This window comes from Aedes albopictus, chromosome 3, assembly GCF_035046485.1.
Source record: "Aedes albopictus strain Foshan chromosome 3, AalbF5, whole genome shotgun sequence".
NCBI lineage: Eukaryota > Metazoa > Arthropoda > Insecta > Diptera > Culicidae > Aedes > Aedes albopictus.
In genome coordinates, this window is record NC_085138.1 from 383,986,789 (window position 1) to 385,068,848 (window position 1,082,060).

The 1,082,060-nt window shown below is 40.0% G+C and overlaps 13 protein-coding genes and 2 long non-coding RNA genes across 23 annotated transcripts in view; 9 read left to right on the top strand and 6 right to left on the bottom strand.

The window, feature by feature from the left end:
* Positions 1 to 347,632: 347,632 nt before the first annotated feature.
* LOC109399616 (uncharacterized) lies at positions 347,633 to 925,944 on the top strand. Its single transcript, XM_062855872.1, has 8 exons — positions 347,633 to 349,505; positions 622,284 to 623,105; positions 665,714 to 666,167; positions 754,383 to 754,485; positions 756,979 to 757,198; positions 859,560 to 859,737; positions 874,320 to 874,456; positions 925,247 to 925,944. Exons 2-8 carry the CDS (start codon positions 622,691 to 622,693, stop codon positions 925,372 to 925,374), a joined length of 1,635 nt encoding a protein of 544 aa, XP_062711856.1. The 5' UTR covers positions 347,633 to 349,505; positions 622,284 to 622,690; the 3' UTR covers positions 925,375 to 925,944.
* On the top strand, positions 449,885 to 452,470 carry LOC134291848 (uncharacterized). 2 transcript variants are annotated; one of them, XM_062860179.1, is made up of 3 exons: positions 449,885 to 452,155; positions 452,213 to 452,293; positions 452,366 to 452,470. In XM_062860179.1, the coding sequence occupies exon 1, from the start codon at positions 450,263 to 450,265 to the stop codon at positions 452,051 to 452,053; it is 1,791 nt and encodes a 596-aa protein (XP_062716163.1). In that variant the 5' UTR covers positions 449,885 to 450,262; the 3' UTR covers positions 452,054 to 452,155; positions 452,213 to 452,293; positions 452,366 to 452,470. The 2 variants fall into 2 exon arrangements, with proteins under 2 accessions (XP_062716163.1, XP_062716162.1); XM_062860178.1 differs by having other exon boundaries at positions 449,885 to 452,293.
* On the top strand, positions 462,133 to 463,140 carry LOC134290964 (uncharacterized). Its single transcript, XM_062858199.1, has one exon. It carries the CDS (start codon positions 462,133 to 462,135, stop codon positions 463,138 to 463,140), a length of 1,008 nt encoding a protein of 335 aa, XP_062714183.1.
* LOC109414016 (uncharacterized protein K02A2.6-like) lies at positions 490,697 to 493,068 on the bottom strand. The gene is made up of 3 exons (XM_019687740.3): positions 492,045 to 493,068; positions 491,121 to 491,611; positions 490,697 to 491,058 (listed from the first exon to the last, which is right to left on the bottom strand). Exons 1-3 carry the CDS (start codon positions 493,066 to 493,068, stop codon positions 490,879 to 490,881), a joined length of 1,695 nt encoding a protein of 564 aa, XP_019543285.3. The 3' UTR covers positions 490,697 to 490,878.
* On the bottom strand, positions 493,119 to 495,637 carry LOC134289663 (uncharacterized protein K02A2.6-like). The gene is made up of 2 exons (XM_062855871.1): positions 493,680 to 495,637; positions 493,119 to 493,621 (listed from the first exon to the last, which is right to left on the bottom strand). Exons 1-2 carry the CDS (start codon positions 495,420 to 495,422, stop codon positions 493,124 to 493,126), a joined length of 2,241 nt encoding a protein of 746 aa, XP_062711855.1. The 5' UTR covers positions 495,423 to 495,637; the 3' UTR covers positions 493,119 to 493,123.
* Positions 591,318 to 591,995, top strand: LOC109414967 (uncharacterized). Of its 2 annotated transcripts, XR_009999312.1 has the most exons (4): positions 591,318 to 591,613; positions 591,667 to 591,741; positions 591,794 to 591,868; positions 591,924 to 591,995. It is a non-coding gene; the product is annotated as an uncharacterized LOC109414967 (long non-coding RNA). The 2 variants fall into 2 exon arrangements; XR_009999313.1 differs by having other exon boundaries at positions 591,318 to 591,741.
* Positions 598,708 to 601,608, bottom strand: LOC134290965 (uncharacterized). The gene has a single exon (XM_062858200.1). It carries the CDS (start codon positions 601,606 to 601,608, stop codon positions 598,708 to 598,710), a length of 2,901 nt encoding a protein of 966 aa, XP_062714184.1.
* On the top strand, positions 630,349 to 631,211 carry LOC134291849 (uncharacterized). Its single transcript, XR_009999314.1, has 2 exons — positions 630,349 to 630,529; positions 630,589 to 631,211. It is a non-coding gene; the product is annotated as an uncharacterized LOC134291849 (long non-coding RNA).
* A 7,937-nt stretch (positions 925,945 to 933,881) lies between the features above and the next one.
* LOC109396976 (pancreatic lipase-related protein 2-like) lies at positions 933,882 to 947,718 on the top strand. Its single transcript, XM_062855873.1, has 4 exons — positions 933,882 to 934,403; positions 934,844 to 935,226; positions 946,816 to 947,155; positions 947,215 to 947,718. The coding sequence occupies exons 1-4, from the start codon at positions 934,333 to 934,335 to the stop codon at positions 947,285 to 947,287; spliced, it is 867 nt and encodes a 288-aa protein (XP_062711857.1). The 5' UTR covers positions 933,882 to 934,332; the 3' UTR covers positions 947,288 to 947,718.
* Positions 947,719 to 954,492: 6,774 nt separating this feature from the next.
* Positions 954,493 to 974,259, bottom strand: LOC109399590 (sorting nexin lst-4). The gene is made up of 2 exons (XM_062855874.1): positions 973,971 to 974,259; positions 954,493 to 956,260 (listed from the first exon to the last, which is right to left on the bottom strand). Exon 2 carries the CDS (start codon positions 956,257 to 956,259, stop codon positions 954,514 to 954,516), a length of 1,746 nt encoding a protein of 581 aa, XP_062711858.1. The 5' UTR covers position 956,260; positions 973,971 to 974,259; the 3' UTR covers positions 954,493 to 954,513.
* A 9,804-nt stretch (positions 974,260 to 984,063) lies between these two features.
* On the top strand, positions 984,064 to 1,001,991 carry LOC115268126 (uncharacterized). The gene is made up of 4 exons (XM_062855885.1): positions 984,064 to 984,332; positions 1,001,405 to 1,001,532; positions 1,001,598 to 1,001,764; positions 1,001,826 to 1,001,991. Exons 1-4 carry the CDS (start codon positions 984,173 to 984,175, stop codon positions 1,001,878 to 1,001,880), a joined length of 510 nt encoding a protein of 169 aa, XP_062711869.1. The 5' UTR covers positions 984,064 to 984,172; the 3' UTR covers positions 1,001,881 to 1,001,991.
* LOC134289666 (uncharacterized protein K02A2.6-like) lies at positions 996,336 to 1,001,116 on the bottom strand. Its single transcript, XM_062855876.1, has one exon. It carries the CDS (start codon positions 1,000,858 to 1,000,860, stop codon positions 996,532 to 996,534), a length of 4,329 nt encoding a protein of 1,442 aa, XP_062711860.1. The 5' UTR covers positions 1,000,861 to 1,001,116; the 3' UTR covers positions 996,336 to 996,531.
* A 119-nt stretch (positions 1,001,992 to 1,002,110) lies between the features above and the next one.
* LOC115267840 (copper-transporting ATPase 1) lies at positions 1,002,111 to 1,061,098 on the bottom strand. Of its 7 annotated transcripts, none has more exons than XM_029875331.2 (6): positions 1,060,592 to 1,061,098; positions 1,060,445 to 1,060,532; positions 1,008,180 to 1,011,384; positions 1,007,968 to 1,008,117; positions 1,003,413 to 1,003,642; positions 1,002,111 to 1,002,733 (listed from the first exon to the last, which is right to left on the bottom strand). In XM_029875331.2, the coding sequence occupies exons 1-6, from the start codon at positions 1,060,647 to 1,060,649 to the stop codon at positions 1,002,586 to 1,002,588; spliced, it is 3,879 nt and encodes a 1,292-aa protein (XP_029731191.2). In that variant the 5' UTR covers positions 1,060,650 to 1,061,098; the 3' UTR covers positions 1,002,111 to 1,002,585. The 7 variants fall into 7 exon arrangements, with proteins under 7 accessions (XP_029731191.2, XP_062711866.1, XP_062711861.1 ...); XM_062855879.1 differs by lacking the exon at positions 1,002,111 to 1,002,733 and adding an exon at positions 1,002,966 to 1,003,250 and having other exon boundaries at positions 1,060,592 to 1,061,097; XM_062855882.1 differs by lacking the exon at positions 1,060,445 to 1,060,532 and having other exon boundaries at positions 1,060,592 to 1,061,097.
* A 369-nt stretch (positions 1,061,099 to 1,061,467) lies between these two features.
* LOC115267841 (NADH dehydrogenase [ubiquinone] 1 beta subcomplex subunit 1) lies at positions 1,061,468 to 1,062,044 on the top strand. The gene is made up of 2 exons (XM_062855886.1): positions 1,061,468 to 1,061,585; positions 1,061,728 to 1,062,044. Exon 2 carries the CDS (start codon positions 1,061,808 to 1,061,810, stop codon positions 1,061,973 to 1,061,975), a length of 168 nt encoding a protein of 55 aa, XP_062711870.1. The 5' UTR covers positions 1,061,468 to 1,061,585; positions 1,061,728 to 1,061,807; the 3' UTR covers positions 1,061,976 to 1,062,044.
* A 10,508-nt stretch (positions 1,062,045 to 1,072,552) lies between these two features.
* Positions 1,072,553 to 1,082,060, top strand: part of LOC109397727 (spondin-1) — an 11,109-nt gene continuing 1,601 nt past the window's right edge. The window contains exons 1-3 of the mRNA XM_019670073.3: positions 1,072,553 to 1,072,733; positions 1,081,262 to 1,081,665; positions 1,081,726 to 1,082,060. The exon at positions 1,081,726 to 1,082,060 is cut by the window's right edge and continues 731 nt beyond it. Of these exons, the coding sequence (XP_019525618.3) occupies positions 1,072,553 to 1,072,733; positions 1,081,262 to 1,081,665; positions 1,081,726 to 1,082,060 (920 nt within the window). The remainder of the gene's footprint in view (positions 1,072,734 to 1,081,261; positions 1,081,666 to 1,081,725) is intronic.

A 1,082,060-nucleotide genomic window follows, 5' to 3' on the forward strand; every position in this document is an offset into this window, starting at 1 on the left:
AACCAGTTCAATCCAGTGCGATCTTCCGAACTGACCCTTTCAAAAAACTGTCAAGAAGACGATTTTAAGTTGGGCGCCAAAGTGTAACTGCCGTCTAGCTCAATAGGGGAGCCTTCCTGAGACTCCCTGAAACAACACCTCAGGGTCGGCATGCTTCTCGACCAGTTATTCGCGGGCAGGGAATCTTCGCACTGTCGTACATAAAAACTCACGTCACGTTACATTTACACATTTATTCCCGGACTTGACTTTCCGGCCTCTTCTTCTCCCTGCACTTTCCCACATTCTTAATCTACTCTAACCTGTTCTTTCTTGTATTTCGGGGTCCCTTCTTCTACCTTCCACCACGCACCACACCAGATCCTAAACGATGGCGGCCTTACGTACTCGGTTCCCCAGTAGCCTTCGGGGTAGCGATGGCGGCATTTCGTAGGCCCTTCTTGACTTCGGGCTGCCACCGAGTGTGTTGACGGACTCGATGGACGACGGAACTCTTCGGATCGTCCCAACGTAGGGGGGGGACCTTAAACTCCTACAGAACCGTAGTTCTGTCCAAAAACAGCGGGGTTCTATGAATCCGGATTGAAATATTAGAACCATGTATGTTGCCGGAGGAAGACCCAAATTACCTGCTGTCCTTCGCTTCACTTCTTTCTGTCTTCCACTTCTCTATCTTTGCTTCAGAGGTACAGCACTTAAAAACTGTTTTCTCAACCATTTTGGTTGGTGGTTCTTTTGCGACTCTTTAAAAATTATGGAGTCGAGTGTAGATGGTTCACTGGCCTCCAGTATTCGGACAGTGACCCAAGGCATTCTATTGTCGTTTGTCGTGCCCGTTAGCCCGTTCGTGTGCATATCTCCTTCCATCTTGGTTCAGCATCTGCCACCCCTTTTAGGCTACCAAAAAGGACTTCGTTTTCCCTCTGGTGGTGGGTTTCGGAAGTAGCGTGTATGGTGGCGTAGTACGGTAGTCTACTAAACTATGGACTAGACTAACAGTAACTGACGGAGAAAACTGCACAACACATACGAACACTACCTGCACTATTTTATATTAAACACGATATACAATCAACACAAAATCTCAAAAACACTCCACACTGAACTGCGAACACTTACAATATCAAAGCCACTTCAGTGCTACAACGGTGAAACTGCGTTTAGAATGCACCAATCACATCTTATTAATAATGACGAAAACAGTGCACATCTCTAAACCTTATAGAGATAAGTGACATTTCAACACACGAACACTAGCGCAAATTTTTCCTCACACAAAAGTGCACGCCGATTGAAAGGCTATTCAGATTGCATATGCAAATATTACCCAATCGAATTGGTTAAAACGGGTAAATAATGATAAAACTAACGTCCGGGGTAAGAGTGCAAATATTTTCCTCGCAGTTTCACAACTACATCTACAAAAAAGGCACGCATACATTTGAACGTGATTACCACTATTGACAGATGATGATTGCCTGTCATGTTGTTTGTAGTGGTGTCAATTTTTAACTCACTCAAAGGTTTGGTGTGCTTGAGCAAACAAATAAATAGAGCTACGTAAACCATTATTTCAGTCATTTCAAGTCAGCGTCGGTGTTTGATCTAGAGATGGGCAAAACAGTTCTTTTAAAAGAGTCGTTCTCATTTGAAGAACTTTCTTTAGAAAGAACTAGTTCTCGTGAAGCGTTCTACCGTTCAGTAGATTTTTTCGTTGTTTGCTTAATCCAACGTTAATCTAAAGATCTACTAACCAAGTCATTATTTATTATTATTTTATTTTATTATTACTTTATTATAGAGATTTTCAGCCCTAGGCTGGTTCATCTCTTTGCCAAGTCATTATTTTACGTGTTAAAATAATTATAATTACGTAATCACAGGAATCAATTTATGTTTTGTAAACCCAACTCCGCCCATATAGCCGAGGCGGTAAACGCACGGGTATTCAGCATGACCATGCTGAGGGTGACGGGTTCGATTACCGGTCGGTCCAGGATCTTTTCGTAAAGGAAATTTCCTTGACTTCCTTGGGCATAGAGTATCTTCGTGCCTGCCACACGATATACACATGCAAAAATGGTCATTGGCAGAGGAAGCTCTCAGTTAATAACTGTGGAAGTGGTCATAGAACACTAAGCTGAAAAGCAGGCTTTGTCCCAGTGAGGACGTTACGCCAAGAAGAGGAGAGGAGAGGAAACCCAACTCCGCAAACATATCAGATTTGTGATCTTGTGCATTTAGGGCCGTACACAAAATACGTCACGCTTTAAGGGGGGAGGGGGGGTTTTGCAAAACGTGACAGCCCTTACAAAAAGGGAGGCGGGGTTGAAAAAGGTCGATTTTTACGTGACATAATTTGTGTATCACCAGTTACCAGTCATTTCTCAAATGTTTGGAAAAGAAGAATAAACAGTTCTAAGGGACATTCAATTTTCTCGATTTTGAGGGAACGGAGAACTACCCAAGTAACAATTCTATTGCTGATTGGTTTTGTTTGATTTTTATTAGGGTTTTATTACAGCAGTAATCAAAATTTACAGTTTTATGACTACATTTATGAAAACCATTAATGAAATGTTTTATAGTATACTTGAAGATATCCATAAATCCTGATTTTGAGAGTAAACAAAACTCTCCGATACATAAACCTTCTGGCATTCATTATTACCACAATAAAACTAACTCTCAACAGATGGCGATCCGTTCGATTAGTAACGACATCTGTTGGTAAAAAAGCAAAAACTACGACACTGCTAGGTTTATTGCGGTCATCATAAAAGTAAACTTGCTTTCGTTTCATTTTCGCTAATTTTGGTTGTCGCCATATTAAAGAATCAACTGACCTGAGATGAACCAGCCTCGGGCTGAAAATCTCATAAATAAAGACATAAAAAAAAAAAAAATCAACTGACGCGAATAGAAAATAGTTAATTTTGCTCAAATAAGCAATGAATTGATAGTTTGCCACCATTTCCATAACATGCTCACATAAATAAATTGTTTCAGCTGATTTTTCTTGTGATTCGAAATAGTTTTACTCAATTAAAAAATTGATTTATTTCATTCCGAGATAATAACATTCACCATTTCCGAAGCGCATTAATTTTATGTTTCTGCAACCCCAATATTCACGGTAAAATTGAATGCGCATAAGCCTACCACCTCAATAAATACTAATATATTACTTTGAAATGATCGCTTCCTACTTACGAATGATGTAAACTCCGGGAACTTTACGTGCCCTCAAATAAGCTCCTCTGCATCTTGAGCTGTCATAGTTTTTGTTGAAAAAAAAACATCAACAATCATCATAACCTCTTTTCGGTTTTAAAACAGTTTCATTGCTACTCTTATTGTGTCTTGCAAAACCTCTCCGAGAGTGGTCCACTTAGCCAGAAGATGCTCTTAAAGAGGCTATCAAGAGGTTTTGATGTATAAATCAGTTTTATTGCAAGTTTTATAAAATCGGTCATGAAGATCTCTTATAGAGCCGAACAAAACTTAAAATGTTACTTGGGTACCGTTCTTTTCAAACGAACGACAGTGCAGTCGCGAACGGTTCGCCCATCTCTAGTTTAATCGTTCCTTACGACTTGCAGCGGCAAACGTTAAAAACCGCTTTTAAAAGGTGCGATTATTACGAGTTTTCAAAAGAAACAGTCCAGAAATTGTCATCGCCTGTTCAAGGTAGGTAGGTTTTCCGAAGCACAATGTTATTATATTTTAACGAAATGAATGATTTAAAGGCTGAACAACAATCATGTCGGAAAAGTGTCGAGAGTATCCCTTTCTTAAAAAGGTGAAAATTGTAGGGAACGTCTCCGGCCAAACGTGCAGTAGTGAGTTTTTCACGAGATCTGGAGATAAATCACACATCAAACGGCATTTGATGACGGAGAAACACAAGCATGCGTTAGGAGCGGCTGAAACGTCATCAAAGATGAGTGATATCTTTCGAAGAGCTGATTTTGGTGTAAAAGAGTAGCAATTGGCTCATGCTGAAGTTGTGTTCACACTTCAATTCAAATTTCAGAAAGAAAATCACCTTTATTAAACGTCATGTGCCATAAGAGAATCCACGTTTATGAAATTGGAAATTACTCTTTCGCATTTAAAAAATTGATTGTGTTTCCCCAGATTGTACATTTTTCCGCCTCCCCTGAATATAATAAAATCTCCAAAGGTATCTTTAGAAAATCTTCCGCAGACTCCTTCAGATTTTTTTTTCCAAAATTTTTCCTAAGATTCTCAAAAAAATCCCTGGAGATTCCTTCAGAAATTCGTTGTAACATTCCTCCATGATTTTGTCCAAGGATTCTTTTAAGAAGTATTGTATGGATTTTTTTGCACCATGTCCCTCCATGGATAACTGTAAAAAGCGGTCCCTAATCTACCAAGGCTTCCTTTACCGTATGCGTGATAATGTTTGCACCATCGTTAAATAACGTTCCAGTTTTAATTGTGAATACAATATATTGGTTTTATTTGCAGGCATTTAAGCTATAACTCATAGCATAGTAGGTTGTGAATAAAAAATGTTGATTTTCTTAGTTTAACACTTGCATAATGACAAAGTGGCAGCCTAGCTCGTGATTTGTGCACGCGCAAATGTCAAAAAGCGTCCGTGGTAGTGTCACAGTCAAGATTAAACATTTTCGAGTTTTTTATTTTATTTTGATATTGCCTAATGGTGTTGTAGACATTGACACATAAACAAAATTTAATATTACTATCACAGACAAACAGACGTAACACTTCGAACATTTTTCGATTCAAATCATAGTCACGGAAACATACTCGCCCAATGCTAAAAGGGCTAAGTTTGGCCGACCACCAACTAGGTGGCGGTAGTGAGCAAACGTCAAACTCGAACAAAAACTATGCGAGCGCCACGGTTGGGCAGTTGGCCAACTATCCAATTTTGAAAAAGACCGTTAAATCGGTGTACGATGAGAATTATCAGAGTGTTACGTCTGTTTGTCTGTGTTACTATTGATTCTGGCCCTTGCTTTTTTTTTCGGTCTAAGACCGTTTTACGGTTCACCTGAACACTCCTGAAATGTCTTTTTTAACATTTGCGCGTGGACAAATTCCAACTACCGCTGCCACCTCTTCATGCTGCAAATTTTAAATTTAAGAAATCGGATTTTTTTACCCGCAACCTACTGTGATATGAGTTAGAGCTTACGTGCATGCAAAGAAAACCAAGACATTGTGTGTGCAGGTGATATGGAAACCTCATTTTGTACGATGGTGCAAACATTATCACGCATACGGTAGACACTCCTCCAGCGGTTTCTTCAGACATTTCTCCAGGGCTTCTGAGTTCTATCAAGAATTTTCCCAGAAATTTCTTCTATTATTCTTTTAGTTGGATTTCCATGGGTTCATTCTGAACCCCCGCCATGAAATACATAATAAATTCTTTTAGAGATTGGCTTAGAAAATCCTTCTGAAATTTCTCCAGCAATTTCTTCAGAATTTAATACAAGGATTACATCAGAAATTCTTTCATACATTTTTCCAGTATTTTCTTTGGAAAATATTCCGGAGATTCATTTAGAAATTCATACAGGTGTTTCTTCAATAAGTCCACTAGAGATTCAAGAATTCCTCTTGGAATTCCATTGAAGATTCCCGCTGGAATGTTTTAGGGAATCCTTCAGAGTTTCTTGTATTAAATATTACTATTAGCAGGGGTTCTCCCAAAGATTTATATATTTCCCCAGAAAATACCCGGGTTTTCTTCTAAGCATAATTTTAAGAATTCCTCCATGGATTGTTTGTGGATTTAATTCAAAAATGTATTTTTTTAAGTCAATGTCAATAAATTTTAATGTTGATGTCCAAAGATTTTCCACTTTTGTTCTGAAGTTATCTTTAATCTGATATATTGGAGCCTATTTAGATTAAAGGAAGAACACATTTAGTAATTGTTGTGTGGTATTGTAAATTTAACTTATTTTCCCCTATATGGGTAAAAATTTCAACCCGGTATAACTTAATTCGCCGTGAGAAAATATTACATTTTATAACGATGTATTAAGTAAATATATATTGTTGATGAACGTTAAAAAAATCATTCAATTCGGTTCACTGGTTTCCGAGATATGACAGCTCAAAAATGAGATGTCTAAAAAATAGTGTTTTACTCGAACGGTTCTAACTTCGCGAAAAATTATTCAATGGAGCCCAAATTTGTACCAATGATGCACATCTAGCAGGTTGATAAACAGTCAAAATTTGAGATTTTTTGATGCACTCTATAAAAAGTTACAGCATGTTGAATTTTTTTGTGGGAGAAAAAAAGTTGCCTATCCCAAACATTTTGGCCACCCCCTGTACCTCTGGAGAAATTTTTAGAACAATAATATTAGTACATTAAAATACTCTAAGTACTACCTGGCAAAATTTCTGAAGTAAAACCTGCGGAAACAAAAAAAAACGCGGAGGATTTTTTTGGAGAATTATTCAATTTACAAAAAAAAAAGATTTCTGAACCTTTGAATCCTGGAAGAACTGGAAAATAATCTACATAATCTTTTGAGAATTGTCCAAAGCTAAATTCAAATAAATTCCTGAAAGAAGCCTTGAATATATCCATTGATATCTGGAAAAACCCTCTGAAGAAACTTCAACAATAATGCCCGAAAACATGTTTGTATATTTTTTCCGACGAAAAAAAAACCGCAGGAATTTCTGAAGAATCCACGAATTCCTGTCACTTATGTTTAACAAAATACATAAAGGAATGCACTAACTTCTGTAGCAATTCTTAAAGAATTTTTCTAAAGAATCCTTATGGAAATTCTAGGAGGTATATCTGAAGGAATTTCTGAAAGAAAACCCCGTAGACTAATTTCAAGATGATTCTTTTGTGAAATTTCTTGACAAGCTTCTGAAGAAGACCCAAGCCAAATTACTAAACGAATTCCTGAAAAAGTCTCTGTAGCAGTCCCTGTAGAAAAACATGGATTCTCAATGCGTTCTAAAGAGATACCTGAAGGAATCTTTGGAGGAATTCTTGCTGAAATTCTTCCACGGATATTCTTTCCAGGAACTTCTGTTGGAATCTTCTTTCGTTAAATATTCTAGAAAAATTGAAGCATCTCGAAAAAAAAAACAAAAAAGATGTTCTGGCGGTAATCTTCGATAAAATTTTAAAGATGTCATAGGATGGAATAGATTCTGGAGTAACACATGTAGGAACCTTTTGAAAAAACCGAGCAGAATCCATAAAAGGATTTTTTTTGAAAAGGCCTTCAAATATTCTTAAACATTTTTGAATACATTATTTCTTTCTATCCAACCAACTGTTTTCGAGTTATAATTTGTGGAAGAAGAAAATTAGGTTTTTTTCATACCCCCTTTGTAAGGAAAATGGTAATGTGTTGTTGATGTTAAATTTTGTTTCACGAAATTCAGCGCATGGACAAAATCTTATTCAATTTGAAGAATATGGAGTCAAAAATTTACATATTTTTTCGTGTTTTGGGCTGAAAATGCTCAATATTGATAATATAGGACGATATTCTGACAAATAATAAGGAGAATATTGCGCCAGTTCCCCCGGCTCTCTTCACATTTGTTGTATCAGTCACAAAACAGCCCAGCCGGAAACTCGCCACCAGCATCATGTTCGCAATAGCCGCATTTGAAATTTATAATTACAATCTTATGAAACCAGCCAGCGATAATGTTCGTGGCGCTGACTGCTGCTGTAACAACCGTGTGTGTATTGATTCAAATACAGAATGTTGTGCCGCCAGCCAGCAGCGGGACCTGAGCATGTAAACAGATTCGTCCAACAGGTTCAACGGAGCATACAGCATCGGTCGGGGTTGGTGGATGAACCATAGCATCAGTGTCGAAGAGTCGGGACGCAAAACCGTCGGCTGGTGCTTCTCAATGGTAATGACTCGCTGATGCGATGAAAATGATTTGAAATAAATTTAAATGATATTATTTATTCGACTGTTTATCGGCAAACTGCAGCTTCGAGTGACAGATGTTGGCAACTATTAGTAAATATGTACGCAAGGGTTAAATTCGATCGGTTGACTCTAGCTAGACAACATATGTACAGCCGTAGGGACCACAGCTGTAAAATCGTAGTAAGTATTCAGCAATACCATGCTGAGGATGATGGGTTCGATTCCCAGTCGGTTCGGGAACTTTTCGTTACAATTTTTCTATCTTTTGGTCTTCTCTGTCTTCTCTGTCTTCTCTGTCTTCTCTGACTTCTTTGTCTTCTCTGTCTTCTCTGTCTTCTCTGTCTTCTCTGTCTTCTCTGTCTTCTCTGTCTTCTCTGTCTTCTCTGTCTTCTCTGTCTTCTCTGTCTTCTCTGTCTTCTCTGTCTTCTCTGTCTTCTCTGTCTTCTCTGTCTTCTCTGTCTTCTCTGTCTTCTCTGTCTTCTCTGTCTTCTCTGTCTTCTCTGTCTTCTCTGTCTTCTCTGTCTTCTCTGTCTTCTCTGTCTTCTCTGTCTTCTCTGTCTTCTCTGTCTTCTCTGTCTTCTCTGTCTTCTCTGTCTTCTCTGTCTTCTCTGTCTTCTCTGTCTTCTCTGTCTTCTCTGTCTTCTCTGTCTTCTCTGTCTTCTCTGTCTTCTCTGTCTTCTCTGTCTTCTCTGTCTTCTCTGTCTTCTCTGTCTTCTCTGTCTTCTCTGTCTTCTCTGACTTCTCTGTCTTCTCTGTCTTCTCTGTCTTCTCTGTCTTCTCTGTCTTCTCTGTCTTCTCTGTCTTCTCTGTCTTCTCTGTCTTCTCTGTCTTCTCTGTCTTCTCTGTCTTCTCTGTCTTCTCTGTCTTCTCTGTCTTCTCTGTCTTCTCTGTCTTCTCTGTCTTCTCTGTCTTCTCTGTCTTCTCTGTCTTCTCTGTCTTCTCTGTCTTCTCTGTCTTCTCTGTCTTCTCTGTCTTCTCTGTCTTCTCTGTCTTCTCTGTCTTCTCTGTCTTCTCTGTCTTCTCTGTCTTCTCTGTCTTCTCTGTCTTCTCTGTCTTCTCTGTCTTCTCTGTCTTCTCTGTCTTCTCTGTCTTCTCTGTCTTCTCTGTCTTCTCTGTCTTCTCTGTCTTCTCTGTCTTCTCTGTCTTCTCTGTCTTCTCTGTCTTCTCTGTCTTCTCTGTCTTCTCTGTCTTCTCTGTCTTCTCTGTCTTCTCTGTCTTCTCTGTCTTCTCTGTCTTCTCTGTCTTCTCTGTCTTCTCTGTCTTCTCTGTCTTCTCTGTCTTCTCTGTCTTCTCTATCTTCTCTGTCTTCTCTGTCTTCTCTGTCTTCTCTGTCTTCTCTGTCGTCTCTGTCGTCTCTGTCGTCTCTGTCGTCTCTGTCGTCTCTGTCTTCTCTGTCTTCTCTGTCTTCTCTGTCTTCTCTGTCTTCTCTGTCTTCTCTGTCTTCTCTGTCTTCTCTGTCTTCTCTGTCTTCTCTGTCTTCTCTGTCTTCTCTGTCTTCTCTGTCTTCTCTGTCTTCTCTGTCTTCTCTGTCTTCTCTGTCTTCTCTGTCTTCTCCATCTTCTCTGTCTTCTCTGTCTTCTCTGTCTTCTCTGTCTTCTCTGTCTTCTCTGTCTTCTCTGTCTTCTCTGTCTTCTCTGTCTTCTCTGTCTTCTCTGTCTTCTCTGTCTTCTCTGTCTTCTCTGTCTTCTCTGTCTTCTCTGTCTTCTCTGTCTTCTCTGTCTTCTCTGTCTTCTCTGTCTTCTCTGTCTTCTCTGTCTTCTCTGTCTTCTCTGTCTTCTCTGTCTTCTCTGTCTTCTCTGTCTTCTCTGTCTTCTCTGTCTTCTCTGTTTCCTCTGTCTTCTCTGTCTTTTCTGTTTATTCCGATTAGTTTTATGAGGACAAAGAACTAAATTGTGCTGACGAAAAAGATGGGCTCCATTAGTAAATCAATTCTTGAAAATCATTTTTGAACATGTTTATTTCACTAACTTGAAAGTCTATTGTACATCCCTCCATCATGATTCTGCTCGCGTGCCGCGAAACAATCTGCCAAAACCAAACTTAAGTTTGAGCTGAAAAACCACCACATATCCGGCTTTAAGCGGTTAGGGGTCGCTCCTTCAAACAGTTTTCGTCCTGTAAAGACTCCCCAACCAGCCGGTAGAATACTAACAGTATTGGCAGCAACAGTTGCCACCATCGTCGGTGGAACTACATGAACCTAGAACAGAGAAAGCGGTGGCACCCGATTGAAACACGCTCCGCCACCGGAACAAGCTAGGCAAATTAAGCAATCAGCGTCAAATGTTCATGTTTAATTATTATTATCATCGAGGAGGGCTTCCGCCCCGTGCCGAGGCGCTTCCAAGATAGCGATCAACCGGGGGTACTTTAGTGTAATGGATATGAGTTTTTTCCCCGAAGGCAGCAATTTGGAATCTGGAAGCGTGTCGACATCAGCGTAGAAGCAGGATGAAGTGGAAAGACACTTGGGAGGAGATTTCGTGACAGATAAGGTTGACCGCACTAATTGAGTATAATTTCCATGATTGATAGCTCCGGTCCTACACTGATTGGTGGGGTTTTATTTCCCAAGCTATTATTGGATTGTGTTTTCATTACAAAAGTCTACGGGAAAGTATTAGAACGTGTTCGAAATATCAATCAAGCGAACAATGGCTCAGATCGTAGAATACAAGGTACAAAACTGATAATACTCATTCGCATCAAGTCATTTAGTTTGAAATTGACTAAGTTATAGCGGAAAACTACCAAAAACCAGTCACTGCTCATGTGGCTAGGCGATCTGTCATAAATGTAGTAATGGTTATATTTACAAAAAAATAAAAGTAAAATCACCCATTGGACCATTGTGCAGCAGAGCAAAGTTTGAAATTAGTCGCATTCACTGCTGGCACGTACTTGGAAATCCACCATACCGTGCCTGGAAGCAGCAATGGTTTCAGTAAAGGATAAAGTTTTTCCCGCTGGAAAAATTGCCAGCGGCATTGAATTGCTCTGTATTGGCTGGGATCTTTCCAGTCCTGCATTAACCTGGCGAAGATTCGCATTCAACACGTATCCCTGTTCAAAGTGATGATAAAGTTGATGGAATTCAATTAAGACCGTCCCGAGAACAATTTTCCCTGCACCAGTTTTCGGTTTAACGAAGCCGATAATATATTCGAGTCGGCTACTGGTCCTCCTTCCGAATCAACTATGTCTATCTAACCACTCTCGAGGAAATGACCCACACCTTCCGCAACGATGAACCATATCAATCAGGCACCCTGTTTGTGCAAAAGTTGAATCTTTCACTTGCTGCCGCACGACTCTCTCCAACGACGAGTAAACTTTAAATTGAATTTGATCGAAACTCGTTCCCATTTCCGGCATATCTTTGTGTTAGTGTTGGCCATATCCTTCTGTGTATATGCTTCTGCATACACATTGGGTTCCGTTTTCCGGTTCTTTTGTCGCAGGGACAATGAAGAAAAACACCTCAGTGAACGAACAAGTTTGCCAACATATCATCATACAGCGGAGGTTCGACCCTAGTAGGGAGTATAGCATAGGACCTGGTAAAAGTTGAGCAAAGTGATCGTTCATCAACAATAACGGTATAGAAAATATGGCAAAGGTCCCTCCTGTAGAGCCCATTCAATGTTATTGACATTATTATTGAGCATGATTATGATTGACCATCCTCAGATGCTTTCCTGTTATTGCAAAAATGACAGGATAGCTCAGTTTTCTGGCCAGAAAAATGTGTGTTTCATGCTTAGGAGCAATAGAAACAGCACGAATCTCATCACCCACAAGAGGTTTCTCTTTTTGTGTCATTTGAATCCAAAAAAAGTTTACGAATTCCAGGTTTCAACAACTTTTGAAAAATAAGCCGCAGCCTATTGTATATGGAGGTTACGAGAGAGATCCCACCTCAAATCAGGATTCGACACTTTCAAGCCAGGATTTATCATGACGGAATGGTCAACAAATGCTTCCTCTGCAAAAGCACGGAGCATGTTAAGGCAAACTGTCCTAAAAGGAACGTCGCGCAATCTTCAGTGCAAGGGGGCTGTTCATAAACCACGTAGACTTTTTGGGGGGAGGGGGGTGGTGGGTGTCTGGTCAAAGTCTACGCTCCATACAAATTTCAAAATTTTTGTGTGGACAAAAGTCTACGAGGGGGGCGGGGGGGTTTGGTCTGAGATGACCAAATTTTGGTCTACGTGGTTTATGAACAGCCACAAGGTAGGTTGTACAGCGATATTGTTGAGGCCCGTGATCTTCGTCCGGATTTCGCCAAGCGCATGGAAGAAAGTCAACTAGAATGTCAAATGACAGTACTCAGAAAGCAATCGGAGCCGGTGCAGTCGGAGCAATGTGCCTCCGGACCGGATCGAACATGAACGGAACTGAAGAAAACGTTGTCGCTGAGAGCAGTATTACTGAACAAAGAGAAGCCGGAGCAGAGAAGCAGACACCAGCAGTCACATCGGAAGAACCATCACCATTGTTACAAGGCCACGGTGTACCGATTGATGGCTATAGTCAGCAATCGGATTAGCAGGATCAGTCATCAAATCAGTAACCCTTCGTAGAACCGAAGACGAAGAAACGAGGAAGGAAGAAGAACCGCAGCGACAAAGACGAATCTTCGAATGATTCGGATCCCGAAACCATCAGTCCCTGGAAGCGTATCTCTGCTGGAGGCTCAGCAGAGAAGAACAAGACGCAGTAGTAAGCAACCCAGAATTGATCAGGCTGACACGAGCACCGATGATCAACTCGGAGCGGTAAGTATCACAGCGTAAGTAAAAACGAACTAAAATGACCCATTCCAAGAAAATTGCAACGATCAACTTGAACAGTATTAGAACAGACGTTAACAAGTCATTGTTTTGGGATTTTATAATCAATAAGAATCTAGATTTCATTTTTCTTCAGGAAGTCTTGTTCGAAGACTTTTCTTTCATTAACACACACATAGCATTTGTTAACATCAGTGATCAGGACAAAGGGACAGCAGTTCTTATACGAAGAAATCAAGGGTTTAGAAGTGTAAATTATGATCCTAGTGGGAGAATTCTGTCAATCGTTTGTGATGACATCAACTTGATTTATGTGTATGCGCATTCAGGGACTAAAAAAAAGCGGGAAAGAGATGAGTTGTTCGGGAATCAAACGACGGAAACAATTTGCACACCATAATTGGTGGAGATTTTAACTGCATTCTTAACAAGCGGGATAGTCGTAGTGCAATTGCCAATATGAGTAATGAACTAAGAGATTTGACTAAGAACCTGCAACTTAAAGATGTTGAAAGTGAGTTAAAAGACAACACTGAATTCGCCTTTCTCAGAGCTGATGCAGCATCCCGACTAGACAGGTTTTATGCCTCTCCAAGTTTTTTAGCAAATGTGCGTAGTATACAAACTGTTCCTGTAGCGTTTTCGGATCATATGGCAGTAATCAAGTCCTTTGAGATTGAATCTATATGTCTTTACTGTCATGGTCGCGGTTTTTGAAAATTGAATGGGAGCCTTTTGAAAGATCCTCAGATCTCTCAAAGGTTCGAAGTTGAGTTGAAAAATTTAAAAACTCGACAAATTTATAATGAAAACCGTAGAAGGTAGTTGGTGGAATAATGCTTTAAAGCCTAAATTGCAATATGTTTATAAACAGGAAAGCCGAATGCTGAATTACAGAATAAATGCGGAAAAAGTTCACTATAAAGACGAATGAACGAGGTCTGCGCTGATAGATCTAGAGGAGTTGATACCAAAATCGAATTGCAATTTGTTAAATCTAAACTCATGAACATTGAATTACAGAGGCTTGAATACTATGGTTCCCACATCTCAGGAGGTTCTATGCTAGAAAACGAAAAACTAAGTTTGTATCACTTTTCGAATCAGCTACAAAAGTTTGGACAATCGAGTACATTTCAATTGAAAATTGGAGATGAACTCGTGAAAGAAACATGTAAACTAAGAGAAGTTATTCAGGATCTCTTGGTGGATCCACTGAGAAATTTACTGCAGGAATTAAACGGCTACGCAGTCTTCATTACGGAAAACGAAGTTTATTGTTTTCCCGACGTTTTAGTTACCCCTGAAGATGACACAAAACCCCAGTGTCGAAACGTCGGGCAAACAATAAACTTCGTTTTCCGTATTGAAAACTGCGTAGCCGTTTAACTCCTGCAGTTATTCACGATTATTATTTAGAGACATTTCGACGTCAAGCTGATCCTCTGAATGTACAGAATGCAGAGTTGTTTTTGAGTTTTGTCGCCAAATCGCTTGAGCCACAACAAGCTGAATACTTGATGAGCAGGGATGCCATATATACAGATTGATCTGTATTATACAGATTTTTGAGCATCCGTACAGATTAAGATTTATATGAAATACAGATTTTTGAGCTAGAGGGGCTCTTTTATTTTTGTATGAGATACAGATTTTTCATTTAAATTTTATATGGGATACAGATTTTTGAAAATAGTGTTACAGATTTTTCAAAAAATCATCTGGTATCCCTGTTGATGAGGCCAATTTCCGAAGAAGAATTAAAAAAATGTAATTCGAAATGCTGCTAGGAAGAAAAGTCCGGGGCCTGATGGATTCACTTATGAATTTTACGAAACAAATTTTGAGAAATTAAAAGTTGTACAACGCTTATTTAGATGGTTCGCTGAGGCCACAAAAGGAATTCTTCGAAGGTAATTCCAAAAACTAAAGATGCAATTCAATTGGATCAGTTCCGTCCGATATCCATGTTTAATAAGGATTACAAAATTTTCACGAAGATCCTAGCCTGTCGCTTACAATCTGTTGTTGAGCCGCTGTTAGAATCAGGGCAGATTGCTTGTACTGAACAACAGTCTTGTGTTTAAAATTTGAAGCTAAGTCGCAGGGCTCTAAACATTTTAAGGGATTTATTCTAAGTACAGACTTAGAAAAGGCATTTGACAAAGTAAATCACATTTTTTTTTGTGGATGATTTGTAAGAAGTTTGGCATTCCACAAAAAAATATCAATTACATACAGAATTTGTACGCCAACGCTACATCCCGTGTTATGTTCAATGGTTACTTGACCCCTGAAATAAAGATAGAAAGCTCTGTTAGACAGGGCTGTCCGCTCAGCATGGTACTTTTCGTACTAGACATTGAACCTTTAATCAGGAAAATCACGCAAGGTATTCGTGGGGTGTTAATATCTGGAAATTTTTTCCGAGTATTGGCCTACGCGGATGATCTGGTGATGTTTCTTAGGGATGACGTTGAGTTTGATTTGGTCCTTCAAATTATTATCTCCTACGCTGAAATATCCTGTATCAAGCTAAATATGAAAAAATCAGCATTCATCAGGATAAACAATGCAAAAGGTGGGCCACAACAGTTCAAAGAAGTTACAGAAATAAAAGTTCTTGGTGTTATTTTATCAGGATAGTGGTCATGGATTACACAAGTTTACAAAATAAAACGAAAGTCGTGAACTTCTGTCAACGACCAAAATTTCTGAAGCACAATTTAGTGCTGATTTCGAAATCGACCTTCAAAAAAATTAAAGTAGAACAGTTTTTTAGTTTTACCTCAATATCGAGTTTTGTAACTTTTCAAAATATGTAATTTACTAAAATTCAAATATATTGCGTTTTGTTCAACCAATTTTAAATCTTTTTCCATAAATTAAAAGCTGAATACAATACCATTCGATCATCTGAATACAGGTTTTGCGTCAGATTGATGAAATTCAAGATATTGGCGAGTTTTGGGAACGATCTTCTTAAATTTTAGCAAAATTCCCAAAATTTTTTGAAGAAATGTATTTTTTTCAATAAGAAAAAAACAACTTGAAAATTCTTTCTCGACGTTTATTTGACATATCATATGTAGGCGAGTTACAGTAAAAATTTCAGCTCAATCGGAGCATTGATTACGGAGAATGAGATGTTTGAAGTGAGCGACTTTGCTTAAAAATAGAACAAAAATCGATTTCAAATCATCAATGTTGTATGGAAAGTCGAAAAATTTTCCGCTCTACTGTATTTTTTTTCCTTCGCGTTTTCGAATTCAGGGCATGATTCTACACCAAAAATGATCATCAGCTTACCGAGTTCAAAAATGCTGTAAACTAGTGTTATCAAGCACAATTTTGATAAGCTTATCAAAGATATTCAATTCTGGTCAAACTTGCATAAATCAAGGAATCTTAATTTGATCCAAAGAACATGGTTAGTTAACATATTTGTGCTTTCAAAATTGTGGTACATATGTAAAGTTTTCCCTCCGAACAACCAACATCACAGCAAAAAAAATCTTGTAATATCACATCATTTCCGATGCACACCAGTCGCGTCGTAAAATTGATGTAGGGTATTTGTACCTATCTTAGGCTCATTAAGGATGTGCAACATGAAAAATCACTCACAGCGCAATGTAGGGTAACCAATATAATTTGGACCCCCATATATTTTGGACCCCCTGGGTCGTTTTATCACAACCTACACTGTTTTAATGAAGAGATGACGTAAATTTTTGGAATCATTCGCTAAATAAGATTGCTCTGCACGAGTAACAATCATTTCCTCACTGGAAATATCCTCATTTGCCTTGAAATTGATTTTTGCCAATCTCGTCATCCGTACGAGTGTCGCATCATGTTTACAAAAAGAGATTGTGGTGCTGAAGAAACTTGCAGATGTAAACAAAAACGTTTATCATTATAGCGCATTAAATTCGCAAAGTTCGTCCAATCAGCCTTTGTCAATCTAGTAATTAGGATGTGATCCAGCATATTCAAGCTGCAAATTCCAACATAGTTTCAAACGAGTTTAAACACCGGGTGTCCAAAATATATACTGAAGAGGGTCCAAAACATATTGGGGTGTCCAAAACAGTGAAAACTGATGCTTCTAAAATCAGTTAATTTCATCAAATTTTCAGCCAGAAATAACCTTGTTTGTATTTTTAACGGACAGTGGAGGCTTTTACGAACATACTAACATCATCATTTTGTGTAAATACCCTCTGAATCTGTTTGATTTTGGCTTAAATTCGAACTAATGTCCTCTAGGGGTCCAAAATTCAACCGTTACCCTATACGCTTCAAATTTAATGATACAAACCTTTAACACACGTGCTCACTTCCATTGTTGATCCTACGATGCACTAGAGTGGGATTTATCTTCAATATTTGATTTAATTGCGATCGCAAATCGCGAGCCATTCGCACCTATCTTCAGCACAGCATAAAATTTCATCTCACTGGCGGGTCCATATATTCATCCCAACCGTATGTACAGCAAATCACCAACCACATTCTCATTTTCTCAGCGTAGACCATTCTGCATGCACTCACCAACACACTTCCTTTCCCTAGCAGGTGACAGTTTCATTGTGATCACGCAAAAACGGCTACGCTCAAAAATGTATTTGACCTGCACATTTTTAGTAAACATCCATGCCGCACATGACTGTGTTGGAAACACACATTTTTTTTTTAAATTGCTCGTACGCTCACATGAGCATGTATTTTGCAATAATTTCGACATGGCAGCTCACTGGGTTTATAAACCACCTTCAAATACCGAAAAATATTGATGTTTTGCAAAAATGTGAGCGTACGAGCAATTTAAAAAAATGTGTGTTTCCAACACAGTCCCTGTGCGGCATGGGCGCTACTCAAAAATGAGCGTTTTTATTTTAGAGAGATTGTTTTTCTTTCTCGCAAAGGAGAAGTCACAACAATGTGCGGCGCGACGAATTGTCTATGCTCGCTCCCCACGTTTTGCACTCGCATACATTCACAGCTGATTGGCAGTGCTGCCGAACTGGATGATAGTTCGTAAAGCTTGAGCGGTAGCAGCATGTTAAAATGAAATTATTGATCGATTTGCGTAGAAGTTCGATTATAAAGATGTTAAACCAAGAAACGACCATATTCTGATTGAAAAAAAATCGTATTTGTAGTGACCAAATCTCATTCAATTAACTACTTGTTTCTTGATGTCTGGCACCGCTGTGATGCTTGCTTTGGTGCTTCGGCAGAGATGTGCGCCGCGGTTAAAACAGCACTTTTGGTCGTCGGCGGCGGCGGCGTTAAAAATGAGATTTCAATATTTCGCTCTTTTACATCTCATATGTATAGCGAAACATTTTAACAAATTATACTTTGCATATGAGAATGTAAATACACTAAAACCTCAATTTATGCTTGATATTTTTATGCACATTTTAATTTATGCACCTTTTTTTATGACCTGCATAAATTGAGGGAAAGCTACTCAGAACCAATAGTAGAATAACTAGCCACAGAAGTCCAATGTCGCGACTTTTCGTGTGACTAACATCTAGTTTGCCACGCCCTTACAGCGTCAGCAGCGGTACTAGAAGTGTCAAGTTAATTTTGTTTATCATAGCAAAAGGTCCTCTACCAGATGGACACTTTAAAATAGTAAATTATTGCAATTAAAGTTATTAAAACAATTAAATAAGAAAAGTGACTACAGCGCCATTGGAGTTCTAGCGTATTTCTATTGAACCAATATTGTGCATAAGGATATTTAATAATGACGGTAACTATTGCAACGGCGGCTAAAGGGTGTTTATAAGGATGAGCAAATGGAAGTCACAGGGGAGTTTCAGGGGGTTCCAAGGGGTTTCCGCGGGGTACCAGGAGATCTCCGGGGGGTTTTCGGGGGTCTGAGGGGGTTTTCGAAAGCATTGCAGAGAGTTTCAGAGGATTTTCGACTATCCGGTAACTAGATTCCCGACCGGTAACTAGATTCCCTCATTAAAGCCCAAACTTAATTTATGCACAAATTTCCCTCATTTTATGCCTTTTTTAATTTATGCACCCCCAGCCATGTGCATAAATTGAGGTTTTAGTGTAGTAACTTGTAATTGCGCATTCGTATATAGTGCGGCAGACAATTAAACGTTCCATAATAAATAAAAAAAATTGAATTATTAGGACCTGAATTAAGGGGCCCAGATGCAAAGGGGTGTAAGTTCCATTTTGTCGATTTTGAGCTGAGCATATAAAAAAATTCTTCAGATTTCAAGCTTTCAGGAACTTTTTTAAGATTATTTTTACGATGAATAAAAAAACTTATAATAAATCGGAGGAAATTGGTTTGATTTTGAAATTCCTCACATTTTGTATGGAATGAAAAATTGGCGAAAAATTTTAAGCCTCATTTACTCGAAAGTGGGTTTTTGTCACTTACACCCCTTTGCTTCTAACCCCCTCAATTATAAACGAACGTCGTTATGATGTCACGCGGAGAAAAGCATGCATGCTGCCATTGCATGCTTTATACACCTTGTGTGAAGAATATGATGTTTGCTAGGATTTTTTTTATGATGATATATAAGTGACTAAAAGTAACTAAAATCTCAACAGGATCATTGAACGAAATATTTTGTTTATTTGGCAATGAATTACATGCATTCATTTTGGGAGCGTTCAAACTTAAATCGATTATTTTCTGAAGAATATTGAGGAAATTCTAAGTTCGGCGGCGTGATGAGTTTTAAGCTGGCGGCATGCTGGAAAATCGAAACATCCGGCGGCGTGAAGTAATAAATCTCGACGGCGCACATCTCTAGTCTTTGAGACAAAATGAGATGAATATAGGTACTAGGCCGAAGAAGGGGGCTTTAACCCTACACGCTCGTTGAAAACTACTCAAAAGTGAGTAGTTTTCGACTCACTTCAATACTTTGGCAAAAACTGTCAAAAGAGAGTAACATTATTTTGACCAACTGAGTTGTTTTCTACTCACTCGCCAAGAAATTAGCGCTTTACTCTCTTTTGAGTATTGGCTGTTTAAGTTCACTCACCTGTAACGGTCAAAATCCAGTGAAAATCGTTCTAAGTCGCTGCGGTGAAAATGCTTTCAATTAAAGATTAAGTATTTATATAGACGAAACACTAGTCCTGCGAAGTTTGTTTTAGGAAAGCCAAGAGGAAGGCATGGTAAGTGTATATACATACAGTACAGTTAAGTTATTGTATAATAATTCTCAAAAACTGTTTTCCAGAAATTGCCAAGAGCCCCGTGGTGCTTAGCGAACCATAGCGAACTTGGAAAATATTCATATTAAAATGACTTTATAAAAGGATTACCGATGGTTTCTTTCGGAAGACCCGGAAGACCTCTTAAGAGATGCAGGATCGCCTTCAGAATTGCATTCGCCTATGATGTACTGGCCGCCGGAAATCATCGGAGCTCTGACATCCGGGGAGAACAAGTTCCAGCTTGTGATCCAGTTGCAAGCATTTATTTTCAATTTCATTTAAAAATTATTTTGTTACACAGCTAGTTTAGATTACCGACTTCGGTAAAATTTTACTGGGTTTTTGAACTGCTGACTTTTCGGTATACCATTCCATTACCGAAGTGTCTGTTAATTGAAATTTTGTCATCCATCAAAGAATAACTGAGCTAGCCAGTATTTTTTGTCGATGAAATTTACTGACTTTCAGTTATTCGTTTGTTTACAGCTTATTACCGAGTTTCTCAGTTTCAAAATGCTTGCCCATACCTTGCACTCCCTTGCATTTTGTATTATTTGGTCATTTCTGCATACATTGCAGATAGTCATGAATGCCGGCAAAAGACTCGTCTTTTTAAATCTTCTTTAAAGCTCTTGGATAAATAGTACATAATCTGCAACGAATTTGTGAAAGCGTTAGACAAAATTAGATCCGCGAAGGTGCTGGTGCTAAACATCTTTGAATCAGACGGGAGAAGCCTCGCATTGCAGCATTTTCGCTGATCTACTCCTGCACAATAACTTTTTCCACCAATTCGTCTCAGAATTTGTATTCCTTACCTGGGAGTTCATGAAGTGTTAAAAAGATCGAGTTTTCTGCTACTGTGGAAGGCGAAACCGAGTTCGATAACAATTCTACTGCTACAGCTCCTGTAAAATGATGGTGAATGCATGTCTGACAGCTGCCCGTGAGAGCGACTGTTTGTTTTCGTTTTGCATTGGCGAAAACTCGGTAAAGGAGGATGATAACTGAAAATCGGTAGTTGTTTTCACTGACTTTTTACCCTTTTCCAGTACAATGTGAAAATTACCGGGTAACAAGTGACTCAAATTACCGAACTCAGTAAAATGTAACACACATTACTGAAGTTCGTTATATCTTTGAACAAAAATACTGATTTGTCGCAAAATCTTCGATTAACAGTTCCACCCCAGTAAAAATAATTACCGAACTCGTAATTCTCGAATAAGTGTGTAGATAGTTTGTAATTAAGTAATAAAATGTGTGTGTGTTTGTTTTATTATGAACTCGGCATTTTTTATTCAATCCAAATAAAAAAAAACAAAACAAATTTGTGAGACTGAGTAAAAATCTACTCACTTTGATAATTTCAAATTTAATAAAAGTGAGTTAGAGTTACTCTAATTTTGATAAAATTCAGCTTTACTCTAAAGTGAGTAACGCTCGATTGCTCTCTTTTGAGCTGTTCCACTTTGTACCAAAGTGAGTCGAATTCTACTCACTTTTGAGTAGATTTCAACGAGCGTGTACAAATTACATCCATTCTACGCAGCAAATCAGCCGCCGCAGCTTGAAAGTGGGTCTAGCAATCGCTAGAACCGGAACGATTGATGAATCATATATAAGTAAAATATTGGCATGCATTCGTACACAGATCCGCTGATTGTGAGGCATATCTCTTACCTCTCGGCTATTTCACCAAGTTGGAAGGTGGGTGACAAATATGATACTGTTTATAGGTATCTGCTGGAATGGGTTTGTTGACACTTTCCGGTGCCAGCCAGGGTGTGTACATGGTGAGTGTGATAATTGTTGCAAAACGATGTATCTTAGTGGAGATTACGTTCGAAAATGGATACATCACCAGACATTAAGCGCCTGGAAATTACAAAATTATTTGCTGTGTATAGCAAAGCTTTGAAAGTTGTCGGAAAATTTATTTTGGGACCAAAACAAATTTTCAAAGTCGAAAGGAACCAGTTGTACTTGGATTTTGAAAAAGGTGGCATAAAACTTATTGATATTGAATCAAAAGCTAAAGCTTTGTTTATTAAAAACGTTTTAAACTTAGATGGAGATCCAAATAGCGAAGATTTGGTGCTGCTGAACCATCCAAAGGTTCAATGTTTGGGCAGATATACTGAGGAATGGGTAGAGCTTGCTCTACGTGTAAAAAATAACCCTGTTTCAAAATCTGTGAAATTTCTATATTCGTATTTTGAGGATGAAAGGAAAATTTGTCCAAAAATTGTCATTTTTTTTCCGAACGTTATGTGGGAAAACATTTGGGAAAACTTGTCTCATGGGTTTATTCCAAGTGATTGTAAGTCTCAAATGTTTTTACTGTACAGCGATTTGATAATTTCAAAAGATAAATTAATGAAGTACAACATTGGAAGGCTGTCTACTAATATATGTGAATATTGTTGAATTGTTGAAAGCAATAAACACATTCTGACGCAATGTGTGCGTACACTTAGTATAAGAACTTGGCTAGCCAATACTTTAAAAGAACGCGTGCGAATAAAAGAAGACGACCCAGAATATATTCTTAGTTGGAAAATTGATACGAAAAACAAAAGACAAAGGCAGTTATGTGCTTAACAATGTTCACGTATACATATATTTTAAGTAGTTACCCAAACTGTAGTTTGTTTGTGCTGAAAAAGAATATAAGAGAAACCAGATGGAATTCCAGGATTTTTTTTTCAAAACTGTTTTGGAAATTGGTTGAACATAGAGTAATCAATGTTATACGATAATTAAATTATAAGAGAAATGTAAGTGTTATAACGTTTAAATAAAAACCTTTAAATAATAAAAAAAACAACCCATACGAAAAAAAAATATCAAAACAATTCCAATGCTTTCGTCAAATCATCAGTCCTAAACAATCAAACCGTCGCCGCTAAATTGCATAATAAAACATTAATCCCATCGTGCCGCCGCTTGTTGGAAAGCAGAAAAAAAACTTTTCCCTCGTCCCGATCGAAATCAAACACAATTTGATTTATCAATCATCGAGTAGAAGCGTGCCAGTGCGCCAGCCCAGTCCCTTCGGGGGCATGGACGAAACCATCGAAATCAAAAGACGGAAAAGTCCCCAACCATCGCCATTGCCGGCGCTGAAAGTAAGAAATCAAATAAAATTCTTCGGCCAAGTGAAATTATGCGGTAATTTATTTGACTTTTCCCACCCGTTTTTTTTTTTTCTTTTTTTTTCGTCCGCCCTCTTCCAGCCAAAGATGCATCGATTTGAGGACCAAATATTTTCTTGTTCCACCGTCGAACCATTTTTTTTTCTTACTTTCCCCTTTTCTAAAACGCAGAAGCCAGAGGAAAATTGTTTGATAACAAAATTTTCCAACTTTGCGTAATTTGCTCAATTCCACCACGTCCGATCGACTAACCGTCAAGAGAACCCAGCTCCGTCCGTGAGAGGACGCCACTAGGCGGACGGGACCTTGTTGGGATGCAACCATCTTGGATGATGGTCGTATCTACGGAACTCGTAGAGCCCAGGACAAAAGCCAGCTAAAATATGCTGAATTGATTTCTTTTTTCTTTGCGTCATTCACCGTGTCGCGCCGTCTTTTCGTGGACTCTGACTCTGGCGGTAATGTCGTTTCGAAAAGAAAGTGAACCGAAGGAAAAGTTTACCCAGACTGATAGGAATGTTTCGGCGGGGCTTTTGGGTGCGAGAAAGGGGTTCGGTTAGTGTGGTCGAACGTCTGACCGTAAGTTGGCGCGGAGAAAAAAGTTTGTCCTTTTAGCATTCGTTAGAGGCGAATGGGAGGTGCTCTTATTTGATCTTGTTTGCGGGAATGGGTTTTTGCTGGAGGTTTGATTTTAAGAAGATACTTTTCTTCACCACATTGCTGATCTCTTGATTTCTTTCCAAAATTGGATTTAGGAGCATTATACCATTTCAATTGGATAGACTTAAATGAAGTTCTTCAAGCCAAAAAAATAGACGATATGAGATGATCGTAAAAATAATATAAACGTAAAGTAGATCACAATTGTAAAGCAGTATCATCAAATTAAAAGCATCCGAATGTTCATCAGTACTGCTCGAAGTATTGCCTTCCGATACTTACCTTACCGATCAGGCTAAGGCCGGGGTGGCCTCTGCTGTTCATAGTAGCCGGGTCCATTCCACTCGGTCCAAGGCTGATTGTCTCCAGTTCCGTACTCTGCGTAGGGTCCGCAGATCGTCCTCCACTTGGTCGACCCACCTAGCTCGCTGCGCACCACGTCTTCTTGTACCGGTCGGATGACTCTTGAGAACCATTTTAGTTGGGTTGCTATCCGACTTCCTGATGACGAGAGCCGCCTCACCGTAGCCACCCGATTTTCGCGGTATGGACGATGGTTGGTTCTCTCAGCAGCTGATGCAGCTCGTGGTTCATTCGCCTTCTCCAAGTTCAGTCTTCCATCTGCACTCCGCCGTAGATGGTACGCAACACCTTCCGTTCGAAAACTCCAAGGGCGCGTTGGTCCTCTGCACGTAGGGTCCATGTTTCGTGTCCATAGAGGACGACCGGTCTAATCAGCGTTTTGTAGATAGTTAACTTCGTGTTACGGCGAACTTTATTCGATCGTAGAGTTCTGTGCAAAGTAAGCACGATTTCCTGCTACAATGCGCCTCTGAATTGTCGGCGGTCACCAGTGAGCCTAAGTACATGAATTCTTCAACCGCCTCGATTTCACCACCGTCGATATAAATTCGGGGTGGCGTGCGCGGTGATTTCTCCCTTCCCGCTCTCCTAATTACACCCTCTAAATAAATGTTAAACAGCAAGCACGAAAGACCACCACCTTGCCGTAACCCTCTGCGAGATTCGAAGGGACTCGAGAGTGTCCCTGATACTCGAACTACGCACATCACTCGATCCATCGTCGCCTTTATTAATCGTATCAGTTTATCCGGGAATCCGTATTCGTGCATAATCTGCCATAGCTGTTCTCGATCGATTGTATCATACGCCGATTTGAAATTGATGAACAAGTGATGTGTGGGCACGTTGTATTCGCGGCATTTCTGCAACACCTGGCGGATGGCGAACATCTGGTCCGTTGTAGCGCGTTCACCCATAAATCCAGCCTGATATTGCCCCACGAACTCTCTTGCAATCAGTGATAGATGGCGGCATAAAACTTGAGAGAGTACTTTGTAGGCAGCGCTCAGTAGTGTGATCGCGCGATAGTTTCCGCAATCCAATTTGTCGCCCTTTTTGTAGATGGGACACACGTTACCTTCCATCCATTCCTCCGGTAAAACTTCTTCCACCCAAATCTTGGTAATGATCCAGTGTAGTGCTCTGATCAGTGCTTCTCCATCGTATTTTAGAAGTTCGCTTAGTAGTTGATCTGCTCGAGCGGCTTTGTTGTTTTTCAACCGGCCAACCTCCTCCTCAATTTCTTGGAGGTCGAGGGCTGGAAGTCTTTCATCCTGTGCACATTCTCCTAGATCTGTTACCACGCCACCTTCGGTACTTGCAACGTCGCAATTGAGGTGCTCTTCGTAATGCTGCCGCCACCTCTCGACCACCTCACGCTCGCTCGTGAGAATATTTCCGTAATTATCTCGGCACATGTCGGTAGCGCGGTACAGTTCTTCCATTGCTTCGCGATCTCGTTCTTCATCCGGAAGACCGAGTTCTGCCTGTGCAGCGCCTGTCTGTAACGTGCCTTATTCGCTCTCGTACGGTGTTGCAGCATTCTCGCCCATGCTGCATTCTTCTCGTTTTTCAACTGTTCACATTCGCCGTCGTACCAGTCGTTTCTGTGATTCGGAGTCACGATGCCTGGTGCTGTAGCCAAGGTTCTACCTATGGTGGATCGGATGTGTCTCCAGCCATCATCAAGTGTAGCTGCGCCAAGCTGCTCTTCCGTTGGTAGGGCCACTGCTAACTGCTGCGCGTAGTCTTGAGCCATTTCTACGTTACGCAGCTGCTCGATGTTGAGCCCTGGCGTTCAACTTCGACGCGTGATGATAACTGTCGAAAGTTTCGAGCGCATGCATACAACGACTAAGTAGTGATCCGAATCTATATTCGCACTGCGGTATGTGTGGACATTGGTTAGATCTCCAGGTGGCTTTGTGGATATCTTAGTGGGGAAAGAAGGTGATTCGGACTACCATACCACGGGAGGCTGCAAAGTTTACGCATCGCTGGTCGTTATCAATCGATGCGGCGTGCAGGCTGTTTCGCCCGATTATCGGTCTGTATATTTCCTCCCTTCCTACCTGCGCGTTCATGTCGCCGACAACGATTTTCGCGTCACGCGGCGAGCAACCATCGCAGGTTTGCTCTAACTGCGCGTAGAACGCTTCTTTCTCGTCATCAGGTCTCCCTTCGTGTAGGCAGTTGACGTTAACGATGCTGTAGTTGAAGAAACGGCCCTTAACTTTTAACATGCACATCCTTGCGTTGATCGGCTGCCACCCGATCACACGTTGGCGCATCTTGCCCAACACTATAAATGCTGTTCTCAGTTCATTGGTGGTGCCACAGCTTTGGTAGAAGGTAGCCGCTCGATGCCCGCTTTTCCACACTTTCTGTCCAGTCCAACGAAGTTCCTGCAACGTCACGATGTCGAAGTTGCGGGGATGTAGCTCGTCGTAGATTATCCTGTCACATCCTGCGAAACCAAGTGACTTGCAATGGGGATTTTTACGGGTGGCTTATTGGGCCTACGCCAACACTCCTGGGGCTGTCAATAAACCACGTGGTCTTGAGGGGGGGGGGGGGGGTTCGGCCAATGATTATTTTGTATGGACAAATAAAAAAATTTGTATGGACAAATGACCACGCGGGGGGGGGGGGGGGGTGATTTGAAAAGTCCCAAAAAAATGACTACGCGGTTTATGGACAGCCCCTCCTGTCTCGCCGGAGGGCCATCGTGCCAGTTCTGTTTAACGTCCCAACCAGTCCCAACCAGAAATTCTTCCAGCAATTCCATGCATTTATCCAAAGATTTCTCTAGAAATTTATCGGAGGAATACTCCAGGAATTCGCCAGGAATTGCTCTACAGATGCCTCCAGGAAATCCTCCTATTATTACTTCAGACATTCCTTCAGGGATTTGTTCAAGAATTGCTCTTGCGGTTTATCTAGGAATTCCTACAGGTATACCTTCAGAAATTTCTCGATGAATTTCTTCAGGAATTTCTCTAGGGATTTGACCTCTAGGAATTGCCTCAGGGATTTTTCCAGAAATTCCTCCAGGTATTTCTTTAACAATTCCTATAGAAATTCCTCCAGGAATCCAAGAAATTCATGTGAATTTTTCAGAAATTTCTCCAAGGATTCCTTCCATTTTTGCTTCAAGGATTCATGCAGTGATTACTTCAGAAATTTCTCTCTGGTTCTTTTCAAAATGTGTCCAGTTGCTCGGTTAGAACTTTCACAAATCCGTTTATCACCTTTTTCAGGGATTCACCCAAGAATAATTCCAGAATTTGCTGAATACTTTTTTAATTAACCCTCTAATACCCAATCCCGCCTTTAGACGGGATAGTTTGAGCATTTTTGTAATTTTTGTTTCGTGAGAAATCATTTTTTTTTTAATTTTTGGCTGATATTTAGGACTGTTCTGTATATCTCAAAATGGTTTTTGGTATATTTTAAAGCGTATTTACATTTTTAAAAAATATTGAAAAATTGATGTTCTTGTCACCTTTTGGAAGTCATTGTTTATTTTGTATTGAATCGCTACAATTAATATATTTTAATTTTTTCCCAAATCATTCTATCCTTGTGTAATAGTTTAAGGGAATCGAATGCACTCTAAAGTTATTTTCCTTAAATTTACACGGAAAATAAAATTTTCTGTGAAAAAAATTTAAAATAATGATATTTCAGCAATAATCATAAAATCTCAAAATATTTCATCTCAAAAAATCCGTTTCCCAAATTGGCTTCCAGGAAAAAAATAAAAGTATGGGGATGTTCAGAAATAAAAATTAGAAAAATCAAAAACTGAAATTCACGAAATCGAGAATTAAAAAGAATCATCTTCCAAAACATGTTTAAATCGATTTTAGATGACGAAAAATGATATTTAGATCAAAATAAAAAATGTGGGTATATAAGGGTTAAAAGAGGGATTTCTAGTGGGAATTTTCCAGCGATTTGTATTGGAATATTTTGACATTATTTTTGGAAGGATACAGGAGTCAGGAAATTCTCCAAGAAATCTGTAAGGAGTTTATCCACAAATTTATTTAGCAATCCATCCATGACTTTCTTCAAGAATATCCCCTACAACTTGTGCAAAGGGGGTTCTTCAGAAATTCGTCCTACAGTCACTGTGACTTACTTTGAATATATATGTACTTACGGCGAAACTGGATCCATTTCCTCACTTTTTGATTTTTGATTTTTAATGAAATATTGAAGCAATATTTTCAAAATCGGTTTTCGTACACATGTAGAGTATGGATCAAGGTATCTCCTGATTTTTTCCAGGTGGAACATATTTTTCGTTTTTGCAGAAACCATTTTTGAACAAAACTTCACAAAAAAATGGTTCCTGCAAAAACGAAAAAAAAAAAATTCCCTGGAAAAAAAAATCAGGATATACCTTGATCCATACTCTACATGTGTACGAAAACCGATTTTGAAAATATTGCTTCGTTATTTTATAAAAAATCAAAAACCAAAAAAAAAAAAGAGGAAATGTTTCCAGTTTCGCCTTATATGCTAAAAGCGCTTTCAGACATTTCTGTCTTTTTCTGGAATTCACCCAGGGAATACTCTTTCGGAATTCTTCCTGTGTTTCCTCCCGAAATTTCTCTAGAAAATGCACCACAAATTCTTCTAAGAACTGCTTTTAAAGTTTCTCCAGGCTTTTAATTTTATTACATTTCAGCTAATTCTCCAGAAATTGCTTTAGGTGATTTACAGGATTTTGCCAAGAGTTCCTAAATTTGAGAAAGCTCCGAAAATACTCCGAAAACAATTCTTCAAGAATTTCTGCAGGAATTCTCTTCAGAAACATTGCCAACAATAATTGGGGCAAATTTTGAGAAAAAAAAACAACTTAAACTAAGCTGGATATTTAATAATTGAACTGACACGCACATCGTCTTCACTCATCTGCCATACAGACTGAATATCACGCGAATTCAATGAATCTGTCTTCTTAATTTCATTACATTTGCTTCTTTCGTTCTCCGAGGCTTTCTTTTTGCCTAAAGCACAACGTAGGGGAACGGAACCGAACCTTAACTTACTATCTAAAAGGAAGCAGCTAAGCTCTTCAAATAAGTGTGCCCAAGCGTCCAAAAGTTCCGCTTCCCATGACGAAAAGCACTTCCATGTTTCACGAAGTTCAGATAAAGTTCTGAATGGATAGTTCTGGCCGCTTAAGAGGCTAACAATGAGCCTTGCCGAAACTTCGCACACAAGTTCGAGTAAGGCTCCTAAGCAGCTTGAAAGCTGTTTAAGATGCTACTTGGAACTTTGTCGGAACTTTCAAGTTCATAGAAGTTTATTCCAGTAACCTTTTGTGCTAAGGATTTTTTTTTCAACAACAAATTTTCATGGGCATTAAAATTGAACCAAATCAATTATTTAAAAGTGCACATGAAAAAAATGTTTCGGAAGCCAGTGCGTGAGAGCCCTACACTCTACCTCAGCACCACAATTGTGTTACTTGCTGAGGGTACCCGCTTGTCCACAATAATTCCAAGCTCCACAAGTCAATTAGAATGGTCTATTTATTAGCTTGATATCGATAAAAGTAGTTGCTTCAACATTCTCACATTCCCGCAAACAAAATTTGCTTAATTTTGTAAACATGGAATGACTACTCATTGCTTTACTGTTTTTTCCGCTCAAAAGAGCAGAAATATTAATTTTATTTAAATGTAATCGCTTCACCATGCAAAGTATACATTGTTGCAGTTGCACAGCATCCAATACGGTCGATCAACTGTTGCTGCCACGCATCATGCCATATAGCTTTAAAAAAACTGCCAACCATTTGAGCTTAATAACTGTTTGCACTGCGGCACATATTGCAATTTCAGTGCCCCACTCCAAACGGCAACGTAAGCGTTAATGTGTGAAAAATGCTCCAACGCTCAACTCCGCTGCTGATGGTAACTGGACTAATTAACAGAAAATCTCTTTATGCGTTTCGTGGGACGAAATACTTTACTCCCCCTCAGTCCGGTACCAGTATCATCCAGCCAGCCAGCTGAACACGGGCACTTACACGAACCAACGACACGCGTAATCGCAAAATGATTGGATTTGGGTTTGCAATCTGATTTTATGTTTGAGAAAAAGAATGCGAAAATGAAGATGTTAAAAATATGCAGAATAACAAATTTTGGGACATTTTTTTCTAATTGAAATAAATGTTTACCTTTGCAAAAAATAACATTAGTTTTTGACTATCCTTTGTTTATTAATTTGTTTTGTTTATGTTTTATTTTGAAATTTGCATTAATTCGGACGAGTGCATATGATGATACTACATTTTAAAATTTAAGAAGACTGTCATTCTTCAATTTACACTTCTACAAGTCATGTAATTTATGGGTACATTTGATAGCCTACTGAATGCGATCGTTTTCACTCCATGCAGTTTATGGTCTCACGATGATATGCATTTTATGGAATTGATTATTCATTAGCTTTTTGTGGTCAGGATTTGGTTTAATTTTCTCATTTTTTTCTACATCATTCAACATGATTGCTCTGTATGAATATGATTTTCAAATTGGGAACTTTTAAAGCTCAATATTTATTTTTCCTATGCATAATTATTCCATCTCATACCGTAGAATCATTGAATGGATACTCATGCAAATAATGAGCAGTAGTTTATTCTACAAAACAGCTTTCACTTGTGGTAACGATGACTCAATTTGCATGCCAATAGCTACAAAACAACGAACGAACGTGAGAACTGCATTCCAGAGCAAATGGAAATAAAAGTGCATGAAATGACTACTCAAATGATCCTTCGAAGCGGAAAATTGACCAAGCAAAGCTCCTTGGAATGGAAAACGGAACATAATTTATACATTGACAGCGATTTGAAAAGACAACTGCATTTTCTTCGGGTGGAAACTTGGTTTGGTAGTTCAACACTAACTCCCACTAAGAACTAAGAATGACTGTGCAAACGAGTTGTGTTACGACTCACTCTCAGACACAAAGCAAGTTGAGGAAAACTGAATCCATTTTGTTTTTCCCGGTCCATCAACAGCTATTATTGCACTTTTGCGCAAAGTTCATACTTTTGTTCTCGGTTAGCTATCAGATCCTGGAGTGAAGCAGTCGAAAGTGCCATATTGTAACAGCTTGTGTGGGTTATTACGAGAGAGAAGTAACATAAAAATAATACTCGTTCTTCAACAACTTGAAAAAAAAAATTAACAGAATAATTTTCTAGACAACAGGTTTCTAGAAACACTTTACCGCATTTTCTTTATTCGGCTTGAAAATTCACTTCTGGTACCTTCTTTAGTTAATTGAGTAAGAAAAAATGTTATTATTCACAGAAAAATGTCAAAAAGACAAGTAGGAAGAAGACAGAGTAGACAGAAAAGACGGAGAAGACAGAGAAGACAGAGAAGACAGAGAAGACAGAGAAGACAGAGAAGACAGAGAAGACAGAGAAGACAGAGAAGACAGAGAAGACAGAGAAGACAGAGAAGACAGAGAAGACAGAGAAGACAGAGAAGACAGAGAAGACAGAGAAGACAGAGAAGACAGAGAAGACAGAGAAGACAGAGAAGACAGAGAAGACAGAGAAGACAGAGAAGACAGAGAAGACAGAGAAGACAGAGAAGACAGAGAAGACAGAGAAGACAGAGAAGACAGAGAAGACAGAGAAGACAGAGAAGACAGAGAAGACAGAGAAGACAGAGAAGACAGAGAAGACAGAGAAGACAGAGAAAATAGAACAGAAGATAAACAATTAAATGAGAGAAGAAGGAAAAGGGCCTGGCGCCAAATTAGCGATTCAAAATGAAACGAAGACAAAGAGACATTAAAAGAGAATGAAGACAATGCATGTCATCCAATCCTAATTCGATTGTTATTCCTGAATTTTCTCACACCCAAGCATTTACTTAGTCGACATTATTCAAGTTATTCAAACAATTTAAATCATATATATAAATCCCAGGCACACAATGGCGTACGTCCTTTCAGTCATACATGTCTCTTAAATCCCTCCCGCCACATCCCAAGTCAAACACGTTACAATATGAGCTCCACCCATTTGGAATAACGGATGTCGTTCATCCTCGTGCTGTGCAAATGCAATTTTTATTGTGACACCCTGGACTGTTTCGAAAGTAGGTAGGTAGGTAGGTAGGTATCTACGTCTCGTATCTGCTCCTGCTCCCTGAGATGATATGGGCGTGAACGTTGCTCGGGGCTCAAAACCATTGTACCTACAGAGCAACTGAAGCTGCTGGCCGAGTTAAGCTGATCTGGGGATTTAAATAAAATATTAAACGATATGAATATTGCATTGCCGTCACGCTAAGAAGACGAAGAAAAAAAAAACGCGAAGAGACAACCAGTAGCAGCAGTAACAGCAGAACCAGGGCTTTGGTTCGTTTAGCCTAGGCGTGAGGGAGTTACAGTTACGGCTGGAGTGATCCATTGTAGATCCATGGTAGCGTCGACTTGGAAAAAAATCATGACACGGCTTACGGCTTTGGTGGTAGATTTAAAGCACATACCCACTATTGTTCGTTTTGGTTCTAACTATGCTGGTGGGATTTCCTCCACCGTGACGCTATACGTGATCCAATTCAGATTTGCTTGGAAATGTGACAAACTTGGACTTGCATTCGGTGAAAGGTTGATGAAATCCTTCCTGTTTAAAAATTAAGTATATTTCTCATAATCGAAGAATGTTTAGCAAGAAATTGTGAAATTCATTATTTTCCGCAGGCATTTCTCTGATCTTGAACTGTTAAAGACCGTTAATATTTCCCGGAACAGAAAACGAAATTGATTCGTCTACTGTTTTCTTCCATACCTACCTCAGGTCCTCTGGAAATCTAACGTCCATGGAACTTTTCATGCCATCCCCAATCCGTAGAACCTAATTAATCAATCAGAAAACTTTCTCTTTCGATGCTACCGGAAAAGTTCGTCACTGTTTGTGAGCTGTTTGGGGCTAGGGCCAGACGATTGGTGAACGAGGAAACAGCTGTAAACATTTCCGTGATGATATTCTTCGGTGGTGTTGATTTTAATTAAAGCTTTCGTGGATCGATAAGATGTTTAAGAAGCTGTCCTAATAAACGTCTTTATTTTGAAAGTGCTGTTCCTGTAGAACCAAATAAGGGAATGGCCGATAAAAGCAGCATTAAAGGAACATGATTTTACCTAGTACCTTATACCGAATATGAGAAAGAAACAATTCGCTTGCGCAATTTACATAGATTGTAGCTAATTTTAATGATTCGTACGACCTTCATCCAGTAATGAGCAATAGCAATTAAAAGCATCACAACGTTTATTGCCGGTATACACCTTGTTATACACACAATTCTGTGACGGTAGGTAGCCTAGTGAACCATTTAATGCGGCACATAATAATCACAGCATCATATTTCATTTTGACTGCACTTGTGGTTAACCACAAAACCAGTTCAGCTGTTTGACCACAAATTCGCTACTTCAAATCTCCTGGGTTTATCCGCTGCTGGTTGGACCGGCCAGTTGGGAATCCAGTGGCGTTAATTTAAAGCCTCTGCAATCGAATGGGATGTATGCACGTTATCCGACTTCCTGCTGTTAGATTTAAATGCCTTTTAGGAGTCCACGGACTGAATGTTTGGACGAAATGCATATCCTACTTAAAACAAATGAGTTAGTGGCTAGTTATCAAACCGGCTTCGTCGATGGTCTATTGGCAACAGATCATATCTTCACCGTACGGAAAGTTCTCCAAAAATGCCGTATATATAACGGGAATTTACGGAAGCTTGAAATATTGATTAAAGCAACAATGAACGTCTGCAAAATGGCGTGAAGATTTCCGGTGTACATTCTACACTAGAACCCCTATCCCAATGCAACTTGATTGTGTTCTAAACAATTGAAGTACTGTATTATAATTTCTGAGAAATCTCTTGAGTAATGGTCATCGGATCTAGTAGTATGGACTGTTTGGAAGCGTTTCTGAAACGTTCTCATTTGACAGCTAATGCTGAAGACCGTCTCAGTTTTTACTAAAGATGTGAGTGTACTTACCTTACCGATCAGGCTAAGGCCGGGGTGGCCTCTGCTGTACATAGTAGCCGTCTCCATTCCACTCGGTCCATGGCTGTTTGTCTCCAGTTCCGCATTCTGCGTAGGGTCTGCAGATCGTCCTCCACTTGGTCGACCCACCTATCTCGCAGCGCTCCACGTCCTCTTGTACCGGTCGGATGACTCTCGAGAACCATTTTAGTCGGGTTGCTATCCGACCTCCTGATGACGTGACCCGCCCAGCGTAGCCTCCCGATTTTCGCGGTATGAACGATGGTTGATTCTCTCAGCAGCTGATGCAGTTCGTGGTTCATTCGCCTCCACCAAGTCCCGTCTTCCATCTGCACTCCGCCGTAGATGGTACGCAACACCTTCCGTTCGAAAACTCCAAGGGCGCGTTGGTCCTCTGCATGTAGGGTCCATGTTTCGTGCCCATAGAGGACGACCGGTCTAATCAGCGTTTTGTAGATGGTTAACTTCGTGTTACGGCGAACTTTATTCGATCGTAGAGTTCTGCGGAGTCCAAAGTAGGCACGATTTCCTGCCACAATGCGCCTCTGAATTTCTTTGCTGGTGTCGTTGTCGGCGGTCACCAGTGAGCCCAAGTACACGAATTCTTCAACCACCTCGATTTCATCACCGTCGATATGAATTCGGGATGGTGGGCACGGTGATTCCTCCCTGGAGCCGTTTGCCATCATGTACTTTGTCTTCGACACATTAATGACTAATCCGATTCGCTTGACTTCACTCTTTAGTCGGATGTACGTTTCCGCCATCGTCTCAAATTTACGAGCAAAAATATCAATATCATCGGCGAAACCAAGCAGCTGAACGGACTTCGTGAAAATCGTCCCACTCGTGTTTATCCTCGCTCTCCTTATTACACCCTCTAACGCAATGTTAAACAGCAAGCACGAAAGCCCATCACCTTGCCGTAACCCTCTGCGAGATTCGAAGGGACTCGAGAGTGTCCCTGATACTCGAACTACGCACATCACTCGATCCATCGTTGCCTTGATCAATCGTATCAGTTTATCCGGGAATCCGTATTCGTGCATAATCTGCCATAGCTGTTCTCGATCGATTGTATCATACGCCGATTTGAAATCGATGAACAAGTGATGTGTGGGCACGTTGTATTCGCGGCATTTCTGCAACACCTGGCGAATGACGAACATCTGGTCCGTTGTAGCGCGTTCACCCATAAATCCAGCCTACATGATATTTCCCCATGAGCTCTCTTGCAATCGGTGACAGACGGCGGCATAAAATTTGAGAGAGTATCTTGTAGGCAGCGCTCGGTAGTGTGATCGCGCGGTAGTTTCCGCAATCCAACTTGTCGCCCTTTTTGTAGATGGGACACACGATACCTTCCATCCATTCCTCCGGTAATACTTCCTCCTCCCAAATCTTGGTAATGACCCAGTGTAGTGCTCTCACCAGTGCTTCTCCACCGTGTTTTAGTAACTCGTTTGGTAGTTCATCTGCTCCAGCGGCTTTGTTGTTTTCAACCGGCTTACTACCTCTTCAATCTCTTGAAGGTTAGGGGCTGGAAATCTTTCGTCCTGCGCACGTACTCGTAGATCTGTTACCACGCCACCTTCGGTACTTGCAACGTCGCCATTGAGGTGCTCATCGTAATGCTGCCGCCACCTCTCAACCACCTCACGCTCGCTCGTGAGAATATTCCCGTGATTGTCTCGGCACATGTCGGCTTGTGGCACAAAGCCTCTGCGCGAGCGGTTCAGCTTCTCGTAGAACTTTCGTGTGCCCTTAGCGCTTCCTGCTGGCGCTCCTTCATCCGGAAGACTGAGTTCTGCCTGTTCCGCGCCTGTTTGTAACGTGCCTCATTCGCTCTCGTACGGTGTTGCAGCATTCTCGCCCATGCTGCATTCTTCTCGTTTTTCAACTGTTCACATTCGCCGTCGTACCAGTCGTTTCTGTGATTCGGAGTCGCGATGCCTAGTGCTGTAGCCGAGGTACTACCTATGGCGGATCGGATGTCCCTCCAGCCATCTTCAAGTATAGCTGCGCCAAACTGCTCTTCCGTTGGTAGGGCCACTGCTAACTGCTGCGCGTAGTCTTGAGCCACTTCTACGTTACGCAGCTACTCGATGCTGAGCTCGGCGTTCGATTTCGACGCGTGGTGATAACTGTCGAAATTTTTGAGCGCATGCATACAGCTACCAAGTAATTTTTTTATTCCTGTTCGGGTTTGTCACTGTGACCAGTTTTTAGATCTATTGTGACATTACCCGTATCCTTAGTGTAGTGCATGTCGCATTACTCAATTGCCATTGAGCGGCAATAAAGTATCGATTTTGATGCAGTTTTTGTTATAGATACGACTGTGATATGTTAATTCGGGGTAATGGCTTTCAGTCTGTGGCAATTCAAAACGGATTCGTTTTGAACTGCCACAGTCTGAAATCCATTACCCCGAATCGATACAGTTTTTGTTTTGTTTTCTTAGAAAACAGAACAAGAGTACTGATATTGGCCATGCATCGGAAACCTAGCAACACCCTTGTGTTACTGCTAAATTCTCCCCAGAAGGAACCGGGTTTTAACATTGGCAGCAATATCATTTCAATAATGGAACATGTGTTCAGTAATAAGGATTCTAGTATGTTCCTTGCGTACACGCAACCTGAAATTGGCAGATTCTAATACATTTGGGTATGAAACATAAACAAATATTGTATTAGGGCCTTGCAAATACAAAAATTGGTAGGTGGCAGTATACCAAAAAATGTATTGGCTTCCTAGAATCTGGAAAAGGAAAATTTCGCATGTGTGCGTGTGCTCTGTCGCACTGGTTTCTCATTATTTGTTCTATTTTTAGACTGATCATGGCAGCAGGGGCGGCATCAAATACCAATACATGTTTAAAAAGAAATACGGGCGGCGGCGGGAATCGAACCGAGACACTATCATGGTGATACACGGTATCCTGCGCTCTAACCAGCACGGCTATAACTGCACATGAATAGACAAGAGGCTGAAAGCCATCATCATCAACACAAACGTGGCTTGGTGATGGAAGTGACACAGCCGCCACACTGCACAATGGGTCCAGAGCCGTATTTGCGAAGACAAAACTGTTTAAGCTTCAGCTTTAAGTTTTTAGACACATATTGTGTTTTAGAAAGTTTATTTTCAATTGTTGACCCTATTCCCTATTATTGTTATGTTAGGGTGGTTCGTCTGCTTGAACTGATTCAAAAATCTGCTTTCTAATAATTTTATTTGCGATGCCATGATGGATCGTTTAATTAGAAATTCCACCAATAAACGGCAAATTTTAAATTTCATATATCTCAGGACTCTCACCACTTAGAAAGTTGGTGTCTTCGACAACGTTGTTAAGTGAGTCAAGGGCTTACAGTTAATGGTCCACTAGGCGGCGCTAGTTACACATTTGCAAAATCATTCAAATGATTGATATTTTTTCGTGAAGTAATCAACAAGCTGTAAGTTTGTTTTCTTTGAACGTGTCTAAGTGAAGTCAAAGGTTTTTGAAAGAGCTATGTATTAGTCATAATTGTGCAATGTCGCATTTCATTCGGTCCCCTTGATCCAGAGATATAGCAATTAAACGTAGAACACTCAAATATGAACTACTTTGTTAGAGTTGCTCCAATTTTATGTAAAGTTATCCAATCGAGCCCAAATTTGTACCGTTTATAGCTTACTAGTTGTGCAACTGGCAGGAAAAATTTGAGAATATTTGGTGCATTATTGAAAAAGTTACAGCTTGCTGAATATATTTGAAATAATAAATTAAAGTTGCATGTTTCAATTAATTCGTAACTAGTGCCGCCTACTGACAGAACCTTGAACCAATCAGCTAATCAACTGAGCGGCCGTAACCAACCTAGCAACATCGCCGAAGACATCAACTTTCTAAGTGATCTGAGTCCTGAGATATATGGAATATAATATTTGTTTGCTCACTAGCGCTGCCTTGTGGTGGAATTTTGAATCAAACGGCTCATCATTTGTTAGTTCTTGACCAGCCAAATAATATTGCCGAAGACACCAACTCTCTAAGTAATCAGGATGGTGAGATATTTGGTATAAACATTTCATCAGTGTTACGTCTGTTTGTCTCTGGTATGACAGATATCACAGACAGCAAGACGTAGCACTGGCGAAATTTCCATACCGTACATCTTAGCACCATGATTACTTAAATATTCGATACACTTGGCAAAGTTTTAGGCCAGCCAAGGTTTTACTGGTGATGGGCCGTTTGATTTAAAATTCCACCACTAGGTAGCGCTGACGATAAATTAATTATTATATTCCATATATCTCAGAACTCTGATTACTTAGATAGTTGGTTTCTTCGGCAATGTTGTTTGGTTTATTAAGGCGTTTCAGTTGATTAGCTGATTGGTTCAGAATTCTGCCAGTGAACGGCGCTAATTTCAAATTAGTAGAAGCATGTATCTTTTACTTATTATCTCGAATATATTCAGCAACCTGTAACTTCCTATAATGTGTAGGGAATATTCTCAAATTTTATCTGCTAGTTGCACAACTAATTAGCTATAAATGGTATAAATTTGAGCTCGATTGGATAGTTTTACATGAAGTTGGAGCGACTCTAGTGAAATGTTTCATATTTGAGTGTTCTTCGTTAAACTGCTATATCTCTGGATTAAGTGTACCGAATGAAATGAAATTTTGCACATTTATGACTAATATATAGCTCTTTGAAAAACCTTTGACTTGACTAAAATATGTTCAAAGAAAACTAAATTACAGCTTTTTGTTTGCTTTACGAAAAAAAAACATTCATTTCCATAATTTTGCAAATGTGTAACTTGCGCTTCCTTGTGGCAAAATTTCGAAACAAGTGGACCATTAACTGTAAGCCCTTGACCTACCAAACAACATTGTCAAAGACACCAACTTTGTAAGTGACCAGAATTCTGAGATATATTAAATTTAAAATTTGCTTGATCTCTAGCACCGCCTAGTGGTATATACAAAAGCATGCTAACTTTTAAAAATTGCCTAAAACATTTTTAGCAAGTTGTATCCTTTTATAAAGTCCACCAAAACTATTCAAATTTTGATTACTTGTTCCTCAACGAGTTTGATTTAATTGGAGCAAATTTGGGCTTGATTGAATATTCAACTTTACACGAAATTAGAGCCCTTCTATCTATATCTAGTTTTTGACTTCCGTTTATCAAATTACTGTACCTTAGGACAAGCGAACCGAATTAAATTAAATTTTGAAAGTTTGTGACTAATGTATTGGTCTTCATGTATCGTTGGACTCGACTAAAATATGACCAAAGGCAAAAAAGATGCAATTTATTGAAAACTTTTCGAAAAGTTCTAATGATTCGAATGTTTTATCCAAGGGCTGAAAGTCTCTTTAATAAAGACAAATCAATCAAATCAATAGAATGTTTTATTTTTGTAAATTTGCTATGACTTTGTAAAACATTCTGATATTGTATAGAGAATAATAAATCAGCAGATTTTTGGATAAGCCACACTTGATTGACCGTAATCATTTCACAATAATGAAAAAAAAAAAGAAATGACAGAACTTGGCAGAAACATTTTTGTCTTCGTAAATACGACTCTAGACCCATTGTGCACTGAAAAGCCCGCATCCAGCAGGTTGCTGTTTGCAAGTGGAAAATTCCATGTAGACAATAGGACGCGAAACTCAGCAGCGAAGCGAAAGTTATTTTTAGACGCAACCCGGTTCAACTTCTCGGGTTTGAATGGAGGTGTTTGTGTGTAGTGGTATGGAAGCTATGGAACCGTGTAGCGCATCTTAATACAACGAATGGATTATGATTTATCACATTTTCTGTACGTTTTTAATACATAAATTGGTATGCTGATTTATCGACCGTATTCTATTAATAACTTGATGATTTTGTGGCTATATCGGTCTCTTTCTACTCATAGAATAAGGGAGTAGAGATCAAAGTGGATAATGAAATGATAGATATGATAGAATTCGCTAGGTAGCGAACAAGTGTGAAAATTTTTATAGAAGGTGAAATTAGGCAAGTAGGCCATGTATTGAACGAATACATCGAATGCGTGAAACTTCTGCCGTGCGACCTGTGCTTTTAAACAGATCGGCTTGGTTGGTAGTTTTCATACCACCTTACCAAGACTGGCAAAAGTTTCAGGCACCCGACTGCCTAATGTATTGTTCTGTTTTCATCACAAATTCTTTCGATCGGTAGCTTTTTCGGAATTCGCACTCCGTTCATAGGGGTAGGAAGAACACGCCGCGATATAGGCATACCCCTATGAACGGAGTGCGAATTCCGAAAAAGCTACCGACCCGGGTAGACGAGAATATCTAAATCATATCTCAAATCGAACACTTTTTGCTGTCATAGCACGAAGTGATTTTGATGAGTTATTCAAAAATCTAATGAATATCGCACGAATAGCTCAAAGTGATATGATATCAGTTTTTGTTCTTGTCGAAATAGCTGAAAATTTCTACATAAGAACAAGTTTAGCTCTTCTGCACGAAATGGAACACATACACCCATAGAGATGGCACAATGTTAGTGAAATACCATGTGCCTTTTTCTGAGCTGTGGAAACGAAGAACCGCATGCTCTTATTCCCATGTTATTTACAACAGTGAGCCACAGTTGAGTGGTAAGCATCGCCGCCTGTGAATCCTAAGGTCTTAGGTTCGATGCTGCATGCTGACATTTTTTTATTTTTTTTTTTCAAGAAAAAAGTGTCAAACCTTGTCTGCTATTATTTTGATCTTGTAATATCTTAACGAGCTATTATTCAGTAGTTCACCATATTAGATTTTGCTATTATTTCTGTTCTTTTACCTCTTATATCAATCAAACCAATATCAGTTTTTGCTCTTCAGTAATTCAATCAATCATAACTGAATATGCTATTCATCAGATTTTTCCACCTACTCGGGGATCGAAAGAATTTGTGATGAAAACAGAACAATACATTAGGCAGTCGGGTGCCTGAAACTTTTGCCAGTCTTGGTAAGGTGGTATGAAAACTACCAACCAAGCCGATCTGTTTAAAAGCACAGGTCGCACGGCAGAAGTTTCACGCATTCGATGTATTCGTTCAATACATGGCCTACTTGCCTAATTTCACCTTCTATAAAAATTTTCACACTTGTTCGCTACCTAGCGAATTCTATCATATCTATCATTTCATTATCCACTTTGATCTCTACTCCCTTATACTATGAGTAGAAAGAGACCGATATAGCCACAAAATCATCAAGTTATTAATAGAATACGGTCGATAAATCAGCATATGATATGAAAAGTTTGGCTCAAAAAGAAAAGTGTTCTATCCTATAAGATCGAAAAAGCTAATAGGAAGAACACGCCGCGATATAGGCATACCCCTATAAACGGAGTGCGAATTCCGAAAAAGCTACCGATCGATAGAATTTGTGATGAAAACAGAACAATACATTAGGCAGTCGGGTGCCTGAAACTTTTGCCAGTCTTGGTAAGGTGGTATGAAAACTACCAACCAAGCCGATCTGTTTAAAAGCACAGGTCGCACGGCAGAAGTTTCACGCATTCGATGTATTCGTTCAATACATGGCCTACTTGCCTAATTTCACCTTCTATCAAAATTTTCACACTTGTTCGCTACCTAGCGAATTCTATCATATCTATCATTTCATTATCCACTTTGATCTCTACTCCCTTATACTATGAGTAGAAAGAGACCGATATAGCCACAAAATCATCAAGTTAAAAAAAAAAAAAAAAAAAAAAAAAGAAAAAATACATAAATTGGTAGAAATGGCATATCGCAATTTTTGGTAGCTTTTCTTGTTTTGCGTGTACTAGCACTTTCCAGTCTTCGAAGAGGTAGTACATACATGGGTCCCTAACAAAATTTGATTTCCTTTGCATTATGTTTAGCCTCAGATGGTGAGGTTTTTACCTACAGTATGTGGAGCGGACCTGGTGTGGTGGTTAGAACACAAGACCATCACGCCGAGGACCTGGGATCGAATCCCACTCCCGACATACTCACAAAATGTGGGTTCTTCCTTCGGAAGGGAAGTAAAGCGTGGGTCCCGAGATGAACTAGCCTAGGGTTAAAAATCTCGTTAATACAGACAAAAAAAAAAAAAAAAAAAAAAAAAAAAAAAAAAAAAAAAAAAAAAAAAAAAAAAAAAAAAAAAAAGGGTGACGGGTTCGATTCCCGCTCGGTCCAGGATCTTTTCGTAAAGGAAATTTCCTTGACTTCCTTGGGCATAGAGTATCTTCGTGCCTGCCACACGATATACGCATGCAAAATGGTCATTGGCAGAGGAAGCTCTCAGTTAATAACTGTGGAAGTGCTCATAGAACACTAAGCTGAGAAGCAGGCTTTATCCCAATGAGGACGTAACGCCAAGAAGAAGGACCCGATTTTGTCAGCCCCATTTTGCGACAAACTTTTTGCTCTCGTTATCTTACGGTCAAATTTGAACCAATTCATTCATGTTTATCATCAAACTACAGCCAAAGAGCAGAACATAGAGAGATAAAAAGTTTGAAAAACTGTTTAGGTTTTCGAGGGGAGCAAAAAATGTGTTCCGAAAAGGGGCTGACAAAATCGGGTCACTTATGTATATGCAAAGTAAAGCTGGTAAACTCAGTTTTATTCAAAAACTGGACACGGGTCGCCTGACACCTTGGATTGGGGTTACCTGTTTGGTGGACTTTTACCCCCGGAACAGGTGGTCCGTAGTGCTATTCTAAGCCGGCAGCTACACGGGCCTAAGTAAATAGTGATCCAAATCTATATTCGCACTGCGGTATGTGCGGACATTGGTTATATTCGAGAAGAATTTACCATCGATTAGAACGTGGTCTATTCGGTTTTCTGTTTGATGGTCGAGTGATCTCCAGGTGGCTTTGTGGATATCTTTGCGGTGGAAGAAGGTGCTTCGGACTACCATCTTCTTTTACAAAGAAGCTACTTGACGCTATGATCAAACTGACAGCTCTAAAGAACACAAGTACCAAGTTGTGAGCGAATTGTGAAATAAACGTCCAATGTGGAAGCTTCTTTTTTTTCTAGGAAGCTTTAACAATCATAGTAACAAATGGATACACAACTGTTATATCAAGCTTTCAGCTTCTAAGAACAATATACCCTAAATATTTTTTTGCTGACATTTGCCGAGTTGATAGTTTTAGCAATAAAATTGTTTAAATTTAGCAAGGTTTGCTGATTTGTTCAGTCAAATCTATTGATCACCATCAACGTTTTGCTGTAACTCAGCAAATTTTGGCGAAAGTTCAGCAAAAAAAAGCTAAATCTTCCAGCTCAGCAAAATTTGGCTGAAAGCATCTTGGTGTGTAGCATCACATCACGAAAGCTCTCAGTCTTCTGAGTAACTTTGCAGTAGACAGAATTCTTCTAAGTGGTCCAGAGCACGAGATATACGATGTTTTAACTGAAGTGGAAGCTCCTAACAAAACTAGCGCCACGTAGTGAGTGATTTTTGAACAAAATTGTATCCTATGTGAAAGCTCTTAATCGTCCGAGTAACTTTGCAGAAGACAATATCCTTCTAAGTGATCTAGAACACGAGATATATGATGTTTGGACTGAACTGGAAGCTCCTTAGGACACTAGCGCCACACAGTGAGTGATTCTTGAACTAAATTGTTTTCTATGTAAAAGCTCTAATTTATCTGAGCAACTTTGCTGAAGACAGTATCCCTCAAAGTAGTCTAAAACGCGAGATATTCCACAATTTCTGGCAAAATGTCCGACATGGTGCCCTGTGTAGCAGATTCCCGGTGGCCAATGCTCTCGGAACCATTGTTTCAACATATCAACACATTCTTGACGAAAATATCTTTCAAATTATACATTGGTCATTTGAATTGGTGAAAAAAAAACATCATTCTAAAAGAGTTTGAATTTCTGGGTCATAATGACCCCAATGCATTATTCGTAACTTTTTTGTGGCGCCATTTTGGTTTCACCTTAAGATTTTTTTTAAATGCTTCGTTTCCACAAAATATTAAAAGTCAAGAAGTTTCATTACGATAAGTAAATTCACAAAAGAGATATTGATGCTTGAAATCGCGTTTTGGGTCACAATGACCCTAATGCACGACGAAGGTCAACAACTCCAACAAGAAAAAAACAAAAACGTTTTTTATTCAAAGTTTGGGCACTTTTTAACATTTTAAAATCAGTGTGCACTATTTCAACTGTATAACTGGCAACACTGTTCCGATTTTTAAAAAATGTTGACAGTGTAAAATTGTTTTGTTAAACTGTTTTCAGTGAACATTTCAGTTGAATACTTTCAAAGTTAGAGCAGTTTGAATTTTACTGTACCAAAAATCACATCTGTTTATTATGACATAGTACTACATAAATGGCTATAACTTTTTAACGGTTAGATCAAATTGAATGAAATTTTGACGCAATACATATTTTACTAACAGAAAATTTTTGATTGAAATCGGGAAGATCGTAGTGTGCTGCGTCCGAGATAGGACGTCAAAAATCTTCGCTCCCGTGTTTTCTCGCGTTATCCGTAAATTTCGTATCGATTTTCTGGTGAAAATTTATTTAAGTAAAATTTAGTTGTGCCGTACGTTTTGGAGCTTTGATTTCCGGTAAAGTACTAGACCAATACCAATGGGATAGTTTCACTTAAATTTTTTCCTCGATAACGGAATCCGCCGAAAGTGTATCGTGTCACCGCGCGTCCGAGAGTCAGAAAAGTGTCTCGCAGTGATTCAACCGTCTTGTGAGAAGATCCGCGACAAAAGGAAGAATGCGGTTGATTCTGAACTCCTGCTGCCTGTTTTCCTATGGTCTTGACGGAAAAGTACTGTTCTCCACATCCTCCTCCCGAATGAGAGAAACGAGGCACATACGAAGAGTGCGCAAGTTTCGCCCAGTTCTGATTCCGGAACCTGATATTTTGGAAGACTCGTTGTTTTTATTTTCAAGTTGTCATTCAAATGGATTCTGTAATCAACGTCAGGATCTTGGACGTCCAAAGAATCTCTTCTCAAGCAGATCTATTGATGGAATATTCAAATTCGGTGAGAACGTTTCATGCTTCTTATTTTACTCTTATGTGTTTTTTCGCAACAGTATTATTACTTTTCTTTGATTTTGGATTTTTTTTAATCAAGTTGAGTATAATTGTAATTGATTGTTGTCAATAGTTCTGCTATTGAAGCAAGTAGTGAGCATTAAAGTTTGCCAAATTAGTTAACATTAATGTTTTAAAACTATGGTATCATGTTCATCTAATTTGGGTTTTTTCGAGTTCGAAGAAACTCAATGATGCTTAGATCAAAAATAAAAAGTAGGGATTTGAAGGGCATTTTATCACAAATGAACATTTACGTTATAAAAAGGGCATTATTTATTTAAGTTTTGAAAAAATATTTCTGATACTTTCTGTTTTTAGCTATAAAAAGGTAACTTATTTTATTGACGTATTAAAAACTTTGTTTTTCTCCCATTACATCTCATCCAAATGCTAGCATAATTTAATCATACTAAATTCCAGACCATTCCAGTCCCAAAATCCCATTCGTTTCTATTTACGAGAGCGTCGGTGAGTCGCTGGCATCTCGATAAATAGATATCATCCCTTCCCTATTATCCCTTCCCATACACCCATAAATGAAACAACACAGCGCACGAGTAACTTTCACGCAGCGAGCAAAAAGAAAAAAGAATTTTCACGCAGGTTTGTGTAACACCGGATCAGCACATTTTTTGTGTTGATCCGGTGTTACACAAATCTGCGTGAAAATTCTTTTGTCTTTTCGGTCGCTGCGTGAAAGTTACTCGTTGCGCTGTGTACATCGAGTTCTGCGTGTACACATAACGTGTTTCTTCTCGTTTCAGAGAGCGATCAATGGCGCTTAAGCCTAGGCTTGTTAGCCAGGACACATGGTCCAAATGCCTGTGCCCCATCCCGGAAGCAAAAAGGCCCATGGAGTGACAAAATTTCTTAGCTATGTCACTCCCAACGTTGGTGTTAAAAAATCACTTACACTCACATCAACACAGCTACATGATTAACTCAAATACACTAACACAATCTGAATCTTGCCGCATCACTCGCTTATAGTGAATCCCCAATCAACCCGTTCCCAATATCCAACTCCTTGACACGTATGGGGGTGTCGGTGAGTCGCTGACCTCTTGTAAAGTAGGTGTCATATCATCACATCCTTTCCTATCCTCGTAACGGAGAAGATGGGCGTGGCCGGCAATGGAAGTTCTCATGTCTTTATTACTTCAACCTCTGATTGGATAGCTGTTCCTTCCCAAATAGCATTCCATAAGCAATTAGAATAGAAGTATTAAAGTTTGAACATGACAACTTTCAGTATGCAATCTACGAATTACTACGTTACAACGCAACGCAAGAAAATTTTTGATTGAAATCGGTTCAGTATTTTTGGCTCTACAGTATAAGTATTAGCCACAAATAAAGTGGTTTTCCTCAAAAAATCATCTATTTTTGAGAATATGTGTATAGTGTTTATTATCAGAAATAATCTCTTGAGGAATGTTTGAAGGAAACCTTAGAGGAGTTCGTGATGGATTTGTTGGAGGAGATGTCTGAAAGTTCTTCAAGAAACCCTTGAGGAATTCTGAAGGGGGAAGTTTCCGTTCTGCTTGTTCTTTGGAGGAATTCCCGAAGAAATCCTTGAAGGGTTCTCTAAGGAATACTTGGAATAGTTTTCTGACAAACTCTTGGGAGCATTCATAAAATAACACTAGTTTACAGCATTTTTGAACTCGGTAAGCTGATGATCATTTTTGGTGTAGAATCATGCCCTGAGTTAGAAAACACGAAAGAAAAAAAAAATACAGTAGAGCGGAATTTTTTTCGACTCTCAATACAAGGTTGATGATTTGAAATCGATTTTTGTTCTTATTTTTAAGCAAAGTCGCTCACTTCAAACATCTCATTCTCTGTAATCAATGCTCCGATTGAGCTGATTTTTTTACTGTAACTTGCCTACATATGATATGTCAAATAAAAGTTGTGAAAGAATTTTTAAGTCGTTTTTTTCTTATTGAAAAAAAATACATTTCTTCAAAAAAATTTTTAGAAATTTGCTAAAATTTAAGAAGATCGTCCCTAAAACTCCCTAAAACTCGCCAATATCTTGAATTTCATCAATCTGACGCAAAACCTGTATTCAGATGATCGAATGGTATTGTATTCAGCTTTTAATTTATGGAAAAAGATTTAAAATTGGTTGAACAAAACGCAATAAATATATTAGAATTTTAGTAAATTACATATTTTGAAAAGTTGCAAAACTCGATATTGAGCTGAAACTCAAAAACTGTTCTACATAATTTTTTTTGAAGGTCGGTTTCGAAATCAGCACTAAATTGTGCTTCAAAAATTTTGGTCGTTGACAGAAGTTCACGACTTTCGTTTTATTTTGTAAACTTGTGTAATCAGTAAGGTAATTTTTTTAATGACATTCTAGAGAAATTCCTAGAAGTTTTAAGAGCACATTTTTGCAGAAATTCCTGAAAGGGTCATTGGAAAACACATTTCAACACATTTCTGTACGAATCGTTGAAGAAATTACTGAAGGAACTCTGAAGGGATTGCAACAGAAGGCTTTGGAGCATTTTCTCTAGGAATTGTCGAAAGCCTTTCCGAAGATGTTCTTGGAAAAAATTGATTTTCTTCAGCACTGTTGGAAAAATATGAGAATATACCTGTAGGATTATTAGTGAGAATTCAATTATGAATCGTTGAAAAACTCCTCGGGGAGATTTCTGTGGAGACCCTGGTTAAATCCATAGAAGCACTACAAAACATATACTTTGGAAATCTCCAGAAGCAATCCCTGAAAGTACTTGCATAAGAAAAGGATGATTTTTAATGCAAATACTCCACTAACTTATGTTAAAACTTAATTGCTTGACATATTTTCTGCGTCTGAAAATATTTTGAGCTCTCATGGTTTCTAGTTAAATGGTCAAATGAGCTAAAAAGGATGTATTTCTTAAAAAAATATTTTATCATTGGAATAACTTATTTTGACGTCTATAGAAGACTTGTTTTTGCCTTTCTCCACATCTGAACCGGTAGTATTCCGGGAGCGGTTCCGGATGTCCCGCCGGAAGTTTGCCAAATATAAAAGTGTACCAAATTCATGCACGCTACATATCAAAGTGCGACTTCTCTGATAACCTAATGCACGGTTGGCATATAAAAAAAACTCTGGCCATATCTGAACCGGTAGTGTTTCAGAACCGGTTCCGGATGTCTCGCTAAAAGTGGCCCAACATAATAGTGATTGAACCCATGCATGCGGCACATCAAACTGCGACATTGTCGATAACCTGATGAACAGTTAGCATGAAAATAGCCTCAGACCGTATCTGAATCGGTAGTGTTCCGGAACCGGAACTGGATGTCTCGCCGGAAGTGGCTGAATATTAAAGTGAACAAAATCCATACATATCAAAGCGCGGCTTTTTTGATAATGAAAGGTTGGCATAAATAAACAAAGACTCAGGCCATATCTGAAGCGGTAGTGTTTCGGAACCGGTTTCGAATGTCTCGCTGGAAGTTGCCGTATATAAAAGTGAACCAGTTCGCAAAATGATGTTGTACAATCACATGCAAAAATCTAAAATTATGGTATCGCGCCTTGGGAAAATTCATGAAATATTTTTATGGAAAAAATATAATTCAATCGCATCAACACCGAAAAAAGTTTTTTCAGTCTTCAATCTCCTTTTGCTTCTAAAATTACTGCTCACAATTTGGGTGCGGCTGGTTGAACCCTCACTCTTCATATTGCGATTAAAAATTGAATGGAAAATTTCCATTTTCTGATTTTTTCTCGTAAGAAGGTCAAATATTACATGAGCCGTGTAAAAGGGCGAACACGATAAAATTGCCACACAGAAAATATTGTATAACTTTTAATTGCGTTCGCCAAAATAGCTATTTTTTTACCATGAATAGTATATTATGTGTAGCTAATACCATAAAATTTTCATTAAAATCGGTTGAGTATTGGCGGAGATATCGTTGAAACAAGGAAATTGCCTCTTGAGAATCTTGTACAAACAAACATTCAGGAAAATATCACTTTTTTGCCGTTTCAACGCTGGCGCCAAAAATACTGAACCGATTTCAATGAAAATTTTTATGTACGTAAAGTATGTATGAAATAGTAGTTTGTTAAAATTTTATTCAATTTGATCATACCGTTAAAAAGTTATATCCATATATGTCGCACTATGTCACAATAAGCAGATGTGGTTTTTGGTATAGTGAAAATCGAACTGCTCTTACTTTGAAAGTACTCAACAAAAATGGCTGAAATTTCCACTGTAAATAGTTTATCACAACAATTTTACACTGTCAAAGTTAAAAATCGGGACAGTGTTACCAGTTCTACAGTCAAAATAGTGCACGCGGAACTAAAAATGGTCAAAAAGTACCTAAAATTTACCTTGAAGCGATTTGAGCTTTGGGTATTTACTAGAAAAAGTACTGAACCGATTTCGATCAAATTTTAACCACTTAATTGATACTATGTTAAGAATATCGAGTGAAATTTTCAAACGTTTTGATGAGGTAACAAAAAAGTTATAGCCTAAGTAATTTTTTGAAATGGGTGCACAAATTTTCTAAAATCTCATTTTATGATATCGACAATATATGCGCCAATACTCAACCGATTTTAATGAAAATTTTATGGTATTAGCTACACATAATATACTATTCATGGTCAAAAAATTAGCTATTTTGACGAACGCAATCAAAAGTTATACAATATTTTCTGTGTGGCAATTTCATCGTGTTCGCCCTTTACCAATAATAATAAATTATAGCCTGAAGTTTGCTGAAAAAAAAACATTGTTGAAGATCACAAAGTGATCTGTGATTGTGAATAAAGTTAACCTTCTTCATACATTAGCTGACGCTCACCCCGCTGCCGTAGCGTATGGAATGGGATCATAATTACCTGAATGCACGACTAGGGCTAAGGTGGTCAAGCAGTCATCTGAGAGGTATGATATTTTTCAGCTCTGTTTTGCTGTTGAATATATGTAACATAGGCAATATGTACCATCAATAAGTTTCCCAAATCGAAGATGGCTCTGTTAAAATTGTGGCTATATCATTCCTTACCGATCGCTTTCAGCAGCCGGTTGTGTTTACCGTGTCTCATCGCAGGCAAACAATTTCGTAGCCGGTGGAGTTTTTTCTCCACAAAGTGGTTTTTATATCGTGCGCTATTCCCACCGAGGACGAAAGTGATTTGCCTAAGGCGATTAACGCGATCGTCGTGAAGGAAGTCGACACTATACGTGTACGATTCCACCGGTAATTAAAAACCCACGCCACCGTTTGTGGGCAACAGTTTTCATCGAGGGCGGCGCGGCGGCGAGTACCACGAGAGGGACAATCATCAGCAACGCCAGCTTGTGTGTATCCGAGTCGTCATCACCGTGCTACCTACAGTACTGTATCAATAGATAAGTATTTTCGATATACGCTCTCGCCTCATTGTTCCCATTCCACAGTCTATCACGTGAACACGAGATAGTTGTCTGACTGCTATTCTATAGCAGTGGTTCCCAACCCACGTTCTGTGGAACAGTATAAAAACTTGTAAAAAGTTTTCAAAGTTATTTTTTTTTTGGTTTATTTATTTTTCATTTTGTTCTCTCGTTTTTTAATTACTTTTGACACTGCATAGCGTGTGCGTCAAAGTAAACATAAATTGAATTTTATTTGAACTATCACATGGACGATCCGAATGGAGGCGGATCGCCTCCTAAAGATATTATTGCTCGGACGCGGTTTTACCAGCCATCTTCGCCTGGGCCTTGGGTTGTCTATTTCCGGCGCAAATGCAAACCTTTGAATGTGCTCTCAATCTCTCGAGAGCTGACGCGTAAGTATCCCGGGACTGTTATTCACCAAGTGAAACAGTCCAAGCTGCGTGTAACCGCACCTAGTTACAAAGCAGCAAATGAAATTGTCCAGCACGAGTTGTTCTCATGTGAATATGCCCTATACATAAATGCACGAGAAGTGGAGGTGGAGGGGAAGATCCTCGACGAAACGCTGACCTGCGACGACATCAAGACCGGTGTAGGCCGGTTCAATAATAGGTCGATCGCTGATGTGAGTATTCTTGATTGCAAACCTCTTCAAAAGGCATCCATGGAAGGTGACAAGAAAGTTTACTCACCGTCAGGGGCTTTTCGAGTGACATTCCCAGGCTCCGTCCTCCCAGAATTTGTGGTAATTGATAATGCTTTTTACACAGTACGTCTTTTTAGGCCGAAGGTTTTTAATTGTACCAAATGCAAGCAGTTTGGTCACAGTGCTAGCTTTTGCGACAACAAGCCCCGTTGTGGCAAATGCAACCAAGCTCATCTCGACGAGTCTTGCTCACAGGAAGCTGAAAAATGTAGCTACTGTGGTAGAGAACTTCACGACTTGCAAAAATGCCCGGCCTATAAAAAGCGTATTCAAAATGAGAGTCGCTCCATAATCAAGCGCTCCAAGAAGACATACGCGGAAATGGTGAAATCATCGAATCCGCCCGCTATAATGTCTGAGTCAGCTGTCCCAGTTGAAAATCCCTATCAGGAGTTGTCTTCCGATGATCAGGACGATGGCGAAACTGATGAGGGTGGATCCTTTTCGGAGGTACACGCATCCGGAAAAAGGAAGTCACCATCTTCCCCGGGATTGCGCCGAAAGGTTTTCTTAAAGTCTACCCTCAAAAGTTTGACAACTACCAAAGGAGGCGGAGGGAATTTAAAAACTCCGAAGAAGCAGGTCTCTGATGGTGCAGTTCCTTGCTGCAGCAAGGACCTAGAACCTCCGCCTCCAACTGTTAAGTATACTTCAAAAAGAAATACTCGACAAGGTGGCAAGAAAAAAGCCACAAAAGCTCCTCGAATTTCAGCAAAATCTATCAAGCCCAAACGAGGACTGTTCACTTTTAGGGCCCTTGTGGATCGCTTATATGATGCTCTCGGACTTTCCGACTCCTTCAGAGGCATACTAGACATTTTTCTCCAAGCAGTAGAAGAGTATCTTCGGAAATTGACACAATCATGGCCCCTCCTTGCTTCGATCATATCTTTTGATGGATAATTCATCAACCGAGGTTCAAGATATGATCACTGTGCTACAGTGGAACTGTCATAGTTTAAAACCTAAATTGGACCTGTTTAAATTTTTGGTTCACAACTCTGATTGTGATATATTTGCACTTTGTGAAACATGGCTTTCTTCTGAAGACGAACTCAACTTCCACGACTTCAACATTATTCGCCAGGACCGAGATGACCATTACGGAGGAGTACTTTTGGGGATCAAAAAAAGTTACTCATTTTATAAAATTCCAATCCCAACTCATCCTGGCGTAGAAATCGTCGCTTGCCAAATAAACGTAAAGGGTAAAGATCTTTGCGTAGCTTCCGTTTACATTCCTCCAAGAATTTCAATTAACCGCCGTCATCTTTGGAATGCGGTTTCTGCACTTTCACATCCAGTTTTAATTCTGGGTGATATGAACGCACATGGTACAGGGTGGGGCGAACCATATGACGATAATAGAGCGGTCATTTTCTATGATTTGTGCGACGATTTCAATTTGAACATTTTAAATACAGGTGAAGTGACACGTATTGCATCTGACGGCAAAGAAAGCCGTCTCGACCTATCACTGGGATCAAGTTCACTATCATTCGATTGCTTGTGGAAGGTAATCGAGGATCCTCATGGTAGTGATCACTTGCCCATAATAACCACCATAAAGCATAATAGTGAAAGGTCAGACCAACCAATTCAGGTTCCTTTTGACCTCACAAGGAATATCGATTGGCAAAAATATGCAGAAGCGGTATCTTTTGGCATCGAATCATTCAATCCCCTCCCACCTTTGGATGAATATCGATTCCTGTCAGAACTGATATACAAGAGTGCATTAGAATCACAAAAACGACGTGTTCCAAGTGCAACCTTCAAAAGAAGACCAGCCACACTAGGCTGGGATGATGATTGCACCCAGTTGTATCTTAAAAAATCTGATGCTTTCAAAGCTTTTCGTAGGCATGGTACTTCAGATCTTTATCAAGAGTATGCTAAGCTCGAAAAACAGCTGAAGAACCTGCTGAAAGCGAAAAAGCGTAGTTATTGGCGACACTTCATTGAGGGCCTCTCTAGAGAAACTTCAATGGCAACGCTTTGGAGAGTGGCTCGCAACATGCGAAACCACTCTTCTTCTAATGAGAGTGACGAATACTCCAACCGTTGGATATTTAGCTTCGCGAAAAAGGTCTGCCCAGACTCAGTCCCAGCACAACCGATATCTTGGGAAACATCCTCAAGAGACAGTTCTCTGGACAGACCCTTCACTATGCTGGAATTTTCTATGGCTCTTCTTTCATCAAACAATTCCGCTCCGGGACGCGATATGATCAAGTTCAATCTTCTTAAAAATCTTCCAGATATCGCGAAAAGACGATTACTGGACCTGTTCAACTCATTCATGGAGAACAACATCGTTCCGCCAGAATGGAGACAGGTCAAAGTAATAGCTATTCAAAAGCCTGGTAAACCAGCGTCTGATCATAATTCATACCGCCCAATTGCTATGTTATCATGTTTAAGGAAATTGTTAGAAAAAATGATCCTATCGCGACTCGACCATTGGGTTGAATCGAATAATTTGCTTTCAAATACACAGTTCGGGTTTCGCAAGGGCAAAGGAACAAACGATTGTCTAGCGTTGCTTTCAACAGATATTCAACTGGCCTTTGCGGAAAAGGAGCAACTGGCTTCAGTTTTCTTGGATATTAAGGGCGCCTTTGATTCAGTTTCCATAGGAATATTGTCAGAAAAACTGCACAATAGTGGACTTCCAGGAATTTTAAATAATTTCTTGTATAATTTGTTGTCAGAAAAACATATGAGCTTCAATCTCGGACAACTGACAACTTCCAGAATTAGCTACATGGGCCTGCCCCAAGGCTCATGTTTAAGTCCCTTGCTTTATAATTTTTATGTGAAAGACATTGATAGCTGTCTGGAAGGACAATGCACGCTAAGACAACTTGCAGATGATGCTGTGGTTTCTCTAAAAGGCCCACATGCAGAAATGTTGCAAAGACCATTGCAAAGTTCCTTAAACAATCTATCCATTTGGGCAAGAGATTTGGGGATCGAGTTTGCTCCGCAAAAAACTCAATTGGTTGTGTTTTCCAGAAAGCGGAACCCAGCCCAACTGAAACTTAATCTTTTGGGAATAGAAATCGACCAATCTTTGACTTCGAAATACCTTGGGGTCTGGTTTGATTCAAAAGGCACTTGGGGTACCCAAACTAAGTATTTGGTGCAAAAATGTCAACAAAGGATCAATTTTCTACGCACAATTACCGGAACATGGTGGGGTGCTCACCCGGAAGACCTCATAAAACTTTACAAAACGACCATTCTTTCTGTTATTGAGTATGGCTCTTTCTGCTTCCACTCAGCAGCAAACTGTCACCTAATAAAGCTGGAACGAATTCAATACCGTTGTTTGCGTATTGCCCTCGGCTGTATGCACTCAACGCATAATGCGAGCCTGGAGGTCCTGGCAGGGGTGAAACCTCTCCAGAACCGCTTCTGGGAGCTCTCGCTAAGGTTACTTATCAAGTGTGGAGTGAGCAACACACGCGTTATTGAAAACTTCGAAGAAATGCTCAGTCTGAACACTCAGTCAAAATTCATGAGAATCTATCTTTTCTACATGTCATCTGATATAAGCCTCCCAGGTTATAATCCTCCTCGTGTACACTTCACCAATGACAGTTCCTCTGTTAAATACGATCTGTCCATGAAACAAGCTGTTCAGGGAATACCAGATCAACTTCGATGTATATCTATTCCTCGCATTTTTAACGAAAAGTACCAAAATGTCAATTCCTGGAAGAGATTTTTCACTGATGGGTCTCGCATAAATGGATCCACTGGTTTCGGTGTCTTCAATGAAAATTTCACCGCCTTCCGCAAACTTCAGGAACCTTGTTCGGTTTATGTTGCTGAGCTGGCAGCAATCGACTTCGCCTTGGGGATGATCTCAAACATGCCCGCAGACCATTTCTTCATCTTCTCGGATAGTCTTAGTTCTATTGAGGCACTCCGGTCGATGAAACCTGTAAAGCATTCATCTTACTTTCTTACAAAAATAAGGGAGCAGATGGGTGCACTGGTCGAAAGATCATACAAGATTACCTTTGTATGGGTCCCCTCACATTGCTCAATTTATGGCAATGAGAAGGCGGACTCTCTCGCAAAGGTGGGCGCACAGGAAGGTGAGATCTATGAAAGAAGAATTTCACACGATGAATTTTTCCATTTAGTTCGTCAGAGTTCTCTTCAAAGTTGGCAACGTGATTGGCGAGATGGCCAACTGGGACGGTGGTTACATTCTATTATTCCTAATGTTTCTTTGCGAGCGTGGCATTACGGTTTGGACGTAGGTCGAGACTTCATACGCGTGATGTCAAGACTCATGTCCAACCATTACTCGCTAGGCGCGCATTTGCATAGAATAAACCTCGCACTCGACAAGCTTTGTACTAAATGCGGTTCCGGTTATGATGACATCGACCACGTAGTTTGGCAATGCCCGGATAATGACGCCTCCAGAGCGCTACTATTGGATACCCTTGAGGCCCGAGGTAGACAACCCTTTGTTCCAGTAAGAGATGTGTTGGGAACCCGCGATCTAATCTATATGCGGTCCATTTATGAGTTTCTTCGCATGTGTTGTATAAAGGTATAATCTTCTGTTTTTTTTTTCGCTTCAGTTTTTTCTTTGTGTGTGTCTTTTTTTGTGTTATATGTTCCTGGCCATCCGGCAGACGAAAACCCGTGACAAGCCCATGCCAACACCAGAGGCGACGCCAAAAGCCAAGATACCTCCCGGATGTGCTACAGAGAACCCTGAAACCTTATCCTCACCATGCCTTTCCTTGAAATTTTGTGACCCACTAACCTCGAGCAGCCACGAGTACCCTGGCCTCCTCCCAGTACTAACCTTGAGTACCTAAGAAAGTCAGAAAATTGTATGTAACTGAATACAAATAATGAATTGCGGCTCCGTAAAGCGTTACACGCGATTGAGCCATAAATAAATGAACTAGACAAAAAAAAAAAAAAATTGTGGCTATTCTACAGTATGACCCATAAAAAATGTGACTTTCCATTTTTTTTGCGGTATTTGATGATTTTTAATGTTATAGTTCTAATGAATTGAACTTTCTTGGATTAGGATACAATAGGGAGGTCATTGCATACAGGATCTCTAAAATTTTTGTCAAAATATTCATTGGTTACGTATATGGGATACCTTACATTTTTTAACAATTTCTTAAACAACATCAAGTTTCGCTCTAATTTTCAGTGCAAAAGGAATTAAGATAAAAACCTTTAAACACATGGAAACCATGAAGAAATACGCCCACGTTTGAAAAATATGCTGAAAAGAATTTCCAATGTTTAGGAATCAAAAACTAAAAAAGTGCTACATATTAAAAACCGTATTTAGGATAAATTAATGAAAAACTTAACACTGTTTGAACATTTTTCAAAACAATTTTTTGTCTATGAAGGCCTTTAAACCTACCTTTATATTAGATACAATGACCAAGTACTTAAACAATTGCATGCTTGAAACATAATATTTTCTTAAAACGATCATTTGTCAAGTAATTCAATTTTCAGAAAGTGTCTCTTAATTTATAAGTCAATATTTTTTTCGTTCTTGTCCGACGAAACAACGATCTCCTGAAGACCTTGTCCAGCTATGGAAACACTATTTTGAAAATAAAATTTGATTGAATGTGACTGAAAGCAATTTAAAGAAAATTAAATCCTTAAAAAACGGCCTCTGGCGCGTGAACGATTTCGACATCCATATGTTCATCGTTATATTTCCAAAGGTATGTGAATGAAATCAGTCTATGTTCCTTTGCCATTATCAGATTAGTGATTCTACTATACTATCCAATAGATACATGCAAGGTGAATCAGTTTGAAGTAAGGGAACGACGACTTTGGAAACTGTCGTGTTTTTTATGGGTCATACTTATCGGTATTCAGGAACATTTTGGCTAACATCGACAGAATGATTATGAGTACATAATCGACGAGAAAGGCACTATCACCACTAGGTGGATTAATATGTTTTTTTTCTGTCAAAATGGGTCACAACTTTCACCTAGAAATCAAAAAGAAACGATTCAAAAATCAGTTCGTGATACACATTGAAAATGTTGGTTGTTGATGGAAGTTCATGTCTTTCGTTTTATTTTGTAAACAACTGTTGTTCTAAAAATGAAATAGCAAACTATTTAACCCTCCTAAGATGCTAGGATTTTCGCACCACGATAGCATGAGCATGAGCATGAGCATGATTGACCGCCCGCGGTTGCTCCTCTGTTATTGCAAGGACAACTGCATTTACACAAAGAACCAACAGATGATGCTTGGGATTAGCTTTCTCTTCATTGTGTAAATGCTGCAATCCCAATACTTTTCAATAAGCAATACCAGCGCCGGCCGCGTCCGAATGCAGGTCAATTGAGGATAGGGAAGGAAATGATGACGTGATTCTCGCTTAGGCCAATAACCGAGGAATTCTCTGCGTTACTACGAGAAATCACTAGGAGTTTGGACAAGGGAAATGGAGATGTGTTGAGGATTTCGACGTGGTAAACGAATGTAATGTTTTGATTCGCGATTAATAATATGCTCGCGAAGAAATACCCTTCTAAACCTTGGACGACGAACGCGATCTATTGTGCCTCAAAACTCACCCTACATAAGTTATTCATTCGCAACTAAGGAGAACACAATGCTAAACTCCGACGCATCTGTAGTTTGCGTTTCCGCGCGAGACAATGCTGAACGCGATCGATTCACAAGTATTAACAAAATAACACGGGATAAATAAATCAGAAAGATCTTACCGCATGGTTCGCCGTCTATCTTTTACCGACCCTCTCTTTTTTCCAGAAATTCATGCAACGTTTATTTGAGTCAAAACATTTATTCATTTGGGCTAAAATATTACAAATGTCGACACCGAAGATGACGAACCATTCAAATTTTTGTGTACATGCAAAAAATGAAAGAAAAATATTTATTACCAACTAAATGTGCATTTGGAACTAGCGCCGACACTGCACATGACGTGACGAACTTTTCAATATTTGTTAGATAAATACACAAAACCCAGTGCAGAATTTTATACATCCTATAGCATTAATTATTGTGATAAAATGGAACGAGCTCACCAATAAACATCCTTCGAAGTGTCCAGTGCGTATGTGCTGCAGCATCTTCCACAAACTGGCCTCAAAATCACACTGAACCGCTACAACAACACACGGGTACGACGATGTGCACATTCAAATTGTCGACGACGACGCGGCCGATCCGAATGAAAAAAGCGGCACTTCCACTTTGCCTCCAAAAACACACTTAACCGCCCCGTACGAAGACGAGCACGCACGCAGGACGACGACGCGATGCAACGACGAACCAAGACAGACTGAAATGTCATCCGCTGCTGGCATCACACGACCGACTCGCACGAAAACTAGTTTTTTCCTCTAAAAGCACACACACAGGACGATGACGCGATGCAACGACGAACCAAGACAGACTCGCTAGGATTTTCGCACCACGATAGCGTACTGAAAGTGCAATCCAAATAAATCGAAACTTCAGTTTTTTACTAAGACAGCTAAGTCATTCTCGAAATCTTTCCGAGTCCTGAACAAACCAGTACTATAAATCTTCATGTTCCTTTGCCACTGCTCAATGGATTTAAGGCTACTTTATTACACGTGATATTTATAGAACTAAGTGTAGAATTAGCTATAAGTTAAAATACACATTAATAAAAACAAAAAAAAAAATATAGAACTATAAGATATACTATACTCTTAGCTCCACTTAGTAATACTCGTCTACTCTGATTCAGAACAGTTCCACTTTCACGCCCATGTCAAAGAATCAGCCAGATTGGGGAGTCCTACTTGCTGGTATAGCTGCCGGTAGCGAACGCGGAGTCGGGTATCCTGCATTGTTGTTGATGGTGGAAAAAACATGTAGCAAAATCAATCCCGTTCCAAAACTCGGAACGAACGCGAACAAGGTTGGCTGATGGCTAAAATTACACCAAAGTAGCATGTAATCCGAAGCCGCATCCCATGTGTTCCGGCTGCACATATTTGCCGAATGCCGAAAACCGAAAACCACACAACCGGAATGACAAAAGCGCTTGAGGATTTTTTTTATCGTATGCTGACTGACTCTATGGATGCAAACTCCACGGCGACTGTTGCAAACTGCAAGGGGGCTGTTTGCTCTGCGGCGTCGTTGCTACACTGACTGGCTGGTTGCAGTGCCATTTGAATGGAAGGATTACCGGGGATGAAACAAACCAAGAGGAATGTTTTTCGTTAATCTGATCGATGGAATCCGGTGGATGACGGAGTATCAACAATCTCTTCCGTTCAAAAGGAAATCGTTGCCTCAAATATTGAACAATGACATAAAAAGAAGTTCACGGAAAGTGGAGCATGCCACCGACTGACACATGTCAGGTCCAATTTTAGCTGGAAGATAACTTTATGTTTTGGATTTTGTTCAATGGTTGGGAAACATCTTCAGTCTTCACACCAAAAATAGCTTTCGGAAATCATTTGGGTCATCCAATTCGGTACCTTTCCAATTGTGTCAGGTCTTGGGATGAAGTGGGGTTAACTTATCAGAAAATTGCCTTTTCTTCCCCTAGATCCATCAAAGGATGTCCTTTCTTTTATTTCACCCTTGGAATTCCCATAGGGTTCGCAAGCGCTAGAACAGGTTCGACCAAAACCTGAGTGTGACAGGTGAGTGTCAATTTTGATTGAAGGATTCAATAGAAACACCAGAAAATCCACCAAATGGATGAAGAATAAAAGCTTCGTTTTGAGATGTGACAATCGTCATATCACAAACTGAAAGAAGTCGGCTGTGTGAAAGCAGTGTCTGAAACCAGTCACATGCAATCCAATACCTCTGACAACGCCACCAAGAGAATAAAACTCGTCCATATTTACGGCAATTAGAATCCAGACAATCTTGACCCCTCGGGCAGTAATTAGCGGGACCGGACCGGCGGAGCGACATTCCGCACTGGGACCGAAATGATTCTCTCCAAGATTTACTCTTTATTTAACCAATGTTGGCTAGACGACAGATAGCCTTCAGGGAGCTTAATTTACATTTAGCGACAGCAATTATCATTAGCATAATGGCGACCCGGTGGAAGTTGAGTTTGCTCCCATTTTTCGGACAGACAATGTTAAACCGTAATAATAGTCACTACTTTGGTTTCAGCATGAATATTTATGCATTGTGACGATGTTGCTTGTTTTATTCGAAAAAAAAAATGATTCAAGCTTAAAAGTCGAAACATGCGCTAGCTATACGTAATGCGTATCTCTAAGTGGTCAAAAATTATCAAATGTCAATTATATTGAATTGATGACCTAATTTTATCATTTTTATCATCAACCAGCATGCTTGGTGCTATTTTTGTACCGGAGTAAACAACGAAATCCATCTCATTGTTCACCTTAAACCAAGCCCCTTATTTTGAAAAACAAACATCCATCCCATCCCATCGCAAGAGTATCGGAGCATGGCTTCAGCCTCTAGTCAGTAGTCTGAATGATGAAGCACGCTGTCGATTTAGCTAGGAAAATGCTTTCCAAATATTTTGACAGCTAATCCCAATCGAGATGCGACACTCTTCTTCGATTTCTTTGGGAGGATTCAAATATTACGTCCATCGTTTTTCGGGATTTCTAGGCCCCCCTTCCCCCCTCTGTCACGCAATTTTCCTATACTCAATACACGTGCTGTCACACTTTTCTGGACCCCCCCCCCCCTCCCCCAAATGTTGGACGTAATTTTTGAACGTTCCCTTTCGGCTTCCGGTACCCACATGATGAAAGGCTTGCCTTGCACATACACACTTCCTACGCCTTAAGGGTGGCATTTTTCATCCTTGTTTATTCAAGTGAGAGGAGAAGCTAGCGAGCTAAAGCAGTTCATTGCCGAGCAAACATCTGGTGGAAAACCGCGAAGAGCGCAACAACAACAACAACCATCGCATCAAATTCCGTCGATAAGTGTAGGTTGTTGGTATGTTATGCCGAAAGTGATAAGGCTGAAACAGTTCTTGAAAAAAGCTCATTTCAACGATAAAACTCAGAAAAACATTCAGATACACAGTGGGGCTCCGTTTGTCTCGTGACATTAAATGTAAACATAAATGCTTGCCCCACTTTACTTCATTTTGGTCCCATATTAACCATACCTTCTTGCCCTCGTTCTTGTCCCTTTGCAGGCATGTCCCAGCGAAGTTCAGCTTGTCATCGATCATCGACCCACAGTTGCTTTAGTGAGCACTTGGAGCTGATTGTGCAATACGCCACACCGTCATACGCCGCGTTCCATAGTACCAGGCCCAGGAGTGACCCTTGAGGTACCCTCGTGGTGATGTTGTAACACCTTCCTCGACCTCGGTATCGTAGAGGAGCATCCTGTCCTGGAAGCATCTCTTTAGTATCCGGGGCTCTTTGGTGATATGTATGTCGCTGTCAATGCTCACCTCCCCCTCCCTCGTAGACTTCTGTCCATATCAGTTTTTTTAAATGTGTATGGATCAAAGACTTTGGTCAAAAAGCGCTATCCCCCTTTAAGAGTTTACGTGATATTTCAGCCATTTTGTTCACTTACCCAATAGCGTCAACCATGCGATCATCCCTTTCGGAAGCCAAATTGGTTTTTGCCTTTCTCGCACACCAAGTGTACTGGAAAGGCTATATGTTCCCTCCACTATCACTGATTTTTTGATAGGAGGCGCGGAAGGTTGAGATCAACTCAGCTCGACGAATTGAGATGATGTCTTTTTTTTTCCTTCTAGACCATAGGAGGGTAATCTGCAAACAGACACCCTAACATCAAGGATAGGGTAGTGTGGGGCTGAGGCCGTCTTCTACAACAATAGTATAAGCTAGGACTACTCTCTCCTCGTACCCACTAAACACATTCCTATGGTCGCCAAACCCTACGTCTCTCCGGAACCACCAAGAAGGCATTGTTTCAGAGAGGGGCTAGTGCACATCGCACCCTCAAGGTTAGCTGCATATGATGCAGCAACGAACATCGATGACTCGCTCTGAAGAGTCCATCACGGCAACATGCTGGCGCATAGCCAGTTTTCCGAGTAGTCCTCGCCACTCCCTTTCTTCTCTGAAGGCGGGCAGGGTCAACCCCGCCCGCGCCCAACTGCTTGACAGACATCAAGAACTGATTCCCACGTACAACCCGATCTGACCTGCCCGTAAGAAAGGGTATCACTACCCTTCAGGCCCTATCAGATGCACCCGTAGGTTGCAGACAGCAGGGTCTCACCTACCCCGACCCTTGCCGGGGACCCCTTACCAACCACGGGTTCGGATCCAACCCAGTAGACCGACGCCACGACAGCACCGCTACCGGGACTTCCTCTCCGCGGCCACTTAATTGCTGTAAGGGTCGATATCGACCGCAGGGCACCACCGGTGTGACCTACGAAGCCGACTCTGAACCCCTGGACCACCTCTTGTACTGCATCTGGATTAGCCATTCTCCGAGTCCAAGATATGGGTGATAGCCGTTGAAACGGCGTTCCAGCTAAACTCATCCCTACACATTCGCTGAACCAAATTGTCCGGAGTTGTGTCCTCCCCGCATGTGGCAAGCATGCGGTCACGCATTGTGCGAAAACGCGGGCACACGAACAAAACGTGTTCCGCCGTTTCCTCTAAACCATTACACACTGGGCATCCGGGAGAATCCGCATGCCCGAAACGGTGTTGATACTGTCGGAAGCAACCATGAGGGGCTGTCCATAAACCACGTGGTCATGAGGGGGGGGTTCGGCCAGTGACCATTTTGTATGGACAAATAAAAAAATTTGTATGGACTAATGACCACGTGGTTTATGGACAGCCCCTGACCTGAAAGGACCTGTGGCAGGTGGAATGTAACTTCCCCATGGCGCCTATTAATCCAACTATCTACCCTCGGTATCAACCTATGGGTCCACCTTCCTTTGGTGGAACTGTCCCACGCGCGCTGCCATTTGACCATAGAGGCCATCCTGGCAGTCCTGCGTATGCCTTTTGTGCCGCCCATTTCGAAGCACTCCATGTCCTCACTGATAAGAATGCCGATAGGCACCATACCAGTAATGAGCGTCGTGTGACACGGTACGGTACGCGCTCACAACCCTCAGGCACAAAAGCCTGTGAGTACTTTCCAGCTTCCGTCGGTAGCATTCAGTACTTAGCGCGGTGCCACACGCCGGACCGCCATACCTAAGTATGGACGTAGCAACACTAGCCAGAAGCTTGCGCTTACTGGCGTACACCGCAGAGCTATTGGACATCATCCGGGACAGTGCCGTGCAGCTGTGGAGGCTCTTTTACAGGCATAATCGACGTGGCTACCGAAGGTAAGCTAATCGTCGATCATCACGCCCTACACTGATCTCCGTCTGCTGCGCCGACTGCATGTTGTTAACAACCGTCACCTCTGTCTTGTGGTGAGCCAGCTCCAGTTGCCTGGACCGCATCCACGCCTCCACAACCTTGATCGAGTGGTCGGTAGTCAACTTCATGTCGTCGGCAAATCCGACAATCTCCACTCCCACTGGGTACTCTAACCTCAACACCTCGTCGTGCATGACATTCCATAACACCGGACCCAGGATGGAACCTTGCTGGACTCCTGAGGTTATGTGAAAGCACTTCCGACCCACCTCCATGTCGTAAACTAGTACATACTCGATTCTGAAAGTAGCTTTCGAGAATCTTGTACAGGTACCCTGATATCCCCAGACGCAAGAGCGCATCGGCAATAGCAGACCAGCTGGCGCTATTTAATGCATTCCTTACATCCAGAGTCACTACCGCGCAAAAGCGAATTCCCCTCCTCTTAGGCTCGAGTGCTTTCTCGGCGTTTTTGTAACCGACAAGATAGCGTCTACGGTAGACCTCCCCTTCCGGAAGCCGTACTGGTTGCTCGAAAGACCATTATCGCCCTCGGTGAACCTCAACATTCTATTGAGGATGATCGTCCCCGCCGTGTCAATCAAGCATATTGGTCTATATGCCGACGGGTCTCCTGGTGGTTTCCCCGCCTTTGGCAATAGTACCAGGCTCTGCCTCTTCCTAGCTTCTGGGAAAACTCCCTCGCCCAGGCATTTCTGCATAGCAGACCTGAACATCTTGGGAGCCTCTGCAATAGCTACTTTTAAGGCCAGGTTCGGAACTCCGTCCGGACCTGGGGCCTTACCTACGCTAAGGGACTTAGCTATCCCCGCAAGTTCCACATCGGTGACCATTTCCTCATCGCCAGCCCCAGTCCCCAGCTGTCCTACGAAAGGAGGCCAAAGACTAGGATCATGACGCGAAAAAAGCCCTACGATGATCCCCTCCATATAGCCGAGGCGGTAAACGCACGGGTATTCAGCATGACCATGCTGAGGGTGACGGTTTCGATTCCCGGTCGGTCCAGGATCTTTTCGTTAAGGAAATTTCCTTGACTTCCTTGGGCATAGAGTATCTTCGTGCCTGCCACACGATATACACATGCATAATGGTCATTGGCAGAGGAAGCTCTCAGTTAATAACTTGGAAGTGCTCATAGAACACTAAGCTGAGAAGCAGGCTTTGTCCCAGTGAGGACGTTACGCCAAGAAGAGGAGAGAGAGGAGAGAGAGGATGATCCCCTCCAACATCTCTAGAGATTGCTCTGTAGGATCCAACACACCTCTCGTCTTGTCCATAACGAACCTGTAGGCGTCACCCCACGGGTTCACATTGGCACTCTGACAGAGACCCTAAAAGCAGGCCTTTTTGCTTGTTCTTATCTCGGTCTTAAGCGCGGCTTTTGCAGCGGTGAACACCACCCGCCGTTCGTTTCGCTCTTCCTCTGATCGTGCTCGCTGCATCCGCCGCCTAGCCCGTAGGCAGGCGCGGCGCAGGTCCGCAATCGCGTCGGTCCACCAGTAAGCCGGTGGCCTCCCATTTCTAGGGTGGACTCGCCTAGGCATGGTTGCATCACACGCACGTGAGAGCACCGCTACCAGCTCTTCGCCGTCTAAACCAAGTAAGTTTCGCTCACGGCGGAGCGCCTCCCTAAATACCCCTTCGTCGAAGTATGATGTCTTCCAACTGCGAGGGCTTGGACTTGGCCTCTTCTTCTATCCGCTGTCTGCTGTTATTGTAGTCGATACTGTAGCGAACCGCCAGGTGGTCGCTGTGAGTGTAGCCATCATCTACTCTCCAGTTCGAACTACTTGTTAGGCCAGGACTACAAAAAGTCACGTCAATAGTTGACTCCGCTCCGTTTCGACTAAAGGTACTCTTGGTACCGACATTAACCAAGTCGACATCTAAGATGGCCAGTGTTTCTAGCAGGATCTGACCCCGCTGGTTCGTGAAACGGCTTCTCCATTCCACGGCCCAAGCATTGAAGTCACCTGCTATTACAACCGGCCTTCACCCAATCAGCACGGTCGTCATTCCGTACGGGGTTAACATCTGCATGAACTGTTCGATCACCGTGGAGGCGCATATAAGCTACAGAAGAAGTGGTATTTACGCGTCGACCATATCGCAGCCATTTTTCCGTGACCCAATTGCCGTTGCGGTAGGTACTCGGTATGGGATCGCTATGATGGCGATATCCGGCCCCCACTCAGAAACTGCCTGACAAAACCTGACAAGCGTCATAGTGATTCAGGTTCAGCTACGTTATCTGCACTGTGATGGCTTTTTTGAAGGCCGGGCACCTTGGACCACCCGTTGGGTGCTTGTTGTTCACGGATTTCCCGTAACAAATCTAACACGTTGATGAGCACGTACTGCCTTATGCCTTATGGCATTCGACGGCACATTGCCTACACACTTTGCTTCTTTCAGGGCCTTTACAGTCCCACGACTTGGTCCTGGTTCCAGATACCTGAAGTAAACTTCCGGTGGCTCATGCAAGGTCAGCTGTCATTCTGATTAGCCCACCCTTAGCTGCCCTTCTTTAACGGATTTATTTGCGTCCGACATAGGAAGCTGTACCAAGGCTACCTGTGTCCCTGCTAGGCCCTTCCGTATCCGAACGCCTGTGTCGCCTCCGCTGTAAGAGCCCTCATCTTGACCCTTGCGCTCCTTGTCGCGCTTGTGTTCGAGGATCATTTCACCCGTACGAGCACGTCTAATACTGCGCACGTTGGCTTCCAGATCCGCGAGCATGGCGTCACTTCGCTTCGGCTTCAAGACGTTGGAGTACTTTGATTGATGGGCCTTGATGACGAGCGCGTCGCTTTTCTCACGCTTGCAATCTACCCTCCTATGTCTGCTGAGTTTGGTGTCCCTACGCTCCTAGCCATCAAGCGGATTTTTTATGCTTCCTCTTTTGCGCAGCATCAAACTGGCCTTTTTAGGCCCACCCTTCCCAGCTTTCCGCGACGCCTGATTGGGGTCCGACTTACCGGCATTAATGACGGCCTTCGGGGTTAGTAACCCCCTAGGCTTGAGGGCACCGCCAGGCAGCTGCTCAGTGCTCACCTGACGGTTGCCTCACTCGCTTCTGCGAGTGCTTATCAAAAGCAGTCGCGTCCGCCGCACCCTTAGCTATAGCCTTCGCGAAGGCCTCCACGATCTCCCCCGACAGGCTAGCCAGGGAAGGAACCGGGCTTCCGACGCATGCACTGTTTGCACAGCTCCCTGCTCCTACTTCTTCACCTCTCCTTAATGGAGCCCTAGACAACTCGCTTCTTGCGAAGGGGTTAGTCTTGCCACCAGGGATGCCAATATACATTATCTATATTATACAGATTTTTGAGCATCCGTACAGATTTCGTTTTATATGAAGTATTTTTGAGCTGAAGCTGCTATTTTTTGTATAGGATACAGATTTTTCATCCAAATTTTATATGAGATACAGATTTTTGGAAGAAGCGATACAGATTTTTCAAACAATCATCTGGCATCTCTGCTTGCCACTACCAACACCACTAGATTTTTTATCTGTTTTACTTGAACTCACGAGTAGCACGGAAAAGAAGGTCCCCCACGCCAGAGCCCTGCATAACGGAGTAGGTAAGTATGTTACATGTTGTAATTTTGATGGGAAAGTGGAATAGGTGAATAAGAATTAGGCCTATGGTTAACATCAAAATTGTAAAACAAAACAAATGTTATAGTTAAGATAGTTGTAAACAGAGAGCAGCCAAATCACTCGAAGGATGAATATCCCTCGTTTAGTACTTCGAATGTGCGAAAAGTACAATAGTCCGTCCACACGTACACAGTCACCCAACCGAAGGCCGTGGATCGGAAACAGTCTCAGCACAAAAGCAGCAGCCATTCATTCTCCAGTCTCCACACTGCACAAGCGCCAGTATCGTGAGGCTCGGGTCTGCGAGAAAAAACGTGGCCGGACAACGGTATCAACCAAAAACCCTGTGGAAACCCCACCGAAATCAGGCTTCTTCGAATCTGGTTGCCTCCGCTAAACCGTGATATAGCAGAAGATATCCTGAACGGGAAAGGCATTCCCGCGACCCACCTCACATCTGAATCTGGATTCTGGATCTGGCCTATTGTCCATCCACCTACGCGTCCAAGGCGCGCGCACTCGTACGTGCAGTGCGAGTAGCCAAATCAATCCACGAACTTGGCCAAAGCAACGGTTATAACGACGCCACTGCGCGAGAATTGTGGCAAGGCTAGACAATCGAGGAGCCATCGAAGCCGGAGAAGACCAGGCCTTTAATCCACGAACAAAAGGAGCCCCGACAACGGGGCTCTTTGTTCACGCTCGCGGGCGCTCAGCAGCGGTTGTGATCACCATCGGCCTTGACCTTCGAAGCAACGTGAAGTGCTAGACCGGAATAGACGCGATAAGCACGGCTCGGTAGAGAAGCACCTGGGAGCTGGGACGAGAAGTGAGACGTAGTGAGTGAGATAGCTGATTGAGCGGTGGTTAGAGACGCCGAGACGGACTGTTGGTTCGGAGAAGAATCGCTCATAGGCCGATGAAAGTGCATTTAGTGTGGTGCGTGCGGACGCGACTAGACAGTTCGATCTCTCATCGATATTAAGCGAGCGAGGAGCAACAACAGTGCGCCAGAGGCGACGAAGATCGGCATGCATGCTAGCGTTATGACTTCACGGGCCCGTGAGTAATAGCTGTTAAGTTACAATTAGTTTAAGAACAAACCCACAAATGTATCTTAAGCAGAAACTCGTAATACAGTTATGAATGAAAGTTTGTTTGTATTATTAAGAGACACTCATCCATTATCGCTCAATAGACGGGAAAGTGTCTGCCTAGCTGTTTTAGCCAGCTAGAGGGAATTTCGTTATAAGTATTTGGGGTGCCCTTTTAAATAGGAGCGCTTTGAGGGGTCTCAGGGGGTTCCAAGAGAGTTCCAGAGCGTTGCACGGCCATTCCAGGAGCGTTTCGAGGGTGCTCCAGGGGTACTAAGTGATTTAAAATTTCAGAGGGTATCATGAGATCTCACAGGTCTCAGGCTCGTCTCAGGGGCATTTCAGGAGGTCTTAGTGGCGTTTCAGGGAATTCTATGGGGCACCAGAAGATTTGAGGGGCGTTTCAAGGGGAACCCATGGGGTTTTAGAAAGATACCATATAGTCTCAGGGGTTTTCTAAGGTGTCTCAGGTTCGTCTCAGGGGCATTTCAGGAGGTCTTAGTGGCGTTTCAGGGAGTTTTAGGAGGCACCAGAAGATTTCAGGGGCGTTTCAAGGGGGACGCAAGGGGTTCCAGAAAGATACCAGATAGTCTTAGGGGCTTTCCAGGAGGTCTCAGGGGAATTTCAGGAGGTCTCAGGGAGTTTCAGGGAGTTTGAGGGGGGGGCACCAGAAGATTTCAGAGGCATTTCAAGAACGACCCAAGGGGTTTCAGGGAGATACCGGTGGTCTTAGGGGCGTTCTAAGGGGTACCAGGTTCGTCTCAAGGGTGTTTCAGGGAGTCTCAGGGGCATTTCATGGGCTACAAACACACCTCAAAAAAATTTTCTTCCCTGATTGATGCATTTGCATTTCAACTGGCATTGTTTTGGGACTCTAGTAATCGGACTCTAGTAATTTGGCTTTTCGTTCGTTGGCGCATAGATACCAGGTTGTATTTGGCGAATTTGTTCTTATTTTTTAAAACACATCAATTTTCTTCTCCTGTTTCCAACTGATACCAACTCAACGTTCTTCCCACATGCCATCATTGCAGTCAATTATGAATTTAAATCAAGTGTTAGATGGTCTCATTGGCTCCTTTACGAGAAAGTGCATCGACTGGAGTGCGCGAATTACAAAGGAATAACACTTCTCATTTCAGCGTACAAAATTTGGTCCGGAATTCTATTTCATAGGTAAGTGTTGAATGAACAATAAGTTATTGTTCGTGCAGTTGAAAATCGGAATTTTTGACACACGAAAATCGATTTTTCTCCTAAGCCGAGTGTCGGACGTACGTCGGGCACAGTGCGCTGGATAGAGGGCCAGGTCCGCTGTCCAGCGCACTATGTCCGACGTTAGATTTCACGTACGGATTTTGAGAAAATTCGATAGTCGGGTGTGGGGAAACTTCGGGTTTCAACCGCGACGACAATAAAATACACAAAAATGAAATAAAAAAAAATGTTTCACAGACTGAGGCCGATTGAGGATTCCTTCGTCGGTGAGTATCAGGCGCCGAGGGCCGATCAACGACGGATCTAATATTCACCTTGTGACAAATTCTCGATAAATTTCGGGAGTACAACTTGCAGGTTCATCATCTGTTTATAGATTTCAAGGCAGCGTACGATTCAGTGAAGAGAAACGAGTTATGGCAGTTTATAATCAAACCCGGTTTTCTGGCGAAGCTGATTAGTCTGCTTCGTGCGTCCCTTGAAGGATCGAAATCATGTGTACAGGTTGCGGATGAAGTTTCGTCATCGTTCGTAACCTTAGATGCACTAAAGCAGGACGCTGCTCTTTCAAACTTACTGTTCAACATAGCACTGGGAGGAGCCAAGGGCGTAGCCAGAGGGGGGCAGGGGGGGGGGGGGGTCTCTAGACTATTCTAATAATTGAGGTTTTTATCCACAATTATTCAACCTTATTTTTCTTGAGAATCACAGGAAATTTCGCCAAGTATTTCTCAAGAGATCTACTTCAATGTTATCATAGAATTTAACCAAATAACAAGCTTGGATGAAAGGTTAAATTTTGTGATGTTTATTCATGGAACACAAAAACAGCATGGCAAGTTTCCGGTAGGGAAAAACAAGGACTTTTTAGAACTAGAGTGCAGTTATATGCTATTGCTACACGAATTTCCACTTGTATGCAATTCAAACAAACGTCATGCTAAGATAATAATACCTGGGATTTCTTTACAAATTCTTTCAAGGACATCTCGAGAAATTCCTTTAGGCAGTTATTCAGGAACTTCTCCAATGATTCTTTCAGAAATTCCTCAAGGAACATATCCAGGAGTTTCTCTTTCGTGAATTTTTCCATGGATATCTTGCAGGGTTCAGATAGTTTTTTTAGGGTTTGTTCCAAGAAATGCTTTAAGAATTCCCCCCACGATTCCTTCAGTTTTTTTACAAATACTTCTGCAAGGATATATCGATGAATTCCTTCAGGAATTTTCCATAGCTTCTTTCAGTGATTCTAGCATGGATTGCTCCAGAGAGTTTTCCAAGAATTCCTGTATGGGTTTCACCAGGCATTCCTCCGGGAATTTCTCCTGGGATATCTTTAGAAGTTCCTTCAGTGATTGTTCCAGTGCTTTTTTCGATAATTCCTCCAGAAATTTCTAGGAGTTCCTTAAATCATTGAAATAGAAAAATAATAGAATAAAATAGAAATTTCCCAGAATTCCTCTAGAAATTCATCCAGTAATTCTTCCAAAAATTCTTCTAGAGATTCCTCCTGAAATTCCCAAAGGAATACCTCTAGGAATTTCTCCAGGATTTTATCCAGGAATTTCTCCAGGAACTTATCTAGGAATTACCACAGAAATTTCTACATGAATTCCCCCAGGAATTTCTCCAGGAGTTTCTCTAGGAATTGCTCCTGGACATCTTGCAGAAATTATGTCAACAATTCCTCTAGGTATTTCTCCGGGAATTTCTCATGAGATTCTATCAGGAATTGCTTAAGGGATTCCTCCAGAGATTTCTCCATGGAATCTCTTCAGGAAATTCTTTGAAGATTCCTCCAGGAAATCCTGCAGAAGTTTCTCCAAGGATTCTTCCAGGAAATCCACTAGGGATTCTTCAGAAATTCTTCAAGAATATTCTACAGGAATACCTTCAAGAATTTTTCAGGGATTCCTCCAAGAATAACACCAGGAATTAATAAAGGAACACCATCATAAATTAGGGATTGCTTCAGAAATTCTTCCAGGGTTTTTTCTAGGAATACCTTCTGGAATTTTTCCAGAAATTCCACCAAGAAATCTACCAGTTTTCCCTCCAGGAATGGCTACAGATATTTCTCTAGGAATTCCGCTACAACTCGTCCAGGAACTTTTTCAGGGATTTTTCCAGAGATTTCTCCAGGAATTCCTTCAAAGATGTCTCTTGAAATCCTTCCGTGAATTTCTCAGGGGATTTTTTTCGGAAATTTCTCCCAGAGCTTCTCCATAGATTCCCCCAGAAATACATCCAGATGTTGTTGAAGGAATTCCTCCAGAGATTCCCTCACGGATTCCGCCAGCAATTCCCAAAGGAGAACCTCCAGCTCCTCCAAGATTGTATCCAGGAATATCTCCAAGAACTATTCCAGGAAATTTTTCAGGAATTACCCCAAGAATTTCATCAGGAATTCCTCCAGAAATTTCTCTAGGAATTGATCCAGGAATTGCTCCTGGACATCCTTCAGAAATTATGTCAACAATTTCTCCAGGATTTTTTCATAAATGCTTCTGGAGATTTTCTCAGAAATTCTTCCAGAAAATTCTCCAGGAATACCCTCAGGAATATTTCAGGGATTCATCCAGGAAATCCTCCAGAGGATTCTGCCTGGAAATCCTCTAGGGATTTCTTCATAAATTCTTCCAGGAAATTCCTGGAGGAATACCATCAGTAATTTTTCGGGGATTCCCCCAAGGACTTCTTCACAAACTGCTTCTAGGATTCCTCAGAGATTCCTTCAGGCATTCTTTCAAGGATTTATCCAAGAATTCCTCCAGAAATTCCGCTAGAAGTTCCTCCAGGATTTCAGAAACAGAAAAATGATAGAATAGAAATAGAATTCTCCCTGAATTTCTCTAGAAATTCATCCAGTAATTCTTCCGAGAATTTCTCTTAAAGATTCCTCCAGAAAATCCCAAAGAAATACCTCCAGTAATTCCTCCAGGTATTCCTCCAGGATTTTATCCAGGAATTTCTTCAGGAATAACCCCAGTAATTTCATCAGGAACTACACCAGGAATTGCTCCTGGACATCTTTCAGAAATTATGTCAGCAATTCCTCTAGGTATTTCTCCAGGAATTTCTCCCGAGATTCCATCAGGAATTGTTTCCTGATTCCTCCAGATATTCCTCCAGGGGATTTCCCTCCTGAAGGGATTCCTCCAGAGATTTCTCCATGAAAAATCTCTTCAGGAAATTCTTTGAAGATTAATTCAGGAAATCCTCCAGGAGTTTCTCCAAAGATTCTTCCAGGAAATCCTCTAGAGATTTCTTCAGAAATTCTTTAAGAATATTCTCCAGGAATTCCTGCAGGAATTTTTCAGAGATTCCTCCAGGTATTCCACCAGGGATTCCTCCAGATATTCTTCCAGGGATTTTTTTTTCAGAAATTTCTCCAGCAATTCCTCCCAGAGTTTCTCTGGAGATTTCATCAGAAATTTCTCCCAGAATTCTCCTAGGGATTCCAAGAATTCACCCAAAAAATTGCTCAAGGAAAATCTCCAGGAATTCTTCCAGGAATTACGCCGGGAATTTGCTCAGAAGTTTCTACAGGCATTCCTCCAAGGATTCCTTCACAAATTTCTCTAAGATTTCATATATGAATTTTTAAAGACATTTCTTATGAAATTTTACTAGGGATTCCGTCCAGAATTCCTCCAGGAATTTCTCCAGAATTTCCTCCAGGGAATTCTCCAGAAATTTATCTAGGATTTCTTCATGAGATCTCTTCAGAAATTTCACTAGGTATCCCTCCCATAATTTATCCAGGAATTCGTACAGGTTTATTTTTTGAAATTTTTACAGGAGTTCCTTCTGGAATTCAAAAATTCAAAAAATTCTGGAGGAATTTCTCCAGCAAATAGTATTGGAAGATAAATAGAAGCATACAGGAACCAGGAAATTCTAGGTTTATCCTCAAAAGAGTTCGTAATTTCCAAAAGAGTTCAGCTATAATTTCTGGTGAATGTTTTGTAGACATTGACAAAAAAAATCAGAGCAAAATATTGCACGAGTAAATAAAAATCCTTAATCTTCCAGAAATTGGCCATCACTACCAGCACCACGTTGATTTGTATAGATCAGGCGAGTTTTTGTTAACGTATTGTACAAAATACAACAGGGTTAAGGGTTAAATACAGTTTTTAGAATATAATGTTATTATATTAAAGCTAGTAGGTACATTTTTACTAAGGGTGCTTGCACCCCCCCCCTGACCGAAAAGCTGGCTACGCCCTTGAGAGGAGCGATAAGGAGAACTGGCGTTTGATGTTGCGGACGAATTTGTTTATCTTGGTACTCTAGTGACGTGCGATAATGATGTTACCCGCAAGATGAGAAGACGGATTGCGGCTGCAAATCGGACCTTTTTCGGTCTGCGAAACCAGCTGAACTCACATTGTACAAGACTCCGATTCTTCCGGTTGGTTTATATGGTCATGATACGTGGACGTTAAAAGAAGTTGATTGGAGAGCCTTTGGGGTCTTCGAAACGTACAGTGCTTCGAACAATACTCGGCGGTAAACTGGAGAATGGCATTTGGCAGCGTCGCATGAACTACGAATTGTACCAAGCATATAAAGAGTTGGATATAGTGAAGTGAATAAAACACGGCAGCCTGCGGTTAGCTGGGCACGTAGCTCGTATGCCGGAGGAACGACAAACTAGAACCATATTCAGCAGGGAACCAGGAAGGGGTCGTCGGCTTCGTGGAAGGCCGTGCATACGTTGGTTTTTTGCAGGAGGACCTAAGAACTCTAAACTTTCAAGAAGACTGGAAGCGATTGAGCCAGGACCGAGACCAGTGAAGGAGGATACTTCATTCGGCGTAGACTCACCACTAAGAGTTGTAACCCATCAAGTATAAAGTATTAAGTAGTTGGCCATAAGATCCATCACTAGGAATTGTGCGTCATTTTATTCTGATTACAAAGCTAGGGGGCTTGGTATCGCTCATCCTAACATCATTCTGCTTCATCGACATTCAACTCAACCAGCATTAAATCCGTTTCCGACGACAATTATTCTTAGCTCTCACTGCCGCCGCCACCGTCGCGTCGTCAACGAGGCCAGAAGACACTTCTCCCAACCTCGAGCACTTTAACGCTCGGCAAACAGAGAATTAATTGAATTTGAAAAATTAATTGCTCCACGCGGATCATCTATACGGATTCGCTTCGAGAAGGGCCGCGTTACGCGGGCGGTGATGGAAAATGAATTGCTCTGTAATGAATGATTAATCCAGTACCAGTACCTACCTTACCGACCTATCGCGCGGAGCGGAACAGAGGTTGATGGCTCTCGTCATCTACGGTGTGTGTAGGTGGGTGAGCGGAAATTGTTTCAGTAAGGAAGGCAGAAAGGAAACTCCGGTGAAAATTGTCTCACGTCTGGTGCTTCATTTTCACGGATCAAGGTCAAGCAAACTTTTTCAATTAATTTGAGTTGTGCTAATCCGATGAAGGGGTGGGTCACTGATGATAGACCGAACGTTTGGGGGGCTAATGGATGCACCCATAGAATCAATTCTATGCACATAACTGAATGAGAAAGCCGCTGCCGAAAAAATCATGTAATCTGTTATAAAAAAATATCTTTAATTGTAAAATATTGATAAATTGTAAGTTAATTTGGTGTGAAATGTCTCATAAACCTTTCATCCGAACGTGGAACGCTTAAGGTGTTAGATTGAACTTTCCAGCTTTCAAAAGAAGAAATTTCCGAACCTTCCATTCAGAGCTCTCGTTTGGTGCATTTTAAAAAGCTTGCAGGAAAAAGTTGCTTATTGAATCATCGTCTGCTTCCAGTTATCCATTGCGGATGAGGGGGATTCAACTATGACCAGACCAGCATTGACTGAGCTGCTCTGGCTTACTCCAGCCAGCCGGGCAAGGACTGTCTGTAAGTCTGCCGAGAAAAGAGAGAGGCAAAATAACTTATACCCTGTGGGAGTTTCCGTCTGCTTCCGAGTCGGGGGCTTTTGTTCGATGATCTGCCCCCGAATAAAGAAAAGAACATTCCACCACTCACATGGGAAAAAGGTCAATATGAACGTCGGAGATGGTGCATGGCTTCTTCCAGCTTGCCAACCAGCGCCATCACCCCATTAAGGAATGCTTTAAGCAGAAGGAATCCTTAGGATGTAGCAAACTGTGGGAGATCAACTGGAAACATTGTATTTCCAGAAACGATGTGATGAAAATGCTTTTAAACAGAAGCTGTTTAGCTTTTACAACAAACTGGGAGGGTGTTCAATTGCATTGAATTTGATAAATGAAATCCGTTCATGGGAGGGATTTGACCGTCGAGTAATGGAACTTGACTTTTATTTGCGATGTTATTAATCATCCGTGCATAGCGATGAATGTCCATTTACAATGAGCAGAATAAAAATAATTGTGATTTATGAAGTATTCCGATAGTGTGCCATTCTATGTTCATCAGGTCACCAGTATAACCGTTTAGTAGTTAACCAGTTCTTTGTATGTCTAGTCCGTCAAAAACCCAAATTATCAGTGAAGTAAAGTGTTCAATAAATCCAGTTGTTATTACAGAAGAATAAGTGAACAAGTTTTACCGTAGAATAAATGTTGTTATCGTTCAGAACATTATGTATCCATTGCCATATCAGTGTTCATTATCACCGCGATTATGATCGTTCAGTGTTCGACAGATTCCGACTACCACAGACGCTGTTATGTGCGAACACAGATTCCTTTAGAAAAATCCTCCAAAAAATCATTTCAGAAAATCTTCCACAGAGTCGTTTTGAAATTTCTTGAGGAATTATTCCATAAAATCTTTCAAAGATTATTTCAGAAATTCGACCAGTAATTCCGTAATAAAATCTTCCATGAAAAATTTTGAAAACTATGCTACGGATTCTACCAGAGAATTCTTTCAGGAACTCTTCCGTACATCCGGATATTCCATAGTTTCTGATTGTGTGTTTTTTTTTCAAAATTCCCTAGAGTTTACTCGAGCATCTAAGAAGCCTTAGATGAATGCTTATATAGATTCCTTTCAAAATCGCTCCATGTTCAAAAATTTCACCAGCGGTTTCATCAGAAATTCCACAAGGTATTACTCTAAAAAATATCCTGACCTTTCTTCAGGAATTTCATTAAAAGTTTCTCCAAAACTTTCTGAAAGAATTCCTTTCCAAGAGTACCTGCGAAAATCCTTGAAATATGGGGATTTCTTCAGCAATTCTTCAACAAATTTCTCAATAAACTCTTCTAGGAGTTCCATAAAAAGTTTTCCTACAGGAATTCTTTCAGATATTTCTTCAGGAATAGATTTTTCAAGTAATCTTTGGAGGAATGCCTGCACAAAATCAATAGGGGAGCTCCTAAACAAGCTTCTTAAGATACGTCTGGTGAAATTCCCCTAAGAATTTCACATGATTCTTCTGGAGGCATTCTCATTGTAGTGACAGGGGAAAATTCCTGGATAAATTGCTGATGAAAACCCAGGTGAAATTCTTGAAGGAATTCTTAAAAAAGACAAAGGTACTGGAGGAAATCTTGCAAAATTTCATATAAAATTTTTGGAGACATCCGTGCACATAAATACCTGAAAAAGTTTTCGTAGTTATGCGTGGAATAACTCCTTAAGGAAATCCTGCAAAAATTGAAAACAACATTGAGGAATTATTTTCATTAGCACAGTATAAATTTCTTATGAAATTTATTTTCAAAGGAATTTCTGATAGAATAGGAGAACCCTCTGCAGATTTTAAAAAAAATATTATGCATGAATGCCAAGGAATGTATTCCGGAGGAATTTTTTAAATAAATTCTGAGAAGATTACTGGAGAAATTTCAGATGTATCAATGAAAAAACATATTCCAAGAATTCCAGGGGAGAAATTAAAAAAAAAATAAGGAAGTTGTGAAGCAATCTATGGAGAAATTCCTGGTGAAACTACTGGACGAATATCTTGAGGAATTGTTTGAAGAATCTCTAAAGACTTTTTTAGAGCAAGTTATGGAGATATGATACTACAAGGAATAATTCTTTGATGAATTTCTGAAGAAATCGACAATGATTTCTCATAAGGGCTTTGATCGATTTCTCTTCGTAGGCTCTCTCTTTCGCTAATAACTTGATCTAAACAAACAAAATCATTATTATTTTTGTTTCTATAGCAACATGTAGTCGTCTTCTTCGCATTTCAACCAAAAAATCTTTGGAAAACTCAATACATATTCTGTGATAACACAAAGAGAGGATCGATGAAGAGAACTCGAAAATGTCAGTTAGGCCCAAATGATAAATCAGTGTCGAAATGTATGAAAGAATCTCCGGAAGAACTTCTGGGGGTATGCCTTGGTGAATATTTGGACTAATATCTAAGAAAATCCTCTGGATGAATTTCAGCCATAATTTCCGAAAGAGGTATTGAAAAAAAAAATCGGAAATGCTGAAGGAATCCTTTGAGAAATTCCTGCAACAATCTTTGAAGGAATTCCTGCATAACTTGAGGAATTCTCGCTAGAAACTATTGGAAGAAATTGAAAAAAATAAGAGCTTTTTCGTATGGGAGCGTCCATAAATTACGTCACGCAAAAATTGCCAATTTTCAACCCCCCCTCCCCCCTATGTCACAATTTTTGTATGAGACCTCTCAAATTTTTGTATGGGTTGTCACACTTTACTGAACCCCCCCCCTCCCCCCTAAAAGCGTGACGTAATTTATGGACGTTCCCTATTCTGCATTTTAGGCAGCATTCGTTATATTATAGATGCGGTCAGTCCACTTTTTCAAAAATGTTTCCTGATTCTCATGTCCACCCCCATACTTTCATTGGCAACCTAAAAGAAATAACTGGTCTTTCAGCCAAATTTATTGTAAAAAAGAGGTGCATCAAATCAATTTTGTGTTTTTCGACTATTTTCGAACTTAAAAAAATCATAACTACACTAAAACATGCCAAAAATAAATTCTTTTAGCACAAACTGAAAGATATACTTGTTTGCTACAAGGTCTCTGAACAACGTTTGTAAATAAAATTAAAGAAAGCATATGTAATCACATTTGTAATCAGAAAAACTCTGGGGACCTCTGAGGTTTGCAACACCACTATGCTATGAGAGCTCCTTACGACGCAGAATTTGACAAACATTGTCATTTTATTCTCACTTTCGGTTCTTCGGAAATTATCATGGCTCGTGGCCTCAGCTTGTGATCCACTGAGCTTTGAAACATCAATTTATTGTAATAAGTGAACTTCGAGATACAGCATCTGAAAAACATTTACACTTTCAACACAAATGTTGTTGTTTTTCGGATAAACATACGTAATGCCTGAAGTTCATGGGACGGCGTTGGAATCAGGTTGGCTTTCTACTTCACAGAATTGTTACTTGTTCTGTGGCGGAGTTGGTTAACGCGCCCTGTCTAGCGAACTTGGGGAGACGTGGGTTCAAATCCCACCAGAACTACGTGGAGTTTTTCGCAATTTTCCCACTCAATTTGTCCATTTTTCAACACATATTGTGCCTATGAACTTCAGGCATTACGTATGTCTAACATACCATTTCGGTTGGTTATCCGAAAAACATCAACATTCGTGTTGAAATTTCCTTAATTTTATTTGTTGAATAAATGGAAAGATTGTTGAAAATGCTGACTCAAGTTTGTTCCATAATCGTAGCGCAGGTATATTACTGGTTTCCTGAAAAAAAAAAAAAACTAACGTTTCAATCGTTGACGCAGTTTTGAAAATTCCACATAGTTTTTGTCAAGGACGGATTAAAAAAATGGGTTCGTGCAGGATTTTTTACTAAAAATGTTTCCAGGAATATCCTTGGAATGGAGATGAACTTTTCTGGAGTGAGCACCAGGAACTCCATGTGGTGATTACTCCTGTCATTAATTTTCTAGATTCATATGGATAATTCTTCCGATAAATTCTTGTGGAAACTGCATCTCGAGACTTCTCCAATAAGAAACTTCTGAGATATTGTAAGAAGGATTCTTAAAAAAAAACTCCTGAAATACTCTCATTATTTCCTGGGTAAATCCCAAAAACAACTCCAGAACTAACTCCGAGAGGGCTGCCAGAACGATTTTCTGGAAAATTTTCTGAAGAAACTACTGGAAACTCAGACAACCCCGAAAGAACTACTGGAGAAACCCAAGAAGAAACTCTTGCAAGACTCACTGAAGGAACTTCAGAAGAATTATTAGGAAGGTTTTCTGGAGGATTTCCAGAAGGAATTCCTGGAGATTTTATGAGTATTCCTGGAGTAATATCAGAATGAACTTAATGGAGGATTTCCAGAATAAAAAAAATCTTGAAGATATCAGTAGGAAATCCTGAAGAAAGTCCTGAGACGATTGCTGAAGGGAATCCAGCAGAAGCTCTTTGTAGTAGTCGAAAACGAATTCATGGATAAATCCCCTGATGAAATCCCAGAAAAAGCTCTTGGGAAAATTCTCGGATAAATCCAAAAAATAATTTAAGAAAGAATACTACAGAGTACGCTTTGAAGTATCCGGAAGAAGCTACTGATGGAATGCATGAAAAAAAAAACAACCTTTGGGATGAATCCCATTTCCTTCGAGTGTTGCTCTATGAAATCCACAAATAACAGAAAAGCGCAAATAAAAAATTGGGAGCCAAATGCTTCAAAATAATTATTTTGGCTAACACTAGAAAACTACTATGGTTTGACAATTTTTGCTATCCATGATTTTTTTTAAATCGTCCATAAAATTCGGAAAATGGTCCATAAAAATATGGACCATGGGCGACTTTTTCGTAAAATTTACACGCAAGGTTCATGGAATATTTCCTAAATTTGATGGATCGTTTCCAAAAATGTATAGATTATTTTATATATTTTCTATACATCGTTTTCATATTTCTTATGGATCATGTTCTTGTTATTGATGATTGATCGTTTATTATTTCATATGGATCATTTTAGGGATCGTTCCTACTTTTTTATGGAGCTTTTTTTGAAATTCTGAATTTTTTTATTGCTAAATTTGACGACAATTTTTCATGGATCCAAATAGCTGCTTATCTTGATGGTTTTTTGGTACGCTTTCACAGAATATTAAAAGTTTTTAATGGATTATATGGCAATTTTTAATAGGTTGTTTTATAGTTTAACAGCGCAAACAATGGGCTGCCAAAATAAACTTTGAATATAATTTTCGGCGTATGGGTTGACAATATGTCAGAGGGTCGAGATTGGGTCAAAACATTATCTGAAATATCTCATCAAATATTGCGAATATCGAATAAAAAACTTTACGGTGGCATCCTCGTAGTTGCCAACAGTTCCTGTCAAAAAAAATAGTTTTCTAGAGCAACTAGATAGTTTTTAATATACAGAGGATTGCCAAAATAATTGGGATAGGCAAATTTTTTTCTCCCACAAAAAAGTTCAACATGCTGTAACTTTTCATAGAGTGCATCAAAAAATCTCAAATTTTGACTGTTTGTCAACCTATTATATGTGCATCATTGGTACAAATTTGGGCTCGATTGATTAATATTTTGCGACAACTAATTTTTGAACTGTCATATCTCGGAAACCAGTGAGCCGAATTGAATGAATGTTTTAACGTTTATCAACAATATATTGATACTTAATACGACATTATAATTTGTATTTTTTTCTCACGGCGAATTAAGTTATACCGGGTTGAAATTTTTACTCATATAGAGGAATATAAGTCAAATTTACAATACCACACAAAAATTATTAAATATGTTCTTCCTTCAATCTAAAAAAAGTTGCCTATCCCAAACATTTTGGCCATCCCCTGTATCATCGAAAAATTGGCATTTTAGGGCTCTTAAGGATCAATGAAACATCGCACTTTTACAGGGTGCGGCAGGAAAAAAATGTGAAAATTTGTGCTATCACAGGTTAAATATAGGATATATATAACTATTTTTTCATGATAGTGTATCATTCAATGTCTATATGTACTGTAACACAGGCCCGTGCACAGAAAAGGCGACAAAGGTGGATTTTTTTTTCTTAATTTTGGCAAAGGGCGAAGGGGCGACTGGGTATGGACCATCGGCAATGGGCTAATATAGTAAATATTTTAACTGTAATGTGATGCAAACCCAAGTCATATATATAGAGCCATGTAGTATCTCATACTAGATAAAGTCAGAAAACATGTATGATGATAATATAGAGAAAATTGAATTATTCATTTCATCAGTGGTTTAAAAATTCGGATCGTCTTCAGTTTCAGGTGCCGTTTTGCAAAAGTTTGTAAACAACATGGGATTTTTTTTAAATTTTCTCAGATTTTTTTCAGATAATTAGCCTGTTTGAGATCAAGGAACGTTTAAACATATATTTGTTAACGTAAAATGGACGAAATAGTTGAAAAACACTTTCTCAAACTCAAATGCATCATATAACACAGCGCAACATTTTTTTTTGTCTCAAGAGCAAACTTATGTGCCTCCAAAGGGTTTTGGACCGCTGAATCCGAATCCGGGCTCAGATTTGCTCTAACACGTCACAGTTTTGAGCTATACCTCAATTTATAATGCAAAATATGCGATTTTGGGCTTTTTTACAGCAAGCCATTAAGCAAGAACTATTTTTTTAAGTAATCAAAAGGTTAATTGGTCAATTAACATCTAAATTAACGACTCATGCAAAATGTTTCGATTTACCTAATCAAATTTGATAGATTTTAGCATTTTATGTTAGTATGAAAACTTGCATGCAACTTTTGGAGGGTGACTTGTATGGGAAATATCGTACCTAATATAAATCGCTTAAAACTATGAAATTTGATTAGGTAAAACGAAATATTTTGCATGAGTCATTAATATAGATGTTAATTGACCAATCAACCTTTTGATTGCTTGAAAAAATATTTCCTTGCCTAATGGCTTGCTGTTAAAAATGCCCAAAATCGCATATTTTGCCCTATAAATTGAGGTATAGCTCAAAATTGTGACGTGTAAATGCAAATCTGAGCCTGAATTCGGATTCAGCGGCCCAAAATCCTTCGGAGACACATAAGTTTGATCTTGAGACAGACAAAAAGTATTTTTTTTTTACGCTGTGTAATATACTATTGGTAAATAGTATCGACCTTGAACGGAACTTCATCAACTTGCTTTGTTTTCAATGCGGAACAAATTCGGTTCCCTTAACCCAATCTCACCCCGTCGAAGGGGTGAGAATTGGTCAATTTTCATACACATGTAGTGTTGAGGAATTGACGAAATTCAAATATGTTATCATCATTTGTGCATGCATTAAACCAAAGATCACATTCCAGTAATTAAAAGAATTTTTCATGCAAAGAAGCAAAAGTTATTGAACAATGAATGTGGAGGTATATCTTTTTGACCCATTCTCACCCCCAACGACGGTATTTAAAGAAAAGATTAACAAATAACAAACGCTTAAAACATTGAAAAGGGTTGTGATGTAACCATTTTGTATCAAACATTACTCCTCCTTTTCTTTTCCACCAACGAATTTGGTGTAAATCACTGTAAATAATTTAAAATTGTTGTGCCTTTAAGCAATTCACATACAAAGGCTTGGCTCCCCTAAGGCTTCAAATTGGAACACAATTTCCTCAATACAAAACTATAATTTCTAGCAAAATAGCTTCCGATTATTTGCTAATTGCAGCCTGATAGAACAATAAACACGACCATACAGCAAACGTACATTTTGTGAAATCACAACCAGAAGATCCCTTGTGTCAATTGCCCGACTGCGCAATGGTCATTGAGGAAGCTTAAATGGATCGGAAAAGCCGAAATTAATTACAAAACAAAGGAAGCACAATAAATTATTTCCGTCGATTCGATTGCTATACTGATCATAACGTACATAACGAACACTAGATGCGATGTTGAGAAAATTGGGGGGGGAAGTATGGCCATAATGGGTAATAGTAACAGACACGTATATTTGAAAAAATCATTCCAAAGAATGGTTTTCCGAATTCTATTTTCGTTTTGATTACAACCGTCCATCATAACTCCATTTGTGATACCTACAGGCATTCTTTTAGTTCTAATGATTCATATCAATCCGGATCTGCACATGACTGGTTCGCTTCCACTTATTTCTCTCCCACGTAACGAAAAAAGAACTCATCCGCACACTCATATCAAAATCTGCAACAGGAACGTGTCCAAGCAAGGTGTGCCTCGCCGCTGGCCACGTGCGCAGACGGGTGAATTATTCGGTCGTAAACGGAACGACACCTGCCGGGGCACATGGTTCTCTAAATCACACGCTTTCCGGTGGTCGTCGGTGGTTCTTGGACCGAAGATAACTACTGAGAGCGGACGTTTACAGCCCACACCCCACCGCCGACAGGAAGGACGAACGCGAGCGTGACGACCACACGTTTCCCGAATGCTAAGCGGCGTTCTTTTTTTTTTTTTGGTTTTCAATGGCCAGATTAGTACCGATGCCCGGAGGCCGTCAACGAGACTCACACAGACCCCGAACGTTTTCTGTGGCGTTTAAATGGATTACAGGAATAATGAAAAAGATTATCTTTTTCCGTGTGGAACGTGCTCTCGGCAGGTTGCTCCCTCTCGTCCGGTGGCAGTGGTTGATAAACTGTGGCCAGCGGGACACATACTATTTCGATCGAATAGTACTAAGAAACGTAATGAATCCAAAATGTGAACGACATCTAGATGTGATCTTAGCGTTACAATTGAGTCTGTACATTTAAAAACTACAAATAATGTGTGTTCCTAATAACGGTGCTCTAGGTGATGAAAATTTTGCAAAGCGATCGGACGGCGGCATGCAAGTAAATTACAGGGATACCGTTGCCTGATCACTTTTGCACCAACTTCAACACCTCTAGATTGAGTTTAAATAAGGGCGACAGTAACATGACCGAGTTCACTTCATCGACTCTCTCTTCTTCAAATTAAAGTGACAAGATGCAAGTATGGTTGGCTCTTTTGGTCATAAATCGCTAGGTTGCGATGCAATCTAGCGTCTAAGTGTAAAAAAGTTCGATTGAATTTGCATCTTGTCACTTTAATTTGCGGAAGAGAGAGTCGATGAAGGGAACTCGCTCATGTTACTTTCGCCCTTATTTAAATTCAATCTAGACCTTGCCACACCCAGACCTGTGAACGAAAACATGTTGTATTTCTAGACGTAAAATTCAGCAAATTTGAAGTTACTTGTCAAACATAGAGCTATATCCACCAAAGAAAACCTTAGCTACAGCATCTCAAACGTGGCCATTCTGTATAAAAATTGACGTTTGTCCGATCAATTATGCACCACAATGTATGAAGATTTCATTCCTCAGCAACCAAGAGTCACATAAAGATGTATGCATTGCAAACAACAAAGTTATTATATTAACCCTTGTGGGTCCGGCACGGTACCCAGGTATCTCTTTCGATCAGCGATGCCATATATACAGATTTATCTGTATCATACAGATTTTAAAGCACCTGTACAGATTTTGTTTTACATGAAATGCAGATTTTTTAACAAGAGCGGTTATTTTATTTTTGTATGAGATACAGATTTTTCTCCCAAATTTTGTATGAGATACAGATTTTTGAAAAGAGTGATACAGATTTTTCAATAAATCATCTGGCATCCCTGCTCCTAAAACCCCTGAAATGCCGCTGAAATCTTCTGTAACGCTCTGGAACACCCGTTAAAAATCTCTGACACGCTCCTTAAATTTCTTGAGAAACCGTAAAACCCCTGAATCCCTCTGAAACTCCTTGTTACATCCTTACAACTGCTGAAATGCCACTGAAATCCACTGTAATTTATTTATTGTTCACTATCTTTGTCATAGACACACAGTTTGATAAAACTACCCAGACAACCAGAAATCGCATAAGGATGTACGCTGTACATCGTATAAAGTACTATTTTAACTCACTATCGCATATATATACGGCTAAATGACAATTTTCATCGCATATGATTTTATTTTTTGAACTTATTGCGATGTATCCGATAAAATCATATAAGAGTGCAAATTAACTTTTATCATGTATGACTACATCGTAGTACACGATATTCTGATGTTTTATTGCGACGAACTTTGCCTATTCGCAAAAGCATTCGAGCGAACTCGCAAAGTATCAATTGAATTCGCATTATTGCGTACTGCGATGGTTATACGACTTCGCTTGGTACTTTTCTTACTATGTCACTTTATCTCGCATTGGTGTTCAAGCTAAATCGCATAAAAGTAAAAATAAACTCGTTAAAATGTGCATACAGACTCGCATAAGCTAGAATCGTTAACGTTGGTATATTGCGATGTGATATGTGATAACAATGAAAGAGGTGCTGTTGGAGTGCCAAAAAGCTACAAGAAAGTTAACAGTCTTAATTATGGTTACAACATAAGTTATAAAGTCATCATTTTTGTTTTAATGACCTGATAATTTATAATGGGTGGTGCTAGCAAGAGAGAGGTAGTGAAAACTGTGCGGGAAATCGCGTTTCGTCATTTTGAGCTCTAGATAGCGCACGGAAACCAAGTGCATTCAAACACTGAGGTGAGTTAGAAGGTCATGACATTTAATCAGAGTGATTCATAAGTAGTGTTTGGTGTTCAGTGTGAAGTGTGGCTCGAAAATCCAGAGGTTCTTAGTTCGATATTGAGGTGACAAGATTTTTTTTTTTTTCGAATATTATTAAGTCGCATAAGATGATATATAGCGTCGCAATAGTGCACACCGTGCATCGCATAAGATATCGCCTGAAGTCATATAGCGTTATTATTTTTCCGTCAATGCACGTATAGTGCATCCACTTTTGTACGCGTAAGGCGATGTAACTTTACCGCATAAAAGTACGTATAACATGAACATAAACTTCATTATACGTGCAAATTGGTTGTCTGGGTAGGTTCCTATTTCTATTCTTAAATGCCCCTGTAATGCCCTGGAATATCCCTGAAACTCTTGAAAACCCCTGGAATGCCTATGGAACTCCCTGGAACGTCCCTGAGACCACTTAAAAACCTTTGTAACCATCTCAAACCCCCTGAAAAGTCCATGAAACTCTCTGGAAAAACCCTGAAAATCCTTGGAGCATCCTGGTTCGCTCCTGAACCTGGTCCTCTCTGGAACGTCCCTAAAATCCTCCAGAACAACCCTGGAGCGCCCTCAAAATCCTTTAAAAACCCCTAGACCCCTGGAGATTCCCTGTAATACTGCTGTTACGCCCTCGAAATTGAATCCCTGCAACCCCTGTAAATCCCCTATAACCCTTTGAAAATACATGGAACGCTTCTGTAACACCCCTGAAACACTCCTAAAACCCCTGAAATGCCCCTGAAACACATTTAAATACTCCTGGAACGCCTATTAAACTCCCTGAAACCAAATATACTATATTAATAATATAAGTCACTTCCAGCTATTTCTGGCGACCCTTTATTCTGTGCTTGTGGCGCCGCTTGTGAGGAACGTGGCAACTATTATACTCTAAAAACGTATGCCCTTCAGAATTGCACACGCTGTCAAAATTAACGAACTAGGGATGTCCATAATCTCATCAGTTATCGATCGATAATATCAAAATATTTAGGGTTTAAATAAACAAATCATATTCTTTGCGTAATAGTTGTTGTACGCAACATACTTTTAGTCAAAATGAACCTACTAGTATCCCCATCAGCTATAGCAATTCGACCAGAATATTTTACTTCTAAGTACTTCCAAAACAAATATGCTTCTAAAAAAAGATGATTATTGCGAAACGTCAAATTGTGTATGTTCCATCACTGATGTACAACAGCTAAAAAAATTGAATGATATGTCTTTATTTAAGAGACTTTCAGTCCTTAAAAATATATAAACTTAATATTTGCTTTGTCTTCAGTATCGTAAACACAGACTGACCTTTCCAGTAAATAGAATATGTGAATTATATCCCTTTCGTGACGAACCACCACAATTGTGCTGCTGAGCGGTAACAGGATTGCATATTTTTTTTCATCTGTTTAGACTTCGTTTTAAGTGATGTTAACTGTTTCCATAATTCAGCCATTACTTATACTTGTATGTGTGTAAACAAACTTTTGTTTACGTTGCCTGTAGGATTTTCTACAACAAGGTAAACAAAAAGTGGACAAAACCCGTAAAACATAAAAAAGTTTTATCTGTCGCATATTTTTTATTTCCGATTTATCTAGGTAGTCAAAGCTAGAAATCAAAAGATAAAGAGTAGTTCTTTCTAATGAGGAAAATAATTGTTGTTTTGTTGGGAAATCTAAAAGTACTGGAAAGCCAAAGTTGAGCCATTTGTATGGAGATTTCACTTTTTTGTGCTCCGTCTCGAAAGGGATATCTAAACTAAACATTTTTCGCTCGAGATCTAAGTTATTACGCAATGAGTAGGGACAATGGAAATTCGCGGCAAAATTTCTCAAATTTTGCGGGCTGCTATTGTGAATTTCGCGATAATTTCGCGGACTCATATTTTTGACCGTATTGTTGAGGAAAGTTTCAATTTTGAAGACCAAATGAAAAATTCAGTTGAGTTCTGTGAAGAGCAATCATAAATTCATCGAAAAAGTAACAAATTTGATGAAAATCTGATAAGAAAAGTTTTTATCATGCAGATGAGGAATCGTAAATTACTCTACACTGTCAAAAGCTAATAGCCAATTTTTGCTTAAAAGTTCAAAATAAATGTAAATTTGTAGGGTGTTTTCTCAAATCTGCCAGATTTCGCAGCATTTCGCGGGATATTTCAAATTTCGCGATCAATGCCCAATTTCGCGGATTTCGCGGCTTCCGCGAAATCGCGAATTTCCATTGTCCTTAGCAATGAGATATACGGATCTTATTTATCATGCAGATACTTTCAGATGATTTTGATTGTGCAAATTGAATCTTGTACATCCCTAAATATGATTGACGACCATAACAAAAGGAAATGTCATGGAAACACGGTAAAACATATTTAGCAAATATGTGGTTTAATTTAATGTTAATTGCCACGTTTGACGCTAGATGGTGCTGTGAACAGTTCGCCAATTCAATGTATGGGGAACACGAAAGTGAATCATATTGTTTATATAATATATTTGCTGAAACCCCCTGAGACACCCTGGAGCACACCTAGAACACTCTTGAAACCCTTTGAATCCCTCTGAGACCATCGGTAATATCCCTTGAACTGAAACGCCCCTAAAATCTAGAGAAGAAAACAAATAAAAAAACTCTTTTTGAAGGAGAGATGAAATTGTGAAAATCCGATAATTCATGGTATAGGCTTGGAGTCAGTTTGGCTTTCCATTCCACAAAATCACAACTTGTTCTGTGGCTGAGCTGGTTAAAGCACCGGTCTAGCGAATACGCACGGAGTCGTAGGTTTAAATCCCACCAGAACGCGCTTTTTATTTCATGATTTCATCTCTCAATTTGCCAATTAATCATCATTCTGTGTCTTCCAAATGTTTAAGCTTTTCCCAGTATTGAGAGTTATTTTTGAAGATTTGGCTCTCTTGGACTATTCAAAACGGTGTGTTTTGCTTTGCTCGACGTTTCGGCTCTTTTATAGGGCCTTTTTCAAGGGGATAGCTGTCAACCGTTCCTCGTTACATTGGTTTTTGCCTGATTTTTTGAGGGGGAGCTTCTTGTATACAATTTTGAACATTAACTTGGTAATTTTGGGACACTGGGACACTATAGAAATATAGATTTCCAGTCGCACTTATCCAGCACAAATTGACAGTTATGCTAACAGTTTAGATAATGTCTGTGTTTAATAACTGAATCATGGATAATGAATGTGAGATGATTTTTTTTTAAATAAAATCCCAATGAGAAGGACAATTTAAACAATTCAAAAGTGTAGAGGACATCCTACGAGAACTTTAGGACAAAAATTCGAAGGACAAATGGTCGAAGAACTAAAGGTCGAAGGATGAAAGGTCGAATGGACAAAACGTTGAAGGACAAAAGGTCGAATGGGACAAAAAGTCAAATGAAAAAAGGTCGAACGGGACAAAAGGTCGAATGGGACAGAATTTTAGTAGACCAAGTAACCAGCTGGTGTCTCACTTATGAGGAAAAAATATTTGAGCCTTTGTTGTCACTCACTGGGAGAAACATTATACTGGTGTTGCAGAAATCAAATGCATTTCAGCCACTGACATTTTTTTAGGTTTTTCTTCTTCTTTTGTAGGCTGTTCTTTTAAGTCGTAAATTTATTTTTTAATGGAAATTTAGTTAGATTTTTTGTTATGCAATTTTTACCTTCTTAGGTTATTTTTTCAACTTTTGTTACTGAAATAATCATTGACTCTCCAGGTACTTATTTTTAAATCAGAAATTTTTCCTTCTTTATTCAATAGCTGTTCTTCCTTACTATACAGCAGAAATATTCATTAAAGACTTGTGTTCAGTGATCATCCCATCTTGTACTAATAGGTAGTTCATACAAATTGTACTATATAAGTGAATAATTTCGTTTTGTTTGATCATATAACACTCAAGTATTTGTCCTTCTCCAACTCATAAGACTGTTTGGCCACAGACAAACAGACGAAACTCTCAGAGGAAATTCCTCAACAACTTTTGCCCGGTGTCTTTTTTATGAGCACACTGCCACCTATTGGTAGAACCGCGCGAGACACTGTCGGCCATGGTGGATTTCGATTTGACGTTTGTCTAACGCGCACACTACTAAACAAAGCACCTGTAATTTTCGTTTGCATCATTCAGCAACGTGTACACTGCCTTCGGAAAAGCACAAAAATAGTATTTTTTTTTTGTTTTTCGATGGATTTTGATGAAATTTTCGCAACTTCTCGAAAAATTCTTCTAGCTTATGATGCCGGGAACATGGGTGCCTGGTCCACATGGTTCCGGAGTTATTCCGGATTGTCTTGGGGTACCAAAATTGGCCACATACTTTGCGCAACGTATATCTCAAGATCCCGATGAGGTAGAAGTATAGTCAGTGTAAAAAATGTTCAAACCCTCATATCTCAGAAACCTGATAAGATAGAATGATGCTGTCTTCGGCAAAATCCTTCAACAAGCTCAGAACTATATGATAGTGAAGTCTTTGGTTTGGAAATTATCCGCTAAGTGGCGCATTGTGTCCAAATAATTCAAACACGTATATCTCGATACCCCAATGAGGTACAAGCATGCCGTTTTTAGCAGTTGTTCAGCAGGCTAATATCTATCTGGCAATGGTCTTTGGTTCAAGAATCGTCCGCTAGGTGGCGCCAGGGTCAAAATTTTCAAACTACTATATCTTAGAATCCTGATGAGATAGAATGATGCCGTCTTCATCAGAGTTTTTTAGCAATCTAAAAGATGTCTAGGGTAATTTTCCAATTGTTGCACGGCTAAAAATTCGCCAATTGTTGCACACCTCATAAGAATAACATGGAGTGTGCAACAATAGGCGAGTTTTTAGCCGTGCAACAATTGGAAAATTACCCTAATAGTTGAATCTTTGATTCGCGATTTATTCGATAGGTGGCACCTTGTGTATAATATCTCGTAACTGTAATAAGGTAAAAGCATGCCGTTTTCTGTAAAGTTGTTCGGCTGGTTGAGATCATCTGGCAAAGGCGCGTCTAGGTGACACCAGCAATCAAAACATTCAAACAATTTTATCTCAAACATCGGAAAACGTCTAGCAAATTGTTCAGAAAGTTAAGAGGAAATAAGACATATCTGGTTTCCTTGGTTCTGATATTATTCGATAGGTTCCGTCTAGTATTAAGAAAATATTTGTATGAACACCCTAATGAACAAGAAGTATTCCATTTTCAGCATAGTTGTTCAGCAAGCTATGAGCCACCTAAGAGATGAACCAGCCTAGGGCTGAAAATCTCTATAATAAAGAAATAATAATAATAATAATAATAATAATAATAATAATATGAGCCACCTAGAGGATAGTAGACGGTCGAGTACAGTGGTACAAGAGGCAATACTTTAACACCGTCTTTGACCCCCTGCAGGCAAACTTTGTCGCCCTACAATTTTGCTTCTTTTGCTCCGTTTTTTCTTCCGGGAATTTCTACAGGAACTCTTCCGGGAATTTTTCCATGAATTTTCCGGGAATTTCACCGGGAATTTATCCAAGAATTACACGGGGAATTCCTCAAGAATTTCCTCCGGGAATTTCTTCAGGCAATCTTCCGGGAATTCTTCTAGAACATCCTTCAGAAGTTCCCCCGGAAAATCCTCTAGAAAATCCTCCAGGAACTCCTCCGGGGATTCCTCGGAAATTTCCCCAGGATTTTATCTAGGACTCCCATCAGAACATCCTTCAGGAATTCCTTCGACAATTTCTGCAGGAATTCTTCTCGGAATTTTTCCAAGAATTACTTCGAACGTTTTTTCCAATATTTTTCCCAGGAATTTGTCCATGAGTGCTTCCAGGAATTCCTCCATGAACTCCTCCGGGAATTTCTTCAAGAATTCCTCCGGGATGTTCTATAGCAATTCCTCCAAGAATTTCTCTAGGAATTTCTCCGGGAATTTTTCCAGGAGTTTCTCCAGGAATATATCCGAGAATTTTCTAAAGAAAACTGTGGTTTTTTTTTTCGAGAAAATCCTCTGGGAATTTCTCCAGGAATCCCTTGAGGAAGTCTTCTGTGTTTTTTTCCTCCGAGAATTTATCCTGTAATTCCTCCGGGAATTTCTCCAGAAATTCCTCCAAAGATGTCTCCGGGAATTTCTCCAGGAAATCCTTTAAGAATTGTTTTGGGAATTTCTTCTGGAAATCCTCCCGAAAATCCTCCAGGAATTCTTTCAGGAATCCTTCCGGGGACTCTTCTGAAATTCCTCCGGAATTTTTTAAAGGAAATTTTCGGGATTTTCACAGGATACCCTCTGGGAATTTCACCAAGTGAGACAGTTTTTACCTTGCTGGAGAACTTTGTTGAAGACGGCATCATTCTATCTTATCAGGATTTTGAGATATAGAAGTTTGAAGATTTTTGACCCTGGCGCCACCTAGCGGACGATTCTCGACCAAAGACGCCATTGCCAGATAGATCTTAGCCTGCTGAACAACTTTGCTGAAAACGTATCGAGATATACGTGTTTGAATTTTTTAGACACAATGCTCCACCTAGCGGATAAATCCCAAACCAAAGCCTTTACTATCAGATAGGGTAGAAGCTTCAGTTTTGGCCAGTCCGGAGTTTTGGCCATAGTGCGGTATTGAGCCTGTTGCGATCTAAACCGGCGTATATTTATTTTTTACTAGTAGATTCTAATACAATATGATGATTACAGCCGTGAAAACCACACATTTCGATTAAAAACTGGAAGAAAAAAATATATTTCCTTAAAAAATCAGCTCCCATATATCTATTTTGGCCAGGGTGCTTCTAATTTGACCACTCCCATAAGAATAGCACGTGATTGGCCAAAATAGAAACCAAACTTAAGAATATGGCCAAAACTGCGGCAGTGCGTCTATTTTGGCCAGTGCCACTTTTAATACAAAAATCAAGTATTGGCTTGATTTCTGCATTTTTCCTTCAAAATATAGATTGAAACCTTTCATTTGACACATTGGTTGTTTTCATAGGATTATTGGTTATTTTTATATAAATGATTTCCCTTAGACTGACCAAAACCGGTGCCCGCACCCTAGTTCTTAGCTTGCTGAAGAATTTTGCCGAAGACAGCATCATTCTATCTTATCAAGTTTTTGAGGTATGAGGGTGAACATTTTTGACACTGGCGCCACCTAGCGGCCGAATCTCGAACCAAAGTCACCGTTGCCAGTTAGCTCTTAACCTGCTGAACAAATTCGCCGAAGACACTATGCTTCTACCTCATCGGGATCTTGAGATATACGTTGCGCAAAGAATGTGGCCAATTTTGGTACTTCAAGACAATCCGGAATAACTCCGGAACCATGTGGACCAGGCACCCATGTCCCTGGCATCATGAACTAGAAGAGTTTTCCGGGAAGTTGTGAAAATTTCATCGAAAACAAAAAAGTTATGACCATTTTTGTGCTTTTCCGAAGGCGGAAAATGTACGTTGCCTGGATGAAGGTTAAACTGGTTAAGATAACATATTCCAGAACCTCTTGGTTCTTGATCGTTTTATTCAGACTGAATGTGTTCTGCGTTATTTCATGTAATTGCTGAGTCTGCCATCACGTGACCAATAATTACTGGAATAATTTAAATATAGTTATAACTCCATCGTCAATCCTTTTTCAAACAAAATTTTCAATTTAAAGCTATGACAAAAAAAAAAATGGAAAACGAAATTCTAAAACATTTTTTAATAAGCGATTCGTGGGGATGGTTTGAAAGAACCACTGTTCTGCGTCATTGAAGAGTAGGTAGGAACGTATCCAGGTTGGTCCGATTGTTTCAAGTACCTGCAGTCGATTTGTCGATGCAAACTGAAGGAGGAATGCGGTTAGCGAGCGAACATTCCTGTGTATATCATTAGGCAGTGCGGTGCGGTACGGTACGGAGCGGAGGTGTGGGTAATGTACGTTTTCGTTTGGTGTGGTTTTCCCGCCGACAGGTATGAAAACGTTAATTATTAAAATATGCAAATTGATCGCCTCGCGCGCGAGCGCACATTTCGGTTGGCCCAGATGTAATGCCGAAAGTGAAATTATGGAAACGAAACCGAAATGGAACGTTTGCGAGGACGTTATGGCAATTACGGGAAATTACCATTTTTGGAATTACAAAAGGTGCTCCCGGGGGAAATGGGAAATCGAGTGGAGAGGTTTGTATACATTGTGTTTAAGTGAAATTCGTTGGAAAAGCTCGTTAGGTGGATTTGGCGCAAGTCTCTCATGTGGGGAGTTCGATGAAATTGATTGAAGTATTGCGATGAATTTGGGTCAAGCGATAACAAGTTTACTAATGGAAGTTCAGTGTGGAACAAAGCAAGATTTAAGGATGTATGCTGAACATCATCTTCGTTTTTATTTCACACGGTTTCTGTTAACTAACATTATCGGACTGTAAATCATTGCACACATTGCCCACCATAAACGGAAACCCTCGTTATCACCACCTCATGGTAGGTGATGAACTGTAAACTGACTGATTCACCAAGAATTTTGCAATAACGTTTTAACTTTACAACCAATCAACATGCAACCGCACCATTGATGTAGGCCATCGAACCACGCTGTGCTGCCTCAATCACTACTGTTGAACAGCTTAACCAGCTCACCCCAAATCGAGCAATCTCGAACGAAAGATAACATCCAAATTTTACCGCAAATAACATCATTTTGAGAACGGTTTCACGCTGACCCAGCACGATTGCGTTCAACCAGGATCCCGTCCTGCCTGAACCACCCCTCGTAAGGCAAGGCGTTTCCTTTCCATTGATCCAAAGCAAAGGGGCAATGGCACCGAAACTTGTGGAAATTGAAAGGGAAATTGCTTCATATGCTTTAGGGGGTCTTCTCTATCCACTACCATGGGCGAGGAATCTCGCTCGCTCTATGAGAAGTCAAGCAGGGTTCAGTTGGGTAGGGTCATCACATCGAGGCGAATGGAAAAATAAGATTGATTTATGCACTTTGCAGCGTGTAATGGAGTCTCTTTCTCTCTGAGTGGAAGCCATCAGTCATGCTGTCATTGCTGCTGGCTGATGTGGCATTATATTGGTTTTTGCACGGTCCGATGCACAGGTAAGTAATATTGTTTTGCAATTTTACTCTCGAAACTGTGATGCGATTTCTGGAAATGTGAACCAGTGATACCGATGGCTAGAAGAATGCATCGCAAATAGGTTGAAAATTTCCTAGAAGTCTTGTTTTCCTCTTGATATCACTTGATTTTCTATACATATATGTCAAGTATCAGAATGTGGTCCCAAAGGCATGCCCTCCTCCATTTGACAGATGTGACCCGGCTCCTTCTTCTTGGCGTTAAGTTCCCACTGACACAAATCTTGCTTCTCAGGTTATTGTTCTATGAGCAATTCCATAGTTAACCCTCTAATACCCAATCCCGCCTTTAGACGGGGTACAGTTTCAGCATTTTTGTAATTTTTGTTTCGTGGAAAATCAAAATTTTTATACAGGGTGTTAGATTCCTGAGTGCAAACTTTTTAAAGGGTGTTAGAGGACCATAAATGGAGAAAAAAATGTTCTACACATATGGTCAAATCTTAACCGTTACGTAGTTATTGAACTTCCCATGTTTTAGACTCTCGTTGCCTTAACTGGCTATAACATGAAACTGGTTAAACTTATCGAAGTTTTTTGACCCTTATTCGAAAGATTATTGAATTTTCTATCAAATAGCATCTTTTAACCCGTAAAGGACCAGGACGAACCAAAAATTTTGAAACTGCTCGTTCTCAGCAGTGCATTGACCGATTCTCAAAAACTTGGACTTTTATTCAAGGGGAATAGTTGTACTAACTTTTACTTTCGGTGCCGCCCCGCGGAACCCCTCCCCCCTTTCGGGGGAGGCAAATATGTCTGTGTTTTGCCTTTCTCGTACACTAAGTGTACTGGAAAGGCTATATGTTCACTCCAAAAATGACTTTTTGATAGAAGGCCCGGAGGGTCGAGCCACATATACCAATCATCTCAGCTCGACGAATTGAGGTGATGTCTGTGTGTGTGTATGTGTGTATGTGTGTGTGTATGTGTGTGTACAAATAAACTCACATCACTTTTTGGCAGTAAACCTCAACCGATTTTAATGACCGACGGTTCATTCGACGCGGAATCTGGTCCCATTGTTTCCTATTGAAAATGGTTCGGATCGGTTCAGCCGTTCCGGAGTTATGGCCATTCAGGTGTTCTGGACTGGTACCCCTGGAAGGAGCCAGACATGAAAATGCAACAAATCCATGCATGCGACCCATAAAACCGCGGCATTTTCGATAATCTGATGAACAGTAAGCAGGAAAATATTCGCAGACCATATCTGAACCGATAGTGTTCCGGAACCGGTTCTGGGTGTCCCGCCGGAAGTGGCCAAATATAAAAGTGATCTGAACCCATGCATGCGACATATCAAATCGCAGCTTTTCTATAACCTGATTACCGGTAAACAGGAAAATAGTCTCAGACCATATATGATCCGGTAGTATTCCGGAACCGGTTCCGGGTATCCCGCCGGGAGTGGTCAAATATAGAAGTGACCTAACCCATGCATGCGACACATCAAAGCGCCGCGTATTATATAACCTGATGAATGGTAAACAGGAAAATAGTCTCAGACCATATAAGATCCGGTAGTATTCCGGAACCGGTTCCGGGTATCCCGCCGGAAGTGGTCAAATATAAGAAACAAACCCATGCATGCGACATATCAAATCGCAGCTTTTTCTATAACCTGATGAACAGTAAACATGAAAATAATCTCAGATCATATCTGAATCGGTGGCATACCGGAACCGGTTCCGGGTGTCCCGCCGGAAATAGCAAAAAATAAAAGTGAACCAAACACATGCGACACATCAAATCGTGGCCTTTTCGATAACCTTATTGTGCGGTTAGCAAGAAAATAAGCTAAGCCCACATTAGAAACTATTGGTAGTGTTCCGGAATCAGTTCCAGTTGTCTCGCCGAAAGTGGCCGGATGTAAAAGAGAGCTCTAGCGTAACATGTGATAAGGGCCTACTTCCAAAATGTAAGCATTGAGGAATCTGCTTGAGATGGTTTCCATGTATATTCAAAAACACTATTTAGAAATCAAACACTCTATTAGTATCACTTATGCAACAAATGACGCACATGACTGCTCCCTACATGCTGTCTAGCGTAAAAAATAGTATACTACATTGAAGTTAGTAGAAAAATGGAGTTTTCGAACAGCAATGGACATTGGCCCTTTTGAAAATTTTCATCAACTTGGGCCCCAGTACTTTGGTCCTTTGACAATAAGCAAATCACTTAGACGTTAGTACATTGGCCCTTTGAACAACTACGAATCGAGCCCTTTTGAATTGAGCTTATTTCGAGCAAAAAGAAGTTAGTCCGCAGAAGTTTTCTTATATTTTACGTGATTATACAAAAAAGAATCAGATTCAAAGCAAAACCACAGAAAGTCCATGTAACATGCCAAAGGGTCTAAGTAAATTTGAGATCTAGTCCAACTTGGGCCCTTTTACGTCGACTTAGGCCCAAACGGAACTATGAATTTACTAAGGCGCTTTAAAAAATCATCTAAAAAGTCATGTTAAATTGGGTTTTTGCGTGGGTGATTAAGTGTACCGATAGATTACGTAACACTTGATAGGAATAATAGAAAATCTCGTTTGTTTACATTTTCGACTTAAACCCTTATCACTTGTTACGCTAGAACTAAACCAATTTTCGCGACACATCTAATGACTTTTTAGGCATCCTGATGAACGATTAACAAGAAAAAATAGTGATGCTTAACTTGGGCTTGTTAGGAGAATATCTGTAAGTAAAAAGAAAATCGCGTTAAGTACTGTTCCTTTGAATTCCACTAAGAATTTGCATCCTTTGACAGATACGTATTTCGACCTCAACTGTAAGGTCGTCTTCAGGAGAAACTTCAAAGAATACAAACATGGCTGCCACAATGGCCGACTTGGCCCACTACTCGCGTTTTCAAGAGCACCAATCCTGAAAATTCGTAAACAAATGCTCTCGATTTGGAAAAGCAGCCTCTTTTTGCAAGTGAGCAAAGCCAGGAAAAACAAGTGCGGCTTGGTTCGATGAATAGAAATACACTAGAACTCCAATGGCGCTGTAGTCACTTTTCCAATTTAATTGAATTAATATCTTTAATTAAAATAATAGATTGTTTTTAGGTGTCCAGCTTATAGACGATCTTTTGTTTTGGTAAACAAAATTGATTTGACACTTCTGGTACCGCTTCTGACGCTGTAAGGGCGCGGCAAACTAGATGTTAGTCACACAAACAGTCGCGACATTGGACTTCTGTGACTAGTTATTCTAATGTTCGATGCTTCGTTCGTCTGATTTGTGCCTCTAAACTTTGTATGCAAAATTTCAAAGGGATTTCTTGACGTTTCAGTTGAGGTCGAAATACGTATCTGTCAAAGGATGCAAATTCTTAGTGGAATTCAAAGGAACAGTACTTAACGCGATTTTCTTTTTACTTAAGAAAAAATATCTCAGATCATATTAGGGAAAACTAGTAGTGTTCCGGAATCGGTTCCGAGTGTCCCTCCGGATGTGGTCAAATGTAGAGGGGAACCCCATAAGGTTTTTTTTTCGATAACCTGATGAACGGTTTTTAAGTAAATCGCCTCAGATTACGTTAGAGACCACCGGTAGTGTCCCACACAAGGTAAGTTTAAGGAAGGTACAAGCATATCATCAATCAGTGGATGAGGTAAGAGGTGTGTAGCGGGGTAGCGGCAGTTGGCAGCTGGCGAGTTTGTGTACGCTGCGCTCTATCGTTGTCGACGGGGTTGCTAGGGTTGCTAGGTATTGTTTGTTTATCTCTGGTCAATTGAATAAAAAAATCAAGGACAAGCCAGCAGAGAATAGCAACCGTGCGCTCCCACCGATGGTGCGGTAGCTATTATTGTTCTGGCTTGAGGTGTCCATCAAATTTTTGGCTTCAAAAATGCACGTCCAGGACCCCCAGTAGAGTACACTGAACGATGGATTAAATGCTCTCCGGGCCGGGCCACGATCATCGATTTCTTTCTAACGATATCTATGGCGCTCTCACTAGCCCGGCCGGGCCCGATCGAGCCCCGTCACGGTGTGATGTGACACAAGCCATTGTTAATCGAATGCTAGAAATCGGTGAACGGGGCACGGCCGAAGTCTACACGGTTTCGGCTCGGCGTAATGGGAATAGCCCTGTAGAATCTGTCCTCGAATTGCTGCCCAGTGAGAGCATTTTTTTTTGGTCCAGCGGAATACACACACTACCAGACATATTAGTTGCATCCTTAATCGATTATGTTCTGGGTGATAGAAATAGGTAGAAACTATGGCTCATTAATCAGATGATTCCATTATATTAAGAAATTTACTTTACAAAAACTTCTAGAAAAGCGGACCAATAGATATTTCATTCATCCACCTTTTCAGAAGTTTTCGTACCACAATCCCCGATGAAATACCTACTGTTAGATTTCCAATTATGGCTTGCTACATCTCAAATAGCCCAAAACCAAAACAAACTTGCCAGCTGTCGGTCACTTTTCCAATATGGCGGATTGTGTAATCTGGCATATTGGATTACCTTCCTTATACTTACCTTGGTCCCACACATTTTACATGAACCCTATAACCAATGATAATAAATTATAGCCTAAAGTGTGCAGAAAAAACTTTGTCAAAGTGATCTGTGCAAATAGTTATTTATGTAACAAGTTGCAAAATGATGATTTTTACAGCACGAGTCGTACATTTATTCAACGAGGCTTGCCGAGTTGGATAAATACGACGAGTACTGTAAAAATCAAGTTTTGTAACGAGTTGCATACAATTTTTTATGCAATTCAGTATCATAATTTATATATTATCTAACTCATTTTGGTATCATAATGGTCTATTTTTCCGAACTGGTTCGTTATGCAACTGAAATGAGTTGCATAATGAAAAATAGTTGTATAATGTTCATTATGCAACACTCTTAGAAAAAATCATGTAAATTTAAGTTCACTTGGATGCACATAAAAGGAGCGGCCCGTTTGACACAAATTTACATCTTCTATCACAAATAAAGTCGAGCTAGCAATCGCTGGAGCCGAAACGAAAGATAAAACATATGTAAGTAAAATAATGAACGGGATTCGAACACTGGTCCGCTAATTGAGAGGCACGTGCTATACCTCTCGACTGTATCACCGAGCTGTGAGACAAATGATAAATGTAAAACTGTTTCTACCTATCTGGTCAGATAGGTTTATTGACATCTTGTGCAACCAACTCGAATTTACATGATGGATGTAAAATTATATCAAATTTGCCATTCAGTCATGAAATGTTTACGTACGTTGATGGTGTACGTCACGTGTAAATTCCTATTTTTTTAAGAGTGAACTCATTTGAGTTGCATTATGAACATTATGCAACTCAAATGAGTTGCATTATGAAAAAATCATTGCATAATAGTTATTTATGTAACGAGTTGCAAAAAGTTGATTTTTTCAGCACGAGTCGGCTGGATTACCACTGCTATTTCAAATTGGGACCAGGGGGAGCTAAAGTATACGTTCAAACGTGTCTTATAACTCCTTACTGCATAGGCATATCATTATACAAAAGAAAAGTGTTGCATAATGTTCTACATTATGCAACACTTTCCTGTTGCATAATGAAATGAGGAAAAGTAGGCCGTTATGACACACTACCACGTGGTGTAAATTAGGCTATTACGATCGAGTAATGCAAAAAAGTTTATTCCTAGCTTGTAATTGTAATCTTGGTATGGATCAGCCTTCAGTGAAGGTGGTCAAGCAGTCAACTGAAAGAACTGATACTTTCAGCTCGGCCTATGCGTTGAACATAACATCTGAATAAGTGCCCTAATTCAATGATGATCTTGATAAATTTCTTGATTTTCTAAATAATGTATTCTCAGGATTCAGAAATTCGTAGGTGGTACAGTCCCAGATCGCTGTTATGAGAATTTCCTTCTTCTCGTCCGTTACCAAAGCACAGAGATTTGGGGCTGATCACTGACTCTAAAACAAGATTGATTGCGTCGACGGAAAGATCATGAGTACTTATTCGACGAGAAAGGCACTATCACCACTAGGTGAATTAATCTGGGTTTTTTTTCCTATTTTTCTGCTAGTTTGAGCAAATGATTCAGGTTTTTCAGTAATTTCGATAACCAGCATCCAAAATCCCACCGGAGAAGTATAATTTAGTTGCATGACAGTGTTCAACATTGTTGGGGACCATTTGGTTTCGATGTAAGAGTACCAGGCCCACCGGAACATCCGGAACATCCGTAAAAATGGCCATTTGATGAAAATTCCTCTAGAGCTATGCGATTGTTTCCAATACAATCAAAATTCTTGGTCTAAAACCATAGTCAATGATTCGGTCCTCTTATGGATCACAGTAACCACTTATTGGCCCACCGGAAGATCCGGAACATCCGTAAAAATGGCCATTTGATGAAAATCCCTCTAGAGCTATGCGATTTTTTCCAATACAATCAAAATTCTTGGTCTAAGACCATAGTCAATGATTCGGTCCTCTTATGGATCACAGTGGCCACTTATTGGCCCATCGGAAGATCCGGAACATCCATAAAAATGGCTATCTGATGAAACTTCCTCTAGAGCTATGCGATTTTTTCCAATACAATCGAAATTCTTGGTCTAAGATCATAGTCAATGATTCGGTCCTCTTATGGACCAAAACGGCCACTTATTGACGCACCGGAAGATCCGCAACATCCGTAAAAATGGTTATTTTATGAAAATTCATAAGTGGATCAATGTGGTCACTTATTGGCCACTGGAAGATCCGGAATATCTGTAAAAATTTTCATATCATGAAAATTCATCTAGAACTATGCAATTTTTTTTCAATACAATCAAAATTCTTGGACTAAGACCGTAGTCAATAATTGGTTTATAGACCGAAGTGGCTTCTTATTGGCCCACTGGAAGATCCGGAACATCCGTAAAAATGTTTATTTCATGAAAATTTCTCTAGAGCTATGCGATTTTTTTCCAATACAATAAAAATTCTTGTTGTGATACCATAGTCAATGGGTATGATCCAAAGTGCATGCACTGTGCAGCTAGTATTTTGCCAACAGGAAGAGCAGAGGAACCCGCGTAAGCTCATGCATTGGCCGTGCGTGCAACACATTTCCTCGAGAAGCTCTTTCCCAGATATTTTTTCATTGCTTCGGCAGATCATGTTCCGGGGGGCTTGTATTAGTTTTCTATATATTCCTGCCTGAAATCTCTACATGAAATTCGTTCCGAAATTCGTTCCGAAATTCCTCGTTATTCTACCAGGGATCCCAAATTTGTTGTGAATTATTCTTGTGAAATTCCTTGAGAAGTGCCTCCAGGAATTGCTCCAGGAGTTGCTTGGAAAGTAGCTCGAAGCGCTCTTCCAGAATTATTTTCATTGATTAGTTCAGAGATTCCTCTAAATCGAAATTTGTGTAAGCTTAGAGAAAGCTTACTCATTCTGTGGAACGAAGTTCCCATAGAAATTCCTCCAGATAATCCTTACTGCATTCCTACGGAAAATGCTCCTGAAATTCATTCACGAATTCCTCCTGAAATTCATAAAGGAATTCTTCAAGAAAACCACCAATAATCCTTCCAGAAATCAATCCACAATTTCTTCCGGAAATTTGTCTATCAATTCGGACAGGAATTCGTACAGAGATTTTTCCAGAAATTCCTCCAGATATTCTTCGAAAAATCCTCCATAAACTCTTCCGGGAATTAATCCTGGAATTCCTTCGGGAATTCTTCTAGAAATTCCCCCAAAAAATCCTCTGAGAATTCCACCAGAATTTGTTCTGGAAACTCCTCCAGAAACTCCGGAACTCCTCCAGAAACTCCTCCGGTAATTTTTCCAGAAATTTCACGATGGTTTCTTCCCGAAATTGTTCCTGCAATTAATTCAGAAATTTTTCCAGAAAATCTTCAGGGAATCGAGAAAGTTCTTTAGGAATTCCTCCAAAAATTTCTCCAGATATTTTTTCCAAAAATTCTTCGTAAATTTCTTCTGGAATTCCTCAAGAAATTCCTGTGGGAATAATTCCAGAAATTACTTCGGGAATTCCTCCAGGAGTTCCTCTGGAAATTTCTTCAGAAGTATCTCTGTAAATTCCTCCAGAAATTCCTTAAGAATTTTTTTCTCTGATATTCCTCCTGAATTTTTTTCGTGAATTCCTCCAGACGTTTCTTCGGAAATTCCTCCAGAACTCCTTCAAAAATTTCTCCAGCAATTCTTTTAAAAAATTCGTCAGAAATTCTTCAAGAAATTACTCCAGCCATTCCTTCAGAAATTAGTCTGGGTATTTTAGAAATTCATTTGGAGATCCATTTAGAAATAGCTTCGGAAATTCATCACATAATTACTCTGGAAATTCTTCAAGAAATATCTCTATGAGGTCCTCCAGAAACTCCTCCAGGAATTCCTTTAAAATTCCTCCGGGGATTTTGCAAAAATTCCTTTTATGATTTTTCAGCAGTTTCTCCAAAAATTCCTCGGATATTCCTCCTAGAGTTCCTGCACAAATTCCTCCGGTTATCCTTCCATAAATTACTCAGGAATTCTTTCAGAAGTTCTTCTGGAAGTTTGTCTGTAAATTGCACTGGAAATTTATTTAGAAATAGAGTAGAGAATTCCTCAATAAATTCCTCTGGAAATTACTCCGAGAAATTTTCCAAGAAATTACTCTAGGGATTTCTCCAAAAATTTGGCTTTTATATCGACCGTATTTAAATTCAAGTTATTGCTATGGCTTTATCATTTTCTACTCAGAATGTAAAGGAGTTGAGATCAAAGTGTATAATGAAATGATAGATATGATAGTATTTGCTAGGTTGCGAACAATTGTGAAAGATTATAGAAGGTGAAATTAGGTATGAAGGCAATGTATTGAACGAATACAGAAATTTTGCTGGGAATATCTCCATAAAAAACATTATTGAATTCCTCCAGGAATATCTCCAGAAATATCACCAGAAATGCCATCGTGAATTCCCCCCAGAAATTTATTCCGGAAATTCCTCCGGACATTTCCCCAGGAATTCCTTCGAAATTTTCTATAAATTCCGCAGGGTATTCTTCGAGAAATTCCTCTGAAAATTCTTTAAAAAATTTCTCTAGATATTCCTCCGGAAATACCCCCAGAAGTGACTCTGGAAATTCTAGTAATTCATTTGGGAATTAATCCAGAAATTTCTTTAAAAATTCATAAAAGAATTATTCCAGGAATTTCTCTAGAAATTTCTCCGGGAATTCCTCAAGAAATACTTCCACAAGGTCCACCAGAAACTCCTTCGGGTATTCTTCCAAAAATTTCTCCGGGGAATCCTCCAAACATTTTTCCGAGATTCCTCCAGAATTTTCTCCGGAAACTCTTTTAGAAATTCTTCCAGAAGTTACACATGAATTCCTCCATGAGTTCTTCTGGAAATTTCTCCGGAACTTCCTTTGGGAGTTCCTCCAGATATTCTTTCTCAAATTTCTTCAGTTACTCATCCAAAAATTCCTTGGGGAATTCCTCCAGAATTTTTTTCAAGAATTTCTCTAGAAAAATTTCCTCGAGAATTCCTTTAGAAATTCCTCTAGAAATTCCTCCGGGAGTTCCTCCAAAAACTTCTCTAGAAATTTCTCCAGAATTTTTTTCAAACATTTCTCTAGAAAAATTTCCTTGAGAATTCCTTTAGAAATTCCTCCGGGAATTTCTCCAAAAAATTATCTAGAAATTCCTCCTGGAATTCCTCCAGAAACGGCAGAATATTTCTTATTCATTCTTCCGTCATGAACTTTGATAAAAAAATATGGTGTTCTAAATTTTGATTAGACGGAAATTGCTTACGAATGTTCCAACATTTACAAAGGTATAACACTGGTTACTAAGATTCAGAAATATGACCACCATCGGGTCTTACTTTTGTTTTGTTCGTAGATAATGAATTCTTCATTACACCAACGAACCTAACCTCAAAATGACTGGCAATTCTCAGGTCATTTTGACAGATGCAACATGAGCATGGAAAGTACAGCAACAAGATCGATAAAGTAGAATATATGATCCGTCTTTTTCGTGCATGTGGTCTGTCAAAATGACCTGAGAAGTGTCAAACATTTTCATGACTAGCTTTGTTGGTGTAATGAAGAATTCTGGCGGTCTTTGGAGAAACAAAATCACAGCATTCCAGATCAGTTTTCATAAGATGACTATTTTACGGATTTTGCTGGTCCTACGATAGGTCTATCGCACTTTGCCCTTGGTTCAGAAAACATTCCAACCACTTTATTCGTTTTTGGATCTTGAATGAAAATAAACGAAGTATTCTAAGGAATCATTCATACAGTTCATTCACACAAGTGTAAATAAAATTGCATCGATTTAGACTCATTTCTGAGATGATCTTTTTACACATGTACAGGATCAACCGTAGAGTCTTCCATTACTTATTCCCTATAAGAATCGAACCATTGATTTCGTTGCTCGAACATGGATTAGAATAATCTTTGTAAAACCGGTTTGATGCAGTTTTCGTTAGATGACCATTTCCACGGATGTCCAGGTCTTCAGATAGGCCTATATGTGTCCACATTGGTACAGAGGAGAATAGATCGGATATTCCCGAGAACCAATATGTGGCCACTTTGGTCCATAACACGATCAAACCATTGAGTACGAATTAAGTACAAGAATTTTGATGATTTTGGAAAAAATCGCAGCGTTTTAGACGAATTTTCATGAAATGACCGTATTTACGGATACATATTTTAGATTTTCGGTGAGCCAAAAAATAGCAATTTTGGTTCATAACAGGATTGAACCATTGACTAAGATTTTAGATCATGAAATTTGATGTTATTGGAAAAAATTACAGCTTTCTAGGCGAATTTTCATCTAATGATCAGTTTTACGGATGTTCCGGATCTTCCGGTGGGGCATTATGCAGCTACTTTGGTGCATAACAGGACCGAGCCATTGACTGCGGTCTTAGATCAATAATTTTGATAGTATTGGAAAAAATCGCACCGTTGCAGAGAAATTTTCATCAAATGACCATTTTACGTATGTTGCAGATTTTCTGGTAGGCCAATAAGTGACCACTTTGGTCCATAAGAGTATTCAATCATTGACTACGGTCTTAGACCAAGAATTTTGATTGTATTGAAAAAAAAAATCGCATAGCTCTAGAGAAATTGTCATGATATAACCATTTTTACGCATGTTTCGGATCTTCCTGTGGGTAAATAAGTGGCCATTTTGGTCCATAATAGTATCCAATCATCGACTACGGCTTTAGGCCAAGAATTTTTGATGTATTGGAAAAATCGAATACATAGTTCTATATTATTTTTTTATGAAATGGCCATTTTTTTACGGATGTTCCGGATCTTCCAGTGGACCAATAAGTAGCCACTGAATAGGAATTATAATTGTATAGAAAAAAATCGCATAGCTCTAGAGGAAGTTTCGTCAAATGACCATTTTTATGGATATTCCGGATTTTCCGGTGGGTCAATAAGTGGCCACTTTGGTCCATAAGAATATCCAATCATTGACTACGGTTTTAGAGCAAGAATTTTTATTGTATTGGAAAAAAACGCATAGCTCTAGAGGAAAGTTCGTTAAATGGCCATTTTTACGGATGTTCCGGATCTTCCGGTGGGCCAATAAGTGGCCACTGTGGTCCATAAGAGGATCAAATCAGTGACTATGGTCTTAGACCAAGAATTTTGATTGTATTGGAAAAAATCGCATAGCTCTAGAGGAAGTTTCGTCAAATGGTCATTTTTACGGATGTGCCGGATTTTCCGATGGGCCAATAAGTGGCCACTGTGATCCATAAGAGGACCGAATCATTGACTATGGTCTTAGACCAAGAATTTTGATTGTATTGGAAAAAATCGCATAGCTCTAGAGGTAGTTTCATCAAATGGCCATTTTTACGGATGTTCCGGATCTTCCGGTGGGCCAATAAATGGCCACTGTGATCCATAAGAGGACCGAATCATTGACTATGATCTTAGACCAAGAATTTTGATTGTATTGGAAAAAAACGCATAGCTCTAGATGAAAGTTCGTCAAATGGCCATTTTTACGGATGTTCCGGATCTTCCGGTGGGCCAATAAGTGGCCACTGTGGTCCATAAGAGGATCAAATTAGTGGCTATGGTCTTAGACCAAGAATTTTGATTGTGTTGGAAAAAATCGCATAGCTCTAGCGGAAGTTTCATCAAATGGCCATTTTTACGGATGTTCCGGATCTTCCGGTGGGCCAATAAATGGCCACTGTGATCCATAAGAGGACCGAATCATTGACTATGGTCTTAGACCAAGAATTTTGATTGTATTGGAAAAAAATCGCATAGCTCTAGAGGAATTTTCATCAAATGACCATTTTTACGGATGTTCCGGATTGTCCAGTGGGCCAATAAGTGGCCATTTAGGTCCATAAGAGGACCGAATCATGGACTATGTTCTTAGACCAGGAATTTTTTATAATATTGGAAACAATCGCATAGCTCTAGCGGAAGTTTCATCAAATGGCCATTTTTACGGATGTTCCGGATCTTCCGGTGGGCCAATAAATGGCCACTGTGGTCCATAAGAGAACCGAATCATTGACTATGGTCTTAGACCAAGAATTTTGATTGTATTAGAAAAAATCGCATAGCTCTAGAGGAATTTTCATCAAATGACCATTTTTACGGATGTTCCGGATTGTCCGGTGGGCCAATAAGTGGCCATTTAGGTCCATAAGAGGACCGAATCATGGACTATGTTCTTAGACCAAGAATTTTTTATAATATTGGAAACAATCGCATAGCTCTAGCGGAAGTTTCATCAAATGGCCATTTTTACGGATGTTCCGGATCTTCCGGTGGGCCAATAAATGGCCACTGTGATCCATAAGAGGACCGAATCATTGACTATGGTCTTAGACCAAGAATTTTGATTGTATTAGAAAAAATCGCATAGCTCTAGAGGAATTTTCATCAAATGACCATTTTTACGGATGTTCCGGATTGTCCGGTGGGCCAATAAGTGGCCATTTAGGTCCATAAGAGGACCGAATTATGGACTATGTTCTTAGACCAAGAATTTTTTATAATATTGGAAACAATCGCATAGCTCTAGCGGAAGTTTCATCAAATGGCCATTTTTACGGATGTTCCGGATCTTCCGGTGGGCCAATAAATGGCCACTGTGATCCATAAGAGGACCGAATCATTGACTATGGTCTTAGACCAAGAATTTTGATTGTATTGGAAAAAATCGCATAGCTCTAGAGGAATTTTCATCAAATGACCATTTTTACGGATGTTCCGGATTGTCCGGTGGGCCAATAAGTGGCCATTTAGGTCCATAAGAGGACCGAATCATGGACTATGTTCTTAGACCAAGAATTTTTTATAATATTGGAAACAATCGCATAGCTCTAGCGGAAGTTTCATCAAATGGCCATTTTTACGGATGTTCCGGATCTTCCGGTGGGCCAATAAATGGCCACTGTGGTCCATAAGAGAACCGAATCATTGACTATGGTCTTAGACCAAGAATTTTGATTGTATTGGAAAAAAACGCATAGCTCTAGAGGGATTTTCATCAAATGGCCATTTTTACGGATGTTCCGGATGTTCCGGTGGGCCTGGTACTCTTACATCGAAACCAAATGGTCCCCAACAATGTTGGACACTGTCATGCAACTAAATTATACTTCTCCGGTGGGATTTTGGATGCTGGATATCGAAATTACTGAAAACCCATGAATCATTTGTTCAAACTAGCAGAAAAATAGGAAAAAAACACAGACTTATTTGCCTCCCCCGAAAGGGGGGAGGGGTTCCGCGGGGCGGCACCGAAAGTAAAAGTTAGTACAACTATTCCCCTTGAATAAAAGTCCAAGTTTTTGAGAATCGGTCAATGCACTGCTGAGAACGAGCAGTTTCAAAATTTTTGGTTCGTCCTGGTCCTTTACGGGTTAATCGATTGGTTTCGTTAAATAACTAAGTTATCTAGAGCAAATAGCTCAAAAGTAGTGTGTTTTAATTTATTTTTGTCAATTATCTTTGAAAAATGCGTAATAATTTAAAATTCTTTCTTATACAAAGTTGTGGTCCCTACAATTCGTTCTTTGACATCAAACTTTTATCTCTTATCGTTTTGTTGCAATTTCGATTTTAACATCGCATTTCAGATCATAAATTTGCAACTGTCATGGAAAGCACTTTTTTGCGCATTGTGCCGCACAATTAAATCAAAGCAATCACAATTTTGCCAAAACAAGAATTTTAATTTATAACGCATGTTTCAAAGATAATTGACAAAAACCAATAAAATACATTATTTTTGGCTATTTTGCTCTACAAAACTTAGTTATTTAACTAAACCAATCGATTCAAAGATACTATATGATAGAAAATTCAATAATCTTTCGAATAAGGGTTAAAAAACTTCGATAAGTTTGACCATTTTCAAGTTATTGCCTGTTAAGGCAATAACAGTCATAAACATGGGAAGTTCAATAACTACGTAACGGTTGAGATTTGACCATATGCGTAGAACATTTTTTTCATCATTTATTATCCTCTATCACCCTTTTAAAAGTTTGCACTCAGGAACCTAACACCCTGTATTTTTGGCTGATATTTAGGACTGTTCTGTATATCTCAAAATAGTTTTTGGTATATTTTAAAACGTATTTACATTTTTTTTAAATAATTGAAAAAAATATGTTTTAGTCACCTTTTTGAAGTCATTGTTTTTTTTTTTGTATTGAATCGCCACAATTAACATATTTTGTTTTTTTTGCCAAATCATTCTATCTTAGTTTAATAGCTTAAGGAAGTCGAATACACTCTAGAATTATTTTCCTTAAAATTACACGGACAATAAAATTTTCAATGAAAAAAAAATTAAAATTAAAATATTTCAACTATAATCATAGAATCTCAAAATGTTTTCATCTCAAAAAGTCCGTACCCCAAATAGGCTTCCAGGAAAAATATAAAAGTGTGGGGATGTTCAAAAATAAAAATTAGAAAAATCAAAAACCAAAATTCACGAAATCGAGAATTAAAAAGAAAAATCTTCCAAAACATTGTAGCATGGTCACTTTTGTGTAAATATTATTTTAAGATTTATTCAATAAATTATATAAAATGTTTATAAAATGTTCATAAATTGTATATTAAATTAAATATTTTGCATGTTCTTCAATGTTAATTTATTATCCGTGTTAATTTATTTTTTAATTCAATTCATTGTTTTCATTGTCAAATGTACTATATTCCAAAGTTCACTATAAATGTTTTGCGATATTCAATGTCACCATTCGAAATGACATGCACTTCAAAACCGCATACAACTTGCATGCAAGTCGCCTTCCCAAGTCTAATACATGTAAATAAAATTCCTGCCGTTCTATCCACTACACCACGAAACCCGAACAATCTCGAGGTTCAATGTTCAAGCCCGAACTCTCTCGATAAAATTGGATCGGGTACTTAAAAATAGACGGAGCGATACAGATCATTCAGATGGGTATGAAAGTGAAAGAGATAGCAATTTATTCGGTTCTCATTCGTGGTTGATGAGAATTGTCGTTTGAAAAGATCGTAAAATTACTTCGGTAATTTTACGTATTTCCGGCCACGAAGTCTTGGGATCCGACCTTATCTGAGGACTTACAGAACTTCTACTCGTCCATTTTGACCTGGACCGTGGAAGAGGCGGGAGTGCGTGTTCTAAGTTTAGTGTCGCGGTGTGTTATATTTGGTAATACTTATAAATGTGAGAAGTCTTTTAGATTAAATTACAAGTTACTTTCGTTCCTTTCCGTTAGATAGCAAAGTTCAACAACCTATGTTAAAAGGTTAAGTGCGGTCAAACTAGATTGTGTGTGCGTGTTAGTGAATAGAAAAAGGTAATTGATATTTTGTTGTGTGGAGTAAACTTTTTCGTTAAACGTGTCGAACAGCCGTTCGACGGCTTTTTATTCAGGATTTGATCCACGGCCGAAAGCTCGGCACACCGCACCTTTTTCGTCAAACGCGCTCTCGACCCCACGTCGCAGCGTCAAAAGTCCCGGTTTGAGGGGAAAGCCGGAAGGGAACAACCGTTCCGACAGAGCGGCCAAACCACGTTTTTGTTCGGTGTTCATGAGGTAGACACCGTACCCACCAAGCCACCGACGACCCCCATCGTCAAGTACACCATCAAGCAACTTTTTCGGTGATCGCAACATTCACCCACCGGAGACGGCCGAGAATCCCACGTTTTCCTACGTCGGCCATGTGGTAGCCACCACACCAACCAAGCCATCGACGACCCCCATCGTCATCAACACCAGCAAGCAACTGCGCCGGTGATCCGGTCCGTTTAGCGACCGGCAGCGAGAAAGGCGCACTTTCCAAACCGCCGCGCACCGCACGCATTTGGTGCAATCGTCGCAGTACTACCAGCGAGGATACGCTAAGAATAGCATTCTGCTTTGCCAAGCCGTCCGTCGACCGCCACACCGTCGCTTCTTCTTTGCCGGCGGCATTCATGAGCAGCTAAAAAGGTACCGTGAGTAGAACAAAAGCCCAATCTAATTAACCATGCGCATGCGTTAAACTCCACACAACTAACCGAGCTCGGAGAAGATTCTTGTTCGATAAATGTCGACAGAACTAAATTAGGATAGTAACAAATTTAAACCGCACACACATTAGGGAAAGCTAGAAGAAGCATGGAAAGGAACATGTTCGAATAAAACCTAGGTTATCAAATTTAGAATAAATGTTTCGTTGAGTTTATTGTTACCTTCAAATGCTGTTTTGTAAAATGTTAGTGCTTTCCCAGATGTAACAGTTTTTTGGTCTTCGAGATTTCTCACGTTCGCGTCGTTCTACCTGTTTTTAGTTATTTTTGTACGCCAGGATAGACTGCCTGGGAAATCAGTCTCTCCACTCACGTGTCCGAAGCTAACAGGGAAATTTGAATTGGTGAGTTCTTCCAATGATGATACTCGTGAGTGGTGTCTTTGTGAGTCGGTAGAACGACGGTTAGCATCAACCATATTTTGAGAATCGCTTAAGGCGACCTCTATAAGTGAGACATCTCGATTAGCCGTACTCTTGAGTTTTCCGTATCGTCCCTAAATCGCTATTTGGTCTCTTATAAAACAAACCCGCCCTGAGGTTGGGTTTCTTGCCGGGCAAACATAACTCGACAGACGGTCCTCTTCGGAGGTGGCGCTTAAGCCGTCTGTTTTCGGAGCCAGGGAACGAAGCAGAAGACGGGAAAACTCTTAGCCGCAATTTGCGTGCTACAACATGTTTAAATCAATTTTAGATGACGAAAAATGATACTTAGATCAAAATCAAAAATTTGGGTATTAGAGGGTTAAGAACTTAGAGCTACAGTAAATAGATAAAATGATCGGAACAGGCAAAATTTTCACTGTAAAAAAAACTAGTAGTAACTTTCCGAAAAGTCCGTCAAATACCTATTCTCATTTACAGTGAGAGTTGATCAACTAGCCGTGTATCAGTGGTCCACATTTGAAAGAGAACGGGCTATTCTACCTACACGTAGTTGGAAATATTCTAGATTTGATGCACCTTTGACAAAATTCATGCAGAAACAAAAATGTATTTTTCAGAATCACATCCCCACCCTGCACTATGGGGAAAGTGGTGGCCAAAAATCGAAAAATTTACTTGCTTTGAATGACGTGTCTTATACACCATTTGAGAGCCAGATAGTTCAAACCTAGATTCCCAAAATTTCAGCCCTCTGTGATGGAAACTCATTGCGCCACACACTTAGAAAAATAGTGAAAATTGTAGAAAAAATGCATTTAAAACAAATGCAATTTTCTCAGTGAAAAAACGGTTTAATTTTAGAATTTAATACACCGTTGGAAATGTTATTGATTGAACTATATAATGGGTGTGTTGTTGGGGTTACACGGTTAATTGAAATGTAAAAAATGGGTAATTATTGACAAAAACAACATTTTTTGCCTAAGTTGGTCTATATCTAACAAGCAGGGTCGAGCAGTCTCAAGGGACCGCCTCCACAGTTTAGGTTGGGGTCTATACTATCTGCGGAACGCGAATCCAGCTGCCGATAGCTGCGGATGAGCGTGATACTGACACAAGCCCGAAAATTGGATTTTTTATATATTTTTTTTTGTTAATTACGATCAGTGATTATGTGAGCACATACAAAAAAAAATCGTATAATTTAATCAGTGCTTCAAAGATGGAACTGTTAATTGTCAAATTAAGTCTTAAAAGTCGTACACACTTAATTATTTTTATGTTTAAAATGGGTAAAAACTGACCGAAAATTATCGTTTCATACATAAACTGTATATTATAACTGTATAACTGTTATATTAACTGTATAATCTTGTTTATATTATCAATGCATATTTACTATCAGGGAAAGAAACACCACATCTTATACATCAATTTTACTAAAAACTACCTACTTTTATTTAAAAGACGAGGACAATATTTTCAAATCATAAGTTTGTTTTCAACTTAAACGCAACGTGAATATCGCACAGTAGTTAATTTAACGAAAATAAATCTGAAAATATTTTTTTGTGGTAATATGGAACATAGGAGCATCAAGTTACCACAGATAAACAGACGTACCACTTGGAACATAATGCGATAAAAATCATCGTCAAATATGGTGAATTTGATTGGCCATGTTCTCAAAAATCGTGAAAGTGCATCTAAAATATTGACAATTGAACAGAAAAATAAGCAGGTAGGGTATGTGTGCCATCAGTAATCTCACGCTCCCATATTCATCCTATTCGAAAACAAGTGATTACGGCACCGATTGATTCCGTTCTTTTTGGTTTCATGCGTGCTCATTTCTAACAAAAAATACAAAAATAAGAAACAAAACAAACAGCGCTTCAATCCTTTGTTTTTCGTAGGATGAAAATGGGAGCCACATGCTTAACAAGGGAACCAATACCCTATTGCTTATGAAATTGAAGTTTCAAGAGACAGTTAATTAACAAAATTTATGATGGAAATTTATCTATGAAAATTATGTTCTATATTCAGTCCTGCAGTATAAAAAATGGAGACAAATCATCAACTTGGTTAATGATGTTGAAATGTGTTCAGTAAAATAATAGAAGCATATTAACCCGCAAACACCCGGGACGATCTGCTTTTGGCAGAAATGCTATATCTTTTTTTTTTTTTTTTAAAGATTTTATCTCGGATTTTTTTTTATAGTCAAGGGGAATAGTTGTGCTATGAAATGAATGGTACCTCCCCCCTTTGCACCCTCCCCCCTTTTGCGGGGAGGCGAAAATACGTGGCTTTTTTTTGTATTTTTCATAAATTCTACATGTTTTTGCTAAAATTTCATCGTTTTGCTTATCAGCAATAGTTTTCACTGATCTTAGACATGCAATGTATTACTACCCATCATAGTCTGTTGAAGTTTTGATCCCAGAGCTATTCTAAGGCCTCCAAAGTACTCCGAAGTTTGTGACTCAAATCTAGCATTCTCAACCAAATTTTATACACTATGAATGATTACAGAATATTGTCTACGGTAGTCAAAAAGCCTCAAAGCACCCCTAGATAATTCATGGTACATGAATTGGGTGATCTAGGTCATACAAACTACTCTGGAATTCATTTTCTTAAGATCTAAAACATCTACCATCTTTTGTGTTCACTCTGTCCAAGAAATTCAGTCACGTTAATGTCCATTACACCTCACAATGCTATGAGCAACTTGATATTGTGGTAGTTGGACATTCCGTGAAATACAAATGGCCTCCAAAACACTTTAAAGTTTGGCTTACGATATCTACATACTGTCTCATGCTTTAGTTGTGAAAATTTTTCGTGGAATGTAGTATATAGTGCTGATGGAATCTCAGTGCACATCTATAAAGCTTTTGGTACATTCATGGGATATTCCAGGCTTTCCAAACTATTCTAAAATTAGGAACTTCAAGGTCTACAGGCTCTACTCTTGTTTTTCTTCACTCTATTGGCTTAATTCTTTCACGATTATGTCTGTTGCATCTCATTATATTACGAGTATCTGTATTTGTTGCTATTTGGGTGTCCACTGGCATACAAATGAACCCAATGTATTTTGAAGTATGAGTCGTAATACAGATAATCTTAGGGTATTTCTATTGTAGCGAATGTTTCCGGAATATAATCTACGCTACTCTTAGAACCTCAGGGTGCAATTCTGATAACTTAGCAACATTAACTTGGTGATCTAGGTCATCCAAACTATTCTGAAATTAAGACCTTCATGCTCTACAAGCTCCACTCTTGTATATCTTTATTTTATCGATATACTTCTTCCACGATTTCCTCTGTTGTATCTCATAATTTGTTGAGTATTTGTGTTACTTTGTGCATCCACTAACATACAAATGTTCTTTATGGTATTTGGAAGTGTCGGAAATTACCCAAGAATTCCTCTAGGCGTTCTTCGGAAATTCCTCCAGGAAGCCCTCAGAAATTCATCGTGATATTCTCCGAGAATATCTCTACGAGTTCCTAGGGAATGTCTCAAGACTTCCCGTGAAATTCTTCGGGAGTTTCCCAGCAGTTTCTCGAAAGTTTATTCAGGAGCTATTCTGGAACTCCTTCAGGAGTTCCTCAGGAATTACTTCAAAAACTTTTCGAAAAATCCTGCAGGAGTTCCTCGGGAATTCCTCCAGAAATTCCCCGAGGAATCCACGGAAGTCCCTAAGGATTTCTTCTTCCATTCCCTAAAAACTCATCAAGGAACGAGTTCCTCCAGAAATTTCTCCTGGCATTCCTCCAGGAAATTTTTCAGGGATTCCTCCAATAATTTTCCTAAGAATTTCTCCAGGGATTCCTCCAGCGGTGTCTCTAGAAGTTCATCCAGGAATTCATTCAGGTATTCCTCCAGGAATTCTTCCAGAGCTCCCTCAGAAGTTCTTCCAAGATTTCCTCCAGAAACTATCCCAGAGATTTTCAGGATTCAAGGGATTCTTCCAGAAATTTCTCCAGCGATTCTCTTGAAGGAATTTCCAGAAACAACTCTGGAAATTCCTTCAGGATTCATCTAGAAATTCCTCCAAGACATCCGTCTTGAATTCTTCCAAGAATCCCTCCAGGAATTCCAAAAATTCCTACTGTAGCTTCCCCAAGAATTTTACCAGAGAACCCTGTAAGATATCTGCCAATAATCCCTTCAGGAATTTCGCTAGAAATTCCGCCAGGGATTTTTCAAGAAATTCTTTTGAAAATTCATTTAAATAATTCTCCAGAAATTCCTTTATGAATACCTCCTAGATTCTTCAAGAAATTCTTTCAAGAAGTCCAACATGAACTCTAATAAGAATCTCTCCAAGACCTGCTCTAATATTTATGTCAAAATTCCTCCAAGAATCCGTCCTGGAATTTGGCCAGGAGTTCCTTTATAAATTTCTCGAGGAAAACCTCCAGGGTTTTTTAATTAATACCTTCAGAAATTCCTCCAGAAATGTCTACTGAAATATCCCCGAGAATTCCTCCAAGAATTCCTTCAGGTAATCCTCCAAGAATCTCCAGGAATTTCTCCAGGAATTCCTCCAAGAATTCCTACAAGAATACTTCCGAGAATTCCTTCAAGAATTTCTTGAAAGAATTTCTGGAGAATACCCTGGAGGAATCCCAACAAACATTTTTGCTGTATAAGAGCGGAAAAAAACACTCTTAAGCTAACTTTAGCTTAAGAAACTACTATTCAGCTAGTTTTGTTACTTGGGATTCCTGTAGTACTTTCTGCAAGAATTCATGTAGTAATTTGTAAAGGAATTTTAAAGAATTTCCCAGGGAGATTCTTAGAGGAATTTCTTAAGAATTTCCTTGAACTGCGAGGAAATTTAGAATTAATTTTTTCAATTTTTATTTTCTGGAGGAGTTTCTGGAGTTTTTCATGAATTATTTCCTGTAAGAATTCATGGAGTAATTCATGCGTGTAAATCCGAATTCACGTGAGGTATTTCCCGCAAGAACTGGAATTGAAGGAATTTCTGGAGAAATTCCTGTAGTAATTCTTGCAGCAATTCCTGTTGAAATTCCTGCAGTTATTCCTAGAGGAATTCCTAGAATTTTTCTTGAAGGAATTCCTGGGGTGTTTCCCGGAACAATTCCTAAACGATTTCCTGTAGTAATTCCAGAAGGAATTCGTGGAGTCATTCCTGGAGAAATTCCTGGAGTAATTCCTGAAAGAACTCCTGGAATATTTGCTGAAGGAATTTATGGAATATATCCTGGACTATATCCAGGAAGAATTTATGGAGGAATCCCTGGAGGAATGACTGATGGAATCCTTGAAATAATTTAAGGAGGAATCCCTGTGAGGAATTATGGGAAGAACCCCTGTTGGAATTGCTGGAGGAATTCCTGGAGGTATTCTTGGAAGAACTCCTGGAAGAATTTCTGGAGGACACCGTGGAGGAATTTCTGAAAGAATCCTTTGATGAATTCATACATAAATTATCAGTTATTCATGAAGAAATTCCTGGAGGAATTTCTGGAGAAATTACCCGGGAAGATTAGCCGGGGAAATTCTCAGGAGAAATTTCTGGAGTATTCCCTGGAAGAATTCCTGGAGGAAACTCTGGAGGAATCCATGGAATAATTTCTGGAAGAATCCTTTGAATCCTGAAGGAATCCCTGGATTAGTTGTTGGAGGAAATCTTGGATAAATTCATGAAGGATCTCTGGAGAAATTCCTGCAGGAATACCTGACTGAATTCCTTGATGAGTCCATGGAGGAATTCGCGAAGGAATCCCTGGGGGTATTCCTGAAGGCATTCCTCCTGAAGGAATCCCTGGAAGAATTTCTAGAGAAATCGCTGGAGGAATCCCTGGAGAAATTCCTAAGAAAATTCCTGGAGGAATCCCTGGAAAACTTCTTGGAGGAATCCCAGGAGAAATTTCTGGATGAACTCTTGAGAAAATTTCCTTGAGGAGTTTTAAGGGAATGTCTGAAGAAATCTTTGGAGGACTCCCGTGGAATCCTCGGGGAATTTCTGGAGGAATTCCCGAGGAACTCTTGCAGGATTTTTTGAAAAGTTCTTGAAGTAATTCCTGAGGAACTCCTGAAGGAATTCCAGAATAGCTCCTGAATAAACTTTCGAGAAACTGCTGGGAAACTCCTGAAGAATTTAACGGGAAGTCCTGAGGCATTCCCTAGGAACTCATAGATGTTCTCGGAGAATATCAGGATGAATTTCTGACTCCTGGAGGAATTTCCGAAGAACGGCTAGAGGAATGCTTGGGTAATTTACGACACTTGCAAATACCATAAAGATCATTTGTATGTCAGTGGATGCACAAGCAACACAAAGAAATACTCAAAACATTACGAGATACAACAGAGGTAATCGTGGAAGAATAAAGTAAAGAGATACAAAAGTGTAAAGCTTGAAGGTCTTAATTCCAGAATAGTTTGGATGACCTAGATGACCCAAGTGAATGTTGCTAAGTTATCAGAATTGCACCCTGATGTTCTAAGAGTAGCGTAGATTATATTCCGTGAACATTCGCTGCAATAAAAAAAAAGTCCTAAGATTTACAGATATTGCGACCCATACTTCAAAATACATTGGGTTCATTTGTATGCCAGTGGACACCCAAATAGCAACAAATACAGATACTCGTAATATAATGAGGTGCAACAGACACAATCGTGAAAGAATTATGCCAATAGAGTGAAGAAAAACAAGAGTAGAGCCTGTAGATCTTGAAGTTCCTAATTCCACAATAGTTTGGAAAGCCTGGAATATCCCATGAATGTACCAAAAGCTTTATAGATGTGCACTGAGGTTCCATCAGCACTACATTCCACGAAAAATTTTCACAAATAAAGCATGAGACAGTATGTAGATATCGTAAGCCAAACTTCAAAGTGTTTTGGAGGCCATTTGTATTTCACGGAATGTCCAACTACCACAATATCAAGTTGCTCATAGCATTGTGAGGTGTAATGGGCATTAACGTGACTGAATTTCTTGGACAGAGTGAACACAAACGATGGTAGATGTTTTTTTTTTTTTTTAGGGTTGGCATTGGTCGTGAAGTTCACTAGACTGCTTAGTTTTTGCTCTAATGACGCATCACCTTCGGGCGTGATGTTAGCAACGATAGATCATATACGCAAGGCTAAACATCACGACCAAGCAGCCATGGGCAACCGTAACGACTCTGTCATTATTTTGAACGTCACTCCCAACGACTGTCAGGCGTTTGACCCTCAGTCGGCAGCTAGATCGGCAGTTAATTTCAGTTTAGGTTGTTTCAAAACATTGTTCAGATACTTCCCGATGCGTGGAATATTAACAGGTAATTAATCAATTATGCTCTGGCTAATTCATCATCGCGTGATTTTTGTCCTATAATTTCTTCCAGTCAATCCAGTCTACCCCTCCGCTCGGCGTCCCAGTATGTTGCGGAGTACAGAATCAACTGCAGTCAATTCCAACCCATCAGCAACGCATTTGGAGTGCCACCAGGTCATGTCAGTAAAACGTGTCGTAACGGCGCGGAGTCGAAAGAGTGGCACAAGAGCTTGGCTCGAGTATGAGGTCCTCCCCGGTTTCCTGCGAGTATGATTTCCAGCATCATCACTGCAAATCAAGCTGACGGACGAAGGCGAACAGTCGTGATAAATTATTATTTTTGTTGTATGTAGTTATTTTAAATGAAATTTGAGTGGACGTAAAAACTCTTGTAATATGTATACAATTCCTTTGAAAACACAAAAACAAATCAGCCATTTTCTATTATTGTGATTTATACTCACAATCTGTGAAGTAAATACCAGACAGAGAAGAATGGATGAGTGCGAGATGTATATGAACGAATAGATTTTGGTAAAATCCCTCGATCCATCCTATCCGCTCCTTCTGAACAGTCTACGAAATGTATGGACGGTCCCAAGTAACATTACAGCACCTGGTGAAAAAATACACTATGCTATCATTATAAATATTCGATACAGAGACAAATACCCTAGAGGGAAAATCCCTTTAAAAAAATCGATATCCCAAATCCGGCCTGGGCTTTGTGGTTTTATTCAGTTTTTTAGGACTAAGTAACTTGTAAAATGTATTCTACTAAGTAATAAAATTAGCTGCGTAATGCAAGTGCCGGGTTTTGTCTTCTGCTGAACAGACCTCGCGACCGTCACTTCAGTACGAGGCGAGGGTCAATGTTTGGAAAACTTCGTTGAGGTTTTCTAATGGTCACAGCGCGTAACGCGAAGTAAGCATTCAACTGACGTTCGGAAACCTACGAGCTCCCGAGCAACGCTATAAATGATTTGATTAGCCTATTGCGATTGGGTGACTCTGATTACGAAACACTGTCAAAGGTTATTTGAAAATTACTGCCAACGGTGACCAATGCCAAGCCGTTATCTACACACACACTAAGATCTGCTCGGTATTTTTCCCATCTTTTTACCACTGTGCTATTTGTCTATATCCCTATCCTTATCTTGATTTCCTTCGTTTTCCCTCAGCTAGATAATGAAATAGGCATTTATTATGGCGATTGCACAAATGTCCCAAATGGAGGATAACGTGCCTCTGGAGCTAGCCTTCTGATGCCTGATACGGTAAATGTACACTGAAGTTTTTTTACGCGGTACCGCGTAAAAAAACGCGTTATTTAAAAAAAAACGTAAAAAAACTGCGTTATTTCAAAACCCGTCGTAAAAAACCGAGTTTTTTTTTCAAAAACACGCGCAAAATAGTCAGGATCACATCTAACGTGGCTTGAATTTTTGTACGTTTTTTTTTAAATAACGCGGTTTTTTACGCGGTACTATTACCGTCGTAAACAAAAAACTTCAGTATATAGTAAAAAATCTGTACTATATATTGGACACCACTTTTTTTAAGCGTTCTAGTAGAATATTAGGCTGCCTAATAGTGCCGGATTTGGGCATCGGGGGGCCCAGGGCAAACCCTATAAAATGGGCCCCCAAAAGCAAGATTTTGAAGATTTTTCAACTTTTTTCAGGAAAAAAAGTCACACAACTATTTTTTCATATAATTTATTTTGCATTATTTTATTTTATTATTATTAGTATTATTGTAAGAAACATTCAGACCGAATATTGCTTACTACCGATGTCCTATAAAATGTGTACTTTTAACAATGCAGTTCTCAAAAATGACGACATATTATTCGAAAAAAATAAGAACATTTATTTCAATATGTTTGCTAAAACATGAATTTACTGCATTCAAATTTGCAACGTAAATGTCATCTTATTCAGATAGATATTACATATATTTTAGACAATCATTCGAATTCATAAGATATATGCAAATTCTATAACTTTGCGTGCATTTTAACACCTAGGAATGTGGAGAAAATTTTATTAGAAATTCAACGAGTATTTTAAGTTACAGATTGAACAAAGTTAGTACGCCAGGGAGCAACTTTGACAATAAATTATAAAAAAATGACAGTGAAATAGATGTGTAAAACCACTGTTCTGAGATGTTTCTGGAAACTAGATTTTCAAAACTAACCCGAATTTTCCAGGAACATTTCCAGAAATCATTATCTTCTATTTCCCAAGATAACATCTGTCCTCAATGAACTTGTGCAGATGGATATTAAGTAGTTCCCAGCTAACACAAAGTCACATGATGTTGAATAGGGTGCTAAAGTGGAGGTCATATGCGTGCATGCTTCCATTTAACCGCGTGTAAAGTGTGTGTATATTGCCTCCGCTTTTGCATGCTATTTAACATCATATGCGATCTGGTGTTTTTTTTTTAGAATATGATCGTTATATCAACAGACTGATGTAGAAGTATTATTTAAGTTACACCGAAAAAATAATCTTTTAACGCACTCTGTTTAGAGATGCTTTTGGGCAGTAATTTTAACATAAATAAGTTTTCTTCTAATCTCAATAAGAACTTTCAATGAGTTTTGGAAAAACTCGCGTATATCAAAATAAAACGAAAATTTCGTTTTATTAAATTGTTTAATACTGTAATATCTCTCTAGAGCTGAATTTGTTGCAATCAAGCAGCCTCAAAATAGTAATTCTGGGACAGTGTATTTCTAAGCAATTGAATTGTTAAGCAATTAAAATATTGTTTTTCAGTTTAATCGAAAGATAAAAAATTCTTTGCTTCAAAACATAAATTGACACAGTTTTATGAGTTTAGAATTGCAGCTCATACAAAAAAAAAAAAAAAAGAAATCCCACAAAAACTTTGAATCCAATCTGCAAACAGTTCAAAATTATGAAATTATGGATTTCGATTTCAGATTATAAACAATCTAGATAGGGTATATGTACCATTCCTTGGCCTAATTTGCAAGCCGCCTTGACAATTTTGACCATAACTCATGAATTAATAGCACTAGAAATAATATGTCGACCCTATTACACACTCTAGGCAATGCATGGTTCACCAATTGGAAGTAAACTTACGTAAATATTGAAGATTTTACTTAATTAAGTTGAAAAGATTCGATGCTATGGTATGCAACGTTGGTCTATGGTACAAAAATTGGCCTATTAGTGGATACAACGTTGGCCTATTGCTATCCATGCACTAGAACCACTAATTATCTCATTTTTTCAATATTTCTGCTGAAGTATTATCTCTGTTTGTTTACCAATCTTACTTTTAAATTATATTTTCGGAGCCAAATTTTCAAAAAACTGCAAATAAATCACTTTAATTAAAGTTCCTTTTTAATTTAGTAACTAAAACAAAGTAACCCTATTATTATGTTATATTTTTACAGTCACCGCACACAAAATCTTTCTTCCTGTTCGTTCTTTCTGGTTCTTACGTAAGAAATGCTGTTGACGTCTTTTTATCGCTGTTTTTGACGTCACTTTACTGATGGGCCAAGATTTGAGTACATAGTGAAAAAAATGTCCCCAATATTCGGCCCACATTTAATTTGTAGAATAGTTATTATTCGTTGAAAACAAATACACAAGTTCAAAATAGCGTCTTTGACCGTCGCATCAAATATTCAGTTATTGAAAAGTCAATTCGAACTGTTTCAGAATCATGCCATTTATGATCATGTGTATAGACTACCCACTAAGCCGAAGAATCATGGCGTCTACAAAAGCTAAACAGTGTGACATTTTCATTCAATTTTAATGTTCCAAAGTGCTAAAATTGAAATGAAATGTTACAGTTGTTTGGCGCATAGCTTTTCCGATATCCAGTTATGCGAGTTTGTTTGAGCTTTTGGTTTACATTGAGATAGGCCGAACGAGGGGACTATGCCAACGAAGCATCCCGATACCCTACCCTTCAAGAACCCAATTATAACAACTCTAGGACATACAATAAATATAATCGTCTTTGATGTGTATTTTGATGAATTCGTTGAACAAAATATATAGTGCTTATGAATTCTTGGGGGCCCCCCTAATCGGGGGGCCCGGGGCACTTGCCCCCTTTGCCCCCCCCCCCCATTAAATCCGGGCCTGTGCGGAACAAATCTTATATTTTGACATTTTTCGTTGAGAAAATGTGAACTACTCAAAAGGTGACCCATCTTGCCCCGCACTTTATTCACGGCGCAAAATCGATCACTTTTTAAAACTGCTTGCTTAACATCATATTTTGTATTTAATGAACTTTTTATCGACCTTCAGCATAGCTAAGCAGTGTATTAAAAAGTAGCGGACGAATACAAACCAATACGATTACGAAGTTATGGTGATCCATCCTTAGGTGACCCATCTTGCCCCGCCCCACCCTACCTTTAGTGGTTTTAGTGACACAATTTACATTTTTGATAATTTTGAAGTAGATTCTGAATTGCTAAGCTGTTTTTCAACGCAAGTCAATATTGCTGTATAGTATATCAGTAAGTCGGCTCCGGGGCACGTTCTCCTGAGTTAATAGTATAGGGTCTGATTGTTCCAATAATCGATATCTTAAGAAAATGAATTCCAGAGTAGTTTGGATGACCTAGATCACCCAATTCATGTACCATGAATTTTCTAGGGGTGCTTTGAGGCTTTTTGAGTACCGCAGACAATATGCTGTAATCATTCATCGTGTATAAAATTTGGTTGAGAATGTTAGATTTGAGTCACAAACTTCGGAGTACTTTGGAGGCCTTAGAATAGCTCTGGGATCAAAACTTCAACAGACTATGATGGGTAGTAATACATTGCATGTCGAGGATAAGTGAAAACTATTGATGATAAGCAAAACGATGAAATTTTAGCAAAAACATGTAGAATTTATGAAAAATACAAAATAGCCACGTATTTTCGCCTCCCCGCAAAAGGGGGGAGGGTGCAAAGGGGGGAGGTACCATGCATTTCTTAGCACAACTATTCCCCTTGACTATAAAAAAAAATCCGTGGTAAAATCTTCTAAAACAAAGAAGATATTGCATTTCTGCCAAAAGTAGATCGTCCCGGGTGTTTGCGGGTTAAAAAAATATCATTTCGACGAGTTTGAAGAAATATTACAGTATGGGGGGGGAGGGGGCTGAAGTGGCAGATAAGTTGGAGGGGGGGGGGCTCTTGATAGATAAACAATCCTTTATCAAAATACCTGATTGATAAAACAACACTCTTATATAACATAAAAAAATGGGGGGGGGGGGGGGGTTTAAATTTGCCTAGAAGGGGGGGGGGGCTTCCACTTCTACCTCTCCTATTTTATCTTATGCATGGCAATCTTATTCTAGTTTTGATTTGCATTTGAACTGTCTCAAAAAGCCATTTAAGCCATTTAAGTTTATTGTTGAGGAATAAGTAGTTCCTAACTGGGTTAAATTTAGTTACATCTTCCAGATGTGATGAAAATACATAAATTGGACTAATGTTATGCTAATCTTACAAGAATACTTTCAAAAAATGCGGAAAACCCAAAAAAATATTTTTGGCCACCACTTTTGTATGGAGCCGCCCCATAGTGCCCTGTTTGGTGGCTTTGTGACTCATGTCTGAAAACTGCTTCTGATAATTCGGCACCAACATTTCAAAAGGGCGTAACTGCATTTGGAAGTAATACCTTCTTTCAAAGCTGTAGGTCGTACTGCCTCCCTTACACTCAAACCGCCGTGGTTGTCGGAAAGAGGAGAGTTTTTCCCATCTGGTACTTGTTGTGAAAAACATGGAAATCATAACACATGATCCACAGCTTTAAAAGAAGGTGATGATTCCAAAAGCAGTTACGCCCTTTTGAAATGTTGGTGTCGAATTATATTTTCACACATGTCGCTGCGATGTAGAATTGAACTGGATCCTCATGCGTGATAGCCTGCCGATTTACCGCTGCGCTGCTGAAGACACCTTACAAAGTCAAGCTAACTTTACTACTATACAAATGTGCAAAACTAGCTGCCGAAAGAAAATCGATTCAAGTCAGACTTTACCTGCTGTTCACGTAATCACAAGTGTAGTGCTGTGGTATAGCGTAGGGTTCTCACGCAGCGACTATCGGTTCGAATCCGATGGGCGGCAATATTTTTTTTTGCTCAAGCCTAGTATTCATTGATCTGATAAATTCATATTTGTCTTGTATTCGTGTAGTTTATAAGTTTTTCCGGGTGTTCTTCCACGTATTCCACCAGTAATTCCTCCTGTAATTCTTCCAAGCATAACATTAGGAATTTTTCTTAGGATTCTTTAAGAAATTTAGATATATCTTCAGTAATAATTCCTAGAAAGTTTTACATATATTCCTTTGGAAATTTCTAGGAACCTTTACAGAAGTTAGACTATTTCTCCAGACATTCTTTCAGGGATTCTTTTAAAACAATGTTTATAAATTCCATCGGGATTTTTTTTCCGAACATCCTTCATGAATTTTGTGAACAAATTTGCTTAGGAATTTTTCAAAGTATTCATTTATGAATCCTCTTAGGAATTCCAAAAAGAGTTACTGAGAAAGAGTTTCCAGAATTTTTTTTAGCATTTCTTAAATTATTTTAGAAAATTCCTTGGGATTCTTTCACATAATCTTCAGGAATTAGATAAACAATTTATTCAAAAATTCCTCCAAGGATTGTTTCATAAATTTCTCCAAGAATTCCATCTGAAGCCTAATAAAGAATTCCATCTGAAATATCACTTAAAACTCCTTCAGTAGTTTAAGGATTTTTATGAATGTCAGTAAGAGATTACCTCAAACATTTTTCCATGATTTTCTTCCAAGGAACCCTTGGAAAATATCGTCTGGAGTTATCGAAGAAATGCCTCTTTGAAATGCCTCCTGAAGTTCTTTCGGAAATATTTTCTGGGATTCCTTTGGAAATTACTCCGGGAATTCTTTGAGATTTTACTCCATAGATATTTACAGAAGTATTAAATGAATTTACATAAAACATGTAGAAGTTATTCTTCAAGGGTTATCTGAAAGATTTTTTATAGAAATGTCAAAAAAAAATTCATGATGAGATTTAATTTCATTGAAACAATTTCAGAAACAATCGTTGGAGGAGCTCCTGAAATTCACCATGCAGGGGTTTAATTTCCCCAACAGAGTAAGAGAAAAAAAAACTCCTGATATGGTTTTGGAGGAATTTCTAGAAGAATTTTATGAGACTTTTTGGAAAAAATTGAGGAAAAAATTCTGGATTTGTTTCTGATAAAATCTTAAAGAACATCCTTGAGGAATTTCTGAATTAAGTAAATCATGAAGAAGTTTCTAAAAAAATCTTTGAAAACAATTCACCTGGAATTCGTGCAGAAACTGCTGACAGAGGTACTAAACGAATTCTTGAATAAATGCCCTAATGAGTTATTGAACGATGATTTGGAACAAACCCTGGAAGAACTCCTGGACATACTTCTGGATTCTTGAAAGAATTTCTTGCACAATGTCGGCATTGTATTAGTGGATAAACTCCCTGATACAATTTCGCTAGAAGAACTAGTGAATTATTCATGAAAGAATTGAAAAAAGAAATATCCTGGAGAACTGGAGAATGCTGTGCAGTAATACCAAGAATAAATATTCATAAGATATTCCAGAAGAAATGTAAAAAAAAATCATATTTTACCATGACAGCACTGGTCTAAAATGAGGTTTAGAAAAGAATATCCTAAGAAGAGACGTGCGACGTTGTGAGTTTCTATCGAGAGGAATCCTTTATAAATTTTCTAGTAAACGTCCTCAAGGATTTACTTTAAAACTTATAGCATGATTCTTGTAATTCTTGTTATTCTTCTAGTGTTTATCAAAATCTCTGCTTTACAAACGTTTACACCTTTCACACAAAATAGATGAAAATTGTACTTGAGTACAGGAAACAAATTATTCTGTATTAACGTTTTTAGCATTACACTGAAAAAAAAAAAATAAGTTCACGCCGATTACGCCACCGCCGCCGAATAGGGTGAACGGCGTGGCGCCGGCGTCGGCCCGCCGCTGCCTTAAATTACTATAAACGCCGCCGCCGATGAGAACTGCTTCGGCGCACAAGTCTATCAATCGGAGCACCTATCAAATGAGAAGCGAATCCTTGTCAATTGAATACATTATCACTCGAATGAGTTGCTGGGCACGAAACACGAAAAACCCTGCAAAATTCAGCCAGACTGAAAAAATGTCGAATGTCGAGTCAAAGTCGGGTCGATTTTTATCGAATGTTGCGGGATGTTGGACCAACATCGAACAAGTATTGGGTCCATGTTGGGTTTGGTGGCCAAAATAAAAATAAGTGAATGATAGGTTGATGTCGGGTTTGAGCTTTAAACCTAACACCACACATTTTGCTTCCTAGCTAGAGCTCAATTGAATGATATGTGCCTTGACTGAGACTGGAAATGATGTCAATTGAATGATCAGAGGCTATTCAGGACAACATCTTAACCCTCTTCGTGCATTAGCTTGCGCTTACCTCGCTCACCTAGTGAAAGTTTAGGGGTCATAATGACCCCAATGCACGACTAGGGTTAAAATGTTGTCTTAAAATAATTTGTTGTGTTCATTTTTTAATATAATATCAATAAGGAAATTATTGTGTTGAAAGTTATAAATCATGGTTTACATTTACGAGGATTTTTAATTACCGCGATTTATTTTTACGCGGATTTTTTAATTAGCGTGGTTTATTTCTACTCTACGGGTTTTTTTACACGGTTTTTTTTACGCGGTATGTATCCCCCGCGTGAAAAAAACCTGACTGTATAATAAACGAAGATTTTTTTTAGAGAAATTACGACATTTAAAAAACACTTGATAGAATTCCAAAATGCATTATCAGAGGATTGAAAAAAAAATGTTGATTTTGTTTTTCATGGGTACCTATTGCAAAAGCAATTTCCAAAATAATTGCCGAAACATTTTTGTCGATGGAAAAAAAATCTGCAAGAACTTTCCGAAGGGCCTCCGGGAGGTATCACCAAAGAAGTTTCATTAAACTGAAGTAAAGAACTCTGAGCCTGTTTAGGGTCTGTCCATTCATTACGTAAGGCAATTTTCATGAATTTTCGATAGACACCCCCCCCCCCTCGTAAGAGTTTTTTTTATGAAAACCCATATCTGTGTATGACTCGTCAGCTTTTCATAAGTTCCTTTCATACGAAATTTGCTGTTTGAATTTCAAAGGCGTAATCAACGTCACCACACCACGAAACGATGCAGTGACTTGCAGCATTGGTAATAAACACGAATTTTTCATCAATAAAAAAAAAATATTTTTCAAAGTGTTTAAGCAACGGGGAATTCACTTGCGGGTGTCTTCTGATAAATGAAGTATTAAATAACATACATATAATTAACACATACCTTTTAACTGGCTTTCTCAGTCTGGGGAAATTCAAAACGACTAGTTTTGTATTGCCCGACGTTTCGGCCTTGTCGTTTTGACTTTTCCCAGACTGAGAAAGCCAGTTAAAATATTCAACAAATTTTCAGTCGAAACTCTCGTCACGATTAACGTTGAACTTTTCGTCATTGAAATCATCGTCATCATCAAACATTTGAAAGCAGTTTTTTCGTTCAAAACAAAAGTTTTTGCTATGAAAATATATTCACTGTACTGCACATGAGGAATATAATGCAGTGAATATATTTTCACGATCCTTGTTTTGATTTGCAGCAAGAAAACTGTTTTTATTTTCCGAAAAATGATGACGAATGCTTGAGCCTTAACACATACCTTCACTTTTCCGACATATATTGCTCAGTTCAAAGAATGTCTGTCCCACCAACAAGCTCTCGTTGAAAAATCGATTACCAACATTGTTATCAGCTGTTCACACCAAAGTAAAAAAAATCCTAACGATTTACAACGTGCTCTTTTCTCCTCGGCGTCTAATTGGAAAAACTTTTAATAAGATGGAAAATTATGACGCGGAATCTTGGCGCGGTGGCTCGGATAAGTCGTCTGTCAACAAGCTGCTGGAAAAAAAGTGCTAATAATAAGGAACGGAAATACATGGCAACAAGGATGTTTATCGATAATGCTTCGGAATCATTGAGCCAAAACAGGGGGACCTTAAAACAAATTTAATGAGCAGCAATTTGAAGGAAATGGGAACAATGAACCGTGAAGAAAAATGTGGTTGTTTTACAAGGGGATGAATGTCTGAGGAGTTCCTCACTGAGAATATCCTGGATTCGATTCCTGCTAGGTCCAATGTCGTTTTGTGATGGAATTGCTTTGATATCTGTGGGCATGTTAAATCTTCCTACCTGCCACACGATATATGAATAATAGCCATTTGGCAATGAAAGCTCGCAGTTTGTGATTATGGACGTGCTTTTGGAATTATGGGCTCAGAGGCAATCTTTGTTTCAACATGGACGTAATGCCTGAAATGTATAGAACTCTTGTGGTAACAAAGGTTCAGTTCATCAGTATAAGTAAACTGTGAATCTTCAACAATGCCCTCATTCAGAAGACTTCTTCTTTTTGTTTTTTTTTTTTTGGCATAGCGTCCCAACTGGGACAAAGTGCTTCTCAGTTACTCAGCAGTGTTTTATGAGCAATTCCACAGTTATTAGGTAAAGGTTTCCTCTGTCAATGACCATTTTGCATCTCTATACCCAAGGTAGACAAGTAAATTTCCCTTACACAATTTTTTTGGACTAACCGGGAATCGAGCCCATCACTCTCAGCAACGCCATGCTAAATACCAGTCGACCATATGGGCCACTTCTGAGGACTTATTTTTATAAATTGTTACAATTTAATTCAACGAAGCTTGAAACGAGCTCCGAACAGTTTCCTCTCTCCATTTTTCCGTTATCGCATGGTAGGTGTATCGAACTGTTCCTATCAGCAAAGCAGCTTGAGGTGAATTCATCTATAAACTGTGAAAAAAGCCGTCAGGCGTGTCAAAGCACGATGAGTTTGATTTATTGTAAAAATATACCGTCGACACATTGAAGGATGGCTATGGCTGCTTTCCGCTTGTCTGCCCATGGTTCAATGCCCACACCAACGCAACGCCAGTTACCGGAAACAGTGTCGCCATGGCGAGTGGTTCGTGGAAAATCAAATTAACGCGTACAACCAAAGTTCACTGTAACGTACCATCACCCCATCTCCCGCATCAACCCCATAGTCGAATCATCAAGTTCCCAACCAAATCTGGCGGTTGTCTGGTGGTATGGTGGATGAATCCCGTCTGTCCGTGTCCGTCTATCCGGTTCACTACCTTGACATCGCAAATTTATATCTGACAGGTGCCGTTACAAAACACCGGAAAATTTACTTCCCCAATCCGTAGCATCAATCCTCTTGTCCTCTACCATCCCCACCCAAACATTTGAGGTTTTACGGCAATTCCAGAGGAAAACATGGCCACCGTAAATTGGTTTAAAAGCTTTCCCCCCCTCCAAGGATCCTCATGAGACCACTTCATCTGCAGCAGTTGTTCCCGGGAACGAACAGCCCAGGAAGACAGAAGACAAACATCATCGGTAATGTCCAGAATCTCCCGATTGGTGGCGATAATTTTCCGCAAAACGATCAAACCGTCACAAGTTGGAAGTTGGAAATTGATTCGTATACCTACATCGCAAAGGTTGTTCAAGATTGATTTATATGACAGATGATGGTCTTTTATTTAATGGCAACAGAAATTGGTCGTATCCAGCTGTCAATTTGGAACAAATTTGTGTAGGTAGATGAATGTCTTCGAAAGTAAAACATCGAAAGATTGGTGCATTCTCAATAACAACCGGTAATTCGAAATAGGGGAACTTACGTATTTTCGGTAGCTTTGTTCTCTTCGCCATGGAGGGTTTTTCTAAAACCTGTTGAACTCAGAGTTGGCCTCAAATCTTTCCCACCCAAGCTGAGTTATTTGCCCGAAATTCAGGCAATTTGGCCCACAACCCTATTAACGAACACAACAAACCTGCCGACAATACCCTTCTTCACCCTGTATGATTTTCTTTTCTTGAATTCTCACGCATTCTCACGATTTCGGCTGTTCGGGTCCATATGAAGTTGATTATCAATATTAACTTCTTTTCTCGATCAGCCTAGAAAGCTGTGTAGTGTCGGTAGAGATTGTCTCAATTGGCTAAGAATAACACTACGGTCCGCCTGTTCCGATGGTAAGAGTCCACCAACAGGTGTCCCCTAATTCATGGTGTGATGCGGCTTCATGCTTACCGTGCCTAGGAATGAATGGCTAGGGGGGTCTAATAAAAACCTAACCGCAAACGGAGCCTGTTGAGTACCAGGGCGCCCTCAACAGTATAGTGGTTTCTGCTTTTAGTGGTGTTGCGTGTACATACACGCTGCATATTACATGAACACCACTTGAGTTACTGGTTGAAAATAGTAAACAAAGATCAGCTGTTCCCAGCAAAATCAAATGGGCATATTTTCAACCAGTAGATTTGCATTAGTGTTCGTGACACCGCGCTGCGAAACCACTATGTTTTCCTTACTGCGCTAACCGGAGCAATGGTGCAGTGGACCTTGTGTTTCTCCGAGACAATCGGCTGCCCTTCTTTATTTAGTCTCATTTGAGGCCAAATAGGGCGGGATTATGAAAGATGTTGTTAATTAGTTTAAATTTTCACCTATATGGTTTCGCATTATGCGATTTACACAGTGTACTCTGTGTATCCTCGCCTTTGGCGTTTTCCAATCGATACCGATCTGCTCATTGCTTATTTATTTATTGCTGGTGTTCTTTGTTGTGCTGTTATTGCGAAAAGTTCAATGATACCTAGTTTGGGTAGTGGCTACGGTTAGGAAAGCTCAGATCAATCTTCAGCATAAAAGAACAGCAACAATCAATCTTTGCAGCAATGATGGGAATACTCACTTGCAAAGAGTTACACTCACTTGCAGTTTTCTCAGCTCAGAAGCGTACAGTCAAAAAACGATGTATGGACGACTTTTGCATTGTGATTTTGTCTAAAAGTTTGCCGGATAGAGTAGGGGTCGCACACGCATACCAAAGTCGTGAGAGAGCTGCGTAGGCAACTCTCCACGAGGTGAATGTAAATAACACTCACCTCGTGGAGAGTCGCTTTCACAGCTCCCTCACGACTTTGGGATTCATATGCGAACATGCGACTCTATTCGGCAAAGTTTTAGACAAAACTACAATGCAAAAGTAATCCATACATCGTTTCTTGATTGCACGCTTCTGAGCCAAGAAAACAGCAAGTGAATTTAAATCTTTGCAAGTGAGTGTTCTCATCCCTGGTTCCATCAAGGTTTCTTACAGGAATTCCTTATAGCATCCCTCTAGGAATTTCTTCAAGGATTCCTCCTGAAATTCCTTCGGGGATTGTTCTTGGATTTTCTTCGAGATGCCCCATTCAAAATTTTCAGAGATTCCTTCAGGAATTCTTTTGGGGATTTCTGTAGGAATTCCGTCACACATTCCCACAGAAGTTCCTCCAGGGATTAATACATGAGTTTCTTCGAGGATTCATGCAGTATAGTAATTCTTTCAAGGATTGCCCCAGAAATTCCTTCGATGATCTCTTCAAGTTTTCCTTCAGGGATCTTCCCAATGCCTCCAGATACTAGTTAGGAATTTGTTCAGAAGTTCCGTAAGCTATTTCAACAGGAGTTCGCTCAAGAATCCTTCCAGAAGTCCCTTCAGAGATTCATTCAGGAGGATTCATAGATGCCTCCAGGAGATCCAACTCAAGAATCCCGTCAAAAGTTCCTTCGGGTGTTCTTAAAGAAGTTAGTCCAGGAGTTCCTTTAGAAAATCCTCCAGGAGTTTCAGGGATTCTTGCAGAAAATTCTTCAAAGATTCCTCCTGATTTTTTTCAGGAATTGCTACAGAAGTTCCTTGACAAATCTCTCCATGAGTTCCTTCAAAGAATCTTACAGGAAGATCCAAGGATACTTCCAGGAGAATTTAGGGATTCCTATGTTAGAGTTTCTCTAAAATTCCTTCAGGATGTCCTAAGGGGATTTCTTGATAAGTTCCTTCAGGGGCTCTTCCAAGAGTTCTTCCTGGGATCGCTCCTTGGATTATTTTAGAGATTTTTCTCCAGGAGGACTCACGGATGCTTCCAGGAGTTGCATTAGAGATTTATCCTGAAGCTCATTCAGGAATTCCTATAGGAGTCCCTTCAGGGAATTTTGTAGAAGTTCCTTCGATAATTTCCTTAGGAATATAAATAGGCATATCTCTAGGATAAACTTGAGGGATCTTCAATGGGCTTTCTACAACAACTCCTTCAGAATTTCCTTTAGACATTCCTCCTGGAATGCATTCGAGGAAATTTCCTTAGGGGAAACCTCCTGCAAATCCTTCCCCTTACCCGGAAGGATTCCCTTTGGTAGATTTTGCTGAAAATCCTTCGAGGATTCCGCCTGGAAATCCTGCGTAGATTTCTACTGGAATTCCTACAGGGATTTATCCTGTATGTTTTCCGGGGATTCCTCCTGACTTCCTTCAGGGGTTCCCGAGGACTTTCTTCGAGGGTTCCTCCAGGAATTCCTTCAGGAAATTTCAATTAATATTTTTACGGGGATTCCTCTTGGAATTCCTTCGGGTATTCCTAATAAATTGTCTTTCTACGTTTCCTCCTAAACTTCCTTCGAGAATTCGTCTTGAAAATCTTTCGGGAATTTCTCCTGATATTCCGTCGTGGATTCCTCCTCGAATTCCTTCGCGGTTTCCTTATGGGCATCCTTTGGTGATTCCTCTAAGAATTCCTTCAGAGATTACTCCTGGAATTATTTCGGGGATTCGTTCTGGAATTCCTTCGATGATTCCTCCTAGAATTTCTTCTGCGTTTCTCTTGGAATTCTTTCGGGGATTTCTCCCGATATTCTGTCGTGGATTTCTCCTGAAATTCCTTTGAGGTTTCCTCCTGAAATTTCCTTGATGATATTTTTTAGAATTCCTTCGGTGGTTCCTCCTGAAATGTCTTCGAAGTTTCCTTCTGGAATTCCTCCGGTGATTTCCCCTAGATATCCTTCGAGGATTTCTCCTGGAATCTCTTCAGAGAATTCTCCTGGACTTTCAATGGGGGTTCCTCTTGAAAATCCTTCGAGTATTCTGCTTGGAAATTCTTTGGAGATTTCTCCCAGAATTCTTTCAGGGGTTCTACCTATAATTTCTTTGGGGATTTCTCCTGGAATTCCTTCCGAAATCCGTCCTGGATTTCTTTCCGAAATCCGTCCTGGATTTCCGTCGGGTATTTCTCCTTTACTTCCTTCAGGGATTCTTCCTGGACTTGCTTCGAAGATTCCTTCCAGAATTCCTTCAAAGGTTCCTTCTGGAATTCCTTCGAGGATTTCTTCTGGAATTCCTTGGGAGATTCCTCTCCTCTTAAACCTCCTGCGAGGATTCCTTCTTCAATTTTTCGGGGATTTCTCCTGATATTCCGCCGGGGATTTCTCCTGGACTTTCTACGGGAATTCATCCTGGAATTCCTTCTGAGTTTCCTATCGGAATTCTTTCGGTGATTGCTTTTAGATTTTTCTTTCAGAGCATCTGCTGGAACTCCTTCGGGAATCCCTGATGGATTTCCTCCGGTAATTCTTCATGGAATTCTTCCCAGGGATTCCTTATGGGATTCCTTCGAGATTTCCTTCTTGAGTTCCTTAGATGATTTTTTCTAGAATTCCTTTGGAAATTCCTACTGGAATTCACTCGGGGATTCCTCTTGGAATTGCGTTGTTGACAAGCACACATGATCGAGGCATGACACGCTGAAAGTAGCAAACACCAGGCTCACAAGGTTTAATGGATAGAAATAGAAGATTATAATCACAGCACAAAAAGAACATCTACAACAAACAAAAAAAAATGGATCAATATTGTTTGAAAACGTCAAATGTGAGGATACACAGAATACACTGTGTAAATCGTATAATTTTATCTAATAGGTAAAAATTTAAACTAATAAATGTCATTTTCATAGTCCCGCTCCTACTCAGCTTCAAGTTTGAGTCTCAAGAAGAACAGCTGATTGTCGAAAAAACACAAGGAGTTTTGAAGCATGAGACATTTATTAACACTCGGCACCATTTTCACGATTAAAATTTGCCATGTTTGTCTATTCAAATTTGCGTTTCAAACGAACATGTACTTTATCGAAAAAGACAGCAAGCCCATTTTTTACGACGCTCAGATGCTATATTTAATGTTCGATAAAAAACGAAAATAAGAAACGACGTTAAGTGCTCAATGCTTTCACAGGAAATTGACGCATCAAGCAAACCAACCAACCAACCAACCTGTTCGAGAATCCTTATCTGCGGTGAAGCTTCTTATAGCATTCCTCCCTCCCTTTCATTGGCTTTGTTCGAGAAGCTTAGCGTCATCACCTCATTCAAAGATGGCAAACCATCCGGCAGCATCAGCATCAGCAGCAGCAAGCAGTTTGAACCCGCACCGAAGCATAACTTTCCCATTCCAGTTCCAGTGCATCCGGTTTTTGTGGGTGTGTGGTGTGGGAAGCAAAACCGTATGTTCACCTTCCCATCATGCAGCGCCATGCATGTATAGAGCATATAACAACAAAAGCGATCTCGCGACTTGTCTTATTTGCTTACCCAAGAAAATTCCGATAGAATCTCGTTGTCGACGATAGGATGTCTTCGTCGTTTTCTCATGGTCTCTTTGCAAAAGACGTCTGGATCTTGTTGGGGAAGTGCAGGGTAAAATAAAGCTAGTGCTGGCTTGTGAATTATCGTCGAATGCCCGTGTTCACTCGTTTGACTTTTGAGCGGTACCGTCCCAAGTAACGTTTTGATGAAAGTCAATTAGTCTTGTAAAGGTTTTGGCATGTTTGGAAAACCTCATACCTTTGTTTTGGTTTTATGATGGTTTTAAACTTTTAAGAAGTTCTTGTAGCCTATTTATCTAAATAATGCTTGTTGGGGTGTTATCTAGGAGGCTATGGAAACGAGTGGAGCTGTTATCGTGCACGTACAAAGAAAAGTTTCTACGCAGTCACTGAGGTGGTTTTACTCAGAAACGATAAGTCCCTTTGTTTTTCTACTTAGTTTTCGTTTAAAAGCGGGACAACTTTGTGGCAATATGCTGTCTCACTTTCAGCTGAAACTGAGTAGGACAACAAAAGCCTTATCGATTGCTGAGTAAGAGCAATTTGAAGTCTGAGAAGATTTTTTTCTCCGTACATATGCTCTTACTGCTTCTCTGCTTCTCTCTTTTCTAGAAATACCGAACCTTTTTATAGGGTTCCCAAGTAAGGCGCATTTCATACCAGTTCCCCTAAGTGCACTGCATGGTACGCGATAGAGTATCCTGATTGATGAGGAAGATGATACCAGTCGCGGTATGGTGAGTGTGGTGGGTGAATAACAGAAGTAGAGTGAATTCATTCCTTTTCGTCGAAATCTCTTGAACAACGAAATCAGCTTGGAGCTATTTTATACCAGCTCGGAACGACATGGCAAGATACCCGTACCTACCTGCCGTGTTATCTACAAAGGAATATTTTGACTTGGAAGGTATCATAGGGAACACAGCAGCTGAGGGCGAAACTGCATTCACCAGCAGATTATTCAAAGTGAGGTTGAGCAATTTTCCTCCTGATCGAATGATGTGCTTGCGGTAATTCGACGAACAATGTTTGTTATTTTCTTTCAACTGCGGGTGCTTTCTTCTGCGATTAGTCAATTGGCTTATTGGCATGTGCGACTGATTCACTGAAAGCCAAAAGCTAAAACCTGTCGTCATCCGAAAACGCCTAATACTAATGGAACCATAATGTACGCACCATTGCGGTGTTGATTGGATTTTCGCACCTGCATTTTTTTTTTTCGTTGGATTTTCATTCAATAAACCAATTTGCTCGTACTGGCAGCCTTTTTACAAATGGTGAATCACCTTCCTACACTCCTTTCGGGACTATATGAAAGGACATAAAAAAACACCGACACCAAATGTGGCTACAGTGACTCATAAATTTGTGCAGACTATTTATTGTTTTACACACTAAAACCTAACTATTTTTATGTGGAGCGGACCTGGTGTGATGGTTAGAACACTTGACTATCACGCCGAGGACCTGGGATCGAATCCCACTTCTGACAAAACTCACAAAATGTGAGTTCTTCCTTCGGAAGGGAAGTAAAGCGTGGGTCCCGAGATGAACTAGCCTAGGGCTAAAAATCTCGATAATACAGATAAAAAAATGCTTTTATTTTTTTTGTGACATTTGTTAACGAATTTTTTAATGTAGTAAAAAAAAAGAGAGCAGTATTAACTGAAACTTTTCAGTAGAATGGGGTGTCAACGACGGGCCTCTAGAGGATAGGGTCTCAGGGAGGATGGAGGCGTTAAAAATGGTGGCCTCGGAGCAAAAGCGGGTTTAAGAGGTTTTTAAAGTGTAGTAAAAGGCAAGAGGTTATTGCAACCATAACAAATTGCAAATGCGAATTAATGTTTCCACTAGATTACGATTCTGGCCCGAGTGCGCGAGGGAGATTCAAGACAGCAGGAACTAGTATTCGGTACGCGTTCGTTTGTGTTTTTCATTTTCGGCCCAGAATAAACGATGACGCAGGCGACGATTCCGCTGGTGGATTGGTCGGTACTACGCCACCCGGAAAGTTTTGTCATGTGTGAACGCGTTGATTTTGCCTAGATTTGTTTGCTGAATTGTGAATAAATGTTGAAGCAAAGTGAATTTTGACAAATCAGTGAGAAAAAAAACGTGGGTGGCGAAGTTAGCGTTGCCGCGAACGGGTGTATACTTTAATCGCTTGTCATTTTTTGCACGTTCTCAAAACGAATTTTATGTGACGATTTCGCTGATGGTTTGACCGGTATTACGCCACCCAGTCAGTTTTCCGCGTATGAAAGTGTATATTCAGCGTAGTATCATTCAGGAGTTTCGGTGTGATGCCAGTAATCGCTGACTCGGTTGATCGCTGAACGCGGCAATGAAATCAATACTATTTGGGTCGTTGCTGCACCGCTGGAGAAATAAGAACACAACTACATCACGGCAGACTATGAAGAACTTGGTGAGATCTTTCTAATTAAAAAACGTCATTATATTCATACATGTGATATTTACCTTACCAAATACGCGCCAGAAACAAAAATGCAAATTTTTGATTCAGGAAGTGTTAATGCATTTCAGATATCCAATTGATATCCGGATGCATCAATGCGGGGCTTACTGTTTCAGAAAACGACCTCAAGATGTACGTGGAAGCCCTGTCATACTTGAAATGGGTCGTTGGACGTGCAGTAGAGCTATCACCTTCCATCTCCAGGACTAAAAGTGTTTTCGTCTATGGATAAAAGTTAAAAATAGGCGCAGACATTTTTCTTCCATAAAAGCACTGCCGGTCAGTGGGAGATGGATTGTACATACATACATACATACATAACAAATTGCAAATGCTCCATTGAAAACCAAAAAGCTCTCCATAAAGAATGAACATATGTTCCATGAAAATGTGCAATGTTACCCTTAAATAATTGAAAACGTTCCATACTTTATAAAAAAATGTACCGGTAAAACATAAAATTTTCTCATTAAAAGTGAAATTTTGCACCAATAAATAATACTGAAATGCTCCATAATAAAATACAAATACTCCATATAAAAATGCAAATGCTCCATAAATAATTAAAATAGTACCCATAGAAAATTGAATATTGCTCCATAGAAAAATTAAATTGCACCATAAAAAATTTAAATTGCACCATAGAAAATAGACAAGTGCTCCATAAGTATTATCAAACTGCACCACATAAAATACACTTTATTCCATAAAAAATTGAAAATTCTCCATAACTTTAAACATTTGCACCACTAAAGCAGTGCAATGTAAAGCAATTCAGCCCTGTCAAATTAAGTTATGAGAATATACTATTTATGGAAGATTTTCAATTTTTAATTTATGTTTTACCGGTACATTTTTTATAAAGTATGGAATGTTTTTAATAATTTATTGGCTACATTGCACATTTTCATGGAACATATGTTCATTCTTTATGGAGCGCTTTTTGATTTTCGATAGAGCGTTTCTATTTATTTATGAGTGCAATAAACAGGCTGCCGTAGTAAAAAGCTGGTCTCAACCGCATAATGAGATCTCGTGAGGAATTCAGCAAAGAACAGCAAAAAGAAAACACAGGATGGCTGTAGGATGTCAAAATTAGATGTAATAGTTGCTCATTCGATCGTCTTGATGTGAACGAATAAAATAAGGGAAATTGTATGCGAACTTTGGAAAACTTAGGGTTGAGGAGTTACTTTGGGACCATTCATAAATCACGTAGACTTTTTGAGGGGAGGGGGGGTCTAGCCAAAGTCTACGCTCCATACAAATTTCAAAATTTTTGTATGGACGAAAGTCTACGAGGGGAAGCTAATTTACAGCTCTTTTTGTCCACCAGGCCACTGCGTGAGCGATTCCAATTGGAGGCTGTACTTGCACTTTGTACAGCACCTAAATGTATTCTATTCTAATTCTACTATATCGAACTGGTTGCCGTTGGGCTGCTTTCACTTTCTACCCTATCATGGTAGAATGATGAGCTCGAGGGTGGTGATGTGTGGCTGTTGGTTATTCCTTGTTCTTTTTTTCAGTCCGATTGGGGATCTATAAAAATGAATCAATAATCAAAGGTTTTTTGAGAGATTCATAATTTTTAATTTAGTAATTGTTGATCAAAGCCTAATTAAATGCTTAGAGTTTGTTCCCAGACAGTTTTTCCCACCACATATCATTATTAATGAAACTAGTTATTAAAAGACAACGTTAACGGACAACGTCTTCAGCTTTTGACTGTAAATTTAACATTAGATAACGGACAACGGAGCATCCACCAGTGGAAACGGGGAAGAAACTATGCTCACGAAAAGTTTCAACGCCCGAAGCGGGAATCGAACCCTCACCCCATAGCATGGTGCGATTATAAGCTTGGTGACCCTAACCGCACGGCTACGAGGCTCCACTTATTGGGCTGGATTTCCAGGAAACGTGATGATCGCCAGCTTTAATCGAGGTTCAGAAGAAAAAAAATAGCATTTAGTAAATCAGAATGTTTATTTATGGCGAAATCGTTTACTGGAACTACACTGAAAAACAAAAATAAATAATGGTAGTGCCAGTAAATAATTTTGCGGCTGTTCGAGTCCGTATGAAGTTGATCATCAATATTAACTTCTTTTCTCGATCAGCCTAGATAGCTGTGTAGTGTCGGTAGCGATTGTCTCAATTGGCTAAGAATAACACTACGGACCGCCTGTTCCGGTGGTAAGAATCCACCAACAGGTGACCCCTAATTCATGGTGTGATGCGGCTTTATGCTTACCGTGCCTAGGAATGAATGGCTAGGGGGGTCTAATAAAAACCTAACCGCTAACGGAGCCTGTGGAGTACCAGGGCGCCCTCCACAGTTTGTAGCCCTTACTGCGCTAACCGGAGCAATGGTGCAGTGGACCTTGTGTTTCTCCGAGACAATCAGCTGCCCTTCTTTAGTTTCACTTGAGGCTAAATAAGGGCGGGATTATGAAGATGTTGTTAATTAGTTTAAATTTTCACCTATATGGTTTCGCATTATGCGATTTACACAGTGTATTCTGTGTATCCTCGCCTTTGGCGTTTTCCAATCGATACCGATTTGGTTTTATTGTTGCTGTTCTTTGTTGTGCTGTTGTTGCGAAGAGTTTAATCTTACCTAGTTTGGGTAGTGGCTACGGTTAAGATAGCTCAGATCAATCTTCAGCATAAAAGAACAGCAACGATCAATCTTTGCAGACTTATGCAAAATGGTACAGCCCAAGTGGCCTTGGTACAAGAACCTTACTTTCGTAAGGGAAATTTTTATCTAGGAAACCTTGTGAACCCGGTGTTTGCCACTTTCAGTAAACATGAAATGGCAAACTCGCGTGTCATGCCTCGAGCCTGTGTGCTTGTCAACAACGCAATAGTTGCTACACTCATATCTGAACTAACCACCAGAGATGTATGTGCTATCACAATTGATGTATCCGTTGGAAACCTCAACAGGAAATACGTCTATTGTTCTGTGTATTTACCGCATGATGAACCATCCCCTACGGATGCTTTCAAACAAGTCATCGCATACTGCACTTCAAAAGGCCTTCCGCTAATTGTTGGCAGTGATGCTAATGCTCACCATATCATCTGGGGCAGCTCAGACATTAACTTGAGAGGCTCCAGTTTGATGGAGTACTTAAGTAGTACAGATCTTGCATTACTTAACATAGGCAATCGCCCAACCTTCATGGTATCTGCTAGAGAGGAAGTGTTAGATATAACGCTTTGCTCTAGCACAATTAGTCACGAGCTGACCAATTGGCATGTGTCAGATGAAGAATCTTTATCTGACCATCGCTACATCTTTTTTGAACATTTAAATGTTACTTCGCAAACATTGCGTTTCAGGAATCCTCGGTCAACAAACTGGGATCTCTATACTGATTTGGTTGCAGCCAAATTTCATGGATATTCGCCATCCATTGACACTCCAAGTGATTTAGATGATGCCGTTGATACTACAACGACCTTCATCATGGAAGCTTTTGAAGAAGCATGCCCTCTACGGTCTGTGAAGATCACAAGAGGAACCCCTTGGTGGAACTCTGATCTGGCGAAACTCAGAAAACAATGTAGAAAGAGTTGGAACAGACGACGTTCGGCTGGTTCGGAGGCTTTCAGGTCGGCTCGCAATGTCTACAGGAAAGCTCTCCGGTCTGCTGAACGATCCGGCTGGAAAAACCTTTGTACAAATGTTTCCAGCTTGAGTGAAGTCAGTCGGTTAAACAAAATCCTTGCGAAATCTAAGGATTTCCGGGTGAACGAACTTCGTTTGCCAAATGGCTATCTGACTTCTTCTGATGAGGAAGTTCTGGAATGCTTATTCAGCACACACTTCCCTGGATGTGTGGATATTACATCTTCTGATGATCCTGATGTCTTTTCTTGTAGTTATGATTCTTTAGCTTCGGCTCGGAGTATTGTAACTATAGAATCGATTGAGTGGGCTCTTAATAGCTTTGCTCCTTTCAAATCTCCTGGGGCAGATGGGATTTATCCTATTTTGCTTCAGAAGGGATTTGATTATTTCAAACATGTTTTGAAAAAACTACTTGTTTGCAGTTTTGCTACAGGGTATATTCCCAAATCCTGGAGGGATATTACTGTAAAGTTTATTCCGAAAGTGGGTCGTGCGTCGTATGAAGAAGCAAAGAGTTTCAGACCTATCAGTTTGACCTCTTTTCTTCTGAAATGCTTAGAACGCATTGTGGATCATCACATCCGTGATGTTCATCTGGCCAACGTGCCTCTTCATGTGAACCAACATGCCTACCAATCTGGTAAGTCCACTGTGACTCTTTTACACAAGGTTGTTTACGATATCGAGAAAGCATTCGCTCAAAAACAAACTTGTTTGGGTGTTTTCATAGATATCGAGGGTGCCTTTGACAACGTGCCTTTCGATGCCATATTGGAAGCCACACGGAGTCATGGTATATCTCCAATGATTTCCAATTGGATTCACCAAATGCTCAAAAACCGATATCTCTTCTCGACATTGCGTCTAGCAGGAATTAGGAAATTGAGTGTTTGTGGATGCCCCCAAGGGGGAGTCTTATCACCGCTTTTGTGGAATCTCGTAGCAGATACGCTATTGAGGCAACTCAATAATAGCGGTTTTCCTACTTATGGTTTTGCCGACGACTACCTAACATTGTTAGTTGGTATGTGCATCAGCACCCTTTTCGACCTGATGCAAAACGCCCTTCAGGTAGTTGAGGGTTGGTGTCGCCAATATGGCCTTTCGGTTAATCCGAGTAAAACATCTATTGTTCTTTTCACGGAAAGGCGAAACCGTAATGGCGTTCGACCTTTGCGTCTCTTTGATTCTGAAATCGATGTGACTGAACAGGTAAGGTACGTTGGAGTCATTCTTGATTCCAAGCTTTCCTGGATACCTCACATTGAGTTCAGAATCAAGAAAGCTTGTATGGCCTTCGGGCAATGCCGGCGTACTTTTGGTACAACTTGGGGTCTAAAACCCAAGTATATCAAATGGATTTACACAACTGTGGTTCGGCCAATATTGGCTTATGGGTGTCTTGTGTGGTGGCAAAACGGTGAAGTGAGAACGGTCCAATCAAAATTAGGTCATCTCCAAAGGATGTGCTTAATGGCGATGTCTAGAGCGTTCTCTTCAACTCCTACGGCAGCGCTAGAAGTTCTCTTTGACGTTGCCCCACTACACATTCATCTCAAACAAGAAGCCCTTTCTTGCACTTACCGGTTACGGGTACTCGGTCTACTAGAGGAAACTCCTGTGAACCGCACATCAATACACACCTCGTTGTTTCCACTTTTAGTGAATTGGGACAAAATTGTCCTTGCTCCAAGTGATCTTACAATTGCTTGTAATTTTCCATATAGGACATTTTCCACGAAATTTCCTTCCCGGGAAGAGTGGACATCTGGTTATCTGGAAAGAAGTATTTCAGACGGCATCGTATGTTACACTGATGGCTCCCTTCTCGAAGGTCGAGCAGGTGCTGGTGTTTATTCTCGTGAGCTAAGGCTGTATCAGTCTTACTCACTTGGTAGACACTGCACCGTTTTTCAGGCCGAAATCTTTGCTCTTATGTGCGGAGTGCAATCAGCACTTCAGCAGCACGTAATGGGCAAAGTAATATACTTCTGTTCAGATAGCCAGGCTGCTATTAAAGCACTTGCTTCGGCCAACTCCAGGTCGAAGGTAGTTATCGCTTGTCGAACTCAAATCGAGGAGCTGAATTCAGCAAACGCTGTTCACCTTCTATGGGTACCTGGTCATTCTTCCATCGCTGGAAATAAATTGGCTGATGAGTTAGCTCGCTCTGGAGCATCACATGACTTCATTGGCCCTGAGCCAGCTATTCCGATATCGAAGTGTTGGATTAAGCTTCAGATTCACACCTGGGCTGTCATTCAACACAGACAATATTGGAATAGTTTGGAGTCATGTCGTCAAACCAAATTGTATAGTGCTGAGCCATCTCTACGGGTGGCGAAGTATCTAACTAATCTGTCTAAGCAGTATTGCAGCATGCTGGTCAAAGCATTGACTGGCCACTGCCGACTCAGCTATCACATGGCAAATATTCAGCAAGCTGATTCATTTGCCTGTGATAGCTGTGAATCCGATTATGGAACTTCGTATCATTTGATATGTAACTGTACAGTTTTCGCGCAACTGCGTTTCCGAGTATTCGGTAAACACTTATTAAGTGAAACTGACTTCAGAAACCTGAATCTTCAGGATATTCTGTTGTTCTTAACCCGCTGTGGTAAAGAGCTATAGGCTCTCTTTCGCTTTATGCGTTATTACAGTGCCCTTTTCAGGGCGCTGTTTGAACCCATTGTGGTACGCTCGTGCGTTAGTACCCTCTTCCAGGGTATTTTTCCTATCTCCCTACCTGTCCCTATCCCCATCCAAATCCGGTTGTCCCAATTATGGTCTGAGAATATTTTATTGCTATTTATTCACCTTTACCTAATCACCGCGATTTGATATATCGCATGAATGGGTTTGCTTCACTTTTACTTCTAACCACTTTCGAAGCCACAGCTGAACCCGCAACACTACCGGAAATCTAATGTGGTCTGACCCTATTTTTCCATCAGGTTGTCGATAAGACGTGATCAGTCTTGTTAGAGATCACAGTCATTTGAACCTTTTCATCGATATTCGGCCTCCTTTGTCTCCGACATTCGCAACACAAGCAATCAAACTACTGTTCGAAACAAAAATGTCAAACGAATGCACTTCACCACGATAGCGGCTTCGGGAGACGGTTCGGCTTTTGTTATTCCTGTCTTCTTCCATAATAAGAGATATGTTGCCCATCTGTGTGTCGTATTCAATGCAACATGCAATAATAAACTAATATTAACATTCATAATCGGAATTGGTTGAAAATCTATGCGTAAAGCTAGAATTAGACACATGTCATCGTGTCAGATGACATTGATTTGACCCTTTCTTATGTTTATTGATCTTTGATCTACTGCTACCTACTGTGTTGTGTGTAGGTAAGGCAGAGTTTCAACGTGAATTTTGAAAATTCTCAACTGAGGGATCAAAATAAAATTCATTTTGGTGAATGAATTATCTCACTTATTCATTCATTTTTCTGTCACTGACAATTTTCACTGATGAATATAACTAGACCGTAACTCCCGATTATACTTTCAATTACCTCAAAACTTGTGTACAGTGATTAATTGTAATCCTAGCTATCTGTTCTATTTGTCCATTAAGTCGGATTATGCGTCTGGTAAAAGAAATTGGACATTATATGACGTGCGAAAAAATATTCATGACAGAGTTCATTCAATTCTGAGACGCATTCAGCTGACAATGAATGTGGCCAAACACGAATGAAAAAATGAGAATGTCATTCTTCGAATTTTTTACTCTCTGGGTAAGAGGTAACGATAGCGCAAGAATGTAACAAAGCCGACTGACACCCGACTGCGGCAACGAAATGAAGGTAGTAAAAAGTGTCGAATGTTTACAAGACTGGTCGTGATTTGATGTACCGCATCCACGGGTTAGGTTAAATTTTACATTTTACTACCCGGATCTGATTCCGGGTAACTACCGGCTGAACCAAATATGGTCTAACATTATTGTCTTGTTAACTGCTCATCGGTTAACCAAAAACGTTGCAAATTGAAGGTGTCACATGCAGGGTTTGACAATTTCGATGGGACTCTCGGAACCAATTCCAGAACACTACCAGTTGTCTTTAGTGTGACGTAAGACTATTTTCTAGCTAACTGTTCATCAGGTTATCGCAAAAGCCACGATTTGATGTGTCACATGCCTGGATTTGGTTAACTTTTACATTTGGCCTCTTCCGGCCACTCAAAAGTGATTCCGAAACACTTGCTGGCCGTTCATTAGGTAATCTAAAAAGCCGCTATTTGATGTGACGCATGTACGGGTTTGTTTCTCTTTCAGATTTAACCACTTCGGCGAGAACCCCGGAACGGGTTCCGGAACACTACTGGTTCAGATATGGTCTGAGATGGTTTTCCTGCTCATTGTCGATCAGGTCATCGAAAATGCCGTGGTTTGATGTGTCGCATGTATGGGTTTGGTTCAATTGTATATTTGGCCACTTCCAGCGGGACGCCTAGAACCGTTTCCGGAACACTACCGGTTCAGATATGGTCTGAGATAATTTTCCTGCTCATTATCCATCAGGTCATCGAAAATGCCGTGATTTGATGTGCCGCATGCATGGGTTTGGTTCAATTGTATATTTGGCCATTTCCAGCGGGACGCCTAGAACCGGTTTCGGAACACTACCGGTTCAGATATGATCTGAGACTATTTTCCTGCTTACCGCTCATCAGGTTATCGAAAATGCCGTGGTTTGATGTGTCGCATGCATGGGTTTGGTTCACTTGTATATTTGGCCACTTCCAGCGGGACGACTAGAACCGGTTCCGGAACACTACCGGTTCAGATATGGTCTGAGATGATTTTCCTGCTCATTATCCATCAGGTCATCGAAAATGCCGTGGTTTGATGTGCCGCATGCATGGGTTTGGTTCAATTGTATATTTGGCCACTTCCAGCGGGACGCCTAGAACCGGTTCCGGAACACTACCGGTTCAGATATGGTTTTCCTGCTGATTGTCCATCAGGTCATCGAAAATGCAGTGATTTGATGTGTCTCATGCATGGGTTTGGTTCACTTTGATATTTGCCACTTCCGGCGGGACACCCGGAACCGGTTCCGGAACACTACCGATTCAGATATGGTCTGAGACTATTTTTCTGCTTACCGCTCATCTGGTTATCGAAAATGCCGTGGTTTGATGTGTCGCATGCATAGGTTTGATGCATTTTCATATCTGGTCCCTTCCTGGGGTACCGTTCCGGATCACCTAAATGGCCATAACTCCGGAACGGCTGAACCGATCCGAACCATTTTCAATAGGAAACAATGGGACCAGATTCCGCGTCGAATGAACCATCGGTCATTAAAATCGGTTGAGCTTTACTGCCAAAAAGTGATGTGAGTTTTTTTGTACACATACACACACACATACACACACACATACACACACATACACACACATACACACACACATACACACACACATACACACACACATACACACACACATACATACACACAGACAGCGGTCGCGTTGCTGGCTGCTACAGCGGCGGAACCCGCAAAGGAGAATGTGTCGAAGTTTACACAAACAGAGGCCTTCTCCTTCGCAGGTAGTCCGAGGAGTGTGGAAGCGAATGCTCGTGACAAACGTGACAAGCATTCGCAGAAGCGGGCGAGGCAGCCGTCAGGTGAGGAGCTGTCTGGCGGCGCCCGCAAGGCCAGGCGTATAATAACCCCGAAAGCCGGTGGTAACGCTGGAAAGTCGGACCCCAGCCAGGGTTCCCGGAAAACTGGGAAGGGTGGGCCTGAAAAGGCTGGCCCGTCCCGGAATGATGGGAACAAGGGGTTGCGACCAATGGTGGGCCCTCAGCAGCCACAGAGCAGGGCGATCCAAGGAGAAGACCCTCCTTGGACAAAGGTAGAGCGGAAGAAGAAGAAGAAGGTGAATCCGCAGGTAGAAGTGCAGGACGCCAAGCCAAGGCGTAGGAAGGCAGGTGCCAGGCGTGAGAAAGGCGACGCTATCGTCATCAAGACGGAACAGTCCAAGTACTCGGAAGTCTTGAAGACGATGCGAAGCGACGCCAAGCTTGAGGGTCTTGGAGCCGACGTACGCAGTATTAGACGTACTCGTACGGGCGAGATGATCCTGGAGCTGAAGCGCCAGAAGGAGCACAAGGGCGCCGCCTACAAAAGGCTGGCAGAAGAGGTCCTTGGCGAAGGTGTGCAGGTGAGGGCTCTGACACATGAGGCGACTCTGAAGGTCAAAGACATTGACGAGATCACTGAAGTGGAAGAGCTCGTCACGGCACTGCGGCAACAGTGCGATGTGCAGGTGGCCGCCGCAGCCGTTAAGCTACGGAGAGGGCCAGCAGGGACACAGATAGCTTTGGTTCAGCTACCTGTGGCGGATGTTAAAAAGTCCGTTAAAGTAGGGAGTATTAAGGTGGGCTGGTGTGTATGTCACCTGACATTCCACGAGCCACCTGAGGTTTGCTTCAGGTGTCTGGAACCAGGACACAAGTCGTGGGACTGCAAAGGCCCCGACAGGCGCAAACTGTGTAGGCGATGCGGTGCTGAAGGTCATAAGGCCCAAAGCTGCACGAGTCCGCCCATCTGCATGATCTGTACCGGGAAAACCTCGAAAAACAGACATCCGATGGGTGGTCCAGGGTGCCCGGCCTTTAAGAAAGCCGCAGCGAACAACAAATCACAGTGCAGGTAACGCAGCTGAACCTGAACCACTGTGATGCGGCTCAGCAACTGCTTTGTCAGGCGGTTTCTGAGTGGGAGACGGATATCGCCATCATTTCTGACCCATACCGAGTACCCGCCGGCAACGGCAACTGGGCCTCGGATGGGACCAGGAAAATGGCGGCGATATGGACGACGGGCAAATACCCCGTGCAGGAGTTGGTGTCTACTACCTACGAGGGCTTCGTGGTCGCCAAAGTAAACGGGGTCTTCTTCTGTAGCTGTTATGCGCCTCCGCGGTGGCCGATCGAGCGGTTCACGCAAATGCTGGACCGCTTAACGACCGTGCTAACAGGGCGAAGGCCGGTGGTAATAGCGGGTGACTTTAATGCCTGGGCTGTGGAATGGGGAAGCCGTTTCACGAACCAGCGGGGTCAGATCCTGCTAGAAACACTGGCCATCTTAGATGTCGACTTGGCTAACGTCGGTACCAAGAGTACCTATAGTCGAAATGGAGCGGAGTCAATTATTGACGTGACCTTTTGTAGTCCTGGCCTAACAAGTAGTCCGAACTGGAGAGTAGATGATGGCTACACTCACAGCGACCACCTGGCGGTTCGCTACAGTATCGACTACAACAACAGCAGACAGCGGATAGAAGAAGAGGCGGCTAGGCCAAGGCCAAGCCCTCGTAGGTGGAAGACATCATACTTCGACGAAGAGGTATTTAGGGAAGCGCTCCGCCGTGAGCGAAACTTAATCGGTTTAGACGGCGACGAGCTGGTAGCGGTGCTCTCACGTGCGTGTGATGCGACCATGCCTAGGCGAGTCCACCCTAGAAATGGGAGGCCACCGGCTTACTGGTGGACCGACGCGATTGCGGACCTGCGCCGCGCCTGCCTACGGGCTAGGCGGCGGATGCAGCGAGCACGATCAGAGGAAGAGCGAAACGAACGGCGGGTGGTGTTCGCCGCTGCAAAAGCCGCGCTCAAGACCGAGATAAGAGCAAGCAAAAAGGCCTGCTTTGAGGGTCTCTGTAAGAGTGCCAATACGAACCCGTGGGGTGATGCCTACAGGATCGTTATGGCCAAGACGAGAGGTGTGGTGGCTCCTACAGAGCAATCTCCAGAGATGTTGGAGGGGATCATTGGAGGACTTTTTCCGCGTCATGATCCTAGTCCTTGGCCTCCTTTCGTAGGACAGCCGGGGACTGGGGCTGGCGATGAGGAAAGGGTCACCGATGTGTAACTTGCGGGGATAGCTAAGTCCCTTAGCGTAGGTAAGGCCCCAGGTCCGGACGGAGTTCCGAACCTGGCCTTAAAAGTAGCTATTGCAGAGGCTCCCGAGATGTTCAGGTCTGCTATGCAGAAATGCCTGGACGAGGGAGTTTTCCCAGAAGCTTGGAAGAGGCAGAGCCTGGTACTATTGCCAAAGGCGGGGAAACCACCCGGAGACCCGTCGGCATATAGACCAATATGCTTGATTGACACGGCGGGGAAGGTGCTCGAAAAGATCATCCTCAATAGAATGTTGCGGTTCACTGAGGGCGTAAATGGTCTTTCGAGCAACCAGTATGGCTTCCGGAAGGGGAGGTCCACCGTAGACGCTATCTTGTTGGTTACAAAAACCGCCGAGAAAGCACTCGAGCCTAAGAGGAGGGGAATTCGCTTCTGCGGGGTAGTGACTCTGGATGTAAGGAATGCATTTAATAGCGCCAGTTGGGCTGCTATTGCCGATGCGCTCTTGCGTCTGGGGATACCGGAGTACTTGTACAAGATTCTCGGAAGCTACTTCCAGAATCGCGTACTAGTATACGACACGGAGGTGGGTCGGAAGTGCTTTCACATAACCTCAGGAGTCCCGCAAGGTTCCATCCTGGGTCCGGTGTTATGGAATGTCATGTACGACGAGGTGTTGAGGTTAGAGTACCCAGTGGGAGTGGTGATTGTCGGATTTGCCGACGATATTACGCTCGAAGTCTACGGTGAAACGATCGAGGAGGTGAAGTTGACTACCGACCACTCGATCAAGGTTGTGGAGGCGTGGATGCGGTCCAGAAAACTGGAGCTGGCTCACCACAAGACAGAGGTGACGGTTGTTAACAACATGCAGTCGGCGCAGCAGACGGAGATCAGTGTAGGAGAATGCACTATCCTGTCGAAGCGCTCTGTCAAGCACTTGGGCGTGATGATCGACGATAAGCTTACCTTCGGTAGCCACGTCGATTATGCCTGTAAAAGAGCCTCCACAGCTATTGCGGCACTGTCCCGGATGATGTCCAATAGCTCAGCGGTGTACGCCAGTAAGCGCAAGCTTCTGGCTAGTGTTGCTACGTCCATACTTAGGTATGGCGGCCCGGCGTGGGGTACCGCGCTAAGTACTGAATGCTACCGACGGAAGCTGGAAAGTACTTACAGGCTTATGTGTCTGAGGAGCGCGTACCGTACCGTGTCACACGACGCTCTCTGTGTCATTACTGGTATGGTGCCTATCAGCATTCTTATCAGTGAGGACATGGAGTGCTTCGAAATGCGCGGCACAAGAGGCATACGCAAGACTGTCAGGATGGCCTCTATGGTCAAATGGCAGCGCGCGTGGGACAGTTCCACCAAAGGAAGGTGGACCCATAGGTTGATACCGAGGGTAGATAGTTGGATTAATAGGCGCCATGGGGAAGTTTCATTCCACCTGACACAGGTCCTTACAGGTCATGGTTGCTTCCGACAGTATCTACACCGTTTCGGGCATGCGGATTCTCCCGAATGCCCAGTGTGCAATGGTTTAGAGGAAACGGCGGAACACGTGTTGTTCGTGTGCCCGCGTTTTCGCACAATGCGTGACCGCATGCTTGCCACATGCGGGGAGGACACAACTCCGGACAACTTGGTCCAGAGAATGTGTAGGGATGAGATTAGCTGGAATGCCGTTTCAACGGCTATCACCCATATCGTCTGGGAGCTACAGAGGAGGTGGCGCGTGGACTCGGAGAATGGCTAGTCCAGATGCAGTACAAGAGGTGGTCCAGGGGTTCGAAGTCGGCTTCGTAGGTCATACCGGTGCCCTGCGGTCGAGATCGACCCTTACAGCGATTAAGTGGCCGCGGAGAGGAAGTCCCGGTAGCGGTGCTGTCGTGGCGTCGGTCTACTGGGTTGGATCTGAGCCCGCGGTTGGAAAGGGGTCCCCGGCAAGGGTCGGGGTAGGTGAGATCCTGCTGTCTGCAACCTACGGGTGCATCTGATAGGGCCTGAAGGGTAGTGATACCCTTCCTTTGCGGGCAGGTCAGATCGGGTTGCACGTGGGCATCAGTTCTTGATGTCCGCTCAGCAGTAGGGCGCGGGCGGGGTTGACCCTGCCCGCCTTCCGAGGACAAAGGGAGTGGCGAGGACCACTCGGGAAACTGGCTAAGCGCCAGCATGCTATCGTGATGGACTCTCCAGAGCGAGTCATCGATGTTCGTTGCTGCTAGGCTACGGCAGCTAACCTTGAGGGTGCGATATGCACTAGCCCCTCTCTGAAGCAATACCTTCTTGGTGGTTCCGGAGAGACGTAGGGTTTGGCGACCATAGGAATGTGTTTTAGTGGGTCGAGGAGAGAGTAGTCCTGGCTTCTACCGGCATTGTAGAAGACGGCCTCATCCCCACACTACCCTAACCTTCCTGTTAGGGTGTCTGATGAGCAGATTTATCCCCCTATGGTTTAAAAAAAAAAAAAAAAAAAAAAAAAAAAAAAAAAAAAAAAAAAAAAAAAAAACACAGACATCACCTCAATTCGTCGAGCTGAGTCGATTGGTATATGTGACTCAACCCTCCGGGCCTTCTATCAAAAAGTCATTTTTGCAGTGAACATATAGCCTTTCCAGTACACTTAGTGTACGAGAAAGGCAAAAACGTGACCTGAAACCCAGTGCAGATAACAGAGTTAACCAGATGATTTATCACGAAATAATGGTTTAGAATCTAGGAGGAAAGTCCAGAAGTCATGACTTTGCTGATTGGAGCGTGCAAATCAAGGTTGACGAAAAACTCCGTATTTTACGAAACCGTAAATTGCCTACAATGCGAGTTATTTGCACGCGGTAAACAGCAGTTAGCTTCAGATACCAATACTACACCAAACAGGAGTAAGTAAACTCCTCGACTAGATTCCTTAGTACCCGGGATGGCCTGGTTGAAGTCAGGCCTTGAGTTGATTGAGCTGTAGATAAACCGTAATCACATGTTTTACCTATGTGGAAGCGCTGTGCACGACATTAACTCATATTTTATCATGTGTCAATAAAAAGGTCTCGCGAAACAATTCCTAGGAAAATTTGATGATCTAAATGAAGTCATGCCTTGACTTCGAAGAACCATAGATGGACAACAGTGGGAGTTATTTGCATGCGTAAAACAACGGTTCGCTCCAGAAACTTATACAAGGCCTGTCTTCAGCCAGGTCATTCCGGGTACTCAGGAATCTCTCTCTCTCTCTTATTGGCGTAACGTCCTCATTGGGACAAAGCCTGCTTCTCAGCTTAGAGTTCTATGAGCACTTCCACAGTTATTAACTGAGAGCTTCCTCTGCCAATGACCATTTTGCATGCGTATATCGTGTGGCAGGCACGAAGATACTCCATGCCCTAGGAAGTAAAGGAAATTTCCTTTACGAAAAGATCCTGGACCGACCGGGAATCGAACCCGTCACCCTCAGCATGGTCATGCTGAATATCCGTGCGTTTACCGCCTCGGCTATATGGGCCCTCAGGAATCTCGTCAAGGAATTGACTTACTCCTGTTAAATGTAGTACTAGTTTCTGGAGCTAACCGTTGTTTTACGCGTGCAAATAACTCTCATTGTTATCCATCAATGGTTCTTTGAAGTTAAGGCATGACTTCGCTTAGATCATCAAATTTTCCTAGGAATAGTTTCTGTTATTATTGTTATTATTGTACAGAGGCAGTGATTCCAGATTATTTTATCAACAAATCTGTATCAATACAGATTTTCTGTATCGTCATATTTGAGGGTATAGCAGACATTGAGAGTCCTAGATTTCAATAGAAATTTACAAAAATGTACAACTTCTTGACGATTTTCAATTTTTACTGCTATTTATTTTTTCTAAAAAAATGTGTAAAAATGTACAAAATTTCATAAATTTAGTGAAGTTTAAGCAGCAAAGTTTTGATTAAATTTATTGAAAATGATTTAAAATTGTATGCTTTCTAGAGAAATCTGTAGTACCTATCACATTTTAAAAATCTGTATTTTTCTGTACTTTGTATCTTGTCTGTATAGAAGGTGAAAAATCTGTATAATACAGAAAAATCTGTATGTCTGGCATCTCTGCACAGAGGTTCCACATAAGTAAAACAAGTGATTACAGCTCAATAAACTCAAGGCCTGACTTCAACTAGGCCTTCCCGGGTACCCAGGAATCTATTCAATGAATTTACTTACTCCTGTTCGGTGGAGTATTGGTATCTAGTCCATCTACAGTTCTTTGAAGTCAAGGCATGACTTCGCTTAGGTCATCAATTTTTTCTAGGAATAGTTGTGAGAGACCTTCTCATTGACACATGATAAAATATGAGTTTATGCAGTGCACAGAGGTTCCACGTACGTAAAATATGTGGTTATGGTTTATCACCTGTTCCATGAATTCAAGGCCTGATTTCAACCAAGCCATCCCCGGTACTCATCAATCTATTCAAGGAATTAACTTACTCCTGTTCAGTGTAATATTGGTTTCTGGAGCTAGCCGTTATTTTCCGCGTGCAAATGACTCTCACTGTTGTCAATCTATGGTTCACTGAAGTCAAGTCAAGTCCGATCGTCCAAATTGTCTGCAGTACCTACGTTGACATAACAAACGTTTTACAGATTATTAAGTATCGGCTTTACTCCGTCCAGAAGTCCAAGAAAATTTTGATCCCGTATATTTACAAAACTTGTGCGAGTTTGTATTCAAAATGTGGTCAAATTCTGTTGAAAAATGGGCTGTTGCCGATTTTTTTTAACTTTTATTTTGCAGCTGGGGACAAACGGGTTAACGTCAAATGGACGAAAATGAGGTTTGTGGTTGAAAAACACTTGCATTTTTCCTGCCGTATGTTGTTTAAACTAAACTGTTAATTTATCAAATCAAACATGTGCATTTAGGTTTCTGATTTATTTTTTATTTTTGAACATTTTGAACAATTTATTTGAAAACAATTTTATATTTTTTGGAAAAGGCCTATTTGGCATACCGATTCCTAAAATCGAAGCATATTGAAATTTTCCGATTATTCTTAAAATATTTTTATTTTCTTTGTTTTTTATGGAAAATTTTATTTTCCTTGGTAATTCAAGGAACAGTGTACAGTGTATTCAACTCCTCTACACTCTTTTACAATAGTAGAATGATTGAGGAAAAAAATAAAATCGGGTATTTCTTACGATTCAATACAAACGAAGCATTGACTTTTAGTGTAGAATTAGCATAAAAAGGGTCAAAGCAAAAAAATCTCAGATAATTTTCAAAAAAAAAAAAAAAATATATCTCAGAAACGGTTTGTTCTTCTGCAATATTTAAGATAATTCATGGGACTATATGGAGCATCGCCAGCGCGTAGACGTGACCCCTTTTTCAATCCATATGAAATTTTGCTCATGTATGAACTTCAACTTGAAAATGTGCTTCATGTTATTTGTTCTGTAATTTTCTTCACCTAACTTTGGTAAGGGTTTTCATACGATTTAATATTCTTTTTTTTAAGTCTAACTCGAAAACAATTTGTTGAATTAGAATGATGTTTTCGAAGATGTTTCAAGATATTTGAAAGATTTTGAGAAAAAATACACTTACAGCAATATTCACGGTTAGATTTATTTAAGATAATTTTTTTTCCAAACACAGAAATGAATGATGCCGTTCTCCAGTTAGCCTAGTGGTTAAGGCTATGATGGATCGCCAATCCGGAGACGGAGAAAAATTTCTTGACTCGCTGGGCATAGAGTATCATTGTACTTGCCACACATTAGGGGCTGTCCATAAACCACGTGGTCATGAGGGGGGGTTCGGCCAATGACCATTTTGTATGGACGAATAAAAAATTTTGTATGGACTAATGACCACGCGGGGGGGGAAGGGTCTTTAAGAAGTCCCAAAAAATGACCACGTGGTTTATGGACAGCCCCATATACAAATTCATGCAATGGCAGGCAAAGAAAGCCCTTCAATTAGTAACTGTGGAAGTGCTCAAAGAACACTAAGGTGAAGCGAGGCAGGCCAAGTCCCAGTGTGGACGTCGAACCATAAAGAAGAAGAAGAAGAAGAAGGAGAAGAAGAAGAAGAAGAAGAAGAAGAAGAAGAAGAAACATAGAAATGTAAGCTATTTTTTATTATTTTTCCGTATAGAGCTGAATTCAAGTCTCCAAACTTGCCAAGTACCGTAAACCGGGGTCAAATTGATCAGCCGCTTTTCAAGTAGATAAAGCATATTTCAAATAATTTCCTTACAAATTGCATTAAGTATCAGATTCCAACAGCACGATACTTAAAAGAAAACTATTAAACATATGCATTTTCTAACGGAAAAACGTCTGATCAATTTCGACCCGAAGATCAATTTGACCCCGGTTTACGGAAACCCAGAATGATCAAATGCTTCTATTTTTTCTTGAATTTTTATTTTTCATCGATTTTCAAAACAAGCAAAAGGTAATCATTTTTGATTTTTTTGATATTAAAAACAGGTTATAGGACAGGAGTGCATTGTCCTGTACCACGGTGTCAAAATTTGATTATTATCGAACTTTCATGTACATCGGTTTTTTCTTCATAGAATGTTGGAATTTTGGCTATAATGTATAAATGCAAAATTTGAAAATTTTCTATCGGGAAAAATTTGAGCTAGCTGAGTTTTTAGCTATTTCCCATACTAAAAATCAATAATTACTATTTTAGCCCAAAAAACGACCCATTTTTTTTCCTTGTTGGGGACATAATGCCACTGCGACCATTGATTTGATCTATTGTGGCGTCATCCTCTTCATTTTTTTATTGCCGTACTGAAAAGAACCGACACTATCAGGAGTGACAGCAAATGGCGTTTGTCCCAATCAGGTACCGCGTTCCGTATGAAACTTAGTACATGTTTGGGATGAAAAGCCCAAATTTCCTGAGGCCCCATTAGGCCCCTTTCCAGAAATCTACAGCGCTTGTGATAAAGTGCAACACACTCGCACAATAAATGCTCAGACGTTTCAGTCTCTAATTTACAAAAACGTCCCATACAAAATGTATGGAAAAATTTTCTCCGATGAAATATTTTCTAGTTTTTCGATTAGAAATATTAAGCCCAAATACTAATCATTTTCGAAGAAAAATCCGAGGTACCGTAATCCGGGGTATCATTGATCAGCGAGGTAACATTGATCGGCTTGACCCACCTCATGAAATGTTCAAACAAGCATTTTACATTGAATCAGTTTCTGCTATGGAATGGTATATCGTAATCTGCTATCATTCAGCTATTAAATGACATACAATTTATGAAAATTGAATTTCATAAACATTGAATTAAATCGATTTTTCCATAACTGTGTTTCGTAACGCAATGAGATACATTGTCAAACATTCATGCTTGGCGTGAATACTAGGTACAAAATGAGGTTCGAAATCACTGTATTACTTCAATATGATATCCTAGAGTTGGATTTAACAAACGAAACTTTTATGAAAATGCTATTTTTCAGTAAAATATACGATTTATTAAAAATCTACTATCAATTCATTAAGCCATTGCCTACCTTTAGGCGTTATTCGAGGGTTAGAGGATTTTAATCCTAAAATAACTTAAAAAGTACATAATTTGTAAGAATTTGAACAACATATTCGAAATCAGCGACCTCGAATTTAGTAAGTAAGTGTATTTTCAACACAAATGAACATTGATCACTGACATGATCAATGTTACCCCATATCAACACAATCAAAAATTAGATTAAAAAACTTATTTAAACATGTTTTAGAGTTTTACAATACTTTTTCGAGTAGCTTTACACATACTCAAAGGGCCAGTACTTGTTTTAAAAATATAAAACATGTAACGTTTGCTTTAACATGAGAATTATTCAAGAAAGATTGAAAATTCTGATCAATGTTACCCCGGATTACGGTACATGAATGTTCGACAATAATCGAAATTTTGACACCGTGTGTACCAACAAGAAAGTGTGTCTCTGTACTCATTTTCCCATCTCTGAAATCACCTTTACTCAGAAAAAAAGCAAAAAAAATCGTAGACGGAACCCCCGATAATGGAAAACTCCACACCACGCAAGAGCCAAGCTCAAATCGTTTATCATTCATCACCGAGGAAAGCTTTACAACGACGAGGACTACGTTGTCGTTGTTGAAGGGGGGTGGGTCTTTCGCTGAGCTTTCGGGTTGTCTTCCCTCTTCAATGCAAATGTTTAACCGATTCGGTGGAATTACAACGCACAAATGCGAATCAGAACCTGGTATTTTCTCACGACATGGTGGTGGTGGGTACGATGGCGTCGGTAATGATATTTTAATAAATACAATAAATAACTCTGCAAAAGGGGGTAGAGCTGAAAGCATATGTAAATTTGCGTGTAACAATATTTCGCTGGAAGCCAAGAAAAACCAACTGATGACACATTTCCCATAATGCTATTGGATTGGGGCTCCCACTTTTCTCAGTCGCCAATACGAAGAATTCGCTCTTAAAGCCACCGAAAAATGTTCAACATCGCGCTAGGTTATCGATCGATCGGGTTGGACTTAAAGCACACCGACAACTAGTAGACCAGGTGGCTGACCGGCGAACCTCCACCACACCGGAATGCAATCATTCCCGAAGCAGAGAAGGAAGCACAAATTAGAAAATATATATTTTCCCATTAATTTACGCGGTTGTAAGCCTTCTTCGGCAGCATCGTTTGAGTTTGCGGTTTCTTGCGAAGGATATCTGTGAATGAATGAGTGTTGTTGGGGAAGTTTCGGAATGCTTGGGTAAAGATGGGGAGCAGGTGAACAGTATCGGACGGTGTTTTGGATTGGAAAGGGTAATGGAAAATACAGAAACTAAGTGATATTCGTTGGCTGACCATTCGGGGAGGAACAGTGGGGGAATTGGATGGATTCAGATTTTATAGATTACTTGTGCTCTTTTCACCATAAAGTTTGAACCATGATGAGAATTTCTAAATGGCTTTGATACAACCACCAAATTATGTCCAAATTTCGGAGCATTAGACCACTGTTCTTAAAACTATTTTCTGTATCCAGAGAACCACTTTTGGTACGTCTACAGCCGACCCGTTCTGCAAGAATAAATGAAAATATCGCCTTGCTGTTTGCTTCATTGGTTCCCGGTTTCACACTAACGAGTTTTTTTTTTGTAGTTTCTGTATGTTCTATCACTGGTACTGAAGCCCACCAGCATGCCAACTGACCGGAGTTGTAAAAGTAGATTCCGACCGAGGTTAGGATTCAGTTGGTTCCCCTCAATTGACCCTGGACCGCAGTCGACTATGTCGATGGTGATGCTGCAGCTGCATGTGCTGATTGGGAATAATTGAGCTTGGTGCTGTTAGCACCCAGAAGAAATCCAAAAGCAAGCTAAGCTAGGTAAATGGTAGCTATAGATATTTTATGTAGTTCCTAGTTTTGGTTGCAGATCGGAAGACATTGCCGTGTCTTCAAATGCTATTTTATATGGCTTTCTGAAGTGGATTAGAGCCTTGTATCTAGATTCTAAGACAATGACAAAGTTAAATGGGTTGTTTAATTAGTGCATCCGTATGAATGATGATCTTTGTTCTGCGAGCCGTAGCTGGCAGATTCAATTGAAACGTTTTAGCATTACATAAAAGAAACACTTGTTCGATGAACATGTAGAACTATCAATTGCTAACAAAAAAATCCACGTGTACCGGTAGGAATCGAACCTATGACATCTAATTCGCCTGACGGGTGCATCTATTCCTCAAAGCTACGGAGACACTTGATTGTATCCGTCCTCTAAAGGTGTAGAACTAAACTCGATTCCACTGTCGCACATGTTTTGCATCTTTTCTCAATCCAAATCTTTTTTGGATGGGATAAGTTGAACATCTCAGACACATTGCTGTTGTATATATGTTTGTGCATAATAACACTGATGGGGAGTCATGGATCCGGTTTTCTCCGGAGCAAGTGGATTTCTTTACAATTCCTACTTAAAAAATTGTGAACGTGGCTGTTTAAGTGCTTCAAACATTGAAATTTCCACTTAGCTTATTAAGCCAAAGGTAAACTTAAGAAATTAACAGAATAAATTTATTGAATCAATTGCTTGTTCCGAAAATTTCAGAGCTAATTTAATAAACATTTGTTGGTAATTGTTTTCTGTGGTTTTCAAAAAACGAGCACAAATGATATTGAAAGAATTTGATTTGACTTCGATTGGATTAAATAGTTTAACCTCTAAAGTGAACAAATCTTTTAATATGGATTACATCACATATATTCGCACATCAAATTGAACCAAGCATCCAAACTAACCCAATGCCATTCACGTTTTTTTTTAATACGTGGCACGTTTGAAAATGTATTCAAGTTCAAGCAGATAACTGACAACCCCGCGAAAACTAGACAGCGTTGTTTGTTTTCGATGATTGCTCACACCGCCAAAATCGTTCGGAATGCTGATCGACGTAAACGCACCCTACAGATATTAAACGCCACTTCAGTTTAGGGGGAAAAAATAGAATGGTCATTCCATATGAAATTCCTAAAAAGCTTGTAAAATTACAAAATTATTTTTTTTAGCGGAGAGGATGTGATTTGAATAAAATTCTTGAACACGGAGATATTTTGAATGACCAAGAATATCCCAGACGAAAGAATTTTCAGAGCTTCCACAAGTAATTCTTATATGGATTCCTCCAGGTGTTCTTGCAGGGATTCATTCAAGGAATATTCCAGCGTTTTATTTAGGGTCCTTCAAGAACTCCTAGAGAGGTTCATCCAGGGATTCCTTCAAGGATTCTTCTATTGCCTCCTTCAGGGATTGCTCCAGAGATTCCATCACAAATTCCTCCAGGCATTCTTAGGAATCTATCAAGAAATCTTCCAAGGATTCCCCTAGAGATTCCTTCAGTTGGTCCTCCAGGAATTCTTTCAAAAATTACTCCACAATTCCTCCGGAAATTCCTCCAGAAATTCCTCTGAAAATCCATCCATAAACTCCTCCAGAAATTCCTCCGGAGATTCCTCCACGAATTCCTACAGGAATACCTATGGAATTCCTCCGCAGATTCCTCCAGGAATTTCACCGAAGATTCCTCCAGGAATACCTCCGCACATTCATCCTGGAATTCCTCCCGAGATTCCTCCGGGAGTTCCTCCCGAGATTCCTCCAGAAATCCCTCCGCAGAGTCCTCCAGGAATTTTTCCGGAGAATCATCCAGGAATTCCTGCGAAGATTCCTCCAGAGATTCCTCCGAAGATTTCTCCAGGGATTCCTCCGAAGATTCCCTCAATAATTCCTCCGGAGATTCCTTCAGGAATTCCTCCGGATATTCCTCCAGGAATTCGTCCGGAGATTCGTTCAGGAATTCCTCCAGGGATTCCTCCAGGGATTCCTCCAGGGATTCCTCCAGAGATTCCTCCAGGGATTGCTCCAGGGATTCTTCCAGGGATTCCTCCAGGGATTCCTCCAGGGATTCCTCCAGGGATTCCTCCAGGGATTCCTCCAGGGATTCCTCCAGGGATTCCTCCAGGGATTCCTCCAGGGATTCCTCCAGGGATTCCTCCAGGGATTCCTCCAGGGATTCCTCCAGGGATTCCTCCAGGGATTCCTCCAGGGATTCCTCCAGGGATTCCTCCAGGGATTCCTCCAGGGATTCCTCCAGGGATTCCTCCAGGGATTCCTCCAGGGATTCCTCCAGGGATTCCTCCAGGGATTCCTCCAGGGATTCCTCCAGGGATTCCTCCAGGGATTCCTCCAGGGATTCCTCCAGGGATTCCTCCAGGGATTCCTCCAGGGATTCCTCCAGGGATTCCTCCAGGGATTCCTCCAGGGATTCCTCCAGGGATTCCTCCAGGGATTCCTCCAGGGATTCCTCCAGGGATTCCTCCAGGGATTCCTCCAGGGATTCCTCCTGAAATTCTTCCGGGGATTTCTCCAGAAATTTCTCTGAAAACTCCTCCAGTAATTCCTTCGTGGATTCCCCCGAGAACTCCTCCCGGGATTCCTTCGGGGAATCCTCCAGGATTTCCTTTTGGGGTTTCTCTAGAAATTCATCTGGGGATTTCTCCGGAAATTATTCCAGGATTTCCTCCGGGGATTCCTCCAGGAATCCTTCAGGAATTTCTCTGGGGATTCCTTCAGGAATTTGCTTGGGATCCCTCCAGGAATTCCTCTGAGGATTCCTTCAGGAATTCCTCAGAGCATTCCTCCAGGAATACCTTCAAAAATGCCTGTGGGTATTCCTCTAGTGATTCTTTTACAGATTCCTCGGGGGATTCTTCCAGGGATTCCTCAAGGAGTTCCTTCAGAGTTTCCTCCAGGGATTCCTCCAGGAAATCCTCCGCGGATTACTTCAGGAATTATTCCGCGGATTTCTCCAGAAACTCATTCAGGATTTCCTTCAGAAATTCGTCCAGGAATTCTTTCAAGAATTTCTCCAAGAATTAATCTAGGGATTCCTTCAGGTATTCCTCTGGGGATGCCATCAAGAATTCCTCCAGAAATTCCTCCGGGAATTTCTTCAAGATATCCTTCAGGATTTTTTCCAGGGAATCATCCCGAAGTTCCTCTGAGGGTTCCTTCAGAAATTTCTCTGGGTGTTCGTCCAGCAATTTCTCGAAGGATTCCTCCACGAACTCCTCTGAGGATGCCTCCAGGAATTCCTCTAGGGATTTCTTCAAGAATGTCTCTGGGGATTCCATCAGGAATTTCTCTGGGAATTCTTCCTGAAATTCCGCAGCGGATTCCTCCAGGAATTCCTCAGCAGATTCCTCCAAGAATTCCTCAGCGGAATCCCCCAGGAATTCCTTCGGAGATTTTTCCAGAAACTCTTCCTGGAATTCCTCCAGAAATTCTTCCAGTAATTTCTCCAGAAATTCCTCCAGGAATTCCTCAAGGAATTCCTCTAGGGATTCTTCCAGGTATACTTCCAGGGATTTCTCCAAGAATTGCTCCGGTGATTCCTCCAGGGATTTTTCCACGAATTCCAGAAACACCTCTTGGGATTCGTCCAGAAATTCCTCGAGGAATTGCTCTTGGGTTCCTCCAGGAATTGCTCTGGGGATTTCTCCAGATGTTACTCTATGGATTCCTCCAGGAATTCCGCTAGGGATTCCTCCAGAAATTCCTCGGGGGACTCCCCCAGGAATTATTCTGGGGATTACTCCAGGAAATCCTCCGAAGATTCCTCCAGGAATTCACGCGAAGATTCCTTGAATTTCCCCGGAGATTCCCCCAGGAATTTCCCCGGAGATTCCTCCAGGAATTTCTCCAGGGATTCCTTCAGGATTTCCTCTGGGGATTTCTCCAGGTTTTCCTCCGGGGTTTTCCCCCAGGAATTATTCCAGGGATGTCTCCAGAAATTCTACCGGGGATACATCTAAGAATTCCTCCGTGGTTTTATTTGATGCAATGAGAGGTTTCTTAAAAGATTCTTTAAGCGAAAGATAAAATTCTGTGCAAACTCCTTAATTGCGTTCGACAACCTATTCGATTCGGCATGGAATGACCTAGACACGAAAGCTTCACGGCACGTTACTAGGGAAAAAACCTCCAACGAACTTTACCTACAACCCATATCAGCGATCGAAGGGGTACCGGTCGTCGGGTCGGTACCCATCACAATTTGTTGATTGAAATTCATGGGGGCGCTCGACAGCCCGCTCCGCTGGCTGTGCTGTGATGTGTGTTGTTGTTTGAGTTGGCACACAAGGTGGAACGCAGTCAATTTTGTACCTAGTTGCACGAACCGGTACCGTGTGGGTTGCCTTCTAGGGTAAACACATTTCACTGATTGAGTGGGCTTTTATTCGGTTTCGAAGCCAATCAGTCAGTTAGCATATTTTTTCGAAGGGTATTTGAGGAGTTGACTTTCGACGAAGGGGGTGTTAGAGTTGTACTAGAAGCTTTTCAGGTTTTTGTGGTTGTTTGAAGATTGTATTTTGCTCTACGCGTACCACGTTCGTGATAATATTCCGACTTTTCTGTTTTATTTAATGTGAACGTGAGAATTGCTCTCATGTCTTTTCAGTTCTATTTATCGCTTCCTTCTGATCACTATACTTCCGCAACTTTCTTGTGTTTATATTCACTTCCTGAAAATTTTATGTCCATTTTCCTTCACAGAAAAAAATATGTAATTAAAATTCAGCGAGAAATCATGCACATAAAGGGAATGCTAGAACTAGTGCACTTTTACATGAGATATAATGTAAAATTACATGACCATCGTGTAAATTTCCGCTAACCATCGCGTAAACCATCATGGACTCCAACCAGTTACGTGACTATTAGCGGAAATTTACACGATTGGAACGTAATTTTACATGATATCTCATGTAAATCTGCACTAACTCTAGCATTCCCTTTATGTGCATGATTTCTCGCTGAATTTTACATGAATATTTTTTTCTGTGTTATTTTCTTGCATTGTGTTAAACATAATGCCACACAAGGCCTGTACACCTGAAGAATCACATTGTCTTCAAGAGTTTATGATCATAAACACCCAATGAGTTTTGAAGCTCAAATCAGTAATTGACAATAAATCACTTATTAGTCCAACCACGAAATTGGTCGAAGAAATGGCTCAGGAATCTTATTTTACGACCACGAACTCGAAACCGCACTCTGTGAAAAGTCGTAAAATTTTCAGATTTCGAATCGCATTAGCCGCTGATCCCAACTTCCATCAACAGGCGATTTCTTTCGTCATTTTAGCTCTTCTTCCGATCCCAAAGCCGTTAGTTTCAGCATCAAGGATGAAATCTGATTAGTTTGAGATACGAGCCTTGAAGTGGCTCACGATTTCCATCATGGGCCCCGATTCCCAAATCTCTGTCCAGAGCAAATAAATGCTAGCATATTTGCGAAAATTCCAAAATCAAAAACCATCAAAATGAACTCTCAACAACCGCCGTCGCCGCCACCATCCCATTGGTTTCGGTTTATCGTAGGATCAAATCTCAACGGCGGTCTCGGGAAATGAGGTTTTCTGCATTCAAATTCCCCGACCAGAATGGCTGCCGGTGGGTAGAAACAGGGCTTTTGGAAATGAAATTGGTTTCTTGGATCTTTGGCTCACGAGGAAGACAGTTGATAAACGTGAGCACATCAACCGATGAGCACCGAAAATAAAACTGCGATGCAATATCCTTGTTCTGATATATTGCTTGGGTGTTTTGGGGAATTGGCTATAATTTGGAATTCGATTTCCGAAAATAAACTCCAGGACTTATCGGAATGGAGCTCTGAAATTATGTTATGTTGACCAGTACATTGGCATAGTTAGACAAACGACGAATTTCACACCAGCTCATCTTTGGGATTGGCAGCACCCTCTCAGAATCAAATGAAACTATGTATGTATAAAGAATCTGTATTTTGAAGCAGCATTGCATACATTATTTTTCCAAATTTATCGAGACTAATATTTGAAAAGGCACGGGTCGCCATAATTTTTCTTAGAATTTGAGCCAACACAAGGTTATCAATATTTCATAATTCCAGAAATAACGTCTCAAAATATAAACTCTTCTAATTATTATTTGGGATTTTATCCATGATCATCGACCTTTTTGTTCTCGAAAACCACAAGAAATTTCTTTAAGTATTTCTGGAAGAGAAACTTCAATCTAACCATAAAGGTTTAGCAAATAACACGCTTGATTGGATGGCTAACCTTCGTGATGTTTGATCATGGAACAACATTGAACAACATGCCAAATTTTCGGGATATGCCGGAACCGGTCCGGAAGGGAAAGAGGAAGACTTTCTAGATCAATACGCCACTATAGAGTGTAGTAGCTTAGAATTCAATAATTTTTACTAGTTTTTAATTCAAACAAACGACCTACTGATGAGAAAAAACCTGGGATTTCTTTATAAATATATCTTCAGGGACACCTTCAGAAATTCATCCAGTTATTACTTAATTAACTTTTCTTGGTATTCCTTCAGAACAGGAATTACTCAAAGGACTTCTCCAAAAATGTCTTTCTCGTGAATTCCTTCAGACGTCCAAGTGATTGTTTCTGGGCTTGTGAAATGATTTATGAATTCCTTTCACGATTTCATCAGATTTTTGCACAGAAACTTCTGCAAATCAATGCATACGAATTTCTCCAGGAATGTTCGCACAGTTTCGTTCAATGATTATATCGTGGATTCCTCTAGAGATTACTTCAGGGAATTCATCATACATTCCTCCGAAATTTCCCTGCATGTATTCCTTCGGAAATTCCTCAAGATATTCCTCTAGGAATTCATCCAGATTTTTTTTTCCAGAGATACCTCCAGTAATTCCTTCAGGAATTTTCCGGACGTTGTACTGAGGTATTCTGCCAGGCATTCCTCGAGGGATTCCTCCAGAAAATATTTCTCTAGAAATTCCTCCAAGGATTCCTCCGGGAATTTATACAGGGATTCCTCCAGGAGTTCTAACTGGCATGCCTCCAGTAATTCCTCCAGGAATTGATCTAACAATTTCTCTCTAACCTGGAACTCCTCCTGAAATTTATCCAGGGATTCTTCCTGAAATTCCCACAGGGATCCCTCCAAGAATTCCTCCAAAGATTCCTATACATTATTATTATTATTGTCTTTATTAATGAGGTTTTCAACCCTTGGTTGGTTCGCCTCAAATTCCTATACACATTTCTCCAGTCATTCCTCAAAGAATTCCTCCAGGTATCACCCCTGAAATACCTTCAGGAGTTCCTGCAGAAATTTATCCAGGAATTGATCCAGAAAAGCCTCCAAAGATTTCTTCAGAAATTCTTCCAGCTTTTTTTTTAGAAAATCCTCCAGAAATTTCTCCTATAGGGATTTTCTCAGGGATTTCGCCCGGGATTTTCCACGATTTATTCTAGGGATTGCTGTAGGAGGCTTTTTTCCGCAAAACTCTTCCAGGCATTCCTCCAGGATTTTCCCCAGAGTTTCTTCCTTGAATTGCTAAAGGGTTTCTTCCAGAAATTCCTCCAGGAATTTTTCCAAATACCTCTCCAAGGCATCCTCTAGAAATTTCACCAGAAAGTCCTCCAAAAATGCCTCCAGGTACTTTAAGAAATTCCTCCAGGAATTTATCCAGCTCCGGTAATTCTTTCAGGAATTTCTCCAGGTATTTTTCCATGAATTGATCAAAAACTTGCTTCGGAAATTATTTCTGAGATTCTCCCAGAATTCTTATAGAGATTAATCCTGGAATACCATTACTATTCTTTGGATCGATTGGCTTTTATCGATGAATTGAAATACAAGTTGCATGTTTTTAATTTGCGCAACGCGTTTCGGTTTACTACGCTTCAACCATTATCAGACGTCTAAAATACACATTTATTTAAGATTTTCATATTTTTCAAACAAAAAAAACAATTACGATTTACACTTACTATGAATAAACATTTGGTTGTATTGTTCCGAGTAATTTTTTACCGGAATTTTCCTAAAAACAGTTTGTTACCCTCTCGAAGAAGTAAGCACACTGCTCGACAAAATTTTACTAAATTTGGTGTTATGGGATGAGAAAGAAAAAAAGGACAGGAGTTTGGGACCCTAGAAGTCATAGTGAATTTTTTTTTTAATATTGGACCGGGCCTTCACAGTTTAAGAACGAAGTTTGTATGGAGAACTTGGGGTGTTCAATTGATATGCACATTAGAATGTGTCGTACATATATTTAGGCGTTTTCGGTATTTGGGTTTGTTTCGTTAATATCTAACGCCTAATCTCTGTAAGAATTCCTGGAGAAAATCTCTGGGAAAACTTCTGAAGAAGTTCCTAGAGGTATTTACGGAAAACTCTCAAATAATGGAAAACTTGAAAAAAAATCCTGGAATTCACCTGAAGGAGATTTGTACGTTTGTGGGAAAAAATGTCTGGGAGTACTTAAGATGGAATCTCTGAGTAAACTTCTGAAGAAATTGCTGTAGGGGGTTTTGAAGAAAATTCTGAAAAATGTTTAGGTAACATATATGAGAAATTCCAAGAGGAATTTCTGGAGAAAACTCTACACAAAATTTGGAAGAAGATCCATGGTGAAATTCCTAAAGGAATCCAAGGATATGTCCTAAAACAATCAGCTTCAGGTTATTCTGGAGAAATTCTTGGGTGCATCTTTGGAAAAGATGATGGATATCTGAAATTTCTGGAGGGATCACTGAGTAAAATTTTGAAGAGATCCGGGAGGAGTTTCTGAAGAATTCCCAGAGCAATATCTGAAGGATTTCCTGGAGAAGTCCATGGAGGAATGCCTGGAAGAAACCCTGGAGGAATTCTCGAAGTTTTTTCTGGAGAAAATTTTAGAAACTTCTGCAGAAATTTCTGAAGAAATATCCTGAAGAATTCTTGAAAGAGTTCCTAAAAAATATTCTTGAGAAATTTTTGGGGGAATTTCTGAAGGAATTCCTGAAGAAATCCCTGGAGGAGTTTTTGGAGAAATCCCTGAAAGAATCCTTGAAGTCATTTCTGGTGGAATCTCTACAAGAACAATCCTGGAAGAATGTCAGAAAGAGTCATACGAACAAATTCCTGGCGGATTCCCGGTTGGAATTGCTGGAGGAAACTCTGAAGGAATTCCAGGATGAATCTCTAGAAGAATTCTGGGAGAATCCCTGGAATAATTTCCGGAGCAATTTTTGGATTAATTCATGGAGAAATTGTTTGTTACTTGGGTCACTTAACGCGAACTAGTGTTGAACGATGTAATGCTCCTTTATATCACTGATTAGTCTTATACATAATCCCATGGAGTTCCCGGATGCTCTAAGACATTCATTGAATTCATGGCTATAGATGTGATGTGAGTAATCCATTTATTCATGTGGGTCCCAATCAACGATTTCATCTTAAACAACTTTTCCGTGTAAATACAAAACAGTGCTTTTGAAGCATTACGAGAGAACTACATGGGTTTTCAGGGGGTTTGCGATTTTTTACTTCAGTACTGTGGAAGCAGATCGAGCGGTTTAAAGGGCGTATCGGGTGGATTGAGACAGCTCCAGCACTGTACTTGAAGCCCCATTACAGCCCTTTAAATCCCTGAAACGCTACCGAATCCTCATAAGACCCCCTGAAACGCACCTGAGGCTTCATGGAACCCCCCAGGGATCCCTTCAAACGCCTCTGATATCTCCCTGAAACCCATGTAAAAAACTAGGGCTAAGGCGCTGTCTATTCCAGACCCCCATCCCCCTCCGTGGGCTTTTGTTCATACAAAATTTTCGAAATGTGTATGGAGCGTTGACTTTTGCCAGACCCCCCGTCTCTCCCTTAGAGTCTACGTAGTTCATGGACAGGCCGTAAGTTAAAGGGTCGCCCATTTACACCTCCCTCACTTGGATCCCCCTGACTCCTGAGACCTCCTTTTGCTCTCCTCTATAACGACCTCTGGCCGCCGTTGCCATGGCTTCTGTAAGTATCACAATTTCTTATGCACAATATTTGTACTGAATTGCTCTCCCTCTTTAAATGCAGGGCATAAATAAGGTGCATAAAAATTTACAAAAACATACCCAGGTATGTTGAAATCAGTTAAAATTGGCATTAATTCGGCACTATATGCGCCTATACAGCAGGTCATTAAATGCTAATTCAATTCAGGGTTTGGCCTGATTAAATACATAAATTTCCTATCCCCCAGATTGTCAAAAACAAAAACAAAAATATTTTCCCTTCCCCATTTTACGGCTTTTCTTTCTCTTCTATTTTTATCCTCTCTCTCCTGTGCATCTTTTAGGCTTGGGGCACGTTTTGAAATGTTATTGATGTTTTTGCCTTTCTAGTACACTAAGTGTACTGGAAAGGCTATAAGTTCACTCCAAAAATGACTTTTTGATAGAAGGCCCGGAGGCTTGAATGACATATACCAATCAACTCAGCTCGACGAATTGAGGTGATGTATGTGTGTATGTGATGTATGTGAGTGTACACAACAAACTCACGTCACTTTTTGGTAATAAACCTCAACTGATTTTATTGACCAATGGTTCGACGCGGAATCTGGTCCCAATGTTTCCTATTGAAAATGGTTGGGATCGGTCCAGTCGTTCCGGAGTTATTGTCTTTTAGGTATGCCGGACCGGTACCCCAGGAAGGGGCCAGATATGAAAAGGCCACAAACTCATGCATGCGACACATCAAACCACGGCATTTTCAATAACCTGATGAATGGTTAGCAGGAAAGTAGCCTCAGTCTATATCTGAGCCGGTAGTGTTCCGAAGCCGGTTCCGGGTGTCCCACCGGAAGTGGCCAAATATAAAAGTGAACCAAACCTATGCATGCGGCCCATCAATTCGCGGCATTTTCGGTAGCCCCTTGAACGGTAGGCAGGAAAACAGTCTCAGATCATATTCGAACCGATAGTGTTATGGAACCGGTTCCGGGTGTCCCGAAGGAAGTGGCGTATGCATTCGACACATCAAATAGCGTTTTTTTCCAATAACCTGCTGAATGGTTTGTAAGAAAATAGCCTTAGATCACATTAGAAATAACCGGTAGTGATCCGGAACTGGTTCCGAATGTCACGACTCATCTTTTCGCGGCTTTTTGAGTAGCCTGATTGTCTCAGACCATATTTAGGATAACCGGTAGTTTCATGGAATCGTTTCCGGGTGTCCCACCCGAAGTGCGTCTGATAACGGTTAGCGAAAGAAAATTATTTTAGACCACATTTAAGACTACCAATAGTGTTCCAGAATCGGTTCTGGGTATCCCGCTGGAAGCAGAGTTGATGTACACGTGCTGTAGTCCCATGTACGGGAGCCACATTGCAGGTAAGCTCCCAGGAGCACAGTACATTTTGAGACTGAAAGTTGTGCGCCTCATTTTTCTCAAGATGTGTCTCATGAGCTACGTCTCATGCGCTGGTTAAATTAGAAAATTTCACGACAAAAACTTCCTAAACGAACGAGAATTGAAACCTTAACCTTTGCATTGATAGTCCCTAGTCGTGTCGCATAGACCAACCAGACACTTGTGTTGTGTACGGAAAAAAGTTGTTGAGGTTCTTCGTTACCAAGAAGTTGTTTTTCACCTTAGATACCAACAGCTCACGCTGCGCATGAGACGAGCTCCCCGGGAGCTATGTGCCTAGCTCGCACCCACCAGATTTTCGTGAGCCTCCTAGCAGCGCAGCACACTGCGATTTTGAAGAGCTAGGAGACAATTTGGTGGGAGGCTCGCTGTCACATTTATGTACACATGAGCAATGGGAAACTCTGGCTGGAAGTGCTAAAAAGTGAACCAAATAAATGGATGCGACACATAAAATTTTCGCATTTTGATAGCCTGATGAACGATTAGGGAGAAAATAGTCTCAGGCCACATTATTGTAGACAAAATGAAAAAATTCCCTTTTTGCATTTTTCTCATAAGGATGTCCAATTTTACATGAATCGTGTGACCAAAGAATATAAAATATAGCCTTAAGTGTGCAGAAAAAAACATTGTCGAAAACCGCTATGTGATCTGTGATTGTGAATAAAGTTATATCCTAGCATGTAATGACCACCTCAATGATATCTTGCCAGCTCTTTCTTGACGTGAACATAACGTCCTAGTATGGGCTATCAATAAGGTTCCCAATTCGATGATGGCTTTGTTGAATTTGTTGTTTTTATAAATTAAATATTCTCAGGAACACTTCGGCTAACGTCGACGGAAAGATCATGAGTAGGTACATACATATACGACGAGAAAAGCACTATCACCACTAAGTGGACTAATCAGGTATTTTTCAATACTTTTTTAGCTGATTTCGGCGAAATTGGGATTTGTTCCCTCGATCCTCGGGTTGACGATGGTGCAGAACCGCGCTACAGGGTAAGCTAAAAATTATTTGATAATGTGCGTTGATTTTTTGTTTTATTTGAGGCTTGAACGATACACCGGCAGTTGCTTCGTGAGATATGCTATAGGCTCGGCATCTGCTGATAATTAACTCTCTTGAGATGTTAGGTTTCTCGCTCCACGATGGCGCAGTGCACGTTCAGCATGCCTGTCTACTAGTGCATAGACCTAAATATTCCCACGCACTCCGATATTCAAAGTCAATTCAACTGAAACAAAAATGCATTTTCACCCCACATTCCCAACAGCTGCCCGGGGGATTTTAGATTCAATTTTCATAGTAGGGTCTACCTACCTCACGCGCGGCATATTGGAAGCAACGAAAATCGCACCATTCGTTATTGACCTAGTTTTTATAACCCATCATCGTCCGGTGGTGGCCGGGTGCGATCGTGTTGCAACGCGTTAGGTCCGGTCGGTGTGATGCAATTTCAATTACGCTTGGGACAACGATGGGTAATAAACCCGAAAGAATAATATGGAACCGCGACATCATATTGATCGCGCTGGAACAAAGATTGTTTATTTTTGTTTCGAAATCAAGGCGCCGAATTGGCCGGGTAAGGTTCTGAACTCAGGTGAACCTTAGCTGGAATGTTCTGAAATTGAGACACCGTATTGGCGGCATACGGCGCCGGACTTGTTTTGCACTCGATTTGTTTTGACTTCGAGTAAACTGAAAGAAAAGAATGTGGGGGTATAATTTCAACCAACATCCGCGACCGGGGCTCGGCTGTGGGTAGGAGCAGAATTTTTGAAACAGCACACATTATATATTAGCCACAACTTTGATTATATAGCCCTACGCAAGCCAGATAATGTAGAATATAATATTAACAATATTTCAACAAAAAACGTAATGGCATCAGAAAAATCTTGCCAGACTGATCTACAAGATAATAGTAATTGTATACAATATGATAACAATGACAAAAGCTGTCAAGTAAATTTTGATATTGATGAAGTCATAAATGATGAAATAGTTACACAGCCAATCGTACCGAAAAAAGATTATTCATGCAATATGTGCCTTTATGAGAAGTATTATGAGGACGAGGAATGTATAAATCAACATTTTGAAGAAGAATATGATAATAATGGATGTTGGAATAAGAATGTAGAGGCCGGGAATCAATATACGCCGGAGGATTTAGATTCAAACCAAGATCTAAGTTTGACAGATAATTTGAATTATGAACAAATACAAGGTAAAAATCGTATCGAAAAATTGCTAGATACAATTGATTTGAAGCATTTGAAAAGCGCCAATTACGACGCAGTGGAAAATATAATGGCAAGGTATAGTGATGTATTTTATTTGAAAGGGGATCACCTGACGATAACAGATGCAGCAGTACACGAAATTGAAACATCATCTAATGTGCCAATAAATAAAAGGCAGTTTAGGTTCCCTGAATCAACAAAGAAACAAATTAATGAGGAAATTGAAGAAATGCGTCGGCAAGGGATTATTAGGCCCAGTAAAAGTCCTTGGAATGCACCTGTTTTATGCATACCAAAGAAAGATTTAGACGAAGAAGGAAACAAAAAGCATAGAATTGTGGTAGATTTTAGGGCATTGAATTTGATAACTAAACCATTTGTATATCCGATTCCACAAATAAATGAAATATTGGATAGCCTAGGCGATAGCAAATACTTTTCAACAATTGATCTGAAATCTGGATTTTATCAAGTTCCTATAGACCCAAGAGATGCTGCAAAAACTGCATTTTCTACACCCAAAGGTCATTTTGAATTCACGAGAATGCCTATGGGGCTTAGAAACAGTCCCTCGACTTTTCAAAGACTGATGAACACAGTTTTATTTGAAATTGAAGATGTTAAAGCAATCGTTTATTTGGATGATATCATTGTTTTTGGAAGAACAATTCAAGAGCATAACGAGAATCTGATTAAAGTTTTGAAAGCTCTTCGTAAACATAACTTAAAAATTGAACCAACAAAATGCCAAATTTTGAAAACCGAATTGAAATTTTTAGGACATACAGTTGATAAAAATGGTATTCGTCCGCTTGATGGTAATATTAAGGCTATACGAGAAATGGCAATACCAAAAACTGTAAAAGGAGTGCGATCATTCCTAGGAACAGTAAACTTTTATGGTAAGTTTATACCGGGAATTGCAGAAAAACGAAAACCTCTGAATGATCTATTGAAGAAAAATGTAAAATTTAACTGGACCTCAGAGTGCCAGAAAGCATTTGAAGAATTGAAAAACTTTTTAACGTCTGACTCTTTGCTAGTGAGACCAAATTACAAGGACACATTTGTTTTAACGACAGATGCCAGTGAATACGCTATTGGCGCAGTTTTATCGAATGAAAAATCAATTGACAGACCCATAGCTTACGCTAGTAGGGGACTTATTGGAGCCGAACGAAAATATCATACAATTGAGAAAGAATTACTAGCCATAGTATGGGCAGTGAACTATTTCCGTCATTATATCTACAATCAGAGATTTATTGTTTACACAGATCATAGACCATTGATCTCAATATGGCATCTAAAAGAAACTTCATCAGTCCTCACACGTTTGCGTTTGAAATTGCAAGGATTGGAATGCGATATTCGATACAAACAAGGAAAGGATAACGTTGTAGCGGATTTTCTCTCTAGGCTAAATCCAGACAATGAATCAGAAGAGCAGAGTCATCCAGCCGATAAAATTAAAACCGCAAGGTCGAAATTAATTGCTGTGGTCACACGACAGCAAAAGAAATTGGCAGAACAAGAAAACGTATCCAATCAAAAGCACCACGACCGCGATCATCCAAACAAACAGGTGATGAAAAAAGACACCGTTCCGTGCCGCAGTAACGGGGGCGCGATCGCTGACCGGGACCATGAAAGCGAGGGAACCAAAACAAAAACGCAAAAGATGACCTATATGAATGATAGCGTAAATAATAATTGCACGGGTTCTGACCTACGAGCATGCCTACGCGGCATAAACGAGGTGTCAAATTTACCTCCAGCAAGTACGAGTGCGATATCGGACGAGGCTGAAGTTGAAGAAACCATTATGGCCGACGTTTTCGATTTATGCAATAACACGCACACTAATGACACATTTGCGGCAAGCGCATATGATGAATTTTTAGAGATGTCCAAGAATAATCCAATTGATGTAAATCGATTGAAAATTTCTAGGAATTTGAAAAATGCAGATGCTGATTGTAACATTGTAATTTTGAATAGCAGATCAGCATTTACTGAAATTTCAAAAATTATTGATTTACCCCATGGACTGAAAGATTTTTGCGAAGATGGAGTTGTTTCTATTCCAGATAGTAATTTATTCGGAATTATTGTGGAAGGCAAAAGTAATTCAATGATTAATACCAAAACACTCTTTTACAAACTTAGCAACTGCTTCAATCAAAATAAAGCGCCGATAACAGCATCCAAAAATATTCATTTGATTTCGTTCAGAAAGATTAAACAATTTAAAGTACTTGAGATGATTCAATTTTTAGCTTTGAAAAATCAAATTACGTTAAGCCTTTATAACGCAGATTCGGAACGCACTGAAGTACGTAATGAAGATATAGAAACAATTCTTCGAGAGTTTCATGATGCTCCCTTAGGCGGACATGTTGGAGCAAGGCGAATGCGGAAACGCATTGGTCTCATTTTTAATTGGAAAAACATGAGAAGGGATATCGAAAATTACGTAAAACAATGTGATTCATGCCAGAAAAATAAAATTTGTAAATCCAATAGAATTCCTTTAAAAGTAACCACAACGTCATCCGAACCATTTGAAAAATTATATATGGATATTGTAGTTCTCCCAGAATCCGAATGGGGCAACAAATACGCGCTGGTCATGCAGGACGACCTTACGAGATTTTTGGTAGTAGCTCCAATGGACAATCAAGAAGCGGAGACTGTATCCAAAACTTTTGTCGAAAAATTCATTTGTAAATTCGGTACTCCGTTGGAACTGGTGACAGACCAAGGAGCAAATTTCATGAGCAAGTTTTTTAAACACGCATGCAAAATTTTGAAAATCAAAAAAATCAATACAAGTGCTTATCACCCACAAGCAAATTTAGTAGAACGATCAAACAGAGAATTAAAAACATATCTGCGACAATTTGTCGGAGGAAACCCGCAAAAATGGGACCAACATCTTGATTACTTTACTTTTGAATACAATACTACAAATAACACCTCATCCAACTACAGTCCATTCGAACTTTTATATGGAAGGAAGGCAAGGATTCCTACCTCCATATATACTCCAACAAATTCAGATCTAACATATAATGACTATTTTTGCGAAATGAAACAAATTCTTAAAAGTTTGCATGAAAACGCCAAAAGAAATTTGATTATTTCCAAAGAGAAACGTAAAATTATTTATGACAAGAAAACCGAAGAATGGCAACCTATGTGGGGCGAATTGGTTTTAGTACAAGCAATCCCAACAGGAACAGGTCAAAAACTTCAAAGTAAATGGAGAGGCCCATACGCAGTAGCTGACCTACCCAGCGAACAAACCACAATTATTAAAAATGGGAACAAATTTGAAAAAGTCCACAATAATAGGTTAAAAAAGTATAATGATTGATTAGCTATGCGTAGTCGGCAATGTATAAATTGATGTAAATATTGAAAAAACAATTATTTCCTAATTACGAATGATTTTTGTAAATATTAGTTACTAAATATGTTGTTAAAAAAAATACCTTAGGAATAATATGTTAGGATAGAGGCTTGCGTAGGATAGCTAGGAATATTAATTGAATTATTATATTAAATAAACAATTAACATATATAATTGTTGTAAGGTTCACAACAAAGCGGTTAACGATTGGAGAGCATACGAATTAACTTAATTGAAATTATATCGTAACAACTCAAAAGGAATTGATAAAAAAATAGAATAAAAAAAAAAATATGATAATAGCCGTAAATAAATAAATTTTATGAGAATATGGAGAGACATAAAGAAATGATGATGATAAATGAATCAGGATAATGAAAATAAGTTTTCGGGAAATTTTGTACAGCTGAATTATAACAAAAATGCGTCCATCAATTCGGCATGAGTTTGAATGCAAGAACGATTTGAATGTACCGAAGAGCTGAAAAGGGGTAATTTGGGATGAGTAAACATAACTAAGCAAAATAATTAATTGAAAAGGGTATATAAAAATTGGGGGATCAAGAATTGGGCATTTGATATATTGGGAAAAATATGATGGGAAATACAAAGCAATCGTATAAGATATGAAAGGGGAAAAACCACTGGGTTATATAGAGTATATCGGGTAACAATAGCGGGGAATGTATAAGAAGAAAAATAATAACTAGAGAGATTCTTGAATAAAGAAGCAGATTTAATTAAAGGAAAAAAGACATAAATTGGTGATTGAGAATTTTAATAATAAAAAGAATCAATGACAACAAACAGAAACAAAAAAAAACAATTTAAAAACAATTTAGACCCAAATGAAACTACGGAGGACGCTCCTATATAGAAATGACCATGTTACATAACATTTTTGAAAGTATATACGAGATCGGATGAAAATTGAATGATGAGGACAAGGGAGGGCCCCCCAGAATGCTTGTGAATGTTGAGTGTGAATGATGAATGAATAACTAATTTGAAAAAAAAATAATAATAATATGTGAATGAAAAATGAAGTAATATTTATAGATTCGGAATCATTAGGTGGCGTCAAGAAACAAAAACTAGAAATTAACATAAATATATTTATATTTTATCAAATCATGAATTAAACACAAGATCTAAGTCTCGTTACAGGTATCCATCCAAAAACCTTATTCGGTAAGGGGGAGAAGTCGTAGCAATAAGGCGATCAAGCCGAGCCTGCGAAAGGAAACGGAGCAAACAGGAATTGAAAGAAAACGCACTGGAGAGAATTCTGCAGTGAGATTTTTTTGGAATTGGTAATACAGATATTTATAGTGATCCTGCAGAAGCTTTCCATTGCTACAACTCACATTTTAATATTTTACGGTTTTTGAAAAAAAAAACAGTTTATGACTATTAAGAAAAGTAACGGTAACAGAGCATGATTAATGTAATGGTGCAGTTTTTTTTAATACTATTGTAAAGGTTATATTTTGCACATACAAGAAAAACAAATAATAATAACATGAAGACTAAAAGTTCAGTTTGCCATGGTAGATCAATATTTTATAAATCGATGGTTTCGACAGAATTCAAAATACAACTTCCTCGAGAGATGACGCGGGAGGACAAGACAAGAAGGCAACACCTGGCGAGAGCAATCAGAGGGGCAGTTCAACAGTACCTCTATGAAAACGTACCACAGCCAATTGGTACGATGACGAGAAATAACAGATCGGATGGAAAGTTGAAGGTCAAAGGTGCTGGTATGGCGGAGGAGAGAATTCAGCGAACATAATTTTTCACCGGAGACGATTCAAGGTCAACTCAGGTGGCACATCGAGACAAATATTATTGTACATCTGCGAATCTGCTAATATGAACCAACACAATGCAGAGCATCGGGAAAAACTACAAAAAACACCGACAACAACAACAAAACAACAACAACAAAAACAACAACAACAACAACAATTCATACAGACATATGATGAGAGAAGGACGTCTTCAAAGTTTCCCAAATTAACCGACATAATGTAATGTTCACCAACCGCATTACATTCACCATTGAAAAAGCACTTACTCCGTGCTTCTTACAACAACAATTAACAGTCACCATAACCAGGAATGCAACATTTCGACCTCATCAAAAGGTTTGGAATTTAAGCCAACTAATTACAAACTCTTTAAAGAATGTGCAACAGTTCCACAATTTGCACCAGGTCAAAGACAACAATATTCGCATCACTATTGAGATTGATCCAATACCAACAAAATTCAGAAGGCGGGCGATAAGTAATTAACCACAACACCGTAAACGACAATGATAAACAATCCAGTTCGGAAGGCAACTTATGACACTTTTTCGAGAAACAACAGAAAGCAACAGTAAAACTAATTCTTCTGTCTGCAAACGACAGCGCGGGAATTACCAGCAGGGAAATACGATTCAACCGAGGTAATATCCGGATACCAAAGCTTCATGGTCACGTTCCCACAGGAGACGACATCAACTGAATCAACTACATCATCTTCAAGACAAACCAGTACAACAGAGAAGCAACGATACCATTCATTTGAGACCTGAAACTAACCAATTGATCTGGACATTTAACAAGAAGAGGTAAATATCAATGGCAGCCGAACCCCTACGACGAACCAAGAGGAGCAGCAGCGAGTACCAATGAAGTCAATCTCTTGAGGAAGAATGTAAGTTAATGCGGTAAATTTACGATTCTTTTGGAAGTTGAAAAAAACTGTAATGTAAAACATTTTGAGACACTTACAGGGAAGATGAAGATTAGTATAGCAATTTCAGATTATATATTAACAATCATCGTTAGCATCATCATTTAAATGCTGAGTTTTTTTTTTACGGGGGATACATTTTACCCACATACTAACATTTGAACGTGAAATTTTATACACGTTCAAACTCCGCTAAGTGGGAGGGCATGCATAGACCTAAATATTCCCACGCACTCCGATATTCAAAGTCAATTCAACTGAAACAAAAATGCATTTTCACCCCACATTCCCAACAGCTGCCCGGGGGATTTTAGATTCAATTTTCATAGTAGGGTCTACCTACCTCACGCGCGGCATATTGGAAGCAACGAAAATCGCACCATTCGTTATTGACCTAGTTTTTATAACCCATCATCGTCCGGTGGTGGCCGGGTGCGATCGTGTTGCAACGCGTTAGGTCCGGTCGGTGTGATGCAATTTCAATTACGCTTGGGACAACGATGGGTAATAAACCCGAAAGAATAATATGGAACCGCGACATCATATTGATCGCGCTGGAACAAAGATTGTTTATTTTTGTTTCGAAATCAAGGCGCCGAATTGGCCGGGTAAGGTTCTGAACTCAGGTGAACCTTAGCTGGAATGTTCTGAAATTGAGACACCGTATTGGCGGCATACGGCGCCGGACTTGTTTTGCACTCGATTTGTTTTGACTTCGAGTAAACTGAAAGAAAAGAATGTGGGGGTATAATTTCAACCAACATCCGCGACCGGGGCTCGGCTGTGGGTTCACTGCGCCCAAGTAAGGTGCCAAATTCCAAAGACGATGAGGATGATGATGGTGACGATGATGATGATGATGGGGAGAATGATAATGACGTGGGGATCAATTCTTTCACACACCCAAGCCTTGTATACGCTCAAGTGAGGCGGGGCTAGAAGATGTAGGCCTTGGTGTAAAGATTCTCAGTAGGTTTTGTGCGAACACGCCCAAGTCAGGCGTGGTTAGGAGATTTAAGTTTTTCGTTGGCATTAATATTCTTGGTAGGGCTTGGGATACGCCCAAGATAGAAGAGTCGTGATGTTTTCAAGAAGAGAAGGATTTTAATCACGATGAGGACAAGTAGGATAGGTAGAGGTCTAGGTTTTGGACTTATTAGTATTTTCATTTGGTAGGGTTTTTGGATACGCCCAAGTTGGTTCGGGCATTGTTAGGAATTATCATGACATCTTCGGCAAGACGAGAATGATCGTAGGAATTTTAGACACGCCCAAGCTGGTTCGGGTATTGCTAGGAAATTTAGGCTATAAATACGGAGGCTTTGGCTTCAGTCGGGGCCAGTTGTCGAGAGTTCGGTGACAACGTTAACGCAGGCAGCACATCGGATAAGTCTTGAGCTCCCATGTGGGACACCTCTAGATACTGTCCTAAGGCTGCAGGTAGGACTTAGCAGTTGTTGAAGAACAGAGTAATCGAGGAGAGTTCGACGTTAGAGTTGTTGAAGAACGGAGTTGTTGAGTTCAAAGACAGTCAGTGAGACAGTGGGTCAGTTTCAACGCTAGAGGGTTCAATCTTGGTTCAGAAAAGACAGTAGTTGTAAAAGTTCAGTTTTTCAACGTAAGATTAAAAGTCCAGTTCGGTTCAGTTTTTTCAACTTTGGTGAAGAAATACAGAAAGGTGATATAAGAAAAAGTGAATCGTTGTAATATAAGTTAAGTGATGGTTTGTGATACCTCAATATAGTTTATTAAAAAGATATCGTCGGACTGTTATGAATTAAAAGATATCACATTCCGTGTAGTGTTTAGTTGAGCCCCTGGACGGTACAGGGCGCTTCACTAGTAAACTAGTCAATTAGACTGGGTCAACAAAGTCGATTTTTTGGAACAAAGCTTTTCCAATCTATATTAGCGCCCAAACCAACTGTGCAAAATTTGGGAGCGATTGGTTGCTTCCCCATATTCCGCATTGCGATTGAAATTTTTATGAAATTTAGTATGGAAAAACGTGCTTTTTGCATTTTTCTCATAAATTAAAATTTTTCGTCTAAAACAATCTAACTAATGACGTTGAAGTATAGCCTAGGATATGCCAAACAACTTTGCCGAAGACTGCAAAGTGATCCGACACTTGTGAAAAAAGTTATAACGTACATATTGCCCGGTGGTGCTTAACGTTTAACATGTAAAGGAATAACATCAATAATAAAATCTCAATTTTTGGCCTAAGTTACCAGGCGAATAACTTTTTTCACAAGCGTCGGATCACTTCGCGGTCTTCGGTAAAGTTTTTTGGCATATCCTAGGCTATACTTTAACGTCATTAGTTATATGGTATTAGACAAAAAAATACAACTTATGAGTAAACTGCAAAAAAGCACGTTTTCCCATACTAACTTCCATACAAATTTCAATCGCAATGCGGAATACGGCGACGCAACCAATCGCTCCCAAATTTTGCACAGTTGGTTTGGGCGCTAATATAGATTGAAAAAGCTTTGTTCCGGGTTGATACGATCAAATTTAAAGTTTCTTTATACAACGTTGACCCACTCTACTAGTCATGGCATTTATTTGCCAAAGCATGTTGTTTTCGTTCGTGACTACCTATAATCACAGAATGATAATGGCTTCTACAGCCGGGGCATTATTCAACATCGCCCTGGAAGGTGTTATGCGACAAGCCGGAATCAACAGCCGAGGTACGATCTTCACGAAATCCGGCCAATTTATCTGTTTTGTGGATGACATGGATATTATTGCTAGAACACGGAACGGTGGCAGAACTGTACACCCGTCTGAAACGTGAAGCAGCAAAGGTCGGACAGGTGGTGAATGCTGCTAAGACAAAGTACATCAGCCAAGAGCTGAAAGTCTCTTAAATAAAGACAAATCAATCAATCAACAAAATACTTGCTGGTAGGTGCACAGATCAAAAAACAGTGTGAAATTCAGTGACATATAATGCACATGATTGGAGCGTGGGATATCACAGAAGTTTACATGACATATCATGTAAAAGTCACAAAATATCATGTAAACTTCCATTATATGTCATGTAATTCAGCATGACTCTGTGTGTTTACATGTCATATAACACAAATTTACATAATATACCATGTAAATCATCATTACACTAAGTTTACATGACTAAACTGAAGTTTACATGACGTGTAAATCTCATTATTTTTACCTGTGTGGGACTGAGCGAGACAGGACAAGCCTTGGAAGCGATGTTTCGATAGACGGGGATGCTTTCGAGGTGGTAGAAGAATTCGTCTACCTCGGCTCCTTGCTAACGGCTGGCAATAACGTGAGCCGTGAATTACGAAGGTGCATCATCAGTGGAAGTGTTGAGAGTAGAATTAGCATTTAAGTTAAAATACACATTAATAAAAACAAAAAAAAAACAAAATTCAGTGGAAGTCGCGCCTACTACGGGCTCCAGAAGAAACTGCGGTCAAAAAAGATTCAACCCCGAACCAAATGTGCCATGTACTAGACGCTAATAAGACCGGTGGTTCTCTACGGACACGAGACATGGGCCATGCTCGAGGAGGACCTGCAAGTACTCGGAGTTTTCGAGCGACGCGTGCTAAGGACGATCTTCGGCGGTGGGCATGAGAACGGTGTGTGGCGGAGAAGGATGAACTACGAGCTCGCTGCACTCTACGGTGAACCCAACATCCTGAAAGTGGCGAAAGCCGGAAGGATACGATGGGCAGGGCATGTTGCAAGAATACCGGACAACAACCCTGCAAAGTAGGTGTTTGCTAACCATCCGGTTGGTACAAGAATGCGTGGAGCGCAGAATGCACGATGGGCGGACCAGGTGGAGCGTGATCTGGCGAGCGTTGGGCGTGACCGACGTTGGAGAGCTGCAACTGCAAATCGAGTATTATGACGGCAAATTGTAGATTCAGTGTTATCATGAATTTGATGTTGAACTAAATAAATGAATGAATGTGATCAAAGAGAGTGATCGAATTTATGCATAGTATCACCAGAATCTAAGGACTTTACTCTACATTAGCACGTACGAGGCACATAAGTACATAACAATATACCCACATCAGAGAACGTCCTGTAATTCTTATCGCACAAACAAATTACATTCGTAGAGTGACTCGAAAGAAATTACGCAGTCCATAAAAGTGTTCGGAAATTTCCATGTTTCCGTCCATTTGTAAACGGCAGTTAAGTAAATGTGTCCAGGAAAGAACATATTTCCTCAAAAGCCCATTCATCACACCGTCGTTCCTCATTAGGACAACGCAACGTGGTGATGGTGGCGTGGTGCAAGAGAAAGAGTGTAATTTCTTGAGTGCTTTTTAGGAAAACTGCTTTCATCCTCATTTCAGTAAGCAGCTTGTGATTCTCATTTAGAAAACTCCTCCAGTTTATGTGTCGTCCATCTACCTATAGAATAGAAGACACGACCAGTAAGCGTTGGTGTTTGTATACACCGTATCTTGGATGGATCCTTTGCTTAGTGGTGCACATGATAAATTGAGAGTGATGTTCATTGGATGAATAGTGGGGTTGAAGATCTTCAAAAGGTTTCGTTTGAGCAATCAGAGTATGTTTGTATAATTGACCTCATCACGCTATTTTTTTCTCGCTCATCGGCTGTGTTGGCAACGCACAGAGCGCTGCAACACATGCACAAATGACCGAATGTGTTTAAAATGTGTGCGCGCCACACACATTCCATGTGTTCCCGGCCTTATACTCATTTTTGTGCGGCTCGGTGGAAACGGAACAGTCAATCGTCTCCCGAGCCGCAGTCAAACAGTTTGACAAGTGTAAACATGAGGAGGATTTTCGAGATTTTTTCCATCGAAGAGCTGGAAAGCAGATGGAAATGGAAATGTTTTGACGCATTTCCAACTGCTTCAGCTATTCGATGCGAAAAATCTCTGAAAATCATGAAAATTGCATGTTTTTTTTCAGCTTCCCAAAACAAAACCTAATATGGGAGCGGATTCCATATTCCAGGCGTTCCACAGAATGTGTGTTTTCCACACATGGTGAAACCTTCACCCCCCCCAGCACATGAATGAGTAAGGCCCATGCAACACACAAAATGTGCGGCATGTAAAGAGGGTCGATTTGAGAGCGACCAACACAGCCGCTGTGTCGGTGTGAGTTAGCGTGATGTTGGCAAATACTACATGAACGACTTTTTTGCTTTTATGTTCATGATTCATTTGTCATTTAAGACCTAACGCTTGTCTATCGTTCCTCTGCTTGACCCTAGTAGGATGTTGGGGTCAATATGACCTAGTTAGGCTTGCTGAGCGTGTACTACGCCTTCGTGGTGCGCCTCGTGTAACATCTTAGGAGGGTTAATAGCATACTTGAGTACTAGGGTATGTGTGCCATCAGCAATCTCACGCTCCCATATTCATCTTATTCGAAAACAAGCGATTACGGCACCGATTAATTCCGTTCTTTGTGTTTACATGGGTGTGTACTTCTAACAAAAAATACAAAAATAAGAAATAAAACAAACAGCGCTTCAATCCTTTGTTTTTCGTAGGATGAAAATGGCAGCCACATGCTTAATAAGGGAACCAATACCCTATTTTAGATTCTATGACTATCAACGGAGATTTTTTAATATATCCTAATACAAGTTCACTAATGTTCCAGGCCACTATTTGCTTCGAAAAATCGTTATATATCATCCAAACCTTTTTGACGAAAGCTTCATCAAATTTCGTAGAAGACTTTTCTCGATCACATTGAAACCTCCAAACTTTTAAAACGCTCCCCATTCTCCACCATCATTATTTCCAGAATAAGCTTATTACAACAGTTACCGATTCAACAGAAAATTGAACTTCTCACCGTGCACGCTTTTACAAGAAGCCATCCTACCAATCAAGACCAGGGTGAGAAGAAAAAAAAAATCTCATAAAAACCATTTTGCAACACGGTTAACAATGCCCGGAAGATTTTCATTTCCACTACCCTCCACTGGCCCCTCACAGCTTTAGAGCATCGAAAAAAAAAAATCCTCTCAAAACGATCCCGTTCGAACTCGAACGGCGATAAGCGCTCCTCAGCAGCAGCAGCAGCAGCACAACCAGTTCGAGTTCGAGATAAGAAAGGCACACTCCTCATCGGCTAAGCGGGAGGTAATTGAGTTTCTCAAGTAGGTATGCTGATGCTGCTTGGGGGCGGTGTGGAAGGAGGGCCAACTTTTCCTCCACCCAATACGAAAGGTGGGGAGAATCGGGGTACGTTGGGAGTATATAGAAAGCAGAAATTGACCAAAAGAGGCATGAAACGGAAGAGTCCAATACATATGGACAAAGATTTGTCATAGAATTCCAACATCGAAACTAATATCCAGAAGATAGTCACAGTAAAAATGGAGTTTATCCATCTCACCCCCACCTCCCTTCTTTTATACAGGTTTTTGTTCGGTGAATCGGTGAGAGATTTCTATGCCGGCAGGGTTATTCCTTCCAGCACAGCCTTGCCGGCCATACATTGCATTGTGTAAAGCTTCCTTCAGGCTCTGGTCTGGGTTAGGCAGTGCGAGAAAACTCGCCGATGAAGACTTTTTCCGAAAAGGCACGTCCGTAATGGGAGGTTTTCCTTGAAACCAGCTCCTGTACCTGCTGGGGGTTCCACGTCTAGGTAGACCGACGATGACGGCAGGCTGACTGCATGGTTTCGTAGGTAGACTGCAAAAGGGCAAAGGTACAACCGAAGGACCCAGACCTGATTGAAAAATTAATTTATCATTTTCTCAACTGCAACCCGCCATAAGCTTGGTAGATGCGAAGAACTTGGGTTTAGTTTTTCGATGAGGTGATTCGATTACCAACAACAGTGTATCTGAATGTATACGAAAGTGTGTGTTTTCGTAATGATTGGTTCATTGAAGAAGCACGTTTCAACGTGACTCGAACCTGTTGGCGTCTGGCAGTCAGTTACACAACTTTTTCCTAGAAAATGGTCACAACGAAAACCGATGCGATGTCTGCACAGGAGTGAAATGTGACATGCAATCAGGAAAGGGTGCTGAATGTGATTCGAACATTGATTGAATTATTAGCTGACTTGGAATTTAGTGGCAATTTGGAAGCGCAGACATGAACACAAGCACGGAGTGTAAACTTATATTGAACTTATTTGGAAAATTCTGATCATTACTGCGTAGTTTTAAGGTATCCGGCACTGAGCGTATTATACTCCGTCTTTGTCGGCTTTTGTTAAGGAGATACTTGTTAGAATCCCAAAATGGCCGCCACAATGGCCAACTTTGGCACCTACTCACGATTGGAAGCGCACAAATCTTATTGTAAACAAAACCAGCACACCTGATCTTCTTATTTTAAGCTTATTACAAGTGAGCAAGTACAGGCAAATAAAATGCACTGTTGTTTGAAGCTTGTTTCTTGAGATTTGTGCGTCTGAAGTATTGATGCACTGTTGAAGCGGGATTTCAAGACATTTGTTTTTAATATGCTGCAACATTCCCCAAATGAAACCCCGGGAGAATTTCTGACGAAATCCCTAGGAGATTTTCTGAAGTAATCTTTTGATAAATTCTTTCAAGTTGTTTTTATTCATTTAATTTTTCCTTGTGATATATAATTCTTTAGCAATCCATGGCATATTTTTCTTGAAGAAATTTTTAGAGGAATCCTTAAACTGGTTTCTTTACCCATTTACGTCCAGTGATCTATTTATAGATCAGTAACTTTTGCGATAACTACGGAGAAATGAAGCATTTTGGAAGACTGGTGTCTTCAGCAAAGTTGTTCAGGAGATCAAGGCTCTCCGATAGTACGTAATTTAGTACGTATTCGCTCCAGTAGGTGGCGCTAGTGATCATGAAACATTGTGCTTTGATATATGTTTCGTCAACAGCCATTGCCAATATCGTCGCGTTCGTACATAAGAATTCAACTACATAGAAAAATTTCGTTTTCGGCAAGGTTGATCAGGATATCAGAAGCTATCCGATAGTGAACTAGTTGGTTCTGAGTTTATCCGTTAGGTGGCGCAAGTGAGTCCTAAAAAAGTTAAATCTCTGTGTACGGTGACTACATAGAATAATTTCGTCTTCGGCAAGGTTGATCAGGACATCAATAGCTATCCGATACTGAACTATTTAATTCTGGGTTTATCCGTTAGGTGGCGCTAGTGAGTCCTAAAAAGTTTAAATCTCTGTATTTCGAGAATCCGACTACATAGAAGAATTTCGTCTTCGGCAAGATTGATCAGGACAGCAAAAGCTATCCGATAGTGAACTTGTTTGTTCTGGGTTTATCCGTTAGGTGGCACTAGTTAGTCATAAATAATTTAAACCGCTGTATCTCGAGAATCCGACTACATAGAAGAATTTCGTCTTCGGTAAAGTCGATCAGGACATCACAAGCTATCTGATAGTGAGCTAGTTGGTTAAAGGCTTATCCGCTAGGTAGCGTTAGTGAGGTTAAGAAATTATTAGCTACTGAATCTCGTTCCAGGTTTATCCGCTAGGTGACGCTAGTAAGCCCTATAAATTTAGAAATTCTGTATCTCGAGAATCAGACTACATAGAAGAATTTCATCACAGACAAACAGACGTAACACTCGCGAAATTTCCATCGACCACGCTTTTAACGATCATTTTAAATGTTCATGGTTGTGGCTTTCACAACCAGAGGCGCGCGAATCGTTTTTCAATGCGTTCGACGTTTCACACTAGCGCCTTCTGTTGACGATATTGCACAACACAGTGATTCGTGCAGCTTTTCCACCAGGTGATGGTAGTGTGAACTGGGCGATGGATTTCCATGAAAATCGTTCAAGGTGTTACGTCTGTTTGTGTGTGATTTCGTCGTCGGCAAAGTTGATCACTACATCAGGGGCTAACGGATAGTGAACTAGTTGGTTCTGGGTTTATCTGGTAGGTGGCGCTAGTGAGCTCTAAAAATTCTGAACTTCTGTATCTCGAGAATCCGACTACATAGAAGAATTTTGACTTTGACAGGGTCGATCAGGACATCAAGAGCTCGCTGATAGTGAACTAGTTGGTTGTAGGTTTATCCGCTAGGTAGTGCAAGTGGGCTCTAACATTTTTGAACTAATATTGGTAAAGTAGTTTTTACGATAAAATAGAACTGCATGGCTACTGATTGATAACAAAACCAGGTAGGTATCAAACAGCCGTCTTATTTCATATTGATAACTAAATAATTGAATAAAATATAGTATACTATAATTAGTTATAATTTGAACTCAATGATTACGTAATTTTCGATAACGCGCTAGCTATCAATTTGTTATCTGTACTCGGGTTCATTGTGACTCTCATCTCAAAGACATTCCTTTGGGTCGAACGTGCCTCTGGAGCCGACCTAATGATTGGTCGGCTTCATGCAAAATAGCTGCAGATGGATAAATTGGATGTAATTTGATCAGACCATAATAAATTGGATGTAATTTTAAAGACCAGAAGACTTGCCCAATGGTCTATTCACAGATTAGTAAGTTTTGCTAATACCGTGGAAAATGAAGCATGTTGCACCGTCTTCCACTCTCCTCTCTTTTTCGTGCTCGTTCAGGAGAGTTGTTATCCTATGATGAATTGGTTGGTTTTAGGTTAGCCCGTTAGGCGGTTTTAATGGATTGATTGCTGTGTACATTTTTATTGATTGCTATCAGTTGGCGCCAGCAGCGAAAATTGCATGCAAGAACTTTTATAGCATCTAGGTTCCAGCGCTGACAGCCCGGCGGCGACACAATCGCTTGTATTCAATGCATCGTCTGTGCTACTCTCGGTTGTCAATTTTCTAAAATTTTCACCTCAAGCTCACGGAAGCATGGTAGTCAAGAACTGTCAAATCGTATGGAAAAATCGCGAAAAACGTTAATTGTTAGAAAACGGGATAGTTTTGTAAAAAGTTAGTGAATAGAAATCAAGAATGGTTTGAAAAGACAACGTTTTGTGTTTACTTCATGTTCCGGAACAGTTTCTTCACCGAGAAAATTTGATTTTACTACCACACAAAAAAGAGCCATCTGTGATATTTTTAGCTTGGAATGTCGATCTATTATTCATAGTATTGCAAAGGGAGAATTTTACTGGAGCTCTTTGTACAGATGGAACACACTACTGGTTGCTTGAATCAGCAAAAACTAGTTTGTTTCATATATTGTTCATTTTTTCATATTAAAACACATACAATTCTTTAGCCACTTGACAACAATAATTATCGGTTTCGTTTCAACCTGAATCTAGTTTCCTGTTATTACAAATTCTAACAAACTTACTGTGATCGACTAGTAATCAATGCACTTGATACTATCGCTACTTCCTACTCGTGTTAGGGTAAACAGGTATAATATGCCCCCCTAAGCAGAAATGGCAGTATATCTCAAACTAGCGCCTTACTCCATCTACCGTCTTACCCCTCTGGTTCGACACGTTTTAATACGACACTTTTTAATTCGTACCCCGCTTATACGACACATGTCGAATTAAAAAGTGTTCAAATGTCACAGCGATGTACACTGTGTAGTAAGGTGGCCCACACTTATATGAAAAACAAAAATTTCGAAAAATGCCAAGTCTTACCTCCTCAATCAGTTGTTTTTGACTCCCAGAAGCTACGTTCAAAATTTGAGCAAAATCAATTGAGCCTAAGGGGGCGCTCAAAACGCTTGAAGTTTGTATGGGAAAACTTGGCCAAATGTATGCAGAAATTTTCAGTTTTCAAATTTTGCCGCTAGGTGGCGCTGTAAGCATTCAATAATCGAACCCTTTGGTATTATTGTAGGTAACTATATGCCAAACAACTTTGTCGAAGACCGCAAAGTGATCCAACGTCTGTGAAAAAAGTTATACCCTAGGAAAAGTGAGGATAAACTTTTTTATTATTTTTCTAATACATGTAAAGGAATAATATCAATAATGAAATCTCAATACTTTGCCTCACTTTGCCTAGGGTATAACTTTTTTCACAGTCGTCGGATCACTTTGCGGTCTTCGACAAAGTTGTTTGGCATATAGTTACCTACAATAATACTAAAGGGTTTGATTATTGAATGCTTACAGCGCCACCTAGCGGCAAAATTCGAAAACTTAAAATTTCTGCATACATTTGACCAAGTTTTCCCATACAAACTTCAAGCGTTTTGAGCGCCCCCTTAGGCTCAACCGATTTTGCTGAAATTTTGAACGTAGCTTCTGGGAGTCCAAAACAACTGATTTAGGAGGTAAGACTTGGAATTTTTCGAATTTTTTGTTTTTCATATAAGTGTGGGCCACCCCACTGTGTAGTGTCTACAGTGGTTGTGTGCATTGGATATCTACCTACATGAAATTCTATTCATGACAGTACCTAAATGTCTAGGTATGATTCAATATGTCTACCTAAGGTAGTATAAATACGGGTGGTCATTGGGCTACACAGCAGAGACTGCACTAGCCTTGGACTGTCAACATCTTTATAATTCCACTACATGCTTATCCTAGGAGGGTCTTTTAACAAGTGTTTAACTGCATAAAAGTTGCAAAATAATATAAGCGAACAGAACTAGCTTCGTTTACAATGAAGTCAGCTCACAAGAGGTAAAATATTACGTCAAAAGTCTCGATTTCAGACTTTTTGATATTTTTATTGCTTTTCTGTACCAATCCACTAACGGACCAGCTTGATGGCAATATTTCGCCAATATTTAAGATTTCTAATCGATCACGCATGCGAAAAGCGCTTGAATCGCTAGAAAATGAAGAGGGGCGTTTTGCCCCGGTGGGGCGCATTATACCCGTTTACCCTATTTGTATCACCTACAGTGAAGCTAATAGCATATGACTACTACATATGAATACATATGAAACATAAATCATACTCAAAGAACACTTGCAAACATTTGGAGTTTTCGAATGACGAGTGCTAAGGATAATCTTTGGCGCTGTACAAAATAACGGTGTGTGGCGGCCAGAGATGCCAGATATACAGATTTTTCTGTTTTATACAGATTGTTGACCTTCGATACAGACAGAGTACAGGAAAAATACAGATTTTTCAAATGTTATACAGATTTCTCCTGAATGCATAAAATGTTCGAAAATTGAAGCTATTTTCAATAAATTCAATGAAAACATTACAAATTGCTGCTTAAACTTAGAAGATTTTATGAAAATGTTCGCATTTTCCCACATGTTTCAGAGAAATAAATACCAGTGAAAATCAAAAACCGTCAAAAAGTAGTACATTTTTATTAGTTTCTATTGAAATCTAGGACTTTCGGTTTTTACGGTATGCTCAAATACGGCGATACAGAAAATTCAGTGTTGATACAGATTTTTTTTTCTAAAATAATCTGGCATCTCTGGTGGCGGCAGATGGTGAACCACGTGCTCGCTACGCTCTGCGGTTGCCAAAGTCAGAAGGATACGGTGGGCAGGATATACTACTAGAATGCCGTATATCAACTTATTATGACATTGTATATAAATTATTAGAATGATGCATATTGGAATGCCTCAAAACTGTTGAAAACCATCCATTGATGAAATAATAGTTTTCATTTAGAAATTTTTTCTAAATTAGTTTTCATTTAGAAATTTCTTCATGGATTCCTTCCGAAATTCTTCCAAAAAAAAAATGCCGTAGCATTTTTTGCTGATTTTTGCCTTTCTCGTATACTAAGTGTACTGGAAAGGCTATATGTACACTCAAAAACGATTTTTCGAAAAAAGGCTCATAGGATCATGCCGCATATACCAATCAACTCAGTTCGACGAATTGAGTTGATGTGTGTATGTTTTTTTTTATTTTATTTATGTGTATTTTAACTTAGAGCTAATTCTACACTATGTGTGTATGTGTGTATGTATGTATGTCTGTGCGTTCACTCATTTTTAAGGCACTTCCCATTGGCCGATTTTACGGATTATAACTCGAATCGAACCGGAATTTTACCGCATTGTTTGCTATAGAAATTGGTCCGTATCGGTCAAGGCGTTCCGGAGCTATGACCGATTTAGTGATCCGGACCAGCACCGGTAGAACTGGCCGTATATATGTAAAACTAAACCAAGCCCCATCATGCGACACATCAAACTACGGGGATTTTTGTAACCTTTATCATGGTTGACAAATTTTGTGCGGAAATTCCACGATTTCGGCCCAAAACTCAAGATGGCAGCCTAAAATTCAAGATGGAGGCTCAAAATTAATTATGGAGGCTTAAAATTGAAGATGGCGAATGTTTGGTGAAGTTTTATACTCCAAAACCATGCGATATGGGTGTATTTGGTATAGGGAAGATGTACGGAGTCCAAAAATGGCGACTAGAATATCCAAGATGGCGGCCTTAAACCCAACATTCAAGATGGCGGCTGTTTAATTGTGATTTAGGCTTTAAAACCGTAATATGGGTAAATTTGCTACGGGATAGAAGTCTGGACTCAAAAAATGGCAACCAAAATATCCAAGTTGGCGGTCTAAAATGCATAATGGTGGTCTTACATCCAAGATGGCGGCCCCAAATTCAATATGGCAGCTGTTTAATGTTTATTTAGACTTTAAAACCAAGCAATAAGGGTATATTTGGTATAGAATTTCGGCTGATTTATTGAATTTTAGGCCCTAAATCCACGCAATATGGGTATATTTGGAACGGGTAAGAAGGCCGGACTCCAAAAACGGCGACCAAAATATACAAGATAGGGTTACCGGGACCCGTGGCGTAGTGGTCACCCGTTCACTTCATAAGTGGATGGTCAAGGGTTCGGTCCCAGCCCCGGCACATGCAATTTTTCGTCATTTGCTCTTCCCCCGAGAGCGGCTGACACCTGACCTTGTTCTGAGCATACTTTTATCTCTAAGTGCTTGTCCATAACCTACCAAATCTGGCCAAAGTCTAGGCTCCATATAAATTTCGAAATATTCGTATGATCGAGAGTCAACGAGGGGAAGAGGGGTTCTGAGTTGTCCAAAGCAAACAGTAACCAGTTCGATATAATGAATATAATAGAATAATAGAATACATTTAGGCGTTGCCCAAAAAGTGTAGTGCTCAAGTGAACAAAAGGGCTGTAAATAAGGTTATAAGTGGTTAAGAGTGAAAAACAAATTTACAAGATGTCGGTCTAAAATCCAGGATGGCGGCTATTTATTGGTGTTTAAGCTCTATAACCATGCAATATGGGTATATTTGGTATGGAGAAAATGTCTGGAATCCAAAAATGACGACCAAAATATCCAATATGGTGGCTGCAAATTCAAGATGGCAGTTGTTCAATGTAGTTTTAGGCCTTAAAATATGTAATATGGGTATTGGGTATATACAATATGAAGAATATGTCCGGAGTCCAAAAATGGCGTCCCAAAACTCAAGATGGTCGCTATTCAATGGTGTTTTGGGTTAATAAATCATTCAATGAGGGTATATTTGGTATAGGGAGGATTTCCGGAGCCCAAATATAGCAACCATGATAACCAAAATGGCGGTCCAATATTAAAGATGGCGGCTGTTTAATGGAGTTTCAGGCTCTAAAACCATCCCAGCTAACACAAAGTCATATATGATGTTGAATAGGATGCTAAAGTGGAGGCCATATGAGTACATGCTTCCATTTAACCGCGTGTAAACCCAGGCAGAAGGGAATACCTTGCAAATATCATGCAAAGAAGAACAAGTTCTCTAGTACCCCAAATTGTTATCATAATATTGATCTACAAAATGTTATGAGATCAACACAATAACAATTTGAGGTATTTTAGCAGAGTTTGGTATTGTTGTGATATTTGTTGATTAAGCAGTGATATAACTAAAGAACATGCTTTGCTATTTCATCGAACAAATACACAATTTAATAACAAAACATGTTATTGCTTTGTTATTCAATACCTTTTGGATAACAAATATAGCACTCTAAACTTTAGGTATGCATCCATTATTGAACTAACTTTACTTGTTATTTTCTAGGCGTTATTTATACAAAAATATGGTATTCGTTTTTGTTATTTTGCCTCTTATGTCCACCTAATGAAGGACATATCGAGATATGATAGGGCAGCCTATTTATTGCACCCATAAACAAATAGAAACGCTCCATAGAAAATCAAAAAGCGCTACATAAAGAATGAACATATGTTCCATGAAAATGTGCAATGTTATCCATAAATAATTGAAAACGTTCCATACTGTTTAAAAAATGTACCGGTAAAACATAAAATTTTCTCATTAAAAGTGAAATTTTGCATCAATAAATAATACCGAAATGCTCCATAATAAAATACAAATGCTCCATAGAAAAATGCAAATGCTCCATAAAAAAATAAAATTGTACCCATAAAAAAATCAATATTGCTCCATAGAAAAATTAAATTGAACCATAAAAAATTGAAATTGCACCATAGAAAATAGATGATTTCTCCATAAGTATTAACAAACTGCGCCATAGAAAATATGAATTGCTCCATGAAAAATTGAAAATCTTCTATAGATAGCATATTCTCATAATTGAATTCGACAGGGCTGAATTGTTTTACATTGCACTGCTTTAGTGGTGCAAATGTTTAAAGTTATGGAGAATTTTCATTTTTTATGGGGCAAGTTGTTTTTTATGTGGTGCAGTTTGATAATACTTATGGAGCATTTGTCTATTTTCTATGGTGCAATTTGAATTTTTTATGGTGCAATTTAATTTTTCTATGGAGCAATATTCAATTTTCTATGGATACAATTTTAATATTTTATGGAGCATTTGCATTTTTCTATGGGGCATTTGTACTTTATTATGGAGCATTTCAGTATTATTAATTGGTGCAAAATTCCACTTTTAATGAGAAAATTTTATGTTTTACCGGTACATTTTTTATAAAATATGGAACGTTCATAATTATTTATAGGTAACATTGCACATTTTTATGGAACATATGTTCATTCTTTATGGGGCGCTTTTTGATTTTCTATGGAGCATTTGCAATTTGTTATGGTTGCAATAAACTTTTGCCATATGATAGTATTTCAGATTAATACCTTGCTATGTTATTCAGTTGCTATTCTTTTCTGCTCGGGAAGTGTGCGTATATCGCCTCTACTTTTGCATCCTATTCTACATCATATGCGATCGTGTGTTGACTGGGATTGAATATGGGTACATATATCTGATATGAGGTTCAAAATGTTCAAAATGGCAACCGTTTCCAAGATAACGGACTTTAGTCCAAAATGGCGGCTCAAAATTCAAGATTGCGGCTTTATTTTTAAAGTTAAAGGCTCTAACATCAAAAGCCAGATAAACGATACGATTTCTGGTGCCATGAAATGGATATTTGTGGAACGTATGAAAGTAGAATATTCATCAACATATCACTTGAGATTTGTTGAAATGGGTTATTCAAAGCCACGAGAAAGGCGCCATCACCGCTAGGTGGATTAATTTGGTTTTCAAGAAATTTTCAAAAAATCTTCACAAAGGTTTATCCAGGATTATTAGATATTTTACTAAGGTTTTCTTCAGGAATTCGTCCACGGATTCCTCCAGAAATTCCTTAAGAATATCATAATTTTCATTTCATTTCTCAAAAGAATTTTCTTGGAATACCACCGGAAGTGTTTCTTCGGGAATTACTTCAGAAATACAAAAAGGATTAGTGGAAGAAAATGGTTATTATTTTTTACCACGCTACTATTCTTCTCGTGGCCAGTGAAATAAAAATAAATAAATTAAACAAACTTGGAAACAAATATTGGTGCAGATTTACGTACAAACACTTGTTAAATGCAACAAGTATTTCCTAAAATAATTCAACCGATTAAGAAAATGTGTTTCTATGATTTGTTTGTTCAATTCATCCTGTGAAGGTGAAGTAATTGGTTATTTACTTCTTCTGCCTAACGCTCGATGATAACCTTTTGTGCGCGTTTGCCAAAAACATCCTCTTTCATTTTTACGACCGGAACCATAAATCGATGTCCCATTTTAGTGCATTCAAAATTGGCACCATATATCTTCAGATACTTTTCCCACATGAACCGTCATCATCCACGGTAATTCTTAGTGAATGATGTGACTCAAAATAAGAATGAAATTCTTCGCCTATCCAAAAGCTTCAGCTTTGTTATTCATTGCAATGTATCCCATCATGGACCGAGCTTGTTTCTCAGCTTTGCTTTCTTTGAACACTTACACAGTTCTACCCATCTGGAATTGCACCTAGCTTGATATTGTTTTGTAAGTGCATACGGCACCATTTGTTCAAGGCAGGCTCCATCCCGCACATTCAAATCACGTGTGGGCGCTAGTAGGTGGATTCGGTTCACCAACCCGAAGACCTCATAGATCAGCTACTCCGAATGTTCTCAAACCTCCAAGGAAAGAATCGAAAGGACACACTCCATCTATCATGCAAGGTCCGGGAGGCACACACAAGGGAAGATATCAATCTAGTAGGTCTTTCTGGTGCCAGCCACTCAGCCGGGCGGCGCAATGCAGAGCCAGAAATAGCATTGCCACCATCGTCGTCGTCGTCGCTGTGGTGGTGAGACTGCCATCGTCATGCTAATGTGCTCAGCAATATAGCACCAAAGAAGCCATCAGCTGTGCGGAGCTTCTTTCAATATCTCGGCACTATCTTGCTTCCGACCAGGATGCCAACGTGCCGGGCAATAAAGTCTAGTTCTATGACGCGACGGTGGCGGGTCAAATGGCTTTGAGGGGGGACAGGCAATCGCCCGATATTGATCATCGCGGACACAATGGACGGTTATAAAATGATGTGCCTGTGCTGCCACGCTGGTTTGTCTCTTTTTTTTTTTCGTTTTTGCAACGGAACACGTTACATTTAGGTCCAACAAGGAAAATTATGTTCGTTCTATGCGAAGGCGGTCGTTAGAATGAAAAGTTGCCTAACGATGTAGTGAGTTATGGGCTAGATGATGTAAGTAATGCATACATGGTTGTTTGACCCGAAGGCTGTCACATGGCATTCGATGCAGCTCTAAAGAACACTGATATCCCTAATCTGATAACCAAAGTAAAGCAAATGGAACTCCAAGAGGAATTTCAGGAGCAATTCCAGGGAAATACCAGAAGGAATTATCAGAGAAATTCCGGGAGGAATTCGCAAAGGAATTCCCAGAGGAATTCACAGAGGAATTTTAGAAGGTAATCTTCGACGCCTTTCAGGAGGAATTACAAGAAGAATTCCTGGAAGATTTTACATGCGATTTCCGGAAGAGAAATTCCACGAGGTATTCTCAGAAGAATTTTCAGAGATATTCCTAAGATAATTTTCAAGGGGAATTTTCAGAAGAACTATCAGAGAAATTCTTGAGGAAATTTCCAAAGAAATTCATGAGGGAACTTTCAGAAAAAATCCCGAAGGAATTCCCGAAGGAATTCCCAGAGAAATTTCTGAAGGAATTTCCAAAGAAATTCAGGGAAATTCCCAGAGAAAAGCCTGGAGGAATTCCCAGAAAAAATCCGTTAAAAATCTTTGAGGAATTTCTAGAGGAATTCCAGAAGGAATTTATAGAGGAACTCCTGGAGTTTCCAATTACCAAGTACCAATCAAACAAATGTTAGGGGATGAACGACACGAAATACAACGATAAACAATGCAAGAATGAATTGGAATTAAAGCAAAGCAAAGCAAAGCAAAGCAAAGCAAAGCAAAGCAAAGCAAAGCAAAGCAAAGCAAAGCAAAGCAAAGCAAAGCAAAGCAAAGCAAAGCAAAGCAAAGCAAAGCAAAGCAAAGCAAAGCAAAGCAAAGCAAAGCAAAGCAAAGCAAAGCAAAGCAAAGCAAAGCAAAGCAAAGCAAAGCAAAGCAAAGCAAAGCAAAGCAAAGCAAAGCAAAGCAAAGCAAAGCAAAGCAAAGCAAAGCAAAGCAAAGCAAAGCAAAGCAAAGCAAAGCAAAGCAAAGCAAAGCAAAGCAAAGCAAAGCAAAGCAAAGCAAAGCAAAGCAAAGCAAAGCAAAGCAAAGCAAAGCAAAGCAAAGCAAAGCAAAGCAAAGCAAAGCAAAGCAAAGCAAAGCAAAGCAAAGCAAAGCAAAGCAAAGCAAAGCAAAGCAAAGCAAAGCAAAGCAAAGCAAAGCAAAGCAAAGCAAAGCAAAGCAAAGCAAAGCAAAGCAAAGCAAAGCAAAGCAAAGCAAAGCAAAGCAAAGCAAAGCAAAGCAAAGCAAAGCAAAGCAAAGCAAAGCAAAGCAAAGCAAAGCAAAGCAAAGCAAAGCAAAGCAAAGCAAAGCAAAGCAAAGCAAAGCAAAGCAAAGCAAAGCAAAGCAAAGCAAAGCAAAGCAAAGCAAAGCAAAGCAAAGCAAAGCAAAGCAAAGCAAAGCAAAGCAAAGCAAAGCAAAGCAAAGCAAAGCAAAGCAAAGCAAAGCAAAGCAAAGCAAAGCAAAGCAAAGCAAAGCAAAGCAAAGCAAAGCAAAGCAAAGCAAAGCAAAGCAAAGCAAAGCAAAGCAAAGCAAAGCAAAGCAAAGCAAAGCAAAGCAAAGCAAAGCAAAGCAAAGCAAAGCAAAGCAAAGCAAAGCAAAGCAAAGCAAAGCAAAGCAAAGCAAAGCAAAGCAAAGCAAAGCAAAGCAAAGCAAAGCAAAGCAAAGCAAAGCAAAGCAAAGCAAAGCAAAGCAAAGCAAAGCAAAGCAAAGCAAAGCAAAGCAAAGCAAAGCAAAGCAAAGCAAAGCAAAGCAAAGCAAAGCAAAGCAAAGCAAAGCAAAGCAAAGCAAAGCAAAGCAAAGCAAAGCAAAGCAAAGCAAAGCAAAGCAAAGCAAAGCAAAGCAAAGCAAAGCAAAGCAAAGCAAAGCAAAGCAAAGCAAAGCAAAGCAAAGCAAAGCAAAGCAAAGCAAAGCAAAGCAAAGCAAAGCAAAGCAAAGCAAAGCAAAGCAAAGCAAAGCAAAGCAAAGCAAAGCAAAGCAAAGCAAAGCAAAGCAAAGCAAAGCAAAGCAAAGCAAAGCAAAGCAAAGCAAAGCAAAGCAAAGCAAAGCAAAGCAAAGCAAAGCAAAGCAAAGCAAAGCAAAGCAAAGCAAAGCAAAGCAAAGCAAAGCAAAGCAAAGCAAAGCAAAGCAAAGCAAAGCAAAGCAAAGCAAAGCAAAGCAAAGCAAAGCAAAGCAAAGCAAAGCAAAGCAAAGCAAAGCAAAGCAAAGCAAAGCAAAGCAAAGCAAAGCAAAGCAAAGCAAAGCAAAGCAAAGCAAAGCAAAGCAAAGCAAAGCAAAGCAAAGCAAAGCAAAGCAAAGCAAAGCAAAGCAAAGCAAAGCAAAGCAAAGCAAAGCAAAGCAAAGCAAAGCAAAGCAAAGCAAAGCAAAGCAAAGCAAAGCAAAGCAAAGCAAAGCAAAGCAAAGCAAAGCAAAGCAAAGCAAAGCAAAGCAAAGCAAAGCAAAGCAAAGCAAAGCAAAGCAAAGCAAAGCAAAGCAAAGCAAAGCAAAGCAAAGCAAAGCAAAGCAAAGCAAAGCAAAGCAAAGCAAAGCAAAGCAAAGCAAAGCAAAGCAAAGCAAAGCAAAGCAAAGCAAAGCAAAGCAAAGCAAAGCAAAGCAAAGCAAAGCAAAGCAAAGCAAAGCAAAGCAAAGCAAAGCAAAGCAAAGCAAAGCAAAGCAAAGCAAAGCAAAGCAAAGCAAAGCAAAGCAAAGCAAAGCAAAGCAAAGCAAAGCAAAGCAAAGCAAAGCAAAGCAAAGCAAAGCAAAGCAAAGCAAAGCAAAGCAAAGCAAAGCAAAGCAAAGCAAAGCAAAGCAAAGCAAAGCAAAGCAAAGCAAAGCAAAGCAAAGCAAAGCAAAGCAAAGCAAAGCAAAGCAAAGCAAAGCAAAGCAAAGCAAAGCAAAGCAAAGCAAAGCAAAGCAAAGCAAAGCAAAGCAAAGCAAAGCAAAGCAAAGCAAAGCAAAGCAAAGCAAAGCAAAGCAAAGCAAAGCAAAGCAAAGCAAAGCAAAGCAAAGCAAAGCAAAGCAAAGCAAAGCAAAGCAAAGCAAAGCAAAGCAAAGCAAAGCAAAGCAAAGCAAAGCAAAGCAAAGCAAAGCAAAGCAAAGCAAAGCAAAGCAAAGCAAAGCAAAGCAAAGCAAAGCAAAGCAAAGCAAAGCAAAGCGAAGCAAAGCAAAGCAAAGCAAAGCAAAGCAAAGCAAAGCAAAGCAAATCAAAGCAAATCAAAGCAAAGCAAGGATCTGGATCCGGAATTGAAAGAAATTACGTACAAGGAAATGAAAGAAAATTAAAGGAAATGAAAGAAATTGGAAGGAATTGAAACGAAAGGATATGAAAAGAAATGGAAAGAAATAAAAGGAAATGAAAGGAAGGGAAAGAAAATTCTATTAAATTCAGGAAAAAAGGAAATAAATGGAAATGGAAGCAAATGTAATTAAATGAATGTTAGAGGAAGCTGAAGACATTAATTGGTAATAGAAGGAAATGAAAAGAAATTAATGAAATGAAACGGAGCTGGAAGGAATGAAAGGAAGTGATAGGAAATGAAAAAAAATCAAAGAAATAAACCGGAAATGAAAGGAAACGATAGGATGTGCAAAGAAGTGAAATGATTTGAAAGGAAATGAAAGAAAATTAATGGTAATTAAAGAAAATGAAAGGCAATGGAAGGAAATTAAAGGAAAAGAAAAAAATGATAGGAATTTAAAGGAAATTTAAGAATTTAGAAGAAATTAAAATGAAAGTTAAATGAATGGAAATGGAAGGAATGAAAAGAAATAAATTACAAGAAAAAAAAAAAGATAAGAATGGAAACGAAAGGAAATAGAAGGAAATAAAAGGAAATTAAGGGATTTGAAAGGAAATTAAAGATAATGAAAGGGAGTTTAGAATTAGCAAACCTTAAAATACACAAAAATAAAGATTAAAAAGAGATAATGGAAATAAATTATTACTTACGCCGTAGACGAAGCTGCGCACTTTTCTATCCGACTATATCAGCTTACCTACACTACCTTAGACAGGTATAGTTAGCCTCTTCTTTCCGAGAACGTTGGCCAAACGTCATAGAGCCGAATAATATTGTAAGTACAATAGAACAGCATAGAAGACCTCTCACGTGAATTCAGATCACGCTAACTAGCAAATAGTTTACACCAAATTATAATCCTTTCGTTATAAATTCTCCCGTATTTGAAGTGTTGAAAGTGTTGGCTTATACCTTAGTGAATTACCTCTAAGCTATCCTAATTTTACATGCAAGCTCGGATATACGCTAGAATTATCGATCCGCGAAAAGCATCAACCTCGACTCTCAATCAAAGTGCCCATTAATCTGCCCGTACACCTTGCATAGTGGGACTAAACATGAGTACAAAAATGGTTAAAATATAAAGAAGTGAATATTATTATATGTAGAGCGGTATCGAGCCGCCATAGTATCTGCCCAAAATGTTATATAATTTTGGATTACGACATACTATTTCAGGAATATAATAATGCCTCGATAACGAAAGTAAAACCTTTGTTTCCGGTTGTTCCTACCGGTATTATTATCTCGGAAATTATCCCGTGCAATTAGTACAGGCCAAACATATCTAAAGGTCCTATCTGCACAAGAGAGGCTCTCTTTGGCTTCCCTCTCTTTTGTTAATAACTCAGCAGTTTATTTGAATTATGATTGTCTCCTTGCATAGACAGATGGTAAAAACAATCGTCTTTTGATTTGTAATGCAAAAGTAGTTGAAAAGTGTACCATTACATTGCAATAATTGAAAGAGAAAGTGAACAAAGACAGCCTCTCAAATGCAGATAGGACATATTGAAATGTTTGGCCTGAGTTGACAACTTCCAATAGAAGTTAAGGTAAATTGAAAGAAAATGGAAGATAATAAAAGGAAATTAAATAAAATGAAAGGAAACTAAAGGAAATGGATGTTAATGGAGAGGATTTCACAGGAATTGAAAAGAAATGAAAAAAAATATAGGAAATTAAAGGAAGCTTATGAAATTAAAAGGAATTGAAAGAAAATGAAAATATATTAAAGAAAATAAAAGGAGTTGTAAGGAATTGAAATGCAATAAACGAAAATGATACGAAATGAAAAAAAAAATTATCGAAGTAAAAGGAAATTATAGGAAATGAAAAGATGTAAATGGAAATGAAAGGAATTGGAAATTAAAGAAAATTAAAGGAAATAAGAGAAAATGGAAAGAAATGGAAGTAAATTAAATAAATTGAAATAATTTGGTAGAAATAAAAAAGAATTTAAAGGAATTGTATTGGAATGAAGGAAATGAAAGTTAACAAAAAAAAATCAAAGACAATAAATGGAAATGAAAGAAAATGAAAGGAATTGAAATAAAATTGAAAAAAAAAATATATGAAAATGAATGAAATGTAAAGAAATGTTAGGAAATGAAATAAAAGGAAACGAAAGTAAATGAAATCTGCTTGAAAATTTTCTAAAAAAATGAAATATCTTTTTTGTACCAGAGATAAAAATTTTATAGTGTAGAGCAGATCGATCTAGAGAAAAATACATTAGCAATGCCATAAGCTTAGGGTTTACGAGGGTTGATAATCAAAAGTATTCATATCTAATGAAATCAGTACACCTGTAGAAGGTAATGCACCTTCTACTGAAATGGGACACCTTTTCGGGAACATACTGGGTGAGTAACAACCAGTGAGTTGGGTCGAAGCCATCCAAGAACCAATCACAGAAGATAAAAATAAAACAAAATTACCAACAAAGAAAGTAAACCTAACCTAGTCCCTGGCCAATAATCTCGCGGTAATCCACTGAACAATGTTTTACAACTTGTTCTGGTTCCATTTCGCCCGGGTGTTTGCGATTTTTATGCGACTTTTGCTTTGCTCGATTACGGGGCATTACGGTCCGGGATGGAATGGGATACATGGATTACCTATAACAACAACAACAACAGCACATACTTCTTCTGCAACGAGCGGAGGATAAAACAGACAACTTGTTACTGGTTTGCATTTTTATACCGGACCGGCTGCCTCTCTAGGTGCCTGCCAGCCAGCAGCAGCTCATCCACATGTACCAACATAACCTAAAACTGGAGCATGAAACCGGAACGTTAAAATTTAAACACGGACCATCATAATAAAACAAAAGCATTTTGGAGCCGGATTTAGTGCGAGATCGTTTGCATTTCTTTCGGAAGAGCGATGTAATGGTTCATATACAGTATAAGGTATGGGGGACTTATTTATGACTCAATGTTGCTGTGTGAGATTTGTTCGAAAATTTTCGGGTTCTGATTGATGGCTCAATGGGAAATGGGCCGTTAGCATGTTTTAGGATGAACTGAGATTGGGGTAAGTTGTCAAATATTTGTTGGAGTTTTTCATGCAAGATTGCTTTATTGCTATTTTACAGATTGAAGTTCACATATACCGAAATAGTAACAGTGATGAAATCTTTGCACAAAAATAAGTTTTTTACACCCGTAAACGTAATGCATGGTGATGAACCCCTTACCAACGCGTAATTTTAAACGATTCTGTCAGTGTTATACCTGAATATGCTCGGGTACCGTAAACTCCAAGAAGTGCTACTTCAAGAAGCACCATCATCCATACTCTACCTCCTCCATCAAGACAGACCAAGGAATTAGATCGCTCCGACGCATCGGCAAACATTTCATGGATGGAAGACCTCAGCCACCTTTGTTGTCTGCGTCGGAAATGCTTTGACCATGCATCGTTAGCGACTGTGTCTGGACGAACAATATAGCTAGTCCTTAACCTTCTCCCACCTTACCAGATAAACAGTGCAAGTTAAATTATGCGTGCGTCTGAACCTCAGGAAATGAAATTACGCACTTACGCTAAAACGACGACGACCGAAGCGAGGAGGCCTCTGCAACCGATTTGATTGATGAGGTGTTCCTGCCAATAATGCTTGCTGGGCCTGGTCCGCCGCAAATGTCCACCGAACGAAACCCAACAGCAATGATGTCGTCGTTGTCTTGTCGTTGGCAGACGGGCTTCAGGGAAGAGGCTTGTAAACTCATGTGAACTGGCGGAGCACTCTATACCAAAGCCGTTAAAACAAATGAGCCAAGAGTAATTTATCTGCATGGGCAGGAGGATGAGGTCCTTGAACGATTCTTCACAGGGTACCCGAACGATGCTGAGTCAGCTCGAATGGGCAACAAAAAATTTCTGGAACAATGCTGGATCAGACCTTTTCTGTTTCTACTTATTCTTTTTTGCGTTACGTCTAGCTGGGACAGAGCCCGATTCTCAATTCAATGAACGTTCTGTGAGCTCTTTCACAGTTTGAAAGCTTCGTTAGCCAATAACAACTTTGCATGAGTATATCGAAGGCACGAAGATGCTCTTTGCCCTTGGAAGTAAGCTTTCATTACGAAATGTTTCTGGTCAGAACAGGAATCGAACCATCAGCACGATGTTGCCAAATTCCTGCGCGTTTACCATTTTGGCTGTACGGGTCGTATCCCAACTACCATTTGGAGCTTGAAATCTACTAAATTGTTGATATAATAAAACAGTAAAACAAACTTTCTAAGGAGAAGACATGTTGCCATTATTTCTCACCCTTTAGGGATCATCCTCGATGAAATCACGCCATGAGAGATGATGACACCAAACGACATACATTTTCGTCTATGCACGAACATGATTAATTCACTATTGATTCGATGGTTCATTTGAAATGCAAATTGAAATGAGCTGTGTTGGCTGGCAAAATTTGGTGCTTTAATCTTTTGCAATGTGAAGCGGGACGGTGGTTAGTCATCGGAACCTGTTGAACGCCGAAAATCAGAACAAATTTTTACTCAGTTCTAGAGTTTGTATTTGGAAAAAGTAGGAAAATGCTTTTTATTTAAAAAACCCTAATTAATACACCTAGCGGTGATGGCGCCTTTCTCGTGCCTTCGAAACCCCATTTCAATAAAACTGAAAACTTGAAAGCAAACAATTCCGGCTCGATTCAAGCTATAATCTGAAAAATCGGCCAATATGAAGTGCCTTAAAAGTGAGTGAACTTATTTTACGCACATACATACATACAGACATAATCTCAATTCGTTGAACTGAGTTGATTGGTATATGCGACTTGATCCACCGAGCCTTTTTGGAAAAATCGTTTTTGAGTGAACATATAGTTTTTTAGTTCACTAAGTGTGCGAGAAAGGCAAAACGCAACTTTCGAGCTTTTTTGCTTTAGTTATCTAACTAAACCAATAGATTCCAAAATCTGTTTGGTAGCAAATTTAATAATCTTTCAAATGCGATAAGTTTGACGATTTTCAATTTATAGCTAGTTTGAGACAAGCAAAGTCAAAAACATGTAAAGTTCAATTACTACGTAACAGTTGAGATATGACCATATGCGTAAAACATTTTTTTCACCGGTCTGAACCTGTTTGCTTGCTATCGTTCATAAGGTTATCAAAAAATCCTAGCTTTGCTGTGTAGCATACATAGGTTCAGTTCAGATTTATATTTAGCCGCTTTCGGAGGGACATCCTGGGGGAACTGCTTACGGCACTACCGGCTGTCCCTAATGTGGTCCTAACCTATTTCTTTGATAACCAGGCATCAGGTTATCAGAAAAGCTGTTATTTGTTGTATCGCATGCATGGGTTGTGTACTCTTTTATATTTGGCCACATCCTTCGGGACCACCGGAACCGGTCTCGGACAACTACCGGTTCACATATGGTCTGATACGGTTTTCCCGCTAACCGTTCATCAGGTTATCCAAAATGCCGCTGTTTGATGTGTCGCATGCATGGGTTTAGTTCACTTTTATATTTGGCCATTTCCGGTGGGACACCCGGAACTGGTTCCGGAATTCAACCGGCTGTCTCTAATGTGGTCCTAACCTATATATTCGATAACCAGGCATCAGGTTATCAGAAAAGCCGTTATTTGTTGTATCGCATACATGGGTTTGGTACTCTTTTATATTTGGCCACATCCGTCGGGATCCCCAGGTCCGGTTCCGGAACACTACTGGTTCAGATATGGTCTGATATTGTTTTCCTGCTAATCGTTCATCAGGTTATCGAAAATGCCACTGTTTGATGTGTCGCATGCATGGGTTTGGTACTCTTCTATATTTGGCCACTTCCGGTGGGACATCCGGAACCGGTTCCGGAACACTACTGGTTCAGATGTGGTCTGATACTGTTTTTCTGCTAATCGTTCATCGGATTATCGAAAAAGCCGCTGTTTGATGTGTCGCATGCATGAGTTATGTTCAATTTGATATTTGGCCACTTCCGGCGGGACACCCAGAACCTCTGAGACTATTTTCCTGCTTACCGTTCATCAGATAATCGTTAATGCCGTGGTTTGATGGGTCGCATGCATGGGTTTGGTGCATTTTCATGTCAGGCCCCTTACAGGGGTACCGGTTCCGGAACACCTAAATGGCCATATCTCCGGAACGGCTGGACAGATCCGAACCATTTTCTATAGGAAACAATGCGACCACATTCCGCGTCGAATGAGCCATCGATCGTTAAAATCGATTGATATTTACTATCTAAAAGTGAGGTGACCTTTTTTTGTACACATACACACACACATACATACACACACATACACACACACATACACACACACATACATCATCACAACTCGTCGAGCTGAGTCGATTGGTATATGAAACTTTCCCCTCCGGGGGCTCTATCTAATTTCCTTTTTGGAGTGAACATATAGCCTTTCGGTACATCTTGGTGTACGAGAAAGGCAAAAAATAAAATTTGGACAATCTCCACAAGATTAAGACAACTTTAAGAAATTCAAAATTTACCTAAAGAATTCCTTGTGGGCTTCGTTGTCGAGCGGTTAGCGGCGTCAGTCGTTCAGGTGTCTCGTAAGCCTCGGAGTATGGGTTCGATTCCCGTTCCATTCGGGGAAAACTTTTCGTCAAATGAAAAATTCTCCACTGGGCCACTGGGGTCCGTTGTCAAATGTTAGTTCAGTTCAGCCTGTAGAGGCGGTGCTTCGTACGTATTCCGCAATCGCGTTGATGCCTGTCATTGTCCGTGCTGCCAGAACACCCTGAATTTCTCAAATTTTCGTGGAGATCAGTAAGAGTTCCTCTAAAGATTGTACCATGAACATCTTCATTATTTTTCCTTCGATAATCTCCTGGAAAATCGTTAGAGATTCCTTAAGAAATTCTTCCAGGGTTTTTCAAAATTTTGCCAGATTTTTTATGGAAAGAAGATTCTTGGAGGATTTCCTAGAATGATTTCAGTGAGAACTGTTTCCGAAATTCCTCCAGTTTATCGAAAAGAAACCCTCCTGGGGTTCTTTCAGCGGTTCTTCAGGAAATTCTTTCAAGGATTGCTATAAAAGTTCGTGCGTGTATTTCTTGAAACATTTCTGAGGGCATTTCTCCCGAAATATTATAAGAATCTCATCAAGCGTTTTTTCTTTTGGGCGATTCTCCAAAAGTTCTTCTAGATATTTCAAAAGCCCTTCTATTTTTTTTTTTTACTTATTCGTTTATTTGGAAGACTCGGGCGCCACATGGGCATAACTGAGCCGAAATCTTTTGTTTTTACAATGATTTTAAATTTTACAATTTATTACTGCCTTAAAACTATGTTAGTTTGGGAAGCCGAAGTACTCGCGGCTGTTTCGAGGTTAAGGATTGAAGACAAAAAAATGGGAAGGACGGATTAATGGGTTTAAAACTAAATTATTTGCTAACTTATACTAAAACTTTGATGGGACAAATTGTCCATATCTGTAACGGAACCAAAAAGAAACGACTTTATCGGTGGAAAACGACAAGAAGATGACAAACGGAAGGGGGTGACGACAGACAGGGGCGAACAACAAAACCAAAAGGCGGACAACGAAAACAAGGAACGTACTGCATCAAACTCTGACATCAACACGTTTCAAAAACTGGTAAATCAGGTTCATGTATTCCAAATCAAGTCCTGCCAACACTTCTCTAACGGGTTTCTGTTGTTTTCCTCGGACCCGGAGAATTTCATGCAGCTCAGATCTGACCTCACGATACTCATTGCATCCCCACACAACATGTTCGATATCCTGGTAAGCCACGCCACAGACACAGAGATTGCTTTCTGAGAGCCCAATACGGAAGGTGTGTGCGTTCAACAAATAGTGGTTGGACATCAGCCGACACATCACACGAATGAAATCGCGGCCTAAATCCAACCCTTTGAACCATGGCTTCTTCGACACCTGTGGGATGATGGAATGCAACCATCTACCCTTCTCTCCATCTCTCCATTTGTGTTGCCAGCTGATCAAGGTCTCCTGACGGGCCAATGCAAAAAATTCGTCGAAGGCGATTTGACGCTCGTAAATATCGCCTTCGCTAGCGCCCACCTTAGCCAGAGAGTCCGCTTTCTCATTGCCCGGGATTGAGCAATGTGAAGGGACCCAAGCTATGGTGATGATGTATGAGCGTTTGGACAAAGCACTCAAGACTTGGCGTATTCCTTTCAGGAAGTACGCTGAGTGCTTCATCGGTTTCATTGCCCGAACAGCCTCCAGAGAGCTTAGACTGTCGGTAAAAATGAAGTAGTGCTCAGGTGGAAGAGTGCGAATGTACTCTAAGGTGTAGTATATAGCCGCTAGCTCAGCAATGTATACCGAACATGGCTTTTGAAGCATGAAGGTGGCGCTATGAAATTCGTTGTAGACACCGAATCCAGTCGAATCATTGGTTTTGGAACCATCTGTGAAGAACTGTCTGGCCCCGCTAACATGCCCGAACTTACTTGCAAAAATTTGTGGAATACATATGGAACGAAAAGATTCCGGTATACCGGTGATCTCATCCTTCATAGAGAGATCAAAATCCACAGAGGAGCTGTCGAAGTCTGAGAAGTTGTCACGATTGGTGTTAACCGGATTTGGGCTTACCTCCAGTGTCATGTACCAGTAGTACACACTCATAAAACGAGTTTGGGGATTCTGTTCGAGCAGCTTTTCGAAGTTTTCTATGACTAACGGATTCACAACCTCGCATCGGATGAGGAACCGGAACGACAACTCCGCAAAGCGGTCTGTCAGAGGCTGTACACCAGCAAGTACCTCTAAATTCATTGTGTGAGTCGAGTTCATGCAACCTAACGCGATCCGAAGGCAACGGTACTGAACCCGTTGAAGCTTCAGCAAGTGTGTTTTCGCCGCGGATTGAAAACAGAAGCTACCGTATTCTAAAACCGATAGAATTGTTGTTTGGTACAGCCTGATCAGATCTTCCGGGTGTGCTCCCCACCATGTTCCGGTAATAGTTCGCATAAAGTTGATTCGTTTTTGGCATTTCTGTATCAGATACACAATATGCTTCCCCCAGGTGCATTTGGAATCGAACCAGACGCCGAGGTATTGTGAAGACATGCTATGAGTAATTGTCTTACCCATCAGAACGAGCGGAAACTTAGCCGGTTTGTGTTTTTTAGAAAAGACAACCATCTCAGTTTTCTCCGGAGAGAACTCGATACCCAGCTTGAGAGCCCAAGTAGACAAAATGTCCAAAGTATCCTGTAGTGGTCCTTGCAGATCGACTGCTATTGATCCCGTTACAGAGACAACACAGTCATCCGCAAGCTGCCTTAACGTGCAGTTTTCCATGAGACAATCATCTATGTCTCTGACATAAAAGTTGTAAAGAAGGGGGCTTAGACATGAACCCTGGGGGAGGCCCATGTAGCTAATTCGTGAAACTGTCAAGTCGCCATGAGCGAAACTCATCTGCTTCTCAAACAGCAAATTATACAAAAAGTTGTTCAGAATTGGTGAAAGGCCACTGTCGTGTAGTTTGTCAGAAAGAACATCGACACAAACTGAATCAAAAGCCCCCTTAATATCCAAAAACACTGAGCCCATTTGCTGCTTTTGAGCAAAGGCAAGCTGAATTTCTGAAGAAAGCAACGCAAGACAGTCGTTCGTACCTTTGCCTCTGCGGAAACCAAACTGTGTATCTGACAACATGCCATTCGATTCAACCCATTTGTCCAGTCGAAAGAGAATCATCTTCTCCAACAGCTTCCGTAGACAAGACAACATCGCGATTGGACGGTACGAATTATGATCCGACGCGGGTTTCCCGGGTTTTTGAACAGCTATCACCCTCACTTGTCTCCAGTCATCCGAAACGATGTTGTTATCCAGGAACTGATTGAACAAGTTCAACAAGCGCCTCTTAGCGACGTCGGGGAGGTTTTTAAGCAAGTTGAACTTGATTCGATCCATTCCTGGAGCGGAATTGTTACATGAAAGAAGAGCAAGTGAGAATTCAATCATTGAAAACGGCCTATCCATGTCGTCCCTATCGTCGGAAACATCACGAATTATTCGCTCCACGGGCACGAAATCTGGACAAACTTTTTTTGCGAACTTGAGGATCCATCGAGGAGAGCTTTCTCGATCCTCGTTGACCGACGACGCGTTACGCATTCTTCTACCGACGTTCCAAAGAGTTCTCATCGAAGTCTCGCGCGACAAACCCTCGACGAACCGACGCCAGTAACCGCTTTTCTTCGCCTTGATCAAGTTCTTGAACTTGCTTTCAAGGGAAGCGAACCGCTTGAAGTTTTCGACCGAACCGCGTTTCCGAAACTCTTTGAACGCCGCGGATTTCTCGCGATAGATTTCTGTACACTCACTATCCCACCACGGATTGGGGGGTTTCCTTCGAACCGACGGACCTGGCACTGGTCGACGTTGTGCCTGAAGCGCGCTACTGATAATCAGTTCTGATAGAAACTGATACTCTTCCCGCGGTGGAAGGACTTCTACCGATTGCTCACCGTCGATAATTGCTTCTGCGTACTTCTCCCAGTCAATGTGCTTGGTGAGATCGTAGGCGATGTCGATAGATGGAGGTTGATGTGACCCATTGGAAATAGAAACAACAATCGGCAGATGATCACTACCATGGGGATCCTGGATAACCTTCCATGTACACTCCAGCGATAGTGAGCTCGAACAGATTGAGAGGTCTTATCGGCTGTTTCTAGGGCTGCCATCTTGAGCTGGAGGTGCCACTCGTGTAACTTCTCCGGTATTCAAAATTGTCATGTTGAAGTCGTCGCAGAGGTCATATATCAACGTTGAACGGCTGTCATCGTACAGTTCCCCCCAGCCTGTACCATGGGAGTTGAAATCTCCCATGAGCAGCCGAGGCTCGGGCATAACCGAGCAGATGTGGGCGAAATCCCTGCGAAATATTGCAGTTCTCGGTGGAAGATATATGGAGGCAACACTGAGGGTTTTACCTCGGATAGTCACCTCACATGCGACGGCTTCAATGCCTGTCATCGGATGAAAATCGACTCTGTAAAATGAGTGCTGCTTCTTGATCCCTAGAAGCACCCCTCCGTACGAGTCGGATCGATCAAGGCGAATGATATTATAATCGGGAAAAGGTAAGGTTACATCAGGTGTCAGCCATGTTTCGGATAGTGCAAAAACATCGCATTGTAAATTGTTAACTAAAAATTTAAAAACGTCTAATTTCGGTGTAATACTACGACAGTTCCAGTGTAGAACCGAAATCGTATCTTCGACCTCGGTGGTTAAATTAAATTTTAGAAGCCAACTGCTTCAAAAGAGGGGTCACACAAGGAAGAAGTCCTTTTACAATGTTCTTCACGGAATCTGAAGCATTGAAGAAGCTGAGGATGATGTCTACGATGCCAGAGAGCGTAAACAATGGCGCACCATGAGGTTGCTCCTGGTGCTCCGAATGCTGTCTTTCCGGTTGAGAATTCGAAAAATGTGGGACATCTGGGATTTTAGATGTTCCCGGGAGTGATGGAAAGTCTCGTTCGTCCTGGATTTTGAATCCCGGAGGGGAACGTTTTGTAACTTTCTTACCACTCTTGAAATTTGTCATGGTGGGTTGGGGGTCGCTGCTAGGCAGATTCCGAGGTTTTTTGGTGGGTCTCTGGAGCCTCATCCGTTTCCTCGTTTCACCCTTGAAAACAAAGGGAACCCCGTCCCCGACCTCAGAGTCAGAGCCCTGATCATCGAGAGATGTTACGGGATTCAACGGTCGGGGCAGCTTTTTTCAGCATTTCGGCGTAGCTTCGCCGTGATCGCTGCTGCAACGATCGTTTTTGATGTTTTTTCTGCTGTATGTACCTTGGGCAATCAATCAGATCATGTGGACGGTCGCTGCCACAATAAACACACTTGGGCGGCGTTTTACACGCACCGTCCACATGTCTCTCCCCGCATGTTGCACAGCGAGGTTTATTGCTGCAGTACTGAGCGGTGTGGCCCAGCTGCTTCCAATTGATGCGATTCATTACCTTCGGTACATACAGCCTCACAGGTAGCCGAAGTTTGCCAATCACCAGCAGATCTGGTAATGCAGATCCGGAGAAGGTCACAGAAAATTCTTCAGATGGTGTGTAAACCTTCTTCTCGCCCTCCTGGGATACCGAATGCAGTTGCCGGCAATCCAGTATCTGGACAGGAGGTAGAGAAGGATTATGGAAACGACCACAGCCTTGCATGATCGTTTCGCAGGTCAAAGATGCGTCGGCGACCTTCCCCGAAATTTCTATCGACGCGCTTGGAAGGTAAACGAAGTACTCAAGTGTAAACAACTCGCAGGCCACAATCTCATTAGCGTGTTTTCGGTCGCCTACTGTCACCCGAAGCTTAGCTGTACCGACCATGTCAATGGAGACAACGGAAGAATACCGCTTAGTCAGATCCTTGCTGATTTGAACGGTGTTCAAACGTTTGCCTTTGGGTCGGAAGAAAACAACATATGGCCCGCCAAAGTCGGGAGGGTAGGCCTTGAGGCGGGGGGACGTCGAAACAAATTTACTGTTGGTGTCCACACGGTTACAGAAGTTACACAGATTTGTGTACTACTAGATCAGCCTCACCGCTGTGTCAAATGTATTCAGATACTTTTCCGGCTCCAGCGCTGGCATGAAAACAAAATTAACAATTATTTTTGCATTGATCGATTCCTGATAATGCATGTCATCGTTCAGAGAAAATTAGTTATGAACTTTGCTCCCATACCCGCGCTAGAGCCAGAAAAGTGACTGTGTACATTTGACACAGGGGTGGAGGCTGATCTAGTAGTACACAAATCTGTGTACATTGTACACAAGCCTGTGTACATTGTACACAAGCCTGTGTTGTTTCGTTTTAGGGTGCATTGCAGAAGCACCAGGGTGAAGGGAGACAAAGGGATTAGCATTTACATCGCCTTGTTGGCTCGAGCAGTCCGATGCCAATTCGCCTTGACGGAACTCTTTGAGAGAATTGCGCTGTGCGTGAAAACATTTTTTTTTAACATGGGAAAGGATAGGAGCTGCATTTTCAAATGCTTCTAAAATATTTTAGGGACTTCAGATTGAAGAAAGAGTTAATGTTTTGCAATATACTTTCAATTAGCTACACTATAACTGGTTTTAGACAAAAAGTTTTTAAATCACAATGTTATGTCTATAATATAGCGTATCAAAATCTCATTCGATAACATTAAGAACGTTTTGCTTAAAAAAATGTCTATAAAGAATTAGAAGCATTTGAAAATGCAGCTCCTATCCTTTCCCATGTTAAAAAAATTTGTTTTCACGCACAGCGCAATTCTCTCAGAGAGCCTCCGTCAAGGCGAATAACGAAGCTTCGTTGATGCGGTACGACGTACCCCCGCCATCGTCATCATCGCCCATTGTGGTAGTTGACTACCACCACGGGGCACTCAAAAACCTTAAACTAACACTATCACGGGGACGAGAAATAATCAAAAAACAAGGGACAAAATTAACGCTACAGGAAAAGTGAGAAAAAACTGCTTATGTACCAAATTAAATCTAATCAAAGAGTCAGTGGAGAGGGGGGAACAACGAGAGGTAACTTTATGTACTTATCTTTGTGCACTCTGTTTAGCCACAGGCTCGACGACGACAGGTCCAAGCGATCGGGACAGGGAGGAAGCGAGCTGCTGCTGAGCGCCCGACGCTGCACTGGTGTGCGCCGGTTGAACGCTCTCTGCTCTTCTCTCGGTGGGCTGCTGCTGTCGACGACGATGAGCTTGGGTACTCACTGGAAGAAGCCGATCACGGCCGCGCAAGCGGCGCGGAGTGCGGGGGGTGCTGCACTGCTGTGCTCGATAATTGGACAATGCGCCACGTGATATAATGAAAACGTGAACTTTACTCAAACCAAACGAACTTTTGCGGCAAAAATTGTGGCCTAGCCAACCGCACTCGTCCCACTAGGGATAATCACTTCAACACTTGATCACTCGGAAAACTAGCACTTTGGAAAAAGCCACCGAACTGGATAGAATCGGGAGACAAACCGGACGAACGAAAAGTTGCGACTGTCTCGCGCGAACGCTCGCCAAAAAGTGAAAAAAAAAAAAAAAAAAAAAAAGCCCTTCTAGGAATTTCTATTAAGATTTCTTCAAATGGTGCAATTTTTAGAGAAATAGTTTATAGAGATTTGGAGTTTTCTTAAGAAATTCCTTTTAGGTTTTCCATTAGAACTTCACAAATTTTTCAAGGATTTCTTTCAGAAATCATTATTGGAATTTCTTCCGATTCGTTCCAGTATTACTACATACAGGGAATGACCAAAATGTTTGGGATAGGCAACTTTTTTTCTCTCACAAAAAAAAAATCAACAAGCTGTAACTTTTCATAGAGTGCATCAAAAAATCTCAAATTTTGACTGTTTGTCATCCTATTATATGTGCATCATTGGTGCAAATTTGGACCCGTTGGATTATTTTTCGCGAAGTTAGAACCGATCGGGTAAAACACTAATATTTAGACAACTAATTTTTGAACTGTCATATCTCAGAAACCAGTGAACCGAATTGAATGAATTTTTTAACGTTTATCAACAATATATTGATACTCAATACGACGTTATAAAATGTAATATTTTCTCACGGCGAATTAATTTATACCGGATGGAAATTTTTACCCATATAGAGGAAAATAAGTCAAATTTACAATAACACACAAACATTACTAAATGCGTTCTTCCTTCAATCTAAATAGGCTCTAATATATCTGATTAGAGATAACTTGAGACTAGAAGTGGAAAATCTTTGGATATCAACACTAAAATTTATTGACATTGATGTAAAAAAAAATGCATTTTTTCGAGAAAAATCCAAAAAGTGTCAATCCATGATAACTTTTTTCAACGTTTGAAAAGTACCTATGTTTTAATAGTTTGTGAAGCATTTGCATATTGTTAGTGTACGTTCAAAATTTCATTCAATTCGGTTCACTGGTTTCCAAGATGTGACACCTCAAAAATGAGTTGTCTGAAAAATAGTGTTTTACGCGAACGGTACTAACTTTGCGAAATATTAATCAATCGAGCCCAAATTTGTACCAATGATGCACACATAATAGGTTGACAAACAGTCAAAATTTGAGATTTTTTTATGCGCTCTATGAAAAGTTATAGCTTGTTGAACTTTTTTGTGAGAGAAAAAAAAGTTGCCTATCCCAAACATTTTGGCCATCCCCTGTATAATCAGAGGTTTCCTCAGGCATTCATTTGACTATTCTGAAAGTCTTTAAAAGGTTTCATCAGTTCCTCCAGGTATTCATCCAGCAGGGATTGCTTACATTTATTTAAACGTTTCTTCAGGGATCTTTTAATGTTATTTTTACAGCAACTCTGGAGGGATTTTTCCACATATTCTTCCAGAAATTCCTTCAGAAGTAAGCATCCATTCCTTGGCATTTTCAAAAGAAATTGTCAAAAATTCTTCTACGAATATTTGCAGAGTTCTTCAGCTGTTCATTTTTCATAAATTTATTCAGTGGTTCTATGAAGAATTCCTCCAGGATTACTTTGTTGTTTCTGCTGAATTTCCAACAGAAATATCTTCAGGTAGTACTGCGGAGTTTTTTGTGTACTAATCCCGTCAGAAATTGTATTATAAATTCTTTTTAAAAACCCTCCATAGTTATCTTCACAAGATTAAAAAAAAATCAAAAATGAATTGAGGAATTTCTTCGAGAATTTCGCAAGTGCCTTTGCCTGCAATATTAGTAGACATTTTTGAAATAATAGCTACAGAAATTCATCTACGGATATCTTCAGAAATTTCTCAAGCATTTTTCCTTGGCATTCATTCTGAAATTCATCCAGAGTTAACTTCAATTTTTTTTTTAGAATTGTTTGTCCAAGAATCTCTTCAGAAATTTTCCAAAAACAGTTTATAGAAAGGTCCAAAGGCATAGCATTGAATGGATTCCTTCAGAGATGCTTTCGAGTAATGTTTTGGAAAAATTTCTGAAAAAAATCCTGGAGAATATCTGAAGCAATTCCTGCAGAAACCCCTGATGAAATCCCAGAAGACATTTCTGGTGGAACCGCAGGAGCAGTCTAATAAAAATTCTTTGGAATTCCTGTAAAAATCTGCGAAGGACCCACTGTAGATTTGTTTTAAGTTTAAAGATATTTCTAAAAAAAAACTCTAAAACTTTTTGAAAAAGACTGAACAGATTCCAAAATTCTGAAAAAGTCTCTGGAAGTATTTTATGAGAAACTTCATGAGAAACTGTAGGTGGAATTCCTAGAAAGGTTATTGAGGAATTTTAAGAAAAAATCGTAAATAAATCCTAATAATTCAGTAGGATTTCCTGAAAGTATAACTGGAGAAATCTAAAAGACTACCTGCAGAAATTTCTGAAGAAACACCCAGATTTGCTTCTGCAAAAATCACTCAAAAACACTCTTGAGGTGCTCCTGAAAGAATTTCTGACGGAATTGGGAGTACTTCTAAAGTATCCGCTGAAAGAGTTTCGGAAAGTAACCTTGGTGGATTTTAAGACCGAATTCCTGGAGTAAGTGATTTCTAAAGGAACCCATGGAGCATACTTGAGAAAAAAAATCATAGAAGATGTATTGAAGAAGTACTTTGGAAAATTTACTGAGGTTTTTCATAAATAATTTGCCAGGGATTCTTAAAGAAATTCATTCAGGGATTCCTTTGGAAACTTCTCGTAAATTTACTTTCAAAAATCATTCAAGAAATCCTAAAGAAATTCCTTTCAAAAAAATCTTACATAAAATATATCACAAATTCATCAACGAATTTCTTCGGATTTTTTTTTTCATTGAGGAATCCGAATTTTTTTAAAGCAATCTTCTAGAAAACCTTTCATGAACTTTCACAATAAAACTCCAAGGTTTTTTTTTTTGAAAATAATTCACGGATACATTTAAAATCAGAGATTTAGAGTTCCTTCAAAAGTTTATCTCAGAATCTTTCTAAAGGATGTTCTCCAAGGATAGCTTTAGTAATTTTATAAGAGATTATTGAGGCAATTCTCAACATTTCTTTCCATTTCTTTAGATATTCCTTCAAGACATATCTCTTCCAGAAATTGTTCCTAAGATTTGTTAAGGAAGTCCTAGAAAATTCTGCAAGGATTCCTTCAGAAAGAGTCTTTCCGATTCTTATAAGGATTCTTACGGAAAGGCTGGAAGACATTCTTGTGGAGATTCCAGCAGAAATTCACACAGATGTCGTCAGATATTCGTCGGGTACTCTATGTATTTTCTCAGAAATTCCTCCAGGATTTCTTTCAAGCGTACCTCTAGGAATTTCTCTATGGATTCCTCCAGGAATTCATAAAAAAATGTTCGGATTTTTAAAAGGGGATTACTCCAGGACTTTTTTTCAAAAATATCTCAAAAATATCTCAATATCTGGTGTTAGATATTCCACCAGGGGTTTCCTGGTGTTTCTTCAGGAAATGGATTCTTAAAATACTTATTTTTTCAGAAATTTAGAATTTTCTTTCTAGAAAATTTAGAATCCTCCTGAAATTTCTTCAGCGATATTTTCGAAAATATAGTTAGAGACTTCTTCAATATTCCTAGAATTACTTCAGAGATTGAAAAGATGTTCCATGGATTCTTTCATAAGTTGATGCAGCAATTCCTTCAGAAACTGTTCAAGCGGTTCCTTCACAGATTTCTCCTGGAATTCATCCATGGTAATATTTCAGTGAAGGGGCACTGAAATCGGAAAACCTTGACTAACTTGCTCTGATTTTACCATGACAGCACTCGAAATAATTTATTACACATTTTGTCAGTAATCTGCTGAAGCATTACAGCATTACCTTTTTATGGGAATTGCTATAAATTTTGGAAATCAAATAAGCGGAATACACGTCCAGATAATATAAGACATATACCAAAAATATAACGAATATATTACGATTCTCGGTGAAGAAGCCATAAGATAACTTTAGATAAAGGGTGGCACACAGAAAATATTGTATAACTTTTGATTGCGTTTGCCGAAACAGCTAATTTTTTGACCATGAATAGAACATTATGTGTAGCTAATACCATAAAATTTTCAATTAAATCGGTTGAGTATTGGTGCAGATATTGTCGATATCATAAAATGAGATTTTAGAAAATTTGGGCACCCATTTCAGAAAATTGCTTAGGCTATAACTTTTTTGTTACCTCATCAAAACGTTTGAAAATTTCAGTCGATATTCTTAACATAGAATCAATTAAGTGGTAACAATTTGATCGAAATCGGTTCAGTACTTTTTCTAGTAAATATCCAAAGCTCAAATCGCTTCAAGGTAAATTAGGTACTTTTTGACCATTTTAGTTCCGCGTGCACTATTTTGACTGTAGAACTGGTAACACTGTCCCGATTTTTATAAAACTTTGAGAGTGTAAAATTGATGTGTTAAACTGTTTACAGTGAAAATTTCAGCCATTTTTGTTGAGTAAGAGATGTTTGAATTTCACTATACCAAAAACCACATCTGCTTATTGTGACACGGTGCGACATATATGGCTATAACTTTTTAACGGTATGATCAAATTGAATGAAATTTTACCAAATTAACTTCTACATACATAGTTTACGTACATAAAAAATTTCATTGAAATCGGTTCAGTATTTTTGACGCCAGAGTTGAAACGGCAAAAAAAGTGATATTTTCCAAAATGTTTGTTTGCACAACATTCTCAAGTGGCAATTCCCTTGTTTCAACGATATCGCCACCAATACTCAACCGATTTTAATGAAAATTTTATGGCATTAGCTACACATACTACTCATGGTAAAACAATTAGCTATTTTGGCGAACGCAATCAAAAGTTATACAATATTTTCTGTGTGCCAATTTCATCCCGGACACCCTTTAAGTTTGTTAAAAGGAGTGGACCTTGTGTGATGGTTAAAGCACGTAACTACCATGCAGAGGATCTGGGAAAGAATCCCACTGCCAACCACAAAACGTTAGTTCTTCCTCCGGAGAGTAAGTAAAACGTGGGTCCCGAGATGAACTAGCCTAGGTCAGGTCAGGTCAGCCCAGGTCAGCCTTTGTCAGAAAGCTCGGAGGATAAATCTGGCGAATGGACAGTTTGCATGCATGCATCAAAAATGTTGTCAGTGCTAAAGGATCTTAAAAAAAAATATTGCCAGAGAATCACCCCATATACTCCGCTCATTCTGATCATTGACAAAGCAAGAGATATTTATAAAACATGAAGGCAGAAAGGGAAGGATGAGATTAAGGTAAATATATAAAAGTAAGTATGTCATGAGGTATGGTTTAGCGCTACTACGGGTGCCCCACAAAACAATTTATTGATACGTATTGCTCCGCGTGTCAAAAGGTAGATTACCCTTCATTATAAGTCATCATAATACATACTGCTAGTTTTAAACTCACTGCATATTCAAAATTTTGCCATTGAAAAATGTACATAAATTTGAAGTAGCAGTAATTTCTTTCTGGCTTGCAATCTTATATGTTGGCTCGCGAAACAATTATGTTTGCTCCAACGTTTCGATGCCGGTTTGAATCTTCATCAGAAGATCTGAATATGTACTTAAAAAGGGGGAGGGTACATTGAACATAAAAATGTTCATAACAAAGAAGAAAAAAATATAAAAACTTTCACTTACAAAAAAAAAATATTCGTCACTATCCATAAACTTTTAGCCTGTACTGTTGTCTGTGCATGTCGAGGAAAGTATGTATTGTATGTTGTATGTTTTATGTTCAATGTACCCTCCCCCTTTTTAAATACATATTCAGATCGCCTGATGAAGATCCAAACCGGGATCAATAGGTTAGAGAAAAAAAAATGTTTCGTGAGCAACACATAAGACTGCAAGCCAGAAAGAAATTACCGCTGCAACTCTCTCGGTCGAAAAAGAAAAATCAAAAATAAAATTGAAGTGCACATGTAAAATTGAAAGTCTAGATAATCGAAGGTTCACAAAATCGAGGTATAGCTGTACAGCCGAAAATGTCAAGATATTGCTGTCTACTGATGTGTCGGATGATACGCAGAGTTTGGTAATTTTGTTGGTCACTCTTCACATCTTAATAACATGACTAAATCGTTGGATGTAAACGCAGTACAAACTGAAGGAGATGAACCAGCCTCGGGCTGAAAATCTCCCTAATAAAGCTACTAATAATATCACAAACTGAAAGTAAGTCAAGTATTATTCAAATGATCCAGCTCAATCCATGAACAGATGTTACGCTCTTTAAATGTGCAGAAAGGCAATACAGAAACAGTAACTCCACCAAACCTATAAAGCATCTTTTTAAAAAAATATTCATCATTGATGCAAAAGTTGATAAAAAGTGCACAGCTTTAAACATACGATGACGACGAAGCATCACAGACAAACAGACGTAACTCTTAGAGGAAATTCATCGAAATCTTTTGGTCAGTGTCTTTTTTATGAGCACATTGCCACCTGTTGGTAGAACCGCGCGAGACACTGTCCGCCATGATGGATTTCGATTTGATGTTTGTCTAACACGCACACCACTACACAAATCGCCTGTAATTTTCGTTTACATCATTCAGCAACGTGTACACTTACAAACGTTAAATCGATCGAACACTAGCGCCTCTGGTGGAAGGATCGCGGAAATAAAATAAAACTTGAATTGATCGTTAAATGCATGTGCCAAGCCGTTTTGTAGAGTGTTATATCTGTTTGCCTGTGGAAGCTTTATATCGCTCCACCAAAGTAATAACGAACGAATCAATGCTGCCACGTCGAAAAAGATTGCTGTATAATATTGTTCACGTTTGAGTGGAGCAGAGTGCCTTCAACCGTTTTGGGATTGGGATCGCGCGTTATTCATAAAAGCTTTCCAAGTCAAGACACGACACTACTATGCTGAACACTTTTTTTTCTTGCTATGCTACTGCAATCGACAACCATCCACCATTCTTCATTTGTTGCTGCGCTATCGACGTTTCACAGCAGCAGTGTCAGTCTGCTATACGATGGTTGCTCGTCAACGATGCGTCACAGTGCCAAAATTTTTGAGGGGTGCATTGGAAATTTTTTCACGAGTCAACCTAAAGTTGACACACCGAACATTCCGTGCATTTGCTTGGCTCGTTCGTTTTCAATGCGCTTGTCAGAATCGTATCATCGTTTTCACGATTAGTTGAACCCCATACGGAGCGAGTGACTTGTGCTCTGAATGCGACGACGACACTTTGAAGCTGCATGGAAACAGTTTTGACTGAGTGAGCATTTCGATTGATGGAAACGAATATGGTTACAGTTGAAAAGGATTTCCTTGTGACTGCGATAGATTTTTCCAACTGGGGACTAAAGTTCAAGCTTTAATGCAAACCTGTGTTGCCCACGAATCATCCGTGGAATTCGTCACATCTTTAGTGTTTGTGAATATTTCATTTTATAATTTTTCTACTCATAAATTGCTTGTCACTCAATATCATATACACGATTTCTTTGATCTTCTAAAACAAGTTACTATTCGTAGACATCCCATACGACTAATCTAACCAGACCGTCATCCCTTGTCACAGAGTGGCAACGCCTGAAACTTATTCACCTCATTAATATTCAATCAGTGGACCCGGATTGACACTTTAGCCACGAACACCGAACTTCATTAAAGAATATCTTCAGATGCCAGAGCATCAAAAGCACTCAATATCTATACCTACTGAAGTTCTCTCAAAAAGATTCAAACTTGAAAAGAATTTTCAATTAGATGGCACCTCGTCGGATAGGCAGTCGATCTGAAAAGCCCGACCGTATCTCATTAGACAGTCAACACCTCGCGAGAACCTTCAGCTGCCTCACAATTTTGTGCAACCCTTGCAAAAGAATGTCTTCGTTCGAAAGCCACCTTCTATGCCCCCGGGTACCGTTTCGCGGTGTTTCCCGGTATTCTTTACCAAAGAATTTGGCCGTCCTTTGTGAGTGGGCTATGAGGATTTTTCAATATTCATTTTCCTCGCGGAGAATGAAAACGTCCTCCATTGTGTGCACCTAGGAGGTGACATGGATGTAAAAATTCTCGTCCAAAAGGTTGCCAACATTGATTACACTAGTTTACAGCATTTTTGAACTCGGAACCCTGAGTTCGAAAACGCAAAGGAAAAAAAAATTACAGTAGAGCGGAAATTTTTTCGACTTTCCATACAAGGTTGATCATTTCAAATCGATTTTTGTTCTATTTTTAAGCACAGTCGTTCACTTCACACATCTCATTCTCCGTAATGAATGCTCCGAATTAGCTGATTTTTTTTTACTGTAACTCGCCCTCATATGATATGTCAAATAAACGATGAGAAAGAGTTTTTAAATTGTTTTTTTTTTCTTATTAAAAATACATTTGTTCATATATTTGTGGAAATTTTGCTAAAATTTAGGCAGATCGTCATATCGTTATATCGCCAATATCTTGAATTTCATCAATCTGACGCAAACCTGCATTCAGATGATCGAATGGTATTATATTCAGCTTTTAATTTATGGAAAAAGATATATAATTGGTTGAACAAAACGCAATATAGGGTATGTGTGCCATCAGTAATCTCACGCTCCCATATTCATCCTATTCGAAAACAAGCGATTACGGCATTGGGCTTCAAAATTTTTGGTTGTTGACAAAAGTTCACGATTTTCGTTTTATTTTGCAAACTAGTGTTGTTAATTAGAAACACAACTGTAAGATCTACAGTTACTGGAATTCGTCTTCATTTTCGTATGTGTTTGTGTAATTTTGGTGATATTGCTGCTGGATATCCTTTGGAGTTAACCCTCCATTAATTTATTTAGTTCAACATCAAATTCATTATAACACCAGTGGTGTTCTCGAGGTTACTCCAAGTTACTCACTGAATAACGAGCCTTTGGAATAAAAAAACTATTTTATCTCCCATTATGTGCAGTGCACACATAAATGTAAGAAAATAGCGCTTCAGTGAAATTGAAATTGTTTTCGCCTTACTGAATATAAGAATATAACAATATCACCTTTATTTTGGGCCTTCTTGTTGCATATTTTGGTCCCCATTCCAAATGTACCCATATTGCATGGTTTTTGAACCTGAAATTCCCCAAGCCAGCTTCCATCTCGAATTGTTTGTCGCCATCTTGTATTTTGAGCCGCCATGTTCTGGTCACCATTTTTGAACTTCGAACATCTTCCTCCAACCAAATGTACCAAAATTACATGGTTTTAGCGGCTTATACTTTTTACTACTCATGTTATCTCGAATTTTGAACCGCCATCTTGGATTTTCGGTCGCCATTTTGAATGTTCTGGTTGCCATCTTTGGACTCTGCACATTTTTCCCCTACCAAGTATACCCATATGGCATGGTTTTTGAGCCCAAAACTCCATAAAATAGCAACCATGTCAAATTGTAGGCCGCCATCTTTGGTTTTGAATAGCCCTCCTATTCTGGTCACCATTTTTGGACTCTGGACCATATCAAATATTCCCATACTGCATAGCTTAAGAGCCTAAAGTTCCTTAAAACCACCGCCATTTTGAATTTTGGGCCGCCATCTTGTACATTCTGAACGCCCTTTTTGGTCTGCGGACATCTTTTTTTGGACTCTGGACATCTTCTCTATGCCATATATACCCGTATTGCATAGTTTAAGAACCTTAACCTCCTTAACTGCTGCCATTTTGAATTTTGGGCCGCCATCTTGAATCTTTGGCCGAAATCGTGGTTTTAATAGATGACTTCTGCCTAAAATTCGGCAAACTTGCTGAAGTTTACAAAATTCGTCGCAATTTGATGTGTCGCATGATAGTATTTGGTTCAGTTTTATATATGACCAGAACCGGTGCTGGTCTGAATCACTAAAATGACCATAACTCCGGAACGCCTTGATCGATCCGCACCATTTTCTACAGCAATCAATGCGGTAAAATTCCGGTTCGATTCGAGCAATAATCCGACCAATGGGAAGTACCTTAAAAGTGAGTGAACTTTTTTTTGCACTGACATACATACATACACACATACATACTCACATACAGACATCATCTCAATTCGTCGAACTGAGTTGATTGGTATATGTGACCCGACACTCCGAGCCTTCTATCGCACATTTGTTTTTTGAATGAACATATAGCCTTTCAGTACACTTTGGTGTACGAGAAAGGCAAAAACATCCCTTCTGATATATACTCTTTTGTTTGCGCTTTTAAAACATCTTTCAAAATTCCATACTACCCGAGCAGAAGGGCATACCTTACAAATACGGTGCAAAGAGCAACCTGTACTCTAATATCTCAAGTTGGTATTGCTATATTATTCTACGCAATGTTTTAAGAGCGCCATAATACCAGTTGGAGGTATTTGAGCAAAGTTAGATATTGATGTGGTATTGTTGATTTAGCTGGGAAAATAACTGAAGTACAAGATTTGTTATTACATCATGGAGTTATCGAAAAATGTTCAATATCATAGCAAGAAATATTATTACTTTGTTATTTCATACCTTCTGGATAACAAATAGAGCACTTGAAATTTAAGGTATGCATTCATTTTTGAAATAACAAGACTTGTTATTCTTCAAGTGTCATTTATACAAAATTATGGTATTCATTTTTGTTATTTTGCCTCTTATGTCCACCTATTGAAGGGCATATCGAGGTATAATGTTATTTAAGATTAATACCTCGATATGTTATTTTGTTGCTATTCTTTTCTGCTCGGGTAGAATTACTTCATTCACGGATTTATTCAGAAATGCTTCAGCTATTCCTAAAGATAATCAATAGTTAAGGACGAGCGTCTTGAAATCCCGCTTCAATATTGCATCAGAACTTCAGACGCACAAATCTTTAGAGGCAAGCTTCAAACAACAGTGCATTTTATTAAACTGTGCTTGCTCGCTTGTAATAAGCTTAATCTTTTAGGACGCGCGCCATCAAGCAACCAAACCTGCGCTGCACTCGCGCTGTATACCATGAGCGAGGTTTTTTTGGTATTGTACTTTTTACTCCTGAAGGGTTAAAAGAAGAAGATCAGGTGCGCTGGTTTTGTTTACGAAGAAACTTGTGCGTTTGAAATCGTGAGTAGATGCCAAAATAGACCATTGTGGCGGCCATTTTGGGATTTTAACAAGTCTGTCCTTAACTTCTTCAAGAATTTATCCAATGATTTTTTCAGAAATAAAAAAAATCCTTAGACTCCTTTAGAGATTTTTTCAAAAGTTTCTAAAAAAATCTTTCAAGGATTCCTTTTGAAATTTTGTTTGAGATTCCTTGAGGAATTTGTCAAAGGACTGCTTTAAGATATTTTTTTTTTGGATTCTTTCTTTGAATTTGATCTTGAATCCACCAAGACTTCGTTCAAAACACCTTCGGCGGTTTCTTTCAAAAATGCTTCCAGGGGTTTCCCTCATGAACTTCTTCAAGAATGCTTAAAGATTAATTTCCATAGATTCTTTCGGAACCCTTCGGATATTCTTCAAATATTTTTTCATAAATTATTCCAGTTTTTTTTTTCAAAACCTTTCGGATTTTTTTCCGAAAACTTTAATAATTTCTTCAGCAATTTGTTGAGGAATTGCTCTTAGCAATTCATTGAAAATTTCCGCATGAATGGGTCTTGGTTTTTATTCTCTAGCTTTCATCCGATATTCTGGATGAAAGCTAGAGAATAAAAACCAAGACCAAAGACCAAGAGGTAATACAGAGATTCCTTCAGAATTTCATCCAGAAATTTCTCCGGCACTTCCGCTAAGCAAAAATCTAGAAACTTCTTCACGGATTCTTCAATGAGTTTTTTCTACAATAATTCCAAGGAATATTAAGATCTAGAAGTTTATCTAGGCGATTTCTCCACGCATTTATACAAGAATTTCTTCAGAAATACGTCCACAGATTACATCAGGACTACTTTCAGAAAATCCTCCGAGAATTGTATGAGTAAATTTCTCCAGGAATATTCCTCAAAATTCGTCAATTAACTGTTCTAGAAATTCATACCAAAGGGTTTCCATGGAATGCTTTAGATATTTCTTGCAAATTTCTTCAAGAATTTCCCTGAAATTTCTTCAGATATTCTTCGAGTGATTAATTTATTAGTACTTCCTGCGATTTATACATGGATTCTTCTGAAGTTTGCTCCCAAAGATTTCTTTATTTTATAAGGGGGATTTCTTCAGGTATAAAGCAGGGGAATTGTTGAAAATTTTTTCAGAAATTCCAGAATCTCAGATACTTGGAATTCATCCGGGAATTCTTGTAAGGGTTCCTTTAAGAATTTCTTGATATATTTCTTTAGAGATTCCTGTAAAAATTAGTGCATGTTTTTTTTGCTATTGCTCCTGCTGTTTCGTCAGATATGTCTCTTGGAATGTCTCCAGACATTTCCGCTGGTATTGTTTTAGACATACCTCCTGATTTTTTTTTTCAGGAGTGCTGCCAGCAATCGCGCAAAAAAAAAACAGGGAGAAATAAGTATTGAAAGAATTCCCGAAAATATTAAGAAAAAAAACCCTGCAGGATATTCTGAAAACGACTCCTAGCAGAAATGTTGATGATATTCTGGAAGGATTCTGAAGTTATCCCGGGGGGAACTCTTTTCTGGGATTTCTGGAGAAACTCTTTAAAAATCCTTCTTTATTCGCGAAAATAATCATGAAAAAATTTAGGAGGTAAAGGACAGGAAACGTTGCTTAATAAATTTCAGAAGGGATTCCTGGGTAAATTCGTAAAAAAACTTTGAAAAAATCCATTAGAATGTCTGCATAAATTACTGCAAAAATAGCGGGCAAACGTACTGGTGGAATTTTCGAAGAAATCCCTCAATAAATTTCTCAGGGTCCCTGATGGATTTTTTTGAAAGAATCCTTGGAAGAACTCCTGTAGATCCTGGATATGCCTCTGGAAAAATTCTTAGATGAAAATCTTATGCAATTTAAATATGAAGGGATTAGTACACAAAACTCCCTTCAGAATTAGCTAGAGGAATTTTGGAAAGAAACTCTGCAGAGGCAAAAAAAAACTCCTGCAGGAACTCTTTTTTTAAGGAATGTCGAAAGAATACCTGGAAGAACTAGAGAACCCTCTGCAGGTAATCATAGAACAATGTCTTGGAAAATTCCTCAAAAAATGGCAAGGAATGGATTTAGGAATAATTTCTACTTGAATTGTTGCGAGAATCTTTGAGAAAATTCCTGAAGCATCACCGAAAAACAAACTGAAAGAATCTCTGTAGGTTCCTCCTCGGGATCTAGGGATCCGGAGGAACTTCTGCAGAAACCCCTGGATGAACTTGAGGAAATTTCTCGACAGTTTTCTAGAGGAATTTCTGAATGAATACCTTGATATATGGAGTTATAGCTGAAGGAGAAATTGCAATAATAGTTTCCTTTCCCTCAGCTTAGTCAAAACAAAATTTCATAACTTGAAACAAGACCCACCAAACAATCCAAACGATTAGCGTGATTGGCGACTGCCGCCAATTACTCCCCTCATCCAATCATCTTATCCAGCTACTTCAAGATTTTCCGATTTCACTTTTACGCCACTCCAGACCCGAAGAATCAGTCTAATCACCGAAATTAATTTAAGCCTGCTTCTGGCTGTTCCATCACAGTTGTCTATCGTCCAGCAATAGAGTGTACCGAAGAAAACAAGCAAAAAAGTCTTACGATTTATGGAATGGTAATCTCATTATTCGCCCTCCGCACTTTGCGATAGACTGAAAGTTACGGTGCGTGTTTTTCTTCTTTTTTCTTTCTCTTGAGTGGGTAGTAATCAAATGGATCACTGCTTCATTCACAGACTCTTGATGTATCACAGCACCTCAACAGGATAGAAAAAAGAAAGGTAGAATAATATCCACCTAGTCTGCTGTAGTGCTGTAGGTACGTGCGATGTCCCGTGTATAGTCCATAGTCCATACAGGGATAAAATATTACTTGCATTGGCTCACCTGTATAAAACCGTCTTTAGTCACCAACCTTACATGGTGACTAAACAGTAAATCCATGTTGGTCCATTCTAAGCTCTAGTTATTGAAAAACTTGGCCTAGTGTCAATGAGGATGTAATGCCAGGAAAAAGCGAAACCTAACCAGCTATGAATGCGAGTGCGAGAGCGGATGGAAACGGCTTCCGCAAACAGTTGGAAAATCATGCTCGTTCGCTGAAAAGTGCGAAAGGACATGACTCGTCATTAGTCAGCTAATTAAAACCCTATTTTCCGACTCGCCTGCGTTTCATTCCCATCATTAGCACGAGTAATCCTGCCGGCATGTTTCTAATTCAAATCGGATTTCGCGAGAGTGGTACCCTACTACCAACTCTGCATGTGTATGATATCTTTCCAAAATAATTTGATGTGGTGATGTTCATATCCAGTCATTATAGAGGATTTCGGGCCTACTTAATTAGTAAATAGAGTGACCACGAGCCGCTCAAAATTAAATGAAGCATACAGCTTGATTCGATGAATCCGCGTGGAATGGAGAATCGTTCTCTAACGTACGCGATCCTGAACCAACAATTTAAAGTCCAATTAGTTTTTGGAGTGATTCTGAGTACCATTTATAAACCCGATTACAGTCGTTTGTGGGCGTTGTGTCTGTCACGTTTTTTTTGTATTCGTTTGTAAACCAATTCGGTCAATCGAAATACTGGCGGGAAAGTAGACTGACCGTCAGGGATGTGATATATACAGATTTATCTGTATTATACAGATTTTTGAGCATCCGTACAGATTTCGTTTTATATGAAATACAGATTTTTGAGCTAGAGGAGCTATTTTATTTTGTATGGCATACAGATTTTTCTCCCAAATTTTGTATGGGATACAGATTTTTGAAAAAAAGTGATACAGATTTTTCGAAAAATCATCTGGCACCACTGATGTGACTCGACCCTCCGGGCCTTCTATCAAGAAGTCATTTTTTGAGTGAACATATAGCCTCCAGTACACATAGTGTACGAGAAAGGCAAAAAAAAAAACACTGAAGAATGTCGCTAACTTTTCTAGTTTGAGAAACAAGCAATAAATAAGCAGTTTTATCATTGTCTGTATCAAGCTGTCAAATAGGAAACACAAAGCAAACAATGGCGGTTCAGCAGTTTTTACAACTCCATTTTCAACAATGTGCATTACATTGCATAAAACCTTGACGCATCCACACCACAACCAACCCGCGCAGCGCTGCAACAATTGACAACAATAAAGCATGCACGTGCTGCCAGCAGAAAGTTGACCATGTCCATTTCGTCGTCGACGACGCTAGCGAACAATTGGACCGAGGCCAAAAAAGTTCAGCCAATGCGTCTTGTGTGCGAATTCAGCCAGCAACGACACTCAATTGATTTCGTATTCCTCTGGCCCCGATTCCCGCGGACAAGTAGTATATCAAAATCAATGTGTCATGCGATGCGATGCGATGCGGTCTTGGGAGTTATGGGAAGAAAAATCGCTTTTGTGAAGTGAGGAACATCTTCAACTTGTGCGGGGAGTTGAATTTTAATTCGAGCCAACAAATCCGACCACCAGATCCAAGGTCGATCCCGAACGGAGGAAATTGCATTCCCGAAAGAATGGCGGTATCCATTAGGCACTGGATTTTACCCCACCACAAGCGGTATTGGAGGTGAAAGGAGCTCTCCCCATTTTACGATGATGGAAAACATAAAAAAGGATTTTCCATTTCCAGATTGGTAGCATTCGATAGGGAGAGCAGTCATCGTCGACTTTTTGACTTGTGTAAGCTGGCAACGGGCCGTAAGCGTCAACCATGGTTTTCGAATGCGAAAAAGAGCCGAACTAAGCAAAAAAATTTCAGCATATCTTTTCTCTTGCTTAACTCAAAGCTTATGAGCTAACAGAGACTAACACTCTAACACTCTCGCTCCGGATCATTCTTCAATGCACGGTAGGAGCACAGATAAGCAGATATAAGATTTTTTTTATAAGAGAAGAGTGTTTCATATTGATCCAATGTTCTCAAATCAAGTCACAAATCCGGATTACATTGCAGATCGTATGCAAAACAATCATCTGACTGTCTATGGTAGAATCTGTCGTGGCACCATGCTAAGAAAACCTTTGATCCGTGACATAGGAGTTATCAATCTTCATGCCACAGTTATACAAAAGAAATAATCATCCTTGATTTTTGGGAGCAGCATCCATCAATACCGATTTTTTAAGACGTTGAACCTATTAATATTCATTGTTAAGAAAACAATGAACATAGATTGAGAGGGGATGATACAATCGAATCAATGCGTAAAAAATAAAACAAATTAGTTCCAAAAACAGATTTTGCTCCTGGGAATTCGAGAAATGGTCTTCTATTTTTAGGCGACAATGACGCCTGCCACGTCAGGCTACAGGTCAATGTAAGGAAGGGAAAGGAAGTGGTGATTTCAATCGTCTATATCCACAGCAGACCGGATATACCTCTGCGTCAAAGGGTTCACACATTAGTGCGTGGATGCCAGCTTTAAGGTGATACAGATTTGTATCGTTATTACAATGCAGCCATTCTATGCCCAATTGTCCCATGTTATATAGGAATCCCATATAACATTTGACAATTATGCGTATAACGGCAATAATGAAGCTTATGCAAACAGTTCGCTTGGTTGCATAACTTGTAGGCGTTATCTGATAGATTGTCAACTATGCTGTGAAAGTTTAAAGGAAGGCAAGGGAATCAGCTATTTCTACCCGTTTCTGTTCTAGCGATGGTTATGAACATGTGAATATACCTAGAATATACACAAGTTGTATATGTGGAGAGGAGAGAGAATGTGTAGAGAAAGTAGAAAGAAAGGGACGGGGTAGGAATTGAACCCAGGACTTTCTGCATACGAATCAAAAGCGATAACCACTAGACCACCAAGCCCGCCCGGTTTACAGAAGACTGTTGCATAGTCAGAAAATCTGTCAGACAAAAACATGTCGCAGTTATTTAGGTAGTTTAGGGGTATTAGACCCGAAACCGGACCCCCCCCCCCTTCTGCGCATGGGCCTGCAACTATCTACGGCCGTCACTATCTGACGAAGCACTGCAGGAGATCAGTAACCTGGAAAACACTTGAAGCCCGCTGCGAAAACAAAAAGCTCATTGTGAATGTTGACATTGACGTTCTGTTTGCTGTAGACGGACTCAAGAAGGAAAGTTACGACGGGTGCAACCCTCTGACAAGATCTTACTTCCTTGAGACATTGGTAGGCCCCCCATAAGAACGTTCCAATCTCATTATCTTTCTACGCAACCATATCGCGGTGCTCTAATCATTTGTCCCACCAAACAGAACAGCGATCATTAAACCCAACCCAACTAACAATCGCAATCCGCAAACAAGCATGCATGCTGAATTGTTGCTTTATAATAGTAATGATAGCTGAACTAAAATTGTGCTGTACACATTACTGTACAAATGCTTTTTCAATTGAAAAAGTAGCCAATGTTCAACCTTTCGTATTGGTATTGACAATTATAAATTAAAACACTTTTCAAGCGTTTAATAATATTTTTATTCGACTTGCAATTATTTCTTTACAAAATAGTTTAACAAGATCTTTTTCTGCTTTTTGTCAAGTACATGCAAAAATTAGAACATGTATCTGTATAATGTGTTTTCACAAGTCAAATAAGCGCTTTTGCTTCATCATACTTCGACTCAGTGTACAGGATGAAAAACACGTGTTTTTTACTGAACAGCAGCTGAATTAATGTGTTTTGCAGTTGTTAACCATAAACAGAACATTATTCACCACTGCTGAATTGGAGTCAAAGTGTAATCATTATACAACCAAGGGAAGTTTATGTTTTGATTTGAGCACATCAATTTTTCATCTCTGGGATGGCGCAGATAGGAAGGCATGCGGCTGGCAATCGACGGGTCTCGAGTTCGAATCTTGATTTAGGTTAATGTATGTGTAGTTATTATTGGGCTGCAAAACGGTGAGTCGATAAGGAGAGCGTCCAATATAGCTCTGGTCCTCACAAGTTCCTACCTCATGCTTCCACGGGTCAAGCGATGACAAAGACCGCCAGCTAAGAGTTGTGTGCTTAGCTGGTAGTGCAGCCTGGGCACTGTTGTCCTTCTGACTTCAGCTAGATTGAGGAGGTACGATTCGAGCGTTTGTTCACCAAGGAGGTGCGGCTCAAACAGCGTCTGTTCTGGCATCCAGCGGCTGAGTAAGAAACGCTGCACCACGCCCAGCTAGATCCAAGGTGGTAGCCCCATCAGCGTGGTCGTCCCAGTGTTGGTTGGGACGTTAAACAGAACTGGCACGATGGCCCTCCGGCGAGACAGGAGTGTTGGCGTAGGCCCAATAAGCCACCCGTAAAAATCCCCATTGCGAATAACATAGGAGAAAATACGACTCGATACAATCGGCAAAGACCTACGCGACGAAATAAGGACTACGATTGGAAACTTGGAACATGGAATTGCAAGTCACTAGGTTTCGCAGGATGTGACAGGATAATCTACGACGAACTACATCCCCGCAACTTCGACATCGTGGCGTTGCAGGAACTTTGTTGGACTGGACAGAAAGTGTGGAAAAGCGGGCATCGAGCGGCTACCTTCTACCAAAGCTGTGGCACCACCAATGAACTGGGAACAGGATTTATAGTGTTGGGCAAGATGCGACAACGTGTGATCGGGTGGCAGCCAATCAACGCAAGGATGTGCATGTTGAGAGTTAAGGGCCGTTTCTTCAACTACAGCATCATCAACGTCCACTGCCCACACGAAGGGAGACCTGATGACGAGAAAGAAGCGTTCTACGCGCAGTTAGAGCAAACATACGATGGTTGCTCGCCGCGTGACGTGAAAATCGTTGTCGGCGACATGAACGCGCAGGTAGGAAGGGAGGAAATGTACAGACCGGTAATCGGGCGAAACAGCCTGCACGCCGTATCGAATGATAACGGCCAGCGATGCGTAAACTTTGCAGCCTCCCGTGGTATGGTAGTCCGAAGCACCTTCTTCCCCCGCAAAGATATCCACAAAGCTACCTGGAGATCACCCGACCACCAAACAGAAAACCAAATTGACCACGTTCTAATCGACGGTAAATTCTTCTCAGATATAACCAACGTCCGCACATACCGCAGTGCGAATATAGATTCGGATCACTACTTAGTAGCTGTATGCATGCGCTCAAAACTTTCGACAGTTATCACCACGCGTCGAAGTCGAACGCCGCGGCTCAACATCGAGCAACTTCGTAACGTAGAAGTGGCTCAAGACTACGCGCAGCAGTTAGCAGTGGCCCTACCAACGGAAGAGCAGCTTGGCGCAGCTACACTTGAAGATGGCTGGAGGGACATCCGATCTGCCATAGGTAGTACCTCGGCTACAGCACTAGGCTTCGCGACTCCGAATCACAGAAACGACTGGTACGACGGCGAATGTGAACAGTTGAAAAACGAGAAGAATGCAGCATGGGCGAGAATGCTGCAACACCGTACGAGAGCGAATGAGGCACGTTACAAACAGGCGCGGAACAGGCAGAACTCAGTCTTCCGGATGAAGAAGCGCCAGCAGGAAGAACGAGATCGCGAAGCGATGGAAGAGCTGTACCGCGCTAAGGACACACGAAAGTTCTACGAGAAACTGAACCGCTCGCGCAGAGGCTTTGTGCCACAAGCCGACATGTGCCGAGATAATCACGGGAATATTCTCACGAGCGAGCGTGAGGTGGTCGAGAGGTGGCGGCAGCATTACGATGAGCACCTCAATGGCGACGTTGCAAGTACCGAAGGTGGCGTGGTAACAGATCTAGGAGTATGTGCACAGGACGAAAGACTTCCGGCCCCTGACCTTCAAGAGATTGAGGAGGAGGTTGGCCGGTTGAAAAACAACAAAGCCGCTGGAGCAGATCAACTACCAAGCGAGCTTCTAAAATACGGTGGAGAAGCACTGGTGAGAGCACTACACTGGGTCATTACCAAGATTTGGGAGGAGGAAGTATTACCGGAGGAATGGATGGAAGGTATCGTGTGTCCCATCTACAAAAAGGGCGACAAGTTGGATTGCGGGAACTACCGCGCGATCACACTACTGAGCGCTGCCTACAAGATACTCTCTCAAATTTTATGCCGCCGTCTATCACCGATTGCAAGAGAGTTCGTGGGGCAATATCAGGCTGGATTTATGGGTGAACGCGCTACAACGGACCAGATGTTCGCCATCCGCCAGGTGTTGCAGAAATGCCGCGAATACAACGTGCCCACACATCACTTGTTCATCGATTTCAAATCGGCGTATGATACAATCGATCGAGAACAGCTATGGCAGATTATGCACGAATACGGATTCCCGGATAAACTGATACGGTTGATCAAGGCGACGATGGATCGAGTGATGTGCGTAGTTCGAGTATCAGGGACAATCTCGAGTCCCATCGACTCTCGCAGAGGGTTACGGCAAGGTGATGGTCTTTCGTGCTTGCTGTTCAACATTGCTTTGGAGGGTGTTATTAGAAGAGCGGGGATAAACACGAGTAGGACGATTCTCACGAAGTCCGTTCAGCTGCTTGGTTTCGCCGATGATATTGATATTATTGCTCGTAAATTTGAGACGATGGCGGAAACGTACATCCGACTAAAGAGTGAAGCCAGGCGAATCGGATTAGTCATTAATGTGTCGAAGACAAAGTACATGATGGCAAAGGGATCCAGGGAGGAATCACCGCGCCCGCCACCCTTAATTCATATCGACGGTGATGAAATCGAGGCGGTTGAAGAATTCGTGTACTTGGGCTCACTGGTGACCGACGACAACGACACCAGCAGAGAAATTCAGAGGCGCATTGTGGCAGGAAATCGTGCCTACTTTGGACTCCGCAGAACTCTACGATCGAATAAAGTTCGCCGTAACACGAAGTTAACCATCTACAAAACGTTGATTAGACCGGTCGTCCTCTATGGGCACGAAACATGGACCCTACGTGCAGAGGACCAACGCGCCCTTGGAGTTTTCGAACGGAAGGTGTTGCGTACCATCTACGGCGGAGTGCAGATGGAAGACGGAACTTGGAGAAGGCGAATGAACCACGAGCTGCATCAGCTGCTGAGAGAACCAACCATCGTCCATACCGCGAAAATCGGGAGGCTACGGTGGGCGGGTCACGTCATCAGGATGTCGGATAGCAACCCGACTAAAATGGTTCTCGAGAGTCATCCGACCGGTACAAGAAGACGTGGTGCGCAGCGAGCTAGGTAGGTCGACCAAGTGGAGGACGATCTGCGGACCCTACGCAGAGTGCGGAACTGGAGGCAAACTGCCATGGACCGAGTGGAATGGAGGCGGCTACTATGTACAGCAGAGGCCACCCCGGCCTTAGCCTGACCGGTAAGGTAAGTAATGTGTAGTTATTATTTCACAATAGTTGTTCAGCATAAGCGCCAATCATAAACTCTCGTGGAAATTGAAAAATTTAGCATTTTATTTTTTTAAATCATTTTTGCTAAAGCTGAATAACAGCTTTACTATCAGTTCAGTTCAGTTGGTACTCAACATTATGCTTAATTGTTTCTCCAAATTTGTGTGAACAAAACCCGAACAAAGGTTGTGCCTGAACATTATCCAAATATTATTCAGCACCATGCTGAATTAATTCGTCGTAAAGGTAGTTATAAAAAGAGTGATTGTTGATTGGGAACAGTCTGCCAAACCTTCTTGAAGTTCAGCGACAGGTGTCATTGCTGCAATGAAACGTGACATTCTGCATTCCATTGCACAGTTTCAGAAGATGAGAATTAAGACATCATATCGTCGACGTAGAAGTTTTTCCGTAAGAAGGGTTTTCAACTGATAGATCTGGATAGGTTCATCGGGGGACCTTCTCCACAGAATCAGCTGCAACTTCTGATATCAAGGATATTTCGTACATCGGCTAAAATTACGATGCGATGCAAGTAGAATCGAGTGTGAATCGTGCTAATGTCGACTTGAAGAACTATAGGACCGGCCAACATTCGGTCCATCGTTGAGCAAAAAGCACGAAGCATCGACCACAATGCGCTGCTTTCTTGTTGTGCTGGTTTGGTTTGTATTATTCCAAACATTCACATTACTGTTCCTTCTGCTGCGTGTCTTCTTTCCAAGCTCATGAATCTCCTTTTATGCGCTCGTCTACCCGAGCAGGAATGAATAACTGCCACATAACTGGAGCATACCAAAGTCAGGTACATATCATACCAAGACAAGGTATTGGTCGGTTATCCAGGTATTGAAAATAACTCATTTTGGTATTTTGTAAGTATTGATGAAATACCTCAACGAGTTATTAGTTTGGTGTTCAGGACTGCTTGAAAAAATCGCTATTTGTATGGAAAAATTTCCGATTATTATTTAGGTATTGCCATACCTGATGTCATTATTCATGCGTTATGCACAGAATACACACCAGTTATTATTTTAATTATTGTACCTCTTATGCAGGGCTACTTAATACCTCATTGAGGTTGTAGGTATTCAGTTTTCCATACCTGAGTTAGTTATTCTTCAGCTATTTTCTCCTGCTCGGGTATGAATCTCCCGTATGGTAGTGGAATCTTCAGCTTCGACAACATGTTGAAATGCATTGTTTCGGTCCATTTTGATTGTTTGTGGGGGATGCTATCTAGTGTGTTGGTGTTCTAGAATATGCTTGTGCTTGAGTTTGATTTAGAGGTTTCTTTCGTAGATATCTGCTGAACGAAGATTTTTTGTCACTTTTTGCTTTGGAGTCAAGCAGATGTTTCCTTCCGCATTGTCTTCAAAGCCTCTTACTGCAATTCCTGGTCGAGGGGCCTGTTGACAACCATTACATGCACAGGCAGTTCTTTCTGACAGCATCATATTACCTTGGTATCTTCATCTTTAGATTAGCTTATCATTTATTTAGTACAACATCGTCCAATAAGTATTTAAGCTACCTGGCATTGCAACATGGCATGCCCATCATATTCTTACGGCTTTGACGACTTAAGGAAACTATGATTGGCGTAGTGCACATCGAACTTGTGGTTTATTTTTCGTCACTACACACCGCTCTCCTGCACTCCATCAAGATCAAAGATCGTACTCATCACGCGTCTCTCGAACTCTACTTCCCAAGTAACAATAAATGCTGAACAGAGAGAGTATTTGCTGAACAATAGCTGGTTAATGGTGTCAATGGCTGAACACAATGACAGCTGAATATTAATCTGAAGTATGGCTTGGTCAACCTCTTTAATCAGCAATACATGGATGGCTGAATATCAAGTTGAATAGAATATTATTCATCTGGGTAATCAGCTTTAAAACATACACCAACGTGCAGAATTAATCGACCTTTAATCAAATAATTTTCGACAGCTGACCCAAGCATGGTTTTCGTAAAGTCCACATCGCTTCTTCAGCCTCAATACAGACTTAGTTCAATTTATGTTCGTGACTATTCAGACATAACAAGTAGTGCTACTGTTTGCGAGGATAGGTATACAATTGTATGTGGTGTAGGTGCTAAGGTGAGTGACTATAAATCAGGAGGACCGAGTTCAATTCCCAATGTTCCAACAGATTGATTTATACATTCCTAAACATCTCTTCTGAAAATAGACGCAGCTAATGGTAAAATAAGCTCACGACAGTGTTTTATTTTATTTTTACACAATAAATAAATTTAATAGATTACTGATTAAGCGCATATTAAGCCTTAAATCAGCCGTCCAATGAACCCCAAATCAGCTGAAGGTTGAATAAAATGGCCAAAATTCGATGTTTAGGAGCTGAATAAAGGATTGTACCTCTTGTGCCCAGATTTTGTTCAAATGAAGGTTAATTTAAAATAGTTGGAGAAACGTTTGTACAGTATCAAATTGTTACCTCCGAATATTTTTTAACAACATTTTTTCATTCCTACTTTGAGAACCCCTATTCAAAAGCGTTACCGAAAACTGAATGATGAGATAACAGGCAATCGATCCGTTCCAGCACATCTCCTTCCATCCATTGTTCACCACCGGCATCCCACTCAATCAGGTACAGTAAATACCTTGGATTCGGATTCTTTCGCCAAATCAGCCTTGAGCAGGTATATCTTGTGTGTTACTGATTTATTGATTGATAAAACAACCGCATCGTAGGCTGCCAACAGACACGTAAATACGTGGGAGCACATAGCTCGACATGGGAATCGAGGAATCGGCTTAGGCATTCCGAGAAAAGTAGATTTACTGACTAAATGAAATGGCTTTCGTCGTAATCAGTGCTGGACTTTGTCTGTCGAAAAGCCGAATCGATTGGATTGGATGCTGTGTTGTGGGTGAGTTATTTGTTGTTGGTCCATTCGCGTCCCACTACTGACTCACACGTTGACGATGACAAATTGGACAGTGGGTCGTGTATCGAAGACGAATCAATGGCTTAATGACCTTGTTATGGTCTTATTGATCACTTTCTTCCCACCCTTAATGGGAACCGGATGGCATGGTTAGCGAAAGTTTCCATCTCGTTGGTCAGTCTTTAAAGATAAGCATTTTCCCATTTTCCAAAGATTACCCAGCAAACTAGTCAAAAGTTTTGCTAGAATTAATGGCAAAACTTTCTTTCGAAAGAAAACAGTCAGGCTCTTGAATAAATTTTCAACCTTCCACCTCCCGTTCCGCACGTTCCAGCCCATTTCCGGAGAACTTTCCGCTTGAACCAAGTGTGTAAGTAGACTGGTACTACACAACAACGACCCCTGCTGTTGCACCGAGGATGGTAAGCAATGGCGAGAGTTGCGAAACACATAGACACATATAAAGTGCAAACACAGGAAACACGCAGTTGTTATCGACTTCCGCCTGATGCTGGGTTCGGTCGTTCCCCTGGCTCTTCCAGGAAGATACCGCACGTCCAGCCTGAGCGCTTATACGCGGTAGGAACGGATTACAACGAAAGTAGGCTACACGGAACAACTGGGCCATGTTTGCGGCGTCTGTGAGTAGAAAAAAAAATGAGCAAACTTTTCTTTTCGCTTGCGTTTGATTTAACCTGTGCTGGGATAACGTTGGGTTTGTAGTGAGATTTTAAAGCTGTGGATGTGGAAGATGCGAAAACTTATTTGAGCGCGGTTCAGCAAAAAGTATCAAGCGTCTAACAAAACCATCATTGTGGTCGCTAACGTGTGATAGCAGCCGCTTAATCGCATTAAATCAAGTTGGTATCTGGTATCTCTCTGAAATCTTCCAATGTCACCCAGGAACTGCTTAAACTCTCAAGGTCTACTGCAGCCCTCTGAAGCCTCCTACATCCACCCAGCGTCCTGTTTGTAGGATAGTGCTTTTGAAGTGGCAAGAATTCTTCTTGAAAATCCTTAAAAATCTCCACGATTACTTTCAGGGACACCTTCAGGAATTCCTTAGGGGATCCTTTTAGGATTTATTTGAATATTTCTGATTTTTTTTACAGAAAACGTATTCTCGCAGGTTTTCTTAGAATAATTTGAGCAAGAATTCCTCGAAAGATTTCTCAAGGTACACCTTTAGAATGTATTCATGTCCATGCATTTCTTTGAAAATTTCTTCAGGATTCTGTCAGGGAATTCTTGTGACTTCTTCAGAAGTTTTTCAAATGATTTCTCAAAAGTTTCATCTTAAAACTGGTCCAAGGGATTTCCCAGAAATTCTTCTGAAGATTCCTTAAGGGGTTCTTTAAGGAGTTTTCTCAATGATTGCTTCATTTATTCATGCTTGTATTCCTTTCTGTGTGTTCTCCAACATGTTTTAAATTATTTCCTGCAGAAACATTGTTTTTTGGAATTTCTCCAAAAGTTCTACTTGAAAATGTCAAAAAATTCTTCTTGTACTTTCTTCAGGGATATCTCCATGAATTCTTCAAAACGTTTATTCAAGAAAAACGATTCTAGGAGAATCGCTTAGATGAAGATTTTTCTAGTGTTATCCTTTAGAAATTTAGTAAAAAAAATCAAAAACTTTTTCAGAAATTATTGCTTGAATTACTGTAAAGATACCTTTGGGTATTGCTAGATACTCTCGGCCATTTATTCAGAAATTTCCCTAGATAGTTCTCAATGGATTCTTCTGAAATATGCTCCAAGGATTTCTACAATAGTTCCTCCAGGGATTGCATTGAATTTATTCAGACCTTCCTTCAGGGATTGTTTCAGAATTTGTTTTCCACGAAAAAAAATCGCAGTTCCCACAGTAACTACTCCAGAATCGACCATTTCTCCAGGTTTCAGTAATTTTGGTGTACCAATTCCTTCAGAAATTGTATAAGAAATATTTATAAGAATTCCGTCAGAGGTATCTCCAGAAGTTTCTCCAAGGATTTCTTCAGAAAATCCTCCAGGATCCCTTAGAAATTTATTAAACAATTTACTAAATAATTCCAACAGTAGCTTTGTTTGCGATTTCTCCAGACATTTTTCTAAAGATTCTTTCAGAAATTTATTCATGGATTTTGCATGATTTTTTGTTTCTGTGCCATTTGTGGAAGAACTTCTGAATATCTCTGGAGGTACATCTGTACAAGTTTTGCAAGGATTTCTCAAGGACTTTTAGTAGAAACTCTTCCAAAAAAAATCCCGAAGAATGCTTTTCAAAAAAAAAAAAATCGAAATAATTTCTGAAAAGCCCCACGGATGACTATTGAAGAAAACTCTTGCTGATATTCCTGAAAAAATCTCAAGAATTTTGAAGAAGTCGCTGCTAATCTCCATAAAGGAATCCCAGAAGAAATCTTCAGGGATTCTGTACTTCTGTTCAGGGATTCTGTACTTTTGAATGAATCTACTGAAGAATATTTGAAGAAATCTTAGCGGAATTCTTAAACAATTTCTGAAGAACATCCTGAAGAAATATCTGGAGGAATTACTCTGGAAACTCCTTGTGCAATTCCTAGAAAAGTTCATTGAGGCATTTTACGAAAATTCCTGGAGAAAGTATACGTGGAACAAACTGTGTATGAATTTCTGAAACAAAAAAAACTCTAGGAATATCTGGAGAAATTCCTCGAAAGCACTTGTAATTTTATATTCAAACACTTTTAAGGTATTTCCAGAGAAATTTCTTATAAAATTCCTAGGAAATATTACAAAATAAATTGCTTAAAGATTCCATGGAGAATTTTTTTAGATTAAATTTAAAATGAAATGCCGGATGAATTTCTGGAGAATATCTGGAGGTAAACCTCAAAGAATTTATGTATGAACTCCTACAGGAATCTTTGTAGGACTTCCAGCGTAACTCACAGAAGAGCTTTCTAGATGAATTCATGAAGAAGTTCCTGAACACATTGGTACAGGAATTCTCAATATAATCCACAAAGCAATTCTTGAGCAAATCGTGGGACTTCCTGAAATCCACTAAGACCTAAATGAATTTCTGAAGAAATCTTTGGATTTTTCTGAAGAAACCACTGGAAGAATTCATGAAAGAATCTTTGAAAGAAAGTCTGAAAGAATCTCTGTAGGAATTTTTGATGGAATCCCGGAAGAAATTTCAGAAAATTTGTTTAGCAAAATCCTAGAAGAACTTCTAAAGTAATTCCTAATGAACTTTGGTAATAAATCCATAGAAATCTACCTTAAAGAATTCCTGATGAAATTTCTGGAAAAGATCGTAAGGAAATATCTTAAAGAATCCCTGGAAAAATTTCTGAAAAAAAAGGCCGGAGAAGCTTTCGAAAGAAATCTTGGTAGATCATAAGACCGAATTCCTGGAGGCATTTTTCCAGGCAACTTTCGAAGAATTTCTGAAGCAATCTGTGGAAATTTCTGGAGGAACTTTTGAATTTCCTATATGTAGTCCCGTTGAAAGCATTCCTGTAGGGATAACTGAATGATTTCCTGAAAGAATTCTCATACGGATTTCTAATATTTGAATGCTTTTTTGAAAGAATTCTGGGAGATTTTTTTTGCAAGATTTAACCCTTTGGAGCCGGAGGGGTCATATATGATTCCTCCCAACATAGAAACGGGTATTTGGGGCTTGATTGACAACCTAGAACAACCTGATCACTATGAAATATGGAAAAACCAAATAATTAACATACCAGTTGATCTTAAAGCTGAACTTGATTGTGGGTTACGTTTATATGTATTCATTTAACCTTTGCCAAGAATATCAAAAGGTGTTTTATATTCTGGGATGTTCTAGGTGTACCAAACTGTCCTATAGTGAAGTCCTTCAAATCTACAAGAATAATTTTATGTATGTTCACCATAAATAATAGCATTACATAATCTACTGGAATCCGTGAAGCTCTTGACATCTACAATGCCATTTATTGACAGTATAGGGATATTCCAGGTCAGCCAAACTACCTTGGAGGTCAGTACTTCAGGTCTAGACTCGTAACAAGAGCCATATCTGTTTTTTTTTATCTGTATTAACGAGATTTTAAGCCCTAGGCTAGTTCATCTCGGGACCCACGCTTTAGTTCCCTTCCGAAGGAAGAACCCACATTTTGTAGGTTTATCGGGAGTGGGATTCGATCCCAGGTCCTCGGCGTGATAGTCAACTGTTCTAACCATCACACCAGGTCCGCTCCACTCGCCATATCTGTTATACTGAGTAACGTTGCATAATCAACCGCAGTTACTGGAGTAATCTGAACTCTACTAGCTTATTACAAACCTTTGGGACATTTGGGATCGTCCAAACTGTTCTATAATGAAGTCCTTCAAATCTACAATAATAACTTTATGTGTTTTCGTCATAAATAACAGCATTGCATAATCTGCTGGGATCTGCGAAGCTCTTGAAATCTCAAATGTCGTTTAGAGACCTTATAGGGATATTCAGGTCTACACTCGTGATAACAGCTGTATCTGCTATACTGAGTATCGTTGCATATTTATCCGTGGTTACTGGACCAATCTGAAATCTTCTTGTTTATTATAAACCTTTGGGACGTTCAGGTTCGTCCAAACTGTTCTTTCATGAAATTCTTCAAATCTACAAGAAAAACTTTAAGTGTTTTCACCATAACCCAACTAACAATTGCAAGTCACAAACAAGCAAGCTTGCTGAATTGTTGCTAAATAATGGTAATGATAGCTGAACTAAAATTATGCTCTACACATAACTTTTTAAATGATTTTTCAATTGAGAAAATAGTCAATGTTCGACTTTGCTCATCGGTATCAACAATGATAAATTACCGACCTGAATGACTGTTATGGTTAAAGGGTCGTTAAAACAATTAAAAAAAAAAAAACAATGATAAATTAGAACATTTTTCAAAAGTTTAACAAGAAATTTATTCGACAAGCATTGATTCCTTAACAAAAGAGTTTAACTAAACATTTGTCTGCATCTTATTAAGCTGATGTATCGATAAGCTTATGCTCCTGAACAATGTGCTTTTTACTTGTCAAATAAACGCCTTCAGCCCGTCATAGTTTGACTCGGAACTTTGTTCGGATTATGGGATGAATCATGGCTAAAACTGTTTAGACAACAAAGTTATTAAAGAACCAAAATTTTAAACGAATCACATAAAATAAAACAGAATAGAATTATGTAGTTAAACATTGAGTGCCAAGAGACGTAATCAACGTAAAAATGAGGCATTTATTTATTATTATTAGTCTGTAACAAGATATCTTTATTATTTAATTTTTATCATCCGTAGCAGTTCGATTGTACGAGACGTTTGGATCGATGCATTTGACATTTCAGTGTTGTCGTGTTTACTGAATATTGTTCCCACAGTCACCTAGATAATCGAACAGCATTCAGAAATCGTAGTATCTCTAAACATCCTTATGCACTATATGTTGAACATAATATCAAGATTCCATGACAAAAGCATAAATAAAAAATTGCCTAACGGATCTTCGACTGAGCATGAATAGATTACCTGAACAGATGCTGTGAATGCACCATGTCCAAGACCATACCGCACCACATATTGTCATACATTTTTAAAGATTGATATTCAATAATAAAAATAAAAACTTATTCATATCGCAATTAGTTTGTCTGGAAACAATATCTTCAATAAGGACCAACACTTTTTGGCCACATTCGATACAAGTTTTCTCACCGTGCGATAAAAATACTGACAGCGAAATCAGAATGGGAAACACGTGTTTTGGGCTGAACAGCCGTTGAAGTATAAGCCGTTGTTCAGTTGATTACCACGTGCTATGCTAATTCACCACTGCTGAACACAAGTTCAGGAGTGATCATTATTGAGTCATGGGAAGATTATGATTTGCTTTGGGTGCTGCATCTCATCATCTCTAAGATGGCGCAGATAGGAAGGCATGCGGCTGGCAATCGACAGGTCTCGAGTTCTAATCCGGATTTAGGTAATTTTATATGTAAGTCTTATTTCATAATAAGTGTTCTCAACATGAGAGAAAATAATTACTCTCGTGAGAGTTTAACATTTTTGCATTTTATTTATTTTCAGTCATTTTTGCCAAAGCTTAATAACAACTTTCTTGTACATTTGTAAAACGCTTTGAACAACAAAAAATTAAGTTGGTGCACAACATGATGCTTTATAACTTCTCCAAATTTGTGTGAACAAAACCCGAACATAGGTTGTACGTGAAAATAATTCAAATGTTATTCAACATTATGCTGAATTAAATCGTCATAATGGTGCCTGTTAAATGAGTGATTGTTAGTTGGGAAATAATAGCATAGCATAGTCTGCTGAGATCCGTGAAGCTCTTGGAATCGCAAATGTCTTTTAGAGACGCTATGGTAATGTTCCAGGTCAGCCAAGCTATCTTGGAGTTCAGAACTTAAGGACATACTGAGTAACCTTTCATAATCAATCGCGGTGACTGGACCAACGTGAAGTCTACTATATATTATGATTACCCTTTGAGACATTGAGAGTCGTCTTGAAGTTTAGCTCTTGAAAGTAACAGTAGTTATTCTCTCAATAACTACTCCGGAGACCAAAGCTTCTGGTCTATACTTGTGATAATAGCTTTTGCCACTACGTAAAGTAGTGTTGCATAATCCACTGTACTTATCAAAGTAGTTGGAGGAACAATAAGAGTTGTTATATATTTTTGGGATATTATGGGCTTCCTTACTGTTATGAAGCTTAGTTGATAAAAACAACCACTGTGACATGAGGCGATTTCGTTTCAGATAGTAATGTTACACATTTTTTTTTTTGATAATTTAGCTATGTCGTAGTCTCTGGTTGTATTTTGTGAACTTCAGTAAGCATAATAAATTATGCAACATAACTCTATATAGCCAAAACAGAAACTTCAAAACAGAAACCCATAGACTTTAGGATCTATACTCAATAATAGTATTAATGACCTAGGATATCCAGAAATAAATATTTTCGTGCTATTGAGCACCAAAACAACAGAAAAATGGAGAAAAAGTTCCATAATAGCGCTTGCAAAAATTCCGGCTTCAAAGGGTTAACGGATATTCTTGAGCAAATTCTGAAACAATTCATGGAAGACGTTATTTAACAACTTTCAAATCATATCCGTAAAAGACTTTGTCAAACGAATTTGTTGAGAATTTTCCAAAAAAAATCCTAGAACAATATCGGAAGAAATTCAAGGAAGGTATTATAAAAAAGTTCTCAAATTGATTTCTGCGTTAATCTCTAAAAAAATTTCAAAGAAAATGTGAATTTTCCAAAGAATCAATGCAAGAATTGCTGAAGGAACTCTCAGAGAAATCTACAAAGGCATTTCTGACTGAGATTCTAAAAAAAAAACCCTGGAAAATTTTCTGAATAATTCGCGGAAGGAATTTCTGAAGACAAACATAAAGGATTTTTGGATGAATTTCCGAAGTTAGCAAGAGCTGATTACTCAGTGAGTAAGTTGGAGTAATCTCGATGACACCTCTGAAACTTAGTCCGGTGAAGTCATTATTAGATAGAAATCATTCGAACTGGGTGGTACTGGGCTGTCGTGTGTAGCATGCTACTTTTCGGCGATTTTTACTTTTTTATCATCAAATGATCTATTTTCTATTGAAATCAAGTCAATGTGCGCAGGTTCCATTTTTCAGCACAGCTGTTCCATGTCATTTTTCACAAACGTTATCCTATGTTCAGATGTAGTACAAATGATGAAGGATGAGAAGTGAGCAATGTAGAATATTCATTGAGAACTTTGAGAGAACTCTGGGGAGTAAACTGTGCAGAGTTCAGCGGCAAAATATGGAGCTGTGAGGAGTTATAATTAAGCACACCGAGGGATAACCCAGACAACCGGTAATCGTATAAGATGTTGCATAAGATGATAAAATGGAGGCCATATGCGTGCATGCCTCCATTTAGGCGCATGTAAAATGTGAGCATATCGCCTCCACTTTATCATCCTATGTAACATCTTATACGATCACTGCACAGCAAAACAATTCTTGTGATATCACATCATTTTCGCTGCACATCAGTCGCGTCGTAAAAATGATGTACATATTACATCCCTTCCACACAGCTAATTAGCCGCCGCAATTCGACAGGGGGTCTAGGAATCGCTAGAACCGGAATGATAGATGAATTATACACTGTGGTGCATAATTGATCGGACAAACGCCGATTTTCATACAAAATGGCCAAGTTTGAGATGCTGTAACTATGGTTTGCTTTGATGGATTGAGCTCAATTTTTGACACGGAACTACAAATATGCTGAATTTTGTGTATACAAAGTATAAATTGTTTTCGTTCACAGGTCTGGGCGTGGCAAGGCGTTGAAAAAATTGCAAAAGTGATCGGACAGCGGCACGCGTGTAAATCAAAGGGGTACCGCTGTCCGATCACTTTTGCAATATTTTCAACGCCTTGCCACGCCCAGACCTGTGAACGAAAACATTTTATACTTTGTATACACAAAATTCAGCATATTTGTAGTTCCGTGTCAAAAATTGAGGTCAATCCAACAACGCAAACCATAGTTACAGCGTCTTAAACTTGGCCATTTTGTATGAAAATCGGCGTTTGTCCGATCAATTATGCACCACAGTGTATATAAGTAAAATATTGGCATGGATTCGTACACAGATCCGTTGATTGTGAGGCATATCTCTTACCTCTCGGCTATTTCACCGAGTTAGAAGGTGGGTGATAAATATGATACTGCTTCTAGGTATCTGCTAGAACGTGTTTGTTGATACTTTCCGGTGCCAACCAGTATGTACATGGAGAGTGTGATAATTGTTGGAAAATGATGTAACCGAGTGAAATTACGTTCGAAACTGGCTACATCGCCAGAAATTACGCGCCTGTATATTACAAAATTATTTGCTGTGTGGTTGACTGGGAAAAGAGAAGTTTTGCATGACAAATAAAGAATGAGCTAATCACTGAGGGACGAGCAGTGAATAATGAAAAGGACAGCTCGACACTAGACAACGACCTAGCATGCAACGCCCAGTGGCACAGTCAAAAAACATTCCTGACAGCTGCGGCGGGAATCAAGCAATGCGACATAGAGCTTGGTGACACTAGTTGCACGACCACGGAGCCGCACAAACGAAGAATATGAAGTGAGGGCTGTGAAGCAGTGAGAACTTACTGAGTCACGTGAGTACCGAGGCAAAGGGCGGAGGGGCGCCTAGTGCATGGAACATTGGCAATGGGTTAACCCCCAAAACCCATCACTTGTGCACGCGCATGGTGAGTAGTGAGTAGTAAGAGTGAGCAATGATTACTAATTATTGAGCATTGAAGAATTAGGAATGAGATGTGAGCGTTTCGTGATAAGGAATAAGCAGTGAGGAGTGAGTAGTGAGAAGTAATCAGTATAAAGTGAGGAAAAAGAAGTAAGCAGTGGGAAAAGAACAGTAAGGAACGTAAAGCAGTGAGAAATGAGCAGCGAAGGCTATGGAGTAAGTGAGTGAAAAGTGTGAACAGTAAGGAAAAGGCAGTAAAGGAATAAAATGCGAGGAATGAAGTGTAAGTGATGATGAGGGAGTAGTGAAAAGAGGAGTGGATAGTAGGTAGTGCTAAGTGAGGAGTGAGCAGTGAAGAATCAAAATTGAGCAGTGAGTACTAAGCAATAATTAATGTAGAGCAGTGAGAAGTGAGCTAGTGAGGAATGAGCAATGAACAGTGAGAAGTAAGCTGTTAGGAATGGGCAGTAAGACCTGAGTTGTGAGGTGTATGATGAAGCAAAGAGTGAGAAGTGGGCAATGAATAGAGAGCAGTGAAGAGTTAGGGATGCGGAGTGACTGAGAAGCAGGTATGAGCATCGACAACATTCAGCATATAAGAATTAATTAGTCGGAAATCAGAGCGAAAAGTTGGAAGCTTGGTATCTTTGGCAAAGTTGTTGGCTTGTTCAAGAGCTGGCTTGTCAATGATTCTAATAAATAGCAAATTGATCGCTACTCGCCGCTAGTAAGCATACAGACCATGTAAAAGTTATTTTGAAAGGCATTATTTTGTCCATTTGCAACCATTTGTGTTTTTGCAGTTTTGTGTAATTGACATGCAAAATCCGAAAATTGCAAAAATCCACACGGCTAAACAAAAACTATGCTGCATACATCAAGAATTATTTCAATGATAACACCCGTGATTTCTTTCTGCCATTATTCATCCAAAAAATTCGTCAGGGTTTATGTTTTTATGAGACTGAATTCCTCCCCGCACTGATTGGAAATCGAGCACAGTGTCTGCAGTCAGGGTCAGATATGACCCATCCGGGCCCATAGGGTTAAACCCCTTGGAACCACATTTCAAACTTCCTGGAACGCTCCTGAAGCACATTGAAACCCCTCTGAAATCCCTTTGAAATTCCCGGAAGCATTCGAACAGTGTTGCCACATGTTTCTCAGAATCCGGATTTCATCAGAAGTTTCTCTAAAGAACAAGAAAGACAGATTCCTGTATTGTTATCCGTATTAAAACCAACAATCAACAGATAGAACAACCAGTCGTCTTCCCAACCACATGTGCTCCCAAGCTCTGCCCCAGATTGGAAACAATTCTTTTGAATTCTACTCAACCGGCACTTATGTTGAAATTATTTACAAACTAAAGCCTCATCTCCACCAGCAGCGTTAGCGTTGCATGGCATTGCACTGGCAACAACAGCCGACAAGACTCACTCGAGAAGTTGTTTCGTCTCACTTTGATGCTGTGACAAACTGACGAAGACGTGAACAAAAGACGGATTGTTCCCATAGTGGTGTTGTAGTGCAGAGGGGAGTTCCGAAGTACTAAGCAGTGCCATTGTCCTGCTGCCAAGTGTTGAACCAATCTCCGGTTATGAGGTCGAATTTGTGTGTGTATGTGTGTGCGGAGGCATGTACACAAACATATTGCTCAGTAGTCCAGACAGCAAATTTTTGAGAAAACATTTACAACAAATTTATGTCGAAAATTTTATTTTACAAAGTCGTTCTTAGAAATAATTGCTTCTGATCATGTCAGTACAAAAAACATTAGTGTAGAAGGAAGACTTTCCAGACCACTGTTCCACGGAATGTATTGTACCAATTGCACAAAAAGCAAAGTGCTTTCGTCTTTTATGTATGAAGAAGCGGCTTACGGTAAGTATGTGAATGTGTATGCAAGCAACTATGTACGGGAGAAGAGCAACTGTAGTTGCTGTTGCTTTATGGAGCTTGTTTTGCTACGTGAAAAATATAAAAATTGCAAGAAAAAGTCGTGTCGTTTTATGAGCCCCCTCCCGTTTCGCCCGTAACAATCCTCCTAGAGCTACTAGGCCAAGAATCGGGCTGATGTGTGCAATGAACAATCCCAAGGCATGTTTATTGCGTTCTTTGTTGCCGCAGCAGCCATCCAGCCAGCCAGCAACAGTCAGAAGTGTGCTTTCTCGCTCCCAAAGAGCTTTTGATGCAACACAGCATACGGCCGGCATTTATGGGGTGCTGAATGGAGTGTCACTTTGAGTTATAACACTATCGTGGGGCGAGCTGGCATGCATTGAAAACAGGTGTGAAAATTAAAAATATATGGTTTTTGAATTGTTTTACTGCACTTTTGAAGTTGCCAAGAATAGTTCAACGACTAGCGAGGAAACTATGCTGACAAGCGTAGAGCGCTATCGACTGAAAACTCTGTATAACCAGGGAAGTTTTTCGGCTTCGCAGTCATCAAACGCAATCAAACGACTAAATATCGTTCTTCATCCGACGTTTCGGTGTTTATTACACCTTCTTCAGGGAATTAGAACTTGCAATCGTTCTCGTTTTGTGGGCTCGGTTTTAGCATGATTGCAAGTTCTAATTCCCTGAAGAAGGTGTAATAAACACCGAAACGTCGGATGAAGAACGATATTTAGTCGTTTGATTGCGTTTGATGACTGCGAAGCCGAAAAACTTCCCTGGTTATGCTGACAAGTAAAATAACAATCAATTTTCAACTATGAATGATCAATTACGACCAAAAAAAGCGAACAACGAGTTGAGAACTATGAGCAAAAAATCACGAGCAACAATCAACGAACAACGACCAACGAACAACGAACAACGAACAACGAACAACGAACAACGAACAACGAACAACGAACAACGAACAACGAACAACGAACAACGAACAACGAACAACGAACAACGAACAACGAACAACGAACAACGAACAACGAACAACGAACAACGAACAACGAACAACGAACAACGAACAACGAACAACGAACAACGAACAACGAACAACGAACAACGAACAACTTACAACAAACAACAAACAACGAATAATGACCGAATTTATGAATTTATTTCCAATAGAGTTGACATTAATGCTAGCGTTTGTTAAATTTAAAACGAGAATTCAATTGATTGATATGCCACTTTAAACTGAGAGTTGTGCTAATCCCATTAGCCGTCTGGACACTTTTGCCTTCATCTCAGCTTCCTGTCTATGCTTATAGCGTTGCATTCATCTTGAACGCAACATCAAAAGAGACAATCTCCTACCTAATGAAAGTCAGCTAGATGAAAGGTGCCTTCTGAACAGCCGGCGTCATTTCTGTCGCTTCCGTGGCCATCATCAGCACCCCGAAAGGAGGACGGACACCAGCCATAAACCGACAAATGGGACGTGATATGCGCTCTGACAGCTTAGCACGGAACAGCATCATCTCCTTTCTCAGTACTTTGAGGCTGTCCATAAACCACGTGGTCATTTTTTTGGGACTTCTCAACCCCCCCCCCCCCCCGGCGTGGTCATTAGTCCATACAAAATTTTTTTTTCGTCCATACAAAATGGTCATTGGCTGAACCCCCCCCCCCCCCCCCCTCATGACCACGTGATTTATGGACAGCCCCTTTGGCCTTTGAAAGTCCCGGTGATAGTTTCACTTTTCTGTCAACTTGCATAAACAAAGCCCTTGCGTGAAAAAGCTCCCTGTTGATGGGAGGCGACTCTGCCTGGGCTAGTGGATTGCATCTATACCGCAACAACGCAATGGCGCATCTCGCTTTTTTCTTTGGTAAATAATGTTCCTGTAATAAACGCGTTGCACGCTCATCTCGTCGTTTTTGCCGTATGACGCTGGTCTGGTTCAGGGTTCGAGCTGGTTGCGTTTGGGAGCTCATCAACGTCATTTTCGTAAGCGTAGTTAGCTTGGGTCGTCTATCTTCTATCTTCTATCTTCTATCTTCTATCTTCTATCTTCTATCTTCTATCTTCTATCTTCTATCTTCTATCTTCTATCTTCTATCTTCTATCTTCTATCTTCTATCTTCTATCTTCTATCTTCTATCTTCTATCTTCTATCTTCTATCTTCTATCTTCTATCTTCTATCTTCTATCTTCTATCTTCTATCTTCTATCTTCTATCTTCTATCTTCTATCTTCTATCTTCTATCTTCTATCTTCTATCTTCTATCTTCTATCTTCTATCTTCTATCTTCTATCTTCTATCTTCTATCTTCTATCTTCTATCTTCTATCTTCTATCTTCTATCTTCTATCTTCTATCTTCTATCTTCTATCTTCTATCTTCTATCTTCTATCTTCTATCTTCTATCTTCTATCTTCTATCTTCTATCTTCTATCTTCTATCTTCTATCTTCTATCTTCTATCTTCTATCTTCTATCTTCTATCTTCTATCTTCTATCTTCTATCTCTTGTTCTATCTTCTATTATCATTCATTTATTCTTTTTTTCGTGTTTCTTTTTTTGTTTTACGTTTTCAAGTTCGCTATCTTTTATAACTTTCTTTTTTTATTTTGTTTTTGTTTATCTTCTCTATTTTTATCTTCAGCTACATATTTTGGGATGTTCTCTCTTCTACCTTCTTTATTTGTGTTCAAATCTACCCAACCACACCCCAGATCACCTCGTAGACGGGAGCAACCCATTCTTAAGAATGTGTCTTGGACGCTAGGAAAAACTTTAATCACGATCCACCTTGGTAACACCACCCCTCCGTAATCTAATCATCCATCGCGTGGAAGCTTGATGAATAGCAAGTACTTGAAGAAGATGCAACTCTTTTCCAACAGAGCACAGCATGAAGTTTTTCTCCCGTTTCGTATGCTGCTGCTGCTGAGATGAGGCTCATTTCCGCCCAGTCGGTAGTGACTGTCTGGTCTGCCGTGGCGCTGATGGATGGAGTATGGGTACAAATACAGTGATGAAGGCGATGATGAGCAGCAGATATGGAAGCAAGAAGGATGTTGATCACCGCCAGCCACCACAGGAGGATGCAGTAAAATAAATCACGTTATAATTTGCTTGCTGAACAGCTAGTAGCAGCAGTGGTGCAGATGGAGACGGTCGCTCGGCCGCAAACGTGCAGCAGTTCTGTGCAATGTAAAATACATTGCAAACAGGGAAGCTCGGCTTGAAGTAATGAAAAATCTTCGTAATTAACTTGTGAAAGGGCTTGAATAAACCCGTTGACAGAAGCGTACTTGAAAGGGCGAAGTCGGTAAGTTCAGCGGAACATTTATATATTGCTTTCCAGTGACTAGGTAAGGGGTTGTTATGGAACCAAAACGTGATGCTCATTTCTAGAATTGCTTGTAGACCGGTTCAGGTATGCACAACAGCTAGAAGTTATTTCTAAAGTAGTGAATTACGTCTAAGTATGCACTCACGTGGAAAAATGCGGTGCTCAACTCACAGCCGTTATTGAGAGAAAAAGAGACAAATTGTTGAAAACCTCATGTTGTGAGTCTTTTAAACTAAGGATATGCGATGCATCTACCTAATATTTTCCAAATGAGAAGTGCAATTTTCATTCACCGAACAGCATTGGTCATAGGCTGGTGCTACCTAGACCATCAGAGCAACATAGCAGATTTTTGCGATATTACACTATTGATGGCACAATAGTTAACAATAGTCAACACAAGCACTCATCAGTTATCTGAATCTTCATCAAGAAACTATTGGGTATTTTATTTTTAGGAAACAATTTTCCAGAAATTGTGGGCAAATAGTTTTCAGGTAATATTTTCAAGCAAATTGGCTAAATTCGGCCTGGGAAGAACTTAAGAATTAGAAACACAGAATGTTGTTTAATTCATAAATTGCGAGTTGAAATTGTGAAAAAATCGCAATCAACTAAGCCACAAAACAGGTAATGGTTTTGCGAAATACAAACTGACTGAGCCCACAGCATCATCACTTCTATTCCAATTCCATCTCTCATTCGGCTTGGATGCCAAGAGATTTATTCTCGCACTTTGCAGACCAGTGCATACTTAGGCACTGAACCATATGCCTGTATAAAAGTATAGTATGCGTTCGCAGGACTATTACTTGTTCTGTGGCTTAGTTGGCTAATGCGCCGGTCTAGCGAATACGGAGTCGTGGGTACGAATTCTTCCAGAACATGTTTTTTACAATTGCATCTTCTAATTTTTCAATTATAAACATTCTGTGTCTTCTAATATTCAAGTATCGCTTAGTACGTCAAGTCGTACCAGCAAATTGGAACATGCCTGTAAATGATAACAAAGAAATGTGTTCCAAATGCGGCAGTAACATTTTATATTTTCCTTAACCCTCCAGCAGTTGCGCTGTTGTATTTTGTACAACACGTCAAAAAAAGCTAGCTTGTTAAGGGATTCTTAAAAAAATGCAAAGATTCTCCCAACAGCTCTTGCAGGAATTATTCGAAATTTTTCAAGAAATTTTGATTTGTACCTGCAAATGGTTCTCCAGTTCTGCTCGGTATTCTTTCAAAGATTCCCACAAAAACATTTTTTTTATTTTCTTAGTAGTTCTTGGGTGTAAACAGAATTCTTCCAGGTTTTTTTTGTTTCTGCAGGATTTCATTCAGTAATTTCTCCAGGTAGAGACGAACCAGCCAAGGGCCGAAAGTCTCTATAATAAAGACAAATAAATTCTCCAGATAGTAGTGTACACAGAAATTGTATAAATATCTACAGAAGTTCTTCCAAGGATTCAGAAAAGAAGGAAGATGAAGTTCACAAGTAACTTTGCTTGAGATTCATTCATAAAGCCATTTTTAAGAGATTCAAGATAAAGGTGCTTCTTCAGGTATTATCGTACGTTTCGTCCTAGGCATTCATCCAGGAGTTGTTTCAGAGGTAATTTTAAGATTTTTTTTAGGTATTTTCTTTCAAGAATTTGTTTAGAATATTCTCAAGAATTCCCACTAGAGAGCGTTCATAAATGACGTAGCTTTTTGAGCGTTATTTAACACTTCCCCCTTCGTAGCATTTCGTCACAAATTCGGATACCCCCTCCTATAAATGACGTAGCTTGATGAGCAACACCCCCCCAACACCATCAACAAAATAGTAATGCCAAAAAAGCAAAAAAAAAACAAAACGTTGTTCTGATTTCAATTTTAACTAATTTGTTTTACGAATATTATGAAAACCCAACAACAGCTAGAAAACATAGGGTATCCTGTGGCTGGTATTTTGGGCACTATTGCGCTATAACTCAGTCAATTTAACCCTAAAAGGGATATCTTCATGGCCTCAGTTTCGTCACCTCGCTGAGTATGTTCTCCTTCAAAGACGAGTTTTGAAAGGCGCCTGGGGTCCAATGGACCCCAGGTATCCATTTTAGGGTTAAAATTTTGTACACGGCTTGATATTATGCGTATCTCATCGCAGACAAAAAAAGAAGTCAGTTGATTTAAAATTTACTGGGGTATAGCGGAAAAGTGCCCAAAGTAGAAGTCCTGCTGAGATAGTTCCATTTCCCTAAGCATGCCGTTTTTTTCACCATTTACTCTAAGACATTAGTTTGGTCCATAATACATCTGTTGAGAATATCAAATTGGTTTTATTTGAATAAAATTCACCATGACACATACAGTTACCAAGAGTTTCTTCTGAAATTCTTTCAGCAGATCATTTTGGGATTGCTCAAGGAATTCATTGAGAATTCCTCCCTTTTTGAATTATTACAGCACTTCCTTCTGGGATTTCTCCAAGAATCCCCTTTAGGATTCCATTTGTGAACTTTTTCTTCTTATATTACTTCAGCGGTTCCTTCAGTGATCTCACCAGGATTTCCTTTCGGAGTTCCTTCTTAAATTCATCCAAAAGTTCCTTCTGAAATTTCTTCAGGAGTTTTTTTCTAAGATTTTTCTGTAAGTCAATCCATCCAGTTTATTTTTCCTCTTTTCCCCCAGGAGTCTCTTCGGACATCTCTTCAGAGATTTCAACTGGAATTTCTTTTGAGAATCCATCAGAACTTCTTTCTGGGTTTCCTAAAGAAATTCCTTTTTGGATTCCATCAGAAACTCCTTCCGGAATTCACTTAGAATTCATTCCGAGATTTCTGCAAGAATTTCTTGCGACACTCTTTCAAAACACCTTCAGGAGTTGCTTTTGGGATTCTCCCAGGAGTTCTTTTTCGGATTCCTTCAAGAACTCTTTCCTGAATTCTTCTAGGAGTTTCTTCTGGGATTCCCGAAGTGTTCCTTCTGGAATTTATCCGTTTTTTTTTCAAGACTCCTACAGAAACTTCTTCCGACATCTCTCCATTTATTCCTACTAGGATTCATCGAGGATCTCTTATAATTCCGCGATTATTCTCTCTCCTCCCTTAAGCCCTTCTGGAACTTCTCCAGGATTTTTTTCTTAGATTATATCAGGAGTGTTAGCTGGACATCTTCCGGGATTCCATAAAAGTTATTTCCAGGATTCGTTCAGACATTTTTTCCGGAATTCCTTCAAAGTTTTCTTCCGTGTTTTTTTTTCAGAAATTCAAGGAAAATTGCTCCAGGAAATCCTGATGGGATTTTTTTTCTGGGATTTCTCTATGACTTACTTTTAAGATTCCTCCAGGAGCTCCTTCTGAAATTCCTCTGGAAGTTCCTTCAGGGAATAGAATACATTTAGGCGCTGTGCAAAGTGTAACTGTAAGTGAATCGCTCACGCAGTGCCGTAGTGGACTTAAAAGAGCTGTAAATTACAGACTCAAAATAACTGGGACAGGTAAAATTTTCACTTTTCAAAAAATTTTCAACTCGTTGTAACTTTTCGAAAAGGGCATCAAAAATTACAGCGAGTTGAACATTTTTTGAAAAGCGAAAATATTACCTGTCTAAGTTATTTTGAATATCCCCTGTAGGTTAAGTGGTTGAAGAATAAAAATAATCTCTCACCATTTTTCATGGAGGATTTTCTGAATGAATTTCCGGAGAAATTCGTGAACATATTTTTAAAGGAACATATGGAGACACTCTCAAACATCTGTAAACATTCCTAGACAAATCTCATGGGAATTTTCCAAAAGAATTTATGTTAAAATTTTTAGCAGTTGTTGCTGAACAAATTTCTGAAATTCTTAAAGAATCCAAGTGAGAATTTCTAAAGGTGGAGCGGACCTGGTGACTATCACGCCGAGGACCTGGGATCGAATCCCACTCCCGACAAACTCGCAAAACTGTGAGTTCTTCCTTCGGAAGGGAAGTAAAGCGTGGGTCCCGAGATGAACTAGCCAAGGGCTGTGGAGCGGACCTGGTGTGATGGTTAGAAGACTTGACTATCACGCCGAGGACCTGGGATCGAATCCCACTCCCGACAAACTCGCAAAATGTGAGTTCTTCCTTCGGAAGGGAAGTAAAGTGTGGGTCCCGAGATGAACTAGCCTAGGGCTAAAAATCTCGTTAATACAGATAGCCAAGGGCTAAAAATCCCGTTAATACAGATAAAAAAATTCTAAAGGTATCCTTGGAAGAAATCCAGGAAGATTTCCAGGTGAAATATTCAGGAAATTCGACCAGGAACCTATTTTTTTCGGAATAGGTACTTTGTTTTGAACATATTTTATACTTTTAATATTACACATTTTTGTCGTAGACGATAAATTCGTATCTCTTATATTTTCGTACTTAGAGCCATTTTTCCTTGAAAAAATCCATATTTTCAAAATTAATTTAAACACTTTCAACGAAAAACAACTTTTTCGTTTTTTCATCATTGAAAGATGAAAATAAGATTTTTCGAACAAGACTTAAAGATTTAGAACCAACTTGCGTCATTCTGAGATATTGAGTTCCAAAAATAAGTCATTTTCAGAAGAAACCATGAATAGCTTATCAAATTGAGGAACTTTGCTGTCTTTGGGAAAAATGTTGAATGCACTAAAACTTCTCGAAACAAAGTTTTTGCGAAAAATTGTTGTGGGCTTCGTGGCCGAGCAGTTAGCGGCGCCAGTCGTTTAGGTGTCTCATTAGCCTCGGAGTGTGAGTTCGATTCCCGCTCCAGTCGGGGAAAACTTTTCGTCAAACGGAAAATTCTTCACTGGGCCACTGGGTGTTATATGTGTTGTCCGTTGTCAAATGTTAGTAATGTTCAGTCTGTAGAGGCCGCAAGGTCGAAGACGGTGTAGTTGTCTTTTTTTTTAAAGAAGTTATTGGAAAAAAAACTTTATTTTCGGGTGTCACCCTATTTTTTTTCATTAAAAAAAAAAACACCTCTGAAATCTTGAGAGATAACAATATGGTTTCCTCGGCAAAATTGTTCAGAATTGAGTGTTTTTAAACTTTATAGTACATTTTGTTGCTCTATATGGTAACAATAACAAGATTTTAGATTGATCTTGAGAACCATTTGGACCACCCTAATTTTACATTATTGAAAAAAAAATGAAAAAAATATGAAGAAACTTTACCGAAGACAGCACATAGCTACAACAAATAATTAAGACGTAAATATGTTTCCACTTAACCTTCCGTAACTCGCGCGGTTGGCCACCACCGTCAGCACCACGCAAATGTTGAGTACAAGAAGCGAGATTTTTTCAACGTGTTGTACAAAATACAACAACGCGATCACTCGAGGGTTAAGGCGAAACTGGAAGCATTTTCTCAATTTTTTGGTTTTTGATTTTTTATAAAATAACGAAGCAATATTTTCAAAATCGGTTTTCGTACACATGTAGAGTATGGAGCAAGGTATCTTCTGAATTTTTTTTGAGGTGGAAAAAATTTTCCATTTTTGCAGAAACCATTTTTTTTTTTGGTGAAATTTTATTCAAAAATGGTTTCTGCGAAAACGAAAAACATTTTCCACCACGAAAAAAAAATCAGGAGATGCCTTGATTCATACTCTACATGTGTACGAAAACCGATTTTGAAAATATTGCTTCGTTATTTTATAAAAAATCAAAAACCAAAAATTGAGGAAATGCATCCAGTTTCGCCTTAAACATGGCCCACGGACCATTGTGCATTGACATGTATATTATTGTACATGAAAGGGTCTTCTTCGCAAAGTTCTTTAAGAAGTCAAGACCTATCTGGTGATTCAACATTTAGTTGGTTGTTTTGCCACTAGGTTGCGCTAGTTGTCAAGTAAAGTTTCAAACATGTCTAGCTCGTGATCTAGAGCAGATGGAAAAGTGTCATCTTCGGCAAAGTTCTTCAGGAAGTCAAGAACCTTCTTCTGATTAAATAAATAGTTTGTGATTTCACTGTTAGGGGGCGCTAGATGTCATGTAAAGTTTTAAAATTCTCTATCTCGGTATCTACAGCAGATAGATTAGTACTGTCATCGGCAATGTCCAAGGAAGTCAAGAGCATTCTAGTGATAAGGCAATAAATTGATGATTTTGTTGCTAGGTGGTGCTAGTTGGCAAAGTTTTAACCGTTTAACGTGTTATTTTTGGCAAACCTCTTCAGAAAGTATAAACTATAGAACAACCTGGTGATTTAATAATTAGTAGGTAGTTTGCCGCTACGTGGCGGTATTTGGAAAATAGAAATCTGGACATCCCTATCTTGGATTTCTACAACACGGATTCCTCTGCACCCCCGAACCAACCGTGTAGTAGGAGTCTAGACTGTATTGCGTTCGTCACTGGATAGCCCATTTCGCAGACAACAAATTTGTAGAAGACACACCCTACTTAAATTATTACGTTATTGAGATACACACATATACGTTTGTACTTTTGCATCCAGTTTGTATGCACACTAGCGCCCTCTATCGGCTGAATTCCTACATACTTGGTTCGTCACTGGATAGCTCGTGACCCTGCTAACAACTTTTTCTAAGACACCACACGCTTAAATTATCAAATTATTGAGATACACGCATATACGTTTATACTTTTGCATACAGTTGGTATGCACACTAGCGCCGCCCAGCGATGGATTTGCCAATGATTTAGTTCATCACTGAACAGCTCCTGACCATGCTAACAACTTCGCCGAAGAAACCAAGTTTTTATAAAGTAATATCGCAATACTATTTACAAGTCGATTGCGGACTAGCTTACCCCCAAGCAACACAGAAAACATCATTGGACATTTTTTTTAAAAGATGTATTTTAAGTGTATTATAAGTGATACAGAAAACATGTTGTGTTAATTTCCAGTTGTAATTGTGTTGAACAAAAACAAACAACAACATAAAATATTTTTCTCTGAATCACGTATGAAATATTTTTATATGACAATTATAGAACATAAACATCAAGTTTCTAATTTAATTACAAATGCAATTGCGTCACAATAACAGAAAGAAGAAGAAAAATGAAAATGCAATGAATGCTCATTTTCTCCGTTTCTGGGATGCTGTGGTCAATTGAGGACAATGAGTGGTTCAAGGGAACTGAAGTACCAGTTGAGTTTCCGAGAATGAACACTCAATCAGCACGTCTTTATTTCCGGGTACCAAATCCTTCTATTCGAACGCCCCGTCTGAATAGAATCAGCGTACTCAAATCTGGTCAACACCCTGAAGGCCAAAAGGTCTAAGCTGTGGATCTAACCGGTCTGAATGATAAAATTGAGAATCACCGCACAGCTGGTATTCCGGCCCTTGTGGAAAAGTCAGCATCCAACAGTCGGTACTATTTTAACTCCTTAAGCATATATTCCGGTATTGCAAACACCTGCTGGTTAACGACGGTTACGCAAGCTCAACTATGGCAGGCATGCATTTTACTGGAACCTATTCAAAATGATTCATGCGTTGTTATTTTCACTGCAATCGCGGATTAATTCCGAATACTCCCACGGCCACGACCACCTACACTGTGGTGCATAAATGATCGGACAAACGCCGATTTTCATACAAAATGGCCAAGTTTAAGATGCTGTAACTATGGTTTGCTTTGTTGGATTGAGCTCAATTTTTGACACGGAGCTACAAATATGCTGAATTTTGTGTATACAAAGTATAAAATGTTTTCGTTCACAGGTCTGGGCGTGGCAAGGCGTTGAAAATATTGCAAAAGTGATCGGACAGCGGTACCCCTTTGATTTACACGCGTGCCGCTGTCCGATCACTTTTGCAATTTTTTCAACGCCTTGCCACGCCCAGACCTGTGAACGAAAACATTTTATACTTTGTATACACAAAATTCAGCATATTTGTAGTTCCGTGTCAAAAATTGAGCTCAATCCAACAAAGCTAACCATAGTTACAGCATCTTAAACTTGGCCATTTTGTATGAAAATCGGCGTTTGTCCGATCAATTATGCACCACAGTGTAAATATGTATATTTTTTTCTCTGTCAGTCACTACGTATCAAATACAGTTTTAATGAGGAGTCGAGTCAAGTACAAGACACTGAAGACGACCTTACAGTTGAGGTCGAAATACGTATCTGTCAAAGGATGCAAATTCTTAGTGGAATTCAAAGGAACAGTACTTAACGCAATTTTCTTTTTTATTTATTTAATGAGATCATGTTTATATTGCTTTGTTCTAAATAAGGCTCTCGCACGTTATGTATCTATAAAATTTCCTAATTTGAACCTATCCATGTGACATGCTATATAACAGTATTCTACACGTTATATTACTAAAAAGCAGCTTAGTTTCAATCAATGAATATAGTTGCATTATTAAAGTGTTTTGCAATTGTCAATTGTTGACAAATAACCTTTTTGCAACTAATTAATGTATAAAAGTTGAGCTGGTAGTTCATCGATTGGTTTTCGGCGTGAAATAATTAAAAACTTATTTGCCAGACTGTCCAGACGTTTCGGTCGATTTTACTGGCCTTCGACCATCTTCTGCGGACTAATCTTCCAGTCCGCAGAAGATGGTCGAAGGCCAGTAAAATCGACCGAAACGTCCGGACAGTCTGGCAAATAAGTTTTTAATTATTTCTCGCCAAAAACCAATCGATGAACTACCAGCACATCAAATCGCGGCGATTAAAACAATAATAACATCAGTATAGAAGTTGAATGGAAAGCAATTATTAGTACTATACGAGTATTGGGATACATCTTGTATAACCTTCAAGATGTTCTATAAGCCGCCATTTTTTGCGCTGTTTTGAATTTATAAGTATCCCATACGACGTGAATAATGCAAGAATAATACAACAGAGCTAGTACGATAATCAGTGAATCAAAATTCAACCATCGCGCAACAATAATGACAATGTCGCAACCTGTATTTGTGGCGACAAAACAACCCATGCGACATAAGTTTGTCCCAACTTGAAAATAATGGGATTAACATCGTACACCACGAGTTTAGAGATTGTTAAGCCTTGCATTGCGATTTTCGAACGGTAACTTCGAGTCGGTAAACACTGCAACTCTGGTGAAGCTCTATCATCAAACAGTTTCGACTTTGGGTTAGTAATAATTGATTATTCACGAGTTGAAAAGTACGCAACAAATTCAGCTTCCGTTTTGTCTGAAACAAAAAATTTCGAGATCATGTCATTATCTGTCACCAGTAGGGATAAAGACTAATCGTCGCACCTTCTTTGTTGCTTGTTTTGTGCCTCTTTTGTCTGACAATTCTCTTCACTGACGATAATTGAATTTTAACCCTCTAATACCCAACCCCGCCTTTAGACGGGGTATAGTTTGAGCATTTTTGTAATTTTTGTTTTGTGGACAATCAAAATTTTTATATTTTTGGCTGACATTTAGGACTGTTCTGTATATCTCAAAATGGTTTTTGGTGTCTTTTAAAGCGTATTTACATTTTTTAAAAATCATTGAAAAATTGATGTTTCAGTCACCTTTCAGAAGTCATGGTTTATTTTGTATTAAATCGTTACAAATCACATATTTTAAATTTTTCCCAAATCATTCTATCATAGTAAAATAGTTTGAGGGAGTCGAATGCACTCTAAAATTATTTTCCTTAAAATTACACGGAAAATAAAATTGTCAATGAAAAAAAATTAAAATATTAATATTTCAACAATAGTCATAAAATCTTAAAATGTTTTCGTCTCAAAAAATCCGCATCCCGAAAAGGCTTCCAGGAAAAATATAAAAGTGGGGGAATGTTCAAAAATAAAAATTAGAAAAATCAAAAACCGAAATTTACAAAATCGAGAATTAAAAAGAATCATCTTCCAAAACATGCTTAAATCGATTTTAGATGACGAAAAATGATATTTAGATCAAAATCAAAAATTTGGGTATTAGAGGGTTAAACTCTTATAAAACAATCTGTGTTACTTGGGCCGATTCGTTTGATTTTTTTTTATTTTGCAGGGCTTCATTTGGGTCCATTTGCAACCATTTGTAACTATTCGGGATTGTGCATTCGCAATTTTGCAAAAATCGACGCGGCCTAATGTAAAGTCAGTCTAAGATAAGCCAAACTAATATTGTATTTTTGGGGTCAAAGTTTCCCTCGTTCCAAATAAAATAAAATAAATTATTGGAAAAAAAAATTTTTTTTTGAGAATGAATCGGCTAGTCCAACGCATGTACAATCAGTGATATGCCAGTGAAACATGGGTTTCTCGACTGGGGGAAACTTCCATGTGGATTTACGCAGTATTTTGAGCATTTGCTTGGCCAGTCTATGTACGGAGGTTGACAATGAAGATGTTTGTTGTAGCATATAGCCAGGCCCGGATTAAGGATTGTGGGGGGCCCGGGGCCAGAGCGGATGTGGAGGTCCCTCGGAGGTACAAATGCCATGAGAAAATAAGCTTTTCTTTGTTTTTGGTAATGTTTGGCAAGCTAAAAGGTTTTTGTGGGGGTCCCTAAAATGTGGGAGCCCGAGCCGCCCCCCTCCTTAGATCCGGCTCTGCATATAGCAGTTAAACAGGAATAAATTGCAGGTAAGCTAAACTTTCGAAGCAGTACAACTGTATGAGGAGCTTTCAACTTTTATAAAAGCACATGATTCAATTTATGGTACAAAAATAAACTGGAAGAAAGAACTCTATCTACCTAATTTTTGTATCTGCAAATTATGGAAAAATTATTTCTGACGCAAAGTTTCTTCAACCTTTACATATTAGTTATTTATGTAACGAGTTGGATAAATACGAAGAGTGCTGAAAAAATCGAGTTTTGCAACGAGTTCCATACAAAATTACCTATATGCAATGATTTTTTCATAATGCAACTCATTTGAGTTGCATAATGTTCATAATGCAACTCAAATGAGTTGCCTTATGAACATTATACAACTTTTTTCCATTATGGAACTTATTTCAGTTACATAATGAATCAGTTCGGAAAAAATGGCCATTATGATACCAAAATGATTTATATAAAATATAAATTATGATACTGAATTGCATAAAAATATTTTCAGCACTTGACTTTGTTCCACCTTGTAAAGAATGAATGGAACACACGCATTTTTCGAAGAAAAAAGAGCCATTTGCTATTTAATGTACTTATTGCTACTTACCTGTAGCTGGAATCAACTTTTTTATGATTTTTCTAAGAAAAAAAAATCGTTGCTTACCGGCAACCTAAGATAAACTTTTGCCAAACAACGTAAGGAACCATTCCCATCCACAGTGCACAAGTTTTTCATTTTATCACCAAGCGCACTGCAGCATGCAAATTTCCCATACTATGTGAACTTTCATCATACCTGTATGAAACACCCGAGTAAAATATTGCAAATATAAAATGATAATAAACGATTATATTTTATAACTTTATACTGAAGGAGAAGAAATCGGATGAGAAACGAAGATAAAAATTCGAAAACAAACGAAAATATTGTTTTATTATAATGTATTGTTTCATGCTCAAAAATAAGCTTTTTCTTACTCCATATCATTAAATTACTTGTAAGTGAGAAACATGGCACATTGTGATACTCCTCCCTGTTATGGAAGGAAGGTCGCCACTGCATCCAAATATTTGAAATTGTGTGACATTGTTTCCACATTTATCTCAACTCGGGAAGCATCTCCACTATCAACTAACAAAAAAAAAAATCTAAAGTGACACTGTTTATTGGTTACCTGTCACATGTGGCACGATTCCTGTGTGTAATGCCGCTTGTGGAAACTTTCTCGCACGCCTGGAAAACTATAGTTTCCAAAGCCATCCCGTACCTGTAGGATTTCCCACCACACCAGGAACTGTGTTTAAGGTCGATGCGAATGAATGTTCCAAAGTTTCAATCCTCTTTTCCCATCTCGTGTCGAACCTGATCTGCCTATGATCGCATTATTGTCCCATATGAATAGGAAACCCAGCAAAGATGGGACGGATATGCGATCATGGGTAGTGATGCCGGTGTATGCACCACATCCCCATTGTTGATGAAACTGCGGAAACGCATTACACCACGCTTCGGACCAAAGTTTTTCACATAATACCTGGTAGCTTCCTCGTTTCCGATGGTGGAATTTTCCCATGTTCAACATACATAGTCAGTCGAGTCGTAGTCGACGAAGACGTGTGTCGTGTTGAAACGAGTTTCTGGCTCAAAATCTTCACCTTCGAAGAAGCTATTCTCACCACCCTCCACCACATGCACTACACACTTTTGTTTGGGATAAAATTTAATGGCAAATTTGCACAGCACTCGAAAACTTTTGCCTCATTCTTGCGGCATCACTTGGTCGGTGATTTGAGAGGATTGGTGAAACGCGCGAAGCTCGAAGGCGCTCACCAGGGATGCTGGGGATGTGCAGTGGAAAGTGCATTTTATTGCGCGAACTATCAGTGACGGTCGCCATGTGAAGCTAATGGAGCGTGATGGAATCAGAGGGAAGTATACTGTTGAAGATATCGACTCCTTGTGGGAATTTGTGTCTTGGGTTTGAGTTAAGTGGATCAGCTTTAATACAAGTTTCGGTGGATGAGGAAAATCAATCCTAATTGACTTTCAGACAAAATGATACATTCGATTCTATTTTCTATCTTCTATCTTCTATCTTCTATCTTCTATCTTCTATCTTCTATCTTCTATCTTCTATCTTCTATCTTCTATCTTCTATCTTCTATCTTCTATCTTCTATCTTCTATCTTCTATCTTCTATCTTCTATCTTCTATCTTCTATCTTCTATCTTCTATCTTCTATCTTCTATCTTCTATCTTCTATCTTCTATCTTCTATCTTCTATCTTCTATCTTCTATCTTCTATCTTCTATCTTCTATCTTCTATCTTCTATCTTCTATCTTCTATCTTCTATCTTCTATCTTCTATCTTCTATCTTCTATCTTCTATCTTCTATCTTCTATCTTCTATCTTCTATCTTCTATCTTCTATCTTCTATCTTCTATCTTCTATCTTCTATCTTCTATCTTCTATCTTCTATCTTCTATCTTCTATCTTCTATCTTCTATCTTCTATCTTCTATCTTCTATCTTCTATCTTCTATCTTCTATCTTCTATCTTCTATCTTCTATCTTCTATCTTCTATCTTCTATCTTCTATCTTCTATCTTCTATCTTCTATCTTCTATCTTCTATCTTCTATCTTCTATCTTCTATCTTCTATCTTCTATCTTCTATCTTCTATCTTCTATCTTCTATCTTCTATCTTCTATCTTCTATCTTCTATCTTCTATCTTCTATCTTCTATCTTCTATCTTCTATCTTCTATCTTCTATCTTCTATCTTCTATCTTCTATCTTCTATCTTCTATCTTCTATCTTCTATCTTCTATCTTCTATCTTCTATCTTCTATCTTCTATCTTCTATCTTCTATCTTCTATCTTCTATATTCTATCTTCTATCTTCTATCTTCTATCTTCTATCTTCTATCTTCTATCTTCTATCTTCTATCTTCTAGCTTCTACTTTCTATCTTCTATCTTCTATCTTCCATCTTCTATCTTCTATCTTCTATCTTCTATCTTCTATCTTCTATCTTCTATCTTCTATCTTCTATCTTCTATCTTCTATCTTCTATCTTCTATCTTCTATCTTCTATCTTCTATCTTCTATCTTCTATCTTCTATCTTCTATCTTCTATCTTCTATCTTCTATATTCTATCTTCTATCTTCTATCTTCTATCTTCTATTTTTTCCAGTTCTCTATTTGCGAATTTCCTGAACCATTCCGTGCCCTTGATAATGCACCAATTTGCGTCGCCTAACTTCGCTTTGTAACCTATTATGTCCATCGGGGGTTAGGGTAGTTGCTCCAATAGACCACCGTTTTTGTATCAGCCTGGTCGTTCGTCGCCGCTTAATGTGATTACGGTTTCCTCGCTCGCATCTCTCTGTGCCCCCATCACAGGTTACAATCCCAGCCAATAACCGTTAGCACCACACCAGAGCTATCCGGTCCGTCGTCCGGAGAAGAGCTGGAATCCGATGAGGGTGACGTGGGGCATCCTAGATCGCTGCATGGTTACTAATGGCGAGGAGCCACATTCGGTCCCAGCCATTATTGTTGAACGGACGACAGGCTGGTGGTGCTGGTGTACCCAAAGTCGACAGAAAAGTTTTACTAATTAATTTATCGCTTATTTGATGTCCTCTAGTCCTGATGCTAGCGCGGGTCCCTCTGGTAGTATGTGCTTGGTTTGTTGAAAGAAGTTCGGTCCAAAGAAAATCGATTTCGTCCGGACTAGAGGGTGTCTTAATCCCCTTGGTGATGGATTGGTGGTGAAATTGATGTTTTTGGGGGGGGGGGGGGGGCGAAGGGAGTTGGATGACAAATAAAAGTGATAACCATATGTTATTTCAAAGAATGATTCTACACCATAAAACTGAGTATTGTGAGCTATTAAATCTAGGATTTTCAATGTCAAAGTCCATATAAATGTCTTATGTGGGATAAATTGTTTTCTGTCTGATATCTAAATACACCTCACTACATATTTGCCAAGAATCTGAATTGGAACATAGTTTGTTTTCTTGTTGTCTTGTGTTCTGTATATATACTCGATGTTAAACTCATTTCGATCGAGTTTCAATTTTAATGAGACCCTGTAGAATAAAAAATATCAGTCAAAAGTTTTCGGGTAAATGACTCTAATTGAAACAGTTTTAATGAATTTTATTCAGATAGCAACATGTATCGAAGGAAATAATCACACTGAGTTTCGGATTCAATCCACAAAAAGCACACATTTGTTTGCGAAACTGCAAAAGTTAATTCCCTCCATCATCGAAATGATTGCTGTGCAACCCAATCTGTTTCAGACCCAATTTGGACTCCAAACAAACCACCAAATGGCGGAGTGCAACCAAATATAACTGACTTTTCCATTTCAGTCTGGAACGACTCACTAAAATTTATGTTTATCAAAAGATCCGACCTGGTTGGGTGCGGAAGCGTGTGCAGCAACACCACCTGACGACACGAGCGGAAAACAATCATCTATTTTCTTCCGGGATCCATTTCCCCGGGTGAGCTTTTTCGTTTGTGAACGTTTATCTTTGATGACCCTCGGTGAGAAGGGGAAAGTGGGACAAACTGCATCTTCGCAGCAGTATCGATTCTGGTGTAATTTTCACATAATGTGTGGACCTTTGTGCGATGAAAAAATAGGTGAAAGAATCATCGCAGGAATGAATGAACATTACTTCTGGTAGGTTTTATGAATGAATATTATGTACCATTCCTAGGATGTTAGGATATGCACCCTACGCTGCCGTAGTGCACGTTCAACGTTCCTAACTGGGTCATATTGATCACAATATCTTACTAGTGTTAAGAAGTTCCTACAATTAGCAGTAAGCCAACCGAGTTTTGAGACGATTTCTTTGAGCAAATCTGCATTTGATTCAGAAGTCATTCAGGAATCTTGTGTAGAGTAGCATACAGAACAACTGATATAGCAATTCTAGACACAAAAAAAAAATCCTTCCTTGATACATTTTTGGCTGACTCTGCTGTTTCTTGAAAAAAAAATATTTTTTTTATCAAAATTAATGGTGACTGTCCTAGTTTCTAAATCTCGAACATTTATTACATTTAATGTAATTGTACACATGTTTCCAGAATTATTTCGTGGTATCATGGAATAAGCTTTTTCTCACGCACGCTAATTTATACCGATACATGCCTTTCGACATATCAAATTGCATACATTAACATGTGTGATTATATTGGCCATATTTCTGGATCTTCCGGCCACCTGGTTTTCCCAGCCATTTCCTCGGCTTTATTGTAATCGTTCCAGCTCCGTGAATTACAAACAGTGCTGCATTGCTAAAATCAGAGCTGGTTACTCAAAGCCTCCAAGTTTTAACGTTCTTAGAATTACTAGTTTAGAATTATTCCTAAAAAATCAGCAAGAGTTCTTCTAAAAATTCCTCCGAGAATTATTTGAGTATGTATACTTTCCCACGCACTTCTTCATTTTTTTCCAAGATTAGCTCCAGTGAAACCGCCAGAAAATCTTTTATGGGTTCTTTCAGAATTTATCATTTTTTTTTCGGAATGTTCATGGGAAGAAACTTTTCGCAGGATTTCATAGATAAGATTTCAGCAAGAATTCCACCAAATATTCCTCTGAGTATCTTTAGTCTTTAAAATGCATCGTTGTTCTTGTATTTTTTTAAGAAAAACGTATCCAGGGATTCCTACATAGATTCCTTCAGGAATTCCTCCAGTAATTTTCTTTTTTCATAAATTTATGAAGAAATGTCTCGAAAGATCAATTCTGAAATCAGCCCACTTTTTTTTCAGAAATTCCTACATAAATACCTTAAGGGATTTTTAAGTAAATTCTTTCAAGCACCACTGCAGAAGATCTTGCATGTATTTCTTCAATACACCCAAAAATAATTCCTTCAGGGACTTTTGTTTGGAATTTCACCAGAAGTTTCTCAGACATTTTTCAAGAAATTTCCTCAGGGGTCTCTCCCGGAATACCTCCAAAGATTTCCTAAAAAGATGTAATTTCAGGATTTTTTACATAAATTCAAATATTCTTCCATCTATTCTTTGAGCAATTTGTCAAGAGTTTTCTTTTAGAAATTCGAATTTTTTTAAGGAACTCTTTCAGAAAACATTATTGGAATTGCTCCAAAATTTCCATGCATTCAAGGATTTTCTCAGGATTTTATTCAGATATTCCTCTTGAAAATTCTCAAAAATTTTATGAGAGATCCTCCACCGGTTTCTCCATAAGTTTATGATTTATACAGATTTTTCTTCAGGAACTCCATCCGGTGAATCTTCAAGAATTTCTATAAAGATGTTCTCAGCAATTACTACAAAAACTACTCCAAAATATATTCTTTTGAAATTTTTCAAAGATTTTTTAAAGAAATTAAAATATAATCAGGAATTTCTTCAAGAGTTTTATAAATTATTCCTTTTTGTTATTGCTTGTTTCTGTAGGATTTCCTTCAGAAATTTCTTCAGGTAGTATTTTTGGGTTTTTTGTGTACTTATCCTTTCAGAAACTTAAAAAAAACTCTACTTCACTCAAACCTCCATTTAGGTAGAATTCATATAGGTAAAATCTATGTAGGTTCCTCCATTAAGGTAACGTTACCTAATTGGAATTTGATTAAACTTACAATCATTCCTGACGTCAAACCCGATATCAACCTATCATTCACCTGTTTTTTTGTCTGTATTAACGTGATTTTTAACCCTAGGCTAGTTCATCTCGGGACCCACGCTTTACTTCCCTTCCGAAGGAAGAACCCATTTAGTGAGTATGTCGGGGGTGGGATTCGATCCCAGGTCCTTGGCGTGATAGTCTTGTGTTCTAATCACCACACCAGGTCCGCTCCACATCATTCACCTGTTTTTTTTTGCCATAAATCCAACATAGACTCAACAGTTGTTCGATGTTGGTCCAACAGTGGTCCAACATACGATAAAAATTGACCCGACATTCAATAATTCTTCAGTCTGGTGGAATTTTGCAGGGTTTTTTCGTGTTTCGTGCCCAGCTAGTCATTTGAATGACAATTTTGAGCTGAGACCCTCCAAAACCCCCGAAAATTCTCCTGAGGCCTCTCCCCTCCTTCGGGGTGTGAAAACCCTCTGAAACTCCGCATGACCCCCTTTAAATCCCCTAGTCACTCTCCCTTCCTAAACTTTTTTCCAGGCATCCCTACAGAAATTTATTAAGTAATTTCCCTTCAAATTAATTCTAGAGTTCCTCCAGAAGTTACTCATATAAACTCATTTTTTTTTCTAGGAATGTGGCAAGGGGGGTATCTTCACCTTCTAATACCCAGCCCCGCCTGTATGCGGGGCATAGTTTGGGTATTTTTTTTTTCATTCCTGGGCAATGAAAACTTTTAAATTTTTGGTCGACATTTAAGACTGTTCTGTACATAGTATCGTGGTTTTTGGTATCTTTTGAAAAAACATTTACTTTTTTTCAAATCATTGAAAAAATGTTGTATTGGTTACCTTTCAAATGTCATTTTTTTTTTTGTATTGAATCGCAACAATTAATATATTTTGATTTTTTTTCTCAATCATTATTTTATAGTCAAAGTTATTTTTCTTAAAACTACACGAAAAATAAAATTGTGAATGAAAAGATAAATTAACAAATCTCAAAATATTTTCTTCTTAAAATATCGGTATCTCTAATAGGCTTTCAGAAAAATTATAAAAGTGTAGGGATGTTAAAAAAAAAAATTTGAAAAATCAAAAGTCAAAATTCACAACATCTTGTGATTTTTTCTGTATTAAAAAGAATCACCTTCCAAAACATGATTCAATTGATTGGAGACGAACCAGCCTCGGGCTGAAAGTCTCGATAATAAAGATAATAAAAAAAAAAATATGATTCAATTGATTTTAGATGACGAAATACGAAAATTAGATCAAAATGAAAACTTTTGCTATAAGAGGGTTAAGAAGTTTCTCCAAATATTCTTCCAGGTATTCATTGATGAATTGTTCCTCAGATAACTTCATCATCACCCTAAAAAAAATCTATGATATCTTCTAGGATTCTTCAAAGATATCATTAGGCCTTTTTTCTCAAGGGATTCCTTCAGGAACATCTTCAGAGATTCCCTGAAGGAATTTCTCAAGAGCTCCATGGAAGAACTTTTGATGAAAGCTCTTGCTGAGACTAAGAAACCCTCGCAGAAATTTATGGTGGAATCCTAAACTTTCCTTTTCCTGAAGGAATCGCTGAAAGCATTTCAGATGAAATCTGAGTATGATTTCCTGAAAGAACTCTCGTATAGATTTCTGAAATGGAGGAATATCTGAAAAAGTTTATGGAGGCTTTTCTAGAAAAAAAAATGCAGAAATTTCTGGAAGATCTTCTAAAAGTCTCAAAAAAATTGAAAGTAATCCATGGAAGGTGCTCTAAAAGAACAACTTGCAGAAGAATTGGGGGCTTTTAACAGCAATCCATGGAGGAATTTCCAAAGATATCCATGGATGGTTTTCTCAATAAATTTTCTCATATAATATATTTTTCTGGGCATTTTTTCAAAGAATTTCTAAAGAATCTTTAAAAGAATTCTAAAGAAAAAAAAAAGAAATTCATGCAAGATTTTTCGAAATAATTTGTTGTGGAATTTTGGAGGAATAGTTGTAGAAAATATCTGAATTTATCCTTGTCAGAAAATGACGAAATCAAAAGAATTAATGTTTGTTTTTTTTAACCACATAGAGAAAAAATCTCGTGGAATTTGGGACACAAAGCAAATTAAACATTTGCATCAGCCTAATTTTTACACATATGAGGGCACAAAAACTTGGAAACAACTATAGAGTAAAGTGGGGCAAAAGTTCGAGTGGGGCAAGAGTTTCTTTTGAAGTTTTTGAACTCAATTCAAATTATTTCTTTCGGGTGTCAAGGTTGTTCGAACCCTCTTTGAAAAAGAGTCTTTCACTCCAAAAATTATGAAAATTGATCAATATTTCGAGAAGTTATGACAAAATGTTGGTTTTTGATCAAAAAATTGTAACATGCGATGGCCCTTTCAACGCATGGAATGAAATTTTAATGAAATCGAATTCGATATTTTATTTTGGGGCGTAACTAGGTATATTTTGAAGATGCTCTAGCATGTATAACTTTTTGCAAAAAAGATTTGGAAATCGTATTTTACACATAGTGGGGCAAAAGTTCGAATTGTGGGGCAAAAGTTCGAGTCATGTGGCAACTTTAGGTATAAACCTAAAATTCTGCAAAATGTGCATATTATTTCTAAGAGTGATGGAATCAGTGAGAAAATTCGATTAAAGTTGAAAAAAAAGTTGTTTTATCTGAATTTGGCGAAAAACTACTAATTTTTGGTGTAGTAAATTTAACCCTGATTTGGGTAAAATCCAAATCGAGTTTTAAAGTGTATTCCAGTTCTAACATCAAATATTAAGTGGTTTCAGGTATTCCTATTACCAAAATGTCAAAATAGTGTGCTACGGTTAGCGGAATTCCACAAACACTAGATTCGAACTTTTGCCCCAGTGGTGGGGCAAGAGTTCGAATAAAACACACACATACAAAAAGTGTTGTAACTCGAAATTGAAAAGACATTTGGCGTAACTTTGTTCAGCAAAATTTTAGCTCATGGATGGTAAAATCACCACACGGTATTTATTTATTTTTATCTGCTTCGATTTTTTGAAATAGGTTGAATCATCAACTAAGGTCGAACTTTTGCCCCACCTTACTCTATAGGCGAGAGAGTTATCTCATAAATAAACCTTCCCTTACACGTCTATGAGGGCACAAAAATATCTAATAAACCAGATAAGCGATTTCTTCAAATCTACAAATACGTGTGTAACAAATTCACATTTTAAAAGTTTTAACAGCTAGAATAAATGATGCGTATTTTACAACCCTCTCCCCTACGGTGTTGCTTGGAGGGAGAGAGATCATCATCATTGCGCGTCATGTTTCATCCAAGGGGCACACTCGGTGCTCGATTATGCTTTCGCGTGATTGAATCGCTTTGTAACGTTTCATGCCAAATTGATCCCGGCACTGCTTGTTCGTACACCCCCTCCACCACCCACGTCTTGTCATCCGCTTCCACACTCTCCTTATCATCGTCACCATCGCATCGTCGTCGTTGTCGTTGTCGTCATCGTCTCTAAAACCCTTTCCGCGTTCCACACCGTGACGACTATGACCCGACTATGAAGACGAGACTAAGTTCGGCAACAATCATGAATGAATTCATCAGCATATGATTTTCATGGAAAATTTCGGCTTGCAGTCTAACAATTTGCGTTGATTAATTACTGATCATCGGCGACGTTTCGGTCCGACTATTGGACCATCTTCAGGGCCTAAACGTTTCATTAAAATTGGCACAAATTAACATTAAATATACAAATTTACATGACACAAACTCACTCGATACACAAATCAACAAGTCACACAAATTTGTTCAATTTTGAAATTGTCGGGTTGAAAAGGGTCACCCCGTCTGGTACACTTCTGGGCCATTCGTTCCGGTTGGGTTTGGGAAATCCCTAGCTGGTGCACAGGTACACAGGTACACAGCATAAATGCCAAATCTTTAAAAAAGTATGACACCATCTTCTTCTTCTTAATGGCTCTACGTCCCCACTGGGGCTTGGCCTGCCTCGCTTCAACTTAGTGTTCTAAGAGCACTTCCACAGTTATTAATTGAAGGGCTTTCTTTGCCTGCCATTGCATGAATTTGTATATTGTGAGGCAAGTACAATGATACACTATGCCCAGGGAGTCGAGAAAATTTTCCCGACTGGAACGGGAATCGAACCCGCCGTCTCCGGATTGGCGATCCATAGCCTTAACCACTAGGCTAACTGGAGACCCCAAAGGACCTTTAATTAAAATAGTTCAAATGAAAAATAAAATATAAATGGAAAATAGCAGAAACTGTATGGAATAACTAGTCATTGTCCTGAAACTCAGACAGCTAAAACAGTAAGCGCACAGCATAGAGCACTAAGCTGAGAAACAGGCTTTGTCCCAGTCGAGACGTTACGCCAAAAAAAATGAAACTCTCTGTGAAACTTTCAGAATGCCTAATACATTGCTCCAGTCGGGAACGATGATGGTATAGAGGTATGAAAAAATGGGCTACACATTTCCCTAACGATGATGAATGAGGCTGACAAATGACGTGACAGACAGCAAGCAGATAGATCGGCCCGTTCGTATGTACGTGTTGGTACGTACGAGGAAAGCGATTCCGCTCGGAAGTGGATCCGGGAAATCATTTAGTCGGCCGAACAAATGATATCGATTCCTGGGAACGGAAAATTAAAAAGCTCACCCCGTGCAGGAAAGGACCCCGACCGACATACGGTATGGTGCGATGCACAGAACCGTTTGAACTGGATGATGACGCAAAAACCGGAACATAGGTACGGTGTTCTGCATGACGAGCAGATTTAGATGGACCGGTGATTTTCCGTGGAGGGCACACGTGTAGCATCGTTGTTGGGAAACGGGGTTTTCTAGTGGAGGAAGTTTCGCCGGTAACAGAGTTTACTGTCCTAATGAAGTTGAGTTTCCAGTGAATTCATGGTATTTGAATTCAGAGTTCAATAAAATGGTAGCCGGTAATTTGTACATAGAACTTAGGTAAGTATGTGAGTGAATTTGTCTACCAATTACTATTTGTAGAGAATCTATTGATTGGACGAAGAGCCCAGATGAATTTTGGAGAATGGGCAGGAATGCTAGAAAAACAGCGAAGCGCTTTAAACGAAGAGGGATCCGTAAACTTTATATTTTCAGTGGCAAAGCGATGCTTCTGATTTAACTTATTGGGATTCTCAACGAACTAAGCAAACAGATCATTATTCGTCCTATTCGTAAACGAAGCGCTGTTGTCCTGTTTAAATCAGGTTCTATTTGTGAGAAAAATATTTCTACTGATTGGGCTCATAAAATTAGTGTGCTCTATTGAGTCACACAATAGCAAACATTGACGAAACTTGACGTATGTACGAGAAAGGCGACAAGTAGATATGAGTTAAAGAACTTTCAAGCGATCACCATTCTGAATACCGCCTACAAAGTGCTACACCAGTACATCTTCCGTCGTTTATCAGAATCTGGAGCAGCAGATTCTTCCGATTCGGTTCTGCGTGAGAGAAGTGCCCCTCTCAATTCCTCAAGTCTCCCCCTGTCCAACTCTCTCATTATTTCAAAAGAGTACATTTTCCATGAAAAATATGTACTCTGTTTACATTTCACTTTATTATAGCCTAATCTGCAATTGCCTTTGTTCTAAAAACGTTATTATTAGTCTTGATGGTGAGATGATGGTTATCTCATAATCCTCCTCTTTCCCAACCACCTTCTTTGTCACTTTTATTACATCTTTTTGTAACCTTCACCACAGTATTGCCTATCTCTAGGCTCTCATTTCTCTTCATCATCATCAACATAATCACCATCATCATCATCAACAACTGCATCTATCATTCCTTATCTATTCTCTCTTATCTCTTAACTCTCATTTCTCATATCTCATCTCTTATCTATTATCTCTTATCTCACTTCTATTATTTCTCATCTCTCATCATCATCATCTCTCATCTCTTATCATATCCCCCATCTCTCATCTCCCATCTCTCAACTCTCACCTTTCATCTCTTATGTTCCATCTATCATCATCGTCATCATCTGATCTTTCATCTCTCATCATAATTAAAATTGTCATCACCATGTCTCATTTCTCATATCTCATTATCATAGTATCTCATCTCTTATCTATTATCTCTTATATATCTCATTTCTCGGATCTCATGTCCCATCTCTCATATCTTATCTCTCATCTCTCATATCTCATTTCACATCTCTCATTTCTCACCTTCTATCGCTTATCTCCCATTTCATATGTCTCATCATTATAATCACCATTGACCATTATCTTCTCTCATCTCTCATCACTCATCTCTTATTTTTCATCTCTCTTCTATCACCTTCTATTTCATCTTTCATCTCTCAACTCTAATCTCTCATCTTTCATCTCGCACCTGACATCTCTTATCTCTTATATCTTATCTATCATTATCATCATCTCTCATCCCTTATCTCATATCTCTCCTCTCTCATTCATTGACTCTATCGACTCCCTTGCTGCACGGTCGTCATACAGTCTAGCATCTACCCTGAACTGTTCCTTCGACCAAGCGTAGGCACATAGCAGCTACAGAAAAAACCCCGTTTTCAGTCCCATGACTTGTGTCCTGGTTCCAGACACCTGAAGCAAACCTTCGGTGGCTCATGCAAGGTCAGTTGGCATACTGACCAGTCCACCTTTAGCTTCCCTACTTTAACGGACTTATTTGCGTGCACTACTTGTCACACTTGAGCTCGAGGTTCATTTTATCTGTACGAGTGCGTCTAAATAATACTGCGCACGTCAATTCCCAGATCCACGAGCTTGGCGTCGCGCCTCGTTGCCTTCAACACTTCCGAGTACTTATACTCCTCACTCATCTCACGCATGGCACCTGCTCTCCTATGTTTCTTAGCCCTTGTGTCCATACGCTCCTGCACGTCCTGCGTATTCTTCTTCTTCGTCTCCCCCTTCTTCTGTTTAACTATGGTCCAAGAGGTGTCTTCCCCCTGACCCGCTCCACCTTGCGGTTGCTGAAGATTAATTAGTGGTCGCAATCCTCGTTCCGGAAAACGTCTGGCTGGGGTCTGACTTACTGGCTTTACCGCCGACCTTCGAAAGGATGGGCGAGATAGAAGTGCTAACTACGGAAGCAGTACTGATCCAGTCTACTGTGAAGCTGCACAAAACTTTTGCTGGAAGTACAAGTCAATCAGAAGCAGGAAGATGGTGGCTCCAAAGAGGCAGTACGAAAAGGAGCTACAAAGCGGACATATATAGCAAAACCTTGAGTGAGTTCCAGATTTTTTGATTTATCATTCCCTTACAAATTTCAGAAAAAAAAATTATGAATACATATTCTTATTTTTGTTTTGTAGACTGATAGAAATTTGTTGTGTCTTTATATTTGGAAAAAAATTGCTGTGATTGCGCTCTCTCAACATACCAGGCCATTTCTTATGAGATTTTTGATATGTTTGCGCTCTCACGAATTTAAGAACAATTGCACCAATTGCATTGGTGAAAAAAAGCTGTTCTACGGAATTGGAATTGTTTTTTTTTACTTTTCTAATAGGGCGACAGTGGGTATTATCGGCTGGTTTGTTCTCTTCGTCATGGGGGGTTTTTGTTAGCCAAATTTCCTGAAACTAGGTCATATATTTCAGCTTGGTTGGGAAGAACTTGAGACCAACTCTGAGTTCAATACTTGGTTCAACAGGTTTCAAAATACCCACAAAGACGAAGAGAACAAAACGGCAGAGAATAGGTAATTTCCCCTAGAATGTAAAAATCACCTCTTTGATTTTTAGAAAAACTTCCTTTCTGAAATTTTTTGTTTGCGTTCAAAATTGTAATCACCCCCATGTAGGTGGCTTTGTGATATTGGAAGGATGGAATATCCACTTGCAATATATATGTATAGCGATAGCTCAAGTGATTTTTCACGAAATCACCAGCGCCCTCATAAATTTAAGAGAAGTTAACTTTAAATTAAATAAATAAAAAAATCCCTGCTCTAACATTGTACATATCAAACAATTACCTTTATGGGTTTTTCTATTTGGTGCCCTTACAAGTGCAAAAAAAAATCTGTGATATTGGGACTACATTGAAGAATTCCTTCAGCAACCTATTCAAATAAAAGAAATATTTCCGGATTTTTTTCAGAGATCCATCTCCGGATTTTTTTTTATTAAATTCATCTAAGGATTACCCCACAATTTCCACCTGAATTAACTTCTTTTCTCGATCAGCCTAGATAGCTGTGTAGTGTCGGTAGTGATTGTCTCAATTTGCTAAGAATAACACTACGGACCGCGTGTTCCGGTGGTAAGAATCCACCAACAGGTGACCCCTAATTCATGGTGTGATGCGGCTTTATGCTTACCGTGCCTAGGAATGAATGGCTAGGGAGGTCTAATAAAAACCTAACCGCTAACGGAGCCTGTGGAGTACCAGGGCGCCCTCCACAGTATGTAGCCCTTACTGCGCTAACCGGAGCAAAGGTGCAGTGGACCTTGTGTTTCTCCGAGACAATCAGCTGCCCTTCTTTAGTCTCACTTGAGGCTAAATAAGGGCGGGATTATGAAGATGTTGTTAATTAGTTTAAATTTTCACCTATATGGTTTCGCCTTATGCGATTTACACAGTGTATTCTGTGTATCCTCACCTTTGGCGTTTTCCAATCGATACCGATATGGTTTTATTGTTGCTGTTCTTTGTTGTGCTGTTGTTGCGAAGAGTTCAATCTTACCTAGTTTGGGTAGTGGCTACGGTTAGGATAGCTCAGATCAATCTTCAGCATTAAAGAACAGCAACGATCAATCTTTGCAGACTTATGCAAAATGGTACAGCCCAAGTGGCTTTGGTACAAGAACCTTACTTTCGTAAGGGAAATTTCTATCTAGGAAACCTTGTGAACCCGGTGTTTGCCACTTTCAGTAAACATCAAATGGCAAACTCGCGTGTCATGCCTCGAGCCTGTGTGCTTGTCAACAACGCAATTGTTGCTACACTCATCTCTGAACTAACCACCAGAGATGTATGTGCTATCACAATTGATGTATCTGTTAGAAACCTCAACAGGAAATACGTCTATTGTTCTGTGTATTTACCGCATGATGAACCATCCCCTACGGATGCTTTCAAACAAGTCATCGCATACTGCACTTCAAAAGGCCTTCCGCTAATTGTTGGCAGTGATGCTAATGCTCACCATATCATCTGGGGCAGCTCAGACATTAACTTGAGAGTTTCCAGTTTGATGGAGTACTTAAGTAGTACAGATCTTGCATTACTTAACATAGACAACCGCCCAACCTTCATGGTATCTGCTAGAGAGGAAGTGTTAGATATAACGTTTTACTCTAGCAGAATTAGGCACGAGCTGACCAATTGGCATGTGTCAGATGAAGAATCTTTATCTGACCATCGCTATATCTTTTTTGAACATTTAAATGTTACTTCGCAAACATTGCGTTTCAGGAATCCTCGGTCAACAAACTGGGATCTTTATACTGATTTGGTTGCAGCCAAATTTCATGGATATTCACCATCCATTGACACTCCAAGTGATTTAGATGATGCCGTTGATACTACAACGACCTTCATCTTGGAAGCTTTTGAAGAAGCATGCCCTCTACGGTCTGTGAAGATCACAAGAGGAACCCCCCAAGTAACACACTTGTCACCGAAGAGTCACGGCGGCGCAGGTTTTAGTTGCGCAGAAGTCACTACGACTTATTTTTAGCAAGTTAGTATTTATTTGTTAGAAGTAAGTCATAGTAACTTCTGCGTAACAAAAACCTGCGCCACCGTGACTCTTCGGTGACAAGTGTGTTACTTGGGCCCTTGGTGGAACTCTGATTTGGTGAAACTCAGGAAACAATGTAGAAAGAGTTGGAACAGACGACGTTCGGCTGGTTCGGAGGCTTTCAGGTCGGCTCGCAAGGCCTACAGGAAAGCTCTCCGGTCTGCTGAACGATCCGGCTGGAAAAACCTTTGTACAAATGTTTCCAGCTTGAGTGAAGTCAGTCGGTTAAACAAAATCCTTGCGAAATCTAAGGATTTCCGGGTGAACGAACTTCGTTTGCCAAATGGCGATCTGACTTCCTCTGATGAGGAAGTTTTGGAATGCTTATTCAGCACACACTTCCCTGGATGTGTGGATATTACATCTTCGGATGATCCTGATGTCTTTTCTTGTAGTTATGATTCTTTAGCTTCGGCTCGGAGTATTGTAACTATAGAATCGATTGAGTGGGCTCTTAATAGCTTTGCTCCTTTCAAATCTCCTGGAGCAGATGGGATTTATCCTATTTTGCTTCAGAAGGGGTTTGATTATTTCAAACATGTTTTGAAAAACTACTTGTTTGCAGTTTTGCTACAGGGTATATTCCCAAATCCTGGAGGGATATTACTGTCAAATTTATTCCGAAAGTGGGTCGTGCGTCGTATGAAGAAGCAAAGAGTTTCAGACCTATCAGTTTGACCTCTTTTCTTCTGAAATGCTTAGAACGCATTGTGGATCATCACATCCGTGATGTTCATCTGGCCAACGTGCCTCTTCATTTGAACCAACATGCCTACCAATCTGGTAAGTCCACTGTGACTCTTTTACACAAGGTTGTTTACGATATCGAGAAAGCATTCGCTCAAAAGCAATCTTGTTTGGGTGTTTTCTTAGATATCGAGGGTGCCTTTGACAACGTGCCTTTCGATGCCATATTGGAAGCCGCACGGAGTCATGGTATATCTCCAATGATTTCCAATTGGATTCACCAAATGCTCAAAAACCGATATCTCTTCTCGACATTGCGTCTAGCAGGGATTAGGAAATTGAGTGTTTGTGGATGCCCCCAAGGGGGAGTCTTATCACCGCTTTTGTGGAATCTCGTAGCAGATACGCTATTGAGGCAACTCAATAATAGCGGTTTTCCTACTTATGGTTTTGCCGACGACTACCTAACATTGTTAGTTGGTATGTGCATCAGCACCCTTTTCGACCTGATGCAAAACGCCCTTCAGGTAGTTGAGGGTTGGTGTCGCCAATATGGCCTTTCGGTTAATCCGAGTAAAACATCTATTGTTCTTTTCACGGAAAGGCGAAACCGTAATGGCGTTCGACCTGTGCGTCTCTTTGATTCTGAAATCGATGTGACTGAACAGGTAAAGTACGTTGGAGTCATTCTTGATTCCAAGCTTTCCTGGACACCTCACATTGAGTTCAGAATCAAGAAAGCTTGTATGGCCTTCGGGCAATGCCGGCGTACTTTTGGTACAACTTGGGGTCTAAAACCCAAGTATATCAAATGGATTTACACAACTGTGGTTCGGCCAATATTGGCTTATGGATGTCTTGTGTGGTGGCAAAAGGGTGAAGTGAGAACGGTCCAATCAAAATTAGGCCATCTCCAAAGGATGTGCTTAATGGCGATGTCTGGAGCGTTCTCTTCAACTCCTACGGCAGCGCTAGAAGTTCTCTTTGACGTTGCCCCACTACACATTCATCTCAAACAAGAAGCCATTTCTTGCACTTACCGGTTACGGGTACTCGGTCTACTAGAGGAAACTCCTGTGAACCGCATATCAACACACACCTCGTTGTTTCCACTTTTGGTGAATTGGGACAAAATTGTCCTTGCTCCAAGTGATCTTACAATTGCTTGTAATTTTCCATATAGGGCATTTTCCACGAAATTCCCTTCCCGGGAAGAGTGGACATCTGGTTATCTGGAAAGAAGTATTTCAGACGGCATCGTATGTTACACTGACGGCTCCCTTCTCGAAGGTCGAGCAGGTGCTGGTGTATATTCTCGTGAGCTAAGGCTGTATCAGTCTTATTCACTTGGTAGACACTGCACCGTTTTTCAGGCCGAAATCTTTTCTCTTATGTGCGGAGTGCAATCAGCACTTCAGCAGCACGTAATGGGCAAAGTAATATACTTCTGTTCAGATAGCCAGGCTGCTATTAAAGCACTTGCTTCGGCCAACTCCAGGTCGAAGATAGTTATCGCTTGTCGAACTCAAATCGAGGAGCTGAATTCAGCAAACGCTGTTCACCTTCTATGGGTACCTGGTCATTCTTCCATCGCTGGAAATGAATTGGCTGATGAGCTAGCTCGCTCTGGAGCATCACATGATTTCATTACATTGGCCCTGAGCCAGCTATTCCGATATCGAAGTGTTGGATTAAGCTTCAGATTCACACCTGGGCTGTCACTCAACACAGACAATATTGGAATAGTTTGGAGTCATGTCGTCAAACCAAATTGTATAGTGCTGAGCCATCTCTACGGGTGGCGAAGTATCTAACTAATCTGTCTAAGCAGTATTGCAGCATGCTGGTCAAAGCATTGACTGGCCACTGCCGACTCAGCTATCACATGGCGAATATTCAGCAAGCTGATTCATTTGCCTGTAATAGCTGTGAATCCGATTATGGAACTTCGTATCATTTGATATGTAACTGTCCAGTTTTCGCGCAACTGCGTTTCCGAGTATTCGGTAAACACTTATTAAGTGAAACTGACTTCAGAAACCTGAATCTTCAGGATATTCTGTTGTTCTTAACCCGCTGTGGTAAAGAGCTATAGGATCTCTTTCGCTTTATGCGTAATTACAGTGCCCTTTTCAGGGCGCTGTTTGAACCCATTGTGGTACGCTTGTGCGTTAATACCCTCTTCCAGGGTATTTTTCCTATTTCCCTACCTGTCCCTATCCCCATCCAAATCCTTTTTCCTTCCTTTTCCCTCAGGTAGATGATGAAATAGGCTGTTATTTTGGCGATGGCACAAATGTCCCAAATGGAGGATAACGTGCCTCTGGAGCCGGCCTTCTGATACCTGATACCACCTGAAATACCTTCACAGGCTTTTGAAAATTCCTTCAAAGATTTGTTCTGTCTTTTTCCGGAGATCACCTACTTACTTTCATGCATTATTTCAGATATTTCATGAACATATTTTAAAAACATTGCTTCCAAAACTCTTTGAAAGAATTCCCCAGCAAATTGTCGGAGAGTTCATTTGAAGGACAATGCATGAATTTGAATAAAATTTGAATAAAATATTCTCAAGATATTTCTTCAGAAATTTTTCCAGAGCTTCCTTCCGAAAATCTTCCAAGGAATTTTCAAGATTTTTTTCCGGGTTTACCTTCGTAGGTTTATCTTTTAGGGATTTCTATTTGAAACACCTATGATAGTTTCCTTTACAATGTTTTTCAAAATTTTCTAAAACTCCTTCTAGAAAAACTTAAAGTGAATTTCCTCTGGAATTCCTCCATAGATTCTTTCAGTAATTCGTATGGGAATTCCTTTAGAAAATCATCCATGAATTTCTTTAGAAATGATTTCTGCAATTTCAACAGAAAATTGAAAGTGCAGAATTTCACCAAAAGTTTCGTCGGGGTTTTCTTTACAAAATAGTGTACAGATTTCTAAACTAATTTCCTTGGAGATTCCTTCAGAAATGTTTTATGCGATTCCTGCAGGAAGTAATCTTAGAATTTCTTGAAGAAATTTTCTACATAGATCCATTCGTACATCCATATGCATTTCCGCATTTGTTCCGTTCTTCCAGAAATAAATCCTGAAATTTCTTTAAAAAGTCATTTATTTTCAGACTCCGTAAGCTTAAGAATTCTTTCAGTATTTCTTTATTTTATTACTTTCAAAAAATTCTTTATGTTTCGTTCAGAAAACCCTCTGGAAATATTTCTACACAGAAAAAAATATTCATGTAAAATTCAGCGAAAAATCATGCACATAAAGGGAATGCTAGAGTTAGTGCATATTTACATGATATATCATGTAAAATTACGTTATGTTCGTGTAAATTTCCGCTAATAGTCGCATAACCGGTTGGAGTCCATGATGGTTTACGCGATGGTTGACGGAAATTTACACGATGCTACTGTAATTTTACCTTATATCTCATGTAAAAGTGCACTAACTCTAGCATTCCCTTTATGTGCATGATTTTTTGCTGAATTTTAATTACATATTTCTTTCTGTGTACGGATTCCTCATTTTTAACAATTTTTTCTTAAGATATTCTGTCACAAATTTTAACAGTGTTTTTTTATATAATCTTACATACACTCCCGTTCAAAAGTTTGGGGTCACCCCCTCAAAAACATGTCATTTTTTTAGGCCCATATCTCCGCCAATTTGCGTCCGATTTCAAAACCCTAGGTTTCATTCAAAAGATAATAAGTCAAAGAAACTTTGAACATGATTTAAAAGAAACTTTTTCAAAAAATTTTGTATGTAAACTTAACCCAAAGTTGCCAAATTTTCTAAAAAAATGAATATAAACTTACGGCAGTGTCGCTGGAAATTGGGTCGACCAAATTTTAAGATGAGAGCGGTAATATGACCCAATTTCTATTAGCTTTCAACTGCTTTTTACAGAACTTAGCTAAAAAATCTAGAAAAAAAGTTATTAAGTAAATTAATCCTTGATGTCATCGACCAAAAGTTTGGGGTCACCCCTCAAAATGCTGTATCGGCCAAAAGTTTGGGGTCACTATCGTAAAACATGGAAAAGTGATTTGTTGATATCTTTGTCATCTTTTATTCAATTTTAATTCTTCTTGGCTTATTTGAAATAAAATGAATGATACTTACTGCATAGACATTGAACCACAAATATTTGTTGAAATTTACATACTAAAACTTAACGTAAAGTTGCCTCATTTTTTAAAGCGTGGTAAAATGTGCTAACTTTACATAACATTTTTATATACAAAAATCGTTAAATACGTTAAGTTGAAGACATCAAACGTAAATTTAGTTAATTATCTTTGAAATAAGCCAAAAATAATTAAAATTGAGCTATAGATGACGAAGATATCACCAAATCACTTTTCCATGTTTTACGAAAGTGACCCCAAACTTTTGGCCGATACATCATATTGAGGGGTGACCCCAAACTTTTGGTCGATGACATCAAGGATTAATTTACTTAATAACCATTTTTTCTAGATTTTTTAGCTAAGTTCTGTAAAAAGCAGTTGAAAGCTAATAGAAAATGGGTCATATTACCGCTCTCATCTTAAAATTTGGTCGACCCAACTTCCAACGACACTGCCGTAAGTTTATATTCATTTTTTAGAAAATTTGGCAACTTTGGGTTAAGTTTACATACAAATTTTTTTGAAAAAGTTTCTTTTAAATCATGTTCAAAGTTTCTTTGACTTATTATCTTTTGAATGAAACCTAGGGTTTTGAAATCGAACGCAAATTGGCGGAGATATGGGCCTAAAAAAATGACATGTTTTTGAGGGGGTGACCCCAAACTTTTGAACGGGAGTGTAGGTTTTTTCAGAAATTCGTTAAAATTTTCTCCAAGAAATCCATAAAGTTCAGGAATTACTCTAGTGATTTCATTACAGGTTTCCACTAAAACTCTCCCAGGGATTCATCCAGAAAATACTGCATGAGTTCCTCCAGAGATTCTTGAATTAATATTTTAAGTAATACAGGCAGATTTCTATAGGAGTTTATACAGAGATGCCGTCAGATTTTTTTTCGATATTTCTCTAAGTATTAGCCAAGAATTTTCAAAGGCGTTTTCCTCAAGGATAATTCTAAAAATTTCAGCAAGAATACTTCAAGAAATTTATTCAGAATTATTGACCAGAAATTCTACAGATATTCCTTTAGAGATATCTGGAAAGTTTTTTCTTTGGATGTTTACAGAAGCTTAGCCACGCGTTTTTTTTCCAGATATTAAAATATGATTCCTTCAGAAATACGTAGTTGGGAAGAACTGACATAAGTTAAATTCACGAAAATGAAAAGATTTTAAAATGGAATTTGTAGACAGATTCTTAAGAAATTCTGCCTAGAATCCCTTCAAGAATTTTCTTGGATTTAAGAAAAGTTCCTGAGATTTCAGTAGAGGTTCTACTGGAGGTTCCCTAAAAATGGGGATTTTTTAAGGAGTTTCTACTTTGATTCTGAAATTCCTACAGGGAACCATTCACAAATGTCTCCTGAGACTTCTTCAAAAATATCTGGAGAAGTTGCAATAATAATTTTTGAAAGAGTTCCAGGAGAACTTTTAGAATTTATAAAGAAAACACTAAGAAGAATTTTTGAAAGAATGTCTTTGCGAGAATCTGCAGATCTCTGTGATAAAAGATCTCTTGGAATTTCACCTTTTATGAAAATCTATGGAAAGAATTCCTCAAAAACTCCTGGTAAATTCTTTCAGAAATTCATATGTAAAAATTTAGTGGGCTTCGTGGCCGGGCGGTTAGCGGCGTCAGTCGTTTAGGCGTATTGTGAGTGCCACGGAAAGAGGGTTCGATTCCCGCTCCAGTCGGAGGAAACTTTTCGTCAAACGAAAAATCCTTCATTGGTCCACTGGGTGTTCCGTGTTGTCCGTTGCCTAATGTTAGTGATTTTCCAGTCTGTGCAACCTCTGGTTGAAGACGATGTAGTGTCTTTTTGATAAAAAAAAATCAATAAACATCTGCGAGAGTGTCTGCAGCATTCCATGAAGGAATTTCCTGAAGAATTCCTGTAAGATTTCCTGAAGATACCCGTGGACTAGTTTGAAGTTTAATCTTTTGAGAGTTTTCTTGGAAAACATCTGAAGAAAACTAAAACAGAAGACCCTGGAGAAACTCCTGAAATAATCTCTTGATAAATAAAAAAATGCTTTCTGTAGAAATTTCGGTAAAATATTTGTACTTTCGGTGGTGGGGAATGTAGCCGAGGGGAAAATTTTCAAGAAATACATGGGAAGGAATACATTCTGAAGAAATTCTTGGTGAAATCTTTAGAAGAATTCTGGCTAAACTCATTGAAGGAATTCCTTCAAGAATTCCCTTCCCCCGGTTGTTGCACAAAAAATCGAGTAGATTTCTCGGAATAATTTCTTAATTCATTTGCAGTCAGTGACAGGTGCAGAAATTCTGGAACCTTGAGTAATCAGTTCTGATTTTGCCATGACAGTACCGGTACCCCCTCAAAAACATGTATTTTTTACGCCCATATCTCCGCCAATTTGCATCCGATTTCAAAATCCTAGGCCTCATTCGAAAGATAATAAGCCAAAGTAACTTTAATAACATATTTTCAAAAATATGTAAACTTAACTGAAAGTTGCCAAATTTTCTAAAAAATGAATATAAATTTACGACAGTGACACTGGAAATTGGGTCGACCAAACTTAAGGATGAGAGCTGCAGTATAGTCTATTTTCAATTAGCTTCCAACTGCTTTTTACCGAACTTGGCTAAAAAATCTAGGAAAAAAGTTATTAAGTAAATAACCTCTTGATGACATCGACCAAAAGTTTGGGGTCACCCCTCAAAATGATGTATCAGCCAAAAGTTTGGGGTCACTATCGTAAAACATGTATATTCGATTTGTTGATATCTTGGTCATCTTTCTTCCAATTTTACTGCCTCTTGGCTTATTTGAAACATAATGAATGGTACTTACTGCATAGACATTGAACCACACATATTTGTTAAAATTCACATACTAAAACTTAACGTAAAATTGCCTCATTTTTTGAAATACGTTGAAATGCGTTAACTTTACATAACATTTTTATACATATAAATCGCTGGATTCGTCAAATTAAAGACATCTAACGTAAATTTAGTTAATTTTCTTTGAAATGAGCCAAAAAAGAATTAAAATTGAACTATTGATGACGAAGATATCACCAAATCAGTTTTACATGTTTTACGACAGTGACCCCAAACTTTTGGCTGATACATAATATTGAAGGGTGACCCCAAACTTTTGGTCGATGTCATCAAAAGGTTATTTACTTAATAGCTTTTTTCCTAGATTTTTTAGCCAAATTCGGTAAAAAGCAGTTGAAGGTAATAGAAAATAGACTATACTGCAGCTCTCATCCTTAAGTTTGGTTTACCCAATTTCCAGTGTCACTGTCGTAAATTTATATACATTTTTTAGAAAATTTGGCAACTTTGAGTTAAGTTTACATATTTTTGAAAAACTTTCACCTAAGTCATATTTAAAGTTACTTTGACTTATTAGGGGGATTCACTAAACAGCGTAAACTTATTGAACTGATTAAACGTCGCGATCACCAAGGCAACCTTTGATTATTTAATTCGCAAAATCGTGAAACATTTCAAATAAGCCGAAAATCATGGCTTACGCAGCAATTTAATCTGTTTCATGAGTACCCCTATTATCTTTCGAATGAGACCTAGGATTTTTAAACCGGATGCAAATTGGTGGAGATATGAGCCTAAAAAAATACATGTTTTTGAAGGGGTGACCCCAAACTTTTGATCGGGAGTGTATATAAACAATTTTTTTTTAGTTCTTAGCCACTTAGCCTTATTTACAGCTCTTTTGTCCTCTACAGCACTACGTGAGCGATTCCAACAGCTGCACTTACACTTTGTACATCTCCAAATGTATATGTACATACTACCATATCAAAACTGGTAGTCTATTTTGCTGCTGTCATTTTTCTATTCTGTCCATGGTAGAATAATGTGAGGCTATTATTCCTAGTTCGATTGGGGGTCGTCCATTATGAGTAGCCGATATCCAAGTTTTACGGGTCCGTTAGAGCTATAGACTCACTCTCAGGCAACATTTAAAAACTATTAGTCTTGAAGGGGTTTTTAGATCCGTCATAAAACCTAATACCTTCCACTTTGGTTTTGTGATGGTTTTAAGGACCTTTTTTAGTCTATCTGACTTAAAAATGTTACTTGGACTCAGAAAGGGTCAGGTGTCAGCCGCTCTCGGGGAGAAGAGCAATTGTAAGTTCAGAGACTGGGATCGAACCCATGAACATCTGCTTATGACGCGAACATGTGACCCAGGGATGCCATATATACAGATTTATCTGTATTATACAGATTTTTGAGCATCCGTACAGATTTTGTTTATATGAAATACAGATTTTTGAGTTAGAGGGGCTATTTTAATTTTGTATGGGATACAGATTTTTTAAAATAGTGATAAAGCTTTTTCAAAAAATCATCTGGCATCCCTTGTGTGACCACAACGCCACGGGCCCCGGAAAAAATAGGAAATTAACAGTTTTGTTAGCAATTTATTCTATTCTGCCACCTGAAACGTATTTCTCACACCGTGTCAAACATAACAGAATATATTGATGACACAATGATTGCAAATATTGTTTTCAATGTGATTTGTTACCTTCATCGTTTATATCTATCACCGTTCGTTATAAATTAATTAAAACCAATATGATACAGAATAGAGAAAACACTTTTGTACCACTTACCTAGGAATAGCTCAATCCACAAACGGTTCACGAGCAACCGTTTTGATGTTCTTGGTGATCCGGATGCAAATAGAAAGGTTTATAATTTGATTTCAACGAATGATGAATTTTTCATGGAAACCTGTCGCAGCAAAAATAGTTTTGCATTGTGGTGCTGGCCAAGGTGGTGACGGTGGCGAGTTTTCCGCAACGGCATAAACTAGTGCTGCTGCTACTGCTGCAGTTGAGAGGATTAAATTGAAAATAGAGGTAGTGGATCGATTCGGGATGGCTAGTGACGACGACGACAGTGTTGAAAAGCAACACGACATAAAGCCGGATCGATTTCTCTCTAATATGTCAGTTGCATAGAAGAGGCACCAACAAGCGAGCGCAAATGGACCGTGAGAATAGGCATTAGTTTCGATTGAATTAGAGTGACGTTTTGAATTGGAATGAGTGAATCGATGCGATTGTGAACGATTGGATAGAGCTATTCTGAAATCGAGAAAAAATGCAATTGAGTTCGATTGGCTTACTCAAATTTTATACGACAGTGTCTAAAATATGTCTCACATCATCCTTGCCCACTTTGGAAAGACAAACATGCATAAAGATGAAAATATTTCACATTCAGTCTTTCAAATGCAGGCTCATATTTTGCAACAGAAGGAAATGACAAATTACCACCACGATACAAGTTGCAACTGTCTCAGACAATCCTCGTGCATCTTTTCTACATAGGGAAGTACGTATTTCACATATGAACGAGGACCGGACTCAAAGAGCGATATTTCTTCCCTCAGTTTCTTATCCTCGCAAGTTGGCACAGCATAGCACACTTCCAGTCTTGGATTTGTTCAAATCTTCCTATGCACCATCCACTTTGCATTCCAAGTCTTTGGCACTTGGTGTGGCACTTGATGTAGCTAGTCGTTCTTCTCGACGAGCGACGACGGAGAGTAAACAACTGACTAAAAGCGGTGTGGTGGCGTGTGTCCATAAATAAAGGTAAAAGCAGAAAAATGGCCAAGATTTCGGTTGGCTGGGCTTAACATAGAGATGATGAAACGTGATCAGACTGGCAAATGGGGCTGGGTGGGAAACGCCGGTCCTGTGTCTAAGTGGTGGTGAGCTGAAAAATATATCGTAATTGGCTAGCTTGTTTGAGGCAAAATGAAAAGACCGCATGGAAGTTCTCTGTCTTGCTTGACATGGATTACCCGGCTGAGAAGGATGAGCTGTTGATTAGCTAAAGTATAAGTAAGTTAATACGCAGTCCCACAAAAGGTCACGGAAAAAATGGTTTAGGTGGGTACGTTGTTAGGCTTTTGTAATGTTGAAGAGGAAAAATTCCCTTTGTCTCAATTGTACTAAGAAGACTGTTAAGATATCGAACTGACTTGGCACTTACACTGTTATAAGTCAAAAGCTTCCTCCTAGAACTACTATTTTGGAAGTGTTTATGGTGTTGCAGGCATAAAAACACCTTACACACAATACAGTAAAACCGCTCAGCACTAAAATGTGTAAGCCCTACTCATAAGTGCATAATTTCCAGACTACACAAAAATGTGTAACAGTTACACATTCTCAAAAACAGCTCGTACACTCATCTAGATGCGAAATGTCGAATTTTTTTTTTGTTCTCCAAAGTCATTAGTAAACCTAGCTACACAGCCGTACAAAATTGTTTGCGAATATAACGATTTTGTGGACACAGGAGCTGATTTTGTGAATGTGCAAGGGTTACACATTTTTAGTCTGGAAATTATGCACTTTAGTGCTGAGCGGCTTTAGAGTGAAGGGATTCAAGGGAATTTTGAATGCTAAAAGTTCCTGAACCGATCGAGAATCGAACCTGCCACTCTCAGTGTAGTGTTGCTGAATACCACTGTGCTCACTGAGTGATTCTTGAATCTCATCAGTTGTCTTACGTGAGACTATTTCAGGAAGTTCTCAAAATTATGTATAGTTTGTTTTTAATCCTACTGGAGGTTCGCCTGTATGATTCCAACAATCAATCCAAACCGGCTACTCAGTCTTGAACTAACAAACGATGTTTATTACTTGCTCAACGTTTCGACACGGGGTTAGTGTCTTCTTCAAGGGGAACTAGAATTTGATACATATACTAATTGGTCTGTTACATAATTTTGTCACGGTAACTTACACTAATTTGGTCGTTTTTGGTCTTATGTTTCTGTAACTGTCCTGTTTTATGTTTGATGGTACATGCTGTAAAATTATTGTCGTTATTATTTTTGTCTAGTTTGTAGTCTGTTTTGATCAATTTTGTGGAAAACAATTATCTTACACTTAGTCGGCTTGTAATAACTTCTAACGGACTATTGGCAATGGCGCAGTTCTGCTATTATCATCCCCTCAATTTTGTTTGAAATTTTTGTTGGTACCAAAAACTGCCCTATCTTAATAACTACGTTTCGTCTACGGTATGGTTTTGTGTGCTCAGTGTGTATCGTTTGATTAGATTCCTAATGCTGTGGAACACTTCTGCGTGTGTGTTACTTAGTCTACCAATGTCTGTTCGTTTATTGACTGTGTGGTGTGTGTTTGTGATGTGGACCAAAATCTCCAAACTATAACAATTCCCAGCATCCACACAACCGACCTGACCGAACGAACAAACAACCGACGAACAGATGAGCAACCTGAAACCTGAAACGACGCAAAATGTGAAAACCTACAGATCGATACCCTTTGTACCTGCCCTTTCTCGACGAATCACCAAGATACTGGCCAAGGACTACCCAGACAATCTAGGACAATCCACCAGCTACACACAAAAGTCAAACACCCTACAAGAAAAGGGGAAATTAGTAACTTAATTTATAAGATTCCTTGCAACGACTGTGATATTTGTTACGTTGGAATGACTTGGAATAATCAGAGCAAAGGACTAACATGACACAAGAGTAATATAAACGAACTCGTCAAATTGATGAAAGATAATCAGACTAATACAGAAGCAGCCAAAGAAACACTAATAGAAACAACTACAGCTCTAATTGGACACCGCATACACGGAACCACCAAACTACCCAAAATTGAGTTCTTTTGACGCAATCCCATAGTTCCGCCCAATAAGCCAAATTTGAGTAAATCGATTAAACTCACACTAGGTAAATTGCCTTTACCTCCAGCAAAAAAATATACTTAAGAGTAGGTAAATTCAACCCAAGACCCCCCCTCATTCAACCCAAATTTGAGTATACCTACATTTACTCAAAATTGGCTTATTGGGCTCAAGGGCCCCTATTGGGTAGACGCATCTCTGTTTGTTTTTGACAACATCGGTGGGGGAAAGAGGGAAAACAACCTAATTTTGGGTAACTAGTTTATTCGATATACTCAGCTTTGAGTAAAATCGACCCAAAAATTAGGTAGTTTGATTTCTCCGTGTACAATGCAACCATAGATTTAACCTAGACCTAACAGAGATTATAGACCACAGCCACAAACCAATAACAATACCATTCCTTGAAATGTGCCACATCACAAACCAAGCCCGTGCACTTACGTGTCATTAAGACAAGACATAATCAACAATAGTACGCCACAGTACTCGGTTTGTGGCTGCCGCTCTCCATCCTCGGTCACGCCCAATGCTCGCCAGGTCACGCTCCACCTGGTCCGCCCATCGTGCTCTCTGCGCTCCACGCCTTCTTGTGCCAACCGGATCAGTTGCAAACACCAGCTTTGCAGGGTTGTTGTCCGGCATTCTTGCAACATGCCCTGCCCACCGTATCCTTCCGGTTTTGGCCACCTTCTGGATGCTGGGTTCGCCGTAAAGTGCAGCGCGCTCTTTGTTCATCCTTCTCCGCCACACACTGTTCTCCTGCACACCGCCGAAGATCGTCCTTAGCAGGGTTGTGCACTTTCAGGATAGTTAATGTCGAACGACACTCGCTTTAACCATCACTTCATACGACAAACGCAGTCTATCAAAACATAATCGATTCACGCAAAAGCCACTCAAGTCGATGAAAAACCGAAACGAGTTTTTGTTCTACGCCTTGCATTCATATTCATAGGGCGTGCTATGTTTGTGTTTGTTGCGCCATGCAATACTACTTAACAAATTGACCTTCATCCTGGCATATTCAGATGAGAGTCACCCAGCAGTGAGTGACATAGATCTGCGTCGGAACGACTGTTAACAAGCGTTCGGCTGCTCAGGAGATTTGCAAAGAAAGAGCGTGACGGCGGCACTGCCTTAATTCTGCAAAGTGACGTAAGCGACATTGAAAATGTTGGCACATTTTTTATTATTATGCATTAAATTCTGCGTCATTCGCTAACTTTTTCTCCATAGATGCTAGATTACGACTAGATCTTGCATCCTTTTATAGAAAGAATACCTCAGTGTTATTTTTTCACCAGATATTTACCAAAAGACGTCAAATTTTGAAATGGCGCTTACGTCACTTTGCAGAATTACGGCAGGGCAGCCACCGCATCAATGCGTTCGTCTCGAATGTGTTCGTTAGCAACATAGAGACGGTCGGCTGTGGCGTTGATGGGGGAAGAAGGGCAATGTTGATGTTCCGGCTTTTTTGTGTTATGATGGTAATAATGCACAAGACTGGTCATTAGCACACGACGCTCAAACACTCCGAGTGCTTGCAGGTCCACCTAGAGCATAGCTTCCCAATCTTCGTTTCGTGAACCCCCAACCGCTTGCAGGCACGCTTTGATTGTTTTACGAAAAGCGCGGTGATGACAGACTGGGGGGTCGCGAGAGCCAAGGTTGGGAACCGTGGACCTAGAGCATCGTCCATGTCTCGTATCCGTAGAGGAGCACCGGTCTTGTTAGCGTTTTGTACATGGTACATTTGGTACGTGGGTGAATCTTTTTTGACCGCAGTTTCTTCTGGAGCCCGTAGTAGGCCCGACTTCTGCTGCATCATCAGTCTCCGAATTTCATGACTCACGTTGTTGTCAGCCGTCAGTAAGAATCCAAGGTAGATTTATTCCTCCACCACCTCGAAAGTATCCCCGTTTATCGTAGGCGGATCCGGACGTGTTCGGTTCCGCCTACCAGCATGTACTTTGTTTTTGAGGCTTTCACCACCAGTCCGACCTTTGCTGCTTCGCGTTTCAGGCAGGTGTACAGCTCTGCCAGCGTTCCACTTGCAATAATGTCCATGTCGTCCGCAAAGCACACAAATTGACCGGATTTCGTGAAAATCGTTCCCCGGCTGTTGAGCCCGGTTCACACCTTCCAGAGCGATGTTGAAGAATAGGCATGATAGTCCGTCACTTTGTCGCAGTCCCCGGCAAGATTCGAATGAACTGGATAAAGCTTGAGTCATTTAATAGAACAACTCGAATGACATCCAATTGTAGAGGCGCTAGGTGAGATGAGGAGAAAATCGTGTTGACATCAAAAATTCAATTTTTCTTTTTCAAAATTAACTAATATTTTGCCTTGGTAGTAGCTATTTTACATTGGCAATGGCTTTTGATATCATCAGTATCGATGCCCACGCCGACAGACACTGGACTAGTTAGCTAACAAAAAATCCGGAAGATTGCCCGCCGGAGGCATAGGAAGAGCTCCTCAAATTAATCACATACATTGTTCGTAAGTACCTACCGGATCTTAGCGCATCTGAAAGAGAATTAAATTTTCGTTCCAAAAAGTGCTCGTTTGTTTCTCTACGATGCGGAATTCGATATGAAAAAGTGAAAAAAAGTGCACTTTGCCTATGCTGCGCCATGGCAAATTTTGGCGGAGTCACGTTTTTCATAGGGTTCTTATTCCTGCCACCAGATGCGGAGGGATCGTTAGCTTCCTTTAGATTTGCCTATATCTGGACGCATCATTTAATTTACTGCAGCGCTCCTAGTGGTCGGATATGAAAAATTTTGACAGCAGTTTGTTTTGGAATGCTGCCTCCTTCAGTGCTGAAAATTTCGTCACGATTCGTTTTGTTTCCAACAAGTTACATGTGATGGACGCTGCGAACCGAAAATTAGTTTTGGACACTCACTTCGAAAATCCGACGTGATCAGGTTCAAAAATTGCGTCAGGGGCATACTATCAATCGGCAGGATCAAAACAAGCGTCGTAGTGAAACTTAGGGTAGGAAGTTGCTTTTGAAGGTCGTAACGATGTCGTCAAAAAAGTAATGCCAGTTAAAGTACCGTCAGGAGAATTCATCTGCGAGAAAGATTCTGATCTTTTCGAGCCAGTAAGCAGCCCATCAGGATACTTAACCGAACCTAGTGACCAAAACACGTGCCCGGAAGTTGTATGACGAGGTTCTGTCAAAGTTAGATGCATTTTCAGGGAGGGTGAAACGTACGTGAAAATGAACTAAGGTCAGCTTTCCGGACAAAAGATCGTTAAAGCCACTGGTCGGGAAGATGTCTCTAGCAAGTTTGAATTTGTTTTTACCGATGAATTTGCAAGAAAATGGCTGATTTGGCAAAGCTTTCGCAGCTGTGGACAAAAAACTAAGGCTTTCGTGACAAACAAGACCGAGGAGTCCGAAATTTACAAGCAGGAGTGATTGAAAAACTGTGTTCTTCGTTCATCATAGGTCACAATGGATTTGTAAAGTTTTGCCCTGATTTGACAAGCTGCCACTACAGTGGAGAATTGCTACAACAGTGGTATCGAGGCAACGGGGAGGATTTCATGAAAAAAGGACATCAATTTCCCAAATTACCATTAGCTCCTCCCAACAGAGAAATTTTGGGCAATTGTCAAGCAAAAGTTGAAAAAAGGGTGAAGAAGAGTAGAGAAGTGGTTCGGGATGCAACTTCTCAGAAGATATGGCGGAAGAAAATGGCCGCTCGAGTTAATCAACGGACTGTCCAAGACATAATTATTGGTATTCGGAGAAAGATTCGTGATTTTATTAAAATCAAGTCGAAAAAATTTCAACGTCATTTTTCTTTTAAAGTGCAATAAATATCCTAAATTTGGAGTGCAAAATATTTTTTATTTCAATACCATATTTCCGAGATAGCACCGGTTTCTTGCGTCCAGATATTAAATGACTCAAGCTTTAGTTTATCGAAAACCCTTACGCAGTTTTGCACATCGTTCATCGATGCTTTAATCAGTCGAATCAGCTTACCAGGAAAGCCCAGAATACCATACATTACATGCAAAAAATCTATGCTGATTGTGATGAAAGCCGTTTCGATCGCTCCCTAAATCTATCTTCATTCTCCATTTCATTCGCTTTCAATCGAAAGTACGAACAAACTGCAACGAATGGCAATGCCAAGCGAACGGAGCATCGCAACCCACTGCTGATGGGGTTGTTCAAGACAACGTGTTTCCTGCTTACACGACTATGTTGCCCTTTACAGGCTTGTACCAATACGACTTAACATACTGGGAAAATCTTAAAAAAATAGAAGACAGAATGTTGATTAATTGTAAACTTGAGAGATGAAATTGCGATAAAAGAAAATCGCGTTCTGATGGGATTCGAACCCACGACTCCGTGTTTGCTAGACCGTCGCTTTAACCAACTAAGCCACAGAACAGGTAACGGTGCTGCGGAATAAAATGCGGAGTGCGAGAGTAAGCCTTGGTACTATCTAAACAATTCGTTCTCGCCTTGCACATAGTTTCCAAGAGTCTCTCTACCTGGTGTTCATTGATTACGAAAAAGCTTTCGACCGTCTCAATCTTGGAAACACGTGGGAAGCCTTCAGGCGCAAGAGTGTCCCTGAGAAAATCATCGGCCTCATTGAAGCGCAGTACAGAGCACTTTCGTGCAGAGTACTGCACAACGGTGGTGTTTTGTCCGATCCCATCTGGGTCGTTGCTGGAGTGAGGCAAGGGTGTATACTATCACCGCTACTGTTCCTCATCGTAATCAACGAGATGCTGCGCGTAAGCAAGCGTTAGACTGGAATCCAGCAGGACATCGCAGCAGAGGCAGACCCAGAGGCTCATGGCGGCGCAGCCTCAACAACGAAATCAAGCAAGTCGACAGAAATTTAACCTGGCCACAGGTCAAGGCGATGGCTGGCAATCGCCCAGGATGGAAATCTTTCAATTCGGCCCTCTGCACGTGGGTGCCCAGGACTGAAAGTAAGTAAGTAAGTTGTACTTAGTTAGTGGGCACAAACGTGAGTGTGTTGTGGATTGGCATCTAAGGAGATAGATTTGTGAAAAAAGGAGTGTTCATTAGGCTGCGGCTTATTTTTCAAAAGTTGTTGAAACCTGGAATTCGTAAGCTCTTTTGGATTCAAATGACACAAAAAGGGAAACCTCTGAGTTTAGGCCAAAAATATTGAGATTTAGAGGTCGCGCAATTGCTTCAAAGTCGAATTTTCGAGTAATAAAAAGGTGTTTTCACTTCAAGTGCCATAACTTTCTCAATTTTCAACGAATTTTCAGTCTTTTTTTATGAATTTCTCACAAATTAAATTTCGAATAAACTCGTAGAACATCATTTTTTTCCAAAGTCACGCAAAATATGAGTTTTTGGAGAATAATTTCATTTTTTCTTCTTTTTACAAAAATTTTTAACTTTGGAGTCCTATAACTTTTTAACCGTTTGACCAAATTTGATTTTTTAGCTTGCTTTTGTAGATATTTTTGTTGCCTTAGAATGCTGTGAATAAACTGTACCTTAAAAAAAACGTTTCAAAATAGATAAATACCAAAAACCGTTCAAAAACACTTATTTTATTGGAAAAATCAGAGTTGATGATGATGATGATGATGATGATGATGGTCCCGCCACATACCCCTACAAAGGTTTGAGCTAGACGATATATCTTTAAGATAATTATTAATTATAAACAATGTAATCAGATTTGCAAACTTAATACGGTCTGATTATTTTCACAGATATAAACAACTATATAATTTGTCATACTATACAGCAAAAACATAAATTTTTAAATACTGATGCTCTCAACTACAGATGTTTGTAAGCATTACTAGTGATCATGAAAAATCAGAAAATCAAAAATATTGCGAGGATTGATAACGTTCGCGCGATGTCAAAACAGTCGGCAATATTCTCATTCTCATGAAATTCCCGACATTCAACTAGACAACTCACTACTACTCTACAGAATCCTTCAACAGTACAAATATTCCATATGATAAATAAATACAAAAAAGTCATTTATACCTGTCACCGCGCGCGAGACTCAAACTTTTGTAGACTACACAAAAAATAGAATAAATTACGTCAATACAATAAAATTCCATCATCATCATCGAGGCGAACATTATAGTTTATTGGTGCCTCAATAAATATTAAAAGGTTATACAAAATTGTTCAAACAAAAATATCCGTTTGCAGGAACTTCGTCAAGATACAAATTTAGTCAAGTATTTAAAATTTGACAGGGTAGCTGTTCAAAAGGCAGCTTTGACGTGTGAAATACATAGTCTCTTGAACCGTGATAATGTTGGTGCTAGTTTTATGTGTGTAGGCATCGAATTGAAAACATTAATACCTTTATAAAATAGGGAATTTTGTGAAGCACCGTTTAAAAAATGTGGTGTTCTTACATCATCCGCGTTTCTAGTATTATACCTATGAATGTCACTTCCTCTTTCAATTCGATCACACAAATATCGAGGCAGCAAACCATTTACTATCTTGAAAATGAACACCAAAGTTAAAAACACAATTCTTTGCTTCACTGATAGCCACTGTAGGGCATCCAATAAGAAAGAGGAGGATGTGAATCTATTGCATCTCAAAATCAAACGCATTATTTTATTTTGCAATCGCTGCAATCTCGATATTTGTGTTCCATTGGCTAAAAACAAAATGGAAGAGCAGAAGTCTATGTGGGGAGAGATGATTGATTTATACAAATGTATCTTACTAGCTATAGTTAAATCGTTTTTGAGTCGGCAAAGAATTCCATACTTCTTGGCTATTTTCTTGATGACATTGTCAATATGAGAGTCAAATTTTAATCTATCATCAATAATCACGCCAAGATATTTAATCTCCCGAACGCGTTCAAGTATCTCATCATCAATTTTCACTGAGACGTTCTCATTTACTCGGCTACGCGAAATTACCATGAATTTTGTTTTATCTATGTTCAACTTCAACTGTTTGTATTTTAACCATCTACTCAGAGAACGCAAATCATCATTCAAATGGGATATGGCTTCCCCTAAGCTTTTAGCTGCAATGAATAGCACGGTATCATCTGCAAAAAGGTTTATATCACAATATCGCAAGACTCGTTTCATGTCATTAATGTACATAATAAATAAAATGGGCCCTAATACACTTCCCTGTGGAACACCAAGATTATTGTTCAAGGGACTCGAAACAGAATCGTTAAATGCAGTCCTTTGGGTTCTGTCACACAGATAGCTTTCAAACCATTTATATGCAGAACCCGAAATTCCAAAACGCCTGATTTTTTGTAACAATAAGGGCCGAGAAATTGTTTCAAAGGCACGTTTCAAATCCAAAAATACAGCAACAATCGTATCTTTTCGCTCTATGCTTTCTTTCCATTTTGCTAATACCAAATTCAATGCGGTTTCACAGGAATGACCTTCCCGATATCCCGATTGCTCTGGTATAAGCAAGTTATTACTACTCAAATACGTTAATAGCTGGCCTTTAACTACAAGTTCTAAAATTTTATCTAATGTGTGCAACATATTGATAGGGCGAAACTCTTCGGATTTAATCGTCCCAGCAACTTTTTGAATAGGAATCACTAAAGATTCCTTCCAAACCTGTGGCACGTGCCCAGTTTGCAGTGATTCATTTATCAGGTCCAGTAGGTTGTGGCCGATGACATCAAAGCAATCTTGTATTACCTTTGCATTTACATTATCTACGCCAGCCGTTTTTCCCATAGAAAAGCAAGTATTCCTAAGTTCTTCAATCGTTATTGGGTGAAAACATTCAAATCTACAATTATTGTTTATCGGCTGTTTTATTTCATCAGGCTCATCAACTAACTCAATGGATTGGTTAATTGCTGAAACACTATTGATGAAATACTCATTAAATTTACATGCTATTATTTGATCATTATCTTCTAATGTGCCGTTAAAAGTTATAGACCGCGGTTTACAATTACTAGGTTTAAGCAAAGATTTTAAAATTTTCCATAACTCTTTGCTGTTGTTTTGATGCTGATCAATTTTCCTCTGTATATATTCGCAACGCGTTTGTTTTAACGATTGCGAATATTTATTACGCGCAACACAGTACCTCTTCCAATTATAATTATTATTATTTCTACGTAACTTTTTGTACAATTTATCTCTTGTGCGTTTAAGACGCAGTAGATCTAAATTGTACCAGCTGTTAGAGTTTTTCAAAGAAACAATCTTCTGTTCAACTAATTCATTGGTACAGGTTTTCAAAACGTCGGTAAGAACAGCTGATTTCCTATCCAGGGAATCCGTTGTTTGAAAATCCATGTTTCTCTCGACAAGCCTTGAAACTGCTTGCTTTGAGTATTCTTTCCAGCACTTCAATTTCACCGCATTATCGTCTTCTTGAGTATCCTCAACGTTAATAACTAATGTTTCATGATCGGTTATTTTTAAATCTAAACACGTAACTGTACTAACAGAGTCAAAATTAGAATAAACATGATCAATCAAAGTTTTGCTATGGCTGGAAATACGCGTATACTCATTTACTTTTTGTTTTAAATTAAAAAATTCCGATAATCGTTTCAACTGATTAGAATTATGAATGTCACACCAATTAATATTAAAATCACCAGCAAGTACGTTTAATTTACTAGCATCTACGAAACTCTCAAGCCAGTTTTCTAAAATAGCAATAAAATGGTGATCACTTGAACTGGGAGAATGATATAAACAACCATAATTACCCACCTTCATGCCTCGCACAACTGTAATGCCCAAAAACCAATTACCTTCACAAACTTCGTTCAATTGAAGCTTGAATTGAATTGATTCTTTGACATAAATAGCAACACCGCCAGTGTGTCTTGAATGTGACAAACAAGCAGCTATATTATATCCCGGAATACTGTACTGCTCAAACGCATCCATATCAACAATATGTGTTTCTGATAAAAAGACTAAAAGTGGACGTTTAACTTCTACAATCTGACGTAGTGCAACGTAGTTTGTAGATAAACCCGCAATGTTAAAATATAAAATATCAAATTGTGTCACATTACTTCCGGAACTTGGTTGCTATTCATTGAAATGCAAGCTGCTTTTTTTTCTTTGAACAAGTCTCTTATAGACTTCACATTCACTCACATTGAAAGCTGCGTGGTTAACGTCCAAGTTAAGTTTACGTTCGTTATTCATTTTACAACAATTAACACATTTCAATACAGTTGACGTGCATTCAGATGTCTTGTGACTTTCACTGCACTTAGAGCACTTAGTGCCGTTCTTGCAATTAGTGCTCACGTGCCCAAATTCTCCACACTCGAAACATCGTACAATACTATTGTCTGGAACAACAAGGCACCGATCAAACCTTATATTTACCTTCCTAGCGGTCAACATGCAACTGTACGTATTTTTATCAACTTCAATCACCGCGTTGTACTTGTTGTACTTGAAACGTGGATTTTCAAACATACGAATGACTTTCACTTCATTGATAGCGATGTCTTCATTCTGGTCCTTTAGGATTTGAATGAATTCATCGGAAGAAAACTGATCGCACATGCCCATCACTTTAAGTCTTGGCACCGATGAGGGAACAACAGCTTTGTAGTTTTCACCCAATTTACTTTGAATGCCATCTTTAACAACATTTACGTTATATCCTGTTGCACACTCAGCAATAATAGAGCCATCTTTCCCGTTTCTAAAGTTACTGATCTTGTGTATTTTTGGATCCAGTTTAGTGTACAAAAATTTTCGAGTATCATCGCTACTCTGGCTGGACTCTTGCGGCTTTATCACAATGACTGGACGAGCCTTACGAGTCACCTCAACCTTCTTTGTGACATTAGCGTCATTAGACTTCACGCTTTTCTTTCTACTAGTTTTACCGTTAGTTTGATTCCCAGAGTTGTTCTTAACAATATCCGCAAAACTAACTTTTTCAATAAAAACATCATCTGACGTATCGGCACCGTCATCCTGAACTCTACGCTTTTTACCTCTGGGATTCGAGTTCGGCTCCGAAGCCGTGCTAGAAGTACCTTGTCTTACATTCATTGCAGCATTAACCGAATTAAATTGTGAAAATGAACATTTCATATTTTCCATTTCTTTATTAACTATATCCCGAAAGCCAGAAATCGCCCTATCCAATGTACAATTTAGATTTCTCCCCAATTGTTCAAATCCGCATTTCATTGTCTCGTTTATCTGAGCAGCAATGTGCTCTCGAACGCCACTAAGCGAATCGGCGAGTGAAGAAATCTTCTTCATCTCCTCTTCGAACTTTTGGACGTTAGAAAGCAGTACATTCTGCTCGCCACAACACTGGCTTGATAAACAATCATCACATTTGAACGCTACATTTTCGTTCTCCGTTATTACCTTTGCCACTGCTTTGGTCAGAGATGTGCATTTGTAGTGGACTACTTTTGCACATCCACATCCCGAACAGCACAAGGGTAAATCGCTTGGAAGCACATTACCACCACATAGACTACACTCAACCATCGCTGGAGCCTATACACAAATGCAAAACCATGCACACAACACAACACAGAACACAGAGAAGCAATAAAAAAAATGCCAAATTTGCTTTGCCGCCCGCCAGCAATTACTGCTGCTGGGGTGGCAGAAAAACACAAATTAAAGGCGAACAAACCCCACCGACAATTGGTCACCTGGTGTCGTCGTCGAAATTATCCAATTGGCACACGGTAAAACACTATTTCCCGCGGCACTTGCACTATTTCACACGTAAATTAATTAATTTTGAAGCTGCACGGCAGAAACAAACTACACTGTCCACCATTACATCAATCATATATGATTACATCAGTTTTGGCAAAATTTCAATAGTTTTCATGCTTAGTTTCGAGCTCAAAGTGGAAAATTTATACTAAATAATCATTAGGAAGCCTTAAAATTCAGTTTTTGGAGTGTTTTGAATCAAAAAATATTTTCATGTTCGAAATGTGAGAAAAAAAAATTGAAAAAAAATCCTCCAATGTGTTCCATATCCCTAAATATGATGCTAAGTATCTGGTTTGGAGTAAAAAATTGCAAATAATCGTCAAAAACTCCAATTATGCATGAAAAAATCAAGTTTTCAGGCATGTTTTGGCAGTTTTTGGTGAAAAATATCATAAAAATGACTACTTTGATGAAAAGTTTGTTTTTGACGAAGATAGGCAACAAAAATATCTACAAAAGCAAGCTAAAAATTTTAAAATTGGTCAAATGATTAAAAAGTTATAGGACTCTAAAGTTAAATTTTTTTTGTGAAATGAAGAAAAAAATGAAATAAATCTTCAAAAATTCATATTTTGCGTGACTTTGGAAAAAAAATGATGTTCTACGAGTTTATTCGAAATTTAATTTGTGAGAAATTCATAAAAAAAGATTGAAAATCGGTCGAAAATTGAGAAAATTATGGTACTTGAAGTGAAAACACCTTTTTATTACTCGAAAATTCGACTTTGAAGCGATTGCGCGACCTCTAAATCTCAATATTTTTAGCTTAAACTCAGAGGTTTCCTTTTTTGTGTCATTTGAATCCAAAAGAGCTTACGAATTCCAGGTTTCAACAACTTTTGAAAAATATGCCGCAGCCTAGTGTTCATGGTGTGGCTTCAGAGACAATTTGGCATTCTACTCCGCAGAATCGTTACATGTTCTGAGGCTTAGTTGGTTAAAGCGCCGGTCTATTGTATACGGATTCATGGGTTCGAATTCCACCAGAATGCGTTTTTTTTCACAACTTCATCTCTCAATTTGCCAATTAATCAATATTCTGTGTCTTTCAATTTTCAAGTTTTACCCAGTATGTTTGCTGCAAAGAGGAATGAATATGATTGAAATGTGACAATTTTCCGACCCTAGCGAGGAAAAAACTAAAACGAGCTGAAAAAAGCTTCCTCTTAGAAGCATTGATTGAGAATTATGAAGTGGTGGGCTGATTTTCATCCTTATTTACAAGATATTTCACCCCGGACTGATTCATATTTTCGCTTTAAAATATAATAACAAGCGTATATAAATTTCTTGACATGGGGAAGCAACCGTTTGCAAATGATTGAAGTAAACAGAAAAGTAGGTGTATTTGTCAGTGAGACAGACCGCTGCTAGATCAAACGTATTAATTGATTGATGTTTGTTTTACTTCTGTTGAAATTAATTCAGCTCGAGGTCTTGCTTGAGAGACCTTTTCAGGCAAACAAGAAAAGGGACTCGATTCACAGTATAAACACTTATTTCTGTTTTTCTTTATGCTAGCGATTGCAGTGTAAGTTGTATCGTTTGTTTTAGGCTGGGCGTTTTTCTGCAAGCTATGCTTTGCTTTCGTTTATTCTAGACAAACTGCAATATTGTACAGTGATTGATTGATTTGTCTTTATTAAAGAGACTTTCAGCCCTTGGCTGGTTCGTCTCTATATTGTACAGTGCACTTATGTATTTTTTCAACGAATCAAGGTCTTCTGACGGGTAATAAATTGACCAACTAGAGCCTGGACTATTTCCATGTAATTTCATCATCAAGCAATACAACACCATCATTCATTGTTAGCGACGCATCTGGTTTGATTTTTCGGTGTAATGTGCACTTATAAGATTGTCAATTATTAACTATTTGAGCTAAAGTAGATATTATAAAAACACTATTGTGTCCATGTCTGCTATTGAATGTTTTTAGGCAAAGATTTTACGAAAACATTCACTTTTGAAACTAAATTGTAAACCATTATGACACTGTCCTCCGATAATGCTTGTTGTTCTTATAAAATTCAAAATTTTCAGGTACAATTTCAAGAAAACAAGCAATATGTTAAGTACTATCATACGAAAGAACGTCATTAAAATATGTAGACAAAAAAGAATTCTACTATATTCTAGCGCCTGTAAACAACACAATTCTTCAAACAACACTTCGCCGAAATGCCGGCAGTCAGAGGAAAAACAAGCGTCTTCACCAGAAAATCATTCCGCCGAAAACCATCGTCATGAATGCTGATTGAGAGCCCTACAGCTAGAAGAGACATCAATCAACCTTGAAGTGTGATTAAAATTCACAACCGAAAATACCTTCACTTTGTTCGTAGGTACCACACCGCATTCATCCGTCGTGCCGTCATCATCGGTTGACCATCACGTTGCTCCTTCGGAGCTGGAGGATTTCATTTCCCGGAAATGAGGGAAGATTGAAAATGCACTGACGTCGTCCGCGTACCAGCTAGCCTTCCTCGAAAAAGAAGGATAATGGGAACTCCCAGCAGACGGTCAATAGGTGGGGCGTTCCGTTTGTTTCTTCCGGGAAGGGAAACCGTCTTTGTGGATTTGGCCAGACGGGGGGAGCGAAACTTCGCGCCAAGGGAATTATTTCCGCTTCCCGGGGTTAGATGTATCCGGTTGTAACTGTCGGACGTTTGATATATGGCGAATTTTCGAAGAATTTTCAAGAAACGCTAACCAGGACATGAAAGCGTGCCGCCAGAGAGATTCGTATGATTCCGATGTATCCACCAGGAAGCATAGTTGGGTTTGGCTTGGTTTGCAATGCTGAGCACGCAACTACAGCTGGTTTTGCTGCAGTCAGCTGTCGCTGGTGCACGCGTTGACATTGTATTGTTAGGAATTATCCGTTGATATAACGATTCATTGCTACATGTTGATGGGGTAAGGAGCAGGTGTGATGTTTGTATGGAATGCAACATGACCGTATGAAGGTCACATCGCGTATTCTATGAGCAAGTTCGAACATATGGAAATCAGAAGCATCGTTAGGAATCATTCTAGGGTAATTCCTTTGGGAATTTTCTGGAAATTCCCCATGGAATGCCTCTGGAGTTCCTCCTGCAAATCTGCTGGAAGTTCTTCGAGAACTTCCTCAGGGAATTCCTCCAGAACTTCCAAAAGAAATTCCTTCTGGAATTCCTCTGGGAATTCCTCTGGAAATTCCTCTTGGAATTTCTTTGGGAATTCCTCTTGAAATTCTTCTAGGAATTTCTCCTGGCATTCCTCTGGGAATCCCTCCTGAAATTCCTCTAGGAAACCCTCCTGGAATTCCTGAGAGATTTCCTCCTGAAATTTCTTTGGGAATTCCTCTTGAAATTCCTCTGAAAAATTCGCTCTGCGACTACCTCCTGGAATTCCTCCTGGAATTCCTCTAGAATTTCCTTCTGGAATTCCTCTGGGAATCCCTCCCGGAATTCCTATGGGAATCCCTTCTGGACTTCCTCTGGGAATTCCTCATGAAAATTCTCCTGGAAGTCCTCTGGAAATTCCTCTGGATAATTCTCCCTCAAGCCCTCAGGAAATTCTTCCTGGAATTCCTCTTGGGGATTCTCAGGAAATTCCAACTGGAATCCCTCAGGAAAATTCTCCTGGAATTCCTCTGTGAATTCCTCCCGGAATTTCTCTGGGGATTCCTCCTGGAATTCCTCTGAAAATTTCTCCTATAATTCCTCTGGAAATTTAACCTGGAATTCTTCTGGAAATTTCTCCTGGAGCTTTTCTGGAAATTTCTCCTGGAATTCCTCTGGAAATTCCTCCTGGAATTCCTCTGGAAATTCCATCTGGAATTCCTCTGGGAATTCATCCTGGAATTCTTCTGGGAATTCCTCCTACAATTCCTCAAATACTTACTCCTGGAAATCCTCAGAGAATTCCTTCTGGATTTTCTCAGAGAGTTCTTTCTGGAATTCCTCAGAGAATTCCTTCTGGAAATCCACAGAGAATTCCTCCTGCAATTTCTTTGGGAATTCCTCTTGAAATTCCTCTGGAAGATTCTTTTGGAACTCCTCTGAGAATTCCTCCTGGAATTTCTCTTAGAATTCCTCTGGAATTTCCTCCTGGAATTCCTTTGGGAATTCCTCCTGGAATTCCTCTGGGAGTTCCTCCTGGAATTCCTCTGGGAATTTCTCCTGGAATTCCTCTGGGAATTCCTCCTGGAATTCCTCTGGGAATTCCTCCTGGAATTCCTCTGGGAATTCCTCCTGGAATTCTTCTGGGAATTCCTCCTGCAATTCCTCAAATAATTACTCCTGGAAATCCTCAGAGAATTCCTTCTGGATTTCCTCAGAGAATTCCTTCTGGAATTCCTTTTGGAATTCCACAGAGAATTCCTCCTGCAATTTCTTTGGGAATTCCTCTTGAAATTCCTATGGAAGATTCTTTTGGAACTCCTCTGAGAATTCCTCCTGGAATTTCTCTTAGAATTCCTCTGGAATTTTCTCCTGGAATTCCTCTGGGAGTTCCTCCTGGAATTTCTCTAGGAATTCTTCCTAGAATTCCTCTGTGAATTCCTTTGGGAATTCCTTTTGGAATTCCTCTGGCAATTCCTCCTGGAATTCCTCTGTGAATTCCTCCCGGAATTCCTCTGGGGATTCCTCCTGGAAAATCCTCTGAAAATTTCTCCTATAATTCCTCTGGAAATTTCTCCTGGAATTCTTCTGGAAATTTCTCCTGGAGCTTTTCTGGAAATTTCTCCTGGAATTCCTCTGGAAATTCCTCCTGGAATTCCTCTTGGAATTTTTCCTGGAATTCCTCTGGAAATTCCTCCTGGAATTCCTCCTGGAACTCCTCTGGGTATTCCTCCTCGAATTCCTCCTGGGATTCCTCTTGGAATTCCTCTGGGAATTCCTCCTGGATTTCCTCTAGGAATTCCTCCTGGAATTCCTCTGGAAATTTCTTTGGGAATTCCTTTGGGAGTTCCTCCTGGAATTCCTCTAGGAATTCCTCCTGGAATTCCTCTGGGAATTCCACCTGGAATTCCTCCTGGGATTCCTCTTGGAATTCCTCTGGGAATTCCTCCTGGAACTCCTCTGGGAATTCCTCCTGGAATTAATCCATGGATTCCTCTTGGAATTCCTCTGGGAATTCCTCCTGGAATGAATCCATGGATTCCTCTTGGAATTCCTCTGGGAATTCCTCCTGGAATTCCTCTAGGAATTCCTCCTGGAATTCCTCTAGGAATTCCTCCTGGAATTCCTCTGGGAATTCCTCCTGGAATTCCTCTGGGAATTCCTCCTGGAATTCCTCTGGGAATTCCTCCTGGAATTCCTCTGGGAATTCCTCCTGGAATTCCTCTGGGAATTCCTCCTGGAATGCCTCTGGGAATTCCTCCTGGAATTCCTCTGGGAATTCCTCCTGGAACTCCTCTGGGAATTCATCCTGGAATTCCTCTGGGAGCTCCTCCTGGAATTTCTCTGGAAATTCCTTTGGGAATTCCTTTGGGAGTTCCTCCTGGAATTCCTCTGGGAATTCCTCCTGGAATTCTGGGAATTTCTCCTGGAATTCCTCTGGGAATTCCTCCTAGAATTCCTCTGGGAATTCCTCCTGGAATTCTTCTGGGAATTCCTCCTGCAATTCCTCAAATAATTACTCCTGAAAATCCTCAGAGAATTCCTTCTGGATTTCCTCAGAGAATTCCTTCTGGAATTCCTCTGGGGATTCCTTCTGGAATTCCACAGAGAATTCCTCCTGCAATTTCTTTGGGAATTCCTCTTGAAATTCCTCTGGAAGATTCCTTTGGAACTCCTCTGAGAATTCCTCCTGGAATTTCTCTTAGAATTCCTCTGGAATTTCCTCCTGGAATTCCTTTGGGAATTCCTCCTGGAATTCCTCTGGGAATTCCTCCTGGAATTCCTTAGAGAATTCCTCCTGGAATTCCTCAGAGAATTCCTTCTGAAATTCCTCCTTGAATTCTTCATAGAATTCGTCCTGAAATTTATTTGGGAATTCCTTATGGAAAATAAATTCCTCATGAAAATTATCCTAGAAGTCCTCTGGAAGTTCCTCTGGAAAATTCTCATCAAAGTCCTCTGGAAATTCTTCCTGGAATTCCTCTTGGGATTTCTCTGGAAATTTCTCCTGGAATTCCTCTGGGAAATCCTCCTGTAATTCCTCTGGGAATTCCTTCTGGAATTCCTCTGAAATTTTCTACTGGAATTCTGCTGAGAGTTCCTCTTGATATTTCATTGATATTCGTCTAGAAATTCCCCTGAAAAGTTCTTTTGGAATTCCTCTGAGAATTCGTCTTGGACTTCCTCTAGGAATTCCTCTGGAATTTCCTCCAGGAATTCCTCTGGGAATCCCTTCTGGAATTCCTATGGGAATCCCTTCTGGAATTCCTATGGGAATCCCTTCTGGACTTCCTCTGGGAATTCCTCATGATAATTCTTCTGGAAGTCCTGGAAATTTCTCCTGGAATTCATCTGAGAATTTCTCCTGCAATTTTTCTGGGAATTACTCTTGAAATTTCTTTGGAATTACAGCTAGAATTCCTCTGGGAATTTCTCCTGAAATTCCTCTGGGAATTCCTCCTGGAATACCTCTGAAGAAATGCCAGATTGCGAACTACAAAATTAAACTTACATATTTTGCTTACAAAGTTTATAAAAACTTTTCGTCATGACGATTCATAATGCGCAAACCTCTGCTTCCAACGCCTCTGTTGAGCAACTGTACCGGGAAATTCACACGTGTGAAAACTGACATCTCCACCAACAGCAGCCGCGCTGGGACAAGAGTCATAAGGTGACATTCCACAGCGCTCCTAGGGCAAATACTCACACGTCCGCACCCCTTTTGTCGTTTCGCTTCCTACGACAATCGCACTACTCTCTAATGCGTTGTTCTTCTTCGAGTGATACGTTGTGCAATTCCGTGGAAATTGTCCAGCTGAGCAACGCGCGAACGCGTAGATATCTATGCGACTCAGAAGGAGAAATATGGGCCACACAACATACCCACTGCTGTCCGGTGCGTTATGTCGCCCGGCCAGAACGAGCATGATAAATGGGACCGATATCGCAAGCATATACGTATAGGTAGTTCTGATGAATTTCCTCAGCAATGCGGAAGACATTAGTGCGAACGGATGGATGGGGGAGAAATGCATCATAGCTACTGGAGGTAGAGCAAATAACTCATCCAGATTCGAAGGGTGTTAGAGGTCTTTAGTTGGAACAACAATTTATGCAAATATTATTGGCACTCAGCTTGTTGTAACTGAATGTGAACGAGAGCTTTGGTACTTGTGCATGAGACGTATTGTTGTGCAGATGAGAGCTCTCGATTTCAGTGTACAACGTAATTTCAGTCGTCGAGGAAGCAATTAATGCAGCTCTATTTATTTACTGAGAAATGGACATGTCACATTCCAGCCGAACATCAATTATATCACTATGCAAAGATAATGGTATTGAATGCTGTTTGTTTGTCCACAATGGAATATTAAAGTGATTTTGTTGAATAGTTCTTGAAGAAAAATTAAACCATTATAAGTTTATGAAATGTAGCAGGTAAAGGGCAATGGGTAACGGTAGCTAGAGGGATATCGGGCATTAATGAAGGATGAAAGCGTAAATAGGCCCTATTTTCCTTCACTACTTACTCCACTTGTCTGCTTACTACAATTTTCCTGTCTCTCCTAACTGCTCCCTTCTACTCTTGTTAAGATACCCCCTGCTTCTCTTACACCCTTGCTTTGCTTTGCTTTGCTTTGCTTTGCTTTGCTTTGCTTTGCTTTGCTTTGCTTTGCTTTGCTTTGCTTTGCTTTGCTTTGCTTTGCTTTGCTTTGCTTTGCTTTGCTTTGCTTTGCTTTGCTTTGCTTTGCTTTGCTTTGCTTTGCTTTGCTTTGCTTTGCTTTGCTTTGCTTTGCTTTGCTTTGCTTTGCTTTGCTTTGCTTTGCTTTGCTTTGCTTTGCTTTGCTTTGCTTTGCTTTGCTTTGCTTTGCTTTGCTTTGCTTTGCTTTGCTTTGCTTTGCTTTGCTTTGCTTTGCTTTGCTTTGCTTTGCTTTGCTTTGCTTTGCTTTGCTTTGCTTTGCTTTGCTTTGCTTTGCTTTGCTTTGCTTTGCTTTGCTTTGCTTTGCTTTGCTTTGCTTTGCTTTGCTTTGCTTTGCTTTGCTTTGCTTTGCTTTGCTTTGCTTTGCTTTGCTTTGCTTTGCTTTGCTTTGCTTTGCTTTGCTTTGCTTTGCTTTGCTTTGCTTTGCTTTGCTTTGCTTTGCTTTGCTTTGCTTTGCTTTGCTTTGCTTTGCTTTGCTTTGCTTTGCTTTGCTTTGCTTTGCTTTGCTTTGCTTTGCTTTGCTTTGCTTTGCTTTGCTTTGCTTTGCTTTGCTTTGCTTTGCTTTGCTTTGCTTTGCTTTGCTTTGATTCCAATTCACTCTTGCATTGTTTATCGTTGTATTTCGTGTCGTTCAACCCCTAACATTCGATAGATTGCAAATGAACAAAACACTCAAATTAACTAAAGACAAATTGTTTCCGTCCGGCAGTTTGCGATAGTGTTCAGGAACAAAAACAGCTTAGCCATGCCCTCTGCCTACTCAATACCCATAAGAAAAACAGAATGAGCTCCGAATTTTCATCACTTCAGCAAACGCTTCAACCCCTGATCCCCTTTCTCGGTTTCCAGAGAAGAGGAGGCAATTTTCCGCAGATTTTCCTCTCCAAGGCCAATTTCTTACGACGGGATTGTGATAGAGGTACACTGATGCTGCTGGCTTATCCAAAACATTAGGTAAAAAGCTTAGGTTAGCATTCTTTCACCTCACCCCGCCCCACCCGCATCAGCCAGCATCACAGCCGAGCCGTGCTTCGCCGGTGCCATTTCCGTGATTGATGCCGGTCTAATTAGTGGGCTTAAAAAGCATTTAGTCTGCGGTTGTCCGGAGGAGGGAATAAAACAGATCTACAGCTTGGCGAAATGTGGTGCTGATGATGAGTTTTCAGGGGATTTTCAACGCTCAATGATTGCTGCTGCTGCCGCCGTCGGAGAAGAAACAGTTGATGAACGGAATAAATCAACTGCGGCTAAGCTTTTATGAGTGCGAATCGTTTTAATGACTATTTTTCATTTTTATGTTCTTGCGCGGGTCGTAAACATTGATGGTTGAGGGTCCGTTTGAAATCTGTTAGGAATATGGAAGATTGTGTTTGGACAATGGATACATAGCAAATTGAGTGCTTGGTACAGTAACAATTAATCAGAAATAAATCGCCAAAGAACACAGAGAAATAAGGGAAGACAGAAAAGACAGAGAAGACAGAGAAAACAGAGAAGACAGAGAAGACAGAGAAGACAGAGAAGACAGAGAAGACAGAGAAGACAGAGAAGACAGAGAAGACAGAGATGACAGAGAAGACAGAGAAGACAGAGAAGACAGAGAAGACAGAGAAGACAGAGAAGACAGAGAAGACAGAGAAGACAGAGAAGACAGAGAAGACAGAGAAGACAGAGAAGACAGAGAAGACAGAGAAGACAGAGAAGACAGAGAAGACAGAGAAGACAGAGAAGACAGAGAAGACAGAGAAGACAGAGAAGACAGAGAAGACAGAGAAGACAGAGAAGACAGAGAAGACAGAGAAGACAGAGAAGACAGAGAAGACAGAGAAGACAGAGAAGACAGAGAAGACAGAGAAGACAGAGAAGACAGAGAAGACAGAGAAGACAGAGAAGACAGAGAAGACAGAGAAGACAGAGAAGACAGAGAAGACAGAGAAGACAGAGAAGACAGAGAAGACAGAGAAGACAGAGAAGACAGAGAAGACAGAGAAGACAGAGAAGACAGAGAAGACAGAGAAGACAGAGAAGACAGAGAAGACAGAGAAGACAGAGAAGACAGAGAAGACAGAGAAGACAGAGAAGACAGAGAAGACAGAGAAGACAGAGAAGACAGAGAAGACAGAGAAGACAGAGAAGACAGAGAAGACAGAGAAGACAGAGAAGACAGAGAAGACAGAGAAGACAGAGAAGACAGAGAAGACAGAGAAGACAGAGAAGACAGAGAAGACAGAGAAGACAGAGTAGACAGAGTAGACAGAGAAGACAGAGAAGACAGAGAAGACAGAGAAGACAGAGAAGACAGAGAAGACAGAGAAGACAGAGAAGACAGAGAAGACAGAGAAGACAGAGAAGACAGAGAAGACAGAGAAGACAGAGAAGACAGAGAAGACAGAGAAGACAGAGAAGACAGAGAAGACAGAGAAGACAGAGAAGACAGAGAAGACAGAGAAGACAGAGAAGACAGAGAAGACAGAGAAGACAGAGAAGACAGAGAAGACAGAGAAGACAGAGAAGACAGAGAAGACAGAGAAGACAGAGAAGACAGAGAAGACAGAGAAGACAGAGAAGACAGAGAAGACAGAGAAGACAGAGAAGACAGAGAAGACAGAGAAGACAGAGAAGACAGAGAAGACAGAGAAGACAGAGAAGACAGAGAAGACAGAGAAGACAGAGAAGACAGAGAAGACAGAGAAGACAGAGAAGACAGAGAAGACAGAGAAGACAGAGAAGACAGAGAAGACAGAGAAGACAGAGAAGACAGAGAAGACAGAGAAGACAGAGAAGACAGAGAAGACAGAGAAGACAGAGAAGACAGAGAAGACAGAGAAGACAGAGAAGACAGAGAAGACAGAGAAGACATGTAACGAAAGCTTTTTGCACGTAACAGCTGCAGTTTTAGCGCCACTCTCCTTTGGAGAGACTGCAGTTGCTTTTTTATGGAGGCCCGGCTTGAGACACTCGTTTGGGCGGGTCAATAGGGCTCAAACAGTCGTCCACCTCAGCGTAACCAACAGACCAACAAAAATATTTGTGAAACTATTGAAACTAAGATGGATGAAAAAATAGAAAACTCAATATCGTAGCAAAAAATCAGCAAAAAGATCCCAAACACCCAGAGTGAAGGCGTTAAAAGTCCTTCTCGTTCAACTAAACCTTTAAAACGTACTTTTTAACATTATTCTATATTATAGCATATCGATTTCCCTATGTGACGTCACTTTCTACATCGAGTTCTTCGAGCTCATTTGGTTTAGAAAAAAAAAACAGTTTAGATCTGACCTGGTATCCTTTTTGGCGTAGAGAACCGGAAGCAGCAACCGGGGTGGTGTAGCACGTTGATGCTGAGCAGCATGAAGCGGTGGTGAGAACGTTGCAGATGGCGTTGTGATCGCGAACGCCGCGGCCAATAACGATGCACATTGGTCCAGGAGAGTGTCATTTTGGTAAAAAATTAATAACTTTTTTTCGAGACGAGATATCAATGGGGTGTCTTCGGCAACTTTTTTATGCATTTTAAGCTGCATCTTATGTAGGGGTCGTCCATATTTTAAATTAATTTTTTGCGAAATTTAGGACATAAAACTTTTTTCTGGTGCATTTTTTGAGGTCAAAATATTCTACAAAAATATAGCCCAAAATATACCAAAAAACTTTGCTGAACAAACTTATATTTATTTTCTTCATTTTCATTGAGTTTGGAAGCGGTTTTTATGGCCGACCCCTAAAAACAGGTTTTTGGCCCATAACTTTTTTGTTTGCGATTTTCGAAGCCTACTATGTTCTAGACAAATATTCATGGGATGATTTTGCAACTTTTTCTCGAAGACGACCATAAGCTATTCCGTCACTACTGAGAGTTATGCACTTTTTTAGCTTGAAAATGTGCAACTTTGTGATGCGTGTATCTCAAAATGGCGCAAACATTTTGCAAATCTATAAAGGTGACACAATTCTACTAGTATTCAACTACATTTTAACGGGTTAAAACATTGGGGATAATCTTATTTACCCATAATAAGATGAACTTGAAAACTGTGATTTATTGATATTTGCAAGTGAAATTTCCTTGTCATCATGTAAGGCAACATTGCATGGCATGCTTTGATGACATTCAAGGGGCCGATACTATTAAGCATATTGCAACAACATGATAATGCTTTATTATGGAGTTCAAAAATCAATTTTACTTCAATATTCACAAATTACAGGGGTGAGGAACCTTAAAATCATCATGGTGAAGATCCATTGCGTTCCCCATTTTAATTATTGAATTTTGCCTCAATTATGAATCTGGAGTTTCGAGTTTCGTCAAACTTACATACTTGGACTTGCATTATTGATGAACTGCAAATCGCTGTGTTCAATCTACCTCAAATCCTTCTTCTCTGGGCCCAGGCCAATCGCTCAGTTCGTCTGGACGTTTAGTGCTTTTCGGTACTCATCCTCAACTGCAAACATTGCGCGGCCTACCACGGAGTCGACGGCATCTCTCTAGTTTTCTACTTAATATTATTTTCGTCTGCTTTTTTCCGACATCCGTGTAACTTGAACATCTCAATGCAGTCAGCCGTAGACTAGAGAGTTTATAAATTCACACATATTATACTCTACAAATGCTACTAATTTATCCCAAACGGTTTAAATCGTGATCAAAGCGGGGCGGCCCCTGGACCGCACATTATGTGTAGATGTCTAAGCTTCGACCATTTTCACAAAAGAATGTTTACTAAGCGTGTTCTACTCCAGATGATATCAGAAATGACAGGAAGCATGATTAGGGCATCTGGGGTAATATGCACTGTCGAGGCAAAACGCACCTCCTTGATTTTGCAGGAATTATCGATTTTAAAGCTTTGAAACCTTGTCAGTCCAGTAGAACGTCCTTATAAATGAGCACCTGGAAAATTTTACATATTTGCTATACGTAATTAATGAGAAAAATGAATAAAATCAAAAAGCAGGTATCTAATGCAATTTTCCAGATCGTTTGTCGAACGATTTAATGGTGAAAACCGACCAAATACCTTAAGATGTTGTGTATATTTTGTTAGTTGAGGGCAATACTAATTGTAGGAAGAATTAACAGTAATGTACGTGAATTCAATATTTTAAACAATTTATTTTTTACTCTTGATTGGGGTAATATGCACTATGTGTTGGGGCAAGACGCACCTATAAAAAACAAGCTGTAATAATATCTATGAGCGCTCTGTAAGTAATAGCAAACGAAATTAAGCTATTATTCGTCTTAAAACCTTAGAAAACATGCATTTTCTCTAAAAAGGGAAAAGATTTATAAACTCGGCAGTTTATCTTGCCCCGATGTTGTGGTGCGTCTCGCCCCTTTGTTTGAGTGCATTTTACCCCGAGGATGGGTGCATACTGCCCCACATAAACATACGATGCCGTAATGTTGGTCTTCACAAAAAACGTTATTTTCAAAAGCTGAACTATATTAACCCTCGAGTGATCGCGCTGTTGTATTTTGTACAACACGTTGAAAAAACCTCGCTTTTTGTACTCAGCATTAGCGTAGTGCTGACGGTGGTGGTCAACCGCGCGAGTTACGGAAGGTAAAGATCGCTTAGAATGCAAGTATTTGCAATGAATGCATGCATTTAAACAATAAATTATTGTCCTTTTATATGAATTTGAACGCATCTTCCTAACTGATACTTATTACCCCAAAATCCCCTAACAGTTTGTTGATGCACAATTTAATTGAAAAGACTTGGAGTTTTCACGCCTTTTTGAAGCAGCCCAATCATAGGCGCCAACTTGTGACGTAGTTGGGGGGGCGAAACTCTCCAAAATTGAATAATATTCAATTTTTTTCAGCTTAATGAACTAGTTTTCACGTGAATATGCCTAAACAAGATGAATTGCGTCTATAGTTTTCGCATTTCATTGATTTTGAGAGGCTTCGCCCCCCCCCCCCCCCCCCAACTACGTCACAAGTTGGCGCGTATGAGTCCAATATAATGTATCTGGTTCGTTCAAGAAGGTCTATCTCTATCATAATTAATTAAGACAATATTGCAGATGAAGCAAATAAATTAACAATAATAATGAATAATGATATATCAAACCTACACCTTTATTGCCTATACCTTGTTGTCCGTTGTCTCGTGTTAGTAATGTTCAGTCTGTGCAGCCTCAGGCTGAAGACGGTGTATTGTCTTTTTAATCAGATTGCCGAGATCGGCTGTGTAAATCTCGGTTGAAATTCACTCGCTGAATTCTTGGTTAAACACAAAACGTTTGAAGTTTGCTGCCAGTTTCACCCATAGGTGCTGCAATGAACAAAATGGTTTTGTTTTGCTGATATTTCGGTTGCCGAGCACTCAGATGTGCAGATCTTGGTGAAAGAATGAAAACTAGCCGAGCTCAACTAAGTGTGTACACATATAAAAATGCTACTCTAACATTCCTTAGCTCGTTACCTTTGACGGATATAATACTTGACGGTAAAGAGGAACGAATCTGAAGATTTTTTTATAGGTATGTAACAAACGGTTAGCATTGTTAAATTAATAAAATAAGGCAGACTGTGTTGGGCTGGTCACGTCACATGGGTGTCGGAAGAACGATAAGTGACAGTAATATTCAGTAGAAAAGTCCAAGTATGTAAGTTTGACGAAACTCGAAACTCCAGATTCATAATTGAGAAACCGCTAGGCAAAATTCAATAATTAAAATGGGGGACGCAATGGACCTTCACCAAGATGATTTTATTTTAAGGTTCCTCACCCCTGTAATTTGTGAATATTGAAGTAAAATTGATTTTTGAACTCCATAATAAAGCATTATCATGTTGTTGCAATATGCTTAATAGTATCGGTCCCTTGAATGTCATCAAAGCATGCCATGCAATGTTGCCTTACATGATGACAAGGAAATTTCACTTGCAAATATCAATAAATCACAGTTTTCAAGTTCATCTTATTATGGGTAAATAAGATTATCCCCAATGTTTTAACCCGTTAAAATGTAGTTGAATACTAGTAGAATTGTGTCACCTTTATAGATTTGAAAAATGTTTGCGCCATTTTGAGATACACGCATCACAAAGTTGCACATTTTCAAGCTAAAAAAGTGCATAACTCTCAGTAGTGACGGAATAGCTTATGGTCGTCTTCGAGAAAAAGTTGCAAAATCATCCCATGAATATTTGTCTAGAACATAGTAGGCTTCGAAAATCGCAAACAAAAAAGTTATGGGCCAAAAACCTGTTTTTAGGGGTCGGCCATAAAAACCGCTTCCAAACTCAATGAAAATGAAGAAAATAAATATAAGTTTGTTCAGCAAAGTTTTTTGGTATATTTTGGGCTATATTTTTGTAGAATATTTTGACCTCAAAAAATGCACCAGAAAAAAGTTTTATGTCCTAAATTTCGCAAAAAATTAATTTAAAATATGGACGACCCCTACATAAGATGCAGCTTAAAATGCATAAAAAAGTTGCCGAAGACACCCCATTGATATCTCGTCTCGAAAAAAAGTTATTGATTTTTTACCAAAATGACACTCTTCTGGACCAATGTGCGATGATAGGGTGGCGGCAAAGCTGGCAGATGGTGGTGGATCTCGATCTGCAGTCGGGCATCGATCAGCGGGCACCATACATCCGACTGAACGAGCGTGGCACGTGTCCTCACGTACGGGCGACGATTTCTAGACGGCCGTCGCCGTATCTGTGCCGCGATGGCAAAAGCAGTGTGAACCCCTGGTTGACGATGCGGGCAGTCACAACTGGCGAGTGGAGCTGTGGAACACGTGGCGCTGGCAGGTATGCAACCTGCACGACGAAACGAGCTGCGGAATGCTGTGGGATAACTCCGTTTCCTATGTTGACCACCAGAGGCGTGGTAGTCGCTTATGATTCGGGCGCGCGCTATGCTCCCAAACGCTTCCACTCAAGATTTCCCAAGGTGGGTGAGGGGTGGCTTACCGGGCGGAAAAGCGAATAGGGTAGTCCCGCTGAATCGTCTAGTCGGATTTCTCACCGGATCCGAAGAACTTTCCGGCCCCAGACGGGCACCCACGTTGAACGGTGGGATGTTCTACTTATTCAACGTGCAATTTAACAAAGAAATTCACTGATTTGACCACATATTAGCAAGAAAGCAAATCTTACCGGAAACTACGGTTGTAGCGCACGCGTCCTGCCTTTCAAGGACTGCTAATCTCCGTTTCGAGTATTTGGGCCTAAACAAATAGTAATTCTAGCTATTCACCACATTTTAAGAATAAATTCAAGCCATTCTCACCAAATAAGCAGGTTTTAGCCAGCTCGTCCTAGCTTTTTAAGACAGCTAATAACCCGTCCTACTATTAAGCTATTAGGCCTTAACTTCACTTTGCAATCGTTCTTAGTTGTCCAACTCACTGACTATCTGTCTCACTATACAACTTAGTAGCACTTGGTGTAGCTTTGATTTAAGAAGACCTAGTATCACGATGTGAACTTGTCCACGATCTCCACTCGATTAAATACTGAAAACCCATGCCTACAATGTTCTGCCTTCAAACAGTGTCCTTGAACACCGGACGCTATTGAAATTCCCATCTTTTCATACAAAATCTACCTAAAGTTGAGGCTGTCTCAGTCGATCATATATGTGGGTTGGGCTTATTGAAATTTATTTTCTAGTCCGTTTTCCACTGGTTTGTTTTTGAGTTCCAGCCTATCTTTTTTAAATATTTTTAGTGATCTGTTGTGCACGTGATAAGATCGCAACGGTACTCACAACACACCCTCGATATCGAAGCTTTTACAGTTCTCCGTTTCATAGAGAGATGGCACTTCGCGCTTGTAAATTAGCAATAAGCTTTCGTGTAGAAAGCTGCTATGTACAGGGGTTCTTAATTTTGTTACAGACAGAGAAGACAGAGAAGACAGAGAAGACAGAGAAGACAGAGAAGACAGAGAAGACAGAGAAGACAGAGAAGACAGAGAAGACAGAGAAGACAGAGAAGACAGAGAAGACAGAGAAGACAGAGAAGACAGAGAAGACAGAGAAGACAGAGAAGACAGAGAAGACAGAGAAGACAGAGAAGACAGAGAAGACAGAGAAGACAGAGAAGACAGAGAAGACAGAGAAGACAGAGAAGACAGAGAAGACAGAGAAGACAGAGAAGACAGAGAAGACAGAGAAGACAGAGAAGACAGAGAAGACAGAGAAGACAGAGAAGACAGAGAAGACAGAGAAGACAGAGAAGACAGAGAAGACAGAGAAGACAGAGAAGACAGAGAAGACAGAGAAGACAGAGAAGACAGAGAAGACAGAGAAGACAGAGAAGACAGAGAAGACAGAGAAGACAGAGAAGACAGAGAAGACAGAGAAGACAGAGAAGACAGAGAAGACAGAGAAGACAGAGAAGACAGAGAAGACAGAGAAGACAGAGAAGACAGAGAAGACAGAGAAGACAGAGAAGACAGAGAAGACAGAGAAGACAGAGAAGACAGAGAAGACAGAGAAGACAGAGAAGACAGAGAAGACAGAGAAGACAGAGAAGACAGAGAAGACAGAGAAGACAGAGAAGACAGAGAAGACAGAGAAGACAGAGAAGACAGAGAAGACAGAGAAGACAGAGAAGACAGGGAAGACTGAGTAAACAGAGAAGACTGAGAAGACAGAGAAGACAGAGAAGACAGAGAAGACAGAGAAGACAGAGAAGACAGAGAAGACAGAGATGACAGAGAAGACAGAGAAGACAGAGAAGACAAAGAAGACCAGAGAAGGCCAGAGAAGACCAGAGAAGACCAGAGAAGACCAGAGAAGACCAGAGAAGACCAGAGAAGACCAGAGAAGACCAGAGAAGACCAGAGAAGACCAGAGAAGACCAGAGAAGACCAGAGAAAACCAGATAAGACCAGAGAAGACATAGAAAACATAGAGAGAAGACAGAAAAACAGCTTATTCGAAGCATTATTATGAAATGTATGAAATGAGAAACTGTGAAATTATCGACTACCTTTAAGAGAAAGTAGATTAAATTCTGCTCTTCCATTTGTTTTTCATTCATAGTAAAAGCTTTTCAATCTCATAGCGTTCTTTCATACTCCGCTTACTGCTTTCAAAAATGCTCTCATCTAGTGTTTTACATAAATTTCTCTACCATGAGCAGAGTTTCCCATTGCTCATGTGTACATAAATGTGACAGCGAACCTCCTACCAAATTTTCTCCCAGCTCTTCAAAATCGCAGTGTGCTGCTCTGCTAGGAGGCTCACGAAAATCTGGTGGGTGCGAGCTAAGCGCCTAGCTCCCGGGGAGCTCGTCTCATGCGCTGCGTGAGCTGTTGGTATCTAAGGTGAAAAACAACTTCTTGGTAACGAAGAACCTCAACAACTTTTTTCCGTACACAACTCAAGTGTCTGGTTGGTCTATAGGATATGACTAGGGACTCTCAATGCAAAGGATAAGGTTTAAATTCTCGTTCCTTTAGGAAGTTTTTGTCGTAATCAGCGCATGAGACGAAGCTCATGAGACACATCTTGAGAAAAATGAGGCGCACAACTTTCAGTCTCAAAATGTACAGAGCTCCTGGGAGCTCGCTTGTCATGTGGCTCCCGTACATGGGACTTCAGCACGTGTACATCAACTCTGACCATGAGGTTGCAGAACCTTTAAGTATTGAACTTACATGTTGTCGATATGTGATTACCACTTTTACAATCCGCCTTTCCAGCTCGATACTTTGAATACAATCAGAAAGCACTCTATTTACTTTCGAAACTCTCACGCCCCATTTCCCAACCATATTCATTCTGTTATTTCGATAGCATCAACCAATGCATATTCAAAGTTGTGTAAACTTTCGCCATAAAATGCACAACATTCCAAAAGCCCTTTGCCGTGTGGTAAGGTGGCAAAAAGTGGTACACAATAATGCATCTAATATGTAAACTTTCCCATTCATCCCACCAACCGACGACTACGACGACCGAGTCCGTCGTTGCACGTAGAGAGGTACACAATTCTTCGAAAATCGGTGCTGGAAGCCACCAACAACCAATGCACCAGTTTTGGTTGCGCCCAAAGTTTGCCCTGGAAAAACACCTCGCCAGCCATCCTTTTCATGGTGGTCCTCGTCGTCGTCGTCGTCGTCGTCGTCGTCGTCGCCATTCAATGCAATGACGGTGGTAACTTTTGCTTCGACTATGGTTTGTTCGGAATACGACCCCTCGCTCGCATACAGTGCACCACACACTTACACTTACATTAGTAGAATTTCTTATCACCGTGGATTAGCTCCGAAAGAAGCGGGTCGACAAGTACAACTTTTACTGCTGGTTGAACGACGACGAGAAGAGGGGTTAGTCGTACCGGCAACTGCAGCAGTGACATACCACAGGGGGATGCTCATATACTATGTATCAGAGTCTAGACATGCACTTTGTAGGATATTGAGACGGTTATGATCATTGACTATGTTATTACCTTAAATTTGATGGCAATAGTTTCATGACAAGACAAGTGCGACTAAAGTTCCGTTTGAGTACAAAAGTGTAGGTGGAATACATGCATTAAAAATATTGTAATGACGTATAACAGTCATATATGCGTTCTACTGCATACAGTTACTGCGATATAATTCATGCTCTTATACGGGTTACAAGAACGTTAAAGTGAAAAGTGTTGGTAATGATCCAAAGGCGATATAATGTTCATATGCCTATGTCATGAGGTTGTTCATCACAAATTTATATACACTTCTGGAGGGAAAACAGTATTTCGATCAGATGAAAAAAGTTACGTAATTTACGAACAGCCCCCCAACCAAAAGTGGCTCGTACGGGTTGGCGGACGTAGTTGACTTATAATGAAAGGATGTTGAGGCTTATCTCCAGTGAATGTTAATTAGCCGACATGCTGAAGATGTCCCCTCTTCCCGAACCCCCTTTTTTCGGGCGCTGTTGGTTTTGGGTCTTGCTTTTGGATCTAGAATGTTGTTGTGTCACTTGTGCCAGACGGAGGGTCTTTATCGGATGCTGCTTCGTGCGATTCTCGTATGACTAGGTGGTTATTTATGGCGAAGAAAGATCGAGAGGAAATTGTAGGAAGTTGTCCGACAAAGTGAAGGTTGTTTACGAATGTCTGAGAAAAGACACGATAGACATGTAATCATTAGGTCCAAAATAATGGGACACACTACTTTGGTTCTAGAGACAGATGGATTAAGTTATCGTGAGCTGCGGTTGTACGACAAACCCTTTTGGACTTATGGAATAGTGTTTTGTTCATTTGGATAAGTGGATGCTTGTTGGGTAACTAAATGTATAGAAAATTACATAATAACCACTTTCGTCCAGTAGCTGTACAGAGTACATAAAACTTGACACTAGACAAAAAAAGGCACTGAGCCATTAGAGGACTGAAGTTTGCTGCTGGGTAGGACGAACTCCTAGACGAGCTTCTCAAAGATCAAGCACAGTATCGAGCAGCTGTATCATCTCTTACACCGTATTAAATTGAAAATATGGGAAGAGGACGAACTGCCTGCCTGTGAATTGCAGAGGAACTGTGTTTAACGGGCTGAAGCCGATTGAGGAGTACTGCGTCGGCGAATATCAGGTGGATTTCGTAAATGCCGATCAATGACGGATCAGATGTTCACCCTGTGGAAGATTCTCGATAAATTTCGGGAGAACAACTTGCAAATCCATCATCCATTCGTTGATTTCAAGGCAGCATACGATTCAGTGAATAGAAACGAGCTATGGCAGATCATGATCGAACATGGTTTTCCGGCGAAGCTAATTGGACTGATTCGTGCCACGCTTGGCAGAACGAAATCTTGGTGTACAGGTTGCAGATGAAATTTCGTCATCGTTCGTAGCCTTAGACGGAATGAAGCAGAGCGATGCTCTTGGAACATGGAATTGCTAGTCACTAGGTTTCGCAAGTGTGACAGAATAATTTACGATGAACTACATCCCCACAACTTCGACATCGTGGCGTTGCAGGAACATTGTTGGACTGAACAGAAAGTGTGGAAAAGCGGGCATCGAGCGGCTACCTTCTACCAAAGCTGTGGCACACCCAAAGAACTGGGAACAGGATTAATAGTGTTGGGCAAGATGCGACAACGTGTGATCGGGTGGCAGCTGATCAAAGCAAGAATGTGCATGTTAAGAGTTAAGTGCCGTTTCTTCACCCATAGTATCATCAACGTCCACTGCCCACACGAAGGGAGATCTGATGACGAGAAAGAAGCGCTCTACGCGCAGTTAGAGCAAACATACGATGGTTGCTCGCCGCGTGACGTGAAAATCGTTGTCGGCGACATGAACGCGCAGGTAGGAAGGGAGGAAATGTACAGACCGGTAATTGGGCGAAACGCCTGCACGCCGTATCGAATGATAACGGCCAGCGATGCGTAAACTTTGCAGCCTTCCGTGGTATGGTAGTCCGAAGCACCTTCTTCCCCCGCAAAGATATCCACAAAGCCACCTGGAGATCACCCGACCATCAAACAGAAAATCAAATCGACCACGTTCTAATCGACGGTAAATTCTTCTCTGATATAACCAATGTCCGCACATACCGCATTGCGAATATAGATTCGGATCACTACTTAGTCGCTGTATGCATGCGCTCAAAACTTTCGACAGTTATCGCCACGCGTCGAAGTCGAACGCCGCGGCTCAACATCGAGCAGCTGCGTAACGTACAAGTGGCTCAAGGCTACGCGCAGCAGTTAGGTACCAAAGGCCCTGCCAACGGAAGAGCAGCTTGGCGCAGCTACACTCGAAGGTGGCTGGAGGGACATCCGATCCGCCATAGGTAGTACCTCGGCTACAGCACTAGGTTTCGCGACCCAAATCACTGAAACGACTGATACGATGGCGAATGTGAACAGATGAAAAACGAGAAGAATGCAGCATGGGCGAGAATGCTACAACACCGTATGAGAGCGAATGAGGCACGTTACAGACAGGCGCGGAACAGGCAGAACTCAGTCTTCCGGATGAAGAAGTGCCAGTAGGAAGAACGAGATCGCGAAGCGATGGAAGAGCTGTACTGCGCTGTGGACACACGAAAGTTCTACAAGAAGCTGAACCGCTCGCGCAGAGGCTTTGTGTCACAAGCCGACATGTGCCGAGATAATCACGGGAATATTCTCACGAGCGAGCGTGAGGTGGTCGAGAGATGGCGGCAGCATTACGATGAGCACCTCAATGGCGACGTTGCAAGTACCGAAGGTGGCGTGGTAACAGATCTAGGAGTATGTGCACAGGACGAAAGACTACCGGCCCCTGACTTTCAAGAGATTGAGGAGGATGTTAGCCGGTTGAAAAACAACAAAGCCGCATTGGCGTAAATAGGGGGTGGCCAGGGGGGTCTGGCCCCCTCCAGAATAATCCATTTCGGAAAAAAATCACGCAATTCAGGTGAAAAGTATCATTTTAGTATCAAAAATCTATATCGACATGGCCTTGGCCCCCCCTAGAGCTATGACCTAGTTACGCTTATGCAAAGCCGCTGGAGCAGATCAGCTACCAAGCGAGCTTATAAAATACGGTGGAGAAGCACTGGTGAGAGCACTACACTGGGTCATTACCAAGATTTGGGAGAAGAAAGTATTGCCGGAGGAATGGATGGAAGCACGGTGCTTCATTTACCGTTATTATCAAAAAAAATATACCATCAAAACCTGAAACGCCATTCTCTTTCTTCATCATTCCTACACCTCTGGACAAATTAAAAAAAAACCGTTAGACGAAATTTTGAGTTACGCCCTTTTAAAGGGCCTAACCCCTAAAAAATCAGAGTTTCTATAGAAAAACATCATATTTTATAACAGAAGCATGCTTCTGCCAACAAAATTTGAAACGCCATTCTCCTATATCATTCCTACACCTCTAGATAAATTTTAAAAATAATCGTTAAACGAAATTTTGAGTTACGCCCTTTTAAAGGGCCTTACCCCTAAAAAATAGGGGTTTTTATAGAATACCATCATATTTCATAACAGAAGCATGCTTCTGCCATCAAAACCTGAAACGCCATGCTCCTTCTTTATCTCTCCTACACTTCTGAATAAATTTTTAAAATAATCGTTAGACGAAATTCTGAGTTACGCCCTTTTAAAGGGCCAAACCCCTAAAAAATCAGGGTTTCTATAGAAAATCATCATATTTCACAACAAAAGCATGCCTTGAAGTCCCAAATAATAAAACGTATTATTAATAATGCTACAATTTGATACTATGCGCTAATATTGGCTATTTGTATTGATGTTTGTATACAAATTGGCCATTACGCTAATATAAGGGAAGTATTTTCAAACATGTAGGAAGCAATCATGTTTGTATCAATTGCCATTCATAGCGTGGGACGTAAGTTTTTTGTATTGCTTTTTTAAAGACAAAACAAGCGATGGCATGTGCCTATCTCATTCGTTAGATTTATTGGTGAATGCTGTTTTCAATCAAAACTAAGGATTGGGATGATCAATTGTAATGATAGTTCTATATTTAACTGCTAAACTACGTTACCGAAGAATAAACGTGATTAAATGAAACTAAGTTTTATAATAATTCTACTATAAGTACTTATGACCTTCAAATGGGCGTAACTGGAGAATTTGACCAACATTATTTTTAAATTCAGTTTATGGGTGTGCATTAACTATATAAATGAAACAGTAAATGAACTGTCGTTTATGTTTTTCATTGTATATTGTTCTGGCTATAATAGTAAATAAATCCAACAACGTCCGTATCCTACACTGAGAAGAAATAACATATTAAATTTAAAAGTTCTGCACTTAGATTGTGACCAGTTGCTTTTGCACTTGGAAAATAAGTACAGCGCTATCAAATCTTTGCCGATTCAATCATGATATAATTTATGTGCGTCGCTATTGATTTTCAATCGTTCAGTACATAGTTTTCATTATGACAAATAATAACATGATTTGCACGTGGAATTTGCTTCAAAATGTAAATAAATCAAAATTTCGCTTAGTCTACGCAATCAATCAGATTTTATTGATCTTAACTTCCATCTTAACACTTGACTATAGATACTTTTAGCTGTCCATATACCACGTCGTCACTGGTCACTGCAAGCTTTGTACTGTACTTCGCGAACATTAATGGAGAAGGCGCACGGGTCTGTCATCAGGACACGATGTATACACTTTGCTTGTTGGACATTGAATGAATGATTTTTATTAGTTAGAAAAGTTACACATTACCTGAGGAAAGAATAAAGCATGTTCACACGAATTAATGCTGCGTGGTCAATTTGAGCCGCGCATGGGGTGTTAGATGACATCGGCCGGTCAGGTAACCAAAAGTCGGCACGTTGTCGTTAAGCTAAGCATAATTCATTATTTCTCGTGGGAAATAATAAATTTGCGATGCAGAAAAAGATGTTGTGGAAAATTCCACTACACCTTCCCCCTAAAAGAAAATTATGGTATACAATAATAAATTTTCCGTTTATGCTTTGTTCTTACCTTTACAAATTATTTTCAGTATACAAATCATTTTTGTTTTAAGGGCTCTCTTCCCCTTTTTTTAAAAGGAACGATAATTTTGAGTGTAGTAAACAATGTATTTGTTGTCATTATCTTTTTTGTTCTAAAGGTTTAAATTTCGTAAGGCACGTTTTATGAACTTGAAGTCTTTGTTGATTATTCTGGTTAAAGATTACTGCATTACAGTCCATTAGTTCTTTTATTGTGAATGGTCCGGAGTTTACTGCATCTAGTTTTTGTCTATTTTCATTTCTTAGATAAACTGTATCGCCAATTTGTAAATCTGTATTTTCAATTTTAGCGTTGAGTTGTGTAGTTCTTTTTGTTTTTGCTCGTACAATTGCTTCACGTACTCTTAAATGTGTGGTTTGAAGTTTGAATTTCAATTCTTTCTCATAAGCTTCGTAGTTATACAAAGGATCTGGTTTAATACAATAAGCTTTATCAAATGAATTGCATGTTTTTCCAAATACTAACTGAAATGGCGTATATCCATGATCTACACATGGTGTTGTGTTGAAGCAGAAACTAAAAAATGGTAACCATTCATCCCAATCATTTTTGGTATCATTAGTAAAAATCCTCAAATACTCATTCAATGTTTTGTGGCTTCTTTCTAATGATCCAATGGTTTGGGGGTGATATGCACTGGCACAAGTATGTGTTATCTTAAGAAGTCCACAAACTTTATCGAATACTCCTTTATATTCAGTACCTTGGTCAGTTTTTATCGAAGATACCAAATATCAAAATACATTTTTCAATAACTGCTTTTGCTATAGTTGTTGCAGATTTATCCGGAATGGGAACTATTATAATAAATTTTGAAAGATCACATTGCATGGTTACTGCATAGCGATTGCCTTTATTTGTGTAGGTAAATGGTCCAACTGTATCAATTGAAAGTATATCAAATGATTTTGTAGGGGTAGTAGTTTGAACAAATTTTGTTTGAACTTGAGAATAATGTTTGTTTGTTTTACATAGTGTGCATGCTTTTACATACTCAGCTATGCGTTTTTTCATGTGGGGCCATGAATATAACGGTTTAAGCTTTCTGTACAATCGATTTGTACCTAAATGTCCTCCGATAGGAGTTTCATGATGTAGATTAAGAATTCTCAATATATCATCTTCATGTGTCACTAGTTTTGGTCTTTCGTATATCAATATGGTGACATCCCTAAGGATGTTATTACCAATGTCTTTAAATGAGTTTATATCAATATGTTGGAATATTGTATCGTTCTTTGCGATTGCTATCATTTTACTCAAAAATCCATTTTGATTCTCATTTGTTTTATGGCTGGCCAGCCTTGTATTTGTGGATTTCTGGATTTTATTCTCCAATATTTTAAAAATTTGCTTCAAAGCTTCTTCCTTTTCATGTTCTGTTGTTAATTTGAGATCTAACGCTAGAGTTAGTCTCGGATTATAATTCTTCTTGGACAGCACCATCGATAGTTTTGATGACTGTGGATATTTAATGAATGATAGTTTAGATAGTTTGAAAGCATCTGAATTATTGAGCGCTTCATATACATGAAGTTGATCAGGCTTCTGCATCTGAGACTCATTAATTGGTTGGCTTGATATATTTCTTGTCATTGATCGTGTAATGACATACATCTGTTTTAACTCATCCATGTCAAGCGGGACGCGAGAAAATGCGTCTGCTACGATGTTTGATTTACCCTCTATATATTTAATGGAAAAATCATATTCTTCTAAATCCCATCTCATCCTAATGAGCTTTGATGATGGGTTCTTCATTGAAAAAAGGTAAATTAACGGACGGTGATCCGTTTTAATTACAAATTTTCGTCCATATAAGTACGGGCGAAAATATGAAACAGCCCAGTGAATTGCTGTTAATTCTTGTTCAATCGTTGATTTATGTGATTCGCCTTTTGTGAATGCTTTGCTGGCAAACGCAATTGGCTTCTCTACACCATCGTGTAATTGAGCAAGAACAGCACCACATGCAACTTTTGATGCATCAGTGGTTAATATGAACTGCTTTTGGAAGTCTGGAAATTGTAGAATGTTTGGTGATAATAAACTCTTTTTTAACATTCCAAAAGCGTTTTGGCACTCTGCGCTCCAAATAAATGTTTCATTTTTTCTTAGAAGTTTGTTTAATGGATTGCAAATATTAGCAAAGTTCGGAATGAACCGACGATAGTAGTTGCAGAAGGCAACAAATCGACGTGTTTCATCAGGGGTTTTTGGCACAGGATATTTTTCTATAATTGAATATTTTGCTTTATCTGGTTGTATCCCCTTGTTAGATATATGATGTCCTAAATAGGTTGCATCACTTTTGAAGAAATGACATTTTGGCAGATTCAGTTTGAGATTATATTTTCTCAAGCATAAAAATACTTCACGGAGATAAGATAAATGATGATTTATCGAACAACCGATGACGATGATATCATCGATATATAAAAACGCACATTGAGGAGGAAGTCCGCATAGAGCGATCGACATCATCCTCTGAAAACTGTTTGGACTGATATTCAATCCAAACGGTAATCTATTAAACTCAAAGTGTCCTTTACTTGAAGAAAAAGCAGTAAATTTTTTGCTTGCATCTGTCAGCGGAATCTGATGAAATCCTGACATTAGGTCGAGCGTTGAAAAATATTTTGCTCGTCCCAATTGGTCGAGAATCTCATCGATTCTAGGTAATGGGAATTTATCTGGGGAAATGTTTTTATTTAGTTGGCGAAAATCTATAACCAACCGCCATTTTTTATCAGTTTCTGATTTTTTGGGTACTAATAATATAGGGTTGTTGTAGGGCGAAGTGGAAGGTTGAATTATACCATCGTTTAGCATTTTGTTGATTTGGTTATCTATTTCTTCTTTTTGAGACTCAGGGGTCCGATAATTTTTTATATATATTGGTCGTGAATCGTTGAGGCATATTTCTTGTTTATAGAAATTGTTCACGGATAAAACATCATTTTTAAGTGCGAAAATATCGTTGAACTCTTCACACAGTCGTTCAAGTTTTTATTTAATTTTTGGATCAATCTTCGGATCCATATTTAATTCCTTCAATACTAGCTTACTACGTTCTTTAACTTTATTCCATGGTTTTTCTAATGAATTTATTTTATATTCATTTAAAGGAACCATTTTTGGTACAAACTTAGAACATATTTTTTTCGTTTCATTAGTAGTATTAATAATTTTCATATAAGCATTTTTATTACTTATAATACCATTTGCACAAAACACACCTGGCTGTATTTCTTCTGCAATGGTAACGTTGTCTACAATATTGTGTACATTGATTCGTCTTATCACCTCACATCGAGGTGGAATTATAAAATTACCTTCCAATTCATTGGTGATTGGTACTTGAATAACATTATTATTTATTTTAACAGACAATAAAAAGGAATCGTAATCTATGTTACACCTATATTTACAGAAAAAATCTCTTCCCAAAATCCCGTCTGTGGGAATTGGAAAGTTGTCCTCCACAATTTGGAAATTTTGTGGTAGTGGCGTATCATCTATTACTACATTTGTAATAGTATCACCTAAAGTAGATATTTTTCCACTTCCAATTCCTGTTATTTCACATTTATTATTTGGGAAATAAATTTGGGATGGTTTAATTTTATGTGCTTTGATGACTGAAATTTCAGATCCACAATCTACCATTAACGAGCACTGTGTACCAGATGCTTCAATCATCAAGCATACAAAGTTAGAAGCTGATACACTTATTGCGTACGCTCCCCGAACGGTTGTCCTAAAAAATGTTGTACATTATTGTGATCTTGAATCTGTGGAGCTGGAATAGGTGGCGCGTTTTGTTGTGTTGCGCCTACTGGAGGCTGTTGCTGTTGGTAGTACACATGAATATTTCTGCCACGAGGGGGATATCCTCCTCGTCCTCTTTGATTGTAATTGTTCGGAGGTCTGAATGAATTTCCTCGTGCTTGCCAATAATTATTGCTAGGATACCTTCCGTTATTATAACGACCTCTGGCTTGGAATCCATTATTGTTAGAACGAGAAAAATTGTTCGAACGATTGTAACTGTTGTTTCTGTCATTTGGTTTCGCCTTATTTGCGACAAACATTTGTGTTGGTTGGCTAGCACTCGGCTCATTTTCTAGCACTTTCTGAATAGCTGAAGATATTGTCGAAAACTGCCCTGCTTTCAATAATATTTTCGAATCTTGTGTTTTGATGCCATTTGTCAAAGATTTTAGTCCTGCTGAGACGGCCATTTTTGCAGCTGTCTGGGCTGGCAGGCCCGTGCACAGAAGTGGCGCCAAGGGAGGGGTTTTTCCCATTTTCGGCAAAAGGCGGAGGGGCGCCTAGTGTATGGATCATCAATAATGGGGAGGGTTTAACACCCAAAACCCCCCCCTTGTGCACGGGCTTGTGGGCTGGAATATTGTCACTGATATAGGCGTTCTCTAGCTGTGTAGTTAATTTTTCTACACATTCTGTAAATTTGGAAATTTCTCCTTGCTGTTTCATGGAGTTCAATTTAGCTATGATCATTTCAGGTGTTTCTGTAGACTTGCACCTTTGTTCCAGAGCGTCAATTATTTCTTGAACAGTTTGTGGATTCTGTCCTATAGCATTTCTGGCTTTGCCTGAAAACCTTGCTAAAATTACCTGAATGCTCATTTGTCTGGTTGCATCTGTTATCAAAGTGTTAACTGCACGCAATGCATCCAGAACACATGATAGTTTTTCACTTTCTCCTTCATACTGGGGTACTAAGGTTGAAATAACCTTAATCAAATCAAGCTGAGTTGCCATGTTTTTCTTTATTATTTTAGATTTTAGTTTTAAGTAAAAAAGAATGGCTAAAGCTACAGATTTTATACTTGAAATAGATTCTACAGCAAATTCCAGTTTGCTGTTTCTTACGTATTAAAAAATGTTTACTATAAGCTCTATTAGGTGCTTTGGAAAAATTCACTAATATTTTATTAAGTTCAGCAATACCGCTGTCAATATCAAATTGAATTTCTGCAGTATCCATCAACAACATGTGCCATTTCCAATTAAACCAGATACAATGTATAATAAAAGAATTTTATTTGACTCACCGGAATGCAGTTTACAATTTTGCTTTGTGCTTTGTGAAACGAATAGTTTCCACCAAATTGATTATCGTGGCGTGATTAAATCAGGAACTCTCATCAGGTTACTCGGCATGTCCAGTATTCACTTCGTTTCAACATTGTTTCCGTCCAGGCATCAGGAACGAGTTCAGCGTTTATGGTATCACTTCTTTTCGGCAATTGTTTGCAGGAAAAATCAGGAATCAGTTCACCATACACATTTGGATATCTCTTTTGTCAGAATTCACTTGGTGCACTGGTGGTGTAATTATTTTCATTAGAATTATCGACGTCACTCGCACCTTGTTATTTTTTTCTTTCTTCCTGCGGTTTCACTCAGCCTGCCTTACGCATTATTCACTGCAGCGACACTCTTAGCTGCTTTTAACGCCTGTCGGCGTGATTGTTTTTTGTGCATTTTGTAGACAAGTAGTAGCAATTGCGCACATACTACGATAAGAATAAGCCACGGCTTGATTTCAGTCTGGTCGAGTATTTCCGTGTGACTTTCCAAGTGATTTATCACTTGAGTCTGGTGATCACCGTTATTGGCTACTTTTTTAGAACTAAATAGTCCCATTTTATGTGGAAGTTAGATACAGCACTCAATCGAAAAACAAGCACAATACACCATAAGGGAATTATCACTTTTCCAGTCCCTTTCAAGCACGAACAAACGCACAACCGCACATCGTTTCACACGGAGCTTTTACTATATCGCTCACTTACTCCCGTGATAATTGATAATTGCTTCTTCGGTCTGCTGGTTAGCTGGCTGTCACACTGGTAGCCATGTACTGTACTTCGCGAACATTAATGGAGAAGGCGCACGGGTCTGTCATCAGGACACGATGTATACACTTTGCTTGTTGGACATTGAATGAATGATTTTTATTAGTTAGAAAAGTTACACATTACCTGAGGAAAGAATAAAGCATGTTCACACGAATTAATGCTGCGTGGTCAATTTGAGCCGCGCATGGGGTGTTAGATGACATCGGCCGGTCAGGTAACCAAAAGTCGGCACGTTGTCGTTAAGCTAAGCATAATTCATTATTTCTCGTGGGAAATAATAAATTTGCGATGCAGAAAAAGATGTTGTGGAAAATTCCACTACAGCTTCCAGTCGCAGCTGCATCCTGCAGCTCCAAATCGTTCACGAGCTTGTCCCTGGTGACGGCGGAGAAGTGGTCGATAAAGTGCGATTCTATAGAAAATACAAAAGGGATGCATGTAGTTTGAGAAAGTTTCTAAATAACACGTTGACTCAAAACAGCAGCGTCTCGATCCACGGAGCCCACGTATGAAAAAGAAATTTTCTACGACTAAATGTATGTCTTCTGCGCGCGCCATGTTCGTTTCATGTTTGTTATACTTGTGCTTGGATTTTATGTTGAAACGGTTGCTTTTTATATTGCTACACTTCAAATATATAATAGAAAGAATGAACTATAAAAATGTAACTTTTAATTTTCATAAGTTGCACATAGAATGATTTTTTTCTCTCTCGCTCGTAATCTGTGTGCTTTCTGCACTTAGATTCTATCAATAAATTAATTTGAGTGTACAGGTTAAAGAATACTTCCCTTATACCTTATGGCTAATTTTTATACACAATGTATTCAATATTAGTGCATAGTATTAAATTGTAGCATTATTAATGATACTGTTCATTATTTTGGACTTTGAAGCATACTTCTGTTATGAAATAGGGTATTTGTACCTATCTTAGTCTCATTAAGGATGTGCAACATGAAAAATCACTCACAGCGCAATGTATACGCTTCAAATTTAATGTTACAAACCTTTAGCACACGTGCTCACTTCCACTGTTGATCCTACGATGCACTAGAGTGGAATTTATCTTCAATATTTGATTTAATTGCGATCACAAATCGCGAACCACTCGCACCTATCTTCAGCACACCGTAAAATTTTCATCTCATCGCGGTCCACCGGGTGGCCCCTTTTTCATCTCAACAGTATTTACAGCAAATCCACAACCACTCTCACATTTTCTCATCGTAGAGCATTCTGCACTCACCCACTAACGCACTCCCTTTCCCTAGCAGGTGACAGTTTCATTGTGATTGTTTTTCTCTCTCGCAAAGGAGAAGTCACAACAATGTGCGGTGCGACGAATCGTCTATGCTCGCTCCCCACGTTTTGCACTCGCATACATTCACAGCTGATTGGCAAATCAGTGCTGCCGAACTGGATGATAGTTCGTTAAGCTTGAGCGGTAGCAGCATTTTTAGATGAAAACCAAACCAAATATTTTGAAAGAAATGGCGTTGGAAAATGAAATTATTGATCGATTTGTGTAGAAGTTCGATTACCAAGATGTTAACCCAAGAAACGACCATATTCTGATTGAAAAAACATCGTATTTGTAGTGACCAAATCCCATTCAATTAACTACTTGTTTCTTGATGTCTGGCACCGCTGTGATGCATGCTTTGGTGCTTCGGCAGAGATGTGCGCCGCGGTTAAAACATCATTTTTGGTCGTCGGCGGCGGCGGCGTTAAAAATGAGATTTCAATATTTCGCTCTTTTACATCTCATATGTATAGCGAAACATTTTAACAAACTATACTTTGCATATGAGAATGTAAATACACTTAAACCTCAATTTATGCATGTTATTTTTATGCACTTTTTAATTTATGCACCTTTTTTTATGACCTGCATAAATTAACCCACGAGCGATCGCGCTGTTGTATTTTGTACAACACGTTAAAAAAATCTCGCTTTTTGTACTCAGCATTAGCGTGGTGCTGACGCAGGTAGTCAACCGCGCGAGTTACGGAAGGTTAAGGGAAAGCTACTCAGAACCAATTGTTCATCGATTTCAAATCGGTGTATGATACAATAGATCGAGAACAGCTATGGCAGATTATGCACGAATACGGATTCCCGGATAAACTGATAGGTTCAATTCGGCCGGCCGAATAGAAATGGCTGGTGGTGCTACGCCATCCGGCAGAGTTCCAATGAAAAGTGTGTGAAAAGTGTCTACGAATCTGAATTGGCGTTTACTCGGTTCCATTTTTCATTCGAACCCGTTGGTGTTTCGATCGGTGTTGCGCCATTCGGAAGATGAGATTCTCGCAAAGTTCTGATATTTTTTTTAGCTCAGCATCAACAGAAAGTTTTTTTTTGTGTTTGAAGAGTAATAAGTGACGTGAAAGTTCGACAGTTTATTGTTTTTCCCCATGGTTCTGATAGTCTTCCGGTTTGGCAGCCATTGCATTGTTGTGTGATAGAAATAATTTTATTTTCGTTGTGTCGTCAGTGTGCGTAGATTTATATCAATGAGCAATTATCGCCAAGCAGTGTCGGTGGAGCAATCCAATATAATAACTACGGGAAAAAACTCTGTTGGTGTGGAGATTTTTATACTGGGGCATCGGAAGGATTTGGGTGATATTGTTATGATTCTTTTCCTAGCAAAATATACTCGATAAGTTCCGGTTTTGAAGACGATGTGAGCAGAGGAAATTTTGTTTTGTCAGTGCTACGTGTCCTCAATCATTTTGGTTATCTGAAATAGTAACAAAGATATTGCCAGGAATTTTTGTGACGATACGGAAAACAACAAAAGAAATTAATCCACGGCTTCTCGTTGCGAGGAGCAACAATCATATACCAAGTCGGGGACTCCAAACTGGATTGCAGAAGCAAATGGGTGAGATCTTTCCTATATTCTTATGTATATTCAATGTATATTCGTACATATTCTTTTTATTTATTTATTTATTTATTGTCGTCAATCAATTACATACATTACATCTGGAGCGTTTGGTACAGTATGTCCACGCATCCTTCCTCCCCTGTAGATTCGAGAATTGCTTCGACGAAAGAAAAAAAATCGTTCAAAACTCGAGGCACTTCGGAGAATCATCTTTGCGGCAAATACAACGTAGTAGGCCTGGCCACTTTGACGCTTGTGTCATATCTTTGATATGCTGCAATCCTCAATATTGACAAGAAAAGTAATTGGGCCTAATCTTACCTAATTACTTTCCAGGATGCTTTCTCGTACTGGCTACGTTTGTATTAGATTAGATTAGATTAGATTAGAATACGGATTCCCGGATAAACTGACACGGTTGATCAAGGCGACGATGGATCGAGTGATGTGCGTAGTTCGAGTCTCAGGTACACTCTCGAGTCCTTCGAATCTCGCAGAGGGTTACGGCAAGGTGATGGTCTTTCGTCTTCGTGCTTGCTGTTCAACATTGCTTTAGAGAGAGCGGGGATAAACACGAGTGGAACGATTTTCACGAAGTCCGTTCAGCTGCTTGGTTTCGTTGATGATATTTATATTATTGCTCGTAAATTTGAGACGATGGCGGAAACGTACATCCGACTAAAGAGTGAAACCAGGCGAATCGGATCAGTCATTAATGTGTCGAAGACAAAGTACATGATGGCAAAGGGCTCCAGGGAGAAATCTGCGCGCCCGCCACCCCGAATTTATATCGACGGTGATGAAATCGAGGCGGTTGAAGAATTCGTGTACATGGGCTCACTGGTGACCGCCGACAACGACACCAGCAGAGCAATTCAGAGGTGCATTGTGGCAGGAAATCGTGCTTACTTTGGACTCCGCAGAGCTCTACGATCGAATAAAGTTCGCCGTAACACGAAGTTAACCATCTACAAAACGCTGATTAGACCGGTCGTCCTCTATGGGCACGAAACATGGACCCTACGTGCAGAAGACTAACGCACCTTTGGAGTTTTCGAACGGAAGGTGTTGCGTACCATCTACGGCGGAGTGCAGATGGAAGACGGGACTTGGAGAAGGCGAATGAACCACGAGCTGCATCAGCTGCTGAGAGAACCAACCATCGTCCATACCGCGAAAATCGGGAGGCTACGGTGGGCGGGTCACGTTATCAGGATGTCGGATAGCAACCCGACTAAAATGGTTCTCGAGAGTCATCCGACTGGTACAAGAAGACGTGGAGCGCAGCGAGCTAGGTGGGTCGATCAAGTGGAGGACGATCTGCGGACCCTACGCAGAGTGCGGAACTTAAGACAAACAGCCATATATCGAGTGGAATGGAGATGGCTACTATGTACAGCAGAGGCCACATCAGCCTTGGCCTGATTGGTAAGGTAAGTATGTGTACAATGTGTAGGGATTCCCACAGAAATTCCTACAAAAGTTATATTAAAAAATTACTCCTGCAGTTGCATCAGGAATATCACCTGAGATTCCTTCAGAAATTCTTGCAGGAATAGTTTTAGATTGCCTACACGGATTTTTTTAGAACATTTATTTTAAATTGCACAAACAATACTGGAAGAGTTCTTGAAAGATTCCCTGAAGGAATTAAAGAAAATCACTGGAAATTTTGTTTGAAGGAATCTCTAAAAAATACCCGACAATAACTCTGAAGATTCCTAGAATATATTCTTGAAAATTGACTGGGGGGTTTCCTAGACAAAAAAATCCTATGCAATTTCTAATGAATACCTGGAGAAACTTCTTGGGGAATTCTTCCAGGAGGAACTTCCAGGAGAATATTTAAAAGAGAAAAGAACCTATGGAGAAATTCCAACAATAATTACTTCTGGTTACTGGAAACATTTCCGATTACTAATGGAAACCCCTGAACAAATTTCTGAAAGAGTCACTGAAAGAATCACCAACTCTTAATGAAAAAAAAATTGCTTGGGAAAAATTCTTGCGGGACCCTTGCAAAAATTTCTGAAAGAATTTCTTGAGAATTTTCTTAGAGAAATTCCAAAGTGCAACTCCTTCAGAGAATTCTAAAAAAACATGGCAAGAAGATACATTTTTAAATAGTTTTCGGAGCAGTCTACAGAAGAATTCCTGCTGAACACATAGAAGAAATTCCTACAATAATGATCCTCAAGCCCGTGCACAAGAGAGGGGCTTTGGGGGTTAAACCCCTCCCATTGTTTTAACTATGCATGATTCCACTTGATACCTGATTGGCCACAGATCGTTGTGGTGAGTCCACGCCGAATGAAGCATTCGCCCACACTGGTCTCGGTCAAGGAATCGCTTCAAATCGCTCTGAACTTTAAAAACACGGATTAGGATGATTGCTCAGAAATGTACGACTTTTCAGGGTGGGTGAGTATGTTTACGAGCTGCGTTACCCCTTAACCTATCCTGAAACATGCCGCTGGATCAACTATTCCACACGATGAAATCCTTTCAGTTAATTAGCACAGAGAGTAGGATGGTTACGTCATCATTGCACGATCAAAGCAGGTCGATCGGAATGAGACCTGGATATATAAGATTCAGTGCAATTTCAGACTATCAGGTGAACGGTCATCAAGGTTTCAATTTAAGACAAATTATGTACATGTTGTAAAACAGTACTTGACTAGTTAAACAAATGTAGTTCTGTGTACAGGGTGCGTGCGATATTTTTGCACTAAATCATATCGTAATCATAAAACACGTTTTAAAATAATTCGATAATAGATCTATACTAAATGATTTTTTCGCGAACAATAGGCTCCTAAAGTCCTATCGGGATTCTTGTTTTAAACCACAATATATGGTTCAAGAGTACATATTTACTCATTTTTTGACGTTTTTATTAACCGTAGTTGAAAATATATAATTTTTATTTTTTTAGCCTTTTGTCTCGTCCCTAGCTTATAACACATACTTTGAGTGATTTTTTTTCACCGTGTATGTCAGATAGGAACATTTTTGAAATCTCAGTGCGAAAAATGTCGAGCTCAGTCACACAAGGTTGACTTCAAATGTCAAAATAGAACTATTTACAATTTTTCTTGTTTCGAATTTTCTTATTATTCCTTTGTTTTTCAAGTTCGAGTAAAGTACAATTCCGATTAGAATACCATGCTTGATCATATTATTCAATATAAGCGAGATTTCGTCTTTAATTTTAGGACCCTATTGTGATTATTTCAATGATTTAGGAAGAAAAACGTGGCCCTAATATCGATAACCTTTTTTGAACGATCCTGAGAACCGCTGCAAGTCCGCTTTAGTGTTGTTCTCTATATTTTGGTCAACAATTGTGTTATTTTGGGTAAAACTAGATAATTTTTTGTACGAGGAGCTCCAATGGTATCATCGTTATGTGTGCCGTTCAAAATATATCCCATAAATTTGAAAAAGAGGTTTCTAGAAGACGAAAATGCGAACAACTTTTTATACTCAAGTTGGAGTATATGGAGCAGCTGCATACTATCTGCATTTTCTCAGCTGTCAAGAACGCTATGAAGCTGATTTTTTCAGTGTAGTTGGGGGATTCCATAGGCTTGTTACCTACAAAAAACTACATCGCTGTAATGGAAGATAGCGGAGAAATAACTGGAAGAAGTCGGAAATTCTAATTTGAGCAATGGTATTCTACTAGGGCTGCTCAAACATTTATGAGAAAATTTAGAACTAAAATATCCTAAGTCTGACCATCTCAATTTGCTGTTTTAGACTCCCATAAGCTACAGCACAAATTTGAGCTGAATTGATAAGGTCTTAGGTATCGCTCGACTAGTCTGAAGTTTATACGGTAAAACTGGTACAAATATGTGCAGGAATGGCATAGTTTTAGTTTTCTGCCACTAGATGGCACTAGATGCGTTCAATAACCCTTATTTTTAGTATTATTATAGGGATCCGATGCTTGATAAAAAAAGTTGTACCCTGGACTTAGTGTATCGGAAAAACAACCAGTTTTTATAGATGCTATTCGATAATGTGTTAAAATCATCACGTCAAAATTATTTAAATTATAATTTTTGAAGCATATCTGTATCATTACGTCTCGTGTATCATTATCGGGCTTTTACACATTACATTTTACTGATTTCGTCTTATTTACACAACAAATAGTAGAACCCGAAATGTTATTGGGCGCGCTAGTGTAAAACATAGGATCTTAAAATATTTTCTCATACCACTACGTTTTTGATTATTAATAGTTTTATATTTTTCACAGTTCACTAGAAATATGGTGCATTTGATGATGTGGGATTTATATTTTAATTGCAACCCTTTGATGAAATATTCCTGTTTGAAGGTTAGTGCAAAATTACCGCACGCACCCTGTAGTTTGAGCGTGCAAATAGTGTAACCGTAAATCTCACTGTTTTTAATGTGATTGTGGAAGGAATCGCAGAACGCTGAAAGAGTCCAACAGGAAGCTCTAGGAGAGCTAAATCCCCCTCAATTCTGGATCGCGGAGATGGACAGCAAAAGGAAAGTACTTACCCCCAAGGATTGTTCTTCTGGAGGCCTTACCCCTTTACGTGTTGTGGGCGGTGTATCAAGCCCCAAAAACCACCAGTCCGACCTTTGCTGTTTCACGTTTCAGGCGGGTGTACAGCTCTGCTACCGTTCCAAATGTTCTGGCGATAATGTCCATGTTGTCCGCAAAGCCGGATTTTGTGAAAATCGTTCTCTGGCTGATGAGCCTAGCTCGTCGCATCACGCCTTCCAGAGCGATGTTGAAGAGTAGGCATGAGAGTTCGTCACCTTGTCGCAGTCCCCGGTGAGATTCGAATGAACTGGATAGTTCCCTTGCGCAGTTTAGCACGCCGTCCATCGTTGCTTTAATCAGTCTAGTCAGCTTCCCAGCAAAGCCGTTTTCGTCCATGACTTTCCATAGCTTTGCGCGGTCGATACTGTCGTATATCGCTTTGAAGTCGATAAACAGGTGATACGTTGGGACCTGGTATTCACGGCATTTCTGGAGGATTTGCCGCACGGTGAAGATCTGGTCCGTTGTCGACCGGCCGTCGATGAAGCCGGCTTGATAACTTCCCACGAACTCATTTGTTTTAGGTGACAGACGACGGAAGATGATCTGGGATAGCACTTTGTAGGCAGCATTCAAAATAGTGATCGCCCTGAAGTTCTCACATTTCAAATGGTCGCCTTTCATGTGAATGGGGCGTATTACCTCTTCCTTCCACTCCTCCGGTAGCTGTTTGTTTCTCAGATCATGACTATCAGCCGATGCAGACAGGTGGCCAACTTTTCTGGGCCCATCTTGATGAGTTCAGCTGCGATGCCATCCTTACCAGCTGCTTTGTTGGTTTTGAGCTGGTGAATGGCATCCTTAACTTCCCTCAGCGTGGGAGTTGATTCATTTCCGTCCTCGGCTACATTCGGCGTCAGGCCCGGATTAAGGATTGTGGGGGCCCGGGGCCCGAGCGGATGTGGAGGCCCCTCGGAGAGATGACCAAAAATGTTTTTCCTTATTTTCGAACAGTACTTGAGCAATATGAAAAATAAAGCTACTGTTAGCAAACAAAAACAATTTTTGTGGGGGCCCCTAAAATGTGGGGGCCCGGGGCCCGGGCCCCCCTGGCCCCCCCTTAGATCCGGCCCTGCTCGGCGTCGTCGTTTCCTCCGTTGTCGTGGGCTCCCGTGCCTACGTTCTCCACGCCGTTCAGGTGCTGATCGAAATGCTGCTTCCACCTTTCGATCACCTAACGTCCGTCTGTCAAAAGCCCTCCGTCTTTATCCCTGCATATTTCGGCTCGCGGAACGAAGCCTTGTGGGATGCGTTGAGCTTCTGGTAGAACTTCTGTGTTTCTTGTGAACGGCACAGCAGTTCCATTTCCTCACACTCCGCTTCTTCCAGGCGGCGCTTTTTCTCCCGATAGAGGCGGGCTGCTGCTTCCGCTTCTGTATGTAACGTTCCACGTTCTGTCGGGTCCCTAGCTGCAGCATTACCACCCTCGCTGCATTCTTCTCTTCCAAAACCGTTCTGCACTCTTCGTCGAAGCATTCGTTCCGTCGATTCCGATCCACGTACCCGATGGTACTCTCGGCTGCGTCGTTGATGGCTGCTTTCACTGTATTCCAGCAGTCCTCTAGAGCAGCGGTTTTCAGACCGTGCACCGCGGTGCACTAGGTGCACCGCAAAGCTTTGCCAAGTGCACCGCGAAAGTTCTTTTGAGTTGTGACATGCTTCAAATTTGATGAACAATACTAATATTTTTTAATATGAGCTGATTGTTATGCTACAGAGGATACTCAAAATAACTGGAACAGATAAAATTTTCACTTTCCAAAAAATGTTCAACTTTTCGAAAAGGGCATCAAATATTCTCAAATTTTTACTGTAAGTTTATCAACTAGTTGTGTATCAGTGGAAAAAATTTGGTAAAGATCGGGCCATTCTACACGAAGTTATGAAGATTCTAGAAAAAGGTGTAATTATCCGATAGCCAACTTTGAGCTGTTGTATCTCCGGATTCAATGAACCGAATGCAATGAAATTTTGATCATTTATGACTTACATAATGTACTTTGAAAAACAGTTTACCTAAATAGAAATTATTAACAAGAAAAAAAGTTATGGCGATTTTTATTAATCTATGTTTTTTTTAGTAAATTTATATATTTTTCATATGCATCCCATTACTTTTTCAATTTAATGCCGGCTATTTGGTAACTTTCCTTTAAAACATAAATATATTCACTTCAATTAGAGGGAATTATAATGAACTATAATTACTATCTCGAATTTTGAAACGATGATGAAGTTTTGAAATAATTGGTGTTATATTAGAAAAATAATCCAATCGTAATAATTTTCTTTCGTGTAAAGAATTTTAAGTTTTGTCAAAAGTTTTCAACAACTCATTATATAAGTCATAAATGATCAAAATTTCATTGCATTCGGTTCATTGGATCCGGAGATATAACAGCTCCAAGTTAGCTATCGGACAATTAAACCTTTTTCTAGAATCTTCATAACTTCGTATAGAATGGCTCAATCTTTTCCAAATTTTGTCCACTGATACACAACTAGTTGATGAATTTACAGTAAAAATTTGAGAATATTTGATGCCCTTTTCGAAAAGTTACAGCGAGTTGAACATTTTTCAAAAAGTGAAAATTTTACCTGTCCCAGTTATTTTGAGTATCCCCTGTATATTCGAAACAGTAAATGTAAGAGACCTTCATGAAAGTGAGAGCAAAACATCACTGCTGCTAACAATTCTTAGTCCATAGACAAATGCGTAGATGAATCCATAATGAATGCAAGGTATCTTGCAGAAATTTACTTGATGTATCTTTGAATATCTAAAAGATTCTGGCTTGTATTTCTGAGAATCTTAAAAGGAATATCTCAACTATTTTCCAAATCATCAAGCAAGCAACATTTTCTTGTGATTTATTGGGAATTTTCCTTAGAACTTCATGAGAAGGCCAAATAATCTTAAATTGATATTCTTAAAATATGTTCTAAAACAGCCGGCCATCTTTGAAATAATTCTACAATACTTTTCCAGAAATTGTGGTACAATATTTACCATACCAGTAATCGCCAAGGATCAATAAGGAGCTCCACCGAATTAACTGAATATTTTTTTATTACCAGGCACGAATGTCGCCAGAAAACAGAATTTCACTTCGTTGAAAAAAAAAATGAAGAATATTGTTCAAAAATTTCTAAGAATCACAAGTCAGAGTCAGAGCCATATCAACATGCGAGAAATATCAAACATTACGTTAGAAAACACAATAACATTTGTAGCTAACTTTATTTTTTTTAATATGTGCACCGCGCAGCAATTTATTTCTAAAAAGTGCACCGCGAGACAAAAGGGCTGAAAACCCCTGCTCTAGAGGGACCTTATCGAGCTCGCCCTCGTCTGGCAACGCGGCGCCGAGATTCTGCACGTATGCTGAGGCGACATCTAGTTGCTCCAGTCGCCCTAGGTTGTACCTAGGTCGCCGGTACCGTACATTGTTGATGACGGAGAGTTTTAGGCGCAGTTTGACCATCACCAGATAGTGGTCGGAGTCGATGTTGGCGCCACGATAGGTCCTGACGTCGATAATGTCGGAGAAGTGCCTTCCGTCAATCTGAACGTGGTCGATTTGAAATTCCGTCTGTTGTGGTGATCTGCAGGTGTAACGATAAAGGAGACTGTGTTGGAAAAAGGTGCTACGTATGGCCATATATTTGGAGGCGGCGAAATCAATGATTCGTAGGCCGTTTTCGTATGTCTGCTGGAGGGCGCTGAACTTTTCAATCGTCGGTCTGAATTCTTCCTCCTGGCCTACCTGAGCGTTTAAATCTCCTATGATGATCTTGACGTCGTGGCTTGGGCAGCGATCGTACTCGCGTTCGAGCTGCGCGTAAAATGCGTGCTTGTTATCATCAGTGCTTCTGGAGTGTGGGCTGTGCACGTTTATTATGCTGATGTTGAAGAATCGGCCCTTGATCCTCAACCTGCACATTCTTTCGTCGATCGGCCACCAACCGATCACGCGCCTCTGCATATCACCCATCACGATGAAAGCTGTTCCGAGCTCGCGTGTGTTGCCGCAGCTCTGGTAGATGGTATGCTTACCTCTAAACGTTCGCACCATGGATCCTGTCCAACACACCTCCTTCAGCGCTACGATGCCGAACCCGCGGTCCTTCAGTAGATCGGCGAGTATGCGGGTTCTCCCAATGAAGTTGAGAGATCGGCAGTTCCACGTACCGAGTTTTCAATCGCAAGTCCTTTTTGTTCGCTGGGGTCGTTGCCGTTGGTCTCGGTTCGTATTATTATGTTGCTGATTTTTCGTTACAATGGTTTTTTTACGGCTGGCACGTAGGGTCTGACACCAATCCCCTACTTTCCGGAGGACCATAGTGCACAGTTGAGCTAAGAAGGGGGAAGGGCCTGGCACTCGGACGTTGATCAGCCGCCCCTAACATGGGCATCAGACGCTGTTGTGAGCCGCTCCTCCTGGAGAACAGACGCTCAGGTTTGCCGCAGCAAGCCCCCCCCCCTTCTTTGTCAGCCTACGACCAAAGTTCCCACCGGGGTTGATTACCCGATCTTCCCTAAGGTTGCTCATAGTTTCCGGCCGGTACCACGAGGAAATTGGGATATGAGATGCTGGGCAGAGGCTGGTGGATCACAATAGGATCTAAATTGCGCAGCATACCCAGCCTTTATCGTGCCATCCCTGAAAGAAGTGCGTAACAATTCTCAGAGTTTTCATATGGAAATTTTGAAGGAATCCCGGGAGGACTTGCTGGATGAATCCTATAAGGAGGCTGTTATTTGGAATCTACAGATGAAATTCTTGGAATCCAAAGGAATCCTAAAAAATAAGAAGAATTTCATTAGAAATTCCCCGAGAGTCCCGGAAAAAAACTCCGGCACGAGTCCTATAAAAAAGTTTGTGGAGAAACCACGGATGGAATTCCTGTGGAACTCCAGCAGGAGCTTCCAGCTAGTCATAAATCTACGATATTCTACGCACGCTAACCCCATTTGGACTATAAAAAGTTCCCTAGAACCTTATTGTACACAACAAAATCACGAAACGTCAGAGATTTTACCTTAGAAACAACGGCGTGCAATTAGTACCCTATATTCGTGAAGGTCATTAAATTTGACTAAGAACTCTGTCCTCGTAAATGCAGTGAAGATATAACAAGTTCTTGAGTCCTACACTGCATTACTGTAACAATTAACTAAATTATGTTTATTCTCAATTAACCGTAACCGTTCGAGAAACCAAACAACTGATCCCAAAACAACACCCAAATGATTCCGTTTAGCATGAAAGCCACTGACTGGCTGCAGTCCTAAAGCTACACACATCCCTCAACTTTTCTCCCACTATCTACCTTACCTTTAGGGTGACGTCGAGGACGACCGCCACATACGATCTGCATCACTTTACCTACCGAGAAGTAAAGTTATCTGACCTTCCCGCCGACTGTTTGCTTTGCATCCTTACGACTGTCAGCAGCCAGCCAGCGCCAGCGCCAGGAGGAACCTGGCGTGGAAAAACGTCCACTTGTATCAACATCAGCTCCCCTTCCTTCCGCATGGATGCGGGGAGCTCCGATGTCATGGGTGGTGTCTGTTATCTTGATATGCGTTCTGCGGACTTCCTTCATTCCGATGGGTCGGGCATGGGCAGCTGACTTCGGTGGAGACGCTTGGTACTACGTTTGAGTCCGTTCATCCGAAGTTCACCCAATCAAAACAACTTTCGAAGCTTCTCTCTCGTCGGACCGAGGTCGCACATGCGCACTTCCTCCCCATCAACCAAAATTCGAAAGCTGCTCGACTGCTGGATAACTGACCGAAACAACACCCCAACCCGAACCGGGGAACCGAAGTTCTCCGGCGTGGAGTACTCTAAACATTCGCGACGCATCAGCTGCTTGGTGGCAGCGGCGGGTCCGAAACCGAAGACGGTCGTCGTCTTAGTCTTCGTTGCCGTGGACAAATAACCGGTGGAAATCGCACGCCGCTGCTGGTCCGCCCGTCAGTAACGTGACGGGCTCGGGACAATCTGGACGCGTAGCAGTTAACTGCCGGGAACTGTGTTGGAAGGTCGATTCGAACGCGCGCGCGATTTCTGTGTCTTGTTCTTCGTTCGTTCGGTCCGGACGTCGTTCGTTCGTTGATCGATTTCATTGAACATACACATGTTGGGGATTGGTGGTGGATGGGGATCCGGGAACTTTTTGTGAAGCGGGGTTGTGTTGTTGATCGGACATCCCGTTCAACGGTGTTTTGGAGCCAAAGAGAAGAAGAAAAGTGATTATTTGTCGGATGATTACTGCTTTGTGCGGAGTTGAGAGAAGGCGTTAGCCAAGATCTGCCCTCGGTTCCGGATTTCGAAGGGGGTTCGGTTGTGGTTTGGGTGGGGTCCGGACGAGTAAGGCCATTCGGTATCGTTACTTAATTATTCAAACATATCCGAGGGAAATGGGGATGTACGGTTATTGGTTACGGGGCTGCCACCGAGCTTGTACAACGATGTTCAACGACGCGACTGGAAGCAACTTCAGTGTCTTGGCTTGTCGTTACGGGGATGGGCCGGATGAAGGACGGCGGTACGTACGCGTACAAGAAGCAGTGTAATCGATGATGGTAGGAAAAGTTCTCGCTGGCACTGAGTGATAAAAGCAAGCGAAACGGGGAAAAGAGTTGTGTTTGTGTATGAAGAAGACGCGCCTTTTATGGGGAAAGGCTTCGTTTGCAGAAATGCCTATCGAGAAATAGTGCTATTCGGAGTGCGGAATCCGCCCACCCTCGCTGGCCGTGCGAAATCGAGCCAAGTCGGTCCGGTAGCTTCAACGACAAGTAAGAAAACGTAGAAAGTTGTGCGAAAAGGGAAAATCGATGCTAGGATACTGCGAATGTGTGTGCTTCGCTCGAGTTGTAGAGCTGCCGTATTCTTGCCAAAAAGTTCGAAACTCGGTGTAACTCGGTCCAAAGGCGTATCGATGGTCCACAGCAGCGGCTCTCAGGCGTGATGTTGAATGGGCAGAAATAAATTTTATTATTGTTTTCCCTTCTTTCCACCTCGTTGACGCCACCCGAAGTGGTCCATTTGTAGTAGCTACGTACCTGCACAGCTCGCAAGAAAAGTAAACTTGTCGTCCACGGAGATTGGATCCCAGCAGGGAATCGCGTGTGTTTGAGGCTGGTGTCAACAACAGAGACCCAAATTAACAGATATCATCCAACGTCGTCGTCGTCGTCGAGAAGAAGAAAGATTTTCCGTGACCCCCGCCCTTCACGGAAAGCCACCACCCACTGGGAAATCAACCATCAGTTCGCCGCGTTTGATGGTGGCACTTTTCTCCGGATTTATTTTCGCAACAAAAGTGAACCATTCAGCCGGCCTAACATCAAAAAGATTCAACCGAATCGAAACGAGGCCAACCATCAGCCTGGGTGAATGAAACAGCAGGTAGTAGCAAGCAAAAACCCGAGTGCACTCCGACTCCAGATCCATTATTCAAACGGAATACCTAGCAGGAAGGGTTTTCTTTCCCTTCTGGTGAAGTGTCATCGTCATCGCCACCCGCCGTTGTTGTCCTACTTGGCGGTAGTGAGCGAGCTCAAGAAGAACAGTGAAATTGTAGAATCATCCCCTGTTTAGTTGAGAGAAAAAAAACAGGTGAAAAGTGAGCGGAAGAAAAACGAAGAATAGAAGAAAGAGCGGAGTGAAGATTAAATTAGGTCTTTTCAGCAGCCATGAAGATTGAGTGGAATTGTGCACTGCAGACACCGCCGTTTACGTGACTCGATGGAAAAAAGGGCGCCTAGCTTGCGGAAAGGAAAACAACAAAACCGTGGGAACTGCTTTTTTTTTCCTCGCTGAAAGGTAGGTAATTGTGAAGGTCGAAGAATTCTTGGTTGTGGGTTTAGAGGCTGCGATGAGAAAAAAAACGAAAAGTTGTTAAACCGATTCAAGATAATCGAATTTTTCTAAGGGAGTGGATTCCACTGAAATATATGATGTAGATATTGTTAAGCGAAGTATTCCATAGATCATTTTGTTTGTTACTGATTTAATAAATTGCCTTTCATTCTCTGAGACAAAGTCTGGAAAGGACAGGTAGGAGAATGGGTTCGTCATCTTGGGAGAGGGTACTAACGCATAAACATATTACAACGGGATCAAACAGCACAATGAAAAGGGTACTGTAATAGCACATAAAGCGTAAAGGGAGCTCTTTACCATAGTGGGTCAAGAACAACAGAACATCTTGAAGATTCAGAATTCTGAAGCCAGTTTCACTTGATAAGTGTTTTCCGAGTACTCGGAAACGCAGTTGCACAAAAACTGGACAGTTACATATCAAATGATACGAAGTTCCATAATCGGATTCACAGCTATCACATACAAATGAATCAGCTGCTGAATATTCGCCATGTGATAGCTGAGTCGGCAGTGGTCAGTCAATGCTTTGACCAGCATGCTGCAATTCTGCTTTGACATGTTTGAAAGATACTTCGTCACCCTTGGAGATGGCTCAGAACAATACAATTTGGTTTGACGACATGACTCCAAAATATTCCAGTATTGTCTCTGTTGAAAGGCAGCCCAGGTGTTAATCTGAAGTTTTACCTAACACTTCGATATCAGAATAGCTGGCTCAGGGCCAGCGATGGAAGAATGGCCAGGTACCCATACAAGGTGAACGTTTGCTGAATTTAGCTCCTCGATTTGAGTTCGACAAGCGATAACTATCTTCGACCTAGAGTTAGCCTTAGCAAGTGCTTTAATTGCTGGCTATCTGAACAGAAGTATATTGCTTTGCCCATTACGTGCTGCTGAAGTGATGATTGCACTCCGCTCATAAGAGCAAAGATTTCCGCCTGAAAAACGGTGCAGTGTCTACCAAGTGAATAAGACTGATGCAGCCTTAGCTCAAGAGAGTAGATACCAGCACCAGCTCGACCTTCGAGAAAGGAGCCATCAGGATGCCAAAGGATGCCGTCTGAAATACTTCTCTCCAGATAACCAGATGTCCATTCATCTCGGAAAGGAAATTTCATGGAAAATGTCCTACATGGAAAATTACAAGCAATTGTAAGATCACTTGTAGCAAGGACAACTTTGTCCCAATTCACCAAAAGTGGAAACAACGAGGTGTGTGTTGAACTGCGGTTCACAGGAGTTTCCTCTAAACCGAGTACCGATAGGCGGTAAGTGCAAGAAAGTGCTTCTTGTTTGAGATGAATGTGGCGTGGGGCAACGTCCAAGAGAATTTTGTGGGACTCGAAGAGAACGCTTCAGACATCACAATTAAAATGGCCAAGACATCCATAAGCCAATATTGGCTGAACAACAGTTATGTAAATCCATTTCATATACTTGGGTTTTAGACCCCAAGTTGTACCGAAGGTTCGCCGGCATTATCCGAAGACCATACAAGCTTTCTTGATTCTGAATTCAATATGAGGTGTCCAGGAAAGCTTGGAATCAAGAATGACTCCTGTTGGGCGGTAGGGTTTGGTTAATTTCGTAAAATTTATTGGTGGAAAAAGTTACAAAATTCCTGGTGAATATAACAGTATTAGAGTTTGTTTAAATTTTGAATTAATAGTATCTTACTTTAGTGTACGCTACCACTCAACAGTAATTATTTAGCTATACTGGTATATCATCCACTATGCACGCAAGTTATCGAAGAATCGGCCTAAAAACCTTGCTCGTAGATCGCCGTTTATGGAGAGCACGACTCGATCGAATTACTTTTGGGAGAGTTTAACTTACAGATGTGAGGCATTCGTTTGGCACCAAAAACAAATCTAATAAAATTTGGACTTCTTCATGGGACGCTTTCATTAGATAATATAACTTTGAACTAGCAATTTGTCATGCGGAATTCTATGTTCAGTATTCGAATTCAGGGGATCAACATCACTTAATTTCAATAATTGATTTCACAATCAAAAAATTCATTGCCGAACAAATGTGGTTTCATTTTTCTATTGTCGTTTTTGATTCTTTGTAGTAGTGTGCATTCCTAGTCTAGTTTACGGTCCTCCCAATATGTACCGGGTGTGGCAAATCAGCACTGGGTACAATGGGGAATATGGAGTTCGACGGGCTTCGATGTAGCGTACCCAACAACTCCAACGTACTTTACCTGTTCAGTCACATTGTTTTCAGAATTAAAGAGCGCAAAGGTCGAACGCTATTACGGTTTCGCTTTTCCATGAAAAGAACAATAGATGTTTTACTCGGATTTACCGAAAGGCCATATTGGCGACACCAACCCTCAACTAAACTGAAGAGCGTTTTGCATCGGGTCAAAAAGGGTGCTGATGCACATACCGACTAACAATGTTTGGTAGTCATCGGCAAAAACATAAGTAGGAAAACCGCTATTGTTGAGTTGCCCCAACAGCGTATCTGCTACGAGATTCCACAGAAGTGGTGATAAGACTCCCCCTTGGGGGCATCCACAAACACTCAATTTCCTAATCGCCACTTGACGCAATGTCGAGAAGAGATGTCGGTTTTTGAGCATTAGGTGAATCCAATTGGAAAACATTGGAGATATACCATGACCCCATGCTGCTTCCAATATGGCATAGAAAGGCACGTTGTCAAAGGCACCCTCGATATCTAAGAAAACACCCAAGCAGGATTGCTTTCTAACGAATCTCGATATCGTAAAAAACCTTGTGTAAAAGAGACACAATATATTTTCCAGATTGGTAAGCATGTTGGTTCACATGAAGAGGCACGTTGGTCAGATGAACATCACGGATGTGATGATCCACAATTCGTTCTAAACATTTCAGAAGAAAAGAAGAAAAGAGGCCAACCTAATAGGTCTAAAACTCTTTGCTTTTTCAAACGACGCGCGACCCACTTCCGGAATAAACTTTACAATGATATCTCGCCAAGATTTGGGAATATACCCTGTAGTAAAACCGCAAACAAGTACAGGTCTTTCAAAACATGTTTGAAATGATCAAATCCCTTCTGAAGCAAAATAGGATAAATCCCATCTGCCCCAGGAGATTTAAAAGGAGCAAAGCTATTAAGTGCCCACTCAATCGATTCTATAGTAACTATACTCCGAGCCGAGGCCACGGAATCGTAACTACAAGAAAATACATCAGGTTCATCCGAAGATGTAATTTCCACACATCCAGGGAAGTGTGTGCTGAATATGCATTCCAGAACTTCCTCATCAGAGGAAGTAAGATCGCCATTTGGCAAACGAAGTTCGTTCACTCGGAAATCCTTAGATTTTGCAAGGATTTTATTTAACCGACTGGCTTCACTCAGACTGGAAATAATTGTTCAAAGGTTTTACCAGCCGGATCGTTCAGCAGACCGGTGAGCTTTCCTGTAGGCCTTGCGAGCCGACCTGAGAGCCTCCAATCCAGCCGAACATCGTCTGTTCCAACTCTTTCTACATTGTTTCCTGAGCGTCGCCAGATTAGAGTTCCACCAACGGGTTCCTCTTGTGGTCTTCACAAACCGTAGAGGGCAAGCTTCTTCAAAAGCTCTCATGATGAAGGTCGTTGTAGTATCAACGGCATCTTCTAAATCACTTGGTGTCATTGAATGGTGAGTATCCATGAAATTTGGCTGCAACCACATCAGTAAAGAGATCCCAGTTGGTTGGCCGGGGATTCCTGAAACGCAAATTTTCGAAGTCATATTCAAATGTTCAAAAAAGATGTAGCGATGGTCAGTAAAAGATTCTTCATCCGACACATGCCAGTTGGTCAGCTAGTGACTAATTCTGCTAGAGCAAAGCTTAATGTCTAACACTTCCTCTCTGACAGATACCATGAAAGTTGGGCGGTTGCCTATGTTACGTAATCCAAGATCTGTACTACTTAAGGACTCCATCAAACTGGAGTCTCTCAAGTAAATGTCTGACCTACCCTACATAGATGATATGGTGAGCGTTTGCATCAGTGCCTACAATTAGCGAAACGACTTGTTTGAAAGCATCCGTAGGAGATGGTTCATCTTGCGGTAAATAAACCGCACTGTTTGGACTGATTTCTTTAGAAGCAGGACCACAGAGTTGTAGTACCGGGGCAACTTTAACTGCAATGTATTTTTTTAATAGAGTTACAATTTAGGGCATTAACAATAGTATTTACTTACAAAATCTCAGTTCATCTCTTCTCACAGATTCCTCTCGTAGCAAGTAGTTTTTGGTTAAGTTTTATATTGTAGGCTGCAAGAGCACATTGCATGATTAATTTAACTTGTTTTGTTTGGTATTTTATAGTTTTACTTACTTGATTGTCAACGCTACATAAGGTTTTAAATTTAGATTTAATTTAACTATTTATTTCAATGAATTCAATAAATTCAATACGCGATGTATTTCCTGTTGAGCTCTCCAATGGATAAATCAATTGCGACAACACATACACGAGTGTAGCAACGGTTATGCGTTGTTGACAGCACACAGGCTCGAGACATGACACACAAGTTTGCCATTTCATTTTTAATGAAAGTAGCAAACACCTGGTTCAAAAGGTTTCAGAAATTTATTTAGAAACTTTTTCATAAAACCTTTCTCGAATACCTTCCAAAATTGCATCATGGATTCCTTTAGAAAATCCTTCAGGAATTCCTTTCGGCAAGTTTTCCACGGATTTCTTTTGAAAATTGTTTAGAACATCTTCCATCCGTCTAGAATTAGTTTCGTCCAGAACTTCCTTCGGAATTTTCATTAGGCGATCCCCCAGGATTTTTTTAATGCCCCAGAAAAGCTTTCAAGGGGGTTACAGCACACGAGAATTATTGCAGGAAATCATTCACGGATTCCTTAAACATGCTTTCAGCGATTTACAATGAGTTTATTGCCCTTTTCCGGCTATACCAATATGTCTGAAATAGACGTAGAAACTTGAAGTATTTTTGGGCAGAGTTAGGCGTTTAATTGACAAATCCAGTTTGACTATTCCGCAGAATCGTAACTTGTTCTGTGGCTTAGAAGGTTTATGCAGCGGACTAGTGATACCAAGTCGTGGGTTCGAATCCTACCAAAACCAGTAGTAATTTTTCCACAAATTTATCTCTCAATTTTGTTAATTAAACGTACTTTGCCTAAAAATACTTCAAGTGTTTGCGTCTGTCAGCGATTCTTTAAGAATATCAAATGTTTCAAGGAATTATTCTTAGTAATTCCTCCAAGGATTTCTTTAGAAAATCTTCCACAGACTCCTTCAGAATGTCTATTACTTATAAAGATTCCATCAAAGATTCTTCCAGAGATTTTTTAAGAAATTTTTCTGGATATTCCTTAAAAAAAATCATATGGGATTCCACCATAAATCTGTCCAATGATTCCAAATCCATGGATTTTTTTATGGATTTCTTCTAAAATAAATCCTTGGAATATTTCAGAAATTACCCCAGGAATTGAAATTTATCAATGTTCCTTACATAGACTACTCTGGTGTTTTTTTAGAAATTTTCTACAGGGATTCTTTACCAAATTTCTACACATATTCCCTCATAATTTTTTTTTGAATTCTTTTGGGATAGATTTCTATAAGTTTCATCTGAAACTCCACCAATTACTATAGAAATTTTTCCAGAGATTCGTTTAAAAAAACTCTCGGAAATTTCATCAGGAATTCCTTTAAAATTCTCCACGGTTATTTCTTTAGAAATTCTTTCAGATTACAAATTCTTACAGTGGATTCTACAGTAAATTTTCCAAATATTCCTCAGGAAATTCGTTCAGGTATTTCTTCTGCAAGTCCACCAGTGATTTGTCCAGGGATTCCACTGGAAACTCCCACATTAATGTGACCGGAATTTGCTTCAGGGATCCAGACAATCATGCCTCAGGAGATTTCAGTGATTCAGGCAGGATTTCCTCCAGATTCAAGCAGGAGTTCATACAGAGATCCTTTCAGGATTTTCTTCATAAATTCCTCCATGTATTAACCAAGCAGTTTATCCACCATTTCCTCTAAGGATAAATCCAAGAATTTCTCCGTGGATTCTTTAAGAAATTTATTAAAAAATATTTTCTAGGAATTTCCTTGGAAACTCTTTTAGAAATATTTCAAGGGTTTTTTTCTAAGGATCTTTACAGACGCTTATCTACACTGAGGATACTGCAACTCCGAAAATCATACGAATAAACTATGACTTTTTGCCACAAGAATTTCTTGCGAAAATCATAGTTACGAACTATGATTTTGGATTCACAGCGCCAGCTATTATTGTCATACTGTAACTGTATAAATTTTATAACACTCACGTATGAAAATCATACCGATAACGTATAAAAACTGAAACTATGTCTTATGAATATCACACATATTTTTATGAAATATTTTGCACAAATTAAAAAAATCGCAGCCTGGAATTGAACCAGGAACGTCACGGTTAGCGAGTGCGTGCTTTACTCATTCGCCCATCGACGCTTCAGTGGTTAGAAGCCAATAAAAGGTTTTGTTGTTTTTTAGCAATGGTGTTTCATAACACATCTTATGATTTTCATACGATGTTTCTTATGAGATTTTTCATACGGATTTCGCTTTCCAATGTATGAAAAGCATACAAGAACTATGAAATGGTGAAAAAAATAAAAATACGGTATAGTTCCGATTTTATCACGCCCCTTTTCAAAAATGCTTTTAAATATTCCACAAAATCTACACGTATTTTCAATATTTTAACGATGCAAAGCGAGCTTTCAACATTCATCTTGAAGAAGAGGGGAAACACTTGCTCTCAAATGTTACAGTAGATTAATGAAAAATGAAGGACTGACGCGCGGAGGGCGTGATAAAATCGGAACATTACTGTAACTGATTTATAAGATGTAAACTATGAACAACATACGAACAGTATCCTCAGTGTATGCATTTCTCCAGACATTTAGGATGTTTTTCTTCAGAAATTCGTCCACAGATTTATCTAAGAATACTTTAAAAAAATCTGACAGAAATTTTATTAATAGAATAAACCCCTCATCTTTTTTTTCCAGGAATTTCACCAAGGTTTTCCGGAGAAGTTTCTCCAGGTATTTATCCAGGAAGTGTTCAATAAATTCCTCTTGGGATTTCTTCAAGAATTTCCCTGGGAAGGCTTCGAGTATTCCTCCAGAGATTCATTCAAAAGTACACCCTAAGAATTCTACAGGATTCCACTAAAGATTTCTTCAGAAATTGCTTCAGGGTTTTTTTTTTAAGAAATTCGTGCTGGGATTCCTTCTGAAGCTTCTTCGAGGAGATACTTTTATCTCCAGAGACTTCTTCAGAATTTCAGAAGGGATTCCGCAAGGGATTTCTTAAAAAGTTCTACCTTGGACATTTCGCTAGTTTTTAGATTCTTACTGTCGTAATGGCTAAAATGGCTTTGGTTCTACTGACCTACATTTCACCTTATTCTGGGAAGGGTAGCTGAAATATTTTAAGAAACGTATGACAGTGGAAACAAAAGGCGTTTTAGCTGCTTTCTTTTTCTTCTTTATGGCTCGACGTCCGCATTGGAATTTGGCCTGCCTCTCTTCAACTTAGTGTTCTTAGAGCACTCCCACAGTTATTAATTGAAGTGCTTTCTTTGCCTGCCATTGCATGAATTAGTACATTTTGGGGCAAGTCGAGGGAATCGAGAATATTTTATAAAAACTGACAATACCGGAAAGTTTGAGAAATATTCATTAAGCCGTAAGCAGCCAGGCAAACGTTCTTCCATGAACTTTATTACAGATTCTTTTAAAAATTTCTACTACAGCTTCGGAATTTTTTTCCAAGAATTCCCTCTGAAATATTCTTTTGGTAATTTCTGCACATTTCTTCTAGGATTGTTTTTTTTTAATTAGAGATTCCAGCAGAGTCTATTCAAAAGAATTTCCCGAATTTTTAAGAATCCCTGGACAAAAAATCCTGGAGAAATTTCTGAAGTTGTCTTTTGAGCATTTTCTGGATGAATGCCTAGGAAAATACCTAGGAGAATACCTGAAGAAACACCACAAGATATCCCTTAATTTTCAGAAATAGATCATGAGAGACTTATGGAGGAACACTAAAAGTATTTCCATAGATAAAAATGCTTGAGAAACTTTCTGAGGGATTCCTGGTAAATGCGTAGAGGAATCTTTGAAGGAATCCTTTAAAAATGTCTGCAGAAATCGCAGACAAAAGCACTGGTGGAATGCAACACATTTCTGAGGGATTCTTGGAGGAATTTCTGATGGGATCTTACGCCTAGAAGTACCTCTGAAGGAATTCTCAGAAACATTTATTAAACAATGTCTGAGAGAATGTTTACATAAAAATTCCTGTACTACTACTACCTGGAGAAATTATCTGCAGAAACATTTAAAAAAATATTGGAGAAATACTTTAGAGAACCTCTGAAGAAAGAAAATTAATTGTTTTTTGAAAGAATCTTCGAAAACTGAAGAACCCTCTGCAGGTATTCATAGAATGTTTTCCTGAAAAATCCCTTGAAAAATGCTTAGAGATAAAATCTAATTTTTGCAGGAATTTTTGAGAGAACCTTTGATAAAAAAAAATCTGAAACAATTCCTGAAGCAACGTTTGGAGAAATCCATGAAGGACTCCCAGAAAAGTGTTTTGAAAATTTTCTAGAGTAAACTCCAAATAAATCCATGAGAAAATCCCTGCATGAATGGAGTAATACCTGAATGAACCTCTGGAGAAATTCAAACAATAATTTTCGAAAAAATGTTTGTGGAAAATTCTGAAGATCAATAGAAGTTTCTGAAAGAATCTCTTAATCTTTGTAAAAAGAATATGTTCGTGAAGTTGCATCTTTCGAAGAAACATTTGGAGGAATTCCTGTAAAAACACCAGAAGAAAAAAAATATGACTATATTTCTGGAAGAATTGCTTTGGAAATTTTTAAAGAAATACAAGCATGAACTTATGTAGCCTTTCCTATAGAATCTCTTAAGGGATTCCAGGAGCAATTTCGGAAGAAATTTCTGAGGAAACCCGTGGACCAGTTTCAATATGAATATTTTGAGAAATTTATCTGAGAAACTCCTGAAGAAATGCCAAGGATAACTCCTGTGGGAATTCCTGAAACAAACTTTGGAGGAATGGCTGGAGAAATGTGCAATAAAACCCATTAACAGAAATGCATTTTGAAGGGATTCTTAATATTTAGAGAAATTTTCGCTAATCTTAATCTTAGAAATTCTGCGTGAATCTATTTTCTATAAAAATTTCAGAAACATTTTTGATGAATCCTCATAAAAAAACTCCCCCAAGGAACTTTCGGCGGTTTCCCTTGAGTTAATCCTGTAGAATTTTCAAGAAATTTCGAAAAATGAATTCTTGCAAGCCTCATTTAAGCGATAATGTGCCTTCCGAAATAAATTAAGAAAAATTTCGTTTAATATTAATGCATGGAGGAGTTTTCCCGAAATAGAAGTCATTCCGTTGGGCGTACCATTATAGAGGGCACTGAAGTTTGGAAACCTTGAGTAACCAGCTCTGATTTTACCATAACAGCATTGGTTTTCCTTCAGGCATTTCCGGCTCTTGATGACATCCTGTTGAATCCATTCATCCGGAAGGTGACGGGATTGTCGATGATAGTTGATGTGGTTGATCATCGCATTGGAAACATCCGATCTTATCTCGTCCGCGTTTTCTTTGTTCTAGATACTATTCTCAATACTTGCCACAAGCTTGATGTACGGAAGACTTCTGTTGCTCTCCACCTGAGGAAACACCTGAGAACCATAACACAGCGCAACATTTTTTTGTCTCAAGAACAAACTTATATTACACTGAAACCTCCATTTAAGTCGATGCATGGCTGATCGAAAATATTTTTTACCGTGCAGGCAATGACTAAACTATACAGTTTTATATTTTTTGACAGATCTCCTTTGTCATGCGAAGTGTTAAAAAATATAAAAGTCTTTAGTTTTGTCACTGTTTGTACGGTAAAAAATATTTTCGATCAGCAATGCATCGACTTAAATGGAGGTTTCAGTGTATTATTATTATTAGCTTTATTTACGAGGCTTTCAGCCTTAGGAGCTGTCCATAAACCACGTGGTCATTTTTGCTTCAGATTTGCTTCAGCACGTCACAAGGCGCGCGTAGGTGCTATTTGCATTTGCTGTCAAGTTTTTTTTTCGATTCCGCGTTACCTCCAATTCGAACAGTGAAAAATGAACTAACTATTGCGCTACGCCATCCGGAAAGTGATTCGAGTGAAAATCTTTCACAAGTTTAGTAAGGATTAAGGAAAGCCGTGTAAAGTGAAGCAATTTACGTTCGTAAAGTTTGTGCCGCGAGTGGATTCAAGCCACAGTTCGTGGTCCAGTGGTAGTCGCGAGTGTGGCGCATTCCAGTGCAAAGAACGCGAGTCGTTCCCGGCCAGGATAAAGATCCATTACGCAGACGCTGAGAACCTATAGCAACTAGCCGTGAAAGTGTTTTCGGAGTTAGAAGTCCAGCTGGTGTTCTCGATTTTATTAGTTTGTGCTGGCTTGGAAAGCGAATACGCCCTGTGGGGGAAAAACCAAGGGAAAAACTGAGTAGGGAAAGGCATGCTGCTATGGCAGCAGTGATGCCGTGCGCTACTGTACTTAAGATACCAGTGAAAAGCTTTCTGGACGACGATGTCGCATTTTGAGATTTTCCACGGAGTTTTCTGGCGAATTGGTGAGATCGTTCCAGGCTACATATTATTTTCTTTTCTTTCCTCTTCTTTCGCAACTTCTTGAGGACTTGTTTTTGTTACGTTACAGCATCTCAACTCCTAGAAATCAGTGTTTTGTTTCATTTCAGAGAGCGAGCAAAGGCGCTTAAACCTAGGCACAAGGGCCAGGACACGGACCAAATACCTGTGTTCCATCCCAGGATTCCAAGGACTAAGGGATGACATTAACCTTCTTAGCAACGTCATCCCCACCGATTTTTCACGTAGTTAGATCTCTATATAAAACTGAGCGGTTGGTACGAGATGTCCCCGCCTTAATTGTTTTATTGTAGAATCAATAACGCTGCACAGTAGGCCTGGCCGCTTTAATGCTTGTAATGCATTTTTGATGTACTGCAAGCATTAATAATGACAAGAAAAATGGTAGAAGTAGTCGATTCTATCATTTTCCAGGATTCTTTCAATGAATGGCTGTGTATGTGTAGACTAGACTAGACTAGACTAGATTTGCTTCAGCACGTCACAATTTTGAGCTATACCTCAATTTATAGGGCAAAATACGCGATTTTGGGCTTTTTGGACTGCAAGCCATTAAGCATGGAAATATATTTTTCAAGCAATGAAATGGAAAATTGGTCAAATAAGATCTAAATTAACGACTTATAAAAAATATTTCGTTTTCCCAAATCAAATTTGTTAGATTTAAACATTTTATGTTAGTTAGTAAACTTGCATGCAACTTTTGGAGGGTGGCTTGTATGGGAAATATCTTGCCTAACATAAATCGCTTAAAACTATCAAATTAGATTTGGTCAATCGAAATATTTTGCATGAGTTGTTAATTTAGATGTTAATTGACCAATTTACCTTTTGATTGCTTAAAAAATATTTCAATGCTTAATGACTTGCAGTTAAAAAAGCCCAAAATCGCGTATTTTGCCCTATAAATTGAGGAATAGCTCAAAATTAGGCTGACACAAATTTCGATTTTCTCTTATGTCACCGCCCCCTCGGAAAATTTTGGTCGGAATCTGACATTTTGAGGGGGGATACAAATAAATTATTCAAGAAATTTAAACTTTTTAAAGTAAAATTAGAGTCGTCGAGAAAATTCCTTAACAAATCCGATGAGTTTGACGATTTTGCCTAATTGTTTGGGTAATTTTGCATCAAATGCACTTATTATTTATCATCCTCCCCCTTGATGAGTGAACGAGTAAAGTGACAAAAGAAGAAAATGAGATTTGTTCCGGCCTTATGCATGCTAGAGAAAATCTGAGCCCGGATTCGGATTCAGCGGCCCAAAATCTGTCAGAGACACATAAGTTGGCTCTTGAGACAGACTAAAACTTAATTTTTGTTACGCTGTGTAATTTTCTTATTTTAAAATTGGGTGCAAAATGAAGTTCAGACACAAAGGTGCTAAACTGAATGTGTTGTTTAAGTAACTACAAGCAAAGATTTTCAACTTCATTGAATTATTGGCAGTGGGCGTAATAGGTTTTACCATTTCGTAACTGAATGCAGTTAGAAGACACAGCTCATCAATGAAAAGGCTTAGTGTTTACATCATACATTTACCGAGAATCACCTACACAAACCACTTATCGAGAAAACATCTATTGTTCCATTGAATACACTAGGTTTAGTCTTCGTCTGTGTCAAATGGGACCAGACTTCAATGGAAAATTCATCAGCAACACATCATCCTCCCAAAACCACAAAATCAAACACATGCCATATGCCAGGACTCAGGGGGTCGAACAGCATGCACCCTACATATATCACCTCACCAACAGCATGTTTCTTTTGACGAACAGGCGGAACATCAAATTTGTGCTAAATTTGCAATCCATGTGTCACCATCGCATCGTCATATGGTATCAGAACCTACCGGGTCGGGTGGTAGCTTCCTTCATCCAAGCTCCAGGAAAGCTCGTCAAGCATCCTGGAAATGATACACGGAAGGAAAGTCATCGATGATGTGCGTCAATTTTGCCTCCCAGCTATATGGTGCGGTCGGTGTCTGTCGTCATCCTAAGGCACACGTCCACGTGGGGGCGTGATTTCCAACCGTGACTTTTGACTTACGACGACGGTGTTGGCTTCTTGTGTGCTGGTTTTCGCATTTCATACATCCCGAGCTCCACCGGATGGCGTTTCGGTGGTTCCGAAATAGGCTTGTTAGCAGTAATAAGCTTTGCACCTAGAGGTATTTTATTTTACCCGGGAATGTTCCTGCTGTTCAATGTTTCCAACGAACCATTCAAACGGGAAGTGACATTTCGAATTCTCCCAAAATCTGAGCGTGCTTTGCGCAATGGCACGTAACGTGAAATGGACGAAAATCTTGTTACAAATTTGAAATTCACCATCTCGTGGGGATGACGATGACGACGACGGCGGCGAATTGCAATGTCACGAATGTCATGTTGTTGGAATCAGTAATCTGCTGCTGGGGGGGATCAGGAAGCAACCAACAAACGGGAAACCAGTTAGCACGTAATGGACTTATGCCTTGGATGTAGGCTGGGGCCGTTCCGGGTTTCTACAACGGAGAACGATGGATATGTGCGTGGGCTCTGTGTGTGTGTGTGTGCGATAGATGATGAAAGGAAACGGTTTTCCACGGAAAAGCGAAAGCACATGTAATAAGCAACAAATTGCGTCTGGGATGTGATCGATTGCGCCTAATTTATGGGAAAATGTTGCGACTGTGGAAGCGCGTGGGCTGTGAGAAACGACAGCGATAAAGATAACAAGATTTACCATCCTAGTTTACGTCGGAGATGAAAAATGATCTTTCAATTAAATGGCACGTGCAGCTGAATAGGCATGTAGAAGAGTCCCTTCTTACCTTACCGGTCAGACTAAGACTAAGGCCTGAGTGTCCCCTGCTGTACATAGGAGTCGTCTCCATACTCGGTCCATGGCTGTGAGTCTCCAGTTCCGCAATCTACGAGAAGGTCCGCAAATCGTCCTCCACTTGATCGAGCCACCTAGCTCACTGCACACCACGTCTTCTTTTACCGGTCGGCTGACTCTCGAGAACCATTTTAGTCGGGTTGCTATCCGACATCCTGGTGGCGTGACTCGCTCACCGTAGCCTCCCGATTTTCACGGTGTGGACGATGGTTGATTCTCTCAGCAGCTGATGCAGTTCGTGGTTCATTCGCCTTCTCCCGTCTTCCATCTGCACTCCGTCGGAGATATTACGCAGTACCTTCCGTTTGAAAACTCCAATGGCCCGTTGGTCCTCTGCACGTAGAGTCCATGATTCGTGCCCATAGAGGACTACTGGTGTTCGATCGTAGAATTCTACGGAGTCCAAAGTAAGCTCGATTTCCTGCCACAATGCAGCTCTGAGTTTCTCTGCTGGTGTCGTTGTTGGCAGTCACCAGTGATCCCAAGTACACGAATTCTTCAACCACTTCGATTTCATCACCGTCGATAGAAATTCGGGGTGGTGGGCGCGGTGAGTACTCCCTGGAGCCCTTTGTCATCATGTACTTTGTCTTCGACACATTAATAACAAATCCGATTAGTCAGGCTTCATTCTTTAGTCAGATGTACGTTTCCGCCATCGTCTCAAATTTGCGAGCTTTAATATCAATATCATCAGCGAAACCAAGCAGCTGCACGAATTTCGTGAAAATCGTCCCACTCGTGCTTATCCCCGCACGCATATCAGGAACCGACATATTATCCCAAGTAACAATTTTTAATTTTATCGCAGTTTTTTAGCGATTCAAAAACCCTAAACATAGAACTATTGATGCCGACTTGAAAGTGCTCTCCAGTTCTTATATGCCTCCATAAGCCCACGTTCTGGCTAGTTGGCCCAGTCTTATTATGATCTAAAGCACTTCGTATGCAAACCGGCTTAGGATTTCGGGTTGTATCATAGTTTTATCGTATCCCCGATACAACCTTCTAAATAAAACCATCTTCTGACTTCAAATCAAATATTTGTTTTGTTTATTTTTCATTATGTTCGATCGTCAGAATAAATTATGCTTGGTTTTTTATACAGCCATTAATTGGAGAGATGTCGATCTGGAATTCAGATTTGTTTTCATATTTAATACCTACGTGTTAGAAGACATGCCACGGGAAATTTGTGGTGAATGCGACTGTGATAATTGTAGGAATAATATGTGTTACAAAGAATGATTATGTAGATAAACTGAAGATTAAGATTAAAATATCTGTTTTGGAAATCTTTACAAATATATCAGAACTAAATTCAAATTCAATTACATGATTTGCGCTAGTGTGCTAGCTCACATTTGGAACGATTCGGAAAATGGACAGGCTCGAAGGATGAACATGAAAGAAGCGCGTGTGCTGCTGCACGAGCAAGTTTCCAAGAACCGACATGAACGTCGCCAGCCAGCTGATGGATGGTACGCAATATGCGGAGAGGAGAAAGGGGGTTGAAAGAGAAAATTCATTTGAATGGGCATAAACGGGAGAGTGGAAAAAGACAATCAGTTTGTAGAATGATGTTATGAAGTGATGTTGTGCGTATTGTTAGTGAATTAAAAATTGTGCAAAATAAAAAAGAAAATGAAGTATGTAAAAGTAGAATTTTACTTGTGTTTTCATTTTAAATTCACGAATCCCGACAATAATGACAGAAACTAAGTGCGCCACACAAACTGTGCATTGATTGGAAGTTAGATGCATTTAATTTACTGGAATTGGATGCATAATAGTTATTTATGCAACAAGTTGCAAAATGATGATTTTTTCAGCACGAGTCGTACATTTATCCAACGAGGCTTGCCGAGTTGGATAAATACGACGAGTGCTGAAAAAATCGAGTTTTGCAACGAGTTGCATACAAAGTTTTTTGTAATTGCAAAAATACCCAATTAGTATAATCTTTCCTTGCTACACGAACTTGTATCAAGAGGAACCACGTGCCACCATTCATGCGCGTCAGCGTGGTGCTTACATTTGATCAGGTAGGCTATGCTAGGGTAGGTGTCAGAAATTCGCAAGCTTCCGTCGTCGTCATACCACAGCATGGGTGGGCAAGAGCAGAAGTAGTTTCAGCTGCTGTTTCTACGCATTATCTAATGCAGTAGTAATCAGAATCTGAATTCGAGCTGCTCAGAGGATGTACTGCCGTAATTCTGCAAAGTGACGTAAGCGACATTGATAGTTTTGGCCCATTTTTTGGTTATTATGCATAAGACTCTTGCTCAACCTCTAAGTTTCTTTCCATAGATGATAGATTACGACTAGATCTTGCATTCTAAAACAGCAGGCATACCACAGTGTTATTTTTACACCAGAAATTATATTTAATATACCAAAAAATATCGGCATTTTGAATGGCGCTTACGTCACTTTGCAGAATTACGGCAGTGTAGGAGCAGCAGCTGTGTCTACAATAGCCGCGAAAGTTGTCGAAAAGTTAGTTCTGTCAAAGGTGCCAAAAAGTGCTACTTTTCAGCACTCTTAAGAGTGCCGAAAAGTAGTACTTTTCGGCACTTTTGTTTTAGTGAAGAAAAGTAGGCCGTTTTATCATTGTAATCGCGAGTGAAAAGTAGGGGAATACGCAACGCAATTACAAAAAAGGGTTTTCAACTTAGAGCAGTTTCAAAGACAGTATGTAATTTTTCTGAAAATAAGCATGACGGAAACGTGTTGAATCGTCAAGTTTGATCTCAAGCTGTACGTAAAATCATACTACATATTGGGTAATGATTTTTCTGTATTTACATAAATTATCCCGGCTAGGCGACATATTTTTCTGATAAAACTCTGTGTTCCTGATGATTCCACCAATAGGGCTAACCCTCCTGAGGTGGTCCTAACTGAGCTCATGATAGAACTAGCGGTTTTATCACAGCATTTTTTGGTCTATGTTACGGCCACGAAATCTTTTGTTGGTTTCATGCATTGCCTCACAGTTTTGTGTATTTGTTTACAAAAAAAATCTCTCCGACAACAACCGCAAATGCACAACACGTAAGAGAGTAAAGCCTCCGGAAGAACAATCCTTGGGGGTTAGTTATTCCATTTGTTGTCTCTCTCTCTTCACGATCTATAATTGGAGGGAATTAGCTTCCCTAGAGCTTTCTGCTGGATCCTTCCGATGTTCGTTTCTGATTCCATGTCCATTTGTGACGTATTGAGCCAAGTGAAGATGTGCATACCTATGCATACGTGTTGAACCGTCGTCGTCGCCGTTGAATGTGTAGTGTTTATGACCATGTAGGAATGATGAAGTTAACCAACCATTGTACCAGTTGTAAACAGAGAGATAGAGAAAAATTTTGATGCTTGATCTCTGTTGCCGAAACCTCACACATCGACCGATGATAAGGTGATAACGTAGATACTCCAGTACTCGTTGAGCTTAGTTGTATGCACAGCTGTATTCTTCACCGAAAGATGAACATTGCATATGTGATGGAGAGGGTATTTCCAATTAGTGTTGTGTAGTATCCAGTGTCCACGCTTCGGCGGACACATACTATAGAAACTGACCTGCCAAACGGTAGCTGGTGCTAACCCTCCTCCGATTGATCGTTGAATTGGAAATTAATTGCGTGGTGGTGATTCCGTCGGTGTTTATCTTGTGCTTCCAATGAAAACTGTTCCACAAATGAAGAAGTGTCGTGAATTCCGGTATCTACTTAGTTGCTTGCATGTCCGGTTTACTTGTCGTCATCGGTCCGTATTCTGTGGAATCAGGAGTTTCACCAGGAGTTGTTCGGTGTCTATGGGCGTTCAAATCAGTTAAACTCGATAGCCGAGAAAGTCAGATGACGACAGTGCTGTTAACCAGTTGACCAGTGGTGATGATTCGTAATTCCATGCTTCATAATCCGTATTCAATATTCATGCACGGTAGGATTTTGTGGAGAGTGACGGTTCAGCTGCCATGATTGCTGTTTGAGTGATGCGATGACACAATTGGAGCAGACTCATTGTCCTGATTCAGTGATTCGATGATGGCGTATGACGATTAGGATTTCCAGTGCCATATCTTCCCGATGGTGTATTAGTTGGCTCCTTTAACCATGTAGCCATTGCCCTTCCAAAGGCATCCGGTTTTTGAAAGGTTAGACCATAATCTGAAACCCTGTGAAAGAAGATTTTAGGTTCATTCAAGTTCAAAAATAAGTCGGTTCCTAGTATGCCTGCCCCGCTCTCCTTATCACACTCTCTAAAGCAATCTTTAACAGCAAGCACGAAAGATTCGAAGGGACTCCCTCATACTCGAAGTACGCACATCACTCGATCCATCGTCGGGTTAATCAATCGTATCAGTTTATCCGGGAATCCGTTTTCGTGCATAATCTACCATAGCTGTTCTCCATCGATTGTATCACACGCCGATTTGAAATCGATGAACAAGTGATGTATGGGCATGTTGTATTCGCGGCATTTCTGTAACACCTGGCGGATGGCAAGCATCTGGTCCGTTGTAGCGCGTTCACCCATGAAGCCAGCCTGATATTGCCCCACGAACTCTCTTGCAAACGGTGATAGACGGCGGCATAAACTTTGAGAGAGTATCTAGTAGGTAGCGTTTAGTGTGATCGAGCGATAGCTCGCGCATTCCAATTTGTCACCATTTTTGTAGATGGGACACATGATACCTTCCATTCATTCCTCCGGTAATACTTCCTCCTCCCAAATCTTAGTAATGACCCAGTGTAGTGCTCTCACCAGAGCTTCTCCACCGTATTCTAGAAGCTCGCTTGGTAGTTGCTCCAGCGGCTTTGTTGTTTTTCATATGCCAACCTCCTCCTGCGCGAGCGATTACGCTTCTTGTAGAACTTCTGTGTGTCGTTAGCGCGGTACAGCTTTTTCATCGCTTCGCGTTCTTCCTGCTGGCGCTTCTTTCTCCAGAAGACTTAATTCTGACTGTTCCGCGCCTATCTAGTGACATTCGCGGCACGTGCCATCATTCACCCTCATACGGTATAGTAACATTCTCGCCCATGCTGTATTCTTCTCATTTTCAACTGTTCACATTCTCCGTCGTACCAGTCGTTTCTGTGATTCAGAATCTTCAGACTCTAGTTTAATTTAAAACACTTCACTAATACTTTACTTTTGCAAAAGAAAATAAAAAATGAATAACTCTTTTAAAGAAAAACTAGAAAGGACGAGCAAATTCCTTTTAATTCTACTACTGTGCTTATCTTCGGACACAGAATCGCAAAAGCAAGTACTGCAGCCGAAGTACTATCTATAGTGGATCTGATGTCCCTTAAGCCATCTTCAGGTGTACCTGCTCTTCCGTTGACGTTGGTAGGGCCACTGTTAACTCCAGCGCGTAGTCTTGAGCAACTTCTACGTTACGCAGCTGCTCGATGTTGATCCGCAGCGTTCGACTTCGACGCGTGGTAATAACCGTCAAACGTTTTGAGCGCATGCATACAGCGACTTGGTGGTGATCCGAATCAATATTCACACTGCGGTATGTGCGAACATTGGTTATATCCGAAAATAATTTACCGTCGATTAGAACGTGCTTTCTGTTTGATGGTCGGGTGATCCCCAGGTGGCTTTGTGGATATCTTTGCGGGGGAAGAGGTGCTTCGAACTACCATAAGTATCACGGTAGGCTGCAAAGCTTACGCATCGCTGGCTGTTATCATTGGCGTAGATGACATTTTTTCTGGAGGGGGCCCAAGGGATCAGGCTTCAGATGACTTTTAAGCGTCATGGGTGCCCGATATGTGAATATGCAAATCGACATGCGCATCGTGCTAGGAGCGCGGGTTCGATTCCCGCCGCAGCTCTCAGGAAAAGTTTTCGGCTGTGCCACTGGGCGTTGCATGCTAGTCCGTTGTCTAGTGTCGTGCTTCCTTCAATGAGCCGAATAGCTCACTGGAAGTACTAAACGTGTCCGTGTTTTTTTAAGTTTTGAGGAATCAAAATGAGTGTTTTGGATTTGTCGTAGTTTCGCAAACTCTATGAGTATGAACAATTCCTCCAAGAATTTTTCCAAAGCTTGCTGCAGTGACTTCATCATGGATTCCACCAGAGATTCCTTTAAGAATTCATCTAAGGATTTCACCAGACATTTCTTCGAGGATTTGTCCTGAGATATCTTGAGTGAATCCTCCAGTGATTGTTTCAGTGCCTTATTCGATGTTTCCTTTAGAAATTTAATTAGAGATTCTTTAAGGTATGTATTTCTGCAGGTTATTTCAGAGATTTCTCCATGTATTCCTTTCAAAACTCCGCTAACCAAAAACTATTTCATCACTAATTCGACCATAAATTACTGTAGACATGGATTTCTTAATTTTTTTTTATCCAGAGATACAGAACTTTTTCAGGAATTCGCTAAGAAAGCTCTCCTGCGATTCCCAAAGGAATTTCTCATGGGAGTGTTTCCGGGATTCCTCATAAGGTTTCTACAAAAATTCCTACAAGAATTCCTCGAGAGATTTACCTGGGAATTTCTTCTGTGACTGTTTCAGGAACAACTCGATACTGACACGGCGTGTGTATGGGAAAAGTTTATAACAAAAAAATAGGCATCGTCAAATTTTTCGCTATCCAAAAATAGAGGCTTTCAGCTTTCATTTGCAGGGTCCCTCAAAAAAATCCACCGAGGGATCCCGAACAACTTTTTCAGAATACTGTTTTTCCCCATATAAAATGCACGGTTCCAAATTAATCCCTATTTCTACTTAACAAACATACCCATTTTTTGTATGAAAAAGTTCCCCCGATGGAATATTTCGATGTTGGGCTTGAATGAAAGCTGGTAGCGTCAACTTTCACGTAGCGTAAAAATTAGCGATGCCTATTTTTTTGTAATAAATTTGTTCTACCAGACACACCGTGCTGATTCTTCATTAGGGCCAAACTGACATTTTTGATTTCTCTTCATCGATCCTCTCTTTGTGTTATTACGGAAAGTGTATTAAGTTTTCCAAAGATTGTTTAGTTGAAATGCGAAGACGACGACTACATCTTGCTCTAGAAACAAAAAGAATAATGATTTTGTTTGTTTTGATCAAGTTATTAGTGAAAGAGAGAATCGACGAAGAGAAATCGATCAAGTCAGTTAGGCCCTTAAGAAAAATCATTACCGAACTTCAGGGATTATTTTAATAGAACTCTCACTTCCATTAATGAATCCATAACTTCCTACAGAAACATTTTAGAGATTTTCTTGGGATTGTTTCCGAAATTCCTCCTGGGGTTTCTTCAGGAATTTCGCCAAGGATTTCTTCAGAAACTGAGGGATTCCTCCAAGAGTTCCTCTACGTATTTTTTTTTTCAAGTTTTCTTTCAAGAATTTCAGTGATTTCTTCAGTACTTGCTCCTGGTATTTCTTCAGAAATTCCTCTTAGAATTCCCTCAGGATTCTTCTGAGAATTCCTCTTAAAATTCCTACATGTATTCGTCCAGGAATTCCTCTCTATAGATTAACGGCTACGCAGTCTTAGGGTTCAAAAAACGAGTTTTATTATTCACCCGACGTTTCGACACGGGGATAGTGTCTTCCTCAGGGGGAAAATAAATTTTAACGTTTTTGGTCAAATGTTTTGTCTAACTTTAACTGTCTTGGCAAAAAACCGTTGAACTGTTTAAGTGATTTCGAAGTCATGTACCAAAAACGACACAAAACGAGACAGTTAAAGTTAGACAAAACATTTGACCAAAAACGTTAATATTTATTTTCCCCCTGAGGAAGACACTATCCCCGTGTCGAAACGTCGGGTGAATAATAAAACTCGTTTTTTGAACCCTAAGACTGCATAGCCGTTAATCTATAGAGTCAAGATTACAGTCGATTCCCAACAGCGGAATTCCTCTGCGGATTCCTCTAAGAATTCCTCTGGAGATTCCTCCATAGAGATACTTCAAGGAAATCCACTAGATATTCCTCCAGAAATTCTTTCAGGAATTCCTGCAGAAATTTCCCCAGGGATTCTTCTAGGCATGTCTCCAGGAATTTCTCCAGGCTTTCTTTCCTCTACGGAGTCCTCTAAGGATTGCTCTATGAATTCCCCCAGAAATTCCCCAAGGAATTCCTTCAGAAATTTCTCCCAACATTCCTCCAGACATTCCTTGAGGAGTTCCTCCAGGGATTTCTGTATGGATGCCTCCAAGGATTCCTCCCGGAATTCCGTCATAAATTCTTCCAGAAATTCTGTCATAAATTCCTCCAGGAATTCATGGAGGAATTCCTTCAGAAATTAGTACGGCGATTTCTCCAGGAAAACCTTCAGGGGTTCCTTCAGAAATTTCCCCTAGAAGTTCCTCTCGCAGCTCATCCAAGAATTATTTCAAGAATTCCTCCAGAGATTTCTGTATGAATTCCTCCTGAGATTCCTCTAGAAATTCCTTCAAAGATTTTTTTCTGAGATTCTTCTGGCATTCCTTCAGTAATTCCCACAGGAGTTCCCCCCGGATTTTATCCAGGAATTATTCCAGGTTTTCTCCAGGCATTCCCCCAGGAGCTGTTTCTGAAGCTCGTCCAGGAGTTCATCCAGGCATTCCTCCAGGAATTTCTTCAGGGACCCCTCCAGGAATTCCACCAAGAATTCTTCCAGGAACCCCAAACATCCAAATTCCCCTCCCTCTTGTGCACGGGCTTGAATTACATGCTAGAAGCGCTGAGGGTGGGGGAGGGATCTGGCCCCAGGCCCCAGGCCCCCCTTCTAGCTACACCAATGGCTGTTATCATTTGGTAGGGCGTGCAGACTGTTTTGCCTCATTACCGGTCTGTACATGTCCTTTCTTCCTACCTGCGCGTTCATGTCGCCGACAACGACTTTCACGTCATGCGGCGAGCAACCATGGTGTGTTTGCTCTAACTCCGCGTAGAATTCTCGTTATCAGGTCTCCCTTCGTGTGGGCACTGGTGTGGACACACATGTTATTATTATTATTAGCTTTATTAAGGAGATTTTCAGCCCGCAGCTGGTTCATCTCCACACACACACACACACACACACACACACACACACACACACACACACACACACACACACACACACACACACACACACACACACACACACACACACACACACACACACACACACACACACACACACACACACACACACACACACACACACACACACACACACACACACACACACACACACACACACACACACACACACACACACACACACACACACACACACACACACACACACACACACACACACACACTCTATCCGGTATTTAGGGAAGCGCTCCGCCGTGAGCGAAACTTACTCGGTTTAGACGGCGACGAGCTGGTAGCGGTGCTCTCACGTGCGTGTGATGCGACCATGCCTAGGCGAGTCCACCCTAGAAATGGGAGGCCACCGGCTTACTGGTGGACCGACGCGATTGCGGACCTGCGCCGCGCCTGCCTACGGGCTAGGCGGCGGATGCAGCGAGCACGATCAGAGGAAGAGCGAAACGAACGGCGGGTGGTGTTCGCCGCTGCAAAAGCCGCGCTCAAGACCGAGATAAGAGCAAGCAAAAAGGCCTGCTTTGAGGGTCTCTGTCAGAGTGCCAATACGAACCCGTGGGGTGATGCCTACAGGATCGTTATGGCCAAGACGAGAGGGGTGATGGCTCCTACAGAGCAATCTCCAGAGATGTTGGAGGGGATCATTGGAGGACTTTTTCCGCGTCATGATCCTAGTCCTTGGCCTCCTTTCGTAGGACAGCCGGGGACTGGGGCTGGCGATGAGGAAAGGGTCACCGATGTGGAACTAGCGGGGATAGCTAAGTCCCTTAGCGTAGGTAAGGCCCCAGGTCCGGACGGAGTTCCGAACCTGGCCTTAAAAGTAGCTATTGCAGAAGCTCCCGAGATGTTCAGGTCTGCTATGCAGAAACGCCTGGACGAGGGAGTTTTCCCAGAAGCTTGGAAGAGGCAGAGCCTGGTACTATTGCCAAAGGCGGGGAAACCACCCGGAGACCCGTCGGCATATAGACCAATATGCTTGATTGACACGGCGGGGAAGGTGCTCGAAAAGATCATCCTCAATAGAATGTTGAAGTTCACTGAGGGCGTAAATGGTCTCTCGAGCAACCAGTATGGCTTCCGGAAGGGGAGGTCCACCGTAGACGCTATCTTGTCGGTTACAAAAACCGCCGAGAAAGCACTCGAGCCTAAGAGGAGGGGAATTCGCTTCTGCGGGGTAGTGACTCTGGATGTAAGGAATGCATTTAATAGCGCCAGTTGGGCTGCTATTGCCGATGCGCTCCTGCGTCTGGGGATACCGGAGTACTTGTACAAGATTCTCGGAAGCTACTTCCAGAATCGCGTACTGGTCTACGGCACGGAGGTGGGTCGGAAGTGCTTTCACATAACCTCAGGAGTCCCGCAAGGTTCCATCCTGGGTCCGGTGTTATGGAATGTCATGTACGACGAGGTGTTGAGGTTAGAGTACCCAGTGGGAGTGGTGATTGTCGGATTTGCCGACGATATTACGCTCGAAGTCTACGGTGAAACGATCGAGGAGGTGAAGTTGACTACCGACCACTCGATCAAGGTTGTGGAGGCGTGGATGCGGTCCAGAAAACTGGAGCTGGCTCACCACAAGACAGAGGTGACGGTTGTTAACAACATGCAGTCGGCGCAGCAGACGGAGATCAGTGTAGGAGAGTGCACTATCCTGTCGAAGCGGTCTGTCAAGCACTTGGGCGTGATGATCGACGATAAGCTTACCTTCGGTAGCCACGTCGATTATTCCTGTAAAAGAGCCTCCACAGCTATTGCGGCACTGTCCCGGATGATGTCCAATAGCTCAGCGGTGTACGCCAGTAAGCGCAAGCTTCTGGCTAGTGTTGCTACGTCCATACTTAGGTATGGCGGCCCGGCGTGGGGTACCGCGCTAAGTACTGAATGCTACCGACGGAAGCTGGAAAGTACTTACAGGCTTATGTGTCTGAGGGTTGCAAGCGCGTACCGTACCGTGTCACACGACGCTCTCTGTGTCATTACTGGTATGGTGCCCATCAGCATTCTTATCAGTGAGGATATGGAGTGCTTCGAAATGCGCGGCACAAGAGGCATACGCAAGACTGTCAGGATGGCCTCTATGGTCAAATGGCAGCGCGCGTGGGACAGTTCCACCAAAGGAAGGTGGACCCATAGGTTGATACCGAGGGTAGATAGTTGGATTAATAGGCGCCATGGGGAAGTTTCATTCCACCTGACACAGGTCCTTACAGGTCATGGTTGCTTCCGACAGTATCTACACCGTTTCGGGCATGCGGATTCTCTCGAATGCCCAGTGTGCAATGGTTTAGAGGAAACGGCGGAACACGTTTTGTTCGTGTGCCCGCGTTTTCGCACAATGCGTGACCGCATGCTTGCCACATGCGGGGAGGACACAACTCCGGACAACTTGGTCCAGAGAATGTGTAGGGATGAGATTAGCTGGAATGCCGTTTCAACGGCTATCACCCATATCGTCTGGGAGCTACAGAGGAGGTGGCGCGTGGACTCGGAGAATGGCTAGTCCAGATGCAGTACAAGAGGTGGTCCAGGGGTTCGAAGTCGGCTTCGTAGGTCATACCGGTGCCCTGCGGTCGAGATCGACCCTTACAGCGATTAAGTGGCCGCGGAGAGGAAGTCCCGGTAGCGGTGCTGTCGTGGCGTCAGTCTACTGGGTTGGATCTGAGCCCGCGGTTGGAAAGGGGTCCCCGGCAAGGGTCGGGGTAGGTGAGACCCTGCTGTCTGCAACCTACTGATGCATCTGATAAGGCCTGAAGGGTAGTGATACCCTTGCCTTCAGCAGGTCAGATCGGGTTGCATGTGGGCATCAGTTCTTGATGTCCGCTCAGCAGTAGGGCGCGGGCGGGGTTGACCCTGCCCGCCTTCCGAGGACAAAGGGAGTGGCGAGGACCACTCGGGAAACTGGCTAAGCGCCAGCAGGCTATCGTGATGGACTCTCCAGAGCGAGTCATCGATGTTCGTTGCTGCTAGGCTACGGCAGCAAACCTTGAGGGTGCGATATGCACTAGCCCCTCTCTGAAGCAATACCTTCTTGGTGGTTCCGGAGAGACGTAGGGTTTGGCGACCATAGGAATGTGTTTTAGTGGGTCGAGGAGAGAGTAGTCCTGGCTTCTATCGGCATTGTAGAAGACGGCCTCAACCCCACACTACCCTAACCTTCCTGTTAGGGTTTCTGATGAGCAGATTTATCCCCCTATGGTTTAGAAGAAGAAAAAAAAAAAAAAACACTCTATCCGGACGGTTCTGGAGAAGGCCGAGAAGGCGTCAAAACAGAAGAGGAGAGGAAACCGGTACTGCGCCGTAATCACAATCGACGTCAAGAACGCGTTCAATAGCGCCAGCTGGGAGGCCATCGCCGTAGCGCTGCATAGAATGCGAGTTCCAGACTACTTGTGTCGGATCTTGAAAAGTTACTTCCAGAACAGAGTCTTGGTGTACGACACTGAAGCTGGGCAGAGGAGGATGAAAGTGACGGCGGGAGTTCCACAGGGCTCCATCCTCGGGCCAACGCTGTGGAACGCTATGTACAACGGAGTGCTTACGTTGCAGCTACCCACAGGCGTCGTGCTCGTGGGTTTCGCGGACGATATCGTCCTATCAGTAATAGGCGAGACACTGGAAGAGGTGGAGATGTTGGCGGCAGAATCGATCGGCATCATCGAAAACTGGATGGATGGAGTCAAGCTAAAGATAGCCCACCACAAAACGGAGGTACTTTTGGTGAGCAACTGCAAGGCAGTGCAGCGAGTGGAAATCTCCGTCGGAGAACACGTAGTAGCGTCGAAGCGAGAGCTGAAGCACCTGGGTGTGATGATTGACGATCGGCTAAACTTTAATAGCCACGTCGACTATGCCTGTGAAAAGGCGGCGAAGGCGATCAACGCACTGTCGAGGATTATGCCAAACACCGGTGGTCCGAGAAGCAGCAAGAGGCGGTTGCTAGCTAGTGTGTCATCTTCGATACTGCGGTACGGAGTCCCAGCCTGGGGTGCGGCGCTGAAAACAAAGCGAAATCGGATGAAGCTAAACAGCGCATTCCGGCTCATGGCCATGCGAGTAACGAGCGCGTATAGAACAATATCGTCGGAGGCAGTTTGTGTGATTGCAGGGATGATCCCGATCTGCATCACCTTGGAGGAGGACATCGAGTGCTATGAGCGGAGGAGGACCAGCCAAGTGAGAACGTTGGTGCGAACGGCCTCAATGACAAAGTGGCAACAGGAATGGGATTCACGGAGAAAGGGAGATGGACCCATCGGCTCATCCCTGATGTGTCGACTTGGGTAAACAGGAAGCACGGAGAAGTGAACTCTCACCTAACCCAGTTTTTGTCTGGTCACGGCTGCTTCAGGCAGTACCTACATCGGTTTGGCCATGCCGCTTCGCCCTTTTGCCCGGAGTGCGAGAACGTGGAGGAGACACCGGAGCACGTAGTGTTCATCTGCCCCAGATTCGAGGAAGTAAGAAGATCGATGCCGGCATTAAGCGTGGACAACGTCGTCGACGAGATGTGCCGCACTGAAGAGACGTGGAATGCGATCAGCAGGGCAGTCACAAAAATGCTGACGGAGTTGCAGAGGAAGTGGAGGAGCGACCAGCAAGCTGGGATCGCTTAAAGAGTAAGTGCATAGACGATGAGCACAGTTTAGAAGCGACAAAAAGTGCATGAGCACTATAACAGAAAAGCGCATGAGCGCATTGCCCCCCCTGAAGCAGTCGCATCAGTGGTACCAGGGGGATTGAGGCATCTAGGTGTAGCAGAGTTTTTCCAATCGGTTTTCTCTGCTGGGGAGGTTGGGAGGGAAAAAAAACACACACACACACACACACACACACACACACACACACACACACACACACACACACACACACACACACACACACACACACACACACACACACACACACACACACACACACACACACACACACACACACACACACACACACACACACACACACACACACACACATGTTGTGCACAGTGGGCCTACCCATTTTAATATTTGTATCACATCTGTGATAAGCTGGAAATATTAATACTGACAAGCAAATATCAAAGGAAATTTTTAAATGGCTTTGCAATAGGCCAGTTCACATTTTAAACATGTTAAAAAAAATCCAAGCTGCCAAATGTCCATTTCAATCCTTGGTGCAAAACTAGAGTCCTGGTGAACTTTCAGCCATATCAGTGGTGATTTAATGGTGGCCCAGAAACAAAACAGGTTCATATGGAAATTACCTACTATGAAGAATTTTCAAAAAAATGTTCTTCGCGCTGTAGAGCGTATATTTAAGGATGAAATCTTCGGGTCACAGTCAAATTGAACCCTTCAAATCTCAATGATAAATGATGCCGAAGTCAAGCACCTATTTCGACAATCGGGAAAAAAGATATTGATCAAATTTTTAATAGTATGCGCATCTATGCACGATGTCCAGCAAGGTGTGTAAGAAGATAACACGCATATTATGATGGCGTGTCAAGTGTGTCGATCAACCTATGGTCTTCTGTTTAAATAAGTTTCTTGCCCCTATTTAATCTACAAAATCGCGTCGGATTATGCGACCTTTTTATCGATCGTTTCGAAAATACATAGCACTGTCAAATGATAAAAAATATGATCGTTTACTACATTCCAAATACAGCCAAAATCAGTCCTACTTTTGGCAAGCGTTCACAAATATGTTTTGTAATCACCATTCGCGAACAAATCGTAACAAATTATTCATAACAGCTGGGACTAACATTTCGCCAACCCATTATTGGAACACTTTCACTCGCCTTCTTATTAAAACAACGAGGGGTCCTGACCCCACTTTAGGACCAGGCTGAACTAAGCTTACGTCTGGCGTAAGCTTGAACCAGAATAAAAATGTAGCGTCAAGTGGCTCCATCACATAAACCGCAAACAAACCAGCCCCGATGTTTATACAGCCGGTGGTGCGCTGGTGGTAAACTTTTTTCGGCGAAGGTCGTTGTACGTACGGAGTAGTGATTTTACAAAACACGACACCCCCCATGGGACACTCCCTTTTCAATGTCGACTTGAGCCGCCTCGCTGGCTTTATCCCGGTCGGTACGGTAGTTTGCCTCAATCCCACCACCACATTAGATCGTCATCACTACACCTAATGTTGCTAATAAAAATGTCAAGCACCTTTTCTTAGCTCCCACAGGGAACCATTGAAGGGAGGGTTACGGGTTGCGGCTTGCGGGTTCATTGGGTTAGGCGCGGGATAACTGCTGACGGCGACGGAATGGAAACGGCCTGACAACTACTGTGCTTTTGGGAAATGAAAATGACTGCTTTGGATGGTGGGAAAATCGGTTGGGTTCTGGAGGTTGGATATGTACCTAGCTGTTGTTACGTGGTGGAAAAAGAGAAAGGTAAACAAACCCAGCGTGGGGAGTTTTACGCAGAGGTGGCTGTTTTTGGAACGGAAAATGGTGGCACAGGTGGATTTGGGGCTAGCCGCATGAGAGAAAGGGCGGATGCTGGTGGTTGTGAGCTTGAATAATTTGAGCAGCCTAGGCCATATAAGTATACATGGGGTAGCCAAAATGTTTGGGATAGGTAACTTTTTTTTTTCTTCCACAAAAAAGTTACAGCATCTTTTCATAGAGTGCATCAAAAAATCTTGAATTTTGATTGAATGTCAACCATTTATATGTGTATTAGGCTGTCCCAAAAAAAAATCGATGTTCGAAAAGTCAAGGCGCTCAGCCCTTAAATAAAAGATATGTATTTGAAGCATTTCTGTAGAAGATTTTCTAAAAAATCATTTAGAGGTTCCGCCAGAGCGACTTTGGAAAAATGGCCATTTTTCATGAAAAGTTTCAAAAAAATACAATATTTCAAAAACATATCCCCTTCAAGAATGCCTAGAGGTCAATAGAAAAATACAAAAATATCGAAGAGTTTGAAAAAAATATTACGAAAAAATGACGTAATATTTTTTTTTTCAAATTCTTCGATATTTTTGTATTTTTCTATTGACCTCTAGGCATTCTTGAAGGGAATATGTTTTTGAAATATTGTATTTATATTTTATGTTGATAAAAGGACTATTTTTTTAAGAATATTTTATCTAAATTTGAGAAAAAAGTACATGCACAATTTTTATTTTCAGAAATATTATGCTTTAAGTGAGTGGACAATATTTTAAATTTTTGCAAAACTTTGTATATGTGAAATATTGTAAGGTCCCCATGTACGTAAACTAAAAAAAGTAGGGCTTAAAAATACAGCTTTTCTTATTGGATGGTAAAGCTAGTTTAAACATGGATCTTTTATTCTTGGGTGATTGGCAGTAGATTTATGAAGAGCTTTTATCTGAAAAACTACAAAAAATACGGGTAGCAACGCATTAATTTCGTTATTACTTCGTGGAATTCTCGTCTATTACACCCCTTTTCTGAAGTAGCAAAATCATTCCAGTCAGAGATAACATAATAGTGATAAAATTAATAAAAAATAACTAAGTTAAGTCAAGACTGATTTAAAAAAAAAACTTGACATTCAGATTCAGATAAAAGCTCTTCATGAATCTACTGCCAACCAGTCCAGAATAAAAGATACATGTTTAAACTAGCTTGACCATCCAACAAGGAAAGCTGTTTTTTAACTTCTTTTAATATACGAACATTGGAGTGTCACAAACACCTTACAATATTCCAAATATAGAAAGTTTTGCAAAAATTTGAAATATTGTCCATTTTCTAAAATCCTAATATCTCAGCTGCTAGACAAGATATTTTAAATCTTTTTTTAGAAAATGACACATACAAATAGAACTATCAGATAAAAGTTTCAGAATTGAAGATAAAAAATCGCACGTGTATTTTTTTCTCAAATTTAGATGCGTTTTCTACCGAAAGAGATAACCGAGCATTTTGAGGGATTAAAAGGCATCCGGTTCACGGAGCACCAAGAAGTGAAGTTGTTTAGCTCAATCTGCAGAGATTCACTATCTTGACGACAAGTGATTATGTAAAATAGTTTGAAGTCATCTGCGTATGAGAGTTTAAAGCAGTCGAGTAGAAAGTTAACGTCGCAATATTTATTTCAGCTCACTTTAGGCTGTATTTTATTTTCATTGGTAACACGATTCTTGTAAAATTTGACTTCCCTTAGAAAAATACAGAAAATGAAAATTTTCCATTTAAATGTCAATCGCAATGAGAAGAGCAAGGGCTCAACCAGCAACACACAAATTGTTAGCAGTAATTTTAGAAGCAAAAGGAGATTGAAGATTGAAAAAACTGATGCGATCAAATTATATTTTTTCCATAAACTTCGTATTGCCACAATTTTGTTCTCTAGCATATATTAAAAGCCACGATTTGATTTATCGCTTTGACATTTACTTTGTTCACTTTTATAATTTCGCTGCACATCAATGTATGGGTTTTGTTCAATTTTAAGTTTGATCACTTCCGGCGGGACACATGGAACTGACTCCGGTTGTTTCAAATATTGTCTGAGACTATGTTCTTGTCAACTGTTCATCGGGTTACCTAAAAAGCCGAAAATAAATGTAATCTGAAGCTGAGGCTATTTTTTGCTAACCGTACGGCAAATATTTGAAAAAAAAAAACAAAACAGCGATTTTATGTGCCACATGCATGATTCTGGTTTACTTCTATTTAATCACTTCCGATGGAACAACCGCAATCGATTCCGAAATACTATTACTAGGGTAAGTGTATCAGAAGCCCAAGTAGCACCTGCAACTAAAATGGAAATGATCATCGTTGCAAACATGTTGCAACTGAGTTTTCATGAAACAAACACAATTAAAATCCTGTTGTTAATGCCAAACTGAGGTGTAGCAGTTTTATAACAACTAGCAAAATGAAAACAAACGTCACCATTAGTCGAAACTTGTTTCAACGAATCTTAGTTACAACCGTTTACAAACCAAAACAACCAAAACATTGATTCTGATTGTTATAAACATGTTGCACCTGGAACTTATTTAGAACATAACGAACAATTTTGACAGGAGAGGTAGAAGTTCCAAAATGTGCGGCAAAATGTTTTTGTAATCATGAAAAATATAAAATGCACTATAAAAACCAAAATGTTTCAAAAATAACGAAATCATGTACAAATAAAATGTAACCTTTTCTGCATAAATTTATCGACCTATTTCAAATTTTATAAAATTAGAGTGGTAAAATAGAAAAAAAAACTGATTGGAAGTATAATATTGACCCAAAAAAAAAAATCCTCATTTTCACAGTACTGATCGACTGGTACCTACCACTACGAAGATTTGAATACATGGAATTTTGAGAAATCTAACGTATCGTACAAAAATATTAGGAGTTTCCCACGAAAAAATTGACAATGGGTTTACATTTTTTACAAAAAACGTGAAATTTTCGTTACATAATAAATGGACAGCCTCTTGTCGACGTAAATGAGAAGCACACGTCCAAGTGTCTGCTTTTTTGGTTATTTATATCCTACACGGAAAATTAAAAGTACCTTATTTTGGGTCGATTTTACCCTAAAATGAGTATATCAAATTGATTAGCTACCCAAAATTATGTTGTTTTTCCTCCCTCCCCCATAGATATTGTCGTAAATAAACAGAGATGCGTCTATCCAACGGGGGTCCTTAAGGCCAATTTTGGGTAAATGTAGATTTACCCAAATTTGGGTTGAATGGAGGGGGTCTTGGGTTTAATTTACCTACTCTTGAGTATATTTTAGCTGGAGGTAAAGGCAATTTACCTTGCGTGAGTTTAATTGATTCACTCAAATGTTGGCTCATTAGGCCAAACTAAGGGATTGCGTCAAAAGAATCAAATTTTGGGTAGTTTGGCGGTTCCGTGTATCGCGTGCAGCATTGTTGTACTTTGTCAATACGGATTCCCATAGACATGGTTTAGCAAATAGTAATTTAATTTTCAGCATTTTACGGGTGCATCAAATAAGCTGCTGAAATGCACTCCGTCAAAGCAATATGGCGAGTTAATTTTTACCACAAATGCCTAAATTTTCACTCGCAAAATGATAGGTAGACTGAGGCGCGTTGGGAATACGGAGCTAAAATGCGTAACTTACCGATAAATCTGGAACGGCACACAAATTGACGTTCTCGGTCAGACTTTTTTTGCGGTATTTTTATGCACACAATTTATTAATCACATGAACGAAACTGTTGATGCATAATTACTGGCAGTGACGAATGTGGTGACTGGCTGACTAGTTGTCGAATCGGTCCCAATTTGTAAGTCGACTATAAGTTGTATCTTGGTTATAATTCGATTGCGTATTAAAACCGTTTATATCACGAATGGATGTTTTATATTGACTCCACCTCTTGCGCTTTTTTGGTTGCAATTTTGTCGTTAATAAGACGATTCGCTCAAATGGCATAACTTTCAATATAGTTGCATATAAATTACAGGAACTTAATAATGTCCAAGTGTGTTGCTTGGGAGGCCGGCTCCAGAGGCACGTTATCCTCCATTTGGGACATTTGTGCCATTAAAGGGTAAGTGTACCAATTATGGCTATAGTACCAATTATTCGCCATAGTTGATTTTCACCCTTTAACGATGTCAATCAACAAGAAAAAAAATTGTGAACAACAGATCACGTTCACAAAAGATGGTCGCACTCATATAAACTCCACATTTTGCTCAAATCATGGTAGAAATAAATAATTTTCCTTAACCCATTAACGCCCGAATTATGCCACAATCATAGTAGATGTCTGATTTTTTCTGAAGTACCTCAACCCCATAAAAGAAAGTTATTGCAGTCATTTAAATGGAAATCTACGGTGAAATTTTCGTTTTAATTCACAGTGGGGCATATGCACGTGAAACGTTGAAAAAATAGTTTGTTTTTTTTTTTTTTTTTTTGCGCAGCTACCTTATTTCTATGAGCTATGTAAATCTATTTTAGATGACTGATCATAGTTGATATTCTCCTGATAAAAAAGTTACAGTTTGAAATGTTCCAGAAATGGATCACATTAGTAATAACTAAAACAATCTGCTAGTAGCTTATCAATGGATAGTTTTCAACAGTTTTTAGGCATCTCAATATACATCATTCTTATAATTTCTACATATAATGGGTTGATATTCGGCATTCTAGTAGTATACCCTGCCCACCGTATCCTTCTGGCTTTGCGAGCACGTGGCCACACACCGTTATCTAGTACAGAGCGAAAGATTACCTTAGAACTAGTCATTCGAAAACTCCAAATATTTGCAAGTGTTCTTTGAGCATTGTTTATGTTTCATTTTTATAAAGGACCACCTTATTAGCGTTCTGGTCATCTCATTTTCCCGCGCAGAGCTATGGAAAATCATGGACGAAAATGGCTTTCCTGGAAAGCTGACTAGACTGATATTGCTGTGTGCATTCGCAACGCAAATGTCAGGAATACCAAATGCGCTAAGATTTTCGAACATGTAACCCGATGTCAGTGGGAGCATTTACATCCTAGGTTGGCGGTGGTTTTGGATATGGTTGCTAATTTGCCTTTGGTAACACTGTGTTACCGCGCTTGAAGCGCATTTTGGCACCGTTTGCATCTTGAACGCACACAGCAATAAAAGCAACGATGGAGGGTGTGCAAAACTGCGTAAGGTTTTCGGGTGAACTATCCAGTTCATTCGAATCTCGCCGGGGACTGCGACAAGGTGACGGACTCTCATGCCAACTCTTCAACATCGCTCTAGAAGGTGTGATGCAACGAGCCTGACTCAACAACCGGGAAACGATTTTGACAAAATGCGGACAATTTGTGCGCTTTACGGACGACATGGACATTATCGCTTGAACATTTGGAACGGTGGCAGAGCTGTACACCCGCCTGAAACGCGAAGCAGCAAAGGTCGGACTGGTGGTGAATGCCTCAAAAACAAAGTACATGCTGGAAGGCGGAACCGAACACGACCGGATATGTCTGGGTAGTAATGTTACGATAGAGGGGATATCTTCGAGGTGGTGGAGGAATTCGTCTACCTCGGATCCTTACTGACGGCTGACAACAATGTGAGCCGTGAAATTCGGAGGTGCATCATCAGCGGAAGTCGGGCCTACTACGGACTCCAGAAGAAACGGTGGTCGAAAAAGATTCACTCACGCATCAAATGTACCATGTACAAAACGCTAATAAGACCGGTAGTCCTCTACGGACACGAGACATGGACCATGCTCGAGGAGGACCTGCAAGCACTCGGAGTTTTCGAGCGACGCGTGGTAAGGACGATCTTCGGCGTAGTTCAGGAGAACGGTGTGTGGCGGAGAAGGATGAAACAACGAGCTCGCTCCACTTTACGGCAAACCCAGCATCCAGAAGGTGGCCAAAGCCGGAAGGATATGATGGACAGGGCATGTTGCAAGAATGCCGGACAACAAGTCTGCAAAGTTGGTGTTCGCAACAGATCCGGTTGGCACAAGAAGGCGTGGAGCGCAGAGAGCACGATGGGTGGATCAGGTGGAGCGTGACTTGGCGAGCATCGGGCGTGACCGAAGATTGAAAACGGCCGGCAGCCACGAACCGTGTATTATGGAGAAATATTGTTGATTCAGTTTTATTTTGAACTTGTTTTTATACTAAATAAATGAATGAAAAAAAATCTCATTCTCATCTATCTCAGCTTCTTCCGAAGCTCACAGTGGAAACGATTTCCACTGATGATGCGTGATCGTATTTTACGGATCACGTAATTTACAGCTGTAGTTATGTGGACCAGAGTCCTATATGTAGTTCTTTTCTCGAGAAATACAATTTCAAATTTTTTATGAATCATTGAAGCCGCCTAACAGGAAAACATAAACCAACCCATTCATCATCGGATAATAACTCTCCTGAACGAGCATGAAAAAAAGAGGAGAATGGAAGACGGTGAAACATGCTTCATTTTCCACGATATTAGCAAAACTTACTAATCTGTGAATAGACCATTGGGCATTCAAGTCTTCTGGCCTCTAACCAAATTACGTTCAATTCATCTATCTACAACTATTTTGCATGAAACCGACCAATCAGTAGGTCGGCTGCAGAGACACGTTCGACCCAAACGAATGTCTTTGAGATGAGAGTCACAATGAACCTGAGTAAAGATAACAAATTGATAGCACATAGCACGTTATCGAAAATTACGATACCATTTGTTCAAGTTGATAACTATACTATATTTTGTTCAATATTATATTTAGTGACATGAGACGGCTGTTTGATACCTAGCTGGTTTTGTTATTAATCAGTAGCCATGCAGTTTTATTTCATCGTAAAAACTACCTTATCAATATTTTTTCAGAATTTTTAGAGTTCACTTGCGCCACCTAGCGGACAAACCTACAACCAACTAGTTCACTATTAGATAGCTCTTGGTGTCCTGATCGACCTTGTCGAATTCAAAATTCTTCTATGTAGTCTGATTCTCGAGATACAGAAGTTCAGAATGTTTAGAGCTCACTAGCGCCACCTAACGGATAAACCCAGCACCAACTAGTTCACTATCCGTTAGTCCTTGATGTACTGATCAACTTTGCCGACTACGAAATTCTTCTATGTAGCCTGATTTTCAAGATACAGAAGTTTAAAACTCAGTAGCGCTACCTAGCGGAAGAACCTTCAATCAACTAGTTCACTATCGGATAGCTTGTGATGCCCTGATCGATCTTGCTGAAGACGAAAATTTTCGATGTAGTGTAATTTTCGAGATCCGGAAGTTCAGAATTTTTGGGGCTCACTTGCACCCACAGAGCACATTTGCGCCACCTAACAGGTAAAACTAGAACCAACTAATTCACTATCGGATAGCTCTTGATGTCCTGATCAACTTTGCCGAAGACAAAAATTGTCTATGTAGTCTGGTTGTTGAGAAACAGAAGTTAAGAATTTCTATGACTCGCTAGCGCCACCTAGTGGATAAACCTAGAACCAACTAGTTCAGTATCGGATAGCTCATGATGTCCTGATCGACCTTGTCGAAGACGAAATTTTGGAATTCTTCTATGTAGTCTAATTCTCGAGATACAGAAGTTCAGAATATTTAGAGCCCACTTGCGCCACCTAGTGGACAAACCTACAATCAACTAGTTCTCTATCGGATAGCTGTTGACGTTCTGATCGACATTGCCGAAGACGATATTTTTCAATGTAGTCTGATTCTCGAGATACAGATGTCTGGAATTTTCAGGGCTCACTAACGCCATCTAGCAGATAAACCTTGAATCAACTAGTGCGCTATCGAGTAGCTCTTGATGTTCTGATCAACTTTGCCGAAGGCGAAATTCTTCTATGTAGTCTGATTCTCGAGAAACAGAAGTTCAGAATTTTTAAAGCCCACTTGTGCCATCTGGCGGACAAACCTACAATCAACTAGTTCACTATCGGATAGCGGTTGATGTCCTGATCGAAATTGCCGAAGACAGAATTCTTCTATGTAGTCGGATTCTCATGATACAGAAGTTTAACATTTTTTGGACTCACTAGCGCCAAATAACGGTTAAACCCAGAACCAACTAGTTCACTATCGGATAGCTATTGATGTCCTGATCAACCTTGCCGAAGTCAAAATTATTCTATGTAATCGGATTCTCGAGATACAGAGGTTAAATTTTTTTTTGGACTCGCTAGCGCCGCCTAACGGATTATTCTAGAACCAACTAGTTCACTATCGGATAGCTATTGATCTCCTGATCAATCTTGCCGAAGACGAAATTCTTCTATGTAGTCGGATTCTCAAGATACAGAGATTTAAATTTTTTTGGACTCACTAGCGCCACCTCACGGATAAACCTAGAACCAACTAGTTCACTATCGAATAGCTCTTGATGTCCTGATCAACTTTGCCGAAGTCAAAATTCTTCTATGTAGTCGGATTCTCGAGATATAGAGGTTTAAATTTTTAAGGTCTCACTAGCGCTACCTAACGGATAAACCTAGAACGAACTAGTTCACGATCGGATAGCTATTGATGTCCTGATCAACCTTGCCGAAGACGAAATTCTTCTATGTAGTCTGATTTTCAAGATACAGAGGTTTAAATTTTTTAGGACTCACTAACACCACCTAGCGGACAAACCTACAATCAACTAGTTCACTATCGGATAGCTGTTGATGTCCTGATCAACTTTGCCGAAGACAGAATTCTTCTATGTAGTCAGATTGCCGAGATAAAGATTTTTTTAGAGCCCACAAGCGCCATCTAACGGATAAACTTAGAACCAACTAGTTCACTATCGAATAGCTATTGATGTCCTGATCAACCTTGCCGAAGACGAAATTCTTTTATGTAGTCGGATTCTCGAGATACAGAGGTTTAAATTTTTTAGGACTCACTAGCGCTACCTAACGGTTAAACCCAGAACCAACTAGTTCACTATCGGATAGCTATTGATGTCCTGATTAACCTTGCCGAAGTCAAAATTATTCTATGTAATCGGATTCTCGAGATACAGAGGTTACATTTTTTTTGGACTCGCTAGCGCCGCCTAACGGATTAATCTAGAACCAACTAGTTCACTATCGGATAGCTATTGATGTCCTGATCAATCTTGCCGAAGACGAAATTCTTCTATGTAGTTGGATTCTCAAGATACAGAGATTTAAATTTTTTAGAACTCACTAGCGCCACCTCACGGATAAACCTAGAACCAACTAGTTCACTATCGGATAGCTCTTGATGTCCTGATCAACTTTGCCGAAGTCAAAATTCTTCTATGTAGTCAGATTCTCGAGATATAGAGGTTTAAATTTTTAAGGTCTCACTAGCGCTACCTAACGGATAAACCTAGAACGAACTAGTTCACGATCGGATAGCTATTGATGTCCTGATCAACCTTGCCGAAGACGAAATTCTTCTATGTAGTCTGATTTTCAAGATACAGAGGTTTAAATTTTTTAGGACTCACTAACGCCACCTAGCGGACAAACCTACAATCAACTAGTTCACTATCGGATAGCGGTTGATGTCCTGATCGAAATTGCCGAAGACAGAATTATTCTCTGTAGTCGGATTCTCATGATACAGAGGTTTAAAATTTTTTGGACTCACTAGCGCCACCTAACGGTTAAACCCAGAACCAACTAGTTCACTATCGGATAGCTATTGATGTCCTGATCAACCTTGCCGAAGTCAAAATTATTCTATGTAATCGGATTCTCGAGATACAGAGGTTTAAATTTTTTTTGGACTCGCTAGCGCCGCCTAACGGATTAATCTAGTACCAACTAGTTCACTATCGGATAGCTATTGATGTCCTGATCAATCTTGCCGAAGACGAAATTCGTCTATGTAGTTGGATTCTCAAGATACAGAGATTTAAATTTTTTAGAACTCACTAGCGCCACCTCACGGATAAACCTAGAACCAACTAGTTCACAATCGGATAGCTCTTGATGTCCTGATCAACTTTGCCGAAGTCAAAATTCTTCTATGTAGTCAGATTCTCGAGATATAGAGGTTTAAATTTTTAAGGTCTCACTAGCGCTACCTAACGGATAAACCTAGAACGAACTAGTTCACGATCGGATAGCTATTGATGTCGCCGAAGACGAAATTCTTCTATGTAGTCTGATTTTCAAGATACAGAGGTTTAATTTTTTTAGGACTCACTAACGCCACCTAGCGGACAAACCTACAATCAACTAGTTCACTATCGGATAGCTGCTGATGTCCTGATCAACTTTGCCGAAGACAGAATTCTTCTATGTAGTCAGATTCTCGAGATAAAGAGGTTAATTTTTTTAGAACCCACTAGCGCCATCTAACGGATAAACTTAGAACCAACTAGTTCACTATCGGATAGCTATTGATGTCCTGATCAACCTTGCCGAAGACGAAATTTTTCTATGTAGTCGGATTCTCGAGATACAGAGGTTTAAATATTTTAGCACTCACTAGCGCCACCTAGCGGATAAACCTAGAACCAACCAGTTCACTATCGTATAGCTCTTGATGTCCTGATCAACTTTGCTGAAAATATTTTTTTTCTATGTAGTCAGATTCTCAAGATACGAAGGCGACAGTATTGGCAATGGCCGTTGACGAAACACCTGTCAAAGCACAATGTTTGGTGATCACTAGTGCCACCTACTGGAGCGAATACGTACTAAATTACGTCCTATCGAAGAGTCCTTGATCTTCTCAACAACTTTGCTGAAGACACCACCCTTCCAAAATGCTTCATTTCTCCGCAATTATCGCAAAAGTTACTGATCTATAAATAGATCACTGGGCGTTCGAGGCATCTGATCTATAAATAGATCACTGGGCGGAAATGGGTTAAAATTTCGACTTCCTTGCACCCTTTTTCGCCACAGTGTACCAATTATGGCTAACCCCATAAGGAATGCATGCAAATAGTGCGAAAAGGAACCGAAGTTAAAAAATGTAACCATAACTGGTGCAGGGTTCCTATCATTGGCACACACTGTAATAAATACTAAAAGTAGTTTTGGCTCCGTTTCTATATTTATCCTGTAAAGTATGGAAACTAAGCTATCTTTTAACATATTGATGACATTCGTTGGTCTTCTTCTTATTTTTGTATAAATAGCTTTCCTTAGGTAGTGCCATAATTGGTACACTTACCCTAATTCTGGATGTGCCCTGAGATTATTTTCTTGTTGACCGTTCATCATATTATCAAAAACGCCGCTATGGTTTGGTTCCCTTCTATATTTTATCACTTTCAGCGTCTAGTCACCAGTTCTGATACACTACCGGTTCTCCCAAATATGGTCAGAGAATATTTTCTGGTTAACTGTTATGTTTATTTGAGGTATCGCATGCATGGGTTTGGTTTCACTTCCGGCCCGGAATCGGTTGCGGTCTCTTAAATAGTCTGAGCCTATTTGCTTGCTAACGTTTATAAGGTTATCAAAAAAACCGTGCTTTGATGTGTCCCATGCATGGGTTTGGTTCAATTTTATATTTAGTCGCTTTTGGAGGGAAACCTGGAACTGGTTTCGGCACTACTGGCAGTCCCTAATGTGGCCTACTTCCTTGATAACCGGTCATCAAGTTGTCGGAAAAACCGGGATTTGATGTGCCGCATGCATAAGTTTTGTTCACTTTTATATCGTCCCCTCAATGCTAGAACTAGGTAACTGGTTTTGCGAAATCTCGAGTAATTTGTTTATATCTGAACGTACACCACAATAAACAAAAGTTTGTCAATTGAAACTACAAAAACACATACTAATTCATCTTTTAAGACCACCAAAGAGTTTGTTTTATAGCAGGATAAATTTTACTTGCCATTTTTACCCGCACTTGCCAAAACGAGTTACCTAGTTCTAGCATTAAGGGGGCGATATACGGCCACTTCCGGCGGGACACCCGGAATCGGTTCCGAAACACTACCAGTTCAGATATAATCTGAGTATTTTTTATGCCAACCTTTCATTATCAAAAAAGCCGCGCTTTGATATGTCGCATGCACGGATTTGGTTCACTTTTATATTTGGCCACTTCCGGCGGGACACCCGGAACCGGTACCGGAATACTACCGGTTCAGATATGGTCTGAGACTGTTTTCTTGCAAACTGTTCATCAGGTAATCGAAAAAGCCGCAATTTGATGTGTCGCATGTATGTGTTTTTTTACTTTTTTATGTATGGCCCCTTCCAAGGGTACTGTTCCAGAACACCTAAATGGCCATAACTCCAGGACGACTATATCGATCCGAACCATTTTCAATAGGAATGGGACCAGATTCCGCGTCGAATGAAATCATTAAAATCGGTTGAGATTTACTTCCTAAATGTGTTGTGAGTTTTTTGTACACATACACACATACACAAGCTCATGCATACACACACAGACATCACCTCAATTCATCGAGCTGAGTTGATTGGTATATGTGACTCGACCCTCCGGGTCTTCTATCAAAAAGTCATTGTGAACATATAGCCTTTCCAGTACACTTAGTGTACGAGAAAGGCAAAAAAATCAGAATTTGATCCACGAATGTTTTAATATTTTTTCGCCACAAATGTCCTTTGATATTCATGTAAAAATGTCACCAATTATTCCTTTAGTACCCAGTATAACATATCTGTATACATATACTCACCTGTGACTATAAAAAAATCTTCCAAAAAATTGAAAGTGCGATGCGTTCGGAATGTTTTTAATTCGTCTACGGATTATTTTCGAAAACCTCCCAAAGCTTCATTTGGATATTTCATTAAGCGTTTTATAAATGCTTACAAGGATAACATTAGATATAACACAAAGAAATCTTTATGAAAATTCACTCATGTTTTTTTTTTTTTTAATTCTTCTTTGAATTTTAGAAGTTCGTACAGTGATTCCTTTAGAAGTTCCTCTAGCTCAGAATTTTCTCTAGAGATTTTTTTTTGAAGAAATACTTCAGAGATACCTTTAAATAATCTTTCTCAGGATAAAAACTTCTCCACAAAATACCTTGAGAAATTCCTCCAGACATTCCTTTGGAAATTTCTTCATGCATTTTTCTAGACATTTCTCCAGGAACTCTTCCAAGAGTAGTTTCAAAAACTCCTCCAAGGTTTGGATTTTTTATGCGATTGCCTTGGGAATTTCTAGAAATTTCTTCGGAAATTGGTCAACGAATTCCTCTAGTAATTTCTTCAGCAATTTTTCCATTGATGCTTTCAAAAAATCTTAGAAGGATTAATTTTGGAAACTTTATTCTAGAATTGCCTCAGAAATCATAATTAACTTTTATTGACTTTTTTCGGTGTATTTAAAACTACTTAAAGTAAGAGGAATAAAAAAATGAAATTGAAAGAGGGCCATTGTTGAACAACACAATGACAACGACGATCTTTTTGCTTAACGTTCTACTAAGCCACTAAGTGTTTCATCTGAAATTTGTTAAAGAATTCTATTCAAAAATATTGTATGAATTGCTTCAGAAATTCCTCCGTGAATTATTTTTGACAATCATAACAGTAGCAAACACCAGTTTGCAGGGATGTTGTCCGGCATTCTTGCAGCGTGCCGTGCCCACCGTATCCTTCCGGCCTTGGCCACCTTCTGGATGCTGGGTTCGTCGTAAAGTGCAGCGAGCTCTTGGTTCATTCTTCTCCAGCACATCACCGAAGATCGTCCTTACCACGCGTCGCTTGAAAATTCCAAGTGCTTGTAGGTCCTCCTTGAGTATGGTCCATGTCTCGTGTCCGTAGGAGGACCACCGGTCTTATTAGCGTTTTGTACATGGTGCATCACCCGACACCCTTACGCAGTTTTGCACACCGTCCATGGTTGCTTTAATCAATCTAGTCAGCTTCCCAGGAAAGCCGTTTTCATCCATGATTCTCCATAGCTCTGCGCAGTCTACACTGACGTATACCGCTTTGAAGTCGATGGACAGGTGATGCGTTGGGACCTGGTATTCACGGCATGTCTGGAGGATTGCCACGAACTCATTTGGTCTAGGTGACAGATGACGGAAGATGATCTTGGATAGCACTTCGTAGGCAGCATTTTAAATGATGGTCGCTCTGAAGTTGAGAGGCTTCCGTCTTTATCCCTGCATATTTCGGCATGAAGCTGTTGCGGGATGCGTTGAGCTTCTCGGAGAACTTCCGCGTTACATGGGAATGGCGCAGCAGTTCCATTTATACACACTCCGCTTCTTCCAGATGGCGCTTTTTTTTTCAGAAAGAGGCAGCCCAGACAACCAGTAATCGTATAAGATGTTGCATAAGATGATAAAGTGGAGGCCTTATGCGTGCATGCCTCCATTTAGGCGCATGTAAAGTGTACGCATATATCCTCCACTTTAACATCTTATACGATGACTGTTTGACTGGGAGGTCTACTGTTTCCGCTTTTGTTTGTAATGTTCTGTCGGGTCCCTTGCTGCAGCATTACCGCCCTCGCTGCGTTTTCGGCTGGTGCTCTAGGCTGCGTCGTTGATGGCTGCTTTCACTGTACTCCAGCAGTCCTATAGATGGGCATCATCGAGCTTGCCCTCGTCTGGCAACGCGACCTCGAGATTCTGCGTGTATGCTGAGGTGACATTCGGTTGTTTCAGTCGCTCTAGGTTGTACCGCGGCAGTAGCCGGTACCGTACATTGTTGATGACGGATAGTTTTGGGCACAGTTTGACCATCACCAGATAGTAGTTGGAGGCGATGTTGGCGCCACGAGAGGTCCTGACGTCGATAATGTCGGAGAAGTGGCGTCCGTCAATCAGAACGTGGTCGATTTGAGATTCCGTCTGCCGTGATGATCTCCAGGTGTAACGATAAGGGAGGCTGTGTTGGATAAAGGTACTACGTATGGTCATATTTTTGGAGGCGGCGAAATTAATGAGTCGTAGGCCGTTTTTGTTCGTCTGCTGGTGGGCAGTCGCTCTGAATTCCTCCTCCTGGCCTACCTGAGCGTTCAAATCTCCTATGATGATCTTGACGTCGTGGCTTGGGCAGCGATCGTATTCGCATTCGATCTGCGCGTAAAATGCGTCCTTGTCATCATCAGTGTTTCCGGAGTGTGGGCTGAGCACGTTTATTATGCTGAAGTTGAAGAATCGGCCTTTGATCCTCAACCTGCACATTCTTTCTTCGATCGACCACCAACCGATCACACGCCTCTGCATATCACCCATCACGATGAAAGCTGTTCCCAGCTCGCGTGTGTTGCCGCAGCTCTGGTAGATGGTATCATTACCTCTAAACGTTCGCACCATCCTGTGCAACACACCTCCTGCAGCGCTACGATGCCGAACCCGCGGTCGATCAGTAGATCGGCGACTATGCGGGTGCTCCCAGTGAGGTTGAGAGATCGGCAGTTCCACATATGTACCGAGTTTCCAATCGCAAGTCCTTTTTGTTCGCTGGGGTCGTTGCCGTTGGTCTCGGATCGTATGATTCTGTTGTTGATTTTCCGTTACAATGGTTTTTACGGAAGGCTCGTAGGGCCTGACACCAACCTCCTACTTTCCGGAGGACCATAGTGCACAGTTGAGCTTAGAGTCCTTCCGTGGCACTCGGACGGTGATCAGCGGCCCCTAACATGGGAATCAGACGCTATTGTGTTGAATGTTGAACAGCAAGTTTGAAAGAGCATCACCCTACTTCAATTCATCCAAGGTCACAAACGAGGGAGACACTTCGTCTGCGATCCGAATACTTGACTTTGATATATCCACAGTTGCGCGTATCAGCCATATTAGTTTCGCCGCAAAACCATGTTCTGACATTTTCTGCCAAAGCTTATTTCTTTTCACTGAATCGTACGCTGCTTTTAAATTAATGAACAGATGGTGAGTCTGCAAGTTATATTCCCGAAACTTATCCAGGATCATCCGCAGGTTAAACATTTGACCCGTCGTTGATCGGCCTACACGAAAACCTGCCTCATAAAAGATTTTAAAAAGGAACTTCTGAAGGATTCACACACTAAATTCCTGTGGATTTTCGGAAGCAGTTGCGAAATACTGCTGAGAGAATCCCAAATCAATTTCTCGAGGAACAAAGTCTTGTAATTTTCGTCAGCACTGTTGATGAAACCCCGGAAAAACTTTTGGATAAATCTCACAAGGAGATCGTGGAGGCATTTGATGTGAAACTTATGGATGAAGCTCAGAATAATTTTTTCAAATGAAATTTCAAGCGGAGTTTCTAAACGGGTTTTCAAAGATACTAGTTTTTTATAATTTGCAGGCAAAACCATAAAAATGCCAAATTTTAAGTTGTATCCCTCTAGCACAAAACCGACGACATAATCCTTCGACACACCCGAAAGGTAACCAGGAAAAGCAAAACACTTAGTTGCAATGGATTCTTAGCCAATAAAATGATGAAGTTTTTACTGGAATTGATTAAAAATGCCCGAAACGTTATTCATTTTATGCTCATGAAAAGCTAGAAAAGAGCAATAAACCATCTGCTACCCAATTCCATTTCCTAGGAAAGATTTATAAATCGAAGAGCTGCAGTCTGTGCTTTCATTCCACAACAAATCTCTATTTCCTTCATCAGCTTCCTCTTCTGGCACTTCTGTCGGATGTCGTCACTTTTGCTTCCTCCTTCCGTCCAAGTCCTCAAAAACTGAACCAAGTTCTAATTTATTGCATTCGGTCCAACACTATACTGTCCAGCACTGCCACCTCATCCAAGTGTTTCCCAGCTCAACGGAATGAATATTGATGAGTTTCCAGCTATAACGGATTAAAATGCAAACGCATTCTGACTGACAAAGTCGAGCAATTCGTACTGGCTGCAGATGAGCAACCGAGTTAGATGGTATGTACCCTCAACTACCCCTCTCCTGCGATTATGGAAGGCAAACACTTAAATCGGAATGCATTATTGAGTCCGGCTTGCAATGGTCAAGGAAGGAAGGCGAGGGAACCCCCGAAGAGATTGCACTCCGGATTAGCATTTGGTATGGTAGCAAATCGGTTGGATTTAGTTGTGGAAGCAAATATCCAAATGAAACTGAGGTACTACATTACCGAAGGGCGAGAGAAAAAAAAGTCATCTGCTTAGCTGTCGAGATCCTTTGAAGAGATGAAAATTTCATCATATGCCATGGTTGATCTGGGTGGTTTCCCTTTGGTCAATTGACCGTGGAGTCGGTGGTGGTGGTGCCGGTGGAGCCGCGCCGGATGATATGGGATTCAACGAACATAATCGTATTTTACAGCTGGATGCCTGAGCACCCTGTTGGCTGACTGCATCATCATCGGATTCGGATCGAATCATTCGGATGAGTTTGAGCTTTCCCATTGAGTGGTTAGGTTAGGTTAGGTTTGGTTCGGTTCGTTTAGTCAGTCCTGGCACGTAGCGGTTTTATTGGCATGTGAAGAGGAAGGCCACTGACGAGGGGTGGAATAGAGCTGATTTCGGTAGCTGTTTTGCATGTGGTTGGTGAATGGGATGCTTGTTGATCTGTATAAGCGAAAGAAAATAATCCTGTTTGGTTAACCAAAGTTTTCCGATGAATTTTTCAGTGAGCGCATTCAGTCAATGAGGCTAATCGATGATTTTCGATTACATTGGAATCATACTCACGCTGTTGAATATTAACACATCTACAGCAAATTGCGTGGTAGCCACAAATGAACAGGGAGACTGTTCCTACTGCTCACCAGGATGTTCTAATTTTCATAATTCTCTGAAGAACACGGTAAATGCTGCGTGTTTCGCATAATTCAGATCTCATCGAGAATCATTAGCCACTGCCCTGCATTCCTATGCTTACCTCCACATGACACTGACCAGGCTGCGAGCAATCTTAGGGAAGATCGGGCAACTAATCCCGGTGAGAACTTTGGTCCCTGGAAGACTGGGAAGGGAGGGGGTGTGGTTGCTTCTGCAAACCTGAGCGACTATTCTCCAGGAGCAGTAGTTTACAGCAGCGTCTGATACCCAAGTTTGGGGCAGCTGATCGGCGCCCTAGTGCTAGGTACGGTAAAGGCAGGGTATGCTGCGCAATTCAGATCCCATTGTGATCCACTAGCCTCTGGCCAGCAACTCCTGTCCCTACCTCCACGCGGTACCGGCCGGAAACTATGTGCAACTTTAGGGAAGATTGGGTAACCAACCCCGTTGGGAACTTTGGTCATAGGCTGACGGGGACAGGAGGGAGGGGGGTTTGCTTCGGCAAACCTGAGCGTCTGTTCTCCAGGAGGAGCGGCTCACAACAGCGTCTGATCCCCATGTTAGGGGCGGCTGATCTACGTCCGAGTGCCAAGGAAGGACCCTAAGCTCAACTGCGCACTGTGGTCCTCCGAAGAATAGGAGGTTGGTGTCAGGCCCTACGAGCCAGCCGTAAAAACCATTGTAACGGGAAATCAACAACAGAATCATACGATCCGAGACCAACGGCAACGACCCCAGCGAACAAAAAGGACTTGCGATTGAAAACTCGGTATGTGGAACTGCCGATCTCTCAACCTCATTGGGAGCACCCGCATCCTCGCCGATCTACTCAAGGACCACGAGTTCGGCATCGTAGCTCTGCAGGAGGTGTGTTGGACAGGATCCATGGTGCGAACGTTGAGAGGTAATCATACCATCTACCAGAGCTGCGGCAACACACGCGAGCTGGGAACAGCTTTCATCGTGATGGGTGATATGCAGAGGCGCGTGATCGGTTGGTGGCCGATCGACGAAAGAATGTGCAGGTTGAGAATCAAGGGCCGATTCTTCAACCTCAGCATAATAAACGTGCACAGCCCTCACTCCGGAAGCACTAATGATGACAAGGGCACATTTTACGCGCAGCCACGACGTCAAGATCATCATAGGAGAATTAAACGCTCAGGTTGGCCAGGAGGAGGAATTCAGACCGACGATTGGTAAGTTCAGCGCCCACCAGCAGACGAACGAAAACGGACTACAACTCATTGACTTCGGCGCCTCCAAAAATATGACCTTACGTAGCACCTTTTTCCAACACAGCCTCCCTTATCGTTACACCTGGAAATCACCACAGCAGACGGAATCTCAAATCGACCACGTTCTGATTGACGGACGGCACTTCTCCGACATTATCGACGTCAGGACCTATCGTGGTGCCAACATCGATTCCGACCACTATCTGGTGATGGTCAAACTGCGCCCAAAACTCTCCGTCATCAACAATGTACGGTACCGGCGACCGCCTCGGTACAATCTAGAGCGACTGAAGCAATCAGATGTCGCCTCAGCATACGCGCAAAATCTCGAAGCCGCGTTACCAGACGAGGGCGAGCTCGATGAGGCCCCTCTAGAGGACTGCTGGAGTACAGTGAAAGCAGCCATCAACGACGCAGCCGAGAGCACCTTCGGGTACGTGGAGCGGAATCGACGGAACGAATGGTTCGACAAAGAATGTGGAGAACTTCAGGGCGATCACTATGTTAAAGGTTGTGTACCCAGTGCTATCCCAGATCATCTTCTGTCGTCTAAAACGAATGAGTTCGTGGGAAGTTATCAAGCTGGCTTCATCGACGGCCGGTCGATAACAGGTCAGATCTTCACCGTACGGCAAATCCTCCAGAAATACCGTGAATATCAGGTCCCAACGCATCACCTGTTCATCGACTTCAAGGCGGCATACGACAGTATCGACCGCCCAGAGCTATGGAAAATCATGGACGAAAACGGATTTCCTGGGAAGCTGACTAGACTGATTAAAGCAACGACAAACGGTTTGCAAAACTGCGTAAGGATTTCTGGTGAACTATGTAGTTAATTCAAATCTCGCCGGGGACTGCGACAAGGTGACGGACTCTCATGTCTACTCTTCAACATCGCGCTGGAAGGTGTGATGCGACGAGCCGGGCTCAACAGCCGGGGAACGATTTTCACAAAATCCGGACAATTTGTGTGCTTCGCGGATGACATGGACATCATCGCCAGAACATTTGGAACGGTGCAGAGCTGTACACCCACCTGAAACGCGAAGCAGAGAAGGTCGGACTGTTGGTAAATGCGTCCAATACAAAGTACATGCTGGTAGACGGAACCGAACAAGACCGGATCCGTCTGGGTAGTAATGTTACGATAGACGGGGATACCTTCGAGGTGGTGGAGGAATCCTCCACCACCTCGGATCCTTACTGATGGCTGACAACAACGTGAGCCGTGAAATTCGGAGGCGCATCATCAGCGGAAGTCGTGGCTATTACGGGCTCCAGAAGAAACTGCGATCGAAAAAGATTCACCCACGCACCAAATGAACCATGTACAAAACGCTAATAAGACCGGTGATCCTCTACGGGTACGAGACATGGACCATGCTCGAGGAGGACCTGCAAGCACTCGGAGTTTTCGAGCGAAGCGTGCTAAGGACGATCTTCGGTGGTGTGCAGGAGAACGGTGGGTGGCGGAGAAGGATGAACCACGAGCTCGCTGCACTTTATGGCGAACACAGCATCTAGAAGGTGGCCAAAGCCGGAAGGATACGATGGGCAGGGCATGTTGCACGAATGCCGGATAACAACCCTGCCAAGCTGGTCTTTGCAACTGATCCGGTTGGCATAAGGAGGCGTGGAGCGCAGAGAGCATGATGGGCGGAACAGGTAGAGCATGACCTCGCGAACATTGGACGCGACCGAGGATGGAGAGCGGCAGCCACAAACCGAGTATTGTGGCGTACTATTGTTGGTTATGTCTTGTCTTATCTATAGACATATTTGAAAAAAAACCCGGATTGATCCACTTAGTGGTGATAGTGCCTTTCTCGTCGAATATGTACTCATGACGTTTCCGTTGACGTGAGCTAAAATATTCCTGAATCATGAGAATACTTTACTTAGAATTTTATCAGAGCCATCATTGAATTGACTTTAAATTTATTGATGGCACATATTCCAACGTCATGTTCAACGTATAAGCAGAGCTGAAAAATATCAGACCTCTCAGTTGACAGCTTGGTCTCCTTCACTATCACTAAAGGCCGATCAACACCAAGACGGTACAACTTTTTCACGAACACAGATACCTTAACGATTTTCGACAAAGTATTTTCTACACACTTCTACACACGCTATATTTTATTATCATTGGCTACAAGATGCATGTAAAATTTGACAAAAACATGCAAGTAACTGAAATTTTTCATACTGAATCCCATTCAACTTTCAACCACATTACAGTGCGTGAGGGAGCAACCAGTCGCACAAAATATTTACGTAGTCATTTTAGACGCGAAAGAGAATTGAAAAAGTTTGTTCGGAGTTATTACGATTAAATTTTAATTTTCCCATACAACGTTGACCCATCCTTCTGCATTATTACACCTCAGGAATCTGAAATGGTGTGATTGGATGTGATCGTCTTAGTTTTGTCAAGATATCTATCGCTTGCTTTATTTTTTCTCACTTTTGAATTCCGACGAAGCACCCAACGCTAGTTTTGGAATACTACCGGTAGTTTCTTATGTGATCTGAGACTATTTTCTTGCTTACCGTTCATCAGGTTATCGGAAAATCCGCGATTTGACGTGTCGCATGCATGGGTTTGGTTCGCTTTTATATTTGGCCACTTCCAGCGGAACACTCGGAACAGGTTTCGGAACACCAGCGGTTGTCCCAAATATGGTCTGAAACTATTTTCTTGCTAACCGTTCATCAGGTTACCTAAGAAGCCGCGATTTGATGTGTCGCATGCATGTGTTTGGTTCACTTGAATATTTGGCGGTGGGTGGTTTGATGGTTAGATCACAAGATTATCATGCCAAGGGCCTGGGATCGAATCCCACTCCCGACATATTCACAAAACGTAGGTTCTTCCTTCGGAAGGGAAGGGTCCCGAGATGAACTAGATTCGAGTTAAAAATCTCGTTAATAAAGACATAAAAAATAATATTTGGCCAATTCCGGAGGGAACCCGGAACCGGTTCCGGCACCACCGGTTGTCTCAAATATGGTCTAAAACTATTTTTTACTAACCATTCATCAGGTCGCCTAAGGAGCCGCGATTTGAAGTGTCGCATGCATGGGTTCGGTTCTTTTTTTTATATTTGGCCACATCTGGCGGGACATACGGAACCGGTTCCGGAACACTACCGCTAGAATCTTAGGTTGTCTGAGACTATTTTCTTGCTTATCATTCATCAAGTTATTGAAAAAGCCGCGACTTGATGTGTCGCATGCCTGGGTTTGCTTCACTGTTATATTTGGCCACTTCCGGCGGGACCTCCGGAACCGGTTTTGGAACACCGGTAGTTTCTTATGTGATCTGAGACCATTTTCTTGCTAACCGTTCATCAGGTTATCGCAAAGGGCGCGATTTGACGTGTCGCTTGCATGGGTTTGTTTCATTTTTATATTTGTCCACTTCCGGCGGGACGTCCGGAACCGGTTCAGGAACACTACCGGTTCAGATATGATCTGAGACTATTTTCCTGTTAACCGTTCATCAGGTTATTGAAAAAGCTGCGATTTGATGAGTCGCATGTATGGGTTTGGTTCACTTTCATATTTGGCCACTTCTGGTGGGACCTTCGGAACCGGTTCCGGAACATTACCGGTTCAGATATGGTCTGAGACTATTTTCTTGCTTACCGTTCATCATATTATCGAAAATGCCGTGGTTTGATGTGTCGCATGCGTGGGTTTGTTGCATTTTCATATCTAGCCCCTTCCTGGGGTACCGCTCCGGAACGCCTAAATGGCCATAATTCCGGAACGGCTGGACCGATCCGAACCATTTTCAATAGCAAACAATGGGACCAGATTCCGCGTCGAATGAACCGTCGGTCATTAAAATCGGTTGAGATTTACTGCCGAAAAGTGACGTGAGTTCGTTTGTACACATACACACACACATACACACACACATACACACACACAGACATCAGCTCAATTCGTCGAGCTGAGTTGATTGGTATATGTGACTCGAATCTCCGGGCCTCCTATCAAAAAGTCATTTTTGGAGTGAACATATAGCCTTTCCAGTACACTTAGTGTACGAGAAAGGCAAAAAGGTTGCAAAGTTGCATGAATATACACACTTTCATTGGATTCTGAGAGGGTGTTGCGAACCTTGAATACGAGTTGGCGTGAAATTCGTCAAAAATAAGAATATAGAAATATCGAAAGCTAAATCTGAATTAAAAGTAATGTAGATCTAACAACTGTTATTGCTAGAAAATGAGATCACTTTTTCATTTTTACGACTGTGTAAGTAAGATTGTTGAGAGTGTTCACCTTCCTTAATTTAGAATTGATATCATCTATCATAAAACTTCTCAGCTGTAGCACTTTGTCATGTTGGCATACATATGTAAAACTCTATCTTCGTGACCCAACCAGTAAAGTGATTTAGATTGCATTAGGGATAAGAGATCATCCGCAAGTCAACAATTTATAAAGTCTCGAATTCCTTTGCATTCAGGAAGCCAGTAACTAAGAGGCTTTAAATATTCAACCAGGCCCCCAAAAGAATCCGATCCAACTCGTTTCAATCGCAAACGTACGTCGGCCGACTCGGCTTGGGTCCAACTCCATCCCACATCCAGGCCCAGAAGCAATTGCTTGCCCGTCGTCGGAGACCCAAGTTCTGCCTAATCGGAAAATATGATATGGAAAAATTTCGCCTACAAATCTCCGGATAAGGCAAGTGGAAATCAGGAGAAAAAAAGCACTCGAGCTCGTATGTTTCGAGGAAATCATGACCGACACGTGCATATCTTCACAAGGACCGAAAGGACGGCGCAGACGGACGGACGGTCGCTCGATTCGATTCATAGGACCCGTTTTCCTTCCGGGCACAGCCTCGAACACACACTCCGATGAACTTTATCTTCCGGAGTCGAGAGTCGGACGGAACTCATGCTTTTCGACTCGATTCAGTTAGTCCCCCAGCATAAGTGGAAACATATGAACTTTTAGGTTCGGTTTCAACGCTCCCGGTACGGACCGGGCATATGCATCACTTTTCGGGTTTGCTTGATTGAATTTGTCGGGAGGCAACCAGGTTGGCTTAGCAGCCAGCAGCCAACATCTGCCCGGAGCGAAGGTACCTATGCGATTCGTAGGGAGTAGGGCGCTTATCAGCCACTCAATCTTAATAAAGAAATTTCATATTCAAAATCTGGATTCGGGTCTGGTACCAACCAGCCAGGCCGGTCTCGGTGGGATTGTGGGAAGGCAAAGGCAGAATTAATTCCTTACACAGGAACCACCCCTACTTTACACACCGAAAGTTCTGCAGTGGAAGTTGTGAGCTTTATTGTTGCCGCGCGCGCGGTGACCCAGTTAAATGGGCTTTTGTTCGAGTGGGAAAGTTAACTGGGGAGTTCTTGGAAGTACGAGTGAGTGCGTGCGGCAACTAGCAGCACCGCAAATTTACTAGACTGTTTCCGTGGGAAGGAAATTAGGGATTAGAGGCAATGTGAAATTAAATCAGAGTTTAGTGTGGAATTTACTGCTTGAATTGGCTCCATGCGGTTATCCGTAGAGCATGAGAAATTTGCGGTTCAATAAATATCTGTGCTGAGAAATTATTTTGGTGGTAGACGATGGATGGAATTAATTTCGCGAGCTAGAGTCTAGACAGTCTAAAATAAGACTAATAACACCATCCTTAGCCATATGCTGTACAAACAGAACACTACTAACTCTAGACAATGGACAACACACATGATACCCAAGTAACACAGAAAACATCTTTTAGAAATTGAATATTCAAGAGATGTTTTATAACTGTACTTTTAGTGTATTTACAAACATTTTGTGTTTTTATTTGGCTCTAATTATGTTAGACGATGACAAGCAGAAAAACAAGTACCATCAGCTTTATCATGCTCAAAATATATAGATTTCACAAGAATATAACACTACTGAAGCATTCAGCTAACCAATTATAAAATCAATAATGTTTATATTCTTTGACATCGTTCTACTGAGCAAATTTCATCACAACCTGAATGATTTGCAGTTTTGCATTTTTGAATATGCTACGTTCAATTCAGCTACTGCACACTTAATTATCGATAGTTTTACGGCATTTTCACGGATCATAAAAAAAAACAACACATAAAATTCATAAGAATAATGGTATTATATTCCATCATTCGCCGGTTCGCAATATGAGTTATTTGTAGTTCAAAACAATAAGTATTTTCGTTGACACGCATCACGCATTGCTACCGGTTTGCAAGAAAGCTACTACGGAGCCTTCATGCTCGGTATGGTCGGCGGCAATCAGAATTAGCCCCGACGAGGGCGATAATGAGAGGATGCCTCACGTTGGCCAGCATGCCAAGGCCAATTCCCAGAGATAGTACCAGTCCAACTAAGTTGGCGGTGCATTAGGCATCGCAACACGTCATATATTCAGGGAGTAGACCTATTCGCTGCCCAATAGCAGCTGCTCGAGAACCATCCTGGGCGTCATTGGCGTAGCTAGGGGGGGTTCCAGGGGTGCCTGGCACCCCCTAGAACAAATTTGGCACCCCCTAGAATCTTTTCTTGACAGACACCTAAAATTTAAAACTAAACACAATAATTCTAATATTTATTAATGGCACATTTCAACAAAACTTGAGCACACTCAGAATTACTTAAATACTTGTTGTACGTTTTGGCGTTTAGGATATTCAGGCCAAACATTTCTATAGGTCCTAAGTGCATATGAGAGGCTCTCTTTAAGTCACCTCTCTTTCGATTATAACGTGCTTGTATTTATTAAATTTGATTTACTTCTTGCATCGGAAGGTAGATTAAACAATCCTTTGCCGATCTTTACATCACAAATTGTCAAAATGTGACATCGTAATAATTTAAAGAGAACCGGAACAAAGAGAGCCTCTCTTTTACAGATTGGACCTTTAGATATGTTTTTCGCCTATTGATCAGAATCTATAGACTCTCTATGGATTTCTGCAGAAATACCTCTATCTATTTATACAGTGATTTTTTTCTAGGTTTTCTTATGGATTCCTACCGGTTTTTCTTTCAATAAACTTCCCTTAGGAATCTTCAGGCAGTTCTGATGGGGTTGTACAGAGGGTTCAAAATTTCATTCAATTCGGTTCACTGGTTTCCGAGATATAACAGCTCAAAAATTAGTTGGTTTAAAAATAGTGTTTTACCGGAGCGGTTCTAACTTTGTGGAAGATTGATCCATTGAGCCCAAATTTGTACCAATGATGTACATATAATAGGTTGACAAACAGTCAAAATTTGAGATTTTCGATGCACTCTATGAAAAATTATAGCATGTTGAACTTTATTGTGAGAGAAAAAAAAGTTGCCTATCCCAAACATTTTGGCCACCACTTGTACATACTAGAAATTTCTGCAGAGATTGGTCCAGCATTTTCTCCTAGGATTTCTTGGGAAATTCTCGGAATTCTTCTAAGGATTCCTCTAAAAAAATCTCTTGGGATTTCTTAAGGAATTTCTTGCGGGATTATTCAAGATAATCTTCTTGGGATCCTTTCAGAAGTTTCTCCGGTGATTCTTTCAGGAATTCCTTCAGAGATTTCATTAAGATATTCTTCCAGAAATTTCTCATGGAATTCCTCCAGGAGCTTATATTGGCCTTCCTCCGGGAATTGTGGCTAGGATTCCTCAAGCAACTCCTGCTGCGATTCTTGCAGTAATTTCTCTTAGATTTCAAAATGTTTGTATAGACAAAAGTCTACGAGGGGGGAGGGGGGGGGGGGGTTGGTGTCTGAGATGGCCAAATTTTGGTCTACGTGGTTTATGAACAGCTCCTTACTTGCTGCAATACTTTCGGGAAATCCTCCTGAGATTTCCAGGCATCCTCCAGGCATTTTTAGGGGCACTACTTTTAGGATACCCCCGGTATTCCTCATCCTAAGAATTCCTCCAGATATTCCAGCTGAGATTCCTCAAGATATTCCTGCGGTTATTCCAACTATTCTTCCTCCAGAAATTCTAACTGTGGAACTTTAGAAATTATGCTACGGATTCTTCTAGAGCTTTCTCCTGGCTTTTTTGCCGGAATCTTTCCAGGCAAACTTCCTGGAATTCTTGCAGAAATTTCTTTGATTGTTCTACCACGGATTTCCCTCTCATAAGTTTCTCATGATCTTCCTCCAGGAATTTCAGCTGGATTTTTCAAGATATTCCTGCTGTGGTTCTTCCAGCAATTCCTCCTAGGACTCCTCCTGAAATACTTACTGAAATACCTCACGGAATTCTTCTGGGGATTCTTCTAAGAATTTCTCCCGGGATTCCTCCAAAAACTTGCTGGGATTATTCAAGGCAATCTTCATGGGAGCATTGCCTTCAGTGTTTCTTCCTGGAAATCTTAAAGGATTTTTTTTCCTGGGATTTCTCCAAATATTTGTCATTAGATTCCTCCAGGAACCCCTCTTGACTTGAACGATTTCTGCTGCCTCTAATGTGTCAGCAATGCCTCCTAGGTCTCCTCCAGAAATTCTTATTGTGATACCTGCAGGAATCCCTCTAGGGATTTCTTCTGGTATTCTTGCTGTGATTCTTCTAGGCAATTTTCCTTGGATTCTTTCAGAAATGCCTTTGATTCTTCCAGAGATTTTTCTTAAGACTCATCCAGGAGATCCTCTTGAGTTTTTATTCATGGATTGCTCTAGAAATTAATCATGATATTACTCCTGGAACTCCGCTTGGTCTTCTTCAAAGAATTCCAGCTGAAGAAATTCCAATATAAATCTCTAGAGGATTCCCTAAACGAATTTCGGGAATAGTTGGAATTTCCAGAGAAATTCCAGGAGGTATTACTAGAAAAATCTCTAGTGAAATCGTTTAGGGATGTACGGGAAAAACTTATAATTAATTAGAAGGCACAGATTATAGCTAATTGACAAATTGAGAGATGGGTGGGATTCGAACCCACGACTCCGTGTTCGCTAGACCACAGTTTGGCCATTTCTTTGCAAGTTCCTTCAGCATCGCCCGCGACATGTCGAGACGCGACATGAGACAAGACATAACACTTATCGTTCTTACAATCATCAAGAAAAGAATAGAATTGCCGGTTTCGGGCGTGATCTAGCCCATCTACAGGACATTGTCCGACTGACTGCGTTGATTTCCGTACGTTGTTCGCACACGAACAACCATCACACCAGGTCCACTCCACAACTTCGGAAGTTCTAAGGTAATTTTGATGGAATTTTTTCCAGTAATTTCTTTTGGAATTCGACGGGAAGTTTTCCGTGAATTTCATAGAATTTTCTTCAAGCAATTTTTCATTTTTTTTTCAATTCAGCAATTTTCGGAAGCAATAGATATAACTAGAATTAAATTATAAATGAATTGCCTGAGAAATTTGCAAAACAACTGGAAAAAATTGCTAAAATAATTTCAGAAGAATAGCTATTGAAATTATAAAAAAACTAAAGAAATTAAATAAATTAAATTCTAATGAAACTACCACAGAAATTAAAAAAAGGGCTGAAAATCTCGTTAATACAGATAAAAAAAATTGTTCAAAGTAGTTGCAAAGGAATTCATTACCGGTGGAATTCCTAAAGAAAACATCAAGGCTTTTTTTTTTAATTGGCTAAATGCAATCTCAAAATAAATTGCCGTAATATATTTTTTTTTAAATTTTCACAAACATTCACAAAAAAATATTTTGTAAAAATCCTCAAAGAATTTTCCGAAATCATCAAAGGAGTTCCTGAATAAAATTTTGAAAGAATTCCAAAGGTAATTGTCGTTGTATCACCGTGACAGAATTTTTAAATAACCATCAAAGAATTTTTTTTTTCAAATAAATTTTCGAAGGAAATTTTTCAGGAATTTGCCGAATCAATTTCCAAATGAATCACCGAAGAAGTTTCCACAGTAATAATCGAAGTTACAAAAATTTCCAAGGAAATTTCTAATAAAATTACCAAATAAATTTTCAATGCAAGTAATATCGGGATTGCCGAAGGTATTCCAAAACTATCTGCTGCAGGAATTCCTTAAATAATTACAGAAGAAACCTAGAAGAAATTTTCTAAAGAATTTTCATTACAATTATTGGAGCGATTTATAAAAGAATTTCCCAATAAATTTTCAAAGTTATTGCCGATAATTTTCAAAAGATGTGTGAAGGGTATTTATTGTCAATTTCTAAACATATTACCAAATAAATTCTTCAAGAAATTGCCGAAGGGGATCCAAAGATATTTCCGAAGAAATTTGCCAAATCCAAAGGAATTTCTGAGAAATTTGCAAAAGAAGTCTTAATTGAAATAAATTTCAAAACAATTTCTCAGATACAAATTCCATATATTATACGCAATCAAGTTATCAAGTTTCCAAACCTCACATCAGAACAACGGTTTGGATTTTCAAAAAAAAAACAGTTCTTTAAAATATAGCGCGTTTAAATTTACGTTCTATTTTTTTCCGCGACGCAGTATATCATTATACTAAGAAATTGAGGGTGGATCGGTACTTCCTTTTACAAAAAAAGCAAAATAACCACTGAAGTTGGCACCCCCTAGGCACCCCCTGGGAAAAAATCCTAGATACGCCAATGCTGGGCGTCGCGAAACTTCCTTCGGAATTCCATTCGGCAGCAGCTTAAATCGTTCGGAATCCGCAGGCGGCCGATATTAGTTTCTTTACTAGCATCAGTGCGTGAAGAACGACTGCTTATGACAATATTTACTTTTATGTTTTGACAGTTTGAACACGGCTGAAAACAAGTTGTAATTTAGTTATTTCTGTGGTTCAATTACTGTTGCAGCGCATTATTATAGCTTACCAATTTTGTTTGTTGAAAATGTGTTACCAAAACGTCTTATATTAGTTTTTACAATATCTTCCATAATCGTCAGTAAAAGATGCTTTGAATACGTATTCGTAACGTAAATCTAACTTATTTCCAATTTTCATCAAAAAATAATTTTTCACGTTACACTGCCTAGAAAAAGTATGCAATCACAATTTTAAACATGCAACAAATGTATATTTCATTTTCCTCAAATTTGCTGCTTATTCTAAAAACTGCTAGTTGTCCAGCTTAGCATTCTCTAATCTTAGCCGCATCATAAATAATAATAATTACAACAAACATTATTAAACATTACATAGTTATTAAATTTTTTTGGGCGGAACTTTAATCTACATTGAAAATCTACCATGTTGGTTCTTCGCGTGGATTGAAAAAAGTCAGCCGTAGCAGCAAAATTTGGTAGACTTTTGTTTAGATTTTTAAATATATTGAAAAGCGCTTGCAGTATGGATGAGTAAAATCACGTATTTCACCAAAAATCTTGAAGCGCATGTAAAATAAGTGCCTCTCGAAAGTGGGAATAACATGTGTCCTAATAATTTATCCGAATATTTTATAATCACCGAATTCATCGCATTCACGAGTCCCATTTGTTTTTTTTTTTTGAGCTTGTTATGGCAAAATGTATTTTTAAATGAAATATATTTTGTTTTTTTTTCTTGGCCAGTTGATGATCTTTACATACAGTATTTTAATGTTGTATGTATTATAAATGTTTTCTGTCGTTTATTTGACTTTTGAAAAAGCCAATTTCCAACCTATGTAATTGATGTGTTTTAAAAGTGTTTTCTGCTAGTTATATGACGGAAGAAAATGTTCCATTCAAACGTTTAAATGAGATCGTATTATATAAGTATTATGCAAGTATTATCATCGACTGGCAGCTTGCAATATATTTGGGATGTGAATATAATTTGCTTTGAGCATTAAGTTTAGTATTATAAATGTACTGGGATACATCTTATAATTCTTGTAAGATGTTTTATAAGCCGCCATTTTTTGCGCTGTTTTGATTATATAAGTGTTCAAAATTATGTTAATAATACAAGAAACATACACTTCATTTTGTACGAAAAGTGAATTTTAAACCATTATATAACATGTGGTGTTACTTGGGTACCCAGTGGCCTAGTGAATAATTTTCCGTCTGACGGCTCAAAGGCTTACAAAATGTCTAGACGACTGATAGCGGTAATCGTACGGCCAAGAAGCCCAAAATAAGGCTTTTAAACACACACAGAACTTGGAATTTTGGTTATGAAATCATACTACAATCACAATACGAAAATTATTATTTTTCATTGATCTTATGTGGTCTCAGGCAAGAAAATACCAACCATTCCTCGGGTTATTAAAAAAGCATCGGTTTGATGTGTTATATGTATGAGTTTAATTCACTTTTATATTTTATTTTTCGGTGGGACACCCGGAACTGATTCCGAAACACATCCGGTAGTTTTAAATGTGGGGAGAGCCAGTTTTCTTTCCAATCATTCATCAGGTTACCGAATGAGTCGCGATTTAATGTGTCGCATGCATGGGTTTGGATACCTTATACATTTTTCCCACTTCCGGCGAGACACCCGGAACTGGTTCCGCAGCTCTATTAGTTGTGCCAAATATGGTATGAGACTATTTCATTGTTAACTGTTTATCAGGTTACCTAAAAAGTCGCGATTTGATCTATCGCATGTATGCGTTTGCTTCTTTTTTACATTTGACCACTTCTAGTGGGACACCCGGGTTTGATTCCGGGACACCTCCGGCTGTCTCAAAAATTGTCTTAGACTATGTTCTCACGAATCATTCACTATTTAATACAGTTTTTGATTTGTACTCCGACATTTGTCGAATTAAAAAATATCAAATGTCACAGCGTTCTACACTGTTGTTGCGATTCATTTGATATTGTTATGAAACTCACACCCGTAGCCGCTTTTTTTGCAACTGCTACTTCCAGAAATTCAAATTTGCTGTTACCCGGCATCTGATCCGTTTGGGGTTCAACCGGAATGAACTCCGGATGCCAACAATCGTAAAAAGGACAAGCTATCCTTTCGTACCACCACTATATTAGTAGAATTTGTGTACAATAATAAATCCGAAAATCAAAACAAAGACAAACAAGATTGTGTGGGTGTCCAATTTTTCATATTAAAGCTTACCCCGGTAATTCGACAGCAATAATTGTCGAATTAGCGGGTTTTATCGGTACAGTTCAATTTTACATTTTTCCACTTCCGGTGGGACAACCAAAACCAGTTCCGGGAATGTGACTTGTTTCTTGCTTACTGTTAATCAGTTTTGCTAAAAAGCCGCGAATTGATGTACCCCATTTATAGGTTTGGTTTATTTTTGCATTTGGCCAGTTCCAGCGAGATATCCGTAACCGCCACTTTTTGATGTGCCGCATGCATGGGTTTGGTTCATTTTTATGATTGGCCACTTCCGGTGGGACACCCGGAACCGGTTCCGGAACAGTTATGGTCTAAGACTATTTACCTGCTTACCGTTCATCAGGTTATCGAAAATGCCACGGTTTGACGTATCGTATGCACGGGTTTGGTTCACTTTTATATTTGTCCACTTCCGGCGGGACACCCGGAACCGGTTCCAGATCACTACCGGTTACGATATGATCTGAGACTATTTTCCTGCTCACTGTTCATCAGGTTATCGAAAATGCCGCTGTTTAAAATGTCGCATGTACGGTTTTGATTCACTTTCATATTTGGCCACCAGTCTTCAAAGATCATCATTGCGTACGTGAGTTTTAAAAAGCATGCTTTGAAAAAATCTTATAATAGACGATCAATTCAAATATTTGCATTTTATTGCTCCTATGCTCCTTCGATCGAAAATAATGCATCATTGATTCAAATCATTTCATTCCAACGGTACTGATATTCGGGTTTATGTTCGGGCTATTTTACTGAGCTTTTTGAAGCGGGTTTATTATCCCTTCAGTGCGCGCGCTGTTGTAAAAAGAACAACACTACCAAAAAACCTCGCTTTTCGTATACAGCGCGAGCGCGATGCAGTTTCGGTTACTTGATGGCGCGCGTCCTGGAAGGTTAAATGCAGTGTTTTTGGTGTGCAATTGTCCATTTTAGTCCACACCACTGCCGTCCGTAGATGAATCGGAGTCATCTCTGGCGTGATCTGGGAAGCAATACAACAAATGTGAACAAACTGTAACCTTACACACTTAACCAAGCCGAAAAAAATGCAAAATGATGGAAAACTTCATTCCTATAACCAGGGTCTCCTAGTGAACATCCGAAATTGGCTTCGAATACCTCTGAGATAATGGCCGTATCTAATTCATCATTTCCAGCTACTTTCGGAGGGGGATTTGAGGGAACCAATTTGGGAGTTAGTTGAAGGAAAGTGTTCATAAAATTATTCATTGATGAATCTCGACCATGGACCCTGAGAGTTCAGACAGTGTTAAGCAAATTTTCCTGTGCATCAGTAATACGTTTTTTGATCATATACGGTGTCAAGACAAACAAAAAACATGCGATTAAAAATGAATTTTTATCACAGTTTTTATTCTGGTTAATAATAAAACGAAGACATGGGTTGCAAAGTTTGGTGGGAAATGCAGCAGAGAAGATCAGCCAAAGGGCATACAGCTGGCCGAATTGATCTTGTGGACTCTATATCTTCAACACAATATTGTTCATAATGCCGCTTTTCTTCAACAGCTAGATAGTAGCAGAACTGAAAATGAAATAAATTTTGAAACATCTTTATAATATTTATTGAATAAATTACCTCAAACCTTACAACTAATCGCAACGTACCGCAACTGGCACACATTCGGTGTTAATGAAAATTTTCAGTCGCTAACAACAAGGGCCGAGTTGGTTGCTAGGCCTACCATGTATGCATGCAAGCTCTTGTAGCGCACTCAGCCAGTGTAAAGAGCTGTAATTGATTTGCATCAATGATGTAGTATTTTCTGGAAATGATAGGCACAAATCATGGCAATGCTGATTTGAAAAATAAGGAGCGTGCATTCTTCTGCTCCTTGTTTTTCAGATCATTGCAATGCAATGCAAAGGAAATTTTGAAGACTGTTGGCCACTTCCGGTGGGACACCCGGAACTGGTTTCGGAATACTACCGGTTCAGATATGGTCTGAGACTATTTTTCTGTTCATACTTTCTGTTATATTTTCACATTTGGCCCCTGCCTGATGTACTGGTCCGGAACATCTAAATGGGACGGATGGACCGATTCGAATCATTTCCAATGGAAAATAATGGGACTATATGCCGCGTCGAATGTACCGTCGGTTATAAAAATCGGTTCAGGTTTACTTCTAAAAAGTGATGTGAGTTTTTTTGTAGTTATGTTACGGGTATAAATATTTGTTACAATAATAAGACAGAATAATTGTTTAATGTGTTTAAAGTTCAATATTCGTTCGTTCCTTGTGCTACATGTTGAATTTTAACTTGTAAATATTACCCTAGTATTAATTAACATTTATAGGGTTCTGGCAGGATAGAGGCCAATGAAGTGCAATCCTATTTCGATTGCCAACATTCAGGCCATTTCGGGCCGCGATTAAGTACTAGATACGTAAACCTTTCCCTGACACAGACTTCAAGTCATAGAGCTCTAGTATCGAAACCCGAAACGGAATGCCCGATTAGGATTAGTTTTCCTAGACAAAACCAAGCTATGAACACAGCAACAAATGCTGTGAACTAAAAGGCAAAATGCCAACAAAAATACAATTCCAGGATGATTGACGGACCCAAATCAATAAATGAAACCTCGTCATCCTGTGATCGGAAGGAGTTATCCGTCTGGATAACAGGGCACATTTATGTTATGTGTTGTGCTGCATCAATTTGTGTTGTTCCTAATTTGTGTATTTGTAAGGTTCTATATGTTGTGATATGTTAATCCTTTGTAATAATTAATTTCTTTTATTTTTGTAACAGTTATACAGTACACACACATACACACACGCACACAAACACAGACATCACCTCAATTCGTCGAGCTGAGTTGATTGTTATATGTGACTCGACCCTCCAGGCCTTCTACCAAAATGTAATTTTTGAAGTGAACATATAGTGTACTGGAAACTTAGTGTACGAGAAAAGCAAAAATGAAACTTTTAAAGAAAAACTAGAAAAGGACTCCCTTTAATTTAAAAGAGATCTTTAAAAGAAATGTCTTCAGAAATCACAGGCAATGTTAATGGTGAAATTTATGAAAAAATCCTTCAATACATTTTTGAGGGATTTTTGGAGGATTTATGAATGAGTCCTTGGGAGAAATCTTAGATATCCTGAGTTACCTTAAAAGCAAAGTCTCATACAAGAAATCCTGCAGAAACAATAAAAAAACATCCTTGAATAATACCTTTGAGAACCACTAAAGATATAAATATGAATGTTTGAAGGAATCTTTGAAAAAATACCTGGAGAGCTGCCATTTATGTTTCCACTCAAATGAGACGGTAAATGACGTTCAAGATAAGATATGATTTCTGCCGAAATTACTCCCATACCTATTCCTTATAGCGTTTTCCATGACATTGTCAAGATTGTTTTCTTTGAATACTTGCAGAGGATTCTTCAGTTCTCCCAGGTATTTTTTCAAAGATTCTTTCAAACATTGGCAGCTATATTATCGCTCAATTAAAAATTAGAAATTAGCAATAAACTTGATCAATATCGCCTAACACTTTGTATGAGTGAAGCAATAAAAATTTCGGTTTTTGTTGAATAACTGGCAATCCTATGGATATTTTATAATAGTTTTTTGTGCAGATGATAAAAAGAAGGAACATCTCTCTGTTATCAAAGACTTTGATAGTTTTTAATATTATTTATGTGAGATATTGGCTATTGCTAATTTTTGCCTTTTTAGTGCGCGTTAATATTTTAGTCAAACATAAATCAACAAAAATAACAAAAGTCACACTATCATTTCTCCTTTTCTGTACACTCGATTCCCCGCCGAAATTCTAGTAGGAAGAGATACAGCTCGCATACTTTTCTTAATCTATTTCCGCTTGACTCGCGTTTTGTTCAGTAAATATCTGTATGAACCACATAACACGGAACTACCCACCTCATATTGCATGTGCCATCGGGAAGACAAGCCATCACAAGGGACCACGTGTCTGCTGAGAAACTAGGAATCGGAACTACTTACCGCCTCATACATACAAACTCTCGCTAGACCCTCGTCGGTCGGTTTCCAATTTCAACGCTCACACCACACGTCCCGAATGGAAATCCCGTGCAACACACCGCTGATGTGAATTAAGGACACCCGCATCGAAGCGAGTTCTAGTTCCGAAGCAGCAGCAGCATCGGAACCCAACTCGCAGGAAGCATTCCGTGAGATATTGTGTGTAATCAAAACCACATTACTCATTCTTTCCTTTCATCTAGTTTCCTTCCTAATGATGGGGAGCCATTTTTCATCCCGTGCACTACTCCCGGCGTGTGTGTCGGTTGCTCGTTCGGAACCGGAACTCTATGGCATCGAGATCCTTCTTATACCTCTCGGTCGCAGAAAGAAAGGGTTCACGTATGTGAACGAACGAACGTGAGGTGATGTTTGCTTCCTCCTGTGCTGGTTGGGTTCAACCGGTCGGTCGGATGTCTTTTCCATGCAAAAGCTCGAAGGGATTTGCCTTTCAATAGGAAACTTGATTATATTGTGAAATTTATTTCGATTTAGATTATCTGATATTTTTGGGCTGTGCATATCAGGCTTGTGGCCCATTAGGGTTGCAAATTGCAGGTTGTTCGTCGGAAATCAATTTTAATAATCCACATTGAGCTCTTAAGGGGATTCTACTTTGTTGCACGATTATCAAAACAATGATCAAATGTTTAATGGGAAAATGATTATAGATTCTGGATGAATCATCGAGAATAAATGCTAATGAATATGTATAACTTATAACCAAATTCTCTGTACTAGTTTCTGAAGAACTAATTGGTTGAATACTCGAACCTTCACATATGTATGAGTCGAGAGTGCAGAAATGAAAATATGGAATCGGTTTTTACCAAAATGGATTTAAAAATTGCAAAGGAGTGACTAAAAGATTTGAAGTTGAAGCCACGTAGAGATACAGGGGGTTTTCAAGGGAAATTTCAGAGGTATTTCAGAGAGGAGGTTTAGGTGGTTTCAAGTAGTGGCTCACTTGAAAACACCTGAACATCTCTGAAATACCTCTGAAATTGAATGGGTGTAATGCATCCATTCACAGAAAAAAAATGTAATTAAAACTCAGCAAGATATCATGCACATAAAGAGAATGCTAGAGTTAGTGCACTTTTACATGAGATATAATGTGGTATCTCATACGTGGTACGTGGAACTGCCGATCTCTCAACTTCATTGGGAGCACCCGCATACTCGCCGATCTACTGAAGGACCGCGGTTTCGGCATCGTAGCTCTGCAGGAGGTGTGTTGGACAGGATCCATGGTGCGAACGTATAGAGGTAATCATACCATCTACCAGAGCTGCGGCAACACACGCGAGCTGGGAACAGCTTTCATCGTGATGGATGATATGCAGAGGCGCGTGATCGGTTGGTGGCCGATCGACGAAAGAATGTGCAGGTTGAGGATCAAGGGCCTATTCTTCAACTTCAGCATAATAAACGTGCACAGCCCACACTCCGGAAGTACTGATGATGACAAGGACGCGTTTTACGCGCAGCTCGAACGCGAGTACGATCACTGCCCAAGACACGACGTCAAGATCATCATAGGAGATTTGAACGCTCAGGTAGGCCAGGAGGAGGAATTCAGATCGACGATTGGTAAGTTCAGCGCCCACCAGCAGACGAACGAAAACGGCCTACGACTCATTGATTTCGCCGCCTTCAAAAATATGGCTATACGTAGCACCTTTTTCCAACACAGCCTACCTTATCGTTACACCTGGAGATCACCACAGCAGACGGAATCTCAAATCGACCACGTTCTGATTGACGGACGGCACTTCTCCGACATTATCGACGTCAGGACCTATCGTGGCGCCAACATCGACTCCGACCACTATCTGGTAATGGACAAACTGCGCCCAAAACTCTCCGTCATCAACAATGTACGGTACTGGCGATCGCCACGGTACAACCTAGAGCGACTGAAGCAACCGCATGTCGCCTCAGCATACGCGCAGAATCTCGAAGCCGCGTTGCCAGACGAGGGCGAGCTCGATTAGGCCCCTCTAGAGGACTGCTGGAGTACAGTGAAAGCAGCCATCAACGACGCCGCAGAGAGCACCATCGGGTACGTGGAACGGAATCGACGGGACGAATGGTTCGACGAAAAGTGCAGAACGGTTTTGGAGGAGAGAACGCAGCGAGGGCGGTAATGCTGCAGCAAGGGACTCGACAGAACGTGGAACGTTACAAACAGAAGCGGAAACAGCAGACCCGCCTCTTTCGGGAGAAAAAGCGCCGCCTGGAAGAAACGGAGTGTGAAGAAATGGAACTGCTGTGCCGTTCCCAAGAAACACGGAAGTTCTATCAGAAGCTCAACGCATCCCGCAACGGCTTCGTGCCGCGAGCCGAAATATGCAGGGATAAAGACGGAGGCCTCTTGACGGACGGACGTGAGGTGATCGAATTGTGGAAGCAGCACTTCGATCAGCACCTGAACGGCGTGGAGAACGTAGGCACGGGAGCCCACGGCAACGGAAAAAACGACGACGCCAGTGTAGCGGAGGACGGAAATGAACCAACTCCCACGTTGAGGGAAGCTAAGGATGCCATTCACCAGCTCAAAACCAACAAAGCAGCTGGTAAGGATGGTATCGCAGCTGAACTCATCAAGATGGGCCCGGAAAAGTTGGCCACCTGTCTGCATCGGCTGATAGTCAGGATCTGGGAAACCGAACAGCTACCGGAGGAGTGGAAGGAAGGGGTAATCTGCCCCATTCACAAGGAAGGCGACCATTTGGAATGTGAGAACTTCAGGGCGATCACTATTTTGAATGCTGCCTACAAAGTGCTATCCCAGATCATCTTCCGTCGTCTATCACCTAAAACAAATGAGCTCGTGGGAAGTTATCAGGCTGGCTTCATCGACGGCCGGTCGACAACGGACCAGATCTTTACCGTACGGCAAATCATCCAGAAATGCCGTGAATACCAGGTCCCAACGCATCACCTGTTCATCGACTTCAAAGCGACATACAACAGTATCGACCGCGCAGAGCTATGGAGAATCATGGACGGAAACGGCTTTCCTGCGAAGCTGACTAGACTGATTAAAGCAACGATGGAAGGTGTGCAAAACTGCGTAAGGGTTTCGGGTGAACTATCCAGTTCATTCGAATCTCGCTGGGGACTGCGACAAGGTGACGGACTCTCATGCCTACTCTTCAACATCGCTCTGGAAGGTGTGATGCGACGAGCCGGGTTCAACAACTGGGGTACGATTTTCACAAAATCTGGTCAATGTGTGTGCTTTGCAGACGACATGGACATTATCGCTAGAACATTTAGAACGGTGGCAGAGCTGTACACCCGCCTGAAACGCGAAGCAGCAAAGGTCGGACTGGTGGTGAATGCTTTAAAAACAAAGTACATGCTGGTAGGCGGAACCGAACACGACCGGATCCGTCTGGGTAGTAATGTTACGATAGACGGGGATACTTTCGAGGTGGTGGAGGAATTCGTCTACCTCGGATCCTTACTGACGGCTGATAACAACGTGAGCCGTGAAATTTGGAGGCGCATCATCAGCGAAAGTCGGGCCTACTACGGGCTCCAGAAGAAACTGCGGTCGAAAAAGATTCACCCACGCACCAAATGCACTATGTACAAAACGCTAATAAGACCGGTGATCCTCTACGGGCACGAGACATGTACCATGCTCGAGGAGAACCTACAAGCACTCGGAGTTTTCAAGCAACTGATCCGGTTGGCACAAGAAGGCGTGGAGCGCAGAGAGCACGATGGGCGGACCAGGTGGAGCGTGATTTGGCGAGCATTGGGCGCGACCGAGGATGGAGAGCGGCAGCCACAAATCGAGTATTGTGGCGTACTATTGTTGATTCTGTCTTGTCTTAATGATGTTGAACAAATAAATGTATGTATGTATGGTTAACTCTACACAAAGATGGAGCGCTTCAAGCAGAATACATCTTTTATGACTGTCATTCTATAACCTCCTATATCTTAGGACTAAGTGAATCAAATCTAATTAAATTTTAAACATTTATGACTAATATATTGGTCTTTGATTACCATTTGATTCGAATACAATATGTCAAAAGTGAAAAAAGTTTCAGTTTGTAGAATACTTATCGAGAAATTATAATAACTTGCCAGCTTTTGCTAAATGGATATTTGCTAAATGGAAACAAGCGTCTCCTAGTAGCGAAATCTCACCTCTAAAGGTAAATTCACTGCAAGTAATTGTCTTACTAAACAACGTTGTCGAAAACCCCGTCTTTTAAAGTATTAGGGATCCTGAGATATATGAAACACTTGTTTATTTGTGGACGCAGTAGCGCCCTTGGCAAGTGTTTTTTTTTTCAACATAAACGGTTCATGTGTTATTCACGCTTGTAGATTTTTAATAAGAAAATCATTAAATTTTTCTACGTTTTGAATAGTTTTCTATTCGGTGAATTCAAAGCTTATATTTACATCTGAAAAACTTCGGTTAAGTCACCGGACAGACAAACAGGGATACCTGTGTTATTTCCAGCAACTGCTGCATTCGGTTGTCTAAGAGTGACATATTCTTGTCTAAGGTTGTCACTGGTTTTGTTCTTTGCATCTGATAGTAAAAAAGAATTGAAGTGTTAAATATTTTATTTTTTTGTGAGAATTTCCCCGCGTGCTGCGTCTGGTTGGCTAGTCACCGGACAGCCAAACAGGGCTATTATATATATGATGATGATAAAATTTGTAAGTTCTCTAGCGCCGCCTGTTAGTGGAACTGTTCCGTACGCTATTACCATCCACCAATTCGCCACACACACCAAAATGGAACCCTCGACACGACCCATCCTGCCGACGCTACTGCGACCGGGAGTTCCTACCGCAACCGTGAGTGTCACCTGTGAGTGGCAGTGAGAGGCAGCAGGAGTCCTATCGTCGTCGTCACCAGTGTGGTAACTCACGCGAAATTCACCAGAGCAGCGTGGTGAGTTCAACCTGCGCTAATCTGCGAATATACTTCGAGTGTAAGTGAACCAAAAGTAACAGTGTAGTGAAGTAGTGAACAGGATAGTGTAAATAATAATGAACAGTGTGATGTAAATAGCTGGTGAAGAGAAATTAAGTGTAGTTTGAAGTGATTAGCAGAATCAACCGGTGTATTCCTTCGTCCGATACCCCACGTGATACTTCCACCCGAACCGACCGGAGTTTGCCACGTTTAATGCACCAACAGGAACTTTAAATCATACTATCCATCGACTGTAAGTCTTTTACCAACCTAACAACTTTGCTGACGACACCAACTCTCGAAGTCATCATTACCCTGAGAAGTATGAGGCGGTAATTTTGTCAGTGTTTCGTCTGATTGTCTCTGATACCAGAGAAACTATCGGTTTGAGTGGTAATTAATTACGATTTGAAATATTTTCAAGATCGCAGTACAATAAGCGTAATTTAAATTATAACAATTTACACAATTTTTGGAATTTGTATAGAGCGTAGATTTTGGCCAAACAACACCTCCCCTCAAGAGTCTAAGTATTAATGTTTCGTTCATAGATTGTGTAATGGTACGCAATTTATGAATGAAACCTTAAAAAAGAGCTTATACACAACGAGAATGGAATAGTTTTGAATATAAAACTACGTTTTTCAACTGCACTGCAGAAGACGACCAAGCCAGAGGAGAGAGGTCTTTTCCACAGAACATTTTTTCGTGACGTTACAAGGCAAAATCCAACCAGGTGAAACTCAGACGTCAGTAAACCGGTTTACGATCTTTTAGTGTCATTTGAAATGTATTATGGAGTACAAAGTCCATTTGAAATTTTATATTAGGAACTTGTCCTGTATTTCAATTAATTTCAAAAATGTGGATTTTTCATGACGCTTAAAAAATCTTTACTTTGACCAGCCATACCTCAGAGTGGTAATGTATTACAATTAAAAATCTTTGTTTGCTAAAGAATGAAAGAAAGGAATACTTAGGAAGGTTAAATATGTCCATTGCAAAAAAGATTCTGGAGCGACCAGGGATCGATCTCTTCCGGCCATTCATTAATCTACAGAGAATAACTTTCTCGTAACTATTTACCAATAGACCCTTATTGCTGCCCGATAACTCACAGCCCTATCTTCTACTCAAAATGCTCAGCTAGAGCCCAAAAAGTTTGCTTTCTTTGAACCAAATAATATCATCGATGACATTTCTGACAACACCGAAACGCACAACATACGTTGAATCCACCCCTGTCTGTACCATTTCCATTCTTTTTTTTCGGAGATCAAAATTTATGATCCTTTCAAACCGTTGTCGTCGTCGTCGATTCGCTCAGTTCACCACCGTCGCCGCCGGATTGCTCGATTGATGGCTCCCCAAGCCACACACCAGAATCATCGTATTCAATCGAACGAACATTATGTATGGAAGCAGCACTCGTCGTGGTTGCTGTATGCTTGAGGGGAAACGGGAAAAATACAACCAATATGGATTTCGATATTATCTTCGATAATGCGAACGTCCTTTTTCCATATATCTTTGATCAGTTTTGGGTGAGATGATGGGAGCCAGGAGGGAAGCGCAACGCTGAACGAGATTGGATAAAATAGAAAGAAAGTAACTTTTGCTGTGACTCTTCCCGGGCACACGATGAAAGGTGTCCATCCTTGTTTGGAAGGGCGTGATTTTGGGTAGGAAAATGCGAAGATGATAAACTCGTACACGGGAAAACGAGGGCTCCGGGATGATGAATGGCGACAGGGGTTGTCGGCGGTGCGACCGGCGACTTGGGAAGGATGAGGTGGTTGATGAATGGGTTAAGATAACCCTTTTTGACACTTTTGCTTCAGGGGTGGAGAGGAAAGTTAAAGCGATTTTGCTTTTTTGTTTGTAATCTGATATTATGTAGCAGGTTTACGTGTTTCAGAAGGTAGGGTAAAAGCTGCGTAACGCGTAACTGAAGGACACTTTGAGTGGTTGTTATCCTCTTCCCAGCAATTCCTATCCAGTCCGGGCTATACGAGGAACAACCTTAAGGAAGATCGGGTAACCAACCCCGGTGGGAACTTTGGTCGTCTGTTCTCCATGATAAAGATTGCTCGACCGTTTAGAGTTAATCATACTGTAGGATCCTAGCGACCTAGATAAATCTAAGTAGCCTAGAAAAAGTCTATTCATTAATGACAAATAATAAAACATTCATTCTTGTTTCAACCTAGGATAGGATGTGACACCTGCAACTTCTCTGTCTAATTTCACAGCTTGCTGTCTTGTTTTTCCGCGTTGCTAAGATTATTGGTCCCCAAATTGGTCTCTTTTGGGCTGACTAGTTGTCGTATCCTATCCTAGGTTTCAACCACCGATCAGTCAAGACTTATCATTCCTACATTTGGCGACGATAGGAAAAATATAGTTGCGACTGGAACTTGATATTAACTTTTATGTTCGGCTATCTCAGTCATACACTTAATTAGACGTTATATGTTTATTTTACCCGACGTTTCGGCCATTGGGTGTGGCTTTTTTCAAGGGAAAACTGTTTTGTACAAATGTTTAATTAGTCTTAAGTTGTGTTAATTTAGTCTAGTGTTTCTAACATGGTTTCTCGTCTTCGTCTTAAAAAATTTTCTGTTTTGCTTGTCGTGTGGTCATGGTTTTTCTTCTGTGGGATTGTTATAATTTGTTTAGTTAATTTTACCTATTTTCGCTAATTTTAAACTTACAATTGTACATTTTTTTTCCGTTTACACTTTTACTTATTTGTCACAGGGTTGTGTCTAGTGATAAAAACGGTGATTTCAAAATGGTGAATTTCTGTTTAGTCAATTTATAGTTTGGTCTGTTTATAGTATGGAGCTTTTGTGCTTTTATAGCTATCGTACGATTGTTGTGTCTGTTCGTCGATTTTTTCTGCTCTGTCTATTTTTAAGTGTGTGTAATATGCCTGCATAGTAGGCTGCGGCTTATTTTTCAAAAGTTGTTGAAACCTGGAATTCATAAGCTTATTTGGATTTAAATGACACAAAAAAAGAAACCTCTGAGTTTAAGCCAAAAATATTGAGATTTAGAGGTCGCGCAATCGCTTCAAAGTCGAATTTTCGAGTAATAAAAAGGTGTTTTCACTTCAAGTGCCATAACTTTCTCAATTTTCAACCGATTTTCAATCTTTTTTTATGAATTTCTCACACATTGAATTTCGAATAAACTCGTAGAACATAATTTTTTTTCCAAAGTCTCGCAAAATATGAGTTTTTGAAGATTTAATTCATATTTTTCTTCATTTTACAAAAAAAAAATAACTTCAGAGTCTTATAACTTTTTAACCCTTTGACCAATTTTAAATTTTTAAGCTTGCTTTTGTAGATATTTTTATTGCCTATCTTTGACCTAAACAAACTTTTCATCCAAGTAGTCATTTTTATGATACTTTTCACCAAAAACTGCCAAAATATGCCTTAAAACTTAATTTTTCATGCAAAAATGGAGTTTTTGACGATTATTCACAATTTTTTACTTAGATACTTAGCCTCATATTTAGGGATATGGAACACATTGGAGGATTTTTTTTTTAATTTTTTTTTTCTCGCATTTCGAACATGAAAATATTTTTTGATTCAGAACACTCCAAAAACTGAAGTTGAGGGCTTCCATATGACTATCTAGAATATTTTTTTCACTTTGAGCCTGAAACTAAGCATGAAAACTATTAACATTTTGCCAAAATTCTGATTTTTCCAATAAAATACGTGTTTCTGAACGGTTTTTGGTATTTATCTATTTTCAAACGTTTTTTTTAAGGTACAGTTTATTCACAGCATTCTTAGGCAACCAAAATATCTACAAAAGCAAGCTAAAAAATTTAGAATTGGTCAAACGGTTAAAAAGTTATAGAACTCTAAAGTTAATTTTTTTTGTAAAAAGAAGATAAAAATGAATTAAATCTTCAAAAACTCATATTTCGCGTGACTTTGGAAAAAAATGATGTTCTACGAGTTTATTCAAAATTTAATTTGTGAAAAATTCATAAAAAAAAGATTGAAAATCGGTTGAAAATTGAGAAAGTTATGGCACTTGAAGTGAAAACACCTTTTTATTACTCGAAAATTCGACTTTGAAGCGATTGCGCGACCTCTAAATCTCAATATTTTTGGCTTAAACTCAGAGGTTTCTCTTTTTGTGTCATTTGAATCCAAAACAAACGAGTTCCAGTAGGCGAATTCCAGCGCACATTTTCTTCGAAGAGAAGATAATTTTCTTGCTGGTGAGCAATGGAAGAAAATTTCTTCTCTTCGAAGAAACTGTGCGCCGGAATTCACCCCCAGGTTTCAACAACTTTTGAAAAATAAGCCGCAGCCTACTGCATAGGTTGTACTGAGATTGTTTACGTCTGTTCGGTGGTTAACTGTATTGGTATTGTTTGTAATATGGCACATCTCTAATACTGGTAGGGCAGATGTTCTTCTAGATTGGTCAAGTATTGTTGTTTTGGTCAAGTCGAAATTATGGTCTTCTTCAATGACATGATTCATGAGTGCAGTTGTTTCCCTAAGTTTGTTTCTCTCTTCTTCTGCTTGTGGTGTGTTGGATGTTTTTAATTTTTCATGTTTGTTAATATGTGTTTGGTGTCCACTTAGCCTAGTTTTTAGTAAATTTTTGGTCATTCCTATGTATGTCTTGTCACAATCCTTGCATGGGTATGCTATATATGACTTTGGAGCGTTGCGTTTTTGTTATCGGATCTTTGACTTGTCTTAGTAAATTTTGTGTTGTTTTGGTTGTGCGAAATGCTAGTTTTACCTGGGGGAAGTCAGTTTTCAGGCTATGGGCTATGGCTGTTGATAGCTGTGGAATGTACGGTACGGATCTGTTCAAGACGGGTGGTGGTGTTGATGAGTCTGCATCGGTGGTATTTGGTGGACTGGAGCTGGGATTGTATGCATCGGTTTCTAGTGGCGAGTTTCTGGAATCTGGTAGAGTTGGAATGTTTGGAGAAGTTATTGGGAATTGTTGTTGCTGGTTGGATTGTGGATGGCTGTTCGATGGAGATGGGGTAGTGGTGGTGTTTGTCGTATTTTCTCTAATAGTCGTATTTTGTAGGTTCGTTGGCTGGATGCGGTTGATCATTCGGTTGATCAGGGATGACGGATAGTTGTTTCGGCGTAGGTGTTGTAAAATGATCTGTTTTTGCTGCTCTATGTTGGGATGTGATGACAGTTTTGTGACCCGATTAATGAAGTTAGATGCAACATTAATTTTCATCGCCGTTGGGTGGAATGAATGAAAATTCATCAGTTGTCCCGAAGCAATATAATGCGTGATATAATCTTGAATTGGCACAACATCAAGAAAAACACCCGCATAAACCTGGATGTCTTTCTAGAAATTATAGAATTTTGCCTCGACAGTTCATACTTCCGCTTTCGAGGAAAGTTTTATATACAGACTTTTGGAACAGCTATGGGTAGCCCGCTGTCTCCCATACTAGCGGACTTAGTAATGGACACACTTCTATCAACAGTCACCAGACAATTTCCAGTCGCAATACCCGTCCTCAAAAAGTTCGTAGACGACCTATTTCTTGCTCTACCAGCAGACCAAATACAAACGACACTGGGCATTTTCAACAGCTACAATCCGCATCTCCAGTTCACGCACGAAACAGAAAACGACCATCAACTACCCTTCCTAGATATGCTCATCCGACGAAACGACGACCAAACACTCCGGACTACTTGGTACTACAAACCAATTGCTTCGGGACTTGATGGTCCAGTGGCTACCGCTTCTGATTCGTATGCAGAAGGTCATGGGTTCAATCCCTGGCCCGTCAATAATATCAATAATGAAATCTCAATACTTTGCCTCACTTTGCCTAGGGTATAACTTTTTTCACAGCCGTCGGATCACTTCGCGGTCTTCGACAAAGTTCTCTGGTATATAGTCACCTACATTAATACCAAAGGGTTTGATAATTGAACGCTTACAGCGCCACCTAGCGGCAAAATTCGAAAACTTAAAATTTCTGCATACATTTGGCCAAGTTTTCCCATACAAACTTCAAGCGTTTTGAGCGCCCCCTTAGGCTCAACCGATTTTGCTCAAATTTTGAACGTAGCTCCTGGGAGTCCAAAACAACTGATTTAGGAGGTAAGACTTGGTATTTTTCGAAATTTTTGTTTTTCATACAAGTGTGGGCCACCCTACCCCCTATCCATGGATCGCATCACCGACCCAACGGTGACTCCCAGATCTCCCATCCTTTCCGTCTAACAAATCCCCAGTCCGTGCTGGATGTGGGGATGCAGAGGTGATCTCGGTCTTTAGTAGCAACAACCAGCACACTCTAACATTCCTTTCCCTTCCCAACTGACTATAAGGACGTGGCCGGCGCCGGTATTGATCCAAAAATGTATGAGCTGCGAGAATTGCACTTTGAGAATGGATCTCAGTGCAATTGGTACCAGCTCAGATCAAAAACGGAGTAGCAACCATCGACATGTACACGGTGTACAATATTTAGAAGGTGATACCTTCCGGAAATCTGACAGTTTTTTGATGACGTAATTCAAATCGTTCATAGGCGTTTCCACTATGATCTAGTACTCCTCATCAATTTGATCAACGTAAAACGATAAGAACGACGTCACATGTTTACATCCAAAAATGATGTTTACATAGGTTACTAGCCTGCCTTGTGATATTTATGCCGTGGACATGTATAGTCAGATTTGATCTTTACTTATCCACATTTTATTTCAGGAGTAATCAGGTAAATGTTTCGCATATTTTATAAATGCTTATTAATCATGATTAGGATTGTTTTTCATACAAATGTATAACAAAACATACACAACACACACTCACATACATTACATATACATATCTCATCATATATTGGGAAAGGGAGGGACCATCAGGCCACCCGATTGAAGCGATTTGGACAGGAGCTTGGAACTGCCTCCTCCTTGTTGTTAACATTTCGTGGATTGAGGGCGGGCTCTTCGACCCCATATATTGGGAGTATTCTGTCAATCGAGGGCTTGATTTTGCAGTTGTTCGTGAGAACTTTCTTCTGGAAGGAGATTCTTTTCCCTGACGCGGGTTTCGCGCAAGTGTCTCTGCTTGCGGGTCCGCACAACCCTTTTTGGCCCTTCATTCAGGAGAATGACTGACCACTAACAACAGCACAATCTTGATCAAATCGCTTTTCAGATTATTCCAGTGTTATAGGCAGCTGCCTTGCTACAATAGATGGTAGAACAATATCATCATCATCATCATCATCATCATTTGGCATGGGCAATTTTGTGAAAACATTCGCGAAATGATGCGATTTTATTTCGACAACAAATACGTTTTCACCCTTCCTCGCTTTATCCAATCAAGCTCCAATACGAATAGCACACGAACAGACTCGACGCTGATCAGCATCGCTGGCTGTTGCTTTTCACCGTTGAGCCGTTGTTGCGTTGCTGCCAAGTCTTTCTTTTCATCGCTTTCGATGCTTTTCGATAGCTGATCGCGAAGCATCGTTGATTGGATCGTTGTTGCTTCTCTGTGCGTATCGAGCGATTGTGCCGTAGCTTCTAAAACCAACCCATTCGGTGTGGTTCGGCCGTTCGAGCGAGCGTGTGACGGCACTGTCAGATGTGTGCAAAATCGTTTGTGAGTTATATCATGTTCGTTTTACCACCTCTTTGCCTCTGTTCATCGCTGATCAGTGCATAGTTCACGCGATAAAAATACAGTTGAGAAGTTGTAATGAGCACTCATGAGGTGATAATTTGCATCATTGGGTATGGGGACCAAAATACCCAAGAAGGCAGCCCAAAATTCAATATGACAGAAGTTTTGAGGAGTTTTTGGCTCTGAAATCATACAATATAGGGGTAATTCGATTCATTTTTTGATAAAAAAAAATGACGACCATAATATCCAAGATGGCGGCCCGGAATTCAAGATGGTGACTGTTTCAAGGAGTTTTAGGCTTCAAAATCATGCAATATAGGGATAATTTGGAATAGGGAAAACATATGGAGTCCAAAAGTGATGACCAGACTATCGAATATGGTAGCCAAAATATCCAAAATGGTGACTGTTTTAAGGTAAAGGTTGCTAGAGTACGGAAAGGAAAATTTACCACCCGCTTGAATCACCCTCCAAACCACCCACAAAAACCACCCAATATGCGGCGCACAATGCAGCTTACCATGGCCAAACAAATAAACAATCCACTTTGAAATCAAGCCGTATGAAAGGTAATGTTATTTCTATAAACTACAAATTGGATATATGTATTATCCAGATAGTAAGTTTATCGAACGCAATTAAAAAGGTTTGTGCTAACGAATTGTTTAACTTGTAGTATTATTTCAATTTTGTCCGGCAACATCAATATACATCACATTGTGCGCCGTTTTATTTACTTTTTTGACAGCCCTCTCCTCTCTTCTCTTTTTTCTCACTAAAAGAAATAGTTGCCAGCTTTGAACATCTTTTTCCGCAAAGTAATTCTGATACTAAATACCTCATATCCAATTGTGATGTTCAATTGTTTTTTTGTGATTTTCAAATATTGGAGAGCATTTTACGATAATATGGAATATGTGAGCTCATTCTGGTATTTCTAATTCATGAAAGTAACGGCACAAGCAGACGTATAAATAAATTTCGAGTTTTAAGCCCGCCAATGAAGTTGACATCACTTCCAATCAGTGAGCATACGGTAAACAATCTCTTCTCAGCAAATTCGCGATTATCAGTGTTTTTAGGAGCACGAATCTAATAAAATCCGTAAAATATCGTAATACAAAGACCCGCGAGTGAAAATTTAGACTGTTATCAGTGTCGGTATGGATTTTCACAGAGGTGCGGTGAGTAAAAGTTGTTTTAAAAGGCATTGGAAAAATGTGCAAATAAAAGTGTAAAGAACACCATCACGGGGAATGAAGAAGAAACATTTTTCAGTGAAATATATTCCAGCACGATTTAGAGTTTTGAAGTAGAATTTGGATCCAGAGTGCAGTTTGAAGTGAAGAATATGAATAACTACGCTTCTAGTAGCAACATCTTACTGCTGTAATCAGGTGATTTGATCCAATTATCGATTTTTTCGGTCTCTCTCCGAAGCAAAGTGAAGATGTAGGGCAAGAGAGGGAGGGAAGAGAGTGGGAAAATCTGGAAAATCAGGGAGCCATGCTCGCTGCCATTTTTGTACTCTAGCAACTATGTCCTTAAGGAATTTTAGGCTCTGTAATATGGGTACACAGTAATGTTCCGATTTTATCATTTGTCTTTGCGTGGCAGATCTGCATTTTTAAATAACTTTCTTACATTTGAAGATAACTCTTCCTACTCTTCTTCCACATGAATATTCAATGCGCGATTTGCAGCACTAAAAGCATTGAAAACGCTCGGAAATATTGTGAAATGTTTCATATCAGAAAATCCAAGATGTTAGGTCAAAATTCAAGACAGCGGTGCACAATTTAATATTACGAGTCAAATGTACCCATACCCATATTGTGTCAAATCCACACAATAGCCTTTCTTATATTTTTGTTTAAGTCAAGTGAACAAAGGTGGACTGTATAAAATATCTAAACGGTTGCAGGTCAAATAGACAGAAAAAGACAAACGTTTGCATAACTTACCAATGCCACCATGAGGATAATCTAAAAGAGCAATGTCTAATGTTTTGTACTCCGTTTAGTTGACTGAGAAAGTAAAACAGCATTAGCTTAATATTTTACTGTACCAATCAATAGAATCAAAGAAAATTTTATCATTCCGCGCGTCGTTTCATACGGACAAATGTTGGGTGCCTGTGATAATGTTAAAGAGTATCAACGAAAACAGAAGCCAGTTAACCGACATAACTGCTTGTACCATGAACAGGGCTTTTGTCAAATAGATATAAGTGCGATATTCATTAACCCGGGAGCGGTCGCGTCGTGTACTGAGTACACGCACCATGAAAAATGCACGCATGTGGTACACAGCGTGAGCGCGGCGTCGCTGCAGGTAGTCAAAGACGCGACTGCTCGAGGGTTAACATTTTTATTTGAGTTTGGTTAAGATGGTTTCTCGAAGGCACAAGAAAGGCTCCATCACCGCTAGGTCGATTAATTAGTGTTTTTCAAATAAAAGTAGAAATTACCTGACAACTTCCTATTGCCTCTCCAATCTTCACAGAATCTCATCGTAGCTCTAGTCGAACCTCCTGCTTTGATTATTCCTCAAAAACCCCCGTAAGTTTCTTTAGAAACTAATGTGGAAATGAATTAATATTTCAACCCCACAAGCCTCTCCACCGTTTTAACAAACCCCTTCAGCTACCTGCTTGAAATCCTTGTCGAAGTTCTATAAGCAAACAAAATGTGATACCATTAAAGAGTATGCTGCAGGTCAAGCTCCATGGCAATTTTTCACATTGAACTCCCACACCTTGATTCCTTCAAAATAATGTTCAAACTCACAGTTCAAAAATCCAAACAGCAGCAAATACCACCTCCGCACAAACAGGTAATGAAGTGATGGCAAAACAAGCGCCAAACAGCATACTCAGCGAACAAGTTCAAACTCCCTCCTCGCTCCTCATTCGAAAAGCTCCCTGCCTGTAGCCATTCGCACTCACTCGATGATGGTGGAAACTCATTTTTCTTCCTGCCGACGACGACGGCGACAACGACAGTTAGGCACGTAACGCTTATGTAGGCCGCTTGTTGTGTTCAGAATTTCCACTCTTTATCGCAACGCGCCCGGAGAATATGAATGAAGTTGAGCTCAGGTCCCCAGGCCCGTGCCAGTCAGTCGGTGACGACGTCGTCGCGTCGACGTGATGCTCGAGGGTGCAATGGTGAAGTGCAGACAGACCCCCCACGAAGCACGTGGAGCATGTTCTTCAAAAGTTAAATGATTTTCTGAGTGTGTAGCGTGTGTAATAATTAATTCCTAGACAAGGGTGGGACGCTGGCTGGTGAGAAAATGAAAGCTGATGAAGTCCTTGAGTAACGACTCTTGCTTCGGATTTTCACACCCGAAAGTTGTTAACCCTCTGTTGCACCGTTTAATTCAGATTATGTTTTGCTCTTTAACTTCGGGAGATGGCTTAGCAGTCTTGGTGGGAATTAAAAACGAGTTGTTTAAATCTTTCCCGACGTTTCGATCCGTTTGGGATCCTTTTCAAGGGTTCGATCTGTTACTGTTTTTTCGTATTGCTATTTGGTAGTTTTCAAACCTCGAGTATCGGAAACAGTTACCTGGTGGATGAGGATTTGGATTACCGATTCAGAGACAGGGTTTGAATTCAGTTCCTTTCGAGCAATTTTCCCTACTTACTCAACCAGAGAATGGTGGTTGTCACTTAATACGCAAATCATGTAATGGCAGGCAAAAGATCCCTGTTTATAACTTCGGAAAAGCACAAAAAACACGAAATTGAAGGACAGGTCAAGCTTAAAAACTGAGATAATTTCTACCAAAAAAGTAATAGAAATTAAGTAATTCTAACTTTCACATGAGGGTATGAGAGGGTTTATTTTTTCCTCAAAAATTCATGCTTATCGAGCGAACGCCACAGGGCTGTTAAACATGGGAAAAGTGGAAAATTTAAGACTTCAATTATGAACCATTAGACTGCTGGAGAAAATGTTACAGCTTCTTATTTCTCAAGCAAGGAGGAACCATCCACCGCCGTTGGGGGCGGCACATCCGAATCCATTTGAGTCGAACGTTTAAGCAAAAACTCCCCCATTGTTCTCAGGAGACCGCACCACTTGAGATAATTCTGCAATCATACTTCCATTCATACCGGCTGTGACTGCGAGATGCTATGACGGCTTCTGGTGGTAATGATTGCTTCACCAACCTTACGAATCCACCAACCAACCAACCAACCAACCAGCCAGTCAACGCCGCCATGCCAAGAAACCGGATCCAACTGTTTAATTGGCTTAATTGACCTCAGTGAGTAGTTTGGCGCTCAATTGTTTGCCGGAATCGGACTCGATCTGTACCGAGGAGGGGAGTTTCTTGAAAGAAGGTGTTGCGGAGAAGGAAGTGGTAGGTGGAGAGTTGGTGCTATCGCCACTGTTGAGATGGTTTCTCAGAGGAACGTTTAATTTTGAACAAATTTTGACTATTTAGAAGTAGGTACGGTTGTTTAAAAACAGCAACAAGAAAAGTGGGAAAAGAATAAGCTGATTGGCACGACAAAATAATGGTTCTGAAGGTCTAAACAAATTACAACTTTTCGGAATTAAAAGCTTGTGAGCAGTTTTGTGAATTCGATAAATTTATTAAGTTACAAGAATTATGAGATTAATTTGCAATATAGTAGTTCTGAAACAGGGGTAGCGCAAATCGTAAAATGTAAAAGGTCAACATTCCACGAATTCCTTCTGGAATTTTTAGGATGTTTTCCCAGCGACTCCTGTAGGACTTATCTAGGAATTTCTAGCTAGCTGTTTTTTAGGGATTCCTTCATATTCACACTGAAATTTCTCATAGGGTTCCTCCTGGAATTCCTTCTGAGATAGCTCAAGAGTTTATCCGTCATTATTCACAAGAAATTCACAAAGTACATTTTCAAACTTTTTTTCAAAAACTTTCTCCTGGATTTTTTTTTTGAATTTGTTCAAAGATTGATCCAGGAGATTATCCATACATTCCTTTCAGTAATTGTTTGAGAGTTTTTTTTATTGAGAGTTCTCGTGAATTTTACTCAAAAGCTTCATAGAAATTTCTTCTAGAATACCAAAAATAAAGTTCTGAAGAGTTTTTTCCAAATGCAAGCAATTTCCTAAGTAACTCTTTCAGAAATTTACCCTACAGCTTCTTCAAGAATTTCCATAGGCATTCTGTAGGAAATTTAATCACGGTTTTCCCAAGAATGCCTTCATGTATTCCTCAGACATTCTTGCAACCATTTCCCCAAGATATACATTAAAAAATGTCTCCTTAAATTCTTTAAGGAGTTTCTCCAAAAATTCTTTCAAAAAAAATTTTCCAGGGTTTTCCTTAGAATTTTCATAAGTAGTTTCAAAAAAAGTTCTTGGTTTTCCCGAGGAATTCTTTCAGAACGTTGTTAAGAAATTTCTCCAGGAAATTTCCCAGGAAATCGCCAAGGCTTTTGTTTTCAGAAATACTGGGGGTGGCCAAAATGTCTGGGATAGGCATCTTTTTTTTCTCTCACAAAAACGTTCATCATACTGTAATTTTCCATAGAATGCATGAAATATTCAAAATTTCATTTAATTCGGTTCACTGGTTTCCGAGATATGATTGTTCAAAAATTAGTTGTCTAAAAAATGGCGTTTTACCAGAACGGTTCTAACTTTGCGAAAGATTAATCAATCAAGTTTAAAGTTGTACCAATGATGCACATATACCTAATAGGTTGACAAACAGTCAAAATTTGAGATTTATTGATGCATTCTATGAAAAGTAACAGCATGTTGAACTTTTTTGTGAGAGAGCAAAAAAAGTTGCCTATCACAAACATTTTGGCCACCCCCTGTATCTTCAAGAATTCTACATAGATTGCTCCAGGATTCTTTCAAAACTTTATCCAGAAGCTCCTCCAAAATCATTCTTATGAATTCTGTCGGAAATTTCCCAAAAAAAACCCTTAAATGCTTCTCTAAAGATTCCTTCAGAAAGGAATTTCAAACAGTAAATGCTGTTAGGAATTTCCTCGGGAATTCTTTCAAAAATATCCTCATTATCGCTTTTAAAAAAAAATCCCAGAAATCCCTACAGGAATTCCCAAAAAAAATTCCATTAAGGATTTTACAATATTTTGTTCGGAATGTATCCAAGAGTACCTCCCTTGGTATGAATTTAGAAATTTACCCAGGAGCTTCACTAAGAATTTTTTAAACTATAGAAATTCTTTCTGAGATTTCCAAGGAATTAAAAAAAAATCTCAGGCATTTTTATAGAAATATTTCCAGAAATTCCTTCAAGAGTTCTTCCGAAATTCCTGCAGGAATATTTACAAATTTCATAAGAAAATAGCTAACGAAATTCCCCAAAAATTTCCTCCACGAACGTCTAGAGAGATTCCTTCAGAAATTTCTCCTGGATTTGTGATTGATAATATACCTGAAAATTCCCCTGGAATTCTTTCAGAAATTTTCCCATGAACTTCATCAGAAATTTTCCCATTAATTTCTCCAGAAATTTTCGCAAAAATTTCCCTACAATCTTATTCAGAAAATTCTTTCGTATTTACTGGAAGAGTTTCTCCAAGATTTCCATTAGAAATTGCAGAACGAGTTTTTCTGGATTTACCCCGAAATTCCTCCACGAATTTTCGCAAAAAAAGTGTACCATAAATTTCCCCAGGATTGCTCCAGGTATGTCCCCAGGAATTCCACTAGAAATCCATGACTATCTTCATGAATTTCTCCAGGAATTTCTCGGAAACTTTTCCTCGGGAATTCCTGCAGGATATTCTATCATAAATTAATTCAATTATTACTCTCCTCCCCTCCAAAATTCCTTCTAGAATTTTCTCATATTTTTCCTAATTTTTTATAAGAAATTACTCCAGGAACTTTTTCATGAATTTCCTCAGAAATTCCGTTAAGAATTCCACGGAGATTCATTCGGGAATTTTCATTGAAATACCCGTTGAAATTTATTCACAAATTCCACCTGGAATTCTTTCTAAAACTATGTACACCAGGAATTTCCACAAGGATTCCATCAGAATTTTTCTCAGAAATTCATTCAGGAGTTCCTCTAGGATTTTTTTTTACAAATTCCTCTAGGAATTACTTTACAGATCTCCTCCAGGAAATTTTCCAGGGTTATCCTCAAGAATTTCCTCAGAAGTTCCTTCAAAAAATCCCCGAGAGTCCTCTCGGAATTTCACCAGGTTTTTCAAGAGATTTCCGTTAGAGTTATTACAGGAATTGTTCCGTGATATTTCTCAGATATTTTCCCGGAAATTCTTTCACCAATCCACGAGAGATTCCTTCAAAATACTCCCCAGAATTTCAAAAAGCAAGTATTCCCATTTTTTCAAATAAAATCTCAAGAAATCTTCTAGGAAATTTCCTCAGGAATTTCTCGGGTAATTTATCTTGAAATGTCTCCAGGAATTCCATCAGGAATTTCACCTGGAATACCATTAGAAATTTCTACAGAAATTTTCCCATGAATTCCACCAGGAACTTTGCTAGGTATTTCCTAGAAATTTCTCCAGGATTTTCCCCAGGAATTCATTCAAGAATTTTTAAGAATTATTGCAAGAATTCTTCTAGGAATTATTTCAGAAATTATTCCAGGAAACTTCGCATGATTTTCGCCAGGAATTTCCTCAGAAATTTTCTAAAGATTCCTCCAGCTGGAGTATCTCCAGACAATTTCGGCTGGGATTCTGTCAGAAAATTTTCCAGGACTTTTTCTAGGAATTTTTCTGGAAACTCCTAATTTCAGCAGAATCATTGGACTGCTGAAAACATTTAGTTAAGAAATTTGTAGAAGATATTTACGGAACAATTTCCGATACAACTTTTCGAAGAACACTTTGATAAAACTAGAATTTCTTTAGATTACCACTTCGGCGCAATACTGGGTCAAATAAAAAAAAATCGTGTTCAGCTCTACCGAAAGTGATCAAACTTTTTAACTTTCGAGTAAACTATGGAATGGAGGGCATGGAAACAAATAGGTATGATCTATACAAAAATAACTATTTTAGCATACGCTGAAGTGTTTTGCAGCCGCGGTTGTAGAATTTAAGAATGCCTCAGAGCATAGGTTCCCAAACTTTCAGGTGCGCGACCCCCCGTTCTTGTAAATAAATTCGAGATGTTTCTTAGTGCGCCGAATGTGGGCTTCGTGGCCAAGCGGTTAGCGGCGTCAGTCGTTTAGGTGTCTCGTAAGCCTCGGAGTGGGGGTTCGATTCCCGCTCCAGTCGGGGAAAACTTTTTGTCAAACGAAAAATTCTCCACTGGCTCACTGGGTGTTAAAATGTGTTGTCCGTTTTCTTGTGTTGGTGATGTGTCAGTCTGTGCGGCCTCTGGGTGAAGACGGAGGATTTTCTTTTAAATCGAGGAACTGAAGTTAAAACTCAGATTAAAGTCAATGATAATATACACCGTTTGATGCTTAAGAAAATCGAGGAAACAGTATTTCAAATTCAACCAGTAATTGCTTCAATGATTCTTCAAAAGATTCCATCAGACAACCATTCAAGCGGATTCCTCCAAGAGCTCCTTTTCAAAACATGTTTAGGCATTCCTTAAGAAAATATTCCAGCGATTTTTCCTAGAATTTCTCAAGAAATTTCACCATGGATTCCTCCAGAGGGTTTCCCAGAGATTTCATCAGAAGTCACCCCAGCATTACCCCAAGGACTCCTTTTGGATTCATTTCATGCATTCCTCCAGCAATTTCTCCAAGTGTTGGTCTAAAGGAACTCCTCCACTCCACGAATTTTGTTGAGGAGTATTATCTAAATATTTAAAGATTTCTATCAGAAATTCTTTAAGGACTTCTCCAAACTATCTTCGAGAGATTCCTACAATAATTCTCCCAAGGATTCTTTCAAGCATTCCACCGAACATTTCTTTATTAAATTTATCAAACTTTCGTCATGGATTCAAACAAGACTCCATCAGTAATTTCTCTAAAATTTCTCTTAAATAGTACTCTGAGAATTTTTCTTACAATTTATTTTTCTAAGGGTTCCTCGAAAAATTCTTCGAAGATTTTCTAGAGATTTTTACATAAAATACTCCAAGAATTCATTCAGGAATTTCTTCAAAGACTCGTCCAGAAATTTATTCAAGAACTACGCCAAGAATTTGCCGTTTTTTTTTTCAATATATTTTTTCAAACATTCTTGAAAGATTACACTCGAAATTTATCCAAGGATTTCTGCAGAAATTCCTTTCAAGATAACTGCAGGAACTCCTCGAAGTAATTCCTTCAGAAATTCCCGCACGATATCCACTAGAAATTCTTTGAAACATTCTACACCATTTCACCTGGATTACCACTAGAAATTTCCACAGAAACTCTTTCAGAAATTTTCCCAGCAATTCCTCCAGGAATCGTTCAAGAATTTCTTTTGATTTTTTTTTTCCGGGAATATTGCCTGAGATTCCACCTAAAATTCCTCCAGGAATTTAATGGGATTGCTGGATTTGTATAGTGAGAAGGGTTCTCACACCCTGCTAAGAATTTTTGCAGGCCCCAAAACACCTCGCATACAACATTTCACGCCATCGGTTCTGTATTTCCTAATCAAATTCTCAAAGACAGACTGAAAAAAAATTATGTTGGGGTGCGAACTACTTGGGTACCCGCGTCAATTCCCGGAGCCTCACAGTGAAACAAATCAAAATATCACTTGCCGCATATTTTCCAAACGCACTTCCGTAGGTATCACCCCGCAACATTTCCGCAACGAGATCCACATTCAATAAACTACACGTTCACTCTGAAGCCGCACAAGTGCTCAAAAAAACTTATACACGCAGACGGGTGCACTTCGTCAGCACAAAGATGGGTGCCGAAGTGATTCCCATTTAATTATGCTTGAAGTTCGGCACTGGTGCCGGGTATTGGTGCTGAACTAGGTGCAGTAAACTCGTTCAAAATCAACTTTCCGGCAGAACAATCACTGTTGACAACAAGTTCACGCAACAAGGTATATGATTCAAATGGAAGAAGTGGAAGAAAACAGTTGTTTAGTTGTGGATTTAGGTATTTAACAGCTTTGTCTACATGTAGGGCCGGGAATGGGGTCAAAAACCCTAAGGGAAATTATGCATTTTCGGCAGTTTTGTTCTATTCGTCATGGGGGGTTTTTTTGAAACCTTTCGGTTGGTTCCAACTAAGCTGAACTATAAGGACAATTTTCAAGCAATTAGACTAACAAGAACCCTCCAAAACAAAGAGAACACACCTACCGATAATAACCTTAGTCACTCTTTATAGATTCAAAACTGTTTAAAAAAATATTATAAAATTATTATTAAATATTATATTCAAGACGTCTTACAGAAATTTCTCTCTTTTTTCACAGGTTAGAACTGCGGGATAGCTGACGACATCATGATGGTATAAATGATAACACAAGTTTACAAAATAAAACGAAAGTCGTGAACTTGTGTCAACGACCAACATTTTTGAAGCACAATTTAGTAGAACAGTTTTTGAGTTATAGCTCAATATCAAGTTTTGCAACTTTTCAAAATATGTAATTTAGAAAAATTCAAATATATTGCGTTTTGTTCAACCAATTTTAAATCTTTTTCCATAAATTAAAAGCTGAACACAATACCGTTCGATCATCTGAATACAGGTTTTACGTCAGATTAATGACATTCAAGATATTGGCGAGTTTTAGGGACAATCTTCTTAAATTTTAGCAAAATTCCCAAATTTTTTTGAAGAAATGTATTTTTTTCAATAAGAAAAAAACAACTTAAAAATTCTTTCTCGACGTTAATTTGACATATCATATGTAGGCGAGTTACAGTAAAAATTTCAGCTCAATCGGAGTATTGATTACGCAGAATGAGATGTTTGAAGTGAGCGACTTTGCTTAAAAATAGAACTAAAATTAATTTCAAATCATCAACCTTGTATGGAATGTCGAAAAAAATTCCGCTATACTGTAATTTTTTTTCTTTCGCGTTTTCGAACTCAGGGCATGATTCTACACCAAAAATGATCATCAGCTTACCGGGTTCAAAAATGCTGTAAACTAGTGTAACATAAGAGAGATAAAAATGAAACAGGATGATGTAATTGTTTTCTTGAATGTTATCAAGATTTCACTATTTACAGTATGTAAGCTTGATCATGTGTTTTTTACGTTCTTCCGTATTCTCAAAAACTCAGATAACTTTAGATTATTTTGAAGATTTAACATGATATTACCTGGAAAATTATCTACAATTTTATTTTGAGAAACTATTTTATTTTTTTTATGAGCAAAGCAAAACCAATATGCTTTTGAAATTCTTGTGAAAGTTTCTTTCTGAAAATTCCTCAAACATTCTCACTGGGAAATGTCTGAAAAATCTGAAAAATGTCTGGGAAAATATTCAAACGGTGCTCATTCAGTTCATACAATTGTTATTTCCAGTTAATGTTTCTTTGTGCTTAAACTCTTGTAAATTTAGCAGAACCAATTCAAGTCATCCAAGAATCTACCAGTGATGTTTTAATATTTTTATTTTTTCAAAACAAATTAAATATTTCTGGAATGACTTCATTAATTTCACCATGTATTTATTCCAAATTTCTTCCTGGATTTCTTTGAGAAAATCATTCAAAAACTCTTCCAGATGTTTATCGGTGGATTTCTTTGAAAACATCTACAGAAGTTGTTACAGCAATTTCTTCAGGGATTCTTGAAAAATCAATTCAAAAACTTTTCCGGAGATTAATTCCGAAATTTTATGAAGGATTCCTTAAGATATTCCTCTAGGGAGACTTTCAGGTAGTTATCTGGAAATTTATTCAAAAAATAGTCAAAGGATTCCTCCCGATATTTCTTGTGGAGACTTCTTCGGATTTCCCTTTTTAAAATTTTCTTGAGATTTTATTAGAAATTCGACTAAAGCTACCTTCACAAAAAATTCTATAGATTCCTTTAGGAAAAAGAAATCTCTCGAGCCATCAGTGACGGAAAATATTCCATAGACTTCTTCTGAAATTGTGCCATGTTTACTAGATATTGCTCCATAGTTTTTTGCTATAATTTCTCTGGAAAATATTTCATGAATTCCCTTTAAATTCCTTCCGAAAATCATAAACTTGAAATTTCTTCGGGAATTTCTCCAGATCTTCCGTTAGAAATTCGTCTATAGTTTTCATCCCAAAGTTTCTCATTTTTTTATATCCTTCCATGGATTTCTTCAGAAATTCCTTAATGCTCAAATCCAAGGGGAATGACATATCCTTTTCTATCCGGAAAATCCGCATTTATCTGTTCCTAGCCGTTGCTAAACCCTGCTAACTGAGCTGCAGTGAGACGCGGTTAACGATGGTAAGCAACGGATAAATGCGGATTTTTCCGGTTAGAAAAGGATATGTCATTCCCCTTGCTCAAAACCTCAAAATCTATGATTTTATTTTAGAACATCCTCCAGAAATTTCTTAAGAAACTTTTTCATGGATTCCTTCTCAGATCTTTTGGGATGTATTTTGGTTAAACTTCAAAAGAAACTTTTGGGTAAAGTTAAGTCAAGTTAACACCAACTGAACTAATCGCCGGAAATTGGTGAAATAGATCGTTGAAGGATTCCTGAAAACCTTTGAAACTCAATAAGGTATTTTTGAAAACAAAATTAAATTAGCATAGCACGAATACTTGCACAAATCGTGTATGCAATATATTTAAATTAAAAGAAAAAAGCAATTGAATAAAAAATCCAGAAAAGAAAAACAAGTAACATTTTTTCAAAAACTCAACGCAAAATTACTGTTTGAAATCTGAATTGTCATTGCTTATTCTTGTGCTGGTCTTAATGAAATTTTTGAAACGCAGAAAATGTTCGAACTGTGGGGCGCCAATCTGGATGCTTACTAAGGGCGCCATGGGATCACGCTACGGCTCTGCTGATGTTGTCAAAAATAAACAGAGCAGAATTGAACCATTAGGTATAGTTTATCACAATTTGAGTAGATAAAGTTTGTTGGAGTTATCTGGCGAATTGAGAGCGAGCAACGGCGCTTAAACCTAGGCACAAGGGCCAGGACACGGACCAAATACCTGTGTTCCATCCCAGGATTCCAAGGACTAAGGGGTGACATTAACCTTCTTAGCAACGTCACCCTCACCGATTTTTACGTAGTTAGCTTTCTCTATAAAACTGAGCGGTTGGTACGAGATGTCCCCGCCTTAATGGTTTTATTGTAGAGTCAACAACGCTGCACAGTAGGCCTGGTCGCTTTAATGCTTGTAATGCATTCTTGATGTACTGCAAGCATTAATAATGACAAGAAAAATGGTAGAAGTAGTTGATTCTATCATTTTCCAGGATTCTTTCAATGAATGGCTGTGTATGTGTAGACTAGACTAGACTAGATTTGAGTAGATAAAGTTTGTGTCGAAATAGAGTTTAACAAAATAACTTCTTGTTGGCGTAATGTTCCCACTGGAACAAATACTGCTTCTCATATCTTTTGTATATTGCTTGGAAAACTGTCTATCGCATTTGATGAGATAAAACTTGCTAGCAAGCATTTTTGATACATGCTCTGATTTGTCACCTCACAGCGGATGCAGAGCCTTAAAGACAATTTCACACTTAAAATCCACTAGTCAGGTGACCCCTAATTCATGGTGTAATGTGGTTATAAGCATACCGTGCCTAGGAATGAATGGCTAGGAGGGGGGGGGGGGTCTAATAAAAACCTAACCTCTAACGGAGCCTGTGGAGTACCAAGTCGCCTTTCACAGTAATTTTCTCTTACTGCGCTAACCGGAGAAAAGGCTTTGTGTTTCTCACTATGCGATTTCTGCGGTTTCGCATTATGCGATTTACATAGTGTATTCTGTGTTTCCTCTCCTTTGGTGTTTTCCAATCGATACCGATCTGGTTTTTTTGCTGTTGTTCTTTGTTGTTCTGGAAATGCGAAGAGTTTAATCTTACCTAGTTTGGGTAGTGGCTACGGTTAGGATAGCTCAGATCAATCTGCGGCATAAAGGAACAGCAACGATCAATCTTTGCAGACTTATGCAAAATGGCTCAGCCCAAGTGGCCTTGGTCCAAGAACCTTACTTTCGTAAGGGGAATTTCTATCTAGGAAACTTTGCTACTTTCAGTAAAAATGAAATGGCAAACTCGCGTGTCATGCCTCGAGCCTGTGTGCTTGTCAACAACGCAATCGTTGCTACACTCGTCTCTGAACTAACCACTAGAGATGTATGTGCTATCAGAATTGATGTTTCTGTTGGAAGTCTCGTCTATTTTTCGGTGTATTTACCGCATTATGAACCGTCCCCTGCGGATGGTTTCAAACAAGTCACAGCATACTGCACTTCAAAAGGCTTTCCGCTAATTGTTGGCAATGCCCACCATGTCAACTGGGGCACCTCAGACATTAACTTGAGAGGCTCCAGTTTGATGGAATATTTAAGTAGTACACATTTTGGATTAATTAAGATATTAACAATCTTCATGGTATCTGCTAGAGAAGAAGTGTTAGAAATAACGCTGTGCTCTAGTAGAACTAGTCACAAGCTGACCAATTGGCATGTGTCAGATGAAAAAAATTTACCTGACCATCGCTACATCTGTTTTGAACAATTAAATGTTACTTCGCAAACTTTGGCGTTTCAGGAATCTCCGGTCAACCAATGGGGATCTTTTTACTGATTTGGTTGCGGTCTAATTGCATGGATACTCACCGTCCATTAACACTCCAAGTGAATTAAATTATGCTCTTGATACTACAACGACCTAGATCATTAAAACTTTTGAAGAAGCCTGTCCTGGTCAGGTATTTCAGGATCAGAAAACTTCCTTTCCGGTTATCGCAAATGGCAAACACTGTCGCAGTCTTGTGCCATGCAACATTGACAGTTGCGTAAAACCTTCGCATATTGTTCCGATCCATGCTTTCTTGCACTTCAGCAATCCCACTCTTCGGTTGATTCGTGTCTCATCTGCTTTTACCATCCCGCGCCTGTGAGCAAATGTACCGAGCACCAACCGCATTAATAATTTCTGAAGTATCTGAAATCAAACCACTTATAAAATAAAACGAGATTCCTTGAAAATTGCGTCCCTAGAGGAACCTTTCATCACCGGTTCAGTTATCACACCTTTTCCACCTTGCAGATGGCACGCTATTTTAAACTCATAAAATCGAACTCCTCCCAGCAGCGCCAGCGGTTGGCTTTGGTTGAGTTGAGTGGCTCAATATTCAACCGCACCGCTGCGCTGCCTGCTGCAATGGACTCTTAAGTGCGGCCCATAAAAGCTTCGTCAAGACAGCCGCCCGGCCGACCATAGGCACTCGGTGAAAGCCAAAAGGAGTAGTACCGACCGGCGACCGCCCATTTTATACGCCGTTTTGAGTCGTACATTTCACCGGCTGTCATAAAAATATTTTCCCGGAATGGGATAATTCCTCTCGTCGTTCACGTGCTTCCTCCTTTGGTCCAGTTAGAGAATAACTCTGGAAAGTCCAGAGTGACGACGCTAGATGACGATGGTATGTCAGTGCATCACATCACGTATTCAACCAACGACGACGAGGACGAGGACGACCACTAGTGCACAAGTCCTTCTCGTGCAGTGTGATTAAAGCACACGTTGGTTGCTGGTTCCAACGGATTGTCGTGGGTGGGGCTCGCTCCCATCGTCGGAGCATGATGGATCGGGAGAAAATTGTGCCACTTGGCTTTTTTTGTGTGCCAAAGGGTTGGGAATGTAGCACGTTTATCTTCGGGCAGCCAGCGTTGATGGTGCTGTTTGCGTGTCGTACTTTAGGGCATGTAAGACGAGTGAAGTGCACTCATAGAGTCAATGCAATGATAAAAGAAGCGTGAGGCGATGCGAGTACGTGTTTGCAGTGTGTGTTTAAGCGAGAGAATCAAAATCGTGGTTTTCAACTTCAAGATTTTCCAAAATGATGTAAACATTCAAGACATTCATAAGTTGATTATTGTTGAAAGGCGGAAACATGCACGTATTAGGGAAATTTGGAAAAACATGCGAGGATTAGATATATTTAACTCATTGCCAGGCCCGGATTAATGTTTGTGGGGGCCCGGGGCCCGAGCGGATGTAGAGGCTCCTCGGAGAGATGACCAAAAATGTTTTTCCTTATTTTCGAACAGTACTTGAGCAATATGAAAAATAAAGCTAATGTTAGCAATCAAAAAAGGTTTTTGTGGGGGCCCCTTAAATGTGGGGGCCCGGGCCCGGCCCCCTCCGGCCCCCCCTTAGATCCGGCCCTGCTCATTGCTGACGTTTCGATCCTCTGGTTTGGTTCTTCTTCAGGAATAGAAGGTAATTTTTTTATACGGTTCTGTATTTATATTTTAAACTAAAATTAAAAGAATCAACGCTAATTTCTGTAACTGCTATTTGAAACTGTAAATAAATACATTTTTTCTTCGTAACGAACACAATCTTTATGAAATTTAGCTAACTTATGCTCAAATACTTCCTATTAAAATTTTAGTGTTTATAATAATCCAGCTTATTTTTTGCCATGTGTATGGATGTATGTGAATCTGCACTACGTAAAACCCAACTATTTCATAGTCCCATATTTTTTGTAATAGAAAGAATAATCATTTGATACTATCTAACTAAATCAAAACACATATTCCATTACGCCCTCCCCTGTGAAGCCTACACAAAGCAAAAAGCAAATGGTAGGTTTCTTCAATTGAAAGCCACCATCAATCAACCCCCATATAGATAAGATTGGGCAAACATCTTGTTATGTAATAAGCAAATGTGCATACATAAATCCTGCCTTGGCACCATACATTTCAGAAGAAGAAAAAAATGTAACACTCTGGCCGTCCAGCAGCCGAACCCCCATAAAGTGATACGATACATTTCCATAAGGACATTCATTTTTTCCTTCCCTCCAACCAACCAACAAAGCGGTTGGCTGGGTGGCGGTTTTCTTCGTTCTGTTCGACATCGAACCCTTATATAGCGCCAAGAAAAGAAACCACAATGCCAAACCATCATCGACGAAGAAAAAATCCGAACCTCTAAAAGCACCACCACCGCCATATCGAAGAAGGACCAAATGCCCCCAGGATTCCCATCTGTCTAGGAGAACGACGACCTGGTTGGTGGTACCAATCCGAGCTGTGAGCAAACCCTAGGAGGAATCTATATCACAGCTGCCAATTTCTTCGAGTTCCCACTCCCCCATCGCACCGCGACCCTACCGCCAATGGCGATACATAAATCTGCATGTAATGGAAGCATTGCTCGCATCTGGATGGAAACATCGTTTTATCGAAACAACCGACCGCCTCCCCCCAGCAAACATCCGTGCCGAGAGGACGATAGAGTCGTTCGTCCTTGAGTGGGTGAATGCTCGGGCCCCCTATATTCTGGCGTTGCACGGAGGGGTGAGAGGGTCAGTTTCGTGGTCTAAAACTACCCTAACTGACTGACAGCTCGTTTATTAGTCATTTGACGAAAATAAAACATCCCCGACTAGAGGGAGAATCGAACACTCACTTTGGGGCACTCACAATACTCCTAAATGATTGAACGCCACTGCAGTGCGCGACTTTTTCTTCTTTCTCACTAACTATCATCGATAAACACAAGATGAAAGAGGCGGCATGAGCCCCCTTTACTCTCTTGCCTCACTAAAAATTGAAACAAAAAATTTCTGAAGCACTGAGACCTGTCGATAAAGCCCAGTTCGTGAGAGTGCTAGTTGATTAATCAGTTTTGACCATCTCAGATCCACTCCACCAGGCCCAGGCGAGAATGGATGTGCTAATGCTCTTTCACGCATACACTTAGTCATTTAATCACATATTCACTCAATAACTCACTACCACGCTAATGCAGTTACTATCTCACTAACCCCGAGCTCACATATTTACCTCATCACTCACATTTCAGCATATTAACCCACTCCATTATTCACTAACGCACTACATCATTCAATTAGTTCATCATGTACTTACACATTCACTCACCAACTCACTCAACTTCACTCACACATTAACTCGCTCACTTACCCGCTAAGCCGGTCAGTCACTTTCCAACTCACTCATTCATAACATTAATAATTCACTACATCACTCACTATCTCACTCACTAGTTCTTTAACTTACTTAATTGCTCACTAACTTACCAACTTCTTTACTCACTAATTCTCAAATCCACTATATGACAAGATTACTCACCCACTTACTCCTCAACACACTCTTTTGACAACTCTTGCTAACTCACCAAGTCGATTATTAACACACTAAACGCATTTACTCACTTCACTTACTCGCACGGGGTAAATCTCACAAACTCACACACTTATTAGCTCACTTACTAACTGTCTCACTCACTGACTCGCTTACTTATTGAATCACTGACCCACACACTTATCTATGCACTAATTTTTTTTAACTAAATCAGTGAAATTCATGGGGCAGCTCTCAACCATTCACTAACATATCAACTTTCTACGTCTGTAAACTTACTTTTATACTAACTCACTCAAGCTTGGAGGAGCTCTCACGCACCTTTTCATACTTACTTACATATTCACTCACCTACTCCACCCGTCATCATCTTGAAAAGTTTAGCAAAACAACTACATATGTGCTGCTATATTTCAAAATTCTGATAATATACAAAGGTATAGTCTTCAGCAAAGTTATTCGGAAGGTCATGGACATCATAATGACAAACACTTCATCCACTTCATATTCAATAAGATTAGATCTGATTCACTTAAAGTTCATGTAATTCAGGTGTATGCCATTTTAATCTGAGTGATTCGGGTCTGATTTACTTCATATTCAAGTGGTTCAGGTCTGATTCACTTTATACTCAAGCGATTCAAATCTGATTCCCTTGATATTCATGATATTCAAGTGACTCAGGTCTGACTCCTTCATAACCAAGTGATTCAGATCTGATTCACTTCATGTTCAAATGATTCAAGGATCATTTACTTCATATTCAAGTGATTCTGGTCTGATTCATTTTTAATACAAGTGATTCAGGTCTGATTCACTTCATATTCAAGTAATTAAGGTCTGATTAATTTCATATTTTAGTGATTTAGGTCTGATTCACTTCATATTCAAGTGATTCAGGTCTGATTCATTTTATATTCAAGCGATTCAAATCTGATTAACCTGATATTCATGATATTCAAGTGATTAAGACTTGGTATTTTTCGGCTTTCAGTCACAGAAAAGCGTTGATTATTTTAGATCATTGCCAACGTTTCGATCCTGTGGTTGGGATCTTCATCAGGGCCTATTTATTTTGAAAAGGAGGGGGGGGGGAGTTGTACAATTATGCTGTTTTTATGATCGATGTAACTACTCACTCGATGTGAATCAACTTGTTTCCAAATCGTGTTGATCACACGGCGGAATGTCGTTTTCTTCTCTGCACCGCACTTGTTTCACTGTGATTGGAAAATTTGGTTATTCTAGATATGGGTTCAAATTACATTCGATCATACTTGGACCCTAGCACCTCGATTGAAATGGTGGGTGGGTACACAGTTCGAGTCACAACACTTGGCACTTTGAAAACACTTCTGTTCGTGCGGGCCGGGATGGGATTACTGTGGGGTGTTAATAGTTGGCGGTGTCAGGGTGATCGGATTTGTTTGTGTTAGTTGGGTGGTTAGATCGTTTGTATTTTGTCGATATCGGTTAGTGGTAGACGACGCATTTCTCTCTTCTCTTCGGTTTTTGATCGTCGAGAGTAGATTTGCGTACGCACAGCTTAAGTTATCGGTGTCTGTCCGATGATTGACCGTGTTGGAAGTCGTCGCTATATGGCACATTTCCAACACTTGCAGAGCTTGACTCTTGTAGGTGATATCGACAATGGTGGGTTGTTGGATGTTGAAGCGGTGTTGGTGGTTGATGCAGTGGTCCATCAGTGCCGATTTCTCTTGCAGCTGCTCCAACACGGTCAATCATCGGACAGACACCGATAACTTAAGCTGTGCGTACGCAAATCTACTCTCGACGATCAAAAACCGAAGAGAAGAGAGAAATGCGTCGTCTACCACTAACCGATATCGACAAAATACAAACGATCTAACCACCCAACTAACACAAACAAATCCGATCACCCTGACACCGCCAACTATTAACACCCCACAGTAATCCCATCCCGGCCCGCACGAACAGAAGTGTTCCCAAAGTGCCAAGTGTTGTGACTCGAACTGTGTACCCACCCACCATTTCAATCGAGGTGCTAGGGTCCAAGTATGATCGAATGTAATTTGAACCCATATCTAGAATAACCAAATTTTCCAATCGCAGTGAAACAAGTGCGGTGCAGAGAAGAAAACGACATTCCGCCGTGTGATCAACACGAATTGGAAACAAGTTGATTCACATCGAGTGAGTAGTTACATCGATCATAAAAACAGCATAATTGTACACCTCCCCCCCCTCCTTTTCAAAATAAATAGGCCCTGATGAAGATCCCAACCACAGGATCGAAACGTTGGCAATGATCTAAAATAATCAACGCTTTTCTGTGACTGAAAGCCGAAAAATACCAAGTTTTACGTAAACCCAGTCATACCCCGTAGAACATTTGTAATGGCGACAAATGCACGCACGTCTTTCTACACCGAAGTTCGAGAACAATACGGACCGCCGACCGCTCAGCTGCTCAAGCTGTACGCAAACAACAACACGAAATTGGGTAATATGCAAAGTCGCAAAGAGTTCTTGCTAAAATGCCGCCGAGCCGGAATCATACCTTTGCATATCGTTCACTCCGTCCCGTGTGCACAAGAACTCATCGCATCGAGGAGCCCGTACACCCAAAAGCTGTCCTCGTCAGTGTTTCGATTTCGCAAATCATTGCTGAGCATCGAAATACAGGACACTTTCCACAGGGTCAGGCTACTAAACCAAGAGCTGGAAAAACTGCGAGAGCAAATCGTACATCAAACCCGATCAGAAACGTACACACGGTTCTTTCTGACTCAGGAATTCGCATACTACGACAACCTTCGTCGAAAATCACAACAAACGGCTCGTAAGTATAAGGGGGCCTACACACCAGTCAAACGGTTGGTCAAACATCGTGTGGCCAAAAAACAGCTCGCTCCGATTGACGCAACGTTTGTCACAATCTATCAAACATAGCTCAAGTCTGAGCGAGTTGTTCGACCGTGCGGCCAGGTTTGACCAACCGTTTGACTGGTGTGTAGCCCCCCTAACAACCTGTTGAGCCGATCCGTTGAAGCTAATCACGCCTCGCTTCCGACTGAAAACTGCGGCGCCATCCTCAATGCGACCAACAAAACCGTACCGCCAGAAACACTAATCCTTCTCAGCCTCGGTCCGAAATTCGCTCTTCCCTACAACAACATAAAACAGATGCCTCTTTTCCATCTGATCGCGGATGTGGAGAACATTTTATCAGCCCACACGAACACCGAACTTCGGGAACAGACCAGATGCCGGATCATCAACAAAACGCAAAACTTTGTAAACAGGCACACCGGCGACAATCGCTGCAACCCACTGGTTCGATTCTGCCAATCTGCAACCACCGTCACAACAAAATTCATCAAATCAAACCCGGACGTTCTCATCACCGAAGCTGATAAAGGCAACCGAACCGTCACACAGTGGAGCACCTAGTACATCAAAACTGATCAAAATTATTTTGACGTATTTTCGCAACCCAAATACAACCCATATTAGTAATGAAACGTATTTCATAGTTTTCAATGAATTTTATAGCAATAAATTCACCTAGCAGTGAGAAACAACCCATCTAACTGATTTCAACAAGATTTTTTCAATAATAATACCACCATTCCATAGAAAATTGATATAGTGTGTCTCCGAACATCGTGATACTTGGTGGTTTTGTAGTTTATCGAAAATAATTAGACCCGTATTTTTTTATTTCATCATTAGGGTGACCAATTTTATGATTGTAAAAATCAAGATTTTTCGAAACAGAAATTTTTCAAAAAATCACAGTTTTTGAACCAGTTGACCGATTTTAAACTTCTTTTGAATTCTAATTCTTAATTTTGAATTCTAGTTTTCAGCAAAAATAAGTTCAGAGGGCCAAATAGTGATTTTGGGCAAATAATCTATATATATATATCTATATATATAAAAATGAGTTTGAGATTCCTTTGAGGCAACAAAACTCAAGAACGGGTGAACCGATCAGCATGACTCTTGAACGGTTCGGTTCGTATTCATGGTGCCTGTGTTTATATGTACAACAAGTTACAAAAATCAACTAGAAAAGTAAGGAAATTTAGAAAGTTATGTTTTTTAATGACCGGGGAAGAAAACCAACACGATCGAAATAAAACCAATCTAGAGCGCGGTGCTATTTTGAGCTCAACAGATGTCAAACAACCACAAGACGGCAAGACAAAGTTTGCCGGGACAGCTAGTATCATATAATAATATATTTATCACGATTTTTTCAAAGTGTTGCAATTTTCGAAATCGGAAACATCCGGAAGGTTTTCTTTCTGCATTTGAAAGAGGAACAATAGTTTTATCATACACTAAAAGCAGATTTCCCGGAAATAGCCGAAAAATTAACTTATTTCATTTTGAAAGTACGGTAAAGGATTCCATCTAATATTTTTTTTCAATACTTTCATATATTGTATGTAAATTTAACGTCAATTTATTTGGGTTTCCAATTAACAGAATAACAACATTAACCTTTTTTAACAAACTGCATCGTTGAATTGATTGACTATCAATTTTATTCACTTTGTACGGTCTAAACTTGCACGCGCTGTGAGTTATATCAAAGAAAACGGCTAACATCCAGCTTCACTAAACCTCTTCTGATAAGCGTAAACAAAACATTTGGACACTGCTTAGCTGTCAAACGATTACACGATAACTACACTTGGCAAAAACACAACGGAAAACCCAATTACTTCATTTTGAGTTTTTCCACTTATGATCAGGTTTTGATATGATTTACTCCAATGTGCGTCATAATGAGTCTAGCTGACTATGACAACAAAATGCAACAGCTGATCGGAGATACCAATACGTACCGACAGATCAACCATGACCCGACGGGCCGGTATGAGCGGAAAAACAACAGCATCGTACAGAGGCTGTATGCGCTTCAGCTTATAGATGTCCGAACCAAACACACACTCACAAGCTACAACGCGGTGTGCCCACGGATATACGGACAGCCTAAAGCACACAAGGCGAACCTGCCGCTCAGACCAGTGGTTCCCAACACAACTTCTCCCACGTACCAATTGAGTAAGTACATCGCCGGCATACTTCAACAATCTTTCACGAGTGAATACAATGCCGTCGATTCAAAAACGTTCTGTGCGTACGTCAACCAGTTGGTAATACCAGCAGACCATGTACTGGTGTCGTTCGATGCAATATCTTTATTCACGAACGTCACTAAAGAAGTTGTTATTCGTGACATTATCATGATGTGGGACCAAATACGGGACAACACCACTATAAACCTGGACCTTTTTCTCGAAATAGTAGACTTTTGTATCGGCGCTAGCTTCTTTTGTTTCCGGCAAAAGTACTACCTCCAAACTTCGGGAACGGCGATGGGAAGCCCGTTATCTCCGATATTGGCAGATATTGTGATGGAAAATTTGCTATCAAAAGCAATCCGAATGGCCAACATTTCCCCACAATTCATTCGGAAATATGTGGATGATTTGTTTCTGGTGTTGCATAAAGACCAAATAGATGCTGTTTTGGCGGCTTTCAACTCGCTAAACCCGAAAATCACCTTCACAGCAGAAGTGGAAGTAAACGGTCAACTACCCTTCCTCGACCTGCTGGTGATAAGACAGGAAGATGGCAGCGTCAAAACTGATTGGTACGCAAAACCAATTTCGTCAGGTCGAATTTTGAATTACTTTTCGTTTCATTCAACCGACCAAAAACTTGCGGTGGTAAACAACTTCATTGACCGGGTCCGCAGTTTGAGCACCATCCGCACTAGAGAACAACAAGATCAGCTGATCCACCAACACCTACACAAAAACGATTACCCCCACACCCTCATCAACCGACTGCTACATCAACCACGACGATCCGAGGATACAGACAAACCGGCTGTCTATCGATCGATTCCGTACATCCACGGTCTAACACCGGCAATCAAAAAGATCATCAGCAACAGTGGGCTGGTTATGGGCATCTCTCACAGCAACAAAAACACTGTCGGGAATTTGTACAGAAGCGCCAAGGACCCCATACCGGCGCTCAACAAAAACAACGCTATATACAGAATTGACTGTAGAGACTGTCCCAGTACCTACATCGGGATGACCACCAACAAGCTGCGCACTCGCATGTATGGCCACCAAACCCACGTCAACACTCTCGAAGCCAGATTAGCAGAAGGTTACCACTATACTGATCCGGAAATCCAGCAGCTGCAAGAGAAATCGGCACTGATGGACCACTGCATCAACCACCAACACCGCTTCAACATCCAACAACCCACCATTGTCGATATCACCTACAAGAGTCAAGCTCTGCAAGTGTTGGAAATGTGCCATATAGCGACGACTTCCAACACGGTCAATCATCGGACAGACACCGATAACTTAAGCTGTGCGTACGCAAATCTACTCTCGACGATCAAAAACCGAAGAGAAGAGAGAAATGCGTCGTCTACCACTAACCGATATCGACAAAATACAAACGATCTAACCACCCAACTAACACAAACAAATCCGATCACCCTGACACCGCCAACTATTAACACCCCACAGTAATCCCATCCCGGCCCGCACGAACAGAAGTGTTCCCAAAGTGCCAAGTGTTGTGACTCGAACTGTGTACCCACCCACCATTTCAATCGAGGTGCTAGGGTCCAAGTATGATCGAATGTAATTTGAACCCATATCTAGAATAACCAAATTTTCCAATCGCAGTGAAACAAGTGCGGTGCAGAGAAGAAAACGACATTCCGCCGTGTGATCAACACGAATTGGAAACAAGTTGATTCACATCGAGTGAGTAGTTACATCGATCATAAAAACAGCATAATTGTACACCTCCCCCCCCCTCCTTTTCAAAATAAATAGGCCCTGATGAAGATCCCAACCACAGGATCGAAACGTTGGCAATGATCTAAAATAATCAACGCTTTTCTGTGACTGAAAGCCGAAAAATACCAAGTTTTACGTAAAACCAAGTGATTAAGGTCTGACTCACTTCATATTCAAAAAAAAATAGGTCTGATCCACTTCATGTTCAAGTGATTCAAAGCTCACTCACTTCATATTCAAGTGATTCAAACCTGACTCACTTCATACTCACGTGATTAAGGTCTGATTCAGTTCATGTTCAAGTGATTCAAGGCTCATTGACTTCATATTCAGGTGACTCAGGTCTGTTTCATTTCATGTTTAGGTGATTCAGGTCTGATTCAGGTCGGATTCACTTCATATTAAAGTGATTCAGTTCTGATTCACTTCATATTCAAATGGATCAGGTCTGATTTACTTCATGTTCAAGTGATTGAGGTCTGACACATTTTAATCCAAAATATTGATTCACTTGATGTGCAAGTGATTCAGGTCTGATTCACTTCATATTCAATAGGTTTAGGTTTGATTCACTTCATGTTCAAGTTATTCAGGTTTAATACACTCCATATTCTATAGGTTCAGGTATAATTCAATTCATGTTCAAGTGGTTCAGATTTGATTCACTTCATAATTAAGAGATCAATGTCCTGATTCACTTGATATTCAAGTGATTCAGGTCTGATTCACTTCATATTCAAGTGATTCAGTGTGATTTATTTCATGTTCCAATGATTCAGGTCTGAGTCATTTTAATACAAGTGATTCAGGTCTGATTCACTTCATATTCAAGTGATTCAGGTCAGATTCAGTTGATATTCACGTGATTCAGACATGAATCACATTCAAGTAATTCAGCTCTGGCTCACTTCATGTTCAAGTGATTCAGGGCCGATTCACTTAAAATTCAAGTGATTCTGGTCTGATTCACTTCAAAAACTGCTTATCATAGGCAATTGCACATTTTTCCATGCTCACTTGTGTCACCTAGCTGCAGAATTGCGAACCAAACTGCTTGCCATTGTGATGCCAACGACCTTCCGAACTACTTTGCTGAAGACTGTACCTTTGCATATCAGGATTTCGAGATAAAGCAGCCAGGCTGTAAACATTCGATACTTTTCACTACCTTCGTTTCGTTGCCGCGGTCGGGTGTCAGCTTGCTTTGTTTCATTCGAGCGCGACCGCTACCCCTTACACACAACACGAGTGGCAGAACGAAGATCAATAAACAAAAAAGTGGACCAAATCATCGTCGTCTGACACGATGGCATTTGTCTAATTCCAGCTTTTTGAAAGATTTCAGCCAATTTTGATTAAGATTGGTATAATATTAGTTTATTCGTGTGTGATAAATCGATTAAAACACATACATTTATCCAAAACATATCACTATATGGGAAAGACAGCAATAACAAAAACCGAACCATCTCCCAAAGACGCAATCGTGGTCAAGCGCATTCATTCGACATTTTTGTTCCGTACAGTAGTTTGATCGCTTGTGTTGCGAATGTTGGAGACAAAGGCAGCCGAATATCGACGAAAAGGTGTCAAAGACTGTGATCGCTAACAAGACTGAAAGCAGCACAAATTTAACTGTTTTCAGGTGATGCTAAACTTTTTGGGAGGTGGTGCAATATTCAACTAAGTGTCGCAATACTTTTTCATGCGAGTCCGTACTTATTACGGGTAGTGTAGTTACTCACTCACTAATTTCTACATATCCAATTATTAAGGTCATGTTATGAAGCCACTCTTATAACGTCTTTCGGCTTTTGCCTCAAAAGATTCCAGGCTAATCAAGAATGTCTTATAGTGTTATGAAAGAGCAAAGTAAAAGCAAAGGAAGATGAGTCGTTTTTGCCATATGTGTACAAATTTTGCCGAAGGGTCATATTGCGAAGAAGAACTGTTCCACTATATATATTTTTAGCAAACATTACCATATGTGTTGCACACTTTTGATTCAAAATATTTCAGACATCAAAATTTTAAGTGATTTCTCACAATACCATGAAAACTCAAATTTAATTTGTTCCACCACTTTGGCAAAAGACATATTTTGAAACTTCAATCGCGATGGGGGTCCTGGAGAGTTTCAGATAGGGTTCATGACGGTTTAATGAGGTTACAAGGAACTTTATGTAAGGCTTTCATTAAATCCCTCAGAATCTTCTTGAAACCGCCTCACAGGCTCCCTGAAATCCTCGTGAAGCACCTCTGGATCTTTCTCAAATCTCTGAATTGTCATTGATCCCTTGAAATCCTCCAGGAGCTCCCTTGAAACTTCTCTAAATTTCCTGAAACTTTCTGAATTCACCTGAAATATCGATAGCTTGTTTTCCCCTGAAACTCCCTGGAACACCCGGTTAAACTTTACTCCGACTTTTCCCTGAAATTCCTCCTGGAACTTTATGTAACCCTTTCTACCCTTGTAACCATGCTTTTCTGGATTCCTATATTCGTGTCATTTGGCAAACGCCATTTGGCCGAACGCCATTTGATCGAACGCCATTTGGCCGAAACGATCATTTGGTCAAATGCAATTTGGCCGAATGCCGATTGGCTGAAAAATGAATGATAAACTTTTCCCACCCAAGAAACAGAAGTAGCTGAACAACAGTTTCTTAAGCTGAAGCTTGCTTAAGAGTGGTTTGTTCCACTCTTATACAGCAAACATTTTTAGTTGGGCATGCCACTGCTCCCCGCGTCAGTATTACTCGAAAGAACAGCCTATCATTCAAACAAGGAAAAATCTTTGATAAAATATTTGCAGATTCAACGCCAACTAATCCCTCAAAACTAGAGAGAATAGCCTGATTTCTGTTGGTAAATTTGGTAGTTAGAATGTCAAAAACTTCGTCTGAATTCTTTTGATCATAATTCGGCCAGATGGCATTCGGCTGAATGGCGTTCGGCCAAACGGCATTCGACCAAATGGCCGGACACCCTCTTTAAAATACCTTTAGCCGCCTTCCAAAGGGAAGTAAAGCCCTAGGTTTAGTCCAGGGCTACAATTTCGGTAATGAAGTTACAAAAACAACCCCTTGAAAGTCATTGAAACCTCCTACACTATCCAGTTTACTCATTGAAACTTTTCTGACACCTCACCATACAACCAATACAACCACCAATACAACCAGCCAATACAACCGCATAAAAACCCCAGAAATACTTTCCTGAAATCTCCTTGGAGGTTAATGCTCCCCTGGCGTCATCTGAAACCTCACATCCCCTCCGTACTCTCTGGAACCCCCTTTGAAACTTCTAGAAACCCTCCTGAAATTCTTCATACTCACTCTACTCCTGGAACATCCATAGTGATCCCTCATATTGAGCCCCCTGAAGCTTCCTGGTTACCCCCCTGATATTTTCCCTGAAAATCCCCATTGTCCTTTGAGATCCATGTTCCTGAAATACCCATGACCCCATGTCAACACCCTTGAAACTTTTCTTAACCACTCTGAGGTAACCCCTGAAGTTTATGAATCCCTCGTAAAATTCTCTTGAATTTCTTGTAATACCTTTAAATTAGCCAACATCTATACACTAAGGTACTTTTTACACGAATTTTCGAATTAACACGGTTTTCAATATTCTCGCACACCAAGAGTACAGAAGGAAACTATTCCTAAAAAAAATGAAAGAGGGTTGCTTGGGAATGATTTACTGAATTTCTAAGGAGTGGGTTAAGTGGAGGAGGTGGTCGTTATTAGAGGAAGTGAGTTCGGAGAGGGCAATGAGGGGCTAAATGAGGGTATACCAAAGGAGGCTCTTCGAGTATGGTTCTGTAAAGAGTTGCTTTCCAACGATGTTCTAAGTCATCCAAGAACTTCCGCGGGTAAAGGCTTTAATATCTGTATGCGTGACCATGTCCAATGAATTGATGTTACATTACTAAAGCCTACAGGTCCATGAAGCATAGTTCTGTAAAGAACTATTTTCCAAAGATTATCTATGTCATCTAACAACATCTTTGAGTAAAGGTCTAACGATCTACAAGCGTATCAGATATCATAAAGATAGCTCAAGTGGCACGTTTTCCTGCTATTTGGAGATTTGTGTCTGTCTACTGCCTGTACTGTCTGTTACATTACTGATGCTATGTCCATGGCGTTAATTTAAAGAACCACCTTCCAAACATCCGCCTTGAGGTCAACAAGTGTAATCAATTTATTGTTGTTACATTATTGATGCGGTGTAACATCCTACTGGCCCATGGAGCATAGTTCCATGGAGAAGCAACTTTCAAAGATGTTCTTGGTCATACAAGAACCTTTGCTACCCGAGCAGAAGGGCATACCTTACAAATACCGTGCAAAGAGCAACCTGTGCTCTTATACCTCAAATTGGTATTGCTATATTATTCTACGCAATGCTATGAGAACACCACAATAACAATTGGAGGTATTTGAGTTAAGTTAGGTATTGATGTGGTATTGCTGATTTAGCTGGGAAAATAACTGTTCAACAAGATATGTTTTTACATCATGGAGCTGTCGAAAAATGTTCAATTTAATAGCAAGAAATGTTATTACTTTGTTATTTCGTACCTTCTGGATAACATAAAGAGCACTTGAAATTTATGGTATGCATTCATTATTGAAATAACAAGACTTATTATTTTTAGGGTGTAATTTGTACAAAATTATGGTATTCATTTTTGTTATTTTGCCTCTTATGTCCACCTAATGAAGGGCATATCGAGGTATAATGTTATTTAAGATTAATACCTCGATATGTTATTTTGTTGCTATTCTTTTCTGCTCGGGTAGTAGAGGCCTGAAGCCACAAGCCAGAGGCCACAAGCGTATCAATCAAATGTTGTTACAATTTTGATCTATTGCACGGGACATGGTTTTTCAGAGAATTTAGAGAATCAATTTCCAAAGATATTCTAGATAATTAAAGAACTTCCACGAGTAAAGGTCTTAAGGTCTACAAGCGTAATCAATAGAGTGTTGTTACACTACTGATGCGGTAAAGCATCCTACAAGTCCAGGAGCATGGTTTTGTAGAAAACTTATAATGATGTCTGTCATCCAAGAACATCTGTGAGTAAAATTCTAAAGATCTACAAGCGTAACCAATGAAATGTGTTTATATAGCTGATGCGATGTAACACTATAGAGGTCCATGCATCATAGTTTTGTAATTTTCAATTATTTTCTTGGTCATCCAAGAACTTATGTGAGGCGAGTCCCGAAGATCTACATGCGTACCCAATAGATTGATGCAACATTACGGATGCGGTGCAACATACTACTACATTAATATCCACGAGGCTTAGTTCTGTAAAGAACTGCTTTCCAAAGGTGTTTAAGATCCAAGAACTTCTGCGAGTAAGAGCCTGAAGGTCTACAAGGGTAATCAATCACATTTTGCTATATTACTGGTACGCAGCAACATCATACATGTCCATGGAACATGGTTCTTTAGAGAACTAATTTCTAAAGATGTTCTAGGTGTGATCTAGAGCTCCTTTGAAAAATATTTACTACAGTACATCATGAATCTGTAGGATGTCGCACCGTTAGCAGTAATGTAACAACTATCTATTGATGATGAACCTGGGCTTGTTAGTGGAATACCTGTAAGTTAAAAAGCAAATCGGGTTAGGTACTGTTACTTTTAATTCCACTAAAGGATTTGCATCCTTTGGCAGATACGTATGTCGACCTCAACTGTCTTCAGTGTCTTGTACTTGACTCGACTCAAGGAAAGACCTCCATTCTCGCTCATTTCTCCGAGACCATGGCGTCCCATTACGTGCTCATAATCCGAGTTATCGAAACCAATATTCGCGTTGAAGTCGTCCATGAGGATCTTGATATCACCGTTCGAAATATTGTACACGACAGCATTTAGTTGGCTGTGAAAGTTCTCTTTGTCTTGCATTTCGGCAGCATCGATCGGCGCGTAACATTGCATCATGGTAAGATTTCGAAACTGTGTTTTGAATCTGGCTACAATTATCCTCTCATTAATAGGTTCCCACTTCATGAGCGCAGCGTGGGCATGTGCACTGAGCAGGAAACCAACTCCACAGTGGCGAGGAGCGTGTGTTCAACTCGTAGAGCAGAAGATAGCAGAGTTTGACCTGACGCTAAATCTGTGTTCTCCAAGGTTCGGCCAAAGGAACTTCGCTATGATCTCAAGCTTCATATGGCATGCCTCATTGGCTAGTTGTGCCAGTATACGCTGCTGGGCTAGGGTTGATACATTCCAAGTTCCAATTCTTGTCCGTTGTTTCGCGCTAAAAGTCGTTGCCGTTGAATCAGTTCGCAATCTTTCATTTTGGGTTTCTGTATCGGTTTTTTGAGTTTCGGTAGCAGTAGGAGGTTGGCCTAAAGTACCCTATCCACCTTGGTAAGGCTGCCCCCTTAGGCATAGCTTCCGGTGAGTGCATGAGCATTCAGCTTGAGTAAAGATTATGTTATTTGCATATTTTTATTTTCTTTTTCACTAGAAATAATCCCAAATAACTCCTACGTGCCAAGATTGTGAGAAACGGGGGTTCCATGCATTGTGCGTTCGGTGCCACAAATTTCCCACAATTTATCAATAGAAACATGGCCTGGAGATAAAACCTGCAAAGCTCGGCAGATACTGCGACAACATTCCACGGGGGAGAGAGGGGGCATTTTTATGATGACTACAACACGATGCCATGAAAATGTTGTAATGTTCTCGTCGTTTCTCGCAGTATAAGATTCGGCGAGGTTGGGGTAGGCAGATTTTTTTTCTCCAATCGATTGGAAGTGCACGGGTGGGAAAATCTTGGCGCGAGCTGAGGGGCAAATCGTTTGATATCTGAATGGAACGTCTCAAGTGGAGCATTGTTTGTAACATTTCCTACCGGGGCGACAACTTCCTCCCAAATGACGGGTGACGGCTTGACAGCGAACGGAAGCTGTGTGGGGCTCGCGAGGTTCGAGACAGCAACGATGGGATCGTTTGTACAGGTTAGCGTGACAAGCCCGAACCGAAAGATAGAGAGTAATTGGACCTGGGAGTGAGAATTGAAATACCTAACGAATAAAATCGGAAATCCGAAAGACGACAAACCACGAGGGTAAACGTGACTGCCAAGTGTCAAGGTGATTTTTTGGGAATGAGATAGGAAATGCCGGAGCAGCGCAACAGGAATTTGTCACAAAGAGTGGTAAATTGGTCACGTGGTGCTATCACGTATGTGGGAAATGACAGCGGGGAAGCAGAAGAAGAGTAGGATTGTGGTTTTTGGTGCAATATGTAGGTACAAATAAACTAGAGAAAAATTGAGAGAGAGCAAATTGCCCCATTTTCCTGTGTGTTGGTCATTATGTTGTTCATAAAAGACCAGTATTACCAACATGAAATGAAACAAGAGACCCATTAAAATCCTAAATTAAAATAAATAAATAGGGATTTAAACATAGAATTCTAAGAATATAGAAAGCTTGACTCAACAATCTCCCGATGAGGCACATTCAAGGATAACACTCTCATACTTGTACAAAACTTCAAACAAAAGATTCCATAGCGCAAACTGCTAAAAACTAAACTCATAAACCAAACACCCCCAACGCCATTATGTGCTTCGTCTGGAACCCATCGGGGTGTCCGCAGCTTTAAAGCAACCGGTCATAAATCATGTCAAAGCTCACCACCACGGCACGAGTGATGCGGAGGAGGATAGGAGCAGCGGGCTGCCTCGCTGTCAGGGTCTGGGACATCCGTCCGTGGTTGACAACGACGACGGCAATGGCAAACTGGCGGCTGTACGACAATGGCGGCGACCGACACAAAGATGGAAGTCGTCAACACGACCACGACGATGACGATGAACAACGAGGGCACGATGTGATATGGTGTGCTGGTTGTTGGTTGGTTGGTTTCTGGTTTGTTTGATGGGGAAAAAATGGCTGTCGGGCGTGTTAGAATTGTTAATTAAGGTGAAATGACGGTGTGATGCTGATGACGACCGCCGCCCAGACCGACGAAGCTGAGGCCAACAATGGTGAAAACGACAACGGAATCTTTGGAATGTGTTACTCGCCTGGGGTAATGTGGGGCGGAAGGGGAGTCGTTGTCGCTGTGGAAGATGAATTTTGTGGGGTGTGTGATGTTTCCATGGAGGCACGTGGTCGTTTGTAGGGTTTAGGGGCTGTCCATAAACCACGTGGTCATTTTTTTTTTGGGACTTCTCAAACCCCCCCGCGTGGTCATTAGTCCATACCAAAATTTTTATTCGTCCATACAAAATGGTCATTGGCCGAACCCCCCCTCATGATCACGTGGTTTATGGACAGGCCCTTAGTGTAAAAAGAAACAATTCAACCAGCTAGAGGTGATAGCTTGGGTGATAGTGCCTTTATTGACGTAGCAACGGTCGCTTCTACGGCTTATTGGCACTTAACTTACCTTACCGGTCAGACTAAGGCCTGAGTGTCCTATGCTGTACGTAGGAGTCGTCTCCATTCTACTCGGTCCATGGCTCTCCAGTTCCGCACTCTGCGAAGTGTTCGCAAATAGTTCTCCACTTGATCGACCCACCTATCTCGCTGCTCACCACGTTTTATTGTACCGGTCGGATGACTCTCGAGAACCATTTTAATCGGGTTGCTATCCAACACCCTGATGATGTGATCCGTCCTCCGTAGCCTTCCGATTTACGCGGTGTGTACGATGAATGGTTCTCTCTGCAGCTGATGCAGCTCGTGGTTCATTCGCCTTCTCCAAGTCCCGTCTTCCATCTGCACTCCGCCGTAGATGGTACGCAACACCTTCCGTTCGAGAACTCCAACGGCGCTTTGATCCTCTGCAAGTAGAGTCCATAGAAAAAAACCGGAGCTGACGGATAACGAAGTTACCTTGGAGAGATTTTCGAACTTCGTTGATTCACAAAGCTGCGCCTTGAAATTCGTTTATCGACAGAAAAGGCCAGTGTTTGTCACTTCACCCACACACAAACCGATTGCCAACATAAATCTTTGGTAGACACAGGAGCTCAATCATCCTCTATGCCTCTATGTGACCTTTGTGAAAGGTCTCCCCATCAGTTGTACCATTGCGGTAAGTTCCTCCATGTCAGCTGCAAAGAACGGCTACGGTATATTCGCAGACGTGGCCTCTGTGAAAATTGCCTTCGACGACATTCCGGTGAGCCATGCCAGTCCGGAAAATGTCGCAAGTTCAATCTCTTTCACCACACTCGCCTTCATGAAGCCTTCCAATCTCCAGCATCGTCTTATTCCGACAACAATCCAACACCTGCGGTTGAGCAATGCGGTTACTCCAACATGCCTCAAACTTTAGTTTCGTCTCTTAGTCTAGCTACTGACCTCATGGATACCAACGTACTACAACTACTTTTGACCGCTACCATTAACGTGGTTGATAAACATGGACGCCCTCACGCTTGTCGGGCCGTTCTAAACTGCGCTTCACACACTAGTTATGTTACGAAGAAGTTGTGCAGCACACTGGGCCTGCCCACTGCCCAAGTGGACTTCGAATTTGGCGGAATCGCGGGTTCTGCTGGTCATGCAAGTCGAGGGGCACTAGTGACAATCGCGTCACGTTGCTCCGATTATCGCACCGAAGTGCCTTGCATCGTATTGGATCGACTAACTTCTGAGCTTCCACTAAAACCAATCGACATCACAGATTGGCCCATTCCGGGATCGATTCAGTTAGCTGAACCGCAATTTCATCACCCCGGGAAAATCAGCATTCTTCTAGGAAACAAGCTTTTCTTCCAGTTACTTGAACCGGGAACAATGAAGCTTGGCCTGGACGACAAATTTCTTGTACTCCAAAATACAAAACTCGGCTGGGTAGTTTCCGGTGGTTATAAGGAGCTTCAAACTCAACCGATCTCTAGCGAACCTTCCTGCCTACTAGTCACTTCGAATGAAACCTTGTCAGAGCACCTGCGATTGTTCTGGGAGCTGGAAGAGTACATCAACACTCCTCCTCACTACAGCGATGAGGAGATCCGATGCGAAGAACACTTCGCCAAACATACGAATCGCGACTACACAGGTAGATTCGTTGTTCGGCTTCCATTCTCGAAGAGCCCTGTAGCTCTCGGCAAATCGCGGGATATTGCTGAGAAGAGAATGCATCATCTTGAGCGAATGCTAGAAAGGTATCCCAAACTACGAGAACAATATCACACGTTCATACAAGAGTACATTGACCTCGGTCATATGAGCCTCGCCACGAGTAGTGCTCCAGATGAATGCGTGTTCCTTCCACACCATTGCGTTGTTAAAGAAGCTAGCTCTAAGACAAAATGTAGAGTAGTTTTTGATGCATCGGCCAAAGCATACAACGGCAAATCGCTCAACGATATCCTTATGACAGGTCCCGTATTACAAGATTCTCTGGTGAACATTCTATTGCGGTTCCGGTTTCCTTCCGTCGTGGCAGGTGACGTTAGGCAAATCTACCGCAATTGCAGAATATTGTGCCGCTGGTCTAAGGAGGAACCACTGCTAGAATATTGCTTGAATACCGTAACTTACGGTACTAAAAGTGCATCGTACCCAGCGACAAAATTCGTTCAACAACTTCTGCTTTCACATGAGGAATATTTCCCAGAGACTGTCCAACGAGCCATCAAGGGTACTTATGTTGAGGATGTCCTGACCGGCGCTGAAAACATCGATGAAGCAAAACAGCTTCGCCAAGAGCTCTGCCAAATATTTGCTGCCGGAGGTTTCCACCTGCGGAAATGGGCTTCCTTCGAGTCGAAGGAGTACCTAAAGAGGATCGCGAAATGAAGATTCACATCGACTTCAATGAACCAAACACAATCAAGGCCCTCGGAATCCACTGGAAGCCGTGCAGCGACGAGTTCCGGTTCAGCGTTCAACCACCCAAGATCCTTCAGCCCACAAAGCGCATCATTTTGTCCGAAATCGCAAGCTTGTTTGACCCGCTTGGCCTCATCACGCCGATCATCATCAACGCCTGATGCAGCGTTAGTGGGAACTGAAGGTGGATTGGAATACTATTCCCCCCGGTGAGTTGATTGACATCTGGCAAAGTTTCGTGCAAAGTCTGGTATCTTCGGATATTCTCGGCTTTTCCACTCTTTTGGAGTAATTTTGAGGGATATAAAAGCCATACAAATCACCATTAGTGTAAAGAATTAAGTAGTAGTTTGTCCAATATACGAAAAATTACAAAAAGAAAAGTGTTCCGTGAAACATGTATAGTGATAAATAAACTGACCAACATAGCACCAGCCCCCCATAGACGCTTGAATATGCGTGAACACCATGTTAAAAAGCTCTTGTCAATCGGTTCGAAATTGACTGAGTTATAGCAGCAAATGTCCAAATGGTCCTAGCCACAAATTATGTCCATTGGCATTTTTTATGGACTTAATTGAATTCGTCTAGGAATGTGCATATTTGTAAAATCAATCCGCAAACAAATCTCTTGAAAGTTCAGCTAGAACTTTTTCATAACATGAAGCCGGATGTCTAATATATTTCATTTGGGAAGTCTGCATTTGTTAAAACTTCATTACAGCTCCAAATCTACCAATCAAACTCAAGCCTAAACGACCAGCTAAACATCCATTAGCCACTGGATATTAGTCCGTAACACGAAAGTTCTCTCCTCGTTTCCAGCGACAGCAGCAGCGTGGCAAACTTTTTAACAGAATTTGTTTTCCTTCGCTCGGTAAACTCACTCGTTAAGACGTGCCAAACAAGATTTCTCGGTAGGATGACTGCAGGCTCGTCCCGCCTGAATTCCGTTGTCCCTCAAACCAAACAAACTTCCACATAAGTATCACCACCCCGTATCATGACGATGATGGTTCCACTTCGAATGAAAAGGAAAGTCAAACTGCTTGCCCGGAGCTAGAAAACGAAACCAAATCAGAGGAAAAATATGCAAATATCATTTTTTTTTCTCGGGTGCTGGCAACGTGCAACATCCTTGCTCGAGAGCCCCGTCGACGGGATGTGCAGAGGCAAGACAGTCGGGATAGTCCGTGTTTGATGAAGACGTTACACGGAATCAACAACTTTCGAGCGCACGGTTCAGAGTTCCAGCGAATGGGAAATTGATATGCGGTAGCCGAGGGAAATTAGGGGTTTAAAAATTGAAGACCCTCGAGATGGGATTCGGGTGAACTCGGCGGTAGTCAACAACAGGGTTAGATGGAGACATTTCTTCGCAAGTTACCTACTAACGTGTAGGATTGTGAATGTCGTTTGATGTCTGGCAGGCAGTTATTGGAACGAAGCAAGAAGCAACCGAAGCAAAATGCGTTCTGCCTACTCGGAAGGATTTGGAAAAATTTTCTTTGTCGGAATTGGAAATGACATGTTGTCCTAAAATAGCAGATTTATTCAATTACGGTTCGGCGCGGCAGTTCATGATTTTTTATCGATCACGCTTCGTCGCAGGAGACATCGATTTTCTTGGAAGAAAAGCATTAAATCAATTTCGGGTAGACGAAGGCTTTACTCACAGCAACCGAATACGTGCTTTGGAAGCCTAATGAATGAATAGAGACGTATCTCATATTTAATAACAGAAATCAGGGTGTTCTTATAATGAAGACGCTCCATTATTTCATGTCCACCATCAAATCGTTTTACATTATATCCTCCTTATCGTGATTAGTGTTTCGTACGGTTATCGAAATATTAGCGGATCAAATATCTATAGTGCCGAGGCCCGTGGCGTAGTGCTCACATGTTCACTTAATAAATGGATGGTCATGCATTCGATCCCAGCCCCGGCACTTGCAATTTTTCAACAGTTGCTCTTACCCCCGAGAGCGGCCGACGACATCTGACCCTCTTCTGAGCATGTAGCTCTAACGGAGCCGGAAACTTCAATATCGGCTAACGGCAACTTATAATGGACTCCCCAATCGGTCTGGAAAAGGAACAAGAGCCACGCATCAACATCCTCGTGCTCATCATTCTACGATGAACAGGGTAAAAAAGTGACAGCAGCACAAACCAATCAGTTCGATATAGTAGAATTAGAATAGGATACATTTAGGCGCTGTACAAAGTGTTAATGCAGCTGCCAATTGGAGTCGCCCACGTTGTGCCCTAGGCCAAAAACGAGCTGTAAATAAGGTTAAGTGGTTAGGATTTAAAAAATAAAAACGACTCATAGAAAAGTGATTTTTTCAATAAGTAAAACAGAATTTGCCAACCAAAATTTTGCTTCAAAAATTTATTCACTTATTCTCTCAGGATATACCGCAGATATTTATTCCAGAAATTACGCAAGAAATATCCTCAAAGTATTGTTTTTATTTTTTGTTCCTGCGTACTGCTACACGATTCGAATTTTCTTCAGATATTCTTCTGTACACAATCTGCTGCAGAAATACCTTCCAATAATCTAGTGAACTGAAAAGCCAGGTATCAGAAAACTCAGCTTAGGCGGCACGTTCCCCTACCAATGGAAAATTCGAGCCTCTAACTAGAAGCTGAAAAGATAACCGATCCATTTTAAGAATAATAAATAATTCCCTTGAGAATATCCCCAGTGATACTATCCTAAATGAATTGTAACGTTTGATTAAAATAGGATATAAGTTGACAGTTACTACGAAATAACCCTGCCATTTATTTTGCATATTATTCCCAGAAACTGGTTTATGATTTTGCCAGAAAGCTCGCAATAATTGCTTGAAAAATTTACAATCAATTGATTTTTTTTAACTTTTTTCTTTAAGATTGATTTTAAGGAATTTCAAGAAAAACCTCAACGATGGAACCTGAAAATCATGTTGAAAAAAAAAAAAACTAGAATTCTTTTAAAGCCATCGCATTTCTTTTTTATTTATTTATTTACTTTTTTGACAAAAAAGCGGTAGGCGATTCCTTGAAAACCTCTTAGAATCTTAAGAAAAAAATCTGAAGATTTGTTTCCTGAAAAACCCACACGAAAACCGTGGGTGTATGTGTCAAAAATCCTAAAAACATTCCTAGCTTGTAAGAAACTTTAGAAAAATTCGTTAGAGTTTTTGTAGAAATCCTTTAAGCGTCCATGAATTACGTCACGCTAAATTGGAAGAAATGCCTACATTTTTTTATGTAATCCTTCGCTAGATTTCTATGGAAAAGTTAAACAAATATAAAGATGTCGGAAGGCATCTCTGAAAAAATTGTTGGATTCATATTTATTATGAAAATTACTAAAGATATGGAATTAAAAAAAAATGAAGACATAGTAGTAACTGAAGATTATTAAAAAAAAATACATAGAGAGCTCCTGTAAAGAACAGTCTTGACCCGATTTTAACATGCACGATTTTGTCTGCCCCAATTCTGTCTACACCCAGTTTTATGTATCATGTTTTGACCCTGTTTCAGATTCCATAAGTTGCAGTGTAGATCAACTGGTCAGCGTTAAGTCAGAGATGCTCCTTATTTCGAGAAAAACGACTTTAAAGTTTGAAACTCTGTAACTCTTAAGTTTTGCTACGGGTATGAATATTTGTTACAATCATAAAACAGAATAATTGTTTAATGTGTTAAAAGTTTATTATTTGTGCGTTCTTTTTGATGTATGTTTTATTTTACCTTGTACATATTCCCATAATTCTAGTGCACATGTATAGGGTTCTGAAAAAATAAAGAGGCCCATGATGCAATCCTACTTTGATTGCCAACTTTCAGGCCATTTCTGGCAGCGGTCAAGTACTAGAGATGTAAACCTTTCCCTGCCACGGACTTCAAGTTGTTGATCTCAAGTATCGAACCCCGAAACAAGATGCCCGATTAGGATTAGTTTTCCTAGACAAAACCAAGCTGTGAACACAACAACAAATGCCGTGAACTAAAAGGCAAAATGCCAACTAAAATACAATTCCAGGATGACTGATGGACCCTAACCAATACATGAAACCTCGTCATCCTGTGATCGGAAGATGTTATCCATCTGGATGACAGGGCACATCTATGTTATGTGTTGTGCTGCGTCAATTTGTGATGTTCCTAATTTGTGCATTTGAGGGGTTCTATGTGTATCGTGAAGTGTCAATACTTTGTAATAATTAATTTCTTTTATTTTTGTAACAGTTTTTCAACAAATTTTCTTGAATTTTTTCCACAAATCAAAAAAGTTATTTAACAAAGCATCACTCTGTACTAATCGCGAATAAACGTAAAAATAAAGCTTGAAACCGATCGATTGCTAGGTAATTTATTGAATTTGTTCCACTCTGACTGAACGATTTTTGACAAACCTACAACTAACTACATTACACACATAAATTCTAACAGATTTAATGAAAAAATAGTGCACAGGAAGGACGAGATCTAAAAGTTTGGAATTTGAAATGCCTGTTATTACGCTAAAGATATGTAACATTCTTCGATTTTTATGTTCAGACACAGTGAACCAACTACAACAGTTCGATATCTCATGAATTATTGTTTTCGAATTACCTATTTAAGAACTCTTGATTAGAACACGTTACGGCTAACATATTTTGAACGCATTTTCATAGTTCAGTGTGTTTTCAGAATATTGAAGTTACACAGTTCATAATAATTATTTCAGAAGACTGGTGTTTTTCAAATATTCGTTCAGTCAGAGTGAGCTAAGTACAATTCTTGAATAACTGGTAAAACAAACTTCTTCATCAAACCGGTAATGGTACATTCCAATATGATGGACAACAGCTTATAAACAAACATATTCTGATATACATAGTATTACGAATAATAGGTAATTTCAACTTGTTTTTCTAAGATATACATGGTCCACTCACGTAAAATGCCGCAATATGCTTCAACACACAGCAAAAAAATTCTTGTGATATGACATCATTTTCGCTACACGTCAGTCGCGTCGTAAAAGTGATGTAAACAATTACATCATTTTCATGCAACAAATTAGCCGCTGCAGCTTGAGGGTGGGTCTAGCAATCGCTTGAACCGGAACCATAGATGAATCATATATAAGAAAATATTGGCATGGATTCGTACACTGATCCGTTGATTGTGAGGCATATCTCTTAGGGGCTGTCCATAAACCACGTGGTCATGAAGGGGGGGGGAGGGTTGGCCAATGATCATTTTGTATGGGCAAATAAAAAAAAATGTATTGACTAAAGACCACGCGGGGGGGGGGGGGGGGGGGTGGTTGTTTGAAAAGTCCCAAAAAAATGACCACGTGGTTTATGGACAGCCCCTTACCTCTCAGCTATTTCACCGAGTTAGAAGGAAGGTGATAAATTAGATACTGCTTCTAGGTATCTGCGGAATGGGTTTGTTGATACTTTCCAGTGCCAACCAGGGTGTGCATGATGAGTGTGATAATTGTTGGAAATCGATGTATCTGAATGAGATTACGTTCAAAAATGGATACATCGCCATAAATTACGCGCCTGAAAATTACAAAATTATTTGCTGTGCACGATGATCCGTAAAATACGGTAATTAACAGAATAAAATGGAATTTCACGTGTTATTTTGATCTATAATCCGTAGAAAATGCGCTGAGGAGTCATGCGATTCGGAAACATTGTGTTTTGTTGATGAATTATTTTGATTATTGGATTTCAGCCAAAACTTACTTTTTCATCTCTTTTGAAATGAAGCATTTGGTCCGCTCTGACTGCATACTATAATCGATTTCCACAGCTCAATCAAAATGAAATTTTACTATAACTCTCGTAAATTGTAACATTAAGCAAATTCGGGTAGAAGTGACATGTAACTGATGTAATTCCTAATCAAATACCTTAACCCTCTACTTCCCATGGTTGCTCTAGAGCACCATCGATTTTCGACGAACTCGAGACAAACGAAATCAGATGAATATGGTGCAATAGTTTTTAGAATATTATTATAATCTCATTAGGTAAACCCAACTCCCAACTACTTGTTTCAATAGTGGAACTATTGATAAACAATCAAAATACTATTGATTTAAAACTAAAATTTTTTTCGTTGATTTCGAAAAATTTGGCCAATTTGCAATAACTTTTGTTCAAGCACTTTCTTCGGAAACGCTTTCTTGGCATAGAAAAAGTCGTTCAAAGTTGTGGGAAGGAAAGGGTTAAAAATCATATTTTCATCAATTTTGTTACTTGGTCTCCTCTGACTTAAAGCCGACTAACTGTCCTTACTATAAGAATTTGATTGCTGATACTTTTAAGTAGGGCAAATGCAGAGAAAATATCTGTATGAATTCCAGATAAAATTACTTAAGGAATTAATGATTAATTTTCGGAAAGAGTATTCAAAATTATATTCAAAAAAAATCTTAGATGAGCCACAAGATGAATACTTATTCGAATATTGAAAGGAATGTTGAAAAATCGTGAGAGCAATCTACTAAAGATCCCGTGAGAAATCCCTGTTGAAGTCCCTGACTGACTGGAGTAATTTAAATATAAACTTTTGACGGTATTTATGAAAAACTCCTGGCGAAAAACCTTGAACCTTGAGAAAAAAAAAATCCCTGAGTAAAATCTCGGGGAAATTTTGAGACAGGTTTGGTAAAGAGTCTCAGGATAAATCCGAGTGGAATTACGTGAGAAATCTTTGAATAAATCCTGAAAGTCCCTTAAAATTTACTACACATCTGAAAGACGGCCAGCTATAGGCGAAACGATGAACGCGTGTGTATTAAGCAGAACACTGCCGAGGGAGACAACTTAAATTTCCAGTCGATCCAGGAATCTTTCGTAATATAAATTTCTTTGACTTTTTTGGCCAAAGGGTATCTTTGTTCCTGCTACAAGATAAACAAAAAAAAATTTAAAATGCTTGTTTACAGAGAAAGCTGTCGATTAAAAATTGTGGAATTGTTTTCCATTGAACACTGAGAAAATCCCGGATATCCTAAAGAAATCGCTTGAAGAATCTTTGGAAGGGGATAATTGAATCGGGACTAACTAAATTTGCTTGAACTAAAATCAATTGAAACAAAATGATTTAAAAATAGATAGTTCCTGAAAAAAGTCCGGAAAAAAATAAAAAATAAAAACCCAAAATTCAAAATTTTTAAAAATTTTAAAATTTCTGAACTTTTGAAATCATTCTCTCCCGATGTTCTCTTTTTGATCTACAGGATCATTTGGTTTTAAATAATTCACATAAAATCCACACATTCATTTAAAAGTCATTATCCGTTTTTCTTTTATTCTTAATGTTTTTGATTACACTACCCGTCATAAGTACGGTTTCACAAAAAGTATTGCAACAATATTGCATCACTCTGACTCACCTCGATATCTCTAAAACCAGCACACTTACAAAAATACTGCCTCCAGAAAAGTTGTCGCTTTTGAGCTTCTGAATAACTTTGCTGAAGACAGCATCTTTGTAAGTCCTCAGGTTTTGGAGATATCGAGGTGAGTCAGGGTGATGCAATATTATTGCAATACTTTGAAGTTTTTCCTGGAATCCTCCTGAAAACAACTGTTGAATTGCGGAATTCCTAGTTGGCCATTTTACTTTTTGTCTTATCCAGCTATCCGAATTTCCTGACTCAGTAATGTTCCAAGAAATGTGCGAAACTTTTGAAATATTGACGAACACTTCTTCAAGAGTGTTGGGGGCCATCCATAAACCACGTGGTCACTAGGGGGGAGGGAGGGGGTCTGCCAAAAGACCACGAAAAGCCATGGAGGGGGGGGGGGTGGGTCTCAACCAAACCACGTGGTTTTTTATTTGGTATTTCATTTTTCTTATCTGTTCCAAAAACATAAAATCAATTTGGATTTAATTCGCTTAGTTTATTTTTTCTGTCCACAGCACGAAAAACTGTGTTGTCCATTTAGAATCTGTACAAATAAACCACCTGTAGAAAAGAAATAATATCAGGATAGGTAATTTAGCGCACTTTAAAATTCCGTTAATCGAGTGGTTGGTCACCACCAATCTAATGCTGTGTACAAAAAGCGAGATTTTTTCAACGTGTTATACAAAATACAGATTAATGAAAAACTTCAAGGAAACTTTTTTTCCATTTTAAATACCTTTTTGTTTTTTTCTCATGAATACTTGAAAGTTGCATAATTCTAGCTAATTTGAGTACATCTGATCATTTGTGCAGTGTTTTGAATGGTCCAGTTTGCCTAAGATTCTGCTTCACATATTTCTTTTCTAGCAGAGTTAAAATAATGTACATACAGAAATACTACACAACTATTACAAAAACTAAATACTATACAATTATGTATTTTGATACTACTGAACATCTCCAGCTAACGTGGCTGATTCTTAAATCAGACTAAACCTTTATTTTTACATGTTCTGCTAACGAAGGAACGAAATGACATGCAATTGTGAATATCTTTCTCTTTACAGATCCCTCACTCACATTTTTGAAAAGCTGCCTCCTTCTTTGAGGCTGTCATCCTTGTAAAAATTCTAGCTATTTTCTTGAAGTGAAATTTAAGACGTATTTCCTTCTTCGGTCTGGTTCTATGTTCTCGCAGTAATTCGTCTTTGCCTCAATTAAAAATAGTGTTATTTGAACATTTTCACAGTTATTAATTGAAGTGCATGAGTGCGTATATTGTTTAGAAATCACAATGATACACTTTGTTGTTATTTTGTTGTGGTTATTTTTGATGGGATTTGACAAAAAAAAAAACGCAAATTAAAAAAACACGTGGTCCCCCGGGGGGTTGTATCCTGAAACCACGCAAGACCACGGTGTGGGAGCGGGGGTCTAAAATTCAGGAAAAAATGATCACGTGGTTTATGGACAGCCCTTGCCAAAAAATATCTGTAAAACCAAGCGTACATCAAAAGCTCTAATCGTACACTAAGCTCTACTTTAATACATGCCTGCCTAGGCAGTTAAAAAGGGCTAAAATATAAACGACTCATAAGAAAGTGATCATTCTTCATAAATAATTCCAAAAGTTCCAGTGAAGAAACACTGCAAGCAGTAATAAATAACAAAAGTTCCATAAACAAATGAAAAAATGCATAAATAAATCAAAAGTTTCCATAAATAATTGATTTTTGAGCAATTAGAAACGTCAAAAAAGCAATGAATAATTCAACTGTTGCAATAAAAAAAGACAATTTTCCCACCAAAAAACTTCGAATTTTCCATAAATAAATCCGATTTTTCCATAATAAATTAGAAAATTCACAATAAAAAAATATCGAAAAAGCAATAAATAATTCAAAAAGTGCAATAAACAAGAAATTAAATTATCAATAAATGTCAAAAAACGAGCAATAAACGTAAATGCAGTTTGAGGCAAATAAATATGTAGACCATGCGGCGAAGCCGCATAGAGGATTGGGAAACTGAGGGAGGCAGCAGAAGGCCGCCGAAGTTTCCGATATCCGATGCACCGCAACTGCATCGTTTCGGTTCTAGGCAAACCACAGATCCAAAAATTTGCCCGGTATAATGCAAACATAGATGTTGTCCCTTTTTTAGGTCCGACGAGCGATAGCGAGTTCGGACAGCAAGCAATTACTCGGTAAATTGATACGCAAGCTTTTCAGTCGTTTCAGTCATATAAGTGCGATTCAGCATTTCGCTGTCTCATACTTTCCTGCATATGTTTTTCATGGGTAATTCCGTCATTTTTTATTGCATTTTTTGAATTTTTTATTGCTTTTTCGATATTTTTTTATTGTGAAGTTTCTAATTTGTTATGGAAAAATCGGATTTATTTATGGAAAATTCGAAGTTATTTGGTGGCTTTTTTTATTGCAACAGTTGAATTATTCATTGCATTTTTGACTTTTTTAATTGCTCGAAAATCAATTCTTTATGGATACTTTTGATTTATTTATGCATTTTTTTATTTGTTTATGGAACTTTTGTAATTTATTACTGCTTGCACCCCTGTTTCTTCACTGGGATTTTTCGAATTATTTATGGGAAATTGTTTATTTATTATGGAACGTTTAATTGTCTGCCGTTAAAAAGCACCAGGCCAATTTCAATGCCAAATAAATTTCCAACTGAAAGCCTCCGCACGAAAATCTCCGGAAAGCATTTTTCATTCTCGACGTCTACAAGGGCGCACTGATTGTAACTTCAAACTGCTGCCGCCATATATTGGTAGTGAATCCAATCCGCCCCTCCTCACGAACCTCTCCCGACCCAACACAGTTAGCGAATTGAACACATCCCACCCATCCGAGTCCCTTTGGGCCCCAAAATCACAACCCATTTATCACCGGAGATGTCTCTACAGTTGGCAAGTCACAGTCAGTGTGTGTATAGTGTAGTGGTGCCATTCGTCCAGTTGTTGCGTGCCGACAGCCAGCCACCCATCTAGCACAGAACCAGAGCAGTGCAATAGGCTGAACTGGATGCTTTACGCCTTTTTAATCCATGCCGATAGTTTTTTTTGAGAATGGTGGAATTATGGCAATTTTCCACCATGTTCCTCGGTGGACTTTCTGCGTCAAATTGGCTTTTTTCCAGAACGTTGCTTGGCCAATCAATGGAATGGACTGGGAGACTGTAACAGGGGTTGTATTTCCGAAGGTCGAAGGGACGAAGTGCTGAAAAATATAGGCCAACAACCACTAAAAATGAAACACACACTGACACGGCCTGATATAACCATGATCAGTTTAGTTGTGCTTAAAGGTCATCAAAAACTCTTTTGAACATAGGCTTGTTTTCCAGCATTTTTTTATGTTATTTTTCCTTATATATTTTATCCGTTCTAATTTAGTTTTCTCCACAGCGTGGCGCTTTCAATACAGCAAATATTTATACTACCGATGAATAAACATTGTACATCATTTCGACGATTCCCATTTCGACCTTTGGTCCAGCATCCCCAGCATCCCATTCAAAGGTGCGTGTCTATAAATCAAAACCGATCCATGAAACCCCTTCGGACACCAGCCGACCAACTACCAACTACTAACTCATACCTTTGCGGAGGGAAACTGCTCTTTATTGGGAAAGCGTTGATTAAGGGCCGAATCGTGTGCTCGTTATGGGTGGAGTACGGAACCCAGGATTCACCACGCATTCGCCATTTATCACGCATCGCCGCCGCCGTGCCCCACACACTTACACTCCCGTTCAAAAGTTTGGGGTCACCCCCTCAAAAACATGTCATTTTTTAGGCCCATATCGCCACCAATTTGCGTCCGATTTCAAAACCCTAGGTTTCATTCAAAAGATAATAAGTCAAAGAAACTTTGAACATGATTTAAAAGAAACTTTTACAAAAAAAAATGTATGTAAACTTAACCCAAAGTTGCCAAATTTTCTAAAAAATAAATATAAACTTACGGCACTGTCGCTGGAAATTGAGTCGACCAAATTTTAAGATGAGAGCGGTAATATCACCCATTTTCTATTAGCTTTCAACTGCTTTTTACAGAACTTAGCTAAAAAATCTAGAAAAAAAAGTTATTAAGTAAATTATTCCTTGATGTCATCGACCAAAAGTTTGGGGTCACCCCTAAATAGGCTGTATCGGCCAAAAGTTTGGGGTCACTATCGTAAAACATGGAAAAGTGATTTGTTGATATCTTTGTCATCTTTCATTCGATTTTAATTTTTCTTGGCTTATTTGAAACAAAATGAGTAATACTTACTGCATAGACATTGAACCACACATATTTGTTGAAATTTACATACTAAAACTTAACGTAAAGTTGCCACATCTTTTGAAGCGTGGTAAAATGTGCTAACTTCACATAACATTCTTATATACAAAAATCGTTAAATACGGTAAGTTGAAGACATCAAACGTAAATTTAGTTAATTATCTTTGAAATGAGCCAAAAATAATTGTTCGTGGAGTTCGGTAGTCTTGAAGCAAAGTCGGTTTTTCGTAATTTTGGACAGCTCAAGCTACAAGATATATTTATTAGTTCACGTATTTCCCAATCCACCACTACTTACAATTTAGTGTCCGAACGTGTATATCAACGAACAAATCTGTAGTTCTATTATCAAATTATTACCTATAAAGGAAATTTTTAGTCGTAGAAACAATGATAATTCCAAATATCTTACGGTTTAAACAGCTTTCCAAATAAATTCAATAACTGTTTTAGTAAAGTCGTGATCTCTGTTATTTTCACAATTTGACTGTGTTAATCGTCAATAAAGGTGACATTAACCTAATCGTTTCTCATTCGTTGACATTCGTTCGTTGTGACGTTAGTTTAGCTCTTCACCCGAGGGGCTTACTGGTAACATCCTCCCCCGCATGTCGCACTCGGTTACAGAAGTGCGTCATCCTCTGTGAAGCCACCATACTCCTGTTATACATCCAATATCGCTAGTTTAGCGACAGCTCTTCTGAGGATCCCACTTGGTGTAGAAAAAAGTGTCTCCAATGATTCATCGTCGAGTTTGTCATCTACTGGGACTGCTGCATCCCAAATCAGGCGAACGTTGCCAGGTTTATTAGGATTCGTCACGACGTTCAATGGTAGGTACCACGTCCGCCGCAAGTCAAAGGTGTCAAACTCCTGTTTCGAGAGCTCATGGATGTACCCCTTTTTCTGAAATTCACCTATTTGTTTATGGACGGCTTCATATAACTCAGGATTCCTTTGTAGTCGTTTTCCCAAACAATTCAGACGTCGTTTCGCCATAGGCAAGCTGTCTGGTAACTCAACATAGTTGCTTTTCCATAAAATATCCGTTTCAAATTTACCGCAATCCGTCCGGATGGTGGTATTCTTCAATATTTTCCTGGCGCGCTGCTCTTCGAGGTCTTCTTGGATCGGAGCCGCCGCTATACCAAGATAATCCAATGAGATGAACTGATGAACGTACTCGTGAAGGTTGTCTGATATTGTTCGCGTGCGGATATGCATTTGCCGATGTTGAAACTGGTGTTCCCCTCCAAAGCCACCATAAACTGCCCAGCCGATGCGAGTTTTCGTTGCGATTGGCTCTCGCATACGACCCTCCCGTAGCTTTAGCGTTGAGAGGAGATGCGCATTGTCGATTCCAATCAGTATTCCTGGGGTAGCTGACTGAAAGCTTTGAACCGGTAGTTTCTTCAAATATTGGAATTGTTCTGCCAGTTGCTCGAAATCCAATGACTGTTGTGGTAATCCTAGTCCGTCCACGGTATACGCTTCACCCACTTTAAATCATTTGTTGCTTCCTAGTGCTGAAATTTCCATTTGAACCATCTGTGCGTTTGATATATTTTTGTTGATCCTGCTTGTCCATTGAATGGACAATGATTCTGTTCGGCCTTCCAATCCCAGAGATTCAGCAATGGAATTTTCAATTAAAATAACGGATGACCCGTCGTCGAGGAAGGCAAACGTATCAACCTTTCCGTATTTCCCATAGAGCGTCACAGGAAGGATTCGGAAAAGAACTGATGCAGTGGGTTTCCGATGGATGGTTACTGTGGCGTTGGTACCTCGCTCTGTATGCTTTGGATCCACGCTGGAGTCATAGTGAAGCAACCGATGATGCAGCTTCTGGCAGCCGTTGACTCCACATACTTCCCCTTTACACGGCCATCGCAAGTGTGGAGTTAAACACCGTCGACAAAGTCTGAACTCTTTAACCACGTTCCAACGGGCGTCCAAGCTGAGTTCCTTAAATTTTGAACACTGGGCTGCTTGATGACTTAGTGATTTACACGCAGGACACGGGTTCACTTCCTCAGTTTTTTCTCCCATTAAATCAGCCAAGTCGTCACCTTTTGCATTATACGATGCGCACTCAGGTTCCCCTCGTTCCATGGTCGTATGGGCATTTATGTACGCCTTCTCTTTGAGCTTTGGTCTGTCATCCTTTGTTGTCTTCTGATGAGCACTGGTCAGTGTGACGCTACTAGCGGCAGACGTAACACGGGACATGTATTCACTGAATACATCCAGGTCAACTACTGGCAACTGCTGTTGATACAAGGCCCAGTTGAACTTAACATTAGTAGGTAACTTGTCGACTAGCTCTTGCAATAATGTAGGATTTGACAAGTGCCAGTTCAACCAAACAGCCTTAAGATGTGCACAAAGATTTTGCACAACTAGCCCAAAGGATATTAACGTTTCCAGACGTTCAGGTTTCGGCGGAGGAGTAGTCCGAACCTTCTCGATCATAATGTGAACGATTTGCTCTGGCCGTCCAAACAGGATCTGCAATGTGGACAATACCTGCGGAACCGTGGATGGATGTAGCAAGAAGCTGCTTACCGCCTCCTTGGCGGGTCCTTGCAAAGCTCGCTGAAGCCGCAGCAAATTTTCAGCTTCGGAGTAGCCACAGGCGCTAGTTGAGTTAATGTAGCTACTGAAGAACAGTGGCCAGTCAAGGGGATCACCGTTGAAAGTAGGCAATTCCCTTGATAAAACTTGTCTGGGCAAAACACTTCTGAATGCCCCGGCAACCTCTGGCTTCCCACAGTTGTCGTCGCGGGAGGTATTGCCGGATGGTTTATTAAAAGTGGCAGGTAATGATCCGAATGTGGTGATGGGTCATTATTTGAAATTGAGGATTTTGGGGGAAGGTGTTCATCGTTTCGATACCGAGGTATGGAGGCGTTTGTTTCATTTCGATAAGGTGACTTGGAACTTACCAGAGGCGGATCATTTCGAAACCCTGTAGTTCCAGTGGAGTTTCCTAACTGAGGAGATGTCAGGTTCATTGGCGCTGACTGCTGTCGCTCCATGTGCGTGGTACTGCTAGGGCTAATCTCGACGGCACCGTCGAGCTGACGCTTCTGGCTAACCACCTGGAGTTGATCCGTCAGTCGTCTCTCTGCATCCTTCAGTCGGCGTATCTCCACATCACGTTGCTGCAATTCCTCGTGCCGCCGTAGTTCCATAGCTGTCTGCCGATCTGAGAATTCCTGCAGTTTCTTCTTCGTATCAGCTTCGTGTTTCCGAAATTTGTCTGTTTCAGAATCCTTCTGAAGTTGCAAACGTTTGATTTCATCCACCAGGTCTAATTCCCGTCTAATTCGTTTGTCTTGCGCCGAAGGGCGGTGTCAACTTGCCACTGGCCATAGGCACGGCGTGCATATGGTGAAGGTTTATCACAAAAAATTAGGCATCGCCAAATCCGCCGTTTTTCGAAAATATGGACTTCTAGCTTTCATTTAACGTGTTCCCCAAAAAAATCCACCGAGGGATCCCGAACAACTTTTTCAGAATACTGTTTTTCCCCATACAAAATGCACGGTTCCAAATTAATCCCTATTTCTACTTAACAAACATACCCAATTTTTGTATGAAAAAGTTCCCCCGATGGAATATTTCGAAGTTGGGCTTGAATGAAAGCTGGTAGCGTAAACTTTCACGTAGCGTAAAAATTAGCGATGCCCATTTTTTTGTAATAAATTTGTTCTACCAGACACACCGTGATAGGGTAATAGGACATTATTTGCAAGTTTTGGTAACGTGCCAGTGTATTTCACAGTTGGTTTTTGTTCTTCTAATAAATTTTGCAAAGAGTTGAGATTCACCAAAGAGATGGGTGGTGAAATCTGATTGATCTCCGACGCGACGTTGCCCCCAGCTGCTTCTCCGGGATCGCTTTCACCGAACGTGATGCTACCGGTTGTTCGAGTTTATGACAGCAAGCCTATTTCGATGGGATTCAATGGCTCAGCCTTTATGGGAAATGGATCTCTACTTGTGGTTTGCTCATTGCGGATAGGAGTAGAAGTGCATTGCTGGCCATGAGTGCCTACCGACTTTACTGGCGTATGATGAGTTGGCGTACATGGCTTCGACGTCTCTCCAACGACGCCCGTACCAGGATCACTGGCCGATTTCGCCTGATTGTCGATCCAATCTTCAATACGTTTTTCAGTCGTGCGGGCAGAGTGATGGCTCCGGATGCTAACAATTTCATCCTCTTCGTCCTGCTGGTTAAGCAGATCACGTTTCCGCGCCAAGTACTGCTTGTCGCGCTCTATTTTCTCAATAGCGGCTCTCTCACTCGATCTAACTGCTCCCGTCGCGTTTCCTCTTCCAATTTCCTCTCTTCCTCTAATAACGCCAGTTCACGGACTAATCGAGCTCTTCTTGTAGAGGTGCTAGACCGTCCACAGCTGGACGAGGGTGGAGGCGCACAAGAACGTGGAACGCAAGATTCACAGGTAAACTGGTCTGAACATTCGCTCCCTTTGGCGCATTCAACGTGATAAAATTTTGAACAGGTTTGGCATTGTAAACTACGCTCCGCATCGATAGGCCGATTACAGACGACACAGTTGTGTTCCACACTACCAGCGGCTGCAGATTCTGACGTCATGAACCTAACCATTCGGATTGTTTGTGGAACATCGTTTTCTGCGCTGCGAACAATGCCTGTTATCGCAACCTCGCATGTGTGGTTTGTACCGATAGGTTCACAAATGCCGGTGCCAATGTCATCATCTCGCCGCTGGCTCGCTGATGCCTTCGCCTTAGCATGGGAGCGCGTCTTCCTCGTCATAATGAAGGCGTTCGATAAATTCTTGAGATTTTATTCGTGGAGTTCGGTAGTCTTGAAGCAAAGTCGGTTTTTCGTAATTTTGGACAGCTCAAGCTACAAGATATATTTATTAGTTCACGTATTTCCCAATCCACCACTACTTACAATTTAGTGTCCGAACGTGTATATCAACGAACAAATCTGTAGTTCTATTATCAAATTATTACCTATAAAGGAAATTTTTAGTCGTAGAAACAATGATAATTCCAAATATCTTACGGTTTAAACAGCTTTCCAAATAAATTCAATAACTGTTTTAGCAAGGTCGTGATCTCTGATATTTTCACAATTTGACTGTGTTAATCGTCAATAAAGGTGACATTAACCTAATCGTTTCTCATTCGTTGACATTCGTTCGTTGTGACGTTAGTTTAGCTCTTCAACCGAGGGGCTTACTGGTAACAATAATTAAAATTGAACTAAAGATGACGAAGATATCACCAAATCACTTTTCCATGTTTGACGAAAGTGACCCCAAACTTTTGGCCGATGATATCAAGGATTAATTTACTTAATAACTTTTTTTCTATATTTTTTAGCTAAGTTCTGTAAAAAGCAGTTGAAAGCTAATAGAAAATGGGTCATATTACCGCTCTCATCTTAAAATTTGGTCGACCCAACTTCCAGCGACATTGCCGTAAGTTTATATTCATTTTTTAGAAAATTTGGCAACTTTGGGTTAAGTTTACATACAAAATTTTTTGAAAAAGTTTCTTTTAAATCATGTTCAAAGTTTCTTTGACTTATTATCTTTTGAATTAAATCAAGGGTTTTAAAATCGGAGGTAAATTGGCGGAGATATGGGCCTAAAATAATAACATGTTTTTGAGGGGGTGACCCCAAACTTTTGAACGGGAGTGTAGGTAATCTGCCAATGGACAGAATCGGTTCGAGTGGGCGCATATGCGGTGCGTTACGACCGGCGATTTTGCAGGTTGTCAGCGGAGTGGATTTGTGGGTGGCCTGGCCACCGCCGCCCGCCCTCCAGCTTTGATTTGTGGACCACGGCGAATAAATTTGCGCCAAATGATTTTTCGGGAGCATCCGAACTTTCGATAGGTACCTACCTAAATAGTTCGCCGATAAATTAGTGCTGTGGTTTTGGTTCTGGTTGGGGTGGAGCCACTTTGGATGATAAACTGGGTTGTTGCTGTGCAAAGGTGGATTTAGGTTATTTAGTAGTTCCGCTGTTGCGAACTGTTGTGTATAATTAATTAGTAATAATTTCCTTTTCATTTTGTCTCATTCACAGGTACGAATGGCTGTGGTTTTGTGGTTTCAGGTGAGCAATTTGACAACTCGTATTAGGAGTAGACCGCTGGCTTAAATACGAGGAATACATTATTAGTTTACAAAATAAAACAAAAGTCCTGAACTTCTATCAACAATCGATGTTTTATTGAGCTGCTTTCAAAATTGTGCTAAAAAACCAGTTTTTGAGTTAAAGCTGAAAGACGAGTTTTACACTGTATAAAAATAGGGATTTTATATAGGCTTCGTGTCGCAAGCCGAAATCTGTATGTAGGGATAAGGACGGGAGCCTTCTGACGGCCAAACATGAGGTTATCGAAAGGTGGAAGCAGCACTTCGACGAGCACCTGAAAGGAGAAAAGAATGTTGGCACTGGGGATCAAAGCACAGCGGACTATGTTGGTGTAGCAGAGAACAAGAATGAACCAACTCTCACGCTGAGAGAAGTTAAGGATGCCATTCACCAGCTCAAAAACATCAAAGCGGCTGGTAAGGACGGTATCGCAACAGAACTCATCAAGGTGGGCCCGGAAAAGTTGGCCATCTGTCTGCATCGGCTAATAGTTAAGATCTGGAAAACCGAACAGCTACCGGGGGAGTGGAAGGAAGGGGTAATCTGCCCCATTCACAAGAAAGGCGACCATTTGGAATGTGAGAACTTCAGGGCGATCACTATTTTGAATGCTGCCTATAAAGTGCTATCCCAGATCATCTTCCGTCGTCTGTCACCTAAAACAAATGAGTTCGTGGGAAGTTACCAAGCCGGATTCATCGACGGCCGGTCGACAGCGGACCAGATCTTCACCGTACGGCAAATCATCCAGAAAAGCCGTGAATAACAGATCCCAACGCATCACCTGTTTATCGACCGCATAGAGCTACGACAAATTATGGACGAAAACAGCTTTCCCGGTAAGCTTACCAGACTGATAAGAGCAACGCTGGACGGTGTGCATAACAGCGTAAGGATTCCGGATGAACTATCCAGTTCATTCAAATCTCGACGAGGACTGCGACAAGGTGATGGACCTTCCTGCCTACTGTTCAATGTCGCTCTGGAAGGTGTTTTGCGACGAGCCGGACTCAGCAGCCGGGGTGTGATCTTCACCAAATCTGGCCAATTAGTCTGTTTTGCGAATGATATTGATATTTTTGCTAGAACATTTGGAACGGTGACAGAACTATGCACGCGCCTGAAACGTGAAGCAGCAAAGGTCGGACTGGTGGTGAATGCGACTAAGGCAAAGTGCATGCTGGTACAGGACAAGCCTTGGCAGCAATGTTACGATAGACGGAGATACTTTCGAGGTGGTAGAGAAATTCGTCTACCTTAGTTCCTTGCTAACGGCTGCCAGTAATGTGAGCCGTGGAATACGAAGGCACATCATCAGTGGATGCCGTGCCTACTATTTATGGGCTCCAGAAGAAACTGCGGTCAACAAAGATTCACCCCGCGCCAAATGTACCATGTACAAGACGCTAATAAGACCGGTGGACCTCTATGGACACGAGACTTGGACCATGCTCGAGGAGGACCTGCAAGCACTCGGAGTTTTCGAGCGACGCGTACTAAGAACGACCTTCGGTGGCGTGCAGGAGAACGGTGTGTAGCGGAGAAGGATGAACCACGAGCTGCACTCTACGGTGAACCCAACATCCTGAAAGTGGCTAAAGCTGGACAGATACGGTGGGCAGGGCATGTTGCAAGAATGCCAAAGAACAACCCTGCAAAGTTGGTGTTCACGACAGATCTGGTTGGCACAAGAAGCCGTGGAGCACGATTGGCAGATCAGGTACAGCGTGACTTGGCGAGCATCGGGCGTGGCCGAGGATGGAGAACGGCAACTACAAACCGGGAATTATGGAGAAATATTGTTGATTCACTGTTATCTTGAATTTAATGTTATACTTAATGAATTAATGAATGAATAGGTTTCGTTTTATGTGAAATAGAGATTTTTAAGCTGCAGAAGCCATTTTATTTTTGTATGGGTTACACATTTTTGAAAAGAGTGATACAGATTTTTTAAAAAATATCTGGCATCCCTGGCCCTAATCTTGCCCTCATCCTACAATGATCGCGTGGTTTATGGACGGCCTCAATATTACTTACAAGTAAGTAATTAAGTCAATATTACCAAGAATGCCGCCGGGGTCCGTGGCGTAGTGGCTACACGTTCACTTCATAAGTGGATGGTCATGGGTTCGATCCCAGCCCCGGCACTTGCAATTTTTCGTCAGTTGCTCTTCCCACCGAGAGCAGCTGACACCTGACCCTCTTCTGAGCATATGCTCTAACGGACCCGGAAACTTGGATATCGGCTAACAGGAACTCATAATGGACCCCCAATCAGACTGGAAATGGAACAAGAGCCATACAGCAACACCGTGCTCATCATTCTACCTTGGACAGAGTAGAAAAGTGACAGCAGCGCAAAGGCTACCAGTTCGAGATAGAATTAGAATAGCATACATTTAGGCCCTGTACAAAAAGTATGTGCAGCCGCCAATTGGAATCGCTCACGCAGTGTCCTAGTGGACAAAAGAGCTGTAAATTAGTTTAAGTGGTTGAAGAATAAAAAAAATACTAAGAATGCAGCATGATGCATGTTCAGTTAACCTTCCAGCGCGCGTGCCATCAAACAACCGAAACTGCACCGCGCTCGCACTGTATACGGAAAGCGAGGTTTTTTGGTAGTGTTGTACTTTTTACAACAGCGCGCGCGCTGAAGGGTTAATGTCAACATCGAGATGCATTTTCATCCCAAACCGTTTAACCGTTCTTTAAAACGGTACTTTCGAAAGTATGAGCTTTGTACCTCCAAATACCTCATCCTTAATCACAATTCGGGGTAATGGCTTCCAGTCTCTTTTAATTAACCTTCACGTACCCGACCCCCAACATCTCATTTTCAAATTGCTGGCATTTCGTCAATTTTCATCCAACTTTTTTTAAGTCGCCCTTAATCGATCATAAATTGGTGCAAGTTTATTACACTCAAGTGGCCATTCAACATCTGAAACTATTCCGGAGATATTCCGGATTGTATTGGGGTCAGGGAGAGTGCCGAAAAGGCTAAAAAAGATTATTTTGTGTGTTATTGTGTTTGAACCATCGATTTTCAGCGGAATTTCCATTGCAAACAATAAAACACAACTGCGATAAGCAGATTTGCATAAGTTGACCCATCCGGATCACCGTGACAGGTTCCGCGGGGGCCTCATTGGGGTCACTTCTGGTTTTCATCCAAAACATGTCGTGCGATATATCAAACTTCATGATATCGAATGACTGAGTCAGAAACGATACCCTAAGGTCTGTTTTAACTAATATGGCCACCCTGGAACATCTAGCATAGGTTCCACGGGAGTGACATCGGGGACATTTCTGGTTTGCAACTAAAACATGCCGTGCGACTTATCAAACTTCATGATTTCAAGAGAATGGGGCTGAAAAAAATGACTGAAGTATGAAGCAACTGATATGGCCGCTCCGGAACACCTGAAACAGGTTCCGCGAATGCCACTCAAGCACAATAACACACGAAATAATCACTTTTGGTCATTTGGCAAAACAAACAACTCGCACACCCCCTGACCCCAGTACAATCCAGAATATCTCCGGAATGGTTCCGGATATTACATGACCACTTGAGTGTAATAAACTTGCACCAATTTATGATCGATTAAGGGCGACTTAAAAAAAAATCGGATCAAAATTGACGAAATGCCAGCATTTTCAAAATGAGTTGTCGGGGGTCGGGTATGTAAAGGTTAAAAACGGATTCTTATGTTTTCATCCGACGTTTCGGACACATTAATCACAATGTGTATCTCCGTGCTCTACGACCGCCAATTTTCCAACACGTTCCGAAGTGCTCGTACCTGAACGTGTAGGACCCTGAGGAGAAGGATTTCGTCGATCGCAATATCCGTCCGAATACCTGCGTGGTTCCTTGATCGGGACGTGTACCACCGAAGAAAAGTTGTGTCGTCGTCTGATACCAATCACCAATTCGTTTGCTGGCTCCAAGGCCGAACGTCACACGCTATGTCCAAAGGGAAGTATTATGAAAAGTAAATGTACCTCAAAGTTTATTCGCTGGAACCGTTTTTTTGGACCTCTAGATTCAGAATATGTGCGATTTAAAAATTAAAATTTGAAATTAACCTTAAAATGACTTTTTTCGCCATTCGTATGGACAGGAAAAAAAATCAAAAAAATCGAAAAATATCGAAAAACCCAAGATGAAATATTTTAAACCGCACAGATTCTGAAACTACAGGTCCAAACCTACGATCCTATGGAATAACATTTGAGGTACATTCGGTTTTCATAATACTTCCCTTTGGACATAGCGTGCGTCAGTCCAGGAGATTCCGTCTCTAGAGTAAGTAGGGTCTGGGACCATTTGGGCAGAAGCACCTATTTTGGGCACTTGTTGCTATAAGTCAGTCAATTTTGAACCGATTGACTTGATTTTTGAGACACTATCAGATACGCACAGTATCTAGCCATGTTCAAAAATTCAAGTCAATCGGTTTGAAATTGACTGAGTTATAGCAGCAAGTGCCCAAAATAGGTGCTCCTGTCCAAATGGTCCCAGACCCTACCACCAATTAAAAAATCTCCAATCAGAGCTGTGGAGCTGCCGTTGCATCCGCTAGGCGGATCATAAGGATTCGAGTGAGCACATTCCCCACGCCATCTGTTGGAGTATCCGCAGCGTAGGTACGTTACCCCGACACGCGCTTGCACGTGGTGAGCGTATTCCAACCCGAGAAGTAGTTCCACAGTTTGCATCAAGGAACAAGTTGTCTGAGGCCTTCAAGATGGACCGACATGACACTGTTTTGTACGACCAAAACACCGTTTGGAGATCATCCGTGGACCCTCAAGTACTGAAGGAGTTTACGTCGCTCTCACGTCAGCGAGAACACGTGAACTTGAAGCTAGCTCGAGTAGATAACGCACTTGCTGCCACCCAAAACAAGGTTAGCCAACCACGACTTAGGACTTACCTGAAGAACGTAGAGGACGCCTACGCCGAGTTCAAGGCTGTGCACAACCAGCTGATCACATTCGTTCCCGAGGAGGCTCTACGAGAGCAAGAAGAAGTATACTTCGACTTCAAGGAGAGATACAATCTTGCCCGCTTGACTATTCGTGACTTGTTAAACGCTCATGCGACGCATCCTTTGATTGCTCCGATCCTCACTGTTATTCACAACTACAGATCCGACTGGCGAAAGCTTAATTCGACACCTACATTTCAAAAGGGCGTAACTGCTTTTGAAATCATCACCTTCTTTTAAAGCTGTGGATCATGTGTTATGATTTCCATGTTTTTCACAACAAGTACCAGATGGGAAAAACTCTCCTCTTTCCGACAACCACGGTGGTTTGAGTGTAAGGGAGGCCGTACGACATACAGCTTTGAAAGAAGGTATTACTTCCAAATGCAGTTACGCCCTTTTGAAATGTTGGTGCCGAATTACCCAGCATATGCAGATAACAACCCAACGCCTGCAAAGCTACAGGAGGATCGCAAATTGCCGCGTCACGAAGATCCAAATTTCCTGGTGCAGGACAACTGTGAGTTCACCCCGCAACGTTCGCAGTTCTCATTGGATCAACATCCGAAGAGCTTACTTCCACGATTAGAGTGCCTCAACCGACGTAGATCAGAGGATTGTTTCTCACGCCGACCAATTCCAGAGTATGAAGTGCAGTTCGAAGTCCCAAGTCGCTCCTAATTCGATATACTGCAGCTTTGATGGATCTTCCGAAACTCTAATTCTGCAACCCGCAGCCATCGACAAAGAGTTTGAGCAACCGATCAACGCCTTTGTGAACGTAGCCAAGCAACCAACGACACAACGACAAACATGGGTTCCGCCAATCAAGAAAGATCTTAATGCTAATTCCGACCTTGCCGAGAAATGTCCTGAAGTTTATCTAAGCGTCAACTTGAAACCGAAGCGAAACGATGAGAGTAGGAGTGACCGCTCAGAGACCGACTCACAGCAGTTGCAGAGCGAACTCGCTTACGACCACGACCTAGAAAAGAGACCGTTCCGATCCAACCGACAGAGAGTTGCTCCGACATCGCACCATCGAGAGTCCATACAACATTTCGTCTGTCACAGTTCGACCTTCCAAATATCTGACCAGCACACACCGAAGATGTTCACCGACCAGCACATTGAAAGTCGAACAGATAGCGACCAGAATCAATACGGCCGACCCAACTTTTTATGATTGTAAATAGTAGCTCTATCTTTCCTCTTTTAAAAAACACTTCGTTTTGAGGTGGTTTTTAGAGAAACTTTCTAGTTATAACGGTTTAAATAAGCCACCATTTTACCAAAATCGGCTTATTCTCAATGTACACAGTTCGAGAGCTCTCAACTTTAATAAGGTCAATAACGGCGCCGGCCACGTCCTTACGGTCATCGAGGATGGAAGGGAATGTTAGTAAGACAAACGTTGTTATAAAGACCGCGACTCGCTGCATCTCCACGTTTGTCTCAGGAAGGAATTTTTTGTTAGTAGGGTAAGGTACATTGTCAGTCCGGGAGTCACCTATGGTTGGTGATATGATTTGACAATGGATCAATATACACAAACCGCCGTTAACAACCGACCACTTTTCGACGCAAGAACTAGGCAAAAAGAAAATTCTATCGCGCGTCTCCACTCCACTAGGGAGCAGAAACCTTTAGTCTATTCCACACAGAAATACACTGAACGCGACTCACTTGTCGGCGCCCAGATTTTTTTTCTCGACCGGTGAACCCGAACTAACATTTTTCACTCTTTTGTGTAAATGCAAAAAATGAAAAAAAAATGAAAGAAAATATTTATTATCAACTAAAAGTGTATTGGAAACTGGCGCCGATGGGAAGCGAAAAATTCGGAATCGACACAAACCACGGCGCGCCCACCGCACACTCGTCCCGTCGTCGGAGCCCCGCAGAAAGAAGAGAAAAAAAAATCGCAAAAATCTAGCAAAGCGAGCGCGCGAAGCTTTGCTGCTGCCGAACTACCGCACACTACTCTTGTTATGGTTCTAACTATTTGAGTAACCAAATATATTTTTCTTACTTTTTAGTGAGGACTTTCAGAAAATCGCCACTTAAAACATTTTTGAAGACATGGTGTAAATAGTGGGCCGGTCTCAGCTAGAATTACTCAAGGATTTATTCCAGTAAAATAAGTATCGTTATTGAGTCATTGGTGGTGTAAATGTTGTAAACATTGCTTACTACTTTTCGGTATGCTTCTTTGCAGTTACAAATGGAATATTTCTTCATTGCAGCCATCTCAAAATGGTCGAAAAATAAAATCATGGTTTATAATGACGTCGGCAGGAAAAGTACCCGAGCAGGAACGAATAACTGACACATAACTGCAGCACACCAAAGTCAGGTATCATACCAGGACATGGTATTGGTCGGTTATCGTTGTATTGAAAATAACTTACTTTGGTATTTTGTAGGTATTGAAAAAAATACCTCAACGAGGTATTGGTTCGGTGTTAAGGACTGCTTGAGGTATTATTCAATTATGGAAAAATCGCCAATTATTATTTAGATATTGCCATACCTGGTGTCATTATTCACGTGTTATGCACAGAATACACACCAGTTATTATTTTAGGTATTTTACCTCTTATGCAGGGCTTCTTAATACCTCATTCAGGTTGTAGGTATTCGGTTTTACATACCTGAGTTTGTTATTCTTCAGTAATTTTATCCTGCTCGGGTACTGGTAGCGATGACGATGGGAAGGAAATTCGCGATTTCCTGTGCTTCTTCAACGTCTGAGTGGACACCATCCCCCTGGGAAGAAGTTTACGAAGACACGAAGCAAGACCAATATCTCAAACGATAATCGAACATGGGGAAGACATTGAATAAGCGAAAAACGACGACCAGAGTGGCCATCAAGTGTATTATCTCAGTAAATATTTCGACTACAAAAGATAACAGTAAATATTGATGCTACTTTTATGGTTGGCTCAAGCAAGCGAACACGATTCGATTTAGAGGAGACTTTGGTGGATTTTTTCTGGTTTAGGCAAATTAGAGCTTGAGAATCGAAATCAGTTTCTTTTTCTCACAAAACATAATTGGCTATCTGCTTCTTATTGGCGTAACGTTTCAACCGAAAAAAAAGTCTGTTCTCAGCTCGATTACATAAATGGTTTTGAAGCTGACGCATACACGAAATCATTTAGATATTTGTCACTCCATTTAGGCATCACAATTTTATAAGTTTTGATTAAAAAACAGGGACGCCTTTACTACCGCATGCCGTAATGTTGTCCCATGTTAATAGGGATTTCCACAGAAAATGACAAAACCATGCTGTACACGGAATTTTCTTGCTTCCAGTAGGCTAATCTCTCTTTGAAGGAAGCATGTGCTTATACACCAACGTATTTGATACGTAAAATTAACGTATTCTTAACAAACTTCAGCCCGAAGTTTATAACTATGTCCTGTTGATGTTTTCCATATCATCTTGAATTGAAGGAAAACAATGATTCAAAACTCTAGTGCAATCAACGTTCAATTTACGTTACTCTAACTTGTGGTTAGGTTGATAAGATTTTTCAGTGACTTGTTATTGCCATACATACACTCCCGATCAAAAGTTTGGGTTCACCCCCTCAAAAACATGTCATTTTTTTAAGCCCATATCTTCGCCAATTTGCGTCCGATTTCAAAACCCTAGATCTCATTCAAAAGATAATAAGAAACTTTGAACATGATTTAAAAGAAACTTTTTCAAAAAATTTTGTATGTAAACTTAACTCAAAGTTACCTAATTTTCTAAAAAATAAAAATAAACATACGGTAGTGTCGCTGGAAGTTGGGTCGACTAAATTTTAAGATGAAAGCGGTAATATGACCCATTTTCTATTAGCTTTCAACTGCTTTTTACAGAACTTAGCTAAAATATCTAGAAAAAAGTTATTGAGTAAATTAATCCTTGATGTCATCGACCAAAAGTTTGGGGTCACCCCTCAAAATGATGTATCAGCCAAAAGTTTGGGGTCACTATCGTAAAACATGGAAAAGTGATTTGTTGATATCTTTGTCATCTTTCATACAATTTTAATTCTTCTTGGCTTATTTTTTGAAACACAATGACTGATACTTACTGCATAGACATTGAACCACACATATTTTTTGAAATTTACACTAAAACTTAACGTAAAGATGCCTTATTTTTTACAGTGGGGTTTTTTTTTTTTTTTTTTCCTCCCCTGCTGGGGAAATTAAGCCACTGCGTCCAATAGGCTGAACTTTTGTGGCATTCACAGTGGGGTTAAATGTGTTATGTAAAGTTACATAACATTTTTATATACAAAAATCGTTAAACACGTTAAGTTAAAGACATCAAACGTAAATTTAGTTAATTATCTTTGAAATGAGCCAAAAAGAATTAAAATTGAACTCTAGATGACGAAGATATCACCAAATCACTTTTCCATGTTTTACGAAAGTGACCCCAAATTGTTGGCTGATACATCATATTGAGGGGTGACCCCAAACTTTTGGTCGATGACATGAAGAGTTAATTTACATAATATTTTTTTCTAGATTTTTTAGCTAAGTTCTGTAAAAAGCAGTTGGAAGCTAATAGAAAATGGGTCATGTGGTAGCGACTGCTTGACACGAGGTGTAGAGTAAGACTGACGAAGCCGAGTTGACTGTCTCGCGACTTGCCCGAAACACACATACTCATAGACGAAGACCAAGGGTACCACATCTACCCTTTTTTATTTATACTTTTAAGCTTTAATCGACAATAAACTAGATTTTAACATTTGAAGTATTCTACTCTACTGATTGAAAAGTCTTAATTTTAACTGAAACTTAAGGACTGTAACGACACTTCGGTTTCGGTATTCGAGATGATCTACGGACCGGAACTGCATCTTGATAGTCCCCGATTTCTGTTCGATCTGCTCCGTAGCAATCAATGGACTCGCGTGGTGAAACGGGTGTTGTACCTGTGGCGACTAAAGGCTTCATTAATATCAGTTTTTGTTCTAGTTCACTACCTTAGTATGTTCCGACTTACGTGAGGTGGACTAATCAATGCTTCCATCTGATGATCCACTGGATACTCCCGCCGAGGCGTCATGTTCAGAGGTTCTGTGATCTTGCGCAAATGAGATGTATTACGTTCGTAGCGTTTATCATTTTCATCCGATTCGATCGTGACATTTGTACCTTCTTTGTCTACAACCAAGAACTTCTCTTTGTGGAAGTCGGTGGAGAGCTTGTCTTTCGGTAGCAGGTTCTTCATCAAAACTTTGTCACCGATTTCTATCTCGCTACGTTTCGCTCCTCGCCTATTGTCCTCTCGTATTTTTCCTTCGAATTTCTTTTGAGTGTCACGATCGCGGAATTCGGTACTTGGTGGTGTTGAGCTGAGGTCATCCAATTGGGGTAGTTTATAGCGGAGTTTCCTGTTTTGGAGAAGTTCACTCGGTGCTTGGCCAGTCACGCTGTGAGGCGAATTGTTATAAAGGATCAGGTAGTCGTCGAGCTCCGTTTTCCAATTGGGTTCTTTAGGGGTATCCGGATTAATTCATAATCGGATTCCCCGCCCTAAAATTAGTCGAAATCCAAAATTTCATATTTTTTGGACATCGGGAACTATTTTTAAAATGCATTTAAAGTTTGTATGGGGAAATTTTTTTGTTCGAGTCGAACTGTCATTTTATCGATTGAACTGTCATTCTATCCACGAAAATTGAAACTGTTTTGTTAATTTAACCATCAAAACAAAAGTATTGAGATCCAATAAAATCACATTATACTCAGAAAAATGAGCTCTTTCGATTAGGCTATAGAAAATAGCAATATTTTATTCACTAAACAACCCAATTGCCGTAGAGGGCGTTAGATATCTTCAGTCGTTTCAGTAAGGATCTGTTTTGCCGCTCGACCTCGCCGTTGGCTTGCGGCCAGTAGGGTGTGCTGTGATTCAAATGAATACCTAACGTTTTGCAGAAATTTCCAAATTCCTTGGAAACGAACTGTTTGCCATTATCCAAGGTGATTGTTCTCGGATAACCCCACGTTCTAAAGATCCTTTTTAGCCTCAGAATCGTCTCCTGCGCTGTGATTTTGGTCATGATTTCAAGCTCCATATACCTGCTGTAATAATCGATTATTGCAAGGATATATTCGCCGCTAGGCATCGGACCGAGAAAGTCGATCGCCAGATCAATCCACGGCTTTTCTGGTAGCGACCGTCTGCTCATGGGATCCGGTGGATTCGCACAATGCACTAAACGGCATCCCTCGCAAGACTCGCAGAGCTTTACTGTCTCTCCGTCCATGTTGGGCCACCAGTATTTGTCACGCAATCGACTTTTCATAACTGATTGGCCAGGATGGCCCTCGTGCGCCAGTTGGCACATACGACTACGCAATGTCCGAGGCACGACCAGTTTTGAACCTCTCATGACCAACCCGTTTATGTAGCTCAGTTCGTTCTGAAATGCGACGTACGGTTTCACTACCGAGTTTCCCCAGTCGTGTGTCATAATCGCCTTCTGTACTGCGCTCAGTTCTTCGTCACTTTTGGTTTCCTTCACAACTTCTGTTATATCGATGGCAGCGGCTTCTTGTATCGCTTTGATTTCAACTTCCGTGTTTTCATCGAAATCATCATCCCGATCATCAATCAAAACAGCCAACGTCTCAACCGCGATTCTTCGTATAAAAACCTCTGACTCTTCATTCCAGGAAACATCATCCACGTGAGAAGCCAATCTAGACAGGCAATCAGCCAGATTGGCTGAGCCCTTGCGGTAAACCACATTAAACGTGAACGCCTGTAGCCTTAGAAGCCACCTTTCGATCCTCAGAGTCGGCCTGGATGTTCTGGTGAACACTGTTTCTAGCGGTCGATGATCAGTTTCGAGCTCGAACGTGATACCGATCAAGTAAATTCTGAACCGCTCAACGGCCCACACAATAGCAAGAGCCTCTTTCTCGATCGGGGGATACTTCATCTCGGTCTCTGAAAGGCTCTTTGAGGCGTAGCTGATGACTCTTGGCTTGCCATTCTTAAATTGAATGGAGCACCGCATCGAGCCCTACGCCCGACGCATCGGTTACCACCAGGGTGCGGTCTATCGGATCGTAATATCCCAAATAGTCCAAACGTCCAATTCGCTGTTTGATTGAATCAAAAGCAACTTGATGGTCCTGGTTCCAAACAAAGTTCGAAGATTGTTTGACGAGCTCGCGCAATGGGTGATTGGCTGTTGCTAAGTCAGGAATGAAACGTGACACAAAAGTGACCAGGCCCAAAAAGCTTCGTAATTCCTCCTTAGATTTGGGGGCTCGGCAGTTCAAAATGGAGCGCACCTTATCGTCCGATGGAAGGACTCCTTTCTCCGAAAGCCGGTGGCCTAAGAAAATCACTTCCAACTGCTTGAACTTACATTTCTGGTGGTTCAGTTGAACTCCAAATTCCTCGAACCTACGAACAACTGTTTCCAATGCCTTGTCGTGTGCTTCTTCTGTCTCACCAAATACTAGAAAATCGTCGATGAAGCCAATCTGAACCAAATAAGGATTTTAGAAATATATTTGATGCCAATAGGTTGTTTTGACTTACCAGATTAGGGCAGTTTGCCAGCAAACTCTCCATCAAGCTTTGAAAAAGCTCTGGGGCGCAATTAACCCCAAAGAAGAGTCTTTTGAACCGGTACAATCCCCAGTTAGTAATAAAGGTGGTAACATCCCTGCAGCCTTCCGTCAACATCACGTGGTAATACGATTCCTTCATATCCAACAAAGAGTAATATCGAGCATTGCGAATTCGTGGTAAGATTTCCTCGAATACAGGAAGTGGATGGTTCAAACGCTGTATCGCTTGATTAGCCCTGCGCATATCAATGCACATCCTCAAATCCCCATTATCCTTTAAAATGGGGACAAGCGGCGAAACCCAAGATGAAGGTTTCTCAACTCTCTCTATAATGTCCTGGGCCAGAAGATCGTCCAATTTTGCCTTCACTTTGTCCAGTAGGGGAACTGGGCACCTTCGAAGTGGTTGGATGACAGGCGGCACGCTTCGGTCAATCGGCAGCGTAAGCTCGACGTCCCGAATGAAAGGGAAATGCTGTTTTGTAACCGCGACACGATCCACTTCAATAGATCCCAAACCGATACGGAGGACTCCTAGTTGTTGAGCAGTTAGTTTACCCAAAAGCGGCTGCTGTCCTTGTTCTATAACATAGAAGGTCGTGTCCACTGCCAGTTTCCTATCAGTTCCCAATATTTCGATTTCGGCATCAAAAACGGCGATTAATTTTAGAGGCACTTTCCCATATGCAAGAAACTTCTTGCTCGCATCAAAGCGGATGTTGCTCGCTTGCACGTTTCTCATTTTCATCGTTGACCAGGTAGCATCATCTATCAAATTATACTTCGAACCCGAATCAATCAACATTTCTATGCCAACCCCTCCAATTTTGCATTGTATGAGCTCATCGTTGTCGCCTACATTGTAGACGGGCAATTCCTCTTCATCTGATTCCATGTTGTTCTCCTCTGGGGTTTCAATATGCATCACATTCCTGGGTTTCTTGAACAGAGGCATGTTCCGGGAGGTTGTCGGTGTAGGGTAGGGTCGCTTCAAATGAGCCGGAGCTGACGAGGGTTCCGTGGGGCCACGAGCTGTGCTTCTGCATACCGCCTTGAAGTGGCCAACACCACGACAACGAACGCAGAGCTGATTCAATGCAGGACATCGTTCACCAGGCTTATGTTGATTGTATCCACACTTCGTACATCGCGATGAATTCCTTTGGAAAGAATCTGAATGCACAAAATTCCTTCTACCTGAGTTCGCGTACAACTTCTGAACGTTTGTTGACAACGGGGTTCCGGATTTTTCACTCATTTTGGACGCTTGATACTTCACCGCCTGGTGCGAGTTGACCACTTTTATGCAGTCATCCAGCGTCAAATGTTTCTTTTCCAATAGTTTTTCACGTAGATCCCCCGGCGCATATTGTATGATCTTATCCACCACTGCGATTTGACGGCTCTCCAATGATGTTTTCCCGAACGCACACTTTTCAGCCTTTTGTTGCACCCGCTCCACGAATTTCTCAATCGGTTCTTCCGTTTCTGGTGACATCATCCAAAACAAGTACCTCTCAAAGCTCTCGTGTTGTTTTGGGGAAAAATGATTGTCCAGCTTCGTTCTGGCAACAGCAAAAGGATCAGCCGATTCTTCGGACTCTTCATCGGCTCCTGGGATACCGTCGAAAACGTTCTGCAATTCTAATCTTCCCATTGCAAGCATTTGAATTTTCTTCATCGATCCATCCGTAATACTCGAAGCCTTCATAACACGTTCGAAACCACGAATCCATCCATTCCAGGCGTTGCGCACTTCTGATGAAGGAAGATGTTTGTACCGGAACTGCGGCAGATTGTACGCTGCCGGGTTGAACGCCGTTGCTGTTTGTAACAGCAGAACCTGGTTCTGTGCATCATTTTGGTTTTGGGTTCCGTCCTGGTTACCGCTTGCTTGCTAAAACATAAACCAACAAAACGAAAAGAAAAGAAAAGAAAAAAAACCCAGATTTATCCACCTAGTGGTGATAGTGCCTTTCTCGTCTAATATGTACTCATGAACTTTCTGTCGACGTTAGCAAAAATGTTCCTGAATCCTGATAATACTTTATATAGAAAAACAACAATTTTAACAAAACCATGATCGATTTTGGAAACTTATTCATGGTACATATTCCAAAGCAGAGCATGGTACAAGAGCAAAGCAGAGCTGAAAAATATCAGACCTCTCAATTGACTGCTTGACCACCTTAACCCTGGTCGTATATTGGGGTCAGAGATGCCAGATAGGTATACAGATTTTTCTGTATTATACAGATTTTTGACCTTCTATACAGACAAGATATAGAGTACAGAAAAATACAGAATTTTGAAATGTTATACAGATTTCTCATGAAAGCATGAAATTTGAAGCTTTTTGCAATAAATTTATTGAAAACTTTATAAATTGTTGCCTAAACTTTAAAGAATTTATGAAAATTTGTACGTTTTCACACATGTTTAATAAAAATAAATACCTGCAAAAGTTTTAAACTGTCAGAAAGTAGTACATTTTTGTTAGTTCCTATTGAAATCTAGGACTCTCGGTGTCTGCTATACCCTCAAATACGGCGATACAGAAAAATATGTCATGATGCAGATTTTTGATAAAAATAATCTGGCATCTCTGATTAGGGTCATTATGACTCCATTCCATGCACTACGGCAGCGGGTGAGCGGCAGCTAATGCATGAAGAAGGTCAACTCTATTCACAATCGTAGTTCACTTTGTGATCTTCGCCGTTGTTTATTTCAGTACACTTTAGGCTATATTTTATTACCAAATGTATTCGATTCATGTAAAATGTGATCTTCTTACGAGAAAAATGCAGAAATTGTTTCAATCGCAATGAGAAGAGCGAGGGCTCGACCAGCCGCACGCAAATTGTGAGCAGTAATTTTAGAAGCAAAAGAAGATTGAAGATTGAAAATTGATAAGGTGTTGATGCGATTAGATTTTAATTTTTCCATAAAACGTTGATCCATCCTACTATGCATTTACACCGCTGGAAATTGAAATGGTGTGATTTGAAGATATCACTTTGGTCACGATTTTGTTCTCTTGCATATATGAAGACTTTGACCATTTCTTCACTTATAATCTTACCCAACGTTTACAGGCTATCAAAAAAGCCACGATTTGATTTATCGCTTTGACATTTATTTTGTTCACTTTTATAATTCCGCTATTTGATGTGCAGCTTGCATGGGTTTTGTTATATTTTACGTTTGACCACTTCCGGTGGGACACCTGGAACCAATTCTGGTTGTCTCAAATGTGGTCTGAGATTATGTTCTTGTTAACTGTTCATCGAGTTAACTAAAAAGCTGAAAATTAATGTGATCTGATGCTATTTTCTTGATAACAGTTCAACAATTTTTTGAAAAACCACGATTTTATGTATCGCATGCATGATTTTGGTTTATTCTTCTTCTTTATGGCTCGACGTCCCCACTGGGACTTGGCCTGCCTCGCTTCAACTTAGTGTTCTTTGAGCACTTTTCCACAGTTATTAATTGTAGGGCTTTCTTTGCCTGCCATTGCATGAACTTGTATATTGTGAGGCAAGTACAATGATACACTATGCTCAGGGAGTCAAAGCCTTAACCACTAGGCTAACTGGAGACTTCTGTTAAATCACTTCCGAAGGAACACCCGCAACCGATTCCGAAATATTAATACAAGTTCTAGATGTGGCCTGAGACTATTTTCTTGTTGGCCTTACATCAGATTATAAAAAAAACGCAGCTATGGTTCAGTTCCCTTCTATGTTTTACCACTTCCGGTGGGCTACTCGTCTAGTCTCTAGTTCTGGAACACTACCGGTTCTCCCAAATATAGTCTGAGATTATTTGTTGGCTATCGTTTATCATGTTACTGAATAAGTCATTGATATGTTACATGTATTGGTTCTCTTTTACATTTGACCATTTCTGGCGGGACAACCGGAATCGGTTCCGTAACACACTGATATGGCTTGCGTCTATTTTTTTGCAACTGTTCATCATGTTACCTAAATAGCCGTGATACCAGCCGCACGCAATGGGTTTGCATGGGTGCATGGGTTTGCTTTCACTTTCGGCTCGGAAACCGGTTGCGGAACACTACTGATAGTCTCTTAAATTATCTGAGCCTATTTGCTTGCAAACGTTTGTTAGGTTATCAAAAAAGCCGCGCTTTGCTATGTCGGATGCATGGGTTTGGTACAATTTTATATTCAGCCGCTTTCGGATGGGAACCCGGAACTAGTTTCGGAACTACTGACAGTCCATAATGTGGTCTTAGCATAAAAGGTCATCAAGTTGTCGGAAAATCTGTGATTTGATGTGCCGCATGTAAAAACTATGTCAAATTTTATGGTCTGAGTCTATTTTATGCCAACCTTTCATTATCACAAAAGCCGCCCTTTGATATGTCACATGCGTGGACTTGGTTCGCTTTAATATTTGGCCACTTCCGGCAAGACACCCGGAGCCGGTTCCGGAACGCAACCGGTTCAGACATGGTCTGGGACTGTTTTCTTGCTAACTGTTCATCAGGTTATCAAAATTGCCGCAGTTTGATGTGTCGCATGCATGGGTTTGGATCACTTTTTTATTTGACCACTCCCAGCGGGTCATCCGGAACCGGTTCCGAAACTCTACCGGTTCAAATATGGTCTAAGTCTTTTTTTAATGCCAACCTGTCATTGGGTTATAAAAAAGTCGCGCTTTGATATGTCGCATGCATGGATTTGGTTCACTTTTATATTTGGCCACTTCCGGTGGGACATCCGGAACCGGTTCCGGAACACAACCGGTTCCGATATGGTCTGAGACTGTTTTCTTGCTAACTGTTCATCAGGTTATCGAAATTGCCGCAATTTGATGTGTCGCATGCATGGCTTTAGTTCACTTTTATATTTGGCCACTTCCGGCTGGACATCCGGAACCGGTTCCAAAACACTACCGGTTCAGATATGGTCTGAGACTGTTTTCCTGCTAAACGTTCATCAGGTTATCCAAAATGCCACAGTTTGATGTGTCGCATGTATGTGTTTGTTACATTTTTATGTATGGCCCGTTCCAAGGGTACTGGTCCGGAACACCTAAATGGCCATAACTCCGAAACGGCTGGACCGATCCGAAACATTTTCAATAGGAAACAATGGGACCAGATTTCGCGTCGAATGACCCGTCGGTCATTAAAATCGGTTGAGGTTTACTGCCAAAAAGTGATGTGAGTTTTTTTGTACACATACACACACACATACACACACACACATACACACACACACATACACACACACATACATACACACAGACATCACTTCAATTCGTCGAGCTGAGTTGATTGGTATATGTGAGTCGACGCTCCGGGCCTTCTATCAAAAAGTCATTTTTGGAGTGAACATATAGCCTTTCCAGTACACTTAGTGTACGAGAAAGGCAAAAAAGAAAAAAAACAACTTTGTTTACCATCAGTATTTTTTTCAACGTGAGCTGATTTTCGGTGAATTAAATTCAGCTTCTCACTTCTCATCTTCCAACGAATTCAATCATTGGCATCATTTCGACGAATTTAATCATCGACGTCATTTTCTCTTTTCCCCTTTCCAACGTTCTCTCAGCGGGGTAGAAAAAAACATGGCGTCTTTTCACGCCCATGCAGAGAAAATTGCCGACGCTTGCTTTTCATCTTTTCCTGTTTCACTAAATGCACTTTAATAACAGCATGATAAGTTACCTCCATTTCCACAAATTTGATGATATTCTTTCCGATTATTTGATGTTTTTCTCCGATTCACTGATGCTCCTTCTAATCCGAGAAAAATGATCCCATCCTCGTCGCCAATATGTGGTAGCGACTGCTTGACACGAGGTGTAGAGTAAGACTGACGAAACCGAGTTGACTGTCTCGCGACTTGCCCGAAACACACATACTCATAGACGAAGACCAAGGGTACCACAGGTCATATTACCGCTCTTATCTTAAAATTTGGTCGACCCAATTTCCAACGTCACTGCCTTCATTTTTTAGAAAATTTGGCAACTTTGGGTTAAGTTTACATACATTTTTTTTTGAAAAAGTTTCTTTTAAATTATGTTCAAAGTTTCTTTGACTTATTATCTTTTGAATGAGACCTAGGGTTTTGAAATCGGGTGCAAACTGGTGGAGATATGGGCCTAAAAAAATGACATGTTTTTGAGGGGGTGACGCCAAACTTTTGATCGGGAGTGTAGTTAAAACATGATTTTAACATAGGATCTGTTCAGATTCGATTATAGTACTATACTGCAACATATTTTTCATATTTATCTTTCAAAGACGCTTTCTGTGTTACTTGGGACTACACTAGACAGTGGACTAGTACGCAGCGCCCAGTGGCACAGCTGGAAACATTTCCTAACAGCTACGGCGGGAAGCGAACCCACGCTTCTCATCACGATGTGACTGAATGCTCGGTGACACTAACCGCACGGCCACGAAGCCTTCTATGTTTACACGAAGATGGCACCGTTTACGTCAAGTTGCTGGTAACTGTGGGAAGAGGGAGGAAAGGATGAAAGAATCACTTATCTATAGCAGACTGTATACACTTCGTCTGTTAGTCCGGAGTGATTTTAAGTAAAGGCTGCTTGGCAAAGGTTCACGTTGGTGCATGGATTGCCGTTTGACAAGCCTGTACACGAAAGGGGTTTTGGGGGTTGAACCCGATGCATTGTCAGCAATTCCTAAAAGGTGCGTATTTGAACACTCTTTCAAGCGAAGGCACCAAAACCAATTATTTTCGATTTGGTTTTCTCAGAAACCAACTTGATGAGAAAATTTCTCAATTCACAATCACTATTGTCTGCACAATCAACCCAGTGAAAAAAGAGCACGCAGCGCGGTGTTGGCATGAGACCATCTTCGTCGCAGTCATAACAATCATAATTATTATCCCAAGGCCTCGCCATTTACCCTTTTTTCTTCTTGTAGTGGATGGATCTCTCGGGCAGGACAAATGCAAACAATAAAGACAAAAGGGTGAATCCTTTCAAATGCCTTCGAGAAGGAAATTAGCGAATAAAGCCCATTTTCTTCTTTGGAATTGTTGTTTGCCTTTTGGCGCTTTGATGGTGTAGAAAGTATCGCTTGGTGATAATAGAGGATTATGGATGAGTCCCTTGGGAGTTTTTGATACTTTTCATAAATGCTGTGCTTTTTTCTAATTCTCGGGAATTTCGTTTCAATGCTTTAATCTAAATGTCTCTAAAAATAAATAAATCCACCAAAAATTTAACCTTTCCATTTGAAAATTAAAATATTGGGAGAACTTATCATAATTCTTAAGTAAGATGAATCATAGTGCCCTCCATCGAACGACCTCACGCTCGTCATGACGCATCGTACGAAAGCTATATCCTTATTTTTACGGGCGCTTCGTCCCACTTTTTAAATGGATTCATTACACTGTAAATGAACTTTTCAACTGCTGCTGCAGCAGTGTGACATCCATTAGTAGGATTTACTGCTATAGCTGGTTGGTTGCCTCCGGTCGGTGATCGTCGTCGGTTGACAGTGCGGCGCGGTCTAATGGATGTGACGACTACTGTGCTGTGTGATTTTTTGTTTGGGTCCCAGCTAGCTAGCGTGGGAACTGAATGAGGGGTTTTGCAGCTGTTTGTCTATTTTAATGCCCGGAAAAATGCGAGCCTGGTGTCATATAATAGTAGGACTGCCATGAATGGTGATTAGCTTTTGGCGTTTATGTGTTTGATATTGTAATTCAGGAGGTTGGTGTCAAATACAAACAAACATTCATGCAAATGATATCTTCCATAAAGCTTGACTAACTAATTCACACCTATATAGTTTTAAAAAGTCAATGCATCCGAACAAACTTGGTTTTATAAGTTATGCCAGTTATTTTCTCTAAGAAAAAGACTTACTTTCAACTCGAAATATAACAGAAAAGCAATCCCAAGTAACAATTAATGCCGAACAGTGAGAGTATTAAGCTGAACAGCTGCTGGTTAATGATGTCAGTGGCTGAACACAATGACAGCTGAATATTGGTCTGAAGTGTGGCTCGTTCAACTCTTTAACCAGCAAATATCAAGTTGTATAGAATATTCTTCATCTGTGTAAAGCATACACCAACATGCAGAATTATACACATGTTGTTCTACTTTTAACCAAATAATAATGACAGCTGACCCAAGTATGTTTTCGTGAAGTCCACATCGCTTTTCAGCCTTAATACAGGCTTAATTCAACTTATGTTCTTGACTATTCAGACACAACAAGTAATGCTCTTGTTTTCGAGTATACGTTTACAATTGTGTGTAGTGTAGGTGCTAAAGGGTGGGTGACCCAGTTTTCCTATTAGCTTAATTTACACATTCCGAAACATTTCTTGTGGAAGTAGAAGAAGCTAATGGTGAAAATAAACTTACGAAAGTGTTTTTATTTTTACACAATTTAAACAGCCTTTCAAAGAACCACAAATTAGCTAAGGATTTAATAAAATGGTTAAAATTAGATGGTGAGGAGCTGAATAAAGGATTGTGCCTCTTGTGCTCAGCTTTTGTTCAAATAAAGGCTGATTTAAAATAGATCGAGAATCATTTGTACAGCATTAAATTTTTACCTGGAATATGTAAGATTGCTACACAACTTTGCAGCTGGAATGAAACAACCAAAAAATCTTCAGCTGATCGCTGAGCTAATAATGTATAAAATAATAAATAAACACCTGCTTGTAACCGTTCTGGTTGATAACCTCACCCTAAAATTAAAAACAATGTAGGAATTAAACTTCTTAAACGTGCACTTTCATAATAAAAAACACATAAGGGAGAGTTGTCAATAAGTAACCTAGTAACATATCCTAATGCAGAAGTTTCGGTGGACGATATAGTTTCTCAACGTTAGTTGTTGCTGGGCACAATGTTCGAAGCTACAAGACATACAGGGGATAGACAAAATGGACGGGACAAGTAAAATTTTCACTTTTCAAAAAATATTCAACTAACTCACTTTTCGAAAAGTGCATCAAAAATTCTCAAATTTTCACTGATACTTAGGTTCTAATTTGGAAAAGATCGGGCTACTCTACACAAAAATAAAAATATTCTCTAAGACTTACCTTCCTTACCTTACCCAATGTTGTCGATACAGCTACGAACGAGGAATAGTTTGAGTTTCTTTAGAATGGTTCGTCTTTGTTTTAATTTAAAATACAAACCAAGTCAAAAGCCCTATAGCAGTGATCCTCAGGCCTATTTTTTCAACTGCTTGTATTGCACGTCCTGACTCCATTTGTGAAACGTTAAACACGTTATTCCAGATTATTTTGAGAGTACAAAAACCTATTTAAGAAACATTGCAAGAAATTCTACGGCAACATCGAGAACTCGGCATCACGTGCGGCCCGCGGGCCGCACTTGGTGACCGCTGCCCTATAGTATCAGCTTTAAAATGGAATTTGAGCCAAACTGTGTCCTAGTCAAAGTGCTGCCAACGCTTTTCACCGTTAGATCCAAGAACGAACAAGTTTTATGTTTAAACCATAACTTCGTCTCGCATGACGGATAATCGTCAGAAGCTTTTTGCTGCTCCTGAACGCTACTTTATTCGGTGCATTAGAGCTAAGCACGTTTAGAGCGCGAAAAAGCACACGATTTGAAACCGCATTTCAACTGCTTTTTATAGTCAAAATTCAGGCAGCAATTTAGAAATGAGAAGAGTAAAAAATCATGTTAAAGCTGTTTCACTCGAATTGGTTTTACGGAGAATTGCCATCGTGGCAGTGAGACACGAGGATCAATGTGGATTTTATGAACGAAATCATACCATACCTGTGCGTCAGAGCCACCACATGACCGTCGTATAGTGTCGACGGGTCCGAGAAAAGGGCTATCAAAATAGAATGAAATAGTTTCTGTTAGGAAAATGGTCTGCCTATAACGTGCAACTGGTTCCATGTTAGGTCAATGAGAATAACTCACAGGCAGTGAAATGATAGATGAAGTGCATTTTGAATATTTCCACTGAATGGGAGAAACCTCTACGATAGATAAAGTTACTACTATATGTGGGTTTGCTTCATTAGCTATGAAAACAGTGCAGAATTTGGTTTCGCGGCAAAACAATATAAAATGGATTTGGATTAGATTTTTAGTGGATGTGGAGTCTCTGTCTCCTCTGTCCCCTCTGTCTTCTCTGTCTTCTTTTTTTCTCATCTTTTTGGTTTTTCTTCATAAATTCGCGAATTCGAACCAGTGAGCCATTTCAACATCCTTAGTGGATTTTCCAGCAACGCATATCAAAATTCCTAACTGTAAACACTCGTATATTTCCAACCCAGACTCAAATACTCTAACTTTCCCTCACATACCGGCGGTGGTGGGTAGTACCAGGAAGTTGATTTATCGCTTCGCTTGCAGTCGATTTGGCTGGCACAAGTGGAGTTGGTCCGTTTAGAAATTTTATTGCAATTTGCCCGGCTCGACTAGCTTCGCCGGGATTTATGGAAGCATACATGAACGTTCACCTACCAGGAGCTCGCAACGCCACACTGCCTACCTACCTTGATACCTAGTTGGCTACAAAGTAACTTTACTCCAATGCCGAGCGTATAGTAGAGCACCATCTTCGTCGGTCTTGGGCGATGTTCCTCCAGTTTCCCCGAACGTGTAGGGATCGTAGATCTTCTTCAACCGCGTGCAGCCAGCGAGTTCGCGGCCGCCCACGAAGTCGCCTACCTCTACCGGGTTCTCTGCTGAATATTGTTTTCGCTATTCTTTCTTCCGACATTCGCACTACGTGTCCAGCCCACTGAAGTCTGCCGTATTTTATACGTTTCACAATATTCGCATCTTCGTACACTTGGTACAACTCGTGATTCATGCGTCTGCGCCACACTCCATTTTCTTGTTTCCCACCGAGAATTGTCCGCAGCACTTTGCGCTCAAAAACTCCAAAAGCTTTTCGGTCTACCTCCTTTAACGTCCACGCTTCGTGACCGTAGAGGGCAACCGGAAGAATCAGCGTCTTATACAGAGCGAATTTTGTTTGCGTTTGCAAATTACGGGACCTAAGCTGGCTACGCAATCCGTAAAAGGCCCTATTCGCAGCTGCAATACGCCTTTTCACTTCACGGGAAACGTCATTGTCACATGTCACAAGTGTTCCAAGATAAACAAATTCTTCAACAACTTCAAACACTTCCCCATCAATCACTACCTCAGCACTAACACCACTAGGCCTGCTTCTGTCTCTACCCGCTATCATGTACTTCGTCTTGGTAGAGTTAATCGTCAAGCCTATCCTCGCTGTCTCTCTCTTCAGAGGAGCATAAGCTTCCTCCACTGCCCTACGATCGATGCCGATGAGATCAATATCGTCCGCAAAACCGAGGAGCATGTGCGACCGTGTGATGATAGAGCCATTCCTCTGCACGCCTGACCTCCTAATCGCTCCTTCGAGTGCAATGTTGAACAATAAATTTGAAAGAGAATCTCCCTGCTTCAATCCATCCAAGGTCACAAACGACGTAGACACTTCGTCCGCGATCCAAATACTTGATTTTGATCCATCCAGCGTTGCGCGTATCAGCCTAATTAGTTTCGCCAGAAAACCATGTTCTGACATTATCTGCCAAAGCTCATTTCTTTTCACTGAATCGTACGCTGCTTTAAAATCAATGAACAGATGGTGAGTCTGCAAGTTATATTCCCGAAATTTATCTAGGATCATCCGCAGGGTAAACATTTGATCCGTCGTTGATCGGCCCTCACGAAAACCAGCCTGGTATTCGCCGACGAAGGACTCCTCAAGAGGTCGCAGTCTGTTGAACAGGACACGCGACAGTATCTCATACGCCGAATTTAAAAGGGTAATCCCTCTGTAATTGGCACACTCCAGTCTGTGCCCTTTCTTGTAGATTGGGCATATGAGGCCATCCAACCAACTAGTGGGCAATTCTTCATCCTCCCAAATCTTTATAATAATCTGATGGATTGATTGATGTAGCTGCTCGCTTCCGTGCTTAAGAAGTTCGACCGGGATCTCGTCCTTCCCAGCAGCCTTGCTGTTTTTCAGCTCCTTAAGGGCCTTTTTAACCTCATCCAGTGTTGGTGGTTCCACTGCTTGACTGTCATCCATTATGTTAATCCTGTTCCTGGGTGCTCCTTCGCTGCTACCATTCAACAAATCTTCGAAGTGCTCCTTCCACCTGGCTGCCACCATTGTTTTGTCTGTCAGCAAATTTCCTTCCCGGTCATTGCACATGGCGGGCACTGGCGCAGTCTTGTGCCGCGCGCCATTGACAGTTGCATAAAATCTCCGCATATCGTTCCTGTCCATACTATCCTGCGCTTCAGCAATAACACTCTCTTCGTGTTGCCGTTTTTTCCTGCGGTGGATTCGTTTCTCTTCTGCTCTTGCAACCCTGTACCGCTCTCTGTTCTGCCGGGTACCGGCCACTAGCATTCGACTTCTGGCGGCATTCTTTTCGTTCGTCGCTCGTTGGCAGTCCTCGTCAAACCAACCATTACGTTGGCGTCGCTGAGCGGTACCAATCACCTCTTGCGCTGTTGTTGTCACTGCTTCGTGGATACTTCCCCATAAGCTGTTGACATCTCCAGATCCGTTGGTCTCTCCTATCCTCTCGTCTAGTTTCTGATGATACTGTGCAGCAACCCCTTCGGCTGACAAGCGCTGGATATTGAAACGCATCGTCCTGTTGTTTCTTGAACTCGTGACGCTGGATAATCGCGCCCGAATTTTAGCGGCTACAAGATAATGATCCGAGTCGATGTTCGGGCCTCTGTAGGACCTCACATCTATGACGTCCGAGAAATGTCGCCCGTCGACCAGCACGTGGTCTATCTGGGAGCAAGTGTCACCACTCGGGTGTCGCCAGGTGTGTTTTCGGATATTCTTACGTGCGAAGTAGGTACTGCTGATTGCCATCCCTCTAGCAGCAGCGAATGTCACAAGGCGCAGACCATTATCGTTGGTAACAGAATGAAGGCTTTCCGTTCCAATGACAGGCCGAAAGAAACTTTCTCTGCCGATCTGCGCATTTGCATCTCCGATGACTATTTTGACATCTTGTTTTGGGCACTCTCCGTAGGCCTTATCAAGGCTCTCATAGAACTCATCCTTCATGTCATCGGGTTTGTCGTTCGTTTGCGCATAGATGCTGATCAGGCTGTAGTTGAAGAACTTGCCCTTCATCCTCAACACACATATTCGGTCGCTTATCGGCTTCCACCGAATAACTCGCTTCATCTGCTTCCCGATCACTATAAAGCCAACTCCGCGTTCTGCCTTATCGCCGCCGCTGTAGTAGATGTGGTACTTGAATGAAGTGTTGGCGATGGGATCCACCGCTCGGAATTCGCGTTCTCCAGTTTCGGGCCAGCGTATCTCCTTGATGGCGGCCACATTAACGCCGACATTCTGCAGTTCACGAGCCAGGAGCCCAACACGTGCGGGTTCATTCAAAGTTCTCACGTTCCAAGATCCGACTTTCCAATCGTTGTCCTTTATTCGTTGCCGGGTCTGTTGCCGTTGAATCAATCCGTTTACTCTACTATTGCTTTTCTGGGTGTTTGAAGGTTTTCAGCAGGCTACCTTACCGGGGCCGCGCTGCCTACATTGCGTTGAAGGGGCTGCCTTCTTAGGTATAGCTGACGCAATACAGCATTTCATACTCAGCCGCTGGATGCCAGAACAGACGCTGTTTGAGCCGCACCTCCTTGGTGAACAGACGCTCGGGACGTACCTCCTCAATCTAGCTGAAGTCAGAAGGACAACAGTGCCCAGGCTGCGCTACCAGCTAAGCACACAACTCTAGCTGGCGGTCTTTGTCATCGTTTGACCCGTGGAAGCATGAGGTAGGAACTTGTGAGGACCAGAGCTATGTTGGACGCTCTCCTTATCGACTCACCGTTTTGCAGCCCCGCCACACTGCCACGCCACGATATTTTCAAATCCAATCATTTTTACTATCCCATTATCGCGCGTAGCTGACTGGAATAACGGAATTATTTCAGCTTCGTTCAATTTTTATGCAAATACCGGTCATATTGCTCGAGGGCTGTGCGGCTCACAAGCCGAGAATTTTTTATTTCAGTCCATCCCCAGGGAAAGCGTATCGATTGACCTTCGTAGTTTGCGCGCTTCTGATTCATCAGTATTAATTAACTTTGTCAGGTTGATGGCACCGATTTTTCAAAATTGCCATAAAAATGGTGCCCATTCCGGATCACTTTAACGTCCTGTTGTCGGTTTCGTATTGCTCATCGTACAGCTGGTGGGATATTTCCATTGTATGAAAAGCCGCAGCCCTCCTAGGGGATTGTCCGCTTGTGGGAAATGAAACAAACAACACCCGTCGTTCGTTGGTTTGGACAATGTATGTTGATTTGGTAAAAATGCGCTATTTGGGATATATAATTCAAGTTAACAATATTATTACGATGATGATTGTTTCTAATTGATTTACATTTGTGACCAAAAAGCAAATCACATTTGATGGATGAACAGTGCCAATATTTCCTTGGGAGACGCATTTCTCCTCGATCTCCTTTCGGGTTGAACCGAGAATGTTCGTGTCTGGAAGTGCATGTGCATCAGGCTTAATTTCACGCGGTTGGGTAAAATAAATTATTATAGTCGCTTGGTGTATCGTAACGTAGCGTGGGTGGATGAACATGAGACAGTGAAAAATATGTTCATATGCAGAATGACATTGTGCTGCTACGTTCTCGGAGGACCTGTCAATGTCAATGAAAGTTGTAGAAAATCGTATGCATTCAAGATCAGTTTATTATTGTTTTTTGCCTTTCTCGTACACTAAGTGTACCGGAAAGGCTATATGTTCACTCCAAAAATGACTTTTTGATAGAAGGCCCGGAGGGTCAAGTCACATATACCAATCAACTCAGCTCGACGAATTGAGGTGATGTCTGTGTGTGTGTATGTGTGTGTGTGTGTATGTGTGTGTGTGTGTATGTGTGTGTACAAAAAAAACTCACATCACTTTTTGGCAGTAAACCTCAACCGATTTTAATGACCAACAGTTCATTCGACGCGGAATCTGGTCCCATTGTTTCCTATTGAAAATGGTTCGGATCGGTCCAGCCGTTCCGGAGATATGGCCATTTAGGTGTTCCGGAACGGTACCCCAGTAAGCGGCCAGATATGAAAATGCAACAAAACCATGCATGCGACACATCAAACCACGGCATTTTCGATAACCTGATGAGCGGTAAGCAGGAAAATTGTCTCTGACCATTTCTGAACCGGTAATGTTCCGGAACCGGTTCCGGACATCCCGCCGGAAGTGGCCAAATATAAAAGTGAAACAAACACATGCATGCGACACATCAAACCGCGGCATTTTCGATAACCTGATGAGCGGTAAGCAGGAAAATTGTCTCTGATCATATCTGAACCGGTAATGTTCCGGAACCGGTTCCGGACATCCCGCCGGAAGTGGCCAAATAAAAAAAGTGAAACAAACCCATGCATGCGACACATCAAACCACGGAATTTTCAATAACCTGATGAGCGGTAAGCATGAAAATAGTCTCAGACCATATCTGAACCGGTAATGTTCCGGAACTGGTTCCGGACATCCCGCCGGAAGTGGCCAAATATAAAAGTGGACCAAACCCATGCATGCGACACATCAAACCACGGCATTTTCGATAATCTGATGAACGGTAAGCAGGTTAATAGTCTCAGACCATTTCTGAACCAGTAGTGTTCCGGAACCGGTTCTGGGTGTCCCGCCGGAAGTGGCCAAATATAAAAATGAACCAAACTCATGCATGCGACACATCAAACCACAGCATTTTCGATAACCCGATGAGCGGTAAGCAGGAAAATTGTCTCAGACCATATCTGAACTGGTAGTGTTCCGGAACCGGTTCCGAACGTCCCGCCGGAAGTGGCCAAATATAAAAGTGAATCAAACCCATGCATGCGACACATCGATCCACGGAATTTTCGATAATCTGATGAGCGGTAAGCAGGAAAATAGTTTCAGACTATATCTGAACTGGTAGTGTTCCGGAACCGGTTCCGAACGTCCCGCCGGAAGTGGCCAAATATAAAAGTGATTCAAACTCATGCATGCGGCACATCAAACCACGACATTTTCGATAACCTGATGAACAATAAGCAGGAAAATAGTCTCAGACCATATCTGAACCGGTAATGTTCCGGAACCGGATCTAAGTATCCTGCCGGAATGGTCAAATCTTAAAGTGAACCAAACCCATACATGCGTCACATCAAAGAGCGGCTTTTTCGATTACCTAATGAACCGCCAGCAAATATTTCGGAATCGGTTTTGAGTGGCCGGAAGTGGCCATATGTAAAAGTGATCCAAATCCAGGCATGTGACACATCAAATCGTAGCTTTTACGATAACCTGATGAATGGTTAGCAAGAAAGTAGGCTTAGATCACATTAGAAACAACTGGTAGTGTTCCAAAACCGGTTCCGAGTGTCCCGCCGGAATTGCCATACCATGCATGCGACACATCATTTTGCAGCGTTTTTGTTAACCCGATGAACAGTTAACAAGAAAATAGTGTCAGACCATATTTGGTACAACCGGTAGTTACCCGGAACCGGATCCAGGTAGTAAAATGTAAATTTTAACCTAACCCATGGATGTGGTGCCATCAGTGGGGGTGTCATTGAGCCAAAATTGCATAGTCCTTCCTTTTATAAGTCGTTACAACAATATTTTAGCTCTAAATTAACTTTAAATTTCGTATACTCGTTCATTTAGGTATAACTCAGGACTAGTATAGATATAAATGCTCTAAAATTTTTTTGACGATGTTGTAGCTTAATTAAAATTGGCCCAATTTAACCCCTTCTAGGGGGTGACATTGGTCCAAACATTAAAAATCAACCAAAATTGTTCAATTTCACAAAATATTGATGGCTTATCAAAAATATTGAATATATTGATACTTACGCACAACTGATTAGTGTTAAATCCGTTTAAAAAAGCTTCACAGACAAATAAACGTAAAAATTGAACCACATTGATTGTCATCCATCAACGATGCAATAGAAATCATCCGTTGTCACTTAAATATATTCAACTAGCATCCTCTATAAAAGATAGAAGTATTCATCGTCAAATGCTAAAATTATTTAGGTACGTAAGCTTGTGCGTGCCTTTGGATTTTGACTAAATCTTACAATAATCTCTGAAACTTTTCGCAGAATTGGGCATAAAATTCTATGAATGCTCGCTTACAGGTGTTTTAATTCAAATTTGTAGGGTTCTCAAGCTTATTTCCTTGCAACTGCATGGACAATCACCCCCAAAAAGCTGGATTTGAACAACAGCTCGTATTATCAAATTTACTGTACAAAATAGCAAACAAAACCAATACAACTTATATTACTTTTCAGAATAAGTGCTCAATACACCCTGGAATCAGCAATTCATTACATACCGGCACGGATGGGAACACTCACAGATACATTCACTTGATATTATCTAAGCTCAGAAGCATGCTATAAAAACAATGTATGGAGCACTTTTACCTTGTAGTTTTATCTGAAAGTTTGACGAACAGTGTAAGGGTCGCACACGCTTAGCAAATCTTCGACAGAGCTGCGAAAGCGACTCTCCACGGAGTGAGTGTAATTTACACTCACCACGTGGAGATTCGCCTTCATAGCTCTGTCGCGGCTTTATTATGCATGTGCGACCCTCACATTATTCGGCAAGCTTTTAGATATAATTATAAGCTAAAAGTGCTCCATACACTATTTTTGATAGCATGCTTCTGAGCAGAGATAATATCAAATGAGTGTAACTCTTTGCAAGTGAGTGTTCCCATCCCTGCATACCGGGTGTTCTTCGGTTTTCTAAAGGATATTTTAAAACAACGATTTTGTGTAGTATGTATAACAATAAAATTCACATCACTGTTTCTTAATTAAAAAATTAACTAAAGATCACTTTTTTTCTACACCAGATGGTTGACGCAAGTTATATCTATCATATCCTACCTACTTTTGATAGTCACTTAGGTAAATGTTAGTTTTTTGAACGAAACATCTTTCTTGATTTTTGGCCCAAAGTTACCCCCAGGCCTAATGTCACCTTTACTGACGGTACATCAAATCACGACTTATCGACAATCCGATGCACAATTAGTAAAAAATAGGGTCAGACCACATTAGATACTTCTCGGTACTATTGCGGGTTCGGGTGTGCCTTCGAAAGCAGTTAAACAGTAAATTTGAATCAAACCCATACATGCGATATGTATATCAAATCGCGGCGATTAGGTATAGGTGAAGAATTAGCAATAAAATAATCTCAGACCATATCTGGGACAACCGGTAGTGTCATAGAATCAGTTCCGGGTATCCCACCGGAAGTTACCAAATATAAAAATGAACCAAACCCATACCATACGACACATCAGATCGCAGATTTTTTGATAACCTAATGAACGATTAGCAAGAAAATAGCCTTAGATCACATATACTAACTGTTGTGTAGCAGAACTAACGTTCAAGTGATAAATCATATCGTGGCTTTGTTTGATGGCCTGATAAACGTTGGGTATGAACAGTGACGAATAGGTCTAAGTTCTCATAAATGATGACCTGAAAATCTAGAATGACGCTTCAAAATTTTGCGGCTGCATGACACTTGTTTGGTTTGAATTTTGGATCATTGCGTTGTCTTATATTGACTGAATATCGGATGTCATGCTAGTATAAAATGTATCCATATTGAGTAGATTAAGCAGTTTTCATTTTGTATTTATGTCAATGTCATCTACATGTCGCTTAAGTTTTGTCGAAAGGATATTTTAAAGCACGAGAAAGGCACCATCACCGCTAGGTGGATTAATTCGGTTTTTTTTGTTTTTAACTTCTTCTAATATAACAGCGTGTTTATTTTTCTTGCACATGAGAACACTTAGTCATCGGGGGACATTTTGAAATCGGGTCCAGTTTTGTGTTTTTGGAAAAATAGGAAAAAGGAATCACGTCTACCCAAGTTCCCCTACAGAGTATGTTTATAACTATCATCTTTACTAGCTGTTTGGCACTGCTTTAAAGATTCTTTCAAAAAATATATTTTTAGAAACTTCTTTTGGTACTTCCTTTACGATTTTTTCCAGATTTGGTTTGAGTTCCTGCTGCTCATTATTTATTCGGAAATTGCTCTAGGGAAATTGCTTTTGGGATTTATGTCCACTATTAATGTTTGCGCACATAAGAGCGTCTGTACTGATCTGTCGGTATTTGATTAATCACTGGAGTTTCGGAAATAAATATCACTGGATAGTACACGGTCTGTCTGAAAGCTTGGTTTTATTGGTCGGAATAATCGGGTCTGATTTACACGGAACTTAGTGGTATGATTAACTATACAAGTACTTATCTGAACATTAACACGGTAACTTCTTGGACTGTAACACTTTACAACGGACGTGAGACTTGTTACAGGTACTATTTGGACGGATACTTCGATACAATCCACATTGGTACTATATAGGGTATTGTACCATTTGGGCAGGTCTATCTATTTTGGGCACTTGCCGCTATAACTAAGTCAATTTCAAACCGATTGATTTATTTTTTTGTAGTGAGTTAGGCACGTGCAGTATCTAACTCTATTCAAAAATTCAAATCAATCGGTTTTAAATTGACTTAGTAATAGCGGCAAGTGCCCAAAATAGGTACACCTGCCCAAATGGTACAAGACCCTACTGACAATGACACATTGATACTGGATTGATACTGATTTGGTCTAGGTGGTGAATGCTTCAAAAACAAAGTACATGCTGGTAGGCGGAATCGAACATGACCGGACCCGTCTGGGTAGTAATGTTACGATAGACGGGGATACTGTCGAGGTGGTGGAGGCATTCGTCTACCTCGAATCCTTACTGACGGCTGACAACAACGTGAGCCGAGAAATTCGGAGGCGCATCATCAGCGGAAGTCGGGCCTACTACGGGCTCCAGAAGAAACTGCGGTCGAAAAAGATTCACCCACGCACCAAATGCACCATGTACAAAACGCTAATAAGACCGGTGATCCTCTACGGGCACGAAACATGGACCATGCTCGAGGAGGACCTACAAGCACTCGGAGTTTTCGAGCGACGCGTGCTAAGAACGATCTTCGGCGGTGTACAGGAGAACGGTGTGTGGCGGAGAAGGATGAACCACGAGCTCGCTGCACTTTACGGCGAACCCAGCATCCAGAAGGTGGCCAAAGCCGGAAGGATACGTTGGGCAGGGCATGTTGCAAGAATGCCGGACAACAACCCTGCAAAGCTGGTGTTTGCAACGGATCCGGTTGGCACAAGAAGGCGTGGAGCGCAGAGAGCACGATGGGTGGACCAGGTGGAGCGTGACTTGGCGAGCATTGGGCACGACCGAGGATGGAGAGCGGCAGCCACAAACCGAGTATTGTGGCGTACTACTGTTGATTATGTCTTGTCTTAATGACGTTGAACAAATAAATTAATTAAGTACAGGCAAACTTCTCTTATGCGAATCAAGACCTAATTTCAAGCCTAATTACCTTTCACGAATTTTAAAAGGAATTCTTTCAAGAATTCTTTCAGAAGTATCTCAGTATCACAGTTCTTCCAGTAGAATTGTTCAGATATCTCTTCAGAAAATACTCCAATATTTTTTTTATGTCATTTCATAAAGTACTTAAGTGAAAATCTGTAGAAGAATATCTGAAAGAATTCTTGAAGGAATTCCTGAAAGAATTCCCGGAGATATTTCTGAAGGAACCGTAGGAGGAATTCCAAAAAGAAACCTAGACATTTCTTCGGTAACCCTGACGAACTTTTCCGAAGGAATTCCTGGCTCTTTGTAAAACATTCCGAAAGAATCGCTGAAGTTTTTTTGAAAAATCCGAATAAAAAAATCATGAAAATATTTCTGAGGTAATCCCTTGCTGACATTTATAAAGATTCCCTTAAACTAGAGAAGGAGTATTACGTGATATTTCTGAAGGAATTTCTGAGGAAGATTTAGACGGCATTCGTGGAGGCATTTATCAAGGAGCCCTTGGAGCAGTTTTAGAATGAATGGTCTATCTTATTCATGTAGAAATCCCTGGAGATACTCTTAAAAGAATCCCTGAAAGAGTATGTAAAAAGGCACAGGGAATTTCCTGAAAGAAATCTAGTAGGAGTAGAATAAAAATTTCTGGAAACTTTTCTTTAGAAACCCTTGGTCGATACGATTTAATTATAAAATTTTTAAAATACTTTCTGCAGAAATATTTTAACAAAATACTTAGAGGATTTTTTGAAAGGCTTCCTGAATAAATTCGTGAACATACTTTTAAATCAATACATGGAGAAACACTTAAGCTTCTGTTAAAATTTTTAGAAAAATCTCGTGACAAAATTTCAAACAGTTTATTGTAAACTTTCTAGGTATTATTTCTGAAGGAATGTCTGAATGTCTAGAAGAATCCGAGTAAAAGTTAACCTTAGAAGAAATTCTGAAGAAATTTCTGGGGAAACACATGGAGGAATATCCAGATGAACACAAAAAGGAATCTCTATTTGTATTTTAACAAGAAATTTTGAAGAAACCGATGATTGAAATCCCGAAAGAACCCTTGCATTACGTAATAAAAGGACTTCAAAGATATTTCTGAAGGGGGAAACGCTTTGAGTAGGGAGGGGGTTCAGAAATGTGAGATAAGGCGCCATCCACAAATTACGTAACGCTCTAGGGGGAGGGGGGAGTATCGTCGAGCGTTACAGTCCATACAAAAAAAAATCGGGGTTTCATACAAAAAAGCGTTACGGAGGGGGAAGGGGGTGTCGAAAAATGCCGATTTTAGCGTTACGTAATAAAAGGATGCTGCCTAACTCACACACAAATTTCAGAGGTCCCAATCAAAAAGTGTGGAGTTGAAAATGGACAAATTTTGCGTGACCTAATTTCTTGGATTTCTATCAGGTATCAGGTATCAGTAGGTCGGCTCTAGAGGCACGTTCTCCTCCATTTGGGAGATTTGTGCCATCGCCATGAACACGAGCCTATTCATCATTTACATGACGGAGAAGGGAAGGAAAAAGGATAGGACAGGGAAGGGAATAGGATCGTCATAATCGCAAAAGCGTACCACAATGGGTTCAAACAACGCCCTGAAAAGGACACTGTTATAACGCATAAAGCGTAAAGAGAGCCTATAGCTCTTTACCACAGCGGGTCAAGAACAACAGAACGTCCTGAAGATTCAGGTTTCTGAAGACAGTTTCACTTAATAAGTGTTTCTCGAGTACTCTAAAACGCAATTGCGCAAAAGCTGGACAGTTACATATTAAATGATACGAAGTTCCATAATCGGATTCACATTGGATTTACAGCTATCACAGGCAAGATCACAGGCAAATGAATCAGCTTGCTGAATATTCGCCATGTGATAACTGAGTCGGCAGTGGCCAGTCAATGCTTTGACCAGCATGCTGCAATTCTGCTTTGACAGATTTGTAAGATACTTTGCCACCCCTAGAGATGGCTCAGTACAATACAATTTTGTTTGACGACATGGCTCCAAACTATTCCAGTATTGTTTGTGCTGAGTGGCAGCCCAGGTGTCAATCTGAAGCTTCACCCAACACTTGGATACCAGAATAGCTGGCTCAGGGCCAATGAAGTCATGTGATGCTCCAGAGCGAGCTAACTCATCAGCCAATTCATTTCCAGCGATGGAAGAATGGCCAGGTACCCATACAAGGTGAACAGCGTTTGCTGAATTCAGCTCCTCGATTTGATTCGACAAGCGATGACTATCTTCGACCTGGAGTTGGCCGAAGCAAGTGCTTTAATAGCAGCCTGGCTATTGTGGATTTACCGGCTACTTGTATTCTACCGGTCGCTTCAGTATGGCCTCCAAAGTAGCCGTTTTATAAAAAGAGTAACTTAAAAATGTTTTTAAACATTTTTATTGTATGCGCTATTCCTCGTTGCCACTAGCTATTCAGCGACATTCATTTTTTGACAATCAAGTTGATTTTTATATGAAACCGGCTACATTGTAACAGCTACTCAAGTAACCGGTAGAATACAAGTAGCCGGTAAATCCACAATATCTGAACAGAAGTATATTACTTTGCCCATTACGTGCTGCTGCAGTGCTGATTGCACTCCGCACAAAGAGCAAAGATTTCGGCCTGAGAAACGGTGCAGTGTCTACCAAGTGAATAAGACTGATACAGCCTTAGCTCACGAGAATAAACCTTCGAGAAGGGAGCCATCAGTGTAACATACGATGCCGTCTGAAATACTTCTCTCCAGATAACCAGATGTCCACTTTTCCCGGGAAGGGAATTTCGTGGAAAATGTCCTATATGGAAAATTACAAGCAATTGTAAGATTACTTGGAGCAAGGACAACTTTGACCCAATTCACCAAAAGTGGAAACAACAAGGTGTGTGTTGAACTTCGGTTCACAGGAGTTTCCTCTAGTAAACCGAGTACCCATAGACGGTAAGTGCAAGAAGTGCTTCTTGTTTGAGATGAATGTGTAGTGGGGCAACGTCAAAAAGCACTTCGAGCGCTGTCGTAGGAGTTGAAGAGAACGCTCCAGACATCGCCATTAAGCACATCCTTTGGAGATGGCCTTATTTTGATTGGACCGTTCTCACTTCGCCCTTTTGCCACCACACCAGACATCCATAAGCCAATATTGGACGAACAACAGTTGTGTAAATCCATTTGATATATGTACTTGGGTTTAAGACCCCAAGTTGTACCAAAGGTTCGCCGGCATTGCCCGAAGGCCATACAAGCTTTCTTGATTCTGAACTCAACATGAGGTGTCCAGGAAAGCTTGTTATCAAGAATGACTCCAACGTACTTTACCTGTTCAGTCACATTGATTTCAGAATCAAAGACACGTAAAGGTCGAACACCATTACGGTTTCGCTTTTCCGAGAAAAGAACAATAGATGTTTAACTCGGATTTACCGAAAGGCCATATTGGCGACACCAACCTTAAACTACCTGAAGAGCGTTTTGCATCAGGTCGAAAAGGGTTCTGATGCACATACCGACTAGTCGTCGGCAAAACCATAAGTAGGAAAACTGGTATTATTGAGTTGCCTCAATAGCGTATCTGCTACGAGATTCCACAAAAGTGGTGATAAGACTCCCCCTTGGGGGCATCCACAAGCACTCGATTCCCTAATCGTCGCTTGACGCAATGTCGAAAAAAGATGTCAGTTTTTGAGCATTTGGGGAATCCAATTGGAAATCATTGGAGATATACCATGACCCCGTGCGGCTTCCAATATGGCATCGAAAGGCACGTTGTCAAAGGCACCCTCGATATATGAGAAAACACCCAAGCAGGATTGCTTCTCGGTATCGTAAACAACTTTGTGGAAAAGAGTCACAGTGGACTTTCCAGATTGGTAAGCATGTTGGTTCACATGAAGAGGCACATTGGCCAGATGAACATCACGGATGTGATGATTGACAATGCGTTCTAAGCATTTCAGTAGAAAATAGGTCAAACTGATAGGTCTGAAACCCTTTGCTTCTTCATACGACGCGCGATCCACTTTCGGAAAAAAACTTTACAGCAGGGGTTCTCAAACTTTTCCACCTTGCAACTCACTTCTTATTCTTATAGAACTCAGCGACCCAATTGCACGTATTTTCATAACATACGTAATTTCAGAAAATTTGCACTGTGTTTTAAAATAAATACATTCAACCGCTTCTTATGGATTTGATAACTTCTTATTGTGCTCTTTTCGTTCTCAAGTGATCAAGTTTGAGTAAACTCTCCGTCTTAAAAGTTTGAGATAAGTTTGCAAGTTTCTAACACAAATTGTACTAGTCCAGCTTCACGCAACACTGCAAATCACCACAGATTTTAGATATCTATTAAATCGCATATTTAAGAAAACATATAATTTATACAAAGGCTTCGAAGATGTAGTGGAAATGTTATGCTTTTGCAGAACTTAAATAAAATAGGAAATAAAATGAAATCAAACTTTTTGTGTCACACCCATCAAACAGATTGGTTTGACAATGCTTTGCTATTAAGTGAACATTAAGTACAGTTTTTAGAACTAAAGTTCATACTGCTGGATAGACAGATTTGAAAGTCTCTTAATTATTCCAATTTCAATGTTATCACTTTTAATCTGTTGTGATTTCTGTGAAAGCTCAGATTATCGAAATGCTGAAGAATTTTGCTGATGTTATGCACTACCGAAGTTCGGTAAAAATAAACAAATATTTCGTAATAAATTATCAAACAGTCGATGTTTTTTGTCGAAATTTGGTAAATTATAGTTGAGTTTTGGTATTTCAAACTGATTTACAAATTCTGCTGCTGAACTTGGAATGTAAATCTAACTGAAAATGCAAATTGCGAACCACATTTTTAACTAATTTTTTTCCCAGAGTACAGGGAAATCTCAAACTTTCCGATTATGAAGTCATAGTTTCAAAAACGCTTTCAGAACACAGACAGTAGTTTCAGTATTCAGTGTTCTAAAGACTAAAACTTATAATACAAAAACAAAAGTTTGAACAGCAATAAAGAAAAACCGTTTTGCTATAAAAAGATTCCCGATTTTCCAACTAAGTAGGTATTCATATTTAGAAAATAGCTAACAATGTCGTTTGATATCGGTTAGTTAAGACATTTATTACAATATGACCCAAACCTTCACGACCCACCAAAAAGCAGTCCGCGACCCACCAGTGAGTCGCGACCCATAGTTTGAGAAACGCTGCTTTGCAGTAATATAACGCCAGGATTTGGGAGTATACGCTGTAGCAAAACTGCAAACAAGTAGTTTTTTCAAAACATGTTTTAAACAATCAAATCCCTTCTGAAGCAAAATAGGATAAATCCCATCTGCCCAGGAGATTTGGAAGGAGCAAAACTATTAAGTGCTCATTCAGTCGATTCTAAAGTAATGCTAATCCGAGCCGAAGCTTAAAGATCATAACTACAAGAAAAGACATCAGGTTCATCCGAAGATGTAATATCCACACATCCGGGGAAGTGTGTACTGAATAAACATTCTAAAACTTCCTCATCAGAGGAAGTGAAATCACCATTTGGCAAACGAAGTTCGTTCACCTGAAAATCCTTAGATTTTGCAAGGATTTTGTTCAATCGACTGGCTTCACTCAGACTGGAAACATTTGTACAAAGGTTTTTCCAGCCGGATCGTTCAGCAGACCGGAGAGCTTTCCTGTAGGCCTTGCGAACCGACCTGAAAGCCTCCGAAACAGCCGAACGTCGTCTGTTCCAACTCTTTCTACATTGTTTCCTGAGTTTCGCCAGATCAGAGTTCCACCAAGGGGATCCTCTTGTGGTCTTCACAGACCGCAGAGGGCAGGCTTCTTCAAAAGCTTCCATGATGAAGGCCGTTGTAGTATCAACGGCATCATCTAAATCACTCGGAGTGTCAATTGATGGTGAGTATCCATGAAATTTGACTGCAACCAAATCGGTAAAGAGATCCCAGTAGGTTGACCGGGGGTTCCTGAAATGCAAAGATTGCCTTTTTCAAAGTTTTTTTAATAATTCGATTTTTCATCCGTCCATTCTAAGCTCTGTCACAAAACTGAACAATTTTTTTCTCTAAAACACACGGCCTACTGACTATCGATCATCAAAAATCACGAGGATGGCAATCCATACACCTATTTTTAATTTCCACCTGTCTCATTCTATACAACATTCACATGTTCAAAAGAGATGTAGTGATGACTAATTCTGCTAGAGCAAAGCGTTATGTCTAACACTTCCTTTCTAGCAAATACCATGAAGGTTGGGCGGTTGCCTATCTTAAGTAATCCAAGATCTGTACTACTTAAGTATTCCATCAAACTGGAGCCTCTCAAATTGATGTCTGAGCTGCCCCAGATTATATGGTGGTGAGCATTACTATAACTGCCAACAATTAGCGGAAGGTCTTTTGAAGTGCAGTATGCGATAACTTGCTTGGAAGCATCCGTAGGGGATGGTTCATCATGCGGTAAATAAACCGAACAAAAAACGTATTTCCTGTTGAGGTTTCCAACATAAACATCGATTGTGATAGCAAATACATCTCTAGTGGTTAGTTCAGAGATGAGTGTAACAACGATTGTGTTGTTGACAAGCACACATGCTCGATTGTCTCGGAGATACACAGGGTCCACCGCGCTATTGCTCCGGTTAGCACAGTAAGGGTAAAATACTGTGGAGGGTGCCCTGGTACTCCACAGGCTCCGTTTGCGATTAAGTTTTTATAAGACCCCCCTAACCCGGCTGGAATACCTAAACTAAATCAAAATCCAGTGAGGGATCTTAGAGGAATCCTTAAATAAGTACACATGAACACATGATTATTCACCTAATGGTTCTCTGGAGGAATCCTAGGAGTAATCCATTAGTTGTCAGTATGTATTGTATGCGTTCACGGAAATTAGAAGTCTCACGTTAAATTCCATGAATCACCTTTATTCGAACATTTAGCATGTCTGTGCTTATATCCATCGTAAATTGAGGAGATCCACATTTATAAAGTATAAATAAGTGCAAGGATTTGCCACAATTTAGAGCCATTTTCCATTGTCCGACAGAAAAACGCACAATTCACTCCAAGAACGTTCTTTTTTTTTCTCGTGCGAGCGATGAGCTTAGTGAATCGTAAATTCTCGCAGCTTAATGCAGTTTTTGCTTGACATCATCGTCGACAACGGCAACCGCCACAGCGCGTCTTTCTCGCTTTGCGTCGCAAGCGGACTATACACAAAAGAAAGCACCTTACTATTTAGTCCTCACTCTCGCTCGTCTTCTCCGTCAAGTGTTCTACCTAAGCGGTCGAGAACTCAGCGAAACATCTACTTGATGTGGAGTATGAAGAAAAGTGATGTAAAATGCCCCATAAGATATACAATTAAATTTTTAAAAACACATAAGAAATTTCAATGTTCTACTTCAAGCTGGAATGGGAACTTCCGCAAGATAAAGAATAAAGAAAAAAGAAAAAAAAAACAAAATAATAGAAAATAAAAGAAGAAAACAAGGAGGACGAGAAAACGAAAACATAAAATGAACAAAATAAGGAGCATAACTAATAAGGGAAATAGTGCCTGTATTCCGACACCGTTAAAATTGTGAATGACATTACCCAAGAAACATTTTTCAGTCAAAAAGACTAGAAGAGGCTCTAAGAATCATCATAAATACAAAATAAATTATATTACACTACGTTTTGTGATGGTTCTAAACACCTATAAGACTAATCTATATATATAAAAATGAGTTTGGAGTCCCTCTGAAGCAACAAAACTCAAGAACGGCTGAACCGATCAGGATGACTCTTGCATGGTTTGATTCGTATTCATGGTGGCTGTGTTTATATATAGATACAGTTACAAAAATAAACTGAAAAAGTAAGAAAATTGATGAAGTAGTGATTCTTCATGACCGGGGAAGAAAATCGACACGATCGAAATAAAACCAATCTAGAGTGCTATGCTGTTATGACCTTATCAATTGTCAAATCACAACAACTTGGCAAGACAAAGTTTGCCGGGACAGCTAGTTGGTCATAAAAATGTTACATGGGTATGTTATGGATTTCATCAAAACTAAAACTCAAAACACCTCAACGAAGCATTTTTACCCGTTCACCTTCTGCAAGTTCAGCTGAAAAACGCATTCTTTCTTATACACCCAACGTGAACCACTTTTCTCGGTGTGCCACTTTCGCTATGACAATATTTATGGCAAAAGTAGGACATAATTGACATTGCAAAATACGACCGTTTTTAATCTGGAAATAACTGTCAGCGGGACCGGTGCGGTGGCTGGTAGAGTCCTGTACGCCAAGGACTACTCCTACTGTTGCTACTCCTCCTTGGCTCATGCCAAGCGATCTCTAGGGCTGGATTTGCCACTACACTTACTGAACTGTGGACTTTTCTACTACACTGACTCACTGTGGTGTGGTTAGCTGCCTGTATAGTTGGGATTTTCCTTACGCTACACATGTTGCGAACTAGGGCTAGCTAGCTATAGAGCTCCGTATCAGACGAGCAAAAGGGCAGATGAGCCACTACTTGGGCCGACGACAACGACGACTTTGGATTGTCGTGTCTTTTCTTGCTTGTGCGGTGGTGGTGGGGTTGTGGATTGTGCTTTTCACGAAAAGGTTTACGAGGTTTATTTTTCTTGGCAGCATGTCATTCGGCCAAAGATTTGAGCTGCTGAGGTCTGAGGTCGGAGAATGTTTCCGCATCGTTGGCTTGGCTTGGCTTGGTTTGCTCACTGTTGCTATAGTTGTTGCTATAGTTGACGGCTATTTTGTTTTATTTTTGTGTGTTTGCTGTCAGAAAGTAGATTGGGAACTGAATTCTTGGAGCGACGCGAAGAAGGCACCAAGATGATCACAATGATGGTAGTACAGCAGAACATCATTTTTGGTTAGCTAGTGGTTGTAATGGATATAGTGCTAAAGGGCAAGTCAAGTTAGAAGAAGCACAGTAAAAGCGATGTAGGTCGAGTACAATCTGATACTGATATATTTGTAAATGTCGTAATTTGAAGTGACTTTAGAGACATCACAACTTTCATGTAATAACTATGATTCCATTTAGCAGATTAGCAAAAGATACATAGTTGGCTTTTTCGTGAATACTGATGACTGTAGGTGTAAACAGTGAGCCTGTTTGCGGCTAGTTCGGAAAGATTCTTTGCAAAGAATGTTACTTGGCACGGAAAGTATAAAGAGAGCATGTGCGTAGCAAGTTTCAAAGGATTCTATGCTGGGTTGGAGTGTCAGTTTCAGAAAATTCACGGGCATAGATGACCGACAATTTGTAGTTGCTACTCCGTGATTCACCGGTACATACAATCGCTATTGCAGAGAGAGAGCCAAGGAATAAGGCTTGGAACTAGATTACCATTTTCAATGTATACATTTTAAGAACCCCAAAATCAATAATGGTGCTGGCCACGTCATTACTGTCATTAAATATGTGAAGCAAGCCCATGTACAAGCGAGGGGTTTTGGCGTTAAAAGCCTCCCATTGCCGATGTTGCATACATTAGGCGCCCCATCGGACTTTTTTTTTCAAAATTATGAAAAACTCCTTCATTGTCAACATTTCTGAATACAGGCCAGATGTGAAGGCATATTTGTAGGGCAAACATTGAGAACGAGAATCGCTACAGCTCCACTTTTGTCTTAAGATTAGTTTTTTTAGTAGGACGGGGTACATTACACAGCTCAACATTTTTTTTGTCTCAAGAGCAAACTTGTGTGTCTCTGACAGATTTTGGGCCGCTGAATCCGAATCTGGGCTCAGATTTGCTCCAACACGACAGAATTTTGAGCTGTACCTCAATTTATAGGGCAAAATATGCAATTTTGGACTTTTTTGACTGCCAGCCATTAAGCGTGGAAATATTTGTTTTAAGCAATCAAAAAGTGAATTGGTCAATTATCGTCTAAGTTAACGACTCATGCAAAATATTTTGTTTTATCAAATCTAATATGATAGTTTTAAGCGATTTATGATAGGTACAACATTTCCCATATAAGCCACCCTCCGAAAGTTAGCATAAAATGCTTAAATCTGTCAAGTGGAGCGGATCTGGTTGGATGGTTAGAACACTTGACTATCACGCCGAGGAACTGGGATCGAATCCCACTCCCAGCAAACTCACAAAATATGAGTTCTTCCTTCGGAAGGGAAGTAAAGCGTGGGTCCCGAGATGAACTAGCCCAGGGCTAAAAATATCGTTAATACAGATAAAAAAAAATAAAAAAATAAATCTGTCAAATTTGATTTGGTAAAACAAAATATTTTGCATGAGTCGTTAATTTAGAGGATTATTAACCAATTTACCTTTTGATTGCTTAAAAAAAACATGCTTAATGGCTGGCAGTCAAAAAAGCCCAAAATCACATATTTTGCCCTATAAATTGGAGTATAGCTCAAGATTGTGACGTGCTGGAACAAATCTGAGCCCGGATTCGGATTCAGCGGCCCAAAATCTGTCAGAAACACATAAGTTTGCTCTTGAGACAGACCAAAAGTTATTTTTTGTTACGCAGTGTTATCAATGAGGGAGTCATATTCAAGATTCGATCCGATGTAAGATTAATATACACAAATCACCGCCGCGTTCAACCGACCACTTTTGCACATAACAAAACCCAAGCAGAAAATCTCAGCGCTTGTCTCCACCCCACTAGAAAACAGACATTTCAGAAATGAGCTGAAAGTGACGCTTAGTTTTATTAAACTTTTTTACTAATAGGGGCATCGTTGCGTCATGATTCACTTTGGTGATAACAATGCTCAACTGTTATAGCTGAATAACAGCTTATTCAGTAAAAAAAATTGAAAATTAAGCTTAAGAGCAATATGATCAATCACGCACAGAATTAAATTGTGAACACAATTAAATTCTAGTTCAAATCAACCGATTTTTCAGTTTACTATAGCGCCAAACTGCTTTCTAAATTAAAATGAACTGTACCATTGTTTGATTTTACACATATTTTCATTTGTCGAAATTGTTGACAGTTTGTTAAAACAAACAGAGATTTGATAGTTTCAACACATAATAATTGATTGTTTTAAACGACTGAACTTTTGCCACTAATCAGCCGGAATATTCAACTGCGGCAGATCGTAAATCTAATTTTAGACCGTCGAAAAGCGGATGGGAGGGAGAACGACTTAACCCATTAACGCCCGAATTATGCCACAATCACAGTAGATGTCTGATTTTTTCTGGAGTACCTCAACCCCATAAAAGAAAGTTATTGCAGTCATTTAAACGGAAATCTACGGTGAAATTTTCGTTTTAATACACAGTGGGGCATATTCAAGTGAAACGTTGAAAAAATATTTTTTTTTTGCGCAGCTACCTTATTACTATGAGCTATGTAAATCTATTTTAGATGACTGATCACAGTTGATATTCTTCTAATAAAAAAAGTTACAGTTTGAAATGTTCCAGAAATGGATTACATTAGTAATAACTAAAACAATCTGCTAGTAGCTTATCAATGGATAGTTTTCAACAGTTTTTAGGCATTTCAATATGCATCATTCTAATAATTTCTATATATAATGGGTTGATATTCGGAATTCTAGTAGTATACCCTGCCCACCGTATCCTTCTGGCTTTGCGAGCACGTGGTTCACCCTCTCCCGCCACACACCGTTATCTAGTACAGAGCGAAAGATTATCTTAGCACTCGTCATTTGAAAACTCCAAATATTTGCAATTGTTCTTTAAGCTTGGTTTATGTTTCATTTTTATAAAGGACCTTATGAGCGTTCTGCTCATCTCATTCTCCCGCGCAGAGCTATGGAAAATCATGGATGAAAACGGCTTTCCTAGGAAGCTGACTAGACTGATATTGCTGTGTGCATTCGAAACGCAAATATCAAATGCAGGAACACCAAATACGGTAAGATTTTCTAACAAGTAACCCTATGTCAGTGGGAGCATTTACATCCTAGGTTGGCGGTGGTTTTGGATATTGCTGCTAATTTGCCTTTGGTAACACTGTGTTACCGCGTTTGAAGCGCATTTGGGCACCGTTTGCATCTTGAACGCACACAGCAATAAAAGCAACGATGGAGGGTGTGCAAAACTGCGTAAGGATTTCGGGTGAACCATCCAGTTCATTCGAATCTCGCCGGGGACTGCGACAAGGTGACGGACTCTCATGCCTACTCTTCAACATCGCTCTGGAAGGTGTGATGCAACGAGCCTGGCTCAACAGCCGGGGAACGATCTTCACAAAATCCAACATGGACATTATCGCCAGAACATTTGGAAGGGTGCAGAGCTGTATACCCGCCTGAAACGCGAAGCAGCAAAGGTCGGACTGGTGGTGAATGCCTTAAAACAAAGTACATGCTGGTAGGCGGAACCGAACACGACCGGATTCGTCTGGGTAGTAATGTTGCGATAGACGGGGATTCTTTCGAGGTGGTGGAGGAATTCGTCTACCTCGGATCCTTACTGACGGCTGACAACAACGTGAGTCGTGAAATTCGGAGGTGCATCATCAGCGGTAGTCGGGACTACTACGGGCTCCAGAAGAAACTGCGGTCGAAAAAAATTTCACCTACGCACCAAATGCACCATGTACAAAACGTTAATACGACCGGCGGTCCTCTACGGACACGAGACATGGTGCAATCAGCAGCCATGCAGTTCTATTTCATCGTAAAACTACTTTATCAATATTTGTTCAGAATTTTTAGAGCCCACTTGCGCCACCTAGCGGATAAATCTACAACCAACTAGTTCACTATAGGATAGCTCTTGATGTCCTGATCGACCTTGTCGAAGTCAAAATTCTTCTACGTAGTCTAAATCTCGAGATACAGAAGTTCAGAATGTTTAGAGCCCACTAGCGTCACCTAACGGATAAACCCAGAACCAACTAGTTCACTATCCGTTAGCCCTTGATGTACTGATCAACTTTGCCGACGACGAAATTCTTCTATGGAGCCTGATTTTCGAGATACAGAAGTTCAGAATTTGTAGGGCTCACTAGCGCCACCTAGCGGATAAACCTAAAATGAACTAGTTAACTATCGGATAGATTGTGATGCCTTGATCGACCTTGCTGAAGACGAATTTTTTCTATGTAGTCTGATTTTCGAGATCCAGAAGTTCTGAATTTTTAGGGCTCACTAGCACCCACAGGGCCCACTTGCGCCACCTAACGAATAAACCTAGAACCAACTAGTTCAGTATCGTATAGCTCATGATGTCCTGATCGACCTTGGCGCCACCTAGCGGACAAACCTACAATCAACTAGTTCTCTATCGGATAGCTGTTGATGTCCTGATCGACATTGCCGAAGACGATATTTTTCAATGTAGTCTGATTCTCGAGATACAGATGTCTGGAATTTTTAGGGCTCATTAACGCCACCTAGCAGATAAACCTTAAACCAACTAATGCGCTATCGAGTAGCTCTTGATGTCCTGATCAACGAAATTCTTCTATGTAGTCTGATTCTCAAGATACAGAAGTTCAGAATTTTTAGAGCCCACTTGCGCCACCTAGCGGACAAACCTACAATCAACTAGTTCACTATAGGATAGCTGTTGATGTCCTGATCGAGATTGCCGAAGACAGAATTCTTCTATGTAGTCGGGTTCTCGAGATATAGAGGTTTAAATGTTTAAGGACTCACTAGCGCCACCTAACGGATAAATCTAGAACGAACTAGTTCACTATCGGATAGCTATTGATGTCCTGATCAACCTTGCCGAAGACGAAATTCTTCTATGTAGTCGAATTCTCAAGATACAGAGATTTTTTTAGGACTTACTAGCGCCACCTCACGAATAAACCTAGAACCAACTAGTTCACTATCGGATAGCTCTTGATGTCCTGATCAACTTTGCCGAAGACAGAATATTTCTATGTACTCTGGTTGTTGAGAAACAGAAGTTAAGAATTTCTATGACTCGCTAGCGCCACCTAGTGGATAAACCTAGAAATCAACTAGTTTAGTGCCGGTTAGCTCTTGATGTCCTGATCGACCTTGTCGAAGACGAGATATTGAAATTCTTCTATGTAGTCTGATTCTCAAGATACAAAAATTCTGAATTTTTTTAGCCCACTTGCGCCACCTAGCGGACATACCTACAATCAACTAGTTCACTATCGAATAGCTGTTGATGTCCTGATCAACTTTGCCGTACACGATTTTTTTCTATGTAGTCGGATTCTCGAGATACAGAGGATTAAATTTTTTAGGACTCACTAGCGCCACCAAACGGATAAATCTAGAACCAACTAGTTCACTATCGGATAGCTCTTGATGTCCTGATCAACTTTGCTGAACATAATTTTTTTCTATGTAGTCTGATTCTCAAGATACGAATGCGACAGTATTGGCAATGGCTGTTTAAATTTTTTAGGACTCACTAGCGCCACCTAACGGATAAATCTAGAACCGACTAGTTCACTATCGGATATCTATTGATGTTCTGATCAACCTTGCCGAGGACGAAATTCTTCTATGTAATCGGATTCTCAAGATACAGAGGTTTAAATTGTTTTGGACTCACTAACGCCACCTAGCGGACAAACCTACAATCAACTAGTTCACTATCGGATAGCTGGTGATGTCCTGATCAACTTTGCCGAAGACAGAATTCTTCTATGTAGTTTGGTTCTCGAGATAAAGAGGTTTATTTTTTTAGAGCCCACTAGCGCCATCTAACGGATAAACCTAGAACCAACTAGTTCACTATCGGATAGCTATTGATGTCCTGATCAACCTTGCCGAAGACGAAATTCTACTATGTAGTCGGATTCTCGAGATACAGAGGTTTAAATTTTTTAGGACTCACTAGCGCCACCTAGCGGATAAACCTAGAACCAACTAGCTCACTATCGGATAGCTCTTGATGTCCTGATCAACTTTGCTGAACATAATTTTTTTCTATGTAGTCTGATTCTCAAGATACGAATGCGACAGTATTGGCAATGGCTGTTGACGAAACACCTGTCAAAGCACAATGTTTCGTGATCACTAGTGCCACCTACTGGAGCGAATACGTACTAAATTACGTACTATCGAAGCGTCCTTGAACTTCTCAACAACTTTGCTGAAGACACCAGTCTTCCAAAATGCTTCATTTCTCCGCAGTTATCGCAAAAGTTACTGATCTATAAATAGATCACTGGGCGTTCGAGGCATCTGATCTATAAATAGATCACTGGGCGGAAATGGGTTAAAAAGGCGAAACCTACCTAGTGATGGAAATTGATTATTTTTATAGATAAATTCTAAATTAAAACAATGAAATAGGGTGACAAAGGGTATTATCGTTAGGTTTGTTCTCTTCGTCATGGGGGGGTTTTGTGGTCCAAATTGCTTGAAATTTGGGCACATAACTCAGCTTCGTTGGGAAGGACGTGAGGCCAACTTTGAGATCAACAGGTTCCAAAAACCCCCAATGACGAAGAGAACAAAACGGTCGAAAATACGTACACTACCCGTCATAAGTACGGACTCACAAAAAGTATTGCAACAATATTGCATCACCCTGACTCACCTCGATATCTCTAAAACCAGACCACCTACAAAAATACCGCCTTTAGAAAAGTTGTTGCTTTTGGGCCCCTGAATAACTTTGCTGAAGACAGCATCTTTGTAAGTCCTCAGGTTTTGGAGATACCGAGGTGAGTCAGGGTGATGCAATATTGTTGCAATACTTTTTGTGAGTCCGTACTTATGACGGGTAGTGTAAGCTCCCCTATAACTTTTAATAAGTAAATTTTCTGTTTGATAATCAACCATGCGTTTTTGTTTTAAACTATCCTCATTTTCCTGCGTGTCAGTTGTACAGCAACAATGTTTGTGTGGAATGAAACTAAAAATAAGAGATGTAAGTTTTTTAGTATCTGAGATATGTTTTCTGAGAATAAAAAGCCATATTTTCCCATAGAGTAACGAGCAACTTGGGAAGTGGCTGGTATTTTGGGCACTTTCCGCTATGACTTACTCAATTCCAAACCAATTGACTTGATATTTTGTACATGGATTGATACTATACATATCTCACCGCGTTCCAAGAATGGTGTCAATTGTTTTAAAATTGGCTTAGTTATAGCAGAAAAGAGCCTGAAATAGGATTTCTGCCGAGATGGATCCACTTCCCTATTATCTATGCGCGCCGCACACACTGCTACGAGACAGCACAACAAATTTGAGAGAAGCGAGTACGTGCAATCGATTGTTTGTTGCACTCTTTCTTTGCCGTGCGCTGGACCAAGGTTTTTATATAATGGAAGGTTAAGCAGGTCGTTTAGTTTGTGGGGAAAAGCAGAGGAAGCTAAATTTCAAAGGAATTTGCTGAGGAGGGGGGGGGGGGTGTTTGTTTTCAGAATTTCTCACGGTGAAAAAATAATGGCCGCTCAGCCAGTTTTGACATCTAAGACTACCTTAGAATATGGACTGCCTATAATCGCATAATTGTAACATTTGCATATTTTGCTGTTATTGACTTATTATCGGGGATCATCGTCAAATTACAAGTACTTTCGACTACCTGAAAAAAAATTTCAAGTTTGTTCTAGGATTTGTGAAATAAACACCAAGTCGTTTTGTCTCATTGACCATCATTAACCGATGTGACCGCATAACAGTCACACTGGGAAAATATACTGGTTTTTATGCGTGCCATCAATCATACTTAAGTCCGATTTATTTTCTGACAATAGGTCCAGCATACAAGAAGTGCTGTAGAAGATCTTGTTGCTAAACAATTGATTACAAATTAATGAAAAATGTTTACAGATTCGGTTCATTCCCATACTATTAAAATTTGCAACTTTGAGTCCCATTTTCTCCAATGCCTACTTCTGTCGAATGTTACTGTTATGCGGTTATGGGCAGTGGAGGTCTTTTATCTCTCGCACTCTGTCGTAAGCACTCTCTCTGTGCTTGTCTCTGTGTTTAGCACTGTGATTGATTCTACGTAAAGATTGATGAAATTTTGATTCAAACAATGCATCGCGTGTAAGTCCTTGATAAGCCTAACAACTTTGCTGAAAACCCAAACTCTTTAATTATTTTTTAAGTGTTTTTTTCTATATATTGAAAGTACCAAACAAATGCACTGTGACAGCACAGCGCCAAGCACTCTCTCCGTAGAGCTAGTGCCGCAATTTGTCTCTCGCACAGTTACGAAAGCTCTCACTCATACGTGTCTGTCTCTCGGCATAAGCAAGGGCCCAGCACATGAGATTGTGTTAAGCACAGCCTTTTTTTTGCACCGCACTGTGCATGCCGACAATCCCTGGTTGCAAAATATGAATACTGAATCAGAAAATTCTGGAAACCTTCAAAATTTCAAATATAAGTGAAAATGTTCCATTTTTTTGTAGCATTTGAATGTAATGTTAATATATCCACAATTAGCAATTGATCTACTTTAAGGAATAGAGCAAATGTGAAAAATAATCCATACATATGGCTTGCTTAATTGTGATTTATATGTCTGAGTACCAACTAACATTTTTTTTATCTGTATTAACGAGATTTTTAGCCCTAGGCTATTTCATCTCGGGACCCACGCTTTACTTCCCTTCCGAAGGAAGAACTCACATTTTGCGAGTTTGTCGGGAGTGGGATTCGATCCCAGGTCCTCGGCGTGATAGTCAAGTGTTCTAACCATCACACCAGGTCTGCTCCTCACTAACAAAATTATTTTGTTTTCTCTTTACCTGATTTTTTAAGTGATATGCATTAATGTTTATGAAAGGGTAGGTTTCGACTTAAGGAACTTCACCATATATTAATTGTTTTGATATATCTCTTGATTGAGTATCTAAAAGGGCGAACAAGTTTTTGTCCCGATGATACACATTATGCCAAATGAGTGAAGCTGAGTAAATACTCATAACTAAATCTTTGTGAAGCCGTGGAGCAAATCTCTGCGATCTCACAGAGATCTGAGTAAATAGTATTTATCAGGCTTGACAGAAACTCCCTCGCAAGAAAATGAGGAGGCGATTTCGGCGATTTTTTAAAAATAAAACTCAGAATTCACAACGCAAGCTTGTCGCGCAGCGAGGAGTTCGTCCAACACTCATAATTGTTTGTTGTGGTTCTCACGTCCACTTACACACAAAAAACTCTCGCGAGTTTCACTCTCATACAAAGAAAGACTCTCGAGGCAAAACACGCACTCCTTTATCCGAAATCATCATCGGCTCTTTTTCCGTTCCTCGCTTAGTTTTCATTGCCTCTCTGTTTGGGGTTCGTCCGCTCCCTCGCAACGAGGCAGAAGCAAAATACCGCTCCAGAGCATGTTGCAAAATTCTATTGATTTTGAGGAGAATTATCAAGCCTGGTATTCATTCAGTTTCATTCATATGACCTTCTTCTTCTTTATGGCTCGACGTTCGCATTGAAACTTAACCTGCCTCTCTTCAACTTAGTATTCTTTGAGCACTTCCACAGTTATTAGTTGAAGGGCTTTCTTTGCCTGCCATTTCATGAATTTGTGGCAAGTACAATGATACACTATACCCAGGGAGTCGATATGGCCTATTGTCCTCTAAAAATTTAATGAATATAAAATGAAGATTTTTTTACTTGATTGTTACAGAAGAGTTCGTGGTCATGTGGTGGAACAATAGTAGCCGTCGATTATAATGGGCATGTTTCCGCCAGCTGCCTTCAAGCGCTGGAATCAGGTAAATCAAGGAACCCATATATACAAAGGATCGAGAAGGTGGCGAAAACGAAAGATCTGCGGTTTTGCTGGATACCAGGGCATTCAGGAATCCCAGGAAACGAATTGGCAGACAATGCCGCAAACCGCGGTAGAGACAAACCAACCGTTCTAGACGATGTACCGACGCAGGATATTAGCAAATGGGCTGAAAAGGAAATTTGGTGTGCACACCAAAGAACCTGGGACCAAGCACCTCGGAACAACCTGAGGATAATTAAGCCAACTGTGAGCAGATGGATTGATCGGCAAAATAGGAAAGAGCAAATAGTTTTGACTAGACTACGAATTGGGCATGCCTGGTTTACTAAATGCCATCTTTTTGAGAAGAAACCTCCCGAAAAGTGCAACCAATGTAATAGGAACCTATCCGTACATCATGTGCTAGCTTCATGTCCGTTACATAATACAGCGCGTCTAGAATTAGGAATTAGTAATGAACTCCAAAAAATTCTTTGTAATAGTCAAAGTATCGAAGCTAAGCTAATTAGTTTTACGAAGAAAATTGGTATTTACAAGTGCACGTGAATTGTGAAGTATTAGGTTAAACATATTTGCTAAATATAATATGCGTTAGAGACGAATGCCCCTTCAGGGTAAAGTCTCTATAAACAAAAGAAAAAAAAAAAAAAAAAAAAAAAAAAAAAAAAAAAAAAATGGGCATGTAATCATCTATCTCGGGATACATGTGAAGTGCACATATATTGAATTCACCTTTTTTATTATTTACAAATTTTCGATCACAATTATACCTATGGGTTATCTCAGTTTTTTATCAGCTATGTTTTCTTCTTTTTCTTGGCGTAACGTCCCATATAAAACAAAACCTGTTTCTCATTTTCAAGTTCCATTGGCAGTTCTATTAGCTATTAACCAAGAGTTTCTTCCGCCAATGATCATTATTTCATTTAATTTATTTAGTATTACATCAAATTCAAGACAAAACTGAATCATTAATATTTCTCCACAAAAACGTCCGTTCTTCAGGAGGAGCAACTCACAACAGCGCCTGATCCTCATGTTAGGGATGGCTGATCAACGTCCGAGTGCCAGGGGAGGATTCTAAGCTCAACTGTGCGCTATGGTCCTCCGGAAAGTAGGGAGTTGGTGTCAGCCGTAAAAAAAACATTGTAACGGAAAATCAGCAACAGAATAATACGACCGGGAGCCAAATTCGTCACTCTGAGCTTAGTCGTGTTTAATACCAATGTTCTTACTGCATCGGCTTAATGAGCCAAAACATGAACAGTTAGGAACAGATGTTTTAGCAATGAAACATATTGTCATAAAACTGCTATGAAAATAGAATAAATTCTCATAGCAACGAATTTGTTGCTTCTAAAACGATGTGATTGTGTGAATCATAGCATTTCAATCCTCATGTAATCGTTTCCAGCTCCGAGTTCCCAAGAAAGGTTTTACTTGAAGTGGGGTTCCTCACAACCCTAACCCTACTTCAAGCAAACCCACACATAAAACCCATCAATAATTCTCCAACCCCAGTTCTAATTCAGTATTCATAATCTCTTGAACCGATTCACCTCATCGCTCGGTTGGTTTTGCCGTTTTGCCCACAAAAAGCAACGCGTGATTTCCTTAAGTTGTCGTGATAAATAAAGCATAGCCATAGCCAGCATAAAACCCCCATCTAACCAAAAGGCGAAGTAACAGCCGGCTCCGACACGTTCCCAATCAAAATAATCATTTATTTTTTTTTTCGTAGCCGGCTCGGTTTTGTTTATGCAGCACTAGTACCCTACTCGGTCGGAATAGTTGTGCTGCTGAGCTTGAGCCCACTATAATACCCACCACCAATCGACCGACCGACCGGTAGTACAAATCCTCCGAAAACGGCGGCCGGCACGCTGCCGGGTGCTTTTTCTGCGCTCCACTTCCATTACGGTGCCTGCTCCCGGCAGGGTTTACCCTTTTTACCGGAAACAGGATCTTCTCAATTGATTCGACACCTCGCTTCCGACTTGTGACACGTGCGCGCCCTACTATTCAACCACCGTACTTGATGGGAGAGGTTAGACTGGTTCACACGATGTGTACGAATGCAGAAAATGTCAGTTGGTCATAAGAGCTCTCGTCTGAGAACTATGAAAATGGCCACTCACAGAATATCTGATATGTAACATAACCCATGTAATATGATTAGTCTAAATAGATTCGAGGATATCGTTATAACCATCATCATTAAAAAATAAAAACACTTATAGGAAATAGTCAAAATAATTAGGACAGGTAAAATTTTCCTTTTTCAAAGAATAATTAACTTTTTAAAAATTGAAGCCTTTTTTAAAAAGTTAATTATTCTTTGAAAAAGAATTCTCAAATTTTTACTGTAAGTTTTACAACTAGTTGTGTATCGGTGGTTCAAATTTGCAATAGATCGGACTATTCTACACGAAGTTAGAATTGAAAATTTAAACCACTGATACACAACTAGTTGATAAACCCACAGTAAAAATTTGAGAATATTTAATGCCCTTTTCGAAAAGTTACAGCTAGTTGAACATTTTTTGAAAAGAGAAAATTTTACCTTTCCCAATTATTTTGATTATCCCCTGTAGGTTTTATAATCAGTTGTGTCATCGAGGTTACTTCAAGTTACCCACTGAGTAACCAGCTCTTGAGGTAAAAAAAACCTCCCTACCAGTATGAGCGCCCAAGGATTACCCCATTAACTCCCCGGAAATAAATCTACGAGCTCTTAAAACAATCCATCAAAGATTCATGTGAACATTTTCTCCAGGGATTTTTATTTAAGAAAATCTTGCAAGGATTGCTTCAGAAATTGATCCAAAAATTTCTTCAGAAATTCTTTGAGAACAAATTTGTCAAGATATGTGCTATTTGAAAATCAATTCAAAAATATCTTCAGACATCACTTCTTGCTTTAGAACTTTCTCCAAAGTTTTTTGGAGATTACCAGAATTATCTCCTCAATAAACTGTCATTGGACTCCTTCCGCAATTGCTCAATGGATTCCTTTTGAAAATCTTTCAATAAACTCCTTTCAGAAAGTTTTCTACGGATTCCTTTCGAAAGTTGGCTTAGAACATCTGCTATGGATTTTTAAGAAGTTGCTTTAGAATTCCTTTAGAGTTATCTGTAGAGGACCCTTCAACAATTTCTCCAAGAACACCTCCAGCATGCATGGGTTTCCTCAGAAATTCTTTCTTAATTTCATTTAAAATCCCGAACGAGAATTCTTTCGGAAAATTGTCCTCGGATTTTTTTCAATGTTTTCAGCGATGCCTTTAGAAAATCAAAAGTTTAGAATTACTTCAGAAATTTCTCCACGGATTTCTTCAGAATATCTTCCACAGACTCCTTTAGGAATTCCTAGAGGAAACTCCGTCAGGAATGATTTCTCCTGGAACTTCAGCAGGGGTTACTTCAGAAATTCTTTTGGGTATTCGATTTCTCTAGGGAACACTTCACAAATTTCTACAGGAATTCAAAAATTATTTCAAAGATTCTTTCATAAATTCATCTTATGGTTTATTAGAAAATCTTCCAGAGAATCTTTTATAAATTCGTATAGGTATTTCTTCTCCACCAGTGCTCCAGAAATTTGTTCTGATTTCCATTGAAAATTCCCACCTGAATATGTCCAGGAATTTCAATAGGGATTTATCCCTAAAACCTTGCAGCAATTCATCCAGAAATTGATTCAGGATTTCCTCCAAACATGTTTCAATATATTTTCCCAGAAGTTTCTCCGGCATTTCCTTTGAGAATAATTCTAAAAATTTTACTGCGAATTCTTTTCAGAACTGTTTTCTAGGAATGTCTACAGAAATTCCTTCAGAAATATCTCAAGGGTTTTTTCCTCAAGGAATTTTTACAGAAGCATATCCTAGCGTTTTTTTAGGTATTCCTACAGGAAATCTTTTCAAAATTGCTTCAGAAATACTAGAAAAAGTTCAGAATTCCATCATGAGTTTCTTCAATACTTTGAAAACGTGTCGCTTTTTGTACTCACCATTCGCGAGGTGCTGGCGGTGGTAGCCAACAACGCGAGTTACAGAAGGTTATGATTTCTTAATGATTTTTTTTAGGAATTCCGCCGAAGTATGTTCCGACGTTTTTCTTCAGGTATTTATCGTTGAAGTTTTTCAAAACTTTATGCTGGGATTTCCCCAATAATTCCTCTAGAGTTTAATTCGAAAAAACTTCTTGAGATTTTTACAAAAAAATGTACTGGAGATTTCTTCAAATTTAAATCTTCAGTGATTCGTTTCATAAATTCCCACTCGGATTCCTACTGATATTCTATCATGGATTCTTTCAAAAATATCTTCAGAGACTTCGTCAGTCAGAGTTTAAGGGATCTCTCCAGGAATATCAGTGCGGGATTTTTTCAACAGTTCTTTCATGATTTTTTTTATAGAAATTCATTGAACTTTTTCTTTTAAGTCCTACAAAGATTCTTCCGGAAATTCATCTGAGGGTTACTCCAAGAATTCCTTGAGAAATTCCTTCTAGGATTCCTGCAGCTATTCATACTATTTTTTTCAATCGCTCCTGTGGCTCCTTCAGAAATATATTCTGGGGTTCTTCAAAGATTCATGCAAGAATTGTTTCAGATATTCCTCTGGAAGAATTCTTTCAAGAATCTCTGGAGGAAATTCTAAAGAAATTTCTTAATGATTGTACGAAGGAAACCCTTCTTTAAAAACTCCTTGGTGTGGAGATTCCAAGAAGATATTCTTTATTTTTTTCTGGAGCGATTCCTATAGGGAAGTACCTGAACAAACTCCTTATGAAACCTCTTTAATGCCTATAAAAAAAACCCTAATTAATCCACCTAGCGGTGATGGTGCCTTTCTCTTGCTTTAAAATATCCTTCCAACAAAACTCGAGCGACGTGTTGATGACATTGACATAAATACAAAATGAAAACTGCTTGCTAAATCTACTCAATATGGATACACTTTATATAAGCATAATATCCTTTCTGAATATAAGACAACGATTTAGAACTCAAACCAAACAAGTGTCATGAAGCCGCAAAATTTTGAAACGTCATTTTAGATTTTTCGGTCATCATTTTATGACTCCGGATATCCACCCCAACTAAACTAACCGCCATCTTGAATATTGAGACACCATCTTGGATGTTCTGGTATTCATTTTTGGACTCTGCGCCTAAAATTACATAAAAAACTCGCCGTATTGAATGTTGGCTGTCGTTTATGATCTTCTGGTTACCAGTTTTGGACGAAGGCCGCCATTCTTGCCCATTCAAACTATAGTCCTATTGCAGACCATGTGAAACAACGCACAGCTTGGGTTTTCTGATTACAAATTTTGAATTCTGGACATATTTTCATACAAAATATGCCCATAATGCAAGAATTAAAAATCCTATAAAATAGGCACTAAATTGAATACTGGGCCATTATCTTGGACTTTGGACCGCTACCTTGGATACTCTGGTGGACTCCGTTCATATTGCCCTAACCAAATACACTTATTTTACATAGTTTTAGAGCTCAAAATTCCTTAAAACAGCCACCATCTTCTGTTGACGGGATCAAATTCTTATTTTTCCATTCAACGTTGACCCATCCTGCTATAAATTTACACCTTAGGAATCTTAAATGGTACGATTTGATGAGATCGCTTTAGTTTTGTCTATATTTTGTTCTCATATATGAGAACTTAGACCTATTCGTCACTGTTGTTCATACCTAATGTTTATCAGGCCATTAAACAAAGCCACGATTTAATTTTTCACATGAACGTTGGTTCTACTACACAACAGCTAGTGTCTAATGTGATCTAAGGCTATTTTCTTGCTAACCGTTCATTAGATTATCAAAAAATCTGCGATCTGAAGTGTCGTATGTATGGGTTTGGTTCATTTTTATATTTGGTAATTTCCGGTGGGATAGCCGGATCTGATTCCATGAGTCATGGACCATGACACTACCGGTTGTCCCAATTATGGTCTGAGAATATTTTATTGCCATTTATTCACCTTTACCTAATCACCGCGATTTGATGTATGGGGTTTTGCTTCACTTTTACTTCTAACCACTTTCGAAGCTGAACCCGCAACACTACCGGGAATCTAATGTGGTCTGACCCCATTTTTCCATTAGGTTGTCGGAATTGGCTGAAAATCTATGCGTAAAGCTTGAATTAGACACATGTCATCGTGTCAGATGACATTGATTTGACCCTTTCTTATGTTTATTGATCTTCGTTCTACTGTTCGTGTTGTGTGTAGGTAAGAGGTAACGATAGCGCACGAATGTAACAAAGCCGACTATTTTCTAGCTAACTTTGCATCAGGTTATCGCAAAAGCCACGATTTGATGTGTCACATGCCTGGATTTGGTTTACATTTGGCCTCTTCCGGCCACTCAAAACCGATTCCGAAACACTTGCTGGCCGTTCATTAGGTAATCTAAAAAGCCCCTATTTGATGTGACGCATGTACGGGCTTGTTTCTCTTTCAGATTTAACCACTTCGGCGGGAACCCCGGAACGGGTTCCGGAACACTACTGGTTCAGATATGGTCTGAGATGGTTTTCCTGCTCATTATCCATCAGGTCATCGAAAATGCCGTGGTTTGACGTGCCGCATGCATGGGTTTGGTTCAATTGTATATTTGGCCACTTCCAGCGCGACGCCTAGAATTCGTTTCGGAACACTACCGGTTCAGATATGATCTGAGACTATTTTCCTGCTTACCGCTCATCAGGTTATCGAAAATGCCGTGGTTTGATGTGTCGCATGCATGGGTTTGGTTCACTTGTATATTTGGCCACTTCCAGCGGGACGACTAGAACCGGTTCTGGAACACTACCGGTTCAGATATGGTCTGAGATGATGTTCCTGCTGATTATCCATCAGGTCATCGAAAATGCCGTGGTTTGATGTGTCGCATGCATGGGTTTGGTTCAATTGTATATTTGGCCACTTCCAGCGGAACGCGTAGAACCGGTTCCGGAACACTACCGGTTCAGATATGGTCTGAGATGGTTTTCCTGCTCATTATCCATCAGGTCATCGAAAATGTCGTGGTTTGATGTGCCGCATGCATGGGTTTGGTTCAATTGTATATTTGGCCACTTCCATCGGAATGCCTAGAACCGGTTCCGGAACACTACCGGTTCAAATATGGTCTAAGATGGTTTTCCTGCTCCTTGTCCATCAGGTCATCGAAAATGCCGTGGTTTGATGTGTTGCATGCATGGGTTTGGTTCAATTGTATTTTTGACCACTTTCAGTGGAACGCCTAGAACCGGTTCCGGAACACTACCGGTTCAGATATGGTCTGAGATGATTTTCCTGCTCATTGTCCATCAGGTCATCTAAAATGCCGTGGTTTGATGTGTCGCTTGTATGGGTTTGGTACAATTATATATTTGGCCACTTCCAGCGGGACGCATAGAACCGGTTCGGGAACACTACCGGTTCAGATATGGTCTGAGACTATTTTCCTGCTTACCGCTCATCAGGTTATCGAAAATGCCGTGGTTTGATGTGTCTCATGCATGGGTTTGGTTCACTTTGATATTTGCCACTTCCGGCGGGACACCCGGAACCGGTTCCGGAACATTACCGGTTCAGATATGGTCTTAGACTATTTTTCTGCTTACCGCTCATCAGGTTATCGAAAATGCCGTGGTTTGATGTGTCGCATGCATAGGTTTGATGCATTTTCATATCTGGTCCCTTCCTGGGGTACCGTTCCGGAACACCTAAATGGCAATATCTCCGGAACGGCTGAACCGATCCGAACCATTTTCAATAGGAAACAATGGGACCAGATTCCGCGTCGAATGAACCGTCGGTCATTGAAATCGGATGAGGTTTGCTGCCAAAAAGTGATGTGAGTTTTTTTGTACACACACATACAGACACACACACACACGCACACACATACACACACACATACACACACACAGACATCACCTCAATTCGTCGAGCTGAGTCGATTGGTATATGTGATTTGACCCTCCGGGCCTTCTATCAAAAAGTCATTTTTGGAGTGAACATATAGCCTTTCCAGTACACTTAGTGTACGAGAAAGGCAAAAACAGGAGAAATATCTTGAGGAACTCGAAAAGCAGTTTCAAGGAAAAATGGTTAAAGATATCCTGGAAGGGTTCCTGCTGTTATCCGTGGAGAAATTTCTGAATGAATCTCTTAAAACTGTCAGCCAAAATTTCTGCAGAAACTGCAAACAAAGGTACTGAAGCAATTCTTGTATTAATACATCAATAAATTTCTGAGGGATCCCCAGAGGAATTTCTAAAGGAATCCTCGGAAGAACTCCTGGAGATATCTTTGAAGGAACTCGTAGAATAACTTCTCACAAAAGTTCTTCAGGGATAGTTATGTAAAAATCTCTGAAGAAAAATTATAAACCCTACAACACTACCAAAAAACCTCGCTTTTCGTATACAGCGTTGCAGTCTCGGTTGCTTGATAGTGCGCGTCCTGGAAGGTTAAGGAGAAAATTCTCCAAAAACAAAAAAACATCGCGGATTTTTTTTAGAATTTTTTAATAAATTGATTGAATGATTTGTCTTTATTTAAGAGACTTTCAGCCCTTGGCTGGTTCGTCTCTAATAAATTGCTGATAAAAACTGTTTTTTTGGAGAAACTTATAAAAGATCAATAAATCTCTGAAATAATCTCTAAGTCTCCGCCTTTTTTTCCTGGAATTGCATTTTTTTTTTTTGAAGAAATTTTTGGAGGAACTTTTGGAGAAAATTGAAGAAAAATTCTAATAATATTCCTAGGAGGGAAATTTCACAGAAATATGTAAAGAAAATGAAGAACACAAGTACGAAATTCCGTAGCAATCCTTCAATGTATTTCCTAAATAATCACTAAATGAATCCCAAGAGGAATTTCTGAACGAATTTCTGAAGAAACTCGTGGACTATTTTGAAGATGATTATTTTAAGAATTTTTTTGAGAAACTTCTAACCTAGGAAAATTCATGGAGGAGTTTCTCAAATTATCTCTGAAAGAAAACCTGGAGAAATTCTGAAAATGAGAAAAAAGAAATTCATGGGCAGGATTGCATTTTATAGGGATACTGGAGCAACTTTTGGTGGAATTCCTGCTTGAATCACTTCAATAAATCCTGTAAGAATCTCCTTTCTAAAAATACCGGTACATTTGAGTAAATCTTGAAGGAAACCCCAAAGGAGTTTCTAGAAGTTTCTTGAGCAGTAGAGGGGAAGGAATAAATTCTAATTAGAGACATTCCTATAGGGGTCTACCATTATAGGAGGTCCTGAGACTTGTACATCTTGAGTAACCAGCTCTGATTTTACCATGACAGCACTGTTCATAATGGTTCTAAAATTCAAAACTAATTAATCTTCAAATAGTAACTTAGGATGGTAAATCCCCAATTTACTCAATTTGTGTAGACAGAAAAACTGACAAGCTAATTTTCTCATCTTTTGCAGGTAAGCCCACCATTTCTGGATCAGTCTAACAGCCCCCTTCCATTGATGATGACGCCAACACGACGATGACACGATGATGGATTGGTGATAGCTCTTGGGTAAAGCCTTTTTATAATTGAAGCGCACCTGCTGCTGCCGCTCATTCTGGAGTGGTGCAACAAGGACTAGTGAGGACTAGAAGGGCTGAAAGGTGAAACGATTCAGCACCAGCTACGCAAAAGGTACCTACCCGTATCGAGCTATTTATTCAAGTGCCATTGTTGTGTATCTAGTGGTTAAGAGTAAAGTTTTCCGTTTAACTTCCCAGTGTTGCAGGGCACACGCTTTCGAGCCCGAGTGCACGAGCAGCAGCGTTTGGGGAGACCAAAGTTATTCCAGATGGGGGGAGAGAGAGAGAGGAAGCGAAACACAATATTTGAATAGGGAAAGTTTGCACTATTGTTGCATGGGTTCCCTTTGGACTATTGTAATTTTAACTCGGAATATTATGGTTGCCGTTTTATAGGCGATTGATATAACTTGATCTTTGTGGGATAATTGTTCCTGGTAATATTCAAACTTCCAAGGAGTGGTATCGCATTCAGAGATAGCGTTTGTGTCGAAATGTTCGTTAGAAATTGACTGTTAGTACCTCAGATTCAAATAACTTGTGTTTATTTCTCGTAAATTCCAGTGTATCTTAGAAGCTAGCACGTCCAAGACTTCAGTCCTTTTTGTTACAAATGCAAAGGATTTGATTCACAGAACATGGATTAAAAACATTAAGGCATAACCAATCACTTGATTTCAGTAAGCATTTTGTAAATACAATACCATGATTTATTCTGCTCTTACATGAGCTAGGAATTAAACATTCATCTAGCTAGGAGCGAGTAATTTCACAGATTCCAGTATGTACCTACATTGTAGCGCACACCACACAGTGTTTCCCTCCTATTTCAACCCCATCCCTCGGTAGTGGCTGTGGTAATCCACATAAACCCCACACATACAACGCAATGCATTTCAACAGAGATACACCCCCCCCCCCCTCCTGCATTTACTGAACGTCTATTCCGAAAGCTCGCTAAAAACTCATTAGGATAATAAGCACCTACTTTTGGGGATCAGTGTGTCTCGGCGTACGAAAAGTCTAAAACCTAAAGTGACAAATAAACCAACCGGCAATAAACGACGTTTTCTGAAGGGGTGTACGGGGTACAATGAGCATCCTATAGAAACTATAACAACTGTTTCTTTGTTTAAGGGATAATCAGCGGGAACACTTTCCTTACCTTACCGGTCAGACTAAGGCCTGAGTGCCCTCTGCTGTACGTAGGAGTTGACTCGATTCTACTCGGTCCATGGCTGTGTGTCTCCAGTTCCACACTCTGCGAAGGATCCGCAGATCATCCTCGACTTGATCGACCCAGCTAGCTCTTTGGGCACCACGTCTACTTGTACCGGTCGGATCACACTCGAGAACCACTTTAAACGGGTTGCTATCCGACATCCTGATGACGTGACACGCCCACCGTAGCCTCCCGATTTTCGCGGTATGGACGATGGTTGGTTCCCTTAGCAGCTGATGCAGCTCGTGATTCATTCGCCTTCTCCAAGTCCCGCTTCGTGCCCATAGATGACTACCGGTCAAATCAGTGTTTTGTAGATAGTTAACTCCGTGTGACGGCGAACTTTGTTCGATCGTAGAGTTCTGTGGAGTCCAAACTTAGCTCGATTTCAGCGGAAACCCACGAAAAGATTAAATTCGTGCCTTGAAATATGTTCTTGTAGTTTTCTTGGCGATACTTTCCCACTGAAACGAACCCAGCTTCGCAGCTTATTCTCAGCAGTATTCTATGAATACTATTACAGTTTTTAAATGAGTGCTTCCTCTTCGAAAGACACCAAGAATCATATGAAGCGCATTTTATACAGTTCCCCTTGCATTGAAGAAAACTGTCTGTCTCGGTCTGGGACGTGCGGTTGTAAAATTTAGCACCAAAGGCTGAGTGCCAATTTTTCATCCATCTGACGGAGCGAGACATTTTGGAGCGTTTATGCTTTGTTTTTCTAAGTTTAGGGTTTAAGAAATGTGCATGGTTACTAAGCACAGCAAGAAGCTCGGATCCAAAGCTGTAACTTAATTATTACGGCAAAAGGTTATTGCGACTATAACAAATTACAAATGCTCCATAGAAAATCGAAAAGCGCTCCATAAAGAATGAGCATATATTCTTTGAAAATTGTACCAGTAAAACATAAAATTTTCTCATAAAAAGTGCTGTTTCGTACCAATAACTGATACGAAAATGCTCCATAATTAAATACAACTACTCCATAAAAAATGTTGTTCGTGTTGCTCAAGTGCTGGTCAAAAACAAAGAAAAACTTTTTTTTTCTGTATTAACGATATTTTTAGCCCTAGGCTAGTTCATCTCGGGACCCACGCTTTACTTCCCTTCCCTTTACTTCCCTTTACTTCCCTTCCCTTCCCTTCCCTTAACTTCATTTGCGAGTTTGTCGGGAGTGGGATTCGATCCCAGGTCCTCGGCGTGATAGTCAAGTGTTCTAACCATCACACCAGATCCACTCCACAAAAAAACTTTTTTGCTCATACCATTTATACCTCCGAGGGGCTTCCATATCCGCTCCGGCCCCGAGCCCCCACAAACCTTAATCCGGGCCTGTACATAACTGATCCTCTTCTCTCCTCTTCTTGGCGTAACGTCCTCACTGGGACAAAGCCTGCTTCTCAGCTTAGTGTTCTATGAGCACTTCCACAGTTTTTAACTGAGAGCTTCCTCTTCCAATGACCATTTTGCATGCGTATATCGTGTGGCAGGCACGAAGATACTCTATGCCCAAGGAAGTCAAGGAAATTTCCTTTACGAAAAGATCCTGGACCGACCGGGAATCGAACCCGTCACCCTCAGCATGGTCATGCTGAATACCCGTGCGTTTACCGCCTCGGCTATATGGGCCCTTAACCCATAACTGATCCTACTTTCGGAAATAATACTTGGGAGATTCACTAAACAGCGTAAACTAGTTAAACTGATTAAACGTCACAATCAACAAGGAAATTTTTGTTTCACAATTTAATGTAACATTTCAATAATCCGATAATCATGGCTTACACAGTTATTGAATCTGTTTAGTATACCCCTACAATACTAAAGTTTAGTTTAGTAGAGTTTAGTATCCCTTACTATGTATCAAGAAAAAAAGAAATCAATCACCAAATTTATGCCCTTATGATATTAAAATTGAAAACAATACGATCTCAAAATATGAAGTCTGGTCATTGGAACTTTGGTCTGTTTTTTTTTTATTCTATTGTTTAGGGCAAACTTTGAAGACAACTTGTATTAAGAACTTCTGAAGAAATTCAAATGGAATTTAAGGGTACCCATTCAAATACGAAACTCATATTTTTTTAATTTGTCACTAGATTTCATTCATCTTGAATCATTCACATCTCTCTAAAAGTTTTTGGGATTCTTGGCCATTTCAGTCGGTAAAATCAATGAGTGAGTTGTCCACATCTAGGAATGACGGCCCGCTTCGACACTGTAAACGGTATTTAGAACTTTATCTATGAGCTTGAACTATTTTTTTTTTCGATCGGATAATCGTGATAATCGTTCTCCTACGCTTTTTCAATACTTCTGGGCCTGCACTGGATTTTGTTTTTTCCAGAAGTTTTTCCAGTGATACTTCCATGAGAATTCAGTGATACCTCCAGGAGATCCTTCAGGGATTCCTACAGGAGTTTCCAATAAAGAATTTCTCCAGAGATGTGTCCAGTAGTTCCTTCAGATAATCATCCAGAGGGATCCAAGGATTCTTCTAGGAGTTTTGTCATGGATTTGTACTACTTTTCAGAATCTATCAGGAAATTTAAGGGATAGCTCCTGGAATTCCATCGCTAGGATTCTGGGATGCCTTCTAGACATCCGTCAGTGATTAAGCCAGAAGATCCCCCAGGGATTCCCATTGAAGGTCCTTCAATGATTAGTCTAGGAGTTCCTTCAGGGATTCCTCCTGAAGTTCTTCAGGAATTCTTACAAGAGTTCCTCTAGAAATTTGTCCAGGAGTTCCTTCAAAAATTCTGTTCAAAATCCAAACAGGGATTGTTTAGGAGCTGCGTTACCCCTTAACCCACCCTGAGAGACGCCTCTGCTGAAACATTTCATCTAAGATGAGGATCTTCTAAGAATGAGATGTTTCAGCAGAGGCGTCTCTCAGGGTGGGTTAAGGGGTAACGCAGCTCCTAAACAAGGATTTTTCCTGGCTCTCCGTTAGGGATCGCTCGAGGAGATCCTTCAGCGATCACTCCAGTAGTTCCATCACGGGTTTCTACAGGAATTCCTTCTGGGACACTGCCAGGAATTTATTCAACGATCCTGTAATTGTAAATATATTTATGGAAACTTTTGATTTATTTATACATTTTTTATTTGTTTATGAAACTTTTGTTATTTATTACTGCTCACACCCCTGTTTCTTCACTGGCACTTTTCGAATTATTTATGGGATTTTTTTGTATTTATTATGGAACGTTTAATTGTCTGCCGTTCTTTCAAAGATTACTTGAGAAGTTCCTTCAAGGATCTTCAGAAATTTCTTGAGGGATATCTCTAGTAGTTCCAAGAGGATTCAGGGATTCTTTCATAAATTCTCTCAGCTATTACAACAGGAGCTCGCTTCTAGCAGAGGTGCCTTCAGAGATATTTTCAGGGGGATGCCTCCTGGAGAACCATCAGAAATACTTTCAGAAGTACAGGAGGTCTTAAAAAATAGTCTAGGAGTTCCTCAAGGGATTCATTCTGAAGTTCTTCAGGAATTCCTACAGGACTTCTTCCAGAAAGTCTAGCAGTTCCATAAATTCCTCCAGGAGTTAAAGAGGTCCATGTAGAAATTTTTTTCAGTGATTTCTCCTGAAACTTTTCCAGGAATTTCTTTAGAGATCTCTCCAGGATTTCTTTCAGCGATTGTTACAGGAGGATTCAAAGATGCCTTCAGGAGAATTAGAGGATTCCTGCAGAACTTCTCACAACGATTAGTCCAAGAGTTTATTCTAAGATTTCTTCAGGAGTTCCTTAAAGGATTCCTCAAGAAGTTCATTTAGGGATTCTTCCAGGAGTTCTTCCTGAGACCGCTCTTGGTTTTTAATATTTTTCCAAGAGGATTTACGGATTCCTCCTGGAGTTACATCAGAAATTTCTTAAACAGCTCATTCAGAAATTCTAACAGGAGTTCTTGCAGATATTCTTCTAGAAGTTTCTAGAAATTTCCCTGGGCATGTCTCCAGGATTCCTTGATGGATCTGTCATGGAGTTTCTGCACGCATTCCTCTAAAATGTCCATCTAGAATTCCTCCAGGATATCCTTCGGGATTTCCTCCAGAAATTATTCTTGGTAATCCTTCACCTCATCTGAAAAGATTTCCTCTGGAAATCATGTAAGATTCCCTCCTGGAATTCCTTCGAGGTTCTCTCTTGAAAATCCTTCAGGGATTGCTCCAGGAATTCCTTCAGGGATACCCCTTGAAATCACTGCAGAGATTTCCCCTGTTACTCCTTCGGGGATTGTTCCTGAGATTTTTTCGGGAATTCCTCCCGAAATTCTTCTAAAGATTTCTCCTGGAAGTCTTTCATAGATTCCACCTGAAATTCCTGCGAGAATTCGCCCCGATGTTCCTTAGGAGATTACTGGAATTCTTTCAGATGTTCCTCCTTCCGCAAATTTCTCATGGAATTCCTCCAGAGATCCCATCTGAAATTCTTTTCCAAATTCCTCCTGGACTGCTTCGGGGATTCCGCCTGGAATTTCTTCAGCGATTCCTCCTGAAATTCCTTCGGAGATTCTTCTGTTTTTTAGGGATTCTACCTGTTTTTTTTTTTTTAAGGAATTCCTCCTGAAATTCCTTCGTAGATTCCTTCTGGAATTGTTTCAGGGATTTCTCCTAGAATTCGGACAACTTCTTTGCTTTGCCAATGTTGACGTCATGGTCAAAGTTTGACTATATCGCTGCCAACACCGGCTAAAAATGGCCCTCACGCTGCGGTGAGCAAATTATAATCGGCACACAGGTCTACTTCCGAGATTTTCTGATATTTCCAGGGTTTTCTCAAGGGTTTTATAAGCTTCGAGAGTTTCTCGCTGGATTCCTCCCGGAGTTCCTTCTAGTTTTTCAATTCCTTAAGGGATTTCCCTTACTGATTTTCCGAGATACTTTTTCAACAGTTTCTCTCGGGATTTTCACGAGATTCTTGCGTTTCTTAAGATTTTTTCCGAAGTTCCTCTCGAGATTACTTCAATGGGTCTTTTCAGAAAATTTACAGGATTTCATCTGGATTTCTTCACTTTTCCCGGGAATATCTTACAGCGAATTAAGTAATTTATCCTACGAATCATTTTAACAAAAGCTCACAAAATTGCATGAATTTCTTGAGTAACTGTTAAATAAATCTCAGAAGCACTCAGAATCTCGGGACAATTTCGGTTAGGGATTCAGGAAAGAGTTCGGGGAGCAGTTCCGCGAAACCTATTGAAAACATTCTCAGGATGATCGCTGCAAGAAAGTTTGTGAACCACTAAGAGGAAAAGCTTGGAAAAAGTTATGAAAGAAGCCATGGGAAGAATTCCATTAAAAATACCAGCAATAGCTCTTGCAGAAATATTAAAAGGCAATCCGGAGAAAATCTTAGAAGAAAGTCCAGAAAAGTTCTGAGAGACATTCCAGGACCAACACCAAAACTTCAACTTAAGTAGAGCTTCAAAAGTAATCCTGCGAGATCCTTCAGGAAATATGCCGGCTGAAACTCGTGATGGAATTCTGAAAAAAAAAAACTCCTATAGAATTCCAGAAGAGAACACGGAAATTTCCAAAAAAAATCTTGGAGACATTACAGAAAGAACATTGAAAAACAAAACCCCAGGAGGAGCTCCTGCAGAAAAATCTCGTAAAAATCCTTAAGAAATCCTTGGATGAGCTCTAGTAGAAATTAAAGGAATAACTCCTCTTGAACCTCTGGGGAAAGTCCTAGGAAGATTTGCTGTATCAAACTTGGTAGCAGCAAAAACGGTTTTGCATCTACATCCGACGGTTTCGGTAATTAATTTTACCTTTTTCAAGGACACTAAAATTAGATAATCAGATAAATCCAATTCGAATGAGTCTTATCACTTTCGTACCTCTTAATTCCGCCCTATGTTGCTTATCCTTTGACAGATACGCGTATTTCGACTACCCCTTGTAATCTTCCTCAGTGCCTCTTATCCTGGATCAGTGGATAACAGTTAGGGCATCAGTGAATAGCAATTAGGGCGGAATTGAAAGGTACGAAACTTATTACACTCATTCGAAGAGGGTATTCTGCATAAAGGGTTCGAAAAGTCGGTATAAGGGAGATAAATCCAAGCTATTTTCAATTAAGTCAACTTAATATGGGGCTGTCCATAAACCACGTGGTCATTTTTTTGGGACTTCTCAACCCCCCCCCCCCCCCGCGTGGTCATTTGTCCATACAAAAATTTTTATTTGTCCATACAAAATGGTCATTGGCCGAACCCCCCCCCTCATGACCACGTGGTTTATGGACAGCCCCTATGCAGTGCCATGTATCGTTGCATTTCTATTTTTGGATGCTGGTCGTAACTATTTGAGACTTCACAGAGATTACTTGGCCATTTACAGATCCTGCTCCAGTTCATTTGGATCGCATTTGAGCCATTTCAAGTGAAGTCAGCTGAATATACGGTGCGACATATCATATCTATTTTCAACAAGTATGTGAGTGGTAACTATGATATAACTCACAGAGTTCATGGTTATGTTGCTTATTTGGAAATAAAAAAAAAAATAAACGTGCAATCATACTCTTTGAGCCAAAACGGATACAAAAAATCATTGGATAATTTGGTTAAATTTCTCTTGATTTAAATAACATTAAAGATACCACAAGGAGTTCACACAAATTCATACGAATAAGACTCATTTCCATATGACCGAACCCCTCGACCTTCCCCTGAAGCAGCATTAAACTTGTAAATAACCTTTGAAAGTCAACATCCCGGGTACTCAATATCGAAACAATCAACCCTTCTTCAATCACCATAATATTTGCCGAGGCATTATCCCTTCTCAAAAACAATGACGACCCCTCACCTCACTCCCGTATTATCATCTTCTGACATTTATGGTATACGATGGATGAAAGCCCCTACGCCTCCGGCCCGCCTCGTTCAATCAGTAATGGTGTCTTTAAATTTGGGGCCGTGCACCGACCTTCAATTTCACTGAAGTATATCTACCTACCACACAACCGAGTCTGTCGTCATCGATGTCAGCCACATGGCACCCAGTAGAGTACGGCGCGGCGTGGTGCGGCCCGACGTGTACCATCCAATTTCCCTCCCACATTACAAGGTCGCGTCGTCATTGTCAGCCGGAAAAGGTCGCGCCTGATGAAGCTTCAAACCCCTCACCGCTCAGTAGGTTTCCAAAACATAACGGTTACGGATTTCCGTATGGATGGACCCCCGGCCGGGGGTTCAGCTTCCAGCTTCCGATTGAAAATGTCAGACGGCGATCGATGAGGGGTGGCACCACCCGCTCTCGTTTTCTCGGGGTTTATGTTGTGCGACAGCGAAATATGAAACAGGATTCAATTTTGACGATTTATCAACTTTTTTTCTCTCGTGGACCAGCAGCGTTGTCACTGTCACTTGGAAGGGATGGGATGGGTTGGTTGAAGATGAAGGTGCCAAAATAGTTTTTTTTTTGTCTGGGTGAAACTGAATTGAGATCACAAAAGTACAAGTTTTAAAATTGAAAGGGAATAAAAAAACTCTACAATGATATACAGGAGGTGGCCAAAATGTTTGGGATAGGCAACTTTTTTTTCTCTCACTAAAAAGTTCAACATGCTGCAACTTTTCATAGAGTGCATCACAAATTCTCAAATTTTGACCGTTTGTCAACCTACTATAAGTTCATCATTGGTACAAATTTTAGCCCGATTGGTTAATCTTCCGCGAAGCCAGCACCGTTTTCGTTAAACACTATTTTAAGGCAGCTTATTTTTGAACTGCCATATCTCAGAAACCAGTAAACCTAATTGAATGAAATTTTAAACGTTTCACAACAATACATTAGTGCAACAATACAGAGTGCTACAAGTTATTAAAACATAGGTACTTTTTGAACATTTAAAAAAGTTATCATTGATTGACAATTTTTGAATTTTTCTCGAAAAACTCTATTTTTTACATTAACTTCATTTAATTTTAGTTTTGATATCCAAAGAAGTTTTACTTCTGTTCTCAAGATATCTCTAATTAGATATATCAAAGCCTATTCGGATTCAAGGAAGAACACATTTAGTATTTTTGTGTGGTATTGTAAATTCTACTTACCTTACTCTATATGGGTGAAAATGTCAAACCAGTATAACTTTAAACGTCGCGAGAAAATATTACATTTTGTAATGTCGCATTAAATATCAATATATTGTTGATAAACGTTCAAAATTTAATTCGTTTCGGTTTACTGGTTTCGGAGATATGACAATTCAAAAATTGGTTGGCTATAAAAATAGTGTTATACGAGAACGGTTCTAGCTTCGCGAAAGACTAACCAATCGAGCCCAAATTTGTACCAGTGATGTACATTAGGGTGCCAATGGAATGTATGGGAAAAATTTGACCATCGAATTTCAAAAACGGGTAGTGCTCAAAAGTTTCGTCTCCTCAAAAAAAGTCCCCATGCAAAATTTCAGCTCAATCGGACTTCGCTAAGGGGTGGCCCAAAGCGGTCAAAGTTTGGCTGTTTTGAAACACGAAAAATATCCCAAGGTAGGGATACATGAAAATTTCGAAATCGAATTTTTTTTTTGATGCCAAATGCCTTAAAAGTGCATGAAACGTCGAGATCTGGTGTTATCTCAAAAAATTTTTTTTTGAAAAAAATTGACTTTTTGGACTTAGAAAATTTTTGAGTTGGGGGAGTGAAATGAATTTGAAATGAAGGATTTGAATTTAGTTGCTGAAATATTCATAGCAATAGTACTGGAAAATGTATTATATCATCGTTGGCAACTGCTAGCATATTATATATCATATATCGTTAGGGTGGTTCACTTATTTTGCATTAGGGTGGTATTTTTGTAGAAAAATTTAAAAAATAAGATAATAGTATTAAAAATCTCTTATATAACTGTAAGTCATTTTCAATATTAAATATATATATAATATTTCATTAGGGTGGCTCATTTATTTTTAATTAGGGTGGTTCATTGAGATGTGAATTAAGAACAAAAAAATATTTCCAGAAAATTTGCCAGTCATATTTTTGTATAGTTTATAACCATGATCCTTTATTGGCATGTAACACTTTGTTAAAATATTCCTAGACCAACATGTGGAAAGGGCGTAACAACCATTGCGAATTTCTACTTCTCCTGTACCTCCCGGGCGTATCACCAATTATTTATGAAATCTTTTATTTTCATTTTTAAATTTTGAATCTTTTTTTTTTGGGTGCTTCACTTATTTTGCATAAAAGTGGTCCTTTTTGTAGAAAATAAATTAAAAAAAACGATATGTAATAGAATAGAAAATAGAACATACAGGGGATGGCCAAAATGTTTGGGATAGGCAACTTTTTTTCTCTCACAAAAAAGATCATCAAGCTATAACTTTTCATAGAGCGCATAAAAAAATCTCAAATTTTGACTGTTTGTCAACCTATTATGTGTGCATGATTGGTACAAATTTGGGCTCGATTGATTAATATTTTGCAAAGTTAGAACCGTTCGGGTAAAATACTATTTTTCAGACAACTCATTTTTGAGGTGTCATATCTCAGAAACCAGTGAACCGAATTGAATGAAAATTTGAACGTACACTAACAATTTGTAAATGCTTCACAAACTATTAAAACATAGGTACTTTTTAAACGTTGAAAAAAGTTATCATGGATTGACACTTTTTGGATTTTTCTCGAAAAAATGTCATTTTTTTACATCAATGTCAATAAATTTTAGTGTTGATATCCAAAGATTTTCCACTTCTGTTCTCAAGTTATCTCTAATCAGATATATTAGAGCCTATTTAGATTGATGGAAGAACACATTTAGTAATTTTTGTGTGGTATTGTAAATTTGACTTTTTTCCTCTATATGGGTAAAATTTTCAATCTGGAATAACTTAATTCGCCGTGAGAAAATATTACATTTTATAAAGTCGTATTAAGTATCAATATATTGTTGATAAACGTTAAAAAATTCATTCAATTCGGTTCACTGGTTTCCGAGATATAACAGTTCAAAAATTAGTTGTCTAAATAATAGTGTTTATCCGAATAGTTCTAACTTCACGAAAAATTAATCAATCGAGCCCAAATTTGTACCAATGATGCACATATAATAGGTTGACAAACAGTCAAAATTTGAGATTTTTTTATGCACTCTATGAAAAGTTACAGCATGTTGAATTTTTTTGTGCTAGAAAAAAAGTTGCCTATCCCAAACATTTTGGCCATCCCCTGTACATAGTATTTGTATTGTATTTTCCGTTAGGGTTGTTTTTTTTTTTGGAAATTAAGATCAAAAAAATTCTTCCAGAAAGTTCAACCAGGTAATATTTTTCGTATAGCTTCAAGCCATGATTTCCTACAAATCTTTCGGTGACTTATCTATAATGAGATATTCTCTAATTATTATCTCTGCTCTCGTTCTATTTTATTAATCACGGCATCTATATAGTGATTAAAACCGATTTCTATCTACAGAGTTAAATATTGTGGTACGGACTACCAAAGAGATTTATTTACTAGAGAGGTTCATCTCATTGTAAGATTTTGAAAAGTTTTGTGAGACTAAATTTAAAAATTCAAGTAAATATTTATTCAGCTGTTTCTATGAGGAAGGAGAGTTTAGTTTGAGAGTTTTGTTGAGCTGGCTTAGGTATCGCAAAAGTGTGTCGGTATAGGAACATTTTTAGTGAATAAATAATTTTTCCCATCTATCTCGTATTATGGAAAGCAGTGATCATAGAGGTCTTTCTTTTGTCATCGTGTGTTTAATTCCAACGTTAAATTATTGTATGTTTTTGTTCGTCCCATCACGTTAGAGTTTAGGTTCACTCACCACTTCGGTATGCTATATGGTAATCTTGTAGCTAAAGTATATTTTGTTTAGATAGATAGAAAGCAACCTACTGTTGTTCTTTCCCCAGTAACGTAACTGTGTTTTCAGAAATGAAGCAGCCCAAGGCCAAGAATCTTTTTAGAAAAGAAAAACAAAAAACTTTTGTTGCACATCATCATCGCCTATCAAGCTGTCATAATTTGGATACGTTTAAAATCAGTTTATTATTCCTTATTTTAAACCATAATAAAGATCTGGACCAACATTTGTGTTGCGGAACAACCATTGCATACGCTTACTTTTCTCGTCCATCCTGGGCATATCTCAATATTTTATGCAAACTTTTCCCATTAACACATAGAGGAGAGTCAGCTCTATCTGTTACTGGTAAAAGAATCCAGGGACATAAGAAGCAGAAATTCGCAATGGTTGTTACGCCCTTCCCACATGTTGGTCTAGGAATATCTTAACAAAGTTTTACATGCCAATAAAGGATCATAGTTTTAAACTATACAAAAATATGACAGGTAAATTTTCTGGAAATATTTTTTTGTTCTTAATTTACATCTCAATGAACAACCCTAAAAAAATTTACAGATATTCCCCTAACAAGCCCAGGTTAATCATCATGAACAACCCTAATTAAAAATAAATGAGCCATCCTAATGAAATACTATATATATTCAATATTGAAAATGACTTACAGTTATATAAGAGATTTTTAATACTATTATCTTATTTTTTGAATTTTTCTACAAAAAGGACCACCCTAATGCAAAATAAGTGAACCACCCTAACGATATATGATATATAATATGCTAGCAGTTGCCAACGATGATATAAGACATTTTCCAGTACTATTGCTATGAATATTTCAGCAACTAAATTCAAATCCTCCATTTCAAATTCATTTCACTCCCCCAACTCACAAATTTTCTAAGTCCAAAAAGTCAATTTTTTTCCAAAAAAATTTTTTGAGATAACACCAGATCTCGACGTTTCATGCACTTTTAAGGCATTTGGCATAAAAAAAATTCGATTTCGAAATTTTCATGTATCCCTACCTTGGGATATTTTTCGTGTTTCAAAACAGCCAAACTTTGACCGCTTTGGGCCACCCCTTAGCGAAGTCCGATTGAGCTGAAATTTTGCATGGGGACTTTTTTTGAAGAGACGAAACTTTTGAGCACTACCCGTTTTTGAAATTCGAAAATTCGATTTTCATTGGCACCCTAAATGTACATATAATAGATTGACAAACAGTCAAAATTTGAAAATGTTTGATGCACTCTATGAAAAGTTACAGCATGTTAAATATTTTTGAGAGAGAAAAAAAAGTTGCCTATCCCAAACATTTTGGCCACTCCCTGTAGCAGTGCTTCCCAAACTGTGCGCCGCGGCGCCTTGGTGCGCCGTGAATACTTCGCTGGTGCGCCGCAGGGTTCTGAGCCAAAACAATATAATTCAATATCGGAACGGTTTTTTTAATTGATGGATCTTTGAAGTGTTGCTACACGGCATTTTTCCAAAAATTATACCAACCTTCGAATATTCTTGAAATTTTTATATCCTTTTAAAACAATTTGATTTTTACCTATTTTTAAATCCTCGGAGTTTTGAGAAATTCTTGGTTGAGATTCAAAAATAAATGATTGAATTTCCTATATTCCAGTTCAGTTTTATGTTGTATTCTGCTTTTCGGGACGACATTTTTTACTAAGGTCACTATCACAGAATACTTCTGCAAATTTTTGGTTATGTGCAAGTAGATCACATCTCAAAAATGATTTTATTGGAGCTCCAAATACCTTGTCCTTAATAGAATATTTTTTTTTTTTTTGTCTGTATTAACGAGAATTTTAACCCTAGGCTAGTTCATCTCGGGACCCACGTTGTACTTCCCTTCCGAAGGAAGAACCCACTTTTTGTGAGTATGTCGGGAGTGGGATTCGATCCCAGGTCCTCGGCGTGATAGTCAAGTGTTCTAACCACCACACCAGGTCCGCTCCAACATTAATAGAATATTATGAAAAAGTAAGTAACTTTTGATCGACATTCAGACATTTTTTTATAAAATTTTTGCACCAAAGGCACTCCTTTTTCAATTGCTGGACGAAATAGTCATCCAAAACTTATGTGAAAGATAGACCTTCAAGCATTTCTCAAGACATAATGATCAAATGCATGGAAATGAATGATCCATCATCCGCCTAGTGCTAAACATTATATTTTTGTACGTAAGTTTGTTGAAATTTACCACACTAAATTCTTAACAAACCGTTTTTGAAAATTTTGTAATTCCAACAAAAATCAAAGGTTCTGATAAAACTCAGTGAAAACATTTAAATATACACGAAATTATTGAAGTATTGCAACAGTTTTATTATTTTTTGTTTAATTATAAGGCATCAGCAGTTCGCTTTATCTGCAGAAATTTTTGATATATTGGTTTACCTGGTTCAATAAATAAATATGACATTTGAAATCTAACAAATATTAATAAAATTTGAAAGCAACTTTTATTGAAAACACGTTTTGACCCAAGAAATGGTACTGAAAGTTCTTGACAATTTTGCATTTTAATATTTGAACTAAAAATTGTTCGATAACAATGAAAATTCTCTGTGAAAAGTTGTAGGTGCGCCGCGAAATTTTTGAAAATTTCAAAAGTTTGGGAACCTCTGCCCTGTAGAATTACCAGATTTGCTGTTATTTCTGAAGAATACCGGAAAAACTTGCAATTAGAAAGGCATAAAATGTTGCCAATTGATAAATTGAGAGATGAAATTTATAAGAAAAAAACGCGTTCTGGTGGGATTCGAACTCACGACTCCGTATTCGCTAGACCGGCACTTTAACCACACGGAAACTAACTGTCCTGTGGTTATGATTCTGTGGAACAGAAAGCCATACTGACTCCGAAGCTACACCGTGTACACTCTTTTTTGTTTCCATAAACCCATCTCTTTTTCGGCTTAGATGTCGATCCACAACACACTCGCGTTTGTGCCATTGGCGTATGGTTTTTTTTCACTCACTTCCCTAAACAAGCACAAGAAAGAGAAGGATGAAAGAGAGGGCACAGGCCTCCTCTTGCATCCCACTCTTTCCCGTGTTTATTTAGGCGAGTGAAAATAGTTTTTATGAAGCCGAGACTAACATTCGCATTCCACATACCATGCGACCAAGCAGTTTGTTTTGCTGGTGTCTGATTAGTATGCGTCGAGAGCTCGGAACGGTCGCACGCTCTGGCGACACAGGCAAGGGTACAATGATATATATTGCCCTTTACTATCCATCTGCGCAGTTGGTCGCCAGAGCGTGTGACCACAATGGAAATCACTTGTAGCTAAAACTTAGTTTTTTGACCAGACATATTTTTGGAAATAAAATATGGTAGAAGAAAGCAGTTTTGGATTCCGAGAAAACATGGGGGATCAAGTCTCCTTAGTCTCTTCTAACGTTATTTTCATAAATGTCCCTGAAAATTCGAAAAGTTTCATTCAGGAATTCCTTTGAAAATGTCTCCGAAGATTTAGTTTCCTTGCAATTTTCCTGCGATTTTTTGCGAAAATTTTCCTCTATAAATTGCTTTGAAAATTCCTCCAGGAATCCTTTCTGAAATTCCTCTGGATATTTATTAAAGAATTTCTCTAGGCATTCGCTTGGAGAATCTATTGGAGATTTCAGGAATGCTTCTAAAACATCATTCTAAAAAAAATATTTAAGAAGTTTGTCCTAGTTTTTTTTTTTGCCAAAATTCCCACACTGATTATTTCCAAAAAGCTTCTACGGATTCATTCCAAAATTTTCTTCATGGATTTGTTTAGAAATTCCTATTTTACCAATTCCACAAAGAACTATTTCAATAAGCATCTTGCAGGACTTATGTCTTGAATTCCTCTATTTTTCCAAAATTTTATCTATAAATTCCAGAAGAAATTGCTCCAGATATTTTTTCAAAAACTCATTCGCAGACTTCTTCAAAAATTGGACATAAATTCTGAAATTTATCCAAAGATTCTTTTAATAAAAATTTCAGCAACGCTTTCGGAAACTATTCCCCAGAGTTTTCAGAAAGTGTTTCAAAAGTTTCTTTAAAATATTGTACTGGTGTTACTTTGGGAAATCTTTCAAGGATTTCCCCAGAAATTCCCACAGAAACTTCCAGTTTCTTCAGATATTCCACTAGGGATTCCTCCAAAGAGTTGTGCAGGAAAGTTGTGTATGAGTTCCTGCAAAAAAAGTCCAGCGATTTCTTTTAAAAATCCTTAAGAGATTTACCCTACTTTTTCGGGTTTTTTCTAGACTTTTTTTTCCGAAAAATCCTTTGAAAATTCCTTCAAGCATTCTCTCAAACGATCTTCCAAGGGTTTATTTCAAAACTTTCTCCGGGGTTTCGAAGGATTTTTTTTTATTTTGGAAATCTGAATTTCTGTCAGAATATTTTAATAGAATTGATTTAGAAATTCCTCCAGAGATTCTTAAAAATGTGACATCCATTCGGAAAATTTCTAAAAAAATTCCTATAGAAACAGTCCAAAGGATTCCTTCACATTTTTTTAGAGAGATTTTTTCAGAAAATCTCCCATGGCTTTTAAACTCGACTAATAATTTCTTCTGAAATATCTCCAGATTGTCCTCCAAAGATGTTTTTACAATTTTCTCCAAGGGTTATTTTGAAAAAACTTCCACAGATTTTTCCGATAATTTTGATTACCATTTTGAATTTGAGACCGCAATTTTGAATTTTAGATCGCCATCTTGGATATTCAAGTCACCATTTTTGAACTCCAGACATCTTCCCTATTCCAAATATGTTATATTGCATGATTTTGGAACCTAAAACACCATTAAACAGCCGCCATCTTGAATTTGGAATCGCCATATTGAATATTAGGCTGCCATCTTGAAGTTTGGGCCAACATCGTGGAATTTCTGGTCTCCAGTGTTGATTCCCACACAAAATTCGCTAAAGCCGACAAAAAATCTCCGTAGTTTGATGTGTCCCATGATGGGACTTGGCTCAGTTTTATATACGGTGAGTTCTACCGGTGCTGGTCCGGATCACTGAAATGGCCTTAACTCCGGAACGCTTTGACCAATCCGGACCATTTTTAATTGCAAACAATGCGGTAAAGTTCCGGTTCGACTCTAGCTGTAATCCGAAAAATCGGCCAATGGGAAATACCTCAAAAATGAGTGAACTTATTTTGCGCACACACATACACACATACACACATACAAACATCATCTCAATTCGTCGAAATGAGTTGATTTATATACGTGACTTGACCCTCCAAGCCTTCTATCGAAAATTGGTTTTTTTTTAGTGAACATACAGCCTTTTAGTTCACTTTGGTGTATGAGAAAGGCAAAAATGTACATAAAATCGAGGTAAAATGTACATAAAATAGAAGTGTTCATATAATCGAGCGGTAAACACGGTCCTTCACATACCAGAGGTTGGTACTAATATTCCTTCCCTCTTCCAACCTGACTGCAAGGACGTGGCCGGCGCCATTATTGTACCGGTGAAAAGAGTCTCTGAAGCGTGCACAATGAGAATGTTGGTCACTCCCAATCAATTATTCAGTTGATTCATTGTGCAACTGTCATTGGTTCGGGTCAATCACGGAGTACCAACCATAGCCAGGTGCAGTCCGCTAAGCTAAGCTAACAAATGCGAGTTTGTGGTGGATTGGCATGTTAGCCGAAAGAGAGGTGGATTAGTGAAAACGGGAATGAATGTTCATGGTGAGGACTTGGAGTCTGTTTGGCTTTCTATTCCGCAGAATTCGTTACGTCGTTATATGGCTTAGTAGGCTAAAGCGCCATTCTAGCGAATAGGGAGTCGTGGGTTCGAATCCCTCCAGATCACGTTTTTTTTTTAAGTTCATCTCTCAATTTGTCAATTAGCAACATTCTGTGCCTTTTAAATTATTACAAAACTTTCCAGAATGCTTCAGATATATGTACCAGAAAATCTCGCAAACTAGACAAAATATAACATTTTGCCTCTTAGACATCTGACTTGAGACCGTAAAACTGTGAATCTGGCATCGCTGATCAAAGGCATCGGTTTTGGCGCCAACCTCTCCGCGGAGGCCTGATCGTTTCGATGTTTTATTTCGTTCACTCGATTCGATTTGTTGCCACACGGGCGGCGGCGCTGGTTGACACATATGAATACATGAATATGACGGCGGCCATGGTAGTTATCATATTTCGGCATTTTTTTTTTTCGCTTTTGTTTGGGAGAAGGATGGAGGCTGTGCCTCATCGGGCGTAAACTACGTAAAGTCAATTTCCAGCAAAAGTCGACTGGCACTCGCTGGCTCCACCGTACCACCCACTGGCTCTGACTGAGGGGGGTGGGGGGGAGGTGAAGTGAAGGAAGTGTTTGTTAGTGCGCTCGTTTCTCGGACAGGGAAATTGAATCGCTTTTTAACGAGTCGCGTTAGGCTGGGGGCTTGTTTATCAAAGCCGGATGGAAAGTTGTAAAGGTACTGTGACAATCGAAAACAGCTTCCAGAGGGATTTCATTCTTTCACAATATAAATAAGAAGCTCTTTTAAGTCGTCAATAGTGGTATTTGGAGGTACATATGCAATTCTACATAGCTTACTTGATTGACTCGCAGCTATCTAGTAAGACAGTCAAGTAAGGGATCAAAAATGTCTTAAAAATGTCGTATTATTATTTGGAAACTCCACTGCCACTAGTTTGACATATTTATTAAGTATTTCCATTACTTACCAGCGTTATTAATTGCTGATGCCCATAATTGGATATTATCACAAGAAGTGGTGGAACTGAATTTCCCCATGTAATTTCCGTGACATTTTCCACCCCTCGTAAATGTGAAAATAATCGACTACATAGTTAGTTTTTCATGATTTTTTGATGGTTGATGCTCACGAATGGATTTCTGGATGAACTGAAATATGTCCTGACATTTTTCTATGACATTTTTCATCCTTGATGTAATGAAAGATAAGTGTATGAAAATTAAAAAGTGTCTGTTGATTAATTGAGTACTCCATTACAACTCTGAAAGTGTCTATAGAATTTCACAAAATAAAAAGATGAGGCGTCATGCCTACACGATGAATAAAAGGGAGAACACTTAACGTTCAGGTACTGAATGTATAAATAATTTTCATTTTTGTTAGTTTTCTCGGAATACCAAAAAGTTTTTCGTTCATTCCAACACCTTATTCGGAATGATCATAAATCATTAGAATGTTAAAGCTCCCCAAGAACAACACCACAGTTTTTTTCACCCACGGAACAAAAAAAAAACGGTACATTTTCAATCCATCCTAAAGCGAAAGGTATATGTTTAGCTGGCCAGGCCACCCACCCTTGACCCACTAAATCCTCCAACAACTTTTTTTGCGCGAGCAGCCATCGAGCGGTCGAGGGGTCAAAACCTCATTATTTAGGTGAATAATTTGATTGTTTCCTCTGCCTCTCTGGACTTTCCGGTCGAGGTGGTGGTCGCCGCTCGCCGGTGAAGAGCAAAAAGCACATTATTCATAACGAGCGCTAATTACTCGACCCGGCATTAGGCTTCCTCCCCTCCCCCTCCACATCGCCAACCAAAGTCTGGATGGAGTCAGCCATTAGGAACAATAACGAAATGGGTTTTGCACCTTTCAAAAGCATACCGTGGTTGAAGGGAGTTCATAAAAAAGAGGTTGAACCTGTGCGGTGGTCTCACATTCTCACCCATGATTCACGTTGCTTTTAAGGATAGGAATCGTAGTTGATTAATTCCACCTGAGTTGCTCTAATTTTCCGTTGACGCAAGTTGGTCGACAAACAACATTGAATTCTGATGGCTCATGTCGCTGGATAACAATTGAAATCGTGAGCGTCAGCGGCGCCATCCCCTAATCAATTCCCATTGTGGTTTGGTGTGCCATCACCATCGCCGTCGACGCTGGCTCTAATAATGATCTATTTTTCTCTTTCTTGGTGAGCTTGAATTATCACTCGTTTTTTTTTTCTCGAGTAAGTCAATGTTATTTTCGGCACGGGACAAAAGTCCCGACAACATTGTCACTGACGCGTGTTTCGGTGATCCTAATGGTGTGTAAATGTCACCAGACTAGACAATTTATGCTAATTTTGGGTTCGAGGGCATAATCGACTATGGATTGGGGTTAGAATGTAATTAGAGGATGGATTTAGTGACGCATGGTGCCTCGGAGTGATGTATTCAGTGTGTGGCAGTCGAAGCAAACAATGTGGAACTAGCTGTTGTCGAACAAATATTCATTGTTGGAAAATATCAGTTCGGGAAAATATTGGCTTGACACAGCCAAGCAATTATTTTAATAAAAGTATTGTATTATTTCGTGCATATTTGTTCGAATATTGTGAAACAAACGATAACAGAAAGTAATGTTCGTTGTAAAATGTGTTCGCTTAATATATCGTATCACTAAACAAAGTCCAACAAGGGAACCCAAAACTAACAAAGTTATGATCATTTTCACGCAAGTTGCAAGTCATTTCCTATTCTTACTTTTTCTGCCATCACATCGTAACTGAGACAAAGTCAAATTCGATCAGCTAAGTATTTTATAAACTTCTCAACCATCAGGGAAATTTGTGGAAAATACTTAATCCCTGGAGAAAACATAGAAGCCATTTTTGACGAGATTGTTTGAGATATTTTGCAGCATTTTTTGGTAAAATTTCCGAAAAAATTATCAAAAGAAGTTCTGGAGGAATTGTAGAAAAAAAATTAATATAGAATTTTCTATGTAATGCATGAAAAAGATTCACCCACGCACCAAATGCGCCATGTACAAAACGCTAATAAGACCGGTAATCCTCTACGGGCACGAGACATGGACCATGCTCGAGGAGGACCTGCAAGCACTCGGAGTTTTCGAGCGACGCGTGCTAAGGACGAGCTTCGGCGGTGTGCATGAGATCGGTGTGTGGCGGAGAAGAATGAATCACGAGCTCGCTGCACTTTACGGCGAACCCAGCATCCAGAAGGTTTTTTTTTTATCTGTATTAACGAGATTTTTAGCCCTAGGCTAGTTCATCTCGGGACCCACGCTTTATTTCCCTTCCGAAGGAAGAACTCACATTGTGCGAGTTTGTCGGGAGTGGGATTCGATCCCAGGCCCTCGGCGTGATAGTCAAGTGTTCTAACCATCACACCAGGTCCGCTCCACATCCAGAAGGTGGCCAAAGGCGGAAGGATACGGTGGGCAGGGCATGTTGCAAGAATGCCGGACAACAACCCTGCAAAGCTGGTGTTTGCAACTGATCCGGTTGGCACAAGAAGGCGTGGAGCGCAGAGAGCACGATGGGCGGACCAGGTGGTGCGTGACTTGGCGAGCATCGGGCGCGACCGAGGATAGAGAGCGGTAGCCACGAACCGTGTATTATGGAGAAATATTGTTGATTCAGTTTTATCTTGAATATGATGTAATACTAAATAAATGAATGAATGAATGTAATACATGAACCCAGGGAAAATCTTTCAGAGAAATAAACACGAAGTTTCCGGAAAATTTGCAATATGTAGTACATTTGCGAAATCTTTTCAGAATCCTAGAACATTTCTGTAAAACTCCATGCTGTAGGGTTCATACCAGGATTAATTTGTAGGGTTTGTATTAAGTGTGTAATAAATGCCGATAGGGTTGTTGTGCATGAGCGTGTAGTGTGTGACAGGAGGTGTGTGTTTTGGGAGAGCGATGGGATCGAAGAACTGGAGACGGTGCGTGTAATCGGTGGTCTCGAATCCGGGTAAGTTTGGCCGCTGCGGATGTCCTTTCCGACTGGGACCCTACATCTGGCGACGAGGATGGGATGGACATTCGCATTTGGGAACGTCCATAAATTACGTCACGCAAAAATAGCCCATTTTCGACCCCCCCTCCCCCCTACGTCACACTTTTTCTATGAGACCTCTGAAATTTTTGTATGGGCCGTCACACCACCGATCGTCGGTGGTCACACTTTGATGCACCCCCCCTCCCCCCTAAAAGCGTGACGTAATTTATGGACGTTCCCTTTGCGGTGGGTGCATTTTTTTGTGAGTCGGTTTGCAGTTGATTTGACAGAAAGAGGTGGCAACAATTTGCTCGACAATTTGTGATGTTTGCAGTGTGAGTATGTTGGAGGATTGGGTGATTAATGACGGTACTGTTTTGTGACCGTGGCGGGTCGTCGGTCTTGAGGACAATTTTGATCGTGGCGGGAGCCGATCAAAACAACAGTTGTGACCGTTGCGGGTGCCGGTCAAAGCTCAAAGATGATCGTGGCGGGAGCCGATCAAAAGAATTGTGACCGTTGCGGGTTGCCGATCATAGAAGAAGATGTGACCGTAGCGGGCTGCCGGTCAAAATAAAAAATTGAAGCCGTAGTGGGTTCCCGGTTGATGAATATACAGTGGATGAGTAGTTTGCACGTGGATGGGAAAAAGGTAATGTGCTCTTCTATGTATCATGTCTTCACAGATAATGCAAGCGAGGTTCTTGAGAACTAACTAATCATTCCATGGTTTAGGAACACCTTAAAGAGGGCAGTATACCTTGATGATTTCGGAGGGGTGGTTTGCTCATGATTGTATTTGTGTCGCCGAACTATATTGTCGATGTGAATACTGCATGGATTCCCCGAGGGATACTTCGCTAGCGATTAGCCTCGAGGGTCACGACTTCGATCCGATTAGCGAAGCTGAATTTCAGCAAAAGAATGGGAGAGGAAGCGGAGCTCTGCTGCCCACACTCTACGCAAGAGCTGATAAGAAATCTGCAAGCAAGCGTTGAGATGGAACCTCGGATGGAACTTAGCAGAACATCGCAAAAGAGCTAGGCCCAGTACTCGATGGAAATTTAACCAGGTCATAGGTTGGGGCAATGGCAAGGAGTCGAAAGATGGAGATCTTTCCCGTTGGCCTTCGTGTTAACGTGGGCGCACTGTATTGAAAATAGTAACTAGAATGATATAACTTTGACAATTGAGTGAACAGGCTGCTTGCTAATGAGACAATTTCTCGTGGCTTGCAGGAATCTGGAAGCAGCTGTCTATGCTTATACTTGGAAACAAAGTAGTGTTTTCGAGAGTCATCTTAAGGCAAGAGAAATCCGGAAATTAATTGTTTATTCTACATTTTGTAAAGACTTCTGGTCTAGCTTCTGGTATAGAAGAAGAACTTCTCATCTGTTTCGGATATGTTAAGGAATAGTTGATTGACACAGTTACAGGTATTTGAAGTTAGATAATTTGATCAGTGAGTTCCATTAAGGGGAAAGTCAGTAAAGACGAAATGTGCTCTTGACGCAGGAGTCAGAAAAACTTATTTTCATGGCAACTCTGCCAGATTGGTAATATGCTCAAATTCGATTTTAACGAAGGATAAATAACACGTGGACTGGGTATGCAATAAAAAAATGGGGGTTGTTAAGTACCTTAAAAAAATCATATTTTGTGGAACAAATTCAAGTTCACTACCATTCATTTTATGGTGTTTTATTATTGAAATCTCTGGTGCTATTGATAGTACACGTATTGCAGTTCCAGTACGGTTTTTTTCAGCAGGAAAATAGATAATTATATGATTTGTTGTTCAACAATAGAATTTATTTTAACTCGATGGTAGTATTTAATTATGTAATTGAAAATTTTGTCGGGGTACACACGAGGTATATGAGCTGGTGAATATTGTATACCCAAACTTGGAGTTCAGAACAACATGATTATTGTCACTTCTTATTCTTTTGGATCGGTCTATGATATCAATGCTTGAAATTTTAAAGTAAGTAGGATGAGACGAGTCCAAATTGACGAAGTTCGGTTTTGGTTACCTTTTTGGTCTGGATTGGATATCAATGATGTAATCAGAGTGAGTTGTTGAGGGTCTTGAAGGCTGCTGGAGTAGAAATGAAAATGTCATAAATTTTGTATGACCAGTGATGCTTCCTTGTGTTTTTGGAAATGATGTAGATTTATATGACCGGTTGAGTGGAATAAATGATGATAGCCTGAGTGAAGCCTAATAGGCAGTGTACGCAGAATATGCCACCGCAAGCGAAAAATAGGCAACAAAGAAAGCACGGCAACAACGTTTTGTTTTTTCGTTAGCAGATAATGACAAAATCACTCCCGAGTTTGTTCACAACAAAAACGGTAGCAATATTTGTCTCGTTGTATTCTCTTCGTGATTTTCGCATTGTTTTACTACTGAAACTCAACTCTGAGGTTTGCAATAGTCCTATTTCGTCCAAATTTCATAAGCATTTCGATAATGTGAGTCGAAAGTTTCAGCAGAAAAGCCGGAATATCAGCACACACACGGCAAGCGATGTTTGTTTTATTGCTCTCATCGCCTGACATGCGTTTGTTGCGAAGCGCCTTTGTTACCGACATGCACCGCTTAGGACAAAGCGTTTGTTTTTCGGCGTGATCCGTTTTTCGTACCCTGCTAATAGGTTATTGGGCATGTTGTTGTACAGAGGCTTTTGAGGCTTATCTCTTCTGTGACAGTAGAGTAGTTTTACATGCGGATTTTTGATTTTTGTGGTGTTCCGTGGAACTGTGTGTATCTGTCAAGAGGTGGGAGTACAAAGTCGCAATTTATTAAATATTTTCCGGTGAAGTTTGTGTGGTCTTACATAGTAATTTGTTTATCGACTAGACAAGTACACTGAAAGGCTCCTGCTTACTTATTATCCAATGGATATTATCATACAGAGAGGTTTATTGAGTGTTACGAGGAGTGTTATCCATTGACAAAAATGGGTGGATCCGAGAAGCATGATTTGAAAAAGATGATTTGAGTAACTGCTCACTCACTGCTGGGAACAGTCTAAAAAAGGGAATAGGTCTGGCGTTCAGTTTCAATAGGTCCAATCTACATAGGTATCACAACAAACTTGGGACCTATTAGAATCGAGCGTCTGAGTTCATGTAGTTTCTGAAATTAAATTTGGATGGTTTATTAAATACAAAATTATGTGTTGAAGTAGATGACATAATATATTCTAGCCAGCTGTTTGTATGTACGAGTTCGAGTAGGGAATAGCTTATGCAGAACTTATTTTTATGAATTTAATGAGTTTCTACCAATATGTTGGGTATGTGCGGATAGTTATCACCGCTGATTGCGCTGATGTGCTTAATGTGACGGCTTGATAATGAGTCTACGTTTAGATAAACTTGCTATGCTCTAAAAGAAAATGTTTTTGGTGATTTAAGTTGTGAGGATCAGAGGTTGACTCAGAAGATGATCTGATCTAAAGAAGCGACCAGATGCTAAAAAAATGTATAAACACAATCAGATTTTTGTGTTTTGAAAAGTTTATGTTGTATACTTTGGGTAGGGTTTTGCAAATGCGTATAGTTATGGAAGAAATTTGACAGAAAATTCATGAGAAATTGATCAAATTGCCGCTAACCCAGACGTATCGTACACTATGTGTTCCAGACAGTTTCACGATTTATGCACGTCCGACTAGGTAGAAGTTTGAATTATATTTTCACTTTTCAATAGCAGAATTGTTCATTCAGTAGTTAGGGCACATACAGCGAAATATATGGCAACGGTTCTATAAAAGTGGAGGGAGAGGGTTCACATGGCAAGCATCAGGAGTGGTTGGCTATTACAAGATATCGTGGTTTTGTCAATTATGGTGTTCACGTCAACCATGGAATGTTCAGCATATTTGTGAACTAAAAAACAGTTGAAAAAAAAATAAATAAAATTATTCTCACAGGGTGGGCAAATGCTATTGGGAAGATGAGTAATCCTGAACCTGTTTATTTAAAGAAGGATGGGGGTGTAGGGTTCATACCAGCATTAATTTGTAGGGTTTGTATTAAGTGTGTAATAAATGCCGATAGGGTTGTTATGCATGAGCGTGTAGTGTGTGACAGGAGGTGTGTGTTTTGGGAGAGCGATGGGATCGAAGAACTGGAGACGGTGCGTGTAATCGGTGGTCTCGAATCCGGGTAAGTTTGGCCGCTGCGGATGTCCTTCCCGACTGGGACCCTACACATGCTACTTAAGTATTTTTTAAGAATTCCTTTATAAATAACTCAAGGATCTTTCAGGAAACCTTGATAAATTAAGAAAATACTCCGAAATACTTTCCACAGAAATTCCTTCAAAAATTTTTTACGGAATGACGCTACAAATTCCACCCAAAATTACTCCAGGAATTCCCTCAGGAATTGCTTCAGGAATTCCTTAATAAATTCTTTTTGGAATTCCACCAGGAAATCCTGCAGAAATTTTCCCAGAAATTACTCCGGAAATTCCTTCAGGAAGTCCTTCAGGAGTTTCTTCTGGAATTCCTCTTATAATATCTCCAGGAATTCCTTCACGAATTCCTCTAAGAATTGCACCAAGAGTTCCTCAAGGCATTTCTCCTAGAATTAATCAAGGACTTTCTTCAAGACATCTGCCTTAAATTCCTCCAAGACTCCCTCCTGGAAATCCCCCAAAAAATTATACTGAAATTTTTCCCAGAATTTAACCAGGGGTACTTCTATGACTTCTGCCAAGAATTCCTCCAAGAATCCCTTCAGGAATTTCGCCAGACTTACCTCCAACAACTTTTTCAAAAAAATCCTTCATCAATACCTCCAAGATTCTTCAGAAAACGTCTAGAAATTTCACAATATTCCCCTGGGACAACTCCTGGGTTTCCTCGCAGAATTCTTTCAGGGATTTCTTCAGGAGCTGCTCCGAGCCTTCTTCCAAAAATTCCTTCAAGAATTTCTCGACGCATTCTCCAGGAGTTACTTCAACAATTCTGTTGAGAATTCCTCCAAGAATCCCACCAGAAATTTCTCTAAGAATTCTTCCAAAAGTTTCTCCAGGAATTTTTGTAAGAATTTATCCAAGTATTCCTTCAAAACTTCTGCTAGGAATTCTTTCTACAGGAACACTGTTGAGAATTTTTCCAAGATCTGCTCCAATACTTTTGTCAAAAATTCCTCCAAGGATCTCTCTAAGAATTTGGCCAGGGATCCCTTTATAAATTCTTCTAGGAATTTATCCAGGGTTTTTTTCAATAAATATCTTTACAAATTCTTCCAGAAAATCCTTCATGAATTTCTCCAAAAATGCCTACAGGCCTCCCCTCAGAAATTATTCGAAGAATTCCTTCAAGAATTTCTCCGCGAATTCCTTCATGAAATCTTTCCTCGAGGCATTTCTCCAAGACATCTGCCAAGAATCCCTCCAACAATCCCTTCAGGAATCCCCTTCCAAGAATTTCTTCAGAAATACCTCCAAGACTTCTTTCAAGAATTCCACAAAGAATCAGAATTGCTCCAGAAATTCCTTGAAGAATTATTTCTGGAATTTCTCCAACAATTCCTACAAGAATACTTCCAAGAATTAATTCATGAATTTTTTGAAGAAATTTCTGGAAGAAATCCTGGCGGAATTCCTGGATTACTTCATAGAAGAATTCATGTAGTAATTCGTGAAGAAACATTACAAGAATTTCCTGGGGGAATTCTGGGAGGAATTGCTAAACGAATTTTTGAAGCTTTTTTTATTTTTTTTCTTTAAATGATATTTTTAAGAAATACCTGGATGATTTCCTGGAATATTCCCTGTATTTAAGAATTCATGAAGTTATTCCTGTCGGATTCCCTAGAGTAATCCCTGGAGGAGTTCCTTAAATCTATTATTAGAGTAACTCCTGGAGGATTTTGTGGGGGAATTCCATTGGTTATTCCTACAGCAATTCCTGTAGGAACTCGTGGAACAATTCCTGGGGGAGTTGCTGGAACATTTCTTGTAGGAATTCCTGGAGTGTTTCCCGGAACAACTCCTAGAGAAATTCCTGTGATAATTTCTGGAGGAACTCGTGGAGTAGTTCCTTTATGCATTTCTGGAAGAATTCCTGGGGTAATTCCTGAAGGAATATCTGGAGTATTTGTTAGAGATTTTTTTGACGAGAATTTATGGAGGACCAGAGAATTTATGGAGGAATCTTTGGAGCGATTAGCTCAGGAATTCCTTTGTGAGGAACTGAAATAATCATGAAGAAATTAGATCGATAAAGTAAAGAGATGCAAGAGTTGAGCTGGAAGGTCTCAATTCCAAAAGAGTTTGGATAAGCTGGTGATCTAGCTGATGAATGTTGCTAAGTTATCAGAGTTGCACTCTAGGACTCTGGAAGTAGCGTAGGTTTTATTCCACAAGCATTCGTTACAATAAAAACATTGATTGATTTGTCTTTATTAGAGAGACTTTCAGCCCTTGGCTGGTTCGTCTCTTACAATAAAAACATCACAAGACATTGCGACCCATACTTCAGAATACATTAGGGTCCATCTGTATCCCAGTAGACAGGACATCCAAATAGCAACACAAAGAGATATTCGTAATATTATGAGATGCAATCGACACAATCGTGAAAGAATTATGCCGATAGAGTGAACAGAAACAAGAGTAAAACCTGTAGACCTTGAAGGTCCTAATTCCAAAATAGTTTGGGAAGCCTGGAATATCCCATGAATGTACTAAATGCATTATAGTTGTGTACTGAGGCACCATCAGCATTATATACTACATTCCACGATTTTTTTACAATTCAGTAACAAATTTTGAAAACGACGTATAATCAATGGTGTAGCATTGATTATACGTCGTTTTCAAAATTTGTTACAGAATTGAAGCATGATACAGTATGTAAATACTGTAGCCCAAACTTCAAAGTGTATTGGAGGCCATTTGTAATTCACGGAAGGTCCAACTAACACAATATCGAGTTGCTTGTATGTAGCATTGCGTGATCAAATGGACATCGACGTGACTTATTTTTTTTTAATAGAGTGGACACAAATGATGGTAGATTTTGTAGATCTTAAGAAAATGAATTCTAGAGTAGTCTCCTATAATGCGTTGTCCTTACGCATTATAGGTATATGTCACTAATAAACACTACTCACTACATGGTTTAACGGACCATGTCACGAAGCGGAATAACGCGGCGGACTTACTTCAAGACGATAGCCTTGCTGGTGATAACCAGAAGGGTCGCTTATGGATTCTTCAAACTTAGTAGTCCATAGCCAGATTGGAAACGTCCAATTGGGTCGAGCTAAGAATCAGAATTCTTTATTCATCAGATACACTTGCCCCTTTTATACATTTCAAGGTTCAATACATTTTCAAGGTTTAACATAACAAATAGCTTAATACATAGATGAGACGACTGGAGTGACAAATAACCAAAAATGCTTATGGTTTGTTTTACGTTAAGCCAGGCGCTAGGCATGCAATTTGATCCTTCCACACCGCATGCTATCGGCCCTCGTACCTCACAAGCAGAAGTGGAGAGAGAGTCGATAGAACGATGCACTCGTGGTTAATGACTTCTATACAGTACTGGCCAAAATTATAGGCAGTGATGATGATTGGATTTATAGATCGATATAGCTTTCTTAGGGTTAGCTTAACTCAAATGCTATAATTCGAATATGAGTGTTTATTGATCACGAAATAAAATTGCACTGTTTCAAACGTCTAGCAAAACTTAAGGACAAGGTATTTAGAGTACATTGCTCAAAATTTCTAGAGCACCGTTTTTTAGAACCGTTGAACGGATTTGGATTAAAATGCATCACGCTGTTGACAACCACTGAACAATTAGCGTGATGCATTTTCATCCAAATCCGTTCAACGGTTCTAAAAAACGGTGCTCTAGAAATTTTGAGCAATGTACTCCAAATACCTTGTCCTTAACGAAGGAGAACGAATTCAAATCTTGAATTTGGTCTTACATTGTCTGGCCAAAATTATAGGCACTTTGTCGACCTTCCTAAGAAAGATTGATGTTCTATCTCAGACGTATGTAATAACATCACCAGGATCCTTCATTATTCTGTTTAGCAGAGGTGTTAGTATGGTTTAGAATCGAGATCACTAATTTGTGAGTTTAATTTTGGGTGTTTTTTTTATCAAATGTCAATGAGAGCATAACCTCGATTATAAAGAGTTTCTTAGATAGGACATCACACTTTCTTTAGTAGGTCAGGTTTTGGCCAGACAGTTTTTAACCAATTTCAAGATTTTAATTAGTTTGATCATGTTGATAATCGTTCGAAGTAAGATACGTTGTATTGTTAATATTTTGTCAATAGACAACAATACTAAAATTATTGCATTTGAATAAAGCTATCTTAAAGGGAGATTTATCAACCTAAACATCGTATCATGAGTATTGCCTATAATTTTGGCCAGTACTGTATGTTGTGTTGATATTGCATAACAGTGCGCTTTTGCACTTGTTTGTTATTTTCGGTGTGGGTATGATTGGTTTGCTACAGTTGGTCCTCAATATTGAGGCATTTACGTGAATGGTATGCTACAGTAGTTTGGATGACCTAGATCACCCAATTCATGAACCATGAATTTTCTAGCGGTGGTTTAAGTACCGCAAGCTGTCTTATGTGATCATTCATTATGTGTAATATTTGGTTTCGAATGTTGGATTTGTGACACAAACTTCAGAGTACTTTGGAGGCCATAGAATAGTTCTGGAATGAAAACTTTAACATACTATGATGGGTAGTAATACATTGCATGTCAAGGATTAGTCAAAATTATTGATGATTAGTAAAATGCTAAACATTGAGGAAAAACGTGAGAATTTATAAAAAGAAATGCATAAAAAAGCCACGTATTTTCGACTACCAGCAAAAGGGAGGTGCGTGCAAAAAGGGGAGATACTATGCATTTCTTAGCACAACTACTCCCCTTGACTATAAAAAAGACTCCAGGGTAAAATGTTTTGAAACAAAGAAGATATCGCATTTCCACCAAAAGAAGATCGTCCCGGGCGTTGACGGGTTAGGGGCTGTCTATAAACCACGTGGTCATTGGGGAGGGGGGGGGGGGATTCGGCCAATGACCATTTTGTATGGTCAAATAAAATATTTTGTATGGACAAATGACCACGCGGGGGGGGGGGGGGTTGTGGGGTTGAAAAGTCCCAAAAAAATGACCACGTGGTTTATGGACAGCCCCTTAAAATGATCTGCGAAACCGAATCCTGGAGATTTTTTTTCTTGAATTCATGGAGAAATGTCTGAGGGAATTATAGCTGTTGCTACACGTACGGGATTTTTCGGACCTCCTATTAGCAAACTCTGTTTTTTGGGGTATGAGTTAGCTAAAATTAAATATTTTAATTCGTTTGCAGGTTCATTAAGGTTACATTTTACTTACATTTACTTGTCCTTCGTGTAACTAATCCGTTCTGTCGTAACAACTTTAATCGTGTGCTAATCAATCGTGTTCCTGTATAATTATGTGTTATGTGTTATATTTGAGTGTCTAGTTTAAGTAATAAAGTGTACTTACTGTCGAATTCAGTGTTAAATTTTGCAAAATCAGGCCAAACATTTCAATAGGTCCTATCTGCATTTGAGAGGCTCTCTTTGTTTACTTTCTCTTTCAATTATTGCAATGTAATGGTACACTTTTCAACTATTTTTGCAGTACAAATCAAAAGGCGATTGTTTTGACCATCGGTTAATGCAAGGAGGCAATCAAAATACAAATAAACAGCTGAGATATTAACGAAAGAGAGAGAAACCAAAGAGAGCCTCTCTTCTGCAGATTGGACCTTTAGACATGTTTGGCCTGAAATAATAAAATAATTTAAGCAAATCTTATTGACTCCGAACTCGATATATAGATGACTTTGCAATTCTGTTTAGTTTCGATTATCTCCCCATCCTACCTAGATCTACATCTCTGTCCTATCAGCAAGATAAACTACCGTGTTGCCAAAAATGGGATACTCTATTCCACCGCGTGCGAGTACACCGCAACAATAGCCAAAGAATTTCTAAAGGAATTTATTGAAAAACGAATGCAGGAATTTCTGAAGCAATTTTTACACAAGCTTCAGAATGAATTACTTGTTAGTTTTCTGGGGCAATCCCCTGTGGAACTTCTGAAAAAAAAACTAAAAATATTTCTAAAGGAATCACTTAGGTTTTAGCATAATTTTCTCAAAAAATTGAATTTGAATTCATGAAGGAACAGCTACGGGAATTAACGAAGGAATCTTCATAAGTATCCAGATTCTATATCAATTCTATAATCAAAATCTGCAGCAAAAAATGAATCAAGATCCAAAAACTTCATAACTTTTGATGCCCGGGAACTGAATCTACTTAAAATTTCTCTGGGTTTTTTTTTCTCTTCGAGGCGAGTTGTCATTCTATGTTATAATTGTCGTTTTATTAATAATAATCAACAACCCAACTGTCCGAAATAGTTCCTGGAAGAATTTGTTAAGGTATTTTTGGAAGATTTCCTAAAACCTGAAGAATCCTCTGACAGATTTTATGCTGGAATCATGGCAGAAATTCCTGAACGAATATTTAGTGCAATTTATGAATAAATTCATGAGAAATTTCTGCAGCAATCCATGCAAGATAGTCCAACGGAACTATTTATGAAACTTCAAATTTCGAAATACATAAATCCCTAGAATGAATTTCGAAAGAATTTGTGATGGAGGTTTTCCGAAGGGAGATAATGGATCACAGTTTCCGTGCGCGCGATTGGCTGTTTCCCAAACCGTTACGAATTGTATAGTTTTGACATATGAAAACTACCTTCTCATCGGGATGTTTTAATGTTCTTTTTTTCATAATCATACTTTCATTATACATGATCCAATGTTTTAACACTGGCAGTACACTAAACTTTTAGCATGACTGCCAGATTTTTGTTTCGATTTCAGAGGCGTTTCAGGGGGGAGTTATGATTTTTAGGGTATTCTAGATAGTATTATGGGGTTTCAAAGGGTTTAAGGGTCGTTCCAGGTGTATTCCAGGGAGTTTCAGGGAGTTTATTGTGCACTCCAGGGTTGTACCAAGGGGTTTCATTAGCGTTCCAGGGGGTATCAAGGAGTTTCAGGAGGTTTCAAGAGATTTATGGGGCATTCGAGGGGTGTTACTGGGGATTCCAGTAGCGTCCCACGTGTTTCAGGGTTGTACCAGGGAGTTACAGGGACGTTACAGGAGTATTCCAGATAATTTCAGTGGCGTTCCTGGTGTTTTCAAGGGTTTTAGAGCCGTTGTAGGGGATTTAAAAGATTTAAGGGGCGTACTAGAAGTTTTCAAGAGGTTTTCAGAGGTGTTTCAGGGAAACTCAGTTGCATTTCAGAGATGTTCCAGGGGATATCAAATTACTTCAGGGTCGTTACAGGGGATTTCATGGGTTTTCATGTAGTTTCAAGGTATTCCAGGAGGTTTAAAGGACGTTCCAGAAGTGTTCCTGTGGAGTTCAGGGGTGTTTAGGGGGTTTCAGAGTATTCCAAGAGTTTTACAGGAAGTTTCAGGGGGGGTCGACGTTCCAAAGGGTAACGTTTCAACGTTTTAACATCTTGTACACAACAGAAACATGTGTTTAATGAACAAATTGAGATTTCAGTTGCGAAAGCAACCTCCGTCTCCTGTAGACACAGAACTGAGTCTGATTCCGCAAATGTACATGGATTGTCCCCTTTTACAATTCAAATCATCTTCGGATGGAAATTAGATGGACTTTTATGATTCCCGAAGATCGAGATATATTCTCGACTTCATGAGCTTAAAGTGACGCTGTACTTGTCAAATAAGCTATAAATGTTTTCATCGAAAAGCCTCTTCTACTTGGATGTGTTCACATAGACACAAAATTGTGAGAGGTGAAGGCACAAAATATCTGCGATAGCACATTATACACTCTACAGTACAGGCTTTGAAGCAGCAACGGAGCACGGTGTTACGTGACAACCGGAAGGTTAATAAAAACTTTCCTAACGATTCATGTTCAGTCGCGTGGAACAAAAAAAGCACGGCTCACGACTTGAAGTTTGACAATATTTTTCAACATGTCTGTCACGTCATCCATCTCTTTGAAAATGACCGAAGAAGAAAGAAAACTCTTTAAAGTCTTCGCCGTTCTCCTCAGGAACTTCGTCGGGCGAAAACTGTCCAAGATGATTATACTCATCACAGTCAATTTACCACCAAGTAGGTATGGCTCCCAGAAGATGTAGTTGCTCCACAGAGACAGGAAACTGGGAAAAACTGACTAAAGCCATAAAATTTTAAGAAACCGGTATCCATAGCTTCCTCCTGTTACAAACGGGCTTTCCTTCATCTTTGCTTGCACTAGTCTAGTTCGTGGAAACGAAGGAATGAGGGAAGCGATGATGAAGGGAAAGCGGCAAAGGACATCGAAATTAATGGTACTTTTATGATTGTTTCACGCGATGAAAATTTAACCGAAACGTGTTCGTGGTGGCCCTCTATGATGGCGTGAGTGTCCGAAATCGGTTTTTAAGTACATAGCGCCAAGAAGTGGTGGCGGTGAAAGTGCTAGTGGTAAGAGCCACTATTATTAGTGTTTAGTGAGAGCGTGATACGTGACCGCAGTTAAGCGATGGAAGTTTTGTGGAGAATATATTGTGGTCAGTTTGGAAAAGCGATTGTACTTGTCAGAAGGTGAGAAGTAGTAACGTGCATAATTGTTGAGGTACTTTTTATCAACTCATTTACTCATTAACTTTGTTTGAGGTGGCTGTTCATATTATATGCAGGCTTCACTGTTCACCTTTATGTTAGGAATAAAAACCATTCACTCAAATCTAGCCCAACTTAAACATAAAGAAATATTAACAAAAAAACTTTACTGAAACAAATAATAAAATAAAACATAATAGAGTACGATCAAATTAGATGAAAAAATAAAAAAAAAACAATAAAAATACGTAAAAACATAAATCAAATAATAGAATAAAATAAAATAGAACTAAACTTACACATTGCAATGAACAAAACACAAATAAATTAAACTGTATTGGAAAGAACAAAATGATATAATAAATAAAATAAAATTCAAATGATTTCAAATAAAATAAAACATGCCTTAGAAATATATATTTATTAAATTTTATTAGAAAAAAAAGATCGTAAATAAAGAAATTTACCAAATAATAAGGAAATCCTTAAACAATCAACCTTAGAACAAATATGTTACGGACCATGACCTTGTCAATATAAAAATAAAAAAAAAACTTGTTGAATCGTATTACTTGTTTAATTTCAATAATGTGGAGCGGATCTGGTGTGATGGTTAGAACACTTGACTATCATGCCGAGGACCTGGGATCGAATCCCACTCCCGACAAACTCACAAAATGTGGGTTCTTCCTTCGGAAGGGAAGCAAAGCGTGGGTCCCGAGATGAACTAGCCTTGGGCTGAAATCTCGTTAATACAGATAAAAAAAAAAACAATAATCCTAATCAGTGTTGAAAATTTCATTTCGCCATATCTAAATTCAATCGCCTACAGCTAATTTTAGAAGCTGAACCTGAGAATATGGTATATGAAAAACTTGTGCGGCTAGACCAGTTCTGCTAGAAAGTCACGGAAAAACCGATATTTTTCGAATATTTAAGGTAAATGTCACGGACCACCTTTGAAAAATGCTAAATGATATTCACCGTGAATATCATTTGGCATTTTTCAAAGGAAGCCCGTGACATTTACGTTAAATATTCGAAAAATAGCGGTTTTTTCGTGACTTTCTAGCAGAACTGGTCTAACTGCACAAGTTTTTCATATACCATATTCTCAGGTTTAGCCTCCAAAATGAGCTGTAGGTGATTGAATTTAAATATGACGAAATGAATTTTTCAGCACTGATCCTAATACGCTAATGTCATGGTAGAAAATGATAGAATCCTTAACTCTCCTGAATCCCTGGCTTGGTTATGCTGCTCATAGAACGCTTAGCAAAAAACGCAGGTTTTATCTTAGCTGAATCGTCGTGCCAAACAGAGAGAGAGGGTTTAAACATGATGGTGCACAATTCTCCTATTCTATTCCGACTTCTCCGGCCCTGCAATGATTGTGCAACTAGATTTGAATAAATGATTAGAAATGTTATGACAAAAAAAACGCCACTGCGACAACATTTATTTCGCCAAATTTCAAGGCCCCTGCAGCCATAAATCGCACACACAACAAGCATTAACTCGACCAGTCCGAAGCACCGCATTCGGCCGGAAGTATTTTTAATTGTTCAACTATTTCTTCATTACTGTACGTACGTGTGCCGCAACCAGTCACTCGCTTCACACAGACAAACACTCACAATTGCCAGTTGCTAACCACTCATTCGTGTGTGTGGATGTATCTGCTTTCAAGAGTTGAAAATATCAAATTTAGAGCGACTGCATCAGCCCAAAACCAGAAAGAGTAGAATTTTCACCGCATAGTGTCCCCGTCCAAACTGACCGACCGACACTAGCCTGCAGGGACCAAACGTATGCGAAGGGACCAGTGAATACTATTGCGAAACACTTGAAAAAAAAAGTGCTTTGCTTTTTCTCTTTCGTGTATCAAGTGACAAAAACTTATGTGTCCTATGGGAGAGGGCTTTTTGGGGCAGTTGTAAACCTAGGCTGCACCTATACAAAACTACATTGTCAATTTCTCGATTTTTGCTTTGGCTAACCAAACCAAGTGAAAATCACAACGTTTGATTACTTTGACATTCATGCACACAACAGAAACACATGTTTGATGATCAAATTGAGATTTGAATTATGAAAAGAAATCCTCGTGCTCTGGTGGGAATCGAACCCACGACTACCAATTTGCTAGACGGGCGCTTCTTTACTCCAAGCTAAGGAGCTGCTTGACCATCTTCGTCCCCTGAAGGCATCGAACAAAACTTGATTCCACTATTGTACATGGTTTGTTCCTGTAAATGTATGGCTTTTTTTTGTTTTGCCTGTAATGAACTTATTTTTAACGTTTTTTTTTTAATCTGTATTAACGAGATTTTTAGCCCTAGGCTAGTTCATCTTCGGACCCACGCTTCACTTCCCTTCCGAAGGAAGAACTCACATTTTGTGAGTTTGTCGGGAGTGGGATTCGATCCCAGGTCCTCGGCTTGATAGTCACGTGTTCTAACCATCCAACCAGGTCCGCTCCACATTTTTGACGTTTCAAATATGTGACAATTCAAACTTTAATTCCTATATAATCCAAAATATTCATTTTACGGGTGCATTCATCCAACTACCTTACTCGCTTCCTTTGCTACGAGGAACATCAGGAAGGAAACCAATTTATGTTGTGTGAAATTTTCACAGAATCCCTTTTCAGAGAATATATGTGTTGTTGCAACACTAAATATTTGAAGAAACATTCTCAACACTTGTCGGGTTACTGATAGGAAGGGATGATGCCAAGTGAAGGACTACACTTTAGCTCGGTGTTGGAAATTGTTGCCTTCCAAAACATATGTCATCATACCCAACCGGCACTTGCCGGGAAATGCCCTGTGAGTGGTCACTTCAACACCCCGACGAGTATAACAATGTAATCGAAATGTTTGTTCCTTTTTTTGTAACACTTCCCCCGCAGTAAATGTTGCGGAAATGTGCGTAGAACGTAACTAAAAGTGCGGCACAGAAGCGAGGGCGGCGGGGGTTGTGAAACATGTGTTCCACCTCTTCGGAACAAAGTTTTGCCGCAATAAAAAGCGCACATTTTCACACTTTTATCGGTGGAAATTTATGGCTTCGGGGAGATCTTTGTCTCCGGGTCTGGATGCTACCCCCCACTTGCCTAGAACTGGTTCCCATTTATCTGCTGTCTCGTCGTCGGTTCCAATTGATAACAACGCAACGTCGGGTAGTCCCACCGCATAAATTGTGTGTTCAGTCTGTCGCGTTTGGAAGTAAATCCATCGGGAGCGTGAAGTTTTGCCGGTGGTACCATGAAGTGATGTCAGTTTTTAAAATTTGGACCCGGTCCAATTTTCATCGATTTGTTTCTTTGTTGAGGCTGCGCTACCATGATCCAATGGGCCTGCCTATTACACGATGTCCTTCCAGGTTCCTGCATAAAGCATGCTTGCAGATTTCGTTCCAGCCGCTGCGTTAAATGTGGTCAACCTTCTTCTTCGTTCCCTCCCGAATTTTCATCACTATCGCCTTCTGATGACATCGACGGCGGAGCTCCACTTTGGAGATCTGGCTTTTAAGTGATCGTGCAATCGCCTACACGCATGTTCCACATCGGTGATTCTCTCCTCAGCCCCAGTCCCCGGCTACGAAAAGAGGCCAAGGACTAGGATATGGTGTGGAAAAAGCCCCTCGATGATCCCTCCAACATCTCTGGAGATTGCTCTGTGCTATCTCGGTCTTCAGCGCGGGTTTTGCAGCGGCGATCGCCACCCACCATTCGTTTCGCTCTTCCTCAGACCGTGCTCGCTGCATCTTCCACCTAGCTCGTAGGCAGGCGCGGCGCAGGTCCGCATTCCGCAATAGCTTGAGTCCACCAGTAAGCCGGTGGCCTCCCATTTCTAGGATGGACTCGCCGAGACATGGTCGCATCGCATGCATGCAAGAGCACCGCTACCAGCTCGACGCCGTCTTAACCAAGTAGGTTTCGCTTACGGCGGAGCGCCTCCCTAAATACCTCGTCGTCAAAGTATGATTTCTTCCACCTGCGAGGGCTTAGTCTTGGCCTAGCCGCCTCTTCCTCTACCCGCTGCCTGCTGTTGTTGTAGTCGATACTGTAGCGAACCGCCAGGTGGTCGCTATGAGTGTAGCTATTATCTACTCTCCAGTTCAAATTACTTATTAGACCAGGACTACAAAAGGTCACGTCAATAATTGACTCCGCTCCGTTTCGACTATAGGTACTCTTGGTACCGACATTAGCCAAGTCGACATCTAAGATGGCCAGAGTTTCTAGCAAGATCTGACCCCGCTGGTTCGTGAAACGGTTTCCCCATTCTTCGGCCCAGGCATTAAAGTCACCCGCTATTACCACCGGCCTTCGCCCTGTTAGCACGGTCGTTATGCGGTCTAGCATTTGCGTTAACTGCTTGATCAGCCGCCGCGGAGGCGCATAACAGCTACAGAAGAAGACCCCGTTTACTTTGGCGACCACGAAGTCCTCATAGATAGTAGACACCAACTCCTGGACGGGGTATTTACCCGTCGTCCATATAGCCGCCATTTTTGTGGACCCATCCGCGACCCAGTTGCCGTTGCTGCTAGGTACCCAAGCAACACACATGCTATATAAGAGTTACGACAGCGCAAGTTTTAGATGTAGAAAAATTAATTCAACGTTATTCTGACATTGTGTTAGAATTACGTCAAATAAACTTCTATACAACCAAAACTTGCGCTGCCGTAACTGTTATATAACATGTGTATTGCTTGGGTAATCGGTATGGGTCCGCTATGATGACGATATTCATCTCCCACTCAGAAACCACCTGATAAGGCAGTTGCTGAGCCGCGTCACAGTGGTTCAGGTTCAGCTGCGTTACCTGCACAGTGGTTTGTTGTTCACTGCGGCTTTCTTGAAGGCCGGACACCTTGGGCCACCCGTCGGATGTCTGTTGTTCGCGGATTTCCCGATACAGATCATACTGATGGGTGGACTCGTTCTGCTTTGGGTTTTATGACCTTCAGCGCCGTATCGCCTACACAGTTTGTGCCTGTCAGGGCCTTTGCAGTCCCACAACTTGTATCCTGGTTCCAGACACCTAAAACAAACCTCTAGTGGCTCGTGGAATGTCAGGTGACATTCGCACTAAAACCCCCCCTCCCCCCCTTTATTCGCCCTACTATAACGGACTTTTTAACGTCCGCCACAGGTAGCTGAACCAATATGTGTCCCTGCTGGCCCCTTCCGTAGCTTAACGGCTGCAGCGGCCACCTGCACATCACACTGTTTCCGCAGTGCCGTGACGAGCTCTTCCACTTCGGTGATCTCGTCAATGTCTTTGACTTTCAGAGTCGCCTCATGTGTAAGGGCGCTCACCTCTACGCCCTCACCAAGGACCTCTTCTGCCAGCCTCTTGTAGGCGGCGCCCTTGTGCTCCTTCTGGCGCTTCAGGTCCAGGATCATCTCGCCCGTACGAGTACGTCTAATACTGCGTACGTCGGCTCCAAGACCCTCAAGCTTGGCGTCGCTTCGCATCGTCTTCAAGACGTCCGAGTACTTGGACTGTTCCGTCTTGATGACGATCGCGTCGCTTTTTTCGCGCTTGGCACCTGCCCTCCTACGCCTTGGCTTGGCGTCCTGCGCTACTACCTGCGGATTCACCTTCTTCTTCCACTTCCGCTCTACCTTAGTACAAGGGGGGTCCTACCCTTGGATCACCCTGCTCTGTGGCTGTTGAGGGCCCACCAGCGGTCGCAACTCCTTGTTCCCATCGTTCCGGGACGGGCCAGCCGTTTCAGGCCCACCCTTCCAGCTTTCCGGGTCCGACCTTCCGGCATTATTACCGACTTTCGGGGTAATGATTCGCCTGCCTCGCCCGCTTCTGCGATTGCTTGCCCCGTTTGTCGCGGGCAGTCGCTTCTGCCTGTTTCGGACTTCCTGCGAAGGAGAAGGCCTCCGTTTGGGTAAACTTCGGCACTTTCTCATTTGCAGGCTCCGCTGCTGCCGCAGTCAGCAACGCGAGTGCCGCGTGCTCCTGCTTGGCATCATCGATCGACACCCTAAGTCGAAGCAAGGCCGTTTTCAGGGCCTTGCTTATGTTCGACTTAGTGGACGCAAAGTCGATGATTTTGCCAAGCTGCTGCTCAGCCACCTCTATTGCGGACCGTCCTTTGGTTTCTTATTATTCTTATTATTATTATTCCTCCAGGAATAATTTCAGAAAAAGTTTCGGAAGTTTTAAAGAAGGATTTCTGCAGAAATTATGTATCTCTGAAACAGTGCCACCGATTGATAGAACTGAAATCAACACCGAACAACATAAAATAGATCACAACCCGATTGTTTAAGCCTATCTAAGGTTATTAGTCGTCATCGCATTACTAGTCACTAGCCGTTCAAGATCAGGACTTTGGGAAAGAAGGTCATCGTTGTTTTTGTGTTGTTAAATAATGACTCTCTAAGAAATTCAATTGGTCTTGTCACACACTTGCTACACACTGTATTTCAAACATCGAGTTCGGTCATTTTTCTTTCGAAAACAGTTTCGATGTTCTAAATTCGTCAAAAAAGTACCGAACAGGCAATAATAGATTTAGTGTGTATTCTATCCACCGTTTCTTTGATAATTTTCCTACTTCCCCCTTCTTTGAGGAGTATTAGATTCCAACAAAAGTTAATTATGACTTAATGGATTCTTCCAGAAATTCCTTGTGGGATTCCTTCTTGAATTTCTTCATGATTTGCTTCAGCTTTTTAAGGATTTCTTCTGTGATTCCATTGATAAATTTCTTCAAATTTATTTCAATGGTTTTTTTCTGCGAAAATTCCTTTAGAAATTACTTCAAAAATGCCTTCTTTGGAAATTCTTTAAGAGTTCCTGTAGGAATTCATACAAGGAGTTCTTTTGAAAACTCGAGAAATTCGTTGAGATATTCGTCCATTAGAAATTAGTGAAAGACGTTTTCAAGGCATCTCAGACAAAATTACTGGAAGAAGCCCTGGATGATATTGTAGAAAAAAACGGGAAACTCCTGGAGCATAGAAAAAATCTTTTGTTTTTTTTTTCTTTCAACTTGAAATTTTCTGACATCAACCAAAGGTTGCACAGACTGAACAATCACTATCATGAGACACCGGATAACACACGAAACACCCAGTATCCTAGTGCAGAATTTTCCGTTTCACGAAAAGTTTTCACCGACTGGAGCGGGTATCGAGCCCATACTCTGAGGCTTACGAAACGGTACGACCAAAAAGCCCACAAATTCTTGGACTACAATCCGTGAAACAATTTCAAAGAAATATCATGGCGAATTTCTTAACGAATCATTACGCGAATATCGGAAGATAGGGGTAGGCGGGGCATTATGGACACCCGGGGCAGAATTGACACCCTCAATATTTTGAAATATGCGAACATTCTTGAACTTTTAATGAATGGAGAATATAGTCCATTTGTCTAAAACGTAGTTTCAGGAAATAAACATTCGAAATTGAAATTATACTTGATTGTACACGAAAAAGTTGCATCCTCCGTTTTTTGTGCATGGAAATTATAATTTTCACACTATCTAAAATAAGATTTAGTGATTAATGTATTGCAGGTCGATTAAAACCTGATATTTCTAGAACACATGCAAGTAGTTTTGCTGTATCTACATGCTTAACACGTTTACATTTTCTTCTTTATTATATCAAAAATCAAGTTTGGAAATATCTTCTGCTGCCGGGGCAAAATGGACACTCACCTTTTTGAAAGAAGCGGCAAGGGAAAAATATAACACAAACCAATCAAATTCTTCGATTTCAGTATATTTTCGGTTAAATGTTCACTATAGTAGACATAGGGTGAAACAAATTGGTCAAAAAACGACAGAAGTGGAAAATAGTTGTTCCAGGCACAGCTGTACATGCTGACAAAAACGAAGCTTTATCCAAAACAGCCTGAATTTAAATTAACTGAACAAAAATGAACCATGTCTGGGCCCGTGGCGCAGTGGTCCACACGTTCGCTTCATAAGCGGATGGTCATGGGTTCGAACCCAGCCCCGGCACTTGCAGTTTTTCGTCAGTTGTTCTTCCCCCCTGAAGCAGCTGGCACCTGACCCTCTTCGGAACATATAGCTCTAACGGACCTGAAATTTGGATATCGGCGAACCGCAACTCATAATGGATCCCCAATCGGACTGGAAAAGGAACAACAGCCGCACATCAGCATCATCGTGCTCTTCATTCTACCATGGACAGGGTAGAAGAGTGAAAGAAGCACAAAGGGCATGCAGTTCAATAAAGTAGAATAGAATACATTTAGGCGCTGTACTAAGTGAAAGTGCAGCGTCCAATTGGAATCGCTCACGTAGTACCCTAGTGGACAAAAGAGCTGTAAATTAGGTAAAGTAATTAAGAATTAAAAAAAAATGAACTACTTCAGCGTATTATTCATCCATAATAGTTGTTTTGTAATGAAATGACTTTATAGGTGTAGATAATGTACGAAATTTGTAAAAGTCTCATGGTGTCCATATTACCCCATGGGGGTGTCCAATCTGCCCCGTATGCTTGAGGACGGTCATGAAAAACTAACATTTTTCAAAACATTTTTTGAAGTGGATAAATCATTTTTCTTCGTGAGCATTCTTATGCAATAGATGCTAAATATACTTTAAAAGGATACATGTATCAAAAAACTAAACTTTTTTTACATCTTGCCAGGTAAAGTTGGCAAAAACCTTAGGGTGTCCATATTGCCCCGCCTACCCCTACTCCTTGAGATACTTCAGGAGAAATTACTAAGGAACCCGAGTAGGTGGAAAAATCTGATGAATAGCATATTCAGTTATGATTGATTGAATTACTGAAGAGCAAAAACTGATATTGGTTTGATTGATATAAGAGGTAAAAGAACAGAAATAATAGCAAAATCTAATATGGTGAACTACTCAATAATAGCTCGTTAAGATATTACAAGATCAAAAGAATAGCAGACAAGATTTGTCACTTTTTTCTAGAAAAAAAAAATAAAAAAAATGGCAGCATCCAGCATCGAACCTATGACCTTAGGATCCACTGACGGCGATGCTTACCACTCAACTGTGGCTCGCTGTTGTATATAAGATGGGAATAAGAGCATGCGGTTCTTCGTTTCCACAGCTCAGAAAGCGGCACAAGGCATTTCACTAACATTGAGCCATCTCTATGGGTGTATGTGTTCCATTTCGTGCAGAAGAGCTAAACTTGTTCTTATGAAGAAATTTTCAGCTATTTCGACAAGAACAAAAACTGATATCATATCACTTTGAGCTATTCGTGCGATATTCGCTAGAATTTTGAATAACTAATCAAAATCACATCGAGCTATGACAGCAAAAAGTGTTCGATTTGAGATATGATTCAGATATTCTCGTCTGCCCGGGAATGTACAGGTCGGTATTCTATTATCCGGAGTCAGGTTCTGGCATTTCCCAAAAAAATATCTCGGAAACGGAATGCTGTAAGAAGCTGACAGTCTGACTGATCATTAATTAAGTTGGCTTGACAAAATTTCGAAAGGTTAGCTTTATAGAGCATTCTGTTCTTCAGCTATATGTTTGAGAAGCATCAGAACCCGAAATCCAGAAATAAATCCAAGAGTTTTAAGGAATTCCTGAGGGATCTATGACATTTCGTCGAAAGACATTTGGTCGAATGACGTTTGGTCGAATGACATTTGGTCGAAAGTACATTTGGTCGAACGGACGTTTGGTCGAATGGACATTTGGTCGAAACCCATATTATGGAGTAGGAAACATATGACATTTAGTCGAAGGGGCAATTCGTCGAATTGACATCTTGTCGAAAGGGACTAACGGATGAAAAGACACTAGACCAGTCGATGACAAAAACCGCTAGATAAGAGTTATGTGCTTAGCAGCTAGTGCAGTCCGCGCACTGTTGTATTTCCAACTTCAGCTTGGTACGTTCCGGATACTCAATAGGGAGGAGCGTACCCAAGGTGGTAGCCCCTTGAGCGACATGTAAGCAGAGCAGCCCCGGTAAGGAAGCCTGCTTTAAATCGTCACCTACCAGAAAAAGCAAAACAAGAGATAACGAATTGATTTAACAGCAACAGACCAGGCAACGATTTAAGGATAACGATTGGAAAATCAAATCACACGTCTTGCGCACCTGGCTCGTGAACAGAATACCGACGTTAATGAGGCTCACGGCGTGCATATGGTGAAGGTTTATCACAAAAAATTAGGCATCGCCAAATCCGCCGTTTTTCGAAAATATGGACTTCTAGCTTTCATTTAACGTGTTCCCCAAAAAAATCCACCGAGGGATCCCGAACAACTTTTTCAGAATACTGTTTTTCCCCATACCATTCCAAATTAATCCCCATTTCTACTTAACAAACATACCCAATTTTTGTATGAAAAAGTTCCCTCGATGGAATATTTCGATGTTGGGCTTGAATGAAAGCTGGTAGCGTCAACTTTCACGTAGCGTAAAAATTAGCGATGCCCATTTTTTTGTAATAAATTTGTTCTACCAGACACACCGTGGGCTACGCAGACGTTCGCAGATCAGCGGAAAAAAACTTTCGTTGAACCTGTCATTGGAAAACTTTCATTTCGTTGCCAACAATATTGCTCTGCGGCTTGTGGCATTTGCTGCTAGAGCAATGCAAATTAGCAGTACCTATTTACTTCGTTAATGGAAATGTCCGAAAACACACCAGAGTGATGATACTTGCTTGCAGATTGATACTACCATAACAGGATAACATGAAAAAAGTGACGCATTTAAACGCGTTCAAGTTTAAACTCGGCACGCTGCGATCAGAAATATTTGAAAATTCTTCAGTTGAAAGTTGAAACGCGAGCAAAAATGCCCGCATGAAACCCTGGTATCCTCAAAACTGAAATGGTTATATATCCACCACTTTTTTCAAAGATTTGAATAATCTTGGGATTCGATTCAGAAACTTATCTTTTATTGGGAGCATATCCGAGTGAACCGGTTTGATTACCGTGGTTTTCGGAAAATCCGGATTTTCAGGAACATATTCGGCATGTCAGCTACAATAACCATCAAAGATCATAAACCAATACCAATAGTCTTGTCCAATCAGTATTGTCATCAGTTTATTGGTGGGCTATTCCAGAAAAAAATCTCGAAAAGTGATGGCCATCAATCACACTTTCTTACACCTCAACCCCTCTCAACCCCACAATGTAGGGTATGTGTTCCATCATTAATCTCACGCTCCCATATTCATCCTATTCGAAAACAAGCGATTACGGCACCGATTGTTTCCGTTCTTTTTGTTTTCATGGGTGCTCACTTCTAACAAAAAATACAAAAATAAGAAACAAAACAAACAGTGCTTAAATCCTTTGATTTTCGTAGGATGAAAATGGGAGCCACATGCTTAAGAAGGGAACCAATACCCTATATTTATATTTACGGATTTTCTGAAACTCCGGGTGACCGAACCAGTTTATTCGCATAACATACCGATACAGTAAGCACATATGAGTTCGGAGCTGAATCGGTATCTGAAATATAAATACACTAGAACTCCAATGGCGCTGTAGTCACTTTTCTCAATTAATTATTTTAATAACTTTAACTGCAATAATTTACTATTTTTAAGTGCCCTACATGTAGAGTACCTTTTGTTTTGGTAAACAAAATAAACTTGACACTTCTAGTACCGCTGCAGACGCTGTTAGGGCGTGGCAAACTAGATGTTAGTCACACGAACAGTCGCGGCATTGAGCTTCTGTGGCTAGTTATTCTACTGTATCTGAACAGGGGTTCTTGAGCAGTAAGCTCTGACACGCAAGTTAAATTACTACTGCGTTTCAATCAAAACATTGAAAGCATTTATATTATTTTCGACTCCTGTTCAGTTCAAGTGCAACACTACATGAAAGAACAGCCTAAGTTTAAAAGAAGGAAAAAATATCAGATGAAAAATCTGCAGCTGTAACATATGAACATAGTCAAATCAGGAAACTTGAACAAAACCCCAGAAGGTAAAACCACTGATGAAAAAAATCAGCAGTTGGTACATGACGCAATGAAATTAGCTTGGAAATTAGTAAACTTGAAAGAACAGCCTATGTTTGAAAGAAGGAAAAATATCGAAAAAAGGCATCAGCTCATAAAGAACAGCTTGTGTTCAAAAGGAAAAATTTCTTCTGAAACATTCAGCAATTGGTACAGCATACAGGAAAACGATGTTGGGGTCAGTATGACCCAAACAGGCACGCTAAACGTGCATCGCCATCGTGGGGCGAATTACCTAACATCCTAGGAGGGTTAATAAACGTATAAGAATAGCCTATGTTTTAAAGAAGGAAAAATACATGAGAAAAAGACAGCAGCTATAACATTCAAACATAGTAGAAATACGAAACTTGAAAGAATAGCCTATGTTCGAAAGAAGGAAAAATCATCGATAAAAAAATCACAACCATAACGTCCACTGTCAACACAAATAACAAACTTGAAAGAACAGCATATGTTGAAAAGAAGGAGAAACCATTGATGGATAAGCCAGTATGTGCTACACAAAAACGCAATGAAATGATTAAACTTGAAAGAAGAACCAATAATTAAGATAAGGAGAAATCTTCGATGGAAAGTCAACTACTTCACCAATGCCAACGAAAACTACATTGCAAAACAAGTTACCATAATAATAAAAACCCTTGAATGAAATATTTGCTGTTTAATGTTTGATATTACTAATATGATTAAATTGCTATACGGCTTAACGTCGACCAAGCATAATTTCAACCAAATAAGTTCAGTCACAAATAAATTCAGATACCGAAATCTATAAAAAAAATTCCAATTAAATCTCTTTTCATCGGTTAGTGCCTTTCGACCAGATGTCCATTAGACGAATTGTCCATTCGACTAAATGTCATATGCTTCTTCTTCCAAAAAATGGGTTTCGACCAAATGTCCATTCGTCTAAATGTCCTTTCGACCAAACGTACTTTCGACCAAATGTCATTCGACCAAACGTCATTCGACCAAATGTCATTCGACCAAATGTCCTAAAGCCATTCCTGAGAGTATCTCCGGAAAAAATCCTTAGGGATTAACGCAAAAATTTCTGAAAAAAAATATGAATAATGATATAGGGTGACGAAGGGTATTATCGGCAGGTTTGTTTACTTCATCATTGGGGGTTTTTGTGGGCTAAATTGTCTGAAATTTGCGCAAATAACTCAGTTTGGTTGGAAAGGATTTGAAGCCAACTCTGAGTTCAGCAGGTTAAAAAAACCCATGACGAAGAGAACAAAACTGCCAAGAATACGTAAGTTTCCCTAAATAATTCCTAAAGGTAGTTTATGCAGTAATGCCTGAAGGAACTTCTGAAAAAACCTCCTAGAAAAACTTTCAAAAAATCTCTTGGAAATTGTCTAATCACTGGAGGGATGGGTGCAATAATTTCTGGAGATTTAGGTATGGATGAATATCTGAAGAAATCTATGAGGTACATATTCTGAAAGAATTCATGAATAAATTTCTGAATTTCTCAACGAATCCTTGGAGAATTTGAATTGAATTCTGAGAATCCAGCATTTGTGCTAGAATCTATGAAGAAATTCGGAAGGACTGCTGTAGAAATCTCTAGAGTCTGGATGGCAATTTTTGGAAAAATCTTTAGGGGAATATTCAAAAGACTTACTTTCTGGAGAAACCCTGGAAAACATCTATGAGAGTTCTTGGAGAAGTTCAAAAGAAAAAAATCTGAGTGAAATTTTGAAAGTATCCTTGGATGAATTACTCAAAAAAAAAAAATCTGAAGGAATTCATCTATGAATTTCTGGAGCAATCTTAAAGGGAATTTCGGAAGAAATTCTGTTTTTTTTTTATTCCTGTTCGGGTCTGTTACTGCGACCAGTTTTTAGATCTGTTGTGACATTACCAGTGCATGTCGCCTTACTCAATTGCAATTGAAGGGCAATTAAGTATCGATTTTGATACAGTTTTTGTTTTGCTTTCATAGAAATTTCTTTCTTATAGAAAACAAAACAAAAGTGCTGAAATTCTGTTAAGAATACCTTGACATGGTGATGATCCTGCAGAAACCCTTAGACAATTTTCTAGAGAATTCCTTTGATAGATAGGTTAAGAAGCTTCTGAAAATAAATCTCAAGGGGACTTTTCGAAGGAATTTTTGAAAGAATCCCTAGAAAAACTCCTGTAGAAATTTTCAAAGAAAATACATGGAATGATATACATACTGTTGGCGACACTGGCAGCACTGTAGGTATCGATAACGAATAGGATCCGTGGGATATAGGCATCGGTCACGGACGTCATCGGCATCGGTCACGGACGTCAACGATCGTGCAATGACTGACAGACAAAACGTCAAGGCAGAGTGGAGAGATGAAAATTGTTTATTCTTTCCCATGTGATGAGTAAAGCACCTGTTTGCTAATCTATGTACATAAATAACTTGCCGATATTAATACCTTTTCGATACTTAATAGTTACGCGTAGCAGCCTGCATTGAAGTGCTTGAACTATAAACTGTAGGTTTATGAAATTTCATGCATTGTGTGATCCTTAAAATGAATTTCTTTAGTACAGGCTAAGTGTAACCACGAAGGTTCGGACAGAATTCTAACCCCTCTAATTCTGTTATCATTAGTAATATAGAGTAAGTGCAATTTGTATAATTTAGATAATCATCTAAAAAGAACCGTTTCTAGGTAAACCGGTCATCACCTTACTGAAGACGGTATTGAATATTTGTTGGGCTAGATTGGAATTAAAAGGACCAGTTTGTAAGTAGATCGAACGTTGAAATGATATTCTCAAACTAATAAAATCTTCCCATAGCTTTAAGAATTCAGCACAGTAACCCCTGGTGCGATTCTATATCGAAGTCCGAAGCTTCTACCCAACACATACTAAAAGAATTGTTGAACCCATATAAAGGATTTCTGCAAGAATGCCGCTTCTGCAACTTTAAAAAAAAATCCTGAATATATCAGAAATTTCAGGAACTTCAGAATTCATGAAGTTATTTTTTTAAAGTAATTGTTTGTGCAGTATTCTTGAAGCAGTAATTGTGTTAAAAATATGCATCTTACTTCCTACCTGAATCGATTTGAAAATATCTGGGTGATTGGCTTTTCTTATCCAAGATTGAATATTATAAGATAAGAACCACACGACCATGCTGCGGCGCCCAAGAAGTCTTGCTGGGATTACTAAGCATTTTTTGTTGGAAATCCTCCAGGAATTCGAGAATGATTTAAGACCAATAATAATAGTAAAAGTGTCGGGAGGATCCCAGCCAGAATTTCTGGAGGTATTTCGAGAGGAATTCTTAGAACAGTCCTTAAAGAAACCCTTACAGGAATCACCGGAGCAATTTCTGGAGAAATTCTTAGAAAGATACAAGGTGAAATTCGAGCATAACTCCATCTAGTATTTCTGGAGGAATTCCAGAACATTTCTCAAAAAAAATCTTAATTTCTGAGATTCCTCCGAGAATTCCTCCTTCTGGAGTTCTTACTAGGCATTCTCAAGCATAGTTATCTAAAATATATTTTCTTAATTGCTTTTGAGAGTCCTCCAGGAATTCCTAGAAAATTCTCTGCAGACCCTGGTGAATCCCTACAAAAAATGTCTACCATGGGAATCGGTCTGGAGCAATCCCAAGAATAATATTATTCATAAAGTAATCCCAATAAGAATTCTACATTCTTGAAGATCTACATGAATAAATTCCAACAGAAATTGTAGGAGGAATCCCAATAATAATTACTAGTGATGCCAAATGAACACTGGGATAAATCCTTGCAAAAATTTCTAGAGGAATTCCTGGATGAACTAAAACAAACCTCTGGAGGGGGCACAGAAGGAGTTTCTGGAGGTTTCCATTGAAAAATCCCATAAGGTGTCTCAAGAAAAAACTCTAGCGGATTTCCAGCAGGCAATCCTGAAGGATTTTCGAGAGTAATGTCTAAAACTTTTCTTAAAACAAAAAATCATTGGAGGAAATATTGGGGATTTTTTTTTGGAGAAGTCCCAGGAGACATTCATGAGCAATCCCTGGATGTATTACAGGTGAAAATCCTTCCTGGAGGTATCATAGGAGAAAATCCTGGAGGAATCTTTCACGATATTTTTTCAGCAATGTCAGCAGGAATTTCTAGAGAAATTTATCAAACCTTTCTGGAAGTATATTCCTAGAAAAATCTTCGGGAGAATCATCTTTTAATTTCTCCACAAATGCCTGATGGGATTTATACAGAAATTCCTCTTGCGATTCCTGTAGAGGTCACTGCAAGGATTCCTTTAGGAATTTCAGTATCAGCAGATATTGCTACTACAATTTCTCCAGGAATTCTTGCGGACATTTCTCAAGCATTTTCCGCTGGGATTTCATCAGTAATTGCTCTTGGTAGTCCTTCAAGTATTTCTCAGCATGAATAAGAATTTCTGTAAATAACAAAAAATCTCAACAGTATTCCTAGAGCAATCCCAGCGTGATTTCTTAATGAAATCGCAAATTGGCTTCCAACAGGAACTACAGGGTGCATTCTAAAAAAATGACGTAATCCTCGTAGATATCCCTGAAGCAATCACAGCAGCAAGTTTTAGGGGAATCTCAGATGTACACTGAAGTTTTTTTTACGACGGTAATGGTACCGCGTAAAAAAAACGCGTAAAAAACCGCGTTATTTAAAAAAAAACGTCGTAAAAAACCGCATTATTTCAAAAACCGTCGTAAAAAAAGTCCAAAAAAATCAAGTCATGTTAGATGTAATCCTGACTATTTTGCGCGTGTTTTTGAAAAAACTCGGTTTTTTTTTTACGACGGGTTTTGAAATAACGCGGTTTTTTTACGAGGTTTTTCGAAATAACGCGGTTTTTTTAACGCGGTACCGCGTAAAAAAAACCGCGTAAAAAAAACCGCGTAAAAAAAGACCGCGTAAAAAAAAACTTCAGTGTAATCACTAGTTTTTTCCTTATTCTGCTTTTCTTACTCTCCTAAACAAACATGGAAATGAGATGGATGGAAGAAGGGCAGCTGCCCCCTTTTCATCTCACCTTTTCTCGTGTTTATCAACGAGATTGAGTGAGAAAAAGAAAAAAAAAGCTGCCTACGCCAGTGGCTGTAATGTCATGATGTATTCTAGCAATAATTTATTAAAAATTATTGATCATCTTAGTTTCATCCTGTGCACACACAATACGCGACGCGACACAAGACAACACTTATCGTTCTTACATCTTACATCTTCATCCTGTGGTTCATCCAGAGATTTCTCCAAGGACTCCACCATGAAATCTTTTGGGGATTTCTCAAGTTGGAATGCATAGAACTTCGCTTCGGCATCTTCAGCTTCAAGGGATCTGTGACTGTATTAGCATTTTCAAAAATTTTGTTTTTCAAATATACACTATTTACCGGTATCGTACATCTGAACATGACCAAACTAGCGAAAAATGCTAGGTTGAAATGTCTGTACCAAACATCCATTTATTCGCCGTTACCGTTGCTGCACAGGAAAGTGTTTTTCCCATCTATACAAAAGCCTTACTCTTCACATCAAACCAGTTGGTGACGAGGTGGTATCGAGTACCGGTCGGGCAGAGGGATGAGATCTATGGCCTTACTTTTTCCAGTTCAACAAACCAAACGACATTACACAACACATACACACAGAGAGAGAGACCGGCATTCGGAGGCTGCCATTGGTAAGGTAACATCAACGAGACGAGTTGGACGTTGTCGGAATTCACGAAATTATTCGCCCCCGCAATGGTAGGAATAGGGTTTGCCTTCAAGACTCGAAATAAGTCGAAATGATTTATAGCAATTTCGTCGTCGGAGATGCTCCGCGGAATCCGAAATTTGACATTTCGATGGAATGGGGTTTCTTGAAGATAGTGTCTGACAGCTAGAAGTTGAGCTATGTCTATTATGCTGCCGAGGTAATTGGGTATAAAAGAATGTCTGTGAGATGTGTCGTGGATGTCTAGTTCGGAATTGGTTGGAAATTCAACGACAAATAACTTGGCTGTTGGAGTGCTTGAAACTGGCATCTTCCAGATGGAGAGTTTGGTTTCCTTAATAGTCTTGGCGGATTGACCAGGAAACGAATCAGTCATCCTTAGCATGGTCTTGCTGAATACCCATGCGGTTATCGCCTCAGCTTAATGGGCCCGGAACTTAAGGTGACATAACTCATCACTGAGCTGTAATAGTATCATCACACTCATTGCGAGTGAGCATATAGGACGATACTTATTCAACCGAATATTCGCTTTGGTAACTGAGATTAAAATTCCAAGCGGCATATCCAAGATGGCTGCTGAAACTAATGATGGACTTATTGGACTACTCAGCCTTAATAGAACTTGAAAATGTATTTTGTCATGATATGCGGAGCATTTAGATACTGGGTATGAATCTAACTACGATGATTTTCGCAAGCCATTTATCCAATGATACGTTCAGCCCATTTGTAGGCTGTTGCTTGGCCATGACGTTTTCTCTGCCTTCCATTCGATGTTGAACTAATGACGATTGGCAAGATACATGGAACCCTTTTGGCAATGGGTACTTTTATTCCATACCGAAGTACAATCTGTACCAGCGAATGGTAGTCGCTCATGCATTTCCAACGTATTGTTTCTTTACCTTTTAACATTATAATCTAACTGTGATAGAGCCTGCTCTCAGCTAAGGTTTTTTTACTGCGAGCTTCATAAACAGAAAATTGAAACTCGTCAGGCTGAAACCACTTGTCAAAGATTCGAGCTCAGCTTCCTTCAGCATAACGTCACCCTCTAGCTACGCATTCACCATTAAATCGATAGATACCGCACAAAAAGCCTGTTATCGTTGGCACCAAGCATGGAATCCACACATAAGCACTCACCTACAGGACGAACTAAACCAACTCATCCACCGACTGCCGCCGGCAGCAACGGACAAAGTTCGTTTGTTGTTTTTGGCACCGACCGTCCAATACCATCCTCATACAGCCATAGAGGTAGGCAGGCAGGTTGGTAGGCCTCTGCCTCCGGGAACAATCGGACGAATGAGCGAGCGGTTCCGTTGAAGTCCGTTGAAATATGCTTCCATTCGAGTTCGATTTTGAAGCCGTTTCTCTGAAAATGGAAAACAGCCATCAAGCCGGACCCGTAAGGTAGCGCTGGTGCTGCTGCTGCTACTGCTCTTCCGGTACTGTCCCGGTTCTGTTTGTGTGGTCAACGAAGTGAATAATTTGAGAAATTACCGGCAACAGAGGAGTTCCTACTCAGGGCCTCAGGAGCGATGCAGATGGGCTGGATGTGCTCATCGTCGTCATCTCTTCAGCAGCGCCATAATATCAACACCGTCATCATCCTCATCGCGCGCAGCAGAAGCGAGATTTGGTTGGTGAGAACTTTTGTAGCTGACAGTTTGGTTGGTGGTGGTTTTGGCGTACAGGATGTTTATAAGCTGCTGGGGAAATTTTTGCCTAAAAGAGTAAATCTTTTATCCCTTTCGCCTCCATACAAATAATTCATGTTTGACTCTTAGATTTGCCAACAAAACATCAATTATTTTTCTTCATTCAAAAGACTTACTCACTACCAATTGGTGTATTTAGTGCTTCCGTAAGAACAATCACGACATTCACGAACGCGACGCGAGGCAAGACACGACACTTATGATTCTAACAATAATCAAAATAATTAAAAATTACCTTAATTACCTTAATACCAGTTTCGCGCTCGATGCGGCCCATCTATGGGTCATTGTCTGACTGATTGCAATGTTTTTCGTACTAATCCGGGTCCGAGGAGACAGAGGCCAAACCCGTCAAAAGGTCAAAGTCCGTATTAGAGAACACAGGAATGCCGTGGTGTCGAATAGGATCAACGAATCGGGCGTGGCAGCTCATACGGTGGTAACCAAATATGAAATAGATTGAGATAATGTGAAATGACCTTCACACTTAAACACATGGAAGTCAATGTTCATCAGCAATGCCCAAGAACCACTGATGAATGAAGACGATCCTCTCATCATGTCGAGTCTAATCGATATCACCGACACGAAACAGCTGCAGTAACATTCTCTCTCTCCTCGGACCCGGATTAGTATGAACAACACCGCAATCAGTCGGACATTGTCCCGTAGATGGGCCGCATCGAGCCTGAAACTGGTCGGCATTAGGGTATTTTTTAATTATTTTGACGATTGTAAGAACCATAAGTGTCGTGTCTTGTCTCACGTCGCATTTCGTGAATAAAAGAACTACTCTTTATCTTTCGATTTCTTGCTTTGACTACCTGAATAAGTCGGAAATCAAAAATATACGTACCGTACCGATCAGGCTAAAGCCGGGGTGGCTACTGCTGTACATAGTAGCCGTCTGCATTCCACTCGGTCCATGGCTGTTTGTCTCCAGTTCCGCACTCTGCGTAGGTTCCGCAGATCGTCCTCCACTTGGTCGACCCACCTAGCTCGCTGCGCTCCACGTCTTCTTGTACCGGTCGGATGACTCTCGAGAACCATTTTAGTCGGGTTGCTATCCGACATCCTGATGACGTGACCCGCCCACCGTAGCCTCCCAATTTTCGCGGTATGGACGATGGTTTGTTCTCTCAGCAGCTGATGCAGCTCGTGGTTCATTGGCCTTCTCCAAGTCCCGTCTTCCATCTGCACTCCGCCGTAGATGGTACGCAACACCTTCCGTTCGAAAACTCCAAGGGCGCGTTGGTCCTCTGCACGTAGGGTCCATGTTTCGTGCCCATAGAGGACGACCGGTCTAATCAGCGTTTTGTAGATAGTTAACTTCGTGTTACAGCAAACTTTATTCGATCGTAGAGTTTTGCGGAGTCCAAAGTAGGCACGATTTCCTGCCACAATGCGCCTCTGAATTTCTCTGCTGGTGTCGTTGTCGGCAGTCACCAGTGAGCCCAAATACACGAACTCATCAACCACCTCGATTTCATCACCGTCGAAAGAAATTTGGGGTGGCGGGCGCGGTGATTCCTCCCTGGAGCCCTTTGCCATCATATACTTTGTCTTCGACACATTACTGACTAATCCGATTCGCCTGGCTTCACTCTTTAGTCGGATGTACGTTTCCGCCATCGTCTCAAATTTACGAGCAATTATATCAATATCATCAGCAAAACCAAGCATCTAAACGGACTTCGTGAAAATCGTACCACTCGTGTTTATCCCCGCTGTTGCGACAGGTGATGGTTTTCGGACCGTCCAAAAAGCAAAAACTCGCTTTTTACGGTGGAATTCGCTTTTAGCTGTAAATCGTTTTTAATTCGTTAATTTTAAGTACAAACATAGTTCATAGGTATGATTGCATGAGTAGTTGTTAAGTTTTAACTAGGTGATAAGTTACATGTTATTTATATCCAAACATTTAAATTCATTTACTTACATTTTCAGTCCCTTTTTAGTTTAATCCCGTCCAACAAATTCTATCTTCTAAATACTGCTTCTACTAACAAACTAACTGTGCTATGCTCAACGTGTGCTCCCTATCGTGTGGTGTCTGGCTGAATACTGACTGCATGTCCCTGAACAATCGCTCATCGTTGTATATTTTAAATGTTCGTTCTCGCATCGGTTGAGTGCCGGGGGAAACTAGGGTACTACAGCTCCGTCCTGAACATTCCCCGACCCGTATTGTTCCGTGTCCTCACGAGCGGTATCATCCACTTCCAGGACGGCCAATTTGGACACCGGACGTCTTAGAATACCAGATGACGTTTTAACATTTGCGCAGCGACATCTGCCATCTCGTCCAGGAAATACTCGCAGCACTCGCCCTCTAATCCATCCGTTACGGAGTCGATCTTCTACAATTATCACTAGTTCACCGGCTGAGACCGGCTTTGTGTTAACAAACCATTTGGTCCGCTTGGTGATGGTTGGAAGGTATTCCTTCACCCAGCGTGTCCAGAATTGGTCCAGCAGCCTTTGATGCAAAAACCAACTGGAACGTAGAGCCTGCTTGTCGTCCACGAGCTGTGTCGGAGGCTGATTCACCCCGCTTGTGCTCAGCATGAGAAAACAGTTCGGCGTTAGTGCCTCATGATCCGAGGTCTCGATGGGCATGTAGGTCAACGGCCTCGAATTCACCACCGATTCCGCTTCCACTAGCAAAGTAACCAAAACTTCCTCACTCGGTTTACGTTCAACGGATACCGAAGCCAGAGCACACTTTACGGACCGAACCATACGCTCCCAAGACCCCCCCATGTGCGGCGCAGCTGGTGGGTTGAAGCGCCATTGAGTGACAGTATTAGTGAAAGTCGCAGCTAGTTCCTGGGTGATTCCTTTGAGCTGTTCCCGTAGCTCACCGCTGACTCCAACAAAATTGGTTCCCCGGTCACTATAGATTTCCTTAGGTGACCCCCTCCGCGCTATGAACCGGCGGATAGCCATCTTACAGCATTCGGTTGACAGGCTGGAGACAAGTTCGAGATGGATGGCTCTTATGGTCAGACATGTGAAGAGTGCAACCCATCTCTTCACCTCGTGACGGCCTTGTACCACCAAAAGTGGGCCGAAGTAATCTAACCCAACGAAGCTAAATGGTTTGACACGTGGTGTGACTCGGGCATCAGGTAGCAGTGCCATTCTTGGAACAGTTGGTGTTGCCCTGAACACCTTGCACCACGTACACATCTTGCGAACCTTTCGAAAAGCCGCGCGCATCTCCGACAGGTGAAACTTTTGCCGCATTTCATTAACCGCTGTCTCTCCGTTGCAGTGGTTGTACCGCCGATGGTACGAATCGACGATGAGCAGAGTGACGCAGTGATTCTTGGGCAGCACTGCAGGATACTTGAAGTCGAAGGCAGCTTCCGTGAAACCAACGATACGACCTTCCATTCTAACCACACCTCGCTCATCCAAGAAAGGCGACAGCTTGTAGAGCTTGCTGGTTTTTTCAAGTCGTTGACGTTGGTCTGATGGCAGAGATTGATTGGTTTGCATAGTGGTGACCTCGTCTGCAAAAGCTTCCAATTGTGCCAACCTGAGGATTGTGTGTTCCGCGCGCTGAAGTTCTTTCCTGGTTAGAAAGAGCTGAACTTCCTTAGCTTCCGCATCGTCTGGATCTCCTTTCGTCTTCCGCTTCAGTTGATCGACGAATCTGTGGACATACGCAACTGCACATAGACAACGTTCCCATTTTGAGAAACCACAGAACTGTATCAACGGATCATGTATGATTTCTTTGTGAACGTGCATCGGCCGAAGCTCCTCCGCAGTTGGGCTAGATAGCTTCTTCTGTTGGGGCCACATGTTGGGAGAATCGTAGAGGAAATGTGGCCCACTGAACCAGCGAAGACTTTTGTCGATCCGAAGCCCATCTTTCCACTTAGTGGCGTCATCTGCCACATTTTCACGGGAGGGAACGTACTGCCATTCGGTGACCTTCGTGGAATCCAGAATTTCTGAAACTCGACACGCTACAAATTGACGATATTTTCGTTGATCGGATTGTAGCCAGGACAGAACAGTGGTTGAGTCACTCCAGAAGAACCGTTGCTTGATGGGTAGAGTATGATTCTCCGCTACGGACTTCGCTAATCTGCTTCCAAGTAGTGCTGCCTGCAGTTCTAGACGGGGGATGGACAAGGGCTTCAATGGAGCTACTTTAGTTTTTGAAGAAACCAGGATGCACAGAACTTGCGACTGATCCACAATCCGAAAATAAGCGGCTGCTACGTACGCCTCCTCGCTGGCGTCGACAAACAGGTGTAGCTGCAGAGTGTTGAAGCTATCCGGAAGATATCCTGGGAAGTAGCATCTCGGTATTCTTACGGCATTGAGTTGGTCCAAAAGCTGGATCCATCGACGCCATTCACTGAACAGTTCGTTGTTGATTTTTGAGTCCCATTCAATGTTTGCTCGCCACACATTTTGAATGAGTATTTTTCCGTGCACCACGACGAGAGACACCAGTCCAAGCGGATCAAAAATACTCATCAACACCTGAAGGAGCTGCCTTTTTGTTGGTATAACGTTCCCTCCGAGTAACGGCATTAACTCCTCCCGGAAGAGTCCGCTGAACGTAAATTCATCTGACTCGGGAAACCAACTCATTCCAAGAACGCGTTCGGACGTCGAGGAAGTGTGTGTCCTGAAGCTTTTTACTTGATCTTCTGCTGAGTCCCCGACCCGTGACAAAACTTCCTTAGAACTGAACATCCAGTTCCGTATGTGGAAACCAGCCTTGGCGTGCACCGTTTTCACCTGAAGTGCTAGATTTACGGCTTCATCGATAGTGTCCAGACTATCCAAATAGTCGTCCACATAGTGGTTATAAACAATAGCAGCAGCTGCCTCGGGGTACTCAGACTCGAAGTCCTTTGCGTTTCTGTTCTTTATGAACTGTGCTGCAGAGGGTGAACAAGTCACGCCGAACGTTGCAACGTCCATTACGTATGTATCTGGTGCCTTCGACAGATCGCTTCGAAACAAGAATCGTTGCGCCTGTCGGTCCTCCGGTCTGATCTCGAACTGGTGGAACATCTCCCTTATATCTCCGCTAATAGCGACTTGCCGTTGACGATATCGGGAGAGAACAGACGGAAGTGAAGTTAACAAATCTGGGCCGGCAAGCAGGGTGAGTTGAGTGACTGTCCTCGAACTGTCGCCGCCGCATCCCAAACGATGCGTATTTTACCAGGCTTTTTGGGATTTGCTACCACCCCTAAGGGGAGGTACCATACTCTCTTAGGATCCACGTTCAATATCTCTTCTTGGGACAACTTGTGCGCATATCCCTTCTCCTCATACTCGATTATCTGCTGCTTCAGGTTGTCGAACAGCTCCGGTTTCCGCAAGAGACGACGCTCCAAAGATTTCATCCGGTTCTCCGCCATGGGTTTGCTGTCTGGGAAGTCGATGTGGTCGTATTTCCAGAGGAGACCCGTTTGAAACCGTCCGGAAGACAAACGAGTAGTCGTATCTTCCAGCATCTTCCTCGAACGTACTTCATCGGAGCCTTCCAGTACAGGAACAACTGCAACGCCAACGTTCTCCGTCGAGAAAAAGTCCTTCACCAGATCGTGCAGATCATCGTCAGAATTTCGAGCTTCGTGGTATAGATGAAAAAGACACTGTTCCTAAGGGGAGCCCTGGCCAGAAATCGGACCATAAACCGTCCATCTCAATCTGGTTTTCGCTGCTGCCGGTTGTCCGATTCTACCTTCCCGAGTTTTGAGAGGAATTTTTAGATGCGTATTGTCCAAGCCAATTAGGATGGTTGGAACTGCGTTACTATATCCTTCAACAGGTAGACCACGGAGGTACGGGAACTGTTCGGATAGTTGACCGAATGGCAGGTTTTGACTGGGAAGACATAGTTTTTCCACGGTATGAGCCGCCTTCAGCACATGTCGTTTTTGCGCGCCACGTCCTGCTATTTCAAGACGAATCAGCTGTGAGTTTTCCTCTGTGCGTTCCACTTCACCGGTCCACTGTAGGCAGAGTGGATATGCTTCACCTGAAGCTCCCAGCTCACGAGCAATTCGTGCATCGATCAAAGTAGACGAAGAGCCTTCGTCCAAGAAGGCAAACGTGTGGACAAATTTTTCATTGTTGAACAACGTCACGGGTACGATACGAAAGAGCGTGATTACTTTACTATCGTTGTGGACGTTGGCTGTCTCGGTTGCTGACGGATTCCTAGCAGGTGCTGTTAGTTGCGGCCGGCCTGGATGCAACAACTTGTGATGCCGTTCTGCACATCCCTCCAATCCACATGACGAAGCTTTACAGGGAAATTTTCCGTGTGCTATCAAGCACCGTCGACACAAACGATGCTCTTCTACACGCTTCCAACGGTCGCCCAAACTACAATTCTTGAAGTCTTCGCATTCGCGAACCTTGTGTCCTGGTTTTCCACAAATTGGGCATGGTTTTCCTGGGTACTGCTTTGTTTCGCGACTGCTGGATCGTTGACGTTCATCTACGAAATCCTGCGGGTTGTCAGAGGAATGAGCGTTCACGAACAACTTTTCTTTTCCCTTCCTATTCTCTGAATTACCGTGAGGTACATCAGATGGTTGGAAAGGAGCAACATCGCTCGCAGCAATAACTAATTGAGCCATGTAGTCACCGAAGGTCCCAAGGTCGACCACCGGGCACTTTTGCTTGAAGAGAGCCCAGTCCAACTTGATGTTCGCCGGTAATTTTCCCACCAGCTCCTGCAATAGGGCTGGATTGGAAAAGTGGGCCTGCTGACCGGCTGCACGTAGATGCCCGCACAGATTCTGACAGGCGAGACCGAATGATATCAAGGATTCCAGCTTTTCCGGTTTTGGGGCTGGGGTGGCACGCACTTTTTGCAGTAGAGAATTGATTACCAAATCGGGACGTCCATAAAGCGTTTGTAGAGTCGTGAAGATCATGGGGACCGCTGATGGTTCCAGAAGCAGGCTTCTCACTGATTCGAGCGCGTTTCCTTTCAGACATCGTTGCAGACGCATCAAGTTCTCGCCGTGTGAAAATCCACAAAGTTGGGTTGTGTTCTGGAAGCAGCTCATGAATAACGGCCACTCGACAGGATCGCCCGAAAAGATCGGAAGTTCTTTGGGAACGATGTGTCTGGCGGCGAGTTGTTGAGCCGTCGGAGAACTAATCCACGGCTGAGACGCTGGTGCAGGTGTCAGGGTGTAGTCGAAAGGCGGGACCGTTGATGGTAGACTACTGTTTACAGCAATTGTGGACGCTATCGGCACTGGAGTACTTTGGACCGTATATACTTGGGGCACCGAAGGCATACTGGACGACGAAACGAGCGGATAATCAGCAAAAGGCACGGAGGGGGCTGTTGCGGGGAAGACATGGGAAGTGCTCTTATGTAGCGGATTGAAGGCGAATGTACCTTGACGAAAATGGGGGGGTTTGCATGGTTCGGTCACAGGGAAATTAGTGTGTTCAATGAATGACGTACGCTTTGGTATGTTGAATGTCACATGACTTTACAATGGTCTTATATGGTTGGCAATATAATTAGAGCACGTTTGACTCACCGACATACTCGCTGCTGATGTCTGCTGTCCATTGGGTGATGATTCGAGGCCGGACATCTGTACCGGCTGGTTACCGGTGGGCTCCAATGCTACCTGGGAGTGACCTCGAGTACCTGCTGAGCTTGACATCATGGCGCCAATCTCCTGCTGTTCCGGGCAAATGCCGGACGTAGAGTTTCGTTGGTTGTCGTTTCGCATTGGTCCACTTGCTGATAACGTTCCACCTGGGGCACAGTTTGTCTTGGGTGGAATTAGCTGCACTCCGCTGAACTTCCGTTGAATTTCCTGAAGGTCCACCGCGTACTGTGCTTTGGGAAGCGGTTGAGGTACCTCGGGTAGGTCCCAAGTTAGGCTCCAGTCCAACGGATCCTGCGCTTGAACCTGCGGTAGTGCATTACCTACGTGAGGTTCCCCAATGGAACACGAAGATTGCCACCTCGTCGCATCTTGGCTAGGTGGCTGGCTTGGATTGTGTCCGAACGTGAGCTCAGCGGGCTGCCCTGACTTTGGTGTAGAAGCTGCAGCAACTGTCGTTGGCACTGATGGGCGAGGCTTGACGACTGTTCCTGTCCGTGACGATACACCAGCGGGGATTTCATCACACCCGATGCCGGACTCCGTTGTGACAGGTTTATCCTGAAGCCACTGATGGACCTTTTCAATGCTCGACATTGAACGACGGCTGCTTGCCTGATCATCTTAGAGAAGCTCTGCGTGCATAAGGTCATACTTCTTCTTCAAGTATTCCTTTTCACGCCGTAGTCTATCTTCAGCCGCTTTCTCCTGCAAGCGGTTTTCTTCCTCGAGGCGTTGAAGTTCTAACTGAACCCTGGCTCGAGCAGTAGAACTCGTTGATTTCCTCGAATTTGATCGAGGAGGCGGGGGAGCACGCCGTAGGCAACGAACACACACTACACGTTCACCGCCGATACAACGATCAACCATAGCACACGCGGAATGGATGGAACGAAGGCACTCAGAGCAGCAATCAATTTTGTCGTCACTGACGATCGGTTGACCGCATGCACAATTGAATCGGGCCGCCGCCATCGCACTTCTTGGCTACCACACGTTGACAGAAGCAATCGCGAAATGAAAATCTAAAAGATTTTGTTGCGACAGGTGATGGTTTTCGGACCGTCCAAAGAGCAAAAACTCGCTTTTTACGGTGGAATTCGCTTTTAGCTGTAAATCGTTTTTAATTCGTTAATTTTAAGTACAAACATAGTTCATAGGTATGATTGCATGAGTACTACTCATTGAGTAGTTGTTAAGTTTTAACTAGGTGATAAGTTACATGTTATTTATATCCAAACATTTCAATTCATTTACTTACATTTTCAGTCCCTTTTTGGTTTAATCCCGTCCAACAAATTCTATCTTCTAAATACTGCTTCTACTAACAAACTAACTGTGCTATGCTCAACGTGTGCTCCCTATCGTGTGGTGTCTGGCTGAACAATCGCTCATCGTTGTATATTGTTAAATGTTCGTTCTCGCATCGGTTGAGTGCCGGGGGAAACTAGGGAACTACAGCTCCGTCCTGAACACCCGCTCTCCTAATTACATCCTCTAAAGCAATGTTGAACAGCAAGCACGAAAGACCATCATCTTGCCGTAACCCTCTGCAAGATTCGAAGGGACTCGAGAGTGTCCCTGATACTCGATCTACGCACATCACCCGATTCATCGTCGCCTTGATCAATCGTATCAGTTTATCCGGGAATCCGTATTCGTGCATAATCTGCCATAGCTGTTCTCGATCGATTGTATCATACGCCGATTTGAAATCGATGAACAAGTGATGTGTGAGCACGTTGTATTCGCGGCATTTCTGCAACACCTGGCGGATGGCGAACATCTGGTCCGTTGTAGCGCGTTCACCCATGAATCCAGCCTGATATTTCTCCACGAACTCTCTTGCAATCGGTGATAGTCGGCGGCATAAAATTTGGGAGAGTACCTTGCAGGCAGCGCTCAGAAATGTGATCGCGTGGTAGTTCCCGCAATCCAACTTGCCGCCCTATTTGTAGATGGGACACACGATACCTTCCATCCATTCCTCCGGTAATACTTCCTCCTCCCAAATATTGGTAATGACCCAGTGTAGTGCTCTCACCAGTGCATGTCCACCGTATTTTAGAAGCTCGCTTGGTAGTTGATCTGCTCCAGCGGTTTTGTTGTTTTTCAACCGGACAACCTCCTCCTCAATCTCAAGGAGGTCAGGGGCCAGAAGTCTTTCGTCCTGTGCACATACTCCTTGATCTGTTACCACGCCACCTTTGGTACTTGCCACGCCGCCATTGAGGTGCTCATCGTAATGCTGCCGCCACCTCTCGACCACCTCACGCTCGCTCGTGAGAATATTCCCGTGATTATCCCAGCACATGTCGGCTTGTGGTACAAAGCCTCTGCGCGAACGGTTCAGCTTCTCGTAGAACTTTCGTATGTCCTTAGTGTCATTAGCGCGGTACAGCTGTTCCATCGCTTCGCGATCTCGTTCTTCCTGCTGGTGCTTCTTCATCCGGAAAACTGAGTTCTGCCTGTTCTGCATTTTCACCTGTTCACATTCGCCGTCGTACCAGTCGTTTCTGTGATTCGGAGTCGCGAAGCCTAGTGCTGTAGCCGAGGTACTACCTATGGCACATCGGATGTCCCTCCAGCCATCTTCAAGTGTAGCTGTGCCAAGCTGCTCTTCCGTTGGTAGGGCCACTACTAACTGCTGGCTGCGCGTAGTCTTGAGCCACTTCTACGTTACGAAGTTGCTCGATGTTGAGCCGCGGCGTTCGACTTCGACGCGTGGTGATAACTGTCGAAAGTTTTGAGCGCATGCGTACAGCGACTAAGTAGTGATCCGAATCTATATTCGCACTGCCGTATGTGCGGACGTTGGTTATATCTGAGAAGAATTTACCGTCGATTAGAACGTGGTCGATTTGGTTTTCTGTTTGATGGTCGGGTGATCTCCAGGTGGCTTTGTGGATATCTTTGCGGGGGAAAAAGGTGCTTCGGACTACCATACCACGGGAGGCTGCAAAGGTTACGCATCGCTGGCCGTTATCATTCGATACGGCGTGCAAGCTGTTTCGCCCGATTGCCGGTCTGTACATTTCCTCCCTTCCTACCTGCGCGTTCATGTCGCCGACAAAGATTTTCACGTCACGCAGTGTGGGCAGTGGACCTTGATGATGCTGTAGTTGAAGAAACGGCCCTTAACCCTCAACATGCCAATCTTTGCCTAGATTGGCTGCCACCCGATCACACGTTGTTGCATCTTGCCCAACACTACAAATCCTGTTTCCAGTTCATGGGTGGTGCACAGATTTGGTGGAAGATAGCTGCTCGATGCCCGCTTTTCCACACTTTCTGTCCTGTCCAACAAAGTTCCTGCAACGCCATGATGTCGAAGTTGCGGGGATAGTTGCGGGGAAGTTCGTCGTAGATTATCCTGTCACATCCTGCGAAACCTAGTGACTTGCAATTCCATGTTCCAAGTTTCCAATCGTAGTCCTTATTTCGTCGCGTGGGTCTTTGCCGATTGTATCGAGTCGTATTTTCTTCTATGTTATTCGCAATGGGGATTTTTACGGGTGGCTTATTGGGCCTACGCCAACACTCCTGTCTCGCCGGAGGGCCATCGTGCCAGTTCTGTTTAACGTCCCAACCAACACTTCGCTATTTCTAAGATCTCAGGGGCCTTCCAGGAGCATTGCAGGGCATTTCAGATGGTTTTGAAAACTTTCCAAGGTTGATCTGTGTGGTTTCAGAAGTGTTCCAAGGGCTTTCTTTGTGTTTTAGAGACGTTACAGGGATGTTACAGTGGCTTTCAGGGGCGTTATTGGGGTTCTTCGATCCCGATGATTACAGGGGAATTCTAGGATTGTTCCATGGGGTTTCACTGGTGTTCCAGGGGTATTCCAAATGGTCTCAGGGGTATTAGGGGTATGCCAAGAGGTTGAAAATTATTTTAGGGTTTTCAGAGGGGGCGTTCCAGAGGTATTCCTGGTATTCTAAGGGTTTCAAGGGGGTTTATGGGCATTCCTGTTCCTGTAATCTCATACTTCTCATGGGCTTTCAGAGGATTTCAGGGTCATTTCAGGCGTTTTTAGTGACACTACAAGTGGTTTCAGGACGCCCTAGGGTCGTAAAGGATTTCAGAGAATGCGAGTGAAGTACCGGGAGGATTCAAAGTGGTTCCATGTAGTATCAGGGGGTTACCGGGATGTTTCAGGGGCTTTTAAAAGATTAAAAAACACGGACACTGTCTTCAGCCGAGGCTGTACCGACTAAACGAAACTTAACACAAGACAACGGACATGACACATATTAAAAGCCCCAGTGGATACGAGGGAGAGACTTTTCTTGCGAAAAGTTTCATCACTCGGAACGAGAAACGAACCCTCACCCCAGGACATGGTACGCTTGGTGACGCTAACGGCACGACCACGATGCTCCACGAAGGTTAAGGAGTTTTAGCGAAAGAGAGAGTCGACGAAGAGAAATCGATCAAGTCAGTTAGTCCCTTATGAAAAATCATTGTCGAAATGTCGTGAGTTCAAATCTCACCTTAGCTGTGGATTTTTTTTCGAAATTTCACTAATAATTTAACCATATTTTCATGTATATGTTGAGTTCATTAAAAAATCATAAATTGACCACACGGATTGTTATACCGAAGACTTTGCCCTTTAGGCAAGATGCCTCGAAGACAGAATCGAAGACAACATGTTGTTTATTTTTTCGATGGAAAAAAGGAATTTAGAGTACCGAGCCACTTGGGCAGTGGCTTATATTTTGGATACTTTTTCGCTAAAACTTAGCCAACTTTGAACCCATTGACTTGATATTTTGCACATGGCTTGATACTATACCTGACGAATTTCGCACCAACTCGTCTTCGGGGTTGGCAGCACCTCCTCAGAATGTAATGAAATTTTGTAGGTTTCAAGACTATACCTTTTCAAGCAACTTTGCGTATTTTGTTTTTTCAAAATTAACCTAGACTAACATTTAAAAAGAGTCAAAGTTCTTTAACCGTTTTTTTTTTTCACAAAAAATAACTCGAATATGATAAGATGTACAAAAAAGTGATGTATGGGTGACATTTAGAGAATTGTCCAAGCTTTCATGAAAAAATATTTCAAAAATTCTAAATGCATTTTTACACGCTAAAAAATATATTTTTAAAATTAAAAGTCAATTTACAGAAAATGCCCACTTTTTTATGTTTTAAATTTTTTTTCCAAGAAAGTCAATATTGTTGCCTAACTTTCCTCCATACATCACAAGATGGGCACTTTTAAGGAAAAAAAGTTTTTCTAACAAAAACTTTTTCATGTTAGTTTTTTTAGCGTGTTGCGCATTAGCCGTTTTTTTCACAAAAAATATAACTCGAATATGATAAGTTGTACAAAAAAGTGATGTATGGGGGACTTTTAGGGAATTGTCCAAGCTTTCAAGAAAACATATTTAAAAAATATAAAAAAATGTTTTACACGCTAAAAAATATTTTTTCAAAATTAAAAGTCAATTTACAGAAAAAGCCCACTTTTTTATGTTTTGAATTTTTTTCCCAAGAAAGACAATATAGTTGCCTAACTTTCTTCCATACATCACAAGATGGGCACTTTTAAGGAAAAAAATGTTTTCTAAAAAAAAACTTTTTCATTTTATTTATTTATTTTTTTTTTGCGTGTTGTGCATTAACTCGTACAGTAATGTATCCAGAATCCTAATGACAATCCATTAAAACTTCATGGGCTCAACTACTTTTTTAATATCTTAACGTGCTTGACATTGAAAACGTGCTTGATATTGGAAAGGGCTCAAGACAAATTTGCTTTTAGGGTTTTATATCAATGAAAACGCTTGTGTATTGATGAAATATGTACATATGTATATGTGTATTCAATTATTTTCTTTTCTACAATATATACATCCTTCTTTTATACATTCTATTGTAACGTTTTTTGAATATTAGATCTTTAGTCTATCTGAAACAAAGTAAACTTTTTTGAATTATCTTTTGAATTCGAAAACTTCTTCGCTTCAATTTGATTTTCAGAAATTGGCACAAATGAATGAAATTTTTGTGTACCAGGTATTGTTTTTACGTGACTGTATGTATATAGTTCTTCAAGTTCATCCGTCATTTTTGCATATTGTTCATTTGAAATAAAGCAGAAATTCAATTTTGTTATATGTATATCTGACTGTTTAACTGCCCAGTCATACAGTTCTCGAGGAGTTGTGATTGTGTTTCCATAATCTCGAGCAAGACTTGCTCGTTTTGCCATTCGCTTGAGAGTACCTCCAACAGCGTCACATGGACCTTTGCCATGTGAAGTTGCGAAGAAGTGCCATTCTGCTTCCAATCCATAATTGGACCGAAAACTGCACAAACTGGCAATTTTTTTTTTTGTTCTTATAATGAGCTGCTGCTCCATCTGACATGAAAGTAATTTTTGAGAAATCAATCGATTGTTTAATGAAATCCAGCAGTTTTGATATAAATAACTGTACTGCTGTTGTATCGTGTGTAAGTACTTCAGATATTATTATAAAGCTCAAGTTTTCCAACTTATTTTCTTTTCTGTAGTACACTTCAAAGGGGTGAATGGTAGCTTGAGAATTATTCCAATGGTAACCTTGAGCTGAATTTTGAATGATAAATGAATAATTTTCTGAAAAGTCACAAATTGTTAATACTTCACCCTGTTTAAGAGATTCTTTTTTATCCCGCAAAAATGAGGATTGTTCTTTATAAATGAAATCATGAGTTATAAGCTTATCAACTTTTTCTACAAAATACGGAACAAACTCGTCTATAGTCTTAGTAATAGTTTCCAAATTGCATCGATCAGTGGTTAGCCATTGTTGAAATAAAACCGATTCTTTATCATTCGCTTCTAATAATGATGTTAGTTCACTGCTTCTAGGCACACAATAATACAATTTCAGCAAACAGAATGCTGTTTTAAGCATTCAGATATCAAAACAAGCTGAGAAACAGGTTCTATTCCAGTTAAGATGTAACGCCAAGAAAAAGAAGGCACCCAATCAAACAAAGTTGTAATGCCCATTGAGTGTTATTAAATGGGTAAAAGGATTCTTGATACATCCTGTACGAGTTAATGCGCAACACGCTAAAAAAAATAACATGAAAAAGTTTTTGTTAGAAAAACTTTTTTTCCTTAAAAGTGTCCATCTTGTGATGTATGGAGGAAAGTTAAGCAACAATATTGACTTTCTTGGAAAAAAAATTTCAAAACATAAAAAAGTGGGCATTTTCTGTAAATTGACTTTTAATTTTAAAAATATATTTTTTAGCGTGTAAAAATGTATTTAGAATTTTTAAAACATTTTTTCATGAAAGCTTGGACAATTCTCTAAAAGTCCCCCATACAACACTTTTCTATAGGTCTTGTCATTTTTGAGTTACATCGATTTTAAAAAATTCTTCGAAAAAAAGTTAGGCCCTCTTCAAATGTTACTCTTGAAAATTTTCGAAAATTTAAGTATGCAAAGTTGCTTATAAAAACCTAGTCTTTATGCCTACCAAGTTTCATTCGATTCTGAGAGGGTGTTGCCAACCACTGGTCGAGTTGGCGCGAAATTCGTCACCTATCTCGCCGCGTTCCAAAAATTGTGTCAATTGGCTCAAAATTGACTGAGTTATAGCGGAAACTGCCCAAAATAGAAGCCACAGCCCAAGTGGCTCGGTTCCTCTATCCGAATTATTTTACAGCTTTTACTGCATTCTGCAGCAGTGAAACCCAACGTTGAAGTGCTACAGAGCTTTTGTGGGGTGTGAATTGAAGGTTGGTTCATCAAGTGAATCTGACGAAGTAAAAATTGAACGATGATGACGAACAAGTAGGATGGCTGCTGCATTGGTGCAGTTGCCTTCGTCGTACGTAAAGCGAAAAAAAAGTTCAATTATTTAGTAAGTGGAGTGAAAATTATTCGATTAACAGTACTGTAAGGGTTGATTATTGATAGTGTACATATGTTTGCTTACACCTGATGAGCCATTGGCAAAATTAAGTTGGAATACTTGTAATTATTGGCCATTTTCCGTTTGATATGACGATAATTAGCGCATATGACAAAGTAGATATTTCAGTTTATATCGATAACCGGAAGACTACAATATTTTTAAGCGGGGAATTTTTTGTCGAAACACATTTTGTATGGAACGTATTTTAGTTAAAAACAGCATTTTATAAATTTTAGTAGGGAAAATAGAAATTTTTGATACCGTGGGTTATTAATTTTCTCATTATTCACCTTCACATCCTGTACTGTAAGTACACCACCGTGGAGTATACGTGCCGAAAGTGACGGGTCCAGCATAACCGCGCACCGTAGCAGTGGATGCTCACCCAACATCATCGTTCCTGGAGGAAGTGGATGATGTTGGGAAAATATTTACTCGGTATATTCAAGCTTTGTCTCTCGCTCCGACCGGCGATGGTATCCTACCGCGCCTGTTTGGTACCATGGAAGGCATTGAGGGGGGCGGGTGGCAACCCCGATGGCAAATAGAAATAAGTTCCATATTTTTGGCATTCATGCGAGAAAATGTGTGAACAAGTTGTACGGAATGGGCCTCGGAGAATTTCGGGGGAGGTTGCTGTAGGTTTGTGTTTCGTTGACGGTGGAATTTGTACGGGGCCTGTAAACGACTGATCATAGAGGTAGAGACAGGATGAGGAATTTGTTTGCTTGAGTTGGACATAGTTGACCATATCGAATATCCTGCCACCGTGGAATAATTGAAGCATTGTTTCAGGCAACCGCTATACAAACATCAAGCATTACTGAGAGAAAGTCAAACAGAGCAGAGCTAAACGGATTCATGAATTCTTCTGAATAAATGATTTTTCTATATTTACAATAGTAAGGGATATTAAACAATTATAGCTCCGCTACACTTTCGTGAGTGCTTCCTACTCTATGCATGTAGTCGAATTATAATTCCTATTCCTATGATCACTTTCAGGTAGAAAATTTTCAAAGACTTTCCACAAATTCCATATACACCATCACGCAGTCTCACGATAATATCAAAACTCAAATGCAATTTCCCACCGACCAAGGAAACCACAGAAATTATGAGCTTCAATCAGTGCCAATCAGAGCAGCGCCAGCGCAGTAGTGAAACATATCCTTTTGCGTGCGAGCTTCAGAACCCACAACGAACGGCGAACAACTAATTCAAAAACCGGGCTTCCCCTCGAATGGCAAAACCACACACTCGGCACAAATTCGTTCAATTTTTCAACTGAAACAACCCAATTGCAGAAGAGTTCGCCCCATCATCAGTAGTGCAGTAGGGTACAACACCGTAGTAGTAGAGCACTGCATTAGTCCGTGCTTCCGTTTGGGTCACGTTCGTCGAAGACGACGACTGCAATTCTTGCAAGCGTAGGACGACCGAGGTTCTGAAGATTTTGTTGGTGGAAAATTTTCGTCATATGGCCAGACGTGATTGCAATGTACAATCTGGCGCGAACGGGTGCAGTTCCTTCTTCAACTTTTACCCACATACAAATATGCTGCACATGGGATATCCGATTCCGCCGGCGAAGCACTGCTGACTGGTAGGACAACTTTAGAGACGTATCGATTCCGGAAGTGGTTCTTCTTTACCTCATGGCTCGAGCTGCAGCAATAGCTTGTTGAAAATGTCCAACTCTGGTTGCCGGGTGGTCCCACTGCTGCGGAAGTATGCACATGCAGAGAATTCTGAAGTGCTAACTTCTTCGTGGAGCTGGTAAGGGTATGCGATACGAAAAGGCTGTGTGGTATTATCTCTTCCAATCTTTTCATTCTTTCTCTGTGTTCTCTGTCTTCTCTGTTTTCTCTGTCTTCTCTGTCTTCTCTGTCTTCTCTGTCTTCTCTGTCTTCTCCGTCTTTTCTGTCTTTTCTGTCTTCTCTGTCTTCTCTGTCTTCTCTGTCTTCTCTGTCTTCTCTGTCTTCTCTGTCTTCTCTGTCTTCTCTGTCTTCTCTGTCTTCTCTGTCTTCTCTGTCTTCTCTGTCTTCTCTGTCTTCTCTGTCTTCTCTGTCTTCTCTGTCTTCTCTGTCTTCTCTGTCTTCTCTGTCTTCTCTGTCTTCTCTGTCTTCTCTGTCTTCTCTGTCTTCTCTGTCTTCTCTGTCTTCTCTGTCTTCTCTGTCTTCTCTGTCTTCTCTGTCTTCTCTGTCTTCTCTGTCTTCTCTGTCTTCTCTGTCTTCTCTGTCTTCTCTGTCTTCTCTGTCTTCTCTGTCTTCTCTGTCTTCTCTGTCTTCTCTGTCTTCTCTGTCTTCTCTGTCTTCTCTGTCTTCTCTGTCTTCTCTGTCTTCTCTGTCTTCTCTGTCTTCTCTGTCTTCTCTGTCTTCTCTGTCTTCTCTGTCTTCTCTGTCTTCTCTGTCTTCTCTGTCTTCTCTGTCTTCTCTGTCTTCTCTGTCTTCTCTGTCTTCTCTGTCTTCTCTGTCTTCTCTGTCTTCTCTGTCTTCTCTGTCTTCTCTGTCTTCTCTGTCTTCTCTGTCTTCTCTGTCTTCTCTGTCTTCTCTGTCTTCTCTGTCTTCTCTGTCTTCTCTGTCTTCTCTGTCTTCTCTGTCTTCTCTGTCTTCTCTGTCTTCCCTGTCTTCTCTATCTTCTCTGTCTTCTCTGTCTTCTCTGTCCTCTCTGTCTTCTCTGTCTTCTCTGTCTTCTCTGTCTTCTCTGTCTTCTCTGTCTTCTCTGTCTTCTCTGTCTTCTCTGTCTTCTCTGTCTTCTCTGTCTTCTCTGTCTTCTCTGTCTTCTCTGTCTTCTCTGTCTTCTCTGTCTTCTCTGTCTTCTCTGTCTTCTCTGTCTTCTCTGTCTTCTCTGTCTTCTCTGTCTTCTCTGTCTTCTCTGTCTTCTCTGTCTTCTCTGTCTTCTCTGTCTTCTCTGTCTTCTCTGTCTTCTCTGTCTTCTCTGTCTTCTCTGTCTTCTCTGTTTTCTCTGTCTTCTCTGTCTTCTCTGTCTTCTCTGTCTTCTCTGTCTTCTCTGTCTTCTCTGTCTTCTCTGTCTTCTCTGTCTTCTCTGTCTTCTCTGTCTTCTCTGTCTTCTCTGTCTTCTCTGTCTTCTCTGTCTTCTCTGTCTTCTCTGTCTTCTCTGTCTTCTCTGTCTTCTCTGTCTTCTCTGTCTTCTCTGTCTTCTCTGTCTTCTCTGTCTTCTCTGTCTTCTCTGTCTTCTCTGTCTTCTCTGTCTTCTCTGTCTTCTCTGTCTTCTCTGTCTTCTCTGTCTTCTCTGTCTTCTCTGTCTTCTCTGTCTTCTCTGTCTTCTCTGTCTTCTCTGTCTTCTCTGTCTTCTCTGTCTTCTCTGTCTTCTCTGTCTTCTCTGTCTTCTCTGTCTTCTCTGTCTTCTCTGTCTTCTCTGTCTTCTCTGTCTTCTCTGTCTTCTCTGTCTTCTCTGTCTTCTCTGTCTTCTCTGTCTTCTCTGTCTTCTCTGTCTTCTCTGTCTTCTCTGTCTTCTCTGTCTTCTCTGTCTTTTCTGTCTTTTCTGTCTTTTCTGTCTTTTCTGTCTTCTCTGTCTTCTCTGTCTTTTCTGTCTTTTCTGTCTTCTCTGTCTTCTCTGTCTTCTCTGTCTTCCCTGTCTTCTCTATCTTCTCTGTCTTCTCTGTCTTCTCTGTCTTCTCTGTCTTCTCTGTCTTCTCTGTCTTCTCTGTCTTCTCTGTCTTCTCTGTCTTCTCTGTCTTCTCTGTCTTCTCTGTCTTCTCTGTCTTCTCTGTCTTCTCTGTCTTCTCTGTCTTCTCTGTCTTCTCTGTCTTCTCTGTCATCTCTGTCATCTCTGTCTTCTCTGTCTTCTCTGTCATCTCTGTCATCTCTGTCTTCTCTGTCTTCTCTGTCTTCTCTGTCTTCTCTGTCTTCTCTGTCTTCTCCGTCTTTTCTGTCTTCTCTGTCTTCTCTTTCTTCTCTGTCTTCTCTGTCTTCTCTGTCTTCTCTGTCTTCTCTGTCTTCTCTGTCTTTTCTGTCTTCTCTGTCTTCTCTGTCTTCTCTGTCTTTTCTGTCTTTTCTGTCTTTTCTGTCTTCTCTGTCTTCTCTGTCTTCTCTGTCTTTTCTGTCTTTTCTGTCTTCTCTGTCTTCTCTGTCTTCTCTGTCTTCTCTGTCTTCTCTGTCTTCCCTGTCTTCTCTATCTTCTCTGTCTTCTCTGTCTTCTCTGTCTTCTCTGTCTTCTCTGTCTTCTCTGTCTTCTCTGTCTTCTCTGTCTTCTCTGTCTTCTCTGTCTTCTCTGTCTTCTCTGTCTTCTCTGTCTTCTCTGTCTTCTCTGTCTTCTCTGTCTTCTCTGTCTTCTCTGTCTTCTCTGTCTTCTCTGTCTTCTCTGTCTTCTCTGTCTTCTCTGTCTTCTCTGTCTTCTCTGACTTGTGTATGAAACAATCATGCTTTGATTCGTCGCGGAAGAATTGCATCCCACATACCCTAACCCGGTGGATGTGACTGTGCGAGTCGAACCATTTCGCTAAACGGGGACTGCAGTTGCAATAAAATAAAGGCAAAACTTCCCGAGCTGAATTTCACGCTGGGAAATGATCGCGTTTATGGGCCAGTATAAAATGTAATAGTTGGCCTGGTGCGAGGCGCTGGCTGAATGTCCGTTGGAAACTTTTTCCCCATCGTCGTTTTGACCAACACCATCGTCATGCTCGGTGTCCGTCGACGTCATTAGAGGAGCAGTTAATATTTTCGGGTTCCGCTGAGGAAATGTTCAAATGTTCTTTTCCGGGTGATTATGCCCTGGACCATTATCAAAGGCAGAGTTGCAATTACGTGTACTTAATTTTTATCCTGAAAAGTGTTATCGCATTTCCTTTGAGATGGGAACAGCTTTTTCCTGATGTTAATTCCGAATAATCATTTTCTTGCGTTTTTTCACAAACCTAAATCGAATGACAAACAACTTCCCCATTGTTGATGTGCCAGCCAGAAAAGAAAAACATTTCAACCGAAGCTTCCACAGCAGTAGTCCCCGGTGAGATTCGTCGACCAGACTTTGAACAAGCAACAGAGCAATGATGTTGTCGTCGTCGCCGCCGTCGACCGAAAACAGACAACTGTTTTTCCATTCGAAGATGGAGCGAGCCCCCCGAGGGAGAATGGGCCCGTGTTCCATGTCGAACAAAACTTTTAATGAACGATGTCACCGAAACGATTCGGAGGATTCAAGAGGCATCTCTTGCCACCACGGCCGGCACGACAGCTGAAGTCTGCTGAATGGTGTGTGTGATTGGTCCGTCCGGGGAATTTCGGTGCTTCCGGGCGAGAAAAATCTTCTGCATTGTGGTTCAACATTGGTGGTCGGTCGGTGATGGTTCTTTTCGATCTGGGAAAGAAGCATCAGTGCCAAGACGAAGAGCACAGAATGCTTTTAAGATGATTGACATCCCGACATCCGTCAAGGGCAATTGTTTGGAGATTTCTTGTGGATTGTTTAACGGAGTGCTTTTGGCTAAACAGTCAACTCAACAGTCAACATTTACTTTGAAAATCTGAATTACAGATGTGAAATTATTTCAAGTTATATGGTGTATCCGAACTTATTAACACCGTGTAAGTTAGTCCGAATTACGCATTTTTGTACATTTTTTTTTTCGGAACACTCAAATAAAATCAGAGCTGTTTAAATACTCAAGGTTTCCAATTTTTGGCGCCCCTATGTTGGTGCACTCCGAAAAAATGACGCCAAATTATAAGTACTCCATGAAACACCTTTATTCATTACGCATTCGATGTATTCGTTCAATACATGGCCTACTTGCCTGATTTCACCTTCTATAAAAATTTTCACACTTGTTCGCTACCTAGCGAATTCTATCATATCTATCATTTCATTATCCACTTTGATCTCTACTCCCTTATACTTATGAGTAGAAAGAGACCGATATAGCCACAAAATCATCAAGTTATTTATTCACTAATATATTACGAGATTTTTCTGTAAATATCGCGGAAAAGACATTCTTCCTGGAATTCCTTCAATAAGTTCAGTATGTACACTAAAACCTTTAGAAAATTCTTTAGGATTACCTCCATGGACACCACCAGCAATTCCCTTGGGAATTATTTTATGATTTAACAAAACGTTTTAGAACACTTTACAAAATGAAGATTCTCACAAAATTTATTAGAATTATTTTGGCAAGAACTAATTTGAAGATTTTCTTTTTTTTCACAACTATTTGAAGATTTATTGAGAAATTCATTCAAAGTTTTCCTACAGACATTTTGCCAAATTTTTTCCAGGATATTTTTTCTGCAGAAGTTTTTATATTTATTTATGATTTAGGGATTTTATCGGGCATTTCACATTCTTTAAGAAATTCTCAAGTGATTCTTCTGAAAGTTCCTTCAGGTATTTTTGTCCAGGAATTCTATCAAAAATTTAAGGAACTTCTTCTCAGAAGGATTTTTTTTTTTGAAACAATCCTCCAGGAGTTTATTAACAATTCCTTCTGTAATTTCTCAAAGAATTTATCAGTAATGCTTCTAGTAGAGCTTTTAAAAATACCCACGTGGAATATCTGAACAAATTCTGCTGGTATCTCTAAAGGCATTCAGGATATATGTATTTCTGATGGTACTGTAAGAGCAATTTCTAAAAAAAAAATCGTGTGGGAATTTCTGCGGGAATCTCTGGAGAGATTTCATGAAGAATTCGTAGAGAAACTCTGGGAAGATAATTCGAAGCAATTCCTGTGCAATTCGTCAAGAAAGTTTTTAAACAATTAAAGAAGAACTCCATGGAAATGCCTTTGAAGAAATCTTTTGCAGAAATTCTAGAAGAAATTCTTAAAATTTTGATAAAACCTCTGGAGATAAAAACATTTCTTCAAAGTTATTTCAGAAAGAATCCCAGCAGAATTTTCTGAAATTATTTTAAAACCATATAGGAATTTCTGAAAAATATTCAGTAGAATCCCTATAGAAATTAAAGAAAGCACTTTTAGCTGAATCTCTGGAATGATATCAGAAGAAATGACAGGGAAATACTTGAAAGGATCCTAGGAGGAATTACTACAGAACTTCCTGGAGGAATTTCTAAAGAACTACATGGAGAAACTTCTTGGGGAATGCTTGCTGAAATTCCTAGAAAAAATATTGGTAAAACTCTAGGAGTATTTTCTAATAGTACTTTTTCAAAAACCTGTGGACAAATTTGTGAAAAATCATGTAAGAATACCTGAACAAACACAGACAGAAACAGAAACACAAACAGAAAAAAAAAACTTTTAATATATTTCTGAAGAAATTTAGGAATATTTTTTAATAAATTTCTTATAGAATCTGTAGATGAATTATTGTAGTTATCCTTAGCAAAAAATGCCTGATAATATTCTGGAGGACATCCTGCAGAAATACTTGTATGAACTTCTGCAGAAATCTCTGGAAGAATTCCTGCTTGAGTCACTAAAAGCAGTCATGAAGTAAGGGAGAAATTATGAACCCCTGACGAAATTTCAGGACATATTAATTTGGGAGTTTTAAATGGAATCCCTAGAGCAATTCCTGGACAAATATCTGATTGAATGAAGAAATATCTCAATGAATTGCTGAAGAAATATCTGTAATCATTGAAGAATATATTCCAGAATCTTTAAAACAAATCTAGAAATTTACCTATAGAAAACTGTGAAGGAATCCCTGGAGAAATATCCGATGTTTTTTCAAACGAATCCCTAGAAAAAAAAATACTAAAGTAGTTCCTGGTGGAATTTTAGAAGGAACCCACAAAAAATTATCGAAAGGAATTCTTGGAGAATTTTTTTGGAGAAATTCATCAGGAAATAACTGCAAGACTCACGTCCTTGAGAAATTTCTGAAAGACTCACTGGTAAAAAATCTTGGAAAAAAAAAATCGCCGGAGGAGATTTTGAAACAAACCGTGATAAATTTTGAGACCGAAATCCTGCACTAATTCGTGGATTTTTTTTTTTGAAGAAATCCATAGAAGATTTCCTTGGACGTGGAATCCTTGGACAAACTTATGGAAGATTTTCTTAAGAAATACTTTTTTGAGAATTTTCTGGAAGAATCTTTGATTTTCTTAAACAATCGTTGAAAGCATTTCTGAAAAAAAAATCCTCGCACGGCTTGCTGAAAAATCTGTGGAGATATTTTAAGGAAACCCATGGAAACTTATCTAGAAATTTTTATGAAGAAATTTCTAGAAGATCTTCTGAAGTGATTCATGGAAAAAGAACTTTAAAAATAAATCAGTAGAAGATTTTAAAAAAAAAAAAAATCCAGGAGTTTTTTTTTTAATTCCATCATGGAGTATTAATGAAAAAAATCCAGAAGAGGTTTAATAAATAAAGAGTTCCAAGATAATTTCTGTGGTAATCTCTTGAAAACTTTGGAAAAAAATTGTAAAGGAATCTATGAAAGCATCTCTCAAGATTTTTCAGAAAATCTGCGAAGGCATTTGTGGTGAAATTTCTTAATAATTCTCTGTAAGAGATTCTGAAGGGATCATTAAATGATTTTTTCTTCCAAATTTAACTTTGATAGATTTTTTAAAATACCCGTGGAGAAGATTCAGGAGGAGTTTGTACAGTACTCCTTGAATATATTCCAGAAGGAAAGCCGGGACGAACTTCTGAAATAATGTCCCAAAATATTTCTTTTATTTGCAGGGATTCCAGACGGAATCTCACGAAAAAATCTGTGTAGCTGGGTGAAACATATGTTGTATTCTAATAATGGAGAACGAATTTTGGCTATAACCCAAAACATTATTGCAAGACATATTATGCAGGGGGTGGCCAAATTGTTTGGGATAGGTAACTTTTTTCCCTTTCACAAAAAAGTTCAACTTTTCATAGAGTGCATCAAACATTCTCAAATTCTGACTATTTGTCAACCTATTATATGTGTATTATTGGAACAAATTTGAGCTCGATTGGTTAATCTTTCGCGAAGCTAGAACCGTTCTCGTAAAACACATTTTTAGACAACTATTTTTTCAGCTGTAATATCTCGGAGACTAGTGAACCGAATTGAATGAAATTTTGAGCGATTATCAACAATATATTAATGCATGAAAATTCTTCAAAACATAGGTACTTTTTGAACGTTGAAAGCCTATGATTCAAAGAAGGAAACGACCCATTCGGCCAGATGGCATTCGGCCAAACGACATTTGGCCAAATGGCCGGACACCATTGTGCTTAAATTGAAATGGCAGTTAAGGTGAAACATCAAGAAAGCCCATTGGAATTTTGCATATAAACTTTAGAGGCACAAATCTGACGAACGAAGCATCAAACCAAGTCGCACTTGATTATCCTGGCTTTGCTCACTTGCAAAAAGAGGCAGCTTTTCCAAATTGACCGCATATGTTTACGAATTTTTATAATTGGTGCTCTTGACACTGGCGTAGCCACGGGAGGGGTTTTAGGGTTAAACCCCCCCCCCCTCCCCAGAGCCAAAAATTTTGGAACAAATTTTCAGTATAATACGCTTTGCGACGAAAATATTTTTCGACTGCGCCGCTATTTTCAAAGATTGAAATTCAAACTACGAATACAATTGCCCATTACTGTTTACGAAATGTAAGTGGCAAATCAAAAAAGGTATCATTGACCGTTGAAAACCCCTCCCAGAGACAATTTCTGGCTACGCCACTGGCTCTTGAAAACGTGAGTAGGGGTCCAAGTCGGCCATTGTGGCAGCCATATTGGTACTCTCTGAAGTTTCTCCTTAACTGTTAGTGTATTTATAATTTCTGAAACACTCCGTAATACCTCTTCAAAACTAACTACAAATATGCTACTTCTGTTTACTTCGGTCCTTTTCAATAGGAAATAAAGTTTTCCTCTTCTCATTTATCCTTGGCTTATCATTCCAACTGGGACAAAGCATGCTTCTAAGCTTTGTTGAGCACTTCCATTTGACCAGTTTGGATGTGAATATCGTGCGGCAGGCACGAAGTTAGTCTAACCAGAAGGAAGTCAAATAAATTTCCTTCAACGAAAAGGTCCTGGGCCGGGTGAACCCATCACCCTCAGCATGCTGGATAACTGTGCGCTTACTGCATCGGCTTCATGGGCCCTTTATACCAATTATCTGTTCGATGAATCTCTAATAAGTTCTTGATCAATTATCTAAAAACAATAAGCCCCACTACAACTTGTGTTCTTACGCATCTTCTATCTCCTTTCATTTCAGATCCCCAAACCAATCTGCTCAATGTCCGGAAGCGGTCGTAACTAAACCCAAACACACCATCGCACTAAATTGCTCATAATCAACTCGAACCGGCTGCTATTTCTGTGAACTGTTCAACATCCCAAATCAACCCAAGGCAACCCCTCGAATGAAACACTCCGCATAAACTTCCACGAACCACACAACTTAACCGGTCGTACCCCAAGCACCGAAACAACAACAACAGCCACCATCACCGGAAAAACAATCGCCACCCCAACTTCCGAGTAGTTACTCAACCCCGCTCTGTCATCACCAGCAGCAGTGCGTGCGTGCGCCAGTAGGATAGAACCGGAACGCAGAGCGGCCAGCCGAAAGCTTCATGTGGCATAAGCGACGCCTTCGACGCCTACGACGACGACGGTTCGATGTTGCTCGCCATGATGATGTATCAGTGCTGCTGCTGCTGTTGCATGATAGTTGTTGCGCTAATGATAATGCACTGTCGGGACGCTGCCGCCGCCGCCGCACATCAATCAGATCCGGAAGCCCGTACCGGTCTGCTGCAATTCACGGAAGTGATGGACGTCGATGGCGAGCGGCAGCTGCTGCGTGACGCGATGATGATGACGATGGCGGACAACAGTGGGGGACTTCCGAGTGCGGATGATCCCAATGTGGGGGAGGTGACGGGTGGGGCCAGTGAAAGTGAACAGGAGGGAGTGGAAGTGATACGGAAATCAGGGATTGAAGGTGGAAGCAGTAGAAATGCTCTTGGGGTGGATGAGCTCGAAGGAACGGGGAAAGGATACCAGACGAAGCAACGTGGGACTACGTTAGCAGGTGAGAATTCATTTTGGCTGTGAATGTTTTTTATAATTAATGCACTGGAATACTGTAGAGTATCATAACATGGAATCACTTCAACAAGTAAAAATTTACTTCGTCATATGCGCTGATTCCCGTCACATCAGACAGAAAATAATCAATCATCACAGATATTCCGACTAACCGTTGTCAATGCCCCATTAAATGTAAGCAAAAAGATGTAAAATATCGATAACCAGCCAAGAGCACTGGACATCGAATAATTACACTAAATTTCATATTTCGAATTCACTCCACTTACGAGTTGACATTTTTTTCGGTTTCCGTTTGACGTTGCAAAATGTCTCAAAAAATTGAACAAGTTCAGAAATTCATTCAGAAATCCCTTTGAAAATGTCTCCGAGGATTTATTTACCCTGAAACTTCTTCATGAATCGCTTCATAAATTGCTCCAGGGATCTCATCTGGGATCTGGTCGCCTTTTGTTGCAATTCTGCGGTGATAAATAAAATTAGTGAAAGCTAAATTTTCATTTTTATTACAACGGTCTCCGAATTAAACTACCTACAGCAAATCATCATGTTACAGAATATTCATTCGGTAATTTGCTTCAGAGATTTGTTTAGTAATTGCTTCTATTCTATAAATTTCACAAACAATTCTTTCAAAGCATCTTTCATGATTTACTTCTGAAATTCCTCCACTTGTTTTTTTTTTTTCAAAAAATTATCCATGAATTTATTTCAAAAAAAAAATCGCGTTCTGATGGGGTTCGAACCCACGACTCCGTATTCGCTATACCGGCGCTTTAACCAACTAAGCCACAGAACAAGTACCGTAAACCGGAGTCAAATTGATCATTCGGGTACTACATTGTAATTCCATACTAGGAACTCTTAAGCGTTGTAATGATCTTAAACTTTCTACGTCATCTGGTTCGTAGATGTCTGGAGATGAGTGTAGATTTTTTTTTAGAAAAAAGTTAATTTTGCCCTAATTTTTCAGGAATTTGCAATGTATTACTCACTTAGTTGAAATCATGGCTACTAAACAATTGATTGCTAAAAGGACTTTCCGTAAATTCTCTGTTTTAACATTTTTATGGAGCCTAGGTTGGAAAGTTATGTAGCTAATAAGAACATGGAATAGTTAAAAAAAAGTTCATTTTATGTTGAAAAAGTAATTTATTGTGACAGAAATCACTTATTTCAAACGAAATTGCCTACCTTTAGGCGTTTAATCGGAAATTTCAAAATTTAATTTTGCGTTTAAAGTATTAAATTCACTAGTTGTAAGATTTTAAATGCCTTATTCGTTTTTAGAAAAGCAAAAATAAGCGGAGAAGGAAATTTCCCTTTCCAACCGATGCTTAATTGTAGACAGATCAATTTCGCCCCAAAGTGGCATTTCCAATTTTTTGATATTTGGAGTTATTTAACTAAAAGTTTAAATTTGTTGAACACAATTCTGTCACGTGGTTCCATGAAGATCCACTGGGTACTGATTTTACAGAAATTCTTTTGGCAATATTTGGAATTCCACTAATGTTATCCGCAAAAGTTGTTTTAAAGTGATCAATTTGACCCCGGATCACGGTAATGATTGTGCGGAATACAAGGCCAAACTGATTCCGAAGCCATACCGTGAACACTCCTATTTCACAAACCCATTTCTCTTTCGGCTTAGATACCAATGCACAACACACTCCCGTTTGTGCCCACTAACTACAAATGAGAGCGAAATATTGTTATGTAGCCGAGACTTTCCTAGCATACCTAGCCACCAAGCAGTTTGTTTTGCTCGTGTCTAATCATGCTAATCTAACCTATGCGTCAAGAGCTCAAGGTGTGGCTTCGGAGTCAGTTTGGCCTTCTATTCCGCAGAATCATTATTTGTTCTGTGGCTTAGTTGGTTAAAGCGCCAGTCTAGCGAATACGGAGTCGTGGGTTTGAATCCCACCAGAACGCGATTTTTTTCAAAAATTACATCTATCTATTTGTCAATTAGCAACATTTCGTGCTTTCTAATTACAAGTTTTTCCAGTCTTTGGAAACTGCTCGTAGATTTACATTAAAAAATCATCCAGAAAATCCTAAAGAAATTCAGTCAAAAATGTTTCACATAATCTTCTAGGGATTCCTTTAGACTTTAGAATGTCATTTAGAAATTTCTACAAGAGCTCCTTAAAAAAGTCTTGCACGGAAGCATCCAAAAATGATGCATAGATTGTTCCAGAAATTCATCTACTATTTTCTACAGATTTATTGAATAGAGATTCCTCCAGATTTTTTTCAAACCATTAATCCAAAAAACCTTTCATGAACTATTTCAAAAATACTCCATGAACTTTTTCTAGAATATGATTTACGAATAAATCAGAAACTCAAAACTACTTCAAAATTTTCTCAGAAGCTTTCTAAAAACTATCTCCAAAAATTACTTTAGGAATTCTGCAAGAGATTAATATGGAATATCCCAAAATTGTTATACATTCCTTTATATACATATTCCTTCAAGATATTTCTCTTCCACAAATTGCTTAGAAAACCCTCTAAGGATTACATCAGAAATTTTTCTACAGATTTTGCAGACTGCTGCAAAGGATTGCTATGGAAAGGCTGGAAGACATTCTTGCAGAAATTGACCCAGAGATTTCATCAGAAACTCCACCGGGTATTCCTTTTTGTATTTTCTCAGGATTTCCTCCTAGCGTACCTCTAAGAATTTCTCTATCGATTCTCCAGGAATTCATTAAAAAATGTTAAGAATTTTTAATTGGATACTAGCTGTCCCGGCAAACTTTGTCTTGCCCGGTTGTGGTGGTTTGACAGCTGTTGAGGTCATTGCAGCACGGCACTCTAGATTGATTTGATTTCGATCGTGTTGATTTTCTTCCCAGGTAATAAAAATTCAGTACTTTACCATTTTTCTTACTTTTTCAGTTCATTTTTGTAACTTTTTTTACTTATAAACACAGCCACCATGAATACGAATCGAACCATGCTAGCGTCATTATGATCGGTTAAGCCGTTCGTAAGTTTTGTTGCCTCAAAGGAATTTCGAACTCATTTTTATATATATAGATTACTCCATGACTTTTTTTTTTCAAAAGTATCCCAAGAGGTTTTGTTAGGTATTCCTACAGGAGTTTTCAGGTATTCCTTCCGAAATTTCATCAAAAAATCCTTGTATGGATTCTAAAAATATACCTTTTTTCAGAAATTCTTTCAGAAATTTATTTAGAATTCAAAAAATCAAGATTTTTTTCTTTATTTCCATCTTCAGTGATACTTTCTGAAATATCTTTAGTGACTTTTTCAATATTACTAGTATTACTTCAGACATTTGGGCAGGGATTTCTTCAATAGTTGTTCCATGGATTCTTTCAGAAGTTGCTCCACCAGTTCCTTCAGGAATTTCCAAGCGGTTCAAAGATTCCTGCAGGTATTAATCCTTGGGAATGTACTTCACGTTCGGATTCAGAAATTGAGGAACCTCAACTAACTAGCTCTGATTCTACCATGACAATACTAAAAAATATATCCAAAGATTCATTCGGAAATTTTCTTCAGAAGTTGCTTTGGAAATTCATCTAGAGATTCCTTCAAAGAGATTCCACGAATTTAAAAAATAATTATTTCAAAAACCCTTGCATGAGTTGCTTCAGAAATTCTTTCATTGTTTCTTTGGAAATTCGGTCAGAGATTCCATCAGAAATTCCTCTAAATACTCACTCAGAAATATCTCCTGAGTTTCCTTTAGAAAATCCTTTAGATAATTTCTTCCAGGGATTCTATTAAAGATTTCTCCAAGGTTTTTCTCAGGAATACCTTTACGGATAGCTGCTGAAAATTTTCCACGGATTATTTGGAAAATTTCTTCTGAGTTTATTTCTAAATTACTCCAGTGATTCCTTCTGAGGAGTACCAGCTGATTTTTTTTTCTGAGGGATCCTTTCAGAAAATCTACTATGGGTTACCCCAGAATCTTTGAAAATAATTCTTTTGGGAAATCTTGTCTGCACTACTTCAGTAAATCCTCCATGAATTTCTTCACAAATTATATTAGGGAGTCTTGAGAAGTTCGGTCAAGGACTGCTTCAAAGCTTGTTCTTGGTTTTTTTTTTCAGAAATTACTTCAGAATATCTTCAAGAATTATTTCAACAATTACTTCAGAAATTCTTTCAGAAAATTTTCCAAGTATTCGTCCAAAAACTTCTCCTACAAATTAGATTCTTTCAAAACATCTCTCTAGGATAAATTAGGAAATTTTCTTCAGGGATTTTTTTAGAAATTACATTTCAAACATTAATCATTCCTTCAGAAAATACTTTCATGAAAATATTTGGGGGCTTTTCTTAGAATTCGGTCAGGAAGCAAGAATGCTGAGATATTGTAATAAAATTTGCTAGAGTATCCTTAAGAATTTCAGACAGAGATTCTTTCACAAAATTATCGATAAATTTGTTCAGACCCTAGAATTTCCTTCAGAAATTTCTCTGACAATTATTTTTGAAAAATTTCCATAGATTTCTTCCGAAATTGTTGCCTTTGAACATTCTACAATGATTCCTTTTACTGCATATTCTACAGATTTCTTCCGACATTTCTCCAGGGAATCTTCTAGTAAATATTACACAGATTGCTTCACAATTTAACCTATAAGTTTCATCAGGAATTTCTCATGTTCCTTCAGAAATGCTTCAGAAAAAAAAAATGGTTGCTCTAGAGAACCGTTTATGAACTTCCTCAAAAATACACCAGGGATTCTTTCCGGGATTTTTCCGTAAAACCTTCCATGGATACATTTAATATCAGGAATATAAAAATCTTCAAAAATTGTTCGAAAGTTTCCTTAAGAGTTTTTATATAGATTTTTTCAGAAATTTCTCGATTGATTGAGCCTTCAATAAGTACACTAGATAAAAACTCTAATTAATCCACCTAGCGGTGATGGCGCCTTTCTCGTGCCTTCGAAAACCAATTTCAGCAAAATTCAATTGATATGTTAATGAATATCGCATTCTCATTCGTTTAACAAAAATCCATTTCATTTTTGAATTTTGAGCCACCATATGTGATTTAAGATCGCCGTCTTGGATATTCTAGTCACGACTTTTGGACTCCAGACATCTTTTTATACCTAATATACTCATATTGCATGGTTTAAAGACTAAAACTTCATTCAACTGCAGCCATATGGAATATAATGCCATTGTGATCATTCTGGTCGCCTCATATCAAACATACCCATATTGAGTAATGTTTAACCTAAAACTCTATTGAACAGGCGCCATCTTAAAGTTTGGCACACCATCTTAGATTTTAGACCGCTATTTTGAATAACAAAAATCCATTTCATGGCACCAGAAATCATACCTTATCTGGTTTTTTTACCTTTGAGCCCTCATTTCCATACAACAGCCGCCATCTTGAATTTTGAGTAGCCATATTGAATATTCTGGTCTTGGATTTTGAACCACCGTCTTGGATATTATTGTCGCCATTTTTAGACTCCAGACATCTTCCTGATATCAAATGTACCCATATTTCATTATTTTAAAGCCTAAAACCGTATTAAACAGCCGCTATCTTGGCTTGTAGACCACCATCTTGAATATTATGGTCGCTATTTTTCAACTCCAGACATCTTCCCCATGCCCACACTGCATGATTTTAGAGCCCACAACTTCTTTAAACTCCATTAAATAGTCGCCATCTTAGATTTTGAGCCACCATCTTGGATTTGATAACGCCATCTTGGATATGCAAGTTACCACTTTTGGACTTCAGACATGTTTCCCACACCAAATACAGGAGATAGACAAAACGATCGGGACAGGCAAAATTCTCACTTTTCAAAAAATGGTCAACTAGCTGTAACTTTTCCTAAAATGCATCGAATATTCTCAAATTTTTACTGCAAGTTCATCAACTAGTTGTGTATCAGTGGTCCAAATTTGGAAAAGATCGGCCCATATATTCCATGAAGTTTTAAAGATTCTTGAAAAAGGTAAAATTATTCGATAGCCAACTTTGAGCTGCTATATCTCCGGATTTAATGAACTGATTGTAATGAAATTTTGACCATTCATGACTCATATAATGAACTCTAGAAAACATTTGACTAAAATTGAAATTTTTGGCAAGAGAAAAAGTTATAGCGGTTTTATTTTTTCACGATTTTTTAGCAAATTGGTCTATTTTTAATATGTATTCCAATACTTTTTCAATTTATTGGCGGTTACTTTCCTTTTAAACACATTTATATATAAGTCAATTAAAGGGAAATTAAATGAACTATAATTTGCATCTTGAATTTTGAAACAGTGTTGAAGTTTTGGATAATTTGGTGTTTTATTGGAAAAATAATCTAATGGTTATAATTTTCCTTTGTGTTAAGAATTTCAAGTTGCGTCAACGGTTTCCCATAGCTACATTACATAGTAAGTCATAAATGGTCAAAATTTCATTGCATTCGGTTCATTGAATCCGGAGATATAACAGCTTAAAGTTGGCTATCCGATAATTTTACCTTTTCCAAGAATCTTTATAACTTCGTGGAGAATGGCCCGATCTTTTCCAAATTTGGACCATCGATACACAACTAGTTAATGATCTTACAGTAAAAATTTGAGAAAATTGGATGCACTTTCCGAAAAATTACAGGTAGTTGAACAAGTTTTGAAAAGTGAAATTTTTGCCTGTCCCGATCGTTTTGTCTACCCTCTGTATATCCATTTTTCATGGTTTTAGACTCCAAAACCCAATTAGACATCCGCCATCTTGAATTTTGATCCGCCATCTTGAATATTAGGCCGCTACACTAAAACCTCAATTCATGCACATGGCGGAGGGTGCATAAATTTAAAAAGGCATTAAATATGTTTTTTTTTTTCATTTTTATTTATGTGTATTTTAACTTAAATGCTAATTCTACACTCCATTATATATGGGACGTTTGTGCATAAATTAAGTTTGGGCTTTAATTAGGGAATCTAGTTCGTAAGAATAGGTCTTGCTCCTGAGCATTTGAGATGGGGCCAAGGGGGTTTCCATAAAGTACCCAGAGAGCCTAGAGAAGGGGGTTTCAAGGGCCTTCAGGGGCGTTTCAGAGGATTTGGGGCGTCTTTTAAGGGCGTTCAGTCAGGTTTTGATGATGTGATGGGATTATGGGAAATTTGGGGATATTTCAAGAGCATTTTAAGGGCGTTCCTGACGATTTTAGGGGCGTATGACAGCATTTCAGGGGCTGTTACGCGAGAATCGTCTTGCGAACCCCTGTACATTTGTCGGACTAAAGTAAATGTGTGTTTGTCTGAGACCTGTCAAGCTCCCGTGCTGTCAATAACCAAAACATAATGAAAACGATGAAAACAAGTGATAACACGGGCGCATCGAAACCAATTTTCTGTTTCGATGTGAAAATCACTGAAGTTGTGAGTATTTTTATATTGTATTATGTTATATTTTATAATTAAACAATAAATAATTGCAGCTTTGTAGCATGTGACAACTAACCAAGACGAGTGTTGTTATTTGTCCTGCTGAAAGATCAGTGCCCACCGCGATTGTTTTCAACACTACAAAGAACTTCAAGTTCTTAGCCTCAAAGACGTTTGGAAATGCAGAGAATGGTTCCTGAAGACTGGAGAACAGCATCTGCAAAACCGGAGAGGCTCTTCTTTCGAAAACTGGACGACGCGAAACTAGTTGCAGCTGACCGTTTTACACGCAAACATACCTGCACCGTAGGGTCGTACGCGAGCTAGTGCTAATGCATGTCCCAAAGGTTTTCACGGTGGAGTACGTCGTCCCGATGTATAGCAGTTCGTTGGCTCCGTCTGTAAATAACCCACAATTCTCCCGTAAGTCCATCTCATTATATTCGATGGCAATTGGTAAAACTCCGATACGCAATTGATCCGAAGTGTTACGGGGGGGAGTGTTACGCGAGAATCGTCTTGCGAACCCCTGTACATTTGTCGGACTAAAGTAAATGTGTGTTTGTCTGAGACCTGTCAAGCTCCCGTGCTGTCAATAACCAAAACATAATGAAAACGATGAAAACAAGTGATAACACGGGCGCATCGAAACCAACTTTCTGTTTCGATGTGAAAATCACTGAAGTTGTGAGTATTTTTATATTGTATTATGTTATATTTTATAATTAAACAATAAATAATTGCAGCTTTGTAGCATGTGACAACTAACCAAGACGAGTGTTGTTATTTGTCCTGCTGAAAGATCAGTGCCCACCGCGATTGTTTTCAACAGGGGCGTTCCGAGGTATTTCAGGTCAGGGTCGTATCAGGGGGTTTCAAAAACATCTTTAAATCAAATAGCATTTCAGGGGCGTTTCAAAGAATTTTGGGATGGGATCCCTGAAAATCTTCTTGAAACGCTTCATAGATCTCCCTAAAACCCTCTTGGATCCCATGTAACATGTTACCTGAGACGCTAAGAAACTCCTGGGCAATTTATTATTATCGCACAAATTGGACCGAATGGTCTGAGATTTTCCACTTTTTCCACAGGCAGGGCTCATGGATAAATGAATAAAAAACAATTGAGAAAAATTCAGAGTCGTCTATTTTTCCGGAAAACTCAGGTGGTTTTTTTTTGTTTTCCACTGACACTGCACAATGGTCCACGAAACAGATTTACGAGGAAAGATGCATTCAGCGCCTTCAAATGGTTTTCTAGATTAATATGGTCTTTTACAAAGTTGTTCCTAAAAATAAGGCCCTCTTTTCAATATACATGAAAATTAGGGTGGTCCATATTTTCAAAGAAATTGGGAACCAAACTTTTTTATTTGCAAGAATAACTATATACATTCTTCGGGATAGTTGTAGATCTACCAGTTTTGAGTAAGTTTGCTGAAGACACTTTTAATGTAGCTTTAAAATTGACCGATCTAGAGGTATTTTTCTGAATAAGCTTAGGGTGGTTCAAGAAAAAACGGTTTTCTGGCGTTAACCTTTTCAGATTCGATTTTTCATCAAAGTCACCCAAGAAACACTTGTAGAGCATTTGAAGACGCGTCGTTTCGTGCGCTGAGATGGTTGATATCTCTTTTCGTTCAAAAGTTATAGAAGGTTTTTTCATCAGCTTTAATTGCTGAAATTTTTGGAATGTACTTTTTCTTCGTTTTTGATTTATGGCCAATTTTGTTGAAAAATGTCCAAATGTGCCATATAAGCCTTTTTTTTAATCATAACTTAAGAATGAAGCATCGTAGAAACAAAGTTATATATCTATGAACCCTGCCTGTGGAAAAAGTTTCATGAAAATCTGAGACCCTTCGACCCAAACCTGTACGATAATAAAAAAAAATCCCCTGCAGTCTACCCATGATCATAACCAGTAGCAGCATGTGGTGCTTTCGTTAATGGGATCATCATGCGGCCACGCCTGATTATCAAATTAAACGCAACTGTGAAAGGCAATTAAAATTGCTAACCGCAATTTCAATTATCCCCACCATTGTGAACTGCGGGCACTGCTAATTCCCGTTATTGGCACGATAATGACACATTATTACAGTGCGTACCGTACCGACGACGAACTCGGTGTCAGCAACGAAAAATCAGTACACCAGTTGTTGTAAGCCCCGGTCGTGGTTCAACACAATTCCGAACCGAAGCCCTAATTGATATGTTGAAAATATCACGACCCAATTTTCACCCCAAATTCACATCCATTAATCAGGAGCGCATTTTCACGGAAGTAACCCGCGAAAAGCCACCGAACGGCGTGACGTGACGGTGAGGGTACAACCAACAACGAGGGGTACAGAATTAGCTTCATTCGTATTCCCACCCACATCCGGCCAAGAGAAGCGCGCGTATATATAATGCAATTTGTGAACCGGAATATGTTAACAACTTTACAGCAAGCGTTTGGCTCCTCCTTTCCACCACCGCACCGCAGCAAGTCCGAATCATTTTTGCAGAGTGCAGAGGAAGCACGCACGCAAAAATTCCAATCACGTGCAACATAGCGACGTTACACATCAGTAGAAGCTCACACCAGAAGAGAAGGAGAGTTTTTCACACAGCAAAGAATCCAGTCCAGATACCAACAAGTGATGAACGGGCTTCTGTGCCAGCTAGGCGGGTATAGCAGTCAGTGAATCCGCAAAGGAATGTTGTTCGTCACTTTATGAGCTCGGGTGATGATGACTATGGAGCTTTCAGCAACAGGACACAATTCGACGCTATTCGATTTTTAGGAGGACGACCTGACGACGACCTAAAACGTGTCATTTGAGCTTTTCTGGAAATTTATAAGCTTCTGAAATCGTATTGAACCGTAGGTCGGATTCGAATTCGGTCGTCACTTCCGTATACGGAACAGAACGCATAGTGAATCAAAAATGGAAAATCGTCATTTGTTGATTGCAAGATAAATGGGTTAAAAATTTGAGTTTTGACGTTTTATGTAACACGTTGAGGGTTCGATTGCGTTGGATAAGAAAATGCTAATTAACGAATTACTGGTTTGAATCCCCCAGGAGCTTCTTCTAAGATTTACCTGGAAGACATCTTCAGAAATTCCCCCAGGAATTCTTCCTGGGATACACCCAATAGTTATTTCCGGGATTCCACCAGAATTCATTCACGGAATTTCTCCAGGGAGATGGTTCTTCCAGGAGTTCCGGGTTTTCTCAAGGAATTCCTTCAGAAACTTGTCCATAAATTCCTGCCGAGATTCTTCCAGGAATTTGTCTCGCGATTCCTCCGGAATTCCTGAAATCTCTTCTGCGAATTCTCCAACAGTTCTTGCTGAGCTTCTTCCAGGAATTCTTCCTGAGTTTGCTCCCGGAGTTTTTTCTGGGATTCTTCAAGGGTTCATTCCTTGGTTAATTCGGTTAATTTCTCTGAGTTTCTTAAAAGAGTTTCTTTTGAATTTTCTAAAACGGTTCCATCTTGGAGTCCTCCAAGAACTGCTTCCGGAGTTCATCCAGGAATTTCCTCTAGGATTCTTCTGGGAGTTTCGTCTAGGTCTCCTCGGAAATCTCCTTCCTGAGGGTTTGTTCAAGATTACTTTGCATGTTCTCTCTGTGATTCATTCAGGAGTTAGATAAAATACTCCAGAAACTCTTTACGGGATACTTTTAGGGATTTATTCTACGATGTCTCTGGGATTGCCGTCCGGCATTTCTCCGGGAGTTCCGGAAATCCTCAAATAATCATTTTTGGGATTCTTGCAGGAGTTCCTACTGAGAATCCTCCAGGCACTAGTCCGTTAGAAGTTTCGAAAAGGATGTCGCAAGAAATTTGATACAGGACATGATTTCCATTTAAGAATTTCACCGTCTGGGATTCCTCCAACATTTTTTTTTCTGGTATTGAACATCTGGGATTCCTTAATGAATTCCTTCTGTTGTTTCTCTAAAAGCTCCTTCTGAGCCTCCCCAAGACGTCCTTTGTATGAATTCTACTTTTGAGGATTCTTTCTTCTGGGGTTCCGTGAGAAGTTCTTTCTAGGACTCCTCCAAGACTTTCTTTATGAGATGGTATACCTAGAGGTATCCCGGAACTTTTGGAGGAATCCCATACACAACTCCTGGGAGAATTTCAGAAGAGATCTGGTAGAAATCCCTGGTAAAATCCTGGAAGTCCTGGTAGAATTTCAAAAGAAATTCTTGGAAAAATTCGAAAGGAATTTCCCGGGGTAATAGATAAAACATATATGTAAGAGGCAATGTTAGTATAAACCTTATCATAATACAGAAAAAGATCACAAATAACGTCAAAAGATCCAATGACCTACGCTCAAGGGAGTTCTTGGATACCATTTGCGTTCTCCTCCAACTGACTCTTTCACGTTTTCTCCTATACGCTTCTGAAACACACATGGTACCCTGAGACCGTCTGGAATCGCTCTTGACGCCTCGATCCCCTCTGCTCTCCTACTGTAAGTGCATAAATGACACCGGTGATGAAACCGATCATAACCAACGTGTACTAGATCAGCGAGGCTATGGAAGCAGCGGTGTAACAATCCGGCTCCAAGAGGTTGAATCTCTTAGCCATGCGCACATCTTAAACATCTTTCCATTATAACTATAAACCCATTGGAAATGTGCTGAAAACTTCATAGGAAATTCTTAAAGAAGTTCTCAGAGAATGTACAGGAAAACTGGAAATCAATTATTTTACTAAATGAGTTTCTTCTCAAATAAATTCAGTAGATCAGGGGTTCTCAAACTTTTCCAGCTAGCGACCCAGCTTTGATTGCAATGGAATTTGGTGAACCACCCGTTTTTTCCATAATATTAGTCACTTTTGGAATAAAAAATAGTTTGATTTTTTTATTTTTTTTTAATTATTAATCATAGCAAAATAACGCAGATAAAAAACTTTAAAAATTTCCTTTCGAAAGAAGGCTTATTCTGTATCACGCATTTCACATCATTATTTGTCGTGCACAAATTTTATTAAAAACCCATCAAACAGATCGGGCATAGAATGTTACTTTAAATTTATAACGGGTTAGCAAACATTACGTACAATTTTAAGGATTAGAGATAAACATGACCCGGAAATTTTAGTTTAACCATTCATACACTTATTTCACTAGCATTCTTTTGTTATTTGTTCAGCTGTTCTGATTCAGACTACCAAAATTCAGAAAAAATCGTACTGTAGTATAGCTTTACCAAAGCTCGGTAAAAAAAACGTACAGAAAACTCGGTGGAGATTACCAATCATGCGATTGAAATTTGGATTTATCTTTTATCGTATGAATCTAACTGAAAATGCAAACGGGAAGCAATAGTTGATCTCTTTTCAAAGAACTTCTTTTACCTGAAATCTCTAACTTTTTCATCGTAAACCATAGTTCCGTTCAAAATAAGAACGCAGCAAAGTAGCTTCAAAATTCTTTATGGAGGAGGAGCCTTATTTCTTGAGTTTTTTCTGCAGATTCTGCAAGAGAGTTATTGAATAATTCGACAACGGACAGCACATATTACACCCAGTGGCCCAGTGGAGAATTTTCCATTTGACGAAAAGTTTTCCCCGGCCACGAAACCCACAACAAAAACAGAATTTCATAGGAAATTACTCGGATATTTCCTCAGCGAGTTTTCAATTCCTTGCAAAAAGGATTGCTTGCAAGTTTGTGATAAAAAAAATTTCAGCAAATGCACATAGAAATCCTCAGATATTTCTTCATGGAATTCCTTAGGTCATTGCTGAAGAATAATTTAAAAACGGCTCTGGAAATTTCTCAGAAAATTCTCAAAAATTCTTTATGACATTGCTCAGCAAAATTCTGAAGCATTTTCTAAGAAAGTTTCTTAAGAATCCCCACCTTTTTTTGGGAATACGTTTGATGTGCTTTTCAAATCTTTCTGTTATAACCCCGCTCAGAATTCCTCCGGTATATTCTTATGATGATATTTTAGGAAATTTATTAGGAAATTCACTAGTTAAATTCTATGCTTATTCCTTAGGAGATTATTGAGCGAGTTTCTCTGGAAATGCTTAAAATACTTCCTTAGGTAAATCTTAAAAGAGCTTTTCAACAGAATCCTAAAGAAATTTATCAGGAAATTAACCGTGGATTTTCTCAAAGCATTCCTTAAATAATTCTTAATAAATCTTTCCAGGGAATATCGCAAAAACTCTCTCCCAAGATTTTTCCTAAATAATTTTTTTGCGAACTTATTAAGACACTTATATTAAATTCTCAAAGGATTCCACGAAATTTCTCAACATTATTTTCAGGAAATCCCGCAGCTAATTCACAGGTACTTTTCAGGATACCGCTTAAGCTTCCTCAACGAAGTTTCTTCTGGTCAGAGCATTTCCCATAGAAATTTTCAGAAATTATCCAAGAAATTGCTAAACAAATTCCAGTATTCCCAGAAAACATTTTTAAAGGGAAAGTTGAACGTCACACTTCGTTATACTTCAATTTCCTCTTCGGGAAAGTTTTTCAAAGACTGTTCATGGAATACGCACATTTATTCAGAGAATTTCTCAAAAAATATTCAGGAAATACCTAAACGATTCCTTAAGCCATTTCTAAAATACTAAAATTTCTTAGAATTTTTGAAGGAACAGTCTTAGGATAACTTTAGGGATAACTTCTCAGGGAATTTTCCAAAAAAATCATCAGTGAGTTCCTCAGGTTATTTTCCAGGGTTTTTTTGGGGAATTCATCGGAAATACTTCGAAGATTTTTTTTGGAAATCTATAAAAATTCCAAAATTTTCCATTTTCTCATAGAAATTTTTCAGGGGTTTCTTAAAAGAATTTCCCAGACAATTCTTCGGTGATCTTTTGAGGAAGTTTTTCAGGTTATTCTTCAGACAATTCAAATCTCCATCAAAAGTTTTTGAAGGAAGTACTAAGGAATACCACAGGGCATTTTCGAGATAGTTTAATTAAAAAAATCAAGGAATTTCTCAGAAAGTTCCTTATGGAATTCTTCAGGAAATTTCTCATGGAGTTTCTTAGAGGATTCCCAAAAAAATCTTCTCAGGCGATACATCGGGATATTTTCAGAAAGTTCATCAGGAATACCTCACGTTATTCCTCCATAAACTCCATGGAGAAGTTTTCATAGAATGTCTCACCGAATTCTTAAAGAAATTCTTAAAAGGATTTTTAAGGGTATTCTTCAGAAAATCATAAAGAAATTTCTCAGGTAGTTCCTCAGGAAATTCCGTAGGAAAGTCTAGAGGGAGTTCCTTAGGGAAACCTTCATGAAATGCCGCAGGGAACTCTTTAGTCATTTCGTAAGGAATACTTTACAGCAATCCTTAGGGAATTCCGCTGCAAACTATCAGAGAGTTCTGCGGGGGTTTTCCATAGAAATGCCTTAAGGAATTCCCGTAGGAAAATTATTCCTCGAAAACCACTTTAAGCAATTCCTTCACATTTTTTGAAGAGTTTTGAAGAAATAAGGAATCCTATGAGTAATTCTTCAGTGAAAATCATGGAATTCTTATGAGTGTTTCTTGCAATTTTTTTCAGGGAATCATTGAAGGAATTATATAGACATATCCGCTGGGAATTCCCAAGGGAATTCCTCAGAAATTCACTCAGAGAATTCCTCGACATTTTTTTTTAAATATCATCAAGAAAATCTTCACGTTGTTCCTTAGAAAATTCCATAGTGTAAGTGTATTCTTCATGACATTTATTTTGGTATTTATCAATATTCTTTGGGGAACGCGTCTGAAATTTTCAGGGAATTTCGTATCCACAGAAACTTTTCATGCAAATCTCGAGAAAATTTCTCAGTAAGTAGTTCAGGGAGTTCGTCAGGAAAATCGTTAAGAGACGTTTCCTAGATAATCTCCAAGGAAATTCTTAAGAGAATTTCCAGAGGAATTTCTCAGGAGATGCCCAAGTAACAATGAATGCTGAACAGTGAGAGTATTAGCTGAACATTGGCTGGTTAACGGTGGCAGTGGCTGAATACAATAACAGCTGAATATTGGTCTAAAGTATTGCTTGTTCAACCTCTTTAATCAGCAATACATAGATAGCTGAATATCAAGTTGAATAGAATATTATTCATCTCTGTAACCAGCTTTGAAGCGTACACCAATATGCAGAATTAATCATCTATTATTCAACCTCTAATGAAGTAATTTTTGACAGCTGACCCAAGCAGAATTCTCACCGAGTTCACATAACTTCTTCAGCGTCAATACAGCTTTAGTTCAACTTATGTTCTTGATTATTCAGATACAACAAGCATTGCTCTCGTTTACGACGATATGTATACGTTTGTGTGTGGTGTAGATGATAAAGTGAGTGACTATAAATCAGGAGTTTAGAGTTCAATTCCCAGTTTTCCATAGATTAATTTATACATTCCGAAGCATCTCTTCTGGAAATGGAAAGCCGCAAATGGTGAAAATAAGTTTAAACAATGTTTTTTTTTTAATTTTTATTCAAAATTAATAAATTTTATAGATTGCAGTTGCAGACTAAGCGCATATTAAGCCCCGAATCAGCCTATCAATGAAACTCAAACCAACTTAAGGATGGATAAATTCACCAAAATTAGATGTTTAGGAGCTGAATAAAGGATTGTACATCTTGTGCTCAGCTTTTGTTCAATGGAAGGCTGCTTTAGAATGGTTGGAAAAACGATTATTCGGCATCAAATTTTTACCTGGGTTCCTCTGGGCATTCTCCAGATAATTCATCAAGGAATTCCATAGGGAGTTCTTTTGGAAAGCCTTTAGAAAATTCTTCAGGACATTTCTTCAAAAAATCCCAGAGAATTTTACATTCTGTGGAAATTCATCGGAAAAGTTTTCAGGAAATTCTATTGGGAGTTTGTCAGGGAACTCCTAAAAAAAACCGTTGGGTATTGTTTGACAAACGAATTTAGGAAGTTATCAAAAATCTCCTAAGAAACATTACTCGGACAAATACTCGGGCTATATGTCTTCTGTAAATTCCTCAGGAAATTTCTCAGGAGATTCTTCATGAATTTTTGTAGACATTTCTACAAGAATCCATCGAAGAATTCGTTAGATCCTTGGAGAATTTCTCAGACAACTCTTTGGATAAATCCACAATAAAATATTTCATTAATTTGTCCCACAAATTTCTCAGGATATGTTGTAACATATGGATGTTTATCCGACGAATTGTATGCAACAGTGATGTATCTAACCGCACAACGAATTGCCTGAAACACAGTCAGAATTCCAACGACAATGTAGAGCAGATGCACCTATTTGAACCAACCATGTGCATTTCATCTCCAACTACGCGCATAATTGAAATCCCAACAACTGTCATCGAAAATTTCTACCGTCCGGAAAACTTTTGAGGTTTGCTGCCAGAGATAGAGCGAGAGCTGATGTTGACTGCTTGCTGCATACGCTCCCGTTATTATTGAAATACTTTGGGATACAATTTTGGCTGCTCTGCTCTTAGGTAAACTTCCGCCACTCGCACCTGGATCCAGGAGAACGACGACGACGACGAGTAATGCACTGCGCCTTCCAACTGTGGGCGGTTTTCCCTTGTGTACCGCAACCGAAGAGCTGGTGATTTTAATTTGATAACTTTGTTGCAAACAATTTTAACATTTCAATTCACCGACTGACTGGGGCTGCCGCACGGTCGCTGCCTGTCGGAACTCGGAATGCAGCTGTTGCTCCTGCTTGAATGGTTCATGCTGCTGCTGCTACTGGTGCAGGTAACCTCAGAGGAGCGGACATTGTTTGGGACAACATTTGCTAAATTAAATAGTTTGTGTCGATTTGTGTGCCGAGAGTGCGGTGTGGGTGGGTTACGATGATGCGATGCGCAGGTGGGACTGAAGTTGTGTTACCGTGTTTTACAACAATTTACACAAGAGTCAGTGGGAGGTACAAATATTTGTAATTAACTTGATCTCTGGCATTCTGTGGAACACATGTGTGCAAAGCATTTTGGCTCTAGTTAGAAGATAATTTTAATACTTATGTTTTATCATGCAGTGGAGAAAATGTCGGTTTTCAAGATGAACTTTGTGGTCTAATAGTTACCACTTCTGTCTATCACCTTAGGTCTACAAAACGACAATTCACTCACCAAATGTGAATCACTGTCAAACAGTAAAGAGACAGTGGAATATAAGTTCCGTCGTGGGCGAGTGGTTGCATCATCACTTTCTACCCTTTCTCCGCATTGACCAACAACCTGGCATGGCAGATTTGTTTCTCGTACGAGACTATCTCAACTCAAGTCAAAGTCAGTTTCCAATAGTAGGATCAACCTACATTCCATCGCCAACGAAGTGCAAACAAGATAGCAAACCTCAGTTCCGTTTCTCATTGGAAAACGAAAAGAGTATTTAGTCGAAACGTGATGAGTATTTAAGATACGGAAAGATACGAAAGATAACCAACAACTTTAAGATTGCATTCAGAGAAAACAGAACAAAGATTGCTTTCAGATGAATCAGTTTCGCTAGATAAACACAACTCCTTTTCATTCATAAAATACCCGTTCCCCGTCGACTCCACTATTCGCTCAGAAAATAGGTTCCTAGAAAGCGTGCCTCGTTCGAAAGTTTTCCTCGCAAAACCTACTTCTCCCAAGAAGCTGCCACGTCGTCTTTGTTCAGCACAAGAAAGCGAAAAAAATTCGACAAGACATCTTGACTCCTGCTCCTAACCAAGCTCAACACGAAACGAACCAGAATTCTGCCAGCTTGTTGAGGCACGATGAAGTCAGAATCTGAGAACAGTCAGTCAGTGATGGCGCAAAAATTCTCAACGATCTGATCTCATCATCATCCGCATCTATGACTAATGGGCTCGTTATCCAAGTGACACTGATTTAGAGAAATGCGCATCAATCCGTTGTTGGCGGCGACTCAGCAGAATAGTTTATCACGTCTCCGTATTCGGTTGCCTGCATCCGCTGGTTTTTGTTTGCTTTCTGTGCCCTAATTTAGAACTTTGCCAACATGGCTCAATAACTAGTACTACTACACTCTAGTAGTGGTGTACTACAGTTGGGTAACACCAGCCGGCAAGCCATCATCACCATCGCGGCCGGCGTGATGCAGCAGCGACCACTCCAAAGGAAGAGAAAGCTACTGATCGAACTCATTTTTCGCTGACAGGCAAATTTTCCCCAGCAATTTTTCACCCGTGCAAAGCAAAGTCATCGCGACGGGAAAACCGCACCTACGGATCCTCGTCCATCATTTAGTTTTTAGCGCATTTGCTGGTAGGATTCAGAGACTCTCAAACTACACGTGATAGGAAAGCACTTTAATTGCATATTTATGAAGATTGTAAGAGTTTTGGAATATTGTTTCTAATTTAAATTCAAAAATTCTTGAATATGAAATCATTCAAGAACCCAACCACATTTTCTGCTAAAACTTGCCAAAATATTGATGGGCTCCAGCAGCAGATCCTGCAGAGTTTCCTATAGAGCGATTCCAAGCAACAGCATCAAAATTAAGGAAAACTTTTAATTCATGATTTTCTATTGAACTGAAACTTTGCACAGTTTTTCAGTTCCATCTAAATCGCCATTTTTCGATATCAAATTTTTATTTAGAGCCACGACTAACTTTTCAAAAGGGTGTATGTGAAAATGGTTCAAAAATATTCAAAAATATGCACAGCAAAAACGGATTGTTCGATTGTTATGAATTTTTCAGCAAAGTTAGATAGCTAAATGGTGATTTCTAAGAAAATATACACTGTGAAAAAAAATCTATTTTATCATTGAAAAACATCATTTTTGTCACAAAAACTCAAATATCTCAAAACCCTATCTTTTTACCAACTTGAATTTTTTAGGGAAAACGGTCCATTGTATTAGAAATCTACCATAAAAATTTGGTGATGGTAAACTAATAAACAAAAAAGTTATAACATTTCAAAAATTTCACAATTTTTACATTTAGTAAAAAAAATGTTTCTGTGTAAATTATTTCGGCCGGGAATCGCGATTTGATGCTGATTTTATTGTTCAGCAAAGTTAGATAACTAAATGGCGATTCCTAAGAAAATATACACTGTGAAAAAAATCTTTTTTAACATTAAAAAATATCATTTTTGTCACAAAAACTCAAATATCTCAAAACCCTATCTTTTTACCAACGTAATTTTTTAGAGAAAACGGTCCATTGTATTAGCAATCTACCATGAAAATAAACAAAAAAGTTATGACAATTCAAACATTTCACAATTTTCACATTTAGTAATAATTTTTTTTAGTGTAAATTATTTCGGCCGGAAATTGAAGTTTGATGCTGATTTTATTGTTAATGGCCTTGCGTGAGTAAAACAAGTTGTTTTTATTATATATTATATATACATATAATATAATATACTATGTACCGTAATGTTCCGATTTTATCACGCCCTCCGCGCATTAGTCGTTTATTCATTAATTTGCTGTTACATTTGAGGACAAGTGTTTTCCCTCTTCTTCAAGATGAATGTTGAAAGCGTGTTTTGCAACGTTAAAAATATTGAAATGGGTATAGATGTTGAAGAATATTACAGGGCATTTTTGAAAAGGGGCGTAATTAAATTGTTTAAACAGATGTCGCTGATGGCAATTTCTCAGTTGTTGTCGTTTTCGAACTTCCTGCGCCCTGCTTTACCGATGATATACAGATGGCTCGTTTGTCAAATTCTAGACGGCAGGACGTGCAAATGCGTAATTTTGTACACAATGTGGACATTTGGGCATAACCAGTCTCTTTCAGTTTATCTATGGTGCTTTCGGTGAGATTTCGTAACTCTTTTGAAAATTTTTTTTCATCAAACGGTCTACAAGAGAGCGTTGAGTTGAAGACCTTTGAGAAAGCGACTGTTCATCTTGTTCGTTAGATTATAATAAACAAAATCACTTATTAATTTTAACTTACTTGTTTGGTGTTGGTGGCTGAAGAAAAAAAATACTATACAATTTTTAATATTCATAGCGGTAGTATTTTTTTGTTTTTTTCGTGAGCATTGTCAGGTATGTATAGGGGATTTTTTTTTATTATCGAACACTTTGGGCCGAAGGGTCTCCGATTTCAATGAAAATTTCACCAGAGCTAGAGGTCGTGAATATATGACCATATATGGAATTCAAAAAAATCATAGTCGGCTATTTTTCCGGGAATCACTAGATGAAATTTCACGATTTTTCAAAATTTTGTAAAACATCCCAAACTTCAAAAAATCGTATCTCAAAAACTATGCATCGTAGAACAAACTTTTTTTAGTGAAATCGACGCCAAATTACCTCAGCAATCCGATAAAAATACAATGAGAAAAAAGTTTTTCAGAAAATTTTTCACCATAGAGAAAAAACGTCTAGAAATGCTGATAAAAGTACCGTCTGTATCATAGATTATTTTGAAAAAAAATTTTCCTAGCGCAAAAATTAATGTTCTTCATTTCGTTCTTTGACGCCAAAATGGAATCTCTTACCGTTTTAGAGATATAGCCAAAAAACCAACGGCCAGTCGCAATATTTTCCTAGGAAGCCATCTACAACAGTGGCCGTTCACCTGTTGCAACATGTTTGCTTTGCAACGAGCAAATGACATACGCTAATTGTAACGTAACTTTGACACTAACGTGCATCGGAGTGCACTGACAGCACATATATAGCACTTGAGTGCCTTTTGAATGCATTAAATAGTCACGTTTTGCAATGAACGGGTTTCTAACTAAAATGTGTTTCAAATAACAAGTTAACAACGAGCCAATGCCACCGGTGAGCGTAAAATAACTTAAAGCACTCATGCCCTATATGTTTTCTATTCCAATTTAAGAAAACAATGAAAACAAAGAAAACTATTAACGGAGAATGGTTACTACTCAGCAAAATATTTGAAATTATACCTAACGAAAAAAAAATTTGCATACGAATTTCTATCTTATTTAACTTAATTCTACATCAAACAATTTCTTGTATGGAATGTTGAACGCAAGTTTCATACTGAGAGCAAGCTGTAAATTTATAAACTGATGGAAAAATGTGTGCGATGCGACGAGGTCCTTTTGTTACAGGTTAAATGATATAGCATTTTTAACTGTGTAAGTAACAAAAATGCATAGCTGTGTAGTATTTTTTGATTATAATTCTTTTGCTTCGTTCAGAAATAACGAAAGCATTCTAGAAATTTTCAAAAGATATAGATAGTTAAGGATCCAATATTGACCCATGAAGCTTCGTAAATACACAGGCTGTGAATGAAAATGAGGACGTTAGAGGATTTCTTGAAATTAAACATTTACTTCACATCTTAGAGCATTAAACAATTTTAGACAATATTTTAATCATTCGAACCGTGCACCGACTTATTGGTTGATTCGAATATATTATGGGTAGTAGTATGGGTTTGTCATGCTCGTTCTGAAAACTGATTAAGTCTTTTTGACAACAAATTGTTAGTTAGAAAAAAGTGATGAATTGATAGATCTTACATTTCAGTGTTTTTTCTATCAATCAATGTCAAAACTTACTTTAACGCTAATGATCGATCCTCCAGCGTATCGTGCTGTCTCAACTGTTGTCAACTCAGTAACTCTATACAGAGCTCGGTATTAATCTTTGCTAACCATTGCTGAATATTATTATCATCACTGTTGGAATTGTGTCGCTTCTTAGAACAGGAAAAGCTTGGTTTGAAGCAACAATGTTTTATTAGCGCGTTAAGAGTTGTATGCATGGTAAAATTTAATTTGCTGCCCGTACTAATTAGTACATGTTTATTTTATTATCTGTATTAACGAGATTTTTAGCCATAGGCTAGTTCATCTCGGGACCCACACTTTACTTCCCTTCGTATGTTGGGAGTGGGATTCGATCCCAGGTCCTCGGCGTGACAGTCACGAGCTGTAACCATCACACCAGATCCGCTCCAGAGAGTACATGTTTGTTCCTCTCATCCATGGTATATATCTTTTAAAGTTCCGTTAAGTTTTAAATTAGTGTTTTTTTCTAAAACACATTATACAAACACATTATGCACAAACCATGCTATTTATTAAATATTGAGTGGAAAATGTCTCTTTATGGTGTATAGAAGAATCCACATACCAATGATCATTTAAGCAACAAAAACTCTTTAAAAACAAAACAAAGCTTTACATGTGTAAAGAGACGTTAAAGTTACCTGATATCCACTCATCTCTAACGGCATATGATTGCTTTGATTGAAAAAAAAAATACGTTGAAATATGCGTTTGCTCGTTGTAAACTTGTTATTTGCAACGCTTTCTAGTTACAAATCCATTAATTTCAAAATTTGATAAGTTGTTGCATTTAAAAGGCACTAAAGTGCCATATATGTGCTGTCAGTGCACTCCGATTCACGCTAGTGTCAAAATTACGTTACAATTAGCGTATGTCATTTGCTCGCCGCAAAGCAAATATGTTGCAACAAGTGAACGGCCGCTTTTGTAGATGGCTTCCTAGGAAAATATAGCGACTGGCCGTTGGTTTTTGGCTATATCTCTAAAACGGTAAGAGATTCCATTTTGGCGTCAAAGAACGAAATGAAGAACATTAATTTTTGCACTAGGAAAAATTTTGTTCAAAATAATCTATGATACAGACGATACTTTTATCAGCATTTTTAGACGTTTTTTCTCTATCGTGAAGAATTTTCTGAGAAACTTTTTTCTCAATGTATTTTTATCGGATTGCTGAGGTAATTTGGCGTCGATTTCACTAAAAAAAGTTTGTTCTACGATGCATAGTTTTTGAGATATGATTTTTTGAAGTTTGGGGTATTTTGAAAAATTTGGGAAAATTGTGAAATTTCATCTAGCGTTTTTCGGGAAAATAGTCCACTATGATTTTTTTGAATTCCAAATTTGATCATATATCCACGACCTCTAGCTCTGGTGAAATTTTCATTGAAATCGGAGACCCTTCGGCCCAAACCTGTTCGGTAATAAAAAAAAATCCCCTATACAGACAAACAAACGTAACACTGGCGAAATTTTCATTGACCACGCCTTCAACGATCATTTTGAATCTTGGTTGTGGCTTTCATAACAAGAAGAGCGCCCATCGTTTTTCTTTGCGTTTGACGTTTCACACTAGCGCCTTCTGATGACGATATTGCACAACGCAGTGTTTCGTGAAACATTTCCACCAGGTGGTGATAGTGTGAACTGGGCGATGAATTTTCACTAAAATTGTTCTAGGCGTTTCGTCTGTTTGTCTGTGGTATGTACCTCTTATGCATTTGTTGTTGTTGAAGTTACTCGCATTCTTCCGATCATAAAGTCTGTTCTCTACACACTTAATTTTGATTACCGCACGGTGTGTCTGGTATAAGAAATTTATTACAAAAAAATAGGCATCGCTAATTTTTACGTTACGTGAAAGTTGACGCTACTAGCTTTCATTCAAGCCCAACATCGAAATATTCCATCGGGGGAACTTTTTCATACAAAAATTGGGTATGTTTGTTAAGTAGAAATAGGGATTAATTTGGAACCGTTCATTTTGTATGGGGAAAAACAGTATTCTGAAAAAGTTGTTCGAGATCCCTCGGTGGATTTTTTTGAGGGACCGTGCAAATGAAAGCTGGAAGTCTCTATTTTTGAATAGCGAAAAATTTGGCGATGCCCAATTTTTTGTTATAAACCTTTCCCATACACACGCCGTGTACCGAGTTCGGTAATTTTTTGACGAGATTAAAACTGCTGAGCACCGAACTCGTTCAGCAAAAATGCATTGTTTACCTTTTCCATACGATTTTGACAGTTGTTTTACTGAGCCTCAGTAAAATCGATTACCGAAACTACCGAGATCGTACTGCTGTTATAATCTCGTCAAAAAAGTACCGAACTGGCAATTCAGAAATAAGTGTGTAAGAGGGATTTTTTTTGCGGATAAACTAGACGTATACGCGTATAAAAAAACTTTTATTATACAGCTTTTGTCTTAAAAATAAATTCAATTCCATTTTTCTTATAATCAACAGCTTTTCAACACTATCAAGGGATTTTTTCACCAGTCACGTACAATAAAAAGTATGACAATCTCAATATTTTTGATCACAACACTGGATCGCGTCTAAGTTTCAAATAGATACTATAGTAATTACGAATAATCAAACTAAAGTATCATGAAAACAACTTGTTTAATTCAGGCGGTAGCCTTTACAATAAAATCAGCATCAAAATATAATTCTCGAAATAATTTACACAGAAAAAAATTTTTTTTTGTTACTAAATGTAAAAATTGTGAAATGTTTGAAATGTCATAACTTTTTTGTTTATCAGTTTACCATCACCAAAATTTTATGGTAGATAGCTGATATAATGGGCCATTTCCCCTAAAAAATTGAAGTTGGTAAAAAGATAGGGTTTTGAGATATTTGAGTTTTTGTGACAAATATCATATTTTTTCAAAGTAGAAAAAGAAATTTTTTACAGTGTATATTTTCTAAGGAATCATCATTTAGTTATCTAACTTTGCTGAAAAATTTATAACAATCGAACAATCCGTTTTTGCTGTACAGCTTTTAGAATATTTAAGAACTATTTTCGCATACACCCTTTTGAAAAGTTAGTCGTGAGTGAATATGAAGGTTTAATATCAAAAAATGGCGATTTATATGAAATTGAAAAACTGTGCAAAGTTTCAGATATTTTTGAAATGGTCGCTCAGGATCGACTGACATGACTCCGTGGAATTCCTCTATAGAAGTTCCTTTAGCGATTTCGGTAGACATTCCTCCTTTTGGAATATCTTCAGAAGTTTTTTTTTCTCTGGGATTCTCAATCAGAGTTCCCATACTAAACTATTGGCACCAATGTTGTTGCAAACTGAAAAAGAACTTCTCGAGGTAATTCTATAAAGAAAAAACTTAACTAATGTAATAAACTCCTGAAGGATTTTCATTAAAATCTGAGAGAATTTCAGGATTTCCAGAATATGGGAAGAATTTGCATTGCAGGAAAAACTCATAGAGGATTCTCGAAAGAAGATAATGGAAGAACTCTGAATTAGTGTCTGGCGAAGCTCGGAAGGAGTTGCTAGAGGAACACTAGAAGAAGTTATTGGAGGAATCCCACAAGAATTTCTTGGAAATATGTATTTCGGAAGAATTTCCTAGATGAAAGCCTGAACATTTTTTTTAATCTCAGAAGAAATTCTTGAAGGAATCCTGTAAGAATTCCGGAAGGAGTTGCTGAAGGAACCCGGAAAGAAATTGGGACAGCTCATCTTGAGTCATCGATTTTATTGCATTGGCGTCTTATAAAAACATTAGAAATCTACGCTTTTCTCGGTCCAAACTAGTACCGAAACGTCGAAAATTTTAGTTTGCTTTATAAAATTTCCGGGTCATATATTTAATGTCCTTGGCAGTCTTGAAAGAAATTTCTAAAGAAATCTCGGATCAAACTTTCGGATTACTCTCTTCGCACTTCTGAAGAAATCCCGGAAGACATCCAGGTTGAAGTTCCTGGAGGAATCGCAGAAAGAATATCTGGTGTAATCTTAGAAAAACAATCTTGGAGGAACCTCAGAAGGTTGTATGGGAGGAATACATGAGAGTCTTTCTGGAGGATTTCTAGAAAGAGATCCTGGGGAAGTCCCGGTTGAAGATCCAGGAGGAATTCTGGAATTATTTTCTGAAGAAATTGCAGTAGAAACCAAAATCCTGAAAGGAACACCTAGAAGAATCCTGGCAGAAACTCCTGGGTATATCTCAGAAGAAGGGCTCCTCAATAGAAAAAGTTACATAAGAATCTCCTAGAGCGAAGAGTACAACAAGGAACTTCTGCATAACCTCAGAAGGAAACCTAGAAGAATTTCGAGAGGAATCCGTATCCTCAGAATCACGGAAGAAGTAATCATCGAAAGGATAAATATCAGGAATATCCACGAGGAAGCCCCAAAGAAACTACTTGAGAAACCCCAGAAGGAGATCCTGGATTAATCACAGAAAAACATCTAGAGGATATTTCAATTGCTTCACTACAACTTCCAGAATAAATCTTGAGAAGAATTTCTAGAAGAATTGCAGAACAAACTTTTATAGAATGAATGCATTCTTGGAAGGAGTCAAGGAAGAGATCTCAGAAGGAACTCCAAGAGGAAACCTGAACTTCTTCCAGACATTTCTTCAGAGATTTCTCCAGGAGCTCTTTCTGCAGATTGTTCTGGAACTTGTTTTTTTTTTTTTTGAAGTTGATTCTGGAATTTTCTCAGAAGTTTCTTAAAAAAATCCTCGTGAAAGAAATCCTCCAGAAGTTTATGACGGAATGTTTTCAGGATTTATGGTATTCTTTATAAAATTACTACAACTGTTCCGAATTCTTTTACGAGTATCTTATAAAATGTCTGCAAGGCTTTGTTGGGAAATTCTTCCTACAATATCTTAAGGGATTTATCCAGCAGCAGGGATGGCATTCCGCACTGAAAATGTGCACAGTGCAGCTCATTTTCATATTAAAACCGTGCACACTAGCACTCACATTGAGGAGCATGCCATCCCTGTCCAGCAGTGTTGCAAGAAATTCTTCCAGGAGTTGCCACTGGACTTTCTTAAATAGTCGAGTCAATAATATTCCCAGTAAAAAGCTTCTGCAGACTTTATAAAAAGAGGTATCTCAGAAAAAACTCCTGAACGAACCCCTTAACTTCAAGAGAAATCTCAGAAGGAATTCTCGATCAGATCGGATAATGGGAGGAACTCCTGAAGAAACTTTGGAAAGAATTCGTTGAGTATTCAAGGTACTTTTGGGAGAATCTTAGACTTATAGGACACTGCTCGCTGCGGATGCTATGGTACAATTTTCTAAGTCTTTGATGTTTCATGGTCTTGTTGTTTACGATTCGGACTTCGCCAGATTTCCATGGGAGTTTTGATTGAATGCAAAAGGAAAAGTGTGCTGCTTTATGACTTGCTGGAGGCACCTCTCCAGGAGCTCCTTCTGAGTTTCAGAGGAAGTTTCTTATGAGATTATTTCTGGGATTCTTCCAGGAGTATCTTCTGAGATTCCTAAAGTGGTTCCATCTGGGATTTTTTCAGAGATTCCTTCTGAAATTTCCTAAGGAATTCCTTCTGAGATTCTTCCAGAAGTTTCCTCTAGGATTCCTCCTGGTAGATTTCAGAGTTCCTTCCCTAGTTTCTGCTGGAATTTCTCATGGATTTTCTTCTGACAACGTACCTAGAGTAGCTTCTGGAATACTTCTAGCATTTTCCACCGGAATTTCTTCCGGAATTCCTCCAGAAGTTTTTTCTGAGGATTCCATCAGGAATTCTTTCCGGAGTTTACTGCAGGAACTCCTTCTGAAAGCCCATCAGGGATTCTATGCAGGATTCCTCTAGGCATTCCATGCGAGGGTCCTCCTGGAGTTCCTCCTGGAATTACTTCAAGATTTTTTTCTAAGAATCATCTGGAAAATCCTTCCGGGAATCCTCCGAGAACTTTTCCGGGATTTCTCCAGAAACTTAGTCCGGGATTAATTCAGGAATTATTGCTGTGTGAATTTTTAACGCAAATATCAAATGCGAGAACCCGAGTATACCTATGTCTACAGAAGCTTTTTGATCCTAGGTTGGCGATGATGTACTAGCAATAATTTTTAGTGGTTTTTGGTTACTATGTCTCACCGCGTTTGAAGCGCATTGGAAACAGGTTTGCATCCTGAACGCACAAAGCAGTACTTGCTTCGGAGTTGCTTCAAAAACTCCTACCGTGATTCCTTCTGCAACTCCTTTCAGGATTCTTCCGGAAATGTCTTCTGGGATCTCTTCAGGAACTACTTTCAGGATTTCCATTGAAACTCTTAGCTGAATACCTCCAGAAATTCCTTCTGGAATTTCTGCAGATCCTTCTGGAATTCCTTCAGAATTTCATTCGGGGATGCTCCCGGATGTTTCTAATGGAAATCCTCCAGGAGTTGGTAAGCGAGTTCCACCAGGAGTATATTATGAAATTCTTCCAGAAGTTTTTATGGAATTCGTTATGCAATTACTCTAGGAGTTCATTATGAAGTTCCTACAGACGTCCCTTGAAGAATTCCTCCAACAATTTCCTTATGCGTCCCAGCAATTTCTTTGCAAGGAATACCCCAGATCCTTCTTATGTTCCTCCTACGAGACGAGAAAAACTACGAGAATCTCGAGGGGCTTCTTGAACGGGTTTAAGGTCCTTAGAGCGATTCAGAGTGTTTCAGTAGAATTTCAGGTAAGTCCATAGAGATCTGAAGGGGTTTTTCTGAGGATTTTCATAGAGTTTCAGGACGTTCCAGGGGGGCTTCAGTGAAGTTCCAGGGAAGACCACTTCCGTCTTCAAGGGTTATTTTTTTCTTATGGGTTCTAAAGCGTATCAATGCGTTTCAAGGTGTTTCTTTTCGAGAGGTTTCAAATGATTTCATGGAGTTTCAGTAGAGTTTAAAGAAAGTCCAGGATCATCAGAGAGTTTTCTGAAGCGTATCAGAGTGATTCAGGGGGCTTCAGTAGTGTTTAAGAGAAGGCTACGGGAGGTCTCCTTCTTCCTCATCTTGGCGTAACATCCCCACTCAGACAAAGCCAACTTCTCAACTCTCAACTCTTATGTTCTATAAGTACTCCCACAGCTATTAACTAAGAGCTTTTTCTGCCAATGACCATTTAGTATGTGTATGTTGTGTAGCAGTCATACTCTGTGCCCATGGAAATCAAGGAAATTTCTTTTACGAAGAGTTCTTGGGGCAATCGAGGATTGAACCCATTATCCTCTGCATGATCATGCTGAATGACCACGCTTCTATAGTTGTGGCTAGAAGGGCCCGTCCGGGAGTTTTACGAGGGTTTTGTGGGATTTCTAAAATCTATATATATAAAAATGAGTTTGAAGTTTCTTTGAGGCAACAAAACACAGGAACGGCTGAACCGATCAGGCTGACCCTTGAACTGTTTGATTCGTTTTCAAGGTGGCTGTTTTTATATGTACAAAAAGTTACGAAAATCAACTAGAAAAGTAACAACATTGAAAAAGAACTGATTTTCTATGAGCTGGGAAAGAAATCAACACGACTGAAATGAAATCAATCTAGAGTACGGTGCTATTTTGAGCTCAATAGTTGTCAAAACACCACTGCTTGGCAAGACAAAGTTTGCCGGGACAGCTAGTTGTTAATAAAATTCAGTGGATTTCAGGTTGAGCGCCTTGAAATGCCCTTCTATTCTTTGACACCAAACTCCTAACTCTTGTCTTGTTTTCCTGATATTTTGATTTGAATGCACAGTTTTGCATCATAAATTTGCTTCAGCAAGTGCATCAGATATTAGCTCTTTTGACCAGTGATGGAATTACTCTCATCACGAAGCAACTCGCGAGTGTAAAGCCAATATAAGGCTTACTCACGATTCCGAGAGTAAACAGTGTGTGCCTTTATTCGCACCCGCCTGCTTCGCGAGTAAGAAGCAAAACAAAAACAGAAACACTCATGAGTTTTTATTCGTGAAGAACTAGTGGAAGTGCGGGAAGTGCTTTTTATTGTGGTTTTAATAGCAAATCCAGTGGTTATCCAACATAAACTAATGCTTTATGCTTCATTGTTCCTGAAAAGCAGCACTACCAGTCGTTAAAATGCGTTTTTCATCAAAATGCAAAAAACTCTCGAAGCTTCGCGAATCACATGCGAGTGCTTGCCAGCTTTGTTTACTCACGAATAAAGAAGTGCGAGTATTCTCGGGCCCCTGTTGTTCGCGAGTAAGTTTGTTTTGGTTTGTGTCTGCTCAGCTGCAATCTTCATCATTTTCCATCTCTGCTCTTGACCCCACTGTGACAGCGAAACTAGCGTCATGTTTACTTCGCACACTAGCCAGCGCGTTCGCAGACGTCCATGTAGTCACCGACCATTACCTAGTTCCATGCCGAATATTGTTTTCATTATCATTTTTTTTTACATTCACACTACGTGCCCAGCCCGCTGAAGGCTGCCGTAATTTATTCGTTTCACAATACTCCTGTTTGATGAAGTAGGTTGACCTTTATCGAAGTTGCTGCTTCCTGCTCTTACTCATTCGCCAAACAAATAGGTAAGAGCAGGATGTAGCAACTTCGACCATGTTCAATCTATCTCATTAAACATGACTAATATTCACAGCACTTTGTGCTCTGTCTCTGTCTCTAATCGGAACCTTGTAGTGAATCCTTGAAGGAATTCCTGAAGGATTTGTTGGAGAAATTCCCAAAAGAACTTGTGAGAACAACTTTGCAGGCAACCTTGAAAAAATCCCTGGACTAAAAACAAGAGGAATGTCTGAAAAAATCTCTGAAGTAATTTCTAGAGGAATCCCTGAAGGAATGCCTAGAGGGATCCTGAAGGAATACATAGAGCATTCTCTGAAAGAATACTTGAAGGATTCCCTAAAAGAATTCCTAGAAAATTCCTGGAAGAATACCTAGAGGAATCCCTGGAGAAATCTCCGCCGGAAACCGTGGAGGAATTCATGCAGACATTTGTGGAGGAATTCTTGAAGGAATTCCAGGTGGAATTTCTGAAGGCATTTGGAGAAACTACTGAAGGAAAAACGTGAAGGTATTAACCAAGGAATCCAAGGGAGAAAACCTGGAAGAATCCGTGGAGAACCTACTAGAGAAAACCCTGCAAGAATTCTTGGAGAAATTTCTGGAGAAATTTGTGAAGAAAATTTTGAAGGAAAATTGTAAAGAATCCCTGGAGGAATTTCTGGTGTAGTCACTGTAGAAATGCCTGGAAAAATCCTTGAAGGTATGGCGGAATTCCCAGAAGAATCCATGGAGGAATCTGTGGAGGTATTTCTGGAGCAATTCGTGAAGAAATCCATGGGAGAATTCATGGAGGAAACTTTGGAATACCTGTAGGAATTTCTGCAGGAATCCCAGAAGGAATCTCAGGAGGTAACCCTGGTGGAGTTTTTGGAGGAATCCCTGGACGAATTAATCGAAAAACTCTTGGGCAAATCTCTGGACAAATTACTGGGAAACCCCCGAAGGAATGAATCCAGGAATCCAGGGAGAAACCTGGAGAAAACTCTGGTACACTTTCTGGAGAAATCCCTTATTATTGATGAAATAACTGGAGGAATTTGTGAAGGAAACTTTGAAGGAATTCCTGGAGGAATCTTAGGAAAAGTTCTTTGGGGTATTCCTGTAGGAAACTCCGGAGGAATCTCTAAAAGAATTTCTAGAATAATTTCTGTAGGTAAATAGCTGTAGTAATCTCCAGAGCAGCTCCTGGCAAAGTATCTGGAGGAACTCCGGAAGGAAATTTAGAAGGAATCCCTGTAGAAAATCTTGGAGAAATGACTGATTAAAATTGTGGAGGAAACTTTGGAAAAATGCCTGGATAAATCCTTGGGAGAGTTCTGAAAGAATCCCTGAAACTCCTGGGGGAAATCCCTGAAGAAATTGCTGAAGAAATCCCTGGAGAAATCCCTGAAAGAATCTCTGATTGAATTGGTGAAATAATGCCAGGTGTAATTTCTGAAGAAATCCCTGGAGAAGTTCCTGGAGGATTCGAGGAATTCGTGCAGGAATCACTGGAGGATTTTCTGGAGGAATCACTGGAGGAAACCTTGGAATTATCCCTGGAAGAATTAAGGTGGAATTTCTGGGAAAATTCCTGTAGCAACCATTAGGGAAAATTTTGGAGAAATTCCTGGAAGAATCCCTTGAGAAATCCCTAGAACAATCCTTGGAGAAATCTCTGGAGAAATCCTCGGGAAAAAATTTGGAAGAATTCCAGCAAGAATTTATTCCAAAACACTAGTGGATATTCTGAAGGAATTCTTGGAAAAACCCATGAAGAATTTATACGAAATACTTAGAGGATTTTTATTCGATAAATTATACAAAAGTTTCTCCGAGAATGTCTACAAAAGTTATCATCAGAAAAAAAAACTTTATGAGCATCTTTGGAAATTCCTGCAGAAGATCCTCCGGAAATTCCTCCAGAGATTCCTCCAGAAACTCCTCCAAAGGTGGCTTCAAGAGTTCTCCAAAGGTTGCTTTCAGAGATTCCCTTAAGATTTTTTTCAGAATTCCTCCAAAGTTCGTCCAAGAATTTCTGCAAGGATTCTGACAGCCATTTTTTCAGGGATTCATCTAGGAGCTTCTCAAGGAATTCCCTTCAGAGAATCCTACAGAAATTCCTCCAAGCATTCCTGCAAGGATTGTCCTAGAAATTCCACAAATATTACACTAAATTCTGTTTTTACGCGATTGATGCGTTCGCGCAAAAAAAGATCGTGTAAAAAAAGTTCGCGTAACTTCGAGAAATCGCGCAAAAAAAAACCAAAGGAAATTTTTTTTACGCGATTTGTTCTCCGCAAATGACCAAAATCGCGTAAAAAAAAGTCGCGTAACTTCGAGAAAATCGCGTAAAAAAAATCGTACAAAAAAATCGCGTAAAAAAAAAGTCGTGTAAAAAAAGAATTCAGTGTATTGTAAACGATTTCAACGTTTTTGATCTTACCCCTAAGAAGGCAGCTCAATTTAGCTGATTTATATACGATATAGAGCGACAATTTTTACGATTCGAAGAAATCGCATATACGATGCTAATGAACTTGAAGCTCGACATTTAGAACGTATGATTTTGTTACGATTCTATCCGATTCAGTGCGATCCTACCGATAGTATCTGCTATCATGCACCTTTTATGATTTTATGAAACGGAGTCGAAATTGAAATTTCATCTGGCATTCTTACGCATTTTAACGCAATCATTGTTAACAAATATACATATTATTATACAATTCTGATTCAATATATGAAAATATATGATTTTTTCCACACAATGATTTACGATATGTGGTTCGCTTGGACTACTCCGGACAATATTGTCCAGAGGATGTGTAATAGCGAGTTTGGCTGGAATGCCGTGGACAATGGAAATTTGCGATTTCGCGGGAGCCCCATATTGACAAGTCCTTCTGTGTGCTGGCTGGCTGACTTACGGGAAGGCCAATATCGCTGTGTATATGGTATCAGTTCTTGATACTTGCTGTGCAGTTGGAAGAAGGCGTGGCACCAGCATTCTACTTTGGTGAACTCCCCAAAGCATGTCATCGATGTTCGTTGCTGCAGGCTGCGCAGCTTGAGGGCGCGATGTGCAATAGCAACCTCTCTGAAGCAATGCCTTCTTGGTGGTTCCGGAGTGACTAAGAGTTTGGCCGTAATAGGAATGTTATTTAGTGGGTCGGATTAATGGTGGCTTCATTTCTGGTTGTAGAAGACGGTCCTTACCCCCACCCTACCTGAACATCCCCGTTCTGTTGTCTGTCTGTTGTCTGTTGAGCAGATTATCCTTCCAAGGCTTAGAGAAAAAGACGCACTGGATATAATTGAAAGGTGGAAGCAGGACTTTGACGAGCACCTAGGCGGAGCAGAGAACGTAGGCACAAGGAGCAATGGCGTGGATGAAAATCTTAAGATCATGTACTGCTCCTAAATATGTCGTGATTGAAGGGCACCGCGCAATCATAAAACAAACAAATGTTTGAGAACCCCTCGTATCCCACTGATGATGGCATTGAAAATTGGAGTATTTGGCTCTCGCCGAAAACCCATTTGGATCGAATCCAACTTGGTTGAACGCGCGGACCGAAGATAAAAATTGCCCTCCATGGAAGCAGAAGCCCGAAAAGTGCATCCAGATATGACGTGCCGATAGAAAAAAAAACGGCGGCGAGTAGTTACCCTGCAAACCGGGTCGGAGCAGCAGTTTTAGTAGTGGCAAACGAATATGCGAAATGGCTGGATGGATCCGATGATGACGACGGCACGACGACGACGACGCCGACTATGGCGATGTTGATACTACGGTTGTTGCCGCCAAGCAATTGCGGAAGTGCTATCATAATTATAATTTATGAATGAAATGCTCGTTCGCGCCAAATGCATATCGTGCCGATTTTGTTTGCACTTGTTTTAGCGCATTTTGCGTGCTTGCGTTGATAAGGGGGTGTGATGGGGTGCCAGATGTGGGAAGTAGTTTTATTTTAGCAGTTGTCGCGAAGGATTCGTTTTATAGAGAAAGCAATTAATTTTAGCTATTATGAGCACAGGGCCCATAATGCCGAAGTGGTAGATGAACTGGAATACAACGAAGGCCAAGCTGCAGGTGACGGATTCGATTCCCGGTCTGTCGAGGTTCTTTATAATGCAAAGTTTTTATACTTGGGAACCTCTTGAGAAAAAAGCCCTGTTATATCCGTTACAAGATGTTTTAGTGAATGTAAAAGTATCTGGCTAAAATCTTGAATAGTTAAACATTTCATGTGATCAGAAACCTTACATTCATACACTGTACTCTTAATAACATTTATAATGAAATTTACAACACAGAAAATGCACACAAGAACGTTCAATTACAATAGGTAGTACAAGTACAAGTGCCAAAGGTTCGGAAATTCACAAAGAAGAAGCAAAACATGCAACAACAGCAAACTAACAAAATTCCCAACAATAGCTCTTGGGATTACTCGACGCGCCATGCTGAGTGTGGTGGAACAAGCACACCATCTCCGATATGCTGCGCTGCTGCTGATGCTCCAACAGCAGTGAAGTTAAGGGTTGATTTATTGTTGGATTGAGCAGAAGCAAATATTTACACCGCAGCAGCGGCAAGAGAATCTACATCGTAGATGCACAAAGCTGCAATTTTTCATTCATTTGTACATTTATTTACACTGCAACTTGAAAGCAGAATAGCAGAATACATTTTCTCTTCAACCGCGGGACGAGGAGTTTCGGATGAAACTACAGCCTGGTTTTAAATGCTTTTGGTGGTTATTTGGTATTTCGGGGTTGCTTAACTTGAGGAACTAATTGAAGGCAGGTGTTGTACATTGTTTTTCACAATGAAACCAGAGGCTACACGGTGAGAAGTCTCACCAGCATTTACTTAATAGTGAAAAGACAAAAAAAGAAGTTAGAAGATAGAGATAGAAGATAGAAGATAGAAGATAGAAGATAGAAGATAGAAGATAGAAGATAGAAGATAGAAGATAGAAGATAGAAGATAGAAGATAGAAGATAGAAGATAGAAGATAGAAGATAGAAGATAGAAGATAGAAGATAGAAGATAGAAGATAGAAGATAGAAGATAGAAGATAGAAGATAGAAGATAGAAGATAGAAGATAGAAGATAGAAGATAGAAGATAGAAGATAGAAGATAGAAGATAGAAGATAGAAGATAGAAGATAGAAGATAGAAGATAGAAGATAGAAGATAGAAGATAGAAGATAGAAGATAGAAGATAGAAGATAGAAGATAGAAGATAGAAGATAGAAGATAGAAGATAGAAGATAGAAGATAGAAGATAGAAGATAGAAGATAGAAGATAGAAGATAGAAGATAGAAGATAGAAGATAGAAGATAGAAGATAGAAGATAGAAGATAGAAGATAGAAGATAGAAGATAGAAGATAGAAGATAGAAGATAGAAGATAGAAGATAGAAGATAGAAGATAGAAGATAGAAGATAGAAGATAGAAGATAGAAGATAGAAGATAGAAGATAGAAGATAGAAGATAGAAGATAGAAGATAGAAGATAGAAGATAGAAGATAGAAGATAGAAGATAGAAGATAGAAGATAGAAGATAGAAGATAGAAGATAGAAGATAGAAGATAGAAGATAGAAGATAGAAGATAGAAGATAGAAGATAGAAGATAGAAGATAGAAGATAGAAGATAGAAGATAGAAGATAGAAGATAGAAGATAGAAGATAGAAGATAGAAGATAGAAGATAGAAGATAGAAGATAGAAGATAGAAGATAGAAGATAGAAGATAGAAGATAGAAGATAGAAGATAGAAGATAGAAGATAGAAGATAGAAGATAGAAGATAGAAGATAGAAGATAGAAGATAGAAGATAGAAGATAGAAGATAGAAGATAGAAGATAGAAGATAGAAGATAGAAGATAGAAGATAGAAGATAGAAGATAGAAGATAGAAGATAGAAGATAGAAGATAGAAGATAGAAGATAGAAGATAGAAGATAGAAGATAGAAGATAGAAGATAGAAGATAGAAGATAGAAGATAGAAGATAGAAGATAGAAGATAGAAGATAGAAGATAGAAGATAGAAGATAGAAGATAGAAGATAGAAGATAGAAGATAGAAGATAGAAGATAGAAGATAGAAGATAGAAGATAGAAGATAGAAGATAGAAGATAGAAGATAGAAGATAGAAGATAGAAGATAGAAGATAGAAGATAGAAGATAGAAGATAGAAGATAGAAGATAGAAGATAGAAGATAGAAGATAGAAGATAGAAGATAGAAGATAGAAGATAGAAGATAGAAGATAGAAGATAGAAGATAGAAGATAGAAGATAGAAGATAGAAGATAGAAGATAGAAGATAGAAGATAGAAGATAGAAGATAGAAGATAGAAGATAGAAGATAGAAGATAGAAGATAGAAGATAGAAGATAGAAGATAGAAGATAGAAGATAGAAGATAGAAGATAGAAGATAGAAGATAGAAGATAGAAGATAGAAGATAGAAGATAGAAGATAGAAGATAGAAGATAGAAGATAGAAGATAGAAGATAGAAGATAGAAGATAGAAGATAGAAGATAGAATATATAAAATATAAGAAGAGGGGGATTTTCTTCCAGAATCCTGGGAGGGATTCCCCAAGAATCCTGGGAGCGATTCTCCCAGAATCCTGGGAGGTATGCTCCCAGAATCCTGGGAGGGATTCTCTCAGAATCCTGAGTGGGATTCTCCCAGAATCCTGGGAGTGATTCTCCCAGAATCCTGGGAGTGATTCTCCCAGAATCCTGATAGTGATTCTCTAAGAATTCTGGGAGTGATTCTCCCAGAATCCTTGGAGGAATTCTGCCAGAATCCTTGGAGGGATTCTCCCAGAATCCTGATAGGGATTCTCCCAGAATCCTGATAGGGATTCTCCCAGAATCCTGGTAGGGATTCTCCCAGAATCCTGGGAGGGATTCTGCCAGAATCCTTGGAGGGATTCTCCCAGAATCCTGATGGGGATTCTCCCAGAATCCTGATAGGGATTCTCCCAGAATCCTGGGAGGGATTCTCCCCGAATCCTGGGAGGGATTCTCCCCGAAACCTGGGAGGGATTCTCCCCGAATCCTGGGAGGGATTCTCCCCGAATCCTGGGAGGGATTCTCCCAGAATCCTGGGAGGGATTCTCCCCGAATCCTGGGAGGGATTCTCCCCGAATCCTGGGAGGGATTCTCCCCGAATCCTGGGAGGGATTCTCCCCGAATCCTGGGAGGGATTCTCCCCGAATCCTGGGAGGGATTCTCCCCGAATCCTGGGAGGGATTCTCCCCGAATCCTGGGAGGGATTCTCCCCGAATCCTGGGAGGGATTCTCCCCGAATCCTGGGAGGGATTCTCCCCGAATCCTGGGAGGGATTCTCCCCGAATCCTGGGAGGGATTCTCCCCGAATCCTGGGAGGGATTCTCCCCGAATCCTGGGAGGGATTCTCCCCGAATCCTGGGAGGGATTCTCCCCGAATCCTGGGAGGGATTCTCCCCGAATCCTGGGAGGGATTCTCCCCGAATCCTGGGAGGGATTCTCCCCGAATCCTGGGAGGGATTCTCCCCGAATCCTGGGAGGGATTCTCCCCGAATCCTGGGAGGGATTCTCCACGAATCCTGGGAGGGATTCTCCCCGAATCCTGGGAGGGATTCTCCCCGAATCCTGGGAGGGATTCTCCCCGAATCCTGGGAGGGATTCTCCCCGAATCCTGGGAGGGATTCTCCCCGAATCCTGGGAGGGATTCTCCCCGAATCCTGGGAGGGATTCTCCCCGAATCCTGGGAGGGATTCTCCCCGAATCCTGGGAGGGATTCTCCCCGAATCCTGGGAGGGATTCTCCCCGAATCCTGGGAGGGATTCTCCCCGAATCCTGGGAGGGATTCTCCCCGAATCCTGGGAGGGATTCTCCCCGAATCCTGGGAGGGATTCTCCCCGAATCCTGGGAGGGATTCTCCCCGAATCCTGGGAGGGATTCTCCCCGAATCCTGGGAGGGATCCTCCCCGAATCCTGGGAGGGATTCTCCCCGAATCCTGGGAGGGATTCTCCCCGAATCCTGGGAGGGATTCTCCCCGAATCCTGGGAGGGATTCTCCCCGAATCCTGGGAGGGATTCTCCCCGAATCCTGGGGGGGATTCTCCCCGAATCCTGGGAGGGATTCTCCCAGAATCCTGGGAGGGATTCTCCCAGAATCCTGGGAGGGATTCTCCCAGAATCCTGGGAGGAATTCTCCCCGAATCCTGGGAGGGATTCTCCCAGAATGCTGGGAGGGATTCTCCCAGAATCCTGGGAGGGATTCTCCCAGAATCCTGGGAGGGATTCTCCCAGAATCCTGGGTGTGATTCTCCCAGAATCCTGGGAGGGATTCTCCCAGAATCCTGGGAGGGATTCTCCCAGAATCCTGGGAGGGATTCTCCCAGAATCCTGGGAGGGATTCTCCCAGAATCCTGGGAGGGATTCTCCCAGAATCCTGGGAGGGATTCTCCCAGAATCCTGGGAGGGATTCTCCCAGAATCCTGGGAGGGATTCTCTCAGAATCCTGGGAGGGATTCTCCCAGAATCCTGGGAGGGATTCTCCCAGAATCCTGGGAGGGATTTCTCCCAGAATCCTGGGAGGGATTTCTCCCAGAATCCTGGGAGGGATTCTCCCAGAATCCTGGGAGGGATTCTCCCAGAATCCTGGGAGGGATTCTCCCACAATCCTGGGAGGGATTCTCCCAGAATTCTGGGAGGGATTCTCCCAGAATCCTGGGAGGGATTCTCCCAGAATCCTGGGAGGGATTCTCCCAGAATCCTGGGAGGGATTCTCCCAGAATCCTGGGAGGGATTCTCCCAGAATCCTGGGAGGGATTCTCCCAGAATCCTGGGAGGGATTCTCCCAGAATCCTTGAAGGGATTCTCCCAGAATCTTGGGAGGGATTCTTCCAGAATCCTGGGAGGGATTCTCCCAGAATCCTGGGAGGGGTTCTCCCAGAATCCTGGGAGGGGTTCTCCCAGAATCCTGGGAGCGATTCTCCCAGAATCCTGGGAGGGATTCTCCCAGAATCCTGGGAGGGATTCTCCCAGAATCCTGAGAGGCATTCTCCCAAAATCCTGGGAGTTATTCTTCCAAAATCCTGGGAGGCATTCTCCCAGAAACCTGGGAGGTATTCTCCCAGAATCCTAGGAGGGATGCTCCCAGAATCCTAGGAGGGATGCTCCCAGAATCCTGGGAGTGATTTCCCAGAATCCTAGGAGGGATTCTCCCAGAATCCTGGGAGGGATTCTCCCAGAATCCTGGGAGGATTCTTCCAGAATCCTGGGAGGGATTCTCCCAGAATCCTGGGAGGGATTCTCCCAGAATCCTGGGAGGGATTCTCCCAGAATCCTGGGAGAGGTTCTCCCAGAATCCTGGGAGGGATTCTCCCAGAATCCTGGGAGGCGTTCTCCCAGAATCCTGGGAGGGGTTCTCCCAGAATCCTGGGAGGGATTCTCCCAGAATCCTGGGAGGGATTCTCCCAGAATCCTGGGAGGGGTTCTCCCAGAATCCTGGGAGGGATTCTCCCAGAATCCTGGGAGGGATTCTCCCAGAATCCTGGGAGGGATTCTCCAAGAATCCTGGGAGGGATTCTCCAAGAATCCTGGGAGGGATTCTCCAAGAATCCTGGGAGGGATTCTCCAAGAATCCTGGGAGGGATTCTCCCAGAATCCTGGGAGGGATTCTCCCAGAATCCTGGGAGGGATTCTCCCAGAATCCTGGGAGGGATTCTCCCAGAATCCTGGGAGGGATTCTCCCAGAATCCTGGGAGGGATTCTCCCAGAATCCTGGGAGGGATTCTCCCAGAATCCTGGGAGGGATTCTCCCAGAATCCTGGGAGGGATTCTCCCAGAATCCTGGGAGGGATTCTCCCAGGGTGTCAGGCCATTCGGCCGAAGGTCATTAGGCCGAAGGCCATTCGGCCGAAGGTCATTAGGCCGAATGGTCATTAGGCCGAATGGTCATTAGGCCGAATGGTCATTAGGCCGAATGGTCATCAGGCCGAATGGTCATTGGGTCTTCTTCTTGCCGTTACGTCCCCACTGAGGCAAAGCCTGCTTCTCAGCTTATTAACTGAGAGCTTCCTCTGCAAATGACCATTTTGCATGTGTGTATCGTGTGACAGGCACGAAGATACTTTATTGATGCTGAATCTACTGATATTTTACCCATGAATTTTTCCTTCTTTTAAATATAGGCTGTTCTTTCTAGTATCATTGCTGAAATAGTTTTTGGCGCTGAAACTGCTGATATTCAATTCATAAATTTTTCCTTCTTTAAAACATAGGCTATTCTTTCTAGTTCCATTGTTAAACTAGTTTTTGTCAAAAATTGTTGGAAAAGGTAAAAACAACGGCTAACATTCAATTCGTCCTGATGACCATTCGGCCTAATGACCATTCGGCCTAATGACCATTCGGCCTAATGACCATTCGGCCTAATGACCTTCGGCCTAATGGCCTTCGGCCTAATGACCTTCGGCCTAATGACCCAGCATCTTCTCCCAGAATCCTGGGAGGGATTCTCCCAGAATCCTGGGAGGGATTCTCCCAGAATCCTGGGAGGGATTCTCCCAGAATCCTGGGAGGGATTCTCCCAGAATCCTAGGAGGGATTCTCCCAGAATCCTGAGAGGGATTCTCCCGGAATCCTGGGAGGGATTCTCCCAGAATCCTGGGAGGGATTCTCCCAGAATCCTGAGAGGGATCCTCCCAGAATCCTGGGAGCCCAAGTAACAATTTCATTGCTGATTGGGTTTGTTTGATTTTTATTAGGGTTTTATTACAGCAATAATTAAAACTCGCAGTTTTATGACTGCTTTTATGAAAACCATTGATAAAATGTTTTATAGTATACTTGAAGATATCCATAAAGACAGATTTCAAGAGTAAACAAAACTTTCCGATTTGTAAACCTTCTGGCAATCATTATTACCGCAATAAAACTGTTAAAACTCTCAACAGATGGCGATCCGTTCGATTTGTAACGACATCTGTTGGTGGAAAAGCAGAACTACGACATTTCTAGGTTTATTGCGGTCATCATAAAAGTAAATTTGCTTTCGTTTTATTTTCGCTGATTATGGTTGTCGCCATATTGAAGAATTAGCTAACGTGAATGGAAAATAGTTATTTTGCTCAAATTAGCAATGAATCAATTTATTTATTTATTTATTTATTTCATTTCGTCAACCGACGTAGACTAGTACATTATACATATACATATTTTTTTCTTATTTCTTAATATTATAATTATGAAATAATTATGATTAGTTTGCCACCATTTCCATAACATGCTCACATAAATAAACTATCTCTGCTGAGTTTTCTTGTGATTCGAAATAGTTTTACTAAATAAACAAATTGATTTATTTCATTCCAAGATAATAATATTCACTATTTTTGAAGCGCATTAATTTTATGATTCTGCCACCCCAATATTCACGGTAAAATTGAATGCGCATAAGCCTACCAACACAATAACAACTGAAATATTACTTTGAAATGACCGCTTCTACTTACGAATGATGTACCGTCCTGAACTTTACATGCCATGAAGAAGCTTCTCTGCATCTTGAGCTGTCATAGTTTTTGTTGAAAAAAAAACAACAACAATCGAGAATGGGAAATTTTTCTACTAAGTTTTAAAACAGTTTTATTGCTACTCTTAATGCGGTTTGAAAAACCTCTCCGAGAGTGGTCCACTTAGCCGGAAGATGCTCTTAAAGAGGTTATCAAGAGGTTTTGATGTATATATCAGTTTTAATGCGAGTTTTATAAAATTGGTCATGAAGATCTCTTGTAGAGCCGAACAAAACTTAAAATGTTACTTGGGAGGGATTCTCCCAGAATCCTGGGAGGGATTCTCCCAGAATCCTGATAGGGATCCTCCCAGAATCCTGGGAGGGATTCTCCCAGAATCCTGAGAGGGATTCTCCCGGAATCCTGGGAGGGATTCTCCCAGAAACTTGGAAAGGATTCTCCCATCTCTCATAGTCACGAGGGGATTCTTTTCTCATTTACAATATTTATATTTTCATCAAAACTCTCATCATGCTTGTTTTGTATGGCTTTCAATGCATGTTCTAAAATAACACTAACGTATATTTTTCTCATCTCTTCCCCCACCAGGGTCACCCATGTCGTCGACACTGAGCGACAGTGATAATCCATTGCACACAACGGATTTCGATGCGAACACAAATCCATCAACACAACGAAGTCTGAGGCCACATGGCTCCACCACCGTAGTGCCAGTGACAGTATCGACCGTACCGACCAGCCACACTAGCTCCCCTGCTCCTCAGCAGCCGGACCTGCATCCGAGCGTTCCGGCACCCCTGCACCAACATCAACCGCCGGCAGCAACACAGTCACAGTCGGAAAAAGGGCCACCCCCATTGTCATCAGCTCAACAGCAGCGCCATCGAACGATCAACTCGATGAATCTTAATCCGACGACACCGGCCATGGTGGTCAAACCGGTCGACGAGCACCGGAAACTGCTCAAAAGCACCGGACCCATACTGAACTACGTCTTCGATTCGCATCCACCGTACTACAAGTCCAACTACTACAACACCCGGTGAGTACCTCTCTGACCCGGTCCTCGGTAGAGGAATCGATTTTCTCATTTTTTTTTTTTGTGTGAGAAGAATCCTTGTCCTGTGTTGCATATTGTCGCAGCCGAACAAGAGAGGTCTAGAGCGAGCACCGGATCCACTAAATTCCGAATGATCTACCCCACCAGAAGCAGAATGGATTTTGTGGTGCGTGCTACAGACAGAACGGTTATTGGCGTTTTTTGGGGGGTTCTTTTACCATGCTGAAACATGAACTCGGGGAGGGGTAGTCGGGAGCGACCATCGGAACAAAACCATTCGTTCCGTCTGGTGCATTCCGATGCTTTTTAGGTACAGGCACTTTGCTTTTTGAAGGATTCGACGGCATGTTTGCTGGCTATCCATGACATGAAGGAAATGTGGGCATGGATTTTCGGTTACAAGTGAAGTGCATTTTCTGGAACGTCGTCGTTATCCACACGAACGAAACCGAAACGATGCTACTGCCGCCATGAAGCTTTGTAGTTGGATTGTGCATTTCTAAACAGATGCGTTTCTGCGGTAGAAATTCAAGCATGTTGTTCGTGTAATGAAAGAAGTATGTACATTCGAATGCGACGTTCGAGAAAATAATATCCGGGCCACGATTTGATTTTACAGAAAGAAGAACGTGTATGATTCTTTTTTGATCATGATGATAACGACTATATGGCGCCATCCACAAATTACGTAACGCTCTAGGAGGAGGAGGAGTACGGCCTAGCGTTACGGCCCATACAAAAAAATTCAGGTTTTCATACAAAAAAGCGTTACGGTGGGGGAAGGGGGGGTTGAAAAATGTCTATTTTGGCGTTACGTAATAAATGGATGCTGCCTATTTGGAAATGCCATTTTCATCAAAGATGAAAATAAATAAGGGGCCGTTCATAAACCACGTAGACTTTTGGGGGGAGCTCTACGCTAGAAACAAATGTCTTAATTTTTGTATGGACAAAAGTCTACGAGCGGGATCGGTGGGGGGCTCTAGGATGGCCAAATTTTGGTCTACGTGGTTTATGAACAACCCCAACCCAGCTCAAAGCAGCTGTTTTTCAACCGATTTTAGTTTTTTCTTCGAATATGAACCTAAATGGTATTTTGTTTTTATCTAAAAATGACTTATGAAACATCCCAACCTTGTGCAAAACTATATCCATATCCACCCTCAGTCCATTAGTAAGCTAAATTTTAGATGTTTTTTTCAGAATAAAGTTTATAAAAGAAAACATCTACATAACTCTTCATCTAAATTGCTTTTCCTCTGACAAGTGGAAACAACAAACTACTACACCGAGTGCAAATTCTAGTTTAACTCAAAGATTTGCAAATGGAACTAAAGTTTGTAATAATCGAAAAATAATGGAATATGTATCTCATTCCATATAATTTTAAACAATATGATTTTTTTAACCCAGTCATTCCTTTGAAAAATCTGTCAGTAGTTTCTTTGGGAAGTTTCTTTGCCATTTCTGAAAATTTCTTGGGCGGTTCATTCACTTTTTTGAGAATTGCCTTGCAATTTGTAGCATTTTTTTGATTAAAATTGCTCAGGCGATTTTGTTTGAAAAATCCATTGCGAAAACCTCTGGAAATTTATTAAAACAAGTATTTGATATTTTTTCGATTTTGTTTTATTTTTTTTCAAGAACTTCTTCGGTAATTGCTTTAAAAGTTTATTAATCAATTACATTGGGAATACCTTTACAATTTCTCTGGGCAATTTTCCGACAACTCTTTTAAAATGCTTTATTATAGATTAAACATTTGAAAATGCTTTATTAATTAATATGAGGATTCTGAAGCCAATAGGACAGATTGGTGAAGTGCTAGATTTGTAGTAATGAGCTGAATTTTAGTATGGTGAGAAGGTCAATTCCCAATTTCTGCAATAAAATGATGCAAAAAGCGTGGGTATTAAGATTCCTTGCCTCATTTGATGCTGTTTCAGCAAAACTATGGGCAACAGTGTTGTTGTTTTCTCCATTTCTTGCAACATAAACAACATAGTTACCCAAAGTTTTGCTCAAGCAGCATCAAATACGGCAAGAAATCATAATACCCACGCTTTTTGCACCATTTCATTGCAGAAACGGAGAATTGACCTTCTCACCATACAAAAATTCAGCTCATTACTACAATTCTAGTACTACACCGAACGTGCCCCATTCCTTCGCCATATTTTTTAGCATTGCTTTTAGGAGCTTCATTAGCTATTTTTTTGGATATTTTTTTTTATATTTCTTTGGAAATTTCCCAAATTCCCAAAACGTACTAGGCATTTTTTTTTTTTTTCGATGGGGTGTATAGGGAAAATTCTTGTAAATATTTTAAGTAATTATTTTAGAAACTTCTCCGGTCACTACTTTCGAATAATATTTTAAAAATATCTTTAATAATTCACTCCGCAATTTTTCAGCAATACCATAGAAAAATCCTTTGGCAAATTTGATTGAGTTTTTTTTATTACGTCAAGTCAATATTTCTGATTTTTAATACCCCCTTACCATTATGTCACACATTTTGCAAGAGGCCTTAAATTTTTTTGTATGAGTCTTCAAAATTTGCTGAACTTTCTCCCCCTCACTTAAAGAATGACGTAAATTATGGACGCTCCCTAAGCAATCGGCATTGCTTCTTTATATTGTTTCAAAATTCCTCCAGAAATTTCTTCGTACGGGTCTACAACGGTAATTTCTTTGGAAATCTCGGCATCAACTACTTGATTGTTTTTTTTTAATTCCCATGAGAATTGATTCGGTAATTCTCTTAGACATTTCGTGAAAATTTCTTCGTTGATTACTGTGGCATTTTTGGTTCATCATTTATTTTGTATAATACACGATTATCATAATAAAACTGAATCAACAATTCCTGGCCGCAACACTCAGGTCTTGGCTACAGTCCACCATCCTCGGTCGCGCCCCACATATTTGCTAGATCCTTTTGCATCGAGCAAGTTGGGCGGCACGATGCCCTCCGGGTCTTCCTGTACCAATATACCATCGACATCAGTTGCAAACAGGGTTGCAGTCAAATATTCTCACAACATGCCATGCTCATCGTCGTGTCCTTCCAGCTTTTACCTCCTTCCGGATTCTAGGTTCGCCATAGAATGTCGCGAGATCGTTTTCCATCCTTCACCGTCACACACTCTGCTGCACACCCCGCAAAAAAAATGATCATAAGCACCTGTTGCTCGAACACTTCGAGTGCTCGGATATCCTTTCCTAGTATAGCCCAGCTCTCGTGTCCGTAAAATATTAAAGCTTCGAAGAAATTGCTGAAAATAACCTTAGAGAAACTTAAAAAGGAAGCGTTGAAAGAATTCACAAAAGGGACTTTTGGTGAAATTTCAGAATCCCTGTAAAGAACTTCCGACAGAATTCCTGATGGAATCACTGAAGGTCTTCCTGAATAAAACGCTGAAAAAAATTTCGAAGTAATATATGCAGGAATTTCCAAAAGAATCCCTGAATAAGCTCCAGAGGCAATCGCTAGAAGAGAATGCATCTCCGCAGGAGTTCCTGGATAAAGTCCTGAATCTGTGGAAGAAATTGAAAAGAAATTCCAGAGGGATTCCCTACCACAATTATAAGAGGAATTCGCGAAAAAATCCTTGAAATTATCTTGAAGAGAATCACAATAACTCACTGTAGGGATTTAGGAATAAGGAGGAGAAGGGGGGAATAAACGAAGTATATCTACCGGGGTTCATTGAAGCAATTCCCAGAAAAACGGACGAAGCAATTTTTGATTAAATCACTAAAGAAATGTCCTAAGAAAACCCTAGTACAGTTTTCGTAGCAACAGCTCGATGAATTCACAGAGAAATTCCTGGTAATCCCTTTACTAGAAAGTAATCCCTTTGAAAACTCCCGACAAATTTTTCAGAGGAATTTTGTGAGGAAGAATTTCTATAGGAATAGGTTAAATCCCTTGAGGTATTTGCGGAAGATTTTCGAAAAACATTCCACATTCCTGGATGAGTTTCCGAAGGAATCATGGAGGAATTCCCTGTAAGAAATTCTGAATGAATCTCGTGACAGGGATAGAGTGCGACTCAAAACTCTTTGCGCGCCGCACACTCTGCTACGAGACAACACAACAAATCAGAAGGAGGCGAGTGCATGCAATCGGTTGTGTGTTGCACGCTTAGTTTGCCGGGTGCTGGAGGTCTCCTATATCTCGCGTTCTGCCGTATGCACTCTCTCGGTGCTTGTCTCCGGGATTTGCACTTTGCTTGACACTACGCATGATTGGGGAAATTTTGAATCAAACGACCCATCACTTGTAAGCCCTTGACAAGCCTAACAACTTTTCCGAAAACACAAACTCTCCAATTAATTTATTGGGCGATTTTTTTCTGTTTGTTGACAAGCACAGTCACAAGCACGGTGCATTATTCACTACGCCGTAGAGCTGGTGCTGCGATTTGTCTCTCGCACAGTTACGGAAGCTCTCACTCATAATTCTCTGTCTCTCGGCTAAAACGGGAGACAGCACTTGAGATTGTGTGAAGCACCGCACTGTGCATGCCGCCGATCCCTACTCGTGAGCAAATTATCACCTCACGAAAGCTCAATCAACTTATCAATTGTATTTTTATCGCTTGCGATTGAACTATACACTGCTCACTGAGTGAGCAATGCTCAGCACTGAGAGAAGTTCTCAGCGAAGACCAGGAGCAAAGAGGTGGCAAAACGAGCATGATGTAACTCACAAACGATCTTGTACACATCTGCCAGTGCCGCCTCATGCTCACCCGAAAAGCAGAACAACACCGAATAGGTTGGTTTAAGAAGCTACGGCACGTACGCTCGACACGGTCACAGAAGCAACATTCGCATGTACCGACACCACACCAATAATGTTTCCAGCCTACGATGTTTCGCGATAAAAAAAAAACACGGACACGTTTAGTACTTCCAGTGAGCTGTTCGCTCTTTGAAGGAAGCACGACACTAGACAACGGACTAGCATGCAACGCCCAGTGGCACAGCCGAAAACTTTTCCTGACAGCTGCGGCGGGAATCGAACCCGCGCTCCTAGCACGATGCGACTGAATGCTTGGTGACACTAGCCGCACGACCACGAAGCCACACGAAGCCGATCGAAAAGCTTCGAAAGCGATAAAAAGACAGGCTTGGCTGGATAGCAACAGCTCAACGGTGAAAAGAAGCAGGCAACAATGCTGATCAGCGTCGAGTCTGTTCGTGTGCTATTCGTACGGGATGTTGGTTTGATAAAGCGAGGAAGGGTGAAAACGTATTCGTTTTCGAAAGCGAATCGCATCATTTCGCGAATGTTTTCACTAAATAGCAAGCTGGCTCGTGAGGAACCCCCTTTGGAATAGCTGGAGGAATTTTCAGAAGAATCCATATCTGGTCTGAATATCGTTGTGGTGAAGATCAGAGCAATGCAATCCATCGCCAAGGCTTGAATGTTTTGCCTTATCTCAAAGTCGTTTCGGTAGTATTTATGAACACCAGTGTCACGCGGTGCACATTGGGCAAAATCAAGCCCAAAGGTGTAAAAAAAACTTTCTTAATACAAGACCCTATGTGACCATCAATGGCTTTTTCGAAAGCAAATTTTCTCAAGAATAGGTTGGTTGATAATTCATATACGGGCAACTACTCTGAAGGGAGTCATAGAGCCCGTTTTACCCCCAGTTCCCCCTAAAATTTTAGATTTTCTGTTATTTTACGGCATTTGTTACGTTTTTAATGGTTATTTCGCTGGGATACTATCGCCCCAATTCCATTGAGTAACGTTACATATAAAAAGTCAAAAAATGTTGGAAATTTAAGGGTATTGTGGAATTAGGCAATGGTATATTTTTAAGGTAAAAATTGATTTTTTATTTTTATCAATGATTTTTTACGTGACAATAACTAAATGAATAATCGAATACACATGGATTATTTCTAAAGAAACCATTTTTGGCGAGTTTGATCTCAAAGTATTGGTAATATTTGAGTTTTCACGCATACAAATATGAGTAGTTCTCATCCTAATACCACCGATACCAAACATTTCCAAACGATGAGCCATTGCTTATATACGCCAAAATATCCTAATTTTTTTTTTTTTTTTGCGCATAGTCTCATAGACGGTGACGGCAGTATATAGTTTTAGAGCATAGTTTACCCAAACTCCTCTATAAACTTATTTTTTATTGTTTTTAAATTAAAACAACATTAACTTGAAATTTCTATGCATGATATGAGCTAATATAGATGAAGACCTTACCAGTAAACCAGTAACCTTATCCTCACCATGCCTTTCCTCAAAATGATGTGACTCGCTTACCTCGAGCAGCCACGAATACTCTGGCCTCCTACCAGTACTAACATACTTAACCCTAAAAGGGATACCTGGGGTCCATTGGACCCCAGGCGCCTTTCAGAGCTCGCCTTTGATGGAACACACTCAGCGAGGTGACGAAACTGAGGCCATGAAGGTATCCTTTTTAGGGTTAAAAAAGCAATAAATTGTATGCAATTGTATACAAAAAAAATATTTCGGCTCCGTGAAGCGTTACACGCGTTTGAGCCATAAATAAACGAACTAGATAAAAAAAAAATATATCTGCATCCCATGAAAATTGGAAATTTAGGGTACAATGGGGTTAAATGAAAAAAAAAACAATCCAAAAGCTTGAATGATCATACAAGTTAACAAATAGCTTGTTTGAAAGATAATATCCATACAAGTTCATTAATGATTGATTGATGCACAAGTAGAACACAAATAGCCGGTGCGGTAAACGCCCGTGTTTTAGCAAAACCATGATGAGGGTGATGGGTTCGCAATACAATGCGTTGGTATCCCAGCGAAATAATCATTAAAATCATAACAAATGCCGTAAAATAACAGAAATTCTCAAATTACAGGGGGAACTGGGGTAAAACGGGCTCTTAAACTCACTTCAGAGTAGTTGAATCGTACAATCGTACATGAATCATCCAGCAACCAATTCTTGAGAAAATGTGCCAATTCTCCATCCACATCGGAGATGTAGAGCCAGAATTAAAGCGGCCAGGCCTACGTGCAGCGTCTTTTTGTGGATATAGATTCCACAATTATGATATAGAACGGGAACATCTCGTACCAACCGCTCAGCATAGTATGTAAGTATGAATGTGAAGTTAATACATTAAGAGCGATTTTGCTGAGAAGTGAGGAACCCTGTGAAAAATATCTGAATGAATACTTGGAAGAATTCTTGCGTTATCCTTAGAAGTGTTACTGGTATAAATTGAAGCATAAATCCTTGTAAGAACTCCTCGAGTAATCCTGAAGAAATCCTAAGGCTTTCGGGTGGTTTTTTTGGCGTTACAGTCTTCCAGTGTTGTCTTCTTCCAATGTTTCGATACTTTTATTTAGATCTTCCTCAAAGAATCGAAAAAATATGTAGCATTTTCGTCCACTTGTTGTATTTTTTTTTCAACTTTTAACTTTAAAAAAACAACCACTGGACGAAAAAGCAACAATTTTATTCGATTCCCTGAGGAATATATGTATCGAAACGTTGGAAGAAGAAAACATTCAGTTGTTTTTGACCCCCGAGAAGACTAAAACACCAAAAACTACCTGAAAGTCTTCAAAACAGTCATCTTCAACATAGTGAAATCCTTAGACGAATATATGTAAGAATCCTAGGGTGAGTTCCTGGAGAAATCATAGAAATCTCGGAAGAATCCTGGGATGAATACTTAAAGGATTTTCGTTTAAAAATTCCGAGATATATCCATTGAAGAATTCCTGAAGGAATTCTTAAAAAAGCTTTTGGGAGAATTCTTGATATTTTTTTGGAGGAGTCCGTGTAAAAATTCAAAGAAGAATTCCTAAATTAATTGGAATTATTGGAGGTATCCATAATACAGTTTCAGAATGAAAACTGAGAGGGATCTTTGGGAGGATTCCTGGAACAATTTATGGAAAAATCGTGAAGTAATGTTTTGAAGTTTTTTTTTACGAAATAACGCCTTGAAAACTCTAAGAAGAATTCCAAGGGTAATTTGTTAAACAGCTTCTTCAGACGACTTTCATGAGAAGTCAGTTGAGAAGTTCGAGCAAGAATCCTAGGAAGTATTCTTGAACGAAAAAAAATCCTTGAATAAAATCCTGGACATGTCCTTGGAAGAATTGTTGAATCAAACCTAAAGAATTTCTCAGAAACTCTTTTGGGAATAATTCCTGGAGGAGTTATTAAAAGGATGGCTACAGGGCAACACATTTACTCAATAACATTGAATATGCAACTACTCGCTGCAAGATAGAACTCAAAGCATGTGTCGACATTGCATTGACATTTTTGCTGTTCTTCTGCTTAGGTGTTCAAAATAGCGTCAAGTCAGCATTTCCATCATATAAAATAAACGAAACACAAGCGTCCACCAGTGTCCCATATCCGCCAACTTTATTACCCAACCCATCCGCAAACACAGCCACCTGTCTGGCTTGGTTTGCTTATTCTGCTGAGCGCAGGTTTGCCCCTCGGACCAAAATGTCAACCAAGTGCCCACCATATGGACAACCGACGGACCGAAGTCGACATTGAATCTGTCTGTACAAGCTGACTTCATATCCGTTCTTGCCGAACGAACACGTTGCTTCCGGATGATTCAGCACAACACAAAAATATTGTTGGCATTTTTCGTCCGAAGTAAACAGAAGTGTTCTATCTCTGTGGTGCTCTGGTTACAGAGCAGCTGTTCAGTTGCTTTGGATGAAGATTAGCATGAGCAATGGACAAGAAGTGTCGCCTCATCATCGTTGGAGTCGTTGAAGTTAGGTTTTCAGGAGCGAATGGCGAGTTTCAGGTGATAACAGCTTGAGAACCATTTGTTTCAACAGTTGAATTCAATTGAATCAATTATTTTCGAATGTCGTAGGTCGCCGAAGGATTAGGTTCCAATTTCGCTTGAATTTTTAATTCAATTCAGCTCAGTCTTGAGCAGTGATTCCCAATCACTGGTTCCTCAAAGTCCTCACGGACTTTGTTCCACGCGTAAGAGTCTAAAACGGCCTAACGAAACTGTATCCTTTCAAAAGCTTGAGAACCACTCGACACGTATAGCGAACCCATCTCGCAAAACGGTTAACATTCGATTTTGGTGCTCGCTCGATTGCTCCCACTTGTTTCGCATGGTCCTGCCTGACTGGGAGCGGAACGAGCAGCTTCGAAAGACGCCAATTGCCATTCGGAAATGGTTTCGACAGTTTGGTTCACCACCATCGAATCGTATCAACACCGCGCCGCGCCGGGGTCGGCACATTGTCGAAGTTGTCTGGCTGCTCGATATCTCCTTTAAGTGCATCCCAGCAATGCCATAACCGTTTTTGCAGTTGCACTTTGAAATTGGTTTTGTTGTTGATGTGTGCTATTAAAGGGGGTATTTCGGGTGTTGTGAGCTTCAAGCTAGAAAAAAATATGGCACCACCACATAATGTATACAGTTTTGGTTCTAGCGGCCATCGAACCAAACGGGATGAACATGCCAATAAAAGTTGATTGGCAATTAAAACCGTTGTGGGCGATGTAGACCGGGGTCATCAGAGCGTGTAATACATCGTGAATAGGTTTGGCTAAAAGCTGTGTTAAGAGCTGTGCTTGTACTACGTACTATCCATGCAAACAATACTGGTGTATTTTGGTACAGTAAACTTTGTCAACAACTCAAGCGATGTAACAAGTGTTCTACATATTTTTTTTAAGTGTGTTATCAAAAGTGAAAAACACGAGTCAACCACTAATTATAATGAAAAGTTTCGAAATTAAATGAACTAACATGAATCACGTTAGAATTTTTGGTTAGAATTGGAAGACAATGAGGATTTTGTCAGCCTCTGGTAGCATTTTGGGCTGACAAAATCGGAATACTTTTTGAAATCAACTCTTAACTCATAGAAAAAGTTCTGAGTCAATCATAATAGCACATGAATGACGAAGGACGGGTTGGTGACCAAAAATAAGAACAGTTGTCGATAGCAGTGAAAAAAGAGAATATTCAGTGTTTTAAATAGTACAAAAATGTATTTTGTGCATTTCACAGCAGATTCATTGAATATTTAACTTTTCTTCTTGTCATAACATCCCTTCTTGCAACTTTTATTCGTCTACACTGTCAACATAAGACAGTGAACGGCAGCTGCCAACGAATGAAAATAAACCCAACATCTGACCTGATTCTCACGATTTGCTAACAGGATTCCTTCGGATTTTTTTTTCCAAAAATTCCTGCGAAAGTTTTTCTAGAACCGCTGAATGAATTATCGACCTTTTACTTCAGTGATGTAACTTCATCTTCCAGAGGTTCATGGAAAAACTATTTGTCTTGGGGTTGTGGTGGGAATTCAAGGTTATCTACCAGAGATACAGGAATCTCTTGAGGAAACATGAGATAGAATTCTATCTGGTTCAGTGAAATAATAGGTCGATAATTCCAACAGCTTTCCCTAGAAAAATTCTCGCAGGAGTTTCTGAAGAAAATATCTTGAGGAGTGCCGGGAACAATTTCAAGAAGAATTCATGGAAGAATCATTGGAGAAATTCTGAAAAAAACTTTAAATTTCGATAGTTTTAGAATTTTAAGAAAAAAAAATCAGTGAGGGAATCCTTGAAAAAACTTCAAATTCCTGGTGCAATCCTTGCAGAAAATTTCAGACGTATCCTCGTGAAAACTTTTGAGGAATCCTTGGTAGAATACGTTGGAAATCTTTGGAAAAATCCTCGGAAAAATTTCAAGAAAAACCATTGCTGAAGCTTCTGGAGGAATCCTTGGAATAATTTCTGTTTAAATGTTTGAAGCATTTTCAGGGGATCCCTTCGAAAATATTCTGGAAATCATGTCCATTTCCTGGCCACTTTTCCCATACCGGGATTCCGGACAAAATTCAAGGTTAATCCCGGGGCATACCAAAATCCCGAATTTTTTAGGAGTTCCAATAAAAACTTGAAATTGACTGTACATACATTTGAAACATGAACTGTTTGTGAATTGTTACCACCACGCTATGTCCAAAGGGAAGTGTAATGAAAAGTGAATGTACCTCAAAACTTATTCGTAAGAATCACATTTTTGGACCCCTAGATTCAGAAAATGTGTGGTTTAAAATAATCCATCTTGGGTTTTTTTCCCATACATTTTTATATGGGACGAAATTGACCTTATATTGACTTTTTTCGATATTTGATTGGAAAAATAGGAAAAAAATCAAAAATATCAAAAAACCCAAGATGAAATATTTTAAACCGCACATTTCCTGAAACTAGAGGTTCATAGCTACGATCCTAGGTAATAACATTTGAGGTACATTCGATTTTCATAATACTTCCCTTTGGACATAGCGTGAAGCATCAATACCCAACTAACAATGATAGCTGTATAACAGCTTATTCAGCTTAAATTTTCAAACTCAAGTTAAAGAGCGTTTTATTCATCTGTTGTTCAGCAATAATATTTGCTGTGTATCCAGCTATGTATTAATATTTTTAGCACTAATATGTAGTGAACTATGACTTGATGTAAAAATGCTTATCTTAAGAAATAAAAATTGACACATTTTTGCCCGTGCATTTTTTCCGTTTTTTAATCACTTTAAAAAGTTTTTCAATGAATAATCATGAGCTCCATTTGGAAAAAAACATCATGTTATTTTCTCAAATATATTACTTTGAGTATATATTTTCATATTCTAATATTTAATATGGAAGTGATACTGGTCTGCAGTTTGTTTAAGTTGTTAAAATCCAAAGCAGATGCAAAACCTTCAATAATAAGACTGTCTGGTATTGAACATTTTCCGTTACTTTCTATAAAATATATAAAGATGTTTTTGATTGCTTGAATTTCCAAATGTCAGTTTATGTTTTGTTTTCAAATTAAGCAAATTCCGGGATGAGTATAATTTAAAACTCTATCAAATTATACTCATCCCGGAAATCCCATTTTTTCAGAATTTCTAAAACTCTACCCCAGAAATTGTAAAATCCCCAAATTAATGAAATACCGGGATTTTTTGTCACGGGGGATGTCCCGGGATGCACACCCGGATAAAAACTAACCATAGAATGTATAGTGAAAACCATTCCTGCACCATACAGTGTACCAGCTACAATAAAGTGTATTGTAATGATATGGTTCGCTATACTATACATTTACATTGGATTTTTATGTAACAATATATTATACTGTTTTTCTTACGTTTGAACCATTCACTTTTCCGAAACATTATTTTTCCGTGAATTTGTAATTATTTCTGGTGTTCGATTTGAATAGGTCGTATGTTTGCTGTGATTCCTATATGCAGATTCGACCTATTCAAATCAAACACCAGATTTATTCAGTTTAAGATTTTTTCCGTGCTTTGTTTTGTTGATGTTTGTGACTTTTTTGATGCAAAGGAAAGCAAAGAGAAAAAAAGTGAATAAGTTGAATCATCAATTTAAAGTCAAATGCGATTGACAAACTTTATCTTTGACGTAGAGCCATCTTTAACATATGGACTGGACTGAACATTGAAATGACTTTTAATATAGGTTCGTCTGCGGGTTCGCTTTTCAACCTAACTTATATTTGAATCGAACTTGACAGTTATCTTATGAGTTGTTATGTATTTCAAACTTTAATCAAACTGGTGCCTCAATATTGCAATAACAGTTAAGCACGCTGTAATGATACTTATGTACCTCGTCACCCACTTCATGCAACTACATTAGTGGTCTAATAACACTTAGCGCGCTCGGCATAGTTCCATCATGCCGCTCAAAGTGTTGCCACAAATAATGCTAAGTTTGCAAAACCCGGTTATCTGGCTGGTGGGGCATGGGAGCCTAAGCTTCAACTGTTAATGCAATCAGAGACTACTCAGACTTAGACGTGGGCGATCCTATATATGAAGGGTTATCCAAAACGCTCTGGAGAATTCCCAAAGCGCATTCTAATAAATCTAATAAGCCTAAGATGCCATTAACAGGAGGAAAATGGCAAGATAATATTACAATATATGGTTTATGTAATGTAAAACAATACAACATAACAAAAGAAAACCATTCCAAAACCATTTAATTAAATGTATAACCAGTAGTGAAATTACAATTAAAAACAATTTATTTACGGTACATTTTATTGTTTGAAACCATTCATGTACCATACAATGTACGGTATATTTAAACCCACGTATCAGTATTTTGAACAATTCATTAACAATAAAATGTATGGTTTTGCAAAAAAATATATATGGAGAAAAATATTTTTTTATATTGTTACGATACTTAACAACCTGTATAATATATTGTAAAAATCTTATTTACAATTCACGGTATGGTATTTTACATTACATCTAATTGTTTTTGTATTTTTTATTTTTACAGTGTTGTCTTTTGTAAAAATATGGTTCTAAATAGTACTGTTACAATACAACGTTTGGTTTTTCTACTGTATTTTTTATTCGGGCACTCTTATCCTGGAGGAATCCATTAAATGATATTCGGTGGAAACTTGGTAATTCATGAAAGAATTCCAGGACGAGGAACTTCTCCAGGAATCCTTAGAAAAATTTATGAAGAAATCTTTAGATGAATTTTCGCATGAATCCTTAGAAAAAACCTTATTGAAATCATTGGAAGAATTTCTGGAGGAAAACTTGAAGAATTCTTGAAGGATCCCGTGGGAAAATTCTAGAAAGAATATATCAAACAGTTGAAATTACTGGAGGTACAGGGGATGGCCAAAATGTTTGGGATACGCAATTGTTTTTCTGTCACAAAAATGTTCAACATGCTGTAATTTTTCATAGAGTGCATCAAAAAATCTCAAATTTTGACTGTTTGTTCACCTATATATGTGCATGATTGGTGCAAATTTGAGCTCGATTGGTTAATCTTTTGCGAAGTTAGAATCGTTCTGGTAAAACATTATTTTTAGACACTAATTTTTTAACTGTCATATCTCGTAAACCAGTGAACCGAATTGAATAAAATTTTTAACGTTTATCAACAATATATTGATATTTATAGAATGTAATACTTTCTCACGATGAATAAAGTTATACTGGTTTGACATTTTCACCCATATAAAGGAAAATAAATCAAATTCACAATATCATACAAAAATTACTAAATGTGTTATTCTTTCAATCCAAATAGGCCCTAATACATCTTATCAGAGATATCTTGAGAGCAGTAGCAGAAAATCTTAAGATACCAACAATAAAATTTAATGGCATTGATGTAAAAAAATTACATTTTTTCTAGAAAGATCCAAAAAGTTTCAATCCATGATAACTTTTTTCAACGTTCAAAAAGTACCTATGGTTTAATGACATGAGAAGCATCAATGTATTGCTGATAAACGTTCAAAAGTTCATAAAATTCTGTTCACTGGTTTCCGAGATATGACAGTTCAAAAAAAGTTGTCTAAAAATAGTGTTTTACGAGAACGAAAGTTTAATCAATCGAGCTTAAAATTGTACCAATGATGCACATATAGTAGGTGAACAAACAGTCGAAATTTGAGAATTTTTTATGCACTCTATGAAAAGTTACAGCGTTTTGAATTTTTTTTTCGAGAGAAAAAAAGTTGCCTATCCCAAACATTTTGGCCAATATTGCGAAGAATTCTTAAAGATTAGGTTGATAATTCCTGGTAAAGAATGTGTTCTAAGACAAATCCTCAGAGGAATCCTCGGAAAAACTCTGGTACGAATCCGTGAAAAGACTCATTAAAAACCCTTAGAAAATTTCTGGAAGAATCTTTGAAAGAATTGATTCTGAAAACCTTTGAAAAACGTCCAATTTGTTTTGAAAATATTCTGGAGGTACCATGGAAAGAATTTTTGTAGGAAACATTGACTTAACTTTCATTCGTGCACTAGCTGCACTCACTGCGCTTACGTATTCAACGCTCAGTATGCCTGCCTCAGTTGATCATTATAATCTCAATGCACGACTAAGGTTAATTAAAAAAGGAATTCCTGGAGAATATTAGGAACAACTCTTGGAGGAGCCCTTGGTAAGATTCCTGAAGCAGTCCTGGAAAATTTTCTGGTGTTATTTTTTGAAATATTCCTACGAAAGATTATCTGGATGAATATTTACAAGATTTTCTTCCCAAGATTGAGTTCTTCAAGACATCCTTGGCATACTTTTTTGAAAGAATCATTGAAATTATTTCAGATTCCTCTTTGATTTTTTTTACGAATCTTTTGAACATTTTTTTATAAATCCTTTGAAGAACTCCTGAAGATGCCTGTGAAAGAACTCGAGAAACAATTCATAAAACAATTGGGATTCCTGGAGGTATCCCTAATAGAATTTCTGGAGAAATTAGTGGAGGATTTCTTGAAAGAATTTCCTGAGGCAAATCTTGGAATAATTCCTAATTCTTGGAAGAAGAGAAGAGAATTCCTAAAGGCATTCATGCACGTATTTCTGGAGAATTTTGTGGAAGAATCCGTGAAAGAATCCTTAGAAAATTCTTGAACGAACTTTTGGAGAGATTCCTTGGTGTATTCATGGAAGAGCCTCTGAATGGTTCTTTGATGGCATTTCTCAAATAATTTTAGGAAAAACTTTTTGGGAAGTCCTTAGAAGGATTTTGGGAAAACCTATAGAAGAATTACTGGAGAAACCCTTGGAGATGTTCCTTAAGAAATCTGTAGGATAATACCAGGAGAAATCTTTGGAAGAATTTTTGAAGAAATGATAAAATTTCTGATAAAATCTTGGAAAGATTTTTTTTTAAATTGTGTGAGGAATTATTGGAGAAATCGTTGAAGAATTTTAGAATATTTTAAAACATTTGTTCTGAAAGAATCATTAAAAGAATTCCAGGGGAACCCTATCAAATATTCATGGAAGAATTCTTTTAAGAATTTCAGGAGGAATCTTATTATGAACTTCTTGAGGAATCATTGGGGTAATTACTGAAGAGCCACGTGAAAGAATTCGAGAAAAAAAATCTGAAACTATTCTATTGGTATAAAGAATATCTCACCAAATAGAGTTACTAGAGGAATTCATGGATGAATCCATGGAAGAAATCCTGGAGAGGAATCCCTGGAACGATTTTCTAAATAAAATATTTTCATAATTCTTGGAAAAAATCTCGAAAGAATTTCTAGAGACAACTGTGGATGATTGTCTAAAAGCATCTATGCTCGAATTTCTGGAGAAGCTTGTAGAAGCATTCGTGAAAGAGTTCATAAAAGAGTTTTTGGACCAATCCGGGAAAAAATCCTGGAGAAGATTTTTGGGGTTTCTGGTTCCAGCTTTCTAAGAACAATGTAGCAAGTAATTTAGTGTAAGTCCTCGAGGAGTAATTTTGGAAGAACTCCTAGAGGAATCCCTAAAACAATTACCAGAGAAACCCTGGGAAGAATTCCTGAAAGATTTCTTGGGAAAATTCATGGTGGAATCCTCGCAAAAGTTATTGTCGAAAGTCAGAACTTGCTGGACGATTTTTTGGAATAATTTCAGGAGGAGTCCTATAAATGGAGGAATGCTTAGAAGAATTACATTAGAAAACTTTAAAAGAATCCCTGGAGAAATCATGGAAAGAACTCATGGAAAATGTTGGCATAAATCATGAAGGAACCTTCGGAAGAGTCCTGAAGGACTCCTTAGTAAAAATCCATGGAGGAATCTTTGGAAGAGTCCAAGGATTCTAAGGAAAATGTGAACAATTTTCTGAATGTAAATTGAATGGCGACTGATTTTGTAAACGGTGTGTGGCGGAGAAGAATGAACCACGAGCTCGCAGCACTTTACGGCGAACCCAGCATCCAGAAGGTGGCCAAAGCCGGAAGGATACGGAGGGCAGGGCATGTTGCAAGAATGCCGGAAAACAACCCTGCAAAGCTGGTGTTTGCAACTGATCCGGTTGGCACAAGAAGGCGTGGAGCGCAGAGAGCACGATGGGCGGACCAGGTGGAGCGTGACTTGGCGAGCATCGGGCGCGATCGAGGATGGAGAGCGGCAGCCACGAACCGTGTATTATGGAGAAATATTGTTGATTCAGTTTTATCTTGAATTTGATGTAATACTAAATAAATAAATGAATGCTTTTGTAAACATCGCAAGAATTTCTGTGAGATTCGTGGAAGAACAAGTCGAAATATTGGTTTAACAGAGTTCAGAAGAGCAGTGTATGGTAGCGAAAAACTAATCATGATCTTGCTGAAAGACAAGTTAAGGAGAAGTATACTACGTGTAAAGATAGAGTTTACTTTGTGATAATTTTTAGATCAACAAATTCAAACCCCATGTTAGAATGTCGTCAGCTTGCCGATAATTTTCCTAACAAACATGTTATCCTAGATTAAAACATCACCAACATAGTTTGATACACGACGGACGCGAAAGGGATGCATTGCTCGGTCGTGCTTTCTGTCTCTCTCTACAAATCTCCTGAGGCAAGCAACCAACCAATCAACCGGTGATGTCAACGACAAAGCATGAGGCACGGCTTACGTAGGTTCATACGACGAGCCATGGTTGAGAGCTGCTGTTGTCAACTTTGAGCCCCCGGGTTCATGAATTATGATTGCTCACGGTAAATTTGAACCATTGTGTGTGGGTTATTCTATTCGTGGGGAGATGAACCCACTCCACAGAAGCCAGAGTGTCATGTTGAATATTTTGATAATATGTATACACAACACAACACACAATTGGTGGCTGCACCAACCAACCAACCAGCCTGCCAGCCAGCCAGCCAGGAGTAGGCTCCATCAATAGAGCTGCGGGAGCAGCAGCAGCAGCGGTGTGGTGCAGGTCGTCGCCATGGGACATAAACCGAATGCGACACGCGCGCTTCCACTGAATATTCAGGTGAGCTCTGTTGGTACTGGTGGCGCAGCGGCGGCAGCGACGCCAGCAGCATCATCGCAACCCAGCCAAGCCAGTCAAGCTAGGCGATTGATGAATGTTTATTTTATTCAGCTCGGGGGTCGTAGATGGTCTTTTTTGGTTTCAGGATCAGCAAGGAGCTGGTATAAGCAGTGACACATTGAATACCGGCGGCGTACAGAATACAGTTAAAATCCGTCCCGGTGAACCCGACATGGCACAAAATTTTCCAACATATCGTTGATGCTTTTTTGCACTACTACCACACGTGGCGCGCCGATAATGTTCTCTAGAACCATACCACCACCCCTTGCGCTGATCTTTTATGGTGGCGCGCCCAGGGGTTATCTACGTATATGACCCAAAGACCGATAACGACCACCGATGACGGTGATGCACGATGGCTTTTGCTGGATGCTGGTTGCTGTTTTTGCCTGCCGGCCACCGGAGAATCCGCTGATGACACACAAACAGGTATGCAAATTTCAACTGTGTAAAATTGAATGAATAAATTACACATCACATTTTTTTTTCTCGCTCTCCTGGAAAGCTGAAACCTCTTTGCTTCCCTGATCGCTCGCTCTCGCTGTGTGTCACTACGGTAGGTGGGTGACTTGTATCTCGGGCGGTGCCTTCGGATCACGCCGCCGCACCACCCGCTTACGAGGAACCATTGACGTTGGAATAATTTCATTGAAAATAATATTTGATTATTCTTGTATTTATGAATATTTGATGGCGATTCCCAGCAGTGAGAGGAATGGATTGTTTGCTTTTTTTTTATTTTTGGAAAAGCAATGACAAATGCGTTCTCTATTGAATACCAATTGTTGCAAAAAACAGTTGATGGAAGGGGAGTGCATCCATGTTGCCAGCTGATCTGTTTGAATATTCTGTGTCAGTTGTTCCATCAGCAGTGCAAACAAAATGACGTGAGCCACATCGCTATTGGCGGAAAATTGACTTTGGACAAATTGGATTGCAAATTGCGTGCGGCCAGCAAACAAATTGGATAAATGTCGGTTCGTTTATGCTGCATAAATGGGAATTTATCGGCGTGGGGATGAAGTATATTTGCTATAGATAAACTTTGAAAATAGCTTATCCGATGATTTTTGCTGTTGTGAAACGGCTAGCTTGCAAAAATGACTGCAACAGGGCACTTTGGCGTGGTTCCATACAAGCAAGTGAAAAAAAGGTTGAACTATCCAATACTGATGTCAATTTCTAGTTTTTTGCTTAGGCTAACCAAACCAAGTGTAAATTACAACGTTTGATTGCTTTGACATTCATACACACAACAGAAACACGTGTTTGATGAACAAATTGAGATTAGAAAAAAGAAATCCACGTGCTCCGGTGAGAATCAAACACACGACTGTCAATTCGCTAGCCGTACGCTTCTTTCCTTCTCGCTACGGAGCCACTCAACCGCCTCAGTTTCAGAGGATTTTCGACGCGTTTTGGAAGCGTTACAGGTACGTTTTCGGGGGTTTCCGAGGGTCTCACGGTCCGAGTGGGCCTTCCGGGGGTTTTAGGGGGGTTTCGGAGGATTTTCAGGAAGTTTCAGAGCATTTTAGGTGGGATTCAGAGGCGTTACGGAAGAGTTTTTAAGGGTTTCCGAACGCCTCAGGTACTTTACACGTCTGAGGGGGGGGGGGGGGGGTCTTAGGGGGTTCTTTGGTGCATTTCAGGAAGCTTCAGAGGATTTTCTGAGACCCCATCACAATATGTTTTATAACGCCTCTGATATGCCTATTGAATTAAAGGTATTCTAGAAACTTCCTGATACAACCCTGTCAAGTAGACCTGCCAGAACGCCCTTAAAAGGATCCTCAAATCCCCTGAAGCCACCTACTGAAACTCCCCTAAAGCCCCTTGGAATCCCCTATTTTGGCTCTCTGGGAACTTTCTGGAAACCTCCTTCTCGAATGCCTAGGAGATGGACCTATTCTCGCGAACTAGATTCCCTCCACGGTGTGCCAAAAACCGTTATTAACAAATAAAAATGTCCACCCAAGTGGCACCCGGCATTCGAAAGATGTACTATTCTAGTATCACCTCTGAAAATTTGAAAATCTTTCATCGAGGGAAACTAAAGTTTTTGTGATTTGAAGATTTTGAGCCATTTCTATAGGATTTTCTTATATGAGTAAATATGCACGCACGGTGTGCCTGATACCACTATTAACAAACAAAAATGAACTCCAAACTCACACCCGGCGTTCGAAAGATTACTGTTCTAGTATCTCCTCCGAAAATTTGAAAATGTTTTATCGAGGGAAACCAAAGTTTTTACTGTTTGAAGATTTCCCTATATTTTCATAGAATTAGCTCATATATGGGAATATTGGCATACGGTGTTCTTCATATCTTAGACAACTAATAACACTGCTAAACAAAATAAAAAAAGGCTTTATGAGATGAGAAAAAAAAGAACAGGGTTTTGGAACCCTAGAAGTGTCATAGTGAAAGAATTTTCGAAAAAATATTGGACTTCACAGTTCAAGACCGAAGTTTGAATTGAGAACTTGGGGTGTTCAACTGATATACGCATTAGAGTTTCTAGGGTCGCAAACCCCTATTATTTTTTTCTCATCACGTGACGTGAACTAGTGTTGAACGGCGTCATGAGTTTCACAAATTCCAAAAGTACAATAAATATTCAAGCAACTTCTCTGAAAATTTGGCAACATTTTGTTTTATCTGTATTAACGAGATTTTTAGCCCTAGGCTAGTTCATCTCGGGACCCACGCTTTACTTCCCTTCCGAAGAAAGAACTCAAATTTTGTGAGTTTGTCGGGAGAGCTGGGATCCAATCCTACTCTTCGGCGTGATAGTCAAGTGTTCAAACCATCACACCAAGTCCGCTCCACATTTAGCAACATTTCATTGAGAGGAATGTCAATTACCGTAGTTTAATATTTCATAGTTCTACCTGCTACTCGAATACAAATAAAAATGTGGCACGCCGTGAGCGTTGATTACATAAACTTTCTAAGTGTTTGGCACAGTTTTTTTTTTGTTTTTAAGCACGTTATAAATATATTGGTATCTTATCGGTGAATTTGAAAACGTTTCATGGTAAAACGAGAGTTCAACTGAATTAATAGCCCAATGTTATGGTATTCCTAGGAAGCTTTGTCAATCGTTGGTATAATGTTTAAGATATTGAAGCTTTCAAAGTAAACCTAAATGCTAATCGTTTTACTACCCAGCTTTTATACGTCATGTTACTAACGTGTCTTCCGTGAATTTAGAAATTTTACATTTGAATGATCATCAGTAACAACAATTTTAAGCTTTCAATTTCAATTTCATTGGAGATATGCATACTACCGCTTTATCTTTAAACACGTTAAAAACACTTACTGAGTTTTGTAATAGTATCGCAAAAAATGTGATATATAATCAAAGTTTTAGATGAGTTACAAAACATATATTCATTGCGAGGAATGATTAACATGAGAAATTGAAATAATACTCTATGAAGTTACTACATTTTCATTACACTTTATCAAGATATGATATGATATTTTCAAACCACTGTAATTTGCGAGTGTTTCAATGAAATGTTGTCAAATTTTCAGAGAAGTTGTTTGAATGTTGTATCTTTGGAATGGTGTTTGTGAAACTTATTAATATGTATTTGTTTATGATTTGAAGAGCCAATGAAACATCCTATGACAATATTACCATATATGGACTTATTCTATGAAAATAGAGGAAAATCTTCAAACAGTAAAAACTTTGGTTTCCCTCGATAAAACAATTTCAAATTTTCGGAGGAGATACTAGAATAGTATAGCTTTCGAACGCCGGGTGTGAGTTTGGAGTACATTTTTATTTGTCAATAGTGCTATCAGGCACACCGTGCGTGCATATTTACTCATATAAGAAAATCCTAGAGAAATGGCTCAAAATCTTCAAATCACAAAAACTTTAGTTTCCCTCGATGAAAGATTTTCAAATTTTCAGAGGTGATACTAGAATAGTACATCTTTCGAATGCCGGGTATCACTTGGGTGGACATTTTTATTTGTTAATAACGGTTTTTGGCACACCGTGCCCTCATTACAGTCCAAACTAAGTTTATGCACAAATTTCCTTCTTTCTAAGGACTGTTCATTGAAGAAAGTGGACACCTGTTTTTCAATAGAAAATATTTATTTTCGAACAAATTCATAAGTTTATTTTTTATTTAATACAATCAACATACATGTGGCCGAATTCACGAGAGTTTGAACATTTAAGTACTTCGGATTTCTGAAGAACGCTCGGACTTTCCTCTTGATACCTCCCATTAGATTCTGCACAACTTTCTCCGTAACATTTCGTTGTGCCGCAGACCAAATTTTCTTGAAGTAATCAACAGAGCCTGCTTCTCTTCCATCTTTCTTGAGATGCCGCTTAATTATTATCCAGTATCTTTTCACAGGACGCAGTTCAGGGAAGTTTGGTGGATTTTGCCATTTTTCGACAAAATCGATTTTTTCCATCTTGAGCATCTCTAGTGTAGAAGAAACGTAATGAGCGGATGCCAGATCCGGCCAAAACAATGGAGGATCCGTATGTTTTCGATATATGGGTAGAAGTCGTTTCTTGATGCATTCCTTTATGTTATTTTCACCGTTGATTGTTCCTGTTGTGAAATACGAAGAACTGTTTAAGCCGCATGAACAATTGGCTTGCCACACCTAAAACTTTTTCCCAAATTTTTCGGTTCTGATGTACCCTACATCATCCAGTACATCTCTCCCCTGCTCAGCGTTGACAAATTGCGGTACCGGAAGTGATACTAGTACACAATTCTCAAAACGACAACTTTTTGGAACACCATTTGTGCAGAATTTATCTGGTAGTCGCTAAGCTAATCCAACCCATCGCTCAAAATTTCTCACTTTTTTCGTTTTCTTTGAATGTGTTGCCGAAGTGAACAATGTTTTAACACACTGAGCAAAAATTCACAATTTTTTGTTTAGTTTTAACTCTAAACTATTGGCAAACAGATGTCCACTTTCTTTAATGAACAGTCCTTATGGGACTGTCCATAAACCACGTGGTCATTAGGGGGGGTTCGGCCAATGACCATTTTGTGTGGACAAATAAAAAATTGTGTATGGACTAATGATCACGCGTCGGGGGGGCTTTGAAAAGTCCCAAAAAAAATGACCACGTGGTTTATGGACGGCCCCTATGGCTTTTTTTTTAATTAATTCACATTTTTAATTTATGCATATGTACACTCTCTAGTCGGTCAACATTCCTCTGCAGCTTGAGCGCGTTCGACCATGCGGCGGCGCCATACCGTAGTATGGACACCGCTACTGACGCGAGCAGCTTCCGCTTACTCGAGACAACTGCCGAACTGTTTGACATCATCCTAGACAATGCCATAACCGCTACACTCGCCCTCTTACAAGCATACTCGACATGACTACTGAAGCTCAACTTGTCGTCGACCATGACTCCAAGAAGCTTCAGTGAGCGACAGGACTCGATCGAGCACCCGCCCGTGATGACCACTGCCTGCTGTGCAGACTGGCGGTTGTTCACCACCACCACCTCCGTCTTGTGGTGTGCGAGTGTCAGTTGCCTCGACCTCATCCAGCCCTCCACTATGTCAATCGCATGCGCTGCCGTCAATTCCACCTCTTCAAGCGACTCACCGTATACCACCAGGGTAATGTCGTCGGCGAAGCCAACCAACTTTACTCCCGGTGGTAGTGCTAGCCTTATTACTCCATCGTATGCCGCATTACACAGTACCGGACCCAATATGGATCCTTGCGGTACCCCCGCGGTGACATTGTACTGTTTTTGGCCTTCCTCGGTGTCGTAAATCAGCACCCTGTTCTGGAAGTAACTACCCAGAATACGCGTTAGACCAGCCGGGACACCTAAGCGAGTTATGGCGCTCTCTATGGCGGCTCAGCTTACACTATTGAAGGCGTTTCTAACGTCTAGCGTTACGATCGCGCAGTACCGTATGCCTCTTCTCTTTTTCTGCAGCGCAATTTCGGCCAATCCAGTCACCGACCTAATGGCATCCACTGTCGATCTACCTTTGCGAAACCCGTACTGGCTGTCTGATAGCCCCGCGTTGTCCGACCTCTCGGTATAGACCAATAACATTGACAGAATGATCCGCTCTAGGAGTTTCCCGGCCGTGTCTAAAAGGCAAATTGGTCTATAAGCCGACGGGTCGCCTGGTGGCTTCCCGTGCTTGGGCAGTAGAACCAATTTTTGCCTTTTCCACCTCTCCGGAAACTCGCCTCTATCCAAGCATCTCTGCATAGCCGATCTGACCATGTCAGGGCTAGCTTCAATGGCCGCTTTAATAGCCACCGTCGGAATGCCATCCGGGCCCGGGGCCTTGTTCAGCTTAAGTGATTTCGCAGTTGCGGCTAACTCATCATTCGTCACTGGGGGAACCTCACTCGGACCAGGATGGTCTTGCGGTGTGGGTGCCCATGGTCTCACCTCGTGGTGCGGGAACAACGTTTCCACAATCCTCTGCAGCATCGCGGGAGAGCGTTCCGGTGGTGCAGATGTGCCTTTCGTTTTGCACATGACTACGCGGTATGCATCTGGGGTTGTGTTGGCCGTCTGACAGAAATCGTTGAAGCACGCCCGCTTACGCGCCTTGATCTCTTTGTTCAGTGCCAACTTTGCCGCCCTGTATGCCACCTCTCGCTCCGCTCTCGACTCATCGGTCCGGGCTCTCTGCATCCTTCTCCTTGCCCTGTGGCAAGATGCACGGAGCTCCGCGATTTCTTGAGACCACCAGTACACCGGTCTTCGTCCATTCCTGGGTATGGATCGCCTCGGCATTGCCGCATCACACGCTCGTCTCAAGGTACCACTAGACCGTCGCTAGACAAGTAGTCTGTATTCTGCTCCATGAGCAGCCGCTCCACAAATGTCGGCTTATCGAAACTCGAGGTTAGCCATCCTCGGTGAGTGTCGGTTATCCTCGACTGCTGCCGTCTACCGCCCTGTTCGATACTGTATCGAATCGCCAGGTGATCACTATGCGTGTACCCGTTATCAACTCTCCAGTCTGAGCTAGGGTTAAGTCCTGGGCTCCAGAAGGTCACATCAATGATGGACTCCGCACCGTTTCTGCTAAAAGTGCTTACACTGCCAACATTCGCGATCTCAACGTTCAATCCCGCCATAGCTTCGAGTAGAGCCCAACCTCTCTCGTTCGTAGAGCGACTGCCCCACTCGATCGCCCACGCGAAAGTGCCCACCGATGACCAAGGGGCTCAGTCCAGCTAGTGCGCTTGACAGCGAATCTAGCATGGACGAGAACTGACCTATCGGCCACCTATGTGGGGCATAGTGACACCTGTGACCCTCTGAAACCCCCAAAAACTCCTACGTAACGCCTGAGTAACGCCTCTGAAACTCACCAAAATCATCTGAAGCTGTCTGAAACACCTTCGGAATCCACCATAACCAGCTCCACCCCCCCGAACCCCATGCAAAGCACCTGAGGCCCTCGAAAAACGCCGAAAACGCCTTTGTAACGCCTGAAAAACGCCTCTGAAGCTTCCTAAAACGCCCTGAAATACCCATCGGACACCATGTAACGCACCTGAGACCCTCTGAAACCCCCGAAAACTCCTACGTAACGCCTCTGAAATTCGCCAAAAACCATCTGAAGTTGTCTGAAATGCCATCGAAATCCCCCGAAAACTCCCTCGGACTCCATGTAACGCACCTGGGACCTCCAGAAACCTCTAAGAACGCCTACGTAACGCCTCTGAAACTCGCCCGAAATCATCTAAAGCTGTCTGAAATGCCATCGAAATCCCCCTAAAACCCCCTCGTACCCCATGTAACGCACCTGACATCCTCAGAAATACCCGAAAGCGCCTTCGTAACGCATGAGTAACGCCTCTGAAACTCACCGAAAATCCTTCGAAGCTTTCAGAAATGCACTCAAAATCCCCTTAAAACCCTATCGGATCCCATGTAACGCAACTGAGACCCTTCGAAACTCCCCGAAATACCCCTGGAGCCACCTCCCTTCGGTGAAACGCCTCTGACATCATCAGGTTGCGATTGCTAAACTCGATAAACTAGGGATTAACCAAAAAATTTCTTCTCTGGCTTCGATCGTATTTGACCGGACGAAGCATGTTCGTCAAAATTGGAGACCATGTTTCGATGCCTTTCTCGGTTTGGTCCGGCGCTCCTCACGGCAGCCACCTCGGTCCATTCTTGTTCCTGCTCTTCATGAACGATGTCAATCTTGTATTGGATTGTCTGAAACTCTCGTATGCCGATGATTTGAAGCAGAATTACGCAGTGAGGAACTCATATGATGCGTCTTTCCTGCAACAACAGTTGGAAATTTTCGCTCGATGCTGCCGTGTCAATCAAATGTCGCTAAATGTGTCAAAATGCTAGGTAATTTCATTCGGCCGTAAACGCTCCCTATTATACTTTGATTATTCCCTGGCGGAAACCCGATTGAAGCGACAAACTACAGTGAAGAATTTGGGTGTTCTCTTGGGCATTCAGCTGACCTTCAAGGACCATGTGGCGTACATCGTTTCAATGGCCTCGTCACAGCTGGGATTTCTGTTTCGCTTCTGCAAAAAGTTCACGGACGTATACTGCTTTAAAGCTTTGTATTGTGCGTCCTCTACTAGAATACTCATCCGTCGTATGGTCACCGTACTACACGAATGAAATTCAACGGATCGAGGCCGTCCAGCGTAAATTCGTCGGTTTCGCACTTCGTCACTTCAGTTGGAGGCACCCGTTAAACTTGCCAAGCTACGAAAGCCGCTGCAAACTTACATATATGCCCGAAGCTACTCGTGCCGAGGTGCGACGTTGCAAAAGCTTGCTTCATAGGGACCTCCTGCAAAGCAGCATTGATTGTCCGCTGCTCCTCAGCATGCTGGATATCAACATGCACTACCGGAATCTTCGCCATTATGCTTTCATCTGTTTTCCCCGCACCAGAACTAACTATGGTTTCCATGAACCGATCCGCAGTATGTCCCGTGTTTCAGCAAGTGTCATCGTGTATGCAATTTCAATTTGTCTCGGGAAACTAATAAGCTTAATTTTAGAAAACTTTTACGTTAGTTTTAAGATAAACCATTGTCATTGGGGTGGGGATTTCACCTGTAGATGAATAAACAATAAACAAATATGACCCACTTCCCACTGTGAATTAAAACGGAAATTCACTGTAGGTTTTCGATTTGAATAACTGCAACTTTATTTTGGGATTGAGGTACTCCAGAAAAATTCAAACGTTTACTATGATTGTGGCATTATTCGAGTGTTACTTACTTGATACTTGATGGGCTCCAACTCGTAGCGGTGAATCTACGCCGAATGAAGTATCCGCCTCTACTGGCCTCGGTCCTGGACCAATCGCTTCCAGTCGCCCTGAATGTTCAGAGTCCTCCTCAACTGCAAAAAGCCAACGTGTGCGCGGCCTTCCACGAAGCCGACGACCCCTTCCTGGTTCTCTGCTGAATATAATTTAGCTTGTCGTTCCTCCGGCATACGAGCTACGTGTCCAGCCCACCGCAGCCTGCCGTGTTGTATTCGCTTCACTATGTATATTCATCTCTTTATATACCTGGTACAATTCGTAGTTCATGCGACGCCGCCAGATGCCGTCCTCCAGATTACCACCGAGTATTGTTCGCAGCTTAGGTTCGAAGACTCCAAAAGCTCTCCGATCAACTTCTTTCAACGTCCACGTTTCATGACCGTATAAAGCGACCGGGAGAATCAGAGACTTGTACAACGCGAGTTTTGTCTTCGTTTGCAGCCTGCGGGACCTCAGCTGGTTTCGCAGACCGAAAAAGGCCCGATTTGCAGCCGCAATCCGTCTTTTCACCTCGTGGGTAACATCATTATCGCACGTCACTAGAGTACCAAGATAAACAAATTCATCCACAACTTCAAACTATTCCCCACCTAGCACCATTTCGTCACCACTATCACGGCCGGACCGACGTTGAACACCAGCAATCATGTACTTAGTATTTGTGGTGTTAATCGTAAGTCCAATCCTCGCAGTCTCCCTCTTAAAAGGTACGAACGCCTCTTCCACGGCCCGACGGTCGATTCCGATGATGTCGATATCGTCCGCGAAGCCCAAGAGCATATGCGACCTCGTGACAATGGTTCCGCTCCTTTGCACACCAGCTCTCATTATCGCTCCTTCCAGTGCTATGTTGAACAGTAAGTTCGAAAGAGCATCGCCCTGCTTCAGCCCGTCAAAGGTTACGAACGATGACGAAATTTCATCCGCAACCCGTACACTTGATTTCGATCAGTCAAGCGTCGCACGAATCAGTCTAATCAGCTCCGCTGGAAATCCATGTTCGATCATAATCTGCCATAACTCGTTTCTCTTCACTGAATCGTACGCCGCCTTGAAATCAATAAACAGATGATGGGTCTGCAAGTTGTACTCCCGAAATTTATCGAGAATCTGCCGCAGGGTGAATATCTGGTCCGTCGTTGATCGGCCCTCACGAAATACTGCCTGATATTCACCGACGAAGGACTCCTCAATTGGCCTCAGCCTGTGGAACAGAACTCCGGACAAAATATTGTACGCTGAATTGAGAAATGTTATTCCTCTTTAATTCGCGCACTCCAGTCGGTGTCCTTTCTTGAAAATAGGGCAAATGAGACCATCCATTCCGAGTGTCATTGGGTTAATAATCTACCAATAAATTACAGATTATTCTCCTTAGGGGCTGTCCATAAACCACGTGGTCTTGGGGGGGGGTTCGGCCAATGATCATTTTGTATGGACAAATTAAAAATTTTTTATGGACAAATGACCACGCGGGGGGGGGGGTTGAAAAGTCCCAAAAAAGTGACCACGTGGTTTATGGACAGCCCCTTATATTATCGACTATACGATTTTTTTTCACAGTGTAAATTGAGCTTTATTTCATTTAAGGTGGTTATGGTTTGTGAAATATGATTATCAGCGCTAAAAGTACAGTCCCTAGGTGAACTTCATTGTACCATACTCTCAGAATAGGCAGGTACCCCCGGATATGGATATTGTCTCACAACGGCATAGGGGATGGGCTTCACTCTGATCGTGCTGTGACCCGGACCCGTCGTGATTACACCGAACGAATACTGAGGCTCGTATGATTCTGGATATTGTTGGAACGGCGGCGTTGGCAGACGGTTTACCGTTTGGTAGGATGGAAAACCGTATTGGATCTGCTGATTTCCGTGATGATCGGTCTGAGAGAAAACCGGAGTCTGGTAGTATTGTCCGGCGTATTGGGGGTATTGTAGGAAATCTTGCTGCTGATAGAAACCTGGATTTGCTCGCTGCAGTTGTTGTGCATCGAATTCTATGGGAATTAGTGCCTGTCTTGCGACTTTTGGAGCATCTTTTAAATTGGAAGCGGTACTGCCTTTTGCGTCTGCACTAACCAGCGTGATGACAAGGCTAAATGCAACTAGAATATTCATTTGTTGTACTGTTAACGCTGTGAAAAAGATTAACGTATACAAAATTGAGCTCTCGGCAGTTGCTGATAACTAGGGAAAATTGCGCTACTCTACTTGGCGACTCTCAACAGCCTACTGGTAGTATTTATATACCCGAGAACCTTTCGTTTTTCTCATACTGTGCACGTAGATAAGATATTTGATTTGATTAAATTTTGATTACTAGGTAATAAAATAGGCCATTCAAGACATTTCACTGTTCCAATACATGCTACATTAGCTCGAGAAGTGCGCGATCATAAAATGTGTAATGTGTATGTACGCCGTAAACCGCTGTATCATCAAAATGCCATCATTATTTTAATGAATGGCTAAATTTGTTATTTACTTAAACGAATTCTTTTTTGTTTTCACTAGATCTTGAAACTGAATTGAATAGAGAATCCAGTGATTTGATTATATCATTTTCGTTACGAAAATTTCCTGTACGAACCGGGAATCAAGGTCGTCATACCCACTGGGGCCGTCATTCCCCAGCATGGTGTTACTAAATACCCACAACTTTATAACTCTGCACACCTAGAAAATATCATGGAATTTCAAGTGTCCTAAACCTGACATATACGAGCATCTTCAAAAACACACATTTAGAGGTTATAACATGTAAATTTACGTCTTTCAAGACACCCCAAAATAAAACTTTTTTTCTTATCGTCTAGCAATCGCTAGAACCGATTTGACAGATAAAACATAGAAAAGTAAAATATTGTCATGCATGTGATTCGAACACCGAATCTACTGATCGTTAGCCACATCTCTTACCTCTCGGCTATTTCACCGAGTTAGAAGGTGGCTGATGAAAGTGATACTGATTCTACGTTTCTGGTAAAACGGATTTGTTGACATCTAACGCAACCAACCAGCACTTACATGATGCGCGTAAAATTGAGTCCAATTTGTGATTCAGTCTTGAAAACGTTTACGTTTTTTGGTAATTCCGTTTCATGGAAATTTCAGAATTTCTAAGTGTGTGGCTATATGGACCAGAATACGTTTTAGTCAAAAATTCGTTCACCACGTGGCGCTAATGTTCTTACTAGCTGTCGGTTTGATATAAGCGTAACATGTCTCGCGTTCTTGACTATATACTTTGAAGGGTACCCGACCAGAAGCACATAACAAGATCATAACAAAATGATGACAACTGTTGTTAGAAATAACAATTGTTGATAAAATTCTGTTATAAGGATTTTTCCATGTTAATATCCATAACAAAACTATATCAACATTTGTCATAAACTCAGTAACAAAATTATAACAAAACTTGTTTTATTTATTCAAACAGATGTGTAACAACATTTGTATCATTATGTATTATAATATAATTACTTCTATCATAATTTCGTAACATGTTTATTGCAATCTTTGTTATATTTTTTGTATTTTTTCTCGTAATTTATAAGATTTTTTGTGTTGTTGCAGAAAAAGTTGATAATTTTTGTTATTTTATGACTTAAGCCAAGACATTTATAACAAAACTTGTAACAAATTTGTTCTGAAATATATAACAGAACTTGTTATAATTTTGATATGATTTCGCAAGTTTAGTCTAACAAAATTTGATACAATCCTGTTATGATTTTATCTCAACTTGTAATATTTTTGTTTTAATTAGAACGAGTTTTGTTAGAATTTTTGTTATTTTAACTACTAACGGTACATGTTTAATAAAAACCGTTGTTACCCGAGCAGAGGAGAGTAGCAAATTAATAACTACAAAATCACATAACCCGTTTTTATATCTTGTTTTGTTATTATAAAATTATCAAGGCATAACTTTTCCATAAGAAATTTTGTGTGACAATCTCATTCTGTTATAATCAAGCTATTGATATACATTTATTAAATTACATTTCCATAACATGTTTTGTTATTGTTGTACTATTGATCAACTTATCAACAATAGCATAACAGCAACAAGTTTTGAAATCAAAACAACAATTCGAAAATTATGACCTGTCCCTTTGTTTTGTTCCATTTTGTTCTTAGTTAAGAAGATTTCTGAACCATTCCTCTGAAGAATTCCTTAAATAATATTCAGAAAAACACTTGAAAGTTCTAGAGAAACCTTTTGAAAAATGCCTAGAGAAGTCTTAAAAGAACTCCTAGTGAAACTTTTTTAGAAATTCCAAAAGTAATTCTACTGTGAAAGAATTGGAATTCTTGGAAGAATCTTTTGATTTTTTTTTTGAGAATCCGTCGAAAAAACTCCGACTGAAATCCTCAAAGAAATTTTCAGAGAAAATCTTACGATGAACCTTCGGACAAATGATCACAGAAAATTCTGAAGAAATCCTTGAAGGGATTCTATGCAGAATTCTGGAGGATTTTCTAGAGGAGTTTTTGAAAATCCGTGAAAGATTCCGTAGAAGAACTCTCGAAGAAATTTCTGGAAGATTTTTCGGATCTATTTATGGAAAAGTTAATGACAAAATCTATCGATGAATTTCTGGAAGATGTACATATAGGACAAATTCCTGAAAAAAAATCCTCAGAGAAGTCCCTTGATAAATACAGAAGAAATTTCTGACGGAATCCTTAGAGAAATCGATGGAGAAATTTCAGGAAAAACATATTGCAGAAATCGATGGTGAAAGTCCTGAAAATCATCAAAGGAAGTTCCTAAGAAATTTTAGCAATTTTTTTGGAGAAATCTTTGTAGAGTTCAGGAGGAACGAACGAAATCCACAAATTGCCATCGACGACCAAACTTTTTCAAGCATAATTACGTGTCGATTCCAAAACCGTGCTTCAAAAACAATTAAATCAGAACAGTTTATAAATTACAGCTAGAAGACGAACCACATATTATTTGAAAATATAGAAATTACTAAAGTTCAATAAACTTGCGTTGTAGTGAACCAACCTCAAACCTCTTAGAATGAATAAAAAACTGAATTTGATATCAAATAACAAATTTTGCTCTCCGATTATTATCAATAACATATTAATAACAAAATTTGTTATTGAAATATTTTCCGAATCCATTGTTATTAAGTTGTTATCGAAACTAACAAAACAAGTTATTAAGATGGTTTTCCAGGAACTTTTTTTGTATTTTGCCGCTTATGACAGACAAGTTTATAACATAATATGTTATGTTAATAACTTAAAAATAATCGATTCTATTATTCAGTTATTTTGCCCAAATAACACAGCTCTTTATGCTGTTGTTATTCCTTTCTGCTCGGGATATACCTTCCGTAACTCGTGCGGTTGGCCACCACCGCCAGCACCACGCAAATGCTGAACACAAAAAGCGAGATTTTTACAATACAAAAGAGCGATCGCTTGAGGGTTGAGGGAAACTTTTTAATCCAATTTTGTAGCAAATTTGCTTCGGCAATGGTTATCGGAACTTCTCAAGAAATTTATTCAAAAATTAGTACGGAAATTCCTTCTGCAGTTTGTTTCTGATACTTTCTTTGGAAAATCCTTAAGTTAATATTTTGAGAATTTCTTCGATACTTTTCTGGAAACTTTTTCGCCAATTCCTTCCAAAATCTATTGGGTAATACTTTCAATATTTCCTTTGGAAATTCGTTCGGCAAATATTGTCAAATTGCCCGGTAAAATCCTTGTGAAAATTTGGAATTATTTTTTTGCGGGAATTCTTCGACGATCTCTTTGGAAATCCTTTCAGCAATTTTCATTGGATTTCATTCAACATTTCATTAAAGATCATTCTTTTGGGATTTTTGATCAGTTTTTTTTTTCTGCTTCGATAGTTCGTTGGAAATGTTGTTACGGGATTTCATCTAGCAATTGTTTCAGTAGTTTTTCCGGCAATCTCTGGTAATTCATCTGGAAATCATTCGGCAGGTTCTTTGAAAATTCCTTAGTCAATTAGTTTGTGAATTCCACTGGCTATTTTTGAAAGTTTGCCGGTAATTCTTCTGGAAATTCCTTAATTTTTTTTATCAGTGTTCCATCTGTTGTTACTTTGGACGTTCAATTAGATATTCTGTAGATAATTTGACAAAAAAAAAAAATCCAAGATTTTTCAATAAAGCAACTCCTTTTGAAAGAAAATTCAAAAGTTGGCATTCTTCTGAGCAACTCTGCTGAAGCCAGTATCCTTTGAAATAGTCCATAACGTGAGATGTACGATGCATAGACCAAACCCGTAGCTTATTACAACGCTAAGGAAAAATCAGAGGTAATTCTTCAAGGTGTCCTAATTTCAGCGCCCCTATACTGGTACGCCCCCATGGAGTGATTTCAATATTTCGCCTAATTAAGAATTATTTCTGGGAAACACCTCCATGAAATAGTTTTTCACTTTTTTATCACTAAGTTTTAAGTATCGTGGAAGGGACATTCTTGCACGAATGCCTTTAATGAGTTCAGTAAGAATTCCTCCAACGATTGCTCAATTATTTAAGAATGTTTTTTTTTCATGTAGCCAGCCATTTTCAAAATTTTCTCCACGACCTACAAGGACACCGCCAGAGGAATTCTTCGGATGGACCCTTTAGGAGTACTTTCAGGGTATACCATTTTTTTTCTAGAACCATTATAGAAAGAGGATTCGTGGAGGATTTCCTAGAATAGTCTCAGCGTGAAATGCTTCAGAAATTCCTTCAGGCTTCCCTTTAGAACCGACATATTTCTTTGTTTTTTAGAAGTTCTTCAGGAGTTTCTGAAAAAAATTTTCAAATCATTTATTATGAAACTAGTTCACGGGTTTCCAAAAATAAACCTCCTGGGTTCCTTCAGTGAAAGGAAATAATTTAAAGAATTGCTACAGCAATTCGTGCGTTTCTTCAAACACTTTAAGGACATTTCCCTCGAATACTATCAGAATTTCCTTCAAGAAGTTTTGTCGGGAATTCTCCTGGAGTTTTTCTAGAAATTTCAAACATAAATCTTCCAAGACTTTTTTCAATGATGTCTTTCAAAGATTTCTTCAAAAGATGCAATTCTAGAATATTTTTTTTTATAGATTTTAATTTTTTTTATAAATTCCTCTAAGGTTTTCCATTAGAAATTCAAAAGACCCTTTTCTGAAATTTTTGTTGGAATTTCTTCAGAGATTTCTTCAGGTGTTGCTACATATATTCAGGGATTCTCTCAGGCATTTATTTAGCAATTCTTCAAGAAAATTCTCAAAAGATTATTCTGTAAGTTCCTCAAGGGTTTCTCCAGAAGTTCTTCCAGGTAATTCTTTCACCAGGGATTGCTTATAAATGCTTTATAAAGGCCTTTCTTCAGGGAAACATTCAGATTTTTTTTTTCCAGATATGCTTCAAGGATTTTTTAAAAGATTCTTCCAGAAAATCTTACAGAATAAGAATGCATTCTATGGCATTAAAAAAATCTATAAATATTTGCAGAGGGTTCTCCAGCGCTTTTTGGTATTCTTTCAAAATTTTCTTTAATAGTGGTCTGAAGAATTTCTTCAGATTTGTTTTTCTGCAGAAATTTCTCCAGGTAATACTTTGAAGATTTATGAGTTCTGTTCGTCCCTTCTGTAATTGTATTATAAATTCTTATAAAAATCTTCAAAAGGTATCTCCACGAGATAAAAAAGTTGTCATACATTCATTAAGGAATTTCTTTAGGGATTACGCAAGTACATAAATTATATATATATCTTTTTTAGGTATTTTCTCATGTGCATTCATCCCAAAATTCACACTGAGATAACTTCATTTTTTTAGTAGTTGTAGTCAAGAATTTCTTATGAAAATTTTCAAGAATTTTTCGCCTAGATTATTTTAGGGATTCTTTTAAATAATATTCTTCAGTGAAACTGGCAGCACTGAAATCTCTATCACAATATTATAAAATTTCGAGTAGAAAACCAGTGTATATCATGTAGTGAAATCAATTAGTTCGGGATCATGATACTAGAAACTTAAAAATGATCTGTTATCAAAAAGTATTCTTCATTCTGGAAGAGATTGCCCCAAGAGAATTTTGCGAAGGAATCCCTGCAGGATTGTTTTTAAGTTCAGAGATATTGTAGAAAAAAACGTGGAAAAACTTTTGGATATATCTGAAGAAATTCCTAAAATTTTGAAAAGGTATCTGAATATATTGTTTGAACAAGAAGGAATTCCCGAAGAAATCTTCAAAAGAATATCCTTCTCAGGAAATACTTTCCAATGAATCTCTAGAGAAATATCTGAAGAAATCCTAGGAAAATTCTTGAAGGAGTTACAGGAGGAATTTCCGTAGAACTACATGTTGAAACTCACGAGATACCGTTGGTGGAATTACGAGATACCGTAGTGGTTATTTATGAATTGCTGGGCAAATTCCCAAACCATTCCTTTAAAAAAATTTTAGGACGATTTCTTGAAAGTATTCCTGGAAGAGCAATCTTCGTACGTATTTCTAATCGAGTTCCTGCAGAAATTCTTGGAGAAATGCCTAGAAAAGCTTCTGTAAAGAATCCTCAAACACACTCTTGAGTTGTTCTTAAAAGATACTGACGAAATTCAAAAGAAAAATTTCTGATAAAAATTCTTGAACAATTCGTGGAGAAACTTTTAGAGTTATTCTTAGAAGAAATGTCGGAGAAACTTCTGGGGGAAAATCATTAGAAGTTCCTGCCTAAATTACTGAAATTAATTATGCAAGAGTCTCTGGAGGAATTCATGCAGTATTTCATGGACACAGTGTGACAATTTCCATTATAATATGTAAAACATTTTTTTGAAAAAAATCCTGGTGGCCTTCTTGAAGAAAAACCTGTAGGTACTAATTTCTAAAGAAGTCTCTGAAAGATTGTCTTTGCAAGAATTTTTGAAAGAATCCTGGTGAAATTTCCGAAGATTTCAAAACTAATCTCTAGTGGAATTTCGGCAGGAACCCATGGAAATCTTCCAAAAAGAATTATTAAAGGAAATTTCTTGGAAAATCGTGGAAGATTTTAAGAAACCGCTAGCGAAGTTTCTTAAAACCCCCCAGGAAGTATTTCCGAAGAAACGGAGGGAGGAGTTTTTGAAAGAATCTTTGGTGATTTATTGAGGTATGTCATAAAGAATTTGCGAAGGAGCCTCCAGAGAAATATGTAAAGGAATTTCAGGAATTTTTCAAGGACACTTTGAAAGACTTTCTGAAGGGGAATGTGGACTATTCTGTAAATAATTTTTCGGACCATTTTCTTAAAAAATTCTGAGCCATACATTTTCTGAAAAAACGTGGATGATGCCTGAACGAATTCTTGTACGAATTCCTGGAAGTATCTATGGCGGATTATCTGAGGAAATCCATATATGCTTTTCTAGAGGAATTCTCTGAGCAGTAGTTTCAGGAGAATCGTCTAGAGAAATTCTGAAAGAAATTCAAAATCAGTTTCATAAGGAATCCATTGAAGATATTTTGAAAGAACTTTCAAGAGGAATACGTGTTACACGTGTTCTGAAAGAAATTCCTGGAGAAATTTCTAATGAAATCTATGGAGGTTGGTTTTCCTAGAATCGCAAGGGCGCTTATACTTGGCGTTAAAACTTTTGTTATACCTCAAGAACTGGTTACTCAGTTAGTAACTTAGAGTCACCTCGATGAAACCACTGCCTGCTAGTGCTTGTGATTGCTGTATTAAAACATGTTTAATACAAAATCTACTTTTCTCGGTAATTTAAGCGTTATCCATGCATATTGCAGATTACAATTCCATTATTTCAGTTCTCCCAGTGGAACTCCAGATTCGGCTCCATTGTTCTCCCTTAATTGCAAGAAGGCGTAAGTTGGTTCGCTCCAGTGCCCACTACTGCTCGGGTTGTATAATTGCATCCTTTATCTAAATATTTGTGATAAACCCCTTCGGAACGGCCAAATGGCCAAACGGCCTACGCTGCTTTCCTCCAAATCCAACAAACGAAGCAACAGCTGCTTTATGTTCACAACTAGCTTTCGAGAGCCACCAACCAACAGCCTTTGCCGGCGGTGGACGTAGTGATGGTGGGGCGGTGCGGTGGCGGAGTTTCCAGCTAGACTGGGTGCGCCACGCTTGCAAGAACACAACCGCCACCCTCTTAGTGACGATGAATCCAAGCGAATGTATTTCGTTTTATCAAAAGTCGTAAAGCAGATTTTATGCTTATTTTACAGCTGGAAAGCGATTGCGTCCCATACACACCCAGCACGAATGGGTGGTCGGTCGGTCGGTAGGCAGGCTAAGCTTTCAGCAGTGGGGCTGTCCATAAACCACGTGGTCATTTTTTTGGGACTTTTCAACCCCCCCGCGTGGTCATTTGTCCATACAAAATTTTTTATTTGTCCTTACAAAATGGTCATGGGGCCGAACCCCCCCCCCCCCCCTCATGACCACGTGGTTTATGAACAGCCCCTAGTGCCTAGGTTTTGGTTCTAGTGAACAAACAGCGAGTGAAAAAAAAAGACGCCAACTGTTGGTAGAACTGTGCCGAGTGGAGCCTTCTTGTCTGGGCCGGGTTGGATGTTGGATGTACTTATTCTGGTGGTGCTGCTGGCTGGCTGGTTCCGGAGAGTTATTATAATGAAATTTTAATGCTACGCTAAAGGGTTCCTTTCATGAGTGTGTACTCACCACACGGCCGCCACCGACGACGACGTGCGAAGTTGGAGTCAGGAGGGCAATGCATGCAATTTTCAGATATGGAAGCGTGCCACCCGGGCCATTCCAGGCTGTACTGTATTCCGCATGTAATTGTGATGAGACCACTCACCTGATGGTGAGGCGAGTGTGACACTGTGAAAATGGCACTTACTTATGTCAAAGTTTGCTGGTCTTTGGTAATGGTTCTCTGCATACACAAGTGAATAGTTTGACGATTACGAACTGAGAAATACGCGTCGGAAGAAGTTGTTGTGTGAACTGTGAGTAGTAATGTCACTGAAAGAAGCAGTCTCTATCAGAAGCAGTCTCTATCAGATGCAGGAATATATAACGAGGACACCTTGATGAACGAACATCAAGTAAATGAAAGGTGGAAGCAGCACTTTGTCGAACTAATGTGTGGTGCGGATACCAGAGACTCTAGATAAAAAAAAATTGCTAGTACAGTTCCATTGAATAAAATTAAAGATACCATGGCAACAATGCTGTCAGGGAATTCCTTCAAAGACTTGTTAGAGCATTCCCTGAACTTCAGACATTTCTGGAAGAGTGAGGAGTTTAAGGAAGAAGTCCTGGAGGCATCATGAAAGAACTCCTGAAAGAATATCTCAAATATATTTTGGTATCTTTCTTTGAGAGACTCTTAGATATATTTACAAAACGCGACGCGAGACAAGACATAACACTCATTGCTCTTACAATCGTCAATGGGTTCAAATTTCCCATTAACATGTCTCGCGTTTCGTCTTGAGAATGTGAGTTAGTTAGGGGCTGTTCATAAACCACCCACGTAGACCAAGTTTTGGTCATCTTAGACCCTTCCAACTCCCCCTCGTACACACTTAGGAAAAATGACGGATTACGGTAAAATTTTACCGTAATCTCAACAGCTGAACGTACGGTAAAAAGTTCGGTGATTTTTCAAACCACCGAACGTACTGCGAATCTCAGGAAAACGCATCTGTCAAAATTACCGGAACGTTCGGTACTTTTTACAAATTTACCGTAAAAATCGCAGAACGTTCGGTATGTTTGTTTACAAATGGATTCTGAATATCACTGAACGTACGGTACATTTAACAAATTTACGGCGATTTTATGCGAGCACAAAAAAACAATATTTTCATAAAAAACGTCGATGATGGGATTGAATACATGACCTTCTGATCAGGAACCACACTTGCTGCCACTGTACGAGAGAGTCTTGCTTGGAGATGATGCGCAAATTCTAATAGAACTGATGCTCGAAGCTGCTGGCGTGGCTGTCAAACGCATTTTACAGTAGTACGGTAAAATAGTCCCATCACCGATCTGTTCGGTAAAATATTCACAGGTCTCCTGTAAATTTTTCTGATTTCACCGGTTCTCCGGTGATTTCTTAAATTTCACCGATTTTCTCCTGCAATTTCATCGATTTTGCCGTAATACTGTAGTTTGCTTGTTTACAGTCCAGTTTCGGTGATTTTTTTCACCGAATACTGTAATTTATTTTAAGTGTGTAGACTTTCGTCCATACAAAAATTTGAAAATTTGTATGCAGCGTAGACTTTAGCCAGACTTAGCCCCACCCTGTTCCCCCAAAAAGTCTACGTGGTTTATAAAACGCCTACGTCTACGTGGTTAATAACCCTTATTACGTTAGCATAAAACTTAAAAATGAATGTTCTTAGAAGCATTCCTGAGGAAATACCTATGAAGAGTTTCTATAAGACCACCTAAAGAGTTTCCCTATTTCAAGCGTAAGAATACTCACTCGTTCGCCCGAACGCCCAATGAGAGCACGGCCACCAAAAAATGAACACGACCCGAATGATTCTCAAATCACAAAACCGGAGCTGTGTTGGTGGGAAACAAGTGGAGAGTAAAAATGAACATAGGCAAAAGAATGTTTAAACTGATTCAATTAACAGTACTGAATGCTCCCCATACACTGTAAGCACTCGTTCACCACACTTGTGTTCATAATTTTTGAGCTCGGTAAACTGATAATACTTTTCATGGTAGAACCATGCCTTGAGTTCGAAAACGCGAAAGAAAAAAATATACAGTGGAGCGGAAATTGTTTCGACGGCTGACGATTTGAAGTCGATTTTTGTTCTACTTTTGAGTAAAATTGCTCACCGATTGAACTGAATTTTAAGAGTAACTCGTTAAAATGTTATACTTCAAATGTACGTTGAGACAAAAATTTCTAATCGATTTTTTCTTACTGAAAAAAATATTGAAATCTTATTATTTTTTGAAATTTTTACTAACATTCAAGGTGATCGTCCCACATACAAACAAATATCTAGACGTTCATTGATTTGGCGCAAAAATTGTGTTCATATAATCAAAACAAATTACATTCGGCATTCTTCTATTCATATAAAAATATTGAATAAAGTCCATGGTTTTAATAACTACAGGTCCCGATTATTAAGTAAAACACAAAAACTTTTATACATGATTTTTTAAGCACGATCTCGAAATCAGCACTTAATCATGTATCAAAAATTTTGATCGTCGTTGAAAGTTCACTACTTTCATTTTATTATATAAGCTATTGTTATTGCCTCGTTGCTCATTGACACATAGATTTGGTAGCGTTGTTTATTTACCGCCTTGGTTAAGACAATAAAAGTTTAATGAATTCGCCTGGATGGCTGGTGAGAAACATGGAAGTGAATGAGAGAAATGCAATAATTGAGTGAGCATTTCCCATGCTTGCCAAATTGTACTTCTAAAACTTTTTCTTTAAGAGATTTTCAATGCATTCCCAATCAAGCATAATAATCAATTTCATAAGCGACTTCTTAGAATATTCTTGGGATATATTTTGCAAAAAAAATCCTGGAAAACTTTCAGTATTTTGAAGACAATTGTTGTTGGTACAAGGAGCATTTGAATGAATCATCTATAAAGCTCGTCAAGCAATACTTCTGAACTTCTTAAGGAGTTTGGTGAGAATCTTTCGGACCGTTTCCCATACAAGAATTCTGACGACATTTCTAGTGAAACTTCTGGCTAAGTTTAATGAGAAATTTTGATTTTTACTGCTTAATAAAGGGGCTGTGGATGTTTCGAAGGAAATCCTAGAGTAATTCTCGAACGAAAATCCCCATTGAACTTGCCATGAGATTTCTGCTGAAACAACTCCAGAAATTTCAAAAGGAGCTTCTGTGAGCGTCTCGAAGGAAATTCCGGGCGACGGTATAAAGTAACTTCTTTCCGGATTCTGAGAAACTTCTGTAGAAATTTCTAAAGGTTTTTTTTTGGAAAACCAGAAAAAACTATGAATGGATTGTTAGGAAAGCTGCTAGATGAAATTTCGGAATCATTCCAATTTTTTGGGAATTTCTGCAGAATTTCTCGGAAGAAGTTCCGGAAAAAGAACTCTTGGAAAAAAAATCCGAAGGAATTTCAAGTTGAAATATCGTTTAAATACCTGTACAAATTTTTAAAGAAATTTCACATTAACTTTTGGAAAAATTTTAGAGAAAAATCTTATCTAAACGACTTTTTATAGGACATCTGTAGGAGTTACTGGAAGAGCTTTCGGAGGAGTTCTGCAACGAATTTCTGAATGAATTCTCAAAGGAATTTATAGCAAAATATCTGGCAGATTGTCTTCCAGCACTGAAATTTTTAGGAAAAATTTCTCGAAGAAATTTCTCGAAGTTTATCTATAAAACGCTTGGATGAATTCTACGAGTGATTTTTTAATGAACTTTTAGAAGATTTTCGAAATAAATGAATGATTTTCCATAGAAACAACAGATTTGAGTAACTTCTCGAATGATATTTCTTAGATGTACCCGGTGGAAGTTCTGGAAGCAACTTGATGAAGCTTCTAGAAGAAGTTCCGGATCGTTTTTTTACTTGAGGTGCTTCGAAAAAGGTGTTCGAGATATACCCTGAAGAAACTTACAGAGAACCTTCTAGATGAATTTATGAAGGATCTTTTGGATAATTGGCAAATTTCCGAACTTCATGTCTAGAATTCTGAAGATGCTTTGAATTAGTTTAATATATAACTCTTTTAAAAAAAAACTAAAACGGTTCCGGGTTATTGTTCGAACGTCATTTGGCTAAAGGGTCCTCTGGCCGAATGTAGTTTGGCCGAAAAATGAATGATAAACTTAAGTGACCATACCACTGTTTCCCGCAGCAGTATAACCCTAAAGAACGGCCTGTGATTCAAAGAAGGAAAAATCTTTGATAAATTATTGACAGTTTCAACGCCGAATAATCCCCAAAAAAGGAGATATTTCAGAAGGTCATATTAGTAGTTAGAATGTAATCCACACTGCCATCAAACTAAGAGCTGCAAAGAAATCTCCAGGGCCAGATGGCATACCGAAAGAGTTCTACTTACGCTCTTTTGATGTCATACACAGAGAACTGAACCTGATACTCAATGAGGCACTACAGTCTAACATTTCCCCCCGATTTTGTCGATGGGGTAATTGTATTAGTAAAGAAGAAAGGTTCTGATAACACTGTCCGGTCGTGCAGGCCTATCTCTATACTAAACTACGACTACAAGCTACTGGCTCGAATCCTCAAAGCAACACTTGAAAACATTATGCGACAGCACCGTATAATAGGCAGTGTTCAAAAGTGTGCAAATCCCGAAGGTAACATCTACCAAGCCACGCTCGCTCTCAAGGACCGTATAGAGATAAGTGACATTTCAACACACGAACACTAGCGCAAATTTTTCCTCACACAAAAGTGCACGCCGATTGAAAGGCTATTCAGATTGCATATGCAAATATTACTCAATCGAATTGGGTAAAACGGGTAAATAATGATAAAAATAACGTCCGGGGCAAGAGTGCAAATATTTTCCTCGCAGTTTCACAACTACATCTATAAAAAAGGCGCGCATACATTTGAACGTGATTACCTCTATAGTGCAGCTGATCAAAAATAAACAGAGAGCAAAGCTTGTCTCCTTCGATCTCGAGCAAGCCTTCGATATAGTTCGGCGATCGTTCCTACATCGGACCATGTGCTCGCCGATTTCGTACAACTTTTATCACGAATTGCCGATGTATCATCATCACGCCTCAAGATCAGCGGACACCTTTCGGCACCGTTCCCGATTCAACGATCGGTTAGACAGGGTGATCCGTTGAGCATGCATCTGTTCGTTCTCTACTTGCCCCCATTACTTCGAGAGCTCTAACGACCAAGTGGAAACGACCTTCTCGTTGCCTACGCCGACGATATAACCGTCATCGCATCTTCTCCCCAGAAGATCGTCGAGATGCAGCAACTGTTCTCCAGGTTCGAAGAGATATCGGGAGCGAAAATCAACTGGCAAAAAACGATGTCGATGGATGTGGGCGAAGGAAACCCTTTAACTGTTCTGTGGCTGCAAACGGTAAACTAAATCAAAGTCCTTGGTATCTACTACGCCAACTCCATCAGGTTGATGATAAAGCTGAATTGAGATTCTCTTGTAAGTCGTCTCGCTCAACATGTGTGGCTCCAATCACTTCGTATACTCATTCTGCATCAGCAAGTGATAGTTGTTAACACCTACATGACATCCAAAATTTGGTTCATGTTATCTATTTTGCCTCCATGTAACCTACACATAGCAAAAATCACCGCTTCCATAGGATCGTTCTTGTGGACCCGAGCTCCTGCACGAGTTGCCATGCAGCAACTCGCACGAAATCACGAAAAAGGAGGGTTAATGATACAACTTCCAGCACTTAAATGTAAAGCCTTACTACTTAGCCGACACATTAAGGAGATTGACGAGATTCCTTTCTACAAATGTCTGATTCTTCACGAAAATCCCATTCCTGCGGATTTACCGGACGTGAGATAGATTTCTCAAAATCTTCATCAACTGCTTCCAACCCTGCAGCAGCACCCGTTCGCCTGCACGATTCATCAGTACTTCGTCGACTTGACAGATAGGGGCCGTTCATAAACCACGTAGACTTTTTGGGGGGAGGGGGGGGGTCTGGTCAAAGTCTACGCTCCATACAAATTTCAATATTTTTGTATGGACAAAAGTCTACGAGGGGGGGGGGGCTCTGAGATGGCCAAATTTTGGTCTACGTGGTTTATGAACAGCCCCATAGAAGGTAAATATCCGCGCACGAATTGGGCAAGATGTTGGATAAACATCGGAATAAGACACCTGGGGTGCAAAGTGAAGAGCCAACTTTACATGTTGGTGTACGAAAAAGTCGAACATCAAAATCTGTGGAGTAGCATAGGCCGTGCCGATGCTGGGACCTATCCTCACTGCAACGTGGCATGTGAAACTTTGAGACACAAATTCAGCGAATGCCGACGAGTTACAGCAGCTTGGGATCTGTTACGATCAAAAACAAGCGTGTTTTTTCGAGGGTGGTAGACCCTAACATTCGAGAACCTGCACAGGCCACAATTAATAGGAATTAACCGTCTAGATAGGATAAAATATTAAAGCTTTTCTATAACTATATCACCTGTATAATTGAACATAATGAAGTAATTGATATACATAGTCTTGAATTCTTTTTGGATACTGATTTGTAATTAATTATTAAACAATTGTAATTATTTTATCATCTTCTCGACCAATAAACATAATTTTACAAAAATAAATCTTTGGGACAGGATATCATTCAGCCATTTTTAATTGCTGGCGTTCAAGATGAACTGGGAAGGTCTTGGAGCATCGAGTAACCGACATGCATCAAAGCCGGATGGCTTGCCTTAGGTCTTTTCGAAAAACGAATGTTAGTTCCCCCATCGTGGAAGGGAAGCTGAACTGCTGTTCCTTACCGAAAGCACGACTAAATTGGGTAGGGCCTGTTCATAAACTACATAGACTCTGAGGAGAGAGTGGGGGCAGTCTGGCCACAGTTTACGGTCCATGAAAATTTTAAAACGAGTGTGAACTCCACATTGTTGAGGGAGGGGAGGGGGGTCTGAGATTGTCAGAATTGAGTCTACGTAGTTTATGGACTGGACATCGCCTGAGGAATGTCGCAGCTGATGAAGAAGTCGCTGTACCGATTGCTAGATGAGGCTTTATCGAAATGGTCGGCAAGGGCGTTGGGGTAAATTGTAGGGACTCTGGTCCTAATACTGCTTTAGGCCTAATATTTCAATCGCCTTTTCCCATGCAATGCACATAACCTTTGCGTCACCAACGTACAGTATGCGGCAGGAAAAAATGCGAAAGTGTTTTTCAACTTCAAACCTCATTTTCGTCCATTTGACATTAACCAATTTATGTTTCAACGTTCCATGATCTATAATAGGCTAGTTTTCTGAAAAGTTAATTAAAAATTTTCCCATTTTGGTCACTAACCTTTACAGGGCGGCGCCTGAAGATGAACACAACCAGAATTTTCAAACCGCAGAAAATCTCACAGGTCGCTAAATTTCGTATCTGATAAAACAAAATTTTTGATTTTCTCTACAATATCATCAAATATATGTACTTATTTCATCTCGTATGTGAAACTACATGGCTCTGGATCAGTGTGGTCTGGTTGTTCATCAAATTTAAGCTAATTTTGTTACTGTTATAGTCATTTTGTTTAATGACCATTGGGCGCGCAGTTTATTGATACCCGCTTATTAGGCCTACATTATCACACGTTAAACATCAAATATGTTCATTTTTATTTTTCAGTGCTAGAATATAGACATTGACTGATACACTGTCATGAAAAAATAGTCATATATATCCCATATTTAGCGTGTAATAGTGCCTTGAACTTTTCGCATTTTTTCCTGCCGCACCCTGTATATTGCGCTCTCAAAATTTGATGTTCATTTGATTCTATTTTCTTCAATTTTTACCCGATTTTGATGAAATTTTGACAGAACAACCAGAAATGACTACCATTTAATAGAATGGGTTGTATACCATTTCACTGAAAACCATTTCGCGGAATTTTTTTTCGCGGTGTAACATTTCGCGGAATGCACCATTTCGCCGAATACCATTTCGCGGAACGACTTTTCGCGGAATGTACTGTTTCGCGAAATACCATTTCGCGGAATTTAATACTTTGCAAATAATAATGGTATAACACATTATTTTCTCTGCTAAATTTTACTAGCTCCATCACCGAATCATGCGCAATCATAATCACTTCAGCTCCAGCTCTACGATTGTACTAATTGATGTTAAATCTGTTACTTTTCTGAACAAAAATTGACCTTCTTAGATTCGTAGGCTGTCCTTGAGAGTTCTGAACGTCAGGTCAAAAGCCATTCGGCTGAATGTCTGTAGGTCGAATGGAAATGCGGCCAAATAGACATTAGGTGCAATGACCAACAAGCCATCGTTGTCACATAAGTTGTACTTTCAAGCGCTTATATTGCTAACTCTTTCAGAATTTTTGATTTCCTTAAAACAAGTCTGTTCTTTCCAGTAACGTTGTTGTTAGGCAACTGAATTGATAAATTTTTCATCATTTACCTTCTGCTCTTCAAAGGCTGTTCATGTGAAGTGTAGTTTTTAATGATCAAATTGATATCTCTATAGGAGATTTGACCTTCTTTTGATAATAGGCTGTTCTTTCAAGTTTACTGTTAAAAATGTTGGCTAGTGACCGAGCTGCTAACTTATCTGAGATTCATCATTCTGTCAAAAATGGACTGATCTTTAGAGTAACACCACAGACAACAGACGTATCACTTGGAATAAAATACGATAAAAATCATCGTCACGAAAACATTATCGCCGAATGTTAATTCCGCTGTGGTGCGCATCCCACTGAGTAGATGTCGGTAGTTAGCAAACGTCAAACAGGAGTAAAAACGATGCAAGCGCCATGAGCAAGCGATTTGCGAGCTACAGAATATTTTAATAATCCTTTAAAAAGGGAAACGATGGGAAATGAGTAGAGTGAGACGCCAGTTTGTCTGTGGTAGCACTGCTGGTGAGCTTTTTGGTGGCCAGGCTGCTGACGTTAGAGATTTATCCTTCTTTAAAACAAAGGCTGTTCATTCATGTTGCACTGGAGTTATCTATTGGCGGTCTTATATTGCTAACTCTGAGGGAGATATGTTCTTTAGATCTTTCGAGACCCTTTCTTATTGATCTAACATCTATTCAGCCCAATGATTGTTCGGCCCAACGTCCATTCAGTGTAATCTCCTTCGGTCTAATGACCCAGAATCATAATTCAGGAACTGATTCTGCTTATCAGCTTCCACATTTTCACCTTTATCGATTGAAAGCATTGTAATTATGCCAAAATGATGCTATTTGTAAACAAATCTTATTTTTGTATCACATCTTTCAAACAAACGCTGTTTTAACAGATATGCTGTTATGTTCAATACGAAACTTTTCCTTCTTCTGGTCAAAACTGTTTTTTCATAAATTGTATGCATTATAACTATTTTGCCATACCTGCTAAATTAATATTATCAGAGAATTTCCCTTCTTTCATACATAGGCTGTTCTTTCAAAGTATACTGAGAGACGAACCAGCCAAGGGCTGAAAGTCTCTATAATAAAGAAAAATCAATCAATCAATCAATCAAGTGTACTGCTACAAAAACGAATTTTTGATATGAAGTATTCCATTTTTCATGTGCTGATTTGAATTTTGAATCTCATCATGATGTTTTCTCTCGATAAATTAAATTGTTTGCTCTTACTAACGATTTTCCGCGAAACGGTACATTCCGCCAAATGGTTTTCGGCGAAACGGTGCATTCCGCGAAATGGTTCATTCCGCCAAATGTCATTCCGCGAAATGTTACACCGCGAAAAGGAATTCCGCGAAATGGTTTTCGGCGAAATGTTATACAATCCAAATAGGACATTTGAGCGATTCCAAGCAACAGCATCAAAATTAAGGAAATTTTTTAATTCATGATTTTCTATTGAACTGAAACTTTGCACAGTTTTTCAGTTCCATCTAAATCGCCATTTTTCGATATCAAATTTTTATTTTGAACCACGACTAACTTTTCGAAAGGGTGTATGTGAAAATGGTTCAATAATATTCAAAAATCTGTACAGCCAAAATGGTTCGTTCGATTGCTATGAATTTTTCAGCAAAGTTAGATAACTAAATGGTGATTCCTATGAAAATATACACTGTGAAAAAAACATCTTTTTTAACATTAAAAATATCATTTTTGTCACAAAAACTCAAATATCTCAAAACCCTATCTTTTTACCAACGCAATTTTTTTAGGGAAGACGGTCCATTGTATTAGCAATCTACCATAAAAATTTGGTGATGGTAAACTAATAAACAAAAAAGTTATAACATTTCAAACATTTCACAATTTTCACATTTGGTAAATATTTTTTTCTGTGTAAATTATTTCGGTCAGAAATCGCAGTTTGATGCTGATTTTATTGTTCAGCAAAGTTAGATAACTAAATGGTGATTCCTAAGAAAATATACACTGTGAAAAAAAATCTTTTTTAACATTAAAAAATATCATTTTTGTCACAAAAACTCAAATATTTCAAAACCCAATCTTTTTACCAACGCAATTTTTTTAGGGAAAACGGTCCATTGTATTAGCAATCTACCATAAAAATTTGGTGATGATAAACTAATAAACAAAAAAGTTATGACAATTCAAACATTCCACAATTTTCACATTTAGTAATAATTTTTTTTTAGTGTAAATTAGGCTAATACAAATTTCGATTTTCTCTTATGTCACCGCCCCCTCGGGAAATTTTGGTCGGAATTCAACATTTTGAGGGGGGCACAAATAAAATGTTCAAGAAAATCAACAAATTTAAGGTGTAATTCGAGTTCCACAGAAACTTTCTTAATAAATCCGATGAGTTTATCTATGTTGCCTAATTGTTTGGATATTTTTCCATCGAATACATTTATTATTTATCATCCTCCCCCTTAACGAGTCAACGAGCGCTGTGACAAAAGAAGAAAATGAGATTTGTTCCTGCCTTTATTTCGGCCGGAAATCGCAGCTTGAAGCTGATTTTATTGTTAATGGCCTTGCGTGAGTAAAACAAGCTGTTTTTATTATGTATTATGTATATTATATGTACAGTAATGTTCCGATTTTATCACGCCCTCCGCGCATTAGTCGATTATTCATTATTTGCTGTTACATTTGAGGACAAGTGTTTTCCCTCTTCTTCAAAATGAATGTTGAAAGCGTGTTTTGCAACGTTAAAAATATTGAAATGGGTATAGATGTTGAAGTATATATCAAAGCATTTTTGAAAAGGGGCGTGATTAATTGTTTAAACTGATGTCGCTGATGGTACGGTGACATGACTCTCTGCACTTAGCACTTCTGGCAATTTCTCAGTTGTTGTCGTTTTCGAACTTCCTACGCCCTGCTTTACCGATGATATACAGATGGCTCGTTTGTCAAAGTCTAGACGGCAGGACGTGCAAATGCGTAAATTTGGATTCAATTTGGGCATAACCAGTCTCTTTCAGATTATCTATGGTGCTTTCGGTGAGATTTCGTAACTCCTTTGATCATTTTTTTTTCATCAAACGGTCTACAAGAGAGAGTTGAGTTGAAGACCTTTGAGAAAGCGACTGTTCATGTTGTTCGTTAGATTATAATAAACAAAATTACTTATTAGTTTTAACTGACTAGTTTGGTGTTGTTTGCTTGGCTGAAGAAAAAATTTACTATTTAATATCCATAGCGGTAGTATTTTTTTTTTGCTTTTTCGTGAGCATTGTCATGGTATGTATACAGACAAACAAACGTAACACTGACGAAATTTTCATTGACCACGCCTTTAACGATCATTTTGAATCTTGGTTGTGGCTTTCATAACCAGAAGAGTGCCCATCATTTTTCTTTGCGTTTGACGTTTCACACTAGCGCCTTCTGATGACGATATTGCACATCGCAGTATTTCGTGAAACATTTCCACCAGGTGGGGGTAGTGTGAACTGGGCGATGGATTTTCACGTGGTAGGTAACTCTCATGCATTTGTTGTTGTTGAAGTTACTCGCATTCTTCCGATCATAAAGTCTGTTCTCTAAGAGGTATTTTTTTGAAGATAAACTAGACGTATACGCGTATATAAAACTTTTATTATACAGCTTTTGTCTTAAAAATAAGTTTAATTCCATTTTTCTTATAATCAACAGCTTTTCAACACTATCAAGGGATTTTTTCACCAGTCACGTACAATAAAAAGTATGACACTCTCAATATTTTTGATCAAAACACTGGATCGCGTCTAAGTTTCAAATAGATACTATAGAAATTATGAATAATCAAACAAAAGTATCATGAAAACAACTTGTTTAATTCAGGCGGTAGCCTTTACAATAAAATCAGCATCAAAAAATAATTCTCAAAATAATTTACACAGAAAAAAATTTTTTTTTGTTACTAAATGTAAAAATTGTGAAATGTTTGAAATGTCATAACTTTTTTGTTTATCAGTTTACCATCACCAAAATTTTATGGTAGATAGCTGATATAAAGGGCCATTTCCCCTAAAAAATTAACGTTGGTAAAAAGATAGGGTTTTGAGATATTTGAGTTTTTGTGACAAAAATCATATTTTTTTTAAGTAAAAAAATAAATTTTTTACAGTGTATATTTTCTAAGGAATCATCATTTAGTTATCTAACTTTGCTGAAAAATTCATAACAATCGAAAAATCCGTTTTTGCTGTACAGCTTTTAGAATATTTTTGAGCTGTTTTAGCATACACCCTTCTGAAAAGTTAGTCGTGAGTGAATATGAAGGTTTGATATCGAAAAATGACGATTTAGATGAAATTGAAAAACTGTGCAAAGTTTCAGATATTTTTGAAATGGTCGCTCAGGATCGACTGACATGACTCCGTGGAATTCCTCATTTTCGTTATTTTTTTACAGATCTTATATGGATCAATAAGTTTTTTACATCTAAATCATGAAGTATTCGTATATTTGAATACTTTGAGGTCATTTGGAACTATTGTGGCCTGTTCTGGATTCCGAGGTACCGTAAGACGGGGTAACTTTGATAGATTTTTTGCACGCAGTGAATTTAGCAATCAAATCATAAACTGCGTATTTTTTTTCGTTTTAACTGTACATCAACATATCATTATATGTTACGCATATTGAGTTCTCTTTTTGAGTTGCTTTAGAAATTTATATTAACAAATATTACACACAACAGTTCTAACTAAATTAAATTACAAAACATTGCATACATTTAGGCGTTTCCCGATTTCCGTCCCAATTTTCAGAATTAATTTCAATTCGTGAAAACACACTTCGTTAAGAGATTCAAGACCTTATTTAGGTTCATAACTTGATGATTTTGTGGCTATATCGGTCTCTTTCTACTCATAGTATAAGGGAGTAGAGATCAAAGTGGATAATGAAATGATAGATATGATAGAATTCGCTAGGTAGCGAACAAGTGTGAAAATTTTTTATAGAAGGTGAAATTAGGCAAGTAGGCCATGTATTGAACGAATACATCGAATGCGTGAAACTTCTGCCGTGCGACCTGTGCTTTTAAACAGATCGGCTTGGTTGGTAGTTCATACCACCTTACCAAGACTGGCAAAAGTTTCAGGCACCCGACTGCCTAATGTATTGTTCTGTTTTCATCACAAATTCTATCGATCGGTAGCTTTTTCGGAATATTTAGGTTCTACTATGATCGATTTACCGAGGATAAGCCACAAAACAAAAAAAAATAGCCAAAACGTTGCTGTAGAGCAATATGTTTGAAAGCGGTCTCCTTGGGCCAACCGACGTGCCCCACTGAGTTTCCGTATAAATCCGGAACCGGTCAACCAACTTGCCCAACCGATGCATTCTATGCAACGGTAGTAATTTCCGGTTGTTTAGTCAAATTTTCATCAAAATCGGGTGAAAATTGAAGAAAATAGAGCTAAATGAACATCAAATTTTAAGTGCGCAAAATACGTTGGTGACGCAAAGGTTAATCGCCCCAAAAGTTTGGATGCATATTGGTTGTCGTTTATCTGGTCTAGGAATAGTATAGTAATAGTGTAGTATAAGGAATAGTAATAGCCTTGACCAAATTCTTCACCTTGTCTATCCGCCAGTGGAATGCTTTTCGGCCCTTGTTTTAGCTGGTTCGGTGGATCGAGTTCATTACTGCCTTGTCGATAAGGGTAGAGAGCAAGCCCATGCACAACGGAGAGGTTTTTGGGGATTAAACCCCTCCCATTGCTGATGTTACATTACATACACTAAGCGCCCCTATGTCATTTGCCAAAATTAAGAAAAAACCCTCCCTTGTCGCCTTTTCTGTGCTCGGCCATGATAGAGCAATCCATGAGGTTTTCCGGAGAAGTTGCTATCAAACCAGGCTTCAACCTGCTATTGGAAATTGATCCAGAATACCAGGTATAACTTTCACATAAAGGTACTTCGGACGTTGTTTCCCGCTAGGACGACCAGCTTGGCCGCATGTCACTTCCATGCAGGTCCGGATTCACTTCCCGTGTGCATTGTTCGTATATCTGGTTGGATGTTTGTGTGACATCTATGGCTGATTCTATGATTGAATTGTCCTTGTTCCTGCTTTTGGTTCAACATAACTAGTTGGAACCATCGCACAATGGGAAAAAATAGGTACAAATAAACGCGGGCCCATATAGCCGAGGCGGTAAACGCACGGGTATTCAGCATGACCATGCTGAGGGTGACGGGTTCGATTCCCGGTCGGTCCAGGATCTTTTCGTAAAGGAAATTTCCTTGACTTCCTTGGGCATAGAGTATCTTCGTGCCTGCCACACGATATACACATGCAAAATGGTCATTGGCAGAGGAAGCTCTCAGTTAATAACTGTGGAAGTGCTCATAGAACACTAAGCTGAGAAGCAGGCTTTGTCCCAATGAGGACGTTACGCCAAGAAGAGAAAACGCGAATAAATTCAATATCTCTGCTCGGAGTGGATGGATTCGAATGAAATTTTGACACAAACTGCAAAAAACTCTACAGTTTCGGATAAGGAGGGGGTGATTCGCCGCACGATGCTAGAAATCAGAGTATCGGGCCCGTTTTACCCCAATCTCTCTCTTTTTGGAAAAATCCTGAAGTGCAAAATAAATTATTTATTTGATTCGTATTTGTGTTTAAATTTCCGTAGTATCGAATGGAGCTGTTTTAGCTCACCACACGGCCTTAAAAATTAAAATATCTTCAAATAACCCCGATATCCCCTATTTCTTTAAATTTTCACATGCATCTCCGCCCGGAGTGGAATGCAATCGACAAGAGAAGGAGCAATCTCATGTCAAATTTCCGATACAATGGAAGTTTCTACACAAATACGAGTTAAATAAGTCATTTATTTTGCACGCCAGTCGGGAATAGATGAGGATTTTCTCAAAAAGGTGTGAAAAAGAGAGCGCGGGGTAAAACGAGCTCAATACACTGATTTCCAGCATTGTGCGGCGAATGACACCCTTTTCATCTGAAACTGTAGAGATTTTTGCAGTTTGTATCAAAAATTCATTCGAATCCAACCACTCCGAGCAGAGATATTGAATTTATTCGCGTTTTATACCTATTTTTTCCCACTGTGCATCGGTCAAGATAGTGAGTCCATGTATGATTACTGTCGATGACGGCCATAAAGATCACCCAGGAGCAGCCTGGATTCTCCAGAGCCTCTTAGATCTTTTTGTTCAAAATATGCCACTTCCCGTTCAGCAGATACAGCGACATGGTGACCGATATTTCTATAGATGTCGGTTTCTAGATCTTTACTTTCTGAGAATAGCTCCCGGCTTATCATCTGTAGCTACCGCAGAGATCGATCCACATGCTATGTTGCTGCCTGGTGAGTCTCCTGTAGGGCTATAACCGTAGGTGTGTATTTACGCAGTCCGCAGAATCTCCAAGTCCGGGAGATTCTGAAAGCAGTTGTTGATGTTCCAATGCAAGTCCCTATGTAAGCTACGGGTTAGATACTGGGGCATACAGGCCGGGTGTGAGTTCCCGGGATGCCCACCCGACCGGCGTTGGTGATTTTGTCACTTCCAGCCTCTATCACAGCGCGACATCCATAGCGTAGGTACACACTAAAGCTCGTAGTAGAGTTGGGCATTCCAAGTAGCTAGTTTAAGTAAGATAAAAACGATGGTTCATTGGTTCGGTTTTACAACCTAGGTTAAGATGCCTTATAAACGCAGACCTTGCATTTTCGGTCAAAGATTGGTGTTTACCTTTTGGGTTTTGGGGCCGGTAATAATTTGGGGCTTGGAATTGGGTGTCTCCTTGGACTAGAAGGCTCTTGGATACCACATCGGCCTTTGGAGAATTGAGCATTCTGAGTTTCTCCCACAGTGCAGATACTGGGATGGTCCCCCTTGACGGGTCTCATGCCTTGGTTTTCAGTAATGTTTTACTTATTGCCTATAGCACCATCGATTTTCGACGAACTCGAGACAAACGGAATTAGATGAATATGATGCAATAGCTTTTAAAATATGATTGTAATCTCATTAGGTAAACCCAACTCCCAATTACTTGTTTCAATAGTGGAACTATTGATAAACAATCAAAATACTATTGATTTACTACTATTTTTTTTTTCGTTGATTTCGTAAAATTTGGCCAGTTTGCAATAACTTTTGCTCACGGACTTTTTTCGGAAACGCTTTCTTGGCTTAGAAATAGTCGTTCAAAGTCGTGGGAAGGAAAAAGTTAACTACGTAAACAACGTGCAACATGCGTATGTTTTTATTTTTTACAGTGCTTATCCCAATTGTTTCTAAATGCAGATTTACCTCTATTTTCAGCATGGCACAATTTCAACCCGGCAGTTGCATGGGGCCAAAGAAGGCACTGACTGTTTGGGCGCTGTGCCTGCCTAGCGTTGTTATAATATGTACATTCATTTTTGCACTGCGCGATTACACCAGAAAATGGTATTACCTACTGCTATGATGGCGCAGCCAGCGCACGATGGAACAGTTGATGAAGTATGTTTTGTTCAAGCAGCATCTCTGCCGTAGGGGCTGTGAAACAACAGCCGTTGGCGTTGGTTGGCTGGTTGGTTGCCTGAGCATCAGGTTGAATTGAAATGGGTTAATAAAACCGTGGTTTCCGGTTGCAGTATGTGATGAATGATTGGACCATTCAACCGGGGACCGACCGGGCCGGAACGATAATGGTTCTGAGATGATGCAGATGATGGCAGTGCTTGATGATGGAAATTGTTATGGAGTTTTGTAATAGCATTTGTGGCAGTCTTCCCACAAACTCAACACATGTTCAACTTCTGTACGTTTTCTCGCACTTGTGTTGAACATCAAACGCCAAACATCGGAGTATCCGTGTTTGCTAGCGTACTCCGTACCGAAGAGTACTCAAGTACAAAACTTGTGTACGTACAGAAGTACAAAACGAAAATCGAACCGAGCGCAAACCGAAAATGAAACCCGAAGCGGCTTTCGGATTGGTAAACGAGTGGTGCCGAAGTGTCAATCGTCGTTCGAGAAAGTTCTTTTTTGCACGATTGCTTCCCACTTCGTTTCGCGCGGTACACGTGTACAGTACATATGTTCGTACTTGTGTTTAAAACGAACCTTGAACAGAAGTACACTGAAGTTTTTTTTTACGACGGTAATGGTCCCGCGTAAAAAAAAACCGCGTAAAAAAACCGCGTTATTTCAAGACCCGTCGTAAAAAAAAACCGCGTTATTTCAAGACCCGTCATAAAAAAAACCGCGTTATTTCAAAAAACGTCGTAAAAAAAGTCAAGTCACGTTAGATGTGGTGCTGACTATTTTACGCGTGTTTTTGAAAAAACGCGGATTTTTTTTACGACGGTTTTCGAAATAACGCGGTTTTTTTTACGACGGGTCTTGAAATAACGCGGTTTTTTTTAGGACGGACCGCGTTAAAAAACCCGCGTAAAAAAAACCGCGTAAAAAAAACCGCGTTATTTCAAGACCCGTCGTAAAAAAAACCGCGTTATTTCAAGACCCGTCGTAAAAAAAACCGCGTTATTTCAAAAAACGTCTTAAAAATAGTCGAGTCACGTTAGATGTGGTGCTGACTATTTTACGCGTGTTTTTGAAAAAACGCGGATTTTTTTACGACGGTTTTTGAAATAACGTGGTTTTTTTTTTTACGACGGGTCTTGAAATAACGCGGTTTTTTTTAGGACGGACCGCGTAAAAAAAAACTTCAGTGTACACGTTTGGGTACAGATTTGTGTGTTGCGGTACAAACACCAGGTCTGAGTACAGACGGAGTTTAAATACAGCAGTACTTAGCGAGTTCAATGTTCGTTTGGGAAGACTGATTTGTGGAGATTGGATTTTTTAGTTTTGAAAAAATAAGCATAAAAAAAAATATTTGGAACTGCTATAAAAGAACATTAATGTAAGTTCTATAGAGTGGAAGATTTCGACTAATATTGCACCTTCAGGAATAAGTACTGATTGCGATCTTGTATGGAGTGGGATACGATCCGAGGTACCTATGAAATTTGTAATGCTGGGTTTTTATCTCTGCTCTTAGAAAGTTTTCTCTAAGATTGGAATAAAAAATCATTAAGTAACCACCTTGATGTACAAACTGATCCCCAGACACTGACAGTTTTATGCAGAAAATTTACCCAAAAGAATACAATATCGATTAATCCCCTGAAGAAGACCAAAAAAGTGGTCAAAACGTTGGAAAAAATAAAATAATTTCTTTTGATTTCCTCGATACCGCTTAGTCATTGTCATAGTTTCAGGAATGGTGTGATCGGTTCCATGCTACTATTAAAATGGATTTTGATGCAGGGAGAGGGCTTCCTGTTATAACCATGGCTATGAAAGTTCTTCTGAGATTGAGAAAAGGGACCAAGTGACTAGGAGAAGAAAGAGTTAAGGCCAAACTTGTTAGAATCCCAAAATGGCCGCTACAATGATCGACTTTGGCACCAACTCACGATTTGGAGTGCACAAATCTCTTCGTAAACAAAATCAGCGCACGTGATCTTCTTATTTTAAGTAAGCAAGAACAAAATAGAAAATGCACTGTTGTTTGAAGTTTGTTTCTTGAGATCTGTGCGCCTGAAGTTCTGATGCACTGTTGAAGAGTTGTTCTTAAAAATTGAATGCGGCATATACTGCGGAGACTATCAAATTAGTAAGTTAGGTTATTTGTAAACATAGAAATACAGTTCGAAACTTTCTAGATTACAAGTACAAACATATTGGTTTTTGGCATTCCCGCACAAATATCTGTAACATTTGAAACATCATAAATTCATACTTTTCTTGTAACAGGAAGGAGTCATCTGCAAACCACCTTCAACCAGCCAGAAAGTTCAACTAAACACTACTCAGTCATCGAACCTGCCTGGTCTGGGTACCATATGGTACAAACCAACTCAGTTAATCCCCAGGACTGACGGAGTCTAATTTATGTTCATCTTCTTACTGGTGTGGTCTGGTCGGGTGTTCCATTGCTGCAGCAACATTGGTAGCAACGACCACCAACAGCCGGAAGCTTTGCTTAAAATATCCTGTTTATTGCCGTTTACCCACAAACAAGTCATCTGTATCGTGTTTCGCTTCGTAAGCGGAAGTGTTCCGTGTTCCGTTTTCGTGTTTACCGTGCGATGCAATGAATCAAAACCCCTTCTGTTGTGCTATAAATTCTTAGGGAAAATTAATAGAAGCCATAGCCTTCGCTAGAATAATCAATAATGCTTCAGGCAGTTAACTGCTTTCTCCTCACAATCGAACCTTTCCCATTCTCAACCTTCTTATTTTGGAAACTCCCACCCAAACCCTTGTCCCCAGCAAGAGCCGATCAATGACCTAAAGCTGTGAAAATTCCGCATTCCACATTGACACTTGAGGTCGGTTCCACTGGGAAGCTGATTCCCTTCTTTACAAATCGAAGTAGGAGGATCGGTTGACATGGGTTGGGACTACCCACTCGGAGGACTGCACTGAAGTTTCAACGTTCTATTGACAGGACAAAAAATGATGTGCTGCCACTTGATCCCCTCTCTCGTATTGTGTGTGAGAGCACTTTGGAATTGAAGGATGTGAGTAAGCATGATTCTGGTTGCAGATGGGGTGTGAGGAGAAAAAGCTTATGGCAGCTGTCTAGGAAGTGATGGGTGATTGTTTAAAAATAGAAGTATTGTACTACCTACGAAAGGATAATACATATACACTATTTATATTTGAGTTTGAATCGCTTTCCAAAAAACATATCACAACTTAATAAAACTTGAACTGACATGGATGAATCACATACAACCAGAGCTGCACAATATAAGTAATGTCAGTTTATAACGGGGCCAGCCTGTCGCGCTTCCGTTAATAATTGGATGGCTTATGCGCCACTCCGTTAGGAGACCATCCAACAAAGACAGCGTTGCCCGGCTTGAGACCTCCTTAGGGGAAGGGTCAGTTTTCTCGATGGGTAAGCTGACTGGCTGACTCTAATAAGGCCGTCGTACTTCTCGTTGCCGAGTGGATACGACGAACTCCAAAGAAAATTACAAATAAATCCCTCCAATATCCGGCCGGGAACAAGCCACCAATGCGGGGGTTTTCTTCACAGGCCCAGTCCAAAAAGTTCACCTGTCCCAGTCCACGGAAGACTAGAGAACGGTCCAAAATCGGATTCGGGCCGACTACCCAGTAAATTACACAAGAAAACGCAAGAGACTCTACAAACGGACGCAAAGCAACATAAGACCTTAAGAAAACATCAACTAACTACATTCAAACTACAGCGAGCATTTTCCTCCGTGTCATGGATCAAACTGCAAAATCTTCAACGGCAACAATTATAATGTTCGACCTTCCGACCTTGCTCATAGGCAGGCTTGATAATCCTCCTCAAATTCAAAAGAGTTTTGCAACATGCTCTAGAGTGGTGTTTTGCTTTTGCCTCGTCGCGAGGGAGCGAACGAACCCCAAACAGAGAGGCAATAAAAACTGAGCGAGGAAGAGGGGAACGAAAAAAGAGTCGATGATTATTTCGGGTTTTTGAGTGCGATTTTCGCCTCGAGAGTCTTTCTTTGTATGGGAGTGGAACTCGCGAGAGCTTTTTGAGTGTGAGTGGACGTGAGAAACACAACAAGCAATTATGAGTGTTGGACGAACTCCTCGCTGCGCGGCAAGCTCGCTCTCGTTGCTGTTGAGGATTTGCGTTGTGATTTCTGAGTTTTATTTTCACTCCTCAGAAAATCGCCGAAATCGCTTCCTCATTTTCTCGCGAGGGAGTTTCTGTCAAGCCTGCTCATAGGGACATCATACATGGGAAACAAACTACATGGGGCTCAGATTACAAACTATACATGGATTTATTCACATTTCCCCTTATCACTTTCGCTTTCTATGCCTAGGCCTAAGCAATACTCATCCCTCTAACTTCCCTCTAGTCTTTCTCTTGTGTGCGTGCTCAACTTCCAATCTCTTCCCTACCTGCGCATGCGCAACGCTCTTTCTCCTCGGCGCAAACAACACTCTTTCTCTCTACTCTGCTCCGAACTCCGACATGCAGAACACTCGCTGTCTCTCACTCTCGGGTGAGTGGGTACGCTATCGCCGTCTGGGTTTGCGGAGACGGGTTAGCACAGTGGCAACTTCGAGACGGGAGGCGATCTCATACACTCGCTCTCCGCCGGTTTCTATGCTAGAGCCGTCGTGGTTGGAATGGACGGACTAGCAACAAAAATATGTTGTGCCTCTACTGAGTCACATGGCCATGGACGACACAAACATAATATTGCATGCAATGTACTACTCACGGTAACCTAGGGTTTCATTGGGTGGGGAGACGACGCTGGATAGGGAGCTCACGCCCGGCCTTTGCCGGGGGCTCTCGCCTCGGGAGGCGATTGATGAAAACGACGACGATGGTGACGCTGGGTGTCTCCCACACCGGTACGCGGGCTTGCGTCTGAGCGCGGTACAAACGCTCACTCGTCCTGCAGCTGGCGCGAAAAATGATGAGGCACCGTCGGCGCGTGGTACTGCTGCGCAACGGTTGCTTGCTGGACGGCGTGGTTGTTAGCTCGAAAAGATGTTCACCACGGATGATGCTGACTATCGACGGGCTTGCCTGCCAAGGAGCGATTTTAACGATCGCGTCCTTCTCCGGTCACGTGTACCCCGGGACTCTTTGAAGCCGTCGCGTGGGGTCAAAAACGGTCTTGAACTTGGTGTAGTGTGTCGGCTACCTGTCTTGCCGCGAACCTATTCAGAAACAAGCCACATGTTCTCCTGGTCAATAGGGGGTAACTCTCGCTGAGACCGTCCCACTATTTACACCATGTCTTCAAAAATGTTTAAGGTGGTGATTTTCTGAGAGTCCTCCCCAAAAAAGTAAGGAAAATGCATTTGGTTAATCAAATTGATGGACCCCCCGTTAGTTAGAGCCACAACCATTTTGGCGGACCCCTCGATTTTGGTCAATTGTTGGCTCATTTAAACCGTTATAACTCGAAAGTTTCGCCAGAAACCACTTAAAAACGAAATGATGTTGAAAAAAGAAAAGATATAGGTACTCTTTGCAGTTATAAAAAGTTTGGTCGGCCATATTGATTTCGGCCGCCATCTTGAATTTAAATACCAGAACATTTTTTTTTCACTATGTTGGCAACCACCGATTTTCAAATTTCTTGCGTCAATCGAAAGCTGGGACATTTTTACACAACATATCAAAAAATTAGAGATGTATCTTTCTCCTATCAAAAGTTATCTGCACTTTTGTGAATCATGCCACTTTTGCACACTAGGCTAGGTATCGGTTGTTTGCATAAATGTAGCGTTATTTCACAGTGTTTACGAACATTTATTTAAAATCTGAATCCACTAATGAAAAGTTGAAAGTTTCAGCTTTTCAAAACACTAAAAAAGTTTAAAAAGCAATGCTTGTATCATTGAGAAACAGTCAAAAACGAAAAAGAACCTCCGATTTACCAAAATTTTGCGGCAGGTGCCATTGTGTATACAAGCAGGCGCCAACTTTGATGCTGTTGCGTGTCGTTGCCGGTGCGCATGGAAATGTATGGAGAAAACGTGTCATGATTTACAAAAGTGCAAATAACTTTTGATAGGAAAAAGATACATCTCAAAATTTTTGATATGTTGTGTAAAAACGTCCCAGCTTTCAATTGACGCAAGAAATTTGAAAATCGGTGGTTGCCAACATGGTGAAAAACATGTTCTGGTATATAAATTCAAGATGGCGGCCGAAATCAATATGGCCGACTGCAAAGAGTACCTCTATATTTTCTCTTTTCAACAACATTTCGTTTTAAGTGGTTTCTGGCGAAACTTTCGAGTTATAACGGTTTAAATGAGGCAGCAATTGACAAAAATCGAGGGGTCCGCCAAAATGGTTGTGGCTCTAACTAACGGGGGGTCCATCAATTTGATTAACCAAATGCATTTTCCTTATATTTTTGGGGAGGACTTTCAGAAAATCACCACCTTAAACATTTTTGAAGACATGGTGTAAATAGTGGGACGGTCTCAGCGAGAGTTACCCTAGGGAAATCACGCTTCCGTACGTTCACTTAACAAATTAACTTTTTCTGCACAAATCAACGCACACACAATTCCACTGCTAACGAAAACTTCAGCACTTTTGCTAACTGGCTAAACTAGAGGGACATTAAGAACATACATTAGCTAACAATCTACCAAGGAACTATGTCACTATTCACCTTCACAATCACACTACGGCACGGCACAAAAATTGACCGTTCTTGCCTCTTCCACGGAACGGAACAAAGTGAACGATTCGAAGCTGGGAGAATCCTCAGATACCGCGAAATTTCTGGGCTTTGTCCCACGACTTCGCGAACCTAACCGAAGGTCAAGTTTGCGAATCCGAATATTAAAGAAATTTATTCGCAATGTTTCCCGAAGTCGTGCATCTCTTTCCAACGGCCTATTCAAATCCTCCAGTCAACTTCCCCTCCAAGGTTCGTGACGGGCGTGGAATGCCGAAACAAAAAAGGTCAACGCATCTTCAATTAATTTGCATGCGGGTCGTTGGCCGTGACCCAAGCGACGAACGGGCGGCATCATGGCGCGAAAAAGGCATGCCAAGCCACGCGCTTTCTTGGTAGCTGATTCGAAGGGAACTCAAGGTACTCATATTTAGGCGTCGGTAACTCAGTCGAATATTCTTACGGAGTGCTTTTGGCGGTGATTACATTTTGAATTAAATATGAAAAACGAATTAACATGAACTTAAATAAATTAACAAAGAACAATTAACAAAATAACGAGTAATATAAATAACTTAAATTTACCAATGAACATATTAAATTATAAAGCGTACTTGCTACAAGTTGACTAATAATTTTGCACCACCGCACCGTCACAATCACTGTAGGCCGATCAATATCAAGACGACAATGACAGGCAATGACTTGATACTTGATAGTCGCACTCCTAATCATAATCATTGCAACTGATCGAACTAATGTTTTGACGATTCTAGCCAAACCTCAACATTTTTAATGAACAACATGCAATTCTTGGTACATAGAGGACTACCAGTCTAATCAGCGTTTTGTAGATAATTAACTTCGTGTAACGGCGAACTGTGTTCGATCGTAGAGTTCTACGGAGACTAAAGTGAGGTCGATTTCCTGCCACAATGCGTCTCTGAATTTATCTGCTAGTGTCGTTGTCGGCGGCCATCAGTGAGCCCAAGTACACGAATTCTTCAACCGCCTCAATTTCATCACCGTCGATAGAAATTCGGGGTAGCGGGCGCGGTAATTCCTCGCTAGATCCCTTTGCAATCATGAACTTTGTTTTTGACACATTAATGGCTAATTCGATTTGCCTGGCTTCATTTTTTAATCGAATGTACGATTCCGCCATCGTCTCAAATTTGCGAGCCATAATATCAATATCATCAGCGCAACTGATGGGACTTCGTGAAAATCGTTCAACTTGTGTTTAACCCCGTTCTCCTATTTAACCCTTTGAAGAAATGTTAAACTGTAAGCACAAAAGACCATCACCTTGCCTTATCTCTCTGCGAGATTCGAAGCTACCCGAAAGTGTCGCTGATACTCGAACTACGCACATCACTCGATCCATCGTCGCCTTGATCAATCGTATCAGTTTACCCGGGAATCCGTATCCGTGCATGATCTGCCATAGCTGGTCTCGATCAATCATACGCCAATTTGAAATCGATGATGTGTGGGCACGTTGTATTCGCGGCATTTCTGCAACACCTGGTGGACGGCGAACATCTGGTCCGTTGTAGCGCGTTCACCCATAAATCCAGCCTGATATTGCCCCACGAACTCTCTTGCAATCGGTGAGAGACGGCGGCATAAAATTTGAGAGAGTATCTTGTAGGCAGTGCTCAGTAGTGTGATCGCACGATATTTCCCGCAATTCAACTTGTCATTTTTTTTTTGTAGATGGGACACCATCCATTCCTCCGCTAATATTTCCTCCTCCCAAATTTTGATATTGACCCAGTGTAGTGCTCTCACCAATGCTTCTCTACCGTATTTTAGAAGCTCACTTGGTAGTTGATGTGCTCCAGCGTATTTGTTGTTTTTCAACCGGCTAACCTCCTCCTCAATCTCTTGGAGATTAGGGATCGGAACTCGGAAGTCTTTCGTTCTGTGCATGTACTCCCATATGTATTACCACGCCACCTTCGGTGCTTGCAACTTCGCCATTGAGGTGCTCTTCGTAATGCTGCCGCCTCCTCTCGACCACCTCACGCTCGCTCGTGAGAAGATTCCCGTGATTGTCTCGGCACATGTCGGCTTGTGGGCAAGTTGTAGCACGAAGCCTCTGGGCGAGCGGTTGAGCTCCTCGTAGAACTTTCGTGTATCCTTAGCGCGGTACAGCTCTTTCATCGCTTCGCGATCTCGTTCTTCCTACTGGCGCTTCTTCATCCGAAAGACTGAGTTCTGTCTGTTCCGCGCCTGTCTGTAACGTGCCTCATTCGCTCTCGTACGGTGTTGCAGAATTCTCGCCCATACTGCATTCTTCTTGTTTTTCATCTGTTTACATTCGCCGTTGTACCAGTCGTTTCTGTGATTCGGAGTCGCGAAGCCTAGTGCTGTAGCCGAGGTACTACCTATGGCGGATCGGATGTCCCTCCATCCATCTTCAAGTGTAGCTGCGCCAAGCTGCTCTTCCGTTGGTAGGGCCACTGCTAACGGCTGCGCGTAGTCTTGAGCCACTTCTACGTTACGCAGCTGCTCGATGTTGAGCCGCGGCGTTCGACTTCGACGCATGGTGATAATTGTCGAAAGTTTTGAGCGCATGCATACAGCGACTAAGTAGTGATCCGAATATATCGACACTGATTTTTCATTTGGGCCTAACTGACATTTTCGAGTTCTCTTCATCGATCCTCTCTTTGTGTTATCACAGAATGTGTATTGAGTTTTCCAAAGATTTTTTGGATGAAATGCGAAGAAGACGACTACACGTCGCTATAGAAACAAAAAGAATAATGATTTTGTTTGTTTTGATCAAGTTATTAGCGAAAGAGAGCGTCGACGAAGAGAAATCGATCAAGTCAGTTAGGCCCTTATGAAAAATCATTGTCGATATATTTGCACTGCGGTATGTGCGGACATTGGTTATACCCGAAAAGAATTTATCGTTGATTAAAACGTGGTCGATTTGGTTTTCTGTTTGATGGTCGGGTGATCTTCAGGTGGCTTTGTGGATATCTTTGCGGGGGAAGAAGGTGCTTCGGACTACCATACCATTATCATTCGATACGGTACGCAGGCTGTTTCGCCCGATTACCGGTCTGTATATTTTCTCCCTTCCTACCTGCGCGTTCCTGTCGCCGACAACGATTTTCACGTCACGCGGCGAGAAACCATCGTATGTTTGCTCTAACTGCGCATAAAACGCTTCTTTCTCGTCATCGGGTCTCCCTTCGTGTGGGCAGTGGACGTTGATGATGCTGTAGTTGAAGAAACGGCCCTTAACTCTTAACATGCACATCCTTGCGTTGATCGGCTGCCACCCGATCACACGTTGTCGCATCTTGCCCAACACTATAAAACCTGTTCCCAGTTCATTGGTGGTGCCACAGCTTTGGTAGAAGGTAGCCGCTCGATGCCCGCTTTTCCACACTTTCTGTCCAGTCCAACAAAGCTCCTGCAACGCCACGATGTCGAAGTTGCGGGGATGTAGTTCGTCGTAGATTATCCTGTCACATCCTGCGAATCCTAGTGACTTGCAATTCCATGTTCCAAGTTTCCAATCGTAGTCCTTATTTCGTCGCGTGGGTCTTTGGCGATTGTATCGAGTCGTATTTTCTCCTATGTTATTCGCAATGGGGATTTTTACGGGAGGCTTATTGGGCCTACGCCAACACTCCTGTCTCACCGGAAGGCCAACTGGCAATTCTGTTTAACGTCCCAACCAACACTGGGACGACCACGTTGATGGGGCTACCACCTTGGATCTAGCTGGGCGCGGTGCAGCGTTTCTTACTCAGCCGCTGGATGCCAGAACAGACGCTGTTTGAACCGCTTCTCCTTGGTGAACAGACGCTCGGATCGTACCTTCTCAATCTAGTTGAAGTCAAAAGGACAACAGTGCCCAGGCTGCACTACCAGCTAAGCACACAACTCTTAGCTGGCGGTCTTTGTCATCGTTTGACCCATGGAATCATGAGGTAGGAGCATGTTAAGACTAGAGCTATGTTCTCCGCTTTCCTTATCGACTCACCGTTCTGCAGCCCAACAGAACAAAATGCATAACAAATAAAAAACTAAAAGAACTCACCAAGCAAAATCTCATCGGATGGATCGCATCCACGCTCCAATTTCATTTAATTTTTGCAACAAACAATATACTCACAACACAGCAATACATTTTTCAGTACTGTGCATCACATTTTCGTCACTTTTCCGTTTCGAACAACCCACTCGTGACAATAGATCTTAGCTTAAAATCGCAAGCCAAAATGTACATAAATATGCATGGAAGCAATCTGATAGACCAATAGACGTGAATAGAAAGGTGGAAGCAGTACTTTGACGAACAGTACTGAACAAAGTAAGAGATGATATTCAGTAGATCCACTCTACTCTAAGCAGTCAATGTTATCCCACAGATTGCTTGATTTATGATGGCATGACGAAAGATTTAAAATCGTTTTTCGCTTCAAAATCGTGAATAGACTAATCCTACTACTCCATCCGTGTTTTTCACCCGTTCACGACTGAACGCCATCACTTAAATATAGCAATCGCCTTTCCCGAAAAGCCTCGATTCCAAACGGAACCGAGTGGGCCTATATCTCCTTCCACCCGGGAAACCCCAGAACCCTTCACCAAAGTCGGAAATGGAAATTGTTTTCCGCGTCAAATTCAAAGTTACTCATCCGGAAAGCCTGATTCCATCGCTGCTATCGCGTCGTCGTCCTGACATGGCTCTTTGGGATGAAGGCGAAGGCACTCCACCAGCAGTCGAGTTGGAATGACGATAACAGTTTTTTCCCGGGATTTCATCGGCCTCTGGAAGAGTTGTAACAACATGGACGTGAAAATGCTATTTTCGTTGCGGTGATGGTGCAGAAAATAAAAAAGTTTCTTCTTGTTCACTGCCTGTTCCGAATGATGTTTTTCCTCGTTTCAGCTCGGGATCAAGGCGTTGTTCGTAAACTACGCAGCCGGAGACTAGGGTTCAAACCCCTCCTCAAAAAGGCGACACGTAGTTTATGGACGGGTTCCAAGGTAACGCAATGGTGGATGTGAGAGGCTGTGGGAAAAATTTAATTTACTTGAATGCATGGCACTGCACCCCATCCGTCACGGGCAGGCCCGGCAGACAGCGTCCGGGCCAGAACGCGCGGTTTTATTGTGGCTGAATTAAGAGCAAGACCAAAACCAAAGCCGCCGAGATGAGATTGAGTGGATTGCGGATGGATGGTCGCTTGGTCAGATGGTCGCATGTTGTTTTATGATTATGGGAAAAAGTTGAGTTGCTCGCTCGCTCGCTCGTCGAATCGAGTGTCGAGCTCGGATTGCTTTCGAGTGAAGATGTTGGCGGCAGTTTGAGGATTCCGGGATAGAAGAGCTCATCCTGGCTCAGTTACTGACGCGTGTACAATGTATTTTTAACGAGTTGTAAAAGTTGTAATGATGGAATTTTCAGAATCAGATTTACAACGCAATGCTGTGGGTTGAGCCAAGAGTTCTGGCTTTTTCCATTATTTGTTTGAGTGTTTTCAGGATGCACAATCTGAATGCATAAGCTCGGAGATTGCGGTATTAACAAGTTCAGTTAATTTTGCAAGTTGAGCCTAGGGTTACTGTGAAGTAATACTTCAAAGCAGTTCCAGCTCAAAACATAGAAAGCATGCCATTTTTTATTTGACAATTTTCATGTTCAACAACATCTTGAACAGATTTTTTACTGGATTTCGTGAATCATTTAGGGGTCTCCAGTTAGTCTAGTGGTTAAGGCTATGGATCGCCAATCCGGAGACGGCGGGTTCGATTCCCGTTCCAGTCGGGGTAATTATCTCGACTCCCTGGACATAGTGTATCATTGTACTTGCCTCACAATATACAAATTCATGCAATGGCAGGCAATGAAAGCCCTTCAATTAATAACTGTGGAAGTGCTCAAAGAACACTAAGTTGAAGCGAGGCAGGCCAAGTCCCAGTGGGGACGTCGAGCCATAAAGAAGAATAAGTGAATCATTTAAGTTTGCAGCAACACATAACCCTTTTACCTCACCCAATTTTTGAAAAGACGTTTGAAAAAACCTTATTTCCTTCAAAAAAAAATTTTTTTTTTCAAAAAATTGGATATGATTCATTGGATATTTCAAGATATTTGAAGAACTTAAAAAAACATTGAGAGTAATATTTATCGCGAATTTATGTTAGATGTCATCTTCTTCCACTTCTTCTGTTTATGGCTGCCTAGCTTCAACTTAGTGTTCTTACAGCACTTCCACAGTTATTAATAGAAGGGCTGTCTTTGCCTGTCATTGCATGAATTTGTATATTGTGAGACAAGTACAATATTACTCTATGCCCATGACCTGTGCGCCGACTATATTTTGCTCGGCGGCGGCGTGAGGGCCATTTTTGGCCGGCGGCGGCGGCGTGATCGGCGTCACGCCGGTGGCAGCTAACGGCGGCGGCGTGAATCGGCGTGACCAAAATTTGACCATAATGTAAACATTGGCAAAGCAAAGAAGTTGTCATTACGCTTATGAATTTTTAGTCTGAGCTTTTTCATGACACTCCATGCTTTTCTTATGGGGTGTGCAAAAATTGGCGAATTTTTAGCCGTGCAACAATTGGCGATTTACCCTAACTATTTTTATTTCTGTTCGGGTCCGTCACTGCCACCACATTACCTGCATCCTTAGTGTAGTGCATGTTGCATTACTTCATTACAAATAAAGGGCAATAAAATATCGGTTTTGCAACAGTTTTTGTTTTGTTTTCTTTGAACCTTCAGAAGCTATCACATTTGATATAATCAAATCGCATTATCAGGTCGCATTATTTACACTGAGGAATCCCCAAATGATTTCAGGGAGGAATCTCAGAAGGTATTCCAGAAGGAGTCTTAAAGAAACTCCTGGAAGAATTCATGAAGAAAATTCTGGACCCTGAAGGAACTTCTGCAGGAATCTCTGTTTGGGGTTAAAAATCTCTCTTGGAGAGATCCCTGCATTTCTGAGGAAATCCCTGAACCCCTGAAGGAATTCTGGAAGGAATCCACGAAAAAAATCAAGAACTTCTGGACCAGAAGGCAGAATCACCATAGGAGGAAACCCCCAAATATTTCTAGGAGGAATCCCCGAAGGAAATCCAGGAGGAATTTCCGAAGAAATTTTAAAAGGAATCCCCGAAGGAATTCCAGCGGGAATCCACGAAGGAATTCCATAAGGAATCCCCAAAGGAATTTTAAAAAGAATCACCGAAAGAATGCAAGGAAGAACCTTCGAAAGAATTCCAGGAGAAATCACTGAAGGAATTCCTGGGGGAAGAATCGCCGAATGAATTCCAAGCGGAATCCTCGAAGGTTTTTCAAAAGGAAACCCTGAAGGAATTGCAAGAAGAATCCCTATAGGAAGTTCTGGAGAAGAAATTCAAAAGGAATCTCCGAAGAAACTCTACGAAGAATCCCCAAATTCCAGGAGAAAATTTCCGAAGGAGTTGTGGGAGAAATCACCGAAGAAATTCAAGAAGGAAATCCCGAAGAAATCCCAGGAGGAATCCACGAAGGAATAACAAGAAGAATCCACGAAAGATTTTCAAGAGGAATTATGACATTTTATCAAGTAAGTACTGGAGGAATCGCCAAAGGAATTAAAAAAATATCAATGGAATTTGAGAAGAAATCCCTAAAAGATTTGTAGGAGGAGCCATCAAAAAATATCCAGGAAGAATCTTCGAAGGAGCTCCAGGAGAAATCCTCGAAGGAATTCCATAAGGAACACCTGGATGAATTTCATGAGGAATCCCCGAAGGAATTTTAAGAGGAATCCGTGAAGGCATTTAAGGAGGAATCCCCAAAGAAGTTCCTGAGGGAATCCTCGTATGAATTTCATGACAAACCCCTGAAATAATTCTAGGAGGTATCCCCGCAGGAATTTCAAGAGGAAATCCCGAAAAAATCCAGCACGGATTCCAAAGGAGTTCCAGCTATAATACACAAAGTAATTCCAGCAGGAATCCCCAAAAGAATTCTAAGGGAATTCGAGAAAGAATGCCCAAGTGTTTCTAGGAGGAATCAACGAAAAATATCCAGATGAAATTTCTGATGGATTTTCAGAAGACAACCTCGAAGGAATTCTAGGAGGAATCATCGGAGGAATTTCATAAGGAATTCACTGAGGAATTTCATGAGGGATCCCCGAAGAAATTCCAGGAAAGAAGTATCCGAAGAAATTCTAAGAGGAATCACCAAAGCAATTGCAAGAGGAATCCCCGAAAGAATTCCAGGAGGAATCGTCGATGAATTCCAGGAGGAATCCCCCAAGGTAATCCAGGGGGCAATCTTGCAGGAAGTCCCGAAATAATACCCGACGGAATTCCTGGAGGATTGTTTTATCTTTGAGGATAATTCCAGCAGAAATCTTCAAAAAAATTACATGGGAAATCCCTGCATCAATCCCAGGGGGAACCCCTGAAGAAATTCCAGGAGGAATCCCCGAAATAATACCAAGAAAAATCTCCAAGAGAATCACAAAAGGAATTCCAGTAGAAAACCGCGAAGAAATTCCGAGAGGAATCCACGACGGATTATCGGGAGGAATCCCCGTAGTTTTTCAAGAGGAATCCTAAAAGGAAGTGCAGGGGAACCAGTTGGAATCCCCGAAAATAATGCAGGATGAATCTCTGCATGAATTGCAGAGGAAATTCCCGATGGAATTTCTTCGGTGTCCTTGGATTCTTCTATAAGATTCTCTGAGAGAACTCCTGTAGCAATCCCTGTAAAAAAAATTACTGAAGAAACACCCGCAAGAACCCCTGAAACCCCTGGAGGAATCTCTGAAGGAACTCCCGGACTCATTTCTGTAAGAACTCCTGTAGAAATTTCTAAAAGAACTTCAGAATGAATCCCTGCAGGAACTCCTACATTAATTTCTGAAGACCTCCTGCAGGAATTCCTTAAAAAGCTTCTTACAAAATTCTTGATGGATCTCCAGGAGACATTTAAGAATCCTTCTGAAAGCCTCTGAAGGGATTTCTGAAAGGACACCTGAGCGAACTCTTGTTGAAATAGTTCAGGGAGTTTCTGAAGGAATTCCCAATGAACACCTGGTCGAACTCTTGTGATGATCCTCGAAGGAACTTCTGGAGCAATCCTTGAAAGAACTCCTGTAAGAATCTCTGAAAAATTACATGAGGCATTCCGAAGCAATTTCAAGAGGAATCACTGAAGCAATTTTAGGAGGGATGCTAGAAGGAATTCCTGTAAGAACCCTTGATATAACTCCCGGAGTGATCCCTGAAGGATCTAATTTAGGATCCCTACAGAACGTCAGTAGAAATACCATGTTGGAATTCTAGAGAAATGTCTGATGGATCTCCTGAGGGAATCTCTGAGGAAATTCTTTGACTAGTTTCTGAAGAAACTCCTGTAGGAATTTCTGAAGGAGCTTCAGAAGGAATGTCTGAAGAAACTCTCAGACTAATCTCTGAAGGACCTCCTATGAGAATACATGAAGGACCTTATGGATGAATCTTTGATGTATTCCCAGGAGGCATCCCTGAATCCTATTAAAAAACTAGGAGTGTGTAATGTCTGAGACATAACCGCAATGTTGACGTAGGACTAATTTTTAACGCATAATAAAGAATTTGGGGCTCACAGATGAAGTAAACGTGTATCTATTCAGCAAAAATAACGGCCAGAGTAAAATCACTATATGCTGAAGACTCGAAATCTGGCGATTGTTGCTGATGATGATGATTCCCGTATCATGACGATGATGCTGCCGAGCAATGCCTTTAAAGCGCATTTGACAGGTATCCTACTCGATTGGAATGCCATTGACAGTAAATTTGGAATTCCAAATACTAAATATACAGCGGTGTATATTTAGTATAAAAATTAAACTTTATCGATAAACTAAACTATAAAAAATTAGAATTAGTTGAATTTTTAGAAATAATTGAATAATGCTCCAAATAACTCTTTCGGAAGCTTTGAGGCCCTTAAAAGAACCATTTTGGTATAATTCATTGCCACCCATGCCGCCACCACCGATTGATCCGAAACGAATCGAGGCTTCATTGGACAGAGGGCGGTGCCACCCGCTTGCTCATCCGTTGAAGCGGATCTTTTTTGGGATCTTGCTGCCGCTCGGCGCTGTCCGTCCACTGCTGTGAGTGCCGATGAAATGATCGAAATGAGTGTGTGCACCACTTATATAAGTTTCGTCGTGTCGCCTCACAGAACTATGCTTGATTGTGATTGGTTGGGTAAGACTGATCTCGAGCTTTTACTAAATTTCAGCTCCAGCCTCAGTCAAGGCACATCATTCAATTGAGCCCCAGCTAGGAAGCATAAATTTGTGGTGTTGTAGGTTTAAAGCTTTTACCATAGTTGATGACGTCAAACCCGACATCAACCTATCATTCACCTATTTTGATTTTAGCCACCAAACCTAACATAGACCCAATAGTTGATCGATGTTGGTCCAACAGTGGCCCAACATTCGATAAAAATTGACCCGACTTTAACCCGACATTCGACATTTTTTCAGTCTGGCTGAATCCAGAAAGAAATCAGAGGGAATAGCTTTTACACCCCTAGATTAGCAGATGCAGCTCCTCCCATTCGGCTGGCTTTCCAGAATATTTCATTTGCATGGCCCGCCCCGCCTGCTTCAGACGCTTCAAACGATTAATCAACCCAGAAATGGAAAAATTTTTCATTAAGCGTTAAAGTAAACAAAATATTGGAAGATTTAGATCATTTTAATTCGAAAATTGTTAGAGTTAAACAATGTTTTAAGGAAAATAGTTCTGATAGGGTAATGCGTTGCTGAATTCTGGGTGGAGCCATTAGTGGCCGGAATTCAATCATTCATTTTTCGGGTGAACCACACTTTTCTCGATTGATGGAGTAAAATTATCTGATTTACAACTCTTGAAGAATCATTTTTTGGTGATCCTGATAAGGACCGTTTGATAAAGTAACGATTTCAGGAAGAAAATGGCATGAAACCGCCTTGCCACGCAATGCGTGTTGGTTTTCTCCGTGCTAATCCTGCAGGATGCCACCGAAAATTGGTAGGCCGCTTTCTGCCGTGGATAAGATTCATGACGCTATCAGCACGATAGCCGAGAGTCGCCGATGGGTAGTGCTCAGGTGTGGAGGTGACATCCTGCTTGACTGATCCAACGAAAATGACGAAAGAAATCAGAGAGAGCAGCTTTTATGCCCTAGATTAGCAGATGAAGCTCCTCCCATTCGGCTGGCTTTTCAGTATATTTCATTTGCATGACCCTCCCCGCATGCACCAGACGCTTGAAACTTTTAATCAACCGAGAAATAAGAAAATTTCCATTTAACGAATAAAGTAATCAAAATATTGTAAGGTTAAGATCATTTTAATTCGAACAACGTTATAATTTATCGATGTTTCACGAAAAATGGTTCGGCTAGGGTTGATAAATTCCGGATGGAACCATTAGTGGCCAGCATCATCATTCTTGCGGGGCCACCAAGCATTCAATCTTTCACTTTTCGGTTGTACCACACTTTTACCGATCGATGATGGAATGAAATAATTATCTGATTCACAACTCTTGATGAATAATTTTCTATGGTCCTGAAAAGAACCGATTGAATATTGGACGATTTTAGACAAAAAATGACATGAATTTATCATGCCACGCAATGCGTGTTGGATTCCTCCGTGCTGAATGCTGAACGCCATCGAAAATTGGCCCGCCGCTTGTTGCCCTGGATGTTCCTGATGCTATCATCAATGCGTCACCACCAAGGGGCTGTCCATAAACCACGTGGTCATTTTTTTGGGACTTCTCAAAATCAAAATTTCTTCATGGGTTCTTAAAAGAGTCTTCTGCAGAGTTTGTCTAAAACAATAGAAAGACAAAACATAGACAGACCAAAGTTTCAATGACCGGATTTCAATATCATATATTCAATCATTGCTAGAACGTTATTTTTTTCAATTTCAATATCATAAGGGCATAACTTTAGTAATTGATTTTTTTTATTGATATTTTCTTAATAGTATTGAGAAAATCGATGATGAGAAATCAATTATTGCAGTTCAATTCTTATGATAGTGACCGTGAGATTTTTTTTATCTCAACTTTATGTTAACTTAATTTTGTTTGTGCACTGATCACCGGCCCGAAAAATGAAACTCGGCGGCGTGACAAACAGCGGCGTATGACGCGCCGCCGATACCTCGGTCGGCGTCGGCGTGGGACAAAAAGTGTCGGCGGCGGCGGCGGCAGCGAGGCGCGGCGGCGCACAGGCCTAGGGAGTCGAAAAAATTTTTCCAATCGGATCCGGAATCGAACCAGCCGTCTCTGGATTGACAATCCATAACCTTAACCACTAGGCTAACTGGAGACCCCTAGATGTCATATGACTTCAATTTTCCAAAAACCTTATTCTTCAATTTTTTTAAATTATTTTTCTAGAAAAAGCTGACTTCCAGTCTCAATTGGAGTTTGTGTCTAGATTGCATTCTTATTTCAAAATATCAGAAATGTTTCTTTCTGCTTGTTTTGCGAATCGTTCAAAAATTAAAAAAATGGGTGAATCATTTGACAATCTTGGATTACTTGGAAAATTTTGAGACTGGAAGCTAGCTTTCTTCAGAAAAATAATTTGAAAAATCGAAGGGTAAGGTTGAAAGATTGAAATGAAATTACATTTAACATAGATACGCGCTGAGTATTACTCTGAATGTATTGTTTTCTGAAGGTCTTTCAAATATCCTGACACACATTGAAGACATCAATTCAATCCAAAGAACCGTTTTCGAATGAATGTAATCAGTTAGGTACCTTTTAATTCCGCCGTATTTGTCAGATACGCGTATTTCGACTACCACTTGAAATCCAGTTCTATCGCTGCCGTCGTCTAGCACGGACGGAATCAATTGTGTCTCTTCTGTTCGGTTTCGCATTGTTGCCCACTTACGCTGTGCGCGCGTTTTGTTCCTCGGTCGTTAACTTTTGTCTCATTTGCCGCTGCTGTTATCTGTGTCATTGGAATAGCACCAAATAGACATGAGTGAAATGAGGAGAAACACCGTACAGTTCCGTTTTCCGATGGGTTGTCCACCACCGTCATTGATGGAAGTGGCTAAGTTTTTGCAACAGCTGGACACGGATTTAGCTTTGATAGAAGCTACCTACAAGTCAGCCCAAGATCGTTCGCTGTACTTGAAATTTGCGACGTTGGAAGCTATGGAGGAATCGCTGTGTAAAAATGTGGAACCGAGGCATTTTACTTATGCGAACGGAAAGAGAGTTATCGTGAGGATGTCAATCGCGGGTGCAAACATGCATTACGTACGCGTGTTCGACCTGCCACCAGAGCTACCAGATGCTGATTTATCATCGGTTCTTGGAGAGTTTGGAGAAATACAACATGTGGTCCGGGAAAAGTTCCCACCAGACTTAGGCCTGGATCATATGTACACTGGAGTGCGAGGAGTATACATGGGTGTAAAAGCGACTATTCCGTCAGCGGTGGTTGTTGGTAATATGAAGGCCAGGATTTTCTACGAGGGTCTGAAAGATACCTGCTTTCTGTGTCAAGGATTGGGCCATCGGAGGGACTCTTGCCCTCAGCGCCAAAGCCGAAACAGTACGGAGAAGAAAAAAGGAAACTCGGGATCCAGTTCATATGCTGACATCGTTTCTGGGAAAGGAACTACTTCGGATGAACAAAAAATTGCGGAAGTCTCGGAGGACGACATTATTGAAGTTCTGGAAGAAGATGAAGTTTTTGTTTACCAGTCGCCGCAGGAAGAGGAACAGATGCAGCAAACCGTGTGTAATACAGAGGACGTTTCGGAGAAAGAGAGGCGGCGAAAGGAAGGCTTAGAAGCACTGGAAGAGGTTGCCAAAGCTATCACGGCAGCGATGCTGAACCCACAAGCCAGCCAACGGCGAGCACAATTCGCGGCCGCAGGATCTGGTTCTGGCTCCAGTTCCGGTTCCGGGCCCAGGATGAAAGTTCCCCGTCGGACTCGCTACTGAATATTTTTGGATAGTTTTTAGTACAACAAATTGTTATCTAGATTTTCGGCTCGGTAGAGTTTTTAGGTAAACAAGTGAGCCTATTAAATAAACGAACTGGTAAAAAAAAAAAAATACCACTTGAAATCTCCTCAGTGTCAGTTATCCACTCAAGGTAGTGACTGACACTGAGGAAGATTACAAGTGATAGTCGAAATACGCGTGTCAAAGGATAAGCAAAATAGGGTGAAATTGAAAGGTATAAAACTGATTACACTCATTCGAAGAGGGTATTCTGCTTAGAGGGTTCGAAAAGTCGGTACAAGATCAACTTATGTCAAGTTGTCAAGTTATAATTTTATGAAATAAAATTATTAGGATTTTTTTCAATTTTCTTATTTTTGTCACTTAACGTCATTTACAACTCTTTTGTCCACAAGGGCACTACGTGAACGATTCTAATTGGTGGCTTATTGAAGGAACTCCTGGAATAACCTGTAAAAGATCTCTCGGAGGAAGCATTGCCAGCCAACACGAAGTTGTATTTCATGTAGAACTGGATACTAAAAGGGAGGCCATATGCGTACCGTACGTGCTTCCATTTCACCTTCTTTTCAGCATCATATTCAACAGCATATGCGTTCGTGTGTTGGCTGGCATTAAAGGAACACCGGGTCGAATTTCTGAAGGAACTCCTCCATTGTTACAAACAGATGCAAGCATGAAGAAGTGCAAGAAGAGATCCCTAGAAGGAACTCATGGAAAAATCCACGAAGGAACACCTAAAGGAATCTCCAAAGGAACCGCTAGAGGAATCCCTGATTGAACTTCTGAAAGAATCCCTAAATTCTTGAAAACTCTGTGATCCTACAGAAAACATGGAACAAACTACTTAAACAATCCTTGAAGGTTTCTCTAAAGATAACTCTGGAGCAAACCTGAAGGAACTCCAGGAGAAATCCCTGATTTAAATTCTAGAACAATTTTTAAAAATACACCTAGAGACACCTCTAAAAATACTTCTCGAAAATCCTAAGGATCGTAGATGAACCCTGAATGAATACAGCATTTTATACAGCACGTTGCCAGAAGCACGTTTGTTGTACACAACATCAGCGTGACGAACGTTAAAATTCTAGAGAAAATATAAAACGTAGATATTTTTTGTCTCTTGAATTAGAGATTATCTGCCGTAGGTAGGTTCACTCAGGTAAAAAAAATCCTAGAATAATGTATGAAAGAACTTCTAAAGGAATCGATGAAGGATTTCCACGGACATCCGTGAAAGAAGCCTAGCTGGAATTACTGATTGAAATCTGAGGAAATCACTGAAGAAAAAATCCCTGAAAAAAATCCAGGAGAAATCGTTGGAAGATTTTGAAGGAATATTTAATGTAAAAGTTTTATTTAAATCATGTTCAAAGTTTCTTTGACTTATTATCTTTTGAATGAAACGTAGTGTTTTTAAATCGGACGCAAAGATGGGCCTAAAACAATTACATGTTGGGGGTGACCCCAAACTTTTGATCGGGAGTGTATCTGTAAGAATTCATTTGTAAAATTGAGCTCCGGACGAGAATCGAACTCAGATCCTTGGGTTGTGAGTAGCACGCCCGAGCACTCTCGGCTATCTCAGCTTACCACATCGAACGAATTGTCGACCTGCTGCAGAGAGTACTGAGAGAGAAAACGGGGGAAACCGTCATGACTGCAACCAACCGTTCGATTAGCTGATGACGGAGAGTAGCTGGCATGATTTATAGCAAGTGCATGTAAATTTCAAGTGAGTATGCATTGAAATTTGCAAACAAGCCGTCTGACCTGCCGCGAGATGCCCGGGTGACGTTAAATGCTGGTGATTAACAAATTTCTGCCGCAAATTTTAGTTCATCTTCAATTTACGTGTTGTTTATCTTTCATTTTTTTTGCCGTGTACAGTTTCATGAGTTTCGTGTGGAGTTTCATGAGAAAACCTGTCTGAAATTCTGAAACAACTTTGACTCTTGCATTTTATATCAATGCTTTCGGAAGAAACAATAACTTTCTCGAAGGATCCGGTTAAACACCCCGTCCGACATTTCTCCAAAATATTCTCTTGGATTTCTGCCAACAACGAATGCAAGAAATCAAATACTCAAATAGTTACTCCACGAATGCAGTCTAAACCCTTACACGAACTGTTACAAATATATCCATGAATTCCAACTATGTGGAGCGGACCTGGTGTGATGGTTAGAACACTTGACTATCACGCCGAGGACCTGGGATCGAATCCCACTCCCGACAAACTTGAAAAAATGAGAGTTCTTCCTTCGGAAGGGAAGTGAAATGTGGGTCCTGACATGAACTAGCCTAGGGCTAAAAGTCACGTTAATACAGATAAAAAAAGTGATGTTTTGCCTTAAACTCATGAGATTTTCGCACTGACGTACTAAGCGCTGGAAATGTAATTTACTCAATGTTTGTGCTGTTTTACTTTTGCTCGAAAATATTGCGGCGCTCATAATAAATCCACATTGGGCGGCGGCGATATGCCCGCGAGGAGATTCCCGCGATACAGACGCTATGTCAAAACTGAACAGATACTGTCACCCACCCAGCAGCATCGCAGCAGCCTTCAGGCCGTTCATATCAAAACAAAAGTTAACACAATGGCAACTCAGGTGGCCAGCAATCGTATTTAATAATAAATATTTATCGCGGCATTGATTCAATATACGCATACGCATCACCTCGTCGGTTTTGTGTTTAATAATCGGGATGTTATTTAGTGACGCTGCAGGGGGATGCGGCTAATGCATCTTTTCCATTTCCACATTGCGTCTGTATCGCGTGCATCTCCTCGCGGCTATATCGCCGCAGCCTCATGTGGATTTGATATAAGCGCCGCATGCAGATTTTCTGACCATCAGGTCGCTCATAGTGGTGCGGTCATATTTTTGCAACTTGGAAGAAAAGAAGAAGACTAACGCGTTTTGCGGATTATTCTTGCAAGGCACAATAAGTGAACTCTGTTATCGTATGGACCTCTTACAATGCAATGCACAACCATCATAGGTTATTTTTGATCGTAATTCGACCAAGCGACAATCAACCAAATAGACTTATTCCTTTCCCTGATTGCTTAATGTTCTCTGCACTATTTAGACGTACGTCGAAGTATTGTTTCTACCTTTCCTCCAAGAAATATGTCTCTATACAATAGATGCTGTGTATGACTGCTATGAAATTGTCTCAATTTATCAATCTCAAATCAACCGATTTAAATTTACAAATGACTCCCTCCTTCTGAAATCATGTGTAGGACCCAGCTAGTATCGTTTCCATTCGAGACCCGAGTCCTCCTCAAACCTAAGAGCACGGACATTGTTCCACTTCCATAGCATCGCATCGGATCGGATCAGCGGAAGTAGCAGAGCAAACACACGCAACACATCCCTAGTCTTGTGAACCCCGAAGCTGCTTCCACCGCTGCTCTGGCTGGCTGTCTCGATTCATCAATGTCATCGATGATGTATGGTGCGGCAACCCGTTATTTGAGTTGTCGATTATGCTTCGATGAATAAATCGTATCAAATCGAGACGCCACTTTTCGCTGACATCGTCGTTGGAGCCACCAAACACACGGACGGAGTTGCGACTTGCTGGTGGAGCAGCAGCAGCCAATTCACCCCGTCGAATCATCATCAGAAGAGACAAATAAGCCACTCCACGCTGCTCTCTGGTTGATGTCGTCGTATAGTCAGTCATAGCGGAGGGATGTGCGTTCGCCATGGAGGATGATGCTGTTGCAGGGGAACCATAAACTCTGTTGAACGTTGCTGCATTTTGACGTTCGTAGGTGGGATGATGTCACTGGCTTTGGGCTTGTATGGTGGGGAAAATTTGTGATTGGAGAAAAAATATTGCCGATATGCCATTGGGCTCTGCCGAGTTGGCTTTGCTGGATGCAATATATCTCTTTAGTCCACACGAGGAAACGGAAACGATGATACTGGAACATTGGTTATCAATTCGTGCTGACGACGAAAAGGTTGTCAAATACAAATTGAATTTTGGCTTTGCAAATGGAAAACTAGCTCGGTTTGCTCTTTTGTGTGGAAAAATAAAAGGTATCATTGATAGAGACGAATCAGCCAAGGGCTGAAAGTCTCTTAAATAAAGACAAATCAATCAATCAAAACTATCATTGATCATCAAAAAAAAATGTCTGATAAAACAAACCAGCAATGCAAAACTTACCGTATTTCACTTGTTACAATGTAAGTTATATGCACCATGCCTCTTACCTTACCTTATCGGTCAGAATAAAGCCTGAGGCCCATACCTACTGTACCTACGTAGGAGTTGTCTCCACTCGACACGGTCCATGGCTGTTTGTCTCCAGTTCCGCATTCTGCGAAAGGTCCACGCACCATGTGTTCTCGTACCAGTTGGATGGCTCTCAAGAACCATTTTAGTCGGGTTGCTATCTGGCATCCTGATGACGTGACCCGCCTACCGAAGCCGATATTCTCGGTATGGACGATGCTTGCTTTTCTCAGCAGCTGGTACAGCTCGTGGTTGATTCGCCTTCTCCAAGTCCCGTCCTTCATCTGCACTCCATCGTACATGGTTCGCAACATCTTCCGTTTGAAAACTCCAAGGTCTCGTTGATTTTCTGCACGTAGGGTCCATGTTTCGTGCCCATAGAGGACTACCGGTCTAATTAGCGTTTTGTCTCTAAATTTTTCTACTATCAGTGAGCCCAAGTACACGAATTCTTCATCCGCCTCGATTTCATCACCGTCGATAGAAATTTGTAGCGGCGGGCGCTGTGATTCTTCCCTGGATGCCTTTGCCATCATGTGCTGTGTCTTCGACACATTAATGACTAGTCCGATTCGCCTGGCTTCACTCTTTAGTCGAATGTTTCCATCTCAAATTTACGAGCTATAATATCAATATAATCAGCGAAACCAAGCAGCTGAACGGACTTCGTGAAAATCGTTCCACTCGTGTTTATTCCCGCTCTCCTTATTATACCCTCTAACGCAATGTTGAATAGCAAGCACGAAAGACCATCACCTTGCCGTAATTCTCTGCGAGATTCGAAGGGACCCGAGAGTGTCCCTGATACTCGAACTACGCACATCACACGATCCATCGTTGCCTTGATCAATCGTATTCATTCATCCAGGAATCTGTATTCGTTCCTAATCTGCCATAGCTGTTCTCGATCGATTGTATCATATGGCTTTTTGAAATCGATGAACAAGTGATGTGTGGACACGTTATATTCGCGGCATTTCTGCAACACCTGGCAGATGGCGAACATCTGGTCCGCTGTAGCGCGTTCACCCATGAATCAGGCTGGATTGCCCCATGAACTCTCTTGCAATCGGTGATAGACGGCGGCATAATATTTGAGAGAGTACCTTGTAGTCAGCGCTTAGGAGTATGATCGCGCAATAGTTCCCGCAATCCAACTTGTCACCCATTCCTCCGGCAATACTTCCTCTTTCCAAAGTTTGGTAATGACGCAGTGTAGTGCTCCCACCAGTGCTTCTCCACCGTATTTTAGAAGCTCGATTGGTAGTTGATCTGCTCCAGCGGCTTTGTTGCTTTTCAACCGGCCAACCTCCTCCTCAATCTCTTGGAGATTATGGGCTTAAAATCTTTCGTCCTAGGCACGTACTCCTAGATATGTTGCCACGCCAGCTTCGGTGCTTGCAACGTCGCCATTGAGGTGCTCAATGTAATGCTGCCGCCACCTCTCGACCACCTCAGACTAATCGAAATTGCACAGAGAACCAATGAATTGGGCTTGGGACTAACACAGCACTCTAAATGTACATGGTTCGAAATCTCTTAACTATATTAGGGTCAACAACAGCGCCGGCAATGTCCTTACGGTCATCGAGGTTGGGAGGGAATGTTAGTAAGACAAACGTTTTATAGAGACCGAGAATCGCTGCATCTCCTCGTTTGTCTCAGGATGGAATTCTTGTTAGCAGGGAAGGGTATCCATTGCCGATCTATGAGTCTCCCATGGTTGGTGATACGATATGTCAATGAATCAATATACACTAACCTCTACCCACAACCGACTACTTTTCCACGCGAAAGCAGGCCAAAAAGAATATTCTATAGCGCGTCTTCACCCCACTAGAAAGCATAAACCTTTAGTCTGTTCCACACAGAAATGAACTGAACGCAACGCTTAGCTTAGACTGATTTATGAAAACTTAGATCAAATGTAGATAGAAATATGTACTACAACCTGCACGACAGGATATTTAAACTGACTTGCCACTGCTTCACGCGTAAGATGGTCGCTTAATCACTTGATGAGCAGTAAATTCCGTTACTTGAAGTAATGAACTTATCAAAGTGTGCCTTAAATATAAAAATTAGACCAAACAGACACAAAAACAATATGACAAAAATTAGTCTACGATTATAATTAATAATTATTGACACATATTATCTAAATGTGTGGTTTCATAATGAACTCTTTAAATTTTGACAGCAAACACCCATTCATGTGCCTCTATTAATCTCTCCATCGCTAGTTGCGCCGGAACTAACACTTCGATAGAGCTGAAAAACAAATATCAACCACAGAACTAACAAGTTTATGGACCAAGGACTTGGGAGTTGTTTAAAGGTCCCTTCTGAAATTACTCCTATGGTTTCTTGAAGAATACTGTGAAAAAATAAATGAAACGGCCTAGGGCTGAAATTCTCTATAATTAACTGTACTGTGCGGATGAAATTCCTAGGTGAAATATTGTTTGTGATTATTTTCTAAAATTATTGCAGGAATTATTTTTCAGCAACACTTTCTCAAAAGATACCTCTATGAATTCCTTAGGTAATTCATTCATTTTTTTTTTAGTTTTTTTTTTCAAAACATTCTCTAGGCGTTTCTTTAGATGTTCCTCTAGTTATTCCTTCAAAAAATTCAATTCCTTCAGAAATTTCTAGGCAGATTGGAGAGTCCTAGTTTTACTAGCGATTCCTTCAGATGTTTTATCAAAGTTTTTTCAGTAATTCCTCAAGAAGTTCTTGAGCTTGATTCTTGGCTTGATTGGCCGCCCGACTAAGCAGGCATCTTCAGTGTGTGAGTATTGGTGATCTTATATTTTGTTTTATTCTTAACCACTTAACCTATTTTACAGCTCTTTTGTCCACTAGGGCACTACGTGAGCGATTCCAATTGGCGGCTGCACTTACACGTTGTGCAGCGCCTAAATGTATTCTATTTTATTCTTATTCTACTATATCGAGCTGGTTTTGTCTTTGTACTGCTTTCACTTTTCTACCCTGTCCTTGGTAGAATGATGAGCACGATGATGAAATGATAAGTGGCTGTTGTTCCTTTTCCAGTCCGATTGGGGGTCGTCCATTATGGGTTGCCGTTCGCCGATATACAGTTATCCGGGTCGGTTTGAGCTATGAGAGCTCAGAAAAGGGTCAAGTGCCAGTCGCTCTGGTGGGGGGGGGAGTTGAGAAGAGCAACTGACGAAGTGCCGGGGCTGGGATCGAACCCATGACCATATGAAGCGAACGTGTAGCCACTGCGCCACAGGCTCCGGCACCAATTCAATTATGGCTTTGATAAAACTCTAGCTTTTCTGAATAACGCTGTCACAAATTTCGATTTTCTCCGATTTCCTCCAACACCCCTCTTCTTCTAGGAAAATTTTGGTCGGAATTCAACATTTTGAGAAAGGGCACAAATAAATAAACCAAGAAATTTTAAAATTTCAAGGTGAAATAAGAAGACGGGCTTGGTGGTGGCTACAGGTTCTGATTCGTACGCAGAAGATCCTGGGTTTAATTTCTGGCCCGTCCCTTTCCTCCTAGTTTGTATCTTTCCATATGCTTTCTTCCTTCTCTCTAAATATACAACTCATGTATATTCAATTCACATGTTCATAGCTATCGCTAGAAAAGAAACAAGTTGAAAAAGCCGTTTTCTTTTTCTTTCTAAAGGTCCCATTAGAAGTGACAAATATTTGGCCAAACAAGCCCAACAAATGACCAACACAACGTGAATCATAGCAACGTTGGATAAATGTCGGAGTTCAATGGCAAATATTTGGCAAAATGACAAACAGTCTAATAGCACCTCAACTTTCACAGCACAGTGCCAATCTATCAAATAACGCCTCCCTACAAGTTATGCAATCATGCGAACTGTGCCACTCATCTTCAGAATAATAAAAACACACACAATTCTATCACCTTACCCTGGCATCCACACACCACCCTATGCCAACAAAATCCCACCAATACTTCGACATCCGCATGAATTTGTGTAGATGCAGAGGTATATTCAGTCTGATGTGGATACAAACGATTGCAATCATCACTTCCTTCCCCTTCCTCGCCTTCCTCACATTAATCTGAATCCTGACGTGGCAGGCGCCATTGTCGCCTAAAAATAGAAGATGACCAACGCTCACACACTGAAAATGCCTGCTTGTTATTACCTATGTAAATGAATTTGAAGATTTCAAAGCAGTTTAAGAAGAGTGAATGGGACCATATGGGGGTTCAGAGGGATTTCATGATGTTTCAGGAAAAGGGAGGGGTCAGAGACGTTGCCCCCCGAGGGGAGGATCCGATGGGGTTTTAAGGGGATTTTGAGTGTAACCTTTAGAGGATTTTAGCGAGGTTCATAGGCGTTACAAAGGCATTTTCGGGGATTTCTGAGGGTCTCAAGTGCGTTACATGAGGTCCGAGGTGGTTTTAGGGGGATTTCGATGGCATTTCAGACAGCTTCAGATGATTTCTGGCGAGGTTCAGAGGCATTACTCAGGCGTTACGATGACGTTTTCAGTAGTTTCTGAGAGTCTCAGGTGCGTCACATGAGGTCCGAGGTGATTTTAGGGGGATTTCGAGGGTATTTCAGAAAGCTGCGGAGAATTTTTGGCGAGTTTCAAAAGCGTTACTCAGGTGTTTTCGGAGGTTTCTGAGGGTCTCAGATGCGTTAATGGGGTCCGAGGTGGTTTTAGGGTGATTTCGAAGGCACTTCAGACATCTTCAGATGATTTATGGCGAGTTTCAGAGGCGTTACGATGGCGTTTTCGGGGGTTTCTGAGGGTCTCATGTGCGTTACATGGGATCCGAGGGGGTTTTAGGGGTATTTCGATGGTATTTCAGAATGCTTCAGATAGTTTCTGGCGAGTTTCAGAGACGTTACTCAGGCGTTACGTAGGCGTTTTTTAGGGTTTCTGAGGGTCTCAGGTGCGTAACATGGAGTTCGAGGGGTTTTTAGGGGGATTTCGAAGGCATTTCAGACAGCTTCAGATAATTTCTGGCGAGTTTTAGAGGGGTTACTCAAGCGTTACGTAGGCGTTTTTTAGGGTTTCTGAGGGTCTCATGTGCGTTACATGGTATGCGAGGGGGTTTTAGGGGGATTCCGAAGGCATTTCAGAAAGCTTCAGATGGTTTTGGCGACTTTAGGAGGCGTTACTCAGGTGTTACGTAGGAGTTTTGAGGGATTTCAGAGAGTCTCATGTGCGTTGCATGGGGTCCTAGGGGGTTTTAGGGGGATTTCAGGCCGTTTTAGGAAGCTTCAGAGGATTTTTGACGGATTTCAGAGGCGTTACGCAAGCGTTTTCGGGGGTTTATTAGGGTCTCAGGGGTGTTACCGGGGATTATGAAGGGAGTTAAGGGGGTCTACAGTTTCTGAAAATGCATGATAGATCATAGCTCTTAAGTAAGCTTCAGGGAGATTTCAGCGTCGCTTTTAAACGTTTTTTGAACGTTTCAGGTGGTTTCAGAAGAGATTCAAGACGTTCCAGACTGTTTACGATCGTAGATCCGATGACCTATGCTCAAGGGAGCTCTTAGATATTCTTGAACAAACATTGAACTTACCACTTATCAGCACAAAGTTGGATGAGGCTGTGTAAGCATGACTTTTTTCAATCATTTAAGCACACAAGTTTTGCATGTAGATTCGATGACTTATGCTCAAGAAGAACTGCATACAGTCCCAAACCAACCCCCCTGAGCACGCCCTGATCTCCCCATAACTCGACTTGCAACTTAATTGCCTTAAACCAACCTTATCCCTAATCTAAAACACTCCAACTGCTCTGAACACAATCAAATTCCATTTAGGTAACGTTACTTAAATGGAGGGACCTAAATAGATTTTACCTAAATGGATTCCACCTAAATTTGAGTTTGAGTGTATTTTATCAATACCTACAAAATACCAATATAAGTTATTTTCAATACCTGGATAATCGACCAATATCTTGTGTTGCTATGATACCAGACTTTGGTATGCTCCAGTTATTCATTCCTGCTCGGGATGGGCTGTATCTTTTGTATTAGTGCTCCAATCTTAATGAAATTTGGAATGTGTATTGTCTAGCTTGTATACTTTCAGATTATGCAATAAAATTTGACTTTTTTTTTATTACCTCATGGTATGTATCCCATTTTGTATGAAAAACATGATTTTTTGTATGAAAAACAGCCAATGCGCACTTTATTCTGTGCAGTACTACTACATGTCTTACATTTTTATAAACAATCAAGTGCATATTGTTTTTGTTTCAATACGTACAAAACTTGATCAACATGTAAAAATCATTGAGATAGTTTCATCCACAACAATGCAATTATGCATTCAAATGTGAACCATCAATAAACTCAACCAACGTCAAACCATAGGTCAAGCTTTCACTTTATTGTGAAATGAAGCCAATAATAAATTCAATGTTCAACCATGATGATATATTCAACCTACACTACCCGTCATAAGTACGGACTCACAAAAAGTATTGCAACAATATTGCATCACCCTGACTCACCTCGATATCTCTTAAACCAGAACACCTACAAAAATGCCGCCTTCAGAAAAGTTGTTGCTTTTGATCTTCTGAATAACTTTCCTGAAGACAGCATCTTTGTAAGTCTTCTGGTTTTGGAGATATCGAGGTGAGTCAGGGTGATGCAATATTGTTGCAATACTTTTTGTGAGTCCGTACTTATGACGGGTAGTGTATGTCGAGAGGAAAACTCTCAAGTGCATTCCGTTTCATCATGCACATGATTCCATACAATATCCCACATGGTGATTGAACTGCGTTGTAGGCACTGGTATCACACAATGCCACTGCATATTTAAAAATCCAATTACTTCGCAATCGAATGAATCAGGTACAGGTACTATTCCTCCTGTTCGTCCGTGTTACACAAAGTCGCCGCCAACCAGTAAGGACTGTTCATTTTATAAAGAGGACACCTTATTTGTGTGATATCTTTTTTTATTTTTCAATAAAAGCATTATCGGTTTTTTGCATAAATTTCCATAGCTATTCTACAGTGTAGGAAAAATATAACATTATACAAATTGTCCTTAGTTACGGAACTGAAGCGGTTTTCGTTAAAACTCAATAAAACCCCATTTCTCAAAATTCTACACAACTTTACACATACATAACTTTAAAATTTTCATGAACTTTTCAATGTGTTAGGATCTAATACTATTCTTCTAAAGGTAGAGTGTAATAGTTGGTCAGTATTAATGCACCAAGCATTATACAGCGTGATATAGTGAGTTGCCTTGTTATCAATGAAATTGATAAAAAAAAATACTTATTTAAGTCCAGTGATGCAATAACACTACGGAATCAGTTCAAAATTTTTCCAGTATAGAAGAGAATCGCATTCTAAATGATATCGAAGAAAAATATGCTTTAAAGTACATTCTTCATCAAAAATTTAATACTTAATGATGGCCATAATGAACAATTGCATACTTTTTGCTCCATATATGCAAGTTTTTGATTCTAGAGAAGCTTATAATTATTTATTTTCAGCAAGGTCTGACCCTATGTGATTATATACCTTATTTGAAAATAACTACATGTTAATTTACATTTTCGACATCATTGTTAAGTTGTATTTGCAATAGAGTACATCGTTTTTTAGAAGAACCTTCAAAGAAAGAAGCGGTTTTATCTCCGGTAACTGCCATGAAGCACAGTAACCAAGCCAACAATGCTATCAAGAAGCGGTTTTCTGCATTTGAATTTGCATTATTAGTACTTTCGACTACATCCATTGAAAACATTCAAAATTTAATATTTTTATACATTTTTGTTTAACAAATAAATTTTATTCTGAAAATCGAGTCACATTTGTAACTTTAATACCTCAACAACCATTATTTCGATTGTGTTTATATTTTGCCAGAATATGTATCACTCAAACTGCTGCAGCATGGCAAACACTTTTATGCAATTAAAAACGATACACCGATGTTTTACAGAAATTTTGTGTTTATCTTTAGTTTTTGGGAATTGAAAAATTGATCTCTCGAAACACTTTGCCACATTTCTATGAAGATCAATAATTTTAACCCAATTTTTTTATGGTTATTATCTGCTAATATAATGTACTGAACAACTAGCCAAGGCTGCTCAAATTTGAACTACGCGTTTTCTTTTTATAGCCTTGCAAAGTTGTCCTCTTTATAAAATGAACAGTCCTTATAACCTTTTATCTTTCGCATTCAACTGAGTTGAGTTGTTCCCCATTTTGTACCATTGCAATGAAATTGACCCAGTTTTATTTTTTCTAACACTGTCCCATCTTTTTTCTCTTTCCGCCCACACACAGGTACGGTCCCCACTTTGAAACGGACAACGTAACCAACATCACAGTGCAGAACGGTGATGATTTATTTCTAAGCTGTAGGATAAGTTTGCTACAAGATAAAACGGTGAGTATTAAGAGCGTTCGAAGAGAGGGAGGGTACTCCGAGAATCCAGGTAGAACATAGAGGTAGAACGAAGTGGGACACAAAGACCAACTCGTCGTCCTTTCTATGGGTGCGCGCTAGCTCCTACGGTAGCCCCAATCGCTTTGAAGATGTTGCAAGAGATTACAAGAAAAGTTCGGCTTCAAAGGTGATGCTCCCAGCTCACGTTCGCTAGATTTGGCCCATCGAGCGGAACAAATCCCTCCGGGTGCTTATCGGAGTGGTACCACAGCGCACCGGTGCGGTAGCTGTGAATGTGGATGCTCGTCGTAGAGTCGTAATTTGTTGGACGTTCGGGAAGATTAGAAATTGGTAAAGTTTCAATAATTAATTGCGACTTGGTTGCTCTCTTTTTTGACAATTGACCGGACACATGATCTGAGTTTGTAGCAGGATCTTAAAGTTTCTAATTTTTCTTTTGAATAAAAAGGAAGTGACAACTTGAAAAGCAGCAATAGGTGAGAACAACGGAAACGTATAAGGTACATGAAGACAAGATTATAAGACTGCTTAAGATTAGAAATAAAAAGGTAAAGAACAAGCCATCCAAAATATAAAGGGAAGACAAGAAGATATAACACAAAAGATACAGGGAAGGCATAGAAAAGACATAGGGCAGAAAATACAGAGCAGAAAGAGAAGAAAGAAAAAACAGAGTAGTCAAAGGAGACAGAGAAGACAAAGACGACCGAGAAGACAGAGAACACAGAGAAGACAGAGAAGACAGAGAAGACAGAGAAGACAGAGAAGACAGAGAAGACAGAAGACAGAGAAGACAGAGAAGACAGAGAAGACAGAGAAGACAGAGAAGACAGAGAAGACAGAGAAGACAGATAAGACAAAGAAGACAGAGAAGACAGAGAAGACAGAGAAGACAGAGAAGACAGAGAAGACAGAGAAGACAGAGAAGACAGAGAAGACAGAGAAGACAGAGAAGACAGAGAAGACAGAGAAGACAGAGAAGACAGAGAAGACAGAGAAGACAGAGAAGACAGAGAAGACAGAGAAGACAGAGAAGACAGAGAAGACAGAGAAGACAGAGAAGACAGAGAAGACAGAGAAGACAGAGAAGACAGAGAAGACAGAGAAGACAGAGAAGACAGAGAAGACAGAGAAGACAGAGAAGACAGAGAAGACAGAGAAGACAGAGAAAACAGAGAAGACAGAGAAGACAGAGAAGACAGAGAAGACAGAGAAGACAGAGAAGACAGAGAAGACAGAGAAGACAGAGAAGACAGAGAAGACAGAGAAGACAGAGAAAACAGAGAAAACAGAGAAAACAGAGAAGACAGAGAAGACAGAGAAAACAGGGAAGACAGGGAAGACAGAGAAGACAGAGAAGACAGAGAAGACAGAGAAGACAGAGAAGACAGAGAAGACAGAGAAGACAGAGAAGACAGAGAAGACAGAGAAGACAGAGAAGACAGAGAAGACAGAGAAGACAGAGAAGACAGAGAAGACAGAGAAGACAGAGAAGACAGAGAAGACAGAGAAGACAGAGAAGACAGAGAAGACAGAGAAGACAGAGAAGACAGAGAAGACAGAGAAGACAGAGAAGACAGAGAAGACAGAGAAGACAGAGAAGACAGAGAAGACAGAGAAGACAGAGAAGACAGAGAAGACAGAGAAGACAGAGAAGACAGAGAAGACAGAGAAGACAGAGAAGACAGAGAAGACAGAGAAGACAGAGAAGACAGAGAAGACAGAGAAGACAGAGAAGACAGAGAAGACAGAGAAGACAGAGAAGACAGAGAAGACAGAGAAGACAGAGAAGACAGAGAAGACAGAGAAGACAGAGAAGACAGAGAAAACAGAGAAGACAGAGAAGACAGAGAAGACAGAGAAGACAGAGAAGACAGAGAAAACAGAGAAAACAGAGAAAACAGAGAAAACAGAGAAAACAGAGAAAACAGAGAAAACAGAGAAGACAGAGAAGACAGAGAAGACAGAGAAGACAGAGAAGACAGAGAAGACAGAGAAGACAGAGAAGACAGAGAAGACAGAGAAGACAGAGAAGACAGAGAAGACAGAGAAGACAGAGAAGACAGAGAAGACAGAGAAGACAGAGAAGACAGAGAAGACAGGGAAGACAGGAAAGACAGAGAAGACAGAGAAGACAGATAAAACAGAGACGACAAAGAAGACAGAGAAGACAGAGAAGACGGAGAAGACAGAGAAGACAGAGAAGACAGAGAAGACAGAGAAGACAGAGAAGACAGAGAAGACAGAGAAAACAGAGAAAACAGAGAAGACAAAGAAGACAGAGAAGACTGAGGAGACAGAGAAGACAGAGAAGAACAAAAAAAATAAAAGAAAACGGAAAAAGTGGAGATGACTGAGAGCGCTCAGAACACAAGAAAGATAGAGTACACAGAAAAATCTAAGGAGAAATAGACAAAAAAGAAAGAAAACAAAAAGACAAAACCTAAATCCAATGAATTTCCCTTCTTTCAGGTGTCTTGGGTCCGCCGGAAACACGGCGAAACAGACCTTCAACTGCTCACAGTGGGGAAGCAAACCTACTCCGGTGATTCGAGGTACACGATCGAGTTCCAGTATCCGAACAACTGGCGGCTCAAGATAGCGGCGGCCAACAAGAACGACGAGGGCGTCTACGAGTGCCAGATATCGACGCATCCACCCAAAGTAATAATCTACTACCTACACGTGAATGGTAAGTCCCAAATGATATATGTACTTGTACCAATAACCAGAGAGTGGTCCCTTGAGGGCAAAAAGTCAACAAGTTTAATCTCACAATCACGCCTGACTAACCCCAGATCATCCAGCCACTTCCTGACTTTCCACACATGAACGACGCTTCCGGAATTTGCAAAAGTCGCCCGCGTGGATATTTATTACACAACATAAATTTGTATAAATGCGTTATAAATCACGACTGATAAAAAGCTCACATATCTGCAGGCGAACCGTATCGGTTTCGCCGCCTTTGGCACACTACAGCAGTAGCAGTAGCAGCAGCACTTGAATCGATTGGCGGTGGTAACTCAGAAAAATTTGGCTAATATCCGGCAGTGCCACTAGCGCGAAACTTTATGGAGACACGTTCCGGTCTGAATCTCTTCAGATTTAAGGAGCCTCTTTGAATACACCCACCTACCTAGTACCTACACACAGGGATTTGATGAAGCGAACGTGTCCGGTAGAAATTGGAAATTGGCATAGATTGCAGAATTGCAAATCGGAAATCAGACACAAAGCTTCGTGCCACCACCGCACGCTACGTCGGATAGACACCGGAACTGGTTTCAGCAAACACGTAAAATGCAACGCCCATAGGATTTATGCTGTCGGCTTCTTGGGAACTGTGTGGTGTGGTGGTAGCACATGATTTTTCATGGCAACAACGGAAGATGGCAGCAAAGACTACCTTAGTGGGTTTCTTTGCACCAGCAGTTTCCAAATGGAAGGGAATTAAAGCACAAGAATAATTGAACTAGGAATTATTTTAGCAGAAAATCAATCAACATTGAATTTAACCACAACATGAACATTTCTGTAGGAAAATTCCTTTTTTTGGTTTTTAAAAATTCTCAAGAAAAGGTTTTTGACAGTGATATGAATCTTGTACCGACTTTTCGAACCCTCTAAGCAGAATACCCTCTTCGAATGAGTATAATTAGTTTTGTGCCTTTTAATTCCGCCCTATTTTGCTTATCCTTTGACAGATACGCGTATTTCGACTACCACTTGCAATCTTCCTCAGTGTCAGTTATCCACACATTCGAAAAAAGTGATATGAATATTGAAAGAAATTCGACAACAGTTCCTTTGAACGAGTTTCGGGTTAACGAACAGTTTCTCGTAGTTTTCATAATGTCACCCATGTCGAAAGCTCGAAGGAAGGCAGCAATCTGAAGTGTTCTAGATATCGTAGCTATACAAGAAATTCCGGGAGCTGTAACTGTATAAGGTCCAAAAAGAATCCATGAAGAACCTTCGAATATATTCTAGTAAGTTAAGTAGAAATCCTTCTTCTGCCAGATTTCTGAACCATATTTTTTTACAAGAAACATCTCTGACAGCTCTAATATAACATCTCCTGGAGAAGCATGGTGAGGTGACATACAAATAATTTTTCAAAAGAATTTAAAACACATCTTAAATGAATTTTTATCAAGGGGTTATTATATATGAGGTGCGTGAAAATAAGGGAAAGTTTGAACTTTTATAAAAGTATGTAACCACATTTTTTTCAAATTCTCGTTTTACGTCATACATAGTACAAATTTTAATGTGTAAAATCAGATTGAGAACATGACAAAATAGTACCAATTACCAAAGTTATAATATTTTCCGTCAAACGTGTTTTCTTTAAAGAGGTATGCCGTGACTATGATTACAGTCTTACGGCTCAACTGCAAGCACAAACCCAAAAGAAAACCGTTACTAAGGGCGAACACGAAATTATTGCGACACCGAAAATGTCATGCCAATTTTCTTATAATGTTTAGAATCAAACCAAAATTTTAGGGTAGTTTTATACATATTTTTACTTCAAAAATCAAAAGAAAAGCTAATCGATGGAGCCTTGAGTGTACGAGTTTCCCCCTTTTTTTCTTAACATGTCTTTCTCGTCTTTGACTGTCTTGCTTTTCCGAAGTTCCCACTTCATCATTGCCCAGTACTGCTCCAACGGGCGCAGCTCTGGGTTTGGCGGATTCATGCCCTTTGGAATGAAATGGATAGAATTGGCCTCATACCACTGCAGGACACTTTTTGAATAGTGGCATGATGCCCAATCTGTCCAAAATAGCGGAGCTTTGTCGTGCTGCTGCAAGAACGGCAAAAGGTGCTTCTCAAGGCACTCAGATTTGTAGATCTCGCCATTTACTGTGCCCTTTGTCACGAAAGGCTCACTCCTCAGTCCGCAAGAGCAGATGGCTTGGCAAATGAGATATTTGGAGGCGAACATCGACATTTTTTCTTCTTAAATTTGTCGTCCACATCGAACTTACTCTTGCCGGTGAAGAACTCCAACCCCAGAATTTGCTTAAAATCGGCTTTTATATACCTACGTTTCATCGTCCATCACACAGCAGCCATATTTTGTCAGCATCTTCTCGTAGAGCTTCCGTGCCCGAGTTTTAGCCGTCGATTGTTGCCGCTCATCGCGGTTTGGGAATTTCTGTAGGTACTCTGTATGTATGTCGTACAGCTCTCTTCTTTTGCATTCTGGACGTAGCTCTGCAACATGCCGATCTTTAGCCAAATCACGGCTTGAGACGTTGGTATTTGCTTCAATCATCCGCTTCACCTTTCCCTCCGTCTTTTTGTTCTCCGGTCCCGGTTTTCTTCCAGCTTCTTTGCCGTGGTCCAACGTCAACCACTTCTGGAACCGCTTCAACACTCTGGAGACGGTTGAATGCTAAATGTTCAAGATGTTTCCCAACTGTCGGTGCGACAAGTCACGAAAGTCCAGGTGTTTGGAAAGAATTTGTTCTCTCGACTCGCTTTGGTTCACCTCCATTTGGCATCATGCCACGACTTCGAGTTTGACAGCATGTAAACAATACACATCAATGAGAAAGTGTGCAAAATTTGGTTGATTTTTACCCAATTGTTAAAAAGTTATGCCTTGTTAAATGTGTCGCAATAATGTCGTGTTCGTCCTTATGATATCCTTGAACGATCGGAATATTAAAAAATGTTTTTAGTTTCCAATCGGGGACCATTTTTTTTCCAAAAAAAAAACATTTTTTTCATGCAAAAAAAATGTTGGAAAAAATCACAACACTGACATGAGTTTTTTTTTATTTGAAAAAAGACACGACATATGAATAGCGAACACTAAAAAAAATTGATTGAAATCGGTTGAGAACTGTTTCCGCAATCGTAGTCACCGCATCGACGTTTTTGGAAAAACGTAATTCCAAGATAATCGCGTTTAAAGTTTCTAGTATGCACAACGCGCCCGTAAGGGAGCGAGGCGCAAAACGCTATATCTTTGCTTGTACTGCTTGAAACTCTATGAGAATTTGACAGAACATTCTTAGGAACCCATACTTTAAGATAAACAAATAAAAAAAATCGATTTTTCGCTCGACCTCAACATATATAACCCCTTAAACCTTTTTGGTTTTATTTGAGATTGTTTACGAGCACTTGATTTAAAACAGTGGCGTAGCCACGGGGGGGGGAGGGTTTAGGGTTAAACCCACCCCCCCCCCCCCCCCCCCGAGGCAAAATTATTGGAACAAATTTCCAGAATAAAACGCTTTATGGGGAAAAAAAATGTTCGGCTGCGCCGCTATTTTCAACCTACGATTTAAATTGAATGTATACGGCCGTATTGCCCATTGTTGTTTACGAAATGTAGGCGTCAAATAAGTGAAAAAGTGTCATTGATTGTCGAAAGCCCCTCCCACAGCAAATTTCTGGCTACGCCACTGGTTTAAAAGCAATATGTTCTAGAGTTACTGTTCTTTGTGAATACGAAACAAAGCCCAGCGTTTGCCACTTATTCTTAACGCATTTGATTTGCGCTACTCAAACACTATTAGGTTTTAAGAAAAGTCGGGTTCAGACTGACACTTCTTAAGAACCCTCCGGCTGGCCATTAGCCGTCAAAAATGTGAACAAACCAAAATTTCACGTGTTCTTCTGCATTTCATCAGTATTTGGTGGTGATTTGAGGCTGTTGTTTTATTTGATCGAATATTAAATAGATTAATAGTAGATCAAATCTCAATTATGAACTATTTGGTGTCTACTTAAAATCGTGTATTCCCCATCAAATTGATTTTCCACAAGCAGATCGCATTGCAGAAAAAAATCCTTAGCTGAAAAGGTTTAAGACCGCTTAATTGCCACCATATGCATTCTAATAAGTTTTAAGGCCGATGCCATACGTTATGCATGCGGCTTTGAAAAAAGTTTTAGGATTCAGTTTTAATATGTACTTTACAGGCCGTTTAGGGTAAAATTTTTGCTCGGCAGAAAGGGTAGCAGATAAGTTTTATTGAATAGACTTCTAGGTACCTACAAAGTGTTTTAAAGTTGCATGTGTCATTAAGACTGCTTTACAATATAAAATGCTCTATTAAACCTAAAAGGGTTTACTAAAGCAATGACAAAACCTCTATAAATAGTGTCTAAGAGCAGAAAGCAGAGAAATTGTTACTTGGGTGGAAGCTGTGCAGGAATTTCTGAAAGAATCATAGAAGAAATTCCGGAAGGCATTATTGAAAAAATCCCTGAAAAAACTCTGGAACATTTTTTGGAAAATGCCCGTCAGGAATTCCGGCATAATACTTATCTAAATAAAATCCAGGACTCCTTTTTGAAAGGAATCCTTGAAAGAATCTCAACATGAACCTCTCAAGTGATCTTTTACGAAACCCCTGTAGGAATCATTTAAGGAACTCCAGCCAGAAGGAAGCCCTAAAGAAATATCACCTAGAATACCTAAGAGAATCCTTTCAGAATTACCTAAAGCAATCTCTGAAGAAATTCTTGAATAGATTCCAGGAAAAATCTCTACATAAATTCCGAAATGAACATCTGGAGGAATCCAGGCAGGAATCCTGGCAGGAGTCTCGAGAGGAATGCGTGAAGAAATACCGGAAAGAATTCCTGAATGTATTTCGAAAAACCCTCTACCCGCTCCTTCACCCTACCCTCTACCTTACCGTCTTCCCTACCCAATCCCTCTAACTTTTCCCCACTTGCAAGCAAGCATTACACTCAGATAGTCCGACAGCTAGAAAACAAACACTTGGAAAGATAGATCTAGGCTATTCTTCATAATTTATTCCTTTTGGAATACCTCCAAGACTTTCTTTTGGAATTCCTATATAAGGTCCTTCTGAGTAGTTGTTTCAAGGTTTGCGCATGAATTCTCTTTTAATATTTTTCCTGAGGTTTCTCCTGTTTTTTTTTTCTTCTTCTGTAACTACTTCATACATTTTTATCCGATTTATCCTGAACTTCCTTCTTGAATTCTTTAATGAGTGCCTTAAAGAATGCCTTCAGATTTTTTTTCTGCAATTCCTCCAGAATATTTTTCTAGGATACATAATTATTTAGGGGTTTAAATGGGATTCCTTCTGGTTATTGATTCTTATGGGATTCTTCGTGAAATTCGTACTGAGATTGTTTTTCAAGAAACACCTTCTGAAATTCCTCCAGAAATTTTGTCTGGGTTGTATCGAATTGATCGAGTATTTCTATTTGTAATTTCTACTGGACTTCTGGTATTCTTTCTGAAGTTCCAACTCGGATTTTTTTTTAATAATTTGTTCTTGGATCCCTCATGATGTTTCTTCTGGGTTAGCTCTAGTAGTTCCTTCCCAAATTTTTCAAGAAGTTCTTTCTGAGGAAAAGCAAAAACAATCTCCTAGAATTACTCTCAATTTGCTACAGAAGATCTTCTTAAAGTTTATTGAGCTTATTGAGCTTTCTTCAGATATTCTTCCTGGCATTTTTTGGCATTTCTTCTGATATTCCTCCACCAGGATTATCTTTTGGGATTCTTGTAGAAGTTTCCTCTGCATCTTCTTAGAGTTTCTTATGGGATTCCTCATGGAGTTTATTCAGCGGTTCGTGATCTAGAACTCTCGCTGTAGCTTCTTTTCGGATTTCCCTATTCTTACTTCAGGAGTTTCTATTTTTTTTTTTTCTCGCGAACTCCTTCTGGGGTTCCTAATTATATTTCATCTGCTCTTTCTTCTGAGATCCTTCAAGTATTTTTTGTGTGTTTTTCTTGCAGATCCTTCTAAAATTCCAAAAGAAACTTCTTGAAAACATTAGAGGCTTACAGCTGGAGGAATTTCGGAAGCATATCCAGAAAATATTCTCCCAATGATCTTCTTGAGAGATCCCTGAAGGAATTTTAGAAGGATATCCTGGAGAAATTCCAGAATAAGCTCCTTGAGGAATACAAAAAGGAACTTCTCGAAAACCGAAGAAACTCCTGAACGATCTTCAGATCGATCTCCAGGAGAAATAAATTCATGAAATTTGAAATGTCGTAAGCGTGTTTCCCATGACGATCAAGAAATGTGGGCAATGCTATAAGATTTTTTTATAATATCTTTTTGTAAATGCGTGAACTTTTTCATGTCGCAAGGCAGGCTCTAGAAAGTGATAAAAAAACTGGCCGGTAAAGTGATAAATCCCGACCATAAGATTCCGGAATGTTGCTAATGGGACAAAAAGAAAAATCAAAATCGATTAAAACTGACTGTTGGGGCAGGTTCGGGATTTCCGGTGCAATTTCTCGGGTAGAAAATCGGGCTTCGGCTGTAGATTTGCTCTATGCTGCGCGGGTGGTGGTGGCATAGGATAGGGAACTACTTCACTTTCCACAAAGCTCACTGTGTTGCAGCTTACTGCCACTAGCAGCATGTCTTCTACACTGATGGAAACTTCTGGCACTTTATAGAACACTTTATTGACTCGCAAACTCGGATAGGGTACAATTGTAGAATACTTTATTTCATGGGAGTCCTTAGTTAGACTAATTTATTAAATTAAAACTATTAAAGCAGGAAGCTTTTATGGCTACTACTACAAGCTTATTCAAACCTAACTCTATTAGTTTCTAGCACTACTACAGTTGTCTAGACCATTTTGCGGTAGGTACTAGTTGAGAACAAACAATAACTTAGGGTTCGTTCAAATATTACGTAACGCTAAAGGGGGAGGGAGGGGGTCCAGCTCTGTGTTACGCTTCATACAAAATTTCAAAATTTCCCATACAAAAGTTGTTACGTGGGGGAGGGAGGGGGTCTAAAATCGTCAAATTTTGCGTTACGTAATATTTGAATGAACCCTTATACAATATTTTAATGGTCGCTCCTCCGTGATAGATCTGAGCTTAAGCAGCTAGTAGCATTCGTGCCGTCACCAAAAATCCATTGAATATCACAAGAAATGCCTTTCTGTATTTTTGGTTTCCCTGAAGTGGTGGTTTCGAAAACGAATGTGTGACATTTAAAAACAAGTTGACATCCTCTGCCTTATAGAGGTTCACGTATGTGTTGTAACACTAGCAGCAGCCACCGAGCAAACTTGGACTGCAGCCCAACCACTCAAGTTGATGACATGCGGAAAAATGTACATTTTCCTTGGCATTTTTCATCTTGGCGGGTGATACAGCTGAAGGGAAAAAGAGCAAACCCGAGTTCTCTCCTGGGTGCATGCAGCCCTATGTATGTGACGACGACGTGCTGCTTTGGGTTTGAGCTGGCTGCTGTATGCACAAGAATGCAAAATGACTCTCGAAGTGGGTCGGCCACTTCGCAATGTTAAGTTTTGACTGGGAGCCATTTTATCACGGAATGTTGAATGTGTGTATTTTGGAGTGACTGTTGAGGTAGTTTTAGGCATTCTAAAAGTAGCCACTCGTTCTCGAAGAATGTCGTGCTGGTGTTCGTTGAAATTCTGCTTCTATCTTTCAACGAAAGTAAGAACTATTGCCAACTGCCCATTGAAAATTTCTTTTAACTATTTTAAGAATAAAATCTTAATGGATAAGTTGTGTTCAATTTCAGTAGCCCAAATATCAGTGCTTTGTTCTCAAAACCTTACATCGTCATTCTTTTAGGTTCTGAAACTTGCACAGCAATGGTTGCTACTTAAACAACTTCTGTGATGACAGTCACAGAAAACTCTTACACATTTGAGCGCAAAAGTAAGTCAGTCAAGTTTCAATAGAAACCTTGAAAGAAAGTTTAAAAAAAAAGGGCATTGCAACTGCCATTCTGATTCTGTTGAAGAAGTTAGGCCAATTCTAAACTTCATCCAAGCACATCGTATACCCTTCGCTCGCAACATGGTACATACAAGATATCATCGCAAAAGTTTCGCTCTGTTTCATCGCTAATACAAGCAACAATCGCAGCCTGAGTGGGGAACAAACGGGACCAACCGATGCCAACAATTAAAGCGGAAATTTACGGCACGCTGGCTTTAAATTTCCGCTTGTCGGTCGTCGTCTCTCTCTCTCTAGAAGGAAACTTTTTTTTTCAGCTCTACCATTTTTATGTTACACTTTCTGAACAGAGGCGCAACGGTTCAGGCTTCCGAAGAATGCTTGGAAATCCCAGTGCCATCGCTCAACTGTTAACAGTTTTTCGTTGTTGCCGATGCTGTTGCTGTTCTGACTTGCCCGGAGCCTTCCCAAGTTCGTTGCGACCTTCACTTTGTGCTGGGAAAGAAACATACTTTTGCTGCACCCCGGGAACAATAAAAGTGGAATCTGCTGGAGTAGAACATGTGAATCTATTTAATCTACGGGTGGTAGGAAAATCGTTCGTAGTTTTCAGATTTTAGGAATTTTGAAAAATTGAGATGATGTGTTGATGTTTTGTTTTAATGTATAGTATGCATTTCATTATATATTTTCTATCACTTTTCAATACTTTTTTATATTTCTTTTTTTTTTTGTTTTATTTATTTTATTTTTTTTGTTTTTTTTTTAACATTTTTTTTTTTAATTTTAATTTTTTTATTGCACAAGTTGTACTTGTCAATAGCAATAATGTCACAGCTCTGCATCTGGTGACACCCATGCTGAGCAAAAAGCTCACTTTTCGCCTCCGTTGCTTGGAGCCAAAACTTTCAGAGAAGTGTTCATTAGAGACTCGAAGACACAAAAAAATAGCGATGAAGACCCACCCAAAAACGGATACACAATTCAAGCGGAGCGATGACGCTACAGTTTGCCTCGTCATATGGCTTATGCACCATGGTGGTGTTGTTGCTGCTACTGGATGGACTGTTGCGCGTTGTCTTTGTTTTGCATAGTTGCTTCTGTTGCTAGTGCTACTCTGCTGGGCGGCATCTTTTGCAGCCTCCGGCGCGTTTCAGTCGCGTAGAGAAGTTAACAGTTTTCCCAAGTTGGCTTTTCCGAGCTGCTGCCAAGCGGATGGAGGCTAGATTGGCAAAATTTTCCAAACAAGTAGCTCTCGCGATGGTCGTCCGTCGTCGTTGTCGTCGTCTTCTTCGGAAAAGAAATGCCACCACCACCGCACAATCAAGTTGCGCCTTATGGATAAGATGGGACGATGCAAGCTGGGTGGCGTTTGCATATTTGAGTAGAACGGAATTTCCTCGTCACTTGATCAAACAGAGAGATAGTGTTTGCCACAGATTCTTCGAATGCGCCGAGATCTCTGGTGGAAAATCTTTTAAACTTCTTTACCGAAGCAAGTGAGTTTCCTTTCTTGTGACTTGTTCGATGATATTGTTGGCAGAGTGGAATGCTTCGCTATACAGTAATTCTATAGAAAATCGATATAGTGCAACTGAAATGTCGGAATGCTTGATGGGTTTGTAGTTAATAAAAAAACACCTATCGGTGATGGCGCCTTTCTCGTGCCTTCGAAAACACATTGTAACACAACTCAAGTGATATGTTTATGAATATCGAACTTTCATACGTTTAAGAGAAATCCATTTCATGACATCAGAGATTATATCTATTATATGGCTTTTGATTCTTGAGCCATAAACTTTTGAAAAACAGCCGCAATCTTGAATTTTGAGCCACCATTTTGGATTTAAGACCGGCTGCTTGGAAATTTTGGTCGCCATTTTTGGACTCCAGACTTCTTTTCCATACCAGATACACTCATATTGACTGGTTTGAGAGGCCAAAACTCCATTAAACAGCCACCATTTTGAATTTTGAGACGCCATCTTGGATGTTCTGGTGGATATTTTTGAACTCCGGTTGTCTTCCCCATACCAAATATACCCATATAGAACGGTTTTAGAGCCTAAACCTCCATTAAACTGCCGCCATCTTGAAGTTTATGTTGCTATATTGAATTTTGAGACGCTATCTTGTATATTTTGGTTGCTATCTTGGATATTTTAATCGTCATTTTTGGATTCCAGACTTCTTCCCAACACCAGATATACCCAAATTGCATGGTTTTAGAGCCTAAAACTCCATTAAATAGAAGCCATTTTCAATTTTGAGCTGCCATCTTGGATATTCTGGTTGTCATTTTTGGAGTCCCATATTGCATGGTTTCAGTTTCTAAAGACTCCAGACATCTTTCCAATATCGAATATACACATTAAGGTGGCCCAGACTTATATGAAAAACAAAAAATTTCGAAAAATGCCAAGTCTTACCTCCTCAATAAGCTGTTTTGGACTCCCAGAAGCTACGTTCAAAATTTGAGCAAAATTGGTTGAGCCTAAGGGGGCGCTCAAAACGCTTGAAGTTTGTATGGGAAAACTTGGCCAAATGTATGCAGAAATTTTAAGTTTTCGAATTTTCTGCTAGGTGGCGTTGTAAGCGTTCAATAATCAAACCCTTTGGTATTATTGTAGGTGACTTGACTATATGCCAAACAACTTTGTCGAAGACCGCAAAGTGATCCAACGTCTGTGAAAAAAGTTATACTTGGTATTTTTCGATTTTTTTTTTCATATAAGTGTGGGCCACTCTAATACACATATTGCATGGCTTTAGAGCCTAAACTCCATTAAACAGCCTCCATCTTGAATTTTGAACCGCCATCTTGGATATTCTGGTCGTCATTTTTGGATTGTAGACATCTTCATCAAACCAAATATACCCATATTGCTTGGTTTCAGATCCTAATACTCCATTAAACAGCAACCATCTTTAATGTCGAAGCGCCATCTTGGATTTGAAACCGGCATCTTGGATATTCTGGTCACCAATATTGGAGTTCAGACTTCTTCCTCATACCAAATATACTCATATTGCATGGCTTCAGGTCCTAAAACTACATTAAACAGTCTCCATCTTGAGTTTGCAGCCGCCATCTTGAATTTTAGAGCGCCATCTTGGAAATTCTGGTCACCATTTTTGGACTTCGTACAACTTCCTCATACCAAATATACCCATTAGAGTGGGTCAACGTTGTATGGAGAAACTTTAAATTTGACCGTATCAACCCGGAACAAAGCTTTTTTGACTCCTTTTTGCGTCCAAAATAACTGTGCAAAATTTGGGAGCGATTGGTTGCATCCCCGTATTCCGCATTGTAATTGAAATTTGTATGGAAGTTAGTATGGAAAAACGTACTTTTTTGCAATTTACTCATAAGTTGAATTCTTTTGTCTAATACTGTTAAATTAATGACGTTAAAGTATAGCCTAGGATATACCGAAAAACTTTGCCGAAGACCGCAAAGTGATCCGACGATTGTGAAAAAGGTTATTCGCTTGGTAACTTAGGCCAAAAACTGAGATTTTGTTATTGATGTTATTCCTTTACATGTTAAATGATAAGCACCACCAGGCAATCTGTGTGTTATAACTTTTTTCACAAGTGTCGGATCACTTTGCGGTCTTCGGCAAAGCTTTTCGGCATATCCTAGGCTATGCTTCAACGTCATTAGTTAGATAGTTTTAGACAAAAAATTTCAATTTATGAGAAAAATGCAAAAAAGCACGTTTTCCCATACTAAATTCCATACAAACTTCAATCGCAAAGCGGAATACGGGGACGCAACCAATCGCTCCCAAATTCTGCACAGTTGTTTTGGACGCTAAAAGGAATCGAAAAAGCATTGTTCCAAAAAATCGACTTTGTTGACCCAGTCTAATACCCATATTGCATGGTTTTAGAGCCTACAACTGTATTGAACAATCAACATCTTGAATTTGGAACCGCCATCCTGGTCTCCAGTGTTGATTTTCGCATAAAATTCGTCAACCATACTAAAGGTTACAAAAATCGCCACAGTTTGATGTGTCGCATGATGGGGGTTGTTTTATTATTATTAGCTTTATTAGGGAGATTTTCAGCCCGAGGCTGGTTCATCTCCAAGGTTGTTTCAATTTTATATACGGCGAGTTCCACCGGCGCTGAAATGGCCATAACTCCGGAACGCCTCGACCGATCCAAACCATTTTTAATGGCAAACAATGCGGTAAAATTCCGGTTCGATTCGAATCCGAAAAATTGGACAATGGGGAGTGCCTTAAAAACGAGTGAACTTTTCTTTTGCGCACAGACATACATACATACACACATACAGACATCATCTCAATTCGTCGAACTGAGTTGATTGGTATATGTGACTTGGCCCTCCGAGCCTTCTATCGAAAATTCGTTTTTTGAGTGAACAAATAGCCTTTCAGTACACTTTGGTGTACGAGAAAGGCAATAATTATACTGGGAAAACTTGTCATTAGAACTCACGAAATGTTGCTAATTGGCAAATTAAGAGATGAAATTTGTGAAAAAAAAATCGCAATGATGGAATTTGAACCCACGACTCCGTATTCGCTAGACCGGCGCTTAAATCAACTAAGCCTCAGAACAGGTAATCATTCTGCGTTTTATATCATTCTAGGTTGTATTTTGAGAATCTTCTGGAAAATCCTTTTGGGATTCATCCCAGGATTGCTCCTGGAATTCCTCCCAGTATTTCACTCAGTAGGGGTTGCCTCAGATATTCCGCAAAAGTATTATTTGGGTATGCACAAAAGGATTTCTGCCAATATTCTTTCAGGGAACTGGGCGATTTCCTGCTTGTTTCATCATGGATTTTTTTGTAAAATGTCTAGTTGTTATCTGACAAGGATTCCTCCAATGATTCCATCCGGGCATTTCTTCATTGATTTATCCCGTGATTGTTTCTGGGTTTCCTTCCGTCATTTTTTCAGGTACACCTTCAACGATTTCCTCCAGATACCAACTAAGATTCTTTTGTGGATACCTTCATTAACCCTTTTCGTGATTTTTTTAAGATTCCCTCATGGATATTTTCCGGCATTCCTTCAGGAGTTTATCCATTGATTCCTCCTAAGATTCCTTCAGGGATTTCTCTCGGGAATCTTGGCGGGTACTTTCACATATTGTTTCCGAGACTCCATCAGGCTTCCCACCAGGATTACACTTGGATTTTCATCCAGCATACTCCTTCAGGGGTTTCTTCCGTGCTTCCTTCAGAAAATCCATGCGGGATTCTTTCGGAAATTCTTCCCAGGATTCCTTTATTAACCTTCTTATACCCAATTTTTTTATTTTGATTTAAATATCATTTTTCGTCATCTAAAATCGATTTAAACATGTTTTGGAAGATGATTCTTAATAATTCTCGATTTCGTGAATTTCGGTTTTTGATTTTTCTAATTCTTATTTTTGAACATCCCCACATTTTTATATTTTTTCCAGGAAGCCTATTTGGGGTACGGATTTTTTGAGACGGAAACCTTTTGAGATTTTATGATATTTGTTGAATTATTTTAATTTTAATTTTTTATAATGTGAAATTTTGTTTTCCGTGTAATTTTAAGGAAAACAATTTTAGAGTGTATTCGACTCCCTTAAACTATTAAACTAGAACAGAATGATTTGAGAAAAAAATTAAAATATGTTAATTGTAGCGAATCAATACAGAATAAACAATGACTTCTAAAAAGTGACTAAACATCTATTTTTCAATGATTTAAAAAAAATGTAAATGCATTTTAAAATACACCAAAAACCTTTTTGAGATATACAGAACAGTCCTAAATATCAACCAAAAATATAAAAATTTTGATTTTCCACCAAACAAAAATTACAAAAACGCTCAAACTATACCCCGTCTAAAGGCGGCGTTGGGTATTAGAGGGTTAATACCTGCCGGTGTATGTATATAAAGAGCTACTAGTTTCGGCACTGTAGTTTTGGGGAAGTAAAAGAAATAGCCAGAATGTAAGTGAATTATCGCAACCTGTAATCCACACAATAATAATTCCCATAATTACAGTATCCCCCTGAAGGAGATTCAAATACGAGTCGCAACGTTGGAAAAAATCCGAAACATTCGTTTTAAATTCCCAAGCCTGCAGTAACGAAATTAATAGCTCTATAGATCGTAACAGTCGAACTCTCTTTATCCCGGGATATCTGCATGAATTTTCCCGGATCTGTTTAGAGTTCCTCCTAAGATTCATTCAAGAATTCTATCAACTTTTCCCAGAACTCTTTCTGGCATTCCTTTAGGTATTCTTCCCGATATTCCTGTATGGATTTCTCCTGGGCTTTCTTCCGCGATTTTTCCAGGATTCTTTTCTAAATTCCTTCATTGATTCCTAGTCAGATTTCTTCATTAATTTTGCCCCAGGTTTCTTCTAGAGATTTCTCTTAAAATTCAATCAGGGATTATTTTTGGGATTTTCCCCGAGATTTCTTTAGGGATTTCTTCCGGTTTCCCTCAGGGATTTTTCCAGTATTTTTAAATTACTTATTGTTTTTTTCGCAGGTTTTGATTAAACATTTCTTCAGCGATTCATTAAGAGACTGCATCTAGGATTTTCCAAAAAATCTCTCAGAGATTTCTCGATGGATTCTTTCCGATTTTCATTCCGAGATTTCCTAGGGAATCCTTCAGTAATTCCTTTTGGGATTCTTACATTCATTGCTCTTGGGATTCCTTCAGGGATTTTTCATGGAATTCCTGTAGAGACTCCTTCAGGATTCTTCGAGAGCTCTGCAATGAAGGACCTATGCCAAGCTCATGAAACTTGAAGCGCCGTACGCAATATGTGACATATTCTTACTTGCGAAATGAGCCTCGAGCTAAAAAAAAACAAAATGCGTAAGTGTGCCGTCCACAAGTTTCTAGTTTAAGAGGCCCTTGGGTTGAAGGCTCTGGCAGCTCAACCGACTCTACACTGCAGCAACAAGGAGAGGTGCAGGAGGCCACCGTAGCAGTTTGGCCACGGAAAGGTGGGATGGTCGATATGTGCGCAGGGCATCCATGAGCCACCAGAGGCGTGTTATAGGTGTCTTAAACCAATACACAAGTGGTGAGACGGCAAAGGCCATTAAAAAAGCCCGCTTTTCAAGCGATGAGGAGGTGAAGGCAATAAGGCACAAGGCTGCACGGGTCCTCCCGAAAGCTTGATTTGTTCCGGGAAATCCGCAAACATCAAACATCCAACGGGAAGCTCAAAGAGCCCAACCTTCAAGAGAACCTTAGCTGACAATTACAGTGCAACTAGCGCAGTTAAACCTCAACCACTGTGACGCATCCCGGTAACTGTTGTGTTAAGTGCTGAGTGGAAAACGGATATCACCATCATAGCGGATCCTTAAGGTGAAACGGGACGCCGTGTTATTTTTCCTATCTTGCCTCTCTTTCTAACAATTTGCCTCGCGATTTTGAAGATGGTAATCTCGAGTTCTATCGCACTGAAGATGCTGAAAAACAATCAGCATATGCACTGCAAGTGAGCATACACAGTGATAGGTTTTTGTTGCAAAATATGAAGTAGAATCTGAGATTACCATCTTAGTAGCAACAGAGCAATGGCGGATATTTCCCCGACCGTCCCGTCCGCCCTTAAGGGGTACGTTGTCACCAAATTCAACGGGGTCTTCTCCAGTAGAGGTTACGCACCTGCTCGATAGGCGATCAAGCAGTTCACGCAGATTCTGGGATGTATGACGCCATAGCTGACTGGTCGGTGATAATAGCGAGTGATTTCAATGCCTAGCCGTCGAATGAGGAAGCCGTTTCATGAACCAGTGGTGTCAGAGACACGAATGCTCATGCTCGATGTTGATTTGGCAAATATCAGTACTTAAGTACTTTTACCCGGAGCGATGCGGAGTTGGTCATCAACGTTACTTTTTGTAGCCTTGCTAACCTAATGAATAGATCAAACTGATGGGTAGATGACGTCTACATTCATAGCAATCACTTGGCGGTTCGATACACTAACAATGGCAGCGAACGGAGAAAGAGGCAGCGAGCGACGGGTGACCTTCGCGGCTGCCACAGTTGCACTCAAGGCCGCGATAAAAGCAAGCAGAATGGCTTGCTGTGGAGGTCTCTACCAGAATGCCGAAACGAACCCGTAGGCCGGGGTAACACTAATGCATATAGGGTCTTGATGGTAAGGCAAAAAGTGTAATGGCTCCTACTGAGCAGCCTTGACCTTCTCCTTGACCTTCTTTCGTAGATGGATGAGGGGAGAGTCTCCAATGAGGAACTTGCGGGGATTGCTTTAACATAGATAAGTACACAGGTCCGAACGAAGTTTCGATTCTAGCCTTAATCGTAGGCATTGCAGAGGTAGCTGTAGTCGACCACGTTCTAATCGACGGTAAATTCTTCTCGGATATAACCAATGTCTGCACATACCGCAGTGCGAATAAAGATTCGGATCACTACTTTGTCGCTGTATGCATGCGCTCAAAACTTTTGACAGTTATCACCACGTGTCGAAGTCGAACGCCGCGACTCAACATCGAGCAGCTGCGTAACGTAGAAGTGGCTCAAGACTACGCGCAGCAGTTAGCAGTGGCCCTACCAACGGAAGAGCAGCTTGGCACTGCTACGCTTGAAGATAACTGGAGGGACATCCGATCCGCCATAGGTAGTACCTCGGCTACAGCACTAGCCTTCGCGACTCTGAATCGCAGAAACGACTGGTACAACGGCGAATGTGAACAGTTGAAAAACAAGAAGAATGCAGCATGGGCGAGAATGCTGCAACACTGTACGAGAGCAAATAAGGCACGTTACAGATAGGCGCGGAACAGGCAGAACTCAGTCTTCCGGATTAAGAAGCGCCAGCAGGAAGAACGAGATCGCGAAGCGATTGAAAAGCTGGACCGCGCTAAGGACACAATAAAGTTCTACGAGAAGCTGAACTGCTCGCGCAGATGCTTTGTGCCACAAGCCGACATGTGCCGAGATAATCACGGGAATATTCTCACGAGCGAGCTTGAGGTGGTCGAGAGGTGGCGGCAGCATTACGATGAGCACCTCAATGGTGACGTTGCAAGTACCAAAGGTGGCGTGGTAACAGATCTAGGAGTATGTGCACAGGACGAAAGACTTCCGGCCCCTGACCTCCAAGAGTTTGAGGAGGAGGTTGGCCGGTTGGAAAATAACAAAGCCGCTGGAGCAGATCAACTACCAAGCGAGCTTCTAAGATATGGTGGAGAAGCACTGGTGAGAGCACTACACTGGGTCATTACCAAGATTTGGGAGGACGAAGTATTACCGGAGGAATGGATGGAGGGTATCGTGTGTCCCATCTACAAAAAGGGCGACAAGTTGGATTGCGGGATCTACCGCGCGATCACACTACTGAGCGCTGCCTACAATATACTCTCTCAAACTTTACGCCACCGCCTATCACCGATTGCAAGAGAGTTCGTGGGGCAATATCAGGCTGGATTCATGGGTGAACGCACTACAACGGATCAGATGTTCGCCATCCGCCAGGTGTTGCAGAAATGCCGCGAATACAACGTGCCCACACATCACTTGTTCATCGATTTCAAATCGGCGTATGATACAAACGATCGAGAACAACTATGGCAGATTATGCACGAATACGGATTCCCGGATAAACTGATACGATTGATCAAGGCGACGATGGATCGAGTGATGTGCGTAGTTCGAGTATCAGGGACACTCTCAAGTCCCTTAGAATCTCTCAGAGGGTTACGGCAAGGTCTTTCGTGCTTGCTGTTCAACATTGCGTAAGAAGGTGTAATAAGGAAAACGGGGATAAACACGAGTGGGACGATTTTCACGAAGTCCGTTCAGCTGCTTGGTTTTGCTGGTGATATTGATATTATAGCTCGTAAATCTGAGACGATGGCGGAAACGTACATCCGTCTGAAGAGTGAAGCCGGGCGAATCGGATTAGTCATGAATGTGTCGGACTTTGTCCATGATGGCAAAGGGCTCCAGGGAGGAATCACCGCGCCCGCCACCCCGAATTTCTTTCGATGGTGATGAAATCGAGGCGATTGAAGAATTCGTGTACTTGGACTCACTGGTGACTGGCGACAACTACACCAGCAGAGAAATTCAGAAGCGCATTGTGGCAGGAAATCGTGCTTACTTTGGACTCCGCAGAACCCTACGATCGAATAAAGTTAGCCGTAACACGAAGTTAACCATCTACAAAACGCTGATTAGACCGGTCGTCCTCTATGGGCACGAAACATGGACCCTACGTGCAGAGGATCAACGCGCCCTTGGAGTTTTTTAACGGAAGATGTTGCGTACCATCTACGGCGGAGTGCAGATGGAAGACGGGACTTGAAGAAGGCGAATGAACCACGACCCAGCAAACCAGAAGTCATATAAGCATGTTAGTCTAAAGTTATATTGATGAACAAATTAAGTTAGAATTATATTAGGTGCAATAGCAGATTGTGTGAAATCATATATGAAGTCCGCAATTTCTTCCGATTTAATTTGGCAGTATTAGTAATTGTAACTACGCGTTAACAACTTTAAGTTGACATTCTTCAACAACTTCAAATGCACTTGTTGCGACTCCATTGTAATCTTAAATGCGAGATTACATATGAGGTCATATTTGTAAAAATAAAGTTATACGGGGCCGAAACCTGGTGGGAGCGGCACTGAATGATACAAATTAAGTATTTCTGAAAATATTTCGCTAGGCACATCGTTTAACTCGAATAAATACAGATGCAGGCGAGTTTTCCCATTCACCTACCTGAATTTCCTACTAGCAGCTCCAAGGACAGGTCTGTACAAGTCCCAGCCCAGCCGTATCGCGGATCAGCAGCTGCGCTGTTCTAGTTAGATGTTTATCCCGATCCCCGAACGGTTTATGCATTCTGAATCTGCTGCACAGCCTGGTATCAGCATAATTATACATTTTTACGAGACCACCAAAATCTGTTTTACACTTTGCACGCATTTTCACCACCAAGTTTGTTAACATTCATACTTTTAATCAATAGGCTGACACGACTTGTTGATATTTTATTGTTTGTGTAAAAGAGATCATATAAAGCATCAAACTAAGTTATATATGAAATTATATAAAACGCCGAATGAATTTGTCTAGAATTGTGTCAAAATGATATTGTCAGTACATACATATGAACTCCAAAAGATGTACGGATAGATCAAATCTGAGTATGTTAAGCAATCCTTTTTGAACAAATAAATGTTCACATAGCTGACTTGCGACTGAGTAATGCCAACAACATTGTTGGATGGGTTTTGGTGCACATCCTACAACAGTTAGTGATTGACACAGTGGTAGGGTATCTGATTAGGGGCCGTTCATAAACCACGTAGACTTTTTGGGGGGAGGGGGGGGTCTGACCAAAGTCTACGCTCCATACAAATTTCAAAATTTTTGTATGGACAAAAGTCTACGAGGGGGGAGGGGGGGTCTGAGATGGCCAAATTTTGGTCTACGTGGTTTATGAACAGCCCCTTAATGAGCGGCAGGTCGGAAAATCTAAGCTTGGAAACTTCTTTTTTTATATTTGAACATGTGAAAATGAAATCGTATATATTGCCAAGCAAAGTTATACAAAGAAGTTATATTACATGCCAAATGAATTCGCCTGAAATTGTATAACTCAAAGTGGTTTTCTCAAAATGTACGTATATGGCCTCCAAATTTGTGCGAATAGAGCATATTTGGTGCATCTTATACAATGTGTTTTGGACGGATAAGAGTTTACTTAGCAGAGTTATGTGAATCAATTTGCTGGCTGGGGAGCTGCATCAGCTGCTGAGAGGACCAATCATCGTCCACACCATGAAAATCGGGAGGCTACGGTGGGCGAGTCACGTCATCAGGAGATCGGATAGAAACCCGACTAAAATGTTTCTCGAGAGTCATCCGACCGGTACAAGAAGACGTGGTGCGCAGCAAGCTAGGTGGGTCGACCAAGTGGAGGACGATCTGCGGATCCTACGCAGAGTGCGGAATTGCAGACAAACAGCCATGGACCGAGTGGAATGGAGACGGCTAACTATGTATAGGGCACTGCATGAAACTCTCTCCTTCTCTTTCACTCTTATAGAAATTTTGTAAACAACAAGGCCAAGAAACTTCAAAATCCCATACAAAATCAAAACAATGCAGTGCCCTATAGCAGAGGGGCGCTGCCCATAAACTACGTAGACTTTTTTTTCGGCCATCTCAGATCCCCCCTCCCCCCTCGTAGACTTTTGTTCAAACAAAATTTTTGAAATTTGTATGGAGCGTAGACTTTGGCCAGACCCCCCCCCCCCTCCCCTCGGAGTCTACGTAGTTTATGGACAGGCCCAGGCCACCCCGGATTCAGCCTGATTGGTAAGGTAAGGTTAGCAGAGGCAGCTGGTAATTTCAGATTTGCTAAAGCAGAAATGCCTAGATAAGAGAATCTTCCCAGAGGTTTGGAAGCGCCTGATCCTAATGCATGTTCGACACGGTTTGAATGGTGCTCGAAAAAATCATCATCAACAGACCGATGAAACAGACTGGGGGTGTAGGTAGATGGCCGAGTAGGTGGAAAAACTAATTAATAGCATATTCAGTTATCACTGTTTGAAGGGCCCATATAGCCGAGGCGGTAAACGCACGGGTATTCAGCATGACCATGCTGAGGGTGACGGGTTCGATTCCCGGTCGGTCCAGGATCTTTTCGTAAAGGAAATTTCCTTGACTTCCTTGGGCATAGAGTATCTTCGTGCCTGCCACACGATATACACATGCAAAATGGTCATTGGCAGAGGAAGCTCTCAGTTAATAACTGTGGAAGTGCTCATAGAACACTAAGCTGAGAAGCAGGCTTTGTCCCAGTGAGGACGTTACGCCAAGAAGAGAGAGAGAGTGTTTGAATTGCTGTGAGTCGAATGATTATAATTTAGAGCAGTGGTGCTCATCCTGCGGCCCGCGGGCCGCATGCGCCCCTCCAAGCCTTAAGATGCGGCCCGCGGAGTACTTTAAGACGAATCGAAGTTTTTGAATCGATTATTTGAAGTAACTCGTTAAATTCATTAAGAAATCAAACAAACAAAAAATGCTGATCAGTTTCACAGTGTGGAACACAAAAAGAACAATCGAAATTGCAACTCCGAAATATTTCGGTATTTCAGCTAAGTCACGAAGCCAGCTTCCAGTTATTTATAAGTGGAACGAATCAAATGCAAGTTTGTTAAAAATGTAATCTTGAATCATTTAAAAATTTGTTGCAGTTTTAAGCGCAGTTAATGCAACGCTGAGCAAATATTTCACATTTCGCCTTTCCGAAGAACATACAAACACAAAACACGAAGTTTTTGACAAAATTCTCAACAAATCTCAACTTGGTTGCCAATATTGTTTCATTTTCACTTACGAATCCAATTTGAATTGTCCAAGCGAAACTCCTGAACGAACTTAAAGAAAAAAATCTCAGGCGAGATTCATAAAGCGTCTCCTGTGCCCTTTTGGAGAAACTTTTGGATACATTTTTGGAGAAACTCCAGGAAACATTATTGTAGAAAAATTTTAGGCAAATCTAAGCGAAATATATGGAGAAACTCTATGAGAAAGTTGTGGCGATAATGCATGGAAATTTTAGGAGCATCTCCTAGAAAAATGTTTTGGTGCCACTCTAACAGAAATTTCTATAACAACTTTAGAATAAATTCCTCGAGCAACAAAAAGAGAATTTTCAGGAGTAACTACAAACAAGATTCCAGAACCAACTGCATCAAGACACAAAAGATGCTTGAAACGCATGAGGAAAATTTGAAGCAACTTATGCAGCAACTATAGAAGATAATGTTGAAGAAACTTCCGGAAACAACTGTTAAAAATCTAAATTTAAAAGAAATTTTATGATGAAGTATTGCATCAACTTTAGAAGAGACTTATGGAAAGAATTTACTAAAATCTTCTTGGAAACGAATAATGAGGAATTTCTGAAGTAACTTCAGGGCAGTTCCAAAGGCAAATCTAAGAGGAGTTCTTGGAGATGTACCTAGAGAATTCTAGAAAAACTAAAAGAAACTTCAAGAAATTTCTCGAAAACCTTCTGGAACAACTCCACAAGAAATTTCAGGAGAAAATCCAGCAAACCTTTTTGGAGCGATTCAAAGGAAATTCTTGTAAAAGCTTCTTGACAAGTTCTTGAAGTGGCTTCAAGGCAATTCTAGGGGCAACTTCTAAATTGTTTGCTTAAATTTCAATTTAAAGCTCAAACTTTTTTCTGAACCAAACTTATGAATCTAAATTGAACAGTTCAGAATTTTAAAAAATATGCTTTAGAATTGTTCTTTTTGTTGTTTTTGTGAATCGATGTTTTATGCGGCCCGCAGGTCGATCCCGAATTGCAAATTTGGCCCGCGGTATCCTCCAGCCTGAGCACCACTGATTTAAAGACTCTCTTTATCCCGGGATATCTTCCGGTCTTCGGCAACATTCATCATTGCGATCTGAAGCATTCAATTTGACTCTCACCCTATGACTTCATTCATGTGTAAATGCTCCACAGCGAACCTTTTTTGAAAATTCCTCATATTAATTCCCATATAAACCTATTTTGCTTTTGGGCCACCATTACCAATCACCACCGAAATCGGAGGCGAATGACTTTTTGTTAAAACCTCTTAATAAATAAATAACTATAATAATAACCACCGAAATGGCTAAAAATTTGACAGGACTCTAGTTTTGCACCAAGGATTGTAATAAACATATGGGAGCTTTGAATTTTCCACATGTTTAAAGTCTGAACTGCTCTAATCCACAGCTATAGTGTCACTGTCTCGTATACTATCCAACAGCTAAATTAGATAGGGGAACTGATGTATTTTCGACAGTTTTGTTCTCTTGTCATGGGGGGTTTTAAGAAAATTTTTGAACCCAGTGTTAACCCCAAATCCTTCCCAACCAAGCTGAATTATATCACCAAGTTTCAGAAACCCCCCCATGACGAAGAAGGTTTACGTTGTTTTACCAAGAATTAAAAAAAAAAACAAATCTTTAAATGCTTGAACCAATCTGCAATAAATGCTGATTCACTCCAACAGATTCGGGATCGTCGTGATGACATCAAAAAAGCGTGACCCAACATTTCCAGAAACAAAAATGCAAATTGGGTACATCCTCAATCAAGCCGGCCCCGGCAACATAAAAACAAGCCTTTAACGAGAAGCCTCCACTTAGTACCCAATAATAAGCCATCCGGCTCTACTCCACGGTCCCTCGTGGCGACGACCAACGACCGACGACGACGGTACGATGACGACGTGCAAATCCCTCCCGGGCTGTTTTTGCTCTGTGGCTGTGGAGCGGTGGTGGCGCCCAAAAGACAGGAAAAAGGATTCTCCCTCGCGAGCTTCAAATTTTAATCAAACGCCACAGAGCGAAAGCTGTTCGCCGTGTCGTCGTCGTCACTGTTCTCTGCGTCAGAGAGCCCTAACCCGGATGGCAGCGTTGTTGGCACTAGGTGTCAACCCCTTCGCTGACCGGGGAGCCACAGGGACACGGCAAGGAATGTTGACAAAGTTAGCCCCAGCTGACCCGAAGCCGGTACCACCGTTATCCTCAATTACAGTGTCTTAGGTTAGGTTAGCAAAGGGGCCGGGCGGGCGGTCGCTCGTGTGTCGTCTCTTGGATGCTCGTCCAGGTTGGCTGACTTTTGATTAATCCCCAGGTGGATGTGGATGCTGGGTCATTAGGCCGAAGGTCATTAGGCCGAAGGCCATTAGGCCGAAGGTCATTAGGCCGAATGGTCATTAGGCCGAATGGTCATTAGGCCGAATGGTCATCAGGACGAATTGAAAGTTAGCCGTTGTTTTTACCTTTTCCAACAATTTTTGACAAAAACTAGTTTAACAATGGAACTAGAAAGAATAGCCTATGTTTTAAAGAAGGAAAAATTTATGAATTGAATATCAGCAGTTTCAGCGCCAAAAACTATTTCAGCAATGATACTAGAAAGAACAGCCTATATTTAAAAGAAGGAAAAATTCATGGGTAAAATATCAGTAGATTCAGCATCAATAAAGTATCTTCGTGCCTGTCACACGATACACACATGCAAAATGGTCATTTGCAGAGGAAGCTGTTAATAAGCTGAGAAGCAGGCTTTGTCTCAGTGGGGACGTAACGGCAAGAAGAAGACCCAATGACCATTCGGCCTGATGACCATTCGGCCTAATGACCATTCGGCCTAATGACCATTCGGCCAAATGACCTTCGGCCGAATGGACTTCGGCCTAATGACCTTCGGCCGAATGGCCTGACACCGATGTGGGAAACGGGCTGGAATTTGTCACCAGGACGATGGTAGAAAAGCAGGACAAATGGCACGGTGCCCGACCGACCGATGATGGATTCCGTTGGAGGCCAGACAGCTGGAACTCGTAAAAGAAAAACCCCGGGGGAAATTACGGACCGGTGACATTGAGGATGAAAGCGATTTGATTAAAAGGATTAAACGGTAAGGTCGGTGCTGGTTGATGGTAAACGGTTCTTTACTCTCCTTGTCTATTTTCACACACTTGGTGGTTTAATATCAGGTTTTAACAGGTATCGTGAAATTCTGAAGAACAAATTTCAATGTACTGTTTTTATGCAGTTAAGAATTAGGTACATAAAGTTTCAGCATTCATAATTAAAAATAGTTTCAAAACTCTCTCTTTCTCACTTACTTGCATATGATATGCTTGTATGCAAAAAGTATAAACATGCTGAATGAAGAAATAGACGGATTTCGCGCCAACTCGAACAAATGTTGGCAGCACCCTCTCAGATTACAACGAAACTTTCTTGGTGTGTAGACCTTGCCCAGATAAGCCACTTTGCATACTCATTTTTCTAATTTTTTTTCTCGACTGACTTTTGAAAAGGGCTAAACTTTTTTTATGGATTTTTTAAAAATGTTTTTAATCAAAAAATGACTACTCCTACAAAAAAGTGTTGTATGGGTGATTATCACAAAATAAGTCAAATTTTAAGAAAAAAATACTGAAAAAAATCCAAAATGAGCCCTACACTGAAAAAAATCATTTCTAAAAATTCAAAGTTGATTTAAAAAAAACACCATTTTTGATTTTGATGAAATTTTGTCTCAAGACAGGTAATTATGTTCCCTACCAACCGTCCATACATCACAAGATAGGCACTTTTAAAGAAAAAAAGTTTTTCTAACAAAAACTTTTTCTTGTTCGAATGATTTTTTTTTTCAGTGTATTTTGTTATCAACAATAAAACCAGTGAAGGCCATAACAATCCCAGAATCCAATGAAACTCAATTTTCTAGGAGATTTTGTGTTATTTATTCAATCATTTGGAAGGGTTTTCCTATACATAAAAAACTTCAAAATATAATACCTGTTTGCCTTTACTTTGTCGCCAGGAATAGGCAAAAAACTATGGAATTTCTGAGTGCCTGGTATTGTTTTGGCGTTATTATATATTTCTTCGAGATCTTCTGACATTTTAATGTACTGTTCAGTGGATACGTAACAGAAATTTAATTTAGTTATATTTTTATCTGTCTGTACCAGTGCTGAAAATTTCATTTCGTCATATCTAAATTCAACCACTTACAGCTAATTTTTGAAGCTGAACCTAAGAATATGGTTTATGGAAAAGTTGTGCGCCTAAACCAGTTGTTCAGGAAAGTCACGGAAAAACCGCTATTTTTCGAATATTTAAGGTAAATGTCACGGACTACCTTTGAAAAATGCTAAATGATATTCACCGTGAATATCATTTGCATTTTTGGAAGGTAGTCCGTGACATTTACCTTAAATATTCGAAAAATAGCGGTTTTTCCGTGACTTTCTTGTACAACTGGTTTAGGCGCACAAGTTTTTCAAATACCATATTCTCAGGTTCAGCTTCAAAAATGAGCTGTAGGTGGTTGAATTTAGATATGACGAAATGAATTTTTCAGCACTGGTCTGTACAACTGCCCAGTTATATAACTCTCGTGGAGTTGTTATGGTATTTCCATAATCTCGAGCAAGACTTGCTCTCTTTGCCATTCGCTTGAGAGTGCCACCAATAGCATCACATGGACCTTTACCGTGGGACGTTGCAAAAAAATGCCATTCTGCTCTTAATGCATGCTTTGACTGGAATCTACATAGACTAGCAAAGTTCTTTTTATTTTTGTATTGTGATGCTGCCCCATCAGACATAAAATAAATTTTAGAAAAGTTCGTTAATTGTTTCATAAAATCTATCATTTTTGAGATGAACAACTGGACCGCAACTGTATCGTGAGCCATTACTTCCGATATGATAATGAAGCTAACATTTACAAGTTTATTATCTTTCATATAGTAAATTTCAAATGGGTGTATTGTTGCTTGCGAGTTGTTCCAATGATATCCTTGAGCAGCGTTTTGAATTATGAATGAATAGTTTTCAGAGAAATCACAAATCGCAAGAATTTCATCATCCTTTAATGTATCTTTTTTATTTCTGAGAAATGATAATTGTTGTTTTATGAATAAAGTCGTGTGTTATAAGTTTGTCAATTTTATCAACAAGATACGGAACAAATTCATCAATAGGTTTAATAATCGTTTCTAAATTACAGCGATCAGTATTCAACCACTGCTGAAATATAATCTCTTCTTTGTCATTTGATTCTAATATCAATGTAAGTTCCTCTTCAATGTGTTCATTACAAGCACACTTTTCACAAGCACGGAAAAAGCAATTATCTGTTCTGGTGGAAATATCGCAAAGCATTTTTGTATTATTTCATCTTGTGACACAATTCTTATACTGTTGAACATTAAATTTACATTTTCATGAACAGTACATATGCATACATTATGTATACCAGTAGAATCAAGTAAAATACAATGCTTTGGTTGCAACTGTGTAAATACTGTAAAACCAATATTCACAGTTTTGTACATATCTACAAAAATCATATAAGCCTCTTTGAGCGACATCATCAAAAGTCGTTTTTGAACTTGTTGTTTTTTTCCATTTCGAACCTCAGAAACAAAATCATTTGTTCCTGGCATTGGCCTGCTGATATCATTATCATCAAAAAGTTCTCTTACTATTTGTTTTGTATCGTCATCAATACCATGCCCCCTTCTTTTTTCGGTGGTACAAAGAATACCCTGTTCATAAACAAGATCCTTCACCTGCCTCGCCATATACATTGGTGCGTTAAACTCTCTTGTGATTTTATTTACCGACCAAGACTTAGGAAGTACAGATAGTAATTTAATCTGTTCGCTTCTGTCAGTTGTAGGGTGATTGAACTTATCCTTTAACTGCATAATTATCTCGTCATACGCCTCCACTTTGCCAACATCCGTTGAATCTATTCCGAAGATATTTTTTCGAACTGCTTTCGTAATCTGCAATGATTTGTTTATGCGATATTCCATACTTCTCATGTTTCTAGATGAGATTGGCGATAAACTCAATGTTTCAGCAATGGTATTAAACTTCTCAATATTATGGGGACCCTGTAGTTGATCTGTTGACGGAATTGACTCCAATGATGGAATAGATGGTACCATATCTGTAAGATAAAAGTTAAGGTTAACAATATAATAATGAATGCAGTGGAAAGTTAATGATAGTTATTTATGCAACGAGTTGCAAAAATGATTTTTTTTTCGCACAAGTAGTACATTTATCCAACGAGGCGTCGTTTCCATCCGATCGGCGTTTTTTCGTATTCGGGCTTCTGTTGTGACTTATCAATCCACGACATGACTCACAAATAGAGTAATGCGGGGCAAAAGTTCGCACGGGGCAAAAGTTCGCAGTGGGTCTTTTTCTGAACACGAGTTAAGAACCCAAAAAAATTTGCATGGGTTCGACACATAATCAGGCCAGTTACTCGTCAACAAAAATTGGCAGGATTTCGTTATGGTGTGGCAGAGTTATGCGAAAAAATGTGTTTCTAGGTGTTTTGATAGATTTTTTGGGCTTTTTCGAATAAGAATTTGTAGTAACTGGAAGAAGAAGAATCTCAAAATCTCTTGATGTCGGAGAATCGTTATTCCATAGTAGTTCAAGAGGTGCACTCAAATAAACAATAAACTACTAGTGCTTCTTGCAGAAAGGGACATTGTTAAAACCTTGACAGTGGGGCAAAAGTTTGCAGTAGCTGTGGGGCAAAAGTTCGCACTAGCTTTCTGAATGTAGTACATCAATAAAATTACAGAATCTTTGCAGTAATGATGGTTTCGTATAGAATCTACTATATGTGTATAATATGTGTAGTATGTACCCTGAAATCGTTCCGGCAGAGGGTTTGAATTTTGTTTTGTAAGAAGATCCATTGTAAGGCAAACATTATGTTCACCCATTTAAATCAAGATATGAAAAATGGCTAAAAAAAAACATTTTAAAACATTTTCTTCGTCATCCTCGTCGTGTCTTTTCGTATGTTTCTGAAGGTCATGTTATGTTCTTCTACTTCACCGGGGTCTTTCATAGCTTAGTTTGCAAATTCACAGTTATAATTCATCACCATACTGACGGGGATAAGATTCGATTACGGTCCCGTTCAATAGTTTTGCAGCATATTTGATTTTTTTAAATGTATTTTGTGCAACACGTATCTTTATGATTACCCCACAATGTATTTTGATAACTTCAGTTATGCAGGAAAGGACAGCTTCTTGTTAGTAGTTGTGGAAGTCTTCATAAAATACATTGTATTCCAAAGCTGAACACCAGGTCGTATTCCAGTTGGGCCGTAAAGCTAAGAACAGAAAGAAACAGATTTCACGGCTAAAGTGAAAGGACGAACATGAATTACCATGAAATAAATGAACATGACACCAATAAACTATGCTATTCAACGTGCGAACTTTTGCCCCGCATAATGCGAACTTTTGCCCCCACCATGGGGCAAAAGTTCGCATTGAAGTACTTGCATTAAAAATTGTATTACTGAAACTACGAAAAGAACGCGAAAAAATCTAGTACTACGTTTTGAAGGCAACATGATAGGGACCCGTTTAACGAAGAAAAACGATATTATTTTCTTTTCGTTTAATAGCTATTTTGTGAAGTCTGTTAGGTGCGAACTTTTGCCCCGCATTACTCTACCTAATATTAGGTAAGAACATGGGGTAGAAACGTTTGGGTAGAAATTACAGCAGCACGTATGAAATGCGTGTTCTAATTGTATATTGTTTCGTACTTCTAGAGTGCTGCTGCGTGAATATGGGTGCATTGCATTGTCGCATATAACACAATAAGTTTCATTGCATTTTGAGATTACTACTTAGATAACCTTCACTGGTTTAGTTTGTTTTTAAAAAAAGACACTGAAAAAATAATAATTTGGACATGAAAAAGTTTTTGTTAGAAAAACTTTTTTTCCTTAAAAGTGCCTATCTTGTGATGTATGAACGGTTGGTAGGGAACATAATTACCTGTCTTGAGACAAAATTTCATCAAAATCAAAAATGGTGTTTTTTTTTAAATCAACTTTGAATTTTTAGAAATGATTTTTTTCAGTGTAGGGCTCATTTTGGATTTTTTTCAGTATTTTTTTCTTAAAATTTGACTTATTTTGTGATAATCACCCATACAACACTTTTTTGTAGGAGTAGTCATTTTTTGATTAAAAACATTTTTAAAAAATCCATAAAAAAAGTTTAGCCCTTTTCAAAAGTCAGTTCAGATAAATTTTGAAGAAACTGAGTATGCAAAGTGGCTTATCTAGTCTTGGTGTACATACCCAGAAAGTTTCATTGTAATCTGAGAGGGTGCTGCCAACTCCGAATACGATTTGGGGCGAAATTCGTCAATAAGCACATACAATGTGTTAGAACGGTGTTACGTTTATAGGATTTTTTAGGAGTTACATTATCCGATTCATGCACAATTTATCGATTGTTGGATAGAGTGTATTACGTTGAAATTAGTGTAAAATTAGAATTAGAAATCCTAGACGAAACTCAAGCTACGGTAGCAGCTAATGCTGTGAATATAAGGCAATGAGCAAAAATCACAATCATATGATAGGCATATGGACCAATAACAATTATAAAACCCTATCGATATCAATTTGGGTACCGTAAACCGGGGTCAAATTGATCAGCGGGGTGAAATTGATCACTCGAGTACAACATTGTAATTTCATACTAGGAACTCTTAAGCGTCGTAATGAACTTAAACTTTTTACGTCATCTGATTCGTAGATGTCTAGAGATGAGTGTAGACTTTTAATATTTTAGAAAAAAGTTAGTTTTGCCTTATTTTTTCAAGGAATTTGCAATGTATTTCTCATTTAGCTGAAATCATTGCTACTAAACAATCAATTGCTAATAGGACTTCCTGTAAATTCTCTTTTTTAACATTTTTGTGGAGCCTTGGTTGGGATGTTATGCAGCTAATCAGAACATGAAATAGTTATAAAAAGTTCATTTTATGAGGAAATAGTCATTTATTGTGATAAAAATTACTTATTACATATGAAATTGCCTACCTTAAGGCGTTTAAGGGGAAATTTCAAAATTTAATTTTGCATTTAAAGTATTAAATCCACTAGTTGTAAAATTTTGGAAGCGTTATTCGGTTTTAGAAGAGCAAAATTAAGCGTAGAAGGAAATTCTCCTTTCCAACCGATGCCTAATTGTATACTGATCAATTTCGCTCCAAATTGGCTTTTCCAATATTTTGATATTTGGAGTTATTTAACTCAAAGTTTAAATTTGTTGAACAAAATTCTGTCACATGGTTCCATGGAGATCCACAGGGTACTGGTTTTACACATATTCTTTTGGGAACATTTGAACGGGCACTGATGTTATCCGCAAAAGTTGTTTTAAAGTGATCAATTTGACCCCGGATTACGGTAACAGGGCACAATTTATGTTTTGTGTTGCAGGTTGTTTACTTGTGATGTGGTATTTTATGTGTATTTGTAATGTTTCATCTTTATTTTTATTACTACAGTTATTAAACGCTCAGTTATTAAACGTAACACCTTTCTTATAACAATTTCCTATGGAATCTTCGTGGAAAAACCAAGAAGATCCTCGGAAGAAATTCCTGAGACATGGAACTCCTTGGACAATTCGAAGAAGAAACTGAAAGAATTTTGCGAAGAATTTCGAGGAAAATCTTTGGAGTAATTCGTGGAAAATTCTTAATGAAATCGTTCGTTAAATATCTGGAAAAATAGTTTTGATGTATCTGAAATTCCTGTAGAGTTCTCTGGCAGAGTTCCTAAGAAAGACTTGGTAGATTAAAAAAACAAGAGTAGGGTCTAGAGGGGCTGCAAAACGGCGAGTCGATAAGGAGAGCGTCCAACATAGCTCTGGTCCTCACAAGTTCTTACCTCATGCTTCCACGGGTCAAGCGATGACAAAGACCGCCAGCTAAGAATTGTGTGCTTAGCTGGTAGTACAGTCTGGGCACTGTTGTCCTTCTGACTTAAGCTAGATTGAGGAGGTACGTCCCGAGCGTCTGTTCACCAAGGAGGTGCGGCTAAAACAGCGTCTGAGCTGGCAGCGAAGTCCGTTGGCTGAACTTTGGGGAACACAGATTGACGCCGGCTCAAATTCTGCTATACTCTGGCCTACGAGGTGAACACGCTCCTCGCCATCGTGGAGTTGGTTTCCTGCTCAGCGCTCACTTCCACGCTGCGCTTATGAAGTGGGAACCTATTATTGCCCGTTGTGAAGATTTATAGATTACGACGCAAATAAATGATTAGGCTCATTTTCAGCGTAGGTGCGTTATAAATGTTTGTTTAAATGCAAAACTATCACCAAATGTGTACCTAACAACACAGCGTAAAATATTCGCCATGACGCGGTCTGGTTTTATATCTGTGGGCCCACGCAAGAAAAATCCACGCAACTAATTTTCGCACAGGAGTCTAAACAGGTGGAATCTCCGCAATAATGAGAAGATAATTGTAGCCAGATTCAGAACACGGGTTCGAAACCTTACCATGATCCAGCGCCAACCGATGCTGCCGAATTGCAAGATAAAGAGAACTTCTACAGTCAACTGAATGCTGTCGTGGACAAGATTCCGAAAGGTGATACCAAGATCCTCATGGGCGACTTCAACGCGAAGGTTGGTTCCGACAACTCGGACTATGATCACGTCATGGGATGCCATGGTCTCGGAGAAATAAGTGAAAACGGAGAGCTGTTTGCAGAGTTTTGTGGCAACAATGACATGGTGATTGGGTGATCGTTCTTTCCTCATCGACCAGTGCACAAAGTGGCATGGGTTTCCCGTGATGGCGTCACGGAAAATCAAATCGACCACCACCAGCCGAAAATGGAGGCGGATTCTTCTTGATGTGCGGAACGAACGTAGCGCCGACATTGCGTCCGACCATCATCTCCTAATCGGCGAGATACGACTGCGCATTTCTGGATCCATCGACGAGAGGAGAAAATCGGGCGCCAGTTCAAATCACGCCTACGCGCTGCGGTGAAAAGGTCCTTCGTCGAGGAGCAAAAGAACCGTGCTGCAAATATTCCAGAAGGTGGAAATGTAGAAGATCAATGGAGCGCCATCAAGAACGCCTTCATCACCACCGGCGAGAATATTTTGGGTGAGCTACGCACCCGAAGAAAGCAGTGGATCACAGATAATACCTGAAGGAAGATAGAGGAGCGAAGGAACGCCAAAGCCACGATAGAGCGAGCGAAAACATGAGGAGCCAAAGCCGTTCCCCGTCAGAGCTATTTCAGCTCTCGAAAAGGAAGTGGAACGCTCATGTAAACGGGACAAAAGAGCGTGGGCAGTTCCCCTTGCCGACGAAGGCTAGAAAGCCGCAAACACCGGCGACATCCGTCTCCTCTACGATGTCTCACGTCGCCTTAGTGGGACCGAGATGAATGCTACGATGTCCGTGAAAGACACGTCTGGACAGTTACTGACCCCGGCTGACCAGACGCTTGTTCGAGCACTTTGGAAACCTTTTTCAAATGTCGGTCACGCCATCAACTCCTCAGCATGATCCGCCAAAGGTTCAACGCATTACCCGTGTCAACACCGAAGCTCCATCCGTGCAGGAGATAGAAACAGTCATCCGTAGTATGAAATCGAACAGGGCCCCATCCGGGTCGTCGCTGGAGTGAGGCAAGGATGTATACTATCACCGTTACTGTTCCTCATCGTAATCGACGAGATTCTGGTAGGTTCCAATATCTTGGAAGCCAAATGGCGGCCGGCGATGGCGGCCCCAAGATCGACATAGGTGCATGGATCAAGAAGGCGAGGGCTGCTTTAGCGAATTTAAGAAATGTATGGAAAGACAACCAGATCAGTCGACGCACCAAAATCCGAATTTTTAACTCGAACGTGAAATCTGTGCTGCTATGCGCCAGTTAAACCTGGTGTGTATCAGCGGAGAACACGCAACGGCTGGAGGTCTTTATCAATAGATGCCTGCGGTAAATAATTCGTGCATGGTGGCCTCACAATTGGATCTCCAATGTGGAGCTCCATCGTCGATGTCTTCAAAAGCCGATAGTGCCAGAAAGTCGGGAGCGAAAGTGGAGGTGGGTCGGCCACACTCTACGCAGAGGCGGAAACGAAATCTGCAAACAAGCGTTAGACTGGAACCCAGCAGGACATCGCAGCAGAGGCAGACCCAGAGGCTCATGGCGGCGCAGCCTCAACAACGAAATCAAGCAAGTCGACAGAAATTTGACCTAGCCACAGGTCAAGGTGATGGCTGGCAATCGCCCAGGATGGAAATCATTCATTTCGGCCCTTTGCACCACTGTGGGTGCCCAGGTCTGAAAGTAAGTAAGTTATGTCTAGAGGATTATTCAGAAACTTCTGAAGGAATCTCATGACAAATCCTGAAGGGATCTCTAGAGAAATTCCAAAAGCATTGTTTGGCTTGTGAAAGAAAAGCTGTGGAAGAATATCTAATGTAACCACTGGAGAATTTATGGATGTATTTCTTGTGCAACCTTTTGAGCATTTTTGAGGAATCTCAGGAAAAAATCTCGAAGGAATCAGAGGAAGAGTTCTGTGAGAAATCTGCTGGAAGAATCGCTGGAGAAATCCTTAAATATTTAATTCCTGGCATCGCCATCAAAAAACCTTCCTTTAATTCCTGGCACTTCTCCAAAAACCCCTATGGGTTATTCTATATGAAGTGACCGAGAAAATGTGAAAACTTGCAATCGACCGTCACGGATTTGAACCAAATTTGGTTGAAACATTTGTTTAGATGAAAAAAAAAATCCAAATTTTGGTGCCGATTGGATCACCCCTCGGCCCGTGGCAGCACCCCTCGTTTTGGCCGATATGAAAATTATCCTCTCTTTCTTTTATTTTTATCATTGAAACGATTGCACATACACATTTTTGACCTTCGGCTTTTGTGAAGGAAATCGTTCAGGGAATCCAGAAAAAAATTTATTTTTATGATACAGTGTTGCCAGATATCATGTTTTTCAATTTTAAATCAAAAAATCGATTTTTCTCAAAATACGTATATTTTAATTTTAAAAATTTTGATTCCATCGTGTTTATCAGAAGTTTTTCGATCGAAAAATCTTAACTCCCCAAGGTAAATTGCGTCGTTCTTGAGATATAGCGTTTTAAAGAAAAAATATTCATTTTTTTTTCATATAAGGTATCATATAATTTATTTATTTATTTGTCGTCAATCAATACGTAGACCAAATTTTACAGTAAAATTTTGTAATAAATAACGTCTGTAACAATGAAATTCTTAATTCCTTTTTTCACCTGTCTTATTGCCTTGTGTATCTTGAAAAGAAAACATGTTTAAGTTTCGATCTATTCATTGTTATATCAATTGCTTCACAATAACTATTATAGCACGACATCATTCTATTAATAGGCCCATTAATGCCATAGTCAGTTCTTTGGTATTTAATATAAAATAGATTCCTATTTAGTTGACGAGTGGGAGCGAACAAATTTAGATTTTCTAGCATAACTGCGCTATCGACTTTCTGTGATATAACATCGTTGATGAAGGCTATCATGGCAAATTCTCTTCTTTTTTTGAGACCAACCAAATTTATTAGCAAACATCGCGATTCATAAGGGGGCAAAGGTAGTGTCGTCCAGCCAAGCTTACGAAGCGCAAAAAGCAAAAACTGTTTTTGAACAGACTCTATACGATTTATATGCGTTTCATGATATGGAGCCCAAACAATACTACAATATTCAAGGAGTGGTCTCACATATGTAATATACAATGTCTTGATTGTGTAAGGGTCATTGAAATGGTAACTGAATCTCTTTATGAATCCTAGCTTGTTACTTGCTTTGTATATGATGTTATTGTAATGATCATTAAAACACAATTTAGAGTCAAGAATTATACCTAAATCTCTAACCTGTTTACATCGTTCAACTGGTATTTTATTAAGGTAAATAGCTGTTGGCTTAACCGTATATTTTCTTGTAAATGAAATAGAGACGCATTTTTTTAACATTAATTTCAATCAAGTTTTTCTGACACCAGTAATGGAAAACATCTAATTCATTTTTAAATACATCAAGATCTGCTGAATTACAAATCTCAAGAAACAGTTTCATATCATCAGCATATATTAGAACATTGAGGCGATTCAAGACACGTTCTACATCATTGACAAATAAAATGAACAATAGAGGACCAAGATGAGATCCTTGTGGTACCCCGGATGTAACCTCAATTATCAGGTGCAGTTTATAAATTTCACATAAAAAAACATTGTTCGATGCCATATAAAGACGTTTTGTGTTGATTTAACCATATCAAGTATAATAAGTATTAAAAAAAAAAAGTGACAGTGTTGCCAGTTCATCAATTATGAGTCTGGAATGGACTAGCATAACCTGTTGAACTAAAAAATGTATCAATTGAGATCATCAATTCTAAACAAATTTCATACATTTTAACATTATCTGAACGGAAGTGCTGCCAAATGTGTAATATTTATTGTAGAAATCTTAATTTTACTTGAACTTTAGTATGAAATCTAATTAACAATCCAAAAGCATATTTTTTGTTTAGGTTTAGTACATTTGGCAACATAGACGTAAAATATATTCAGGAAAACATTTGATGGGTGTATTTATAAGCAACAGTGCTAAAACTGTCATTTCAATATAAGTACATTCAATGACCCACAGCTAGTTTCAGAAGCTGAATCTGAAAATAAGGAATATGATAAAATATGAAGTATCCTTTGGAATTAGATAATGTAAGATACTACGCATCGTCGCGCAACTGGTAGCTCAGACTTCAGTATTTTTATTTAAATTCGAAGGCTCAACTCCTTATAAAAACCCCTGTAAAATATATTTTTATTGATTTTTACGGCAGTGTTGCCAAATATGCTAGTATTTCGCGGAAACGCAAACAATAGGTGCGGGGATGCTTAGTATTGCGTTTACTCTTACTGTGAATGCATCACCCCTATGAGGGGATCGCAGAATGTCCTTTATTGTCCCGGGCAGAGAAGTGAAGAACACTGTTGAGTATTGTGTTGTCTATTGATGTGATTGCATACGGTATGAATTTTTGTTTGTTCTTCGTGGCGATGAATGAACTAAAATTTCTGAGTAAAATGGATTAGTGGCGTTTGCTCCCTAGAGGGGTGGTAACTACTTTTATTAGGCTTTTTTGCATGGAAAAGAGATCGGTTGTACGCGAAGGTTAATTCCGATAAATCAAATCGATTGTTCGATCAATTATACGTGACTCCCAGTTCGACAATGTATCGTATCATATTAAGGATCGTGTATTCGCCTCACTCCATTCAATTCACTCCTCTTTGCTGAATCGAATCGAGAAAGATGCAGCAAACGGATTGTCGTGATCAAGCACGCAACCCCATCACCAGTGCGAAGCCATACGCCAGTTGATTGACATGAATATTCGTTGCCGTTCGTCGCAGTTTTGATCGCAAGCGAATGAATGAATGGCGAATGGTGAAGAAAGCTGGTGAGTGATCGAAGTGGCTGCTGTCGTCGCTGACAAGCAAACACACAAACTAAAGCGACAATCGTTCGCTGCGATTAACAACGGAGTAGCATTCATGAGTTGTGTTGCCATCTATGCTCATACTCATGCAGTGTTGCCAAATGTGCTCGAAATGTATAAAGAACAGAAATCATTTGTTTTATTTGGTGTTATCTATTTACAAAAGCTTTCGTGTAAATTAGATGTTTACAATAAAAATGACATGTGTGGCAACACTTCCATCTACAGCATTCTTGACATGAATAAAATGACAATTGAAATGAATTTCACAATAGATACATTTTATATTTTAACAATTTATCCTCATCTTTTCCAATAAACCTATTTTTTTATTGCTTACTATCAAACTAACAATAACTGTCAATTATCGGGTTATTTTGTCAGATAGGACCATGAACAAGAAAACACAGACAAACAGACGTAACATTGGCAAAATTTCCATCAACCACGGTTTTAACGGCTTTTTTAAACCTTCATAGTTGTAGCTTTCACAACCAGAGGTTCGCGCATCGTTTTTCTAAGCGTTTGACGTTTCACACTAGTGCCTTCTGTTAACAATATTGCACAATGCAGTGATCGTGAAACATTTCCACCAGGTGATGGTAGTGTGAACGATGGATTTTCACGAAAATTATTCTAGGTGTTACGTCTGTTTGCCTGTGAAGAAAAGGTCAACAACAAGGTCTTTAGAGAAGATGTGTATTGTTTTTTTATCACAAATCTTGCAACACACATGGTGCGATTTTTCAAAATAACCTGTACATTGTCAAACACTTGAAGGTTAGGTTTCATGGTATAATAAAAAAAAGTAAACTGGCAACACTGTCACAATTTTTTAAATCCTTGTTATACTCGATATTGTTCAAAACAGCACAAAACGTCTTTATGTGGCATCGAACAATGTTTTTTTACGAAATTTATAAGCTGCATCTGATTTTGTATGATATTTTATATGAAAAAAATGAATATCTTTTCTTAAAAACGCTAGAGTCATGCGGGGCAAAAGTTCGCACCTAACAGACTTCTCAAAATAACTATTAAACAAAAAGAAAATAATATCGTTGTTCTTCGTTAAACGGGTCCTTATCATGTTGCCTTCAAAACGTAGTACTAGATTTTTTCGCATTTCTTTTCTGGTTATAGTAATACAATTTTCAATACAAGTACTCCTATGCGAACTTTTGCCCCATAGTGGGGGCAAAAGTTCGCATTATGCGGGGCAAAAGTTCGCACCTTGTAAAGGGTAGTTTATTGGTGTGATGTTCATTTATTTCATGTTAATTCATGTTCGTCGTTTCACTCTTGCCATGAAATCTGTTTCTTTCTGTTCTTAGCATCACGGCCCAATTGGAATACGACCTGATGTTCAGCTCATGTATAGAATGTGTTTTATGAAGACTTCCACAACTATTAACTAAGAGCTGTCCTTTCCAGCGTTTCTGTAGTTGTCAAAATACATTGTGGAGTAATCATAGATATACGTGTTGTACAGAATACATGAAAAATAAAATTAAATATGCAGTAAAACTGTTGAACGGGACCGTAATCGAATCTTATCCCCGTCAGTATGGTGATAAATTATAACTGTGAATTTACAAATTAAGCTATGAAAGACTCCGGTAAAGTAGATGAACAAAAGACCTTCAGAAATATATGGAAAGACACGACGAGGATGACGAAGAGAATGTTTTAAAATGTTTTTGGCCATTCTTCATTTTTTGATTAAAATGGGTGAACATAATGTTTGCCTTACAATCAATCTTCCTTCAAAACTAAGTTCAAACCCTCTGCCGCAACGATTTCAGGGTGCATACTACACATATTATACATATATAGTAGTTTCTATACGAAATCATCATTGCTCCAAAGATTCTGTAATTATATTGATGAACTAGATTCAGAAATCTAGTGCGAACTTTTGCCCCACAGCTACTGCGAACTTTTACCCCACTGTCGAGGTTTTAGCAATGTCCCTTTCTACAAGAAGCACTAGTAGTTTATAGTTTGTTCGAGTGCACCCCGCGCACTACTATAGAATAACGATTCTCCGGCATCAAGAGGTTATGAGATTCTTCTTCTTCCTGTTACTACAAATTCTTATTCCAAATGGTCCAAAAATTCTATCAAAACACCTAGAAACACAGTTTTTTGCATAACTCTGCCAAACCATAACGAAATCGTTCCAATTTTTATTGACGAGTAACTGACCTGATTATGTGTCGAACCCATACAGATTTGTTTGAGTTCTTAACTCGTGCTCAGAAAAAGACCCACTGCGAACTTTTGCCCCGTGCGAACTTTTGCCCCGCATTACTCTATATCTCAGGAACGACGCAAATTACCTTGAGGAGTTAAGCTTTTTCGATCGAAAAACGTCTGGTAACACTATGGAATCAAAATTTTTAAAATCAAAATATAAGTATTTTGAGAAAAATCGATTATTTGTTTTAAAATTGAAAAACATGATATCTGGCAACACTGTATCATAAAAAAAAATTTCTGGATTCCCTGAACGATTTCCTTTAAAAAAGCCGGAGGTCGAAAATGTGTATGTGCAATCGTTTCAATGATAAAAAATAAATGAAAGAGAGGATAATTTTCATATCGGCCAAAACGAGGGGTGCTGCCACGGGCCGAGGGGTGATCCGATCGGCACCAAAATTTGGATTTTTTCTTTTTCCATCTAAACAAATGTTTAAACCAAATTTGGTTCAAATCTGTGATGGTCGATTGCATGCGGTCGGTCACTTGGCGCGGAATGACCCCTATCATTTTTTCGACATTGCCAAGAAGCGCCAGTTTCTTCACATGTCCACATCTCCACATGAAATCCAAAAAAAAATATGAACTGGAAAAATCTTTCAACAAAATTTTCCACAGTTGAGAAAATTCGTAAAGAAAAGCCGGAAAAACTATGTCCGAACTCGCGGAAAATATTTTTGAAAAGATAACTTCATAAGCTTTGATCGCTGAAATTTGTGAAATGCACTTTTTTTTTCGTTCCTGAGTTATGGCTAATTTTGTGATAAATGTATATGGTCAAAAGGGCTTACGTTCCTGAAACTTTATACAACAGACGTCTGTCGATAAAAAATAATAGATACACCTCTAAGATAATTTGCTGGCGCCTCACGGAATTCATTGTGTCCAACTCAGGTACAATAAGTGCCTATTAAAGTTTGGTGTGATATACCGGTTTATTTCTTCTATTTGTGATGCAAAACAATTTTCACAGATTGCTTCCACATTCCCCTCTTCCCTTCCAGCGGAAAGTTTTTTACGAGTTCTACCACCTACAATAACCATTATCGTAAAATTCATCAGTTCAACTCTGGGTAGGCTGGGTCCTACTGGGCTAGGAAAAAAAATGAGAGATGGGTGGTGGGAGCTATCTTTTCCCAAAGGAATAAATCTTCCGTTGCCGAACATCTGGCCTAGGTGGGATGAACGGTGTCCCAGTTTTTTTTATTTCTTCGTTGTAGGTCAGCTATATGTATGCAAAAATATACGAACGTGAATAAAGATGGTACGAGGTCTATAAAAAAGAAAGAATCGCTGGCTGGTGGATAAAAAAAAACAGGGAAAACCCGTGGAAAGCCCCCAAGAGTGCTCGACTTTTACATGAGTTGTTTGAGTTTTACGAGCTTCAAGATATACAGGTCAACGAAGCTGCAGCGCAGCGCGGTGCTCCTTTCTAGCCCCAGGCCGGCGACCGTGACCAAGCCGGCCATCTCGGTGCAGACCCTCGCCTTCATGAGCAAAATGCTGGAAAGCAAATAAATTGTTTGCAATAAATTTGATTTACAAACTACGCCATTTCACAAATCAACTTTTCTCGTTGGACGTTTTCCTATGTTTTACTACCCCATCGGCGACGAATGGGATCATCGGGAAGGACGGCGTGCACAGATTTTCCTCGTTGGTGGGATCGAGGGTGAAAACGTTGGCTCCATTACTGTCTCTTACTCAACAAGCAACAAAATGTTGTCTTTACGGTCCGTTCCGTTCTGTACCTCCGAATCTACCGAAGGATAAGTGGGCAGTGCAGCTTATTCTTAGAGTTTGTGTATGTTACCACCGTTTCGTTCCGTTCCGAGCTGATTTAGTAATGGGAATTAGATGAAAAGTTTGTCTTCATCTATTTACTTGATCCCGAATGCATGGCATGACCGAAGCAAATGCCGATGTCTTCCACAGAAGCGGGCATAAAAGAAAAGCAAACAGCACAGACAGTGTTGTTGTTTTGCCGGTACAATAAATCTCGGAGTTTCGAGAAATGTAAAATGGATTCCCGAGAAGGTCAAGGATGGATTTTCAAGTGGACTACAATGCAAGAAATTTCGGGAAGAAATTGATGGGATGGATTTCGTCCGAGAAGGCAATATGTGGAAGGAAGATTGATACTGGTTTGAAAAGCAACATTCACTTCCAGTTATTTGTAACGTTGAGTTTTTGAGCAGGAGGGATTATTGGTATGCATTGACAAAACATAGTAGTTAGCACTTAGCAGGGTGTAGTTCGAATATAGAAAGTAGGAGGCAAAAAGTAGAAGATAGAAGACAAAAGACAGGAAATAGATCAGGCAAGATGAAAAGAGAGTAAGCTAAACAAACATAGTAGATGAAAACAGATAAAAAAAAGGACACAGAAGACGAAGATGATAGAGAAATAAAAAAACAGTAAAAAAAAGCAGGATAAGCGGAAAAACAGTGGAAATAGAGGAGGGATAAGTAAGAAAAGGCACAAAAGATTCAAATGACAGATAAATTAAAAAAAACAGGAGAGATAAAAAGACAGAGATGGCAGAGTAACAAGAAAAGTAAATAAAAAAAGGCAGAAAGGATAGGGAAGAAAGTATAGAAAAAAGAGAGTAGAAAACAGACAAGAGAGAAATCGCAGAGAAGGCAAACGAAAGAGAACGACAGAGAAAACATAGAAGACAATGAAATTAGGGAATACAGAAAAGATTAAGAATACAGAAAAAAAAAGAAAACTGAATACTGGAATGACAGGGTGGAGAAGAATACTGGAATGACAGGGAAAGCAGTAAAGATGGAGTAGACAGAAGTGAGACAAAGTATAGTAGACACAGGATATAGGCCAGAAGACAGAAAAGATTTAGGAGACAGATTAGACACAGAAGGCAAGGACGACAGAGTAAACAAAAAAGGTAACCAAGACAGAGACTATGTCTATGACAGAGAAAGCAAAGAGAATGTAACAGATAGAAAAGGCAGGGAAGACAGAGTAGGTAGGAAAATCAGAGAAAAACTGAGAAAAAATAAACGAAGAGGGAAGAGAGAAGACAAAGTAGAAAGAGAAGGAATAGAAGGCAGAGAGGATATGGGAGACATGATACACAGCAGACAGAACTAATCAAGATAACTAAAAACATAAAGAAGACAGAGAAAACAGAGTAGACAGCGAAGTCAAGAAAGACAGAAAAGGCTAACATAACAGAAAACAACAGAGGAGATAGAAATGAAAGTAAAGACAAAATGGATAGAGTTGAAAAAGAAGTCTGAGGCAACATATAAGGCAAATGAGCAAAAACCCCCGCTGTTGGCATTCCTTTGTGACTTGTGTGCTGCTTTGGATTTGATAGGGAAACACAGGAGAGGATAAGAGACAAACGAAACAGAGAAGAGAAGACACTGGTTGACTTGTTGGCAATGAAAACAAGTTAAACAGAAAACGAAGAGAATACAAAGAACATATATCAGAGAAGATGGAGGAAACAGTTGGGACAGAGCAGATACAGAAAGCAAAGAAGACAGAGTAGGCATCAGGTAAGAAAACATTAAAAAAACAAAATACAAAGAAGACTGATGAAACAGAAACGACAGAGACGAGAGAAAAGATGAAGTAGGCAACGAAGGCAGTGAAGACAGAGACAAAATAATAGCCCGAGGAGAGAAAAGACAAACAACACGAAAAGGAGAAAAGCAGAATAGACAGGAAAGGCAGCACACTGTTATTCAGACGGATGTCATTCGGTCTTATGTCGTTTCAGTCAACTGCCATCCGGTCAACTTTAATTCTGACATCTGTCCGGAGAACAGAGAAATCATAAAAGACAGGTGACTCAGAGCAAAGTAGATGGTTTAGACACAGAAGGCAGATGAAACAATATATATGGATATAAAACAGAAAAGACAGGAATGATAAATGAGAATGTAGATGACAGAGAAGACTGATGAAACATGAAAGAAAGGACGCACAAGAAAAAATAATAGGGACAAATGAGACAGAAAAGGAGGAGAAAACAGGGAACAAAAGCAACTCAAAGAAGGACAGATCTGATAGAAAAATCGGAGAAGATATAGTAGCCTGAAGAGTACAGAAATTGCAAAGAAGAATGATAAAACTAAAACGACAAAAAAGACGAAGTAGAAAAAGCATGCAATGACGGAAGAGACAAAATAACAAACAGAGGAGAAAAGAGACTGAGAACACAAAAAGAGCAGGCAGAGTGGACAGAAAAGATTGAGAAGTTCCCATTCAGCCAAATGTCATTCTGCCGAATGTTTCGGTCAACTTCGATTCAGCCCTCTGTCCGAAGACCATATTAATCTTAAAAGATATGAGATAGAAGATAGAAAATTGAAGCTAGAAGATAGAAGATAGAAGATAGAAGATAGAAGATAGAAGATAGAAGATAGAAGATAGAAGATAGAAGATAGAAGATAGAAGATAGAAGATAGAAGATAGAAGATAGAAGATAGAAGATAGAAGATAGAAGTTAGAAGATAGAAGATAGAAGATAGAAGATAGAAGATAGAAGATAGAAGATAGGAGATAGAAGATAGAAGATAGAAGATAGAAGATAGAAGATAGAAGATAGAAGATAGAAGATAGAAGATAGAAGATAGAAGATAGAAGATAGAAGATAGAAGATAGAAGATAGAAGATAGAAGATGGAAGATAGAAGATAGAAGATAGAAGATAGAAGATAGAAGATAGAAGATAGAAGATAAAAAATAGAAGATAGAAGATAGAAGATAGAAGATAGAAGATAGAAGATAGAAGATAGAAGATAGAAGATAGAAGATAGAAGATAGAAGATAGAAGATAGAAGATAGAAGATAGAAGATAGAAGATAGAAGATAGAAGATAGAAGATAGAAGATAGAAGATAGAAGATAGAAGATAGAAGATAGAAGATAGAAGATAGAAGATAGAAGATAGAAGATAGAAGATAGAAGATAGAAGATAGAAGATAGAAGATAGAAGATAGAAGATAGAAGATAGAAGATAGAAGATAGAAGATAGAAGATAGAAGATAGAAGATAGAAGATAGAAGATAGAAGATAGAAGATAGAAGATAGAAGATAGAAGATAGAAGATAGAAGATAGAAGATAGAAGATAGAAGATAGAAGATAGAAGATAGAAGATAGAAGATAGAAGATAGAAGATAGAAGATAGAAGATAGAAGATAGAAGATAGAAGATAGAAGATAGAAGATAGAAGATAGAAGATAGAAGATAGAAGATAGAAGATAGAAGATAGAAGATAGAAGATAGAAGATAGAAGATAGAAGATAGAAGATAGAAGATAGAAGATAGAAGATAGAAGATAGAAGATAGAAGATAGAAGATAGAAGATAGAAGATAGAAGATAGAAGATAGAAGATAGAAGATAGAAGATAGAAGATAGAAGATAGAAGATAGAAGATAGAAGATAGAAGATAGAAGATAGAAGATAGAAGATAGAAGATAGAAGATAGAAGATAGAAGATAGAAGATAGAAGATAGAAGATAGAAGATAGAAGATAGAAGATAGAAGATAGAAGATAGAAGATAGAAGATAGAAGATAGAAGATAGAAGATAGAAGATAGAAGATAGAAGATAGAAGATAGAAGATAGAAGATAGAAGATAGAAGATAGAAGATAGAAGATAGAAGATAGAAGATAGAAGATAGAAGATAGAAGATAGAAGATAGAAGATAGAAGATAGAAGATAGAAGATAGAAGATAGAAGATAGAAGATAGAAGATAGAAGATAGAAGATAGAAGATAGAAGATAGAAGATAGAAGATAGAAGATAGAAGATAGAAGATAGAAGATAGAAGATAGAAGATAGAAGATAGAAGATAGAAGATAGAAGATAGAAGATAGAAGATAGAAGATAGAAGATAGAAGATAGAAGATAGAAGATAGAAGATAGAAGATAGAAGATAGAAGATAGAAGATAGAAGATAGAAGATAGAAGATAGAAGATAGAAGATAGAAGATAGAAGATAGAAGATAGAAGATAGAAGATAGAAGATAGAAGATAGAAGATAGAAGATAGAAGATAGAAGATAGAAGATAGAAGATAGAAGATAGAAGATAGAAGATAGAAGATAGAAGATAGAAGATAGAAGATAGAAGATAGAAGATAGAAGATAGAAGATAGAAGATAGAAGATAGAAGATAGAAGATAGAAGATAGAAGATAGAAGATAGAAGATAGAAGATAGAAGATAGAAGATAGAAGATAGAAGATAGAAGATAGAAGATAGAAGATAGAAGATAGAAGATAGAAGATAGAAGATAGAAGATAGAAGATAGAAGATAGAAGATAGAAGATAGAAGATAGAAGATAGAAGATAGAAGATAGAAGATAGAAGATAGAAGATAGAAGATAGAAGATAGAAGATAGAAGATAGAAGATAGAAGATAGAAGATAGAAGATAGAAGATAGAAGATAGAAGATAGAAGATAGAAGATAGAAGATAGAAGCTAGTAGGTAGAAGAACCGAGTAGACATAAAAGGCCGGGAATGTAGAAAAGATAGTGGAGACAGAGATGAGACGAAACAGGCATAGTAAACAAAATAGACGAAAAAAACAGAAAAGATTAAGAAGACAAGGGATACGGAGAAGACAGAGAACACAAAAAAATGTTTAAAAGGCAGAGAAGACATAGAATAATGGAAGATAGGAGAGACAGAAGATTTACATTAGTAGATTGAAATTTAAATTAAATTAAAAGCCAAATGTAAAAAAAATCAGAGTTTGAATAAAAATATAGAAATAAAAAATCAATTCTGGCATGACTGTTTTAAATTACCGAAGCTGTGTTACAATAAGCACTGTTTACCGAAAAACAGGACGGATTGATGTGAATTGATGTAATTTGATGCAACTTCCACGTTACTGTCCATTTCGATCACAATGAACCCAATCAGCGAAACAACCGGATTGCAATCGCCGTTTAAACCGTTTCCAATTAAAGCTTCCAGCGAATAAATCATTCCGAAATTAACCTTCCTCTCGAACAGTGGTATTATGGTATCACAGCGGGTATCCTGTTATCGTGACACAATCGACAGCAGCCCCCGACCCCAATCCTCCTCACTCCTTCCGCAACCTCACTTTCCCCAGCTCGTAGCAAATTAGCTCAATTGCAAAATCCCTACCGACTGGAAATCCCATTCATCATTAGCTGCGCGAGTGCTGTCGCAGTCACCAACCCACCGCACCGGTCGGTGAGGAGGTAAACTTTCGTGACGTGATGTTACAGTACTAAATAAATATCCATGGCATCCATCGCGTCGGTCGAACGGTCGAACACACCCACCGAAACCGAGTTCCCAGCCGTCGTCGGCGTCGTTGTTCTGGGTCTGGTAGTCAATTTTCACCCCGAAACCGAACGAAACACACCCTGGACACGGACAGGCCGGGCCATCAGGCTGCTAGGGACGATAAATCAAATCCTTTGCGACATGCGACTTCCCAACCCTTTGGTCTACTTAATCATTCTACCGGTAGGTAATGAGGTTAGTTCACTGCCAGCAGTGTAAATCAGAGCACGTTTTAGCGTGTAGATCAAATATTTGTAGGATCAATCGGGGCGCACAGGAGGGTACACTCGGAATGGTTTGTAAAGATTGTCGCAGTCTATTTTGTGCCTGCCACGCGGTATACTAAAGAAAAATGGTCATTGGCCGAGGAAGCTCTCAGTTTATAAGTGTGAAAGTGCTCAAAGAACACTAAGTTGAGTGGCATACTTTGTCCCAGTTGGAACATTACGTTCAAAAGTAGATTTTCTTTCAGATATTAACGATATTGTCTTAGGGGTCCTTCCTACGATTCCTCCAAGTGTTCTCATAGAGATTTGCCCAGAAATTCATCCAGAGATTCTTCCATGGAATCCTACATCATTCTCTCTTCCCTTCTGGGATTTCTTGTAGAATTCTTTCAGGAGTTAATGCCGAGATTCTTCTAAGAAATTATCTAAAACTCTTCCAGGGATTCATCCCTGGCATTCTTCAGACGTTTTTCCACGAATCTTTCAAAGATTCGTTCTGGGACTGCTTGAAGAATTCGCCTTAATTTTCTTTTTCATGGAGTCCGCGGATTCTTATAGTATTTCTGCCACTTACCCTTGAGACATTTCTCCAGGAGCACTTTAAGCGTTGATGTTAGAGATCATTCAAATATGACGACCATCATTTAGCGGGAAGGGGTATGTAGAAGTGTAGCACTCATGTATTGAGTATTCGAAAAAATGTGACAGCAAAGGGCCGAAAGGAGGTCTGAAATGCACGGAAAAAGATGAACGTCATTTTTGAATGTGGTCATTAAGTGGTCATCCTACCCCATGGCAAATGGCCTTTTTGCACCACTTGCGAACCAATTTTTATATTTTCATTGACGAAGCTAGGATTGTTTTTTTTTAGTGGGGTGGGGGGGGGGTGTACAGGGGAACCTGACTTCAGGGCTGCGACCATTAATTTGCAAAGATTTACATTCATTTACTATTATCTCAGTTCAGAAACATGCTATCGAAAAACAATGTTTGGTTGAATTTAACCTTGTAGTTTTATCTGAAAGTTTGCCGAATAACAGTGGGGTCGCACACGCATCCCAAAGTCGTGAGCTAGCTGTGAAGGCAACTTTCCACAGCGTGAATGTAATTTACATTCACCGCGTGGAGAGTTGCCTTCACAGCTCGCTCACGACTTTGGTATGCGTGTGCGACCTCAATGTTATTCGGCAAACTTTCAGATAAAACTACAAGGTTAAATTCATCCATACATTGTTTTTCGATAACATGCTTCGGAACTGAGATAATAGCAAATGAATGTAAATCTTTGCAAATGAATGGTCGCACCATTGCCTGACTTGAGATGACTTATAAGCGGCATGGTCGCAGGATATGTAATTTTGTACAAAAATTTCTTTAGGAATCCATCCAATTGTTCCTTTAGTAATTCTTCTAGAAACTACTGCAGATATGGATTTCTTCAGATTAAGGGATTCCTACAGAAATTCTTCCAGGAATTCGCTAAGAAAACTCTCATGTGATTCCCTAAGACATTCCTCATGGGATTGCTTCCAGGATTCCTCATAGGGTTTCTTCAGAAACTCCTCCAAGAATACCTCCAGGGATTTATTCTATAATTCTTTCAGGAGCAAGGATTATTTTAAAAATGCCTGCAAGCGATCTGTTGCGTCGAGTAAGAGATTGGCCCTTTTAGATTATAAGCGTGCCTCATGCTAACATACGAGAGAATGAATATGTCAAAACAAAGAGATAAAAAAGACTAGAAGAACGTGCATGTGGATGGTGAAATTATTGCGAATGCTTAATAGTGAATTTAACTTGAATTTCTTTTACAATTTCTCATTAAACATAGTGAATTGTATTATTTACCTAGTGGATTCCTATTCTCATGCAAAATATTGTTTATATTGGTAAAATTTCTATCCTAAACTAAAATTATATTGTATAACCTAAAATTCCATATTGTACAGATAGGAAACCTAAAATTAGCGCTCTAAAGCACATAATACTCCAAATCTATCTTCTTACTGTAAAAGAATCGTAAGTTTCTCTAAAACTAGTGTAAAATTGGATTGCTATTAATATTAATCTCTTAAATTGTAGTGAACCATCTAAATACCCGCTCAGTATCAAGTGCGCTGCTATAAGTAGTCTATTGAACTAAATATGGATACAAATCTAATATAAATAAATTTCAGTCGAGTTGCTCATCGGACAACTACGGAAAGTTTTTTACACGATCTTTTTGGGATTCCTTCAGAAACTTCTCCAGAAACTATTTAGAGATTCTCTTAGGCATTCCTCATGGCATTGCTTCCGAGATTCCTTCAGGGGTTCCTCCAAGAGTTCCAGGATTCCTGTGTGAATTCCTGCAGGGATTCGTCCAGGAATTCTTCAAAACCTTCCGCAATGGATTCCTCTAAGAATTCCTCCAGAGATTCCTTCAGGTATTTCTGTAGAGATGCCTCAAGGTATTCCTTTAAAGATTCCACCAGGGATGTTTCCAGGAATTCCCCCAGGTATTCTTTCAGGGATTCCTCCATATTCATCCAGGGGATTCTATCTGAAAGTTTTCCAGTGATTCTTCAAGAAAATCCTCCAAAATTTCCTCCAGGGATTTCTCTAGGGATTCCTCCAGAGATTTCCTCTGAAGAATTATCAAAGAATTTCTCTTGAGACACCTCCGGGAATTCTTCCAGGTTTGTCTCCAGGAATTTCTCCAATGGTTCCTCCAGGCATTCCCTCAGGAGTTTCTCTAGGGTATTCCCTAGGGATTCCCCCAGGAATTCTTTAAGGAATACCTTCAGGAATTCCTCCAGGAGTTCATTCAGGAATTTCTATAGGAATTCCTCTAGGAATTCATCCAGGCATTTGTCCAGGATTTTATTCAGGGACTCCTCCAGGAATGCCTTTGAGAATTACACCAGGAATTACCCAGAAATTCCTGCAGAAATTCCTCCAGGTATTGATCCAGGAATTCCTCCAGGAATTCCTTAAGAAATTAGGGTAAGAAATCAAACTTTGAACTAGTCCAATTGTAATCTTAATTTGAACCATTTCGAAATTCATTAAAACGACGTACTTTTTAAGCAAATATTGTTCCGAAAAGATGTTAAACAGCTTTCCGTAATATAACCTGATAACATAGACTTTAACAGCATTGAAAAAAGCGTTTTTGTCATGGAAAACAGACAATTGAAAAATCACTGCGATTTCACCCATTTCCCCCCAGAGAAAGCACATTTTCGGTGCACTCGTACAGCTCATGCATTGTATCACACGCAATATGTGAACACGTCAAATGAAAGCTTATTTATCGTAGAATCGACCAACCGAATAATATTCCGCATTATTTGTCATAAAATTATCAAATTTAAGTAATTCTTACTTGGAGAATGTTATCTTAAGTTGAACCATTTGTAATCTAAATTTGAACTAGTAAACGGGGGCGAGCTTCCAGTGTTGGCCAACAGACTGCGCTAGTGGTTGTTTTGTTTACTCTTGGGGGATGAAAAATTCCAAATTTAGTTTCCAAGTTCCTGAAGAGTTTAAAACATTCTTAGTTGAAATTCCACTGCCTAATGAAAAATAGTTATCGGAATTAGCAGATCCATGTGTTTTTCTATTGTTCAGCACGAAATTGGCTGTTGTGGGAGATGCTCGAGCTGCTGCCGCCAGTAGTTAAAATTAAGATTAAAATTGGTTCAAATTATGATTACGATGCTTCAAATTAAGATTAAAATCATTGTTGACGAGTAATTGTATTTTTCAATGAAATTCGGTGCAAATACAAACTTTTTACCACTTAACAGAAAGCTTATACCCGTGGCTTTCATGTACATAAAATTTTGCCGTAGCAAATTATTTCCATGTGGGAGAAAAAATCACTCAAAATTTGCGCTACTTCGGAAAGCTGCAATTTGGTTCAACTTTTAATTACCTACCCTACTACGTCAATTTCTCCAGGAAATTCTCCTCCCGGAGTTTATTCAAACATCGCTCCAATAATTGCTCCAGAGATTGCTTTAGGAATTCCTTCAAGGATTTCTTCAGGATCCCCCAGAAAATCTTCCATGCATTCCTCCGGAAATTCCCCCAGAAATCGCTCCCGAAATTTGTGTGGTGTTCCAAGAATAATTCCAGGCTTCAACCTGAGAATGTATTGACTGAACAAGGACTAACGTTAGACAACGGACAACACACATAACACCCAGTAGCCCAGTGGAGAATTTTTCGTTTGACGAAAAGTTTTCCCCGACTGGTGCGAGAATCGAACCCATACTCCGAAGCTTACGAAACGCCTAGATGACTGATGCCTCTAGCCGCATAGCCATGAAGCATGCAAAGACATTCCTCCAGGATTTCATCCAGGAATTCCACCAATAATTATGCCAAAAATTTCACCAGGAACTGATCCTGGAACTCCTCCACGAATTCTTTCGGAAATTCCTGCATCAATTCCTCCACGAATTTCATAAATTCGGTCAAGAATTTCCTTAGTAATTCATCTAGGAATTTCTCCAGGGATTCCTCCAGGAATTTATCCAAGAATCCTGAAAAGTTTCAGGGAGGTTACAGAAGGGTTCAGAGGGATTCAAGCGATGGGTTTCAGAGAGGTTTCTGTAGTGATTTCAAGGGATTTCGAGTGAAATTTCAAGAAGAGGATGGTTTCAGGGCCGTCTCATGCAGCATAAGATTGGTTTCAGGAAATATCAGGTAAAAGGGTTTCTATGGGTTTCTCATAGGTTTCAAGGGAATTCTTACAGGGCTTGAAGTTTTTGTATGCTTTATGAGGTTTCAAAAGGGGCTCGTAGAGCTCCTGAGGAATTACAGTGCGAATGATCACCATTGGTAAATTCATTGACTTGATGGTGTTATTGAATACTCATAAAATCCCCATTCTGCATCATTCTTTAATTTAAATACGCCTCTAATGTATTTTAAATCAATTTTAAATCCTCCAGCTTCACTGAGTACAATCAAATTCCATTTTAGATATTACTAAACTAATACCTTTGAATAGAATTTACTTAAATAAATACTATATAAATTGATTCGGGTGTACCAGAAACAAGGATGAGGAGTATTCTCTCCGTCCGGTAAGAGAAACACGAAAACACGACAAAGCTTCTCCGGAAGTTTAAACTTGAATAAAGCGTAAACTTCATGCGTCAGATTAAAACCTGTTCCATTCAATAGACCCACAATGGGAACAAATTCAAGGCAAGCATAAAGGGTGAAAAATTGAGCATCTCCCCAAAATACACCTCAACCTCAACATCCGCTCCATGTGGAAGGGTCCTCACAGATTTTCCTTCCGAGATAACCCACCAACGACCGACCGAATGAGTGGGCGAGCCAGCCAGAGGCTAGTTATTCCATCATGCGCCAGTCTTGTTTACAGCCCTCGAAAAGTTGTTCCCACTCACTTCCTACGGTCGCAACTTTTGTCCAGGTCGGGTAACGGTTCCTGTGTTGGTCACATTTGGCAAAAATTAAATTTTTAAATTTTGTTTCTAATACTTCCACTATTAGGCTGGGTCAACAAACTCAATTTTTTTAGAACAAAGCATTTTCGACTCATTTTAACGTCCCAAACAACAGTACACAATTTGGGAGCGATTAGTTGCGTCCCCATATTCCGCACTGCGATTGGAATTTGTATGAGATTTGTTATCGGAAAACGTATTTTGTTGCGTTTTCTTAAAATTTGAAATTTTGTGGCTAAAATCATGCAACTGATGATATTGAAGTAAAGTCTAGGATATTGAATTGTTTTGCCAAAGACCGGAAAGTGATCCAATGCTCGTGAAAAAAGTTATACACATGGTAACTTAGACCAAAAATAGAGATTTTGTTATTGATGTTATTCCTTCATATGTAAAATATTAAGCACCTTCAAACGGCTTTAGGACATTTGATCGAATGACATTTGGTCGAATGCCGTTTGGTCGAATGACATTTGGTCGAAAGTACATTTGGTCGAAACCCATTTTGTGGAAGAAGTAGCATATGACATTTAGTCGAATGGACACTGGTCGAAATGCACTAACTGATGAAAAGAGATTTGAGTGGAAAATATTACAGTATTAGAGTTTTCGGTATCATTATTTGTATGTTATTGAACTGTACTTTCGACCAAATGTCAATCGACCAAATGTCTTTCGACCTAATGTCATAGATTCACTTCAAGATTATATGATATTGCCATTGGTGCAAAAAAATAATTATAATAAAATTTTTAGAGCCCTTCACAGTTAATAAAATTTATAAAAACACTACACAACAAAAGACGAGACCAGAGTCCATCGGCCTTAGTTCGTCCAAAATGTGTTTCCATTTTCCGGAAAGTTGTTCACCTGACGATGATGCTCGGTTCGGGGTAGCATACGCCGGAATCCGCATGGACCATGAAGCGGAGAAAAATTTAATAAGTGGTTTGTTTTCCCTCTCCCTATTTGGAGAAGATCCTTTCAGGTGCACCGACGACGAACATATAACAGCCATGCCTTTGGCCACTTTTCGACTTTTCTTGTTTCAAATCCGGGGCGAAATGGCATCGAGAGACCACTACCACGGCCACCACCACTACATCGCAGTATGATGACGTCAACAGTTACTGAAAGTTCAGCACAAGACCGAAGGGGGATGAATATCAACTTTATACGAGTTGTTGGCTCAACTTGAAAGTTGATTACGTGGCATTGCTGCGGCCAAAATGTTACGCCCGAACACTCACAGTCTTGTGCTCGCCAGCGCAACCAGCCAGCCAACCAACCTGCTCTCGGTGGAACATTTAAAAGTGGATTAAGGGTAAATTAAACTTACTTTACGGTTGCTACCGTCGTCCATCCATCCGACCATCCGTCGGCCAGATTCCAGCCGAGGCACAAGGCACAAGTTTCGGCAAAGTCGTAACAAAAGAAGCGATACTCCAAGGAAATGGCAAACTGCAACAGCAGCGGTATAAAGTGCATTGCTCAAAATGTGCATCACGGTGGTAATTTCATAATGAACGACCCAGCGATGAACAGTTTATGGTGCCATGGTGAGTGAGACTTGGAGAGAACAATCGTAAAAAGTGTCTAATGAAATCGTTGTTAATCGATCATTAAACGGAAATGACCCATAATGGCTGCAACGCCAGTTGAATTAAGACATTAAAGGAAATATGTGGCTTTGAGTTGGTAACATATTGCTGGGACATTGGGCGTTTTGATTTGATTTACCAGAAAACTAGAGTAAATGTACCAGTCACGGCATTTCCTAAGGAAAACAATTTCTACAAAAATAAGAAGAAGACCTACGAATGTTGTCAATATGTCCAATGATAGCCTTGTTTCCATATTTTACAGGAGAAAGGGTCAAACAGAGTCAAAACTATTTTTAGTAGGGTGGGGCGGGGCAAGATGGGTCGCGGGGCAAGATGGGTCAGTGCCATTTTCGGGCGCATTGCTCATGTTTTGATTATGTTAATAATTTTGTTAGATGACCAGCATGAATATACAGAAGTTTGGAGCATTGATTGAAAAATTATTCACTCTCATTGGAAATAAAAAATAAAATGGTTTTTAGCCATTTTTCTTATGCGATACATTCCATATAATCTCCATATAAACGGCCGCGGGGCAAGATGGGTCACCTTCAATTTTGAACGTATTTTTGGAGCATTCAAAAGTTATTTATTTTTTATTACAAGACTATCTCATAAATGACTTCAATCAAGCGGAATAAACGCTCAAAATTATAACATAAAATTATGATAATTTTTTAGTGAAAACATCGAATTTCAAGTCGCCTTAGGACCACTCAAATCGTAAAGTTTTTTATATTCCAAATAAATTTATAAAATGTTTACTAGTAGTTCTTGTTTACTCAGTATGGATATGGAGCATATATGAATGTGGAACAAATCTTATATTCTGACGTTTTTCGATGAGAAAATGTGAATTACTTAAAAGGTGACCCATCTTGCCCCGCCTTTTTTTCACGGCGCAAAATCGATCACTTTTTAAAACTGCTTGTTTAACATTATATTTTACGTTTAATTAACTTTTTATCGATTTTCAGCATAGCTTACTAGTGTATTAAAGAGTAGCGGACAAATACAAACCAATACGATTTGTATTTACAAAGTTATGGTGATCCATCCTTAGGTGACCCATCTTGCCCCGCCCCACCCTATTTATTACGACGTGTGCCAATGATAGGATTCCTGTGCCAGTAATGGACACATTTATAATTTCGGTTCCACTTCGCACTATTTGCGTGCATTCCTTATGGGATTAGCCATAACTGATACACTATGGCGAAATTGGGTGCAAGGAAGCCGAAATTTTAAGAAAAATGATGTATTTTTATTATGATTTGAGCAAACTTTAAAGGTAACATAAGTCCAATCATCTTATGTAGTCGTGATCTTTCGTCCATCAAATTTTTCCTGTTAATTTGCATCGTTGAAGGTTGAAAATTAACTATGGCCAATTTGCGGTACTTTTTTTTTATATTCCTTGCTGGGTATATAAGTCACTGCGACCAGTTTTTATGTTTATTGTGACAAATGCTCCAGTTTTATTTTGATATATGTCAAGTTGACGTATTGCCATTGGTATTAACAATAACACTAGTTTACAGCATTTTTGAACTCGGTAAGCTGATGATCATTTTTGGTGTAGAATCATGCCCTGAGTTCGAAAACGCAAAAAAAAAATACAGTAGAGCGGCAATTTTTTCGACTTTCCATACAAGGGTGATAATTTGAAATCGATTTTTGTTCTATTTTTAAGCAAAGTCGCTCACTTCAAACATCTCATTCTCCGTAATCAATGCTCCGATTGAGCTGAAATTTTTACTGTAACTCGCCTACACATGATATGTCAAATAAATGTCGAGAAAGAATTTTTAAATAGGGCTTTTCTAATTCTAATGTGACAAGCAATGCATATACAGTGATAGACATTCGTTTAGCCGAGGCTAAAAAAATTTCAAAAAAGTGCCAGGAAACTCATACAAAAGATTTTACGATAAAACTTTTTTATCGTAGTGATAGTATATCTAGTACTGTTTTATAAAAATGTGATACATCACAATTACATATCCACTGAAACAAAAACGAGGGTAAAAACCCTTCAAATGTCATTTTTTGCCTAGACATTCGTTTAGCCGAATTGTACAATTTTTAGAATTCCATAATAAAAAACTATCAAATTTCGAAAAATATCCAACAAAGTCATTTTGTATGGTGATCTGCATTATAGATCGACTTGTAAATCATGAATTAGATCGCTTTTGGAAGTGTTGCCATATTAATTTTGCATGCATCTCATATAAATATGTCATAATATTTTAAATGTTTCTCAATTGAGATTTGATGTAGTTATTTTTATCGGAAGTGTTTCAAAAGAATCTAATGAAAGTTTCATGACCAAAGCAGGTTGAAATTTTGCGAAAAACAACGTTTTTAACAGAAAAAAGTAACACAAACCATCAAAAAATCACGTATTTAAGTATTGTTTTGATGAAATGTGATGGTTTCACTTGCATAAATCACAGCGTTTACTATTATTACGTCTTCTAATAGCTCCCAATATCTTCTAGACTGTATTCTGGCTGAAATAATATACATTGGACGGCTGATATTTCGAGAAATGGCACCGAAAGTATTCAAATTTCTAGCATGAACTACTTGTTTCATAATTTAGACATTCTTTTCAAATAAATCATGTTAAAAATGAATGTGGTTAACAACTAAGACTCATTTATAATATAATTCTTCAGATTGAATGAAATAAGCCAATTATTTTACCAAATCTTGCATTTTTGTATGAGCATCTGCTTTTGAATAAACAGGGTACACAAAATCTGACACGTCTTGCTGTTCTTTCACTTTGCAGTCTTCTAACTCATTTAGTTATGGTAGTATCAAACAGGTATACTCCACAGGCATTAGGGCACGTATTTATTTCAATGGAGAACTATTTATTTTAGCTTTTGTCAATCCCATTTTAAAGTTTAACCAACCAAAAACCAATATACTTATTTTTTTTATGACATTTTATGCAATAATTTGAACATTTCTGACAATAATTCTGTGCCATATTTTCAAAACTGCTAATCTAGCTTACGTTTGAGTGTTTACAGAAATCAGTTTTCTTAAATAAATTTGTTTATCGTCGCTTCTCCTTATCGGGGCACTTTTTTTATAATATTTTTCTGAATTTCACAAATAAATAAACTTTTAAGGTCAAATATCTTGCTAACACGTCATAAACTAAATGCCTTGGAGTATATTCTCAAAATATACTTACGAAATTGCAAAAAAATCTATTGAAAACCAATTTTTCATTTACCTCGGCTAAACGAATGTCTAGGCAAAAAATGACATTTGAAGGGTTTTTACCCTCGTTTTTGTTTCAGTGTATATGTAAGTTTAATGTATCACATTTTTATAAAACTGTACTAGATATACTATTACTACGATGAAAAAAATTATCATAAAATCTTTTGTATGAGTTTCCTGACACTTTGTTTGTTCTCAGCTAAACGAATGTCTATCACTGTACGTAAAACCCATGCGAAGGGGGGAGCGGGGGTTGAAAATTCCCAAATTTGGCGTGACGTACTAAATGGATGCCCCCCTAGTGTAATCAAGCCTTGACTATTAGCGTGATCCCAACACGTTGACAGTTCTGATAAACTGTGCGGGAGTACAGTTGGGATTTGTTCTCCAGACATCAAACGCCCTTGCCAAAGAACCCAATCCTTTTAGCAAAAATTGCCGGACAACTGCACAACAAATGCTCCGAGTCTTCTGTATCGATGCCACAATCGACATACATCAAGTTTTCCAATCAGCTTCAGTTGATACCGCCTCGGACAATGACCTGTTAGAAGGCCAGTAAAAGAACTGAGATCTCTTTTAGAAAGTTCTGAAAGTTTGCGAGTTTTTGAAACATCCAGCTTGAAATACTGTAGCCATAACTGCTACTCCGAAACTATGTGTAATTGATTTTATCCAGGATGAAATTTCAGGATTATGGGTATTAGGTACATATGCTATTTTTTTTCCTTCTGACTCTAAGATATTTTTGTGCACCTCTATAGATACAGCTGTAAAGGCGTGGGTACTCTGCATGGCCATACTGAGGGTGACGGGATGGACTCTCGTCGGTCCAAGAATTTTTCGTAATAGATATTGCCTTAACTTCGTTGCTATCTTCATGCCTGCCACACGATATGCACATTGAAAAATTAACATTGGTAGATGAAGCCCTCAGTTAATAACGGTGGAAGTGCTCAATGAACAATAAGCTAAGAAGTAGATTTTGTCTCAGTTGGGGCGATATGCCAAGAAGAAACAGAAAAAGTTTTAGAATTTAGTATTAAAACGGGTGGTACCGGTTACGCCGGCTTTTGGGGAAATTCTTTTAGAGATTTTCTTAGGAATTTCGCTCGAAAATCTATTTAGAGTTCATTGAGATATTCGCAGAAACCCTCCCGAAATTCTTCTTTGGAATTATACCCTAATTCTTTCTTTAACCCTAAAAGTGATACCTGGAGTCCATTGGACCCCAGGCGCCTTTCAGAGCTCGTCTTTGATGGAAAACACTCAGCGAGGTCACGAAACTGAGGCCATGAAAATATCCCTTTTAAGGTTAATATATTTCCTTTTGCAGTTTTCAAAATTTCTTCAGGGATGTCTATTAGTAGTTTTCCGGGATGGCTTTTCAGTTTGGTCCGGAAATTTTTCGAGATTTCAGCCGAAGTTCTCCTGGTATTTCTTCCAGAGAGTCCTCCCCGGATATTTCCCTAATATTTCGTCCCTTGGGGAACAAAATCCAGCTATATTTTATCTGGATTCCTTTCACCTCCTATTCTGCTGAGCGATTAAGTACAACTCCACGTCGTTGCACCCATTGAGAATTATACACGCAGAATTCCAAAATTTCTAGTAAGCAGGGATGTCATTTCGCACTAAAAATTTGCACAGTGCAGCTCATTCTCATATTGAAACCGCGCACTTTTGCACGCACACTGAGGAGCATGTTATCCCTGCCAGTCAAAATTCTGGGAAGAACTATGAATGTACTCACTGTAGAACCTCAAAAAATATCTCAGGTCAATTACAGCATAAAGTCCTGTAAGCCACTACAAAGAAAAGCTTGGAAAAACTTCCAAAAAAATCTCGGGAGTAAATCCTGAGGAACATAAGATAAAGCTCATAAAAACAATCCAGAAGAAACCCTGAGAAAAATCTTAAAAGAAAATGTAGTGTAAATCCTGAAAAACTTGGAGAGATATCCCGGTAGTAATTTCGTAAAAAATCTTCTCATAAACGTTCCGAAAGAAACTCCGCCAGAAATGTCGGGCCAAACTCGTGTAGAAATCCGTTGTAGAAGAATGCTCATGGGAATCACTTGAAGAAATTAAACTCTCATGAGTGACTCTGACAGGGTGTCAGACCATTTAAAACAATTACACCGTCTTCGACCTCGCGGCCTTTAGCCAAAGGTTACTAGGTGAAGGCCATTTTTTTTTCTCTGTTCGGAACGTAAACCACTGCGACCAATATTTGATCTATTGTGGTATATCCCGTGTCATTTGTATAGTGCATGTCGTATTACTTTATCACCATTGAGAAGTTATAAAGTATTCGGTTTTATTACAGTAGTCATTTTCAACTTGATCGCAAGGAAGGATTCCGATTGATAGGTTCCGCTTTGAACACGCTCCTTTTTCAGTCAAAATCGGATCCCCTAACGATAAAGTCAAGAAATGATACCGATATTGACCATGCATCGGAACCCTAGTCCTTACTGTTTCAAACTAGTGAACACCGAATAAAAGATTAGGAATACTAATCCATTTGTCCCTGTTTCAAGGTCTATCTCGGCCACACCTAAAACCGAGACCTATCACTTTCAACAAGGTGTAAAATGTAATAAGGACCAAAGTGTTTCCTTTGATTACTAAGTTATGCTGTTCCATTAGTTGGAAGCAGTTAGGACTGTTCGGTTTGGTAGATCTTTCACCGCAACGCAACCCAAAAAGGCGATCTACCCACGCTACGGGCTCCGTTAAAGATCGAGCATATTTTAAACCCCCTCAACCATTCATCCCTCAGCACGGGTCGCCTGACACCTTGGATTGGGGTTACCTGTTTGGTGGACTCTTACCACCGGAACAGGTGGTCCGTAGTGCTATTCTAAGCCGGCAGCTACACGGGCAAGGCCATTTGGTCGAGGCCAAATTTTCGTTGGGTCATTTGATCAGTTTTTTTTGTTACCGTGTATTTAACAGGAGCTGATCCCGACTAGAAAATTATATCAAGTTTATATCATATTGTGTTATATTGATATAATATTTTTCTATAATTTATTATGTCATAAACTAGATGCAGGATGATGTTAAAATAACTGAATTTGTAACAAAAAGTACACTGATCTAATCAAGATTATAACCTATTTTGTTATAATCATATCAAAATTATAACTAAATATGATTTGATTTTCTACCTAGATTACTAGTTGCCAAAATTACTAGTTTCTATCAAAAATTGATATAATTTTGTAACATTACTTTTCTAATGTCGAAGACTCATAACTAAATTATAATACAATGACTTATAAAACAACATTTGTAACATAATGTGATATAATTGAGTTGAAGTATTTTGAAAATACCAGGGATGTAAAACATGATTATTAGCGTGGTTCAAAAAATCGTTTTTGCTCCACACCGCTTATTCGATTCCTAACTAGATTCTAAGCCTTCTCCCAAAATTTGAGCTCATTTGGTTGAAAATTGAGACTGCACAAACCCTTCTAAGTTTGTATGGGAATTACTATGGGAAAACGATGTTTTTCATTCGATCCACCGTAGCATTTTCCCATGTGCCCTAGTGGGTTAGTCGACCCTTGGTAATCCTAGGCTACTTTATCAGCTACAACTTTGCCGAAGACCGCATTCAAATCGAACACCTCATTAATTAGTTACCGATTTTTATCCAGAATCGAAATCTTCACTCATGATGGTTAAACTATTCGGTGGGCATCACTGCATTTTGCAGTGAAACATAGTAGCCATGATTTCAGTGTGCTATCTTGGGCGCCATGTGCAGCAATGTTGCCTGCTGGGAAGCTGGAGGATCACCGTTAAAGTTTGCTCAGTTGGATACAAATCGATAACTAATTAATGAGGCGTCCGATTTGAATGCGTTCTTCGACAAAGTTGTAGCTGATAGAGTAGCCTAGGATTACCACGGGTCGACTAATCCACTAGGGCACCTGGGAAAATGCTACGGTGGATCGAATGAAAAACATCGTTTTCCCATAGTAATTCCCATACAAACTTTGGAGGGCTTGTGCAGTCTCAATTTTCAACCAAATGAGCTCAAATTTTGGGAGAAGGCATATAATCTGGTTAGGAATCGAATAAGCGGTGTGCAGCAAAAACGATTTTTTGAACCACACTATTGATTATATCAAAATAAGTTATAAATATCATAGTGTGTTAGGATTATGTTATGTTTTTGTTACAATTTTCTAGTCGGGATTCTACACTTCCAATTGATCAGTGTACCTCTGTTCTTGTTTATGTTTTCCGGTTTAAAAATGATGTTTTGCCTCAACTTAACATAGATTGTTCCTTATATTTACATTCCTGCTGTAATGTACGGCATCTACAGGAAATGCTGTCTATTTTGCCTTCTCTCCATTTTTACTGCTATTTTATTGAAGTTATATCTACCTATTTTTTCCCCTCCCCTAACGGCTAACGATCGCAATAAATAGATTTAAGTTAAGAGAAATTATTCCTCTAGTTTCATCCACCTTATCCGAACCAATCCTGGTTTCTGGTGTCAGAGCCCAGAGCTTCTGGTCACCAGTTGGAGTGTGCTCTCAGCCGACCGAGGCTGAAATAGTCCACTTGAGAGTTGGATACCATTCGCCTGCGGGCACCCCCGAGAAGGAGCTTCAAACCGCTCCTGCTCCCATCGGCTCGATCTCTGCGGGGACGAGCGCATCCGGTGAGGCCAACCGGCCAATAGCCAGCCCCATCCCAAATCCACCCTATACAGTCCACTGCGCGTGTGTTCATGCATCATTTATTGGTTTTAATTAAGCCACTGCCGATATTAAACCCAAGATTTCCTCATTTATTTATACATAGACTGTCCTTTCTAGTATCATGGTTGAAATAGATGTTGGTGCTGAAAATGCTGGAGTGTTCCTCTTCTTAAACATAAGCCATTATTTCCAGTATCACTAATTGTTGAAAATGGTAAAACTATTCAACAATATAAGTATTATAAAAGAAGCAGCTAACGATTGTCTAATGCATGTCTAAGGTACACCGGGGAAGTTGAAATGGGTAAGGTAAGATGAAACAGCGGGATAAGATAATGTTTTCTAATCAAGATAAACAGTGTGAATGTCATCAAACATAGCTTTTGAATCAAACAATCTTCTGAAGAAGATTTTTTTTTCCAAATTGTTTTGAAAAGAATTTCAAAACATCGCGTTTTATCTTGCCCCGGTGAACCTCAATGGGTTTAAACAAATCCCAAAAGGAACTCCTACAGCGAACTCGTAAAAAAATCCTGAATAAATTCTTGGAGGGACTCTACTTAAAGCTCTGGGATAAATCCAGATGAGAACTGCTGGGAAAATTAATTCCGGATGGGATTATGAAAAACCATTCAAAAGGAATTCTAAGAGAAGTTCTTATGTCGTTTTCGTTTTTACGGCGGTGCTATACTTTTCGCTGAATAAACGAACATTTTCGGTGCAGTTGCCAACTTTGCACAAGCTGATTGGTGGACACGGTGTGCACCAGCTACACTCTCGATTTTTTTAGTGCTACACTATCATGCGCGGTGCAGAAAAAGTGTAGCACGAAAATCGAAAAGAACATTTTCGGTGCAAAAGTGCTACGCCGGTGTAACGAAAACGACATTAGAAAAACTTCACGACAATTTCCGAGAAACATCCTGAGGTAAACTCATGTAGACATCAAAGAATAAATACAGTATTGTTCTAATTTTATCACGCCCCTTTCAAAACTTCTTTAAAATGTTCTACAAAATCCTTATGCATTTTCAATATTTTACACGTCACAAAATGTGTCTTTAACATTCATCTTGATTGATTTGTCTTTATTTAAGAGACTTTCAGCCCTACACATTCATCTTGAAAAAGAGGGGAAACACATGCTCTCAAATTTAACAGCAAATTGATGAAAAATGAAGGACTGACGCGCGGAGGGCGTGATAAAATCAAAACATGGAACTGGAAGCAATCGCCCGAAAATTTCTATGATTAAGGCACTGGAGGAACTCCAGGAAAATCCCGTGAGGGTATTGAGAGCAGTATCGGTAATACCGCTGGAAAAAATCTGTAGAATTGCGAAGGAAAACTTCTGCACAAATCGATTAGAATGCCGAAATTCTTAAAAATTCTCAAGAATGAAGAGAATCTGGAGGAACCTTCAGCAGCAATTCAAAAAGAATATTCATATTAAGCCAAACTGTGGATTGGCATCTAAGCCGAAAGAGAGATCGAATTGTGAAAAAAGGAGTATTAATAGTATGCTTTCTGAGTCAGTTTGGCTCTCTATTCCGCAGAATCGTTACACGTTTTGTGGTTTAGTTGGTTAAAGCACCAGTCTAGCGAATACGGAGTCATGGGATCGAATTCCACCAGAACGCGATTTTTTTTCACAAATTTCATTTCTCAATGTGTCTATTAGCAACAATCTCTGTCTTGTAATTGAAGTGTAGAATTAGCATTAGTTAAAATACACAGAAATAAAAACAAGAAAAATGTCTTGTAATTACAAGTTTTTCCAGTATATTTCAGACATACCAGCAAATCTGGCAAATGTCAGTTAACCTTTCAGGACTCGCGCCATAAAGCAACCAAAACTGTACCGCGCTCACGCTGTGTACGCCGAGCGAGGTTTTTTGGTAGTGTTGTACTTTTTACAACAGCGCGCGTACTGAAGGGTTAAGAACAATATATATCATTGTTAACCCTAGACGTGCATTGGGGTCATTATGACTCCTAAACGTGCACTAGAGGTCAGCGAGGTGAGCGCAAGTTAATGCACGAAGAAGGTTAACACTACCTGCTGGAAAACTTTTTTATTCATACCAACAAGGACCTATCCATAAACTACGTAGATTCACAGATGAAGGAGGGGCTGCCTGGCTACGCTTGATACAAATACAAATTTCGAAATTTGTGTATGGTTAGAAGGCTACGATGGGAGCAAGGGGATGGGGGTTTTGTGATGACCAAAAGTAAGTCTACGTAGTTTATGGACTGCACCGCACCCAATGTAGTAAACTCCACTGGCTGACTGCAATTGACAAAATATCCGGGACCAGGAATCAAACCATCCGCTTATGATTCAAAAGTGTGGCCAACAGCGCCACGGGTCGCCTTCAATTCTTTTTATAGTTTTGTTCTCAGAAGTTTTATTACTACTAAATTTATTCAATATTCTAATCCTCTGTAGTTTGTACCTATCATTTTTTTATCTAGTAATACATATACAGTTCAAAGGTGGCTATTAGTGAACTACCAAAATAATTTGCTTATAACCTTAGCTTAACTTCACTGCAAAACTTTTCCTTCTTTTCAATGATCTCGGTAACGAAATAAATTATGTCGTATTGTTTCCATAGTCACCACAGATAAAGCGCTCCCTTCCGACAATAGAAATACACTAGAACTCCAATGGCGCTGTAGTCACTTTTCCTATTTAATTAAATTAATAACTTTTATTGTGATAATTGATTGTTTTTAAGTGTCCAGCTTGAAGAGCATCCTTTGTTTTGGTAAACAAAATTTGTTTGACACTTCTAGTACCGCTACTGACGCTGTAAGGGCGTGGCAAACTAGATGTTAGTCACACGAACAGTCACGACATTGGACTTCTGTGGTTAGTTATTCTAATCTTCCGACAGTACCCAAACTGACGTATGAGTATGCAATCCAAAATTAAATAACAACCGCAAACAACGACTCCACACTCCATCCATCAATTCACCAAGGACCACGGTGCCACCCACAGACAGTAGCCAGCCATCCATCTCAAAGTGAAGGTAGCATAATCAACTGACTGAATAATTTATTATTCCGTTTTGCCTTCCGAGAAATCCTCCACCGCTTTTTGCCGGTTCTGTCCATATCGGAATCTGGGCCTTACGATAGATAGGCTCGCGCTCACCAAAATGAAACGCTGCCTACCGTTGTCAACGGTAACGGAATGTCTACCACCGGAAACAGCAGCGACGATGCCGACGACGACGCCGCAGTTCGCATTCCACAGATAGCGTTCGTTGTCAACGAGCGCAATGATGGCGAAACGAAGCAAAATATTTTAATTTGCCTTTATTAAAAGCTCTTTTGTAGACAGTCGACAGCAGCAGCGCCGCATCAATTGGGCGAGAGAGTCAGTCGTGGAGCGAAACAGACGCTGTCCTTAAACTACGTCGTTTTATCCACCTCATAAAACCCCTCTCCAACCTCAAATTTTTGTTCATGCAAAATTTTCGAAATTAGTAAAGAGCGCAGACTTTGGACAGAAACAACACGCTCCCTCACCCCTGAGAGTCTCCGTAGTTATTGGACCAGCCCTCATGCATTCATGTTATTATACAGGGTAGTGGATTCAGTTCAATCATAGAATAGCCGTTTTATTTAATATTGAAAAAAAAAGTAAAGTCTGTTACTTTTAATACAAAAAATGTAAATATCAGTACTGCAAACGTATTAGCGATCCAAGGGCTTTGATTAAGAATATTTAAACGGCAGGTGGAGGTCGCGAGAAAGGTGGCTGCTACGCTTCCCTACATCAGCGATCAGTTATCACAGGTTCAATACCCATCCTTTCTGCATATTCACCATTGTTTAACATTTTCTGTTTTTTTTTTAATTTATTTTTTTTATGCTATATTGTTCACATATTGATAGAAATTTTCTTTTCGACGAATGAAATTTGTCTCATATAAACCAACTATACAATCCACTCAACTGTCGCAAATACTTATTTCCTTTTTTCGACAAGGACGGTAGATGAGTGATTCTCGTTCCTCGCAAATACAACGAAAGTGAAAATCATAAATCATCGGCGAAAATAGACTCGACTCGGATTTGAACTGTAATTCTCGTTAAGTAAATTTGAACCTTCGTCACGGATGCTGGACCTTATAGGTACTGGACCTCGTCCGTTCAAGAATGTGCCACTGAATGATGAAAAATGTGCGTTCAAATTTTTGACAGTTTAAGTATCTTCTTCAAGGCGACCAAACAGGTGTTCTGAATGGAAAGAAATCGTTGTTTCTTGGTCGTCTGGCAGCTTCTCCAACCGAAAAGAAACTCTAACTTCTCCAAAAGCAGTAGACCCTTTTCAAAACTTGGCCCCGTAAAAGATTCGGCCTTTTCGCTACACCGCAAGACCAGCTGTCGCGCGAGGATGGTCGGTCGCCCGCTCAAAAACTTTGAATTATTCAATGATTTATTAGCGGCATAATTTTCAATTAGTTTGGCTCCCGCTGAAACCTGTTGGCAATTTGTTTTAATTTACTTTGATTGGTAGGTTTGTGTTGCCACTTGCCAGTGTAGACTTTTCCCACAATTTCCCATAAATCAACATATTCTTCCAAGACCATCGCGGTCGAGCGCGAGTTCCTTTCATGTGCACTTGTGGCGCCCAGCCCCCACCAAAGTGTTGATAAACTGCTTCCGAAGGGGGTAAGTTATTCTCCTTGGAAATTTACAAGCTCATTTAGCCGCTATCTCTTTACAATCAGATTATTTATGGCCTCCGCCAACTACTTGTGCTAGTAAATTAATATCCTCGTTAGACTGTTTATTGTGGCGCTTGACAGTGGCTTTCATAATTTTCTTACTCACTGCACCGTTCTACTTATTTGAAATAGGTCTTATGCTTTCAACTTCTTGGTGGTACAACGGAAAACATGAGCGTAAATAGGGGAATTCAGTAGATAGGAGTAATGCTTATTTGTTTAAAAAGTAGCCTGAAGCAAGGGCGATCGGGACAATTGCTGCTGCAGTTTTACAAAATCATCAGGATTAGTCACACAAACAGTTGACATTCCATCGTTTCCGTTGCACTTCACGCTTTCCTTTGCTAACCAGATCAATGGTGAACCTCAACTTTGCAGAGTTATTCTTGAGCATTCTCGCAGTATTGCAAATTGGGAAAAATAAACCTAATTCAGCTGTTAAGTCTTGTTCGTCGCATTACACCTTCTAGAGCAATTTTGAAGATAGACAAGAGCAAGATCTGCAGTTTAACGTACCTGACTTCAAATCTCATGTTCAAAGGATCAGACAGTTTGCAGAACCTATAATCTGCCTAACTAACACAAGTCGGCCTTATTACGAGTGTCACTTCACGGTGAAAACAAAAAAGTGACACCGGTAATAAGGACGGTGAAAGTGATTCCCATTTGATTAACCCACAACTTTTTCACCGTGGATTCGTAATGTGTCACTGTGATCGATTTTCACCGTGAAATGACACTCATAATAAGGGCCATAATGGTTAAGTGGAGGTCACATGCATTAATGCTTCCATTTATCCGCATGTAAAGTATACACATTTATAATGCCTCCAATCCAGCATCCCACATAACATCAAATACGAACGTGTGTTAGCTAGGTGGTTTGTAGAACCTAATCGAAAATTTCAGGAAAAAGCTCAGCATTTTAAAATCACCAAACATTATAAAGTTCAAAAAATCCTTAGGATTTTTCTGTTAATTCTCGGGGCTTGCAACTTAAGACCTATGCATATCATAATAGTTCTATTCATATTTAAAATTGAGACAAATATTTTTAATTCATATCACAAAACTATTGAACCCATTTGAAATTACAATCATCTGAAGTATTGAGACTAACATCTGGAGGACATGCCTTCAAAGAATATTAAACTGAATTTCCTAGTTTAGCTTACGTTACATAAGCTAAACTAGCAAATGCAAATCTTATCGTGGAGTTAAAAATCGCGGTGATACCTAAAAAATAGAAAATTATCTATAGAATGTTCTTGTGGAGAAATTGAGGATGCAGATATTTTTTTTTATTAATGTGTATTTTAACTTAAATGCTAATTCTACACTCACTGCAGATAATTATTAATTTGGCTCGAATTGTTCCCAGAAATGCTGCTGGGATTTCTCCAAGGTTTCATCCATTGATTTTACCCAGAAATTCCACCTGGCAGTCCTCAAGGAATTCCTCTTGAGGTTTTTTCAGGAATTCCTGCGGAATTATTTGATTTCTCTGAAAAATCTTTCAGGGACCTTCCGGAAAGCAACGAATCTTTGCAACTACACATCTTTGTAGATGCGAGTGAAGAAGCGTACGTGTCAACCGCCTTTTTCAGGATCGTAGATCAGTCCCAAGCTCACTGCTCTCTGGTATCATCAAAAACGAACACACGACGGACGTGAGGAAAGCCGGGAGCTTGACGGTGACCCGCGGGACGGCTTCAGGCGTCCCAGATCGGTGGCTGGATCAGTGGCCGGATCGGTGGGGTTGGCCCCAGTGATTCGCCTCGTGCCAGGCGGAGAAAAGGCGTGAAGGTTTGAAGGCCAGACGGTGTGACAACGAAGCGACGAGGTGGCGATGGTCCACAAAAACGGTCGTACTGGCCTACTGAAGGGCTTGGCTTGCTTATTTCTTGCCTGGGGAGGCGGTCCCGACCACCTTGGAGTTAACAGCGATGGCAGCGATGGCAGATCCTTCGGTCCAGCTGAGTTGGATATTTCGCCACGTGGCCGGCTTGGGGTAGAACCAAAAGGCCAGGTCGAAAAGCTTGCTAGGATTGATGGTGCTGAGCTTGGTTGAAATACGGGTCTCACCCTGGGACTTACACACTTAATTTGAAATACCGTGTTCGGTAAATTTTTGACAGAAACAGAAAGCTATACTGCATTGTTTTCCTTGTACACCTGGTTTTGACAGTTGGTGTACTGAGCCACAGTAAAATCGATTACCGAAGCTACCGAAATTATTCTGCTGTTCTATTTTCGTCAAAAAAGTGCTGAACAGGCAATTCAGGATTGAGTGTGTATCGAAGCCACGGTGGCCTAAACTGGCAGTCAGGAACCACTCCGGCCGGAGATCCGATGGTCGTCTAAAAAGAAAAAAACAACAACACTTTGCCTACAAAGGAAACGGCGAAAAACTTGGCTCAACACTTGTTTGCTCTTTCGTAGTCTGTCCTCAATTGCCCACTCTCTGTGGCCTTGCTATTCGTGCCCATACCAGCACTCATTTTTGCAGGGTTGTGGGTGCTGCATTTTCCCGTATCCGCACACCTGACTATCGCGGTCGCTCAGCCACCCATCTATTGCACTAGGCGTTTAGAGTGTGAGCTCATCAGCCTCCCACCGATTCAATATGATCGTTACTAGCTTGACATAGTTTTTTTGAGGCTACTGTCCCACACCGTAGTGAATCAAACCACAATGTTACCGTACGGTAACAGTATGTAGCGGAAAACCACACACTGCAAATCAAACAACGATTCTTCTGGGGTGATTCTTCCACTGTCCTCTCTTGGCTACGCTCGGACCATAGAAGATATAGCCAGTTTGTATCGTACACACTTAAATTAAATCGCCGACCTCAGCAAACGGATTGCCGAGAATCCAACAGCCGAAAATCCGGTAACAATTATTACTGAATCTCGGTAAAAGTTTTACCAAGACGTCCTTAAAACTTTGCCGAGATCTCGGTAATCCAACTTTTTGCCGAGATCTCGGCAAAGTTCACCGAGACTCGGTAATGATTTGCCAAAATCTCGGTAAAATTTTTACCGAGAATCAGTAAATATTTTACCGAGATATCAGCTGTTGGATTCTCGGTAAACCATATACCGAGATCAATTTCTGAATTTAAGTGTGTACCCCGTGTCGGAGATCTTGGGCACTTCAAAAGTCGGACAATTGGCACTATGTTCCCTCGCACTTTAACGTGGTGGATGATGCTACTAAGTGGAAAGAGCGGCTCCAGATCAGCAACAGTCATCGCTGATCCAATGGACCAGCCCTCCTGTACGATCCTCCAAACCTGTGACCCAAACAGGAGGCACAATCTATAAGGTGTCCCAGAAAGTATGGGCACAACTTTGCAGCTCTGCCATTTGGGAATGGATTCATAAACAAACTTTATTTTTACACATATCCTGCCTCAATATATTAACATCAAATGCCAATCATTAAAATTTGCATTTTACACTTCGTTTGGATGCGGTGGAGCATTCCCTAAAAGACCTTTCGAAGCTTCTGCACAAATTGCTATATTTTTCAATAACATCGCTTAACAAATTATTTTCTAGGCATGAAATTAAGCTCGATAAAAATTTCAAAAAATATATCCGTGTATTTCTTCATGCGTACAGGGATGGGAACACTCACTTGCAAAGAGTTACACTCACTTGCTATTTTCTCAGTTCAGAAGCGTGCAATCAAAAAACGATGTATGGACGACTTTTGCCTTGCGATGTAGTCTAAAAGTTTGCCGAATAGAGTAGGGTTCGCACACGCATACCAAATTAGTCTCAGAGTTGTGAAAGCGACTCTCCACGAGGTGAGTGTAATTTACATTTACCTCGTGGAGAGTTGCCTTCGCAGCGCCCTCATGACTTTGGTATGCGTGTGCGACCCCTTGTCTATTCGGCAAACTTTTATACCAAATCGCAAGGCAAAAGTCGTCCATATATCGTTTTTTGATTGCAGGTTCTGAGCTGCGAAAATAGCAAGTGAGTGTAACTCTTTGCAAATGAGTGTTTCCATCCTTGCATGCGTATCTATACCCGGGTAGAAGCTAATGGCAAACAAAGGACAAAATAATAACTAATTTTGCCATCATATCTCGTTTTGCCATTCTTCTGTTATTATGAAAAACTTAAAATGGCAAATCAATAGCAAAATATACAACCATAGCAAATCTTGCCATTGATATGTTATTCATGAATAATGCTAAATAACACATCAATAACAAAAATTACTATCATGGTAAAATTTGCAATTTAGCACCTTTTATAATGAATTGTATAAAATATCAAAACAATAACATAATTTACATTCCTAGCTGAATTTGCCATTATTTTGATATTGTGAGAAATTATTTATAAACATTAGGCACCATAACATATTTTACTCTTAATATACCATTAACTATGTATTATATTGTATATTTCAAGCATAACTTTTCAATTCGACGTATCTCGCAAAAGTAAACAAATCCGAATTCTCAGCTGTGTGTTTGATTCGCAATGGATTCTATTTGATGCACATTAATTTATGTTAATTTAGAACTCAAACAATTAATTGAAATAGCTCATTTTACCTTTTTTCTGCTACTTTGAAATAATAACTGAATCTACCATTATTTTAAAATTTGAATTTGAACAACTAAACCTACCATTATTTTGATCGCCACATAAACAGCTAAATTTGTTCTTATTTTGTTATCAATAACTCAAGAATGTCATAATTTGTTATTCACCGATAACAGTTAATTTGGGTCTTATTTTGTTATCAATATCTCAATGGGGCACGTTCGGTGTAGTACTAGATTTGTAGTAATGAGCTGAATTTTAGTATGGTGAGAAGGTCAATTCTCCGTTTCTGCAATGAAATGGTGCAAAAAGCGTGGGTATTATGATTCCTTGCCTAATTTGATGCTGTTTGAGCAAAACTTTGGATAACTATGTTGTTTATGTTGCAAGAAATTGAGAAAACAACAACACTGTTGTCCAAAGTTTTGCTCAAACAGCATCAAATTGGGCAAGGAATCATAATACCCACGCTTTTTGCACCATTTCATTGCAGAAACGGAGAATTGACCTTCTCACCATACTAAAATTCAGCTCATTACTACAAATCTAGTACTTCACCGATCTGTCCTATAATAACTTATTTTGTTCTTCAAATTAATCCGCATGCTTTACCATTACTTTGTTATTACAATGGCAAAATAAGTTATTTTTAAGTTTTTCTGCTACCAAAATTTTGTTATTATTTTTGTTATTTTAACTCTTATTTCAAACAAACAAATAACACATTTTGCCATTCAAACATTCTGTTTTAATGGTAAAATTTGCCATTCTTTTGCCATTAAGCTCTACCCGGGTATTATACAACCTTTGGTTTGAATTGAAAACATACATTTTTGAACCTGAAAAATAAATTTAAACACCAAAATCGATATTTATAAAAACCCGCTTTTTATAAGTTGAAAACAAGCTTCTGAATATATATTAGCGTGGTTCAAAATATCGTTTTTGCTCCACACCGCTTATTCGATTCATAATCAGATTCTATGCCTTTTCCCAAAATTTGAACTGAATTGGTTGAAAGTTGAGAGTGCACAAGCCCTTCAAAGTTTGTATGGGAAAAGGACGTTTTTCATTCAATTGACCGGCTCCCCAAGTATCCTAGAGTGTTAGTTGACCCTTGGTGCACCTAGGCTACTCTATCAGCTACAACTTTGCCGAAGACCACAATCAAATCGAACGCCTCATTAATTTGTCATTGATTTTTATCCAGAATGAAAGTCTTTGATCATGATGATTACACTATTCGATGGGTATCACTGCAATTTGCCTTGAAACATAGTAGCCATGATTTATGTGTGCTATCTTTGGCACCATGTGCAGCAATGTTGCCTATTGGAAAGCTGAACGATCTCTGTTGAAGTTTCTGCAGCTGGATGAAAATCGATAACTAATTAATGAGGCGTCCGATTTGATTGTGGTCTTCAGCAAAGTTGTAACTGATAGAGTAGCCTAGGAGTATCAAGGGTCAACTAACACTCTAGGGCACTTGGGGAAATGCTACGGTCAATTGAATGAAAAACGTTCTTTTCCCATAATAATTCCCATACAAACTTTGAAGGGCTTGTGCACTCTCAATTTTCAACCAAATTAGCTCATTTTTTGGGAGAAGGCTCTGAATCTGGTTATAAATCGAATAAGCGGTGTGGAGCAAAAACGATTTTTTGAACCACGCTAATATATATCATAGCATGCAGGAAATTACAATTTAATTTCACTATAAGTAAATTAAATGCTCTAGCTTTATAAAGTGTTGTATAAATTATTTTTATCCTCGTTAAAACATGTTTTAAAACTCGAATGTCTGTGGGCATGTCTTATCCAAAAACAGAAAAGGCGAATTTTTCAGTTTTCTCAAAATTTCAAAATACCCGTAAGCACAGGCAAAACCTATTTTTATGGAAAAATCATGTCAGCCATCTGAGGAAACATGTTTTCGAATATATCATGCGAAAAAAAATCGGAAAAATTGTTTGACAAAACCGTAAAAATTAGTTTGTGCAGAAGTTTTAAAAGTTGTTTTTTTTTTCATTTCAAACATTTCAAAAATCATTTTCAATTTATAAAGTTTTTACAGGTATCAAAGAAAATACTTTGAATAAAAATACAAAAATTTAAAAAAAAAATCGTTTATTAAGAATAGTGACTGTATTTTTGCTACACAAAGTTGTGCCCATACTTTCTGGGACACCCTATACCCCAACAACCGAGGAACTGAGACCCATTCACGTACATCGAGAGCTCCGGAATGAACAAGTGGTGCAATTCAGCCGCTTTTTCAAATGGGGCATTGTTTGCGTGCTGTCGCCTACGTACACCGATTCGTAGACCAGCTGAAGCGGAAGCGGGAAATGCAGAATCCGACGTAACAGCCATCTTTACTCGTGAAGGGATGGGACCAGGACCAGGGATGGGAACACTTACTTGCATAGAGTTACACTCACTTTCTATTTTCTCAGCTCAGAAAGCCTTCCATACATCGATACTTGATTACACGCTTTTGAACTGAGAAAAATGCAAGTGAGTGTAACTTTGTGTAAGTGAGTGTTCCCATCCTTGCAGACGGTTATCAAGAAGGCCCAGTTCGAAGCCTTTGGAGATGAGGTGATCACGATGCAGAACAACCAGACTCCACCAGTGGACAAGGAGAGCAACAGCGCCTCGAAAGTTCAAGCCAGCTGCAAAAACTTTCTCCTTGTTTGGACAATCAAGGCGTAGTTCGAATGGAAGGACGAATCGACGGTTTCTCTAACTTCAAAAAACCCTACGTGCTACTGAAGAACCACTACGTTACCCAGCTCATCGTCAAATCGTACCATCGGGGGTACAAGCATTTCAACCAGAGTTGATGTACACGAGCTGTAGTCCCATGTACGGGAGCCGCATTCTTCTTACACCAACAAAGCCAGCCATTCAGCTTCGTTGGAGTGGATTACTTCGGCTCACTAGCCCAAGGTCGTCGAGAAGTGAAGCGATGGGTCGCCTCTTCACCTGCTTGACAATCAGGGTGATCCATCTAGAGGTCACCAGCTTTTCAGCGGAGTGCTGCAAGATGGCATTATTTATTACACCTAACCTAACCCCAAAATGACTGAAATATCTCAGGTCATTTTAACAGATGTAACATGAGCATGAAAAGAACGGCAACAAAATCGATATAGTAGAATACATGATCCGTCTTTTTCATGCATGTGTGTGGTCTGTCAAAACCACGGGTTCCCAACCGGTGGTCCGCGGCCCCCTGGCGTGAAGCCAGTCCAGGGGCCGTAATGTTACCAAAAAAAATGCTAAACTTTAATTCTATTCTGTGCAAATTATACAAATTTTTAATTTTGAATACTGCGACCCCCAAACACTACAGTTTGAGGAACAAATTTTCAGTATAAAACGCCTTCAGAAAAAAAAATTTCGACTGCGCCGCTACCTTTCAGCTACGACTCAAATTGAATGTACATTACATCATTATTTACGAAATGAGAGTGTCGGATAAAAAACCTATCATTGATCGTCGAAAAGCCCTCCCACAGTAAATTTCTGGCTACATCACTGTACTCAAAAAAACTCGGATTCGTTCATTTGATTCATATTTTTCCCAAAAAATTTTCATTGGGCCCCAGATGCCCTGACAATTCTTAAAGGGGGTCGCCACCTCAAAAAGGTTGGTAACTCCTGGTCAAAATGACCTGAGAAGTATCAAACATTTTCATGGCTAGCTTTGTCCGTGTAATGAAGAAATTCTGCGATTCATAACCCGGAAGGGGGCACCTTCGGGGATCTACAGTGATCAAGGGACTGACTTCGTTGGAGTCAGCGGCGAGTTCAGACTGTTGAGAAAGCAAGTCAGAACAGTCAACCAAGAGATAGCATAAACATTCACCAATACGGTCACCCATTGGCGCTTCAATCCTCCAGCTGCGCCGCTTATGGGGGGGTCTTGGGAGCGCATGGTTCTGTCGGTGAAATGTGCATTGGCTTCGCTATCGGTCGAACACAAACCTAATGAGGAAGTTTTGGTCACGTTGCTGGTGGAAGCTGAGTCGATGGTAAATTCGAGGCCGTTGACCTACATGCCGCTGCAAACTTCGGAGCATGTGGCACTTACTCCGAACTGTTTCCTCATGTTGAGTATTAGCGGGGTGAACCAGCCTCCAACCCAGCTTGTGGACGATAGGCAGACTCTTCACACAAACTGATTCCTGTGTCAACGATTGCTGGACCAATTCTGGACGCGTTGGGTGAAGGAGTACCCACCATCACCAAACGAACCAAGCGGTTCGTAGACACCAAGCCGGTCTCTGCCGGTGATCTGGTGGTCATCGTGGACGATCGAGTCCGTAATGGATGGATAAGGGGACAAGTCCTACGCGTGTTGCCTGGACGAGATAGCAGATGTCGCAGCGTAAAAGTACATACAACAACAGGTGTACTACGACGACCGGTGGCAAAAATATTTAGATGTTGCTGGTAATGCTCGAGAGGACACGGAGCAATACGGGTCGGGGGATGTTCAGGACGGCGCCCTATCGGCCGAACAATTTCCCACCGTGTACCTACCGCCAACTGTGAGAAACCAATAATACAACATCAATCAGTTCGTACCCGACATTGATCCACGATATCCCTTTCGTGACGAACCAGCACAATTGTGCTGTTGAGCAATAACATGTTTGCATATTTTTTTCTTCTGTTCAGACTTTGTTTTATGTGATGTAAACTGTTTTAAAAATTGAGCCATTGCTTATACTCGTATGTGTGCAAACAAACTTTTGTTTACGTTGTAGGGGCATCTGGGGTAATACGCACTGTCGAGGCAAAACGCACCCCCTTTGTTTTTCAGGGATTATCGGTTTTAGAGCTTTGAAACCTTATCAGTCTAATAGAACGTCTTAATAAATGAGCATCTGGAAAATTTTACATATCTGCGTTACGTAATTAGTGAGAAAAATGAATAAAATTGAAAAGCACGATTCTGATGTAATTTACCCAATCGTTTGTCGAATGATTTGATGGTGAAAACCGACCAAACATCTAATGCTGTTGTGTTTATTCAGTTCATTGAGGGCAATGCTAAGCATAGGAAAAATAACTTAAACAGTAATCTACGTAAATTATATGTTTTAAACTATTTTATTTTTTGCTATTGATTGGGGCAATATGCACTCCATTGGTTGAGGCAAAACGCACCTATAGAAAACAAGCTGTAATAATATCTATGAGTGCTCAGTAAGTAATCGCAAACAAAATTGAGCTACTGTTTGTCTTAAAACCTTATAAAACATGCATTTTGTCTAAGAAGTAAAAAGATTTCTAAACTCGACGGTGCATCTTGCCTCAATGTTGTGGTGCGTCTTGCCCCTTTGTTTGAGTGCATCCTGCCCCATTGTTGTAGTGCATTTTACCCCGAGCAAGGGTGCATACTGCCCCGCATAAACATACGAAGCCGTAATGTTAGTCTTTACAAAAAACGTTATTTTCGAAAGCTGAACTGTATTAAGGCTGAAATTGTGTTTGGTTTCTTTTAGAATGAAAGTATATGCAATGAATGCATGCATTAAACCAATAAATTATTGCCTTTTTATATGCATTTGGACGCATCTTCCTTAAGTGGTGCGTATTACCCCAGAATCCCCTATGTGAGATTCACCACAACAAGTTAAACAAAAAGTGGACAAAAACCGTAAAACGTGAACAATTTTAATCTGTCGCATATTTTTAATTTCCGATTCATCTAGGTAGTCAAACCAAGAAATCGAAAGTTAAAACGTAGCTCTTTGAAATGTGGAACAGGATTTGTTGTTTTGTGAAGAAATTCACAATTGCTCCGTCCCGAAAGGGGTATGCACAATACAGTAAAAAAACCAATAGCACACAAGACACACGCGATAAGGCTGATACAAATTTATTTTTGACTTTTTGTCTCCCCCCTTCAAATTTTTTTGGCTGGATTTTACGTTTTGAGGGGGCAGTTAAAAAATATTTATCAAAATATCCGGTCTCGCTAAAAAATCTTTAACAAATCCGATGAGTTTTTAATATTTTTCAGATTAAATGCTTTATTAATTTTATCCCCCCCCCCCCCCACCCCTCGACCAGCCAAAGAGTGGTGGGACAAAAAGTGAAATAAATATTTGTAACGGCCTAAGTAGAAAAAAATGAGACGGTCAGTGAAAACAGTGATAATTAGGTACGTTATGTATGTGGTACAGGATTCACACGAAAAAGTGACTAAAAATGTAAGTCACAAACACAATTTGTTATTCTACTTAAATCTAAAACATGCAAATTATAAATTAAATTGTTAAATTTCCTATTCATGCAATATTGAACTTACGGTTAGAGCTAATGAAATTAAATAAATTTGCAGCTAAAAGCAATTCCACAACCAAAAATACGAGTTCGCTCTTTGGATTGTCCGAGAAATCATCACCTGTCGCCAGGGATGGGAACACTCACTTGCAGTTTTCTCAGCTCAGAAGCGTGCAATCAAAAAACGATGTATGGACGACTTTTGCCTTGTGATTTTGTCTAAAAGTTTGCCGAATAGAGTAGGGGTTGCACACGTATCCCAAAGTTGTAACAGAGCTATGAAAGCGACTCTCCACAAGGTGAGTGTAAATTACATTCACCTCGTGGAGAGTTGCTTTCGCAGCCTACTCACAAATTCGGTTTGCGTGTGCGACCCCTACTCTATTCGACAAACTTTTAGACAAAATCACAAGGCAAAAGTCATACATACCCGAAATTTTAACCCATCCGCCACTGGTGCCATCCCCACTAATCCACCGACGTCTTGTGGGCTTCGTGGCCGAGCGGTTAGCGGCGTCAGTCGTTTAGGTGTCTCGTAAGCCTCGGAGTGTGGGTTCGATTCCTGCTCCAGTCGGGGAAAACTTTTCGTCAAACGGAAAATTCTCCACTGGGCCTCTGGGTGTTATATGTGTTGTCCGTTGTCTAATGTTAGTAATGTTCAGTCTGTGTGGCCTCTGGCCGAAGACGGTGTAATTGTCTTTCTTTCTTCTTCAGCATCATGAGCGACCCTCTCAGGAGTTAGCAGTTGTAACTTACAACAAACAACACGATACTTCTTGCCAATGCCATGGTATGTGGCTCATGACGATGTTGTAAAAGAACATTCCGCCAACGCTCTCCTGGCCCAAGTAACATTTTTAGTCAAACAGACTAGACAACAACAACTATCATACAACCAAAATAAAAGGCATAAGGGTTTATGACGGTTCTCAAAACCTCTACAAAACAAATTAGTCATCGAAATGCAAGATTGTTGTAAGAAGATAGGTTGTCTGAGTTGGTCATTTTACAGGCGAGGGACGCGCGGGGGAGGGTGGTAGGGGAGGTAGGTTGTTGCTGTTGTTTGTTGTTGTTGCTTGGTGTTGTTTGTTGATGTTGGAGTTGTTCGGTGTTGTTTAGTGTTGTTTGGTGGTGTTTTGGTGACGTTTGGTGTTGTTTTGGTATTGTTTGGTGTTGTTTGGTGTTTTTTGGTGTTGTTTGGTGTTGTTTTGGTGTTGCAACCCGGCAACGCTAACAATATCACAACGTGAAAAGTGCCACAACACCACAACACCGCAACCCAACAACGGGCATCGTTGTGTTGCAACAACAAAAAAAATCGAAGATGGCCGCCATGCAACATTGGCGATCTGGATAACCTACCGGGGAAACAAGATTGTTGTAAGAAGATAGGTTATCCAGATCGCCAATGTTGCATGGCGGCCATCTTGGATTTTTTTGTTGTTGCAACACAACGTTGCCTGTTGTTGGGTTGCGGTGTTGTGGTGTTGTGGCACTTTTCACGTTGTGATATTGTTGGCGTTGCCGGGTTGCAACACCAAAACAACACCAAACAGCACCAAAAAACGCCAAACAACACCAAACAATACCAAAACAACACCAAAAAAACCACCAAACAACACTAAACAACACCGAACCACTCCAACAACAACAAACAACACCAAGCAACAACAACAACAACAACAATCTTGCAACAACAACAACAACAACAACAACAAAAACAACAACAAACAACAGCAACAACCTACCTCCCCTACCACCCTCCCCCGCACGTCCCTCGCCTATAAAATGGCCAACTCAGACAACCTATCTTCTTACAACAATCTTGCCGGGGAAAGGAAGGAATGTTAGCTCGACATCCGGTGTTACTAGGGGTTGTAGATACTACTGGACCCTCCACAGTCGTCAAGGGCAGTTTCACTAGATTAAAAAAACCGAGCCCTGGCTGGTAACGACACCGGCATTTACGCTTTTAAGACTCTTGATAATGCTCATCCTGCCTACTTCTACTCTATTAAGAAACATTACACCTGAATAAACAACGAATCTTCGTTACTTGCAACCATGACTAGGAACGTACACATCAGCCTTTCGTACCACGTTACAACCATAGCGAGCGAAGCAGGAAATGAAATTATTTCATATCCTGTCAGGAGAAAATGCCGAAAAATGCACCTATGATTGTTAGTATAAAATTATGAATCACAGACTAAATAATTTCAAGTGTTTGTGAATTTTACATGTTCTGTTACGAATAAACCTAATAAAATATATTTAATTACAGTTCTGTGAATGATCAGGTTACTCGTTGATAAATATAATCCCTATTACAGCTACCTCCAACCATCGTTTTCGATAAAGCAATCCGCATGCAATATGAAGTTTTTTATTGTGAGAAGCTAAATGTGGATTGTAGAACTTAAGTTTTGCTTACATATATTGAAATGCATGTATGTTAAATATTAGAAAACTTTCAACTCACTTGCGGTGTGTTTTCCATCTTTCCCTACTAAAACAACACAAACACCCAAACGCACATTCCCTCGCTTCATCAGGAAAACACCTCCAGGAGAGGGAAACACCAAGAAAGCGCGTAGTCTCTCAACCGCAAGGTTGCGGAAGGTGCGGCGGGAAAACTTTTTCACACCATCTCTCCCGGAGGGAAAATAAGATTTACATCCTGCAACCAATTAGCGCAAGCAACCAGCAAGCAAGCCAGCGCCAGCTTGCGAATGGGCGGTATTGCAACAACTCGCACGAACATAAAGACACGCAAGTTCACATTCGCTGCTGCGTACATTTACTATTAACAAGGGGGAATACGATTTTGCTGACGATGAGTGCGGTGGTTGTGATGGCTGTAAAAGAGGTAACTTTCCTCCAAGGCACGTAATTAAATATTTGCGTGAGAGAAACAATGAAGAAATTTTACGGACTCTGTTAATAATAATAATCCACGGTTGAGTAATATAGTGCTTCAAGGCATTTCTAATGGAATCACAAGAAAACAGCAGATTACGCTTTATTAGGCATTAGAGAGGCCCACGCTCAAGTTAATCGGATGTAGTCAACACAAACACAGCCATTATTGCTTGAAATAATCCACTACAGACAAGATTCCTATAGTATGGATTCGACCTTATCGGATTTCTATAGTACTGAAACTGATGCCGGAGAATTCATCAGTACTATAGGGTGATCAACACGTGACATATGAGATTTGAGATCTTTGGTAGACTGAACATGCGTACATTTAGGCGTATTCTTTGCTACATGAATTCCTATAGTGGGGATTCCCATCGCGAAGCGATGGAAGAGCTGTACCGCGCTAAGGACACAAGAAAGTTCTACGAGAAGCTGAACCGCTCGCGCAGAGGCTTCGTGCCACAAGCCGACATGTGCCGAGATAATCACGGGAATATTCTCACGAGCGAGCGTGAGGTGTTGACGTTGCAAGTACCGAAGGTGGCGTGGTAACAGATTTAGGAGTATGTGCACAGGATGAAAGACTTCCGGCCCCTGACCTCCAAGAGATTGAGGAGGAGGTTGGCCGGTTGGAAAACAACATAGCCGCTGGAGCAGATCAACTACCAAGCGAGCTTCTTAAATACGGTGGAGAAGCACTGGTGAGAGCACTACACTGGGTCATTACTAAGATTTGGGAGGAGGAAGTATTACCGGAGGAATGGATGGAAGGTAACGTATGTCCCATCTACAAAAAGGGCGACAAGTTGAATTGAACTACCGCGCGATCACACTACTAAGCGCTCTCTTCAAGTTACTCTCTCAAATTTTATGCCGCCGTCTATCACCGATTGCAAGAGAGTTCGTGGGGCAATATCGGGCTGGATTCATGGGTGAACACGCTACAACGGACCAGATGTTCGCCATCGCCAGGTGTTGCAGAAATGCCGCGAATACAACGTGCTCACACATCACTTGTTCATCGATTTCAAATCGGCGTATGATACAATCGATCGAGAACAGCTCTGGCAGATTATGCACGAATACGGATTCCCGGATAAACTGATACGATTGACCAAGGCAACGATGGATCGAGTGATGTGCATAGTTCGAGTATCAGGGACACTCCCGAGTCCCTTCGAATCTCGCAGAGGGTTACGGCAAGGTGATGGTCTTTCGTGCTTGCTGTTCAACATTGCGTTAGAGGGTGTAATAAGAAGAGCGGGGATTAACACGAGTTGTACGATTTTCATGAAGTCCGTTCAGCTGCTTGGTTTCGCTGATGATATTGATATTATTGCTCGTAAATTTGAGACGATGGCGGGAACGTACATCCGACTAAAGAGTGAAGCCAGGCGAATCGGATTAGTCATAAATGTGTCGAAGACAAAGTACATGATGGCAAAGGGCTCCAGGGAGGAATCTCCGCGCCCGCGACCCCGAATTTATATCAACGGTGATGAAATCGAAGCGGTTGAAGAATTCGTGTACTTGGGCTCACTGGTGACCGCCGACAACGACACCAGCAGAGAAATTCAGAGGCGCATTGTGGTAGGAAATCGTGCTTACTTTGGACTCCGCAGAACTCTACGATCGAATAAAGTTCGCCGTAACACAAAACGCTGATTAGACCGGTCGTCCTCTATGGGCACGAAACATGGACCCTACGTGCAGAGGACCAACGCGCCCTTGGAGTTTTCGAACGGAAGGTGGAACGTTCAAAGAGACTGCAAGTGACAGTATTATCAAAAATGATGAGTGCATCCCTACGAACAAGCCTCGGGCTGAAATTCTCGATAATAAAAATTAAAAAACAATATACATAAACGTCCCCTTTTAATAATCACACTGAAATTATATAAATAATTACTTGAAAGTTTGTCGAGTGGTTGTTCCTGGGGCTCTGTGAAGTACTGTCAGAACTCTCTAAAATATGACTAATTGGCATATTTGTAAACATATCATGATAATGGAAATCGTAAACATTATTATGTATCTTTATTATCAAGATTTTCAGCCCTCGGCTGATGCATCTCAAGATTTATTTCAAAGAAAAACATATTCCACAGCTTCCCACAACTTTCGAGATCTCTTACTGTATCGCAGATAGAACCTACAACCGTTACATCACCACTATACAACAAACCAGAAGACTGTGTGTTTAATTTAAAGCCTCCCGCTATTTACACTCTCCGACCTCCTTTTTGCCGCCATAAGTCACACCAATCATGTCAACTGTGAAATTGATGCGGTTGGAAAAATGTATCCTTGCTCTGTCTCTCTCTCTCTACGGATCGCAAGCGGATCTCCACTACTCCGGCGGACGGCCGCCAATTTCCGAACCAACGAACGGCAAAATCAATGTTTACGTTTTCCTCTGCCTTCCTCCGCTCTCTTTGCCACCCCGGGGGCGCAGAAAAGCCCCATCCCGAATGTTAACCGGCAATCACAGAGTGGAAAATCGATTCCAGATATGTGTTTATATTCTTCGGGTTGTGTTGGAGGAGGGAGAGGACGGGTTCAGTGTGCCGTCCGATCCGTCGTAGTCCATCCGCCCTGTTCAAAAGAAACACATGTAGAAACACACCGACTACATGGAAAAGTTGAAAAGTTCCGTCTTTGCGAGTCCTCCTTGCGACACTTCTTCGTGTGTTTGCTTTCGGTGGAAATCTATATGTAACCAAACTCCTACGTTCCAACTAGCGCGGTCCATGTATAGGGACTGGAGCAATTGTACCGTAGACTGGGTACGAATTGATTCAGTTCGAAAATGTAACGCCTCCATGTGCAAGAGGCATAACTATAGAAATTTGTTGAAAATTTAAGTTCGTGAGATTTTAAGATTCACACTATTTTTGATTGATCAAAACTGTTCTTGATGGACTTTTGGTTTTTTTTTCAGGCTTTTCAGTCTGATTGCGAGATCAAAAAACCTTGTTTTTATTTCTATAAATTTTAGTATGTTTTGAATCCTCAAATAACCCTATAATCAGTTGCCCAGGACCCATATTTGCAAGAAAAGGTGCCTTCAAATGATTTTTTAGACAATTTTGGTCTTCTACATAGGTATTCTTAATAATAAGGCTCTCTTTCGAATGTGTTGGTCTATATTTGCAAATTGGAAATTTCAAGCCGAGAGGAAAGTGTGTAGAAAAAAAAAGAAAAGAGACGTTAATCAAGACAGTATTTCAATGGTATGAACATATATAAAACCAGTTTCAATAAATAGTTAGAATAAGGAAACATAATGTTAAATGAGAGGAAATTATTGTTTGATGATCATTGGCGTACCTAAGGGGCGTTCGATGGGTGCCTGGCACCCCCTAGAGCAAATTTGGCAGCTCCCTAGAATTTTTCCTTAACAGTCACCTAAACTTTTAAACTTACCACATTAATTCTAATATTTTTTAATGGCTCATTTGAACAAACTTAATCACACCTGGAACTACCTATATACCTGTTGTACGCTTTGGCTTGTACTTTGGCTTCCTTTAAGGAATCCTCCCGATACTTCTTTAATAAACTTCCCTTAGGATTCCCCAGGCACTCCAGATAGGGTTGTACATTAGGGTGGCCCACACTTACATGAAAAACAAAAATTTCTAAAAATGCCAAGTCTTACCTCCTAAAGTAGTTGTTTCGGACTCCCAGAAGCTACGTTCAAAATTTGAGCGAAATCGGTTAAGCCTAAGGGGGCGCTCAAAACGCTTGAAGTTTGTATGGGAAAACTTGGCCAAATGTATGCAGAAATTTTGAGTTTTCGAATTTTGCCGCTAGGTGGCACTGTAAGCGTTCAATAATCAAACCCTTTGGTATTGTTGTAGGTGATTATATGTCAAACAACTTTGTCGAAGACCGCGAAGTGATCCGACGGCTGTAAAAAAAGTTATACCCTAGGCAAAGTGAGGCAAAGTATTGAGATTTCATTATTGATGTTATTCCTTTACATGTATTGGAAAAATAACAAAAAAGTTTATCCTCAGTTTCGGGTAAATGTCTTTCGGGTAAATGGCTTTCGGGTAAATGTTATAGAACCGTCCGGAAATTTTCTGCGGTAGTTTTATTGGAATTTAATCAGATATTTCTTTGTTTTTTTTTAGAATTTCAATGACTATTCCTCTAAAATTGGTTCAGCATTTTTTTTCAGTTATTTTGCAATTTTCTCAAGCAATTTTATCGTGATTACTTTTGTAATTCTTTATGATTTAATTGTAGTTATATTTATTGCTTCCAAAAATGGCTGAATTGGAAATGAGAAATTCTAAACTGGGCTTGCTCGTGGAAAATCTTATGAACTTCACGAAAAACTTCCTGACAAATTCCCAAAGAAATTGCCGAATAATTTTCAATTAAATTTACCCATAAATCATTGGCTCGCCGAGAAACATCAATAAAACAGACAAATATCAGTAAACGGTGATTAGCACATCATATTAAAGCCATATTGAGCAATGAAGGGAGTGAGATGGGATTAATACGACAAATACGAGACAAGTACAGTTTCGCCGGTGAAGCGTTGCTGAGGCAATTCCAGAAAGCAACGGTGAATCTGGCCATTAGCGGAGCCAGCTTTTTCTTTTTCCTTACTCACTCTCCAAAACATACAAGCGAAAGAGCGAGATGAAAGAGGGGGCAAGCTGCCTCCTCTTCCTTCTTTCTCTTTCTCGTGTTCGCTTAGGAGAGTGATTGAGAAGAAAGAAAATGCTGGCTCCGCCAATGAATCTGACCAAGGACCACAACGGGACATCGGCTCACCAAGAAACTTCAATAAAACAGATAAATAACTTTCAAAGTAGTTGCCAAAAGAATTCATATAAAAAAATACCAGTGGAATTCCTGGAGAAACATTAAGGCTTTTTTAAAGAAATTGGTCAAATCCAATCTCAAAATAAATTGCTGAAATATATTCTACAAAATTTCCTCAAACATTCACAAAACAATTTTCGAAGAAATTCTCAAGAATTTTTTCCGAAATCATTTTCTGAATAAAACTTAGCAAGAATTCCAAAAGTAATTGCCATAGTATCACCATGACAGAATTTTTAAAGAATCGTCAAACTTTTTTCTCAAATAAATTCTCGAAGGAAATCTTTGAGAAATTTGCCGAATCAATTTCCAAAGGAATTACCAAAGAAGATCCCAAAGTAATAATCGAAGTTTCCAAAAGAATTGCTGATAAAATTCCAAAATAAATTTTCAATGCAAGTAACATCGGAATTGCCGAAGGTTGTTCCAGTCGGAATTTCTGCAAAACTTCTTACATAATTACTGGAGAAATTTAGAAGAAAGTTCCTAAAGAATTTCCGTAAAATTATGAAAGCGATTTATAAAAGCATTTCCGAAGGAGTTTTCGAAGGAATTGGCGAAAGAAATACTGAATAGCATAGATAATAAAAGTCAAAAAAATCGACGAAAATCCCAAAAAAAAAGTAGAATGACTTGCCGGAGACTTTTCTGAAAACATTACAAAGGATTTGCCAATGAAGTAAAAAAAGCCAAATAAGCTCCTAATAGAATTGCCGAACAACTTCGAAATTGGTTACATCACCAGAAATTACGCGCCTGGATATTACAAAATTTGTTGCTTGCTGTGCATTCCTCAGCAGTCGCAAGGACGTGGCCAGGACAGTTCTCGACCATTGGTGGATTGCGTCAGTCTTGTCTAATATCCGATAATTTTGTCAAGCTTTTTATCAGCACAACTTATATATAACGTTACATTTTGATCCGTATAGATAGGCGCCATTCACTAATTACGTAACGCTCTAGGCGGAGAGGGGAGTACGACCAAGCGTTACGTTTCATACTGGTGGAACTGAAAGAAATCCGGGGGAACTCAATGAAGGAATTCATAAAGGATGCCCGGGAGAATCCCTGAAGGAGCCCCGGCAGAATTCCTTGAAAAAAAAATCCCCTAAAAACCTGGGAGTAACTCCTCCAAAGATTCCTTCAATGATTCCTTGAGAAATCTCCGAAATAATACCGGGAGAGGTCTCAGAAAGATCCCTGTAGAGATGTAGAGAAACACCTGGACGAATCCCGGAAGGGATCACTGAAGAAATCTTGTGAGGACCACGAGAAATCCCTAAAGGAATTCTGTAAGAAGTCTCTGAGGAAATTCCGGCAGGAATTCCTGACAGCATCTCTGATGGAATAATTGAACGAATCTGGGATAAAATCCTAAAGGGAAAAAGGAATCTTGAGAGAAATTTTTGAAGGAATCCCTGAAAGGATCCAGGAGGTACTCCCATAAAAGTCCCCATATATAGTTTCGGAGAAATGCCTGAAATAAGGCCAAAAGTTATCCCACGAGAAATAATTGAAGGAATCTGAATCCCGGTAAGTATCATTTAAAGCAATTACTCTCAAGAAACTGGTGGTAATTCATTCAACCTTTTCAAAGACCCTGCGCCTCCATCTGTATGTACAGGCGAATAGATTTCAAGTGAGTGAAGTGACGAACCCGATAATTGAAAAATACATATTGTGAACCATGCGCCTTATTGAACGTGAAGTTGGTTTTTTAATCACGTACTGCCAGAGAGTGCTTTCCCATCCCAATCCTTTGCTCTCCGGCCGCCATTGGAATAGATACCGGAGCAGGGACGAAGAACTGACCCATAACTGCAGCATACCAAAGTAAGATATCATACCAAGACAAGGTATTGATTTGTACGTGATTGGAGTGGTACATGATCTCTCAGCTGGATAGGAGGTAGCATCAACTGCAGCGATAAAATTGCGTCTGAAGATGGCTGAAAAGTGATTAGGCCGAAACTTCACGTAAAAAACGATATTTATTAGTTAGACTGGTAATGAAAATCGCTTATTTTGGTCTTCTGTAGGTGGGGAATCACCGACAAAAAATAACTCAAAGAGTTATTGGTTCGGTATTGAGGTAGGGAATCGCGCTACTTGGGCGGTGGCTTCTATATTCGTCTGTTTTCCACTATAACTCAGTCAATCTTGAACCAATTGACACAATTTTTGGAATGCGGTGAGATAGGTATAGTATCTACCCGTGTACAAAATTTCAAGTCAGTCGGTTCAAAATTGACCGAGTTACAGTGGAAAACAGACGAAAATAACAGACGAAGAAAACCACCGCCCAAGTAGCGCGATACCCTATTATTAAATTGTGGAAAAATATCATTATTTGTATCACCGAGGTGAACCAGACTAAGGCTGAATGCCTCGTAAATAAAGATAATATTAAAAACTAATTGTATGGAAAAATCGTCGATTATTATATGGGTACAGTCAGTTTTTTAACGCGGGAGATACGTACCGCTTAAAAAAAAACTCAGTTCAAAATTCAAAATACCGCGAAAAAAGTCTCACTATTTCTCGAAGAATCATGGAAAATAAGACAATGAAAAAAATTGTAAGGAGTTTTCGTTTACGCGGCTGATTGAATAAAAACCGCGTAGAAAAGACCTGACCTAAACAGTGAGAGTATTAGCTGAACAATAGCTGGTTAATGATGTCAATGGCTGAACACAATGATAGTTGAATATTGGTCTGAAGTATGGCTTGTTCAACCTCTTTAATCAGCAATGCATAGATGGCTGAATATCAAGTTGAATAGAATATTATCCATCTAGGTTAGCAGCTTTAAAACAGTCACCAAAATGCAGAATTAATCATCTGATGTTCAACCTTTAATCAAATATTTTTTTGACAGCTGGCTCAAGCATGGTTCTCGTGAAGTCCACATCGCTTCTTCAGCCTCAATACAGACTTTGTTCAACTTATGTTCTTGACTATTTAGACACAACCAAGGATGGGAACAATCACTTGCAAAGACTTACATTCACTTGCTATTTTCTCAGCTCAGAAGCGTGCAATCCAGAAACGATGTATGGACAATTTTATCCTTGTGATTTTGTCTAAAAGTTTGCCGAATAGAGTAGGGGTCGCACACGCATACCAGAGTCGTGACAGAGCTGTGAAAGTGATTCTCCACGAGGTGAGTGCAACTTACATTTACCTCGAGGAGAGTTGCCTTCGCAGCTCCCTAACGACTTCGGTATGGGTGTGCGACCCCTACTCTATTGGGCAAACTTTCAAATAAAACCACAAGGATAAAGTCGTCCATACATCGTTTCTGGATTGCACGCTTCTGAGCTGAGAAAATAGCAAGTGAATGTAAGTCTTTGCAAGTGATTGTTCCCATCCCTGGACTCAACAATTGTGTGTGGTGTAGGTGCTAAGATGAGTGACTATAAATCAGGAGGTCCTAGTTCAATTGCCAGCTTTCCCACAGATTAATTTATAATTTCTAAACATCTCTTCTGGAAATAGACGCAGCTAATGGTAAAAATAGGCTCACGAAAGTGGTTTTATTTTATTTTACACAATTAATAAATTTAATTGATTTTACTGATTAAGCGCTTATGCAGCCCTCAATCAGCCTTCCAATGAACCTCTAATCAGCTAAAGGTTTAAAAGACACGGACACGTTTAGTACTTCCAGTGAGCTTTTCGCTCTTTGAAGGAAGCACGACACTAGACAACGGACTAGCATGCAACGCCCAGTGGCACAGCCGAAAACTTTTCCTGACAGCTGCGGCGGGAATCGAACCCGCGCTCCTTAGAACGATGCGACTAAAGGCTTGGTGACCTTAGCCGCACGACCACGAAGCCACACAAAGGTTGAATAAAATCATCAAAATTAGATGTTTAGGAGCTGAACAAAGGATTGTACCTCTTGTGTTCAGATTTTCTTCAAATGAAGGTTGATAATAGTTGGAGAAACGTTTTTACAGCACCAAGTTGTTACCAGCGTGTATCTGCAATAATGCAATTATTCATGTGGTATACGTAGAATACAAAACAGTTATCATTTTAGGAATTTTACCTTTTATGCAGGGCTTCTAAATACCTCATTCAGGTTGTAGGTAGGCTGTGCATACCTGATTTGAGTATTCTACAGCTATTTTTTCTTGCTTGAGTAGCAGGTGACTTTTGTCACCTAGGTTGTCACTAACTGTGGTTCAGCCAGCAGTGCATGTTTAATCTGTTTTGATCGCAACTTTCATATGATCCAGGAGTTTTCCGAATTTCATGGATCCTAGGAATTAGTTAGGAGCTGTAAGGGCCTGTCCATAAATACAGTAGACTCTTAAGGGGGGCGGTGAGGGTCTAGCCAAAGTCTACGCCCCATACAAATTTCAAAATTTTTGTGTGGACATAAGTTAACGAGGGGGGAGGGGGGTCTGAGATGGTCAAAATGAGTCTACATGATGGATAGAGAGCATGATTCTCTCGCCGAGGACTTCGAATTGAATCTTACTTCCGACACACCCATAAAATGTGAGTTCCTTCGGAAGGGAAATAAAACGTGGGTTTCGAGATGAACTAGCCTAGAGTAGAAAATCTCATTATAAAGATGCAAATAGATACAAATTTATGTAGGTATGAAGATATTCGAGTGTTTAGCAAGACAAAGGGTGTCTGGAGATGATTCTTGGACGGTCTTGAAATCTTTTCGTAAAGGAGATTTCACTGATTTCATTTGTATCCTCAAGCCTGCCACACGATAATCAAATGCAATAATGGTTGATCGACAAAGAAGCTCCCGCTTAATAACTGAGAAAGAGCTCATAGAATACTAAGCTGAGAAGCCAACTCACACTACAAAGAAGAAGAAGATGCTGTGAAGATCCGTACTTCAAGAAGCTCTTCTGATTTATCCAGCTCAGCTCTCGTATACGTACCTCATGAAAGTGTACTGATTAATTTACCCCCACTTCACGGTGCAACCAGCCACACACTGCACTCGGTGGTCGGTGGTTGTTGATGGTCACTCGGATGATGGTGCGGAGAAAATGAACTTTGCGGGCACTCCTCGGAGTGCAACGAGACGACGACGACGACGACGACGGACGGTGAGGTTTGTGCTTCGAAACGGTTTTTTGGGGATAAAATAAATTGTTGCAAACCACTTCCGACATAAATGCAGCACTTAAAGCAGACCATTGTGTGTGTGAGGGTAGGTATAGTGCACTACCAGCTCGATGACTTGGCTGGGCTGGCGGCTTTCGAAGCGAACGAGCGGACTAAAGCCACGAGTGAGTGCGGAGTGGTTGGTTAGTTGGTTGGACATGTTAAAATGCTGTTTCCGGTCCTTGAGAGCATCTAGGCTCGACTGGATAGAGCGAGGAGGGAAGCACTCTTTCAGCTCGGATGTCCGCTGTTGTGCGGACTTTCTCGCCGGTTGGTGAATGGGTTCGCGGCTGGGGCGGTGTGGTGTGGGCGCAGGGCTAGTCTTGAAAGTTCTGCAGCTGAACCGACCCACTATTGGAGGAGTGTTTTATAGAAATGAACCGTGTATAGAATTTACAAGCAAAGTTGGTTCATGGGCAAGCATAATAGAACATAAATAACATACTTGCTACGGTTGCTTCTGTGGCTAGAACTACACACTTCGAAAAAATCTTGTAATTTTGTGTCATATAAGTCCGACATATAAAAGCAACACATTTGACGCAAAATTGTGTGCGATCTTATTTTTACAGGAAACGGAACATGTTAAACTCATGTAATTTTACCGCAACAGCTCAGCGCGTCGGCTGCTTGTATACATGATTGAGAACTGTGCTATTTATAGCACCGAATATTGAAACAGAAAAATACAAAAAAGTTCCATTCGGGATTCGAACTTCGATCCTCAGAGTGTCAGTTTTCGATCTTGCTCTCTCGGCTGACTCATCACGTTGAAGGGATGGTAGTCGAAGATGAACAACTTCTACCATAAACAAACTTGCCAGTTCGGCTGTCGCGTTGTCACTGCTGGCGTGTATGTATGTACGGAGACAGCCGTCATCGCAGCCAAGCAGACAAAGCCGCCTTCTGATTGACTGAGCACTGCATCGGCTGATGGCAACGGATTGTCATTCCCAGGTTTGTGGCTCGGTGTTAAGTTTATGAGCAGTTTTTATGCTGTTTCACCTTCGTAATAAACAAATTTCCAATCGACTGCAGTCTTCATCTGATTTTGTAAGGTGCTGTTTGACAGTTCAACATCAGTAAACATTATGTTTCTGTAACATATCGCGTAAATTTACAGCATAGAGAACTAAATTATTAGTTCTGTGATTTAAAATTATGGCTGGAAGAACTCAAACAATATAAACTTATTACATACGTCACAAAAGGTGTAAAAATGTGGCTTATTTATGTTTATGTCAAAGCTGTTTCAGGCAGTTCGATCAATTGTGTCACTATTAAAATTGAGATTTTTTTAGTGTGTAGGACATTGTAAGGGGAATCCATGAAGAGAAGTTTAAGAGCGATGGATGCAACGTGTAACCAGTAATTTGAAATATTTTCAGAACTTGCTGTAACGAATAACCACTGGTACGTGGATACAAACTGCTCATAACAGCAAATTTGATAACTTGTATTCTACGAATTTGGATTCTTTCAGAAATTCATTTAGGAACTCCTTAAAAGTTTCAGAGATTGTTTAATAAAATCTTCTAGAGATTCCTTTAGAAATTTCTCCATGTATTCCTTCGAAAACTGAAAAGCATCTCCAAGAACTCCATTAGAAAATTTCCATGGATTGCTTGAAGATGGCTAAAAAAAGTGTCGATCAATCGCATTACCAGGATCTCGTCGATTACGATGGGATACAGTAGCGGTGATAGTATACATCCTTGCATCACTCCAGCAACGACTCGGATGGGGTCGGATGAGACACCGTTGCGCAGTACTCTGCACGAAAATGCCTTGTACTATGCTTCAATGAGGCCGATGATTTTCTCAGGGACACCCTTGCGCCTGAGGACTCCCCACATGATTGAGACGGTCGATAGCTTTTTCGTAATCTATCAATATCAGGTACAAAGATTCTTGGGAGCGAATGATTGCTCAAGCGGATTAGGCGTGGTTGGGGCCTGCTAGGCCTCCTCAGAAGTTATACACACCCGGAAGCAAATCTGTACAAGCGATACTACACCGCTTCTAGAGTATCGCAGCCCATCTAGGAGTGCCTCGGGCACATCAGGAACGACGCGAATACGGAATACTGGTCTTGCTTTGTAATTGGTAACTGAAGCGGAACACGCTTAGATAACTACGCACAAGTGAGCTGGTAGCAACGGCATTCTATCCTCTGACTAAGGTCAGGTGACACTGACTTGCAACGGCGTAGCCCATCCGCCGGCTCTGTCTTTCGTGACGTGACCTTAAGGTATGTTCCTGACCTGTTCCTAGCTTAGACAACTGAGTGGAAGTAGGTTCACTTCTGATTAACGCTGTTACGGCTCTGAGCTCAATCCCCATAAGAACCTGTGCCAACCTTCGGGTGGCCTCCCTGCTTCAATAGATAACGCACTGGCGATATTGCCATTACGAAAGACTGGTGTACCCACCAGCGAGCAAGCTGTAGGAGGCTCACCAGGAGGAGCACGAGGCGACGCAGCGTCGGCCGAGGAAGCGCAGATGACCGGCGCGTGGACCTCAGGTGGGCGCTTAACCGCAACAGGAGCGAACTACCAAAGATGATGGTAGTTGCCGAACAGCTGGATGAACATCAGGAAGGACCTGAAATAGGGACTGTTGAAGCTCCGAAAATCGCTAGCTTTACAATCTTCTGGTCGAAAAGCGTAGTATGGCTGATGACACGCTAGGAGTAGGGAAGAGCAGTCCACCCAAACGGACAGCTTCTTTTTTGTTGGCAACGCAACCATGCAGCTCGACAGAGCCGTAGCGGAGTGGTCAAACCGCACTACGGCTCGAACTGCATGGCCGAAACCCACAAAGGAGACGCAACCCCAGAAGTGTCTGGCAGAGACGGGCGAAAATCCAAAGAGGAAGGAAGAAACGATCAGCGCGAGCAACCAGGCTGCTAAGGCGCTTGCGAAACGCGCAAGAGGCAGGTAAACCAAGCCCCAAATGGCCAACCCTAAGAGGAACGGTGATCAACCGGAACAAGGGAAGGAGAATCCTTGGATAACGGTTGGGTAGAAGAAGGTAGTGAGAAGAGTGAAGTCAGTCCGCAAACGCGAACGGAGCGATGCACTGGTCTTCAAAACCGCGGCGGACACGTACGCTGAGGTACTAAGGGCCATGCGAAGTGAAAATCGTCTCTCACCGCTGGCTGGGCGCCGATATTTAAACCATCCAGCGCACCAGGACTGAAAAGATGATGCAGTGCTGAAGAAGGAGACCACTAAAAAGGCTACCTCCTACAAAGCACTAGCTCAAGAGATACTAGGCGAGAAGGAGTAGGTGAAGAGGTGAAAAAGACAAAGACTACCAAAACCCGGGAAGCTGCCTGGTGACCCGTCGGCATACATACCTATATGCCTTCTGGACAACGCCGGGAAACTGTTGGAACGGATCATTCTGTCAAGGCTGCTGGTCAATACCGAGAAACCAGATGACTGTGGGCTCTAGGATAACCAGTTCGGCATCCGGAAGGGTCGATCGACGATGGACGCTATTTGGGCTGTAACCAAAACGGTCGAGATTGCGTGATCGTCACGCTAGACGTGAAGAATGCGTTCAACAGCGTCAGCTGGGCCGCCCTATTGAGTGCGCCATACACCTAGGATCTAGGAGTCCCGGATATTGGACACCAACCTCTATGACACAGAGGAAGACGAGAGGAACTACAATATCACCACGGGGGTACCTCAGGGATCCATCCTGAGCCCGGACGCAAAGCTGGTAGGCATTGACGATGACATTACCCTCATGGTATACAGCGAGTCGATAGCTTACCTTACGATCAGGCTAAGGCCGGGGTGGCCTCTGCTGTACATAGTAGCCGTCTCCATTCCACTCGGTCCATGGCTGTTTGTCTCCAGTTCCACACTCTGCGTAGGGTCCACAGATCGTCCTCCACTTGGTCGACCCACCTAGCTCGCTGCGCACCACGTCTTCTTGTCCCGGTCGGATAACTCTCGAGAACCATATTAGTCGGGTTGCTATCCGACATCCAGATGACGTGACTCGTCCACGGTGTGGACGATGGTTGGCTCTCTCAGCAGCTGATGTAGCTCGTGGTTCATTCGCCTTCTCGAATTCCCGTCTTCCATCTGCACTCCGCCGTAGATGGTACGCAACACCTTCCGTTCGAAAACTCCGAGGGCGCGTTGGTCCTCTGCACGTAGGGTCCATGTTTCGTGCCCATAGAGGACGACCGGTCTAATCAGCGTTTTGTAGATGGTTAACTTCGTGTTACGGCGAACTTTATTTGATCGTAGAGTTCTGCGGAGTCCAAAGTAAGCACGATTTCCTGCCACAATGCGCCTCTGAATTTCTCTGCTGGTGTCGTTGTCGGCGGTCACCAGTGAGCCCAAGTACACGAATTCTTCAACCGCCTCGATTTCATCACCGTCGATATAAATTCGGGGTGGCGGGTGCGGAGATTCCTCCCTGGAGCCCTTTGCCATCATGTACTTTGTCTTCGACACATCAATGACTAATCCGATTCGCCTGGCTTTACTCTTAAGTTGAATGTACGTTTCCGCCATCGTCTCAAATTTACGAGCAATAATATCAATATCATCAGCGAAACCAAGCAGCTGAACGGACTTCGTGAAAATCATTCCACTCGTGTTTATCCCCGCTCTCCTAATTACACCCTCTAAAGCAATGTTGAACAGCAAGCACGGAAGACCATCACTTTGCCGTAACCCTCTGTCAGATTCGAAGGGACTCGAGAGTGTCCCTGATACTCGAACTACGCACATCACTCGATTCATCGTCACCTTGATCAATCGTATCAGTTTACCCGGGAATCCGCATTCGTGCAGAATCTGCCATAGCTGTTGTCGATCGATTGTATCATACGCCGATTTTAAATCGATGAACAAGTGATGTGTGGGCACGTTGTATTCGCGGCATTTCTGCAACACCTGGCGGATGGTGAACATCTGGTCCGTTGTAGCGCGTTCACCCATGAATCCAGCCTGATCCCCACGAACTCTCTTGCAATCGGTGATAGACGGCGGCATAAAATTTGAGAGAGTATTTTGTAGGCAGCGCTCAGTAGTGTGATCGCGCGGTAGTTCCCTCAATCCAACTTGTCGCCCTTTTTGTAGATGAGACACACGATACCTTCCATCCATTCCTCCGGTAATACTTCCATTTCCCAAATCTTGGTAATGACCCAGCTCTCACCAGTGCTTCTCCACCGTATTTTAGAAGCTCGCTGGGTAGTTGATCTGCTCCAGCGGCTTTGTTGTTTTTCAACCGGCTAACCTCCTCCTCAATCTCTTGGAGGTCAGGGGCCGGAAGTTTTTCGTCCTGTGCACATACGCCTAAATATGTTACCACGCTACCTTCGGTACTTGCAACGTCGCCTTTTAAGTGCTCATCGTAACCCGACTAGATGGACATTACAAAATTATAACAAGCTGTGTTATTTTGTTACAATAAATTTTTATAACAAGGGTTGTTATAAAACATGTACCGTTAGTAGTTAAAATAACAAAAATTCTAACAAAGTTCCCACATGAAAAGAACAAAAATGTAATAACTTTTGTTATGATCATAACAAAAATATCACAAAACTTGTTCCAAGAAATATGGTAGAATTTAACAAAATTATAACAAATTCTGTTATAATTGCATGACAAAATTTTAGGGTAAAAACTAAATTTTTATACTCATTTTTTGGGTAAATATTTTTAAGTGTGTTATTCTATTTTTAGCAGGTAACTAAAAAAGTTTCCAGTACGTTATAAAATTTTTGGATCCGAACGGGATTCGAACCAAGACACCTACTATCGGTAGAAATCTGGCGCCTCTGCCAATGAGGCCATCACAGCACTTGAAGAGAGCGGTGATAGAAGCTTTACTGGTTCTACGTATTGCCAGTTTCTTCATTCAAATCTTTGTCAGACGTACACGAGCGGGGTGGTATGACGTCACATTGAGCTCGATGACATATCATAGACTTGATTTGTCGTTAGTGATTTTGTTTTAATCTATCACAATTATATCATATGCAGATATGATAACAACTGCAGATATAATTTAGTTACATTCAACATTTTATTTTATTTTAAGCAATAAAATGGATTCTATCACATAAAGAGTCATCCATTAAGGTGAAACATCAAGAAATCCCATTGCATTTTTGCATACAAACTTTAGAAGCACAAATCTGACGAACGAAGCAACGAACTAAGCCGCACTTGTTACTCGTGGCTTTGCTCACTTGAAAAAAGAGGCAGCTTTTCCAAATCGAGCGCATTTGTTTACGAATTTTTAAGATTGGTGCTTTTGAAAACGTGAGTAGGGGTACGAGCCGGCCATTGTGGCAGCCATATTTGGATTCTCTGAAGTTTCTCCTTAAGTATATAGGGTTGAAAATTTCCAATTTTAGCGTGACGTACTTAATGGATGCTCTCTTAGGTCGAAGCCAAATAGGTATAATAAACAAATTCCAAAATCAATTGAGCAGAATAAGTAAAATTGTTGGCATTTTCAATTATATAATTATTCAGTTCCACTTTTGCTTTCTCAACGTTCAATAACATTCATTACTTGGTATACTATTTTGACGAAATTAGAGCAACAGGACTGTTTTGGTATTTTCTGTTCTGCCCATATTCGCATAGTCGATGTAACCACCACTGGCAATGCCATCGTACAAAACCTAATATCTGACGCGTGTGCATATTTGTGACCAATTTTATACAATAGATCACAACATCTAACCCTTAGTTAGATGTTAACGTGGTAAAAATCTTGTAATTTATATTTATTCATTGTTAAAATTCCAAAAGCATGTTGAAAAGTACAGTGGCGCTTACATCGACTATGCGAATATGGGCAGTGTTATCGATCGCATGTTTTAGCGTGTAAAGATTCGTCATTTGTGTAAAATACAACTCAAAACTAATAGAAGGCATATGAAACAAAGTTTCATGTTACGGAAAAATTGTTCATCTGGTTGCAGCACATGCAATACCCGTCGTTTTAGATAGGATAACTTTGGGTATTATCGGCAGCTTTGTTGTCTTCATCTAAAGGGTTTTGTCGGCCAAATTATGCCTGAAACTTGCTCACGCTGAAAATTAACTTGACTTTAAAGCAATAAAACGCATGGTTGATTTTCCTACTGAGAATTTACTTAAATATAAATATATTTCTACGTTTTTACTTAGAGTTTATCGATAAAAACAACCAATTACTATCATTCCATGAAACGTTGGAAACTTCATTTGTTTCTACAAAAATGAAGTTCACAATCTTCCTATATCTTTCAAACTGTTCGTCCAATCAAGTGATTGCCAAAGAGAAAGTTGTTGGGATAGACAAATGTGTTGGAATTAACATAGTGTTGTTGATGAAGTATCACGAATAAATTAAATTCTTACACATTAACACTCATGAAGTTAAATTCCGAATATTTTGGAAACGGTTACTTTAAGATTGTTATTAATGGCATTTCGATTCGTTTTTTTTGTGTAGAAGCAAATTCTGGTGTAGAAACATATTTTTTTAAATCCGCATAAAGTTACTATTAGGAAAACTTTTTTAATAATGTTTGCTTCGTGCTCCGTTCACAGATAGCTGTGAAGCATTTGATTTGCAGCTAATTATATAGGGAAACTTACGTATTTTCGAAAGTTTTGTTTTCTTCGTCATGGGGGGTTTTCTGAAACCTGTTGAGCTCAAAGTTGGACCCAAATCCTTCTCAATCAAGCTGAGTTATATGCCCAAATTTAAGGCAATTCTGCCTACAAAAACCCCTCATGCCGAAGAGAACAAACCTGCCGATAATACTTTTCGTCACACTACCCAGTTTACAGTTTATATTGATAATAATGTTTACATCTGACAAACCATGATGATATTCCAACAGTTTTTTTTTATTACAGCTTCTAACAGATTGTAAATGAATGATAACAAGTTCTGTTACATTTTTCAAAACAAATATGACGTCATACACAAATAACGTATCGCTCAAGGAAGAGTGGGAAGTACAATTTAGCGTTACGATCAATACACACATTTTATTTGAGTCTAAAATAAACGTTGAAGTAAAAAAAATCACAAAGTTTAGGAATTTAATACAAACAAGCGTAACGGAAGAGGAGGGGATGATAAAACTTGACGATTTAAGCGTTGCCTTATAAATAAATGCTATCTATGTTATAAGCTTTGTTTCATCTCTTTTGGCTCAAGTGGTCAATATAACGAAAATTATTAAACTTTTTCTCGTAAATACAAAAAATCTAACAAATTTTGATATTATTTTGTTACAAAAAATATAGCAAATATAACAAAAAATGTGTTACGAAATTATGTTATAGACAATTATTTTAATATGCATAATGTAACAAATGCTGTTATATATCTGTTTGAATGAATAAAACAAGTTTTGTTTTTAAAATAATAACAAATTTTGTTACAATTCTGTTATGATTACACACCTATAAGAATCCTTATAACAAAATTGTAACAAATTCTGTTACTTCTAACAACGGTTGTTATAATTTTGTTATTATCTTGTTAGGAGCAACTGGTCGGGAATGCTTCCTCCACCTCTCGACCACCTCACGCTCGCACGTGAGAATATTCCCGTGATTATCTCGGCACATGTCGGCTTGTGGCACAAAGCCTCTGCGCGAGCGGTTCAGCTTCTCGTAGAACTTTCTTGTGTCCTTAGCGCGGTATAGCTCTTCCATCGCTTCGCGATCTCGTTCTTCCTGCTATCGCTTCTTCATCCGGAAGACTGAGTTCTGCCTGTTCCGCGCCTGTCTGTAACGTGCCTCATTCGCTCTCGTACGGTGTTGCAGCACTCTCGCCCATGCTGCATTCTTCTCGTTTTTCAACTGTTCACATTCGCCATCGTTCCAGTCGTTTCATTGATTTGGAGTCGCGAAACCTAGTGCTGTAGCCGAGGTACTACCTATCCCAAGTAACAATTTTAATTTTATCAAAGTTTTTTAGCGATTCAAAAATCCTAAACATAAAACCATTGATGCCGACTTGAAAATGCTCTCGAGTTCTTGTATGCCTCAATAAGCCCACGTTCTGGCTAGTTGGCCCAGTCTTTTTAGAGTCTACAGTACTTCGTATGCAAACCGGCTTAGGATTTCGGGTTGTATCATAGTTTTATCAATCTTCTAAATAAAACCATCTTCTGACTTGTCAAATAATTGTTTTGATTATTTTTCACTCTCAATGTTCGATCGTCAGAATAAATTATGCTTGGTTGTTTATCCAGCCATCAATTATAAAAATTGAGATATGGAATTCAGATTTGTTTTCCTATTTAATACGTGTCAGGAGACATGCCACGGAAAATTTGTGGTGAATGTGACTGTGATAATGACAAAAACTAAGTGCGCCACACAAACTATGCATAATTTGGAAGTTAAATGCATTTAATTTACTCGGCGGAATTGGGTGCAAAAAAGGTTTTTTCAACACAGCGGAGTTTAAAAGACATTATGTAATTTTTCTGACAAAATAAAATGACGGAAACGTGTTGTATGGTTTAATTTGATCTTAAGCTGTACGTGAAACTATAAAATTGAGTAATAATTTTTCTGTATTTACATGAATTATCCCGGCTAGGCGACATATTTTTCTGATAAAACTCTGTGTTCCTGATGATTCCTCCAATAGGGCTAACCCTCCTGAGGTAGTCATAACTGAGCTCATGATAGAACTAGCGGTTTTATCACAGCATGTTTTTGGTTTATGTTACGGCCACGAAATCTTTTGTTGGTTTTATGCATTGCCTCACAGTTTTGTGTATTTGATTACAAAAAAAATCTCTCCGACAACAACCGCAAATGCAAGTTTTATTGAAATGGTATATAATAAGTGATAAAACCAATTCATGTCTACTTGCAAGTCTTTAATTGAAGATGTTTATAGCAGAAGTTACAGTATGCGGCAGGAAAAAATGCGAAAGTGTTTTTCAACTTCAAACCTTGTTTTCGTCCATTTGACGTTAACCAATCTATGTTTCAACGTTCCATGATCTCTAATAGGCTAGTTTTCCGAAAAGTTAATTAAAAATTTTCCCATTTTGGTCACTAACCTTTACAGGGCGGCGCCTGAAGCTGAAGACTATCAGAATTTTCAAACCGCAGAAAAGTACACAGGTCACTAAATTTCGTATCTGATAAAACAAAATGTTTAATTTTCTCTACCGTATCATCAAATATATGTACTTATTTCATCTAGTATGTGAAACTACATGGTTCTGGATCAGTGTGGTCTGGTTGTTCATCGAATTAAGGCTAATTTTGTTACTGTTTTAGTCATTTTGTTTAATGACCATTGGGCGCGCAGTTTATTGATACCCGCTTATTAGGCTTACATTATCACATGTTAAACATCAAATATGTTCATTTTTATTTTTCAGTGCAAGAATATAGAAATTGACTGATACACTGTCATGAAAAAATTGTCATACATATCCCATATTTAGCGTGTAATAGTGCCTTGAACTTTTCGCACTTTTTCCTGCCGCACCCTGTATATGATAGTTTTATGGAACGCCAAAGGTTCAAAGTAAAAAACTACCACATAAAACTAATTTAGAACAACTAGCATTTTGACATGCTCATATAAAACCAGGATAAAACATGAATAAACCTTCAAGGCATGCTGATTGTTACTTGGGATGGCAGATCGGATGTCCCTCCAGCCATCTTCAAGTGTAGCTGCACCAAGCTGCTCTTCCGTTGATAGGGCCACTGCTAACTGCTGCGCGTAGTCTTGAGCCACTTCTACGTTACGCTGCTGCTCGATGTTGAGCAGCGGGGTTCGACTTGTGGTGATAACTGTCGAAAGTTTTGAGCGCATGCATACAGTAACTAAGTAGTGATCCGAATCTATATTCGCACAACGGTATGTGCGGATATTGATCATATCAGAGAAGAATTTACCGAGTCGATAGAGGAAGCATATAAGTAGCAGAGGGAATGGGACCCCTCCAGCAAGGGTCGAGTATGCAGAAGATATGCCGTAGAGATATCACTCGGGACAACATTTATTGGGAGTGGGATTCCGTTACTTCCACGGTCTCCCTAACCGTACTTGTACTACAGAGAAAATGGGGGGCAGGCCAACAGCAAGTTGAAAGAAATATAAAATAAAAATAAAGCATTGTTTCGAGAGTTCTGAGTAAAAGATAAAACAGTAGCGTCCTGTTGCATCTTTAACCTATAGTAAACTTAATTTCTTCCAGCAGTTCCACTTACTCCCCCCTTTCAATTATGAAGTTATGAAACAGTTATTACTTATGAAGCAACATGCTGCCATGTATGGCGTGTGACAATTCAACCATCAGCGTCCCCTTGACATTCTAGGGTCTTGTACCATTTGGGCAGGTGTACCTATTTTGGGCACTGGCCGCTATAACTAAGTCAATTTGAAACCGATTGATTTGAAATTTTGTATAGAGTTAGGCACGTACAGTATCTAACTCTGTACAAAAATTCAAATCAATCGGTTTGAAATTGACTTAGTTATAGCGGCAAGTGCCCAAAATAGGTACACCTGCCCAAATGGTACAAGACCCTACTTAGAAGAGAAACAAATCAACAATATACACCGCCAACAGCGCCAACCAGCATAGCAGTAGAAAGGAAACCACGTCCGGAGCGAAGATCCGGCTCACAGAAGGAAGCATATTTACGGCATCATTTCCATATATCCATTTCCTTGGTCTTGTGCACTTCCGTCTCCTTCGGCTTCCGTTCCGGCCGGCCGGCGGGCTCACGTTCCGAAACAAAACCGACGACGACGTAAAGAAAGCTCCCCACTATACTGCACTGCTGACACAGAAATCCGTCATCCTAACCGTTGAGAAGAAAAAGTCATTTCCCCACGACCCTCTCATCCATCCCCAATTCAAGTCCGCACCCCATCAAACAGTATATCATATCTTTATTATTCGCAATCATATTCTACAGCGAGCACGATTTTGTTTGGCTCTCTATTTCCAGCGCCGGAGGTCCTGATCGTGGACGAGGAGGGCGAACCGCTCTACGATAAGTACTACGAGGTCGGTTCGACGATAAAGCTGATGTGCCGAATACGGCACATGTCGATGCTGCGATCCGCCGTCTACTGGATCCACAACGAGAACATCCTGAACCATGACGTCCAGCGGGGCGGAATCAGGTGAGTACAGGGCGGGCGGTGCGGTGATGCTGCAAGGAATTGCTTTAGGATTTATAAGACTTAGGAAGCGAACGATGCTACTGCCGACGCCGCCGCCGACGCCGACGTTGTTCGCTTATTGGAAAACGGTGCAATTTATGTTCAAATTTTAATCGCCCCCGCCGTAAAGTCGCTGAGCGTTGTTGATTGAGTTGAGTATTGCTTCCCGGCGGGCGGGTACTCGAAAAAGGATAGCAAACACGACAAATTCGTCTTGGGATAACTCCCACCACTGGAACTGCACTGACTGCTGCGGAGAGCTAAATTGCTGAAAATGTGCAGTCTCGGAAAGTTTCCAATTCCATTTGCCACCTACATCCGCACACACTATCATCCTTTCCGATGGAGATAGATACGTGCTGCAGTTTCATCGCGGATCGCAATAACATTCGTTCGTTGTTCGGTGGATGCGACTTGCTTCTATTGCCGGCTCACTTTGCGCCACAATCATTTCACACAGTCACCCACATCCATTCATTCAATTAAACTGTTCCTTTAGCTAACCACGCCATGGGGGAAAGTGGTTCGAAATAAGCCATTGAAAATAGAACCAAATGTACAGGTATACATATAAATAACGTACACTGAGCGGGAAATAAAATCATGCCCGAAGAATTTTTTCAATTACGTTAAAACTAAATTAAAATCTGACAATTTTCCACCTGAAATGCACCTTGACGAAAAAGTTGGAGTAGACTCTGAAGCAAATTGCAATCTTTTTGCAACATTCTTTGAAGAAGTCTACACCACACATTCGGAGGAAAATCGGGATCGTGAATATTTTTCATTTCTTCCTGAGCTATCTAAAGACATCAACGTTCATCAAATCAAAGTACATGACATTACGGACGCATTAAAAAGTCTAGATGCCTCCAAAGGTGCTGGTCCGGATGGGATTCCACCAGTATTCTTGAAAAATGTATCAGTAGAACTTACATCCCCGTTATACTGGCTTTATAACATGTCACTGGAATCAGGTAGTTTCCCTGAAACGTGGAAAAGCTCTTTTTTAGTGCCAATTTTCAAAAGTGGCAAAAAATCCGATGTACGTAATTACCGTGGAATAGCTATAATCTCTTGCATTCCGAAGATCTTTGAGGCAATAATCAATAAAACTTTATTCGACATGGTCAAAAACAGAATAACTCACACGCAACACGGGTTTTTCAAAGGACGTTCAACATGTACAAACTTGCTCGAATTCATACATTATTCGTTGACGGCCATGGACAATGGCAATCATGTGGAAGTTCTCTATACAGACTTCAGTAAAGCTTTTGATCGAATTGACGTACCAATGTTGCTTTTTAAACTAGAAAAAATAGGATTTGGTCCAGGTCTTCTTAAATGGGTCGGGTCATACCTTTCCAATCGTCAACAAATAGTTAGATACAAGGGAGTAAAATCTAAACCTATTCAAGTTACATCTGGAGTTCCTCAAGGGTCTCATTTGGGCCCATTATTATTTATTCTGTACGTCAACGACATTTCCTTCATTCTTAAAAAAGTTAAAGCTCTCATATATGCCGATGACATGAAACTCTTCCTAGAAATAGTAAACGATGAAGACTTGCACACTTTTCAACAGGAAATCAATATGTTTTATGTGTGGTGTAAAAAAAGCCTTTTACAACTGAATGTGAAAAAATGTAATTCCATAGCCATAAGTAGGAAACGTAGTACACCAGATGTAACAATATTATTAGGTGATCAACAGGTAGAAAAATGCGTCAGAATCAGGGATTTGGGAGTGATTTTAGACTCCAAACTAACTTTTACTGATCATTATAATACAGTTATCAACAAAGCAAATAATATGTTAGGGTTCATAAAACGATTTAGTTATCATTTTCACGATCCATATACAGTAAAAACATTATATGTAGCCTATGTACGTTCAATTTTAGAATACTGTAGCATAGTTTGGTCACCATTTTCGGTTACACATGAAACTCGTATAGAATCAATTCAGAAACAATTTCTACTATTTGCGCTTCGTAAACTAGGTTGGACAAGGTTACCTCTTCCGTCTTATGAAGCACGATGTATGCTCATTAACATTCAAACACTAAAAGAACGACGCGAATTTGCAATGTTATCATTTGTAAACGATATCGTTTCGCAGCGTATTGATTCGATAGAGCTTCTTTCAAAATTAAACTTTTATGCTCCCTCTCGACAACTACGAAATCGTAGTATTGTTTATACAAATCATCACCGTACTAATTACGCTAAATTTGGTCCCATCAACCAAATAATGACAACTTACAATAAATTTTGCGAAACTATAGATTTTACTATGACAAAATCACAACTAAAAAAAAATATTTACATCAAATCGTAATTAGAAATAAAATAAGCAAACAGTTCTAGTTTTAAGTTCAAATTGTATTGAAATGGTCTACTTATGATTGACTACATGAAATAAATAAATAAATAAATACATATTAACCCATATCCGCCCAGCGTCCTATTTATAGGACAGTCCTTTTGATGTGAATATCTCCAGAATTATGCAAAATTTTAGAATACTTTCTTCAGAGAAGATGTTCTCCACACCCATATCTTGCTCATAGTGGACAATATAGTTTGTGACTGGTTCACTAGGTGGCGTAAACGATGCTGCAAAGAATGCATATTGCCACGATGTATGAGCTTCATTTTCAATGCGAAAAAAAAATATTTCCCTGGAATCTTGACAATGGTTAAAAGTCGATGAATGTATGATTGTATGTTTATCTATTTGTATGTTTATATGTATGTACGTATGTATTAGACCTGTTCACTTTGAAACTTTTTTTCTCCGATTCCCCGTGACACATCAAATTATCAATCCACATGTAAAACCAAGTCTTCAGTCCAAAATTGAGCCAAATTGATGAAGATTTAAAGGTGTATCAAATCGATTTTGTGTTTTTTTAGCCGTTTTCACAGAAATTTATTCGGAAATTCACAAAATTGCTCCGAAAAGATGCCGGAGATACCGTTAAGATATAGTTAGAACAATACTCTACAACTTTGCCGAAAACACTACGGTGTTTAAATTGCGTATTTCGAAGTTATTCAACAATTTTAGTTGAAAAATCACGAAAAAACACGATATTTTTACGATTTTACATATAAAAGTCATGTAATTTTACATTGTTTTACGTGACTAAATTAATTAGCTATTACTCCTTTGTATAACGAACATTTCGTCCATACATCGTTTTTGTGTAGGAATTCGTTTTCATTGACTAATTATCAAAAGTATGTCACGTTGATACTAAAAATCGCACAGAGTTACCAGCACGAATTAAAACAAAGTTACCCATGATCCATGATTAAGACGTCATGCCATCGTATTCTAATGTCTTTTGATTTAAGTATCAGAAATGGTGCAGATCTAGGTGCAGATGGTAAGGCTCGAGCTTGCGGATCAGAAGGTCCCAGGTTCAAGCTCAAATACATGATAAACTTTTTTTTCTTTCATTGTAGCAGTTAGGATGATGAATCTGCCAATATGTACACGCAATCTCCCAAAGAATAATGATCGGGACCTGCCAATTAAGCCCATTCCAGGACTAACTAGATATTTAGTTTATACTTGTTGATAATAAATCGTGTCGACGAGATCAGCTGGGCGAAATATTGAGCATCTGTTTGATAATGATAAATTTAGCTAAAACAATTCAATACGATGATGGTACTGCTTCTGGATGCAACATTTCACAGACAACTGTGGGTGGAGCTTACTTGTTATCTATCTACCCATAAATCAGCACAACTACACGATGAAGAGAAACTTCATTCTTACTGTGCACTCAACGGTTCCGAAACAATGCTATGATGCCAAATTGCAATGAGATGCAGTGCGTAGTTTCATCAACTTATAGCAGGATCGAGACGCAAAAAAAAATGCTATTCCAGGACTCGAACCTTGAATCTTCGAATCCACAATCTCATGCTCAACCAATTGCACCAAATTTAACCTTCAGAAACTCGCGCGGTTGGCTACCTGCGTCAGCACCACGCTAATGCTGAGTACAAAAAGCGAGATTTTTACAACGTGTTGTACAAAATACAACAGCGCGATCGCTCGAGGGTTAAACTGATGCAGATGAGACAAAGAAGTGTAATGACGTTTAAATCATGGGTAACTTTGTTTCATTTTATGCTGGCAACTCTGTACAATTTTTAGTATCAACGTGACAAACTTTTGATAATTAGTCAATGAAAACGAATTTCTACACTAAAATGATGTAAAAGACACTACACCGTCTCCAACCAGAGGTTGCACAGACTGAACAATCACTAACATTAGGCAACGGACAACACGAAACACCCAGTGGACCAGTGAAGAATTTTTCGTTTGACGAAAAGTTTCCTCCGACTGGAGCGGGAATCGAACCCTCACTCCGTGGCACTCACAATACGCCTAAACGACTGACGCCGCTAACCGCACGGCCACGAAGCCCACGAATGGACGAAATGTTCGTAACACATAGGAGCAATAGCTTATTAAATTAGTCACCTAAAACAATGTAAAATTACATGACTTTTACATGAAAAATCGTAAAAATATTGTATTTTTTGGTGATTTTTTAACGAAAATTGTTGAATAACTTTGAAATACGCAATTTAAACACCGTAGTGTCTTCGGCAAAGTTGTAGAGTATTGTTCTAACTATATTTTAACGGTATTTTCGGTAGCTTTTTGGTGCAATTTTCTGGATATTGAAGTACATTTTCGTGAAAATGCTCGAAAAAAAACACAAAATCGATTTGATACACCTCTAAACCTTTATCAATTTGGCTCATTTTTTTTTTTTTCAAAAGAGACGAACCAGCCAAGGGCTGAAAGTCTCTCAAATAAAGACAAATCAATCAATCAATTGGCTCATTTTTGGACTGAAGCCTTGTTTTTGCATGTGGATTGATAATTTGATGTGACACGGGTAGGTCAAAAAAAGTGAACAGGTCTACTGTGCATATATTTAGGCGTTAGACAATAACGAAACTAGCCCAAATACCGAAAACGCCTAAAAATATGCACGACACGTTCCAATGCACCAGTGGTGGAAAGCATCATGCGCTTGACGTGTTTTTTGGTTCGCATCAAACACAATCTTTGCTCACGCTCTCGCGAACCCAAAAAGAGAAAACGGTTCACGATTTCCCGGATCGACGAACCAACACAAAACATATGTCGAACGAGCAGAATCGCAGTTGGTTCGCCAGAAGGATCACAATGTAGAACATTTGGTTTGTTGCTATTTTTTGTACACTTAAAGGTAATTAGTTGGGTGTTTTTTGTTTATACTGGTCAGGTACCATTACAATAAATGATATCGACGAAAAAGTTTACCAACATTTGATTTCATTACAGAAATATCGGCCGCGAACCTCTAAAATAAAAAAGCATCGCGCTTGCAAAAGATGCGATGCACTCGTGGGCGTTCGTGTCGTACGATCGTGAGCCACAGACGTACGAACACCATCGCACAGCAAAGGTTTGCGATGCGATGGCATTTTTTTTTGTAGCGCGTAGGCACACGTTCGCGATCAATTTCCACCACTGCAATGCACATATCAATTGAACACCCCAAGTTCTCCATACAAAATTCGGTGTTAAACTGTGAAGGCCCAGTCCAATATTTTTCAAAAATTCTTTCACTGTGACACTTCTAGGGTCCCAAACCCCTGTTCTTTTTATTCTCATCCCATAACACCAAATTTTGTAAAATTTTGTCGAGCAATGTGATACTTTAAAGAAGTTTATGAATCCTTCCAGGATTTTCTTAAAAAAGCTTTCACGACTTCCGCGTGTTTTTTTCCCGGTATTCTGTTATTCTGTTATCTCAACGCATCCTCTGGCCCCATTGCCTATCTGCGCTTTCCCTTCGCTAAGCGATACGTCTACCGGACGGAGCACGACGATGTTACAAACTCTGAACTTAATGAAAAGTGAGTTTCTAATGCCGTTGGTCTAGCCTTCTAGAACCTACAGCTACACTGAAATAGATTTTGTTGTAGAAACTACCGATTTCATAGTAAAATTACTAACCGTACCTATGAAATCGGTAATTCCCACAACAAAATTTATTTCAGTGTACGGCATCAATGGCGTTCTGCAATGTTATAATTATTTGAGAATCTATTTATCATAACTTGTTCTGGTATCCTAGTTATTACAAGCCGAACAGTCGGCACTGAAAAAGTCACAGATAGATCTATTGATCAAAGGTGAGCTTGAAGTATTAGAACTAATAGAACTTAGCTAGTCTTGCTAGTTTTGAAGAGATCCGGAATAAACCTGTAGAAAATTTCTTATCAAAATTTACCTCTAACGCTACTGAATCTCAACCCTATCACTACCTCGACATTGCCTATTACTATGGTTGGGCCTTAAAGGTTTCCGACAATAATCACATACTGTGCCCTACGACATTGGCGATTCTATTGGCTGCCACTCATCTGTTTTGCGCCACCCGGCAAGGACTTGGTCTGGTACCCAATTCAGCCTCTCCATTCTATGCAGACAATAGAATTATTAGATCAGTGAAGACTCTATATTAAAATTGGCTCAAAGACAAGTAGGGTAAGGGAGGTATTTTGGACCGCTTTAGGAAGTGGATGATCAATTCAGCGAAAAAAGAAGGTTCCCACTTCTAAATATGGATAATTTCAGTAGGCATTATGTAGAGCAACATGTTTTCTGTCGAAAAAGGCCAAACAGAACTCAAAATTGTTGTAGTAGATACAAGAAATATCAAAACTCCTGAAGGATCTCGGGCTTCTATTTTGGACCATCTGACTGTATTTTGGCCCACCAAATTAAACTTCAATTGATTGATGAAATGAAAGCCACCTCAGCAAAAATTTAAACATAGTTAAAACTACGTGAAGTTTACAACTTTTCTATTCAATTTTTGAGGCAGGGAACGTTTAAAAATTACGTAACGGTAAAAAAAGATGAAATTTTGTTGCTATTGCCAGTTTTTACGCAATGTAGTATGATGTTTCATAACAAAATGTTACGCAAAGCATGTATTTATTAACGATTGCATGATGGCAGTCACCATGCATAAATTACGTAACGCTTCAAAGGAAGTGTGAAATTTTAGTGATTTTGCTAAATACAAGGGCATTCCACACACATATTGTAATGAGTGGGAAGGCCATCAAGAATAAAATAATTCCAATGGTACGTAATTTGTCAAACATACATTAGATAACACATTGTCTCAGTCATCAACTAATTGCCGAGAAGGACAACTTTTCTGAACTGGATGACTGAACACCTGAAAACTTCAACTTGTCGAAAAATTGTTAGGGCACAAATCGAATCGAAACGAAATAACTTGGAGAAAAGTTGTTAGAACAAATCGAACCCACAACAATCTCATTGTGAAATAAACGTATAACAACCAAGGTCATGGGAGGTCCCAACTTATTCTATTTATCTGTTTTCAGAGTACATTACATTGTCATGAATGTTTTCTCCCTTTAGAAGGAACTGGGGAGAAGGATCTGACAGGTGGTCCAAAATATGTCCACATCTGATTATGTTGTACATATTTTGGCCATACCTCAAACCACCATTTTAGTAAATATCATCACTCCACCGAGGTTAACAACAGTTTATTTCGAGTTCTTACAAGGCCCTAACTACATTCACATGAAATAAAAATTTATTTGTAAACTTTAATTCGAAGCCGACTACAAATTTGTCACCTTCTTTGTTTTTGGTGCTTTTACGTTCGTTTCATTGGAAGCGAAAACATTTTCTCTATTTTTGATACTGAACAGCATATTTAACTGACATCCAAAATAAAGGTCATCACACAGTTGAATACTTTTCGTGTTCCAATAAAAATTTACCAAGATTTAGTAGAGATTATGTGATAAATATCATAAAAATCCCTAGGTGGGCCAAAATACCTGCCCGGTCCAAAATACCTCCACTACCCTAATCAGTAAGGTCAGTTTTTCTCGTTTGTCAACAACGATTGATACGTATTGAGACAAACTTTCCACTGTATCTGCCAGCAATAATCGGTCGTCACAGGAATCCCAAGTAACAATACAGAACCATTAATCAGCATGCCAGTTTAACAAATATTCAACAAAAGCGCCGACAGTTGCACAACACCATGTGTTGATCATAGTGGTGAACAAGCATTGCAAACGGTTAACATAGAACTTTTGTTGATCATATACTTGTTAATTTAATAACTAGTCGAACAAAAGCTTAAAGAAAGTTGTTTAGAATTCCCGTATTAGCATAATAATGTTGTAACAATGTTAGAAGAAAAGCTGCTTCTGACTTATTAGACGTCGTTGTTCTTTACATGATTCGCAGTAGAACAAGAAGCTTAATCATAGTTTATTAATACTTGCTTAGGACCGATTTCTTCACCCTGGCTTAAGCGTTAAACCAGGTTTAACTATATGGGTAACCCTGGCTTACCGGTTAAGCCGAGGTGAAGAAATCGGCTCTTAGTCATTTTATTCAGCTGCTGATAAGTAGTGTAATAATATCACTTCATTGTCATTGTTCGTCACGTTCACATTTGTAAACATGATCGCTGTTTTTAAGCTTGCACTGGACTGAACATTAACCAAGAGCATTGCAGCAGCAAATAATCACTGAACTTCAAAAACGGCAGCTGAAGCGACCCCTCTAACTACCATCGACAGAAAGTTCCCCAGCGGCTCATTTCTTCACCAAGACACGACACGGATCTAACATTTTTTAATTCAGGCTCAGGATCCACTCAATGCCTGGAGATTTTCACTGAAATCACAGATGTTCACTTTCAACGAGAAAAATGTGAAGACTATTTAAACATAGCTCAATTGACTGGGTTTTTGGAAATGGATAAAAAGGGTTTGACAGCTGATAATTTTACAAAACAACAGCGTTAGCTACATACAGCTACTGTTAGGCTCCAACAGCGCTGCTGATGACCAAAGCTTGCCAAAAAGTTTGTCAACATGAATAAACGTTGCGGTAATGATTAATCAAACATTGACCAGCTTCAATATTGATCTAGACAATCAGTCGAATAAAAAACGATGTTTAATCAATGCATGAAAGGAAACGTTGTCGGCTTAATATTTAAATACAAAATTTATGAAATTACAAATACTGGAAAAAGTGTTCAAGGATTCCTGGACGGCAGTTCTAAAGTTATTCCTGGAGATACATCTTTACATTCCAAGATTTTTTTTTGAAAAAAAATCCTGAAGAGCCTGGAGGAACTCCTTGAGATGGCTCCAGAGAAATTCCTAGCATTTTATGAAAAAGAAATCTAAATTAATCTTTGGAGAAGATTCTGGAGAAACGCCTGGGGAATGCATGAGTGAACCCCTTGAGATAGCTCTGGAGATATTTCTGGAGGAATTGTATAAAAAAAACTTTTGTTGGCATTCATGGAAAAATCGTGGAGGAGTTTCTGAAAAAAAAAAAACATCTCTGAGGAATTTCTGAAGTAAATCCAGAAAAATTCCTGGAGGAATCCTTGAAATAATTTCCAAAGAAATCCAAGCTGAAACTGCAGACAAAGGTATTGGAGGAGTTCTTGAATAAATCCCTAAATAAGTTTCTGAAGGGAGTCTTTGAGTAAGTTCTGAATCAAACCCGGGAAAAACTTCTGGAGATATTCCTGGGGGAGTTTTTGAAAGAATTTCTTGCAAAATGTCTAATAGAGGAATTTTCCGAAGAAATCCAGCAGAAATTTGAAACAAATCTGGAAGAATTCTTGAAGGAATTACTAAAATATATCTCAAAACCAATTGAACTTTTCGATCTCTTAAGGAATTCCTGGAAAACTGGAGAATACGCTACAGTTATTCCATGACCAATTTCAAGATATATTACTGACTGGAGAAACGCCAAAAAATAATTCCGGGAGTGATTTCTGAAAGAATCCCTGAAGGGTCTACGGAAAAAAATCTTAAAGAATCCTTGAAGAGAGGTCCTAATGAATCCCAAGAGAAGTTCACGTAGCAATTCCTGGAGAAATATTTGAGGAACTTCTTAGGAAACCGATCTTAGATGAATTTGTAGAAGAATCTTCTGGAAGATTTCTAGAGGAATTTTTGATGTTATGTCTGAAAGAATTGCCGGAGGAGTTATAAAAAGGAATAGCTCGAGAAGCTCCAATGAAAATTTCAGAATGCCTTCCTTCAAAATTAAAATCTGGATTTTTTGAAGGAATCGCTGGAGAAATTTAGGAATGAATACTTGCAGAAACCTCTGGGGAAAGTCCTGCAAGAATATCTTGAGGAATAATACTGAAGAATTCGCTAGAGGAACTCCTCTACGATCTATTGAGGAATTTATGCATGAATTGATTTTTTGGAGGAATGGCTGGTTGGAAACTGGAAAAGCGCCGGGAGGAATATATATTTTGCAGCATTTCTGGAAAAAAAATCTAGAGGGGGTTCCTGGAAAAACCTAAAAAAAAGTCCAGAAGGAAATTCCATAGAAATTTCTGGAGGTATCTTTGATTATTTTTTTTTTTAAACCAAGGATTACTACGACAATTTCAGCATTTTTTAGAAATTATTGGTGAAATTTCAGTAGAATCTCTATGCAACTGCTAGTCTATCTGATTCTATTTTATTAAATATTATGAATTTTGAGCTTCCGGACGATGGCAGCGTATGATGTTCTAGAAGTTTTCCGATACCGGAGAATCGAGTTATGAAATGATATTTTACTGGACTAGAAGGGAGAGTGGAGTAATCAATTTTGACAGATCTCTTGCTCGTTTGGAACACGGGTTTGTATGGTTTTTACAGCAATTTGACACTTGATCTCTAAGTAATGGGGGCCTGAATCCTGATTATGAATAACCATCTGAATATTTTTTTTAATTTATTTAAGACCCTTTAACTATTTTGTCATTGAGGTCTGTTAGCTTGGTGGTAACCTTTTATAAACAGTTGTATATATTAATGTTCTTTAGAAACTTCATGACTGTTTCGATTCGTTCACTATCATCTGCCAAAATCTCCCTCATACTTATACACAATCCCACTTTTCTACTCTCTCCTTCCAAACCTAAGCATTCCACTAAAATGTGTTTTACTGTAAGTTGTTGGTTACACCATTGACAAGTCGGTTCAACTACTCTTTCGAATAGGTACTTATGGGTCAAAACAGTATGCCCATTACGTATTCTAGTGAGAACTACATTTTCTCTTCTCCTTCTCTTCTCTTCTCTAATTTTGAAAGGAATTATTGTGATTTTTACTTCCCTCAATTGGTTTTCTCTCACTCTTTCCCATTCATTTTGCCAGCGGTTCAAAATCTGATTTACTATGTTTTTTTCTCATTTCCCTGTAATCAAAATCAATGTTTCTATCTATTTGTTGTTCTAGAGCTACCTTAGCCTGCCGAGAAGGCTTTTTCACTGCCTTCAATTCCAATGTGGCTTGGCACCCGAGCAAAGTCTGATAGCAAATTGAAAACTAATTTTGATGATGTGATATTGCAAATTTTGATAATTCAGGTTGTTGTCGTTTTAGTCGTTTTAACGGTTAAAACAACAAAAATGAGAGCAGAAAAATGTTCCTGTGATAGCAAATTGAAAACAATTACTGCTATCGATGATAGCAAATTTTGATAACTGTTTTTGTTATCAGTGCAAGAAAAAGGAAAATAGTCAAATGTAGAGGTTTTTTGTTAATATCAAATTATAAATGCAATAACATAATTGCACTAATAATATTTCCCTAGAATTACTTCAGATACCCAGGTAACCAATAAGCATTTAAATAAGCCGTATTACTGTTTCATTTCTGCATTCAGCCTGCTTACTGCCGTATCATAGCAGTCCGACTGCTAAACTGCCCTATATTAACAATTCAAATGCTACTTAAAATCTGACAGCAGTTTCGTAGCATTTCAAATGCATTGTATGTTTTGGTCAACAGGCATCATAACTGCTACTTTATTGCCACGAAACTGCTGAGAAAGATGGGTGATGCTAAAACCATAACACATTTCCACTTCATAGTTTACGTGCCACGGCTGTAGAAGCCATCATTATTCGTATGTCCAGTCAATCATAGGTACCGTAAACTGGGGTGTAGTTGATCAGTGGGGTGAACCTGATCACTCAATTACCCACGAATATCGACTTTCAAAATAGGTGCCATTCCATTTTAATGTTACGTCATTGGATTTCGAATGGTTAAAATAGAACTGTTACTTCCTTGATAGTCGATATCCGTGGATATTTGAGTGATCAACTCCGCCCCAGTTTACGGTAACAACGAAGAAAATCAATGGGAAAACATGCTTTGATAAATTAATTCCATGGTTGGATCGATTTTATTATCAGCACCTGCCGAGCTCGAAGTAACTGCCGCTGGTGTAATACTCTACTCATGCCTTAAATAGATCAAAAATCCAATGCGCTTTATCTAATCATCTATAGCTTACCCTGTAGCGCGGTTCAGCACCATCGTCAACCCAAGGATCGAGGGATCAAATCTCATTTTGGCCGAAAGCAGCAAAAAAAACAGCAACAGCACTTCAGGACGTGCCCCAAGCCTCAAAAGTTCCACAGGAGAGTGAGAAAAAAGAAAAGAAAGGGAAGCCGTGAAATGGGCAGGGAAAAATATTTGTTTTTATTTTTGACAATCTGGGGGATAGGAGGGTTAAGCATTTAAGCAGCCGTATATTGGGCCAAAACCTGCATTTAATTAGCACTAATGGCGCATATACGGCAGATTAGCATTTAAAGACCTGCTGTAAAGGCGCATATAGTGCCGAATTAATGCTTTTCTAACTGCTTATTGGTTACCTGGGTAGTTTACTAAAACATTGAAAACTATTCTAACACTAAATATTTTTACTGATTAAAAATGACAGCAAACCGAAAGTGGAGGGGACCTGGTGTGATGGTTAGAACACTTGACTATCACGCCGAGGACCTGGGATCGAATCCCACTCCCGACAAACTCGTAAAATGCGAGTTCTTCCTTCGAAAGGGAAGTAAAGCGTGGGACGCTGAAATTTGGAAAAATTGGATAACCTGCACTGATTTACCAATACATACAGCACTTGTATATACTTAGTTTTAGAAATATCCATAGAACAAGCATGCGACTTTGTGAAGTTCTACCTTGCGGAATATTTTTTAAAAATCCTGGAGAATGTCTGCAGGTAATCTCTCAAAAATGTATAGAAAATTCTTGTGTTTGAAAGTTTTTATTGAATCCCATGGTTTCCTTCCACACAAAAAAGAGAAAACGTGTTCTTCGGATACAGACATCAAACTATCCTGTGTGGTTGATGATGGCATTTTGATCCAATTTCCCCTACGCTGTTCACTGCTCATTTTTCATCCCCTCTCCAAGTCTTCCGAGGAAAACGACACGCCAGGAAACTTTCCAATTGGTTTACTGCAAATGACAGCAGCTGAGACTCTTCTACAGCTCATCCTGTGCCTTACCCCACCGTGTATTCAGACAGCATCTATGTGGCTGTGAGCATGTTTATTTTGATTTCGAACATAAAATAAAACCCTAACCCAACTGCTACAGTTTAAGTACACCACATACGCATATACCCCGTTGCTTGGTAGAGTACCGAATGTTCCGACTTTCAATTTTCATTTAATTTTCCCTCTCTTCAGTTGATATGTGTCTTCAATGCTCCATGCATGGGTCCTAATTGAAGAGTACTAGACGGCAGTAGTGCTCGCTGACTGATGGTGCGTTGTACACTGGAGATGTTCAAATTTACATTAGTCAATGGTGACATTTTTATAGGTCATCGGTTTTGTGACTAGACTATGAATTTTCATGAACTTTCCCACAGACATTATTTGAATAGTTTGGTAACCTCCATGGGAAAAGTTTGCAGCCGAAAATACCCTAACAACAAAAATATGAGCGTCCCTACTTCCCCACGACATCCGAATGGATGATCTCCTCTTATTGCCTTCCCTGAGTCATCATTTCGTGGAATCCCAAAACCAACTGAAAATTACTTTTATCGTCATTTCATCACATCATCTTCGTCCTGGTTGTGCCATTGCTGCTAGCTTAACCGCCTCGTACCACCACCGACTGCTGTAAAACTCGACTAGCATACCGAAAAACCACCGTCCCCAACTCTTCGTGGCCAACACCACGGCCACGACGGCTGGCTGCGGTGCGAGTTGGTCGCGTGGATTTCAAATTCCAAACAGCAAGCGAGTCGCTCGAAAGTCTGCGTCTTCATTTCTCACTCTTTATCGTCTTTGCGCAATTGAGATCCATCCTAAAACCGCTTCCCTTTGCCTTTGGGGGGCGGCGCGACGGCAGCCAGCAGTAGCACTGCAGACTGTAACAACTGTCTGAAAACTGTCGATATCCTTTTTTACGAGCTTGCTCGCCGACGCGACGACCATCATCTTCGGTTGGTCGGTGCAGAAATATCTCACTGTGTGTATAGGTACAGCAATACCGAATTTCTGAACGTCCATAACTAGCGAATGTAACAATTTCATTCCGGTGTTATTCTATTCCTTTATTTTTCGTTTGTTTTTTTTTTGCAGCGTCAAGACCAACCTCACCAACATCGGTGCCAACTCGACGCTGTTCGTGGCCAAAGTGAACAAGCAGGACTCGGGCAGCTACACGTGTTCGATCGGACCAAACCAGCACTACAGCGTCTCCGTACACGTCCTAAATGGTGAGTTTTCAAGTACATACCTAACTATATTGACTAGCTGAGAAGCAGAAAAACTTATTGACGATGTGGAAAACGTAATCCAATGCAGCTCGATTGCTTCTGGTGGTAATCCTGGAGATGATTGGTTTGAGTGAATTTTCAGGAACAATTTAATCCGAAATACTTGAAAGTGCCAAGTGCTCTGTTATTCTAGAAAACTTGAAATTTGAAGACGCGCTGTGTTGAGAAACTGAAAAATTGAAAGATAAATTAGCGACAAACATCGCGATCTGGTGTGATTCGGCTTAGATACCAATATCCCAACATGTTCGCTTTGCGCCTAGTAATGCAAGACATACTTATATTTGCACAACATTCTTCTTCTTCTTCTTTATGGCTCTACGTTCCCACTTGGCCTGCCATGGAAAAAAACTACCTAGATAAAGTTACCTATTATTTTTACCTAAAATGTATACAACGCGAAGAATACGATGGATCTCTTCAGTCGAGTCAAGTACAAGACACTGAAGACGACCTTACAGTTGAGGTCGAAATACGTATCTGTCAAAGGATGCAGTGGAATTCAAAGGAACATAACATGATTTTCTTTTTTATTTTTTTTATTAACTACACATCACTGCATCACTGGACTGTTCATCCGAACCTTCTTCCATCCAGTTAGTTTCTTAAGCTGGGCGCAGGTTAGGAACGTACTTTAAGGCCACGCCAAGCTACAATTCTAACTTAAAAGAATCGTAGGATACTTTGGTTCAATTGAATTCCCCTTCCACAATCACAGCACCAAAGGCGGTAGATTTGCAATTTGTCTGCTTGGGCTGTAAAGCTGGGTATCGAATTCTCTCCGGAGAAAACTGAGTTAGTTGTCTTTTCTAGGAAGCGTGATCCAGCCGATCTAGAGCTTCAATTTTTGGGTAAGGAACTCACTCAAGCTCTTTCGCATATGTATCTAGGGGCTATGTTAGGGCATATGTATCTGGTTCGACTCTAAAGGCACCTGGGGAAAGCACATTATTTATCTGTATCAGAAGTGCCAACAATGAATCAAATTAATGCGAACATGGTGGGGAGCCCACCCGGAAGATCTGATAAAGCTTTATCATACAACGATACTGTCGGTTCTCGAATACGGTAGCTTTTGCTTTCAGTCCGCCGCGAAAACACACATCTTGAAGCTAGAGCGTATGGTTGTATGGTTGTCTTCGGATCGCGTTAGGTTGCATGAATTCGACACACACAATGAGTTTGGAGGTACTAGCAGCAGTACTCCCTTTATCAGATCGTTTCGTGGAACTGTCGTTAAGGTTCCTCATCCGCTGTGAGGTGCTGAATCCATTGGTAATTGAAAACTTTGAGAAGCTGATCGAATGAATTCATCAAACAAAATTTATGACATTGCACTGTGGGAAAAATCGACCCAAAAAACGGATCTTTTAACGCCGCTGGTTTTGGTACGTGAAGTTGACCATTTCTGACGTAAAAAATTACGAGAAATCGATTGGTGTTAAATTCATTCACCGCACGGCATGGGAAGTGGTCCATTTTGCCCCATTTTGCCTTTTTTCATACGAATGTACTTCCAAACAACTAACACGACTGTGGATCGTTGAAAATAACTGCATGTGTAATTAGAGGTCAATAAAAATCATAAACATACATGAAAGATCCTTTTAAGTGCTTATTTTGCCCCATATGCCCCAACAACTGCTGGAAATTGTGAATTTTACATAAATATGAATGGCTTTGAATGTTACTGATTTGAAGTGATTTGTTTGGCATAAACAAAAAGCGCCAGATCTGTTATCACCAGAATCATCTTCAGTAGTTGTTCAATTTGCCCCATTTTGCCCTATTATCATAGAAAAATGGGATTTAAAATGTATTTATAAGAAACAGATACTGCTATGGAAAGATGACATTAGTTCTAGTTGCAATTGGAAGCTAACAGTTATCATGCGCATATATTAAATATATTTTCCCTATTATACCCCACATTCCCTAAAACTGCTGGATGATAACATTTTTTGTATTGCTTTGTAATGTCACTGGTTACAATACATGAAGTCCTGGATCATTTTTATATATACAAATACGGTTTATCGATTAGCTTTAGAATCATTCACGATAGGGTACAAATAGCTGTCCATTTTACCCCAATTTGCCCTGATATGTTGTCGCCTCATGAATGAATTGATTCCCCACATTTGCTTATGTCCGAATTGATGGATTTTTGGTGCTGAAACCAATGTAATCAAAAAGACAGTTAAGAATTATGACTTTGGTGGGGAATTCAGGGTATAATAAGCATTAATCTTAATCTAAATTGGTGGCAAATACGCACACAACTAATTAAATTAGGCATCTTAAGTATACATATAATTTGGTGCATTAAGACGCCCTATTTAATCAGTTTAGCGCATATTTGTCATATTTTATAAAATGCTTATTATGCCCTTAATTCCCCATCAAAAACTGAAATTATAGAAATAGTCTTTTTGATAACAGTACCAATGCTTATAAGGGAAATTAATTTATTCATTACATGACAAAAAATCAGGGCAAATTAATGTATTCATTACATGATAAAAATAAGGGCAAATTGGGGAGAGATGGACAGCTATTCATACCATTCCGAGGATGATCCTAGTATTAATCAATAACCCGCATTTGTATATATCAAAAATGATCCAGGACTTCATGTTCTGCATCCAACAAAACAATACAAAATATGTTATTATCTAGCAGTTTTAGGGGAATGTAGGGTAAAATAGAGAGAATATCTTTCATATATACGCATGATAACTGTAAGCTTCCAATTTCACCTAAAGCTAATTTCAACGTTCTATAGCAGTATTTGTTTTTCATAACTACATTTGAAATCTATTTTTTTCATGAACATAGGGCAAAAAGGGGCAAACCGGACAACTCTCGAAGATGATTCTGGTGATAATAGATCTGGCGCTTTTTGTATATGCCAAACAAATTACTTCAAATCAGTAACATTCAAAATCCATCCATAATTAGGAAAAAATGTGAATATCCACAAGTTGTTGGGGCATATGGGGCAAAGTAAGCTTTTAAAAGGATCTTTCATGTATGTTTATGATTCCTATTGCCCTCTAATTACATCTGCAGCTATTTTCAACGATTTACAGTCGTGTTAGTTGTTTGAAAGTACATTTTGATTCTCTTTTTGTATGAAAAAAGGGCAAAATGGGGCAAAATGGACCTGTTCGGACGATTTGCCTTTAGCGCGTACACACAAATATTGATAGCAGCTTTATTCTCGGTAGCAGCTTCAATGCTGAAATTCACTCTATTTAGATTAAAAGTATTTACAAATAATAATAAAATATTTACAGTTCGGTGCCCATTTCACGCTCTTCAAAGGAATCGTCCCCTCTATCACTTCACTCTTAACAACTGATTCCCTTCATCGATCACTGTTGCCAGTTTCACAAAAACCCGTCACAACAGGACCACTTCCCGTGCCGTGCGGTGAATGAATTGCGGTGAATGAATTTAGCCCCAATCGATTTCTCGTATTTTTTTACGTCAGAAATGGTCAACTTGACGTACCGAAACCAGCGGCGTTAAAAGATACGTTTTTTGGGTTGATTTTTCCCACTGTGCAGCGGTTCGAAGCCAATGGGTAACATATTTCATTTTATTTGAACTAAATATTCATGTTTCATTTGCTTATAAAGTAATATTATTCTTTACCCTTCACATTGGCGTATCTAGGATTTATTCCTAGGGGGTGCCAGTTTCATCGGTTTTCAGGTTGTTTTGCTTTTTTTTTGTAAAAGGAAATACCGATCCACCCTCAATTTCTTAGTATAATGATATACTGCGTCGCGGTAAAAATTAGCCCGCAAATTTTGACTCACGTAAAACCAACATTGTATCGAGTCTGGTTTGTACGTATAATACAAGAATTTTTGGTTTTCGGCGAAAAAAATCTTTCGGTAATTGCTCAGGGAATATTCCCGGCAATTTATTTAAAAATTGTTTTGCAATTTATTTCAATTCTTTTGGAAATCTTTCAGAAATTTCTTTGGATTTGGCAATTTTCTTCGATAATATCTTTGGATCCCCTTTGGCAATTTCTTTAAGAATTTATTTAGTATTGTATGTTGCTTTCACAACAAAACGCGCTGCCAACTTTCAGTCGGCATTTCTGAATCATCACGGTGAATCAAGCACCACCTCTGTTGCTGTTTGTGTTAGTGAGATCGGAGAAACGTGAGACTCCCGCCTACTGATTGGCTGGCGACGACTCTGGCGACGGTTTCACCCGCGATGGACCCGCATTCGATAAGGGGGAAAATCGACAATAATATGTTTGGAATTTGATACTAAACACCTTTCAAGCATTATTTAAAAATTTCATCGGCATTTCCATTATGACTAGGAGTTTATTTGGCTTTTTTATTTCGTTGACAAATCCTTTGAAATGTTTTCTCGGAAGTTCCTTTGCCAATTTTTTAGTAGTCTTTAAAGCATTGTTTTGTTAATGTCAGCAATTCTATTGATATTTCCTTTTTTAAATTCTCCAATTACTCTTCAGGAAATTCTGTTGGGATTTATCTTAGAGATGCCTTTGGTAATTCATTCACCAATGACACTGAGAACTTACTCACATTTTTTTTTTTTTTCATTTTACAGTCCACTTTTTTGTATTTTTGTCGAATTTTTGGGACTTTCATTATCTAAGTATGCTATTCGGTGTTCCTTCGCCAATTATTTCAAAAACTCCTTCGGAAATTCTTTTATAAATCGCTTCTATAATTTTATTGAAAATTCTGTAGACAATTTCTTCCAGATTTCTTCAGTAACTATGTACGGAATTCCTGCAGCACATGATTTTGGAATACCTTCGGCAACTCCGATGTTACATGCATTGAAAATTTGGAAATTTCATCAGGAATTCCTTGAGAAGTTTTGGAAACTTCGATTATTACTTTGGGAACTTCTTCGGTAATTCCTTTGGAAATTAATTCAGCAAATTTCTTAGGGATTTCCCTTCGGGAAATTTTATTTGAAAAAAAAACCTTGTCACGGGAATTCTACGGCTATAACTTTTAGGAATTCTTTCATTTTTTCTGAAATTTCTATGATGATTGCGAAGCATTGAGAATTTCTTCGAAAATTTTTCCCATATAGTCTAGTCTAGTCTACACATACACAGCCATTCATTGAAAGAATCCTGGAAAATGATAGAATCGACTACTTCTATCATTTTTCTTGTCATTATTAATGATTGCAGTACATCATTGATGTATTGCAAGCATTAAAGCGGCCAGGCCTACTGTGCAGCGTTATTGATTTAACAATGAAGCCATTGAGTGGGGACATCTCGTACCAACCTCTCAGCTTAATTAAAAACAAAAAAATAAACGTGATAAACGGTGGGGGTGACGATGCTAAGAAGGTTAATGTCTCCCCTTGGTCCTCGGTCCTTGATCCTGTGATGGAACACAGGTATTTACTCCGTGTCCTGGCCCTAATGCCTAGGCTTGAGCGCCTTTACTCGCTCTCTGAAAAGAAACTAAAAATTATGGCCCCAAGAACTGTCAATAATGGCCCATCTCCCCAATTGTGTTAGTAAATACTAAACAAAAGAATCTAATCAGAAAGATCTCACCGCCTGTGTCATTGAAAGTCCAAGGGTGTTGCAGTTAATTCACACCACTCTTGATTCGCACCATTCTTTCAGCAGATTCTTGACTAGCTGATCCAGTAATCCCAACAGGAGCCATGGACAGCTGTCATCCTTCGGCAGCGCAGCGGTAGCTGCGGCTAACAAAACGGTCCTTTTCAGAACGATCGGTATCCAGATGCAGCACTGTTAGGACTGTATCGATTAGAGAGCACCTTCCGGGGCTCGAACTCCACTAACAATCAATTATTCACCAGAACTAGCTTCACGTCTCTTCCGTCCATACTGCAGTGCCCTTGTTTTTCTATGCATTTATCACTCACTAAATTTCCCTCTACTTTTGCTCCTTATCAGAACATACCGAGCCGTAGCACACACAATAATATCTAACAGCAGCGAATTTCACCGCACTGAGCGATCGCGAACGCAACGCTGTTTATGTGCTGGTTGAACACTGTTCTCTTCAATGAATTCGGGGGCTTCATCCGGACGGAGAAGCAGAAGTCACTCGCAGACAATCTTCAGTCTCTAAACAATCTTCCTCTTTTTCGTCTCCCGAAACAAACACACTTTCACGCACGCGAAAATAATTTGGTTTGCGTTGTTCCGGCCAAACCACCAGCGGAATCACGAAAAACATACACTTATTTGGGGACAACAAAGTTACCCGAAGTAGGGGAGCTTTCACATCGGACTCCTCTTCGAAAATTTTTCCCATATAGGCTTTTACTAGAGATTTCTCTAGTAATACCTCCTAGGATTTCAATGGAAATTTCAACTTTTCCCTAAATTCGTTTAGAGATTCCTCTAGAGGTTTCTATTGGGATTCTTTCAGGTGGAACTCTTTGAAGAATTTGGATTCGACTGTGAAAGATTTTAGCTTGAAAATGGCTCTTCCAGTCTTGACAAAATTTAAATACAGCTGTTGTAAAATGTTGGGAGAAAAATTGTGTGGGAAGAATGAAAATGTGAAGAATAGTTTTATAAAAGAATGTTCAATCTCAAACGCAGAAACTACATCCGCCCGACAATCATTGTTCGATAATACAACACTGGCCGAAAAATCGGCAATAATTGGTAAAAATTGTTATAATAATTAAAATGTAAAAAACCATTAATGAAATAAATAACTAATTTAAGAGTCCCTGAAGAAGGTCTTAAATTAGACCGAAACGTCGGACAAGATTAAATAGATGTATTTAAATTTTGTCAAGACTGGAAGAGCCATTTTCAAGCTCTTTGAAGAAGTCCAAGAGGAGTTCCAGGAGTAAAACCATGATTAATTTCTAGAGCAAACCATGAATGAAAATTCTAGAGAAATTCCTGAATCAGTCTTTTGAAAAATCCCTGGAGGAATCAAAGGCATTTCTGGAAGTATCCTAGGGAAACTGCCTAAAAGAATCTCAGCCAGAATGCCAGGAGAAATCGCTAGAGGGTTTCCTGCAGGTATCACAATAATCACAAGAATTTCTGGAGGATACCTAGGAGGCATTTATGAAACATTAGAAGCAGCAGGAATTGCTTATGGAATCCCAGGAGGAGTTCCTGGATGATAGTCAAGAGGTGTTCCTGGAGAAATCCAATGATAAATATTTGGAGAAATCCCAGGAAAGAATCCCTACATGAATTCCGGAACGAGTATCCTGGCTTCCACCCATTACTAACAGATATCATTAAAAAGTTATTACTCTGTATAATGTATACTATTAAGTACAAAGAAAGATCCTCGGCTCCGTAAAGCGTTATACGCGATTGAGCCCCAAATAAATGAACTAGATAAAAAAAAAGAATTCCGGAAGATATTACAGTAAGAATTTCTGGAAGAGTGCTAGGAGGAATTTCTGGAAGAACCACAGCAGGAATAGCTTGAGAAATTCAGCTGAAATTCCTGGAGGAAGGGAAGGCCAAGAGGAGTTCCTGGAGACATCCCATGAGAAATTTATGAAAGAATCCTTGGATAAAAAGTCCTGGAGGAATCACCGGAGAGCTTCTGAAGATATCACAGAAAAAATCTTAGGAGGTATTCTTAGAAGGGTTCTGGGATGTATCATTGTAGAAATCTCAGCAGAAATCCTCGGAGAAATTGCTGGATGAAAATATACAGGAATTTCTAGAGAAACCCCATCAGGAATGCCTGGGAGAATCCAAAGAAGATCTAGAAAAGTCCCTGCAAGAACCGTTAGAGGTATTCTGGAAGGCCCTGAAGAAGTCGCAGGAGGAATTTCTGAAGGAATTTCAGGAAGATTTCCCGGAAAAATTCCAGCCAAAATGCAAGGATAAATTCGTAAAGGAATCACTAGAAGAATTTCTGGACGTATACTAGTAAGAATTTCTGGAGTAACCGCAGGAGAAGCTGTTTGAGGTATGAGGTATTCTTGGAGGAAGGCCAAAAAGAGTTTCTGCTGGAGTTCCATGAGGAATTTCAGGAGGAACCTTTGGAAAAATCTCTGAAGGAATTCCTGGATGAGTCCTTGGAGAAGTGCGTGATAGAACAACCAAAGGAATTTCTGCAAGAATTCCAGGAAGATTGCCTATGGAAAGATCCCAGCAAAAAAAACAGGAGAAAGCTCTAGAAGAATCCCTAGCATAGTTTTTGAAGTACCAAGGTTAGAATTTCTGGAGGAAGAATAGGTGGAAGAACCGCATGAATTGCTTAAGGAATCCCAGCTGGAATATCTGTAGAAATTCCTAGAATACCAGGAGATATCATAGAAGTTATTTCTAGAGAAATCCTTGAATCAGCAATGCCGGGGTATTTTGAGAGAAGTTCCTCTAACAAATGCCTGAAGAAATATATACAGTTCTCCTTGAAAGAATCGGTAGAAATATACTGGAAGAATCCCTGATGGAATCGCAGGAGATTTTTTTGGAAGAATCTCAGGAAGATTTTGCGTAAATATTGCAGCAAGTAAGTATGCCAGGAGAAATCTTTAGAAGTATTTCTGAAGGAGTCCTAATGGGAATTGCTTGAAGAATTCCAGCTGGAAATCATGGAGGAAAGCCAATAGAAGTTCTTGGAGAAATCCCCTGTGGAATTTCTGGAAGAACCTCTGGGGGAGGTCGTGTATATATCCTTGAAGAAATTTCTAGAAGAATCACCGAAGGGGTTTTTTTTAAATCCCAGAGAAATTTTCTGGCAGAACTGCCCTAGTAGAATTCCTGAAGGTACCACAGTAAGAACTTTTGGAGGAGTTCTAAGAGAAATTGCTGGAAGAATCGTAGCAGGAGTTGCTTGAGGAATTCTAACCACAACTTCCAGAGGAAGTCCAGTAGAAGCTCCTGGAGGAATTCTATGAGAAATTTCTGCAAGAATCTCTGAATAAAATCTATGATGGAATTCCTGGAAGATTTACCGGAGGAACTTCTGAAAAGAACCCCGGAAGATTGTCTTGAATAATTTCACTTGGAATTCCTGAAGGAATCCCAATAGTTTTTTTTTAGAGGAATTAATGCATAGAAGAATTCCAAGAAATATCATAGTAAGAATCTCCAAAGAAATCCTAGAAGAAATTGCTGGATCATTCTCTGCAGAAATGTCTACGCCATCAGGACTGCCTGGAGAATCCAAAGGGAAGTTTATTGAAGAAATATCGGAAGGAATCCATAACGGATTCCTAGAAAAATCACTGTATGAATAGATAGAGGTATTTCTGGAGGAATCCATGGAGAAGTTTGTTGATTGTTCTTACCAATATAAAAAACGCCAAAACGTACAACTAGTATCTCAGAGGATTTTAAAACGGTTTACGGAAAATCGGCAGAACTTCTTAAAAGCATCAGCAAACCCAAGCTCAAATTCTATCAAAATTTTACTAAAACTTAGGAAAAACGGACAAATAAAGCCAAATGGAACAAAACGAATCATAAAGCAAATTTGTTAGTGATTTTATTTACATAAATGTCATATTTATACATAAAATTAATTCCGGGTTTGCTTAAGATATGTTCAAATGTGCCATTAATCACCGGAAAAAGGCTTAATACCTACCTTCTTCGGTGCCCCAAGAAGAAACTTTCCATTCAATATCGTTCTTTTCATTTGTGAACCCACATATATAGGTGTTGGGACCGTAAAACGGGTGCAAACTGTGCAATAATAGGTTGATATGAGTTTCACATCGCGATCAATGTTACCCCGTTCGACGGTTCCCTAGATCGTAATATCACATTCGTACACGAACCCGGCAGAGCCGGAAAATTTTCTATTGAAAAAGTTTCTTACCCAGCGACAGTGGATTCTCGTTTGGCATCGGTGCTAATCCGATTGTTGTTTTCACTTCCGTTTTCTGGCACCTAGAAATATTCCCCGCCCGACCGACAGCCTCAGCAAAGGCAAAAGTGGAAAAAGCAAAAGCCATGTTCACTAGTGAACAAACCGTCGTCCGGAATACTGTCCTTTCATTGTTGTAGAAGTCCTGGCCATTGGTGAGCCGTCCTAGTCGTTATCCCAAACAGTAGGAAGTCCATTAGGCACCCGGGTAGCATTTATTCACTCACTCATTCATTCATTTGAAAGTCACTTAATCACTGCTGGTTCCGCACCCGGCCTTGTTCCCGTCATTTTCGCTTCCTGACTGGTGCGAGAAGGCATCTTTCTATGGGAGGGGAAGGAACTCAAAGTGTGGCATAATGGACGGCCGGTGGTCCGATGGAAACAATAGGCATACTTCCGGAAAAGTAAACCCGCTTACTGTCTGTCTTCCAGGAATGGCCTCAAATTTTAGTAATTAAAATATTTTTTTTGTTATGGGGTGAAGAAAACGAGGTGAAGGATATTCGTTATAAAATGAAATGGGTTAATTGCTCAGGAAGGCTGAAGAAAGCAAAAGAATCGGCATTATGATGGTGTTTCTGAAGTTTAAGGACAAGGTATTTGGAGTACATTGCTCCAAATTTCTAGAGCACCGTTTTTTAGAACCGTTGAGCGGATTTGGATTAAAATGCATCACGCTGTTGACAACCACTGAACAATTAGCGTGATGCATTTTCATCCAAATCCGTTCAACGGTTCTAAAAAACGGTGCTCTAGAAATTTTGAGCTATGTACTCCAAATACCTTGTCCTTAAGCATTTATCACCTTTCTTGCAAGAAATTTGAGATTGTTCCGCACTATTCCGCATGCTCTACTCTCGCAAAATGCAAATTTAAGCCTGCAATTTCATTGATTTATTCCAAATCTGTTTCACATTAAGGTGAATATATAACGAAGCCACACCTCGAATTTTCAAGAGCACAAATCTGAGCAACCAAAAGACGGATTGCGCTGAAAAGTTGATCGATTGGTGACCCGCTGGTGGTGATCAATCGATCAACTTTTCAGCGCAATCCGTCTTTTGGTTGCTCAGATTTGTGCTCTTGAAAATTCAAGGTGTGGCTTCGTTATATATTCACCTTAACATACTCTTAAATTGAAGGTTTTTATTGATGCAACTTCAACTACATAACAAAAGCAGAACTGAGTCACATCATCGACGATAAACATAGGAAAAATGCTGGGGTTGTTACATAGCTGGGGTAACTTGCTGTCATGGTAAAATCAGAGGTGGTTACTCAAGATCCCCAAAATTCAGCGCCCCCTACTGTGTATCAAACAATTGTCCGTACAGCAATTTTTTGGTCAAAATAATTTTTCATTTAAATGATTATAACTTTTTTATACGTCAATCAAAAACGCTGAAATTCTGACCAATTATAACCCATATATTGAAGCTCCATTGGTATAATTTTGAGCGAGATGGAAAAGTTATAGAACTTTTAGTAAAACTTAGAAAATTTTTGAATACATTTTTAAAACATTATATCTCAATATGTACTTGATGAAACTTTTTCAATATTTTTCGTGTTACAGCTTATACCTAAGGCTTTCATATGCAGCTTCGTTTAAGGTTTTATATTCAATACAAAAAATATGAAAAATCTGTATATGTTCAGAGTGTCATTTGGAAATTTATCATATTTTGATCAATAAGTGCCAAGTGTTTTCAACTTTTTTAAACACTCTGAATGATATATTTTTATACAGGACCTAGTAAACTACATATGAAGAGTTGGTCCTATGGATTTTTCGTTCAGTTAATGCATTTTTATTGGTGAAAAACGTTTGGCAGATTATATGAGCAAACTATGGTAAATTTTAAAACATCGTCAACTACATATGCACAATTTTCATATTTTTTGTAGTGAATATAAAACCCCAAACAAGGCTGCATATGAAAGCCTTAGGTCTAAGATGTAACACAAAAAAAATTGAAAAAAAAAATCATCGAGTACATATTAAGATATAATGTTTTAAAAATGTGTTCAAAAGTTTTATAAGTTTTACTAAAAGTTCTATAACTTTCAGAAAACTTATTCGATCTCGCTCAAAATTTTACTAATGGAGCTTTAATATATGATCCATGATTAATCAAAATTTCAGCGTTTTTGATTGACGCAAAAAAAAGTTATTAACATTTGAATGAAAAACTATTTTGACAACAAATTTGCTGTACGGACAATTGTTTGATACACTGTATATTGATACGCCCCCACCCCATGGAAATAACTTCAATACATATTTCGCCTTTTCAAGAATTACTCCAGAAAAAAAACCCTCCACATTTGTTTTAATTAGTTAGTTAGCTAGATAGTTTATCGAAGGGCCCACGCTATACTTCCCTTCCGAATAAAGAATTCACATTTTTTAGGTTTGTCGGGAGTGGGATTCGATGCCAGATCCTCGTAGGGCGAAGAAGAGACTCGGGCAAGTGATACTCGTTTCTCCCATGTGTGCACCGATTGGATGGGCTTTTCGATTCCCACATTTATAGTCGGTGATACATAAATAAATTGGTAAGCTCGTTTTATGCTATTGTTTTATTGTGAATGGTTCAAAGAATCTTTTTCTCTCATATCACAAAATGTTGGAATAGTATGTCTTACTACGACACGCTTTGACGGCCATCTCTGAAAATTTATCAAAAAACCTTCGAACAGTTCGTAATCACAAATTTCGGCGTGAAATCCTAGAATAGAGTTTTCTTTTTTTTTATCTGTATTAACGAGATTTTTAGCCCTAGGCTAAAGGAAGAACTCACATTTTGCGAGTTTGTCGGGAGTGGGATTCGATCCCAGGTCCTCGGCGTGATAGTCAAGTGTTCTAACCATCACACCAGGTTTGCTCCGAATAGAGTTTCAATAAAATATCAATTTCCTCCTGATAAGAGTGTTAAGAGCCGTTTCTGACCGCGTTGATCCCTAGTACATCATCACTGGAGCCAAGGATGGATTTTTTTCAGTGAGTTCGTTCCATATTAAAGCAATTATTTGATGTGATTTATAAAACATAACTATATTTTATGTGTATTTACCCAACAACTGGGAATGGAGAAACTAACTTTTTTGCATTTTTCTCATAGGGGGTTTCTTTTTTTCTTAATTTATACACTCCCGTTCAAAAGTTTGGGGTCACCCCCTCAAAAACATGTCATTTTTTTGGGCCCATATCTCCGCCAATTTGCGTCCGATTTCAAAACCCTAGGTTTCATTCAAAAGATAATAAGTCAAAGAAACTTTGAACATGATTTAAAAGAAACTTTTTCAAAAAAAAATTGTATGTAAACTTAACCCAAAGTTGCCAAATTTTCTAAAAAATGAATATAAACTTACGGCAGTGTCGCTGGAAGTCGGGTCGACCAAATTTTAAGATGAGAGGGGTAATATGACCCATTTTCTATTAGCTTTCAACTGATTTTTACAGAACTTAGCTAAAAAATCTAGAAAAAAAGTTATTAAGTAAAATAATCCTTGATGTCATCGACCAAAAGTTTGGGGTCACCCCTCAATATGATGTATCGGCCAAAAGTTTGGGGTCACTTTCGTAAAACATGGAAAAGGGATTTGGTGATATCTTCGCCATCTATAGTTCAATTTTAATTATTTTTGGCTCATTTCAAAGATAATTAACTAAATTTACGTTTGATGTCTTTAACTTAACGTATTTAACGATTTTTGTATATAAAAATGTTATGTAAAGTTAGCACATTTTACCACGCTTCAAAAAATGAGGCAACTTTACGTTAAGTTTTAGTATATAAATTTCAACAAATATGTGTGGTTCAATGTCTATGCAGTAAGTATCATTCATTTTGTTTCAAATAAGCCAAGATTGAATGAAAGATGACAAAGATATCAACAAATCACTTTTCCATGTTTTACCATAGTGATCCCAAACTTTTGGCCGATACATCATTTTGAGGGGTGACCCCAAACTTTTGGTCGATGACATCAAGGATTAATTTACTTAATAACTATTTTTCTAGATTTTTTAGCTAAGTTCTGTAAAAATCAGTTGAAAGCTAATAGAAAATGGGTTATAATACCGCTCTCATCTTAAAATTTGGTCGACCCGACTTCCAGCGACACTGCCGTAAGTTTATATTCATTTTTTAGAAAATTTGGCAACTTTGGGTTAAGTTTACATACAAATTTTTTTGAAAAAGTTTCTTTTAAATCATGTTCAAAGTTTCTTTGACTTATTATCTTTTGAATGAGACCTAGGGTTTTGAAATCGGATGCAAATTGGCGGAGATATGGGCCTAAAAAAATGACATGTTTTTGAAGGGGTGACCCCAAACTTTTGAACGGGAGTGTATATTCAATGATGTTAAAATATAGCCTCGGGTGTGACAAATAGCGTTGGCTCAGACTGCAAAGCGATCCGATACTCGTAGCAAAAGTTATAACTCGGCACCAACATTTCAAAAGGGCGTAACTGCATTTTGAAACAAACCACTCTTTCACATCTGTGGGTCATATTTTAAGTTTCCCACGAAATTCACAAACATTACTAGACAGAGAAATTGCTCTTCTTTCCTATACTGGCGATGATTTGCATGGCGGCATTGAAATACGATCCACAGATGTGAAAGAGGGGTTTGTTTCAAAATGCAGTTACGTCCTTTTGAAATGTTGGTGCCGAACTAAGAGATCGTCTGGTGGTGCTTAACCCTCTAATGGATACCTGGGGTCCATTGGACCCCAGAGCCACTTTGAAGTGGTCGCAAAAAAGTTTGGATTGATATATCGGCCCCATTTTTACAGTACCTTTAAACTACACCGCGATGAGTTATTTGTGCAAAAATACCGATAGTTTCATGGCGTACTATGGATTATTTTGGATACCAAAGTTGAACCGGGCGATTTTGTACCCCTGGGGTCCATTGGACCCCACGGTACGAATGATTGTATCTTTTGATCGTGACTTGCTAGAATAATGCTGTCTTCGACAAAATTGTTCAATAGACCAAGGGCAACCTTATGATAAATAAATTGAATCGAATTATCTCAGTATATGGCGCTAGTGTGTATTAAAATTATAGATTAAAAGTTATATTTAGTTCGAATATTTTTATATTCTGATGGTATAGAATATTCGTGTCTTCGGCAAAAATGTTTAATACATCAAGGACTATTGGTATTGACAGTTTATCTGCAAGCTGACGCTAATAAATACGTGTCCGCCCAGCATCCTAGATCAACAAATGTCCTCAAAAAAGGAAACTTCTTTTGAGGTGAATGTCTTGATACAATATATTTAACAAACTGTTAACAATACCAATACTTCCTATTTGGTGGGTAATTTACATCAGAATTGCCTCACCAGGTGGCGCAAATGTAGCTGCAAAGATCACACATAGATGAGACTTTTGAACCATATTCCAAAAATGTAATATACGTTTGTTACGTTGATGTCTCGATCGAGAGAAAATATTCGGAGTTGATGTCTTCGACAGAATTATTCATATGAATGTAAGTTTTCAATTTCAATTAACTCTGATTTGAAATTAATACAGGGAATCTTTCAATGATTCTCCAAAGGTTCCTCCAGGGCTTCATCTAGAAACTAGAAAATGCACTTGGAATCCGCATTTTTTTTTCCAGAATTTCCTCCCGGGATTCATTTAAGAATTTGTACCAGTAGTGCTCCCGGGATTCCTCTAAGGAATCCTTCGGGGTTCTTCCAGGAACCTCCCGCGTTCCCTACAGGAATTCCTGCTGAGATTCCTCTTGGAATTTCTCCTGGGATTCTTCTAAGATTTTCTCCTAACATTCCCCCAAGAATTCTTACAGGAATTCCATCTGGGATTGCTCTAGGAATGCCTCTCGGGATTCCTCTAGGAATTTCTCCCGAGATTCTTCTAAAATATAAACTGTACATACATCACTCAATGATGTATCCGTAAGCCTGTTAATTCCATAGTGTCTATATATTTTAGCCCCATGCCTGCCAAAAACATTGCCGTAGACACCATCTCTGTAAATAATAAGTATTCCGATGTACAACAGATATAAAATGTAAAAAATTGTTCATTAGCACCAGCCTATGTCAAAGTTCCGAATCAAATAAATATTTGGCCTCCCGAACAACACTAACTTTCTAAGTAATCAGAATCCTGAGATATATGAGATACAAAATTTGTATACTCACTAGCGCCCCTTCACCAATCAAACAACTTTGCCGAAGACACCAACTTTAAAAGTAATCAGGATCTTGCGATATATGAGATGTTATTTTATCAATGATATGTCTGTTTGTCTGTGATGTCTCTTTGGGTTCATTCAAATAATACGTAACGCAAAATTTGACAATTTCAGAACTCCTCCCTACTCCACGTAACAACTTTTTTGTGGCAAATTATATTTTTTTATAAAGCGTAACACAGCGCAAGACACTCTCGCTACCCCTAGCGTTACGTAATATTTGAACGAACCCTTTGAGCTGCCGGACATTTATGTCTACCCATTTACAGAAGTGTGATTTATTCTTTTGTTATGTGCGTCTTGTCCGCTGGCTTTGGTACGTTACATCCCATTGATTAGGGGCGTTTTGGAATGCTCTCTAGCGCCAACTATCGGATATTTCCTAAAATAAATTGTTCATCACTAGATAGGCATTGACTTACCGAACATCTTTGCTGAAAACATCAACCATTTAAAAAGTAAGGATCACGAGATACGCGAGAATATATGTTGGGGTCCAATGGACCCCAGGGTCCCAAAACGGACCTTTTTTTGAGGTATCCTTTTGAGGGTTAAAATTTAACACGTAAAAGAAAAACATCAATAAAAAAATCTAAATTTTTGGCCTAAGTTACCAAGCGTATAACTTTTATCACAAGCGTCAGATCACTTGCTGTCTTCGACAAAGTTTTTCGGCATATCCTAGGCTATATTTGAGACTGGCTGAGGCTTACAACGGCTCAATCGATTCAGGGGCTAAACCAAGACTTCCGGATCAACTACAGGGGATGGCCAAAATGTTTGGGATAGGCAACTTTTTTTTCTCTCACAAAAAAGTTTAACAAACTATAACTTTTCATAGAGCGCATCAAAAAATCTCAAATTTTGACTGTTTGTCAACCTATTATGTGTGCATCATTGGTACAAATTTGGGCTCGATTGATTAATTTTTCGCAAAGTTAGAACCGTTCGGGTAAAACACTATTTTTCAGACAACTCATTTTTGAGGTGTCATATCTCGGAAACCAGTGAACCGAATTGAATGAAATTTTGAACGTACACATAGGTACTTTTTAAACGTTGAAAAAAGTTATCATGGATTGACACTTTTTGGATTTTTCTCGAAAAAATGTATTTTTTTTTTACATCAATGTCAATAAATTTTAGTATTGATATCCAAAGATTTTCCACTTCTGTTCTCATGTCATCTCTAATCAGATATATAAGAGCCTATTTAGATTGAAGGAAGAACACATTTAATAATTTTTGTGTGGTATTGTAAATTTTACTTATTTTCCTCTATATGGGTAAAAATTTCGACCCGGTATAACTTAACTCGCCGTGAGAAAATATTACATTTTATAACGTCGTATTAAGTATCAATATATTGTTGATAAACGTTAAAAAATTCATTCAATTCGGTTCACTGGTTTCCGAGATATGACAGCTCTAAAATGAGTTGTCTAAAAAATAGTGTTTTACCCGAACGGTTTTAGCTTTGCGAAACATTAATCAATCGAGCCCAAATTTGTACCAATGATGCACATATAATAGGTTGACAAACAGTCAAAATTTGAGATTTTTTGAGGCACTCTATGAAAAGTTACAGCATGTTGAATTTTTTTGTGGAAGAAAAAAAGTTGCCTATCCCAAACATTTTGGCCATCCCCTGTAGCTCAGTAGCATGATACCCCTCGAATTGGGTTGACGGGTCAGCATGCTACTGGGTAATTCGGAGTATAACGCAGATCAAGGGGTGCGGAAGCTATGGTATTTCTGTGGACTATGGAAAAGTGTGTATGGATGGGGATAAAAGGCAAGTTTATTAAAAGCTACTGTGTTTGTTCTTGGGCTGTGGCGGGTTGTGGTTGATGAGGGTCGATGACGTCGATGACGATTACGGCTGTTAGCCGAAGGAGCTTTCTCACGGTCGGTGAGTGTTACTAGAGAGCCTGGTCTTTTATGGTTAGACGTAGACTTGTGAAGCGATCTAGGCCGAATCGTGTGGACAGTGAGTTCCGTCACAGTACCTAAAAGGTGGCTCAAAAGGTCCTAAATGAACTTAGACTGAATTCGAGCACTATAATCGTTCATTGAACTTCTCGCAAAAATCCACTCTCAAATAAAACTCACGTGTGTCTCACACGAACGCCGGAATTGAAGTCATCATGGCGATCAGCTCAAGTCTCAAAATGCCCCATAGCCCATGCTTTCCCATTGTTCCTTAATGCTAACTCCACGTTTCCTATCCTTGGTAGCACAACCACCCATTATGCTACCTGTTTGCTTGCTTTAACTGACACAGTTGATTTTCGCCCGTCGCTATTTAAAAAAAATCATATCAGCAACAAATTTTGAAAACGACGTATAATCAATGGTGTAGCATTGATTATATGTACGTCGTTTTCAAAATTTGTTACTGATTTAACATTTAGCTTACAACATATTTCTTCTACCTGATACAGTTTACAATTTTACCCTAACACTAACCACTTCTATTTATACCAAACACTTACAAACAAAGCTTTCTCAACAATACAAACAAATTAAAATAAATCTGTAAGGAGGGTCCCGTGAGGGTCTGAAAAATTCCGACTTGTTGTCTGGCGCAATTTCCGCTAGATTTGCCCAGCTAGTACAAGTTCTAGCCCTTCAGCAGAACCCACCTACTGATTTCCCAATGAGAGTATAATAGAGGTGGGGAAGAAGATACTTCGTGTGCGTGAGATCCGTGTCTGGTGCAAAACATGTCACTACTACAAGCAAAGCGAGCTCCCATAAGAACGCGTGTTAAATAGTGACGTCACTATTTGTGTTTACATTTTTCTTTGCTTACTAATACATAGCCATCTCTTCTTCTTCCCCACCTGTAATATACTCTCATTGCTGATTTCCCAAACATTCCCAAAGAGTTTTCCCAAAAGTAGGTATTTCGATTCCCAATGTTCAATCGTTAAAACTCTAAAATTCTCGTTTCATTCATGGCGGTAAGCTCCACAGCGTCTTAGACGCCAATCTCGTATTATCCTCGATTTTCTTAAGCATCAAACGGTATTACCCTTGATTTTAATCCGAGATTTATCTTTAGTACGCCGATTTCGGCGCACTAAAAATAAATCTCGGATTTACAAGAACTGGCTGCGTGCGGGAATAAACTGACTCGCATGCTATGTAGGGAAACGTCAAACAGAAGATCAACAAACCAAATAAGGGTATTCACTAAATAGATTAAAATTTATTATTAAAATTTATAATATTTAATAACTGTGTAAGCCATGATTATCTGATTATTTGAAATGTTTCATGAAATTGCGTGTGAGGTAATCAAAGATTGTCTTGGTGATCGCGACGTTTAATCAGTTTAATCGGTTTACACTGTTTAGTGAATCCCCTTAATGAAAAAAGCATCACAGATCTGCAGTGTCCGCGATTTTTGTAAATCGCCCCAGCCGCATCAGATTTTTGGGAATAGTTCCGCGCCGTGGTAAATCTTTCCCGTTGGGTAGGCGATTTCTACAACAGCGGCTGCAAAGCGTTTCGCTGTGTGCTGGAAAAGTTGCTCGCCCACCGCATACACACAGTTTACTCGAAAGTTGAAAGGCCGCAGCTTTGTGAACCAATGATGGTTTAGCTCGGCAGAGCTGCACACGATTCATTTTTTTTATATGACCCAGTATTGTGCCGGTAATGATATTCTAAAGAAATTCTAGTTTTATCAAAGTGTTATTCGAGAAGTTTTATTGGGAATCTTTGCTTGTATATTATATGCAATCCAATGATTCTTCTGAAATTTGTCGAGACAATTCTCTCGGGATTCCTTCAACATTTTTTTTCCTCCAGGGGTTTCAATTAAGGATTTGTATCCTGAATTGCTTCTGCCATTTCTCCAAGAATTTCAAATTAAAACGGTAATATTCCTCCATGATATTTCATTTATGGTTCCTCCAGAAAATACATCTAGGATTTCTCTAGGAACTCTTCAGGGGTTTCTTCTTGGATTCATGCAGGAATTTCTTGTGGAAGTCCTTAGTTTTGAGGAATGACTTCAAATATTGCTCAAAGATTCCTGCAGTCATGTCGCCTGGATATCCATTAGAAAATGTGTCCAGGTATTTTTACAGGAATTTCCTCAAAATATCTTCAAAAAATATCCCCAGGAACTTCTCTAGCAATTTCCCCAAAAGTTGCTTCAGTAATATTCCCAGAAACTCAAAAATTTCCTCCGTTATTCGTCTAAAAAAATTCTCAGAAATGTCCATCATTAGTTTGAAAACGAATTCTTTCTGATTTTACCCAGGAAATTTCCCAGGGATTCCTCTAGGAATTTTCCCAGAAATACCTTCAAGAATTCTCCACAGATTCCTCCAGGAATTTCCCCAGGGTTTCTTTCAAAAAATTACCCAGAAGCTCTTCCAAATATTTTTTCAGGAATTCTGATGGAAATTTCCCAGGAATCCCTTCAACATTTCTTCAAAGATTTCCCAAGGATTTACAATAGGAAATGCCCTCAAGAATTCCTCAAGAAATAACCTTATAAACTCTTTGATAAATTTCTTAGGGATCTCTTCCGGAATACCCAAAGGAATTTTACCATACTTTTTCACGAAAATTTATTCAGGAGATCCTCTGATAATTTCCCTTGGAATTTTCACAAAAACTTACCCGGGAGCATCTCCAAGAATTTCTTCAACAATTTCGTCAAAAATTTCCGCAACAATTTCCTCGTGATTTCTATTGGGAATTTCAAAAGAAATTCTTTCTGAGATTTCCCAGGAATTCTTTCAGAAAGTTTTTCAAAAATACATGTAAGAAATTTTCCAGGAATTTCTTTGGGAATATTTCCAGAAAAGTTCTTCCGAGATTCCTACACGAATTTTCAGAAATTTCCTAAGAAAATAGTCAAAGATTTCCCCAAAAATCCCCACAAGTCTAGAGAGAATCAGGATTTTGTTCAAAGAACTCCACCAGAAATTTTCCAAGGATTTTCTTCATAAGTTTCCCCAATTTTCCTCCAAGAATTTCTTCATATGTTTCCCAGGAACTCTTTAGGAAATTTCTCTAGGAAATACTCCATAAATTTCCCCAGAAATTCTTTAGAGAATTCCACATAGATTCGGGAATTTCCCATAGAAATTTATTCACAAACTTCCCCAGAAATTCTTCCTTAAATTACCTGAGAAATTTCCACATTATTCCACCACAATTTTTACCGGGGATTCATTCAGGAAATGCTTTAGGAATTATTTCAGAAATTCTTTACAAATTTCTTCATGAATTTCTCCACAACATTTCCTAGGAATTTCTCCAAGAATTTCCTCAGAAGTTCTTCAAAAATTCCTCGAGTGTCTTCCAGGAATTCCACCAGGTTTGAAAACAGAATTCTCGCAGTAATTCCTTCAAGGAATTCCCCATGAACTTCTCCAGAAATTCCTCAAAGATTTTTCCTATGTATTTCTTCAAGATTTTCATAAAGAAATTTAAAATGAATTCTCTCAGAATTATCTCAGCAATTTTTCCAGGAGATTCCGTTCTGGAATTCCCTCGGAGATTCCTCCGAGAATTTCCTCGGAGATTCCTCCAGGAATTCCTTTGCATATTCCTCCAGGAATTCCCTCGGAGATTCCTCCTGGAATTCCCTCGGAGATTCATCCAGGAATTTCGTCGAAGATTCCACCAGGAATTCCCTCGGAGATTCCTCTAGGAATTCCCTCGGAGATTCTTCCAGGAATTCCCTCGGAGATTCCTCCAGGAATTCCCTCGGAGATTCCTCCAGGAATTCCCTCGGAGATTCCTTCAGGAATTCTCTCGGAGATTTCTCCAGGAATTCCTTCGGAGATTCCTCCAGGGATTCCCTCGGAGATTCCTCCAGGAATTTCCTCGGAGATTCCTCCTGGAATTTCTTGCAGATTCTTCCTGGAATTCCCTCAGAGATTCACCCAGGAATTCCCTCGGATATTCCTCCAAGAATTCTCTCGGAGATTCCTTCAGGAATTCTCTCGGAGATTTCTCCAGGAATTCCCTCGAAGCTTCTTCAGGAATTCCCTCGGAGGAATCCTGAATAATTTCCCTCAGGGATAAATAACTCAAAACATTTCCACACAGAATCCTCAAATGAATTCCTGGAGGAATCCCCGAAGTAATTCCTGGAGTATTCCCTGAAAGAATTCCGAGGAGGAATCCTCGGAGGAATCCCTGGACGAATTCCCGGAAGAATTCCTGGAGGAATCCTTGAAGAAAATGCTTGAGGAACCCCCGAAGGAATTCCTGGAGGAATATTCCCGAAGAAATTCCTGGAGGAATTCCCGGAGAAATTCTTGGAGAAACTCCAGGAATTCTTTCGGAGATTCCTCCAGGAATTCGTCTGGGCATTCCTCTAGGATTTTTTCCGAAGATTCCTCCAGGAATTATTCCGGGGATTCCTCCAGGAATTCCTCCGAGGATTTCAACAGGAATTCCTCCGGGGATTCCTCCAGGCATTTCTGCGGGGAGTCCCCCAGGAATTCCTCAGAGATTCCTCCGGATGATGCTCTGAGGTTATTCCTTTAGGAATCCCTAAGCAAATTTCTGAGTAATCTCTATGTGAATTCCTTCAGAATTCTCTATGGAAATTTCTTGAGGGATCTCTGAGGTAACTTTTCTGGGGTTTTTGTGTGGGAATGTTGGGAGTTATGAGGAAATTAATGAGGATTCCTTGAGGGAATTATTTGAGATTACTCTGAGGACATTTAGCTGGGCACTTTTTGGGAAATTTTCGAGTGAATATAAGGATGACAAATGACAAGGTAAGACAAATTTCTGGCGGAACTCCCGGAGAATTTTCCGAAGAAATTATTGAACAAATTCCCAGAGAATTTTCTGGATGAATTTCTATATGAATTCCCGGAGGAATTTATGGAGGGATTGTTAAATGAATTTCTAGAAAAAAATTGGATGAATTCCTGGATAAATCGCTTGAGGAATTCGCGGAAGAATTTTCGGAAGAATTAATGAGTGAATTCCAAGAGGAAGTCCTGAAGGAATTCTCAGAGGACTTCCTTGAGGATTTTTTGAAGAGTTTTGAGGCTAATTAGTGAAAGAATACCCTGAAGAAGTTCTGGAGAAATTTTCGTAGAAATTTCTAGAGGAATTCTCGCAGAATTTTCTAAAGGGATTTCCGAAGGAATTCTTGAATAATTTCAAGAGGAACTTCTGCAACGTTCCGAGAGGAATTTCTGATGGAACTCCCAAAAAAATGTTGAAGAAATTCTGGAGGAATTCCCAAAGGAATTTCTGGAGGAATTCTCGGAGTAACTTCTCGAGGAATTCCTTCAGTAATTTTTGGAAGCGTAAACGGAAAATTGTCTAGAGAAATTCCCGTAGGAATTTCTTGTGGAGTTCCTGGAGGAATTTTTGGCGGAATTCCCGAGGAAGTTTCTGGAAGAATTCCCAGAGGAATATCTGTAGGTGTTCTCAAGGGATTTTTTGGAAGAATGTCCGGAAAAACCCCCGGAATTTCTGGAGATTACCGAAGAAATATCTAGAAGAGTTTCTGGAGCGATTCCCGGAGAAGTTTCCGGGGGAGTTACCGGAGGTGTTACCAGAAGAGTTTATGAAGCAGTTCCAGTAGGAATTTTTGGAGCAGTTTTTGTAGGAATTCATTGAGGAACATTTATGCAGAAATTTCTGGACGGATTTCTGACTTTTGGAGGAATGCCCGGTAGAGGACCTCGCGGAGGAGTTTCTGGAGGAACTTCAAGAAAAATTCCAGGAACAATATCTTGATGACTTACCGAAGGAATTCCTGAATTAATTCCTCATGGACTTCCTGGAAGTATTCCCGGAGGAATTCCTGGAAGTATTCCCGGAGGAATTCCTGGAAGAATTCCCTGAAAAATTTCCGAAAAATTCCTGGAGAAATTCCTGAAGAAATTTCTGCAGGAATTCAAGAAGAAATTTCTGTAGGAATTTCCAGAGAAATTTCTGGGGGTGTTCCGAGATGTTTTTTTCTGGCGGTATTCCCTGAGAAATTTATGGAGAAATCTCCGGAGTAATTTCTTGAGAAATTCCCGGAGCGATTTCTGGATTAATTCCTCGATGAGTAACTTGAGGGATCCTCGGTAGAATTTCTGAGGAATAACCGGAGGAATTTTTAAAGAATTTTTCGAAATTCAGGAATTCAGGTACATATTACCTGAGGACTTTCAAGAGGTATTCCCAAAACGAATTCTGAAGAAATTTTTTGAAGGTTTTTTGGAGGAAATTCTTGAGGAATTGTTTATGAATTTCAGGAGGTGTTCGTGGATGAATGCAGTTAGGGATTTGCGAAAGGAATTCAACAGAAATTTTAACCCACAAAATTAGTTTCTGCTAGAGAAACCTTCTGTAGGAAATTTCACAAGAGTAATGTACGTGAAATTTTGTAATCCCTCGAAGAACAAGGAGGAATTTCGGAACGAATTCTGTGTAGTGATTCCAGGCAAGATTACCCAGAAAACTAATACAAGACCCCCGGAAGTGTGATCTACCAAAGTAATGGATAAAAATCAAGGAAAGAGCTTCTCAAGGAATCCTGAGTGAAACGTGATGCGTACACTCCCAATCGAAGAGGCTACGCGGGTTCTGCTGCTTTTCTGTTGGCAAAATACAAGCTGCATCAAACGTTCATTCCAGCTAAAACCTATGTTTGAGATTCGGAATTCTGGGAGCATCTGGAATCTTCACATTATTTTTGATTCGGAAAACTGACAGCGCAGTTTGATAATGTCCACTGATCATCGATACTGCGAGATGTATCCAACGCTCATCGCGCAATTCCCACCACAGTCAAATTTAAGCAAAGGAATCGGAGGGCACCGGTGAGCACCCCCGAAGGGACGTCCGGGAAGTTAGTCCTACCCCACATCCAGTTTGATCAATCTCAACGTAAACATTCAGGACAACCTCCAACGGAACCGCAACCAAGAAGGAGTTCAGCATTCCACCTTACTACTGTGGTGCGGGTGCCCCAGTCAAAACACAATTTCACGTCAATTTCACGCTGAACATCCGGGTCCCACCCAACGACAACAGCAGCAGCAAACATCTGCATATTAACAGCGGAGCGCCGGCCGACCAGAAGTCTTCGGAGGACTGGAACGGCCAGGTGGACTCCCGCGTTCAAGGCGAAGCTCTAGCACCGGCTGTCGATCACGGTCCATCACGCAGGAAGAACAAACTTGTTTGGATGAAAATAGAGTAGGTAAATAAACACCTGCTGATTGGAATTGACATTTCTGCGAGCTGGACTATCACGAGAGAGAGGATGGCTGCGTGCTTCCTTTGTTAAATCCTCTCTTGGAGCTCGTTGATGCTTACCGAATGGAGTATTAAAAATTAATCTGGATTTTTTAAAATCGAGATCAAATCTCGTATCAACTACGTTGGTGCTTATGACCATCAGAGTATCTGTACGCACAAATCTCAATACGAGATTGAGAAAAGTTGGCCGTGAGCACATGAAAATTCCCTGAGCTTGAGACTCGCGATGTTAGTGCACATCACATTAGCATTGCGAGTCTATGAGACGTCTCAATGAGACAAGCTCCAGGTACAGCTTGTTATAGCGCAACACCGCACCGCCCGGTTCGATTTACTCTTGAATCGTTCAATAGGATGTCATTTCTAGATGATTTTCTGCTGGGACTGGGTTGACGTAATCCGGAAGCGGAGGACGTTCTGGTCATAGGTGTGTTGGGGCAGATGGAATACAGCCAGAGATAGTTTTACTACGGGAAAGTTGGTAAAAGGATCAATTGTGGCGAAGGCTTCTTCCAAATGACGTAGGTATGTCCACAATAAATTGGAAGACTGCGGAGTGTACCTTCTGATTGATGATTTTCTGGGCGTGTTCTATTTGACCAACGGAGATCATATGAATGGAAGAAAAATGGCACCAACGTTTATGTTCGGATTGATTATAATCGCAAAAACTAAAGTTTCAACAATGGTTATTTTTCACCTTACAAATAGTGAAGCGACTAGGAACGAAAATTATTTTGAGGTGTTGAAAAATAAGATTTTTTATGCAAATAGTTCTATATAATTATTGGGGTCATTATGGCCCAGACAGGCACGTTAAACGTGAAGTTGGAAGCATAAGAGATATGATGTGGGCAACATCTTTGGCTAGGGATATTGCAATCTCAATCGATAAAAACAAACCCAATATATATTTGGCCCCCAATTAACCCCATTTTATCCACTTATCCGCGAGCCGTTATGGCCACGCTGGGTACAAGCAAGCGGTCGGTTACGGTTTTGACGTTTTGTGCGGATATCAACTGGTTGATTTCACCGAATAGTTGACGACGGCAGATAACCAAACCGCTACGATTTCCCCCTAAAAAACGTCAAAATCCGAATCGCTTGTACCTATCGCCACCATTATCGCTCGCGGACAAACTGATTCAATCCCTGGATCACTATCGATCTCGGCATTTCTGCCTTAATGGGATGGGGTGGGATCAGGTTCACAAGGTCTAATCTAGGACGCCGCTGCAATTCTTTTTCACTGACGAACATCTCAAAGTGACGAGTCTCACGAGACGTCTCATTGAGGCACGCGCACTAGATTTTTCATGAGCATGCTACGATCTTAAATCACACAAATTTTCCTGAAACGCATTTCAAACCAGCGCATGGCACACTGTCTCATTCATGTATACATGAGCTTTCAGATACTCTGGTTTCATTCGAAAATTAAAATGTTCCCAGTTTATTTGAAACCAATCAAAAAATTAGAAAGTGCATGCTTACATAGTGTATTTAGTTTTTCAAACAAGCAATATTTAAAAGCCTTTGGCGCATCTACTAAAATCATTCCTTGGGCTTTATTTCATTAGCGGTTAGTTTGCTAATCAATTTAAAAAACCTACTTGTGACGTCACTGACCCATTTTTCTAATGTTTCTTCATGAGTCGACCTAATTCAATACCTACAGTATGCGGCAGGAAAAAATGCGAAAGTGTTTTTCAACTTCAAACCTCATTTTCGTCCATTTGTCATTAACCAATCTATGTTTCAACGTTCCATGATCTATAATGGGCTAGTTTTCTGAAAAGTTAATTAAAAAATTTCCCATTTTGGTCACTAACCTTTACAGGGCGGCGCCTGAAGATGAAGACAACCAGAATTTCCAAACCGCAGAAAATCGCACAGGTCGCTAAATTTCGCATCTGATAAAACAAAATTTTTGATTTTCTCTACAATATCATCAAATATATGTACTTATTTCATCTGGTATGTGAAACTACATGGCTCTGGATCAGTGTGGTCTGGTTGTTCATCGAATTTGAGCTAATTTTGTTACTGTTATAGTCATTTTGTTTAATGACCATTGGGCGCGCAGTTTATTGATATCCGCTAATTAGGCCTACATTATCACATGTTAAACATCAAATATGTTCATTTTTATTTTTCAGTGCTAGAATATAGACATTGACTGATACACTGTCATGAAAAAATAGTCATACATATCCCATATTTAGCGTGTAATAGTGCCTTGAACTTTTCGCATTTTTTCCTGCCGCACCCTGTATTCCCATTTTCCCTACTAAGACAAGCGTAGGTACCCTACTGTATGTTCGTGTCAGTGTAAGATCATGGGGTGCTCATAGCAGGTTTGGGTACTTACAGCTTCGCGATGTGGGTTACCTGGATGATCGGTGCCTGTCTCGGCCGAGTCGCTCACAAGCCGACGCCGGCGGGCGACGCGCGGGAGGCGACGGAGGCTTCTTTAGCCGCCTGTCCCGCTGATCACTACTCGGACGAACTCGAATTAGCTTCAGCTACCGAGAATGTTGGGCCATCGTTGACCCTATCGCTCAGGGGATCGGTTAGAGCCGACGCCCCGCGCGTGGTGATGATGGTGAGAATTCGACGTCGTCCTCGTTGTTTCTGGGCGCTCTCGCCGGATCGAAACCACAACACTTTACTCTTGGTTGATCCAACGATTATGGGCGGTGGGGTGGTGCGTGATCGTGACTGTTTCGCTACTGATGATAACCCGGGACGTGAGTCGGGGCAAATCTCTCTGGCGGTGGAAGTCTTTCCTCAGACAGACCACTCGCGACTTCTGCATCCACGTGTTGACGATGGGGGATGCTCGCGAGGCCGAAGGTCTCTATCGATGTCCACGCTCTCCAGAAATATCCTTTGCAGCACAAGGCCACGAGTCGAAGGATATCCCCGGGAGATTGCCCAAAAGTCCAATCACTAGCACCAATAGTTAGTTCACGGTGCAACAACGGGATTCACTTGATGATTACACTCCACTCTCTTCGTAAAGCCACCACTTTTCCCACCAACAGGAGGCCCAACCATCCACGCGGTCACTGCTGGTGACTATAGAAAGAACAGGTTAGCACCCCATCACACAATCTCCATAGATCTCAAAAACTACCTCGCGTTTTCTGGTTTTGCTTATAGTTTCAATAATTTTCAGTAGCTTTTGCTACACTCGACTCACGTTTACTGGCCTAATTAGAAATTTTCATTAGAAACACTTTTTGTATGAGCTTATAATCACATGCTTACTTTTCACAATTTCCAGACTAACTTGATTCACGATTTTTGTATATAGAAATTGATTTTTGGAAACACTGTAAAAGCTTTGAAAAATAGATAAGTTAATTATTTGTTCACTACAGTTTAATTTTAGGTATCTATACTTTTCTTCAATTTTAATTAGCTCCAAATTTCACTGTTTAATTATCACTTTTTTGATCTTATCTCTTCGGCGGTCTGAACGGGAAAGATCGAGTCGATGCTCCATCAGTTTCCCGAAACCTTCGATCTTGTTCAATTCCTTTTTAATTCCGTTTTCTTAATCTATCATTAATCCATTCTACTGACACTATCAAAGTCCGCCCAACTCTAACACTCACCAAAAAACTTATTGATTCGAGCACTGTAAGTCGTGTTGCCTAATTCGCAGGTGAACGTTTAAATAGTAATATAGGGATGTCTATGAACCGGTTGGAACCCCGTTTCAAATCTGGAGATTTTGTAACAGATCGGTTACAACTTTAACGCCATTAGTTACATGGTTTCAGACAAAATATTTCAACTTGCGTATGCAAAAAATGCAAAAAAAAAGTACGTGTTCCCATACAAATTTCTAATGCTCATGCTCAGTAAGATTCGATCCCAGGTCCTCGGCGTGATAGTCACGTGTTCTAACCATCCTCCGCAAATCGTTTTTTTCACGATTTTTTTGTTAGTATCACGGAAGGGACATTGCTTTTATGAGTTCAGCAAAACTTTTCTAAAGATTCTTCCAAGTATTATTTTAGAAAGCATTCCTTCCTATGTACTTCTTTATAATTTTTTCACGATTACCTTCGACGACCCTACCAGATATCCCTTCAAAGATTCTTTCAGAATTTATTTAGATGTTTCTGGAATATTTATAGTCTTGCAGGATTTCTTAAAATAATTTCAGCAAGAATTTGTCCAAAGATTTTTCCAGCTATCCCTTACGAATGCATTCCTATCCAATCCATGTATTTGTTCAAGAATTTCTCCTATAAGTCTTCCAGTTATTCTTTCAAAAATTCCTTCGGGAAATTTCCTCGTTTAGATTTCAGTCCAAGGGTTTCTTCCGAAATTCATTATTAGATTCCCCCAGGGATTCTATAGGAAATTCCTTCAAGGATTGTTCGTGCATGAATTTCTTCAAGCATTTCAAGCCTAACTTTACCAAACACCGTGTGTAACATATGTAAACAAAAAAAGAGATTTTCACATCAGGCGCTGAATCTCGTCAAGGACTACTTGTATCATTCACCTTTGGGGATGATTTATGAAAAAATACCCGGATTTTTCACGTTTCTGAAATGGTCAATGTATGAGTTGCTATGGGAACAGCGAACTTTCCCTTCGTTTTTCTCCGTTCGTGGATTCTTTAGATACGGTGTTTGGTAAAGGTAGGCTTGATTTATGAAGAAATTTCTCTTCGAATAGCATTAGAATTCCGTCCAGCAATTTTGCTTTGAGATTTTCCAAGGGTTACTTCTAGAAATTTCTCAATAAAAATCTTACATTACAGGAATTCTTCTTTAGAAGATGCCATTACAAGAGAAATTTTCCACAAATAATCGGAGATCCTTTCTGAAATTCCTCAAAGGTTTTCTTATAGAAACCCCGATTTTTCCCGGAACTCTTTCACGAATTTACTCAGGCATTTTTCTCGGACGAGTATGAACAACGTACCATCATTCGACGTAGCCAGTCGGACATTGTCCCGAGGATGGGTAACATCGCACCCGAAACCGGTCGACAACAAAGGTAATTTTAACCCTTTGACGATTGTAAGAATGTCAATGTCGTATTCTTCTAGGAAATTCTAAAGAGATTGTTTTGGAAAATCTTGGGTTTTTTTAGAAGTTCCTGCAGGTATTCCGAAATGGATTGTTAAAGATTTATTCATACCTTTCTTCAGGGATTCTTTCAGAGCTTTTCCCGAAGATGCTTCGGGAATTTCTGCAGAGATTCTCTCAGCAGTTCCTCCAGGAGTTACTCTAGAAAATATTCTTAAGCATTTTTCCAGAAAATTTTTTTTTATTATGGAGATATTCAGCCCGAGGCTGGTACATCCTCGTTATTCTATGAATACCTACAGCAACAGGTACAGTGTTCTTTTAAAAATTCTCCCAAAAAATGATTTTCTAGAAACTTTTTCATTGGTTTTCTGTCGAATTCCTCCAGGATTTGTTTTTGTTTTTGCAAGATTTTCTTAAGAAATTGTGAAAGAAATTGTTCTGGAGATTCCTCTAGAGGTATATCCAAGAGCTCTTCCAGAAATTCTTCCAGAAAATCCTCCAATTGATCATCAAGGGATCCATTACAAATTTATTGAGAAATCTCTTCAAGAACTCCGCCAGTACCTCTGTCTGCACTTTCTGTAGCGTCTGCACTTTCACGGCTTTCTCCAGGTATCTCTACAAAAAGTTCTCGAGCATTTTGTCCTTGAAATTAATTCCACGTTTCTTTCTGATGTTTATTATAATTTTCTTTCCAAGAATTAAGATGTTTTTCAGATATTTGTGTGAGAGCAATTTCTGCAAGAACTTCAAAGAAAAAACGCTGTAGGATAATTTGTAACAGTTCCTGAAGGAATCGGTTGGAGATAGCTTTAAACTTTAGAATAACGAATTGTCAAATCGACCCCATCATCCCTTGTCAATAATTACAACATGAGCGAGAGAATGAATGACCACGAAGGTAGCCGACAATCAACCGACAACGCTGTACACGCTTAAATATTTCTGCACACTGCATGAGTAACCCTTACACACTTTCCGTCATCGCTTACAAAGCCGGCAGAATGTGTGAAAAAATGTGTAATGCAAGCTCATGCTATGAGTTGAAAGCACCTTACACATTTTTGTGCAAGCCATCTGCAGTTGACAAACGCAGGAGAAGGCAATGTTTGCTGATAGATTATCACTTTCTTCTGGTTTTGGTTAACGAGCTTTCTGCCGAAGCGGATTAGGCGCGAACTTTGCGAAAGCGTTTTCTCAGTGTGTAACCTTCGCACATTCTTCAAATCAGTCAGCAAACGCTTCAATGTGTGACAGTTACACAGACTGTTTCGATACTCAGGCATCAACACAAAAATGTGTAAGGTCACTTTGCACAAATTTAGTGTGGTCTGGAAAATATGCACAAACGAGTGATCATTACACATTTCTGAGTGGACAGATTTGAGCGTGTGGGTGCAACGATCGTGGTTTTGTGCGTTTCGGTGCTAGCAATTAGCTAGCGATGAAAGTCCTTCGAGACATGGCAAAGCGAGTATTGCCAAAAGAAAGTATGTTGGAATTCTAAAGAATTTCTTAGAGAACCATGCGGAAGAATTTCCGAATGAATCTTTGTAGGATTAAAAAAAAATACAGATAAATTTAAAAAAAAACATGGAAGAATTTCTAAAGAACAACCTTACTGAAATTCTTTAAAAAATCTCTAAAATTCTAAAAAAGTGTTAAGATATTTTTGGAAGAATTGCAGTAGGAGTCCCTGAAGGTATTTCTTAAGAAATGTATAGAAGAATCCCAGTAGAAATCTCAGGAATATATCTCTTTGGAAATATCTGAATGAATCCCAGAGAAGTTCTTAAAGAAATCCCAGGAGGAATTTCTGGATAACAACTTGACGAAAAAAATAGAGAAACTCCACTAGAAACCCCTGTTGGTATTCCAAGTTAAGCACATTGAAGAATTTTCAGTAGAATTCCAGGAGAAAACCTTTAATAATATTCTTGCAGGCTTCTCAGAAAGTACTTCTAGAGCAATCTGTGAGCGTATTTTTGGGGAAAACCGAAAAAATCATTGAGATATTTCTTCAAGAATTCCTGTAGAAATTAGTACGAATTAATTCCTTAAAAATCCATGATGGTTTTTTTAAATTTATGCTTAGAGGAAATACCAGAGATATTTTTTGGAGAAATACATGGAAAAAAGTCTGGAGGAAATCCTGTGCAGGGATCTCTGTATGAACTTATGCAGGAATCTTTAAAAGAGTGTCTGCAAATTTTCTGGATAAATCTTTGAAGAAATTCCAGCACACGTTCCTGATGGTTTCTTGTAGAATTATCTATACGAATTCTGAAATAATTTCTGGAAGATTTTCTGGAAAAAATTTAAAAAATCTTTAAAAGAAATTCTGAAGGAGTCCCTGAGGAAAAGTCCTAACGAATCCCTAGAAGAATTTCTAAAGTAATCCCTGCTGGAGTTTCAGAAGGAATTAATTGGAAATCGATCCAAAAGAATTCTTGGCGAAATTTCTGGAGAAATTTCTGAGTGAATATCTGAAGAAAGCTATGAAGAAATTCCTTATGAATCTCTGGAAGAATTTCTGTAGAAACCTCTGGAGGAGTTTCTGAAAGCAATTTTGGCAGATCGAATTCCAATGGATTCCTGGAATATTTGCCGGTTAAAAAAACTGCACAAATTATAGAGATCCATGATAATTTATGCTTGCTAGATGTGATTCAAACTGATTAATATGTGCCGGTCATCAGTCGTCGGAGAGCTTTGGCTGAAGCTGGGGTAGGAGTCATTTGAATAATCAGAGGTCAGTCAAACTATAGCGAAGAAAAAAGGCAAAAATTTTTAACGTTACTCTAAAGAGCAGAAAAAATCACAATGTGTTGAACAAAGCTTTCCTACAGCACCTTGAAGAGCCCCGCCATCTTCAAAGATAAAAGAGCAAAAATCTTTCACACTGTTGTTAAAAGCTTAACGCTTCTGTCCGCCCATTTTCGATCGGGTTCGATTAGAGCGATAAACCCCGGCAATTTACAGCTCCAAGCTCAATATACTGCGATAGTTTATACAGATATCGATTTCATCGGAAGCAGCTAGCTCGCAAAGAAGACCGGTAGATACAACCGATACAGCCCCGGGCGGAGCACGTCTTTACACAGAACATGACACCTTTTTCCCTGACCTTAGGGAATGGTGTTTCGGGACGGCCAATGGAACTGCGGAAGGACGTGGAAGCGGAAGTTTTTCCGGTTTTATTATCTCCGACCAATACTTTACGGTTCGTTATGGGGAGGTGAGAACCCTCTGGCTCTGGTTTCGCAATAATTTATACACCTTTTCTTTTTACTGTGTTCTTTGGGGTTTCCCATGATCATCGACAACGGACGACCGACGACGTCAATGTCGTCGTCAGCTGAGCTGTTCGGAAGTAGCTCTTTGCTTCAGGCCGTCGCACCCTCCTGTCTCAAGTTTCAAGTGGTCACATAAAATTGTTATTGCTATCCCTTCGGGTTTCTTCCATTTGCCCCGGAAGGGAATCGTGCTATCGGTGGATGGGACCGACGTCGTATTTTTCATACCGCCTTCAATGGTGATAGTAGATTGAGAATGATAATGATTTAAGTGTCGTTTATTTTGCTTGGAGTATCAATTGCGACAATTGTGAAGATAGAAGAGAAATAAGGAGCTTGGTCACTATCTTTGGCTTTTTTTTGCTATAAATGCTCAGCTAGGCCAGGAGCTAGGAAAGAATTCAGGCCGACTATTGAAATGTCCATCGCTCATCAACTGACGAAATAAACGGATTCAATGATTTTAGTGCCTCCAATAATGGTATGACATGATCAAAGACAACCTTCTTTCAGAACAGTCTCCCTTGTGGACACACCTAGCAATCATCCCAACAGACGGAATCGTAAATCGACTACATTCTGACCGACGAACTACACTTCTTCGGCACTGTTCACGTCAGGACCTACCGTGGCGATAACATCGATTCTGATCATTACGTGTGATTGGCAAACTACACCCTGCACAGTGTTATGGCTTTTATTGTTATTCAACATGTTTTAACGATTGAAGCTTATGCCTAAGCATGAATTATACTTTTGCTGATCTTGAACATTAAAATCAAATAAACCTCTTCAAAATGTCAAAAACTTTGAAAATCACGTGAAAAATCGGAAATGATGTAAAATCTGCTTATCATTGCTAAGGTTTTCTCGTAAGTTATTTTCAAATTATTACCATTTTTACACCCTGAACCAATAAATACCATGACATGACATTGTAGAAGAATATATTTGATCGAAAAAAAATGAGTTTTGCAAAAAAAAGGTTTGGAAATAATTTTAACATAATCAGACCGTGGGGGTAAAATCGACAGTCGATTCAAATTTCACCAAAATTTCGCAGTTTTTTTTACAAACCCCAGAATCATCAGCCGTCATACATATCGTGAGATATTTGAAGTAAAAAGTTATAAAAAAAAATATTTTTTGCAATTTCTCATCGTAATAGGCTGTTTTACCTCACGCAAATCTGACAGGAAAAGGCCTACTTTCCCACACCTAATTAACAGTGCTGTAATGATTCATTACAGCACTGATTTGCGTTGCGTACTGAACCATTACAGCACTGTTTTCAGTTTTGGTCAACTTCTTGATGCTTTCTGGACGCAGTTTTGAAAAATTGTGACAACTGCACAGTATAACCTGCTATGATCAGATTTTCTTAAACATTGGCTATGAACATCAGTGTGTAGTTTGATGAAAAAGTTTTGTTGAAAACTATCCTCAAGGGTAATTTATGATATTGCAAAAAACGTTGTACGCAACTCGGTGCAGAACTCGATTTTTCCAGCTTACTTACCTTACCGGTCAGGCTAAGGCCGGGGTGGCCTCTGCTGTACATAGGAGCCGCCTCCATTCCACTCGGTCCATGGCTGTTTGTCTCCAGTTCCGCACTCTGCGTAGGGTCCGCAGATCGTCCTCCACTTGGTCGACCCACCTAGCTCGCTGCGCTCCACGTCTTCTTGTACCGGTCGGATGACTCTCGAGAACCATTTTAGTCGGGTTGCTATCCGACATCCTGATGACGTGACCCGCCCACCGCAGCCTCCCGATTTTCGCGGTATGGACGATGGTTGGTTCTCCCAGCAGCTGATGCAGCTCGTGGTTCATTCGCCTTCTCCAAGTCCCGTCTTCCATCTGCACTCCGCCGTAGATGGTACGCAACACCTTCCGTTCGAAAACTCCAAGGGCGCGTTGGTCCTCTGCACGTAGGGTCCATGTCTCGTGCCCATAGAGGACGACCGGTCTAATCAACGTTTTGTAGATGGTTAACTTCGTGTTACGGCGAACTTTATTCGATCGTAGAGTTCTGCGGAGTCCAAAGTAGGCACGATTTCCTGCCACAATGCGCCTCTGAATTTCTCTGCTGGTGTCGTTGTCGGACTCCTATGTTATTCGCAATGGGGATTTTTACGGGTGGCTTATTGGGCCTACGCCAACACTCCTGTCTCGCCGGAGGGCCATCGTGCCAGTTCTGTTTAACGTCCCAACCAACACTGGGACGACCACGCTGATGGGGCTACCACCTTGGATCTAGCTGGGCGTGGTGCAGCGTTTCTTACTCAGCCGCTGGATGCCAGAACAGACGCTGTTTGAGCCGCACCTCCTTGGTGAACAGACACTCGGATCGTACCTCCTCAATCTAGCTGAAGTCAGAAGGACAACAGTGCCCAGGCTGCACTACCAGCTAAGCACACAACTCTTAGCTGGCGGTCTTTGTCATCGCTTGACCCGTGGAAGCATGAGGTAGGAACTTGTGAGGACCAGAGCTATATTGGACGCTCTCCTTATCGACTCACCGTTTTCCAGCACTCGTCGTAATTATCCAACTCGGCAAGCCTCGTTGGATAAATGTACGACTCGTGCTGTAAAAATCGTCATTCTGCACCTTGTTGCGTAAACTACTATTATTTCAACAAAGTATAATTTTCATCTAAAACAATGCTTGTTTTTTACACTTATCACTATAATAATAATTTACGTGGGTTTCAAAGTTTGTAGGGTAAAAGCACTAGATTTCGCCCCCCTAAAGCATTGAAGTATCAAAATTATTGAGTTTCAACATATATTTTAGTACTTAGTACTTCTTCTGCGTTTTTGAGTTATGAAAAGCAAGCTCCCCCGTCTGGAAAATCAAGAAAAAAATATTTTTCTGTGTGCATATTATTCGCCTTCTTGAGTTTAAATTTACAGAATGAAACAATACATGCATAGATCAATAGATAGATTGTAAAGTAGAAAACATGGCCAACTAAAAATTACGTACTAATTGAGTATATACACAAATTACATCACGCTTTGTGGGGCGAAGTGGGTGGCCTGTTGCATGGAATTAGAAAAGAAGAGTTGATTTTGAAATGCATTTTTTGCATTACATAACTTAAGGAGAACATCCATAAATTACGTCACGAAAAAAATATCTGTTAGGGGCTACCTATTTTGAAATCATACACCAGATAGAACAATATTTGCGAATTCGGCTGTTCTCAATCACAGCAAACTTACGACTTATTAAAATTATTCTTATAAATAAATTACGTCAAAAAGTTTTTCTAATTTGACATGGAATTCAAGCGATTGAATGGAAGTAACATTTCATTACTATCCAAAGCGAAAAATGCCAGCGATCGTTTCGCCCTGTAAAATTTTCCAACACCTAAAATTTAACACTTTTTTAAATTCTGAGAGTTTGAACAATGGAGTGTTAGTGATTACCTCTCGTGAGTAAAAGAGTCGCGACATTTATCACCAATTGTTCACTCCATGCAAAGTCCTTCAAAATCAATTCCATTTTCTCTCCATTTTTTTGTATTTCTTCTCATCAACGTGAACAAAGTTTTAAATAAGTTAAAAATTTGACTTTTGGATTTTTTTTTATATTCGGCAAAAATGTCAGTTACATCTAGACTCCTCAATTATTTATTTGATTCGGTAAATTTGCGTCACGCGAACCAAAAATTAGTGCCTTTTATACAAAATAGTAAACTATCCTTCAAAATAGATTGAGCGGGCATTCCCTTATAGAACACGACAGTTTGGAACGTTCGTGCCACGAACAGTCCCAAAAATCGCCCATTTTTTGCCTTCCCATCTGACTTCACAGTCAAATGTGCCAAAGTTGAGTAAATATTCTTTACTAAATCTATGTGAAGCCGTGGAGCAAATCTCTGTGGAACTTCACAGAGATTTGAGTAAATAGTATTTATTCAGCTTTAGTCATATGGCCTATTGGCTCGTGCATTTCCGGCTGGCTTGCTCGCATTTCCTTTTCGCTCTCTTCTTTTTTTTTTGCAACGATGGCAGCAAGACGTCCCATCAAAAACGAAGTAGTTTGTGTGATAGCAAGGAGACTCAATTTGACGAGGATCGTTGAAAATTGCGTTTAAAATTGGGTGTCGAATCGACCTTCGAATTCAGTGGCCAAGAAATCATAGAAGACACTCAATAAATGTATTAGAATGACCACGTCTGCATAAATGGTACAATTTGCCCCACTTTCCCCTGCCTCACAAAGATCAACTTTACCTCATTTGTTATCTCCACACCAGATTTCAGTACGAAAAAGGGAGAGGCGAAAACTGAAACACGCAATACAATTAGAACGGGACAAGGGAATTTCGCCAGGGGCGAAAATTGGAAACTTAACCCTCTAATACCCAAATTTTTGATTTTGATCTAAATATCATTTTTCGTCATCTAAAATCGATTTAAACATGTTTTGGAAGATGATTCTTTTTAATTCTCGATTTCGTGAATTTCAGTTTTTGATTTTTCTAATTTTTATTTTTGAACATCCCCACACTTTTATATTTTTCCTGGAAGCCTATTTGGGGTACGATTTTTTTTAGATGAAAACATTTAGAGATTTTATGATTATTGTTGAAATATTGTTATTTTAAAATTTTTTCATAGGAAATTTTATTTTCCGTATAATTGTAAGGAAAATAATTTAAGAGTGTATTCGATTCCTTTAAACTATTAAACTAGGATAGAATGATTGGGGAAAAATTTAAAATATGTTAATTGTAGCGATTCAATACAAAATAAACAATGATTTCTAAAAAGTGCCTAAAATATCAATTTTTCAATGATTTTTGAAAAATGTAAATACGCTTTAAAATACACCAAAAACCATTTTGAGATATACAAAACAGTCCTAAATATCAGCCAAAAATATAAAAAATTGATTTTCCACGAAGGAAAAAATACAAAAAATCTCAAACTATACCCCGTCTAAAGGCGGGGTTGGGTATTAGAGGGTTAAAATTTTGTGCTCTAATTTTCGCCACCTATAGAAATAGCTAAAAGTTGATAAGTTTTATCAATTTAGCTGAATAAATTACCTGCTGTGTATTCCCAAAACTTGTATGATTAAGGTACACCGGGGCAAGTTGAAACAGCGGGTTAACATTATGTTTTCTTATGATGATAAACAGTTGGATCGCCATAACACATAGTTTTTGATTCAAACAATCTTTTAGCGAAGGAAGAAATTCCAAATTGTATTGAAATCTATTTCAAAACTTCGTGTTTCATCTTACCCCACCTGTTTCAACTTGCCCCGGTGTACCTTATCAATGTTCATTATGTTGGGTTGGAAGAGTTGATTTTGTATGTCTTCCCAGGTTCTGATTATCGTTACTGTTTGCATTGCGTTGAAAAAAGCATACATCATTGCCATGACTATTTCACAATCGATAATTCTATGACACATTCTACGGGCCCCGTATCATCAATACTCAATTTTCAAAGTTTAAATTTGGCATATTTCACATTTATATAATATTCTACACTACTCTTGTCGTCCAAAAATATATTCTACATGATATTAATGTGACAAAACATATTTATTGAACAACGGTTAAGATTAACAATAAAATCGTGATTCTAAGGCATTTAGACACACTATTCATCAAAGCTGCCGTATTTTAAACACCAACGCACTGATTTTTCAAAAATCTCCCATGATCAACAGATAAATGTATGTAGATTGTTCAGCATACAAAGAATTTTAATTGTAATATTTTACAACTATGAGGTATGGTTGGCCAAGTATAGGTTTTTAAAGCGTTGTAACGTCACGGAAAATCAACCTTTATGAAATTTATTCAAATTCGGAACAAGTTTCAAATTTGAAATTTTGTATGGTCTTTGTACTCCAGAATATCTTTCAAATAAGATTAAAACAAAGGAAATCGGTTCACTGACGCCTTAGTTTCACCTGGATGAAGTTTGCGTTGTAACGTCACGAAAAAAAGTTCTGTGGAAAAGACCAAATTTCTCTGGCTTGGACGACTTCTGCAGTGGACAAAGGTAGTTCTATATTCCAAACCAATTTCTTTCTCGTTGTGTATGAGCCCTTTTTCAAGGTATCATTCATAAATTTCGTACCACTATGTCCCTTTCATAAACTACGAAGACTCTTGAGACCCGAGGGATTTGATGTTTGGCCAACATCTACGCTCTATATAAATTCCAAAAATGGTTTAAATTGTAATTGTACTGCGATCTTGTAAAAATGACACGCAAACCGATCATTTATATGATATCAGAGCCAAACAGACGAAACACTGACAAAATTACCATCTCGTATATCTCAGGGTATTGATAACTTCGAGAGTTGGTGTTTTCAGCAAAGTTGTTAGGTTGGTCAAAGACTTACAGTTGATGGATAGTATGGTTTAAAATTCCACAAAAAAGCGGCGCTAGAGAACTTACAAATTTCAAATTTCATGTATCTCAGGCCCCCATTACTTGGAAAGATGGTTTCTTCAGCAAAATTTAGTGAGTCAAGGACTTGCAGTGGATTTACCATTTAATGCGAGATTTCGCCACTAGAAGACGCTAGTTTCCATTTTGCAAAAGCTGGCAAACTATTAGAATTTCTCAAAAAGTATTTTACAAGCTGGAATTTTTTTCACTTTGGACATATTGTATTCGAATGAAATGGTAATTAAAGACCAACATATTTTTCATAAATGTTCAAAAATTGATTTGATTTGTTTCACTTGGTCCCAAGATACAAAAGTTAATAAAACGACAGTCAAAAAGATGTATTCTGCTTGAAGTACTGCATCTTCGTGTAGAGCTAGCCAATCAAGTCCAAATTTGTAGCATTTACAGATAACAAGATAAGAAACTATCAGTCAAAATTTGAAAATTTTAAGAGTTACGGCTAGTTGAATGTTTTCAAGATAAATAATAAAATTGGTATGCTTTTGTAAATGTAAGTGTAATATTAAACTGAAAGTTCTTGATCTACCAAACAACTCTACCGAAGCAACAATATTTCTAATTATTCAGGATCCTGAGATAAACGAAACTAAAAATGTGTATACCTTCTACCGCCTCCTAGTGGAAGGATTTGAAATCATACGGCCCATCAATTTAAAGCCATCACCAGCCAAACAACTTTGTCGAGGACACCAACTGTCTAAATAATAAGGTTACGTCTGTCTTTGATATCACAAGAATCACCGACTCATATATCTCAGGACCCTGATTACTTAGAGAGTTATTTTTAAGTATCTTCAGTTTAAAAGTCGTTTGGTTTAAGGTTATACTTGCCTAGTGGTAGTTGAAATTTTGGAAAACCATGCACATTATATTTATTTATAAAAGAAAAGTTTAAACTTTTTAAAAAGTGCCCAAAAATTTACAAATTTTGACTGCTAGTTTCTCAATTAGTCAAAACTTATAGGAAACTTTTTGAGAAATCATTTGCAAACTATTACAAACTTTCATTTAGCATCAACCAGTGGCGAAATCTCACGTCAAATGGTAAATTAGCTGTAAGTCTTTGATTTATCAAACAACGTTTCCGAAGACACCAACTCTCTAAGTAAGGTACACCGGGGCAAGTTGAAACAGGTGGGGCAAAATGAAACGCGAAGTTTTGAAATAGTTTTCAATACATTTTAGAAACTTTTCTTTCGCCAAAAGATTGTTTGAATCAAAAACTATGTGTTATGGCATTCAAGCTGTTCATCATCATTGGATAACATCATGTTAACCAGCTGTTTCATCTTGCCCCACCCGTTTCAACTTGCCCCGGTGTACCTTAATTAAGATTTTTTATCACTGTTAGGTCTATTTGTCTCTGAGATCACAGAAGTTGTTCTTAGGGTCCTAAGTGGTATGCAGATCCTCTGGTATGCTTTTGATTCAATAAATTCTCTCAAACAAATTATAGCATTTTCACTTGAATAGACGACATTGCATAGATTATTGAAGAAATGTTTATCTCGTCGGCGTGATGAGTTATATGCTGAAAAATCTAAATATCTGGTGGTGTGAAGTAATGGATCTCAGCACGCTAGTCTTTGGGACAAAACTAGAAGAATATGGGTGGTACCAAATCGAAGATGGGTGCCAGTGTCATTAACCTTCATGTAGGAATATTCATACTACTGATAGCAATAACTTGGCCCTCCGAGCCATTTATCACAAAACGGATTTTCAATAGAATAAAGTTCTCCGTGAAGCAGTGAAGATGATGCAATAATATAATTACAAATTCGGGCAAATTTGGCTGATTATTCTGGTTCTAACATGATGGGCATTTTCGTGACGTTACAACGCGAGCAGAACCCTGTTTGAAACTGAACGGGCGTTGTAACGTCACGAAATGTAAAAGTCGATTATCCAAAAACAAATCCAAAATTTATATGTTTTATTTCATTGAATTGAAGAACCAACCAATAAATTTCAATGGTAGAAAAAAAATTAGAATATCATAAAAATCCGAGCAGATTTTTTAAGATGTTGGTTTCGCGGTAGAGAGGGTCGGATTCTAGCGCGTTGTAACGTCACGCTACAAATACGCATTTTAAACACGTTTTTCTAATGCAAACTAAATGTTCAATAGGTCAAATATATCAGAAATTTTACAAGGAATCCGAATATGAAAAAATATTTTGAGGTTTACAATCGTTTTCATGAGTTATAGTGAAAAATCTGTCTACGAATGCATCAAAACGTTGTAACGTCACGGTAGAATGTGTCATATAACTTTTAACGACTTATCCATTTTACCCCCACCGATTTTTTTTTCATGCTATTTTGAAGAAAATAAGCAAAGAAAATATTTTTTTTCTATGCAATCCCTTACAAGATTTCTAGAGTTTCTAGCTTCATTGTTACTCGGAAAAAGCAGATGGATTTTGCCACATTTCCACTGCACACTGGGCCACGAGCGGGATCTAGCAAGTAAAAACCTCTAGCGTTTTGGGAGTACATTTTTTTGAGTTGGTGTCTTCTGAGACTTGTATTAATTTTACCTGTACTTTTATGTGGTGAAGAAAATTAGTTGGTAATTTTGCCGCATAGGTGGCGCTGCGATACTAACTTTTTTGTCTTACGTCCTAGAGGTTTCCCGTCTTCTGCAAAGTTGCAGAACGTGCAAAAATAAGTAAAGTCGCCGAAGACACCAAAGTTGTGTGACTTCAAATAACAAAGTTATACTAAAAATAGTAAAATTTACGTGAAAATCACGTTTTCATGACTATTTTAAATGTTTATCGCAAATTTATCAATTTTAACACTTCACACGTGTTAATCAAAGTAGCGTCTAATGATACCAAATTTACAATTTTTCAGGACATTTAAAATGGTTTTTGGGCAAAATAGTAAAAATTATTATGATTTTTACTAGCAGTTTTTTCAAAAAGTTGCAAATTTCGGCTAAATTTGATGCTTACTTCAAAATATGCTACTCAAGATCCATTAAATCTGAAAGTTTGCCGGAGGTATAATTTGGTGTTTTTGAGATATCTTGTTTTAAAATATTGATGTTTTTAAATGTAAATTATTTTGAAAGAGAAGCAATTCTTTATTCTGGAGTTGTCCTGCTAGTAGATACTCACGGATCACTTTTAAATTTGGAGTTTTATGTTTACCCAACGCCCTGATTACTCAAAATTGACGTTTTGTGTTTAATTATGTTGTGCATCAATTTGTTGAATCAACAGTGCTCATATATTTATTGGTCTATTGAAAGAAAGAAATTATAATGGTTTTTGGCCCTGTGTGAGCGACTCACGCAAGTGCGAAGTTTTGTAATACCAATCCATGTGGTCAATAATAATTTTCAGTTAACTCAACGTACATACGTAAAAATGAATAAATTATTGGTTACATTATAAAAAAAATCTTCAGCTCAAGATGAGATTTGAATTCACGACTCTTATACAAGTGCTTTACTTACTAAGTCAGTGCCAATTAATGACACTGCATTGATGAGCTAAGTTTTTTTCATAATTTCATCAATATCCATCTAAACATATGTACGTTGAGTTAACTGAAAATCATTATTGATTCCACGGATTGGTACATATACCGGAACTTGGCACTAACGTACATAAGTCGCTCACACAGGATCAAAAAGCATTATATATTTTTTTTCTTTCAATAGACCAATACATATATGTGCATTGTCGATTCAATACATTGATGCGCAAGACAATTGAACACAAAACGTCAATTTCAAGTAATTAAGGCGTTGGGTAAACATAAAACTTTTTATTTAAAAGTGATTTGTAAGGATCTAATGGCAGGACAACTCCGGAATAAAGAATTGCATCTCTTTCAAAATAATTTAGGTATAAAAACATCAATACTTTAAAACAAGATATCTCAAAAACATCAAATTATACCTCCGGCAAACTTTCAGATTTAATAGATCTTGAGTGGCATATTTTGAAGCAAGCATCAAATTTAGCCGAAATTTGCAACTTTTTGAAAAAACTGGTAGTAAAAATCATAGTAATTTTTACTATTTTGCCCAAAAACCATTTTAAATGTCCCGAAAAATTGTAAAGTTGGTATCATCAGACGCAGGCTACTTTGATTAACACGTGTGAAGTGTTAAAATTAATAAATTTGCGATAAACATTTAAAATAGTCATGAAAACGTGATTTTCACGTAAACTTTACTATTTTTAGTATAACTTTGTTATTTGGAGTCACACAACTTTGGTGTCTTCGGCGACTTTACTTATTTTTGCACGTTCTACAACTTTGCAGAAGACGGGAAACCTCTAGGACGTAAGACAAAAAAGTTAGTATCGCAGCGCCACCTATGCGGCAATATTACCAACTAAATTTTTTCACCACATAAAAGTACAGGTAAAATAAATACAGGTCTCCGAAGACACCAACTCAAAAAAATTTACTCCCAAAACGCTAGAGGTTTTTACTTGCTAGATCCCGCTCGTGGCCCAGTGTGCACTGGAAACGACCAAACTGCTTAGGTTGTCCACTTTACCCCCACAACCCCTACCAATAGCCACCATCATACACATGCAGATTCTCAAAGCTGCGTTGTCGGACAAGGGTCAGCTCGATGAAGGCCCTCAAGAGAATCAAAGGAACGCAGAAGTACAACACAAACACACGCTCACTGTTTTCTTTTCGCACCGAACAAAAAACTCCCGACAAGCAATCTTCCAAATCTAGCAGTGCTTACACTCAATGTTTACTTTCCATGCCAAACAACAAACTCCAGATAAGGAATCTTCCGATTCTAGCAGCGCACACATCCATTATTCGCTTTCTGTGCCGAATGACAAACTCCCGGTAAGGTAGCGCAGGCTCACAGTTTACATTTCTCATCTAACAGGCCGCATAATTTGTAAAAAATGCCATATTTTGGTATCTAACCCAAAAAATACCAAAATACGACATATTTTTTCAAAATATCTCAGAAACCAGTAAAGATATCGTAATTTTGAGCCCAATTGGGTTCTAAAATCACCGATTTAGTCTAGAAATGTTATTTATGTTTGAAAATTAATTTTGAAATTTTTTTTGGAGGTTTGTTCTAGTAAAATTTTTACTTAAACCCTTTGCGCCACCCCTAAATGTCAACCGAAATCGCTCATTTTTGTACAGCTCACTTATTTCGACTAGTGGATCACTTTCCACATGGGAAATCATATCCCGGAGACCTTTTTTAAAATTAGCCCCACCCTAATGTAACATGAGCATGAAAAGGACGGGGACAAGATCGATAAAGTGATCCGTCTTTTTCGTGCATGTGTGTGGTCTGTCAAAATTACCTCAGAATTGTAAGGCGCTGTTCATAAACTACTTAGACTTTTTTTCGGCCATCTCAGACCCCCCCCTCCCCTCTCGTAGACTTTTGTTCATACAAACGCCCCCCATCCCCCCCCCCCCCTAAGAGTCTACGTAGTTTATGGACAGACCCTAACACATTTTCATGGCTATCTTTGTTAGTGTAATGAAGAATCGGGACACAAAAAAACTGCTGTAACTCTGGATTAAATGGGTAAAATTTGCCAACAAAAACTCGAAGCATGACTTTTAACCCCCTTTAATACCTAAGCCCGCCATTGAACGAGGTATAGTTTGAGCATTTTTGCATTTTTTCATTCCTAGGCAATCAAAACATTTCACGATGTAGTTGTAAACTTGTAAAGATCGTACTTTGCTCACATAGCTATCAGTAATTCAAATCGTTCATAGGCGATCTAGTTACTCCACACCAATTTGATCAACGTGAAAGATGATAATAACGACGTCACATGTTTACATTCAAAATAGATGTTTACACAGGTTACTAGCCTGCCTTGTGATCTATATGCTGTGGTATATATTGAAAAACCTTGAAAATCCCTGGAACGCTCATGATACCCCAAAAACCCCATGGAACGCCTAGGTCACTCCCTGAAGTCCTCACAACAACAAAAATGAAGTGGTATCTAGTGATTTCGTAGATTTCATACTGAAGGTTGTCATGTTAAAACTTTAATACTCCTATTCAAATTGCTTATGGAATGCTATTTGGGAAGGAACAGCTATCCAACCAGAGACTGAAGTCAAAAAGACATGAGAAATTCCATTGCCAGCCACGCCCATCTTCTCCGTTACGAGGATAGGAAAGGATGTGATGATATGACACCTACCTTACAAGAGGTCAGCGACTCACCGACACTCCCATAGGTGTCAAGGAGTTGGATATTTGGAATGGGGTGATTTGGAAATCACTTATTTATTTATTTATTTATTTATTTATTTTAACTAAAATTTAGAAAGAGGGAAAAGCCCCCTTGAGGTGATTTCCATTTGAAATCTTCCTCAAGAGGCACAAAATCTCTTTGTCTTTTCTAAAAAAACGTTATAATAGAAGGAATAAAAATTAGGCTCATCCGGAGTAATTCCATATTCGAGCCGGAGCCATTAAGGGAGTCCCATAAGCGAGTTATGCGACAAGATTCAGATTGTGTAAGTGTATTTGAGTAAATCGTGTAGATGTGTTGGAGTGAGTGAAAGTGTTTTAGATTATTTAAATATCAACGTTGGGAGTGACATAGCTAAGAAATTTTGTCACTCCATGGGCCTTTTTTATTCCGGGATGATTCTCCACATGCAGGGATTGGCGGCATGCACCGTGCGGTGCGAAAAAAGCGTGTGCTTTACACAATCGCAAGTGCTCGTCTCCCGTTTTGCCGAGAGACAAGAGACGTATGAGTGAGAGCTTTCGTAATTGTGCGAGAGACAATCGCAACACTACACGGAAAGATCGATGTACACAGAGCAAGGAGTAACTTTCACGCAGCGATCGAAAAGACAAAAGATTTCATGCAAACTTGTGTGAAAATTCACGCAAATTTGTGTAACACCGGATCAGCACATTTTTTGTGCTGATCCAGTCGTACGCAAATATGAGTGAAAAATCCTTTGTCTTTTCGCAATACTCATTCGCTGTGTACTTTCGTTTAGGGGGTGGGACTGCGCTTGTCTCCAAACAGAAAAAATCAATTAATAAATTAATTGAAGAGTTTGTGTTTACGGCAAAGTTGTTAAGCTTGTCAAGGGTTGACAAGTGATGGGTAGTTTGATTCGAAATTTTTCCAATCGTGCGTAGTAGGTATCAAGCCAAGTGCAAAGCACGGAGACAAGCACCGAGAGAGTGCATACGACAGAGCGTGAGAGACAGGAGAGCTCCAGCGCGCGGCAAAGTAAGCGAGCAACACACAACGGATTGCGCGTACTCGTCTCCTTCTAGTTTGTTGTGCTGTCTCGTAGCAGAGTGTGCAGCACGCAAAGAGTTTTGAGTCGCACCCTATCCCTGTCCACATGTGATAATGTAATCCTAAAAAGTGGGTGTCAAGTCAATAAACAGCGCGCCCAATGATCATAAGACACAATGGCTAAAATAGTAAAAAAATAGCTTTAATTAGATGAAAAACCAGACAATACTAATCCAGAGCCATGTAGTTTTACATACTAGATGAAATAAGCACATATATATGATGATATTGTAGAGAAAATTAAAAAAAAATATTTTATCAGATATGGAATTTAGCGACCTGTGTACTTTTTAGTGGTTTGAAAATTTTGATTGTCTTCAGCTTCAGGCAAGACGGCGTAAAGATGAGTGACCAAAATGTTTTTTTTAAATAACATTTTAGAAAATTTGCCTGTTTATGATTATGGAACGTTAAAACAGATTGGTTAACGTCAAATGCACGAAAATTAGGCTTGAAGTTGAAAAACACTTTCGCATTTTTTCCTGCCGCTTACTGTAGAAGACTCTAGAAACTTCTGAAAGGAACATTTCTAGAAGCTTCCTCAGAAGCTATTGTATCAATAAACATTCATGTGAAACAATTTGTTCAGAAGTCCTTAAAGACATGAGGAAATATAAATAAAAGGCAGTGGAGCGGACCTGGTGTGATGGTTGACTATCACGCCGAGAACCTGGGATCGAATCCCACTCCCGACAAACTCGCAAAATGTGAGTTCTTCCTTCGGAAGGGAAGTAAAGCGTGGGTCCCGAGATGAACTAGCCAATGGCTAAAAATCTCGTTAATACAGATAAAAAATAAATAAAAAATAAAAGGCAGAATATAAAAGGAAAAAAATAAATGGCAGGCATCTATAAACGGCAGAATGAAATTTCATCAACCAAGCTAGGTCATTCCGGGACAAACGGTATGCCTATATATCAGTTAGGAATAAGAAAACTTATAATTTAGACAAACTTTCATCATAGAACTTCTCTGGTATGCTTCTGAAACCCTTTGAAACACCCCTGGAACGCCCCTGATACCCCTTTAACCTGTGGAATACCCTTGAAGTCCCTTGAAAACGGAACGTCCCTGAAACGCTCCTGAAAACCTTTGAAACACCTCTGGAAGATCTCTGGAACGCTCCTGAAACTGCTTGAAAAACACTATCGAGTACATTGAAATTTCAAAAAATCTGGCAGTCATGCTAACAGTTATAACCTAACTGCAAGCTCTTTGTGCCAGTGGTAAGTTAGAGTATTTGAGACTAACTCCACATGAATGGCGGTTCCTTAAGCCATACAAATCATTCTGAATTTAATGCTTTTATACACTAAAAACATTCACTCCCGAGCATTTTATGCTGTCTAGAACATCACCAGGTCATGTATTCAGTAGACTAAGTTCAAAACTTCTGGACGTTTTGGATAACCAGAAGATCTCTGTTACAGCTGTGATAGAACGTAAATCATTTCTATCTAACAATTCCCAAGTAACCAAAAGTTCCGCTTTCCATGACAAAATGCACTTTCAAGTTCCGCGAAGTTCAGATAAAGTTCCAAATGGAACTTTCTGGCTGCTTAAGAGGCTAACGATGAGTTCCGACAAGGCTTATTGTTAGCCTCTTAAGCAGCCAGAAAGTTCCATTCGGAACTTTATCTGAACTTCGCGGAACATTAAAGCTGCTTAAGATGCTACTCGGAACTTTGTCGGAACTTTCAAGTTCATAGAAGTTCAGTTCAGTAGCACTGTGTTTCAATGAAGATTAAATTTATTTCTTTTACAGAAAACAACTGTTTAAGCATACACGAATAAAAGACAACTATGAATTTATCAAATATTGAATACTAGGCTTGAACAAAAAAAAATTGCCGCACATCGGATTCGAACCGATAGTCGCTGTGTAGAGCCCTACGCTCTACCACAGTACTACACTTGTGATTGAGTGAACAGCAGGTGAAGTCTGGCTTGAATCGATTTTCTGTCGGCAGCTAGTTTTGCCCATTTGTACAGTAGTGAAGTTAGCTTGACTTTGTCAAGCGTCTTCAGCAGCGCAGCGGTAAGTCGACAGGCTATCACGCAGGAGGACCCAGTTCAAATCTATGTAGCAGCGACATGTGTGAAAATATAATTATCAGAAGCAATTTCTAGACATGAATCACAACCCACCAACAGGGTGCAGTTGTGATTCTGAAAAACACATTTTTGCAATTACGTGCTATATGATTGCACTTTTCAATCGCCGCAAGTGCAACGAAATGGCCTACTTTTTTCACTAGCTCAAAAGTGCCGAAAAGTAGAACATTTCAGCACTGTTAAGAGTGCCGAAAAGTACTTGTTTTCGGCACTTTTGCAAGGGTACACTTTTCATGAGTTTTCTGAAACGCTTATGGTCTTTCCGGGTCTTACCTGTTTTGGCTGATTCGATGGCAGCTCTATGACTATTCGGCAGATCAAATCCAAATAGAAGCGACTTCAAAATCCGATTTGGTCAGCCAGACAGCCGTAGAGTTTGAAGCAGCAGCAGAAAAAAAACAACGCTCGTTGACGACGCGACTCCGAGTACTTGTGACGCTTATAAACATAGCCTACCTGATTTAAAAAAAACGGACTTGTGCGCATGGATACTCGCACGTGGTTTCTCTTATGTTTGAACATTCAGAAAAGATCGTACTCAAGTATTTTGTTGCAATCGTAAAAAATGTTGTATGCAACTCGTTGCAAAACTCGATTTTTTCAGCATTCGTCGTATTTATCCAACTCGGCAAGCCTCGTTGGATAAATGTACGACTCGGGCTGAAAAAATCATCATTTTTCAACTTGTTGCATAAATAACTATTTTGTTTCTGCATGAATTTTGTCAATGTTCTGTCAGAAGCTGCTTAGAAGGCTATCCAGCGTGCTTATGTGAACTTTAAAGTTCCAAAATTACTTAAAAATGAAGCTGCTTAGAAGGCTAATGAGCAACCTCGAACAAGCTGCTTAACTTATAAAGTACCCTTTTATCTGAACTTTTGGTTACTTGGGTTATATCCCAAACAAACATATTACATCTGACATCTACTTATTTAACATTGAAACAAAACTGGAAACATACTGAAATATTCTTGTTTTTATAAACTGGTGAAACCAGGGTAGATTTCGACACACCCCAGACCTCATTCAAATGTATGAGCAAATTTGTCATCGATACTAGCTTTTAGCTTTAGTCTGATATATCCTCTTATTTCCATTTCCCGCACAGGTACCGCCAATCCGTACGGAATCTATCAGCGATCGTGTGCCTTCTCAGCGCTGCTCAAAGCAGTCGATTCGAAATTCATCCTGAAGCAACTGCTCTTCCTGATGCTGCAGCAGCGCCTCGCCAGATAACATCAGCAGCAGCACCACCTTCTGCTCGGCGAAATTCTCCTCGTAGCAACCCCGATCCTGCTGCTGTTCCACGGAGGCGCAACGTCGCTGTTTGTGCTGTAAACTAGCTAAAATAATATTGTAGTATTTGTACAGAGAGAAGCAAATAAGATGCTAGCGAAAACAACTAAGCTAAGAAATACACACTATAAACCCCCTACGGAAGAGACGAAGATTCCGCAACTCGTCCTCGTGGGTGACTATTGTACATTCAAATTGGAATGTGGGAGGACAAAATGCGTAGTTGTACACCTGGGGGGCTGCATAGATAACGAGATCCGAATGGGGAGCAGGTTCGAACGATAAGCAGACTTACGAACAACGGATGGCAGAAACGTGGTCTGGTCTGCCTGTTTAAGCAGTCGGTGTGATTTTCGCTCTGTTGAAGATAAAAAGGTTTATATGAAGAGAGGAAAGAACTCGGATCTAATGTACCTACTTGACTTAGAATGTAACTACCGGTGTGTATCACAGCTTGAGTTTTTTATTGTTGAAGTTTTCCGTTTAGTCAAAACATGTTTCTATAGGTTAGTTATATTTTATACAATAAAAATGACGAAATGAGCATAATGTGAACAAAAAACACTGACAATTGAATTGAGAAAGCGCAATTCGATTACGATCGATACAATATTTTTGTATGATTGAATGTTTAGATGAGATTTATATTTTTCGTTTTCGAAAAAGACAAAAAATTAACAAACGTGTTAGGTATGTAAAAACTGATGGAAATTAGTGAAAAAAAAACAATGAAAACTTATCGAACTATGATATAAAACAAAAACATTGAACAAAATCGCAGCGATTGTACTTCTTAAGTAAAATCTACTCCATAGAATGTATTACTATTTAGGTAAAGTCAAACAAAACTAAACGAACGGAACAAAAAAAAGGGGGGAATCCGTCTACTGGACGCAAATAGGTAAAAAGGGATTTGAAAATTGATTGGATATGCCAGAATGAAAATACACCGTATTTGGGACAAATAAAACGATTAGGTTCTTCATGCACCTTTCAAAATAAATACTTGAACTTTTTATTGTGTATCACAATCCTGAGTCAGAATAATATTAAGTATATTGATCAATAATGCAACAGCATGGAACGAGCTCACCAAATAATGTATGCTCAGATGTATGTATACATCTCTCCATCGCTGACCGAACGTAAATTTTATGCAGGATTCGTCACCAAAAATACATGGAAAAACAACACATGCTCAACAATAGACATTGCTAAACATGAACATCTCATAGATAGCAATATGTACAATATTGAGTTTCTTGATCTGCATGATTGTGTCAAAATCATGCACTGGATAAAAAAAATCATAGAAAATCTGAAGACACCCAAATGCCATTGTGATGGCAAAGATCAAATGATACTTCAAACGAACAACACACCAATGTGCTTTCTACACAGGACAGATACACATTCGAGATGCCAATCAGCTCACAAACTTGACAAAGAAAATTTGAAAGCTTCTCAATAGGAAACGCCTGACTGCACCACCCCATTATTGTGTGCTGACAGTGCATCATCACCTTTGGAAAATATGTTCTATGTGAGAATAAGTACCTACAAAATTTCTGGGAAGCATCTTTCTCTAGACCACCAGCAGAGTTGAATGGAATTCCTTTCTTTGACGTCGTATGAGCATTGTATGAGGAAAATTAAATCCCTTCGAGTGCTTTTCTGCGCTCTCACAGCACGGGACAAGCTTGAAGCTTTAGCACCATTCAAAGAAGGAATGGAATCACCTGGCGCGTGATGCACCAATATATTTGAAACGAAACAAATAGTGAAAGGAACAAGCAGTACGGATATCAGTCTCAATTGCATTTCCATTCTGCTGTACAAAGAGTTGTTCCTGGGAATCTGTTTCCCATATGATATTCAAGAAAAGCGAAAATATGTTACACTGTTAAAATATGTTTCCATAAAAACAGTTATTACGTTAGCTTCTTCTTCTTCTTCTTCTTCGTCTTCTTCTTCTTCGTCTTCTTCTTCTTCGTCTTCTTCTTCTTCTTTATGGCTGTACATCCCCACTGGGACTTCACCTGTGTTTCAAATTTCTCGTCAAAGTTGTCTAAGAACCACTGTTAGAGCTTCAAAGCACACGCATTTTCGTATGCTGAGAATGTTGCTACGTCATTCCGTTCAAAAGATATTGATGAATTTCTAGAAAAATATAGGCACTTTTCAAGTATTTTTTTACTTGAGTTACAAAAATAACACCCCTCTAATTGTTTGATATGTTTTATAACAACATTTCTTCTTTTGAATGCGGGCAGAAGATTTTTTTATGTTTGCCCCAACCCGTCATATCACCTTTTCAAAAAAATATGATTTTTTAAGAAAAACCTGTACCTAACTATTGAACCAAAAGAGATAACGACCATCTCAGCGCACGAAACGACGCCTCTTCGAATGCTCTACAAGTTTTTCTTGGGCGACTTTGATGACAAATCGAATCTGAATTCCTCCATTTTCCCCGAACGTGTAGGGATCGTAGATCTTCTTCAACCGCGTGCAGCCAGCGAGTTTGCGGCCGCCCACGAAGTCGCCTACCTCTACCGGGTTCTCTGCTGAATATTGTTTTTGCTATTCTTTCTTCCGACATTCGCACTACGTGTCCAGCCCACTGAAGTCAGCCGTATTTTATACGTTTCACAATATTCGCATCTTCGTACACTTGGTACAACTCGTGATTCATGCGTCTGTGCCACACTCCATTTTCTTGTTTCCCACCGAGAATTGTCCGCAGCACTTTGCGCTCAAAAACTCCAAAAGCTTTTCGGTCTACCTCATTTAACGTCCACGCTTCGTGATCGTAGAGGGCAACCGGAAGAATCAGCGTCTTATACGGAGCGAATTTGGTTGCGTTTGCAAGTTACGGGACCTAAGCTGGCTACACAATCCGTAAAAGGCCCTGTTGGCGCAACACATGAACGGCGTGGTCTAGGCGCCCTTTGTAGCAGCAGCAGCGCAGCAGTACATTCAATTGAGATAGTTTTGTCTCTGCTTTATTCTGTTGCTAGCAGCAAGCAGCCCAACGGTTATTGTTACCATTGAATTGGGCTGCGTGGTGCTAGCTTGCATGCGTATCGCACAAGCGATGCGCCTTTACATGTTTGTAATGTCCGTACTATCGCTGCCGCCTATAAAAGCGGCAGCGTTCCCTTTATGTAATTAGTTGTAAGAATCGAACCACCACAGAGCAGGAGCACTGCCTCTCTGTGGTGCGCAATAAATAGTTGATCGTGTAAGAAGTAGTTCGTCGTTACCTTTTCCTCCGGTGGAATAATACACAACGTGGGGCCTTAATCAACCGCTGGACGAAACATTGGTGCCGTGACCAGGATGAAGGACGCCCCGGAGGACTATCGGACGGACCACGGATTACCTACGCCACTCTCGACAACTCACCATGGGCCGAACTGTCGCCCACCGGATCGAAGCATCCGCTCCTTGGACCGTAGCGTCCCCCCGCCGGACCCTTGCGTCCACTGTTGGACCCCTGCGTCCCCCCTGTCGGACCCCTGCGTCCCCCGTCGGATCCCTGCATCCACCCGTGTCGGACCGTAGCGTCCCCCTGTAGGACCCCAGCGTCCACCCACCGGACCGTAGCGTCCCCCCGTCGGATCCTAGCATCCATTATCGGACCCCGGCGTCTACCATCGGACCACTGCCGTCCACCCCGAATGTGCCACCGTCGGACCCCCAGCGTAGGGCTGAAGAGTCACCCTGTCGAATCGTTCATCCTTGGGACCCCAGCGTCCACCTGCAGGGCCGAAGCGTCGACCTGCCGAAACCAATTTTCCTTCAATCGGACCGCCAGCGTCATCAATCAAACCATCCATAGTCGTCTCAAACAGGAATCAAACACCAGTCCGTGTGAAGTGAATCAAGCAATCAAGCCATCCGTCGTCGTCGCAAATAGGAATCAAACAAGTGACTGGAGATATCCCAATCGAAACCACAGCAGTGTGAAGTGAGACAGCCGATCATCCCAATCAACCCAGTCGCGCGAATGATAACGACAAGCAGAAATATTACCTGGCCGACTGCGCACATCGTCGTCGTCAACGTCCGAACAACTCTGCCCAGCCGAGCGAGCTCCAGCGCAGCGTGCCGACAATGCAATTGAAAACGGTCGTTTTCGGGCGGGAGTATGTTGGCGCAACACATGAACGGCGTGGTCTAGGCGCCCTCAGTAGCAGCAGCAGCGCAGCAGTACATTCAATTGAGATAGTTTTGTCTCTGCTTTATTCTGTTGCTAGCAGCAAGCAGCCCAACGGTTATTGTTACCATTGAATTGGGCTGCGTGGTGCTAGCTTGAATGCGTATCGCACAAGCGATGCGCCTTCACATGTTTGTAATGTCCGTACTATCGCTGCCGCCTATAAAAGCGGCAGCTATCCCTATGTGTAATTAGTTGTAAGCAAAGTACCACCACAGAGCAGGAGCACTGCCTCTCTGTGGTGCGCAATAAAACGTGATTAGTCTAGAAGTAGTTCGTTTCTTCTCCTTATCCTCTGGGAGGAAAATACACAACGTGGGGCCTAGTCAACCGCTGGACGAAACAGGCCCTATTCGCATCTGCAATAAGCCTTTTCACTTCACGGGTAACGTCATTGTCACATGTCAAAGTGTTCCAAGATAAACAAACTCTTCAACAACTTCAAACACATCCCCATCAAACACTACCTCAGCACTAACACCACTAGGCCTGCTTCTGTCTCTACCCGCTATCATGTACTTGGTCTTGGTAGAGTTAATCGTCAAGCCTATCCTCGCTGTCTCCCTCTTCAGAGGAGCATAGGCATCCTCCACTGCCCTACGATCGATGCCGATGAGATCAATATCGTCCGCAAAACCGAGAAGCATGTGTGACCGTTTGATGATAGAGCCATTCCTCTGCACGTCTGACCTCCTAATCGCTCCTTCGAGTGCAATGTTGAACAATAAATTTGAAAGAGCATCCCCCTGCTTCAATCCATCCATCCAAGGTCACAAACGACGTAAACACTTCGTCCGCGATCCGAATACTTGATTTTGATCCATCCAGTGTTGCGCGTATAAGCCTAATTAGTTTCGCCGGAAAACCATGTTCTGACATTATCTGCCAAAGCTCATTTCTTTTCAATGAATCTTACGCTGCTTTAAAATCAATGAAAAGATGGTGAGTCTGCAAGTTATATTCCTGAAATTTATCTGGGATCATCCGCAGGATAAACATTTGATCTGTCGTTGATCGGCCCTCACGAAAACCAGCCTGGTATTCGCCGACGAAAGACTCCTCAAGAGGTCGCAGTCTGTTGAACAGGTCACGCGACAGTATCTTGTACGCCGAATTTAAAAGGGCAATCCCTCTGTAATTGGCACATTTCAGTCTGTGCCCTTTCGTGTAGATTGGGCATATGAGGCCATCCAACCAGTTGATGGGCAATTCTTCATCCTCCCAAATCTTTATAATAATCTGGTGGCTTCCGTGCTTAAGAAGTTCGACCGGGATCTCATCCTTCCCAGCAGCCTTGCTGTTTTTCAGCTCCTTAAGGGCCCTTTTAACCTCATCCAGTGTTGGTGGTTCCACTGCTTGACCGTCATCTATTATGTTAATCCTGTTCCTGGGTGATCCTTCGCTGCTACCATTCAACAAATCTTCGAAGTGCTCCTTCCACCTGGCTGCCACCATTGTTTTGCCTGTCAACAAATTTCCTTCCCGGTCATTGCACATAGCAGGCACTGGCGCAGTCTTGTGCCGCGCGCCATTGACAGTTGCATAAAACTTCCGCATATTTTTCCTGTCCATACTTTCCTGCGCTTCAGCAATAAAACTCTCTTCGTGTTGCCGTTTTTTTCTGCGGTGGATTCATTTCTCTTCTGCTCTTGCCACCCTGTACCGCTCCCTGTTCTGCCGGGTACCGGCCACTAGCATTCGACTTCTGGCGGCATTCTTTTCGTTCGTCACTCGTTGGCAGTCCTCGTCAAACCAACCATTACGTTGGCGTCGCTGAGCAGCACCTATCACCTCTTGCGCTGTTGTTGTCACTGTTTCGTGGATAACTCCCCATAAGCTGTTGACATCTCCAGATCCATTGGTCTCTCCTATCCTCTCGTCTAGCTTCTGATGGTACTGTGCAGCAACCCCTTCGGCTCTGAAGCGCTGGATATTGAAACGCATCGTCCTGTTGTTTCTTGAACTCGTGACACTGGATAATCGCGCCCGAATCCGAGTCAATGTTCGGGCCTCTGTAGGACCTCACATCTATGACGTCCGAAAAATGTCGCCCGTCGACCAGCACGTGGTTTATCTGGGAGCAAGTGTCACCACTCGGGTGTCGCCAGGTGTGTTTTCCGATATTATGACGTGCGAAGTAGGTACTGCTGATTGCCATCCCTCTAGCAGCAGCGAATGTCACAAGGCGCAGACCATCATCGTTGGTAACAAAATGAAGGCTTTCCGTTCCAATGACAGGCCGAAAGACACTTTCTCTGCCGATCTGCGCATTTGCGTCTCCGATGACTATTTTGACATCTTGTTTTGGGCACTCTCCGTAGGCCTTATCGAAGTTCTCATAGAACTTCGACCTTTATGTCATCGGGTTTGTCATTCGCTGGCGCATAGATGCTGATCTGGCTGTAGTTGTAGAATTTGCCCTTCATCCTCAACACACAGATTCGGTCACTTATCGGCTTCCACCGAATAACTCGCTTCATCTGCTTCCCGATCACTATAAAGCCAACTCCGCGTTCTGCCTTATCGCCTCCGCTATAGTAGATGTGGTACTTGAATGAAGTGTTGGCGATGGGATCCACCGCTCGGAATTCGCGTTCTCCAGTTTTGGGCCAGCGTATCTCCTGGATAGCAGCCACATTAAGGTGAATATATAACGAAGCCACACTTCGAATTTTCAAAAGCACAAATCTGAAGAACCGAGGGTTGGTTTGCGCTGAAAAGTTGATCGATTGGTCACCACCAACAGGTCACCAATCGATCAACTTTTCAGCGCAATCCGTCTCTTGGTTCCTGAGATTTGTGCTCTTGAAAATTTGAGGTGTGGCTTCGTTATATAATCACCTTAACGTCGACATTCTGCAGTTCACGAGCCAGGAGCCCAACACGTGCGAGTTCATTTAAAGTTCTCACATTCCAAGATCCGCCTTTCCAATCGTTGTCCTTTATTCGTTGCCAGGTCTGTTGTCGTTGAATCAATTCGATTTCTCTACTATTGCTTTTGGGGCCGTCCATTAATTACGTAAGGGTTTATGAAGGGAGGGGGGGCTTGAGAAATCTTACGCGCCATACAAAAATATTTGGACTTTCATACAAAAAATCTTACAAGGGGGGGTGGGGGTGTCGAAAAATCGTAAAAATTGCCTTACGTAATAAATGGACAGCCCCTTTCTGGGTGTTTGAAGGTTTTCAGCAGGCTACCTTGCCGGGGCCGAGCTGCCTACATTGCGTTGAAGGGACTGCCTTCTAAGGTAAAGCTGACGCGATACAGCATTTCATACTCGGCCGCAGGATGCCAGAACAGACGCTGTTTGAGCCGCACCTCTTTGGTGAACAGACGCTCGGGACGTACCTCCTCAATCTAGCTGAAGTCAGAAGGACAACAATGTCCAGCCTGCACTACCAGCTAAGCACACAACTCTTAGCTGGGCGGTCTTTGCCATCGTTTGACCCGCGGAAGCATGAGGTAGGAACTTGTGAGGAACAGAGCTATGTTTGGACGCTCTCCTTGTCGACTCACCGTTTTGCAGCCGATAAATCCATAAAAGTTTCAAATATGAAATCTCAAACGGTCGATAAACTAGATAATCTAGAATGTATGGATATTGTAATCTCAATCATATTCTGTAGTAAAATTTCTAATCAATAAAAAATTTCCTGATTGACTACGGAATTCCCTAAAAATTCCAGATTTTTTCAGGTAAAATAAAATTGCCTGTCAAATCCAGGTTTTCCAGGTTTTTTTTTCAGGTAGAAGACCCTGATAATGTTATTATATTCAATTTGATCCTGTTGCGTTTAGTTATAAAAGCTAGTACGTATACGGGTGCGCACCAAATATTTTTTGGATTTCTCCAGGAGTTGCTATAAGAGGTCCTCTTAAAATTTACCAATACTTCCTTTCGGAATTCCTCCAGATGTCCTCCAGAGATGTCGCTAGAAATGTATTGCCTGATTCCTTCACAGATTATTCCAGGGATTTTGTAAGGAAAAAAGGAAGATTGAGAAAAAAAAAGAGTGTAGAAAATAATGTGAAAAGAGAGGCAATGGTATAAAATTTATCCTAAAACAAACTCAACCGCACCATGAAGTTCCCCTAAGTTTTTCGTAAGACTGCGTTCGTTTTATTGGATTATGATTACTCATGACAACTTTATTGGAAGATTTCAGTTCTGAGTTACCTTGGGCGTTAACGGGTTGATATGAATAGCGCAACGCAACTGTGAAGGTCAATTCATTCATTCAAACTCGAGCCCATCAAACTGAGCTTCCATCCATTCCAATTCCAACATATATCACCAAAACGCCTCAAAACGTGACTGACAAACCTGTTCGTTCCAGATCTCGTACATCTCAAGAACTCGCCTGCGAGGCTTAACCGTAGTACTATTTTCGTCACTCTACACTTTCTCAATCTTCATTCGGTATGCAAACGGTGCGATGTCGAGTTAGAGATAAGCTTCTGCTGCTGGTGTTCCGCGTGACGACATTACCGAAAAAATGGGTCATCCCGAGCGAGCCATATAAACGATCAGCAGGTTTGCACCGCCGACGGCTGAAGCTGCGTGTGCTTGAGGCTGTGAATGCGAATGGTTTTGTTTTCATGAAATTATGTAGGCGATATAAAGATCCAATGGAATCGGTAACGGCAGGTCAGTGTTATCTTGGGAATCGGCACGATGAGACGAGGGATTGTCGTGACGGTTCTAGTGTTGCTGACGAGTGGTGGCGGTTTCTGCGACGCGAAAAGGTGGTTGAACTTGAAGAAACCATTACCGAAAGATCACACACTTCTATTTTAAGGTTTCATGGTTGAACGTGGATATTTTTATTTGTTACTTTTGCTTTTGTTTAAAATTGATATACAATATTGCAAATTGATCATTTCTGGGGAAGAACTGTGTTAGTAGCATGAATTTCTAGCATTGCACATAAGAGATAAACCAGCCCTAAGCTGAAAATCCTTATAATTACAAAATAATAATGATATTGCATAAAAAGTAAATGGACAGACACAAATTCAAAATTTAAAAAGTATTAAAAAATTTGTAAAAGTAATTAAAACTAAAATGACAGTTATCAGATGATGTTTACCAAGAAACATAAAATGGTGTGGTCGATCTAACGGCAACGATCAAGTGCAACGCCAAAATGTGATTAGATTTAGATCATTATTCTGTGTGGTTCCAGACAGATTCGTGCAGCATCGGAGGATATATTTTTCGAAGAAAATGATGCCTGTGAATCAACGGAAAAGTTTGCCATGATTGTGCACGGATGGAGGGAAAGCTGTCGGACGGAATGGATCGCGGATATACAGTCCAATCTGACACTTCACCGAGGAGGTTGCCTGGTGTGCATGGACTACAGCAAATACTCCATGGAGGACTACTTTGCTGGATTACTGCCCAAGTTTAATCTAATAGCGGAGGCTCTGGTTGGAAAGCTGAAAGAGCTGGAAGCACGAGGCTTTGATGCGGCCAATGGGCATCTCTTTGGGTTCAGTTTTGGTGCACAGTTGTCGATAGAAGCTGGACGACGGTTCGGGTTTCGGAAGCTCGGACGATTAGATGGTGAGTAGATCAAACAATAATGCATGCACAGACCAATTGGCGCCCATGTAAAATCGGCAGGCATTAACTTAGGTATTTTTGGAATTACATATTCGAAAAAGTATTGTTTACGTTTACAGTGAAAACAACTGTTGTAAGAGCTGCAACTTAACTCCATAGCAGTTTGGATGATACAGAATATTGCAGAAGTAAAGCTTATCGTTCTATAAAATTATTAAGCTGACGGATCATGACGCGGAAAAAGCCCCTCGATGATCCCCTCCAACATCTCTGGAGATTGGTCTGTAGGAGCCATTACACCTCTTGTCTTGGCCATCACGATTCTGCAGGCATTACCCCACGGATTCTCCCACGGACACCCCCACGGCACTCTGAGAGATGCCCTCAAAGAAGGTATTTTTGCTTGCCCTTATCTCAGTCTTCAGCGCAACTTTGGCAGCAGCAAACAACACCAGCCGTTCGTTTCACTCTTTCTCAGTTCGTGCTCGCTGCCGTCAGAATTGACCTTCTGACCATACAAAAACTTAGCTCGTTACTACAAATCCAGTACCTCATCGATCGTTTCCTGTTGTTTCCGGGATTTCATCAGTAATTCTTTCCGGGACTCCTCTACGAATTTCTTCCAGGCATTCTCCAGTAAATCTTGAAAAAACTCTGGAAGAAAGTAATCTTAGAAGGAGCTTCTTAAAGAATCCCGGAAGGAAATTTAAGCATGAATTCCGGAAGGACTTCTCTAAGAAATCCAAAGGACTTTTCAGAGAAATCCGGTAATGAACTTCTAGAGGAATAGCGGAAGGATATTTAGGAGAAATCCTAGGAGGATCTCCCGAATAAATCTCGAAAAGGAAAATAATACTTGGATGAATCTCAGCAGAATTTACTAGAAGAATCCTATAAAGTACTCTTGGAAAAAAAATCCGGAATCCTTGGATGCACCACTGGCGGAATCCCGGAAGGAACTCCTTGAGAACTCCTTGATGAATCTTGGGACAAATTCTTGGAGGAATGTTGGGAGAAATCCCGTGAGGAACTCGTGGAGAAATCCCTGGAGGAATCCCGGGAGATATTCGTGAAAAAACTTCTTGACGAATTCCTAAAAGAATCCCGGAAGGAATTCTCTGATAGGTTTGTGTGTAACAACTGTTTGTGGTAAGGTATTGGAGGTATTGCTAGAGGAACACCGGTATAAATTCTTGGAGGAATCCTGAAATGTCTTGGAAGATCCTGAAAGGAATTTCTGGAGGAATTCGGAATTTTATCCGGGAATGAGCTTCTGAAGAAATTTTAGAAGGCATTCCTGGAGGAAACCCCGAAGAATCTTCTGGAGAAATCCCGGAAGAAACTCATTAGAATTCCGTACTGGGACTATTGGAGAAATATTGAAACGAAACTCTTTGATAAATCCAGGAAGGGTTTTGAGGATCAAACCCGGAAAGATGTTTTTTTTCATTGAAGAAACCCTGAATTTTTTTTAAATATTTCCTTGGTATTATGATTTTTAAAGTTCTTTTTAGATAAGAAAAATCTGTAAAAATCTTGGAAGATTTCGGATACATCGATTAGCCAGAAACTACGATCATCCAACTGACGTAAACATAGCGCAGTATCCATAAAATACGGTAGAAGGACGAGCCAATGTTTTGGTTCGTCTCTTCCGTTCTTTTTTTATCTGCATTAACGAGATTTTCAGCCCTGGACTAGTTCATCTCGGGAACCACGCTTTATTTCCCTTCCGAAGGAAGAACTCACATTTTTGTGAGTTTGTCGGGAGTGGGATTCGATCCCAGGTCCTCGGCGTGATAGTCAAGTGTTCTAACCATCACACCAGGTTTGCTCCACTTCTGCCGTTCTTGCCATTCTGCATTTTTCCAGATTTTTGAAAAAAAAAAGTGCGTTTTAGTACAATGCCGTTGTCGCCGTTGCGCACTCATTGTGAACAACTGCATGGAGCACCATACATTGGGAATTTGCGGTTCCGTTTTTGCCGTTGTAATTGTGTTTGGGGTTTAAGCCGGTAGTCTCCCATTTCTAGGGTGGACTTGCGCAGGCGTGGTCGCCTCGCATGCACGCGAGAGCGCCGCAACCTGCTTGTCTCCGTTTAAACTGATGCCGTTTTTCTTTATTATCCAGTTCCAACCTGGGTTGGAACTGGATCAGATCACAGTTTCAACCCCAACCTGATTTCGGTTTCGCTTGTACTAAAGTTTGTTTGACGTTGTTTGTTTACACATTTTCCACCAATCCAGTTCCAACCCAGGTTAAGGTGAAACGGGACGCCGTGTTATTTTTCCTATCTTGCCTCTCTTTCTAACAATTTGCCTCGCGATTTTGAAGATGGCAATCTCGAGTTCTATCGCACTGAAGATGCTGAAAAACAATCAGCATATGCACTGCAAGTGAGCATACACAGTGATAGGTTTTTGTTGCAAAATATGAAGTAGAATCTGAGATTACCATCTTAGTAGCAACAGAGCAATGGCGGATATTTCCCCGACCGTCCCGTCCGCCCTTAAAAAAGAAAAACGGCTTGAGTTGCTTTCGGTCACGGCGGAGCGTCTGCCTGAATACCTCATCGTTGGAAGACTACAAAAAGTAACATCGTTAATCGACTCCACTCCGTTTCGACTTAAGGTGGTTTTGGCACCGACATTAGCCAGATCCTAGGACGTCACATCCTATCCTAGGCCAGATCGACATCGATCGAACAGGTGCATAACAGTTACAGAAGAAGACCCCGTTTACTTTGCCTACTACCAAGCCCTCGTAGGTAGTAGACACCAACTCCTGGACAGGGGTTTACCCGTCATCCATATCGCCGCCATTTTTGCGGATCCATCCGCGACCCAATTTCTTTAGAGAAAGATGTGCGTTCAGTAATAGGGTTAGTTTAATAATATCAAGTTTTTCAATAATTGATTCGATTTAAACAACATCTTAACTGCTCTTACGATTCCACTCTTCACCCCCTCTCAGTTAAATGTCTCCATTCCAATCTTAGTCCGCAATGCACTTAAAGTTATGGCTTGTAGGGTCTTGGTAAGGATGTCCGCCTCCTGCTTTTGTGTTGACAAGTACACAAGCTTTACCTCTCCTTCTGCTACAGCTTCTCGGATAAAGCGAATCTTCGTATATTGGTACAGGGCAGCGTTTCTCAAACTATGGGTCGTGACCCACTGGTGGGTCGCGGGCTGATTTTTGGTGGGTCGCAAAGGCTTAGGCGATATTGTAACAAATGTCTTTATTATCTTATGTCAGCTAGCCATTGTGTAATGTACGAATACTCCCTTGGAAAATCAACAGAGCTATTTTTAAAACTGCGGTTTATTCTTAATGCTATGCAAAATTTTGTATTATAAGTCTTAGTCTGAAATTTTGTATTATAAGTCTTAGTCTGAATTACATTGAATATTGGCTCTGCTGTCTGTGTTCTGAAATCGATTCTGAAACTATGACTTTTCAATCAAAAGGATTTTCGTTGTTGCTTGCAGTTTGCATTGTTAGTCAGATATTTACACACCAAGTACAGCAGTTAAAATATAAAAAAATAATTGGAATATCAGAAACCAGTAAAAAAAATCAAAACTACGACAAAAAACCTTATTTTTACCGAACTTAAGTAAAGGCTAATTTAGGAAAGAATCTGCTGAATATCGATAATCTGAACATTTACAGTAATCAGAACAACTAAAAAGTGATTTCAATAAAATTATAAATAAAATAAGTGTATATGAAGGATATGACTAAAGATTTAAAAAGGATTCATCTTACCATCCAGCAGTAATATAACTCTGAAAACTCAACTTAATGTCTTCCATTTTGTAGTAGATTTTAAAATTCTGCAGAAATACAAAATTGCTACTACATCTTGAAAGAATTTGTATAAAATATTTAAACGTAAAACCTGTTCTGCAGTGCTGCTTGGAGTCAGACTTTATTAGAAATTTAGAAACCTTTCTAAAATTCTTTAAACTAATAGTTTGACGAAATTGGACACTTGGGTACCTTAATCTTACTTAGACTTTTACAAAAACACAAAAAGAGTACAATAATTGAAAAAAAACTATTTACTACTTACGTAACGTAAGTTTATCGAAGCCTATGGAAATGATAAAATGTATTTATTAAAAAGTCAGTCACAATTTACAAAAAATACGTTTTTTTTTTAAATACGCTCTGGTGGGTCGCCGAATTCTTTAAGAATCGAAAGTGGGTCGCAAGCTGAAAAAGTTTGAGTACCCCTGACAGGGTACAAGTTGGATTCTCCGAAGTTTGTCAACAGTCCGCTAAGCCAAATTGTTTCGTTTATTGAACTGCTCATTGCAATATATTCAGCCTCCGTCGATAACATTGCCACTGCGCGCTGTGTCTTGGATGGCCATAGGACAGTACTATTTGATTGGTGGTTCATGCGTGTTTCTCTTGAATGTCAGCTTCATATTCTTGGTGGATTGAAGATACTCGATACTATCCGTATCGTGAACTGGTTGGCAGCTAGATGTTCTTGATGCTGGGATCAAGACCGAACCTGTGCTACATTGCGGGCTACTTAGCAAGATACCAGGATGCTGCAGAAGATGCGAGTGTTGTATGAGTTAGCGTGGTTCAAAAAATCGTTTTTGCTCCACACCGCTCAATCGATTCGTAACCAGATTCTGTGCCTTCTCACAAATAATGAGCTAATTTAGTTAAAAATTGAGAGTGCACGCACAAGGCCTTCAAACTTTGTATGGGAATTACTATGGGAAAATAACGTTTTTCATTCAATTGACCGTAGTAATTCCCCAAGTGCCCTAGGGTGTTAGTTAACCCTTGTTACTCCTAGGCTACTCTATCAGCTATAACTTTGTCGAAGACCACATTCAAATCGGACGCCTCATTATTTAGTTATCGATTTTTATCCAACTGCAGAAACTATAACAGTGATCGTTCAGCTTCCCAGCAGGCAACATTGCTGTACATGGCGCCAAAGATAGCACACATAAATCATGGCTACTATGTTTCAAGGCAAATTGCAGTGATGCCCATCGAATAGTGTAATCATCATGATCTAAGATTTTCATTCTGGATAAAAATCGATAACTAATTAATGAGGCGTCCGATTTGAATGTGGTCTTTGGCAAAGTTGTAGCTGATAGAGTAGCCTAAGTGTACCAAGGGTCAACTAACACTCTAGGCCTAGGGCACTTGGGGAAATGCTACGGTCAATTGAATGAAAAACGTCCTTTTCCCATAGTAATTCCCATACAAACTTTGAGGGGCTTGTGCACTCTCAATTTTTAACCAAATTAGCTCATTATTTGTGAGCAGGCATAGAATCTGGTTACGAATCGAATGAGCGGTGTGGAGCAAAAACGATTTTTTGAACCACGCTAACTCATCTTCTTCTTCTTCTTGGCGTAACGTCCTCACTGGGACAAAGCCTGCTTCTCAGCTTAGTGTTCTATGAGCACTTCCACAGTTATTAACTGAGAGCTTCCTCTGCCAATGACCATTTTGCATGTGTATATCGTGTGGCAGGCACGAAGATATTCTATACCCAAGGAAGTCAAGGAAATTTCCTTTACGAAAAGATCCTGGACCGACCGGGAATCGAACCCGTCACCCTCAGCATGGTCATGCTGAATACCCGTGCGTTTACCGCCTCGGCTATGTGGGCCCTTACGCTAACTCATACAATACTCGCATCTTCTGCAGCATCCTGGAATCTTACTAAGTAGGCCGCAATGTAGCACAGTTTCGGTCTTGATCCCAGCATCAAAAACATGTAGCTACCAACCAGTTTACGATACGGATAGCTGCATCCTGCAATCGCCGGACGTAACTGCAACTTTGTTTCAGTAGGCGTACTAGCTGGTTCACAATTCTCCATTTCGAAACGTTACAGGATTTTCCGGATAAATGCTTCTTGAGATAGATACATTTCGCTCTCATTTCGTTGAATCATGATGTCCAGAAAATGATGGAGTTCATTCATATCTGTCAACTCGAATTCTTCTCTAAGTCGCTTCTTGATACTATATGCGGTTCGTAAATCAGTTCACGTAGATCACGATGAATGCTATGTTCGTTCTTTGTCCACGAACGTCCTACGCAATAGTCGTGCCGAGAGCAAACGAAACCCATGTTGAGGAGAACTTCGTTGAATTGATCATTCTAGCAGCGGATGGATTGTTTGAGACCATAGAGAGATTTCTTCAATTTCATCAGCAGCAGCTCTATTAGGGGCAATAAAATCAGCAAACCAACCTGGGGTCCTGCGCTCCCGACCACTGGACCACGGAACAATCTCCTCACAGCTGTTCCCGTTTGATAGTGGTGGGAGCGCTGATACACCTTCTTCACTGATACCTTCATCAGCAGGCTCGTACTCGTCTTCAGATTCATAAGTTTCTGGTGTAGCGTTTCCAGGCTCGACTGCTTCGCGTTCTTCTTCGTTGGTCTCAACAGGGATGGGAATGACTTCTGGGATGACTAACTTCGCAAATTCCTTTTTCTCCGGTGTCTTGAATGGGAAACTTGATTCGTCAAACTTTACATCGCGCGCTACGAACATTTTCCGTTTTCTAGATTCCACAAGCGGTAGCCAGTCGGGGCATAACCTAGCATCACGCTACGTTGACCAGATGCATCCAACTTGCTCCACTTCTGCTTCGGAATCCACGCAAAAGACATCCAAATACTCGTAGCTTACCAACATCCGGTTTCTCGCTATGCCATAGCTCAGCGGGTGTGACACTTCCTCTCAGAGCTTCCGTTGGGCTTCGGTTCGTAGACTGCATTCAACAATGCTTCTCCCTACATCGATTTCAGTGCGCCAGATTCCATTAACATCGCTCTCATTTTCTCCGCAATCGATTCGGTTAAAACGTCCTGCCACTCCATTGTATTGGGGGTGTAGACAACAGTCGATTCCACTTGGATTCCCTGCTTCGTGTAACACTAGTGTTGCTAGTTTGAAAAATAATCTCTTCCTAGGTCGCATCTCAGGCTTTCAATTTTCGATCCAAACGTTGTCGTCGCCATAGCTTCATAGACGTTGAAGTACTTGAAGACTTGAGATTTTTTGCTTCATCAGATAGATATCAGCAAAATGAGTGTAGTCGTCGATAAACGACACAAAGTACTGATACCCATCTGCTGTCCTCGGTGTTATATGGCCACAGACTTCCGTGTGATCCTTTTCTTTCTTCCTCACGGTGTGTCTGGTGGAAAACATTATTTAAAAAAATCGGTATCGCTAAAATACCCACCAAACGAAAGCTAAGGGTCCCACCTTTCATTTGAGACTTAAATGAGAAAGTTCTATCGGCGGGTCTAGAACAATTTTTTTTTTTGAAATAGTGTGATATTTTTTTGTATTTTCTCGAAATACTATTGAGCTTCTCGAGAATTTTTAGCATTTCGACCAGTTTCTCTTCGACCTCTAGGTTGCGCGCCAGGGTATAATGTGTGTTGGGCACTTTGCGACGATTAACTCAAATCCGCACACCAGCGCACAATTTGCGCGCCGATTGCCTATGCGCCAAGTTTTTCACTAGCCAAATCACTATTAATCAGTGGTTTAATGAAGTTAAAGCGTTGTTACCGTCAATAATCATCTTTGTTGTACATTATTTCCAGACAAAAGGAAGTTCAATGTTTTAGACAAAAAATGGAATCGAACCCTAAGAGAGAGAGAGCTGTTGGCGCGAACCATTTTGACACTTGTTTATTTACATTTTGTATGGCGCACAACCCGGCGCATGGGCTGTCGGCGCACAAGTTGTTGGCTGGTATGCGGATTTCAGAAAAGATTCGCAATAAGTAATAACGAAAAAAACAGTTTGGCCATTGCCAACATGGCTTTCCGACGGAAGATTTTTTATATGATGTTAATAACACTACCCACAAAAGCATAGTAGTCCCATGGTCATAAAAAACAGTAAATAGTAGTCGGTTTCGTAATTATAGGCAGTAATGCTTAAAAAATTGTAATAGTTTCAAGCAGGTGGACATGATGAGTTCAAATTTCAATTTACATGTGTACCGCATCATGCTCTAATACTCGTAGTTATTATTAAATCACCGTGTTCATCCTTATAGAATGCATTTGACAAAACTTTCAATTATTTAAAGAATTTTATTATTTTCTCTATTGAGCATAGACAAACAGACGTAACACTCTTCAATAGGGCTTGGCACATGCATTTAACGATGACTTCAAATTTCGTTTGATTTCCGCGATTCTTTCACCAGAGGTGCTAATGTTCGAACGCTTTGGTGTTTGAAAGTGTACACGTTGCTGAATGATACAAACGAAACTTACAGGGGACATGTATAAAAGTGTGCGTGTTAGGCAAACATCAAATCGCATCCCATCATGGCCGACAGTGTCTCGCGCGGTTCTACCAATAGGTGGATGCGTGTTCATGAAAAAGACAGCAAAAAAATGAATTTTCTCTAAGAGTTACGTCTTCTTGTCTGTGATATGAGGGATTGGCTGTGTGTTCCAAATACCATGAATTGGCTAAAACTGCAAACTGAACATGTTATTGATACTTTTACTTTATAAACAAGTTCTACAAATCTCTAGGCACAAAACATTGCCCATTTATTTGACTAAGCTGTTTTAAGTGAAAAACATCCTTAAGGCCACGATGTTAGATGCTAAGTTACTACAATTAATTACAAGACGACATACACTTTCCAGAATCCTAAGATGACCGCAACTCGATAATTTCTGGAATCATATCTTTAAAACGCGTGTATTTCTAATGGGGCAGGTGGGTCACGACACATAATTTGAGAAAGGCGGTCCTACAATAACGAAGCAAAACTTAAATAAAAATTTCGTTGATTTATTTAGTTTTTTGGTAAAATAGGTACTTTTTCATAATATCTAATTGTTATCCGAGATTTTTTGTTCTCAAGGCCGTCATTAACATAATCGTCATCATTGAAAAATCTAAAGCGGTTTTCTCGTCCAATACTGATATTTTCGTATCAAAAATGTATTTACTGTAATGCTGCAGGAGAATGGAGTACAGTGATTACATTTTTAATGCAAACATGAAATATCCCTTTTGCATCTTTAGGAGAACTGCAACGAACACTATCTTTTTGCATCATCGGTAGTAGTGCTAGGTCTGCCGCGTTTGCTCTTAAATTAAGAAGGAACTGTAGTTCTTGCAGCACTACATATTTCGCAATTACAGCAAATATCGAAACTCTGCGTAGAAGACTCAAATTATATTTATACTTAAAGAGAGTAATTCTAAAGGGTATGATCTCATCATTGAACGAATAAACTTTAAATGAGTAATTGCGATATATTATTGTGGGATAATACCAACTTCTATATCTGGTATATTTCAGAAAAAGTTGATCAATAATCTCAATAACCTGCAAATACAAATAACAACAAATTGGGACTTTTCTATTTTATTCTGGCTCAGCCATATAAAATAAATATCTAAATCTGTGAATATCAACTACCTTCGATGATATTGATGGTTGCAGAAAAAGCTTCTTCGAACACAGCACGCATATCTTGGTACGGTTTTCATCGTGACTTTATGATTTCATGTCATATTTGTTTCTCTAAAAGTTTGGAGCAAAGCTATGTTGAAATTGGATTTCTTTTATTTTTTATGATTCAATACCTAATGCTATACCACACAGCAATCCTTCAAATTAGCGAAAAATGTTAATTGCTTTTACAAGTACCAGAACGTATACCGGCCTATAATGGAACGTGGTCATTTCATCCGAGCTACTTTGTTGATCGTTATATTTTTATTGACATCCAAGTCATGGCCTACTACGACTGTAAAACTTTTCGAACATTTGGCACTGTCGATAAAAACGAGGAGAATGGCAGTCGAAATAACTTCTTCTACAAGTCAATAAGGAGAAGATGGTTAACATATATACCTAAATATTGGTAAAATTCTATTACAACTCTCTTAAATATTTTTTTACACTTGTCTAGGCAACATTTTGTATGGATTTTATTTAAATATGTTTTTACCCGTTTACTCTATTAATATGATACGTTACTAATGAGCGACCTCATACGAGCCCATTAGGTTACACTCAAGGTTGAAAGGAAGAAAATGCAAGTTAGACACATTCCACGCGTTACGTTTTGTGCGAGAATCAAACTTTTGCTTCCAAAAATATGTTGCCATATACATACCAACCAGCATATCAAACGATCAGATTTGGGTAGAAGATTCAGTTTATGCTTTCTAATTGGGAGTTGGACCTTTGTACTTCGAAAGAAAACAAGAAATACAGCGTAACAAGACACCATCGAAAAAAATAACGAGTTTTGACCGAACGCCAAGAAATTTGCTACTTTCTAGAAGCAGTTTTCAAAATGTCAGGTACTATTAGAAGAATATAGGTATTTATCTTCATTTTGGTGCAAAAATAATCAAAATCGACAGCAGGAGCCCGGAAATATCGTTCAATGAAGTTCAAAAACCGTGGTGTAGAAATGCGTGGAATGTGTCCTTATAGTAATAAATTTAAAAAAAAAAATGTTCTAGGACCGCCGATAGAACTTTCTTGTTTTAGCCTCAAATGAAAGGGGGGACCTTCAGCTTTCGTTTGGTGGGTGTTTTAACGATACCGATTTTTTTTAAATAATTTTGTTCTACCAGACACACCGTGTCCTGAGACAGAACTAGCGCAATTTCTCTATCCACAGGAACGGTCGCGACTTGAACCCCATCCATGTCGATTCTTTCCCGTTCTCTTCAATCCGGAACGGGTCGCCTGGCTGGGGTCCGACTTACCGACTTACCGGCGCTGCCTGCTAGCTCCTCACCTGACGGCTGCCGCACACGTTTCTGCGATTGCTTGTCGTAAGCAATAGCATCTGCCACACAAAGCGTGCATTATTACGTGCATGGTACCCCATAGGCTCCATCAACGATCGAGCATCTTTTTCATCCCTTTGTTCACTCATTCCTCGGTACGGATCGCTTGACACCTTCAATTGGGGTTAGTAGTGCTATTTTTAGCCGAACCGGCCAAAGCCTACGATCCATCTTCCTCTTCATCTTCTTGGTGTAACGTACTCTGCCTCTCAGCTTAGTGTTCTATAAGCACTTCCACAGTTATTATCTGAGAGCTTCCTCTGCCGATGGCCACTTGTTTTGTTTATCGTGTGGCATGCACTCTTTATGACGACTTTATGCCCAAGGAGGTCAAGGAAATTTCCATTACGAAAAGTTCCTAGACCGATCGAGAATCGAACCCGTCACCCTTGGCATGCACCGTGCCATTTTTTAACCTTAAGTTTTTTTCTAATTCATGATCGATGCGTTGTGCATATTCTCAATTTAGTTGAAAATCGAAGTTTTCGACTAGTGAAGTTGGATTTTTCTCCAAATCCGTGCATTGGACCTAGCTACGGAAGTGATGCGCTGTATAGTAAACCTGGTCCGCTATACAGCGCACCACTTCCGAAGTTAGGTCCGACGCACGGATTTGGGGAAAAATCCAATTTCGCTAGTCGGAAATTCCGGGTTTCAACTGCACGGAGAATATTGTGTCTGTAATAAATGTATCATCAATGCTCAAATAAAATTTAATTTCCAGCTTGCGAACCGGCCGGACCCGGTTTCGATTCCGATCGGGTCTTTGCCATGTTGGACCCGAAATTCGCAGCGAAAAAAGTCCAATGCATCCACACCAGCAGCGATAAGGGAACGTTTCGTCGCGAATGCCACCAGGATTGGAACATGGGTAATTGCGGCACAAATCAACTGGCAGCCGGCCCATACCCGAAGGGATCGCATGGGTTGTGCCCGTATTTCTACAACAGTGCGTTCGCGAACGAGTTCCGTGCCATCCCGAAACCGAACGAGTGTTTATCGTTCCGGGCCGTTTGGCCCATTTCGGACCGTGTTCGGATGGGTTATTTCGCCGATTTGGACAGGTAAGACTCGGGAACAAAGAAAAACCATGTGAATTAATAAGCTTGTTTTCGATTTGCAGTGGCATCACCGGGGACTTCTTCTCACGAACCATCAAAACGTACCCATATAACGAAATCCCGAATGAAGTTTAATTGACGATTCTTGGATTATGGTGAAGGATTTTGCCGGAGTAGCTGCCTTTCGGTATTCTAATTGGAAAAGTTTACCAATTAAGCGACCCTCGAACGAAAAAAAAAAAAGGGTTCGGATTAGTTTCAGCATCGATTGGCGTAAATTGCTCCGGCAGTGGAAGGGAAGGGCTAGTGAAATGTGGTGTAATAAAGAATTTTTGATGAATATGGATTATTTCGGTTTATAATCATTTACTCAGCCGACCATGTGGGTAGGCATGCTTTAGTCTTTTAATGATTGGAGAATTTAAACAAAATGGTAATGACGAAGACTGGCGCTCGAGCCTAGCTATTTAGCACTGTAGTTGGAGGAAATGCCAATGCAGAACCCGTAGCTTCCGGGAAGGTAAGCCCAGCTCCCTGGGTTAGTGGGTTGGTGTCAGGCCCTGCGAGCCAGCCGTAAAAAAGACTAGCACCGGAAAATCAACAAGAGAAGAATACAAACCGATACCAATGGCGACGACCACAGCGACAAAAAGGGACTTGCGATTGGAAGCTCGGTACGTGGAACTGCAGATCTCTCAACTTCATCGGGAGCACCCGCATACTCGCCGATATACTGAAGGACCGCGGGTTCGGAATCGTAGCATTGCAGGAGGTGTGTTGGACAGGATCTATGGTGCGAACGTTTAGAGGTAATCATACCATCTACCAGAGTTGCGGCAACACACGTGAGCTGGGAACAGCTTTTATAGTGATGGGCGACATGCAGAGGCGCGTGATCGGTTGGTGGCCGATCGACGAAAGAATGTGCAGGTTGAGGATCAAGGGCCGATTCTTCAACATCAGCATAATAAACGTGCACAGCCCTCACTCCGGTAGCACTGATGATGACAAAGATGCATTTTACGCGCAGCTCGAACGCGAGTACGACCGCTGCCCAAACCACGACGTCAAGATCATCATAGGGGACCTAAACGCTCAGGTAGGCCAGGAGGAGGAATTCAGACCGACGATTGGTAAGTTCAGCGCCCACCAGCATACGAACGAAAATGGCCTACGCCTCATCGATTTCGCCGCCTCCAAGAACATGGCCATTCGTAGCACCTTCTTCCAGCACAGCCTCCCGTATCGTTACACCTGGAGATCACCACAACAAACGGAATCGCAAATCGACCACGTTCTGATTGATGAACGGCACTTCTCCGACATTATCGACGTCAGGACCTATCGTGGCGCTAATATCGACTCTGACCACTACCTGGTGATGGTTAAACTGCGCCCAAAACTCTCCGTTATTACCAGCGTACATTACCGGCGGCCGCCCCGGTACGATCTAGAGCGACTGAAGCAACCGGATGTCGCCACCGCATACGCGCAGAATCTCGAGGCAGCGTTGCCGGACGAGGGTGTGCTCGATGTGGCCCCTCTAGAGGACTGCTGGAGTACAGTCAAAGCAGCCATCAACAACGCAGCCGAGAGCACTATCGGGTACGTAGAACGGAGTCGACGAAACGATTGGTTCGACGAGGAGTGCAGAGCGGTTCTGGAGGAGAAGGATGCAGCGCGGGCGGTAATGCTGCAGCATGGAACCCGACAGAATGCACGGTGTGCCAAAAACCGTTATTAACAAATAAAAATTTCCACCCCAGTGGCACCCGGCATTCGAAAGATATACTAGTCTAGTATCTCCTCTGAACGGCATACGGTGTTCTTCATATCTTAAACAAATAATAACACTGCTAAACAAAATTTAAAAAAAATCGTATTATGAGATGAGAAAAAAAGAACAGGGTTTTGGAACTATAGAAGTGTCATAGTGAAAGAATTTTCGAAAAAATATTGGACTTCACAGTTAAAGACCGAAGTTTGAATTCAGATCTTGGGGTGTTCAACTGATATACGCATTAGAGTTTCTAAGGTCCCAAACCCCTATTATTTTTTTTCTCATCCCATGACGCGAACTAGTGTTGAACGGCGTCATGAGTTTCACAAATTCCGAAAGTACAATAAATATTCAAGCAATTCTCTGAAAATTTGGCAACATTTTGTTTTATCTGTATTAACGAGATTTTTAGCCCTAGTTCATCTCGGGACCCACGCTTTACTTCCCTTCCGAAGAAAAAACTCAAATTTTGTGAGTTTGTCGGGAGCGGGATTCGATCCCGGGTCTTCGGCGTGATAGTCAAGTGCTCTAACCATCACACCAGGTTCGCTTCACATTTGGCAACATTTCATTGAGAGTAATGTCAATTACCGTAGTTTAATATTTCATAGCTCTACCTGCTACTCGAATACAAATAAAAATGTGGCACGCCGTGAGCGTTGATTACATAAACTTTCTAAGTGTGAAGCGGACCTGGTGTGATGGTTAGAACACTTGACTATCACGCTGAGGACCTGGGATCGAATCCCACTCCCGACAAACTCACAAAAAAGTGAGGGAAGTAAAGCGTGGGTCCCGAGATGAACAACTAGCCTAGGGCTAAAAATTTCGTTAATACAGATAAAAAAAACTTTCTAAGTGTTTGGCACCGTTATTTTTTGTTTTTAGCACGTCATAAATATACTGGTATTTTGTCGGTGAATTTGAAAACGATTCATGGTGAAACGAGAGTTAAACTGAATTAACAGCCCAATGTTTTGGTATTCCTAGGAAGCTTTGTCAATCGTTGGTATAATGTTTAAGATATTGAAGCTTTTAAAGTAAACCTAAATGCTAATCGTTTTACTACCCAGCTTTTATACGTCATGTTACTAACGTGTCTTCCGTGAATTTAGAAATTATACTTTTGAATGATCATCAGTAACAACAATTTTAAGCTTTCAATTTCAATTTCATTGGAGATATGCATACTACCGCTTTATCTATAAACACGTACTCTTACTGAGTTTTGTAATAGTATCGCAAAAAATGTGATATATAATCAAAGTTTTAGATGAGTTACAAAATATATATTCATTGCGAGGAATGATTAACATGAGAAATTGAAATAATATTCTATGAAGTTACTACATTTTCATTACACTTTATCAAGATATGATATGGTATATTTTCAAACCACTGTAATTTGCGAGCGTTTCAATGAAATATTGTCAAATTTTCAGAGAAGTTGTTTGAATGTTGTATCTTTGGAATGGTGTTTGTGAAACTTATTATTTGTTTATGATTTGAAGAGCCAATGAAACATCCTATGACAATATTACCATATATGAGCTTATACTATGAAAATAGAGGAAAATTTTCAAACAGTAAAAACTTTGGTTTCCCACAATAAAACATTTTCAAATTTTCGGAGGAGATACTAGAATAGTATATCTTTCGAACGCCGGGTGTGAGTTTGGAGTACATTTTTATATGTTAATAGTGGTATCATGCACACCGTACGTGCATATTTACTCATATAAGAAAATCCTATAGAAATGGCTCAAAATCTTCAAATCACAAAAACTTTAGTATCCCTCGATGAAAGATTTTTAAATTTTCAGAGGAGATACTAGAATAGCATATCTTTCGAATGCCGGGTACCACTTGGGTGGACATTTTTATTTGTTAATAACGGTTTTTGGCACACCGTGAATGTGGAGCGATATAGACAGAAGCGGAAGCAGCAGACCCGTCTCTTCCGGGAGAAAAAGCGCCGCCTGGAAGAAGCGGAGTGCGAGGAAATGGAACTGCTGTGCCGTTCACAGGAAACACGCAAGTTCTACCAGCAGCTCAACGCATCCCGCAAAGGCTACGTGCCGCAAGCCGAAATCTGCAGGGATAAAGACGGGAGCCTCCTGACGGACAAACGTGAGGTGATCGAAAGGTGGAAGCAGCACTTCGACGAGCACCTAAATGGCGAAGAGAATGTAGGCACGGAGCAAGGAGAATACATTTTACTAAGGTGGCGCAGATAAACATTGCAAACCACTGGTTGTCTCTTCCACTCTTCTGGTGTTCTTATGCAACTAAAATAGTGACGTCACTATTTCAGTTCCATAAGAACACCAGAAGAATGGAAGAGACAACCAGTGGTTTGCAATGTTTATCTGCGCCACCTTAGTAAAATGTATTCTCCTTGGGCACGGAGGACCAAGGCAGCGGAGGAAATGACTATGTTGGTGCAGCAGAGGACGGGAACGAACCAACTCCCACGCTGAGGGAAGTAAAGGATGCCATCCACCAGCTCAAAACCAACAAAGCGGCTGGTAAGGACGGTATCGCAGCAGAACTCATCAAGATGGGCCCGGAAAAGTTGGCCACCTGTCTGCACGAGTTAGTAGTCAAGATCTGGGAAATCGAACAGCTTCCGGAGGAGTGGAAGGAAGGGATAATCTGTCCCATCCTCAAGAAAGGCGAAAAGTTAATGTGTGAGAACTTTCGAGCGATCACCATTTTGAATGCCGCCTACAAAGTGCTATCCCAGATCATCTTCCGTCGTCTTTCACCTAAAGTGAATGAGTTCGTGGGAAGTTACCAAGCCGGTTTCATCGACGGCCGGTCGACAACGGACCAGATCTTCACAGTACGGCAAATCCTCCAGAAATGCCGTGAATACCAGGTCCCAACGCATCACCTGTTCATCGACTTCAAAGCGGCATACGACAGTATCGACCGCACAGAGCTATGTAAAATTATGGACGAGAACAGCTTTCCCGGGAAGCTGACTAGACTGATAAGAGCAACGATGGACGGTGTGCAGAACAGCGTAAGGATTTCGGGTGAACTATCCAGTTCATTTGAATCTCGACGGGGACTACGACAAAGTGATGGACTTTCCTGCCTACTATTCAACATCGCCCTGGAAGGTGTTATGCGACGAGCCGGGCTCAACAGCCGGGGTACGATCTTCACGAAATCCAGTCAATTTGTCTGTTTCGCGGAACAGCCGGGGTACGATCTTCACGAAATCCAGCCAATTTGTCTGTTTCGCGGATGACATGGATATTATTGCTAGAACATTTGGAACGGTGGCAGAACAGTACACCCGCCTGAAACGTGAAGCAGCAAAGGTCGGACTGGTGGTGAATGCGGCTATAACAAAGTACATGCTGGTAGGTGGGACTGAGCGAGACAGGACAAGCCTTGGCAGCAATGTTACGATAGACGGGGATACTTTCGAGGTGGTGGAGAAATTCGTCTACCTCGGATCCTCACTGACGGCTGACAACAACGTGAGCCGTGAAATACGAAGGCGCATCATCAGTGGAAGTCGTGCCTACTATGGGCTCCAGAAGAAACTGCGGTCAAAAAAGATTCACCCCGCACCAAATGTACCATGTACAAGACGTTAATAAGACCGGTGGTTCTCTACGGACACGAGACATGGACGATGCTCGAGGAGGACCTGCAAGCACTCGGAGTTTTCGAGCGACGGGTGCTAAGGACGATCTTTGGCGGCGTGCAGGAGAACGGTGTGTGGCGGAGAAGGAGCTCGCTGCACTCTACGGTGAACCCAACATCCTGAAAGTGGCTAAAGCTGGACGGATACGGTGGGCAGGGCATGTTGCAAGGATGCCGGACAACAACCCTGCAAAGTTGGTGTTTGCTAACCATCCGGTTGGTACAAGAAGGCGTGGAGCGCAGAGAGCACGATGGGCGGACCAGGTGGAGCGTGATCTGGCGAGCGTTGGGCGTGACCGACGTTGGAGAGCTGCAGCTGCAAATCGAGTATTATGGCGGCAAATTGTTGATTCAGTATTATCATGAATTTGATGTTAACTAAATAAATGAAATGAAATGGTAATGACTCAGTCGTGGAACCGCAAATTTGATTGTAAAACCCAGCTGAAATCACGGCTTTTCAATAATAGAGAGAACCGGCAACCTCATACCAGCCACAAAACCAAATTGGGGAAGCCGCGCAAGGAAATGATATTACACTACAGATATTCAACCTTCAGCACAGTATTAGAGTTTGGTTTACGATAAACATAATTATTTCATTCCAGGAATATCCAAGGGAAGCTTAAAGCGTACCTCTAATTAAAATATATACAAAGCAAAGAGTAAATTTGTATCGAAAAATATAAAAGCTTGTGACGTTTCAGGTATGAGCCATGAATATTTTACCCGGAATCAATCCTTGTGTACTATCAGTAGGATTCTGTTGGTCGCAAAAAATAAACCTATTTAGTCCAAATAAATACAACGAAACAGAGTTTCAATGTAACTCTTGCTCTCTCGCTTCACGTCTAAGGCAATTGCAGTTCTTCCGTTAGATAGTTCTTGTATTCCACAATATCATAAGTCATAATTTTAGTGAACTTAACCAGCTAGAGGCTTGTACCTATAGAATAATAGCAAGATGTACAGGGGATGGCCAAAATTTTTGGGATAGGCAACTTTTTTTCTCCCACAAAAAAAAAATCAACATGCTGTAACTTTTCATAGAGTGCATCAAAAAATCTCACATTTTGACTGTGTGTCAACCTGTTATATGTGCATCATTGGTACAAATTTGGGCTCGATTGATAAATTTTTTGCGAAGTAGGAATTGTTCGGGTAAAGCACTATTATTTAGACAACTAATTTTTGAACTGGCATACCTCGGAAACCAGTGAACCGAATTGAATGATTTTTTTAACGTTTATCAACAATATATTGATACTCTATTTGATGTTATAAAATATAATATTTTCTCACGGCGAATTAAATTATACCGGGTTGAAATTTTTGCCCATATAGAGGAAAATAAGTCAAATTTACAATACCTCACAAAAATTACCAAATGTGTTCATTCTTCAATCTAAATAGGCTCTAATATATCTGATTAGAGATAACTTGAAAACAGAAGTGGAAAATTTTTGGATATCAACACTAAAATTTATTGACATTGATGTAAAAAAATTACATTTTTTCGAGAAAAACCCAAAAAGTGTTAATCCATGATAACTTTTTTCAATGTTTAAAAAGTATCTATGTTTTAATAGTTTGTGAAGCATATACATATTGTTAGTGTACGTTTAAAATTTCATTCAATTCGGTTCACTGGTTTCCGAGATATGACAGCTCAAAAATGAGTTGTTTAAAAAATAGTGTTTTACCCGAACGGTTCTAACTTTGCGAAACATTAATCAATCGAGCCCAAATTTGTACCAATGATGCACATATAACAGGTTGACAAACAGTCAAAATTTAAGATTTTTTTATGCATTCTATGAAAAGTTATAGCATGTTGAACTTTTTTGTGAGAGAAAAAAAAGGTGCCTATCCCAAACATTTTGGCCACCCCCTGTATATTCGAAGAAGCAACTCACAGTTAGAAATGCGACTGCGCCTGTTCCAGCCGGCGCACGATGTTCTGGTAAAACTCGATCTGCGCCCCGATAAAGTTCCGCAGCGTGTCCTTGAGGTGGGTATCCCGCTCCTGACGGAAGTGAGCCATCTCGGCCAGCATCGCGTACGACATCACGTCCACCCTTCGGTTCACTTCCGCCAGCTGGCTGTTTTCCATCTTCTGCTCGGCCGTCAGCTTTTCGCAATCTCTCCGCTTCTGAACGGCGTTTCGGTACTCGTTCAAATTATCCGGGAAGGTGTTCAAAAGACCCCGGTAGATGTGCAAGCGATCCGAAAAGGGAATGAAATCGTGCTTGGGCTGGTCGGCGTACATCTGGCCAATACTGATAAAGATTCCGGCCGCGTGGCCGACCGAGTTCGACAGGCTGATTTGGGTGACCTGACGGCGTTCGTCGATTTCCAGCGATCGGGCCAGTTCCGATAGACCTTCGCCGAGACGCTGGTAGTCCTGTTTCCATTGGCCTTGGAACTTTTTCGTTTCATCGCTGCAGATTTGGAACAGGCTTTTGACGGCGGCGTTCATCTGAGGGACGAACAGGATGCACGAGTCCACTTGGGGATCGACCTGCGAGTGGAGAAGCGTTTTATCCGGTGGGAAGATGGCTGCGCAGAAGGTCGTTCCCACCAGGGGATCCTTCTCAGCGGTTCGCTTGCCAGTTTTCCACTTCTTGTCGTCGGTGCAGGTAAGGAAGTGCATCCAAACGGCACACGTGGACAGCACCGGATGCCGGCACATCCAATCGACAAATTCCTGCAGTTGAACGCGGCGATGTTCAACGAACTCCTCGTCGTACCGTCCGGATATCTGCTTGTCCGGAAGTGGCGGAATTGGAATCAGGCAGAACTTGTCCACCAGTCGCTCGTGAAGCCAATCGAAGTGTTTGTACCGGCGAGACACCGGAATGTTGTTGAACGAAGGCGTCAGCTGGTAAGCGATGAAACTTTTAAGGCCATTGAATTTCTTCTCTTTCTTTGGTGAATCTACAGTAACCGTGTAACCATCGCGAAGAGGCTTCCAAATAATTCCATTCTCCGTCTGGAGGATCTGCACCCGGTCGCTCTCGGACACGGCCGGTACGCTCAATCCCATCAGATAAGCGTCACCTGTTTTCGAGAAAATTTTACCTGACGAGGTAGTTCTTCTGGTCCCTCCCACGACCGTTGAGGCCAGCGAAATTCCGTCTCCGTCGTTGTGATGTGCCCCGGCTGGTGGCGCCGGCAGGTTCGCATTAGCATAATAACTACTGCTTTGGAAATTCCCGTTCTGATTATGGCCGGCTGGGGTCGCAGCTGGTGTCGTTGCTCCTCCACTGGCTGGACCAATTTCCGAATAGGTATCATTATCGTCATCCCAATCGTCCTCCCAGTCGTCCTGTTGTTCTCCCCAGTCGTCCGAAGTTGGGTCATATCGATGCCCTTGCTGTTGCTGTTGTTGCTGCTGCTGCGCCGGTTGTGAAGGCTGCTGCTGCTTGGGGGCCTGCTGAATCAGCGGCGGCGGAGGCATTTTAGGCGGTCCGGCGGGAGCATTTGGCATGACTTCCACGTAGGCGGCCGGGAACAAACCGCGTTGCCCGCGGGAATTAGTTCCTTCCCACCATCCTTCGCCCACATCGGTACTGGTTACGGTGAGGATCTCCCCCACGGTAATGGTGAGTTCAGCCGAGTTGGGTTCCGCTGAGAAATCGTACAGAACCTGGACGCGTGACATTCTGGAAATGGAAAGAAGAGAGAGTTTCATTAATCTCGAGATCACTACTAGAAAGTTCGCTAAAAAAGAATATGTTCGACTTCAAATTCGCTGGACTGGACACTGGTAAAAGGTTCTTGGGTTCTCGTTAGCGTTAGCGTCAGCGTAGTTACGGTATACTTCGTAGATTGGATACTAACAACATTCATGTACCTTTTGCTAATCTTGCTCGGATTGCTTTTCGGAACAAGGCCAGGGAGTTAACTTTGCTCCAATCTTATGCAAGAATACCAAAAGCACAAATGTCATTATTCCCGGCCATGCCCATCTTTACCGTAACTTGAGATAGGGGAAGGAAATGTTGATGTAGCACTTATTTAAGAGGCCTCCGACTCAGTGACACTCCCATAAGTAGGGTGGGGCGGGGCAAGATGGACCTAAGGATGGACCACCATAACTTTGTAAATACAAATCGTATTGGTTTGTATTCGTCCGCTACTCTTTAATACACTAGTTAGCTATGCTAAAAGTCGATAAAAAGTTCATTAAATACAAAATATGATATTAAACAAGCAGTTTTAAAAAGTGATCGATTTCGCGCCGTGAAAAAAGTGCGGGGCAAGATGGGTCACCTTTTAGTTAATTCACATTTTCTCAACGAAAAACTTCAAACTATAAGATTTGTTTCGCATTCATATATGCTCCATATCCATACTGACTAAACAAGAGCTACTAGTAAACATTTTATAAATTTATTTGGAATATAAAAAACTTTACAATTTGAGTGGTCCTAAGGCGACTTGAAAATCGATGTTTTCACTAAAAAATTATCATATTTTTATGTTATAATTTTGAGCGTTCATTCCGCGTGATTGAAGTCATTTATGAGATAAACTTATAATAAAAAATAAATAACTTTTGAATGCTCCAAAAATACGTTCAAAATTGAAGGTGACCCATCTTGCCCCGCGGCCGTTTATATGGAGATTATATGGAATGTATCGCATAATAAAAATGGATAAAAACCATTTTATTTTTTATTTCCAATGAGAGTGAATAATTTTTCAATCAATGCCCCAAACTTTTGTATATTCATGCTGGTTATCTAACAAAATTATTAACATAATCAAAACATGAGTAATGCGCCCGAAAATGGCACTGACCCATCTTGCCCCGCGACCCATCTTGCCCCGCCCCACCCTACTACGGAGTGGGTGGTTGGGAGATGTATTATGTAGGTCAAGGATTCGCCTGAAAAGCTGGCGATGGACCCACGGCATTGGTTGTTTATTTGGTAGAAATTTAATCTTTTGAATGCCGGCAATCAAAAGAGATTTTTTTTCTATTTATTGTTTACATAATTATGTTTCTGCACAATGAGAAGCCCAAGCAGAACCGATCCCTCCAGGGTCATCGGAACATTACAATAAATGTTTGAAACGCGTGAAAAAAAAGTTGGTTATCCGAGAAAAAAAAACTTCCATTTACATAAAAAAAACGCGAAAACAACGAAAAAAAAGAAAAACATTTCATTAAGAAAAAATTACGTAAAACGATGATGATTAACCTGGGCTTGTTAGGGGAATATCTGTAAATAAAAAGAAAATCGCGTTAAGTACTGTTCCTTTGAATTCCACTAAGAATTTGCATCCTTTGACAGATACGTATTTCGACCTCAACTGTAAGGTCGTCTTCAGTGTCTTGTACTTGCCGAGTCAAGTTGTCGAGTCAAGTACAAGACACTAAAGACGACCCTACAGTTGAGGTCGAAATACGTATCTGTCAAAGGATGCAAATTCTTAGTGGAATTCAAAGGAACAGTACTTAACACGATTTTCCTTTTTATTTACGTAAAACGAGTTGAACGAAAATAAATTAAGAGATATTTTTTCTATTTATTGTATAAATAAGTATGTTTCGGCTCAGTGCGAGGCACAAGCAGAACCGATCCCTCCAGGGTCATCGGAACTTTGCAATACCTAAATGTTTAGAACGCGAGGAAAAAAAATGGTTACTCGAGAAATAACAAAATAAAAGAAAAAAAAATCTAAAAATCGCGTTGAACAAAAAAAAAAAGAAAAGATCGCGTAAAATGAGTGAAAAAAAAGTTGACGATCCGAAAAAAAACGCGACATTACGACACTCGGTTCGAAGAAAAACGACGCGGACAACGTGGTCTACCCGCTACCGAATGATATGGCGATCTTGACCCTTCAAAAAATAAGAAGGATGTTTTGTCGTCGCGACTGCAGGGTTGTGAAATAGAAAATAGTATTAAATGGTGATAGGCTCACAACAGTTACATAATTTTTGGATATAGGGTATTGTACCATTTGGGCAGGTGTACCTATTTTGGGCACTTGCTGCTATAACTAAGTCAATTTCAAACCGACTGATTTGAATTTTTGTACAGAGTTAGGTACTGTACGTGCCTGACTCTATACAAAATTTCAAATCAATCGGTTTGAAATTGACTTAGCAATAGCGGCAAGTGCCCAAAATAGGTGCACCTGCCCAAATGGTACAAGACCCTAAATCGATCTAGACATAGACAAAAATTACCTGAATCCTCCTGAAATAAATGGTTTATTAACAATGAAAAACAATTAAAAAAAATAGAACAAATTGTGATCTTGGAATTTTCCTGCATTTAAATTAACAAAGCTAAAAAAAATATTACAAGATTAAAATTTGTTATGGCAGATCTTACACCGTAACGCACCATTACAAGGTGATCTGCCCACATTACGGGACTGGTAAAAGGTTCTTGGGTTCTCATACAAAAAATCTTTCATATTTGAGCTAGTCTACCTAGAAACGCTAATATGGGCGTGATAACATGATTGTGTAAAGCGAACTGTAACTGTGCAAATGCTCAACCAAACTCAGATAAGAATAGGATAGATCGGTGAAGTACTTGATTTGTAGTAATGAGCTGAATTTTAGTATGGTGAGAAGGTCAATTCTCCGTTTCTGTGATAAAATAGTGCAAAAAGCGTGGGTATTATGATTCCTGGCCTAATTTGATGCTGTTTGAGCAAAATTTTGGGCAACAGTGTTGTTGTTTTCTCCATTTCTTGCAACATAAACAACATAGTTATCCAAACTTTTGCTCAAACATCATCAAATTAGGTAAAGAATCATAATACCCACGCATTTTGCACCATTTCATTGCAGAAACGGAGAATTGACCTTCTCACCATACTAAAATTCAGCTCATTACTACAAATCTAGTACAACACCGAACGTGCCCCATTCCGAAACGAACAGTATCGTTCCACAACGAAGGTCACATTAAAAGCTCCCTGGTATTTAGCAGCCACTAACTGCAGACCCTCCGTAACTAATAGCATTAGGTACAAGTTGCGTTGTGGGTAAAGTAAGCAGATCCCTCTGGGAAACGAGCCAGCTGTGAGATAAATGCAATTTTTCGGCACTTCTGAGGAACGCGTGGGGATAGATGTGATGGAAGAAAGCAACTATCACGGCTTACTGGCGGTTATGGGATATCTAAACCATAGGTTCCCAAACTTTCAGGTGCGCGACCCCCTTTGGCCAGCAGACGTACTTTTCGCGGCCCACCATAGAACTCAGTATTATTGCAAAAGTGTGATGAAAAATACAGTGGCGCGTACGTCGACTATGCAAATACGGACAGTTAGATTACAACCACCAAATTGTTCCAATGTCAGTATTAAACAAGTGTCTACGTACAGTCAACGCTGGGTTAGATGTATTGTACAGCTTATCAGAGCTTTGGAAGAGTGCACTGCACTTTGATGCTGAATGAATATAGTTTTGTGTGTCATACTATCACGAGGAGCGTATTTTGCATACACTAATAGAAGAGGGCTGGAGAGAGATGTTTGGTAGCTGACCTCTGGTCAATTTACTAGTTGTGGGTGAAAGTGAAATATATCAGCCTCAATGCTCAGCGTCAGCTATGCAACTGAGATATCTAAATACTCTCTTTTACTATCTTTGTTGCGTAATGATTACAATTTCGAATAATGAAAATAAATTATTACATTTAGCATCCACCACGTTACATAATGTTAGGACTGTCTTTGTATAAAGCATTGCAGACGAGAATTGAGCCGTCAATAGTTCAAGAGCCAGTGATACCTTCCACCATCCTAATCCTAGAACAGGCTTACAATCAATTTCTCATTCATATCATTAGACAAAGCCATTTCATCTAGCTACTAGGGTAAGTGTGTGCCCATCGTTGTGGTATTAAGATAAATTCATTTAAAAAACAATGATCGTACCATCTAATAAAGGGTTGCAAAACGTTAGTTGGTAGTTTTCTATCCAAATTTGCTTTGAAAATATAAAAACTATCGATTCTCTCTGTTTTCGATCATAAATCGCTTACCACAACATTAGGCACACTGTTCCTATTATGGAGGTAAAATTTAATTTTGGTTCCTATTGTTGCGGTATCCCATTGAAATCATATGGGATACCGCAACATTAGGAACACTACCGCAACAATAGGAACACAGCAGCAAAAATTTTAAGGAAAATATTTTTTTAAATAGGTTTTTGGGCAAATCTTAAGCACACAAATGGTGCAATCTCATAATTTAAGTATAATACATCTATTAAAAATGCCTTTTGGTAACATTTCAGTCGAAAAAGTGCTCAATTGCCACTACCGCAACATTAGGTACTACCACAACGAAGGGAACAATTACCCTATATCAAACATCTACAAGCTGCGTCGTTTCAGTTGTGATAAACTACGACATGATATCGTTGTTCGCAGCTAGTTCCCCATACTTTTCGCAAACCCTTCCTTCAAAACAAGGTGGAGACCTGGGGGATTTGATTCTCTCCCCTCACCCGACAACAGCTGCACGGCGGCTGCACCCTACAGAAAGGATAAATTAGTTAATGTGGTTTCGTTTCAAAACACCCAGCGCCAGCAACAACTGTTCGGAGTTTATCATCATCGCTCAGCTAGTACCTATAGAATACTATAGTTACCACCACATGTAGAGCATCACCGTCGTTTTGCATTCGCTTCTCAGCTCAGCAGCCCCAAAATATGATGGATTGCTCCATGAATTAAGCTCACGCCTCAGGCCACCACCACCGACTGGAACTGGCGATGACAGTCCAGTCAACGTTGTCACTTTTATGAAATTCGTTCCGTTCTGATCATGGTGATGAGATGGTTGCAGAGCTATCACCTCCGGGTGGATTTACTTAGGATGTTGTTGCATAGGTCGACGGTAATACTCGGCTTTGATGAACAGAATAAGGTAGGTCAGCCAGCAGTTACGGTTTAATCCGAATAATAGGCAAAGTAACAACGGAAGGAACTGCATATGATGACTTCAATGAACATTGGGATCCGATAAGACTGAATTAGATAACCTAAGGCTTCACCTTTAAAACTTTTACAATTCACAACACAACGACGACTACAGCTATGTTTCCACTAGCTTTATCTACTCCACGCTTTTTACTGATTCAGCTTGGCTTTCTCCGGAGCGGGCTTCGTTTTTTTTTTTCGAAGATCAGCGCAGCTCAGTTTTCTGCGTGTTCGAGGAAATAAACTTTTCGTCGGTTTGCCATTCTTTCCATTACCTTCATGCCAAGGATTGATGGCCAATCCGGTTTCGTCCGACCATCAGTGTAAGGCTAGTCGTCCAGGATCGGGACTAGTTCTAGGTATGTATCGTGTCCTAAGCTGCACTATTGATTATGTTGATGAATTCGTTGCACATGACGGTGCCCTTGCATGGCGTTTACTTTCTACCAGGGATGGGATCATTCATTTGCAATCACTTACATTCACTTGCTGTTAACCCGGGCAGAGTTCAAGTACTGACGATCAAAATGTGATATTGGTTTGTTTGAGATAAGAGGTAAAAGTACTGAAAATAATAGCAAAAAATTGTTCTTGAACCAGCTAACCGATAGCAAAATATGATATTTGAAAATCAATCAAATAGCTCACTGCTATTGGTTAGGTTTTACCAAGAGCTAAATGGGCTATGATGACGATGTTCCAGGAGTAAAATTGAGATATTATTTTCAGTACTTTTACCTCTTATCTCAAACAAACAAATATCACTTTTTGTTCTTTATATCAAAATATGCTATTATTGAGCTTTTTTCCTCTGCTCGGGAACTCGCTTCAGAAACATCGTAGCGAAAATCAATGTATGGAACACTTTTTCATTTATGTTTTACCTGAAACTTTGTAGAATACTGTACTAGTATAGTATCAATAATTAAGTCAATAGAAGGCAGCAAACACAATTCTCCACGGCGCGAATGTAATTTACATTCACGACGTGAAGAGTTGTCTTCACAGCTCGCTCTCGACTTTGGTATGCGTGTGCGACCCAACGTTATTCGGAAAACTTTCAGATAAAACTACAAGGTTGAATTCATCCATACATTGTTTTTTGATAGCTTGCTTCTGAACTGAGATAGTAGCAAGTAAATGTAACTTTTTAGAAATGAATGATCCCATCCCTGCTTTCTACAGCTATTTAAAAACTTTCCCAATCCGCATCACTCCCGCATTCGAATCACCTGTGGCACCTAGACATTTCAGATGCGGTATGTCCACTATCTAGTGAGAGATAATAGAGCTGGATAGCAATCACTCCCATGCAGATCTTGACCATCAGTCCAGAATAACCTGACGCAGTGAACGTGTAGGGATCGCAGATCTTCTTCAATCGCGTGCGGGAAGCCTCTACCTGGTTCCATGCTGAATATTGTTTTCACTATTCTTTCTTCCAACATTTGCACTACGTGTCCAGCCCACTGAAGTATGCCATATTTTATACGTTTCACAATATTCGTATCTTTGACTTGGTACAACTCGTTATTCATGCGTCTGCGCCACAATCTGTTTACTTGTTTCACACCGAGAATTGCCCGCAACACTTTGCGCTCAAATACTCTGAAAGCTTTTCAGTCTATCTCATTTAACGTCTACACTTCGTGACCGCAGAGGACAACCGGAAGAATCAGCGTCCTATATAGAGCGAATTTCGTTTGCGTTTGCAAGTTACGGGCTCTAGGCTGGCTAGCTACGCAATCCGTAAAAGGCCCTATTTGCAGCTGCAAAGTTCCAAGATAAACAAATTCTTCAACAACTTCAAACACATCCCCATCAATCACTACCTCAGCACTAACACCAGTAGGTCTGCCTCTGTCTCTACCCGCTATCATGTACTTCGTCTTGGTAGAGTTGATCGTCAAGCCTATCCTCGCAGTCTCTCTCTTCAGGGGAGCATAAGCTTCCTGCACTGTCCTACGATCGATGCCGATGAGATCAATATCGTCCGCAAAGCCGAGGAACATGTGCGACCTGCTAATCGCTCCTTCGAGTGCAATGTTGAACAGTAAATTTGAAACAGCATTACCCTGCTTTAATCCATCTAAGGTCACAAACGAGGTAGACACTTCGTCTTGAATACTTGATTTTGATGCATCCAACGTTGCGCGTATCAGCCTAATTAGTTTCGCCGGAAAACCATGTTCTACCGTGATCTGCCAAAGCTCATTTCTTTTCACTGAATCATACGCTACTTTAAAATCAATGAACAGATGGTGAATCTGCAAGTTATATTCCCGAAATTCAGCTAAGATCATTCGCAAATTAAACATTTTATCCGTCGTTGATCGGCCCTCACGAAAACCAGCCTGGTATTCGCCGACGAAGGGCTCACCAAGAGGTCTCAGTCTGTTAAACAGGACATGCGACAGTATCTTAGACGCCGAATTTACACACACATACACACTCTAGTCTGTCTGTACCCTTCCTTGTAGATTGGGCGTGTGAGACCATCCAATTCTTCATCCTCCCAAATCTTCACAATATGTAATCTGGTGGATTGATTGAGAGATCTCGTCCTTCCCAAAAATCGACCCGTATAAAAAAAGAATCGGGTGTATTAAACTTGTGCGTATCTTTTAAAAATTTTGAAAACTGAAACCTCGACTACGGATTCCCAGTCCATTACCAGCCCTGAGACTGCATAGAATTTATTCGGTTACTGTTGGTTGGTCGAAACGCACTAAATCGCCGGTAATCCATTTATGCAGGCATACATAATTTCGGTATTGTTGATTAAATAGCTTCGGAAGAATGTGCTAGCCTGAAGGTACAATAACCAAATAGCATCCAATTACTTTGTTGTCACAATCATCATAAATTTATCTCCAACCGACATCATAAATCTACATGGGTGAGCGTCATCATTATTGAAATGTATCGATGAAACCGATAGCGTCCCCATTGTGCGAGCTGAGATGGATGTAAAAAGGATCTATCCTCCATCCATTTGATCCGAAATCACGTGCCCAATAAGCGGCATCCCCCTCCTCGGTTTGAATTAATGAATCCAATTATTCAATGTTTATGATGATGATGGTGATACAGGGCCACCGCCGCATGTTCCCGTTATCCAACGATAACCGCACGATACATGCAATCAAGGATGCTGGATTTAGAACAAAACCGCTAGAGCTGCAGCTCAGCTGCATCCAACCAAGCGGAATCTAGGCCCAATGGCAACGCTGCTGATTGATGATGACGGCTCATTTGAAGATAAATTGACCGTATCTCGGTAACATCATCGGGATACACTCAATATCCCGGTCATTTTTCCAATCCCACTCATCCCGACTGACGACGCGACGAGAGGACCAGGACGAGACCCGCGACCGAAAGCATCAAAAAGCTTATTATATTTCGACATCATCGTTTATCCTGGCTTGTGATTAGATGACACACTACGGCAAAACTGATGTCCAATGATGATGCCACTATGGGTACCACCTTCCTCAAATCACAACCGCTTATCCTACGCGATAAAACCGGCTCTCCTCGGGGCATGCACGTACTACCGAGAAGCTAATAATTAGTGTGTAGCTAATGAAATACGTATGGCATATAGTGTGGTAGTTGCAGCTGAAACGATAACCACCCTACCTACCTCTTTCAACTCCGTCCACGTATAAGTACTAATCACATTTTCGTATGATGTCGTCACCAAATGAATGGAGATAATAGTATAAATGAAATTGATTGATCTAGAACAATTACGATTACGGATATGCATTCAACGCAAAAAATAACTGGCATTCATTTCGAAAAGTTCGCGAGTTTAGCATCTGGGTTCGATATTTAACAGATTCGACCTATATTGACATGTCATCAGTAGAATATTTGGAACGGTGACACAACTGTACAACCGCTTGAAATGCGAAGCAGCAAAAGTCGAACTGGTGGTGAATGCGTTGAAAATCAAGTGCTGGTGGATAGAACTGAGCGAGACAGGACAAGTCTTAGCAGTTGTATTTTAATAGACTACGATATTTGATTGATTGATTTGTCTTTATTTTAGAGACTTTCAAGGGACTACAATATCTTCGATCAGGGGTGGGGCAGGGCCCCGGGCCCCCACATTTTAGGGGCCCCCACAAAATTTCACTTCACAAAAAAATGTGATGCAAGAAAAAAAAAACACTAGTGCAAGACACTTCTCTTTTGGTTAGATTTTTGTCATTAGAACTTCAAGCAACTGTGATATGTTGTGATTCGTTTCAGCAAGACTGCAACTATTTGTCCACCTATTTGTGAAATTATAAATTGTTTCCTTAAAACTTTTTACATTTATTTTTATTTGTGCAATTGCTCAAGATACATTACCAGAAATCATGTAGGGGAAGACGGGGTAAGGCCGCCACCTTAAGCTAATAAAATCATAACTTAAAACTAACAATAAATTACGCTAGTTTTAACACAGCATATATTGTTTCAAAGTGTTAGGCATGCAAAAAAAATATCTTTCGATCCCTGCTGTTAAAAAATTTATAAATTTGAGCCAAGGGTTACAATTTATTATTATTTGGGTACTGTAAATTTGGATACTCAAGCACCCATTATTATCACAAAAATGTTGTTTCTGGTTACGTCCAGTGCAAACATCACAAACATGAGTTTATTTATGTGAAATAACGTATTTTTAACAAACAATTTTCATTAAATTGGTTTGCAGCTATATTGTTCTATGAACTAGGGGGTGGCCATCTTACCCCGTTCAAGGTGGTAACTTTTACCCCGCTTGGGCAGATTTCACTTATGAGGCTAAATCCCAACGATTTTTTGGAATGTTAATCCCGCTCCTCTCATGCTTTGTTAACATTTCTGGTAAGTTATGAACGGGTTATTTTTTCGGTTTGAAAACATTTTTCTGAATCGAAATCTTTAAGATTATGTGCGATAAATTTAGATCAAATACAGCATGCAGGTGGTCCGTCTTACCCCGGTGGGCCTTCTTACCCCGTCTCCCCCTAGAAAATCTTCGACTCAATTCTATATAAACACCAAATCTCCATTGGCGTAAATAAGGTGTGGCCAGGGGGCTTGGCCCCCTCCAGAATCACGAGATTCAGGCAATAAGAATATTTGGAGCAGTTCTGGAGTATAAAAATCTATACCGACATGGGCATGGCCCTCCCTAGACTTATGACCAAGTAACGCTTAAGCAAAACTCTGTAAATTGAAGAGTCAAAAAGTTCCTCCTGAATAAGTTTGTTTTTTTTCTTGGTTTTTGAAAACATTTTTAAGAATTTACCACTGAGTTTTCAGAGGAATTGAAAGATTTTTTTTCGAAATTTAGAAGTATTTTTGGAATACTTGAGTTTGATTTTACTCAAATCGGAGAACACCAAAACTGTTGCAACATTTTCTGGAGGTTATCTAGCTAGAATGTAAGGCAGATTGTTTTAAATACTTTCAGTCAAAATTTCATGAGTTGAGAGATTTGCTTACTGAAAATAGGATGAATCGTTGATGAACTTCTGATAACATCAATAGATTCCTTGAGAAAATTACAGGTACTCTTCGATATAACGTACAAAAAAGTTTTCTCTTTGTACGTTATATCGAAGTGTACGTTATATCGAAGCAGAGAAAAATTTATAATTTTTTATGCTAGTATTGATGTATACGACGTGAAATTATTCCCAAATAATGATTTCGGTGAAATTCAAAAAAACAATAATGAAAAACTTGAGTTTTGACGAAAAAGTCATTTCGTTTTTTGTGCTTCGATATAATGTACATTGTGCTTCGATATAACGTACGCTAAGTTTTTCCCCAAATTGCGCTAATTCTGGGTAACAAAGCTAATGCTGCAACAAAAAATTGATTTGAGTGATTTCGTAGTTTATCTAAGGATCATTCGTGGGAAAAATAAAAATTTTCAATGTTGTACGTTATATCGAAACAAAATGTACGTTATATCGAATTCGCTATATCGAGGGTACGCTATATCGAGGGTACGTTATATCGAAGAATACCTGTATAGAAGAAATTTGTGAAGAAATTGGCTAATCATTTGTCCAGGTTTTCGTCAAAAGATTCTCAAATTCAATAATACAGGTCGGACTCGATTATCCGGAGTCGAGTTCTGGCGCTTCCCAAAATAATATCTCGCAAACAGAATGCTGTAAAACAGGGCTGTCCAACGTACGGCCCGCGGGCCGGATCCGGCCCACGAGGACATTTCGTGCGGCCCGCGGCACGAATGAAGAAAAATTATATAATTTGACTTTTTAAATAATATTTTTGAGTATTTTTTTTCGTTTCCAAGTAAAATTTGAAAAAAATAAATAATTTTATATTTTAGTGCGTATTTAAAAATGTATATCTACTTGATTCAATTTACTGATTGCGAGGAATCATCAGATTATGGCAATGTGAAAGTACTTGTAAACTTTTGAGAACACTTTGACATTGTAAAACAATTTAACAAAATGAAAAACAGCAAACGAATCTGAATTCTACGAGAATTTGAAGATTCTATTTTTGTCGTAAGATACAACATTGAAACATTGATTAAGGTGAATATATAACGAAGCCACATCTCGAATTTTCGAGACCACAAATCTGAAGAACCGAATGTCGGTTTGAACTGAAAAGTTGATCGATTGGTTACCCGCTGGTGGTGACCAATCGATCAAATTTTCAGCGCAAACCGACATTCGGTTCTTCAGATTTGTGCTCTTGAAAATTCGAGTAGTGGCTTCGTCATATATTCACCTTAATAGGAACCAGCCTGAGATCCTGCTTTATGAATGCCATTGTATTTTTCTTAAGCCAAGTAAGATATAGGGGTCAATATGACCCAGCCAGACATGCAAGACATGCTCTACACCAGCGTGGTGCACCCATGCTAGGATGGTTTATACAATTTACTAAAACGAACTGCGAAATTCTTCAAAAAATCTTATGTATGCAGTAAGCACAGAGATTTCATAAGAAACTGAAAATTTTTTAAACAATGGTTCCGAAGTTCAGAGAAGTTTTTGAAAAAAGTGTTTCATAGCCGAATTTCAATTTTTGGCCCGTCAACTGGTATGGAGTGTTGGCTGTGGCCCGCGGCCGTAAAAGGTTGGTCAGGCCTGCTGTAAAAAGCTGAAATTTTGACTGAACACTAATCAAAGTTGACCTAACAAAATGTCAAAATTTCAGCTTTTTACAGCATTCCGTTTGCGAGATATTATTTTGGGAAGCGCCAGAACTCGACTTCGGATAATCGAGTCCGACCTGTATATTATATCCGTAACTACATTATGAATTTATCATGGATTCTCGGTAAAATTTCTTCAAAATTTTTAATAATCCTTTTGATTTCAAAGTCAAGTTGAAAATTCTTTTGGGAGGTCGCCAGGACTCTAGCAGTAACATTAGAACAAATTTTTGTTAAGTTTTCATACTTTATTGTTATCGACCAGCAACTTCATCAGAGATTGCAGCAGGATTTCCTGAGAAATTCTCTTTGAATTTCACAAAAGCGACTTTACCGAATGCGCTACAAGTTATACATGATTTCTCGAAAATTTCAGCTATAAATTCATCTTGCAGTTTCTATGTGAACTCTAGCATGAATTTTACTAAATTTGGGATCTAATGCTGTAAGCACACTGGCAAAAAGCAGGCTTTACTTTATGTAAATTTATTTCATCATTGTTTTTAGCGTGAAAACAAAAGAAATGAAATCTGATATGAATATATTTAGTGAATATCATCTTCTTTTGCTCTTTATTCAAATTGTTTCACAACTACAGTAATACCTTCATTGATACATTTTTCTAAGAATTGTTGATGTTTTTTTTTAGATTTTTTCCCATGTTATATATGCAAAAACATATCCTCTATATAGAGAGGCCCCCATAACACTGTGGCCCCGGGCCCTCACATTTGTAAATCCGGCCCTGATTCCATCTCTTATTATTATATTCGCTTCTTATCTTGCATGAGCTTTTAACCAACCCCCTGAAGAAAGCGTTAGTTCTTGAAGCCTTTGGTGGGGCGCCACAGGTTTGTTTACCAAATTTCAGTCTGCTGGTCAATCTGCTACGTGCGGAAGCGAACTTTGTCGTGCGAAGATAAATTCGTAAGCGAAAAATGATCATTTCCACATATTGTTCAATGGGTTTAGTGTTCTTTGTTAAATTTACAAGACGCACAAGTATAAAAATACATTTAACCCATTTAAAACAACACTAAAGTCAATTAAATTTGAATGTCGCACCTGCTGCAAAAGAAAAAATCACTGTGTTTTCAGCCTTATGCAACCGCCGATTCAAATCAGCACCACGTCCAGCACCATATTTTTGGCTTCAATCCAGTTGTATGTGGATGACAGCCGTTTCATGGGGTTGCTTTTAACCAGTCTATGGGAAATTATTTTTCAACAAATAATGCTCATTTAAAGTGTATACTAACAGGTTATGAGGGCCCATATAGCCGAGGCGGTAAACGCACGGGTATTCAGCATGACCATGCTGAGGGTGACGGGTTCGATTCCCGGTCGGTCCAGGATCTTTTCGTAAAGGAAATTTCCTTGACTTCCTTGGGCATAGAGTATCTTCGTGCCTGCCACACGATATACACATGCAAAATGGTCATTGGCAGAGGAAGCTCTCAGTTAATAACTGTGGAAGGGCTCATAGAACACTAAGCTGAGAAGCAGGCTTTGTCCCAGTGAGGACGTTACGCCAAGAAGAGAGAGAGAGACTAACAGGTTATTGTTTTCAACAAAATTATAAATAACAAATTACAAATAAACAGGAATTGAGCTTGAGCTTGAGCTTGATTGACCGCCCGTGGATGCTACTCCAGTATCGCCAGACCAGCTACACTCACACAAGGACCAATGAGATAACTGCCGGGAACTAGCAGGCATCTTCAGTGTGTGAGCGTTGGTGATCTTCTAGTTTTAGGCGACAATGGCGCCTGCCACGTCAGGTTGCAGGTCAATGTGGGGAAGGGGTAAGGAAGTGATGATTGCAATCGTTTGTATCCACATCTGGCCGAATATACCTCTGCGCCAGCACAAATTCATGCGGATGTTGGAGTGTTGGTGGGAATTGTTTGGCAGAAGGTTCACACATTGGTTTGTGGATACCAGAGGAAGGTGATAGAATTGTGTGTTTTTTATTATTTTGAAGATGTGCGGCACAGCTCGCTGATTGCATAACTTGTAGGCGTTTTTCTAATAGGATTGTGACACTGTGCTGTGAAAGTTTGGAAGGAAGGGAAACGGCTTTTTCAACCCGTTTCTGTTCTAGCGACGGCTATGAACATGTTTATATACATGAGTTGTATATGTAGAGAGCAGAGAGAAAGTATATAGAAAGATACAAAGTAGGAGGAAAGGGACGGGCCAGGGATTGAACCCAGGACCTTCTGCATATAAATCAGAAGCGGTAGCCACTAGACCACCAAGCTCGTCTCAAATTACAAATAAACAGGAATTCTATGAAAACTAACAATATGTTAAATGAGAGCTTTGAATTTATATATTGTGGGGAAAATGTATGAAACGGACAGCCAAAATAACTAGCTAATGCCAAAACTGATAAACATAGTAGATATATCATTTTTGTCCTTTTTTCACCATTAACATGAACACCAAGTACTCCGGAACTATTTTTTTTTTTCGACTGATTACGAGATATGTATTAGACAAAGTGTATCTCGCTGATTTTCTTATCTATTTGTTAATCGATTCAAAATCTTTGGCAGTTAACAAAAGATACAATATTCCAGAATATGTAAGCTATTTTTTAAATATTCCATACAAGATTCTAGGAGGTGTCTGGCATTTCTGGTAGTTTAGTCCATGATGCTATTTTAGAAGCCAATCCACTAGATGCTAAATCTACAATATTTTCTAGAACTTTTGGTCAATCACGCAAAATAAATATGTTAAATACAAAAAATACAACAATAATTTTAATAAGTATAAGAAGGATTCTGTTCACCATAGGTTTATTAAATCGAGTTTTTTTTTCTATTCTATTCAAAAATAATAAATAGTGGAAATAATTGAACCACTAGGGAGTGGAATGCCAATCGCAGCATCGCATATTAGTCATGCCTTATTAAAAACCTTTCAAAACAATAAACAGTCATTTCGTCCGTACTAGACGCTATGATTCAGCGCCAGATGATTATTTCAATCATTATCAGAAGCAGAGTGGTATAGACCTGAGACGTATAGACTAGCGTAGGATGATGCTTGCTTAAATACATAAAATCAATCGATGCGACGACGGTATACACACACAGACCACTGTGTCGTTGCTAATACAACAGGAAATTTCCTGACTTTCTTTGTCGCATCGAGAGAAAAGTTTAGTGAACGGTCCAAGTTCGTTTGCGCCCATATGCAAAACAAATTTATTAGCGACACCAGCGCGTCATCGGCCATTGATTGAGTCCGAATGACCCTACACACAGCCAAAAGAACAATCTTGCTGAACCAGTGGCTCGCCAGCTATAGATAGAGACGGTAAGGTTTTAATGTAATATCTTGTTAGCCAAGTGCGCGAACAAAAAAGCAATGGTTGAGCAAATCATAAATTTCAACAAAACCGTAAAATCTGTAATTTTACAGAGGGAGGCGGGACAATCAAAACGGATAGTCGACAAGGAAAAGTATCTAACATAGCTCTGGTCCTCACAAGTTCCTACCGCCAGCTAATAGTTGTGTAGTTGGTAGTGCAGCCTGGGAACGTTGTCCTTCTGGCTTGAGATTGATTTAGGAGGTACGACCCGAGTGTCTGTTCACCAAGGAGGTGCGGCTCAAACAGCGTTTGTTCTGGCATCCAGTGGCTGAGTAAGAAATCATGCATTACGCCCAGCTAAATCCAATTGAGGTTAGTTGAAGGAAATGTACAGACCGGTAATCGGGCAAAACAGCCTGCAGGCCCATATCCAATGATAACGGCCAGCGATGCGTAAACTTTGCAGCCTCCCGTGGTATGGCAGTCTGAGGCGCTTTCTTCCCCCGCAAAGATATCCATAAAGCCACCTGGAGATCGACCGATCATCAGACAGAAAACCAAATAACTTGAGTTCTAATCCACGGTAATTTCATCTCGGATACCTAATCGGTCCATGGCTGTGTTTGCGATTGTGCATCGACCGAAGACATAGGGTATTTCAACCAATAGTGGACCCATTAGTAGCTGAAAATTGCTAAGCAAAGCAAGCAAAGCAAAGCAAAGATAACCGTACACATCGTAGTTGCTACTCTGTGATTGACAAGAACAATCGAAGTTGCACAAAGAACCAATGAACGTGAAAGCTTGACACTAGCTAACCATTCTCAATGTGCACAATTCGAGAGTTCATCAATTTAAAGTCAATAACGGCGCTGGCCGCGTCTTTACGGTCATCAGGTAAGGGAAGGAATGTTAGTTCGACAACCGTTGTTACTAGAAACCGTGGAATCCACAGCATCCCCACGGGAAGGAGTGGTGATTAGTAGGGTAGGGTAAGGTGTGAATCTAGCCACCTCTGGTTGGTGATATGTATGTTCCATTAGTTATATGGAAATACACGTGATTACCTATTACTCATGTCAGGGATTATAAATAGTTTTGACACTGACCAGAAATTAGAAACGCACTCCTTAAATTGATAAACCCTGATGCTACCGAATGAAAAACATGAACCTCACTGAAGGTAATAGATATACCTGGCTATGTATGTACATTAGTAGTTAGTTACCAACGCAGTGAGCAAACAACAACAAACGACGATACCGCCAAGGTCACCAACATCATGCACTTGGCTGGCGCTTCGGACAACAGAAAGTTTCTTTGTCTGCCGTCGAGATTCCAAAAGATAAAGAACCGAATCGATCACATCATCTTGTCTGATCCATTCCGGATCGGGGAGGCTGCTGCATCCTCCCTCTCGAGGCAGTCAGTGGGTCGCATAATCCGAGCGAGACACACTTTAATTAAACGGTTTATTCAATTAGCAGCAGTGTAACACACACGACGACGACGACGACAGCGAGAATAACAACGAAACGGCACGACTCGAGTCGAGCTGCGCCACTTACTTCCCCCTTTGATAGGCGTTTCCCTTCATGGGGCTCTTTACCGCGCGCCACCCGCTCGCATCGTAGCAACCCACCCAAAAACTTCGCGATGATAGCAGCGCAGCAGCAACAGTTTGCTTCGATTCGATACGCATTCGTTTCGTTAGGCAATGCGTTTTAGTAGGCCGATTTTATCTGCATTGCCCTCGGTAGCTCGCCAAACTATGATGAAACTCTTCATTTCTACCAATAATCCAAGTCGGCCATACAGAGACTGACCAGCAGCAGCAGCACCAATTATAATGACGTCAACTTTTGCTTCGCTTGAAAAGGAGAATAACTTACATGTTTTTCCAATGTCGTCGTTCCTTGTCCGGGATTCAACTGGCCACGTCCGATCTTTCCCTGGCGGTTGTTGATGAAATCTTGCGTGATTCTTCACTCTCTTTCGGATTTACATTGGCAGGAACCGCGATTATTGCGCGTATGGGGGACGTTTCACTATCACCCACAATGTTAATTTCGTCGTTTTTTATTTTATCGCACACTTCACTGTCTTTCTAATGGATGATGATGACTGCAGCAATCCACTGGCTGTTATGTCTCTGCGGCTGATGTCCGTTCGCTTCGACCGTTCGTTCACTCTGTCGCTCATAGAGTTGTCCAAAAAATGTCTCACGAAACCTAATGCAAGCCTATCCATATACGTGAGAACAAAAGATGTTTACAAAGTTCTTACAGATAGATTAACACGGGAAATCTGAACACAAACCACTACCACACAGGAATTTGGATTGGTCAATTCGGGAATGATGATGAATCACTCCGCTGCAGCGCAACTTCAAAATATTGATGATGACAAACGAAACGATGACGGTGATGATGATGGCAGAGGAAACGTCAAAAGTGTTTTTCCAAAATAAACAAAGAGTAGCATGTGAACAGGGTGGATTCACAGAAAAATTCTGCAAAAAAATAATAATAAAAAAAAACTAGCATTGATCAATTCAGTAACAAATTTTGAAAACGATGTATAATCAATGGTGTAGCATTGATTATACGTCGTTTTCAAAATTTGTTACTGAATTTAAGTATTGTTCCACAGACAAACAGACGTAACACTCCGAACATTTTTCGATTCAAATTATAGTCACGGAAACATATTCGTCGAATGCTAAAAGGACTAAGTTTGCCCGACTATCAACTAGATGGCGGTAGTGGGGAAATGTCCATCTCGAACAAAAACCATACGAGCGTTACGGGTGGTCTGTTGGTCAACTATCAAATTTTCAAACAGACCGTTAAATCGGTGTACGAATGTACAATGGGAATTATCAGAGTGTTACTTCTGTTTCTCTGTGATTTTTCAGTTGTATATTCTCCATGCAGTTGAAACCCGGAATTTTCGACTAGCGAAGTTGGATTTTTCTCCAAATCCGTGCGTTGGACCTAACTTCGGAAGTGGTGCGCTGTATAGGGCACTGCATGAAATTCTCTCCTTCTCTTTTAATCTTACAGAAATTTTGTAAACAAAAAGGCCAAGAAACGTCAAATTCCCATACAAAATCAAAACAATGCAGTGCCCTATAGCGGACCAGGTTTATTTACTATACAGCGCATCACTTCCGAAGTTAGGTCCGACCGAAGACGGCTAATAACAAGACAGACATCTACCCTCTTGCGCCATATACCTTGGGAGCTACAAGCACACTAGCGCCACAAACGACTTCAGGGAACAACATCATGAATGAGTGTACATGCGATGCTACCATTTCCGTGTACGTATTTGCATGTGCACGCACACAATCATGTTTTAATGTTCCTGTGAATCGTTGAGGGCGTTTCAACCATGTCGCCTGCAACAGGGTGTGAGCTGGCTGTCTTGTTATTAGCCGTCTTCGGTCCGACGCATGGATTTGGAGAAAAATCCTACTTTGCTAGTCGAAAACTCCGATTTTCAACTAAATTGAGAATATTGGATCAACTCGAATAGTTAAGAAACTGTTCACAAAAGTCATGATGATAGGTAATCATGGTCGTGTTAGTGGAATACCCGTAACCCGCATAGAAAAATACAATTCACAGTATCATACATATCATACGAAGTTGGTTCGTGGAATAATAACTATACCACTAATAATTTTTTTATGATTGCATGATTGAGAATGAAAAAAATGTATTATTTAATATTTTTCAAGAATCATTTCAATTATAATAATGATTCATTGAATGATACATGAATAGTACTGAATCATAGGTTTTCGTAAATTTTGCGGCCATGACTTGTTTTCTTTGAGATGTGGCATGTCTTTTTCGGTTTCCTACAGATTAGAAACCCCACAATATTGAGGTAATCAGTTTATCTTGTGCCTCCGTCAACAACAGACGTAGCAGCAGACCACTCTGCGGTTGGCATTGATTGTAACAACGCAACGGTGGCTTTGTGATAGCAAGTGTCGGTGCTCGAACTCTTTTGTTCGCTTTGCAGCTGGACTGTGGCAGAATATGTCGAAGGCAATGATTTGCAACACGGTTCAATTTCGATTCCCCGTAGGAGCAGTACCTCCTTCCTGGGAAGAGATTGCGGAATTCATAAAAAAGTTGAATTGGGACCAAACGCAACTGGAAACGGTTTACAAAATGCCACGGGATAAATCTGTTTGCATCAAATTGAAATCATCGGACGCCTTCGAAGATGTATTGCAACGGAATGAGGAACGGCTTAAGTTCGCCTACTTCAGTGGCGCTATCGTGGAAGTGTGCATGTCTATTGCGGGAAGAATAATTTCGTATGTGCGAGTGTTTGATTTGCCCCCGGAATTACCGGACAACACCATATCTCTGGCACTTGGTGAATTTGGAAAAGTGGAAAACGTAGTGAGAGAGAAATTCCCAGTCGGTCTTGGACTCGACCATGTACAAACTGGAGTACGCGGGGTGTACATAGACATCAGAAAGGATATCCCAGCATCCCTGGAATTAGACAACTGGAGGGCGAGGATATTTTACGATGGGCTTAAGAATCGGTGTTTCGCGTGCAACATGGAAGGGCATCGAAAAGACTCTTGCCCGCAACGGAAAGTTTGGAAAAAGAAAGAGAAGAGAAACGAGGAACTATCGTATGCGGGAGTGGTTGAATCCGGAGTAGTATCGTTGTTGGATGAAACGGGTTCTGTAGAGAACGATATCATTGAGGAGGAATTGATTGAAGAAGAGGACACACAAGAAACAGTAGCGGAACAACAGAGGACAGAAGAAGCGGAGCAAAGATACAGGATGCAGGAGCAAGGTCTTGTGAAAATGATGACCTCGATAAAAGAAGCGGTTACTAAACATCAAGCGAGTGAACGACGGGCCCAGTTTGCAGCGTCTGGATCCACGGAGATGCTGCGTCCAAAGAAGGCCGCCCGCAAAAGCTCAAAGTGACGTTTATTTGTAAGAACAATTGTAAAACAAAATGTAATACAATAACTGAAATTGGCTCCGTAATGTGCTCTGCACGAATGAGCCTTTTAAATAAATAATAGAAAAAAAAAAAATATTGAGGTATTTCTTCTTGCGCTTGTTAATCAGGCCAATAAATTGAACTTCCAGGCGCGAAACATGCATGTCATTGTAATAAATGTGATGAACACTGCAACGAAAATGCATTAGGATTTCACCGCACCCAAATAAACTGCTGCCCTCGCTGCAGCCCGTGCACATTGAGGATCAAATAACAAATGCATCAGTTGTTGCTGTGGCCGCAAAGAGTATTTCCGAGTAAGCTGCCGGGTATGCATTGCATAACGAGAGCACTAACTTGCCTTGCACACCTTGCATCGGCCTCCAATGGTGGTTCCTCTGCCAGCTCTGCCACCTTCTTTAGGAGCATTGTTTTCTAACTACCCGCGAGCACCAAGTCGATATGGTCCCCTGGGCAAAGACCGACGAGGAAAAAGGAACCAGCCAAATACCAATCACTGCAGTTCGAGTCCCGGATTGTTAAAAAAAATCCGCATCCAAATATAAACAGAATGGGTTACGTCACGCACTTGACATGTGGTTCCGCAGGGGTGTGTATTTTTTTTTCAAGTCGATAACGCAGAATAACGAAATATTTCAAGCTTGTTTATATTATTCAGTGTATCATAAAGTAAACGATAAATTGATTATAATGTGAATGATTTGACAATTTTTTTGTTCGTGAAAATTGCCATTTTTGAATGGTAACGATACTTAACAACCCATTCGGTCTATCGTTCAAACTCCGAATATGATACATGTTATCACCAATACGATTCACAGTATCATTGGTTTATCATAAATTTTATGATACCGTGAATAATTGGAAAACGATAAACAGAATCGTAATCGTATAATACCATTCTATTCGGGAAGTTAAAGAAATCGAGTTGAATCCAGCTTTTTACGCTATAATGAGGGGTGATTCAATTTTGACAATTCTTGCCGACAGCCCTTGCAGCATCAGAGCTCATCAGAGTAGCCGAAAAATTCAGTTCAACAATAGCAAAATGTCAAAAGTTTTCACCTTGGATGTTTTCAAGTTTTTCTGTACGAATTAAAAGTTTTTTCTACAATTTTAGGAGACTGCCGACCATTTAAAAAGCAAAGGAATGAAACTTCTAGAGGAAGGAACTTGACGTCGAAGATCCGAATGGTTTCGTACAAATAGTCACAATGTCATCAACCGACTACAAATCCAACCCGCTCTACAGAAAAAAAATCTACAATTGTGACACTCTCCATGCTAATAATCTAGCGGAATCCTTGACCGTTTTTCTAATTCTTGGTGTTGGTCTCTCTATTTTCCTGAATCCACAACCCATGCAAGACCCTATTATGATATCGATAGATGCAGTGAATTCTACAGATTTAGATCAATTTTTCTTCAGGTCTGACTGTTGGAAGACGATTCAAGTTATTGAAAATCTCGACGTTTGAAGAAAAGTGGTAATTCTCTATCATACCCACTATGTGCATATGACGCATTTGAAATTAGGTTCCCAAAGTCATCGTGTCTTGCATTGTGATAACCTTTGGCCACAGACAAACAGACGTATCACTTGGAACAAAATGCGATAAAAGTCATCGTCACGTAAACATAATCGCCCAATGCTAATTATGCTGTGGTACGGAAACCCACTGAGTAGATGGCAGTAGTGAGCAAACGTCAAACAGGAGCAAAAGCGATGCAAGCGCCATGAGTGAGCAATTTGCGAACTACGGAATATTTGAATAATCCGTTAAAAAGGGAAACGATGGGAAGTGAGTAGAGTGAGACGTCTGTTTGTCTGTGCTTTGGCATTTTATGCAAGGTTTCTCTAAAAATCCCTTCCCGCAACGTCTCTGTCCGCAACTAAGATGTTCTGGAATGTAATTGACCATATCAATTTAACTATTCTGGATAATTCCCTTTGGAAATCTCAAATATTGAAACAACTCTTACGGGATAGGTATCATACTACAAAGTTTCCGACTATTTTTTTATGTTCCTCGCGAAAAAACTGAGTGGGAAATTTCAGGAGCAGGTTAGGTGTTATTGATTGATGAAGTTGCAGTCATAAGAATCATTTGATGTTTTGAAGTCGACTCATGATATTTCCTCTACTTTTTCAACTCAATTAATTGTGGTATTACAAATGGCTGCAATCACATACCTAAAATTAAAGAAAATACATTTATTTAAATAACTCATACGGAAAAAACTCAGGTAAAACTTGAAAACATCTAAGGTTAAAATTTTTGACAGTTTGCTGGAGTTGAACTGAAATTTACACCAACTCTGATGAGCTCTGATGCTGCAAAGACTGTCGGCAAGAATTGTCAAAATTGATTCACCCCCTCATCATAGCGTAAAAAGCTGGATACTGTTCCGTTTAGTTCCAAATATAGAAAGAATGTAGAATTGGGTTTTTAAATTAAGAAAAATGTATCAATTTTTTGATTTTATACGAAAGAGCACCTTTTTCTGAGCCACTATGATTTTTTTCAGATTTTTAGAAGTTTATTTTGGTACCTAAAATTGATTTCAAAGAGATTTTTTGAAATCACCTTTTGACAGCTGGGTAACTGTTTGACAGCTCCACCATAGACTAATTTCAAGACCTCGATGTACCAAAGAAAACGATCAAATTTTCGGTGACCAGTCCGGTACCCAATAAATATTCATAACCGTGTATTTTTTTCCGTGTAAATTGCCTTTTGTGTAAATTTTATTTAGCGTGTTACACTGATCTGACAGCTCTGGCAGTAAGGGACTAAACATAAATTACGTAAAGTGAGTACCGAGGATTGTTCACAATCTGCGAACTTCACTGCGGAAAAAATTGCGACCATGACGCCGCTGGCTCCACCCAGTACAAAATGCGACGAGGGGTGATTCGACAAATCGCTCCCATACAAACTTCAAATTGATTTTTAAATAGGTTCTTGGGCACCAAAATTCATGAAAATTTGGATTTCGGCTCAGTTTCGCATGCAGATTCAGAATATGGAATTATCTCAACACCGCTAAAGAAGCCAATTGTAGAATAGTTGTAATTGTAGTTTATTAATTATACGTAAGCCTGTCAGTTATTAAAACTATACAGTCATGACTCGCTGGTTGGGGGCTTAATAGTTGGGTGACTTTTTAGTTGGGGCTCCGTTAGTTGAGCTGTCAGCCAACTAAAAAGTACCTGGATGTCATAATTCAATGTCAAAGTGAAAATGACAACCAATCTGTAATTCCGAGGGGCGAGCTAATGAGTTTTTGGTTTCTTAAACTTTACTGATAATCAAGAAGAATTTCTATTTCATATTTCTTTAAAAAAAAAAACAATATGTACAATTACTTCGAAACAAATGCAAAACATCGGCAATCTTTATTTTGTCGATCATTGAAAGTGTTTTGTGCTTGCATTTTGGTCCGGGTGGTTTCATAAACATCTATATTTTCACTTCACCGACTAAAAATTGGTGAAAATAATTATTTATCATCGCATTGGCCATATATGTATCTTGCAAAAAGTATCAGTTTTGCTCTAAATGTAAAACAAATTGAAAAATTTTACTTTTTACTTCCAACCTAAACATGATTTAAAAAAAACAATGCGCGCGCCCCTTGTGCTGCTGTCACTTCACCCAACTAGCGAATCGAATCCGTTGGTTGGGTGGAGGTTGTCGCTCAACGAGCGGGTTCAGACTGTATAGGTCAAGGATAAAACGTCAAAAAAAATAACATAGATCCGCGGAGATAAGTCCGTTGGATCCATACGAACTGACGAAATCTGTATTATGGTCCATAATTTATGGGCTCTGTTTGAACAGCATTATGATGCATAAACCCCAACATTTGAAAATGCATTCATTTATGAACATTGAACCTAAAACAACACTCAAATTTGACTGGTTTCTCCAAAGATGAAATCTGTTTCACTCACGGACGTGTTTCACTTACCTGTCGAGATGAGTGAAAAAAGACCAGATTTTGAGTATTTTTTTTTTTTCTCCGAAACACCAGCGCAAAACGTCCTATTCAAAAAATGTTCATGCCACAGTTGATCTGTGATCAGCTCATGTACACTGAACGAAAACCCCCGCCGTACGAAGAATGATTCTTCACTCAATGCGATATAATTCTGCAGAATCTGAATTTTGAATGATTTCATAGCAGAATGATTGTACTGTCTTCAACTAAATAAAAATCATCCTGTTTCAAATCTAAAATTGACACAAGAAATAAATGAATTTTTGTTTGGGGTTTGTTGTGAATGATTGTCATCACAAAACTATCGGAAAGCATTTACTGCCGTGCCTCATACCGAAAATCATTCCATAACCAAACGAAATCCCCGCAGCCAAACGAATGAATCGTCATTCAGTCGTGTGATCAACCTCTGAACCCTAAAACTGAATGACAATCTCGATCGAATGATTTTCAAATCAATAATGATGGATTTTTGTTTATCTTTGGTATGATATTAGTTTTAATACAAGCCGCATATATTTCATGTTATCCCCAATCCGAATATCATTCTATTTTGGTCAACCTTTCAACGCTCAACGCTCGAAATATTTGTTTACTTTGCAGCGAAACAAAGTCTCGCGATAGGGAAAATATTAAGTGCGCTTGAATCCAAAAGAGGCACAAGATGCCTGATGGATCCATCAGGCATTACTCTAACACTTTCCGGTAAGTTCCCCTGCATTACTGTTCTGAATTAATATTGATAATCGTTTCTTTCTTTTCAGAGAACCCCTGTGGAGAGCCATTTTAAGTAGCACCAGTTTGTTAAAGAAGGAGGATTATTCCGAGGATTGTGGTGTGCAAATGGCAGCGGTAATTATATATGTGAAACATTGAAGTGAGACGTCATTAAAATTCCAGATTTTATGTTAAAGGGTAGTAAAATACTAGGTCAAATAAAAAGTTTATTCCGGAAAAATGTTTGTTGTGCACAATTTTTCATTAATTCTGACAAAATCTAATATCACAACCGTTCTTACTAATTTGAATGAAAATCACTTCATTGAATGTATCTTTCAAATTAGTTGGAATGGTTGTGATATTAGCTTTTGTCAGAATATTTAAAAATAATTGAATTCAGAAGTAAATCATTCCCATATAAACAATATTTGATTTCGTAACTATTTTCATTCATATTGCATCCGTTTTATTGAACCAGTTTTGAATGATTATCATCCTTACCTTGATTTGTTTTGATTCTGAGTTGAATGGTTATAATGCCGGCTTTGAATGATTTTCATATCGTGTGTTTTGATTCTGTCAAATCGGCGATTGAATGATCGCCTTCTTCAAATCATCTTATATTAGGCATGGGGCTCAGATGAGGCAATTTTCATTCGATTTTTGGCGGGGATTTTTGTTCAGTGTACACTCAGAAGAAAATCAAAACTAAATAGTATAAATCCCACTCTAAATCCATTTCGCCTGGTTGACCCCAGGCTTTGTATATATGCAGTTTATACGCCCAAAGTATAACTTTCACATATACGTTCGCGAGTATAACTTTACTATATTTGAGCTAGATTAGTCAGGATTTAATTTAGAATGCTTGGAAATTGTTTATTTTTGGAAGAAAAATGAAATCGACGAATAATAAACTTACAATTTAGATCAATATTTTATTCACTACATACAGTACAATTAATAATTGATTAGTTGTCTCTGGAGATCAGTTTCACAGATGTTAGTTGTCCCCGTCACCAAAACCAAGCAAATTGACCACCAGTGACGAACTCCATCAGCAGCAACAGGCGGACCATGTCGATTTTTCCCGGCGCACTGTCCGCTTCTTCGTCTGAAGGCGTCTTCCCTTCCACTGTTTCTGTCGGTTACTTGGGATCCTCCGACTGAACATTTTACTTCAGACGTGCTCAGAAAATGTGAGTTCCTCTACGCATCCGATGGCGATGTTCCGGCTACACTCGACGATGTGCTCTTACCGATCGTGTTTGGCGTCTTGATTCCGGAGGTAGAAATGCAGCACCTGATTGTTTTCCGATCGGAATCGCAGGGAATCCTTTCGCCGCCGCCACTATTTCTCCCAACTTGCCGATCTTCTCCACCACCAACTCCACCCAAGATGAACCGTGCGGCCCGATGCAGAAACGGCTACTTTCTGTCACGGATTCCTACAGAATAACGAGTAAAATGCGGTGTATGATTGTGTTCACCAATTCATCGCTGAGTTGTCGGGGAATAAGTTTAATAATTTCTTACCTTTTAGCTATGATGACTGCGAAAATTAAACTTTATTATTATCTTAAAAATAGTCCTTCTGTTTTTATTGAAACCGTTGTGGACTGCATGAATACGTCGGTAAAAATAATCTAATGTAAAACTGAATCAGTATAAGCTCGTATACCAACTCAGTATACATCTTATACTAAGATATGTGTAAACTTCGAGAATGACAAAATTGATTAAATTTTAAACCTTCTCCAAATAAATATATTTCTGAGTGTATACATGATGATGATGATGATGATGATGATGAATTTCCACCATCATGACATGATGACGATATCGCGCTCTCAGCTGTCACACGCAAAAACGGCTACGCTCAAAAATGTGTTTGACCTGCACATTTTTAGTAAACATCCATGCCGCACATGACTGTGTTGGAAACACACATTTTTTTTAAATTGCTCGTACGCTCACATGAGCATGTATTTTGCAATAATTTCGACATGGCAGCTCACTGGGTTTATAAACCACCTTCAAATACCGAAAAATATTGATATTTTGCAAAAATGTGAGCGTACGAGCAATTTAAAAAAATGTGTTTTTCCAACACAGTCCCTGTGCGGCATGGGCGCTACTCAAAAATGAGCGTTTTTATTTTAGAGAGCAGTGTGGGCCGTACAAAAGCGGGACTTTATTGTTTACCGTTTTAGTTGATTCAAGTAACCCAAAGTAGTTTATTATAATTTTGTTGTTTTATTGTAAACGTAATAGTTAAAATAATCATTCGTTTCAATTAAACCATCAAATGGTGTATAGGTAATTCTGTTCCCGAAAGTGTGAGACTGCGTGCGATATGTTGCTGACGAACGGAAACTGCAGTGGGTTTGGGCGCAAACGGGCGCGATCCGAGGACGATGCCGATGCGGGTTGTCCCTTCGTCATGCAGCGCAAGATGTTCGTCAACCAGATTCAAATGGACCGTCGCGACGAGCGAAAGATGCGACAAATCGAAGGTTAGTTGAACTATAAACAAGTTGTAGGAATATCATTTGAGGAATTCCACGGAGTCATGTCAGTCGATCCTGAGCGACCATTTCAAAAATATCTGAAACTGCACAGTTTTTCAATTTCATATAAATCGCCATTTTTTGATATTAAACTAACTTTTCAAAAGGGTGTATGCGAAAATAGTTCTAAAATATTCTAAAAGCTGTACAGCAAAAACGGATTGTTCGATTGTTATAAATTTTTCAGCAAAGTTAGATAACTAAATGATGATTCCTTAGAAAATATACACTGTAAAAAATTTCTTTTTCTACTTTGAAAAAATATGATATTTGTTAATGACGGGCTTGGTGGTCTAGTGGCTACCGCTTCTGATTCGCATGCAGAAGGTCATGGGTTCAATCCCTGGCCCGTCCTTTTCATCCTACTTTGTATCTTTCTATCCACTTTCTCTCGCTCTCTCTTCTCTACATATACAACTCATGTATATTCATATGTTCATAGCCATCGCTAGAACCAGAAACGAATTGAAAAAAAGTCGTTTCCCTCCCTTCCAACTTCACTCACAGCACAGTGTATATAACGCCTATAAGTTATGCAACCAAAGCGTGCTGTGCCGCTTGACCTTATTCACCTTATTCACCACACAATCTATCACGAATACTATAAATAACCCTATCCATGGATCGCATCACCGACCCAACGGTGACTCCCAGATCTCCCATCCTTTCCGTCTAACAAATACCCCAGTCCGTGCTGCGTTGTGGGGACGCAGAGTGCTCTCGGTCTCTAGTAGCAACAACCAGTACACTCTAACAGTCCTTTCCCTTCCCAGCTGACTATAAGGACTTGGCCGGCGCCGTTATTGATCAAATATGCATGAACTGCTAAAATTGCACTTTGAGAATAAGTGGAATGTCCCAGCCCCTTATTCAGTTGGATCTCAGTGCAACTGGTACCAGTTCAGATCAATCACGGAGGGGCAACCATTGACATGTATAGTCAGAATTGATCGTTTTTGATCGATCGTTTTTGAAAAAATATGATATTTGTCACAAAAACTCAAATATCTCAAAACCCTATCTTTTTACCAACTTCAATTTTTTAGGGGAAATGGCCCATTATATCAGCTATCTACCATAAAATTTTGGTGATGGTAAACTGATAAACAAAAAAGTTATGACATTTCAAACATTTCACAATTTTTACATTTAGTAACAAAACAAATTTTTTTTCTGTGTAAATTATTTCGAGAATTATATTTTGATGCTGATTTTATTGTAAAGGCTACCGCCTGAATTAAACAAGTTGTTTTCATGATACTTTAGTTTGATTATTCGTAATTACTATAGTATCTATTTGAAACTTAGACGCGATCCAGTGTTGTGATCAAAAATATTGAGATTGTCATACTTTTAATTGTACGTGACTGGTGAAAAAATCCCTTGGTAGTGTTGAAAAGCTGTTGATTATAAGAAAAATGGAATTGAATTTATTTTTAAGACAAAAGCTGTATAATAAAAGTTTTTTATACGCGTATACGTCTAGTTTATCCGCAAAAAAAATCCCTCTTACACACTTATTTCTGAATTGCCTGTTCGGTACTTTTTTGACGAGATTATAACAGCAGCACGATCTCGGTAGTTTCGGTAATCGATTTTACTGAGGCTCAGTAAAACAACTGTCAAAATCGTATGGAAAAGGTAAACAATGCATTTTTGCTGAACGAGTTCGGTGCTCAGCAGTTTTAATCTCGTCAAAAAATTACCGAACTCGGTAATCAAAATTAAGTGTGTAGAGAACAGACTTTATGATCGGAAGAATGCGAGTAACTTCAACAACAACAAATGCATAAGAGGTACATACCACAGACAAACAGACGAAACGCCTAGAACAATTTTAGTGAAAATTCATCGCCCAGTTCACACTATCACCACCTGGTGGAAATGTTTCACGAAACACTGCGTTGTGCAATATCGTCATCAGAAGGCGCTAGTGTGAAACGTCAAACGCAAAGAAAAACGATGGGCGCTCTTCTTGTTATGAAAGCCACAACCAAGATTCAAAATGATCGTTGAAGGCGTGGTCAATGAAAATTTCGCCAGTGTTACGTTTGTTTGTCTGTATACATACCTGACAATGCTCACGAAAAAAACAAAAAAATACTACCGCTATGAATATTAAAAATTGTATAGTATTTTTTTTTCTTCAGCCACCAACACCAAACAAGTAAGTTAAAATTAATAAGTGATTTTGTTTATTATAATCTAACGAACAAGATGAACAGTCGCTTTCTCAAAGGTCTTCAGCTCAACGCTCTCTTGTAGACCGTTTGATGAAAAAAAATGTTCAAAAGAGTTACGAAATCTCACCGAAAGCACCATAGATAAACTGAAAGAGACTGGTTATGCCCAAATGTCCACATTGTGTACAAAATTACGCATTTGCACGTCCTGCCGTCTAAAATTTGACAAACGAGCCATCTGTATATCATCGGTAAAGCAGGGCGCAGGAAGTTCGAAAACGACAACAACTGAGAAATTGCCATCAGCGACATCTGTTTAAACAATTTAATTACGCCCCTTTTCAAAAATGCCCTGTAATATTCTTCAACATCTATACCCATTTCAATATTTTTAACGTTGCAAAACACGCTTTCAACATTCATCTTGAAGAAGAGGGAAAACACTTGTCCTCAAATGTAACAGCAAATTAATGAATAAACGACTAATGCGCGGAGGGCGTGATAAAATCGGAACATTACGGTGCATAGTATATTATATGTATATATAATATATAATAAAAACAACTTGTTTTACTCACGCAAGGCCATTAACAATAAAATCAGCATCAAACTTCAATTTCCGGCCGAAATAATTTACACCAAAAAAAATTATTACTAAATGTGAAAATTGTGAAATGTTTGAATTGTCATAATTTTTTTGTTTATTTTCATGGTAGATTGCTAATACAATGGACCGTTTTCTCTAAAAAATTACGTTGGTAAAAAGATAGGGTTTTGAGATATTTGAGTTTTTGTGACAAAAATGATATTTTTTAATGTTAAAAAAAATTTTTTTCACAGTGTATATTTTCTTAGGAATCGCCATTTAGTAATCTAACTTTGCTGAACAATAAAATCAGCATCAAATCGCGATTCCCGGCCGAAATAATTTACACAGAAATTTTTTTTTACTAAATGTAAAAATTGTGAAATTTTTGAAATGTTATAACTTTTTTGTTTATTAGTTTACCATCACCAAATTTTTATGGTAGATTGCTAATACAATGGACCGTTTTCCCTAAAAAATTCAAGTTGGTAAAAAGATAGGGTTTTGAGATATTTGAGTTTTTGTGACAAAAATGATGTTTTTCAATGATAAAATAGATTTTTTTTCACTGTGTATATTTTCTTAGAAATCACCATTTAGCTATCTAACTTTGCTGAAAAATTCATAACAATCGAACAATCCGTTTTTGCTGTGCATATTTTTGAATATTTTTGAACCATTTTCACATACACCCTTTTGAAAAGTTAGTCGTGGCTCTAAATAAAAATTTGATATCGAAAAATGGCGATTTAGATGGAACTGAAAAACTGTGCAAAGTTTCAGTTCAATAGAAAATCATGAATTAAAAATTTTCCTTAATTTTGATGCTGTTGCTTGGAATCGCTCATTTGAAAATAATTAGAATAGAAATACATTGAATTCAGGACATCTAACGAAGCCCGTCAGCACAAGCTTCCATGCCGAGGGGTCGTTTGATGCGTTTTGATATGCCGTTTTTTTTGTAAGATTTGGTCCTCAGCGATTTTTCTAGCTTAGAACGCTATTTGAATTCCTCAGAAATTCCTTCAGTAACTCCTGGAGGTTTTTTTTGTTAAGCTGAAGGGCATTCGTCTCCTGGAGGAATTCCCAAAGAACTGCAAGAGGATTTCCCGAGAAACTCTTGGTAAAATTCTCGAGAAACTTCTGTAGAAGTTTCCGAGGAACTGCTGGAAGTAGGTATTCTCGACGAACTTCTGGAGAACTCCTGGAGGAAAACTCGTGAAGGAATTTTCGAAAACTTTCAGAAGAATTCCTTAAAAACTTCTTGAGGAATTCCCGAGAAACTTCTGTAGCATTTTCTGCGGAACTGCTGGAAATTTCCTGAAGAAATCCTGGAGGAATTTCAAGGGAAATAAGAAAATCGTAGAGGAATTTTCAAGGAACTCATGGAAAAATATCGAGGATATAATAGTGGAATTTGGGAAGAACTACTTCAGGTATTCCCGAGGAACTCCACGAAGAATTCCTGGAGGAATTCTCGAGGACCTTCTGGGAGAATTCCTGATTATTTACTGGAGGAATTCCCGAGACACTGCAGGAAGAATTTCCGACGAACTCCTGGAGAAATTCCCGAGGAACTTGTAGAAAAAATCTCTTGAAACTCCTGGAGGAATTTCACTAGTTGCTTCGGAAAGAATTCCTGGAAAAATTCCGAGGAACTTGTGGAATTAAAAAAAAACTCTGGGAGGAATTTCTGTAGGAATTTTCGAGCAATTCTTGTAAGATTTCCCTATGAACTTCTAGAGGTATTAACGAGGAATTCTACACTCAGCGAAAAAAACTAGCGAAATTCATCGAAATACCTTATGAAAATTTGCTATAACTAATTCTTATGTCATCCATAAGAATACCTTATGGAAATTGATCGTGCTTGCTATGACAAATTTTATAAGATAGACTTATGGAAAGAACAAAAAAATCTTAAAATGATGCAGACTGGATTCGATCCATGAACGTCGGGATCACCGAGCCCGTGTTTTATCCACACGGCTACCGACGCTTGAAAATACCATGTTGCTAAACATGAATAAAAACCAAACTGTGAGACGATTTTACGTCATAGAGTGACCTTATGAAATTCGTCCGAATCATTATGAATTATTTAAAGGCCGTTTCATAAGTTGGGCCTTATGGAGATCTTAAGGTTATTTGGCTGAGTGTAGGAAGAGTTCGTGGAGGAATCTCTGCAGCAGTTGCTGAAGAAATCCCTGGAGGAATTTCTGAAGAAACTCTAAAAGGAATCCCGGAAGCAATTTCAAGAGGAATTCCCAAGGGAATCCTTAAACATTACCTGCAGGGCTGTTACACGTGGCGCGTATTTTGCGTTTTTCGCGGTTTTTGCGTTTCACGCGTTTTTGCTAATTTCGGCGCGGATTTTGCGGAAATCGTTTTCAAATGCACTTACATTAAATATTTCGACATGAGGCTCGGAACAATCAGTAAAAAATAATGAACATTTTCAAATTAGAGTTCTCCCCATAACTCTTTCTTGGACTTTCATGCTGATACTGAATGCTGTTTTTTATGGAAATTGTAAAAAGACGCCTACTGGAAATTTTGGAGAAACACTTGGTTGAATTTTGAAGTCACATTTAATAGAATCTCGTAAAAATAGTCATTGGTTTTGTAGACTGTATGTGTCGTGAGAAATCAATCTGAGGGGGTTCTAAAAGTCTTAAAAATGGTGGACGTCATATTTGAATCGTCCCTAACATTGACCGCCGGAAAATCCAAATGAAGGACTGTTCACAAATCACGTCTCATTGTAGACAGATGGAGAGTGCCTGCCATAGTGCTACGGTTCATACAATTTTCTACTAATTTCTATACAAAATTTGCTACATGGCGGAGAGGCACTGGTGTTACATAATATTTAGATGGTTCATAAGTCATGTATTCACGTTCAACAAGCATTTACTGAAAGTGCGCAAAAATTAGGAACACAGTGCAAATAATGGTTCCAAACATTGCGCACCACTATTTACTAATTAAATTGAAAAATTTCTTACGAACTGTGATTGATATTACTAGAATATCACCTTTTTTGTCAATTAACTGCAAAATAAATCATCGTTGCACAGTTTTATCGAGGAAAATGTTGATTTTTAGTAGAGTTACTTATGGCAACCGTGTTAAGGCGAGGCAAATTTTGACATTTTTGTTTATTTTTTGTTTATTATTCAACATAAACAAAGATTTTATGGACATTAAATATTTGTCAAACAATGTTTATGTTTACACAATGCTACTGCAATGATTAAACTGGTGAATATGTTGACATTTAGTTATTTGTTTCGTTATTTTACAAGAATGCGCAAAGTTTGGACCTGCGCAAAGTTAGGTGCGCACACGGTATGTCGTGAAAATTCAGATGTTACTGAAAAAAGATACAGGTATTTTTTTTATTCCTTATTGGGTATCTAAGTCACTGCGACCAGTTGTTAGATCTATTGATACAGGTAAGACGTCCTGAAGATTTTTATGATTGCATTCTTTGAATTAGAATCTTTGGAGGATTTTTTAAAAATAAGTTGTTCCAGAAAGAATCACAGAAAGAATTTCCGAGTGAAGCCCTGGGCAAATTCTTGGAGGAATCCCTGGAGGATTTCCTGGAAGAATCCCTGAAGGAATCCTAGGCGGATATCCTAGAGGGATCTCGAGAAAAAATACTGAAGGAATTTCTTGAGGAATTTTTAGAGACATTTCTGTTGGGGTCTCTGGAGGAATTTTTAGTGAAATCCCTGCAGCAATTTCTAGAGGAATCCCTAGAATAACTTTTGGAGGAATCCCTTAATCTTCCTTTTGCATTACGTTGGCAGTAGCTTGCTGACGTAGTGCAAGGTTTGGGTCAAAAATGACCCTAATGCCAAAGGAGGGTTAAGGAATTCCTGAAGAAATCGTAGATGAAATTCTTGGAGAAATCCTGAAGGAATCATAAGAAAACTTCGTGGAGGAACTCATTGAGGAATCCCTGTAGCAGTTCCTAAAGAAACCCCAGGGGGAATCCTGGAAGCAGTTCCAAGAGAATCCCTTAACAGTCCCTGGAGGAAGTACTGGATTAATTCCTGGAGGAGTTCTTGAAGGAATTCCAAGAGGAATTCCTTAAAGAAGGAATTCTAAAAAGAGTTCATGGGGGAATCCTTGGATGATTTTTTAAAATAATCCCTGGAGTTGTTTCTGAAAGAAACACAAAATTGATTGATTTGTCTTTATTAGAGAGACTTTCAGCGCTTGGCTGGTTCGTCTCTAGAAACACAAAAGAAATTCCCGGGCGAACCCCTGGAGGAATAATTATTCTTGGAGGAAAACCTGAATGAATTCCTGAAGAAATCCCATGAGGAATCCCGGAAGCAATCCCATGAAAAAAATCCTTAGGAATCCAAGGAAAGCTTTTTTAACAAATTCCTGTGCGAATTTCTGTAGGAATACATAGAAAAAAATATATGAAAGAATCCATGTCTGCAATAAATTCTGAACGAATTATTGTTGAAATCTTTGGATGGACTCCCAAAAGAATGTTTGGTACAATGTTTTAAATAAATCCTGGATTAATTTTTAAATAATGTCTATCTCTGATTAAATTTTCTGTAAGGGTTTCTGAAAGATATGTCTGCTGAAACACTTCGAATTATTCAAAATTGAATTATTGGAGCAATCTCTAGTTGAATTCTTGAAGGAATATATGGAGAAATCCCTAAAGAAGTCTCTGGAGGAACTTGCAAAAATACCTAAAAGGATCTCTATTGGCATTCCTTTGGGAATTCCTGGAGAAATTCCTGAAAAAAGTACTGGAACAATCACTGGAAGAACCACTTAAGATATTCCAGGAGAAATTTCCGGTGGAATGTCTGGTGAAACTCCTAGAAGAATTCTTGAAAAAAAAACCTCTGGAGCAATACATGATGGAATCACTGAAGGAAGCTATGGAAAAATTCTGGAGGAATTCTTCGATGTATCCTGTAAAAATTTCTAAAAAAATCATGGGAGGAATTCCTGAAGCACTTCTTGGAACAAACCCTGAAACAATTACTATCGGAACCCTTCCCAAGAAAGATATTCCTGGAGAAGTTCCTTGAGGAATTTCTGATAGAATCCCTGGAGAAGCTCCTGAACAAACACCTGAATTGTTTGAATTGCATACTAGTGAAAATTCGTGAATTATGTGCTACTACATCCTTCTTTTTCCTTACCGGAACCGGTTCCGGTATATCTGGAAAATTTGTCATGTTGTTTTTGTATTTCGCGAATGAACATCATAAAATTAAGTTTTCAAACTTAGTTCCCATTGATTGAGCCATGTTATTTGGTAAAATTCTATGATAAGATTGAAATGGTTATCTTTTTTTTGGTTTCCAAGCAAAAAAAGGTTCGATAATCATGGATAAAAACCTCTTTTAATTAAATAGTTTATTTCTTGAGATATTTTGTCTGGAACTTAAAATTATAGAGTTGACTCGAAATAAAAAAAATAAATCTGACGGCTAGGGGAGTAGTGGGCCTTTTCGTAGATGTCTGTATGGTCCTTCGTTTATCTTCTTCTCCATCTGTTAGTCGTAGTCCTTCCTGTCCATAATAACCACCGTGTTACCTTTGCCTGCCTTCATGTGGTATACTGGTTTCTTCTTAAGTTCCGTTAAAATCCTTGCCTGCATTTCACTTACTGCGTTGTCGTGCTTTAATAGCGTCTGCTACAATGTTCCTGGCTGTATGTTTGGCCACGTTTTGTGTGATCCCTGTTTTCATGTCCACGGTGATCTGTTCCACGTCGTGTTTCGAAATAACCGCATATCCTAACCCCTTATTGAGGTCTGTCAATTGTTCCACTGTGAACTGTTGCGTCGAACGGTTTACTACGAATCCTTCAATGGGTTGAACCACCCGAATAGTAGTGTGGGTGTCCTTCATCGCTCTGGTCTCGTTTCGTAGATTCACCAGCTTCTTTTTGTGTAGTCTTTTTTCCTATCAGTGTGAATGCCGGGCAACTCACTGGAACAATCCGTTCCCAGCCATCTTAGCAAACTGCAGTAGAATCACTTGGCATAATACGGTGATGGCGACTTGCTCCGCCAACAGTCCACTCGTCAATGAGGCAGCATCACATTGACGACGACCCCGTCATGGTGCTGGCTGTCACTGATGCTTGTTAGGGGAAATACACGCATGGGAAATGCTACTCAGCTTTGTTCATACCCCACATTCTCCCTCTTCTCCGAAAAAAAAGTTTCTTACTAGCAGGCTTGTTATTTTTACGCTCAATCCCTCAATTTCGTTCTCTTCATCCTTATGGCACCAATGCAACAAGATACACTTCAAGATACAAGAATTAAGACGAATGGCCACATTTACTTTTTTGTTTAGTAAACGCACTTTTGTTAATATCGAACCTATATCATTTGATTGATAACTTGCAATGCTAACCGATCATCTATGGAGTTTTGCTGAGCTCCAATAAAAATAACTACAACACACGCAGTTGGGTGATGCGTCTTCTCTCCTTCAAGCGCACGTCTCGTTATGTAGCCGGCCCTGTTTTTCTCTCTTTCAAATCAATCGTTATTCACGATTGCGAAAAAAAAAAAAACAAGAGATTAACGAATTTGAGATTTATCAGACTAAAGATTCCGTATATCATACATCTCCACTTTCAATGCTTCAATGTGATGGTACAGATGGACCATATATAACACACAAATGTCCTTCATTATACGAAAATAGATTCTACAAAACGAGTTCGAAAGAGGTTCTACAACATATTTTCAGTAGATATGTTTTCATTGCGTACTTCGAATTTTAAACTGTTTTACGATATGCAATTTTTATGGGCGGTTTTCATTACACGTTCCTGCATTTTCCTCACGCACAGCTTTCGGCAGTTATCATGCAACGCCATTTCGTTAGACGGGTTTCATTACACGTCCCTGCATTTTCCTTATGCAGAAAAATTGTCGGCGGTTATCCAAAAACGCCTTTACTTTGGACGGTTTTCACTACACGTCCCTGCATTTTCTTTATGCAGAATAATTTTCGGCGGTTATCCAAAAATGCCGTTTCCTTGGACGGTTTTCACTACACGTCCCTGCATTTTCTTTATGCAGAATAATTTTCGGCGGTTTTTCAAAAATGCCGTTTCCTTGGACGGTTTTCATTGCACGTCCCTGCATTTTCCTTATGCAGAAAAATTGTCGGCGGTTATCCAACAACGCCTTTACCTTGGACGGTTTTCACTACACGTCCCTGCATTTTCTTTATGCAGAATAATTTTCGGCGGTTATCCAAAAATGCCGTTTCCTTGGACGGTTTTCATTACACGTCCCTGCATTTTCCTTATGCAGAAAAATTGTCGGCGGTTATCCAACAACGCCTTTACCTTGGACGGTTTTCACTACACGTCCCTGCATTTTCTTTATGCAGAATAATTTTCGGCGGTTATCTAAAAATGCCGTTTCCTTGGACGGTTTCCATTACACGTCCCTGCATTTTCCTTATGCAGAAAAAATTATCGGCGGTTCGACACGCCATTAATTTGCCCAACCAAAAACCCGAGCAAAAACCAACCCAACCAACCAATGCCGCGAGTATTTTACGGCAACATTCACAATAGTCAAACACCTCTACCATCATGCACATCAACCTGTTTGCATTTACCGTTCAACCGAGCGACAACACGAGCATGTACGATCCGAGGAATCAACGAAAGCGCGACCATCCATGCCGAGCAAGAACATGAAGAAACATGCATGCAATCATCGACCGACCACCTATCCACAGCGTGCTACCAGTCGACAACAAAAATCAACCACGTCACCACGCCTTTGTTCATGTGTTTGTGCTAGAGCCAAGGCTAAAAAAGAAAGCGGTTGAAAAAAAAAACAAAAACTTTCCGCGCTCTAGCTTTCGTCAGGAACCGCAGAATTGCAACACCCACTTCACTGTGTTTGCAGCACCACCACACACTTCACACACCAAAACGATTTGTTTTCTCTCACTGTTTTTATGCCAAGTGATTCTACCTTTTTTATGATTAACTTGTTATTGATTATGATGCACTCCTGGCAGGATCGCCAATGTGAATGCCGGGCAACTCACTGGAACAATCCGTTCCCAGCCATCTTAGCAAACTGCAGTAGAATCACTTGGCATAATACGGTGATGGCGACTTGCTCCGCCAACAGTCCACTCGTCAATGAGGCAGCATCACACTGACGACGACCCCGTCATGGTGCTGGCTGTCACTGATGCTTGTTAGGGGAAATACACGCATGGGAAATGCTACTCAGCTTTGTTCATACCCCACAATCAGTGTTGGTAAAAACTCAAATTCTCAAATCTTATTGTTGAGTTGTTTCACGCGCGATTCTTGACTCGCCAAACTCACCGCTGAAAAAATCATGCATGAGTTGACTCATGATTTCACTCATTCCTTTATTTCTTGGTGATCTTAATGTATACATCGAAGTTTTTAGCAAGGTTGCGATCATTCATTTGCAAAGATTTACATTCATTTGCTATTATCTCAGTTCAGAAGCATGCTATCGAAAAACAATGTATATGGATGAATTTAACCTTGTAGTTTTATCTGAAAGTTTGCCGAATAACATTGGGGTCGCAAACGTATACCAAAGTCGTGAGCGAGCTGTGAAGGCAACTCTCCACGCGATGAATGTAAATTTCATTCGCGCTGTAGAAAGTTGCCTTCACAGCTCGCTCACGACTTTGGAATGCGTGTGCGACCGCAATATTATTCGGCAAACTTTCAGATAAAACTACATGGTTAAATTCATCCATACATTGTTTTTTGATAGCATGCTTCTGAACTGAGATAATAGCAAATGAATGTAAATCTTTGCAAATGAATGGTTGCAACCTTGGTTTTTAGGATTGTATGATAAAACAAAAGCGAATCTAGCGTACAACAACATTGATTGCCGTTCAAATGTATTTGGATTCGTTTTACAATTTCGGCGCTTGACGGAGATTTCAGCGCTTGACTCGTGAGTGCGAGATTTTGCATGACATTCTCGGGCGTGAGAAAACGATTCAGAATCGCGTGCGAGTTTGCTCACGCAGGAGCTGTTCATGAGTGTGCTTTGAGTGTGAGTTTACCAACACTGCTTCCTATCTCGTTGTACCTTGTTGGTGAGGAACAATAGGAAGCCTTCCGGATATTTGTTAGTGATGTACTTCAGATTGATTACTAATTAATGGTGTTTATTGTTCAACTTGAAGATACAGAATGACTCTACCCAGCGCGGGACCTTACTTTTATATGGTAGTGTTGCTAGGTAGGTGTGAGCAAAGGTGTGTGTTACTAAGATCAACAATTAACAAAATCAATGACTGCTTCGACTTCTTGACAGTCTCCAACATGCCTCCCTTCTTATCTCCAAAGTAGGTATGGTTCAAATCTGGAAGGCATCCGAATTGTTCTTTGAGGGCGGCTTGATCTTGCTGGTGCGAAATTGACCTCGACCGGTGGATCATTGGTGTCATCGATTAGTTCTGGCTGTTCGGCTCGACCATGCTCTATCATTGACTCGGAACCGTCCTCAGTGCGTCCTGGTTGATTTGAAACTGCCGGTAATTGATCATCCATTTCAGGCTGTGGTTCAAAACTGGAGGTTGATGGAATTGGAATCGTCTCTTGCTCGGGTTGAATCCTTTGGACTTGCAATGCCGGTGATCTTGTTTGAAGACCGAACATGTCTACCAGGATGTCCAAGGCGGTTGAATCCGTTGCGACCGATGCTTCATTGAAACGGAGCTTGAGTTGGTTTGAATGCGACCTTATCAGCTTCTTTCGTCCATGCCAGTCGTCCAATAGTACGTTATGGTTGACTCGTCCGATAGCTTCAATGATGACGCCGGGAACCCACTGCCACTTGGTATTGCTGCTGTAGACCTTGGCGTAGACCATGTCACCTCGATGAAAGTCTCGTGTAGTTACTCCATGCTTTCGGTTGAACTGCTCTTCTTGGTGGTGATTGCGAATTGCCTGTGGTGGTTGTTCATGATGGAGCAGATCCAGAGTTGTCCTCATGTTCCGACCAAGCATCAGCTGCGATGGAGTCTTGCCGTTCAGCACACGACTTGGAGTGGTCCGGTATACTTGAAGGAAAGTCTGGAGCGTTTCTGACATGTTTTCCCCCTCGTTGATTTTGTGCAAAGATCTTTTCAGAGTATCGACAAATCGTTCCGCCTGACCATTGGACTGAGGGTGATACGGTGATATCCGAAAGTGTTGAATGCCGTTTCTTCTGCACAGAACTGCGAACTGTTCCGATGTGAATTGGCTTCCATTATCAGAAACTACGACGTTGGGAATTCCAAAACGTGAAAACAGCTCGTTCAGGAACTCGGTTACTGCTGCTGTTGTCGGGGATCGTACGATGCGAATTTCTGGCCACTTGGAAAAAGCGTCAACAACTACCAGAAAGTACAAACCGTTGAGCGGGCCAGCGAAATCGATGTGAAGACGTTCCCAGGGAGATTTGGTTAGTGGCCAGGATTGCAGAGGAACTTTCGTCGGTGTTTTCGAATGGATAGCGCAGCTTTCACAACTTCTAACAAAATCGGCAATGTTGTCATCGATCCTTGGCCAATACACGTAGCTGCGTGCAACAGCTTTCATCCTCTCCATTCCTGGATGTCCTCTATGGAGTTGCTTGAGAATACGCTGACGGTAGTTTTCCGGAATGACCAAACGGTTAGACATCATGATGCAGTCCTTTACTACTGATAGTGCGTCTCGATGAGCGAAAAAGGGTTGTACTGCCGTGCTGGTGATGTTGTCGAGTTTGGAAGGCCACCCATTCTTGATGAAGTTTGTCACTTGCTGTAGGACTGGACATTTGAGAGTAGCATCACGAACCGACTTGAATGTCACGGGTAGCGAGCTGATAGCTTCTTGAAGCGGAATTTCGATATCGCCTTCTAATTGAATGGATGCGATGATGAAATCTTCCTCTGGTTTGACGTAATTGTCGATGAGGCGAGAGAGAACGTCGGCATATCCAAATTGAGTTGTGGACACGTACTCGATTTCAAAATCATAGCATAGAAGCGTCAAAGCCCAACGTTGAAGGCGGTTGGCCGTATGAACCGGAATTCCCTTCTTTTGTCCAAAAATTCGCAGGAGTGGTTGGTGATCCGTCTGGAGAGTGAATTTGCGACCTAGCAGCATTCGATGGAATTTTGTTACAGCGAACACCAGTGCGAGTCCTTCCTTCTCTATCTGTCCGTAATTTGCCTCTGCCGGAGTGAGTGATCGAGATGCATGTGCCACGGCTTTGATTGAACCATCCGGAAGCTTGTGTAGAAGGCAGGCACCGATTCCAGATTGCGATGCATCGGCAGCAACAATGATATCCAATGAAGGGTCATAATGAGTCAGGAGCAAATCCGATTGGAGTACCTCTTTGAAACGCTGGAACGATCTCTGGCATTCTTTGGTCCAAACGAATTTTGCGTCTTTCTTGAGCATTGCGTCAAGCGGGCGTCGCAGTTGATGCATTTCGGGCACGAACTTCGCATAAAAGTTTACTGCACCAAGGAATGAACGTAGGGTTGTGACATCTTTGGGAGGCGGCATCTTCACAATGGCATCCACTTTGGCTGGGTCAGGATGGAGGCCTTTCTCGTCTACGATGTGTGCCAGAAACTTCACTTGACTCTGAAGAATGTTGCACTTTTCTTCGCGCAAAACGAAACCATAATCTTGAAGTCGTTTGAATAGTGCGTTGAGAATCTGGTGATGTTCCTTTTCGGTTTTGCTGTAGATGAAAATGTCGTCCAAAAACGAATCCACTCCTTTGAGACCAGCGATCATGGTATTCATCAATTGCTGGAAGGCCCCGGGAGCAGATTTGACACCAGGTGCGAGCCGGTTGAATCGGAAAAGTCCTCGGTGAGTGTTGATTGTGAGCAGCTGTTTTGAATCATCGTCCACTTCCACTTGAAGGTAGGCGTCGCTGAGGTCGATGATGCTAAAATACCGGCAACCGTTGAGCTTCGTAAAGATGTCATCAGGAACTGGTAGTGGATAGTGGTTCGGCTCCAAGACAGCGTTCAATCCTGTTGAGTAGTCAGCACATATTCGAACTTTTCCTCCAGGTTTCTTCACGACAACGATCGGAGCAGCCCACTGTGAAAAATCCACTGGTTCGATTATTCCCAATGATTGGAGACGGTCCAACTCTGCGTCGATCTTCTCCATGGACGTGAAAGGAACCGGTCGTTTAGGCTTGAAAACGGGTCTAGCATCGGGCTTGAGATACAGTCGTACTTTCATCTTTTTGCAGTGTCCAAGGCCGGACTTGAAGACTTCTGGATACGCAGCTTTGTACCGATCGACTTGATTGATGTGATCTGAAGTGGCTTGGACTTGATTGCAGATCGAAGACAGCGGTGTATGCCACAGTTCGAATAGCTCGATCCAATCCAATCCGAACAGGTTGATGCCGTTTTTGGTTACATAGAAAGTTGCGGTTTTGGTGACTCCTCCGACCGTGACTGAGCATTGGAGTTCACCGAGAAGATGGAGTTGATTTCCCGACGCTGTCTTGGCAGTCCGTGTTGTGGTTGCGAGTGATGGCGATCCCAGGTTCTTCCTCCACACCTTCTGCGAAATGATGGTGATGTCCGACGCAGTGTCTAACTGAAGAGTAGCTTGTGACCCGTTGATGTCCACAGTCAGGAACTTTCGCCTTGATGTGCAGCTCACCTGGTTGATGCAGAAAATGCCGTTGACGGTTTTCTTCTTCTTGGACGTCGTCGACTTGGATGTGTAGCATCCACAGTAACCTTCCTTGTGGCCGGTTTGCTTGCAGTCCCGGCAAACATGCTTCGTATAGGTGCAGTCCCGGACGTAATGCATTCCGCCACATCGCCAACAGGGAGTTTTCGGACCATCGGATTTCGTTTTCATCTTCTCCTTAGAACCGGTTGGAAACGGTCGGGGCTTGGTCTGCTTGACTGCACAGATTGAGCTTACCGGTTTCCTCTGTTCCACCATGGCTGTATCGTGCTTGAGGTTCTGTAGGCGTTGGCACTCGGAAATGAGTGACTCCAGGGTGCATTCACCTTCTGTGTTGGCCTCTAGCTTAGACAAGAGCCTCGTCCGGATGTCAGCGTCCTTTGATGATCGTAGTCCACATATGAAGATCAGGCTTTTGAATTGGTCCGCCGTTATGTTGTTGAGCTCGAAGTCTTCGCAGCACCGGTTCACCGTTCCAGCATACGTCAAAAAGTCGTCCGCTTCGTTCTTGGTAATCTGGAAGCACTTGTACCGCTTGCTGAACAAAGAGATTCGGGTACTGAACAGCTCCGTCAACTTCTTCACTGTTTCTCCGAACGAAAAGTCTCGAGGGTGCTTCGGAAGGACAAAGTTGACGTACTTGTCATGGACCGTTACGCTGAGGCTTCGTAACAGCAACCGAACTTTAGCCGCATCGTCCAAGTTTGCTCCGTCCTTGAGAAAGAGGTCTTCGTATTTCCTGTACCAGCGTTCGAAAACCAGGCCGTTCTCGGGATCGTAGATGAACTCCTTGATGTTGGATGCCAGAGATTCTAGTATGAATTCCGGGTTGCCCGCTGACCGAATGGGACCGCTTTCTTGAAAGCCGAAGCGTTCCATCATCTGGACCAAACGAGCGTTTTGCTCCGCCATCTGCTGGTTCTGCCACAGGATCTGTTGGTAAAGTTCTTCCATCTTGGATCTTGGAACTGCAGCTCTTCCTCCAAAGCGATGAATTCGTGATTAATCCTCGTCGCCAACTGATGTACTTCAGATTGATTACTAATTAATGGTGTTTATTGTTCAACTTGAAGATACAGAATGACTCTACCCAGCGCGGGACCTTACTTTTATATGGTAGTGTTGCTAGGTAGGTGTGAGCAAAGGTGTGTGTTACTAAGATCAACAATTAACAAAATCAATGACTGCTTCGACTTCTTGACAGTCTCCAACAGTTAGTCAACTTTAAATGCAGGGAGTTGCACTTAAGTGTCAGCTTGTCCAACTTGGCGTAGTGGCGTTTGATGGTGTCTGCGATTGCGATGTACTTGGATTCGGTCTTCCTGGTGACGCTTGTTGGGATGTGCTTCTTGACCTTAATCCTATAACTAACGAGTGTTAGTTTCTCCTTTTGAAATTTAGACGAATTGAAACTGAACACTGATATGACAGTGAAACAAACTGTAGAAATAATACCTAACTAAATTTTTGACACCAAATTGTATAATTTTCTTTGCAGAAAAGACCGTCAACATGCTGTTTTTGGGAGCGAAAACATCCTCTCGCCAGCAAGGTGCGTGCCAGCGTGAGTGCCTCAGACACGTGCGACTTTTAGGTGCCGGAGAGTACGATTTCGATTTAGCGAATGTAAGTTACAGAAATGTCTATGCAACTATTCAATATAATAAAATAATGATGAATTTTTATGTTAGTGCCCACAATGGATGGGGAAAAAGGCGGACCGGAAATGTCGTATCTGCGATCGCCAATCGGTGGTCCATGCGGACTGCACCAACTGTAATCTGGAGCTGTGCGAGTTTTGTGGGATCAGCTGCCAATACTGCCCGGAGAAGATTTGTATGAACTGCGTCAACTTATTGTGAGTTGTGATAGAAGTGTAATTCTTGAACTTGGGATTGATGGTGGATTTTTCGTTTCAGTAATTGTCAAAACTCCGACGTTCCTTGCTGCGAGCGATGCAAAATTTTCAATTAGGGCGAAGAAATGTGATATCCGTACTTGTTATTTAGGGTTAAAATTTGTTTAGTGTGATTGATACGCAATAATAATTATGAAATAAAGTTTTGAAGCATTATAACCAGTAAAGTTCCAAATAATAACATCACTGATTCTAATTGAGAAATCCATTGAAGGAATTTGACGCTACGGATTCTATGTAGTGTCATCGGGGTGGGCATTTCTTTCGTCAATGATTTGAAATCGTATTTTCAATACAAACATTTATTCATAAAGCTCTTCTCTTTCTCCTTCGCTAACTATGTACACATTTATACATACACTATAGATAGGGGTTGTCCTCCTAAACAAGGAGGATATGGTACTTTTCAACTGGCTGGATTTGTGCTTGATTGATAAGTACGTTGAAATACAAACGCAATGAATGAACAGGTTTGAAACTATATAAGTTATGTTAGATAAAAAAAAACTTGGACGAAACAAACGATAACAATGCAAAACATATCACAAAATCACTGATTAATGTAAAAGAAATAGCGGAAGAAATTATAATAGCTTCCATGAGAATAAAACAAACTTTAGCGAGTTCAACACTATGGCTACTTCCCGGTCGAATCTCGACCGAAAAAATGTTGAACACGTCAGTATAATAAAATATTAAAGTTAATTTCGGGTGGTCACATTTTCACTGAAACACACATTGGTGAAGAGCTGGATCGTACTCTACAGCTTCTGCAGTTCGGTTGCGTCTCTGTAAATGCCACTGTTGACGGATTTGACAATGCCAACGCTGTAGTCATCGTCATCGATCATCTGATTCGAGGCCAACAGCCGATCGTCGTTGGAATCCTTCGGCGAGCGCATGAACAATCTGGATGGGAATACGAAGAAAGTTGTTAGTTGGTAACTATGGTCCGTTGGTGAAGATGTACAACTAAAGCTGGGTTGAAATACCTTTTTTTTCGCGAGTTTGTTGAAACCATAAGAACTCAGAAAATGAACAAACCATGCCAATTTGCAGAATTTTTCAACAGTTAGGTGAACTGAGTGTGCTTAAAGAGTGCGTGATTAAGTACAATATTGAAATGATCGAGTGATGGTGATTGTGTATTAGTGGTAACTATTTATTAGTTAAATTAAAACCATGTGAATTTAAGTACAAACTTAATAAATCGTTTTTTTTTTCCTAGTAGTGGAGAAACGGTCATCTTACAAAGCTAGTTGTGGTTGAACACATGATTCTTCAATACTTGTTGGCACTTTTTGATTGTTTAAAAAATATCATTTTCTAGTATTGCTTATCCTAACTATAGGTTAATAGCAGCTCGATTAGTAATCCTTTGGGTTAGTGACTTGTTTTTCAAGCATTGGAAGGCACTCTGAAAAAACTGAAAAATCGAAATAACATAAGAGTGAATATAAATCAAAATCATAAGGAAAGTAAGACACCAGTAAGCGACAACATCTACATTACATACATTGCACCTTTCCCTTCGAAATGACATACATTCTATGCCATAAACAACAACAACAACCCTGAGTGAGCTTACTTGGCTAGAGTGGAGCTGGTTGAGCGGCCAAAGTTCGGCCGCGGAATGTCGTCCAGGCCGCGGTGCACCGACACGGTGTCCGGATCCAGCAGGGCGCCCGCTTCCACCAGGGCAATGTACTCGGGCGTCTGGAGCGACGCTTTGGTGGGTTTCTTGTACAGTTTGAGCATCAGCGAGGAGCAAACCACCGACACGGAGCTGAGGGCCATCGCCGCCGACGCCATCCAGGGCTGTTGATCAAGGAGGAAGAGGGGTTAGAAATGGAGATCAATACGTTTAAACGGCTAAGAGGTCGAATGAACCTCTGTCGCTTAACAATTTGATGGTCTCTTAGTATCTACATATATGAACCTCAAATGACTTTCATTTATCACCTGAGAGGATTTTCGGCGTGGCAGTTCGGCGTACACAAGCCAAACATGCCACTTCGTCCGGTGGTATCCAACATTGGTGCACCCACGTATATGCTATCCAAATACGTCGGTCGGATTTTGCAATCGTCGATCAACAGCAACTATAACATCCGTAATTCGTTCTCTACACATTCTAGTATCGTTCGATGTCACCTCACTTTTCACGTGCATCCCTCGTGACCCGGAACAGAATGGCAGACTCCCCTTCCTGGACATGGTCTTAGTCCATTAGGATCAAACAATTCGTACTGAATGGTACAGTAAACCTATGTCATCCGGTCGTCTGTTGGACTATCTGCCGGCTCACCCACTACATCTCAAAATGAACACGATCAACAACTTTATGCGAAAAGTGCGTGAATTCACCACAAATCTATCCAGCGAGGCGGCGGATAATACGATAGACGTCATCCTGAAGTTAAATCACTATCCAGCACCCCTGCGACACCGTTTGCTGAATAGAGGAATTGCTCGAAGAACGAATACTCCTCCCTCAGATGAGACTCAAGTCGTGTCTACAAATCTATGCTGTTTGTAGAAGACCTAACACAACGTTTGAGTAAGTCACTCAAAGCTGCACTACGAAATGTTGTTCTTGCGGCACAATACGAGAAAACCACCTAACGACTATACACCAACACGAAGGACGTCATACCCCCAGAGATGCGGAACAACGTCATCTACCGTATCCCTTGCAATGATTGTGCAGCCAGCTATATAGGGTTAACGATAACCCAACTGAAGAAACGCATCAGCGGACACCGTTCAACCATAAACCAGCTTGAAGAACTAGTGACCAGCAACAGCGACAGTCCAACGACGAAATTTGAAATAGAACGGTTGAGGGAAAAAAACGGCACTTCTGCAACATAGCATTAACGAACAATATCGGTTCAATTTAGAAAAAAAAAACACAGATCAACACAGAAGACAAACAGCTCTTCCTGTTCTCGAGGTTTGTCATATTCTAAACACTCCAAACACCACCAACAAGAGATCAGACATCGAATGTCTTAGTTCAATGTATGCAGGCATTTTCCATACACTCCACACAAAGCGATCTAAAGTAACGAACACAGCAACAATAACAGAAATACCCAATAGCTACCAAAACGAATCCAACCATGTTGTCCCCACTTAGGTTCCACATATATTCACCACTTAGCTTAAACAAATTTGCCGTTAGGAGTGTTGTTAGAAGTGCGAACCGAATTCGGCAAAAACATAACTAGTGTTCAAGAGTACTTAATTAATTCAAAAATATGCTGAAGAATGTTACTGATTCTATGTGTATTTCAGAGTCGATTCCAACAATTTTTAAAATAGTTTTACGGACGGATTATGCTTCCACAAAGCCTTTAAAAACGAAAGCGATTAACACTTCTATAAGCCTCTTTTTCCATTGTTTAATGTTAAGTATAAATAGTATAATTATCTTGTCTCAAACATAGAATTCCCTGAAGAAGATGTAATACACATCGAAACGTCGGATGAAGGAGAATATCTGATCGTTTGATTGCAATTGCGACTGCCACGCCAAAAATCCTCCCAGGTGTCCAGATACCTCAGTCGAAAGCTGCCTCTTTCATTTATCGTAGTCGCCCCTCAACACACTGTAACAAATCTCTCGAATTTTCCACTCAACATTTCACAAATTTGTTGGATTGGTTGTTGTTCAACAATGCCTCTCAGCTAAAAGTTTCTGAGTCCGAAGTAAGAAAAAAAAATACCATTCACAAGTCCACACTGGACTCCTAGAAGACCATGACTGGAAGTTGAATCTGACCTGATCATCTCAACAATACAACTTCTCATCGGTACCCTGATCATCCTAAAAAAACGGTGGAAGAAAACCGCAATGAAAGATGCAAAGTCTTTAGCAGCCCTTGGTGTCTATAGACAGGAATCTCCAACCACGGAAACAAATGGAACATGGAACCTTCCAAAAAGTGTTCAGAATAAAATATACATACATAGGGTAACCAATACAATTTGGACCCCCATATATTTTGGACCCCCTGTGTCCTATTATCACAACTTTAATGGTTTAATGATGAGATCCCGAGCAGGGAATGAGAACAAACCTATAACAAATTGATAACTCATTTTATTATTGATAACAAAATGAAATCAAAATAAGTTTTCTTTCCGAATTGTTTTTATTTAATATCAAATTGAGATATCATTTTGTTATCATTTCAAAAACTCAACCATAACAAGATTTGATTTCAAAAATCCAAAAAAGGTTTAATATGCTTTATTAATATTAATTATAGGGGTAGGCGGGGCATTATGGACACCCGGGGCAGAATGGACACCCTCAATATTTTGAAATATGCGAACTTTTTTGAACTTTTAATGAATGGAGAATATAGTCCATTTGTCTAAAACGTAGTTTCAGGAAAGAAACATTCGAAATTAAAATTATACTTGATTTTACACGAAAAAGTTGCGTCCTCCGTTTTTTGTGCATGGAAATTATAATTTTCACACCATTTAAAATAAGGTTTAGTGATTAATTTATTGCAGGCCGATTAAAACCTGATATTTCTAGAACACATGCAAGTAGTTTTGCTGTATGTACATGCTTAACATGTTTATATTTTCTTCTTTATTATATCAAAAATCAAGTTTGGAAATATCTTCTGCTGCCGGGGCAAAATGGACACTCACCTTTTTGAAAGAAGCGGCAAGGGAAAAATATAACCTAAATCACAAACCAATCAAATTCTTCGATTTTAGTATATTTTCGGTTAAAAGTTCACTATAGTAGACATAGGGTGAAACAAATTGGTCAAAAAACGACAGCAGCGGAAAATAGTTGTTCTAGGCACAGCTGTACATGCCGACAAAAACGAAGCTTTATCCAAAACAGCCTGAATTTAAATTAACTTAACAAAAATGAACTACTTCGGCGTATTATTCATTCATAATAGTTGTTTTGCAATGAAATTACTTTATAGGTGTAAATAATGTACGAAATTAGTAAAAGTCTCATGGTGTCCATAATGCCCCATGGGGGTGTCTATTCTGCCCCGTATGCTTGAAGACGGTCATGAAAAACTAACATTTTTCATAACATTTTTTGAAGTGGATAAATCATTTTTCTTCGTGAGCATTCTTATGCAATAGATGCTAAATAGTCTTTAAAAGGATACATGTATCTAAAAACTAAACTTTTTTGACATCTTGCCAGGTAAAATTGGCAAAAACCTTAGGGTGTCCATAATAATAATAATAGGGTGTCCATATTGCCCCGCCTACCCCTACCCTTTAGATTTGATAACTCCCTGAGAACTGCGTATGATATCAAGTCGTAAAATGTTGATAACAAAAAGAGATATCAATTTGTTATCAATGAGAACTCATTCTGATTTCAATTAGATATTCCAGTACATTATTTTGTTATCATTTTTGTTATGTTAACACTTAAGTCATACAAAATGAAAACTCACTTTGTTATCAAAATTTGTGATATCTACATAACTCAATTTGTTTTCAATTAGTTCTCATTCCCTGCTCGGGATGACGGACATTTTTAGAATCATTCACTAAATAAGATCGCTCTGCACGGGCAGCAATCATTTCCTCACTGGAAATATCTTTATTTGCATTGAAATTATTTTTGCCAATCTCGTCATCGGTGCGAGTATCGCATCATGTTTACAAAAAGATATTGCGGTGCTGAGGAAACTTGCAGATGTAAACAAAAACGTGTATCATTCTAGCGCGTTAAATTCGCCAAGTTCGTCCAATCAGCCTTTGTCAATCAAGTAATAAGGATGTGATCCAGCATATTTAAGCGGCAAATTCTTGCAAAGTAGTTTCAAACGAGTTTAAACACCGGGTGTCCAAAATATATACTGAAGAGGGTCCAAAATATATTGGGGTGTCCAAAACAGTGAAAACTGATGCTTCAAAAATCAGTTATTTTCATCAGATTTTCAGCCAGAAATGATATTGTGGGTATTTTTAACGGACAGTGGAGGCTTTTTCGAACATACTAACATTATAATTATGTTTAAATACCCTTTGAATCTATTTGATTTTGAATTAAATTCAAACCAATGTCCTCTTGGGGTCCAAAATTCAACCGTTACCCTACCATTCTTGAAACCTGCCTAAATAAAAAATACTCTTACCTCCAGTATAAACCCGAACGGAGTGAAAATGCCTGCAGCGAGTGGGATTCCCAGAAGATTGTACATGCTGGCGAACAGGAAGTTGAGATGTATCTTCCGAACGGTCTTGCGGGATAGATCCAGGCAGGCAACCACATCTAGCAGGTCGTTCTAAAAGCAGAAAGATTATTGTAAAATTCCATTCTTCCCACTAAATGTTATTCCCTTCTCACCCTCATAAGCACAACATCGGCCGCCTCGGCAGCCACATCCGTCCCGGAAGCGATCGAAATGCCTACATCGGCCTGTGCCAGCGCCGGACTATCATTCACTCCATCCCCGACCATGGCCACCCGCATCTGGTTCTCCTGTATCCGCTGAATTTTGGCCACCTTGTGCGACGGCAGCACCTCGGCAAACACCCGATTGATTCCGACCTGGCGGGCAATATTCCCAGCAGTATTCTTGTTGTCGCCGGTCAGCAGGATCACTTCGATACCCATCTTTTTCAGGGTGTAAACGGCCAGGTGCGCTTCCGGTTTGACCATATCCGATACGGACACCATACAGATCAGCTGGTTGTTGATCGCGCACAGGATCGCCGTATTGCCCATCTGCTCCTCCTCGGTCATTTTGATGTTAATCTCCGGCGGGACGATGACCGCGTTCCGGTTCATCCACTCTCGGTTCCCTATTAGGACGTTGTATTCGTTGACGCGGGAAAACGCTTCCACGCTGGTGTCCGCCTCGATCGTTTCCAATTGCAGGAGCTGCTGGAGTTCCATGGTATTCTTCTGCGATGGGCTCAGAGATGGTATCAGCTCCTCCACAACAGCGCCGTTGATGAAGCTCACCGAATTGGCATCGTTTTTGTAGGAGTTTTGATAATTCTTCATCTTCTCCGACCGCAAGCCATCGCTAAGAAGCCCGTTGATATTGGAGATTACACACCGAATTCCACATCCGGGAACGGCCATGAAGTTGGAACACTTACTGAACGAATCGATCTCCAGAGCGTCCTTTACGAACTTAACGACTGCTGTGGCAATCGGATGCTCGCTGTTGACTTCCGCTGATCCGATGATGCTGAGGGCTCGCGCCAACGAACATACATGCGGCTTGACGAACATGCAAATCCGAGAGGTCATCGGCATTCCGTAGGTGATCGTTCCGGTCTTGTCGAACACCACGGTCTTCACTTTGTGAGCGTTCTCAAGCGGACCGGCGCCTTTGACGAGGATTCCATGAAGGGCACCCACACCCGTGGATACCATCACGGCGGTCGGCGTGGCCAACCCCAACGCACATGGGCAAGCGATGGCCAGAACGCTCAGAGCACACCGGAAGGCGTAACTGAAGATGATCTCCTCCCGGTTCAACCCTTCCTTGGCCGCGTCCGACATCGGGATGTGGGTAATATCTACGTACCCGCTGATTACCCAACCGATCAGGGTGACCACCGAAACGGCCACCACAAACGGAACAAAGTATCCAGCGATCTTGTCCGCCAGCTGCTGAATCGGAGCCTTGGATGTCTGAGCTTCCTCCACCAGTTTCACTATCTGCGCTAGAGTAGTGTTCTCACCGGTGTGCGTAGCCGTGACCAACAGCAGACCGTTCTGATTGATGGAACCTCCGATCACTACAGAGTTCTTTTTCTTCGGAACCGGCATGGATTCTCCGGTGATCAAGCTTTCATCGCATGTAGAATTCCCGCACAGAACTTTACCATCTACCGGGACCTTACTTCCCGGAACAACCTTCAAAATATCCCCTCGTTGCACTAGATCAACAGAGATTACCTTCTCCGACAGGACCGCGTAATCCTCACCCAGCGTTACCAGAACCGCTTCCGTGGCTTTGAGCGATAGCAGTTTCGACAAGGCTTCGGATGTTTTCCCCTTGGCTATGTGTTCCAGCCATCGACCCAGCGAGATGAAGATGAACAACATCGGTGGAGTGTCGAAGAAGGTCAGCGGCGATGTCTTCATTTCCATGGCCATCGCCGCGATCAGCACTCCGATCGAGTAGATGTAGCTCACGGTTGTGGCCATTGTGATCAGGACATCCATGTTGCTGGCTCCATGTTTGACGGCCCGGTAGGCCTGGATGTAGAAGTGCCATCCCCCGAAGAACTGCACCGGTGTCGACAGGACAAACATGATCAGATTCTCCATGGAAAGTCCCGGCAATACGCAACACATCTCCTCGTGGCTGTGCGTTTCCATGAGCACCATGAAATATATCATGGCGATCATGCAGGGACCTCCGAAAGCGAGTGAAATCAAGAAAGCATTTCGCCACTTTCGGATTTCCTCCTTGTGCTCCAGGTAGCTGTGCGCCATTTTGTCCTTGTTGGACAGAACCGAGGCCTGGAAGCCCAAACTCTGGATCGTTTCACATATTGTTCTGGCACCAGTCTTTTCGTTGTTGAATTTGAACTTACCCCTCTTCAAGGTCAACACCACGGAAGCCTCCAGAACCCCGGGGATCTTCAACGCAGTTTGTTCAATCTTGTTCACGCAGGAACCACACGTCATGCCCAGGATCTCGATTTCCACCTCGGCTTCCCCCGTCCCGGGCTCGTCAATGACTTCCGTCGGGAAACCGAGGTCCGTTATGGATTTGGCAATGTCCACCGGACCGGTTAACGTGGGATCGTACTTGACCTCCGCCTTGGCTGCTAGTAGTGCGATCAGGATCGATTCCACGCCGTAGATCTTCTTGCAGTGTTTCTCAATTGCCGAAACACAACTGGCACACGTCATTCCCTGTATGTGCAGGAAGCATCGTTTGAAGCTATCCTTTAGCTGGACCTGCTTACCACCGTGCAGGGCGTTCCCGTTCGAAGGCGTGAGGACATCGTCAATAGATATTATCTTCTCCGAACGGGGCTCCCGTTTGCTGTCAGTCTTTTGAGTTCCGCTGTCTTCACCGGCTACCTTCGCTTCGAATCCCATGTCGTCGATTTGTTCCGCAATCTGCTCCGGACTGGTGACCCTCGGATCGTACTCTACCAATCCTAGTTTCTGATCGAGTAGGACCTTGATCGAGACGATACCCGGTTTGTCTTTGATGTTACCCTCGATATTCCTAACGCACGAATTGCACGTCATGCCTTCTATACTTATTCGAGCTAACGACACGTCGCTGGTGGTTCCCTTCCGGTCGTCGTTGCTAGTGTAGACGCACTCGAAACCCATGTCGTCGATGTCGGCCGCAATCTGAGCCGGATCCGTAACGGCCGGGTCGTAGTCTATGTAGCCGGCATTTTCCGCTAGAATTACACTAATTTTGATTATGCCCGGCTTGCTGCCGATGTTGCCTTCGATGTTCTTGACGCACGACTGGCAGGTCATACCGATGATCGGTAACCGTACGGAAGCCACCTGTTGCTCCAGCAGTCCCGTAGACTCGCCGTAGTCGTCCATGTTTTCTCTGTAAGAAATTGGAGAAAAGGCAGGGGATTAGATGGGATTGGTAGTGTCAAGGTATTTGCGATTTCACCAACCATCTCTGTAAATTTAACAAACAAGCATTGTACAGTCCGTTACTACATAAAAGTGTCGGCGAGGAATCCTACAATACAGTTCCAATAAAATATACATTTCCACTCGATAAAAGTGATAAGAGGCGATAATCACTGGACACAGGTGATTACTAATCGGTGAGTTCGTTCCATATTAAAATAAATAATTTGATATGATATTGTGTATCTACCCCACAAATATTGAAAGGCTCGTCGTCGTCACGTTTAGTATCGGCAGAAGTTCCTAAACCACTTTTTACTAATAATAAATAACTTTCTTTGATTATCGCATTCATAAAATAATTTGAATGGCTCGTCATCGTCGATTTCGATTGTGTAATATTTTAATATAAGCTCGATTGTGTAGTATTTTAACTCAGGCGGTAAATCCATCTCATGTGACCTCTTGCTAACAAAAACTCCTTCCCGTGACAGACGTGAAGAAGCAGAGGTATTCTCGGTCTAGTAAGCAACGCTCGTCATACTAATATTCCTCGACGATCGTAAGGACGTGGTCGGCGCCGTTATTGACATAAAAAAGTATTCTCAAAGGTGCACATTGAGAACGGTAAGCTACTCTCAAGCTCTGTTTGTCGGTTGCTTGTGCCATTTCGATTGTTCTGATCAATCACGGAGTAGCAACTACGAATTTTAAGGTCATCTGTGCTCATGCTCATGAAGAGTGGCGCGGCGAAACAGACAACACGAGGAAAACCAAAGACTTGTTCGGACGGCTTTCAGACGGCGGAGAAAAACAAACTACGTGTGTCTACATTCGAGGTTCAACTAGAAGTGAGGTTTATTATTGTCGATGAGCAAAATACATGGTTGCCAGAAGGGCGGGTAAGTCAAGATACATACGTAACAAGGTTAACATATAATAGGGTAGTCGGTTGTATGTAGTACACTGTCAATACCCCCCCTCAATCCGACGACCCTGATAATCTTAATAGTTTATCAAATTTCAAGTTTAACAATACCGTGAACCGGTGGATTGATACTACGTACTCCAATTCCTTCAGTTCTCCAGACGTGTTTCGTTGGTGTGCAATCTCGCGATCGCTGCTGTAGATGATAGACTTTCTCTCGATCTCGGGAACGCTGACCAGTACCTGCTACTGAACGTTGATATCCCGACGCTCGTCGTGACTTCCTTGAATAATCTTGCTTGGATTGGTGAATTAAAACATTTCGATTTTCCGTGCTGACTTGGTTCGTGAAAGTAGTCGTTGAATCCGGAGGTTCGTCGCTGTTTGCACACATTGCCGTTTCACACAACTCGTAGCAATCGTACCAGACCGGGTTCCGTCTGACCCGACCACTGCGCCGTACTGTTGACTGCTGCTCTTGTCGCTGCTGTTCGTTTTGCTGCAATCCGCAATTCTCTCCAGGACCGTTCACCCTCACGTTATGCTCAACAGGATTCACGCTGCTTCGGTCAATTACATCTTCAAGCATTACAACTTTCTTCGGAACGGTTTGTTCCATCTTCGGTTCGTCACTGTACATGGTCGATTCATCGAAGACGACGTCTCTTCCGATCACTATTTTCTTCCGCTCACTGTCCCAAAGTCGGTAACCGTTCACTGTGTACCCCACGTGGTAGAGCTTCCTACACTTCGGGTCCAGCTTGGACCTCAATTCTTTTGGTACATGCAAGAATGCGGCACTTCCAAAAATCTTCAACTTCGTCACATCCGGTTTTCGGCTGGTCCAGATCTCGAACGGAGTCTTTTTCTCGTCCACCGCTGAAGTAGGGCACCGATTGGTCAAGTAGGTAGCGGTGTAAACCGCCTCACCCCACATTTCCTTGCCGAATCCACTTTCGGCCAACAGCGCTCTGGCCCGCTCCATCAGCGTACGGTTCATCCGTTCGGATACGCCGTTTTGCTGCGGCGTATAGGGAACCGTCAACTCCATCGAAATCCCTTTCTTCCGACAAAACGTGCGCATCTCTTCACTAACATATTCGCCTCCGTTGTCCGTTCGCAGCCTGGAGATTCTACTGCCGAAATGCGCCGTAACAAGCGCCTCGTACTCCCGAAAACAGTCCATCACTTCGTCCTTTGACGATATTAGATAGACCATCGCAAAATGCGAGAAATCGTCGATAAAAGAAACGAAAAATCGCTTACCATTCCAGGTGCTGGGTGTCATCGGCCCACACACATCGCTATGTATGAGCTCCAGCGGCCGCGACGACCGCCTCTCTTCTCCGGACGTAAACGGTAGCTTCGCAATCTTCCCAGACAAACACGGTTCACACACTACTGTTTCCGCATCAAAGTTCGTAAGTTTCAGTCCATCAACCATATCGTGTTTCACAAGTTCGCGTAAACTGTCACAACCGACATGGCCGAACCGTTGGTGCCACAGCACAGCGTTGCGCGACACTTTTCCTGATAACATTGCTGATCCCATTTCACTTTTCTTGCAGAAAATGTCCAATTCGTACAGCTTTCCCTTCAGTCGACCCGTCGCGACAACGGCACTGTTCTTCTTTACTTCTGCTTTTCCTTGATCAAAGCACACTTGCAGACCCGATCTCGTGATTCGCTTTACCGAGAACAAATTACAACTCAAGTCCGGCAGATACAGTACATTTTTCGCTACGCACTTTTTCACTGTGTCTCCGACGACCGAATACATCAAAACATCGCCGCTGTACTCTGCCAACAGCTTTTGCCCATTGGCCACAACAATTTCAATGGGACGCTCCAATCGCCGCATCTCCGAAAAGTATCGCGAATCACACAACATATGGTCGGTGGCACCCGAATCTAAATACCAACCGACGCGCACGAAATCTTCATCATCTCCGACAGCCACAAACGCGATTTCCGGACGTTCGTCTTCTGCACCCACATGAGCTTGCTGCCGGTTCGCATTATATTTCTTCCTCGGTGGCTTGTTTTGGTTGTTCACCCTTCGATTAACACTTTCGCAATCTGATTCACTCACGGATTCGCGGCAATTCGCCTTCTTGTGTCCGTATTTACCGCACTGATAGCACTGTAGCTTCTTCTTATTGTGCTTACTTGCCATTGCAACACCATTACCACTTGCTTCTTCTTCCACTTCCGAGCTACGTCGCTTCAATTCCACGTCCAACAGCCTCTTCTTTACGAAGTCCATTGTGACGCCGTCGGGTAGCGTTTCAATCGCCGTCACTACCGAATCGAATGATGGGGGCAATGTCAGCAACAAGTGACACACAGCATCTGATTCCTCGACGGTCGCTCCGCTTCCCCGCAGCTCTCGAATCAGCTTGTCGAATCGCAAGAGATGCTCCGACATCCGGCAGGTTCCCTCCACGTACCTCAACGTGAGGAGCTGCTTCCGGAGGTACAGCTGACCGGCCACACCACGACGTTCGAAAACGTTTTTCAATGTGCACCAGATCTGCTTTGGTGTTCCGCAATCTTTGATAAGTTCCAATTGATTATCGTCGATCGCCTGTACGATAAACGATTTACACTTTTTCTCGCGCATTTTCCGATCCGCGAACTTCTTCTCCTTTTCTGTTTTCACTTCTATCGAATCCGCTGCCAGCGCTTGCAGCTCCGGAACCTCTTCCGCGTCGCGAACCAAACAATCGAGGAGATCGTGCATGTCGAGCACCGTCTCCATCCTAAATTTCCAATTATGGAAATTACTCCCGTCGAACGCGAACACTTTTGATCTTTCCTCCATACTGGTACCCATAACCTGAAGAGTGGCGCGGCGAAACAGACAACACGAGGAAAACCAAAGACTTGTTCGGACGGCTTTCAGACGGCGGAGAAAAACAAACTACGTGTGTCTACATTCGAGGTTCAACTAGAAGTGAGGTTTATTATTGTCGATGAGCAAAATACATGGTTGCCAGAAGGGCGGGTAAGTCAAGATACATACGTAACAAGGTTAACATATAATAGGGTAGTCGGTTGTATGTGGTACACTGTCAATAGCTCATACATATTTTTAGACCAAACTTTTAGAATTCAATCTACGCTCATGCTCATGCTCATACAGGCTTCAACTTCTGGAATTTCTAATTATTTCTTAAATTCCAAAATAAAATCCTTCCTACATTACTTGATCGCTTATCATTCGAATAAGTAAATAGACACCTAGAAGATATGCAGTATGTAATTGACAGTGAGTCTCATTTGTATAATAAATCGAAGCACGAACTGAAAGTTGAGAAGCTCGTATTGCGTGGGGAAGCAATTCAAGGAGTCATTCGTTTACAAGTATGACCAGACCATACATATGGAGTAGGTAGGATTATTATTACCCTCGCTTCTCTCTCTCGGAACGTGTCTAATCGAACTTTAAACAAACCGATAACGGATCGCTTGCGCGAAGGCAGGTACCACCTATCACTACTGTTGTCAGACGAGAAATATAAACAGAATGTGGGACACCGAACGAGTCAAGTATAGGTAGTTGGGTTGAAGATAACATCGTTCCCAAACTGTTGGAATGGACGTTGGCACGATTATGACTTGATTTGAATGAGTTATTATAACATGGCTCTTCCTCTAGATTACCTATAACATTACATCGGACTTTGTTCTGCTTTACTAAGCTTGGTTAATACTATATATATCCAGTTGATAATTAGAACTAGTTACACACCTCAAAAGTCGAACTGTGTCGTTGGAAATTGCAAAGTCATCGTCCTTTGAATCCATCATGAGATTGGTGCTTCTAAGATTGCGTAGATTGTTCACAGCTTTTCCAAAACCTCACTTCCCACTGGTGTTGCACTAATGTTCGATTAGAAGTCAAATTTCGCATTACTCAAATTCAAAAGAACTCCGTCTCAGAAGACACTTAACGAATGCGAACCGCACGGAAGTGCTACAAATACTGGCGAATGAATGAGACAAGAATACGGTCGGTAATATACGCGTATTGTAGATAAGGATAATACCATAATAATTTGTATAACAAAACCGACAGACACTTATAGGTATTGGAACTGAACCGGTACAAATCACGCGAACATGTGAGATAGGAGCGCTTTTTGATTCGACTTTTATCGCACTGATTCCTTTCCTATGGGACCGGCTGATGGTGATAATTGAACAGCTCAACAAGCGTTGAAAAAATGAGCACCCAATCAGGGCGTCTAATCGAAAGACGCTGATGTATCTCACGCAATCCATATCTTTCATTGGTAAATCTCAGTGTGAGTAGGTATAGGGACGTCAAAGGCTTCCTGAGCTCAGAATGCATGCTCAGAGCATGATCAAACAAGCAAAACTGCAAAGCTGAAGATATCTGAATTTGATTCCTGTTACAGTCTATCTTGATTTCTGGATATACCAAGGATATATTGCGAAAATCACTTTCGCAAAGAAATCACTCAGTTAGCAACTGTTCTTCATAGAACCCTAAAATAATAAAAAAGCTTCTTTTTAGTTGGGGCGTCTAGCCAAGAAGATTGAAATTTACTGATTGATCAGAAAGTTGTTGCTAGTGACTTTTCACAACCATGGCCTTTCTTTTCAAAGCACTGTTACGGTGTTGCTTTTTACGATTCGCAATATTCAACAAGAATGTTTAACATGATAGATTACATAAAAAGCTTTACTGCATAGTCAAATTTGTAAATTTGTTAATTAGAACCCATTAGACTTACTCTGTGAATAGAAGACGTAATTAATTTTGAGGAAGCTCATCATTGCAATGACCGTAGATAGATATTTTATTGATATGGCATCTGAGATACCTGTGGCGAACTGACTCAGACAGAAGATGACGATAGAAGGTGTGAAAAGTTTTAAACTGTGTAGTTTTTGCCACCTATTTAGCTGTCGAAAATGTTCGTATGTTAGGTTACAAGTACACAAATGTTTGACAAGGAATGAAGTGAAAATCCACCATCTGTTTAGCACTAATGAAAATCTGATCGAGTCAAACCAAATATTCGAGCATTGGTTTGTCTTTGGTCAAATATTTGATCCTGTGTATTTGCGTCTTTAGCAGTTGTCCTTAGCTGCCGCATAGCAGTTGCAAATCGACTTTTACAGGCTTAGACGGCTTTATGGCACAGGCAGTTCAGATTTCAAACATGTTAAATATTCAAAGCTCCCATATGTTCATTACAATGCTTGGTGTAAAACTAGAGTCCTGTCAAATTTTCAGCCATTTCGGTGGTGATTTAATGGTGGCCCAAGAGCAAAATAGGTTTGTATGGGAATTACTATGGAGAATTTTCAAAAGAAGTTCTCCGCGTTCTAGAGCATTCACACATGGATTAAGGCTCCAATTACCATCATTCAGTCATCAGCCATCATCAATTATTCAAAAGCTGTTTTCTTGCTAGAAATCCAAAAACCGTCAATCAAAATTATTTCACTGCTATCCAGATGCTGAGTAGAGTACAGTGATAAATTTTCATTACCATTGGTTGTGATTTCAGCAAAAAAACTGCTTTTGATTTTCTAATGAAGGATGATGGTTTGTTTCCTCTTAAGTGATATGGTCAAAATCAAATTGAATTCTTCAGATCTCAATGATGAAAAATCTCTAAAAAAATCAAAAGCTAGAAAGCCTTGTGGATCCAACCCAATATCGTCCATTCAAAATCGTCTCCAGCGTAGGGAATAAAGTGCCCACATAAAACTGTATCAATGAGTGCGTTTAAAATCATTCAAATAAACCTTCATTACGCGAAGGGTGCTTCGTCTGTGCTCAGTAGAAGATTTACTAAAGAAGATCTAGACGTGGGACTAATTCAGGGAGCCCTGGGTAAATAACGGTAGGGTAATGGGATGCTCTTTACCGAACTGTAAACTCGTGTATCATGAAAATCAGTGTAAACCTAGAACTGTAATCTTATTAAATAGGAGAACGAAATTTGTCCCAATTACTGAGATCATTTCAAGAGATATTGTAGCTATCAAGTTGGAGGTCCCGACAATCCGGGGAAAAACTGAGGTATGCATTGCTTCAGCATATTTCCCAGGAGACGTTGATGATGTGCCTCCATCTAGTGTTGTAAGTTTCATTAATTATTGTAAGAGAATAAACGCTCAATTTTTGATTGGATGCGATGCGAATGCCCATCATACCATTTGGGGCAGTACCGATATTAATAAGAGGGGTGAGGATCTGTTGAACTACATTTCGACATACGCAAAATAAGGGAGATTCTCCCACTTTTATTACCACAATTCGACAGGAGGTTCTAGATCTTACGATCTGCAGTGACCTGCTGTCGGAAAAAAATGTGAACTGGCATGTTTCTGATGAGGAATCATTGTCAGATCACAAACATATCAGGTTTGATGATAAAGCCGGATCAAATTTAATTGAAAGTTTTAGAAACCCAAGAAAAACAAACTGGGACCTCTATCGCTTTTACTTAATGCATGAAAATGCATATAAATGGGAGCAGATCACATCTGTTTCATAATTGGAAAGTGCCTCTGATGAGGTTATTGATAAAATGATCTCATCTTATCATGCTAGCTGCACAATCCAACAGAGGTCATCCAACAGGGATGTCCCTTGGTGGAATGACAAGCTAGCAAAACTGAGGAAAGAATCTAGAAGATTGTTCAATAGAGCAAAGGCTACTTCTGATTGGGTTCAAAACAAAAAAGCCCTAACAGAATATAACAGAGAACTGAGGCTAGCCAAACGAAAGGATTGGAGACGGGTGTGTGAAGACATCAATAACGCTCCTGCAGCTGCAAGGCTCCACAAAGTCCTTTCAAAAGACCATTCTAATGGTCTTGGAAGCCTAAAAAAGGAAGATGGCAGTTTTACTGTCGATTCTTCTGAAGCTTTGAAAGAGATGATAAAGACTCATTTTCCGGGGTCGATTCCTTACTCGGCTGAAGATCAGGACTTAGACAAGGTAAACCATGTATGGTCTATCAGAAAGCCTGTGAAATCTTCACGCCATCGAGGGTCGAATGGGCACTGAGTTCTTTTCAACCTTTCAAATCTGCTGAGATAGATGGAATCTTTCCAGCGTTACTTCAACAAGGGAAAGGAGCGATTGGTCCGCTCCTAACCGAAATATTTAGAGCCAGTATCACTTTAGCTTACATACCTAAGGCATGGCGTAAGGTTCGTGTTGTTTTTATCCCAAAAGCTGGCAAAAGGGATAAAACAACACCTAAGGCCTTCAGACCTATAAGCCTTTCCTGTGTTCTGTTAAAGGTCATGGAGAAAATAGTGGATGACTTTATCAAGTCTACCAGCTTAGTAGAAATGCCTCTTGTTTCAATTTGCTTATCAAACAGGTAAATCTACAATAACAGCGCTACAGTCGCTAGTCAGCAAAGTTGAGAAATCGCTTCAAGCCAAGGAAATAGCCGTGGTTGCTTTTCTCGACATTGAAGGAGCATTCGATAATGCATCCTACAGCTCAATGCGTTCAGCAATGGAAGCAAGGGGCTTGGATAAATGCATTATCGAATGGATAATGTCGATGCTTAAAGATCGAGAAATCTCTTCCGTTCTTGGAGGTGCGCAACTATCAGTCAGATCTGTGAAGGGCTGTCCTCAAGGAGGAGTACTATCGCCCTTATTGTGGTCTTTGGTAGTGGTCGAACTCCTTAAAAAGCTTATTAATCAAGGTTTTGAGGTTAATGGATACGCAGATGATGTAGCTATTCTGGTACGTGGAAAATATGACGACACGATATCCAGCCGGCTACAATCTGCGTTGAATGTTACCCTCAAATGGTGCCGAGAGGAGAGATTGAACGTAAACCCTTCAAAAATTGTAATAGTACCTTTTACTCGAAGGTTGAAACTAAATCTTGTTGAGCCTTCTTTAAATGGAGTTCAAATTCAGTTCTCAAAAGAAGTTAAACATCTTGGGATAACTTTGGACAAAAGACTGAATTGGAATTCTCATTTAAACAATGTTTTAACCAAGGGTACCAATGCCCTTTGGGTCTGCAGCAAAGCCTTAGGAAAAACCTGGGGTCTTAGACCTAACATGATTCACTGGATCTATGCTGCAATAGTCCGGCCTAAGATTACTTATGCTTCACTTGTTTGGTGGCCCAAAACAAATGAAGTAACCTGTCAAAAGAAGCTAAGTAAGCTACAAAGACTTGCTTGTATATCTATGACAGGAGCAATGAAAAGCACTCCATCAGTTGCTTTGGATGCCCTTCTCAATTTACTGCCACTGCATCAATTTGTTAAACTACAAGCGGCAAAAAGTGCCCAGCAATAAAGTTCTAGACGGGGATCTTGCTGGACATTTGAGGATCATCAAAGACTTCAGATTAAAAATGGACATAAAAACAGTAGAAGATTGGATGATAACGAAGACCAACTATGATGTTCCCTTCAAAGTAGTGTAACCATGTCGCTATGTGTGGGATGCTGGTGGGCCAAGTTTACGTCCAGGTTCTATTGTATTTATACTGATGGGTCCAAAATGGGGGAAAATACTGGAGCTGGTGTTTTTGGCCCCGGTATCAGTAAAGCTATACCAATGGGATGCAGTCCCACTGTATTTCAAGCGGAAGTTCAAGCCATTCTAGAGTGTGCTAACATTTGTCTGAAAAGAAATTATAGGTTTGCCAAGATCTGTATTTTTTCGGACAGTCAGGCGGCTCTAAATGCGCTAAAAGCTTTCACGTGTCAATCAAAGCTAGTGTGGGAATGCATTATTTCTCTGAAGCAATTGGCCAGTAGGAACGAGGTAACTTTATACTGGGTGCCCGGTCATTGTGGAATTCTGGGAAATGAAAACGCCGACAATTTAGCTAGACAGGGTGCGGCATCAAGCTTTGTAGGCCCTGAACCTTTCTGTGGAGTTCCTGAGTGTGCTCTTCGGATGAAACTAAAACTTGGGAAATGCCCACGGTAAAATCTAATTGGAATGCCACGGATACATCCAAACAAGCAAAAAGGATCATAAAACCCAGTGCAGAAAAATCCAGGTCCATACTGAATCTAAACAAAAGAGATCTCAGGGTAATTACTGGTCTGATGACTGGCCACTGCCCGAGTAAATATCATCTAAGTAAGATTGGAAAAATCCAATCCTCCGAGTGTCGTTTCTGTCAAACGGAAAACGAAACTGCCGAGCATTTACTCTGCAACTGCGGCGTGCTGTACCATCACAGATTGGCGATATTTGGTAAAGGGTTTCTAGAGCCCTTGGAAATTTGGAGAAGTAATCCCAACAGGGTAATAAACTTTATAGAACGAGGTGTGCCTAGTTGGGATCAGGTGTTACATCAACCATTGTCCATCAAAGCTCAATTGTGACAGGATACTTGACTAGCACCAAATTAAATATGGGTCATACCACAATATTCCTAAAGAATGGACGCAGTTGTTAAAAGGCTCTACAGATGAGGAAAAAAAAACATCTGTACGTCTGCGTCTTTTTTGTGTGCAATGTGCATTAATGTCAGAGCAGGAGAGGAATTATTTTCGAAAATAGTCCTCACCCAAGTAACAATTTTCATTTTATCGAAGTTTTTTTTAGCGATTCAAAAACCCCAACCATAAAATTGTTGATGCCGACTTGAAAGTCCTCTCGAGCTCTTATATGCCTCCTATGGCCCACGTTCTAACTAGTTGGCCCAGTCTTATTATGATCTACTGGACTTCGTATGCTTAGGATGGCTTAGGATTTCGGGTTGTATCATACACTGAAAGACGGCTTGCGGTTGAAATTACTATTCTGAGGGTCAATTTAAATACACAACGCCACTAAATTTGAGCAGACTGATGTTTTCAATGCAGATTAATGTTTTCTATTTTACCATGGACCCGATTTACAATTAAAAAAAGTTTTCATTGGCAACCGGATTAGAACCAAGAACCTTGAGATCACAAGGCTCGCACGCTACCACTACTCGGCTATCGGGCCGGTTGATATGAGAGGAAACAAAAGGCACACAAGAAGCGTTTGTGAGTCGTTTTCTAATGGTAAATTTGAAAACATTTTTATGCTCATCATTACCGCAAGCCACCTTTCAGTGTAGTTTTATTGTATCCCCGATACAACCTTCAAAATAAAATCATTTTCTGACTTGTCAAATATTTGGTTTGCTTATTTTTCATTATCAAATGTTCGATCGTCAGAATGGGAGATTGCACTCTGACGTCATCACTATCTCCTTCTCTTTCTTTCCTTCGGCGTCGGTTCATAAAACCGTCCTTGCCCTAAAAAACGTATGAGAATTCGATGACGTTATGGTTTTGCTGCAAGCCTTTATAAATTATGCTGAGTTTTTTTTTTGTCTGTATTAACGAGATTTTTAACCCTAGGTTAGTTCATCTCGGGACCCACGCTTTACTTCCCTTCCGAAGGAAGAACCCACATTTTGTGAGTATGTCTGGAGTGGGATTCGATCCCAGGTCCTCGGCGTGATAGTCTTGTGTTCTAACCACCACACTAGGTCCGCTCCACAATATATGCTGAGTTGTTTATCCAGTAGGCTGCGGCTTATTTTTCAAAAGTTGTTGAAACCTGGAGTTCGTGAGCTCTTCTGGATTCAAATGACACAAAAAGAGAAACCTCTGAGTTTAAGCCAAAAATATTGAAATTTAGAGGTCGCGCAATCGCTTCAAAGTTGAATTTTCGAGTAATAAAAAGGTGCGTTCGCTTCAAGTGCCATTACTTTCTCAATTTTCAACCGATTTTCAATCTTTTTTTATGAATTTCTCACAAATTAAATTTCGAATAAACTCGTAGAACATTAATTTTTCCAAAGTCACGCAAAATATGAGTTTTTGAAGCTTTAATTAACTTTTTTCTTCTTTTTACAAAATAAAAAAGTAACTTCAGAGTCCCATAACTTTTTAACCGTTTAACCATTTTCAATTTTTTTAGCTTGCTTTTGTAGATATTTTTAATGCCTAAGAATGCTGTGAATAAACTGTACCTTCAAAAAAATCGTTTCGAAATGGATAAATACCAAAAACCGTTCACAAAAACCCGTATTTTATTGGAAAAATAAGAATATTGACAAAATTTTAATTGTTTTCATGCTTAGTTTTGGGCTAAAAGTGAAAAATTTATACTAAATAATCATATGGATGCCTTAAACTTCAGTTTTTGGAGTGTTCTGAATAAAACAATATGTTCATGTTCTAAATGCGAGAAAAAAAAAATTAAAAAAAAAAAAACCTTCAATGTCTTTTATATCCCTAAATATGATGCTAAGTATCTAATTTGAAGTAAAAAATTGCAAATAATCGTCAAAAACTCCAGTTTTACATGATAAAATCAAGTTTTTAGGCATGTTTTGGCAGTTTTTGGTGGAAAGTATCATAAAAATGACTACTTTGATGAATAGTTTGTTTAGGACAAAGAGAGGCAACAGAATTATCTACAAAAGCAAGCTAAAAAAATTGAAATTGGTCAACCGATTAAAAAGTTATCAGACTCTGTAGTTAAAAATTTTTGTAAAAAGAAGAAAAAAATAAATTAGATCTTCAAAACTAATATTTTGCGTGACTTTGGAAAAATGTAATGTTCTACAAGTTTATTCGAAATTTAATTTGTGAGAAATTCATAAAAAAAGATTGAGAATCGGTTGAAAATTGAGAAAGTTAAGCCACTTGAAGTGAAAACACCTTTCTATTACTCGAAAATTCAACTTTTAAGCGATTGCGCGACCTCTAAATCTCAATATTTTTGGCTTAAACTCAGAGGTTCCTCTTTTTGTGTCATTTGAATCCAGAAGAACTTACGAATTCCAGGTTTCAACAACTTTTGAAAAATAAACCGCAGCCTATTATCCAGCCATCAATTGGAAAATGCCGATCTGGAATTCAGATTTGTTTTCCTTTTTAATACATGTTAGGAGATATGCCACGGGATATTTGTGGTGAATGACACTGTGATGACAAAAAATAATTTACTCGGTGGAATTTGGTGCAAAAAAAAATTTTTTCAACATAGCGGAGTTTTAAATACATTATGTAATTTTTCTGAAAATAAAATAACGGAAACACGTTGAAACGTTAAGTTTCATCAATTACCAGCCAAGGGCTGAAAGTCTCTTAAATAAAGACAAATCATTCAAGTTTTATAGTCAGCTGTAAGTGAAATCATAAAATTAAGTAAGGCCGGATTTTGGTGATCACGGTTCTTGCGGGCTTAGCTGATATACATGCGAATTGACACGTATTATGAGTAAACAAGCGGCGTCGATATTAAAACGCATTAACTAACGCTTTAATTGATTTATTTTCCAGTCACGTTTTCTCCCGTTCATCAATCAATTTCATACTGTATAGAATCATCAAAGCTCGTTCAACCTGTCATTCATTCGGAAGGCCACCATTGACGAAACCAATGCACTCGCTCGGCCTTCAAAGACATAACCAACGAAATGGGCAATTCAACCGATTTTACGACTCAAACCAAGCGTTACGACGAACAAAACTTACGCGACCAACTCGCATGTCTCGTACCTAAAGTTGTTCCACATTTCGCAAATCGCTTTGTGCTGCTTATTTTCCGACCGAACGGGGCTAGTCGTGAGCTGAAGTGTGTTGTTTTTTGTGGACCCAGACCAGGTCTTTTGTACCGCAGCCTGCACGAAATGGTCACACAGCTTTCATTTTGCCTGCGCGGTTTATCCCCACCGAGGCGCACTTGGTGCAACAGCAAGATCACTAGTTTGCAACTATATTTCCAGCTCACAATCGATTCACATATCCACTACTTCTCAACCAATTCTGAAACAATCGAATCGGTTTCACGATTCTTTATCACGCGGATGAGGTCAAACGGTTGCAGTTTCCCAATCGTGCACTGTGCTGATATGATCTCGAGCTACGCGATATGAATGGCGGCGAGGTCGCGATCACCGTTTGTCCGGAACTGCCCGCGGACCTGTGCGTTCACAGCGCGGCGATCGAAACGGTATACACGTCGCGGATTTTTTTTTACCACGGAGTATGAACATTGAACCAGTTGCATCGAGCGAGCGGTAGAGTTGGCATTGCACTGACGACGGGGAGCTGCTGTTTCAGCAGGATCGACAAGTATAGCTAAGCCGACCGAGCCGACCGAGTGAACGAACGAGCAACCAAACAACCGAACGAACCAACGTAACTGGTTTGTGATGCGTCTTGGTTCGCGTTGTTCGCGCGTATAAGCCTTCAATACTACGCAACGAAAAGCACATGTCGTGTTAGTGTTTGTGCTTCCCCACAGTCTCTAATCGGTGAACAACAGCGTTGATTCAAAGCACGCGGATGTCCGACCGTCCATGAGTTGGCAGCGGCGCATGGTTGTTAGTTGGAGGCTTTCGGCTTGTTTGTGGGATTTACCTAGACAGAGCGATTAACTGAGCAACAATCGTCAATGCTATAAAAGCTCCGAATGTCGTTACTCCCACAACAACAGCGAAGTCTAGGGAAGCTAATCGAGATGGAGAGGAGAGAAGAGTGATTCGGTAAGATGACCGGACAAAATAATTATTGTTGAGGATGCGTGTTAAAGATAAGATACAAGCTTTTCAGTGTGTCTATCTCTACGTGAGCCATACTTTGTCTGTTTGAAGGAGTAATGGGTCATATGTACCTAATAGAGATAAAGCCATTGATTTTTTTTTTTTTCAGAAAGTCAAAATTGATACCCAGTAATTTTAACTACAAGCGTCCTATAAAGCATCAGAGCGATTCCAAGCAACAGCATCAAAATTAAGGAAAATTTTTAATTCATGATTTTCTATTGAACTGAAACTTTGCACAGTTTTTCAGTTTCATCTAAATCGCCATTTTTCGATATCAAATTTTTATTTAGAGCCACGACTAACTTTTCAAAAGGGTGTATGTGAAAATGGTTCAAAAATATTCAAAAATATGCACAGCAAAAACGGATTGTTCGATTGTTATGAATTTTTCAGCAAAGTTAGATAGCTAAATGGTGATTTCTAAGAAAATATACACTGTGAATAAAAATCTATTTTATCATTGAAAAACATCATTTTTGTCACAAAAACTCAAATATCTCAAAACCCTATCTTTTTACCAACGTAATTTTTTAGAGAAAACGGTCCATTGTATTAGCAATCTACCATGAAAATAAACAAAAAAGTTATGACAATTCAAACATTTCACAATTTTCACATTTAGTAATAATTTTTTTTAGTGTAAATTATTTCGGCCGGAAATTGAAGTTTGATGCTGATTTTATTGTTAATGGCCTTGCGTGAGTAAAACAAGTTGTTTTTATTATATATTATATATACATATAATATAATATACTATGTACCGTAATGTTCCGATTTTATCACGCCCTCCGCGCATTAGTCGTTTATTCATTAATTTGCTGTTACATTTGAGGACAAGTGTTTTCCCTCTTCTTCAAGATGAATGTTGAAAGCGTGTTTTGCAACGTTAAAAATATTGAAATGGGTATAGATGTTGAAGAATATTACAGGGCATTTTTGAAAAGGGGCGTAATTAAATTGTTTAAACAGATGTCGCTGATGGCAATTTCTCAGTTGTTGTCGTTTTCGAACTTCCTGCGCCCTGCTTTACCGATGATATACAGATGGCTCGTTTGTCAAATTCTAGACGGCAGGACGTGCAAATGCGTAATTTTGTACACAATGTGGACATTTGGGCATAACCAGTCTCTTTCAGTTTATCTATGGTGCTTTCGGTGAGATTTCGTAACTCTTTTGAACATTTTTTTTTTCATCAAACGGTCTACAAGAGAGCGTTGAGTTGAAGACCTTTGAGAAAGCGACTGTTCATCTTGTTCGTTAGATTATAATAAACAAAATCACTTATTAATTTTAACTTACTTGTTTGGTGTTGGTGGCTGAAGAAAAAAAATACTATACAATTTTTAATATTCATAGCGGTAGTATTTTTTTGTTTTTTTTCGTGAGCATTGTCAGGTATGTATACAGACAAACAAACGTAACACTGGCGAAATTTTCATTGACCACGCCTTCAACGATCATTTTGAATCTTGGTTGTGGCTTTCATAACAAGAAGAGCGCCCATCGTTTTTCTTTGCGTTTGACGTTTCACACTAGCGCCTTCTGATGACGATATTGCACAACGCAGTGTTTCGTGAAACATTTCCACCAGGTGGTGATAGTGTGAACTGGGCGATGAATTTTCACTAAAATTGTTCTAGGCGTTTCGTCTGTTTGTCTGTGGTATGTACCTCTTATGCATTTGTTGTTGTTGAAGTTACTCGATCATAAAGTCTGTTCTCTACACACTTAATTTTGATTACCGAGTTCGGTAATTTTTTGACGAGATTAAAACTGCTGAGCACCGAACTCGTTCAGCAAAAATGCATTGTTTACCTTTTCCATACGATTTTGACAGTTGTTTTACTGAGCCTCAGTAAAATCGATTACCGAAACTACCGAGATCGTACTGCTGTTATAATCTCGTCAAAAAAGTACCGAACAGGCAATTCAGAAATAAGTGTGTAAGAGGGATTTTTTTTGCGGATAAACTAGACGTATACGCGTATAAAAAAACTTTTATTATACAGCTTTTGTCTTAAAAATAAATTCAATTCCATTTTTCTTATAATCAACAGCTTTTCAACACTATCAAGGGATTTTTTCACCAGTCACGTACAATAAAAAGTATGACAATCTCAATATTTTTGATCACAACACTGGATCGCGTCTAAGTTTCAAATAGATACTATAGTAATTACGAATAATCAAACTAAAGTATCATGAAAACAACTTGTTTAATTCAGGCGGTAGCCTTTACAATAAAATCAGCATCAAAATATAATTCTCGAAATAATTTACACAGAAAAAATTTTTTTTTGTTACTAAATGTAAAAATTGTGAAATGTTTGAAATGTCATAAATTTTTTGTTTATCAGTTTACCATCACCAAAATTTTATGGTAGATAGCTGATATAATGGGCCATTTCCCCTAAAAAATTGAAGTTGGTAAAAAGATAGGGTTTTGAGATATTTGAGTTTTTGTGACAAATATCATATTTTTTCAAAGTAGAAAAAGAAATTTTTTACAGTGTATATTTTCTAAGGAATCATCATTTAGTTATCTAACTTTGCTGAAAAATTTATAACAATCGAACAATCCGTTTTTGCTGTACAGCTTTTAGAATATTTTAGAACTATTTTCGCATACACCCTTTTGAAAAGTTAGTCGTGAGTGAATATGAAGGTTTAATATCAAAAAATGGCGATTTATATGAAATTGAAAAACTGTGCAAAGTTTCAGATATTTTTGAAATGGTCGCTCAGGATTCGACTGACATGACTCCGTGGAATTCCTCATCAATCAAATTGTCACAAAACTACCAACCGCAACAGTAAAAGCAAATAATTTAAAAATATGTTTTTTAGAGGCTACTATAGCATATATGTAACCACTAACTGAATAACATCTTAAGAAGGCGCTTTGTCAGCCTTTTCACAGTTGTTTAATGATATTTATACGACATCCCCAAATTATTCGATTAAATATAATTACGTTATGGGTACCGTAACACAATACATGTGGAACTGGAACTATCGCTTTTAAAATTGAATAATTAAAGTACTTGCCGCTACTTGAAATCGAACTCCCGATCTCCGTATCCTCTGGTCCCGATGATGTCCTCGCTGCCACATTGCTATATACAGGGTGTTGGGTTCCTGAGTGCAAACTTTTTAAAGGATGATAGAGGACCATAAATGGGGAAAAAATTATTCTACGCATATGGTCAAATCTCAACCGTTACGTAGTTATTGAACTCCCCATGTTTTTGACTCTTATTGCCTTAACTGGCTCTAACTTTAAAATGGTCAAACTTAACGCAGTTTTTTTTTATCCTTATTCGAAAGATTATTGAATTTTCTATCAAATCGCATCTTTGAACCGATTGGTTAAGTTAAATAACTTAGTTTTCTAGAGCAAACAGCTTGAAAGTTGTGTTTTAATTTGTTTTTTTGTCGATTATCTTTGAAAAATGCGTAATAATTTAAAATTCTTTCTTTGGCGAAGTTGTGACCTCTGTTCCACTTTGTTTATGTTAATTATCTTTGGAACATGCGTAATAAATGAAAATTCTTTCTTTGAAAAAGTTGTGGCCCCTGTTCCACTCTACAATTCGTTCTTTGACATCAAACTTCTATCTCTTATCGTTTTCTTGCAATTTCGATTTAAACGTTGCATTTCAGATCATAAATTTGCAATCGTCATGGTAAGCACTTTTTTGCGCACTGTGCCGCACATTTAAATCAAAATTGCAAGAAACCGATAAGAGTTAGAAGTTTGACGTCAAAGAACGAATTGTAGAGTGGAACAGGGGCCACAACTTTTCCAAAGAAAGAATTTTCATTTATTACGCATGTTCCAAAGATAATTAACATAAACAAATTAATACACGCTATTTTTAGCTATTTTGCTCTAGAAAACTAAGTTAATTAACTAAACTAATCGATTCAAAGATGCCATTTGATAGAAAATTCAATAATCTTTCGAATAAGGGTAAAAAAACTGCGTCAAGTTTGAACATTTTAAAGTTATAGCCAGTTAAGGCAATTAGAGTCAAAACCATGGGGAGTTCAATAACTACTTAACGGTTGAGATTTGACCCTATGCGTAGAACATTTTTTTCACCATTCATGGTCCTCTATCACCCTTTAAATAGTTTGCACTCATGAACCTAACACCCTGTATAAAATAGCCCGTTTTGTTTTACTCCAGACAAGGCTTTATAATTGTGCCACAAGAAATTTTACCCAAGTTCATCTTGCTGCAAAAGCATGTGAAACGTCAAAGGCAATAATGTTTACATCGAACAAGCTGTGTGGTTGCGCCAACAGGTTCTTCGTTACACCTTCTAGCTGAAAGACCCGAGCAGAGGAGAATAGCAAATTGATAACGAAAGAATCACATAACCTGTTTTTATATTATAATTTGTTATTGTTAACTTATCAAAATATATCTTTTTAATAACCTGTTTTGTTGGGCAATCTTATTTTGTTGTGTTCAAGTTATTGGGATATATCCACAAGATAACATTTGAATTATATATTTTATTGTAGAACAAGTTTAGTTATTATTCTACTATAGAGAATATACAAATATGTGACGAACAATAACACAACAGAAACAAATTCACAAATTACCTGTTATTAAGTTGTGATTGGTCTAACAAAACATGTTATTGCGTTAGTCTTCCAGGAACATTTTTTCGTTATGATATTTGTTATTTTGCCGCTTATGACAGACAAATTTATAACATAATCCTCCTCTTCTTGGCGTAACGTCCTCACTGGGACAAAGCCTGCTTCTCAGCTTAGTGTTCTATGAGCACTTCCACAGTTATTAACTGAGAGCTTCCTCTGCCAATGACCATTTTGCATGTGTATATCGTGTGGCAGGCACGAAGATACTCTATGCCCAAGGAAGTCAAGGAAATTTCCTTTACGAAAAGATCCTGGACCGACCGGGAATCGAACCCGTGACCCTCAGCATGGTCATGCTGAATACCCGTGCGTTTACCGCCTCGGCTATATGGGCCCTAAAACATAATATTTTATGCTAATAACAAAAAAATTACTGGTTCTATTATACAGTTATTAAGTCAAAATAACATGTTTTATTATGCTTTTGATATTTTCTTCTGCTCGAGGAGTGTTCTTTAAACAGCTACGAAGCGCTGCTATTTTGTGTATATGGCAACATTACAAAACGCACTGTATAAAAGAAGCTGTTTTATTGGTTAGGACTCTAATTCAATTTTAACATCTTCCAGCAAATCTTCCGCAGTTGGATTGAAGTGCAATAAGAGCAACCCAAATAATTTCACAGTACAGAGATGAAAAGCTGTTAAGTATTTGTGTAGTAGCTATATATCCCACTTAAAGTTGGTTTTGACAATATTGTTTACATCCGACAAGCCATGTTGGTATATCACAGCTTCTAGCTGTGATGATATCGCATAACGGCCTTCAAAGCGCTGCTAGTTTGTGGATTTGTCAATATTAGAAATTGTACTGTATAGTTGCAGCTATTTTGTTAGTGGGAACTCCTATTCAATTTGTTCAAGTTTTCACATCTTCCGGGAAATCTCCCGGAGTTGGAATAGAGTGCAGTAAAGGCAGCCCCAGTACAAATGTTTGATTTCAGAAAACCGAGTTTGGTAGTTGATGGTGCTTGTTTTGCAGCCGTGTATTAGCTTATGGTTTATATTTGACTAGCTTCTCTTTTATTCAGCGTTGACTGCTTCAATTCGATTGTTACACAAACGAAAGCAAATCACTGAAGTTTATAGCGCTTAAATGTTATTTGGGTAGTAGCCGAGAAAAGAGGTAAGATTTGGTGCCATAGAAGCTCGAACAGCTTACACATGTGGCACGCTATGTCCATATTGAAGTATTATGAAAAGTGAATGTACCTCAAAATTTCTTCGCTAGAACCGTATTTTTGGACCTCTAGATTCAGAATATGTACGCTTTAAAATAATCCATCTTGGGTTTTTTTTCCCATATATATTTATATGGGATGAAATTAACCCTAAAATGACTTTTTTCGCCATTTGTATGGGAAAATAGGAAAAAATTCAAACAAACTGAAAAAAATCGAAAAACCGAAGATGAAATATTTTAAACCGCACAGATTCTGAAACTAGAGGTCCAAACCTACGATTCTATGGAAAAACATTTGAGGTACATTCGATTTTCATAATACTTCCCTTTGGACATAGCGTGTGTGGGCTAAGTTCGCCAGATTCATTGGTGTAGGGCTTGCATAGAAGCTTATTTCCATATGTACAACACAGTATCAGGTATCAGAAGGCCGGCTCCAGAGGCACGTTATCCTCCATTTGAGAAATTTGTGCCATCGCCAAAATAACAGCCTATTTTTATCATCTACCTGAGGGAAAAGGAAGGAAAAAGGATTTGAATGGGGATAGGGACAGGTAGGGAAATAGGAAAAATACCCTGGAAGAGGGTACTAACGCACAAGCGTACCACAATGGGTTCAAACAGCGCCCTGAAAAGGGCACTGTAATAACGCATAAAGCGAAAGAGAGCCTATAGCTCTTTACCACAGCGGGTTAAGAACAACAGAATATCCTGAAGATTCAGGTTTCTGAAGTCAGTTTCACTTAATGAGTGTTTACCGAATACTCAGAAACGCAGTTGCGCAAAAACTGGACAGTTACATATCAAATGATACGAAGTTCCATAATCGGATTCACAGCTATCACAGGCAAATGAATCAGCTTGCTGAATATTCGCCATGTGATAGCTGAGTCGACAGTGGCCAGTCAATGCTTTGACCAGCATGCTGCAATTCTGCTTAGACAGATTAGTTAGATACTTCGCCACCCGTAGAGATGGCTCAGCATTATACAATTTGGTTTGACGACATGACTCCAAACTATTCCAGTATTGTTTGTGCTGAGTGGCAGCCCAGATGTCAATCTGAAGCTTTACCCAACACTTGGATACCGGAATAGCTGGCTCAGGGCCAATGAAGTCATGTGATGCTCCAGTGCGAGCTAACTCATCAGCCAATTCATTTCCAGCGATGGAAGAATGGCCAGGTACCCATACAAGGTGAACAGCGTTTGCTGAATTCAGCTCCTCGATTTGAGTTCGACAAGCGATAACTATCTTCGACCTGGAGTTGGACGAAGCAAGTGCTTTAATAGCAGCTTGGCTATCTGAACAGAAGTATATTACTTTGCCCATTACGTGCTGCTGAAGTGCTGATTGCACTCCACACATAAGAGCAAAGATTTCGGCCTGAAAAACGGTGCAGTGTCTACCAAGTGAATAAGACTGATACAGCCTTAGCTCACGAGAATAAACACCAGAACCTGCTCGACCTTCGAGAAGGGAGCCATCAGTGTAACATACGATGTCGTCTGAAATACTTCTTTCCAGATAACCAGATGTCCACTCTTCTCGGGAAGGGAATTTCGTGGAAAATGTCCTATATGGAAAATTACAAGCAATTGTAAGATCACTTGGAGCAAGGACAATTTTATCCCAATTCACTAAAAGTGGAAACAACGAGGTGTGTGTTGATGTGCGCTTCACAGGAGTTTCCTCTAGTAGACCGAGTACCCGTAACCGGTAAGTGCAAGAAAGGGCTTCTTGTTTGAGATGAATGTGTAGTGGGGCAACGTCAAAGAGAACTTCGAGCGCTGCCGTAGGAGTTGAAGAGAACGCTCCAGACATCGCCATTAAGCACATCCTTTGGAGATAGCCTAATTTTAATTGGACCGTTCTCACTTCACCCTTTTGCCACCACACAAGACATCCATAAGCCAATATTGGCCGAACCACAGTTGTGAAGATTCATTTGATATACTTGGGTTTTAGACCCCAAGTTGTACCAAAAGTACGCCGGCATTGCCCGAAGGCCATACAAGCTTTCTTGATTCTGAACTCAATGTGAGGTGTCCAGGAAAGCTTGGAATCAAGAATGACTCCAACGTACTTTACCTGTTCAGTCACATCGATTTCAGAATCAAAGAGACGCAAAGGTCGAACGCCATTACGGTTTCGCCTTTCCGTGAAAAGAACAATAGATGATTTACTCGGATTAACCGAAAGGCCATATTGGCGACACCAACCCTCAACTACCTGAAGGGCGTTTTGCATCAGGTCGAAAAGGGTGCTGATGCACATTCCAACTAACAATGTTAGGTAGTCGTCGGCAAAACCATAAGTAGGAAAACCGCTATTATTGAGTTGCCTCAATAGCGTATCTGCTACGAGATTCCACAAAAGCGGTGACAAAACTCCCCCTTGGGGGCATCCACAAACACTCAATTTCCTAATCCCTGCTAGATGCAATGTCGAGAAGAGATATCGGTTTTTGAGCATTTGGTGAATCCAATTGGAAATCATTGGAGATATACCATGACTCCGTGCGGCTTCCAATATGGCATCGAAAGGCACGTTGTCAAAGGCACCCTCGATATCTAAGAAAACACCCAAACAAGATTGCTTTTGAGCGAATGCTTTCTCGATATCGTAAACGATGTGTAAAAGAGTCACAGTGGACTTACCAGATTGGTAGGCATGTTGGTTCACATGAAGAGGCACGTTGGCCAGATGAACATCACGGATGTGATGATCTACAATGCGTTCTAAGCATTTCAGAAGAAAAGAGGTCAAACTGATAGGTCTGAAACTCTTTGCTTCTTCATACGACGCACGACCCACTTTCGGAATAAACTTTACAGTAATATCCCTCCAGGATTTGGGAATATACCCTGTAGCAAAACTGCAAACAAGTAGTTTTTTCAAAACATGTTTGACATAATCAAATCCCTTCTGAAGCAAAATAGGATAAATCCCATCTGCCCCAGGAGATTTGAAAGGAGCAAAGCTATTAAGAGCCCACTCAATCGATTCTATAGTTACAATACTCCGAGCCGAAGCTAAAGAATCATAACTACAAGAAAAGACATCAGGATCATCCGAAGATGTAATATCTACATATCCTGGGAAGTGTGTGCTGAATAAGCATTCCAGAACTTCCTCATCAGAGGAAGTCAGATCGCCATTTGGCAAACGAAGTTCGTTCACCCGGAAATCCTTAGATTTCGCAAGGATTTTGTTTAACCGACTGACTTCACTCAAGCTGGAAACATTTGTACAAAGGTTTTTCCAGCCGGATCGTTCAGCAGACCGGAGAGCTTTCCTGTAGGCCATGCGAGTCGACCTGAAAGCCTCCGAACGTCGTCTGTTCCAACTCTTTCTACATTGTTTCCTGAGTTTCGCCAGATCAGAGTTCCACCAAGGGGTTCCTCTTGTGATCTTCACAGACCGTAGAGGGCATGCTTCTTCAAAAGCTTCCATGATGAAGGTCGTTGTAGTATCAACGGCATCATCTAAATCACTTGGAGTGTCAATGGATGGTGAATATCCATGAAATTTGGCTGCAACCAAATCAGTATAAAGATCCCAGTTTGTTGACCGAGGATTCCTGAAACGCAATGTTTGCGAAGTAACATTTAAATGTTCAAAAAAAGATGTAGCGATGGTCAGATAAAGATTCTTCATCTGACACATGCCAATTGGTCAGCTCGTGACTAATTCTGCTAGAGCAAAGCGTTATATCTAACACTTCCTCTCTAGCAGATACCATGAAGGTTGGGTGGTTGCCTATGTTAAGTAATGCAAGATCTGTACTACTTAAGTACTCCATCAAACTGGAGCCTCTCAAGTTAATGTCTGAGCTGCCCCAGATGATATGGTGAGCATTAGCATCACTGCCAACAATTAGCGGAAGGCCTTTTGAAGTGCAGTATGCGATGACTTGTTTGAAAGCATCCGTAGGGGATGGTTCATCATGCGGTAAATACACAGAACAATAGACGTATTTCCTGTTGAGGTTTCCAACAGATACATCAATTGTGATAGCACATACATCTCTGGTGGTTAGTTCAGAGATGAGTGTAGCAACTATTGCGTTGTTGACAAGCACACAGGCTCGAGGCATGACACGCGAGTTTGCCATTTCATGTTTACTGAAAGTGGCAAGCACCGGGTTTACAAGGTTTCCTAGATAGAAATTTCCCTTACGAAAGTAAGGTTCTTGTACCAAGGCCACTTGGGCTGTACCATTTTGCATAAGTCTGCAAAGATTGATCGTTGCTGTTCTTTTATGCTGAAGATGGATCTGAGCTATCTTAACCGTAGCCACTACCCAAACTAGGTAAGATTAAACTCTTCGCAACAACAGCACAACAAAGAACAGCAACAATAAAGCCAAATCGGTATCGATTGGAAAACGCCAAAGGCGAGGATACACAGAATACACTGTGTAAATCGCATAATGCGAAACCATATAGGTGAAAATTTAAACTAATTAACAACATCTTCATAATCCCGCCCTTATTTAGCCTCAAGTGAGACTAAAGAAGGGCAGCTGATTGTCTCGGAGAAACACAAGGTCCACTGCACCATTGCTCCGGTTAGCGCAGTAAGGGCTACATACTGTGGAGGGCGCCCTGGTACTCCACAGGCTCCGTTAGCGGTTAGGTTTTTATTAGACCCCCCTAGCCATTCATTCCTAGGCACGGTAAGCATAAAGCCGCATCACACCATGAATTAGGGGTCACCTGTTGGTGGATTCTTACCACCGGAACAGGCGGTCCGTAGTGTTATTCTTAGCCAATTGAGACAATCGCTACCGACACTACACAGCTATCTAGGCTGATCGAGAAAAGAAGTTAATATTGATGATCAACTTCATACGGACTCGAACAGCCTGCCAAAAACATTTGAGGTACATTCGATTTTCATAATACTTCCCTTTGGACATAGCGTGTGTGGACTAAGTTCGCCAGATTCATTGGTATAGGGCTTGCATAGAAGCTTATTTCCATATGTACAACACAGTAACTCAGCATTAAGCCGTATTGAGGGCGCTTTGTTGACGTTTACATTCACAATAAATGTTAGTTGGTTACACAAGTTTACAAAATAAAACGAAAGTCGGGAACTTCTGTCAACGACCAAAATTTTTGAAGCACAATTTAGTGCTGATTTCGAAACCGACCTTCAAAAAATTTAATGTAGAACAGTTTTTAAGTTTTAGCTCAATATCGAGTTTTGTAACTTTTCAAAATATGTAATTTACTAAAATTCAAATATATTGCGTTTTATTCAACCAATTTTAAATCTTTTTTCATAAATTGAAAGCTGAATACAATACCATTCGATCATCTGAATACAGGTTTTGCGTCAGATTGATGAAATTCAAGATATTGGCGAGTTTTGGTGACGATCTTCTTAAATTTTAGCAAAATTCCCAAAATTTTTGGAAGAAATGTATTTTTTTTCAATAAGAAAAAACCAACTTAAAAATTCTTTCTCGACGTTTATTTGACATATCATATGTAGGCGAAATACAGTAAAAATTTCAGCTCAATCGGAGCATTGATTACGGGGAATGAGATGTTTGAAGTGAGCGACTTTGCTTAAAAATAGAACAAAAATCGATTTCAAATCATCAACCTTGTATGGAAAGTCGAAAAAATTTCCGCTCTACTGTATTTTTTTTCCTTCGCGTTTTCGAACTCAGGGCATGATTCTACACCAAAAATGATCATCAGCTTACCGAGTTCAAAAATGCTGTAAACTAGTGTTATCGACTGAGGAATCTCAAACTTGGTATGGTTTCCGGCTTGGCAGTCGTAATTGAAATCAAACGATCAGATATTCTCTTTCATTCGACGTTTCGATGTGTATTACATCTTCTTCAGGAAATAAGAAGGTGTAATTATTGTTTTTGTTCTGAAAAGAACTGTGAAAGCATAATCTGTCCTAAACAATTGTTTCAAAACGTAGAAATTAACCTCTTGAACACTAGTTATGTTTTTTTCGTATTCGTTTCGTACTTCTAAAAAACCAACGGCCAAGATTTTTTATGGCAAAAGGTTATTACAACCTTAGCAAATCGCAAAGGCTCAATAGAAAATCAAAAAGCGCTTCATAAATAATGAACATATCACAGACAAACAGAGGAAACTCTGGAACATTTTTCGATTCAAATCATAGTTTCGATAACATGCTCGCCCAATGCAAATGAGAGTGAGTTTGGCCCACCATGAACTAGGTGACGGTAGTGGGCAAACGTCAAACTCGAACTAAAACGATGCGAGCGCCATGGATGGGCAGATGGCCAACTAACATATGCTTAAATAGACCGTAAAATTGGTATACGATACGTTAACAAAATACAGAGAAGCAATAAATGACAACATATTTTTTTTCCTCATATTATCGTATTCGATTGTACGAAAGTTCTAGAATGTTGATAATTAATTCCTCAAGTGTTTTGATAAAATTTATAAATCACTGAGAAAATTTCTTGAGGAATCTCTGATGGAACTCCTGGAAGGATCCTTGAAGGATCCCTGAAGAAACGCTTCGAAGAATCTATGATAGAACTCCTTGAAGAAACTTCTAGAGAAATTCTTGAATGAACTCATTGACTTCTGGAGAAATCCTTGAATGCATTTCTGAAGATATCTCCGGAAGACCTGCCAGGGGTATCCCAGAAGGAATTCCCAGGACAATTCCGAAAGAAATTGTCAGGGGAATCCCGGAAGAAATTGCTGGAGGAATCCCGAAAGAAATTCCCGGGGCAATCATACGAAGAACTTCCGGTTGAATTCCGGAATGAATTGCCGGGGCAATCCGGGAAGCAATTCACGGGGCAATCCCGGAAGGAATTCCCGGGAAAATCTGGAAAGGAATTCTCGGGAAAATCCCTAAAACATGCCCGGGGGAATCTCGGAAGAAATTCCCATGGGAATCTCAGAATTCGCACGGGAATCTGAAGGAATTCCCGGGAGTATCTCGGAAGCAATTCTCGGGGGAATCCCCGAAGGAAACCGTGAGCAAATTCCGGGAGGAATCTCTAAAGGAATTCCGGGAGGAATCTCCAAAAAATCCGAATAGGATCCACTAAGGATCCCCAAGAAGAAACCCTGAGGGAACTCCTGGAGAATTCCCAGAAAGAAATTCCTTGAGGATTCTCCGATGAAATTTCTGATGAAATTTCTAGAAAAGTCCTTGAATGTTCTTCACCCCATACGAAACTCCTGACGGACGGATCTCTGAAGGTATTTCTGGAAGGCTTCCTCAAGAAATGTTTAGAAAATTTTTGAGGGAACTCCTGTAGGCTTCTCCGAAGACACTCCAATCCAAGAATGAAGATACCCTTAAGATATTCGTGGAAGAATCTCAAGGAACCTCAAGGAACACCTGCAGAAATCCGCCAAGAAATTCCTGGAGAAACCCCTGAAGGAGTTACTGAAGAATTGCGGAGTGTCTTTCGGAGAAGCGGACGAGTGTTAATTGGAACCATGCAGTCAGCAAATTAGCTGACGCTCTTATTAATTGAATGTCACCTATTTTTATTCTACTCGGGGCTTGAAATACTACATTACCGAAGACATTTGCCGATGGAAATTTCGAAGAAGTTATACGATTATTCAGGTATAGAAATTCACCGTTCTTCGGTTTGTTCCGATAATCGAATCTTCCGGCATTAAACTTTATCTTTAATATGTGTCCCTTTATCAAACACAATCTTAAATGCATGAGAGAACAACAGTTTTAAAATTATAAATGATAGTCACATTTTTTTATATTTCACTTATAGAAAGCTGTTTTGTTTTTGTTTGTTATTCAGATTGAAATCACCGCGATTGCAACGGTTGGGTATGGTTGCCAAATATATGAACCCACTGTTCATCGGGCAGGTAGGTCGTCATTTTCAAACCGATTTGGTAACGGTTGGTGGGGTTCGTGCGTTATCAAGGAGGTTGCCAATTTGGGTTTACTCACGCATTGGTGAGCATAGTCTAAGAAGAGAAATTTTGTACCAACAAATAAAACCAGAATTTCTTCATAATTCTTCTGGAGGATCTGGAAGATGCTCCATAACAAAACTCAAATACTGCACATACCCCGGTTATTAAGCCCGACTCGTCGAATCACACCATAGCGATGTTGAAGAGTAGCCATGAGAGTTCATCTCCTTGTCGCAGTGCCCGGCGAGAGTCGAATAAACTGGATAGTTCGACCGAAACACTTACACAATTTTGCACACCGTCCATCGTTGCTTTGATCAGTCTTGTTAGCTTCCCAGGGAAGCCGTTTTCGACCTTTAAATCGATGAGCAGGTGATGCGAATTTGCCATACAGTGATTATCAAATCCGTTGTCGACAGGCCGACTTCGTAATTTCCCACGCACTCATTCGAAGAAACTTCTGGAGAAATCACTGATTGGAATTGGTATAGAATCTCCAAAATAATTCCAGCAGTTATTGCAAAACAATTTCAGCAGTAATTCCTAAAAGATAACAACAATCCCAGAAAAAATCATCAAAGGAGGAAACCTCCCAGGAGGAATCGTAACCCCGAAAGAATTCCAGGAGAATGTCAGAAAGAATTCCAAGAGGAACCCCCGAAGGAATTCCAGGATGGATCCTCGAAGAAATTCCAGGAAGAAACTCCGGAAGAATTATTAAAGAATATCACGGAGGAATCTTTGAAGGTGTTCCAGGAGAATTCCTCGAAAAAAAATCAGAAGGGAATCCTCGAAGGAATCCCAGGAGGGATCCTCGAATGAATTCCAGGAGGGATCTCCGGATGAATCATCAAAGAATTCCAGGAGGACTCCCCGAAGGAATTCCAAGACGAATCCATGTAGGAATTTCAGACGAAATCCCCGAAAAAAAAAACCAGGAGGAATCGTTGCTTTGATCAGTCTAGTTAGCTTCCCAGGGAAGCCGTTTTCGTTCATTTTTTGTAAAGCTCTGTGCAGTCGATACTGTCGTACGGCGCTCTGAATTCGATCAACAGGTGATGCAGATTTGCCGTACGGTGAAGATCTGAGCCGTTGTCGATCGGCCGTCGATGAAGCCGATACGATAACTTCCCACGAACTTCTGGAGAAAACGCTGATTGGAATTGAATTGGAATCCCCAAAATAATTCCAAAACATTTCCAGCAGAAATTCCCAAAGGTTAACGGAAACTCCAGAAAGAATTATCAAAGGATATCACGGAGCAATTCTCGAAGGAATCCCAGGAGAAATTCCCGAAAGAATTGCAGAAGAAACAAAAAAAAAATCCAAGAGGAATCTCCGAAGGAATTCCAGGGGATCCTTGAAGGCATTCCAGGCGAAAGCGTCGAAGGAACTCCAGGAGGGATACCTGGAAGAATCATCAAAGAATATCACGGAGGAATCCTCCAAGGTGTGTGTGTATTTAGTTTTGGAGAGGGACTTTAACCTAGTGGTCATTCGTCCCAAGGTGTTCCAGGAGGATTCCTCGAAAGAACTCCAGGAGGAACCCCGAAGGAATTCCAAGAGCCATTTCCGGAGAAACATCAAATAATATCACGGAGGAATCCTCAAAAAGGTTTCAGGACGATTCCACAAAAAAAATCCAGGAGGAATCCTCGAAGGAACTCCAGGAGGAATTCCCAAAGGAATTCCAAGAGGAATCCACGTAGGAATTGCAGAAGGAATTCCCGAAGAAATTCCAGGAGGAATCCTCGAAGAAATTTTAGGAGGAGTCCACGAATAAATTCCAGGGGGAATCCCTAAAAGAATTTCAAGAGAAATCCCCGAAGGAATTTCAGGAAGAATCTTCGAAGGAATGCCCCAAGAATTTTCATGAAAAAAATCCTGGAAGAATTCTTCCTACAAGAACAAATGAGGGATCCTCCAAGGTAATCCTGGAGATATGCCTTATTATAGTCCTAACTAAACTCTTGAATGAAATCCTAGGAGAATCTCTGAGAAAAATCCTGTTGAAATTTTTGAAGGAACTTTTGGAGCAACTTCCTTTGTAACTACTGGAAGCATACCTAAATCCTTCTGAAAAAAAAACTCCTAAATAACTCCAAGAATGATCTCCGTTGGGATAACTCTTAGAAGAATCCCCAAAAAAAACTTCTCGATGAATCTTAGATGGAACTCCTGTAGGAATCTTAGAAGGAACTGGACTAACCCCTGAATGAACTTCTGTAGGAATCCCTGGAGAAACTTCTTGGGAAATCCCTGAATCCTTCAAGAGGTATCCTTGTATCCTCTTGTCAGATTCTCTGAAGAAAATCCTGGAGAAGGAACTCCTAGAAAGTTCTGGAAGAATCCCTGAAGGAATTCAGGTTCTGATGGTTTCCAGGAGGCATCCCTGAATACTTCTGAAAGAATCTCGGAAGGAACTTCTGGAGGAAAACTTGGAGGAACTTCTGATGAAACACCTGGAGGCAGCCTTGAATTCTCCTGGAACTACTGAGGAGCTCCCTGAGAACTTCTGGAGCAATCCCTGAAAAAACTACTATACTGAAGAAATTCTCGAAGGAACTCCTAGATTAATCCCTGGAGGAGCGTCTGTTAGAATATCTGAAGCAATCCCTAAAAGAAGGAGGACGAAAGTCCCTGAAGCATCCTGAAGGAATTCCAAGAAGAATTCCCGAAGAAATAGGAAGCAATCGGTGAAGTACTAGATTGAAAGTAGTGAACTGGATTTTAGTATGGGGCTGTCCATTAATTACGTAAAGGAATTTTAGCGATTTTCTGACACCCCCTCCCCCCTTGTAAGATTTTTTGTATGAAATCCCAAAATTTTTTGTATGGCGCGTAAGATTTCTCAAACCCCCCTTCCCTCCATAAACCCTTACGTAATTAATGGACAGCCCCTATGGTGAGATGTTGAATTCTCAATTTCTGCAATGAAATGATGCAAACGGCGTGGGAATTTATTATGATTTATTGCCTAATTTGATGTTGGTTGAGCAAAACTTTGGGTAACTATGTTGTTGTATTCTCACTGATTGCGTCTTATTTCAAACAGAATCCCTGAAAGATCTTCAGGATAAATCACTAATGGATCTGCTGGAGACATCCTTAAATCCTCCTGAAAACATACTTGAAAGAACTTCTGCAGTAATTCCTGCAGGAACTGCTGCCTGCAATTTCTGAGGGATCATCTGAACAAAAAATCCCCGATGAATCCTCTGGGTGAATCTCTGAAAGAACTACAAGAGACATTCTGAAAAGATTTCTATAGGACTTCGAGAGAAACCCTTCAGGGGTCGTCCATAAATGACGTAGCTTTTTTAAAGCAATTTTTAATACCCCCCTCCCCCCTCGTAGCATTTCGTCACAAATTCAGATACCCCCCTCTGTAAATGACGTAGCTTTTTAAACAACCCCCCCCCCCTTTAAACAAATGTCATGTCAAAAGACAATAAAAACTCAAATTTAGCTCTGATTTCAATTCTAACTTGTTGTTTATAGAATATTATCAGAATATTATGAAAAAACAACAATAGCAAAAAACATTGCCGACTGCCTGGATCAGATCGCTGACATCAAGACCATAGGTGCAACTAGTGGAGATTATCACCAAAGCTAATGACTGAATAAACCACCCATCATTCTGCTGGATGCCGAAGAACAGGAAATTGATGCTCCCAATATATTACCTGAGCTCTTCCGAAGATATTAGTTTGCTCACTAATAAATCTCTTCAGAATATCAAATTGGTTTCATTTGAATAACGACATTTTAAGGACCCTGCAGGAGTTTCTTCTAAAATTCTTAGAGCAGTTCATTTTGGAATTCTTCAAGGAGTTTCTTTTCGGATTCCCGTTTTTAAGAATTTCTCCCTTTTTAATTCCTCCAGGACATCCTTCCGGGATTTCTGTAAGAATTTCCTTTGGGATTCCACTTGAGAATTTCTCCTTTTTGTATTCCTTCAGAGGTTCCTTCAAAGATCCCTCCAATATATCCTACCAGATTCCTTAAAAAGTTCCTTCTGAGATTTCTCCGCGAGTTTGTTTTCTAATGTTTTTTTCTGGTTTCCTTCAAGAGTTCTTTCAATGGTTTCTTCTCCTCTCTTCCACCAGCAGTTTCTTCGGACATCTTTTTAGGGATATAACGGGAATTTCTTATGAGATTCCATCAGAACTTCTTTCTATGTTTTCCAAAAAAGTTCCTTTCGGGATTCCTTCAGGAGTTCCTACTTGCTTTCCTTTAGGAATTCACTCAGATATTCAATCCGAGATCCAGGAAACCCCACCGGCATTCTTTAAAAGCCCTCCCAGGAATTGCTTCTGGAATTCCTCCAGGAGTTCTTTTTCGGATTCCTTCAGGAATTCCTTCCAGGGTTCTTCTGGAATTCCTCGCGGACTTCCTTCTAGGATTTATCCAGGATTTTTTTCCGGGCCTCCTCCAGGAACTTCTTCCGGCATCCCTTCATTCTCTTAGAATTCCGCGAGGAATCCCTTTACGGATTCCTCTCATTGTTCCTTCTGGAATTTCTCCGGGAATTGTTTTTTTCTTATATTTCACCAGGTCTTATATCCAGATAATCTTCCGGGATTCCCCAAAAGTTGAACCAGGAGTTCCTTCTGAGAATCTACAAATATCTCCTTCTGAGACTCTTCCAGGAGTTTATTCAAGATTTCTCCGAATGCTCCATCTAGAATTGCTCAAGGAACTCCTCACGGAGTTTCTCATGAAATTTCTCTATGATTTCCTTTCAAAAATCCTCCAGGAGTTCCTTCTGAAATCCTTCTGGAAGTTCCTTCTGAGATGCCTCCAGATCCTTTTGGAATGTTTTCAGAAGTTTTGTTTGGTATTCCCAATAGGAATTTTTGTGGAAATGTTATCCTTCTCCTGTTAGGGAAACCTATAAAAAAACACCATGAGAAACTCCTTACAAAGCTGCTACAGGAGCTCTTTGAGAAATTGTTGAAGGAATTCTTCGAGGAAGTCCTGAAAAAAATTGCCTTTGCAATCTTAGTGGTGAGCAGTGCTCTATAGCAAGCAACAAACTATTGGTCGTGAGAAACATTTGAGCGAAATTAAATTGTGTCTGCAAATACAATATATTATTCTTTACGCAGGATTTAAAAACCATTTTCTCAGCTACAGTTGTTGCGTCCGATAGCTGCATGTCTTATTAAATGAGGCTGCTTTTAATCTCCTTTATTGGTTATTTACATTGATGTTGATTAAAAAAAAAATCATGCAATGTATTTTGTTTTTTGATTTACTGGATAACAAGTAAGAATTTTATTAATTACGAAATACTTTTTTTTTCAATAGGCTTAGTAGAAAGCTACGTAGCATATCATAAACCCCTACCCCCCTATCGTCACACTTCGTCACAAAATCACAAACACCCCCCTACCCCCTAAAAAGCTACGTCATTTATGGACGCCCCCTCACTGTAATTTTGGAGGAATCTTGAAGATTACAAAAGTCCAAAGAAACTTCTCGGTTAATAGCTGAAAAAGCTTCTGTAGGAATCCCAGAAGAATTTTCAGGAGGAATCCCTTATGGATCTTCTGGAGGCATCGTTGAATCCATCAGGAAAAATCCCTGAAGAAACTTTTTGAGAGACGTGAATGAAAACTAATAAAAAAAATATAGTTCCAAGAGTTTCGTATTTGAATGGACACCCTGGAATTCAATTTATATTTCTTCTGAAGATCTTACAGTTCTAATGAGTAGACTTCAAAATGTGAACGTACTGTTTTCAATAGTATCATAAGGGCAGAAACTTTAATGATTGATTTCTTTATGCTGATTTTTTCTTGGTAGCAGGGGGATTCTTTTAACAGATTAAACGTTGTGATCACTAAGGCAGTCTTGGATTATTTCATTCGCAATTTCATGAAACATTTCAATAATCAGATAATCGGCGGCGCACAGGGCTACCGTCAAGAGACGCCCGTTCTTATACCTGCATGTTTCGGCTCGTGGCACGAAGTCGTTGCGGAATGCGTTGATTTTCTGGTAGAACTTCCGTGTTTCTTAGAAAGCACACAGCATCAACAGTTCCATTTCTACACACTTTGCTTCTTCCAGGCGACGCTTTTCTTCTGATAGAGACGAGTCTGCTGTTTCCATTTCTGTTTCTTTGTGTCTTTTTTTCGAAAAACAGTTGATTGAAAAATCAAATGAAACCGTTGAGATATTCCGGTAAAGACAGACGTAAGTCCAGAAAGCTATGAAACGCACAAAAATGAAAGTGATGTGACTAATGCACGACATGATATTTGCTGCCTTAAATATATCACGTCATGAAAATAATACTTCCACCTACTTCAGAGACTACAATCGTATCGACAACATATTGTTACAGAACGCCATGAACAGTATAAACTGGGAGAATTTGTACTCGATTGATGATTTCGTGCCAGTTTGTGTAGTTAAAAAATCTAATAAGAAAGAATGGTTCAACCATGATATCATGCATGCAATGATTGAAAGAGATTTGGCTTATAGAACCTGGATATCTAACAAAAGTGAACAAAATCACAATCAATATAAGCGTCTACGTAACCGTGTTACACATCTTATTAATGTGGCTAAGGCAAATTATGTTTCAAGATCTGTAAATGGCAGTGGCTCTAGTAAGCAACTCTGGTCAAAACTGAAAAATTTGAATGTAGCTAAATCGAGCAAAACGGACCTACAATATCCGAATACTAGTGAGGAAATTAATGAATACTTTGCCAGCAATTTTTCATATGACTCTTTACATGTTCCGTTGGTTGCCAATAACACAAAAGGGTTTAGGTTCTGCTCAACGACTGAATATGAGGTGATCAATGCCATAGCTTCAATTAAATCCAATGCACTAGGATTGGACGGAATTCCCATAAAATTTGTCAAGCATGTTCTTCCTTTGGTGATTACCCAGATTACATATGTTTTCAATTATTAAGTCCTCAAAATATCCTCGGGCTTGGAAAGTTGTGAAAGTTATTCCTATCTCAAAGAAAGCAGGTAAAACAGATTTGAATAATTTGCGTCCAATTAGTATTCTTTGTGCAATATCTAAAGCTTTCGAGAAAATCCTAAAAAGTCAAATTAAGACATTCTTAGACAGATTCCAACTTTTAAGTCCCTATCAATCGGGTTTTCGAGCAAATCATAATACAACCAGCGCTATATTGAAGGTTCATGATGATTTACACTCTTGTATTGATAAAAAAGGCATCGCTTTGTTAATGTTGCTCGATTTTTCAAAAGCGTTTGATTGAGTATCTCATAGCAAACTTTTAATAAAATTGTCAAGGCAATTCGATTTTTCAAATGAAGCTCTAAATTTAGTTAAATCATATTTGGTTGGTCGCCAACAAAGTGTGTGTCTCAATGGAGTAAATTCTGATCTTATCAACATTGTCTCTGGTGTGCCACAAGGCTCAGTTCTAGGGCCAATTCTGTTCACTCTATTTATAAATGATCTTCCTTCAGTTCTTCATCATTGCAAAATACATTTATTCGCAGATGATGTTCAGATTTATTTTTATTCTTCTGATCTTTCTGAGCATGATATGGCGGTTTTGATTAATACAGATTTGTCTAGAATATACAACTGGTCCAAGCGCAACCTATTACCTTTGAATGCCTCCAAATCTCGTGTTATGTTTATTTGTCGATCTCGATGTCCATCTAGCTTACCCTCTATTGAACTCGGAGATGATGAATTAGTTTATGTTAATAAGTTTACTGTTTTGGGAATAATTTTACAAAGCGACTTAGAATGGGATGGTCATGTAAATTCACAGTGTAGCAAGATTTATAATGGGCTTCGCACTCTTAGAATCACTGCAAATATGCTACCCTGTGAAGTTAAACTAAGACTGTTTAAAACACTTTTACTTCCGCATTTTTTCTATGGTTGTGAATTTCTATTGAATGCTTCAGCTGCAGCATTACATAGACTACGATTGGCTTTGAATGTTTGCATTCGTTGGATTTTCAACTTATCAAGGTTCTCTAATGTTACACGCCATCATCAATAACTATTGGGATGTTCATTTAGCAATTTTCTTAAACTTCGCTCCTGTCTTGCAATTTTTAAAATAATAAGCCATGAAAAACCAACATATTTATTTGAAAAAATTCAACCGTTTCGTGGAACACGTAATAAAAACTTTAGATTACCACATTACAACACTTCGCACTATGGAGGAACCTTCTTTGTACGTGGCATTGCTCATTGGAACCAACTTCCTTCAGCTATTAAATCGCTTAGAAATTTGAATTCGTTCCGTAGAGAGGTCACGTTATGGATGGAGACAAGAAATTAGAATATGTAATTTAATTGAAGTAAAAAATAGATAAACTGAAAGAGTAAAGGATAGTTAAGTAAGAACTGTCAGAATTAAAAAACTCGAGAAACCATCTAATTGTAGAATTTTAAAAGGAGAATTCCTTACTCTACATGTATTACGCATAAATAAATAAATAAATAAATAATGTATCTCCCATTTAGCGATGCCCATTGTGGAGAGAAATCAACCCTTTAGCTACCGACTTTTTATATTTTGCAAAAATCATTTTAACGTATTAATATTGAGTAAGTTTGTAATTGTTCAAAAACAAAATTTTGTAATTAATTGAAATAAATTTTAGGCCCTGAAGAAGGCCCCATCCCGGGTCGAAACGTAGGCGAAGATAACCAAGTAGTCGACGCAAAATTCATGACTGAGAAGACGAAACCCACGTAATCTGTTTTTAACGTTCCACGTTCTGTCGGGTTCCTTGCTGCAGCCCATGCTGCGTTCTTTTCCTCCAAAATCGTTCTGCCCTCTTTGTCGAACCATTTGTTCCGTCAACTTCTTTCTTTGTGCCCGATGGTGCGTTCGGCTGCGTCGTTGATGGCTGCTTTTACTGTACTCTAAAAGTCTTCTAGAGGGGCCATATCGAGCTCAACCTCGTCTGGCAACGCTGCATCGAGATTCTGCGTACACGCTGAGGCGACATCACGGCGTAAATATCTGCTGAATTTTAAAGTTAAGCCGCCGAATGAATTTCTTTGGGAAACCTCTAAAATCGTGGGAATGATTTTCAAGTGCTTTGTTCCTGCTGCCGTTGCGAACAATTTTTAAGAAAATTTCTGTTTCGACATTTCAGATCCAAACTCTGTAATCCACTAAACGCTACAGTTCATTCAGGAATCAGGAATTAGATCGCCTTTTGAATGATGAAAAATGAGATTCATCTCTTTTCAATATGGCTTATCGATGTTGTTTATACCCGTTCATAACATAAATTGATCAGAATCAATTGGATTCAATCAATACCGATGGCATAGTAACAATTTTCGGTGCCACTTGCATTAAGACAATGAAGGACAACTAAATGACAACGAAATCGTCAAAAACGATATAGTCTAGTCCAGCAACTAAGCTCTAGCTTGAGTTGGGGAAACGCTAGGCGGGATCAACTACCCCCATGATTACAATTATACGCTTCCGCACTGATAACAGACCATCGTATTCATCAACGGTTAATTTACTCTTTCTCTCTCTCTCTCTTTGTGTCTTTCTTGACACATCCGAAGCAAGTGCAGTGCGTCATTTGGTAAGCAAACTGGGAGGCCTGATTAGGAGGCTCGGTCTACAACACCTACCAAGAAGCGTTCTACATTAATCAGTACATAATACGAGTCCAAGAAACCGAACCTGCCGAGTCAAGGTGAACTGGTTGTTCACTTTTTTCTAGATAGGATATGGCACTCCCTGTAGTCGGTCTGGCAAATGTCATCGACTCGAGCAGTTTGGCTACCGATCTGTTGTAGACTAACCAAAACGTACCATTAGAAAGGCCCAAGGTTACGTAAAGTGGTCTAACTCAAACCCAACATCAATCAACATTTTTGCACACTCGAAGTAGACACCGATTGGCGGCTGATGAGTGGTGAATGATCGCGGTCGGTATGTAGTTTCGAGTATGAAGTCCTTTACCTGCCGTTATCACTGTTCACTAGAAGTGCATATTGATAGCCGTGGTTGTTGTTGTTATTACTGGCCATTCCGCGTCCGGTTCCTCCTCCTCCGCCTCCTCTCGATGAACCATTCTGGATGCCGGTTTTACCCCGTAAGAAATTCATCTCGATTGTAGCTTATAACGCAATTTCGCTTTACACTTGTTTCTTCCCAAAAATTCGTCGATCGGTTACACTTTCATTTTCACTTGCACATGATCGGACCATAACAGATGATTTGATAGTGGGCAAAGAAATAGATCACAATAGAAGGAACACAATTTCAATTATCTTCACTGGTTATCCATGGTAGCCCACGATGTCGATGATGACGAATTGCTAAACGCCAATTATCTATGATGAAAATTCACACAAATTCGGTTACAAGATCACGCTGCGCTGCCCTGCATCTCGGACCTAGACCAATCGACGGCGAATCTTTCGATACGAGATCACACGCGGGAACCGCAGACTACTTGCCACAACGAACCGCTTCCACGACCAACCGAGAACTGAACACCGAGCGTTAACTCGATGAGTAGCCAATGTGGCGTTCCGATTCAAAGCTCTACTCAGAGTTTGGTGCGGCTTAATAATCTCTCTCAAGCTCTCTCATAATTGGAATCGGTTTACTTGCTAAACTGATACGTACCGAGCTGAGTAATAAAATATCCGCGGAATTGTCGTATCGGTTGGATTTTGGTACACATACCAACCAACAGTCGGCTCAAAGAAAGTTACAAGCAATAATTATTTCAGTCGAAAGATAGTGAAGGGGTCATAAATTGTTGCTCCGTAAGTTCACACTTCACTATGCGCAGATAAACAGGCTTAAGAGTGGACGTCGCTTTCTCGGAAGGTGGAATTAGTGAAGTCAACCTGGCGGCGACTGCTGTTGCATTAAATGTAACAGCGTGTGTGAACAGTAGACATAGACGTGTTCAACGCGTAATCTTATAACTTAATCCTTTGGAGCCGGAAGGGTCTGAACTTCAGGTCTACACTCGTAACAGTAGCCATATCTGTAATACTTAATAATGTCGCATAATCAACCACAGTTACTGGTCCAATCTGAAGACAACTAAATATTATTTGAAACCTTAGAAATCAAAGTGTACTGGAGTTCAGTTTTTGAAAATCTATGGCTATGACAGTAGTTTCTGAAGCACGGGCACGACCTCGACCTGGACTCGAGAAGGGCATGCAAGCACTCAAAGCGTTCGATTGTGGGATGCTTTGGACCATCTTTGGCGGTGAGCAGGAGTAGGGTAGGTAATCAAAATTTGAACCAAATTGCGGCTTTCTGAAGCAGTGCAAATTTAAAGTGATTTTATCTCCCACATGGAAATAATTTACTACGGCAAAATCGTATGTACATGAAAGCCACGGGTATAAGCTTTCTGTTAAATGGTAAAAAGTTTGTATTTGCACCGAATTTCATTGAAATATTTGATGTTTCATCAACAATGGTTTTAATCTTAATTTGAACCATCGTAATCATAATTTGAACCAATTTTAATCTTAATTTGAACTACTGGCGGCAGCAGCTCGAGCAACTCACAAAACAGCCAATTCCATGCTAAACAATGAAAAATCACATGAATCTGCTAATTCTCATACCTATTTTTCATTAGGCAGTGGAATCCCAACTCAGAATGTTCAAAATTCTTTAAGAATTTGGAAACTAAATTTGGAATTTTTCATCCCCCAAGAGTAAACAAAGCAATCACTAGCGCAATCTACAGGCCAACACTAGAAGCTCACCCCCGTTTACTAGTTCAAATTTAGATTACAAATGGTTCAACTTAAGATAACATTCTCCAAGTAAGAATCACTTAAATTTGATAATTTTATGACAAATTATGCGGAATATTATTCGGTTGGTCGATTCTACGATAAATAAGCTTTCATTTGACGTGTTCACATATTGCGTGTGATACAATGCATGAGCTGTACGAGTGCACCGAAAATGTGCTTTCTGTTGGGGGAACTGGGTGAAATTACAGTGATTTTTCAATTGCCTGTTTTCCATGACAAAAACGCTTTTATCAATGCTTTTAAAGTCCATGTTATCAGGTTATATTACGGAAAGCTGTTTAACATCTTTTTCGGGACAACATTTGCCTGAAAAGTACTTCGTTTTAATGAATTTTGAAATGGTTCAAATTAAGATTACAATTTGACTAGTTCAAAGTTTGATTTCTTACCCTACGGTGTGTGGTGACGAAGATTAACCACGAGCTCACTGTATTCTACGACGAAGCTAGCAAGGATGGAGGACTTCAACCACGTAAAGGGTGAGTCGATAATTATTGTGCCATTTTCAAACTAACGGAACATTTTTCCTACTGCACCAAAATCAACCAAATTTTGCACAGTGTCTCCTTATAGTCTATTGTTTACATATAATGAATTGAGCAGTTATCAGTGAGATTCCGGTCGATACAGAATAAATTTAGTTAACAGTTCTAAAAAAGATGTTGTACAATCACATGCTGAAATCTAAAATCATGGTATCGCGCCCTGGAACAATTAATGATTATACATTATCGGAACATCTTAATGTTCATCAATAGATTTCAGGAACGGTTGTCAGTGAAACATAAGCTTGGAGCTGGGTGAAAACCAAGCATGATGCGCATAAACAAACCAGAGAGCTTTAATTATTTGTTTCAAGTGGAGCCCGAACATGTCCACAAGGAGGGTGTTAATTGAAAATGTCGTGAATTTCACTAAAACGCATCCTAAATTTGAACCTATACCAAAAAGTTGAAATACATACATATACTAAACTACTGTAAAAATTTGGTTTCATTTCGTTAACTGTAGACAATTTGCGAATCAATTGAAGATAGGGTGGCACAATAATTAACGACTCACCCTTTAAGGTACACCGGGGCAAGTTGAAACGGGTGGGGCAAGATGGAACGCGAACTTTTGAAAAAATGTTCATGATAATTTAGAAATTTATGCTTTGCCAAAAGATTATTTGATTCAAAAACTATCACCCTCATTCTTGTTTTCGATCGAATCCACTTTCGAACGTAAATCGTTCGCATTCCCGTTTACGCCAGCAAAATCAAATGGCCTACTGATTCGATCGAAAGTGGATACGTCCGTAAACAAGAATGAGGGTGTATATGTTATAACGTTTGAATTGTTAATCATGATTCAATAACATCATGTTAACCCGCTGTTTCATCTTGCCCCACCCGGTTGAACTTGCCCCGTTGTACCTTACCATGCACAGATAAAAATAATGAGGTTTACACGTCATGTAAACTTCATTTTAGTCATGTAAACTTCGTGGTTTGATGGTTTACATGATATATCATGTAAATTTGTGTTATATATTATGTAATTACTTTGAGTCATGCTGAATGACTACATGACATATAATGGAAGTTTACATGATATTTCTTGATATTTACATGATATGTCTTGTAAATTTCTGTGATATCTGACGCTCTAATTATGTGCATCATATGACACAGAATTTTACACTCTTTTTTAAATCTGTGTGTGTTGCGGTGAAGAATTATTGATCCAGTTATTACCGCTAAATAACTGAATTAAATGTAATCATTACGATTGGTAATGTTGTGTAACTCAAAACAGCAAGAAAGATATTATTACGGTTGTGAATGTCATGTAATATATTGCAAGACAGCGATTCTGAACACCCCGAAGCTATGTCATGTCTCTGATTAAACAGCGAAATAAAAGTTAACTATTGATCTGTCTCAAGAGAAAACTTATGTGTTTCTGACAGATTTTGGGCTACTGAATCTGAATCCGGGCTCAGATTTGCTCCAGCACGTCACAATTTTGAGGTATACCCCAACTTGTAGGTTAAAATATGCGATTTTGGGATTTTTTGAATGCAAGCCATTAAGCATGGAAACATTTTTTAAGCAATCAAAGGGTAAATAGGCAAATTAACATCTAAATCAACGACTCATGCAAAATATTTCATTTTACCAAATCAAATTTGATAGTTTTAAGCATTTTATCTGAGGTACGATATTTCCCATGCAAATTCACTATGAATAAAATACATAGATTATGAATCATAACTCGCATAGTCAAAACAGAAACTTCGTAAATTTGTATAATGAAAGAAGTTATCGTTTCACCCGTAGACTTTAGGATCTAAACTCAAGAATTATTTGGATCACCTAGGATATCCCGAGTGATCTGGACTGTCTGTTGAACTTTCAGAAGACTTACTGGACATGATAGTTTTCAAATCAAAGCTTTATATAATGAAATAAGTTACCGTAACACCCGTAGACTTTAGGATCTAAACTCAAGAACAGTTTGGTTGACGTAGGATATCTAGGATATCCTAGGATACTCTGCATCATATTCTACCCTTTTTATGCTATTGAGCACCAAAACTACAGAAAAACGTAGAAAAAAAAACTCTGCAATAACGCTTGAAAAAAAATACGGCTTCAAAGGGTTAAAGCATGCATTTCCGTAAATCGTTTTTTTTATTGGCTTTCGTAGTTTAGGGGATGAACATGGTTAGATTTGTTCTGTCCGATATTTCGGTACTTTGTAGGTATTTGGCTTTTTTCAAGGGTGGAACTGTCTATCGTTTTTCGTTCTTATCTATTACCGATTTGTGCATATGGAGCTTCCTCTATTCAGATTTCCAAAATTTTATTTGTACAGTTTTTAGTAAAACGGGGGAGACTAACTATTTTTAGTGACCTGCACTACACTCTTCGTCGAGACATGCCAACAGAAATTTTCTGCAGTTTAGCATGAGCGAGGGTTTTCCGCAAGTGTTGCATAAGTCGGATTCGCTGATCCGGAGACACTTAAAAAGAAGTCATCCGAATAATCGAAAACCTCAGATAATCGAGCCATTGGTATTTTTTCTTAGCTTTCTTTTGTTAGCTTTTTACAAGTTCACTGGTGTTCCATATGGGCACTCCTCTACAAACTTTATCTGTGAAAATTACTGCAGGAATACCATCCGAGGATTCTTCCTGAAATTTCTGATAGGGATTACTAAAGGAATTTCTTTGGAATTCTTAAATAATGTCTTCTGACATCTCTCTAGATTCTTTCTTCTTGGGATTTCTCTAGAAATTCTTTCAGAAGGTTCTTCACAAAATAGTATAGGTGTTTTATCTGATTTTTATTTTCTTCTCTTTTCGGATAATAACCACTGCGAGCAATATTTGATCTATTGTGGTATATCCCGTGTCCTTTTTATAGTGCATGTCGTATTACTTTTTCACTATTGAGAAGTTATAAAGTATTCGGTTTTGTTACAGTAGTCATTTTCTACTTAATCGCAAGGAAGGATTCTGATTGATAGATTCCGCTTTAACACGCTTATTTTTCAGTCAAAATCGGATTCTTTAACGAAAAAGACAAGAAATGATACCGATATTGACCATGCATCGGAACTCTAGTCCTTACTGTCTAGAACCAATGAACATCGAATAAAAGATTAGGAATACTCACTCATTTTTTCTTGTTTCAAGATCTACATCGACCACTACTAAACCAAGACCTCTTAGATTAGAGAACTCATTCGATTCTTCGAGCCCTTTTACTTAAAGAAAGTCAACTTTTATCGGTCATGTTACTCTCCAAATAGGAATATGAATGAAAATTCAAATATTCAAGGAAAATTGAGGTAAAAGTGGCAGTGTTGAAGTTCAGAGAATCGTGCAGTGATTCGAATCATTTTCATTCGATTCTCCGAGCTCTTTTACTTGAAGATAGTCCATTGTTACCGACCATATGACAATATTCGACGATCTATTAAGGGGAATCGGGATAAAATTGTCAGTATCAAAGTTCAGAGAAACATGCGAAGATCTAAACTACTATCCTGCTGTTCTTGAAGCGATAACAGATCATCAAGACCTTCTTGCAACAAAGACGGTTAATTTTTAATGGATGGTGAAATTGTTCTTTTTACTCGACATGTACTACACCGCGTCCAATAAGTTCTCATACAAAATACAAATATAGAAAATTTTATTTTATTTCACATCTGCGATCTTGTCTGTGATTTATATTTTCAAAATGAATGCATGTTTTGAAGGGCCACATAATACTGATTTAATAAAACATACGGTTTAAGAACAACGTTTTTTTCTATTTGTTTTTATAAGCCTAGAATACACTTCCGTTTTCTGGTATCCGTTTGCTTCGGCACACAAGAAAAATGTTCAAAATGTTTTTCATAATACGGTAGTTAAGTTGAGTCCATAAGGTTAAATTTTGTGTTTTTATCCCAAATATTGTACCACATGCATATACTAAGGCTAAAACAATACAATTTTAGTGATGATATGGTAAGAAATTTGCAAGTAAGCTCATTTTGGTCAGATTTCTTTGAAAATGACCGTTATAAAAAAGATAAATATCATAAAAATTAAATTTTGGACAAAACTTTCCACAATAGGGATACAAGCATGTTTTAGAAGTAAGAATGATGTGAATCAATAGGATAAGATGCACCCATGCTTCTTTAACACATCAAATATCATTGAAAAAGGGAAAGCTCATTTTTGTTTAATTTACGTTAAATTTGGTACAAAATAAAACGGCCTCGTTCTTCACCAATACAAAATCTCATATATTTTTATCTCTCTTGTTGCTACTGTGAAATGGCGTCCGTGCCAGCTGAAATGGACTTACGACACCTAAGCGATCAGGATGAAGGACAGTCAGTTCCAAATCATATGCTGTATTTGGACAGTATTAGTTGGCTTTTCAATAAATAAATTGACATTGAAAATCCTAAATACAAATGTGAAATGAATTCAATTTGATTTTGTATGACAACTTATTGGACACGGTGCGGTGTACTTTTAATTCGTATCATCTGTATACATATTTACTTCTGCTTTTTCGCCATGGAAAGCATCTTGTTAAATTCCATCCAACTTCGATCTCCAGATATCTTTGAAGGCAGCCCAAGTTCTTGGAAGTTTTCCTAAGTTGAGTTCTAATCAACACTCCCTCCCCATCGCCGTTGATCATAAGGACCTGGTCAGATGTCGAACGAAGAGGTCTTTGAACAAACTTTGGTCTGGCTTGCAGTCCTAATGAATTAGCCTACAAATAGCCGTTCAATGAAAGGTATTTATGTCAACTCTCAGACTACTTTTCTAGCGCATTAACAGCCTCTATCGACTACCGACCCACGATGTGTGTGTGTGTGTGCGGTGCAACCACATTTGTTATTGTCTAGTTTAACCCTCTTAGGATGTTAAGTAATGTGCACCACAAGAGCGTAGTGCACGTTTAGCGTGCCTGTCTGGGTCATATTGACCCCAACATCTTACTAGGGTTAAGAATGTGAGTAATGGCGCTTAAGCATAGACCTTAGAGACAGATATACTAATGAACGAAATGCTTCTGTTCCATCCCTGAATTGCCCTAGGCTTTTGGATTATCCTTAAATCAATAACTATTCTACACAGTGGGCCTGGCCATTTCAATATTTGCATCATAGCATTGCTGTCAAGAAAATATCAGAATAATTTCTGGTATTTCCAGGATGCTCTTCAGTACTGCTGTGCAAGCATAAGCATAGAATATATAATATTCGCGAAGGGGTACTTAGAAGTATTCCTTAAGAATTTCCTGAAAACAAAAACCTTGGGTTTCCTTTCACGATTTTTTTACCCCCTTTTGAAAATGGTCTGTATGTTAAAAAAGGAGTTGTAGAAAATTTCAGATAAATTGCTTTCCGATTTCGTGCGAGTATTTTACAAACTTCAAGTGATCAACTGGCTCCCTCAAAATGTTTCACTCATTATAATTATTGGAACGACCATGTGCAAAAAGAATAAATTAGGTGGGTGGGTATTCCTTGCCTAGAGTTTTAAGTTTTACCATGGTTTTCGTTTTTTTTTTTTAATTTTGAATACCTGCTGATTTCAGGTTCTTGAGGTTCTTTGTGTTTGCCACTGTTGTATAAAACAGGGCTCAGTCGATTCTAGTGCATGAAGTAGACAAGAAGCCCTTTAAGATTATCATCCGAAAACCTTTAAAGGGTGTCTTCTCATAAGACAAAATAAAATTCCCTAAGTTTTCAATGTTTTTTTTTCAGGGAAGACTTCAAATGTTATGAATACAAACATTCGCTCAAAAGTCATAAAATTTCTATATACATACAAAATTTGGTTAAGGAATATTTCTAAATTTTTCTCAAAGTTCTTTTGGGTTGTTTGAAAGAAAATGCTTTGACATTTTCACCTACAATGACATCCAAATACCTACCCCTAAAAATCAGGAAAAAAACATTCAGGAGTTCAAGCAGTAATTCCACAGACTATATGACCGTTAAATTCTATACACAGTTTGTTGATGTGTTGGTGGTATATTTATGTAGAGATTTCGAAATTCCACCCATGATTCTTCCTTTAAATCTTACCAGAATTCCTCCTTTACATTCATTGCCAGTGTCTGACCGAATTTTTCCTTTAAATTATCTAAGGATTTTCTTTTCTGGCTTTCTCTAGTTTTCCATAGATCCAGAGGTTTTTACGTAAATAGCTCCTTCCGAGATTTTTCACGATTTCAGGGTTTTCCAGATTTTTCACGGGATCTCTGCTACAGTCTGTAGCCCCCGGACTTTCTACCAGAGTTCTCGCTGGGTTCCTCCCGGAGATCTTCTTCCAATTTTCCAAAGTTCTTCCAGGAATGTTTTCAGTGGTTTCGGGATAGTTTTCCAACTTCTCTCGGGATGTTTGCTGAAGTTCTTCTAGGAATTTCTTCCAGAAGAAGGTTTTAGATATTTCTCGTGAATTTCCTTGCGGGATTTCGTACGTAGTTTCTCTCGGAATCCTTTTAGAGGCTGTCAGAGTTTCTCCCCAATATTTTCTCCTGGGATTAGTCCCAGAACTTTTTTTTTCGAAATTCTCCAGGAATTTCTTACAAGAACTCTCGTAAGAAATTTTTAAAGAAATCCCAAAAAGGAGCTTCCAGAATCTCGGGAATGATAGATTCCGGTAAGGGCTATGGAAATAATCCCGTAAAATCTGTAAGAAAACAATCTCAGGTGTATCTCTGCAAGAAATTAGACAATCAACTACAAGGAAAAGGCTTGAAAAATATCCGAAGAAAAAAAAAACACGGGACGAACTCCATGAGAAATACCCTAGGGAATACCAGCAGTAGCCCCTGCAAAAATCCCAATTGAATTTACAAAAAATCTTAGGAGAAAGATCAGGGTAAATTCCGAAAAACTCTGAAAGACATCCCAGGATCAAAACCGAAAGGAATCTTCTGAGAGAAGTGCCGTGAAAAATTCCGAGAGAAATACCGAAACAAATCCCACGAGAACCTTCGGGAAATACACATACCAGCTGAAACTTCTGTAGAAATCCAAGGAGAAAGCCTAGAAGAAAGTATCGGAAATTTTAGGAAGAAATCACAGGAGAAACTACGGAAGAAGTTCCTGAGGGAATTCCTGCAGAAAATTAGTGAAAACTTCTTAAAACTCTTGGAGGAGCTTTGATAGAAATCGCAGGAATGATTCCTTCAAGAGGAGTGGAGATCTCGAGACGAATCCTAGTAGAAACTCACGGAAATTCTGCGAGCAATACTGGGAAATCCTCTAGAGAAATTCTGTATGAAGATATAAAAAAGATTCTCAAGGAAGAATCCCAGAAAGAAGTGTACGATTCTTGTAAAAATGCAGTTAGGAATCCGGAAGAATCTCCGGAAGGAATTCAAAAAGGAAAATTGCGTGAAAAAATACGGAAGGAATCGTGTGAAAAACCCTGGGAGGAATTTCAAGAGATATTTTCAAAGAACTCCCAGAAAGAATCCCTGACGGAATTTCTTGAATAATCACTGCAGCCAAATTTCTAGATGGATACACTACCACTACATCGTTTTTTTTTTTTAAGTTTATACTACCCAATGTTTTATTGTCGATGCAAAATTTGCCTGAGTATTCCACGGTTTTCCCTGTTAAATAAAATTCCCTGAGGATTCCCTTTTTCCAGGTAGTAGACACCGTGCTTTATAACCCGTAGTAGAGCCATAGTCCAGAGCGATCTTTTAGTTGTTTAGTTTAGTGATTTAAGCATAAGTTTTAAGTATAAAACAGGCACCATAGCTGCGCTACAGGTTTCGCCAATAACGGTAAACGGTTATAGGCACATGGACCACAGTTGGATTATGGAAAGGTTGTGTAGATTAATACTTTCAGTGTACTGTTAGTACTACTACTAACTCACGACACAGCTGATACGAAAGTGTTTATCTGAAGGCTGCTGCAGTAGATAACTGATGAAACTATGTCAATGCGTAGCTATCAGATCGAAGTGACAAATTTTAGATTACTCCTACAAAATACAAGTGCAATGAAAGCTATCAGCTGATAAATTACTACCATGTGCAAAGAAAAAGCTGCTCAACGCAATTATTTTTCGCCCATCCATGTCTATATGAGTCGCGATAGAAAATAGCAATGACCGCTGATAATCCTACCTACTTCCATTCACATGGGCGACGACGGTTTCGTGGCGCGGCATCTTGGCAGAAGTGACGCGCGCGCGGGGGACGCCCTAATTGAAGCACAATAGCGCAATCAGGCTGTGATAATGATCTCGTGACAACCACCGAAATCAAAAGCGGACTTGGTAGCCTCTTGTAGATAACTTTCCACTCGTTGAAACTGGTGAGTTGACCGAAAGTGTGCGACCCTTGCTTATCTACCGAGAATGCTATGGAGTGTACTTACAATGATTTGTACAGTTTTCCTGCCGGGCTTGGCGTATCCAGGATGTTACCATCGCTGGCCATCTGATGGGCGGGTTGCTCGTTGGAACCTAAAATGACCCACAGTTTAATACCAATATTAGAAAAGTAGAAAGGCCCTTAAACTCACCTGCCGCCACCGGTGCCACCTCCTCCGATTGTTGATTCAACTTCGTTTCCTCCTCCATTTGAAAGTGTGTGTCTCGAGAACCTCCGCACTTCTTTGTTTGAATCAATTAAAACATTCAAGCTTTGTGCTCCATAAGAAACCAACAACTCACTTATTTCATATTACACAACGTTATCGGTGTGGATTCGAATGAGTTTACGCCCGCACATTTGCACACATATGGAATCGAAAATTTCGAGCCGTCGTCATTGTTCCCTATAACTGGGAAATGTTTGCATAATTTCGCTGAATTTGCTGAACTGGAACTGGATTTTTCCACAAAAACAAGAATTTTATAAACACGCCCCACACGGACTCAGAAGAAGTCATTCCGGATCAAACGAAACGCGGCGACCCGATCGCGGTGACCGATTGTTCTTGAATGAATGGGTGTAGAAACGACGACGACAAATCCCGTTCGTTCTCCATCGGCGGCGCTGTCGGGAACGGTACTGTCAATCGATTTGTTTTGGTTTGTTGGTGGCTGAACGGTGCTGTGCGTAAAATGATTTTCATTCAAGATGTCAATGATGATGATGATGGACGACGACGGATCACAATCACAGTAGAGTCTCCGAAAGTTGCCATTAGACATGTTGAAAATAAAAAAAGCTTCGTGATTCGCGTGCTAAAATTATTTACGCAACACTATGTGGAACAATCGAAACAATAGGCCGTCGTATGTGGTTTAACTACAGCTGTTCAACTTTAAAACATGCACTTTAACAAGGTAGTAATCCCAGTTCAACAATCATTTCTTTGGTTTTTGTTCGGTGATTCTCCAAATTATTTTTGTGAGCCGGTCTAAGCTATACTCTTTTTCTTTTGTTATGTAAGCGGACAAGACGGAACGCCGTGACATTTGCCGCCTGTCTGTCAAGTCCGTGTGCTGCTCGCTCGTCAGAACAAAGTGTAATCATTTTCATTCTGCAGATTTTTGCGTAACTTTCGCCAGGTATAGTTTCCTAATTAAAAATATTCTCACAATTTTAGGCTTCATGTCGTTTTTATCGTTCTGGCGCCGATATCGGGTGTCTATCATATTCCCTGCGCTGACCATCTCGTCCATCTACGCCGACTATTCCCACACCCGCAAGTGGAAACAGCAGAAGCAGCTGTCACAGACCCCCCAGGAGCAGGTTCCGCAAGTTTAGTTTCCCTCAGAAAGCCGAGAAAGATGTTTGGAATAACCCGACAGTACCTGTGGTGTGCCATCCCACTGGCCGGATACGGTTTCGGATGGTTCCTGGACAACAAGGAAACGGAACGGATGACCATGTTCCGGGATAAGAGTGCGCTCTATGGACGAGTGCTGAAGGAAGGAGAGAAGCCCTCGTGGCCCTAAATGGCTAAGTCTGCGTACAGCTTGATGGATAGAGAAAAATAAATGTTTCATTAACAAATAACTTATAAATATCTTATTTTTATTGTTTTTGTCTTGTATTCTTTTTGAAAAATGTTCAATCATGTTTATTTTTACGCTGCCAATAGGGCTCTGCATTGTTTTGATTTTGTATGGGATTTTGACGTTTCTTGGCCTTGTTGTTTACAAAACTTCTGTAAGAGTGAAAGAGAAGGAGATAATTTCATGCAGTGCCCTATAACGAGAACTAGATTAATAATTTAACATAGGTACATGTATTCCTTTGGCTAAAACATATGATCTAGGGTGGCCCACACTTGTATAAAGAACATAAAATTCGAAAAATGTAAAATCTTACCTCTTCCTGAATGTTGTTACCTTCTCCAGTTATTTTAAACACCCAGAAGCTATGTTCAAAATTTGAGCGAAATCAATTAAATCTAAGGGGGCGCTAAACGAGTTTGTATGGGAAAACTTGGCCAAATGTATGAAGAAATATTAGTCCTGTTCAACGACGTAGGTTGAACTTGCTCGGAGTTGCTGCATCCTACTCTTACCCATTTGTCAACAAACGGGAAAGAGCGGGATGGAGCAAGTTCGAGCAAGTTCAACCTACGTCGTTGAACAGGACTATTAAGTTTTACATTTTGCCACTAGGTTATAAAAAAACAAAATAAGGGAATTCCTAAGTAAGATCAGGAATAAAAAAAAAAATACTTCAGTGAATTTCTTCTTAGCACCAGAGCTCTTCAAATAGTCTGAAAATAATTTAACTGTTGTTAGAGCTCTAAAATAGTTCCAAGAGTTCTACAAAACTAATCAGAAAATTTCTTATTGAGATCAGAAATACAAAAAAAAACTGCGCAGTATTTTCTCTTGCACCAGAGTTCTATAAAATAAATCAGAGTTCCTATACGAGATCAGATGTTCAAAAGCAGAAAATTTCTTTTTGGGACCGAATTTCTAAATTTGATCAGTTATTCAAAAAATACTCCAGGGAATTTCTTCTTGGCACCAGTGTTCCAGAAATTCCAGAAAAATACTTCGGGGTATTTCTTCTTGACATCAGATTTATACAAAATAAAATAAGAGAATTCCTAATTGAGATCAGGAATTCAAAAACTACTTCAGGAAATTTCTTCTTAGCACCAAGTTCTACAAAAAACCTGAGCAATCCTAATTGAGAAATCAGATAATTTCCAATATAGATCAGAAATTTAAAAAATATTTCTAGGTGTTTCATCTTGGTACACTAAAACCTCTATTTATGCATGTTTTTTTTATGCACTTTTAATTTATGCACCTTTTTTTATGCCCTGCATAAAAAGAGGGAAAGCTACTCAGAACCAATATTGTGCATAAGAATATTTAATAATGACAGGAACTATTGCAACGGTAACCGGGGGGTGTTTACAGATGAGAGCAAAGGAAGGTTACAGGTTCGTTGTTGGGTGTTTCCGAAGGTCTCATGTGCGTTACATGGGCTCCGAGTGGGTCTTCAGGGGACTTCGGAATCATTTCAGGAGTCTCAGAGCATTTTAGTCTGGTTTCAGAGCCGTTACGGAGACGTTTTTAGGGGTTTTGGTTTAGGAGGATTTTTTTAGATATTTCAAGATACATACCTACATACATACATTTATTTGTTCAACATCATTAAGACAAGACATAATCAACAATAGTACGCCACAATACTCGGTTCGTGGCTGCCGCTCTCCATCCTCGATCGCGCCCGATGCTCGCCAAGTCACGCTCCACCTGGTCCGCCCATCGTGCTCTCTGCGCTCCACGCCTTCTTGTGCCTACCGGATCAGTTGCAAACACCAGCTTTGCAGGGTTGTTGTCCGGCATTCTTGCAACATGCCCTGCCCACCGTATCCTTCCGGCTTTGGCCACCTTCTGGATTCTGGGTTCGCCGTAAAATGCAGCGAGCTCGTGGTTCATCCTTCTCCGCCACACATCGTTCTCCTGCACACCGCCGAAGATCGTTCTTAGCACGCGTCGCTCGAAAACTCCGAGTGCTTGTAGGTCCTCCTCGAGCATGGTCCATGTCTCGTGCCCGTAAAGAATCACCGGTCTTATTAGCGTTTTGTACATGGTGCATTTGGTGCGTGGGTGAATCTTTTTCGACCGCAGTTTCTTCTGGAGCCCGTAGTAGGCCCGACTTCCGCTGATGATGCGCCTCCGAATTTCACGGCTCACGTTGTTGTCAGCCGTCAGTAAGGATCCGAGGTAGACGAATTCCTCCACCACCTCGAAAGTATCCCCGTCTATCGTAACATTACTACCCAGACGGATCCGGTCGTTTTCGGTTCCGCCTACCAGCATGTACTTTGTTTTTGAGGCATTCACCACCAGTCCGACCTTTGCTGCTTCGCGTTTCAGGCGGGTGTACAGTTCTGCCACCGTTCCAAATGTGCTAGCGATAATGTCCATGTCGTCCGCGAAGCACACAAATTGACCGGATTTTGTGAAAATCGTTCCCCGGCTGTTGAGCCCGGCTCGTCGCATCACACCTTCCAGCGCGATGTTGAAGAGTAGACATGAGAGTCCGTCACTTTGTCGCAGTCCCCGGCGAGAAACGAATGAACTGGATAGTTCACCCGAAACCCTTACGCAGTTTTACACACCGTCCATCGTTGCTTTAATCAGTCTAGTCAGCTTCCCAGGAAAGCCGTTTTCGTCCATGATTCTCCATAGCTCTGCGCGGTCGATACTATCGTATGCCGCTTTGAAGTCGATGAACAGGTGGTGCGTTGGGACCTGGTATTCACGGCATTTCTGGAGGATTTGCCGTACGGTAAAGATCTGGTCCGTTGTCGACCGGCCGTCGATGAAGCCGGCTTGATAACTTCCCACGAACGCATTTGTTTTAGGTGACAGACGACGGAAGATGATCTGGGATAGCACTTTGTAGGCAGCATTCAAAATAGTGATCGCCCTGAAGTTCTCACATTCCAAATGGTCGCCTTTCTTGTGAATGGGGCAGATTACCCCTTCCTTCCACTTCTCCGGTAGCTCGGTTTCCCAGATCCTGACTATCAGCCGATGCAGACAGGTGGCCAACTTTTCTGGGCCCATCTTGATGAGTTCAGCTGCGATACCATCCTTACCAGCTGCTTTGTTGGCTTTGAGCTGGTGAATGGCATCCTTAACTTCCCTCAGCGTGGGAGTTGGTTCATTTCCGTCCTCCGCTGCACTGGCGTCGTCGTTTCTTCCGTTGCCGTGGGCTCCCGTGCCTACGTTCTCCACGCCGTTCAGGTGCTGATCGAAGTGCTGCTTCCACCTTTCGATCACCTCACGTCCGTCCGTCAAGAGGCCTCCGTCTTTATCCCTGCATATTTCGGCTCGCGGCACGAAGCCGTTGCGGGATGCGTTGAGCTTCTGATAGAACTTCCGTGTTTCTTGGGAACGGCACAGCAGTTCCATTTCTTCACACTCCGCTTCTTCCAGGCGGCGCTTTTTCTCCCGAAAGAGGCGGGTCTGCTGTTTCCGCTTCTGTTTGTAACGCTCCACGTTCTATCGAGTCCCTTGCTGCAGCATTACCGCCCTCGCTGCGTTCTTCTCCTCCAAAACCGTTCTGCACTCTTCGTCGAACCACTCGTTCCGTCGATTCCGTTCCACGTACCCGATGGTGCTCTCGGCTGCGTCGTTGATGGCTGCTTTCACTGTACTCCAGCAGTCCTCTAGAGGGGCCTCATCGAGCTCGCCCTCGTCTGGCAACACGGCTTCGAGATTCTGCGCGTATGCGGTGGCGACATCCGGTTGCTTCAGTCGCTCTAGGTTGTACCGTGGCGGTCGCCGGTACCGTACATTGTTGATGACGGAGAGTTTTGGGCGCATTTTGATCATCACCAGATAGTGGTCGGAGTCGATGTTGGCGCCACGATAGGTCCTGACGTCGATAATGTCGGAGAAGTGCCGTCCGTCAATCAGAACGTGGTCGATTTGAGATTCCGTCTGCTGTGGTGATCTCCAGGTGTAACGATAAGGGAGGCTGTGCTGAAAAAGGTGCTACGTATGGCCAAATTTTTGGAGGCGGCGAAATCAATGAGTCGTAGGCCGTTTTCGTTCGTCTGCTGGTGGGCGCTGAACTTACCAATCGTCGGTCTGAATTCCTCCTCCTGGTCTACCTGAGCGTTCAAATCACCTATGATGATCTTTACGTCGTGGCTTGGGCAGCGATCGTACTCGCGTTCGAGCTGCGCGTAAAATGCGTCCCTTGTCATCATCAGTACTTCCGGAGTGTGGGCTGTGCACGTTTATTATGCTGAAGTTGAAGAATCGGCCTTTGATCCTCAACCTGCACATTCTTTCGTCGATCGGCCACCAACCGATCACGCGCCTCTGCATATCACCCATCACGATGAAAGCTGTTCCCAGCTCGCGTGTGTTGCCGCAGCTCTGGTAGATGTTATGATTACCTCTAAACGTTCGCACCATGGATCCTGTCCAACACACCTCCTGCAGCGCTACGATGCCGAACCCGCGGTCCTTCAGTAGATCGGCGAGTATGCGGGTGCTCCCAATGAAGTTGTGAGATTGGCAGTTCCACGTACCGAGTTTCCAATCGCAAGTCCTTTTTGTTCGCTGGGGTCGTTGCCGTTGGTCTCGGTTCGTATTATTCTGTTGCTGATTTTCCGTTACAATGGTTTTTTACGGCTGGCTCGTAGGGCCTGACACCAACCCCCTACTTTCCGGAGGACCATAGTGCACAGTTGAGCTTAGAGTCCTTCCCTGGCACTCGGACGTAGATCAGCCGCCCCTAACATGGGGATCAGACGCTGTTGTGAGCCGCTCCTCCTGGAGAACAGACGCTCAGGTTTGCCGAAGCAATCCCCCCCTTCCCTGTCAGCCTACGACCAAAGTTCCCACCGGGGTTGGTTACCCGATCTTCCCTAAGGTTGCTCATAGTTTCCGGCCGGTACCGCGTGGAGGTAGGGATAGGAGTTGCTGGGCAGAGGCTAGTGGATCACAATGGGATCTGAATTGCGCAGCATACCCAGCCTTTACCGTGCCAGATATTTCAAGATGTTTCAGATCATTTTCGGCGTGATGCAGAGGCGTTACGAAAGCGTTACGGAGGAGTTTTCGAGGTGTTCGGAGCCTCTCAGGTGCGTTACATGGGGCCCGAGGGGGTTTAAGGGGGATTTGGGAGGCATTTTTCAAGACGTTTTAGAGCATTTTCGGCGGGATGCAGAGGCGTTACTTAAGCGTTACGGAAGAGTTTTCGGGTTGTTCAGAGCTTCTCAGGTGCGTTACATGGGGTCCGAGGAGGTTTAAGGGGGATTTTGGAGTCAATTCAAAATGTTTCAGACCATTTTCGGCGAGATTGAGAGGCGTTACGGAAGCGTTACGAGGAGTTTTCGAGGTGTTTGGAGCCTCTCAGGTGCGTTTCATGGGGTCCGAGGGGGTTTAAGGGGGATTTTGGAGGCATTTCAGGACGTTTCAGCGCATTTTTTGTGGGACGCAGAGGCGTTACTTAAGCGTTACGAGGAGTTTTCGTGGGGTTCGGAGAGTCTCAGGTGCGTTACATGGGGTCCGAGGGGGTTTAAGGGGGATTTTGGAGTCTTTTCAAAATGTTTCAGACCATTTTCGACGTGATTCAGAGGCGTTACGGAAGCGTTACGGAGAAGTTTCCGGGAGGTTCGAAGCCTCTCAGGTGCGTTACATGGGGTCCGAGGGGGTTTAAGGGGGATTTTGGAGGCATTTCAGGACGTTTCAGAACATTTTTGGTGGGACGCATAGGCGTTACTTAAGCGTCACGAGGCGTTTTCGTGGGGTTCGGAGCCTCTCAGGTGCGTTACATGGGGTCCGAGGGGGTTTAAGGGGGATTTTGGAGGCATTTCAAGACGTTTCAGAGCATTTTCTGCGGAATTAAGAGGCGTTACGAAAGCGTTACGGAGGAGTTTACGGGGGGTTTGGAGCCCCTCAGGTGCGTTACATGGTGTCCCATGGAGTCTAAGGGGGATTTTGAAGGCATTTCAGGACCTTTCAGTGCCTCTTCAGTGGGCTTCAGAGGCGTTACGGAAGCGTTGCGGAGAAGTTCCCGGGAGGTTCGAAGCGTCTCAGGTGAAGTTCTCAGGGTTCGAAGCCTCTCAGGTGCGTTACATGGGGTCCCCGGTTGGTTCAAGGGGGATTTTGGAGACATTTCAAGAAGTTTCAGAGCAGACTCTGAAATACCTTAAATCGCCCCTCAAACCTCATGCAACGCCCTTTAAAGTCTCATGAGATCCCTTGAATTGCCCCTCAAGCCCCTTGGAACGCCCCTGAAATCCACCCAAGCAACACACATGTTATAATAGAGTTACGACAGCGCAAGTTTTGGTTGTATAGAAGTTTATTTTACGTAATTCTAACATTGTGTTGAAATAACGTAAAATAAACTTCTATACAACCAAAACTTGCGCTGTCGTAACTTTTATATAACATGTGTGTTACTTGGGCCACTTAATATTATTGAAATACCCCAGAATTCTTCGTAATCCCATAAAAAAACCAAAAAATCTTGACAAGGCTCCTCAAATCCCCCGAAACAACCCCTTAAAACGCCCCTGAAGCCCCTTGGAACCCCCTTTATGGGCTCTTTGAGAACATTCTGGAAACCCCCTTAGCCCCACCTCAACTGCGCAGGAGCAAGATCTGTTCTCGCAAACTAGATTTTCTAATTAAAGCCCAAACTTAATTTATGCATAAATTTCCCTCTTTTTATTCCTTTTTTAATTTATGCACATTTTTAATTTATGCAGTCCCAGCGATGTGCATAGAAAGAGGTTCCAGTGTATCTTGAAAATCCGACTAAATAGAATAATTTCGTCTTCGGCAATGTTGATCAGGACATCAATAGCTATCCGATAATGAACTATGTAGTTGGTTCTAGGTTTATCCGTTAAGTGGCGCTAGTGAGTTCCAAAAAATTTAAACCTCTGTATCTCGAGAATCCGACTACATAGAAGAATTCCGTCTTTGGCAAGGTTGATCAGGACATCTTGAGCTATCCGCTAGTGAACTAGTTGGTTCTGGGTTCATCCATTAAGTAGCGCTAGTGAGTCCTAAAAAATTAAACCTCTGTATCTCGAGAATCCGACTACATAGAAGAATTTCGTCTTCGGCAAGGTTGATCAGGACATCAATAGCTATCCGATAATGAACTAGTTGGTTCTGGGTTTGTCCGTTAGGTGGCGCTAGTGAGTCCTAAAAAATTTAAATCGCTGTATCTCGAGAATCCGACTACATAGAAGAATTTCAGAATTTCGTCTTCGACAAGGTCGATCAGGATATCAAGAGCTAACCGATATTGAACTAGTTGATTCTAGGTTTATCCCTTAGGTGGCGCTACTGAGTCATAGAAATTCTTAACACCTGTTTCTTAAAAACCAGACAACATAGAAGAATTCCGTCTTCGGCAAGGTTGATCAGGACATCAATAGCGAACTATTTGGTTCTAGGTTTATCCGCTAGGTGGCGTTAGTAATTCCTAAAAAATTTAAACCTCTGTATCTCGAGAATCCGACTACATAGAAAAAAAAATCGTCTTCGGCAAGGTTGATCAGGACATCTTGACCTATCCGCTAGTGAACTAGTTGGTTCTGGGTTCATCCATTAGGTAGCGCTAGTGAGTCCTAAAAAATTAAACCTCTGTATCTCAAGAATCAGACTACATAGAAGAATTTCGTCTTCGGCAAATTTGATCAGGACATCAAGAGCTACCTGATAGCGCACTAGCTAGTTCTATGTTTATCCGCTAGCTGGCGTTAGTGAGTCCTAAACAATTTAAACCTCTATATCTCGAGAATCAGACTACATATAAGAATTTCGTCTTCGACAAGGTCCATCAGGACATCTTGAGCTATCCGATACTGAACTAGTTGGTTCTAAGCTTATCCACTAGATGGCGCCAGTGAGTCATAGAAATTCTTAACTTTCGTTTTTCAACAACCAGACTACATAGAACATTTTTGTCTTCAGCAGAGTTGATTAGGACATCAAGAGCCATCCGATAGTGAACTAGTTGGTTCTAGGTTTATCCGTTAGGTGGCGCAAGTGGGTTCTCAAAAATCTAAACTTCTGTTTCTCGAGAATCAGACTACTTAGAAGAATTTCATCTTCGGCAAGTTCGATCAGGACATCAAGAGCTACCCGATAGTGCACTAGTTGGATCAAGGCAAGTCTGCTAGGATGTGCTAGTGAGCCCTAAAAGCTCTGAACTTCTGTATCTCGAAAATCAGACTACATAGAAAAATTTCGTCTTCGATAAGGTCGATCAGAACATCACAAGCTCTCCGATAGTGAGCTAGTTGGTTAAAGGTTTAACCGCTAGGTAGCGCTAGTGAGTTTAAGAAATTATTAGCTGCTGAATCTCGAAAATCAGGCTTCATAGAAAAATTTGGCTTCAGCATAGTTGATCAGTACATCAAGGACTAACGGATAATGGACTAGTTGGTTCTGGGTTTATCTGGTAGGTTGCGCTAATGAGCTCTGAAAATTCTGAAAGTCTGTATCTCGAGAATCCAACTACATAGAAAAAATTTAACTTTGACAAGGTCGATCAGAACATCAAGAGCTATCTGATAGTGAATGATAGTGGCGCAAGTGGGCTCTAAAATTTCTGAACTAATAGTGGTAAAGTAGTTTTTACGATAAAATAGAACTGCATGGCTATTGATTGATAACAAAATCAGCAAGGTGTCAAACAGCCGTCTTATTTCATATTGATAACTAAATATAATATTGAACAAAATATGTTACAGTATAATTAGTTATCCATTTGAACTCGATGATAACGTAATTTTCGATAACGTGCTATGTGCTATCAATTTGTTATCTTTACTCGGGTTCATTGTGACTCTCATCTCAAAGGCATTCGTTTGGATCGAACGTACCTCTCGAGCCGACCTACTGATTGGTCGGCTTCAACACATAGAAATTTTGAACTTGTGTATCTCGAGAACAGAACTACATAAAGGTCTCGGGTTCATATAACCACAGCTGTAAATTACGTGAGCCGTGAAACACGATCACGCATCATCAGCGGAAATCGTTTCTACTAAGGTTTCTAGTAAGGTGGTCCTTTATAAAATTAAACATAAACCAAGCTCAAAGAACACTTGCAAACATTTGGAGTTTACGAATGACGAGTGCTTAGGATAATCTTTGTCGCTGTACACGATAACGGTGTGCAGTGGCAGAGAGTGAGCCACGTGCTCGCTAAGCTCTGCAGTTGCCAAAGCCAGAAGGATACGGTGGGCAGGATATACTACAAGAATACCGAATATCAACTTATTTTGTATAGAAATTATTAGAATGATGCATATTGGAGCGCCTCACAACTGTTGAAAACTATCCATTGATAAACTAATAGTAGATTTTTTTAGTTATTACTAAAATGTAAACTCTTTCTGGAACATTTCAAACTGTATTTTTTTATTAGGAGAATATCAACTATTCCTTGCATCATGATCAGTCATCTAAAATAGATTTACAAAGCTCATAGAAATAAGGTAGCCGCACAAAAAAAAAATATAAAAATATTTTTTCAACGTTTCACGTGCATCTGCCCCACTGTGTATTAAAACGAAATTTTCACCGTAGATTTCCGTTTAAATGACTACAATAACTTTCTTTTATGTGGTTGAGGTACTCCAGAAAAAAATCAGACATCTACTGTGATTGTGGCATAATTCGGGCGTTAATGGGTTAATTATGTTGGTTTCTGAGATGCTTTGAACAAGATTTTCTTAATCCTGAATAAAAAAATCCTAGAAATATTAACTAATGTAATATTTATGAATGAATAAACATCTGGACATGTTTCTTGAAACAACTGAAAAAATCGATCCGAAGTTGTATAGAAAGATATGATTGGGTATTGGGAGACTTTTTGCCAGTACAAGGGACGTTGTTTATGACAAAATACAAATTGAATGAAGAAATTGCAAAAGAAACAGATTTTCAGAAATTTCAAAAAGTATTATTAAATGGTCCGGAATTTCCACCAAAGATTTTCTAAAAAACTCAGAGAAATTTCTATACGAAATACAGCTAAAAAATTAAGTGGAAACTCTCCATGAATTTCATGACTTCATCAACAGTTTCTATGAGATTTTCAGCTTAAAATAATACATATGTAACTAGCTGTCTCCGGTAAATACATAATGTTCTTCTTATGTTACAACACAAATTTCCATCTTGTAACGGTCACAATTCGTTCGTGTTCAAGAATCTCCCTGAATTGCTGATAATCGGGAAGCTTTCTTCTCGCGTATTATCTCAAGCGCCAGAGCCATCCACACTTAATCCATTCCGCTCGTTCGCGTGCAGCATCTTCACCGCAGGTCAACCAGTCGTACATCGGCCGCCGCGCTAATCGGACGTAACTTTCTCGCCGGGATCAGATCCTACCTACTATCGTGTCGTGTCGTGGAGTCCTTTTGGCTCGGGTTCAGTGAAGCTGATAACCGTGTGATTTGCTGTGTCTAGTGTTGGGGCGGCGCTACCCTGAGTTTGATAAGGGAGATTCGGATTCGAAGACTGTTAGTGCTGCAGTGAAACGAGGCGCCACCATGGTGTCCCTTCGGGTGGGGCTAGTTTGGCTAGTGCTTGCCCAATGCTGCTGGGCGTGCAACAAGGTACCGGTGTCCAACGGCCGTGCGGTGACCAAGGAGAAGAAACCGGGCGATAACGGATACAGGCTGGCCGTGCGCAACGAACCCAGCGGCTACGAGCCGGGCAAGATCTATAATTGTAATTTTTGAAATATTATTTTCACTCTTCTCTAGAGATAAGGATAATCCATTCTCAGCAAGCAGAGCAAGAGTACCTACCCAGTCGTACTCGACTTCAATGTTCTCTCTAATCAAGAAAGATGATAGTTTAATTATTGATGAGTACGCAAAACGCAATGCAACTAGTTCATCACTGATAATGATGTCTGCTGGGTCTACTGCCTGCGGCCAGAATGAGTGATTTGTGTACATATGTAGAAGCATAGATCAGAGCTTGTCTGTGCACATGTAGCGGAAATGCTTGCCGCTATGGTTGAAAGAATTTGTTTATTATGGAACGACTCGATGGATGTATGTATTTATTTTTGAATTTTTATTGATAAGCCAGCGGAGTTTCTGAGACAATGTGGATGCACACTTTGGATTTTTCTGTTCGAGTTTCGATAATCATGTGTAAGAGATTCCGGGTTTGATTATCCTAAAGCACAACTAAAACATTGACTATACATAGGGTAGCGAACCACTTGGGCAGCGGCCGGTATTTTGGGCACTCTTCGCTATAACTCAGTCAATTCCAAACCAATTGACTTGAAATTTTGTACACGACTAGATACTATACGTATGTATCTCATCGCGTTCCAAAAATTTTGTCAATTGGTTCAGAATTGGCTGAGTTATAGCAGAAAAGTGCCCAAAATAGGACCCCTGCCGAGATGGTTCCACTTCCCTAAACAATACATAGAAATATAGAAGAATACATCCACTGATTTCTAATAATCTTTGATGAAGTTATTGTTACTTAGACGTTAAAGATTCATGTTTAGCTAAAAGGGATTTTTGAAAAAGAAATCCAGTGCTTGGCTGATGGAGTTCTGTACGACTTTTTGGATGCATTTCCGGAGAAGTCAATTTCAGATGTATTTTCTGGCTGGATAGTAGCTTGAGTTTATTTCTAGAAACAGAATAAAGTCTTTGACTGGAAACAATCTAATGAATGCCTGGATGAATATCAAGATGAATGTGAAGCAGTAGCATGATGAGAATCTGAACAATAATATTCTTCTTGTACCGACTTTTCGAGCCCTCTAAGCAGAATACCCTCTTCGAATAAGTGTAATCAGTTATGTACGTTTTAATTCCGCACTCAGTCGATAACTGACACTGAGAAAGATTACGAGTGGTAGTTGAAATACGCGTATCTGTCAAAGGATAAGCAAAACAGGACGGAATTAAAAGGTACAAACTTATTACTCTCATTCGAATAATATTAAATGTCAAGAATAACTTTTAAGGGGATGCCTCGAATATGATAAGAGGATTTTTGGAATTAAATGTCGTAAAAAACCTTTGAGTAGCATTTTCCGAGGTTCTTAAAGTATATCCTGTATAAAAACTTGTACTCTTTTCTGATGGATTCCGCAAGAATGTGATTCGGAGATTCCATGAGCTATTTGATGAGTAATTATTCAGGGATTCTACCTGAATTTTCTGTAAACATTGTTTTCTAACTGCGAAAATAATAAAATTCCTGCAAGAAACTATCCGAATCCGGGATGTCAAAGTAGGCACATTTTTACAGTTCTCTTCAAGATACCGAGCAATTCTTCATGAAATTTTACTAAGGAATTCTTCAGGAAATGGGTGAGAAGTTTTATCGCCTACAATGATGTTCTTTGAGAACTTTCTGAGGTTTTTTGCTACAATACCAATCAAAAGCATGTTTCTCTCGGTAGGTATGTACTTTTTATGTCACCAAAGCTTTTTATTCTTTGTTTAGTTAACGATGAACTATAAGTGCAATTATTGCAGAATCTGGTAACTTTCACACCATGTATTAATCAGAAATAAAGAGTGTCCAGTGTCCACGATGAAATTGGCACACAGAAAATATTGTATAATTTTTGATTGCGTTCGCTAAAATAGCTAATTTTTTTTAACATGAATAGGATATTATGTGTAGCTAATGCCATAAAATTTTCATTAAAATCGGTTGAGTTTTGGCGGAGATATCGTTGAAACAAGGGAATTGCCACTTGAGAATCTTGTGCAATCAAACATTTTGGAAAATATCACTTTTTTGCCGTTTTAACTCTGGCACCAACAATATTGAACCGATTTCAATGAAAATTTTTATTTACGTAAAGTATGGATCAAGAAGTAATTTGCCAAAATTTCATTCAATTTGATAGTGAATAGTGATAGTGAAATTCAAACTGCTCTTACTTTGAAAGAACTCAACAAGAATGGCTGAAATTTTCACTGTAAACAGTTAAACACAACAATTTTACACTGTCAAAGTTTTATAAAAATCGGGACAGTGTTACCAGTTCTACAGTCAAAATAGTGCACGCGGAACTAAAAATGGTTAAAAAGTACCTAAAATTTCGTTAAGTACTGTTCCTTTGAATTCCACTAAGAATTTGCATCTTTTGACAGATACGTATTTCGACCTCAACTGTAAGGTCGTCTTCAGTGTCTTGTACTTGACTCGACTCGAGGAGTCGAGTCAAGTACAAGACACTGAAGACGACCTTACAGTTGAGGTCGAAATACGTATCTGTCAAAAGATGCAAATTCTTAGTGGAATTCAAAGGAACAGTACTTAACGCGATTTTCTTTTTATTTACAGATATTCCCCTAACAAGCCCAGGTTAATCATCACCTAAAGTTTACCTTGAAGCGATTTGAGCTTTCGATATTTACTAGAAAAAGTACTGAACCTATTTCGATCAAATTTTTACCACTTAATTGATACGAGTGAAATTTTCAAACGTTTTAATGAGGTAACAAAAAAGTTATAGCCTAAGCAATTTTTTGAAATTTTCTAAAATTTCATTTTATGATATCGACAATATCTGCACCAATACTCAACTGATTTTGATGAAAATTTTATGGTATTAGCTACACATAATATTCATGGTCCAAAAATTAGCTATTCTGGCGAACGCAATCAAAAGTTATACAATATTTTCAGTGTGCCAATTTCATCGTGGGCATCCTTTATTTTATTTTTGCTTCCAAAGTTGAATATTTCTCATTACTTAACTTCACGTTTGATCGCCAATAGCATTTAAAATTATCATAGGGAATATCTGAAACTCTTAACACAAACCTCTCAATATAAAGTACGCCCGCTTAGAGGGGTAGGGGTGATTCTCAAATGTGGGGATTTTTTTTTTAATTATCGTAAAAAATTTCCACAAACACCACCTACTTTGAAAAATCATAACTCAAAAACGAAGCATCGTAGACACATTTTTTTTACATGGGAGTTATTCTGTGAATTTTTCAAGATGTTGTTTTCTCCGTTCCTGACTTATGAACAATTTTGTGGAAATTGTTCAGAAGTTGGTTTTTGACCGTCTTGATTAATTATTTGCACAAAAATGATCATTACTCAGGAACTATAAAAAAACACTTCTTGAATTCAAATGAGTGTAATCAGTTATTGTATCGCTTGCATTAAAAAAATGTTACCAACATCCTAACTAACTTCAAGCAAATTGGCTTTAACTGCTTGTACCATTTTTTCTAGCATAATCAATAGTAGCTGTTTGAAACATACTGTTTTTGTATAAAAAAATCATGTTTTTCACGAAAGTAAGTCAATTTTAGAAGAACTTGCCTACATTCAGGCGTTTAATGCAGGTACTTTTGTAATACATTAAACGCCTAAAAGTAAGAAATTTATTTTTAAATCGTCTTACTTTCGTGAAAAACATGATTTTTCATATAAAAACAGTATGTTAAATTCAATATGCTTAAGATCTAGCTTTGGACAAACAAATCTACTCCTTGCGTGCCTTTAAATCTTTCTTGCAATTTCTCATCTTAATAGGCTGTTTTACCTCGGCAAGCCTCGTTCGATAAATGTACGACTCGTGCTGTAAAAATCGTCATTCTACACCTTGTTGCGTAAACTACTATTACATGCGCATTGAAATTAAACTCAAGCTTGGAAGTGTTTTGAAGGCCTTGAAAAAGTTCTACACTACTTATATAATTCTTAACCCCCTGGCTTAATGTAAGATACAATAATACATGGAACTAACCCCTTTTCAGATGAAAGCATCTAAATTCCAAATAATGGGGCCTTGCTAAAAAGAAAATTATGCAATTATTACCCCTCCTGGCCCAGACGTCCACTGGAATAAAACTGGCTTTATGACTCCAATTTTTGAGGCTCCAAGCATAATTGAAACTACAACTCAGTAACAAATTTTGAAAACGACGTATAATCAATACTACACCATTGATTTTACGTCGTTTTCAAAATTTGTTACTGACCTAATAAAAAAGGGAACTTCAACATTTCATTGAAAAATATTCTTTGGCAGTGGTTTGAAATTGTGTTGAAAGCCCCGTAGCCTACGAGTTAACATACTACAAATGTCGCCCTCTTCATAATTATTTTCGCCCACTTTGAGAATTACGGATAGGCCTTCCAGACAACCAATATGCATGTATAATGAAGTTTATGTTCATGTTATTCGTACTTTTATGCGGAAAAGTTACATCGCATAAGATGTAGTAAAAGTGACTTATGCGTACAAAAGTGGAGTTGCTATACGTGCATTGACGGAAAAATAATAATGCTATATGACATCAGGCGATATCTTATGCGATGCTCGGTGTGCACTATTGAGACGTAATATAGCATCTTATGCGACTTAATAATATTAGAAAAAAAAAACAATTCTTGTCACCACAGTATCGAACTAAGAACCTTTGGATTTTCGAGCCACACTTCACACTTAACACCAAACACCACTTATGAAACACGCTGATTAATTGTCATGTCACCTCAGTGTCCGTTGGAATGCATTTGGTTTCCCTGCGCTGTACGTGTTCAACAGGCTATCTGGAGCTCAGTGTGGGTAAACATTGGAATTTTCAAATCTCATGGTTGAGTTGTTTCACGCGCGGTTCTTGACTCGCCAAACTCACCGCCGAAAAAATCGTGCATGAGTTGACTCATGATTCCACTCATTGCCTTATTTCTTGGTGTTATTAATATTTATATCAAAGTTTATAGAATCGTATGATAGAACAAAGGCGAATCTTGCGTACAACAACATTGAATGCCGTTCAAATTGATTTGGATTCGTTTTACAAGCGAACGAGATTTCGGCGCTTGACTCGTGAGAGCGAGATTTTGCATGAAATTCTCTCGCGTTAGAAAACGATTCAAAATCGCGCGTGAGTTTGCTCACGTAGGAGCGGTTCATGAGAGTGCTTTGAGTGTGAGTTTACCAACACTGCTGGAGCTCAGAATGATGCGTGATTCCCCGCACATTTATCACTACCCCTCTCTTGCTACCACTACCCATTGTTAATTATCAGGTCAACAAACCAAAAATGATAGCTTTGTAACTTGTTTTGTAACCATAACGTTAACTTTCTTGTAGCTTTTTGGCACTCCAAAAGCACCTCTTTCATTATTATCACATGTCACATAGCAATACACCAACGTTAACGATTCTAGCTTATGCGAGTTTGTATGCACATTTAAACGAGTTTATTTTTTACTTTTATGCGATTTAGCTTGTACACCAATGCGAGTTTAACTGACATAATAAGAAAAGTACCAAGCGAAGTCATATAATCATCGCACTGCGTAATTATGCAAATTCAACTGACACTTTGCGAGTCCGCTCGAATTGTTTTGCAAATAAGTAAAGTTCGTCGCAATAAAACATAAGAATATCGTCTACTACGATGTAGTTATGCATTATAAAAGTTGCACTATATAATTTTACCAGATACATCGCAATAAGTTCAAAAAATAGCTCATATGCGATGAAAATTTCACTCAGCCGTATATATATGCGATAGTGAGTAAAAATAGTACTTTATACGATGTACAGCGTGCATCGTTATGCAATTTCTGGATGTCTGAGCTTGCTAAGAGTGTCTGGTTTCGATTCCTAATGATTCCACGAAGTTATCGTTCAAGCAAGCTTTCTCTTAATAACTGGAAATGCAATCGAGAAGTGTTCTAGTCGCAATATTACATATGTCAAGAAGAAGAAGAAGAAAAAGAAGAAGAATAAGAAGAAGAAGAAGAAGAAGAAGAAGAAGAAGAAGAAGAAGAAGAAGAAGAAGAAGAAGAAGAAGAAGAAGAAGAAGAAGAAGAAGAAGAATAAGAAGAATAAGAAGAAGAAGAAGAAGAAGAAGAAGAAGAAGAAGAAGAAGAAGAAGAAGAAGAAGAAGAAGAAGAAGAAGAAGAAGAAGAAGAAGAAGAAGAAGAAGAAGAAGAAGAAGAAGAAGAAGAAGAAGAAGAAGTCTATCCAAGAAAATCTTTAGGAGAACCTCAAGCCATATCACACAAGAACTCTACTAATGCTTCAAAATGTTTGTCATTTTTTTTCAATTCATTCGAAACTACTTTGAAGTTCATTCAATTTTAATTTCAAATTATTGCCAAGTATAGCTAAATAATTCTCAGTTCTTGGGGATTTTGATAAACGACAATTGTAACTAATTGTTCGTTTTTGGTCTTATTAGTTACCCCTGAAGATGACACAAAACCCCAGTGTCGAAACGTCGGGCAAACATTAAACCTCGTTTTCCGTATTGAAGACTGCGTAGCCGTTTAATTCCTACAGTAAACTTCTTAGTCGATCCGCCAAGAGACTGCAGAAGGAATATTTAAAGGTATCGGATTCTCTGAAAAAAAAACCTTAGTTGAAGTTAAATCTGGCACAAGCAAATATTTGGCAAAACTCATCGTGCAATTTAGGCAAATGAACAGACAAATGATGTATTGATATTTCTGTCGAGTATCTATAAATGTATACAACCCTAGCAGAATTGGATTCCTATTTTTTTTATCGAAATTCTTTAATAAATTCTCAGATGAGTTTCCTGGAGTATTTTTTGCTGAAAATTTCGAAGTACTTTAAAGTTTCTATTTCAGAAGTTAATGTATGGATAGTTCTGGCAAAACTTTGCCAATATTTTTGGAGTATATTTTTAAATTGTAAAGCGATTGCTGATAATATTTGATTTTATTTGCTGTGATCTATGAGATATTTCTGAAGAGTTACACAAAATGTAATCAACAATAATATGTCTATGTAAAAATGTTTGGAATATTTTCTTTCAGGTTTTCTTTCAGCGATTCTTATGAAGTTCAAATTTATTATAAATAGTTAAAATTCAGAAGTTTCTATTTTAAACCCTGCACGAAGTTTAGACATAATTTTGGAAAAAAAGTCTAAATTTTTTTTTTGCAATTCAGTATAATAATTTACATTTTATATAACTCATTTTGGTATCGTAATGGCCATTTTTTCCATACTGGCTCATTATGCAATTGAAATGAGTTGCATAATGAAAAATAGTTGCATAATGTTCATTTGAGTTGCATAATGAACATTATGCAACTCAAATGGGTTGCATTATGAAAAAATCATTGCATAAAATTTTATATGGAACTCGTTGCAAAACTCGATTTTTTCAGCACTCTTCGTATTTATCCAACTCGGCAAGCCTCGTTGGATAAATGCACGACTCGTACTGAAAAAAAAATCAACTTTTTGCAACTCGTTACATAAATAACTATTAAATAAATGGAATTTTGTACGATTTTTTGTAGATACTTAATAAGAGGAAACAATGAACTCCGATAAGAAAATCAGTACTTTCGGCAAAAAAAAAAAATGAATTAGAATTAGATTTGGAAATTGACAATTTTCACGGAAGAACCAGGTTCCCGCAACACCCAGGAACGTGTCCAACATGGCCGATAATCCGCGAAATGACTTCATTCGCTCTTGTTTTGCAAAAACATGAGGATTGATATGCGACATGCTGAGTTCTACAAACCCAACGGAAGTGTGTTTTTATATTAAAATATACCCCAGTACGTCCCGGAATAGCTCCTGAACCAAATGTTCAATTCAATAGTTTGGTTTACGCATCAAAATTAGAGATTTAACCGGCTCTTTGGGTACGCCGATGATCAAAATTGGTTCAGAAATAACGAAATTATCATTGATCCTGAATTCGCAAAACGTACGTTTAGGTTAAAAGGACTCTCAAGGATTCAGATTCCCAGAAAAAACTCTGGGAATTTTGATAAATTTCTAGTAAAATTTTAACCCACGACTCTCTATAGTCGCAGTCGGTAATGGGCAGTATCACTTAGTAAAATACATGGATTTGTTCAAAACTCGTCCTCATCCTCTTCTTCTCAACTTGGGCAAGCCAGCCAGTATTTCCTTGATTATTAACTGAGAGCTTTCTTTGACAATGATAAATTTTGCATGTGTTATCCTATATCGTATGGAATGGTGTGGCAGGCATAAAGATACTACATGCTCAAGAAAGTCAAGGAAGTTTTCTTTACGTAAAGTTCTTGGACTTACCGGGAATCGAACCCATCACCCTCAGCATGGACCTGCAAATGCCCACGCCTCAGCAGCTCTCAAAACTCGTCCTTCTTTGAGGAATTTATCCTGTTGAGATTAAGAATAAAACTATTTTACATTACATTTGCTTTTTTAAAATGTATTTTTCATTTTTTTTTTTTGTTTCAACAAGTATTCCTGGTCGGTTCCCGGACGCACGTCAAGCTGCAGCAGTTCACGCATTTCATGCTCACGGCGCAGGCTACCACGGGAACGGCTAAAAACGCGCGCACGTTCATTGCCGGTCCGAAACGGGTCGGGCGCTTCCAGCTGTTCAGCGATTCGTTGACCAAGTTCTACGACCACTGCGTCAACACCGTTACCCAGGCGGACGATTTCCCCAAAACGGAGATCCAGGTGATGTGGGTGGCACCGGCCAGCGGTTCCGGATGCGTTAGCCTGTCGGCCATGGTGTTCGAAGGGGAGGACTCGTGGTACTCGGACGACGGCGCACTGACCAAGGTGCTCTGCGAGATCAAACCGGACCCGACGGCGGTCAAGGGCGAATGCTGTGCTTGTGACGAGGCTAAGTATAATGTAAGGTTGAGGTGTGGATTATGGGAGAGTTTGTACTTAACATTTTGGATGAAATTTTAGTTCGTTTTCGAGGGAATCTGGTCCAACGAAACGCACCCGAAGGACTTCCCGTTCGCCGTATGGTTAACTCACTTTTCGGATGTTATTGGTGCTTCGCACGATACTAATTTCTCGTTTTGGGGTGAAAATCACATTGCTACCGATGGTTTCCGGTCGTTGGCTGAATGGGGTTCGATTCGTCAACTGGAGCAAGAACTGAGAGCTAAAGGACCGCGGTTGAGGACGTTGATCAAAGCGGCTGGACTGTGGTATCCCAGGGTGAACTCGAATACCACATCGAACTTCAGGGTTGATAGAAAGCATCACAAGGTTTCGTTGGCGTCCATGTTTGGTCC

What these genes read in the sequence shown, in the direction of transcription:
- LOC134291848 (XM_062860178.1), top strand. Translation starts at nt 450,263, where the DNA reads ATGTGCGTCATAATGAGTCTAGCTGACTATGACAACAAAATGCAACAG.
- LOC134290964 (XM_062858199.1), top strand. Translation starts at nt 462,133, where the DNA reads ATGAAGCTTGGCCTGGACGACAAATTTCTTGTACTCCAAAATACAAAA.
- LOC109414016 (XM_019687740.3), bottom strand. Translation starts at nt 493,068, where the DNA reads ATGAAGTATCCCCCGATCGAGAAAGAGGCTCTTGCTATTGTGTGGGCC. An exon ending in AAATTTCTGCAAAACGTTAG is followed by an intron (nt 491,612 to 492,044) that starts GTATTCATTTGA and finishes ATACCCCTAAAG; the next exon opens with AACCCAATTGGAAAACGGAG. An exon ending in CATTGATTAGTCCACCTCAC is followed by an intron (nt 491,059 to 491,120) that starts GTAAGTCGGAAC and finishes TGAAGCCTTTAG; the next exon opens with TCGCCACAGGTACAACACCC.
- LOC134289663 (XM_062855871.1), bottom strand. Translation starts at nt 495,422, where the DNA reads ATGAAGGCTTCGAGTATTACGGATGGATCGATGAAGAAAATTCAAATG. An exon ending in TGGCAAACTGCCCTAATCTG is followed by an intron (nt 493,622 to 493,679) that starts GTAAGTCAAAAC and finishes TATTTGGTTCAG; the next exon opens with ATTGGCTTCATCGACGATTT.
- LOC134290965 (XM_062858200.1), bottom strand. Translation starts at nt 601,608, where the DNA reads ATGTTCCACCAGTTCGAGATCAGACCGGAGGACCGACAGGCGCAACGA.
- LOC109399616 (XM_062855872.1), top strand. Translation starts at nt 622,691, where the DNA reads ATGTTGCTCGCCATGATGATGTATCAGTGCTGCTGCTGCTGTTGCATG. An exon ending in TCCAACTACTACAACACCCG is followed by an intron (nt 666,168 to 754,382) that starts GTGAGTACCTCT and finishes GCCCACACACAG; the next exon opens with GTACGGTCCCCACTTTGAAA. An exon ending in CTACTACCTACACGTGAATG is followed by an intron (nt 757,199 to 859,559) that starts GTAAGTCCCAAA and finishes CTCTATTTCCAG; the next exon opens with CGCCGGAGGTCCTGATCGTG.
- LOC109396976 (XM_062855873.1), top strand. Translation starts at nt 934,333, where the DNA reads ATGAGACGAGGGATTGTCGTGACGGTTCTAGTGTTGCTGACGAGTGGT. An exon ending in GGTTTCTGCGACGCGAAAAG is followed by an intron (nt 934,404 to 934,843) that starts GTGGTTGAACTT and finishes GTGTGGTTCCAG; the next exon opens with ACAGATTCGTGCAGCATCGG. An exon ending in GAAGCTCGGACGATTAGATG is followed by an intron (nt 935,227 to 946,815) that starts GTGAGTAGATCA and finishes TTTAATTTCCAG; the next exon opens with CTTGCGAACCGGCCGGACCC.
- LOC109399590 (XM_062855874.1), bottom strand. Translation starts at nt 956,259, where the DNA reads ATGTCACGCGTCCAGGTTCTGTACGATTTCTCAGCGGAACCCAACTCG.
- LOC115268126 (XM_062855885.1), top strand. Translation starts at nt 984,173, where the DNA reads ATGTTGCTGACGAACGGAAACTGCAGTGGGTTTGGGCGCAAACGGGCG. An exon ending in ACGATTTCGATTTAGCGAAT is followed by an intron (nt 1,001,533 to 1,001,597) that starts GTAAGTTACAGA and finishes TTTTTATGTTAG; the next exon opens with TGCCCACAATGGATGGGGAA. An exon ending in ATGAACTGCGTCAACTTATT is followed by an intron (nt 1,001,765 to 1,001,825) that starts GTGAGTTGTGAT and finishes TTTTCGTTTCAG; the next exon opens with TAATTGTCAAAACTCCGACG.
- LOC134289666 (XM_062855876.1), bottom strand. Translation starts at nt 1,000,860, where the DNA reads ATGGAAGAACTTTACCAACAGATCCTGTGGCAGAACCAGCAGATGGCG.
- LOC115267840 (XM_029875331.2), bottom strand. Translation starts at nt 1,060,649, where the DNA reads ATGGAGGAGGAAACGAAGTTGAATCAACAATCGGAGGAGGTGGCACCG. An exon ending in GGAAAACTGTACAAATCATT is followed by an intron (nt 1,011,385 to 1,060,444) that starts GTAAGTACACTC and finishes AATTTCTTACAG; the next exon opens with AGAAAACATGGACGACTACG. An exon ending in CGTTCGGGTTTATACTGGAG is followed by an intron (nt 1,003,643 to 1,007,967) that starts GTAAGAGTATTT and finishes CTTGATCAACAG; the next exon opens with CCCTGGATGGCGTCGGCGGC.
- LOC115267841 (XM_062855886.1), top strand. Translation starts at nt 1,061,808, where the DNA reads ATGTTTGGAATAACCCGACAGTACCTGTGGTGTGCCATCCCACTGGCC.